Below are 1153433 nucleotides of genomic sequence, written 5' to 3' on the forward strand. Positions count from 1 at the left end.
GAGTTTATAGGCGACCACACACCCATTCCCCCCGCCATCCCACTCGCCATGCCAGGGAGATCCGAAGATGTCGAGTGTGCCTCGTGGTACCCGGAGCCCTTGCCCACAGCTCTGCACTGACTCACTGTCTGCTCTTCACGCTTTGCTGGCGTGGCTGGAGGTGGGAAAAGCTTTCCAGGTCCCTCACCCACAGGGGAGTACCAGGGGCATAGGAAAGGGGAGGCCTGAAAGCTGCCCTGGGGCGACGTAGAAGGCCTGGGCATCTGCACAGTGCCGGGGGCTAGGGAGGCAGGGGTATGACGTTTGATGTTAGATCAGTGGGCCCTCAGCAGACATGTAACCACACTTGTTGAGGGACTGTTATCAACCAGCATCATGACACTGTCCACAGGCCCCCAGTGCCGACTTTACATACAGGTCTCCTGAGCCCCAGAATTCTTGTCCTTTGTGGAGAAGTCGTGAAAGTCCTTGTAAGAAAAGCCCCTGGGCCCTGCATTTCTGTTGTCTGGTGGTAGCACCCAGCATCTGGGGAGGGAGGCAGATCTTCCTGCCCTCCAGCATGGCCTAGCAGGCAGCACAGTAATGCCATTCCCATCCTGTCCACTCCTGGGGATCAATTTCCTCAACCTGGGGCTGGCCAGGGCTATCTGGTTACCCAGAGACTCCTGGGAAACTCCCTGGAGCTGTTGCCAGGGGAATATTAAATGTCTCAGTGAATGTGTTCCTGGAGGCACCTGGCCAGCAGCTCACCTGGACCCTCCCTCACCTGGATCCTGCTGGGTTCTAGGCAAACCCTCTCAGGATAGGGCCCGTCCTTCTTCCTGTGGCCTGAGGGAGGGACCATAAAAGCAGAAACTGAGAAAATCCTTGCTTTTCTGCTGCCTTACATCGTATAGCAGCAGGTGTAGCTCTGCCCTTTTACCTGACCTGGGCTTAGAAGTGCCATCCATTCCCTCCCTCCCCAACCAAGTACACATGTGCCCTTCGGGAGCCAGCCAATTGACCCAGTGGTCCTGTTAATGTCTCTGTGGCCAGCCTCTCTCTCTGTTGCTCTTTCCACCCTTACTCCCCTTCTGGGGTGCTCCCACTGAGTTCTCTCCTACACAGCCTATGCTCGCCAAAGGGGGGCAGGCCGGGGGAGAGTCATGGGGCAGAGTCTACGTAGCACTGTGGCACTGTATTCTGTGGCTGGCTCCTGGGCTTGACACCACTTGGTGCTCACACTCCTGGCCTAGGATCCTGACCCAGGCACTTAGAGCTGTCCCCTATGCCATTCTTACTGGTCCATGTGTGTCGTTTCAGCAAGTCCAGCCTGGTAGTCTTCAACTTCATACCCATCCAAGTGCCATGCATTCATCAAACAACTACAGCAGTGTGCCATGCCCTGGGCTGGCATCCATCACAGAGGCTGTCCTGGGCGAGCTTGCTATGTAATAGTCACCCCTCAGAAAGTGGCCTCTTTCCAACCCCCAGCCTTAGCTGGAGGCTTCTGTTGAGGGGGTCAGGGCCAGTTAATAGGTGTGAGAGAGGACTTAGAAAACAAAAAGTCAAGGAAAACATGAGTAAGGCCAAAAGAATAAACTTTTAAGTAGAGAACTGATTACATACCCTAGAGGGGCATGTTGCTGTAAAAAAAACCCATGAAGTGGGTGGTCTTGTATTTCACATACCTTGGGCACACCCAGCAGCCCATCAAAAGCAAGAATTTGCTACCAGACTTAAAAAATGAAATTTAGAGTGAGCGACATGGTGAAGGCAGTTGAAAAATACAAACTTCCAGTTATAAAATAACTAATTCCTAAGATGTAGTGTTCAGCATAGTTGATAATACTGTATTGTATATTTGGAAGTCGCTAAGAAACTAGATCTTAAAAGTTCTCATCACAAGAAAAAAGTTTCTGTAACTACGTGTGGTGATGGATGTTAACTAGATTTATTGTGGTGATCATTCTGCAATATATATACAAATACTGAATTATGTCGTGTACTTGAGAATAATATAATGTTATATGCCAATTGTATCTCAATTTTAAAAAAACATGAAATTCATTCCTTAGTGCCTCTGACATTTCCTAGTTGGCACACAGAGCACTCTAATTGGGGCACACAGAGAGGCTCGATCTACCCTAGGAATTACTATATACTTTTTCTGACCTTTTGGTGATATGCTGGAACAGCAGGAGAAACAATTTTCTTCTTTAAAATATTCTAGCTGATCTTAGCCATGTTCCTTAGCGGTTTCCATGAAGTGGAGCATTTGTCTGAGGGAGAGAGGAAGGGAGGAAGGTACCCACTTTGATTTATGACATCCTAGAGCAATTTCTGACTGCTCAGAGAGCACAGGTATAGAAGATACATAGGGCAGAATGGAAATCTACACGAAACACAAAGATGTTCTTAGTGAAGAGCGATTCTGGAACATAATGTGGGTCTGGGTCTGTTCCCAGTGACCCCCCACAAGCCCTCGTTTATCTGAGCATGGCATGAGTGGCACTGGAAGATTTCTGAACGAAAACCTTGCAGTGGAATTGACTTTGTCTTTTGATGTGACTGTAGGCATGTCAGCTTTGCCGGCAGAATCCCAAAGCTGTAAACACTGTGAATTCCCTCTCACACCAGCCCAGCGCTGCCCCTAGCTGCCGTGAGGGTCTGGGAAGTGACAAGGAACATCTCTGAGACTTAGTTTCCTCACCCATAGATTGAGGTACCAAAATTGCTTCATTCATAAGAAAGTGCGTAGAGCACACTAGCGTGCCTCCCCGAGGCTCGCAGGGGCTGCCTTGCCTGGGGGGGTAAATTCTGTACAGCACTAATGTCTGCATCATCACCAGAGGACACTGGGGTCAGCCCGGCCTGCACCACCGTGTGGAACCACGTGACCTTGGCTGACTCTTGCCCTCTGAGCCTCCTTTCTTACCTACAAAATGGAGATCGCAATGGCAGCCTCATTGGCGGCAATGATTAAATTTGACAAGAAACTTGAACCACCTGGCACAGTGCCTGGAACACAGCAGTCTTTGGCAGTGTCAGCCCCCAGGTCTTTCCCCTGGTTCCTGAGGCTGGGGGTGGTTACGGTGCCTTCCCTTCTCCCTCTGGGGCCCAGGCAGCTCTTGTCATGGGCCATTTTGTGGTAGAGGGAGCCCCTACCCAGACCCTCTGGGAGGGGGCAGAGGAGCAGCAGGAGGTAAGGCAGGTATGTGGGCCACAGCCCTTTTCCCAGAGAGGGGAAGTGAGCTGGCATGAATGGGAGTTCATGGCCAAGCACGGCCAGCCCCACGGCATCCAGAGGTCCCAGCTTCCCCACCTTCAGGGGCCACAGGAGTTAGTTATTTGCAGGGCGGTGACCGGATTGGTAGGGAAGGTGCTCATTCTCTCCTTTTGGAAGACCAGCTAATTCCAGGAGCTGCTAGCAGTTTTCAGGCAGCCAAAGTTAGTGGCTGGTGATGGCTGGCACCCTCCACATTAGGGTTGTCAAACTCGGCAGAAACCTTCAGGGAGCCCCAGTCCTCTGTCCTGTCTTTTCTTCCCTACTCGGGCCAGTTCTGGCTCCAGGCTGAGCTCCCCATCGGCACACAGATGTACATCTGGGAGCCCTTTGAGGCCTCTCTCCTCTCCTCCTGCTCACTACCCTGTCCTCTGCCTTCCCATCCAGCCCCCAAGGCACACTGGAGGCACTTCGGAGTTTAACAAATTGTGACACATGGAGCCCAACTCCAGGGACTGGGTTAGCTGGCCCAGGGTGGGGTCTAGGCATTGGGATTTTTAAAAACGCTGCCGAACAGAGTGGTAGGCACTGACTCACATCTTTATGCCAGTGCCATCCATGCACACACCTGGACTCACAGGTGGGCCCCACCCCAGCCCTCCCACCCACCTTGGCTCTCTGCTCTGTCTGCTCTGCACGTTGCTGCTGCTTTGCAAACTCTGTATGGTCAGGCCACTCAAGATGGTTGTTCTTGGGGCTTCCCTGGTGGCGCAGTGGTTGAGAATCTGCCTGCCAATGCAGGGGACACGGGTTCGAGCCCTGGTTTGGGAAGATCCCACATGCCACGGAGCAACTAAGCCCGTGAGGCACAACTACTGAGCCTGCGCATCTAGAGCCTGTGCTCCGCAACAAGAGAGGCCACGGCAATGAGAAGCCCGCGCAACGCGATGAAGAGTAACCCCCGCTCGCCACAACTAGAGAAAGCCCGCGCACAGAAACGAAAACCCAACACAGCCATAAATAAATAAATAAATTTATTAAAAAAAAAAAAAAAAAGATGACTGTTCTCTTACTCTCTGTCCATCCCCTGCCCGACCAGTGCCTGCTTCACCTATATTTTACGCATACGACTGACCTTCTTAGTACTCGCCCCAGGCCCCAGCTGGTGATTGTTCTCATCAAAGGGGCAGTGAGGGGCATGCCCCTCTGCTGGTTTCTCTGGTAACTAGTGAGCCCAGCTGACCTCAATTCCCCTATAACTGGTAATCTCCCCTTCCCCCCTAGGAGCGAAGACTGCCACCATGTCTTGCCCACTGTCTGCTGCACTTGGTGGGGTGTTGCTCCAGGACCTTGCTTCAGACATGTAAGATCCCCCCATCCATTAAACCATTGATGTCTCTGTTGCTGACTCCAGGCTCTTTCTTCGGTCTTAAAGCTGGGCAAGTGCAGGCTTACAAGGGGTGCAGCCCAACACTCTCCAACCTGCAACTGCTCAGGGCAAGGTCTGGATTCAGACCTCAACCAGCCTGTCTGAGCCCCCGAAAAGTGGGGAAAAGAGGTGGTGCAGGGGCGTCCAGTGCCTGATGCTGAGGGGCAGAGGAGCCCAGGAGAGGAGTCTGGCGGCAAGGAGCGTGAGGAGTAGAAGCTATGAGGTAGGGGCCAGGAGGAGGAGGCAGGGTTCTGAGCCCAGGGTCTGCGGGTAGAGGTCAGGGCACCCATGAACTCGGGTGAGAAAAAAAAGGATACTGTTGTTTGTACTAACCTCTAGCTGAAATTTAGCAGTTCCTTCCCTTCATTACGAACGTGGATAAAACCCCAAGTAATAGTGCCCATGACTTTGTCACCATTGGAAATCACTGCTCCTTTTCTAAGACCGTAGAGTTGTTGCAGACAATGGCGTGATATTGGTCTTGCTCATCACTACTTCCTAATTATGGGTCTGCTTAAAGCCCCCACCAGGTCTTTTGGATGATTCGTTAAGAAGCACACATATTACTCCATCACAAGTTTATTATTTAATATTTTAGTAACAGTATTTCACTGTAATCGGTTTCTTTTGTAATTCTGTGTATTTTATTTCATGCATTGAAAACATTCTGGGGAACTCCCTGGCGGTCCAGTGGTTAGGATTCGGCGCTTTCACTGCCATGGCCCGGGTTCATTCCCTGGTCTGGGAACTAAGATCCTGCAAACCATGAGGCACGGCCAAAAAAAAAAATTCTGGAAGAGGGTTCCTTTTAAGGCTGCACAGAACCCCAAAGGGGTCCCTGGCACAGCAAAGTAGAAGTGGAGTAGAAGTGGAGTAGAAGATGAGGCGGGGGGGTATTCAGAGACCAGGAGATGGGAGCCATAATTCCGGGGGCTGGAAGTGGCCTCCCTTGGGTCACCCCCCACAAGGGCTGCCTGGGAGTCTTAAGAACTAGCCATTCTGCTGGGAGACTTGGCCTGTGCCAGGCCCGGTTGTTTAGCTTTGCCTGGGTCCCCTGAGCCAGCCGAGCCAGCCAGAGTCTGACAAGAACCTCCTGGCCTTGAGCCCCCATTATCCATCCCAACCCCTGAGCCCTGGCGCCTGGCTGCAGGGCCTGCCTTCCCCTTTCCTCCGATAAACTGCGGTCCTTGCAGCCAGCAGAGCTGACGAACACTGTGAGAGTGCAGAGTCTGCAGGAGGCCTGGGCCACCCAGAGCCTTGGGGTGTGCCAGTTGCCCTGAGACAGAGTCTGAGCAGGTGAGCTGCACTCAGGGCAGCGCCTCACTGGAGAGACAGGAGCTGCCGGGCCTTCCAGGGAGGGCTGGACAGAGCGTGGAGGTGGAGACAGAGGCCAAGAGGTGGGAACCAGGTGCAGGGCTGACTTCCAGTGCCTGGGGCTCCCCCATCCCTTGCCATTTGACACAAAAGAGGCTTCCACTCACGGCATGGACATATATACACTACCAAATGTAAAATAGATAGCTAGTGGGAAGCAGCTGCATAGCACAGGGAGATCAGCTCCGTGCTTTGTGACCACCTAGAGGGGTGGGAAAGGGAGGGTGGGAGGGAGACGCAAGAGGGAGGAGACATGCGGCTGTATGTATGTGTATAGCTGATTCACTTTGTTATACAGCAGAAACTAACACACCATTGTAAAGCAATTATACTCCAATAATGATGTTAAAAAAATAAAATAAAATTGGAGAATTTTAAAACTTGAAAAAAAAAAAAAGAGGTTCCCACTCACGCCCCATAGCTTGGACCCTCCAGCCAGGCCTGCACCTCTGCCCTTTTCACTCCAAGAGGCTGTCATCTCCACCACGAGCCTCAGCCTTTTCCTGATCATCTAAAAGCTTCTCGGAATCCTAGTTCTAAGAGCAAAACCTTCACACCTTCTCCCACAGGACTGGGAAGGCTATGATTTCACACCAGCGTGAAGGGCAGCTGCTCCCAACACCCCGCCCAGGAGTTCCTGCTCCAGGACTCGGCATCTGCAGCAGTGGGCAGGGGTGAGTAAGCAAGTGATGGGATTAAAGAGTGAGAGCTCACGGCCTCCTCCCACCACCCCCGCCCCTCTCCGCCCCCATGAATCCCCGAGAACAGGCCAGGGCAAGGGAATTCCTAGACTTGTTTTGTAGTTTTTATTTGTGTGATCTAATTAATACCAGCACTTCCTTTAGAACTGAAATCATACTAAAAAAACAAAAAAATGAAATCTTACTGAAAGGTTTATACAAAAATAGTGCCCAGTCCAGTCGCCCCTACTCCCCTGTTCTACTTCCTGCAAGCAACCATTTTCAACACTTTAGTATTTTTTTTTGCTGTTATTTATCTCCATATTAATAAATAAAAGGCTCACGTGCTGAATCTTGTTCAGAAGGATGGGGAAACATTACTTGGATTTTATAGAACCCTGAGCATAAAAACCTAAAAGTTTTTTAAGCACACCCACCCTCTTCCTGCCCCCGACTCCCTCCTCAAGCCCCAGCTCTAATTAAAAAGCACCATCAGAGCTTCAGACCCCTCCCCCAAACAGCCACGCCCTGAATTAGCGTTTCCTCATGTTCAGGTTTCTGACCTTTAGACCTGTTGCACAGAAATGATGTTTTCCCATGAGAAAGAATCCAGGCCTGGGGATCCCTGAGTATATTGTTTTCAAACTCACGGAAGAAAGTTGAGCTGCATTTCCCTCCATCACAGGTTTTGCTACCCCTGCCTCTGGTTAGTGTCCCTGGAGAGGCCGGAATCCAGGGGGCCTGGGTGTGAGGCTTCGGATACCTCTGAGCGCCCTGGCATAGGCAAAGCTCCATCCTGGGTTCAGCACCTGCTGAGGACACAAAGACAGATGTTTGCAGGAGGTGGGGGCAGGGCTAGGCCTTGAGGAGGAAACTGGCACCAGGACAAAGCCTCCCCTTGGAACGGGGCCTCATGCGCCCCTGAGAAGGGTGGAGACACCCGTCTGAGCACGTATGTGCCTCACTGAAGGCCACATCAGCAGGAGTATATCCCATCCAGGACAGCTCCCTGCCCCACCCTTCTGCCTCCCCCTCTGCCCTGCTCTTGCACCTGGCCTCCCATCCTGTGCTCAGAGCTGGCTCCCAACCAGACCATGTACCAGTGCTGTTTGATTGGGGCTGACCTGAGAGAGGCCCAGGAAAGACTTCCTGCCTGTGCCCCTCCAGCTTTACAAGGGGAGGGACTGTGGCTGGAGCTCTGCAGGCCCTGACTGCACCCTGGCGGCCACGAGGACCTGCTCCCTGCCCATCTGCATAGAGCCCCAGGGGCAGGGGCATTCTTCTTGGCCAGCTCTCGAGGGCCTACCCAGACAACCCTATTGCCACTTTTGATTTGAAATTTTTGGTACTTCAGATTCAAGAACACTGAAATATCAGGGTGGAAAGGGCTCAACAGGACCTAGGAGTAGGGTCAGCAGAATGGCAGTCAAAGGTGCCATTTCAGGCAAAGTCCTAGACTCTGCCTGATTCTTCTGGGAATTCTGGTGTGTAAATTACCTTTGAGAGTTGACCCAGCCTCAAGGGAAGGAAGTTTAGCATTCCTTCACTAGCAGTTCTTGGCTACAGGCTACCCTGGAGGGACATAAACTCTCAAGCACTCCCAGCTCACTCCAGAGCCCCAGGGACGAGGAAACCCAGATGCCAGTCCTTAGAAGGGGGTGGGTTCACAGGACCGGTGAATGCGGGCCACAGGACCTGGGCAGAGCACCAAAAATTTCTGCTACATTGAGCAAGTAATTGGACTGAAATTCTCCAAAAGACAGCTGGTGCTCAGTGAAACACAGGATCCTAGAGTGGGAAGGAGGGCCAGAGATCATTACAGGTAGACTCCCAGCTTCTGCTCCACCCTCTCTGGAGGAGAGTCCCTTCCTCTCGAAGGTTTAACATTCCAGATTTGTCATCTCTTGAGTCCACCAGAGTGTCCTGTCCTCCAGCCTGTGTGGTCGAACTGAGCCATAAGCTGCTGGAAGAGTCTTTGGCCAATGTCTTCTCAGACGACTACCATGACCCAAGTACTCACCTCGCCAGCCTCCCTGCCCATCCACTCTAGTCGACTTTCAGGAAAGACATTATCTGGCATGCAGACTTCCTATAAATCTAGCCACTGCTCCCTTTCTCCATGCTCACAGGTTTTAGAACTGACCAGCAATAAGTGTAAAGGCTTCTAGAATTTGCTTTTCCTGCTTCCTATATAATGGGAAATTTGTCCCCCTCGTCTCCCTTGGCACCTCCCACCAAAGGCTCTGGGGGAAGGACTGTACCTGTTGTGTTCACCGAGGTCTCTCCTGGTGCCCAGAAAACAGGAGGAGGTGCTAAGTGCCTGTGTGTTGAGCAGAACTGATGTCACAGGGCGATTTTTGTAAAACAAAGTGCGAAGAATGAGCTTTGCCTCAGCCTCGATTCCCTGGAAAAGTCTGAGGCAAAACTTTAGATGTTAACGCTTCTTGAGGGGAGCGAATCCCAGGGAAGCAGGAGTGAGGCAGGCAAAGAGGGAGGGAAGGCATGACTGAGTTGGCCACAGCGCTGTGATAAGCACAGCAATCACTCAGCTGTGTAAGCCATCTTCAGAGGGGCCATAGGAACCACCACGACGCCAGAAATTCTGCCTCAGGGTTGGCGGGGGCAGGGGGTGAGAAGAATTGACCCACGAACTCCCATCCCCTTGTTGCTGCGTTTACTGGGTGGCCTTGCCAGGAGCTCTCCAGCCCTGCACTTGTGTGTGCTGCCCCCTGAGGCCCCAGCAGGCGTTGGAAGAGCTGTATCCCAAGGCCATGGTGGTGCACCTTCAACACCGGCTACAGCTTGTGGGGTAAGCCAGGCAGTAGGCAGGAGCCAGTGGCACTCCCCACCTGCCGTCCTGTAGCCCGCAACTCCGCAGGCTGCCTGGAAGGCCAATAAGCATGCAGAGGTGCCAAGTGGGCCTTCAGCTGCTTGTGTCTCTCTGGGGACAAGCTTCAGGACAGGAGGAAGAGACATGCAGCAGGAATTGGGGGGGCAGGTGTGCTGCAGGCTCAGGTGGCTGGACAGGGGGGCACTAGGCAGACACAGCCTGTACCACAGGGCTGTGCCCAGCTCAGGAAGCTCCCTCCAATGAGGGTCCAAGCATTCCCTGTGCCTCAGGGATGTGGGTGTGTCAGGCTGCAGCCAACACTGACCAACACCTGCTATTAACATTTTGTTTTCTAGTCTCCCTCTCCTGGAGCTACAAGCTTACTAGGTTCATTGTCTACCTTCCAAGTTATTGTAGGTGATGGTTTTGTCAAATGTACCCATGTAAAATAGCTTCCAAAATCATCTTCCTTGCCCCATTAATCAATGGCACAAAAGTCAGATTTTGTTAAGACACCCTCAGTCTTTCAGCATCAATTTTTGTATCAATCAAAGTATGCTAGATTATGTCAAAATCTGAATGACATAAAATAATGAAAGTTTATCTATTTACTTTTTTTAAAGATTTTTTTTTGATGTGGACCGTTTTTAAAGTCTTTGTTGAGTTTGTTACAATATTGCTTCTGTCTTATGTTTTGGTTTTTTGGCTGAGAGGCAGGTGGGATCTTAGCTTCCCTACCAGGGATTGAACCTGCATCCCTGCACTGGAAGGCAAAGTCTTAACCACTGGACCTCCAGGGAAGACCCTATGAAGGTTTATTTCTTGTTCATGCTGTATATCTATTGCCAGTTGCTAGGTCCTCTTCACTTTACACTTTGTCACTCTAGGATATAGGCTGATGGAGCAGTCATGATCTTGAATGTTGCCAGACTCAAAAGCAGAGGGATTGTTCTAGAGGGTGACAAATCAGCAATTAGATGTTCTGTCCCTGAAGTGACACACTTCTGCTCAGAGCAGATTGGCCAGAACTAGTCATGTAGTACCCCACCCAACCACAAGGTGGCCGGGAAGCGCAAACCGCCAGGACCCCCGAAGGTGGAGAGCAGGAAATATTTGGTCAACAGCATAATTCAGCAGCAGATGAACTGTATAATTGAATGTACTCTGGGTCTGGGGAATAGAGGCCCAATTTTACTCAAGTTGCAGCACCTCATGAGCCCATTTCCAGACCTAAGAGGCCCCTGACCAGCTTTAACAGCACAAGCACATACTATGCACTTTTTCCTAGTCTTCCACCGAGGAACCTGTGGTGATTTTGCCAGGTAACTCCACCAGGTAAAGAGGAACCGCCCCCCCAAACTTCCAGTTACAATTGACCCTAGCTCTGAGATAAAACCAATTCCTTGATACGTAGACCACCAGCTTGGTCCACCACTCAGGGCTTTAAGAGCATCAGAGGATAACTGAAATTTTGGCTAGAGTCAATAGTAGACCCTATGAAGCAGCAATCATCAGGGTCATTTCCCCAGTTTCTGAATGGTCGGATGGCCTGATTGCCATAGAACTGCTCCCTGACTTAAAGAGTAGGTCTATTGTAACAGGAAAAGCCAAGTAGAAGCCGCTGGAGCATCCCTCCTGGCCACAGAGGAAACAAAAAGGAAGTTAACTCCTGCTTCCTAAGGCTTGAGGTTGTTGAGACTGTGTTTGCCTTGTCTGCTGCACTTGAGTGATTGCTACCAGCTGGCATGAAGGGTGTGTGCAGCTAGGGGAAGTGAATCGGTGAGAACCCAGCAGAGACTCAGATACAAGGGGACAGAGCTGGTGGTATCCAAGGATGGCCAATAACTAGGGACCATATCCAGAGCATATTCAGAGTTCTTTGTGTGGAGGAAGTGAGACAGCTGATCAAGGGCAGTGGAAGGAGAAGTAACTTCACAAAATAGAAAAATGTAGAGGGACAAGGGGAGGCAGTCTTCTTAGGAAATGAGTCTGTCCTTCTGTAACTGGAAAAGCACCTTATACAACCCAATACATGACAACTCTTCATCAAAATACCTCAATTTTTCCAAATTTTGTTCATCATGAATATATAACTTTTGAAATATAGAGGAAATAGTTACGTCTGCATTCATCTAGTTCATTAATTTAGTTACTCATGTTTTAAACCATATTTTAAAGTGATACTTCAATCTATAAATGTTTGTTTGTTCCATTCCACATTTTGTGAAACAACCCAGTGTCTTTATCACCCGAGAGCCTCCTGTTGAGTCATCCAACAGGTTTCTTGAAAAAGTCATTTCTTGAGAACAGAAAACCAAAAAGCCTGAGAATTCCAGCTCCCCACTTACCATCAAAAAGGTCTCAAGGAAATAAGTTTTCAGATGGTGCACTTATTGTAGGTGGAAATGGGGACCCACTTGACCACTCTGTGGAGGTGTGAGACTGGTGTAACACCAAGGGAACACCCAAAGTACTGTCTACTAAAGGGTGGGAAAAGCAAATGACCCTGGGACTTGTGACATGGTCACAGCAGGTTAGGTTACGAACAAAGGATCTAAAAGGGTTCCTTAGATTTAAAAAAAAGGAGGGGGAACTTTGATAGATTAAAGGAAATATAAGTCATGTCAACAGAATGCAGTGCGTGACTCAAACCAACATTTGGAGACAATCAGGGAAATTTTATCCGTGACTGGATATTAGACGTTTTTAAGAAATGATTATTTGCTTTAAACATGAAGTAATGGAATGGTGTTTATGTTAAAAGAGTCTTTTTTTTTTTTTTGGCCGTGCCACGTGGCTTGTGGGAATCTTAGTTCCCTGACCAGGGATCGAACCCGGCCCTCGGCAGTGAAAGTGTGGAGTCCTAACCACTGGACAACCAGGGAATTCCTGAGTGCTTTTCTTAAAGATACATAATATCTGGAATTTACTTTAAAATAACCCAGTAGCAGAGGTTGGGGAGGAGACAGAGAGGAAGTGTGTGTGTGTGTGTTTGTGTTGAAGGGGAAAGTAAAGAGGAAACATGATTAGCCACAATTGATAATTGGTTGCTGAGTACTTGGGGGATGATTATACTATTCTCTTTGCTTTTAAGTATGACACCCTCCAGGGACTTCACTTTCTGGATCTCCTGCTGGTGCTTCCTGTTGGCCAAACCCAACTGGAAGTGAGAGGGCCAGGGCACTCGTGATGCAGTGCATTCGGATCTGCTTCTGAGAAACAGAGCAAGGTGAAGTGTCAAGGGTCCATCTGGGGAGGCAAATTGAAGGATATTCAGCAAAATTCCCTTGGGTAGCATTTTAGAAGTTTCTAACGATGTTGAAACTGCATGGAATGTAACTTAGCACTTCTTTATACAAGGCAGCACTTCCCTGGGAAAAGAGGAGATGAGGGGTCAATAACACCTGACCGACCCAGAGACCTTGCAGGCTCAGGTGCTGAGTTCCAGTAATTCTCCCAGTTGATTCAGTCCTGGAGTCACTTGGCTCATGGTTCAAAGTCTTGAAAAGAATGAGTCTTTCCATTGGACAGCCAAGCCTGGGCTGGTGAAGAATAGAAATCCTGACTTCCAGGTCCACATGGCAGACACAAAATCACGTGCTCACCAAACTGATTTGTTTTTCTCCTGGGCACACAGTAAAGAAAGCTACATTTTCCAAGCCCCTGGCATCAAGATGTCTAATTCTGGCCAACGAAATGTGGGTAGACGTGATGTGTGCCTTTTCCAGGGCTGGCCCTTAAACTTCTCATGCAACCCTCCACATTCCCCCATTGCACATCAGCTGGCCAGATGCAGGAGAAGAGTTCAAGAGCCCTGGGGACCATCGAGTCACTGGATGCAGAGAGTCTGGCTCCCTGCCTGCTTGCAGGAGAGTCACCCAACCGGACACCTCTGGCATGAATCAGAAAGAGACCTTTGCTGGGTTGAGACTGAGTTTTGGAGGTTGTTTTTACAGTGGCTAGCATACCCAGACTATCACAGCCACCAAAACTGCACACAATGAGAGAGAAGCAATTTTACAAAAGAAAACCAGGAAGCTATATATATATTTAAAAAGAGAGAAATGAAGTATTGGTCATGTCTTTTACCATACAGTAGATAAAATGATCAATATTTCTTTTTCGCCTTCTGGATTTATTGACATGCTTAGCTACCAAGATTATAAAAATATTTTTCTATCTATTTCTAAGGAGTCTGTGTGGTAGGCAGCCTCCAAAATGACCTCTATGATCCCTGCTCCTAGTATTCACACCATGGCATAGTCCCTCCTTCAGTATAGCCTAACTTATTCATAAGGAAACTGAGGCCCAGGGAGGGGCGTGGCATGTCCAAGGATACACAATGATAAAGTGTCACAGCCAGGACTAGGATGAAGGTCTTCCCGCATCTCCACTTCTCACTATGACTGTTCCCATGCATTTGGCAGGTGCAGCAGCTTTTGAGTTCCTGCCATATGCCATGCCAGCCCTGTGAGGATGCAATGGATTAGACCTGGTCCTTGTCTCCAGGCAGTGAAACTGACTGAGGAATAGTAGCACAAACTAAACAGGCACAACACTTGCACATACTTTACCTGTAAGGACTCATTTATTCCTTACAATCCAGCAGGACCAGTACTATTATTATTCTCCATTTTGTAGATAAACAAACTGAAGCCAGTGAAATTAAGTAACTTGCTTGTAGTCTCACAACAGATAATGGGCAAAGCTGGGATGTGAATCTAGGCTGAATAAGCTAGATTCTTGTTGCATGCATACGAGGGGCAAAGGAAGAAGGCGGTGTCTGAGCTGAGCCTGGAAGTGCATTTTCGTAGAGTGGGAAGGGAGGAAGGACAGCAGGAAGGGAAGAGCAACGTTAGCCTCAGGCAGATACAGCAACCTAGAGCTGAGTCTCTGTGCCCAAGGATCCCAAAGGCACTGGGCCTGCTTCTCTGACGTTCCACCCCCATTTTAACCTTGGCTGTGGAGGGCTGGAGGGCCCGGCCAAGAAGGTGACCTATCGATCACCTTCAACTCCTGCAGTAACCGGCCTCTACCAGCAGGGGGTGGAGCGGAAGAGCCCTCGGCCGGCATCCTCAGTACAGCCAGCCCGCCACTGGGTGGCATTGCGGCTCCTCAAGAAAGGTAGAGGCCCGCAGGGATACTAGCCACAAAAAGGAGTGGGAGCGATGCTGGACCCTCCTGTGCTGGGCACAGGGGTTACAAGAGGGACAAGAAATAGTTCCTGCCTTCCAGGAGCCCATGGTGAGACAGAGAGACACACGGATAACTAATTAATTGTTCTGACGAGTGGTTCCAACTGAAGGGCCCGAGGGAGGAGGCGGTGTTTGAATGCTGATACACGATTCCTTGTAGGCTATTCTGGGACAGGATGGCTGTGATGGTGCTGGCTCCCGCGGCACAGTGTGCAGACGTGGCGTGGGGGGAGAGGATTCTGCAGGGCGCTTAGGAGGGCAGCTGGCGGCGGGAAGCCCCCATCAGCAGCGGTGCGCCTCTGTGCAACAGGAACCTCAGTGCCGCAACGCCGTACCCCCCCTCCCACCCCGGGGTGCTCTTTACCTCCGTGAAGCACTTAATTCAGGGACATGGAGAGGCCCCGGTGTTAGGACGACTCGAAAATGCTGGAAACCCCTGGAAGGGATGGAAGACTAGTGGCTTCCTGTCCTCTCGCTTCCTGGCCCTCCTGGAGCTCGGCCTCCAGTCCCCGCTCTGGTGCCACCTTGCTGCGGGACCTGGGCCCAGATGCCGCAGCCCTTGGGGCTCAGTGACTGCATCTGTAAAAGGGGTCTTTCATGTGCACAAATACGTTGAAAATGCAAAATGTTAGTCAGAAGCCACAGGGTGGAGGAAAATAAGTCAAATAGCAACAGAACAGCCCATGTGGTTTCCTGCTGACCTGAAGGTGCGCCCCGGTCTTCTTTTGGGAGGTGGGGCAGCCGGGGGCAGCAGATTTCCTGTGCTCACTTCAGGCCTGGCCAGGGCCCACTGGAAAACCAGAATATGTCTTTGTCCTTGGAGCACAGTTCATCTCCACAGAGTCTGTAAAATTTGATAGGCCCAGCTTTGCAGCAGGGAAATAAATGGTTTAATATCTGCTAGATATATTTTCATCAAGTTTTTAAAGATGGAACAAAGACTCTCTGTTTTCAAATTTTCTATTCAGAAATTAATGCATCATGATGTTGAAACCCACATTCCAAAGGCTGAACTAAAATCGACTTCCTAAAGAGAAACACAGGTGAAGACGGACTGACGGAGGTTAGTGATTGGAGACTTCAAACCCATGCATCGCAGGTGGTCAGCATCGGGGTCGGCGGGCTCTTACCACACACACCCATCACTTGAAGGGGCCGCCTGTTTTTGCCCCCAATCCTACCACAGGCACAGGAGGGACAGGGCAGGTCGGGGGCTGCAGGCCAGGACCCGGTGTATCATTTCAAGCAGATACTCTGCACCTCTTTTTGTCATTTACAAGTGACTCTGGTGAGAGGTGATAAGGGTGCTTGGAGGTGCCCAGGGTTTGCCAGGGAGGGAGCGCTTCCTCACACTCCTCTCCACCAGTTTCCAGCCCCAGAGCCAGACTTGCCCACCCCAGCTGGGGAGCCCAGGTCACCTTTTAGAGACTCCAGAAGAGGCACAAGGGGCTTTGCTGCAAGCAACATGTGCGTAGGGCTGCACAACCTTTTCATTTAAATAGTGTATTACAGATCAATACAAATTGCAGTTTTCCAAAGTTGCTTTTAATTACACATTTCTGTTGTTCTGCAAAGCAACAGAAAATTTATATATTGTAACTACCTATTTGAGTAATGAGGGGAGGGGAGGAGGATGGCCTGAGGGGAGCTGATGGGGATTAAGGGAGATGAAGCCCTCTGGTCCTGCCCTCTCCTCTGCCTTTGCCCATTTGCTCCTAAACAATTACCTTTTAATGTTACAAAGAGTCATGCAGCAAGAAGGTCAAGAAATGCACTTGGCCCAGGCTTTGTGGTACCACACTCTGTAGTCAGATTGTATGTAATTTCATCCCCAAATTGATGAGGAGCTTTCGGGTCAGACGGGACTAGGTGCAGAAATGCTTCAGCACAGAAGCTGGCCTTGGAGGAGGGGCAACTGAGTTTCCAGAGGGATGATGCAACCCCCAGGCACAGATTTTGTTTTCTGCAACTGTGAGTTCCAGGAGAGGATTTGGGGAAACTGGGAATTTATCTTATTCCTCATCTCTTCTGCAGAATGCTTCTAATCCCTTTATGGGGTATCCTGGCACCACTGAGCTCTTTTTATAAATTTTAGATATGTAGATTTAAGCAAGTGATGTTGTGTCTGGTCATTTCATCAGTAAGAGCTTACTGTTGACTTTGTCAGTATCTTGGTGGTGTATTATCCTTAATACATAAAGAGCTCATATAAATCAAATAAAAAATGGGAACCCCAATTGAAACATGGGCAAAAGAGATGAAAAATACAATTCACAAAAGGTTAAAAATGCCCAGTTTTAGATGAAACTGGCCCTCACTTTCTATGACTAGGCGTGTAATTTTATACAGTCTTTCAATTGAGAATAGTTTAAAAATTGTTGAATGTGTATATTCTTTTTTTAAAAAATCAGTTAATTTATTTATTTTTATTTTTGGCTGTGTTGGGTCTTCATTGCTGCGTACAGGCTTTCTCTAGTTGTGGCGAGCGGGGGCTACTCTTCATTGCGGCATGTGAGCTTCTCATTGTGGTGGCTTCTCTTGTCACGGAGCACGGGCTCTAGGCACGTGGGTTTCAGTAGTTGTGACACGTGGACTCAGTAGTTGTGGCTTGCAGGCTCTAGAGCACAGGCTCAGTAGTTGTGGTGCACGGGCTTAGTTGCTCCGCGGCATGTGGGATCTTCCCGGACCAGGGCTCAAACCCGTGTCCCCTGCATTGGCATGCAGATTCTTAACCACTGTGCCACCAGTGAAGTCCCAATGTGTATACTCTTTGATCAAGTAGTTCCAATTCCAGAAATTCATCCTGTGGAAACCCCTGCCCAACTAAGCAGAGACAGATATACAAGGATTTTCCTTGTAGTACTATTTTCTTTATAGGCAAATTGGAAAAATCATAAAAGTCCATCAAGAGTAGATTGGTTAAAAAAAAAAAGAGTATATTGGTTAAACTATGGTATAAGCACACAATGGAATACCATATAACTATTAAAAAGGATACAATAGATCCATACCTGTTTTTTTGTTTTTTTGTTTTTGTTTTTTTAATTTTTGGCTGTGTTGGGTCTTTGTTGCTGCACACGGGCTTTCTCTAGTTGCAGCGAGCGGGGGCTACTCTTCGTTGTGGTGTGCGGGCTTCTCATTGCAGTGGCTTCTCTTGTTGCGGAGCACGGGCTCTAGACGCTGGCTTCAGTAGTTACAGCACACGGGCTCAGTAGTTGTGGTGCACGGGCTTAGTTGCTCCATGGCATGTGGGATCTTTCCAGACCAGGGCTCGAACCTGTGTCCCCTGCATTGGCATGCAGATTCTTGACTACTGTGCCACCAGGGAAGCCCAGATCCATACCTCTTCATGTATGCCAATAGATCTTCAATATATTGTCAAGTAAAAAAAAAGCAGATTACAAACTAGTATGTTTCTGTGAGTTCTTCTATGTAAAAATAGAAATCTATATATACATAGAAAATCTGGAAAGTTATAGAGCACATTAAACTTTTTTTTTTTTTTGTATTTCTTTTTTTTTTTTTTCCACACACACTGTATTTTATTTTTACAAGAGATAAATAGACTGACACCAAGCATTGTACATGGATGACCACAACAAAAGCAACAATGATTGCAATTACCAAACATGAAACACACTCATACTATGTCATAATATTGACATTCAGTCCAGTAATCCTCCACTGTAACAGCTCCTTTACTTTGCAGTGAAAATTGATTTGTATATTCTTTGCCTCTGAGTTCTTGTGGGATTTTTTCTTTTTTTAAATTCAACCAGAAAGTCACAAAAATTATACTCATCCTCATCAGTTCACTCAGTCCCATGTAATTAATTTTTTTTTTTTCATCTTGATCTTTTGTTAGCACTTTTATGAGCTCATCAGTTTTTCATTAGAGTTCTGAAAATGCTTATTCATTCAGTTCAGCAGTACAGTCAGATACCAGAAACCTGTACTTGTCAGAGTCTTTTCCATGAATTTCCTGAAGATGAAACCCTTTTATAGGAACATATTTACAAAAGCATCAGAGTACACCCAGAACTGTCTGTAAATGACAAAAGACTTAAAAATGACCACGGTTAAAGATTTGATGAAAGTTCATAATAATGCAGTTGACAAGAAAATTAGTTATTTCTGAGATATACATTTTAAAGTAATAACTAGGATTATGACTTATAACATTATACCAGAACATATAAGATTTTTACAAATTTCATGTAATGTCTGAAACATTTATATTAACATATTTCCATACAAATAACCCAATGAAAGTTTAGTATTAGTTGTTTTGTTTGTTTGTTTATACTGCAGGTTCTTATTAGTCATCCATTTTATACACATCAGTGTATACATGTCAATCCCAATTGCCCAATTCAGCACACCACTATCCCCGCCCCACCGCAGTTTTCCCCCCTTGGTGTCCATATGTCTGTTCTCTACATCTGTGTCTCAACTTCTGCCCTGCAAACCGGCTCATCTGTACCATTTTTCTAGGTTCCACATACATGCGTTAATATACGATATTTGTTTTTCTCTTTCTGACTTACTTCACTCTGTATGACAGTCTCTAAATCCATCCACGTCTCAACAAATGACTCAATTTCGTTCCTTTTTATGGCTGAGTAATATTCCATTGTATATATGTACCACAACTTCTTTATCCATTCATCTGTTGATGGGCATTTAGGTTGCTTCCATGACCTGGCTATTGTAAATAGTGCTGCAATGAACATTCGGGTGCATGTGTCTTTTTGAATTACGGTTTTCTCTGGGTATATGCCCAGTAGTGGGATTGCTGGGTCATATGGTAATTCTATTTTTAGTTTTTTTAAGGAACCTCCATATTGTTCTCCATAGTGGCTGTATCAATTTACATTCCCACCAACAGGGCAAGAGGGTTCCCTTTTCTCCACACCCTCTCCAGCATTTGTTGTTTGTACATTTTCTGATGATGCCCATTCTAACTGGTGTGAGGTGATACCTCATTGTAGTTTTGATTTGCATTTCTCTAATAATTAGTGATGTTGAGCATCTTTTCATGTGCTTCGTGGCCGTCTGTATGTCTTCTTTGGAGAAATGTCTATTTAGGTCTTCTGCCCATTTTTGGATTGGGGTGTTTGTTTCTTTAATATTGAGCTGAATGAGCTGTTTATATATTTTGGAGATTAATCCTTTGTCCGTTGATTCGTTTGCAAATATTTTCTCCCATTCTGAGGGTTGTCTTTTCGTCTTGTTTATGGTTTCCTTTGCTGTGAAAAAGCTTTGAAGTTTCATTAGGTCCCATTTGTTTATTTTTGTTTTTATTTCCATTACTCTAGGAGGTGGATCAAAAAAGATCTTGCTGTGATTTATGTCAAAGAGTGTTCTTCCTATGTTTTCCTCTAAGAGTTTTATAGTGTCCAGTCTTACATTTAGGTCTGTAATCCATTTTGAGTTTATTTTTGTGTATGGTGTTAGGGAGTATTCTAATTTCATTCTTTTACATGTAGCTGTCCAGTTTTCCCAGCACCACTTATTGAAGAGACTGTCTTTTCTCCATCGTATATCTTTGCCTCCTTTGTCATAGATTAGTTGACCATAGGTGCGTGGGTTTATCTCTGGGCTTTCTATCTTGTTCCATTGATCTACGTTTCTGTTTTTGTGCCACTACCATATTGTCTTGATTACTGTAGCTTTGTAGTATAGTCTGAAGTCAGGGAGTCTGATTCCTCCAGCTCCGTTTTTTTCCCTCAAGACTGCTTTGGCTATTCGGGGTCTTTTGTGTCTCCATACAAATTTTAAGATGATTTTTTCTAGCTCTGTAAAAAATGCCATTGGTAATTTGATAGGGATTGCATTGAATCTGTAGATTGCTTTGGGTAGTATAGTCATTTTCACAATGTTGATTCTTCCAATCCAAGAACATGGTATATCTCTCCATCTGTTGGTATCATCTTTAATTTCTTTCATCAGTGTCTTATAGTTTTCTGCATACAGGTCTTTTGTCTCCCTAGGTAGGTTTATTCCTAGGTATTTTATTCTTTTTGTTGCAGTGGTAAATGGGAGTGTTTCCATAATTTCTCTTTCAGATTTTTCACCATTAGTGTATAGGAATGCAAGAGATTTCTGTGCATTAATTTTGTATCCTGCAACTTTACCATATTCATTAATTAGCTCTAGCAGTTTTCTGGTGGCAGTTTTAGGATTCTCTATGTATAGTATCATGTCATCTGCAAACAGTGACAGTTTTACTTCTTCTTTTCCAATTTGTATTCCTTTTATTTCTTTTTCTTCTCTGATTGCCGTGGCTAGGACTTCCAGAACTATGTTGAATAATAGTGGTGAGAGTGGACATCCTTGTCTCGTTCCTGATCTTAGAGGAAATGCTTTCAGTTTTTCACTGTTGAGAATGATGTTTGCTGTGGGTTTGTCATATATGGCCTTTATTATGTTGAGGTAGGTTCCCTCTATGCCCACTTTCTGGAGAGTTTTTATCATAAATGGGTGTTGAATTTTGTCAAAAGCTTTTTCTGCATCTATTGAGATGATCATATGGTGTTTATTCTTCAATTTGTTAATATGGTGTATCACATTGATTGATTTGCGTATATTGAAGAATCCTTGCATCCCTGGGATAAATCCCACTTGATCGTGGTGTATGATCCTTTTAATGTGTTGTTGGATTCTGTTTGCTAGTATTTTGTTGAGGATTTTTGCATCTATATTCATCAGTGATATTGGTCTGTAATTTTCTTTTTTTGTAGTGTCTTTGTCTGGTTTTGGTATCAGGGTGATGGTGGCCTCATAGCATGAGTTTGGGAGTGTTCCTTCCTCTGCAATTTTTTGGAAGAGTTTGAGAAGGATAGGTGTTAGCTCTTCTCTAAATGTTTGATAGAATTCACCTGTGAAGCCATCTGGTCCTGGACTTTTGTTTGTTGGAAGATTTTTAATCACAGTTTCGATTTCATTACTTGTGATTGGTCTGTTCATATTTTCTGCTTCTTCCTGGTTCAGTCTTGGAAGGTTATACCTTTCTAAGAATTTGTCCATTTCTTCCAGGTTGTCCATTTAATTGGCATAAAGTTGCTTGTAGTAGTCTCTTAGGATGCTTTGTATTTCTGCGGTGTCTGTTGTAACTTCTCCTTTTTCATTTCTGATTTTATTGATTTGAGTCTTCTCCCTCTTTTTCTTGATGAGTCTGGCTAATGGCTTATCAATTTTGTTTATCTTCTCAAAGAACCAGCTTTTAGTTTTATTGATCTTTGCTATTGTTTTCTTTGTTTCTATTTCATTTATTTCCGCTCTGATCTTTATGATTTCTTTCCTTCTGCTAACTTTGGGTTTTGTTTGTTCTTCTTTCTCTAGTTTCTTTAGGTGTAAGGTTAGATTGTTTACTTGAGATTTTTCTTGTTTCTTTAGGTAGGCTTGTATAGCTATAAACTTCCCTCTTAGAACTGCTTTTGCTGCATCCCATAGGTTTTGGATTGTCGTGTTTTCATTGTCATTTGTCTCTAGGTATTTTTTGATTTCCTCTTTGATTTCTTCAGTAATCTCTTGGTTATTTAGTAACGTATTGTTTAGCCTCCATGTGTTTGTGTTTTTTACGCTTTTTCCCCTGTAATTCATTTCTAATCTCATAGCGTTGTGGTCAGAAAAGATGCTTGATATGATTTCAATTTTCTTGAATTTACTGAGGCTTGATTTGTGACCCAAGATGTGATCTATCCTGGAGAATGTTCCGTGCGCACTTGAGAAGAACGTGTAATCTGCTGTTTTTGGATGGAATGTCCTATAAATATCAATTAAATCTATCTGGTCTATTGTGTCATTTAAAGCTTCTGTTTCCTTATTTATTTTCATTTTGGATGATCTGTCCATTGGTGTAAGTGAGGTGTTAAAGTCCCCCACTATTATTGTGTTACTATCAATTTCCTCTTTTATAGCTGTTAGCAATTGCCTTATGTAATGAGGTGTTCCTATGTTGGGTGCATATATATTTATAATTGTTATATCTTCTTCTTGGATTGATCCCTTGATCATTATGTAGTGTCCTTCCTTGTCTCTTGTAACATTCTTTATTTTAAAGTCTATTTTATCTGATATGAGTATAGCTACTCCAGCTTTCTTTTGATTTCCATTTGCATGGAATATCTTTTTCCATCCCCTCACTTTCAGTCTGTATGTGTCCCTAGGTCTAAAGTGGGTCTCTTGTAGACAGCATATATATGGGTCTTGTTTTTGTATCCATTCAGCAAGCCTGTGTCTTTTGGCTGGAGCATTTAATCCATTCACGTTTAAGGTAATTATCGATATGTATGTTCCTATGACCATTTTCTTAATTGTTTTGGGTTTGTTTTTGTAGGTCCTTTTCTTCTCTTGTGTTCCCCACTTAGAGAAGTTCCTTTAACATTTGTTGTAGAGCTGGTTTGCTGGTGCTGAATTCTCTTAGCTTTTGCTTGTCTGTAAAGCTTTTGATTTCTCCATCAAATCTAAATGAGATCCTTGCCGGGTAGAGTAATCTTGGTTGTAGGTTCTTCCCTTTCATCACTTGAAGTATATCATGCCACTCCCTTCTGGCTTGTAGAGTTTCTGCTGAGAAATCAGCTGTTAACCTTATGGGAGTTCCCTTGTATGTTATTTGTCGTTTTTCCCTTGCTGCTTTCAATAATTTTTCTTTGTCTTTAATTTTTGCCACTTTGATTACTATGTGTCTCGGCGTGCTTCTCCTTGGGTTTATCCTGTATGGGACTCTCTGCGCTTCCTGGACTTGGGTGGCTATTTCCTTTCCCATGTTAGGGAAGTTTTCGACTATAATCTCTTCAAATATTTTCTCTGGTCCTTTCTCTCTCTCTTCTCCTTCTGGGACCCCTATAATGCGAATGTTGTTGCGTTTAATGTTGTCCCAGAGGTCTCTTAGGCTGTCTTCATTTCTTTTCATTCTTTTTTCTTTAGTCTGTTCCGCAGCAGTGAATTCCACCATTCTGTCTTCCAGGTCACTTATCCGTTCTTCTGCCTCAGTTATTCTACTATTGATTCCTTCTAGTGTAGTTTTCATTTCAGTTATTGCATTGGTCATCTCTGTTTGTTTGTTCTTTAATTCTTCTAGGTCTTTGTTAATCATTTCTTGCATCTTCTCAATCTTTGCCTCCATTCTTATTCCAAGGTCCTGGATCATCTTCACTATCATTATTCTGAATTCTTTTTCTGGAAGGTTGCCTATCTCCACTTCATTTAGTTGTTTTTCTGGGGTTTTTTCTTGTTCCTTCATCTGGTATATAGCCCTCTGCCTTTTCATCTTGTCTATCTTTCTGTAAATGTGGTTTTTGTTCCACAGGCTGCAGGATTGTAGTTTTTCTTGCTTCTGCTGTCTGCCCTCTGGTGGTTGAGGCTATCTGAGAGGCTTGATGGGAGGCTCTGGAGGTGGGTAGAGCTGACTGTTGCTGTGGCGGTCAGAGCTCTGTAAAACTTTAATCCACTTGACTGTTGCTGGGTGGGGCTGGGTTCCCTCCCTGTTGGTTGTTTTGCCTGAGGCAACCCAACACTGGAGCCTACCCGGGCTCTTTGGTGGGGCTAATGGCAGACTCTGGGAGGGCTCACGCCAAGGAGTACTTCCCAGAACCTCCGCTGCCAGTGTCCTTGTCCCCACGGTGAAACAGAGCCAGCCCCCGCCTCTGCAGAAGACCCCCCAACACCAGCAGTTATGTCTGGTTCAGTCTCCCCCAGGGTCACTGCTCCTTCCCCTGGGTCCCGATGCACACACTATTTTGTGTACGCCCTCCAAGAGTGGGTGCTCTGTTTCCCCCAGTCCTGTCGAAGTCCTGCAATCAATTCCCACTAGGCTTCAAAGTCTGATTCTCTATGAATTCCTCCTCCCGTTGCCGGACCCCCAGGTTGGGAAGCCTGACGTGGGGCTCAGAATGTTCACTCCAGTGGGTGGACTTCTGTGGTATAAGTGCTCGCCAGTCTGTGAGTCACCCACCCAGCAGTTATGGGATTTGATTTTACTCTGATTGCGCCCCTCCTACCGTCTCACTGTGGCTTCTCCTCTGTCCTTGGACGTGGGGTATCCTCCTTGGTGAAGTCCAGTGTCTTCCTGTCGATGATTGTCCAGCAGCCAGTTGTGATTCTGGTGTTCTCGCAAGAGGGAGTGAGAGTACGTCCTTCTACTCCGCCATCTTGGTTCACATTAAACTTTTGCAAGTGGCTAGCTTTGGGAAGGATTTAAAATTTCCTATTTCTACTCTTTTGGATTAAAAAAAAAACCTTTTGTAATATTTCTTAGTATTATGGTCAGTAAAAATAATAGAGTTTCCATCTGGGGAGAAAACAAATATTCCAACACTTTAATCCCTATATCTTTGGATGTTTCATGAGTTATCTACCTGTTGTGAATGGGTTTGATATGATTTCAAACCCACTTGTTTATGATTGAAGTGAAGTTGTTTTAATCTACTTGTTTATGGTAAAGACCAAAAAAAAGTTGTTTTTAGAGGTAAAATTGTTTTGATATAAGAATGAAGTAAGTAGTGTCAGGAAGTCATCATGTGGTTTGTTGTCACTGGTAAGCACTCAGTAGCTCAGCTGCTGAGGGGCCCCACTGGGAGCTTATTGATAAGAACATGTGAAGAACTGACACAGGCATACCCCAGAGATGATATTGCAGGTTCAGTTCCAGACCACTGCAAGAAAGCGAGTCATACTTTTTTTTTTGGTTTCCCAGTGCATATGAAAGTTATGTTTACACTAAACTGTAGTCTATTAAGTGTGCAAGAGCATTATATCTTAAAAATGTACATACCTTAACTTAAAAATACTCTATTGCTAAAAAATGCTAATCAGCATTTGACAGCAAAAGGTTGCCACAAACCTTCAATTTGTGAAAAAACGCAATAAAGTGAAATGCAATAAAACGAGGTATGCCTGTAAGTACTGAGTGTTTGTGGGGCTATCTGAGCATCTGGGCAGGCAGCCCTTTGCTGATCTAAATAGTCTGGGGGACTGTTAGACATTAGCTCCTGTGAGATAAGGGTGAGTCTTTTACTGGCAGTAGGGAAAGCCTCTCAGCGGCTCCTCCAAGGAGGCCATCTTGCCCATCAACAACAGTGCCTTCGTTCCCTAGCAATGTGCTCTAGCAACAAGGGACTTTGACTTTTGTGCTGGCAGCTGGACATCAGCTAGTACTTGGCTAAGGCATCTGTCCCCTCCCAGCTTGTATAAAGGTACACCTCATGCTGAATTTGGACTTTATTCCTTTCCTCTCCCCTTGCCTGGAACAATAGTGTGATTAATCTGTCAGTGGTTTGGGGTATGTTATTTCGTTATTTGCTTATTAAGAGATATTATCCTGTATGCTCTTAGCTTGTGAAATTCCCACAGTGAACCTGTGTTAAATAAATTGCTGTGTATAAATTTTGCCAAAACAAAACACTGCCCCTCACCAGGTCAGGGAGGAGGTCAGTCAGTTCACCTCAGTCTTACAGGTGGGCCCCTTGAACCCCCAGGAGTGTAGGGAGCTTGGCCAGGATCACACAGTCAGAAGTGAGTGCTCACTTCTCTTCAACTAGATGTTTCACAAGGAACTTTTTGTTTTTCTTTTTCTGAGAGCCAGCCCCTTTGCCCTGAGTATCTTCCGGCAGTCACCTTGGTATTCCGTATTTTCCTGTAACAGATGCTACCTTACCTGTACCCTCTTAACTTTCTCATTTCATTGTATGCTGGCCTGACTCCTGAATGCTGGCATGTGCATCTAATTGCCTGAGAGCGTTCTCTAGAGCCCACTCTGCCTTCAAAAACAGTCCAGAAGTGACAGAGAGTTCATCCCTCCTGGTGGCAGCCCTCTACTTAATCATAGGCAGGAGTTGGTGTATAAACTCCCCAGCTCCCTCACTCCTCAGCTGGCAGAACACTGAGCCAGCTGTTCTACACTGACTTCCAGAGTTCCATACCAGACTGACCTCCTGTTGCCCACAACGGTAATTTGCTTGATAACATAGTATATTGACTTCCTTCCCTAACTTACTTTCCCACACCCTTAATGGGGTTTCCAGGGAGCCTTTCCCAAATAAATTACTTTCATTTAAATCCTTATGTCAGAATCTGCTCCTGGGTCTACTCAAACTAAGATGCTCTGCTTTGTTAGCAAGTAGGAAATGGGAATCAGCCAGGATGGAGGAACCAAGGGGTTTGAGGGCAATAATCACTCCTTGATGCCAAGTTAGGGCTCTGGAATAACCTAGAAAAAGGAGAATACCAAAATTCCCTCACAGTTCCAGTGTGCTAGGACACGGTTTGGCCAGCTTTTTCTGTAAAGGGCCAGTAATTAAATATTTTAGTCTTTGTGGACTATATGGTCTATGTTGCAGTTGCCCAGCCCTGCCACTGTGGTATGAAAGCAGTCATAAATAATACGGCAAGAAACGTGTACGGCTGTGTTCCAATAACACTTTATTGGCAAAAAGGCAGCAGGCCAGATTTGGCCCACAGGCTGAGTTTCCTGACCCTTGCTCCAGGACAACAGCGAGAGGCTGGGCAATCAGCTGGCCAGAATGGGGCGCTGGGTGGGAGGTGAGACCCGTTGCTGCCTTGGACTCTGTGAATCCAGCAGCAGAGCTCTCCGCCTGAGAGTCCCATGGCTACGCTGCCAAGTCAGGAAATACTCCTACAGCTCTGTCGACAGTGGGGCACTCAGTGTCTTACTTTCCAAGCTCAGAATAAGCTTTCTGCTTCACTTTTATGCTAATAGGTCACTTTTCCTAATGGGAAGAGTCCTGCCCACTAGAAAAAAAAATCCAGCCCCCCCACCAGAAGGAAAAGCAGCTTAATATTTTAAAAGGCATATAAAATGGTAAATTCAACTGATGTTTCAAATAAGACAGGGAATACAAAACTTGATTGCAAATAATTTACGGAGCAAGAAATGGAGTCTTCTGTTGGAAACTGAAGACATGATATTGATAGATGACTGCGAGAAAGGCCTTGTTTATGGTACTGAAAAGTACAGAATCAAGTTCACCAAAAGAGAGTTGATCCAAAGATGGGTGACGGCATTAATAAGAAAACTGTTCTAAATAATACAGGTCTCCTGCTCTGATGAATTACATTCTGGAAAACTTGCAAATAAGCTAACAAAACTAGTTGGTTACGACTTTCAGTTTCCAAAAAAGAATTCTCCATAGTGAACTTCCTGCAGACCCAAGGTCATATTGTAGACTGAGTTTTTGGAGAGGTTGGTTTGTGAGCTGACCTAAAAAGGCAGTGAACCCCAGAATGAAGAAGAGACAGTATCAGGCTAACTTTATTTGCTCTTTTGATGGTGTTACTCTGCTGGTGTGTCAGAAAGTGCAGAAGACAGAGGGTGTGGTAGAAACATATTTTGATATATTGATCTTTGTGCTTTTCCCTTTTCAATTCCTAGTGCCTTGTGGCCCTCCCCAGACCAATCAGCTAGGCCCATCTCCCAATCCTGTCTCAAGAGAGGTCAATTACTTCAAATGGGCATAGGTATCAAAGAACTCTTTGAGTTCTAAAATAGGCTTTTAGAATTTGTGACAAAGATACCACTTTGATAGAAAGGGTTTTAGAATTCCCAAAGCTTTCCATTGCCTTGGATGTCAAAAATAAAGCCCAAAAGAACTCAGGGTATCTAACTTATGCCATAAATAACTGTTCTGGGGAACTGTAGGTAAAATGCCAAATTAACCCCACTTCACACATTTGAGATAAAATTTCCACTTCCCTGGGGACAGGCAGGACAAATATGACCTGGCAAAGAGATTAGAAGTGTTCAAGTCAAGGTTACAGGGACATGAATTGCATGGAAAACAAGATTAGAATCAGCGTGAAGACATGGCCTAGAATGCCTTCCTAAACTTGGAGTGGGGACATCCTTTTTAATTTCAAAGTTCTTCAAAATTCAGAAGTCATAGACTAAAATTCAATCAATTTGATTACATAAAATCTAGACATTTCTGCATGGAAAAAAATTAATAACAAAACGAAAACTCTAGAAACAAATTGTCAAAAAAAATGACAGGCTTTCACTTCAGGCTGTAATGGAATAAAAAGGACCAGATTTAGCATTCTGCCAAAAGACCAATTAAACAAAAAACTGGACAGAATATGTGAAGTTGATCTCAGACATCAAATAACAGGCAACACACACTGTGATACTTTTTTTTTTAATTTATTTATTTTATTTACTTATTTTTGGCTGCATTGGGTCTTCGTTGCTGTGCGCTGGCTTTTTCTAGTTGCGGCGAGCGGCGGCTACTCTTGTTGCAGTGCGTGGGTTTCTTATTGTGGTGGCTTCTCTTGTTGTGGAGCACAGGCTCTAGGCACGCAGGCTTCAGTAGTTGTGGCACGTGGGCTCAGTAGCTGTGGCTCGCAGGCTCTAGAGCACAGCCTCAGTAATTGTGGCGCATGGCTTAGTTGCTCTGTGGCATGTGAGATCCTCCTGGACCAGGGCTCGAACCCGTGTCCCCTGCATTGGCAAGCAGATTCTTAACCACTGCGCCACCAGGGAAGTCCCATGACTGTGATACTTGAGAGAAAGGAAACAAATGAGTTGAGCCCTATGATCACCACAGCTTTCTGCCTGGAGGCGTATTTCAAACTATAGAGTAAGGAAGAGGAGTCCAAACATAGTCCAACAATCTTGCTTAGATGAAGAGCCAGAGTTCAGGATTATCTGAGGTGGCTGGCAATTGCAGGGCAGAGTTCAGAGAGGAGTAGATTATGCAGAAAAAGAATTCCAGAAATCTCCATAGATACCTCCATGAATCTTTGCTGAATACTAACATGTGAATGTATGCGATAAAACTTCATGAGGCTGGTTGGAGACCAACCAGGAAGCTATGAGCTGGATGGTTCCCCAAACTCACAAAAAACTGGAACACATTTGAGTTCTGACCAGCCAGAATAGAGAGATCTAATCCATCACTTGGGGCCCTAAGTGGGCCATGCCTTAGTAAAAAGGCTCAACTATCCCTAGAATATAGGCCTCTCTAAACACACTTTAATAACACTGTAGAGGAGCCTCAAAAGGATCAAGCTGAACTGAAGGATCAAGCTGTTCTCATTGACTATGAGAACAAAGCCCAACATCCTGTAGAGGAAGAAAACAAAAATAAGACACACAACAATGTAAAACAATGGTTAACATCCAAATTTACTAGACATAGAAGAAGCCAGAAAATGTGATCTATAACTAGGAGAAAAATCAGTCAATACAAATAGACTCAATGATAGATTTGATAGAACTAGCAAATAAGAATATTAAAACAGCTATTATAGCTATTTCATGTATTTAAAAGAAAACATGAACATAATAAGGAGAGGAAGCATGAACACAATAAAGAAAGAGATGAAAGATAGGAAAAAAAGAGCAAAATGAAACTCCTAGAGGTGAAAAACAATACCTATGATGAAAAAAAAATCACTGGATGGGATTAAAAGCATGTTAAACAATGAAGAAAACAATCAGTAAACCTGAAGAGACAGGAATAGATTCTATTCAGAATGAAACAACGAGAGAAAAAGAAAGACTTAAAAAAGTGAACAGAGTCTAGTGACTTGTGGGACAGTATCCAATGGTCTAACATAGTTCTAATTGGAAACCCAGAAAGAAAGGAGAGATAATAATACAGAAAAAAATATTTGAAGAAATAGTGGTCAAAATTTTTTCCATAGGTGATAAATATTATCCAAAAACATCAACAAACACAAAACAGGATTACACACACGCACATCACCACCAGCACCAGCACCAGAATCAAGACAGGTTATAATCAAATAGCTGAAAGCCAAAATATTATTAACAGAAAATCTTAAAATTAGCCAGAGGAAAAAAGAAACAAAGGAATAAAGATAAGAATTAATGAAAACTTTTCAGAAACTATGTAAGTCATAAGGCCATGGTACATTTTTAATGTGCTAAAAAACATGATCAACCTGGAATACATATGTACCAAATATTGTTTACAAAAGAAGATAAAAATCTTTTCAGACAACAATAACAAAAGCTGAGTAAATTTGTCACCAGTTGGCCCGTACCACAAGAAATGTTAAAGGAAGTTCTTTGGATGTAAGGAAAATGAAACACATGGAAACCTTGATCTATAGACAGGAAGGAATGGCACCATAAATGGTTGGGGATCATGACAAATGCAGAAGTAAAATGTGTGAAAGTGGGTGGAAAAAGGAAAATGGAAGTGTGCTGTTGTAAGATTCTTACAATTTACATTAGGTTATATAGTATTATTTGAAGGTAGACTGTGAAAAGTTAAAGGTGTATATTGTATGTGCTACAGCAACCACTAAAACTAATAAAACAAAGAGGTAGAGCTAGTAAGCCAATAGAAGATGTAAAATGGAAGCATAAAAAATTAATCAAGGGAATTCCCTGGCAGTCCAGTGGTTAGGACTCTGCACTTTCACTGCAAAGGGCCCGGGTTCAATCCCTGGTTTGGGAACTAAGATCCTGCAAGCCACGTGCACAGCAAAAAAAAAAAAGAAAAAAAAAAGAAAATCCAAAATAAGCAGTAAAAAAAGAAAGAACAGTTGGTACAAGTAGAAAACAAATAGAAGATAGTAGACTTAAACCCAATCATAACAATAAGTACAATAAATGTACATGGTCTAAACATTCTAGTTAAAGGGCAGAAGTATCAGACTGGATAGAAAAGCAATACTTTACAATGTGCTGTATACAAGAAACCCACTTTAAACATAAAGACACAGACAAAATAAAGTAAAAGAATGTAGAAAGATATACTATGGAGGCACCAATCATAAGAAAGCTAGAATGGCTAAATTAATATCACACAAAGAATATTACAAGGAATAAAGAGGGACATTACAAAGACATAAAAATACTAAATACATACATACCCAATAACAAAGCTTCAAAATACATGAAAAAATAAACAAAAAAGCTAAAATAAATGAATAAATCGACAATTATATTTGGAAATACAAACATGCCTCTTTCGGTCATTGATTCAATAAATAGGAAGAAAATCAGTAAGAATGTAGAAAACCTAAAAACATTATCAACAGCTTAATTTAAATTCATAGAACACTCTACTCAATATATAATTTTCACGTGCACATTTATTAAAATATACCAAATGCCATAAAACAAGCCTCAATAATATTAAAAGGATTGAAATTACGCAAATACAAAATGAAGCAAAATGAGCAAAAGAAAGACTGAAAAAAGTGAATAGCACTCAATGAGCTATGTGACAATATCAAGTAGTCTAACATTTGTATGAATGAGATTAAATTAAGAATTAGTAGTTGAGTTGAATTAGAAGAGAAATCAATATTAGAAATGAATCTAGAAAAATCTCCAAATATTTGGAAGTTAAACAACACTTCTAAATAACCCATTAATCAAAGAGAAAAATCACAAGGAAAATCAGAAAATACATTGAACCGATTGAAAACGAAGACACAACATTTCAAAATTTGTGGGATGAAGCTAAAGCAGTGCTTACGGGGAATATTATAACTTCAAATGTTTATATTTAAAAAGAAGAAAGGGGCTTCCCTGGTGGCACAGTGGTTAAGAATCCGCCTGCCAATGCAGGAGACATGGGTTCGAGCCCTGGTCTAGGAAGATCCCACATGCTGCAGAGCAACTAAGCCCGTGCGCCACAACTACTGAGCCTGCACTCTAGAGCCGGTGAGCCACAACTACTGAGCCTGTGTGCCACAACTACTGAAACCCGTGTGCCTACAGCCCTTGCTCCACAACAAGAGAAGCCACCACAATGAGAAGCCCACGCACCACAACGAAAAGTAGCCCCTGCTTGCCGCAACTAGAGAAAGCCTGTGCACAGCAACAAAGACCCAACGCAGCCCAAAAATAAATAAATAAAATATAAAGAAGAAAGGTCTAACATCAAAAATTCAATTTAGTACATTAAGAAGCTAGGAAAACAACAAATTAAATCTAAAATAAGTACATGAAAGGAAAAGATAAAGATAAGGGGCTAATATCCAAAATATATAAAGAACTCATACAACTCAACAGCAAAAAAAAAAAAAAAAAGATTCAAACAATCCAATTACAAAATAGAGGAACAGAACAGATATGTTTCCAAAGAAGACATGCAAATGGCCAACAGGTACATGAAAAAGTGCTTGACATCAGCAACCATCAGGGAAATGCAAATCAAAACCACAATGAGAGGGACTACCCTGGCGGTCCAGTGGTTAAGACTCTGCGCTTCCAATACAGGGGGCATAGGTTCAACCCCTGGTCAGGGAACTAAGATCCCACATGCTGCATGGTGCGGCCAAAAATAAAAAAATAAAAAACCACAATGAGATATTACTTCACACTTGGTAGAATGGCTGTCATCAAAAACACAAGAGATAGCAAGTGTTGGAGGATGTGGAGTAAAGGAAACTCTTGTGCACTGTTGATGGGAATATAAATTGGTATAGCCAAACAGTATGCTGGTTTCTCAAAAAATTAAAAATAGCACTACCATATGATTCAGCAATTCTACTTCTGGGTATATATCTAAAGGAAATGAAAGCAGAACCTTGAAGAGATATCTGCATTCCCATGTTTATTGCAGCATTATTCACAATAGCCAAGATACGGAAACAACCTAAGTGTCTGTCAATGGATGAATGGATAAAGAAGATGTGGCACATATGTACAATGGAATATTACTCAGCCATAGAAAGGAACGAAATTGAGTTATTTGTAGTGAGGTGGATGGACCTAGAGTCTGTCATACAGAGTGAAGTAAGTCAGAAAGAGAAAAACAAATACTGTATGCTAACACATATATGTGGAATCTAAAAAAAAAAAATGCTTCTGAAGAACCTCGGGGCAGGACAGGAATAAAGACGCAGACGTAGAGAATGGACTTGAGGACATGGAGGGGGAAGGGTAAGCTGGGACGAAGTGAGAGAGTGGCCTTGACATATATCCACTACCAAATGTATAATAGATAGCTAGTGGGAAGCAGCCGCATAGCACAGGGAGATCAGCTCGGTGCTTTGTGACCACCTAGAGGGGTGGGATAGGGAGGGTGGGAGGGAGACGCGAGAGGGAGGGGATATGGGGATATATGTATACGTATAGCTGATTCACTTTGTTATACAGCAGAAACTAACACAACATTGTAAAGCAATTATACTCCAACAAAGATGTTAAAAGTAAAAGATTTGGTGTACATATATATGTATGTATGTATATGTATATACACACACAATGGAATATTATTCAGCAATGAGAAAGAAGAAAATACTGCCATTTGCAACAATGTGGATAGAACCTGAGGGCATTGTGCTAAGTGAAATAAATCAGACAGTAAAAGACAAATAGTATGTGATATCATTTATATGTAGGATCTTAAAAAGCTGAACTCATAGAAACAAAGAGTAGAATGGTGGTTACCAGGGGCTCAGAGGTGGAAGAAATGTGGAGATGTTGTCAAAGGGTACACACTTCCAGTTACAGTAAAAGATAAATAAGTTCTGGGGACCTAATGCACAGCATGTCTCTAGATTATAGTTAATGATACTCTGTTATATACTTGAAAGTTGCTAAGAGAGTAAATCTTAAGTGTTCTCACCACAAAAAAGAAATGGTCATTATGTGACATGATGGAGGTGTTAACTAAAGCTGTAGTGTTAATCATTTTGCAATAGATAAGTGTATCAAATCAACACCTTGTACATCTTAAACTTACACAGTGTTATATGTCAATTATATCATAATACAGCTGGGAAAAAGAAAATAGGAAAAGAAGAGGAAACTAATCCCAAGGCAAGCAGAAGGAAGGAAATAATATAGATCAAAGCAGAAACTAATGAGATAGAGAATTTTTTTAAAAAATGGAGAGACTCAACAAAACCAAAAATTGGTTCTTTGAAAATATTATCAAAATTGACAAATCTTTAGGTAAAATGAACAAGGAATAGAGAAGACTAAAATTACTAAGATCAAGAATGAAGGAAGAGACATCACTACTAACCTTACAAAAATAAGAAGTATTTTAAGGGAATACTATAAACACTAATACACCTTTTTTCTTTTTTTTTCTGGCCTTGCCGCGCAGCTTGCAGGATCTTAGTTCTCTGACCAGGGATTGAACCCGGGCCCTCGGCAGTGAAAGCACAGAGTCCTAACCACAGGACTGCCAGTGAATTCCCTAATACATATTTAGTAGAATAAAGGACAAAACCACACACTCACATGAATAGATGCAGAAAAGCAGTTGACAAAATTGAACACCCTTTTGTGACAAAAGCACTCAACAAATTAGGAATGGAAGGAGATTTCCTCAAGCTATAAAGGGCATTTATGAAAACCCCACAGGTAACAAACATACTTAATAGTGAAAGACTATTTTTCCCTAAGATCAGAAACAAGAATGTTCTCTCTCCCCACTTATATTCAACATTGTATTGGAGGTTCTAGCCAGGGTAATTAGGTAACATAAAGAAATGAGTCATTCAGATTGGAAAGGAAGAAATTAAGCTATATTTATGCGTAGATGACATGATCTTTTACATAGAAAATCCTAAAAATTGCACTAAAAAACTGGTAAATAATAAACAAGTTAAGCAAAGTTGCAGGATGTAATGTCAATATACAAAAATCAGTTGTATTTCTATACACTCCTAATGAATAATCTGAAAGTGAAATTAAGAAAATAATCCCGGGACTTCCCATGTGGCACAGTGGTTAAGAATCTGCGTGCCAATGCAGGGGACAGGGGTTCAAGTCCTGGTCCAGGAAGATCTCACATGCCGCAGAGCAACTAAACCTGTGTGCCACAACTACTGAAGCCTGCATGCCTAGAGCCCATGCTCTGCAACAAGAGAAGCCACCGCAATGAGAAGCCCATGCACTGCAACAAAGACCCAATGCAGCCATAAATAAATAAATACAAATTTATAAGAAAGAAAGAAAAAGAAAATAATCCCATTTACAGTACCAGCAATAAGAATAAAATATCAGGAATAAATTTCACAGAAGTGCGTGGTTTGTACATGGAGAATTACAAAACAGTAGTTTAAGGTAATTAATGAAGATCTAAATAAATGGAAAGATATTCCACTCTCATGGATTGGAAAACAATATTAAGATGGCAGTGCTCTCCAAATTGTTCTAAAGATTCAAAACAATCTCTATCAAAGTCTCAGGTGCCCCCACTTTTTTGCAATAATTTAGAAGATGATTCTAAAACTCATATGGAAATGAATGAGACTCAGAATAGCCAAAAAGTCCTGGAAAAGATGAACAAAGTTGGAAGACTTACACTTCTCAATTTTATTTATTTATTTTTTTAAAATAAATTTATTTATTTATGGCTGAGTTGGGTCTTTGTTGTTGCACACGGTCTTTCTCTAGTTGCAGTGAGCGGGGCTACTCTTCGTTGCGGTACACGGGCTTCTCATTGTGGTGGCTTCTCTTGTTGTGGCTCTAGGCATGTGGGCTTCAGTAGTTGTGGCACACGGGCTTAGATGCTCCGCGGCACGTGGGATCTTCCTGGACCAGGGCTTGAACCTGTGTCCCCTGCACTGGCAGGCGGATTCTCAACCACTGTGCCAACAGAGAAGTCCTACTTCTCAATTTTAAAACTCACTGTGAAGCTACAGGAATCAAGAGGGTGTAGTACTGGCATAAGAATAGCTAGATAGATAAGTAAAGTAGAACTGAGAGTCCAAGAATAAGCCCTTACATTTATGGTCAATTGAGAGACAAGATGCCAAGACAATTCAAAGGGAAAGAATAGTGTTTTCAACAAATGGTGCTGGGACAACTGGATATCCACATGCCAAAGTGAACTAGCTCACATCATATGGAAAAAAACTAACTCAGAATGGATCGTATACCTAACTGTTGGAGCTAAAACTATAAACATTTAGAAGAAAACATAGAATGAAATCTTCATGACCTTAAGCTAGGTATGACCCCAGAAGCACAAGAAAACAAAGGGGGGGGAATAGATAAATTAGACATCATCAAAATTAAACACTTTGGGGATTCAAAGGACACCATCAGGAATGTGAAAAGACAACCACAGAATGGGAGAAGATAATTGCAAATTATGTCTGATAAAGGACTGATTATATCCAGAATATACAAAGAACTCTTACAACTTAACAATTTTAAAAATCCAATTTAAACTTGAGCACAATACATTTTTCCAAAAAAAAAAAAGATATACAAATGGCCAATAAGCACATGAAAAGATGCTCAACATCATTAGCCAGTAGGGAAATGCAAATCAAAACCACAATGAGATACCACTTCGTATCTACCATGATGGCTTTAATTTTTTTAAATGGAAAATGACAAGTGTTGAAAAGAATGTAGAGAACCCTCATACATCATTGATGGGAATGTAAATGGTGCAGCCACTGTGGAAAACAGTTTGGCAGTTCCTCAAAAAGGTAAACACAGAGTTACCATTTGACATAGCAATTCTACTCCTAAGTATATACTCAAAAGAACTGAAAACATGTTCATACAAAAACTTGAACATGACTTTCATAGCATTATTCATAATTGTCAAAGGTAGAAACAACTCAAATGTCCATCAACTGATGAATGGATAAACAAGATATCGTATATACCTACAATGGACTTTTTTTTTTTTTTTTTTTTGCGACACCGAGCAGCTTACAGGATCTCAGTTCCCCAGCCAGAGACTGAACCCCAGCCCCAGCAGCGAAAGCCTAGAATCCTAAACACTAGGCCACCAGGGAACTGCCCCTACAATGGGCTGTTATTCAGGAATAAAAGGAGTGAAGTACTGATACATGTTACAACATGGCTAAACATCAAAAACATTATGCTAGATTTTAAAAGCCAGCCACAAAAAGCCACATATTGTATGATTCCATTTATATGACTTTCCTGGAATAGGAAAATCCAAAATAAAGTAGGTTAGTGATGGCAGGACCTGGGGAGGGGGAATTGGGAGTAACTGGTATTTACTGGTAGCAACGGCATATGGAGTTTATTTTGAAGGATGATAAAAATGTTCAAAAATTTTATAGTATACTCTTTGAATATACTAAAATTACTGAATTGTACACTTAAAGGGTGACATTTATGGTATGTGAATTATATCTTGATAAAGCTATAATTAAAAAACGGGTCATAGACTCAATGTAAAAGCTAAAATTATGAAACATTTGGAGGAAAACATAAGAGAAAACCTTTGCAACCTTGGGGTAAACAAATACATTTTAGATAGGACACAAAGAGCACAAATCATAAAAGGAAAAATGATAAAATAAATTTCAAAAATGTAAAACTGCTGTTTGAAAGACATTATTAAGAAAATGAAAAAGCAAGCCGCAGACTGGGGAAATATCTACAAAACACAAAACTGACAAAGGACTTGTTTCCAAGATATATAAAGAACTCTTTCAATTAAGGAAAAAGAGAAAAGCCTGGTGAAGTAGGAACAAAAACCTCACCATATGAATGGTCAAAAAACAGAAAAAGATGCTCGTCGTCTGTAATCATCAGAGAAATTCATAGTAAAACCATGATCAGATACCACTACACACCCACTAGATCAACTAAAACTAAAAAGACGGGCAAGTATTCATGATTATAAACTAGAACTCTCATATATTTCTGGTAGGAGTATGAAATGTTAAAACCAATTAGGAAAACAGTTTGGTAGTTTTTTTAAAAAATGAGATGAAACATATTCTTACCATAAGATACAGCAATTGTACTCCCTAGAGAAAGGAAATATATATTTACATAAAGACTTGTACGTGAATATTCATAGTAGCCTTATCCATAATAGCCAGAATCTGGAAACAGTATAAATGTCCATCAACAGGTAAATGGATAAATAAATGACTGTATATCCATACAGTGGTATATTATGCAGGAAAATGAAGAAAACAAAAAGAATGAACTGTTGATACACACAACAACATGGTTAAGTCTCGGAAGCAATCTGCTGAGCAAAAGCAGCCAGACGGAAAAGGGTACATACTGTACATTCCATTTATACAAAATATAGGAAAAACAAATCTATAGTTAGAGAAAGAAGATACGTGATTTTTTGGATCTGAGAGTGGTGCATGTAGATCGCCTGGGGATGGGCACAGGGAACATTTAGGGATGATAAAAATATTCTATATCTTGATTGTGGTACTGGTTACATGTTGCGTGTATGTTTTTCTAAACTCATCAAATTGTACTCAAAATGGGAACATTTTATTATATGTAAGTTATGCTTCAATTGAGCTGATTTTTAAAATCTCAAATTGGCTTTTAAAATATATGCAATTCAGGGAATTCCCTGGCGGCGCAGTGGTTAAGAATCCGCCTGCCAATGCAGGGGACACAGGTTCGATCCGTGCTCCGGGAAGATCCCACATGCCGCGAAGCAATTAAGCCCATGGGCCACAACTACTGAGCCTGCGCTCTAGAGCCCTCGAGCCACAACAACTGAGCCCATGCACCGCAACTACTGAAGCCTGCGTGCTCTAGGGCCTGCGTGCTGCAACTACTGAAGCCTGCGCGCCTAGAGCCCGTGCTCCGCAACGAGAAGCTAGCGGATTAAGAAGCCCGCACACCGCAACAAAGAGTAGCCCCTGCTCACCGCAACTAGAGAAAACCCACACGCAGCAACGAAGACCCAACGCAGTCAAAAAATATATATATGTGTGTGTGTGTGTGTGTGTGTGTGTGTTTGTGTGTGTGTGTGTCTGTATATATATATATATGCAATTCAGAGAGTTCCCTGAAGGTCCAGTGGTTAGGACTCATGCTTTCACTGCTGGGGGCCCAGGTTTGATCCCTGGTTGGGGAACTAAGATCCTGCAAGCCTCGCAGTGTGGTTAAATATATATATATATATGCAATTCAGATCACAAAGACCAATCTCTCTAATAATAAAGAACTTCTAAAAATCAAGAAGTCAAGGACCAACAATTTATGCAGAAAAATGTAGAAAGGCATGAATATAGTTTTCAGAAAAAGCAATACAAATATGAAAAAGATGTTTAACTTCACTTATAAAAAGAGAATGCAAACATAAACCACAATGGGGTTGCATTCTCACCTATCAGATTGGCAAAAATTCAAAAGACTGACAACACACCCGCTGAGACCGTGGGAAAGCAGTCATGCATGAGACAGTCACATATGTATGCAGCTCATGCATAGCTGGTCCAGATGCAGAATGGCGCCTTCCCCAAAGAAGGAAATTTGGCAATATCCACCAAATTACAAATGCACATACATTTTGACCCAGCAATCTCACTTTTGAGAATGTATCTGACAGATATTCCTACATATGGACAAGAAGATGTGTATACAAGTTTACTTACTTATAAGATAGTTTTTAATAGTAAATATTGGAAACTCCTCAAGTGTCCCTCTGTGGGTTTTTGATTAAATAAACCATGTTTCATCCATATAGTGGCAGGTATTTTTAAAAAAGAATAAATTCTTTATATGCTGATATGGAAATTTCTCTAGAAAATATTGTTAAATAAAAAAGCAGGGCACAAAACAGTGTAAATAATGTACTACCTGTTTTTGTAAGAAAGAGAGAAAAAATGTGTATAAATAAACTACTTCATTGAGGTGTGATTGACATACAAAAAACTGCACATATTTAATGATACAACTTGATGAGTAATATACACTTACCTGTATTTTCTTTTATTTGCATAAATAAACACTGTAAGTATTCACAATAAATGAATAAATGTGGTTCTCTGCAGAGAGCAGATAGGGAGATAATGGGGTGATGGGGATGTGAGTGCAAGCAACACTTCTGAGCATGAACATTTATATACTGTTTCTGTATTTGAACCAGGTAAATGTATTACCAATATTTTTTAAAGTTTAAGAAAAACCCAACAAGAATGATATCATCAAATCTAGGAAGAATGTAATAAAATTATTTTACACATGCACACACACAAGCCCCATCTGCATCCAAGCAAGCATCATTCATTGCCAGCATCAGAGATCATTTTTCAGTTGATTTTTTTTTTTTGGCCGCACCACACAGCTTGTGGGATCTTAGTTCCCAGACCAGGGATCCAACCGGGCCCTCGGCAGTGAAGGCGCGGAGTCTTAACCACTGGACCGCCAGGGAATTCCCTGATTTTTCTTTAAATCTTCAGTAACTCTGCTCTGCACTACAGAGTAATGTGATGTCTGGGCAGTGATTAGCACAGTGACACAGGAGGCTTGGAAAAATCTAGCTGAAGATGGGTAGAATGGAGCTTTGACTTTCTTTTAAAGCTGCCAAGCATGAACGTATCTATGTCTCTTGGTGGCAGGCAGAGATGATCATTTTCCACTATGGAAGCCATAAGGGCCAGATACCCACTTTTCCAGCTTCCTTTACAAACAGGGCATGGGCACGTACGACACAGGCTTAGTCAATCAGCTGCATCCTCCCTAGAGCCTGAAGTGAGAGCCAGTGGTGTGAAGAATCCTTTCTAGGGTCATCAGCTGCAACAAGGATACCACCCAGGTCCTGGGACAGTGTAAGTATCCCAGAAACAATGGTAGTAGAGAGTCCAGGGCTGACAGTGGGTCCAGTGGTGATGTCCCAGATTCCATGTTGACAGACCAAGTAGATGCCACAGCGGCCTCATTTTATATCACAGGTTTCATTATACAGCATAATATTTGCTGTGGCTCTGGCTGCATAGCTTCCCTTGGACCTGTTTATTTTCCAGGCCTGGGTCTCCAAGTCTCCCCATATTCACTCTATACATTCCATTTTCCTTAAATCTGTCAGAGTTGGCTTCTGTTGTTTGCAACTAATAACCCTGATTCAGGCATCTGGATTTTGTCAGGGTTTCTCTAGATAGAAATCAGAGCAAATAAGGGAACCCACAACCTAGCAGGGATCTCCAGGCCTGCACTGCTGGTGGAAAAGAAAAAGAGGCTACAGAAGTCCCCTCAATCTTAAAATTGTGTGTGTGTGTGTGTGTGTGTGTGTCTCATAGGACAGCAGTGGGGGCAGGAGTCGGACATGAGAACACAAGAGGCTTTCCTGAGAAGAGGCTGCTGGACCAGGGTCCTGGCTTAAGCTGGAAGGCAAGCTTTGACAGGTACACACGGGTGTTAGTTTCAGCCAATTATCATTGGAAGTAAACGTTTGAGAGTGGGGGTAGGATAGAGAATCTGTGAAAGTGAACTGTCACATAGTTACTGTTTGAGCGTGTATAATTTTTTTTTTTAATTAATTTATTTTTGGCTGCGTTGGGTCTTCTTGCTGCGCGCAGGCTTTCTCTAGTTGTGGCGAGCAGGGGCTACTCTTCGTTGCAGTGCCCGGGCTTCTCATTGCGGTGGCTTCTCTTGTTGCGGAGCACGAGCTCTAGGCGCACGGGCTTCAGTAGTTGTGGCACGCGGGCTCAGTAGTTGTGGCTTGCGGGCTCTAAAGCGCAGGCTCAGTAGCTGTGGCGCACGGGCTTAGTTGCTCCGCGGCATGTGGGATCATCCCGGACCAGGGCTCGAACCCATGACCCCTGCACTGACAGGTGGATTCTTAACCACTGTGCCACCAGGGAAGTCCCGCGTGTATAATTTTTAATAGCAACCATGAATTCATATATTGCTTTTGAAGTTTAAAAGACAGATGGGAAAAAGGGATTCAGCCGCGAAGGTTTGTGTGATTGCTCCACTGTATATATCCGACAACACTTCCATTAGATCTGATTCATTTATTCGTTTAATACATATTCACTGAGCAGATAAAAAAGTGAATTAAACATGTGCATCTAATTTTACTACTCTGGAAACCCCGATAAAATGACAGTAAAGGAATTTATAATTACTTTTTTCTTCATTTGGATCTATCTTTTTTATTGTGGTAAAATACACATAATATAAATTTTATAATTTTAACCATTTTTACACATACAATTCAGTGGCATTAAGTACATTCCTAATGTTGTTCAACCATCATCACTATCCATTTCATCATTCAAAACAGAAACTCCACACCCATTACGCAGTAACTCCACGTTCTTTCCTCCCTCCAACCCTGGTGTCTCTATTCTGTTTTCGGTCTCTATGAATTTGCCTATTCTGTGTACCTCATAAAATGGCATCATACAATGTTTGACCTTTTGTGTCTGGCTCATTTAACTTAGCATAATCTTTTCAAGGTTCAACCATGTTGTAGCGTGTGTCAGAATCTCCTTCCTTTTTAAGGCCAAATAATATTCCATTATATAGAGGTACCACCTTTTGTTTACTCATTCATCTGTTGATGGACACTTGGGTGTTTCCACCTTTTGGCTGTTGTGAATAATGCTGCTGTGAACGTTAGTGTACAGATATGTGTTCAAGTTCCTGCTCTAAGTTCTTTTGGGTATATGCCCTGCAGTGGGATGTCTGGATCATATGGTAATTCTACATTTCACTTTTTGAGGAAGTGCCAGGCTGTTTTCCACAGTGACTGCATTGTTTTATATTTCTATCAGCAATGTATGAGGGTTCCAAGTTCTTCACATCCTTACCCACACTTATTTTTCATTTTTAAAAAATAACAGCCATCACCAAGTGGTATCTCAGTGTGGTATATTGTTTTTTAATGCATAGCCTCACAAAGCCAGGGATGTACACCCAAGCGTGTCTGACTGATCTTTCCATTACACACCCTGGCCCTTCTGAGGCACAAGCACGTTTGTTTTAACAAAGCAGAAGGTTTCCCAACATTGCAGGACTTAGCTTAGACATGCAGTTTTTGGTGCTGATGCCATGTATCTCATCTTTAGCCCCATACCCTGGAATCCTGTTTCAGGAACTGTGGGAAAATAAGCCTCAAGAAGGACTAACTTTGATGTATAAAAGTGTCCATCACAGACCTACTAGGGAATGGACTTGAGGATAGGGGGAGGGGGAAGGGTAAGCTGTGACAAAGTGAGAGAGTGGCATGGACATATATACACTACCAAACGTAGAATAGATAGCTAGTGGGAAGCAACCACATAGCACAGGGAGATCAGCTCGGTGCTTTGTGACCACCTAGAGGGGTGGGATAGGGAGGGTGGGAGGGAGGGAGATGCAAGAGGGAAGAGATATGGGAACATATGTATATGTATAACTGATTCACTTTGTTATAAAGCAGAAACTAACACACCATTGTAAAGCAATTGTACTCCAATAAAGATGTTAACAAAAAAAAAAATAAGTGTCCATGACATTATTCTCTTATAAAAGTAAAAAAAAAAAAAAAACTAGAATAATATAAATGTACAACAGGTCAAATAAATTACAGTGTATCTTTTCAATGAATATTATGCAGTGATTAAAGAATGATAATTATGAAGTCTTTGTTGAACCATTGCACCACTGAAAAACACTTAAGTGGAGAAAATGGTCTATAGCTGTAGTAAAATAATATGAAGTTACATGAACAAAGACCAGAAAACACACTCCAGAAAAAAGTTGCTATGTTAGGGTGTGGATTATAGGTGATTTTCTTTTTTAAAAACATCACTCATGTCTTTTTATTGCATTTCCAGTAAGAAAAGGGAAGGACAAAGTGAACCAGACACTTCACTGAGTTTGCTGATGAGTGACAACCGAATATCAGGTCTCACTTTCTAAAATTGAGATGCAATTGACATAAAACATTGTGTAAGTTTAAGGTGTACAATGTGTTGATTTGATACATTTATATTGCAATACAATTGCCATTGTAGCATTAGCTAACTGTTCCTCACGTCACATAAGTACCATTTTTCAAAGTGATGGGAACAATTAAAACTTTATGTCAGCAAGTTTGATGTTTATAAAATGGTATTGTTGTCTATAATCACTGTACTCTGTACATGTTTATGCTATGATATTGTTGTCTATAATCACTGTACAAGTAAGTCTCCAGGACTTACCTATCTACTAGTTGTAAGTATGAACCCTTATATAATATCTCTTCCAGTTCCTCTACCCCCCAGCCCCTGGTAATCACCATTCCACTCTTTCTTCAAATTTGGTTTTTTAGATTCCACATGTAAGAGATATCATACCATATTTGTCTTTCTCTGACTGACTTAGCATAATATCCTCAAGGTCCATCCATGTTGTAGCAAATGGCAGGATTTCCTTTTTTCTCATGGCAGAATAGTATTCTAATATATATATATATAATACTAATACACATATACATGTATATGTGTATATATATTTACATATATTAGAATATTATAGAATAAAATAGATTAGTATTCTATATATAATAGAATTATGTATATTATATATTGTTATATATATGTATGTTATCTTCTTTATCCGTTGACAGCCACTTAGGTGGTTTCTGTATCTTGGCTGTTGTGAATAATGCTGCAGTGAACGGGGGAGTGCAGATATCTCTTCAACATCAGTTTTCATTTTTGTCAGGCAGCGCATCTCACTATGATTTTGAAATTTATTCTGAATCATCTGCTGGCATTTTTTGCCTAGTTACATCCTTAGATGGGTTCCAAGAAAGGTGTGATTAAAAACATGGTGTCCAAATTCTAGGAGTCCTAGACAAATTTGTCACATTTGGATGCAAACCATCACTAAGGTTTATGGCAGTTGGTTTGACGGGAATATCCTGATCCTCACATTTCCCCATGTATTAAACAACCACTAGATGCTGCTATAGGCTGTGATATGCTTCCCAGACAGGCAGTGTTTGCCTTTCCTCTTTCCTGCGGGGAAATGACAAACATGCATTTAAATGTTTTGTGTTAGGACACACCTGTATGCATTTTTATGCCAAGTAAAGACCTGCAAATTGGGAGCATAACTTTTTCTACATCTTTTGAGCTGTGAGCTGGAACTAAGGTCTATTGAGTGTCTTCTCTGGGCCGGGCAGGCACTCTTCATTCATGTTCCATTTAATATCTGCACCGCAATGCCCCCCATCCGCTCCCCACCCCTCTCCACCCACCCTGTGCCCCCAGAGGCTGAGCTGTTGAGACAGCATCAGCCAGCTCCTTCCTGCTCTGGCTTCCGCTTGGGTTTGGCCAATGGGGAGCACCCGCAGGAGGTGGCACACACAGGAGAGAGCACCTGAGGTGTTTGTTCCCCAGTTTCCACTGAAGAACCCCTACTGGCTGGCTACGTCCAGCCACCAAGGGCCCCACCACCCATAGGGTAGCCCTCCGCACAGCCTCTCTGTCTCCAGTTTTTGTCCTTCAGGCCCACGGGAGATGACAGCCCTATTGTTCCTAGTCCCTAGTCTCTGCTCCCAGAGGACCACACTATCCCTGGTGGTTATTCTACACCTTATTCACACCTTTGTAAATAGTCCCTTTAGTAAACTCTCCTCAAATTACCCCATAGAGTGTGTCATCTGTTTTCTACCAGGACCCTGACAGATATAATCCCTAAAGAGATAAGGAGTAACTCACCCAAGTTTAAGGGTTCGTAGGTGGCAGAACCACACTGGGAAACAGGTTGGTCTGCATCCTTTGCCAGGCCAGACTACACTACCCAGGAAGGAGCTGACTTGAGGAGTTGCCAAGTTGGGCACCAGGGATGAGGTCCAGCACTGGGCACAGGGAATGGACTCTTCTCCTCCTCCATGCCCTAGGCTGCTGCACATCCTGAGCCCATTCCCCCTCTGTATTTCCTGAAGTTGGTGTGGGCCCTCCTCATGATTCAAACACTGCATTTGCCCAGAAAGCCTTTGCTTGCAGAGCCCAGAGCAATCTCCCTAATGGTTCCTGTGGTGGTTTTTAATACATGGCCACAAATTCTTGGAGATTCTCACCATCGGGAGTGGAGTCTAATTCCCCTTCCCTTGCATATGGGTTGTCCCTAGTAATTTGCTTCTAACAAATAGAATACAGAAGAAGTGATATGGTGTGACTTCCGAGGCTAGGTCATAAAAGCAGATCAGCTTCTGTCTGCCTGTGTCCTCTTGGGACACTCCTTCATGGAATCTAGCTGTGAGGAGACCTAGGCCACAGGGAAAGGCCACAGGCAGGTGATCCAGCTGAAACCCCAGCTGAGGTTCTAAACATAAGAAAGCCTTCAGGTCCCAGCCGTGGTTTGACTACTACAGGAGAGATGCCATCGAGAACTGCTGAGCTGAGCTAGGCGGTGACCAAGAAAAATAAAATAAAATAAAATGATTGCCATTGTTTTAAGTCACTAAGTTTTGGGATGATGTGTGACACGGCAATAGAAAATTTACAAAGTCCTTTCTGCATCAGTGTGGTAGAGTCACCAATATTGATTGGAGTGTCCAGTGTATTCTGGAACACTACTCTTCTCTAATCCTTTTAAAAAATCTCCAAATCTCTGATCTTTAGTTTTACCATGATTGTCCTGGATAACTTCTTGGGATTAAATGTAGCTGAATTTTGTTCAGAACAAGTTCATGTTCTAGGACTTGCTTTTTTCATCAAGAAATATATTGTAGGGCTTCCCTGGTGGCGCAGTGGTTGAGAATCTGCCTGCCGATGCAGGGGACACGGGTTCGAGCCCTGGTCTGGGAAGATCCCACATGCCGCGGAGCAACTAGGCCCGTGAGCCACAACTACTGAGCCTGCGCGTCTGGAGCCTGTGCTCCGCAACAAGAGAGGCCATGACAGTGAGAGGCCCGCGCACTGTGATGAAGAGTGGCCCCCGCTCGCCGCCACTAGAGAAAGCCCTTGCACAGAAACGAAGATCCAACACAGCCAAAAATAAATTAATTAATTAAAAAAAAAAAGAAATATATTGTAGACAACTTCCCAAGTGAGTAATTATAGATATCATGCTTTTTAGAAAGTAGCTTCACAGTAATAAACTTGGTTTTTAAAGAGTTTTCCCAAGCTAAATATGCCACCAGATAACATCCACCTACTACTGGAGAATTTATTAATTCATTCATTTATGCATTCATTCTCTCACTAGCTTATTCAAAACACCACAAAGTGTTCGCTATATACCTAATGGTAGTTTTGAGAATACCAAGAACTTTTGAGAACACTAACCCTAATTTTATAGAGACCATTTTTGCTTAAGCTAACCAGAGTTGGTTTTTTATTTTGCCATGAAGAACCCTGAATATAACAGCAGTTCATATGAGGTGTGAGGTATAAGCAATAGACTCTCAGGGAAATGGAGAGAATCTGAGTCTGGTATCTTCCCTTACTGGGGTTAAGATAATTGTGGTAGGCAGTCTTTAAGACGGCTCCCAAAGATCCCTGCCTCCTGCTAGTCATGCTATATTGTAATCTGGACCTAGTGACTCGCTTCTAACAAACAGAGTGTGGCAAAATAATGGGATATCACTTCTGAGATCAGGTTACAAAAGACCATGATTTCCATCTTGCTCTATTGCCTTCTATGTTTGCTTTTTTTTTTAATTGAAGTATAGTTGATTTACAGTGTTTCAGGTGTACAGCAAAGTGATTCAGTTATACATATATTCTTTTTCAGATTATTTTCCATTATAGCTTAAGATATTGAATATAGTTCCCTGTGCTATACAGTAAATCCTCATTTATTTTATATATAGTAGTGTGTATATGTTAATCCCAAACTCATAATTTATGTCTTCGCCCCCGCCTTGCTATCCCCTTTGGGTTATAACTGTAAGTTTGTTTTCTATGTGAGTTTTTTTCTGTTTTGTAAATTGGTTCATTTGTATCATTTTTTAAGATTCCACATATAAGTGATATCATATGATATTTGTCTTTCTCTTTCTGACTTACTTCACTTAGTATGATAGTCTCTAGGTCCACCCATGTTGCTGCAAATGGCATTATTTTATTCTTTTTATGGCTGAGTAGTGTTCCATTGTGTGTATGTATATATATATATATATATATATATATATATATATATATATATACCACATTTTCTTTTTCCATTCATCTGTCAGTGGACATTTAGGTTGCTTCCATATCTTAGCTATTGTAAATAGTGCTGCTATGAACATTGGGGTGCATGTACCTTTTTGAATTAAGTGTTTTCATCTTTTCCAGATATATGCCCAGGAGTGGGATTGCTGGATCATATGGTAACTCTATTTTTAGTTTTTTAAGGAGCCTCCATACTGTTCTCCATAGTAGCTGCGCCAATTTACATTCCTACCATATGTCTGCACTCTTTAGTGAAGCAAACTGACATGTTGGAGAGGCCCAAATGACAAGGAACTGATGGGGATTTCTGACCAATAGTTCATGAGGAACTGAATCTTCTCAACAACCATGTGAGAGTGCTTGAATATGGATCCTTCTCCATCAAGAGGAGATCACAGCCTCAACTGATACATTGATTGCCACCCTGTGAGAGACCTTGACATAGATGATGCATATAGACTGTGCCCAGATTCCTGACCCACAGACACTGTGAAATAATAAGTGTGTGTTATTTTAAGTCCCTAAATTGCAGAGTAATTTGTTATGTACCAAAGGATAACTAACAGTAATTATTTAGGGATGGGAACTTGCAAGTTATGGCATATGGTGATGAAATAAGTAATTTAACTATTGCTTAGGGTTGCCTACAATGAAGCATCCATTGAGGCAAGGCTCTGGGGGACCGGATGGCTGACACCAAAAACCAGCATATAGGAAACAAGGAATTTAAGGGCTATGGGTGATGCCATTGCTTTGAACTCTGCTGCACAATTTAAGGAAGGAGATTGATAAGCACAAGTTCATAAATTCTTCTTCCTCTTCTACTTCTTTTTACTTTTCCTTTTCCCTTTTCTTCTTTTCCCTTACCTTGCTGAAAAATTCAATCCTAAAGGCATTAGGTAGGACAGAACAAGGAAGGCATTTGTGCCTGGAGTGGAAGGAACTGTGGAGGCACAGAGCGGTTATTGGTGTCTGAATTGGGTAAGGAGAGCATTTGTATAGGAGGGCAGCCTGGCATAAGAGAGTCAGAACTTGAGTTGGCTGTGGAGGGCACAGGAGGGCAGCCTAGCATAGGTGTTAGAGCCCAAGAAGGGTGAGTAGGACAGCCCTGCAAAGGAGATGCTCAGTGAGAGCATCATAGCCTGAGCATGACACTGAAAGTATATTAATTACCTCTTGCTGCATAGGAAATTACCCCCACATTTAGTACATTAGAACAATAACCTTTTACTATCTCACAGTTTCTGTGGGTCAAGCACTGAGACAGGGCACAGCAGGAATAGCTTGTCTCTGTTCTATGACATCTGGAGCCCTGGCTGACAGACTTGACAGGTGGAGAGCTGAAATCATCTGAAGTCTCGGCTGAGGCTGGTGGGATCTGCTTCTAAGGTGGCTCACTTCAGACTTGGAAAGCCAGTGCTAAAGAGTTGGCTTCTCTCCATGTGGGCCTATCCAGATGTGGCGCCCTCCACAGGGCTGTTGAGTGTCTTCACAACACGGCAACTAGCTTCCCAGGGAGCCAGTGATCCCAGAGAGTGAGTCAGGAAGAAGTGATCCTTTTTATGACCTAGCCTAAAAAGTCATATAGCATCATTTCCTTCATGTTTTATTCATTAGAAGTGAGTCGCTAAATCCAGCCCACAGCCAAGGAATTAGGTTCCACCTTTTGAAGGCAGGAGTACCAGAGAATCCACAGACATATTTTAAAACCACTATAGAAGCCATGGAGGGACAGCCTGGTATGGGGTCTCACAGTCTGAGCAGGGTGAGAAGGGCATACACACGAAGGGGAAGCTGGCCTGGGTTTCCAGAGCCCAAGTAGGGTGAAGAAGATATCCATATGGAGAGACAGACTGGTTTGGGGAGTTAGAGCCCAACTGTGTTTGAGGAAGTCATCTGTGTCTGTGTGGGGGTGGGAGCAGTGGTGGAAGATAGTTTGCATACAGGGGATTGAGCACGTGAGTAAGTGTATTAAGGATAACTGGAGTTTCTCACTGTCAGAAGACTGAGTTACAAATATAGAAAGGGAGAAAAATAACATAAATCCTGTGGTGTTGGAGGTAGGAATGTTAACTCATGGTTTTCTAGAAAGATAGATAGATAGATGTGTGTGTGTGTGTGTGTGTGTGTGTGTGTGTGTGTTTCCTATTGCTGTCTAGGGGGCCTGGAATAGGAGAATCCTAATAGCAATGAGCATACCTAGCAACCAGGAATACCATTTTTCCTAAAAAAGAACCAGTGTTCCTTAGAGAAATGGCAGATTCCAGGCTTAGAGCAGGAAATATACAAGATGAGCGCAAAACATCTTTTTGTACCAGAAGGCAAGGATTTGCTCAAAGAATGTTGGAGACATGTCAAAAGGACCTGTGAGCCAGCATGAAGGGGTTCCTGCTGGCCAAATCTGGGACAATTTGAGCCAGTCAAAAGAAATGACATTAAGAAAGTACAACTCATTAAAATAAAATAGGAAAGCATGAGTCTATATGTATTAATAAACAAATTAATTAATTACGAATGGGATATTTACAGAGTTTCAAAATATCCACAAAATACTTGTTAATTTCAAGGAGAAAAAGGTGACTTTACAGTGGCAAGGCCCGGCAGACACTTTCTTACTTAAGTGGTCAAAATGGCGGTCCAGCAGTTAGGGCTCCGAGCTTCCACTGCAGGGGGCACGGGTTTGAACCCTGGCTGGAGAACTAACATCCCATGTGCCATGTGGTGAGAACAAAAAAAAAAATCTATTAAAAAAAAAAGTGGACATCACCAGCAATGTGACAAATCAAAATCATGCACCATCTGATCGGATGAAAATAGAAGGAAACAATATCACTTCGGTGATAACCCAAATCTAATCATGAGGAAATAGCAGACAAATCTAAATTGGGAGCTAAAAAAAAATAACTGAACTATAATCTCCCAAAATATCAAGGATATAAAGGTTAGGGAAAGACTGAAGAATTGTTCCAGAGTGAAGGAGATTAAAAGGACATGAAAACTAAAAGCAATGTACCAGAGGGCAGACAGCAGAAGCAAGAAGAACTACAATCCTGCAGCCTATGGAACAAAAACCACATTCACAGAAAGATAGACAAGATGAAAAGGCAGAGGGCTATGTACCAGATGAAGGAACAAGATAAAACCCCAGAAAAACAACTAAATGAAGTGGAGATAGGCAACCTTCCAGAAAAAGAATTCAGAATAATGATAGTGAAGATGACCCAGGACCTCGGAAAAAGAATGGAGGCAAAGATCGAGATGATGCAAGAAATGTTTAACAAAGACCTAGAAGAATTAAAGAATAAACAAACAGAGATAAACAATACAATAACTGAAATGAAAACTACACTAGAAGGAATCAATACCAGAATAACTGAGGCAGAAGAACGGATAAGTGACCTGGAAGACCTAATGGTGGAATTCACTGCTGCGGAACAGACTAAAGAAAAAAGAATGAAAAGAAATGAAGACAGCCTAAGAGACCTCTGGGACAACATTAAACGCAACAACATTCGCATTATAGGGGTCCCAGAAGGAGAAGAGAGAGAGAAAGGACCAGAGAAAATATTTGAAGAGATTATAGTCAAAAACTTCCCTAACATGGGAAAGGAAATAGCCACCCAAGTCCAGGAAGCGCAGAGAGTCCCATACAGGATAAACCCAAGGAGAAACACGCCGAGACACATAGTAATCAAATTGGCAAAAGTTAAAGACAAAGAAAAATTATTAAAAGCAGCAAGGGAAAAACGACAAATACTAGGGAACTCCCATAAGGTTAACAGCTGATTTCTCAGCAGAAATTCTAAAAGGCAGAAGGGAGTGGCATGATATACTTAAAGTGATGAAAGGGAAGAACCTACAACCAAGATTACTCTACCTGGCAAGGATCTCATTCAGATTCAATGGAGAAATCAAAAGTTCTACAGACAAGCAAAAGCTAAGAGAACTCAGCACCACCAAACCAGATCTACAACAAATGCTAAAGGAACTTCTCTAAGTGGGAAACACAAGAGACGAAAAGAACCTACAAAAACAAACCCAAAACAATGAAGAAAATAGTAATAGGAACATACATATCGATAATTACCCTAAACGTGAATGGATTAAATGCTCCAACCAAAAGACACAGGCTTGCTGAATGGATACAAAAACAAGACCCATATATACGCTGTCAACAAGAGACCCACTTCAGACCTAGGGACACATTCAGACTGAAAGTGAGGGGATGGAAAAAGATATTCCATGCAAATGGAAATCAAAAGAAAGCTGGAGTAGCAATACTCATATCAGATAAAATAGACTTTAAAATAAAGAATGTTACAAGAGACAAGGAAGGACACTACATAATGATCAGGGGATCAATCCAAGAAGAAGATATAACAATTATAAATATATATGCACCCAACATAGGAACACCTCAATACATAAGGCAACTGCTAACAGCTATAAAAGAGGAAATCGACAGTAACACAATAATAGTGGCGGACTTTAACACCTCACTTACACCAATGGACAGATCATCCAAAATGAAAATAAATAAGGAAACAGAAGCTTTAAATGACACAATAGACCAGATAGATTTAATTGATATTTATAGGACATTCCATCCAAAAACAGCAGATTACACTTCCTTCTCAAGTGCGCGTGGAACATTCTCCAGGATAGATCACATCTTGGGTCACTCAGTAAATTTAAGAAAATTGAAATCATATCAAGCATCTTTTCTGACCACAACGCTATGAGATTAGAAATGAATTACAGGGATAAAAACATAAAAAACACAAACACATGGAGGCTAAACAATACGTTACTAAATAACCAAGAGATCACTGAAGAAATCAAAGAGGAAATCAAAAAATACCTAGAGACAAATGACAATGAAAACACGACGATCCAAAACCTATGGGATGCAGCAAAAGCAGTTCTAAGAGGGAAGTTTATAGCTATACAAGCCTACCTCAAGAAACAAGAAAAATCTCAAATAAACAATCTAACCTTACACCTAAAGGAACTAGAGAAAGAAGAACAAACAAAACCCAAAGTTAGCAGAAGGAAAGAAATCATAAAGATCAGAGCAGAAATAAATGAAATAGAAACAAAGAAAACAATAGCAAAGATCAGTAAAACTAAAAGCTGGTTCTTTGAGAAGATAAACAAAATTGATAAACCATTAGCCAGACTCATCAAGAAAAAGAGGGAGAGGACTCAAATCAATAAAATTAGAAATGAAAAAGGAGAAGTTACAACAGACACCGCAGAAATACAAAGCATCCTAAGAGACTACTAAAAGCAACTGTATGCCAATAAAATGGACAACCTGGAAGAAATGGACAAATTCTTAGAAAGGTATAAGCTTCCAAGACTGAACCAGGAAGAAAGAGAAAATATAAACAGACCAATCACAAGGAATGAAATTGAAACTGTGATTAAAAATCTTCCAACAAACAAAAGTCCAGGACCAGATGGCTTCACAGGTGAATTCTATCAAACATTTAGAGAAGAGCTAACACCCATCCTTCCTTCTCAAACTCTTCCAAAAAATTGTGGAGGAAGGAACACTCCCAAACTCATTCTATGAGGCCACCATCACCCTGATACCAAAACCAGATAAAGATACTACAAAAAAAGAAAATTACAGACCAATATCACTGATGAATATAGATGCAAAAATCCTCAACAAAATACTAGCAAACAGAATCCAACAACACATTAAAAGGATCATACACCGTGACCAATTGGGATTTATCCCAGGGATGCAAGGATTCTTCAATATACACAAATCAATCAATGTGATACACCATATTAACAAATTGAAGAATACAAACCATATGATCATCTCAATAGATGCAGAAAAAGCTTTTGACAAAATTCAACACCGATTTATGATAAAAACTCTCCAGAAAGTGGGCACAGAGAGAACCTACCTCAACATAATAAAGGCCATGTACGACAAACCCACAGCAAACATCATTCTCAATGGTGAAAAACTGAAAGCATTTCCTCTAAGATCAGGAACGAGACAAGGATGTCCACTCTCACCACTATTATTCAACATAGTTTTGGAAGTCCTAGCCATGGCAATCAGAGAAGAAAAAGGAATAAAAGGAATACAAATTGGAAAAGAAGACGTAAAACTGTCACTGTTTGCAGATGACATGATACTATACATAGAGAATCCTAAAGATGCCACCAGAAAACTACTAGAGCTAATCAATGAATTTGGTAAAGTTGCAGGATACAAAATTAATGCACAGAAATCTCTTGCATTCCTATACACTAATGATGAAAAATCTGAAAGAGAAATTAAGGAAACACTCCCATTTACCACTGCAACAAAAAGAATAAAATACCTAGGAATAAACCTACCTAGAGAAACAAAAGACCTGTATGCAGAAAACTATAAGACACTGATGAAAGAAATTAAAGATGATACAAACAGATGGAGAGCTATACCATGTTCTTGGATTGGAAGAATCAGTATTGTGAAAATGACTATACTACCCAAAGCAATCTACAGATTCAATGCAATCCCTATCAAATTACCAATGGCATTTTTTACAGAACTAGAACAAAAAATCTTAAAATTTATATGGAGACACAAAAGACCCCGAATAGCCAAAGCAGTCTTGAGGGAAAAAAATGGACCTGGAGGAATCAGACTCCCTGACTTCAGACTATACTATAAAGCTACAGTAATCAAGATAATATGGTACTGGCACAAAAACAGAAACATAGATCAATGGAACAAGATAGAAAGCCCAGAGATAAACCCATGCACCTATGGTCAACTCATCTATGACAAAGGAGGCAAGGATATACAATGGAGAAAAGACAGTCTCTTCAATAAGTGGTGCCGGGAAAACTGGACAGCTACATGTAAAAGAATGAAATTAGAACACTCCCTAACCATACACAAAAATAAACTCAAAATGGATTAGAGACCTAACTGTAAGACCAGACACTATAAAACTCTTAGAGGAAAACATAGGAAGAACACTCTTTGACATAAATCACAGCAGGATCTTTTTTGATCCACCTCCTAGAGTAATGGAAATAAAAACAAAAATAAACAAATGGGACCTAATGAAACTTCAAAGCTTTTGCACAGCAAAGGAAACATAAACAAGACGAAAAGACAACCCTCAGAATGGGAGAAAATATTTGCAAACGAATCAATGGACAAAGGATTAATCTCCAAAATATATAAACAGCTCATGCAGCTCAATATTAAAGAAACAAACAACCCAATCTAAAATGGGCAGAAGACCTAAATAGACATTTCTCCAAAGAGGACATACAGATGGCCAAGAAGCACATGAAAAGCTGCTCAACATCACTAATTATTAGAGAATTGTAAATCAAAACTTCAATGAGGGATCACCTCACACCAGTTTGAATGGGCATCATCAGAAAATGTACAAACAACAAATGCTGGAGAGGGTGTGGAGAAAAGGGAACCCTCTTGCCCTGTTGGTGGGAATGTAAATTGATACAGCCACTATGGAGAACAGTATGAAGGTTCCTTAAAAATCTAAAAATAGAATTACCATATGATCCAGCAATCCCACTACTGGGCATATACCCAGAGAAAACCGTAATTCCAAAAGACACATGCACCCCAATGTTCATTGCAGCACTATTTACAATAGCCAGGTCATGGAAGCAACCTAAATGCCCATCGACAGACGAATGGATAAAGAAGTTGTGGTACATATATACAATGGAATATTACTCAGCCATAAAAAGGAATGAAATTGGGTCATTTGTTGAGACGTGGATGGATCTAGAGACTGTCATACAGAGTGAAGTAAGTCAGAAAGAGAAAAACAAATATCGTATATTAACGCATATATGTGGAACCTAGAAAAGTGGTACAGATGAACTGGTTTGCAGGGCAGAAATTGAGACACAGATGTAGAGAACAAATGTATGGACACCAAGGGGTGAAAGTGGTGGGGGGGTGGGGATGGTGGTGTGATGAACTGGGAGATTGGGAATGACATACATACACTGATGTGTATCAAATGGATGATTAATAAGAACCTGCTGTATAAATAAGAAATAAAGTAAATAAAATAAAAGCAATGTACCAATCTTCACTGGATCCTATTGTTCTAAAGGATTTTACTAAGACATTTGGCAAACCTTGAATGGGATCTGAGGATTAGATGGTAGTAATATTAATTTCCTGACTTTGATATAGGTTGCTTTTTCATAGGAAATACACCCTAACTTAGTGTTCTATGAAAGAAGTAAGCTCTAATATCGTAAGCACCCATAATATAGTATGAATTAACTCTCTCCTGAGCATAATTATATGAATTATGTGCCATCCTTGAGAGAACTGGAATAGTCACTCAAATCATTTTCTCCTCTTCTGTCATTCAGTTGAGGAACCCTGGCTGAGAAAGGCTGCACTTTAATATTATAGGATGATCATGTCAGCAACTTACTCTCAAATGGTTCTGGGAAAAAAGAAAAGTAATTCTGAGATTGTTTCGAGGTTAAAGGAAAGAAAGAAGATGTCATATTTTTTTTTTGACATTAGACAAGATAAAAACCTTTATTTACAAATATTCTATTCCTTAAAAAATGTATACAGGAAAAGGGTTTGGATTGAATATGATAAAATCACAGGAAACAAAGCAAAATTCTGATAAAATGGAGGAGAAATTGATGACAGCCGGAAAATCCAAACCAGTTATAACTGTTACAAGAGGGTCAGGGCAAATAGATTGAGGAAGAAAAACCACATCAAATTTCCCTTGAACCCTCTGCCCACTGTTTTTGTTCCATAAGTTAATAGCTAGCTCAGAAATTTCAAGTTATGTGTGGTTTTACTTCTACCCACCTCACATAATGGTGAAGACATTTATTTAATAAAAACAAAATCAGAGAAAGAGATTGCCTCCATTCAGAGAATACAGTAGGAAAACCACTTGCTCAAAGTGACTGAGAATTCTTTGAGGAATGAAATCATATAACCTGGGATTGTGCTAAAAGAATCTCTCACCTCTTGTAGCCACTGGCTGAGGTAGCCAAAAGTCAGACCCAAAGTTTGAGCAGTAATCTGATAAATTACATGATCAGTTGAATTCACAGCCTCACTGTTTTGTTTTTGTTTTAATTAATTTATTTTATTTATTTTTGGCTGCATTGGGTCTTCATTGCTGAGCGCGGGCTTTTCTCTAGTTGTGGCGAGTGGGGGCTACTCTTCGTTGTGGAGCATGGGCTCTAGGAGCATGGGCTTCAGTAGTTGTGGCATGTGGGCTCAGTAGTTGTGGCTCATGGGTTCTAGAGCACAGGCTCAGTAGTTGTGCTGCACGGGCTTAGTTGCTCCGCGGCATGTGGGATCTTCCCAGACCAGGGCTCGAACCTGTGTCCCCTGCATTGGCAGGCGGATTCTTAACCACTGCGCCACCAGGGAAGCCCCAGCCTCACTGTTTCTTAGCTGAAAGTCAAGGCAGTGATGAGGATTCTCAAAAGTGCAATGAGGTTCACACTTCTAACCATACTCAGCCTTGTTTGTCTGAAGAGTCACCTTGCTTGAAGACCCGTTAGAGACTCTGGAGCGAGTTACCTGCAAGAGAAGGCCAATCCCACCTGGTGCTGTATCCAGACCTACTATGAGAACTATGGTTTTCAACCTTGGCTACACATTGGAATCACCTGGAGGGTCTTAGAAAACACTGTCTCTGGCTTTCATGCCTAGAAATTTTGATTTAATTTTTCTGGGGTCCAATTTAATTTGGGTTTTAGCAGCTCCCAGACCTTCTAACTTGCAGCCAAGACTGAGAAGTACTGGACTATAGAGATCAGACCCAGCTTGTCCCAAGGTAAGATTGCAACATAAAACACAGGAGCAGCCTTTTATGAAAAAAAAATTTCAATATTTAACTAACTCACAGCAGCAGCATGCATTATTTGAAATTCTTGTGCATGGGAGATTTGTCTTTTCTTTCCCATTTATTTATTTATTCAATCATTTATATCAGCATGGACTCATGGATATTTATTTTATATTTTGGGTTATCACCAATACTACTTTCATTGATCAAATTGCTCCAGCTTTAGCCATTGGGAACTCTTTCAATTGACGTCTGTGTCCCCTTAACACTCCCAGAATTGTGAGGCTTTGTTTTTCAGCACTCCCTTACTTTCTGGCACTACAAGACGCTCCAGGTTTTTCTTGTACATTTGTTACACCAGTCCTAGAATGAGTCATATCTCCAAGGGACCCTGGTTCCTTTTATTGGAGAATGGTATTTGAAACCAAGAGCTGAGAGCTCTGTGTAATTTTTATATCCTGCTACACTAAAACAAACAAAAACCGCAAATTAAACAAACAAACAAACAAACTAAAAAACCCCTGAGTTCCCAGGGCCAACCTTGGAATCCCTTTCCTGGCTTCCTTTGAGAGTTGGGGTTGGAGGTCGTCCTGACCATCATCTGTTTGGTGACTTTCCTTCAGGTGGGCGCCAGCCTGGCTCTGGTGGGCATTGATAAAACTAACAAATGATAGTGTAGTAAGTACTCAAAGAGAGGAAAGTAAAGGTGCATAGAAGGAGAAACTAATGCAGTGGGGTGGAGCTGGAAGAAATTTCAAGCCTTGAGAGTAGCTCAGGATGTGCTGCTTGAGTTCAGACACAGTAGCTGTCATCTTTTAGATCCCATGCTCTTGGTACCCCTAACCTGACCTGCTGCCTGGCCCACAGCAGTCCTCCATCAGCATCCTGCTGATGGTCCCACCCCACTGAGCTCAGAGTAGCCCACAAAATATTAGCAGAGCCCTCAATGTGGGAAGCCCCAAAGTAGCTCTCCAGCCCTGCTGCTTGTCCTAGGCAGAAGAATCCTGCCAAGTTTCTGAATTTATTCTGTGTGCCGTTTGGGGATTTCTGAACCATCCTTGGTGACGTCTCCACTGAAAGCAGCATTTGGGAGGTTACCTCTAAGGTGAAGTTATCAAAGGGGTCCTCCAGGGGGCTCTGGACTAAGGTGGGTGGAGAGGGAACAGAGAAGAGTGAAGTAAAGGCCCTGTCCCAGGAGTGTGCCAGTCATGGGAACTGAGACAAACCCAAGGAAGACAAAGGCTAGGAGGCAGCTGGCTCCAGGTCACAAGGTTCAGTCAGTTGCTGTGGTAGTTCTGAGGTGATGACACCTGGCTGCAGTGGAGGGTGGGAGGGGTGGGAGAGTTGCAAGCGGTGGCATTCCTGTAGGCAACTCACTGCTAACAGACATTGAAGCTGGACAGCCCAGGTACCTGCTAGGGAATAACAAGTAAGCCATCTTGACAGGACTAAGGGAATAAGCAGGGAAGTGGAGGCTGGGAAGGTTTTAGAAAAGGATTCTTATACCTGGGCCCAGACAAATTTCATGGCCTGGAGACTGAAACTGGGTGCAAAGCTGAGAGATCACGTGCATTTTTCAGGGCACAGGGTTAACAGAGCTCATAGCATTTTCTCAAAGGTTGAGAGCCACTGTTGCTTCTGGGCAAAGTGAGATAAAACTTGGAAGCTGCCTAGGATCGGACCTTACAGTTTATCAACCCTGCCTGAAGTACAGTGGCCCTTAACTAACTCGGGCCTCCTAAAACCCTTTCTGCAGGGGGAAGGGGGACTGGTATTATTGTTTTCATTTCACCGAAACTGACAACTCATTCCTTTTCTATAATCCCAGGGGTCCTCTTGGAGGTATCTCCGTGATTCCAGAGAAAAGGGTGCACAGCCTGGGGTGAGTACGGGAGACCCTGTGTGCAAACATTCATTCTCCAGGGGAGACCGAGGGAAGCCAAGGCCTGAGGAAGTCCAGGGCGCACACAGCTAATTATGACTGCGACTACAACTTTGTGGAATACCTTCGGGGTCGCCCAGGGATTTGGGGGCGGATAAGAGGCCACGGGCTCGGAGGCCTCAGGTTTGCTGTGTTGATCAGCTTCGGGAGGACCGAAGAAGTAATGCAGGTGTGAGCGCGGGGGAAAGGGGACAGCGGCAAAACGTGCAGGAACCTTGCATCCGGGCAGCAGAGACCCCGGTAGCATGGTGCGTGGCCGGATGGGCACTGCGCGTGGCCTCCGGCGCCCAGGACCCGCTGCAGACCGCGGGTTCACTCCCACACTTCCCTCCTGAGCTGCACAGGCCACACCTCGATGGGACGCTGTGGGCGGGAGGCACGGAGGTGCGGGTGTCCACTTCAACCGGGCTGGCTCAGTGCCAGTCGTTGCTAAGCCCTTTTGCATTCAAAAGCCTCAGATAAGGAGGTCAAAGCCCAGTTGGGGGTGGACGAGAGAATCCTGCCGCCGCTAGCCGGTCCCCAGCGGCTCCCGACCACTGTGTGGGTCAGTAGAGCCGGTGCGCTCGGGCGAAGGCTACTGCCCCGCGTTCTTCCGCCCGCGGGAGCCCAAGGACCCGCCTTCGTCCATCATCCCCCATCCGCTCCCCGGGCCACTGCCGAGTAGCCCCGCGTAAGCCGCCGGGCCATCGGTCAGTCCAGGAAGTGCCCGCGAGGTCATCGGTACAACAAAGGCGGCCCCAAGCTGCGCCTTCTGTCTTGTAAATACCGGGCCGTGTCCCCGGGCACAGTGGAGCCCCGGGAGAGAAGCAGCCGGAGGAATCCCGCCCCCACTCCGCACCCTTCCCCCACAATTACGGAGCGCATTCATTTGAAATGTTAATGTTTTGAAGCTTCCCGTAGGCCTGCATCTGTCTCCCTGAAAGCAGGCTGCAGCCTCTGGGATTAATAAACAAACCAGCATTTGGCTTGGATGGGAGCCGGGTAAACATTTGTTGGTCTCAAAGACAGAGGCAGGTGTACTAGGACAAACGCGGGTAAATCATTACACAGTCCCGCCACTCGCTTTAAAAAGACTCCTTTGTGCACAGATTCCAGGAGAGAGAAGTTTTCCCAATCTACAGGCCCTTATTTGCACCCTCCGGGCTGAGGGCCCCAGCCCCGCTGCCTTCTGCCCCCCGACCCGCACGGTGGAATCCGGGCCACAGGTAGAGGGCGAGGCGGCGCCGCGCTCGGGCGGAGCCAAGCCCAGGCCCCGCCCAGGTGCTGTCAGGCCAGTTCCCCGCCTGCAGCTCCACCGCCAAGGGGCCGCTAGAATTCCGGATGTCTTGGGGTAAAAGCCCCGACCACCGCGAGGTTCTGTGTCTCTGGCCCGTAGGCCTGAGCCTAACGCGCCCGGCCTCCGCAGCGGGAGGACACAGAGGGTTGTCACAACCGGTGTTTTTAAAAGACTTGACCTGTGTCTCCCTGCTCACATTCCATAGTTGTCGGGTTATTGCCAAAATAGCATCATGTCGGATTCTTTGCTCAGCCCAGCTGCTAGCGATGATAATAGTACCCGCGAACACTTTGGCAGCGCTGACACTCTGCCAGTCACTGTTCGAATCCCTTCACATGGATTAATTTGTGATGAGATGATTCAAGTCATCGACGTGCTTCTTTCTAGAACAGGTACATCACTTACTCTCCACCCGTCCTCTCGGGATGAGAGCAAATCGGGATGCGCGCATAGAATATGGGGTTCCAGTTGTGCAGGTATGACTCCAAGGGCTCGGGGTTCATATGTGCTGCAGAGAGGCTTTGGAGGTCGCCAGGGCGCCATTGTGGTCCTGGAACTCTGCCAGGCCCCCACAGTTCCCCAACTTCAACATTCTTTAATCCATTAAACCCTCCAAGCAGGCGCTGCCTGGCCTTCCAAAAGCTTTTTCCTCAAGCTGGGAAAACCCAACAGAGAAATGATCATTTTTCAACTATGAGAGCCAACAACACTCATACATAATGAAGCAAGTCACACAAAAGAAAGAATTCCTTCCCACTCTCCTGGGAGAGGTCCCTCAGCGCAGAGAATATTCAGAGCTGCCCAAACTATGGGCCAGGCTGGGGTATGTACAGAGTAGGAGGGCTCTCACCCAAGAGCTGGAGTTTGTCACCGGAAGAAATCCCTGCCCAGGTTATTCATAAGCATTTCTTTGAAATCCCAATTCCTGTGTTTCCTCTGTCCCAAGTTGTGGATCCCCTGGGCCAGCTGAGGGATACAGGGAAGGGAGGAGGAACAGCTTAGAGTAGAGGAGCCCGCTCTCTATCCCAGTAATAGCAGCTGAGTGCTGTCAGAGGACCCAATGGACAAGGTGGAAAGAGATTGTATATCACCTGGGTAAGACTAGGCACTGTGGCCCCAAACTGGTGAATAAGCCTGGTCTTGTAGACACCTGTCTGCCCCTCTACCCTTGGTGTTCACAGATTACATATCTCCTAGGGTCGCCTAGATTTATCTTCCTGCAAGGACTAGTCCATTCCTGACTCCAACCTAGCCTCTTCCTCTAAATACCCCCGAAGTCTCAACCAGATTCTTACTTTTCCAGGCAGGCCTGAACCTCTGGCTTAAAAGGACAGCAAAACGATGGGGTTCCTCTACATGGCCTGATATTAAGGGCCCAGGATAGTACATGCTTCATGCCTGTGACCTTTGGAGAAAGACAGACACCTAAGTAGCTGGGTGATCTTGGGCAAATCATTTATCTTTGACAGTGTTCCTTAAGTTTCCCATCAGCAGGGTGGTTGGATAATAGAACCAAAATCCCTGAAAAGGAGATGTAGGGAAATCTGCATCGTAAACTCAGCACCTGGAAGCCTGCTCACCTGTTTTCTCACATGCTCTCCTGAGGCTCTACTACATGATAGTAGAGACGGTAATGTCACTACCACACTGTCGTTTGCCCTGCAAGTGAAATACTTGAAACTGAATCACCCTGGCATCCTGGCTTGGGTGAGCAGCAGTCAGAGGGAGATTGGCTTTCAGAGCAGGTGACAACCCAGAGGCCTGCCTCCTGTCACTGTAGCCAGGCAGTCAGCTAACACCACCTCACTGTTGGGATGGATCTTGCTCCCAGCAGCGTATCCCACTGCCTCCTGCCTAGGAGGGGAGCCCAAGCAGATCTTCACTGACATTCAATAGCCTTGTTCTTCCACTGTTTCCATCTCAAGGATATTAATCTCTAGCCTGCCTGCGGCTATCAGAATTCTTTTTCAACACTTCCAATACACACACTCATCATAGCCATTTTCCGGACTTACTAGAAAGAGGCACAAAACTCCAATATGACCCAAACTCCATATGCCTGGCTTTCTGTATCTTTTAATTGAGAACTATGGAAACACGGAATAGAGGATGATTGATTTATGTGAGAGGGTATATGATTCATGATAAGGTTCCACAAGTGGAGAGGGAGAAAGACTTTCCAGGCAGAGGGGACTGAATGAGTCTTGCAATGAAGGCTTGAGGCTCTTGAGTAGTCTGATACAGGTAGAGAGGAGAAGAAGTGGGACGGGAGGTGTGGTCAACGCCATTGCAAATGCCAATGGATGTGAACTCATTTCTGGTAGACAGTGGGGAGCCACCAAAGTTTTTTTTAAAAGAGGTAGGTGGTTTGTTACATTCATGTTTTAGAATCATCATTCTGGTGGCTGTGTGTGAATTCATCTTTTTAAACAGACTTTTTTTAGAACAGTTTTAGGTTCACAGAAAAATTGAGCATAGAATACAGAGAATTCCCATATACCTCCCTCCCCAGCCCCCCCAGTTTACTGTTTTGCATTAGTGTGGTATATTTGTTACAATTAATGAACCAATATTGATACATTGTTAACTAAAGTCCCTAGTTTACATTAGTGTTCACTCTGTGTTTTACAGTTCCATGGGTTTTGACAAGTGCATACTATCATGCACACACCGTTACAGTATCATACAGAATCGTTTCACCACCCTAAAAAAATCCCCTGTGCTTCACCTATTCATTACTCCTCCTCCCTGTAAATCTCTTGGCAATCACTCTATCTCAACTCATCTCGCTTTTCCAGAACATCATATAGTTGGAATCATACGGTATGTGGACTTTTCAGACTGGCTTCTGTCTCTTAGTAATATGCATTTAAGGTTCTTCCATGTCTTTTTGTGGCTCGAGAGCTCATTTCTTTTGGTAAGTCTATTTCTTTTTGGCGGGGGGGGGGGCGGCCACACTGCGCGGCTTGTGGTATATAAGTTCCCTGACCAGGGATTGAACCCAGGCCCTTGGCAGCGAAAGAGCCGAGTCCTAACCACTGGACCACCAGGGCATTCTCTGGTAAGTCTATTTTTTTACGTTTTCCTTCAATAAATATTTACTGAACTTCTATAGCAACTTCTATAGATTCTGTCTATCCAATAGAGATATAATGCAAGGTCACAAATTTACTTTTTCTAGTAGCCACATTAAAAAAGGTAAAAAGGAGATGAAATTAACTTTAATAACATATTCTACTTAACACAATGTATTCAAAATATTATTATTTCAACATTTTATCAGTATAAAAATTGAGATACTTTATATATACATTTTTTGTACTAAGCCTTGGAAACCCAGTGCTTTGTATTTCCAGAACATCTCAGGTTGGACTAGCCACATTTCCAGTGCTTGGTGGACACACACAGCTGGACAGTGCAGTACCGTGCTGGATGCTGAGGATGAGCAGGTGGACAAGGTCTCTGACCTCATACCGTTGACAGCCTAGTGTGGGAGACAGATAGTAAAGAAGTCAACAAATCATTTTGGAGAGAGATAAGCGTTATTGAGAAAATAATACACCGGTATTATATAGAGACTGGGAGGCAGATTTAGATTGCCTGGGTAGTCGGGAAAGCCTTTCTGAGGCTGAGACCCAAATGAGGAGGCATTAACCATCAATTATCTATTGCCACAATAATGCTGTATAACAAGCCACTTCAAAATTCACAGGCTTACTATAATAGCTAGTTATTATTGCTCATGAGTCTACAAGTCAGCTGGGCAGTTCTTCTGGTCCCAGGTGGGCTCACACATGCATCTGTGAGCAGCTGCAGGTCAGGTGGGTGGCTATGCTGATCCTGGCTGGGCTTGCCTGTTTGGGGTCTGCTGGCTGTTGACTGGTATAGGATGTCCTCAGCTCTTTTCCATATAGCTTCTCATCCTCCAGCAGGCTAGCCCAGGCCTGTTCTCATGGTGGAGGCAGGGATCCAAGAGAGAATGTGGAAGCATTCAAGGTTTATGAAGGCTCAGGCTCAGAACTATTTATCACTTCTGCCACATTCTTTTGGCAGAAGCAAGTTACAAGGCCAGCCCAGATTCTGGGAGGAGTTGCAAAGACACATTGCAAGAGGTGTGTGTACAGGGAAGGATGGAAAATTCAGGCGATTTTGGCAATTCATCTCCCATATTACTTAAAAAGCTTTCAACACCATCAGGAAGTTGTAACAATGCTAAACTCGTATGCGCCCAATAAAATATCCTAAAAATATAAAAACAGAAATAGAATTGTAGGGAGAAATTGACAAAATTCCTCTTACAGTGGGAGGTTTCAATATACCTTTTGCAATTATTGGTAGTTCAAGCACACACACAAACAATAAATAAAGATATGGAAGAGTTCAACATAATTTACGAGGTATTTAGTTCACAAATATTTTCAGCACGCTTTCTGTGTGTGAGGCACTATTCTAGGTGTGCTGGGCATATAGCTGTGAAAAGTCAACAATCCCTGTCCTCATAGAGTTTATATTCTAGTGGAAGGAAACAAACAGACAAGTTAATATGTAAAACAAACATGATGACTACTATGGTGAAAGACAAGAGGGAAAGGATATGGAGTGTGGGGATAGCAGGGTGAGGGGTTTAACTTAAATAGCATGGTCAGGGTAGACGCTACTGAGCAGACACTGGAGCGAAGACCTGAGAGAGGTGAGGGCATGAGTCCTGTGCTTATCTCCAGGACCAGTGGAGGGAACAGCAGTACAAAGACCCTGAGGCAGTAGCTTGTTTGGCAGGTTCTAGTAGTAGACAGAGGCAGGCTTGGCAAAGTGGGAAGGGATAGGAGTAGTCAGGGGCCAGATCATGCAGGGCCTTATAGGCCATGATAAGGATTTTCGATTTTAGTTTTGGTGATGGGAAGCCCCAGGAGGGTTTTTGTTGAGGGAGAGGGGTATCATAGAGCATTAGGGGTGAGGACCTTGGGGAGAAGAGGGCTGTTTCCAGACAAGGGTCAGGTAGCCAGACCTTTAGAGATTACTGGGTACCAATCCTTATCAGGCAGCCTGTCCCCAGGGAATTTCCCTTGCTTTGTCTTTCAATTACCTAGACAGCAGTTTATTCCCCAAAGGATGTCACTATCTCCAGAGAACACGTTCCAATTATCCCAGAAAACAAGGTAATTGGGATTATAGCAATATTCATCGCCTCAATTCTCAGAATGAAAACCTATCCAAAGCAAGAACAAAAGGTAGCTCCAGAAAGCACTCCCTCCCACTTGGGAAAACCCAGTCCTCAACTTATGGAGCCACAGTTTATGTGAAACTGTTGTTAGTTTCAAGTCACTTTCTTTTTATGATATAATCTTACATTAAAAAAAGAAAGAAATGGGGCCGTTTATTCAACAAATATTTACTGAGCACCTACTATGTGCCACACACTCTTCTAGGTGCAAGGGATACAGCAGAAAACAAGACCGGCAAAGATCTCTGCCCTCATACGGAAGATAAACACGCAAAATATGTGATATGTTGGATGAGGAGATAAATGCCCTGAAGAAAAATAAGGGGGGGAATAGTGAACATTTGAGAGTGGGTGTGTTACAATTTAAAATAGGCTAGTCAGGGGGAGATTAGTTGAAAAAGTCCTATCAGCCCAATATTCCTCGGAACAGAGAGAAGGGTTGGGGAGTGTCAGAGGGATAAAGGCAGGGCGGGGCCCACATCTTGTAATACAACCACTACAATGTTAAGGGTATGATTTATAATTTTATTCCACATTCCATGAAAAGGAAAAATTTCCTCTAGCCGATGTGGTAATTTCTGACCTCTAGTTCTTGGAACTGAATTATATAAGTTGTAGTACATTTTACTACACATTATCAGAAAAAGACGGCATAGCTCTATTTAGCAACTCCAGTTCTGACAGTTCCCATGTCTGGGCTAAAACAAAGGCACAACAATGGCAGAATAGATTCTTCTATTAGTTTTCTTTGTGGGATTTTCTTTTTTCAGCTAGAGTCCATCTGAGTGGAACTCAAGGTAGTGGGGATGCTGTGCTCCTCTAGGCAGCATACAGGGACAGCCTGCAGCATCAAAGGGTACACGCTTGCCTCAGATCCTTTTCAGTTTCTGAAATACATAAGAAATTTAATGGAAAAAAAATCAGACATCTGAGAGCTTTGCATAGAGGCATTCTAGCAAAGAAAAAAAGCACCTACTGGGTGTGTATGTGCGCAGATTCAAATGAAGTGAAGAGAACCAACCTAGGGGGTGGGAATGGGGAATGGGCAGGAGTATAAGCTGAGGGAACTAAGAAAACAAAAGCAATAAAATATAAAAAAACCCAAAAAGCTGCTTGCCCATGTGTTATCCACACTGGAATCCAGTTCGCTCACTCTGGTATGGAACTCGGGGCCATGGCAAGGGAATGGGGTGGAGCCTTCAGAGCATTTGTTAGCCTCAGTGGAACCAGGGAGGTAAAGGGTAAAGTGGTGGTACAGCTTGCAGATCCACAGTCTGAACTTCCTCTAGGAGGGGCCCTGGAGTGGGCAGGCTCTCCTGTCTTTAGTGTGGGACACATGAGGGTGGAGAGCCCTAGCACAGCTCTTTTCAGTATTCATACACCAAGCTCCCACAGACTTAACACACACACACAATTTATTTTTCAAATCATGTACTGGATTCAAGACGATCTGAAAGTACTAATGGGTCCTGAATGCTTAAGAAAAAGTTTGATTTCCTCATTAGTTACAACACCTCGAGCAAATGCCAACGTCTCCATTACCTCACTTGTAAAATAAAGATAACAGGTAGAGATGCAAATGAAGACTTCCTCAAGAGCCTGATATCATATCTGATGCATAGTAGGTTCTTAATGTTCTCCCCCATCCTAACAAAAAGAATTAGATTACTGTCAAACGCTATGGGTATACTTTAAAACAGTACTTGTTAACCTTTAACATGTGGACCAATCACCTGGGGGAATCCTGTTAAAGTGCAGATTCTGATTCAGGGGAGTTGGGGAGGGGACAAGGATTCTTGCATTACCCAACAAGCTTCCAGGTTCTGACTATGCTGGGGGTCACTCTTGGAGTAGCAAAAATTTAACATTAAGTTCCATTACTTAACACAACTACCACACAAAAACCCTCAAAAGGAGCTCCACAGACTAGCTATTTCTTTAAAAATTTTACTTTTCCACTTCAGCTTCATGCAGAGTCACTGACCCAGCTAAGTGCCCAGCACCAGCCAGGCCAGGGCATAATGAGCTTTGTGAGGGCATCATTTGGTCCCGGAGGGTTCACAGCACCCTTTTACAGAAAGATCCTGCAACTGTCTCCCCACCATTTTCAGCTTTTTGATCTTAGCCTTTGCCTCTGATGATAATTACCCCTTAATTAGCACCCACCACCATGTCATCTAAATAATTATAGTAAGTGCAGCTTGCACCTCTGCTGGCAGTCTTCAAACACACTGATAAAACAAGATCCTATGCCAATTTTTAAAAAGACAAAACTGACCCAAATAAAAGTCACATGCCGTGGAACACGCAGACTCATTAAAACTTCCATTAGAATAAGCTACTTGAGTTGGTTTTGGAAAAAAAAAAAAATTATATAGTGAAGCCGTAACACCAATGTGAGGGCATTTGGAGGTAGGGCCTTTGGGAGGTTATAGTTTATGAGGGTAGAACCACTATATGAAGAGACACAAATGATCTCTCTCTACCATGTGAAGAAACAGCAAGAAGGCAGCCATCTGCAAGCCAGGAAGAGAGTCCTCACCAGGAATATAATCAACCTGCACCTTGATCTTGGACTTCCTAGCCTCCAGAATGTGAGAAATAAATTTCTACTGTTTAAGCCAAAAAAAAAAAAAAAAAAGAAAAAAGTTGGTTTTGAAACAATCAAGTATTGATATATTTGGGAAATTGTAAATGTCGGAATGTAAATTTTGCAAGCAGTTGTGCAAAAGTAAAACAGTTCAGCCAGACTAAAATCCACTTAAATTCCTGTTGGTAAGGGCTACAGGATGTCTGAACTATGTTTTCTGTTTGTAGCTGCCCGAATATATTGGAGGAGTTTGGTAACTTCCGGCGCATTCAAAGCAAATTGCCTTTTGTGGAGGAAGAGGCGGGCTTTTCAATTAGTTTTCTAATTTCCCAAGTGGATCTCCATTCACCGCCCACCTAACAGCAGTGCCATCCAAGCCCAAAGAATCATGTACATCTCTTAGGAGGAACCAATTGTGCTACTCTTAACGTGGTTTTCCCTCCGCAGCCTTAAAAACAAAAAAGGAAAACTGAAACTTTCCGAGTTTCTGAAGAGGTAATACATTGACACGGAAAAAACTTCGAACAGCACAAAATGGTGTATAAAGAAAAATAAATGATCTCCCATCATCTGCCACCTCCCTGTCCTCCCCAGAGGCAATCACTGGTTCATTAAATTTTTTATTATGGAAAATTTCAGATATATAGGTAGATCTATTGGAATGAGTCCGTGTATAACACAGCATCAGCAATGAAAAACACCCCACTGGCTTGTTTTATTCTCCTTCCATCAGTTTTTGTAGAGTTATTTTAAAATAAATCCCAGACACCGGATCATTTTATCTGTCAAAACTTTTAGTATTTCGTCTTTTTTTCTTTCTCTCCTTCACATAACCACATTACTGTCATCACACCCAACAAGGTTAACGATAATTCCTTAATACCATCCAATATTCTCAGGGGTCACTTTTAACGGGTTCGGGACGGACAGAGGGAGAAAGAACTACGAAGGTAAGGACCGAGGGGATACAGGTGGCACAATACAGAGCCGAGCCGACATCGCTCCAGGCCACGGCCGTGGATCGGGTGCCCAGTTCCCCGGGCCTCCCCGTTCCCGCTGTCATTAACTGCGCCGGGACAGCACCGGCCAGGACGGGTCGAGGGCCGCACGGAGCCGCGAGCTCCCAGCCTCCCGGCCGGCTCCCAGCCGGCGACCCCAGCAGGCCCGGCGCAGCTGTACAACCCACCGTCCCCAGACACCGGCGAGTCCCTGGAGGGGAAACGATTGACACAGCTGCCTGCACTGCGCCCCCGGCCCTCCCCCGTGGCACCTGCGTCTCCCGGCAGGGCCAGCAGCTGGAACTGGCTCCGGAGCCCGGGCCGCCCGGGTCCGCCGCAACCTCTCCTCCCGCTGCCAGCTCCCGCGCCGAGCTCTCGGCACCGCGACCTCGCGGACTCGGACTACAACTCCCGTCGGGCCCTGCGGTCGGCCCAATGGCGGGCGCCGGAGCATGCGGGGCGCGGCGCCTGCGCGGCGGTTTGAGTAAGCAGCCGCGCGATTGGCTGCGGGGTCGGGCGGCCGCGCGGGGCCTGTGGGAAGCGGAGTGACGGAGCGAGCGGCTGTTGGAGGAAGGAGGTGGGGGCCGGGAGCGCAAATGGCGTTGAGATGGTTCAGGGCCCTGTTCAAACTCTAGCGCTGACCATTCACCGACGGAAGCGGCGGCGCAGGAGGCGGCGGCGGCCCATCGGGGGCACGTAGCGGGCTCTGGTACCAGCTCCGGCGGCGGCGGCGGCGGCAGCCAGGGAGGCCTAGGCCCGGGCCCGGCCGGCGGCGCTCGAGGTGGGGAGGGAAGTTGCGGTGCCGCCGCTCCTCCCCCCCTCCACCGGGTTTCCTATTTACCGAGAGCGGAGTCGCGGGTTCTGACGGTGGCGGAGCCCTTTGCCTCTCTTCGCTCACCAGCCAGCCCCGTTCTCCCGCGCGGGGCTCCGGCGCCCGCCCGTGGGCCGTTGGGAGCGGGAGAAGCGGAGGCGGCCCGAGGCTAAAGCACCCGCCAGGCGCCGAGGGTAAGTGAGGTCTCGGGTGGCTGCCTAGGCCCGGAGCTTGCCGAGGGTGGGGGAGGCAGGGGTCCGGGAGGGGGTGATGGAAGTCTCTGTATCTCATCCACCCGGCCTCTGAGGAAGTTGGGCAGGGGAACAATCTGAAGAACTCTTTTCCCCTTTATTCTGAGTTCTTTCTGGGGCTACGGCTGATTTAGTTCCCTCCCCAGGCGCGGTCAAGTGCGTTGGTTTCAGGCCGGAATTTTTTGCCGTCTTTCCTCCGCCCCTGGCCGCCACTGAGGCCTTCCACTGCCCTGGGGATTCGGTGGCAGAGGCTTCCGGGGCGTCGGAAGCAACATCCCTTTCCTGGGAGGTGGGGGTGGGGAGGAGAAAAGTTGCGTGAGCTTCCAGCGGGAGGGGGGCCGCCTCTCCCCGCCACCTCCTCGCGCACCGCCGCCCCCAGGTGAGGATTTCTGGGTGATGACGTTTGGCTTTTCCGGCTTTCATTCCGTCGTGGAAGCCCCTAAGCCCTTGGAGATGTGAAAGACGCTGGATTTGCTTGGGGGTTAAGTGTGAGGACTTTTTATCCCAGCGCACTTCCCAGAAAATTCGACCTGGCTTTGGGCTGGGGCAAAGGCCCACCGACAGAAAAGACTTACTTGTGAATCATTCTTTCCTTTTTGGTTATGGTAATCTTTGGAGTTTGAAGCCTGAGCAAGATAGCCTGTGTTTTTGAAGTATACTGAAAATATAATGTTACATACGTCTACACACTTGTTTTTGAATTTCTGTGTACTTTACACTCGAGGCTTGGATAATGCCATCACAATAGTTTGTCTAGTGACTTTAAAAAAAAAAAAAAGACGTGGAAAACTGTAAAGACAGGCAAATGTAGGGGATATTGTATAATGAACTCCCATGTATTCATCTTTCAGATTCAACAGTTATTAACTCTAAACCCAATTTTTCTCATGTAAGCACTTTCCATTCCACACCCTTTAAAGTTAGAGAATCACTGACATTATTGCATCAGTATTTCAGTATATATTTGTCAAAGACATGGGTTTTTTTAAAAAAACATAAGCATGATTTTCTTGTAACTTAAAATAATTCACTCCTTAATATCAAATATTCATCTGCAGACTTTCAAGTTGTAACAGTGAATGCTTTATGGTTCTCGGACCACTTTTGCCGTGTGTTTTTCTGGTATGGGCCTAAAGTAGCCCAAGTCTAGATTTTTGGTTTGGCCTTTAGTCAGCATTTTTAGGTAATTACCGTGTTAGTGTATCCAAAACATTCCAGCTTTGTTGGTGTATGTGTAAATGTAGATCTGTAGATCAGGGCTTTACATCCAAGGAGGAATGAAAAGAAATGACTTATTTTGTGTTTCTTGTAGCTGCCAAATATACTTAGTTTTTTTAGCTATACTTAACAAGAAAGACAAGATTTTTTAGTGTAAATCTACAGTAGAAGGGGAAATAGATTTCCCAAAGGAAAAAGTTTTGTGACATGTTAAAAGGTCTTCGAACAAATTACAAATTATTTTCTCTTAAAGCAGATGTGTATGATGACTAAATTAAGTATTATTTTGTCCAATTAGAATTGGCTTCTAACCAAAATATTAGAGGGGAGATTCCTTTACTGGATATATATATGCACACACACATATATATATCAAACTGAGTTTACAGGGATTCCCTATAAATTGGGAGAATTTAAGTTGATAAAGGGAAACATAAACTACAGATTAAAACATTGAGAAGTATAGGTCAAAATATCATTCTGATTGTTGTATTGTGTAAGAAATGGATGAGGATTGATAGTGTTTAAGAAGTACTTTAACTTGTTTTAAAAATGTTTGACTCTTGATTTACTGTCCTGAAATATTTTTGTCCTAGCACTTAGTATGTAGATAAATCAGATGAATCAATTTATCCTATCTTCAAGCAAAGAGGAAAATAAAGTTACATGTTTCTATTGCTTCTTTTAATAATCCATGGACCAGTCAGTGTAATATGCTGGAGTTCACTAGCTCCAGCAAATGAGCACAGCACTATGGAGACAAGGAAGGTAGAAGAAATATGGTTTCGTGCACTAAGGGAGATGACCAAGTAAGGAATATTTTTCAAGTCATAGTTCATATTACATTAGACCAAAAATCAGGTTTTTAAGGATGGGTTAAAAGCTGCAGGTTCTAATATGTGAGAAAATAGCACCATTTTTCTGACTTTTTCCCTCTTATATGAGTAAGTGCTCTGAAATTTCAAAGAACTATATTTAGTCAATTATTTGACATCTCTAAAATCCTGAAAAAAATTAACATTTTGTGCTTAAGATTTTATATTAAGGGTAATTAACCTATTCAGATTATGTTTTATGGTAAAAGTGATATGAGAATAGTAAGTAGATTAATTTGAAACTTTTAAAGAAATCAGTGTTCCACTATAGGTTGGTTTTGTGAATGCTGTATTATAAGTTGGTTAGTTGTTAGGCTTTCTTATTCTGAAAGTAGCATATGAATATGTATTCGTAAAAAAGAAGTATGTAGAGTAAAAAATGAGCCCCTCTCTTTATACTCCCTCCCCTTATTTATTTAACTGTTTTTAAAGATTTGTACCTTGAACGTGGAAAAGCCATATGGGGAGAAAAGCCATATTTACTTGTTAAATATTTGGTGATTATATATTTTCTTACTTTTTTTTCCACAGAGAATATGAAACAGGTGTCAAAATGACATCCAGATTTGGGAAAACATACAGTAGGAAAGGAGGAAATGGCAGTTCAAAGTTTGATGAAGTCTTTTCCAACAAACGGACCACCCTTAGCACAAAGTGGGGAGAGACCACATTTATGGCTAAATTAGGACAGAAGAGGCCCAATTTCAAACCGGATATCCAAGAAATTCCGAAGAAACCCAAGATGGAAGAAGAAGATACTGGAGATCCTTTTGGATTTGACAGTGATGATGAGTCTCTACCAGTTTCTTCAAAGAATTTAGCCCAGGGTAAAGGTTCCTCTTATTCAGAATCTAGTGAAGCTGCTCAGCTGGAAGACGTCACTTCTGTACTTGAAACTAATAGCAAAATTAGTCATGTGATGGGTGAAGACAGTGTTGTATCTGATAAATGCTTACGTTTGGAGGATACTTTGCTTGGGAAAGAAAAGAGCACAAACCGTGTCTTAGACGATGATGCAAGCAGAAGTAGCTGTGCTAAATTAATGACTTCAGGTAAGTTTTGATTTTCTTTATTCTGAGCCAGGAGAGCTTTGTGTAAGCCATTTAGTTAAATGATTTTGATTTAGATTCTGAAATATTACACCTCTTGGGTTTTTTTTCTGCATTAATAATTAATGGGGACCAAAGATAATTTTGTAGAGGAGATTTAAGAAATTAAAGAAACCAATTAGGAGTTAAAATTTTACTTAAGCAACTTGGAAATTAATGTTTCCAGACTGTACTCACGGTACATTTTGGGAGTGATCTTTCATTAATCCTTAACTCCAATTGCAGTAAGAAACATCTCTTTTTGTTGTGTTGGGATTGCACAGTATCTCATTTCTATTACTGTGGAGGATTTGGATGGTTACTGATAATGAAACTGAGATGAGCATTTACAATGAGGATTAAGCTTAGGAGTGTTAGACTTTCTTCCAAAACTAGGAAGATTAAGGAAGTATGGAGTGGAAACAAAGAATTGAGCAAATTGAAATTAGTTTGGAGTCTGGTGCCAGTAGCAACTTGTATTAATAGATTTTCATCCACAAAACCAGTTGTATTTTTAAAATGTTAATTTGTAAACCTGGCATCTAGTGTTTGTTCTTAAAACAATGTATTTTATCAGTTGTACCCCTAACTCATTTTTGTAAAGGATTTAAGACTTACAATAATAAATGATAAAAAGTGCAATGAACTAAAAGACTGAAGAGCTTAGATTGGAGATGGCAAGGGAGACAGCCTGCGTGCCTTATCAGCAATAGGACAAGGATCGCACTGTGGTCTAAAACAAACCTTAGTTCTTGACTTCCTGGCAAAATTTAGTGATAATAAAAGGTTACATAGGGACTTGCCTGGCAGTCCAGTGGTTAAGACTCCGCGCTTCTATTGCAGGGGGCTCGGGTTCGATCACTGGTCAGGGAACTAAGATACCGCTTGCTGTGCGGCCTTAAAAAAAAAAGAAAAAATTACAGAGAGCTCATATTTTAAAAGGAGGTAAAGACAAAACTTTCCTATTTCTGAATTCTGGAGAGGAATTTGTCCTTTGGGGGCTTACTATAAGGCACCTCAAATACTTTGCCTTGCATAGTTTTACAAAAAATCCTGAACATTTTTCACTCTTTTTCTCACCCTTGGATGAGAGTGTGAGCCAGCTGTTACTGTCATTCCCTTGTCCTCCTGGTTAATTCTGATTTGGCTCTTCTTATCCTTTGCCTACATTTCTCCTGAAGCATTGTTCATAAATTAAGGTTAGGTTAAATTTTCATTAGAAAACAGAGCATAAAAGCTGTTTCCCAGATCAGTTCCTAAAAATGTATTCTAATCATAGAACCACTGAGCCAAAATGAACTTTAGTTCAGCTTTCCTTGTTTTATAGATGAGACTCAAAAAGATTAACAGTCCAAGTGTGGGTAGTGGCAGAATTGGAATGAGATTCATTTATTGATTTTTTTCAAAACACGCACCTACTCTGTGTCCTCCACTGTGCCAGGCTCTGGGAATGCTGTTCCAGTCAGTTATCCAGTGTTCTAATCCTCAGTATGGGGCAGATAGGCTGGAGGAGGAAAGATGAGGCTGGGGAAGTGGTGAAACTGGTCAAGGTGTGCAGACACAAGCTTCCCCAAGTGCTGTCTTTGGAGGAGAGGGGGGCATCACTGGCAGGCAGAGGGTATCATCAATAGGATAAATGTTTAGTTGCAGGGGGAACAGGAACTTGGAAGTGAAATATTCATAGGCAGCAATTGCTTATATAGTTTTGTTCATTTTACATCTATATATATCCAGAGTGCCATTTGAAGTTGTTCACTGGGAACTGGAAACATAATGTTCTGTAGAAATGAGGTATTAGCTTCCCAGTATAATGTAGCTAAATTGTAGTTCTGGTGCTGATACTGTGGACTGACTGGGAAGCCAAACTCCATTATAATGGGTTTGTGAGAGGAAAATATATACTAAAATAGAGAAAATAGATGTTCAAGAACATCTTGTTCCTCTTCCTTCTTTCTTCACAAGGCACCCTTAGTAGGAAGGGAATGGTGTAGCACTATAAAGATTTCTTACTTTCTCCTCTCCCTCGCCCATCCAGAGCTGCAGCAACCCTGGTAGCTTGCTGTAGGATAAGAAGGGAACTTTGAAGGCGTGCTTTTAATTCTCATGGTCTTATCCTATCCCTAAGATGTAAAAGTTATTGTTCTTATAAACCCTTTATAAGTTCATGTTTATAAGTTGGTTATAGTTCTGAGAATACTTCTATACATTATGAGCTTCCTTTTTTGCCCGTCTTCTCTAAAATTTGGGCATTTCTCTGTGCCTAGACTCTTTTCTTGCATTATGTCTGTCAGATTGTCATTGCCTTTGCTATCGTTCAGAAAGCCTTCTGATTTTAGTTGAAGTTTAGAAATTCAAACCTAAGGTTTTGATAAAAGGAGTCTCTGTAAATCTAGAGTGGTTCCTAAACCTTTTTTGAATTAGAGATCTTTTGAGAATGATAAAATTTTGGACTTCAGATAAAAGTGCTGTACACCTATTTCGGTCTCAGAAATTCTTTGCAGGTCATGTACAGGAAATTTTATGATTATTCTGTTCAAAGTGCACAAGTCAGTTTCTTTGGTATCCTTACAGTGGAATGTTCCTGCTCATTCATACCATTTTTGCTGCAGAATTATATCACATCAGTGAAAAGGACTTATCCAAGCTCAGACTTATTATATCATTTCTCCTGGCATTAAGTTTTAAAGGTGATCTCTTTATGGGGGAGTATGTGGTTAATTTTTAGGTACTATTAAAATTCTTTGTTTTAAATATTTTATACCAGATAGTGCTTTTTAAGATTGTGGCTTATTTGAAGAGGAAACCCAGAATGAGGTCATGATAAAATATGATGGTTGCTATTTTCCAAATAGGTGCTTGGTGGGTAAGGGAACCAGAAGCAAGATTACAAACTGAATGAGAACTGCAGGGAAGGACTGAGTTGCTAAAACATCCTAACCTTGATTTAAGAAAAAAAACTTTTTAGTGTGGAACTTTTAGACACACAAAAATAGAATGTTAAAAAGAACGTCATGTGCCTGTTTTCTAGCTTCAACAGTTGTCAGTATATGGCAAATCTTGTTCCATCTATCGTACGCACTACTCTCTGCCTCCTGGATTTTATTTTATTTTTTAAATTTATTTATTTTATTTATTTATTTTTGGCTACGTTGGGTCTTTGTTGCTGAGCACAGGCTTTCTCTGGTTGGGTGAGCGGGGGCTACTCTTCATTGCGGTGCGCGGGCTTCTCATTGCGGTGGCTTCTGTTGTTGTGGAGCACGGGCTCTAGGTGTGCGGGCTCAGTAGTTGTGGCGCACGGGCTTATTTGCTCCGCGGCATGTGGGATCTTCCCAGACAAGGGCTCGAACTTGTGTACCCTGCATTGGCAGGAGGATTCTTAGCCACTGTGCCACTAGGGAATTCCCTCTCTTGGATTATTTTAAAGCAGCTTCAGGATTTGTTATTTTATCTGTAGATACTTGAGTTGCAGTTATCATCAAAGCCAGTGAATCCTCAAACAAGTGTGACACTTAAAAATGACTTTTAGCAGGACCTAAAACTTTGACCTTTTGAGAGATCTTGGAGTATTCTTATAAAGTTTGGAATCCAGGGCTATGTGCATTAGGGGTAAAAGAAAGCTTCTCTTGCCTTTTATATGCAGCTACGTCTATTTTCCATCTTTGTGCTTTCTGCTGCAGGTTTTTAATCTGGGCTCCAGAATAAAGTGTGTAAAGACTTGTATTTCTACTTGGCACACTTTCCTTGCTAGCCAGCTGGGATTCAGTCTACATATCCTGCCAAATATTGAGATAACTATGGCATAGGCTCTTAATTTGCATGACTGTCTTTGTAGCCAATAAAATTTTTTCCATTTGCTTAAAGCTGTACTGAGTATATGTATAAGTTAAAGGGCCGTTATTGTCAGGAAATTAGCAACTTTGATTTAGAACTGAAGATGGTTTTTAGAAAGGGAAATGAATTGTTCTAGTCCTGAAAGCTTAAAGTAGGCCAGGAACTTGTGACCTGAGAGATTGTCATCTACTCATTGGATAAAGTACAGGTGATTAATAAGGATTACTGAAGAATTCTGCAAGTATAGCATCAGCAAGAGTTACCTGCCTTCATTTAGATATTGAATGTATTTGTCATATAGAATATACTTGTCATACCTGAAATCAGCTTCTTTTAAGAGAAGAGGATAAGGGACTTCCCTGGTGGTCCAGTGGTTAAGACTCTGCGCTTCCACTGCAGGGGGCACGGGTTCAATCCCTGGTCGGGGAACTAAGCTCCTGCAAGCTGCAAAGCTGGCCAAAAAAGAAAAAAAAAAAAAGAGAAGAGGAGAAGATGCCTGTTGTTACTTTGTGCTAAGCCCTTTATATATCAGTTGCTCTTTAATCACAACTATTTAAGGCAGGCTTTATTCCCATTTTAGAGGGGGTAAAGCATAGTTCAGAGAAGTTGAATAACTTGAACTATTAAGTGGAAGATCTGAGAAACATCCAAAGTGTTCTTTTCGTACAGTGCTGCTGTATTCTGATGTGAGTGAACTTAATTTTATCATATTTAAAGCTTTATATTTAAAATAATAGACTGTCACTATACAGTGAGTTTTCTCTTGATGTTGGAAATAACTTTGACAACAAATTATGGATTATCTCTTGCCTCTGTTTAAGTAATTTGCTTTTTAATAAGAATAGAGGCCAAACTACCTATAGTACTTACTGAAGAAAGCTGACCTTATTTTTATAGTTAATAGGTATCTTCTATTTGTTAATTTTTTGTTCTGTATGGAAATTTAACAATATGCAAATTCTGAGAGACACTGTAATTTCAAGTAAATACATTTTGTTTTAAAGTAGAGCTTTAGTTTCTTGTAAAGGAGTTTCTTTGTGAAAGGAGGTTCATTCTCAGGGTTTGAGCAGTAACACAAGTGCAGGTAATCACTAATAAGTTTCTTCTCAGATCCAGGTTGAATACCGGCCGTGAGCTGGTACAAGGAAACCGTGAGCATAGTCTCTGCCCTCTAGGGATGGAACTGTTGACTTCTGCTGGTTATGATAAATAACTATTTCTAAAACAATGGCAACACATTTTTGTAATGCTTGTTGTTTTTCAGAGCATTTTCAACATGTATTCCATATTCTTAGAATTTAGAACAAGATGATGCACCGTATATTTTTATGGTTCAGCCCCTGACTCTTTAGGAAATAGTCCTCAACTTTTCCAGACCTCTGGTGGTAGAGGAGGATGAATATTTCATAAGTAGTTGTGGGGATGCCTTCCTTCCAACCATCCAGCTATAATTTCAGTGTCTTCTGTATGCCGGGTGTTGGGTGTATGTCCATGAACAAGATCTTCCTTTTTCACATTCTAGTGGGCAAGATGGATTGAATAAAGAATAAGACAGATTGAATAAAGACAAACATTTTCTGCAGAAAATGACAGAAAAATATAGGATGCTGTGAAATATATCATAGGCTAATTTACCTAGTCTGAGTGAGGCCTGGGGGCAAGACTGACATTTGACTTGAGACCTGCTGGTGCACTGGGAAAGGATAAAAGTGAACCTGCTTGGTGATGTGGGCTTTAAGGAAGGAGACATCAAGAATGAATCCCAGGTATCTAATGTGAGCAACTGAGTAGGTTGTAGTATCATTCATTGAGATAAGGGGACATTTATGAGGGGAAGTTCGTGAGTTCAGTTTTGGATACATTGAGTTTAAGATATTTGTGAGATATGTTCAAGAGGCAGCAGGATCTGCTGGTATGGAACTTAGATAAGAAGTCTTGGTTAGAGATGATAAATTTGCGACTCAGCATATAAATGTTATTTGAACGTACAGGATTAGAAGTCATTACAGAGAATGTAAGGAAAAGTACTGAACTGTGAAGAACTTGCAATACTTAATGGATGGAGAGAAGAGGAAGAAAAACTAGATAAGGAAATTGAGTAGGAGAAGCTAGAGTACCTGAAAGAAAATCATGTGAGTGATATTTTATAAAATCCAACAGAAAAGTGTTTCATGAAGGATCTACTGAATTGGAATTCCTGCTGTAAAATCAATGAAAATGAGGACTGCAAAGCAGGCATTGGACTTTACAGCTTGGATAGAAGTGGTCTGAGCAGTGAGTACACAGCGAGGAAATGGGGTTGGCAAGTATACACAACTTGTTAAAGATGTTAGAAGGAGAGAAGAAAAGGGGCAGCCAGAGATAAATGAGGGGTTCTGGAAGGTTTGATTACACAAGGGAACCTTGAAGCGTAGGATCCAAAACCCAGGGGAAGAGTACTCTTAGGAGAAGGGATGCTGCATTTCTTGGCTAGGAGGAAAGGTGGGTGAAAATGTGAGTTTAATGGGAAGATGGAAGATAAGGTGGTTTATGAACAAAAGCTTCTTTTTTTTCTTTCCTTCCGTAAAGTGGCGAAAGAAGTCATCTCTGAAAAGGAGAAAGAAAAAAGAAGGGGTATGTGGTGGCTGGAGGGGAGGAGCAAAGGGTTCAAATAGATGTTGCAGAAAGTGGAAAAGGAGGGAGCTGTCTAGGGAGAAAGTAGAATTTCTGGACATTATTGATGCCTTAGTTGAAGTTTGTATCACTGAAAACTCATGGTTGCTGATCTCCCCATTGAGTATGTGTGTTTCCCCCTCTTCTTTAGTAGGTCCTATTAGCCAGAACCTGCACAAAATACAGACTATTGGATAGAATAATGAGAATTACCCTGGACTGGCATTTTGTCTGAGTAGATATGGAATGAACAGATAGAGAAGAAAGAATTTAGGTTATCAACCAGAGAGTGACTGAAATGATGGACTGTGCAGTTTAAAGTTTACTAACTGGACAGGGTGGGTGGGTAGGAGAAAGGAGAGAAGAGAGGTCAGTATACTGAGAGTCTTATTAAATAAAAGTCAAGAATAGGATTACTGGAACAAGCAAGTTGGATAGTTGGTAGTGATTAAAATATGGGTTATCTGATTTTAATATTTGAAAGTTGAAGCATTTTAGGACATGACAAGTTCCTGGATGAAACTGTGAACTGGTGGTTCAGATGGAATGTAGAAGACTGTTGATGGGAGAAGATTAAGGAACTGGGAGGTCAGGGGGTTGGAATTTGGTGGAATTCAGGATGATAGCGAAAGTGGCATGGAGGGGTAGATTGTAAATCTTCGTGTAAAATCCTTAAATGAAGAATAAGAGGTTGTTAGATGACAGATATGAGGAATATTAGAGGGTAACTAGCCAGGTGGCACAAGCCTCAAAGGAATGGGCTTTTATAAGAGTGGGGAGTAGTAATAGTTGTATAAAGGGCAAGCCATCCTTCTCTGAGATACTAGAGGGCACTGCAGGAGAAGTAGCGTCCTTAGTCAGGTTTCAGTTAGGGCAAGGAGGTGATAGAGGGCATGACCCCCAGGTGGGTGTGAGTTTGCTGGTCACTGAGGCCTGAATACTCTGGACTTAAAAGGTATGGGGAGGTGGGGGCAGTGGGTTGTTGGATTAGGAGATGGGAAAGAAGTACAGGTACATTTTGAGTGTTAGAGTACAGGAGGAGGTAGATGACAAGATGTGTTTGCCCTCTCATACATATATTTTTAAAGTTTTCATCTTGATTTATCAGTCAAGGTCACACTTGGAAACATGGCGGGCCCCAGTTAGGCTCAAACCTGGAGGGTTTTAGGCTATTTACAAAGGTGTGGGAGGAATGTTAGGGAAAGCCTAGCCTGGGTTAGCTGCAGTGAAGCTATTATCACCCAGTTTCACAGGGGCAAGGGATTAATTTAGCCGCTTAGAGCCCACCTTAAGAAGAGCAGTATCCTTCTGTTGAAGGGACCTCATAAGGAGGGTGCTTGAGGATAAAGTATTTGAACCTAACTCTGCTCCTTCCCTCCTCTGTCCTGAGGCTCCTCATAGATGGAACCCAATGGAAGCTTGAGGGTAAGGAAACTTTGTTGCAGGTCAGCCTCCCGGGGCTGAGATCAGGGTGGAGAGTAGATCTGGAAGGGCAAGTAGAAGATAACTGGTGCAATATCTTAAAAAAAAAACAAAAAAAAACTGTGGAAATGTACACAATTAGGTAATCATTATCAAGATAGAGACTATTTCCCTCGTGTCAAAAGTTCTTTCATGCTCCTTTGTGGTGGGTCCCTTCTCCCACCACCAACCCTGGCATCTACTGATCTGTTTTCTGTCCCTGCAGCCTTGTTTTTTCCAAAATTTCATATACCTGAGGTCATACAGTATGTAGCAGTTTCAGTCTGGCTTTGTTCATTTAGCATAATGCTTTTGAGAGTATTCCACATTGTTGCATGTATCAGTTTTTTTTTTTTAACATCTTTATTGGAGTATAATTGCTTTACAATGGTGTGTTAGTTTCTGCTTTATAACAAAGTGAATCAGTTATGCATATACATATGTGCCCAGATCTCTTCCCTGTTGCATCTCCCTCCCCCCCACCCTCCCTATCCCACCCCTCTAGGTGGTCACAAAGCACGGAGCTGATCTCCCTGTGCTATGCGGCTGCTTCCCACTAGCTATCTATCTTACGTTTGGTAGTGTATCTATGTCCATGCCAAAAATATGGAACGCTTCACAAATTTGCGTGTCATCCTTGTGCAGGGGCCATGCTAGTCTTCTCTTTATCGTTCCAATTTTAGTATCTGTGCTGCCGAAGCGAGCACTGTATCAGTATTTTTATTGTTGACTAGTATTCCATTGTACGTACCACAATCCATTCACTAGTTGAAGGACATTTGGGTTTTCAGTTTTTGGCAATTATGAATGAAGTTGCTTACAATTCCATTTAGGTTTTTGTGTAGAGATATGTCTACATTCCTCTTGGGGTAAGTACCTAGGTGTGGATTGCTGGTCACGAAAATATTGAAATGCTTGCAAAGGATATACATTTTCTGTAAAATAATAAATAATATAATTTCCTGTAAATATTGACATTTTAAAATAAAACTGACATGCAGTAGGTATCATAGTGATTTCTTTAACTTTTTATTGTAAAATAAAACACAGATACAGAAAATCACACAATATAATAAAATATCTAGAAATACAAGTTTTGCTTAGTGAATTATTATAGGAGCAACACTGTTGTAACCACCACCCACATCAAGGAACAGAATAGTGCCAGCCACTCCAGAAGCTCTTCCTTGTGTCCCCTCCTTCACCTCAAAGTAATTGCTATCCTGTCTTTTATTGTCATCACCTTCTTGCTTACAAATACATAAGTATTTGCTGTTCACTTTCATACATTAAAAAAAATAAAAGAACAAGTTTTTCTTTAACAGCCAGAAGATTTACAGCACCCTTTATTATCCTTTTTGAAATTGTATTTCTATCCCACTTCCCCTTTAGAATTTGATCCTAATGAATATGTCTTTTTTTTTTTTTTTTTTTGACTGCTTTGGGTCTTTGTTGCTGCACGCAGGCTTTCTCTAGTTGCAGCGAGCGGGGGCTACTCTTCGTTGCGGTGCACAGGCTTCTCATTGCGGTGGCTTCTCTTGTTGTGACACGCGGGCCCTAGGGTGCACGGGCTTCAGTAGTTGTGGCGTGTGGGCTCAGTAGTTGTGGCTCGTGGGCTCTAGAGTGCAGGCTCAGTAGTTGTTGGCGCACGGGCTTAGTTGCTCTACGGCATGTGGGATCTTCCCAGACCAGGGATTGAAACTGTGTCCCCTGCATTGGCAGGCGGATTCTTAACCACTGCGCCACCAGGGAAGTCCCTGAATATGTTTTTTAATGGTCATCTTTTCATAATTCTTTGTACAAAAATATGTGTATAAATTTAAATGTAAACTTTTAAGAATTTTCTGTGATTCTGATGCTTTAAGTATTTAAAAATTCTTCTAGATTAAGTTATGACCACAATTATTAGTGTATAATTGATCAAATGTGATTGCTGTGAGTCTTAAAGGCAAAGTTTATTGGAAATACACCTCTTAATGATATGCATGGCGCCTTTTTTCAATTAGCTCGTGTATATGTGGATGAATATTATTGCTAGAATTACGAAGTCTTTGGCATCAACCTATTCCTTTTTTTTTTTTAAATTAATTTATTTATTTTTATTTTTGGCTGTGTTAGGTCTTCGTTTCTGTGCGAGGGCTTTCTCTAGTTGCGGCAAGTTGGGGCCACTCTTCATCGCGGTGCGCGGGCCTCTCACTATCGCGGCCTCTCTTGTTGCGGAGCACAGGCTCCAGACGCGCAGGCTCAGTAGTTGTGGCTCACGGGCCTAGTTGCTCCGCGGCATGTGGGATCTTCCCAGACCAGGGCTCGAACCCGTGTCCCCTGCATTGACAGGCAGATTCTCAACCACTGCGCCACCCGGGAAGTCCCTATTCCTATTTTTTAATACATGTAAATATTGGGATACCATATTGACAAAAATAAGAATGGAGAGAGTTTTGCTATGGTAGTTTCTATTTGGAAAGCAATAATTGGAACCACCTGACATGCAAAGGATTTGTTACCAAGACATTAGAGTTACTCAGTTATTAAGCACAGAAACTAATAATGTATCACATTATTTCTTTATAGGTCATGCCAGAGTAGGAGCAGTGTATCATAGATTAGGGGTATGTGAGGGATATGCCATTATTTGTAACATGGGAGAAGAATGATTAATCCCAGATGGGTTGGTAGATCAGTTTTTGGACCAGAGTACATGAGGAAGATGGGGATTTAGAAATGAATGTCCTAAAACTTAATTGTGCCTGTATATGTTTTGGAAGGTCTTTGTGTAACTACAGGGGTCTGTGTATCTAGTTTGAAGAGTTAATTGTCAGGGTGGCCTACTGTTTGAGGATTGGGTGTGTTCCCTGTTCGTCTGCAAGGGTGGGCAGAGTTAGGCAGCTTGAGCAGGAGGCCACAGGAGCAGACAAGCTTCTTGGTGTGTGGGTGGGCAATGGCAGTGGGCAGTAAGGCTCTCCATGGGCTGTTGTTAATGAGGACTGAGGGAAAGTTGAGTTGACTTGGACTGCTCTGTGTAGTGGGCCCAGCTGAATGCTGCTTTTGAAGTTTTTTTGGCCATGCTCTGCAGCATGCAGGATGTTAAGTTCCCTGACTAGGGATCGAACCCGTGCCTCCTGCGGTGGAAGCGCAGATTCTTAACCACTGGACCACCAGGGAAGTCCGTGAAGTTGTTTTATATTTACTGTTTTATCTTTAAAATTACATGTTGGCTTTGTGTTTGATAGGTATGCTTTATAAAATATTTTAAATTACCACTTGAAATGCTTAACTTTTTAAGTACTTTTTACCTTCCAGATCTTTGAGTAAAACTGACCCACTGAAGATGATGCGCCATGTTTATCCTGTGACTTTTTAAGTGCCCTTGATAGATAGCCACATACCTTCGTTGACAGTGAAAAATCAGTTCCCTTTCACAGAAGCAAGTGCTGTTAACAATTTCTTATATATACTTTCATAATCTTTAATATGCACAGCATGTAAATCTATGTATCCTTAAAAACAAACACATAAATGGGAGCATGATATATATCTGTGTATACTGTGTGTGTATAGTGTATTGTGCCTTAAAAAACACGGAAAAATCTTTAAGATGTACACATCAGTATTTATAAATCTACCTTGTTCTTTTTTAGCAGCTTCATGGTTTTCCATTATATGGATGTACCGTACTTAAGTCTCTTAGGGGTAGTTTGGCTGTTTCTAGTCATTTGCTATTACAAATAAATGCTACTTGGAACATCATTCTACTTACGTTTTTGAGAGTCATGGTGTCAGTATCGTGGCAGAAGATGTTTGTAGAAGTTGAAACATCTAGAATTGAAAAAGAATATACATTTAAATATTCAATTGATATTGCCAAATTTCCCACTAACAGTGTGGCTTTTTTTTTCTAGCATATCATTCTGTCGAACTTTGGACTTTGTCTAGCTGAAAGTAGAAAAAAAATGTTTATTTTGGGGGTTTAATTTTTTCTGCTTTAGAATATATACATCTTTATGTTTTAAAAAAATCTATCTGCACATGGTACAAAATGATAGTGGTTAGTTAAAAGCTTCCCAGCCCCTTTCTCCAGTTGTCCCAGTTCTTCTTGGAGTGATCGACCATTCATAATTTTGTTACCCTTTCTGACATATGCTGTGCACCTACAAGCAATACAAACAGTTACATATACGTGTGTGTATTTAGATCTGCAAAATGATAACGTGCTGTTTTGTACCTTGCTTTTTCACTTAATATATCTTGGGAATAATTCTATGTCAGTATATGAAAGTTTTCTTTCTGGCCTCCCTCCCTTTTTTATTTAAAAATACTGCTGCATGGTGTGTCAATTTCCCTATGTTTTGTAATTTCTTAACCAGTTCCTTGTAGATGTCAGACCTTTGGGTTGCTTCCAGTGTTTTTGTTTTCTTTAAAAAGTTGCTTTATTTTTCAGACAATAAACACCACTTAACTATGTGGCTGTCAACTGTCTACAAACTGAAATCTACCGTCCCTCATCTGCAGAATGGGATACAGCTTCACGTTTCCTTACCTGAAACCTTTGGGGCCAGATTTATCTTGAAATTGGGATTATTTTGGAATTTAGAAAGTGTATGTATTTTACATTAACACCCGTCAGGGGCTAGGTAGCACTGTAATCAAGACAGTTGTTTCTTCAGAAAAAGAAAATACTATCAGTAGCCTCACTTAGGTGAGGTCAGGTTTTGCTTCAAAATGCATTATGGGAAAACTTTGTTTTCAGAGCTTTTTAGATGTTAGAATTGTGGATAAAAGCTTGTGAACTGGTAATAGTACCTACATCAGATGGTTGCTAAGAGATCAAACAAATTAATAGATGGAAAGTATTTAGGACAGTACTAGGCACATACTGAGGGCTTAGTAAGTATAAATATAGTTCAACTTTGTTTTACTTTCTTCTTCCAGCTTTATTGAGATATAATTATATAATGTGTACTCTGATTTTTAATTGTGAATGAAATTGAGTGTCTTTTCATAAGTTATTAATTCATTCTATTTCTTTTTCTATTGATTGCTTTTATGTGTCTCTACCTGCTTTTTCTGCTGGGACGTTCATTGGACTTATCGCTGTGTAAGAATTCTTAGTATATATATATATTTTTTCATAGAAATCTTTTAAATTAATTAATTAGTTTATTTTTGTCTGCGCTGGGTCATCATTGCTGTGCGCGGGCTTTCTCTAGTTGCGGCGAGAGGGGGCTACTCTTCATTGCGGTATGCAGGCTTCTCATTGCGGTGACTTCTCTTGTTGCGGAGCACAGGCTCTAGGCACGCGGGCTTCAGTAGTTGTGGCACGCAGGCTTCAGTAGTTGTGGCATGCAGGCTCAGTAGTTGTGGCTCGCGGCCTCTAGAGCGCAGGCTCGGTAGTTGTGGTGCACGGGATTAGCTGCCCTGCGGCATGTGGGATCTTCCCGGACCAGGGCTCGAACCCTTGTCCCCTGCACTGGCAGGTGGATTCTTAATCACTGCGCCACCAGGGAAGCCCTGAATTCTTAGTATATTAAGGAAATCAGCCTTTTGCGTTTCCTTCACGACTAATGATCATTTTTCATGTACTTATTTGGTAACAGTATAGTTTCTTTGGTGACGTCTGCTAACATTTTTTTGCTCAGTTTTAATCGGGTTGTTTATTTTCTCACTGAATTTTAAGAGTTCTTTATTCTGGGTACAAGTATTGTATCAGACATATTTATTGCAGACATTTTCTCTGACTCTGGCTTGTCTTTGCATTCTCTTAACAGTGTTTTTTGCAGAGCAGAAGTTACTGGTTTTGATGAAGCCCCATTTTATCAAATACTTCTTTTATGACAAGGGAGTACACTCTCCTCCCTAGGCATCCCCTTCATTGGACGGCTCTAATTGATTTGTTAAAGAAAATATTTATTTATTTATTTATTTATTTAGCTGCGCCAGGTCTTAGTTGTGGCACACAGGATCTACATTACAGCGTGTGGGATCTTTAGTTGCAGCATGCAGGATCTTTTAGTTGCGGCCTGTGGCCTCTTAGTTGAGGCATGTGGGATCTAGTTCCCTGACCAAGGATTGAACCCGGTCCTCCTGCGTTGGGAGCGCAGAGTCTTAACCACTGGACCACCAGGGAAGTCCCTCTAATTGACCTTTAATGCTCATCAGTCCTTTTAGTTTCTGTGAATTTGAATGATTTCTACACATTGAATAAGTTTGTTCTCTCTTTGCATGACAGCCACTCAGATTAGAGGCAGCTTGCCATGTAATGGTGGCACATCCCCCCGCCTCACAAATTAAACTTTTCTCGTTACCTCAACTGTATTTCATGGGTCATGGTCTCCAAAGCCACTTCTCTGTCATCTGTACAGTCTCCTTAGAAGTCAAAGGTTTTTGTTTAAATTTAGTATTTAGCACATCAGGTGATACTCATTGCAATTTGCCCAACACATTAGATTTTAACCTCTTCATCTCATCTAGACCTCTTATATTAATGTGGGTTAAGATGGTTTATCTGTTTTAGTATTTCAATTTTCAGCAGCCACCACTAGAGGTAGTTAATATGTATTAGAATTTGGTATGGTTCTTTTTATGAGATCTCTTGGTCATTGGTTTAATTGGCAGCCTTTGTCGTCATTGGCCTCTCTGGGCTGCCTTTTCTTCATCTCTATAATGATGGGTTTAGTGAAAAGTGAAAGGAAATATCTTCATTTTCTTCTAAGAAGGGTGAAGGTAGTATATAGGCTGTTTGTATATACAGACTAGCATACAGTTATACAGGGGTGTGTGTGTATCCAGCTTCAATAAACATCAATTCATAGTCAGTCTTATTTCATTTTTATTACCACCTACTCCCTTTCAACAGTGGATTATTTTGAAGCAAATTCCAGACACTGTATTTCGTACATAAATATAATTCTTTAACAGCTCAGCACTCCAAAAAAAGATAACTGTAGGATCACTGTTACAGTTTAAGGTACTTAATATGTACCTTTGTTAATTTTTACATTTTTTTTTTTTTGTTAATTTTTACTTTTAAGGCTTTTGAATAGACTATTTATAGACAATATAAAATTCAAGAGGTATGGAAGACTTTCCCTTTATCCTTCTGTCATCCCTTTCCCTAAGGGCAACCATATCTGTAGACCTGCCTCATTCTTTTTAACAGCTATATAGTATTCAGACATGTGGTTGTATGATAATTTAATTAGTTCTTTATTGATAGGTATTTGTATTGTTTATGAAAGCAGAAATCAGGAAACAATGTTGTAGTGAGTTTCCTTGTTACTTATGTTATTCATACTCATGGAGAGTTATTTGTAGAGTAAATAAAACAGCTTGCTTCAGGGTCAGTCTATTTCTTTCATATGTACATTTTTAATTTTAAAAAGTATTACCAAATTGCTCTCTGTAGTGATTGTACTAAGATATACTCCTACAGAAATGTAGTTTTATTTATTTTTATTGCTCTGCAGTATTTCTTTGTATTAATAGACCACTTTTGATTGTACTGTTAATGGATATTTATATTTCTTTGTTTTGGAATGATGTTGTCATAAGTGTACTTCCCTTATGTTGAACTATGTGGAATTGCTAATACTTGATTATTTTAAAAGTGGAAGTTTCGTATGGTTAAGTTTAATAAGTCGTTTAGTGCACGTATGCATACATTTCTTTTAGGTAAGTACTTTGAAGTGGAATTTCTGGGTCATAGGGTAACTGTTATGTTTAGCTTTTGTAGATAATGCCAGAGTGGTTGTTCCCATTTCCATTCTGAACAGTTGAAGTTGCTTTACCTCCTCTGCAATACTTGGCATTGTGAATTATAACTCTTTCGGCGGTTGTTTAGTAGCATCTCATTATGGTTTCAGTTGCGTCTTCCTAATAACCAATGAATGTCAATGCCTTTTAATATATTTATATTTTATATGTTTGTTGAATATCCTTTTTTATCAAGTGACTAGTCAAGTCTCTTGATCATTTTTCTATTTTAAATTTTTATTGGGTGTCTTATTGAGTTGGGCCATTCTTTACATAGTTGTAATCAACCCCCAGCCCTGACCCGGCCACATACACACACACACACACACACACACTCACTCACTCTCTTTCTCTCTCTCTCTGGTATGGTAGTTCTCTTAAATAGCGTTTTTTGGTGTGTGTGTGTGTGTGTTTTAATCTTTTCTTTTTTTCTTTTTTTTTTTTGGCTACGCTGAAGCATGCGGGATCTTAGTTCCCTGACCAGGGATCGAACCTGTGTCCCCTGCAGTGGAAGTGTGGAGTCTTAACCACTGGACTGCCAGGGAATTCCCTAAATAGTGGTTTTTTAATGGACATTTAATTTTGATGAAATTTCTTTTGCTTTATGGTTAAAGATAAAAGATGTTCCAGTACACATTATTGAATAATCCTTCCCATAGAGATTTGAAATTCTGCAATTAACATATACTGATTTCCTGCAGCTATTTTGCTCCTTCTCTTGTCCTTTACCAATTAAAAAATATATTTTGGAGTGTTTGAAAACCTGCTAAAATTATAGATACTCTCCCTGAAAAATGTGTGCACAGGCATTTTTTTTTCACACAGTGTCACAAGATTTGCAGAACCCATGAAATCATTCATAAATCTCTGATCAAACCTCCCTTCCCACTTTTTAAATACTTAAGAGTTCACTTTACGCATGGACGCCTTAAATTATCCCACCTGATTATTTTCCTGTATAAAACCATATATACTCATATTATTGCAAGTACTGATGTGTTTTTATTTTTAAGGGAATCTTCTGTTTCCTTTCAAAATTAAGAATCTTAAGGGAATAATAGGCATTTAATTAATCTTTAATGTGAGGTTGCTTACTGTTTTTTAGATAAGGAGAATGAGGTTTAGAGAGGAAATACGACTTGCCAAATTTTTACACGTCTAGTTATTGTCTTAGCTGTGTGGTTCAATACCATGTTTCTCAAATTCCACGTAGCCTTTATTATGCTAAATTCCCTCCCTTGTGTAATACCGAATATACAAAAGATTGAGTACCTATCCAGTGATACTAAAATCTAGTGATATTAAAAAGCATTTATTAAGTATCTTTGCAGATGGTGCTAGGCTAAGTCTTCTGCTGAAAACTTTCTACATATCCAATCTTCACCCTTTAGACTGAGGAAGAACAGTACGCCTTAGAATGTAGTTTTGGATTCCTTGCTTGAAGCTGATAGACACAGGACCTAAGGGAATATTGATGAACATACAGGTTAAATTCCACTAAGAAATGTCTCACTAAAAGATTATTAAAAATATATTCTATATTGTGGCAGAGTTGTAACAGCTGTGATAATTTGCATTTGTGTGCTGTTCTGTAACCTGCATATATCCTTAGATACATCTTCTTTTATCTTCTTTTATCTGTTCAACTTGCCCTTGAGACAGATTTTATTAGCTCATTTTTTCAGATGAAGAAATTGTCCCAACTTCTTTTTTTTTTTAATGTTTATTTTATTTTATTTTTGGCTGCGTCAGGGCTTAGTTGCGGCACGCGGGATCCTCCGCTCTGGCCTGTGGGCTCCTTGTTGTGGTGCATGGGCTCCAGAGCGCATGGGCTCTGTAGTTGTGGTGCATGGGCTCTCTAGTTTTGGCCTGCGTGCTCAGTAGTTGCGGTGTGCAGGCTTAGTTGCCCCGCAGCATGTGGGATCTTAGTTCCCTGACCAGGGATTGAACCCGAGTCCCCTGCATTGGAAGGCGGGTTCTTAACCACTGGACCACCAGGGAAGTCCCTGTCCCAAGTTAAGGTGACTTGCCTAAGGTCATTTTAGCCACTAAGTGGCAGAGCTGGCACTCATCCGTTTAACTCCTAAACTGTTATCTTTGCTAGAAATACATTTCTGTTTATATAGCTGGTTTAGATTAAAACAGAGTAAATACTGATATTTATCTTCTCTGTTTAAAAAAAAAAAGAGGCGCGGGGGCGTACGAGGTTGGACGTTTGAGCAAAGATAGATGAGTATGCTTCCTTGCTAAGGTGGTGTGAGTGAGCCTTGTTGGCATACAGAAAAGGGTTTAGCCACCTAAGAACTGGAAATAAAGAAGATTTCCAAGTAGAAATGTTGCAGAAGCCCTAAAGTGTCTCAATAAAAGCCATTTTAAAAGAAAAAAAACCCAACATTTTTGTTTCCCCTCCCCGCCCTTGATGTTTTGAGATATAAAGTGAGTTTATCTGACAAGGAAGCTGGGATGTTTGAGGAAGGAGGGCAGTTGAAAGTAATTGCTATTTTGCATTTTAGGACAAGATAGCCTTGCTTTCTCTTCTGAAGGTATAGTTAAGAATATTTCTTGAAGACCTAAATGATGAAGGACTGTAGAAAGCATTTATTTTATATATCAGAATACTGTTGTGGAAAACTTAGATAGCTTTCCTTGTGCAGAACTCTTTGTTGATTAAATTAGTTTTTATCTATGCAGTGTATTTCTGAAGTTTAAAAATTATATAATATACTTTAATAATTCATCTGTAGGATTGTTTATGCTATATAATTGAATACATGAATAAATTGTATTTACTAGTGACATAACTTTTAGTGACAAAACTTCTTTCTCTGAGGCTCTTTATTACTCTTTGCACTTAAATTTATAAGGTATACTCACAACAGAGTTAGATTTACATATGAAAGGCAGCCCGTGAGAATAGTAACTGTTAAAACACAACACATATTCTCTGACTTTAGGGGAAATGGGAGTGGTAAGTAAAACTTAAAGTAGTAATTTTTAAAAACATGGATAATAAAGTTTACTGTAACATAACCTTTTTTTTTTTAAGTCAGAAGGATGTTTATTACATAAAACAATTAGAAACAGCTTAAATAAATTTTGTGACATTAAGACAGTAGAATGCTATGTAACTATAAAAGTGGTGTGGTATAACATTTAATGACATCTCATAGATGTCTGTGTAGCTAAGCATACAAAGCATTCCCATAGGCATTTTTTAGCAAATAATTCCTTTAATAATGCTGTAAAGTAGTATGGGTCAGTGGCTTCCCTTTTGAGCACAGGAGGAGGGAATTGAAGCCCTCAGGAAAACGCCCAAAGTTGAGGGTCTTGCCTGAGCTCTATAGGGCTAGTTGGTTAGGGCAACACAAGTCTCCAAATTCAGCTACTAGTGCTTTTTCCACTTGTTATGAGAGCACGGGTATCATTTCTTCAGGTTTGGTTTTAAACTTGGCTTTGCTTCTGCCCCTTTAAGAAAGTATCAGATGTCAGAGTCAGCTTTTAATTCTTATCTTTTCAGTATTGTATACTTAGTGATTTGGTACTTCTGAGATTATGAAAACTATAGTTCTTTGCCTTTGGCTGGGAAATATCCAAGAATAAAACAGGTATACCTATAAATTAATTGCCTTGTAGAGGTAAGTAAATATAAATTACATTTACACCCATTGGGTAGCATTAAAAATTGTACAGTGAATTCACGTAAAGCATCCCTTTGCTTTTATTTGATGGTTTGTTAATTGAGACTTGTAAATGACTTTTCTTAAATATAGGTGTTTTTTTGTTTTGTTTTTTGGTAATTTTATTATTTGGCATAAACATTTAACCCGACTTTTTCTACTAACAAGTGCTTGGAGAATTAATTGTAGTACCAGTTTGAATCACATTTCCATCTAATTTAGAAAAATTTAAAAAATATTTCTGATGATAAAATTAAAGACAACAAAAATGAATTCCCCAAGTACAAAATGAATAGGCAATTTAAGATTTACCACTGGCTGATATGGATAAATAGCCACTGTAGGCATGTAATTTAGGCATCAGAGCCACTGTTTAAAAAAAAAAAAGAGCCTTGAAGTTGTATGGCTTTTAGGATTAGAAAAAAGAATGGAAAGCAGAAATAGCTAAAGAAACCTGACCCTGGAACAGGTTTCTAGACAGAGCTGGCATGCCATATGGGCAACCCTACCCCAGAGAAATAGATACTGCCAGAATGTTTTCATTAATTGTGTTACGTTGTTTAGGTTCTATTAAATAATTTTTAAACATTTTTTTAAAACATCTTTATTGGAGTATAATTGCTTTTACAGTGGTTAAACATTTTTATTTGAAAAATCCATAGTACGTCTTAGAAGGTTTGGCCGAGTTATTTATATGTCATTCTGAATTGATCCTGTTGTTAACACTGCTGAAATCTCTTGAGTTTAGGGTGACAATTTTAAGGGACTTGGATGCCTAGGGAGAGGTCACTGGAAGACATGAGAGCTGTATACTGGAAGGGGAATTATCAGATATGTAAACATTTATTTTTTTCACAATTTAAAATTATTGCAATTATTTCATAATTAATTGTACTATTAATTAACCAAATGTCCCTTTTATTTGTTAACTTTTACATTGCTGTCACTCATATTTTTATCCTTTGACTTTTCATTTTTATAGATAAAGTGGAGAACTTTAGTGAAGAACATGAAAAAAATAGTCACCATATTTACAAAAATGCTGAAGACAGTACTAAGAAACCCAATGCAGAAACTACAGTGGCTTCTGGATACAAAGCTGATGAAATCAAAGAAACAAATGATACTTGGAACTCCCAGCTTGGAAGAAGGTCAGAATCTCCATCAGAAACATCTTCAATCAAGGGATCTGTAAGAACTGGTTTGTATGAATGGGATAATGACTTTGAAGATAGCAGATCAGAAGATTGTATTTTAAGTTTGGATAGTGATCCTCTTTTGGAGATGAAGGATGAGGATTTTAAAAATCGGTTGGAAAATCTAAATGAAGCCATTGAGGAAGACATCATGCAAAGTGTTCTTAGGCCAAGCAACTGTAGGACGTATTGTAGGGCCAATAAAGCAAAATCCTCACAAGGAGCATCAAATTTTGATAAGCTAATGGACGGCACCAGTCAGGCCTTAGCCAAAGCAAACAGTGAATCAAGTAAAGATGGCCTGAATCAGGCAAAGAAAGGCAGTGTAAGTTGTGGGACCAGTTTTAGAGGGACGGTTGGACGGACTAGAGATTATACTGTTTTACATCCATCTTGCTTGTCAGTTTGTAATGTTACCATACAGGATACTATGGAACGCAGCATGGATGAGTTCACTGCATCAACTCCTGCAGATTTGGGAGAAGCTGGCCGGCTAAGAAAAAAAGCAGATATTGCAACGTCTAAGACCACTACTAGATTTCGACCTAGTAATACTAAATCTAAAAAGGATGTTAAACTTGAATTTTTTGGTTTTGAAGATCATGATGAGACAGGAGGTGATGAAGGAGGTTCTGGGAGTTCTAATTACAAAATTAAGTATTTTGGCTTTGATGATCTCAGTGAAAGTGAAGATGAGGAAGATGATGACTGTCAAGTGGAAAGAAAGACAAACAAAAAAAGATCTAAAACGGCTCCATCACCCTCCTTGCAGCCTCCTCCAGAAAGCAGTGATAATTCCCAGGACAGTCAGTCTAGTACTAATAATGCAGGTAAGACTTAAAAAAAAACTACTAGTAAACGTGTTTTTCAGGCTTAAATAACAGCTACTTAGTTTCCTCCTGGATACTCAGTTTTAGCTTGTTACTACATTTAATTTTAATAGGAGTAACTGTTTAGTGCCGAAGATTACCTTATCCAAAGATAACAGCATTTAAATGTTAATAAAGTCCCACCTTTTAAGGAACCAGTTTGTAAATTGGGGAGTCTTTTCATATTTGTATTTTAATTCTACCATTAGCACTTGAGAATTTTAAAGTGTGTGTGTGTGTGTGTGTGTGGGATACTGAACATCTTGATGTTTCAGCTTTGAAAAACTAAATGCAATGGAGACATAAGGATAGATTTTGGTCATTTAGAACTATATTGATATTTCAATATAGGGAAATATTAGAAAATTAAAATAAAACATAATCAATAAATGTTAAAAAACATTCTAAAGAAATCTTAAATTTATGAAGTTAAGATTAAATCTTAAGAATCATCCTCGTAAGTTGACTTAATAAAATTAAAAAGTGCTAGTTAAGTATTTATACACTCTTATCAGTGAAAAATTAATTTGTCCCTTAAGATAGTAGGACCAGTAATGACTTGAAGTCCTTGAGGAGTTGATAGTCTCCACTGAGAGACAAACAAAAGAAATAGGTTAGCTTTGCTATGAGTAAGTCACTACTTGACAAGGGCTTTGTTAAGTGGATTGACTGTTGAGCGAGGAGGAGTATGTGAAAGCCTCTGGGATACAGGGGCTATATTTATTTGTATTTAACCAAGTACAGTTTTCCTATATCAGTTTACTTGTTAAATAGAGCTTTTGTCCTTTTAGGGTCATAGAACAAGAGTCATTATGGTGAATTAGAACTGTCATAGTAGGGACTTCTCCTGGTGGTCCAGTGTTTAAGACACCACGCTCCCGGGACTTTCCTGGTGGCGCAGTTGGTTAAGAATCCGCCTGCTAATGCAGGGGACACGGGTTTGAGCCCTGGTCCAGGAAGATCCCACATGCCGCGGGGCAACTAAGCCCGTGCGCCACAACTACTGAGCCTGTGCTCTAGAGCCCATGAGCCACAACCACTGAAGCCCACGCGCATAGAGCCTGTGCTCCGCAACAAGAGAAACTACTGCAATGAGAAGACCGTGCACAGCAGTGAAGGGTAGCCCCTGCTCGCTGCAACTAGAGAAAGCCCGTGCACAGCAACGAAGACCCAATGCAGCCAAAAATAAATAAATAAATAAATTTATTTAAAAAAAAAAAAAGACTCCACGCTCCCAATGCAGGGGACCTGGGTTCTGATCCCTGGTCAGGAAACTAGATCCCTCATGCCGCAACTAAGAGCCCACAGGCTGCAACTAAAGATCCCATAGTATTTTTACATATAGATTCTCTTATAGAGTGTCTCATACTTGAGGCTACCTACCATTTTGCTTCATTTGGCCTAAAAATAGGTTTGCCAGATTAGAATCGCTAAAAATAAGAGTATTTTCAGAATTCAACGTTGTGTTGAATTGCTTCTGAAGAACTGAAGTTTGCTGCAGCCTTGCTAGTCGCTTGAGATATGACTGGTTAGACAGCTTTACAGTTGCTTTCTCAGGAGGATGGTTAGTAATTATGTACTGAAACCTGAGCTCCAGTCCTGCTACAACCTTCTTAGCTCTTATCCTAACCTTGATAGCAAGTTATCCTAAATCATTAGGCTCCCTTTGAAAAACGTCATGTTGATACCAAATATGTTTAAAAATTAGAGACTGTTTGATTGATATATCCAAAGTTGGAATCTGAATCTTCATACAGTGTATGAAACAGCAAACATTTTTCAGGGTTGGGATAGAGAAAAGTCTTCCTATTTTTTAAAAAATATTTATTTATTTAGGCTGTGCTGGGTCTTAGTTGCCGTACACAGGATCTTCTTTGCTGCGTGCAGGCTCTTTAGTTGCGGCACGTGGGATCTTTAGCTGCGGCATGCGGAATCTTTAGCTGTGGCATGCGAACTCTTAGTTGCGGCATGCACATGGGATCTAGTTCTCTAACCAGGGATCGAACCTGGGCCCCTTGCATTGGAAGCGTGGAGTCTTAGCCGCTGGACCACCAGGGAAGTCCCCTTCCTATTTTTTTCTTTTTTGTTTTCGTTTAGGCTAAAAAAAAATATAACCATTTGGAAATTAATGTAATCCTTTGGTTAGTTTTGTGGGAGTACCACAGACCACTGAACTACATTGTAATAGGTCATTCTGTATCTTTTGCCAAGGATAGCTATATCCTTTTTTGGGTTTTTTTTAAAATGTTGCCTCTTCAGATGTAAGCAGGCTTTCTTTGAAGGCCAACATGATTCAGTGTACTTAAATTCTAGAAAAATGTTACAGGTACATATCACCTGATGGTGTGTGTGCGTGTGTGTTTAAACTAGACCATGCCAGTGTTAATGTTGATAGATAACTAGCAGTTGTATGAACTTTGAAGAACAAATTATTCTGGAAAAGAATTGATTTTGCCAGTAAAACTGGAGCACATACATAGCAACTAGGTTTCTGATTTTCTTTTAGAGTAGGGGACAAGCAGGGAGTGAGCACGGGAGAATGAGACTTAATATCATTGGAGTATTTTGTCAACTCTGTGGTGCTTTTATTCCTTTATTTTTTTCTCCCCACAATATGCCTCTTTCTCCTCAAAATGTTCATAGGTTGTCTGGTAGATAATTTGAAATAATAGAAAGCTAGCTAGTTTTGATTACCATTTCAGAAAACTTGGATTTTACAGAGGATTTGCCTGGTGTGCCTGAAAGTGTGAAGAAGCCCCCAAATAAACAAGGAGATAAATCAAAGGAAAATACCAGAAAGATTTTTAGTGGCCCCAAACGGGTAAGTAAAGCACTATCAGTGATTTGTATTATTGTTGGAGGGCTCAACTCTTAATTTTTTTATTTAAAAATTACTAACAAACATCATGGCAATTAAATTTTGTCTTTCAAAGGATATATGTAAATTATTTTTTAAAAGCATTGTAACCATTTTCTGAAGTGTTGTGAAACATATATAACATAGTCTTTATTATATGCAAGTGTACAATTCAGTGACATTAAATACATTCGTAGTGTTGTATAACCGTCACCGTTACCTATAACCAAAACTTTTTCATCATCTCTAACAAAACACTATACACATTAAACAATAACTCCACCTTGACCTTCCCAGCCTCTAGTAAACACAGTTTTACTTTCTGTCTCTATAAATTTGCCTATTCTAGGTGCCTCATATAAGTGGAGTCACACAATGTTTGTCTATCTGTGTCTGGCTTATTTCACTAAGCATTATGTTGTCAAGGTCCATCCCTGTTGTAGCATATATCAGAATGTTTCTTTTTTACAGCTGAATACCAAATTTTGTGTATCCGTTCATCTGTAGATGGACACTTGGGTGGTTCTCACTTTTTGGCTAGTTGAGTCCCTGCTTTCAATTGATTTGGATACTTAAGAGTGGAATTTGGGGGGCATATGGTAGGTCTTTGTTTAACTGCCAAAGTGTTTTCCACCTTGACTGCACCATTTTTATATTCACATTAGCAATGCACAAGGTTTCCAATGTTTCCACATCCTCACCAACATTTATTTTCTGAGTTTTTTTTTTTTTTTTGATAATAGCTATCCTAATGTGTGGGAAATGGTATCTCATGGTGGTTTGATTTACATTTTTCTAATTATTGATGTTGAGCATCTTTTCATGTACTTGTTGGACATTTGTATATCTTTTTTGGAGAAATGTCTATTCAGTGCCCATTTTTGGATCAAGTTGTTTGGTTTTTTATTGTTGAGTTATAGGAGTTCTTTATATATTAATGTCTTATTAGATACATAATTTGCACATAGATGTTCCTATACTGTGGATTGTCTCTTTACTTTCTTGGTAGTGTGCTTTAATATCAGTGAAGTCCAGTTTATCTATTTTTTTCTTTTGTTACCTGTGCTTTTGGTGTCATATCTAAGAAATCATTGTCAAATTGGATGTCATGTACCTTTTCCCTATGTTTTCTTCTAGGTTTTATAGTTTTAGGTTTTACATTTAGGTCATTGATCCATTTTGAGTTAATTTCTGTATATAGTGTAAGTTAAAGGTCCAGCTTCATTCTTATGCATTATATAAGTCATTTTAATATGGTCCAGCATAGGTATTGAGAATAATTTGCTTGACTTTACCTTTTTTAAAAAATATTCCTTTACTTAAATAGCTTGTATAGTGTTAAACAGTTTTGTTATTGAAAATTGCAGTTAGAAGTTGTTGACATTTTTTGTAGATTGAACTACTTTTAAGCAACTAAAGAATGAGTGTGTCCATATTATCTGGCCTCGTTTTACTTTTATTCTTTGACCTCTGTAAACAGCGAGTTAGGAATCTTTTCAGAGTGATTGTGTTATACTTTTGCAGCCCCAGGTGCTCACCCCCCACCAGAAAAAAAATGCTTAATGCTCATTTCAACAGAGCTAACTTGCTCTGGAGCCAGGGGCCAGGGTAGTGTGGTGTAATGGCTATAGCCCTTAATGCTTAGGTGAGGTTTTGGTTTATAAAATTGTGTATGGCATGTGTTGATTTCTAGTGTAAAAGTTATACATTTTTTGGTCTCAGGACTACTTCACATTCTTAAAAATTTTATTAAGAATCCCAGAAAGCTTTTGATTATATATGTTATATTTATCAAATTGGAAGTGAAAACATATTTCAAAGATACTTATTAATAATTCACTTAACAGTAACCCATTACATGTTAATATAACATTTTAGCGAGAATTATTTTCTTAAAAAAAGTAGTGAGAAGAGTAGCATTGTTGTACATTTTTTGCAAATCTCTTTATAAAGTTTGGCTTAGTAAAAGACAGCTAGATTCTTTGGGATTAGCAGATGCAAACTAGTATATTTAGGATGGATAAACAACAAGGTCCTACCATATAGCACAGGGAACTCTATTCAGTATCCTGTGATAAACCATAATGGAAAAGAATATGACAAAGAATATATATAACTGAGTAACTTTGCTGTACAGCAGAAATTAACCCAACATTGTAAATCAACTATACTTCAATAAAATTTTTTTAAAAAACAGCTAGATTCTTATATCCTCTATATTCAGTATTTTTCATTATGTTGTTTTAGTTGAAAAATATGAAGAAAATCCAGCCTCACATAGATAAGTAGTTGTATTTTAAGTAGCTTTTTCAGATAATTATGGACATTCTTTGTTGACATTACACCAAAATTGAAAAAAATGGGAGTTTCTTTTATAAATAAATAAATAAATTTATTTATTTATTTATGGCTGCGTTGGGTCTTCGTTGCTGCGCACAGGCTTTCTCTAGTTGCGGTGAGTGGGGACTACTCTTCATTGCGGTGCGTGGGCTTCTTACTGCGGTGGCTTCTCTTGTTGCAGAGCACGGGCTCTAGGCGCGTGGGCTTCAGCAGTTGTGGCTTGTGGGCTCTAGAGCGCAGGGTCAGTAGTTGTGGCGCACGGGCTTAGTTGCTCCGCGGCATGTGGGATCTTCCTGGACCAGGGCTCGAACCCGTGTCCCCTGCATTGGCAGGCAGATTTTTAACCACTGCGCCACCAGGGAAGCCCTGGGAGTTTATTTTCTTTTCTTTTTTAATATTTATTTATTTATTTGGCTGCGCCGGGTCTTAGTTGTGGCGTGTGGGATCTAGTTCCCCAACCAGGGATCGAACCCGGGCACCCCCTGCATTGGGAGCGCAGAGTCTTACCCACTGGACCACGAGGAAAGTCCCTACCCCAGGAGTTTCTTAAAGATTAGTTGCAACTTGGAATCTAAAACCGCGCCAGTGAACCTTTCATAATGTTGCATTAAAATCTGTTGGTCTGTCTTGCCTTTGAATGGATCTTTTACACATGTATGCTTTGTAACATTATACATTGGTCATTTGGAAAATACTGGTTAGACTGATTTATCTAAATCTTTCAATGGTGACACACTTCATTATACGGTATCAAAAATATCATTAATATCACTGCCAAACTCATCAGAAAAGTCTTTTAAGTATTGGGAAGCTATCAAGTTCACAGTTCTCCAGAATTTTAGTTTTTGCTTAAAAGTTGAAATTTTTTCATTGGCAGAAAATACTTCAGGGAAAACAACTGGCAATGACAGGCCTACTTTGTTCATTTCTGCCTAATACCCAAGTCTGTATAAGCATAGTTTGTCAGTCTTTCAAGTAAAGAATGGTGTTCAGAAAAAAAGTGGCTAGTTGAGCTTGAAACTTGAGCCAGTAGTGTTTTTTTTGATACAACCACACTTTGTATGCAACAGAAGTGTTTTAGGCACACTGGTTTTGTCACATAGACCATTAGTGCACTTAGGGTTACGATTTAATCAGTAATTTTCACTCCTTTATCAAGGGCTTTTTTCTTATGTGAAACTGGCATTTTATTTTTTAACTGTGAAGTATGTAGCAGTGAAGAATATGACTACTTATATACAGTTCAGAGCCCCTACCTTGATTCATGCTGAGACACCAACAGCTTTACCCAGCATTGCTTTTGCACCATCCCTGCAAATATCAACAAAGTGAAAAAGGCAAACAACATATTATTATTGTGAAAATGGTTTTGTCTTTGTAGACATCCTGGAAGAGTTTCCTGAGTCCTTTAAAGCATTCTACTTTATTTCTCCCACCTCAACTTTTTATTGTAAAAAAGTTAAAATATACAGAAAATGTAAAAAAGCAATGTGATGAATAACTATATTCCTCTATCTAGATTGATCCCCACCCCCACCCCCCACCAAATCGTCATAATTACACACACAGTCCCCTTCCTCTTCCCCTTTTCCTCTTCTCTTCATATATGTGTGTGTGTGTGTGTGTGTGTGTGTGTGTGTGTATTATATAACATTTTTTCCTGTCGTATTTGAAAGTAAGTTGAGATAGCATGCATTTCTTAAGAAAAAAGACAATCTCATACCTAACTGTGGTTATATGATTATAATACTTAAGAAAATTAGTAATTCTTTGATATAGTCCTATGTCCAGTCCATATTCAGTTTTCCTCAGCTGTCTCCAAAATGTCTTTTAGTGCTGTTTTTCTCCCCAAACTATAATCATTTACTTGTTATGTCTCTTTAATCTTGAGCAGTCCCCTCATCTTTTTAAAATTCCCCATGGCACTAGTTTTTTGTTGTTTTTTTTTGTTTGTTTGTTTTTTGTTTTTAAGAGCCCAGGATATCTGTCTTGTAGAATGTTTCACATTCAGAATTTATCTGATTGTTTCCTGATGATGTAAGTTGTTACTCCACTGTATTAAAGTAGTATGGTGTCATGGAACACTGGAAGTAAGTCTCTGTGTTTGATTAGGCTGAGGTTAAACATATTTTGGCAAGAATGCCTCAAAGTAATATTGTGTATGTTGCATCACATCGGAAGGTATGTAATAGCTGGTTATTCCACTCAAAATTGTTTGACCACCTATTGAAGGTTGTGACCACTGGATCTCCCCAAAATAAAAGTATGTTTTTCCTTTTATAATTTAATTAGTAAGCTTCTGGGTGTTACTCTGGCAGCTCGTGAATATTCTGTTCCCCATTATTGTTTCACCTTATCATTTTAGCATCCATTGTTGATCTTTGCCTGCATCAGTTATTACACTGACAGTTACAGAATGGTGAGTTTTCTAATTGCGATTTCTTCTACATTTAATAACTGGAATTTTGTAAAAAGGGAGTTTTCTTTCTCCCCATCCCAACCCCAAACTCCTTTCACTATAGACTCAATAATTTTTACTTATTAAATGTATTTATAATAGATTTGGCCAGAGTAAACCATTTCAAGCCATTTCTTGTGTCCTTTTGATATAGGCCCATCATCTTTGAGCTTTTCTTTTGCTTTCTGCACAAAAGATGACCCAGACTTATCTTGTGCTTTCAATCATGGACCCATCCAAGGATCCTGATCCTTGGTTCTTTTTGTGGGGATTAGTACTTAGAAACCCAGAACTAAGTGCTGGGTGTGTTCATTGCTTCTAGGCTCTTTCACTGGACAGAGCTATGAAATACGTTGAAAAATAAACTGAGTTCATATTGATAGTTTCATTTCAAATTTGACATTTCAGAATTTGGTACTTAGCTTTCTTGCTTTATTCTACAGCACACATTACTTTTTAAATTATAACACCAATATTATTATGAACAGTAAATACACTAAGTGAAGTTAAAATTTCTTTCCAGTTCTTTTTGTCTTTAGATTATTTCACTAAGGATGGAGTCATAGTAATGTATTCAAAAGTTTTGAAGTAATTTTTATCTTGTGTATGTTAATTCAGTATTCGAGTTCATTTGTACTTATTTATGTTCATTTTTTTAAACTTAGTTTTAAACTTAATATTGGATATATTTCTTTCCTACTAACACGACTTAGGAGGCAGCAGTGTACATGTACTTGACCCGATTACGAAGGAATCTCTCTGGCCTAAAGTAAATCAGGTCATGCAACCAGGTAGGCAGAAGACCTATTTACTGTTGATGGATAGTGTCAGAGGAAAATTAAGAAAATCATTATTAATTTATGAAACCAAAAGAGCTATGAGATTGAACTCATTTAAAAGATGTAATATAAGTAAAGCCTGCCTTAAAACAATAGTCCTGATTTAATCCCCAAAGAGGCTTCAGTAAATGTTTTAATTTCCTTTTTAACCTCCTATTGAAAGGTTTGCCCAAAACCCTCTTTAAGTGGAATTGTGTCAGAATTTTTTCACTTAGATACTACTACTATTTAGGTGGATCAGTAAGATTCAAAAATGAGACTTTGATCCAGAGTGTTATAGTACTTTAGTAAAAAGTAATAAAAAATGCTTTAGATCCCATGGAAGTTATGTATCCTTATGAAAATATCTAGGTAAAGAATTTAGAAGCCTCCTTCAAGAAGAGAGCAGCAAGAAGTTAAGCAGTATAAAATCCCTAGCTCTTAAAAGAAATAGGTCATCCATTTGTCTTCAAGACAGCTAAAAGACTACTTAAGAGTTGTTTAAAAGGAAAGAACCATTGAGAAACAGAAGTAGTGGAAATTTAACCTATTGAGTTTTGATGAGTATAAAGGAATACAGCAAAGAAATGGGATCAAAGTTTTAAGCATTTATAGATTAACAGAGTGGAAAGAATAGATTTGTTTCATATTTGAGAAATCAGGATTCATGTTTTCGATGTAAAAAGGATAAGCTCAGTTCTCCAAGGAGTTTTATGTAGGTTATCCCCCAAATCTCCAGAGAAAAAGGAAAGGCAGGGGTCACTAGGTAGGTGGGCATAGGAAATGTACTCAGCAGTTGTTCCATTTCTCCATTATAATAGAAATACCCTCCTGTAGCTGATAGGTCAGTGGGAGTATCTGGGTCTTCTGCATTCTGATTAAAGGCACTAATGACCTCATTTCTGAGTGGTAGAGAGGTGGCCCACGTCTTGTAGTGGCAAATTTTCCTCCTTACCTATCAGGCTTTCTTAGCTCATGTTTTGGATTGAATAAAGCTGTTGTGGAGGGTAGCCCTGTACATTGGAGGATATTTAACAACATCCCTGGCCTCTACCCACCAGATGCTAGTCCCGTTTTCCCCTGCTCCATCCGCCTCCATTTCAACCAAAAATGTCTTGGACATTACTAAATGTCCTATGGGGGTCAAAATGGACTCCCCTCTCATTGGGGGTATGTGTGTGTATGTATGATTTGAGAGTAAGTTGTAGACTTAATGCTGATTACTCCCAAATACCTTAGTCTTTACTTTCTGGAAACAAGAGTACTCTACTCTATAGCTATAGTATACCCGTCAAAACCAGGAAGCTAATAATAACATTGATATAATAATTCAGTCTAATCCACAGATCCCATTCAGTTTTACCAATTTTCTCATTAATGGCCTTTATAGCAGAACAAATCACACATTACTCCCCCCTCCCCTGCATCTTCCAAAGAAAGAACCCATGATCCAATCCAGAATCACATGTTGTATTTAGTTGTCACAAGTCTCCACCCTCCTTCAGTCTGGAACATCTGTGTCTTTCCTAGTCTTTCCATGGCTTTGACATCTTTGAAGAGTTAAAATCAGTTATTTGTTGAATGTCCCTCAGTTTGTGCTTGTCTGATGTTTCCTCCCGATTAGATTTAGGTTTTGTGTATTTGGTGGAAATACCTCAGAAGAGGTGCTCTGTTCTTACTGCATCATAACCAGGTGGCGCACAATGTCACTTTGTACCATTACTATTGATGTTAACTATCCCTTGAGGTCTGTCAGGTTCCTCAACTCCTCATCAAACTTTTACCCACTAGTTTTAGCATTGATTTTTGCCTGAATCAATCTTTACTATGATGGTGGTTGAATTTTTTTTTCTAATTACATCCTGCCTTCTCTAGTTGTTAGTAGTTGGCCTTCTACTGGTAAGGTAGATTTTTTCCTCTCCTTCATGTATATAAAAGAATATATGTATTTATATATTCATTATATAGTGTATACATTATATATTCATTATTATATATTCATTTAAGTATAAATTTTTTTTAAATTAATTAATTTATTTATTTTTGGCTGCGTTGGGTCTTCATTGATGCGCGCGGACTTTCTCTAGTTGCGGAGAGCGGGGGCTACTCTTTGTTGCGGTGCGTGGGCTTCTCACCGCGGTGGCTTCTCTTGTTGCGGAGCACAGGCTCTGGGCACACAGGCTCAGTAGTTGTGGCACATGGGCTTCAGTAGTTGTGGCTCGCGGGCTCTAGAGCGCAGACTCAGTAGTTGTGTCGCACGGACTTAGTTGCTGCGCAGCATGTGGGATCCTCCCGGACCAGGGCTTGAACCTGTGTCCCCTGCATTGGCAGGCGGATTCTCAACCACTGCGCCACCAGGAAGTCCCTATAAATTTCTTTATGTCAGTATGAACATGGATTTCTGTTTTATTCAGTCATTTGTTACTGTTATTTATTTAAATGATAGTACTATTATTATTTCGATACTCAGATTTTCTTAGACTTGGCCTGTTCGTGTTTTTTCAAACTGGTTTTTAACATGGCCCACCATTTTGCATTTCCTTACTAATGACACACTAAGATGTTCAAGGCTCATGATGCACATTCCCAGTTGTGGAATCAACCATTCCTCCAAGGACCCCTGTTTTCTTTTAGTGGAGAATGATCTTTAAAAATAAAATTTGGTCGCAAAGTATGGTCATTTCTTCTGGGGTGTCATTGCTTCTAGGCCTTCTTTGAGTTAACGGAGCAAGGAAACACGTGAATATATGCATTTTCTTCCTCTCTCCCTCGCCCCCCGCCCCGTCACCACACAGACACATACTTATTTCATATCTATGTATATTTAGAACCGTGAGTTCACACTGATACCTCCAATTCTAGTTCAACACCACGTTTTATTCTAGCCTTCCCACTTTGCACATTTTACTTCTCTTTGCCGACAGTGAGGAATCTGGTTCCCAGTATCCTCAATACATTTCGTATTTGCTCAGTCCTCTTGTATATAGCCAATTTCCTGACCACACAGGCCATCACCTCAGCTTCAGTGCCACCAGCCAAGAGGTCCCTCTTCCCTCTCTCTATCTTCCCATGTTAGAAAACATTAACTTGGGAATTCCCTGGTGGTCCAGTGGTTAGGGCTCTGCACTTCCATGGCTGGGGTCCCAGGTTCTATCCCTGGTCAGGGAACTAAGATCTCACAAGCCGTGTGGTGCAGCCAAAAAAAGAAACACAAAAAACGTTAACTTTTTAAGCTTGCTGGCTGCGAGAATTTTCCCCAACACCTCACCAGGTATATAGAGAATTCTGTTCATAACAGAATTGAGGGCTGGCTGGGTGAACACATGTGGCAGAAAGAAGATGAGGAAGGTAAGGTAAACTTCTGGTAAGAACATATTTGAAATGATTACTCAGAAAAGTTGTCACTTGCAAGGGAGAAAAGTAAAGATAGAGTTTGAGGGATTAGGTTGAAACATACCTGGTTTTAAGTACCTGTTGTTTCTGTATGTGGTTTTATCATTTGATAATTTTTAAAAAAATAAATAAATATTTATTTATTTATTTATGTTTGGCTGTGTCAGGTCTTCGTTGCTGCGCGCGGGCTTTCTCTAGTTGCAGCCAGCGGGGGCTACTCTTCGTTGCGGTGTGCGGGTTTCTCATTGTGGTGGCTTCACTTGTTGTGGAGCACAGGCTCTAGGCACACAAGCTTTAGTAGTTGTGGCATGCGGGTGCAGTAGTTGTGGCTCGCGGGCTCTAGAGTGCAGGCTCAGTAGTTGTGGCACACGGGCCCAGTTGCTCCGCGGTATGTGAGATCTTCCTGGACCAGGGCCCGAACCCGTGTCCCCTGCATTGGCAGGCGGGTTCTTAACCACTGCGCCACCAGGGAAGTCCTGATCATTTGATAATCTTAATAGTTTTTTTTTTTCTTTCAGTGCCATCTTATTTCTGATCACTGAATCCCATTATTTGTAGTTGCCATATACGGGGTTGGCTAAAATGTACATTCAGTTTTTTTCCATAATATGGCTCTAGTAGTGCTTAGTTGTCATTAACGGGGTTGTCATATACGGGGTTGGCTAAAATGTACGTTCAGTTTTTTTCCATAATGTGGCTCTAGTAGTGCTTAGTTGTCATTAACTTCATTTGAAACAATTTTTTTTTTCATTTGCTTATTTAATTTATTTTTGGCTGCGTTGGGTCTTCGTTGCTGCATGCAGGCTTTCTCTAGTTGCAGTGAGCAGGGGCTACTCTTTGTTGCAGTGAGCGGACTTCTCATTGTCGTGGCTTCTCTTGTTGTGGAGCACGGGCTCTAGGCGCACGGGCTTCAGTAGTTGTGGCACGCAGGCTCAGTAGTTGTGGCTCGCGGGCTCTAGAGCGCAGGCTCAGTAGTTGTGGCGCACACGCTTAGTTACTCCGCGGCATGTGGGATCTTCCCAGACCAGGGCTTGAACCCATGTCCCCTGCATTGGCAGGCGGATTCTTAACCACTGCGCCACCAGGGAAGTCCTGAAACAATTTTGTTAGATTGTATGTGACAGCTGTCATATCAGCGTGCATTAAAAAAACGATCAAAATTGGTGAATTTTTGTGTAGCCATTTTAATATTGAAGATGGAAGAAAACAACACTGTCGGCATATTATGCTTTATTATTTCAAGAAAGGTAAAAACGCAACTGAAGCGCACAAAAAGATTTGTGCAGTGTATGGAGAAGGTGCTGTGACTGATCGAATGTGTCAAAAGTGGTTTGCAAAGTTTTGTGCTGGAGATTTCTCGCTGGACGATGCTCCACGGTCGGGTAGACCAGCTGAAGTTGGTAGTGATCAAATTGAGACATTAATTGAGAACAATCAACGTTATACCACGTGGGAGACAGCCGACATACTCAAAATATCCAAATCAGGCGTTGAAAATCATTTTCACTAGCTTGGTTATGTAATTGCTTTGATGTTTGGGTTCCACATAAGTTAAGCAAAAAAAGCCTTCTTGACCATATTTCCGCATGCGATTCTCTACTTATTGTAACGAAAACGTTCCGTTTGTAAAACAAACTGTGATGGGTGATGAAAAGTGAATACTGTACAATAATGTGGAATGGAAGAGATTGTGGGGCAAGCGAAATGAACCACCACCAACCACACCAAAGGCTGGTCTTCATCCAAAGAAGGTGATGTTGTGTGTACAGTGGGATTGGAAGGGAGTCCTCTATTATGAGCTCCTTGTGGAAAACCAAACGATTAATTCCAACAAGTACTGCTCCCAGTCAGACCAGCTGAAAGCAGCACTGGACGAAAAGTATCCGCAATTAGTCAACAGAAAACGCATAATCTTCCATCAGGATAACACCAGACCACATGTTTCTTTGATGACCAGGCAAAAACTGTTACAGCTTGGCTGGGAAGTTCTGATTCATCCGCCATATTCACCAGACATTGCACCTTTGGATTTCCATTTATTTTGGTCTTTACAGAATTCTCTTAATGGAAAAAATTTTCAATTCCCTGGAAGACTGTAAAAGGCACCTGGAACAGTTCTTTGCTCAGAAAGATAAAAAGTTTTGGGAAGATGGAATTATGAAATTGCCTGAAAAATGGCAGAAGGTAGTGGAAAAAAACAGTGAATACGTTGTTCAATAAAGTTGTTGGGGAAAATGAAAAATATGTCTTTTATTTTTACTTAAAAACTGAAGGAGCTTTTTGGCCAAGCCTGTATGTGCTGATAAACTTAGATCATTTTTTCTGCCTGCCCTGCTTTTTGTTTGATTTCTAGCTTTCCATTCAGCTGCTGCCAGTTTGCTCTCTTCCTAAGGGATTATCTGTATAATCATCCCAACTAACCTTCAGTGCTTGGAGGGTTATATTTTACCTTGGGCTTTGGCCATCTTATTTTGCCCGTTAAGACTATTTGCTGGGTCATTGATGAAACTAACCATAATGTCAATCTCAGTTTCAGTTCTCAAATATTTATACCTTCACTTTCATCATTTCCCTGTGGTTTAATGCTGGGCCCATCTGGTACTGTCTTTTGTTTGACTCTCAAAGGAACATTCTGGACTTCTTTTTCTTCTTCCCTCCTGTCATTCAATATGACATAGGATAGTGGGTTTATGGGCAGTTGAATTAAAACTTGATTATCAGTATAAATCATGGTTATATATTTAGCTGTATTCAAAAGTTAAAATTGTGTAAAGCTGCAGTTTTAAAGTTAAGTATAGTTTTTATAGTTATGTAAACTCATTTTTTTTTTTGTTTTATAAAATGAGTTTATATATATAGTTTGTCAACTTAAAAACAGAATCTTACAATTGAAGAGATTTTAAAGGACAGGTAGTTCCACCTCTCACCCAAGAACAGATGTTCCTTTATAGTATCCTTCTCCAGCAATTAGAACTCACTCTGATGAAGCAGCTTATTTTTCTGTCAAATTGTTTTACCCATGGTTACCTTTGTTCTGTGTCTGGGGATTCATTGACCATCCTGGGATCCAGTCATCGAGATAGCAGTATGAGATTCACTATAGTCTCATGGACTAGAAACCTGAGACATAGATAAACGTGAAGCCCGAAAAAAAGACTCTAGCCATTGGTCTGCTGATGAGGGATGCTGGCCAAAGTGTAAAAGTAAAAAGCAGGTTGGTGAGTCAAAGAGTTGTTGAAGCTGAGCGTGTTCTGGCTGAGCCTGGGTATGGAAGAGGGTCAGTTTTAGTTGACTTTTCTTTGTCATTGTTTTTATGTAATACCTGCATTTCACGGTACTAGGTACTGGGGATATAAAAAGGAGAAAGATAAGTAAGTGTCTTAGAAAGTGAGGTAGAATGTTTTTCCCCCACGGAAACTTTTGAGTAGTCTTAGTATTTCATACTCATTGTGTTTGTTCCAAAGCAGGAGTATCTGTCTTCCTTTTATATAGATAGTATTTAACTTAAACATTAAACCACGTACTTAAATCATTGATCTGTATTCTATAAAGATGTAGGAAAGTGTAAGTTATTTTCTTTATGAGATCTAATTCTGGTGTTTTTTTTCCTGTAATATTTTATTCTGGAAGGATTTTAATAAGGAATAAAAGCACCATTAATCTTTTTATTTTCTGTAGTTCAGGTTCCTTTAAAGTTTGAAAGTTCAAAATATTTCACTATAACTTATTTCCCAGGAAATGAAGTTTGAAATGAGAAAATGTAGCCGTGGGTTAATCAAGAGCATGGGAACTCGAACAAACATTTGACGGAGGGAGAGAGAGAGAATGAGAGAGAGAGAGAGAGAGTGTGTGTGTGTGTGTGTGTGTGTGTGTGTATTAGGTTGTTTATAGTTTGGAATTTGGTTTTCCAGTTTGTACTACATTTTATTTAGAGTTCATTTGGATTCTGACATCCAGAAAACTCTTTGCTGAACTTTCTTTTATTGATAGTCTTATGACTTTATGCTAATGATGACCATAAATTAACATTAGATGTAAAATATTGGGAGTTTTTTGGGGATGGTGACCATATATTTTTTCACCTTTAAATTCTTAGTGTCTGAGATACAGAAGGTGTTCATAAATGTTTATTTCTAGGATTTTTGGAAGTATCTTTCAGCAAAGAATCTTCATATGGTACTAAATGTTTGGCTATTTTATGTTTGAAAATTGGTAAACATCAAATTTGGGAAAATTTTAGCCAATATTCTTCAAATAGTTTTTGGCTCTCTGTCCCCCTCTGGGGACTCTTATTATACTGTCTTGCTTGAATCAGCCTAAGATCAACACGTATAACCTGTAGTCTGACAGAATAAGGCTTATTGACTTACTGCAATAAAGGATACTGCACAGCAGAGAAACCAAGGGGCGTCTTACCAAAGAAAAGTTTTTGTAGGATTTTGGGGGAACTGGGGAGTTTGGGTAAAATTTAAATGAAACAGTGTTTGAGAGGTTCAGGGCAAAGTACTATCTGTGAAGGGAGTTAATTTTTACTTTCTCATACATTTATTGGGCTGGGTGAACTTGTCCCAGTGTGTGCTGACATTCTTTCCATCTTTTTAATTTTTTCAGTCTTGGTTTCATTTGGAGATAGTTTAGATAGTTTCTGTTGCCCATTTTCAGGTTCTTCTACAGCATCTAATCAGCTATTAATCCCATCTCTGAAAGTTTAGTTTGGGTCTATTTTATATCTTTCTTGTCTACTTAACGTACTCAGTTGTTTTCCCTACTTTCTTACATATGTGGAATATAGTTACAGTTATTTTCAGTGTCTTTGTCTCCTCATTCTGTCATCTGCCTTGTTTCTGGGTCTGTTCTTATAGTGAACAGAGACAAATTTGGTAGAACCAGACTGAAAATAAATGAGGAAACTGTGTTAAGAAAAAGTAAGGAATAGATGAGTTGAAGCCAAAATTCAAGCCTTTTTGTCTTGATGGATTTCCTGGGAACCTACCACAAATACAACTTCGAGTTTCTTAGGAGCCAGGGCAGAGAAGATTATCAGTGGCCCGTTTGCTTTTTAGGAGGGGACATTAAAAACAGAAAACTCTTACTACCCTTGGGCCAGGTATGGGTTATGTTTTCATCTTTTTCTGTGCCTCAGCTAAGAAGTATTGCTATTTCATTTGTTATTGATGGGCTATTTAATTAACATTTGATTTAAGAACATAAATGAAGAATATCTTTATCCCTTCCCATTTTGTAGGATTGCCTGTATTAAACTTGAATTCATCTTTTTATTACTCTTTGATTTCTTACTTTCTTTTACTGTTGTCTGAATTTGATTTAGTTGTTTCATGGAAATTAAAATATTAACTGATAGAATGATGATTTATACTTTTTCTATTTTACAAGTTTTCTGAGAGGATTTTAAAAGATTTTTAACATTTTTTATCTGGAAATAATTTAAAAATAGTTTGTACTTGGAAATAATTTCAAAATTACAGAAGAGTTACAAAAATAAAATAGTACAACAAACATTCCTTACGAATATTATCTTAATATTCGCTTTTTCATTTGTTCTTTCTCTGTGTTTGTGTGTATATATATTCATACATATGTATTTTTTCTGAATATTTAAGGGTAAGTTCATATATATATATAATTAGCCCTGTACCCTAAATACAGTGTGTACTTCCTAATCAATTACATGTCCACATCACAGTAATCATCTTTAGTAAATTTAACATTGTTCCAGTATTTTTACCTAATCTGTTATGTCAGTTTTGTCAGTTGACACAGTAATGTCCTTTGTAGCATTTTCTCGTCTCTGCTACAGGATCCAGTCTAGGGTGAGGTATTTCATTTAGCTGTCATTCATTTAGCTGTTTAGCTGTGTCTTTAGTCTCTTTTAACCAGGAACATTTCTGTAGTCTTTCATGACATTGACATCCCCTGATCCCCCTTTAAAAAAAAGCTTCTCATTTTGGTTTAATCTGAAGTTTCTTCATGATTGTATTCAGGTTATTCATTCTAGGCTGGGATACTGTGTAAGTGATGATGTATTCTTTTCAGCGTGCCACCTCTGGAGAATGTTAATTATGATTACCCAGTTAAGGGGTTGTCTGTTCCTCTGCTGTATAATTATTTTCTTCCCCATGCAACTAAAAAGCAGTCTTTGAAGAGACTATTCAAATACCTTGTTCTTCATACTCTTAGATTTGATATACATGATGATGCTTTCCTGATTCAGTGTTTGCTGTGCCGCTTGCAAAATATTCATTTTGTCAATTCTCCCTGTTTATTTATTTATTTTATTTGTTTGGTTTTATTTTTCTTTTATCAGTATGGACTCATGAATTCCTGCCTCTTTTTTTTAATGGTTCATAATTCATTATTTATTTTGGAGGTACATTTGTCCTGATTTGGCTAGTCTGGCTCTTCCATCTCTGTGACATACCCCCATCATTCTATGGGCATTTTCTTACTTATTGACATAACACAGTTTTCCAGATTCATATTGTACCTGCTCTGCTCCAGCCCTGGAATTAAGCCCATTCTCTGAGAAGTCTCCATTCTCTTTAGTGGGGAATGGTACTAGAGACCAAGATCTGGTCAGTAGATGTGGTCATCACTTCTTGGCCCTTTTAGTAGTAGATGGAGATAGGAAACATTCATGTATATGCATATGGATTCCTGCATATGCACATATCTGTTTTAGAAATCATGTGTTCACACTAACTTCAATATTAGTCCATCCCTACAGGGTTCTTTCTTGCCTTCTGTCTTAACCCTGACTCCCAGCAATATCAACACTTTTACTAAAACCTACAATGCATCTAAAATAGTTTGAGAATTGCTTTGTCCATTCCACTACAATAAATAACTCTACTACTGTGTTTAGGATTTATTTGTAATCCTGCACTTGCCCTACCCTACACTGCCACTGACTCAAGGTATAAAGTCAAATACTGTGTTCATAAGTTATTTAGATTAGTTCTGTCTGCCTGTCTTTTCTTTCTATCTTCCCTTCATTGTATTTGCTATTCATTTGAATTATGAGTAGGTTTATGTGTTCTGGTTTGCTTTCACTTTTAGGTTTTTATCCCCTTTCATTCTCATTTATTTAATTTATTTGATTGAATATGCACAACATTAGCATGCTTCCAAAGTCAGCACTATACAAAAAGGTAAGTTCAATGAAGGGTCACTTCATTGAGTGATGTTCTAGCCCATCACTCACCCCTGGTAGGGAACTGACTTCCCTGCTTTATCCTTTCTGTATTTCTTTTTATAAAAATAAGCACAAATTTTCTTATTTTCCCCCTTTCTTATATAAAAGGTAGCATCTGTACGTGCACTTTGGCACTTTGCTTTCTATTTAAATTTTTATTTAGTAATAACTCTTGGAAATTGTACCATGTGAGTTCACAGATATTCCTCAGAATATATATGTTTACATTTTTTTTTTAAAAAGTTGGCTTTAGATTGTATTTTTCCTTGGTTTTTTCCTTCTTCTCTTAAATATGTTCTTTATATCCTTCAAATTGTTTCTTTTAAGGTTATACGTGTATAGGTTATGTATATACAAATCCAGTGTTGGCAAAATCTTATATATTCAGCACATCCCTATCATTATTTAGTCCTAATTTCAGTCGTAGCATTTGCCTCAACTACTGTAAAAGAAATCCCAAGTTAGTTTTTAATTGGTAGCTTATTTTTCTGTGGCGTATCAGACCTTGGCTGTTTATCTCTGGACTATTTTCAAGTTGCTGTATTGTCAGGGACCCCTTCCTCTGTGGGTGGTGTTCTACCATCTCTAGAGTACTGAAGAGTACAAATAGTGAGAACGGGAAGGGGAGGCAAAGAACCATCCCTAGAAGGCCAGGACCCAGAAGGTGTACCCTACTTCTGTTCATTGATTGACTAGAACCTGGTCACGTGCCCACACAGGTAGCAAGAGATGTTGGAAAATCAGGGCAAGCATGTGTCCAGCTAAATATTCTTAAGAGGAAAATGAAGGGGAGAATGAACATTCTCTATCTACCCATAGGTGTCTCAAGATATTTTCAGCTTCTCTTTTCGTGTTTCTAAATTTGATAAATCATCTCCCTAATACAACTGGTCCATTCTATATTTAGTGATATTTTTAGTTGTAAAACTGATGCTTATTTCAGCTGATTTTTCATCATGGCTCATTCTAGTATCTTTTTATTTAACAATTGTTGAGTTGTAGGCTTAGTTGTATTAGTTTTCACAAAGGACCAAGTATTGGATTTTATGCTTTGTTACCTGGACTTTTTTAGAGCTTATGTTCAGGTTATGCTATTTCAAGGTGATATTCTGATGTGGCAATGCTTGCTTTTATAAAGTTTTATAATGGTATAAATACTTTTGAAGTTAAAACAACTGAGTAGTAGGTGTATTGTTCTTCTTGTGGGTAGGAATTGACAGTTTCTTCATAAAAATAGCAGCTGTATCTTTGAAAGGTTTATCTGTAGCACTTAATTGAATCAGGGAGAAAAGAAAGATTTTCAGCTCCTTCTCCCGTGTGCCTGTGGATTATATTCTTTGCATAGTGCTCTATCTTAACATATTATAAATGTCTAGTTCTTAGCAGTACAGACATTCTTGGTTTTAGTTTAGGGATAGCTGCAGTTTTTCCTCAACTAATTTAATGCCCTGAATATTTAACAAATTACGAAAATTTACTTTAAGGCTTTTTTGGTCATAGTTTAAAACAATTTGAGATTATATGATTATGCTTAAAAGAAAGTTCTAAAGAGCTAAAAGGTACCCTAATCTTTGTAAAACTTTCTTCCTCAAATTCCCTCTGCTTCTACTGCCCATCTTTAGGAAAAAACAAACAAACAAACTTAACAATTTATTTAAAAAGCCAAATCCAGATTAATTTTCCCCCTTTTTGAATTGCCACTAAAGTACTGTGCGTGTGCACAAACACACGCACGCACAGTGGTGCGTTGTGGCACTTTGCTTTTTCAGAACTCATTTAGTTTTAGAACGTGCTGATTGAATTACTGGTGAGAGTGCAATTCTGTTATGACATTCTTGTGTGGGTAAGGCTGGATGAATTCTAATCGGCTTACTATATTTGTTCTCCTTTAGTACACAGTATATATACATAGTACTCTTTAAAACTCAGAAATAAGTTTGGTACTGCTAAAAAATTCATCTGGCTTAAGAGCGGTTATTCCAATTTTTTTCCCTTTTGAGAGCCCGCTCAATAAAGGATAACAACACTGTAATTTCTTCTTAGCTTTTCATGAAGGAACTCTTCTTACCTCTGCTTTATAATTGTGATTTAACAAGCCAATCTGTTAACCACAGCCTTGGCATTGTAATTGTAAAAACCAATTTTTAATCCATTGTTTTTGTAGATACTGGATTCCCTCTCATGGATAAGTGCTCTAGGGTCTGTCACTGGCATATTTTTTCCTTAGCTGTAATACAGTGTTACATTTGAGGTTCTCCTTGTTTGTCATGCCCCTGGAGAACTGAAAGAAAGGAATAGTATGTTTAAGATGACTAGGACTGAAATGTGCTACAATGATTGCAAATCTTTAGAATGTTAGAGTAGTCTTAAGAGCTTTCTGCTTTTTTTGTTCTAAGTATTCTTCCCATTACATTTCAGAGGAAACAGAATCCACAAATATTTTAACACAGAAGTTAAGGAATCTGGTTAATATGGTGCATCTGCTTTTTAAACCAGAAAAAAGTTAACAAGAATTAAAGATAAGCCTGGTGGTGTAATCAGAATGACCCAGTTAAAACTTAGCTAGGTTGCTAAATGATAGGAGTGATTTTCATTTTCCATGAAAAGTTGATTGCTATCTGGTATATTTGCAGATACTGTACACAGTCACTTTCACTGAGTGACATTATTATGTGACATAGTAGTGTTGTATGGTTTCCATATACAATTCACTTAGGTGCATGTGGAATTGTTATACTATTTGGAATGATGTGAAGAGCTCAGAGTTGGTCAGTGTTGTCATAACTTAACCTCTGCCACCCCCCCGCCCCGTGTGTGTGTATTAGCCACATCCAGATGTTATTTTTTATTTTAATTTTTAGATAGTAGGGAGTATCTTCATCTCCTCCTGCTGCCGATAGTAAACTCTATATTAACCTTGTAAAACTTTGAAATAATGAATAGTCGAGGAACAGTTCTCATTGGATTCACTTTCTTTTAGATTAATCATTAGCATTAAAATGGCAAAACCTTGTCAAAACTTTTAAAATAATAGTATTTACTAAGCTGCCTAGTTCAACAGAGTAAACAAAATGTTCATTGAATGTGTCTTTTGAATATAACTTATGCAGTTATTCTGTATACTTTTAAGCTTCAAAGCCTTTTCAAAGTTTTTTTTTTTTAATTGTGGTAGAAAACACAACATGATGTCTACCCTCTTAGGAACATTTTAAGTGTACAGTATTGTTAACTGTAAGCACAGTATTGTACCACAGATCTCTAGAATTTTTTCATCTTGCATGACTGAAACTCTATACCCATTGAATAGTAACTTCTTACTTCAGTCCCCCTCCAGCCCCTGGCAACCACCATTTCTGTTTTTATGAGTTTGACTAGATATCTCATAAGTGGAATCATGCAGTTTTAAAGTCTTTCTGTGACTGGCTTATTTCATTTAGGGTAACATCCTGAAGGTTCATGTTGTAGCATATGATAGGATTTCCTTCTCTTTTATGGCTGAATAATATTCTGTTGTATGGATATGTAACATTTTCTTTATTCATCTGTTGACGGATGGTTAGGTTGTTTCTACCTCTTGGCTGTTGTGAAAAATACTGCATTGAACATACTGCAAATATTTTTTTGAGATCCTGCTCTTAATTCTTTTGAATAAATACCTGAAAGTGGGATTGCAGGATCATGTGGTAGTTCTACTTTTAATTCTTTGAGGAACCTTCATACTGTTTTCCATAATGGCTTCATTATTTAAATTCACACCAACACTGCATGAGGGTTCCAATTTCTCTGCGTCCTTGCCAACACTTGCTATTTTCTGTTCTTTTGCTAGTGGCCATCCTAAAGGGTGCGAGGTGATATTTCATTGTGATTTTGATTTGCATTTCTCTTATGATTAGTGATGTTGATCATCTTTTTGTATACCTATTGGCCATTTCTTCTTTGGGGAAATTTCTGTTCAAGTCCTTTGCCCGTTTTTTAGTCAGGGTTTTTTTTGTTTTGTTTTTTGTTTTGTTTGTTTTTGCTATTGACTTGTAGGAGTTCCTTATATATTTTGGATAATAATCCCTTATCGGATATATGGTTTGCAAATATTTTCTTCCATTCTGTGGGTTGCATTTTTCACTCTTGATTGTTTTCTTTGCTGTGCAGAAGCTTTTTATGATGTAGTCCTACCTGTCTATGCTTGCTTTTGTTGCTTGTGCTTCTTGGCAAGAAGTCATTGCCAAGACCAGGGTTATGTATTTTTTTCTCCCATGTTTTCTTCTAGGAGTTTTTAGCTCAGGTCTTATGTTTAAGTCTTTAATACATTTTGAGTTGTTTTTTGTGTACGGTATAAGATAAGGGTCCAGTTTCATTCTTTTGCATGTGGATATCCAGTTTTCCAAGCACCATTTATTGAAGAGACTGTCTCCATTGGTGAAGATCATTTGACCATATATATGTGGATTTATTCCTAGGCGTTCTGTTCTGTACTGTTGGTCTATATATTTGTCTTTATGTCAGTACCCTACTGTTTTGATTACTGTAGCTTTGTAATGTTTTGAAATCAGCAAGTGTGGGGCCTTTGAGTTTTTTGTTCTTTCTCAAGATTGTTTTGGCTATTCAGGGTCCTTTGGCATTCCATATGAAGTTTAGGTTCATTCTGTCTATTTCTGTAAAAATTATTACTGGGATTTTGACAGGAACTGCATTGAATTTGCAGATCACTTTGGGTAGTATGACCATTTTAACAGTATTAAGTCATCTAGTCCATGAACAAAGGATGTCTTTCCATTTCTTTGTGCCTTTATTTTCAACATTTTGTAGTTGTCAGTGTGCAGATCTTTTGCGTCCTTGGTTAAGTTTATTCCTAAGTATTTTATTCTTTTTGATGTTACTGTGAATGGAATTTTCATTTCCTCTTTTGATTGTTTTTTGTTGGTGTATAGAAATGCAAATGAGTTTTGTATCATACAGCTTTATTGAATACATTTATTCTCATAGGGTTGTTTTTTTTTTGATGGAATTTTTATGGTTTTCTATATACAAGATTATATCTGTGAATAGAGAAAATTTTACTTCTTTCTTTCTGATTTGGATGCCTTTTATTTCTTTTTCTTGCCTAATTACTTTTGCTAGTATGTAGAATCAGTGAGCATCGGCATCCCTGCCTTGTTCCTGATCTTAGAGGAAAAGCTTTCAGTTTTTCACTGTTGAGTATGATGTTAGCAGTAGGCTTTTAAAATATGACCTCTATGTTGTGGTACTTTCCTTCTGTTCCTGTTGTTGAGTGATTTTTCATGAAAGAGAGTTGAATTTTGTTAAATACTTTTTCTGCACCAATTGAGATGATTATGTGATTTTTGTCCTTCATTCTGTTAAGGCAGTGTATCACATTGGTTGGTTTTCATATGTTGAACCATCCTTACATCCCAGGGATACATCCTACATGGTTATGGTGTATGATCCTTTTAATGTGCTATTGAATTTAGTTTTCTGGTGGTTTGTTGAGGATTTTTGCCTCTGTATTTATCAGGCATATCATTCAATTACTTTTTTTTTTTTTTTCATTCAATTACTTTTGAGATGAATTAGAACAGTATATCCCAGTCTACTTTTTATAATAATATTTGTTAACAGAGTGTGTTCATGTCAGTTATCCCTTTTATTGCAGTCCCTCTGTTATGTGGGTAGACCATATACTCCAATTCTTTTTATGAAGATGCTGAACTCAGAATTGCACATCATCACATAACAATTATTATAACTTGAATTATCAGCAGTAAAACTTGTATAGCACATATTGTTTCAGGCACTCTAATATGTGTTTTACATATATTCATTTAATCCTCACAACAACCCTTTACAGTCGGTACTGTTATTAACCCCATTTTACAGATGAGAAAAATGTTTAGTAACAAGCAGTAGTAGAGCTTACTATTTATCTGGATCATCTGGTTCCTGTGTCTCCTTTATAACTGTTAGGTATATATTGCCACTCACAATTAACTGGAAGGGGGTCTGTTTAATTTATATATATTTTTTGGTATTAATCTTTTTAAAATTTTTATTGGAGTATAGTTGATTTACAGTGTTAGTTTCAGGTGTACAGCAAAGTGAATCAGTTATACATATACATATATCCACTCTTTTTTAGATTCTTTTCCCATATAGGCCATTACAGAGTATTGAGTAGAGTTCCCTGTGCTATCTAGTAGGTCCTTATTAGTTATCTGTTTTATATATAGTAGTGTGTATATGTCAATCCCAATCTCCAGGGTCTGTTTAATTTAGAACGTTGACCTGACTGTGCTATTTTGTTACCTGTGGAACCAGATAACCTTTTTGTTATCCAAAAGATTGTTTGTTACCTGAAATCAATGCTTTTTAAAAATAAGTAAAGTGCTTAAGCCTTGAGGCACCTATTCCTTTCAATAGTCTGTTATCTTCCTGAGCTTATGGCTGTGCTTTGGGGATTAGAGGTTGCTTAAATGAGGGATCTAACAGTTAGCAGGCATGTAGATTATATAGATAATGTTTGAGAGAAAAATAGTAAGGAATAGAGCTAGGTTTAAAAATTTATGTTCAGTCTGCTCTGTATGGTTGTGCCTTAGGGGGCCTGATCAAGTCATTGCATGAGTACATAAATTGCTTTAGATTACTAATGCTGCATTACTTTATGCTAACCTGATATATAAGAATAATACGTTCATATACACAATACAAATGAGACTTTCTGCTTTATGTAAGTTTCACAGTAGATTCCTTTTACTGTTAAGATTTTCTGACAAATTTAATATGTGAGTCAGTTTAAACTTTTATCTTTTGAAAAACCAGTTCTTGTGGAGCTTACACTGTTGTCTTTGTCACAGCATGGTTATTTTGAAGATAATATTTGTATAAAAAGATAACTTTGTATGATGCTTAATTCCAATTATGTTACTTCACTGCAGCTAATAAGGGAAGATGGTTAATTTTTTAATGCAGATTTTTGGCCAGTCTTGAAGTATGTTTCTTTTGTACTCTTTATTTAATTAATTACACTATTAAAAACAAAAAATTTCTAATGAGATTATTTATTTGAAGTTTAAAGGACATAATTTAACATCACTTTTGTAAAGGATGGAGAAAATGTCAGTCTGTTTAATCAGTCCCCTTTTGAAAGTGAGGATTTGTTCCTTTTATACAGATTTAATCCTATGGATTTGATCATGCAGGCTCACAGTTATTTATCCTCAATTCTGAAATTCAAAGTGTTAAAACAAAGTTTTTTTTCATTAAGTTTATAGTATATTGATTTGGCAGCAAACTAATCTGAACTGGGGTGGGGCAATTTACATCTTTATCCCACCCGGTATGAATTTTTATACATTTTGCATGTATTTTAGTATGTAGTACTGCTTTAGATTCCAGTGTGTTATGTAATACGTGTTATACATACCATATTTACCTTTATAAAACCTGAAAACTTGAATAACGGCACTCATCTGGCCTCACCAGTTTCACTTAAATGAATAAGGACTTTTATCCCTTGTCATAACCTGCCTGATTTTCATTGTTGGAAGAATGTGGGGCATGAATCAGCAGTATGAGGAATAAAGAACAGGTTGAATTTAACTATATTGATTAGTTAATATAATTATAAGTTAATATAAGCCTGGCAAGAGGTTTAATTTCTTTTCTTGGTTGGTAATAATCGTCCAGAACACTGATTGTCGATTTTGTGTCAGAATAGCACTGTGACTCCATGTCTGCATGGGAGCGTGGTGGGAGTATAAGCCAGATATTGTCTGTCCTGCTCTGTCTAGGATATATGTTTATGTATTTAAATTACTCTTTATGATTTTTAGTTTTAGTTTTAAAATGAGGTAATTTTATAAGTATGCAAAGTAAGATGGAAACAGTTGATCTTTTCCTCATTTCTCTAGTCTCCTACAAAAGCTGTATATAACGCCAGGCATTGGAACCATCCAGATTCAGAAGAACTACCTGGGCCACCAGTAGTAAAACCTCAGAGTGTCACAGTAAGTGAACTGTACTTTTTTTTTTTTTTTAACATCTTTATTGGAGTATAATTGCTTTACAACGGTGTGTTAGTTTCTGCTTTATTAACAAAGTGAATCAGTTATACATATACATATATTCCCATATCTCTTCCCTCTTGCATCTCCCTCCCTCCCACCCTCCCTATCCCACCCCTCTAGGTGATCACAAAGCACCGAGCTGATCTCCCTGTGCTATGCGGCTTCTTCCCACTAGCTATCTATTTTACGTTTGGTAGTGTATATATGTCCATGCCACTCTCTCATTTTGTCACAGCTTACCCTTGTACTTTTTAATTTCATGTTTGTGTAATGAATTTTAAATTAAGCAGTTGCTATCTTCATTCATAATTTGAAAGTCTCTGGCTTTTCTGTTTAACAGTTTATTTTCAGCTTCCTTACTAAAATTTAGTTGCTTTAGTTTAATTCATTGGAAAAGTAAGGATTGTGGACAGGATAACAGAAATTCTGGTGTTGCTCGGTTATAAATGAAAGCCTTAAAAAATATTGGACTACTTTTTTCACTCCTGACATTTTATGGAATTATAGTATTTAGTGTTTAAGGGCAAATTATTTGAAGTTTGTATTAACTGTTAAGAGCTATATTATAAATTACATATTTCAAGTTTGTATTAATGATTAAGAGCTATATTATAAATTATATCCTACATTGATCTTAAAGTGTCTTTGAGTGATTAATTTGTTTTTCAGAGCAGAACTTTTTCCTGCATTCCAGTAATACCTTTCAATTCAAAACACATTTGAAAAAGATTCTTATCAAATTATTTTTTTCAGAATAACTGGTAGGACCATGCATTAATACTTACAGATTAATGGTGACACCTCAGTCATCTGGAGCTATCAAGGAATGGGTTCTTTATAGACAACAACAAAAAATAGGGATAGAGATCATTCTAAAATGTAATGTACAGTTCCCTGTCTTCTTGATATATTAAACTTCTTTCACTAGTATTAAACCATTATTGTGTATATTAGTAATTAAATACCATGCTCTTATTATGGCTTTTCCCCGCTACCCTAAACTATGGACTCCTGTACTTTAAAAATTCTTTTGTCTATCTGTTGTAGTTTTCCTGTCTATCCTGAGCTGCTTATCAATACTATTTATGTATGTAATGGTGGTTCTTTATTCCTTGTAATGGTCCTGGAGATGGATAACAAATTGTATGAAATGTAAGGTTAAAAAGACCAGAATAAGTTCCTGAGTGGTTCTTTTGTGAATAAAACACATATGAGTCTTACCTTATAGTGCATGGAATTTTAAAGTATCCCTTGTGACGTTTCAGAGGCCTCCCCCTACCTTTGAGGGGGAGAATAGGGGTTTTATTACTCTTAAGCTAAATTTGCCAAGTAGATGAGATGTTACTATTTTTATATATTTATTTAGAACTAATTTAATACCTTTATTAATAGGTGAGGCTGTCTTCAAAGGAGCAAAATCAAAAAGATGATGGAGTTTTTAAGGCTCCTGCACCACCACCCAAAGTGATAAAAACTGTGACAATACCTACTCAGCCCTACCAAGATATAGTTACTGCACTGAAATGCAGAAAAGAAGACAAAGAAGTAAGCAGCCATATACAGTTTTACTGCACGTGGATAGAATTTCGTATGTAATTTAGCCTTTTAATGTCTTGAACACATATCAGTACACTGATACTCAGTTTTGAACCACAAACTTCTCTTGTCCTACTACTACCCATGTTTTTAAAACATTTTTTTTGGTTGCCATCTAATAAACTATTTTATACACTTTTAAATAAAGCATAGCAAGTGCTTTAAATATTTAAATATGCTACTTCATAGTTACAAAAGAGGTGGACATATTTTTTTCTTGGCAGTTGTATACTGTTGTTCAGCACGTGAAGCACTTCAATGATGTGGTGGAATTTGGTGAAAATCAAGAGTTCACTGATGACATTGAGTACTTGTTAAGTGGCTTAAAGAGCACTCAGCCTCTAAACACACGTTGCCTTAGGTAAGATCTTATTTTTATATTTGAAAACTGTGTGTGTGCTTTCTCATTAAAATTTTCTAGCTCATTAGAGCCAAACATTTGTGATTTTTGTTATCGTAGGTGTAGGTTATAGCCAGTGATGTTAAAATGTGATTGATTTCCTTTAAGGGACTTGATTCTACATGCATAAAGGAAAGTTGGATGATACAGCATTTTAGCACAGCATAGGCTTCAGTTTCCAGATGCTTAAAAGAGTGTTATGCCAAAGAATCTTTTAAGTACTTTTAGCCCCAGATTTTACATATGCAAGTGATAGATTTGATTTAATTTAAGCGTGTTTTGATTTGGATCATCTTTTACATACTGTAATGGATTGAATATCTTGGTTTGATTGAGTTATCCAGTCATTTGGAATATGTCCAGTTAGATATTTATAATCTTTATGGATCAGAAGCATTATGAAAGGTAGCTGAGGTTTTTTGCTTTTCATTTAATGGTAGTAGTAATGTAAGGAAAACACTGAAGATGATCATGGGTTATTCATATTTCTTATGTAGCATACCTAATCACATCAGTAAGTTTTTAATAACTTGTTTTGCCCGTGTTTTTAATATTGTGATCTGCATGGGCAATGCTTTGACACACATACACCCCCACCCCTGAGCGCCCTTTTGCTTATTTTGGTATTACGCAAATAAAAAAACTTCAGCCCCCTTAACCTAGTCTATTTTCTTCTAGTGTTATTAGCTTGGCTACTAAATGTGCCATGCCCAGTTTTCGAATGCACCTGAGAGCACATGGAATGGTAGCAATGGTCTTTAAAACCTTGGATGATTCCCAGCATCATCAGGTATTTAAGTTTCTGGGATTGAGAAGCATTATTTTAGAATTCTAGTTTATTTGGCTACTGAGAAATACCTTCGGGAATTCCCTGGTGGTCCAGTGGTTAGGATGCTGAGCTTCCAATGCCAGGGGCCTGGGTTCAATCCCTGGTCAGGGAACAGATCCTACAAGCTGCGTGGCATGACCAAAATAGGAAAAAAAATAAAAAACCTTCATTGGATATTCATCTGTAAATATTTCTCATTATGGGTTGAGTTAGTTTTATGTGCTAAATATTTAGAGCTTAATGCCAGAATTTTTGCTTAATAAATCATTTAAGATTATCTTCTCATGACATTTTTCCTCCTTAACTTGTCAGTATATCCTATTAACCGTTGTATAACATAACATACCATACCATACTGGATACTGTAGCTAACATACCATGCCATACTGGATATTTAATTCTGTAAGTACTGATTTCCTCGAATCAGAAAGTACTGGAAAAAAAAATCTTTTACTAGTTTTTGATATTAATAGCATGAAAAAAAAGTTTTGATATTAATTTTTTTTTAGCATTTTGTCTGGATGTTGAATCCCACTGTGAAAAGGAATCATATCCTCATTTTCATTATGACTTTGACACTTAAAAATAAAGCATATTTACATATAAAAGTCAGATTTAACATTTTCAAAGTTAGAAAAAAATCATTATTAATCATCAATAGTGATATTTTGAGATGGCTTTATTATATTTTTGTTCAGGGAAATTGTGTTCCAAGTGCAGATTAGGTGACATAATCTAATATTGAGTCTTCTGAAACTGAAAGCAGTATACTTAACCCCGAGTGAGGAGAACTCCATTACCAAGTTGTAGCAGGTATAAAACAATGAGGGAGAAGAGAACAAGAATTAATTTGCTTTCTTATGCAGTTACGAGAGGACCAAGGCATTAATGTGTGTTCTTAGGGGCGGTGGATCTCCTAAGGCCTGTACTGTGACATCCCTATTTCCAAAAATATTTGCTCTGTAAGCATTTAATTAGTCACCTAGTCTGAATTTTGGGGATTCAAAGTTTAAATCTTTAGATAGTTAATTGTGTTTCTGTGCATTGAAATAAGTGTAAGATCAACTATACTTCAATAAAAATAAATACATATGTAGGGGGGAAAAAAAGTAATATCCCAAATGTTGGAATAGTCGAACATAGACCTCTGTTATATTAATGCTTACCTATATCACCTTCAGTACTTGTAGATTTTATTATAAGCAGAGTTTGCTAACTACCAGATCTGAATGATTTTGAGAGCACATTATATTAATGGTTTTTTAAAAATTACTTGGTTAGACCAGACCTGATAGGTTTATTTTAAAGAAATGAGTCTAAATATGTTTATTTGAGCATCCTAGTTTTATGTATTGACACAAACCCAGCTGTGTTTATTTTTACAGGAAAAAAATAGCTAAGTTTCTAATACAGATTTTAAAACACATTTACATTATTGATTTTATTTTTTTTATTTTTATTTTTTGGCTGCGTTGGGTCTTCGTTGCTGCGCTTGGGCTTTCTCTAGTTACGGCGAGTGGGGGCTACTCTTCCTTGCGGTGCGCGGGCTTCTCATTTGCGGTGGCTTCTCTTGTTGTAGAGCATGGGCTCTAGGCGCGCAGGCTTCAGTAGTTATGCACAGACTCAGTAGTTGTGGCACACGGGCTTAGTTGCTCCGCGGCATGTGGGATCTTCCCAGACCAGGGCTCAAACCCGTGTGCCCTACACTGGCAGGCGGATTCTTAACCACCGCTCCACTAGTGAAGTCCCTACATTATTGATTTTAAACGGAAATTTGACTTTACTATATCATAAAGGACAAAGAGTGAAGTGTATTGTAAAATAGGATTATATAGCTGAAAAAATGTTTTGTGAACTCTTCATTTAGCACAGAATGGCCAAAAACATGTAATTCCACTTAAACGCTTCTAGCTCTGGGGCGTTCATATAGGGAAGGTCTGTAGAAAGGAAAATCTTAAGCAGTGGTGCTTTATTTATGTATTTATTTAATTCACATTTCCCTAGAATATTTTGAGGGAGGTTTTCACTGAATAAAACATATTCAAGGTTTCCAACATGTGAACAAATGTCAAAATAGTCTTGTTTCCTGAAATTGTCACTAATTGCTTACATTAACTTTTTTTTTTTTTTTTTTGGGGGGGGTCCGTTGAAGAATCTGTCCCTTTGTACAGCTGCCCTCATGTACATACTGAGTAGAGATCGTTTGAACATGGATCTTGATAGAGCTAGCCTAGATCTAATGATTCGACTTCTAGAACTGGAACAAGATGCTTCTTCAGCTAAGCTGCTGAATGAAAAAGACATGAACAAAATAAAAGAAAAAATTCGAAGGCTCTGTGAAACTGTACACAACAAGCACCTTGATCTAGAAAATATAACGGTGGGTTCCTTCCTTCTATTGTAAAATGAAAATTACTTTCAGAAAGTTTTTAATTTGTCACAGCAGCTGTGTGACTTTGGACAAATCATTTAACCTCTTGGTTTACAATTTGGCAAATTCTTCTAAGGTTTAGCTCTGAGCATAATTCTGTTCCCTGCCTGAAATTTCTAAACTTGGCCCATTGGTATTTAGATTTTTTTTCCCAATAAATTTTTTATTGTGTTTTGCCTAATCCTTTCCTTTTGAAAAAAAATTTTTTTCAGTGTAGAGACTACATTTAGGCTATTAGGAACTTGAATTTTTAACCCTCTGTGGGTTTCAGGAATAAAGATTTAAAGGATCTTCAGAAAGAGCCAGTTTCAATGAGCATTCATTTATTCCATAGTATCTCACGATGTCTGATTAACTGCTGCAAGGGACCAAGACTCGGAAGATTCCTAGGCACCTGCCCTTCCGTCGAGCAATGTCCCTAATACTCAGGGTCATGGCCATGGCTACCCTTATGCTCAATACAACTCCCTAAGTTTAAGATGACTATGTTGCCTTCGGTTGATTTTAGTTCTACTTTCCTCTGGCTTTCTTTAACTTGTAGAATCCCCAAAGACTAGTAGGCCAGTAGAAGATGAATTGGCCTTGTCATTTTGAAAAAATAAGATTATTTATATATACCTGACTTTCAGATATTTCCAACATCTGAACTATATAAACATTGATTTTTCTACTGCCCACTAAACTGACAACTGAAGACATTTGCCTCAGAAAATTACAGAATGCTTTGTGCTACCCACATATGAACTCAGGGTTATTGCTCTGTTTAGTTAAGGTAGAGCAGGGAATAGATTCAGGTAGAGTGGAGGGTTGAGGGGTAAAGCAAGTTAACATTAAAAGGCAGGATACAAAATTGACACGTATTCAGTACTTTCACTTATTAAAATTAGAAAATAGCTGTTATGCTCAAAGTGTGGCTAAACAATCCTTCTACCTCACCAAACTATTTGTATACTGCTTTTAAAATATATTCATAATTTTTATTTACTTTTAACAATTTTACAACATATACTAATTTTTAATGCTATAAAAGAATAAATTTGAGCCTATAATTTTATTTGCTGCATAATGGAATAAGTACAGCTCTTTAAAATTATTATTATTATTTCATCTCCCGTACTGTTGAACACTTACATTCTTTACAGGCATTCGCTCTTAAATAACATGATGGGAAGCTTGTTCATTGAATTTTCTCCATTGTTTGTGGAATTTATTAGGATGGTAAATACCAGATAATAACTTTGTTATATTGTGTTAAGTAGTTAACTCACATGATTAAAACCAGAACACACAGTTGCTAATATTAGGATGCCTGCCTCCTCCCACCCCAACTTCAGCTATTCTTGGATATTGTGTTTGTTTTAAATTTTAACAATGGCCATTGTTTCGTACAGTGACTATCTCCTACACATTAATTTTGTTTGTTTTATTAATTGCTCAACCTCTTCCTTGAAATACATTGCTTCTCCTGATGTGCCATGGAAAGATACTTTAAAACATTAATACTATAATACTAAAATATAATTCAGATAACTGAGAGCTCGCAATTGCTGAATAGCATTCTGATTAGTGATTTGGTTGTGATTTAACTCTTTAAGGACTATTCCAGTTTCAAATAAAATGTTTGAATTGTAGGCTGTTTTAATATACTAGCTTATTATATACTGAATATAGCCTAAAATATCCAAACAGTCCTTTTTATGCCTATAGAAACAGTCAAGTCCCTTTTTTGCATAAAATCTTATGAGTCTTTGCTATATTAACATCAAATCTTCCTAAGCAAAGAAAAAGCCTCATTAGTCTTCAGTTTCACTTCTGTGACTCAGGTGCTAACCTACCTGTACCTATCTCATTACATCACTCTTTCAGGGACTTAGAATGAGAATTGAGCAAAATTTAATCTGTTTTTGTAGTGTTGAATTCTAGTTATATATTTGTCACCTTGGATATCAACCTTGTTCTTTTTAAAGTATAGAGTAAAATCTATAAGGTACAGAATAAAATCTCTTCTAAATCAGTAATAGGAAGATTTTCGCTGATAAGGTCTGTTTTTTGCATTTCTGAATATCTAATTTATATTCAGTTCCAAATAGGCCAGGAAGACTTAATGTAAACTTGCATCTTTCAAAGGAAAAAGCTTTGGGAAGATACCCAGGTCTTCTCAGCCTTGTTAATTAAAGCGTTTCTTTTGTTACACTAAAGTTCCTTTACTGCAACAGGAACCAAGTTGCCCATTGTTGGGGGGTGGTTTTATGTTTTTTAAAAGAAATACAATAAAAAGTAAGATTAATAATTAAAGGCAAATAAAGAGAAGGAAAAACCTAAACTCGTTTATAAATATGGCTCTGACTGTTCTATGCTTCCTCTAGTGGTGGCCCTGAATCATTATTTATATATAATTTTGTCATGGTGGCCACATTATGTATATCTAAGCTGCTAACCCTTAGTATAAAGTTTAAAACTGGTGAATCTGAAACCCTAAAAGTAACAAAGGATTTTTGTTCAGAATAGATAAGAAAGTGTATAGAACAACAGGAAAAAGACAAGCAACTTTGCAAGAAAATAAGGAAAGAATATTTGACAGGGGACTTACGGTAGAAGAAATACAGTTAACTGATAAATATGTGAAAACAAGCTCATTTGCTATAATTAGAAAAATACAAAGCAAAGCAATAAGATTCCAGTTTTTACCAACAGACAAAAATTCAGACACACCCACACCTTGTTCCTAGAGTATTACTTTTTACAGCCTTTGTGGTAAATTAATCCAATATGTTGATCTGCAGTTAAAATACATGTACCCTTTGATTTGCCCTTGAGTCTTTATATGATGGTACCAGTATATATTTTATTGAACTGGCAAGTGATAGACTACTTTAAATAATGGATTTTGTCTGAAAACAACCCAATGGTTAAAAACATTTCTTCAGCTTAAGAATTTAAATTAGTTTAATTTTACTTAAAAAAGCATTTACTGTATTACTGTGGGCTGGTAGCATGCAGTATGCTTTAAAAAAAAAGCAGTCTCTAGAAGTGTTGCCTCAGAGTTATTGCTAAGAGTCAGTATTCATTAATGGTGCTTTTGATTTTCAGACTGGGCATTTAGCTATGGAGACATTACTGTCCCTTACTTCTAAACGAGCCGGAGACTGGTTTAAAGAAGAACTACGGCTTTTGGGTGGTCTGGATCACATTGTAGATAAAGGTATGATATACACACGTATAACATTTTTATATATTATTTAAAGCCTGCGGAAAATATTCTATTTACATACTTCAAATAATAATTGCATCAGTTTGAAAAGATCTGTTCCTTTTAGTAGCATCTTGAAAATCTCTTAACTTTTAAAGGAAAAGCCATTAACAGTTTGATATTGGGGAATTATGGAAATAAAATAATTATAATAAATTAGATTTTCATAAATTTCAGCATCTCACAGTATAAAACTCAGAATAAACAGTGTTCGGAGAGGTTCCAGCATATTCATAGCACGTGTACAGATGGCTTTTAATGTTAGTAAAGGGGGTAAGTATTGAAGTGGTGAGACATGCTAATTTATGTCCATTTCTTTTCTCCTAGTGAAAGAATGTGTGGATCATTTAAGTAAAGATGAGGATGAAGAGAAACTAGTAGCCTCATTATGGGGAGCAGAGAGATGTTTACGAGTCTTAGAAAGCGTAAGTATGGACAACTATTTGGAGAAAATTATTTAATCTTAAATGTGACTCTGTATGTGAGACTGTCATAGTTTATATTACATATCCCTAGAGTTTCACTTTTGTTAATCCAAATTGAAATTGTAACTGTAATGCAGTCTATTTGTTCTTTGACTTTTATGAATGACTTAACCTAGTTCAGTGTAGATTAGAATTTATTCTGCCAGTGAATTTCAGGATGCATAGACTGTGTGTTGACCACACTGAATTAGCTAGGTACTTTATGAAACATCTATGGGAAAATAATCTAGTGTGAATGAAAAGTTCCTGGCACAGATGAAATTGAAATTGTTCCTTTTCTAGAGTGTGAGGTACATTTGATAAACAGATCTAATTTTTTAAAATTCTAAATCTACTTAAGTAGTTTAAAATATTAGTTTGTTTATTAAGTTAGTGATTGCTCTTTTCTGACATTTAAAGTGCTTGGTAGTTCATTACAGTGAATGTATAGTACAGAATATATTAATTATGAGCAAGCAGTTATAACAGTGGTGTTTAGATTTTGTAATAAAGCTATAGCTCTATTATTTTAAATTTAGAACATGTGGGTTGTTATTCCCTTAGATGACAAGGGCTAATTATGCCTCATCTTTATGTCTTTTAGAGCACTGTGTGTTGTGTGTGAATGAATGAATGTTATGGATTGCCACAAAACTTCAAAATTTTCCCTTTTAGGTAACGGTGCATAATCCAGAGAATCAAAGCTACTTGATAGCATATAAAGATTCACAACTCATTGTTTCATCAGCTAAGTAAGTTTTTCTGAAATGTCATGCTATTTATTTAAAGCATTTGGATTGACCATAAGGGAAGTGCCATTGTATCACCTTCCTCCATAAAGTACTTCTTTCTGTCAAGTTCTGTGAACCAGAAGCAGTGCAGTATAGTACAAAAGTTAGAGGAGTACAGATTCTGAAGCCAGAATAACTTGAGTTTGGATCCCAGCTTCATAACTTCAGCCCTATAACCTTGGGCAAGAATACTTACAGGTTCCTCAGAAGGGGAGTAATAATTGTATCTACCTACCCAAGGTTGTTGTTACAATAAAAAGTATTAGTATATGTTAATGTATCTTAAATTATATATGATATATATTTTAAATGTGTATTTTAAATAATATTTTAATTCTAAAGATTTTAAAATATCTTTTGTATATTGTATATAATATATATTATATACAATATATATTAAGGAGTTTTTATATATATACATAAAGTCTAGAACAATGCTTGGCATATAGTAAACACTAAGCATTAGTCCTTATTTTTATTGTAAATGAAGTTTACTAGCTGCCTTCTACTGTTTATTTATACCTGTTTTCCCAGATCTATATGTAGCTTCCTCCGTTTCACACTCTCCACCCAACTTTCTTGACATTAGGCTAATGCTGTCAACTCAGTGTGTGTAAAATTTCCAAGTATGTCTCCAGTCCTGGTTCTAGCTTATTACAGCAGCTTCTTCCTAATATGTCTATTTTAGTTTTTGATACCTCTGCCCTGGTACTCTGGCCTCTAGCCTCTCCAACATAATACCACAGGGGGTTAACCTTCCCCAGATTTCTGTTTTGTAAAAATAATCCCAAACTCCTAATCTCTGTGATCCCTTGTCTTTGGATATATGTCCAAAGTCCTTAGTATAGTATCAAAGGTCCACTACAGCCTGACTCAAGTTTATCTGTTTTTTAACTTCTTATTTTGGAGAATTTCAAACAGAGACAAAAGTAGACAACAGTTTGATAAACCCCAATGTACACTTCATGCAGCTTGAATAATCATCAAACATTGGCCAGTCTTGTTTCCATGTATAACCCTATCCATTCCCCCCTCTACATTATTTTGGAGCAAATTACAGATTTCATATAATTTCATCCATAAATACTTGAGTATATAATCTCTAAAAGAGGACTCTAAAAAATATAACCACAATACCATTTTCATCTCTTAAAAATTATTAATTGCTTAATATTATCATAAATCCAGTCAGTATTCAAATTTGCCATAGTCTCAAATTTCTAATAGTCTCTAGTTCCCAATAGACTTGTTTTTAATCTGTAGGTTTCCCCTCCATCTCTTTAAATTTTGTATCACAGTTAGTATCCTTAAGGCATGTGTTCTAGTTGTTTTGTTACCATGTTTTACCCTCCCTCACCAAAGAGTATTCTTGCAAGTTAAATCTATTTCTTATTTTTAAAATGTCTCCTGTATACTTCATGACCCCTGACAAATGGACTTCTAAAAGGAGGTTAGGAACCTTTGCGATTAGGAACTTGTGTCAGATGTCTTAAAAGTGGCAGTAGACGTCAGAATTGGATGTTTGTGAAAGACTTTTTGAAACTTTCAGTAGAACCCTGATAAATGCAGGGATAGCATATTGAACGATTAAATGGTACACCCTTACTGTTCTCCCCTCACCTCCCAACAAATTTAGCTCAGTGCTACTTAAGGCAGTTAACAGTAACAGCATGGTAATTCTGGCGAGCATCCCCAAACATCTAAATAAATTATTTTAGGTTAGACACGAACACCTTCCTAACTAGAGGATGTGTTTTAAGGAGCAGCTAGAGGGGGATTAGATATAGTACAGTTTTCTTTAAAGGTTTTGTGTGGTATATAATACATGAAGAATCAACTGACAGAGTCAGCTTACCTCATTCTCTCATAGACTTTTTTAAGTTAATGGAGTTAGTGATTTAAAGAGAGTCTTCAGAAATACTAGACCCACTTAAAGATTACATTTCCTTGTTATTTTGGGTAGCATCTTGAGAGTCCTTGGATGTATCTGGTACCCTTGTATGTCTGCCAGGAGACATGTCAGTTAAGTGACCTCATGTTAAAAAAAATGATTTGCTCTGATGTTTATGAAGTATTTAACATCCATTTATACAAGGTTATTATGCAATGTTAATATAAATAATATTCTTTACTTGCTAAGAGCTTACATTCTAAAGGAAAAACATCTAAATGAAATTCAGAAGTGTCCAGTGTTAGCTTTTAATGGTTTTACCTTGTTTGGGGTGGGGTAGTGGTAGGTCTGTTATGTTGGAGAGATTGGTAAAATGGGGAACAGCTGTAGGTAGTATAGTTATAAACTTCCGCATTGACTTTATAATTTTAACTTTGCTTAGAAAAATTTATATTATCAGGTTTTCCCAAAATAAAATTCAGCACCTGGTGTGATATCAGATATGTTTGGTACATGACTGAATAGTTGATATAACTTTTGGGGTAGAAAAAAATTAATTTGGCAGCATTTATGACAGATTTATCTTTTTTCTTTGTGTGTTTTTAAAAATATTTATTTATTGGCTGTGTCGAGTCATAGTAATGGCATGCAGGATCTTTAGTTGCGGCATGAATGCGGGATCTAGTTCCCTGACCAGGGATTGAACCTGGGCTCCCTGCATTGGGAGCGCGGAGTCTTACCCACTGGACCACCAGGGTAGTCCCTATGACAGATTTAAAACATTAAGGTCGAAGTAAGTAGAAATTCTTAGTGTAACTATTTTAGTTTAGCATAATAGTCTGTATTTTGTCTTCTCTTTAAGAGCATTACAACATTGTGAAGAATTGATTAAGCAGTATAACCGTGCTGAGAACAGTATATGCTTACCTGACAGTAAGCCTCTGCCTCACCAGAATGTAACTAATCACGTGGGCAAAGCAGTGGAAGACTGCATGAGGGCCATCATTGGGGTGTTGCTCAATTTAACTAATGATAATGGTAAGTCATATTTTCTACATATATTCTCAATGATAGATTGTATTACATGTTAAAAAAAGTTAATCCCTTTTTTTTTTACTCTTTTGTTTATTTATTTTGGCTGTGTTGTCTCTTCGTTGTTGTGCATGGGCTCTCTCTAGTTGCGGTGAGCGTGGGCTACTCTTGGTTGCAGTGTGTGGGCTTCTCATTGTGGTGGCCTCTCTTGTTGCGGAGCACAGGCTTCAGGCGCGCGGGCCTCAGTAGCTGTGACATGTGGGCTCAGCAGTTGTGGCTTGCGGGCTCTAGAGCGCAGGCTCAGCAGTTGTGGCACACGGGCTTAGTCGCTCTGCGGCATGTGGGATCTTCCTGGACCAGGGCTCGAACCCATGTCCTCTGCATTGGCAGGCGGATTCCCAACCACTGCGCCACCAGGGAAGCCCCTCCCTTGTTTCTTGTCTTGATGTAGTGATTTTTAAATTGCCATCATGTAATTCACTTATTCATGTATAGATTTAACTGCTTTTAGGAGTTGATATTTTTAGAACCAGCTTGGTAGCTTGGCTCAGAAATATTACAGTCAACAATGTATTTTAATAAAGGAATAGCTATACTTTTTTTTCAAGATACATGTTTTTAACTTTTAATATTCATGTTAATAAGTATTGGTTGTCATAAAGAATCAGTAACAATTTTCATACTCTTCCCATTCTCCATTTTAGAATGGGGCAGCACCAAAACAGGAGAACAGGATGGCTTGATTGGCACAGCGATGAACTGTGTGCTTCAGGTTCCAAAGTACCTACCTCAGGAGCAGAGATTTGATATTCGAGTGCTGGTGAGTTGAAGTGTGACTATTTCAGAAATGAGTACTTGATCTATTAAGATGATAAAAACTTCATCTTAGTTTTGGATTTAAGAACCAGTTGTTTAATATGTTGTGGGTTTCAATTGATTCCTTATGAATATACCTCTTATTGTACAAAAGAGCTATGAAGGGCCCTGTGTAAAAATAAAAAGTATAAGAACTAAAAGTGGTAACTTTTAAAAGTGGTGAAATCTTTGTTTGGGAAGATCATATACTGGTTTTTAACCACTTTGTAGATGGTAGAGCACTGATTAGTTTTCTGGCTGCCAGTAAGAGTTATGTATATTGTGTTCATTTGCTTTTAATTCTCCCCTGTGGTAACATGTATGTTTTAATTTTTATAGGGTTTAGGTCTACTGATAAATCTAGTGGAGTATAGTGCTCGGAATCGGCACTGTCTTGTCAACATGGAAACATCGTGTTCTTTTGATTCTTCCTTCTGTAGTGGAGAAGGAGATGATAGTTTAAGGATAGCTGGACAAGTTCACGCAGTTCAGGCGTTAGTGCAGGTAAGCAACAATTTAAAACCTAACACTTTAGTTTGTTGCATCTGTCCAATTTCTTGATCAGTTGCATCTTCTCTCTCCCCCCTACCTCCCCTCCCCCTTTCTCTCACTCTCACCAGTTCTGTGAGAGGTACACTGGGTTAGAATGTATACCATTACTTCTCTGCTGACTGTTTTCAACTACTATAATCACTCGTTAGACATTGTTAGCAAAAAGCAGAAACAAGGCATATTTGTTTATGAATCAAAGGTAGATTATTAACAACAAATTAGGAATTAAGTTCTAGCCCAATCCTGGTTCACGTCCTCCAGCATTTACTTACTGGTCTGATCTGTGCCCAGGACTGTGTGCAACTAAATATTGGGACATACTTTTCAGAGTATAATTTCCTGGCTTAGGAATTGTGTCAGAATATGTGTTTTAAAATTGATGTCTTCAACTCGCTCCACCCCAAAAACCAAACACTCCCTCTCCCCTCGATTTATACTCCCCCCGAAACTGTATGTGAGTTTTTGCTTTTTGACAGTGCTGGGCATTACAGTTTTTACTTTTTGCCAGTTCCTAGCTACCTTTGTAATTTTCTTAAATGACAGTTTGCACATGTTCACAAGTGATAGTGAACCATTCTTTTCATTTTTTCTGAAGCCTTTGCTAACCTTTAATCCTTTTGGCCTTTTTGAAACTAGAAGTGCTTGAACTGTATCTTCAGGAAGTAATCTTCAACAACTTGGATCTTTTCCTGAGTCATAACTAGAAGCCCATCATTCTCTTTTCAAACATTTTGATCTCAGGACTTCTCTATACTCTTAACAATTATTGGGAACTCCAAAGAACTTTTGTTTATGTGTGCTTTATCTATTGATATTTACTAAATTAGAAATCAAAACAGAGAAAAGTGTAAAATACAGACACTCATTCTGTTAACCATTGGAGCAATAACATAATCACATAGCATGTAGATTCTGGAACACTCCACCATACCGTCATGAGAGAATGAAAGAAGTCAGTTGACCTTTTAATATTCTTATGAATGCAGTTTTGACCTCACCGACTCCCTGAAAGGATCTTGCATTCCCCTGGGGATCCTTGAACCCAATTTTAAGAAATACTGCTTTATATAAAGCTTAAATTTTATTTTCTTAAGGGTATTAAAGTTTACATACCACTCTTGTATATACTCAGCAAGTTTTTGAGATCTACTTGGCATTTAGTTTTCAGGTAGTTGTCATTAGTAACTTGGGATTTTCTCCAAATCATATCAGCAAATATATGAAATGCTTTCTGTACATTCAACACTGTATCAGCACAGGGAAGTAAGTGAAGGCAAAAGATTTTAGTGTGTGTTCCCTTTTAGACTTTTTGGTATATACTTCCATTGACAGTTGTACTTCCATTGTTTGTTTGTTTTTAATTGAAGTATAGTCGATTTAAAACGTGTTAATTTCTGTTGTACAGCAGAGTGACTCAGTTACACATATACATTCTTTTTCATATTCTTTTCCATTATGGTTTATCCCAGAACATTGAATATAGTTCCCTGTCCTGTACAGTAGGACCTTGTTGTCCGTCCATTCTATATGTAATAGTTTGCATCTACTAACCGTAAACTCCCAGTCCATCCCTCCCCCACTCCCCTCCCCCTTGGCAACAAGTCTGTTCGCTGTATCTGTGAGTCTGTTTCTGCTTTGTAGATAAGTTCATTTGTGTCATATTTTAGATTCCACATGTAAGTGGTATCATATGGCATTTGTTTTTCTCTTTGTGACTTACTTCACTTAGTATGATAATCTCTAGTTGTAAAAAATATGGAACACTTCACAATTTATGTGTCATCCTTGTGCAGGCGCCATGCTAAATCTCTGTATTGTTCCAATTTTAGTATATGTGCTGCTGAAGTGAGCACTGTACTTTTTTTTTTTTAACATCTTTATTGGAGTATAATTGCTTTACAATGGTGTGTTACTTTCTGCTTTATAACAAAGTGAATCAGTTATACATATACATATATTCCCATATCTCTTCCCTCTTGCGTCTCCCTCCCTCCCACCCTCCCTATCCCACCCCTCTAGGTGGTCACAAAGCACCGAGCTGATATCCCTGTGCTATGTGGTTGCTTCCCACTAGCTATCTATTTTATATTTGGTAGTGTATGTATGTCCATGCCACTCTCTCATTTTGTCCCAGCTTACCCTTCCCCCTCCCCATATCCTCAAGTCCATTCTCTAGTAGGTCTGTGTCTTTATTCCCGTCTTGCCCCTAGGTTCTTCATGATCTTTTTTTTTTTTTTCCTTAGATTCCATATATATGTGTTAGCATACGGTATTTGTTTTTCTGACTTACTTCACTCTGTATGACAGACTCTAGGTCCATTCACCTCACTACAAATAACTCAATTCCGTTTCTTTTTATGGCTGAGTAATATTCCATTGTATATATGTGCCACATCTTCTCTATCCATTCATCTGTTGATGGGCACTTAGGCTGCTTCCATGTCCTGGCTGTTGTAAATAGAGCTGCAATGAACATTTTGGTACATGACTCTTTTTGAGTTATGGTTTTCTCAGGGTATATGCCCATGCCCAGTAGTGGGATTGCTGGGTCATATGGTAGTTCTATTTTTAGTTTTTTAAGGAACCTCCATACTGTTCACCATAGTGGCTGTATCAATTTACATTCCCACCAGCAGTGCAAGAGGGTTCCCTTTTCTCCACACCCTGTACTTCTATTGTTAATAATACTAGTTGAGATTCAGTTCCGAGTCTTTCTCTGAAAACTGGCCTTTTACTTTCACTGGTTCTTGTTTATTTCTTTAAATTTCTTTTAAGGAAGCTATGTTGCTTTTCCCCAATACTATGTAGCTTTATTCAGTGTCCTTCCTTCCTTCCAGTTAATTTATCCAGGCTGCTTAGGTTTAAAGAACTTTTAACTCTTTTAATTTTAACCTTTAATTTGTAGTTTTTGCTTGAATTTCCTGTCAATATTATCTAAATTAAGGGAAGGAGTTGAGATTTTCTTTCTTAAAAACAATGTATGCATCACCAATAGTTAATTCACTTGATTGAACCCCAGTGGCATTTATGTTTTTGTTTTGGCCTTCAGTGGGATGTAGAGTTTAGGCTTTTATTGATACTTACCCTTTTTACCAAACAACATGCTTCTTAGGGTTAGTGATGTTTAAAAGCAAATAGAACCTTATGTTTGGGTACATACATGTTGGTTGGTGATCCCTTTTAATGATCTTCAAAAATGATGTTTATCAGCTATTCCTTGAGCGAGAGCGAGCAGCACAGTTGGCAGAAAGTAAAACAGATGAATTGATCAAAGATGCTCCCACCACTCAGCATGATAAGAGTGGAGAGTGGCAAGAAACAAGTGGAGAAATACAGTGGGTATCAACTGAAAAGACTGATGGTACAGAAGAGAAACATAAGAAGGAGGAGGACGATGAAGAACTTGACCTCAATAAAGGTATATTTATTTTGACTGGTGTATTAAAAAAAGTAATGTGGTTTTTTTTCCTGCAAGACTTTCTTTTAATTCATGTGTTGTCATAATCTTGCTATTCTATGGCCTCTCTAGTTCAGTGCAGACAAGCTTTGCTTTTTCATAGTTCTTCTTCATTGGCTTCCTAGCAGTGAGGAAGGTATATGTGCAGTGTGGGGAAGGTTTGCTTTTCCTCCCTGGTTCGTTCTTTACTCATCTGTAGAGAGAAGCAGCCAAATAATATGACCTCTAAAGGTTTTTAGAGTTTTGAAATTTTGCCCATATTTTAAATTGGGTTGTCTTTTTTTGTTGTTGTTGAGTTGTAAGAATTCTGTATATTTTAGAGACTGGACTCATATCAAGTACATGATTTGCAGATAAATTCTGTGAGTTGTCTTCACTTTTTTGATGGTGAAGCTTTAAATTTGATGAAGTCTAACTTAACCTGTTTTTTATGTTGTCACTTGTGGTTTTGGTGGTGTGTCTAAGAAACCATTTCCTAACCCAAGGTCACAAAGATTCCTAACCCAAGGTCACAAAGATTTAGTCCTGTGTTTTCTTCTAAAAGTTTTACGGTTTTAGCTTTTACATTAAGGTCCCTCTTCCATTTGTGTTATTTTTTGGTTAATTTGTGTGGATATCCCATCTTCCTACCACCATTTATCGATGTTCAGCAGTTTTGAAGAAAAGATGACAGTTGTTGGTTTCCTGGGGGTGTTTGTTTGTTTGTTTTTTTGTGGGCTTTTTTTTGGATGTACTGTTACGGTTTTCTGTTTTAATACTTCCAGCCCTTCAGCATGCTGGCAAACACATGGAGGACTGCATCGTGGCCTCATACACAGCACTACTTCTCGGGTGTCTCTGCCAGGAGAGTCCAGTAAGTTCAGTGTTGTTTTATGTATCTTTTTTTTTTTTTTTTTAATTTTTTATTTATGGCTGTGTTGGGTCTTCGTTTCTGTGCGAGGGCTTTCTCTAGTGGTGGCAAGCGGGGGGCCACTCTTCATCGCGGTGCGCGGGCCTCTCATTATCACGGCCTCTCTTGTTGTGGAGCACAGGCTCCAGACGCGCAGGCTCAGTAGTTGTGGCTCACGGGCCCAGCTGCTCTGCGGCATGTGGGATCTTCCCAGACCAGGGCTCGAACCCGTGTCCCCTGCATTGGCAGGCAGATTCTCAACCACTGCGCCACCAGGGAAGCCCTGTTTTATGTATCTTAAAAGGATTCCATTGCGACCGCTTCACATCATTACCTAATTAACTTATTATTTATTTCCCCTCATGCTAAAAACATTTATATATTTGGTGAACTTTAGAAGGTGCATTTCAAAGTAAGAGTATATTGGATTTGATGAGTAAGTTCCAGATTGATGGAGGAATTGATTTCACATGTCTTTGGTTGAAGTAAAAGAACATCATATAAAACCTGCGCTCAACTGACTTAAGGTGGAAAAGTCTAGCCTCAGTGATGCCATCAAGGACTCATAATTTCTATTTTTAAACTCTGCTGTCCTCTGCATATTGTCTTATCTTTTGCTAGCTCTGTTCATGGCCCTGTGCTGACTCTGGCTATGTGTCTCATCTAGTTAAATAATGTCCAGCAGAAGAATGTGGCTTTGTTTCTTTGTAAGAGCAATGGTTTCTTTTCTCTAGGACCTCTCCACACCCACTGCAAAAAGTAGACTTCCCTTTACCTTGGCCAACATTAGCTCACATGATTTTGTTTGATCTACTTACTGGCCGGGAAAATGGGATTACTATGTGAGATTTAGATCATCATGATTTAACTACAAGAAGCATGTGAGTGTCTACACAATTGGGCTGAATCAGCACAAAAGTGGACAGTTCTGGCTATTCAGACAGTCTGCTTTAAAATCGGGGACATGTGGATTTTTTCTTTTTTCTATTTTTAACAGAAGAGGCCCAGTAGAAGAGCCAAATTTTACAATAAAAGGGAGGTGTTTTTTTCCCTTACAAGCAAGGGCTTTCAGGATGCAAGAAAGAGTGGAGATGTGTTGTATAGTGGGATGGTTAGTTTCTCTTTTCTGAGACTGGAGGATTAGAGGAACATAATTATGATATGAAGGGCTTCTATCAGCCTACCCTTATTTCCTCATTTTTGCCATTGAGTTTTCTGCATTGCCCTGTATCTAAGTCCTGTGTATTTTTCTGAATCCTTCTTGTTCATCTCTTCCATATTTATATTGTAGACAAGCTCAGATCTAAATGCACAGTAGCCCACTTCGTTGTGGCCCTTGCTGGCACAGCTGCTTTCAGGATCAAGACCAGAGTTCTTACTGTGGCTCTGGAGGCCCTGCAAATCTTTATTCCCTTTCCTGAATCTCTTCAGCTCAGCTCTTTTCCTTATTTCCTTAAAATCCGGAGATTTAAGGACAAATGAGAAACACATACCAAGCAAAGGGAAGGAGGAAGACTCCCCCCTCGCCCCCCCAAAAGAAAAAAACAATGGGGATGCTATTTAAAGATTTTTAGGTATTGTATTTTGTATACACCTGGTTTCAATCATGTTCTTTCTTAAATAATCATTCTTAAAATTAACTTGAGTTACTATCAGATGTGATTTATTTAGGGCCATCTTTCCCATGTTAATAATTTCCTATTTGTCTATCTCTCTCCTGTCTTTAAAGAGATCATAAGATCCTTAGGTTGTAAACAATATTGTGAATTCATAGAGCCCAGGATGTCTTTGTTGCCTTGGGAATCATTATGATTAACCCCAAAGAGCTAGCTGATGCCACAAAATGTAAAAGAAACTGGTTTGCCCAATGTTTAAGTGGAGGAGAGACAAGAAAGCAGGTGGTTATATGCAGTTAATGCTGCTTTATGGTAAACGACAACGTGCTTAGGAAGCCCAGGAGACTCTGGTGTCATTTTCCATTACCCACTATACATCTTGGTGCATTGCAATGGTCAGTCTTCTCTCTGGTCTTTCTGTCCTTGCTGCTCTCTTGACACTCTCCATTCCTGAAATCCTGCACACTGCCACCATAGCTGACTTCCTTAAGCGCACATATGATCGTGTAACTCCTCTCTCGTCTTTCCTGACTCACCATCATTTAGGGAATGATAACTTTGTTTACTGCTATAAGACTCCAAACTTAAATGCTTCTCCAATTTTTATTTTTTATTTTAAATTTTATTTTATTGAAGTATAGTTGATCCAATATTAAAATCTGTCATACCCTGTGGGTACTTTTTCTAAATTTCCCAAATAGGCCATGCCATTTAACACCTTTTCTTTTTATACCTGCTGCACACTATTTAAAAATAAATGCTCAGGCTCTCCTTCCTATGCCTCAGCTACTTATTATGTTGTATTCTGTAGTGTGTTGATAGAAAAGGATTTGATTTGGGTTGTTGAGGGCTTTCACTCAAAACCTAGGATCTAATCATTTATTCTGAATGATAGAAGTACACTTTTCTATTGAGCACTCTTCATAGACAACATAGCCACTATTCTTCCCCCCACTGTGCTATCATGTCCCTTTCCTAGAAACTGGTTAAAGATGTTATTAAATCCAGCGTTCCTTTACCTCTGCAGTTAGTTACCATAGCTATTGCCCTTATAACATACTCTCCACTTTTCAGTATATTTTAAAAATATAAGTATTTTAAAGATTTTAGCTCCAAGATCTAACTCAGTAGCAGTGAAAGTGGGAAGGAGGGGATTGGTTGCAAATTTCCTAAGAGATAATATGTACTCTTTCCTCCCCTGTCTCCATCAACAAAAATCAAATCAGAAGCTTCCCACTTCCTCCCCATCTTGTGGCCCAAAACTCGGGACAACATTTTTTTGTATGTGCCTTTTATTATAGGTGAGCCTCCTTAGAAGAGCTTTTCCTTTTATTCTTTATGAACCTTTAAAGCATTTAAAAAATATATTGAAATAAAACAGTTTTTTAAGCAGGCCGTCTATTTTTCTTACAACAAATTGGTTTATATATAGTTTGGCTGCTTCTTGGTAATAATGGAGGGAAACATCTTAATCTTCTCTCCTGGCATTGCCTACATTTTCCTTCTCATAGATGATATTACATTATTTTTGGAAAGATGTAGTTAATTCCTAGCCTACATAGGAACACGAAGAATTTTCTTTGATCTTTTTCTTTGTATTCCTAAGCAGCTTTTTGGATACATTCTAAGTCTGTACTCCTTCCCTCTCCTTACATCTCCCCCCCCCCCCCCGCAACACACACATTCAACAGTGCATTTTGTTATTTCAGGCATCTTTCTGTGTATTTACAAAAGTAAATATGCACACGTTTCTTTGTAGCCTTTGTCAGGTTTACCTTTTTTCCTGTCTTTCGGAGAATGGGATAGAGTAGGGAATGGACACACACGCTTACAGAATTAAGGAGTGTGGAAAAGGAAATCACATAGGTCCTTGAACTACTATCTACAAGGAGTTCAAGGACCTTGTAGAAGTTTGAAATAGGGTGTGTGTGCCAAAACCAACAACACAGTGCAAGGTTCAAGCTCATGTTTTCTGTCGCCTTATCAGTGTTTCCATGTTTCCTCAGATCAATGTGACCACTGTGCGTGAGTATCTGCCAGAAGGGGACTTTTCAATAATGACAGAGATGCTCAAAAAATTCCTGAGCTTCATGAATCTTACTGTAAGTGGCTTCTATTGCAGCTTCTGTGGTTTTAAATATGATACATTAATGACAGTAGAAATACAAATATTTGGCCATAGTGAATAGAAGCAAAAAAAGATTCTCTTCTAATAATTGTGCTCTATTTCTTTAAGAAAACTGAATTATTATGGCCAAATATATTGATACTATATTATCAAAGCCACAATTTAATCTGTTTGTTTTGATTCATAGTGTTTATTTGGTTTAGTAAAGCTAAAGAATTTAAGCTTTGATTCAATACTTTTGAAAATTTGATAAATATTAATTGTTACTTCCTCCCCCCCCCTCCCCAACCCGGCCTCCAATCCTCCCCTTTTCAGTGTGCTGTTGGAACCACAGGCCAGAAATCTATCTCTAGAGTGATTGAATACTTGGAACATTGCTAGCTGCTTTACCTTTGCTTCAGGTGCTCGGTAATGCTGGAGCTATTCTTAGACAAAGAAAAGTCACGAAAGAAGTCCTTGAAGATATACCAAGAACATTCATCAGTATCATTCATATGTGGATTTTTAAGGCCACCTGATTTCTTCTTCGTCATGCATTCTGCATTTGCTAAATGACAGTTACTACATCAATCTGCAACTATCAAAAATGAGGGAAAAGGTTCAGGCTGTTAACAGTTCCACACAGTATTTAAACACACTTTGGCAGAATTTATACTCTCCCCTTGTTTTCTTGCTTTTATTCTGGGCAAGTTTTAAGGGGAAAATCTGTGCTGCTGTTAGTGCAACTGCTGTGTATGTTGAGCCACTGTTGTCATGCCAGCCAGGTGCAAAGGCAGCTTAGCTACTGAGGTATCGAATGTTCTGGGGACATTCTAGACAACAGCTTAGTTCCTTTTTCAGGCTCATTTGCTTTTGCTTTTTTGTTGAATGATTCCAATCGTAAATAAAGCTTTTAATAATTTTGTGAATTTTTTTTGTTGTTGTTCCCTGAACTACTGTCTATATTTAAAATTAGATGGAATCCAAAGACACAAGGGATTAATAGTATATTTTTTTATTCTTGATTTGGTTTGGGTTGTCAAAACTGTTTTTCACCTTTGAGACCATGACCATATTCATTATCATATCATAATGAGTCATAGCTATAGACGCAAGAAAACAAATAATAACAGTTTGAGGGAATATAAGATGATGTGCCCTGTTAAAAGGATGAAGCAAAATAGACAAACCCAGGGTAGTTTACCCTTAATGTTAGGGGAGGCTCTTGAAACATGATTAAGTTTTGAGGGAGAACTCTCTAGATATATTTTCTAATGTTCAGTACAGTAAATATAAGTAAGCTAAAACACCAATGTAGAATTCATGTTTCCAGATAACATGTATATTCTTCTATAAGAGTGACAGGATCAAATGCATAAACGCAAAGCCTTAAATTGTTGGTTTAGAGAAGATCCTTTTTTTTAATTCAGATTCTTTTAGTTCATAGAACAGTGTGTTGTTTGGAACACACAAAACACATTTTATGTATTTAATTTCACAACACTGCAAATTTTTATTATATTAATGATTGTTCAGACCACTGGTTAATACATTTTTTTCTTTTTTCTTGATCAGGCCTGAATACAGGCTTTCCAGAGATTTCGTTTAATACATTAAAATACCTTTCAGGTAGTTATGTTTCTTCATTGGATTTGTAAAACTTGAAGCCATAAAAATATTAGTTTGGTGTGTATTGGGGAAAATAGCTGAAAGTCTAATTTTTACCCATTTAGACTTTGTTATTTCCTTGTATAAAGTGACAAATTGGGGCTCTTGGATCAGTGCCACCTGTAATGTTTTTTAATGCAGTGGCTGCCTTTTATTGTCTTCCTATTTTTGATAATGCAGATTGTTGGGAAATCTATAAGGAAGTAACTGATTCCAGTCAAATTGTTTTCTTCTTCCTCCTACCCACCCCACACCCCACCCATCACCTTTTAAGAGCATAGTATGCCAGTGTAACTTGGGAAAGATTGAGGTTGTATTTGCCCTGAGTATAAAAGCTAGCTTAGCAAACTATTTTAAAAGCTTATTGGTAAATGATATCCATAAAATTGAATTAGTTAAATTATTTTAAAATACACTGATATTTATTACTCATTGAATTTCGGAAGAGATTTTTAGTGTTGATCAAACTGACTTGTGGCAGATGGTAAGGGGTATTATAAAACATTTGGATAAGAACAATCAGGGTGAACTACATTTTTCTGTTACACTGGTAATCATTTGAGAATTGATTTACCTCAGTGTTTAACAGTTTTTTTTGTTCTGTTTTGTTTTTTAAATAATAACTAATTGTCAAGCACTGATAGAGATGCAGATTTTGGTGGGGAGTGGTGGGGGAAAAATCACCTCACCAACCGCAGTGCATTTGTGTGTTTTTAACCCTCAGAGAACTCTGCATTTTAGGGTACTTGAGGCTGACTTGCAAATTAACTAAAGTTTTAAAGTAACCTTTTTTTCCATTGTAAATATTTCTGTAAATACTACCAATTGGAAATTAGAAGGTAGAGTACTTTTTTGAATCCAATCCTATTTTTATTTTATACAGTATTTCTCAGCTGTGATCTTTGGAGCAAAAGCCAACGGCAGGAAAAAAAATAGTTTGTACCAGTTTCATGAAGTATGTCTTTGGGTTTTTGTAAATAATTTTAACTCAAATAAAATTGCTACTTTCAATACACATGTTGTCTTTAACATAAATCTATTGAACTATTTTGGAGGAAGAAGTCTCACGAACTTGATATAGCCAACTAACGGGAAACATGATGTGTCACTTAAGTGAATTTCACACTTTGAATATGCACATAAAAATTTAACCAATTTTTGTTAAACACTATGTATCTCTCCATGTTTTTAATAATACTCATCTGAATGTAATGTCAACTCAGCAACTCACGTATTAGGGATGGTAGTTTTCTGGTTGAGTAGTCATGCCCTCGGTGTGTTTTTTAAGTTGCTTTAATCCTTTTGCTCCTCTGAATATGACCCAGGACTTCTTTGCGTTTGAGTTTTTAGAGCTGCTTTTTAGTTTTTCAGTTTTCTTCTTAGTTGACAGCCTTTAAGTTTCCTGTATTTATTCAAGTGGGTTCCTCAACCTCTCCTCAGTGCTTTTAACTACAAACCTAGATGAAAGGATCTGTCCTGGAAGTTCCCAACTACTTTCCCCTCTTACCCACATAGAGATAGTATATAACCTGTTTAAGAGTGCAGGCTAAGGATATAGAAAGATCATAAAAAAAATGCATCAATTTTGAATATTAGTGATGTTTATGGACTTTGAATAAATTCCTGAACTTTTATTCTGTTTACTCAACCAGAAATGGGGGATAGTACTTAACCTCAGTGTTGTGAAGATCAAGATGGTACATGGGAAGCATTCAGTGTTTCAAACAGGTCTTGGTAAACAGCTTTTATCAAACAATTTTCTTTTCACTCCATCAGGAAATTAAAATGTTGTAAAGAACAATTTTAAACACCTGGGATAATACCTTTTCATATCACTGAGGGTGTTGGGTTTGGGTTACTTTAAAGGCAAATCTCTAAAATTGTTGTTTCAAAACATATTATTAATATCTTGGTAGTGACTAATAAAGCAGGGAAAAAATGGAATAAAGTAATCATTAAAATGTTTCAAACAAGATTTTTCCTTACATTAGAAGCAAGGACCAGAAGAAGTTTGCACAATTCACTGTCAGTTAATTGATATCCTGATACTGGATGCATAGATAAATAATTTCATACAGAAAGTCTTTAAACTGAAGAAAAAAATTGAATAAATACTGTTGAGTGTTTTGGTCAAACCTCTATTTCCTTAGCTTCTGTGTTTGCAATTTGAATACTCCAAAGGCCGTGCACTGGCTCAAGGAGCAAAAATAGAAAACCATACCTGTACACCACCTAGATTAAAAGGACCTGTCTGCCAGAGTTGTATAACGGAGACTATGGGTAAATAGAACTATACTGTTACAAGGTTCAGAAATCTTAATGTAAAATAGTGTAATACTTAGTAGATTTAAGTCAATTAAAGATGCCTGTTATAATGCCTAAAGCATCCAGTAAAAAGTAATGCAAAAAGATAACAGCTCGAGCCCCTTACAGGAATCAAAGTCAAACACTGGAAAATATTTGATTAACCAAAGGTAGGGAAAGAGTAGCAGTAACAAAAAGCTGATGAGAAAAATAGAAAACACATGTAAGTAAAAAGCAAAAACTGCTTTCCTCCTAAGACAGGAACAAGCCAAGGTTGTTCACTAAATCTAATGATACCAGTAATTATTTTGAATTATTTTAACACTCCAATTAAATGGCAGAGATTGTCAAATTGAAAAATGAAGAGTCACACAATAAACACAAATATACAAATAATTTCAAAGAAAATGGATATACAAATAGTTTCAAAGAAGATGGATGAGAAAAGATACATTGTGCAAGAATTATAAGAACATTGGAGTGATTAAAATCAGGCAAAGTAGATTTTTAAGACAAAGGAATATTAAGTCTAAAAAGCATTTCATAATGATTAGGGAAAGGGGAAAATCTGTATCAGTAAGAAATAACAATTATGGCTATGCACCTAGCAGTAGAACTTTTAAAATGCACAGCAAAAACTGAAATTAAAGGGAGTGTCTACTGAAGAAAAACAACCTAAAAGTTGTGAGTTAAGTTTTATTTGGGGACCTTACTGAGGACTATAGCCTGAGAGCTTCTCATATAGCTCTGAGGAACTCCTCCAAAGAGGTGAGGGTGGAGCCAGAATACATAGGAGTTTTTGCTGAAAAGAACATGTAGTCAAACATTGAAAGATTACTGCTGATTACAAAAATTTCAAGCTAATGGTTTTAGTGCTTTTCTGTGTATGGGAAGATGCAAGAGTCTGGGCTCACAAATCATTCCTTAAGATATGCATCTTAACTACCTAAGGCCAGTATCGAGATCACAGAATCTTAACTTTTTCTCCATCCTGAATTCCCCTCAGGGTATGCCTTCGTGGTGGTGGGGAGAGGGGGTCTGCAGTGGCTGAGGGCAGGCAACTTTCTTTTTCCACAGGAGAAATAGATACAGTCACAGTAACAGTTTGATATCTTAACACCTCTCAGGAATTGATATATTTTACAGATCTGAATGACAATATCAACTACCTTGACCTAACTGACATTTGTGGGACATTTTACACTGAACAGTTTTTCCAATGCATGTGAAACTTTTACCAAGACAGAGCACAGGATGGTAGTCTCAGTGAATTTCAGATGACTGAAGCCTTGACCACAAGGAATTATATCAGAAGGCAATACAGTACAATATCTAGAACATAATATTTGAAAATTAAATACACGTCTAAATAAATCACAAGGAAAACTAGAAAAAAATTTGAACTAAATGACAAAATACAAAAAAAATTTGTTGGATACAGATAAAGCAGTGCTTAGAGGAAAATAAGCTTGAAGAAGCTAATTACTGGAAGAAGCTAGAAAAAGTTGAGCAATTAAACCCAAGTAAGTTGTTGAAGGAAAGAAGTCAAAACAAGAGCAGAACTCAATAAAATAAAAAAGACAAGCAATGGAGAAATTTTACCAAAGCCAAAATTTTGTTCTTTGAAAAGTTAGTAGAATTGATAAACACTTAGCAAGACTAATCAAGAAAAAAGAAGTCACAAATTACCAATGCCAGGAATGAAAGATGGAATATCACTATAGATACTGCAGACCTTTAAAAGGATGATAAAGACTTATGAACAACTTAAGCCAGTAAGTTTTATAACTTAAGTGAAATGAGCAAATTCCTTGAAAAACAAAACTTACCAAGACTGACTCAAGAAATAGGAAACCTGATTTGCCCTCTATCTATAAAAATAATTTATATTTTAAAACCTTCTTACAAATAAAAGTTCTGTCCCAGAAGAACACTAGTGTATCATAAAACATTTAAGGAAGAGTATCAATCTTAAATAGACTTATTGAGAAAGCAGAGAATGGAATACTTCTCAAATCACTTTATGGGTCTTACCCATATATCCCTAATACTAAAGGCAGACAATGGAAAAAATAAACAGCAAAGGGAAAAAAAAAAACTACAGACCAAATTTTATGAATAAAGATGCAAAAGCTTTAACAAAATACTAGAAAATAAAATCCATTATTATATAAAAAGTATAATACATCACAAGTGGGGTTTATCAAAGGAGTACAAGGTTGTTTTAACATGAAAATCAAGATGATAAACCATATTAACAAAATAAAGGACTAAAATAATATGATCAGCTCTTTAGATACAGAAAAAGTATTTGACAAAATGCACCCCCCATTCATGATTTTAAAACCCCCCAACTCTTGGCAAACTAGAAATAGATGGGAACCACCTTAATAAGAAAAAGAGCATATAGGAAAAGTACAGTAATATAATGTATAATACTTTACTCCTAATATTGAGAAAAAGGCAGAGATGTCCAATCTCAATACTTTTCTTTTAAGAAGACTTGGCAAACTGACCTAAAATTCACATGAAAATGCAAAGAACCTAAAGTAGTCATAATAATCTTGAAGAATAACAAAGGATGTACACTACTGAACTTCAAGTTTCACTATAAAACTACAGTAGTCAAAACCATGTGATATTAGCATAGGGCAAATAGATCAGTACAGCAAAGAGAGCCTAGAAACAGAAGCACATATATATCACCAACTGATTTGTGGCAGAGGCAGCAAAGCAATTTAATGTAGAAAGTACTTTTTAACAAATGGTTCTGAAACAACTAGATATCCATTTAAAACAAAATCTTGACACCCCCCCACCTCATACCAAACACAAAAATTAATTCCAGATGGTTCCTAGATCCAAGTGTAAAAGCTAAAACTATAAAGCTTTTAGAAGAAAGCATGAAAGAACATCATCATGATTTGGGGATTGGCAAGAATTTTTTTGACAAGATACAGAAATCAATAACCAAAAAATTGATTCATTAAATTTTATTAAAATCAAAAATGCCTGTTCATAAAGGTACACCATTAAGAAAATGAAAAGGCAAGTTTTAGACTGGGAGAAAATATTCACAAATCATATGCTTGACGAAGGACTTGTATCCAGAATATAGAAAGAACTACAACTCAAAAAAAAAGCAAACAGTCCAATTTTTAAATGAACTTGAATAGGTACTTCACAAAGGATGATGTATGAATAATTAATAAACACATTTAAAAGCGCTCAACATCATTAGTAATCATGGAAATGCACATTTAAATTACGAGATACTACTCTATTCAACAGAACAGCCAAAATTCAACCAAATATAACACTAAATGTTGGCACAAATGAGCAACTGGAACTTTGTTAATGATGCTGGTGGGAATGTAAAGTCACAACACCACTTTGGAAAAGTTTTGGGATGTGCTTGTAAAATTAAAAATACATTTCTCTTTCAACTCAGCATTTCCATTTTGTCCAGGAGAAATGAAAACATTCAACAGAAAAATTTGTGAAAAAATGTTCATAGCCATTTTATTAACAATAGCCAAACACTGGAAACAACACAAATGTCCATCAACAGGCAATGGATAAACAAATTGTGATTTATTTATGCAACAGAATTTAGCAATAAAGAGGAATGACCTACTCTTTCAATCAACAATGTAGATAAATCTCATATTTATAATGCTGAGTGGAAGAAGCCTAACAAAAAAAAGCTTACTTATAGCATGAATCAATTGATACAAATTTGTAGAACTGGCAAAACAAGTCTAAGGTGAAAACATTCACAACAATTCGTTTGGAAGACAGTAACAAAAAGTTAAATGAAAAATTCTTTGTTTAGAAAGTTTAAAACAAACCTGATAACTTATGGGTTAGAGAAATTATGGTGGAAATTTTTCAAAAATTAGAACTAAATGATGACAAAAATAAAATATCAAAAGTCGTAAGATGCAGCTAAACAATATTAAGGATAAATGTTTAACCTTAAATGTTTATATTTGAAAAACAGAATAGCTGAAAACTCTAAAGGAAAACTTTCCACTTTAAAGATAGAACAGCAATAGAATAAACCTTTGATAAGTAGAGAGAAGTTAACAGGCATTAGGCTCTGGTGTGCTGCGCCCGGGAGACAGCCCCCGGGGCGAAGCAGTTCCAGCTAGAGGAAGAGGATAGCGAGTCTTCACCTCCCCTTTTTTCCCCAACTGACAAACTGAGGCTAAAGGTGCCTGGCTTCCTGACTGTGCTTGGGCTAAAGCGCTCCAAGATGGCGGAGGAGTAAGATGTGGAAATCACCTTCCTCCCCACAAAAACATCAGAAGTACATCTACAAGTGGAACAACTCCTACAGAACACCTACTGAACGCTGGCAGAAGACCTCAGACTTCCCAAAAGGCAAGAAACTACCCACATACCTGGGTAGGGCAAAAGAAAAAAGAAAAAACAGAGACAAAAGAATAGGGACGGGGGGTTTCCCTGGTGGCGCAGTGGTTGAGAGTCTGCCTGCCAATGCAGGGGACACGGGTTCGTGCCCTGGTCTGGGAGGATCCCACGTGCCGCGGAGCAACTGGGCCCGTGAGCCGCGATTACTGAGCCTGCGCGTCTGGAGCCTGTGCTCCGCAACAAGAGAGGCCGCGATAGTGAGAGGCCCGTGCACCGCGATGAAGAGTGGCCCCTGCTTGCCACAACTAGAAGAAACCCCTCGCACAGAAACGGGGACCCAACACAGCCATAAATAAATAAAAATAAATTTTAAAAAATTTATTAAAAAAAAAAAGAATAGGGATGGGACCTGCACCTCTGGGAGGGAGCTGTGAAGAAGGAAAAGTTTCCACACACTAGGAAGCCCCTTCACTGGAGGAGACGGGGGGAGGGGGGCGGAGGGGGGAAGCTTCAGAGCCACAGAGGAGAGTGCAGCAACAGGGGTGCAGAGGGCAAAGCGGAGAGATTCCTGCACAGAGGATCGGTGCTGACCAGCACTACCAGCCCGAGAGGCTTGTCTGCTCACCCAGTGGGGCAGGCGGGGGCTGGGAGCTGAGGCTTGGGCTTCGGAGGTCAGATCCCAGGGAGAGGACTGGGGTTGGCTGCGTGAACACAGCCTGAAGGGGGCTAGTGCGCCACAGCTGGCCGGGAGGGAGTCCGGGAAAAAGTCGGGAGCTGCCTAAGAGTCAAGAGACCATTGTTTCAGGGTGCGTGAGGAGAGGGGATTCAGAGCACCGCCTAAACAAGCTCCAGAGATGGGAGCGAGCCGCAGCTATCAGCGCAGACACCCAAGACGGGCGTGAGATGCTAAGGCTGCTGCTGCAGCCACCAAGAAGCCTGTGTGCAAGCACAGGTCACTATCCACACCTCCCCTCCTGGGAGCCTGTGCAGCCCACCACTGCCAAGGGCCCGTGATCCAGGGACAACTTCCCCGAGAGAACAGAGGCACACCTCAGGCTGTTGCAACATCACGCCGGACTCTGCCGCTGCAGGCTTGCCCTGCATTCCATACCCCTCCCTCCCCCTGGCCTGAGTGAGCCAGAGCCCCCTAATCAGCTGCTCCTTTAACCCCACCCTGTCTGAGCAAAGAACAGATGCCCTCAGGCGACCTACACGCAGAGGCAGGGCCAAATCCAAAGCTGAACCCCAGGAGCTGTGCGAACAAAGAAGAGAAAGGGAAATCTCTCCCAGCAGCCTCAGGAGCAGCGGATTAAATCTCCACAATCAACTTGATGTACCCTGCATCTGTGGAATACCTGAATAGACAACGAATCATCCCAAAATTGAGGTGGTGGACTTTGGGAGCAACTGTAGACTTGGGATATATATATTTTTTTCCTTTTTCTCTTTTTGTGTGTATGTGTATGCTTCTTTATGTGATTTTGTCTGTATAGCTTTGCTTTTACCATTTGTCCTAGGGTTCTGTCTGTCCATTTTGTTTGTTTGTTTTTTGAGTATAGTTTTTAGCACTTATCACTGGTGGATTTGTTTTTTGGTTTGGTTGCTCTATTTTTTTTATTACTTTTTGATTTTTTTATTTTTAATAATTTGTTTTTATTTTTTATTTTACTAACTTTATTTTTTTTTCTTTCTTTCTTTTTTTCTCCCTTTTCTTCTGAGCCATGTGGCTGATAGGGTCATGGTGCTCCAGCCAGGTGTCAGGCCTCTGCCTGTGAGGTGGAAGAGGTTCAGGACACTGGTCCACCAGAGACCTCGTGGCTCCACGTAATATCAAATGGCAAAAGCTCTCCCAGAGATCTCCATCTCAATGCTAAGACCCAGCTCCACTCAACAACCAGCAAAATACAGTGCTGGACACCCTGTGCCAAACAACTAGCAAGACACAACCCCACTCATTAGCAGAGAGGCTGCCTCAAATCATAAGTTCACAGACGCCCCAAAACACACCACTGGACGCGGTACTGCCCACCAGAAAGACAAGATCCAGCCTGATCCACCAAAACACAGGCACCAGTCTCCTTCACCAGGAAGCCTACACAACCCACTGAACCAGCCTTAGCCACTGGGGGCAGACACCAAAAACAACAGGAACTACGAACCTGCAGCCTGGGAAAAGGAGACCCCAAACAAAGTAAATTAAGCAAAATGAGAAGACAGAGAAACACACAAAAGATGAAGGAGCAAGGTAAAAACCCACCAGACCAAACAAATGAAGAGGAAATAGGCAGTCTACCTGAAAAAGAATTCAGAGTAATGATAGGAAAGATGATCCAAAATCTTGGAAATAGAATGGAGAAAATACAAGAAACGTTTAACAAGGACCTAGAAGAACTAAAGAGCAAACAAACAAAGATGAACACCACAATAAATGAAATTTAAAATTCTCTAGAAGAAATCAATAGCAGAATAACTGAGGCAGAAGAACGGATAAGTGACCTGGAAGATAAAATAGTGGAAATAACTACCGCAGAGCAGAATAAAGAAAAAAGAATGAAAAGAATTGAGGACAGTCTTAGAGACCTCTAGGACAACATTAAATTCACCAACATTCGAATTATAGGGGTCCCAGAAGAAGAAGAGAGAAAGAAAGGGACTGAGAAAATATTTGAAGAGATTATAGTTGAAAACTTCCCTAATATGGGAAAGGAAATAGTCAATCAAGTCCAGGAAGCACAGAGAGTCCCATACAGCATAAATCCAAGGAGAAACACGCCAAGACACACATTAATCAAACTATCAAAAATTAAATACAAAGGAAAAATATTAAAAGCAGCAAGGGAAAAGCAACAATTAACATTTAATGGAATCCCCATAAGGTTAACAGCTGATCTTTCAGCAGAAACTCTGCAAGCCAGAAGGGAGTGGCAAGACATATTTAAAGTGATGAAAGGGAAAAACCTACAACCAAGATTACTCTACCCAGCAAGGATCTCATTCATATATGATGGAGAAATTAAAACCTTTACAGACAAGCAAAAGCTAAGAGAATTCAGCACCACCAAACCAGCTCTACAACAAATGCTAAAGGAACTTCTCTAGGCAGGAAACACAAGAGAAGGAAAACACAATAACAAACCCAAAACAATTAAGAAAGTGATAATAGGAACATACATATCGATAACTACCTTAAGTGTAAATGGATTAAATGCTCCAACCAAAAGACACAGACTGGCTGAATGAATACAAAAACAAGACCTGTATATATGCTGTCTACAAGAGACCCACTTCAGACCTAGGGACACATACAGACTGAAAGTGAGGGGATAGAAAAATATATTCCGTGCAAATGGAAATCAAAAGAAAGCTGGAGTAGCAATTCTCATATCAGACAACATGGACTTTAAAATAAAGACTATTACAAGAGACAAAGAAGGACACTACATAATGATCAAGGGATCAATCCAAGAAGAAGATATAACAATTGTAAATATTTATGCACCCAACATAGCAGCACCTCAATACATAAGGCAAATGCTAACAGCCATAAAAGGGGAAATCGACAGTAACACAATCACAGTAGGGGACTTTAACACCCCACTTTCACCAATGGACAGATCATGCAAAATGAAAATAAATAAGGAAACACAAGCTTTAAATGATACATTAAACAAGATGGACTTAATTGATATTTATAGGACATTCCATCCAAAAACAGCAGATTACACTTTCTTCTCAAGTGCTCATGGAACATTCTCCAGGACAGATCATAGCATGGGTCACAAATCAAGCCTTAAGAAAATTGAAATCATATCAAGTATCTTTACCGACCACAATGCTATGAGACTAGATATCAATTGCAGGACAAAGTCTGTAAAAAATACAAACACATGGAGGCTAAACAATACATTACTAAATAACCATGAGATCACTGAAGAAATCAAAGAGGAAATAAAAAAATACTAGAAACAAATGACAATGAAAACACAATGACCCAAAACCTATGGGATGTAGCAAAAGCAGTTCTAAGAGGGAAGTTTACAGCAATACAATCCTAACTCAAGAAACAAGAAACACCTCAAATAAACAACCTAACCTTACACCTAAAGCAATTAGAGAAAGAAGAACAAAAAAACCCCAAAGTTAGCAGAAGGAAAGAAATCATAAAGATCAGATCAGAAATAAATGAAAAAGAAATGAAGGGAACAATAGCAAAGATCAATAAAACTAAAAGCTAGTTCTTTGAGAAGATAAACAAAATTGATAAACCATTAGCCAGACTCATCAGGAAAAAAAGGCAGAGGACGCAAATCAATAGTACTAGAAATGAAAAGGAGAAGTAACAACTGACACTGCAGAAATACAAAGGATCATGAGAGACTACTACAAGCAACTATATGTCAATAAGATGGACAACCTGGAAGTAATGGACAAATTCTTAGAAAAGCACAACCTTCCGAGACTGAACCAGGAAGAAATAGAAAATATAAACAGACCAATCACAAGCACTGAAATTGAGACTGTGATTAAAAATCTTCCAACAAACAAAAGCCCAGGACCAGATGGCTTCACAGGCGAATTCTATCAAACATTTAGAGAAGAGCTAACACCTATCCTTCTCAAACTCTTCCAAAATATAGCAGAGGGAGGAACATTCCCAAACTTATTCTACAAGGCCACCATCACCCTGATACGAAAACCAGACAAAGATGTCACAAAGAAAGAAAACTACAGGCCAATATTACTGATGAACATAGATGCAAAAATCCTCAACAAAATACTAGCAAACAGAATCCAACAGCATGTTAAAAGGATCATACACCATGATCAAGTGGGGTTTATCTCAGGAATGCAAGGATTCCTCAATATACGCAAATCAATCAATGTGATAAACCATATTAACAAATTGAAGGAGATAAACCATATGATCATCTCAATAGATGGAGGAAAAGCTTTTGACAAAATTCAACACCCATTTATGATAAAAACCCTCCAAAAAGTAGGCATAGAGGGAACTTACCTCAACATAATAAAGGCCATATATGAGAAACCCACAGCCAACATCGTTCTCAATGGTGAAAAAGTGAAACCATTTCCCCTAAGATCAAGACCAAAACAAGGTTGTCCACTCTCACCACTATTATTCAACATAGTTTTGGAAGTTTTAGCCATAGCAATCAGAGAAGAAAAAGAAATAAAAGGAATCCAAATCGGAAAAGAAGAAGTAAAGCTGTCACCGTTTGCAGATGACATGATACTATACACAGAGAATCCTAAAGATACTACCAGAAAACTACTAGCACTAATCAATGAATTTGGTAAAGTAGCAGGATACAAAATTAATGCACAAAATCTCTTGCATTTGTATACAAGAATCTTTTGCATGAATCTTTTCATGTGATTGTTGGCCATTTGTGTATCTTCATTGGAGAACTGTCTATTGAAATGCTTTGCTTATTTTTGAAACTGGGTTATTTGTTCTTTTTTTTGTTGTGTTGTAACAGTTCTTTATATATTCTGGATACTAGACCCTAATCAGATATATGATTTGCAAATATTTTTTTTCCATTTTGTGGGCTGTCTTTTTACTTTCTTGATAGTTTTTTTTTAATTTTAGGAAAACATGCATAAAATAAAAGTATCAGTTTAGCCATTTTAAAGTGAAAAAAAAAAAAAGAAGTTAATAGAAAAAAAATTTTTAATTGGCCAAAAACAGATTCTTTGAAGAGGGTAACCTAACTTGGTGATACTGACCAAGAAGGAAGAAATAAAGTACACATTTAAAAATTAACTATAAAAGTACAGAGACAGTGATTTAAAAGACATTAACTGAATACTCTGAATAGATATATGTTAATGAAATTGATAACTTAAAGACATTATCAAATCAGAAAAATTAAGTGAACAAAACACACAAAAAGAAATGAAAAGCAAAAGAGTTTTATAACTTCTAAAGAAATCAAATCAACATTAAGAAAAAAACTCCATAACATATATAACAGAAAGTTCATGGTTTTGAAAGTTATTTCCACTAAATTTTCAAGCAATAAACAATTCCAATTTTACAAAAATTCTAGGGCATTGAAAAAGAGGGAACTTGCCTAAATACTCGATGAAGTCCATATAACACCGATAACAAAATAAGACAAGGACAACAAGGAAAAGGAAATTGCAGGCTTCTCCCACTCGAAACCATAGACACTAAATTCCTTTAAAACATGTTAGCAAATTGAGTCCAGCAATTTATTAAAAAAATTCAGAACATGTCCAAGTTGGATCTATCACAGGAAAGCAATGGTAAATTAACATTAGGAAAATCAGTATCTGTAACTCATCATATTAATAAATGACAAAAACCATGGGATCTTCTCAGTGGATGCACAAAAAGCATTTAATTAAATTCAAATAATATTCAAAGATAAATATTCAAAATAAATCGAAAGACTAGCTGAAAGAATTATTTTATTTGAAGATTCAATATTAACAAAACAAATTCAAAAATATTCAAAGAAAAAAAGATCTTTTAGCAAAGTAGGAATAGAAGGGAACTTCCTTGAAACAATCAAAGGTATCTAGTATAAATCTACAGAAATGTATCTTAATAGTAAAATCCTAGAAGCATTTTCTTTAAAGTCAGTAACAAAATAAGGATTTCCAATGTCAGTACTTCTATTGAACATTATTTAGAGGTCCTAGCTAGTGTGATGACAAGTAATTACAGACATAAAAGCTGAAAATAAAGAAAGCCTGAAACCACTTGCAGATATGATTGTCTAATACAAAATCCAAATAAATCCATAGAGAATTTGTTAGAAATAAAGACAGTTTAGCAATATAGTACATAAGAATTTTTAAAAACCGAACAGCCAACAGAAGAGTTCAAACCAACCATCCTGCTGAAGACAAATTAAAATGCTGGCAAAAAAAATTCTTTTAAACCTTTTAAGAAAAGCATTGAAGAACTAACAGGCTAATGAAACATTACTTGGCTTAACAAAGAGGTGAGAAGGAAGAACCCAGCACTCACAATCACTTTTGCCCTGAGGGATTTGCTTGTCCACAGGTAATAACAGTGAAACTTTTTTTTAAATTTATTTATTTTATTTTTGGCTGTATTGTGTCTTCATTGCTGCACGCGGGCTTTCTCTAGTTGCGGTGAGCGGGGGCTACTCTTCATTGTGGTGCGTGGTCTTCTCATAAGGGTGGCTTTTCTTGTTGTGGAGCATGGGCTCTAGGCTCGTGGGCTTCAGTAGCTGTGGCTCACTGGCTCTAGCGCACAGGCTCAGTAGTTGCGGTGCACAGGCTTAGTTGCTCCACATCATGTGGGATCTTCCCGGACCAGGGCTCTGACCTGTGTCCCCGCATTGGCCGGTGGATTCTTAACCACTGCACCACTAGGGAAGCCCCAACAGTGAAACTTTCAAAAGGATTATGCGTCATAAACATTACATAGGCAAATCTCTGAAATACCATACATCTGTGGAAAGAAAGAGATCATTCTTCTACTGACACGATCTCAAAGTCATATTGTTAGGGGGATATTTAAGTTGCACAGTAATATGTACAGTGCATCATAATCAGTTAAAGTACATATTTATGTGATATCTAGATATGCTTATGAGTGCATAGACAGAAAAATTCTGGAAGGCTACTTATCAAACTGATAACAATGATTTTTATGTTGGAAGATGAGGTGAGGGGAGATGTCAAGGTGAACTTTGTTTAATCAGTATCGATTTGGATTTCTTTTAAATAAGAACATATTTATTCATTTCATATGTATTAAAAATAAATTTGAAAGGCCAGAAAATCAAATGAACAGACATAAAGCTGGTATTTGTGCCACTGCTACCTAGTAGCTATCTGCAGAGGATTCTAAATATTGAGCCTAAATGGTGATCTGGTTACATTCAAGAGCATCCCAGCAAACCACCCTCAACTTAGTTAAAATAGTCCTAATAGCTCAGTGGAAACCTGACCTTTGTGGGGGCAAGTTATCATTATTTAGTGCCAGACGTAGGCAGTAAATATAATAAACATGTTACATGCAACTAAGAGTCCTTGAGAGGTTAACAGGTATTGTATATTTCAACCAGCATCATATGAATAGCTTAATGCAAAACTGTGAATGATTTTTAGATCTTTTTAACGAATGTCTTGATCCTCTAAAATCTAAAATGTCTTGATCCCTGGAAAAAAGCAAATACTATTGAAAAGAGAGTCGATTTCCAAATGATAATCTGTTTAAGGTATTTAAAGTGTTTTAAAACATCAAGAGCAGAAGTAACTCAAAACAACTCTGTGCAAGGATGTGATGAGAATGGGACCACTATTTGGTGATAAACGATCAAGACTTTGGGCAGGAAAGCAGGCCTGTGAGCAGCAGAAACCTGGCCCTCCGATGAAGAGCCAAGCTGAGGATGACGCCATAGGATGGTCGCACTTTTCAGCTTTCAAGTAATACTCCCTGATGGCTGATTTGAAACCTTATAATTCTCTTAGAATACGAAACATCAGAATTTTTACTGGGGCAATTTTTCTCACAACCAATCGCCAGAATGTCTGACACACAAAACTTGAGTCGAGCTCTGAAATGGGGATGAACTGAAACAAAGGTTTTACCTTCCAGTAAAATTGAGCTTTTTACTCCCCTAGTTACAAAACTGTAAAAGCCCAAAGTTTGTATGGTGGTTTTGCGGAGGATGATTGCAATATGAAATTAATGTTGGCACAAATCCTAAGGTATGTGAACCTTGGATTTTATTTAGAGAGTTTTTTTGTGACTGCTACGGGTCCAACGTGGTACTAGGTGCTTTCACGTGTCTCTTCTCTGATATAATCTCTCTGACATCCTGGAAGGGTGAGTGGTATCTGTATTTCATTGAGAAATAAATTGAGGCTCTGGGAGGTCAGGTTGGTTACCTGAGGTCCCACCGGGGGCAGAATCAGGATTCAAACCCACAACTGCTTGATTCCAAAGGTAAGCACCCATGCTGTCCCACCTGGGGTGACTTCTCTTTGTATCCCCTGCAAGGGTCTCTGCATCTTTCTGTTTCATGGGTTTCCCCATCCAGACTGAGTTTATTGAGGGCAGGAAGCACGACTTATTCATGTTTGAATGCTCAGGGTCCTGATGAAACTAGCTTAAAATAACTTCATTTTTCTCTCATCCAATTTCTAAAATAAATTCTGATTTCTTACAGCAAAGAAGAAACCATTTAAAGTTCTAAGGAAGAGAGTAATTAGAAACAGCAGGACTCCAGGAGGGACATAGTTAAGAAAAAAAAATTAGGCTGCTGGATACCTCATTAGTTTGAATGTGCTGAGAAGCAATTTATATGTCAGTTGGCAATTTGGGATGAATTAGAGACAGGTACTTAGAAAACTAAGCAAATTATTAACTTAGAGGTAACCAAAGTTGCACAAGAAATGTAATCAAGGTATATTATATATAGCTCATCTGGGAGTAATATTTACACAATTGTTATTACGAATATTGAATATTGATTTCACCAAAACTTGTGACATAGGTATGCTGGAAGGGTAAATGTGGGGTGGGGGCCATAGGAGAGGGAATCTGAGTCTTCCAGGGTGGCTAGTTGATGAAAATACCAAGAAACAGCAGTATAAGCATATTGTTTAGAAACAAGGAGGTGTGACTTCCCTGGTGGTCCAGTGGCTAAGACTCTGCTCTCCCAATGCAGGGGGCCCGGGTTCGATCCCTGGTCAGGGAACTAGATCCCACACGCATGCCACAACTAAGAGTTCGCATGCTGCAACTAAGACCTGGCACAGCCAAATAAATAAATAAATATTAACCAAAAAAAACTGTAAAAAAAGAAATAAGGAAGTAACAGGCAGAAGAAACAGCTGAAAGAGCAGGATGTGGGTACTTCTGGGGAACGGGGGTGAGGGTGCGTTGGAGGAAAGCCAAGGGAACTGTTATATTTCATTGTAAGCGTCTTCATTGTAAAACTTCTGACTTTTTAAGGTACATACATATATTACTTTGACAGAGATAAAACTTAAATTATAAAGTAAAGTGAGTGGTAGCTGGGACCATCTTCAGGGTGGAACCCACATCCTGAGTTGAACCTTTAGACCATGGAACTGTTTCTGAAGTACTTGAGTGTGAATTCTTGCATGATTAGCCATGTGGAGCATCAAATAATTTTTGGTGACTAAACTGAAGAAACAAAAATAAACGTTCAGGGTTTTAGCACTGTAGTTGTCAGTACTCTAGCCATACAGCACATCATGGAAAATAAAACAGTACAAATCAAACATTACTTAAGCACATACTGCTACTCCAACTTTTTCTGTTTTCTGTTGCTGTCATTCAAGGTGAAAATGTAAGCACAGTTTTCATAAAAATAATTCACCTACACTGAACATTCGCTATATCTATGCCAGACGCTGAATAAACCACTTCCTGCCTTTAACCTCTGGATCACTGAACAGTTTCTGAAACAGTAAGCATGAATTACTGCACAATCTACCATGGCCAGCCAGAAATAGGTTAAGTGGGCTAATATTAAATACAGCATTTATTTTTAGGGTTTTAGGAGTGACAGAGCAAAACCACATTCAAGAGAAACTAAAATGGAATAAAGTAAACCATCTTTTTAAAGCACCTGTTAATTTTCCAATGACTACCTCACCTTGCCTCTCCAACCTAGGATGACATTTTGAGGGACGTTTTAATATAAACTGCTAACCTTTACTGAGCACCTAGGATGTGCCTGGCACAGCCTTCAATATTTAGATACTTCCAGAAGAGCTGATGTTTCAGTTATGGGGTTCTAAGTCTATGCTTGAAGACCTTATAAAGTGTGAACAAGCTAACTCTTAATTTTCAAGGCAGTATGACGGTAAAAAGCAATGAAGGTTAACTTTAGGGCTTCCTTGGAAGTTAATGAGTTATTTATCATGTAGTGTGTAGCTCCCTTACATGCTACATCAAATTAATACAATGATGTTTTAATCAAATCTTCTACATGGTAAAATGACCCGCCAGGGCTGGACCCACTAGGGGTGAGCCACAGGTGTGTATAGCCTCATGTGGTAGGAAAATGAACAACTCCTTTGGAAGAGGCAGTGCCGAGTGGGGAGAGCCTACCAGGGCCTGGTTCCATGACAGTCGATAAAGTGGTTGGACATGGCCAGCTGTTTGCAAGGCTGGGCTGCTCCAGTAGTCCCAGTAAAAGCCAACATCTACTGCATATCTACAAGGTGCTACGTATGGTGCTAGGCGCTTCCTGTGCACTCCCTCAGTAATTGTCACACTGGCAGGAACTGCGGCCTGGAGAAGGCCAGGATCACAGTTAGCAGATAAGGGCTAACTCAGGGCTGTAACCCAATTCTCTAAGCCTGTCCTGTACCAGCAATGCTCCCTGTGTCTGCAAGCTCTGAAGGGCAGTTATGTCCTGCTGAGCTCCATGGATGTTTCCTGAAATAATCTGCTGGGTTAGAAGACTGACTGATGTATTTTATCTGTGCAGTCTTTGACATTTATTTCTGTTTTGCTCCATCTACATTTTTTACTAATACTTAGGTTTTTTGAAGATGTGGCCTGAATGAGATATCCAGGAAGAAGCTGGGTGTAGTGGGGAACAGTGTCAAGAGAGGAGACTGACTTAATTGTCCATTCATGGGTTCACCCAAAGTAAAGTTTTCTTTTTTCTTTCGTGAAAGAAATAAAATAAAGAATCTTAGTCTCCTAATTACAGAATGGATAATACCTCTGTGTGTTTCCTTAAGCAAGGTTTCTTAGACACACAGTGGACACCTGATGCTGATGCAAAGCCCAAGGCCCTGGTTTAGCATGATTTTATGTTTGTTTTAGGGATTGTGGCAGCCATTATGTGAAAGTTTCACAAGACCTCAATGGGAAAGGAGATGATGTATTAAAGTAATGCCTAATGAACAGGCATTGTTAAGAAGAGGGAAGCCCTAGTTGAGCCGTTCCAGATGATACCATGTGGAGAAGAAGCCATGCCCACTGAGCCCAGCTCAAATTTCTGACCCAGAGAATCATAACTGACAAAAGGATTGTTGTTTTAAGCTACTAAGTTTGAATGTACTTTGTGACACAGCTATAGCTGACTGAGACAGACCCTTATTAGGAACAGCCTAAGTTGGAAAGATTCATAGCCCAAGGTTGAATCCAAGCAAGTTAAACTCAGGAGCATAAAAAGTACACAGAGAAGAGGGTGAAAAGGTGACAGAATGAGGCAGGTACAGAGGGAAACAAACTATGAAGGGGAAGATGAAGCTAGTTCTGTTGCTAAGGGATAAACAAGATGGCCTGATCCTTAGAGGAGAACTTCGCACTATGTCTGCACATGGCAGAAGTCCAAAAAAGTATTTGTTGAATAACAAATGAATTCATGGGGCAGTCAGCTTTCCTGTCCTACTTATCTCCGTTCCATCAACAAAATACATTCCTCTCAACTGTGTCAGCTGGTTTCTTGTTTATCTTGTGAGCCATATTGTGCCCCTAATACTACTCAGTTTCTTTGCTGTCATTGCTCACTGTGATTCAAGAGGCTTTCCTCAGGCAAAATGTCAAAGGTTCCAAAATTCTTATACAGGGCATGCTGGGGAGGAGAAACCTGGTTGAAAGGGGACACTAGAAAAAAAAATTTTTAATGGTATGACCTATAGAAAGTACACTACACAAATCTTAATTGTACAATGCTATAAAATGTGCATATGTATACACCATGTAACCACCACTCAGATCTAGGACATCCATCATCCCAGAGGTTCCCTCATGCATTTCCTAGGTACCACGAGGTAACCACTACTCTGATTTCTATCATCATAGATTAATTAACCTGTTCTTGAACTTCATACATACGGAAATACAAAGCATGTGTGTCTTTGACTCCTTTTGCTCCACATAACGTCGAAAATTCATCCATGTTGTATCAGTGATTTGTTTTTATTGTACAAATATACCAACATTTATATACCTTGTTGATGAACATGAAGGTCATTTCCACTCTGGGGCTATTATGAATAAAGTTGTCAAGAACACTTTGCTACATATTTGTGGACATATGCACTCATTTCTCTTGGGTAAATACCTAGGAGTGAAATTGCTGATTCATAGGGTTGAGCATATGTTTAGCTTTAGTAGATAATGTCCAACAGTTTTCTGAAGTGGATAAAATCATTTACTCTCCCTCTGAAAATGAAGCGTGCTCCATATCCTTGTTAGCACTTAATACTGTCAGACTTTTATATTTTAACTGCCCTGTCTGGTATGTAGTGCTATCTCACTGAGGTTTTAATTTGCATTGTCCACATGAATGATGAGGTTGAGCACTTTTTCAAATGCTTATTGACCATTTGGATGCCTCTTTATGAAGTGTCTGTTCAAATCTTTTGCCCATTTTTTAATTGAGTTGTTTGTCCTTTTCTTATTGATATGTAGGTGTCCTTTTGTCAGATAGATGTGTTGTGAATCTATTCTCCCAGTTGCTGGCTTGCTTATTAGTGATATCTTTTGCTTAACCTAAGTATTTACTTTTAATGAACCAGGACTTATCTTTTTAAAAATATGATGAATACATATTATAATTATAATTAATTATAATTATAATAATATAATTATTATAATTGTAATAATAATAAAATGAATACCTGCAAACCCACCCCAAATTTCTGATCTAGAACATGACCCCTACTTTGGAGCAGCTTGCCCTTCAAGTCAACTACTCCCTCCCTGCTACTCCCTCAGAGATAACTCTTGCCTTGAATTTTGTATTTATCATTCACATACTTTTAAAAATAGTGTTACCTAATATGGATGTATCTCTAAACAACATGTTGCTCCACTTGTATGTTTTTGAGATTTATAAAAATAGTCTCTTATACTGTGTTGTCTTCTTAGGCTTTCTTTTTTCCTCCTACTCACTTTATGTTTCCAAGATTCATCTTTCTTTCTTTTTTTTTTTTTTAATTTACTTACTTATTTATTTATTTATGGCTGTGTTGGGTCTTCGTTTCTGTGCGAGGGCTTTCTCTAGTTGTGGCAAGGGGGGGCCACTCTTCATCACGGTGCGCGGGCCTCTCACTATCGTGGCCTCTCCTGTTGCGGAGCACAGGCTCCAGACGCGCAGGCTCAGTAGTTGTGGCGCACGGGCCTAGTTGCTCCGCGGCATGTGGGATCTTCCCAGACCAGGGCTCGAACCCGTGTCCCCTGCATTAGCAGGCAGACTCTCAACCACTGCGCCACCAGGGAAGCCCCATCTTTATTTCTGCATGTAGTTGTAGATCACCCATTTTCACAGCTGGATAACATTCTACATGATTCTTTCCCCCACAATTTATTTATGCATTAGCCCATCCATGTTGTTCTCAGTATTTTTTTTTTTATTTCAAAGAATGCTGTTAGGATCCATCTTGCAAATATCTTCTTGTGTACCTGTGCAAGAGTTTCTCTAGGGTATATACAAAGGAGTGGAATATACAGCTCATAGAATGTGGTCATATTCTGTTTTGCAAAATACTGTCGAATTGTTTTCCAAAGTGGTTGTACCAATTTATACTCCCACCTGCAGTTAAAGGTGCCCCCACTGCTCCATATTTCCCCCAACACTTTGAACTATCAGATTTAAAAATTTTTCTAATTTGGTGGATATAAAATGATATCTCATTGTCATCTTCCGCTTTCTTCATTACTAATAAGCTGGAGCATATTTATGGACCACTGGTCTTTTATCCATTTTTCTATTAGGTTATCGTTTCCTTATTGATTGTTATAATTATTTATTCTCAATACTATTCCTTTGTTGCTTATATATGTTGTGAATATGTTCTCCCAGTTTGTGGCTTGACTCTTCACTTTCTTTATAGTGTCTTTTAACAAAGAGAAGTTTTTGATTTTAATGTAGTTGCTTTATTAATCTTTTCTTTCATGATTAGAAAAAAATTTTTTTTGGCTGCACCATGTGGCTTGTGGGATCTTAGTTCCCTGACCAGGGATTGAACCTGGGGCTATGGCAGTGAAAGTGCCCAGTCCTAACCACTGGACCACCAGGGAACTCCCAGAATTTTAAAATATTGTTTAGTAAACTATTCTCTACCCAAGTTGATAAAGACATTCATCTGTATTACCTCCTAAAAGTATTAAACTTTGCTTTCACATTTAAGTGTTTGATTTGGAATTGATTTTTGTGTTACAAATATCAATTTCATTTTTTCCATATGAATAACAAATTGTCCTAGCTTGATATGTCTTCATTCTCTATTGGTCTTTGTGGTAGGGTGAATAATGGTTCCCCAAAGATGTCCACTTCCTAATCCTTGGAACCTGAGAATGTGTTACCTTTTATGGCAAAAGGGAATTTGCAGGTATTCATTAAGTTAAGGATCTTGAGAATGGGAGATTAACTTGGATTACGTGGGCGAACCCAATGTAATCAGAAGGATCTTCATAAGAGGGAGGAGTAGACTTAGAGAAATACAAGGACAGAAGCAGAGGTCAGAGATGGAGTTATATACTCTGAAGACAGAGGAAGGGGTCACAAGCCAAGGAATGCAGGCGTCTTTAGAAATTGGAAAAGGAATAACAATACATTCTTCTCTAGAGCTTCTTTCTAAAAGGAACAAAGCCCCGTGGACACATTTTAGAATTCTGACCTCCAGAATGATGTGATAATCAATCTGTGTTGCTTTAAGCCACGTAGTCTTTGGTAATTTGTTGCAGCAGCCACCGGAAACTAATATAGTCTTCATCATCACCTTTGTCATATGTCAAGGTTTCACATTCTCCTGAGGCTTTCAAGGCTCTCTATTCTGCTCCATTAATCTATTATTAATTACAGTAGCTTTATAATAACTATTGATCCTGGTAAAGCAGGTCCTTCATCCTCCTCCTCCCTATGTCTTGGCTAACTGACTCTTCTTAGGCCTTTGCTTTTCCAGATAAATTACAGAATCTGCTTGTCAAGTTCCTCGTAAGACCCTATTGTAGTTTTGTTTAGAAATATATTGACTCTATGAATAGTCATTTTGGGAAAAATTAACCTCTTTCAATCTTGAGTTTTCCTAAGAACATAGTATACTCCTGTATTTACTTAGGTCTTTGATGTATTACAAGAGGCTTCAAATTTTTTTCATACTGGTGTTGTACATCTTGTGTAAGATTTTTCCATGGATATCTTGTGGGCTTTTTGTTCCTAATGAAAATAAGTTATTTTTAAGATTTTATTCTAACTGCTGTTGAGGTATAGAAGTGTGATTGATTTTTAGATAAGCTTTTATTACCATAATAGTTTGTCTATAGATTTCTTTGGTTTCTATTAGACAATGATATCACTTGTGTAATGACAGTTTTGCTTCTACCTTTCCATTTTTTATACATTAATTTTCTTTTTCTTCTCTTACTACAATGGCTAGGATCACCAACATAATATTGAATAGAGGTGGTGATTGTGGTCATCCTTTATATATTTCTAGTTTTAAAGGAACTTTAACATTTTCCCATTGACAACAATCTCTGATGTAGATTTTTTTAAAGTTATGACCTGGTGTTGAACTTCATCGAATGCTCCCTCTCATATTTTCCTTTCAGTGAGATGCAGCAACGTATTTCAATAAGAATAGATTGTCCCTGCTATTGCTTTTGATTGCTTCTCTTCAGCATTTCTACCAGACACGTCATTCAACTTCTGATCTAATCTGCTTTGCCAAAGCTCAAGAAGGGGCAGCCCTGGGTGACCTCACCCAAGAGTAGATACATGACCCAACGCACACATAGTTCAATGCTGGACAAGTATTCCCATGTCAAGATCCCAAACTGTTCATAACTGTGCAGCACTGGAACTTTCAGGTCACAGAGATAAGAGGTCAGAATTGGTGCCATGGCAACCCTGGACCACTGCAGAATGAAGTCACAGGGAACAGAAACCTGGAACCGTGGAGAACAGGGTAGAGTCTCAGAAAGGAGAGACAAGGACCACACATAAAAAGAGGAGCCTCCTCTGATCTTAATGCTTCCCAGATCCGAGCCTTGTTCCCATGAGGCCTGGTTCTGCTTCATTTCTGCCCTTATAGAAGACATCCCTTTTCCCCCTACTTGCAGCCTGAATGGGCTTGTCCACATGATTAAATAAATAAGCCTAACCCATATCTCTTCCATGTCAGTCTTTGTGATGCTGGCCTCCAGAGCATCTGTCACACTGACCCCCTGCTTTTCCATTTCCACCACCTCATTCAGGTCCTTCTCATGTCCCACTAGGGCTCTTGTGCTGGTGCCAAACCAGTCTCTAGGCTCACCCTTAGGTAAATCATTTCCCCAGCTTCCAGATACATCAGTCTGCAGCCTAGCTCTGAAACTGCCTTGCCCAACCTCACAACTGGCCATGGCTGCCCATCCCCTCTGGAGTCTGAGCATCTCCCCACGGCATTCAAGGACTCCCATGGTTTGTTTTCATCACCTCTCAAACTTCTCTCTCCTCTCAGCTACAAGTGACCCGAACTGATCAGAACTGTACTTACTTTGGGTCTTGGTGTGCTCACACTTTGGTCCCCAGAAGCCTTTGCTCCTGTGCTTTACTCCATCTGCCCTGCCCATGCTCCTTAGGTCTTCGCAGGCTGCACAGAACAAGGAACCTCTCAGGTCCCTTAGGGATGGACACACAGTGAACTCAGGACACATCTCAGTAGTGGTGACCAGCCCTCAGGAGCATGTGTGCATCAGTCCTCTGCCGGCTGTCCTGTGATTCCCATGCCTCGTGTGCCGTCTGTCACTTCCCCTCCTATGGTTCCCCTGCTCCATCTACTGCCCCCTCTGTTCTCACTGCAGACACTGGTGTGTCCTTCCCTCCTGTCAGCACCCGAGGGCAGTGGAGCCGGGCTGACTCACCCTTCTACCCCCAAGACCAGCTCAAAGCTGACAAGGAGCAGTAAGGAGGGCAGGAGATTGCCCTTGGCGGACTCCAAGTCCAGGGCTCCAGTCCCTGCGTGCATCTCTACACTGGCTAGATCGTGGAGGAAACTGCGTTGCTGACCCCAGCCAGCTGGATGTCCCCTCCACTTAGCTCTCTTCACCCAGGGGTGGAATCGGAGGCCCCAGGAGGAGCAAGCTGCCCAAGGGCTACCTGGAGAGGAGGTTGATCCTGGTAGGTGCTGAGAGCCATCTTAGGCCCCACGCCTGCCTAACCTTGTCCTTGTCTGACCTCTCCTGGAGTCTCGTCAGCACCCCAGGGCCGGCGGCACAGGGCCAGGATTCGCAGGTGTCACCACGTGGGTAAGTAGGTAGGCAGAGTGACACATCCTGGCGTAGGCACCACATCCCCAGACCTTGCCCTGCTCTGCTCCTTCCCCTGGGGGCCTTAGGAGGCACTGGCACCTCGGCCCCCATTCAAACCCATGGCCTCATGCTCCCAGCCTTCAGTCAAGGGAAGATCCACCTCTCCCGCTCCCCACAGTCCCTAGGGGAGCCCATCAGCTCCAATTTCGACCTCCTCTGTCCCTGCGCCACCATCCTCTCTGGATTGACTGGCCCTTCCTCCAAGCCTGGAAGATGTGGGTGTGGGGGAACTTGGGGGTGGCGAGGCTGACCCCAACAAGCGCAAACAGCTCTAGAGCCCAAGTCAGGCTGGGGTCCGCCTGAGCGGGTTGCAGGGGAAGTCCGAGAGGTTGGCAACTGTCATCAGCATCAGCCCAATCAAAGGAGCCACCGGGACAAGCAAAGCTTGGCAGTCAGCCAGCCGCGGGGGGTGGGCCGCCTCCTCCTGGACCAGATTGTTGGCTGGGGCTCAGCAAACTGCAGATTTCCACCCTCCTGTGCCTGGCTGCAAGCCAGTTCTCTGGGTGCTCAGGGCCATGTGCCCAAGCCTGCCTGTCCGACCCTGGGGCTTACGTCAACCAGCTGCAGGGCTCAGATCCCCGATGCCCTCCTCACTGTCTGTTCTCCAGTTCTGAGTTGGACTGGAGAGGCCTCTGGGCTTCCCAGGATTCAGGTCAAAAAACTGCAGTCCTTTCCTTGATTCCAGTGTGCCTACAGCGCCCCCTACAGTTAGTCTCCAGTACGGGTAGCAGGGGACCCATTTCCCAACCTTGTCTTAACTAGAGATCCCTGGAGCCTTCCTTTTTTCTACCTGACAGACTCTGCCTCTGTGGGCTGTAGCCTTGGGTGTTGGAGTTAGAAGGTCTCAGTTTGTATCAAATATCCAATGTATAGAAAATGACACAAAACAAATGGGAAGCTTAGTGAATTATTACAAAAAGAATAACCTTGTATGGTTCAATATCTGCAAATCTATGTGATATATACCACATTAACAAACTGAAAAATTAAAATCATATGTTCATTTCAATAGATTCAGAAAAAGCTTTCGACAAAATTCAACATCCATTTATGATAAAAACTCTCCAGAAAGTAGGCATAGAGGGAACATACCTAAACATAATAAAGGCCATATATGATAAGCCCACAGCTAATATCATACTCAACAGTAAAAAGCTGAAAACATTTCCTCTAAGATCAGTAACAAGGATGCCCACTCTTGCCACTTTTATTCAACATAGTATTAGAAGTCCTAGCCATAGCAATCACACAAGAAAAAGAATTAAAGGAATCTAAAATGGAATGGAAGAAATAAACCTGTTACTGTTTGCAGATGACACGATACTATACATAGAAAATCCTAAACATGCCACCAAAAAACTACTAGAGCTCATCAATCAATTCAGTAAACTTTCAAGATACAAAATTAATATACAGAAATCTGTTGCATTTCTGTACACTAAGAACAAACTATCAGAGAAATTAAGAGAACAATCCCATTTGCCATCACATCAAAAAGAATAAAATACCTAGGAATAAATATAAGGAGGTAAAAGACCTCTACTCAGAAAACTATAAGACACTGATGAAAGAAATTGAAGACCACACAAACAGATGGAAAGATATACCCTATCAAAACATCAGAGAACTAGAACAAATACTTCTAAAATTTATGGAAACAAAGACCCCAAATATCCAAAGCAACCTCAAGAGAGAAGAACAGAAATGGAGGTCCAAATATCCAAAGCAATCTGAAGAGAGAAGAACAGAAATGGAGGTATCATGCTCCCAGATTTTAGACTATACTACAAAACTACAGTAATCAAAACAGTACGGTACTGGCACAAAAACAGACACATAGATCAACGAAACAGAATAGACTGTCCAGAAATAAACTCATGAATATATGGTCAGTTAATCTATGACAAAAGAGGCACTGGAAAAACTGGACAGCTACATGTAAAAGAATGATTAGAACATTTTCTCATACCATATACAAAAATAAACTCAAAATGAATTAACCATATACAAAAATAAACTCAAAATGAATTAAAGACTTAACTATAAGACCAGAGACCATAAAACTCCTAGAAGAAAGCAGGCAGAACACTCTTTGACATAAATTGTAGCAATTTTTTAAAATTTGTCTCCTCAGGCAAAGGAAACAAAAGCAAAAATAAATGGGAGCTAATTAAACTTAAAAGCTTTTGCACAGCAAAGGAAACCATCTACAAAATAAAAAGACAGATACTGAATTGGAGAAAATATTTGCAAATGATATGACCAATAAGGGGTTAATATCCAACATATATAAACACCTCATACAATTTAAGGTCAAGAAACCAAAACACCCAATTAAAAAGTACATAGAAGATGTGAATAGACATTTTTCCAAAGAAGACATACAGGTGGCCAACAGGCACATGAAAAGATGCTCTACATTGTTAATCCTCAGAGAAATGCAAATCAAAACCACAATGAGATCTTACTGCCCACCTGCCGAATGGCTATTATCAAAAGGACAACAAATAACAAATGTTGGCAAGGATATGTAGAAAAAGAAACTCTTGTAGAAAACAAAAACACCAATTTGAAAAGATATATGCGTCCCAATGTTTATAGCAGCATTATTTACAATAGCTAAGATATGGAAGCAATCTAAGTGTCCAGCAAGAGATGACTGGATAAAATATATATGTAAAAATATATATATAAATATAAATATATATGTAAGTATATATATACAATGGAATGCTACTCAGCCATAAAAAAGAATGAAATTTTGCAATTTGCAACAGTATGGATACACCTGGAAGATATTATGCTTAGTAAAGTAAGTCAGACAGAGAAAGACAAATACCGTATGTTATCACTTGTACGTGGGATCTAAAAAAAATGAAACAAACGAATGTATATAACAAAACACAAACAGACTCACTCATATAGAGAACAAACTAGCTGTTACTAGTGGGGAGAGTGGAGAGAGTGGGGAGGGACAAGATGGTGAAAAGGATTAAGAGACACAAACTACTATGTATAAAATAAACTATATGTTGTTAGGAATTTTTACATTTATGTTTTCCACTTAATCAAGGCCCCAGTTTTGTTGTGGGGATTTGTATGGATGCCAGGGCTAGGGTAAAGCTACCTTTGTCAAATAATTGCAAACTTTCCAACAGCTCAAAAGAATCAGCTTTCAGTCCATCTCTAGGTGAACTTGTGATCAACTTTTAAAATTCTTTTAAGAAAGTGGTCTGTTTGAAGTCTCAGTCATTTCTAGATTAATTTTAGTCACTTTTGTTTTCCAGAAAATTATCCACATAGCCTAAAATGTCAGGTATACAGGTATGAAGTTGTTCATTACCTTATTTATAATTCTGTTTTTGGTAGAGTATTCCTTGTCTTATAATAAACTAATTTTTTATTGTCTTGACAGGGTTCATCTATGTCCAAATAGAAGCAATACTTTGCTTTGCCAAGAACCAGCATTTAGTTGTATCCATCAAGCATGAGGTTTGCTTTCCAATTGGTTTTTTTAGGTTTTCCATATTAAATTTCTCCTCCATTTCCAATGTTTAAAATTTTGCTTTCAATTCTTAGGTTGAATGCATGCTTTGTGTAATTTCAATCTTGCTAAATAAAGAAAAAAGTCCAAGTTTTTAATGAAAAAAAGAAAATGAAACACAGCTGCCATAAAGGAAAAAAGACACCAGAAACAAGGTTATAGTAAGTGATAGGTGGAAGAATATCTTTTAAACATAGCTAAGACAAAGAGTTAAAATCAGTTACATACAAAGAATACCACAAATGAAGAAAAAAATAGAAAAACTGAAAAACAGTATAACGAAAAAGTCACATCTGAGGAATTGCAATGCTCACTGAATCTCAAAAGACATCCCTGACCAAGTAATAAGAAAAAGGGCATTTTAAATGACTTCCAATCATATCACTACTTTTATATAAATATTAAAAAACTGTAACATGCTTTACCTAACATTAAATGTACCTCTCTTCTCCACAGAAACCAGCAAATACCCTTGAAGATGAAATGCTAAGCACAGATCTTCGTGTTTCTTTAATAGGAGATGGGCTCTTGATTGGATAATTGCAATAACATGGATTCTCATGGATAGTCATTGCACCCATCAGCTTAGCTTTCTCCCAATTAATCCAATGATAGAAGAGGCTAGGGGGCTGGGAAAGTTCCTTCAAGGAGAAGCTGGAGAGAAACCCTTGTTATATGGGTGTTAACGATCATGTACTTGTGTGAAACACTAGGAAGTCAAAGATTTGTGTTCCCCTGGCTGTTATTGGTAGTAGTTTCTTTTGGCTTCACCTGATGACGGTTTGGTCAAGACGAGGGAAAGCTCCTTCTCAGTTACCACCCACTTCATACCAGTGTTTCTCCACTTGCCTAAGCATGAGCATTCCCAGGACCCTTGCTGAAAGCACAATTCTCCTGGTGCTTCATGGAGGACTCAGAAGTGGGACCACGAGGATGGACTTTCCACAGCACCAGGGGCTTCTTACTATCAGCAAGAGACCAGGAAACACTGCTAATAATCATTCGCTCTGTGCTGCTTTATTCACAGATTCACAGATGTACAAATGAGATACAAATAACGGCACATACTTAAAGTGCACAGGGCTTCCCTGGTGGCGCAGTGGTTGAGAATCTGCCTGTCAATGCAGGGGACACGGGTTCGAGCCCTGGTCAGGGAAGATCTCACATGCCGCGGAGCGACTAGGCCCGTGAGCCACAACTACTGAGCCTGCGCGTCTGGAGCTTGTGCTCCGCAACAAGAGAGGCCGCGATAGTGAGAGACCCACGCACTGCGATGAAGAGTGGCCCCGCTTGCCGCAACTAGAGAAAGCCCTCGCACAGAAACCAAGACCCAACACAGCCAAAAAATAAAATTAAATAAATAAATTAATTTTTTTTAAAAGTGCACAGTTCAATGAGTTTTGACATAAATACCCAGAAAAGCATCAGCTTAAAGAAGATAAAAAATATACCCATTGCCCCCCAAAATCTTCTCATGCCCCTCTGTAATTCACACCTCCCTCCCTCCCATCCCTAGGCAACCACTAATCTGCTTTTTTTCCACTAAAGATAACATTGCAGGGGGCGCCTTCAAGATGGCAGAGGAGTAAGACGTGGAGATCACCTTCCTCCCCACAAATACATCAAAACTACATCTACATGTGGAACAACTCCTACAGAACACCTACTGAATGCTGGCAGAAGACCTCAGACTTCCCAAAAGCCTCAGGAGCAGCAGATTAAATCTCCACAATCAACTTGATGTACCCTGCATCTGTGGAATACCTGAATAGAAAACGAATCATCCCAAAATTGAGGCGGTAGACTTTGGGAGCAACTGTAGACTTGGGGTTTTCTTTCTGCATCTAATTTGTTTCCGGTTTTATGTTTATCTTAGTTCAGTATTTAGAGCTTATTATCATTGGTAGATTTGTTTATTGATTTGGTTGCTCTCTTCCTTTTTTTTTAAAATATATATATATTTTTTCCTTTTTCTCTTTCTGTGAGTGTGTATGTGTATGCTTCTTTGTGTGATTCTGTCCGTATAGCTTTGCTTTTGCCATTTGTTCTAGGGTTCTAACAGTCCCTTTTTTTTTTTTAGTATAGTTTTTAGTGCTTGTTATCATTCGTGGATTTGTTTTCTGGTTTGGTTGCTCTCTTCCTTTTTTTAAATTACTTTTTAATAATTTTTTCTATTTTAATAACTTTATTTTATTATATTTATTTATTTTTTCTTTCTTTTTTCTTTCCTCCCTTTTCTTCTGAGCTGTGTGGCCGAAAGGGTCTTGGTGCTCCAGCTGGGTGTCAGGCCTGACCCTCTGAGGTGGGAGGGCCAAGTTCAGGACATCGGTCCGCCAGAGACGTCCCTGCCTCACGTAATATCAAACGGTGAAAGCTCTCCCAGAGATCTCCATCTCAATGCTAAGACCCAGCTCCACTCAACAACAAGCAAGCTACAGTGCTGGACACCCTATGCCAAACAACTAGCAAGACAGGAACACAACCCCATCCATTAGCAGAGAGGCTGCCTCAAATCATAAGTTCACAGACACCCCAAAACACACCACCGGAAGTGGTCCTGCCCACCAGAAAGACAAGATCCAGCCTCATCCACCAGAACACAGGCACAAGTCCCCTCCACCAGGAAGCCTACACAACCCACTGAACCAACCTTCCCACTGGGAGCAGACACTAAAAACAAAGGGAACTACGAACCTGCAGACTGCAAAAAGGAGACCCCAAACAAAGTAAATTAAGCAAAATGAGAAGACAGAGAAACACACAGCAGATGAAGGAGCAAGGTAAAAACCCACCAGACCAAACAAATGAAGAGGAAATAGGCAGTCTACCTGAAAAAGAATTCAGAGTGATGATAGGAAAGATGATCCAAAATCTTGGAAATAGAATGGAGAAAATACAAGAAACGTTTAGCAAGGACCTGGAAGAACTAAAGAGCAAACAAACAATGATGAACAACACAATAAATGAAATTTAAAATTCTCTAGAAGGAATCAATAGCAGAATAACTGAGGCAGAAGAACGGATAAGTGACCTGGAAGATAAAATAGTGGAAATGACTACCACAGAGCAGAATAAAGATAAAAGAATGAAAAGAATTGAGGACAATCTTAGAGACCTCTAGGACAACATTAAACACACCAACATTCGAATTATAGGGGTCCCAGAAGAAGAAGAGAGAAAGAAAGGGACTGAGAAAATATTTGAAGAGATTATAGTTGAAAACTTCCCTAATATGGGAAAGGAAATAGTCAATCAAGTCCAGGAAGCACAGAGAGTCCCATAAAGGATAAATCCAAGGAGAAACACGCCAAGACACATATTAATCAAACTATCAAAAATTAAATACAAAGAAAAAATATTAAAAGCAGCAGGGAAAAGCAACAATTAACATACAAGGGACTCTCCATAAGGTTAACAGCTGATCTTTCAGCAGAAACTCTGCAAGCCAGAAGAGAGTGGCAGGACATATTTTAAAGTGATGAAAGGGAAAAACCTACAACCAAGATTACTCTACCCAGCAAGGATCTCATTCAGATTCGACAGAGAAATTAAAACCTTTACAGACAAGCAATAGCTAAGAGAATTCAGCACCACCAAACCAGCTCTACAACAAATGCTAAAGGAACTTCTCTAGGCAGGAAACACAAGAGAAAGAAAACACTTACAATAACAAACCCAAAACAATTAAGAAAATGGTAATAGGAACATACATATCGATAACTACCTTAAATGTAAATGGTTTAAATGCTCCAACCAAAGACACAGACTGGCTGAATTGACACGAAAACAAGACCTGTATATATGCTGTCTACAAGACACCCACTTCAGACCTAGGGACACATACAGACTGAGAGTGAGGGGATAGAAAAAGATATTCCATGCAAATGGAAATCAAAAGAAAGCTGGAGTAGCAATTCTCATATCAGACAAAATAGACTTTAAAATAAAGACTATTACAAGAGACAAAGAAGGACACTATATAATGATCAAGGGATCGATCCAAGAGGAAGGTATAACAATTGTAAATATTTATGCACCCAACATAGGAGCACCTCAATACATAAGGCAAATACTAACAGCCATAAAAGGGGAAATCGACAGCAACACAATCATAGTAGGGGACTTTAACACCCCACTTTCACCAATGGACAGATCATCCAAAAAGAAAATAAAGAAGGAAACACAAGCTTTAAATGATACATTAAACAAGATGGACTTAATTGACAGTTATAGGACATTCCATCCAAAAACAGCAGATTACACTTTCTTCTCAAGTGCTCAGGGAACTTTCTCCAGGATACATCATATCTTGGGTCACAAATCAAGCCCTGGTAAATTTAAGAAAACTGAAATCATATCAAGTATCTTTACCGACCACAATGCTATGAGACTAGGTATCAATTACAGGAAAAAATCTGTAAAAAATACAAACACATGGAGGCAAAACAATACACTACTAAATAACCATGAGATCACTGAAGAAATCAAAGAGGAAATCAAAAAATACCTAGAAACAAATGACAATGAAAGCACGATGACCCAAAACCTATGGGATGCAGAAAAAGCAGTTCTAAGAGGGAAGTTTACAGCAATACAATCCTAACTCAAGAAACAAGAAACATCTCAAATAAACAACCTAACCTTACACCTAAAGCAATTAGAGAAAGAAGAACAAAAAAACCCCTAAGTTACCAGAAGGAAAGAAATCATAAAGACCGGATCAGAAATAAATGAAAAAGAAATGAAGGAAATGATAGCAAATATCAATAAAACTAAAAGCTGGTTCTTTGAGGAGATAAACAAAATTGATAAACCATCAGCCGGACTCATCAGGAAAAAAAGGGAGAAGACTCAAATCAAAAGAATTAGAAATGAAAAAGGAGAAGTAACAACTGACACTGCAGAAATACAAAGGATCATAAGAGATTACTACAAGCAACTATATGTCAATAAGATGGACAACCTGGAAGTAATGGACAAATTCTTAGAAAAGCACAACCTTCCGAGACTGAACCAGGAAGAAATAGAAAATATAAACAGACCAATCACAAGCACTGAAATTGAGACTGTGATTAAAAATCTTCCAACAAATAAAAGCCCAGGACCAGATGGCTTCACAGGCGAATTCTATCAAACATTTAGAGAAGAGCTAACACTTATGCTTCTCAAACTCTTCCAAAATATAGCAGAGGAAGGAACCCTCCCAAACTCATTCTACAAGGCCACCATCACCGTGATACCAAAACCAGACAAAGATGTCACAAAGAAAGAAAACTACAGGCCAATATCACTGATGAACATAGATGCAAAAATCCTCAACAAAATACAGAATCCAACAGCACATTAAAAGGATCATACAACATAACCAAGTGGCGTTTTTCCCAGGAATGCAAGGATTCTTCAATATATGCAAATCAATCAATGTGATAAACCATATTAACAGACTGAAGGAGAAAAACCATATTATCTCAATAGACGGAGAAAAAGCTTTTGACAAAATTCAATACCCATTTATGATAAAAACCCTCCAGAAAGTAGGCATAGAGGGAACTTACCTCAACATAATAAAGGCCGTATATGAGAAATCCACAGCCAACATCGTTCTCAATGGTGAAAAACTGAAAACATTTCCACTAAGATCAGGAACAAGACAAGGTTGCCCACTCTCACCACTATTATTCAACATAGTTTTGGAAGTTTTAGCCATAGCAATCAGAGAAGAAAAAGAAATAAAAGGAATCCAAATTGGAAAAGAAGTAAAACTGTCACTCTCTGCAGATGACATGATACTATACATAGAAAATCCTAAAGATGCTACCAGAAAACTACTAGAGCTAATCCATGAATTTGGTAAAGTAGCAGGATACAAAATTAATGCACAGAAATCTCCTGCATTCCTATACACTAATGATGAAAACTCTGAAAGAGAAATTAAGGAAACACTCACATTTACCACTGCAACAAAAAGAATAAAATACCTAGGAATAAACCTACCTAAGGAGACCAAAGACCTGTATGTAGAAGACCATAAGACACTGATGAAAGAAATTAAAGATGATACAAACAGATGGGGAGATATACCATGTTCTTGGATTGGAAGAATCAACATTGTGAAAATGACTATACTACCCAACGCAATCTACAAATTCAATGCAATAACTATCAAACTACCAATGGCATTTTTCACAGAACTAGAACAAAAAATTTCACAATTTGTATAGAAACACAAAGGACCCCGAAGAGCGAAAGCAATCTTGAGAAAGAAAAACAGAGCTGGAGGAATCAGGATCCCTGACTTCAGACTATACTACAAAGCTACAGTAATCAAGACAGTATGGTACTAGCACAGAAACAGTAATATAGATTAATGGAACAGGATAGAAAGCCCAGAGATAAACCCACACACATATGGTCACCTTATTTTTGATAAAGGAGGCAAGAATATACAATGAAGAAAAGACAGCCTCTTCAATAAGTGGTGCTGGGAAAACTGGACAGCTACATGTAAAAGAATGAAATTAGAACACTCCCTAACACCATACACAAAAATAAACTCAAAATGGATTCAAGACCTAAATGTAAGGCCAGACACTATAAAACTCTTAGAGGAAAACATAGGCAGAATACTATGACATAAATCACAGCAAGATCCTTTTGACCCACGTCCTAGGGAAATGGAAATAAAAACAAAAATAAACAAATGGGACCTAATGAAACTTAAAAGCTTTTGCACAGCAAAGGAAACCATAAGCAAGATGAAAAGACAACCCTCAGAATGGAAGAAAATATTTGCAAATGAAGCAACTGACAAAGGATTAATCTCCAAAATATACAAGAGGTTGCAGCTCAATATCAAAAAAAAAAACCCAATCCAAAAATGGGCAGAAGACCCAAATAGACATTTCTCCAAAGAAGATATACAGATTGCCAACAAACACATGAAAGGATGCTCAACATCACTAATCATTAGAGAAATGCAAATCAAAACTACAATGAGGTATCACCTCACACCGGTCAGAATGGCCATCATCAAAAAATCTACAAACAATAAATGCTGGAGAGGGTGTGGAGAAAAGGGAACCCACTTGCACTGTTGGTGGGAATGTAAATTGATACAGCCACTATGGAGAACAGTATGGAGGTTCCTTAAAAAACTAAAAATAGAACTACCATATGACCCAGCAATCCCACTACTGGGCATATACCCTGAGAAAACCATAATTCAAAAAGAGTCATGTACCACAATGTTCATTGCAGCTGTATTTACAATAGCCAGGACATGGAAACAACCTAAGTGTCCATCGACAGATGAATGGATAAAGAAGATGTGGCACATATATACAATGGAATATTACTCAGCCGTAAAAAGAAACGAAATTGAGTCATTTGTAGTGAGGTGGATGGACCTAGAGTCTGTCATACAGAGTGAAGTCAGAAGGAGAAAAACAAATAACGTATGCTAACACATATATATGGAATTTAAAATAAAATAAAATAAAATGGTTCTGAAGAACCTAGGGGCAGGACAGGAATAAAGACACAGACGTAGAGAATGGACTTGAGGACATGGGGAGGGGCAAGGGTAAGCTGGGACAAAGTGAGAGAGTGGCATGGACATATATACCCTACCAAATGTAAAACAGATAGCTAGTGGGAAGCAGCCGCATAGCACAGGGAGATCAGCTCGGTGCTTTGTGTCCACCTAGAAGGGTGGGATAGGGAGGGTGGGAGGGAGAAGCAAGAGGGAGGAGGTATGGGGATATATGTATATGTACAGCTGATTCACTTTGCTATACAGCAGAAACTAACACACCATTGTAAAGCAATTATACTCCAATAAAGATGTTAAAAATAAATAAATAAAGATAACTGCATTTTAAAAAACATTTACTTATTTGTTTTTATCTTTGGCTGTCTTGGGTCTTCGTTGCTGTGTGCAGGCTTTCTCTAGTTGCGGCGAGCAGGGGCTACTCTTCATTGCGGTATGGGGGCTTCTCATTGCAGTGGCTTCTCTTGTTGCAGAGCACGGATTCTAGGCACACAGGCTTCAGTAGTTGTGGCTCACGGGCTCTAGAGTGCAGGCTCTGTAGTTGTGGCGTACAGGCTTAGTTGCTCCGTGGCATGTGGGATCTTCCCGGGCCAGGGATCTAAACCGTGTCCCCTGCATTGGCAGGCGGATTCTTAACCACTGCGCCACCAGAGAGGCCCAACATTGCATTTTATATAAATGACATCTTTCTGTATCTGGCTGCTTTCAGTCAGCATAAATATTTTGAGATTTAAATAACAGATAAATAAATAAGCAAGCCAGCTACAAGGACATATTTTGCAAGACAGGAAATATAGCCAACATTTTAAATGACTTTAAATGGAGTATAACCTGTAAAGTTTTGAATCACTATGTTTCACACAGGAAACTAGTATAATATTATAAATCAACTATACCTCAAAACAAAACTGAAAAACAACCTTGTAACCACCATCCACGCCAAGAAACTGTACTTTTTCTTCCACTCCAGAATACCCTCCCTGTGCCCCTTCCCAATCTCAACCACCTCCCTACTTCCAAAAGTATTCTCGGGCTTCCCTGGTGGCACAGTGGTTGAGAATCTGCCTGCCAATGCAGGGGACATGGGTTCGAGCCCTGGTCTGGGAAGATCCCACATGCCGTGGAGCAACTAGACCCGTGAGCCACAACTACTGAGCCTGTGCGTCTGGAGCCTGTGTTCCACAACAAGAGAGGCCGCGATAGTGAGAGGCCCGCGCATCGCGATGAAGAGTGGCCCCCGCTTGCCGCAACTAGAGAAAGCCCTCGCACAGAAACGAAGACCCAACACAGCCAAAAATAAATAATAAATAAATTAAAATTAAAAAAAAAAAAAGTATTCTCTGTCCTGATTTTTATACTCATTACTCTCCTTGAGTTTCTTTATAGTTTTTTGTCACCAAAGTGTTCTCTCTAGACCCTGTAGATGAGGCTTGCTCATTTTGTTGATGTCTTTTAAATCTCTTTTAGTCTATAAGTTCCTTCTGCATCCCTTTCTCTTTCTTACACTGTATCCATGGAAGAACCTGAGCCCTTCCCCCTATGGAACTTTCCAGTATGCATTTTACAGACTGTGTTCTAGGATGCAGTTCAACATACCACTCTGTTCTCTACATTTCTGCAGATTTTCAAGTGTATTCAGAGGACTGATCAGACTCAGGATCAAGATTTTGGATGAGACTCTAGGTATTGATGTGCTCTTTCATCAAGGGACACATTATGTCAGGGTGTCTGTCTTTTTCTGAGATGTTAGCAGAGATGATGTTCAATGCTCACATCCATTAATCCACTTGGGGTGAAAAATGATGGTATTCTAATTACATCATGTCTTTCTCATATCAGCTGGATTAATTTTATAAAGACACACTTCCCTTCATCGACTATTTGGTCACCCAGTGGAACAGTTCATAGAGGACAGGCAGGTTAGATGTTTCTTACTTTTCATGTATTTATCCATTGTCAAGAGGATGAATTGCTACCCTGTCATCCTCCAAAAATGATATATTAATTTTTTAAAAACATGGTGAAGTTAAGAATTAAAACATATTTGATGGATTTCAATACATTGCAATTATATGTGTTGATGTTCAAACTGTCTCATCAGACTTTCCTGGTGGTGCAGTGGTTAAGAATCCACCTGCCAATGCAGGGTCACTGGTTCGAGCCCTGGTCTGGGAAGATCCCACATGCCACGGAGCAACTAAGTCCGTGCGCCACAACTACTGAGCCTGCTCTCTAGAGCCCGCAAGCCACAACTACTGAAGCCTGTGTACCTAGAGCCCATGCTCTGCAACAAAAGAAGCCACTGCAATGAGAACCCAGCACACTGCAATGAAGAGCAGCCCCACTCGCCGCAACTAGAGAAAGCCCCCACGCAGCAGCCAAAAATAAATAAATTTATATATATATATAGTGTCTCATCTTTCACCAGCTGGAACACCTTCAAGCTAACTCTTAAGTCCTTTTGACATGACCCTAGTAGTCTGAATGCTTCCTGATATCTAGCTTAGCAAGATGTTTCAAGCTCATCTTGTATATTTCCTGCCCAGGACTAGAATCAGTCATTTATCTAAGAAACCTTGGTTTCTTTTAGTAGGAAATAATATTGAATATTAAATACTGAACTTTAGAACGTTAGGAATCCTCCTTCTTTCTGGTTTGATCATTGTTTCTAGGTCTTTTCAGTGGGAAGAGCTAGATATTACATATAGGAGAAAATACTCTGATAGTTTATATAGATACATCCAATTCAAACTGAGAACTTTAAGGTTTTATTTAACCTCTTCTGTGACATCTGTATCTCCTTTCTTCCACACTGGGAAATCTGGTTCTCAAGGACACAGGGAATAACTGAATTAGAATATCTAATTAGTCATTTGTTTCATCTCAACTGATGCACACACAAGTTCAGATTAACAATATCCATAACACCATATAAAACACTGATGAAACAAATTGAAGAAGATAAAACTAAATGGGAAGATATTTTATCCTCATGAATTGGAAGAATTAGGTAAAATGTCCAAGTTACCCAAAGCAATCTACAGATGTAATGCAATCCTTATCAAAATTCCAATGGCATTTTTCACAGGAATAGAACGAACAATCCTAAAATTTGTGTGGAACCACAAAGGACACCCAACAGCCAAAACAAACCTTCTTTTTTTAAAATTAATTAATTAATTAATTATTGGCTGTGTTGGGTCTTCATTGATACCCATGGGCTTTCTCTAGTTGCAGTGAGCAGGGGTTACTTGTCGTTGCAGTGCGTGGGCTTCTCATTGCGGTGGCTTCTCTTGCTGCGGGGCACAGGCTCTAGGGCATGTGCGGGCTACAGTAGTTGTGGCGCATGGGCTCTAGAGCACAGGCTCAGTAGTTGTGGTGCATGGGCTTAGTTGCTCCACGGCATGTGGGATCTTCCCGGACCAGGGCTCAAACCCGTGTCCCCTGCATTGGCAGGCAGATTCTGAACCACTGTGCCAACAGGGAAGCCCAGCCAAAGCAATCTTGAGTAGGAAGGACAAAGAGGGAGGCATGACACTTCCTAATTTCAAACTATATTACAAAACTATAATGATCAAAACAGTATGGTACTGGCATAAAAACAAACACACTGGTGAATGGAACAGAATAGAAAGCCCAGAAATAAACCCATACATATGGTCAGTTAATTTACTACAAATGGCTAAGAATATACAATGGGGAAGGACAATATCTTCAGTAAATGATGATGGGGAAACTGGATAGCCACATATAAAAGAATGAAACTGGACCACTATCTTACACCATACACAAAAATTAACTCAAAATGGATTAAAGCCTTGAATGTAAGACCTGAAACTATAAAGCTCCTAGAAAAACACAGGCAGTAAGCTCCTTGACCTCAGTCTTGGTGATGGTTTTTTTTGGATCTGACTCCAAAAGCAAAGGAAACAAAAGCAAAAATAAACAAGTGGGACGACATCAAACTAAAAAGCTTCTGCAAGGCATAGGAAACCATCAACAAAATGAAAAGGTACCCTTTGAATGGGAGAAAATATGTGCAAATCATGTATCTGATAAGCAATTAATATACAAAATATATAAAGAACTCATACACCTCAATAGCAAATAAATGAGCACTGATTAAAAAATGGGCAGAAGATCTGAATAAACATTTTTCCAAAGAAGATATACAAGTGGCCAGTAGGTACACGAAAAGATGCCCAACGTCACTAATCATCAGGGAAATGTTAATCAAAACCATAATGAGATATCACCTCAGACCTAATAGAATGGCTATTATCAAAAAAGACAAGAAATAACAAACGTTGGAGAGGATGTTGAGACAAGGGAACCCTTGGGCACTGTTGGTACGAATGTAAATTGGTGCAGCCAGTATGGAAAACAGTATGGAGTTTACTCAAAAAATTAAAAATAGAACTACCACAAGACACAGCAATTACACTTCTGGTATTTATCTGAAGAAAAGGAAAACACTAACTTGGAAAAGATACATGCACCCTCATGCTCACTGCAACATTATTTACAACAGCCAAGATATGGAAACAACCTAAGAGTCCAATGAGGGATGAAAGGATAAAGAAATTATGGTATAGATAGACAATGAAATATTATTTAGCCAAATGAAAGAATGAAATCTTGCCAAGTGACAATGTGGAAGGACCTTGAGGACATTATGCTAAGTGAAATAATTCAGGTAGAGAAAGGCAAATACTGCAAGATCTCACTTATACGTGTAAAAAGAAATTTCAGGCTCACAGTTACAGAGAACAGATTAGAGTTGCCAGAGGCGGGAAGTGGGTGGGGTGAAATGGGTGGAGGTGAAAAGGTACTAAGGTCCAGTTGTAATAGTAAAAAGTCATGGAGATGTAAGAAAGAGCATGGCGACCATAGTTATTAATACTATACTGCATATTTGAAAGCTGTTAAGAGAGACCTTAAAAGTTCTCATCACAAGGGAAAAGTTTTTGTACCTATGCATGGTGACAGATCTCACCTAGACTTATTGTGGTGATTATTTCACAATATATACAAATAACAAAACATTACATTGCACATCTGAAACTAACAATGTTATATGTTAACTGTACCTCAAAAAAACCCACTATGATATCCTAGGAAAAATATATCAGAACTAGTTGTGACTTCTGAAAACAGGCACAACTTTTTTTGCATGCTATTTCAATTCTCTCCTCTCCCTTCCCCATTTTTTGTTTGTATCATATCCACATTCTCAGAACATAAAGCCATTATGAGATAGGCTGGGACCTGGGTCCCTCTACCTGAGCACTTGCACTTGCACCTGGGCAAACGTCTCCTTGAGCAACAGAACACACACAAAAAACCTCTAAGAGACTAAAAAGAGCTGCATGCATGTGCAATTATGAACAGTAAGATACAAAAAGGCCACAAACCAACTGCCACTTCTGAGGTGCCAGGAGCAAAAGCAGGGAACTGTGCGTGATGCCTGCACACAACACCACCAAGCGGGTGGGCAGACCACCTAAGCCAGCCCTCTGGCCTGACCCACCAATCCGCCCCCACCATTATCCCATTTAAGGGACCAGTCCGCCTTCCTCAGAGAGCAAACAAGGGCACCTGTTACTTGTTTTCGCTCCCTCGTGCTGCAGCATGAGTCCCAGTAAAGCCTTGCCTAAATTCCTACTGTGGTGTCTTATCAATTACTGTTGATTAATGAGTCCAAGGACCCAAATTCGTATCAATTACATACTATAATCTCTTTTTACCCTCCTTTAATCTTAATTTTACAAATAACTACATATTTTCTGCTCACATGAATCCTTACTACAATGTTTCTAATAACTGTGGTTTCTGAATCCGGTTCTTTAGTAGATTCCTCAAGGAGGGCTCTGGAACACTCTACTGGAACACTGTAATAGAGACAGGATCAGTATTACTGATTTTTCCTTTTGCTTAAGGCTCCAGTATGGCTCAGCATCAGAATGTGAATGATTCTATCTTTAACTAAAAGTTAGGTATTTTGCTCATCAACGATTTTGGGCATTACATTTTCTTTTTGAAAAAATTTAGCATTAAAATCTCATTTATTTCATAATAAATCAAGATTATATCTCATAATCTCTTGATTTAGGAGTTGTTTGGTGTTCCCCAAAATTTTGTACACGAGGCCAGTGCCTTTCCTGCCTCTCCTGGTTGTACCTTTGAGTTGGAGCTTCTCTGTCCTCTGTCTTTAGGTTCCCATCCCACTTAATTTTGATTCGCGCCTTATGGTTGATGTCCACTGTGGGTCCAGTCCCAATGGAGCCATGACACCTCAGTGTGAGAATTCAAAGAGTTTTATGTCTTACCTTAAACCTCAGCCTCACTCGCTGGTGGAGGGAACCAAGTCCCTCCCTGGCTGGCTCAGCCGCAGGTCCGGGACTGGCTCCTGCTCCGCACAACCTCTAGGATCTGCTGTGGAGCCTCATTGGGTCCCTGCACTGCGCATGCGGAGGCCCTCCTGGGAAGGGGGAGGTGCAGGACCACTCTGCTCCTGTACTGAGCATGCGCCGGGCCCTCAGGCGTCCAGCTGCACTGTTGCTTCCTTCGACTTTCCCCGCACTGTTGGGCAGGTCTCCTGGCTGTTGTCCACCCACTTGTATTTTGTGGTAACAGGGGGATACCTTGTCAGCTACTCTTGTTGTGAATATTGCCCATGGGTATGGTTTTAATATCTTATTGCTCTGTCTGTGTTTATGTGGGGATTCTGGAAGAAAAGGCTATGCTTCCATGAATACTGCCATCTTTCCAGAATTCTGAAATCTATTTTGTTTTAAAAAGGATACTTAAAAAAAAAAAATGGGGAACCAGAATTATTTTTTATGTACGGAAAGCATTTAAAAAATACATTAAAAACAACAACAACAACAAGAGACTACTGTTTGTTCAAGGCCTAGGTATGTTCTCATTGCTAACAAGGATGATTGTAACTGCTAGGGATGTGACAGCTCCTGGTCCAGGCAAGGTGTAGACCAGGCAATCCAAACACCCTTGTGCTACAAACAGCCATACATGTAATGACCTGGCCAAGATCAGAAGAGAGAACGGGAAAGGCCCTGGGAGTGAGGAGGGGAGCGAAAACCAGGTGCAAGTTTGTGATCCAGTGTTTCAAGCTGCCAGGGTGGGGGTCCTGCTATTGGTCCAGGCAATCACGTGAGTGACTGAGATTTACTGCCTTCTGATGTGACAGGAGGCAGGGATCAGGGATGGAGACACACACACAGAGACACACACACAGAGACACACACAGACACACACACAGAGACACACACAGACACACACACACAGACACACACACACACAGACACACACAGACACACACACACAGACACACACACACAGACACACACACACACAGAGACACACACACAGACATACACAGACACACAGAGACATACAGACACACACAGAAACACACACACACAGACACTTGCACGCACACAGACACATGCACACAGACACACACACAGACACACACAGACACACACACACACAGACATAGACATCCACAGACACACACACACAGACACATACACAGACACACAGACATAGACACACACAGCCAGACACACACACACACTGACACATAAGCAGACACAGACACACAGGCACACACACACACACACACACACACACAGCCAGGTCTGTTGGTGGACTGCCCCTAATAGAAGGTTGACTAGAAAACATTCAACTCATTGAGGAAGCTTTGCTGCCTGGGCTGTGGGTGAGGAAGAAAGAGAATCCCCTGAGGGGATATTACTAGGCCTGTGTCATGGCCTGAATATTTATGTCCCTCATATTCATATGTTGACATCTTAACCCCTAAGGTGACAATACTAAGGTGAAGGTATTAGGAGGTAGGGCATATGGGAGGTGATTAGGTTAGAAGGCAGAGCCCTCATGAATGGGATGAGTACCCTTGTAAAAGAGGCCTGAGAGAGCCCCCTTGCCTCTTCTGACACGTGAGGACACAGAGAAAATATGGCCACCAGTGAACCAGAAAGTGGGCCCTCACCAGACAGGGAATCTGCAGGCACCTTGATCTTGGACTTCCCAGCATCTAAAACTGTGAGAAATAAACTTCTGTTGTTTATATGCCACCCTGTCTATGGTATTTGTTATAGCCATCCAAACGGAATAAGACAGCCTGCGATTCTGGCAGCCAGTGTCTGATTATAAGTGCTGTGGATAGAAGTAAACAGAGGAAGGGGGTGGAGGTGAGGATTGGGGGACGTTTTGTTTCAACTGGGGTGACAAGTGAAGCCTTTCTGCAGGGAAGAGGAGGAAGGAAATGATATTTAAGAAGAATTCTATATGTTCGTCTCCAGAGGGCCTGAAAATGTGTTGGAGAAAACGCAGTATCCTTTTCTGATTAAAAACCAAAATAACACTTAACAAAAATGGCCATAGGTAGAAATGTCCTGAACATGACAAAAAAAACATATACATACATTAAAACCCCCAAGCCAGCAAGGATCCACTATCACCAAAACATGCCCTGATCTCACCATGAACAAGAGGCAGCAGACACTACAAATGGGAGGATTAGAACCCCCAAACCTTCATGAAATAGAGTAACTTGATTAAACAATTACAGAAATTTCCGTAAATTGGTTAAAGGCCTAAAAAATCGTATTGGAACCATAAGTGAGTAAGATACTGTGAAAACATAACAGGAAAATTAGAAAAACAAAACAAGATAAAATAATTTCTAAAACTAAAAACACAGTGCCATGGAAATTAGAACTCTACTGGGTGGATTAGACAGCAGATTAACCAGGGTTGAAGAGAGAACCAGTGACCCAGAATGTTACAGGAGATAAAGTGATGGGAAAAAAAAAGAGGGCAAGTACAATGAGGCACATGAGGTATATATAGAGACAGTCTAATGTACGTGGAATTTTAGGATGAGAAATGGAACGAGTGCTGAAGAGACAGGATTTGAAGTTTTTAGAATTTTGGTAAGCAAGGATCTCCAGATTCCAGTCCCGAGCAGGAAAAATAAAAATAAACTCGAATTTGCCCTACAGTAATGGACTGTAGAATATTAAAGACAATTGAAGAGATTATCACAGAGGAGGGAAGGCAGACTACAGTGAGACCAAACAGCAGACCAGTCAGCAGTCACAATTAAGGGCGAACACAAGGGAATGACATCTTCAGAGGCCAAGGGAAGTGTCACAGAAACGTCTGTATAGATTTCATTCTAAACTATCACTCAAGAATAAAGCAAAATAAGAACCTTTTCAGATAAAAAAGACTAAGAGAGTTTGCCTCTCTCAGGCTGTCACTGAGAGTGAGGAAGGATGATGTATTTAAGGAAGAAGAGAGTGAAATCCAGAAGGAAGGAGTGGAGTGTGAGAGACACAGAGGCAGGAGATGGGTGAGTGCAGGTCTAAGTCAGACAGTCATCGAGTGTGTGAAACAACAGTCATGCGTTAGTAATAACAATCATCAGGACCAATTAGAGTCATAAACCTCTGTGGTTCAGTGTTGTGTCCTAGTCATCGCCTGCCATCCTTCCAGGGTTCAGGAAGCCTGAGCTGAGGCTGGGAACGCACACATATGTATTGACATAATAATAATTTGTATCTATTCATATAATAAGTGGGTTCATTCCTGGAATGCAAGAATGCTTCAACCTAGGAAAATGCATTGGTGTAATGAACCACATTAATGGAAAGAAGGGAAAAACACAGGATCACCTCAATTAATGCAGAGAAAGCAGTTGAAAAAATTCAACACACTTTCATGATAAAAAACACTCAACAGGACTTCCCTGGTGGCGCAGTGGTTGAGAATCCGCCTGCCAATGCAGGGGACATGGGTTCGAGCCCTGGTCTGGGAAGATCCCACATGCCACAGAGCAACTAAGCCCGTGCACCACAACTGCTGAGCCTGCGCTCTAGAGCCTGCAAGCCACAACTACTGAGCCCACGTGCCACAACTACTGAAGCCGCATACCTAGAGCCTGTGCTCTGCAACAAAGAGAAGCCATTGCAATGAGAAGCCCACGTACCACAATGAAGAGTAGCCCCCGCTCATCGCAACTAGAGAAAGCCCATGTGCAGCAATGAAGACCTAACACAGCCAAAAATAAATTAATAAATATAAATAAATTTTAAAAAGAAACACTCAATACACTAGGTTTGAAGGTAATTACCACAACGTAACTAATGCCACATATGTAATGTTACCCACAGCCAACATCATAGTCAATGGTGAAATCTGAAAACTTTTCCTTTGACGTCAGGATGCATGTAAGCATGCTGGGTTTTACCACTTCTAAGCAACATAAATGTGGTAGTTTTAGCCACAGCAGTTAGGAAAGACGGGTCAATAAGTACATGAATCAATGCATAGATCACTTACATTCAAATCTGAAAAGAGGTACTAGCATTATCTCTGTTCACACATGACATGATCTCATATTTAGAAATCCTAAGGATGCCACAAAAATAATGTTATAAATAATAATAAATAAATTCAGCAAAGTAACAGGATACAAAGTCAACACTGAATATCATCCGCATTTCTATACACAAATATGATCAATTTGAAAAGGAAATTAAGAAAACGATTCCAGTTATAATTGTGCCAGAAAAAATAAACTACTTAGTAATTAACTTAACCAAGGAGGTGAAGAGTTACACAACTTAACCAAGGAGGTGAAGAGTTACACAACTTAACCAAGGAGGTGAAGAGTTACACGATGAAACTTGCCAAACTTTTGCAAAGAGCGTAAATGCCACAAATCCCATTTTCATGGATTGGACAATTTACTGCCAAGATCTCAATATTACCCACTGCAATGTACAATTCCATGCAATCCCTTCAAAACCCAACCCTAAATCAAAAAGTCCATCCTAAAATACTTTACACCTAATAGACCCCCAAAGAGTTCAACAATTTTGAGCAAGAAAAACAATGTGGGAGGATGCACGCTCCCTGATTTCAAAACTTACTACAAAGCTACAATAATCAAAACGGCTTGGTACCTGGCATAAAGACAGAACTACTGAATCAATGGAATAGACTTCAGAGCCCAGAAACAAGCCCTAATGTATACGGTCAAATAATTTTTGACAAGAGTGGCAGATCATTTAATGGGGGAAAGACAGATTTTTCCACAAAATGTGCTGGGAGAACATGACATCCATGTGCAGAGGAATGAGGCTGGATCCCTGCAAACACCATTTATAAAAGTTAACTCATAATAAAGGTGAGACCTGAAAACACATAACCTATGTCTCTCCCACAATTATTATAACCATTGTTCATTATACTGGCCCTGATGCTCCTTCAGGATATACAGGATTTTAACAAAGTTCCCTGGGGGGAAAGCAGACTCAGTGCTTTGGGGTTAGGAGACAGTGTGGATCTGACCTTAGCTATGCTGAGCAGGAGATATCCCGCTTTGACCAACTCCCACTGAGACCTACTCCCCACTTTCACATTGTCTCCTAGGGCACCAGGGACATTCTCACTGTCTTATGAGCAGACCACTTGCCACCCAAAGATTCATATTACAAAGAAGAGGCAACATGATTGAAAAATCTATCTAAGTTACATAGATTGTCAAAAGATGTTTTACACAGATAGATGTTTATGATGGTTGGAGAGAGAAAGGAGGGGACAGGTGGATAGAGATGGGGGGTTGGACAGATAATTTTAAATGCTTATAATGTGTCACAAGGGACAACTTCCAGTCAGTGGCTCTCATATTTATTACTTGTAGTGGATTTTCACTAGTTTCCAAATGAGATTGGAGAAGAGAGGCAAGTAAATTAATTAAGAAATCCTCCAAGTTTATAAAACATGTTCTGGCAACCTAAATGTCCATCAACAGATGAATGGATAAAGAAGATGTGGCACATATACACAATGGAATATTACTCAGCCATAAACACGAATGAAATTGAGTTATTTGTAGTAAGGTGGATGGACCTAGAATCTGTCATACAGAGTGAAGTAAGTCAGAAAGAGAAAAACAAATACCGTATGCTAACGCATATATATGGAATTTTAAAAAGCGGTACTGATGAACCTAGCTGCAGGGCAGGAATTAAAGACACAGACGTAGAGAACGGACTTGAGGGCACAGGGCAGGAAGGGGAAGCTGGGATGAAGTGAGAGAGTAGCACTGACATATATACACTACCAAATGTAAAATGGATGGCTAGTGGGAAGCTGCTGCATAGCACAGGGAGATTAGCTTGATGCTTTGTGACCACCTAGAGGGGTGGGATAGGGAGGATGGGAGGGAGGCTCAAGAGGGAGGGGATATGGGGATATATGTATAGCTGATTCACTTTGTTGTACAGCAGAAACTAACACAACATTGTAGAGCATTTACACTCCAATAAAGATGTGAAAAACAAAAAACATGTTCTGATGAAGGCTAACTTGGAAAGGACCACTTTTGAATGGGAGCAGTGTTTGTCATAAGCAGCTACACACCGCCCTCTGGTGGCCCTGTGAGATATGGCATGAGTAATTCAGGGCCCCATGGTTTTGTCAGCAAAAGCAGCCAACTCTCAAACTTACACACTTTCACCATCTTGCTGTCAGAGCAAACCAAATTCGGTACGATTCAATGTTTTGGGGGAGCCTTCTAGTGAAAGTCATTGTCTTGACTACGACACAATAGGCCACTTCCCAAGTGCAGTATTTCAGAGAGTGTTGACTGAGCCCCTGTGTCAGGTCCAGGGTCCACAGCAGAGAATAGAGAGGAGGTCGCTGCCTCATGGGACCTGCAGGGAGAAGGTGGGAACATGCTGGCGTTCACTTGTCTGCATCCCAGCGCTGCGTGTCTGGTGAGGAGAAATTAGTCTATCCAACCAAAGAAGTTTATGGCACTTTTCTGTTTATGTTAACAATAAAACATTGTGGAAAACTGGAAAAGTGTCACTCAACATATTTGTATAATTTCATCCAAATTTACATAGAGTTAAAAAAATGGGATTACCTTATATTACCGGTCACTTTTTCACTTAATATGAGTAATTGTTCGCCCATTTAAAGTTTTAGAATTTATTAATTTAATGGCTGCATGATATTCCTTATGATACCTTGTATTTAAAGGACCTGCTTCTATAGCTCCTGGTATCTTGTTCATCTCTGCAAGTGGAGTCCAAATTCTATCATCTCCAGGCAGCTTCCAAATCTAGAATCATTCCCTGAACTTCCAGAGAACATTCTCTTTATCCTTGTCTCCTAGGATGGCAGGCCTTCATTCCATCTCATCTCTCCTGTGGATTCAGAGCTTCTCCCAGACCAAGATGCTGCTCAATCAATTCTCAGTCTGCTCTCCACACAGTGACTGGCGTAGGGCTAATACTCAATAAAGATTTGAAAACACAAGAGATCCAAATGAGTTACTCACTATTGCTGAAGTCATCCTAAAATTAGAAATAAATCTCAGAAAAGAATCAGGGTTATCTTGAGGCAAAAGACTGGTTTATTGTTGGCAAGGTTTGCAATCTGGGGATACAGAGCTTTTGCCTGTAACTGAAAGTAGGTTCCCCGGGGCGTGAATGGAGTGAAGCATTTTTAAAGGCAAAATCTGCAGAATGCACAGTTGGGAGACTTGTAAGGGATTGGATGGCCCTTTGCAGTGCGACCACAAGTCCTCGCAGCTGGACCACAGTTTGCGATGACTGGCTGTCACTGGAGCTTCACCTTTGGTGCTTTTCCAGGTGGGACCCTTAGCAGAATCAGAAGTCCTTTAGAGTTTTTGTTTGTGGTTTTCTAAGAACTCAGAGCATGTTACTGAACCCCAGGTCTGTCATGACTGCCTGGCTCCATTTTATTTTGGGTCCCTGTTAGCCACACCAGGTCCATTTTCTATGTTCTTTCCTTAGGGGATTTCTCTCCTTTTTAATTTTCCAAAAGAGATATTATTTTACTGTAGCAGGGACAACATTAATTGTCCATGAAAATCTATTCCCCTCCTTGGGATGCACAACTGGAAGACTTTCCAGCCTCCTGTGCAGCCACAGGACCATGTCCTTGCCAATGGAGCAGGAGAGGAACTGATGTGTGTCCTTCCAGACCTGGCCCATTATCACCTCCCACACGCATTTCTCCACGTTCTTGTCCCTTCTGCTGATGGATGCAGATGGGGATGACGTACTAGGGATGGAGGAGGCCCAGGATGGGAGAACTCTGGGTTCCTGACTGATCACGCGAAGGAGTGCAGTCTCCCCAAAGTGAACACCCACCCAGCACTGTGATATGGGAAATATAGAGGGATACACTGCTGAAATTTGGGGAGTTGTTTGGTGATTCACCGTAAACTAAAATCCTGACTGTATATTTGAAGAAAACACAAATTTGAAAAGATACATGCGCCCCAATGTTCACAGCTGCATTATTTACAATAGGCAAGATAAGATGCAATCTGTGTCCAGCAACAGATGAATGAATAAAATAGATAAATTTCTATATAAAAGGGAATACTATTCAGCCATAATAAAGAATGAAATTCTGCCATTTGCAACAACATGGATGGACCTGATGGATACTATGCTTAGGGAAAGAAGTCAGACAGAAAAAGACAAATACTGTATGTTATCATTTATATGTGGAATCTAAAAAATAAATGAATGTATATAACAAAACAGAAACAGACTCACAGATAGAGAGAATAAACTGGTTGTTTTTAGTGGGGAGAGGGAAGTGGGGGACAGGATGGGGTAAAGGATTAAGAGACAGAAACTACTCTGTATAAAATAAATAAGCTATGTGTTGTTAGGAATTTTACATGTTTTAAACTTATGTAAGGCCCTTGTATTGTCATGGGGGTTTTTATGGAGGCTGGGGCTAGGGTAAAGCTACCTTTGTCGAATAAAATAATTGCAACCTTTCCAACAGCTCCAGGGAATCAGCTTTCAGTCCATCTCTAGGTGAATGTGTGACTAACTTTTAAAATTCTTTTAAGAAAGTTGTCTGTTGGGAGTTTCTGTTCTTTCTAGATGGAACTTTGGTTACTTTTGTTTTCCAGAAAATTATGTATATAGCCTAACATGTCAAGTATATAGGCATGAAGTTGTTCATTATCTCTTTTAGAATTCTTTTTTTTGTACACAATTTCTTGTCTTTTTCATAATAAGCTAATTTCTTATTGACTTGACAGAGTTCATTTATTTCCAAATAGAGGAACAATTCTTTTCCAAAAACCAGCCTTAAGTTGTATCCATTAAGCACAGCATTTGCTTTCCAACTGGCTGTTTTACACTATCCATATTAAATTCCTCCTCCATTTCCAAAGTTTAAAATTTTGCTTTCAATTCCTAGGGTGAATGCATCTTTGTGTAATTTCAATATTGCTATATAAAGAAAAAAGTTCAAGTTTTTACTGAAAAAAATGAAGCACAGCTGCCATAAAGGAAAAAAAGACACCAGAAATGAGGTTATAGTAAGTGATAAATGGAAGAATATATTTTCAACATAGATAAGAGAAAAAGAGTTAAAATCAATAACATACAGAGAATACCACAAATTAAGAAAAAGAACAGAAAAACTGACAAAGTGCATGACAGAAAACTCACGTCTGAGGAAATGCTCAGTGAATCTCAAAAGACATCCCCGACCTTACTGAGTCATCACAAAGAGGGCATTTTTAGTGAGTTCCAATCACGCCACTACTTTCATATAAATATTAAAAAATGGTAGCGTGCTTAACCTAGCATTAAATGCATCTCTTTCACTACAGACACCAGCAAATACCCTTCAAGATGAAATGCTAAGCACAGGTGTTCGTGATTCTTTTATAGGCGACAGGATCTTGATTGGATAATTGCAATCACACGGATTTTCATGGAGGCGCCATTTCACCCATCAGCATGGCTTTCTCCCAATTAATCCAATGATATAAAACGCTGGGGGCTGAAAAAGCTCCTTCAGGGAGACACTGGTGACAAACCCTTGTTATACGGTAGATAACCATCAGGTACTTGTGTGAAACTAGGAAATCATAAACTTGTGTTCCCCTGGCTTGTTGTTGGTGGCAGTTTCATTTGGCTTCACCTGATGATGGTTTGGTCAAGATGAGGGAAGGCACCTTCTCAGCTACCACCCACTTCATACCAGTGTTTCCCCACTTCCCTGAGCATGAGAATTCCCGGGACCCTTACTGAAAGCATAAATCACCTGGTGCTTCATGGAGGACTCACAAGTGGGACCAGGAGGATGGACTTTCCACAGCACCAGGAGCTTCTATCAACATAACTGGGAAACACTGCTCATAATCATTCGCTCTGTGCTGCTTTATTCACAGCTTCATGGATTCACAAATGAGGTACAAAAAACTGCACATATTTAAAGTGTACAGTTCAGTGCGCTTCGACAAATATATATACCCAGAAAAGCATCAGTCTAATTAAGGTAAAAAAAATACCCATCACCCCCAAAAGTTTCCTCACGCTCCTTTGTAATCCACACCTCCCTCCCTCCCATCCCCAGGCAACCACTAATCTGCTTTGTTTCCACTAAAGATAACATTGCATTTTATATAAATGACATCTTTCTGTATCTGGCTGCTTTCAGTCAGCACAAATATTTTGAGATTTAAATAACAGATAAATAAGTAAGCAAGCAAGCTACAAGGGCATATTTTGCAAGACAGAGAATATAGCCAGCATTTTAAATGACTTTAAATGGAGTATAATCTGTAAAGTTTTGAATCACTATGTTTTACACGGGAAACTAGTATAATATTATAAATCAACTATACCTCAAAAACAAAACCAAAAAAACCCTTGTAACCACCATCCACGCCAAGAAACTGTACTTTTTCATCCACTCCAGAATACCCTCCCTGTGTCCCTTCCCAATCTCAACCACCTCCCTACTTCCAAAAGTATTCTCTGTCCTGATTTTTATACTTATTACTCTCCTTGAGTTTCTTTATAGGTTTTATCACCAAAGTGTCCTCTCTAGACCCTGTAGATGAGGCTTGCTCATTTTGTTGATGTCTTTTAAATCTCTTTTAGTCTCTAAGTTCCTTCTGCATCCCTTTCTCTTTCTTACACTGTATCCATGGAAGAACCTGAGCCCTTCCCCCTATGGAACTTTCCAGTATGCATTTTACAGACTGTGTTCTAGGATGCAGTTCAACACATCACTCTGTTCTCTACCTTTCCTGCAGATTTTTTTTTTTTTTTTAATTTTTATTTATTTATTTTATTTTATTTTTTTGGGTGTGTTGGGTCTTCGTTTCTGTGCGAGGGCTTTCTCTAGTTGCGGCAAGCGGGGGCCACTCTTCATCACGGTGCGCGGGCCTCTCACTGTCACGGCCTCTTGTTGCGGAGCACAGGCTCCATACGCGCAGGCTCAGTAGTTGTGGCTCACGGGCCCATCCGCTCCGCGGCATGTGGGATCCTCCCAGACCAGGGCCCGAACCCGCGTCCCCCGCATTGGCAGGCAGACTCTCAACCACTGCGCCACCAGGGAAGCCCCTTTCCTGCAGATTTTCAAGTGTATTTAGAGGACTGACCAGACTCAGGATCAAGATTTTGGATGAGACTCTAGGTATTGATGTGCTCTTTCATCAAGGGACACATAATGTCAGGGTGTCTGTCTTTTTCTGAGATGTTAGCAGAGATGATGTTCAATGCTCACATCCATTAATCCACTTGGGGTGAAAAATGACGGTATTCTAATTACATCATCTCTTTCTCATTTATCAGCTGGATTAATTTTATAAAGACACACTTCCCTTCATCGACTATTTGGTCACCCAGTGGAACAGTGCATAGGGGAAAGGCAGTTAGATGCTTCTTTCTTTTCATGTATTTATCCATTATCAAGAGGATGAATTGCTACCCTGTCATCCTAGACTTATTGTGATTATTTCACAATATATACAAATACTGAATCCTTAGGTTGTACATCTGAAACTAGCAATGTCATATATCAACTATACCTCAAAAAAAAACCCCTATGATATCCTAGGAAAAATATATCAGAACCAGCTGTGACTTCTGAAAAGAGGAAACACTTTTTTTTTGCGTGATATTTCAATTCTCTCCTCTCCCTTCCCCATTTTGTGTTTGTACCATACCCACATTCTCAGAACATAAAGCCATTATGAGATAGGCTGGGACCTGGGTCCCTCTACCTGAGCACTTGCACTTGCACCTGGGCAAACGTCTCCTTGAGCAACAGAACACACACAAAAAACCTCTAAGAGACTAAAAAGAGCTGCATGCATGTGCAATTATGAACAGTAAGATACAAAAAGGCCACAAACCAACTGCCACTTCTGAGGTGCCAGGAGCAAAAGCAGGGAACTGTGCGTGATGCCTGCACACAACACCACCAAGCGGGTGGGCAGACCACCTAAGCCAGCCCTCTGGCCTGACCCACCAATCTGCCCCCACCATTATCCCATTTAAGGGACCAGCCTGCCTTCCTCAGAGAGCAAACAAGGGCACCTGTTACTTGTTTTCGCTCCCTCAGCACAAGTCCCAATAAAGCCGTGCCTCAATTCCTCCTGTGGGCGTCTTATCCATTTCTATTGATTAAAGAGGCCAAGGACCCAAAACCGTATCAATTACATAGTATAATCTCTTTTTAACCCTCATTTAATCTTAATTCTACAAATAACTATATATTTACTGCACACACTAATCCTTACTGCAATGTCTCTTTAGTTATTTTGGTTTCTGAAGCTGCTGCTTTAGTAGATTCCTCAAGGAGGGCTCTGGAACACTCTACTGAAACAGTGTAATAAAGACTGGATCAGTAATACTGATTTTTCCTTTTGTCTCAAGGCTCTAGGATGGTTCGCTGTCAGACTGTTACTAATTCTATCTTTATTTAAAAATTGATATTTTGCTCATCAAGGATTTTTGGCATTAAATTTGCTTTTTGAAAAATTATTGCATTAAAATCTCATTTATCTTGATTTCTGAGTTGTTTGGCGCCCCTGAAATTTTGTGCCAAAGGCCAGTGCCTTTCCTGCCTCTCTGGTTCTAGCCCTGAGTTGGAGCTGCGTTGTCCTCTGTCTTTAGGTTCCCATCCCACTTAATTTTGATTCGCGCCTTATGGTTGATGTCCACTGGGGGTCCGGTCCCAATGGAGCCATGACACCTCAGTGTGAGAATTCAAAGAGTTTCACGTCTTACCTTAAACCTCTGCCTCACTCGCTGGTGGAGGGTACCAAGTCCCTCCCTGGCTGGCTCAGCCGCAGGTCCGAGACTGGCTCCTGCTCCGCACAACCTCTAGGATCTGCTGTGGAGCCTCATTGGGTCCCTGCACTGCGCATGCGGGGGCCCTCCTGGGAAGGGGGAGGTGCAGGCTCACTCTGCTCCTGTACTGAGCATGCGCCGGGCTCTCAGGCGTCCAGCTGCACTGTTGCTTCCTTCGACTTTCCCGCACTCGTGGTGACGTTGGGCGGGTCTCCTGGCTGTTGTCCACCCACTTGTATTTTGTGGTAACAGGGGGATACCTTGTCAGCTACTCTTGTTGTGAATATTGCCCATGGGTTTTGGTTTTAATATCTTATTGCTCTGTCTGTGTTTATGTGGGGATCCTGGAAGAAAAGGCTATGCTTCCATGAATACTGCCATTTCCCCAGAATTCTGAAATCTATTTTGTTTTAAAAAGGATACTTTAAAAGAAAAAATGGGGAACCAGAATTATTTTTTATGTACGGAAAGCATTTTAAAAATACATTAAAAAAAACAACAACAACAAGAGACTACTGTTTGTTCAAGGCCTAGGTATGTCCTCATTGCTAACAAGGACAATTGTAACTGCTAGGGATGTGACAGCTCCTGGTCCAGGCAAGGTGTAGACCAGGCAATCCAAACACCCATACATGTGATGACCTGGCCAAGATCAGAAGAGAGAACGGGAAAGGCCCTGGAGTGAGGAGGGAAGCGAAAACCAGGTGCAAGTTTGTGATCCAGTGTTTCCAGCTGCCAGGGTGGGGGTCCTGCTATCGGTCCAGGCAATCACGTGAATGACTGAGATTTACTGCCTTCTGATGTGGGAGGAGGCAGGGATCAGGGATGGAGACACACACACAGACACACACACAGACAGACACACACACAGACACACACAGACACATGCACGCACACACACAGACACACAGACACACAGACTTACACACAGACACACACACACACAGACACACACACACACACACACACACACACACACACACAGCCAGTTCTGTTGGTGGACTGCCCCTAGTAGAAGTTGACTAGAAAACATTCAACTCATTGAGGAAGCTTTGTTGTCTGGGCTGTGGGTGAGGAAGAAAGAGAATCCCCTGAGGGGATATTACTAGGCCTGTGTCATGGCCTGAATATTTATGTCCCTCATATTCATATGTTGACATCTTAACCCCTAAGGTGACTATATAAGGAGGTGGGTCCTTTGGGAGGTGATTGGGTCAGAAGGAAGAGCCCAGAGGCCTGAGAGAGCCCCCTCGCCTCTTCTGACATGTGAGGACACAGCAAAAATATGGCCACCTGTGAACCAGAAAGTGGGCCCTCACCAGATGGGGAATCTGCAGGCACCTTGATCTTGGACTTCCCAGCATCTAAAACTGTGAGAAATAAACTTCTGTTGTTTATATGCCACCCTGTCTATGGTATTATAGCCGCCCAAACGGAATAAGACAGCCTGCGATTCTGGCAGCCAGTGTCTGATTATAGGTGCTGTGGATAGAAGTAAACAGAGGAAGGGGGTGGAGGTGAGGATTGGGGGACGTTTTGTTTCAACTGGGGTGACAAGTGAAGCCTTTCTGCGGGGAAGAGGAGGAAGGAAATGATATTTAAGAAGAATTCTATATGTTCGTCTCCAGAGGGCCTGAAAATGCATTGGAGAAAACGCAGTATCCTTTTCTGATTAAAAACCAAAATAACACTTAACAAAAATGGCCATAGGTAGAAATGTCCTGAACATGACAAAAAAAACATATACATACATTAAAACCCCCAAGCCAGCAAGGATCCACTATCACCAAAACATGCCCTGATCTCACCATGAACAAGAGGCAGCAGACACTACAAATGAGAGGATTAGAACCTCCAAACCTTCATGAAATAGAATAACTTGATTAAACAATTAGAGAAATTTCTGTAAATTGGTTAAAGGCCAAAAAAATCGTATTGGAACCATAAGTGAATAAGATACTATGAAAACATAACAGGAAAATTAGAAAAACAAAATAAGATAAAAAGTTTCTAAAACTAAAAACACAGTGCCATGGAAATTAGAACTCTACTGGGTGGATTAGACAGCAGATTAACCAGGGTTGAAGAGAGAACCAGTGACCCAGAATGTTACAGGAGATAAAGTGATGGAAAAAAAAAGAGGGCAAGTACAATGAGGCACATGAGGTATATATATAGAGAGAGTCTAATGTACATGGAATTTTAGGATGAGAAATGGAACGAGTGGTGAAGAGACAGGATTTGAAGTTTTTAGAATTTTGGTAAGCAAGGATCTCCAGATTCCAGTCCCGAGCAGGAAAAATAAAAATAAACTCGAACCTTGCCCTTCAGTAATGGACTGTAGAATATTAAAGACAATTGAAGAGATTATCACAGAGCAGGGAAGGCAGACAACAGTGAGACCAAACAGCAGACCAGTCAGCAGTCACAATTAAGGGCGAACACAAGGGAATGACATCTTCAGAGGCCAAGGGAAATGTCACAGAAACGTCTGTATAGATTTCATTCTAAACTATCACTCAAGAATAAGGAAAATAAGAACCTTTTCAGATAAAAAAGACTAAGAGAGTTTGCCTCCCTCAGGCTGTCACTGAGAGTGAGGAAGGATGATGTATTTAAGGAAGAAGAGAGTGAAATCCAGAAGGAAGGAGTGGAGTGTGAGAGACACAGAGGCAGGAGATGGGTGAGTGCAGGTCTAAGTCAGACAGTCATCGAGTGTGTGAAACAACAGTCGTGCGTTAGTAATAACAAGCATCAGGACCAATTAGAGTCATAAACCTCTGTGGTTCAGTGTTGTGTCCTAGCCATCGCCTGCCGCCCTTCCAGGGTTCAGGAAGCCTGAGCTGAGGCTGGGAGCGCACGTATATCTATTGACATGAATAATAATTTATATCTATTCATATAATAAGAACAAGTGCAATCACCTTTATTCCTGGAATGCAAGAATGCTTCAACCTAGGAAAATGCATTGGTGTAATGAACCACATTAATGGAAAGAAGGGAAAAACACAGGATCATCTGAATGCAGAAAAAGCAGTTGAAAAAATTCAACACACTTTCATTATAAAAAACACTCAACACACTAGGTTTGAAGGTAATTACCACCACATAATCAGTGCCATATGTGTAAAACCTGCAGCCATCATAATACTCAATGGTGAAAGACTGAAAACTTTTCCTTTGACATCAGGAAGCATGTAAGCAAGCTGGGTTTTCCCACAAAAGAAGCAACATAGTAGGGGTAGTTTTAGCCACAGCAGTTAGGAAAGACAGATCAATAAATAAATGAATGAAGGAATTAATCACTGACATCCAAAGTTGAAAGGAGGAAGTAGAATTAGCCCTGTTCTCATAGAACGTGATCTCATATGTAGAAATCTTAAGGATGTCACAAAAATGATATTAGAACTAATAAGTGAATTCAGCAAAGTAACAGGATACAAAGTCAACATTAAAAATCACTTGCAATTCTGTATACTAATATGATCAATCTGAAAAGGAAATTAAGAAAATGATTTTATTTACAATAAAATCAGAAAGAATAAGTTACTTAGTAATTTACCTGACCAAGGAGGCAAAGACTTTCACAATGAAACTTGCCAAACTTTTGAAGAGAGTAAATGACACAAATCCCATTTTCATGGATAGGAAGACTTATCACTGCTAAGATCTCAATATTACCCATTTCAATTTACAATTCCAATGCAACCCCTATCAAAACCCCATTCTAAGTCGAAAACCCCATCCTACACTGAAAACCCCATCCTAAAATTCACTTTACACCAAATAGACCCCCAAACAGTCAAACAATTTTGAGCAAGAAAAATAATGTGGAAGGACACAAACTTCCCAATTTCAAAATTTACTACAAAACTGCAATAATCAAAAGAGCTTGGCTAACACATATATATGGAATCTAAGAAAAAAAAAAAAAGGTCATGAAGAACCTAGTGGCAAGACGGGAATAAAGACACAGATCTACTAGAGAATGGACTTGAGGATATGGGGAGGGGGAAGGGTAAGATGTGACAAAGTGAGAGAGTGGCATGGACATATATACACTACCAAACATAAAATAGATAGCTAGTGGGAAGCAACCACATAGCACAGGGATATCAGCTCTGTGCTTTGTGACCACCTAGAGGGGTGGGATAGGTAGGGTGGGAGGGAGGGAGATGCAACAGGGAAGAGATATGGGAACATATGTATATGTATAACTGATTCACTTTGTTATAAAGCAGAAAGTAACACACCATTGTAAAGCAATTATGCTCCAATAAAGATGTTAAAAAAAAAAAAAGAGCTTGGTACTGGCATAAAGACAGAATTATCAATCAATGAAATGGAATTCAGAGCCCAGAAGCAAACCTTCACATATATGGTCAAATGATTTTTGACAAGAGTGGCAAGATCATTCAAGGGGAAAAGACCAACTTTTCCACAAAGGGTGCTGGGAGAATGTGGCATCCACGTGTAGAGGAATGAGGCTGGACCTCTGCAAACACCATTTATAAAAGTTAACTCACAAATGATTCTGAGACATAAAGGTAAGAACTGAAAATACATAACCTTATCTCTCTCCCACATTATTATAACCATTGTTCATTATTCTGGCCATGATGCTTCTTCAGGATATACAGGATTTTAGCAAAGTTCCACAGGGGAAAGCTTACTCAGTGCTTTGGGGGTAGGAGACAGTGTGGAGCCGACCTTGGCTATGCTGAACAGATCTCCCACTTTACCGACTCCCACTGAGACCTACTCCCCACCTTCACATCATCTCCTAGGGATTCGGGGACATTTCCACCGTTTTATGAACAGACCGCTTGCCCCCCAAAGATTCATATCACAAAGAAGAGGCAACATGACTGAAAAATATCTCAAATACGTTACATAGATTGTCAAAAGATGTTTTACACAGATAGATGTTTATAGATGGATGGAGGGAGAGAGGAAGAAACAAAGGACAGAGATGGGGGGTTGGGCACATAATTTTACATGTCTTTACGTGTCGTAAGGGACAACTCCCAGTCAGTTGGTCACTGTACATTTGTTATTTGCAGTGGATTTTCATTAACTTCAAAATGAGTTTGAAGAAGAAAAGAAAATGAATATACTTTAAAGAAATCCTGTAACTTTATAAAACATGTTCTGATGAAGGCTAACTTGGAAAGGACCCCTTTTGAATGGGAGCAGTGTGTTTGTCATAAGCACACTGCCCTCTGGTGGCCTTATGAGATATGACATGACGGCTGCAGGGCTCCAAGATTCCATCAGCAAAAGAAACCAACATACAACTTGCAAAATTCACAGTCTTGTTGTTAGAGCAAACCACATTCTGTAAGACTCAAAGTTTTGGGGGAACCTTCTAGTGAAAGTCATTGTCTTGACTACGACACAATAGGCCACTTCCCAAGTGCAGTATTTCAGAGAGTGTTGACTGAGCCCCTGTGTCAGGCCCAGGGTCCACAGCAGAGAATAGAGAGGTCGCTGCCTCATGGGACCTGCAAGGAGAAGGTGGGAACGTGCTGGCGTTCACTTGTCTGCATCCCAGCGCTGCGTGTCTGGTGAGGAGAAATTAGTCTATCCAACCAAATAAGTTTATGGCACTTTTCTGTTTATATTAACAATAAAGCGTTTAAAAAAATTGGAAACTGTCACTTGACATATCTGTATAAATTCATCCAAACTTATATAGAGTTAAAAAGAAAAGGATTACCTTATATTACCGGTCACTTTTTCACTTAATATGAATAATTATTCCGTCCATTTAAAGTTTTAGAAAATACGAATTTAATGGCTGCATGATATTCTTTATGATACCTTGTACTTAAAGGACCTGCTTCTATAGCTCCTGCTTCCAGCTTCCTCCACAACCGTATCTTGTTCACCTCTGCAAGTGGAGTCCAAATCCTATCATCTCCAGGCAGCTTCCAAATCTAGAATCAGTCCCTGAACTTCCAGAGAACATTCTCTTTATCCTTGTCTCCTCGGATGGCAGGCCTTCAGTTCCATGTCATTTCTCCTGTGGATTCAGAGCTTCTCTCAGACCAAGATGATGTTCAATCAGTTCTCAAGCCACTCGCAGCACAGTGTTTTGCATATGGTAAATGCTCAATAATAATGTGAAAACACAATAAATCTCAGTGAATTACTTGCTGTTGCTGACAATGTGAATTGTCCATGAAAATCCATTCCCCTCCTTGGGGTGCACAGCTGGAAGATTTTCCACCCTCCTTTGTAGCCATAGGACCGTGTCCTTACCAATGGAGCAGGAGAGGAACTGATGTGTGTCCTTCCAGACCTGGCCCATAATCACCTCCCACATGCATTTCTCCATGTTCTTGCCCCTTCTGCTGATGGATGCAGATGGGGATGAGGTCCTAGGGATGGAGGAGGCCCAGGATGGAAGACTCTGGGTTCCTGATTGACCACATGAAGGAGTCCAGTCTCCCCAATGTGAACTGTGATGTGTGAAATGTGGAGTGATGTGCTGCTGAAATTTGGGGAGTTGTTTGGTAATTCAGCATAAACTAATATACACACAAAAATTTTCATCATAGCATCAACTTAAATAGGCATCAATCAAGTACACTTAAAATGACAGGGACAGGATTTCCCTGGTGGCGCAGTGGTTAGGAGTCCGCCTGCCAATGCAGGGGACATGGGTTCGATCCCTGGTCTGGAAGATCCCACATGCCGCAGAGCCACCAGGCCCGTGTGCCACAACTACTGAGCCTGCGCTCTAGAGCCTGTGAGCCGCAACTGCTGAGCCCGTGTGCCACGGCTGCTGAAGCCCGCAGGCCTAGAGCCCGTGCTCCACAACAAGAGAGGCCACGGCCGTGAGAGGCCCCCACACCACAGTGAACAGTGGCCCCTGCTCGCCGCAACTAGGGAAAGCCTGCGCAGCAACAAAGACCGAACGCAGCCATAAATAAATAAATAAATAAACTTACATAAAAAAGAAAATGACAGGGACTTCCCTGGTGGCGCAGGGGTTAAGAATCTACCTGCCAATGCAGGGGACATGGGTTCGAGCCCTGGTTGGGGAAGATCCCACATGCCGCAGAGCAACTAAGCCGTGCGCCACAACTACTGAGCCTGCGTTCTAGAGCCCGCGAGCCACAACTACTGAGCCCGCGACCCACATGACTGAAGCCCGTGCGCCTAGAGCCTGTGCTCTGCAACAGGAGAAGCCACCTCAATGAGAGGCCCGCACAGCACAATGGAGAGTGGCTCCTGCTCACTGCAACTAGAGAAAGCCCGCGTGCAGCAATGAAGACCCAACGCAGCCAAAAATAAATAAATAAATATTTTTTAAAAATAATAAAATAAAAAAAAATGACAAAACTCAATTTTGCCTTTCTAGTTTCATCCTCTAAATAACCCTGCTCTTCTGACCCAGTCATTTGACCTCAGAGAACTTTGATTCCTCAGAATTTTTTATTCTGACCTTAATAAACATTGCAGTCAGAATTATAACAGTATTTGAAAAATAACATTGAGAAAGTATTTTACAGTGAAAATTTCAATCAGACATTTTAATTGTTTTGATCCTGTTTTGAAAATACAGCACAGTAAATTATTTATAGTTTACCTATGTTTATTTTCAATTAAAAGTATTTTAGTTGGGATCAATGTTTAAAAAAATAAACGACAGGTTTTTTGTTCACATCACATCTTAATGACTGACTATAAGTGCTATCGTTGTAAGATTTCTTTAGTGATCATTATTTGTACTTGGTCAACTGATCTGAGTCAAATATTGATATCAAAAAACTTCAAAATGATCTTTTTCTTCCATCAATCTTAAATAAATAATACATTTGACCACATGGAGTTTTATATGGTGTGTATTATTTTTACTATTAATACTCTCCATGATAGTGCAAGTCTTTTTTTAAAAATATATTTATTTATTTATTTATTTTTGGCTGCGCATGGCTTTCTCTCGTTGCAGTGAGGGGGGGGGCCGCTCTTCGTTGTGATGTGCAGGCCTCTCATTGAGGTGGCTTCTCCTGTTGAGGAGCACAGGCTCTAGGCGCGCAGTCTTCAGTAGTTGTGGCTCGTGGGCTTCAGTAGTTGTGGCTCGTGGGCTCTAGACCACAGGCTCAGTAGTTGTGGTGCACGGGCTTGGTTGTTCCATGGCATGTGGGATCTTTCCAGACCAGGGATGGAACCTGTGTCCCCTGCTTTGGCAGGCGGATTCTTAACACTGTGCCACAGGGAAGTCCCAGTGCAAGTGTTCTTAATGTCAAAAGGCTTGTGTCCAGTCAGTGTATTCCTTGAAGACAGAAATTCAATTTTTTAAAAAAAATTATTATTTATTTATTTTTGGCTGTGTTGGGTCTTCGTTGCTGTGTGCGGGCTTTTCTCTAGTTGCGGCGAGCAGGGGCTACTCTTCATTGTGGTGCGCGGGCTTCTCATTGCAGTGGCTTCTCTTGTTGCGGAGCACGGGCTCTAGGCATGCGGGCTTCAGTAGTTGTGACACACGGGTTCAGTAGTTGTGGCTCACGGGTTCAGTAGTTGTGGCTCATGGGCTTAGTTGCTCCGTGGTATGTGGGATCTTCCCGGACCGGGGTTCGAACCTGTGTCCCCTGCATTGGCAGGTAGATTCTTAACCACTGTGCCATGAGGGAAGTCCCAGCAATTCAATTTTGATGCAACCTTTGGAACACTTGCCCAAAAGCCTTCACCACCCTCCTATTCTGCCCACCTCATTAGAGAACAGAAGGTGTTCTCAGAGCTACTTACAAGGTACAGGCAGAAAGAAGCTACTCAGTGGATCCAATCACCTGCCTAGGAATTGAAAGAATCTTTCCCACTCAAATATCCTGGTAAGGAACCATGTTTCTAATTTCTCTGGGAATAAAAAGACACCAGGGAAAGAGTCCATGGTGGGGAAGTGAATGTCTAATTCATCTGAAAATCACTCCAACTCCTTCCCTTTCATCCTGGTGTTTATTGTAGGGAAAGAGCCCTGGCCATCACCATGTGGTTTTCATTATATTTTCCTTAAGAAGAGAAAAATAGTCTAATTGAGGACGGAAATTGGCCAAACTCAACGGTCGAGTTCCTAACCTCTCTTGCAGCTGAAAGCAGCCAGATGAACTTCAGGCAGATTAGAAGTGAGCAAAAGGATTATGTGGACTTGTGGGAGGCTGTTTAGATAGAACAGACACCGCTGGATTGGCCCTTTTGCCCTTCATTTTCCTCCCTCCTGCCTCAGAAATGAAGACTTGGTGGCTGGTCAAGGCTGGTGCTCCAGCAGCCACTTTGTACCAAAAGACAGGCAGCCTTGAGGTTGGACACCAGCTAAAAATGCTGGGGCAGAAAAATATGGGCTGACTACCAAGGTGTGCAGTTGAGGGTCAGTATGAACAGTTCACATTCATGAGAAAGGAAGAAATCGCCCTCTTGCCTGTGCCTGTGGTATTCTGGTTTTTCTGCTATATTAGGGAAATGTGGGTATCCAATGATAGTGGGCCCTCCTTGCTAAGGCAGACAACCTGCACTGCCCTGAACTCTGTGGGACACCCCGTCCTCAACCCTTCTCCTTGCTCACGAGCTAGACAGCATCTCAAGCTTCCACAGACTCCAGGTGACCAAGTGATATTTTGGGTTCTTTAGTGAAGATGTTCTCTGGAGGTGAATTTGGAGACTTTGATGGGATGATTCCTGGCCACTTCCTGCAAACCAACACAGAGCCTGTGCTCCTAACCATTATAGTAGAGCCTCAGCCCAGGTAGCCCTTACCTTTGGTCCTCTGATCTCTGCTTCATCTACTCCAAGTTTAATCAGGGGCTTCAGTCTTTCCTCCTCAAGGGAGAGCTTAGAATTTCCTCCCTGTGAGGACTTTTGTTCTATGCTTTAGGGGGGCTCCATCTCTGGGCAGAGAAAAGAGAGGTCGCTGACCATGGACTCACTCAATAACTCAGACCGTGGGACTCCCCATGACTTTACTTTTTTTTTTAATGGGTATACTATTTTACTGACATTTAAATTTCACCAAAAATGAGTTCAGGTATATGCTGGCCATATGTTCAGATTTTTGAAAGATAAATGGATAAGACAGCTCTAAGGGTGCAATGTATTTAACACTGTACAATATACTCAACAATTAGACAATCTAAGGGGTGGTATAACTATACACTTAGGAGCACAGTTTAGGGACAAGTCCTGGAATTGGAGAAAAAACCTGCCATTCAGGACTGAACACAGGTCCTTGGTTGCTAACAGAATCTCTCCTTGACTTCCGACTTGAGACAAACCGAGGAGTCTGTCAGTATACGAACACCACTGCATTCAGGACAAAGAGTAACAGGATAGATTGGCCAGAGCCAATTCAGATTGTGGGGGGGCCAGTCTGAAGTGAGTAGGGTTCAGCGTTGCAGCTGAAGTCTAAGTTCTGTAGATTAGAGCAGCCACCTTCTAAAAATCGCTGTGGACTCCTGGTGGCACAGTGGTTAAGAATCCACCTGCCAACGCAGGGGACAGGGGTTCGAGCCCTGATCTGGGAAGATCTCACATGCCACGGAGCAACTAAGCCCGCGAGCCACAACTACTGAGCCCGTGTGCCACAGCTACTGAAGCCCGTGCGCCTAGAGCCCGTGTTCCGCAACAAGAGAAGCCACCGCAATGAGAAGCCCGCGCACCGCAACGAAGAGTAGCCCCTGCTCGCCGCAACTGGAGAAAGCCCGTGTGCAACAACAAAGACCCAACGCAGACAAAGATAAATAAATAAATTAATTAATTAAAAAAGAAATTGCTTGTTTCCAAACAAGTTCCTAAGATGCTTTTCCCAAACAGGGCCCCTGACTTGACTTTGATGGACAAGGTGGCCCATAATGCCCCCACCCATTTGTGGTTTTGGGGAAAAGGCAGAGCCCCTTCCTGTGCAGAAGCTGAATGGGAGGGATGCCAGCCCTTGGGGGCTGGACCAGGGGTGGGCGGTGGACCACTACTGGAGGAGCCTGAGGGGTGGGTGGGGCCTGTGCTCAGTCCTGAGCTCCCTGGACTGAGACTCTGACTTTGCTGAAGCTTCCTTGAGCACCTGCTATGTTTTGTTAAAACCCTTTCTGCTCACACAAGCGCCACTCAGAAATTCCCCTGGATCAAACACATCCAAAGTCATGCCTCTTAACTCAGTGGCCACCTTAAATTTTTAACATTTTTTATGTAACCCAGAATCAAACTTTAATCAGTCTCCTCATACATACTTGGCCGGACACAACAGGCCACAAGTTACATGTTACCACTGATACGAAAAATCAGGGATTGATAAATCCAGAGATATAAGGAATATTGGGGCGTCCCAGCGCTGAAGGTGAGGGGAATGAGGAGTGACTAATACATACAGCATTTCCCTTTGATGAAATGTTCTGGAATAGACATTAGAGGGGGTTATGTAACATTGTGAATGTACTTAGTGCCACTTACATGTACAATTTAAAATAATCAAAGAATTAAATTTTAAGTGAACTTTATATCATAGAATAAACAATTTAGTATCTGTAATAAAACCCCCAAATATTAAAGAAAATGGAATTAGAGGGGAGGGGAAGGAAGGCTCCAGTGCTGCTGTAGGCACGGGGCAGCTCCTAATGCGGCCCTGAAGGCTCTTCATGTGCTTGTGCTTGTGGCTGAGCTGGCAGCAGCTCCAGGGATCTTAAGGGAGGAACTGGCTCTAGCACCTGAGTAACTAGAAGAACTGGGTCTGCTGTGGTCTCTAATCCAGAACTGGAGCTGGATACACTCCGGGGCCACAGCTGGTGCCAAAGCATGATGGGCTCCAGAGCCAGGGGCAGTGCCCTCGCCGAGGTGGCTTCAGCTCTGAACTGAGGCTGTTGAGGAAACTGGCTGAAGTTGTAGAGGGAGCACTAGGACAGGTTTCTGTGATGATTCAGGCTCTGAAGATGGGAGGAGAGCTGTTGCTGGAACCTTCTCTGGATCAGGAATTGGAGCCTGTGTAGATGCTTTTTCTCCCTTTTGAGATTAAATGAGAGCTAGGGCATAAGCATGCCCTGGTTGTGGAATTGGAGCTGGCATATTCACTTGATCTTGTCTTTGAACTTAAGTGAGAGCTGTGGCTTGAGCTTGCTCTGGCTCTGGAGCTGTAGCGGGCAGCAGAGGTGCAGGTGGCTCTAGGTCTCAAGGTGTTTCTAGAGCTTGTTTTGGAGCCTGTGCTGTAGCTCCAGGAAGAGAAAATATCATCAATAGGATTGCTTTTCCACGGGCCTCCCAAAGACAAGAAACTTCTCATGGCCAATCACTGAAGTCTCAGTCCAACATGCCACCCCCAGGAAGTCTTCCAGGACTGCAGTCCAGGAGAGTAGTGATCTGAGCCTCCTCATTGCTCCTAGCCCAGTTCTAGCCTCTGAAGCCTCTATTTTGTGTGGCCCAGCCACTCCCGCTCCCCACTGGTTTCCATCACCCACCCTGAGTCCTCCTCACCATCACTCTCTACCTCAGTGGGCTCCGGGTGCTCCAGCTGTGCCAGAAGGAGGTGGGCACGGTGCTCTAGGTCTGAGCCAGGCATGCTGAGCTCTAGGTAAGCCAATAGCATCTTCGGGCAGGGAAATTCTGGGGGCTGGTGAAAATCCTCACGATAATGGTGCAGCCAGGTGCCCAGGATGGAGGACACGGCCCTGGGTGTAGTCAGGTGGGCAGCAGAGTCAGAGGCCTGGCCTTTCCTTCCACCTTGCAGTGTGTGGGATCCAGGGTTCTGCCAGCTCCTGCCCATCCACAGACCCTACATCTCTACGCAGCTCTTTGGGGAATGGAGTCCCTCCCTCTTGAATCAAAGCCCACTCACATTTTCAGTTGGTGCAGGTGTCCGCCGTCCTCATCAGAGTAAGGGAGGATTCATCCGTACCTAGAGGAGGCCAGGAAGGCGTCACATGGACTGTGTTGAGGACACCTGGATGTGATGGCCAGTGTGACGGTGTGACCTCAGGGAGAATGGAAGCTCTGGAGGGAAGGGCTGCTGTCTGCTCGATGCATTAAATGATGGTTGTTCCTAGAAAAATGCCTGCACCTAGTGGGCCTTCCTCTATATTTGAAGAATGAATGAGCTCAGTCAGCCCCATCACACATATCTGAGTGTCCTGGGCCCCACTGCTCGCCCCCAGGGATCTCTGCTCTCACTCCAAATTGAATCACACATCAACATTCAAATGGGAAAACAGTTCAGTCAAGGCCACTGGCACAGCGGCCAATGACAACGTAGCACAACCACAGCCCCTCCAGCAGACCTTTCCATGGGGCCAGGTCCCCAGAAAGGACTTTCCATGAAGGACCCACTTAGTCCCTACAGTCACCCTAGGGGGCTGGTCCTCTCTTTACCCTAGTGTGCAGAGGGGCAAACTGAGGCTCAGAGAGGTGTAGTGACATTCCCACATCTCACAGCTAGTAGGTGGCCGAGTCACCAATGTCCCAGGAGGGGCAGAAGGTCCAGCACCTGCTGGGTGGTTGCAAGGGCTCTGTAGGTGCCCAGAAAGGCGGGGAGGTCGGAGGGGTCGCTGTCCAGGAAGGCAGGCACCAGGTTGCCCACCAGCTTCTCCAGCCTGCCTGCCTGGACACTCCACACCATGAGAGTCCCATTCCTGTCCCCTGTGGACACATTTCCCCCTGGGGTGGAACGGAGTAGAGACGCGAGTCAGAGGAAGCACCGTGGACCACCAGGAGGGCTGGGGCTGGAGCTGAGACCAAATCCCCAAGCCTCAGTGACTTGTGGCAGGAGATGGGGCAGGAGTGCCCTCAGCAGAATAAAGGTTCCGGCGTCACCAGTAGAATTGGCTGTGGGCAATGATTAAATGTATTAGGATCTCAGGGCAGTTTGTAGCACAGTACTGAGAGCCCCTTCCTGTATTAACTGCATCATCCCTGTGATTGTTATAAAAATATGCCATTCTAGGGATGAGAACACAGAGGCTGATCCCGGGGTGGGAAGGATCAGGATGGTCAGGCAAACAGGGACACCTGGGGATGGAGTTAAAACAGGAAAATCTGTAGAAAAAGGCAGAAACACCCTTGACTTAACATGAAGTAGATCTTACCAGTCTTTCTGAGATTCCTACAAATATGAGGACAATGACTTTGCATCTGGACAAAGCAGGGACTGGGCACTAGGGCAGGTGGGAGAGGAGATGGGGTCCAGATTCCTCTGGGAGCAGGGCTCTAGGAGGGAGCCCAGGGGAGGACCAGGGTGGCTCCGGGACCTGGGGCTTCCTGGGTGTGGAGTCTCCTCTCTGGCACTCACCCTGAGCCTGCCCTGGGCTCTGTTGCTGGTGTGGGGCACCTGCCCCTCCTGCAGGGAGATGGAGCAGGGGGCTCCGTGGACCGGCTCCTGTCCGATCTCCTGTGTGGAGCCCTGAGAAATCAGTGCCCAGCAGCCAGGCAGAAAGCCTCAGAGCCTTGTCCGGCTGTCTGTGCTGGTTCTCAGACCCACCAGACATCTGCACCCCAGACACATGCCTACCACTCTGCACAGACCTCCACCAAGGACAGAAAAAAAGCTGACAAGCTGAGGGCCTTGGATTCACATTGGCACCTCAGGAATCCTCTTTCCTCCATGCCAGCCCTGTCCTCGGGTGTGACCATGACAGGACCACCAAGTTACCAAGTGTACACCAACCAGTTCCTGCCCACGGGGGAACCTCCCATCAAGTCCCCCTTCCTCCACATGGAGATGAAGGGATGTGGACCTGCTCAGGGTGGGCTCCCAGAGGTGGCAGGGCCTGGATTGGCCTGCTCTAGGCCACCTTATGTTACCTTAGGTGACCTCCTGGTAAATGACCAGAGGTGTTGGTTTTGAGGGTTGAACCAACGTCTACAGAATCTGAAAAACCTCTCACTCCAGGGTTTCCTGAAGCAGAAGCCCCGGGAAGTCGGGCCACAGCAGGAGAACATCTTTCTCTATGAGCTGGGGCTGTCACTAGAATGTGGGTGCCTGGTTGGAGGGTTCTGAGCTCTGTTGCAGTTTGTTGTCAAGGAAGTGACTTCACTCCCGGGGGCCCCCTTACTTGAGTCCCCTCCTCAGACAATAGCTCTCCACACAGCGCTCTGGGTGGCGGACTGTTCACCCTCTTCTCCACGCAAGCCCATATCTCACACAGTCACACCCGCAGCCCTCTCCACAGCCCCCGGGGGCGGGTCTGTGGGCAGCTTTCAGGAGACAGACCTGGGCTCCAGACTCGTCTCCTCATTCGTACCTGTTCTCCATCCTGGATAAGGCACTGTGTCTCTCAAGGCCTATCTGTCTCCCATCTGCGCTGTGGGAATGATTCTAGCATGTTCTTCTCGGGATGTCCTCAGGTATAGGTGGGAAAAGAACTCAAAAATGTGGGAGTGGTGTCACATGTAGGCCATGCCTCCAATCCCTTTTTCCTCCTCTTGTTACCTTCCCCATGTCTGTTCCTCTTCTGAGCCCACCCCATAAGACCCTGTTTAATGTCACTGTGCACGTCTGTGTGTGTGTGTGTGTGTGTGTGTGTGTGTGCGTGTGTGCCAGTGCTCACTCTCTGGAGGCCAGAAGAATACTGCCCCCACATAGGAAGGGATGGGCAAGAACTTCCTAAGGTCTTAACGGTTTCTAATTTCCAGAGTAGACCCGAGGAGAGGGGTTCCAGCCTTGGCCTGGGCCGTGGTAACACTGTGACACAAAGCCATACAGGGAGCAGGACCTGGAGCTGGGATGACAGACCCAGACAGTCTGGCTGCACTGTCCACACTCATCACCACAGTGCTGGCAGCAGAGACACGGACACCTTCATGGGGCACACAGCTTGGCAGGCTCGGCTTCTCTGGCTGGACACATAGTGGCCCAGGGACAGACTGGCAGATGAAGGGCTGCCATCACCAGGTAGACTTGACAATCTCATTTGCTGCTGCCTTTATGTTCCTGTCCTTGAATGCCTCTCCCCAAGACTGAGGCTGGCTGGAACATGATATCCAGACCTAACCCCAGTATAAACAGTCCACTTCACTAGGAACAAGAGAATTTTTAGTCACCTGGAGTAAGAAGATGTTCAGCCTTGCTCAAAATCCCCTGGGAAGCAGTTTCTCCCAGTGACTTCATTAGGAAAGAGATCAGAGTTGATCTAATCTTACAAGGGTCTAAGTGTTAATTGGCCCCAAACTGCCTTCTGGGACTCTTCCCACCCCCTCCCCCATATCCATGCATCAGCAGCTCCATCTCCCCACCTGCTCAGACCAGAACCCTGGGGCTCTGTCTGCTCCCTCTTTCCTCCTCACCCTCACATGCAGTCAGCTCATTCCGCCCCTGGATCCCAACTCCAAAATGCATTATCCCCTCTCTGCATCTCCTTCCCTTCCCCTGGTCCAGGCCACCGCTGACACTGTCCCTGATTCCTGTTCTTTGCTTCCTTTTCCTACTTCCTCTGATTCAAGAGAGGGATCTTTAAAGACAAGTCTGTTCCTGTCACTCTGCTAACAAACAGGAAATCTCTCAGCGGCTATTTGGAGGAAAGCCCCAATCCTCAGCCAGACCTCAAACCCCTCCTCCTGCCAGCAGCCCACCTTGCCTGTTCTGCTCAGTCCAGCCACACTGGCCTCTGTCTCTTCTTCCAAGAAACTCCTCCTCCCCAGCCTTCAAAAGCCCCAGGCTGAGACCCCACCGAGTTCTTTACCTGGATGACTCCCCCTGCAGGTTTTACTTCACAGGCTGGAGGTTGCTCCTCCCTGGGCCCTCAGTTCCTCCCTGACGGTGCTTGCCTTGGTCCGCAGGAGTTGTCAGTCTAGCCTGCTGGGCCCCAGTACTTGCTAGGGGAAGTGGCAGGAGGCTGGGACCCCAGGCAACCTCAGGTGGTTAGCCTGGAGACTCCTCCTACCACCAGCTTGCAGGTGAGCCCAGAGGTCTCTGTCGCCCCATGGCGACCCCGGGAGAAGAGGCCCCGCGGAGCTCCCAGAGCCTCTCCCTTCTGGTTTTCCAAGTGGAATTTAGAGAAGGAGAAAGCAAGCCAGAGCCAGGGCGGGGCTTCCCCTTAAAGCCAACGCTGTCAGAGGCTTATCTACCTCCCCTCCCACTAACTCTGTCAGTGCTGCAGCCCTGGGGGTTGGTATAGTCCCCAGGGCAGGAGTTGTTACTGGGTGCCTGTCCTGCAGATGTTCAATGCAGCTGGAGGAGTCTGACCTTTGCTTACCAGTCAGAGGGGCCAGAAGAGGATTTGTTTAATTTAATTAATTTTAATTTTAATCTTTAATTGCGATACAATACACATAACGTAAAATTTACCATCTTAACCGTTTTTAAGTGAGTATATTTAATGGCATTAAATATACTCACACTGTTGTTCAACCATCCAGCTCCAGAGCTCTAAAAACATGTTGCTATTACTCATAAACATAGAAAAAAAACTTATGGTTACCAAAGGGGATGGGGGGTGGGAGGGATAAATTAGGAGTTTGAGATTAACTTATACACACTACTATATATAAAATAGCTAATCAACAAGGACCTACTGTATAGCACAGGGAACTAGACTCAATATCTTGTAATAACCTATAATGGAAAAGAATCTGAAAAAGATATATATGTATATGTATAACTGAATCGCTGCTGCACACGTGAAACTAACACAACATTGTAAATCAACTATACTCCAATAAAATAAATAAAGACAGGAAAAAAAAGATGCATCTATTCTGTTTATTAGTGGTAAGAAATATATAACTTAGCAGGATTTTTAGTTCATAACACCCACGTTACCTATATATACTAGACTGAAATACTATTTAGATAATTCTATTATGTGTTTCATATTTATCTACATTAAATAGCATTTTATATGATTAAAAGTAAAAAAGTTAAACAAAATTAATTTTTGAATAAATGTTGAGTAAAACAGACATCACAGAACTGCACATTTACCCAGAATTTAAAAAATTTTTTTTTTGGCTGCACCATACAGCTTGCAGGATCTTAGTTCCCTGACCAGGGATTGGACCTGGGTCCACAGCAGTGAATGTACTGAATCTTAACCACTGGACCACCAGGGAATTCCTTACCTTTAAAAATCTTCCCTAACTGAAACTCTGTACCTATCCTCCCTCCCCCAGCCCATGGCAACCACCGTTCTACCTTCCATCCCCATGAATCCAACTACTTTAGGGACCTCATAGGAGAGGAGTCATAGACTGTTTGTCTTTTTGGGGCTGTTTTATTCATACAGTTTATGTCCTCAGGATTCATCCATGTTGTAGCATATGTCAGAATTTCCTTCCTTAATAAGGCCGAATTATATTCCATCGTATGTATACACCACATTTTATTTATCTGTTCACCTTTTGATGGACATTTGGGTAGCTTCCACCTTTTGGCTATTGCGAATGCTGTGAAGATGCCTATACTAATATCTCTTTAAGATCCTGCTTTCAATTATTTTGGGTATATACCCAGAAGCAGAATTGCTAGACCATATGTAATTTTTTTAGTCCATATATTGCTAGTTTTTTTGTAAATTGAGGTAGAATTGACATATAACATTATATTAGTTTCAGGTGTACAACATAATGGTTTGCTATTTGTGTATATTACGAGATGATCACAACAATAAATCTAGTTAACACCCATCACCATACGGGTTAGAGAATTTATTTTTGCATGTGTGGTAATACTATTTTTAATTTTTTGAGAGAATATGTTATACTGTTTTCCATAGTGGCTATACCATTTTACGTTCCCACCAATAGTACACAAAAGTTCCAATTTCTTCACATCTTCGCCAACCTTTTTTTTTAAAATAATATTTTGATCCTCGTAGGTGTGAGGTTGTACCTCATTATGATTTTGATTTGCATATCCCTAATAACTAAAGACATTGAGCATCTATTTACATCTTTACTGGGCATATGTATATCTTCTTTGAAGAAATATCTGTTTAAATCCTTTGCCCATTTTTAAATCCAGTTGTTTGTTTTCTTGTTGTTGAGTTGTACTAAAGGGTTTTAAGCAGGATGTCATAATTTGACATATGGTTGGGAGAGGACTGAGCTTGAAAGTTTTGCAGTAATCAGGGTGAGAACAGGAGGGCCAGAGCTGTCTGCGGCTGGGAGGACAGACACTGCACACAGGTATTCTTCACAAAGGCCCACAGGACTCTTTTCCATCTGGATCTTGGGTGACCAAGGACAAGGATGACTCGGGTCATTCCCTTAAATTCTGGAGTCTTTTGAGATTCCATCCTTTTAAACTCCATGGGAAGGCTCAGAGAAGTCCCAGGCCCATGTGAAATCCAGGGCCTCAGTCCTTCCATGTGGCCCAAGCAAAGAATGGTTCATAATTGGGGCTATAGGACACCTGTCTGCTCTTCTGCAGCTGTGGCTGAGACATGCGGGTTGGGCTCTAGAAATTGCAGAAAGTGAGACCTTGTTGGGGCACTCTGCCACTTCCTAGTTGAGCAAGTTACATAACCTTCTAGTACCTCAGTTTCCTCCTCTGTAAAATGGGGATAATTAGTGTGCCTCCCCTATTAAGAAGTGAGTTAGGAGTAAATGAGTTAACAATGTATGTAAAGCATTAGAGCAGCACCTGGCTCATAGTAAATGATGACCGTTATTGTCATTTTCACTGAGATCTGAATCTCTCTGGCTTCTGACTTCGCTACCGCCCAGCACAGCTTCCCCAACAATCCCCACCCAGGTCAAGGCGACCGTATAGCCCAGAGCCAGGTCCTGTCTCCTGGGGGCCTCATCGCAGTTGCAGCTGGGCCTGTTCCCTGGCCGCCGGCAGGGGGCAGCATTGCACCATGGCTGCCCCCGCTCAGGTCAGTAGTTCCAGCCTGGGAAGCTTGGCGCTGAGTCCCTAGGTCCATCCCCTCTGGTCTGGCATGGTGGGCATGGGAGCAGGGAGGTGGCCCTCTCTCTGCCTGGCCCGGGGCTCCTCCTTCAGGAGGCTCCCAACCCTCGGGGCACTTGTGGCTCTTTCTCTATCCCTGTGCAGCCTGGAGGTACTAGACAACGCTCTTCAGTTGGTGCACAATCTCCACATCTGTGAAATGGGGTAACAGTGCTGTGTTGCAGGTTGCAGGGTGAGGGGCAGGAGATGTTTTAACAACCTCCACGATGGCCTTCCTTAGGGAGTAGGCTGGCCTGGGCTGTGGCCTGGCAGTTTTCTGGGCTTGTGACCAACTGAGGGAGAGTGTGGCCATGAGGATGTGCACGGGGGCATCTCTGCTCCAGGCTGTGACTAGCTACGTGGTCCTGAAGACAGGGCTGATCTGGGCATGAGCACACCTCATTCTTGAACCTGCTTGGTGCCTTTGCGTCTGCTTCCTGGAATACCTACCCCTTTCTCCTTCTTCTAACTCTGCTTAGGCTTCTCAGAAGTCCTTAACAGCCTTCTGGGTCTCTCTAGGCCTGGCATCAGCTTCCCTTGGCCCTTGCCAGCCCCCAAGCCCAGTCCTGTCCCCACCTGTGGCTTCCCAAGTTCCCACCATCAGGCTCTGGGTCTCACACCAGAACACGTGTCTTTCCCACCGTGGCCCCTAGCAGGGGACCAGGGGAGTGGCCCAGCTTCCAGTAAAGAAAGGCCCCAGCTCCATGATTCCAGTTCTGGAATCTCAGAGACTCCAGGGGTCTAGCCCTTGGCTTTCCTCTCCACAATTCCTGGAAGGCCTTGAACACTGGCCAAGGGGACCCCACCTTCACCGTCTGTGTTCACATACCTCCAGTAGATGATGGCAGATGCAGGCTTCAAGGCCACCCCTCCACCTGCCCCATCCCCCCGCAGGAGCCTGGGGCCTGAAAAGACCTGCGAAAAAGCCTCAAGCTGGTGAAAGAACAATCTGTGACCCCAGTGATCAGGAATGCACATTAAAACAACTGTGAGACATAACTGTTCATGTACCAAAATGAAAAAACATTAGAAATGAATAATGCCTAATGTTGGTGGAGGTGTAGAGAAACACTGTCATAAATTTCTCGTGGAAATGTTAATTGGTTTTAAAAACTGCTTTGGAAGGCAATTTTGGAAATATGTACTAAGAGATTTAAATTATGCATAACCATTTTAGGCATTTATCGTAAAAAATAATTGCATAAGACCTGGAATGCATGTAGAGTATTTTTACAGTAGCGTTAAAAAATGTCCACCAGGGCTTCCCTGGTGGCGCAGTGGTTGAGAGTCTGCCTGCCAATGCAGGGGACACGGGTTCGAGTCCTGGTCTGGGAGGGTCCCACATGCCGCGGAGCAACTGAGCCCGTGAGCCACAACTACTGAGCCTGCGCGTCTGGAGCGTGTGCTCTGCAACGGGAGAGGCCGCGACAGTGAGAGGCCCGCGCACCGCGATGAAGAGTGGCCCCCACTTGCCGCAACTGGAGAAAGCCCTCGCGCAGAAACGGAAACCCAACACAGCCATAAATTAATTAATTAATTAATTAAAAAAAAAAAAAAAAAGCACGGATCTTTAAAAAAAAAAAAAAAATGTCCACCAGCAAGTGACTGGTTAAATAAAGTATGATAGATGCATGGGAGAGAGCTGTATTCAGCAAAAAATTCAAGGTTTCAGAAAACAATTTCATGGCCAGGGGAAGGGCTCACATTAAAATGTTCATTCACTCATTAATTAATTCATTGATTTAACTAACATTTATTGAACATCTAGACATGCCAGACATTGTTCTGGATACAGGGAATAAAATCATAATGAGATTACACTATCCTTCTGGTGAGGCTTATCTTCTACAGGGGGGAGACAGACAATAAACAAGCACTAAAAAATAAAATAATTTCAGGTATGATACTTTGTCTTCTTGTATGTAAAAATTATACCTGAATAGAGAAAAGGACAGAAAGAAAAACATTATCATGTCAGCAGTTGTTATTTCAGGTTGGTGGTTATCAGTTAGGATTTGTGTTACGAATAACTGAAAACTTTACTCCAGTAGTTTAACTAGTTGAGGGCTTAACTGTCTTGTGTGTCCAGGGTTGAAAAAGCCCACCACTGTCATCTGGCAGCTCTGCCATCCTGGGATGAGGCTGTCTGTCTCCTGCTTGGCTTCTCAAGGTCACAAGATGGCAGTCTGTCTTTTGGATCTGCTGTTTACATTCCAGGTCTGAAGGAAAAAAGGGGAAGGGGAAGAGTAATGTCTTTCTCCTTCTGAGGTGCTTGCCTTTTTATTATCCAGGAGCAAAGCTTCAGCCAATGTCATTTGTTCCTTCCCTGTGGCTGCCGTATTAAATTACCACAGATGAGGTGTCTTAAAACAACAGAAATTTATTGTCACGATTCTAGAGGCCAGGAGTCTGAAATCTGGTGGGGCCACGTTCCCTCCAGAGACACTAGTGGAGAATCTGTCCTTGCCTCTTCCAGCTTCTGGTGGCTGCTGGCATTTCTTGGCTTGTGGCTGCATTACTCCAATCCCTATCTCCATGGTCACATTGTTTTCTGTCTGTCTACCTCTGCTTCTCTCTCATAAGGACACGTGATGGAATTCAGGGCTCACCCAGACAATTCAGGACAATCTCCTCATCCTGAGTCCTTAATTTAACCACATCTGAAAAAACAGTTTTAAATAACAAGGTCACGGGACTTTCCTGGTGTCACAGTGGTTAAGAATCCGCCTGCCAATGCAGGGGACACGGATTTGAGCCCTGCTCCAGCTCCATGTGCTGCGGATCAAATAAGCCTGTGCGCCACAACTACTGAGCCTGCGCTCTTAGCCTGCGAGCCAGAACTACTGAGCCTGCGTGCCACAGCTACTGAAGCCAGTGCGCCTAGAGCCCGTGCTCCGCAACAAGAGAAGCCACCTCAATGAGAAGCCCGCGCGCCGCAATGAAGAGTAGCCCCCGCTCCCCGCAAGTAGAGAAAGCCCGCGTGCAGCAGCGAAGACCCAATGCAGCCAAAAATAAATAAATGAATAAAATAAATAAATAAAAACGCAAGGTTTATTAAAAAAAAACAACAAGGTCACATTTACAGGTTCTGAGGATTATGGCATCAATATCTTTGGGGGGACCACCTTTCAGCCTATCACACCCATTAACTGTCCAGGAATTATGCTGTGCTGAGCCTCAGTGATCTCACCTGTAGATTGGGGATGTGAACCCTATTCTAGAGGGTCTTGTACTGATCACCAACCATATGAGCAGGTGACGGCAGGACTGGGCCTCTCTGTGGTTGAGCCCTGCCCCTCCCCTCTGATCTCTGAGGGCTGTTCCCATCTCCTAGGGCAGCTTCTCCCTTCAATCCCCTTTTATCATTAATCTCCCCTGGTTCTGGAGACAGTTACAGTGAACCTGGGAGACCTGGGAGATAAGCAGACCCTTATCCCCATCTCCAACTGATTCTTTTTCTGGCATTGCTGCTTCTCTGCAATGAGGTGTGTGCGCAGCTGCTGTACCCAGGTCTGGCACTTGGCAAGTTCAGAACATGTGAGTTCCCTTCCTCTCCTGGGGTCTCCCCTTGGGGCTTCTGCTCTCTCCTACTCCCTGTCGTGTTTTCCCCCACCAACACGCTGGGTCTTCCTCTCTATTTTCCAGATGAATGTCTGGGAATTTAGGGACCCTGCCCAAGGTTGCCCAGCATATCAGCGGTGGATCCAGGGCCTGTGCCATCTCCCTGCCTCACCTGAAGGAGCACTGGGCAGTCCCTGCTCCAAGCCGAGTCCTCAGAAGCATCCCCAGGAGGTAGCACCTTCATCCTTCGGGGTTACAGGGTGTTAAATGCGCCATGACACCCAGACAGAGAAAATCAATCACAATTTCATTTCATCACTGCATAAAAGAAGAGGTTTACAGGGAAGAAAAATTGCTCATGGAAATGGGTGTGTCCATGAGCAGGGTGATCTGATTCGTTAGGGTTTGCTTCTAGCTGGAGGCCTGGGTCTGGGGAAGAGGTTATCTGCCAGATGAGCCAGGGCTCCAGGCAGATGTAGTTCCCCCAATCCCTGCCCCTTGGGAAAGGGGAAGCTTGGCTTTGAGAGGCTACAGGCCCAAGCTGGTAAGAGCAGCAGGGCTATACCTGACTTGGGATGGGATGCAGTGGGGTGGGTTGAGCCTCTCACATTCATTTCAGAGTGCCTGTGGTGTGCAGCTCCCAGCCCGGTGGGAGGGGTGACACTTGGGTGTCCCATCACAGACGGGAGCAGGCCAGGTCTGGGGTCCAGTAAGCCCGGGGCCCCCACCTCACCTATGGACACCCGCAGCCCCATCCCACATGAGTGCAGAGGACATAGGACTGGCACAGAGTGTTGTGTGCAGAGTCAGGGTGGGTCAGCCTCCTGTGAGCTCCCTGGTGGCCAGGGGCACAAGGGCTTCACCCCTCTGTCTTGACTGTCCATTGTGGATCAGTGGCCCTCTGGCTTCCCTAAGATGGCCACTGAGGACATGCATGTTGACATGTCTCTGGCAGCCCAGGGCCACCTCAGGCCCTTGCTCTGTAGAGACATGTCTGAAAAGTAGTGAGACTGGCCTCAGCATCTCCCACCAGGACTATTCTGGCAACTTCCATCCTGGCCCCTCCACCAACTTCTCCTTCACAACTTGCTGCTCTTCCCTCTGTGTTCCTTTACATGCTTCTGCCTCCATACTTTTCCTCTTGCTATTCTCTCTGCTTGGAAAGTGCATCATCTTCCTTAACTCAGCTCACGGGTTCAACTCAGCCTGTGTAGAGCCCACTGAGGGACCCAGTGCAGCAGATGGCAGGGGCAGAGGGGGACCATGTCCTGGGTCTGGAGCCTTGGCAGTGGCTGATGAGGGTGTGGAGGCCTGAGTTTTTCTTTGGAAAAAGACAGGCTAGGTTTTGGTTCCCAGCTACTTAGTCCTTCCTGGGGAATCAGGAGCTCTCCCAAGTGAAAAAGGCAGAGTTGCAGGGCCCAGGGGCTAGGCACAGAAAGGAGAAGCCTCCTCAGGCCTTGTAGTGGGGGACCAGGGATCCCAGCATGCAAACTGGGAAGGGTTTGGACCAGCCCTTGGGCTCAGGAGAGACTGTCAATGCTGAGGTTTTCAAACTTTAGACTCTCAGCAGGAGAACCCTTTCCTTGCACACAATGGACTCGGAGCACACAGGTCAAGCCTGAAGGAAGTGGGGTGGGTCTAGAGCCTTGGAAGCCAGAACTTTCTCTAAAGAACACCCTGGATTCAGGCTGGGGGACACACACCTGGAGGATCACTGCTTTAGGAGGAGGCTGGGATACAGGTTGCCCCGGGATGCCTGGGCCTGAGATGACTGCTCAGGGTCCTTCCTGGGAACCGGGCCTTCCCCCCTCTTGCTGTCCTTTGGTGTGTGGTAATGCCTTTGTGCAAACTGCGGCCTGCCTCTTCTGCCCTTCAGAGGGACCTACGGAAGTGAGGGACGTTGCTGAACTCCAAGGGGCCAAGGGGAGTGCTGGATATCAGCATGAGAGCTCCAGATGGGCCTGAGCTGGTGTTTGGTCCTGCCACCCACCCTGCCTGGAGAGCCTGGGTCCAGGGACCAGACCTCTGAGGTTCCAGCTTGTTTTTGTGAAGGAAGCAACTTTTCACACTGGTAACTTTTTGGACTATCTTGGTTCTAAGTGGACTGCACACTCCAAACTGGGCCCCAGTTTATGGAACATATAATGGTGAAAAAGAGGGGCCCCTGCCCTGCAAAAATGAGATGCTCCTCTCTAAGAAGGACATGTTGTGTGTGATTTCCTTCCTCCTCATTAGCCTGTGGGGTGTGGTTCCAGCAAACAGAAGGCTCCTCAACAGGGCTCCCAGATGTGGCACCTGCATGTGCCATTGGCAGTGCCCTGGAAAGGGTACCTGGAAAGGGTGTGAAGGCTGGGGGTGGGCAGGGGGCCGGGACGTACTAGTGGGTCCTGCCCTGGAAGCTCCTGCAAGGTGGGTGCAGGGAGGGCACCTTCAGTCTCACTTGCCCAACCCCCAACGTGGAGAAAACCCAAGACTAAATGAATAGAAAGCCTCGAATAATGGAAAGAGCGATGCAAAAGACTGCTGCCCTGGGAAATTGAAAAGTAAAAACCCATGGGGCTAACCAGAGTAAAAATAAAATAAAAAACATAATAATATAAAAGAAGATCAAATAAAATAAATACAAGCTGAGAAACAGTAAAAATGAGATGAAAGAGGTTGGCAAGAAGGGGTAAGGAAGACAAAATAGAAATGGAAAATGAACATACAACAGAAGACCAAATGCCGAGAATGAAGGAAAGGATGAAGTAACCAATAAATGTTTTTTCTTTCTTTCTTTTTTTTTTTTAAAAAAGAAAAACCCAGTGGGTTAATAGAGGAAAGTAGCAGTGGGATTTTTTGAGCTCAGATTCTGGCCAACTGTAGGTTCCTTGGAGCCCATGGGTAGGGAGGGCACAGCCCAGAATTGAAGCTTCAGGGCATTAAGCCTGGTTCCTTCTAGGATGCTGGTTGACCTCTCCCTGGTGGCGGTGGGGGATCGACCCTGGGACTTGGGTTGCCCTCTTCCTTGTGTTCTCAGGAGAGCTGGTCTTCTGTGCCATGGCCTGCAGAGAATCCTCCAGGTTGGGCCTTGGTGTATCTTGCCAGTAGCAACCTTCATGCAGGTGTGGGCTGTATTATCTTAGAAATCCCAGGTGGGCCCTATGCTGGCGAGGGAGGAAAGCAATCTTTCATGGTACACTATCTTGTTTAATCTGGGGGCTTGCTTAAAGAAACATGATTGGAGAGGTGGCATCTCTTCAGGGGCTGGGTAGTGGAAGTTCTACATGGAGTAGACAGCTGCCCACAGAATGTGCCAGGGCAACAGGCTCCTGTGAGGGTCAGGATTCCAGCTGGTGCTTCCTCAGTCCAGTTATTGACTGGGGTGAGAAACAAGATGACAGAGAGAGGAGAGGTCTGCTTTATGGAATGATGAAGCTTTAAGTGATGACAATCGTGACTTCCTAGTGGACCACCATATTCTCTCTGTCTTGACATTTCACCTGCAGGTTTGGTGGCAAACTACTGGCTTCCAGTAGTATTCTAGTTGAGAGTGCTGATGGGCCCAGTTTATCTCTTTGCACCCTCCTTTCCCAAGTGGAAAATGGGAATATCGTCTCCTAGTAAAATGTAGGGTGCTGAGTGCAGTGCCTGCAAATGGTAAATGCTAAATAAATATGGTTATAATTAGTATAACCGAAGATCTCTTTAGAAAAAGCAATCACCTGTGTTGGCTGAACTCTGTGCAAATGAAGGATTTATTGACCCAGTTTTAATTTCTGTGAATACATCTTTGTGTAGTGAGGAGCAAACCAAGAGGACTGAGTCCTGGGTGCAGCAACTCACCTGGTGCCTTGGGTAAGTTACTCCTTTCTCTGAGCCTCAGTTTTCCCCTCTGTAAAATGGGTTTGTATCATATGACCCAGAGATTGCTAATCTCTCTTCTCCAGCCAGGTTATTAGAGTCAGGGTGAACTTGTTCATCAGGTAGAGTTGCTTGCCTGGGAGCCTGGATTGGGGGAGGCAGCTTTTACAGCCCCAGAGGTTATCAGGGTCTAAAGGGATTGGGCTGGCTAGGATCAATAAGTAATTAAGGTTTTGATGAATCTGATAAAGCCCCAATAAGCCAATGTCCTTGGAAGCTGGTAATCCCAACTTCAGGTGGCAGAGAGGATTAAAATAGTTTTGCCTAGAGGTAAACAGGCATAGGGCCCCACTGATCTCTGGGTCTGCCTCCCAGCTCTAGTAGAAATGGGACCTGTGCAGAGTATCCTTCCTGGCCAGTCAAGGTATATCTAGGCCATTCCAGTCTGGTAGGGAAGACTGGCTTGGCTTGGAAGTATAAGAGGATGAGCATTAAGGGATGAGCATCTTGGGATGGTGAAGGACTCCACACTGTCGGAAATGGAGGGGAAGGTGGTACCCAGGAGAGGAGCTTCCAGGGGAATGCCAACCTGTGTCATAGCCCTCAGGTCCCAAACTAGAGGGACCTCATCATCCAGATTAGAAACTGATAGAACTCTCCCCCAAACTATGTGTGTTTCTGGGTTGACTTCTTAATATTTGGAAGGGGGGGTGTGAGACTTGTCTCACTGTAATCATGCTGCCACTACCTGGCATAATAAATATCAAGAAAAACTTCTAACTGGGTCGAAGTATCACACGTCTACTTTACTAACATACTACAGGGGTCCAAACAAGTGTGTTTGGGGATCCCTGACCCTGTGGCTCTTGACCTCAGATTTGAGCCCCTACAGGGTGAACATACCACCATCCTTCCCAGGAGGAGACGGTCTCCATAGGAACCAAACTGTTACATAATAAAACCCATTCTTTATTTCCCTTCTTTCTAAAACTTTTCAACCAGTGAATGGTAGAATTTCCAGGGAGTGAGAATGGAGGCATGGGGGTTTTGTAGAGCCCGGGGTGTGTTTTACAATTCAAGGCCCCTAAGATGGATTTCTTGAGGAAGTGCCTTTGTGTGGGCACCACACCCAGCTGGACAGCCCAGCCTCCTTCAGGCATGGTCATTCCTCTCCTCTTGCCCGTGGCCCCTTCATCCTGGAAGTCACCTTGCCAGCCCATGTGGTTCCCTGCTGTTTCTCCAACCCAGCTTCTCCTCTCCCCTAGGTTCCCACTGCGGCCCCACCAGCCACTGCAAGGGCTGCCTCACTGTTCTCCAAGCCTGCACTGTCCCCCTCTGCACAGCCTCCTTCCACACCTTTCCAAACTAAAATTTGCCACTGACTTCTGTGGCAGGCAGCTTGGGACACACACATACGCGCGCGCACACACACTCACACACACACACACACTCACACTAAATTCTTTTTCTTCCTATCTTGGCTCGCTAACCAGCATTCAATGCCTGGAAGCCTCCCTTCCTTCTCCCTTGGTAACCCCCACTCAGCCTTTAGAACTGTCACCTCCTCCAGGAAACTATCCCCTGGCTCTTCCTCCCAGGCTGGGTCACAGGCCAGAACGCGCCTGTGCATACATAGCTTATTCAGGGTCCTTGCCACATCTTTTAATGATCTGTTTAGGTGTCTGCCTCTCCTCTGAGCGGGGAGTTCCAGGTAAGGTCTGTTGCTGAGTCTCTCTGAATCCCTCACGCCCTGCGCACGGCCCCGATCAAGGCAGGGGCCTTGGGGCGCGGGCCAACGACAGGGCCAAGGGGCGCTCCCGGGCTCGCGGAAGTGGCCCCTTGCACTAGGCTCTGCCAGGCGCGCCCGGACCGAGCTTCCGCGGAATCCCGGTCCGGGAAGGCTCAGCTGTCTTCCTGAAATCTTGGGTGTGCCACGTGGAGCCCAGTCTGGAACTTGTTTGGGGGGGGGCGGTGCAGGGTGGCTACGCGTCAGGCCTGCCACTTCCACCCAGGCTGGAGCCCAAACAGCTTAACGCTACATCTGGTGGTGGCTGGCCTGAGGCATTCCCGGAGCGGTGGAGAGAGCCCCGCTCTGCGCTGGCCGCGAGGAGCCGGCTCTTCGCCCTGGGCTCGCGCGTAAAGGCTCCGTGCAGAGTCGGAGTCTGAGCACGCCGGCCGCTTAGAAGGCTCCTCACGTCCAGGCGCCGCGGTCACGGATGCGCCGGTTTCCGGCCATGAATTGGGCTTCAGAGTGCGAGCCGCCTGCCCGACTCCCGGCTGAGCCCGGGGCCGCGGGGTGGGGGATGGGCGCCCGCCAATGTCGGTGGGGCCAGCTAGGGTTGGAGCCTGCGGCCGTGGCTCTGCTCCGCGACGTTTGGCCGCGGCGGGTCCCCTTTGGCTCCCCTTGCGTCTCGGTGCCTGCTCCGCGACGTTTGGCCGCGGCGGGTCCCCTTTGGCTCCCCTTGCGTCTCGGTGCCTGGCTCAGTGCCCCGCCCGGTCTCTCTCCCGGCTACCCCTGGCCCGGCTCCGCGAGGGGCTCTCTGCCCAGGGCGGGGGTCATGGCCCAAGACGCAAGGCGGCTGAGGTCGGCGGGCGCCAGGGGGCTCCGGGAACCCTCGAGGGCAGTCGGAGGCCGACCCTTCTCCATCCTCTGGTCCCTGGCACGGGGGGCACGAGGCCCAGAGCCGCCAAGTCTCTGCGCGCCGCAGCCCCGGCCGGTCCCCATCACCCGGCTGGCCTCCGAGCGTCCCTCGGGCTGGAAGCGCTGAGCACCCGGCGCCCCCTCCGAGCCGCGAGCGGGAGAGCGCCGCGCTGCGAGGCAGAGGCTCCGCAGTCACGTGGTCGAGACGAGGGCGGAGGGGAGGGAGGCGGACAGGGAGGGGAGGGGGAGCGGAGTCGAGGGGGAGGGGGAGGGGAGGGGGCGTCCTCCGCAGTTCGGCTCCTCGCCGGGGCTCAGACACACAGCGAGCCCGGAGCCGCTGTGCCGGCCCGGCTGCCGCCGCCACCGCCTCCGCCGCCTCCGAAGCCTCCCGAGCCGCGGGGAGCGCCGCCGCCGCCGCCGCCGCCGCCGCCGCGGGCCGCCCCCGCCGCGCCGGCCTGGGCTCGGGCCGCCAGCGCCGCCGCAGCCACCAGCGGAGCCGGAGCGGGAGCCCGACCGCGCTGGGCTGGGCTGGACTGGGGCGGGCGCAGGGCGCAGGGCGCAGGGGCGGGCGCGCGGGGAAAGACGCACGGGCGGGCTTGGCTCCCGGGGAGCGGCCCGGGACTGCACCCGGACCGGCGCCTCCCCGCTCCGCGCTGCCCTCGGCCTCGCCCCGGGCCCGGGCGGATGAGCCACGCGCCCGGGGGACATGGAAGCGCTGACGCTGTGGCTTCTCCCCTGGATATGCCAGTGCGTGTCGGTGCGGGCCGACTCCATCATCCACATCGGTGAGCGCGGCGGGCGCGGGGCCGAGGCTGGGCGGGGGCCCCAGCGGCGCGGGGGGTGCGCGGCGTCCAAACTTGGCTGTTCCCTGGGCCGAGGGGCTCGGCGGGCGGTGCTCCCCCGAAGGGCCGCTCCGCGCCGCCCCGCGGAGGAGATGTGCACGGGCCGCGCCGCACTCCCGCGGGCTCCCGCTGCTCCCCGGGGCTCCAGTTCCCCCCGCGGGGCCCCGCGGCCTCTGCCGACACTTAGGGCCGCGGCTGCGGGAATCCGGGGCTAGGCGCAAGTCCAGACCCGCGCCCCTGGCGGGGCCGTCGGCGGGGTAGGGCCAGCCCTTGGGCGCAGCTCAGAGTAGCGGGGGCCGAAGGCGGGCAGGGCCCGGGGTCTCGCCAAGTTGGCAGGGCAGGTTTGAAGAGGCCCGACCGGAACCGTGCGTGAATGTGGGTGGGTGGGTGTTGTCAGCGTGTGTCTCTGTGTGCGCCTGTGGCTCCGTGTTGGTGTCACTGCGAGAGGGCGTTGGGGTGTATGGGGCCATCGGAGCCTGTGTTGGTGCGTGCATGACTGTCAGCCTGTTAGAGTGGACACAGTGTCTGCCTGTTTCTCTGGTGTGTGTCTGTGTACCTCTCTGTATATGTGTGTGTGCGCGTGTATCTGGCTGTGGTGACAGCAGCCCAATCCTGGACAGTCCCAGAGTTTCCTATGGCCCAAGTCTTGGGGGTCGGCACATGGTCTGGGTGGTGGGAATCAGGGAAGAAGCCTGGGCCGCGGTGTGTGGTGTGTGGGGGAAGTGTGTGTGCGCGCGCTGAGCGGGAAGAGACGGATGGAGGGAGAGAACCGGCAGAGGAGAGAAGACGAGATAGAGGAGAGGAGGAGGGGGCGCGTCGCCGACGGGGAGTGTGTGGGAGTTGGTAGCAGCAGGGGAGAAATCCCAGGAAGTTGGTCCGGGCTGGGGGACTGACAGCGGTTGCTTTTGGGGAGCCCGTCTGCAGTCGCTTTTCCGGAAGTTGGGAAAGACCAGCGAGCCCAGAGAGGCTGGGGGGTTGGGAGGTGTGAGAAGGCAGGGATGATGGGACAGGCGAGGCAGGGCTGTGATGGGTGGTCAGAGACTAGGCCTGTGCTTGGTGCGCTGCAATCCCCCTGCAGGGGTCAGGGGCCGGGACCAAACCTGCTTCCCAATGGTGGTGGAGGTTGGGGGGGGTGCTTGGGTCTCGAGGTCGGCATTGCGGCTCTGGGTGTAGCATGGAACGGGACCTCCCTCCTCCTGCCCAGCCCCCAGCTCACGGGATCACTGGGCCCAGCCCTGGGACTGTGGTGACCCTCAGGGCCTGGTGATGGGGGAGGACTCCGGAGTTGTCCAGGCTGCAGGGCCAGGTTCGGCGAGTCCCACCGATCTCGGCTTCAAGCGCTGGTAGTCGGCCACGGCGGTGCTAAGAGCGCAAAGGGCCAGCCGAGGCCGCCCCAGAGGAGCTGTTCATGGTTCTAGAAAGCCCTTTCAAGAGCGGCTCCTTCTGGGCTCCTCAGCCCTGCTGGGTTAGAAGGCAAAGGGTCTAGGGACATACCCCTACCCGCCCCCCCCCAACGTAACGCGGCAGGAGAAAAAGTGGGGAGGGATGGTAAGCAGGAGGCAGAGCCCAGGGATCCAGACTGGGACTGAGCTGCCTGTTTGCCTGTCATCGGTTATCAAAGGCCCCTGCATAAAGAAGCCCCCTGGCATAGGAGAGCCACTGTGGACCTGCTTGCTTAGCTCTTTGCAGAGGGGGGTGCGCAGGGCAGAAGGAAGTCATTGTTCCATTTTGGGATTGGGGCTGGGGAGACTTGCCTGCAGGGGAACTTTGTGGCTCCTGGGATAGGACTCATGGGGCCCTGTCAGGACATTTAGGTGCCGCCTGAGGTCACAACAGCTTGGCTCAGTCCATTATGTGGGGCATGGTTGGTACATGAGGTGGTTTGGTTGTGAGACATTTGTGTGACCTGGTGGCAGCATGTGCCATGTGCATGTGTAACTCATGTCGACTGTGTTGGAATATTTGGGGGGCGTATTTCTGTGTTGGGGGACTGAGGAGAGCCTTAAACTATCCTATCAGGCTGAAACCGCAGCCCAGAAGTCCTGCCACCTGGCAACCTGCAGTCCTGCCAGCACCATGACCAGAGGGCCAAGGCTGGGGTAGGGGTGGGGTGGGGAAGAGCCCCTCTCTAGGCCTAGTCTTGACCCCTCGTCTCCTCCAGGTGCCATCTTCGAGGAGAACGCGGCCAAGGACGACAGGGTGTTCCAGCTGGCCGTATCTGACCTGAGCCTAAACGATGACATCCTGCAGAGCGAGAAGATCACCTACTCCATCAAGGTCATCGAGGCCAACAATCCTTTCCAGGCCGTGCAGGAAGGTGAGTGGCCGGCCGCCGTGCCCAGGGCTAACAGGGCGGGGGCCTGCCAGCAGCGCTGGAGCCCTGCAGGGTCGCGAAGGGCTGGGCCACGCAGGGTTCCCTGTGTGCGGTGCCGCGCACGGTGCGCGCTCCCTCCCCGGACCACCAAAGCAGTGGTGCGGGAGTGCCTTGCGCTTCGGGGCTGGAACGGAGAGCTTGTGAGCGGGGAGCTGGGCTCCTTGCGGGGCGTGTCTCGGGCTTGTGTGGCTCCTTTCCAGCTGGGTGGGCGCGTCTATGAGCCGCGCAGGCGTGTGTGGCTCAGGGCTGTCTGTGTTGAGTGTGGGTGGGTGTGTCTGCGAGCAGGGTACCTGTGTTGGTGCACCTCCCCTGACCTGGATGGGCCAGTGTCTTCTTCGCTATCAACCGAGGAGCGAGGAGCGTGTGGCGCCCAAGCCCGTGAATGCGCAGCATCTCTCGCCTCGAGGCCCCTCTGTGCCTCGGCTGGCGTTTCTCGGCCGGCTGGGCTCCTCTTCCGGGTTTGGAGGAGCCGTTCTCCCTCGCGGTCCCCGCCGTGGGTGGAGGCGTCCCCGCCTGGGCCGAAGGTGGGCGCTGTTTGACCAGAAAAGCAGCGGAGTTGGGCCAGGCCAGGCTGCGGGGAAATCCTAGCCCGCGCCTGGGCCGCCATGGTCCGCAAACTCGGCCCGCAGGCAGAGGCAACAAGTGCGAGGCTAAGCGCAGAAGCCCCTTCTGCTCTTCCCTCCTCTCTCATTCGCTCACCCTCCCACCTGGCTTGAGCCTGGGCTCTGGGCCTCAGGTATCTCTCCCACGATGCCTGCTTCCTCATCAGAGACTAAGGCTCTCACTGCCCCTGATATCTGCCTGGCCCAGCGCCCCTTTCCTCTCCTCTGCCCCCATATCCATGGTTTCTCCTAGTTCCATATATCCAAGACTTTGACTCTGAGGCCCTCACGCAGGAGTATTGAGGACAGAGGCCACAGCTGGTGGCGGGGATTTCTCCCAGGAGGAACAGACAGGACAGTGGGTCGGTGTAGGGAGGAGGTGGGCTAGCTGAGGGCTCCAGGCAAGTTACCCTCCCCCCGCCCCTGGGCCCAGAGACCTCCTCCGGCTCTAGGTTATATGTTGGCTGCTGGTTTTCTTGTATCTCCAGGGATAGGGTGACTCAGTGAAGGCTCTGGTCTGGGTCCAGAAGGTCAGAACTGGTGCTGGGGAGAACTTGGTGCTGGAAGGAGGTTTTGCGGAGTCTGCTGTTCTTGCAGAGGAGGGAGAAGGCCCAGCTCTGGGGCCTGAAAGTCCAAGAATGTCTTGAGGTAGTTGTGAAAAGCTGGAGGTCTGGATGTGTTTTGGGGGTGGTGGTGAGTGGGGTGAGGCTGATGTTGTCTGTCAGGGGAGCTGCCACTCCCAGCCCTGGCAGATGTCTGATGTTCATTGAGGTACGAGGGAAGGAATCCCTGTCCTTTTTTGCTGTCTGATCATGTCCTACCTGCAGTCCCTGCCCCCACATGCCCTGTCCTTGGACTTTTTTTTCAGTGTGCCCTCATCACAACTGTTGCATGTGCTTGGGGGGGGCTCTAGCCAGGGGAGGGTGGGACCTCCTTAGGCAGGAATGACCCTAGCTGGGGTGGGGATCTGTGGTGACACAGGCTTTTCCAGTTACATGCCACAATTTTCACAGTGCCTCATGCTCCCTTGACACTGTCCCCATACACTTGTCTCTGTGGACATTCATTATTTGTGCTTGGGAGCTGAGGACACAGCTGGGTAGCACCTATTTCCTGCCCCAGGGAGCTCACAGTGTGATAGGGATGCTGCCTGTGTTCACCATGGCAGTTTGGCTCTTCCACCTTCTCTGTTGACATACCTTGTTTCTATTGACTTCCCCTAGCTGTGTTGAGTATTCCATGCTCATTCATTTTGCTCCAAATGACGCCCATTGCCCCCCCCCGCCGCCCCCCTCCAGCAGCAGGTCCCCAGAGACTGAAGGTAATGCTCTTGCCCAGGGTTACAGTCTCAGGCAGGTAACACACATGGGTGAACTGGGCAGCTGGGCCTGGAAGAACCTGGAGTGTGGGGTCTGGAGAGGTCACCTCTGTCAAAAGGAGCAGCTGTTCCATAGCTTCAGCTGACTTTACCATTTGGGAATGAAAATCCTAGTGTTATAAATGGGCTGATTTTTTTTTTAAAGAGGAGCCCCAAATCTGGACTTTAATGTAAAACCTGATTTCTAACTGTTCTCGACTAATCAAACAATTTGAACAACACAGTACAAGCCAAATAAAACAGAGCTATGGGCCGTTCAGCCTTCAAGCCCTAATGCAACTTTGTTCTGGAGACACAGGGCTCTACCCAGGGGCCTTTTCTGGGTCTCAGTTTTTTCTATTTTTATAACTGGAAGAATGTCTCAGGCTCCAAGCATGGCAGGCTGACACAGTCTTGGAAGGGTGGGAGTGAGTGTGTGCGAACATCCAGAACTAGAGAATTGGAAGCTGATGGCTGACAGTTGTCCAGGTAGAGGAATACTGACCAGGTGGTGTTGGGCTACCCTCTGCCCAGAGGGCGTGTGTGGGTTAAAGTTGGCATGCTTTCAACTGATCAGCTGCGTGGGCAGAAATTCACATTGTTATCCCATGACCTTTTGAAGCCCTGGGATGTTACCAGGGATGGGAGGAGCTCATCCCATCCCTGGGATGGGACTCCTCGAGAGCCTCAGGGAGTACAGAGCGGGGCACAGAGGCTCCTCCTCCCTGGCCTGAGGCTTGGCGTGGCAGGCCCTCAGCTGGCTGGGTGTCCTTCCTTCTGTGCTCTGTGGGGTGCTGTCCATCCCATGGCTTAGCCCTGCTTGATAGATACCTCATCTCTCTCCTTGGCCCTGCTTGATAGATATCTCATCTCTCTCCTGGGCTTGGGCAGTCACAGCAGCAGGACATGGGTGGTAGATACAGCTCGGATGGGAAAGGAAAGGACTTCTTGGCTGGGCAGTGGCCAAGGATGAGGGCAAAGGCAGACTGGGGTTCAGTCTCCATCATGGACTGGGTGAGCTCCCAGTGACAACCCCCCCACCCCCGAGGTGGAATTGGGATTGAAGTGATGCTGCCCCATTTTGGCTTGAGAGGTAAGCACCATGCAGGAATAAGAGCTTTGTTCTTGGAGCCCAAGAAACTGGGTTCAAATCTTGCTTGCCTCACGTGCAGTGTGATTTTGGGAGAGGCCTGGCCCTGTTCTGAGCTTCTGTTCACATATCTGTTGAAAGGGAACAATCACAGTACCTGCCTCCTGGAATTATTGTGAGGATTAAATGAGATGAGACATGTATGAATTGTCTGCAGAAGGCCTGCAGTAGGTGTTCAGTAAACATGAATTCCCTCTCCATTTCTTGACCAACTATGAATCCATCTCAGCTTCTCCTGAGGCTGTTATTTTCAGCTGCACCGTTGCTTAAGCTAGTGAATTCCTTGAGAGCGGACCCTAACTGACCTTTTCATTTTCAGCTTTTTGCTTAACTTTTTCCCTCCTGATTATAAAAGAAATGCTTTGCTACAATGAGCATGAATTAATTTAAAAATGTGAAAAAGGAAAAGGGCAACGCATGCTCGTTATATAAAATGTGGAAGGTACAGGAAAGCATCAAGAGACAGAACAAAATCGTTTGGAATTCTACCACTGTTCTTTCCTTCTAGTCTTTTTTCGCGCACTGAATTTCATAAGTGCTGAGAGTTCCTATTCTGTTCAGTTGTGTGTATATATATATATATATATATATATATTTTTTTTCCATTTAACATATCATTGGCTTTTTTTGAAATCACTATGAACTATTTGTAAACATTACTTTTAATGGCTGCATATATTTTCAATATCCAAAACAACTGATTTTTAAAAATGCAAACATTTGTGTTGAGATATCCTTAAGTATTTAATGAAGAAAACAAGAAACTCTACTTTGGCTTGTTGGTCCTAAGATTTATACCTGCAGTTTCTTCAGGCTGATTTTGTATCCATACAAGCTTCTTACAAGCTACCTTTTGAGGCAGTTGGTCAGTTTATGTAAAAGATTGGATCACTTTTTAATAAAATATGCATTTGGTGAGGATTTAGCAAATGATAACACAGAAATGGTATTTAAATCTCTAAAAGGTTGTATCTTAGATTTAGTTGGCGAAGTCCATATTAACAGTAAGTGTGAAAATTTGTCTTCTAGATACTAGAAGAGATACTAATTTGTTAAATAAAAAAATTCCATATTGCTTTAAAGTGCCTGCTCAAGGAGAGGATTACATAAATGCATAAATGCATAAAAGAACTGCCTGAACACGAGTCTCTTCCGTTCACAGTATTATCTTTTACTGTAAGTAAAAGACTTGAGTTATTGGTTATGCTGTAGATATATCTGTCACTGAGTGGAAAGATAACAATTTAGGGAAGAGGAAGAAAAAAGGAATATATGTGATGCATTATTCCTTTTAGTTACAATAAGCACAAAAGTGTTTTAGGAAGACAAGGTACAAATCACCCAAGTATAGCTTGGTGTTCACAGAATACAACAATGAAACAATGAAATAAGAGGAAAATAAAGCACAGGGAGCTTGGTGGTGTCCATCTGATGGTCTTGCTCATATTATACTGGTCACTCCTAGGTGGTCACCCTGCCCCTTACACTCTATGACATCTGCTAGACGGTTTCCCTCCCTGAGCTTTGATGCCTCTGGTGTCTTCCTTGACTTCCCTTCAGAATTATAGGTCCCGCTGAGGCTGTATATTTGCAGCCTCTGCTGGCAGACCCACTGTTCTCCCTGATAACGGCGTTATAGGTCCCTGCCTGGGAGATACTGTCAGCATTTCCTTGGGTGTGATGTTAGAGTCATTAAAGATGCTTGCAGGCCCACACCATCATTCCCATCCTCTCAGCTGCATAATTTTTCTCTTGGTGCTGAAACAAATTTTACCACAACTTTGCTGGTTAAACATGGGAATGTAGGGAATTCCCTGGCGGTCCAGTGGCTAGGACTTGGCACTTTCACTGCTGAGGGCCCGGGTTCAATTCCTGGTTGGGGAACTAAGATCCCACAAGCCTGTGTGGTGTGGCCAGAACAAACAACAAACAAACAACAACAACAACAACAAAATGGAAATGTATTATCTTACAGTTCTGCAGGTCAGAAGCCTGACGTGGGTCTCCCTGGGTTAAAATCAAAGTGTTGGCAGTGCTGATTCCTTCTGGAGGCTCTAGGAGAGAATCCATTTTCTTGCCTTTTCAGCTTCCAGAGGCTGCCTGCCTTCCTTAGCTCCTGGCCCCCTTCCTCCATCTTTAAAGCCAGCGATGGTGGGTGGGGTCCTTCTCACAGCAAGTCACTTCTGTCCTCATACCCACTCCTCTGATTCTTCTGTCTCCCTTCTCCCAGGACCCTTGTGATTACATTGGGCCCACTGGGATAATCCAGGCCTATCTCCCTGTCTTCAAATCAGTTGATTAATTCCATTTGCAACCTTAATTCCATTGCAGCCTTGCTTCTCTTTTGCCTTGTAGCCTAGCATATTCACTGTTCCGGGGATTAGGATGTGCATGTGTTTGTGGGCCATTTTTCTGCTACCGTGTTGGCACACCTGGCAGGTGCCTGTTGTAGGCAGTGCACATCGTGACCCTTCCCTTTCTTCCACTTGGTTGGCTGCACTTTTGCTTACTGGGTGGCATCCTCTTGTCACTTGGGGCATATGGCCATGTTTCCCTGTCTTTCAGACTCGCTCTGGAGGTGGCACACTGTAAGTCTGCAGGCCTCCACAGACTTCCCTGTGCTCTCCAATGACACACTGACTTCCTTCCTGGGACCTGCAAGCTGCTTGTGCCTAAGGAGGGTCCTAGAGGAATCTGCTTTGTGAATAGCTAGACTGTAAGTCTGTGCCACCGTGCAGGTCCATGCCCTCCATTTCTTCCAGGCCAGGTTCTTCAGACCCCCCTCCTCTCCCCGCCCTCCATCCCACTCACCTAGAGCACAAGGTGAGGGTCCCTACAAAGGACCCTTTGTAGGTGGGGTCCCTACAAAGGTCAGTCTTTCTCAGCTGACACACAGGGTCTTCTGCCAGTGATGTTTCAAGCCAGAAGATGGCTGTGGCCATGGCTGCAGGTGCTGATGGCCGCTCACTAAAGTTGGGCTGGGGACAGGGAACCATCTAGTCCCCTCTCTGGATTCCTCACAAGCCTGTGTCTATGTAAAAGAATAACTGCTATCTTCTCTCAGCTGGACTACCAGGCTTCAGAGCTGTCCTTCATTCTAGGGTCACTCTTGTGTGTCGAGACACACACACTCTCTCTTCATAGACTGTACTCCTGCCCTCCCCACATCCTCATATTTAATGGGTCCCAGAGGCTCCCTTTTAGTATCCCTATTGCTGTAGCCTTGCCCCCAGATTGGGAGGTTGGACTTAACTGGCAGTGAACAGATGGGCATCTCATGCCAGACGTGTGAGTTGGAGGCCATAGGTCTAGTGAGACACTTTTCCTCGTGCTGCCTCCAAGCTGCTGCTATTCCCATTCCTGGTGACATGAGAACTTTAACAACCTTCCTGTCTAGAGCAGCACGTTGGGGCCATTTGTCCAGGTTTCTCTTGCAGGATAGCTAAGGCTATCCCTTAACACTGAAAGCCACGTCTTGTAAGGGCAGACAGACTGTTTCCAAATTCTTGTAGTTGCCTGGTCAAAAATCCCCTTGCCTTGGCCCCTATATCAGCCATCTTCTCTCTTCACTTGGCCTTTTCACTACCCAGAAAATTCTGTCACCTAAAAACTTGGAACATTGAGTCTGTACTGCTTGTTCCCAAACCATTTCTAACCCAGTCTGATAACCTGGATATGAATCTTTTTAGACTTGGCCACACAGGGAAGTGCCTATTTGTTCCTACCCTTTGGTTTTGTTCTGTGGTTCCCTTTGTGTCAGTCAGGATAGACTAAGTTATGCCATCGTAACAAACACTCTCCAAGTCTAGTGGCTTAACATAACACAAACTTATCTCCTGCTCATGCTACATGTCAGCTTGGAGCTTGGCTCATCATGGTCATTCAGCTTGAATATTGCTAGTTGCTTGGCCCATTGTGGTCACTCAGCTTGAATATTGCTAGTTGCTGTGCCAGAGGGAAAGAGAGCTCTAGGGGTCTCCGCCTGGATGTGACACATGTCACTTCTACTTATAATTTATTTATTTATTTATAAAATTTATTTATTATTTATTTATTATTTATTTTTGGCTGTGTTGGGTCTTCATTTCTGTGCGAGGGCTTTCTCTAGTTGCGGCAAGCGGGGGCCACTCTTCATCGCAATGCGCGGGCCTCTCACTATCGCGGCCTCTCTTGTTGCGGAGCACAGGCTCCAGACGCGCAGGCTCAGCAGTTGTGGCTCACGGGTCTAGCTGCTCTGCGGCATGTGGGATCTTCCCGGACCAGGGCTCGAACCCGTGTCCCCTGCATTGGCAGGCAGATTCTCAACCACTGTGCCACCAGGGAAGCCCCTTATAATTTATTGACCAGAACTAGTCGTGTGGTTCCAGCCAGTTGTAAGGGATCCAGGAAGCACAGACATACTATGTGCCTGGAAAGAGAGAGAGAACTGGAAATAGTTGGTGAATGACACAAATATCTACTATTCAGGTCATGTCAAAACAACCCTCCCATTTCCTTGGTGACTCGTTAAAACAACAACAAAAACAAAAGAAACAAACAAAAAAAAGCAAATAGAATTTTAGGTATTGGGTTCTGGTTGGACCAAATCCATGGCTCCCATCAGTTCCCCTTTGCCCACTCATTTACTTGTCCCTCTGCTCCAGAAAGCGCCAGGCAGCCCTTTGGTGTAGGGGGACGTCAGGAAGCCTGGGTCTCCAGCCCCGCCAGGCTCTCAGAAGAGAGCCAATCTGTGTCTACCAATCTTGTCCTCTGTGAACTAGGGCCTGGATGGGCCCAGCTCTCCCAAGAAGACTTGGGCTCCGTGCTTCCTAAGGAATGAGGTGAAGATTGGCTATTGTGACACCAGCATCAGTGGCCCCCACAGCTGGACTTAAGCAAGTCTGTGTTTCCTGTGGACTCAGCAGGACTCCCTGTGGCCCTGTTTCTTCTACAGACACCCCCTGCCTCCTCCCAGTGCCCTCCTTGTTCCTACCTTCCCCCACAGCAGCAGCTCTCTCTCTTTTGCTAAGGCACTGGGCTGGAGTGGAGACTCATCTCTGCCATGGGCTGGCCTGTGACAGCTCCCTTCTCTGGAGTCTGGCCTCTCTGACAGGCATGGGGCCCAGGAAGGCAGCTGAGTCTGTGTCCAATATCCCATCAGTTGGGTTCTCCTAAGACCTTCCTTCCAGCCTGTAAACAGCCAGTTTCCTGGCTGATGGCCACAGGTTGGGAGAGAAAGACCCAGGGTTCTCCCTTCCGGGCCTGAAGCACAGGCAGGGTAGCTGGGAGGTGGTTAGATGGCCCTCTTCTATCTGTTTCTGGCCCCGATCTGGGCAGGGCAGGCTCGCAGTGGGTGAAGCCAGGGGCACCAGGCTGCACCTCCTCCTCGAGCCACATCTGGAGTATGTGGCTCTGGCTAGTCCTGTCTGCCTAGTTTACTTCCCTTACATTAGTTCTTCGCCAGACCCACCAGAGGCAGCTAGACACTGCAGCTCTGTCTCTGCCTGCCCTGTGCCTGTTCCCAGCCAGAGCTCAGCCTGGCCCTCCCATGCCTCTGCGTGAGATTAGACATGGTGCCTACAAGCTGAATTGGGGGCACAAGGAGTCTTGTTGATCTCACGCACAGACTGGGGTTCCCGTCCCTGCTCTGCTGTCCGACTCTGGGCAGGTTACCTCAGTTTCCTCGACTGGAAGATGGGAATAACAACAGAGGACACTGTGATGGGCAGTTGAGGAAATGTACTACAATGCCCAGCCAAGGGCCAAGCACAGAGGTTGGGATGGTTGTTATAGTACCAGCCTGAGTGGTCCCAAGGGGCTCTTGGCCTCCTTCCATTTTCTGACCTGGGCTGGGCGGGCTTTCCCAACCCCTGGCCTATTTAGGGTGGCTTGGAGTTGATCCTGGCCTTGCTGGTGTCCCAGGAGAGCAGGTAGGCAGCTTGCTATTGATGACATGGTTTACGTGGAGGCTGCCTGGAGCCACCAGTGTGGGCTGGGGCTCCGGGAACCTGTAGACCGTCGCTGCACAGAATTGCAATCTTGCTGCAGCCTTGCTGTTCTGAGTGCACAGAGTGGCCCGAATCCAGCCAGCCTGGCCCAGCCCCTGAGCAGCTGGTCATAGTACCCATAACTTGCTCTTTTTGGTGGAAAAGGGTCAGGCAGGTATGGGTTCAAATCTCAGCTCTGTGACTGATGAGCTGTGTGGTCGTGAGAGGTCACTCGTCTTCTCCAAGCCTCAGTTTTAATACCTGTGAAGTGGGCTACCTTGGGGTTGTGGTGATGGATCTAGAGAGGTGACTTACAGCTGGCAGGAAGGAGGCTGTTGGCACGCAGCAGCCCACTGGGGCGCCCAGCAGAGGCACACTGAGGGTGTGGGTGGTGACACACAGTACACTAAGTAGGCATTGGTTCTCTCTGCGTCCTGGCCACCATTTGCTCTGTTCGCCTGTTCACCTGCCGAGGGTACATGACGCCCCTTGGTCTCTGGGCCCTGCCTGGGTGCTACCAAACCCCAGGTCAGGGCAGAGACACGGTCCCTGCTGGCTGGACACCATCCCCACCCCCACCCCTTGGCTGGAGCTCTTGGCTCAGCCTGGCCACGTGCCCGCCCTGATGTGGCCTGAGGCCCTGCAGACTTGGCCTGGGCCTGGCCGGGCAGGCTGTCTCCGTGCTCTCCCATTCCCACGCAGCCCCTCCTGCGCTTGGTACAAAGGCAGAGGCTTTGGGTCTTGCCCCGGCTCTGTTCCTGAACCGGGACTGGGGGCTTTCTTTCATCCTTCTGTCTGAGCACCCAGAGACCTGGTAGGGAGGGAGGGGCCACACTCTGGGCCCTTGTCTGGGCTCGGGGCTCAAAGCTCTGAGACCTTTACTGGGCCCTGGGCGAGGCCCCTGCCGCTCGTCTCTGTGGTGTCCATATCAGGAGGTCGGGGCCGAGTGCCGAGGAGGCCGTGACTTGGCTCGGCCCTTGGACCCTTGCTGCCTTCCCTGTCACGGCCGCAGGCATCAGATGCGGCTCCTTCTCAGTCCTGGGTGGTTCCCAGGGCACCTGCCCTCACTCGCCTCTCCCTCCCTCCCTCCCGGGCTCTGGTAGCCCAAACAATCCAGTGGTCTGCCCCCAAGTCCTGTGGGCTGCCAGCCCAAGCCTCGAGCTCTGGGGGAACATCTCTCCCTGTCACAGGGCCCCCGGCTGGAGCCTCAGCTCAGGGCTGGTTCGGGGCTTTGCCTACATCCTGGATAAAGGCTTCTGAGGGCTGAGGCATGACCCTGCGCGACCCACAGCGCAGAGCTGGGCTGCACAGGGCGCCTATGGCCAGTGTTCCTCAAGGGACAGGCAGGGGGTGGCCATGCCTCCGGGGGAGGGTGGTGTGCTGGGCAGTGCCGAGGAGGGGGCACTGTCCAGTAGCGGGGATCGGGTCCTCTGGCATGCCCTGGAATCTGGGCCGAGCACCCCTGTGTGTGTGTGTGTGTGTGAATGTCCGTGTGTGCCAGTATATGGGTGTGCAGGTGTGTGCATGGGTGTGCGTGTCTGTGCACATACATGTGCACATATGAGGAGGCTGTTGCAGATGTCCACGCTGCCTGGGCACGTTTGGCGGAAAAAGCCGCAGTTCCAGCTGCCACTGGGAGCCAGCCCAGGAGCCTCACCGAGGGAGGGAATGCAGTGAGCTTGGCAGCTGTGGTCTGCTGTAGGCTCCTGGTGATGGCCTGTTAAAAAGCAGAGGTGTCTGTCAATACCCAGTGTCTACTGACACCTGTGCCCAGGGCTGTATGAGCATCATCTCTGGACCACCCCAGGGAGCACGGGGATTATATGGAGAGCAGAGCGAAGCAGGGATTGCTTCAGAAACGTGAAGGATTGGTCGCTGAGCCAGCATTCCCCTTGTTCCTTGCCTGCCCTCCCACTATGCACATGACCCTCCCTTTATCTCAGCCTTTGTCCAGTTCTCTCCACCTCTACCACCATCTCCCCAGCCTCAGCCTGGATCCCTGTGGTCACTTACTCACTGTTACCTGCCTCTGCCCTCCTCCCTTCCAGGCCTCTGTCCGTGTAGCAGCCAGAGCTATCAGAAAAATCAATCCTGTCACCTCCCTCTTCTGCTGCAACCCTTCAGTGGTTCCCTGCAGTACTAAGAATAAAATCCAGACTCCTTGCTAGAGCCTGCAAGGCCTCAAGTACAACAAGGGCTGAGCTCACTTGCTTCACTGCTGCCACTCCTCTTGACCTCTTTGCTTCAGCCACATTGACTTTCTTCCTGTGTCTCCAACAGTTGAAGCACGCTCCCACCCCAGGGCCTTTGCACATGCTGTTCCCTCCAGCAGGAAGGCTCTTTACATGATAGGCTCCTTCTCAGCCTCAGCTATTCCTCAGATCTCACCTCCTCAGAGAGGCTCCCCTTGGTTCCAAGTAAGGACCCTCTTATTCTCTATCAAAGCCTTCTTTTCCTTCTTTGCATGCTTCCTCACCTGCAATTGTGTTATTAATTTATTTGTGAGGAGCGTCAGGTCTGTGAGGGCAGGGAAATGTCTGTCTCATCCATAGCTGAGTTCCCAGAGCCAAGCCTGGTGTGCAACTGGTCATGGGTGCTCAGTAAAAGCCTCTGGATGGATGACAGAACAGATGGACACACGAGACCTCTGCTCTTTGAGGCCCCCTCAAGCTTGTGGTCCTGCCTTCATGCTCAGAACCACTCGGAGTCCCATGCCATGTGGGGCCTGGAGGCTTGATGCATTTATAGCAGCCCTGTCCTGCCACCTGAGGCCCACTTATGCCAGCTGTTCCCTCCTGGTCAGCTTGTAAGTGTGAAGATCTTTCTCCTGGCAAGAAATGCTAGGAGCAAATACCACAGCCTCTCCCTGGCAGTGGCCACTTCCATGGGGGATTCCAAGGCCCAGCACAAAGGGTACAGTCACAGTGGAGGGGTTTCTCACGCCCATGGGCTGGAGTGGGAAATAGTTTTGGAGGACCCGTTTCTGGAAGGCGTTTCCCCGCCTGAGCTGCTCTGGCAGGGGCTCAGGGCCATTGGCCGGTCCATCCGCTCTGAGATGTGCCTGTGCAGATGGGAGTGGGTGGTGAGGGAAGGGAGGCTGCCCAGGGGAAGTAGACATTCCCCCTGGGCTCCAGGTGCTGGCCCTTGGGGGCTGTGTGGGCTGACTGCTGTCTGGGTGTTGGGCATGAGCCAGGACCTGGGTTTCCATCCTCGTCTCTCACCTGGGAATCCTCTGGTGGGCTCGGGAGCCGCACCCCGACATGTGGCCTCAGTCTCCACATGTATGAAATGGGGATGACATTGTCCTAGCCACTGCCTCTTCCAAACTTGGGTAGGGAAAAGGGCTGGGAGAGCGAGGAGCAGCTGCAGGTGTGGGACCAGTGAGCCTGGCAGCTTGAGCTTGGAGGGGAGGGCACTGCTAACCCTCCCCCCAGCACCCCTGCGGGAGCTGGTGAGCAGCGCCCATTTACGAGGATGTAGCCGCCACCCCTGCCACGTTGGCTTCTGAGGAAGCAGGAGTTAGAACCCTTCCAGTGAGCTGGGGCTGAAGGGGCTTTGAAGCTCTGTAGTTGTTAATGATGGAAACCTCATCAGGAGAAGCCTGAGCGTGGCTCAGAGGACCGACTGTGTCAGGCTACTTAGCTCCTGCCAAGAAAATGGACTTCTTGAAAGGGAAGATGGCGGGTCTGTGATGGGTATCAGCACCCACTGATCAGTACTGACGAGTGCTCCAGGGGAGCTTCTAGACGGCGGGGTGCAGCTAGATGGGACTACATGTGCGCTCTGTTCCAGCCTTGCCTCTGGGACGCTCTTCAGGAGGCCTTCCCTGACTGCTCTGCTCCCTTAGCTGGGGCGAGGTCTTCTCTTGGCTGCCATGCCATCCTGCATGTCTCCCTTGTATCTCAGTGGGTGCCTGTGAGGCCTGTGAGCTCTGCATCTCAGGACTCCCAGCACATGCAGGGCTGGAGCAAGTGTTTGTTGAGTGGCTGTCTGACTGTACTGATGGCATGTACACATGTGGGTCTGCAAACACACACGGGAGTGCATGCCTGTGTGTCCTGGCGCGCTCCCAGACATACCCCTGCAGACGGACTGAGCCCCTCCCTGGGGGAGCCTGTCAGGTGGCCTGCCAGGGGTGTGCCTTGAGGACCCCGCTGGGACTGTGGCAAGGTGGCTGAGCCACGGCACTGTGGGGTATGTGGAGAGTTTCTGCCTCATGGCCTGGGAGGAAGTTGTTGCCCCCGGGTGTGTTTGTGGGACTGCTAAGTTGGACCATCTGAAAATACCACCGCCTAGCAGCCTCACATCAGGGAATCCTGCCGAGTGTCTGAAATCATGCGCTATATTAGTCACGTGGGTGTCAGGAATACTCGTACTGGCCTAAGCAAATAGGGATATTTATCAGGCCGTGTAATGGAAAAGGCCTGACGTTGCGTAACTTCAGGCATGGCTGGATCCAGGGGCCCAAACGGTGTCCTCAGGACACCACCTCCTTCTCCACACCCTGTCCCTGCCTTCCCCTGGGCGGGCTTCCTTTCCAGGCAGCCCCATCCACTCAGAGCCCCCAGGCTATTGTAGGCTGATGTCTAATGGGCCCAGCCCCCTGGTCCTTCCCCACGGGAAGAGGGGGACTGTTTAACAAGAGTCTCACAGGTGTCCCAGGATTGCTGCTGTTTGGCCCGGCATGGGGACAGGCTCCTTCTGGAATCAGTCCTGGTGCCGGTGGAGTGGGGTGCCCTGATTGGCCAGGCCTGGGGCTGCCCCAGCCCCAAGCTGAGGGTGAAGGGGCAGAGCAGACCTGGGTGGGTGGTGTCACCCCAGAAGTGGGAACAGCTGCTCAGCGTGGGGCTTCTCTGCCCACAGGACACTCGGGACTGGAACTGGGCTGGAAGCCCTGGGGCCGCACCTGGTGACAGGACGTTCCCACACAGTGGGCTCCAGGAGACCTCAGACCTGGCTTACTCGAAAGCTCTGTGGGGCGGGCAGGACTAGGAGGGTGAGAGCCAGGCTCTGAGCTCTGTGGTGTGCCTGTGGGCGGCGGGAAGCAGACAGGATGGGGGCCAGGCAGGGCCCGAAGGCTTTCTGGGTGAGGGGCACTTGTGCTAGCCCAAAGGCCAGGAGGCTTTGAGTGAGGGAAGCCTGTGTTTCAGGCATGGGGCAGGGTGAGCTGAGCTGTGGGTGGCATTTGGGGCAGTGAGGGAAGGGTGGGAGCCAGCCTGGTGGGGCAGGGACTGGGGGATGGGAAGGGGGAGGGGACCTGGGGCCTGGGCCCTCTCCCCACTGGGTGTCCTGAGGGTTCCTGTGGGCGTGGTGTGACCTGGACCTTCCTTTGCACCCCCAAGTCCCGAAGGGAGGCAGGGCCTGATCCCCAGGAGGTGGAGCTCACTGCCCTGTGGCCTCCTGCAGGTCCTGGGGTGTCTGCAGTCCTGCCCCTTACTGTGCGTGCTGTCAAACTCTATTTGCGGGAGGGGACAGGGCAGTGGGTCTTGGCCGTACACACTTGGCCCCCACTTTATATGTAGACACAACCTGTAGCCTTGGTCCCAGACTCAGCCTTTTCCACCCGGGGTGAGGGGGTCTTTCCTGTCCCCACACACACCTGTTCTGGGCAGCGGTCTCTGTCCCCTTCTTCCAGATGGCCCATTTGTGGCCACCCCTGGAGCTCACCCAGGTTCCAAGGGAGGGGAAGGGGTCCTGGGTTGGCAGTCAGAGACCTGGCTTGCCCCAGCAAAGCAGAGGGCCAGCTCTGCTCACCATTCTGTCCAGTGGGGACACTGTCTCAGGCTACCGCGGACCCTGGGAGGCTGGGCCGGTCATGGCAGAACTAGGGGTGCCAGGAGGGGGCTGCCTTATCGGCAGAGGCTCCTGCATCCTCCTGGGCAGTATCTGCCCCACTCTGAACGGCTAATTGAATAGAAACCCTCCACACGCTGTGACGCAGAGCCCAGGCCCTACCTAATCTCGTTAAGAAGTCCCCTGACAGTCTCATTAGGTGGCTGGCTGCTCAGAGAGGTTTATCTCTGCCATGTGGTGGTCAGGCCCCTGGAGGCTGGGCCTGGGATCAGGCCCCCTCCCAGCTGCCCTCCAAACAGGGCCTCAGGCAGAGGTGAGGCTGCTAGGCTCTGCTGGCCACCAGCAGTCCTTACTTAATTGGTTATGGTTTGCTGGACTTAATTACTTTAAAATTATTAACTTCAGCCAGAGAAAGCAGGCGGGGTGGGGGGTCGAGGAAGAAATGTGAGCCACCCAGACTCCTTCCTGCCTCCCAGTAGGTGACCTAATGGAGGCGCTCATCACCATAGATTTCTTTCATTTCAGCTCTGGGCGTGCTCCTCCAGTTTAGACCGTGTTCAGAAATGCACACTTCTGCTCCACTAGGAGGTGTTCCTGGCTGGGCTGTGAACTGTCATTTGGTCCATCCCCCTGTCCCAGGCCCCTTGGTTTTCCCTCCTCAGACACTGAGCTCTGGAGTTCAGTAGAGAGAGGACAAGGAGAGCCAGGCATCACTCACTCTGAGACTGGGGTCTCCAGAAAGAGCCCTCCCTCACATTGGCTGACACGGGGACCACCTCCTTTCCCAACTCGGGAAAGATGCTGCATACACCTAGCAGCTCTGAGCTGAAGAAGGCTTATGTTCTCCATAAGGAATATTTCTCTGCAAGGAATATTTCATCTCATCAGTAACGTGAAGCAGTGGAGCGGTGGTACATGCGTGTTCTAATTCACAGTTCTACAGTGATTTAAAAAAACTCAAGATATTGGTTTTCTTTCCATTAGTGAGATAGTGGTAGGCAGTAAAGCCCACTGTCTTCTTATAATCAGATTTAAATTGTTTTAATTATACAGCCCATATTCTCCCAGTAACGTACCATCTCTGTGAGTTAATGGGCTTTGAAATCTCCTTTTGTTCCATACACTATAGATACAGATTTTTTTGTAAAATGATTTATTTTATACATAGAAATTCAGAAAATTAGCTATGAGGTAGCTTCAGGTGAGTATTGCATGGTTCTGTTATGTGAGAAGAAGGTAAATAAATGTCTACAGAAGACCCAGCCCAAATTCCTGGATGGAATTCTGAGCATCTCCCTGTCTCTGGAACAAGGTTTTCAGAGCACAAGTGATGTACAGGGCTATCAGTGGTGCTCTGACAGCAACAGAGAGAACATTCCTATGCTGTATAAATTTCTCTGTTGATTCTTCAGTCAGGATATTGGAAAGGAAATGTTTGTTCATTCATTCATTCATTCATTCATTCATGACTGTCTACTGTGGGCTTGGCCCTAAACTTGGGGATACACAGCAAGGAAGGCCATGATCTTTATCCTTAAAGAGCTGGTGCTTTCTAGAGAAACAAGCATTTATCTACATGACTCTCAAATAAGACCTTTTCAGTAGTCAGCACTTCTGTGGGTTGGCTGGCCAGGCAGGCCTCACAGCTCACAGGGCTCCCTCTCTGTCGATGATCTCTAAATGCTGAGGAGGTGCGCAGGGGTCTGACTCAGGTTGTCCCTAGCAAGGGAGCATTGTGGCTCTCTAGGGCTTCCTGGAGGGTGGGCTGGGCCAGGCCAAATCTCCTGTTCTTCAGACCCAGGGCATCCCTCAGCCCTGCCCTCTTCATTCTGTCCTGGGGCCCTGGCCCTGTCTCAGGACCCCCTTGAGTATCTACTAAGCCCCAGTCTTAGGTCAGCCTACCTCAACTGGGTGAGGCTGTCCTACCCAGGCCAGTGGAGTAGCCAGAAAAGACTCCTGGGCCCTGATGACCATTGGCTGAGGATCCAGTCGGGAGCTGTGTGTGTGTGTGTGTGTGTGTGTGTGTGTGTGTGTGTGTGTGTGTATGTGTGTGTGTGTGTTTGTCTGCACCGGAGGTGATGGGATTCACTCTTCTTGGTTCCCCTGGCCTGGAGCTGATGCACTACTGGAGTCAGCACCTGGGATCATCCGGAAGTACTGTGTGGCCTTCGTTAAGTTGCTGCCCTCTCTATTCCTGATGCTGCAGCAGGCAGAGTGTGCGGTGGTGCTCCTACCACAGTCTCAGGGAGATATGCCCTCCAGCGTGAGGGTAGTGAGACCCCTTCCTTCTCTAGCGCTTTCTTCTTGTCCCTGCTCTTTGAGTCCATGGGCACTGTGTTTGGAGACCCGTCAGCTAAGGGTCTCTTAACAGGGCCATGGGAAAAGACCAGAATCCCCTCAAGGGTTCAGGAGTAAGCAGGATGAGCCAGCCCGGGAGGTCCAGCTGCCTCTCACCCACATCAGCCCTCTGCTGGAAAAGCCCAGAGCGATCCTTCTTCATAAGCTTCCTCAGCATAGAACCTCAAACCCAGAACCCCTTCCCACCCCCTGATAGAACTTCTAGAATTAGTACCCTTAAATCTAGACCCCTTAACCAGGCTCACAGACCCCAGTATAGCATCCCAGGCTAAAAATCTCCATGGCAAAACCTCAGGTTCCAAATCTCTACATGGACGCCTCAGAATAAGAGTGGTGGACTCAGAACTCTCTAGCCTGGAGACCCAGTTTGGAAGCCACCCAGCCCAGACCCTCCAAGCTAAGCTCCCCTGTTACAGAATCCCAGAACCATGCCTTCGAAGCCAGACCCAGCTCAGAACCTCAGCCCAGTGCCCCACTCTCTGGGTGGGCAGGGGTGGGGAAGAGGGGCGCTGCCCCACTGCTGGAGGTTCCAACTCCGCAGATGTAAATGCTGGCCCCACTTGTTGTGAGATGTGAGTGAGATTTCGTGACACGTGGCCTCTTGCAGTGTGTCTGGTATTTACAACTGGCGAGGAGTTCTGTACTTCTGGAAACTGTAAGAAAGGGGATGCCTGGGCTGAGGGCGGACTGGGGACTGGGAGCCCTACAGCAGAGAACTGCTCGTCCTCACTGGCTGCAGTTTTACCCTGAGCAGGGATAACGTGTTGGTAGGCGGGGTGCAGTGTGAGTGCCCAGAGTCCTGGCTGCGTGAGGGGGTGCAGCTGACACGGGCCATCAGCCACAGGGTTCTCTGTGGTCCTTCTGGCTTGTTTAGTCGGGCAGTGGAGGCCCTGGGGGATCTGCCAGCATGTCGTATCGGGATCTCTGTGTCAGCAGTAGGATTTTCTCTCTGTCCCCAGATCACCTTGCTCCCTTTTCTCTTGTGTTTGAAGGGCTCTTGTTGAAAGATGGACCTGGGGGATCAGGGACAGTCCCTGCAGGAGGCGATGTTTTAAGTGAGGCCTGAAGGATAAGGAGCACTTTTCCAGGGAAGGGATGGGGAACAGCATGTGCAAAGGCTGAGAGGCAAAAGTAGGGGTGCTCTGGGGGAAGTAAGGGCAGGAGTGTGAGGTGGGCAGTTGGGAGCTTGCAGAGCCTGAGGAGCTCAAGAGCGTGGAAGCCCTCCAAGAGTTTACAGGATTGGAGGAGCTGGACTGGATTTGTCAGCTGTAGGGGCTGGATAGGAGAGGCCTGGAGTTGAGGGGAGTAGGGGGTCCACCTGTGGTCCTCAGATACGAGGGGCCTGAACTAGGCGAGCAGAGAGCTCTGCCTTTCCCTTCCTTCGTGGGCATCCTGCATGCATTCCTCCAGGGCCACCTCCTCCAGGCGGCCCCTCCGGTCTCCAGTCCTCACCCCAGCAGCTCTGCTCTGATGCCCCTGCAGGCTCTGGCTGCCTTGAAACTCCAGCAGGCAGGGAGTTCTTGGCCACTTTTTTTTTTTTCCCTCCCTCCTTCCTTCCTATCTTTCCTCCTTCTCTCCCTCCCTAATTTTTATTTTCATCAAAATTATACATGCAGATAGTTGAAAGAGTTGATGACTTCCACAGGGTTAGAAAACCAGCAGCTCCTCCCCCCTGCATTCTTCCCCTCAGTGGCAGCCCCTGTTCCCTCTTAGCGCATGTTGGGTGTTTACCTGCACATTTCCCGGGGCACCCTGGATTGCACCCCTTGACTTCTCAGTTTGGAGGCGGGGACTCTTGGGACCTTTCTGGCTCCATTCAGGGCCGACATTTGTGATCAGTAGGTGTGATGTTCACATGACCACTGGATTCCTGCCCCTTTACTGGCCGGTGAGGCCCCACAGAAACCATGCTCAACAGAACTTCGGGAGGCCCCCTGAAAGGGTTTGCCCTGGGCCAGGACCAGGCCAGGGCCCCGGACATCCCATCCCATACTATCTTCACGGTTCCTTGGGGAGGTCAGAGTGGGGAGGGGCCGTCCTGTCATCTTGGAGAAGTGACCATGGAAAGTACAAGGAGCTGGGAGTCAGAAAGTTCCAGAAGGCTGGCCCAGCTCTCCTGCGTGTGCCTTTCACTTGGCATCTTTTCCTGAACTGCAGTTCCTAATTGTGTGTCAAGGGCCTGCCATGCGTTTGTCTCTGTGCTGGGTTCTGGGGATACAGCAGTGAATGGGAGAGACCTCATGAGTCTGTGTCTTTATTTCTAAGATGGGGACCGCTCGACTTTCCTGGGCTGTTGAGGAATGAGATATAGTAACAGCATGCTCCAAATTGAGTTCTGCACAACTAGTTCTACAAAATGTTAAGGGAGACACAACATGTGACCCAGCTAGATGCTTCTCTTCGAGACATCACCATGCGCATTGGCATATTTAAGGCTCTGAGAAGTCCTGCAGTCAAGAAGCCCGTTCACTTTTGTGAACTCAGCATTTGCAGGCTCAGTTGAACATGGAACTTTCTTTGGCAGAGCACCCAATAGCATCTTGTGTAATCACTGCTTCGCAAAACCCATTTTGGAAATGCCAAGGCAGCGTATGTAAAGTACCCCACAGAGCGCCCTGCACCTGTGAGGCACTCAATAACTGTGAGTCTCTCCCTGCCTCGGTGTCCTGAAGGAGGCACAGGGACCAGGCAAGGGCCAGCTGCCCACAAATCAGCTTGATGGAGCTGACGGTAGCTCACACACTTAGGTATTAATGGTTATAGCAACAAAAGTTAAAGTGAATTTAATCTTAAAAAGGCAAGGAGTGATTTTCCCCATGCTCTGCCAAAGCAGGACTTCATAAATATTGCAGTGGGGTGTGCTGGATGCTGGGCACTGCTCCTGGCTGGGAAAATCTCTGCCAAGCACCATCCAATAGCAAAGCCACACTCCTGTTCTTGTTAGCAAGACTCTCCACTTGACAGATTTACCTGGCAGTGCCTCTGGCTAGCCTGCGGATGGCAGTGGATTTTGCAGGCCTGTGTTCTGGAGAAAGCGTCCCTGCAGCCACTGATGTGGGGAGGGACTGAGGGTATGGGAGGCTCTGCAGACCCAGAACCTCCTCAGCCTCCTAGACATGATGTGGGATGAGGGAGCCTCAGTTTACTTCTCTGGAACATGGGGATCATCATGCTCAGCACTGTGGGTGCCTTGAAGTAGGGACTGCATCTTCTTCACTGTGTCCCCATAACCGAGCACAGATGAAAATCAGAATTGGCTTTTGAAGGATGAATGGGAGTTTTTTATACATGTCGTAGGAGAAGGGCATTCTAGGCAGATAGCACTCCATGTACGAAGGCATGGAAGCCTGAAAAAGTCTGACCTGTGACATGAACCATACATAATGTGCAGGGAGTGTGTAAGGACCAAACAAGTGGCAGAAAACCCTTCTCACTCGGGTTGGATAGGGCAGCCTCGGGAATTTGCTTCCTATGCCAGAAGAGACACCAGGAAGGGAAGCATGGTATGTTCAGAGACAGGAGTGATCCCTGCCCCCACCCCATTCTGGGGAACTGGTTGACTTCCTCCTGACAGCCAGCAGCAGCAATAAATGAGGGAGATGGAACATGTTATTTTAATTATATATTCTCACCGCCTAATTATAATTTTAATTGATATGTGAGCAGGTGCTGTGCTCTTCAAAGCAGTTTAAGGCAGGAGCATTCCCTGGAAAAGGAACACAGGTTGTTCTATTCATTAGTCAAGCAGATGGATGGTCTAGAAGGGCCAGGAGGGGCCGGGTGCCACGAGGCCAAGGGGTGGGGGAAGCAGCTTTTGCCCTGAGTGATGCAGGAGGTGAGGGTCCTGCCCTGGATGGGCTGAGCACAACATGAGAAAAGAGGAGTGGAGGGGAGGGAAGGCAGGGGAGGGGAAAGGAGGAGGAGGTGGCTGGCATCCAATGCTATAGTGGATTTGTTCATTTATTCCTTCAGTTATACTCTCAACAAACATCTATTGAGAGCTCACTGCATGGCAGGCTCTGTGCTAAATGCAGGGGATTCCAGAATGACTCCAGTGCAATTTCTTCCCTCAACATGCTCCCAGTCTGGTGGGGGAGGGAGGTTATATGTGGAAACAAATAATTACAGTTCATGGAATAAATGGGAGGTTATCATAGAAGCAGCATAGACCAGGGGGAAAGTTTTCTCTCTAGTGAAGTCAGGGAAGGCTTCTGGAGGACACTTTTATTGGGGTTTTGAAGTGTGAATAGGAGTTGACCAGGTTGTCTAAGGTTAAGGATAGGAGATGTTAGTGGGACATGGCATTCTAAGCAGAGGCAGGAAGCTGTATGGGATATACAGGGAGTGCCAAGTGGTTTGCTGATCACTGGCATGAGGGAAGATCTGGTAGGAGATGAGGCTGTTGATTTGAGTGGTGAGTGGGTCTCCCAAGGAGAGGAGCCAGAGTTTAGCCTGATAGCAGAGAGGAGACGAGGGGGGTGGTTTGAAGCTGGGGTGATGTGATGAGGTGGTTTGAGTTTCTGGGAGATCATCGTTGTGGAAGGTGTGCTGGAGACGCCAATGACGCAGCCAAGGGGAGAAGTGAGGAGGGATTTCATGAAAGCAAAGGCAGGAGCATGGTGTTTGGATTCGGGATATTGGCGTGAGGGAAGGAAAGGATCAGGGTGAGGCCCAAGTCTGGGCTTAGGCCTTCAGGGGAGGCCACACTTGAGATGAAAAGTCAGGGAGGAGCAGGGGAAGGCAGTGAGGTCAGTCTTGACCACAGATTTTGGGGTGCCTGTGGGTCCTTCTGGGTGAGACGTCCAGAGGAGAGGGCTGTGCTGGAGGCAGCACTTCGGGATTCAGTGTTGGAAGGCAGGGGAGGAAACCCCAGCAGGGATGAGGCAGGTACCTGGGAAACAACTTTAAAAATTAAAAAAAAATTTAAATCTTTATTTATTGTGGTAAGAACACTTAGCATGGGATCTACCCTCAACAGATTTTTAAATGCACAATACAGAGTTGTTAACTACAGGCAAAATGGTGTACAGCAGATCCCTAGAGCTTATTCATCTTGCATAACTGAAACTTTATACCCCCGAACAGCAACTCCCCATTTTCCCTCCCTCCCAGCCCCTGGCAGCCACCATTCCGTTCTCTGTTTCTATGAGTTTGACTGTTTTAGATATTTTATATAAATGGAATTATGCCGTATTTGTCCTTCTGTGACTGGCTTGTTTCACTTATTATAATGTCCTCAAGGTTCATCCATGTTGTCACATATTGCAAGATTTCCTTCTTCTTTAAGGCTGAATAGTATTCCATTGTGCAGTTATACCACATTTTGTTTATCCATTCATCTATCCACTGATGGATATTTAGATTGCTTTTACATCTTGGCTGTTGTGAATAATGCTGCAATGAACATGGATTTGCTAATTTCTCTTCAGGATTTTGATTTCAGTTCTTTTGGATAAATATCCAGAAGTGGAATTGCTGGATCATATGGTAGTTGTATTTTTAATTGTTTGAGGAAGTGCTATATTGTTTTCTCTAGCAACTATATACCATTTTCATCCCCACTAAAAGTGTACATGGGTTCCAGTTTCTCCATATCCTCACCAACACTTGTCTGGTTTTTTTTGTTTTTTTGCTTTTTTTTTCGATAATGGCCATCCTGGAAGTTGTGATATCTCATTGTAGTTTTGATTTGCATTTACCTGATGATTGATGATGCTGAGCATTTTTTCATGTACCTGTTGGCCATTTGTTTGCCTTCTTTGGAGAAATGTCTATTCAAGTCCTTAGCCTATTTTTGATTGGATTATTAGTGGTTTTTGTTTGTTTGTTTGTTTGCTATTGAGACACACAGACCAATGGAACAAAGTAGAGAGTCTAGAAATAAATCCACACATATACAATCAATTGATCTTTGACAGGGGTGCCAAGAATACAGAATGGAGAAAGGATAGTCTCTTCAACAAATGGTGCTGGGAAAACTGGATATCACGTGCAAGAGAATGAAATTGGACCAGGATCTTATGCAAGACACAAAAATCACCAGATCAACTCAAGATGTATTAAAGACTTAGATGAAAGACCTGGAACTATAAGACTCCTAGAAAAAAACGTAGGGGAAAAGCTTCTGACATAGGTCTTGACAACAATTTTATAGGTATGACACCAAAAGCACAGGTAACAACAATAACAACAAAATAGACAAGTGGGAGGACATCGAACTAAAAATTTTCTGCACAGCAAAGGAAACAATCAACAGAGTGAAAAGTCACCCTATGGAATGGGAGAAAATATTTGCCAATCATATATCTGATCAGGGGTTAATTTCCAGAATATATACAGACTTTGACTTTTAGGTGGTTTATTAGCGGGAGCTCTTGGGACCCATACCTGGGGAAGGGAAGGATGGGGACAGAGTCAGGCCTGGGCAGGGGGACAAGACAAGGAATGAGGTCATCCTTGGAGAAGGCCCTGCACATACCCTGGGAACTCTGAAGATGAGATGCAATGACCCTTCAGAGGAGTTTTGACATGGTGTCCGGGGGCTAGGCCCTTCACGCCCCATGCTGCTCAGCCCCAGGGGGGACAGCTGCTCTAGGAACGGGATGTGACTGGGGAGCAGGGTTTCTCATCAGCTGGGGAAATCCACATCGGGAGCTGATGGCGAAGAACATCTGAAAGCAGCATCCTAGGGGCCCTAGAGAGGGGTTTGGGGCACATCCCATTGTCCTTCACACGTAGATTTGAAGGAGAACAGAAGAGGATCCCCAACCCAGCCTCCCAGGCCCTCATCACCCCTGCTTCTTGTGTCTTCCTGGCCTCTGTTCATCTTGTTTTCTCTTCCTGGAAGGCCTCCCTCTCCTCTCCACGGTCTATTCTTACTCATCCTTCACCTCGGCAGCCTCCCCTCCTGGGGCAGGAAGTCGACCTTGATTCCAGAAGGGTAGAGGAGGGCTGTGAAGGAGCTGGTTCAGCCGTGAGGGTGGGGAAGGCCAGGGACAGCCAACTCCATGTCCCAGGCTGTCACTGGCTGGCTGTGTGACCTCAGGGAAGTCCCCTCCTCCCTGGGCTCTGGTTTTTCCATCTCTGAAGTGAATGATCTGGACCCAGCATGTTCTGACATTTGCAGGCAGCTCTGGTGTTGCAGGCCTGCCCTGGGCTCCCCCAGCCTCCATCTGGTCTGTGCCCTGCAGTCAGTTTCTGCATCTCTGTCCGACAAGATAGCCAGTGTCCTAGGCAGTGGACCTGTGTCTGATCCAGCTCTGCCCACCACAGAGTACCAGTAAGATCCGACAGTGACAGTGGGCCTGATACCCTTCTCTCTGGAGAAGAGGTGGCAGCCTTGCTTTACCTATTTTGTGCCAGGTGCATTACAAGCACTAGTGCATTTATTTCTCAGGACAACCTGTCTGCGAGGAAACTGAGACACAGAGACTCTCAGTATCTGCCCCAGAGCTGGGATGGAAGTGACAGCTGAGTTGGGAACTCAGGTCTGCTGACCCCAAGTTCTGGGCTCTTTCTGTTCTACCTGTTCCCAGGGTCCTAAGGTAACACTGCGGGGAGACTAGAGGTCTCTGTTCCCCTCCGGCCCTGCCTGGCTGGGGCCGCTGGTGGGAATAGCCAGCATGGGGTTGCCCTTGGCCGTGCAGCTTCAAATGGTGCTGTGGGCACTTTGCTCACCTCGCTGCGAGTGGGGGACAGGGGGGGCACTGCCATGGCAACTGAGCTTTGGAGCCGCCCACCCTGGCCATCCATGGAACTGCTCAGGCTCGGATGTGTAGTGACCTACCTGGGTAGGAGGTTGTGTCTGGTGGCTCTGGGTGTGCTTCCTGCCCCACTCAGGGGTGCCCAGCGTGGGAGCCAGAGGCCAGAATGCCTAGTGGAAATGTGGGGAGAGGTCCGGGCGTGGGTTCCCTCTCGGAGGTTGGATTGAGTCCTGTGGCAGTGAGGAGCCCCCAGTGATGCACCTGCTAAGCCATGATGTGGCCTGGTTTGCCTTGCAGGAGGCTCCTTCCAACTTCTGCAGGAAGATCAAGGCCCCAGGTCCTTTCAGTTGAATCTTGAGTTGTCCAAAGTGTGGGCAGGGAGGAGACTGGAATGCTCCCCAGTAGAGTCCCCAGCAGGGCTCTGTCCCCTAGGTCTCTGTAGCTGGGACCTCCTGGTTCTGCCAGATGGCTGGTCAGGGGTCAGTGGCGTAGTGTAGAGGATGGGCGCAGAAGGGAGCATATGGGCGTTGGAGGTCATTTGGGCCATTCTCTGATTGCTGGAGGATTCACTCCCCCCTCCCCCTAGCCTGCTCCCATCCTCTGACGCAAAGGCAGGCGGTCTCTTGCCCGAAGTCCTTCCCAGGGAAGGTGGCCCACAGGCTCTGTTTCTTCCCTCCTCCTGGTTTTCACTGTGACACGTTGAGGGTACTTGCCCTCCAGCCACGTGGGCTTGTTAGGGGCCAGTGGTCCTTTGAAACCGCAGTATGTTCTCTTGCCTCAGAGGGTCCCGGAAGTCCTGACATGGTTGGGGGTGCTCAGAGACATGGTGGGGGCAGGCCAGGCTCGGCAGCCCTTTGGAGTCTGCAGTGGGCAGTGTACGTGCCATAGGCTGGCAGGGCTGGCGAGGGCAGGCACGCCAGGCGGCCACCTTATCATTTCCCTTCAGAGGGTGGGAAGGGATCCTGGCATCTGCCTGCACACGTGGAAGAAGATGCCGGCAGATGTTTGCTGAGGACCTGTACCCTTGCTTCTTCCCCTCAGTTGGGGCTTCCTGGATTTGACCACCTATCCCAGGGAGGCAGGACTTCTGAAGAGGGGCGCTCAATCCTCGTGGCCTGGAAGGTCCCAAGTTCAGTCCCCGAATCCCAGGCCCTCGATGCATTCTCCTACAAGGACCTGGCAGTACAGGGAGGTTCTGGGCCCAACGACAGGTAGGGGGCTGGGGGCGAGGTGTGACCTGGCGTCCTGGAGAGGGCCGTAAGCAAAACAAAAGTCCCCGGATCCAGTGATTCTTTGGCTTGGGGGAATGGTGAGTCTGAGGGGCTGGCTTGGGCAGCAGGGGTCTTGCCAGGTGCACAGGGTTTGGGGCTCCCTCTTGACCCTGCACCGGTTCTCAGAATATGAGAGAATTATGGGGACTCTCTCCCAGTGGGAGCAGTGGGGCATCAGACATATGTACATAAAAAGGTTTCCTGAAATTTCTGTTTGTAAAAGTATCACAGAAAAATTAGGACATCCTGAAAAGCACAAGAAAGTAGATAAACGTTGCTAGGAATGCAGCCATGCAGAGAACCATTGTTCACATCTTCCAGCCTCTAGTCTTGCAAACGTCCCTCTTCACAAGGTTGAGCTCATACGACTTGCTTGTTTTGTCTTCAACCTCAACACTTCTATTTCTTTAAAACATTATCAAAAAAAAAAAAATCTCTCATTATCAAAGATTTAAGAACTAATTATAAGAAAAACTAACTACTTTACTTCTTTGTACAGTAGAAACTAACACAACATTTTAAAACAACTATACCCCAGTTAAAAAAAAAAAAAAGAAAAACTGACTATAGAAGTCCCATTTCCCTCTGTAGAAGGAAAACTGAAATCAGGTTGCTCTGTCCTTCCAGAACTTTCTGTGTTTACATTTATGAATACACAAAATGGAATACAGAGTTTTGCTTTGTGTGTTTTGATTAATGCTGACTGCACGTATTACATCGCACCTCGCTTATTTTCAATCACTGATATGTCTTGGAGAGCTCGCTACGCTATTTCATATAAATCCACCACATTTTAAACAGAATCTCACAACGTGTTTCCCTGTTAGTAGATGTAGGGTACTTCTGATTTTTCACAATTGCAAATCATACTGTGATTGAAATTCTTATACATGTTTATGAGTATTTATCTAGGTAGATTCCAAGATTGCACGTGTGCTTGGCTGAACAGCAGGCATGGTTAAAATTTTATTATTATTATTATTTTTAAAATTTATTTTATTTACTTATTTTTGGCTGCATTGGGTCTTCGTTGCTGCGCACGGGCTTTCTCTAGTTGCATCGAGCGGGGGCTACTCTTCATTGCGGTGTGCGGGCCTCTCATTGCGGTGGCTTCTCTTGTTGCGGAGCACGGGCTCTGTTCGCGGGCCTCAGTAATTGTGGCACGCAGGCTTAGTAGTTGTGGCTTGCGGGCTCTAGAGCACAGGCTCATTAGTTGTGGCACATGGGCTTAGTTGCTCCGTGGTGTGTGGGACCTTTCCAGACCAGGGCTTGAACCCGTGTCCCCTGCATTGGCAGGCGGACTCCCAACCACTGTGCCACCAGGGAAGCCCAAGGTTAACTTTTTTAAATAGCTTCTGCCAAAGTGCCCTCTAGAAAGCTGAATCAATTTGCACTCCCACCAAACAGTTTAAGAAGAGGACCTACTTCCTCACGTTCCTGCCAACACTTGATACTATCAGCCTTTTGTTTTTTGCCAATCTGGTGGCTAATAGGCAGTCCCTTCATTGTTACTATAATTTGCATTTTCCTAATTACTGTGAGTCTTTTCATACCACCTACATGACATATGCCATTTTAGCAGATCTTAATTGTTAATAAAAATATCATTTCAATTTATTTATCCAACTGCCTCATTGTAAATGCAATTAATAAAGGCACTCTCCTCTGATACAACACTTGATGAGTGCAATGATGAAACCTTTGAAAGAGCAGTATATGGTGCTCTGGGGCTCAGCACTGCTAGTGATTGATTGATTGGTGTCCACCAATGTGCGTGGCCATTGTTCTCATGTGGATTTGCTTCGTGTGGAAGTTTTAAAGATGATTTTGCCAAAGGGTGGGGTCTCTTGCAGTGGACAGAGTAACTGGGTATAGATAACTAGTGTATAACCAGGGTTTCTGTGAGACCCTTGGAATCTCTGAGCACAGGGATTTTAGGCTGCCCTACTTCCATATCTAATTCAAAATAAAACCAGCCCAAACTATAACATAAATATAAGAATGTCCAATAATCATGTTAGTTTTCTCAGGATGACTAACTTTGAAATCAAATTCGTTAAAAAATGTGTTCTTATTTTGGGGTTACTGCTCTGCTGGTTGCCTGTTGGGTAATCTGGCATGTGCTTCATTCTTGCCTGTAATTTAACCTGAAATGGCGCATACCTCCTATGTTATGTGCATCCATGGGGCTTTCAGCTCACTGATTACTGGAGCCTAGGACTGCCATTTGCTTGGTCCGATAATGCTCCTTCACTGCTCTTCCAATGGCCAGTCATTCTTCTCTTTCTTTTATGCCATTGGGTGACTTTGTGGCCCTAGATTTTTATTTTACTCTCACGGTCTATTTGAACAGCCTTCTACTATTTCATTAATTTTTTCCTCTGATTTCTGAGTTTGCCCATATGGCTCAGACCATTTTACCCTTCTTAAAACTTTCAAACATTTGATTAATTAAATGAATGCTTGGAAAATGAATGCAATTCTTTTTTTTTTAAGACTTTCTTTTATTTATTTATTTATTTATTTATTTATTTATTTATTTATTTATTTATTTATGGCTGTGTTGGGTCTTCGTTTCTGTGCGAGGGCTTTCTCTAGTTGTGGCAAGCAGGGGCCACTCTTCATCGCGGTGCGCGGGCCTCTCACTATCGCGGCCTCTCTTGGTACGGAGCACAGGCTCCAGACGTGCAGGCTCAGTAATTGTGGCTCACGGGCCCAGTTGCTCCGCGGCATGTGGGATCTTCCCAGACCAGGGCTCGAACCCATGTCCCCTGCATTGGCAGGCAGACTCTCAACCACTGCGCCACCAGGGAAGCCCCGAATGCAATTCTTATACACAATCATTAGCTACTTGTCACACGCTGGTGTTAGCAGTTATAAATGAAAAGGTGTGTCTGTCACTGGATGCTTTGAATACATAGATTAACAAAGCGAGAGCTGTCATCTTCACATACTGATAGTTACCATCCAGGAACATACTGTGTCTCTTCATTTATTCAGAGTCTTTTAATGCTTTTAGTAAAGTTTTACATTTTTCTTCATATAGGTCTTGCACATTTCTTATTAGGTTTATCCCCAGGGATTTTATAGATTTTTTTTGTTTTTTCTAATATGAGTGAGCTTTCTTTTGGATTACATTTTCTAATTGGGAGTGCTGGTATACACGAAAGCTATTGATTTTTGCATAGTGATCTTATATCCAGGAGTTTTGCTGAACTGTCCTATGAGTTCTAATAGTTTATGAGTTGATTCTCTTGGAGCTTATAGGTTGATGCTCATATTTTCTACAAATAATGCCAAGTTTGTCTCTTCCTTTTCAACATTTATGCTTATTTCTTTTTCAGGTGTTATCACATTGTCTAGGACAATTCTAAATATTGATAGTGATAGAATATCCTAAAATTTCATGATTAAGTATGACTTTTGCTGTAGGTTTCCGGGAGATGTCTTTTATCAGGTTATGGTAGTTCCTTTCAATCCCTAGTTTACTAAGAATTATGAAGGGTCTTTGCCAAGAGTAATATTTTGGTCAAACCTAACAGGTGCCCCAATTAAAATTCATTTCTAAATAACTTGGAATTTCTGTTGTCATGTTCTCTTCAGCCAAAAGTTATAAAAAAGAATATTTTGTTTTCTAAGTAGATAGATTGGGACAGTTTCTTTGTATTGTTAATCCCTAATCTGATTGCATAAGACTCAGTTAAGATACAATAAATTTCTTTCTTTTTTTTTTAAATAAACTTATTTTATTTACTTATTTATTTTTGACTGCGTTGGGTCTTCGTTGCTGCATGTGGGCTTTCCCTAGCTGCGGCGAGCTAGGGCTACTCTTCGTTGCGGTGTGCAGGCTTCTCATTGTGGTGGCTTCTCTTGTTGCAGAGCACGGGCTCTAGGCACATGGGCTTCAGTAGTTGTGGTACGTGGGCTCAGTGGTTGTGGCTCGCGGCCTCTAGAGCGCAGGCTCCATTGTTGTGGCGCACAGGCTTAGTTGCTCCGAGGCATGTGGGATCTTCCCGGACCAGGGCTCAAACCCATGTCTCCTGCACTGGCAGGCGGATTCTTAACCACTGTGCCACCAGGGAAGTCCAGTTACAATAAATTTCTGAATAATTTTCTCCTTTAGGATTTTACTGAGATTTCTACTATGGTGAGCTGGGTGTGCATGGAAAGGACGGTGCTGTCTCTGTTGGGTACCATGAGAGGGGTGCAGAAGTGGGGATTGAGAGCCGACTTTGGGGCGAGTGCCTGGGCTTGAGTCTCAGCCCACCTCCTACTGGCTGCACAATGGTGGCAAGTGGCTGGACATCAGTTTTCTCATGTATAAAATGGTCATCATAATAGTATCTACATTATAGCATTGTGTAAGGATTAAATTGCTTAGTTCATGTAAAACTTTAAAACAGAACCTGGAACATGATCAAGTACTTAATAAAATAAATATTATTGGATAAATTTGTAGGTGAAATATGCATATCTTCCATATTATTATTTTTTGCCTACTGAATCTGAAATAAAAATGTTGTCACCTTTAGGATTGTGGATTGGTTGGTTTCCTCTTTAACTATTGTCGAATTTTGCTTTATCTGTTTTGAAGTTGTGTTGTAAAGATCATAACTTGCCACGACTGTTATATTTTTGGTGTGGCTTGTTATCTTTTATCAATATGAAATTTCCCTGTCTTTTCCTTTGAGCACTTTCACCTTGAATTCCATTTTGTCTGATAAACACCTTCTTTTTCTGGATTATCTTTTGTTTGGTATTGCCTTTCTCATCCTATTATTTTTAACCTTCCTAGGTATTTAGCTTTGTAACTTTTTGTAAAAAATTTTTTAAAATCTGCTCCATTAATTGAGATATTTATTAGGGGAAGTTAATCTAATTACATTTAATGAGATTACTGATATGTTTGGACATTTTTCTTGCCATTTTATTGTTTCTCACTTGCTCCGCTTTCTTGTACAATTTTTTTTCCTCTCCTGCCTTTTGTCGTGTTACTGGGTTTTCTTTGTCCCGGTTTTTGTTCCTTTAAGCAATGTTCTCAGTGGGGGCGCTGCTATCATTTTGGGTGGGACTGTCCCTTGGGATGTGGCCCTCTTCCCTACATTGATGGACATTTGGCATTCTCGGCCCTGGACACTCCAGTAGAGCCCTGCTCATCACTGTGACAACCAAAAATGTCCTCTTCTTTCTGTTCCCAGTGGAGAACCATCTACTAAGGTTTCAAATAATATATGATACTTTTGTTTTCTAGTGATTACTTTTATATTTTACAGATATATTTAGGTTCATATTTGTCTCTTATCATATAATCAGTGTTTCCGTTATGTCCCGGAACAAGTCAAGAACTTTAACATGCTTTCACCGCGTCCACACCCAAACCTTATCACCACCCAAGGTGAGACCAGCTGGGATTTTAGTTCCAAGTTTTAGCAGTTAATGATAGCCAATAGATGGTTTTAACAGTTAATTAAAAATTTTTCTCACTGCTGCTTTTGTATTCCACGTCTTGTTCTTGGATTCATTTGTTGTTCTTGAGGTAAAATTCACATAATATCAAATTCATGATTTTAACCATTTTAAATGTACATTTAAAATGTACCATTCAGTGACTTCCCGTGTGCATTCAGAATATTGTACAACCATCACCACTATCTAATTCCAGAACATTTTCATCACCCCAGAAAGAAACTCTGTACCCATTATGCATGGTCATTCCCCATTCCCCCCTTCCCCCCAGCCCCTGGTGACCCCTCATCTGTTCTGTGTTGGATTCATTTTCATGGTGGCTGGAACACACCACTTGGTAATTCTTTCCAAGAGGGTATGTGGGTGATGAACTTTTTGTGTCCTCACACATCTGAAATTGCCTGTTCCCTTCCCAAAGGCTGAGTAGAGAATTCAAGGTTTATACCATTTCCACCAAAGCACGTCTGAGACACTGTTTCATTGACTTGTGTACATCTGATGTTCTCATAACTGTAAGGGCTAAATCTTACACGATGGGTGCTTTGTGCCAGGACTTCACAAATGTCAACCCACCTAACTCTGATGTCAACCTCTGTGAGGTAGGCACTGTTCCTCACCCAAGAGATGGGGAGAGTAAGGCAGAGGGAGGAGGGGCTCCACCGCTAGGAAAGAGGGGCCGAAGTTCACACCCAGGCCGCCTGGCTCTCAAGTCTCCATCGGCCACTCTGACTTCCGTTCCACTGTAAGAAATCTGTGTCGTTTTTTCCCTGAAAGAATTTGGCACTTTTTCTTCTTCCCTTGGGTTCTTAAATTTCACCACTGTGTGCCTAAATATTGTCTTTTTACATAATCCTCCTTTGCATGTGGTGAGTTCTTTCAATCTGAGGATTTGTGTCTTTCCGGATTTGTTTATTTTACTAATTTCCTGTATTCTCTCAGGTCTCTCTTTGGAACTCCTTTTAGATGGTGGTTGGAGTTTATCCTCCATTTCCATTAACTTGACTTTTATCCTTTCGATCTCTGGGTTTTTGTGCCGCCATCTGGGAGAATTCCTGTCTCTGTTTCCAGGTTGCTAAATTTATCTTCATCAGTTCTGTGCTGCTCTTCAAACCCCTTTTTATACTTTAGCATGAAGTGTTTGGTTCCCAGATCTAGTTCATTCTTCTTTTACGGATGCAGTAGCCTCTGAGACCCATCACTCTGAAGGTTCTTATTCTAAAGCATCATTCTGTTTGTCCTAGTATCTCTATGTCCTCAAGCATTAGTTCTTGTAGTTGATGAGATTGGTGTGCCTCTTTCGATGCGTAGATCTTCTTAAATGTAGGGGAGTGATTCTGGGTTGTGTACTTATTTGTCTTTGTGTTTGAAATTTCCCGTTGGCATGTCTGTGAGGCCATACCCGTCCCCAGCAATGGCTGGGTCGGGTCCCTGGACTGCTATGTTGGTGGCACCAGATTCTGGTGTTTGGGGGTGTGGGGTTCCACTTTCCTCTTGGGTGTTGGTGCCACTTTAGAGCCACCTGTCCTTGGGAATCAAGTACTCCTACTCCTTGCTCCTGTGGGCAGGTCACTGCTTGACGTTGTGGGGAAGGCGCACCTACCATCAGCCACCCTTACATTTGATCTGGGGCTTCTTCTGTGTCCCCATTTCCTCGGCTGCCTGCTTGAAGCTGCTGCCTTCATGGCAGCCCTCTCCTGGGCATATTTGGTGCTATTTCCAATCTGAATACATTAGCCTTCCGCTGTTCAGGGATTCCTCATGATTTCTGCCCTATGAAGAATTCCATTCTTGTTTTCTAGCACTGAAACAGATTTTTAAAAATTACTTTTCATGTCATTTTAAGTGTTTTGTGTTGGGAAGGAGAGGCTGAGCGTGTCCTTAGGACAACATTTTGATCCAATCTCTGTTCCTTTTTTGTGGATGACCTTGTTCCAGAGGACCTTATAATGTTGCACACCTTTCCATATAATTACCATGATACGGTCATCATTTCCCAGTCATTAAAAGTCCCTTGTAATCATCATTTTAATGACTGCATGATATTTCTTCTAGTGGCTATACCTTAAATGACTCACCTATTTCCCTTTTCTTCCCAACATTTTACTATAATCAAAAATGCTGCAGTGAACCTCTTGTACTTTGTCCACCGTTGGGATTATTTTTCTAAGGGAGAGTCCTAAGAGGATACGTGTGTGTATGTATGGTTATGGTGGTAAAATGTGCATAACAAGTTTTATCATTTCAACCATCTTTAAGTGTAAAGTTCAGTGGCATTAAGTACACTCACAGTGTTGTACAACTATCACCACCATCCATCTCCAGGACTTTTCTTACCATCTGAAACTGTAGCTCCCTACCAGATAAACCACTGCCCATCTCCCACCCACCCAGCCCCTGGCAGCCACCATTCTACTTTCTGTCTCTATGAATCTGACTATTCTTGGTACCTCATATAAGTGGAGTCATGTAAGTGTCCTTTTGTGACTGGCTTATTCACTTAGCATAATGTTTTCAAGCTTCATTCATGTTGTCAGTGTGTGTTTTAAAATGCCTGTTCTGTCCCCCTTCCTCCCCTTGCCCCGCCTCGGTCACCCAAGTTCGGGAATCCACAGTGCTCTCTCTGGAGGTGGCCTGGGTGTCTGTCCTCTCTCTTCATTCCTGCGCAGAAGGGCTTTTCCCAGAGACTCTGCCATCCTCATTTGCTTAGTGATTCATCTCAGAGCCAGAGCCAAATGAAATGGAATTTCATTCCCAACAGGGCTTGTCTGGAAGTTTGTGCTCATAAGCTTACTTTACAGTAATCTATACATTGAATTTTCACGCTCTGCCCTCTCTGTTTCTCCCACATCCGCCAGATGCGTTGTGTCAGTGGGCTGAGGGGCCCAGGCCTGAGGGGAGGCCCCAGGATGCTCTGTGCCTGCGGGGTGAGTGGCTAGGTGACAGCAAGGGGTGCAGTTTAAACATGGCATTGCATTTTTATTATTTCATTACTGCTGGTTCTGTCACCAAGGGAGTGAGGGGGCTCCTGGTACAGCTGCTTCTTACTGCAGTTCATGCTTTAATAGCTGACCCTAGGAGGGAGTTTGGTAGAGTACAAGGGTGCTCGGGGGATGGAGAGGGCCAGAACCTGTAGCACACTGGGCACCAATCCCAGCAAGTCCTCCTGAGGGCTATCAGCAGCATCTTTGCCACTCTCACTGGTCCTTGTCAGCAAGTTCTGCAGACACCGAGACCCCCCACCTCCCAGATTCACTCAGGGGACCTCTGAGGAAGCTGTTACCATGGAGACACCAAGACCCCCACCTCTCAGATTATCTCAGGAGACCTCTGAGGGAGCTGTTACCCTGGCCATTTTATAGATGGGTAAATAGAGGCTCGTTGCCCAGTGTCACAGCTCAAGTTTGTTCCTTATGGCAGGTTGGGTGCCTTATCAGTGGGAGGAAGGGAGAGGTGAGGTCCGCTTCCAGAGGTCCACTGGGCCTGGAGAGAGTGGAATGAACGATGGTGGGCAGGAGTATCCCAGCCACTCTTCCCACGCACTCCTGCTCCTCACTCCCTGGGGCTTGCCCAGAGCTCCCCTCGGTCAGGCTCCTCATTCCCTCCTGCCCAGTGCAGGGGTTGCCCTGGGGAATGTGCGGGGCAAGCCGGCCAGTTGGTGGTAGATGGGGTCTTTGCAGGGTCCTGGAGGCAACAAGCTGGAGCCCCAGATTGGATTCCCAGCTCTGCAATCCTTACTGAGTGACCTGGGATCACCTTCTTAACCTCTCTAAGCTTTGGCTTCTGTTGCTGTGTCACCCTGCGGGTTGTGGTGAGTTTTTGTAAGGCTGATATGTCAGTCTAGTGTCCGTGCCTCTATTCCTGGCATTGCTGTCAGGGTGAGCCTTATAAAACAAAGGCAGATCATGTCGCTCTTCTGCTTATAACCTGCCATGGCTCTCTGTTTCTCTGAGAGTTCAAGCCTCTGGGGCCCCTCATGATCGGGTCCCCTGTTACCTCTTGGGCCTCATCTCCTCCCTCTCTCCCTGTGCTCCTTCCGCTTCAGCCACGCTGGCCTCCTCCCTGCTCCTTGAGCACCCCAGGCATGGTTCAGCCTCAGGGTCTTTGCACTCCCTGAACCCTCTGCCTGGAGTGCTCTTTCTACACCCACATGGCTTCCCCTCCCGCCTTCTCTGAGTACTTGTTCACATGTCACCTCGATGAGACCTACCCTAACCCCCTATTTTAAATTAAAGCCCATTGCCCAATCTCCCTTTCCCTGCTTTTTCCATAGAACACTCATCACCTGTAACCCACTCTGTGTTCCTTATGTACATAACGTACTTGTTTATTTTTTAATACACTTCCTCCTGCTAGAATGCAAACTCCATGAGGACAGGGTTCTAAATCTCTTTGGTTCTCAGATGAATCCCATGTGCCTGGTACATAGTAGTTGCTCAGTTGAATGAATGAATGAATGAGTGAGTGGATGAGAGTGTCTAGCGCTTTGTCCGGTCTGTGATAGGGTCTCAGGAAGAGCAGTGCTTTCCTCTCCCGCATTCTCTCCTTCTGCCCATGACCTCAGGCCCAGCACCTTGGCTCAGATGAGTCCCAGCAGGAGGTGGACAGGCGGGACATTGGGCCTGGCCTGGTTGGGCTTTCTTGTCCTTCGGCCCCAGCACATCCCTAGGACACTGGAAGTGGGGTTTTCACAGCTGGAGCGGTAGCCACGTGAGGTTTGCCCACTCCATCAACCTGTGCTGCGTGGCTATGGGCTGGCCCTGGCAGGTGGAGGCCAGAGGGCTGGGAGTAACCGCTGGAGCAGAGCACAGAGCTTGACTGGGGACAGCGGGGGCATTTTCCAGCCTTGGCGCAGCTGTTGCGTGGCAGCTGTAGCCGTGAGCATGTCTGAGTTTGACGCAGTATGTGGAATAAAAGCCAGAGTGAGACATGATTTCTGGGGTCAGCCTTGTTCCGTTACCAAGAGGGACTTTGGTGGAGAACATGGGGGCCGGCTACCTAACTCCTGTGCATCCCTTGGGCCCAAAACCCCTGCCCCCTGCCTCTCTTACCCTGAGGGTCCTACCTGTGCTTGGCTGTGCTGACTTTTAACATGGGGTGTGGCATTTTGGGGAGAACCAGCCCCCTACACTAGCTCAGGAACAATAGGGGCAGCTGGAAAGAGGGGTCAGAATCTGTTAAAAGAATAGTGAAAGGCTGGGCCTCACGGTCTAAGAGAGAGGCCTGGGTCCCTTGCTGCAGGGGAGGCTGGAAGGAGGCTAAGACCACCAGAAAGGTCTGGTGAGTGTCTGTTCAGGGCTTCTCTGCCCTTGGGTTCTTCACCCTTCCCTAGTGGGCACTGGGGCCTACAGCAGTGGGGGCAGGGAGGCCACACTTGGCACCAGCACTCAGGTACTGAGTCATTGCCCATACTTGCCTGCACTGAGGTGGGCCATGGCTCTTCTCATGCCTCTGAAGAGCAGGCCAGCGGTGGGGTGAGGTGCCACAAGCACCTGGGGCCTTTTCTTTCCATGTGGGAAGCCCAGGCTGGCTTTGCAGACTGTATGAGCCAAACTGACACAACTTGGGTGGTGTCCTTTGGCCTCCTGCTCCCTAAATCGGAGCCAGAGAAGGGGGCCCACTTGCCCTCATGACCCAGCCAGGGGCACTGGCTGAGCTCCCCAGGCACAAGGTGCTTGTTGTATGCAGCCCCCCGACTTCTCTTTGCCATCCCAGCAGAGGCAGGCTGTGAGAATGCCAGGCGGGTGCTCCCTAGAAAAACAGCAGCGTGGAGAATCTGTTTTCAGAAGGTGAGATGTAATTGTGGGTAATTGAAAACACTGTCAAGCTATTTGTCATCATTTTTACAAATGCTTTCGCCTTGGGTCATTCATAACACTTGCAGAAATTCACAGGCCCACAGAGCATCCACTCACTGTGTTCCTCTCCTCCATGGAGTCTGTCTTGTTCAGAGTGGATGTAGGAGTCTTGTGGGTAGGCTGGCCTAGCCAGCAGGAGCATGCAGGCCTGGGTGGGGAAGGTTCTGTGTTCAGGGGTCTGAGCACTGTGGGACAAGGCACCATCTGGTCCTAGCAGTGAGCTGCAAGCCCAGTGTTTAGAATCAGGGGATGAGGCAGTCAGAGCAGAGGGGCAGCTATGCTCACGTGGGCTGAGCCCGGAGGCCCTGAGAAAGGGCCTAGGGTGGGCTGGCGGAAGGTGGAGGTCTTCATTTTGCATGGAGGTGAGGGGCGGGGACTCAGTTCTCAGGGGATTTAGATGTGCCGTGTTTTTTCACGAGTGGCCCTGGGGCCACTATATCGGAATCACCAAGGCTGGACTTGTGTACATCTTCCTGCCTCCACCACCCCTGCTGAGTCTCTTGGGGAAAGGCCTGGGGATTTGCATTTCATCATGGGTAGTTCTAGTGACTCCTGTGCACTTTGTAGTTGAGAAGCACCAGCTGGGAATAGGTGGTTCCAAACTCCAGCCTGTCCCTGTCTCAGACAAAACTACACCAGACCAAGATGGGGACCTTATCTGGAAGCTGAACGGGTTGGTTTGGGGCTTTTACATTTGTGACTGATGCCCATAAAGATGACCTGGGAGCTGGGAGGGCTGGGGTCCAGGAGCACTCAGGTTTCATGCACTCACTGCTGGGTCCTTCTAGGCTGGGCTCCACATGCCTGTCTTCCATTGGGTCTGGCTCTGCCAAGCCTGGAGGTCTTGCCTATGCTATTCCAACTTGGCTGGGGGCACCTTTGAAGGGCCTCTGGGTCCAGTGTTGGGGAAAGGCTCTTTCACTTGGTTTCGGGAGTGTGCAGAGCTTCCGAGGCCAAGTTGAGCCTGCCGTATGGGGCCACTGCAGCTCTAGAGACCCTGGAGGGCTGTGCCTTATGATTGGACTCGCTTGCAAAAGTCCAGGCTGCAAAGTCCCTGGCATGAAGCAGCTGGCAGTCCCAGCTTATAGGAGTGTGTGGTGGGGATGGAGAGTGAGTGAAGTGAGATCCTTCCAGAACATTCTGGAGGTACAGAGTCTGTCTGGGGCATCAGGGAAGACTTCCAAGGGTGCAGTGCCTGAAGGCTGTGGGAGGTGTTGGCTAAACAGAGGTTCCCAGTATGGACCAGAGTGGACAGGGTGCCACAGGCTGGGTCTGTGGCCAGTGCTAGCCCCCCATGTTGCATTCTAAGACACACTTGCTTAGTCTTAGGAGAAGAGCAGGGGACTGGAGTTTGGCTGGATGTGTAGATGTGTGGATAATCGTGGATGGGTGGATGTGTAAATGGATAGATGCATGGGGGCTAGATGGATGAGTGGATGGAATTGATAGATAGGATTTAGAAAGATGGGTAGATGTATGTATGTATGTATGAATGGTTGATTGAGTTTATGGCTGTCTGGGTAGTCAGTGGGAGGATGTGTAGATGGTGGATTGATGGGAATCAGAGTTGGATAAGCAGATGAGTGGATGGATTGGAAGATGGAGTTGGCTGGGTGGATGGGTGGATTGATGGAGTGTAGATAGGAGTAGGTCGATGGATGGGTGGATGACTGGAGGGAGATAAATAGGGTGATGAAGGAAAAGATGGATAGGTGGGGGTATATGTATAGGTGGGTGGGAGGATAGGTGGATGAGGGGTAGGGTGAATGGATGCATGGATCTACAGGTGAATGGGTTAATGGGGGTTCCTGGGTAGGGGGTAGATCAGATGGATGATGAGGCTAAGTAATATAATATTAAGCTGCAGCCAGATATGCAGAAATCCAGGTTCCTTGTGGGACTCAAAGAAGCTGAAGGGGTTCTGAGAGAAGCTACTCAGTCTCAGACCCATTTGGGGAAGCATCCCTGCACTCCGCACTGGGCCACCAGACCATGTTCCTGCCTTGAGAGTTGCTCTCTGCCCTGTGGCCCCAGCCATCCTTGCCTGGTGGGTGTGGTCATCTGGAATCTGGAGAGTCCTGCCTGGGATGTGGCTGTGCCTGGCCTGGGTGACAAGGTGAGAGCTGTGATGTGGAGCCTGGAGGACAAAGGCTGAAGGGAGAGCATGATCTTTGTTTTATGGAATCCCAACCAGGCACTGTGCTAAACGCTTTGTTTACATTTCCCATTTCATTCTTAGGATGGCTGAGGAGATATGGGCCTCACAGAGGAGGAGATTGAAGCTGGGGGAGGGTGGGTGACTGGCCCAAGGTCATGCTGTTTGACAGGGGCAGAACCTGGAGGTCTAGCAGAGGCTGGGGGCTCTGAACTGGAGACGTCATAGTGGGGTCTGGGGCAGAAGGTCAGTCCTGGGAAAGACAGATTGGGTGGAGGGTCCTGACTGTAGGCCCAAGCAGAGGGCAGGTCTCAGCGAGCGTTTCCTATGGGATAAATGAACACAAGGGGCTTGGTGACTCAGCGATGGGGCCCTGGGTCCTCTTTCTGGGCTTCACACCCACGTGGCCTTTCTGTTAAAAAATTTTTTTTTAATTTTAAATTTAAAATTTTTTATTGGAGTATAGTTGATTTACAAGGTTGTGTTGAGTTTCAGGTGAACAGCAAAATGAATCAGTTATACATATACATATAACCACTCTTTTTTTTTAAGATTCTTTTCCCATATAGGCCATTACAGAGTATTGAGTAGAGTTCCCTGTGCTATACAGCAGGCTCTTATTAGTTATCTATTTTATATATAGTAGTGTGTATATGTCAGTCCCAGTCTCCCAATTTATCCCTCCCCTACCTTATCCCCGGTAACCATAAGTTTGTTTTCTACATCCGTGACTCTACTTCTGTTTTGTAAATAAGTTCATTTGTACCCTTTTTTTAAGATTCCACATATAAGTGATATCATATGATATTTGTCTTTCTGTGTCTGACTTACTTCACTCAGTATGACAATCTCTAGGTCCATCTATGTTGCTGCAAATGGCATTATTTTCTTTTTTATGGCTGAGTAATATTCCATTGTATATGTGTACTACATCTTCTTTATCCATTCCTCTGTTGATTATGTGGCCTTTCTGATGCTCCTGCACGAGGTCTTAGGGGACTGGGCACGGCTCTGGAATGGCAGCCCCGTATACTGGTTCAGCACAGAGGGTCAGACAGCTGACATACCTGTGACAAGTGCTGGGAGAAGGGACTGCCCAAGAGCCAAGGTGGCTTCATAAGAGATACGGCCTTCAGAGCTACTTTCTCAGGGATCTTCCCCTGATAAGCTGCAGGTGCTCCCTGCAGCCCACTGACACTTTCATTCCAAGGGCCCTGTGTCATGATTTCCCAGGCCAGCAGGAAGCAACCCCAGAACTCCTGAAGTTTCCTTGTCCCTGCCTCTGGGCCAGGTCATGGGTTGCTCTGATATCTTCTAGGCAGAGCTGAGCCCATCCTGAGGGCTTGGGAGAGCAGATGGCTGCTTGACACAGGAGCCTAAGAGGTGGGAGGAACCCTGGTCTCAGGGATCTGAGCCACCTCCATGCCACTCACCCTCATCTGGAGCTTCTGACATCAGGGCAGGACAACCTTGGCTTATTTTATGGTGGGTTTCAGGCTGGAGGAGTCAGCCCTCATCAGTTCAGACCCTGGGCACCAGTTGAAGCAGCCAGCCCCACCTCTTGGTGAAAGAGTCCGGGGGAGGGACAGGGAATGGAGCCTCAGAAGTGAAGGGCAGGAAGCCCCCATGTTTAGGAGGAAGGAGAGAGAAAGCTGGACCTGAGCTGGCCTGAGCAAAGAAAGATAAAGCAGGAAAAACAGAAAAGTAATGTTAGTGCATTAGGCTAGAGATGGGAGAATGTTTACGGATCATTTAGTTTATGGTTGGTGATAGGTTAGTGGTTAGATGAGCAGGAAGCCAGTCAGCTCGAAAGGAGGGAATTAATTTATGAGATTGCAAAGGGGAAAATTGTTTGCAAGAAATACAGGGGTTTTTTTGTAATAGCATCAAGTTTAGCAGAAACTACAAGCGTTGGCAGGCCTGGTTGTCCAGCAGGGAGCCAGCCACCAGGAGTGTGAGTCTGTGGGCTGGTGATGCGGGGGCAGCGGATGCTCCAGTTGGGGGACAGCCCAGCTCTCACCTGCTCCCCAGCCAGGGGACGGCTGTTCCTGTCCCGTGAATTTCCTGGGCTTCGGCACTGAAGTTCTAGAGCCTGGAAACTGGAGTGGGGGTCAGGATTGGGGGAGCCTTGGCTACTGGGCCGGGGGGGAGGGGTCAAGATCCAGGATGCCACCCAGTCCTGGGCCACCATTGCATGCCGTGCCAGGTCATGGTGCACTGCACCTCTGGAGGGGAGACCTCCTGCTATGGAGACCTGGGAAGGGAGGCTCCCGGGTGGCTCTTCCTGCTCCTGTGTCACACTGTGAGATTAGGAGACAGGGAATCTGAACAGGGGATCCCAGAGATTCTCCTCTGTTCATGACATAAACACCCCTTTGCTCAGCTCATGTGCTCAAGAGATGCGTAAGGCTCAAGGGATTGGGCTCCAATTCCAGCCCCACCACCTACTGGCTGAGTGAGTTGGGCCACAGCTGTGGAACCTCTCAGAAACTCAGTACCCTCATCTGTCAACGTTTCAAGGTTGTCATGACGATTAGCTGAGAAGATGTGTCTGAGGAGCCTGGCATGGTGCCTGACTCATGGGTAGTGCTGGGTGATGGCAGCTGTCAGTATAATTCCTGTATTATTAATGGCAGGGGAGAGAGAGCCTGCCAAGCCCTAGGTTCTTGTGCCCTCACCTCGCTGCCCACCTTCAGCCCTGGTCTTTTCCACAGGACATGCCCTTGTGGTAGCAAGGAAAGAGCCCCTGAGTTTGGCATCTTCTTTCCTGGTTTCCTGTCCTACAGAGCTGCTTTGAGGTCCCATTGCTTCTCCAAATGGGATACCAAAGTGGGTGGACCACGGTGGATATTATTACTGGGATTCATTTGCACACAGCCCCCTCCCACAGGGGGCGCAGCCCTGGGCACCGTTTGCTGCAGTCTAGGTGAATGGCACCCCGAGGGTGGGGCAGGCAGAAGCCCTGACAGCAGTAACCATTAATAAAGGGCTCAGTCTCCCTAGTCATCCTGTGAAATGTGACCAATGGTGGCTTCCAGGTGAGGAAATGGGAGGGGCAGAAAGGTGAAGCGTCTTGCCCAAGTTGCAGGGCTCGTAAGTGATGGAGCCAAGATATGGACCTTCCTCCCACCGCCCTGTCTGTACCATCAGCTCTTCCCATTCTGCTGCCTCCAGGCCCAGCCTAGCCTCTGTGGTCGGAGGTCTAAGGCAGCTCCACCTCCATGGACTGTGGCGAGGCTGGACCAAGGCCTCTGCATCCATTGCCAGAGGTTAGAAGGAGAGAAATCCCTCTCTGGGGGAGCAGCTTGGAAGGAAAGGAAAGCAATCACTTTCCTTTTGCTGACTAATGAAGGGTGAGCTGCTTTTTGGGAGGTGACGAGTGGGCACTCTTGTCATCAGCTCCAGCAGAGAAAGGGACAGCGTGTTTAGGGCGGGACGGGGGACCAAAAAGTGCATTTCCTCCATTCACTCCTCAGCACCGCCATGGAAAGTCATTTTTCCAGGTTGGGGCAATTTCTGTTTTGAAAGTGAAATGACTCTGGTGTCATCTGGGCTTAACGGAGCTAAACCACCTGGAAACATTAGGAGATAGCTTTGCTTTGTTTTCACCCACATTTAACTTAACAGTAGCCACGGTGGTCTGAACTTTACAAAAGTGTCCATGTCAGCAGAAAGAGCCTGCATGGTGGCACTCAGCCAGGAGGCACTTTGCTCAGATTACAAGTGCTGGGAAGTAGAAGCCAGCCCCAGGGGAGAAGCTAGGCTCCCCGCTTCCATCCATGTGGGGCAGGCACCCTGGGCTGAGTCACTAGGGACCCTCGGAACTGTGGACCCAAGGGTTTCAAAACCAGCTAGTTTAAACAGACTGTGGTGCTGCCAGTGGGTTTTTGCTTTAGCTTCTGAACCCCAAGCTCAGGTTGGAGGGAAGGAGAGATAGGGAGAGAGAGAGAGAGAGAAGGATCATGGTACATTTCTTCACTCTGGTGGCCCAGTGTTCTTAGGAGCCAGGAAGCCCCTGACTCTTCTCTTCTGTTAGGTCATAAAGATGTGGTCTGGGTATTTGCCCTCCCTGCCTGGGGGTGGGGGGTGGTCCTCTCAGGAACCAGTAACACTCTCAGGCTTTGATGGAGGGAAGTTTTGTCATGGGTGTGGGTAGCACCGCATGCATGATATGGTAGAACGTTATGGGAACAAACATGTGTGTGACACTTATCTGCTGTAACCAGGTCTCCCAGCTGCCCCAGGTTTCCCCTACTGCCTGTTGGAAACTGCATGATACAGTGGAGAGAGGAGTATCTTTCACATCCGTCAGTCTGAGTTTGCACTTACAGGCTGTGTGATTTAAAGGACACTTAAACTTTCTGAGCCTTGGTTTCCTCATTTGTAAAGACAGAATAACACTTGCCTAACAGGCTTTTGGGGGATTGAACAAGATATCAATATATGATGTCTTGGCTCCCAGGCTGGCACAGAGGAGGTGCTCAGAAAACGTTATTCTGTCCCTCCTAAGCCACTTCCTCGTCCTCGTCCTCCTCTGCCCTCTCTTCCTCCTCTTCCCCACCTCCTCCGCTCACTCCTCCATCTTGACGCATGACGCTCTTTCAGGATGGATTGGCTGGAAATCTATCATGCTCACCTTCCTGTACCCTCTGCTGTCTGGGCTGGAGAGATCTGAGCTCAGAGATAACACGCTATCACTGTGCAGACTGCTGCACAGTGTTAGCAAAGCTGGCCAAGTTGTAAGTTCCTCCGACTTTGGCTTTTTGGAAGCTCCAAAAATAAATGTGGGGACATTTCAGGCTCCAGCAGACTGGAGTGCATGTGAGTCCGTGGGACAAGATGACAGAAGGGCTTCAGGTGTTTCTGGCTGGGTCTGAGTGGGATCAACGGCCTCTTCTGGGATTTCCAGCCTCTTTGCAGAAACCACAGACCAGGCAGGGGGATGCCTGGAGTCTGGACCTATATATGCCCTTCTCTCCAATGCTCAGACACCTGAGTCCCCTGCCAGAGCACTGCTGGGCTGATACATTAAACTGTGATTGGGGTCCTCGGGACTCAAGGCTCATTGGTGGGGTGGGGCACAGGCTGAGAGCTGATGGAGTCCTGTTCCTACCACTCTGCCCCACCCAGGGCTAGGAAACACCTACTGCAAATGCTGGCCCTGGAGAGAGTGCTGGGGGAAGGGGAGGCACCAGGTCCAAGTGTATAAAGAACCCTTGTGGTTCTATCCTGAGCAGAACCTTGGGGTTCAGTCCATTGAGACATTCGGGGAAAGATTTGGGGCATTGGGCTATATCTGTTAAATCCACTAGTGGCTGTGGGCCTGGTTAGAAGGATCTGGGTTTGGGGATGGCGGGAGGAGGGTGTGAGGACTGCCACTATATAGCTCTGGGACAGGGTAGATCCAGCAGGAGAGTAGGATGGGGGATTTCCGGCTCAGGTGACGACAGGAGCGATCAGAAGCCACACAGATGGTGGAGCTGAGGCTGCTGACCCTGGCAGGTGGCCTCAGGTCATCCAGCTTGGACCTGAGGGGGTGGTGATAAGCTTGAACAGATCTGGCTCTGCGTTCTGAGAAGATGGGGGTGGGGAGATAGAGTGGAGTTGGCTCGGTCCTGGATGAGTGCATATTGCAGGGGTGGGATGGAGGGCAGGGTTTAGAGCTCCAGGGGCTGAACTCATTGAGGCACTGGCTTCCAGGATGCACTGGAGGGGGTGGGCTCTCTCCCAGAAAGGGGTCTTTGTAGGAGGAGGAACTTCATTGTAACCTTTGTGGGCACATTGCATAGCTGTGTTTAAGTATTGAAGCATATTGACTTCACTCCACTTATTGCACTTCCCTTGGGGTGGGGTTCTTTGATGACATTAACCATGGAGGCCAGAGGCCGAGCTGCTAGTAATTCAAGACTCTCATAAGAGTGGCCAGGGAAACAAATGCTATCCCCTCCTCTCCAGGTTTCTTTCCAGGTAGAAGATGATGCAGTGTGGACTCCTCCAGTTCTTTACAATTCTTTGAAACTGTGCCCTTAAGAGACACAACAGGCAGGTACCATTCCCAAAACTCTCTAGAACACAGACTCAGTTGATACCTTTTATGGATCACTTTGGCCCTCACACTTATGCCCCCCCCCCTTTTTTTTTGGCCACACCACGCTGCTTGCAGGATCTTAGTTCCCGGACCAGGGATTGAACCTGTGCTCCCTGCAGTGTAAGCGCAGAGTCCTAGCCACTGGACCGTCAGGGAATTCCCTATGCCCTCTTTCTTTGTCCTTTACTCAATCCCTCTGAACTCCACCCCAATACCTCACCCAGGGTAGTTTTTTTCATTAGCACGAGGAGGGGGCCCCTTGATAGGTGACTGAGAATAGAGTCTGCAGGCTTTAGTCTCAGCTGACCCTTTTTTCACTTTGTCAAATCTAGCTGTGTTTAGGACTCACCTCACTCTGTGGTCTCAAAGAAATTAATGCTCTGAAGCGTCCCCCTTTACCTCCCCTATGACTTTATAAATCCTAAGTTCTAAGACAGGTTCTCCTGAATCCACTGATTTAATATACGATCTTCCTATTAACATAAAGTATAGACTATTTCCAAAAATAAATAACCAAATAATTATATATTTAGAAACCCTCTAACTAAGTTTATTTTATATACTTACTACTGAACCTAATACGTTCTCCTTTTCCAGCACAGCAGATTTCTCTTTAATCAATACCACCCTACAGGAGGGTTTATGACTTGTGAAGAGTGACACAAAGTCCCTTGGAGGCCGGGTGCTTTGTGTTCTTATTCCACCAATACATTTGGTCATAGACTCCCCAGCTTGTCAGAATGTACAGAGGCAATAGCCTGTTTGAATCAAATATCTGCATTTTCTGGAGGTGGCTCTGGGGCTGCTCCCAAGTGTCAGGGCCTCACCCCAAAGTCTGGTGGGCCTTAGTTCAGGTCTGAGGGTGGAGGGACCCAGGTGGGCCCTTAGAGGTGGGCTCAGTTCATAGGTCCATGAAGCTAAAGATAAGGTGCTTCTAAGGCAGGGTCCAGCTGGAAAGTTAAGTGTCTGGGGAGAGAAGGCAAGAAGGGTAGGGTGGCAGGAGGTGAGGGCAGAACTGGTACCTGAATTTTGGACAGTAGACTTCACATCAAGGTGGCAGCCACATGTGGGGTTAAAGAATGGTGGTTCTTTCCATCCTCGCTTTGATCACAGCACACTTCAGGAGGTCAGGTCAGCACCTTGGACAGCAGTGTCATTATCTTAAGCAATTCCGAGGTAGAACTATTCGACTCCACAGTCCAGACTGCCATTGGTACCTTGCTGTCTCTCTGGAGCTTTTATTGTTTATTGCATGCTACATATCCTCAGGACTCTGGATCTCTGTGTCAGGGGGGCCCTTGTTTTTTAGCCTGGGAAGTACATCTAGACTAGTGTTTGACCAAACAGTTGGCCACCGTGGCCTACCCAAGTTGACACATAAAATTAACCACCAGTTGGGGACAATGTCATCTGGTGGCTTAGAAATGCTCCTCTAGCCCCTGTTTACATCCAAGGGGCTCAGATCTGAGAACACCCCACACCCTGACCATGAAAAAAAGGTGGCTTTTTCTTTTCTTCTTCACTGCTTTGGCTGTTGGCTTCTGGAAGCCAGACTCGTGGCAAGGGCAGGAGGGAGAGAATTGAGGGAATTGAGCCCAGACATAGGGATTTTAACCACCTTAGAGACCCTGTGGTTTCTGAGCCCAGGTCACCACAACTTTATATTTGAGAGTTTCCAGATAGCTCCTCGGTTTCTCCCTGGGATTTGGATGTCTCCTTGAAGCAGATAAGAGAGAGCCAAATGTGATTAGGAACAATTTTAAATCAGTGAGAGGAAGTGACTGGGGAAGGATACCCATGGAAAGAGCCTTCTCCATTGGCCTTGGCTCAGGAGAGCCCTAGACAAGCCACCAGGGCCCATTAACACTCACAACTCTTGTGGGAGCCAAGGCCAGAGCAGGGGCCAGCTGGGGTCTGGGGCTCTAGCAGGAGGGGAACCCAAGCTGGACCAGCTGGGGTGGAGGACTCATCCATTCTAGTTTTGGAGAAGAAGCTGGGAGCCCAGTTTGCCTAAAGATTTGCTTAAAGAGTCTTGGTGGGATGAACCCTGCAGGCAGTTTCTCGTCTCTGCATTCACATGTCAGGTGGAGTCAGCGTTTTCTGTGGCTGGGAGACATCTGAGGAAGGGGAATTTCAAATGTTGTCAGGTAAATTGGGGTGCTGATCACCATATAAAGGTCGGTGGGAGGATTTGGGCTGGAACACAAGAGCATGCATTTTTGAAGTCAAAACACTCATTCGTAACCCTGGCTTCCACCCATCTTGTTGCAAGGCCTTTGGAAAGAGGACTGTGACAACTTTTGAGCCTCAGGCTCCTCAATTGTAAATGGGGACAGCGTTGCTTACTTTATAGGATTGTTGGGAAGATTAGAGACAAAGTATAGAAAGTGCTCAGTGGGAGTCTCAGCTCTTCCTCCTCAGAGGATCCAAGATGCTGCATGATTCTCCTTTCTGAAGTCCCTGGGGGAGCCACAGTGGTCTGGCCCTGGGGAAGGACCTCCCTGGAATTCCCAATCCCCATTGTTTCTGGGAGCTGATACCTGGGACTAATGAAGACCCCACCCCCTTCTGTCTACACAGAGGGGCTGAACTGAGTAGCTTCTCTGTGCAGAAGTGCTCCCGGCTGTGGCAGCGCTTCCCCTTCTGCTTCTGCTCCTACAGCCTTTGGGGCCTCTGCTGTGGATGTTAGATATTCTGTTGCTTCCTAGGGCAGGAGGGAAGTAGGGGTGGGGAATGAGGGCTGAGAATCACATGGTTATAAACTAACAGCTCTTTCTTTTGAGTTTTACACAGTCATAAAGCCAGGATCAATCCTTAGCCATGTTGCTTCCAGTCACTTTAAGAGAAATAAAGAAAGGTTTACAGGGCATATCTCAGGGCAGGCATAGGTCCTGCTTCTCTGCTTGCCTCTCAGTACCCCCATACTCCTGACCAGTGAGAGGATCTTGAGGAGGGCTTCTTCCAGGGAATGGTGTATTAGTCAGGGTTCTCCTGATAAACGGAACCAATAGGCATGCTTATTTCTCTCTCTCTCTTCTCCATCCATCCATCCATCCATCCATCCATCCATCCAAAGCAAGAGCAAGAGTGAGAGAGTTACTTATTTCTTTTAAGAAATTGACTCACATGATTGTGGGTGCTGGCAAGTCCAAAATCTGCAGAATAGGACAGCAGGCTAGAGACCCAGGGGAGAATGTTGCAGTCTTGGATCTGAAGGCAGACTGTAGGCAGAATTCCTTCTTCTTTGGGGGACCGCAGTCTTCCTCTTAAGACCTTCAACTGATTAGATGAGGCCCACACACATTATGGAGGATAGTCTGCTTTACTCAAAGTCTACTGATTTAAATGTTAATCATTTCTAAAAACACCTTTACACGACATCTGGACTGGTGTGTTTGACAAAGCAGCTGGCTACCATAACGTAGCCATGTTGACACATAAAATTAACTATCACAGATGGGGACAATGCCATCCAGTGACTTTAAAATGCTCCTGTAGCCCATGTTTAAATCTGTGAGTTTCAGGGCTGAGAACACCTTACACCCTGGCCATTGACAAAGTATGGCTTTTGAGTATACCAGTCTGGGTTCTGATCTCTGCTTCCCATGCTGTTGGCAATGACAGGATACTTTGTCCTCTGAGCCTTAATTTTCTCATCTGCAAAATGGAGACAATAGTTATGTAGTTTGCAGGATTTTTGGCGATTGATTGAGATCATAGATATGGCAGAGTGTTAGTTTCCTCTCCATTTGTCCTCCTGCCTTTGGGAGCCTCTGTCTACAGCCTTGGCACCTGCCATGCCCTCTGGACTGGGGGAAGCAGACAGAGGCAGAGTTCAGTAGGGCTTAGCAGGTGCTTTCTGGGTCCATGTCAGGGGCCCATGAGCAAGTGGGATCCTCTTTGAGACCCCAGCTGCAGAGCTGGGGGTAGGGCAGGTCCAGACTTCATGGGGAGCCAAATGTGGCAGCTGAGGGTGAGACACATGGAGCATTTATTCAGGTGTAGGAATGGAATCCTTTCTGCCGATGTCTTCCTCCTCTTAATCAGGTCCTTGCTCATGCCCTCCCTTTGTCTTGGTGCATCTTAAACATGCAGCTTCTGGGCTCCCCAGGAAGATCATGTGGTATGACAAGGGGTAGAGTGCATTTTGAAGCTGGTTATTGAAGAGGCAGGTCAAGTAGGCCGTACAGAGAAGTGCAGTGGAGTGAGCTGGGGACTGGACCCTCGAGACCCTCTCAGCACCTCTTCTGAGTGAGGAAAGAGCAGAGAGGGTCACCACCCGGGTCAGGGGTCCCAACAGTCTTCTGAGGAAGAGTGGTGGAGAAACTTGACATTGTTTCTTCTCCTGGCACAGCCAATAGGTACAATGCAAGCATCCAGCTCGAGGAGGAGGAAATGTTGGAGATGGGAAAGGGCAGTGTAATGAGAAGTAATGATCTGAGACTAAAAAGGGAAACTGTGTTGGGTCTTTAAAAGGTCAGCAGCTGTGAGGTCAGTTAGGGTGGAGATAACTTGCACAGGCAGGTCTAGGAGGGGGTGTCCAGAAAGGCACCGGTGTGGGTAGGAACAGCTCAGGATGAGCCTCATCCCCACTCCTGCCAGCTTCGGGGTGCCCAGAAGAGAGTTCAGGTGAGGCTTCTCAAATAGCTCCCTGTGGAACCAGATGGGCTGCTGGTGTGTTGGAGAGAACTGAGGCTGTCACCGAAATCCAGACCCCCGTCCTTACCCAGCTGTGTGATGTGGGGTGATGTGCTGTCCATTAGGCGGCTTAGTTTCCTCATCTGTAAAATGGGGCAAATAAGACCAAACTCATGGGGTGATGTTAAGATAAATGAGGAAAACAAATAGCAACTACTCTTGTGCCCAGTAGGTAGTAGGTGTTGAAGCAATGTGTGTTCTCCCCTTGCCTACCCCTCCTCCACTCACTGCCTACCTGTAGAGCCTAATCCCTGCCAAGTGGAGAAATCACTTCAGCTGACTCCTACCTGAGGAGTACTCTACTTTTTGTTTAGAAAATCTCTTTCATGAAGTAAAAGCTTCTTCCATTTTTTAAAAAAATTTATTTATTTTATTTATTTATTTTTGGCTGCATTGGGTCTTTGTTGCTGTGCACGGGCTTTCTCTAGTTGTGGCGAGCAGGGGCTACTCTTCATTGCGGTGTGCAGGCTTCTCATTGCGGTGGCTTCTCTTGTTGCAGAGCGTGGGCTCTAGGTGAGTGGGCTTCAGTAGATGTGGCACATGGGCTCAGTAGTTGTGGCTCGTGGGCTCTAGGGCGCAGGCTCAGTAGTTGTGGCGCACGGACTTAGTTGCTCCGCGGCATGTGGGATCTTCCCAGACCAGGGCTCGAACCCGTGTCGCCTGCATTGGCAGGTGGATTCTTAACCACTGCACCACCAGGGAAGCCCCTTCTTTCCTTTTATTTCTAATTTTTATTACACAAATTTTTCATACATACGGAAAAGTAGTAGAATAGTATAATGGACACCCACATGTCCATCACCTAGATTTAAATTATTAACATTTTGCTATATATCAGCTTCGTCTACTATTTTTTCTTGTTGAAATATTTTGAAGTAAATTACAGACATGACATTTCACTCCTAAATACTTAAGTATGTGTCCCTAAAAATTTCAGGACATTTTCCTACACAATCACAACAGCGTTAGTGTGCCTGGCAGAATAATCATAATTTCGTATTATAATCTAACAATCCATATTCAGATTTCCCTAGTTGTCCCCAAAATGTCTCTTACAGCTGATAGGTTCAAGCCAGGGTTCAATCAAGGACTGTGTATTGCCATCCGTTGTTATTTCTCCTAAGTTTCTTCTTAGTTAGACCAGTGTTTATCAGATTTTCATGTGTGTGTACAAATCACTTGGAGTTCTTGCTAAAATACAGATTCTGATTTGGGGACTGGAGTGGGGCCTGAACTTCTGCATTTCTAACAAACTCTTTTTTTTTTATTTTAATTATTTATTTATTTATTTTTGGCTGTGTTGGGTCTTGTTTCTGCGCGAGGGCTTTTCTCCAGTTGCGGCAAGCGGGGGCCACTCTTCATCGTGGTGCGCGGGCCTCTCACTATTGCGGCCTCTCTTGTTGCGGAGCACAGGCTCCAGACGCGCAGGCTCAGTAGTTGTGGCAAAATCACGGGCCTAGTTGCTCCGCGGCATGTGGGATCTTCCCAGACCAGGGCTCGAACCCGCGTCCCCTGCATTGGCATGCAGATTCTCAACCACTGCGCCACCAGGGAAGCCCTAACAAACTCTTAAGTGATGCTGCTATTGGTGGTCCACGGAATACACTCTGAGTAGCCAGGGTCTAGAACAATCCCCCTGTTTCTTTCCTGTGACATTGACTTGTTGTAGAGCATGGGCCATTTGTCCTGTAGAAGGTGTCCTCTACTGGATTTAGCTGGTTGCTTCCTCGTAGTGTTATTTAACTTGTTCATCTGCCTCCTGTATTGCCTATAAACTGGATGTTAGGTTTGGAGGTGAGCGTGATCCACGTAAGACCTTGTGGTGAGAATACATCATCGGGGTGCTATATGCTTCATGTTGCATCATATCAAAAGGCACATAAAACATCTTTCAGTGCAATTCATGGTTGGGCATCAAAGGGTCCTTGACCACTTGGGATTGTAGGTGGATGTTATTAGATGTGAGTGTACACATTTGGGGAGGTGGGTAAAGGTTTCATTAATTGCGTCATATTCTCAAAGAAGCGTTAGAAGTTTTCACTCATGAGAGACAACCCATAGAGCTTCCCAAACCCTTGAGGACACATCAGAACTGTCCCTGGTTCCTCATTTTCCCCCATCTCCTCATCCACAGAAATGCCTCTGCAGGGTGAAGATCATCGCCTCTTGCTGCAGATGTGTCTCCCAAGGAGGTGTGTTTGTCCCTGTGGAGGGAGTCCCAGGGAAGAACTTGGTCACAGGCACTGCTCTTTGTGTCTGTGATCTGCCCGCTGGGCGTGGTCCACACCAGATGCCAGGGCAAGGAGAGAAGTGCAAGGTCAAAGCTATGGAGTTGTGCAGAGCGAGGTGGGGCCTTGAACAGAGAAACAAGTGCCGGGCCAGGAGCCAGAATGGTGGGAAGTGGAGTCAGGGCTGGCAGGGTGAGTGACTCAGGAGAGAGGTGGTGAGCCACGCCCTGAGTCAGCTCATTTCTGGGGGTGTGAGAACAGCCTTGATGGCTTAAGAGGCTCCTTCAGGTACAGAACAACCTAAGGCTCCAGAATATATTCACTTGAATCAGAATAGCTATTATCCAAAGGCTGTGAACAGTTGCTTTGTTTAATAGCACTGCGGCCTTAAGAAGGGGGAAGAGCCTGATGGTGGAAGGGGACCCTGGAGTCAGTTATTAGTGACGATTGTCATCCCTTGGGACCAGTGATGCTGATGGTTCAGGCAGACACAGCTCAGAGGCAAGGCAAGCGGCTGACGTGTTAGCGCTCCCCTTCTGAGGCCTCTTGGGTCCCTGCTGCCCCTTTCCTCAGAATATTTGGGCTACAAAGTTGGAATGATACTCTGTGTCTGAAGGGCCATCTACTGGACCAGTGAGCCCCTTGAGAAATGGGTCTAAACTGGGTGAGATTTGTACCCACTTCTGTCTTTAAAGAGTCAGCAGAGCTGGAGAGAAAAACACATGTGCGCAGGCTCAGGGGAAAGATAATGCTGTATAATTTTATATCTTCTTTTATACTGTGGCTTAGCCACACACCATTAGCACAACAGGAAGGAAAATGAATGGAAATGAAGGGTGTCACTGGCAGAGATAGATAGATGGGGATGATTGATTTTGGGTTTTTCTTCAGTGCAACCTGAAGCAGAAAGTCGACGAGCCACCCTCAGCCAGAGTCGGCCAGGGCCCGGGCAGCAGGGCCAAGCTGGGAGTCGTGGGTCATAGGCCCGTGTGCCTCTGAGCTTATCTGTGACCTGTGGCTTGGTCCCCATGGGGACCTGGCCCAGCTGTTTCTTTTCTGTTCCCGTGAAGGGTTTATTTTACTTTTCAAATAAGGATATATTTTCTTTGCCTTCCTTGGAGCGCGGAAGGAACTTGCAGGGCCTGCAGACATGTGTTAGCTCTGCAGAATGGACTGTGCCATGCTCCCTACTCTCATAGGATTGCTCATTTTCAGCGACTTAATTAAGATCGCCCAGCTGGTAAATGCTGGAGGTGGAATTTGAACTCACTCTTCCTGCTTCCAACTCACTCTCCTGCTCTTCCTGCTGCTCCATGATGCTGTGGGTCTGTCTTGTCCTGTCTCTTCCTCCTGGCCCAGGCTCCTGGGGCCCCACTCTGGACTCTCCGCTCATTCTCCAGGTGGAGGTGGGGAATGCCTGGCTCCACTGGGATGCAGCCCGGAGTCCCAGGGCCTCAGGGGCTCTGCCCCTCCTACCCCATAGTTACTAGAGCTTCATTCATAAGTGTTGGATGGCTCTGGTGGGACCTTGAAGAGGCCAGTCTGTGTGACCCCAAGGGCAGGACCAGGCCAGAGGGTGGAGCCTCTAGAGAATTCCATGTGAGGAAAGGCTGTTTCCAGGTGGACTTGGGAGGTGTCCAGTCCAGTTTCCTAGGGTTTCTGTATCAAATTACCACAAGTTGCATGGCTTAAAACACCAAAAATGTATTCTTTTTCCAGTTCTGGAGGCTAGAAGTCTGAAATCAAGCTGTCAGCAGGGCCATGCTCCCTCTGAAGGCTGTAGAAAAGAACTCTTCCTTGTCCCTTCCTAGCTTCTGGTGGCTTCCAGCAGTCCTTGGAATTCCATGACTTGTAGGCACATTTTTGCAGCCTCTGTCTCCATCTTCATGAGATCTTCTTCCCTTTGTGTGTCTCTGGGTGTCCTCTCATCTCCTTATAAGGACACCAGGTCTTGTAAGGATTTAGGGCCCACCCTAATCCTGTGGGACCTCATCCTAACTAATTACATTTTCGATCACCTTATTTCCAATAATAGATTACATTCTCATGTTCCGTGGGCAAGATGTTTTTGAGGGGAAACTACCGAACCCACTACATATCCCATCTGAGTGGGTCCAGGCAGAGGCTTGGACAGCCCAGGCAGATGTGAGTTAGTGGTGCCAGCATTTCTTGCCCTCAAGACTCTCCAGCCCATGGCTCTGTCCCATGGTCCAGGTGGGGTGGCCATTGATGCTTGGAGAGTGTCAGTGAGAAGTAGTCTCTTTGAGGCAGGGAGTGTGGTTGGTGGCCTCTGACTGTGCATGGGCCTTGGTGTAAGGGGAAGGGATAAGCCTGGATGTTCTGCTGGCTTTCTGCTAAGACCTCACAATCTGCTTTAGCAAAGTGTTATTCTTATTGCTCATGTGGAAAGCCAATCCCTGTCCTGCAGGTCCCCTGCGGGACAGACAGGCTGAGTGAGGTTACAGAGCAAAGGCACAACCTTTGGATCAACAGCTTTGTTTACATCCTGGGCATCTGTCAGGGCATCTGTAAAGTGGAGGTGATGAGAGTTCCCCCTTACAGGGTTGGATGAGGGTGGAGTGGGATAAAGCACAGACACTACCCCACAGTGCCTCATAAATGTGAACTACCCTTCCTTTCCAGCTAATCTGTGAGCTTCTAGAAGGCCAGATGCTGCTCCCTTCTCCTATGTACTTTTCCACCTACCCTGCCCCACGCACCCCACCAAGGTTCGGTAGAAAATGGGAGGCCAGTGATATGTGAAAGATGAGCAAGTCTTGATTGATGTCTGCTCTGTACCTGGTTGGAGCTCAGTGCTGGGACTACAGAGGCAAACTGGACAGAGTCACTGCCCTCAAGAGAACCCCCAGGCTAAGCAGGAGCAGGACAAGGATACACTGGCAACTCTGTCCAGAAGAGTTGCAGGTGCTATGAAGGTGGAGTTTATATGGGGTACTGGGGGGGGGAGCTGAGGAAGCCTCGTGGACATGTAAGCCATGGAATGAATCCTGAAAGATGCGATTTTTCCAGGGAGGTAAGTGGGGTGTTTCAGTCATCCCAGGAGAAACACAGCACAAGTCTGGGGCACCCACAGAGCCGGGGCAGGCCAGACCTGGGTGGGACCCCGAGAATGGCCAGGGGGCATCAGGACCTCTCAGCCCCAGCACAGGGTTTCTGGAGCTCAGGGGCAAGCGGCAGGTTAGGCTGACCACAGAGCCCAAGAGAGTCCTTTGTCTGAGTTTTAATGTAATATACAAGAATGCTATTACATTGGAATGGAAATAATAGAACCAAACCCCATGGTTCTATTTTCATTTTCTATATTCCCTTCTAGTCCTTGGTCCACAGGCATATTTTTTTTTTTTATTAATTTATTTATTTATTTTTGGCTGTGTTGGGTCTTTGTTTCTGTGCGAGCGCTTTCTCTAGTTGCGGCAAGCGGGGGCCACTCTTCATCGCGGTGCGTGGGCCTCTCACTGTCGCGGCCTCTCTTGTTGCGGAGCACAGGCTCCAGACGCGCAGGCTCAGTAGTTGTGGCTCACGGGCCTAGTTGCTCCGCGGCATGTGGGATCTTCCCAGACCAGGGCTCGAACCCGCGTCCCCTGGATTGGCAGGCAGATTCTCAACCGCTGCGCCACCAGGGAAGCCCCCACAGGCATATTTTTAATCACAGCACAACTATAGTTTTGGTTACAGCTTCCTTCATTATACTGTAAACATTTTTCACTGTAGCTACAGAGTTTTCATAATTATCATTTCAATGGCTGCATAAATTGGCCATTAAGTTAATGTTCTTTAATTTGCTTAAACATCCCCCTTTGTTAGAGATTGTTTAGATTGTTTTCAGTTTTTGAATATTATAAATCATGTAATGTTGACCATCTTTTTTTTTTTTAACATCTTTATTGGAGTATAATTGCTTTACTAATGGTATGTTAGTTTCTGCTTTATAACAAAGTGAATCAGTTATACATATACATATATCCCCATATCTCTTACCTCTTGCATCTCCCTCCCTCCCACCCTCCCTATGCCACCCCTCTAGGTGGTCACAAAGCACCAAGCTGATCTCCCTGTGCTATGCGGCTGCTTTCCACTAGCTATCTATTTTACATTTTGACCATCTTCTTAAAGTAGGCTTTTCCATCTCATGAATTATTTTCTCAGGGAAAAAAGTGAGATTATTGGATCAAAGAGTGTGTGCATTTTCGTGGTACTTGCAGTGGTAATGCCAAGTTGTTTTCAAAAAGGATCATTTCCCATCAATACGTGAGAAGATGAGTTTGACTATAACTCAAGAAGCATTTGGTGTTGCAATGACCTTTGTTTTTCTTTGTTGCTATTTTAATAGATGAGAAATGACTTCCCATTGGATTAACAGAGGGATGGAGCCTTTCTCTTCATGTGTATTTACTAAAGATACCTCTTCGTATGTGGATTTCCTGTTCAGCCCATTCATCTGTTGGCATCTTGAAGTTTTCAGAACGATTTGTGTGAACTCTTTGTATTAGAGTTATCAACACTCTGCCTGACACATTGCTACAAATATTTTTCCTAGACTATTTCTATTTTAGTTATCTTGTTCCTTTCCCACACAGCTTTTGTACTTTTATATTTTTGAATCTGTTTTTTTTTTTTCATTTGTACTTTCTTTTACCAGTATGAAACTTCAGAAGTTACCACTCCCTCCAAAGAACAGATAAATATTTCTTGCTAAGTTGTTTTTTTTTTTTTCTTTTCATTTGACTTCTCCATTTGATTCTCTAATCTCTCCAGAGTGTATTTTTTGGTGTGTGAGGTAAAGTGTGTTTCTGAATTAATTACTTTTCCTCAAAATTACCAGTTATCACAGCATAATTTATCAACCAAGAATTCCTTTCTCCATTGTTTGGTGAGCCCTACTTTGTAATACATTAAATTCTTCGTGCAATTAGGTCTGGATTTTTTAATTCAGATCCACATTTCTATATTTTTGCCAGCTCTATAGTATTTTAAATTATTTTGCTTTATAATGTATTTTTATATTTAGTTTCCTCTCATTTTTCCCTTTACAGAATTGTATTTACTGTTCTCATCTGTTTATTTTCAAATGATTTTAGAATAATTTTATTTAATTCCTTGAAGGAATCCTTTTGAGATTTTGATTGGAATCAAATTAAATTTATAAATCAGCTTTGGGGAAAATTGACATCTTTATAACATAAAGTCTTCCCATCTGGGAGCAGTTATTTTCTCTATTTATTCAATCATCTTTTACGACTCACAATAAATTTTGGTAGTTTTCTTAAGTGGGTCATGCATATCTCTAGTTAAATTTACTCCCAAGTAGTTATAACTCTTTGATGCTCCTGTGAATGGGTTCTCCTTTTTAACTTTATTTTATATTTATGCCTGGCTAGAATACAGTGATAGAATAATCAGTTTTACAAATTATGCTTCTTATTTATTGTATAACCAAGATGGCAATAACAATTGCAGAATTCATAAAGAAAACAAGGGAGTAACCCACAGTCTCACCATTTGAACAAGCAAATGGTTTAAATTTTTCTGTGGCTGCTTCTAGAACTTATCCACAGACAGACGCTGTGCACAGCTGTAACCGCAGTGGTGATCTGTTTGGCATCCCGTGGCTTCTCTTATACTATATCATAAGCATTTTCCCTTCTTGCTGCAGAGTTTTGCTAAAGATCCCCTTTAATGGCGAGCCATGGGGACTGAATGTTGGTTCTCAGACGTCCTGAGGGGCGTATGGGGGCGAGGGAGACGGCTGTGGCTATGGCCATGGTGTGGAAGGTGCTGTGATTAACACGGAGCTGGTGGAGCAGGCAGTACAGGGAGCTGCCTTGTTCCCAGCAGGGCTTGCCAGGGCTAGGCTGATCCCAGCTCCATGAACCTCCATGGAAACAGCAGGAGCAAGGAATCAGAAGTACCCTCTGCAGGAGAAATGGGGAGATGAGTTTGGAATCAACTGATTGAAATGGCCCTCTACAGTCTGGATGAACAGGATACTTGCCAGATCTCTCTGGCTTTGGGGCCAGGTGGGCACAGTGTACATCTCATTGGTATGTCTCCCTCCCTCATCATTCCTCCTCTTAAACGTTTACTGAGTGCCGAGAGAATGCTGTTGGGTGCAAGAGATACAGATGAGCGAGACAAGCTCCGATGTGAGCTACAGTATCACCCCAACCTGCTGCTGCTTCTGATGGAGAAAAATGAACATCCATGCTGACCAGTCTCACTTTAAATCCATGGTGTAAGCGGACACTTACTCCATGTATTGCGTTTCTCCATTCCCTTTGCCTTCTTGTCTCTTTTCATATCACTAACACCTTCCCTCATCTTTGCTGCCCACCCTCCACTAGCAGAAGACTTGCTTCCTCTATATTTCATTGAGAAATAGAAGCCAGTGGAAGAGAACGCTCTCTTCCTCACCACCAAGTTAGCTTTACCACCAGTCTGCACTCCGGACAATGCTCTGGGTCCCTCCGGACAAGTCCATGTCCTCACCTGAGGCACCCCTCCCCTTGGGCTGTACGCTCGGTCCCCTCTTGCTCACTCAAGGTGGCTGTCCCAGCAGATCTCCCTTCTCTCCTTTTTGTTGAGTTTCCTTCTCTGTTGATCTTTTCCATCAGCCTATGCATAGACTGTGCTATCTCCTCCTGCCTTAAAAAATCCCTGGCTTGGCCGCACTCCCTCTCCATTACTGCCCCACTTCCCCGCCCCATTCACAGCACCATCTATGCTCTCTGCTCCAGTGCCTTCCCTCCATTCGCTCCTGAATCCACTGCAGTCAGGAGCGAGCCCTCAAGACTCTATCAGAACTGCCCCTCTCAACGTCCACGTTGCTCGGTCCAGTGATGCAGTCATCTCAGTTCCCCTCTTACCTGACCCATCAGTAGCCTTTGGAACACTGGACGCCACCCCTGCCCACTTTCCACAGGGCTGGAGAGCAGGGGTCGCGGGCTGTTTCCTCCCAGCTCTCTGGCCAGCCTTCCCGGTTCTGTTGCTGGGTCCTTCTCACCTCCCTGACCTCCACACATTGCAGTGTCCCAGCCTCAGACTTTGAACCTCTTCCCTTTTCCCCTGACACTCCCTTCTCCGGTGATCTTGACCTTTCTCATACCTTTAAATGCCACGTACGTACCAATGACTCCCAAGTACAGCCAGCCGCTATTCCCCACTCCAGACTCATTTGTCCTCTTGGATGGTTTCTCTGATGAGCATGTCCGCAGCCAAGCTCAGTTCTTCAGCCCAAGCAGGCTCCCCGAGTCTTCTCCATCTGCCCATAATTCCAGGTGCTCAGGCCTACATCATGGGGTCCCCTCATTCTCCTCTGTTCCCCTTGCCCGGGCAGCCCATCCTTCCATCTTGCCCCACTTACCACCCTGATGGCTGCTGCTCTGGTCTTAGCCACCACCGTCTCTCACTCGGATTATTGGAACGGTCTCCCTGCCTCTGCCCTTGTTCCTTCAGTCTGTTCTTAATGGCAGCCAGCGTGATGCTGATACAAACAACTAATATCACATCACTCCTCTGGTCAAAACCCCCGACTGCTCCCCATATCACAGCGTAAAATCTCCCATTGTGAATGGGGCTGATGTTCCTGGGAGCTGATTGGTCTTGTCAGACAGTTTGAGGGTTGAGGGTGCTTTGGCCCTCATGGACTGTGCTTCTCCAGTCAGCCTGGTGGGGTCCATTGGTCTGTCTGTTGACCTTGAGTGACGTGGACTTATGAGTCCACCTGTCAAGCTTGTAGTTCTGATGGCAGTGGGCTCAGGCCCCAGTGTGATAAGAGCTGTGGGTCAGAGCATATTTTTGTTCACCTCTAAGCTGGGGCAGACATAAGTGACATGAGTTGTGTGTAAAACCAGTTCCTGCTGCTGAACAGGGGGGTGAGGAGCTGGGCAAGGTTTGCCACTCTCCTGCAGCCATCACCCTGGAGCTTGTCTGGGGCATCCTGGCACCTGCACTGCCTGCCATTCATGAGGCCGGCATAGCCATCAGTGATGGCTCAGAGAAGGACCCTGACAAAGTTATCTGGCAATGTGAGTGCTTGTAGTGGTAATGGTTGCGGTGAAGCTTGAGAGTCTGATGACCGAGGCGCCATTTTGGGGAGGCTACCAACCAAGATGCTTTTCTCCTAGAATGTACCTGAAGGGCCGGTGTGGGTGTTCAGTAGGACTTCTGGGTCCTCATGAGGTTCTATCTTGTTTCCAATTTCTGACTCAATTCAGGAGCAAGTTTCTAGAGAGAATGGTGATCACGTTCTAGAAACACAGTGCCCCAGAAAAGCCTCCTTTGTGGGGATATGACCCAGGTCTTGGGCCGAATGTTGCTACTGGGAACCTCCCTGATCAAAAATGTAAATGAGCACACGCTCTCCAAACGAAAGACACCATTATTGCCCTTAGAGAGTCCTGACTGGATACAGTGGGCTCTCTCAAGCTCCTTGAACATGTTCTTGGTGGGCTGTGCCTGCTCCTTCCAGCTGAGGGGGTTCTTGCCCAGGAGACACTGGGGTCTCTTGGCGTTTGCTGCTGCACTCAGCTCTGGCATGGCGAGCAGGTACATCAGTGGTGAGATTCTGACCTGTAGGGAAGGCAGCCCGTGATCAGAAGTGAGAGTCCTGTCCTCTTGCACACACTCAGGTTCTGCTGTGCACAGCTTGGCATCTGTCAGAGCATCTTTGGGCAGCTGAGAGCACTGCTGTTGGGGGTCTTTTTCCCAGGAGGCAATGGTATGACTTAGCAACCAGCACCTTTGGTGGAGGCAGAACGTAGAAGGGACTGAGGAGCTCTGGAGGGCGGCACTGGGCCTGCACGGAGCACATGTCAGAGCTGGAAGATGCGACCCTGGCAGTTCTGAGCACGCCCCAGCCGAGGTACTGACCAAGGAGGAGTTTCCTGGAGTCTGCGTGTACATCCTCTATTGATCTGGATCCCAGCCACTTTCTGACTCGGGTGTCTAGGTAACCTCAGAAAATCCCAGGAAAATCCCAGGACAGCAGGAGTTCTGAGCTAAAAACACAGGGCTCAGAATTTAGGTTGATCGCATGAGATCTCATCCAAACTGGGAAACCTCTGAAAGTTGGTGCTATTAATAATTATGCCAAACAACATGTGCATTGTAGCTGTGTAGGGCAAAGCAGGAGGTGTGGTCACCCTGCTGGGGTGCACCTCGTGGAGGGGGATGGCCAGCTCTGTCCTGTGGTCTCTCTGATGGCCCAGCTGATGGTCAGAGGTCTGCCTGAGTATCACATCCTCAGGATGAGCCTCTTCTCTGTTCTCTTGGGTCCTGGCACAGTGCAGACAGCCCATTTGAACCAGGGGGCTGGGCCGAACGGAAGTATAGTCACTCATGTGCATTTTTTCTCATTGCAAAAGGCACTTAATAAACCAGTAGCAGCAGCTACCTTTAATTAATTGACAAATTAGTTGGGGCCCCGACACAGTGCTCTGGACTTTTCCTTAGTTATCTCTTGCTTTGAGGTGGGCACCTAATTTTCAGTTAGGGGTGAATTCGTGAACGCTCTGACCCACTCCTTCAGGAATACCTTGGAGAATTTGGTGACCTTTACAATCCGAGCTTCTCGTGTGGCATATCTGCTTCTGTCTGGCCTTGGTTCCTCTCCACCCTCACTGAGGCTCCTTCCCCACAGGGCCTCCTGTGCCCCAGGCATATTGGCTACTTCCATGCCTCCAGGCCTGTCTCGTGCACCTTTCTGCATCTCACCCTCTCATCCTTGAGGGTCCTGTCTGTGGATCCTTCCAATCGCCAGACAGAGTGGTCCCCCTGTCCTTCTCCCTAATCCCCCACTGCACCAGCAGGAGTCAGAGTCATATGTCATGTGTCTACCTCCCCCACTGGCCTGGGGCTCTCCCGGGAGCAGGAAGCATGACCTATAGAAACGTGGTTTGACTCAGCAGACACACATGGCTGTTTGTGTCTGTGACCTAGGACCTGGGACCTTGTAGGTACCCAGGCAGTGGTCGCCCAAACCGGTGGGTTTCCTGCTGGGGGCAGGGGGGCAGGGTCCCGAGGGCCCTAATTTTTCCCCTCTGGTCTCTGTGTGGGCACTGATGGCTTCTCACTGACAAGGGAGGGTAGGTAACACTGATGGAGCATTTGTGGGGTGCCACAATGCTCTGAGCACAGAGCTTTGTTAATTCTGTCACGTGGTGTAGGTACTGCTGTCATCCCTACTTCACAGATGAGGAAAAGAGGTTATAAGTCCGGTGACTCTGTCTTGGTCACGTATCTGGTGTCTGGCAGAGTGGTGATTTCATCCTGCGTCTGATCCGATTCCAGGATCTTAACCATATGCTGAGCTGCTGAGAAGCGTTCCCTCCCTGCCCTTTGTGGAGGGCAGTCCTACTGCAAATTCCCACTCCCGATTCCTGTGGCCTCACTCGTGGGAGGGAGCTGGGGCATTGTGGAGCCCACGGTAGTTTCTCCAAACCGGTGAAAAGGCAGGAGAGGGAAAGATAACCTGGGGAAAGCCGGGAATTTTTTCCCTGATGATAGAGTCTTGGTGGCTGCCTCCATCTCCATCCCTCGTCCATCCAGAGATGGGAGTACACAGGCTGCTCCCCAAGGCATTTTTCCTAGGCCCTTGATGATGGCCAGGTTCCCAGGGTCACTGCCCTGTGGTGGTCCAGGCTCTCCGCTATCGTTGTTTCCTCATCTGTAAAATGGGGAGATTAAATATGTATTCCCTGGATTGTGGTGAGGATTGAGATTGAGCCTATATACATACATCTATACCTTTATATACCTCTGCCTCTATCTCTATCTGCATATATGTCTAATCTGTACCTATAGCTACATTTATATATATTAATATGTAATGTATATATTAATCTAGATCTACACCTATACCTACAGCTACACCTACCTATCTCAGAGCAGTGTTGGCAGGCAGTGAGTACTGTGCATGTGTTAGCTGACTTGTGATTATTTTTACCGAAGCCAAGTGCTGGGGCCCAGTGCTGGGTCTATCTGAGGGTCAGGAAGCATGCCTGCTTTACGCTGCCCACCCCACGCTGCCCTCTGTCTCCTCCTTGGCCTGCACGGCCCCCAGGCCTGACCTGATTGTATGGTGCAGGTTTCCCGTTTCGCTGACCTGTTCGTCAGGGGCTCAGGGCCCGGACATTTAAAACAGCTTGTTTATTAGAAGCGGCCCCTTTCTTTCTGTGTCTGACGTCTCCCTGCGAATCTCCTTTGCGGATGGGTCATTAAGAATGTCACATTTGGTTTAGGCAAGTGTGTCACCACAGGGCTTCTCTGTGAGCATCACATACAGGGCGGTCCTGAAGGCGCCACCCAGGAACTCCCTCGCTGGCAGCCCGAGACTGAGTGGGAGATGGTGTCTGGCCCATGCGTCGTCCTGATGGTGGCAGTACCCTGGCTCTGGGGACGCAGCGCGTCACCGGGCTACTGAGTTTGACAGTGCCGCTGCTGGGGGTGGTGTTTGCAGGAGCGCCCTCGACCCTCATCCGACCTGGGCGGGGCAGAGGCAAAGGTCTCTGACCAGCAGGACAGCCCCTTTCTCGCCTGTCCTGATGTCACCTCACTGTGGAGGGATAACTGTTGACAGGTGGAGTGTGAGGCCAATGGGGCCCACGTGGGGCTGGGTGCAGGCAGGAGTGTGCATTACTGTACCCTCCAGTGACCCCACTGCTGTTGTCCCTGTTGCGTATCATGACAGTGAGGCCTGAGGATGGCAAGGCTGTCCCAGGCCACCCTGCCGCTTGGGGCAGAGCCCACCTGAGTGACCACAGGTCCCCTTTGTTCTTCTGAAGCACAGTGCCCACCCGGCCCTGCTCTAGCACCTAACCCCACGCCCCTCTGCTGTGACTCTGCCCTTTCCTCGGACTCTGACCTGGGATGCCAGGAGCCTCCGTGCTCTTTTCTCTGATATTTACTGTGGGAATCTGGTTGAGCTCCTGGAGGCAAATCTCATAGGACTGTGGGATCCCTCCTATTACTGGGTCCCCTGGAGTTTTAACTCTCAGAGTTGCCCACAATGACCTCTAGTAATTCATCAGCTACAATTCCGATTTTCCATCCCACCACTGGTTCCCACAGCAGTTTCCACTCACGAGTCTCTGCTCCAGTAAACCGCGGCCACCTATATTCACCTGTCTATCCAGTCTTGGGGGCAGTGATTTTTCCCTGTGTACTCTTCTCTCTTATGGATCCAGGAAGAGTTTTTGATTTTTCAGTCTGTTGTGCTTTTTACTTGTTTTTTTTTTTGGACAAAGTGATGACTTCCAAGCTTCTTATATGCAGAACAGGAAACTGCAAGTCTGCTCTTTTTAAAACAAATTTTAAAATAGAATCTGAGGTCATTGAATTCACTCTTTTATAAATATATAATGTCCTTCATTGTCTCTTGTAACAGTTTTGACTTAAAGTCTATTTTTTCTTGGTATTAGGATAGCCATCCCAATTTTCCTTCGGTTACTATGTTCAGGGAATAAATTTTTCCAACCTTTCACTTCCAACCTACTTATGTCTTTGGATTTAAAGTGAGTTTTTAATAGACAGCATATAGTTGAATTAATATTTTAAAAAATCCATTCTTCCAGTCTCTACCTTTGATTGGAGAACTCAACTCATTTATATTTAAAGTAATTATTGTTAAGGGTTGACTTATTCTGCCATTTTGCTATTTGTTTTCTGTATGTCTAATAGCTTTTCCCCCTCATTTCTTTTTTTTTAAAAATTATTTATTTATTTATTTATTTATTTATGGCTGTGTTGGGTCTTCGTTTCTGTGCCAGGGCTTTCTCTAGCTGTGGCAAGTGGGAGCCACTCTTCATCGCGGTGCGCAGGCCTCTCACTATCACGGCCTCTCTTGTTGCGGAGCACAGGCTCCAGACGTGCAGGTTCAGTAATTGTGGCTCACGGGCCCAGCCGCTCCGCGGCATGTGGGATCTTCCCAGATCAGGGCTCGAACCCGTGTCCCCTGCATTGGCAGGCAGACTCTCAACCACTGCGCCACCAGGGAAGCCCCCCCTCATTTCTTTATTACTGCTTTTTTGGGGTATATATTTGATTTTTTTTGGTAGTAAGCCATTTGATTCCTCTTTCATTTCCTTTTGTGTATATTTCTTAGATAGTTCCTTTGTGGTTACCATGAGGATTACATTTAACCTCCTAAATTTGTAGCAACGTAGTTTGAATTGATTCTAACTTAAGTTCAATAGCAGTTGAAGAGCGCAACTAGGCTCCTGTACAACTCCATCGCCCTTTATATCATTATCACAAATCACATCTTTATACATTGTGTGTCCATTAACATAGATATATAATTTAAAAAATGCATTTGTCTTTTAAATCATTTAGGAAATTAAAAAAATGGACTTAGAATACAATAACAATGACTTCTATATTTGCCCATGTAGTTACCTTTACTGGAGATTATGATTTCTTCATACAGTTTTGAATCACTCTCTAGTGTCCTTTCATTTCAACCTGAAGGACTCCCTTTAGCATTTCTTATAGGGAAGTTCTAGTGGTAACAATCTCCCTTATCTTTTGTTTATCTGGAAATGTCTCAATTTCACTTTCATTTTTTTATTGTGGTAATATATATAACATAGAATTTATCATTTTAACCATATTTAAATGTACATTACAGTGGCATTAAGTATATTCACCTTGTGCAATCACCACCCTCCATCTCCAGAACTTTTTTTATCTTCCCAAACTGAATCTCTGTACCCATTGAGCAATAACTCCTTATTCTCTTTCTCCCCTTCCCCTGGTGATAACCATTCTACTTCCTGCTTCTATGAATTTAACTATTCCACACACCTTATATAAGTAGAATCATATAGTATTTGTCCTTTGATGACTGGTTTATTTCATTTAGCATAATTTCTGTCTCTTTTTTTTTTAAAAAAAATTTTATTTATTTATTTATTTTTGGCTGCATTGGGTCTTCGTTGCTGCGCGCAGGCTTTTCTCTAGTTGCGGTGAGCGGGGGCTACTCTTCTTTGCGGTGTGCGGGCTTCTCATGGCGGTGGCTTCTCTTGTTGCGGAGCATGGGCTCTAGGCGTGCGGGCTTCAGTAGTTGTGGCTCGCGGGCTCTAGAGCGCAGGCTCAGTACTTGTGGCTCATGGGCCTAGTTGCTCCGCAGCATGTGGGGTCTTCCTGGACCAGGGCTCGAACCTGTGTCCCCAGCATTGATAGGCGGATTCTCAACCACTGCGCCCCAGGGAAGCCCTGTCTCTCACTTTTGAAGGGAAGTTTTGCTGGATGTAGAATTTTTAGTCGAAAGCTTTTTTTTCCCCAGAACTTTAAACATGTCATCCCCACAGCCTTCTGGCCTCCTTCCTTTCTGATGAGAAACTGGCTGTTAATCTTACTGAGCGTTATGGGTTGAATTGTCACCCCCCCCCTCAAAATTCATATTAAAGGCCTAGCCCATAGTATCTCAGAATGTGACCTTATTTGGAAGTAGGATCACTGCATGTGTAATTAGTTATGATGAGATCATTAGGGTGGTCCTTAATCCAGTATGACTGCTATTCTGATAAAAAGGAGAAATTGGAACACAGAGCTAGACACACATACAGGGAAGACTATATGAAGAGACACAAGGAGAAGACAGCCATATACAAGCTAAGGAGAGAGGCCTGAAACAGATCCTTCCCTCACAGCGCCTGGAAGGGACCAACCTGGTGATAACCATAAATTTCTGTTTTGTAGATATGTTCATTTGTACCATTTATTTTAGATTCCACATATAAGCGATATCATATATTTGTCTTTCTCTCACTTTCTTCACTCAGTATGACAATCTCTAGGTCCGTCCATGTTGCTGCAAATGGCATTATTTCGTTCTGTTTTATGGCTGAGTAATATTCCATCGAATATATATACCACATCTTCTTTATCCATTCCTCTGTCGTTGGACATTTTGGTTGCTTCCATGTCCTGGCTATTGGGGAAAGGCTGGGGATAGGGATAAATTGGGAGATTGGGATTGACATATACACACTACTATATATAAAATAGGTAACTAATAAGGACCTACTGTAAAGCACAGGGAATTCTACTCAATACTCTGTAATGACCTCTATGGGAAAGAATCTAAAAAAGAGTGGATATATGTATATGTATAACTGATTCACTTTGCTGTACACCTGCAGCTAACACAATATGGTAAATCAACTATACTCCAATAAAAATTAAAAAAAAAAAAAAAGAAAGGACCAGCCTCAATTTCAGACTTCTGTTCTCCAGAACTGTGAGACAATAAATATCTGTTGTTTAAACCACTCAGTTTATGGTATTCTGTTAACAGCTTCTACAGTAAACCAATATATTGGTGATCTCTTGGACATGATTAGTTGCTTCTCTTTTACTGCCTTTAAAATTCTCTCTGTCTTTCAGTGGTTCCCACAGATCACTGACTTAGTCAAATTGGGCTGCCATAACAAAATATCATAGACTTCAACAACAGAAATTATTTTCTCACAGTTCTGGAGGTTGGGGAAGTCCAAGATCAAGTTTCCAGCAGATCTGGTTCCTGGTGAGGACTCTCTTCCTAGGTTTCAGGAGGCTGCCTTCTCACTCTGTCCTCACATGGTAGAGAGATAGAGAAAGCTAGTTTTCTGATGTCTCTACTTATAAGGACACTAATTCTATTGGATCAGGGGTCCACACATATGACCTAATTTAACCTTGCCTGATTTCCTTACTCCAAATACAGTCATACTGGGTGGAAGGACTTCAACATATTAATTTTGGGGGGACATAATTCAGTCTGTAGTAGTCACTTAGGAGATCATTATTCATTCATAACAGTTTTGAGTTATTGTCTAGTGTCCTTTCATTTCAACCCGAAAGACTCCCTTTAGCATTTCTTATAAGGAAGGTCTAGTGATAGCACACTCTCTCAGCTTTTGTTTATCTAGGAGTGTCTTAATTTCACTTTAATTTTATTTTTTATTGTGGTAATGTGCCATGTTGGAGGGGGAGTGGGGCAAGGGCAAGTAAAAATGTTACAGTGCTTTTCTACTGTTTTCGAGTTGCCTTTTTTTGTGGTTAAGTGTTCTGTTGCTTGCTGTAAACCTTTGACTGTTTTGCAGATTTCTGACAAAGTTGGTTCTGGCAGTTTATTCTTGTGATGATGATGATGATGATGATGATGATGATAATGATGATGATGATTTTGATGTTTCTATAGAAAGATGAGAGCTTAGAGCTGCCAATTCTGCCATTTTTGTTCCACCTTCACTTTTTTTGAAAGCTGTTTTTGATGGGTATAAAAATCTAGGTTGATAGTTTTTCTTTTTCAGTACCTTAAAGATTTGCTCCACTGTCTTCTCTTTTCCATTGTTTCTGGTAAGAAATTTACTGTCATCTTTATCCTTGTTCCTCTGTACATAACACACCTTATTTCTTAGGCTGCTTTTAAGATTTTCTCTTTATCCTGGTTTTGAACATTATGATGTGTCTTGGTGTAGTTTTCTTCATGTTTCTTGTGCTTTGGGATTTCTTAAGTTCCTTGTATCTGTGTGATTATAGTTTTTATAAAATTTGGAGAATTTTCACGAACTATTTCTATAAATTTTTTTTTCTTTTCTTATCCCTCTCTTCTCCTCTTCTCTCTCTTTTCTGCTCCCCTGGGACCCCAGTCACACATATATTAGACTGCTTGAAGTTGTCCCTCAGCTCAGTAATATTCTTTCCTTTCTTTCCCTTTCTTTTTTCTTTCTCTCTCCTTTCTCCTTTCCTTCCTTCCTTCCTTCCTCCTTCCCTCCTTCCCTCTCTCTCTTCCTCCCTCCCTCCCTTCCCTGCTCCCCTTTCTCCCTCCTTCTCTTCTTTCTTTTTTCTTTCCTCTTTTTTCTTTAGTTCCTTTTTTTACTTCTTTTTAAGAAAAATTTTTATAGAAATATAGTCGATTTACAATGTTGTGTTAGTTTTAGGGGTACAGCAAAGTGCTTCAGTTATCTATCTATCTATTATCTATATATTCTTTTTTAGATTCTTTTCCATTATACGTTATAATAAGATATTGAGTGTAGTTCCCTGTGCTATACAGTAGGTCCTTGTTGGTTACCTATTTTATATATAGTAGTGTGTATATTCTGTTCCCAAACTCCTAATTAATCCCTCCTCCTCCCCTTCCCCTTTGGTAACCATAAGTTTGTTTTTGATGTCTGTGAGACTATTTCTGTTGTGTAAGTAAGTTCATTTGTATCATTTTTTTGATTCCACATATAAGTGATTTCATATGATATTTGTCTCTTTCTGACTGACTTCACTTAGTATGATAATCTCTAGGTCCATCTGTGTTGTGGCAAATGGCATTATTTCATTATTTTTTATGGCTGAGTAATATTCCATTGTATATATGTACCACATTTTCTTTGTCCATTCATCCGTCGATGGGCATTTAGTTTGCTTCCATGTCTTGGATATTGTAAATGGTGCTGCTATGAACATTGGGGTGCACGTATCTTTTTGAATTATAATTTCCCCCAGATATATGCCCAGGAGTGGGATTGCTGGGTCATATGGTAACTCTATTCTTAGTTTTTTAAGGAACCTCCATACTGTTCTCCATAGTGGCTGCACCAATTTACATTCCCACCAACAGTGTAGGAGGGTTCCTTTTTCTCCACACCCTCTCCGGCATTTATTTCTTGTAGAGTTTTCGATGATGGCCATTCTGAGCGGTATAAGATAAAACTCTCTATTTCATTTTCTATACTTTCTTTTACCATGTCTTTAAGTTCACTAATCTTTTTTTTCTACTATATCTAATCCAACATTAATGTAATTCATTAAAAAAATTTTTTTTTAATTTTTGGCTATGTTGGGTCTTTGTTGCTGCATGTGGGCTTTCTCTAGCTGTGACAAGCGGGGGCTACTCTTCGTTGTGGTGCCCGGGCTTCTCATTGCGGTGGCTTCTCTTGTTGCAGAGCACGGGCTCTAGGCGTGTGGGCTTCGGTAGTTGCAGCATGTGGGCTCAGTAATTGTGGCTTGCGGGCTCTAGAGTGAAGGCTCAGTAGTTGTGGCACACGGGCTTAGTTGCTCCACGGCATGTGGGATCTTCCCGGACCAGGGCTCGAACCCATGTCCCCTGCATTGGCAGGCGGATTCTTAACCACTGCGCCACCAGGGAAGCCTTGTAATTCAGTTTTTAATCTCATAAATTGTAGTTTTTCTCTCTAAAAGTCTAATTTGCATCTTATTTTAATTCTTTCATGTCTCTCCTTAACTTTTGAACATTCGGCATGTAGTAAAAATGACTGTTTTAATATCTTTGTCTGCTAATTCTGACATCTGTACCAGTTCTGGTTTGGTTTTGACTGATTGATTTTCTCTGCATATGGTTTGCATTTTTCTGCTTCTTTACATACCTCATGAGTTTTGTTGGATTACATGCATTGTGATGGATCTTTTTATATTCCTAGAAGTATTCTTGAACTTTATTCTGGGGTGCAGTTAAGTTACTTGGAAACAGTTTGATCCTTTTGAGTCTTGCTTTTACATTTGTCAGGCAAGACTACAGCTATTACTGCTAAGGCAGAACCTTTGTGTGTAATCTCCCCAGCATTTTGTGAATCATGAGGTTTTCTAGTCTGATTGGAAATAGGCACTGTTCTTAGCCCTGTGTAAATGTCAGGCACTAGTCCCTCAAATATTTTTGGATGGTTCTTTTCCTGGTGTTGGAAAAGATTTACTCTGCTAAATACTTAAGTGGGGCATTCTGAAAATTCTGATTTCTCTGTCTGTGTACATCTCTCTACTTTCTGGTACTCTGTCCTGTGAACTCTGGCTGTCTTTGTCTCCCTGAACTCTCAGCTTCAAATCCTTAATTCAGGGCATCTGCTGGACTCTTCTTGTGTGCCCAACCCTTATGTCACCCTGGAAACTCTCTTAGGACAGGAAGATGTCCATAGAGCTCACCTTACTTTAATCTCTCAGGGATCACTGTCCTTTTTTTTTTTTTTTTTTAAAGTATTGTCCCCACCCCAGATCTACAGAGTCAGAGACTCTGAGGGTGAAGCCCAATAATCTTGGGGTTTTTTTTTTTGTTTTTTTTTAAATTAATAGCTACTCTATTTATTTATTTATTTATTTATTTTTAGCTGTGTTGGGTCTTCGTTTCGTGCGAGGGCTTTCTCTAGTTGCGGCAAGCGGGGGCCACTCTTCATCGTGGTGCGGGGGCCACTCTTCATCGCGGTGCGCGGGCCTCTCACTATCGCGGCCCCTCCCGTTGCGGGGCACAGGCTCCAGACGCGCAGGCTCAGCAGTTGTGGCTCACGGGCCCAGTTGCTCTGCGGCATGTGGGATCTTCCCAGACCAGGGCTTGAACCCGTGTCCCCTGCATTAGCAGGCAGATTCTCAACCACTGCGCCACCAGGGAAGCCCGATCACTGTCCTTTGTTGTCTCATATCCAGTATCTTAAAAACCATTTTAAAATATATTTTACCCCCATTTTTGTTTGTTTCAGGAGTGAGGGTAAATCTGGTCCCTGTTCCTCCATCTTGGTCAGAAGCAGAAGTCCAAATGTTATTATTTTTAATGGTGATAATTTGGTTTTATTTAATGATCGAGAGAATGGAATGGATAAAGATGTAAGGGATGGTGGAGAGGAGACAGTTGTTGGAATGAGGTGGGAAGGGATGATTTAATTATTTAACTTGCTACTGATCAATACTCTTTGCCAGGCTCCTGTGGGTATTGGGTGGAATAATTTACAGCCCCTGCCTTCTAGAAGCCCATGATCTGAAGAGGTGGGGGAAGTGGTTTATAGTTGTTTTAATCAGGAGATACAGTTGCTGAGACAAAGCAGGTGTTTCATGTTTCCAAACTATGAAGAATTAGGTTCATTTAAAACATGTTTCATTGACTGCAATTATAAATGCTGTTCCAGGAAGGGCTACAAATCAGGGTAGATTTGTTCAGCCCTTACAGGAAGAGGATGGTTAGTTTTGTGAAGAGGTTGTGGGAAGGAGCTTGAGATCTGGGGTTAGAAGACCTACATGTGAGCCCCCTGGGTCCTCTCCCCTTAGGGAGTATTAGTGCCTGTATGCACAGTAAAATGGAATAATGGGAGGCATCTTGGAGGGTTTTCATGGGGCGCACATGTAAGGTACCCAACATGGTGCCTAGCATCTAGGAGGTGATCGGCAAATGTGGTTCCCGTGTCTTTGTGCAGAATGAGCTTTGCTTTGTGTCTTTGCACAGCGTGACTCTCTGATGGGCGTTTCCTCATGAGTCCCAAGTATCTAGGCATGCCAGAGTCAGTCCCTCGCCAGAAAGGAGCTGGGGGGGGGGGCTTTGGTTTGTGGACTGCATTCTGAGAGGTGCAGTTTCTGGCTCTTATGGGACCCCTTGTTCATTAGGAGTCACCCCTGTTATGCCCCTAAATAAGACAAGTCTGAAGGCTTAGAGGGACAGCAGGAAGCAAATGGGAGGTGCCCCTGTCTCCAAGAAGCTGCTGTCAACCTGCCTCAAAAGTGTCTTCTGTTTGGGACTAAAGGACAGAGAAATCAGTCTTACATGGGGCCTGAGGAAAGGGCCGTCTGTGGCCAGGGAGGAAGAGAGGAAGGACAGAGGACCAGGAGAGACGTGAGGATGAGGACAAGAAGACTGTTAATCTGCAAGGGGTCAGTGGAGGCCCGGGTTCAGGTGCCCCAGAGGAACCAGAAATGGGACTTCTCAGAATGCTGCCATTTGTCTTTGCGTGTGGGAGGAGGCGTGGGGGGCATAACTTGGAGCATTAGCTGGTGACCTCAGTGAGCCCAGCACACCAGCAATCTGGGGCCACTCTCTGCTCCGTGTGAGTGACAGGTGGCGTTATCTCAGATACAGCCTGTCTCACGGTGGCTGGATGGTACCCGAGCCTTCCCATGCCAGGGCTTAGGGCTCAGCCTGGCTTATCCTGGTCCCTACCCACCAGGCATCTTCGAGTCAATCAAAAGAACTGGCAGCTGTGAGCAATGAAGGACTCCCAAAGTGCTAGGCACTTTACATGCAGTGTTTGTGCTCTTGATCCTTTAAGAATGCCCTCGGGGGATAGGTATGGTTGCATCTATTTTATAAGGGAAATGAGGTTCACAGAGGTGAAGGGACTTCTCCAAGGTCACAGATTTGTCTTAACTTGGATTTGAACCCAAGTCTATCTGCCTCTAAACCTCAGTCTTTCTATCACGCCCTACAGTTTCTCTTCCTTTTTCGGATTGTCATGTGGTCCTCAAGGGCCTCTGAAACACAGTCGGAGTAGGCGTACTTCAAAAGCCATGCCATGTTAGTGGCGTCCTGCAGAGTCCTGACACCTGTACTTTCCTGGGCAGGTATGGGAAGCATTTGTTCCTTCTCTCCTTGCTTTGCCAGAAAGTGACAGTAACAAGCAGCCTGCAAATCTTGGTGACTTATTTCCTGCTCAGACCACGTGTCCCTCATAGGCTGGCCCTGGGGCGCTGCTAGCCTGTTGTCATCTTATTCACTCCAGGAACCAGGCTGGGCAAGAGCCACTTTCCAAACCACTGTTGGCGATATTGGTAGAGAAGCCAGACCAGCTCTGAAACTTCTGCCTGGAATGAACGCATATCACAACTGCTTGCATTTCATTGGCCAGAGCAGGTCATCTGCCAGGCCTGGCTCAGTGGCACTGGGGAGTGATTGGGCATTGGTGACAGCAACAGTCTACAGTGGATGCTCTGTGCTGTCCCACTGGGGAATGACGTTCAGGGTCCCCGTGATGCTTTCCTGAGCTGGGGGTGCTCAGGGGAGAAGGGTCCTGCTCCCTGCCTCCAGGAGCTCACTGTCTAGTGGCAAGACAGTCATTACCCCACGAAAGGGATGCCTCTGAGTGAGAGGAACTGTGTGTGACACAGGCGAGCACAGGGCTTTGGGGTACACGGGAGCGGTGATGTGTTCTGCTCAGGGAGAATCGCAGGGGGGGAACACTTGAACCCTTGGTTCAAAGATAAGAAATCCCTAGCAAGGGGCAAAGAAGGAAGGGGCTCTGCAGTCTGAGGGACAGGGTTGCAAAGGCATGGAGAGAGCATGGGACTCGGTGAAGCCAGTGGCCTGTGTGATTGGAGCCCAGGGGCCTACGGGGGTTTGGCGGAAAGGGGAAGAGGCTGGCGAGGTTGCAGGGGAGCAGGAATAGGACTTTCATGGTTTTGCTGTCTCGCTGCTGAGCTGTGGTTGTGGAGTTCCGGCTGGAGGGTGTGGTGGGCGCTGGGAATGCCCGTCCAGGGAGCCTGGCCCGGCCCCCCTCCCCACATGCATCAGCCTAGCCCAGGTTGCTCCAGGCTGCCGATGGGGGTCTCAACCCTGCTCCTCCGCTGGCAGCCTCTGCTCTTCACCCTGGGGGGATGAATCAGCTCCATTCTTCAAGAACAAAAGCTCCTGGGTTGCCAGGGAGATGCAGCGGCTGCTGCCTGCACTTCCTGGAGCTGTGGTTTGGTGTCAGGAAGAGATGGGCACAGATCTCCGGAGGCCTGTCCTGAGCAGGGTGGGGCTGCAGCGAGTAGCCTCTCCCCATGTCATCCCTGTTGAATGGAGCTCTCTGTGGGTCAGAGCTGAGCAGCGGCTCTGGAGTAGGACAGACTTGTGTTTGAATATGGCTCTGCTAGTGGATGGCTATCCTCAAATTGTTTGGGGTAATATTACCCAGCTTGTCAGGTGGCTGAGGTGTTTCATGAGAGAACAGGTGGAAAGCCCTCTATCCATTCATTTATTCAATAAATGCTTCTTGCTGTGCACTGTCCCAGAGTCAGCATCCATGCAGTGACGTAAGGCTGACGTGGACTGTACTGGCCAGACAGCCTGGCTGGCACCATGTAGGCACTTGGGGACACTCACTAAGTGGTAGTTACTATTGTTCTTGAGGCCAGTAGCTCTGTGGGGCTAGGAGAGGAGTCCCCCCAGGTTTGGAGCATTTCTGGGAATTGGAGGGAGGGGGACTACCGCTCCCTGGTGTCACAGCCCTGCTAGAAAGGGGGTGGGGCTCATGGGAAGGTTCTGTGGACTTCAGCTCTGTCCTGGTTGTGAGTCCCAGGGCACAGTGGGGAGAGGGGGTTTCCTGAGCCAGTGAAAGCTGCTGCAGTTGGCTTTGGAGCTCACCGTGGAGCCACACTCCAGGGACGAGTGGGCCTTTCCCCATCTCTCTTAGCAGGCCACAAAGCTGGGTGTGGAGAGCTTGGCTGGAAGGCTCCGAGCTGAGCTGACACCCCATCAGAGACCTGGGATTGGGAGAGTGGGGCAAAGCCCCTTCCCTCAGAAAGGATCTGTCTTTCTGTCCCTGCTGCATTAATCCTGCCACCAACTCACACAGGGACGGGGGAAGCCTTGGGCAAGATTCGGGCAGGACCAGGGGCAGGTGCAGAGTCTGGGGTCTCCTCAGCTGCGTGGAAGTGCTGGGAATCTGGGAGGTGCCTTTGGGGACCAGATATGGTGGTTTGGGTTGTTGATGGCACACAGGAGTGCCCTGTGTGTGGATTCCCCATGATGGGGTTTGGGGAGTGGGAGGGGTATGCTTGAGGACCTTTCTGTTGGGGTCATTGGTGCTGTGCATTGCAGGCTTGATGGCAGGTCCTGGAGTCACAGGTGTGTTGGAGAGTAAGTGATGATGGGCCGATTGGGAAAGATTGTTGATGGTGTGGTGAGGGGTGGAGATCAGCGAGGATGGGGTGGGGACTGTTGCCTAGGGGGTCATCAGTGCCTGTTCCTGAGCTCTGAAGGATCTGTTTCTTGTCTGCATACCCCAGGGGGCAGCTTGGGGCTTTCCTGGATGGAGAGGCATCTCTGTGGGCTGGGCCTGGGGGGCAAGCAGACGAGGGGCAGGCACAGAAGGGGAGGGGCTGAGCCAGGGCTGTGAGGAGCCAGGGGCTTGGGAGGCTGGGCTGCTGCTCAGCGACTTTGCAGACCCGAAGGGTCTTTACTTGCCATTGTCACTGGGGAAAGTTGCAAAATGAAAATTAACTGTCGGAAAAGATTGATTTGTTTGATGTCTAACCAGGAACAGCCTCTTACTGCTGTAAAATGTTGATTTCCTCTCTCTGCCAACGACAGGTAAGTCTTAATGGCACTGAAGGAAGACAAACCCCTGGTTGTGAGTGACTTTCAACTGTAATCATGTATTGCTTTTCCATGTGTACCTGTAAGATTTCTCTGTCATGTCTGAAAAGTAAAGGCTTTAAGAAAGAAAGAAAAAAAAAAAAAGGCAAGAACAGATCTGTGGGCCCGCCAGCCACGTGGCAGGGTTGGTGGTAACACTTGGGGCTCTGGATTCAGATACGTCTGGGTTTAAATCCAGGCTGGGCCACTTAGAAGCTTTGTGCCCTGGGCAAGCCTCAGTGTCCTCATCTGTAGAATGGGAGGGGTGTACCTAATTACGTCTTAGACTCTAAAGCTCTCAGCACAGTGCCTGGCACAGATTATGAGGGGGTTTGGCCTGGACCTTGCTGAAATGATCAGAACCTGATGTGGTCCAGGACACAGATCACTTTCCCAGTAGCAGCATCGGTCAAGCGTGAGCATGAGACTGAGGGCAGGACACAGATCAAAAGACGGAACAGTCAGGAAAGTAGAGTAGGAGGCTAGTGAGCATAATTCTTTAAGATGAGATTGTCCAAGGTAGGAGTGTCAGGAGCTCACATCTACTGGGGGCTGGGCAGGGTGAAGGCCCAGGCCAGGCTGGCCACCTGAAGCCCCATTCTGTCCCCATTGTGTGGCCAGGGAGCTTCTCCTTGCTCATGGCACTTTTCTTGCTTAAATGTGGCTTGGAAGACAGGGGCTGGGCAAGTGCAGGTCCTACCTGGTTGGTCCCAGACCTTGATGGCAGATGGCAACGTTCAGGGGGCTTCCTGGAGGTTAGGAAATAGCCATCCTCCCTTGGGAGCTTCTGGCTGGCAAAGGGTGCCGTTGAGCGTAGGTGGAGGGGCTTCCAAGTCTGTGGGGCAGAGGAGGAAGAGGCAGTAGTGACGCAGCGGGCGAGCGTGTGGGAGGTCTCTGTGTCGGGCGTCTGTCTGCCCGCATGCCTGCCTCTCTGTTGCTCTGAAGGAGGCAGGGGCTGGGCCTGCAGCTGCCTGGGCAGAGCGGCTCCTGCGTGGGACACAGCTCTTCTCTCTGGTTATAGACTCAACCGCTTCGCTCCCCGCCCACCTCGACAGTCAGCGTGGGGCATCGGGCCAGGCTCGCACGAGTGAGAAGATTGTGGAAGTCTCATTCTCCAGGCAGAGCAGCCAGCCCTCTGGGAGGTGTTCAGGGACTGGCCCTGGCGGGGGACAGCCCCTAGAGGGGTGTGGTGAGCTCAGGCTGGGTGTGAGCTGGGCAACGATGCATCCAAGGAGCCTGCATCCGAAACTGCAGGGTGGTGGTGAGGGCAGTGAAGCTCAGGGGTCACCCAGCCCTGGGTTGGTCTCTAGCCGGTGAGGCAGGGTACAGACTCCAGCCCTGGGGGCAGGGGTGCAGCGTTCCAAGGGGCAGACAAGATACAGGGAGGAGAGGCAGATGGTTTCAGAAAGTTTCCAGGCCAAGGAGATGCTGCAGAGACCCAGAGGAGGAAAGGAAATGACAAAAGAAGGACAAATGGGCAAGGGGTTGCCAGCCTCCAGAGTGGGGGAAGGTTGAAGTCTGAGGGTCCCGGGGTTTTATCTGCCGGTGGGGGAGGGGCTGGCACTGCAGCTGCTGGGGTGGGAGAGGAGGGTGCCCAGCTGGTATCATTTGTGGGTTAGCCTGACCTGGCATTAGGTAGAGAGGCTGGTGAGAACCTTACTGAAAGTGAGGTGAATGCATCCTGAAGTCACACGTTACAAACAAAAAAGGACCTGGGGGGCAAAGGTCTGGATTCTGCTCCCAGCTCTGCCATGAACTTGCTGAGGGCCCTGGACAAGTCCTTTTCCCCCTCTGGCTTTCAGTTTGCTTCTCTTTAAAATGCAAGCCATGGCTTTAAAAAAAAAAAAAAAAAAAGAAAGGCTTTCAAACATTTTCAAGCAGTGGGACCCTTAGTTCAAATGAAATGTTCTAGGACCCTTTCTACCCTTAACTGAGTGACGTAGGTGGAGTGGGTGGGGTGGAGGAACTGGGCGGTACTCTGCTCACCTTCTCTCTTCTTGCAGGACGCATTTAGGACCCAGTGGTCTAGCCTATTTCTAAAGCCCTACTTACAAACACTTGCCCTAGATTTTCAAAATTATGTATATTTTAAACCAATTTTTACTGAGCACTTAATATGTGCCAGGCACTGTTCTAAACACTTTACAAATAGCAACTCATTTAATTCTCACGACGACCCTGGGAACGAGGTGGGGAAACTGAGGCACAGAGAGGTGAAGTGACATCTCAAGGTCACCCAGCTAGTGAGTGGCTCAGCCAGGATTCCAGCCCAGGCAGCGGGGCCCTAGGTTTTCCCACTGTTCCCCGTGGTCTATAGATGATAGTGGAAAGAGGTGGCTTATTCTGCTGGGAGAAAGGCCACCAGCATGTGACTCAGAGCCTGTGGCTGCACGCTGGGGCCCCAGACAGACAGTCTCTGGAGTACAGGGGCCTGGATCTGGATGAGCTGGGAGAGGCTGGATCCTGGCTGCTGCCCTCTCCATTTCCCAGCTGGGATCGCCGAGGCCGCGGGGTGTCAAAGGCGAGTTTATAATGGCAGCGATGCGCACATTGGTACCTAAGAAATTGAATGCGGGAGTTTCTCCGCCAGGCACACACTCTAACCACCAAATTTATTTAAGCAGATAAAATGCAGGGGGTGTAATGTCAGATTAATGGATAAATAACTGCTCTGATTTTTGGCAGGATGGCAGGGAGCGGCAGTGAGAAGCCTCATTATGTGCCGCTCTGCCTCGAAGAACAAGCCTCGCGCTGCAACCCCAGCACCCGGGCCCGCGAACAGAGCATTAAATTGTTGGAAATGGCTCCCCTTCACTCGCAGAACAAAGATGTTTTCTCCCGAATAAAGTGACTCCCTCTCTGCGCGCTGAGTCCCGGTTTCCCACAAATGCAGCCTATGCTGCTTCTCAGCTCCCCACGGGAGGGCAGGAGGCATGGGCTTGGGAACGGGGATCTGGGAATGGGGCTCGTGGGGTGCTTCCTGCTGGGGCAAGGCCACTAGCCCCAGGGGGTTGCTGGCTCTTGGGCTGTCTGTTGCCAGGTCTCTGTGGCTTTGGGCGAAAGGAGCCAACCCGCAGTTGTGTGGACAGTGCAGGAGTCTAGAGGAAGGGGGTTGGAAATTAGGGCTCGTAGAGAGGCAGTGTGTGTTGTGCTTATGGCTTTGTGTTTAACGAATGTCCCTGGGTTTGTGTGTTACTCACCAGCTGTGCAATCTTTAGGCAAGTTATTTAACCTCTCCGAGCTCTGTTGTTATTAGGGACACGGGGGTACCAGCACCTCCTATGCAAGATAACACACGATGAATGAAGGACCTCGGACAGCGCCAGCCAGAACCAACTTTTGAGGGCGGAGCCATGGGTGCAGTACCATCACGGCTCCGCCTCCTCTTTCTGCAAACTTGATGCCCAAGGGAGGGGGGCGGGGTGTGGGGACCCAGGAGGCTGCTGTGCTGCTGGGCCTTGGCCTTGTGGTATGGATCCAGGGGCCTGGGCTGAAGGACCCAAGCTCCTTAGGGTGACTGATGGTACAAAGTCCCCTTCCGACTCCCCAGAGTCTGCCCAGTGTGTGGCAGGCCCCTGCCTGGGTGGGACAAGAATCTCAGGGGAGACTTGGCTTTGCCCTGGGGCAAATTTAAATACAGAGATTTTGAGTTGCTGCCCTGGCTGCCCTGGGGTCAGTAGGAACGGGGCTCAGGGAGGCTGCTCAGGGGAGAGTAACTGCTTTCTGCTCCAGAAGAGCCCTTTTCGCCCTCTCTTTCCTCCTTCTGGATGCCACGTGGGGCAGTGGAAAGGGCACAGGCTTTGAGGCCAGACTCACTGCTGTCACCTCTTAGCTGTGCTACTCTGGGTGCATTGCTTCCTCTCTGAGCCTCAGTTTTGCCACCTGTGGAGACTGGAACAGTACTTCCAAAGGTTTGGAAAACTGGTCATGAAACGTGACGCTCCCGGAACAGTGCCTGGCACATAGTAGGCTCTTTGGGCAGTAATGTTCTGTAACAAATATTTATGAAATGTCTACTCTGTGCCAGGCCCTGGGCTGGTCTCCAGTGATGCAGTGATGAGCACAGCAGCCGTGTTGTGGCCTCTGGGGGTTGAACTGGGGAGCAGGGCTGATTTGATGCTAGTGGCTGCCTGGAGGCATATATGTCCCTATGTGAACCTGCCCCGGGCCTTCAAGGATGGGTGACCTGGGGTTCTGTTGAATCTGGCAGGACCTGGCCTTTCGGGCAGTGAGCTGCCTCTGTCTTGCTCTGCCTTTCCCCTCCTCCTTTGTGCCTTCCCCCTTATTCCCACCTGCTCCATCAGAGCTTTATTTCATCCAGCTCAGAGGTTGGAAAAGGAAAATTCAGAAAGTGCCCTGGCCTGGACTTGGTCAGATGAAGCCTGATGCAGGTGCATGGGGCGTGGACTCCTGATTGTTGATGGAGCTTCTCCTGGCAGGTGTCATCAGGTACTCTTCAGGCACTAGGGTCCCAGGTGGGCAGAGTAGAAGTCCCTGTCCTCATGGAGCTTTCCGTCTTCTGAGAAATGACAATTACTGAGCGCTTTCCCAATGTCAGTTTCAGTGCTAGTGCTTTTCACATCTCATCCTCACCCTGGAATGGACAGTCTGTGGCCAGCTTTGAACCCCACCCCTTTCCCAGGCAGGCAGATCCTGTGTGGCTTCCCTGTCTCCTAGGGTCCTGCTGGGCCTGTGGCGATAGAGCTCTGGGCTCAGGCGGGGCGGATGGGAACTTGACTCAGTCCTGTTAAGTTGCAAGTCATATAACCTGTCTGAGCCTGATCCCTCATCCACAAAATTGGGATACCGCTCACATCACCTCCCGGGGTGTGAGGAGGAAGCCAGCAAGCACGGAGCTGTTGTGGGGCTTGTCCCACGTGGCTGGGTGTTTCTTTCCCTGGGAAGTGGGCTCCAGGGTCCCAGGCCGTGTCCCAGGGCAGCAGCCACGTCCTCTGCAGCCCCAGCCCCTGCCTTTCCTCTGGTTTTGGAAACACGTGTTTGGGAGGGAGTGGGCTCCCTAGGCAGCACTCCATCTCCCACCTGCTGGGTCTTTGTTTAGCTCCAAATTAAAGTGAAAGCAGAAAACACAAAACATTTCCTGCATCTAGAGTGAAGGAACTGTCTGTCTTGTCAGCTCCAGAGCTGCCAGTGAGCACAGGCCCTTAATTGTGGAGTCTGGCTGTAGGGGCCTCCTCTGGGGGGCTCGCTTTCCATCACTGTTCCTGTCTGTTATCATGGTTATCACATTCCCAAGCAGAGGCTGGGGAAGCAGGGCTGACTGGGGACTTTCTGTTTTCTGGAGGTGTAGCTCCCACCTCTACCCACTCACTTATTCTACTGGCCCAGCTCCTTACAGCCCTTCCTGGCCCCCACCTTGAGCCTTCTGCCATGTCAGCTGGCATTCATGCAGTTCATTTCAGTGTGTCTGTCTGTGTCCCTGCTGAGACTGTGAACTCTGAAGACTTGGCTGGGGTCCAGGCAGAAGTGCACTGCAGGGACCATTAAAGAAGCTCTATGGAGGAGGGCAGTGGGGCACTTGGGGGGGAGTACAGGCCTCCGAGGCAGACCCGGCTTCTAAATCTAGCTCTGTCGCTTGCTGTGTGACCTTGGGAAAGTTACCTAACTTCTCTGAGCCTCACTTCCCTCATTTCTAAAATGAGGGTGATGGTGGTACCCGTTGGCTATAAGGATTGTTAAAAGGATTATCACAAAGTAATATTCACAGTGTATAGCTTGGTGCCTGGCACATAGTCAGTGTTTAGAAATGCTGGCTCTAAAGTGGCAAGAAGCCATGTGGGCACTGCCTGAATTTCCCTGGTGAAGGCAGAGCAGAGAGCAAGGCCTAGGAAAGGAAGGGTGGTCGTTGCCCAGATGACAATTCCACTGGGTTCCCACGGGTGGGGGCAGGCTCCATGGGCTGGGGCGGGGGCAGACTCATGGCTGTCTTAGGACCAGGTGGAAACTGAGTCATACTAACCAAACTCAGGAGTGATTGATTTTTGGCTGAATACATGCCAGCGAATTAAGTCACAGGGAGAAACCACTGGCTGGGCTCTCACGTGCTCCTCCAATGAGAAATCCCTGCAGGGAGTCCAATTTCAGCCAGCTTCTCCGTGAGCCAGGTGATCGGGAGCTTCCCACATCCGTTTCCATGGGGGTGACCCTCCTGGGTGGGTCTCAGGAGATGTCTCGGTCACCATGTGGAGCCTGCTCTGGAAAGAGGTCAGGACGCGGCCTCTCCCTGGCTCCTCTGCTCCCTGCGCTTTCCTTACTGGCCTCTTTCCATCCTCTCCTTCCTCTTACCTTTGCCCCCTTCTCTCTCTCTTCTTGTCCCCTCCCCCATATGTGCCTCCCTCCCCCCACAGATTTTGCACTATTAGAGATGCAATTCCAGCTGGACTCCACGCTTGATTAAGTACGTTTGAAAAAATTAACTTTTTTTCCGCTTTGAAGCTTTCAGATTTTTTCCCTCTTGCTGGTGGTGCCCAAGTTTCCCCTGATTTTCTTTTAAATTAAAATTTTTATGTATATACTTTTATACATAATTATAGATTTATATGATTTTCATATTCTTTAATGATCCAGAGACATTTCGTTTTCTGCATGCAAATAGTTTACAGACACAGATGAGGAAGGATGGGCACTAGACTGTCCTCAGTGAACATGGGCACATGGAGATTTATGAGGGCGAAGGGAGAAAAAGACTGCAGAGGTCTGGGACCAGCCAGTCCTGTCTTTACACTTTTGGGATTAGCGATTGAGCTGACAGTTTGCAAACAGGTCATCCTGAGCTGTCTGCCCTGAGCAGGGGGCTGGGCTCATCAAAGGAAGCAAATCCACATCTTATGCATTCTCTTGAGGCTTTGAGGGCATAGCTGTGGAGCTCCTGTGACAGACTTGCCCTTGTGGGGTCAGCCCCTGTCAGCACTCACCTGCATGAGACCACAGTGGCACCATTTACTCATCAGAATATCCCACTCTCTTTTTCTTTGAAATTGACCGAGTAAGGTCATGAAACTTAATATTCCTTTCTGTGTGTAAACTTTTCCTTAGACAGGGTGTGTCCTTTTGATTTTTAATCTCAGTTTTTGGTTCAGTTCCAGGAACTCTTTTGTTGGGCATATGAAGATAGCTACGATCTGTTTCTTATGTCTTCTTTGGGAATCAGAGCTCTTGCCATTGGGTTCTTCCAGCATTTTTTCTTATATTTGTCATCTTCTCCACTTATTCACTTGGTATCCTGGATATGTGTGGTAGGCTGTTGTGTTGTTCAAAATCTCCACTGTGGGAGAATTTATGGGCTTCTCTGATGATGTCGTTCCTGGCCACCTGACTTGCTTGGGCCAATGAAATAGGGGTGAGCATGACATAAGCCTCTTTTGAACAGAAGCTTTAAGAGCCGTCACATGATTTTGGCATGTTTGTTGTTCCCTCTGCCATGAGAGATGGGGGCTGCTCCCTCAGCCTGGATCAAGATGTCACAGAAAGGAGCTGCAGTCAACCTGCAGTACACATGTAGTATGAGGGGAAAATAACCTTTTGTCTATTTAAGCCACTGAGATTTTGGAGTCGCTTGTTATGACAGCGTATCTTAGCTTAAACTGACTTATACAATACTAATACTAAGATCCCTCCAATGTGTTTTTTGTTTTACTGGTACAATTTTTTGGCAGTACCAATTCTGTTTTTTACTGCTTCCAACAGTGGGTTTATTAGAATCATAGAAATATTACTTTTGTTTTGAACTCTATTATTCAATTGATGTAATGTATTTTTTTTCCTCTTTGAAAACAACTGGTAGCATTTTTCTAAAATCTTCTTGTGCTCCATGTATGAGTCTATTTTAGGGTTGGCCATGCCTCTGAAATTGTACTGCTTTCTTCTTTTTAAATTGGATCATAGAGATTTGATTTGATTTTTACCTATTTACTCATCTTTGTGTTTTTTCTGTTGTTCCTTCCTGTTTTGCTGAGGGATTTAGTAGACGCTTTCGGGTAGAAAGCTGGGCTGTAAGGCTGGAGGGGGACACCCACCCCAGCACCCTCGTTGGTGGTAGGAAGCGTGTGATTTGAGGCTGGGTCCGTTTTTTTGCTTAGGGCTGTTGGTGCTGCTGATGTTCTTTTTTTTGGTGATTGCAGATGATTTTAATTGGATCAGGTGGAGAAAGTCCTTGGCACTGCTCCCCTGTTCTTTATCTTCCCGGAGATAATCCCTTTAGCTGTCTGGAGCCGGCTCTCATGTCACCTTCTCACTTGGCCTGCCTCTTCCGGGGCTCTCTCTGGTCCCCTCAGCCATGCCCTGTGGTGAGTTTCTGTGTCCTGTACACTTGGCCTGGCTGTCCGCTTCCAAGCCTTCCCCACAGTACCACTGTCCCTACTGAATTAGAGCCCAGGATGGAACTGAGCTCTCAGTTGACATCTGGCCTATTCCCTCCTTATCCTTGGTGTCCTACTGTTAATTCACCTATCACTAATGTGACGGCCACGTTAGTCTGTTGACTTATATTCAGCTTAAAGGTGGCTGAACCCAAGTCTTTCTTCCATAAGCTTCTCACTGAGTCTTCACCTCTTCTTATGCCTTTGGCCTTCTAAACCTCCAAGCCTCCATCTGTCTCTGTCTTGCTGAATATGGCCCATTGTTCCATGTGGCTGAGACCATTTTGGATCCCAAACACTTTGATTTGGTATACTAATTATCTCTTCAGTGGGATCAGTAGCCATCAATGTCCTCTGCCAAATCACTCATAAAAATGTTGAATAAAGAGGTCTTAGGACAGAGCCCTGAGGCATATCACTAGAGACACTTTGCTGGTTGTTATGAATCATCCTACTTTGGATCTGGTTAATTCAGTCTCTGAATCCACTTGATTGTACTGGCACCCAGCCCACCTCAGAGGACTGTGCAGTACTTTGCTGAAATCCAACCCTACATCAAAGCCTATAGGTATAGATTCTCCAGGTGAAGTCAGTGTCGGGCAAGAAACAGACTACACATTCCCAAGGGTCATTGAGCAGGTTAGATGAAGAGGAACCAAACAGGGATAGGGAAGCAATCAGGGACGAGACGGGAGCTGCACCATCCCTGGGCCTGAAGGGTCAGGGGCAGGGGCAGGGTTACTGAGCCTGAGAGAAGAATGCAGCAGGCAGAGAGGGGCTGCCCGATGAGAGCTGTGTCCTAGATGCGGGAACACAGCCACTGCAAATCCGGGCCCAGCTCAACTCTCTGATCGCCTGCTGTTGCCTCCCAGCATGTAAAGCCAAGTAGAAACCAGGAAGCAAGGAAGCCCAGGAGTGGAGTCCCCGGAGGCCAGCCTCGCAGGGCACATGGGAGGGTGGATCAGGAGGTGCAAGTAGAATAAGCAGCTCACCAGGTCAGGCTGTGACCATGTGCGCTTCTACAACAGTGCCACTTAACCTCTGTTTGGTGCTACTCGCAGTTACTTATTGAAGTCCCAAACAATCTCGTGAATTAAATATTTGTTCAGGGGCTGATCCCCTGGAATGGAGATTGGGCTTGTCTGTCATCACTTGTGGACTCTCTTGCCAACAAGGTGAATTTAATTGCAGTCATGGGGATGTGATGATACTTACATAATTTGGCAAATTAAATATCTATGGGAGCTAGCTGGGCCATTCCTGCTGGGAGCCGAGCCCCTGCCCTGGCCAGACACAGTGGTCTCAGGCTGCCGAGAAGGGGAAAGAGAGCTGGCAGAGCCCCCAGGGGTGGGAGGGGTTGGATGGGAGGTCATGGAGTTGTCCCTTTACCCAGGACTGTCCTAAGCAAGACAGACAGACACAATTCACACTGACACACCCGTGGACTAGGAGAGCTTTGTCACCTTCTGAGGAGCTGGATGGTGTCTGTTACACGCCTGCTTTTGAAGGAAACGCAGAGGCAGGTTGTGATCTGAATGAGCCTTGTTTCCTCTCCGGGAGCTCTGGTTGCTGGCTGTCCTGTGCATCCTGGTGGTGTGTAGGATGTAAGGAGCTGAGACGAAGTGTGTGCTGGGGTGGGCGGCCGAGGTGCGGCCCTTGGACTCCTCTCAAGTTGTCCCTCCACTGCTGACCCAGTCCAGCACAGGTGAGTGGACACAGCCAGTCTCTCCAGCTGCGATATCCAGGGCCTCTGCCTGACAGGACCAAACTGAACTCTTACAGGCACAGTGCTGAGGCTACCCCAGGATTCCTAGGGGGCAGTCCGGGACCCCTCTGAGGCCCCAGGCTGGCACTGGGCAAGAAAGCTGGTGACAGCAGAAGGAGGGCCTCCTGAGCCATGGGTGCTCGGAGCCCGGCCAGGTGTGCACATGGGCTGCAAGGGAGCTTGGCCAAGGCATCCCAAGTGTGGAGAGGCCAAGGAAGGTGTCCCTGAAGGGGGCATTGACCTAGGCTGTGAGGTATGGAGACAATTTATTCTAATTATTAATTTTAAAGTATTGGGAATTCCCTGGCGGTCCAGTGGTTAGGACTTGGTACCTTTCACAGCTGGGGCCCGGGTTCAGTCCCTGGTCGGGGAACTAAGATTCTGCAAGCCATGTAGTGGGGCCAAAAAATATATATATATAAATGCAGTATAATTATATGACAGAATCTTTGAAAAAGAAAGGAAAGAAAAAATATACCTTTACCACACACCCTAACCCAACCAGGGTTGCATTTTGGCTTGTTGCCTTCCAGGCCTTTCTCAAATAATTGCAATTCCTCAGGGAGTGGAGGGCAGGAGCCACAGTGGGGTGACACTCAGGTGAGTGGAGGGCCCACGGAGAGGGAGAGAGCTTGGCTACCAAGGGCAGGCCTGGCCTGGGGCTTCGGGGCCAGGCTCGTGCAGGGCTTGTCCACAGTGGGTTCCCATGCGGCCCGCCCTGTAAACCAGTCCTCCTCTGGGCTTCCCGTGTCCTTGAGGCTCTCCCCTGTCAACGCAGGTGTCTGTCAGTGAGGTCCTGAGCAGCGCCTCGGCAGGCATGGCCAGCGTTGGTCTCTGCAGCCCAGGGATCCCTGGTTGGGTTGGTGTAGCAGGCTTGGGTCTGGCCAGGACTGCTGCTAGCAACTCTGGTCCCCCTAGAGGGGGGCTGCTGGACATCAGACAGGTGATGGCCAGTCTCAGGTAGTGGGTGCCTCTGCCAGAAGCCCAACTGGGCCTTGTTGGGCTCTTCCAGAGAAGCATACAGGGCCAGAGCGTGACTCTCAGCCCCAGCTGCACGTTAGAATTACCTGGGAGCTTGGAAAATCAGTGACACCAGGACCCCTGCGTTCTGGGGGTACCACCTGGGTATCAGGGTTTTTGCAGGCTCCCAAGGTGATTCTAAAGAACAGCCACCGTGGTTCTCAAATTTCATGTGCATCAGAATCACCTGGAAATCTTGCTAAAAAACATGAATTGCAGGGCCCTACTTCAAAAGTTTCTGATTCATTAGGTTTGGGTGGGGCCTGAGAATTTACAAGAAATTGAATTCTGACAAGTTTCCAAGGGGGTGCTGATGCTGTTGGTCTGGGGAGTGTGCTTTGAGAACCACTGGCTTAGAGGAAGATGACTGGGGAAAGTTCTGGTACTTACAGGTGGTAAGGGCAGGTATCTGCTCTCCCAGGGGGTGAGGGCAGGGGTTGGCTGCCACACGGAGGTGGTGAGAGAAGATGTTTGTCAAAGATGGTGAGGGAAGAGGTTGGCTGTCACAGGTGCTGAGGGCAAGTGCTGGTTTTTGCTGCCACACCCATAGGTGGTCCGGGAAGGTGATGGCTGCCACAGGTGGCGGAGGAGGGTGTTGGCTGGTATCAGGTAGTGAGGAAAGCTCTTGGTTGTAGGTGTAGGTGGTGAAGGAAGGTGCTGGCTCTGACAGGTGGCAAAGGAAGGTGTCCATGTCAGTGAGCGATGAGGAAAGCTGGTGGCTTGCGGCAGAGCTGGTGAGGGAGTCCTTGCTTGTTGTAGGTGGAGAGGGAAGGTGCTGGGCCACCAGGTGGTGAGGAAAGCTGTTGGCGTCACGCACGTGAGATGAGGGAAGCATTGTCAGTTATAGGTGGAGACAGAGGTATTGGCCCTTCTGGTTGACTGATAGGGGTATCAGCCCTGTTTGCCACTGAGGCTGAAGTGGCCTCCATCTCTTAGGTTCCCTTGTCTGTCCTCCCATTCCCGCTTTCCTGTGCCCTCGGACCTGGCCTGTCTGTCCCCCTATGCCACAGGGGTCCGAGAAGGCCAGTGGAGTCCGAGGCCTCTTTTAGGGTGGGCGTGTTTCTGGTCCTTGGAGGTGGGGCTGTGAAGGTTGGGAGGGACATGGCAGTGAGTGCAGGGCTCTGTGGTGGGTACGTGCTTTGCACAGAAGCACTCTGGCCATAAATAATGCATTCTCCACAGAAGGATGGTCCCAGGAAGCATAACTTCCCGGCACACGTTCAGGAGGCACATTTCAATGCAGAAACCACAGGAAGAGCACGTCCTTATCTCTGTCTTTTATTATCATTTTCTGATCAAGAATCACAGCAGCCCATGTCCTGGGGCTCCAGCCTGGTGCCTGTGGGGACAACAGTTTTCCCAAGAGCAGGCTGCCGAGATGCAAGATTTGGAGTCCCGTCCCTGGAGATGGCAACATGCAGATGAGCCATCCTTTGGGGAAAAGACAGAGCTGTCAGCCCGGCTAAGTCTGACATCCCTTGTTTCTATAGCTACAGTAAATGTAATTACCAAAGAGTAACCCTTTGCGGATTTCATTGTAACCTCAGATAGCTAATGACATTTACTGGGTTTCTAGCAATCTGGGACAAAATGCTCATTTTAAATTTAACATGAGTAATGCCATTTTCCATTTTAGTTAAGTACTTTGTGTCATAAAAGAGTTATCTGTACAGAGCCCCCTGTCCTGTCAGTAAACATTATTACACATATTATCACCACTTATTTTCTGGATGAAAGATGTGGTGAAGGCCCAGAGAAACAGTCCTCCTTTACATTTATGACTCTGCTCGGAGACTTAGCAAATTCAGCATGAAATCATCATGGAGGCACCAATATTTCACACGTAGCCGGAGGCCCCCTGGAGATGGTAATGTTATCTCAGGGAGCACAAACTATGTAAATACGTCCTTCCGCCGTCTGGCCACGGTAGGTGTCAGATGGTGTCACTTGGCTACCAACACAGATGACGGATGCTGAGTGTCTTTGGTCTAGGAAAATGGAAGTCACTGAATGCCGCTTGTGAGCAGGGAGACGTGTTTTCTCTTTGTTCTTGGAGACGTAAAGAATTTGCACACCAAATTAGAGTTGGTGCCAGACCCCATATTCGTTTGTTCATCCGTTTATTCATGCACCTTGTGGATCCATTCACCCAGCCCCATCAGTAATCCTGCGTGTGCAGTGTGCTGGGGGTTCTGATGGAGGGGTACCAGGAGTGCTGGGGTGGGAGGAAACATAGTGGGGGAGGCACCAGAACTGCCCAGCGGGTGTGGGTGTTCCAGGCAGGCCCTCGGGGAAGGTACCACTCAACCAGGGTCTGCGTAGATGTGATGGAGTTGGGCAGCCTGAGGCTGAAGTAACGAAGCTCTTCTCGGCCAAGTCCAGTGTCTCTGGCTGGAGGGAAGACTGGCATCTCCCTGCTTCCTCTTGGGCCCATCACTACTTTAGAGGCCTGTGGGATGGAGGGGAGAGCCCCTGTGGGCCTGGGGCTCAGCTGGACCCGGGCTCTACACCTGCTCTGCCACTCAGTAGCAGGGTCACCTCAGGTAAGGCCAGAGCCTCAGTCTCCCCATGTATAAAACGACACTCACATGTACCTCCTAGAGCAGTGGTGAAGAGACATGAAACAACATACCAAGATGCAGGTGCTGCTTCAGGTCTTGCTTGAGGCACCTCGTTTAGGTAAGGAGAGCACCCATCAGGATATTCTCCTGGGAAGTTTGTGTTCACAGAGTTTCCCAGGACAGCCCTTGGCCCAGCTGGACCTAGAGAAGCCCCCGCAGACGCCTGGCCCTGAGACACCTCCCAGCCACACAGGTGTGTGGGAGCCATCTGTGTCCGTGCCAGGTATCCATCTCCCTGATCCCTGGTGATACCTCGAGTGACCCTAGAGGCAGCTGGGTGATTGAGGGTGGTTTCACTCCAGCCGCCGGCCCGTCCTCGCTCTGACTCTTACAGGCAGTGATTGGCAGACAAATTCCAAAGTGTGAGGCCTTTGGAGGAGGCACGCCTGCGTTGCCCTTCCTGGCAGTGGATTGAGTAGATTCAGGTGGCGGTGCCCACCCTTGACTGCAGACCCGAAGGCCACTCCATCTGGGGCCTGACATTCTGGGGAAGTGAGCAGAAGGGTGCAAATCTAGGATTTTCCAGGAACAGCTGGGTAGTGGCCCTGCAAGGCTTGGGGGCACCAGCTCCTGGCAGAGGTGAGGGGCCTATGAGCCATAGGTGCAGGGATTGGTTGCAGCTATGAGACTGGGTAATTTGGCTTAATTTTGTCATATTGTATATAAAAATACACACAGTTTTTAAGGGCTCTGTTTTTTTTTAATTGATGTATGGTTGATTTAAAATATTTTGTTAGCTTCAGGTGTACAACATAGTGACTCAATATTTTTATAGATTATACTCCATTTCAAGTTATAAAATATTGGCTATCTTCCCTGGGCTGTACAATATATCCTTGTATCTTATTTATTTTATACATAGTAGTTTGTGCCTCTTAATCCTCTACTCCTGTCTTGACCCCCTACCCTTCCCTCTCCCCACTGGTAACCACTAGTTTACTCTCTATATCTGTAAAATACACACAATTATTTATTTATTTATTTATTTATTTATTTATGGCTGTGTTGGGTCTTCGTTTCTGTGCGAGGGCTTTCTCTAGTTGCGGCAAGTGGGGGCCACTCTTCATCGCGGTGCGCGGGCCTCTCACTATCGCGGCCTCTCTTGTTGCGGAGCACAGGCTCCAGACACGCAGGCTCAGTAGTTGTGGCTCACGGGCCTAGTTGCTCCGCAGCATGTGGGATCTTCCCAGACCAGGGCTCGAACCCATGTCCCCTGCATTGGCAGGCAGATTCTCAACCACTGCGCCACCAGGGAAGCCCCCACACAATTTTAAAATACTTCTTGGGCAAGCCTACTGAGTGTCCTGATGGGGAACTGAGATACAGCACGCTTGCACGAGGAGCTGGATGTGTAGAGAAAGTCGGAGGCTCGACACCCTCCTGCCCACTGAGAGCATTTCCCATTGCCCAGAAGACACTCCAGTGCTGAGGCCTCCCCACACCACTCTTCTTCTGGAAGACTGTGCACTGAGAATGTAAGTGTGGAAACTAGGGGGCTGCTCAAAGGCAGCAGCAGGGGAAAGCTCAATGCTGAGGGGATGCTGAAGAGGTCAACTCATCTACCCCTTTGCCTCCATGTAGGGCTGCCCTGAATGCCCTGAACAGAGGGAAATGTGCCATATTCACAGTCTGGTGGAGCCTCTTTTGCGTGGAGGGAATCTTGGCCCTTGGAGACAGTGTCCATACTGGCTCCTACCTTTGCATTTTCTTCATGTGGCATTCTTGTTGGACCTCTTCATCCATCCATTCGTGTAGTCAGTCATTCATTCATCCATTCATCAAACACCGATGAGGCTCTCTGTGAGCTGGCCCCTGTCCAGTAACTGCGGATTGGAAGGGTCTGTTGTGGGGAGACATACATATAAGTAAACATGCATAAGAGGACCTGGAGGCCCAATAATTGGGTAGCAGTTGGAGACTTTCTCAAGGAGCGGACGCCTGGGGTAAATCTGAATTTTAAAAAGGCATTAGCTCTGCAAAGCAGTGATTGAGGCAAAGGAGTTCCAGGTAGAGGGGACTGCCTGGGCTAAAGCATTGAGGCTCGGAACAGCTCTCTCCTCCTGGTCGGGGAGGGGTGGATCGGTGTTCAGGTAGTTTCGTCTGATGTCAGAGACTGGAGAAGGTGGGGCGGCGTGAATGGGGGAGAGGATCTGAGTCAACTCCAGTGGGGGAGTGGAGGCCTTGAAGGCAGGGTTCGTGGTGACCCCAGCTGGCCCATGGTGGCCAAATGCTGGACCCTTTTCTGCCTCCCAGCCCTAACCCCAGTGCACAGGTCCTGCTGTCAGGAAGGGTCACCCTGGGAACCCCTACCTCCTAAAGAATAGGGGAAGCCTTAGTATGGGACCCTGTCTCCGTCTGATGGCATCATGGCAGTCAGAAGAGGAAATATTTGCGGACAGGAGGGTTTCTTGGAGGCCCCTGTGGGCTGCCCTGCCCCAGAGTAAGTGCAGGCCTCAGCCCCCTAGAGGTTTTGGCCCCTCCTGTAGAGAGGACAGGTGTCAGGGAGGCCATTCTCTCCTGGGAAAGTGAAGGTCGGTATGGCTCCATTTCCCTGTGCCTGGAAAGTGCCTGGGCCCATGAGCTTTTGTGCTTTCTCTGGCTCCTTCGATCCTGACGACAGCTGGAAGGTGGGGATTGTCACACACAGAGACAATCTGATTGAGAAACTGATTTATCCCAGGTTATATGACCTGCACAGAAGGTAGAGCTTTCTTCCAAGTCTGCTAATTCCAAACAAAGCTCCTGGGTATTTTTGGTTGATTCATGTAATATTGTTCTTATTGTCTCAGCCGCTCCAGGCAGCACCCCCTCCCCTGCCTTCCTCCTCCCAGTTTGGTTCTGCAGATCTGCCTGAATGTGGCCACCTGTCTGGGGTGAGGCCTCAGCACGCAGAGGGGGAGGGGGAGTGAAGGTGGGTGAAGGTGACCAGTCTCTGGCAGAAGCCATCTCATTAGACAGTGCCTTTGCATCTGAAACCACTCCTTCTGTGCTGTCTCCCTGCTTTGCTTGTGGGTTTTGGGGAAGGAGTTTAATAAGCAAGGATGGGGATTCTGTACATTCGGGGGGATGTGGGGGGCAGTGGGAGGGGTGAGCACCCCCTCTATTGGCGGTCCCTGGGTCCTAAGGTTCATTTCTCAGGGTCTAGAAATGGGGTCCAGGTTGAGGCCCAAGCCTCCTCGGCCTCCTGTTCTGCTCAGAGGAGGAGGTCAGATCTTTCTGGGACCTGCCACCCCCTCCCTGGCCAGGTTAGCACTGACCTCACCTGGGCCCTGGGCCAATGCCTGTCCACTGCCCAGCCACGCCACAGCCTCCAGGGCAGGACTCATTGATTACCCGTCTCTGGGTTCTGGTGGAATTTGGCTGTCAGGGTGGTCAGAACCACATTCCAGGCCTGCTTGGAGGACCTGGTGACCGATAGACACAGCTACCAACTCACACTCAGCGTTCAGAGGGCTGGTGTGGGGTCCACATTGATTCTTTCAGACTCTGCCAGGCCTCCTCGAGGGCGGAGTTCCGCCCCATCCCATCTCTCCAGCTCATGGCTTGGTGCTCCCTGGGGCCTCTTGGGGCCCAGCTGGTGCTGGTCTCTGCTCTGCCTAGTGCCGCTGGTTCCATCACCTCCCCTTGTCGACCTCAGACTCTACCTCCTGCCTCTTCCATCTTGGTTCCCCCCCCTCTTTGGAGGGACCCCCAGGGGGCAGGCTTGGCTGTCGTGGCCCCTTATCGAAGCCCTAGGGCCTCTCTTCCTGGCCTGTTGAAGACAGTGTCCAGCCAACCCTTTGGATTTGGGGGGCTGGTTGGGGTCTCTTTTTGGTGATTGTTTGAGAGTTTATCTGTTCACCCATCTGTCAATTTGTCCATACCTGTATTCTTATAGCCTTCTAACCATCCATCTGTCCATCCATTCATGCATACATCCACCTACCCTCCCACCCACCGACTCCCTCACTCATCTATCACTAACTCATCCATCTGTCTGTCTGTCCATCCGTCCCTCCATCTATGCAGTCTTCTAGACAACAAGTATTTATTGACACTCACAGTGTTCCAGGCATAGTGCCAGGGACTCTAAAGTAGGCGGGCCTGTCTGCATTGGAGAGATGAGTCCTCATCTGTGCAGAGGGGCCATCAGTCACCCTCAGGGGCTGTTGTGAGGCCTTATTTAGTGACCCAAGGCTGTCATGGGCTTGGTGAGCTGGTAAAGGGCTCTGAACAGGTGGACCCATCACACTGGCTACTCCTGGAGGCCATGTGAGCTGGGTGTGGAGGGGCAGTCAGGAGCCAGGACTGGCGGGGGGAGGTCCTGGGTGGGGCACAGCTTTGGTGTGGACCTTGGTGAGGTGGTTTTGGTGAGGACCCCAAGGCCTGGAATAAGCTTTCGGGTGGTGTCAGGAAGATGAGGGGGTGCTCTTGTGCAGGGTGCATGGGGTGGGCAGGGGCCCTGGGCAGTGGTGACCCAGCACCCCTGGGAGGCAGGACAGGCCTGCAGGAGGCAGGGGCAGTGGGCTGGAACGAGGGGTTCTGGGTGGCCGGTGGGGGATGTCAGCGAAGGGGACTCTGGGCTCTGTGGCCTTGTGTGGCTGGGTGGACCCTCAGGCTCCTCCCAGGGTCACACGTCACTGCCCTGTGAGCTGGCCCACAGGTGGCCGGGTTTGGGGCACTGAGAGCCAGCTGGAGTCATCGTCAGGAGCTCCCCTGCTTGTTTCTTCTGGAGGTGGCTGAAGCTTTGACAGGCCAGGGCTTTTCTTACTTTCCAAATGCACCATCCCCGGCACCAGAGAGGCCCTGGGAGAGCGAGGAAAGGTGTCCATACCGGGCCCTTAGGGAGCCCAGGTGGGCCAAGTGGCTTCCCAGGGGTCTTTGGCTTTGCCTGAGTGGCCTTGGTCAGAGGGGGGTGGGAAGCGTCAGGGCCAGTGAGGAGAGGTGAGGGGAGAGGGTACTCCGCTCCCCACCACCTCCCCAGGGCTGACCCTGAGCCAAAGCCAGAGAGGCCTAGGGGTGGGATGGTTCTAGCTGGGCCTGGCCTCCAGATAATGGTGCCTTAAGCATACATATTAGCTATGAGTAATAGAGTAAAGTTAATGATAATAGGAGTCATGATAATAGTAATAATGAGCCTTGGGAATAGTTGACTGTCAGAGGGGAGGGTGGGTGCTGGGATGTGAGCCCCTGGGTGGGCAGCATCCTGATCTCCCAGGACACTAGGCCATGTCGTGGGCCCCCTTGCCCTGAGGAATTTCTGTGCCAACCCCAGGACTGGCAGGTGGGTAACATCTCCCACTCCCTTCCTGGGTGGAGCCAGTCCCCAAGAGCCTGGGAGGGGAGCTTCCAGGTGTGGGGAGCTGGACATAGGCCTGTTGGTCTGCCAGGAGCCCCAGGCCTTGTGCCAGCCCAGGGTCCTAGTGCCTAAGGTACCTGCCATTGCCTTGGGAAGAGAAAGGGAGAAATGAAAATGCAGAATCAATGAGACAGGGGTCTAATTACTGTGGGTAGCATCAAACCTCCAATTTGGGCACTGGTGCCCCCTTTCATTTGGGGTGTTTAAATATTTACCTGACATGGAGGGGAAAAAATCATTTGGACTGCAAGGCTATTCTGGCAGCAATGCGCTGAGAAATTCATTAAACCACAGTTAATTAGGGGATGAAAGATACATATATAGCTCATTAGTTTAACCCACATACTTTACACCTCTGAGGATATTCGAGTACTAGCTCAGCCCAGGCTCTGGGAAATGATGTCTTGAACACAGCCTTTCACTGTGGCTGCCTCTGGGCCTGTGGGACTAGGGAGGGGGCCATGGCTGCCCTCTGTCCGTCTGTCCCTCCAGGAGTGGGAGAAGGTGCTGTGGGCCTTGCTGCCCCTCCTGTTTCCCGCTGGAGAGGGTGGTGGCCCGGCTGGCTGTGGTTCTGTTGCCAGGGATGATAAACGAGGCGGCGCAGCCCCCTTGCAGCCGCTCTGCTTAGCATAATGGTGCCGTGTCTGAGCAGATTTTAAGCTGCATCGAATCTCGTTCCTACATCAGGGACATTATCCCCGATTTAATCGGTAGCAGTCAGAGAAATCAGGGCTGCAGCATCAAATCCCCGTGTCTCTTTACCAGACAGTAGTTCTGGTTCTGGCACCTGCCTAGGCCTCTGAGAGGCCGGAGGTTGGCTTGGCTCTGCTGAGCCTCGAGCCCGGCCTTGGACACGCAGCTGGCCCCTTGAAGAAGAGCCTTCTCCTCCTCCCGCCAATTTGATGGGATTGCTGACCCTGCTGAGGGTTCCCATATAGCCACTGCCTCTTGTGGGGAGCCGGGAGAAGATGGTGTTGGTAGAAAGTGGGGTTGGTTTAGAAAAATTCCCTGTCCTGACACCATCCAGTGCTCAGCCTGATTATGCCCCCAATTTGGGAATAGAGACACGGTGAGGAGGGGAGGAACTGTGTGTATGTGTGCGCATGTGCAGAGCGATGGCAGTGAGGGAAGGTTGGACTACACATCCTAAAAGACATTGCGGCCCCTGTCCACCCTGGCATGCTGGGGACCGTGAGTGAAAGGAGAGTGGCCGTCATCAGGCTCAAGGGTGGGGATCCCACGTCTGATTGTGACTAGATGTGGCACTTTGGTAGGCAACTTTCACTTCCACGCCTGGGTTTCCTCATCTGCAAACTGGCAGCAATAATCCCGCTACTTTTGAGAATTAAGGGAGATAATGCAATCGACGCTCTTTCTCCAGGGCCTGGCATAGAGCAACTGCTCAACAAGTGTTAGCTCTTCTCATTATTATTTTTTGTTACTTTACTTCTCTGAGCCTCAGGTTCCTCATCTGTTAAATGGGGTTAACGTTGCCTGGCTCGCGGGGTGGTGTGTAGAGCTGAGTGCCTGCTGGCACCTGGCACACAGTACCCAGCAGGCCCCGTGGCATGGGGGCCATGTGGATGCGTGTGGAAGGGTGGGCAGAGGCTGGCAGTGTTCTGTTCCCTGGCCTGTGGTGGGGCTCTGGAGTATCGGAGCCCCTAAAGGGTCTGAGGACACCTGGCCCCATCCCGGCCTCCCCCAGTGGAGACCTGCCCCACTGAGCTCTGGTCTGTCGAGACAGACCTTCTCTTCTTCCTTGGGGGGTGGTGCCCGTTCCTGATGGCACCGCATCTGTGCCAGGTTTTCTGCTATGAACCACAACCTCCACCACAGCAGCAACGGCAAGAGTGACAGGTGATGTGCACTGTCCCTGGAATTGACATCCTCACCTTTGCTCTGGGAAGTCGGCACCCTTACGAGCTTCGTCTTAGAGATGAGGCACAGGGAGCTTGAGCCTGTTCCCAGGCCGTGCCAGTGGCGGGTGTGTGCAGGGCTGATGGAGAGGCCATGTCCATGTCCACCAGCTATCAGGGTCAGATCCCCACCCTGCCACTTACCACTGTGACTATGGGCAAGTCACCCGTCTGTTCCTGAGCTCGCTCATCTGTGACCTGGGGTGGCATCACTCAGAGAGGATGGGGTGAGTTCACCTGTGTAAAGCACTTAGCCCTGTATTGGGCTTATGAAGAGCTCTGATTATTTATGGGAGGCGGGGCAGCGAGGAGATTTGATCCTGTAGAAGACCTCTTGGAGAGGGGGTCTGGAGCTGATGCCGAGGTCTTGGGGCTGGCATGGGCCACTTCCATTACTCGGGAGCCTCCCAGGCTCCAGCCCTGCACTCTGTCAGCTGTCTTACCCATATGGACTTGCAGAAGTGATCCAAGCGGGGCTGAGCCAGGGCCTGTAGGGTGAGGCTTCCCATGAGGCATCCCTCCTCTGGCAGGCAGGCAGCTCCAGAGTCTGCCATGCTGCCCCTCCCCACCCCCACCCCCGTTCCCTCCTGGAAGTGGAAGTGTGTCAGGCCTCTGCTTGGCTGACCTGTGGCCTGGCTCCCCGAGGCTCTCAGTGACCATGTAGGGGTGGGGAGGAAGTCTCCTTGTCACCTCATGCCCTTCTCAGCATCATGTGGAGCTCTTGCCCCAAATATTCCCTATGTGATCTAAAAAGTAACTGCAGTTCCCTGGACCAGTGCTGTCGTCCTGTCTCCGGGTCCTTGTATATGCTGTTCCTTCTGCCTGGGATGCTTGAGTCTATTCTTTACTGGTTGAACACAGCTCAGCCTTCAAAGCTTAGTTCCTGCTTTTAGAAACCCCCAACCCCTGCCAGGTAGGGTCATTGCCTCCATCAGACTCCACTGTGTCTCCAGAATCTGGCACAGGGCTTGGCACATAGTAGATGCTCAACAAAGATTTGTGTAATTGAATTAGTGCACGTTATTTCTGCCTGTGTCATGCCTCTGTTGTCTCCATGTGAGCCCTTGACACAGGGCCCTACCTGAGGGTGGGGGCTGCTTGTTCCCTGTGTCCAGGGGTCCAGCATGGGCATCAACACACAGGAAGCACTTCCTGAAGATCTGTTCATACCCTCCCGTGGGCTCTGGCCAGGTTGGGTTGGGTTGGGGTGTCTCCTGCCCCTTCTCAGGCCAGGCTGGGCCATGTGCCCTGAAGCTCCCTACAGGACATCTGCCTGCTAGTGCTGGTCTCCCCGGGTCAGTGGCCGGGAGTTTGTCCCAGCAAGACTTTGAGTAGGAACTTGCACTTGAACACTCGTAACTAATTAATTATATTGTGGAATTGAGATTCATTCCCATTACTCAGTGATGAGAAAATTAAAGATCTATTGATATTGCAATAATTACTTGAACAAAAAGTGGAAGTAACTATGCAAGCTTTATCTGGGGTTAAGTCAGTGCTATTAACTCCCTGATGGTCAGATAGCGATAAGAGCCCTGCGTAAGGGGACTGTGGGCTGGCCAAGGCCTGGGGACCCTGGTTGTCCATCATGGAGGCGGGGGCAGGTTGATGGTGTTCTGTGTGGCCCTGTTGCCAGGACTTCAGCATCAGACTGTCTGCTGATGTGGATCTGTAAGATACAGTGTCCACTCAGGCTGCAGGACCTCAGGGGCCCGAGGGGCCTGACTTGGCCTGGGAAGTGGTGTTTGGGGGTGCTTAGTGGAAGGAAGAATACCTTCCATGCCTTTCCCTCTGGTGGGATGCTGCTTTGCTTCTGACCCTCCTGCCGCTCTGTGCTTTGGGCTCCCTGAGGCTGGTCTGGGGCTCCCATCTTCTCACCTCTGGAGGATGAAGGCCTGGGGAGGGTGAGCCACAGCTTGGTGGCGGCCTTGATGCTGTGGCTGGGATGCCAGAATATTCTGGCTGCTGCCTTGCTGGTAGGGAATCCCAAGCGGGCACAGCCCCAGAGCTGGAGGGCGCCATGGAGATTACCTCCTCGGCTTCTGGGTCTGTGTGCGGCCCCTTGTGGCTGCTCTGACTGTCCACCAGGGAGCACAACCCATAGGCAGGCAGTTGGTCTTTCCTCCTCTGGAGCTAACATCCGCTTCTCGTGGGTCCTGGCTCTGCCCCTGGGGCCCTAGAGCACAGCTGGCGGTCCCTCTGTGAGGAGCTAGGGCCCTGGGGCACATCTTCCCTCCAGTCTCGCGCAACCAGTCCCTAAGGTCTTGCTCAGAGCCTGCTTCCCGTCTTCTCACAGATCTGCTGCCTTCTCTGTTCTTTCTGCTGGGTGCCTCCTGCTCCTCCAGTGTGGGGCTCGGTGCCGGGGGAGAGGGTGCTCAGCTCCCATCCCTCAGAGGGTCCCCAAGCCCCTCTGTGTGCCAGGCATGGTTCTGTGTCCTAGTTGAGGTGTATGCTGGGGTGAGGTGGCAGGGGGACAGGATGGAAATCTAGGGATCTGAAGCCAGACAGCCTGGGCTTGCCTCTTCCCAGCTGTGGGCCTCAGGCACGGTGCCACCTTCTGAGCCTCAGTCTCGTTGTCTGGAAATGGGATATACAGTTGACCCTTGAACAACATGGGGGTTAGGGGCATTGACCCGCCACACAGTCAGAAATCTGTGTATTATTTATCGTCAGCCCTCTGTATCCACATATACAGAGGATTCCTCTGTATCCTCGGTTCCTCTGTATCCAAGGTTCTACATCCACAGATTCAACCAACCCTGGGTCGTGTAGTATTGTAGTACATATTTATTTGGAACAAACAAACAAACACGTATAAGTGGACCCATGCAGTTCAAACCCATGTCATTCAAGGGTCAACTGTATTAGTTTGCTAGGGCTGCTATAACAAAGTACCAGAGACTGGGGGGCTTAAACAACAGAAATTTATTGTCTCACAGTCCTGGGGGCTGGAAGACAGAGATCAAGGTGTCGGCAGGGATGGTTTCTCCTGAGGCCTGTCTCCTTGGCTTGTAGATGGATGTCCCCTTGCTGTGTCCTCGCATGGTCTTCCCTCTGTTGTGTGTCTGTGTCCTAATCTCCCCTTCATACAAGGACACTGGTCATATTGGATTACAGCCCACCCTAATGATCTCATTTTAACTTAATTTAAAGGCCCTCTCTTCAAATACAATCACACTCTGAGATGCTGGGGGTTAGGACCTCAACCTATGGATTTTGGGGAAACAGCTCAGCCCATAACATGGAGTAATGTCACCTCCTGACATGATTGTAGTGAGAGGATGACACAGTGTCCCGACACAGCCCCTGGCACGGAGGGTTTCCCTCTGGTTCTCCCTGGGCTATGGGCTCTGTCAGAGGCCAGGGGGACGAGTGCAGAAGCAGAAGCAGTGGACTGGGCCATACTGGCAACACTTGGAAGTAAACATTCTCATGAATGCATCTTGCCGGTCACCATGTCAGCAGAGATGCCCCAGGGGCTCTAGGATGGCCTGACTCTCCAGCGCGCCATCCCCCCTCCTGCCCTCCTGGCGACCCTGATAGCCGGGCTGGCCACACGCCCTGCATAGGGCGTGTAACTCTGTCTTGGGCTCCCAGAATGTGACGTGCACTTCGTCGTTTTCTGTGCTGTGCTCATGCTGTCCCCTCTGCCAGGACTTCTTGTTGTTCTTCCCCTGCTAATATCCCATCACAAGCTCCCTTCCTGGTGCTCACATGGGGTCTTGCCCGTTGCCCTGCACTTTGCAAGGACCAGGGCTGGTGCTGCTGAGGGTAGAATGGGTCCTGGAGGGAATATGCAAGGGGATGCCAGCATGGGTGGGCGCTCAAACTGACTGAGGTCCTCCTCTGCACCAGGCCCCTACTGGGCGCTTCAAGCTACAGACAAAGACTGGACCTTGACATCCAGGGGCATTGGTGATGGTGGTGGTTCCAGTTACTGCAGGCCTAGTGTGTGGCAGGCCTCAGGCTGGGCACTTCATACACATCACCCCTGCTCTTCACTGCAGCATGGCGAGGTGTTATGGCAGACTTCATTTTGCAGATGAGGACATTGAGAGGTTGAAATACTGCCTAAGAGGAAATACTTGCCAATCACATATCTGGTAATGGATTTGCATCCAGAATATATAAAGAACTCTTACCACTCAATAATAAGAAGACAAACCATGCCGTACACAGTGGGCAAAAGATTTAAATAAATACTTCACCAAAGAAGATGTACAGGTTGCAAATAAACACATGAAAAGATGCTCAACATCATTAGTCCTTAAGGAAATATAAATCAAAACACAAGATACACTTCACAAAACACAAGACGGCTACTAGGATGGCTGTGATAAAGACAGACAGTAACAAGTGTTGGGAGGATGTGGAGCACCTGGAGCCCTCATACACTTCTGGTGGGAATGTAAAATGGTACAGCTGTTATGGAAAACAGTTTGACAGTTTCTTAAAAAGATACACATATACTTAACTGTATTATTCAGCAATTCCACCTAGGAATTAACACAAGTGAAAGCAGAAGTCCATGCAAAAACTTGTACAGGAATGGTCATAGCAGCATTATTTATGATAGCCCCAAACTGGAAACAGCCCCAATGTCCATCTTCTGGTGAACAGATAAACAAAACTGGGCGTATGTATTTCAGTGGAATACAACTCGGTAATAAAATGGAATGAAACACTGACACACGCTACAACATGGATGAACCTCAAAAACATTATTCTAAGTGAAAGAAACCAGGCACAAAAGGCTACATGTATGATTCCATTTATGTGAAATTTCTTGAAAAGGGCCAAACTATAGAAATAGAAAGCAGATTCATGGTTGCCTAGGGTTAGAGGAGGAAGCAAGGGTTGACTGCAAACAGGCATGAGGGGACTTTTGGGGGGTGATGGAAGTGTTCTAAAACTGGATAGTGGTGATGGTTGTACAACTGGATGCGTTTGCTAAAACTCAAAGAACTGCATGCTTAAAATGGGTGAATATCATGATATGTAAATTATAGCTTAGTTTAGCTGCTAAAAAGTCTTGCTGAAGACCATACAGCTTGCAAATGGCCACGATAGAATTCAAACCAAGGTCTGCCTTCTTCTGAGCCCCGGCCTCTGGCCCCCACCACCAGGTAGAGGCAGATCAGCCTGGACAGGAGTTGAGAGACCTCCGCCCTCAGCAGGGTGGGAGCCCCAGGTTACAATTACATTTGGCAGTGGGTGGAGAACTGGGGATTTGGGAAGTGCCTTCTGGAAGGCCCAGATTTTTGGGAAGGGTATGTGTGTGCAAGTGCATGGGGTGTGTGAGGGTCTGGACTTAGGGGTAGGAGGCTGAGAGGGCTGGCCGACAGCTCCAGGTCCTTTCTGCAAAGTCTATCTGGATGCATGTCCATCTGTGGAGCTGGTTTTCGTCTCCGCCGCACCTCCTTCCCTTCGAGGTTTCTCTACTGCTGTTGATTGGGCTGGCCTCAGTGCAGCTGCAGGTAGTGAGCCAGATTTTCCCCGCAGCGTGTCGGCTCATTAGGGAAGCCTGGAGCTCCCTGGGCCTCCAGAATGCCTGTTGTATTTTGCTGCGGGGCTGGGAGCGGCTCGACCACGGAGGCTGCTTTCTCATCCTCCCAGTCCCACCATGAGCATCCCAAAGTGGAAAACAGGCCTGCTGCTTGCTGCCTAAATATTGATGGAATACTGCTGGGGTCAGAGGACAAGAGCGGCAAATGAAATGAAAGATTTACACCCAAATACCAGCCAGGGGAGGGCTTGCGCCACGGCTTGCTTTTTGTGTTGCTTGGAGAAAAGGGTTTTCTCTTTTCTTCCAAGAAACTTAGTTTTTATAGATTTTTGAAGCCAAAGGCATGAAATTTTAATCTGTTGCTTCACATTGCATCTTCATATGTTGTTAGTTACTAAGGAGCTGAAGGTGCGGGCACTTCTGTGTGTCTGGACGCACACTTGGGGATTTTGGAAAAACCAATTCCTTTGCTTGGCTTTCATTCTTATGGTTCCACTGGGGGAGGAGGACCCATTATATAGTGTGGGAAGTGGCTCTCCGTGTAAGGTAAATTAGGTGGGAGCAGAGGTGCTGGATTGGGAGAGTCTCAATAATCCTGAGAGCCACATACTTCTCTTTCTGGGGCTGCCTCTGATGAAACCCCCCACCTCACACTGCAGAGGGCAAGGGAGGCTGGAACATCACTTCTGGACCAATTAAGGGCTGGCAGGAAACAGAGGGTACACTCAAAGGGTAATCGGAGCGAGGTTAATGAACTGAGTCTTTACAAAAGTGTTGGCCAGCTGAGATTTGTTGAAGCACCTGGGTCAGTGCTGCCAGGAGATGTCGTCTTCCTATTACTGAGGGAGCCAAGAGAGGGGACAGTAGCTAAAGCACAGATGCAGCCATGGCCAACCCAGCAAGGAGGGAACAGGGGAGAACCCCCCTCCCCTCCCTCCCCCTCCGCCCTCTCATTTCCTGCCTGAGTCCCCCTTGGCCAAATCCCAAAGGGAGCTGGAGGACAGGAAGTTCTGGCAATGGCATCCACGGTGGCCAGCCTTCCAGAGCGCAGGAGTGACTTTGCAGGGAGGGGCACATCGTCTCCGCTCAGGCTCCCTGGGAGCAGAGCCTGGGATGGGGGTTGGGGCGTGTGGTCTGTTGGGGGAAGCAGGTTAGAGAAAGAGAAAGAGCCAAGCAAGAATGTGGTGTCATCGAAGTCTAGCCTGTCCCCAGCTGGGGACTCTGGGACATAGGGTTGTCCCCTCTGGGGGTAAGGAGGAGACCACCTTCTCTACCACCATGACTGTAGGTCATTGGCTGTGAGCTGCCCTCAGGCAGGGAGTGGGCCATCACTTCTGGGTAAGGTGGCTCCCTCAGGGGAGGATGGTTTGCTGGAGAAGGAGGTCGCTGTGACTCTCGGCCCCCCAACGCTGAGCAGGTAGGAGTGACAGCACGGTCCACTCAGAGAATGGCGGCCACACCACCACAGCATGACATTGGTCGGCGGGGTGCGGGGATAGATGTCAATTAGCAAATGCCTCTGAATTACAGAAACCCAGCCCCTTGCTCCCCAGCCATCTCATCTGGGTATTTAATCTGAGTGCCAGTCTTCTCAGTAGCTGCCCCGAGCCTGGAAGAGTTTGTGACAGCAGAGCCAGAGCCCCCTCTGAGGCTGATGGATTTCCCTCTTGAGATGCCCAGGGCTGCTCAGCTCTCACTCAGATACTCCTGCCTGCCACTTAAGTTGGTCTTGCTTCGTGTCCCCCAGGCCACCGACAGAGACTCCATGGCTTCTGCAAAGGTCGGGCTGAAGTGCCCCCTCTGGTTATCCTGAGAAATAATACTGAAGGGTTCCTGCAAGTGAAGAATTTTAGATGAGGATATTTATCAGAGCCGAGCATTAATAATAAATGCTGCATGATTTTTTTATTAGAGGAGCCCCATAAATGTGGCCGCTTCAACTTTTTAACTCTCTGGAAAGCTTGGAGTTGCGGGCCACGCTGCTGTGGGAAAGTGTCGGGCTAATCAGTTTCCATTCATATGCAAAGCACTCACTTAGCTGAGTTAATCAAAATTCAGTCGTTTCTTAAAAAAAATTATTTATAGACTTCCCCTCTCTGCAAAGGATTGCGGAGAAGACAGACAGTGAAAAAATACAAATTGCTAATACGCTGAAAAGGAAGCCTCGCTCTGAACCCTGCTAAGCATTCCCTATTCTTTGAGAAAAACTTAAAAATGGGCATTTGTACTATAGCGTTCTCTACTTCTCTTTTCTAGATTTTCTCCCTCCTCTTATTCCAACTGCTTCTCAGTGTCTCTCTCCTTCAGAGGCTGGCCTGATTTGTCAGGATGGTGGTGATGGTAGTTTCGGGTGTGGGCAAGACAGGGAGCAGGGGAGGAAGCTGGCCTGTGTTGCCTGGCATTGCTAAGGCCCTGGGCTCTTGAAAAATCGAGTTTTCACATCAACTTTGTCCCCATTATAGAGACTGGAAAAGTGAGGCTTATAGAGATGCCCAGGGAGCGCCAGCTAGAGAACCCTCAGTGTACCAGGGCTTACAGGATTGGAGCTGCTCAGCTTTCCTTTTCTCTTGGCTTCATTATGATGGCTGCTTTGTTACTCTGGGGCCCTTCCTGGCTTCCCAATTGCTGCATTTTTACAGGATAGGGGAGCTAGGATTCAGGGTTCCCATGAGCCCTTTTTCTATCTCTTCTTCCCCTCTCTAATCCCCAAGTGCAGGGAGGATAGGGCAGCCCAGTCCTCAGGAGGGAGAAAAAAATGTCAGTGAGGATGCATGGGAGGGTTGGCAGTACGGGACCCAGCCTCACTCCATCCCCCATCCCACAAGCACTTGTTGAATGTGTTCTGGGGGCCTGCCATGGGGAATCATGGTAACAGAGGGCCTATTTTCTTGGGGAGACAGACTGGCAAATGCAGATTACTGTGGAGGGCTTTGGCCGAGGAGTAAATGAAGACACTGGGTCTGCAAACACAGTGGGTGGGCACAGAATAGGTACCAGCTCAACATGAGATGTCGCATGACCCCCATGGCTGGTTTATAATAGCTGCTTACCCTCTGCTACTTCCCCTGATAGCAAGTATTCTTCCCATTTGTCAAGTGGGAAAACTGAGGTCCTTAGAGACACTATAACCCAATTGTGCTCTTCATACAAAGCTTCAGGTGAGGCATTTCTCAGACCGCTACCTGGGAGATGGTCTCTCGGTGGGCGCTTGTGGTGTGAGACAATGGTTGAGCAATAGGACCCCTGTGCCCACCGAGGCTCAGCCTGCTCCTGGCTTAGGGCACGGGACTTCACACAGTGGGGCTGGAATTGGGTTACAGGTGGGCTGCTGGTTCAGGAGCCATTGAGCCGGAGCCTCTGTCCTGGTGCAGAATGACTGGTCCCTGCTTCCCAGGCAGAAAGGCTGTGCCCTGAGTACTCGGAGGTGGTGGGGGGAGGTCAAAAGAGCATCTCTGACCTTCCAGGAACCAGCCCTGGATCCCTTTGCTGCCCTCCCAGGAGACACTCTCTTCAGATTTTCAGGCAAATTAGCAGGGACTTCAGCAAACCAACCATTTCCATTTGGAATTTGGAATTTCAAATTGATAGTGGACAATTTTCTGACATGTGTGTTTCCTGCCTTTTGCAAAATGTGCATCACAGGCCCCTTCTGGAAGCCTGGCTAGGCAGGCAGCGTTTCCTCTGTCCCCAGCCGTCACCACAGGTTTCCAGGTTTGCCGAAGCCAGGGTTGTGTTTAGAGACCTTGGAAAGAGCCCAGTGCTCAGCAAAGTCTCAGGGAACCTGGGGTGGCAGCTTGGACAGATGCAGGGCCACCTGGGGCCCATCACTATCCACACTGCAGGGCAGAGGTGACAGTGCATCATTCACATACCATCTGTGAAAGGAACCCATCTGCCAGGGCTCCTTCCTGCCAGCCCTCGGCAGGGAGATGAATAGATGGCTTAGATATGACCCTACCTGGAGGAACTCACAGACCAGAGGGGGAGGGAATTCTGGGAATACAGAGGAGGGACCTGGGAGAAATCAGGGAAGACTTCCTGGAGGATGTGACAGTTGAGTACATTCTTAAAGTATGAGTAGGAGTTTATAGTGGCCAGGGGAGAGTTCTGCAGATGGAGGTAACAGGGCACGCAAAAGTACAAAATCTTGAAAGGTGAGGTTGTTCTGGGAACAGTGAGTATTTCAGGTGTGGAGATACAAGGGAATGCATATTTCCTTGCTCTGGGCTTGGTGCTGATGGTGGCTCACTCAGAGTTGACTAGGTGAAGCTGTATGAGCTCTGTCTGCTGCCCTTTTGTTGTATATCACGTGACCAAGTGGCTTCTGGAAGGGGTGAGGCTTCTGGGAGAGGGGGCAGCCTGGCTCCCGTGTCTTTACTCTGAACCCTGCACTCTCCTTGCATGACGCTTGGTGTTTTGCGGGGCCTCCCTTCTGCCCCAGGAGGAGGGGCACTGGCCATGTTGGCCCCATGCACTTGCTGGGACTGAGTGACCGGGGGTACCATGGAGGCATGGAAGGTATATGGCTGGAAGATTGAGGGGCCAGGGAGCTGGGAAGGAGGGGTCACAAAGTAGAAGGCCCAGAAGAGATCACATGGAAACCCTTTCTGAGCTTCAGATCGTCCTTATTTGGAGGACAGAGAGCCCCTTTCTGGGCCAGAATAGCCCCTCCCCACTGGATTGCCCACCCAGTGGTGTCATACGGCCCACCCTTGTTTGGGGTACCTCTGGGCGGGTAGAGGATATGGAGGGAATGTACCCCTCTTCCTCACTCCCGCGAATAATGACCAAGATGCCACCGTCATTTTTTGGTGTTGAAGAGACTCCTTATTCAATGCATGAAGCCCTTAAAAGTCCCTCCTCCGGTCACCAACTCTCTAGAGCCATTAACTATCTAGGAGAATAGCTGAGGCAGAAGGGGACCCACATGTCCATTTCCTGAGGTTGACCCAGCTCCCTTGGAGGTGTATGGTCTCCTGGGATCTCCAAGCTCTGCTCTGCCTGTAGCTCATTGGCACTGTTGTCCCTAGTAGACATTGGGGATCCAGGAAGCTGACTTTGCTTTGGCCTTGGCTGAGTAGGCCCAGCCCCTACGATCCCTCATTTGGGGCTGACACCTGGCAGCTCTGAGTTGCCTAGCCAGGGTGTCAGGTGGAATTAACTGGCAGCAGAGACAGGTGGGTGTTGATTGAGGCTGATTGTTGGGAGACAGTGGCCGCAGGCTGCACAGAGCTATTTCCAGACACTCCAATTGTATCAAGGAGGCTTAATCCTTCTAAGTGCCTTTGTGCTCTGGCAGCATGGAGTGGGGGCAGGGGCCCAAGGCCAGAGCAAGGTCAGCCTTCCCCTGGTTGTCTGCATTTCCCTTCACTTCTACTCACCCATCCACCCACCCACCTACCCACCACCTATTTACGCATCTACCCTTCCACCTGCTCATTCACCCATTCAGTCACTCATTCCCTCTGTGTTCATTTTTGATCTACCACGTGCCAGGCACCATGCTGGGCCCCAGGATCCTGGCTCACAGTCTAGGGGTGGGGAGAGAGCACCAAGGTCCTGTGATGGAGGGGAGCGTGCCCACCATAGGAGCACTGGCTGGCTTTGGGAGATGATCCGTGCTCGAGCTGTGTCTTGGGGACCAAGTAGGGAATTCACGAGTGGGACTTGGGCTGATGGTCTTCTAGATAGGGGGCCGGCATGGACAAGGGCTCAGAGGCAGGAAGAAGGGCAGCAGGGAGCAGGAAGTCATCTGTGAGATGCAGTGTGAGTGGTGGGGCAGGCGTCGGGGAACGGAGTGGAAAGCTGGATGAGGCTCAGCTCATGAGAGTGTTGGGCCAGGCCTTCTAGGGGCTGATCCCATAGGGATGGGAATCCTTGAGGGTCTTAAGCAGGGGAGCGTTTTAGAAAGATGCCTTGGGTGAGAAATGTACCAAAGAGGCAAGACTGGAGGCAGGAAGATGAAAGAAGGACCATGAGCTCTGCTTTCAGGGAGCCTCTGCTCCCTGCCTCTTGTTGCTGGGGCCTCCTTTCTACTCTCCTCGAAGGCTGTGTGCTCTGCTACTGTCCATCTGGATCTGCAGGAGTTCTTAGGGTGGCCCCCGGGGCCTTAGTGCTGGACTTGTGGACTCCCCTAGGTGCCCAGGGCCCATCCTCCATCCCAGAAAAAGGGCCCCGTGGAGTGGATGGGGTGGCTTCAGCTGCCATTGTCCTATGACCTCTTTTTCCTGACTGCACCTTCCCCCAACTTCTTTTTCCCCTGGGATCTGTCCCAGGCCTCACCCGAACTGGGAGAGGGACCTGCTGTGGCTGCAGCCAGGCCCGGGGGATGCACATCCTGGAGACCACCCCCTTCTGCTGGCAGATTTGTGTGCGTCTGGGGCTGTTTCCATGAGCTGCATAAACACTCCAGGTGGCTCCTGCTCCAGGTGTGTGACAGTGCAGAGAAGGAGGAACTGTGGCCCCTGAAGCCTGGGCGGGCGGGGCACATGCATCAAATCCGAGATGATGGCAGGGCTGAAGCCTGGTGATTCTCTGCACTTGTCTCCAGGTGACCTTTGGTTTCTCAGTTTCCTAATTAGCGCTGCAAGCTGTGGAGCTCGGGGAGGGACTGCGTCTGGGTAAGGGGTTGCGGGAGAGGTGAGGTCCCGCTGCTTCTCTGTTGGGGCTTCTCCCTGAGCTCCTTGTGGAGGGTGGGAGAGAAGAGGCTGGGCCAGGACTTGAGGCACTTGAGGGGTGGCTCCTGCTGTTGCAAACACCCCTACTCCTCTGGGAGCACAGAGTGGGGAAGCTGTGCTGGGTGGGCTGTGTCCACCGCTCCAGGGAGTGTCAGCTCAGGAAGGTGGCTTTTCCATAGCTTTACATATGAGTGAGGGGTGTGTGCGTGTGTGTGTGTGTGTGTGTGGTGTGTGTGTGTGTGGGTACGTGGGGTGTGTGTGTCTGGTGGCCAAGGATGGGTGGGTAGGAGCAGACCGGTCCCCTCTTCCCCGGTGTGTGGCTTTGTGCGTCTTCTGGGATGCCTGTGATGGGATTCTTCTCTCTCATCCTCACCCTCTTCTCTCTCTTCGTGGCTCTGCCCTGTGCCCCATCAGCCCACCTACCCATCCGCAGGTCTTGACATCTTCATCAGGCAGCTGTTAACTGAACCAGGCCTGTGGAATTCCAAAGCTCCCTGTAGTGGGTCCCTGGGGGTCCCAGCTCTATAGAAAGGAGACGTGACTCCATGAGTGCTCCCAGCCTGACCCTGGCCACACACCACCACAATGTTGCTCTGGTTGGTATAACCACGTGCAGGTTCATTTACTGAAGGTCATCTGATCATGCTGAATGCTCTCAGCCAGTGGGTACTCACAGAACAACTACCTCCGGTAGGGACTAGTTTTGAACTTAAAAAAGGTTCCACCCTCAAAGAGGTGTGGGACCTCTAAGCCGGGACACCAGTACCTCTTAAGGTGCCTTCCAGACCCCGCTGTATCCAGGCCAACTTCGGGCATCAGTCCACCTTCCCTGCAAAATAATGTGCTCCAAGGAGACTGCGAATTGCAGTGAGCAATCTATAGTCCTCATCTGAATACGATTATGCTTAAACACTATAAATATTCGTAATTCTCAGCCTGGAGTACTGCTTCCCTTGGTATTATATCCTTTTACAAACCACTTGAGAAGTCAACCGTTTAAGGTAAAAGAGTTGTGCTGCTCTGGGTGGCTGCCTCTCCTGGTGCCACGGCTGCAGAAGTGCAGGAAGTGGACGGAGACCCTGAGCGGTGCTTGCATCTCAGTTCTGTGATGTACCAGGGCCCTGGCCAAGTCATTGGGCAGTTCAGCTCCCGACTCTGGCCTGTGGGAGGGGCTGGAAATGGCATCCCCCTCCTTCCTCCCCTCCCCTTCTTCTTCACACCTGGGTCCTCAGCTGGAAAACTCGAGCCACAGTTCTGTAGGGCAAAATCAATAGTTTCTATAAGAAGTGAGTCCTCAGCACCTCGGCTTGATCTAACTCAACAGTTTCACTCACTCCTTCAATAAACATTCAATCCCAGGCGGCTGCACCTTGGGGACCCTGGGGTGGCCTCGACACGGTCCCAGACCTCCAACAGCTCACACTTTGGTGGCAGAGACAGAAGGTGATCATTCAGAGTGACACGTGCCAGGCTGAGCTGAGCTGGGGGGTGTGGGTGTATGTGGGTGGAAGGTCCCAGGGGGCTTCCTGAAGGTGGGCACTCTTGAGCTGAGCTTGGAAGCGGGAGGAGGAGGGGGACACGGAGTTTGGGTGGTGGTGTGACAATGGCCAGTGCTCTGGATGGCTATGTAGAGGGAGTGAACCCTGGGTGCACTAAAGATGTCAGCTGGTTGCCTCCTCAGGGTGGGTCGGGGCCCCTGGGGCACGATGGAGGTGCAGGGGGTGTGGTGCCACCTGGGGGTGGGGTCTTTGTGAATGGGCAGTGTCTGTTTGCGTGTCCCTTATATCCCATCATACCCAGTCTCCACGTGGCCCTGTCAGAGCAGAAGCAGCTGTGCTGGGAGGCCCAGGGCAGGGCTGGTGGGGCAGGGTGGCCATGAGTCTGACCGTAGCTGGGGTCAGCTGCAGCGTCCCAGTGCCCACCCCTCCTCGTGCCTTCCTCTGTCCACCCTAGACTCTGAGGCTTAGGGAGTGTCTTCTGGTTAACTGTGTGGGAGTGTGAGCAGCTCTCTAAGAAGGAGGAGGAGTGGGCCAGGGTGGGGAGTGATGCCCCTCTCTAGTAAGGCTCTGCCCAGATAGGTGCTGGCACTTAGGCTTACTCAGCCTGATGCTATCGTGGTTTAAATAGATGCAGGAAATAGATTTGTGAGTCTGTGTATGTTGGGAGTGTTGGGGGGGGCGCTGGAGAGGGTGGGAATTCTGGGGGTTCGGTAGGAGGTGGGAAGGGGAGGAATAGAGCCCAGTTAGTGGGAATGAGAGCAGGAAAGTTCGCCTTCTTTCCTTTTATCATTTGACTTTCAACATCAGTCTATCACCTCCTGGTCCTTGGTCTTCACCTGTATCACTTGGGAGAGTGGGAATAGCAGGATCTGCAAAGTTAGACTTACTTGAGTTCGAACTCAGGCTCTATTGTCTTCTTGCTGTGTGACTTTGGGCAAAGGACTTGCCTCTCTGAGCCTCAGTTTTTTTGTCTGAAAAACACAGTCAATAATCTTATCTGAGAATCGTCAGGCAGATCAAACGAGATAAGGAAGAAGCTGTCATGCGGAACTTACTTGCTCAATAAGTTAGGCCTCTCCCTTGGCCTGTTCTGCCCAGAGTATCACCGTGTCTCTGTGATGAGACGCAGCATGTGGTTGTAGCTTGCTGTCCATGACACCTCAGCCACATCTTGGAGAGCAGACTCAGGCCTCTGGGGGCTGCCCACTCGCTTGGGCCTATGGGAGGGAGTGCACTTGCCCAAAGGGCTGAGCCGAGCTGCCCTTCGATGAGGTGTAGGTCCCTGCAGGGAGGAGAGACAGCACTGAGGCAGGCCACGGAGTTCAGGTATCTGCAGAACTGCGCGGAGTCATCCCTGCCAAATCCTGGTGAGGCTCAGTGGCTTGGAGTGAGGCTTGGGCAGCTGCCAGCGCCGCCATGGGACCTCCTTCTCTGTGCAGAGTGGTGTGCATGCATGTTTGCTGGATGGGGCATTCGGAGGGACCAAGCCCTCAGCGCCCCCATCTTCCCCATTCCTCTTCTGGTGTGGACACTGGTGACTGTGTCCTCCTGCCCTGTGTCCCCTTGTCTTCTCCAGGGAAGGTGTCTGGGCAGAAGAGCGATGGGGGCGCTGCCTCCCACGCCTGGGGCAGGGCTGGAGCTGGGTACCACTTCAACCTACCATGCCTTCGAGGTCTAACCATCCACAGGGCACCTCTTTCACAGCAAGAAAATGCCTTGGGGGAATGCAAATCACAATAAGCAGCATATTGTGCTATTTTTGTGTGTGTGGGAGGGTGATTCTCATTTATTCTCCAAACCTCCCCGCCCTGGTTTGATGAACCACAGTGCCCTCCAGAAGCAGGCCTGCTGCATGGGAACCTGTGTCCCCGGGCTCCTCTCCTGGCCAGCAGGAGCTCACCCAGGGGGCCTGTGCCCAGCTGAGCTTGCCCTGGGGAGGGGGGCAGCCTCACAAGTGCCTCCACCTGTGATGGTGGCGTTCTGTGCGTGTACCTGGCATTGCCGCCTCCTGCTTGACTGAGCTGCTGGTGCCCGGTGATGAGGAAGGGGATGCCTGCTGCCCTCAAGCTGGCCTCTAGGGAAAGGCTCATGTGCTGCTGGTGCCCACTCTGACTTGGAGAGTTTTGTGATACAGCTTTGCTCACGATTACACTCTCTGCCCCCATCAGAGGTCTTGGACGTGATCAGTCCCAGAGACAGGCCCTGCATGTCGGGTCTCCCTTAGCTCTGATGCCCTACGTTGCCAGGGTGCCTCTCCTAGGGTGCATCCTTCAGAGGCCTCTCATCCCCTTCAGCATGCAGGCCCGAGGCAGCCCTGCCCGCTGGCTGCCAGGTGTGCCAGTGTGTCTGTGCTCATCCTGGCCTGTGATGCGCGTGACCTCCATGAGATTTCCATGAGGGCAGAGCTAGGTGAGGGCGCTGCTTTTCCTTTTAACCCTGATCTGCTCTCCTCCGCCAGCTTCTTCCCTGGCACTCAGGCCTCACCAAGCTCCCTCAAGCCTCCAGGGGCTACCCAGATGCTGATGGAGGGCTGAAGGGCTGGCCTCATTCCCCGCAGGGCTCGGAGGCACCGGCTATTGTCCTGTCCTACCCTGTGGGTCTTCGGCCGAGGCTTGAGGCAGGCAGCTTGTGCATCTCAGAAGCCCGAGTTCTCCGTCTAATTCAGCTCATTTCCTGGGGGTGGGTCAGACTTAGCAAGAGACCTCATGTCACCAAGCCTGAATTATTCCTTCTGGAAAGGGGGTCTATGCCCTCCTAGGCCTGTGGAAGATGCCAGGTGATGGTTTGTAAGTGTAGCGCGTGCCGCTAGGCGATAGGTGCCCCTCCCCCAGTCCTGCTGGCTCTGGGGTGGGGCCTGGGCTCCTAGGTCTGCCCATCTCTTTGTCCCTGACTCTGTGCTTCTAGCTGACTCTGTCCCCTGACCTCCAATGGCCCTGACTGTCCTCTCTGCCTCCTGTCCCGGCGCTCACTGACCCAGGTCCTACCAGGATGAGGAGCTGGAGGAGTGAGCCTAAGCCTCCTGTCCTCTGGCTATGTCCTCACTGGGGCCAGTTTGCCAAAGGCAGGCCTCGCCTGTGCTCAGGAGGGGAGCCTCCAAGGCTCCCTGGTGCTCATGGGGTCAAAACAAAGCCCTTCAGCTGAGCAGGCAAGACGTCCACTGTGAACCCATCTCCTTGTGTCCCCCTCACCCCAGGACGAGTGGCCCATTCCTGGCAGATCCACAAAAGCCACGTGTGGGCCTTGGCTCTCACCAGGCCACCAGCCTGGTTGCCCTCTTTCTCTTGGTCCCTTTTTTAATCTATGTTTTGGCCCAGCATCAGCAGCCCTGCCCTTTGTGAAGCCCTTTGCCACTCCAGGCCACAGGACCGCCAGCTCACTCTCCTCCTGCCTGACATCCCTCTGTGGACACCAAGCCTCGTCTGGCCCATGCCCCGGGTCCCCCTCCAGATGACGTTTCTGGGACCTGGGGCCGGATCTGCATCATCTCTGTGTTCCCAGCGTGGGCCCCAGCTGGGCACATAGTAGGTGATTGGAGAGATTTGGGATGGGCTCTCGGGGGCAATTTGACTACCTGGTGGGGAGGACCTGTCTCCCAATCGGTCTTCTTGTGGCTAGAAAGGTGCCAATGGGAACGCTGACCCCCACTGATCACATTTCTCTTAAGTTCCTCTCTGGTTTGTGAATTTTGTTGTATTGTTTTTGAATTTTCTCCAAGCATCTGCTACTATGAAAATTTTCATTATCACTGGCAAAGATCCCTTCTCATCCCTGCTGGCTGCAGGAGATTTCTGACTTCTCTCCTGGTCTGCTCCAAAGCACCTGGGAACTGAGATGGGTAATGTCCCTGGACCAGCCGGGCTCTTTCATGCAGGTCTCAGGAGTGAGCCATCAGCAGGGCTGGCCTGAATGGCCAGGGCCACGCAAGCCACAGCCCATGTCCTGAGGGTTTTGCTTTTATTTCCTCAGGCTGTAGGGCTGGTCCAGCCGGGAAGGCTGCCTTTGGGGGCCAGGCCAGCACCCGCCCCATCCCCTTTTCTGTTCTTGAGAGACCCTCAGGTGGGGGCCGCTGGGAGCTGGGGCAGCTGTCTCCTCTAGACTCATTCTCTAGAAGTGGCCCCGTCTCTACAATTCTGGAGGCTGGGTGTTGTCATGATGGCTGTTAGGATGATGGTGAGCTGTTAGAACTGAAGGGCGGGCAGGGCCTTGGGGTGAATGAGCAAAGCAGCTGCAGGCTTCGGCGGGCACCCAGGCTGGGTGTCAGCCCCCCTCACCCCTCACCAGCAGAGCTGCAGCTGGCACCCTGCTAGGCGTGTGCACAGGTGGGCAGAGGCTGGCCTTGGGCACTATATTGCGTTGTTGTTTTGTTCGGTTTGTGGATTAAATGCATTTATCATATCTGAAATCACTGTTGTAATCCCATTTTTAAGGTGGGGCCTGGAGAGGGTGTGGCTTGCCCAAAGCCCCATGTAGCTGTAAGACAAGAGCAGTGATTTGAGTGCAGACAGTTCGGCACCAGAACCTGTCCTCTTACCACTGGGCTGTTCATCTCTCTATGAGGGAAACAGTGCTTCATTTCTTTCTGTTTTAGCCCCAGAGGGCTGGACAGTGGCCTGCCACCTTCCCCTATATGTCATTGGATGTCCTCTGCACTAATGTGGCTTTCAGTTTAAAAGAGGCTGGGGGCTTCCCTGGTGGTGCAGTGGTTAAGAATCTGCTTGCCAGGACAGGAATAAAGACACAGACGTAGAGAATGGACTTGAGGACACGGGGAGGGGGAAGGGTAAGCTGGGACGAAGTGAGAGAGTGGCATGGACATATATACACTACCAAATGTAAAATAGATAGCCTAATGGGAAGCAGCCGCATAGCACAGGGAGATCAGCTCAGGGCTTTTGACCACCTAGAGGGGTGGGATAGGGAGGGTGAGAGGGAGGAGACGCAGAGGGAGGGGATATGGGGATATATGTATATGTATAGCTGATTCACTTTGTTATACAGCAACAACTAACACAACATTGTAAAGCAATTATACTCCAATAAAGATGTTAAAAAAAAAAAGTAAATTTTAATTAAAAAAAAAAAAAAGAATCCGCCTGCCAATGCAGGGGACACGGGTTCGAGCCCTGGTCCGGGAAGATCCCACATGCCGCGGAGCAACTAAGCTCGTGTGCCACAACTACTGAGCCTGCGCTCTGGAGCCCGCGAGCCACAACTACTGAGCCCGCATGCCACAACTACTGAAGCCCGCGCGCCTAGAGCCCGTGATCTGCAACAAGAGAAGCCACTGCAATGAGAAGCCCGCGCACTGCAGTGAAGAGTAGCCCCCGCTCTCTGCAACTAGAGAAAGCCTGCGCGCAGCAACAAAGACCCAACGCAGCCAAAAATAAATAAATAAAATTAATAAATTTATTAAAAAAATAAAATAAATAAAAGAGGCTGGGAAGGAGTGTGCTAAGTGCTTGATAAGTGAGTGAATGATGAATGAATAGACGCTTCTCAAGGGGAAGGCATTAGCATCTTAGAATTGATTCAAGATGTATTTTGTGCCAGAGGCTTCTTTTCATGTCTTCTGTGTAATGCGGGTGCTGTGACCCATCCCTCCCTGCCCTCTTCCCATTAAAAAAAATTAGACACTGACGTCTGACGAGTGTCAGCTCGGGCTGGGTGCTAAGTGACAGGATGTGGCTTGGGTTTCAAGATTGCTGCCTCCCGGGAGGAGTATCAGAGGGCTGGATGGACAGAAGTTCACATATAAGAGGCACGTCAGGAATTTGTGGGACCACTTTCCTGCCAGCATTCTGTTCACAGTCAGCTGTGGGTTTGGACCAGTAAATGTGGACAGCAGCCTGCTTGGACTTCTTCATGCAAAGACCATGACAAGGATGTGAAGAACACGGCAGGACCTGGGCGGTGTAACCAGCTCCATCTGCCACCACCACCTCCCTGGTGCTGCCCAGTTTCCTGCCTCCTGCCCTCACCCTACGTGCCGTGTGATGAGGGCTGTGGGCAGCAGTGTACAGAGGAGTGAGGAAGGCGTGAGGGGGCTGCCCCTCTCTGCTTATCTTCCTGGGCTTGGCTTCAAAGCATGGGGGCTGGTGACAGCCAGGGAGGCCAGCAACTAGGTGGGGCAGAGTGAGGAAAGGGGCTGAGCTGTGGAGGGGTGGCCCCTGAAGAGGGCTCGGCAGCCCAAATCCCTCATTTGAGGGACATCTGGCAGTTTGCAGTGTTGAGCTCAAGGCTCACATCTGGAGACTGGGTGTGGCTCTCCAGTCATGGAACCAAAGAAGGCGGCAGGATGGACTGGGGGCTCCTCTGGGCCAGTAGAGCCCAGAAGATGGGGGTTTAGGGGTGGTATCCTCCCCTGGAGAGTGGGCTATCCCTGCCTTTTGGGAGGGCTTCAGGCATGGTTCCAACCAGGTGACAGGCCAGGGAGTGGCACAGAGGGCCGGATCCACCTATGCCTGACCTGCCCAGGCTGTTGGAGGGGGACTGAGGTGTGTGTGGGTGTCCCTGTGGATACTTACCCTAAAGACAGCCCCGTAGGATGGTGACAACCTATGGCCTTAAGGTTTGCCTGGTGATAGCAACCATCTGGGGCTGCCCAGTGATGGTGGTGGACCAAGGCCAGCACTGTGCTCATCCAGCATTGTCCTATTGTTGCCTGCTCCCCTGAGGCATCTGAGTGTCCATCCCAGCCCGGGTGCTAGGGGCAGAGAGGTCTTTAGGGGGTTCAGTCCAGAAGGTGACGGAGACCCCCGAACAAACAGTGACACTGAGCTGTAATCGTGTATGTGGTAGGGATACAGCAGGCGCAAGGCCTGTGCTGTTCTAACTGGGTGAAGAAGGCCTCTGGAGAGGAAGAGGCACTTGAACTGGGTCTGGAATGATGATGAGGGGACAGCGATGTGAATTTCTAGCAGGGGAGTGCAGGTGCAGAGATTTGAGCCTGACATAGCCTGGCCTCAAGGACCCCTGCTTTGCACCTTGGAGCCTGGGAGTTGCCTTCTGGAAGCCTGCTGGCAGGCCAAGCTGCAGGATTAGTGCGAAGTCTTGGAGCTGGAGCTTAGCGCTGGAGCTTGGCAGGATGGGGATGTTTCCGCGCCCTCCACATTTTCCTGGAAGGGGTCCTGGCCCAGAGGTGACACTTGTTCCTGCTACACTAATACCCTGGGCGGGGAGGACCAGAGAGCTGAAGGCCTACAGGTGGGCATCCATGGGTCAGCTTTCAAGCCCTGGATGAAGACTGGGTGCCAAGGCATAGATGTGGGGCTCTGTCCCTCTGGGATGGTCAGTCCTACTGGGAGAGGGGGCATAGGCTGGTGGGGGAGAGAGTGAGATTTGCATACACACATTCTCTCTCTGTGACAGAGAGCTGAGACTTAGAAAGTGGGAAACAACAGAGAGAATAAGAGAGATATCAGAGAGAGCTAGAAAAAGTCAGACATGGGTTGAAATGCAAAGGGAGAATCTGAAGCCTCATGGTGTCTCTATTCCCCATCTGAGAGGGCCAACGGGCCCTGGAAGGAGCACCAGGCTGGGGCCTGGTGTCTGGATGGCCTTGGTTTTCCGGAGACAAATGCAGGTGGAGGGAGGGGAGAGGCAGGCACGGAGCTGGGCTTGGGCACCCTGGGGATGCGGGGAGGACTGAGGTCAGGCTCCGTGGTCTGGCCTGTCCATGTATATCCAAACGTGACCTCTGGGTCACTGCACTCATTTAATCCTCGTAAGAGTCCTAGAGGTGGGGACTGTTCTTAGCCCATTTACAAGTGAGGAGTTGAGGCTCAGAGAGGTTAAGTGACTTGCTTGAGGGCACACAGCTGTAGCAGTGGGCCTGCCTGCCTCCTGGGCCCATGTGCTCAACTTTGAGGTCAGGGGCAGCTCAGGGTTTCAAGTCAGGCTCCCCTGTGACTTCAGGCAATACCCCAACCTCGGGTCTCTGCTCCTATGCCTCCTGTCTAAAATGGGGTAGCAGAACCCACTTCCCTGGGAGGCTGTGGGGCTCAGTGATTAGTTGGATGGGCCGTGAATGGTGCCTGGCCCCTACTGTGCCTATCAAACTCCTACTCATCCCCCAAGACCCATCCCAAATGTCTCTTTCTCTATGGAACTTTTCCTTGACATCTCCTTGCTAGGCGAAATTAATCATTCCTTTTCCCGCAAGATTCTAGCACACTTCTCTTGAGTGTGTATTATTTGACTTTATGCTGAATTCCTAAATTCCTAAGAAAAAGGACTGAGTTTCACAGCCTTCTGTGTCTCTAGGCACAGGACCTGATACAGCGACGATCAGAGGATTTTGGGTGAAGGAATGAGTAAGTGCAAGCACAGATACACGGTGAGGGGAGCCCAGGAAGAGACATCTGGCCTCGGGGCAGAGATGCTGCAGGAGGCCCCCCCCCGCTCCCCCCAGTGCTTGGCTGCTTTTGAGGTTCTCTGAATCTCCCAGGACTCATCACCGTCCTGATTTAACTTTCACAGTGTAGGCTTCCGGTGAATCCCGGCCTGGGAGCCTGGTGTTCCCTTGGTGGAGCAGTAAAAGTCATTAACGAGGAGCCGGAGAGCTATAAATAAGCCAGCACGATCTCACCCAGTGTTCCCTGTGTTTCCAATCTGCGGGAGCAGGGAATCCGTTTTGATTCATTACTTGGCATAAGGATGAGGCCCCAGAGATTGTCATGGAGCCCCCGGCCCTTCCCCACCCTACTGGTTGGCTCTGTGCATCCTGCCTGCACCAGCTGCCCCCCTGCCCTGGGCTACAGTCCAACATCCAGTGGGACCCTTTGGCCTTGCTCCTGTTCCCCTCCCTGGGCTGGGCTGACCGTGAGGACAGACGGGCGTGGGAGATGCTGCAGGAGAGGCACCCGCCCAGGCGCTGCTGCCTAGGCAAGGCCTTGGGCCCAGCCAGCTTTCCTCTCCACTGTCCCCTTGGTACCCTCTAAGCTCTTGGTGAAACCCGCCTTAGAGTGGAGGGTCAGCTTTAAGAAACTCCCCTTCTCCACATGATGTAGCTTCACTCTGGGGAGGACCTGAGCATCTGGGGACCTTGGCAAGTTTGAAAGCTCTGCCTCACCCATGAAATATGGACACCAATAGTGCTTGTCCTATGGAGTTGTTAAGAGTATTAAATAGTTTGTTGCTCTGCTAGGCCATGCTGGGGGCTGGGCCACAGGCTAAGAGGGTGTGCAGCACACAGGTGCTTCTGCTTACGGGCTCATGGTTCACAGAATGGGACAGAACAGTCCACGATTGCAAACGTCAGTGGGTGGTCTGCAGGCGGAGTACCGTGAGGGAAGATTGGGCTCATGGCAAATTCTCTTCAGGGAGTCACAGTTACCCCCAAAAATACAGAATGAGGAGAGGTAGCCAGACAGAAGTGGGAGGAGTGCGGCAGGCCAAGGGCGAGTACGTGAGGAGACCCACAAGTGGGCAAGAGCTTGGGCATCCGAGTTACTGCACAAAAGCCAGCTACCTGGAACACAGGGCACGGGTGTGATGGCGCAGGGCCCTGTCGGGGTGTGGACTTTATTTTAAGGCCGACGGGAAGCTAATGCAGATTTTAAGCAAGGACAGCGCAGTCTGGTTGGCATTTTAATCTATAAAGGCCAGTCCACTGCAGTGGACTGAATGGGTGGCATGTGGATCTGGGGGAGGTTGGGTGTGTGGAGGTCCAGTGGGGAGATAGTAGTGGTTTAGACCAAGGTGATGGCATTGGAGATGGAGGAAAGTTGACAGATCCAAGATACATTTTGGAGATAAAACAATCAGGACTTGGTGATGGCTTGGGTGCAGAGGGTCAGGGAGAGAGAAGGTTCAAGAACAACTGGGTGGATGGGAGTGCCCCTTTACGGAGATTGGGAGACCAAGAGGGACAGGATCACACCCCAGGGAGCTCGGTGTTGACACACCATGTTTGAGTTGCCAATGGACTCACTGTGGGAGACCCCCTGGTTGGGGGTCAGGAGCCCAGCGAGGGCTGTGGGCTGGAGCGATTACAGGAACCGTCAACAGAACCGAGGTGTAACTTTCAAAGGGATGGGTCAGATATACCAAGGAAGGTTGATGACTCCATAGAGAGGACATAGTGATGGATCTGGGTCTGGGTCTGGGTCTTGGTCTGGGTCTGGGAGACGGCAAGTCATGGGAGCAACCAGAGCTCGTAAGCAGGGGCCAGCCTAAGATGGGAGAAGCTTTCTTCCTCAGCTTTCAGCACAAACGCAGATAGGTGTGTAGATCTGGTGATAAGAACTGGGATGAGTTCCTTATGATGATGGCTTCTGTTTTTAATCTATGAAAAATGAAGCAAGGTCATTAGTTGAACTTGGGGGAGAAGCCCGGAAGGTTTGAGGAGAATGAGCAAGGCAGGTGGTGGAGAGGATGTAAGTGAATATGGCGGGGTGAGGAGCCCTGTTGAGGATGGTGACACAGCTTTCCCACTTTGGGTCCCCATGTTGCTGGGTGCGTGGGTCTCTCTGACTCTCCGCTGTTTGCTCACAGACATGGAGAAGTGGGTGGGCAGGTGGACCCACCACGGTTGACCCTGGGCTGCGGTTTCCCAGCCGTCCTATATAAGGAGAGAGAGAGAGTTTGCAGCAGGGGGACTGTATCGATAGACAGACAGAAACCAAACTGAGCAAGGAGTCAGGAGTGAAGGCAGGAGGATGCTGGTGGGAGAGTCACTTAAGCAAAAGGTCTGTAGGACAAGATGCTTATCAAGTTTGTCCTGTGCTCAGGAGGGATGCAAGGCCTCAGTGACCCTCCCCTTTGGGGGCCTTTCGATGGTGAGAGGCGATGGGGGTCAAGGTCCTGCTGGGCCCGAGCTCTAGCGCTCACCTTTGTATGGTGCTGCCACCCGTTTCCCCCCATTTCATGGTTTTGTTTACCTTTTAAATGTCTTAATAAAACATGAAAAATAGTTATTCTCCATAGATCAGTAATTTACTATGAGTCACGACAATACTAAATTTGGTCAATTATTCATCAGCTATAAAGTATTTATAAATGCTACCTTAATTTAAAGCATTAGCCACTAGAATTCAAATATTAATAAAGTTGGTGCCAACTTAAAGGAGGAAAGGAAGGGCACAGATAATGAGGGTAGCTTGGGGGAGGGTGAGTGCTCCTGGCTGTTCACATTGTTGGAGTAGCGAGGTGGTACATGGAGCCCGGATTGTGGGGCAGGGCCTGGGGCTGGCCTGCTGGACCCCGTCGGAGAGAGATCATTACCTCTGGAGGGCAGGGCTGAGCCCAGGGCTGCCCAGAGCCAGCTCTCCCTTCTGCTGCCTGCTGTTACCAGCAGAGCCTTGCCCAGCTTCTCTGACATGAGGGCACCTCTACTAGGCTGCTTCCCCTCGGGTGGAGTGCCCTCTCTTGCCTTGTCCATCTGGAGAAGTCCTGTCACTCTTTAAGGGGCTACCCAGAGGCCAGTTAGCACATGAGGTTGAAAGGGTTTGTAGCCTCAGAGAAGCAGGGGCTGCATGGGCGACCTCACCTATTTGGGGACCACGTCAAGTCTTCCAGGAGGAACAGGTGTGGATGTGCTCGGGGCACCATGCATTCAGGGCACATGGTGGGGGGAAGGGCTGGGATGGCCGTGGTCAGCATCATTATTAGGTGACGGCACCAGGAATTGTGCATCTCTTCCAGCACAAGCCTTCTGGGGTATTGCTTCCCCCAGTCTTGGCCTGAGAATGTTCCAGGAATGCCCATGGGGATGGAGAAGACTGGGCATGGATCAGTAGTGGTTCCCAGACTGATCTCAATGTCTGGGGGCACCTCTCTTATCTCCAACACCCACCTGAGGCCCCGAGTGACTTGATGCACCAAGGATTTGCCTTTAGCAGAGGGAGGCCTTGTTCTTGCTTGCTGGCTCCTTCTCTAGGGCCTGCGTTAAGTGTGGAGCTGCCCCAGGAGTTTCCCTCCAGGGAAGGGCTGGGTAGAGTCAGCCATGGAATCCTGGCCTCTGTCCTCTGCTGGCCACCATCTCTTCCTGGGACTGGCTGTAGAGGTACCTGGTGGTCTGGTTCTGATGCTCTCGTTGCCATTCACTCTCTGGCTGTATGACCCTAGCCAAGTGGTCAGCCCTCTCTGTGCTTCAGTTTTCTCGCCAGGGGATCAGAAATCTCACCTGGGGTGAGAATTAGGGAGACCCTGCTTGTCAGTGCTACACCTGGCACATCCTACCCTGAGAGTCCTGTGTCTGGAGAATCCTGGATTAGCAGGACGCTGACATCTCAGGGGAAGCTGGCAGGGATGTGACTGTGGGGCTGTCTGGGAATGCTGGCTGAGCTCCATGGATCCTCTTGCCTGGGCCCAACCCTGAGTCTGAACAGCCTGCTTCTTCCCGATTCCTGGGAATCCATCACGTGGCCCGGAGACCTCTGCTCTCCTAGGCCACTGAGCTTGGGTAAAGGGTCTCGAAGCTGCTCATTACGTTCATCTCTACTTTACTTTCGCAGCTGATGAGCCATTCTTGGGGAGCTCATATCAATCCATCAAGCCTGCATTGTTATCATCAAGAGAGAGATCAGCTTTATGACCATATGATATTGGAGACAAAGAATGATAACAAAGGCTGTTATCTTCTAGCGAGCTGCAGAAGCACCTCTAAGCTGGAGACAGAGGTGACTTCTACATTCTTACTATGCATCAGGCAGTGCAAAATGGTTCTTCACATACAAAGACCTTCCAGAGAATATGCACAACAGCTCTGTGAAGTGGGTGCCATCATCTTTCTCTGACAGAAAAAGCACAGAGGCCCAGAGAGGGTCAGCCCCAAGTTCCCACAGCATGTACGTGGCAGGGCCTGGATTCAGATCCAAGCCATCGGACGCCAGCACTGGGGTTCAGTGTCTCTTCTACAACTGGGGTGTGAGTTGTGTGATGTCCTGTCCTAGGAATGAGCACACAGCCTTGTTTAAGCTAATAGCTGGTGTGGCTTTGATCTGATGTATTTTGATCTTGTTATTTTTATGTTAGGAGCCTCTAAATAACCATCATTTCAACAGTGCCCCAATTAGCAGGCCATTCACAGTGCATTAGAAATTGACTTGTATAAGGCTTCTCCATTAGTGCCTGGGACAGGCTTCCAGCCTTAATTACCCACCCTGCTCACCTAGGAGGTCGAGGCCTTGAGGAGCTTCCGTGGTGCTGCGGATGTCCATACAGGGGTGGGTCAGGGTGCCCACCTCCACGGGGAGGGTTGGTCAGCAGCAGGAGTGAGGTCGTTCTCTGTTGTAACTGCTATTTCTTGGGATCCTGGGCATGATTTGGGTGGGGACATTGATGGGGAGCTGGGGATGCCCAAGGAGAGGGGCAGGAAACTGACATGTATTAATATTTAGCATCTTTCTTGTGCATGGCACGGGATTGGCATTTGTGGTCCACGTTCTAAGTCAGTGCTCCCATAGCTCTGCTGGGTAGAAGTTCATATCTTCAATTAATAGAAAACGGGGGCTCAGAAAGGAGACACGCCCATGGCCACACGGCCGCCGGCCAGAGGAGCCCAAACTGGAACTTTGGTCTGTGAGATTCTAGCGTTCCTTCTGCTGCCCTGGTGAGCCCAGGCCCAGCCAAGAAGCTGGTGTCTCGGGCTGCCACCGGGGCTGGGGCAGGGGGACCTGTTCCCTGAGCACGTTCCCACTGCCCAGCCCCTGTGTCTTTGTCCCACCGCACCCCTCACTCACACTGCTCCCCCCATCTCTCCTGGTCTAAATCCTTTTCTTCCTTTCAGGCCCTGATGCTGACCCCACATGAGTTCAGCCTCTTCTGGGTCCCAGGGAGCGTCCCCTTTCCTTCCTTGCAGGCCAGGTTGTGGGGTCTGGCTCCTTGGTAGATCCTAAGCTCCTCAGATGGGGCCTGTGTTCATCCTGCTCTTTGCCCCTCCCCCTCCCCAGTGCTCATTGCAGGGCTTTGTGCTTAGGGGGTGTGCTGAGTGTATACATGAAACACACAGGAGGGAAGAGACAAATCCATCCATGGTGAGCAGTGGCATGTGTGCCCAAATGGGGAAACTGAGCCTCAGGGAGGTTTAGTGACTTAATAACCCAGCATATGTGGAATGGGGATGGGGCTTGCCATCATAAGTCAGGAAGTCCCTGAGAGGGAGCCAGGTGGGGTGGATGACAGAGAGCCAAGACCCAGTGATGGTGCAGTGGGTGTCTTGGGCTGGGACCAAGGGCTGGAGTTCCTGGGCAGCTTTACACCCTAGTGATGTACAGTGTGTTTTGTAAGATTACTTTTTTAAACGTATAAATGCAGTGTATCAGCATTAAAGAGAATATGTACAAGAGAAGAAAGAAAAATCCATTTATCATCACAGACCTTGGCTTTTAGTGTTTTCTCTTGCCTTTTTCATAAGCATGCTTTCTACCTAGTTGTAATCCTGGTGAGCGTAAAATGTCGTGCCTTGGTTTTGTCACTTAGTCACCCCCCCAGAAGCATTTTTAGACGAGAAGCCATCTTAGTCCAGCCCTTATCGGTTGTGCGGCTTCACATCTTGTTATCTGGGAAATAGACACAGTGATGCCTGCTGTACGGGGATGTCATGAGAATAATGTGAACTCATGTATATAGAGTACTCGACAGAGTTTGTGGCACAGAGGAAATTCTCACAAAATAGTCCCTCCTCCTACATAGCTTCATACTTATCCATTGTTGGAGGATTATTTTCCTTTGTAAAGGAATTACCTGTTCATGACATGAAGTTTTGGCAAAATATAGAAAAGAAGGAAAACCACATCTAGACCTCTTCTAAAATGCAGTCACTTTTAACATTCTGCAATATTTCCTTCTGGTCTTTCTTTCATGCATGTTAAGTTTTATTTAATTGGTGTCATAAAATACATACAATTTTGTATTACTTTCACATAACTTTTTTATGACAAGCACTTTCCCATCTTACTGTAGTATCTTCATAAATAGTTTTAAAGGCTTTGTGTGCTTTCAACAAATGGAACACTTTTATGTCACTCACCTCTTTGCATCTTTTAGATCGTTAGCAATATATCAAGAGTCTGGATAAGTATCCTCTGAATGTTTTTGGATCTAAAGCCATTTTTACAGCTTGGATGGATGCCCAAAGTGGAATTATTGACCAGAGGGCATGAAAATGTCAAGGCTTACGGTATTATTGTATCAGTCTTTACTGACTGCTGTGTGCCAGGCACATTGTGTGTCTGGAAAAGGATGGTGAGCAGAATGGGCATGGCCTTTGTCCCCTTGGAGCTTGAGGTCAAGTGGGAGAGAGAGACAGTTATACACGCAATGCAGTGTCATAATAGGGGAAGTGTGGGATGCACATGAAGCACTTGACAAAGGGTCCTTAGTCTGGGGGTGTAGAGTCTGAGTCTTGAAGCGAGAGTGGGTGTGAAGGTTCAGGAGGCAACAGGAAATGTGATGGGTTCCAGGGGCCGAAAGGTGGGCAGTGGTCTGTAACAGAGCGGGCCAGGGGCGTGTGAGGAGCCTGAGGCTGCAGGCACTGGGGAGCCTGCAAGACTGCCCTAAGGAGTTTGACTCTATCCGCAGCGGTCTTGGGAGCCACCAAAGGGCTTTAAACAGTAGCATGACATGATTGGATTTCAACTCAGGAGTGAACTTGGCAGCATGGAGCCTGAATGCGAGGGGCCAGAGCATTTAGGTGGCTGCATGATCTTCAAGAGAGACTGCAGAGAATCTCTTGTTTAACCACCCCCTCCTCCTGCCTTGTGTTTGGAGGCTGAGGGTTCAGCAGGGAGAGTTGTGGGCATTTGAGTTGTCTTCCTGCCGAAGCCCATGAATGTGCAAGGTGAGAGTCCGTGCGTGGGGAGCAGCTGGCCTTTGGTATTTGAAAGCTTGGAGGTGTCTTCCTCGTCCCGCACCTTCGCAGCCTCCCACTGCCTTGCTCCTTGGATTTCCTCCCCCTGGTCTTCGTCTCCTCCTCCCAGCCTGGTCTGAGGCATTACATAAACCCAGGTGCTTTCAACCGAAAGAACCGCATTGTCAAAGTTGTTCAAAAGTCTGCCGCCTGCAGCAGACGGCCTGCTGACATTCACAGGCTGTGTTGTGAAACTGCATCTGCTTTCCCACATTCCTGCCATCACATAAAGCATTATTAATAAGTGTTTGCTTCAAAACTGGTGCAGTGGGTTGCAGTGTTGGGAGGTGTATCTTTCTATTAATTGGTCTGATGTTCCAAAAAGATCTGTGTGGCTAAAAGGGGTTACTGGAACTCATGGTTGCTGGATGACTTCAAAAGGTGATCCCTGAGCACAGCTACCCTAGAAACAGCTGCTGGTGCCTGGTCGTGTTCCTCCTGCACACCTGCCGTCAGCGCCCCAGCTGCACGAGCATCTTCCTTTGTTATTGTCAAGTGGCTTTTGAATAATCCTGGGCTTCTGGAACCAAATGCTTCCTCTGGGGTTTGACCTAGTATTTTTATGATATGAATCAAATGGACTTGGCCAGGAGACCTAGGGTTTCTGGGGGGTTTTGCCTACAATCTGGATTCTCGGGGGTAAGTGTCTCCCTGGCTTTCCAATGTTATTCATTCCCCTCAGCCCCAATCAGTTCAGTTCAGCCAACAATTGTAGAGTACACAGTGTATTCTTGGCCTGTGGTGTGCCCTTGGGAATACATGGATCAACAAAACGAGCTCACAGCTCTTAAGGGGCTCACAGCCTAAGTGGGAAACAGGATGGCTAATTTAGTAGCACTGATGGCTGTCTCAGGCAGATGTGGGTTGTATCCCTGTTCTACTCTCCCCGCTTGAGTAGCCTAGGACAAATGATTTTGCCTCTCCTGACCTCTGTTTTCTCATCTGTTGAATGGACACAAGAACATCTAGCTGGCAGCATCACTAGGGCATCACAGACTGTGCCTGTTAGAGCCTCTGGCCTGGCCTGATATGGGTTCTTGGTCTCTGGAGGGAGGCAGTGTTTCTTGGAACCCTGGGAATGAGCTGCCTGGCATGAGCTGTGCCAGTTGAAGCCAGGGCAGCATCATCCCCATGCTGACCCCACCCTCTCTCTCCCCTCTCTTTCCAGCCTGTGACCTCATGACCCAGGGGATCTTGGCCTTGGTCACATCCACCGGTTGTGCGTCTGCCAACGCCCTGCAGTCCCTCACAGACGCGATGCACATCCCACACCTCTTTGTCCAGCGCAACCCAGGGGGCTCTCCGCGTACCGCCTGCCATTTGAACCCCAGCCCTGACGGCGAGGCCTACACACTGGCTTCCAGACCTCCCGTGCGCCTCAATGATGTCATGCTCAGGCTGGTGACAGAGCTGCGCTGGCAGAAGTTTGTCATGTTCTACGACAGCGAGTATGGTGAGTTGGGGGCAGGGGCTGCTCTGGGGCTCTGGTGGGGGCATGGCCAGGCACTGGGAGACCTACGAGCTGGACCATCGCTCGTGGAGGCTGAGCGCTTTGGAGTGGGCTGGGTGTGGACAGCGGTTGGTGGTCTGAGCCAAGTGGGTCTCTGGGTGGTAGGACTGAACCTCGAGCTTTGTGAGTGGGGGAGGAACTCTGAAAACAGATCTGCAGACAGGCACTAAAGTTGCCTAGCAACAACACCTTATCATGACAGCTGAAGTTGGAATCATCTTAGAGTTTTCAATAAAATATTAATAAGCCACTGGCAGGGATCCGAAGGGCTGCATGCAGGCAGTGGTGGAGGCTGGCTAGCATGGGTCCTCGTGGAAGCCTCCTCTGCGAAGTGTTCCCCTCTCAGTGGCCGCTCTCCCAGCCTTCCCAGCTCCTTGTCTCCCTCTGCCCTGATCTGCCCTCAGTTTCAGGGTTTCTGGCTGGGGCAAAGGTCAGGGGGAGGGACACCCTGAATGTCATGGAGCCAGGCTGGGGTTGTGTGGGTCTGGGGACACTGGGCATGGCTGGTCATGGCTTCTTTGAAGGCCTCCCATATGAAAAAAAAATCATAATTTGCTTGTGAGAAAACTAGAACAGTGGGCTTTGAAGAAATAGCTTTAGGTTTTCTATGACTGCTTTGTGAAAACAGACCATTTCTAGTCCCAAGATAAAATGGTTTCCACCTTATGCGTTTTTTTAAAAAAAAACCTTTTTGTTTTGAGTTAATTGAGATTCACATGCAATTATGAGAAACAATTCAGAGATTCTGTGTGCTCCAACATCTCGCCTGTCATACCATATCACAAGTGGGATTTGACCTTGACACAATCCATAGGCTTTGCTCATATTCACCAGTTGACACGCACTTGGGTGTGTGTATTCACTTCTGTGCAATTTTATCACATGTGGATTCATGTGACCGCCACAGTCAGATGCAGAGCAGTTCCCTCACAAGGATCCCCGTGCTACCCTTTTATAGCCACAGCCACCCACATTAAAGGGTCTTTAAAGGGTGTGGGGGACTGGTGAGGGTCAGCAGCTGCATAGCTGGGGCCAGGGTAGAATGGGGTGGACCCTCGAAAGTCCTGTTTCTCTCTCTTGGTGAAATAATTCCTTTGCCAAGAATGTAACTAAGAAGAGAAACCAGCATATGTTTGCCTTTGCCTAAATACTCTGCTTCTCTAAGACCAGAATGTTGTCCTCAGCTCTTGAGCAAATATGCTGTTTAGAGTCTTCCAGAAGGAACTGAAAGAGCAGACAGTCACTGTGCTGAAATTAAGGTGAGGTGGTGATGGGGAGAAGGGCAGCCGGAGGCTCCAGGCGCTTGAACTGGACTCTGTCCAGGACTCGACCTTTCCTTCCAGACCCCGCTCAATCCCTGACTCTGGGAAGGAGTTTGAGACCATGTCATAGCACCTCTCAGTGGCCCAGCCTTCGCCTGAGAACCCTTTGTGTCGGTGGTTCAACCCCCGACGTTGGGTCTGCTCTGAGGCTGCATCCTGTAGGGAGGTGTGGACACTGCCAGGGCTGAAGGATGCTCTGGTCCAGTGTCTGTAGACCCTTCCCACCTCACTGCTCCTGGTTTCTTTGCTCTCCTTTTGCTCTGACCTATAGAAACTCTTCAAGCCTTGGTTCTTCCTAAGCCCTTAAGGTGGCTTCGGTGGGAACCTCAGCCATAGGAAGCAGGTATCAGCTCTCCAGCCTACCTATCCCATCTGGGATCCTGTAATTCTTGAAGACCGAATGACACCTAATGGCACTTGCTTAAATTCTGTGTTTTCTTCTTCTTACATCCCTTACCCCCACTTGGCTCAAGGATCAAGTCCCCAAGGAAGAGCACCTGATCTCCACCTGTCTGCAGACTTCTCCCTTTCCCGTAAAGCTGGTTCCTTGGTTACATGCTCTCACAGACACACGTCTCCTTCCTTCAGCCTGCCCTCAGCTTGTTGCAACACACTCATGAGGGCTAACCCTTGATGAACAGTTACTCCCACCCAGGCCCTAAGCTCCAAGACAGTGGGCCATGTGCTCTTCCCTGCTATGTCTCTGCTGCTTAGCATGGTGGCTGGCACAGAGTAGGCCCTAAGAAATTGTCACTGTGTGAATGAACCAACTCGTTTATGCGGACATGGACTTTTCAAGCAATTTTCACACAAGACAAAGAAATGGGGGAAAGACAAGGGCACTGAATAGTCTGACCTCTGAGGTAGGGGAGGTGAGCTAGGAAACAGATGTTTCATTCTGTAGGCACACTCCTCTGCCCCTCTCCTCTCCCACCCAGACCCTCCAATCAAACCAAAAGGTGTGCCCCTCTTTTCTGACATGGATACCTTTGCTACCTTTGGTAGGGTTGAAGTGAGTTTTCAACCAGACTGGCCTTTATTAGTAATTCTATAAAGACACAGGGTAACCAATAGCTTTCCTCTGGTGGACCACCGCAAGCAATTGGTTGAGCCTTGAATGCTGTGTTGGGAAGGATTCTGAGGAAGCATGTAGGCTCAGCAATAAAAGTGCTGTGATTGCTCCGTGAAGCATCATGGTGCGGGGACGGGCTGGCAGCAGCCTGCCCTGTTTGCAGATTCTGATCTGGAAGGTAGGGGAGAATCAAGCATTTGAGAGCTGCCTTACACTTGGCTGTCGCTGTCCAAGGTGCTGATCCATTTGGCGTTAGCCTTTCTGGAGGCCAATGCTCTTTTTTTTTTTTTTAAACCTTTCTTTTTTTTTTTAAATATAAATTTACTTTATTTATTTATTTTTGGCTGCGTTGGGTCTTTGTTGCTGCGTGCGGGCTTTCTCTAGTTGCAGTGAGCGGGGGCTACTCTTCGTTGCGGTGCGCGAGCTTCTCATTGCAGTGGCTTCTCTTGTTGTGGAGCACGGACTCTAGAGTGCAGGCTCAGTAGTTGTGGAGCACAGGCTTAGTTGCTCCGTGGCATGTGGGATCTTCCTGGACCAGGGCTCGAACCCGTGTCCCCTGCATTGGCAGGCAGATTCTCAACCACTGCGCCACCAGGGAAGCCCAGTGCTCTTTCATTGGGTACTAGGCAGAACCTCCTGCCTTTGTCTTCCCTGGTCATTGGCCCCCTGACTGGACAACCTTTGAGGCCGGGTTTCTACCCCAAACATTCTCTATAAAACATTCGCCACTGTTACTTGTTTTGGCCATGCCCCTCAGGCACAACCCAACCTCTGGCCCATTTTTAACATGTTAGATGAGCCAAGGCGGTAGAAGCCCACATGCTGTTTGATGCAGCCCCAAGAATTCGGGGTGTGGGTGCTCCCTCAGCTTGGCTGGCATTGGCCTCTCCGAGGGCCGTGGGTGGATTTACATTGCTGATATGCCCAAGACAAATGGTGCCTCCACAACTCCTCAGGGCCCTTCCTCCACCCGACCACTGCAACACGAGCTGCAGTGAGCCCAATTAAAAAGCAAATTGAGTGTAAAGACTGTTTCATTCCTTCCAAAGTCAAACAGAAGTGGTTTGGGGATATAGCGACTTTTTTTTTTTTTTTGATGCTGATCTGCAAGTATCTTTACATATATTATTTTATTAAAGCCAGTTAATAACTCTCTGAGGTGGGATTATTGCTGCATTTTACAGATGAGGAGTGTGAGGCTCAGAGAGACTCTTTCTGACTTTGATGCCCATACACTTAGCCAAGGCACCATCCTATTTCTGTAATCTGGGGCTTGCTAGGCTCCAGCCTTCTTCTCCTAGCCCCAGCCAGGCAGAGTTAATGCCAAGGATGGGGTGTGTGGAATGGACTTGGCATGCCCTAGCTTTGTGCAGTCAGTCACTTGCTAATGAATGTCATATGTAAGATCCCACCCTTGCAAGGTGAGGACTGATCCTTCCTCATGTGCCCCTCAGCCTCCCTTTAAACAAAGGAATGTCCTTCCCTGGGTGGAGCCTGAGGACTGGGCATCTGAGTCAAGAGTCAAGGGTCAGAGAGACAAAAACACGTTCTAAGAGAGAGTTTGGCAGAGTGGTGGGAGAGGAGTTTGTGTATTTAAGGTTTACAAAATGTAAGATGTGCCATTTGGTAAAATTCCATCAAAAATACTTGTATGCTTGTTGTGACAGCAAAAGGAAAAATGAAAGAGAAGCTGACATTTGGGAGAGAAAATCTGTAACATTAAAATACCAAAAGTTTGGATTGAACAGAAGAGAGAACTTTCTAACTTGCCACTTCAAATTCTGGGATATTCTGGGATATTCTGGGATATTCTTGGGGAGGATGTGCTAGGAGCTGCAGGCACAATTTCTCCCTGGTGAATACATTTGGACGAGGGGTGTATTTACGATTGGGATCTTAGAAAAATCACTGACTCATTCATTCAACAAATATTCACTGAGTCCCTACCATGTACAACTATTTTGCTAGGTACTCTTTTTACATGACGAAACAGATGGGTGGAGTGTCTTGGCTAAAGTTGCACAGGGCTGGGATGTGAAGTCAGGACCCCAGGGCTCTTTCCTCCACAGCATCTCTGGGGTGTGGTGGTCCCTCTTGGCCTCTGGGCCAGCTTGCAGGCCTGGAATGGGGTTGGGAGCTGGGATTCCACAGAAACAAAAGCTTAAAGCTCTAAACGTGTGGCCATTTCCTATTCGTGCTTGTTTTAAAATTATTTTAAAAAGTTTAAAAGTTACACATGTTTACAATGTATATGTCAAGTTAAAAGAATGGTGATAAAGTGAACTCCCATGAACCCAGACCAGTTTAAAAATGTACAGGCGTCCTGTGTGTCTAGCTCGTATCATGTCCTCTCCTACCTAGGGGACATAAACACTATCTTGATTGTGTTCTAACCAGTTCCTTGCTTTTCTTTATAGTTTATCATACAAGTATGGATCCTAAGATACATATTGCTTAGTTTGGCCTCTTTGAGAACCTTAAATATCTGGAGTAACACTTCTGTACACTTTCGTGATTGCTTTCTTTTTTATTCAATATTAGGTTTTTGAGATCTGTTCATTTGATGCAGATGGGTATATTCGATCATTTTTACTGCTGCAAAGTATCACCTGATTTATTAACCATTGTGTTACTATGGGCATTTGAGTTGTTTCCAGGTTTTTGCTATTACAAATAATACTGATAAGATTATTGGTGTTCGTGTGCAAGAATTTTTTAAGGGTCTATCTCAAAGGAGCAGAATTGCTGGACTATTGGGTATGCGTGTTTCACTTTAGTATATCATTCCAAATTGCTTTCCAAAGAATTTCTACCTATTTTCACTGCTCTCTGCAATGTATGAGAGTTCTCGAAGCTCGCCAACTTCACTAACACCTGGTACTGTTTTTACTTTTAAGATTTTCATGTGAAATGGTATCTTGCTGTGATTTTAATTTATATTGCTGTGATGAAAGATGAGGCTGAGAATCTTTTCATATCCTTATGCACTATTTTTGTTTTCTCTTCTGAACACCTGTATGTAGTTTTTAATTTTTGCCTATTTTTAAGATTGAGCCTTTTCTTTCGTAAGTTAGGGATGTTAAATACTTTCTTTCAGTTAGTTGTCTTAATTCACAGAAGTTCTATATTGTACTGTTGTCAAATTTATTCAACTTTTAGACAAGTAGCTCGGTTTCCTGTCTCATTTAAGAGGTCCTTCCCTATCCAAATGGCATAAAGATATTCTCCTGCTGAAACCTCTCTCTCTGCACTGAGAACAAATGTTGTCCTCCTGCCTGGATGTCCATAGCTAGGTCCTGGCCCTGGGTGTCCCTGGATCCCAGTGCTAGACCACCTCTCCCTGCAGCCGTGGCCTGACATTCCTCGCTGACACTGCTCTGCTCTGTATAGTCACAGAGCTGATCTTATTCTTGGTGGTGATTGCACAACCTGTGGCATGGTGGCTTGGGAGGGCTTCCAGGAGGAGGTGGCATGTAAGCAAGGGTCTAAAGGACTAGTAGGAGATAGGCAAGCAGAGGGCACTGGGGGAGGAGGGGGGAGGAAGCGTGTCCCAGGCAGAGGGAAAAGCATGCTGGAAGGCCTGGGGACAAAGGAGAGGGGAAAGATCATATGGCTGGGTTGTGGGCAGTGGCCCACAGTTGTGGGTGAGGCTGGAGCTCTGGGCCAGGCAGGCCTTAGAGGCCTCACTGATGAGCTCAGAGTCCCCAGAAATCCTTGGGAGCCATAGCTCACTACCTCAGGTGGTGCCTTTGGGTCCTATTCTTCACGCCCAGTCCAGAGACCTGAGGATAGACATGGGGTCTCCATCTCCAGAGGGCTCTGGTTCTTCTGTTGCCTGTGTCTGGACTCATTAGCTGTCTACGAAAGGGAAGAAACTAACACACAGAGAAGAGCTGTAATCTGACTGAGGACAAATCCCAGACCCAGAGTCCAAGCCAGAGGCAAGGCCTGAACTTCCCAGGTAACCCAGGTGGCCCAGGTATCAGTGAGTAACAGCTCACGTCTCTCCAGCTGTCACTATGAGCAGGGCACTGTGTAAGTGCCTTAAGTGCTCCAGCTAACATCATCCTTATGGCAACCCTTCCAGGTGGGTGTATACTATCCTTGTTTTACACATGAGGAAACTGTGGCTCAGAGAAGTAAAGGGATGTGCTCTAGGTCATATGGCTGGTGAGTAGGGGGGTTGGCCAGGTCTGATTCCCAAAGCCCGGGTATCACAGCTCTGCTCACAGCATCTTGGTCCTCGTGGCAAAACTGTGGGGAACAAACACCTCAGGTAGACTCTTTTCTTAATGCACAAGGATTTATTGTAGCACTGTTGGTAACTGCAGACATTCCAACAACCTTAATGGTTAAATATATTATGATACATATATATAATGGAAAACTATGGTTCTTTATGTATTAAGAGGCCATAGTTCCAACATATTGGTACTGTTAGCTCACAATAGCAAAGTGAGAACAGTGGTGTCAGTATTGCTCTGGGTCAAAGCAAGCTCACATGTGTGTGTATCTGAGTACACATACAGTCATAAAGGAGTGCTGTGTTAGGGAGGGAAACACAATGACTTGGGATGGGGATGGGAGATATATTTTTTACTGCATATTTTAAAATATCTTTTAAGTTTTGTTTCAAGTACAAAAAATAAGTAAGTAAATAAAAAAGAATGGAGGTTGCCATCCCTCCCTCCTACTGACTGCCCATGGTGACTTCTCTGAGCTTCTGCTTTCTCACCTAAGGAACAGGGATGGTAATTTCTGAGCTACAGAGTAAAACCCCCAGCAGAGTTCCTGGTACATGGGAAGTGGTCTATATGATAATAACAAATCATGTGTGGGAACCAGGAGTGGCAGTGGTCAGTATTCTTCCCTCTCATGGCTGGGTGTGGGCTCAGGGCTTGGTAGAGTCTTGGCAAAAGAGCTTTGGCTGTTTGCCCCTCCTCAGGATTACTCTTGAGTATAATGGTTAGGAGCAAGGACTCAGGAGCAGTCTGCCTCAATTGAATCCCAGCTCTGTCTCTATAGCTGTGTGACATTGGAGAAGTCACTCAACCTCTCTGTGCAACAGTTTCCTCATTTGTCAATTGGGGATAAATAATCATTTCCTCCCGGTGTTCTTGATGTGTGGATTAAATGCATTAATACACGCCAAGAGCTTAGCACAGTGCCTAGCACATGCTGAGTACTCAGGAAGATTTCCTTGCTCAGGAGCTGCACCCAGTGGTGGCCCCTTTACTGCCCGTTCTCCCTTAGCCTCTGAGCTGGTTCATCTCTGCTGTGGCCCAGAACACATCTTAGTTATATTCTTGGTGCTTGTGGGAGGGTCAGCTCTCTCACCTGCAGGGGACACTCCAGGCCTCCCTGGCAGCAGGGCTGAGCTGCTGGGCGTCCCTGCAGGCTCACTGCACGGTCCCAGGTAGCTCTGGTGAGCCATTGCACCTTCTCAGCTGGACAGCCTGACAGTTTCTCGTGGCAAACATCTGTCGGCTGTTGGTCCTCACCCTCGAGTCCTCCTGACATGAAACTCCCCAGAAGAAAGAGAATTACTGGACAAATGCTATTTTAACCAATGCTTTGTGCCAACGAAATCTCCTTTCTTGCCCCCGGCATAGGAAGTCAGACGACTGAACGGCGATGGTGAGCGTTCTCAAAAAAAAAAAAAGATGGTATTGATGAACCTAGTTGCAGGGCAGGAATAAAGATGTAGACATAGAGAATGGACTTGAGGACATGGGGTGAGAGGGGGAAGCTGGGGTGAAGTGAGAGTAGCATCGACATATATACACTACCGAATGTAAAATAGTTGGCTAGTGGGAGGTAGCAGCCTAGCACAGGGAGATCAGCTCGGTGCTTTGCGATGACCTAGAGGGGTGGGATGGGGGGATGGGAGGGAGGCTCAAGAGGGAGGGGATATGGGGACATATGTATGCATGTGGCTCATTCACTTTGTTGTACAACAGAAACTAACACAGTATTGTGAAGCAATTATACGCCAATAAAGATCTATTAAAAAAAATAACACACATCGTATCATTATGGCATTAGTTTAAATTGAAGTAATAAATACTTTTTCCAGATGAAATGAACAAGTGAGTTTAATTGCTAGGAAACCCACCAAGAGGTTCGACAATAACTTTACTGGGACGAGTGTTTTGTGTTTGTTCTCCGATCTAATTATAAAGCGACTGTACTTTGGGGCATGTTCACTGTAGCACTTGCTGGAAGATTAAAGTTCAGTAACTCTGAAGTTCCCTCACCCTTCCATCAGACTCCATGGTGCGTCTGAGGACATGAGGAGATGCCTGATGCAGGTGTGGATGAAGGACAGGAAGGCGAGGCTGCCCTGGCCCCCACGCACGGCCCATTGTGCAGCTGGGGCCCAAGGGAGTCACCACAGCAATAACTTGGCCAGGCCTACACCTCCCTGTTCCCATGTCATGCCACACTGCCCCCTTGGAAGACAAATGTGGCCCTGTCGACATCCCTCTCCTGCCGACCCTGCTTTTCCAGACCTCCTCAGCCCCAGGATACAGGAGGGAACAGGTTTTGGTGTTAAATACTAGCATTCCAGGAAGGGCACCCACAAGATGGGGCCCCAAACATCTGGGGGACTGTTGGCCCAAGTGGGATCCTGATCCTCCCCGCAACGCCCAGTGAAATGAAATATTACGTCCTTTTCGTTGTTTCAGTTGGACCATCTCCTACCCTCCCATCAGGGAGAGCAGGGCTCTTTCCTAATAGGATCCAGCAATGTCAGGAGAGTTCCTTCATTTTTTGAAATGAACTATGTTGAGGCATAATCGGCATGCAATAAAATACACTCATTAGACTTGTACTGTTTAATGGGTTTTGACAAATGTATGCACTAGCATAACCACCATCCTAGTCAAGGTGCAGAACATTGCCAGGTATAGAAGTGCCTTTGCTGTGAAGAGAGAACATCATAGCTAACTTCCTTCTGGCCCCAGTCACTTCAGCACTGGCTGGAAAGCCATAGGCCCTGAGAACAATTCTATATGCCCGGAGCCTGCGTGTAGCATCCTCTGCTCCTAGGAGTGTTCTCAGGGACCTGGAGTGTCAGTGTGTCTGACCAGAAGACAGGGAAAGCATGGGGAGGAGTGGAAGGCAGGGGAGGGGAGGGGTGGGGGGAGCCAGGGAAGCCCTCTGGCAGCTGTGGCTGGCACTCGGGCTGAAGCCATCTCCAGCTGGGATGAGAGCTCTGACTGTCTGCTCATTGGCCAGAGATGGCTCCTCTTCCCTTGCCAAGCAATGCCTGGCATCTCCTTGAGAGGCAACATTCGGGTGGTTATGAGCACAGACTCCAGCATCAGAAAAGAATGACATTCAAGTTCCTGCTCCATTGCTTACTGCATCCTGGGCAAGCTATGGGTACCCTTCAGAGCCTTGGTTTTCCTGATCTGTAAGATGGGTATCATAGTGCTTCTTTCCTAGGCTGCTGGTGGATCCTGGCCAAGCACGTTCTCAGCGCTATAGCAGGTTGAGAGCCTTATGCTTTAAAAGTTTTCCTTTGCTTCTCACAAAGGGAATCTCAGTGGATGCCACCCAGCTCTGAACAAGCCTTTTTGGAGGCTTGGGAAGTGGGTTTCCTTTCCTGGTTGCTCAGCAGCTGGGCCCTGGGGGAGGGGAGCCATGGGTCTTGCTGGTCTAGATGTGTCTAGACAGCATCTATGAGCAGCTTTAGGAACATCCTTCTCCTTGGGAGTCTTGGGAGGCAGAAAGGCTCCGGGAATACCCTAAGATATTTCCCTGTGAAGTGTTGTGTGGGAACACTTGGGGCACTTCTGCCCCCAAAAGCCTTCCCTCACCAACTCATTAAAAAATGGAACTCCTTTTCCTCTTGATACCCTCTTCCCTCTTCCTTGAATTATGTTTTTCATTGAATTTACTTGCCATTTACTTACTTTTTGATGTTTGTCTTCCCCCATTGAGAATGTGAGTTTTGTGTTTTATTAAGTGACGCTGCGTATCCAGCATTTAGAATAGCACCTGGAACATAGTAGGTGCTCAATAAATACTCGATATATGTGTGAATGAATCTATATTTTGGGGTGCTTCATTGCCTATTTATTCTTCCAGGAAGCATTTGTTTCTTTATGTGAGATTCCTAATTACGGCAGTAACATGTGATTTCTATGGAGTCCAAAGATCAGGCAAGACCTCACCCTCCTCCACTCCCACCAGTGAACTAGTGTGTCCAGGCTGCTGAGTTTCTGTCTACACCTTCCTTCTTGGCAAGTGTGGAGGGAGCACTTGTGTACCCAGGGGCAGGGCCTGATGAGAGTTCAGATGGGCCCAGCCCTTGAGAAAGCTCTCCCCACAGCTTCACAGGAGGAATAAACACAAAATACATGTTTATATCACAGTGCAAGGTTAATAGTGGCCGCTGAGGTTTTGTGGGTGAACACGTTGGGGAACTTGGGTTCCGTTCCTGCCTCAGCCTTTTTTCTCACTTATCTCTGGGCCCATTGACAAATCTTTCTCATCCTTGGTTTTCTCATTTTGGCAGTGGGGATAATAAAAATGCCTACCTCAGAGGGTTCTTGGGAGGTTGAAATAAAATGAAATGATGGATCTGAGAGCGATTGAGCTTGTGGTACCAGTCCTTTTCTCATTTGTCTGACTCTTCAGTACCCAGGACAGCGCCGCAAGTGCCGGCCTGTGATTGCAGAGCCCTGAAGCCTAAACTGCCCCCCCCAGCCCCCCTCAACTCTGCTTTGGGAGGCGGTGGGTTCTGAATTAGCTGGGAGCAAGGAGGGCTTCGTCAGGTAGAGGAAGGGGGAGGGAGATCCCAGGTAGGGGAAACCTGTGTGCAAAACATCAGGGTGTAAAATGGCACGGCATGTTCTAGAGGAGTGTTTGGAGGGCTAGCAGCTTACGCTGAGAGCTGGAAGTGATGGAAGGTGACAGTGGGAAGGGTGGGCAGGGGCCGCGTCACACAGTTTCAGGCGACCTGGCCGGGAGCATCTGAGTGGTTAATTCATCATGTCTATGGCAGGGTTTCCCCTCTTCTGATGCAAGGTGTGTGTTGTGCCATCAAGGCTTGCCCTTCCGTGGGAACTGTCCTGTCTAGTGAGATGCTTAGGAACAGAAGCCTGTTCTCTTTGGTTGTGTCACCCTGGAATGTGACAAGATTGAAGTTGCTTGTACATTGTGTGGCCAGTTCTCCATTGTAAGAAGTCTGGCAGTTTTGATTTGGGGGGCTGCTGCCCACCCCATGTTTCCCACTGGAGGCTCTGAGAGTGGTGACAAGTTCACTTGAAAGCAGCAGATGGAGGGGTCGCACTGACACAGCCACGTTCCCTATAAGTGGCATTATGTCTCTTCTCCAGGCCTCTGTTTATCCGATCCCTTGCTGACCTCGTACCTGTGAGGGCTTGCCCGCTCCTCGCCCCAAGCCTCCTGGTCTAGGGCAGGGGCCTCCACGTGGGCCTGGCATGCTGTCGTGACTTTTGGTTTAATTGTTTTGGGATGCTGTGTTTGCCTGTTTGCTTATTTGTTTATTTCCTGCACACACCTAGAGAGGGTTTGCAGAGTCTCCTAATGAGGCGGCGGCAGTCAGAAAATGAAGACAGGGCCACAGTGGCTGCGCTGGCTGGGAGGGTGGTGGGGAGCGCCATGAGCACGCCTTCCTGGCAGGCAGGACGGGGGGAAGGAAGCCGTGGCTTACTGGGCGTCCACATCCTCCAGAAGGAGGAAGCAGGGCAGCTTGCTCCTCAGAGGGACCCGGCTTCTCCAGCACTTCAAAGGATTCCCCCGGAGGAACCTGGTCTATGCAGGGGACACGGAAGACAGAGTGTAATAGTAATCCCGGCTCAACGTTAAAGCAAAGGCAGAGGTGGGTTTTGTTTGACTGTCACTCACAGTCCTCTGACTATGGAGGGTGGTCTCAGGCTAGAGCTCGCCATTCCCGGAGGGCGGGTCGGACTGCCCCCACCTGAGCTTCCTTTAGGCTGGTCTTCATGGAGTCTGTGGATTCTTGTTGCCCACTGAGCAAGGCTTCCTGTATCTAATCAGTCCAGTTCCATCGGCCAGACACCCACTGAGTTCCAGCTGCTGTGATGGGGAATTGGAGGTGAGCGTGGCAGGCATGACTTTTGTCCCCTTGGCCCCAAGGGTAACTGCCTTCATTGGGGAAGAGGGTCGTGATGGAGGCTGTGTTGTGACGGCCACTGGAGCTGCGGCAGGGAGCTCGGCCTGCCCGGCAGAGCCTGGGAAGGCCTTTGAGAGTGGAGTTCAGTCCTGATGGAGGGAGGAGGGCCGAGCAGAGGGGAGGGCAAGGTGGGCAGATATAGGGGCCCAGGGGTGAGAGAGCTGGAGGAAGTTCTGTCTGACTGGATCTAGTGTCTGGGGTCAGGGACTGGGACATGGACCTGGCCCAGGTGGTGGAGAGGCTGAGTATTCTAAAGGCAGTGGGGAAACATGGAAGGGTAAATCACTCTGCTTTCTTTGCTTTGTTGATTTTTCTTTGAAATTATTTTTATTGTATAAGTAATAACACAAAATGAATATGTCTTGTAAAAAAAAGGTGAACAACTTAGGCAGTTAAGGTGAGAACAATAGGTGCCCTTAATGCTCCCTCCCCTGCATTCCTCTCTAGAGCTAACTAAGTAAAGGCCTTGCCTGGGCTCATCACACTTCTTATGTACAGACATTCATGTGCACATACATGGAGCTTTTCAAAAGCGGAAGCTTTTGCTTTGTGCTGTGCTTCTTATTTGAGTTGCTTCGGAGCCTCCACACCATATCAGCCCCGTTGGTTCTACCTTGTTCTCCTTACCTGCTGCACAACATTTGGCAGGGTGGGGTTTATGGATCCATTTCCTCATTGGGTGGTTTCTGGTGATTTTGCTCTTCCAAGCAATGCTAGAATGCACACCCTTGAAGGCACAGCTTTGTGCACATGCCTAAGTATTTCTCTGGGCTGGATTGCTAGAAAGTAGAGTTGCTGAGTTGCAGTGGGCCCTGTGTTTTCCAGTTAGGAAGCTAGAAAGATAGTGCTAAGGTGCCAGGTACCAAAATAAGGCAGGCAGGAAGAGAAGTATTTTGGAGAACAGACCCTATTCCGGTCCTTGTTTTTCTTTCTTTTTTTTTGTTGGTTTGGAGGAAGATAGTTTCTTGGATGCCATGTTGCTGGGAAAAAGTGTGATTAGGCAGAAAATCAGGGACAAAATCCAAAATCAGAGAAGCAGATGAGGTGGAGCAGGGGCCCTCTTAGGTCAGCAGCAGCTCTTTTTTTTTTTTTTTTAACTTTTATTTATTTATTTATTTATTTAATTTTGGCTGTGTTGGGTCTTCGTTTCTGTGCGAGGGCTTTCTCTAGTTGTGGCAAGCGGGGGCCACTCTTCATCGCAATGCGCGGGCCTCTCACTATCGCGGCCTCTCTTGTTGCGGAGCACAGGCTCCAGACGCGCAGGGTCAGTAGCTGTGGCTCACGGGCTTAGTTGCTCCGCGGCATGTGGGATCTTCCCAGACCAGGGCTCGAACCCGTGTCCCCTGCATTGGCAGGCAGATTCTCAACCACTGCGCCACCAGGGAAGCCCAGCAGCAGCTCTTATGAGAAACTATTTGAGAACTGAGTCATTGCAGCTCGGTGGGGGTGGGCAGTGGGAGCGGGTGGTCCTGTGGTGCGTCCTGTTTTGAAGGGGTTACACCTCACTGGTGGGATGGAGCCAAGCCAACGTGGGTGGTCCCTGGAGGAGCAGCTGATGGGCCTGGGACTGGGGGAAGGGCTGATGTAAGCCAAAGACTCCAGCCTGCTCTAAGTGGTACCAGGACTGGACGTGGACTAAGGGGGAGGTGGTACAGGAAATCAGGAACTTTCCAGGTGTCAGAGCTGGTCTGAGCTAGAAGGGACTGCTTCCATCCCCCAGGGAGCCCCCGGGGTCACTGTGGCAGGAAGGGTCCCTGTCCCTTGTCCACCTGGGATGGGGGGAGCATTTTTGGGTGACAAGTCATTATTAACCAAAGGTCCCCATGGAAGATCTCTGCCTCATCTCCCCGGGCCTACAGGCTAAAGGCCGTTTGGTTGAGCTTCGCTTAGGGACCATAAACAGAGTGATGTGCCCTGCATTGTTTCTCCAAAAGGAAGGGGATAGAACACTTCTTGTGCAGTTACCCTGTGCCAGGCGCCTTCACCATCCTTTTCTCAGTCTGCATAGCCAATCAGCAAGGTTGGCACCTGCACACCAGCTAGTCTAGGAAACTGAGGCTGGGAGGGGTTACAGCTGCAGGTGGCAATTCAAGTCTCAAACCCTTACTCTCCTCCCCACTGCTCCAAGCGACAGATGTGTGTGTTCCCCTGGTGTGAGGAGGGAGAGGAGGGGTGGGACAGGTGGCACCCTGAGGGCCCCTGGGTCAGAAGATGCTGTAGTGGGAGGAGGCCCAGGGGGCTGGGAGGCCTTTTCTGGCTGTCCCACCCTCTCTGCATCCCCCACCCCTTGCCTCCCATCCTCTAGACCCTCCTGACGCACACCTCCTGGACATGAACACAGCACAGCCTTAGGGCCGGAACTCAGAGGGCTGCTCTGGAGGGTATACCTTCATTGTGTGGCCTGTACGGACTTTGTTGCTGGAGACCGCCGTGGCTCTCTGGCATTGCCACAAATGTAGGTATGAAGGGATGTCACCTGCGGGTCCTTGTGACATGTACTGCAGTCTGCTTGTACACTGGGAATGTCCCACTTTGCTTTTTTGCTTTTTTCAATTGTGGTAAAATCTATGCAACATAAAGTTTACCATTTTAGCCATTTTCAGTGTGCAAATGCAGTGGCATTTAGCACATTCCCATTGCTGTGGAACCATCACCACCATCCGTATTTGGAACTCTTTTCATTTTGTGAAGCTGGAACTCTGTACCCATTAGATTCTAACTCCCCATTGCCGCCTCCCCCGGCCCCTGGCCACTACCCTTCTCCCTCCCTCTATGAATTTGACTGCTCTAGGGACCTCACATAAGTGAGATCATACAGTGTTTGTCTTTTTGTGACTGACTTATCTTACAACACAAAGTCTTCAAGGCTCACCCATATCATAGAATGTCTCAGAATTTCCTTCTTTTTTAAGGCTGGATAATATTCCAGTGTATGTCTATACACCACATTTTGTTAATCCATTCATCTGTTGATGGACATTTGGGTTGTTTCCACCTTTTGTCTACTTTGTTTCTGAGGGTAATGAAAGAAAAGCGTAGTCTCTTGGGAGCGTGTGTGTGTGTGTGTGTGTGTGTGTGTGTGTGTGTAGCGTGTATTTGCATATAATACCTTTTGGAAGACGTCCATTCATTCTTCATTGTCACCAAAGTCACCTTCCTTAAACTCACAGCCTTGCTTAGAGCCTGGCAATGGTGCCCCTTCTCCTCCGGGTGAAGTTCAAATCCCTTCAGGGAGCCCATGGGCTTCAAGGTCTGTTCGTTGCCTCACTCCTTCTCCAATCTCTTCTCTCATCATTCCCCCAAGACTCTGTAAATCCTGGCTACACAGGATGTATCAGTTGGGGCATAGTCAGGGAAACACAGTCCACTCCCCGCCCTTCAGGGGAGGGAATTTATCTACTACCAGAGGTGAGACAGGTGACATGGAAGCAACCCAGACTAACAACTTTAGGAAGGCACCAGAACACCCAGGGTTAAAGGGGCAAATGGGAGAGATGGTCCTGGAGCCAGGACCGCCCAGTGGGAACGGGGATCTCCCAGAGAGGCCACCGTGTGGGAGCTGGGAGCATGGAGGAGGCACTGAGCTGACATGGGTCAGAGGTACAGAAATAAAAAGACCAGAGATCTGGAGGCTTACACACGCACGTGAGCACACACACGTGCAGGCACGCACACACCTCAGGCACCTGTGGTAATTAAAGTCAGAGGCACAGATGAATGTAGTCTGCTGCCAGCTGTGAATCTTGCTAACAGTCACCAAGAAAGATCAATAAATTTGCTTCCTTCTAAGCGGCGCAGGATTTCACTGGAGGGCCTAGGGCAGCTCAAGGTGAAATCTTCCTGAGGACTTCCAGTTAGCCAGCCCGTGCGGGGAGGGCATCAAAGTGAGTGTCAGGTGCGCTCCAGACCTGCAGGATGGTATGGCGCATCAGGGGCACCTTGGTACCCGGAGACAGGAGCTGGGGGAGAAGCTTTCCTCCCCAGCGGCCCACCTTGGACCTCCCCTGTGCCTTGGTGACAGCCTCTGTGGTCAGAGGCCCTGGCCACAAAGCCAGGCAGTGGCCGTGGGTGCTGCTCCAGCCTCTCCTGACACGGCAGAGGGCGTGGCAGCAGCACAGTGAGACTTCTTGGGCCTCCACATCTGCTGTGGGGACGGAGGCAGTGCGGGGAGGGGTGTGTGTGGTGACCTGCAGCCAACGTGCACGGGCTCACGAGAGCCGCTGGGCCACTTCTTCCCAGCTCCATGTTCAGTGACAGCACTTCAGTAGCTAGAAATTGACCATGTGGGAGTATTTACACCATGGAAATCAGCAAGTGCTACACACCAGGGCTTTTTGACAAACTGAGTTTAAAGTTCATACGGAAATGCAAAGTACCTAAAATGGCCAAAACAACTTTGAAAAGGAAGAATAAACCTGGAGGACTTACTAAATGACCTCAAAACATGAAAAACTATAATAGTCAAGACAATGTGGTTTTGGTGTAAACATAGACAGACTACTGGAACAGAATAGAGAACCCCAAAATAGACCCCGACATGTATAGATGATTGATTTTCAACAGAGGTGCAAAGGCAAGTCCATGAAGAAAGAAGAGCGCTTTCAACAAATGATGCTAGAAAAGTAAATATCTATGTGCAAAGACATAATCTTCAATCTATACCTGTACTGGATATAAAACATAAGTAAAAAATGGATCACAGACTGTGAAAAAACTAAAATTATAAAACATCTATAAAGCACAATAGAAAATTTTTGTGGCCTTAGGTTAGGCAAAGATTTCTTGGGTACAACACCAAAAGCACAATACATAAAAGAAAAAAATTGATAAACTAGATTTAATTAAAATTAAGACCACTTTAAGAATGAAGCTCTTTGAAAGACACTGTTAAGAGAATAAAAAGACAAGCCACAGACTGGGAGAAAATATTTACAAGTTACATGTCTGATAAAGGAATCACATATAGACTATAAAGAACTCTTAAAACTCAATAATAATGAACACCACAATGAAAAATGGGCAAAGTATTTGAATAGACACTTCACCAAAGAAGATATATGTATGACAGGTAGGCACATGGAAAGATGCTTACTAGTTAGGGATTAGGGAAATGCAAATTAGAACCACAGTGAAAAGCTGCTGCCTACCTACTAGAATGGCCAGACAGACAATACAAAGTGTTAGTGAGGTTACAGAGCAACTGGGATTCTTTGTTTTTATTTTTTTAATTAAGAAATTAAAAAAATTTTATATTGGAGTATATTTGATTAACAGTGTTATATTAGTTTCAGGTGTACAGCAAAGTGATTCAGTTATACATATACAAGTATCTATTCTTTTTCAAATTCTTTTCCCATTTTGCTTATTACAGAATATTGAGCAGAGTTCCCCGTGCTATTCAGTAGGTCCCTGTTGGTTATCTATTTTAAATATAGTAGTGTGTACGTGTCAATCCCAAACTCCCAGTATATCCCTCCCCCCACCCTTTCCCCTGGTAACCATAAGTTTGTTCTCTAAGTCTATGAGTGTTTCTGTTCTGTAAATAAGTTCATTTGTATCATTTTTTTTAAAGATTCCACACATAAGTAATATCACATGATATTTGTCTTTCTCTGTCTGACCTCACCTAGTATGATAATCTCCAGGTCCATCCACGTTGCTGCAAATGGCATTATTTCATTCTTTTTAACAGCTCAGTAATATTCCATTGTATATATGTACCACGTCTTCTTTATCCATTCATCTGTCGATGGACATTTAGGTTGCTTCCATGTCTTGGCTATTGTAAACGCTGCTGGTAGGAATGTAAAATGACACAACCACTATGGAGAACAGTTTGATAGTTTCTTAAATAGTTAAACATGCACCTACCATATTAGCCATTCTACTCCTGGGTATTTACCCAAGAGAAATGAAAGCATATATCCACTCAAAAATATAGAGCAACTTAATTTGTAAAACCAAAACCAGAAAACAGCTGAAATGTTTGTCAGCAAGTGAATGGATAAACACATTGTGGTATAGATGATAAACACAACTATACAAAGGGATACTATTCAGCAATAAAATGAGATCAATTATTGGTACAGTAACAGCATGGATGAATTTCAAAGTAATTAGGTTTAGTGAAAGAAGACAGACAGAAAAGAATACACACCGAATGATTACATTTATATAAAACTCTAGAGCATGCAAACTAATCTATAGTGAGAGAAGCAGTTCAGTGGTTTCCTGGGGACTGGGATGGGTGGCAGGGGCCACAAAGGACACAAGGAAACTTTGAGGGGTCATGAAATATGTTCGTTATCCTGATTGTGGTGATTGTGGCGATACATATGTTGAAATCATGCACTTCAATATTTGCAATTTATTGCATACCAATTATACCTCAGGAAAGCTGTTAAGAATTTCATTGCCTTTTCCAGATACCATGCTGCCTGTCACAGGGGTTCTGTTTCCCCGCCAAAGAAACCATCATGGCTGAATTCATTCAAACTTTTCCTTATGGTTTCCAAAGACGTGTTAGTTTGAGAATCCATCTGTGTAACATCTGCCACATAAGTGAGTCATGCTGGCTTGCTGGAATTCTGTCACACATGGGATAGAAAGGGTGGAACAGTCAGGATTGTATCAGGGGCCCTGAATGCAATGAGTGATTTCAACCGATAGTTCTTGAAATGCACTACAAAAGAAGCTAGGTGAATCGTGATCTTCTAGAAGCTGACATCATGGTTTTTAATCTCAGTGTTATAAGTTTCTTCCTTTATCAACTGTCTGCATTAGGGTTGATTAGTAAGTCTCTGGCCTGCTCAGAAGCCATCAGGTAGGGACAGATTAGCATGCCGCTTATGGAACAGCGGTGGGGAGAAGCTGATCAGATGTACTCAGACAGCACGGTAATTAGCATGCCCGAGACACCAGGCTGCCACGCTGGGGCGGCCTTGGCCAGTCTCACTGTGGAGCAGTTTGTTCCTTTCCACAAAGAAATTCATTAGTGGAGATCAATGGCCAGCAGGGTGGAGGCCCCCTCACCCCTGTCCGCTGCTGCCTCCTATCTTCACGGCCCAGAGGCAGAGGTACACAGGCTAGTTTGCTGGCTGCTCTCCAGGGCTGGTGGGCAGCATCCTCAGGGCAGGGCTTCTGGGAAGCGCCCGCAGACCCTGGAATTCTGCATGCCCCCACCATCTCACCTCATGCTCCCAACCAGAAGAGCTGAGCTCTCAGCTCCAGGCTGTCTGCGTCTGTGGAGGTTCATGTGGAATGATGCCAGGGTCTAGTTCTGGTGGGAGGAGTCTGAAGTTTCTGAGTCAGATTCATAAAGAAGTCCACTTCTTTGTGGTTTGTCCCACGCCTGTTTGCTGACAAGTGAGAGCGAGGACATAGCCGATTCTAAATCCATTTACTCATCCAGTAAGTGTCTATCATGTGCCGTCTGCATGCCGGGCTCTGTCCTAGGTACTGGGGAACGAAGAGAATGACAGAGTTAAGATTTCTGCCCTCCCTCATGGAGCTCATAGTCTAGCATAGGAGACAGAAAATGAAGAAATAAGGAAGCGAGAAGATAAGTACCAATAAGTGATTAATAATCTTGTTTTTATTTAATGCACAAAATATATATGACTTCCTCTCATTCAGAGGTTCACTTCTTGGGTTCACAGAATCCCTAAGCTCCTTGAAATTGTATGGAAAAGTGTGTATGTGTGCGCACGCACGTTTCTACTTTTTCTCTGGGAAAGGTCTGTAGTTTTCACCAAATGCTTAAAGGGTCCATGTTCCAAGGAAGGGTAGACCCATGACTTTAGTCCACCGACCCCCTCATGTCCATGGGTGCAGGTGTCCAGTGCTCAGCCTCTCCTGGACCCACCATGACTCTCTCCTCCTTGTCTAAGTCAGCTCACTTCCAGAGAGGTCTGTCTTCTCTTCTCCCAGCTGGGCTCTGAGCTGTTGCCTCCCTCTCTGGATTCAGGTCTGTGTACACCGGAAGGGGCTTCTTACATGGCTTTCTGAGTGGCAGAGGTCACTCTGCCCCAGTACTAGGTCTTTCTGCAATCATGAGAACGGGCTCTCCATTTACCATGGGAGGCCTCAGGAGATGGGCCATGTGCAGAAATCTTCTCTTTCCTGTCCTGGACCAGAAAGCTGGTCAGGAGCCTGCCGCGTGTCAGGTCTGAGCCTTGAAGATTGTCCTGCCCATGGCCTGTATGTCTGAGGGAGCCTCAGGGTCTGGGCCTAGCTACCCTCCACACGCCCAGCATCCAAGTGAGGACCCCACGCTGCGCACCCTGATCCTCAGCATCACCTTGGACCCTCCAGGTTAGCCCGCCCTGAGCTTACCTGGTCCCTCAGGGCCTGTGGCCTCTCTGGTCTGGCCCTGGGTTCCCTCTACCCCATCTCAGGAGGGTGCTGGGGGGGCCCTGGATGCACCTGTTGCTCTTTGTGTCTTAGTCTCAGAGGACTCTCACCGCCCAATTCCAGGGCCTGACCTCAGGTGGTGGAGAAGGCTCTGGCAGCTACCTTGTTCCTGCCTGCAGCTCACAGGAAGATGGGGCCTTTTCTGGATGAGCCCCTGGAGAGTGTGGGGGAGGCTTGGGACTGAGTACGTACACATGGGCTTTCTCCCACAAGGCTCCCCAGTGCCCATACCTTTGCCCCAGCCCGGCTCAGGGCAGGGAGCCCATGGGGCCGATAACCTTGGTCCCTCAAATGGTCCTTGCCCTTGACCTGATCCCTGCACTCAGCAGACCACAGGTTCTGATTATGTTTGGAACAAGGTCAGTATGGGGCACTCTGAAGACAACCTCAGAGTCTCAGGGATCCCAGAGTCACTTTCCTAACAGAGAGTAAGACCCTTATACATGCCTAAGCATGGCCCTGGGAAGCATTTGATCACCTGGGGACTCTGTGTCATTTGTCAGGAAAACGGGCAGAGGGACACCTGCTATTGGAGTCGAGGAGAGGAGTAATTGAGGTGATTCCTGCAGGACCGCGTGGTATGGTGCTCTCCCACCACGTTCCCTGGGTCTCCTTCCCTTGCACCAGCTGGAGGCTCCCTCTCACAGGCTTGTTGGCGGGTTACCTCACCCGTAGCCACCACCTAGGACGCCCCTCCCTTTGTTCAGCCCTGCTCTGCCCTGCCCCAGCGTGTCCCACACTCTCGGCTGTGCTTCTGTTTCAGGCCATTGGAGCTCCACTTTCTTTATGGTGCTCCAGGCCTTTAAGCAGGATGATGACCTCTCTGGGAGTCTTTCTGGACCCAGAGCCTGGGATTCTCCCTGCCCATGTGCAGGGGTTTGGATGGAGGTGGATGAGTAATAATGTGAGCCCCTTTCCCCTCTCCCTTTGCAGGAAGCTGGCTTTTGTGGGGAAAGATGGGCTTCCTTGTGGTCACCTGGGGAGGGTGACTTTTCACTGTCAGATGTCTCTTGATTAAGGTGGCTGAAATCCTAGCCAACATTTATTTAGACCTGATTCACTGGTTTGGGCCAGGAGGATCATCTGTGGCTGTCGTGATTGGTGGTTCTGGGACAAGGCAGAATTTGTGTGAGCTGTGGCTCCCTGCTTCATAAAGACATTCCCATAGATGGAAGGACACTGTCCTATGGCCAGTTGGTGCAGTAAGTGGGGGACCCAAGGAGAAAAAGGGGCCTTGGGGTCCCACAAAATCCCATCACCTGTTAGAGCCGGTAAAATCCAAAATTACATTGTGGCTCTCCATTTGCAAATTATGTGACCTTGGACAAGGAAGGGAAACTTTCTGAGCTGGAGTTTCCTCTCTCGAAATCTGGGGATGGAAGTGACTTCCTGCTTGGGCTGTGGTGAGAATCAGAGGAGGTGACCTGGTGAGGATGCCTGGCATATCATCAGGGGGAGCCTGATTGGATTTGGATAAATAAATGTTCTGCTGGATCTCAGGACAGTGAGGAGAAGGATGGAGGGGGAGGGGATAGAGCTGCTGGAGGCTGGCAGGTGCCCAGCTTGATCTGATCGCCGGAACCCCTGTGCTTTCCATCACATCCTTTGCTCAGGCCAGGCTGGGACCCTGGACCACCAGCCTGAGGAGAGTGGGGCTAGAGGAAAGCTTGAAGATCAGTCAGACTCTGCCGCCTCTGCAGTCCTGCCCGCCCAAGGTCAAGGCCCTCAGCTCAAAGTCGCAGAGAAGGTTCTCCCCATCAGAACACTTACGAAGGGTTCCCTGGTGATGGCACTGATTTTGAGGGCCTCTGGGATAGATGGTCCCACTCAGAATTAAGCAGGGATGCTAGGGAGGAATGGCCTGCTGAGAAAAAAGTGGAATGGGGGAGTGGGAAGAGAAAACAGAAAGTCAGAGAGGCCTAGGAAGGCCTGGCTGTGGCTCCTATGCTCCAAAGTGCGGACCAAGGGGCTGCTTGATTTAAGGAGCCCCTGGTTCACCGTGTGAGACCACGGTCCTGAGGAACGAGCCACGTGCTGGTCAGCTGGAGGCCGGCATGTGGAAGTGTGGCCTCTCTTGGGTTTGTCCTCTTGGCTGTTGGCAGAAACCCTTCCTACGACCCCCCACAAGCAGCGAAACGGCCCATGGGCATGACTCTGGGGCGTGGATGGGAGCAGCCTGGGTGACCTCACCAGTAGCCCTGTGCTGATTCGCCAAAAATCAGGCCAATTTGTCCTTAGAGCAACTCACGGAATAGTCTATTTGCTGAAAGACTGGAGATATTTCCCCAGTTTTGCTTTTACCCCAGTCCTTGCCTCTGCCCTGTATCCTTCTCCCCCTGCCTCTTCCTCTGCCTCAGTTTTATGTGCAAATGCGTAGGTGGGGGAGGAACAAGATAAACAGAAAACTTAGAAAAAACCCTTAGTGACACCAAGTGGTGTTTGAGAGACACGGGATTTTGCGATCTGGCCTCTGGTCAGTTGGCCGCTAGGGGAACTGGTCGCTTGGTGATCTTGTCATTTGGGCAATGGCCTGTGGAGATTTGGTTTTTGTGGAGATGACCTGATTTCTGAAGAAAAATATTAGCACAGAGGTCTACAGGAAGCCACAGGCCTCCTCCTTGAAAAGTCACCTCACCCGTTATGGCCCTCAAGGCTGTGACTGTCTCTTCAGAGAGAGTGGCTCGGCGCTCTCTTCACAGTGATGGGCTGGGCTCCCCCCTCCAACCACGCACCCTCTCACTCTCTCTCTCTCTCTCTCTCTCTCTCTGTCTCACACACACACACACACACTTCTGCCTGAAGCCGACAGAGAAATAAGTTGGATGTCGGGCAGGCTTTTCCCAGGGGCTGGCTCAGAAAACAGCCCTAATTGGAGGGAGTAGGGAAAAGACAATGCACTGTAATTGGTCTCAATAACCCTTCTCGCTGAGTGTTAAAGGCAAATACGTTCTCCAGGAGCAGACACAGCTATTTCCTTCCTGGGTTTTCTTTCCGTCTTGGAAGCGCTTGCTCCTGGTGGCGGTGCTTACCTCTCTCCCCTCAGGGCGGGTGGGAGACCCTGGGTGCTGCTGGTCTTTGCTGCTTCAGGGGCGAAACGTGGGACAGTGACATGACAGAAGCCGGGCTGTGTGCCTGGGGCTGTCTCGGGGGCGCAATGTCTGAACTCACTGTTTCTCCTCCACATCTGGTCCCCTCCTGTCTTGGCTGGTGGCACCACTGTCATCGGGGGGGTATTCCCTACTTTCTCACACAGCTCTCAGCCCATTGATCACCCACTGTTCTGAGCATCCTTGAATCTATCCTTTCTCCATCCCCCCATTACCGACCTTCATCATTTCTTACCTAGGTTAGTATGGTAGTGACCTGTCAAAGTTCCTTCAACCAATATTTCTGCTTCTAATCCACAGTCACCAAAGGGGATTTGAGAACATGAATCTGATCAGTCGAATCCCAGTCTGATAATTTTGGTGGCTCTCTGTTGACTCAGGATCAAGTTCAAGCTTTGCAGCATGGCATCTCAGAATTTTCCTAGCCTGGGCCTTCCTTTCCTCTCCAGTATCATCTTTTCTTACTCTCCCATCTTTGCAGTTAATCTCCAGCAACACTGGATTGCTTTAGTTCTCAGAACATGCATGGACTGCTCGTTGCTAGTGACCCCAATTTTATAAGCCTCAGTGCCTTTGCACATGCTGATCTTCCTATCAGAGAATGCTTTCCTTTCACCTTGTACCCTAGTAAATTTAATAGGCCTTCAGGACCCAGCTCAGAGAACATCTTCTCTGTTCTTCTAGGTAATATTAGATATATGCTCCCCTGTGCTGTTTCCCTTCGTCTCCTTCCTCCTCTTCTTCTCCTTCCCTTTCCCCTTCCCCTCCTTCTCTTCCTCCTCCTCCCCCTCCCCTCCCCTCCCCCTTCTTCTTCTTCTTTGCATGACTACTATTATGCTTTTATTACTGTGCTATAGTATTCATTTTTTTTCTATATCCTAATGTCCTCCTATCCCCACCTGGGGTGTGGTATTTGAGGGTGGGAACCATGCTTTGCCCACCTCTGTATCCCCAGCATCCAGCCCAGGACTTGGCAATTGCTAGTCCTCAAGAATGGTGGTCCATTCTCCCCAAATGGGCTCATCCACCAATGTTTATCAAACACTGACGGTGTGCCAGGCACAGCTCTAGGCAATAGGGACATGACAATGAACTTGACCTCATGGAGCTTCCATTCTAGGGGCGAGAGGTGGAAAATAACCAAATACATAAGTAAATGCGTGTGTCAGATGATGCAACCGAGAACCAACAAGGGAGACCAAGAAGGAGCCGCCAACAAAGTGAGAGGAGAACCAGGAAGAGATGGCGCTCTTGGGGGAGGGTGGGATGAGGCTCATCCAATGGTGCTGGTGGGTCAGGGAAGATGAGGGCTAAGTTCTGCCCATTGGATTTACAGCAGAAAGGCATTTGAGGTCCTTGACAGGAGCTGTTGCCGTGGGATGATGGAGCCAAAGCTGATGGAAGTGGGTTCAAGAGAGAATGGGAAGAGAGGGAGTAGAGCCAGCAGGTACAGGCAGCTTTTGATAGAAGTCTCATTACAAAGGGGAACAAAGTCATGGAGGGGTGTTGGTGTCAAGGGAGGGATGTTTTCATTAAGATGGGAGCCATGGCAGTGTGCTTGTGTCCTGATGGAATGCCCCTGCAGAGAGCGTGCCACAAACAAGAGAGAAGGGACAACAGGTCGAGTGATGTCCTTGAGTCGGTGAGAGGGGATGGGATCTGCTGCTCAGGATGCGTGTGTTATAAGTGAGATGAGCCTCGTCTGGCTTCTCCGGCACCATTTACCAGCTGGCCGCTGATGAGCTCAGCCCTGGAGAGATCTGCAGGCTGTCCTTTCCCTGCCATTTCTAAGTGTCATGGTCATGACCTCCAGGACTCCCAGCATGCCATGAGCAGGTGCAGGGCAGGGCAGCTCCACAGATGTGGCAGGGTATTCCTGGTCACAGGACAGTCAGAGCAGCCTGGGGGTGGGGCGGGTAGGGTTGGCAGCAGGTTTGACTATGGTTCACTTACGAAGAAATGGTGTACACGGTACCCGAGTGGTGGTAGTGTTTGGGGAGGGGCTCATAGATGTCCAGGCTGGTGGAGACACTAGCAGAGAGCAGTCTGTGAACCAAGGTCATGGTCACATTCAGGGTACCAGCTCCTATCGAAGAAGGCTGAAGCAGTCAGGCCCAAGTCAGAGGCCAAGTTCAGGAGCTGGGCAGCAGTGTGCAGACTAGGATGGGAGTTAGGCAGAGGAGGCCAGGGTGAGCGTCCTGTCCCGGGAAGTGGGGGCAGTGTGGGGACCCCCCAGAGCTCACTTAGCAGCATTGTCACACAATGTCTACACCAGGTCAGCATGGGGAAGCAAGCTCGCAGTCCTTAGTTTTAGTGCCAGGCTCTTGGGTAGATTATTTGTTCATCTGCGCATTCATTCAACAAGTGTTTCTCATGTCTAGTCTGTTCTACATTGAGGCAGAAATGATGGTTTTCATCTTACAGATGAGGAACTAAGACTCAGGGGAGTTACAGGATGTCCCTAAGATTGCACAGCTGGTTAGTGGCAAAGCACTCAGGCTCCTGCCACTGTGTGGTGCTCCACACCAGGAAGATGTGCTGGAGAGGTCCAGGTGGGCTGAGGTCCCTCAGTCCCCACAGGGGGCGTTCTGGGTCCTGCAGAGGGGTGCGTGTGTGTACATTTGTGTGCATATGTGTGTTGGGGGTGTCAGGTGGCTTCAACCAGGGCAGAGGAGGGTTGCAAAGGCCATTAGCTAGGGAGGGCCCGAGGCAGCGTCCCTATCGTGTGTCTGCTCTTTGGGTCATGCAAGTCCAAGGTCGGATAAAGGCAGGCAGGCAAGTCTTGTGGGTCATGGAGATTGCAGCAGCCCTGCCCTGTCCCACCCACCTTGAAGGCCTCTCAGGGGGCTCACCTTGGTGACGAGCCTGCTCTCCAGGCAAAGGCAAGGAAGCAGCTCCTGGGCCAGACCGCGGGCCTGAACTGGGGCGCCTTTGTTCTGGTGCAGCATCGCTGTGAACTGTGCCCTTGCCCGGCAGCCTCGCTGCCTTTGCTGCTGATGGTCAGAGCACGTGGGGACATTCAGGGAGGTGGGGTTTGTATTCCTCACGGCCGCAGCTCTTTGCTCTCTCTGAGGTTGCGTCTCTCTGGCACAATAGCTGGGGAGTGTTTGGTAGATTGGATGCTGGTCTGGTCTTCAGGAGACATTGACTGAGTACCTCCTCTGGGGAAAACACCATGCTAGAAACCTCTTATTCTCTATGTGATTTCATCCTCAGGGCAACAGCATCACCTTGTTTTACAGGTGAGGAAACTGAGGCCTGGGAAGTAGCACTGGTGTGGGAACCAGGTCTGCTTGACCCCAAAGCCCGGAGAATTTCCAGAACCTTCGTTGCTGACCATTGAGCCATTAGTTCTTATTAGGGTGTCCTGGATTGACATGTCTAAAGTCATTCACTTATTCATTTGTGGACAGAATGAAGACCATCCTTGACAGTTCCAGGCAGTGCAGCGGGTAACAACTGGTCGAAGGGAAAGGGCAGGGTCTGGAAACGCCCCCTGGAGTCTGAGGTGGAGAGAGCAGGAGGCAGAGTGAGGGGTGTTCGTGGCAGAGTGAATAGCATGAATCAAGGCCCAGAGTTAAGGGGGTGGGGGTCCCTTGACAGGAAATGGCTCCAGGCACACCCCACACCCTGGCCCGGCGTGCTTGGCGCCTGTCTCTAGTTTCATCCATATCTAGCAGCTTGTTTGTGCATGTGCATACGTGTGCGGTGCAGGCCTACACCTGTGTATGTGTGGGCAGCAACTGGGGAAGTGTCTGTGTATCCGTCTGTCCATCTATGCTATTGGTGCCTTGATCTGTCCATCGGTAGTCATCGTTTGCTTATCTCTGTATCTCCAGAGAAGGTGCTTAATCAATGTGGTTAAGATGGTGTCTAGCTTCGTCTCTGTGTCAGGTCATGCTCACGTGTAACAGTGGCGGTGTGGCCACCACTGTCCCTGCTAATAGTTCATTTCTACCTTGGGCAGGGCCCCCTGTCCCCCCTTGTGTCCCCCATCCCCATACAGGGTACCCCAGGCCCTTACCCTCTGGCCGGGACTCTTTCGAGAGTGCAGGATGGCGGAGGGCTCTCGGGTGGTGGGTCGCTGGGGAGGGGTATTCCATCTTTATGGGCACCTCTGCGTCTCTGCCTGTCTCTCCTGATCCCTCTTTTTTTTTTTCACATCTTTATTGGAGTATAATTGCTTTACAATGGTGTGTTAGTTTCTGCTGTACAACAAAGTGAATCAGCTATACGTATACATATATCCCCATATCCCCTCCGTCTTGAGCCTCCCTCCCACCCTCCTGATCCCACCCCTCCTGGTCCCGCTTTATAGAAGGTTTTGTCTGATCCTCTCCCTCTCTACCCAATTTGCTTTTTTAGTTTTTCTTTTCTAGTTTTTCATTCTGAACTTCCCCCGGGCTGGACCTGTCTAGCGTCTCAGAAGTAAAAAATGAAAAACTAGCCCTGAATCTTCTCAAACTTAGGTTGGCATTTCCTTGAGTCTTTTTTTTTTTTTTTCCTGCTTTGATGAAAGTAGGAGAGTAGAAGAAATGTTCCTCGGGAAGTGAGTGAGTGAGTAAAGGGGGAGAGAAATACATAGAGAACAACCAGATCAGCACTTGGCGACATTTAATCTATATTTACATCTCTATCTACATTTGCATCTGCATCTATTATCTATATTTACAGCTGAATCTATACATATGTATACACACCCACATACACACATTCACACACATATCTGTCTAGAACTTTTCATGCTTCTCAAAGGTCCTGTGGAACACTAGCTATTTTGGGGGAGAAAAGGAAACAGAGGCGCAAAGTATAGACTAAAGTGACTAAAAAGATGCATCAAACAGTTGGCTGTATGTAATGGACTTCATCAGGATCCTGATTTGAAAAATTTGTTTACAAAAACTTATGTGAGACTCTTGAGAAATTTTAATACTGACTAGATATTGGAAGATATTAAGGGATCCTTCACTTTTTTAGGTGTACTCAGAGTATTGTGTTTATGTTTTTTTTTCTTTTAACCCTTGTCTTATTAGAGATACAATTGAAATGTTTACATGTGAAAAATATGATGTTGGAGATTTTCTTCACAATAATTTGGGGGTGGGTGAGGTATGGTTGATGAGAGTTGAAGCTGAGTGATAGATGCATGGAAGTTCATTCCACTCTTTTGAATGTTTGAAATGTTCCATAATAAAAAGTAAAATAAAATCATATAATAGTATTCTTTCCTCTAGTTATGCAAGGAATATTGTTTGGTTTTTATTTTAGGTTTTATGCTTTAACTTTTCTATAACCTTAGGTGCTGTTGTTACTTGCTGGCTAGAGAGAGGAGCAGATGGCAAGATGAATGGATAAGTGATGAACAAATATTAATGAGAACAGGAAACTACCAGTCGAGTTTCCTGGACAGCTTACTTTTATCCCTGGATACTTCTGCAAAATTACATGCATATAATATAGTCCTATTATTTTTTATAAGGAAATGATTCATACCATGGGATTAAATAGGCCAGTACTTTACGGTAGGTCGTTAATAGAAGCTTAAGTGTGGACTCTGAAGGCAGACTGCCTGGCTCTGCACGTAGTCGTCTTCTGACCTTGGGGAGTCACTCCCCACCTGCAAAATGAGGATAAAGATAGCACCTACTGTATCCCCATGCAATGGAATATTACACAGCCACAAAAAGGAATGAAGTAGTGAAACTTGGATGAGACTTGAAAACATTATGTTAAGTGAAAGAAGACAGTCATGAAAGACCACATATTGTACGATTCCCTTTATATGAAATTTATAGAATAGCCAAATCCATAGAGATAGAAAGTGGTTGCCAGGGACTGGGGTGGGGTGTGGGTTAGGGGTATAGGAAATCTCTCAATCTGTCTGGGCAGTTATAAAAAGTACCATAGGTAGGGTGGCTCATAAATAAAAAAACATTAATTTCTCACAGCTCTGGAGGCTGGGAAGTCCAGGATCATGGCACTAGCAGGTTCAGTGTCTGGTGAAGGCCCTTTGCTTTAAAAATATTTTTTATTATTATATTTTAAATTTTTAAAAAATTTATTATTTTTTAAATAAATAAATAAATTTATTATTATTATTCTTTTTGTGAAGGCCCTTTTCTGGGTTGCAGACTGATGATTTCTGGCTGTGTCCTCATATGATGGAAGTGGGTGGGGAGCTTTATGGTGTTTTTTTGTTTTGTTTTTTTCTTTTTTTTTTAATAAGTGCACTGATCTCATTAGAAGGGCTCCACCCTGATGACCTAAGCACCTCCCAGTACCATCACATTAAGATTTCAACAAAGAATTTTTGGGGGACACAGACATTCAGACCATAGCTGGGAGTGACAGCTAATGGACATGAGGTGCCTTTTTGAGATGGGGGAATCTCCTAAAATTAGACTGTGATGATGGTTACACAACTCTGAATATAATAAAAACCATTGAATTGCACACTTAAAATGGATGAACTCTGTGGCATGTAAATTATATCTCAATAAAGCTGTTTGGAAAAAAAAACACCCACATCATAGAGTTGAGTTAAGGATGAAATAAAGTACCATGTGTAAAGTATTTAGGAGAGTGCCTGGCATGTCATGTGGGGGTTATAATTCTTGGTGCTTTACTGAAATCATTGGGGGGAGCATTTTCTTGCAACATTTACTTTCTGAAGTGTTTAATATGTATCATGCTATGGAAACTTTGGATGCCAGTGGTTTAGGTAAAATTACAATCTCAAGGTTTTAATGACCATACACTGGCCTGGACTTAAAAGTCTTCTAAAATAGATTATTCATCTATCTCCACATTATTGGTATTAAAAAAGACTCTCTAAAAGAAACGTGAAAAGACTTTGGACAGTCTGCACAGTCTACAATGTGGCATTTTCCTGCACTGCTGCACTCCCACCCCAATTTAGACTGTCCTCTATCCCTATACCCACGTTTTTCAGGTTTTGAAATGTCTGAATCTTGGTACAACTTCAGCCTTCAGAGTCATCCTTCCATTAACAGATATAAAGCTAATTAGTAGCTAACCTAATTGATTCACCATCTCCTAATTTATCTCTCTTCCTTCAGTAATTTCTTTTTTTTTTTTTTTTAATTTTTATTGATTTATTTATTTATATTTGGCTGCGTTGGGTCTTCGTTGCTGCATGCAGACTTTCTCTAGTTGCGGCAGGCGGAGGCTACTCTTCATTGCAGTGGCTTCTCTCGTTGTGGAGCACGGGCTCTAGGCACGCGGGCTTCAGTAGTTGTGGCGTGTAGGCTCAGTAGTTGTGGCACATGGGCTTAGTTCCTCCATGGCATGTGGGATCTTCCCGGACCAGGGCTTGAACCCGTGTCCCCTGCATTGGCAGGCGGATTCTTAACCACTGCGCCATCAGGGAAGTCCCTTCAATAATTTCTTAATTGACTAAACCGCTGTGAGTGAGACACAGAGAGGCCTGACCCTCAGAAGTGACTGAGAATTGGCCTTGATGTTGGGGATTTCCTTTCCTTTCAAGTTCCAGGCTTGCAGACCCAATCCCTGGGCTCAAGGCAGATGGCCTCAGATCTGCCCCAGGTCCCTTCCCTGGGTCATTCCTTGGAGTATGAGGGGAATGCGTAGTATTGCTTTAATTTAAACTCTTGCTGCCCTGGCAGGGACAAAGCACACGTTCCATAGTGGTTGCACGTGGAATCACTTGAGGAGTTTAAAAAAATACTGATGCCTGTGTCCCGCCTCTAGATGCTCTGATGTAACTGGTACAGGTTGTAGAGATTATTCAAAGCTTCCTGGTGATTCTAATATGCAGCTAAGTGTGAGAACCACCACCTCCAAGGGAAGACACACTGAATAGGATGGCTGAAGGCAGGAAAATCAAGAGTATTTGATTACTGGGGGTAGGAAGTACAGAGGGTAAACATTTCTCTTGTGTGTAGAGGAAAGCCTGTGAGTAAACGTGCTATTTAAAACCATTCGGCATTCTGCTGTAGATAGATGGGAAGCATGGGTCCAGCCGTCCATTCAGCTTTTAGAACGTGGACCAAAATAGCTCCCCTTCTGCTCTGACACATCCTCGGGCAGAACTCTTCCTCCTTTGTCAACCAAATGTGTCGGTTGTTGTCCTCTGGCACTGGGAGCGTGTGTGCCTGTGTGACAACAGCGAGGTTTGTTCAGCTGAGGGCCCTTGGTGGATTGCTTCTCTGTGGTTCGCCTGTCCCTGGGGGAGCAGAAGCTTGTATCCTCCCGGAGATGAGCAGGCCCACCAGGGAGAGCAGTCCATTCACTGAAGAACAGGGTGTCTGCCTCTCCTGGGGAAGGGGCCTCTGGAGGCAGGCACGGTGCTGGGGCCCTTATCTCCTGCAGGCTTCAAACCTCACTCTGGTGTCCTAGCTCCACCTTACAGGGGAGTAAACTGAGGCTGGGGGTGGAGGGGCGTGCATCCAAGGACCCACGGATGATGGGTGGTAGAGCCTGCATCAGGACCACAGCAGGCAGCTCCAGGCTGGGGCGGGAGTGATGGCAGGGGTGACATCTGCAGCTGCAGGGACCCAACCCTGGGGGCCGGGCCAGAGCTGCACAGGCTCCGGGGCTGGCTTGGACATCCTCGTCCCCTCTGGCCCCTTGATTCCCTGGAGTCCTAGGTATGCCTGGAGACTTCCTGGGAGAGGTAGCGTGGTGGGAAAGGCCTGCCCGCTGCAAGCCCCTGGCAGTGCTGATTTGGAACTTGCATGGGCCCCTCTCCTGCCTCCCCTCACTCCCTGGGCAACAGGACAAAGGAGGTGACTATACGTTGAAGAAGCAGAGTTCTCAGAGCCCCAGGCTGAGTCACATGAATGGCCACTGCCCTGTTTCAGCAGCAAATCTCTTGGGACAAGTCTCTTGCTAGCAGTTCCTCTTGTAGGATTTGGTTCTTTGCCTCTAGAATGGGGGCCTTTCCTTGGCTTGGGAGGGCCCATGTTCCGGAAATCCCAGTCTGGATTGCTGCTGGGAAATATCTGGAAGAATTTTATGGCTCCTCTGACTTGCTGGACTCAGGAAGCCTTACCAGTTGCCCTGTTAGCATTCCCTGAGGTCTGTCTTTGGTTCCCACTCCCATTTTCTCCTGGGTGGCTTGCCCTCCACACCTCCGAAATAGAACGAGGCACATGGGGGTGTCCCAGGGGCAGAGGTGTGCTGGAAGTAGCTCTCATTGGCTGGCTTCCTAACTCCATGCGCAGTGAAGTCACTTTGGTAGCTTGAAATTGACCCTGTTGGGTGTATGTTCACCAAGGAAATCTGCAAATACTACAACTCAGGGGTTTATTTATTTTTTTATTAATTTACTTTCCAAGAGCTTGTTGTTAAGCCTCTACCAGCACCCCTGGGGCTGCAGGATGGCTCGACAAGCCCAAGAGTGCTTGTGTTTTTCTCCATCTGTCCAAGCCCAGCATCACTGCACGCCTGGGTACTTGGCTTTCTCACAACAATGATTCCAGAGGTCACTTGCAGCCCTTTCGCTATGACTGAATCCATAGGTCTGACCCAAGCCCTTATTGCCATCGAGTCTAGCTCTTGGCCTGGTCCTGGGTTGGCCTGGATCATTGCATAGAAGCCACCTCCAATGTCACAGCCCATGTCCTGCAGCCTCTCCGAAATGTCTGGATGCCTCAGCAACCCCATGCATCCATGCAGGGGGCATGTTAGGGTTGGGAGCAAGGGGCCGGCTGGAGCTGTGGGCCTGTGCTCCCCCTTCAGGTTTGACCTCCCTTCCCTGCAGTCCCAGCTGAATTCAGAAAGTCCAGTTCACTCTCTCTGGGCCTATGGACTTTGAATGGTGCTGCCTCCCATGTCCCCTCCCTCTGATGTACACCTTCCCCAGGTCCTCTGCCCCATCCCTCAGGGGCAGTGGATGGGGTTAGAAGAAGATCTAATAGAGGCCCATGTTTTCATAAATCACGTGTGTGTGTCTGACTATGTGAATGAGTATTTCTGTGTGTCTCTGTGTGTTTTCTCCCTACCAGCAGTGCCTCACCTGCTGCTCTGCCCTGGATTGGCTGGGGCTGCCTCGGGGCTGGGACAGGTGAGGGAGGGCAGTTGGCTGGGCATTCTCCATACCTTGCAGGGCAGGGGATGCCAACTCAGCAGGTGGAGTGTGAACAGCAGGCTTATTCAGTGCTGGTGATTATCTTGGGGCCAGAGGTGAGGTGTCCTGATCCTTGAGGGCATCCCAGAGCTCAGACGCACCCAAGGGAATAACAGCCTTCAACTGAGGCAGGGCCCACCTGTCTTGGTGCCATGGATGAGGGCAGGGGCAACTCGCTTTATCTAACCTGCATTGTCTCACTAGCTCTGCACACCAGCCTGGTGAGATAGATGTCACTGTGTTCATTTTTCAGAGGTGGAAACTGAGGCTTGGAGTGGTTCAGTCCCTGACCAAGGCCACACAACCCATATGCTAGGGGGAAGATTTGTCTTGGATTCAAAGGCCTGTGCTCTTTCTCTCCAGTCACGGCACTGCCTGAGGCAAGGAAATGAAGGTCCACCCATGTACAGGCTGACTTTGCCCTTTGGTGCCTCTTGTAGAGTCTGGACCTATTTAGGCTGCCCTCTTGCCTATGAAGGATTTCAAACCACTGATGCCTATGTCTGCCTCCTCCAGGCAGCCTGCCCTGACTGCTCCCTTCTTTTCCTACCCTCATTACACTCAGTCAGCTCTTGAGCTTGAACTGTGAGCTCAGAAGCTATGGGGCTTGTGTGGCTTCTTGTCACACCTTCCTTCCCTGAGAACCCACTGTGGGCCTGGCCTGGCACTTACCTCCAGTCCCAAGTGTTCAGCCCTGATTCTTTCCTTCCCTTGAGGACACTGTCTTCTGTCTCATGAGTCTCTCGAGATTCTCAGGCAGGATGCCTGGGCCGTAGCTGGCCCAAACCAAGCCCGATGTCCAGCCAGCCCTCTTTTGTGTCCAGAAGGCAGAGGCTCAGGAATAGGCTTTGGAGGCCTGACCCCCCCAGTGGTTGGGAGGCAGAGAAGACATCAGAACCTTAGTTTCCTCATCTGTAAAATGGACAACACCATGGACCCTGCCTGGCCTTGGTGAAGACTAGGTGGGATGGTCCAGGTCCAGCAGGTTGGCCGGAGTTGGAGAATGCCTCAGGGAAGCCCTCCCGCCTGCCACCCCTGCAGATACTTCTCTCTCCCAACAGGACCTTAGGTCCATTTGCCTGGTTCTGAACTCCTTGGAAAGAGCCGGGTGCAGGGATGTGTGCGACCTCTGGGATCTATCCTCTGCACCTCAGGGAGATGCCTGAATATCTTCCACAGAGGGAAGGCATTTTCTCTGCAACTGGCTCCATGGTTCCTTCCAGAAGACAGGCACTCTTTCTGGGCAGGGCCTGTACGAAGGCCTTCAGGCTGCCTCTGTGGCCCTTCCTGCCCCCTGCCCATCCCCAGAAAGGCAGGAGCAGGGAGGGTCTGGCCAGATCCCGATTGGCAAGCAGGCTGCCTCCTGCCAGTGTGGACACACTCCCAGTGCCAGGCCCTTTGTTCTTTCTCGTTGGAAACCCGATTGGCTACCCAATCAACCATCATTCACATTGTGGGATGACCTTTGGGCTCCCTGACAAGACGGTGCTGGGGCTTGTGGGGAAAATTGCAGTGCCACAGGGAGGGAGAGGTAGTTTTCTCCTGCTCCTCTTGGCTGGGCCTCTTCTGTTCTGGGGGGGTGGGTGCTGTTCACTGAGCCTCCCTGCCAACAGAGCCCAGCATCCTTGCTGCAGCATGTGGGTGGAGACACCTGTAGCTTCCCAAACACAAAGGCAGGAAGGTTCTGAGCCTGAGAATTGGGACTTTGGGTTTGGGGCCTGGCTCAGGCTTAACTGGGAGGGGAGGAGGTACTGGGCACAGGGCAAAAACCAACCCTGCCACAAACAGCGGGGAAATAGAGACTGCCCAGCAAAAACTCAGGTATGGCTGTGGTAACCAAAGGAAACTGCATCTTGGTCACAGATAACCTGGTTTGGGGAAGCAAAGATAGAGTAATTTGTTTCTATCTAAACTTTAAATGTCAGCCAAGCCAACTTCTACTGTGGGCCAGCAATTGGGCTGTCCTGCCTGCAGGTCCTGCTTTGACACCTCCCAGCTGTGGGACTGCACTAAGTTACTTGTCCTCTCCAAGCCTCAGTGTTCTCATCTGCAGAATGGGACAGTAATATAGACCTTACAGAGTTCTCTTGAGGACTAAGTGAAAAAACATAGTAAAGTACCAGTAAAGCTGGACCCGAGGCTCATTAAATCGTGCCAAGATGATGACAGTGACAAAAAAGACTGCTGAGAACGACAGATCTCACATTACGGAGGCCGATCTGTGGATCGCATTTACTCCACAGTTAGCTTAGACATAATGAACCGTGGCACATTTTCCTGTGTCTTCAGCATTCTGCCATCTCCCTTTGCTCTAATGTCCAGTCAACAGGATGCGGGCCTCATCTGAATGTGGTGAGGACCGCTGCTCTGCACAGGATTTCTGGGGGTGTGAGCAGGAGGTGAATCTCACCTCTTGAGTCCCAAGTCCTGCTGCGTGTCAGTTCCTGCTCATGTGTCACTTCCCGAGACCGCCAGCAACTCACCCCCCACCTGGTCCTGCAGCAGGAACTGCCCCGTGCTCCCTCCTCTGATGTACCCCAATGCAAAGCGATCTGTGGGACAGACCCACTTAACATTTGGGACTAAAAGAAGGGATGACCCCTCGCCCTGATCTCAACCCTAGCTCTAACACTCATCCCAGACCCAACACTCATCCTAACCCCGACCCCCAAACTGACCCCAGGCCTAATCCTTAGCCTCAGACACAGTCTTAATCCTAAACTTAACCAGAGCTCCGTATTGGGTCTCCCCCTTTGTAAATTGTTCCAGCCGTAGGTAGCCTCCTCAGCCCCTGGGGCTTGATCCTTAGCCCCTGCTGTCACACTCTATCCTGATGCTCTGCGTCTCCTCTCTTCCCCCAGCCCACTCTCTCCAGGAAGCCAGGAAACAATGCTGCACTCCTGCCCCTTGGTCCTGCAGAGCCCAAGTGTTTTCTTTCCCCCTCCTCCGTGGTCTAGCCTGGGCCTGGTCCTTCATGCAGGAGAAGGACTGTTTAGGCATTTCTTCAACGAAGCCTGAGCCCGAGCATGGCAGCATCCTGCTGCTGCTCTGACGTGACCACCCCTCTTTACCTTGTCTCAGATCTACTTCTTTGTGGCGCTCCTTGCCCTCCCCGTGCCCCTCACCCCCAGGATATAATAAAAGAGAGTAAGAAATGTGCTCTGAGAGCAAACCTCCAGGATCACAGAATTAGTTTTCCTTCTAGTGGGTATAGCCGGGGCCAAGGGAAGCCCTCATGGCTGCTCTATGGCTGTTAGACCTGCCAGGTGCCCAGGCTGCCTCTGGGAGTACATAGTAGGTCAGCTGAGGGCAGCCCCACTGTTGCTAGGCTCCGTGGATTTCCACCACTCCTTTGCTTCTGTCCCCTGTTCTTTGCACCTCTTCCTGGCTTTGGATCCCAGGCCTGCCTCTGGGCTGGGAGCGCGCACAGACATGCTTTACCACTGCCCACGCGGCCTCCCCAGGCCGCTGATGTGCAGGAGGAAGTCAGGCCCCCACCATCATCCTCTACCCCTCAGGGCCCCAAGGGAGGGGCTGAGTAGTCGCGGGGTCCAGTGGATTGGAGGAGGCGGCTTCTCTCAGGTCCTTGAGGAAACCAAGCTCCCAGCCTTTGTTCCTGCTCTTCCATCTGCCCTGATGCTGTTCCTGCATGCGCCCCTCTGGCTAACTCCTCCTCCAAGCCTCAGCTTAAAGTCATTTCTCTGGAAGCCCTCCCTGACCCTCCTGACAAGCTATACTTTGCCCTTGTTTAATTGTAACGTAACTATTTCGTTGTGCCATTATCAATTTAATTACACATCAGCCTCTCCACTGTGCTGGGCGAGAGCAGGGACTGTCTTCCCTGCTGCCTGGAACACAGGTGCCACTCAGTGCATATTTGTCCCAAGCTGGGGGGTCCAGGGCTGGGCTTCGGCATGGCTTTCTCTCTTCTGCTCTGGGATGCTGATGGGGATGGGTCCGCCCAGGCTCTGCTATCCTGCGAGTCTCACTCACCCCCAGTTCTGAGCCTCTTTCCTCCTAGTTCCTGGGCTGCTGTTCCAGGTCGCTGGGCTGGAGCCTCCCCCAGATTTTGTCCTTTACAACTCATTGATTTTTGTGCTGACTTTTACAGTACAAATGTCATCGTTAGATAAAATAATTGAAGCAGGTAATCTATTCGCTGAGCTCACAAGGCCCCTCCCGCTCTGCCTGGCCTGGTGTGTCTGCGAAAGCGCTGCTGGGGTTTGCCTCGCCAGCCAGCCCCCATCTGGGCTCCAGGGACTGGGGTCATCTGGGCTGAGCAGGACCAGTGGTGCAGAGGCCTCTGGCCGAGACCCTCTCCTGTGCACCAGCGCCTTCCGAGGTGGACTCTGTGTGTGATGCAAGGGGACGGGCAAGGCTGTGTGGACAACTGCTCACCAGCCAGATCCGGGGGCCACTCTCCACCCTCTCTGCTCTGCAGCCTCTCCGGCATTCAGTGGGGACGGTCATACTTCCCTAGAAAGAAAATTACATGAGGCCACGGACAGGTGGCCCGCACTGTCCCTGACACCCAGCAGGGACTCAGCAGGTGTGGCTCCCTCCTCCCTCTCCAGAATGAGTCCTGCAGGTGTGGGAGGGGCCAGGTAACCAGCAAACTGTGTAGGTGTTATACATCACTCAAAAACAAAACAGAGTTGGGCGCCCCAGAGAAAAGAGCTTTATCACCAGAACATAAACCTACCAATCTTTTCTGTCTTCAGGAACTTTCTTTAGGTAAGGCATAGAGTAGCTCGAACCCAATTATTTCCATTCCCAATTCTGCAAATTCAGTCTTCAGAAATGGAGGGTTTCCTGTAGAAGAGAAGGATCCTGGGAGGCCATCTTTTCGAAAGCAGAAAGGCACAGGGTCCGTTTGGACGTGGAGTTGGCTGGCTGTGCATCAGCGGGCGGGTGAGGGTGTTGTGTGAAGCTGTCTGCTCTGCCAGCACGTGCAAATGGGGGTTCGGGGGCTGGGGAGATGGGGGGCTCCCCTGGGTCCCGGAGCGGGTGAGGATGAGTCTGGGTGATGGGGAGGAAAAGGCCTTTGCTTAGATGCTGTTGAGCTATTATGCAGGAAGGCCCTGGTGACAGAAGAAAGCTAGGACGGAGCTCTGGGTCCAGGGGGCAGCATCTGGCTCTCTCTGCCTGCTGAGCGGTCCTGGGATTGGGGCCAGCAACGTGCAGAAGCTCTGCCCCGTGTGTGAGGGAAGCACGGCGTTAGCACCTGTCTGCCTGGGTGTGGGTTCAGATTCTGCTACGCCAGGCTGAGGCATGTGGGGCCCATCACTTCACCACTCTGAGCCTCAATTCCCTCGTCTATGAAAGGGTGCCCACCCATGGGGTGGAGGTGCAGGTTAAGAAGTGTGGAGTAGGAAGGCATGAAGTGCGGGGCAGACAGGTGCTGGCTTGGAGCCGCCACTCGCCCAGCAGAGGGTGTGCGCTTCCCGGGTGCTTGGCTTCCTGGCAGGGCAGGGGCCTGATGGCCTCGGAGCCCAAGGGCGAGAAGGAGCAGATGAGGAGATAAAGTCAGCCTCTAGTAGGGAATGGCAGTCTCAGCCACAAAGGCAGACTGAGAAAGTGTGCCGGGAGATGCGTGGAGTTGGGGGGCAAGTCAGGTCAAGGCTGGGGCTGTGGCTGGAAGGCCACAGGGAGCCCAGGGCCCCAGAGGGAGCCGTCGGGCCTGTGGGCCGACCAGGCATGTCTTAGGAAGGCAGCAATCCCTCCCTCTTAATGCAGAGTCCACCTCCCTCCTAATCCCCATCCCCATTCCACATTCACTCTGGGCAGCCTGGCTGTCCAGAGAGAGCAGACCTCAGACCTGGGAGTGGAGAGTGAATCCTTCTGCCCCCCTGCCCCCTGCCCCTCACGGAGCAGCCTGGGCCTCCTCTGGGAACTCTGTGAGGTTCGGGCAGACCTGGCTGGCCTGGGACTTCCTGGCTGCCCCTACAGCACCTTTCAGCCTTCATGTCTTAAAGATGCTCTGTTGACACGTCAGTTAGCTTTAAGCCAGTGATGAAGACTTGAGAGGCAGGAACGTAGCATCTAGACTGAAAGGTCAGTGCACTGATGTGAGACATGGACAAGGGGTCAGAGGCTGAGACTTCATATGCTGGCCCATGCCTGCACCCTTGCTGCTGGACCCTGGCTGCCCCTTGGTCACACAATGACTGTCCTGCAGGCTGCATGGACCCAGTCCGAAGGCAGAGGAGGTCGCAGCCGGGGAGGATGCCAGCTCACACCTAGCCAGGTACACCGGCCGGTATCCCAGGGCCCTTGGAAAAGCCTTCCCCTCAGGAAGCAGGAAGAGACCCTAAACGTGCTGTGCCTGCCAGGACAGTTGAGAGGAACACCGAGGAGGGTGTGCCGGATGGACCCATCCTGCCCAGCCTCGTGGATGCTCCCGTTTTCATGACCCCCTTGAAGGGGCTGTGGTTGGGAGCTGGCTGACTGGGCTTTTGGTTGTAGGGCTGCAGATACACCAGTGTCCCCTCCTGAGTCTGGGAAGGTGAGGGTCCCCGGGCCTCAACAGGGACACGGTGTTGAAGGCCCCATGATTTTACCTTTTTTCTCTCTCGGTTCCTGGCAGTTCCTCACTGTATGGCCACACCCTCTTCCCCTTTACTCCCTGGGCCTTGCTGCCCAGGACACAGGGATCCATCTGGATAAATTGCTAACACCAAAACACATTCACTTATTTAATATTTAATATGAATTAGGAGTAAAATTGCACCCCCAAAATACATCTGGTCCCAAGCCCCACTGAGGGTTACGTGTCTTGCTGTCCCCCAGAACAGGCTGGGTTTCAGCCAGCCGTCGTGAGCACTCCTGTGTGATTGCCAGCATTTGGACAGAGTGTGGCAATTGGAAGCTTGTAGAAAATAAAACACACTTGTTTTTCTGCCTTCTTTATTGATTTGGTTTTAGGAGGAAAAAGCTGGATGTAATTTTTGTTTGATTTTCCTCTTGGTTTCCAAATGGATAGAGATGTTCTTATCAATTCCTCCACCCCCAGCCCTCTCTGTGATCCACTTCCTTCATGACCACCATCATCTGCTTGCAAGCTTTGTTGTGTGAGCAAAGCAACCAGCAGGTCATCGCTGCCTCCTTCGAACCAGGGTGATGTGGCTGAGTTCCGCAGCATATTTGGGAAGGCGAGCTCTGACTGATGAAAAGACAAGCCCTCCTGGAGACTCCCTCAGGCCCTCACAGCTCTAGCCTCAGTTGCTGAGGTTATTTCCTGGCTTGACATACTGTCCAAGCCTCAGTGTTCTCATCTGTACAATGGGCTTAGGGTATTTCTCCTGGGAACCAGGAGTGCTCAGTGGGATGACACATGTCAACCACCTGCCCCACCATCTGGCCCAGAGTGTCCCTTCCTGCAGCTGCCTGTCCTGGCTCAGCTTCTCAGACTGAGTCATTTCTCCAAGTGTCCCAACCCTCTCTTGGGCCACCCACCCCATAAGCCTTCAGAAATCCCAGCATAAAAATCCCCACATTTTCTGAGCCCTCTGAATGTGCTAGGATGTCAGACCAGGGCCCAGAATTTGCTCATTTTCCCACTTGATACTCTTGGGATCAGCTTAGTTTCTCATAACATCTCTTACTCCAAACAGCGTGGCTGATACCAGGTTCTCTGGGTCACTGGGTCAAGGGTAAGGTGGTTTTTGCATGGCTGTGGCTTCTTTCAGGTTTCACAGTCAGCCTGTCTGTCGTTGCTAGCAGTGACAGCTGAGAGGTAGGAGGCCTGGGACAGATGCACAGCTTTCCCGAGAGCCAGCTGGGCTAACACTTCTTAACAAGAACTCCCTGGTTCTTGAGTATTGAGAGGAACTTTCAAACAGATGTGGAGAGATAGACGAAGGTTTTTGGCTTCTAAGAATAAGGATGCTTTGAGTCCCCATGTGCTGAGTGTGTACTCTGACAGTGGGCTACATCGTGATAGGAGAACAGTTTTTGAGCTGGGTTCCCCTAGATTCTATTCCCTGCTTCCCCTACTTATGACCTGTGTGACCCTGGGCCAGTTACTTCACCTCTCTGAGCCTCAGGCTACTGATCTAAAAAATGAGGGTGCTTATTCCCACCTGGAAGGTTTGTTTTGGGGACATGGTTCCTGGCATATAGTAGGCCCTCAGTGCATACGGATGGCTTTTGCTGGGGATTGCTACTGATGAGCTTCTCTCTGCCTAGCACGTCGGGAGCAGAGCTCTGGGCAGGCACTTAGGCTGGAGCATGGTGACCTCTAGCAGGCTCCAGCCCACTCAGCCTCTGGACCCTTTGCTGACCACGCCTCCTTCTTCCCTCCCCTCTGAATGCCAGAAGGTATATGTAAACGTCCTTCCTGTTGGTATGGTTTTGTCATCTGTTGATGTCCTTGTTCCTAAAGAGTTACTTGAGAGCAGCCGTGGCCAGGTTGGCCTTCAGGAAACGTGACAGCTGGGAGAGAAGGGGCCAAGTAGGTGGTGTGGACTGAGCTGAGCTGGGAATTCCACGTGGTTGAGATGGAATGTGTGCTTTGGACAAGTGCACTCAGCAGGGAGGGAGGACAGGCACAGAGTGAGCACTTACAGGGCTCCTTCGTCCTCAACCAGAGACTTTGGCAAGACTGGCCATAGCTCGTACATGATGGTTCCTCTGTATGGAAATCAGAGTCAACCTAGCCCAGCCCCCAGCTTAAAGATTAGTGTCCTGAAGATATGGGGTGGACAAGTGTGCTTTGACCCACATGATGATGATGATGATGATGATGATGATAATGGTGACGATGATAGTGGTGACAATGATAGTGGTGACGATGAAGATGTGAGTATGATGATGGTGATGGTGGTGATGATGATGATGAAGGTGTGGGGATGATGATGGTGGTGGTGGTGATTGTGGTAGTGATGGTGGTAGCTTCCTCTTTGACAGAGATTTCAGACTCCAGAGCCCTTGGCCTCTGTCCTTTTTTCCAGCTCAGCCGGAGAGAAGGCGAAGGGTCTAGGGCTGCTGTATGTGGGCTTCTAGGATTCCCAGCAAGAGCTGGGGTGCGGTACGTAGAATCTGCCCCCATCCTCTCCTCCTTTCTTCCTGCATCAAGGTCCACAGCCTTGCTTCTTAGCTGTGGGGCCCCAAGTGAGTTACTAAATGTCTCTGGGCTTCTATCCATTTCCTTATCTATGAAATTAGGGTGACCAACTACACCTCCTTACAGGGCGTGGCAAGGATTTGGAGCAGATTCGCTCTGGTCCCTCCCATTCAGCAGCCAGCATCCATTTGGTTGTTTGGTGTCCATGCTGAACTGCTTGTGTAGATCTTGACCGTGGCCCTGATGCAGTGGATAATGAGAGAACCACCCCCCTTGCCCTGCCCCCAGTTCTCATCCTCTCTGCTCCATTCAGGGGCCTTGCCTCTCAGATCAGTTTCTCTGTTTCTTGTTATTTCAGTCTTTCTCTTGATTCAGTTCCCTCCCATTCAATTCCCCCATCCCTACAGGGCAGGGAAACCCGACTCCTTCCCCTGCCATCCTGCCTCTCCTCCAAGCTCCCGTCTTCCCTCCGAGCAGGAGTCTTGAAAGTGTCATCAGTATTTACTGCCCCTACTGCCTCTTCTTCACTTCTGCCATGGTTGGTTTTATGTGTCACCTTGGCAGAGGCAATCGTACTCAGTTATTCAATCAAACACTAATCTAGGTGTTGCTTTGAAGGTATTTTGTAGATGGAGTTAACATCTGCAATCAGTTGACCTTAAATAAAGGAGATTAGTCTGGATAATCTGGGTGGGGCTCGTCCAATCAGTGGAAAAAGGCTTAAGACCAAAACTTTCCCCGAGGAAGAAGAAATTCTGCCTCCAAACGGCAGCATCATCTGCCTGAGAGTTTCCAGCCTGCGGTCTGCCCTACCTATTTCAGACTTGCCACCCCTCAACAGTCGCATCAGCTAGTTCCTTTATATCTGGCTAAGGTTTATCCCCATCTTTCCCCTTTGTGTCTCCACCTGCATATTGGCTAATTCCCTCAGCCTTGCTTCCTCCATAAGGCAAGAAACATGGCAGCTGTCACCGCCTGAGCTTACATGATGTGCTTTTCGCTAGAGGGCATAACCCTCTTCTCCTAGTTCCAGCTTGGAAAACAGTCAGGGAGTAGCTCTGTTGGCCTGGCCTGGATCAGGTGCCCTCTCCTGAATCCAGTGTGTGGGGAACAGAGGACTCTGGAAGGCAGCCTGACGAGAACTGCAAGATTGGAGTAGGGTAATGAGACATCCCCCGGAACAAGAGCAGGGCTGTTCCCAGAAGAAGAGGGGTGTGCTCGGCAGACGCCAAGCTGGGTATCCACTGCCTCTTTTGTCTTGCTTTCCTCCACATCTTCATGACGGCGAGGCCTTCCCTCTGCTTGCATAGCATTTACATGTGCCTCTAATATAGTTCTTAATTTTGCCACTTGACCCAGCGTTTCCAAGTCTGGCTTCTGCCCCAGCCCACCAGCTGCTCCAGGGCACTGCTGATGCTTGTTCATCTCTGTGGCCTCCTGAGCCAGCAGAGTGCCTGGGGCATGGGATGCCCAGTGTATGTACATTTCTTTCCTTTTCCCCTGCTCATATATCATTTTTCTGGTTCCCACTTTCTCGCAGGTATTTTCACATCTGCTGCTATTGCTATTAGTAAAAATATTGACTGTTTGCTAAGTTCACTCGAAGCACCTTACACTTGCTATCTCATGGAATCCTGGCATCCACTGTGCAAAGGGGGTTTTATTAGTATCATCATATAGATGAGGAAATTGCTGCTTAGAAAGATTTGAAGTGACTTGCGCAAGGTCACATGGCTATGAGGGGCTGAGCTGAGTTGATTTCAAACCCAGAACAGGCTTGTTCCAGACTTGGGCTCGCCCCGCTGCAGCATGCTGCCCCTAAGTTTTACTTGGGCCATTAGTTAACATGCGGTAACTGCCTGCTATGTGCCAGGCACTGCTCTGGGCCCTGGGGACACAGTGGAAGATCAGACATGAGGACTGATCAATGAAGATGATCATTTCAGGAGGTGAGGAGTATTATGAAGAAAAGGGTAGGGGATGTGGCAGAGACTCACAGGTAGGGGTGGATTGGGGCCACCCGGCAGCTCAAGGAAGGTCCGTTTGAGGAGGTCACATTTGGATCCATAACACAATGCATTGAAGGAGGCAGTAAGATAAAAACTGGGAAGAGCTTTCCAGCAGAGGGAACAGTAGGTGTGAAATCCCTGAGGTGGCAGTGAACTTGGAGTGTTCAAAAAGGAGGACGAGGGCTGTGTGGCTGGAGGGTGGGAAGGAGAGGAGAGAAAGAAATTGGGTTGGAGATCAAGTCAGGGGCTGTGTCGTGTGGAGCCTCTTAGGTCCTGAGTGAGGAGTTGGGATTTTATGCTGAGCGTGCTGTGAGGCTGGTGGGGTTTTAAGCAGGGCAGAGACATGTCCGTGTCACGCTTAGAAAAATCACTGTCTCTGCCATGTGGTGGGTAGATTGCAGGAGGGTGAGGGTGGAGGCAGGGAGGCCAGGTAGGAGGCTGTCAGAATAGCCTCTGGTAGAGATGGTGGTGGCATGGACAGCAGTGGCAATGGCGGGGAGAGGTTGGGTTTAAAGTCTCTGGTGGATTATAGGTGAAGAGTGTGGAAAAGGGAAGTCTCCAGGAAGACTCCCAGGCTTGGGGCCTGAGCACTGGAGGGATGGTGATGTCGTTTATTAGAAAGGGGAGCAGACCTAATGGGCGATTGCGAATCAAGAGTTCCTTTTTGGGTGGGTTAAGTTTGAAATGCCTGTTTCCGAGTGGATAGGTGAGTCTGGAAATCCTGGCAGAGTCCAGGGTGGTGATGTAATTCAGGTGTGGATGGTATTTGAAGCCCCAGGACTGGATGATATCACCTAGGGGAGAGAAGAGGCTGCTCGGGACTCTGGAGAGAATGGGGTGCTGACTCCCGAGTCCCAGCTAAATGGAGCTCCCCACCCCCATCCCCTGGCAGCTGCTCTCCCCCATGGCTGCAGAAACTGTGACAGTAACGCCATCATCTGAGATCCCCTCTCTCCCTTTCCTTCTGGGATCTTATGCTGGTCCCGATCTCTGATTCTGCCTCATCGTAAAGGAGTTGGTAGTTCAGCACGTGCATGGTGACCTCTAAGTCCTGACTTCCTGGCTTCTAGGAGGAGCGTGAGTTCAGAGTGTGGACTGGACCAGACCCTGGGTGTCTGGGGGCTTGGTCCTACCCATTGGCAGACTTGGTCACTCTCGAATGCTTTGAGCGATCCTCATTCCCCGGATGTTTCTCTGCCTTCACCTCCTCCCCAGGCCTGCGATCTGTGCAGTGGATCCTCAGACCTTCCTTGAGGGGCACACGGTAGAGCCCCGCCTGAGATTCATGACTTACCCCCTCCGGCACTCTCCACCCCCGCTCCCACAAGAGAGCCCTGAGGACCATCAACCTGTCCCTCCCTTATGCTGATGCATGTAGTCAGAGGAAAAGGCAGAGGAGTAGGGATGAGGAGGGGGAGCTTCTGCCAGAGCTTTGATACTTCCACCTGCCTGGGAACTCGAGCCAGCCAACAGACAATTGGATCTCTCTTTTCTCCCAGTGACAGGGCTTGCGATGTGCTGCCCATATTTCATTCCTAACGGAGTTTTATTGCTGCTCCAGGACGGTAGGGTTAATTCTAAATGATTTCTGGGGTGCTCATTTCCCTGTAAACTGGAAATCACTAGGATCGCGGAGGAAACTCCGACTCAGACTCGGAATCTGCATCTCCAATTGCTCTTGTGAAGTTGGGGGAAAAGGCAGCTGTGGGCTATGAAAGAGCCCTTTTGGTGCGCGGAGCAGAGGCTGCGTGGCTGCTGCTGTGGAGAATGGCAGGCCGGCTGCCCCCCCAGAGCCGTGGAGCTTGATAATGTGGGCACTGAGCCGCCGGCTGCAGGCTGGGGCAGCTCAGTCCCAGGGCCATGGTAGGGCGGTCCCCAGCCTTCAGTGCACTGGACAGCCCATGGTGCTGGCCTGGGAGGGGGATACTGGGCAGAGTGTGGGTTTATTTTAACTGTTGGTTTTCCTGGAAGGCAAAGGGGGCTAACAATAATGAGGAGGTTCTGTGTGGCAGCCACGTCCCCATAAAGCAGAGAGGCTAAGGGCAGAGGCTTTGGAATGGTGGCTCTAGCACTTAGCATTCTTGAGTCTCAGTTTTACTATCTGTAAAATGGGAATGATGATAGACCTGCCCTCCTGGGGTTGCTGGAGTGGTAGATGAGATAGGGAGAGCACAGGGCTGGACACAGGGCATAGTGCCGGGTGCACTGCCAGGATGTCCCCCACGGTCGCTGCTCCTGGGGAATGTGTGGTGGGCAGAGGCGTGTGCTCCAGGCCAGCCGGCAATGGCAGCCCTGCCAGCCCCTCCTCTCCAGTTGCATGACCCAGCTCCAGTGCGGGCTTCTGCTTCAACCAGGAGGCTCTTCTTGGACATGGACTTCCTCCCCTGGACAGAGAATTGCCTTTCATTAGCTAATTCACACATTTTCCCCATGATGCTTTATTGAGCTGCCATGCTTGGAGGACAGGATGTGCAATGGTGAATCAGATACTCAGAATCCCTGGCCACTGGCCAGAGACACCTGCTGCTGCTGGGATGGGCCCCCTGGGATATTGTAGCTGGCCCAGAGTCAGGCAGGAGTCAGGGGGCCTCCTGGAGACTGGGGCGCGGAATACGGTCCTAGGGGCTCGATGTTCTGTTGTTTCACTGCTCTGGGGGCAGCAGCGTGGGGTGGAGTCAGGTCTGACTGGGTCAGCCCCTATTACTTGAGTGACTGAAGCTCTCTGGGCTCCGGCTTTCTCATCTGTAAACCAGGAATACTAATACTGCCTTCACAGGCTTGCTGTGAGGAGGTCATGAATTGGAAGTGTGCGGGGCCAGCACACAGAAGGTGCTCCGGGACTGGTCTTTGCTCCCCTCCTCCCCAACCCAATGCTCCTGGCAGGGAGGATGTTTGCCCTCGGGAGGAGGAGCAGGGGTGGCCTTGGCCCTGGCAGCCACGTTTCTGTCACTGTGGCCTGCCCCACTGACATTGATCAAACAGTTAGCCCAGTTGTCTTCATCCTCCTCGGAGCCCTAGAACAGCCCTGGCATTTCCAGGACCTTCCAGAGGCTGGTGATGGAAGGTGCCACGGTCCAGGCCTCGCTTGTGGTGGGTGCGGGCAGAGGTGGGCCTGTGATGGATCAGCCCGAGGATGGTATTTTGGAAGGAAACGTCAAATTATATTTCAGGATAGTACCCTGCCTCCCCTGGCCCCCCACCCTGAATCCCATTTGTAATCTGGCCCAAGAGGTTCTGGCCGGAGTTAACTAGCTTGTGACAGATGGGCCGGCAGTTCTATTAGGCCTGCAGAGCCTGGCTCTTAACTAATATAGGTGCGGGTTTAATTTGGGGGTTTAGCAGGGCTGCATGGGGCCACAGAAGCCCTTGGCCACCTGTGTTTGCTCCCAGAATGGCCGGGCTGCCTGGGCCAGGGCGTCCAGGCATCTCACCCGGACTTGCAGAGCTCCTCGTCTCTGTGAACAACCGACCCCATTATGACTGATCTCTGCCGTCGTCTTGCTTTTATTACCAACGTGAGGTGCCCTCCAGGCGGTGTGGGGAGGCTGCAGCACAGACGCCTTCTGGGAGAGTCAGCTCCCAGGCCCAGGGGAGGGTGGGGGGAGGCCAGGGTGAGCAGAGGGTACGGTTCTGGTCTCCTTCCCGGGCATGGCTGTGGTTTCTGAGCATCTGTGTGATGTTAAGGGAAATGAAACGCTGGCGTGTGTGTAAGACAGTGAGGGAGCATTGTGTGTGTCAGTGTGAGTGTGTACGTGACTTGAGTGGCGCTGTGTGTGTTAGTGCAGGTGTGAGTGTGCGTGTGAGCGGCTAAGCATGGGCGCAGGTGTGCGTGTGTGAGAGTGGGGGAGTGTGAATGTGCGCAGCATTGTAAGCCCTGGTGTGCTAGTAAGTGTTCAACACCCGGCTCTCCAGGGAAACAGAAAGCCCTGCTTTATAGTTTTGCTGGTTTCTGGGGTGTAAATACTCCTATGGTGACTGATTTTGAGCGTCATGATATCACTGAATGTGGAGTTGGGAAGGGATGATGCACCATTAAGTGGTATTTCAGATACAACAGACATTAATAGCTCCATGAACATAGATAAGAGTAAAATGTAGCAAGATAATTAGGAAGTGATGAGCTTTGTGTATTTGTCAATTTTGTTTGTAATGTAATTTGTTTAATTATACGTTTATATAATTTAATTTATAGTGGCTGTGTTTGATAACTGGCTTGCAAAATCCCTGAAAATTTAACCACGGCCTCTCGTGAGATGGGACAGGCTGGTTCCAGCACGCTGCTGTGTGAGTGAGTGTGTGTGGGGGTGAACGTGAGGGTGAGGGTGCAGGTGAGTGTGTGTGAGCGAGTGTGAAGGTGTGAGTACGAATGTATGAGTGTGAGAATGTGGGCATGGATGTGAGTGTGTGAGCACAAGTGTGTGTGAACATGTAAGTGTATGAGTGTGAACATGTAAGTGTATGCAAGTGAGTAGGTGTGTGTGCACAAAAATCAATGAGTTGTAAAGGACAAAATCTGGGGGAGGCTCCAGCCCAGCGACCTGGAACAGCAGCCCAGGAACTAGGAGGAAAGAGGCTCAGAACTGGGGGTGAGTGAGACTCACAGGACAGCAGAGCCTGGGCGGACCCAACCCCATCAGCATCCCGGAGCAGAGGTGAAGGAAGAGAGGTGCTCCTGCGCTCCCAGCGTAGGCCTGGGGCTGAGTGGCTAAGGCCACTCAGGACTGAGCCCCCATCCCCCATCCCCCTCCTATATTTCTCTTCTTGGTTCCCCATCCACCAGCCTGGCAAGCATAACCCGGTGTCCCTCATGTTTAATTCCTCCCTCACCTTCTTTTTCTGAGCCGAAGGCCCTCCTCTCCACCTCAGTGCTCCTGCCCGTGTTTGTGCTTGGGCCATGGCCTTGAGATTTTGATGGCCTACGGCCCTTTGCCCTCCAGGTCACGCCCCTTCTTACAGAACTGCCAAACGGATTTTTCAAAATCAGACCCTTTCTTCCACCCCACGGTGTGTCCATGCTGCCCTCTGTGGTCTGCCCAGACCTGGACTCCATCCTCATTTACATGACGCCCCTGGGACCCCCACTCTGCTGCACCAAAGAGGGTCCTGGCAATGCCATCAGTCCATCCACTGCCTCCGGACTCCAGCTCAGTCTGACGCCCAGCTCCACCACTTCCCCATCACTCCTGAACAGAGGACTCCTGCCGTCCTTCCACCTGGCACTGCCCACACTTCCCTCTGGGGCTGGCATAGAGAGTCGTTCCTGGCACTGGTGTTTACGCACCTCTCTCTCCACTGCGAGGTCTTCACGGGCAGTGATCCTCCCCAGCCTGGCCCCCATCTGACACCGGGAGGTGTGAGGCTCCGTGCATGGTGCCTGTGTGCGGGCAGAGCCCAGTCCTTCTGCAGAGGTGGCATTTGGAGGCCCCCGGAGAGGGACGGTGGCATCTGTGAGCCCCTTGCTGCGCTTCACTCCTGTCTCTGGTTGGCACTGCCTCTTCAAAGGCAAGTTCCAGAGGAAACAAATTAAATCCGAGTAAATATCAGAGAGTAATTATGTAAATTAAATGCATAAGTAGAAGAACATTTGTCATGAGGTCAGCAGAGAGCTGTGAAGACAGAGGTTTCCTGTGCCAGGGCTGGGGAGAAGCAGAAGGGGCGGGGTGGCGCTGGAGGTGGCATGGAGATGGCAGTGTCACTGGTGAGGCAGGCCCATCGTTCCAAGCCCTCCCCACACTTGGACTGTGGCCCAGGTGCTTGCATCCATCATCCCGCTTGCTCCCTACAGTGGTCCTACCGCCTAGGAGGCATCACCCTGCCCATTTTACCAAGGTGGCAACTGAGGCTCTTCGACTCTCTCCTACCCGGGAGCCAGAGCCCTGCTTTGGAAAGGCCCCCACAGGAGTTGGGCAGCAGCTGCTCAGGCCTCCTGGCTCTGGCCATGGGGGACACTCAGGTGCACACTGGGGCTCCAGGCTGCCTCCAGAGCAACTGAGTTTGCTGCACCTCGGTCCCTCGGTGGGACTGTGGCCACAGCCCTGGTCTCAGCTGACCCAAAGACCACTCTGATGCTCTTCCTTCTGCTGCTTTCTGGTCAGTCCCAAGAATGCCACTGTGGCCATCCTCCTCAGGGGCACATCAAGCCCTGTGTCCCTCATGGCCAAATAGAGCCATCAGCAAGTCCCCCAGGTGGGCTGCTGGGTTCCACAAGGCCCTTGATCCTGATGTTCTCTTGGTCTGGAGTACACTTCCCTGTCTTGTCTACTTAGAAAAGGCCACTTTGACCCACAGGCTCCAGCTCCTGGGCTGAGCTCTCTGAAGGTTTCCCGGAGATCTTTCCTCGCTTGACACTGCCTGGGGAAACAGACTGCTTCCCAGGTACTTCTCGTGGGTCCTAGCACATCTTCAAGCATTGCTTGCGTGTCTCATTGTTTCCGTTGAGCTCCTTGTCTGATCCGTCTCTCAAGCCTCCACAATGGTTATGGCACAGTGGCCACCAGACGCTTGCAGAAAGCCTGAGTTGGGGGCCAGTCCCATACCCTTGGCACTGGGAGGTGGGAGGCTGCTGCGGTCCTGGGGCAGCAAGGATTGGGGTCAGCAGCCGGCATCCCTGGGCACCCCCCGGGGCAGGTCTGAAGATGTGGAACCTGGCCCAGGGTTACTTCCAAGTCAGCCCAGTCGAGCTGCCGTTTCTGGGAGCGTGGGCTTTTCCCTACAGTGATAATTTACGGAATTAATGAAGATGCTGCATTTCACTGTGTAATGTCAGTTATTAAAACTGATTGCAAATTAACAGCTGGTAATAGTATGCGTCACATTTCCGTCTTCTTGCCATTCCTAAAAGCTAGACTCCAGCATTCGACCAGCATGCTGTGTGGTCTCTCTGGAGCCCTGTGTGCTTGAGATGACCACTCTGTAGGCCTGGGCAGGGGTCTGGGGGAAACCCTGGCCACCATCAGCAAGTCCCATGCCTTGATGTGACACAGACCAGAGCCTCTGACAGTATATGGCTCTGGGGTTGAATCAGCTCTGTTCTGAGCCGGAGGCTAATCTGTGAAATAGGCGTGATCTGGCCATTCCCTAGGGGTGTGTGAGGCTCAGAGGAAGTGTGTGTGACAGGCCCCTGGCTCAGCATGTGCATGTGGTGGGGGGCTCTGACCTGCCTCCTTCCCATCCCTTCCCAGGTGCCTTTGGCTGATTGGCGAATGTGGGTAAAGAGCTCTGACTCCGGCATCAGAGCTCTGGATTTGAACCCTAGTCCTGCCTCTAAAGGGCTGGATGACTTTGGGCCAGACATCAGGGTGTCATGGGGACTAAATGAGACAGTATGTGCAAAATGCGTAGCATGGTGCTGGCACCACACCAGGCCTTAATAAGCAAGTGCAGTGAGCATGACTCCATCTTCCTCACCACATGACATCGTTCCCGCCATGCCATGGAGGGGGGGCATTTGTCTGTGGCATTATCAAAAAGCAAACTCATCATCTCTGGGGCCCCTTGGAAATTCAAACATGACTGTTTTGGGAGAACACTTGGAAATTACTTTTCTAGATTTGCTTCAGGATCTTACTTAAATTAGAAACAAGTCCAGAAAAACATCCAGAAATTTCTCAAGGCATGATTGTGGATTGTTCCTCTTGCTGGCTGTGTGGTGTTGATGGAGGGACTCAACTTCTCTGGCTTCAGTTTTCTCATCTGTGAAATGGGAAGGTTGTCCCTTCCTCACAGGCTGTGGAGAAGGAGAGAATAAAGGAAGCATCTAAGGATCCAGCAGCTCCAGGAGAGGGAGTTCTGGGTCTGGGCCCGCTTGCTGGGCACCAAGGACCGAAAGGCGCAGGGTGGCCTCATGGGGCCGGTGGTCAGTCTCCTTAAGGACCTCGTGCTCAGCCTCCTCTGGGCATGTTGAGTATGTCCAGTGGGGTCTTGCTTCTTTTCTGAGGGGCCTGTGGGTGCAAGCCTGTTGAGAAATGCCATTCTGATGCCTCATCCTGAAAAGATGGCAACCAAAGCTGCAGGACTTCAAGCCAATCCTACAGATCTTGGAGGAAGAATTGCTAAAATCAGTACCAAATACCTAGTAAGTGAAAGGTGACAGGAACATCAAACTTTATTTGTGAAAATTCTAAGAATCATTAGTGTATTATGGATTCTTTAAAAATATGATCTCTCTCAGTTGATGGAAGGGAATTGCAAATCAAAGGGACTATTTATTGCAGTGGGAATAAGGGACCTGCCAGATTAAAAAAAAATATTGAAGGAGCCAGAGATTTGAAACATGAAAGACAGTAGCAGATCAGCACTGCAGAATTTTATCCAAATACTGGAACCCAACTCGGAACAGAAGTTGGTGAAGAATTCTTTTATAAACCTATTTTCATCATAACATGTGTAAAATGCAAATTTTGATCATTATGTAAATTAGTTACTTGGTGCAATTTACTTAATTCAAAGCACTTAATGCAGCGTGATATGTTTTTTCCAAAGTGCCAGGGTAGACGTTTATTTTAAATTGTTTTTAATCTTGATCTGCCAGCCTGATTATTTAAAATGTTTTTCCCTTGGGTTTGCTTTTTAAATGGAAAGGAACAGAATCTGGGGAGAAGTGAGCATGTTATGATCACACTATGCCCTCCTTTGCCAGGGCTCCAGGCGGTGGCTGTGAGTAGGGCTCATGCATGGACTCCTGTGTCTGAAATGACATATGTGTGGGCACACACCATGTAAATGTGCTCACAAGGAATTACCCAGACGACCCTTTCTCCTTTACAGAATCTGCTCATGTATAGTTTCGTGGCTTGTTCTGAGACCTGTTTGAACAGAGGCTCCTGGATATTATTGGCCCCTATTATGGGCAGAAATTTGGTCTCTTTCTCAGAGAGTTTTCAATGACAGACCTTCCCCTCAGCCACTTTACAACTTTGGAATTTCTATGATCACAGAAGGGAGAGCCGACCTTTTTAGTCTTCTGTTGTGTCATCGATTATCAGGATGGCACCTCCCTTCTTGATGAGCCTCTAGGACAAGAGAGATGATTTGTTCATTTGGGAACCTTTTGGGGGGCGTTTCCAGGGCTGGTGAGAAGGTTGGAAGGGAGCTGACAGCCACTGAACATCTATTTTGCACTGTGCTGGCAGTAATGTATGCCACTCAGTGAAGGATCATAGTGCTCCTAGGAGGAAGGTGGAATTAGCTCTGTTTGCAGAAGAAATGGGCTCAGAGAAATGGCTGCCCAAGGTCACTGGGCTAGTGAAGGGTGGGATTCGAACCCATGCCTGTGCTTATTCTGTGACCCCTGGGGGAGGGGGCGGGGAGTGTGGCCAATGGGGCTACTTCTGTGTGCCCCTCCCTGAGCTGCATCCCAGGTCACCATGCAGAGGATGTTCTATTGTTACTTAGGTATGACAAGACCAGTAGATCAGGAGACAACTTCCATTGAAAAGATAGTTTGTGACAATTCCCAGGTGGAGGGGGCACACCATGCCTTGGGTGGCCACTGGGGGAAGCACCAGGGTTGATGAGGAAGCAGAAGGCGAAGGGAAACTATGGGCAAGAGCCCTTCAAGTGATTTCTGCAGGAAAGAATGGGTGAGGTGGGGTAAGCAGGCTTAGGAGTGGCTGGTTTGAATAATTTTGGCAGGCTGTGGGGCACAGGGGTGTCCCGAGTTGTCTGGTACCTGGTCCTGGGGTGATTGAAGCGGGTGGATAGTGGCTCAACGTGTGCGAGTCCCGTAGAGGAGGTGGTTGAGGGTGCAGGCCCTGGATTGGTTGGTTTGCATATGAACAAGGTGCTCTGGGGCGAGTTGTTTACTATCTCTGGGAATTGATTATCCCTCTGAGGGACAGTCCTCCAGGGTCAGCAGAGCTCCAGATGCCATCAGAATACCAAAAGTATTGATAAAAGACATGATTACTACAGAGAGCAGGGTTTTGGTGGGGGGGGGAGTTGGGGATGGGAGGTCACTCTGGAGGACTCCCAGGGCCAGCTGGGCAGCTGAGATTGTGACCAGGAGAGGGAGACCTCCTTCCCAGATGAGAACCTTGCCAAGAAACATAGAACAGTGGCACTGCGCCGCCAAAGAATGTGGGACAGCCCCTGAGGGTCTTCCTGCTCACCTGACGCCAGCCCCTGCCTGGGCCCTGGGGGGGCATTTGCTCTGGGGGACCTTGTCATCTCATGACAGGGAGAGGCCTGCATCCTGCTTTACTGAGAGCCGGCTGGATGCGCCACATCTGTGCATTTCTGCCCCTCTCTTTGCTGAACTCCCATGGGCCTGCTTTGTGACCACCTCACTCCCATAGAGATGCCCTTTATCCCACCAACATGGATTGATAATGCATCCAAGAAATGTAGTCTGCAGATGGAACACATGCTGGCACATGGGAGGTGCTCAGTGAGTGGCAGGGCAAAGCCACTCTTTGCTCTGGGCTCAGTCTTACGTGCAGGACTGAGAGCTCCTTGAGGACTGGGCTGTGAAGTTTTCAAATTCTGCTGTTCCCAGAGCAGTGCTCAGGAAATATTTGAGGAAGAGGGAGGGAGAAGGGAGGGAGGGAATGCACAGCTGGGCAGCTGAGTTCTAGGAGGTGAGGCACCAAATGGATTCTGAGCAGAGGGAAGGGGTATCACTTTTGATTGGCAGCAGGTAGGTCTTTGTGATCTCTTTTCTTGGAAATGGTGGCTGCTTCCTCCCCTGCAGACCCAGCCTCCATCATACCCCAGTTCTGTAGCTGTTCCATGAATGACAAGGATGGTGGCATTTTGAGCTGGTGCTGTGGAGGGGAGTGAGCAATTAAGGAGGAGAGGACCCTGGGCAGAGGTCTTGGCAATGAACTCGAATTTGGGTAAACTCTAGCTGGGAAGAAATTCGAACCATGTATTTGGGGGCCAGATAAGAAAGGAGTTTAAAAAAAAAAGTCAGTAGAATGAAAGTTGTGTCTCAGCTTTCGGAAAATTTGCCAATAATCCCCAAACACTTCTAACTTTGAACTTCTGGGTGTGAGGTGGCAGCCTTCATACATATACATATATATTATAGATGGTAAAATATTCTTTACAAGTACTCTCAGTGCTTGGACATTTCTTGGAAATTGAAGATAGTATGGGAAGCAATTTGAAATGTGTTCTTTCATTTCAGTTACTTTTTAGAAAGTATTTTAAACACGCATGACTATATGATTCTTTTTTCAGAAGGAGTAGTGGGATAGTTACAGCTTTCTTGCTTAGTGGGGCTGTGCCTCCATCAGATACAGGACAATTGTGTGGTTGCTGAAATCACCCTGGGCTTCAGGCTGGATCTTGCTTTGATTCAGTTTGATTCCGCTGACTTTGGCTGTCTTTGACTCTGTGCTAGTCACTGAGCCTTGGGCTTGGACAAAGAAATGAGAAAGACCTAGTTTCTGCTTCCCAGGTCCTTGAGCTATGAAACTTCAGGGAGGCATGAATTCTGACTTGAGGATCTGAGATGGCCTGGGAGGAGGTATGATTTCAGTTGAGTCTGATGGAAAGGTAGGGCTCTGTAAATTTCAAATTGGGAGCATCTAGGCTGAGAGTATGAGTGCGTGTACGGGGTGTGTGTGTGTGGGGGGGGGCGGGCGGGTGTAGGGGGGTGTCCAGGGAAAGGCAAAGAGCTTTTTTTACTGGGGTTTGGGTGCATGGTTTCTGGTGGTGGTGGTGGAAGAAGGTGATGGTGATACAAAAGCAAAAATAAAAAAAGCTGTTAAAACCAGAGAGTCTCTTATGTCTCAGACTAAGATGTATGGAGTTTATTTATATATAATAATAAAGTCTCTGGAAGGCTTATTGTTTGTTTGTGATTGATGGATTCTTTTGCGAATATTAATTTCTTGGCAACTTTAAAAGAAATGTGTTATTCATGGAAGGTTTTAGAGGAGGGCTATATCATGAGCAGATATGAACTCTGAAAACATCCTGGCGGAGGAAGGCATTGGCTGGGAGGACCCCGGGGTCAGGGGGACCTCGTAGGAGACTGTGGCAGAAGTCCCAAGGAGGAGATGATGGTGCCTGAACCTGGGAAGGGATCATGGATTTGGGCTCATGATGGGATGTTTAGGAGAAGTGGAGAGCCCTTGGCCAGCCTGGGTGTCTGGTGTTGATGTTCTCCAAGCCTGGCTGATGGGTGATGCCAGAGGGAAGCCCAGGAATGTGGGGATGTGAGCAGGAGTGCATGAGGGGAGGCATCAGGAAAGAGGCAGGAGCAGAAGGGGCACATGTGTGTGTCTGGAAGCCCGGGGAGGGGAGAAAGGACTTCAAGGATGAGCGGTCACAGGCTGGGTGCTCCGGAGAACCCATGGAAAAAGAAGAGAGAGGAGGGTCTCCGTTTGTTGATGGCTTTGGCAAGAGCTTCAGAGCAGCGTGGTGTGCGTGGCAGTGGGCAGAGAGGTGAGTGCTGGGAAGTGCCAGAGGGTGCCTGGGCCCAGCATTCGGAAGCTGGTCTGTGGAGGGGAGGAGGGATGGGGCAGAGGAGGCCCAGGGCTCGGGCACTGGGGATGCCTGTGCTCACCCACTCCACTGCTGGTGGTGGGGCCCCAGCTTCCTTCCCTGGCAGCCCCACAGTTCCAGTCCTCCCTATTCCTGGTCCCCGTTGTGGGGTGAGCAAGGCCCTTCTTCATTCGGTATCCCAGATGCCTCATTCTGGAACTTTCCACGTGCTGTTTCTTCGGTCAGGAGTGGTCTACCCCGGGCGGTTTCCAGGGCTGGCTCCTTTTCACCGATGCTCTTCACAGGGGCCTCTCCCACCCCGACCCTCTGCAGTTTCCTGCAACCCAGTCTCTACTTTCTTCAGCGCTCACACCAATGTTGGAAATTATCTATTGTTCATTTGTTTCCAGTCTCTTCTCCAGCCCCTGAAATGTATGTAAGTCCCGTGCTAGTGGGAACACCGTGGGCTCGTTCATTCTTGTTCCCCAGCCCCTAGGAGAGGGACCAACACAGAGAAAGCTCTCAGTGAATATTGGAGGGAAGGAGGGATGGATGAATGTCAACAGGACGGCTCTGGTATTGCAAAGACTTCTGATGACCAGGTCCTTTGAGAGCCCAGAGGGTGGGCCAAGGCAGCTGAGGCCCGTCCTAGGGTGTCGTCACATCAGATTCCTCGCAGGAATGCACTTGCCCTGTTCCCTGAACTGCTTCCTTTCTCTGGGGAGCAGGGCGTCTCTCCTGGGAGCCTCTCCCTGTCATCCCTGTGGGTGGCCGATGCCCTTGTTCATGGTTCGTGCCCCCCGCACCCTCCCCACTGCCACCTTGGAGAGCTGTGGGCCGTTTGCCTTCTCCTGCCCTTTCTGGGCTGCGGCTGATGTGACGCCCACTGTGGCCCCCTCGTCTCCCTCTCTAGTGGCGGTGGGTCTGCTTGGGGGAGCTGCACCAGCAAAGGTGGACTGGGCTGGCCAGTCTGCACAGAGAGCTCCCAGTGGAAGGGCCTGGGCCAAGGTCCAGAACTCTGTAGGGGGCCAAAGGGCTCCTGGGATGCCCACACTGCTACCCCGAGAGCAGCCCCATCTCTGTCTTTAGTCTAACTTCTTGGAGAATTCTCCCTTTCTGGGGAGCAGCAGTGCGCAGCTGGCTTTCTTGGGGGATGAGGGTAGGGTGGTGTTACACACTCAGTCTCAGTCTTGAGGGAGGAAGGGATTTTCGTTGGAGAAGTGGACTTCCTTGGCCGCATTCCTGGGGAGCGGCAGGAGGGCGGCAAAGTTAGCTTGTGCTCCTGACTGGTATTCTGTCCCCCAGCTCTCCTCAAGGGCAACTGAATAAGACCTTCAGAGGCTGAGGGCTGACCTTTTCAGCCAAGTGGGAGCAGGCGGCTGTAGCCAGGGCCATGGTCCCTCAGGAGCACTGCCTTCAGCCTGCATCACTTGTTCCAGGTGTGAGGAGCCAGCCACTGACAGGGAGCTTAAACTCTCGCTGATGGCTCAGTTCCATCAGGGGCTGCCCCAACAGAAGGCAGAAACGCAGCAGCTGCGCGTGCGCAGGAGCTCTGAGGGCTTGTGTTCTCTGTGTGTGCATGTCCTCGTGCGTCCTTGGGGGTCCTGAGACAGTTGCCACCCCCCATGGCACCTCCTATTCCCTGAGGAAGTGAAACAGTCCTATGGCTTGAGATGGATTTAGGTAGGGGGACCTCCAGGAAGAGACTGAAGGGGACTTCTTCCCCAGCCTGTGAGGACCGGCCGTGCTGGTGTGATGCGTGAGGTTCCTGGACCCCTACCAGACTGGTGGACCCATGGGCACACGCACAGAGCCACCCTGGAGCTCTCTTTGCGCATGTGCTCACGTAAAGCATGGCTCTGCAGACGTACCAGTCTCTGCTACTTTAAATACTGGTGATGGCCTTGAAAGGCGCCAGAAGTGGAACTGGTAGATGGTGGGTCTCAGAGCGCTGCCTTTGTCCCTGTCCCATCAGCTGTGCTCAGATCTGGGTCAGAGCCAAGGCCACGGGCAGTGAGGACATTGGTGTCCAGGCGAAGGGATAGCGCTGCAGAAGCTACCAGTGTCCTCACCCCAGGACTGGCTCGCACTCGACCCCCTGTGGGGAAGCTGTGTGTGTGGGTGACTTTTTAAGATACAGGCCTTGCTCTTTCAGTGAACTTTTCCTAAGGCATATTAGATATAATGCATCTGATGAACTTGGTTTATCAGTTAGTTATTGCTGAGAAACAAACCATCCCCAAAATTAGTGGCTTAGAACAACAGTCATTTGTGTGTGCGTGTGTGAGTCTATCGATCAACTAGGCAGTTATTCTCTGGGCTCACTGGTGTATCTGAATTCAGCTGGCATGTAGCCGGGGGTGGCTGCCCGGTCCGCCTGATTCTTCTCCACGTGTCTGCATCCTTCTGGAGGCTAGTCCAGGGCTGTTCTCATGGTGGTGGCAGGGTCCAGGAGTGGAAACAGAAATGCACACTTACTCAAATCTCGGCTTATACCAAGTCACAATGGTCTCATGGGTCAAAGCAGGTCATGTGGTTGAACCTGGAGTAGGAGCTGGAATGGTCTTCAAAGTGACAGGGCGAGAGGCATGGTAATAGGGAGGCCTGAATGCAGCTCATCTCCCATATTTGGGACCATCAGTTACACTGCACGGGTTAAAAGACAGTTTCTCAGGCAGACCTTGTACTGGAACTTTCTGTGATGATCCATCATATATGATCTATATTTGTGCTGTTCAATATGGTTGCCACCAGCCAGATGCGACCATTGAGTACTTAAAATGTGGCTAGTGTGACTGAGGAACTAAGCGTGTGATTTTATTTAATTTTAATGAAATTAAGTTTAAATTTGAATAGCTACAGGTAGCTAGTGACAGCCCAGATTGAGGGGAAACCATCATGGGCCATTTGGGTGCAAGCTGTTGCATGCCCGGCACAGGAGCGCACTGCTGATTTAGGCGTATGGGTGTCTGCTCGGTGCTGAGATGTTCTCAAGCTTGCCCTTGGCAGGCGTGAGTTATGCTGTGGTCAGGAGAGGGAGGGACCAGTGTTGACACCAGCCCTGAGTTTTCCTAGTTGGGAGTCCCCTCCCCCTGCTATACTTCTGCTCCTTGAGCCATCTCTGCCCATTTGCCTGCCATTCCCTCTGGTAGGTGAAGAAGCTCTGAAGAACCTCTTCAAAGTTTTCTTTCAAGAGGCTTTAAGGCTACAGATCTCTAGGGGCCCAAGCAGGCTGATGGGGACTGCATGGCCTCTCTGGGGATCCAAGGGGTGTTGACAACCCGGGGCCTGTGTGTTGGGAGCCCCTGGTGCCAGGGCAGGTGTAAGGCACTGTGTGGTCTTCCATTGGTCACCTTTCGGGGAGCCCTGGGGCTTGGTGCAGAGGGCCCATCCTGCTTCCTGGCACCTTTTCCTGTCTGGATCAGTGGGCAGAGCAACACTGAGACCTCTGTGCTTTGTCAGGCAGGCAGCTCTGGGTGCATGTTTGTGCTCCAGGGGCCAGGCTGCCGATAGACCAAGCTGGCTGAGGTCATGGCTGGACTTGAACACATGGACTTGAATATCAGTCTCACATTTGCAATCTCTGGAAGCGGCCCAGGGGTCCTCATTTGGGCACTGCTGTGCCATCGGATGGACCATTAGGATGTAGGCTCTCTGTGCCTCCCAGGTGCAGGCCCCTGAGATGCAAGCAGGTGGTACCTTCAAGAACTGTGGTTCCTCACAGTCCTATGAAAATGGTAGTCAGGAACTTTCATCCCCAGTTTACAGATGAAATCACTGAGGCACAAAGTGGATGGAACTCTACTAAGGAACTGTACTAAGTTCTAAGTGTCTGAGTCTACCACAGGTACTCAGACCCTATTCCAGGGCTTCCCCCCATCGTGGGAACAGAGGGACTCTGTGCACATTCCCCCCAGCACCCCAGTTATGACTGCCATGGTACTCTGGTCTCCCTGGCACCGTGCTTGCTTTTCCATGGCTGCTCTTGTCGTATCCAGCTGGGACTAGACTTACTGGTGAGCCAACCTCCCAGCAAGATGGGCAGTAAAGGAACCACTGTAGTAGCTTGCATGCTACCTGGTACGTGTAGAATTCATGAAATTTGTGGAATGGGCATGAAGTGAAAGTTTGGAAGAGGAACTGGTTGGGAAAAACAATCGGGTTGAATTAACACTGTATCCTTTGAATTTGATTTTGGGTGACTGGATGGGCCAGGGCGTGCCCCGGCAGCCCACGGACATCCCAGACACTGAGGGAGTACAACGTGTGCGATGTGGACTGGCCCAGTGTCCTTTGGAAGGGGTGGCTCAGGTGTGGGGCCTGCCTTGGGGACCTGGAACACAGATATGGACCAGATGAAGGAAACATCCCAGACTTGAAAAAGTGGCCTATGCATTGAGACTCTGGGCTGCAAGTGACAGAAATCCAGCTCAAGCTGGCTTAGGCAGGAAAGGGTATTCTTTGGCTCATGAAACTGAAAGATCCAGGAGAAACAGGCTTCATAGGTGGACCCAGAGGCTTAAATGACATCATCGGGACTGTGCCCCACTCTTGGACCTGCTTGCTGGCTCCATTCTTGGGCAGATCTCCTTTAGGAGAAGCCAGATGGCTCATGCAGGGCTGCCGCTGAGAGATTTGGGCCCTAGTTAAAAAAAAAATATTCAGCAGCCCCGGCCATCACAAGAGTAGGTTTGCACTAATATTTGATATAGCTGGGCCCCAAGCTCCTTATGGGCTCCTGCTCCCTGGTAATTTATTCCAGCTTTCCATGCTCCCCTCCTGCCCTGGGCTTGCATCCTGACCCCTTGGTGACCACAGGGGAAAGAGCAGACCTCTCTCCCAGGTGCTCCACCAAAGTGTCAGGACGGTGCTCAGTCTAGGACCATCCTGGACCACCTGCTCACCCCTGAACCAGTCAGGATGCAGAGTTCTTGTTGGACTTGGGGTGAGATCACCCCAGCTGGAAAGAGGGTGGAGGAGGAGAGCTCATCCAGGAAAATCAAGTCCCTGGAACAAGACAGAGTCCCAAGCCTCAGGGAGGCTGTGAGGGTGCAGGCTGTTCAGCTACAGGATTGGGGCAGGGACTGAAGCTGGGCCTGCTCTGACCAGGGCAGTCAGGGGCCTTAGCTCACCACTGAGGGTCAAGGAGTCATAGCCCTGGGGAGCAGAGCCAGGCGGAGGGAACAGGGGTCCAGGGTTAGGGACCACCACCACATGTAGCAACCAGGACAGAACTGCCAGAACCTTCACTCCCATTGGGTGAAAGCAATAGGGAGAGAAAAGGAGCTTATCATGCAGGACACTTGTGGCCACAGGACCTGTTGGATGGCAGGAAGTGCTCCCTATGGTGGGAGAAACTTACCCAGGGGCTGGATGCTGCTGAGGGACATTGGGACTAAATACATGTCTTCCATCCTTTGTTCATTGGACCATGGAGGCAGACTTGAGTCCTTGCTCAAGGCCCATATGGGAGGGGGTAGCATTGGAGTTAGACGCCCTCCAAGGTCCCTTCCCACTTAAAGATGTTTCTCTCCCCCTCATCTTCTCCACTGCTCAGATATCCGTGGGCTCCAAAGCTTTCTGGACCAGGCCTCGCGGCTGGGCCTTGATGTCTCTTTACAAAAGGTGGACAAGAACGTCAGCCACGTGTTCACCAGCCTCTTCACCACGATGAAGACAGAGGAGCTGAACCGCTACCGGGACACGCTGCGCCGCGCCATCCTGCTGCTGAGCCCGCTGGGGGCACACTCCTTCATCAACGAGGTAGGTGGTGGGGCCTGGGGCCCAGGAGCGCTGCCCAGGGCTCCCTGGGGGTGGCTCAGGTGGGCTGCAGGCACCGTCTGCTCGGGCATGGCTGAAACGGACGTGGGGATCCCTGGGTGCTGGGCCCACAGCACATTCCATGAAGGAGGAGACCCCAGCACAACTTGACTCCTGACTGGTCCCCGACAGGTGACCCAACGCCTGCCCAGATGCTGAGAGGCTGGGGGCGGCTAGTGGGAAACCTGGTTATTTGTCACTGCCAGGGATTTTTGCAGCAAAATTGAGGCCGTTGTTTGTTGTTTTTTTCCTTTTAATTTTCCTCTTGGTTGACAGGTGTCAGCCTCTAGGGATAAAATAAATTTCCAGCTCTCGGCAGAGGTGGGCAGCTCTGCTTTGGGATGTGTTAGCACCCGGAGCAGGTGTTGTTTGCATGTCACCAAATGATACTTGGTGTACGTGCTTATTTTTTTGGTGCCTGGGATAATCAATGATTTTTTTCTAAACAACTTTATTAGGGGTCAGACCCACCAGTTTAACAAAGAATCCATGAATTTGGGAACAGAAAACTAGAAGTACTGTATGAGCTGATGATGGGTACGCCCTGGTGGTCTAATGGCAAAGAGGTGACAACCTGGAGTTGGCAGGTCCCTCTCCGGCCTGGGTAGGTTTTGGGGGACAGGCTGTGGGTGTGGTCTGCCTGGCAGCAGCGGTGGACGGAAGGAGTCAGAGGGTGGCTGAATGCTCCCGGCGGTTTTCTTTCCAGCCCCAGGCACTTTGTTGGCCCTCTCTGATTGAATGTAAAATGAAGTGAAAGGCAGAATTATACTAATTCCATCTGATGTCCTTTGCTTGCTTATTCTACTTTCTTCTCTAATTAATTATTACTTGAAATGCTACCTCATGCATCAGCAGCCAGCACGAAGCCCACTGCTGGAGAACTTGAAATTTGGGAACGCTTAATTTGGTGCAGTTGGCCAGCAGCCCTTCCGTTCTGGGCTAATCAGGCCCCGGATCACGCTGGTGGTCAGCCCGGCTGTGAGGTCCGGGCGATGCTCGGCATTTTCACCAGAACACATTTCTCTGTATGAAGTCATTCAGGCCAGTAATGGGCAGGCTAGGATTAGCAACATTAATGTGTCCAAGGCTTTCTCAGAATGTTCCCAGCAGTGTCTGTGCCACTGTCTGCTCCCAGGAAAGCTTTTCTCCTTGCTAAAAGGCCGGTGGAGTCTGCTCTGGGGCTGGTGTCTGCTAAGTGTCTCCGGGCTCCCCCCCTCCCCTCTCCTCGCCAACCCCTCGCCTCCTCTCCTTGCTTCCTTTCCTCCCGGCTACTGCTCTGCTGAACGTTGGTTTTGGATGTAAGCAACTTTGGGGTCGAGTCCAGCTCCCCCACTTACTCTGTGTGTGACCTTGGGTCATTTGCCTCACCTCTGTAACCTCAGTGTCTTCATCTGAAAGTAGAGATGGAGGCGGTGACGGACACATAGCTTCTCGAGAAGCATCCGTGCTTGTTCACTGTTCACATTAATCATTTCCCTTCCAGATGAATTCAGCTCTTGCCCTGTTTCTAGGCCCTGCAAGGATTTAACACATGACCAAGACTGGCCTAAAGGTATTATTTCCAAGTGGTTAATTATGCAAATTCCTGCAGTGTTGGATCCACTTGGCTTGGCTTTGGCCGGTTGCCTTCTTGATCTCCCAGACCGTGTTTGCAAAGCCTTTGCTTTGCTGGGTGCTGCGGAGCTGGGGTTGCCCCTGGAGTGGCTGCTCTTTTTTTTGGCTGCACCTCGGGGTGCAACCTCTTAGTTCCCCGACCAGGGATCAAACCCGGGCCCCTGGTAATGGAATCGCGGAGTCCTAACCACTGGACCACCAGGGAAGTCCCCTGGAGTGGCTGCTCTTAATGTTGGGCAAGAATGACAAGCCCCTGGGAGGGGTGGCCAGAGATTGTAGGGAAGGACAGCACCTGGGCTTCATTGCTTCCAGCTCTGGCTGCTCGGAGTCTTGGTTTCTGGTCCCACGTGCCTGCTATCAGGAGGAGAGAGGGTACCATCATTTCCTGGGTGCCCGCCATGGGCCTGGCCCTCCGTGTGCCTTCTCTAATCCTAACACTTTGAAAATGAGGCAACCGGAGCTGAAGAAGTTAAATGCCTTGCTTAAGGTCATGCAAGCAGCCACCCGGGGTTTGAACAGGAATCAAGTCCAGAATGACCCACTCCAGAGCCCCTCTGTGCCATGTTACAGGCACATCTCGCCTTATTACGCTTCCCAGATATGGTGTCTTTCACCAGTTGAAGGTTTGTGGCAACCCTCTGTTGTCAGATGATGCTTAGTATTTTTTAGCAATAAAGTATTTTTTAATTAGGATATGTACTTTATTTTTTTAGACATAATGCTATTGCACACTTAATAGACTACAGTATAGCGTAAACATAACTTTTATATGTACTGGGAAACCAGAAAATTCATGTGACTTGCTTTATGGCACTATTCACTTTATTGCGGTGGTCTGGAACCAAACTGACAATATCTCTGAGGTCTGCCTGTATGGAAAAGACAAGCATAGGAGTTACTGTACTGGGTAAAACAGGGCCATGCTGGTTTCATGGGGGAAGGTGTAATTCAGTTGCCTCTGTCCAGTGTCTGGCAAAGGTTTTTAGGGTGTGCTCAAAGAATTTTACTGCATCTGTTAAGTGTGGTAGGGGAAGGAGCCTGGATTCTGGAGGTGAACGTGTCCTGTATGGCTGGCTAGTCCAGCGGGTCCTCCAGGAGACACTTGGAGATGCCAATCCCAGAACAAAACCTTTGTGCACTGCACATAGGCATTGCTTGGGCTTTTTGAGCAGAGTAACCCAACCTCTTCTTTGTTGTGACAAGGACAGAGGATGTTCACAAGGGTGACCCACTGCCAGGACATGTCCTGAATTTTATGAAACACAAAACATTGGTGTGGGGAAGTGAATGGCCTCAGAGCCCCGCCGCTATTGATGACATGTTGATACTGTGTCTGATCAGGCCTGGTATGGACAAATTCCAGTAGGACTGGGTTATGTGGTCCTCCTAGCCGTACCTCCTCCCCTTCCCCACTCAGAAAGCCTGGCTGATGGGAGTGAGGGAGGAAGATAGTTCTGCTTGAATCGTTTACATTTTGCTGCATGTGAATCTGTTGGGAAGGCCGGTGCTTTCGCTGTCGTTAATGACAAGGACATGGCTGTCTGGGACCTGCCAGGCTGTTCATATGCTGTGCTGGGAGGTCCACTCAGTCACTGAGGGTGTGTGGGGGGCTCGGGGGACCCATGCACCGCTGGCCTCTCTGTGATCCCACTTTGCAAGGGGCTGCCCTTGCCAGGGGTTGTGGGCTTGGGGAATCTAGCCTAGATGGTGGGTGAGAAGAGGGGTGTGCTGCAGGCTTGAGGCACTGGGGTCTGCTTGGGGGGCCCTGTGGGCTCATATAACGGGCCCCGCCTCAAGCTCCCCTCAGCTTTTATCACTCAGTCTTGAATCCACATTGCCTCCTCTGAGATCTTTTTTATCACAGTGTTAATATTATCACCGCATCAATGCATTATCTTTAAAAGGCTCCCCTTGGGGAGACTGGGCTCAGGGGTGACAGAACTCCCGTCTCCTGGTTCCAGACTTGGAGCCCCCCAGGGTGCTGCCCTTGGTGGGCTGTGAGGGCACAGGCCATGGAGGGAAGCCTTGCATGGGCTCGACACTGGGACTCTCGGAGTCAGGGGAGGTGGCACCTTCCAATCACCCCTAATTGGGACTGAGTTGGACTCATCCTATCCTGAGCTGGGCCTTGGTTCTTCTCTGGACCATTGTCTGCCAAGTGGGGGTTTAGTGGATGGTGACAGCCATCTATGATGCTATACTCATGTAGCCTGTCAGCCCAAACCAGCCAGGGGAGGTGGGAATGTCACTGTCCTCTCCTCACTCACTCCAGGGCTGTGGAAGTCCTGAAGTGATCAAGGTGACAGCTGCTGAGAGGGGCCAAGGCCAGGGGTCTTGCTCCTGGCTGCTGGAGACACCTCCCCTCTGTTCAGGAGTTCCTTCTTTCATTTGTCCAGCATTTAATGAGCCCGAGGGCTGTGCTAAGTTCTGTGCCGGGCACTAAGGCTACTGTCTCTGCTCTCTTGGGGCTCCCAGCTTGGTGGGGAAGACAGAGGTGTAAACAAACCCCTTCACCTATAAAAGCAGAGGTGTGGACCAGGTCCTATGAGAGCACCGAGGATGGAGCCATGTCCTCTGGTCCGGGAGAGATGGGGTGGCCAAGGGGTCAGGGACCCTCCCTGGAGTAGGTGACACTGGGCCTGGGTCTGTAGGGATGAACTTTGATTAACCTCATGGTCAAGGTGGGGCTGGAGACAGGGGTCTGGAGAGCCCTAGGATCTTCAGGGATGCGTGTGGTGAGGTTGCTGCAGTGGGTGTGCAGGGTGGGGAGTGATGGGGCTGAGGCTGGGACGGCAGCAGGAAGGGGTTCCCTATTCCGGGGGTGGGGAATCCAAACTTCGGGACTGGTTTGTTCTTGGTTTGTTCTTTTCAGCGTCTTCGAGGTTAATAGTCTATAGTGGCCTCCATAACCACAGCCCCAGCTGTTGAGGGGTGTGTACGTCTCACTGTTATTTCTTCTCCAGGTCAGGTTTCATGGGGAGCCCTCCAGTCCACAGTCCATTTTGGCCCCGGGCTTCATCTCATCTTCCTGAAGGAGAGTCTATCCATCCGTTCATCAGCTGTCCATGTGTCTGTGTGTCCATCTGTCTGTCCATCCATCCATTCGTGTGTTCATGCATCAGTCCTTCAGTCCATCCATCCATCCACCCACCCAGTCATCCACGCAGCCAGTACAGATTGGGTGCCTACTATGGACCAGGAACCATATCAAGTACTGGCTGGGAACACAGTGGTGGTGCCTTCTCCTGGGGACCTGCCATGGTGTCGAACATTGTGGCTACACCATGGCCGTGGTCCTGCTGGGCACTCGCCGTGGCGGCCGAGAGGGGGCGCCCCAGGGCTCTCATCCGCCAGAGCCTCCTCTGGGCGTGTGCGGGGAAGGGGGACTCCGGGACTTTGTCCTTTCAGCTCTCATTCGTTATTTCTGTGCTTCTGTCTCTAGCTGTACTTGGGCTTCCCTCTTTCCTTTTGTATCCTCTTTATTTTTCTCTCCTCTCCCTCCCAGTCTGTTTTGTTTTACTGGAAAAAGTAGAAAAATTAAGGTATTTTAAGCATTTATGGAGAAGAATTGCCACTGCTTGCTGACAGTTTGTGAGGCAGACACCGTGCCCTGCCCCCGCCCTGCAGTCCGAACGCCGTCCAGCCCTGTGCAGCCTGTCCCTCCCACGGGAATGTGACCCCCTCAAGGGCAGGGACTGCGTGGTGTCCACTGTTTTATCTTCCAAGAGCAGCACAAGTCTTGGCCCACAGTGGCTGTTGAGGGAATGATGAATGGATATTTTATATTTCTTACTTCCAATAGAAAGCTACGTTTTCTTGTATATTCCTCAGTTGCCTTGTTTTGGTTGGTCATCAGGTCCTTAGCCAGCCCATCAGCAAGGGCTTTGGTCTTAAAACTTCTGCTCTTTGGAAGGCTTAAGTTTGCTTCAGAACCCTGCCTTTGGCCTGGTCTTCGTTCCTCGGTCAGCGAATGGGGTGAACTCTTCCTGTGGGTGGCATGTGGTACCACAGGGGGAGAGCAGTGTGCAGGGAGGTGAGTGGGTTGGGAGAGGGCTGGCAATAAGCAGCAGTGCAGGCAGGTGTGGGAAACTGGACACACACACACACATACACATGGACGAACACACGGATGCAGGCTGATACAGTGATACCACCAACCAGCCACATACTCTGGTACAAGCAGACCCTCAGACTAGCACAGCCCAAGAGGCACTGATACACACACATACGCGTGCACACACACACACACACCCACCCTGAAAGGCACTGCTGATGGCAGAGCAGTCTGGGGAAGGCATTGCAATGTTGGGAAAGAAATAGCAGCACCGAGTGACAGTTGCAGCTGATGGCTTTTGCCTCTGTGGTTAGAATAATACCAGGGATCTCTTTCTGTACCGAGAAGGATGAGAGAAAGAACAGCAAGGGAGCAGCCTGTTCGTAGGACAGCTCCCCATTGCTCTGGGAGTGGGGGTCATCGTTCACCCAGGCTGGGAGGAGTAGGTGAATGTGAAGGGACAAAGGTGGACAGGGCCACTTCCAAGCATCCCTCCCCACCCCAACCTGGACTGGCTTCCCAGGCAAGGGGTGTGGCTGGAGGCCAATTTAATCTTTACTAGAAGCACAGCCAGGGTTAACGCCTGGCTCTGAATCAGTTGCTTCTCCGAGTTTGCTGCAGTGAGTGAGTTTGCTCCTACAATTTGAATATAAAGACTGTGCTTTTAAATACATTCATAGCAAAGGTAAATTAAGTGATTGCAATGTTCTGTTGTCCCGCATGATACATGCAAATATTTCACACTCCAACATGGTAAATCTTCAGCAGATGACTTTATCACTCAGAGCTAGGATAATTCTGTGCCATTTAAGTATCATTTATCAGAATGTTTAAAATTGCTAACTAATTATAGAAGATTAATTTTTAAATGTGGCCCCGCATTTGCATTTAATTATATCCTACTGTTTACAGATTTTAAAGCCTTAGTAGTTTAGCAAAAGTACAACGAGTCTGAGAAATTCTTTTTTTTCCCTTTAGAAATTCTTAGAAATGAGCTCAGGAGGAAGAGATATTCAGTAGAGTTTGTTCTGGCAGGTTTGGAGCTCTGTGATGCTCAAGGCAGCCGGAATTCGGGGCCTGGCTGAGATGGGGAAGGGAACAGACAGCTGTCCCCCCAGGGCCTGTGTCCAGGTCACCGTCTCCTTCCTTCTCTGTTCCCACACTCCTCTCATCCTTCTGAACCCTGTGCACCTGTTGCCGAAATCTTGGCTTCTCTGTGCACTGATGCCAAACAGAAATACGGAGACAGATTTTGCAGGAAGAGAGAGATGGCTTTATTTTTCTGCCAGGCAGAAGGGAAGACACAGCAGGCTAGCGCCTCAAGAACTGGGCCCCCCTACTCCTTCGGGAATCAGAGAAGATTTTATATGTGGGGCTCACAGTGCAGGGTATATGATAAGCATCAAAGTAGTGAAGGTCTTGCATTCTTCGTCTTCCTGCATTATTTCAGAAGAGTCACAGCTGACATCAGGCAGCCCAGTAATTGGGTCCGTTTGTCTCTGGGTTATCTGCCGGACACCTTTTTTTCTGAAATGCAAATGCTACATGGGGTGATTTGCTACAAGGTAGTGCAGGATGTAATTCACATAGTGTTAAAGAGTAATAGGTTAGCTTTGTGAAGTACAAATCTAGTTACAGATTAGTAACAGTTAAAAAAAAAAGCAAAACTAGGAGTGATTAACTCTTTCAGGCCAGGTTATGTTTCTTCTTTAGCCTGTTCACTGTTCCCTTTATTTTCCTTGTTCTCAGGAGAGGGAAAACTTCATTTCTATTTTTGCTGCAACACACCCTGGGAAAGCCATTGAGGGCTTGCAGGGCACTGCAGCACCCTGGGCATAGCTCCATGGCCACCCTCACCGCAGAGCCCACGGCCAGCCCCCACTGTGCTGTGAGCGTGTTTGTCTCTCTCCCCGTGGAACCTAGGAGCATGTGAGGCCAGGAGCTGGGACTGGGACATATTCATCTTTGTTAATGGCCTTTTCGGAGCCTGTGGATGATGGTTTTCAAAGGGATGGATGCAAGGCTGACTCCCAGGAGCCCTGACTCCTGCTCCAGGCAGATATTCTCTGGACGCTCAGTTACCCAGTGGGCACAGAGTAAACACATTCTTAAGGTTCAGGCCAAGCAGGGGCACCTGAATAAGAGATTGTTTTGAAAGAATGAAATGTTTGGTTTTTAAATTTCAAAGGAGCATCCAAGCCCTCCTGGAGGGAAATGCTTGAATGTGGCTGGACCTTCTGGAGTTCGTTTGCTGTTTGAGTGCTGTTTCTATTTCAAGTTGTATTTTGAATCTGCCACACCATTCCTGGTGCTCAGGGAAGCCTTACTCAGCTGTCTGGGAGGCCTGTCTGCTCCTTTCTGGGGTTGAAGAGAGGGATCTTGAACCTGAAGCATGGGCCTGGAGATACCTGGTGTTCTTTTCTTCCTCTGTGGACCATTCAATAGCCAGCAGAGTGTCAGTTCCTCCCTGCAGGGGTCTCTGTGGCTTATTAGCAGGTAGCCCCTGGGGCTGGGGCTGCGGGCAGGCATGGGAAATAGGCATTTACAAAGGGAAACAGCCTGCAGCAGTGGAATGACTCAATTACCCTTTCTGCTTCTGGATCCCTAAGGGTGTTCAGCTTGGGGAGGCTTCCCCTGAGGTGGTGAGTCAGCCCTTTGTTGATTGAAGGGCTGTGTGGGGAGCCCAGTGGGAAAGGAGCAGAATTTCCTCAGCACTGCGGGAAGCCACGGGAAGGCTGGGGTGTTAAAGAGAGACAGAGTTGAGGCGAGGTGATCCCGTTTGGCGCGGATTCATCTCAGAGAAGCTGTCTGTGCCGTGCAGCCCATATCTGGTGCCATCCTCTGCATGCTGTCAAATGGGGCCCTTGCTTGGTGCCATCAGGAACTTGGCCTTGGTCGTCTGCCTTTTGTGTCCAAGCTGCCAGTCGGCTTGGAGAATAGAAGGCCTCTGCGTCAGTTAGCTGGTGCAGCGTCACAAACCATCCCCAAACTCAGTGTCGTGAAACCATAATACTCATACTAATGAGTGTCCTGGTCAGCAGACCTGGGTCAGATACGACTGATCTTGTCTGGGCTTGCTCATTCATCTGTGGTCAACTGGCCGTTCAGCTGGGGTTGGCCGGTTAGGATGGTGGTGGGCTGGCTGTGAGTTGGGGTGGCTGGTGACCAGGCCTCGGGTCTCTCATCACCAGTTGCTAGCCCACACTTATTCACTGGGCACCAGCAGAGTTTCAAGAGAGCAAATGTAAGTGCTCAGGGCTGCTCGAGGCCTAGGTTCAGACCTGGTGCATCAAGGCTTCTGCCATGATCTCTTGGCCAAAGGAAGCCACGAGCCTGGATTTAAGGGCCAGGCGAAGGAGATGCTGGGGAAATTCCTCTTGGGGGAACTGCAAGGCTACATTGCAAAGGGAGTGGAAACAGTAAAGGATGGTGAGTTTGGATGGGGCCAAAGTGGATGGGGCCACTTTGTAATCTGTCTACCATTCCCAGATGGGCTTCCTGGGAGGAAGGTCTGTGGGTGACAGGGGCCATATGCCTCCTTTCTTGAACTTTGTTTTTTTTTTTTTTGACACCTTTTTTGGAGTATAATTGCTTTACAATGGTGTGTTAGTTTCTGCTATATAACAAAGTGAATTAGCTATATGTATACATATAACCCCATATCCCCTCCCTCTTGTATCTCCCTCCCACCCTCCCTATCCCACCGCTCTAGGTGGTCACAAAGCACCGAGCTGATCTCCCTGTGCTGTGCGGCTGCTTTCCACTAGCTAGCTATTTTACGTTTGGTAGTGTATATATGTCCATGCCACTCTCTCACTTGGTCCCAGCTTACCTTTCCCCCTCCCCGTGTCCTCAAGTCCATTGTCTACGTCTGCGTCTTTATTCCTGTCCTGCCCCTACGTTCTTCAGAACCTTGTTGTTGTTTTTTTTAGATTCCATATATATGTGTTAGCATACGGTATTTGTTTTTCTCTTTCTGACTTACTTCACTCTGTATGACAGACTCTAGGTCCATCCACCTCACTACAAATAACTCAATTTTGTTTCTTTTTATGACTGAGTAATATTCCATTGTATATATGTGCCACGTCTTCTTTATCCATTCATCTGTCGATGGACACTTAGGCTGCTTCCACGTCCTTGCTATTGTAAGTAGTGCTGCAATGGACATTGTGGTACATGACTCTTTTGAATTATGGTTTTCTCAGGGTATATGCCCAGTAGTGGGATTGCTGGGTCATATGGTAGTTCTATTTTTAGTTTTTTAAGGAACCTCCCTACTGTTCTCCATAGTGGCTGTATCATATTACATTCCCACCAACAGTGCAGGAGGGTTTCCTTTTCTTCACACCCTCTCCAGCATTTATTGTTTGTAGACTTTTTGATGATGGCCATTCTGACCAGTGTGAGGTGATACCTCATTGTAGTTCTTGTTTTTTGGTTTTTTTATAAATTTATTTATTTTTGGCTGTGTTGGGTCTTTGTTGCTGCGTGCGGGCTTTCTCTAGTTGTGGTGAGCAGGGGCTACTCTTTGTTGCGGTGCACGGGCTTCTCCTTGCAGTGGCTTCTCTTGTTGCAGAGCATGGGCTCTATGTGCATGGGCTTCAGTAATTGTGGCACGTGGGCTCAATAGTTGTGGCTCGCGGGCTCAATAGTTGCGGCTCGCGGGCTCTAGAGCACAGACTCAGTAGTTGTGGTGCATGGGCTTAGTTGCCCCACGGCATGTGGGATCTTCCTGGACCAGGGTTCAAACCTGTGTCCCCTGCATTGGCAGGCGGATTCTTAACCACTTTGCCACCAGGGAAGTCCCCTCATTGTAGTTTTGATTTGCATTTCTCTAATGATTAGTGATGTTGAGCATTCTTTCATGTGTTTGTTGGCAATCTGTATATCTTCTTCGGAGAAATATCTATTTAGGTCTTCTGCCCATTTTTGGATTGGGTTGTTTGTTTTTTTGATATTGAGCTGCATGAGCTGCTTGTTTATTTTGGAGATTAATCCTTTGTCAGTTGCTTTGTTTGCAAATATTTTCTCCCATTCTGAGGGTTGTCTTTTTGTCTTGTTTATGGTTTCCTTTGCTATGCAAAAGCTTTTAAATTTCATTAGGTCCAATTTACTTATTTTTGTTTTTATTTCCCTTTCTCTAGGAGGTGGGTCAAAAAGGATCTTGCTGTGATTTATGTCATAGAGTGTTCTGCCTATGTTTTCCTCTAAGAGTTTTATAGTGTCTGGCCTTACATTTAGGTCTTTAATGCATTTTGAGTTTATTTTGAGTATGGTGTTAGGGAGTGTTCTAATTTCATTCATTTACGTATAGCTGTCCAGTCTTCCCAGCACCGCTTATTGTAGAGGCTGTCTTTTCTCAATTGTATATTCTTGCCTCCTTTATCAAAGATAAGGTGATCATATGTGCATGGGTTTATTTCTGGGCTTTCTATCCTGTTCCATTGATCTATATTTCTGTTTTTGTGCCAGTCCCATACTGTCTTGATTACTGTAGCTTTGTAGTATTGTCTGAAGTCAGGGAGCCTGATTCCTCCAACTTCATTTTTCTTTCTCAAGATTGCTTTGGCTATTCAGGGTCTTTTGTGTTTCCATACAAATTGTGAAATTTTTTGTTCTAGTTCTGAGAAAAATGCCAGTGGTAGTTTGATAGGGATTGCATTGAATCTGTAGATTGCTTTGGGTAGTATAGACATTTTCACAATGTTGATTCTTCCAATCCAAGAACATGGTATATCTCTCCATCTATTTGTATCATCTTTAATTTCTTTCATCAGTGTCTTATAGTTTTCTGCATACAGGTCTTTTGTCTCCTTAGGTAGGTTTATTCCTAGGTATTTTATTCTTTTTGTTGCAATGGTAAATGGGAGTGTTTCCTTAATTTCTCTTTCAGGTTTTTCATCATTAGTGTACAGGAATGCAAGAGATTTCTGTGCATTAATTTTGTATCCTGCTACTTGATCAAATTCATTGATTAGCTCTCGTAGTTTTCTGGTAGCATCTTTAGGATTCTCTATGTATAGTATCATGTCATCTGCAAACAGCAGCAATTTTAATTCTTCTTTTCTGATTTGAATTCCTTTTATTTCTTCTTCTCTGATTGCTGTGGCTAAAACTTCCAAAACTATGTTGAATAATAGTGGAGAAAGTGGGCAACCTTGTCTTGTCCCTGATCTTAGTGGAAATGTTTTCAGTTTTTCACCATTGAGAACGATGTTAGCTGAGGGTGTGTCATATATGGTCTTTATAATGTTGAGGTAAGTTCTCTCTGTGCCTACTTTCTGGAGGGTTTTTTATCATAAGTGGTGCTGAATTTTGTTGAAAGCTTTTTCTGCATCTATTGAGATGATCATATGGTTTTTATCCTTCAATTTATTAATGTGGTTTATCACATTGATTGATTTGCATATATTGAAGAATCCTTGCCTTCCTGGGAGAAACCCCACTTGATCATGGTGTATGATCCTTTTAATGTGCTGTTGGATTCTGTTTGCTAGTATTTTGTTGAGGATTTTTGCATCTATGTTCATCAGTGATACTGGCCTGTAGTTTTCTTTCTTTGTGACATCTTTGTCTGGTTTTGGTATCAGGGTGATGGTGGCCTCGTAGAATGAGTTTGGGAGTGTTTCTCCCTCTGCTATATTTTGGAAGAGTTTGAGAAGGATAGGTGTTAGCTCTTCTCTAAATGTTTGATAGAATTCGCCTGTGAAGCCATCTGGTCCTGGGCTTTTGTTTGTTGGAAGATTTTTAATCACAATTTCAATATCAGTGCTTGTGATTGGTCTGTTTATATTTTCTAGTTCTTCCTGGTCCAGTCTTGGAAGGTTGTGCTTTTCTAAGAAATTGTCCATTTCTTCCAGGTTGTCCATTTTACTGACATATAGTTGCTTGTAGTAATCTCTCATGATTCTTTGTATTTCTGTAGTGTCAGTTGTTACTTTTCCTTTTTCATTTCTAATTCTGTTGATTTGAGTCCTCTCCCTTTTTTTTTTTGATGAGTCTGGAGAGTGGTTTATCAATTTTGTTTATCTTCTCAAAGAACCAAGTTTTAGTTTTATTGATCTTTGCTATTGTTTCCTTCATTTCTTTTTCACTTATTTCTGATCTGATCTTTGTGATTTCTTTCCTTCTGCTAACTTTGGGGGTTTTTTTTGTTCTTCTTTCTCTAATTGCTTTAGGTGTAAAGTTAGGTTGTTTATTTGAGATTTGTCTTGTTTCTTGAGGTAAAATTGTATTGCTGTAAACTTCCCTCTTAGAACGGCTTTTGCTGCATCACATAGGTTTTGGGTCATTGTGTTTTCATTGTCATTAGCTTCTAGGTATTTCCTGATTTCCTCAGTGATCTCTTGGTTATTTAGTAGCATATTGTTTAGCCTCCATGTGTTTGTATTTTTTACAGTTTTTTTCCTGTAATTGATATCTAGTCTCATAGTGTTGTGGTTGGAAAAGATACCTGATACGATTTCAATTTTCTTAAATTTACCAAGGCTTTATTTGTGACCCAAGATATGATCTATCCTGGAGAATGTTCCATGAGCACTTGAGAAGAAAGTTTGTTCTGTTGTTTTTGGATGGAATGTCCTATAAATATCAATTAAGTTGCTCTTGTTTAATGTGTCATTTAAAGCTTGTGTTTTCTTATTTATTTTCATTTTGGATGATATGTCCATTGGTGAAAGTGGGGTATTAAAGTCCCCTACTATTGTGTTACTGTCGATTTCCCCTTTTATGGCTGTTGGTATTTGCCTTACATATTGAGGTACTGCTACGTTGGGTGCATAAATATTTACAATTGTTATATCTTCTTCTTGGATTGATCACTTGATCATTATGTAATGTCCTTCTTTGTCTCTTTTAATAGTCTTTATTTTAAAGTCTATTTTATCTGATATGAGAATTGCTACTCCAGTTTTCTTTTGATTTCCATTTGCATGGAATATGTTTTTCCATCCCCTCACTTTCAGTCTGTATGTGTCCCTAGGTCTGAAGTGGGTCTCTTTTAGACAGCATATATACAGGTCTTGTTTTTGTGTCCATTCAACCAGTCTGTGTCTTTTGGTTGGAGTATTTAATCCATTTACATTTAAGGTAATTATCGTTATGTATGTTCCTATTACCATTTTCTTAATTGTTTTGGGTTTGTTGTTGTAGGTCTTTTCCTTCTCTTGTGGTTCCTGCCTAGAGAAGTTCCTTTAGCATTTGTTTTAAAGCTGGTTTGGTGGTGCTGAATTGTCTTAACTTTTGCTTGTCTGTAAAGGTTTTAATATCTCCATCGAATCTGAATGAGACCCTTGCTGGGTAGAGTAATCTTGGTTGTAGGTTTTTCCCTTTCATCACTTTAAATATGTCCTGCCACTCCCTTCTGGCTTGCAGAGTTTCTGCTGAAAGATCAGCTGTTAACCTTATGGGGATTCCCTTGTATGTTATTTGTTGCTTTTCCCTGCTGCTTTTAATATTTTTTCTTTGTATTTACTTTTTGATAGTTTGATTAATATGTGTCTTGGCGTGTTTCTCCTTGGATTTATCCTGTATGGAACACTCTGTGCTTCCTGGCCTTGATTGACTATTTCCTTTTCCATATTAGGGAAGTTTTCAACTATAATCTCTTCAAATATTTTCTCAGGCCCTTTCTTTTTCTCTTCTTCTTCTGGGACCCCTATAATTCAAATGTTGGTGTGTTTAATGTTGTCTCAGAGGTCTGTGAGACTGTCCTCAATTCTTTTCATTCTTTTTTCCTTATTCTGCTCTGCGGTAGTTATTTCCACTATTTTATCTTCCAGGTCACTTATCCGTTCTTCTGCCTCAGTTATTCTGCTATTGATTCCTTCCAGAGAATTTTTAATTTCATTTATTGTGTTGTTGATCATTGTTTGTTTGCTCTTTAGTTCTTCTAGGTCCTTGTTAAAACCTTTCTTGTATTTTCTCCATTCTCTTTCCAAGATTTTGGATCATCATTCCTATCATTACTCTGAATTCTTTTTCAGGTAGACTGCCTATTTCCTCTTCATTTGTTTGGTCTGGTGGGTTTTTACCTTGCTGCTTCATCTGCTGTGTATTTCTCTGTCTTCTCATTTTGCTTAATTTACTGTGTTTGGGGTCTCCTTTTCGCAGGCTGCAGGTTCTTAATTCTCGTTGTTTTTGGTGTCTGCTCCCAGTGGGAAGGTTTGTTCAGTGGGTTGTGTAGGCTTCCTGGTGGAGAGGACTGGTGCCTGTGTTCTGGTGGATGAGGCTGGATCTTGTTTATCTGGTAGGCAGGACCACGTCCGGTGGTATGTTTTGGGGTGTCTGTGGCCTTATTATGATTTTAGGTGCCTCTCTGCTAATGGGTGGGGTTGTGTTCCTGTCTTGCCAGTTGTTTGGCATGGGGTGTCCAGCACTGGATCTTGCTGGTCATTGAGTGGAGCTGGGTCTTAATGTTGAGATGGAGATCTCTGGGAGAGCTCTTGCCAATTGATATTATGTGGGGCCAGGAGGTCTCTGGTGGACCAATGTCCTGAACTCGGCTCTCCCACCTCAGAGGCTCAGGCCTGACACTCGGCCGGATCACCAAGATCCTGTCAGCCACATGGCTCAGAAGAAAAGGGAGAAAAAAGAAAGAAAGAAGAAAAAAGTTATTAAAATAAAAAATTAAAAAATATTATTAAAATTTAAAAAATGTAATAATAAAACAAAGGAAGAAGAGAGCAACCAAACCAATAAACAAATCCACCAATGATATCAAGCACTAAAAAGTATACTAAAAAACAACAACAACAACAACAAAAAAATGGACAGATAGAACCCTAGGACAAATGGTAAAAGTAAACCTATACAGACAAAATCAAACAAAGAAGCATACACATACACACTCACAAAATGAGAAAAAGGAAAAAAAAATATATATAAAAGGAAGAGAGCAACCAAATCAATAAACAAAGCTACCAATGATAATAAGTTCTAAATACTAAACTAAGATAAACATAAAACCAGAAACAAATTAGACACAGAAAGCAAACCCGAAGTCTACAGTTGCTCCCAAAGTCCATCACCTCAATTTTGGGATGATTTGTTGTTTGTTCATGTATTCCAGAGATGCAGGGTACATCAGGTTGATTGTGCGGATTTAATCCGCTGCTCCTGAGGCTGCTGGGAGAGATTTCCCTTTCTCTTCTTTGTTTGCACAGCTCCCGGGGTTTCGCTTTGTATTTGGCCCCGCCTCTGCATGTAGGTCGCCTGAGGGCATCTGTTCCTTGCCCAGACAGGAGGGGGTTAAAGGAGCGGCTGATTAGGGGTGCTCTGGCTCACTCAGGCCAGGGGGAGGGAGGGGTATGGATGCGGGGCAAGCCTGCAGTGGCAGAGGCCGGCGTGATGTTGCACCAGCCTGAGGCACGCCGTCTGTTCTCCCGGGGAAGTTGTCCCTGGATCACGGGACCCTGGCAGTGGCGGGCTGCACAGGCTCCCGGGAGGGGAGGTGTGGATAGTGACCTGTGCTTGCACACAGGCTTATTGGTGGCTGCAGCAGCAGCCTTAGCATTTCATGCCCGTCTCTGGTGTCCATGCTGATAGACGCGGCTCGCGCCCGTCTCTGGAGCTCATTTAGACGGTGCTCTGAATCCCCTCTTCTTGTGCACCCTGAAACAATGGTCTCTTGCCTCTTAGGCAGTTCCCGACTTTTTCTCAGACTGCTTCCCGGCTAGCCGTGGCTCACTAGCCCCCTTCAGGCTGTGTTCACGTACCCAACCCCAGTCCTCTCCCTGCGATCCGACCCAAGCCCGAGCCTCAGCTCCCAGCCCCTGCCCCCCCCAGTGGGTGAGCAGACAAGCCTCTCGGGCTGGTGAGTGCTGGTTGGCACCGATCCTCTGTGTGAGAATCTCTCCGCTTTGCCCTCTGCACCCCTGTTGCTGTGCTCTCCTCCATGACTCCGAAGCTTCCCCCGCACCTACCCCCGGTCTCCGCCAGTGAAGACCTGGGCTTCCTAGTGTATGGAGACTTTTCCTCCTTCACTGCTCCCTCCCTGAGGTGCAGGTCCCATCCCTATTCTTTTGTCTCTGCTTTTCCTTTTTTTCTTTTGCCCTACCCAGGTACGTGGGGAGTTTTTTGCCTTTTGGGAAGTCTGAGGTCTTCTGCCAGCATTCAGTAGGTGTTCTGTAGGAGTTGTTCCACATGTAGGTGTATTTCTGATGCATTTGTGGGGAGGGAGGTGATCTCCACGTCTTACTCCTCCGCCATCTTGAAGGTCCTCTTGAACTTTGTTTTGACCTTGCTCAACTTTGGGGTGAGAGTGGCAAGGGGGGGATGTGGAACAGCAAGAGAGATGGAAAACAGGCCTTTATCAAACTCGCTTATTTAGACCCATGAACTCACCGAATCTCCTCAGCAATGCTGGAAAGGAAGGGCTGTCACAGAGCTCTGGAGCCTGGGGGATTTAGGGATTTGCTTGTGCTCCCACAGATAGAGTGACAGGGCTGGGATGGGAATTCAGAACTCCTTGACTCACAGCCCAGATCTTTTCGACTATATGCCACTGGGAGAAGGAGGAAGCTTGCTGCCTTTGACAGATCAAGGGGAGGCCCATTTTCCTCCTATAATTTGGCAAATGGTGGGCTCGATGATAATTGCCATTGAGGAGCAGGTGGGGTAGGGTTCCAGAAGGTTGACTGGATACCTCTGAGCGTTCATCCGGGGAACGAGGGATCCCTCTTGCCCCATCGCGGTCCTGTCTTTGCCAACATACCTGCAGAGAGTGTGAGGGGATGGACAGGCTGCCTGTGCCTCTCCTTGGCACCTGGAAGAGCATCTTTCAGGGGACACTCTGGTCACCAGAAAGCCTGAGGGCATTTTACTTGACCCTTCTATAGTGTGGTCAGTGGGACGGGGAAAGAGCAGAGTTCCAAACAGACATGGTCCAGCTTCTGTCCCATTCCTCACCGTGCATCTTTCTGAGCTTTGCTTCCCTATCTGTACAAAGGAGTTAATGATACTTGACTCACAAGGTTACTCTAAGAATTAAGCATAGAGAACATTCTGGGGCGCAGATCTCCCTGTTTCCTCCTTCACAGTGTCTAGCACATGGCTAGCACTATTGTGTCAACGGGGAGATGGGTGAGTCTTAGAAAATTTAAGGATATGAGGCCCTGAGGGCGTTGAGAGGAATAAAATCTTTTGTGACCCTGGGCAAGGTCAACATTCCAAATTTTGAAATGTGCTGGTGGTTGACATTAGGGATTCTGATGGGGACCTGCTGCTGGGTCGATTGACTGAAGGAGAGACGTGGGCATGTTTGATGGGCCATTAATAGGTGGGTCTAATACTCATTTCTCAGCTGTTTGCTATGCGGGATTGGGGTGGCGTATCCCTCCCCCTGGTGTGTTACCCATGAGTCTTCAGTATCTGCATCCATGAGTGATGTCAGGGAGAAAGCAAGGAACAAGGGTTGTGGTTCACAGTTGGAGCCCTGGAGATTGGGAAGAAAGGAGATGCTGGGGGAGACGAGTGTGAAGGTGTGAGAGAAAGAAGCAGATGCAAGTAGAACATCGAAGGAAACATTTACTAGGGGAAACCTGCGTGCATCTCCCAACCCCATAGACAAAGCCCCGGTACACTGGCAGGCAGTGAGGGAAGGCGTTGGGTTCCTACCATGAATCTCTCCGTAGGGAGATTCAGGACTAGAAGCACTTTAATTTCAGTAACAAGAGCCAGAGCAGAAGACCCGAGTGTGTCCCCTTTTTTTCCTTCTTCCTGCCGTACCCACCTAGTCCCTTCTTCCCGGAGGAAATCTGAGGCTTTTAGATGCTCAGCTGGGGACACGATGGTGTGTCTTCAGGAACTAGGGCTGCTGACAGCACAGAAGAAGGGGCATTGCCTTTGGAACAAATAGGCACACAGTGAGATCCCAGCTCACAACTGATGCCATCTTTTTGAGCCTGTTTACTGGTCTGCTAACTGGGATAATAATACCTTCCCCATGTCTTTGGATGGTGCTTGGCTGAGATTGTAGAACCAACCTGGGCTATTGGGGTCAAGGGCGGAAGTGTCAGTGGCTCAGAGGAGCAGTGCTTTGAGCAGCCTTTGAGCTCCTTCTGGACTGTCGGGTGGTCGGCTACCGTCAAGACAGAGTGGGCCCTGCCCCCAGACCTCTCACAGTGGGTGCTTTGGGGGAGAAAGATACAGGCTCCGCCCCCAAAGAGTGGCCAGGCTTAACTGGAGAGAAAATTCACACTCAGGAAGAGCTATGAGCGAGAGAATTGGGTGCCCACCCGTGAGCCCCCGACTGGAGAGAGCACCATGCTGACAGCATGGGGGAAGGCGCTGTGCATCAGCTCTTTTCTTGCAGCTCTGCAGTAATCAAGTGGGTCCATCCAACCCAGGCAACCACAAGAACCACTCTTGGCTAATTATGTCACGTGCGGATTTTGAAGACAACCAAAGGGTTAGGTAAGAATGGCTAAAGCCACCCTTTGGAATGCCAGCCAGCTATAACACAAATCACAAACCTGAATGCCCATGACCTCCAGGCAGGTGTATTAAAGTGTAGAGCAGGTGGGCTGTGAGAAGAGCTGAGAGTGTAGCACCTGTGGGCACCTGGAGGGCACGTCATTCCCTGGAGGGGATGGTCAGGCTTCAGTGAGGCTCCCACGTGAAGGCCTGGTGCAGCTGCTGCTTCCTGTGTCTCAACGGGAGGCAGAAATCTGGACTTTACTGTGAAATCTCTTAATTCTTAAATGTCGGCAACTAATTACTAGATTTTTAAGCTCTCCGTTGGCCAACTCTGCCTGTGGCAGGGCTGATAAGACTTTTCAGACTGCTGAGTGGTAACGTCTGACTTATCTTTTATATACTGTCAACTTCAGCATATTAAAATACGGGCATGGAATGAAGTGAGCCCATTCTCCTTTCCCAGTTCTTTCTCACTAGGAATCAGCAATCATCCTTAGCACAGTGTTCCTAAGAGTTCCTGTTTCACTCCTGGATCCTCAAGGTACCCCACTTTCTGTGCATCTGTTATTCTTCTTGCCCTTGCCAGTTGGTGTCAGGATGTTGCTGACCTGCCTTAGGATCCTTCTTTGTATTTATTTGCAGGAAGTTCTTGGGCTTATTATCCATCATTGCTCAACGTCTACGTTAAATGCGAACTAAGTGTGTGGAGGTCAACTCCTTAGACAGAGGTTCTCATTGGTGTTGGTTTGGCCCCTAATAGTACTCCACAGTGCTGCTGCTAGTTGCTTATCCTGGGGCTGGCAGTGTCCTCTTCTTGAGTCTGGTAGCTTTCCACGGCCCTGGGTGCTCCTGAGTGTGATACCGGGAACTGGTCAATTTCTTAAAAGCCTGGCTGATGTACTTGGTGACTCTCTGAGCATCTACTCCACACAGCTCTTTCTGAGCACTGGGAAGCAGCTGAGAGGTGAGGTTGGTCCCTTCCTGCAAGTGAGACATGGTTTAGAAAAACATGAAAAGTGAGCCTACAGCCCAAGTAAATGCCTGAGCCCGGCCCGGACCAGGCTACCCTGGGATGCTGTGCTCTGTATGACTCTAGTGCCTCTCCAGGTCTCAGTTTGCTTGTCTTGAAATGGATTAAATGTTAATCCAGCAGCCAGTATGGATCAGGCCATTCTCGGTACTGGGGATACAGAGGGGCTGAGACAGATATGTTCCCTGACTTCAAAGAGCTCACATTCTAGTGGAGGCAGTGGGCAGACACTAAGCAAATAAATGAATAAACCCAAGGTAATTCAGTTAGTGACAACCTCCATGAAGAAAGATAAGGCAAGGTAAGAAGAGAGTGGGTCGTTGGGACACTGTTTTAGTTGCAGTGATCAGGGATGGTGCTGCCAAGGAGGAGGCTTTCGTGGAGTGACCAGAAGGATGTGATGGAGCCCATCAAGCAAGATCTGACTGCAGAGCGATTTCAGCAGTTGGAAAGCATGTGCAAGGGTCCTGAGGCTGGACTGAGCTTGGCACACACTGGAGGATCTGTGAGGAGGAGGGTGTACCTGGTGCAGGGTGAGCCAGGGGAAGGGTGGTGGGAGGTGAATGTGGGGAGGGGTCTAGGGTCGGAGCACAAAGCACTGCTTTCTGGGAGGGCACAGGAGCTCATTTGGGGCTCTCTGCATGGGCCCTTGGTGTGGGAACTAGGCCCCTGCTTTGTGTCTCACCATGCAAGTTCGCAGTGGGGAGTGCAGCCTCCTGGCGACCACCACGGCAGCTTCCGTGAGGAGCAAGTAATCAAGCTAAAGAGCTTTGCATTTTATTAACGTGTGTGCAAATGGGCCTGCCTTGCTGTTCCAAGGACTCTCCTTCTGGAAAGGCCGAGAGGACAAGTTCTTTGCAGAAACATCTTTCCTCTATCCTTCACCAGGGAATTCAAACCCAACCATGACTAACCTTTCCTCAGTCACCTAATGGGAGTCAGGCAGGACTGCTACTGAGCCTCTGCTTGTTTGCACTTGTGCCAATATGTAAACAAATCTGGGCTGCTGTTGTATGTTTGCGTGCATGTGTGTGCATGTGTACCTGTGTGTGTGTGTAATGCAGGTCAGTTTGCTCTTGGGTCCCACCTTTATCCGCCTGCTTCCCCCAACCCCCTTCCACAGCCCACTGGGGCTCTCCATGTGTTCAAACCCCATGGGGTCAGTCCCATCAGGGCCATGGCTATAGCCTAGGCATAATAGGAAACCTCAGAGGCAAATAAAAGGTGGGGGAAAAAAAGACTTTTTCTTTGTGATGGGGAACACTATTTGCACATTTAATTCAGTGGCCAATTTAAAAAAATCATGACTTTTTCTTTCTTTGAGGGGAGGTGTCCTTTCAAATCTGGCTAGTTTTAGCTTCAAAAAGAAGGGAAGTTGTATAATAAGCTAGCTGGGTGCCCGGCTGGGCTCCAGAGCCAGGAAGAGGCTGAGCAGGGAGAATTCCAACCCTGGGACTGTGTGTTCCCTTCCAGTTGTCTGGTGGCTCTTCCTCTGAGGATGGAGCCATGCCCAGAATGGCTGCCTGCCCCAGGGAAGGCAAAGCAAATACATCCCGGGCCCATTAATCCGTCTAACTGAATGTACAGTGAATGACCCCGCTTCTCCGACATGGTCAGACAGAGGGGCCTTGCCATGTGGCAGATATGACCTGTCCTCAAGTTTGGGGAACATTGGGGGCAACAGAAAGAGCAAGGGCTTGGGAGTTACACAGCTGGGCTCACTCTCTGAATCTGGGGTCACTGGTAAAATAGGGAAGCTAATCCCTGCTCACCTCCGGGGCTCGGTGAAGTTTAAATGAGACGTGTGGGAAGTGCCCAGCATTGCCTGACCTAGAGCAGGTGATTAGTAAGTGACTGCACCCTGCCCCCTCCCACGACATAGGATCCCTCAGATCTGACACTCTGCCCAGACCAGGCTGTTGTCACCACTCCCATTTTCCAGATGCAGGGACCAAGGCACTGCCAGGCTATATTCGGGGGTCTGGGGTCTCCAGTGGAATATTTCTAAAGCAATTCAGGGTGACGAGCCATGGAGCCGGCTTGAGGGAAGAAGAGCCAGAACAGTTAGAGTGGGCATGGCCTTTGGAGTTAGTGCATTTGGGGTTAGAATCCCAGCACTGGCCTTATGGCTGGTGGCTGTGGGCAAGTTATAAAACTGCTGTAAAACTGTCTTCTCATCTCTAGGATGGGGGGTAGTAGCAGGACAACATCATGAGAATGTGATGAGAGTTTGACAAGACAGTGCATTTGAAGTGCTTAGGATGGTTTCTGGTACATAGTAAAGTGCTCAGTAACTGTCCCTGGTATTACTGGGATGATGGTGGTGATGCTTCTGCTGTTGCTGCTGCTGATAATAGTGATGATGACAATGATGATTAGGTTGGAGATGGTGGTGATGGTGATGTTGATAGTTATGATGATGATGGTGGTGGTGGTAGTGATGATGGTGATGGTGATGGTGGTGGTGGTAGTGATGATGGTGGTGATGATGGTGATAGTGATGATGGTGATGAAGATTATGATGAAGATGGTGGCGATGATGATGATGGTGACTGTGCAGATGTTAATGATGATGATGGTGGTAACGATGATGTGGATGACAGTGCAGTTCGTGCTTCCCATCAGAACTACAGCCTTTGGCACCATCTTTGTCTTACTTGTAATGTGAGGTCTCAGCTCAGTCATAGAGTGCTCAGAGGTGATTTTTATTTCATTTCTGGTTGGTGGGTGGGAGTGAGGTGGGGGCAAGGAGTCCTTGCTGTGTGGGGTTAATGGGGCCTGGGAATCCCAGGCCTTGCGATTGTGGGGTATGAGTAAATGTTTCACGGAGTTGTTTGAGCCGGAGCGCCAGGACATTGGCGTGTCATTCTCTGTCCCACAGTGGGACCGGGACCACTCTGAGAAGCTGAAGCCAATTTTGGCTGCTGGAAGAAGGGTCCGAGAACTGTTTGTTCACTGCAGTAGCTCTGATGTTGGACCTTTGTTCTGGTTACCTATTGCTGTGTGATGAACCACCCCAAAACTTAGTGGCTTAAAACAAAAACTATTTTATTTTCTCTCATGTTTTCCTTGGGTCAGAAATTTGGTAAGGGCTCAGCTGGGTGATTTTGGATTGGGTCTGTCCTGCTGTTCCAGTCAGACAATGGCTGGATCTGGAAGAGTGAGGGGAAGGAGAAGCTGGAGGCTGGCTGGGCATCTCTCCCTCTTCACATGGTCTCTCTGAATATACTAGTTTGAGCTTCCTCACAGCATGGTGGCCTTAGGGTAGTAGGATTTATTACATGGCTGCTCAGGGCTCTAGTATTTATAAATGTTCCAGCAAGCCAGGAGGGAGCTTGGGCTTGTCTCTTCCCAAGTCATGGCTGGATCCAGGGAGAGAGAGGGGCTAGGGTGGCACATTGCATCCTGTGTTTGGCTTTTGTGGTGTGAACATTCACGGTCCTAGCATTTGAGAGTAGCCAGAAGTCAACTGACAGGAGACAATGTTTTTTGTTAAGGCACAGAATGAAATCACAATCACACTAAGGATGGAGCCAGAGCCAGGCTTGTGAGTGGCTGGAGGAGAGGGCATGGCAGAGGGTTGGAGGCCCAAGGTGAGGCCTTCCTGGTCTGCAGCAGGTGGGGCATCCCCTCCCTGAGCTGGCTGTACTGTCTCTGCCTTGACATAGCTTCTGAGTGTCCCTCATTCCTCATGGTTGCTCTTACTTCTTGTTATGGAGGTAAGTTGAGGTCATGAAAGGATGTGTGACTTGGGAACCTCCCAAGGGTCCTAGAGAGATCCCTTGAGAAATTCCTCTGCCTAAGGTCCTTGGTTTAGCTAGAGCAAGACCAGGTATGGTGGTCTGTGCCTGCGTGTGTAAGAGATGGGGCCCATCTCAGGGTTAGGGGTGCCAGGAGCTCAGCCTCAAGCCAGGGCAGAGGCATGCTTCCTGGAGGACAGTGGCAGCTGGCAAACCAGAAGTCCTAATTGGCATCGCTTCCCCCATGGTAAAGGTACCTCTCATCAGAAACTGGTATTTCCAAGCCCAGTCATCACAGGGTTAGAGAACAGTTACATTGAAGGTGATATTTAATATTTATGTCCAAACTGGCAATACCTTGACATTAATTATCCTGCTATAATTAAATCTAGTAACCATTACATTTGCCATATAATGGAATGTGGTTACATAGGACTCTAGCAAGGTTGATGGGTCTCTGAAGCATAGAATTTGTAATTTAAAACCCAGGAACAAAAATCCTGGAATGCTGGCTACGATTTTTTTACCCCACCTTTCCCCTAGTGATTAACTTATTGTTAAATAAACATTTGGTGAAGATTGGCACTAGAAATACATGAGTGAGAGCACTGTGCCTGTCCTCAGCGAAAGTAGGCAATCATCAACAATATAGAATAGATTTAAGTGTAGGTATGATTGAGGTGTCCACCAAAGCCAACATATCCCCCCTGGGGCAAAAGTAGGCTTTCTATAGGAAGCAATGTATGAGCTGAGTCTTGAAGAAGAGGCATGAGTCAGCCTGGGTAAACAGTGGGCAGAGGACATCCCAGGTGAGGAATCAGCAAGTACAGGAGCATGGGAGGGAAGCACATGGTAGCTGGAGGAATAGCTTTTTGGGGAAAGAGCAATAAGCATTTAAAGGAAGAGTAGGAAGCAAGGCTGTGAAAGGACCCCAGATGCAGTGCGGGGGACTGGAATCAATCCTGAAGATATGGGAGCCATTGCAACATGGGCGTGCCTCATCACATCTGTGTTGCTGAAAGCTCTGGGTGGCCTCAGGGAGCAGGGTGGATTGGGCGGGGGCCTGGGGCCAGGGAGGAAGGGTGGTGGCAATATTTGGGTGAGCGTTGACATAGCGCTGATGAAGGCAGGGATAATTCGGGAAAAGGGAACACTTTTGAGGACTATTTTGGAAGTATAGAACTCAGGATGAGGCTCCAATTCTTAAAAATAAACTTTTAATTTTAGAATAGTTTTTGATTTACAGAAAAATAGCAAAGATTGTACAGAGTTCTCATATACCCCCACCTAGTTTCCCTTATTACGAGCATCTTCCATTCGTATTGTACATTTGTCACAGTTAATGAACCATTACTGATGCATTTTTATTAACGAAAGTCCATGCTTTATTCAGATTTCCTTCTGTGCCTTTTCTGCTCTAGGAACCCACCCAGGACACCACATTGCTTTAGTCATCATTTAGACTCCTCTTGGTTGTGATAGTTTATCAGACTTTCCTTGCTGTTGATGACCTTAACGATTTTGCGGAGCACTGGTCAGGTATGATGTAGAATGTCCCCCAGTTGGGATTTGTGTGATGTTTTCTCATGATTAGACTGGGAGAGGAAGAGTGCCGTTCTCATCGTCACATCAAAGAATGTGCTATCAATATAAGTGATCACGGTTGATGTTGACCTTGACCACCTGGCTGAGGTCGTGTTTGTCAAGTGTCTTCACCACGAAGTTATTTTTTGTTTCCCTTTTCCTATACTGTCCTTTTTGGAAAGAGGCCACAGCGTGCCGCCCACACTTAAGGAGTAGGGGGTTATGCTCCACATCCTCTCGGTGAGCCACAGCCGTGGCCACCTGGTCTGTCTTGCAACTTTCATGCTCTTTACTCTATGACACAGAGAAGGCCATTCAATTCAACTTATTAATTCAAGTCAAACCCACAAGCACTTTTGCATGTGTGTCAGACCTGGCACTGATCTCCAGAAATAGAAAGATGAGTGAGACACATTCTCAGCCCTTGAGAAGCCCTCTGCTTGTGGGTACCATCCTCCCATAAGCAGTCTCCAGCCTCATGGCTTCTAAGACAAGCTAAATTTGCTTGAGGTTTCAGCCCTTGATAAGCCCTCTGCTTGTGGGTACCATCCTCCCATAAGCAGTCTCCAGCCTCATGGCTTCTAAGACAAGCTAAATTTGCTTGAGGTTCCAGCCCTGCCCCTTCCAGCCTGTCACCCCTGGGGCTCCTCCCTGAGTGCCCTATTGAGAAGGGCTGAGGAGCAGCATTATTGCTCTTGGGCGTTTGCATGACAGATTCCGGGGGTAGAGGTATTGCAGACATGCCTCAGCCTCAACATTTGAGGCTCAGTGCTTTCCAAATACCTATTTTTCATGTCGTTATTGTGTTTCTGTGAAATAAAATTTTGTAAACACTTATCAGTTACAGCCAAGAAGGTGACAACTGCATTTGGTTGATTTTTCTGCCATTTAACCCTAAGCTGTTATAAGATATGCACATGTTTTGGCCTCTCAGGGCAACAGCTCGCAGGCTACTTCTGACAGGAGCAGCTGGGATGGGGCTGACCCTGTGTAGTGGGGTAGGTGGCTCAGCAAGCAAGTTGGATCTTTGCACAGATTCATAGAGTAGCTAAACACATGGGGCTGGAACCATCCTCCTGAGTTGGAATTCTGGCTCCAGCACTAACTATGGGATCCAAAGTGAATGTTTCACTCTTCTCACCTGCAAAATGCAGGTAATGTTATTACCTACCTCATAGATGGCTGTCAAGATTAAAGGAGTTAATACATGTAAAAAGGTGCCTAGCACAGGGCAGATCTTTACCTAGGAAGTATTGACTGTTATCATTTCTCACACAGGCAGGAGAGACTTATGACTTTGTGAGCTAAACAATGGATTTTGGGTTCTCATTTATTTACTCATTCATCTGCTTAAAAAATATTTTAACATGACCAATAAAATTTATTTAACATATTTACATATATTCACAAGTTCTTTCATAGTTGAGTACAAAAATAGACATTTACAGTTTCAGAATTTTCACTGAATGTCTTTCCTTTCTGTGGTGAGGAGGGTAATACACTTTACCATGATATGAATAAGGAGCCAAGTTTCTTTGTGTGACTAATTCTAAATATGGCTAACATAGTAAGTCAGAGTTACTATCACTGGAGACTAGCATTTCATTCATTTGTAATCCAAATAAAACTGGTGGTGCCCCATGTCCCAGCCTCTATGTAAAGCCACATTAGAAAAAAAGAAAAACCAAACAGGAAACATAATGATGTGCTTTACAGTTCTTGACTGAATCCTTTGAAGACTGTCAGAAGATCCAGTTCATCACTCACAACACTTCTTAGGATCCTCGTTCTCTTTCTCTCTTCCCCTTTGTCTCTTAAAAGCCACCGTCTCCCCAGACTTTGGATACGTCACCTTTCATAGACCACATGTGCTCTTGCTTCTCTTCCTCACTCCTCCTTCTTTCTGCCCCTATTTTTTTTTTTTCCTGCAAAAACCCACAAACCAGCCCAGGAAGCCCGAGGAACTGGAGGAGATACGGTGGCTGATACTGGGTCCCTGTTAGTGGGCTGGGAGGGAAGAGTATTCTGACATGACTTGTCCTGACACGTGGTTATTTGGCAAATCGGCGCTGAGTGCCTCCATGTGAGTACCTGTCCCAGGTGATGGGAAGGAGGTGTGGCATAGTTGTGTACCACAACTTCTTTATCCATTTTTGTCTTTCCTGGGATATTTAAGGTGTACCGAAGTGGAGGTTCTTGGAAACAGAGCAGCCCTAAACTTTGGGGTGCCTGTGTCTTGTTGATTTTTAGGTTTCCCGATTTATACGCCCATGAGTGGAAGTGCCCTATGCTCTCTAAGCTGTGTTTATTACATGTTTCAGGAGCTCTGTGTTTCAGAGCTCTGTGCCTGCACAGGGCTGGGAGGAGGGAGCATGTGAATGTACTTGTTCTACCAGCTTCCCTCTGAACAGGCATGAGGCTGGATGAAACAATAGGGAACTGAATGTAGTTCCAGTTTGGGCTCGACTTGGGGGATTGAAGGTGCCTCAATTTCTTCGGAGACAGGGGAGAGGAAAAGGCAGAATGAGTTGAGAATGTTTCCAACTGGATAGGTCTAAAATGGGGAGGAAGGTGTCTGTCCCATTGGGGGTCAAGGTGTCAAGATTGCAGGTCATGGCATCCTACAGATCTGAGCTCAACTCTCAGCATCACCTAGACCCACTGTAGGACTGGACCAGAAGCCTGGCTTCCCTGAGCCTTGGTTCCTTGTCTGGGGCTGGAAATCATGTCAGCCCCTCGCGGCGGGGACAGGCAATCAGAGTGCAGGTTGTGGTGTTCTGTGACCGCCACCTCTTCCTCTTTCGCCTCCTCGCCTGTCCACTCTCCAGGCTTGTGTCCCTGGACGAAGGCACAGGCCACAAGCTCAGCCCTGCCAGGAAGTTGCCCATCTCCACATGGGGCCCCATGGAGGTAGCCCTGCCTGGAGCCTCCTGCTTTCACCTTAAAGGGAATCAGGTACGTTTACTCCACTCCATGTCTGGTGGACGTGTGTGCTCCATCTGTCACCATGGCCTTGCCCTGTGCAAGGCACTGTGGGGCTGTGCTGGAGAAAGATACTCTGCCCTTGCTCAGGGTATTATGATCTAGATGGGAGAATAAGACCAAGACAGAAGACACCAAAGTGGATGTTGATGATGGCTGTGGACTCAGGAACCTAGAAGGATGCTCATCTCTTGACTTCATGGGCACAAACAGTGGCCTCTGCTTACACACCTCCAGAGATGGGGAACTTGCCATCTACTGAGGAAACCCATTCTGTTATTGGGCAGCTCAACAGTGAGAAAGCTCCTACTTAATATTGGGCAAAATCTGTCCCATGGCTTCTCATTAGTCTTAGATCCATGTTCTGGGCCACATAACAATTTTACTCTTTCCCCCATGTCAGTCCCTCAGTTATCTGAAAGTAGTATGTATTCATCTTGTGGGCCTCTTTGTAAGCCAAGCCCCACCAGCTTTCCTACTGGTCTTGAGTCCATCAATATTTATTGAGCCCTTCCTGTGTGTCAGATGCTCTGCAGCTCGGCAAGGTGCTCGGGTGTGGTGGGTAATAAGACAGGTGAGGTCCCCACAACTACAGAGCTTACATTCTAGGTGCGAGAGGAAGAGGCAAAAAGCAAGATGATACCACATGATATCTATAAGAAGGAACCCAGAATAGGATGACGTGATATGGAGTGATTGGGGGCTGCTTTCGACTTCTGAGCTAAGACCTGCTTGATGGAATCAGGCCCGTGAGGGCCTTTGGTCTTGTAAGGGAGACCTTTGCCATTGCCAAGGTCCCAAGGTGGGAATAAAGGCCGACTGGTTGGAAGAACAGAACGAGAATGGTTGAGTGGCTGGAGCTTAGTGAGAGGAGGTGAGAGAGTGACATGGTGAGGTGAGAGAGGTGGGTGAGGGTACACCTCCTGGGCTCTGCGGCCCAGGTGAGGAAGTGGGTTTTATTTTAAGTGTGAAGGGAAGTCATTGGAGGGTTTTTCTAGGACAATAACATGACCTGTTTTCCATTTAGTGATCCCTCTGGCTGCTTTGTGGGGCGAGCCTATAAGAAGGCAAGAGTGGGAGCAGAATGGATATCATTGCCCGTATTGTACTAATAGGACCCTTGAAGATTTGCTTGGACAAGTACTGGACAAATCAGAGGCTAATTGTCTCGTCTCTTGCAAGACTTGGAGTCAATGAGAACCTCTGAGTCTTGGTTCCTTGAATACCCAACTTCTAGCAGTATTTTCTACTCATGTAAAATTTGTGTCTGTCTTTATTTTCCCCCAATTCTGGGTAACCCTGGCCAATGGGAAGCCTCCACACCTCGGCCAAGGCCCCCAGGCTCTGGGTATGGCTAGCCCTGGGGAGAAGAATGCTCAGACACCTCCACACTCAGCAATCCCCCAAGGAGCCTCATTCTCATGATGTATCATTAGGAAACATATCAGTGGAAATTGGCCTTTCATCTTTATCAGCGTCACTTTTATGTTGCAGAAAAGGCCCATCCTCATTAGAAGGCAAGGAAGAGGTGAGATTTGGAGCTGGAGCTCCTTGGCAGATTCCACCATCACATCCCCCACCCCCGTCCTAACTCAGCCACAGTTGTCATCAATCTGTGTTTCACTCCTGCTTTCATCCTTCACTTGCTGTTTGTCATTTTTGGAGAAGAATCCTCTCAGCACATTTGGAAACCTATTTCATTGCCGAGGAGAAGGGAACAATACAGGTTTTCATCTCAGACTAATTATGCCTCCAGTACACTGGTGCTGAATAAAACCAAGGGGAAGGTAATTGGAAATTTTTGATGTGACATTCACAGCTTTGAGAAAAACAGATGTTCGCTTGAGGAGCTGGGAAGAGAATGCATATCCCTGAGGCTGGCCAATGAGGTCCATCCCAGGAGGTTGTGGGTGAGAGCTGAGCCACCCCTCATCCTATAGACATGGCATGGGGATTCTCTGCGAGCCCATCTGTTCCTTGTTGGCCTGGCCTGTGGTTTGTCCTCACCTGGGCCAACATGGATGACTCCTGTGTTGTCATCTAAGGCATTCAGTGGCAACTCAGGTCTTCAAACACAAGGTGTCTGCCTGCAGCCTTGTCTCTGCCACCCACCAGCTGTGGGACTCAGGGCAAGGACTCTAGTTGCTATGATTGTCCATTTCCTCATCCATCAAATGGAGCCAGCACCTCACAGCATCTTACAGGGTTCCCCTGAGAATTCAGTGAGACAGTATCTGTAGTGTGCTCAGAACATGGAAGTCCTCCGGAAGTTTGCATTTTCTTTCCAAAAAATGGTACCTTCCTGCGGATTAAGGCTGTGCCAATTCATGAGTGCTTCTTCTCATCAGTTTGGATATTTTTGACCTCCTTAAATAGCGTGACTTATTGACCAGCTCATCTCTGGTTTCTATTAGCCTGGGAAGCTATGCACACTACATCTACTTCCTTTTTCAAATAAACCCTTTCACCAAATGCAAATAATAGTGGAGAACTGAGGCAACTGAGTATGTCTCGGGCAAGCCCCTTTATCCCTCTAAGTTGCCTCTTCCCCACATGTCAAATGGGGTAAAAACTGCTGGGCCTAATTTACAGGACATGTATGTAGGGGGAATGAGAGAGGGGACATTCCCTTCTGGCCAGAAAAGACTCTGGGTCCCAAATGGCCCCAATGACTGGGGCAAAAACACATAGTGCTGCAATTATTCTTGATACATTGCACTCCCCGTGCTAGCCAGGAGGAACTCTTGAAGGGCACAGGCTGGGTGTGGCCAGTTGAATAGTTACCCCCAATTCTTCATCACGCCCTTGCTGTGGCCTCATGGTGGGTGGAGTATACTTTCTCATGCTTTGGCTTGGTTTGGCCATGTGTCTTGCTTTGACCAACAGCATGTTAGCAGGGGTGACAAGGTGCTAGTTCTGAGCCTGGGTACAAGAGATGTAGGATGTTTCCACCTCTCCTCCTGAGTTGCTACCACCTTCACCTTTAAGAAGAGAAAGAATAAGCCCTGGGTAATCTACTAGTCCCAGGGGGATGAGAAACAGAAGGGTCAGATCAGAGCCACTGAGCTGACTGACCCACAGACCTGCAGTGAGAAAAAGATCTTCCCTAACCAACCCACACATCTGTAAAAATATATCATGGTTGGTTTTAGCCACTGAGGTTTTTTTTTTTTTAACATCTTTATTGGAGCCACTGAATTTTGGGTGGTTTGTTACATGGCATTATACGGCAAGAGCTTACTGATACAGTGGGCTGTATTTGTTTCTGCATTCCCCACATCCAGCATTATGCCTGGTACAGGCGTAGTGGAAGTTTCCATTGCCAGAGGACAACAACTGGACAGTTGCAGCTTACTGAGTAAGCAAATGAATGAATGAATGAAGAATTTTATTTGGTTGTTAAACCTGATTATTAACGTTGATCCTTCATTTAAGTTGACACACACGGACACTCTGAATCTGAGGGTCTTCTGGGGCTATTGAGGTGCCCACCCCATCTGGCTGACTCTTTCAGAGTCTTGTTCAGATGAAAAGTATGAGTGTCAGCTGGGGAGAGGGAGGAAGAATGAGCCATGAGAGCCTGGTCCTGGAATACCTGTCCAACAGTGGCCTGAGGAGAATTGCCTTGAACCCTGGGCTTGTGGTGGTAGAGACTGGAAGTCCCCCTGGTGCCCCGCCTACCCCTTGTTCTCTCTAGGAGTGCTGTCCTCCTTCCCAGTAGCTGGTTGCTCTAGTGGGGTGCTTCAGTAGTCCTGCGACAAGCACTGTGACCCACACCATCTTCCCTACTGCGTGGGGCAGTCAGCCCAACCCCAGAGACAGACCCCGGGGCCTTTCCATTTCCCTCTGAAAAGCCCTGTGCAGAGGCCTCCTGGTGGACGGGGAGAGAATTGGGATGGGATGACCCCGGGATGAAAGGAAAACGGGAGTACTTAGTGTTTACTGAGTGCTGACATTGTGCTAGGCTCTTTACATGCCTTTTCTACTTTATATATCAGGAGTGCTATTTTGATTCTCCCTTTTATAACTGAGGACACCGAGGCCTAGTGAGGTGGGGAGGTGGGGTAACTTGCTGGAGGTGGATTGTGGAAGCAGGATTTGGATCCCAGCCGCCTGGCTCCTGTATCCCAGCTCTCGGAAGTGCAGTGGTCTCACCCTGGCCTGTACAATAGAGGAATCTAGGGAGCTTTCAGACAGCTTTGAGGCCCAGACCCCACTCTAGATCCATTAGGAGGGATCTGTAGGGTTGTGACCAGTCAATCAGATGCTTAAAAATCTCCCCAGGTGATCTGATGAACATCTGGGTGGGACCATCATATGATGTCCAGGCCTTACTGCTTGCAGCTGGGGCTGAAGGGCCATCTGGCATCGGGACACAGAGTAGTGGGCGCTGCTGTTCTTCTGTGGAGTTGTGTGTGCGAGGGAGTTGGCATGGCTTGGCCACTGTGACCTCGAGGGTGGCCATGGCCCCTGGGCCTGATGACAGAGGCCCCTACCCTGGGGCAGGTCAGTGAGGCTCTGTGTGTTGGGCACCCAAGCCCTTTGCTGAGAGCTTTGTGAGCCGTGCTCGCGCCTGGCAGCGCTGGGGTGAGTGATCATCCCTGAACATGTAGTTTCTCTTTCTCTTTGCACTTCAATTTGCTCCTTTTTCCCTTCGTTCACTGCTTAGCTGCTAAGCAGAGGCCTTGCTGGAATTTAAGGAATGGCTGTTTTGACTTACAGATGAGGGAAAACACCTTAAAGTAAGATAAACAGGAAGGCAAATGCATGTCGTGATAGATATTCAGTCTCTAACCATGGCTGGAAGAGTGTTTGCTTAGAAAAGGGTCAGGAGAAAAGCGGAAGCAAAGGGCAATGAAGGGAAAGTGGAATGAATGTTTGGAATTTTGAACTTGGGCGGGCGTTCAGGGCTGGGCAGAGGAGCAAACTCAGATGATGGTGTGCAGGGAGGGAATGGGCTCCGAGAGGGAAGCGGGCCAGGGTGGGGATGGATGAAAGCCAGCTGAGGCAAGGGCTGCCCTGAAATAACTCAGGGAGACCGAGTGATCAAACACAAAAACTGCCAGACTCACAGGCACCCGTGGGCCCTCTATGCGTGGGCCTCTTCCAAAAAGTGCTGACGGAATTTTGAAAGTGATCAAAGACCTCCCCTGTTGAACACAGGATGGACAAATCAAAGAATGAGGGAAATCAGAAAGACTAGAAGAAAGGCAAATGAGAAAATGTAAATAACTCTGTGGAGAAAAGCAGAGGGCAGTCTGGTACAGGTGGTGGGGTGTGAGGGCTGGCACCATTCCCCCCTACCCCAGGGGTTCTGCTCCTAGACAGAGATGGAGCTGGGTTCCCAAATATCACCCGTGCGTGTGTGTGCATGCAGATGTGTGTGTGTGTACACGCCTCTTCTCATGGAAGTTTCCAGTGCCAGAGGACAACAGATGGATAACTGCTCCATTCCAAGCAGGCAGTAATAATAACAGCTAATACTTGTGGAGGCTGACCACAGGCCAGGCACTTTCTGAGCACTTTCTGTGTCTTGTCTCATTGAATCCCCTCAATCCTATAAGGTAGAGATGTAAACAAAGTGTATTTCCATTTTATTTGGAAAAAACTGACATGATTCCTAACCTGGCTAGGGTTTGGGCTGGCAGCCTGGCTCAGGATTTGCTTCTAACACTTGCGCTGCTTGTATGTTGGACGCTTTCAAGGGACACCTTTCAGATCGTGGTCATGGTAGCTGTGGATCTTATCATGACACACTTCTGCTGTCAGTGCTCTTGGGCAGAATAGCTCTTTGGGCTGGTGCAGGGGTGCAGGGCTGCAGCCCACTCCTGGGTTCCCTTTCAGAGCAGCAAGCACGCAGGGGGAATGTGAGGCCCTGGAGAGGATGCAGGTAGGTGGTGAGCTGCATGGGGCCCCTCTGGAAGCTCATGGACATGCCCTTGAAGTTTGGTGTCTTGGCTGCTTGGAGGAAGGGGATGCCCAGCAGACTGGAGGAGTGGTAACTGCAGGCTGACGGCCTGTAAGCCCCTGGCTGCATCACCACCAGTGTCAGGGGCTACCTAAGGCAATAAGAGTCATACTCAGTGAGACAGCACCAGGAGTAACATCTGGGTTCAAGTCCTCAACGTTCCTGCTATGTCTGCACAGTGAAAACCTCCTGTTCCTGGGCCTGTAGTGCAATAATTCATTTGCATCTACTTTGGGGTTTATGTAGGCAGGTTTGGCCTCAGCCCACACAGGTGTCTGGGTTCTCTCACCTCACCCCTCCCCTAACCTCCTCCTTGTCATCATCAGTTCATTTTTCTCTTCCCCTCTGAGTGCCTTTACCTTCTCCATCCATCTTAGCAACCGACTCCTACGACCTCATCCTGGAGCTTGCCCAGCTGCAGAACTGCTCCACCTCCACTCTGTCACTCGAACTTTCCATCCTGTTCCAGTGCTTCCCTAGACGTGTCCTTTGACCTCACTGAAACACCCCCGCCCTCACCTCATTGAGCAGAAATCAGAGAGGTGAAGGACTTGGCCCAAGTGTGCCACCCAGGAATAGAACTTGAACTTGAACTTAAGTCTCCCTCCTCCCATCCCCATTCCTGAAGGCAGGTCCCTCTTCCCATTCTCACACCTGAACGCAAGTCCTTCTTCATAGTCTAACACCTATTTTGCTTATTTTTAAAGCATTCTGACAATATCAGGATGAATTTCATAACCTTACTGCCTAGCCCAGTCCCCTTTTTCGTTTTCTGTATTCTTCTCTAACCACATGCACACCTATTTCATAAAGAGTCACTCATTATCTAGATGCAATTTTGTGTTCTGCTTTTTTTTTTCTTTTTTTAAAATTTATTTATTTATTTATTTATTTATGGCTGTGTTGGGTCTTCGTCTCTGCGCGAGGGCTTTCTCCAGTTGCAGCGAGCGGGGGCCACTCCTCATCGCGGTGCGCGGGCCTCTCACTATCGTGGCCTCTCTTGTTGCGGAGCACAGGCTCCAGATGCGCAGGCTCAGTAGTTGTGGCTCATGGGCCCAGTTGCTCCGCGGCACGTGGGATCCTCCCAGACCAGGGCTCGAACCCGTGTCCCCTGCACTGGCAGGCAGATTCTCAACCACTGTGCCGCTAAGGAAGCCCCCTGCTTTTTCTTTTGACCTAACATCCTGGCATAAACATTTCCTGTGTTGCTGCAAAGACCTCCTAATGATCATTTTAAATGATTGCATTGAGATAAAGAATTGATGTTCCATAACCTACCTAATGTTTCCTGTTATTGGACATTGTAACTTTTTCCAATTCTTCAGTCAGTTTTTTTTGGACAGTGTTTCAGTGAAAATTTTCATGTGTCAGGTTTTATTTTCCTCCTTGGATTGTTGCTGATGGGAAATTTCCAGGGTCAAAAGAGTCAGGGTGCCAGTCTCCTGAACGGCATCATCTTGGTCTTGGCTACCATGCCCTGTGGTGGTATCATCACCCTCCTTTTACAAATGAGAAAACTCGCCTTTCCAGAATCTTCTCACACTGGCTTCCTCTCCCTGGAGTAGCCTCTGCTGCTCTTGTGCCCACTTTGCACACCTCACTAACTCCTATCATCCTTTCCATTTCAGCCCAATCACTGCTCCTCGGGGCAGCTTTTCCTGGGTGCCCTACCATACCCAGGTCTGTTAGATATGCACATGGCACCCCGGGCTTTTCCTGCAGAGTGCATGTTTCACTCTGCGGTGATATATCAGTCACATAATTATTTGACTAATGTCAGTCTTGCCCACTAGATTCTAATCTGTGCTACAGAGGGTGGTATGGCCACCTTTCCCCCCCATAGTGCCAGCCTGGTGCCTAGCATGCAAAAGGGTCTTACTAAATGCTTGCTGAATAGGGAATGAGGGCTCCATATGCCAAGGACACCACTGGTAAGGGGCAGCTGGCCCCTCGTGCTCTGATTTCCTTGAAGAAAAATGTTCCCAACATACTCTAGCTGTGTGCCTAAGAAAGGTATATCTCAAGCTTGAGAATAGAGTGCAAGCAGCAGGAGGCAAGAGCAGTGAGCAAATCTGTAATGTTCTTGGAAGACAGCATGGTGTGGTGAGGCAAACAAGGCTGCGGGCGGTAGCAAGGACGTGCTCCTGATTAACTCTGCACTAAGTAACTGTGGGGCCTTGGGCCAAGCCATCAATACCTCTGGGTCTCAGTTTTCTCACCTGGACAATGGGCACACACTTTGCCTCCCTGGGAAATGACCATGACTTGGAAGTGACCTTCCCTTCCCTCATCGTCCCCTTGAGCAAATGAAAGCTACCCCAGTGCCCGTATCATTCGGCTTTCTTCCTAGGTATTTGAAGAAGGGTAACACTTTTTGTAAAAACACAGCCCAGGGACTTCCCTGGTGGTCCAGTGGCTAAGACTCTGCACTCGCAATGCAGGGGGTCTGGGTTCGATCCCTGGTTGGGGAACTGGATCCCACATGCATGCCGTAACTGAGGAGTGTGCATGCCGCAACTGAGGATCCCGCATGCCGCAATGAAGACCCGGTGCAGCCAAAATAAATAAATAAATATTTTTTAAAAACCCCAAAACAAAAAATAACATAGCCCATTAAATTCAAAGTGCTCCTCAACTTCCTGGGAAGGAATGCAGTGAAATCCTTATCCAGATGTTAGAGCAGCTGTAAGTCAGTATTTTTTAAAACTCAGGTGTAATTATGTGAATAAATCATGAAGTCAGAAATGGGTTGGATTGATGCGTCAGGTAAATTCATCTCAGCAGCAAGTGGAGGTGCATGGGGGCCCGGGACTCACCGCAGCCCTGCCACCGGCTGTAGGTCTTGCTGGTTTCCCAGTTCTCACTTGCGGCCTTTGCCCTCCTGTCCTCCCTGCCTCATGGCCCTGGACCTGCCTTCCAGTGTGCTGTCTGACTGCCAGCTGCATGGAAAGGCCCAGTGCACCTCGTCGGGCTCTGGAGGGTCATGGGAGCAAGGCATCGGGGCTGAATTTCAGCCGAATCTGAGTATGGTGGGAACTTGGATGCAGGCGTGTGTCTGAAACTGAAGGGGCAGAGGCAGAGCCCCTCTGTTTTGGGGGGCTGGGGTGGGGGATAGGCTGGGTCCCATCAAAGGAAGCATGGATGGCTCTTGGCATTAAGTCTGCTGAGGATTCCCTCAGATGTATGGCATGAGCTGTTCTCTGGTCCTCCCTATCTGCCTGTCTGCCGCCAGCTAAGGCTGAGCCTTGGGCCTTGGGACACATTGCACATGGTGGGCATACCCTTGTCTGGGCTGTTCTTGTAGCAGGGACCTGTACCCTGGGAGGGGACTCCAGGCCCCCGGCCAAGCAAGTGGTTGTGAGCTGTGCCCTCCATAGGTTAAAGGATACAGGTATGAGAGGCCTCAACACCCCTGCACTTGCTAAGGCCTTCCCCACAGAGCTGAGGAGGTTTGCAGGTGTGGGATGGGCACAGCCTGCAGGTACACCCCAGGTTCTGAGCTAGGCTACCTGCTAGCTTTTCAAGAGGACTGAGATCTTCCTTTCTACTGGGCACATTTACACATGAGCACGTTTATTTCTTATAGCTCGAGACATCTTACAGGTGAGGAAGCTGAGGCTTGGGGATTAAGTGACCCGCACCAAGTTCACAGCCAGAGAGTGACAGGTTTGGGATTTGAACCCTGGTCCATGTGTCTCCAAGACCCTGCTTTTGTCAACTCTGTGATATTGAAAAGAGTGAGGCAGGCAGTGGGATGGTGCCTTACCTAGTGGAAGGGGCTCCCACCCACCTCTGCGCAGACTGGAGTGTGCGTGTGTGTGTGTGTGTGTGTGTGTGTGTGTGTGTGTGTGTAGTTGGAATAGACTCTGAGGGCCACACCAGGAGCGGTGCTTACGAGGGAAGGACGGCAGAGGGAGCTGTCCTTCTGACGTTTGAGATGAGCAATTTGTGATAGCCGTCTAGAGATGGTGAGTGGGAACACTGAGGGTTGTGTCCGTCTAGCATCTGTCATTGGATGACTAATTTATTTCGCAGTGTGCAGGGCTCGGCTCAACAGTGCTAAGTAATGATTTTCTCTGTCTCAGTGACATGGCTGAGGTAGAAGGAGGTGGCTGTGTACCAGGGTGACTCTGCCCTCTGCTTTGCTACCCTTGGGCTGCAGGGCATATCCTTTCTTAGGAACTTTGTGTGGGCAAGAATGTGAGATACAGTGAAATGAAGGGGCAGGGCCTGTCCCCCCACCCACCAGAAAGGTGGCGCTTGACCAGCAGTGGGAGCCCCCCACCCTGCCTCTACCTCCCGCTCCTGGCTGCAGTGTCATTGCTCATCCACAGGTTCTCCCAGCTCCCGGGGCTGACACTTGCCCTTGGGAGCCTGGATACATGAGCCAGGATGGCAGCCCATGGTTTGGGGGTGTGGTAGAATCTCCTTAGGGGACAAATTGTGAATCTAGCTGTAGGCCCTGAGTTGATGCCTATGGGTAGGCAGGGGGCTGTGGCCTCTGTCACAGGCTCACACAGAACTACTGAGGGAACCAGAATTCCCCACCTGCGCCCCAAAGGGAATTCAGTGCCAGCTCGGACCTCTAGTCCCAGAAGGAACCAGGTTGCCATGGACGACCTCGGGTAGCAGAGTGGCAGCCAATGCCCACACTGCCTCTTGCTCAGCCATCCTCCTGCAATGCACAGACTCAGTGGGCTAATGAGTGTGGGGTGTGGTCAGGGCCCCCAGGCCCTACTGTTTGCCTGTCCTCACTTCGTATCCCTGCTCCCCAGCCCTTCCCCAGGCTTCATATTCTGGTTGCGAACAGCCCAGGGGAAGATCCAGCTCCTTCCCTTGGGGCCTTTTGGCAGCTCACCCCTGGCTGGGCCTTTCCTGGTGGGGGCACATTTGTGCTGTCGGAATGGAATTGTGTCTGGAGGACTCTCAACATGCGATTTCTCCTTAGGAGGAGAACTTTTGCTTCCTCCTTTTGACATAAGGCAAATGGTGTGGTGACGCCAAGCAGCTGGCTGCTGGAACACCAGTCCTGGCTCTGCTGTCTTGATGTGTGGTCATGAGCAAATGTCTTAACCGTTCTAAGCCTGCGGTGTTCTCCTCTGTAAAATGGGCAAAGCAACCCTTCTTTACTTGCTCGGGTCAAAAATCTTGGTGTTGTTTTTGATGCTTCTTTCTCTCACACCTCATAATTAACCCATCAACAATTCTTTCAGCTCTCCCTGTGGTGTATCTGGAATCTGATTACTCCTCGCCACTGCCACGGCCTCCTCCCTGGTCTGTCCCACCATCATTATGACAATAGCCTCGTGATTGGCCTTCCTGCTTCTGTCCTTGGCCCCGTAGCCAGAATGATCCTGCTAACATGGCAGCTGTTCACGTCATTCCTCTGCTCAGAACCTTCCCATAGCTTCCCATCTTTCCAGGGGAACAGCCAAAGTCCCTACCTTGACCTAAGTAGGTGAACACACTTCCCCATCTTCATGGAATGGTCCCCATTTATACCTCGTGGCCCAAAAGAATTATTCACTCTCAGAATTGTCCTAGTTTGCTGTATGCCAGTGCTTGTAGTGGCTTTATTCATGATAGCCCAAACTGGAAGCCACCTATATGCCCTTCAGGTGGTGAATGGATAACAAACTGTGGTACATCCGTACAATGGAATATTATTCAGCATTGAAAAGGAGCAAAATACTGACACACATAGAAACTTGGGATGATTCTCAAAAGCGTATGCCGAGTGAAAGAAGCCAGACTCAAAAGGCCTGATACTCATGATTCCATTTAATGATGCTCTGAAACAGGCCAAAGTACAGGGCAGAAAACTGAGTGGTATTTGCCAGGGCTGCTAGCTGAATTGGCCCTAAGAGGCCAAGGAATTTTTGTGGGTGATGGAACTGCTCTATATCTTCAATAGGGGGTTGGTTACACGATGGTCTAAGATGATCAAACTCAGAATTGTACACTAAAAAGAATGTATTTTACTATATGCAAATGATAGTTCAATTTTAAAAACATGTTCTGGTTTGGATGTTAAATTATGTGGTCATCCTATTTCTAACGTCTTACGTGATCTAGCCGTGCATCATCCCTTTGACCTCGTTTCCTCCTGCCCTCTTTCTTGTTCCCTCCATTGCAGCCACCCAGGCCTCCTTGCTGTCCCTTGAATATTCCTGGTATGATCTCTTCACTTCTTCTCCTCTCTGCCTGGCACAGTTGACACAGTCTTCCCCCAGAGAGTCACATTGCTCCTTCTCCCCCTTCCTTAGGGTCTTTACCCCAAAGTCTCTCTATCAGTCACCAATATGACCACATCATGTTACATAACAAACAACCCAGCAAATTTCACTGGCATTCAGCTTCTCATGCATCCCTGCAGGCTGGCTGGGGTGACTCATCCAGGCTGGGCTGGGTAGGTTTTCTTCTACCTGTGGATTTGCTTCCTGGCACCTTGGCTGGGGCAGAGCTTAGAGGAGCAGCTCTCTATCCTTAAGATGCTCTCCTTTGGCCATGGCCAAAGCATAAGAAGGCAAGTGCCTGTATGTGCATATTTCAAGCTTTAGCTTATGTCATGTCTGTTAACATCCCACTTGCCAAAGCAAGCAGGGCTATGAATATTACCAGTAATCCAAACTGCCACTGTCACCTTCCCAGGGAAGCCTTCCCTGACCAACCTCCTAAAATTTTAACCACCAGCTAGACATTTGCTATCCCTCCTCTCTGCTTTACTGTTTTCCTAAACACTCATGACCCTGTAACTTAATATACATTTTATTTATTGTTTATTTTCTCTTTTCCTCACTGGAATGTAAGTTGCACCAGAGGAGGGACATGTGTCTGTTTCATTCACTACTGTATCTCCAGCACCTAGAAAAATGCCCAATAAATAGTTGCCTCAATGACTGAATGAGGTTATGCTAAGAATGTAGTGAGATGAATTTAGGAGACATGCTTGAAGTACAGTACTGCACACAGGAAGTGCTCAGTAATTGGCGACTCTTATCACTCTGAATGCTGAATGCCTGAATGCTGTTGGGAGAGTCGGGGACTCAGTTATATACATGATTGCAATAATTTGCATGATTGACTTTTGAAGCAAGATCTGTTTGAATTCTGACTTCAGAGATAAGGCGTTGAAGCAGGGAGAGACTGTCACTTGCCCAAAGTCATCTGGTGAACTAGGATCTCTTTAACTGAGAGCTCATGTGTTTCCTCAGTGCTGCACTGCGTCTGCACCTCCCTTCATGCCAATTTCCACGCTCTGGCTTCTTTCCTTGCACCAGATTCCCTGTGGAGTCAGAATAACTGACCAGATTAGAGCTCAGTCCCGTGAGGGTGCTGAAGGTGGATCCCAAACACCCCTCTCAGCAACCTGGGAGTCGGGCACAGCGTGGGGCCTCGGGGACACCAGTGGCTGTTCTGTGCTACCTCCAGCCACTAGTGGCCCCTGTTTGTTGAGACCCCAGAAGGGCAGCTCTCTGCAGACTCTGAAGTGCTCAGACCCTGAGGATGGGTGGCTGGACAGAGATCACAGAAGCACATGTTCAGGAAAAACGTAGGCTCCTCCTGCCGAGGGCAGAGAAATGGAGGGAGGGTTGATGGATGGGACGTGGGAAAATTTATGAGAGTCATTCTGTTTGGTCTGATGACCCCTCATGGATGACACTGGGCTGAAAGAGCCAGACTGCCCAAACGAGAAAGATCAGAATGTTGAATTTGACCTTGAGTGATGGATTCTGTCTTGGTGAGGGGACAAGGAGTCTGGGTCATGCCCACTCAGTGCCTTGTACGCGCTTCTGTGAGGCCTTCCACGTGGATTGGCAGTCTGTCTATTTTCCCTGCCAGACTCTGAACTTCTGCGTTCCCATGGTGCATTCCCAGGGCCCGGGAGAGTGGCCCCAAAGGCATCAGCAAGTGTTTATGGCATTAATGATTTATGGAGCAGTTACAGTGAGCCAGGCACTGTGCTCAGCTTTGCACATCCATCATCTCATCTGCCCCCTCACCTGCCCCGGGAGGAAATTGCTGCTATCATTCCTGGGGCTTGGAGAGGTCTGCCCATTCGAGGTGGTACAGATGGTCAGGGTAGAGCTGGTTTACATACCTGGACTCATAACCTTTGCACTGTCTTGCCTCCTGAAATTGAAGGACCCATTCTGGTCCCAGCCCTGCTATTTAGTGGTCATGTAGCCCTGGAAATCTAATCACATTGGACCTCTGCTTTCTGCTCTGTAAGATGGGGGTTACAAATCCCATCTGTCCTACAAATAAATAGGACTGTTGTGAAAATCAAACCAGAGGTTGCTTGTGATGAGTGCTCTATAGATCTAAAATTTCATAACTAGTGTTATTTCAAGTGGGCACTAAAGGCAGTCAACAAATAGAGGAGTCATAGCAGAAGGGTGACAGAGAGGGCTTAGGGAAACTTAATTATGATACTGATCATTCTCAGTGGATAAATGTGCAAAGAACATGATCAAACAAATCACAAGAGGAAATGCATCTTGTTAACAAACATATGGAAAATCACTAAAACCTCAGCTGTAATCAAAGCAAAGCAGATTAAGACAGGATGCCATTTTTCACCACTCAATTAAAGAATACCCAGTGCTGGTGAGACTCTGGTAAAATGAACGCTTGCCTTTTCTACTGTATACTGATGAAGACTTTCTAGAAGATAATTTAGTAATGAGTATCTGGAACCATAAAAATGTTTAAACCCTTTACTTGGTAATTCCATTTCTAGGAATCTCTCCTAAGGGATTATCCTAATTACACAGAAAGCTTTCTGCACGATGTAGTTCAAAACAGCTGAATAAAAAATTGTGACAATCTAAAGAGCCAACGTTAGGAGAGTGGTTAAGGAGACTATGGAATAGCCAAGTGATTGAGTATCGTTCCATGAGTGTTCGCCCACTTGCATGAGATGAACACGCAGACTATGAGGGGAAAAGCAAGCCACAAGATTGTACACATCATCATGTTATAACTATGTAAGAGATCCTAGGGATCCTAGGGATCTTTGCATAGAACTAAATCTGGAAGGAAGTTAAACAGAAATGCTAACTATGATTGTTTGAGGGTGGAATGAATATGGGTGCTTCAAAAATCATAGTTTTAATAGTAAGCATGCACTTCTTTCACATGGGGACAGTAGTCTAGTAACTACATTGACATGGGGGTGTGAGTGGAGACCTGGATGCTGCCGGAATAGAGGTGCCATGGTCAGCAAAGCTGGGTCAAGAAACTGCTCTCGCATGTAATATTTTCATCTAAATTCATTTTGGTGAAAAGAAAGAGATGGTTTCTGATGATAAGCCATGCTGGAAAATTGCTGCTCGATTGCATTTTCTTCATATCTGGAATTTTTTGTTTGTTTTGTTTCACATTTAGCTCCTTATCACTTTCTCTTTTTCTTGAAAAGTGCCTTGAATATTTTTCTTCTGCTTACAAACTTAAGAGACAGTTGTATCAACTTCAACCGTGATCAATCCCTACATGATTAAACGTGAACAAGGCTTGTTTCCCACCCTTCAAAGATAATCACCATCAAGGATTCAGTGTGTATCTGCCCATCTTTCTCCACATATATAGTGTCATGTAATTATAGTGTATTCTTTTTTTTTTTTTAAGGTTGGGTCATAGTATGCATTTGCTTGTTTTTTTTAATTTAGCAATATATCTTGGACATTTTTCTATTTCTATAAAGTAGTTGTAGGCCAATGTTCCCTTTCACAAACTGTTGGCAAGAGGGTAAATTGGTAAAAAATATTTAGCAGTGTCTATTATAATACAAAATTCTCATCCCTTCTTCCCTCATCCCACTTCATTCCTGAGAATGTGCCCTTCAGAAACACTCTGCTGTGGACTGAATGTTTGTATCTGTCCCCCGCAGCCCATCATGTGTTGAAGTCTTAACCCGAATGTTGTGGTATTTGGAGGTGGGGAGATAATTACGTTGAGATGAGGTCATGAGGGTGGAGCCCCTTGATGGGATTAGTGTTCTTAGAAGAAGAGGAAGAGATCAAAGCTCCCTCTTTTGCCATGTGACGGTATAGCAAGAAGGAAGCCCTCTACAAACCGGGAAGAGAGCCCTCATCAGCAACTGAATCTGCTGGCACCTTGATCTTGCACTTCCTAGCCTCCAGAACTAATAAAGAGAAATAAATGTTTGTTGTTTAAGGCACCCAGTCTATGTGATTTTGTTATAGCAGCCTGAACTGATTAAGTTGTACTTCCACAAAGAAAGATATACTGGACTGTTCATTTGGCACTATTTTTTTATAGTCTCAAACTGGCCCTTTGATTTCTGGAGCATCAGGACAACTGCTTTTGTGAGCCCCACATCATGGGACAAAGGCTGGTGTGGGTCAGGCAGCCCAGGCTTCCTGGGGGTGGCCATGGGAGGCTGCAAAGAGGCTCAGTGGGGTTGAGGCACCATTAACAAGTGAAAGCCCTGGTGTCATTGGGGTGACCAGGGGACACCCAGGTGCAGAGCTTAAATCCAGGCACTGCGTTCTTAAAAGGGCTTTAGTAAGTTAGAAGGGACAAAATGTTTGCCGAGAATCCACTGTGTGATGGGTGCTTTGCATTTGCCCTGTTTAAGAGTGCAGACATTGGTACTGGATGGGTCTGGGTTTAGATTCCAGTAAAACCACCTACCAGTGCTGATGGTAATGTTGGGGAGCTCCTCACCATCTCTGAGCATCTGCTTCATCCTCTTATGATGGAGATGTCTGCTTTTAGGGTGGTGGAGACCACTGAGTGCAGTACTTGGCCCATAGTAAGTGATCAACAAAGGTTGACATTATTGTTGTTGTTGTAATTAAGTAATCCTCATAGCCACCGTGTGAAGCAGACATTATTAGCTCCAGTTTACAGATGAGGAAATAAAGCATTTATACAATTTGCCCAAGGGCCCATAGCCAAATTCAGGTACATGATTGCATTTCTCTAGAGCCTTTGCTCTTTGAACCATGGCCACTTGTATTGTCCCCTGGTAGAAGGGACTGCTTAGTGAGGTGGTGAGCTCCTCACTGCCACATGTGTCCAAGCAGAGGCCAGCAACCATTCTTTGGGTCTCTTGAATCTGGTGGAAGTTAGGAGTAGATCATCATTTTTCAAAGCATGCTTTTTGTAATCAAAAAGGAAGTTGCATGGCAATAGATTTCTCTGGCCAATCAAACTATGAAATGTTGGCAGATTGTTTACGGTAGGACTTTTCAGTGCCTTCAGCATGCTAGTGTGCACTACGGATTGTCAAGAAGGGCATGCAAGATGCAACGGTTCCCAAACTAATCTGACCACTGAATCCTTTCCCCAAAAATACCTTGTAAACCTAGGGAATGTACCCTGGACAAGAGGCTTGCTTGGCACCCTTTCAACTTGGTGTGTTCAGAGGCTATGGCTGGCCTAGAAGGTACCTTCCAGAGTGACCCAGCTTCACTGTCATTATCCAGCCAGTGTTTTCATGATCCAGGGCTGTGCCATTGGAACCGGGTGGTTCTGCCATCATCTCCCTTTCATGGTCCCAGCCTCTCAAGGCAGGGTGCTGTGATGGACAGCAAAGGACAGTGGCCATAATGGGATGCCATGGAGCATCTCTGTTGCCGTCCGGGTGCCTCACAGAAGTGGTCTTCTGTGAGGATAATCCTGCCCCTGTTCTCTCTTCCTCTGGTGCCATGAGCTACTCAGGGCTCAGGAACTGGGCTGCTTGTGTCTGCAGTTTCTGGAACTCATGCAAGTGACCTTTGGAGATGCTGGTTGGCGTCCTGAATGCTGGACTTTTCTCTGCCCTCAGCTTTTTTTAAATTAAACTTTTTATTTTGTGATAAGTAGAGATTTACATTACTTGCAGATGCAATGAATAATTCAGAGACCCAATGTAACTTTAACCAGCTTCCCCCAGTGGTAACATCTTGCAAAATTATAATACAGTATCACAACCAGGATATTAACATCAATACAGTCAAGATACAGGACATTTCTGTCACCACAAGGATTCCTCATGTTGCCTTTTATATCTACATCCACCTCTCTCATACCTCACCCCTCCGGAACCCCTAGCAACCAGTAATCTGTTCTCCATTTCTGTAATTTGTCATTTCAAGAATGTTATATAAATGGAATTATGCAACATGTAGCCTATGGAATTAACTTTTTTCATTTAATGTGATCCTCTGAAGATTCATCCAGGTTGTAGCATGTATTCATAGTTCATTCCTTTTATCGTTGAGCAGGGTTCCATGGCATAATATATCACAGTTTGTTTAATTAGTTGCTCACTAAAAGACATCTGTTTTTAATACATTGCTGGTGGGAATGTTGCTTGACATAAGCCTTGGCAATGATGTTTTGAATCTGACAGCAAAAGTAAAAGCAACAAAAGCAAAAATAAACAAGTGGGAGAACATCATACGAAAAGCTTCTGTACAGCCAAGGAAACCATCAACAAAATGAAAAGGCAACCTATTGAAAGTATTTGCAAAACCTGTATCTGATATGGGACTAATATCCAGAAAATATAAAGAACTAATACAACTCAACAGTAAAAAGAGCAAACAATCCAATTAAAAAATGGGCAGAAGTTCTGAACAGACATTTTTCTAAAGAAGACATACAGATGGTGTACATGAAAAGATGCTCAACATTATTAATCATCAGGAAAACACAATTAGATACCACCACACACCTGTTAGAATGGCTATCATCAAAAAGACAAAAAAATAACAAGTGTTGGTGAGTATGTGGAGAAAAGGGAACCCTTGTGAACTGTTGGAATGTAAATTGGTGCAGTCACTATGGAAAATAGTATGGAGGTTTCTAAAAAAATTAAAAACAGAGTTACCATATGATCCAGCAATTCCACTTCTGTATATTTATCCAAAGAAAACAAAAACACTAATTCTAAAAGATATATGCACCCACATGTTCATTGCAACATTATTTACAATAGCTAAGAAATGGAAGCACCCGAAGTGTCCATCAATGGATTAATGGATTAAGAAATTGTGGTATACATATACACACACACACACACAATGGGGTAATATTCAGCCATTAAAAGAATGAAATCTTGCCATTTGTGACAATATGGATGGACCTCGAGGGCATTATGCTAAGTGAAATAAGTCAGAGAAAGACAAATACTGTATGACCTCTCTTATATGTAGAATCTAAAACACACACACACACACACACAACAAAACAAAATGAAACAAACAAAAAACACAAGCTTATAGATACAGAGAACAGATTGGTAGTTGCCAGAGGCAAGGGTGTGGGGTGGGAGAAATGAGTGAAGGGGGTCAAAAGGTAAAAATTAAAAAAAAATAATTTAGGAAAAATAGTGGTGGTGGAGAAGAGTTAGCTTGGACTATTAAAAATAAGACACATGTTTCCCCCCCAGTTTTTGGCTATTAGGAATAATGCTTCTAAAAACATTCATGTGTAGGTTTCTGTGTGAGCATGCTTTCACTTCTCTGGGATAAATATTCAGGAGTGCAATTTCTGGGTCATACAGTAGTTGCATGTTTTGTTTTGTTTTATTTTGAAGAAACTGTTTTCCAGAGGGGCTGTACCATTTTATATTCCCACCAGCGATGCATGAATGATCTAATTTCTCCTTGTCTTCATGCATATTTGATGTTGTTACTAATTTTTTTTTTTACTATTTTTTATTTTAGCTTTTCCAATAGGTGTGTGGTAATAGATCACTGTGGTTTTAACTTGTGTCTCCCTGTGACTAAGATGTTAAACATCTTTTCATCTACTTGTTTGCCATCTGTATACCCTCTTCAGTGAAATGTCTTTTGCTCATTTTCTAATTGGATTTTTTTTTTTTACTGTTGAGTTTTGTGAGTTCTTAATATTCCAGGTAGTGGGCCTTTGACAGATATGTGGTTGGCAAATATTTTCTCCCAGTCTGTAGTATGTCCTTTTATCCTTTTGTTGTTTGAAAGAAACATCCCTGGATCTTTTGCAGAAAGAAAGTATTTTATTTTGATGAAGTCCAATTTATCAATTTTTAATTTTATGGATCATGCTTTTGGTGTCAAGTCTAAGAACTCTTTGCCCACATCTATATCCTGAAGACTTTCTCCTATTTTTTTCTACAAGTTTTATAGTTTCAGATTTTATGTTTAAGTCTGTTACCTATTTGGAGTTAATTGTTGTATTAAGTGTGAGCATTAGTTTGAGGTTATTTATTTATTTATTATTTGTTTGGCCAGTGGATGTCCAATTGCTCTAGCACTATTTGTTAAAAAGACTGTTCTTCCTCCATTAAATTACTTTGCATCTTTGCTAAAGATCCATTTGGTGTACTTGTGTGGGTCTATTTCTGGGTTCTCTATCCTGTTCCATTGATCTGTGTGTTTCTCTCTCTACCAATACCATCACAATCTTGATTTCTGTAGCTATATAATGTCTTGAAATTGAGTAGACCAATTCTTCCCACTCTGTTTTTCTCCCCCTTCAAAATTGTTTTAGCTATTCTACTTCTTTTGCCTTTCCAAATAAATTTTAGATTAATCTTGCCTATATCTAGAGAAAATCTTGCTGGGGTTTTGACAGGAATTATTTAAACCTGTACATCAATTTGGGTACAATTGATATCTTTACTGTGTTGAGTCTCCCAGTCTATAAATGTGCTATGTCTCTCCATTTATTTAGATGTCTTTCCTTTAATTTCTTTCAACAGTATAGTTTTCTGCATGTAAGTCATATACATGTTTTTCTTTCTTTCTTTCTTTTTTAGATTTACACTTAGATATTTCATTTTTTGGCAATAATAAATAGTATTTTATTTCAGTTTCAGTGACCGTATGTTCATTGCTAGTCTATAAAAATATAATTGATTTTTGTATGTATATCTTATATCGTGTGGCCTTGCTAAACTCATTTATTATTTCTAACCATTTTTTTCTAGATTCCTTGTGATTTTCTTAACAATGAGGTCATCTGCAAGTGGGAGCAGCTTTCTTCCCCTTCTGTCTTTAGACCTTTTATTTCCATTCTTTGCTTTATTGCACTGGCTGAAATTTCCAGTACTATGTTGCATGAGAGTGGTAAGAACAGATATTCTAACTTTGTTCCCTACCAAATGAGGAACAAATGAAAGAGGAAAGCATTCAGTTTTATTTTGCTATTAAGTGTGATGTTAGCAGTAGGTTTTTTGGTAGATGTTCTTTGCCAAGTGAGGAAGTCCCCTCTATTCCTTTACCAGAGAGTTTTTTATCATGAGTGGACATGGAAAGTTGTAAAATAGTTTTTCTGCATTGATGGAGATGATCATGTGCTTTTTCTTCTTCAGTCTGTTAATATGGTAGGTTATTAAATTGATTGACTTTCAAATATTGAAACATTCTTGCATCCCTGGAATAAGCCCTACTTTGTCATGTTGTATAATCCTTTTTATACATTACTGGAATCCATCTGCTAACATTTTGGTAAGGATTTATGCATCTATATGCAGCAGTGATATTAATCTAATGTTTTCTTCTTTTGTACAGTCTTTGGTTTGGTATCAAGTAATGATAGCTTCATAAAATTAATTGAGACAAGTATTTCCTCCTATTCTACTTTTTGGAAGAGATTGTATAAAATTAGTGTTAATTCATTTTTAAACAATTGATAGAATTCTTCAGTGAAACCATCTGGGTCTGGAGATTTATTTTGGGGGAGTTTTAAAATTATGAATTCAATTTCCTTAATAGTGATAGGGCTATTTAGATTATCTATTTCATAATGGATAAGTTGTGTGGTTTGTGTCTTTTGAGGAATTGATCCATTTCATCTAAGTTGTCAACTTTAGATGTGTAGAGTTGTTCACAATATTCCCTTATTATCCTTTTGTTGTCTGCAGATCTGTAGTGATATCCCAGTTTCATTACTGGTATTGGTAATTGTGTCTTTTCTTTCTTTGTCAGTCTCACTAGAGTTTTTTCAATTTTATTGATCTTTTCAAAGAACAAACTTTTTTATTTATCTTTTCTTCTTTTTTCTGTTTTCAATCTCATTGACTTTGGGTTTTATCTTTAATATTTTCTTCCTCCTGCTTCTTTTGGGTTTATTTTGCTCTTCTTTTTCTAGATTCTTGAGGTGGGAGCTTAGTTTATTGATTTGAGGCTTTTCTTCTTTTCTACTGTGTGCTTTTAGCTTTATAAAATTTCTTCTCATTATTACTTTAGCTGTGTCCCAGCTAAAGTATGTTGTATTTTCATTTTCATTCAGTTAAGTGTATTTTTTGGCAACTTCCTCTTTGATCTATGGACTACTTTGTAGTATGTTGTTTGGTTTCCAAATGTTTAGAGATTTTACTGTTATTTTTCTGTTATTAATTTCTAGTTTGATTCTATTGTGGTCAGAGAATGCACTCTGTAAGATTTCAATTTTTAAAAATTTGTTGACATTTGTTTTATGGCCCAAGATATGGTCTATCTTGGTATGTGTGCTCTGGGCACTTGAAAAGAATGTGTACTCTCCTGTTGTTGAGATATGTATTTATAGATATGTATCAGATTCTGTTGGTTGATTGTACTGTTAAGTATTTCTGTATTCTTGCTGATTTTCTACCTAATCATTCTATCAATTGTTGCGAGATATGCACTGAAGTCTCCAACTATAACTGTGGATTTGAATATTTATCTTTTCAGTTCTATCAGTTTTTCTTTACACATTTTGCAGCTCTGTTGTTTGGTGCATAAACATCAAGGATTGCTATGTCTTCTTGGTGGACTGACTCTTTTATCATTATGTAATGTCCCTTCTGTCTCTGTTGACTTTCTTTACTCTGAAGTCTACTTTATCTGATATTAATATTGTCACTCTTGCTTTCTTTTGATTAATGCTGTCATAATATAGCTTTTTGCATTCTTTCCCTTTCAACCTCTGTATTGTTATATTGAAACAATGTTCCTACAACAAAACTGAGTTTGTTTTTGTAGACAGCATATAGGTGCACATGGTTTTTAGTCCACTCTGCCAATCTTTCTCTTTCAGTTGTCATATTTAGGCCATTTACATTTAATGTCATTATTGATATATTAAAGCTTAAGTCTGCCATTTAATTTATTTTTTTTGTTTGTTTGTTTTTCTGTTTTTTGTTTCTCTATTTCCTTTTTTCTCCCTTCCACTTCGTTACTTGAGCATTTTTTAGAATTCCATTTTGATTAATCTGTAGAGGTTTTAAGTGTATCTCTTTGCCTAGCTTTTGAAGTGATTGCTGTAAGTATGATTCTCTCTCTCTCTCCACACACACAAAATCTTGGCTCAATATACTGGTGTTGACATTTTACCTGTTCACATGAAGTGTTGAAACCCTACCTCTCTTTTTAAAAAAATTGTTTTCCCACTTATGTAATATAATTTATAATTATCTTACATGTTTACATACATTTAGAAACACATCAGGCAGTGTTGTAATTTTTCTTCAAGGTTCAACATAATTTATAATGCTTAGTAGAAGAAAGTATATTGTGCTTGCCCATATTTTTGCTTACCGTAGTCTTTCCTCCTTTGTGATATTCTAATGTACCTTCTTTTATCATTTTCCTTCTGTTCAGAGAACTTCCTTTAGCCATTCTTAGAGTAGGTCTGCTGGCAACAAATTCTCTTAGAGGTTCTTTATGTGAGAATATCTTTATATTCCCATAATTCCTGAAAGATATTTTTACTGGCATAAGGTTCTGGGTGACAGGTCTTTTCTTCCAGCACTTGAAACATTTTGTGACACTTCCTTATGGCCTCCACAGTTCTGATGAGACATCTACTCTCATTCAAATTGAGTTTCACCTGTAGTAGGGTGCTGTTTATCTCTTTCTGCCTTAAATAATTTTTTCTTTGTCTTTAGTTTTTAGAAGTTTGACTAAGATGTATCTTGACATGGATTTATTTGGGCTTTTCCTATTTGGGGTTCACTCAGCTTCTTAAATCTGTAGATTCATGTCTTTTGCCCAATTTGAAAAGTTTTCAGCCATTAATTCTTCACATACTTTTTCAGCCCCACCCTCTTTCTCCTCTCCTTCTAGGACTGCGATAACACAAATGTTAGATATATTTTTTAATAGTCTCACAAGTCCCTGATGCTCTGTTCCTTTTTATTTTTTTCCAGTCCATTTTCTCTCTGTTGTTTAGATTGGGTAATTTCTATTGTTCTACCTTTCAGTTCACTGACTCTTCCCTTTGTTCCCTCCATTCTGCTGTTGAACCCTCCACTGAGCTTTATTTTCAGTTATTGCATTTTTCAGTTCTCAAATTCCATTTGGTTCTTTGTGATATCTTATATGTCTTTGCTGAGACTTTCTATTTTTTTCATTTGTTTCAAGTATATTTGCAATTTTCCATTGAAGCATTTTTTTTTTAATGATGGCTGCTTTAAATCTTTGCCAGATTGTGCTCATTATTTTCATGATGTCAGTGTTGGATCTATTGCTTGTATTTTTTCGTTCAGTTTGAGTTCTTCCTGGATCTTGGTAAGAACAGTGATTTTTCACTTGAATCCTGGACATTTTTGGCTATTATACTATGAGGCTCTGGGTCTTAGGTCAACCTTCTGCTTTCGCTGGTTTCTTCTGACTCTACTCTAGGGAAAAGCTTGCTTTCTTATTACTGCCAAGTGAGAGTAAAGTCTTGATTCTCCTCTTGGCCTCTGTTGACACTGGAGGTGAGCTCGCATGTTATCGCTGGGCAGATGTGGGAGTTTAGGCTCCCCACTAAGGCCTCACTGATCCCTCCCTGGCTGGGAGAAATAGGAGTGCCCCATTACTATTCCTTACCTGCACTAAACCCACAGGGGTAACCTCTTTATCTCTGTAGTGGTGAAAGCCCTGACTCCCCACTGAGCTTCCTGTGACATCATACAGGTAGGGGAAAGGGAGCCTTGTTATGGCCTGGTGAAGGTGGACCTCTAGGGTCTCCGCTGTGCTTTTGCTGGTCAGAGTGTGGTTGGGAACACACTTTATTCTGTGGTGTTTGGCTGGAATAGAGTGCTTACTGTCCAGAGGTTTTCTGTCTTTTTAAACTGCCCCTTTCCTGGACCTTTGGCTAGAGAGAGCAGGCTTTGTGTGTTTTTTTTTGGCCTATGCCTGTTGGTGTTTCTGGGTTGCCAACTATTCAACTCCAAAGCTGGAATATATGAGACAGAAAGAAAACTCAGGGATCACATTATCACCACGTTCCTTGGGTTCTGAGGTCCCTCGCTGGTTTGCCTTCTCTTCATTGTTCAGATTCTTCTTATGTTTGTTTTCTGTATAATGTGTGGGGATTTTAATTGTACTTAGGAGGAGGAATAGGGGAAGAGTATGTCAATTCCATTTCCCCAGGAGCTGAAGTCTAGACTGTGGCTGCCCTTAACAATCCCGTTTTCGTTGAGCTCCTTTCCAGCGACCCCAAGTTTGTGCTGGAGAAGCAGAATCACTGCTTCAGAGCTAGAATTCCAGTGCTCCCCAGGACACGTCTGCTGTTCTTTAAGCAGGGAGATACAAAGTTAGTTAAAGCACAGTTGCTCATTTTTCTGGCATGTTTAACGCTAGAATTCATTTGCATGCTAAACAAGTATATCTGGACTCTAAGAAAAGTATTTAAGGATCTCAAGTGGAAGATTAGTTCTGAATCAACAGTTGTCATCTCTCTCTCTCTTTTTTCCTTTTTATTTGCCTTTTATCTCGTTGTCTTTTAATTAATTCTTTCCCAGGATGTTCTTTCATTGAGAATTATTAAAGATGTAAGCCTTCCTTTATCAAACCATGGGCTGTGCAATTGTATACACTTTACATTTGGCTCTGGGGAAACTTTAGAATTGCAGGAGAGAAGGTGCTTCATTAATTGGTTGAGCAAGATTGTGCCTTTAATGGAGACAAAGCCACGGAAGCGTTTGTGGGGCTGGAATAGTCCGCAGTTGTTGGTGAGGACACAGGCAGCCAGTGTTGGGGGCTCTGCAGACAGTTCCTCCTTCTGCACTGAGCACACAACGTGCCCTGCATGAGCCGATGGAGGGCAAAGGGGGTGGGGAGGACCAGCCTCTGCAGGGGCCTGAATGGGAGCTGGCGGCTGTGCTGCAGGCCTGAGCGGACCCTTGAAAACTTGGGCTGCCTTTTCAGGGTGGGGTGTCAGTGGTCCAGGCGGGTGGAGGGAGCTGAGGCAGATGGGGTGGGGGGGGGTGAGCGGTGGAGGAGTGGGGGCTATCTGCCTTGTGCTGTCTGGGCTGGCTGGGCCCTCATCACTGTGAGGCTGGGAGACCCTGTGGACAGGGATCCAGGGGAAGGGTGAGCCCTGAGCTCACCTGCTGTTAATTGACAAATTAGTTAATTAACAAATTGCGCTTATCGGACACTCAGAAAGTGGCCAATGAGAAAAAGAGAAGGAGGGGACCTGGTCTGTCTCTTGTCAGGAATTTACAGTCTGGAGGGGGAAGCAGGAAACACACAGACAGACAGACAGACAGACAGACACACACACACACACACACACACACACACACACATGCACAGACACCCCCAGACTCACACAGAAGACTCCACCCACCCAAACACACACAGACACATACACCCACTCACACACATACATTCCATCTTCCAAATACAGAGGTGACATAGGAGGCAGGGTGGGGAGGCCCAGACAGGAAGTGCGGGGAGCGTCAGGAGTTTGTGTTGGTTCCAGGCCCCACGCCCTCCATGTCAATACATTCATTGTTTACCCCTAAGCTATTGCTAAGCTAGTCTCTGGAGGCTCAGGTGCCCTGTTCCCCCTGACATACACATGCAAAAAAGCACAGGAACTTAAAACAACGATTGCTCACATGGAGACAGCTCTTGGATTTGCAGTTAGTTCAGCAGGCTTTTACTGAAGCTCAATTGAAGGCCCTATGGAATGTCCTGGCACAAACATATGAAAAAGATAAGGGCCTTCTCCTCCAAGAGCTCTCAGGCCTGTGGGGTGGAGCCATGTCCAGGCCTAGGGGCACTGGGCTGGTGCCTGGTGAGCTCATACACACAGACACATGCATACTGTTTCATTTGCTTCTTATGTCCCCCTGAGGGCTCTGCAGGACCCTCAGACAGATGTGGCTTTGAATCCCAGCCCTGTCTCTGTCTCACTGTGTGCCTGGCACTCAGTCTCCAAGGGCTTACTTTCCTCATCTGTAAAGTGGGGATGGTAATTCCTATCTCAAAGCCATTTCCCGATCAAATGAGTCGATGGGCGCAAAATTGCCTGGCAGATAATATCCATTCATTCATTTATTCTACAAATATTTTGACTCTTTTTGCCCAGTGCTGAATCTGGGTACCTGGCCAAAAATGTCAGATAAGATGCTGGCCCTCCTGGAACTATATGCTACTAGAAGGAGACAGACGGCACACAAATAAGTGAATAAACAGAGCAGGGGATGTGACAGAGAAAAGCTGGGTGGTCAGGGCAGGCAGGGGGTTACCTTTAAGTCCTGGAGAGTGTAGCTCTCATGGGCGACCATTGCTTCTCACGGGCCCTACCAACCATCCTCTCCTGACCCTGCTCTAGGGGTGTTTCTACTTGTACTCTTGGCTCCACTGTCTTCTCACACTTGTCTGCCTGCGTCTGCTGGTCCTGTTGTAACTTCTTATCCTTGGGGGGTGCACTGTCTTTTGGGGGCTGGCATGGTGGGGTCTGTGGAATGGGCAGAACAAGGCAGAACCTCACGGGCAGGCAGATGTGGGTGGATCAGAGCACGTTGCAGAGCTGGGTGAGCCCTGAAAGCCCAGCAGGACAAACTGAGGACCCTTGAGGCTCATCGGCAGCCTGGCTGTCTCCCCATCTGTCCCTGCAGTGTTCCGACCCTCCCAACCCTAAGGCCCGTAGAAGCAGCAAGAGAGGCTTATCACAGCGCTCCTTCCTGAAATGCTCTCCCCTGGAGACTCCCCTTCATTTTTATTTATTTATTTTTAAAAATTGTGGTAAAATATACATAAAATAAAAGTCACCATTTAAACCATCTTCACGTGCAGTTCAGTGCCAGTTCAGCGCATTATTGTGCAACCATCACCACCATCCATGTCCAGGACTTTTTAATCTTCCCAAACTGGAACTCTGTACCAGACACAAATTCCCCATCCCGCACTCCCTGCAGCCCCTGGAAACCACTGGTCTACTTTCTGTCTCCATGATTTTGACTACTTAAGTACCTCATATAAGTGCAGTCATGCAGTATTTGTCTTTTTGAAACTGGCTGATTTCACTTGGTACAATGTCTTCATGGTTCATCCATATTGAAGCCGGTGTCAGAATTTCCCTCATTTTTAAGGCTGAATAATATTCCACTGTATGTATAGACCACGTTTTGTTTATCCATTCATCCAGTGAGGGGAATTTGGGTTGCTTCCACCTTTGGGCTTTTGTGAGTAATGCTGCTATGAACGTGGGTATACGTTCTCTTTGAGATCCTGCTTTCAATCCTTCTGGACATAAACCCAGAAATGGAATTGCTGGATCATATGGTAATTCTATTTTTAATTTTTTGAGGAACTGCCATACTGTCTTCCATAGTGACTGTACAATTTTACATTCCCACTGCAGTGCACATGGGTTCCAATTTCTCTACGTCCTCATCAACATTTATTTTGGTTTTGTCATTTTCTTTTTTTTTTTTGGCCGCACCATGTGGCATGTGGGATCTTAGTTCACCAACCAGGGGTCGAACCCATGCCCCCTGCATTGGGAGCGCAGAGTCTTAACCAGTGGACTGCCAGGGATGTCCCTCTTTTTTTAATAGAAGCCAACCTAGTAGTGGGTGCGAGGCCTTTTTATTTTTTAAGGCACAAGTGAGCCATCACCTCTTCCGGGAAGTCTTCCCTGATGCTCCCAGCCTAGCAAGGCACCTAGCCCCTGTGCTCCTTCAGCCCCCTGTACTTCCCTTGATTACTTTGTCTGTGTGCATGACTCCTCCCTAGCTGGTCTGTGAGCAACTAGCGGGAACACGCTGTGAATATTCAGTGCTTGTCTATTCAGTGCTTGTCCCCTTTCCCCCTCTTTATCCCACCCCCATCCATGCCAGGGTCTGACCCTTTGACCCACAGGAGGCACTCAGGACATCTTTGTGGAATGAATGCCCAACACCTAGACCTAGGCTGGCCTCCAGGGTCTAACAGTGGGACTCCAGACTCAGGAGAAGAGCCTGATCCCCTCCCCTGGGGCTGCTGGCCCAAGGACACTGGGAAAGCTTCTCGTGGGTTCTGGCACAATCCTAGAAAGCAGTGCTGTTTTAGGGACTCATAGCTAGAAAAGCAGAAGCACAGCTTAGTGTGAGCTGAGTTGGATTTGGTCTGCACAGGAGTGAGGTGTTGAGTGGAGGTCATTGGTAGTGTTGATCAAGGTGACCTGATTCCTGAAGCTAATGGTGGCAGATTTATCATTCTTCTTCCCAGTGATGAAGATAATGACATAACTTATATTCCTTGTGATTTACTGACAGCCCCTTCATTTCTCAGAATGGCCAAGAGACTTGGAGCTGAAGGTGGGATGGCCTTTCACTATCACTTGAGAAAGCAGTATAAGTGGTAGCTGTCCTTATCCCCTGGGGGGATGTCTGCTTCTGAAATGAGATTTAAGGAGCAGACTTCTTGACAAGAATTGTCCCATTACAGTAAGGAAGGGAATTAGCTGGCAGTAATTAAGCACCGACCGTGCAAACCTGCAGTGCGCTTCACCGCGGCCTCACAAGAGCACACGGGGTAGAGATGGGAGCAGAATGACGCCGGCTCTGGGAAGGTGGAGACAGCATTAGCTCCCCTGCATCCGGCCGGCTCCGGGCCGAGCCCCACCGCAGCCCCGTGCCCTTCTCAGAGATGACATCTATCTCCCAGCAAGTAATGCTCGAGAAATGATTCTGCTCGAGAGTATCATGTCCAAGGGAAGAAGAAAATGCTGCCTTACATTCCACGTTCAGGTGGGAGCTGGGCCAGGTGGTATTTCCGTCCATTCACATTCACCCATTCACTCAGCATTGCACAGACTTTCCTGAGCCCCCGCCGTGTGTCTGGCTTTGTGCTGGGAGTGGGGATGGTGACAAGAGGAATAACGTGTCGCCTTCCATCCCCCAGAAGCTCCTGTCTAGTGGAGCGGAAAGGCAGACAAGCCCTTCCATGGCACAGGCATAAAGGTGGGAATGGAAACAGGATTGCAGAACCGTGAGAGCTCAGACTGCTTCCTTGACTCTCCCTAAGTGTGTTGAGGAAGCACCGCACAGGAGGGGACATGTGAGCTGGGTGTCCAGGATAAAAGTGAAGGAAGAGGGCAGGGCAGTGAGCAGAGGGGACGGTGTGTGCAAAGGGAGAGTCATGGCTTGGGAAACCCTGCATGGCAGGAGCAGAGGGCGTGGAGGAGGATAGGGAGAAGAGGCAGGAGAGCCAGGGTGGGCCTGGGTGGCTAAAGGCTTCCTTGTGTGTCGTGTTAGGAGCCTGGTGTTTGTCCTGTAGGCAACTGGGCACCAGCAGAGATTGTGAAGAGGGAGCGTGACTTCCTTGGGTGAGTTTTCTTTGAAGCTGCCTCGGGCAGTCATGTTGAGGATGGAGTCTCACCAGAGGGGGACTCGTGAGAGGCTCTTACAGTGGCCCAGGTGAGAGATGAGAATGGGGGCAGAGGAGAACATTCAAGAAGCATGCTTGCAACCCCATGCTGGGTAAATCCAACTCCCTCTCCCTTCTGCACCTGCAGCTGCACCCGGGCAGTCGGATGTGGTTGGAGGGAAACACACGACCAGGCTGAAGCTGGCCTCTGTGGTCTGGCTGCCCACCTCAGATAGACCCTTCCTGCCACTCCCCCTAGGCCCTTCATTCTCCCACTCTGTAGAAGAATATTTCACAAGTGTCCTCTCTTCAATTTTCCAAAAGTTTTTCTTCTATACTTATTTTTGGCTGACTTTTTTTTCTTTTAAAAAAATTAATAGACGACTTTTCGGAGCAGATTTAGATTTACAGAGAAGTTCTGCAGAAAGTATTGTGTTCCATATACCCCTCGCTCTCCTTCCCAACTTCCCCTGTTAATATCCTGCAGTGATGGGGTACATTTGTTACAACTGATGAGCCAGTATTGGTACATTATTATTAACTAAAGTCCTCAGGTGACATTGGGGTTCACGCTTGGTGTTGCATATTATGGGTTTGGACAAATGTATAATGATGCGTGTCCACCATTATAGTGTCATACAGTGTCGTCTCACTCCCCTAAACATCCTCTCTGCTCTGTCTGTTCATTCCCCACCTCCTCCCCTAACCCCCGACAACCACTGATCTATTGTCTTCATAGTTTTGCCTTCTCCAGGATGTCATATAGTTGAAATCATATGGTATGTAGCCTTTTCAGATTGGCTTCTTTCACTTAGTAATATGCATTTAACATTTCTCCATGTCTTTTCGTGGTTTGATAGCTCATTTCTTTTTAGTGCTGAATAATATTCCATTGTCTGGATGTACTACAGCTTATTTATCCATTCACCTACTGAAAGACATCTTGATTGCTTCCACATTTTGGCAGTTGTCAGTAAAGCTGTGATAAACATCGTGACTTTGCTTTTTAAATCACTGAAGAAACAGGAGGGATGAAGACAGAGCTGATCTGTGGACCAAGGCTATGCCCACCAGCCTCCATCACTGGTACCCAGGAGCCTTGGCCTCTGTCCTGATGCTGTGTGTGAACACTGTGGGGCCCTTATAAAGGCGACCCCTTTCCTTGGAAACTGGAAACCATTCCCTGTCACCTACTCAAGAGTGGAACTCTTGCATCCTTAGTGTCTCCTTTTTTTTTTTTTCTTGTTCCGAATACTTTATTCAGTTTTACAAGCATTTAAAAAAATTTTAAAAAAATTTTATTTTTTATTGGAGTATAGTTGATTTACAGTGTTGTGTTAGTTTCAGGTGTACAGCAAAGTGATTTAGTTTTGCATATATATATCTATTCTTTTTCGGATTCTTTTCCCATTTAGGTTTAATGTCTCCTTTAAAACAGATCATATTCACTAGTTCTCGAATACACTATAATTTAATTTTTCCCGTCTTTGCATAACCCTCTCTTCACCTCCCATTCATCTCCAGCCTCATTTCTCTGCTCCCCTTTATGCAAAAACTCTTCAAAATAGTCAGCTGTACTTGCTATTTGCACTTCATGTTCCCCGCATTCTCTCGCGGAGGCCCCCTGGGACAGGCGCTGGCAGTGATTGGTCCACACTCCTCAGACCCTCCTATTTCAGCAGGATCTGCCTCCATCTGCCTCTCTGTGACCAGGGTTTTTTTCTGGAACCTCAAAGGCCATGCTCTGCTTTCACTCATAGCAGGCAAGAAGTGCCGGGGAATTAGCATACCTGGGAACAGCCCTCCACTGAAGATGGATGGGAGGTGGTGTATAGATACCCTGTCCCCTGTTCCACAGGTGGCGTGATCCCAAGGCCCACACTGTGTTCAGGTGTTCCCTGCAGGAGGAAGCTCCAGCCGTTATGTGGAAGCTTCCTGATAACCCCATTATTGGCTGCCTTCCCTTCCCTGTATCACTTCCTACTCCCTGCCGGTTTCCTCTGTGCCTCCCAAGCTAACCCCTTGCATTTGAATCCTTGTCTCAGAGTTTGCTTCTGGGGACCCAGACTCAGATACTTTCCAATCAGGTGATGCCCACCATCCCAGCACTGCTCCTATATGGTCACCAGTGACCTCCGTGGGCCCAAGCCCAGCTCATTCCCTGGGCTTCATCTGACCCCACTTCTCACAGTCTCTGGCCCTGCCAATCACTACCTTGTACTCGGAACACTTCCTCACTTGGACTTTGGGACACTGTTCCCTTTCGGGTTTACTTTTTACTGGCCTGTCCTTTCATACTTCTTTGCTTCTCCTCTTCCTGCCCCCAGCACCCACTTCCAGGGAGATTGGCCAAAATATACAGAAACGAAATAACACACACTTCAAACAGAGCAGGAGTTAATTTTCTCTATGAGTTTTAAGTTGAGGGGGGAGGTGACTGTTTATGGAGGGCCCAATATGTGCCGGGCACTTTGCATCATTAAGTCATTTGATCTTGACACCAACCCGTGATGGTGGTGCCCTATATTGCCATATACAGAGGAGGAAACAGAGGCTCAGACAGATTGAACAGAGGCTTGGTCAAGGCCGGGCCCCCAGGGGTGGTGCTGGGATTCAGACTCTGGGCTGTCCCACTCCTTCCCCTTTGAGGAGACAGATGTGGCCTGAGACAGCTGTGCATAAAGTGGACCCTGATTTCTTTCCCATCTTCTGTCTCCCTCACTTCCTGGTCTGATGACTGCCTTTATTCCCTCCAGCCCAGTGCCCCGAACCCTTGATTTGGCTGAGCCGTGGAATAAGCCCCAGAGAAAAACGGGTGATTAAATCATCAATAGTGCGGAGCCCCAGACAATCGCAGGAGGCCCTTGCCCCCCGCCATCTGGAGCATTCAGCCTCCCTCAGGGAGAGTGAGGCCGACTTAGAAATTCCTTTTCAGAACTGTGTTCAAAGGGTAATCAGCCCCCATCCAGGCCATTTGCTGAAACAAGGCTGAGTGATTCACCAGGCGCGCCAGTCAGTCCCTGTGATTTGGTCCAACTCATTGAGGCTGATAATGGGGTTTCCCGGAAGTGACAGGGTCCACGTCCCCACACTCACTTCTCTGAAACGTGTGCTGTGACCCGGTGAGGGAGCACGGCGCATTGAGTACGAAGCAGAAGTCCCTTCGTGCCATGTGAAGGGAACCACAACTGCTGGTCTGTCACTCGGTTTTCTGGGGCTGTGGTACCCTGGGGGCAGCTCTGCCCTGGGAGTGGTCGGTGCTCACGCCTGTTGGGCCCCCCTGGAGGTGGCCCTGAGTCCGTACAGCTCCTGACACAGAGCCTGGTCCAGGCAGGCTTCCGGGCATGTTTGTATCAGTGAGGAATGCCTTGCAGGCTCCCCTCACTGCCACCGATGCTGGGTGGCTGGGAGAAGGCTAATGGTGCCGGGGGTCTAGCGGCAAAGCCCAGGGAGCACGGGTGGGGGTTGGGGACTTGGGCTCTGTGGAGAAGACTGGGTTAGGCGTGTGTCTGCCGCTCCCGAGCCCTCGTGTGTGCGTGGCTCCGGAGCCCTCGTGTGCGTGCGCGGCTCCCGAGCCCTCGTGCGTGCGTGGCTCCGGAGCCCTCGTGTGCGTGCGCGGCTCCTGAGCCCTCGTGCGTGCGCGGCTCCGGAGCCCTCGTGTGCGTGCGCGACTCCCGAGCCCTCGTGTGCGTGCGCGGCTCCTGAGGCGTCGTGCGTGCGTGCGCGGCCCCCGAGCCCTCGTGCGTGCCTGGCTCCCATCGCCCAGTTGGCCCGGGCGCCTGAGTCGTGCCGGTGGCTCCGTGAATAGTGGGAAGGGATGCGGTTGTTGGCAGAGCCACTTGCTCTCACATCGATCCCGTGTCTTATTCCTCATTCAGGGGAGATGGAGGACAAGAGACAACGCTTTAAGGAACATAAAAGACTTTTGAAAGGAGGGTGAGTCCCTGATTTACAGGATAAGGAGAAGAGGAGGGAGGGAGAGGGAAGCAGAGCCAGGAGAGGGTGTGGAGAAGCTGCTGCAGCCACAGGGAGCACCCGCTCCACCTCCCGACTGTGCCCAGGGCGGCCAGTTGCTGACCGCCCGCGAGAGGACGTTTCTGATTTACAGATTTTACACTTCAGGTTTTTTGCAGTGAAGAAGCAGCTGTGCATTTTAGCAGGAAACTAGAAGGAGGCAAGAAGCCCAGGCAGGAAAGGATCCACGTGTGACCTATTAAATTCGTTTCAGGGCTTTGCTAAGCATATCCTTGGAGTCATCTGCCTCCTGGTCTTCCGAAAAGATAAGCAGTGTGATCACAGCCCTTTTCTAGCTGCAAAGTTGAAAATCAAGGCCTGTTGCATTTCCTCGGAGATGGCCTGTGGGTGCTCAGGGTCAGGCCTGCCAAGGGAGAGGTGAGTGCCTGCCCTGGCACTGCCAGGTCCCTCTTTAATCTGTGTCTTAGGGAACCCTGGGGCATTAAAGCCACCAGGCTTGCTGTGGGTCAGGATTTTGCCTCCTGTAAGCCCCCTGGGCAGCCTCAGAGGGACCTTCCTGGTCAGCTTAGGAACCGAAGTTCCTGGGGCTTGCCTTGCAGGCCAGGCCAAGTGGGCCATTGTCCTTGTAACTTAATGTCCATGCAGAGGTGTGTGGGGTCTGAAGCCGAGGTTTCTTCCCATCCGTGATTTGTCTGCTTTCCATCCATTCATTCACCAGCCTCCCAACCTGACATCTATCTCCCAGTATACATCCTCAGAGGGCCATAGGAGCTCCCAGTCTATAGGTGGAGATGGCTCAGCCCCTGGCCACATCAGGGTGGGGACAGACTCCTTCATCCTTAACCGACACAAATCACCAATCCTAGTCAAACAATACATGCTTTAATGGAGGTCTGTGCAGATGGAGACATGGAGACATAGAAAATAGAGGATGTGATTCTGTCTGCAGGGAGCAGGGAACGATTCATAGAGGGGGAGTCTCAAGTAGCCCCAGATCACGAGTTCCAGATGGGACAGAGGTGAGATGAAGTTTTTTTTAAATTCTATGTTTTCATCTACCCAATACCAAAGCCATAGTATTTGGAAACATCCAGCTAACTCATGGAATTTCCCCCGCTTATCCAGATGTGTGGCTTTGTGAGTCTGGAGCATAAAGAATAAACACAGAGCAACAGCCCGTTCATATTTCCCATTTGTAACTTACTAGTAATGGAAAAATCTTTGCTTGTTGAGGGATTTAGGAGGAGACATTAACACCCCCAGAGATTTCAGTAAGTGAAATAAATTCTGAATAAAATGATTAGCAAAATAGAGACTCTGTACACATCCAAGCAGACTCATACATGTGCTCATAGTGTAACCTTTCTTTCCATCTCACCTCCATTCCGTAGGTACAAGGTGTGCTGTACAGGAATCTGTACATTTTGCAGGATGCAGTAGTGTGGGTGAAGTGAGGGCAAGTAGATCACTTGCTCCCCTACACTAGCAAAGCAGTGAACATATCTTCTTGGTGTAGACTGACATCTGAGAACATGAAAAAATATGGGATAGAAGGATGAAAACACATGAACAAAAATACACAGTAGTAAGGTAAGAAACTCTCTATGTTGGTCAGATCTGAGCTGCTTTGTGTTAGGTGTGGCTCCTCATGTGGTTGGATTTTATTTCTTGACTCAGCTTGAGAACTGATTTCTGTTTGTCATCCTACAAAAGATATGTATTGGTCTTATTTCTTATATTTTATTTTATATTTTTGTTTTCTTGCTGTTTCTTCTGATTTTATATTTTGATATGTGGTTTGGGCTTCCATAGGTGGTTATTTCCCTTAGGAGTTTGGAATGACTACATCTTATTTTACTTCTATAGTGTTTTTCTTCTATAGGTCTTTAATGACCTATGCTATTTTTAAAATATATGTATACTTCCTGAAACGACAGACATGTATTTCTTTACTCAATAGAAATAGAGAGAGAGAGAGAGAGTGAGATAGAGACAGAGACAGAGAGAGAGAGAGAGAGAGAGAGAGAGAGGGAGAGAGAGAGAGAGAGAGGCTATTGATTCCTCTGGATACCATGAGGAAATACCGGTTACTGTCTGAGAAAAAAAAATCTACTGGCCTGAAAAATGGCCAGGCATTGTCTTGCCCATGAGTCTTCTTTTAGCAACTTAGATGTTACAAATTGCAGAAGTTTCTCCTGGCATCGGGCCCTTGGTTAGTGATAAATCTTCGTTTGCCATTTTCATCTTAGTCTGAGTTGTCATAGATTTTTTGGAGGGAAGTTGGCTGAGGTATGGATTGTTGCAGACACTGTCTTAAACTTGAAAGTCTAAAATAGAAAACTTAGCTTGTCACTTCCCTGCATACAACCCTTCCACAGTTCTCCAGTGTCCCAGAGTAATGTCCTGATCCTTTAGCCCCTGTGGGGTCCACAAAGAGCTGCCAGCCATTCCTCTTCCTGCTGCCCCCATTCCTCTTCCCTTCCCCTTCCCCGCCAGCAGCACCAAATGATCATAGCCCTGTCCTCCTCACTGCCCTCTGCCTTCCACCCCCTCTCGCCTCACTATTCCTTCATGTCCTTCACCATTCACTCAGGTGCTGTCTCCTCCAGGTTGCCGTCCTGAGCACCTGTCCCACTGGCTGGGGAGGCTCCCCTCATGGAAATCTGGGCTTCCCTCTCTTCACCAGCTACTATCTTATACTAACATTATGGATAATTTAGGAATAGCTCTGTCTCTCCAAGTAGACCATGAACTCCTCAAGGGCAGGGTCCTTGCCCCACCTGCCCACCACCTCCCTCAGCACACAGGTAGCTCAGAACGCAGCACATTCTAGGTGCTCAGAAAATGTTTGTCATAACCTGTAAAAAGAATGGTGTCAATCTTTGTTTAGTCGAAAGCAAGACGTATGAATTTAATGGAACGGGGTAAACTAGAGTAAGGAAATGACTTGGATTTGAAGAAAAGCGTTGCTTTTCAAGGCCATTGTCTTGAGTTACCATTTCTGGAGCATCTTGCTCACCATTACCAAACACCTGGGAGAGTATTGTGGACCCCGTTTTATGCACGAGGGACCTGAGCCTCAGTAAGTTGCTGAGTTGCCACAGCCTGGCTGGCAGAGCAGGACCCTGAGTCCATGTGCCACCAGCTACTGCATTTGAATTCTGGGCAGTTATGCCAGGCAGGCATTCTGAGCCACACTAGAACTCTGCTTATCATTTCTGGACAATGGGCCAGTGGCTCTACTCTCTCAGGGAGGATCTTGCTCAGAACAGGCTGGGCCTGGGCCAGCTGTGCCTGCGTGGGCCTGTTGGGAAGATACTCCACTTGAGTTTATTCCTAAGCAGTTCTTCTTGTGCACATGTCAAAATCAGGCCAAGCGATCTCAGACATTCGCATAAGTTGACTCAATATGTGAAGTAGATAAACTGAGGGCCACACACCTAGAGGCCACCTTGGGTTTTTAAATTCGCCTGCAACCTCCCAGCTTAGAATGGAGGGGCAAGGTGCAGAAATTGGTCCCTGGGGATGCTGATGCCTGGGTGATGCTTTAGGTGAACAGGGAGGGGCATGTGGTGGTTCTCAGCCCTTCCCAGACACTCCCTTCATTATGGGGTCCCCTCTATTAACCTGAGAGCTCCTCCAAGGTAAGAACAAAATCTGATCAATTCTGTTCATTTCTGTATTATCAGTGCCTAGTTCAGGGCCTGGCACAGTCAATGAATGTTTGATGAGCCATCACTCAGTGCACAAATGAGTGGGTGGGTAGAGGCATGGGTGCAGGAAGGGGTCATGTCACCGGGGTTGCCTTTTTTCCTTGCTGCTCTGGAGGTTCTGAGAAGGCTGATGGAAACTTCTCAATGTCCACTGTGGAGAAAAGGGAGCTTGTGCATCTTTTGGGATTTCCTTTGCCTTGTTCCCGTCCAGACACCGATGGGGGTGAGGGCTCCTGGCGAGGGTTTTTGGCGGACTGTGGGAGCAGGTAGGATGGGGAGCCTGGCCAGACCAGAGTTGGAAACAATTACTCTAATTTGAGCAGAAGACTCCAAGGGCTGTGCTGGGAGGAACAGCTTCCCTCGTGAAAGATTTGGGTCTGGAAGGAGACTCTCTGGTAGAGGTGGGGCCGGGTAAAGCATGTGAACCATGAAGTGTAACTCTGCTCCCGCCAGGGGTTCATGTTTGTTTTCTACTGCTCCAGGAGACGCTGGCACTGACCACCCCCAACCTCTCCACCCCAGTGCTTTCTTCCAAGCCTGGATGCTTGTTACTCCTATGGTTAGCCCAGCCAAGAGAGAATTATTGAACATCCCCAAACGTATCTGAACTCTGAGGGGAAATAATAAGGAGATAAGCATGGGGTGCATCTGGTGTTCCTTGGGCTCATAACTGGATTTCCATTTCCACAAACGTTCTGAAAGATGGTCCCTCTAGCTCCAAAGCTGAGAGCAGATATCATATCAGAACCCACAGCTACTTAGGAGTTTCCTCTTGGGTGTCCCTGTTTCTCCATGTTCAAGAGCAAGTGGTTCACTCTTCTTATCCATCCAGTGCCCTCATTGCTCCATCAGATCTCAGTTGAGGTGTAGAGGAGTGCTCTGGCCAACAGGAAATGAAGGTGCTGTGGGGCTAGCTTGCTTCATAATTTCCTGGGCATTTTTCCCACTGAAAATGGGAAATGAGAGCTTGGTCCAACTGATGAAACCTTTTGGCTGTTGAGGATGTCGGGGAGGGAAGTGCTGTCACTTGTAGCACTCTCAAAGGCCTGGCTTTGTGGTCTGGAGCAGTACCTGCTCCCCGAAAGGTAGGGCCTACTTAGAATTCTGCCCATATCTAGGCTGAGTGTACTCGGCAGCAGTGACTGTGTCTACAGCGGCAGGCGTGGCTGCAAACCTGGCCACGTGGGCGGAGCCACCTCCCGCCTATAGCTCTCATTTGGGAGCCACAAGTACATAAACACGTACACACTCCAGCCTTGTGCCCCTTCCCTGATCCTCCACCACCCAAACTTCCCCAGTTGTGCACATACACTCCCCCTCGCCACGGCATCCTCAGGAAATTGTTAGATCAAATCAAGCCAGAGGCAAAACGGCTGCAGACCAGATTGGAGTTTCTGACTGTGGCCAGGGGAACCAGGACTTGCTGGACACTAGGGAGGGGGTCTGTGGATGCAGAAAGGTGACACGGTGAGAAAGAGTCTTCCCTCAACACCTGACTCCTGCTGCCTGTCAGCTCTGAGATCACTGGGACAGTAATTAATACCTTATAGGGGTGGCATCGCACTGTTGGCTTGGAGTTAGGCTCCCTGCCTTCTTAGGAATGACAGTATCCTTGGGTGGCACCATCCGAGCAGGTTACCTCTCCAGAGATGCTCATCACAGAGCATGCTTTAATTTAGCTGGAGTATGTGTGACCGTATCAGAAGGCACTGTCGCTGGCAGGAGCCTTCTTTACCTTTATGGAAATTGTGAGCTCCTGTAGGCCGGAGCCCAAAGGAACATTTGTCTCAATCTGTTGGCCAGTGAAATAGACATCCTAAATTAAAATGTAGAATATGCTTTACAACTGGGAAGCAGAGAGGTGGCAAGCGATTAGTTTCTTGCCAACCAATAGTGTAGACTCTGCTGGGGGTGACAGGAGCTTACAGAGTGGTGATTTGAGCCCCTCAGCTCAGTGTGGGGAGGTTTTCTTTCTTCCTGCTGGTCTGTCAGCTTTCAGCCTTATGTATCTTTTCAGATCTCTATCTTTATTAAGCTCTGTTCCCTCTCCTTCTGACGCCACACGTGGTAAACAGGGGGAAGCAACATGGTGTCATGGAAACAGACTTGCTTTGTTTTCAGCATCAACCAGTCCGGGGTCACATCTTGCCTTTGCCATTTAGGCTTCGTGTGACCTTGGCCAAGTCACCTTCCCATTCAGAGCCTCAGTTTTCTTACCTGTGAATGGTGCCATGATTCCATACCTCACAAGTTTACTGAGGAAAGTTAGTGAAACAGTGTGGAAATGTCTAATAGTGCCCTGCACTTAACGGTGCTCAAACATTAGTAGCTCTCACCCATCTTCTTTCCTCCTGCTTAAATCTGGTTCCTTGGAAGCAGAGCCTGGCATTGCACGGGTGATGTATCCCGGGGCAGCTCTCAGGTGAGGTCCTTCAGGGTGTGAAGGAAGCAGGATAGGGCAGGGGAAGAAGCTCGGTAAAGCTGACGTCTGGCTTCAGCCTGATCCCAAAAGGAGTGGGAATTGTACCACGAGGTTATACCAACTTGAGGCAAAAGGGTTGGACTTGGGTGTCCCATCACAGTCATTTATTGGCTGGCTGCAGGCCACCTGCAGAGGGGGGAGGTGACCTCTCAGGCATTTCTGGGTGAGGCAGAGTCCGCATGCACAGCCACTGGGGAGATGGGTACACCAGCTGGTAGAAGGGATCTGGGTGGGGGAACCAGCAACACCTACTACATTCCCCTTGACCATTTTGAAACCTCTTATCTCAAGAGTTTTTATACCAGCTACAAAGGTAAGTATGTTGGAGAAAGTTTTGACTCCATTCCTACATGCCTGATACCTAAAGGTTATCTGGGGCAGGAAGGATGTGTGTCAACTTCTCCACCCTTGTGGGGTGCGGTCTGTGAAGCACTTCATGCCCACGCTGTCCCTGGGCACTGAACTCAGTCTTGACGCCACGGGGCAAGCCGTACCTGCCGGGCAACTCTAAGGCACGGGAGATGCTTCCTGCTGCTGACTTGGGATCACTTCCAAATTGAGAAGCTCCCCAGGCTTAACTGGCCAGCCCTCCAGCGTGTGTGCAGCACAGCGGCTCTGTGCTGCTGGAGCGCCTCTAATCAGCATTTGCTAGGGTTTATTAACACCTTATCAAGTGCTAGGGACGGCTCAGTGTATATACTCCCTTGTCTGTGGCGTTATCTCACTCTGGGAAATTTGAAAACATTAGATGTGGAACCATCCTGCATGGCTCATTAGCTCTTCAAAGCATGCATGGTTTGAGGGCCATCGGGGGAAATCCATCAGCTCCATGTGATATTAAAAGAAAGGTGATTGATAGGTTAGCTCTGTCCCGAGGCTCTGCAGCACCAGGGGCACCTGGGCAGGGGTGACAGCCCACAGAGAGCCCCAGGCCCTGCTTGTACCTATGGGGAGCTTGTGCCTAAGGGCAGCCCCCGTGGGGTCTGGGCTGTGGCTCAGGGTGTTTGCCATCTGAGCCCATTGCCACTCTGCAGTCACGTCAACGCACATGTCCTTAAAGGAGTGGAGGTGGCCCCATGACAGGAAAGAACACGCAGAGCTTCCTGAGTTAAGCAAACTTGGATTTGACCTCAGCTCTGCCACTTACAAGTTGTGACCTTGAGTGTGTTCCTCAGTCTCCTCTTTTAGAAAATGGGGATAAATCCATTATCCATTTTCCTTTCAGGGATGATAAGTATAACCCCTCTTGGCATACAGCCTATTGGAAAGTTCCAGACACATATTAGCTGCTCAGCTATTTGTAACAATTTTCATCATTGCTATTGGATTCTCGGCTTGGCTTTGAGCTTGTGAGAGGCCTGTGGCCCCTCTGGGCACGTGTTTGCATCAGAGCTCCCCATGGAGGAACATCTCTGAAATCTTCTCTCCGGGAAGGGGCTGCAGGGTTGAGGGGTTTGATGAATAACTTTTCTTCCAAATTTTACATTTCAGTCAACTTGGCCTCCTGCTGTGTGTGGGAAATTGCACCACCTTAGTATTTCTCTTCCCCCTCTTTAATCTGTCTTTTCAGAATGTTCTGTCAATTAGAAAATGCTTGTCAGTGAAGTGACTATTTGGGAAAACAACCTACATGACTTCTCCAGCACTTGAAGAATTTAAAATAATGGGAGGGGTTTAACTTGCAGGGGAAGGCATTGTTAGGAAGGAGGGCTGCTATTCAGAACTGCCTCCTAGTCTGTACGGTTTCATTAATAACAACCTTTCATTCTATAGCCCCTCGCATCTAGAAGGATCTTGAGTGATTAACAGATGCTGTGAATAGGAATTACTTCATCTCTGCTGAAATATTGCTTCTCCTGGAGCTGCCAGCATTTGATGCTTGACATCCTTGTCATGTCAGAGGAGGGCTGAGGCTGCCTCGCGGTCACTCTTGCTTCAACAAATTAGGGGGACATAAATGATCACTAAGTGAGTTGCTTCAGTGCTGTAGAAGCCCCTGAGTCCCTGACTGGGGACTTGGCTCTGTGCTAGGTGCTGGGGAGGGAGGGATCAAAAATAACCCTTGCTCAAGAGGATCTCAGTGGGTACGAAGACAGTCGGACAGGTAAACAGCCCGGGGCCACAGGGCAGGGGAGTGCATGCAACAGAAGGGTAATGAGTGTGGTAAGGAGCTGGCACAGGACTGAACTTTGCTGGAACTGAGGATAGAAGGATGGAGGTCAGGGGTAGAGAAGGCTGGCTGGCTGCTTGGGTGAGATCCCACAGTGCTAGAGCAGAGAGTCTCACATTTGAGCGGTCATCAGAATCCCCCAGAAGGCTTGGTAGTACACAGATTTCTGGGCCCCATCCCTGGTGTTTCTGATTTAGTAGGTCTAGGATGGGGCCCTAGAATTGGCATTTCTAACAAGTTTCCAGGTAATGCTGATGCTGCTGGGCCGAGGAGCACACTTTGAGAACCACTGTGCTAGAGCATCTAATGCAGGAATTGCAGTCCTAGATGGATGCCTACAGAGGCCAGCAGGGGAGGCTGGGTAGTGGCACTGGCGGGGTCCCTGGCCGGCCGAGCAGCATGTACCCCATGAAAAGAAAAGAGCTGCTACTCAGCCACAGCCTGTGGTGGCCGTTTGGGAATGTGGGATGCGTGTTACTAGGTTCTCCGCTTGGTCTGGAAAGACTGGGAATCTCAAAAAATTTTTTATATCAAATGTCTTTATTTTTATAAGGCCACATTGGTCTGAGAAAACACATCTGCTGCCTTCATATGGCCAGGGAGTTTTTAGTTTGTGATCTTCCTTTTTAAAAATGAATAGGAATTTGTCAGGTGGCTGGGGAGGGAAAGGACTTTTCACGCAAAGGGAACCAACCTCATGTGCACATGCTCAGAAGCACAAAACACCCTGAGTGGAGAAGTGCAAAGCCTTCTAATTGGCTAGAGCATAGAGTGGACGCCCCTGGATGGGGAGGGGGGCGGTGGAGGAGTTGGTGGGAAGCAGGCAGGGAAGGTTTTGATTTGGTCTCTGACCCCAGCCTGGCCAGATTTGCTTGCTGACCTCGGTTCTTCTGTGTCCCGGGATAGATTGGTACGCATTACAGCTGGCCCAGCAGGCTGAGGTGGGAACTGTGGACTCAGTGACCACATGCCGAGTTCTGATGCCTCACTCCTCGGTGCCATGCTTCCCATCCAGGCAGGGAGGAGGGGCCATGGGTTATGGTGGTGCCTCTCCTTGGCGAGGGGCCCTTTGTCCCTGTCTTCTCAGGAAAGGAGCCTGGGGACCTTCCTTCCATTGAGGTCTCGAGAAGGTCTTTGCGTCAGACAGACCCAGGCTGGGGTCTCACATGTACCACTTGCTATGTGACTTTGGACACATTGCTAGAACTTTCTCAGACTTGGTTCCTCAGCTGTAAAATGGGGAAAATCACTGTGAGCATTAATGAAATTATTTTTAATGTAAATATGCCAATAGATTATTTTTATAAGTTATGTGCTTTTTAGAAGATTGTACATTATCATGGTAGAAAAAATATAAATATGTAGCTAGGCATAAAGAAAAAAAAAACAAAATTAAAATTACCCAACTTCCTACTACCTTGAAAGTAAACATCATTAACATTTTGATATTAACATCTGATATCTATTCTTCTAGACCAGGCTTAACAAACTCTTTCTTAAAGGACCACGTAGTAAATATTGTTGCAGCACATAGGGTCTCTGTCAAAACTATTCAACTTTACCCTTGTAGCCTGAAAGTAGCCACAGAAAATTCATAAATAAATGAATGTGGGGTGTTTTCTAATAAAACTTTATTTATAAAAACAGGCCCACAAATTGTAGTTTGCTGACCCCTGTTCTAGATTTTACTCTATGCAAACTATACCCTATATTTTAGAATCATGGAATGGTTAATACTTTTTCTTTTTTAATCTGATCACTTCACAATATAGCATGGAAATCTTATACATATATGCTCATTTATATTTTCATTTCTAAGAGCTGCAGGGTATTTCTTACCATAGAGGACTGGATAAACAAATTATCAGACACTTGTAATTGATTTAACCAGTCTAGTACTGTTGGATGCTTTTCCAATTCATTTTTATGAAGACGTGATACTGAGGATAAGCTGTACATTACATCGTTGCACACTTGTCCAGTTTTGAAATAACCTCTTTAGAGTCTGGGCACCGTAGATCTTCAGGAAGCGTTTGTTGGTCCCTCTGGTCTTTCTCAGGTTCCTGTCATGGTGTTTCACATCCACCTCTGTGTTCTCCTTTATCTAGTTCACCCAGGGGCTGGGTGGCTCAGGTGAAAAGCACAACAAAACTTCATCCTCCCTGAACTAGAATGTTAATAGCCTCTCATTGTACAGATGGAGGAACTAGAGAGAAAAGTTGACTAGCTCACCGCAGCATGTGGAAGAGCCAGGGTTGTGGCCTGGCCTGCTGGAAGCTCTCCCCGATGCCGTGATGCTATAGGGAAGAGAGGGCGAGTATCTTGTGCTTGAGGAATGGGAGCCCTTAGGGACAGATTCTGGAGGAGGGGCCTTGGCTGAGCCTGAGGGGTGGCAGCGATGCCAGGTTTTAATTGCAGCGCTGATGGCACTTTGAAGGTGGCATGAGGGACAGAAGCAGGCGGGGACCATGGGAGGCAGGGAGGTCCTAGATGATGGTCATGAGGGGACTGAGGGGACCAGTGACCATCTGGAATGACAATGGAAGGCTTTGCCCTCCTTGCTAAGTGGCAGGGGGCCCTGTCGGCATCTGATGAACCCCTGGCTGGGCTTTGAAGAATATGAATCTGGCAACAGGAGCAGGACAGATTGGAGGGGGAGAGCCTGCTGGCAGGGCCACCATTTAGAAGGCTGGTGTCAAATGTGAGGTGGCTGCTTTCAGGACAGAAATGAAGTCCCCAACAGAAGCGATCCTGGGATGGGGTGTCCCTCCTGCAGAAGGGAACAGGGAAAGGGAAGAGTCAGAGGCATCACCTGGGCTTCTTGCCTGGGGGATGCTTAGCCTGGCCCTGCTGCTGAATGGACCTAACTCACGGGGGAAGTGGTTGTTAGCGTTTGGTTCTCATGAGCTGCCTTTGGGACCTCTACATAGTGAAGATGCCCCCAGGCATTAAGAATGGAGAGTCCCAAACTCTGGCGGGCTGTGAATGAGGCCCTTAGAGTCCACTTTCAGGAGGGGGCAGGGAGAGGAGGGAGCAGTGGGCACCAGGATTACCCAGTACCACACAGGCCAGGGGGCATGAAGCTGCAGGAAGGATGGTGCCGGCATCAGGGGAGATGGGGGCGCCCTGCAGAGTGGGGGGCTTCTCTGCCCCTCCCTCGGGGGCTTTGGGAAGGGTGCAGTTCTGAGTCCACTGATCTCCTGGTGGCTGGAGGTGAGTGCTCAGCTCACTCCCTTCCCAGCTCTGTTCGGACGTGGCTGTGCAGAGGGCTTTGGCATCTGTGAAGGAAGGAGCTGCCAGTGGATGGGGGACAGATGCGCATGTCAGCCCATGGAGAATCCAAGGAACTGAAGGGGCTGCCGGATGTGGGGCAGTTGCCTGTGACCTGGAGGCTGGGGGTCTTGAACCTGGTCTGGGTGCCGTGCTCTCGGGTGGTGGTAGGGGGATGGAAACCACAGCGGGGGGTTCTGCTCACCCTGAACTCCTGAGCCAAAACAGGAAGGCGGGTTGCTGAGGCCAAGGCCCTGCTGTGGTGGTGAATCTGACACCTAGGGACATGAGAAGCATTTAGGCTACAAGATTTCAGAGTCGGGCAGATCCAGCTGCAGTCCTGGTTTGCCCTTTTGCCTGTGTTCATGAGCCAGTCAGCCTCCAGGGCCTCTCCAGATCTGATCCCTCATCAATAAAACAGGGATACGTTATCTACAAAGTTTGGGTACGTGTATGGAGTGCTCTGGCTGGCGGGGTCAGGCCACTTCTATCTGGTGGGTAGAATTGGGCAAGCTTCCACTCTGCCCCCTTTAGCTAGTTCCCATAAACGCTGGAATACAAAATAGCTCCCCAAAGAAAGTGCTTTTTGCATTTTCCCAGGGGGAAGATCCTATATTTAGGGGAGAGGGTCAACTTGAAGTTGAACATATAAACTCTTCGGGAGGTAGATGAAAGAGTCAGATGTCTATTTATAGCACTGGATTTATTAATTTAGTGACACGTACATATTTAAACTCACAGGTTACGTAAAATAGTATGATAATTTAGAAATACTGCTTTCTTCCCTCTCTTGCATTTCATGGAGCAATTTTATTCAAGACCTCTTCTTTGGCAGACGTGCTTCTTCCATTGCCTGAGCCATGATAGGCAGCGACTAACCTAGTTTTCAGGGCACAAAATCTCCACTTCCATCGGAGTTGTTTGAGGTCCAGTATTTTGTGGATCTGTATAAAATGCTGTCACTGGAGACTCTATCCCAAGCCACCTGCACTTATTTGCATAATATTAGGGGAGTGTTTTTTCCTTTTGTTCTGTAGGTATATTCATGCTCTCCGCAGTGTGACTACTCATGGTATTGCTTTTTAAAGTGATTTGTAAAAGGCTCGTTTAGAATAACATCCCCAGCTTGCAATTCTAAGGTCATATGCAGGAATAATTATTAAATAGGTGTTAAATAGCTTTGCCTCCTTTTTTAACAGTTCCGTCAGGAAACCTCTCATAAGCATCCAAAACTAGCATTGATTGAGGTCATTTCAGGCTAATGTCTTTTCCCCAAATAGTACTTTGTTGGTTAAAATAAAGTCAATGAGAGAGTTGCCCTTTAATAGGAGAGGGTTTGTCAGGGATTTGAGTGTAAGTACACTCACTCTTTTTTTGTAGGATGATTTTGGTAAAAATTACCCTTGCTGTTTACTTGGTCCTAAAGAGTAGCTGTGGCTCTATAGCTATTTGTTGAATTGAATGAATGAATGAATCTAAGGATTTCATAAGTGAAACCCTTGCATATGGCACAATGCCTGAAGAATAGGAGGTGCTCAGGAAAGGCCAATTCTTTTCCCTCTTGTCAGACTCCCACTGCATCTTTCCCACCTCTCTTTTAGGGTGTGACCAGCAGGTCTCTCTCACCCGTGATGTTGTCAGGTCCCCTAGAAGCGGGGCCCCTTGACATTATCCTGCACAGTGGGACTCAGGACCTGGATGGCCACACCTGCCTCCTCTGCCTGCCTTATCTCAGCCCACACCTGCCTTCAGCATCCACCCATCCACGTGGTCCTGATCCTCCCAGCAAAGGGCTTTGCACATGCTGTTCCCTCTGCTGTGCATGCTTTCCCCCTGCCCGTTCCTTCTCCTCATTAACTCCTACATCCGTCTCTGTCATTTTCTCAGGGAGGTGTCCTTGGCCTCTAGATGAGGTTAGTCCCCTCACACCCCATGTTATGCTCTCCTAGAGCCGAGTACCTTTCCTTCCCAGGTTGTAATTGAACATGCATTTGGGTGGTTGGTTGATTGATGCATGTCTCCTCCCCTGGATTATAACCTCCTCAAGGACAGGGACCTCATCTGCCTTCACAGCTGTGTTCCCAGTGCTCAGCGTGGTACCAGACACACCACAGGTGCTCACGACAGCATTGGCTGGGCATTGGACTGAGGGTGTGGTACTTGCAGATTAAGAAGTTTGATGGAGGAGAAGTGCTAGTCATAAAATCTTGACTTGCTTTCTGGGTCTTGAACGGCCTCTGGCAGACGTTGGTTTCTGTCATTTTGCATAAATATGATGGGCTCAGGAAATTGAGGCAGGTGGGTGCTTGGAGCCTCCAGCTGTGGGTCATGGTCTCCATACAAGGTGCCACTTCTTCCTTTGGAGGGAATGAGTTGGACCTTTCAGTGTAATCAGCCAGTTTTGGTATTACATGTAGCCACCGGTAGGGCCTGAGACTTACCTAAAAAGATTCTTGTCCTGGAGGAGCTGAAATTGTGTGCTAACGGGAAACCAGTGGCAGTGAAACAGGGAGGTTGGACCCGATAACTCCCTATCCGCGTGGCTAGAACCTGGGACTGGAGTCACCACAAATCAAGTAGATAACCAAGCAGCAATGAGCTGGTTCCTTGCTTTCTCTTACCTGTCCTGTCATGCACACAGGTGAGCCTCCAGCCTCTCCTTCTCCCTTCCTCCCTCCCCCATCCCCCCCAGCCATCTAGTCCAGGGATCTCCTGTACACACCCTGGTGCTTCCTCCCTCCCTCCGTCCCTTTTTCCTTTCTTCCTTCCTACCTTCCCTCCTTTCTTCCTTTCTTCTTTCCCTATCTCCCCCACTCCTAGATCAATTCTTCCTGGTTTCACTCCCTAAATAAACTGACTTGTACTCACATTTTTGTCCCAGGATCTGTGTCTGGGGACACCCAACCTAAGACACCATGGATCCTCCATTCCCCAGAGCAAAACTCCCAGTTAGAATTCTTGCAATCCTCATTCATCTATCCATTCAGTCAACAGATATTTGTTGAGTGTATACCATGTTCCTGGCACTGTTAGATATTGAGCATACAAGTATAAGCAAAAGCAGACACGATTTCTACTCTCATGGGGTTTACTGACTAGTGGGCAAGACAGATGTTAACTAAAAAATTACGTCAACAGGAATATAACTTCAAGATACATTAAAGTACTGTGAAAGGGATGTGGTTCTATGAGAGAGTAAATCTGAGGACGCTGACCTAAACTAAAGGGCCAAGGAAGACTCCCCTGATGAAGTGACCCTTGAGATGATACCTAAACTTGGGGGAAGCAGCATGTGTGCCAAGGCCTGTGTGGGTGGGATGTGGCTCGGGGCTGAAGGAAAGCCAGAGTGCCTGGAGCCCAGCGAGGGAGGGCAAGAGTGAACAGGCAAAAAGGCTGATGAAGAGGGCGAGGGCAAGCCTGCAGGATCTTGTAGACCATATGGAGGGCTATAATCTTCATTGAAGAAAAAAAGGAAGCCATGGCTTGCTTTTAAGCAGTATAGCAACAGTAAGTAGGGTGGGGATCTCAGCCATCTTGTTGGCCATTGCAGAAGAAGGTGAGCTCAGATGCTGGAGAGCATGGCACGTCTAGGAGGTAACACACGAGACAGAGTTCTCATCTGCTTCATTCCTGACTTGAATCCTAGATGACTTCTGGGCAACCTCCAGAGAACTGATCATGGGAAGGAGCTTCTTGAAAGCCCTGTTCAAAGGTCCTGTCCTCTGAAAAGCTTTCTTTAAGGCCTTCCTGTCCTCTCTCCCTCCAGACCAGAATCAATTATCTTCTCTGCACTCCTGCAACTGTATAAACCTCTGAAGGACACCCACTACTTGACTGAGGCTTCCTCGAGGGCCACAACCATGCTGTGTTCATCAGAGGTCCCCAGAGCCCCAGAGACTGCAGCCCTTTGTCTGTGTACTGAACGGACTCCATCTTCCCTAAGAGTTTCACCACAACCTAAAGGCTGGGGCAGTGCTCCAGCTCCAAGGGAAGCACACAGCGTCCTTGATGCTTTGTGGCATCTGAAATGAGGCTCTGTCTTTGCATAGCAGATGGGCCCCAAGCCCTAGGGGCTCCTGATTACTGTGTGGTGTGCAAGCTCTTAGAAGTAGCTGCCTGGCCACAATATGCATGGCAACAGCCAAACCTCCTCCATAAGCTATAGCCTCTGCTACAAGATCCTTGTGTGGCCTTGGAGAAGCTCTAAGGATGACCCAGGGGCTCCTACATGGGCATACGCTGCTGCTGCCTTTATGATGCTGGTGGGCTGAAGCAGCCTCATGTCCGCTAGGAACCCAGGCCCTACCATCTGCCTATGCTGTGTTGGCTGTGTGGCTTAGCAGGCTGATTTGTGGAGAAGGGCTTGGGGAAGGGGGAAGATGAGATAGGAATTCATAAGCAGCTCCTAGGAGTTTTGGTTCCTGGAACTCAAGACTGGGACCCTTGGGGCACTGGGGTAGGGAGCAAGAAGAGACTTGCCAAAGGACAACCCTTTCTTGCTCTTACTATGCTTGGAGAGACAGAGCAGCCCTGTGTGGACCAATGAGCACTTCCCTGGGGGCTAGGAGACCTTTACTCCAGTCTTTTCTTTGCCGTTATATATAGTCTGACCTTGGACAATTCATTTGGATCACCTGGTTTTCAGCAGCATCATCTATGTCACCGGGGAGTTGGAGTTAAAGCCCTCCAAGTCTGTTTCCAGCTTTGGAATTCCACGTGCCTCAACACTTAGGATTCCAGGATGGCTCAGGACAGAGGGCAGCCCAGTGGATGTGGCTGATGAATTCCCTGGAAGCAGAGCTCATCTGCTCTGGTCACAGCCCCGAGGCTGGGTAGGAAGCCATGAACTGTTTTTCAAGGGCACAGGCTTTGGGTTCTCACTCTGTTACCTACTAGCTGTGAGATCTTGCCTTAATCTCCTCTGGCTGCCATAACAAAATGGGGCTTAAACAACAGAAATTAATTTTCTCAGTTCTGGAAGCTGCAAGTCCTATGTCAGGGTGCAAGCATGGTTGGATTCTAGTGAAAGCCCTCTTCCTGCCTTGCAGGCAGCCACCTTCTCGCTGTGTGCTCTCATGGCAGAGGAGGAGTGAGGAGAGAGAGGAGAGAGAGAAAGAGAGCGCAAGAGAGTGAGCTCTATTATTTCTTCTCATGAAGGCAATAATCCCATCAAACTAGGGCCCTGCCCTTATGACTTCATCTCATGCTAATTACCTTCCAAAGGCCCCAGTTTGAAATAGCGGCACAGCGGGGGGTAAGGGTTTCAACATGAGTTTGGGGGTGGGGTGTGTGGGGGGGTGGGTACATATTCAGTCTATGACAGGAAAGTTTCTCCTTTCTCAGGTTGAGTTTGGCAACCACAGTAGCACTCACCCGCTTCCAGTTAATATATTGCCATAGCAATTCAGTATAGCAAACTATCCCCAAACTTAGCAGTTAAAAATGACAACCATATAATATTTCTCATGAATCTACAGGTCTACCAGGTGGTTTTGCTGATCTGGGCCTGGCTTGGCTGATCTTGGATCACTTATGTCTGTGGTCAGGTGCAGGGTTGGCTGGCTTAGGGTGGCTTTGGCTGGGATGGCTCTTCTCCAAGTGGCCTCTCATCCTGCAGGGGGATGTTTTTGTTCCCGTTCCCAGGGTTGTTCTCATGAAAGTGGCTGGATTGCAAGAAAATGAGTGTGCAAGGACACTGGAGGCCTAGGCTTAGAATTGCCACAGCATCATCTCTGTTGCACATCTTTGGGTGAAAGTCAAAATATCTGCCCCAAGTCAAGGGATGAAATATAGACTCCACATCTTGATGGGAGAAGTCACATGACACAGAGCGTGGATACAGGAAGGAGTGGAGAAGTGGGACCGTTTTTACAGCGCATCTCCCAGACTACTTCAGAGCCTTGCTGTTAGGTTTAAATGAAATTGTTTATGTTATTGCAGTGCCTGATAAACAGTGAAAACATGATAAATGATGACTGCTATTATATTATTATTAGACTGATGACTTTTCAGAACTAGATACAGGTCAGCCACTTCATGCAGCCTGGGACCAAAGTGAGAAGTACTTCAGCCTTTGCAGGGCATGCTGCTCCCTCCTTCACACTCATAAGGAAAAAGCTGTGGATAAGTGAGGGGCCCTCGCCTTCAAGAAGAGTCATTGGGACGCTGGTCTTAACCTACTTTTAGAGTTGGGGAAAGACCAGCCCAAGTCTGAACCTCCAGCATCAAGTTGTCTTTGATGGCAGATGCAGCTCAGTATATTCTCAAAGACCAGCCCACACTGTGCTCCGGCACCTGCTGAAGTGAGTGGGGGGCTCTGACCCCCTTCCTTGGTCTGTCTCTGCTTCTCAGGTGCCCACTCTGGTTTCACCTTGCTACCCACCCCCCGCCCCCCCCGCCCATTTCTCTCTCTAGCAGACAGACAAGCCCACACTCTGCTTCCCCGTGAGTCCTGTTGAATCGCACCTCTGGGCCTTCAATCATGCTGTCATCTGCCTGGGATAAAAGCTTTTCAGACTCATGCTCTGAGTTTTGAGAAGACATTTCTGGGGAATTGAGAGTTGAATGGTTTCTTGGTGCTTGGACTAGGTGTCAGGACAGAGCTTCGTGGGCTAGTATTCCTGTGTGTTTTCATCTGCTAAGTTAAATCTTAGGTAGAAGGCCTATTTGTAAAACGTGAAAAAGTGGAGCTACTCTAAGTGTGTGTTTGAATATGTGTGTGTGTAGGGATGGGAGGGCCAGAGTGTGGAGCAGAGCCTCAAACCCTGCCTGCCCTCTGCAGCCCCTGAGGAGAGCTTTTGGATTTCACCATAGTGTAATTTAAAAATTATTAGAGTAGAGAAGCTAGATAAGTGATGTCCATTAGGTTGGTGCTCTTGGGTATCAATCAACTATGCTGGGAGTTTTCTTTTTCTTTTTTTTCCTTTTTAATAACTTTTATTGTTTTTTTATTACACAAGTGATACATATTCATTGTAGAAAAATTAGAAAATATTAATATGCAAAAAGAATAGAAGTCATCCATAATCCCAGTCCTAGAGATAACTGCAGTGAATATTTTAGTGTATATCTTTGCCAGCAGAGAGTAAACATCTTTTGGTATCATTAAACATTCTGTGGCATAAATTTGGTGCCTGCTTGGCATTCCGTTTTATGGGAGGCCATGATTTACTTAATGAATCATCTATTGTCAAACATTTGCTTGTGAGGTACAACTTTGTACCAAAGTCTTTGAGCACGTTCTTAGTGATTTCCTTAAAAGAGAGTTCTAAATGTACAATTGCTGGGGACAAAGGGCATTTATTGCTCATGAAAATGTTTTGAATTATGAAATTTATATAAATGTGTGCACACATAAGAGTTTTATATAATGTATATGATTATAGTAGCCCCCCTTTTCCATGGGGGATACATTCCAAGATCCCCAGTGGATGCCTGAAGCCACAGATGGTACTGAATCCTGAATATACTATATTTTTACCTGTAGATACACACCTATGATAAAGTTTAATTTATAAATTAGGCACAGTAAGAGATTAACAACTAATGATAAAATAGAACTATTGTAACAATATACTGCAACAGAAGTTATGAGAATGTGCTCGCTCTCTCTCTCAAAATATCTTATTGTACACATTTAATGCCTTTTCCATCCTAACCAAGCCCTTGTCATGCACTGTGGCTATAACTTTTGTAGTTTGAGTTGTGACAGCAAAACTAGCATGAACTTCTTTTTCCTTCTTCCCAATTTCATGGATAGAAGATTGATTCTTACTGTAGATCTTAGCAAACTCAGCATATGATTTTTTTTCTTTCCTTATTAAGCCTTTTACCTTTTCACTTAAAGGAAGCAATTTATGGCTTCTCTTTGGCATATCTGAATTGCCTGCATCACTACTCTTGCATTTTGGGGCCATTATTAAGTAAAATAAGGGTGACTTGAACACAAACACTGATACTGTGATGATCTGATAATGGAGATGGCTAGTAAGTGACTAACAGGGCGATATGCTGGACAAAGGGATGATTCATGTCTCCCGCAGGATGGTGGGACGTTCTGACGCCACTCAGAATGACATACAATTTAAAACTTATGAATTGGGACTTCCCTGGTGGCGCAGTGGTTAAGAATCCGCCTGCTAATGCAGGGGAAACAGGTTCGATCCTGGTCCGGGAAGATCCCACATGTCACGGAGCAACTAAGCTTGTGTGCCACAACTACTGAGCCTGCGCTCTAGAGCCCACGAGCCACAACTACTGAAGCCCGCGTGCCTAGAGCCCATGCTCCGCAACGAGAAGCCACCGCAATGAGAAGCCCGCGCACCGCCACGAAGAGTAGCCCCCGCTCACCGCAACTAGACAGAAAGCCCATGTGCAGCAACGAAGACCCAACACAGCCAATAAATAAATAAATAAATAAAATTACTTAAAAAATAAAACTTATGAATTATTTATTTCTGGAATTTTCCATTTAATAATTCTGGGCCGTGGTTGACCACAGGGAACTGAAACCTTGGAAACTGAAACCAAGGATAAGAGGGAACTACTGAAGTTCAAAGACGTTAGGTTGCTTATTTCTTATGCGTTATTCCTTCACAATCCCAATTATTTGCCCTTGGAACTTCCATTTTAGTCCTACAGAGTCTTGCTCATTTCCTTTCCTATCATTCTTCTCTTTTATGTCTTCTATCTCTGTAGTTCTAGAGTTTCACTTTATTTTTGTGGTCTCTGTGATCTATGCCACTAGCATTTATCTTTTGAAAAAAAATTAACATATTTATTTAATTTTTTAATAGACAGTATGTTCCCATGACTCAAAAACTAGGGGTAAAAAGGTGTAGAGAGAAAATTCTCCTAAGCCCCATTCAGCTCCATTCCTTCCCAGTCCCTCAGATAAACACATTATTCGTTTTGGGGGATCCTTCTAGATTTTCATTAAGAACTATAAGCAGATATAACTATAAATTCGCATTTCCCCACCTCTTTATGCAAACGGAGACATACTCTGTATACCTATTCGGCACTTTAGTTTTTTCACTTGGTAACACATCTTAAGAGATATTTCTATAGTAGTATATTAGAATTTTCTCATCTTTTTCCCAGCTGCACAGTATTTTATTGTATGGATGTGCCATTACCTATTTAACCAGCTTCCTAATGAGAGCATTTGGGCTCTATCCAATCTTTTGCTGTGAAAAATAGTGCTGCAAAGAATAATGTTGTAATTAGGTCAGTTTGCATTTTTCCAAGTATCAGATAAAGTTCTAAAAATGGAATTGCAGAATAAAAGGATTTTTGCACTTGTAATTTTGATAGCTATTGCAAAATTCCCTTCCAAAAGGGTTGTGCCGATTTATACTCCCACGAGCAATGTATAAACATGCCTGCTTTCCCATAGTTTTGTCAACAGAATACATTATCAAACTTCTGGATTGTTGCCAATTGAATGGACAAAAATAGTATGAGAGCATAGTTTTAATTTGCATTTCTCTTGTGAGTGAGATGAAGCATCTTCTCACATGCTCAGGAGTTATCTGTATTTCATTTTCTGTTAATCATGTGCTTTGCTTATTTTCCTATTGGTTTTTGGGAGCTCTTTATAATTAGGGATTTTATCCCTTGATCTTTGCATGAGTTGAAAATACTGAACCCAGTTTGTTGTTGTTTCTTTGCTTTTTTTCATGAAGAAGTTTTTGATTTATATGTAGTAAAATTATCGATCTTTTATGGCTTCTGAAATTTAGTTCACAACAAAATATACCCCAATACAAGGTTATAAAGGATTTTCTCCATTTTTCTTAGAAGTTCTATTATAGTTCCATTTTGAACATTTAAATCTAAGATCCATTTAGAATTTTGCTTGGTATGGAGTCTCAATACCATTCATTGAAACATTTATCTTTTCCTCATTGATTTGCAATGCCAAATTTATAATATAAATTTATATATTTTTTATAAATTTAGTATACTAAAATGCTGCATATATTTGAGTCTATTTCTAGAATTTCTGTTCTGTTTCACTGATCTTTCTGATGATCTTTCACGTTTGTACCAAACTATTTTAATTATTGATGTTATCTAATAAGTACATTTTCATACCTGGGAGGATTAGGTCTCTCTAAACCGCCTGCTATTCTTTAACTTTAGTTTTCTTTTTCCGTAGCTCTCCTCTTTGTTCATTTTTCCTTTTGAACTTTAAAATCAGCTTGTTCAGTACCAGAAAAACAACCTATTGACATTTATTTGTTATTGCTTTAAATTTATAAATTAACTTAGGGAGAATCCAAATCTTTGTGATGTCGAGTCCTACTCAAGAAAAGATATTGTAAGTTCTAAATTAATTTTACCAGTTGAGAATTTCTGTGCTTCATGTAGAAAATTTTTTGAGTAAACTTTATCATCTAGTGAAATATAGATGGTGTACAATATTATGTTAGTTTCAGGTGTACAACATAGTGACTTGACATTTAAATACATTATGAAATGATCACCACTATAAGTCTAGTAACCATATGTCCCCATTTAAAGTTACTACAATATTATTGACCATATCCCTTATGCTGTATATTACATCTGTATATATATTTTATAGCTGGAAGTTTGTACCTCTTAATCCCTTTCTCCTATTTCGTCCAACTCTGTACCCCCTCCCCTCTGCTAGCACCCATTTGGTCTCTGTATCTATGAGTCTGTTTTCATTTTGTTTTGTTTGTTCATTTGTTTTTTAGATTCCACACATAAGTGAGATCACATGATATTTGTCTTTCTCTGTCTGACTTATTTCACTTAGTGTGACACTCTCCAGATCTATTCATGTTGTTGCAAATGGCAAGATTTCTTTCTTTTTAATGGCTGAGTAATATTCCTGTGTGTGTGTGTATGCCATTTCTTCCTTATCCATTCATCTATTGATGGACACTTAGCTTGCTTCTATGTCTTGGCTATTGTAGATAATGCTTCAGTGAACACGGGGGGTGCATGTATATTTTGAATTAGTCGTTTGGTTTTTTGGGGTAAATACCCAGAAGGGGAATTGCTGGATCATAAGGTATTTCTATTTTTAATTTTTTAAGGAAACTGCCAATACATACTGTTTTCCTTAATGGCTGCACCAATTTACAATGCCACCAGCAGTGCACGAGTGTTCCCTTTTCTGCACATCCTTGCCAATACTTATTATTTATTGTCTTTTTGATGATAGCCATCTGTGCTTAATTTTTAAAAGCTTAAGTAAATAATCAGAAATACAGACTTATAAAGTGTCACTACCAACCTGTCACCCCTCACAAATCTGTTGACTTGGTTTTCCAGTGATCCTTGGATGTGTGTCATTTGTGGAAGCACACCTGGCTTTCTTGTGAGAATGCACCCAGATTTTCATGTGTGCAGAGCCTGTCGTTTCCCCACTGCCTGACACGTTTTGGCAGAATTGGACAAGCAGGCAGTTTGAGAATGAGTTCTGGCCAGTGCTCAACACATGTGCCCTTGCTCCATGGGAAGGCTAGGAAGAGATTCTCTCTTTTAAAAACCAGCCATGTAGGGGGCAATGTGGACATTCTATGTAATGTAAGGGGCAACATGGACATTCTGTTGCAGAAAAACTGACCACAGTATGATGGGCTTGAGGGGGTTACAAGGAGAAGGGGAAGTTGAGCTGTGGGCAGGGCCCAAATATGTCTCAAGAAGAGTGTTGTAATTTCTTAAGGGTTTGGACAAGTTAAGACTCGTGGGATGGAGTCTGATCCCGGTGGTAGTCAAAGCCAAGCAATGCAGCCATACCCACCAACAGGCCCAGTGGTTTGGAAAAATGCATGACTTCTGGAGCCACCCTGATTCTCATGGGTCCCCACTGCTACTAAATGGCTGGATTGTCTTAGTGCCAGTGGGAAGCAGCCTCTGCCTTGTTCAGGGACCAAGTATGTCTGTCGTTGGTTTTTTTTTTTTTTAATTAAATTTAATTAATTAATTAATTAATTTTGGCTGCGTTTGGTCTTCATTGCTGTGCACGGCCTTTCTCTAGTTGCAGCAAGCAGGTGCGGTATGCAGGCTTCTCCTTGCAGTGGCTTCTCTTTGTTGCGGAGCACGGGCTCTAGGCACATGGGCTTCAGTAGTTGTGGCATGCGGGCTCAGTAGTTGTGGCTCGCGGGCTCTAGAGTGCAGGCTCAGTAGTTGTGGCGCACAGGCTTAGTTGCTCCACGGCTTGTGGGATCTTCCCGGACCAGGGCTCGAACCTGTGTCCCCTGCACTGGCAGGCGGATTCTTAACTACTGTGCCACCAGGGAAGTCCCTGTCGTTGGTTTTTAATACCAGACTTGCTTTCCATCTTCTGGTTAGTCCCTCACCTTTACTATTAGACCAGGCTTTTCCTGGGCCACACAGCCCTTCTCCCACAGTCTTCTTTATTCAGGAATAATGTCTTTATGAAGGAAATTTTATAGGTCAAAAATATCTATGTTGCTAGAATGTTGGGTCAGATCGAACAGAATAAAATTTGATAGGAATCAGTGCAATGTATAAGAGACTGCCTCTCTATCCCGATGATCCAATCGAAGTCAGTGGGTGAGGGTGGAGGTAGGATGGGAGTGGGGAGGTGAGGCTGTGACCGCTGAATGAGGGGCTGCTGTGTGGTTGTGATACACCCAGGACCTGTTGTCAACACACTTGAGTTTACATCTCAGCTCTGCTGTTTACTAGCTAATGGCTTTTGGACCAAGTTGCTTAACTTCCCTGAACTTCAGTGCCCCATCTGGAAAATGGGGACAATGGTAATGCCAAGTTCATGGAAGGACTGAGAATAAGGCAACATATATAAGATGTCTGGCACAAGGCTTGATATACAGAAGAGCTTTTTTTTTTTCCATTTTCAATTCTTGCACTAATTTTGTGGGAGAAGTGAGTTACTATTGCCATTTTACTGAGAAGGAAACTGAGCCTCAGAAAAGAGAAGGAATAAAAGATGCATACCCAAGTCTGTAGGGCTCTAAAACTTGTGAACTTTCTACATGTCCTGCAGAATTCCGTATTATTATTATTATTGATATTACAAACTAGGTCAGTCTTCAGTGTGATGTGTCAGGAATAAAAAGCTAACGTGGCTTTAGGCCACATGGAGCCACACAATTTGCAGCTCTCCTCCCACCCCACCTCCCAGATGGCATTTCTACACACAACCACTCACCCAGACTCTTTCATCAGGAAGGGAGAGGCCATTAGCATCAGCCAGAAGCTCTGCCATGGATGCCAGGCATTGGGTTTTGAGCCCATGCCACTGGCCTAGCCTCACTTTTCCCTGATGTGGTTTTATTTCCAAGCCTTATTATGTGCTTCTGCCTCTGGGACAGGAGGATCCCAGCTGGCGTCCCCTGGCAGTCTCTCTAACTTAAGATATTAGGTTGCAGTGGTTGGGGTTTCTATACCTTCTCCCCTGGAGGCCCCTGTAAGGCTTTGCAAAGCTCCAAAGGAAGTGATTGTGTTAATAGACTCAGAATCCCAGGCCATAGCTGCCTGCCTGCCCTACTTTTGCCTAAGACGGGCACTCAAGTGATCCTTCAGAGGTCAAAGAAGTCAGTGTTTCTATTTAAAGATATATATGTGTGTGTGTGTGTGTGTGTGTGTGTGTATGGCACTCTGCTTAATATGCCTAAGAACTTGAAATGCATGCAAATTAGAGCCCTTAACTGGTGACCTTTGATCCTGGAGCCTCGGAATAGTTTATCTTCCTCACTAGGCATTTGGAGTTTGTTTCCAAAAGTGAGGAAAACCTACACATGTGTTCATTTGTCTGCCAGGATGATAAGCTTGAGGTCAGGACCAGGAGAGCAAAAAGCAGGAACTGACAAAGGGCATGCAGCCCTGCATTGCCACGTGGGGGTGTTTCCAGTGAGGACGAAGCAGCCATTATTTTCCTCCTGGGAAGTTCCGGTCAGCCTGAGAACAAAAATCCAGATGCCTGCATCAGCATAGTTAATGCCTAAGTTCTTGCTAGCCTCTGAGAAAGGAAGTCCAATATTACAGTGAGCTCCCTTGCTTGTGGTTTTGTGGCTGCTTTTATCTAATTGCACATGTAATTCCATTTCCCAGTCTTGATTAAAAGTCATTTTTCTCTCTGGAAACCACGTCTGCAGTGCCTCTGCTGTACCGCGAGGGCATCCAGGTGGCTCGTGTGTGGATGAAAGGCCGCCAGGACTTGGCTAATCCAGGATCATGGTGAAAACCATCTCCAGCAATCACGGCTGTGTTCTCCTTAGCCCAGAGCTTCTTCGATTGCCTCAGTCCTTAAAGTTTACTTCATCACAGTTTAAAGGCAAGGAGAGGGGCAGGGTTAGGAACTCTGTTTAGACTGGGTAATATAGCGGTGCTACCCCCCTCCCCCAAAGTCCTAATTAACCATGAAATTGTACACCTCGCCCTGGTAGCAACGAGTCCCTTAACATCTCCATTCACGGGGGTAATTGCATCATTTCTCAGGGCTGCTGCCACGAAAGGGCCAGCACTATTAATCACCTAATGCAGAATAAGTGATTTTCAGCTTATGTTTTAATGATATGCGCCTGGCTCTGGTCCGTGTACTCAGGGCTTGGCTCTGCTCTGCGCTTGTGGATTACTGTTCAGCCTACGGCCATAATCCCTTCTGCCATCAGGACCCAGGTAGCTCAGGAGGCTGAGTTGTTTAGACGAGTGGGTTTCCTGCTGGGGAGTCGTCTTTGATGATGAATTCAGGTATGGTATTTTTAATCATTGAGGGTGAGGCTTCAGTGAGCTGAATGAAAACTAATTAGTTTTGAATATGAGCAGCTAATTAGTTTTAAGGCAATCCTTTGTCCTGATGCTCAGAGTACATGGTAGTGAGCAGTGGGGAAGTTTTGCAACCACTGTTCCAGTGGCCCATCTTGAGTTTGAATGGGGATAGGACGTGCCCTTTGCCATCAAACCGACAGACCTGGGTGGCATCCCCACTTGACCGCTTGCTGACCACATGGGCCTCAGCAATGATTTGACCTCACTGAGGCTCCATGTCTTCTTTGTGCAGTGGGCTTAATGATTTGCAGCATTATTGCAGGGATTCAATGCATTTACATATGTAAAGAGCCTGCATACACAAGATCAGTAATTGGGAGTTATATGGAGGTAGTAATTGTCCAGAAATAAACACCCGGCGTTTCCTTCCTTGACAGTATCACTTGTCAAGATAAGCCCTCCTTCCTCGTCTGCTGGCATGGGGCGAGCAATCCAGATGGATCAAGGTGAGTTTAGGGTTTAACTATTATGTATGATCTTTATCAGACCAACTCTTTGGGGGATTAAACTTTGAGAAGAGAATGAAGAAATTCTTAACTGTCTACCTGATGTGGTCATGTTGACTATAACCCAGAACTCACTGGCCACTCTGTGCCTTGAGACCAAGGTGAAATCACCCTGAAACCCCTGCCCAAGTCCATGGCCAGTGGAAGTCCAGAGCTCACCCAGTGATAGTGGTGTATCTCCAAAGGTTTTCCAGTCTGCAGGCTTCCTTTTCTCTGAGCCAGCCGCTGCCCTGCACCACATATTCCCAGTGGGAACCTTAGCCCTCTTCTGATTCCAGCAACAACCAGAACAACCCTCCCACCAGTCAACAATCATCACACTAATCAGTCATGAGATTGGTCGACTTTCCTTAAGATTTGCTGGGGGTGAGGGGGCAGAGATGGTCAGCCGTCACTTGGTGCCTAGCCTTCCTTCCGCCATCTTGGTCTCTCTTCTCTCCCTCCCTCCATCTCTGCCTCTTGTCTTTTCCCTCTGAGATTGTCCCAGGAGCCCCACATGCTTCTCCTCTTATACAGCTTTACTCCCCTTCGTCTGAAGCTTGGGGCCAGTCAATGCGAATGTTTATTGGGCAACTGCTATGTGCCAGGCTCTCCTCTCAACACTGGGAAAAAGGACTTACAAATACTTGCTTTCATGGAATCTACAGTCTAATAGAAGTTATTTCAGCATCGATAACATTTACTGAGTTATCTGACTTCTCTCATGCCAGATACTGTTCTGGGAGCTTTATTTGTATTAACTCATTTAATCCACTAACACCCAGTGTGGTAGATTCTGTTCTTATCTGTTGGGAGTTCCCTTGTGGACCTGATAATAGCACCTCTGTGATGTGATTAGTAGGTTTTCTTTTTCCGAATAATGTTTTCTATGGGAGGTAAGGTCTCGGGACCCCGGGGGAAACTGGGTGGGCTGTCATACACTCTCAGTGAATATGCAATAGAGAGAAGGAGTATGGAAAGATAGAGTTGCTTGTGTGAATGTCTAGTTCTTCATTTCTAAGCAAATCATGTGTCTTCTATAGATCAGCAATGTTTCAGGCCTTCCTGGCTCTTCAGAAGGACCGGCAATTAAAATATATCCAGAGTTAACACTCGTTGGCATGTCAGAAATGGTTAGGCCAGTGCAGGTTTCTAAGTTTATGTGCTGTGATTATTGAGTAGGGGAAGGAGGCAGGCTGTGTGGATGTTGGCCTGAAATTTGAAAATTAAACATCGGATGCACTGGAATGCCATTAATTCCTTCACCCCTTCATTCAGCAAACATTTCTATGGCACATTTTACGAGCCTGGCACTTGCCAAGGAGCTGGGGTTGAGAATTTAACACAGCATAGTTCAGCTCTTGACCTTGACAACCTTATTATCTTAAGCAATGTTTGTGTACTGGAGTCTGATAAAATAGCTGATATTTCTTCAGTGGTCTGTTGAGGAGATGTAAACTGGTACAGTATAATAATATACTACTTGCTTTCTTAATATAGAATACATGTTGTACATGATGATTGTTAAGTCTTTCAATAATCATATTAAATATTTTATTTTCATTTTCTATCATCATGCATTAATTCTCTGAAATTTAGAATGTCATAGGCTCATAGCACATGGGATAATTTACCTTGTTGGTAAAGATCCAGCTATTAAGAGTTCCAGAAAGTACAAGTTTTTATAGATTGGTGAAATTCAGTGTTGGAGCTGACGTTTGGGGGATCAGAAATGGAGGATGGGAAGAAATTGTTTTTGGAAGAGTGGTCAAAAATCTGGTAGTCGGGTTATTTACGATGCAGTGTACAGTTCCAGAGGGGGTTTGATTGAATTCAACTGAGCTGTGAATTTGCCAGAGATCAAATTGAAGCTCCAGCTGGATGCAGAGCCGAGGTAGGTCACCCATAGCCTGCAGCCGGGCCACCTGCGCCCTTTCCTGTGCCTCCAGGCCCGTCCAGCTGGTAATGAGGGCAGGGGTCAGCAGGCCGTGGGCAAGAGGCCTGCAGGAGAGACTTCAGGACACACTCCCAGGGGAGGCTTTGGGCTTCCTGACATCCTCAGGGCCCGATCCCAACCCCCAGCTGTCAGGAAGGTCTTTCTTATGCTGATTTAATTCCGTTAGAATGGAGAGGGAGAGCTTTACTTGTTTCTGGTCTTGATTCTTTACTAGTCCAATGGAGTGCAGAAATGGGTGCTTAGAGAGGAGAGAGTCTGAGAGCTCTGCTGGGTTCCAGGGGTGGAGGGCTCAGGGCTGAGGGAGGGCCCTTCCTGGTTGGGAGTTTCAGGTATGTTTGTGTGTGGGAGGAGGGTGTGTAGCTGCTCCCGCTGGTAGAATAGACGTTTTGATGGCCTCTCACAAAGTCTTTTCTCTGGCATCTTGGGCTTTCTGAGCTGCTCAGAGATGAAGAGGAAGAGGAAGATGCTCAGAGTGCAGCTTGGATGGTGCAGGAATGGCAGGACCACCTCCTGCTCCTGGCAGATTTCCATGGAGTTCTTTGGAAGCAGCCCTGTAGAACTTGAGTTTGCCATTAGCCTGCTGCTCCAGTGTTGGCAGCATCTCCAGCTTTGAAAGTACCTCCTGGAGGCCACTCTTGCCGGCCACTAGAGGTATGTGAGCCAGTGGGTGTCAAACTCTTGCCCTCTCCTCAAGCAGGTAAAACCTTCACCTTCCTAAAGGGAGAAGCCTGTGAAAGGTGAAAGGAAGAGCGGTAACATTTTCTTCTGCATTGAAAGGATGGCATTTCTTCATTAGCATCTGAGATAAAACATGGGGAAGGAGAGTAAGCTGTTCCTCATAATGATCTATTAACATTGAGTGGAAAAACTCAGAAAAGGGTTTTGAAGGGTTAAGAGGAGCTGTCCAAGGTAGTCCAACTGGGGTGGGGAAGAGAATTTTGAATGGAAGGAACTGCACGTGTAAAGACAGCATAGGGTCTATCGTATCATCTAGAACTGCCAGGGTTGAGGGTAGGGTTTAGGGGAACAGGGGAAGATGACCAGAGGGAGGTTGGGAGGGGGGAATGACAAGGTCAGTTTTGCATTGTGAATTCCCTTTCTAGTTGTGTAAAGGAGGGAAGGAATGGAAGGTGTAAGATTGAAGAAAAGTGGGACACTTAGCTAGGAGACAGTGGAATAGTCTTGGCAGAAGATGATGAGGACCTAAGGGAAGGAGGTGGTGGTAGACAGGAAGTAAGGGTGGGTTTCAGAATTTTTGTTTAGAAAACAAAATGTATGGGATTTGCTAATTGCTTGGTTTGTCATCACAAGGATAACATTGGCTTAGAGTGGGATCGGGGGTTACAAATTTAGCCTGTTGAAGAGAATAGTAAGGGCTGTTGTGAGGTGACTCTGTATTCCAAGAACTAGGAAATAATAGCAATAAGACCATCCTCTGAGAGTTATCACTTTAGCCAACACAGATAGATCGGCATAGACATGCACAGAAAGCATGGAATGGCTCCCTTAAAGAGAGAGGAATGGCTTCTGTGTCAGGACAGAACGGGATATTCAGAAGCACTGAGAAGTGGAGGTTGGTCCCCCCAGAAGCAAAGGCAAAGGGGAGTTGGCCATGCCCATCTAACCACAACACAAGTGGGGTGGGGGGACCCCTGTACCTGCAAGGGGCGTGGTTTCACTGGCAGTGTCATCACCAGTGTGAGCACAGCACCTGAAAGCTAATGGACTTGCGGGCTTATCGGCAAGACGGTCAGCTCTGCAGATAATGGTGCATTTGGCTAACTCCACTTGTCCCATTAGTTACCTGCTGCTTCTGATTCAGCAGCCCAGGAGATTTGCCTCCAGAAAAAGAATGCACCTTGTCTCATGGATGCAAGATTTCAATCCCAGGCTCAGTTTCGCTGGTGGTGTGCTGGACCAGCTTGTACCTGCTCGTGAGAGCTGATCGTGTACATCTCTTCCCAGCTCTGCTGTGTTCAGTGACATCATGTTCATAGCTTGAAATTGGTCATGGTGGGAGTATTTATAGCATGGTAAATCCTCCAACTCAGGGCTTACCCCTCTCCCCTCCCACCACCTGAGAGCTGGTTGTTAAACACTTACCAGCACACCACTGGTTAGAGCTCTCACTGCCATTCATTCATTGGCCTTTTGGTGTGTAAATCCATTTCAGTGAGCTTGGTGATTCCTCAAAGAGAAACAGTTTCTGAGTTTCTGAACAAATAAGGCTGAGAACACGCCCTGGACTATCCCTGGAGGAACGGATGAGGCATCTAGGCCACCAGCCTGAAAGGCTTCCTAAGACAGTACCCTCTTGAACCTTCCAGTGGAAGTGCATCTTGCAATAATAGTGACAACTTCTATTGGCCTCTTCCTACGGACCAGGCCCTGGTCCAAGCATTTGGCATGAAGTCACATATCAGCCCTCACAGTAACTTTGCAAGATAGGTAGTATTATTATAACTGTATCAATTTCTGGATGAGAAACCTGCCTAACGCCATGGTACCACTAATAGATGGCCAAGTCAGGATTCCAGCCCCTCAGTCTGATGCCCTTGATCATTACGCTCCTGAGGCCCAGCATCTCTCCCTTCACACCACCTCAAGTAATTAATTGTTAATAACTCTTTTCCAGAGGCCAGATCTTGGCTGTTGACAGCCTTTGTTCCCCCTCCAGGGAAAGAAGTAAATCTTTGCGAACACTTTTGTGGTTCAAAGCTTGGATGGTGGATTGGATGATATTTCTAAACGCCTTGAGCCCCTTGTTCCATCCCAGAAAGTGGTGTCAAAAGGGCACCTTTAGAATTCACTCTGATTGCATAAGTACTTTTAATAATACATCTGTAATCTGTGACATAGATTTTCTAAGCAAAATATAGTAAGCGATGCTTCAGGGAACACACTGTGCTGCTGTACTAATTAATTTGTCAAGTTGTAGCTAATTATAAAATGTAGTGTTGCTTATTTTGATTTGTAATGTAGCCTACATTGTTTGAACCACTAAACAGGAAGTGGCAGAGCATGGGGGAGCAGAGGGTTCCCTCCAAGCTACAGGAGCCCTGGGCCTGGCGTCTGGGTTACCTACGTCATGAGTGTGGGTTCCAGCCATCCTCACTGCCCCTGTAAGGCCAGAGGTCCTCCTGGACTCCAAGCTCCTCCAGGCCATTCCTCTCCCACCAAGCGGACAGCAGGGGGCCCCCTGCTGGTCAGCTGCTGGATACTCCCACCTGGTTGTGGTATTTTAAGAAGGGCTCACAAGGGGAATTCCCTGGTGGTCCAGTGGTTAGGACTCCGTGCTTTCACTGCTGAGGGCATGGGTTCGATCCCTGGTCGGGGAACTAAGATCCCTGCAAGCTGCGCCGCACGGCCAAAACTTAAAAAAAAGAAGGGCTCACGAGGTTGGACCAAAGCCCTTGGTTCCCAAGACCCCTGGGACTGGCAGGCCAGACAAGATCACTTTCCGTGGGCCTCTGCTGGCCACAGGAGTGTCAGGGGAACTGGCTCTGGACCTCTGGCTAGGCTTTCTTGGGGCTGGAGGTGACAGGGATGCGGTCAGAGTGCTGGTAGCCCCTTTCCAAGACTTCCGGGGCCAGAGTTCCTTGGGAGATTCATCACCAAAGTGCAGGATTGGGTCTTTGGGTTGAATCCTTAGAAGCTTGATTTTGTCAGCATGTTTAGGAGGACTCCTTTCCCAGGACAAGCTCACACCAAGGAAAATTTCAGCTAAGGAAAGCCCTGTGTGACCCCAGGCCAGACTGCCTGGGAATGCACACCTCCTGCCTGCCCAGGGAGGGCAGTCTCACAGTGGGAGCATCGCTGGTCTGGGCTCTCACCCAGGATCCACCTGCCCCAGGCCTGGCGGGCTCAAGTCGGGGGCCCTGGGCACCCTTTCCCTGATAGCACTTGCATGGGTGCTCTCAATTTCTGCCTGTTGGCTCTTCCCTCCCCGGGTTCCAGGCTGATCACCTCCTCTTTCTTTGCTTTTCTTTTTTTTTTTTAAAAGAAACTTTTTCTTTAATCTTTTTTTTTTTTTTTTTGGCCACCACACGGCCTGTGGGATTATAGTTCCCCGACCAGGGATTGAACCCGGGCCCTCGGCAGTGAGAGCCTGGAGTCCTAACCACTGGACCACCAGGGAAGTCCCCTCCTTTCTTTTACCCAAACTAATTATAATATATTTGGCGAGGTGTCCCCACAGCCTCGCCCTTTGGGGTCACACCCAGGGCCACTTGGGATGGACTGTGGGAGGCTCCCCAAAGCTTCAGCCTGAGGCTTCCACCCCATGTGTCTGATGATATCAGTTTTCTGGTATTTCCTCATATTTTGCCAGCCCATGTTATTCTATCAAAACCACTGCTATTTTCATTGGAGTGTGTATCTCAGCTTATAAATATCTACTTATTAATATTTATATATTTATGCTACATTGTAAACTTATTTATTTATTTATTAATTTATGCTCATTGTCTCCCTCCCAGACTGTATCTATTTTGTTCATTAGGGCACACCTGGTGCCTAGCCCAAGGCCTAGCACCTAGTGCGTGCTCAATAAAGTAGCTGTTTTACGCACAGAAAGTTCAGCCCTGAGAGGGGACCCCCGGGACACCTCATCGACCTACTGGACTCTGGACACCCCCCTCGGGACACTTGCCTGGGACCTGAGGGCATTCACATGGGGCTGGGTCCTGCACAGCACACTCCCACCCTCAGTGCTTTCGTAGTCAGGTGGGTACTTGATGAAATTTAAAGGCTGCAAATTTAAAATAGACACGCGGGGACCCTTTTTTGGGCAGCATACAATTAATCAACCTTCAGAACTCAATCCTGCAGGACATCATTGAAGCAAATAATTCAGCATGACTAGGGAGGGGATTAGAAACCTCTATGAATAAGAATAGCATCTGTTAACAGGGAGCTTCCCTTTCCACAGAAATCCATCCCAGGGCTGTTTGGTAAAATCTTACCACCAGCTGTGACGGAGGGATAGCAGGCCTATTAAAAGAAAGTAGATAAAATAAAAGGGGCTGGTGAGAGAGTGGGTATAGCCGCTGCCCTTTGATTGGCCAGGGAGAGAGGCCCTGGCCCAAGACAGCCCAGCCCCCAAAAGCTCTTGCACAAATAACCATATTCCTAAAGGCTAGAACCTAGACTCAATAAAGTCCCCTCTGATTCCATCCGTGCATCCATCCATCCTCCCACTTGCGCATCTGTCCTTACATCCAGGCACAGTATGGGGATACAAAGGTGAAAAGATAGACAAGATCCTTGACTCAGAAACTCACATTCAGTAAGGGAGGCCAAAGAGAATACTGACAATCGCAAAACTGCATAATGAGTGGGATTACTGGGGACCTTGCAGATGCTTTGGGAGCCCAGGGGAGAACTCCTTACCAGGAAGTGAAACTTCAGCCATTTCCTGGGAAGCAGTGTGTTATTGTGGGAAGAATGTTTGCGCTGGAACTTGGCAGAAATGGATTTTAATCCTGGCTCTGCCATTTACAATTTGAGCGACTGGGGGTAAGTTATCGAGCCTCTCGGAGCCTTTATTTTCCTCACCTTTAAAATGAAGATGGTGATATTCAGCATAATTCTGTGAGGAGTCAGTGAGATGGGGTCTGTGAAGCGCTCAGCAGAATGCCTACCATTAGTAGCTGGGCAGTAAATTTTAGTGTCCTCCTCTCTGTCCTGTGCAAAGCCTCCCTTAATTCATTATAAAATACAGATTCTGTTTAAAGATATTTATACATCCCATACTTTACACATACACACTCACACACATCCATAGAATTTAAAACTCTCAGTTCAGCATTAAAGTGTTTCCTTTTCCTGGGCAACTCAAAAGGACATGTGCCACCTTGATGCCATTAGCTGTGTTAGCACACGTTTTAAGTACCTCGTTAAAAAAAAACAAATATTAACACACATAGCAGGAGCCTTGGGCTTTCTATTTGATTACTCTGAAGGGTAAGCTTACTTAATATAAACAAATTTATAATTCTGAAGTTGTAAATTTGAATAGCACTGTTCCCTGAAAACTTTCTTCCCATGAATCCAAATGTAGACGTAAAATCCATACTTTCTATAGGAGAGACACCAGGCTAAATGGGGGTGAGGTGTTACAGGGTGATATCAAAGTCAGCAGGAATGCTGTTAGCACATTTTAACTGGAGCCAAGATGATGGGAATTTGGAACGTGTTGCTCTGAAAGGAGATGATTACCATTTCCATCTCGCGGTACCTCCAGCAAGCGATGGGGCAGAGCTAACATTCTTGCTTGTCCGGTGGCTAGTCCAGCCTGGAGACCTGGGCCCTGATAGAGAGAGTTCAGTGGGGGCGTGAGGAACCCATCAACCTGGAGCCGTGGGAAGGAAGCAGTAATGTCTACCTGTCTGGGTGCTGCTCTAGACTGTCTTAGGGTCCACACTTCTGTAGGGTAAGGCTGTGGTCCTTTTACAAAAGCTTCAGGAGATTTCCACAGAGGCCTAGATTGGGTCTTTTAAAGTGAAGTCCAATTCTCATCTCATCTACACCTAATTTCTAGCTTGCCTTGGCTCTCTGCTTTCTTCCCCACCCATGGACAGTACAGAGGCTGAAGCATCATTCATATTAATGGGCCTCCCATTGTCTGCTGTTCTAGTTTTCTCTGTCCTTCTGAGGAGCCTGCCAAGCAGGGCACCATGTACTCATGGACCCTCAATAAATGGTTGATGATGATAATTAGATCATGGGCAATTTGTTACCATAACATTTATTTTTCACATTTTTCTTAGAAATGGTATCTGTCTTCAGCTCTGCTTGACTCAGGACAGCGATTTCAATTTCTACAAAGAATGTGGCCCAGAGAGGCAATTCATTGTTGAACAAAGAGCAAAGGTTTTAGAGCCTCACAGCCTGGGCACACATTCTGGCTTTTCCACTTTCCAGCTGGATGAATTTAGCCCAGCTTGAATTTCTGGCCTTGAATTTCCATTATTGGTAAAGATACCAATATCTAAAGACAATTCTGATTCCATAACTTTGTTGAGGGTTTAAAATTCCCTCCCTCCCTCCATCCCTCATTCCCTCCCCTCTTCCCTCCCTCCTATAAATATTTAATAAGCACCTACTACATGCCAGCCAGTGAGATACGGTGGTGAACCAGACCAAGCCCCCTTTATCATGAAGCTTACATTCTAGTGAAGTGAGACAGGTAATAATCAGATAACCACATAAATATAAAATACATCTGGTAAGGATACATAGGATGAAGGAAAATAAAGATGCATAAGGAGGAAAGAGAAGGGTGAGGGTTCTACTACAGAGTGGAGGGGAAGGGAGGCCTATCAGGTGTGGGGTCATTTGAGCAGAGGTCCAAAGGAGATGGGAGAGTGAGGCTCTGGGATGTTGGGGAAGAGCCTTCAAGCAGAGAGAACTGTAAGTGCAAAGACTGAGCAGGGGTCTTTGGCATGCTCAAGAACTGGACGCAGTTGAGTGTGGAGCTGTGGTCAGAGAAGCAGCATGGCAACAGGTCAGGTAGGGCCTTGTGAGCTTGGTAAGGAAATTGGATTTTACTCCAAGATGGAAGCCGTTGGAGGGTTTTGAGCAGATCCGATGTGAAGAACAGACCATAGCGGGACAGAGGAGTTAGGGAAGCCTTGTAGGACATGCCTGAAACAGTCCAGGCAAGAGGTGTAAGGGGCTTTGACGAGGGGGCAGAAGTGGGAAACTTGGAAAGTGGTCTGATTCTGGGGTGTATTTTGAAGGCAGATTGTCAGCATTTGCCGATAGTGTGGATGTGGGTGTGGAGAGGAATAGGAATCAAGGATGGGGCCATTGATTTTGGTTTGAGCAACAAGAATGGAGTGGCCGTCTCCTGGGGTGTGGAGGACTGCAGAAGAGTGGATGTGAGGGGATGTGAAAACCAGGAGTTTGGTTTTGGACATACTAAATTTGAGGTGCACCTTGGACATCCATTCGGAGGTTTCGAGGAGGCAGTCAGGTCTGCCACACTGGGGTTGGAGGGAGGTCAGGGCTGCAGGTACAGCCTTGACACCATCACACAGACTCAAAAAACCAGGACAGCAGATGAGACCCACAGGTGAGGGAGGAAGTGAAGGTTGAGAAGAGAAGACGTCTGAGGACTGGTCCCAGGAGGACTGTTTGTAAGGACTGAAGGTGGGAGCCTAAAGCAGCCGCTTTCCTGCCTCTCACCGCCAAGAATTCACATGATTTTTGGACCTTTGACTCTTCCAGTTTGGAAGTCTCCTACTCAAAGACCTGGGACACTTTCTAAAAAGTGTGGATGTTTTGCTTATGATGAGGCAAACATTATTTAGTTAAAGAGCTGTCATGTGAGTGGATAACACCCCCTTTCCATAGCCCCTGAATTCCTTCTACCAGACAAGGGATGCCCCAGGACCCTGGGCACTGGCTGAGGGCTGGTGCCAAGGGGAGCCCTGGCTTTTCTGATTGCCTTCTCTCTGGTAAGTACTAAGTATCACTCGCTCCCCTTCCCTGGATTCAAGCCCAGCTCTTCCATGTGAATATGTAAACGAATAGCTAAAGATAACAATATCTAAAGACAATTCTCACAGTTCCTAGGACAGACAACAGCTGTCCATTTTTGCTGGCAGGGATGTGAAGGGCAGTTCAGCAGACTGGCTCGCCTTCAGTCAGACAGTAACTTAGGACACACCAGACACCTGGGCTTTGAGTCCCTTGGTGCAGGATCCCAATTCCATAACCTTGCTTAGTGTATAAAATTTCATTACCTTCCCAGAATGATGGGGGTAAAGTTGCCCCCGAACCCAGCATACAAGGATGGGAGCTTTGTTTATTCCTAGAAAGGCAGTGGTACTTAGTTTGATGGGGCAGGAAGCAAACGGATGCCATCGGAGACAAGCGGGAGCACGCTAAGACGGCCCAGTGTTAATAATTATACTATCAGGGAAGAATTGCCTTGTCACACAGGGGGCAGCTTTGGAGCCAAACGCACCTGGGGGCTGAATGATCATCACTCAGCTTCTCATTAGCTGTGTAATTTGAGACAAGTCACTGCATCTCTTTGAGCTTGAATTTTCTCATCCATGTGACAGGGGATGTTAACTCCTACCTCAAAGGGTGGTTGTGAGGATCAAGTCAGATAAAGTAGATAAAGGAGCCAGCACAGAGCCTGGTACGAACTGGGCACTCACCCAATGTTTATTCTCTTTCCTCATCTATATGCAGCCAACAAGAAATTCATGCTGATAATAGTTAATGATGAACAGTTTCTGTAATGACTGTTGTAATAACGTGAGGGTGGATTTTCCATCAATAAATCAATTAGGAAACCTGAGCTGAGAAAGCACAAGGCGGTGCCTGATATGTAGGCAAAACAAAGAAGGTGTGTATGAATGGAAAAGCCATCAGATGCTGGCTTTACCAGAAGAAATCTTGGTCTTCGAGGGACATTGGGAGGAGCAGGTCCAGACCCCTTAAGGATGATATGATGATCTGAGTTAATGAACACAACACCCTGAAATTGAAGCACTGTTGTCCCCATCCTTTAAAATCAGATAAGGGTTTATAGCCGCACTATTCATAATAGGCAAAAAGTGGAAACACCCAGAATGTCGTTCAGCTGTTGAATGGATAAATAGAATGTGATTTGTCCACACAATGGGATATTATTCAGCCATAAAAAGGAATGAAATACTGATAGATGCTACAACTTGGATGAAACTGGAAAACATGCTAAGTGAAAGAAACCAGACGTAAAATGACAAATATGATTTGTTGTATGACTCCATTTATATGCAGTGTCCAGAATAGGCAAATTCGTGGAGACAGAAAGCAGGTTAGTGGTTGCCAGGGCTGGGGGAAGGGAGACATGGAGAGTGATTGCTAATAGGTACAGGATTTCCTCTTGTGGTGATAAAAATATTCTGAAACTAGATAGAAGTGATAGTTGCCAGACATTGTGAATGTACTGAATGTCATTTACTTGCGTACTTTAATGTGGCCAAATGGCTAATTTTGTGTTATGTGTATTTTACCTCAGTAAAAAAATAATCAGATAAGGAAAGCTGGGATTTTACCCTAAAGGCTCTCAAGGCAGGCTGCTACCGCTGCGTGGAGCTCTTTTTTTCCTGTCTCCCACTGCCCCTCTGTGGGCCAGACACAGCCCAGAACACGTTAGACATGATCTTCATAGCAGCTCCATGAGGGTGGAGGCATTAGTCTTCCTGCTTATGGACCAGGAGTGTGGGGTTGGGAAAGTGTCATTCATTTTCTCAAATCATAGAACCAACCTGTGCTGACCTGTCATTCAGACGCTGGCTGTGTCCATCTCCACATTAGGGCTGGACTTGCCACCACGAGCACGAACCTCTTGTCAACCATCATAGTCATTGCCATTTATTAAGCACCGACTGTGTGCCGGGCTCCGTGCTAGGTCTGGGCTGCTTTCTCACCATCTGGGTTAGGCTTCTGGGTCCCCTGTACTTAGCACAGCTTGTGATCTCTGGCAGAGGGTAGAAACTGAGTGGGTGTCTGATAAATAAATGTCAGGTTTTTGTGATAGAGGCTAGTGACTTGGTGGTAGACTGCAGACTGGATTGGGAGGATGATGTCCTCTTTGACAACCATTTATATGAGTGATTTCAACAAAAGCAAGCCTGACTCCTAACTTCGCCGAAGTAAAGCTTCTCGACACCCTTATCCTACTTTTCCCTGAGACTTGGCAGCCACAGTGCATCAAGCAGTTGAAAATCATTTCTGTGTTCAGAAATGGACAATTCAATATTGTAAAGTTTACAGATTAACAAACTGTTGAAGGATCAGTGCACTTCAAGTGGTGGCAAAGCGAGCGTTTCAGCTTTTGTAAGAGCAATGTGTGTATGTGTGTATATCAGCTATTACCCATTGAATACAAGCATCTGTCTACAATCCGCCATCTGTATGCAAATAGCTTGTGGTGTGGTGCATATGTCCCCCACAAACAGTGTGAAATGTATATAAATTGCGCAGCAGTATAGATGTGGCGCATATGTTAGTTTGAGCTGATTGTTGTCAGTACTCTGGGCTTAGATGGGTTTGTGATGGGTGTGTCAGCAACACATTCTCAAGCCTGGGAGCGTCGGGAGAGCTGGGTAGCAGTGTGGCCTGGGGAGGGGTGCTGGCTGCCTGCCTGGGGGAGCAGAGGGCTAGACCTTGAGGCAGAAGGCTTAGATGCATGTTCCCCAGGCCAGGGGCCTGGCTTTCAGTTTGGCAAACCTGAAATTCAGTTATATTGGGGCCCTGGGGAGTGAATGGGCCAGAGGCACGGTTCCAGTTTAACTGAAGTGGGGAGACTGGGCTATTCGTAGTTAGGAACCCAGTGTCGGCTGGCTAGGAGTTTCACCTTGGCTGAGTAGCATGGGCTACCCTTGCTGACACGGTACAGAGCACAGGCATCGAATTCTGCTCTGCGTTCAAAATCCAACCCTGCCACTTCCGGGCTGTGTGTGGGACCCCTGGGGGAGATGCTTACCCTCTCTAAGGGTCTGTTTCCTCTGTGAAATGAGGAGAGATCGGATCCTCTCTCAGGGTTGTGGTGGGGACCAAATTAAAACCATTTGGAAAGAACTTGGCGTGTATAATTAGCGCCCGGTTGGTGGGTCCCATGACTGTGACTCTGACAGCAGGGAAGCTACAAGGGGGAAGCTGAATCTAATGAGAAGATCGCTGGGTCTCCTTATCAGAGCCAGTGACCCAGTGGCACCGTCAGTGAGCAATGCGTTGGGATCCAACTAACTCCCCTTTAGGGCTGGCTCCACAATCACACGGCCCAGACACAGGGGAACTGCTGTAATCCCTATTTTTGAGGACCTACTCTGTGCCAGGCACTAAATGCTTTATACGCATTTTATGACCTATTCCCTCCCGAATGGAGAGGTGGTCCCATTACTATTCCCAGCCTATAGCTGAGGGAGCTGCAGCTCAGCAAGTGGAACTGTGTGCCCAGGTCACAGGGCTGATCAGAGAGAGCCAGGATTTGAGTCCAGCCCTGTCCAGGTCCAGAGTACACTGCTCTGTGGCCACCTCCTTCCATCAGGGCAGCCTCTCTCCAAATAGTGCTGGCCACGTGGGGGATGCATTTCTGCATCTTGAGCCCTTCGCATCACACGCTCTGTGTTTAAGGCAATTTCAAGCCACTGGTGCTGTTTCAGGTTTCTGCTCATTGGAATTGATGTTGCAGACTCCCCAGGCCTGCTTTCCTGGACTTATCCTGGCATAAAGACCCCTGGGTATCAGGTGATATCTTAGGATGCCTGGGCTCTGTACTCTTTGGGTGCTTTCCTTGTTTACGTCTTGGCAGTTGGGGCTGAGGATCTTTTTCCTTCCATTGGCTCCCTGTGCTGGGGAACCGATAGCCCCCTGCATGCTGGTACTAGCAGTGAGTGATGAGGCAGGGCTGGGTACTCGGAGAGGAAGCCACCAGGGGCAGGAGGGAGATGCGCTCTGGCTCAGCAGGGCACTGTGAGGCCACTGGGAAGCAGCATGGCGGCCACAAGGACATCTGCGCTGCAGCCAGCCAGAGAAACGGGGCTCAGAACGGGGGACATCATTTACTGGGAGGAGCCCTGCACCTGGCTCAGATGTGCTCACCTTGCGGATTCCCGGTCCCTGCCACCTCGTGCTGAGGTTTCTTGCAACGCCTTCTTATAGAACACAGTGTACCACTTAGAGCATCGCGCAAGTAAATTTAGCCAAGCGTATTTTGGGCCAATTGAAGTTGTAGGCATGCTGCCTGGGGGAAAAATAGATCTTCTCTCACTTGATGTGTGACACATGAGAGCGACGGAGAGGCTCGTGCACCCCATCCTGCACACAGTGATCTCGCTGCCTGGGGGCCCAGGGCTGGCTACCTCATTATCCTGCTTCTCTTCGTCACTTCGGAGGTGTGTAAATGGGTCGTTCCCACCAGACAACTGGGTGATCGTGGAAAAGCGGTGGCAAAGAGGGAGCAGGAAGGTGATTCTGCAGGATGCTAACCAGGTCTAGTCTCTGCCCACCAATCTGGGAGCTGGGTGGTCTCATCCCAGGTTACCCAGTCTAGCGGTTGCTTTGCCTCCCATGGCTTGTGGGCTGTCAGAGTGTGGACACCCACCTCCTTCTCACCATCCTCTGTTGGAGGGTGGGGGCCCTCGACAGGGAAATCTGACAGCTTTTATACCATCTGCACCCTCTGGAGACATAAATGGCTGGCCTCAGTTCATAGAGGTCATGGAGGATAGAATGAAGTGGAAAAAGAGGAAGGCATTAATTCAGCACAGTTAATACGTACACGCTTGTTATGTGCTAGGCATTCAGACGTGGTTGTGATTATTACTTTTTTGTCTGTGAACTTGTGTGTCTTTTGCTGTAGTCTAAGTAAAAGCTGGTGAGGTCCTTGTCATGTGCAGCACAGGGGTGGGAGGGGTCTAACTTGGGTCATGTGTAGGGTTAATGTAATTGAACATAGAGAGATAGGAGACAGATGAGTCATAAGACAGAGGCTGGGGTGAGGCCTCGGTGCTTCTTGTGTGGCTGTGTAAGTTGTACATGACTCACGGAGACTAAGAAGGCAGACGGAAGAACGTGTTTGGCCAGGGGGAGATGGTGAGCCCAGCCTTGGGCATTTGGGGTGTGCAGGGTTGGTGCGATACTGGCCTGCAGGGGTTTTCAGTAAGCAGATGGTACTAAAGAAATGGTGTTCAAGAGGGGGCCCTGGCCGGGAGGCCTGGGTCTCTAGGTGGTGGTAGCAGCAGCAGCAGGCATGGAGCAGATCGTTTAGAGAGAAAGTCTAGGAGGAAAGCGGACTCAGGGGCAGAGCCAGAATAGATAGGCTGGGCGGAGGCACTGAGAGGTCAGGGGCACCCTTGCAAAACAAGATCATCATAGCACTTAGCTTGCGGGGTTGTGAGAGTTCAATGAGGTGATGCAGGCTGGAGTGTTTACTGCAGAGCACCGGACACTGAATTGGCAGGCCAGGCAGCCATGGGCATGGCTGCTGTGGGTTTCGGTGTAGCAATTGTTCTGCTTCGATTGGTTTCTCCAGCCTTCCTTCGGGCACACTTTTCACCCTTGGTCAGGTGTTAGTGGGTGGGGAGCTGGGACTCTTGACCACGTCCCTCAGGGCAGGGGAGACCCTGAAACACAGTAGGAGGTGGCAGTGCAAGGGGATAAGGGGACCAGCCCAGGGCTGGATGGGAGGTCGGGAGAGCTGGAGTCGGTCTGCCCAGGGGGCAGTGGTTAAAATCTATGGGCCTCCTCACCATGTGACCCTGCTTTGGATCCTCATCTCTTAACCATCTTGCAGGTCTTGGAAAAGGCGTTAGCCAGACCACTCATTCCCCAGTAGACTAGTGGCCTTGAACTAACCATTCAAGGAGACTTTGGGAAGAAAAGAACTTCAGAGCTGCCCTTGCTTTTCCACCTTTAATTGACTTTGGCATCATGGGAGATAATGGCCATCATGGGCCAAAGCCAGCACCAGATGAACTGTGGGACTCCCCCGCCTTGCCCTATGGTCCTGCCCTGGCCAACACAGGAGCCACCAGCCACATGTGGCTGTTCAGCACGTGAAATGTGGCAGTGTGACTGAGGACCTGGATTTTTAATAATATTTAATTTTAATTAACTTAAATTTTAAACACTGACACCAATTCAAGCATTAGAAAAATTTCAAGTGTGTTGGGAACAACTTGATTACGTGAATCTACTTTTCTAAAGGTACATTTTATGAAATCTAAATTTGGATCAAGTATTTCTGATGAAAATTTAACACTGAGATGTGCCGTAAATGTGAAAGACACACCAGTCGAAGACTTAGTATGACTGTAAAATATCCTATTAATAATTTTTATATTGATTACATGTTGAAATGATAATATTTTGGATATATTGGGCTAAATAAAATCTGCTATTAAAATTAATTTCACCTGCTTCTTTTTAAGACGGCTGCTAGAAAACTAGAAAATCGGGGAGACCAGTCTTATCCTCTGGTCTGAGAAGCCCATGGCTCTGGACTTCACTTCGAGAATATGCCACGGGGGTGAATGGGAAAGTTTTGCAGTTTGAAACAGACATCAACTATAATTTAAACTATGGACTTTGGGTGCTAATGACGTGTCAGTGCAGGCTCATCCGTTGTAGCAGGTGGACCACTAGGGTAGGGGATGTTGATAATGGGGGAGGCCATGCATGCATAGGGGCAGGCGATTGGTGGGAACTCTACTTTCTGCTCAGTTTTGCTGTGAACCTAAAACTTCTCTAAAAAATAAAGTCTATTGAAAAATTTAGGCAGAAGAGTAAGGAAAACAAACAACAAACAGAAGAACACAACAAGACATCTCAGAGTGCCATCAGTGTTTTTTGGGGAAAGAAATTTGCTCAGTGAATCCCTCCTTATCAGGGAAGGCACCTGCTCATCAAAGCATCTCATCAGAGCATCCCTGAGGCTGCCCATCACACAGCACAAGGCAGAGCTGCAGGCAGAAGCCGCCTGCCCATCAAGAAGTCTCTCCTGAGATTCTCACTAGGAAACCCAGAGAGGCCCAGAAAGAAAGAAAGTACCTTTTCTTAATTTGGCTGGCCTCTGTTTTGGACATCAAGGCCTCAAATCAAACCCTGCAATTACAGGTGGATCCCATCCAAGCTTTGATCATGGACATGTTCTTCGAATTGTAGAGCAGCTTTCAGACACTTTGATCCTCCTCCCAGGCAGGCTGGTCCAGGGTTAAGTTAAGCATGTTTGAGAATCAGAAGGTGAAAACACCTTGCAAAGTGGTTCCTGGGAGTTCTAGTGGGACTGCTAATATTCAATTTTCCCATCTCTGTGTGTTCATCTATGAAAATTTGCCAGACTTTAGGATTTTTGCACTTTCTGTTTGCCTATTTATACTTCAGTAAACATAATTTCTTTAACAAAAGGCCCCAGAGTTAGCTGTCCCTGTCACCAAACCCATGACAAGCCAGCAGGATGCTGCTCCCACAGTGGAGCAGAGTGGCCTCCCCATGGAGGCCTGGCTGCCTTGCTGGCTTTGCACGCTGGGGGCCTGTAGTGCTGGCTGAAGTGACATGATGCTTTAGGATTGTACAAATGGGGGGGATGGAGTTGATGATGGATGACAAAGCACTTCCTCCTCTTTTTCCTGCATCTGTTACTTCCTCTGACCCATAGTCACCTTCACAGACTTGACTTCATTTGAATAGGCTGGAAACAGAGGTTTAGAGAAGTCAAGACACCTCAACAGGGTCACTGGGCAGAGATTTGTATTCAGTTCATCTCAATTCCCCTGGGTCCCACAGGCTGCACCCAGGACCACCCAGGGCCCCTGCGGGCTGGAGCCGAGTGGTGGGTGGGCTGCTTATCTCGAGCTGGGCTAGTCTGTCAGCCTGTCAGTGGCCGGGAGCCATCTTGTCAGTCACAGGGGCTCAGAGTGGCCAACTCAGCTTTTGTTCCTCTCCTGTGCGGGCTCCGTCCTTCCTCCTGTCTGGCACTTTACAAATGAGTGAGGGGTTTCCCTGCCTCCTGCCATCTAAAGTCAACCAATTTTTCTCCCACATTGGAACAAGTTTGCTCATAAGTGGATCTGTGCTGTCTCGCCTCTGCCAGTGCATTGCCAGCCCTCGGAGATGAGTGGGCAGAATACAAAATGAGCTCCCTTGATGTTACACCTGAGACATGTTTGTGTTATAAATGGGTACAAATTGAATTTGGTTTTAGGTGATGTATGATGTCTGTCACGTTTTCCCCTGTGGTAGGACAGCTAGAGGAGAGCTAATTTATTTGGAGTTGGGCATTTCCAAGCCTCTGGTGGGTTTGGGATCACTGTTTCCCTCTGTAATCACTAGGATGGAGCCGGCAGTGCTGGGGAGTGGGGGCTTGTCAGTGAGTGGGTCACCGCCACTAGAGTGCTGTGCTTGGGCCCCTGACCCTCGGCATCCCTGCCCAGCATGGCCTGTGGCCCTGACCAGATAGATGTGCCTCTGCCTTCTTTTGGCCCTGGCTTGCAGTCAGACAGATCTCTATTTGAACCCAGATCTACTTATCAGCTACCACAAGAGGGTGTGGCTCGTGCTAGTCACGTACCTGCGTGCACCCGGAGGTTTCTGGGAGGAGCAAGTGAACAATCTGACAAGGGCCTGGCCAGGGTGTTCCATCCATGTGGACGGTAAGAGACGCCGGGATGGAGTAAGCAGATTGGAGTGGGGTTGGGGTCCTGGGAAAGGAAAGGGGAAGCATCTTGTGCTCCGAAGTCCTCTAGGAGCCCAAGGTTGCTGCCTTCTCCATGACGGGGATGGCGGGCTTCCTGGGGTTCGGGTTAGGGGGCTGAGGCCTCGGGGGGCTTGCTATTGTGGTGCCTGTGGAAGCACTGTCACATCAAGGGGACACGGTGTCTGTGCAGAGGGCAGCCGGGATGCAGGGGCGAGGCAGGGCTTGCCATGGTCAGCACTGCGGTGGAGGTGTGCCGGGGTGCCCAGATAACCTCTGCAGGGCAGAAGCCAAGTCGGGTCTGGATGTGTCCCAGGTGGGCTTCGGGGTCGCATCCAGGCCTTTGGCTCAAGCTGCCCATGTCCCTCCCTCTGCACGCTCACAGGAGTGAGAAGGCTCCACCTTCATCACAGACACCTTCCTGTCTGAAAAGAGCCACCATGTCCTTCATCGTCCTTATGGTCTGGCATCCAGTATTAGGTCTCGTGATCGTGCATCCTGATTTGGGGTTTGCAAACTCCTCACTCTGCATCCGGAGTATCTTTTGGAAGAGGGCCATTGGGGGCTGGGTGTGCATGCTCTCTTGGGGTTTCCCAAGGGCAGAAACTATCTGGTTGCCTCCTGAGGAAGGCGAGGACAGCGCTGTGTGGATGGTGTCGGAACCCTGGGTCTGTGGCTGGTGGAAACAGCGGAACATGTACTAGCCTTTGACGGGGCTGGGATATGGGGCTGCTTCTCTCAGTGACAAGCCAGTCTTGGGGGTGTGTCTGTGGCCCCAGCATTCTGGCTGGCCATCCACTGGTGGGCTCCACGGACTCGGAAGGTATAGCCTTTGCCACCCAGCAGCTCTGGAAGACGGAGGCTTGGCCCAGATGGAGGCGTGGGCACCTGCAGTCACATGCCGTGTACCAAAGCCAGCTGTTTGCGCTTGGCCTCGGAGCTGTAATAAAGAACCTAGACTTGTTGGAGTGAGAGACGGGTTGTCATGCTGTGCTGAGAATGCTGCACGTGTAACTGGATACGGTTCCCCCAGACGTTTTGGCACAGGAGGCCGTCTGTTTTGTAGTGCTGGCTGCTTCTCACAGGCCTGTCTTATCTCTTTGCACAGAGCTGTGGGAAGCCAGAGAGTGAGTCGCTGCCTCTCTCGCATCCACCACGGGTGTTCACAGAACTCTGACCAAGCTGGGTCATCTTTGGTGTGTTTCAGGCAGAAGTTTCTGATGCCAGGGTTTGGTTATGCCTCGTGGCGTAAAGGAGCTCATGAGAAGTGTGTGTCCCCATGGCTGAGGGGGATGGCCATCCAGTGAGTGGATGGGAGCAGCACACCTAAATATGGTATCTATTGGGAATTCCCTGGTGGTCTAGTGGTTAGGACTCTGCGCCTTCACTGCCGAGGGCCAGGGTTTGATCCCTGGTTGGGGAACTAAGATCCCACAAGCCGTGAGGTGCGGCCCAAAATAAATAAATACATAAATAAATAAATAAAATATGGTATCTATTGCCTCTAAAATCTGAAGATGTCCACCTTGTGTTGTGCCTCTTTATTAATGACATGGTATACAAGAAGCAGCATCTTGTTCTTTATTTTCTAGAGCATATTCTTAAAGAACCCAGAACATTGGAACTCCAAAAAACTTGACCAAGTTTGGCAAGTTCCTATACTATTTTAGAAGTTATTTTCTACCATGTATATGTGTGTCTTACTAAGGCACTTGGTACCTGCTGATTTATGCTCTCCACATCTTATCAGCATGAAGTCATCAATGTATTAGACTAGCATGATGTTCTATTAGATGGTCAGATAGTCAAATTCTCATAGACTATGTAACTCAGAGAAAGTTGATATGGCCCTTGGGTAGGACAGTGAAGGTTTATTGCTGTACCTACTGGAGAAAGCTAATTGTTTCTAGTGGTTTTTTGTTTGTTGGGATAGAGGAAAAAAATACTGGCAGATCAATAACTGTGGACCAGTTGCTAGGGTCTGTATTGATTTGATCCAATAAAGAGACCATATCAGGAGCAGCAGACACAATTGAGTCACCACTTGATTAAGTTGATGATAATCCACTGTCACTCCTTATGACTCATTACTTTTTGCATCTGTCAGCCTAGAAAGTTGCATGGGATGTGATTGGAATCTTCTGCTTTGCACCTTTCAGATATTTAATGATGATGCTAATTTATCTGATTTCCCTGGGGATGTAGCAGTGTTTTTGTTTTCTTATTTCATCAGGGAGAGGGAAATGGTTTCCACTTTGCTCTTTCTGCCTTATTAACCCTTAGTCGATTTTCAGACAGTCAGTTAGGAAGTTTATCATATTGCTGAAGCTATCTATTCCAAACATTCACTCAGGAAATGGTCTGGGGTCCCTCGGACGTTCTGTAAGGCTGACTTGGGTCAAAACCCTATTTTTTATTTGACTGCCATTAGCCCCCACTCTGACTGATAGGCCACAGCAATGTTCCAGGTTTCTAGGAATTAGGAATAGCCAAGATTCAACATTCGATAATACCCAGTAGGGCATGGAATTTCCTTTCCTCCAGTGCAGAGTTATCTTGATAAATAGTTTCAGGTCTCTTTAAGAAAGGCTAAGAAGAATATTCACAACACTTAATTGTGATGCTCCAGGAAGAGTTCAGGTCCTCCTCTCATTTAAAGAGTACAGGGTCCATTCTCTACATCTGCATCTTTATTCCTGTCCTGCCCCTACGTTCTTCAGAACCATTTTTTTTTTTTTTAGATTCCATATATATGTGTTAGCATATAGTATTTGTTTTTCTCTTTCTGACTTCACTCTGTATGACAGACTCTAGGTCCATGCACCTCACTACAAATAACTCAATTTCATTTCTTTTTATGGCTGAGTAATATTCCATTGCATATATGTGCCACAACTTGAGGACATGGGGAGGGGGAAGGGTAAGCTGGGACGAAGTGAGAGAGTGGCATGGACGTATATACACTACCAAATGTAAAATAGATAGCTAGTGGGAAGCAGCCGCATAGCACAGGGAGATCAGCTCCGTGCTTTGTGACCACCTAGAGGGGTGGGATAGGGAGGGTAGGAGGGAGACGCAAGAGGGAGGAGACATGGGGATATATGTATACGTATAGCTGATTCACTTTGTTATACAGCAGAAACTAACACAACATAGTAAAGCAATTATACTCCAATAAAGATGTTAAAAAAAAAAACAACTAAATACACACACACACACACACAAGACATATGCACTATTCATTGCTAAAAACCATAATATAATAAATGGTTTACTAGTCCCATAGGGGGAACAAAAAGAGTACAGGGTCATTCAAGGGGCTCAGGGTTTGGACATTGGATGAAAACAGTCTGTGTTTCCATTTTTATGGCTTAAATAAGGCCTCTTTTTCCCCCCAGTTATACAAATTAAGTAAGATCTTGGTGGGTCACCTGTCTACTTTTGTTTTGGGGACCTCAGAGTCAATTAATCACAGTCAGCTCTCCCTGTGGGTAAGAACATTCCAGTGATAATCTGGTCCTGCTGCTTCTTTCAGTCACCAGGCTCACCTTCCCTCTGGTGTTTGGATGCTGCCCCTTGGCCTCTGCTCCTCTCTGTTAAAATCAGGCATCCAATTTCAAGACTGCATTTGAACCAGAACTTTATAGCTTATAGACGTCAGGCACTGAAATGTTTAGACACAATGCTGGTGCTCTCCTCACCTTCGTATTTATCAGCACTTGGTGAAGGGCGTGGCGTGGCTTGTGGGAGTGTGCTTAAGGGTAAGCAGAGGGAGATAACATAAAGGGATGTCGGTATTCTCTGGTCTTTGGGCTACTTCATCTACATTATGCCAAAGAAGTTCTGGCATCTCAACTTCATTTAGAATAGATCATTGTTGAGTTTAGATTCCTGTTAAATAGCTGAGCAAACAGGGCTTCCCTGGTGGCGCAGTGGTTAAGAATCCGCCTGCCAGTGCAGGGGACACGGGTTCAAGCTCCGGTCCGGGAAGATCCCACATGCCGCAGAGCAACTAAGCCCATGTGCCACAACTACTGAGCCTGTGCTCTAGAGCCCGGGAGCCACAACTACTGAGCCCACGTGCCACAACTACTGAAGCCCACGTGCCTAGAGCCCGTGCTCCACAACAAGGGAAGCCACCGCGATGAGAAGCCCGTGCATCGCAACGAAGAGTAGCCCCTGCTCGCTGCAACTAGAGAAAGCCCACGCACAGCAATGAAGACCCAACGCAGCCAAAAATAAACAAATTTATATTCAAAAAAAAATAGCTGAGCAAACAATTAGAACCGCTCCCAGCTGCTTGAGCTAGGACACTGAACTTAAGTCTGGTGAGTGCCTCCATATCAATGAACTCAGTCTGGTTTGAGATTATGTTTCTCTCTCCTTGGTCTAACCCTCTTGGGGTCCATACCTATACATCCATTCCTGCTGTAAATTACCTAAGTCTTGCTATATTTGTGTGTGATCAAGGTTTCTCCTCCCACGCTTGACTTTGTAATTGTCCTCCAAGAGATGCTGGGATAATACTCTAGTTATAGATATAGAGACAGTGATGTGTGTGTGTGTGTGTGTGTGTGCGCGCGCGCACGTGCATATGTGTTGTGTTTTGGAGTTGTTAGAACATGATGAAAATGAGCTCCTTGTTTCAAAGTAGGAGCTGAAATCAAAGGAGTTTTGGGTCTTCAAATAAAGGAGGGTTGTGCTAACAGGGAAGGGAGGAGAAGCTGTTTCAGCCGATACGGGAGACTGAGTGGGTTGGGGGTAAGGGCACATTGAGTTAAAGTCTCCCATTAATATTCATTTCAATTATCAGCTCCCTGTTTGTTCCCAGTCAATGCCCCCACTTCATAAGACACTTGGTGAGATTTTTTAAAATAAATTTTATTTATTTATTTTTGGCTGCGATGGGTCTTCGTTGCTGCGCGCGGGCTTTCTCTAGTTGCGGCAAGCGGCGGCTACTCTTCGTTGCAGTGTGTGGGCTTCTCCTTGCGGTGGCTTCTCTTGTTGCGGAATACGGGCTCTAGGCGCGTGGGCTTCAGTAGTTGTGGTGCACGGGCTTAGTTGCTCCACGTCCTGTGGGATCTTCCCAGACCAGGGAACCCGTGTCCCCTGCATTGGTAGGCGGATTCTTAACCACTGCGCCACCAGGGAAGCCCCTTGGTGAGATTTTATTTTTTTAATTAATTAATTAATTTGTTTATTTTTGCCTGCCTTGGGTCTTTGTTGCTGCGCGTGGGCTTTCTCTGGTTGCGGCTAGTGGGGGCTACTCTTCGTTGAGGTGCGTGGGTTTCTCATTGTGGTGACTTCTCTTGTTGCTGAGCGCGGGTTCTAGGCTTGTGGGCTTCAGTAGTTGCAGCATGCGGGCTTCAGTAGTTGTGGCTCGCAGGCTGTAGAGCGCAGGCTCAGTAGTTGTGGCGCACGGGCTTAGCTGCTCTGCAGCATGTGGGATCTTCCTGGACCAGGGCTCAAACCCGTGTCCCCTGCATTGGCAGGCGGACTCCTAACCACTGCACCACCAGGGAAGCCCCCCTTGGTGAGATTTTAAATGCAACTAATATAATTCAGCACCTATAGGGCTTAAAGTTCAGAGATCTGAGTTTTTCTTTCTCTTTCTTTTATTTATACGGTACAGTTAGTAACTGCCCCTCTGCCTCACTCCATTGTCATTCATCCCTTTATGCCTTTCATACTGCTTTTTGGGATTTTAGCCTTAGTTCCCCAAAGACTTGCCTTCTATCTATCCATCTATCCATCCAACAAATATTTAATAAGCATCTATTATTTACTAGGTATTATTCTAGGTGTTAGGATATAGTGGAGGAAAAAAAAAAAACTGAGAAAAATCCCTGACCTCACGGAGTTCCCAGTCTAGCAGACATTTTATTTCAGATGATCACATGTGATAAATTGATGAGTTATTTCATCGTGGCAAAGTATTGGCTTCAGCTTCTCATCCCTGAATCCCAACAAGATTTTCATTACTTTAGCTCACAATGAGGCCGGAATATCAGTCCCAGATATCTCTCATTGTTTATTATTGCAATAGACTATTGACTTGTCTTCAGATATTCACTTTGAACACCTCTAATCTTCATCCAGAGTGATTGTTTTTCAAAAAACAAAATGCAGAGGTAGTCTCCTGCACCTACTCTTTCTTACCCCAGATTCCTTTTAAGATTTCCATCAAATTTAAGGTTAGGACCAGAGTCTTAAACGTGACCTTCATGGTCCATCTACCACCTAATTTTGCACGCATTTCCTCTGCCTGTTGGCTCCTCCACTCAAACACGTACACGTGCATGTACACACACACACACACACACATACACACACACACACACACACACGGGTACTTCCTTTTCATTTTGCATGCATCGAGTTAAACTTCACGTCCTAACCCCACTCCCACCCCTGCCAACATGATCTGGTCCCTCAGCACCTTGCCTGCCCTTCATAGCCCTTGGTTCAGATTGTAATCAAGCTTACAGTTTTATGACTACCTGATGAAGGGTCTCTCCCTTGACAACAAGTGGACCCAAAGAAAGCAGATGCCATGTTTGTGTTTGTTTACTGCCACATTCCTAGTGCGCAGCATGCTGTCTGGCACATAGCAGTATTCAGTGATATTCGTCTAATGAATGAACAGCATCGTGTTACCCATTCTAATGACTACTCAGTCTCTAAGTGCCACAATAGGGATGGTAGTAATACTATTGTCACTTGGGTAATAGGCCCTTCAAGGCTTCCAGGGGCAATCAGGGATGGCTTCCTACAGGAAAGTTTAAGCCATGAAATGAACTGAGTTTGTTTCTAAGTGGGTGTTTGACAGTAGCCTGGGTCTTTTTGTTTTGGATCTTACTCTGCCTGATATGCAAACCTCAATGAGGTAATTGTTGGTTTTAATTCACTATCTGGAGTCAAGGAAGTGGAAAGAGGTAGTAGCATTTTTTGTCTCGGTCTTCAGACACCACTGAGACACAGGTTTTCGGCCTTGTAACCTCCCTGTTCATTCATCCGCTAATAAGTATGACCCAACTTTTGGGGGTTATCCCCTTTTTGTTGCTTCTGGTGTTTGAAACAGAGAATTAAGGCAGCTTACAGACCACAGCTGAGGTTGGGTTAGGAAACTTCTGGATAATGTGTCCATGTCCCTGGTTCTTCAAAATTCTTTAGGAATGTGAGAAAGCCTTTGCAGGGGAGGAGCATAAGCAATGTTTGGGAAACTGGAATCTAACAACAGCCTTTTCCATTGTTCCAGCTATATTTACCTACCTCCTTGGCAACGAGGTTACCTCTTTTATCATTGCTGGTTCATTTGTCCAATAAACTCCTGATTATCCATCTTTAGCAGCGTGGCCTGGCTTTATCTCAGGTAATTGGTTCCAGCAGATAGACTGATTTAGAAGCCATTTCCTTCCCAAATTCTGTAGCTTGATGTTGCTGTTAACTTTTATCATCAGGACTATAGAATTCTCTTTTTGCTCTGCCTGGATGCATGCATAAATAAAAATGGCTGTAGCTAAGCCCCCATCCTCTGCCACTTAAATCCCAATTTATCTCACTCTGGGATGCTGGTGTAGATATTTCATTTACAGCATTGGCTTGAGGAATGTCAGGAAGGACTTGTTAAAAAAATTCTTCTGCCATAAACACTTACGCCCTTTGCAAGGATGAGATCACAGCATTTGTCTGACCAGGGAAGATAGGTGTCCTTTCAAAGATTTTTTTCCCACTTTTTTTCATTTATATTTTAGACCACAGAATTGGATTAATTGTAATCCCTGGTTTATGACATATTCTCATTATTACTACGTGTAGCCAGAGTTAGTTATGTATTAGCATTTTGAGTACTATATAATATTACAATGGGATGCTGTTGTGAATGGTGTCTCCTTTTTAATCCATTCTCCTGTTGATGGGCATTAGGCAGGATGCCAAGATTTTGCTATTATGAGCTGTGCTGCTGTGAACATTCTTATGCATGTTACCTGCTATACATGTACAAGTTTCTCCTGGAGTGGCATTGTTGAATTGTCGGGGACTGAATGTTCAATTTTACAAGAAAATTACAAATTATTTTCTAATTGACTGTATCAATTTATCCTCCTACCAGCAACATATAGGAGATGCTCTTGATCCACATACTCTGCAACAGGCAGAGGCTTCTTAATCTGTGTTGACAGAATGTGTGTAAAACGGTATTTTATTATGGTCTTCATTTGCATTTCCTGATCACAAAGGAGAGTAAGAATCTTACAGCTTTATTGTTCGCAGGAGTTTCCTTTTCTGTGAACTGCTCATTTATGTCTTTTGCTCATTTTTCTATTAGTATTGAAGATTCTTACTGATTTGTAGTTCTTTATATGTTATTGATATATTAACCCATTGTCTGTTATAATCATTACAAATATTATTTTCTTATTTGGCTTTTTTATGTTCTTGAAAGTTTCCATTGATAAACAGGAGTTCTAAATTTGGATATAGTCAAAATTTATCACCCATTTATTTTCTATAGTTATTTTTGAGGGGGTTTAAGAAATCCTTTTCTATCCCTAGAGCAGAAAGATATTTACCTATATAAAAGTATTAAAGTTGGCTGTTGTCATTAAGTTCTTAATCCAACTACAGTTAATTTTTATGTTTGAATTGAGTTAGGGATTGAAATTCACTTATTTCCCCAAGTGGATACCATATTTTCTAACTCCATCTATTGAATAGTCCCTCATGTGTCCTGAGGGACCTGACCTGCCACGTGTGTCATCTAGAACATTTCCATATACATATAATATCTGTTTCAGGGCTTTGTATTCTCTTCTGGTTAATTTATCTACTACTGCAGTAGTACCACAATGTCGTAATTGCTGTAGCTTCATAATAATTCTTGATATCTGGTAAAGCGAGCCTCTCCTCATCAGTCTTCTTTCTCACAAGTGTATTGGCTATTCTTTATTCTTTCATGTAAATTTTAGTATCAGCCTGTTGGGGTCCATAAAAATCCTGTTGGACTCTTGAGTAGAATTGCATTAAATATGCAGATAAATTGGAAAAGATTTTACATCTACATAATACTATATATTCCTCTCCATAAGGATGGTGTGGGTCTTCATTTATTTAGGGTTTTCTTAGATCAGATAGGACCTTGTATTCCAATATTTCTCTTGCTTGCTGTCGTGGAAGCCCTCATCATCTATTTCTCCATAGCATAACATGAGCTAACCCTAACCCCATAATTATACATTCCTGTATATTGTCTTAATTCAATGTCTGCTCAATTGCTCAATTACTCTTAGGTTCCTTGGCATTTACCCCATTTGTGTTTGATTGCTGGCAGAGCCAAGGTGCACCCACTATCTTGGCCCTTGCCATATGCTTTAGGGAAAGATGTGAGATTTGAGCATAAAAGCACTTTGTCCCTTGCCTGATGGGAGCTGTTGGGAAGTTCTTTAGCTTTTCTGAGCCTCAGTTTTCTTCCCATAAAATGGGATTAACAGTAGCTACCTTGGAGTATGATGTTCTGATAATTAGTGGCTTCTTGTGGTTCTTTCTCTCAAGACTTCAAACGGGAGGGAATAGGAGCAACCCAGACAGGCCTTGTTCCATCTGTCCATCAGCAGTCACCGTAGGGCAAGAGCTGGAGGGAAGGTGTATTAGTCAGGGAAACAGCACCAATGGGAGAGAGATATATTTATCTATATCTATCTATCATCTATATATATATGTGGGGGAGAGAGAGAGGAAGATTTTAAGGAGGGATTGGTTCACACAATTATGGGGGCTGGCAAGTCTAAAATCTGCAGGGTGGGCTGGCAGGCTGGAGACCCAGGGATGAGCTGAGGTTGCAGATGATGTACAAAGGCAGCCTGCTGGCAGAATTCGCTCTTGCTAAGGTAGGTCAGCCTTTCATTCTGTCCAGGCCTTCAGCTGATTGGATGAGGCCCATCCACCTTATGGAGGGCAGTCTGCCTTACTCAGAGTCCATTGATTTAAATGTAAATCTCATCCATTGATTTAAATGTAAAACATCCTCACAGGAACATCCAGGAGAATGTCTGATCAAATATCTGGCCACTATGGCCCAGCCAGGTTGAAACAAAATGAACCATCACACAGGGGCTTTGGAAATCTCTTTCTTGTAGCACTTCTCCCTCTTCTTCTGTAATTACATTGTTTGAACATACGTAAACATCAGGAAGATTTGCAATGTGCCTCCACGTCCATTCCACAGAGATAGGATTCTAGAGTGGTTAGGAGCACAGATAGGGGTCCACATGGCCTGGGTTTGGATCCTGGGTGGGTAACCTGAGGCGTCCTCTCAGTGCATCAGTTTCCCCATTGGGAAATGAGGGTAAATAGTACATTTCCCTCACAGAGTTGTAGTGAGGGTTAAATGATGTGATGTATGCAAAGCATAGATCAGTGCCTGACACCTGGCCGTTTTTATCACTCACCTTTAGAGTTAATACATTTAAACATTATGATATGATATGTTTCCGCCAAATAGTTAAATGAAAAATAATATATATAGTTAAAACCGTCTTTGTTTCTCTCTGCAAGTTCTTTTCCCTTTCTCCTTCACTGAAGGCAGCATTGTCCTAAGTGTAGCATTTGATTTGGCAGTTATTTTTTTTCTACATTTTAACTACATATCCATTAACAAGAGATAGCAGTGTTTTCTGTGTTTCAAATGATGGAATATGGTATCACAGAGTACATAATATTCTGTAACTTGCCTTATTTTTACTCAGCAGTATGTCGTTGGGATCTAATGATTCTGAATATATACAGAATTGTCTCATTTTAATGATGATTAGATCCCTTGAATGAATAGCTTACCTTCTTGTGCCCGTACTGCTGGATGTTGGGGAGTTTCTAATGTTTTGATGTCACAAGCAGTGCTGTGATGGACACAGCCTATGGCTCTCTTTGTGCCCTTGTGATAGGCTGCAGGGTAGGGCAGGCATGTTGAAGGTTCCCTGGGTACTGACAAATGCTGGCTAATGCTTGGTTGATATTGTCAGGCTTTAAAGTCTTTGCCTGTCAGATGGCTTTATCTTTTTTTATATTAAAAAAAATTTTTTTTCTTAACATCTTTATTGGAGTAAAATTGCTTTACAATGGTGTGTTAGTTTCTGCTTTATAACATAGTGAATCAGCTATACATATACATATATCCCCATATCTCCTCCCTCTTGCGTCTCCCTCCCACCCTCCTTATCCCACCCCTCTAGGTGGTCACAAAGCACTGAGCTGATCTCCCTGTGCTATGCAGCTGCTTCCCACTAGCTATCTATTTTACATTTGGTAGTATATATAAGTCCATGCCACTCTCTCACTTCGTCCCAGCTTACCCTTCCCCCTCCCCCTCTCCTCAAGTCCATTCTCTACGTCTGCATCTTTATTCCTGTCCTGCCCCTAGGTTCTTCATATCCTTTTTTTTTAGATTCCATATATATGTGTTAGCATACGGTATTTGTTTTTCTCTTTCTGACTTATTTCACTCTGTATGACAGACTCTAGGTCCATCCACCTCACTACAAATAACTCAATTTCATTTCTTTTTATGGCTGAGTAATATTCCATTGTATACATGTGCCACATCTTCTTTATCCATTCATCTGTCGATGGACACTTAGGTTGCTTCCATGTCCTGGCTGTTGTAAATAGAGCTGCAATGAACATTGTGGTACATGACTCTTTTTGAATTATGGTTTTCTTAGGGTATATGCCCAGTAGTGGGATTGCTGGGTCGTATGGTAGTTCTATTTTTAGTTTTTTAAGGAACCTCCATACTGTTCTCCACAGTGGCTGTATCAATTTACATTCCTACCAACATTGCAAGAGGGTTCCCTTTTTTCCACACCCTCTCCAGCATTTACTGTTTGTAGATTTTTTGATGATGGCCATTCCGACTGGTGTGAGGTGATACCTCACTGTAGTTTTGATTTGCGTTTCTCTAATGATTAGTGATGTTGAGCATTCTTTCATGTGTTTGTTGGCAATCTGTATATCTTCTTTGGAGAAATGTCTATGTAGGTCTTCTGCCCATTTTTTGATTGGGTTGTTTGTTTTTCTGATATTGAGCTGCATGTGCTGCTTGTATATTTTAGAGATTAATCACTTGTCAGTTGCTTCGTTTGCAACTATTTTCTCCCATTCTGAGTGTTGTCTTTTCATCTTGCTTATGGTTTCCTTTGCTGTGCAAAAGCTTTTAAGTTTCATTAAGTCCCATGTGTTTATTTTTGTTTTTATTTCCCTTTCTCTAGGAGGTGGGTCAAAAAGGATCTTGCTGTGATATATGACATAGAGTGTTCTGCCTATGTTTTCCTCTAAGAGTTTTATAGTGCCTGGCCTTACATTTAGGTCTTGAATCCATTTTGAGTTTATTTTTGTGTATGGTGTTAGGGAGTGTTCTAATTTCATTCTTTTACATGTAGCTGTCCAGTTTTCCCAGCACCACTTATTGAAGAGGCTGTCTTTTTTCCATTGTATATTCTTGCCTCCTTTATCAAAGATAAGGTGACCATATGTGTGTGGGTTTATCTCTGGGCTTTCTATCCTGTTCCATTGATCTATATTTCTGTTTTTGTGCCAGTACCAGACTGTCTTGGTTACTGTAGCTTTGTAGTATAGTCTGAAATCAGGGAGCCTGATTCCTTCAGCTCTGTTTTTCTTTCTCAAGATTGCTTTGGCTGTTCAGGGTCTTTTGTGTTTCCATACAGATTGTGAAATTTTTTGTTCTAGTTCTGTGAAAAATGCCATTGGTAGTTTGCTAGGGATTGCATTGGGTCTGTAGATTGCTTTGGGTAGTATATTCATTTTCACAATGTTGATTCTTCCAATCCAAGAACATGGTATATCTCTCCATCTGTTTGTATCATCTTTAATTTCTTTCATCAGTGTCTTATAGTTTTCTGTCAGATGGCTTTAAGTGGTGTCTTGTTATCATGTACAGCTCCCTGTTTGCCAATGTTTGAATATGTTTTCAGATACTCATTGGCTATTGGTTTCCAAAGCTTTATAAAAAGAAAGCCACCTTCACATTTGGTGTCTGCGAGGGCAGCTTCCCTCATGTACCTGGGCATGATGAAGATTGGGAAGGTGGCCAGGCCCACCTGGGGCTCCATGAGCCACCTGCTCTGTGTCCTGTTGGCTGCTGGTGGCACTGGTAGCTTTGAGAAGCCACCTGAGATCTTAGGAGTCCAGAGCAGTTGGGCTCCCCTGATTAGTGACTGAAGTAATATTCTAAGTGGGGCACGAGTGCCAGAGAATTAAAAATACTTCTTGTTTTTGAATAAGAAGCTGACAGGTTCTCAGGACAGCAGGGCTATATCTGGATGAACATCTGTCGGCTGCCTCATGGGCTCTCCCAGCCAGCTGATATGCCAAGGGCTCCCCATTCTCCCACCTCCCTGGCTTCCTAGGAGCAAGTCTCGAGTAGATGAAGGCTCAGGGAGGACAGGTGCCCTGTGGCTCTCTACCATCACTTAACTCCACTGCCTGACACAGCACTTGGCGTATTGTAGTTGTGCACTTGCATTTGCTAAATGAGTGTGTAAGGTGTCTCTGGTTTCCCTGGAGGTTCTGGGCTGCATTAAGCAGAGGAGATAAAAGGAGGAGAAGACATCTTTGTCCATATGGGTCTGCCACGGACATGGTGAAATGAATTAAACTAGTTGGAGGGCAGTCACCCCTCACTCTCCAGAAGGAATTAGAGGCAGCCCCTAGATCCCAAGGAACCTTGTGCTAACCCCATGAGAACACTTAAAACTGAATTTTTATCAGTTTTATGGCTCTGCCCTATTTGTCTTTGTACCCCAGCACAATACATGGGGTGTGGAAGATAGTATGTGCTCAGTGAATATTTACTGAGTGAATAAATGAACCAACGGAGGAAGATACAATGATCCTTGCCAACCATGGTTTTGAAATGCCACTTTTGTTTCTGTATACTAAAAGTGTTAAATTTCACAATCTTTTAACATATGCATAATTCAACATAGTCCCTTTAAACAAAAGAACACAGCAATAAATATGGCTCCTTCCTCCTTAAACGTGTAGCTGAGTCTGGGGGATTGTGAGGGGAGTGAGATTTGTTTATACCCCTCCCAGTCCCAGTAACTACCATGATAATTCTGTGAAAAGGCCAGATGGTTAAACAAGAATTTTGCTGAGACTTGGGAAATCGAAACACAGGAGAAATGCAAGTGCAAAAAAAAAAAAAAAAAAAAAAATCATTAAATTTTACATCTGTGAGAGCTGGTTTGAAAACTTTAAATAGTGGTGCAGCCTGCATTATATAAAAACATACAGCTCAAGGGGAGGCTCTGTTTTTCCCAGGAACTCAAAAAGGCGATTCAAGATAAGGAGAACAGAGACTTAATGCCAGTGAACTTCTTTAGAATCAATTGCTATTAGTACATCAAACAAACTAATGCCAGTGCTATTACTGTACCTTTCATTTCCTATATTCTATGAAATCTTGATATTATAGGTTAAATTGTATCCTGCCGAAAGGTATGTTGAAGTCCTAATTCCCCATACCTGTCAATGTGACCTTATTTGGAAATAGGGTCTTTCCAAATGTGATCAAATTAAAATAAAGTCTAATTAGGGTGGGCCCTAATCCAGTATGACTGGATTATTCATAAGAAGGGGGAGATTCAGACACAGACACACACAGAGAGGAAAATGTCATATGATGACACACAGAAAGAAGACGGCCATGTGAAGATGGAGGCAAAGAGTAGAGTGATGTGGCCACAAGCCAAAGAATGCATGGGGCTACCAGAAACTGGAAGAGGCAAGGCAGGATCCTTCCTTGGAGGCTTTGGAGAGAGCACAGCCCTGTCAACACCTTGGTTTTGGACTTCTAGCCTCCAGAACTGTGAGGGAATATATTTATTTTAAACCAGTCAGTTTGTGCTTACTGTTACAGCAGCCCTAGCAAACTAATATATTTGAGGTAGCTACAGTTTCAACAATCAAGCCAATTGTCAGATGTATATCCCACATAAGAGAACTTTTTAGATGGTTGGATGCTAAGCTGTATGGAAGAATCAGACATCACTGAAGCTGAATTTCTGCATTTGTTAACACATGCCCTTCCATTGCAAGGCCAAATTTCTTTAGGAAACCTCTTTGGACACTGTGTACAGGCAAGTTTGAGGACCAGTGCTATAAGAGCTCACCAAATTCAGGGGAAAGTGGCTGAACAGTTCTCCAGGCTCAGGAGGGGGCCCACATCTGCTCCTTCAATGCTTTTATTGTCCTTCTGTGTCTTCTGGTTTCCAATGCGTTTTTTGTTTTGTTTTAAGTTTTTAACTTAAGAAGCTTTCACCCAAGACCTTGGAGACTGATTGGGGGCTGCCACGGAGTCCCATCTAGTTTGTGTCATTGTGTTTTTGTTTGTTTTGTTTTTGTTTACAGTTCTCTGAATATTAACATGTAGAGATTTGTGACATCACCACCCTAATCAAGATACACAACAATTCCATCAAAAACTCCTTCATGCTACTCCTTTATAGTCCCACCATTTCTCCACCCCGAACGCCTGATCTGTTCTCCATCATGATCATTTTATAATTTTAAGACTGTTCTTTAAGTGGAATGAGATGGTAGTGTAACCTTTTGAGACTGGCTTCTTTCACTCAGCATAATGCCTTTGGGATTCATCCATGTGTGCACAAATAGTTTGCTCATTTTATTGCAGAATAGGATTTTATTGGACATACCATGGTGTGTTTATCCATTCATCTGCTGGAGGACATTTTTTTTTTTTCCAGTTTTAGGTGATTATGATAGTGCTGTTAAAAACATTTGTGTACATGCTTTTGTGTGAAGATTTTATTACTCTAGGGTAAACACCCAGGAGTGAGTTTGGTGGGGCATCTGGTTAGCGCATATTTAACTTATTAAAACTGCCAAACTTTTCCAGAATGGCTGATCCTTTTTTTTTTTTAAACATTGCTTTTTAAATTTTATTTTATTTATTTATTTATTTAGTTAGTTAGTTATGGCTGTGTTGGATCTTCGTTTCTGTGCGAGGGCTTCCTCTAGTTGTGGCAAGCGGGGGCCACTCTTCATCGCGGTGCGCGGGCCTCTCACTATCGTGGCCTCTCTTGTTGCGGAGCACAGGCTCCAGACGCGCAGGCTCAGTAATTGTGGCTCACGGGCCCATTTGCTCCGCGGCATGTGGGATCTTCCCGGACCAGGGCTCGAACCTGTGTCCCCTGCATTGGCAGGCAGATTCTCAACCACTGCGCCACCAGGGAAGCCCCGGCTGATCCATTTTGAGTTAATGTTTTGTATAGTTGTGAGGCTTAGTACAAGGTTTGTTTTTTGTTTTTTTTGGGTATATGAATGTCTAGTTGTTGCAACAACATTTGTTGAAAAGACTATCCTTTAAGCATTGAATTGCTTTTGCACCATTAAAATCAATTTGCCATATTTATTTGGGTCTATTTCAGGACTCTTTATTCCACTGATCTATTTGTCTGCCCTTTCACCAGTATGTTGTCTTGATCACTATAGTTCTTAAAATTGGATAGAGTGATTCTTTCAACTTCTTTTTGAAAATTGTTTTAGTTATTCTAATTCCTTTGCCATTCAATTTACATTTTAGAAACCACTTCTTTATATTTTAAAAATCCTCCTGGGATTTTGATCAGAATTACCTTAAATCTATAGACCAATTTGGGGGAGAACTGATATTATTGCTATGTTGAGTCTTCCAATCTGTGAACATGGTTTGTTCTTCCATTTAGTTAGGTCTCTGATTTCCTCTCTCCACATTTTGTACAGGTGCTTCACAATTTATGTTAGCTTTATAACTAATTTCTTATTTTAGAGCTATTGTAAATAGAACTGTTTTAAAATTTTGTTTTCAACTCTACATGGCTAGTATATCGAAATACAATTGATTTTTGTGGGTGGACCTTGTATTCTGCAACCTTGATAAACTTAATTTTTGATTCTAGAAATTGTTCCATAGATTAATTAGGAGTTCCTATACATAAACAATCTTGTTGGTTGTGAATAGGTCAGTTTTATTTCTTCCTTTCCAATCCATGTGCTTTAATTTATTTTCCTTACTTTATTGTACTGGCTGTGACTTCTAATACAATGTATAATAGGAATGCTGAAAGTGGTCATCTTTGCGTTTTCTTGATTTTAGGGGGAAAGTTTCAGTCTTTCAATATGAAGAATAATTTACTTTTAAATACTGAATTAGGCTTGCATTTCTGAGATAGCTCTCACATGGTCACATTTATTATTCTTTTTATATATATTGCTAGATTCAATTTGATAATATTTAATAGTTTCTTGAAGACTTTTTTGTCTATGTTCATGAGAAATATTGATCTGCAGGTTTTTTTTTTTTAATTTCTGCACTGTTTTTGGCTTTGGTAAGTGCTGACATTATATAAAAGAGTAGGGAATATAACTTTCTCTTCTATCTTCTGGAAAAGATGGTGCAGAAGTGGTTTTATTTTTTCATTAAATGTTCAGTAGAATTGTCCAGTAAGATCATGTAGGACTGCAGTTTTCTTTTTTGAAGGCTTTTAACTATTTGTTAAATTTATTTAGTACTTATAGTACTGTTCAGGTTATTGATTGCATTTTGCATGAATTGTGGTATTTCTGTTTTTCAGTGAGTTGGTCTGTGCCATCTAAACTGCTGAATTTATGTGTGTAGAGTTATTTATCATATTCCTTTATTTTCCTTTAAATATCTGTGGAGTCTGTAGTGATGGCTCCTCTTATGTTCCTGACATTGGTAATTTATGTATTCTCTCTTTTTTCTTTGTTAGTCTTTCTAAAGGTTTGTCAGTTTTGTTATCTTTTCAAAGAACCAGTTTTGGTTCCATTTATTTTATCTATTGTTTTTATATTTTCAATTTATTTGATTTCCCATCTTCTTATTTCTTTTCTTATGCTTGCCTTGGGCTTAATATGATCTTCTTTTTCAAGTCTCTTTTGATGAAAACTTAGATTATTGCTTTGAGTTCTTTCTTCTTTTATAATATAAGTATTTCGATACTACAATACTTTCCTCTAAGTACTGCTTTACTTGCATCTCACAAATTGTAAAATGCTGTACTTTCAAGTTTTGTTTTCTTGAAAATATTTTCTGATTTTCTTTAGATTTTCTCTTTGACCCATGGATTATTTATAAGTGTGTTTTCAAGTGTTTGGAGATTTTCTTGTAATTTTTCTGTTACTGAATTCTAGTTTAATTCCATTATGACCAGAAAGCCTACTTTTTATGATTCAGTTATTTAAAACTTTGAAAGATTTGTTTTACGATGCAGTGTATAGTCTTTTGTTGGGAATGTTCCATGTGTACTTGATAATAAAGTGTATTCTGATGTAGTTGTGTGAAGTGGTCTATAAATGTCAACAAGATCTAGTAGGCTGATGGTGTTGTCTAGTTCTTCTATATCTTTGCTGATTTTCTGTCTACTAGTCATATCAATTACTGAGAAAGTTGTGTTGGAATCTCTATAATTATGAATTTATTTCTCATTTTAATTCTTCCAGGTTTCTTCTGTGTATTTAAATTTCTGTTCTGTATATTTGTTATGTATATTTGAATATATAATTTTTTATATAACAATTTAAGATTGTTATATTTTCTTGGGAAACTGACCCTTTTGTTATTATCCATAGTAATTTTCTTTGCTCTTATGTCTCCTTTGATATTAATATAGCTGCTCCAAGTTTCTTTTGATTAGTGTTTGCATGATATGTTTTCCGCCCTTTTATCTTTAATCTACCTATGACATTGTATTTGAAGTGAGTGTTTTGTAGGTAGCACATAATTACTTTGTGTGTTTTTAAAAAATCATTCTGACCATCTGTCTTTTGATTGGTATGTTTAGGGTATTTACATTTAGTGCATTTGTTGATATGTTTAGATTTAGGTCTTCTGTTTTCTTATTTGTTTTCTGTTTCATTCCTCTGTTTCTTATTCCTCTGTTTCTTCTTTTTTGCCTTCTTTTGGGTTATTTGAACATTTTTTTAGCATTTCTTTTGGGTATATGTATTGTGATTTTGATTATATTCCTTTGATTATCTTTTGTAATAATTTCCTTGGAGACAATATATGTATCCTTAGTTTTTCACAGTACTTTGAATCAGTATTTTACCACTTCAAGTGAATATATAAATCTTACCCCAATTTAGTTCCTTTTTCTCTCCTGAATTTATGTTTTGTCTTATATCTACATACATCAAAACTCCCACTGGACTATGTTTTGATTTTTCCTTTTAGCCATCAAACATATTTTAGAGAACTCAAGAGGAGAATAGTCTCTTGTTTACATGGGTTTAACTGTCTTCAAGATTTTTTTTTTAATTAATTGATTTTATTTATTTATTTATTTTTGGCTGCTTTGGGTCTTTGTTGCTGCGTGTGCAGGCTTTCTTTAGTTGTGGCGAGTGGGGGCTACTCTTTGTTGCTGTGGCTTCTCTCGCTGCAGAGCACGGGCTCTAGGCACGCAGGCTTCAGTAGTTGCAGCATGTGGGCTCAGTAGTTTTGGCTTGCAGGCTCTAGAGCACAGGCTCAGTAGTTGTGGCGCACGGGCTTAGTTGCTCCTCGGTATGTGGGATCTTCCTGGACAAGGGCTCGAACCTGTGTCCCCTCTATTGGCAGGCGGATTCTTAACCACTGCACCACCAGGGAAGTCCTGCCTTCAAGATTTTTATTTTATCTCTAGTTTTTAGCAGTTTGATTATGATGTGTCTTAACATAGATTTCTTTAGGTTTATCCTGTTTTGGATTAGTTGAACTTCTTGGATCTATAGGTTTTTGTCTTTCAACAAATTTGGCAAGTTTTCAGCGATTATTTCTTCAAATGTTATTTTTTCTTTCTCCTCTCATTTTGAGACTCTTTCATAAATATTCAAAATATGTTTTTGTTTCACAGATCCCTAAGGATTTGTTTATTTTTAAAAATTCTTATTTCTTTCTCTTGTTCTCATTGTATAATTTCTATTGATATGTCTTCAAGTTCATTGACTCTTTCCTCTGTATCTTCATTCTCTTATTCAACTGATCCAATGATTTTTTTTTTTAAGTTGTTGTATATTTCAGCTTAACATTTCTATTTGGTTTGTCTTTCTTTATCGCTTCTGTTTCTTTACTGAGACTTTTAATTTTCCCATTTATTTTCAGGGTATTCATGATTGCTTGTTGGAACATTTTTAAGAACAGTTTTTAAAAATAGCTTTTGCAAGAAAATTCCAACATCTCTTATCTTGGGGTAGATGTCTGTTGATTATCTTTTCCCTTGTGAGTTGAGATTTTGCTCGTTCTTTTTATTGTGAATATTTTTGGTTTTTATCTTGGATATTTTGAATATTATAAGACTCTTGGTCTCATTTACATCCTATGGAGGATGTTGATATTTTGTTTTAGCAGATTTGGTTAAAGCCACAAGTTCTAGTGTCTTCCCTGTAGACTGTTTCCAATGTCAGTTCAGTTTTCAAAGCTTTGCACCATGTGTGCTCCCCTGCAGTGGCCAGTCTGGAACTTAGATGGTAATCTGCCTTTAAATTCTGTTCTCAGACTTTTTTATATCCTGATTAGGATCCTATCCATGCATGAGCAGCTCAGGAGTGAGCCCAGGAGTTCATAAACAACTTGATAGGGCTGTTTTCCTGAACTGCTCCCTCTCTGTGACATCACCAGTATTTTCCTGTTCCTGCGAGTTCCCCTTTGAAAAGGTCTTTCAGCCAGATAGACGTGACCTTTGTGATCTTGACTTGCTGCATACTTTCATTGCTGTACCTACCTCTAGGGTCAAGTGGTAGGAGGAACAGAGGATTAAAAACTTGGTAAATTTAAAGCCAGTTTCGTGGTGTCTCAAATTCTTGTCCTCTTCCCTTATCTGCCTACGATTACTTACTCTTCAGATTCCTGCAATAGCTGGTCCATGCATCTGGCCAGGTTTTATGGCTACATTCAAGGGGAGAATCATGGTGGGGTGTGATAGCTCCGTCATGTCCCATCAGTGCTTCATCACCAGGTGTGTGCTTCTAACTCAGCTGGAGAATGTTTTTTCCCTTCTGTAGTTTTTATGGAGCCTTTTAAGTAGGGTTTACAACCTTTCCTCACACCTAAGGCTGGAGACCCTTAAACAGTGTAGCCACGGTGGGAAAGTTCCTGGAAACTGAGACGGAGCCAACAGATGGGGTGAGATGACCCAGCTGCTCGCTAGCTGGGGACTGCTCTGCTAGATGGATGCTCTTAGGACACTTGCTCTATCTAGAAACAGAATACAGGATAGCCGATAGATGGCAAATCAAAGAGTTGGCTCTTGATACCATAGAATTACTTTATTCCTAGATGATGCCCCTACATTGAGTTGTTGTAAGTGAAGCTTCAGTTTCCCATGGACACAGTGTTATTTTCTATGGGTGCAGGATTCTACTTCTGGAAAATCACTTTGTAACATCAAACCCCCAAGTTTAACATGAAATAAATGAAAAGAATATAAAACACAAATATGTGCCTTTGAAAACATTTATGGTAAGTTTGTGAAACCAGACAGGGTCTGTAAAGGTTAATTTTACATTTGCATCTGTTTCAGCCAGTCCTGGGTTGGGCTAGCAGAAATGTTTAAAAATGTAAGCCCAGTGGCATTTGGACTGAAGATACCATTTTCTCTTCTTAATAAACCTCACACATGAAGTGCTTTTTATTGCTCCAAGAACCTTTAAACTGCATTAAATAGTAGGGGATTCTTGTCAGTAGAAGGCTCTTTCTTTAAAACCAAAGGCTGCCTTTCCTAATCCTGCCTGGGCAGCTGAAGATAAGGTTCCAGCCATGGTTCCTAGACTGTAGGGTGACCATCAGGGTGACCTCAGCATTCGGCCCACTGTCACAACTGCACACAAGTGTGCAGAGCATCCAGTGGTTCACCAATAAATGAAGAGCATGCCTGGTGCTCTGGCCAGGACAGGCTTCTATTTCTCTATCCCAGAGTCTCCCATTATCTCTTGGATTTAGTCGGTTTTATAGTTACACAGAAGTGGGCAGCTGGGGCTCTGTGTGGTCCTCAGTCTCTGGTTCTAGGTGTGTGATTCAAGGGCAGGGATGTCTGGTGCCGAGATTGCAGTTATTGACAGTTATTGGCTGGACTTCAGGCCATTTCAATCCTAGTCAACTTCTGCCACTGGAAACCACCCTGCCTTACCTCTGCCTGCTCACAGACGCTGTCACTGCAATCCTCACGCCTGCCCCAGCAGACCAGGCTGCCATGCTGTGGGTCACTGCATAGCATCTGTAAGCCCAGATGGAGGGTCTGTTTCTTGACTGGAGGAGCTATTTGGGGGCATTGGGTCGAGCCCCTTTCTGGGTCCAGTTTGCTCAGTTTTCTTTCCTGTTGTTTGTTGTGTTTGAAAAATTGAAACACCTTTCAGCCCCTGCCCCAGCACATGTCTGATTAGCTGATTCATCACGGGGGATGGCTCAGCAGGGCCAGAGTCCAGCGTGGTTAAAAGATGTGGTGTCCATCACTGTGGCAGGGGCACCTGCTGTGTATATAAGCTGGTCTCCTGATGGGGCAGATGCCTGACAGAGCTTGGAGCAGGACTCCTATGGGCAGGCTGCCATGCAAGGACACATCATCTGCAACAACAGAAGGGGGTGCCTGCCTTTGACTTTGGGCAAGACTCATTACTCTCCAAGTCACAATTCCATCATGTATAAAATGAGTACATAATGTAATTTGCTTTATAATTTTGTCATGAGGATTAAATAAGACAATGCATGGAAAAGCAATTAGCCACAAGTCTGCTGCAGTAAATCTAAATGATGCTCTTCTTCTATTACTTACAAGTTGTACGCCCTGGGTGTGGTATCTAATTTCTCTGAACCTTGCCCTCAGGTGTAAATTGGGAGCAGTAATATTTTCTCTGCAGATTGTGGGAGGATTAATGGGACACAAATAACTTCTTCTGGGACCAGTGGGTTTCCAGTATTAATTGCTTCCCCATTACTCCTTGATTAATATACATGTCTATGCTTTGGAAACGTTTTCTAATATACAAAGAAAGACTTGTGTGCAGAGAATAGCCAAGTGAGGTAGTGTTCTGGGATTAACTACACCATCTACTAGAGAATTAGACACCTCAGCTCCAGAACTGAGTCCCTTCCCCACTACGCATCTGTCAACTACCATCAACCCTGCTTACCTCAGTCAAAGCTGCCCCAGAACCTGCACAACCTCCGCCTGCTATCACTTCCTCTCTCCATCTGTAACTGCTGCCCTGGGGCCAGCAAACCCTCTGACCTCCTTTTCTTCTCTTTTCTTACTTACCTTGGTTCATACCTGGTTGTCCTCTGGGGACAACCTGTCGAGTTGAAGGTCTTATTCCCCTTACATTCCATGCTTCCTAGGAGGTATCTTCCTTATTTCACATCACCACCTGCAAACCATTTCTTTTCTTTCTTCTGCCAACACCCAGCTCTTTCTAACTCACGCCATTGCCTCCACCACCCTCTCCCTATCCTCATGTTCAACTCACTCCCCTTTCCTACCATTCACTGAACCCTCTGGCTCTCTCTCCATCCCAAATCTGGCTCATTCCTAATGACCTTCACATCTTGGCCTTTTATTTCCTTAATCTCTTCATCTCCATCTTCTCCCCTTACCTGAGCCTTCTGCTTTCGTGGATATACCACTCTAGACACGCCCACTAGTGATAACCACACTGTATCTGAAATCACAGCCTCGATATACTATTCTCCAACCAGTTCTTCCACTGAAATATTCTTCGACCTTAGTGAGACCTCCAACCCCACATTTTTTTTTTTTTTTTTACAAAGCCCTTGTCTTCGTATCTTCTGAGTTAAGCTTCAGAATTTTGTTCTAGAATAATCCCTCCCTTGCCTGCCCAATTTCTTTGATCCCTTTCCTTTGGGATATTCTTCAGGCAAAACTCCAACAGGAGCTGAGCCTGGCCACCACCTTGGCATCCTGCACAGAAAAACTGAGCGTTGCTGTAGAGAGTCACAGAACTAGGCAGCTGGTTTCGCTTTGCAGTATTCATCACAAGTCACAGTTTGCTCTTCCTCCCCAAACCCATATTTCATACTTTGTCTTCTGTTCTCAAACCCCCATCCTCCTCCTTTCCTACTTCTCAGCCATTGGTTGGGAGGCCCCTCATTTCCTATCTGCAAATTTATAGACCCACCTGCATCTGCACCCTTTGGCTCATGACCCCACCCTGTCGCTCTAGAGGAAGTAAGTGTCCCTTCACCTTGAAAAAGCCACTTCCTCCCCTGGGCTCTGGATCCACCCCCTTTCCCCTCACTAGGATTTTGCATTTCCCCTCTGCACATCTCTCTCCAGCATTATCAATCGCTGTCTCTCTGGGCATTCATCGCTGCCCTCCCTAGAAACTTGTTTTAGAATCTTCTGAGAAAAAAAACCCACGAAAATTTCCACACTCCCTTTTAGTGACTTTCCTGTTTCTCTCATCTCCATTTTCTCTCTGTTTGTCCACTTTCAACCCACCGCAGTGTGACACTGTCCCTGCCCTGAAACTACCTTTGTCATGGCCGACAGTTTTCATATTTCCAATCCAGAGCTTGTTCCCATTTCCCGGCCCTCTCTGTAACATTTGACAGGGTTGAGGCTGGGAGGGAGGGAGGTGAGGTGGAGAGGGAGGCGGGTAAAGCCTCCTGTGAGTAAGGTAAGGCTGAGAGGGAGCGCCTGATCCTCAGGAGCGGGCCTTTAAAAGATGGGGACAGTGGCTCCATCCGGGGTGGGCTTTAATTAGAAAGACCACTCTGGCTGCTGGTCTCGGGAGCTGGCAGGCTGGGGACAATTCTGAGGTCTGAGCACTGAGTGGCTGCCATGTCCTCTGCTGGAGTGCACCCCTGCTCTCCCAAGACAGACCTGGATGGGAGAAACAGTTAGGGTGCGGCAGGGAGAGAAGTTCTGGCCCACTCTGGGGCTCAGGCTGGCAGTCCTCACCTAGGAATAAGCACCCGTGGCTGGGCGATGCCGCCGTGCTGGGATGGAGCTGTTCTGGGCCAGGGTACTGAGCAGGGGAGTGGGCAGAATCCTGGCTCCGTTGAAACTGAGCAAATGGGACTGTTGTTCGCTTTCCCACTCACGTGAGAGCTGAGAGAGAAGACAGCTTTACCTGTGTTGTCCTTTGCTGTATCTTCAGTACCTAGAGTGATTCTTTGGTCTTCGTGCTCAGCAAACACTTGTTGAATATATGACATTCCACATATGTTAGACTTAGGTGCAGATGCAGGCTGAGTTGACCAGGGGCCAGGGCAAGTTTCAGAAAGCCCCAGCATCCCTGCACACTCCCTCACCTCCATGGGCCTGGTGCTGACATGCTTCTTTCTGCTTGCTCACACCTCTCCCTTCCCCCAGTGTGGCTGGCAAGTGGAATGTGTTGATATTGCAGGCGGGATTTGGCAGTGATGCCAAGCTTTTCCACGTGCTGTATCTCCCCGATGCTCCCCCTAGCTGAACCCCCTGTCATGCCTGTCTCTGCAGCTAATGATGTTTTCCCAGCAGAATGCACAGGCAAATGCCTTGGACAGCAGCCTTTATTATTATTATTTTTCTCTCAGACTGACTGCTTCGGCGCCCACCAAGGGCCCTCCCCATCTCATTTGGAAATATTCTGGGCTTGCTATCTGCAGGCGATTGCCTTTTAAGACCACAGCAGTCTGAGACAACTTCATTACCTTTAAGGTTGTTCTCTGTTAAATTGGGGCTGCCTCAAATACGGGAGCCTGACTTATCATGGACTTCTTAGCATACATTTGGGTATCCAACCAATCTATCTGTGAGTTCAAAAACACCTGGGAGGCATGCAAAGCTTTTCTTCTGGTCGTGCTTAGTGTTTCATAATTTCATTAAATGAATGATTTATTGAGCACCTTGAATGCAGCAGACACTGTGCTGGGCATTTAGCCTCCAACGTATGGTTCTATTTCCATTCTGTCCCTGTGAGGTGGGTATTATTATTTTTGTTCTCTGGGGGAGTAAATGAAGGCTTTGAGAGATGAAACCATTTGTTCAGAATTTGTCAGGATTTGTACCAAGAGACCAGACCTTGACCTTTTCCCCTGGTGAACCTGACAGCGGGTGAGACAGGCAGACGGCAGCTGACTTGTCCTACTTTTGCCTCTCCCCGTGGGCCAGGCAGCCAGGTCTGGGAGGTCACGTGGGGCTGTGTCTGGAGATGGGACCTCCTCCAGGCACAGGTTTAGGTCCTGCAGATAGAAAGATGGATGGAATGGAGGAGCACGGTGGGGACAGGCACAAACACCTGCTCAACCAGGTGGGGACTGTGGAGGTAGCATTTCAGGGGCTCCACAGGCACTGAGCAGCCATCCCGGGACCCTGGGAATGTTCATTCTGTGCTGAGAATGGCTCCTACCAGGAGGGCCACCCCATGAGCTCCCTGTACCATGCAGTGAGCCCTACGTCTGACCTCTGAACGCCATAGTCTAGGTACATACACGGAGGTTACTTATATTTTATTGATGGAATTCAGACATTTTCCTCTTGGTTACAGGAGGGGAGACTGAAGTAGGCAGGGATTTACTGTTGCTCTTTGCATCAGGAGATAGAGTTATATAGCGGAAAGTGCCCTGCACTTTAAATCAGAAAGCCCTGGATTCACACATGAGCTCTGCCACTTGCTTGGTGACCTTGGGCAAGTCCACGACACCTCTCTGAGTCTCAGCTTTCTCACTTGCAGCTTGGGATAGAAATACCTATTGCTAGCGTAAGGATTAAATGGTGTGTACCAGTGGTTCTCAACTCAAGATGATTGTGTCCTCCGGGGGCATTTGGCAATGTCTGCAGACGTTTTTGGTTGTCTCGACGAGGGGGATGGAGGGCTGTGGCATCTAGTGGGTAGAGCCCCGGGATGCTGCTCAGTGTTTTACATTGCAGAGGCCAACCCCCCACCACGAAGCATGATCCAGCCCAGAATGTCAGTAGAGCTGAGGTTGAGAAACCCTGGTGTGAAGGATGAAGCTTCACCTAGTGCTTAGCACCCAGGAGGGTGTGAATTAAGGTGAACTGAATTCAGGGTGTTACGAGCAGGAGACCTCTTTGCTGGGACTCCTGTCAGGCACCCAGATGCTCCATGTCTGGCCTCTGGGACCCCGGGCAGGGGTGCTATGAGTGGGGGGTGTTCTTTGTCAGGGAACGTGAGGGGTCCTGAGCCTGTTGCTGACTGAGGACACTTCCTTTCCCCTTTCTGGGTGCCACTTTCACTGCCCGTAACGTCATGGGTCTGATGCCTTCTGAGGGCCATCTGGCTCTGATGTTCTTCCTGGGCTCTGGCCCGAACCAGGGCTTTTGCGAGCTTTTCACAGGGGTCCTGCCGCACACCCCCAGTCCCCAGCTGTGGGTCCTGGACCCAGTTCATCCCCGCTGCCTGCAGCTGCTGGAGATGAAGCACAGCAGTTGGGGGAGCATGCTTTTCCCCAGGACCCCTCAGCATGGGGCTTTGTTCTTGGTGTAAGGAGCTCATGCCTTGGCCCCGGGCAGCCAGGTGGTAGATAGATACTAGACCCCTGTAGGTTTGGGCTTCAAGGAGCTCCTCAGGCTGGGCTGGGTGTGGTGAGCCCACAGGAAGGAAGAGAACCCTTGTGTCTCTTCCTTGTTCCACGTTGACTCGTCCCAGATCTTTCTGTGGCCACCGGGCCGGGGAGCCAGAAACAAAGGGTATCTGTTAGGAGCCTTGTGGCAGAGTTGCTGGCAGCAAACACATAGTGAGATTAGCGGGGCAGGAGGAGGCCAGAGGATGTGCTAGGGCCTCCGTCTGTGGTCAGGGAGCGGTGAAGAGGATGCTGAAATGTCATGGAGGCAGGTGGTGAGGAGGGCTGGATTCGGGCAACTTTCCTGAAATCCCATGGCCAGATGGGGGCGGTCGGCTATGGAGGAGAGAGCCTGACCCCAGGTGTCAAGAGGAGAAGGGAGGGGAGGAGAAGTGACAGGTGTGGGGAGAAGCTCAGTTTGGGCATGCTGAGGGTTACGAGTCCTGGGGCCGCGGGAGAGAACAGTGTTGTGCAGTGCAGGATGGAGAGACGGAGCTCTCTTCTCTCAGCAGTTCCCAAGGCCATGGCCTCAATGACGAGTCTTGGTCCTCCCCCACCACCCCGCTTGATGGGAACTTGGCCGGGAAAGCAATGGAGCATGGCCTTGAGGAGGAGCTGAGCACTGCTGTGGAGATTCTGTGGGGCCTTTCTTGGCCCAGCCAGTTCCTGATGACAATCCACAGGGTCCAGAGGCCCGTTCCAGTCTGACAACCCAGGATGTGACCCACTGGCCCAGGAGAAGTTGGGCAACTGGGACTCCTTGGTCATTTTTCTTTTTTTAACATCTTTATTGGAGTATAATTGCTTTACAATGGTGTGTTAGTTTCTGATATATAACAAAGTGAATCAGCTATACGTATACATATATACCCGTATCCCCTCCCTCTTGCATCTCCCTCCCACCCTCCCTATCCCACCCCTCTAGGTGGTCACAAAGCACTGAGCTGATCTCCCTGTGCTATGCAGCTGCTTCCCACTAGCTATCTATTTTACATTTGGTAGTGTATATATGTCCATGCCACTCTCTCACATCGTCCCAGCTTGCCCTTCCCCCTCCCCGTGTCCTCAAGTCCATTCTCTACATCTGCGTCTTTACTCCTGTCCTGGCCCTAGGTTCTTCAGAACCACTTTTTTTTTTTTAGATTCCATATGTATGTGTCTGCATATGGTATTTGTTTTTCTCTTTCTGACATACTGCATTCTGTATGACAGTCTCTAGGTCCATCCACCTCACTACAAATAACTCAATTTTGTTTCTTTTTATGGCTGAGTAATATTCTATTGTATATATGTGCCACATCTTCTTTATCCATTCATCTGTCGATGGACACTTAGGTTGCTTCCATGTCCTGGCTGTTGTAAATAGAGCTGCAATGAACATTGTGGTACATGACTCTTTTTGAATTATGGTTTTCTCAGGGTATATGCCCAATAGTGGGATTGCTGGGTCGTATGATAGTTCTATGTTTAGTTTTTTAAGGAACCTCCATACTGTTCTCCATAGTGGCTGTATCAATTTACATTCCCACCAACAGTGCAAGAGGGTTCCCTTTTCTCCACACCCTCTCCAGCATTTATTGTTTGTAGATTTTTTGACGATGGCCATTCTGACCGGTGTGAGGTGATACCTCACTGTAGTTTTGATTTGCGTTTCTCTAATGATTAGTGATGTTGAGCAGTCTTTCATGTGTTTGTTGGCAATCTGTATATCTTCTTTGGAGAAATGTCTGTTTAGGTCTTCTGCCCATTTTTGGATTGGGTTGTTTGTTTTTCTGATATTGAGCTGCATGAGCTGCTTGTAAATTTTGGAGATTAATACTTTGTCAGTTGCTTCATTTGCAACAATTTTCTCCCATTCTGAGGGTTGTCTTTTCGTCTTGCTTATGATTTCCTTTGCTGTGCAAAAGCTTTTAAGTTTCATTAAGTCCCATGTGTTTATTTTTGTTTTTATTTCCCTTTCTCTAGGAGGTGGGTCAAAAAGGATCTTGCTGTGATATATGACATAGAGTGTTCTGCCTATGTTTTCCTCTAAGAGTTTGATAGTGTCTGGCCTTACATTTAGGTCTTGAATCCATTTTGAGTTTATTTTTGTGTATGGTGTTAGGGAGTGTTCTAATTTCATTCTTTTACATGTAGCTGTCCAGTTTTCCCAGCACCACTTATTGAAGAGGCTGTCTTTTTTCCATTGTATGTTCTTGCCTCCTTTATCAAAGATAAGGTGACCATATGTGTGTGGGTTTATCTCTGGGCTTTCTATCCTGTTCCATTGATCTATATTTCTGTTTTTGTGCCAGTACCAGACTGTCTTGGTTACTGTAGCTTTGTAGTATAGTCTGAAATCAGGGAGCCTGATTCCTTCAGCTCTGTTTTTCTTTCTCAAGATTGCTTTGGCTATTCGGGGTCTTTTGTGTTTCCATACAAATTGTGAAATTTTTTGTTCTAGTTCTGTGAAAAATGCCATTGGTAGTTTGATAGGGATTGCATTGGATCTGTAGATTGCTTTGGGTAGTATATTCATTTTCACAATGTTGATTCTTCCAATCCAAGAACATGGTATATCTCTCTATCTGTTTGTATCATCTTTAATTTCTTTCATCAGTGTTTTATAGTTTTCTGCATACAGGTCTTTTGTCTCCCTAGGTAGGTTTATTCCTAGGTATTTTATTCTTTTTGTTGCAGTGGTAAATAAGAGTGTTTCCTTAACTTCTCTTTCAGATTTTTCATCATTAGTCTATATAGGAATGCAAGAGATTTCTGTGCATTAATTTTGTATCCTGCTACTTTACCAAATTCATTGATTAGTCCTAGTAGTTTTCTGGTACCATGTTTGGGATTCTGTATGTATAGTATCATGTCATCTGCAAACAGTGACAGTTTTACTTCATCTTTTCCAATTGGGATTCCTTTTATTTCTTCTTCTTCTCTGATTGCTGTGGCTAAAACTTCCAAAACTATGTTGAACAATAGTGATGAGAGTGGGCAACCTTGTCTTGTCTCTGATGTTAGTGGAAACGGTTTCGGTTTTTAACCATTGAGAAAGATGTTGGCTATGGGTTTTTGTTGACGTAGGTTCCCTCTATGCCTACTTTCTGGAGGGTTTTTTATCATAAATGGGTGTTGAATTTTGTTGCAAGCTTTTTCTGCATCTATTGAGATGATCATATGGTTTTTATCCTTTAATTTGTTAATATGGTTTACACATTGATTGACTGTGTATATTGAAGAATCCTTGCATTCCTGGGATAAACCCCACTTGAACATGGTGTATGATCCTTTTAATGTGCTATTGGATTCCGTTTGCTAGTATTTTGTTGAGAATTTTTGCATCTATGTTCATCAGTGATATTGGCCTGTAGTTTTCTTATTTTGTGACATCTTTGTCTGGTTTTGGTATCAGGGTGATGGTGGCCTCATAGAATGAGTTTGGGAGTGTTCCTCCTTCTGCTATGTTTTGGAAGAGTTTGAGAAGGATAGGTGTTAGCTCTTCTCTAAATGTTTGATAGAATTTGCCTGTGAAGGCATCTGGTCCTGGGCTTTTATTTGTTGGAAGATTTTTAATCACAGTTTCAATTTCAGTGCTTGTGATTGGTCTGTTTATATTTTCTATTTCTTCCTGGTTCAGTCTTGGAAGGTTGTGCTTTTCTAAGAATTTGTCCATTTCTTCCAGGGTGTCCATTTTATTGGCATATAGTTGCTTGTGTAATCTCTCATGATCCTTTGTATTTCTGCAGTGTCAGTTGTTACTTCTCCTTTTTTGTTTCTAATTCTATTGATTTGAGTCTTCTCCCTTTTTTTTCTTGATGAGTCTGGCTAATGGTTTATCAATTTTGTTTATCTTCTCAAAGAACCAGCTTTTAGTTTTATTGATCTTTGCTATCATTTCCTTCATTTCTTTTTCATTTATTTCTGATGTGATCTTTATGATTTCTTTCCTTCTGCTAGCTTTGGGGTTTTTTTGTTCTTCTTTCTCTAATTGCTTTAGGTGTAAGGTTAGGTTGTTTATTTGAGATTTTTCTTGTTTCTTGAGGTAGGATTGTATTGCTATAAATTTCCCTCTTAGAACTGCTTTTGCTTCATCCCACAGGTTTTGGGTCGTCGTGTTTTCATTGTCATTTGTTTCTAGGTATTTTTTGATTTCCTCTTTGATTTCTTCAGGGATCTCTTGGTTATTTACTAGTGTATTGTTTAGCCTCCATGTGTTTGTATTTTTTACAGGTTTTTTCCTGTAATTGATATCTAGTCTCATAGCGTTGTGGTCAGAAAAGATACTTGATATGATTTCAATTTTCTTAAATTTACCAAGGCTTGATTTGTGACCCAAGATATGATCTATCCTGGAGAATGTTTCATGAACACTTGAGAAGAAAGTGTATTCTGTTGTTTTTGGATGGAATGTCCTATAAATATCAATTACGTCCATCTTGTTTAATATATCATTTAAAGCTTGTGTTTCCTTATTTATTTTCATTTTGGATGATCTGTCCATTGGTGAAAGTGGGGTGTTAAAGTCCCCTACTATTATTGTCTTACTCTCTATCTCCCCTTTTATGACTTTTAGCATTTGCCTTATGTATTGAGGTACTCCTATGTTGGTTGCATAAATATTTACAACTGTTATATCGTCTTCTTGGATTGATCCCTTGATCATTATGTAGTGTCCGTCTTTGTCTGTTTTAATAGTCTTTATTTTAAAGTCTATTTTGTCTGATATGAGAATTGCTACTCCAGTTTTCTTTTGATTTCCATTTGCATGGAATATGTTTTTCCATCCCCTCACTTTCAGTCTGTATGTGTTCCTGGGTCTGAAGTGTTTCTCTTGTAGACAGTATATACACGGGTCTTGTTTTTGTATCCATTCAGCCAGTCTGTGTCTTTTGGTTAGAGCATTTAATCCATTTACATTTAAGGTAATTATCAATATGTATGTTCCTATTACCATTTTCTTAATTGTTTTGGGTTTGTTGTTGTAGGTCTTTTCCTTCTCTTGTGTTTCCTACCTGGAGAAGTTTCTTTAGCCCTTGTTGTAAAGCTGGTTTGGTGGTGCTAAATTCTCGTAGCTTTTGCTTGTCTGTAAAGGTTTTAATTTCTCCATCGAATCTGAATGAGATCCTTGCTGGGTAGAGTAATCTTTGTTGTAGGTTTTTGCCTTTCATCACTTTAAATATGTCCTGCCACACCCTTCTGGCTTGCAGAGTTTCTGCTGGAAAATGACCTGTCAACCTTATGGGATTCCCTTGTATGTTATTTGTTGCTTTTCCCTTGCTGCTTTTAATATTTTTTCTTTGTATTTAATTTTTGATAGTTTGATTAATATGTGTCTTGGCATGTTTCTCCTTGGATTTATCTTGTATGGTACTCTCTGCGCTTCCTGGACTTGATTGACTATTTCCTTTCCCATATTAGGGAAGTTTTCAACTATAGTCTCTTCAAATATTTTCTCAGTCCCTTTCTTTTTCTCTTCTTCTTCTGGGACTCCTATAATTCGAATGTTGGTGTGTTTAATGTTGTCCCAGAAGTCTCTGAGACTGTCCTCAATTCCTTTCATTCTTTTTTCTTTATTCTGCTCTGCGGTAGTTATTTCCACTATTTTATCTTCCTGGTTACTTATCCGTTCTTCTGCCTCAGTTATTCTGAGGCAGAAGAACAGATAAGAAGGAATCTATTGATTCCTTCTAGAGAATTTTTAATTGCATTTATTGTGTTGTTCATCATTGTTTGTTTGCTCTTCAGTTCTTCTAGGTCCTTGTTAAACCTTTCTTGTATTTTCTCTATTCTATTTCTAAGATTTTGGATCATCTTTAGTATCATTACTCTGAATTCTTTTTCAGGTAGACTGCCCATTTCCTGTTCATTTGTTTCGTCTGGGGGGTTTTTACCTTACTCCTTCATCTGCTGTGTATCTCTCTGTCTTCTCATTTTGCTTAATTTTCTGTGTTTGGGGTCTCCTTTTCACAGGCTGCAGGTTCGTAGTTCCCGTTGTTTTTGGTGTCTGCCCCCAGTGGGTAAGGTTGTTTCAGTGGCTTGTGTAGGCTTCCTGGTGGAGGGGACTGGCGCCTGTGTTCTGGTGGATGAGGCTGGATCTTGTCTTTCTGGTGGGCAGGACCATGTCCGGTGGTGTGTTTTGGGTTGTCTGTGAGCTTATTATGATTTCAGGCATCCTCTCTGCTAATGGGTGGGGTTGTGTTCTTGTCTTGCCAGTTGTTTGGCATGGAGTGTCCAGCACTGGAGCTTGCTTGTCATTGAGTGGAGCTGGGTCTTAGTATTGAGACGGAGATCTCTTGGAGAGTCCTCACCGATTGATATTACATGAGGCCGGGAGGTCTCTGGTGGACCAATGTCCTGAACTCGGATATCCCACCTCAGAGGCTCAGGCCTGACACCTGGCCGGAGCACCAAGACCCTGTCAGCCACAGGGCTCGGAAGAAAAGGGAGAAAAAAAAGAAAGAAAGAAAGAAAAAAAATAAAGTCATTAAAATAAAAAATTTAAAAAATTATTAAAATAAAAAGTAATAAAAAAGAAAGAAGAGAGCAGGCAAACTAATAAACAAATCCACCAGTGATATCAAGCATTAAAAACTATACTAAAGGGCTTCCCTGGTGGCGCAGTGGTTAAGAATCTGCCTGCCAATGCAGGGGACACGGGTTCAAGCCCTGGTCCGGGAAGATCCCATGTGCCGTGGAGGAACTAAGCCTGTGTGCCACAAATACTGAGCCTGCCCTCTAGAGCCCGCGAGCCACAACTACTGAGCCCATGTGCCACAACTATTGAAGCCCGCGTGCCTAGAGCCCGTGCTCTGCAACAAGAGAAGCCACGGCAGTGAGAAGCCCGCCCACCGCAACAAAGAGTAGCCCCCACTCACCGCAACTAGAGAAAGCCCGCTCCCAGCAACAAAGACCCAACTCAGCCAAAAATAAATAAATAAATAAATAAATAAATTTATAAAACAAAAAAACCCCCGAAAAAACTATACTAAAAACAAAAAAAGAAAAAAGAAAACAGACAGATAGAACCCTAGGACAAATGGTAAAAACAAACCTATACAGACAAAATCACACAAAGAAGCATACACGTACACACTCACAAAAAGAGAAAAAGGAAAAAAATATATATATATAAAAAAAGGAACAGTGCAACCAAATCAGCAAACAAATCTACCAATGATAATAAGCTCTAAATACTAAACTAAGATAAACATAAAACCAGAAACAAATTAGACATAGAAAGCAAACCCCAAGTCTACAGTTGCTCCCCAAATCTTCCACCTGAATTTTGGGGTGATTCGTTGTCTATTCAGGTATTCCACAGATGCAGGGTACATCAAATTGATTGTGGAGATTTAATCCACTGCTCCTGAGGCTGCTGGGAGAAATTTCCCTTTCTCTTCTTTGTTCGCACAGCTCCTGGGGTTCCGCTTTGGATTTGGTTCTGCCTCTGCATGTAGGTCGCCCTCTGGCATCTTTTGGGAAGTCTGAGGTCTTCTGCCAGCATTCAGTAGGTGTTCTGTAGGAGTTGTTCCACATGTAGATGCATTTTTGATGTATTTGTGGGGAGAAAGGTGATCTCCATGTCTTACTCCTCCGCCATCTTGAAGGTCCCCTCTCCTTGGTCATTTTGGAAGCAGGTTCCATTCAAGGCTTCATATCCTGTCTGTCAGCACAGAGGGGAATAGATTCTCTCTTCTCTAAAATGGAATAATCATTTCTGCCCTGTCCATCTCACAGGGCAGCTGTGAAAATTAGCTGGGCTCTTCTCTGAGGCTGTGCAGTACTGTGAACTCAGGAGTCACTGCAGGGCACAGTCTCACCCAGTGAACTTTTACACGCACCCTGCTCCCATCTTCCCGTCCCTGCCTTCTGCATGTGGCTCCCCCAGCCTTCCTGGTTTGAACTGGGTCCTACCCCAGGCCCAGGGTCAACCAGCATGTTGGGGAGAGACCCCATTTCTTCACTTATCAACTCAGCAGAGGTTGTCCAGTCACACTCATTGCAGACAAGGTGGTGGGGGCACAAGAGGGGCTGCCCACCTGCTCCCCTGGAGGCCTGCATCCAGGTCAGGGCCAGCATCTGCTCCCACCTGGGTAGCTCCCTGCCTCTCTGGGGGCCACCAGTCTCTGGAGTTCCGTATTGTTTCCAGGGCCCAAACTGGCTAATTGGATCAACAGCAGAGGGCCTCGAGAGAATGCCACGTGTGTTTCTAAAGTGTTTTTAGGGAGCCATAAAACTGGCAGGTTGTCTTTTTTATAATGGTTTTTTAGGTCCTGATTTAAGAGATTTTTTGAGTTTTCCTGTGTTTTGCCCATGGGTTGCTCTTGCTGAGAAACTTGGGCCTCCTCTGAGGGAGTACCTTTTCCAGCTGTAACAGCTACTGTGGGGAGATGTTCTCCCCCCAGAATAGAGATGATAGTGGAGGAAGAACGAAAGTCCTGATAAGAGGCAGGCACTGTGCAAAGCCCTTTACGTATGTTATCTCATTACGTTCTTTCTCGGAACCCATGTGATCCTGGGGTTGTCCAGAGGCAGATGCTGAGGCTTGGAGAAGCCCCCCCAACTTGTCTCAAATCAGACATCTGTCAAGGGCTGGGCTCACCAGGAGTCTCCTCCCCTGCCAAGAACACTGCCTGTGCCACCCTCGTTCCTACCTAATTAACCACAGCCGGACTCCTCACCTTTGACCTCTAGAGACAAATTTCCATAGAGTACCCGGAATGATCCTCGTAAATATAACTCAGATTATTTTTGCTCAAAATGCTTTCAGTGGTTTTTGTTCTCACTTAGAATAAGATCCAAAGTCCTGTTCATCACCTCAAAGGCCCTCATGAAATGGCTGTTGCTCCCTCTGGCCTCATATCCAGCGTCTATCCCCTGTGTCACCTGGTACCTCCTTTTTGGTCCTCAAACATGTCAAGCAGGCTCCCCTCTCAGGGCCTTGGCACTGGCTACCGCCTCTAACTGGATCCCTTTTTCCCCCAGATAGCCTCAGGTTCACCTCCTTAATCTTGCTGGTCCCTCTGCACGATGCTGCCTCATCAGAGAGGCTGCCTCTGACCACCATGTCTAAAACAGCATCCTCCCCACTCCCCTGTGGCCCTTCCCCTGCTTCACTCCATAGTATTTGTCATGACCTGACCTTATATCATATGCTAGTTTGGTGCTCCGTTGATTGTTTCTCTCCTACCAGGCTGCGACAAAAGGGTCTATGTCTGTCTTGCCCCTATCATACCCTCCTCCATGCCTGCGGTGGCAGCTGTCACACAGTCGGGACTCTGTGTGTTTGGTGAATGAAGCACTCCTTGAACAAACACCAGGATCAAAGGGGTGGTGGGGTGGGGAAACACAAAAAGTGACAGTAAAGGAAGAGAAGGCCAGGTCTTTTAGACAACACTTCCAAATGTGCACATCTGGGCGTAAGGCCACCAGCCTGCCAGGGACCCCAGGCAAGGAGGCAGAGCTTAAAGGACCTTTGGCACCATTTGAAGGAGTCCGACATGAAGTCCTTTGTCAAGGTTCCTAGTGGCTGCCGTGCTCCCATTTAAGGCTGGACAGGCAATGAAGCCCTTGTGCAGTTAGCGTCTTTGGCAGCCAGGTGCTGCCAGGTTCCCTTCTGCAAAGGCTAATAATCCTCAAGGGCTTTTCCCTGGAGTGACTGCAATCCATGGCCATTGCCTGCACATTTCCACACGTACAGTAGAGCAAAATCAAACAGGTCTTGCCTTTTCAGCTGTGCGTCTGACCGAAGGTGGTGCTTGCAGAGATGAGGGTGTGGAGTGGCCACATTCATCTCGTTTGGCTACTGGTGGTCATTTCTTCCAGGGGTTGGACTGGAACCTGCAGCCTATTGGTCAGTTCTCAATACTCTGTGCTCGTTGGCTGTGGTTGAACTGAGATTTATCCTCATACAGCTCTTTGTCCCACAGCCTTAGTGGGAGCCAGTGGCCCCTTTACACTGGGGCTCCCCAAGCTACAAGTCACCCTGGTGGAAGGGAGAGACAGCTGTCATTGCCTGGGTGCCTGCAGTGGCCAGCATCCAGCAAGGCATTTGTGATTTCCAGAGTCCTTGCTGTGAAATGGGCTTCAATATTCCCTCACATTTTACAGAGAAGGAAAGGGTCCAGAGAAGCCATGTGACTCTCCCAAGTTCCTGCCCCCATAAGTAGCAGAAGCAGGATCAGATGCCTCATTTGGGAACTCCAGATCCAAGGTTCAATTCATTACAGCGTGTTCAGAAGGCAGATCCCTCTTCTGACCCTGCTTGGGGCACGGCCAGCACTCTTGCCTGTTTTCATTATTGCTCTCTTATCAGCCTTTAACCCCATAACTTCTGGGTGGGAACATGAGGGTATTTCTGTGGAGAGGGAGCAGGGAGGTCTCTCTGCTGGCCAGGAAACAGCCAGAGGTGAGATGCAGAAGGAAGAAATCAGGACTGCCTTGGATAATCCCCAGCCTGGGGAGCCAGTGGAGCTTTGTGGTTGAGAACTCAGAATCAGGAGTCAGATTACGTTCGCTGTGTGACCTTGGACGGTCATTTCCGGTCTCAGAAATTCAGCTTCCTCATCTATTATATGGAAATAAAAGTTTTCTTTGTATCGAAAGCTTCCAGTGCAGTGCCTTAAGCCTAGAAAGGATTTAACAAGCATTCACAAAAAGAGAGAAAGTAATCCAGGATAATACATTTAAATGAATCACTGTCACACTTTGTCTTCACTTAACAAATATGGAACCGCCACCATGTGACGGGCAATGTTCTAGGTGCTAGGGGGGTGGGTTGAGGGGGTTTCAGTGGGAGCAGAATCGACTTGATGTTGTAGTGCTGGGGGCTGTGGTCTGATACAGGAGACCCTGGAGGGAAAATTTCCGAGCTGGGATCTGGTGGTTGAGAGGAACTTAATTGTGAGTCCCAGGTGGGGAAGGTCGGAAGGGGAGTGTGTTTCAAGACGCAGGGTGGTATTTGGAAAGTAATAAGGATGGAGTGGCTTTGGTCTGTCTTCTGAAACTAATGGGCAGCTTTCTGAGGGCTCTTAAACAGTGACTGCTGTTATCAGATTTGTGTTTGATTGAAAAGTTCATTCTGGCTGCTGTGTGGAGCCCGGATGGGGGCGACAATTGTGGATGAGTGAAGACCAGCCAGGAGGCTCTTGATGTTGTTTTGGCAGTGGATGAAGGTGGCTTGGAGCGGCAGTGGATAGACCTGGAACCTGGCAGGGGACCAGTTCTCTGCTTGGCCTTCTGACCCTTCCTGATCCCTGTGGACCAGCCCTTGTCACAGACCATACCTGTCTGGACTATAGCCTTCTGTTATGGATTGAATCCCCACCCACACCAAAAAAAGATCTGTTGGAGTCTTAACCCCAATACGTCAGCATGTGAGCTTATTTGGAAATAGGGTATTTATAGATGATGAAGTTAAGACAGGGTCATTAGGGTGGGCCCTGATCCCATATGACTGGTGTCCTTATAAAAAGGAGAAATTTGGACACAGAGGCAGACAGAGGGACGATTATGTGAAGATACAGGGAGAAGACATCCATCTATAAGCCAAGGAGAGAGTCCTGGAACAGATTTTTCCCTCACGGCTCTCAGAATGAAGGTAACCCTGCTGACACCTTTATCTTGGACTTCTGGCCTCCAGAACTGTGAGAGAATAAGTTTCTGTTGTTTAAGCCACCCGGTCTATGGTAGGTTGTTACACAGCTCTAACAGGCTAATACACCCTTGTCTCTTCATATAGAAATTTGGGGCCCTTTGAAACATCAGCACACCTGGGTCCCACTCTTGGCGACACAGATGTGTGGTGGTGGAGAGGGCTCTCCAGGTGATGCTGATGAGCATTCTGGGATGTGGGGAGAGACGGATGCAGAGCCTAAGTCTCACACAGGTCTCCCTCTGTGCATTTTCACCTTTGGCCCTCACTTCTATCCTTGGGGGAAGCCGGACCACCACAAAGCTCTGCACTAGGCCTTCATTATGTCCCCAGACTTAGAGTTCCCTACGCAAAAGTGGCAGCTTTTGTCAAGGGTCTTACAGGCAACAAAGCAGTATGGAATTTGCCACAGTGTCTGTGGCTGACACTGTTATTGGTGTATAGTAGAAAGAAGCTGGATATGGGAGTCAGAGAATGCAAGTGTCACTCACTGACTTGAAGTTGGCCAAGACACTTAAAGGTTCTGAGTCCCAGTTTCTTTATCTGTGAGGTAGAACCATGTCCTTGCAGAGTCACGGTGAAGATGCAGGGAAGATGTGCATAAACAAGGCCGCCACATACAGCTGGGCAGGTTGTGTCCTGCACACAGTGGCCAGGGGGTGAATCAGAGCTGGACTTGGTCAGCACGTTGCTCACCACCCCTTCCACGCTGGATCATGTTTTTCTTGGCCCCTACGAGCTGGGGTGGCCCTGTACGTCAAGGGTCTCATTGCATTCCCAGCATGTAGTCGATGTCCAATGAGCATTTGCTTTTTCCCTTGAAGAATTGCCCATTACACCATTTGGAAGGATATTTTTCAGAATTCAGTGAGCATTTGCTTCCTCCTCCCTGGCATCATGATCCATGTAACTGAATGTATTTCCTTTTTTTGCTCTCACTGCCAAGAGGGTCAAGACTATTAATTCTTATGCTTGCACGATTGTATTCTCCCTTTCCCTCGTTCCAGTTTATTATGCTTTATTTATGTTGTACCAGTTGATTAAATACATTCTTTATGACAAGCCATCCCAGTTCCTTTCGAGAAAATGTTCATAAGTAGATGCAACACGTTTTTAGACTTTGGCCAGCACATCTTGTGACCGTTCTGGGTCCTTTAGTCTGGCAGACGGTCAGAGGCGAATGGAGCAACCCTGGCAGCTGCATGGTGTTGAGCCTGAAGCCCAAGGATGTGTCTTCAGGGATATTTCTTTGATCACAGAGTGAGTGGGATAGATGCTGCATGGCCTGGGAAAATGCCCATCCCTGCATCACTTGTTAGTGGCTTTACTTTATATGGAGAGCAAGAACTACAAGGATAACCTCAGCTACCTGGGGAGTCCTGGAAGGTTAGCAAAATGCTTTCAGAGAGCTGAATGAGTTCCCTGGCCCTTTGGGCCTTCTGGTCCAACCTGACATGGGTACCCTCATGTGGGCCCTGAAATGGCTGACTGCTGTCATACCTGCTCACCCTCCAGTGCATTGATTGGATGGGCCAGGTGTCTTCCCAGGCTCCTGGGCATGGTCCATGATGGCATACTAGGGTCCAAGCCTTGGCACTCTGTATAAATATGGGTTGGGATTTCACTTTCGGTGGAGGGTCTTTATCGAATTGTGGGTATTTGCCACATGTATGTTGGCCCGGCATTTCTGCATGGGAACTGGGACTTGTGATCTAATCCAGGGAAGTGAAGGAGACCCCTTGATGGCATTGGGTCCTGAGGGGGCAGCCTTGAGTGTGTACATGCAAGAGGGTGAGTTTCTAGGCTCAGCAGGTGCGCATGATCTGCTCCCTTTATGTTGCTAGAAATGTTCTACAGCTATATTTATTCCCTTGTTTTCCAGATGTTTCTCTCCTCAGAGTTGAAAACTTACTGCCTCTGGGCAGCTCAGAAATGTGTTTGGGTGGCTGGCATAGTGGTTTTTGCAATACGCATTGGGGTGCCTTTAGGTAGGGGTGTGCATCCTTGGGGTCAGCCCTCGGGGTCGTGGGCTCCTCCCTGCCTGTTCCTCTCCGTCCTCCCTGTATGACCCACCTGGGGCAGAGTTTGTGCTCCTCCAGCATCTGCAGTTTGACCACAATAGGCTGTAGGATGGAAGAAAAATAATTACTGAATCTCTACCACGTACCAGTCACAATTCTAAGCATTAAAAAATACTCTAGTCTTCTTCAAATTATATCACACCTACCGTGTACACACTAACTGCATTTTCAGTGGAGGGGGCTGGACCCCATGTCAGATGTGTAAGCAGAGTATGTTCCAGGATTTCCGCATCACTGGTTGCTACACAGGCTTCGTGGGTTTCACGTCTCCCCTGGGAGCTGGGCTTTGTCAGAGGGAAAAGACTACTTTGGAATCCATGGGCCAGTGCCTCCTGTAGAAGTACGTCCTCCCTCAGTGCCTTCCATATGGACCAGGGGAGGGAGGATGGTTCCTTTGATGATTTCAGATCATTTATGCTTGCAGAGCATACAGATCAGTCCCGTTATGGCTGGAGCAAATCTGTGGCAATGTGTTATATTTTCCTGGGTCCTCAGTAACTCTGTGTTTCTGTTTTTGCCTGTCCTCTGGGGCTTTTGAAGACTGTCAGGCCTGAAGGTAGACATTTGCAAAAAATGTACCCCGAGATGAGGAGATACGGGCTCTGGCTGAGAGAGAAGCTGCTGTTTCCCCTCAGGCTGCTGTAGGGACAGGAGGGCTGCGTTTCCTGGGTGTCACCTGGGATGTGAGCGCTCCACCTGTTGGTTGCACACACATGGGAGTGTCTGAGGCAGCAAGGGGCTAGCTGGGTGGGTCAGGTTTTCTAAGACAAGGAAGCAGTAGTTTGTCCCACTGGTGAGTTCTGGGAGGAGCCAGAATCTGGAACCTTCCTTCAAGGTCAGTAGGAGCTGCTAAGGGGCCGGCCTTCTCTGCAGAGAACCAGGCACGAGTCACGCGAGCAACAGCACAGACTGCCTTCACGCAGTCTGGAGGCATCCCCGCTCCTGGGGCAGTGATTCTAAACAGTTGACTGCGAGCCACTCTGGCAGTCGTGCTGTATTGATGGAACACGGTCCCGAGTCATGATTAACGGGGATCAAAGTGCTCAGCAGAACACGGCCTTAAAGACAGATTAATTGCTGCAGGAAATGATCACAGTTTGATCTCTGGTCATTTTATTTTCAGTTGAAAATAGAACAAAAACCCGATAATCATATTAGAGAAATAAATGCTTTTACATTAATGAGAAAAAAAAGGAAGAGAATAACACAAATATGTTAGGATTCTAAGAAAGAGAAGACACACAACACAGAGGCATTAGCGGCTATTAGACGGCATTTGCTTAACTCAGCAGTCAGCTGACAAGTAAACAGAGGCAAAGAGGGCCCCTGAGCCTTAGGTGAGCTCTCTCAAGGCTTCCTGGCACATATGGCACACCATTTTGGATAGATAGATTTTGGAAGAATAGTAAAGAAAAGACATATAAATATGTTAACTTTTCATGTAGGTGAAATATATTTTATAGGGGAAAAATATCGCTATTGTCTTTTTTGGGGAGCACAAATTCACCTAGTTATTCGAAAAGATGGTCTATGAGAGAGCTTGGCCATGTGCACTGATTTTCTTGATCACCTGTTGGGTGGTCTCCTGCCTTGGGGGAGCTTGGTTGAAGGAGGGCTACTTGGAGACCCACTGACCACAAATCTGGACCAAGAAAAGTCAGTCCCTGCAATGTCGAGTTCCCGCTTTAGCCTACTACCGACTGGCCCCAGCCCATCATTCACAGTGAAACCAGTTGGCATCCTCTGTTTGAAAATTCTAGGCTGACCCCTAAGCTGATCCCAGTCACCCACTAGCATCTGCTAAGTCTCACTGAGCATCATATAGCTTTTTGACAACTTTAGTTCCCATAGGACAGAGAATCCAATGAAGACAGTTGCTACCTTGCCCCTACATGTGGATGATATAGAGGAACTTTTTGGTAAAGTAGAAGAGAAAAGAAACTTGTGACAAGCTGCCCAGATGACCCTTTAGTTTTTGAAGCCAGGAAGGGAAGGCTGGGCAAGCACATGCTCACCCTATACCTTGGTAAGGGAGATTTCAAAAGGCCCAAAGAAATCCCAGTGTTTTTGTCTAAACAAAGGAAGATGGCTCTTCGGGCTACAGAGATTGAATTGAACGTGGACAAATAATTGTGAAAGTCCCTAGAGGAGACAGGGAAGATTAGGATAGACCAACAAAGCCATATCCAGAGATTTTGGACAAATTCATACTTAGGACAAGGACACAGAATGGGAGTGGAGATACTGAAGGCTGCATATTCAGATTTATACAAGGCTCTCAATCAGCCTTTGTAAAGAAAATGGAGAAACACAGACTTTTAAGCAGGACGGTTAGGTGGATATGTTAACTTTAAACGCAGGTACCCAGAGGTTATTGATTCACTGATTTCTGTCAATCGAAAGAGGGCTTCAGGATTGTCCTGTCTCCCTGGACTCATCCACCACCTGTGAAAAGCAGTGGCACAGTGACTGAACATGCAAATTATAGCAAGTCAACAGGGAAAGCTATTTCATCAGCACCGCACAAGCCAGCCAGGTAATATATGGGAACCTACTTAGTGTAGCGCTCTCAGAATTTATTTACTTGATAGTTGATGATTCCAAATATCTCTAATGACTGGAACAATGTGTCAGAGATAACAGGATGAAACCTGATATGGAAAAATGGAACGTCTCCACCTGGGTTCAAAAGATCAACTTTAGTATCTGCTCTAGAATTAAAAACAATCATAATATTTGACATTTATTGTGCTCTTACTCATCAAGCACAATGCTGAGTGGTTTTCAGACATTATTCCATTTAGTCCTCATGGCAGCCCCATGAGATGAGCAAGGTTTTACAAAAGAAGGAAACTGAGACTGGGGCTTTAAGTGAACTTCCCTAGGTCATATGGTGTGGTGGACTAGATTATTGTACAACAAATATTCATTCCCTTTCCTAAATATTCATTGATACGTTTAGTTCCATGTACCATTGATGCTGGACCTGGCCACAGATTTCCTTTGGCCAATGACATACGGGCAAATGTGAGTGTGCAAGTTATGAGCCTAGGCCTTCAGTGGCAAGGCATGTTTCCACCTGTCCCTCTGCTTCTGACCACATGCAGATGAGAACATGCCCCAGGTGCTAACTGCCCTCCTGCCTGGATCCAAGAATGAGACACACACAGCAGGGCCATCCAGCTGACCTAGAAACCTGCCAGTGTGAGAAATATGTCCTCAGTGTTGTGTGCTGCTGAGCTAGATTTTATGGTTGTCACTTAGCAGCACTGACTGATTATATCTATATCTATATCTATATCTATATCTGTTTGTAGCCAAGCTGGGATTCAAACCTAGATAATATGACTCCAGAGCCCATGTTCTTTGGTATTTCACCATATTTAATTGAAAGAAATAGGGAAGAATAATCAAGGAGACTTACTGTATTCCTGGATGGAGTCTTTGGCTAAATATAAAAAAGCCTATTCTCAATTTATAATTGTAGTTCAATCTCTATCAAAATCCCAATCAATTTTCTTATTGGACTTTTACAAAATCATTAGAAAATTACTCTGGAAGGAGAAAGATGGTTAATAAAAAATAGGGAACAGGAAATAATGAAGAGGACCAGTATTAACAGATTTTAGGACATATAAACCACTAACAATTGAATCAGAGAGATATCATTGGAACACAGAGATTTACAGCTGAAAAAGATTCTATTATATGAAGTAATTTATGTAACCGATAAAGGAGAAATCAAACACCATGGAGAAAGGAAGGATTGTTTAATAAAAGATGTTGACAGAATTTATTAGTTATTAGGGAAAAAATAGCCACACACCTCATAATGAGCCAAAAATAAATAATAGTCCTATTAAGGAATTAAATATTTTTTAAATCATGGAAAACTAGCAAAAAATAGACCACAAGATTTTTCAGATAATTTTCTAAATTTTAAATGGTACACCTGAAACTAATACAATATTGTAAATCAACTATACTTCAATTAAAAAAAGTAAATAGATACAACTTTATAGCAATTAAAGACAAAAAAGAAAGAAATGATGGAAGGAATAGCTTTTGTTACAAATATGACAAGATGGAAATATTTACCTTGTCTCATTCAAATTAATGAGACAAAAAGTAGAATCCTGATTTAAAAATGGACAAAAGGCATGCGTGAACACTAACATCAGAAGAGATAAAGTTCAGTTCACTCAAAAGATGTTTATTGAGCTCCTTCACCGAGCCTGACCCTGTGCTAAATACCAGAATTTCAAAAACTAACATGGCAAAAACGGACAACTACTGGAGTACTCTTATAATTGCAAAATGAGACAAAATCTATGAAATCATCTAATATCAACTGTATTTGATTAAAAGTTATAATACTCCTGCCAAGATAGTGATAAAACTGTTATCTTTATACATTTTTAGTGACCATGTCCATTAGGAACCATTTTGCAAAACATACCTAGAATCATACATTTGACCCAATGATCTCACTTCTAAGAATTTTGCCTAAAAGTATAATTTAAATGAGACAGACAAATATATAAGGATTTTATTGCAGTGTTATTTATCACACTGAAAAATTGGAAACAACCTAAAAGTTCAGTGCAGAGACTAGCTAAGTAAATTATGGGTGTAGCCATACAATAGACTATTCTGCAGCCAATAAAGATGATAAAGACGATGGGAAATATTTATGCTATAACAGTATATTTATTAAAAGAATAGCAAAATTGTATCTAATGAGGTGACTGTAAGTGCATAAAAATTAAATATATAAGTGGACAGGAACGGAGGGCCCTAGAACTTGATGATTCGTGGGATGGCAAGCCTATGGGAAAATTTCCTCTTCCCAACTGCATTTGATTTTCATTAGGGTTGTTACAATTTGCAGTAACAAGTGATAGTAATAACACTAAAAAAATTTTAAACATGCATAAGGACAGAATGAGGACAATAGGTCCTAGCTGTGCATGGGAAAAAAGAGAGTCAGGAATTTTAGTTGACTGAAAATTCACTATGAGCCATTAATATTTTAGGTCAGTAAAAAATGCTCAGGAAATCCTTGGCTGCTTTTATTGAGACAACAGCATGAGACCTACAGGATATGCGGACATAGATATGGGCAGTTTTTTTTAATATAATTTTTATTTTATTTTGCTATTATTCAATCTATTTTAATTTTATCTTTGATAATGTGATTAAAATTTCTTTAAATCATGGTTTGGTAAAGTGCATAAAAATGTTAATTTTAATGGTAGAGCTTGGTTTAATTGTACATATGTACACTCTTATGTAACTACCACCCAGATCAAGATATAGAACATAATGGTATTCCAGAAGGTTCCATGGTGCTCTAGTCTCAGTCAGTTCTCATCTGTTTCTCACCGGGAGGTTACCACTGATTTTTATTACCATCAGTTAGTTTTCTTTGAACTTCATATAAATGGAATCATACAGGGAATACTCTTGTTATGTCTGGTTTCTGTCAAGCAACATAATGTCTTAGAGATTTTCCCATTTGTTATGTCTTCCATGGGTTTATTGCTGTGTAGTGTTACATTGTATGCATGTATCACAATTTATTTATCCATTCCCCAGTTGATGGACATATGTATTATTTCTAATTTTGTGGTAGTATGAATGCATCCACTGTTAATGTTCCTGTCCATGCTTTTGGTGGTGTCCATTGATGTCCATTTCTCTCATACATATATACAGGAATGGAATTGCAGGATTATAAAGTACATCCATATTTAGCTTTAGAAGATACAGCCAAACATTTTCTTAAAGTGATTGTAGCATTTTTCACTCCCACCAGCAAGGTATGAAAGTTTCAGATATTTGCGTTCTCACCAACTCTTAGTCTTTTTAATTTTAGGTCTACTGAAGGGAATGCAGTGGTGTGTCACTGTGGTTTTAATTTTTATTTCCCCAGTGACTAAATATTTTGAGCATCTTTTCACATTCTTACTGATTTAGATATCCATATAGATATCACATTTAGATATCCTCTTTTGTAAAGGACCTGATCAGCTCTTTTGCCCACTGTACTTTTCCAATGGGTTGTTGGTCTTTTTCTTTTTGATTTGTAGAATTATTTAAAATATGTATTCTGAATATGAGTCCTTTTTTGGTTATATTTTAGATATTATTAGATATATTATTTGCAAATATCTTCTCCCTGTAAGCTGCCTTTTCATTTGTTGATAGCTTCCTTCGCTGTGCGAAAGTTTTCAGTTTGAGTAGTCCCATTTGTTTATTTTTGATTTTGTTTCCTCGAGGAGACATATTTTAAAAAATATTGCTAAGACTGATGTCAAAGAGTGTTTTATTCTTGGAGCTCTTTGGTGTCAGGTCTTCCATGTAAATCTTTAATCCATTTTGAGTTTATTTTTTTATACGGTGTGAGAAAGTAGTCCGGAGAAAGTAGTCCACATGTTAACTATCCAGTTTCCCAGCACCATTTACTGAAAAGGCTGTCTTTTCCCCCTTGTATATTCTTGCCTCCTTTTGTCATAGATTAATTTCTCATATAAGTGTGGGTATTTTGACAGGGATTGCATTGATTCTGTATATTGTCTTGGGTAGTATGGTCATTTTAACAATATTAATTCTTCCAACCCATGAGCACAGTATATTGTTCCATTTGTTTGTGTCATCTCCTGTTTCTTTCATCAGTATCTTATAGTTTTCTGAGTACAGATCTTTTACTGCCTTAGATTTATTCCCAAGTATTTTATTCTTTTTGATGTAATTGTACATGGGATTGTTTTCTTAATTTCACTTTCTGATAGTTCATTGTTAGTGTATAGAAATGCAACAGAATTCTATATAGTGTATAGAAATGCAACAGAATTCTATATATTAATTTTGCATCTTTACTGAATTTATTTATTAATTCTAGTAGTCTTTCCTGGTGTCTCTGTATATATACATATTATATTATAGATCTATTATATATATGTGTATATATATGTGTGTGTATGTGTGTGTGTGTGTATGTAGTTTCATGCCATTTGGAAACAATGACAGTTTTACTTCTTCCTTTCCAATTTGGATTCCTTTTATTTCTTTTGTGAGTGTGTGTCTGACTTGCTATGGCTATGACTTCCAATACTATGCTGACTAAAAGCAGGGAGAGTGGGTATTCTTGTCTCGTTCTTGATCTTAGAGGACATGCTTTCGTCTTTTAACCATTGAGTATGATGTTGGCTGTAAGTTTGTCATATGTGGCCTCAACATAATAAAATGTTGAGGGATTTTCCATCTATAGCCACTTTATTGAGAGTTTTTGCCATAAATGGATATGGAATTTGTCAAAAGCTTTTCCTGCATCTGTTGAGGTGATAATATGATTTTTACTCTTCAGTTTGTTAATGTGGTATATCACATTGATTGATTTGCGGATATTGAATGATCCTTGCATCCCTGGGATAAATCCCACTTGATCATGGTATGATCCTTTGAATGTATTGTTGAATACATAAGTGGTTGATAACTAACTTTACTGAATGTTTGCCTTTACCAATGAGATTTTTTTTCATAATTTTTGTATTTCTAGTTGTGGTCTTTTCTTTTTCACTTAGGGGAGTTCCTTAAACATTTTATGTTAAGCCAGTTTAATGGTGCTAAACATTTTTAGCCTTTGCTTGTCTGTAAAACTCTATTCCTCCTTCAAATCTGAATGATAGCCTTGCTGGGTAGAGACTTTTTGTTGTAGGTTTTTTCCTTTTATCACTTTGAATACATTGTGCCACTCCCTTCTGGCCTGCAAAGTTTCTGCTGAAGAGTCAGCTTAATCTTATGGGAATTCCCTTGCACACAGCTAGCTGCTTTTCCCTTCCTGCTTTTACGAGTCTCTCTTTAATTTTTCCCATTTTAATTATAATGTGTCTTGGTGTGGACCTCTTTCAGTTCATCTTATTTGGGACTCTCTGTGCTTCCTGGACCTGGGTGTCTGTTTCCTTTCCCAGTTTAGGGACGTTTTCATCTATTATGTATTTTTTCAGATTTTTTTTTGCCTCTTTCTCTCTCTCCTTTCCTTTTGGGACCCCTGTAATGAAAATGTTAGTACACTTGATGTTGTCCCAGAAGTTTCTTAAACTTTCCTCATTAAGAAATTGTTTTATTTTTTCTCTTCAGCTTGGGTGATTTCCACTACTCTGTCTTCCAGTTCACTGATAGTTCCTCTGTATCATCTAATTTACTTTTGATTCCTTCTAGTGTATTTTTTCTTCATCTCTTTTTGGTTCTTCTTTATATTTTCTAACTCTTTGTTAAACTTGTCACTATGTTCATTGAGCATCTTTATAATCATTACCTTGAACTCTTTATCAGGTAGATTGCTTATCTCCACTTTGCTTAGTTCTTCTTCTGGGGATTTGTCTCGTTCCTTCATTTGGAACATATTCCTCTGTCTCCTCATTTTGCCTAATTCTCAGTGTTGATTTTTATATATTAGGTAGGTCAGTTACATTTTCTGATCTTGGAGAAGTGGCCTTATGTAGGAGATTTCCTATGGGGCCCAGCAGCTCACCCCCGTCTGGTCACCAGAGCTATATGCTCTAGGAATGCCCCCTATGCGGGCTGTGTGGGCCCTTCTTTTATGGCAGAGTCAACAACAGTGGGTGCACTGGTAGGTGGGACTGGCCCCTGGCCAGTTTGGCTCCTAGGCCCTGCCTTGTGCAGTGGCTACTGGCCTGCTGATGGATGAGGCTGGGTCTCAGTGTGGCTGGCTGTGCAGCCTGGGGGGTCCCAGGGCTGGTACCAGCCTGATGGTGGGTGGGCCCAAGTCCCCATGTGGCCAGCTGCTCAGTTCACTAGTGGGCAGGTAAGCCCCCAGCACTAACAGGCTAGAGGGAAGACTCCAAAATGGCATTTGCCAGCACTAGTATCCTCATGGTAGAAGGATTTCCAAGAAATGGCTGCTACCAGCATCTCTTTCCCCAGGGGGAGTTCCAGGTGTCTCTCCAGAGGCTCTCCAGGATCATCAAGTGGGTCTAACCCAGTCGCCTTTCAAATTACTGCCTCTGCACTGAGACTTGGAGTGTGTGAGATTTTGTTTGCATCTTTTAAGAGTGGAGTCTCTGTTTCCTACAGCTCTTTATCTCTCCTATATGTCAATCCCACTGGCCTTAAAGCCAGACATTCTTGGGGTTCATCTTCCTGGTGCTCCACACTGGGGAGCCTGATGTGGGCCTTGGACTCTTGCTCTTTGGGGAGAACCTCTTCCATAGTGATTATCCTCTCACTTGTGGGTCACCACCTGGGGTTGTGGGTCTTGACTGTACCACATCTTCACCCCTCCTACCTGTCTCCCTGTGGTTCCTTCTTAGTATCTTTAGATGTGGAAAGTCTCTGCTAATCTTCAGGTCCTTCTCATAGATAGTTGCTGTGTAAATAGTTGTAATTTTGGTGTGCCTGTGGGGAGGAAGTGAGTGCAGGGACTTCCTAGTCTGCCACCTTGGCCACACCTCTATCTTTGAATCTAAAGTTTGTTTCTTGTAGACTACATCTGGTTGGATCTTTTCAAAGATTTGTATATGCTGATCTCTACCTTTGATTGGAATTGTTTAAGCTATTTACATTTAATATAATTACTGATAAAGTATAATTTTCATCTTTCATTTTGCCATTTGTTTTCTATATGCCTTATGTATTTATCCCTCTATTCTCCCTAATGACTTAATGTGCATTAATAGATATTTTCTAGTGTAACCTCTTTATTCTTTTGTTTGTATCTTATTATATTTTTGAGTTATTTTCTTAGTGGTTGCCCTGGGGATTACAATTAATATCCTAACTTAAAACAATCTAGTTCAGATTAATAGTAGCTTAATTTTAATATTATACAAAACTTTACTCCAGTATAGCTGTTTCCTCCTCCTCCTTTGTACTATTATTGCCATATAAATTGTGCAGAGAAGTGATGGCCAGTACATGGACTAAAGCCGTGGCAGTGTACAAGAGAAGGAAGGGGTGGAGTGGGGAGAAAATTCAGCAGTGGTATCCATGGGGCTTAGGACCTAGTTGCATGTGGAGGAAAAAGTCAGAAGAATCATTTTGTGTCTGGAAGATGTAGCTCCTTCCACGTGAAGAATGCCATGGACTCTAGGCTTCAACTGCCTTTAGGAACATGTTCCAGAGTCCACAATACATTTGCAGCAGGAGAAATGAATAGAGGAGAAGCAATTCCTAGCTCAGGTAAGCTCAGGCATCAACAGCACAGACCATTTTTCCAGACTCTCCTAGCTGGGTTGGAAGGCTGACACAGAACCTATTTTTTATCCCCAGTGGAGTACTTAGCACAGTATTTTAAAATTATCTGCGCATGTGCCTATTTTTCTTATAAACTATGAATACCTCAAGATTAGGAACAGGTTCGTACTCATCATTATATTGCTAGCTTGTCCCAGAGTAGGGGCTTCACAATTTGTGCATGGAACTGAATTTGGGTGTACGGGGTTGGGAGGAAAAGGGAATCTGGCAGGTTATTACTGAGTGGTTCCATCAATTCCTAAATCCCTCTCTAAGTTCAGGACCTCCCAAGCCTGAGCAGTGTGTTCAGTGTCCTGTGTCCTCACCACAAAGAGCTTAGCGTTCATAGACTGTGGTGCTGGTGCCCAGTGATCAGTGTGTCCAGATAAAGCAGCATCATAAATACATATTGAGCAAGGAACTTCAGCCTCCCAATTCAGGATGGCCAATTCTGACTTGGCCATTCCTCAACTTGCATCTGCCAATCCTTGTTCTGTTTAGTTGCTGAAGTCAGGTGAGACTTTGGCCCCTCTCCCAGCTTCTATTGACTCTTTTCTCCCAGGCACTTGTGAGGTCCCCATGCTGACCTGGGAAGGGGATGGGTTCACTGATCTTGGGCTCCCATGCCTGTTATCATGTGCTTAGCAGAACTGTGGCCACCCTCTGGGACTGGGCCCTTTCATACTAACTAGGCATGAGGTTGACATAGCCCTCCTCAGTGTTTGAGACATCCAGCCTCCCTAGAGTCAGGGTGACCCCTGATGCACAGTGGTTTCTCCAGAGCCGCCATCTTGCCTTCCGGGATCCCTGCTCAGAGCTCCCTGTGTGCCTGGAGGTCCAGACTGTACTGGGAGCAACATTGCAATGGTATATTCTTCCCTTTCTCCCTGTTTGGGGAGCTGATTTGGCTCAGGGCAATACAACTTCCCTGGGCATCAACTTTGAGTGGAGCTTTTGAATAATCATGGAGTTTTGCCTTGCGTTCAGCAGTGCCACTTTGCTAAGCTGGGGCTTTTTTCCGATTTTAGAGACAGGCAGTTTCAGGTTGTCTCCTAAGTGGAGAAGCAAAGTGGAAACTTGGAGAGAAAGCTGTAGGGAGGAGGATCCATGCCCAGCCTCCAAGATCCTAAGTAGCTTTGTGGCCAAAGAAGTAAGGAACACGGGGGAAGGAAGGAAGGGAGGGAAGATGGGAGGGAGGAAAGACGGAAGGAAGGAAGGAAAGTGTAACCCATAGGTCCTGAGGCTTTGCAACCCTGCTTCCTGTTACCTCAGAGCCCCAGTGATGAATGCCCCCTTACCTGGTCTGGCTCTCACTGTGCTCATCATACAAGGTCACTGTGGGTGCTGATGGTGGGTCTGTTCATAGCTTTTTGAGACTGACAGATACATGAGTACTTGCTCAGCACAGCAGATGAGTCTGGTGGTACCGGCTGGGGGGGCATGCAGGCAGGGTGAGGCGAGCCAAATGCCGCATGACAATAGGGACTTACGTTTGGGGAGCAATTTAGTGTTTTGAAAGCACTTTCATATACATTATCTCATTCTACCCTCAGAGCAATGCTGTGAATGTATTATTACCACTGCTCTTTTCAGAGGAGAAAATCTGGGCTTAGAATGACCCTGCCACTCAGCCAAGGTGGGGACCACTCCTGGGATGCATGAGACCCAGCTCTGGAGCCCTCACTCCCAGGACCAGGACAACCACATAGGAGAGCTGTGTGCCAGCCTGTGTGTGCAAGATGAAAGACCCCACCAGGGGGACCTCCCTCTGTCAGTCCTCAGGGAGAAGGCAAGGGCTGGTAGGGAACTCTGCAGAAGCCCCTTCTCCCTCCCCAAGCCATCAGGCTTAGTGTTCTTCTCAAAAGATTGAAGGAAATGTTTTCCCTGAGAGAGGTCAGTGCTCAAAATTGTGCATCCAAGTGGAGAAATCAGTGTTCCAATTGAGTGAGGCAGGCATGTGATTAACCCAGGCTCCATTCATTTATTCATTCATGCAATTGTTCATCACACATGTACCAGCAAATGGTAATGCCAGGCGTGAGGAAAGCTTCTCAGGGGTGGGGGTCAGGAGGAGAGACACCCAGGTAGATAAAATGGAGCTCTGCCCTTGAGCCCTTGGCTGGTAGAGCATATGGTGCTCTCTCTACCTCAGTGTGGCCAGTGCTGTGTGGACACGTGTCACTGTGCACACTGGAGAGACAGAGAGGAGTTCAGACTTGAGGGCTAGAGAAGGCTTCAGCACGGAGAGCCCTCCAGACCTGGCTGGGAATTCCTGTCCCACTGTGATACCGTCACCTCTTCCAGCCTGCAGAGCCTGCAAGTCCCACGTGAACACCTCTTCACCTGTCTGTGGGGGGCAGAGTGATACTCAAACTTTGCTCTGGGAATGGAAGGTGCTGCAGTCACTTCAGAAGATAGTCTGTCCCTTTCTTATAAAGTTATGCGTAAATTTACCTTATGAGCCTACTACTTGGTGCCTAAATATTTACCTGGAAGAAAAGAAGATGTATTCCCACACAAAGACTTGGATGTGAATGTTTAGAAGAGCTTTAATCTTAATAGAAAAAACTGGAAATAATCCAAGTGCCCATCAGCAGGTGAATAGATAAAGAAATTATGATGTATTCAGGTAATAGAAAACTGAGCAGTAATAAAAGAAAGCAGCCTATTGATAACTGCAGAGACAAAGATGAATCTCAAAAACATTATGCTGAGCCAACAGATAACAGATTTTAAAAAGAGTACCATATGTATGATTGCATATATATGAATCCCTAGAAAAGACTAGTCTGATCCATGGTGATATAAAGCAGGTCAGTGGTTTCCTGGGATGAAGTGGGGTGGGAGATTGGCTAGGCAGGGCAGAGGGAACTTTCCAGGGTGATGAATGTGTGCTACATCATGATTATAGTGGTGGATGCACTCGTCAACTCATTGACCTACATACCTCAAAGCAGATGCTGTTAGAGCATCGGGCTGTGTCCTGGAGGCCGACTTCCTGCTGTGCCATGTCTTACCCCTTTCATCTGCCAGATCATGGGGAGGCCTAGAGCTTCCCAGGGGAGGGTATAGTGTGGCCAGGACAGTGAAGAGGTGTTAGAGGGGTATTGTATTAAGATGCTCCAGAGACACAGACCAATAAGATATATATATGTATTACATATACCTATAATATATATATAAAGAGATATATTATGAGGAATTGGCTCACACAGTCACACAATTATGGAAGCTGAGATGTCCCAAGATCTGCAGTCAATCAGCTGGAGACCCAGGAGAGCCAGTGGTGTAATTCCAGTCTGAGTCCAAAGGCCTGAGACCCAGGAGGAACTGATGTGTAAGTTCTAGTCTGAGAGCCAACAGGCTGGAAACCCAAGGAAAGCTGGTGTTTCCGTTGGAGTCTGAAGGCAGCTGATGTCCTAGCTCAACGGTTGGGCAGGAGGAGTTCCCTCTTATTCAGTCTTGTTGTTCTATCCAGGTCTTCAACTGATTGGATGAGGCCTGCCCACAGTATGGAGGGCAATCTGCTTTCCTCAGTCTACTGATACAAATGTTAATCTCATCCAGAAACACCCTCACAAACACACCTAGAATAATGTTTGACCAAATGTCTAGGCACCCCATGGCCCAGTCAAGTTGACACATAAAATTAACATCACAGGGGTCACCAAGGGGCCTTGGAGCAGCAGACAGATGTGGTATTACTTAGTGTATGCACACAGGCTCAGTGTACCAGAATCTGATTTGCTCTTCTGGGCACACATGCTTTCCATGCCACCACTCCTCAATCCATGTTTAGAATCACTGCTGCACTACTGAATAAAGCCAGTATCTTCTACAGAACCTTAGCCACCACGAGGTAGGAGTGATATTACATGAATAATTGGGCTGTGGAAAACAAGAGAGTCAGGCTTAGTGTATTCATTCCTTTATTCATTCAGTGCCTAACACAACACAGATTTAATGAGTTCCCGCTTCTAAGTACCAGATGCTAAATGCTGGTGACATTTGTGGGAGCACACGTAAGACCAGACTTGGTCCCAGTGCTTTCGAAGATTGTGCTCCATTGAGAGAGACCTTTCCCGATAAGTAGTTGCCCAAGGAAGTAAAATGCAGACTGCAACAATGTCCATGAAGGAGCTGTGTGGGATCCCGGAGCAGCCCTGGGTGACCTGACTCAGCTGGGTATCAGGTGGGGTTTCCAGAAGACGATGGCCCCAGGTCTGTGAGGTTTACCTTTGTTGTCTACTTTCTGGGTTCTGCCATCACCAGCCTAACTAGCTAGCACATTTCCTGACTTCCCTTAGAAGTACTTTCACACGTTTCATTCTCATTTTAACTAAAAGTAGCTCAATTTGGGGAAAGGTCCCTGCTTCCAGCTGGTCTCACTGTGGCAGATGACAGCTGGGTTTGCAGAAGCGCCTCTGACTGGCAGGTTCACTTGATGAGCCAGACAAGACATCCCAAGTCTTGCTGCCTTTCCATTAACCCCTTGTCTCCCAAGCTCTGGGGAAGGGTTAACTTGGGAAGCATGGCTCACCTTTAGGATGAATGCAGGGAGAGAGTCTGCACAGAAGACTTGGGGTCTTGCCAGGCCAACCCTGGCTGGGAGCCAGGATGTCCAAGGCAGGGTGTCATCCTGCCACGAGGGCTCTGGGTGTTAGGACATCCTTATCTTTTTTTTTTTTTCCACCGGAAAAATTTTTAATGAAGATGTGGAAAATAATATGTCCATAGGATGCTTTGCAAAGCCCTAACATATTCTTGAGAATCTCTGGGCTACGTGCATGCCCAAGGCTGTGAACATGTCCAGGGCTGTGTGATACCCAGGCAAGACTTGAAGAAGCCTAAACTCTCACCTCTTGCTAACCTTGAGGCTCTGTGCAAGCAGGAAGTAAAGGCTAAGGCAGAGTTGTAAACTGCCTGCCTGAACATTAAAAGGCATGCCCCAATACATGGAGCCTCTCAATAAAGCCTGGGAAACTTATTGGTTCCAGGCATTTAAGGAATTTCTATACAAACAAAAAAAAAATGGATAACTAATAAGAACCTGATATATAAAAAAATAAATAAAATTAAATTTAAAAAAAAAAAGGAATTTCTGTACAGACATCAGCTGACCACTAATCTAATCAAGCAAAACTGCAGTGACCACAGTGAAAAACAATACAGACTTACAGAATTAATTCAGGAAACCCACTAAAAAAACAAAAGGCAACAAAAACAAACAGTAAGAACAGCAAACCCTGGAGTGGGCGTAAATATGATTTCCAGAGTTGCCACATGATTTCAAAGGGACATCCTTATCTTCATTTTCACTGGGCGTATATTCACACTTTCCTCCTTCCCACAGCTCTCTGATTTCCTTTTGGAGAGATGACTCTTGCCTCTGTTTATAGTCTGAGGAGATTTTCCCACTAAACAGGATGCCAAAAAGACCTAATATTTCTTCTCCCTCCCTAGTACAACCAGAGGGAACACCAAGATCTAATGTGGCCAGTGACATACTTTCTTGTGGAGCTTTGGAAATTTGAGGACCAAAGGCCCAGCTAGAGTTCATTCATCTGGGGGCATGGGACTAAGGGACAGTCTGGTTACAACATTCCTGCTCTAAGGTTGCTTCTGTAATTTATTCTCCAACCCCCTGGAGCTGTCTTATATCCCAGCTTCATTTTCCAGCTGTTGGCAGTGATTCTGTGAACTCCCAGACTCCTTCCAATAATTCCTTAACTTTAATTAGAATTAATTTCTGTTGCTTGCACTAAAAAAACCCAGTGGTGGTGGTAGCTTCCTGGACCCACTTCAAATTGATGCTTTTCATCCCTACCTCATTCCTGCACTGATCTCATCAATATGAGGAAGGGCATTTTCAATTCAGCTCAGTTGGCCTCTTTTAATTAGAGTTTGTAGAATGCTGGGCTCCGAAGGGGCTGCTCTTGTGCTACTACTGAATGTTTGGGAAGCTTATGGTAATCAGACCACACACATGAGCACAAATCAGGCTAAGATGGTCCCTAGGGGTCAAAACTGCATTTAATTCCCACCTGCTCCCATTTGAAAAGAGAAATCCTGAACATGTATTTTATACTTTCTTAATATATGACATTACGTAATGTACTGAACTTGTAAACATCTTCCTGAACTTTCAAAGGAATAGCCATCGGCAGCTCAAGAGTATCCAGAGAAGAGTGTTGGGGAAGTTTGGGCTAGAAGGAGCTTGCTGGAGTAGGAATTGTTCTGGAAAGGAGTTGGCATAGCCAACTAAGGGCCCAGGTGGTCGTTGGTACCCAGTTGTAAGGCCCATCGTCTGGACCTCTGGAGCCCAGGATTTGCCAGGTAGGCACAGACCATTTGAGGCAGTAGCATATGATCTGATTTGGGAAATTATTTTGGTTAAAATGAAAATAAGAAAAAATATGTGGATAATGGAACATGGGCATATCGGATGCTGAAGGGGGAAAGTACAAGATCTCTTGCTGACTAGTGAGGCTGCTTAGTAGCTTGAGCATCATGGGTCCTGAGTAACCATATCTGGACTATATTCTTCCACTTCGAGGGACAGAATTGAGACTCTGCCAGGGTGCCTGGAGGTGACTCAAGCCAGTCACACTCACAAGAAACTGTCGCTCATGTCAGATCCCAATTCTGTTACTATACTGTGAATTAGACAGGGCCAGGGAGCCCACAATGGCTGGTATCAGGCCAGCAGGCCCTCTTGTGGAAGCTGAGCTGGAGGAGCTTCTGTGGGGGTCTGGCAGCATATGGGTGTTGGGGAGTGAGAAGGAGAGGTGCCCACTGCAGCACTCAGGTACAGGCCGGCTGCACTGTCCACCGTGCCTTTGGCAGACAGGGGCAAAGTGTTGGGCACATAAGATGCTCAGTAGAGACAGACTGAGTGAATGAATGAATCATGGTGTCCTGAAGCCTCCACTTGTCTGTTGATAGAAACCTGTCTGACCCACTGGACCCTTTTCATAGCTGGCTAGAGCTTTCTTTATTTCTTATCCCAGACAAGACTGGAGGCCTGGAAACATTTTTCTGTCTTTCACTCTGCCCTGTGTCTTTCCGTAGAACAATACCTTTAATGAGTTCCTGTTCCCAGGCCCTGCTGTTCCTGCTTTGACTGCAGAGACTCTCCTAGGCAGGGGGCCAGGTAGGGAGCCTGTCAGACCCTCCTCCACAGATTTCACCAGTTTTACTCCTAAAAGAGGCCCATGCATGAAGGTTCTTGGTACTTACTCCTATGGCTAGAGGTTTGCCACCTTGGTGCTGACCTCTGGTCCCTGGGGGCTGGGACTCTGGGGCAAGGTCAGAAAAGCTACTGTTGCCCCAGTTCCCGCTGAGTGAGCACCATCCAAGGGACAGGGAGATGGAGTCTCTCCTTCAAGTCCCAGCAGCTCATCATCTGAAGCTGTGAGTCACTGAGCGGGCGTCAGTGGTCCTCTTCACTCCATTACATGCATGCTCTCCCCAGGGAATGGGGCCAAGCTGACACGCATGTGCCAGAGTATTTAGTATTCTTGGACCTGTGGACTCCAATCCTTTACACCTATTTCAGAGCAGGTACTAGAAAGGAGAAAAACTAATGTTTGACAAGCGCCTGCAATGGGTTTGACACTTTACATCCATGACCTCATTAAGTTTCACAACAACACAGTGGGGAACTGTGGCTCAGAGAGATTAAGCGATTTATTCTAGATCACATGATTAGTAAGTGTTTGAGTTCACACGACTTCAACACTTGTTAATGTAATTTACTATCTTGATCTGCATTTAGGGGGTTTAACATAGTTCAGGAAGCTTGTGAGGACCTGGGAAGCTGGTGTAGGGACACATATCACCCAATTTTGTTATTTTCTGCTTATACTAGAGCACACAGTTTATCAGAGGAACCACATGTACAGTAATGTTGTCAATTGGGGGAAAGCTTTTTCAAATATATCAAAGGTCAATTATCTGTATTTCATGAATTAATTCCTTTTAAAATAAAAGGTATAAAGATTTTTTGCATGCCTAGAGTGCTGCTAAAAGGGTCATTTTTATTTCCTATATTTATGACTTAAATTTTCATGTAGATTTAATTTCGGAAGATTTCCCATTACTGTAAGTCACTCTCAGTTCATTAAATAGGTAGGGCATTAAATAGATAAGGAGAGATGATGTTTATACTTGTTTGATGCAATAATTGGCTGCCATTGATTTGCAGTGGAAGTGCAGTTCTTTCTGTTAGAGTTTATATTTAATTGAACGTCTCACCCTCTCTTGTTGTCACCCACCTATTCTGAGAGTGCCATCCGATTATGGTCTTCTTTAATGGCATTTCATGGCATGGCTTTCTGGGGCCGGGGTTTCCCACTGGCTCCCCTTCTTTCCTCCATTTTGTGCACTTGTTAATTTCAGGTCAGTTTCAGCTACTCCCTGTAGTTTGTGGAGCAGCCATAGCCTCTCCTTCTATCTGACTTGGTTGTGAAGTGCCAGATTCCAAGGTTCAGAAGGATTTGTTATTTGGAAATTATTTTGCCCTCTTTTGTAAATTAACTTTCTTCCCCGCAAAGACAGCCAAAGCACCACAGTGATTTTCTACCACAGAGAGGTAATGAGGCTTAGGGGAAATTGTTTAATAGGAAAACATTGTTCCACAGTGAGAATTAGGAACTCTGGGCGGAGATGAAGCCGATGAATATTAAAACCAGAAAGTGTGATGTCTCTGTGTGAAGGTTTCTGTGAGTGTGCATGTGCTGGTTATGCCTGTGCCTTCAAGCATGCTGCCAGTGGACCTGAAAGAGAGACTGTGAAGTGATTAAACGCTTAACCCGTCAGGGGCTGAAGCAGAGGAGGAGGGGTACTTGATAGAGCTTAATGTTGGGAAGCCCGGAGTATCCCAGAGCCCATGGATTCTGCACACTGAGGAAGCCTTTTTAGTTATATTAGTTGGGAAGTTTCCTCTCATGAAATATCCTAGAAACTATACAGTTCTCCCAAGGTGATAGTCCAGATCAGTGGAGGAAAAAAATGCATACCAGGGAACCCACAGAACTGAGTCAATTTGTGAGGCCCTGTTCCCGGGGTTTTGTTTGTTTTGTTTTGTTGGTGGTAGAAGACTTTTTTTTTCTTTTTTTTGGAGAGGAAGGTGAGCTTGGAGGAAAACAAATCTTAAAAAACAGGTTTTTGTGTAGATACTGAAGGCATTGCAGGAATACTGGGATTGATTTCTAAGTGCCCATTTCATCAAAGATGAATTGGGGAATTTAGATGAGTTGGCAATTTACATGAGTGGGGGGATTTAAGAAACATTGAAGAGGATCATTAAAAAAAAAAAAAAAAGATTTTCAAATTTCTGTGTCTAGATTTTCCTCTGGATTGAGCTAAAAAAAATATGCCATTTTTGTTGTTCTCTGAATAGTTTTGGCCTGTTCTAGAAGTTTGCTTCTTTATGCTATGTTCACAGGTTTGTGTCATAACATTGATTCCTCCTCATTTAGTAAAAATGATTAACTCCATGCAGTCACTCCCTCATTCCTTCATTCATACAACCCTCTTCTGTTTGTTTTTAGAGTGGCGGGAAGGCACTGCACTACAGGAGATAGAAGGGAGAACTGACATACATCTGGCTTTTAAGAGATTTGTTGGAATGTTACCTCAGATTGGATTTCTTAGAAGCAGAGCCTGGCAGGGAGACTCGTGAGCACTTTATTTATTGAAGAAGGGAGACGCGCGGAAAGGAGTGAGGGACTTGGGGGAGAGGAAAGTGTGGAGCTACTCAAGAATGCGGTTTCAGGAGAAATCTAGCTTCAGCCTGACTCTCGAGCATGAATGGTGCTTCAGAGTGTTGTTGCCCTGAGGTGAGAGGGCCATCTTTTGTTCTTCAGCACATTGGCTATGGGATGGGGATGTGGCCCTGTGGGTAACTCCCAGGCACACCTGGGCTTCAGTAGCTCTAGGGACATTGTGAGAGTGTTAGCCCAGCACCTGTAGCCTCTGGGGCAGGGTCATAGCTGCTGGGCCACTAAAAGGGATCCTGGGGTGCTTCTAGGTGGGGCACCAATGGTGTCTGCTGCAGCTGTGTAAACAGTCTTAAATCAAGATAGACAAATAATAAATGTTAACTAGAAGGTTTATATAACCTGCAATTGGAGTTGGAAGGTATAGAGGGTACCTTGACCTGGGAGCATCTGGGAAGACTGCATCACAGAACTAGTATGTGAAACAAATCTGGAGAGATTGGAACTTTTGAGCATGCATAGGGAACGGTCTTTTGGTTGTATGTGACAGAAGCCCAACTCAAGTTAGTGTAAGCAGAAAGGCAGACATGGAGCATGTGAGTGGACTTAATTAGGAGGTCTAAAGGGCACACGTTCAGAACTCTCTCTGCACACTGGCTCTGCCTGTCCTATTATATGCCTGCTGATCTAAATTGATCCCGTCACATTCATTTATTCATTCAACAAATATGCAGGCACTATGTGCCAGAGGGGAACCCCTGCCCTTATGGAGCTCAGAGGCCAGTTTTCCTCCATCGTGGGCGGGAGGCGGGCTGGCAGCCTCAGCCCACATTTTAATGGCTTCTGATCCCAAGGCAAATAGAGGCTGAGTCTGTCCCCACGTTCATCTGTCACCTCTCTTAGAAAGGCTGGGTTTGGCCTGGCCTGGGTTGTGTTCCTGTCCTCTGGGCTAGTCACTGTGAACAGGAGGATGTAAACCTGCCATGGCCAGGTATGAAGTGGGGTCTTGTGAGTGGTATCCAACCGGAACCAGACGCCATCATATCGGGACCATTTCCAAATAGAATGGGGGTGCCAACAGGTACCCAAACTCCAGGTGTCCACTATGTATACTCCGGGCTCAGGGTACGGGTCAGGCCGTCGCTACCACGGGGGGGGGGGGGACTCCTGAGTGGTGGTGCGATCGGAGTGTAGGGTATGTAGAGGGGAGTGTGGTGCAAGTCAGGCTGGGACCAGATTTGGGAGGACTCTGGACTTTAGACTTTCTTCTGTAAACCACAGAGGACTAGAAAGCCTGACTTGATCAAAAACAGGTTTAAGATGATCACTCTAGTGGGAGGTTTGTATTGGACATAAGGTTTATGGGATTTGGGAACAGATTGAATTAGAGGATGAATCAAAGGTAACTACAAAGCTATGCTTCTGATTTTAAATATTTTGTTGTCTCCTAGGCCTTTGAGATATTCTTTCCTAATCCTGCTCCTTGCCAGGATTACTTATTATAGTCTGGTCAACTTTGGATTCTGAGAACCTCCCACATCTGTAGCTGTATCATTTTTAAGAATCTTAGTCTTGCTTTTCTCTGGGTATTTTACAATGTCTCTGGCCAAAGGCTGGGATACATTTCATTTGCGATTCTATAGAGCTTGACCCTCCCTGGCTACCCTGCTATTAAAATGACAGGGCCACATTTTCTCAATGTTCTTGCCACTCCTATTACCTGAGCCACTTCTCCTTAGGTCCAGCGTAATGCCATCTCCTCCATTGCTTCCTCTTCCCTCTGAGTCAGGCTACTGTCACTTCCAGGTACGCTGCTCAAGCAGTTACCTTAGAGGATCTAACTCTCCCATTGCTTCTGTGTTTTGTCTGCTCCCTATTTCTGTGAGTAGACAAGGAAGGGTATTAAGTTTATTGATCACTAACTTATAAAATTTCCCTTATGCCCTGTTAGTGAGGAGCAACTCCTGCTAGGCGTCCTTACCTACCAGGTTATCTATCCACTTGTTTGTCTGTCGGTCCATCCATCCATCCATCCATCCATCAGTCCTTCCATCAGTCCATCTGTCCTTCCATCTTTATATACATCCATCTCGCTCTCTCTGTTTCTCTCCCTCCCCACCTCCATCTATAGACACACACACATATCAGGGAAACTACTAGACATTTTTGTTCATATAATTTCACTCATTAATGTACACTGATTTAATCCATACACCTCCCTGTAAAGCAGATATTATCTCCAATTAAAATGAGGGCACTGCGTTTCTGGGAAGTGAAATAATCCATCCCAAAACACAGAGTTTGTCTTTGGAGGTGCCAGGATAGTAGCTCAGAGGGCTTGTTGTAAAGATTATGCTCATCAGAGCACAAACAATGTGGCAGCCCCATCTATAATAGCAAGAAACTGAAAACACTGTAAGTGAAAATCATTAAGAGACTGGATAAGTAATTTAAGGTTCATCCATAAAATGGAATATGATGCAGCTTTTCAAAAGAATGAATTAGACCTGTATAAACAAAGGGTAGAAAAATGTCCATGATCTATTGCTTCATGAAAAAAAGAAGCAAATTATACAGTAGTATGTATAATATGATCCTATTTCCATTAGCAGCATCTCTCTATTTTTATATATGCGTAGAAAGAGTCTGGAAAGCTGCCCAAAAGTATGCAGCTATCAGCAGTTACTTCTGGGAAATGAGATTGGGGGATAGAGAGGAATTTTCAATGAAAACTTTTTTGAAATTTTTATAAATATTATTATTTTAATAATAGTTATTTTCATCATAAATATTTTAAAGCCTGTTTAAAACTACCACACCCTGATACCAAGGAAAGACTGGTATCTCTCTCTCTCCCTCCCAAGCATCTCTTCTGTTCTCACAGTGAAGGCTTTTCCTTTGTCCTTTATGCCCAGATTTAGCTATGGTTTCACTCCTTTCCACGTGGTTTCACTCCTTTCCAGTTTGTGTATTTCTGTATGGGCTTAAAGTTTCTTTCTGTATACCTTTTCCTTATTATAAAAATAATAACAAAAAATGTAAATTAAGACAACAATAAAATACCATACTATCTTTCAGAATGGTCAGGGTATTTTGGGGGAGGGTTATTATGTTTACATTTCTTTTTGTCCTTAAAATACATTTTTATTTAATTTAAAAAAATGTATATACTTCCAAGCATTCAGAATGTCGACAAGACATTCTGAAAATTTTTAAAAATTATAAAAAATAATTTATTCAGTTCACAGAACAATGATTTAATATAAGCTGTATATCAAAAGCAAAACTACCAACCCGTATATAATTTGTATTATACACGACCTGCTTTAAACTTCCATGCCAATTTACAGCCCCATACTGTACCATACAAGGTTAATGGCTATTGCAAATCTCACTGACATACAGGGTTATCTTAATAGTAGCTTTACTGTACAAAAAATGATCTTATGTATCCTTGTGATTTCAATAGTCATTTTTTTTTTTAAACAAGTGAGATGTATATTGGGTAGTTTATTCCTTTCGAGGAAAACCTTCACTAGAACCAACTAATGCATTAACTTATCTTCAGCTACCTCCTCCTCATCTTTCTCTTCTGGGTCTTTCTCTTTTTATCCTTGACAACTTCTCTTTTTTAAAAAATAAACTCTATTTTGGAATAATTTTTGATTGTTAAACATAGTACAGAGAGTTTTCATATGTCCCCTCACCCAGTTTCCCCTAATGTTAACAATCTCCTTTAATCAAATCTTACTTTATTATAGTACATTTGTCAAAACTAAGAAACTAACCTTGGTGCATTACCATTAATGAAACCCCGGACTTTATTTGGATTTCACCAATTTTTCCACTGATGTCCCTTTCCTGCTCCAGGATTCCATCCAAGGTACCACACTGTAATTAGGACAACTTCCTTTCTTCCTATGCCAGACTCTCCTTTAACCCAGTAAAGCAATGTCATTTTCAGTTTTTTTCCGGCTTAGTTGACTTCTAATACAGGTGCTCATCATCCTTAGCATTATTTAACATTCTCCCAATTCTTTTGCAGCATTTCCAAGATGCTCTCCCTTGATGTCTGGGCGATAGGCAGAACAAACAAGAACAGGTCGAAGGAGGCTATTTGGTGCATTGGGGTTCTTGAACCTCTTTTCTTTCCCTTCAGAGGGGAATAAGGCTTCCATAACAAGGCCTGTATACTTTTGTCATGTCTTCAAGTTTCCCTCTCTCCTTTGGAGACATGGTGGGCCTCTTCCGTGCTAAGCATTCTTGAGAAAATTCTGTGAAGCTGACTGGTCCTGCTTTTTGTGTCCTTTCCTGTGGCACAACATCCCGTAGAAATGTCACAAGGCTTTCCATGCAGGACTGCTCTGTGGCGGCCTGGGGGCAAACCACAACCCCCCAGGACAGGGGCTGGGTCCTCTACAGGAGTCTGTGACCACAGCTTTACTCACAAAACCAGCCAGCGAGCCGGTAATCGCTCTACATATATATTTTAAATTATATTTTATCTGAATTACCTAAGTTACAAATGGCCATCAGATCAAGTAAAACGATGTAAAGAAGCATAAATTAGTGATTCCTCCTCCACCCTATGCCACCCTCCGATCCCAACCTGCTGAACTAACCCCTGTTCACAGCCTGGAGTGTATCCTTGCACATCTCTGTATAATGTACAACATGCATAGTGGGTACTTATCTCAAACCACAAATTTAGAAGTGAAAACAATGTAACTTTTGATGTCTATGGGTGAACTTAATGTTTACCTTGAGCTCCCCTTTCTGCCTGGGGCCGGAGAAAGCAGTCATAGCCATGATGAATTTCCTCTCTTCCCTCCTCGTGGAGGAGTCTCTCTGATTGGTGGTGGAAATGGTGGGGACTGCTCTGGTCCAGGGTCATCATCTGCCTCCCTTCTTCTGAGCTATGCACTATTCCTTCTTGAATTTACTGACTGTCATCTCTCTGCTCTATTCGCATTTCCACGTCTTCAGTTTTTGGCACTTGTACTGTGTCTTTCTCATCAGCACCTATGATTGCCCTCGTCCAAGACTCTCAGGTCACCAGGCAGCTCTAAGCATCACACTGGGGAGTATGACCAGGGTTCTGTCAGGGGCCCCACATCCTTCTTCCTAGGTGCCTGGGAACACTGGGCTTCTTGGCATCATAGCCTCCCAACAAAATGGAAGACCAGCTCTTCTTCATTCAGAACCACCCAAGACTGTCTGGGGGTTCCCTCAACACCCACTCCCGAGACCTGGCCTCGGGCTGGGGGCCAGGGCCCAGGGAGCGGAGACACCACACCTTTCAGAGACCCTATTGACTCTATTCTCAAGTGCCTCATGCTCTCGCTAATTGCCCTAGCAATGTGTTTTTATCTCCTTGTGGCACAGAAGGTGTTTTTCCAAATGGCTTATTTAGGGCAGTCATCTCCAGAGTGGGTTGCACAATTGATCCCCTGGGTTATGAGAGGAAAATATTAAAACATCTGTTTCTCTCTCTTTTTTTTTTAATCAAAAAGGAAAGGAACTAAGCTTTCCTAATATGTGATAATGAGTTGGCACTTGGACAGTGAGGAGTGTCTGGGGTGGGGACCACTCCTGTCTGTCTGTCTTCAGGGTATCACAGCACATCCCATGTAACGTGCCATGGGTACCGTTAGCTGATTGCTTTGATAAAAACAAGACTTTTAAATGGTAGATTCTTTACAGTACTTTGTAATGAAATGGGGAGACATTTTGAAATCTTTTTTACCACCCAGAGCTTCACTGATGATTTCATGGCAAAGTGCTTAAAAGACTCGTTGAAATAGATGTTAAGATACCTTTTCTTTCATAGAAAGACAGACATTCAAGTTTACCGACCTTTGTTTGAGATGACAATATTAGTCAAATGCTACCTGGCAGGTATTTTTGAGAAATTAAACATATTTAATTTGTTCCTTCAATGGAAGATAGTGTTTAACAATTCATGAGAAAGCAATTGCTTTTTGAAAGGAACGCTTGCTCTTGGAAGGCATTTTGAAAGTGAATTTTGGAAATATTTCTATTATTTTGCTGTTGTTGCTGCAAACAGCGTAATGTCACCCACAAATAGTAATTAACCCCCTAAAAACATGGAATTACATTACGTTCTGAAGCCTTTGCAGGAAGCACTGATTAACATCTTTGGGTGGATGAAAATGTTCCAGTGAACTTTTGACATATTCCTTGATTGAGAAACCAAAGCCACCAAAGATGAACTTCTTTAATTTGGACCCATGAAATTCTGAAATTCACGTCTTTCAGCTACAGTTACCATTAAAATCAAGCATTGAAATAAATGGAAACTGGAACAAGGTCTTTGAATTACTGTATCGTACAGGGTTAAACCAAGATTGTTTTAAAAAAAAGCATTTCCAGTTACTCTGCTGTCACTAAAAATTGTTTATGATTGAGGATATATATTTTTAGTCATAGCAAAAAGATTTTGTGCTCAATGAATTGTATATAATAATATCACTGATTACAAATAGTTTATATCCTCTTTTGGCTCTCCCCTTTATAGTTATATATTTTATATGTTTTATACTCTATAGTAATTCATGTACATAAATTTCAAGTAGCTAAGTACATATATAATGGGGTACCTGCTTCAAAGGTTTTACTGATAGGTGTACACAGGACGATTAGGAGTTATGGTTTAGACAAAGACCTCAGAATTTGAGACTCAAAGCCATGAATTAACTGGTGTTTCTATAATCTGCTATGGCATGTGTTATTTCCGTGTCTTTAGGAGGGCCACTGGATAAATGGAATTAGTGATATGAAAACATGTCAATGTTATTCTGCCAAAACACATACATCTTTTATTTTAGAAAAATAGGATTATATTATATACATTATAAGTTGCTTTAAAAATTCAACAGCAAATCAAATTAATCCCTCCATATTAGTAGATATATCTCTAATTCATTCCTTTAATATTTATATGATAATCCATAATATGCATGGACTACATTTTATTAAGCATTTTCCTTTTGAGAGGTATACATGTTTTCTCAGGGTTTCTTTTCTTTTCTTCTTTTTGTCCTTCTATCTCTTTTTCCTTTTCCCTTTCCTTCCTTTCTTCTTTTCTTATTTCTTTGGTGATTTCTCCTCCATCCCCACCAATCCAGACAATGCTCCAATAAATATCTTTTTACATTTTTTAATTTCTGTAAGATAAAACCCCCCAAAATGGTCAAAGGTATATGTATTTTCATTTTTAATAGGTATTTTCACATTACTGTTCAAATTACTATTACTGTTTCATTCAGCAGTGAATGAAAGTATTTATGTCTTCACATCCTTGCCTGAACCGGTTATCATTTTTCTTCATTTTTGTTAATTTGATGGGTAAAAAATGATGTTTTGTTTAAATTTGCTGCTTGTGAGTTTGAACATGTTTTTATTTATTAGCTGTTTCTGTTAGCTTTTGTTGCATAACAAAACAACCCAAAACTTAATGGTCTAAACCAGCGGTCCCCAACCTTTTTGGCACCAGGGACCAGTTTCGTGGAGGACAGTTTTTCCGTGGACTGGGGTGTGGGGGGATGGTTCAGGCAGTAACACAAGTGATGGGGAGCCATGGGGAGCGGCAGATGCAGCTTCGCACGCTTGCCCGCCGCTCACCTCCTGCTGCGAGGCCCAGTTCCTAACAGGTACGCGGCCTGGGGGTTGGGGACCCCTGGTCTAAAGCAACAGCTGTTTATCTAGCTTATGATTCTGGGGGTCAGCAATTTGGGCTGGGTTCAACTGGGAAGTTCTGCTACTAGTCTTGCTTCAGCTCCCTCATCGGTCTGTGGTTAGCTACTGGTCAGTTAAGTGGCTCTGGTGCATGGTAGTTGGCTGGCTGTTGGCTAGGGTGAGGGAGGTGAGTGGGCCATGTATCTCTCATCATTTACCAGGCTAGCCTGGACCTGTTCACAGGGTGGTTGTTGCAAGTTTCCTCAGAGCAGCAAAACCGGGCAAGCCCGAATATCGAGCACTTTTCTTTGCTTGCATTATATTTGTTAATTTTCCATTGGCCAAAGCAAGGCACATGGCCAATCCAGACTGGGGTGGGGGGTGGAGAATTAGACTCCACCTCCCAATGTGAAGGAGAAATTGTGTGGCCATTGTTTGCAGTCTACCTTTCCAGTTTCTTCTCTGCATTGCTTTTTGCAATCTTTGCCCTCTTTTTTTTCTTATCAATTCTAAAGGAGATCCTTGTTTTGTGACATTAACCAGTTTCTTGTCATATGCTTATAAATATATTTTCTAATCTTTCATTTATCTCTTGGCTTTGTTTGTGGTATCTTTTATTGTATTAAAAACTATCTTTCTTAAGAAGTTCTTCCTCATTCTAAGGTGAGGTAATACTCATGTTTCTGGTATTTCGTACCACTTGGTTTAGCCTTTTTTTTTTTCTTTCCTTTTAGAGCTTTAGTCTGTCTAGTGTATCGTTTTGTGTATGGTATATGCCTTAGATATCTTTAACTTACCCTGATTTATTCAAGTATTTTTTATTACACTTATTTATTAAATGAAGTATCATTTTTACATGGAATTGAATTTTTAACCTATAATATTCCCATATATATTTTGCTGGTGGGAGGTTATTTAGCAATATCCTTTGACATAAAAAAATTGGCCTCTAGGAGTTTATCCTCCAGAAACAGTTGATCAATTGAACAAAAGATATGAACAAGCATGTGCATTGCAGCATTATAATAGTGAAAAATTAGGTAGTACTCTCTTTTTGAAACAGAGGATTAGATAACCAAATAGGACAATAGACTATCACTCAACTGTTACAAAGAATGTATTAGCTCGATAACTCCAAGACCTATTGCTCAGTGAATAAAAGAACACCGTGGAAGTATGTGTTGTCTGATCCCACTGTGATACTGTTATTACACTATGTATCTCACACACCCAAAGACACAAATACAGTAAGTTAATATTTTAAGACATTCACAGATGTGTTTTTCTGTTCTTTCTATGCCAAGCCCACTGACCCATCCAACTTCAGGCAGCAATTAGGTCCTTTCTTGCTCCTGCTGTAAGAAAGGAATAGTCATGCTAGTGCAGAACATGAGGCCACAGAGCCGAAGTTAGTTTCCAGCTTTGGGATTTTAAAATAGACTTTTAGACTCCATGATAGACATACTGTTTAGAAGCGAAGACTTGTGTAGTCTCCAGGCTGAGGCAAAGGATTCCCAACATCGGATTTATGTCATGCCCCTCAGATACCCAAGCATGCTGTCCAACTCACACAGAGGAGTTAAAGGTCACAGATCGCACCAGCCCCGGAGAGGAGAGAACCTGAGCAGAGGTTGATCTCGGAGCATGGGGGGGCGGTGAGGGACGTCTGAGAGGGACTCAGTGTCTTCAGGGCTCTCCCTGGGTGAAGAAGGTTGGTGATCTGAGACCACACCAGAACTCAATGGGGGTGGTGGCCCTCAAAATGTCCCCGGAGCCAGGTCGCTGCAGCATTAGAAGACTAGAAATTTCTCTCAGAGCCTGAGAGAGAGCCTGAGAAAGCCCCTCCCAGGGATGAGTGGAAGAGCATCCAGAAGTTTTCCATGTGGCCCCTTGAGAGGGGTTTTGAGAAATGGAGAGCACAGAGCTGTTAGACCAGAAGAGGGCTCCCAGTTGAGAAAGGGGTGCCCCGAGTGTTCGGCACGGTTGGTAAGTAGATTTGGGAAACTTGACGTCTTAGAGTCTGTCAGCTGGGGTACATCCTGCAGACCAAGGCCAGGCAAAAAGTCTATCTCGACTAGTTACACTAACAAGATTGGATGATAAGTGAGCACCGGACACTCCCACACACCTGGATACCTTGTCAGCCCCCCAGGATGAAGGTGCAAGTCCAGGGAGGAGAACAGGTACGTAAGTGAAATCCACAGAGAGAACTCTTATTTGCCCGAGCTTACTCTCCATTGCTTAAAATGGAGTTTCTGCCACTAGGTGGAATGGGGACTCGAAACAAAATTCAGTGACAGAAAACTAAAGCTGCCCTCTTTTGCACACCTAAATTTGTGGCCTGTGAAATGCATGCCCTGTACTTGTGTATTTAGATATGCATAAAAAAATATCTGGAAGGACTCATAACAAGCTATTCCCAGTGGTAACAAAGTTTAATTTCCTACACTGAATATGGATCACTTTTGCAATAAAAATGCAAATCCAGAAAAATATTTCAAAGTATGTCATGTTCGTTGTGGGCAATATGGAAAATATGAAAAGTATATTTAAAAATTAAATCATCTGAATTCCCACCATGAAAGTAACCATCATTAATATTTTTATATATTTTCTTTCATATGTATATTTGTAGATAGATTCAGAGTATATATATTCTTTTTACAAAGTCAGAATTGTATCGGTATTTGTCATCTACTTTTTTTCCTTTTAATGTTGTTAATGAACATTTCCCCACGCTATTAAATACTCTTTGAAAACATACTTTAAAAGGTGCATGCTCTGTGAGGTATACTATAATTTATATATACATATATAATAATTTCTAAATACAAATTATATATGTATGTATATTTATAATTTCTAAATGAGAAGCTGAGGGTCAGAAAGGTTAATTAACTTACCCAAGGACACCCAGCTAGCATGTGGTACAGTTGGGATTTGAACCTATACCCTTCTGATTATTAAGACCCAACAGTCCTCCCAACGTTAGAAGAATACATGAATAAATGTCATAGGTTGATGTAACGTACCTGACATGTGTGGGTCCTTAATAAATTTTTTCTCCACCTGCCCTGCCTTGCCTTCCTCAGGCAGGGCAATTCTTATTCCCTACCAGGGTTCCTGCCTCTGTCAGTCTTAGTTTATAACCACCCTTCCACAGAAGCTCTCATTGCTAGAGCTGCTATTTCCGAAGCTCTTCCGTTTGGTACCTGAGCCTCTGCCTTGATCTGCGGTCCTTGGTTCTGGCTGGTGCCCTTCTCCAACCCTCCAGCCTGGCTCTGGCTCTGGCTCTGTCTCCTCCACTGGCGCCATGTTTTTACCATGGATCTGCCGTGCTTTGTGTCCAGGTCATCCATAAGTATAACAGAACCCTTCACAGAGGACAAGATCTAAACAGTACAGGCAGCCAAACTTCTCCCAGTGCCCCTTTAAATTTAAAGCGATCAATCCAATGAGTTATTGTGGAAGCAGTAACTGGGTTTCAGCTGGGTAAAGTCTAGGGTCTATAAAATTCGGATAAATCATTCCAGATATATATATATATATATATATATATATATATATATATATATATATATATATATATATCACCCAGCCTTCAATAGAAATGAATGCTTCTCCAATTTCTTTTTTTGGAAATCACATCAGTGTGTGTACCCCAGAATCTGCATTTGTTATTCACTCCAATAGCTTTTGAGAGCACTGCAGATGGCATGGTGCCAAGGACTTCTTGGGGTCCATTCCTAAGATCACTCCTAAGAGAAGAGCCTAAGCTAAGCAAGACTGGCCCTCTCTTGACGATTTATTAGACTTGGGTTGGAAAACCCAAATTCCTCCTTGATTCAGGCAGATAATGTAAATGAGGGCAGAGGGTGGAGAAAGACAATCAAGAGTGGTAGGGACTGGGCAAACTGGAAAGGGTGTGTCCCATAGAAAGGCTTTCAAATTCAATTAAGAAATTATCGTGTGGACCAAAGTCCTCTGACAGTTTGCTACCCACCTCCCCACCTCCCCCCAAGTCCATATTCTAACCCCTGGAACCTGTGAATATATTAAGTTACATGGCAAAGGAGAATTAAGGTTGTAGATGGAATTAAGGTTGCTAATCAGCTGACTTTACAATAGGGAGATTATCCTGGATTATCCAGGTGGGTTGATGTAATCACAATGGTCCTTAAAACTGGACAGGGAGACAGAAGAGTCAGAGGAAGATGTGATTACTGAAGAAAGGCACAGGAAGATGCAATGTTGCTGATTTTGAAGATGGAGGAAGGTACCGCAAGCCAAGGAATGAAAGCAGCTTCTGGAAGTTGGAAAGGGCAAGGGAATGGGTTCTATCCTGGAGTCTCCAGAAGGGAATACAGCCCTGCTGACACCTTGATTTTAGACCAGTGAGACCCATATTAGACTTCTAATCTATAGAACTCCACGATAATACATTTGTGTTGTTTGAGCTGCTAAATTTGGGGTAATTTGTTGCAGCATCCATAGAGGAGTAACACAAGCGGTATCTTTTCTGTGAACCAATAAGAGGGAAATCTCAGTCTACATCATGGGGCCCAACAAGACCTCCTTGGGTAGGGTGAGGTGGGAAGGCATAGACTTGACTTAGTTGCTGACTCAGTTGAGGATTATGGTTCCCCGAGGCAGTTCAGGGGAGTTGACTGAGAGGTGATTCTACAGACCAGGTGCCAGGTGGAACTGGGGCTGAGCAATGACCATCTGTAGAGGGTTGGCTGGAGGGCACAGCCATTGGTAAGGCCCAGCTTTCCAGGGGGCCACAGCTGTCACTGTCCATTCTTCAAATAACCAGCCCTTGGCAGATTTGAATAAGTATGCTCAAATATGTTTGATTAATTTTTTTTTGAGGAAATTAATTTTAAAAAGGGATTTTACATAATGTATTTCTGTGTGATTTCTTTGGGTCCAATATGAGAGGTTGTTTTATTGCTGGCATTAGCATGCTTTAATTTTTTAAAGCTTTTTGTGTCCAAGGTTAAGTGACTATCTTCAGTGGTCCAGCTAGGGACTAACAGAACTGGTTTCTGGCCTATTTCCTATCTGTTCCTCTGTTGTTATAGGTGATGTCCCATAGAGGACTGGGTTGTTGACAATTGTTTGGCTTTCTGAATTCTGCTGATTAGAATTAGAGAGGCTTTTGTACATGTTCAGTATGTTTACTCACTATCCCTGAGGTGAAATCCTGGCTGTGTTGTATCGTGGTGTATTATCATATGTTTGAGCCTCATTTTTCTCATCCGTATAATAGACATAATGATAGAAACTACCCACAGAGTTGCTGTGAGCATTCCAGGAGTTAAGCCATATAAAATTCTGAGCACATCGCATAGTGCATAGTAAGTGCTCAAATAAAAATAACGGTTTATCTCATTGTTATTATAAACTTGAATGATAATATGAACAATTGGAGAATGCTGTATTGAGGGTCAAGGCAAGTGTAGAGGATGGAGTTTAATCCCACTGGAGCATTTAGATGCTGGTGGGGGGTCATGGGTGTGGCTGGAAGCTCCCCTTCAGTATTCAGCCCTAATTATAGATACATGTGTCCAGATATCTTCCTCCTTAATTTATGTGGACTTTCCTGGAGAACTGGTCCTAGGGAGCCAGTCTTTCCCATCTACATCTCTTCTGTCAAGAGCTTTGGGATTGTCATTGGAATGGAGGCATTCAGACCTCCTGAAAGAACTCTGCTGGTTAATATATTAAGTTTAAAAGCTTGTCAAATTGAGGGCAGATAGCTAACAAATCTGCTATGAGGAGTCTAGATGTTTATAGATCATGATGTCCTTATCTGGATGATGTGGGGAAAAAATTTCTTTTTTTTTAAATTGAAGTATAGTTGATTTACAATGTTGTGTTAGTTTCAGGTGTACAGCAAAGTGATTCAATTATACATACACACGCACACACACACAAACACACACACACATATTCTTTTTCAGATTCTTTTCCATTATAGGTTATTATAAGATATTGAATATAGTTCCCTGTGCTATACAGTAGGTACTTGTTGTTTATCTATTTTATATATAGTGGTGTGTATCTGTAAATTCCAAACTCCTAATTTATCCCTTCCCACCCCAAGCAGAAAGTTCTTGAGGGCAATATCTTTCTGATATTTAGTGTCAACTGTGTCAAGTGTTAGACTAAATCAGAGTTTCTTACCCTAGGTACTGACACTTTGGGCTGGATAATTCTTTGTGGTGGGGGATTTCCCTGTGTATTGTAGGATGTCTAGCAGCATGATTTCTACCCACTAGATGCCAGTAGTACCCGCTCTCCGAGTTGTGACAACCAAAAGTCTCCTGATATTCCCAAATGTTCCTGTGGATGGGGGGGCTACATTGCCTCTGGTTGAGAACCACTGGGCTAGGAAATGGGGTTACAAACATTAATGAGACTCAGCCCTTGCCATAGAAGCTCTCACAGTTTAGAGAGGAGACCCCCACGAACAATGGACCATGACAATGCAGTCAGGTTAATCCCTGGGCTGAAGGTGGGGGGAGATAAGCAGGACAAAGGTGAATGAGGGGGGTGGGCAGTGCCCCTCCCCACAGCTGCTTTGTTATATACAAAGACCAAGGAGACTTTTCTTGTGAATACAGGTGAGCATTTTGAATATCAGTTTTGGTTTCCTGATGCCACAAGGGCCAATCAGAGGGTACTACTCTTTGACCCTACAGCAAATGACCCCTTACCACACTCTACATTTTGACTTTGTGTGTCTTTTGGGCAGTTTTCACTTCTTATCGTTCGTAGTCTGTCTCTAGCATTCTTATTCTTCTCTCAAAGTGCTAAGGCTTGCTCAGGCCCCTTCCAGAATAATTAAGTCAGAATTGTGAAGGGTGGAGCCTAGACACGGAATTTTTTAAGCTTCTCATCAGGTTGAGAACCAGTGGTCTCAAGTAGAGAGAGGAGACTGAAGAAGGGTTTGCGCAAAGCAGAGCAGGATGTGGGCTTGCTGCGTCTCTCGAAATGAAACCCACTCTCCAGGGCTGGGCTGGTTCACATCAGTAAAGTTGGGGAATGGCCACTTCTAGAAAACCAAATCTTTGTTTTAATTTATAAGATTAAACTCCATTGATTGGAAAAACAAATATGCATTAAAATTAACTTATGAAACCAATCTTTAAAACTAGTACCAGAAGAGATTTTATGAATGTCATTTTAAAGCGCACTGTCTTTTAAATAAATACTTTAAATTGAACATCAAAATAGCTCAATAAAAATATTGAATGTCAGCTTTTTCTCTCAAACTAGAGTCAAATTCTTCTCTTGAATGGATTCTACAAGCTAGTTTTCAAAAGATTTAGTTTTCCTTAACATAAACTCAGAAATAAGGAGTGATCAGTATCCAATTCAAATCATCTCAGTTGTGTTTAGTTCAGTGCAGCTCACTTCAGTTTAACAGACCTTTGTGGTACCTCTTATGTGTCCAGGACAATCCTAGCAGGTGGGAAGCAGATGAGTGAGGAACAGTCTCTAAGAAATGTACCCATAAGATGCAAGGTACATACACTATGAGTTTGGTCTGGTCACCCATCCATCTACCGAGTGCCAGGCCGGGAAGTATGTTGAATAGGTAAGGGATCTGAACATTTCTGAATGGGGAGAATAGAAGACAGCTGGGTTTAGCACTGCCATGGAGAAGGATGGAATGTTCTTCCTATAGGGGTTGCATGAGGACCATACAAGCTGTGGTCAAAGGGAGGACGAAACTTGACCAGGGTCCAAGTATCATGGGAGCCAAATCAGCCAGGTGGGACCACCAGGACCTCACCTAGTCAGGAAACCACCCACCAACCCCGCCAGCAAGACCAACACATGGAGTGAAGGACCAGACCAGACCAGACCAGACCAGAACAGCTGGGTCAGAGGAGAGTGCCCCATACCACGAGGTCATGAAACCTCTCCGTGGGAAAAAGGAACAGGAGCAAGGGGAGGCTATCCGGAAGACAGAGCATCCACCAAGGAGACCAACTAAACCCAAAGTGACTGAGACACAGTGTATGCACAGGTCTGTTTTCCTGTGCGCGAGGGTGGGGATGGAGACTTGTGAAGAATGTTCTGGAAAAAGGCTATGTTATCTTTGCACACCTGAGTAAAAGGAGGAGTAAAATCGCAACTCGGCTTTATATCACGTCAGCTGTTCAGATCTGCTGTTTGTTGTCACTGATTCATTTAAGCAATATTTATCCAGTGAGTGTTGTATTCTAAGACTGAGCATCTGTCTGGTAGCTCCTAGGGCCAGGATGTGCCTTAGGCACTGAGACTGAGACAGTAAGATATTCACAGTCCTCACCCTCACAGAGACTGTAGTCTAGCATGGAGAGAGCAAATGACGATGAGATAATCTCTGTAAATTGCCTGCTGTATGTCAGGTGCTGTATGTCAGATGCATCATAGCAATGCTTGTATGTACGTAATGCTTCCTAGCAACCTCACTTTGTGGATGGGGATAAAAAAGCATCGGTCATGCCATGACAGAGCATGAGAGTTAGGGTGGATTCGGGCATGCACAGAGACACAGACACACACTCCGACACATACATATTCTGAAAGATGGCAGTGCACCTCCTTTCACCAGAGTTAGCTCAAATGCCTCTCGGCATCTGGCCCTGATGCTTGGAGTTCCCAAAGAACATGTCTTCAGAGCTTTCTTGAAGTCCTGGAGGGGGTCATGCCTGGAGAAGTGTGAAGCACAACTCTTTCTTCTGTTCTGAGAGGACACATCCCCCAAGTGGCAGATGGGGGCTGTTTTGACCCTTTCATATTTGACTGCAGATCTGTACTCATCCTTTCTGGGTATAAAGGGACACTCAGGGTTTGAAGAAAATAATGGGAAATCGTAGCTATCAATGAGTTGGGGAGTAGGGTGGCTCTGAGTGTCAAGCAAGCCTACTCAGCTGTTTTCCGTATGCTGCACTGTGTCACAGTAGTATTGATAACTAAAAGTCTAGTTACAAAACAAGATAAAAGCCTCAATCCATTAAAACAAAGTTACAATGTTAAGAGCCAAATAACCAAGGGCAATGGGACCTTTAGGCCAGAAAACCTAGGCTAAGGGAAGCTTTTAATATTGACCTCAGTTCTGAGCCTGGTGGTAGGCGAGGCAACAACAGAACCTGACAGAATGCATAGCCTTCAGTGCTGACGACAAAGAACAACACCAATCCATTGGGAGAGAGGCTTCTATTTCTTATTTTTTTAGTTTAGTTCTTTGGGAGACATTTATCACATGGGTCTCTAGATAAGGGACATAGAACAACATAATGGATAGTGACTTTGCTCGCAGTTTTACAAACAATGCAAATGTGATTCATATGGCTGCTTCTTATATCAGCCTTGGCTGAAAGCCAAAGGCATAAACAATGTGATATTCCAGTTCAGTGCAGATTTTTCTGTGAAAAGCCAAAATGATATCACCCAGACTCAAAGCTTCCTAGGGATTTGACTTGGCACAAGGAAGAGCTTAAAAGCTTTAGAAGAATTAAAAAGTGGTGTTTCTTAGGTTGTCTTGCTGGCTCGCTACTGCTTCCTTTTTAAGATGTAGCTCTAGCATCATCTGTTCCGAGAAACTTTCCCTGACTCCTTGAGGTTGAGTTACGTGCTCTTCAATATGCTCCCCTAATGCCCTGTGCATCCTTCCCCTCCATAGAGCCCCTACCTCATTATACCTGGTTATGTGTCTGTGTTGAAGATGGTGGGATCCTGAAAGGTAGACATGACCTCAGTTATGTTCATATTCCCAGCTCACACAGTGGCTTTGGCACCTAACAGGCCTTTGTGGGTATTTATCAGGCATGCCAAAACTCAGAGCCGTTCTTGGTATAGGAGATGTAGTGTACAGAATGGTTGAAGTCTGGGTTTTGGCACCAGATTGCTGGGTTCGGATTTGGGCCTCTACTACTGTCTAGCTCTGCTACCTTGGACAAGTTAAAGAAACACTCTGTGCTTCAGTTTACTCATCTATAATATGGGGCTAATAATAGTACCTATGTTGTAGGATTGCTGAGGGAATTAAGGGAATCGATACATGGAACACACTTAGTACAGTCCCTGGTGCATCGATATTGCTTTGTGTGTAATTGGCCATGATGAATAGTGTCTGGTGTCCCAGCAGCTCTTGGCCAGTGTTAGTAGGCAGATGTGCTGAGTTGTGGTCCGTCCATACTGGGCCTGGCAGACGGCTACTTTTTGGTCACTCTAAAGCAGCTCTTGGGCACGTGGGGAACCAGGCTGACTCTGCGCTCATTGGCTCTCCTGGCTGCCTCTGTCTAGAGGTTGGGAAACCCCATGCATCCTTCTCAGAGCTCCCTGTGCTCCCACAATGGGGCAGGTTTGTGGAAGGATATTTGTGATTCCAAGGTCAGAACTCCATCTCTGAGGCTCTCCAGCCTTCTTCCGGGGCTTCTCACCCTGCCTCGGTTTCCTTTGGGAAGCGACTGAGGGGTCTTTGGCCGCCAACAGAATTGGGATCCTCTCCTGGCTCAGTCTCTTATTTCCTGTGTGAACTAGGGTGGGTCACGTGACATCAACTGTCTCACCTTTAATAATAGGGATGATGGTACCGCCGGGAGGGACGGCTGTTGTAAGGATCCAGTGAGGTCATCTATGTACAGTGCTTGGCCAGGACCCAGCATGTGATTGCCACACACTCAGTGTTGGATGCAGTTCCTCTAGGCTTTGGGAAACTCACTTCTCTGATGTCTACACCCAACCTTTTTCTCCATGACATGAACTCACTTTAGAATTCATCTTTGTGAAAATAGCCAGAAAGACTCGGGAAGCCTTAAAGTTGCAAGGTGGCTTTATCTGAACCAAGGTCCCCAGGACTTAGTTGTGGGCGGAGACCAGTGTTCGCCAACCAGATCCTGGAGTTACAGGAGCCTCTGCACAACCCCTTCCCACCGGGCCCTCCTGCAACAGGTAGGCTGCCTAGCACTCGGGCCCAGGCCTGGCCAGTGACCGCAGCTAGCCTCACTGGCCTCCCATCTGCCTGTGTATATCCAGGCCAGGATGGGCTTCTCAGTGCCCTGTTCACACTAACTGCATTTTCTGCTCTAAAAGAGACACAAATATTTTACTAGAAAAGGATTCAGGAAAAAAAAAAAAGAAATACTTTTCATCATACTTGTGCAGAAAGTGATGTGTGAAGTGGTTTTTTCTGAGAACATATGATTTTGTTAATGTAAATACAGCGTACTGTGTACTAGAGACAGAAAAGAAGCCCTGAGTTTAGGCTTTGCAGAAATCTTAGCCCCAGAGGGAAACATACGCACACCCTGAAATATGCATGGTACAGGGGCCACACATGTGAATCTAGACTCTCAGAGGTATTGCCCAGACTCTAGCTTGGACCCATCCCTGGCCTGGTGGTACATCCTTTTGGTTGAACATGCTCCAGGTGAGCGACTATCTCTGCTGTGGTTTTCTTATGTTTTCTGTCTCTGTCAGTAGAGGTACTTCAAGCCACTATTTTGGGGCATACTGTGGGCACTTTGGACTCAGAGCCATTTGTCTGTATCCTTATTGTTATTTTTGAGGACAAGGGCATGTTTTGCACTCTGTTGCCTTCACCGTTTTGCTCATCTTCACTCTTCCTACCTACGGCTTCTTTCTTGCTTTGAGTCTATCCAAACCTTCTCACCCTTCCAGCCCAGTCCCTCCAAGAAGCCTTTCCCACGTCTGCTCTCACGTCTCCCTGTCGGAGGCCCCTCGAGGCAGCTCATCCATCCACAGACTGCATGCACATCTGTTCTTCATACCTCTCTTCCCAACAGAACCGGTCTGATTGGGGTAGAGATATCGTCCATGGCTTCCCTTGTTGCCTTCAGCGTCAAGGACATGCCTAGGAAACCCTCAGCCTGGGTTTATGTTGAAGGAGTCCAGATTCCTGAGTTCTACAGATTCTTAAATCTTTCATTCTTCTAGAGAGGTGTGTTGATAAAAGTGAGCCAGTATGTTTGAACGATTCCTTTGAACAGGCTATTATAAATCCCCAAATCTCACACACATCCGATTGATATCATGTCATTCCTGAGGTTGTTGATGGTCTCCTTACCTTGGGTTGCCTGATGTATGGTTATTTAAATGGGCTGTGGAATGAAGTTGTTGGGTAAGAATCTGACATCCTTCTCCTCTAGGAGTGATAAACAGAGCATGAGCCCAAAATGTGCTTGTGGGTTTGATCAAGAATTCTCTATGAAATTGTACCTTTTCAGTTGCATGATCGCCCAAAGAACACACTGCCCCAAACAGTCTCCAGGGGCTGTAGATAAGAGCAGAGAAGAGAGCTGTCCCTCTCTCATCCCAAAGTCTGGGTAGGCAGTCTTACCCTCCCAAAGCTTATGAAAATAAGTTCTTCATGAGAAGTTTTGGAGTTTGGGTTCTCAGCTAGCTTTCCAGGCTAACTGCAGAAAAAAGATGTTCCTTTTCATTCTAGTTTTGCCTCCAACTTGCCCTTTTTCATCAGCCCTGGCACAGGCCATGCTCATCCCTACTGTGCCCTCCTACAACCTTCTTGGATCGGTCAGTTTGCTCAGTTGCCAACAACAAAAACCTACTCTAGTTATCTTGAGCATAAAATGAACCTACTGACCTCTGACTGACTTTAGTTTTATTGATTTCTGATTGATGAGACAATTCTGATTTGTTGCCCATGTTTAATCCCTCTTTCCCTCAAACTATTTTAAAATGACAGTAAAGTTAAATGTTAAAAACCCACAAGGTCAAAGACTACATGGGAGGAGACAACAGTTGGTGAGATCTTGGGGCTAGTTTTTGGAAAGTAGAGGGTGGGTGGAGGAAGGGTAACTGATTCAGCTGAGGTAAGGATGTTACAACCTCAGTGCCTGATGATAAAGATGCTCGTGGGAAGTGAATTGGTTCTACCTGCTTGAGAGCCTTAGAACCCAGAGACCCCAGAAAGTAGGATGAGGCAGGTGGCAGAAACCAGCAGAAATTAAGCAGAGATTTGCATGGAGAGTAGTAGGACCTTTACTTCCTTTTCCTGCTTTCAGAATGCCAGCACCTGGAAGATACCCTTCAGGCAGGTTATTGGAAGAATCTTTTCTGGAGAACCTGAACTGGAGAAAAGACCTCCAGTAGCTGAAATTGTGGAGGAGAGAGGTGTCTTCCAATGCAAAAGCAGGGAAGCCCACCAATCCATCCATCCACAAGCCACATTCATGCCCTTCAGTGAGCTTTTGAATGCCCCACTTTATTTTTTTTATTGAAGTATAGTTGATTTACAATGTTGTGTTAATTTCTGCTGTACAGCATAGTAATTCAGTTATACATATATATACATTCTTTTTTAATATTCTTTTCCATTATGGTTTATCAAAGATATTGAATATAGTTCTCTGTGCTATACAGTAGAACCTTGTTGTTTATCCATTCTTTATATAAAAGCTTACATCTGCTAACCCCAACCTCCCACTCCATCCCTCCCCCAACCCCCTCCCCCTTGGCAACCACCAGTCTGTTCTCTATGCCCGTGATTCTGTTTCTGTTTCTGTTTCATAGATAGGTTCATTTGTGTCATATTTTAGATTCCACATGTAAGTGATATCATATGGTATTTGTCTTTCTCTTTCTTACTTCATTTAGTATGATAATCTTTAGTTGCATCCATGATGCTGCAAATGCCCCACTTTAAACATGAAAGAACAACCAGGGATTATTATGCATTTGAGGAATGTCTCTTATATGAAAGAGAGAGTACAAAACAAATATGAAAAAGGAATCCAGGGCCAAACTTAGTTTAGGGAACAGAAGAAAACATCAAAAACCGTATCACTGATTTAAAGAGATTAAAAATATTTTTTGCTTATGACATGAACAGGATACTATGTAGAAGAACAGAGCACAAAATAGCAACTGAAGGCAAAAAAATAAATTAACTGAATTTTTAAAAGTCCAGTAGAAGTATTAGAGTTGAGGAAAGTAAGATCAAAAGTAAAGAGGTATAAAATTGGAGAGTAAACTTGATAAAAATGAATGATTTAGTCTAGAAAGTTCAATATTCTTCTAACAGAAGTCCTAGAGAAAGAACAGATAAAAATGGAGACAAGGCAAATATCAAAGAAATAAACAAGAAAATGTTTTGGAACAAAAGGAATGTGTCTTCAGACTAAAAAGTCCTATCAACCATTTATCTCTTAGCCAAAATAAAGGAAAAGAACACCCACATCAAGGTACTTCAATGGCAAGTTTCAGAGCACCAGGGAGAGAGAAGAAGGGATGCAGAGAGAGAGAGAGAGAGTGAGAGGGAGAAAGAAGAAAAGAAGGAGGAGGAGGGGAGGAGGAAGATAGGCAGGTGACATAAAGGGAACATGAATCAGAATGACATCGGGATGCTTAGGAGTAACAGTGGATGCAAGAAGATACTGGAGAAACACTATTTTTGTGGATGAGTTAGTACTACCCTATTATGTCTAAGTGAAACAATCAATGTGATAGAAAAATGTTTTAAAGAAATTTCTGTACATGCATAGACTCAAAAATTTACAGCCCATGCACCTTTTCTTAGGAAGATGCTGTAGGATGAGCTTCAGAAAAAGAAAATAAAAACCAAAAAGATAGAAGTAAGTAATAATAAGTATAGAGAATCCAGCCAGCAGAACAGATAGGAAAGTCTCAAGGCAGTCCCTGGTCATCCAGCTGGAGAGCAGGGGTCCATACAGGAGCAGGGGAGAGAGGGCTCTGAGAGGCTGTCTCTGGGGTGAAAGGGAACTGAGAGATGCTTTTGTATGGCTGAGCATTTGGACAAATATATTATAGAACTTGTATAAATACAAATAAAAGTAATTGCTAATGCAAGAAAAGCAGAAGTTGTATAACCAAGAAAATACTATAATCACAGTCTACTACTTGGCAGGGAACAGTGTTTTTGTAATATTGTCTCACAGTTCTGGAGGCTTGAAGTCCAAGATTAAGGTGTCAGCAGGGTTGGTTTCTCCTGAGGCCTCCCTTCCTGGATTGTAGATGGTTGCCTTCTTTCTTTGTCCTCACATGGCCTTTTCTCTGTGAGCTTGCATCCCTCATGTTTCTTATTCTTGTTATAAGGACACCAGTCAAATTGGATTAGGCCCATCTTAATGGCCTCATTTTAACTTAACTCTTTAAAGACCTTGCCTCTAAATACAATTACCTTCTGAGGTCCTGGGGATTGGGGCTTCCACATATGAATATGGAGGGCGACAATTCAGCTCATAACATTCCGAGGACATTTCTGTTAGTGTCCTTTTGTGATTCTTCAAGGTAGGGATATAAATACAGTATATCTCAAACTTTCTCAGCATAGACTTTTTTTTTACAGGAGAACTTTTAGCATCTCCTAAGCCTTTTCCATTCCATAGAACACAATCTGGAAGCTCCCAATTCACAAGGTAAAAGCCAGGTTCCACTGCATAGCGTAAGGCCCTGCTGATTGGGACCTGGCAGTATTTCAGTCCATAACTCATGCTTCATGCTACTGACCCTTACACCCCTGATTTTAAGCCACAGCATGACCAACAATGAGGATGGTTCACACGCACATTTAACTCCAGCTGATAGGTACTTGGGTCAGACAATGCCATGACTGCCTCACCAACAGGCCCTGGGCACAGTGAAGCTTGACATAGTGAGGGAGAACCTGCTGGAAAGAATGGGTGTGTGGTCTCAAGGGCTTCTCCACATGGCCAGTCTGACCTCTCTGGAATGCAGATCTGACCATACATATACCATCCTAACTTGCAAGGCAAGAAGAGGTTCTGGTCTGGCCATTTGGATAGCGCAGTGGCGTGACAGGGCAGGGTAGGGTGCATGGCATTCCAGGGCTGGCCAGGTGGGTGATGAGTTAGTCAGTACACTCAGGGAAGAAAATGAAGCTTTAATTGAGGACCACCATGGAAAAACATTGATTAATAAAGGTTAGAGGATTGGCTACAGGGTTCTTTACACAAATTATATTTTCCGTACTATATCTATGAGCTAAGAAATCTCCATGGCTAATTTTGATTATAATTGATTTTTGCCTCATCTAATAACCTGAGAACCAAATCCTTATTCATAAGATGTGAAGATGTGACTCAACCACCATTCTTAACAAACTGAATGCCCCTTTTCACCTCCAGGCTTATACATGCTGTCCCCTTAGACTGGAAGACCCTCCCATCCTACCACTACCCACCCCCAGCAGGGGGCTTCTACTTGCCAGGCAAGAGTTGGTGTCTGGTTCCTGATTCACTGAAAGCCTCTCTATCACTGCACTTTCTCCCTTGGTCTAGTGGAATTCTCTCTCTTTGTGGCTTTGTCTCTCCCAGTCAGCTGGATTTATTCAAGGATGGGGCCCAAGACTGCCTCATCTCCATGTGCAGCATCCTTCATAGCACCCGGCACCTAGTAGGAGGCCGGGACATGCTTGCTAAATGGGTGGGTGCGTTCTGCTGTTGTCTCCCTCCTACCTGCTCATGGATTTTCCTGAGGGTGACACCTGCTTCTTTGACTTTTCCATCTCGTTAATCCATGAAGTGGACAAGTCAGAGAATCCTGCTATCCTCCTTGGGGCCTCCATCATGTCTTGCTCTTTCCTCAGGAGGGCTATGGGGTGGGTCCCTTTCTAGCCTGAAGCCTCTTGCTTTGTGCCGATGGCCCTTCCCCTGGGCCCTGTACTGCCAGCCGGACACTAGCCAGCACTTGGCCCTTCCCTGGGCCATGGCCAACTGGTACCAGGGAGGACAGAGTCAAGATGCATCACACCCACACTGAATGACCACCAGGGGAGGGGCTGAGCCCCTCATGAGCTTCCCTGTCCTTGGAGTCTGGTGGGACAGATGGCTAGTCCAGACATGGGGACAGGCTGTCTCGTGCCATCATGATTTGAGCTGTACCCTTGGGCTCTCCCACCTGGGCACAGATGATGCTATTCCTGTCTGTGACTCCAAAGAGCTGACCATGTAGTTATATACTAGTTTGTAAGCTTCACTTTCTTTTTCTATTAATAGGGGATCATAAATGATCACCTTCCATGATTGTTGCAAGAATTAGTGGCAATGTAGATTGAGGTTTACATTTTAGAATAAGCACCTTGGAGGCCATATGAAAAATCATGGAAAGACGAGTGTGGATTTGAGGCAAGAATTTTTGAGACCTACAATAATGCCTGTGCTGGGCATTTTTGTTTGTTGATTCATTAATATTAATTCTTTTTATTTGTGCCCCATTTTCCCCCACAAAGTGAATGAAGTACAATTATTTATGTGTGTGTGTATATATATTTGTGTATGCACACACCCACAGGAATAAGAATGTTTGGAGAGTTTAAAGTTTAAAATTGCCCTGGGGGTCAAGGTCATGCCTAATACCAAGATCAGTAGATGAAACCAGTGGGGTGCCTCAGATCAAGGCAGGTTGCAGGACGTGATTGGTGGTAAATTCATTGTTTTTTCCACTCCAGGTACTGAGCTTGGAAGCCTTGTGTTCAGAGAGTTTTTTTTCTCCAAACGATGCCACCCCATGGGTAGGGCCTTTCCAGGTCCTTTGTGCAGGCAGTAGAGGTGGAGGGTGGGGCAGGTGTGCCACACCCCCGAGGATGAAGCACATGAGTATTTGGCTTCTACATCTACTCTGCAGCACAATGCAGAGTGACATGGCTTTACTGTTGGGCTCAGAGGACTTTGCTTAAAAACTAAGCTCCTGGCCATGCCCAGGTCTGGGCCCCAACTGTACAGAGGCTTTGTATTTGGTGAGAATTTATATTGTGGATTCCTCCTCCCTCTTTTCTTTTCACTGAGTTTGCCACATCCTCTCTTCCTTACTCCCCAAGACCTCAGAGCCCCACCCATGGACTCTGAATCATTTTCAGGGGATCCAGAGTCCAAGTGAGCCCCAAGATGAGCAGCTATTTATACCCCAGCTCCCCAGCCCCCTGTCCCCACCCCAGCACAGGGTGTCTCCCTGGCTTTCCTGTGTCACAAATCAGCGACTTGTTTCCTGACAATTCCTGAGCCAGGGAACTCCTCCCCAGCACCCAGAGAAAGAAGCGGTTCTTGTCTCCAGAACTGAAAAGAGATTTTTCTTCCTATTTCATTCTCCCAAAAGTCAGGCTCATAAAAAAGAATACAAATTACACCCAGCAGCTCTTATCAGCGTGGTAAAGAATTGCTACTTTCAACGTTATTGCCTTAAAAAGAATTCAAACGCTTCCATCTTTTAAAAACAATTTAGGTTGGGAAAAGGAATTAGATGCGTGTGCAGAAATGGCTTGCTTGGCACAATTTGAAGGGGTCGCGGTATTAACCTTGAACGATGATGCTTTAATTGAGCAGCAGAGACAGTGTAGTTGTTCCCCCAGTGGACGTCCCGCTGTGGGTCTTGGTCTCTGGGGCTGACAGCCACACGTGGGGGGCAGGCCTCTGAGGCATTATGTGACCCAGTGGCACTAGGAGGGACTTTTCTGCCCCAAACGGTCCCCACTCCCTCCTTCAGCAGCATCTGATGCTGTGGGTCCCCAGAGCCAGTCTTGGGATGCTCACAGCACCGGCTCAAGCTCCAGTATGAACGTGCAAATACCCGTGGGAGGGAGAAAAAAACATTTTTAATCAGTTTTAGACTTTTCTTTGCTTATATCTGAAAATCGCTTGAAGCTGGAGCTGGACAGCAGAGTGTATGAGAAATGGTTCAACGCAGCCACCTGCCACCCAAGAGCAGCGTCCCCTGCCCCCTCCGGGACCACGTGGTGACACTGTTCACAGCCCACTGCAGAGACTGGCAGCTGCTCTTACCGAACCAGAGCGGGTGTAAATAAGCTCAGAAGCCATTTGTTCTGTTGTACACCCCAGTCTCCCCAAATGATTGTGTGGTAGCCTCCATGTGGCCAAGGGCCGGGTATACCTTTTCTTCCATCAGATAAGATTGACAGAAAAGCTGGCTCCCATTCCCTCCCATCAGAACAGCTTGGGTGTCTGTGAGAGTGAGAACACAGAGGGCCTTATTTGGCTTCTCTGCCTTCCAGGTGGCAGGGAAATTATGGACCATTGATTAAAATCCAAGTATCCATCAGTTTCTACTCATCGGCACTGCCTGGCTTCACTTCTCCAAGTTGATCTTATTAAACAGATCGTGCCTGCGAGCGGACTCCATTTCATTTTTCTGCTGATATTAACACTTCGTCATAAATTGTCCACATGTAGCATATTCTCACTTTTTATTACAGTCAATTGCACTGCCTGTACAGCCCTGGAACCTGTCTCTGTTTCATCTGAAGGATCCACAAATGATCTGTAATGAATCTTCATCCCCCAGAGGCCGTGAGCTGGCCCTTCTGCCCTCTGTACGAAGTGGGAAGGTGGTTTGGAAGAGCTGTTTATCTCAAACTTGGTAAACAGGGGGGACTGAGGGCAGGGAGGTCTCATGATTGACTAGAAATTGTTTAGATCCATCAGATTTTTACATGTACTTAGTCAATTATGCTTTCTTTTTTTTTTTTTCCCAATAGTTTTTCTGAGATCAAAGCAAGTGTAAGAAACAAATCTCATGAACAACACTCTCTCTCAGGTGTGATGGTAATATCTTTTTAAATGCCATCGATGGACCAAACTAGTCCAGAACTTATTGTGTTGCTAAGCAGGATAGATGGGAACTTTCATCAGGAGGTTCAGAACTCAGCACAGGGCTTCCCTGGTGGTGCAGTGGTTAAGAAATCTGCCTGCCAATGCAGGGGACACGGGTTTGAGCCCTGGTCCGGGAAGATCCCACATGTCACGGAGCGACTAAGCCCGTGTGCCACAACTACTGAGCCTGCACTCTAGAGCCCGCAAGCCACAACTACTGAGCCCGCGTGCCACAACTACTGAAGCCTGCACACCTAGAGCCCGTGCTTCGCAACAAGAGAAGACACCGCAGTGCGGGGCCCGCGCACCGCAACGAAGAGTAGCCCCCGCTCGCCACAACTAGAGAAAGCCCGTGAGCAGCAATGAAGACCCACACAGCCAAAAAAAAAAGAACTCAGCACAAATGAAGAAACGATTACATTCCCACAAAAAAGCTCTAAAATTTGATCATGTTGGCATCAGCATCTAAAGGTCATGATATCTTGCATTTATCCACCTTTCACATTCACTTCACTTCATTCTCAGGTTCTCACAGATGTGTAGAAAAAGGATGCTACTTTCAAATACAGGCAGGATTTACTTCGCACAACACAGTGTTAACTGGAAATTAAGTGCGTATCGATGCCGTAGGAAGCGAGGACACAGGCCCCTCATGTGTGGGTTTCCATTAGTTCAGTACCTACTGTGCAGAGTGATGGCTGCCTGTATGTCAATATCCCTTTGCACTGTACTGGGCTTCCTATTTATGCCCCTGACCTTCCTCATACTGAGCACCAGGGAAATATGCAGGCGTGTGAACCCACCATTCATTTCTTCCATAGACATCTTCTGAAGTTCACTGTCTGCCAGGGTTGCATGGTAACTGCACCAGACCTTGGCCCTCGAGGAGCTCACCTCTTGGTGACGGACTGGAAGCTGCTCTCCATATACAGAAACCCTTTGGAAACCAGAGGACCACCTGACCCAGGGGTTCTGGGGAGGGGTGGTGGCAGGAAACTCCAGAATCCAAGACCTGACTTTACAGAAGTCCCTGTGGCTCCACACGCCAAGCCTCACCACTGTCTGCATCGTCTTCACGCTCAACTCTTGGTTTTTCATTAAACATCTACAAAAAGTGCCAAGAATGAGTTTGTCTTTGTTTGGTCCCTGAGTCGGCATGATACACTCAAAAGTGCGTGGGATCTGGCATCTGAAAGACTTGATTATGCTGCCTCAGTTGCACTGACTTGCTGGGAGACTTTGGGCAAGTTTCCCCATCTGTAGGCTCAGAACCTCTGTCAGTGGGCTGTTGTGAGACTCAGGGAGGTTTCATGTGCAGAGGGCTTAGCTCCGGGTCAGGTGGCAGAGTTGTTCAGTGAGTGTCAGTGATTGGACCCAGCCTGCAAGCAACCCTCACCTCCATCCAGCCTCTCCCAGCCAGAGCGTTTCCTGAACTCCCAGGCCACAGGCTCAGCTCTCCCTCAGCAAAAACACCCTCTTACTGTCCCAGAGTTATGTTTGGAAGCTATGCAAGATTAATTCTGCCACACCTTCCCCAGATGGCCTTGTGTAGCTGGGGTGATTTCCTTGTCTCCACCATCCTCCAGCAAACTCCCCTTCTGTCCCCCGACACACACACATGTGCTCAGGTGGCTGAATTTCCTGCTCCCACCAAGGGTGAGGGCCCTGGGCTTCAAGGAAGCTGTAGCAGAACGATCGGTGAGGTGGGAACAGAAACCTCACACTCGGTCAGGAGGTGCCATCTATTGGGAAGGGTCTGGGAGAGGAAACTGGAAAAGAGACCCACATAGGGCCCAAGATTCCCCACTCAGCTCTAGGAGTAAGGATGGAGCCAGAAGTAGGAGCCGTGGGAGACTGGGGGAGATCTTTAAGGCAGTTTTCTGGTGAAAAGAAGGCTCCAAGAGGTTCTAGAGAAAAGGCTGGAGTACAGAGGGCCAGAAAGTATCTGAGCCAGAAGTTCAGGCCCTTTTCCCAAGAAGGCAGCCCCTGGGAACCATGGTGTGGCCTGACCTAGTGATAACTGCCCTTTATGGGGTTCCTCATGGTGGTTCTGGGCATATCTTTTGAAACTCGGGCCTCATGGTGGCTGCTTTGCTGATTTCCTTATAAATGGGCTCCTGAAATTGTCCGTAGTCTCACCATCAGCTACTCCTCTTCCTTGCAAATGGGGGGCATTGCACTCCCTCGTGCTTCAGAGGGGTGACATTGCACAGAGAGAATTGTTCCTAAATAGCATGTTGTTGCAAAGGCAGCAGTGGGTCTTTAAAGTTAGCTCAATATCTGTCCTTGGGAAAATGCCAGGCCCCGGGCTCCATGGGGAGAATGTTCTGAAATGTTAGAGTTGGGGTTTTAAAGAGATGCTAGTCGTTGACAAGCTTTCATTATCTCAGGCTCCCAGTGTTGGGGGGTGGGGGATGCTGGATAAGTGGCCAGCAATTAACATGTACATGAATAGTCAATGGCATTTGCACTTTGTAAAATAAATCCTCAGCGATGTTGCTGGAAGGCTTTCATGTGGAGGTTTTTTCCACTCCATTTACTATTCCTTGAGGCCAAGATAAAGTGAAACAGCCTCAGACTTGACAACGGCAAGTGGTACAGTGGTCTCATACTTAGGAGGATAAGTTAACCTGGGAAGGAAGGCACCGCGGCTAGTAAGGCCATTTTCTTAGATATGAAAAAAAAGATCATTTTGTTCCCATAGTCAGAGGGCCAGGCTCAAAGGCTCGTACATTTGCTCTGACGGTTGTCCAGGCCTTTTAGGGAGCTGCATTATCAAGGGAAAAGAACATAGGCTTTGGGGACAGATGGACCTGAGTTCAAATCCAGTCTCTACTAACAGAGGGGCTTGTGCAAGGTCCGAGTCTAGATCTAGATCTTAGTTCCTCGGCTGTGAAATGGGGCTGAGAACCTACCTGGCTCCTTAGGGTGTTGTGAACCAAGCGAGACCTGTGGCTTGTCAAGTGGACGGGTTGTATTGAAGTATCTGGCTGGTGCTTGATAAAAGCAGGCTCTCGTCGCCCTTGGAAATGGCTGCAACTTGGTTCTGCATGAAAGACTGAGAACACAGAGGAAACGGAACAGGCTGGAGATGCTTCCTCTGATCCCTCAGAACTTCTGTCTTCTCCGCTTCCGTCCAGTTGTTTGCATATTAGCACTGATCCTCACTTTCACATGGTCCCAGCCTCTTCCAGGCGAGCTGCCCCACACATCCCATTCCTGGCAGTGCTAGGGGCTGCTGTCATTTTGGGAGCCAGGAGCTGGGGTTTGGTCTGCCTCTGCTTCCCTATGGAAACTGGGATCAAGGTGGCTGGGTGTTCAGGACAGCATCTAAATGTCCCCTGACGCCTGGCAAGCCTGCAGGATGGTGTGTCCTGCATCACTTATACTCTGGCTCCATAGATGCGACTGGCCATAGGAAAAGGCACCCTGAGGTTCGGACAGGGGCTGCTGCTCACGGACGAGGGGACACATTCCCTCCTCCAGGTGTGGGTGTGGGAAGAACAGCTGCCTTCCGCTTCCTTTAACAGGGGTCTACCTATGACAGTGCACTTATCTCTCAAAAGGGTGGTATGTGGGTGTCAGAACAAGGGCAGATGTCCAGTTCAAGTGATGTCCCTTCCCACTGGCTGGCTGTGTCCACCATCCCAGCTCTTAGCCTGGGCTACATGCCACCTGAAGCATTTTGGGTCTCCTCTTCTATTCAAAAGGGGCTAAAACAGGAGTCAGCATGATTCTTTAGAAGTTCCCACCTCCTCAGTTCTTCTTCTAAAGTTCTCCACTTGCCACTCTATTGAGGGACCCCAGGAGTCAGGCCTTTGGGTTCTGATGGTCTGGCATAGCCTTTCAGGGACTCACAGCAATGACCTAAGCAGGGCTGCCTGTGCTGTGCGGAGGCATTGCACCACTGCGGGCATCTCTGGGGTTCATTGAGACCCAGTTTCCAGGGTCTGTGCGGAGCTCCTGAAGTTGCTCAGGACTCCACCACCTGCCACTGCATTATTTAGTGGGGAGTTTCACAGCCATGGTGCCCCGTTCCAGGAGAGAAGCCCGGTTGCAGGAAACCAGCCTCCCTACCTGCGGTGGGCAAGTGACCAGGAGCCCAGCTGGAGCAGAAGGCCAGCTCCACTCCCTGCCTACCCATGGAATGAAGGGCCTGCCCTTACTTGTCTAGTTGGTCCAGCACTTCTCTGCAGATGCCAGTGGTGTTTTGCAGTGGTAAACCTGCAGCGTGGCTGGGATGAGGGGAGGCCCCACTGTGCTGCCCTGAAGGGTCTATGGACTCATAGAGGAGGCAGTGCTGACCATACCTGCGTGTTTGTTATTGGTCTATTGGCTCCACAGCAGCATGGACGAGACTCCTGGCTCACACCCATATGCAGGAGAGTTAGGGCAGCTGCTGTGTGTGTCTGGTGCCGTCTGTTGACTGAAAGAAGGAACACATGAGAGATTACCCACTTCTACACATTCAAAAGAGACCATTGAAGGACAACCAGCCAGGAGATGTGAGTGGAAGGAGTAGGGAGGGCCTTCGTGTTCACTGATCATCCATAGTGAGCTTCTTTCTGGGCTGGAAGCTTCACCCGTAATTTCATTTAATTCTCACAGTAACTTTAAGATAGGAGGCGTTTGTCTCAGGTTGGGTCCCCCGAAGCAGACTTGGGGGCAAGAGAGTGTGTGACAGTGATTTAGTAAGAAGTGTTCCCAGGGGAATTTAAAAAAACAAACCTGGCTGGGGAGTGGGAACGTGGAACAAGGAAGTGAAAGCAGCCAGCGAGGGTGCATGAGCGAGGTCGTGTGGGCTGGCCCCGCAGAAGGAATCCAGAAACAGCTGAGCTCACACTCTGGGCAGTCCCCATCAGGGAACGGGGCAGCTGGGGTTTGGATACGAGGCACCCTCAGTCCTTGGTGAGGGTGTACATTTTCCCGAGTGCCAAGGAAGGTTCGGACAGCTGGCCACAGTGCCTGCCATTGGCAATGAACGCATACGGGGAGCCACTGGACTCCGAATTCCTAATGGGATTTGAGAGGGACCAGGGCAGAGTGTCAATAGTACTGCTGGCCTCCGAACACCCTGTATGCGTGGGACTGCCGCTCAGAGAGGTGGAATAGCTCACCCAGGAGCACTCAGCTAAGCAGAGGCAGACCTGGGATTCGACCGTCCTGTGCTTGCCTGCCCCCTCCTTACCTTGCTGGCTCTGAGGTGAAAGGGAGGTCTTGGGGGCCTCCACCTGCCTCAGACATGGCTGGGGAGGAACAAGGAAAGGATGGCACTTAGAAGGGGACATGTCCACTGGGCTGGGAACATTTAGGGCTCTGCCCACAGAGCTGGCAGCTCTCCAGCCATCGGGGGGAGGGGTGTTCTTGCTAAATCTGCAGTCACTTCTCCTCACCATCTATCTCAGCTTCTGTGGGAGTTGCACCCTCTGGAAAAGGCTGTAGCCAAGTGCTATTTATCTCCGTGTGGGGAAAAGAGGCTTAACAAATTAGCTAATTGGTGAGGGAAAGTAGGACAGGAAAGTTGGCCAGTTGTCCTGTGGGGTTTTCTGATCAATTCTTTCCATCAGTATCTTCCACTCATGAGGATGAGACCAGGCGGGAAGATGCCTTAATGTAGCCAGGGCTCCCACCTGCTTCCTGGGATGTCCTGGCAACTGAGTCAGGTCCTCTGCACTGCTGGCTCCTGCAGGGACACTGGAGGACCTCTCACCTGTACAGGTGCACCTATACCTTCAGATTCACAGAACTGTACATTCTGGAGTAGAGCTCCCAGCTCCAGAGGCTAAGAGTCAGGGTTCAGAGCTCTGAAACAACACAGCATGTCAGGCACATGACTATTCCCAGTGAGTTAGGAATCCAAGGAGTGCGTCCCAGGATCTGCATTCTTAAAAGCTCCCTAGGAGGTTCTTACATGCAGCCAGACTTGAGACTCATGGCTGCAGAATGCCAGTGCATGATGGCGTGTTACTCCTCACCTGTGGTCAACCTCCGTGTTGATACTTGCATATCATATATGGCCCTGCTATCTGCCTTCCATGCAGGCATTTCCACAATGAGATCTTGTTGCTCCTGCGGCAACCCATTCCATCTTGAACTCCTTGGAAAGTCAGGAACTTCTCTTCTATATTGAGTTGATATCTGCTCCCCTGAGTACAGGAGCCTTTGGTCCTAAATCAACTCTCAGAGGCTGCAAAGAGCAATTCCAGCCTCTCTTGCACACCTGCACTGTCCCTGGTGACTGTAACTGGCCATCAGTTTTCACTGTCCCATTCTGTGACCGCTTCCAGTCTGGAGTGCCCCCTGTCATGCAGGGTGGCCCAGTAGTCAGCCCCCCAAGGGGTAGCACAGACCCCCAGCCCCTGGGTTACTGGAGCAGGGAGGCTCCTTACCACTCTGTGACTCATCTGTTAAGAAGAACGAATCAGATCTCTGTGTACTGAAGAGGAAAGATATTTTTGATACACTAAGTCAAAAATGACAGTTGTAACCTGATGTGCATTTCATGATCCCATTTTAATAAAAACATCTGTCTGATAAGTGTATGTAGATACATACATGCAGAAGTGACTGAAAACTTCTGGAAGGGGCCATTTGGAACAATCTCTGGGGGATGAATTTGGAGGGATACGTGGGGTGTTTTCACTACTGTAGTGCATTAAAAAATGGGGCAGGTTTATGGGATAATTTTGAACATTTTAATTTTTCTGTATTTTTCCAAATAAAAAAGTGACAAAAATTACATTAAAAAATACCAAAAAAAGTAAAAATAAAAGAGGACTACAATCTGAGCTCTCTCCCAGGTTCATAGATGGCCTGGAACAGTGCCTGGCACTCAGCAGTATTTGGCTCGTGCTAACTGTGAGTATTCTTACAAGACAGGCTTGAAAACTCTCAGTTCCTCCTCTTTTTCAATCTGTTGGATTACCAATTAAAAAAGGGAAAGAGCACTCATGAAAACATATGAGAAACAAAATAAGTAACTGGGTCCTATCTGCTTCGCCCTCCTATACTTCATTCACATCTTCAACAACAGTATTCACTTATATATTGAACACCTACTGTGTGCTGGTTATAGTGTAAGGTTTTGAGACACAAACGTGACAGCCAGATGTGGCCCCTGACCTCATGGAGACCCCCAACTTGGTGAAGGAGATAGACAATAAAAAATAAATAAGCTGATAATTATTCAAGTACAGACATGGCAAGTGCTATAAAGAAATAGAACAAAATGCTCTAAGAGAGAATGATGGGGATGGGGGTCACTGCCCTGGAGCAAAAAAGAGCCAGTTCTAGGGTCCTTGATGGGTTCTTTAGAGCTGAAGACAGCTCAGAGCCCCAGCTGTGAGCTGCCATCTTCCTGGGTGTTGTTTAGCTAGGCTGGACAAGCTTCTGTAAATCCCTTGTTCCAGATTCCTGATTCTCTAGCCTCAGGCAGTGATGAGACATTCCCCCCTGAGCACCCCTCCAGAAAGGTGTTTGCAGGCATTCTCCAAGAGGAGAGAGAGGAGGGATGTCCCTGCCCATGGCCCTGTGACGCCTCCTGGAACTGCACTGGCGCATGAGAGCTCCGAAGAACAGCAGGAAATCAGATGTCCATGTTCAAATGATGCGTCTTGTAGCTAAGGCAGCCAGAGCTGGCCCCAGGGGGATGGCGTGTTTTGTGCAGAAAAAAATTTCCAGAAACAATGTTTATCAAACTCTATCTCGGCAGTCATCCTGTGCATCTGCCAGCTTCTGGCTTGCTTCTGGTCATGTTTTTTTTTTCTCTCTCTCTCTCTGCAGGCCGTGGAGACCAACCTGGCTTCCAAGGACAGCCACTGGGTCTTTGTGAATGAGGTAAGAGCCCCAGAATGGTGAGGGGCGTGGCCTGCACTGAGCCCCCGCCCCTTGGGAAAGTGCAGAGTGATCCTTTCAGGCTCAACTCTGACTTGGGGTGCTGGAATAGATTCCAGGGCTCCACCGTGCAAGACAACAGGTGAGAGAGGTAGACAGAGCTTGCCAAGATACTCACCTGGAGCAGGTGGAAACCAGGGGAAGAGTGGAGATCTGAGTCCAGGAGGAAGTCAAGAGTCAATGAGAAGTGGTGTCAGGCATTAGATGTGCAGGGTGAGGGGAGGTCACCAGTCAGGGGTCAGAGACTGGAGAGATGAGGGTGGGTTAGAAAATGGGGTGCAGAGGGGGTGGGCAAAGGAATGCAGAGGGGATGGAGGCTGCATTTCCTGCAGGAGGTTGAAGGTATGTGTGTTATGTGACTCTGCGTGAGGGTGTGTGTATAAGAGTGCATAGGTGTGAGTGTGTAACTATATATTTGTGAGAGTGTGGATGTGTGTGCATAAGTGTGTGTGTGCATGTCAGTATGTGTATGAGTATATGTGTGTGTGTATAGGTGTGTGTGTATGTGTATGTGTGTGCACACCCGCCCGTGCAGCTGGTCAGGGCACGGTTCAGTGTAACCATTTAAAGGGGGTAAATGGGAAATCTCTCCCATGACTGACCATTCCACTGGTTTGGGTCCTGGGAGGAATGGGCACACCAAGGTTTCGCTGCAGCCTGGTCTGCTCTCCACCAATGACACCGTAACTTGTCCTGGCCACCTCCACGCTGCAAACATTACACGGGAGTGGCCTGTGATGCCGTGCCCTCTGCCCGCACATCCATTCAGGAAGCACCCACCAAGGCAGCCTGGTGACCCTCGCCAGCTATTAACACAGCTGACTCTAGAAAGTGCTTCCTGGCACGGGCTTTCATCAGCCCTGTGGCCTTCTGTTGCTCCTAAATTAACTGATCGATTTCTAATGGCCACATACTAGAAGATGCAAGGTTTATTGTGCAGGTAATTTATGCTTTTATGATGTGTGTTTCTTCATCGGCTCGGTGCTACTATGGCTGAAAGAGCTTGGGGTGGCTGATTTTATAATTTTGCAGGTAGTATCAGATAGTAACTGCTTGCAAGGCCCACTTTTCGTGGTCTGTCCATAAATTCATATCTTATAGCACCATGTCTACACGGGCCAGTGGGAGACATGCGAGGTAACTGCCCATTTCCCTTGGGTTGCGGATGGTTGTGCTGGTAATTAGGAGAAGGGACATGACAGCCACCTCCCCTTTCTTCAGAGCCTGACAGAGTCCTCCATGGTCCCTGGGAAGTTTGATCCTCTGGGCTTTGCCATCGTCTTTATAGGTTTCTTTTATTTTGGGGGAAGGATGCATTCTATGTACCACTTAAGGCAAATATCTAGTGCTGGCTTTATTTTAGGGGGGGCTCCTCCAAATTGGATAGCCAATGTTTCTCTATTGCCAGTCTTCAAAAAGTGCTCTATTTTTACATTTCTAACTTATTTCCTTTTTCCTCCCCTGCATCCTGACCCACTCCCAGGGCCCTCTTGTCTGTCCCTCTTATTCCCTTTAGAGGGCTGGGGTTAACGCTAGCCAATGTGAAGTGCCCCCAGGGCATTGCCGGGGTGGCTGGAACCCAGGACTTACTTAGTGCCACTGGGAGGCATCAGGTGTGGGCACACCTGTCGGAGCCACACTGGAACAGCCGCACCCAAGAGGATGGCTGTGTTCCACCCCAGTCGTCAGTGCACCGCACCGTGAGCTGGCACACCAGTCATGTGACTGTCCCTGGGATAAGTGTGTCCTCCTCCAGAAGTGACCTCCCTCTTTCTTGGTTTCCTTTTCTATGGGGAGGCCAAGCACTTGTCAGGGCATTTTGTGTTTGTTAACATCCTTATCTTCATCAACAACCCTGTATGTCAGTTATTACCGTCCTCATTTTGCAGATGGGAAAAGGGAGGCTCAAGAGGATAAATCACTTGCTCAAGGTCATATAGCTATTGAATGGTGCATTTGGGATTCTGTATGATGACTGGCTCCAGAGCCCTTTCCACCAAAGGGCACCATCATGCATGTGGCCCTGACAATGATCCTTAACCTATGGTCAGGGTCTAATTCAATAAGGTCAGTCAGTAGGGCTCAGGTATGCATACTGACAGGGACACTCTTGGGCTGGCCTTGGTGTCAGCTCATGGACATTCCTGAAGCCTGCGATCTAAAGGTGGGTCCTTTTGTAAAGCTTTGACCCTTAGACCCCAGTGTGGCCTCTGGTTAATAACTAAGATGTTCTCTAAATTGACTTATCCTTAGGAGCTAGCCATATTCAGAACTGCTGTTTCCTATTACAGCATGGCCCCACTGGGAACAAGTCCTGTTATTCTTATGACAGTTAGATTTCCAGGCTTTATTCAAAGAGCCACAGACAAATATTTTCCCAGTGCTTTTCCATTTATCATATGTGATGGCTAGGAAAAAATAAAATAGGAAAAGAAGAGGAGCAGACATTTGGTAGCTCCAACATGGTCTCCAGAATCCAGCATCTACACTGGGGCCCCATCTTCCCTCTTCCTGAGCTGCTCCCCACTTCTCTGGAGGAAGTTCAGTCCATCAGATGAGCTGAGGTCTGTGCCTCTTCCTACCACGTTTTTCTCCAAGGCGGTCCTCCGGCTCCACCCCCTGCTTCCCTCATTCCTTACAGGCTCTGTCCTCCAGTTTCTCTCTCTATATTTGACTTTCTTAATATATTTTCCTGGGTTCAAGATAAACATTCAAGGGCACATATTTTTGTTTGCTTTCTTCATGCAGTGGTTTTCTTAATATATCTACCCCTTCACCAGTGAATATTGGTGTTGCAGGTTACAAGCCTGTTTTATTTGGAGAAGGGGTAATTGGATACAGAGAAAAAGGTTTGCGAGTATGTGAGCCTCACTGACAATTTCTACAGATCTCTGGGCTCCACTGTGGGGACACTGGCAAGCAGGTGTGCTTTGGGGTGTAAACTCTATTTTTATTGATTGATTAAATTACACATTAATTTGGAGGAGGATGGGGGATTCAAAAGAACGTGTGGAAGGCAAATTTGAACATTAGTCAAGGTGGCCACTAGGCCATGAGTCCCTTGAGGACGTGGTCAGAATCCAGCTCACCACTGAATCCCCAATACCCCATGCAAAGAGTAGATTCTTAAAAAGATTTGGTTGAAGGCAAGTCGATGTACTTAGGATAGGGTAGAACAAGTTGCTTTGAATAGTACTTCCCAGCCAGCCTCCGAGGAAAGACAAAGGCAACAATTAAGATGGGAGGCTCAGGGATGGAGGGGACAGCGCTGGGTCATTCATCGGAAGCTACCGGTTCAGGACCAGTCAGACTTGACTTTGGCTCCCAGAACCTCTTTTTTTTTTTTTTTTTATAATAACCATGAGGATGCAGATACTGGGATTCACATTTATTTATTTATTTAGTTATTTCTGGCTGTGTTGGATCTTCGTTTCTGTGCGAGGGCTTTCTCCAGTTGCGGCAAGCGGGGGCCACTCCTCATTGCGGTGCGCGGGCCTCTCACCATCGCGGCCTCTCTTGTTGCGGAGCAAGGCTCCAGACGCGCAGGCTCAGCAATTGTGGCTCACGGGCCCAGCCTCTCCGCGGCATGTGGGATCCTCCCAGACCAGGGCTCGAACCCGCATCCCCTGCATTGGCAGGCAGACTCTCAACCACTGCGCCACCAGGGAAGCCCCCAGAACCTCTTTATCAGCTGGTCTGGAGAGCTTTCTGTCCACGTGGCTCTGGCCCAGTGATGCACAGGTGTCCTCAGTGCTGGGTGGAGTCGGGACGCAGTGGAGAATGCCCTCCCTGAGAGGCTCTGTGTCCAGGCAGGACACATCTGCCTCATAGCCTGGCCTCTTGGGAACTTTTTGGAGGAAATTCTTTTATGGAATATGTCTATCTCTCCAGCCTCTTCCAGAACCATCTGTGAAGGGGACTTGAAGCACTCCATTTGTTAGTGGACAGCTCTCATGGTTAGACTAACTCCTCCAGACATAGAAACAAAAGCAAGCTTTGATGGAAATGGTTCAAGAAATGCAGAAGCACATGCATAACCCTTGCACTTAGGTTTTGTCAGCAAGTGATGCTCTGAGCTGTGTTCTGTGGCTCAGCAGGGGCCCAGGGGGAGGTGGGCTCTAGGAGGGAAGAGTCACATCCAGCAGGCCCTCACATCCTGCCTCCTTGCCAGCTGATGTTCATGACCCCCACATCCCATATCTTTGTTCTCTGAGCTCCAGACCCACGGATCCAGATGCCTTCTGGACTCAGCCACTTGGAAGCCTCATGACCACCTCCAGCTCAGTGCATCTCTTTCTGAACTCATCATCCTCCCCCTAACCTGGTTCTCACCCAGTGCTCCAATCCCAGGGATCAGTATCTCCATCCTATTTGTTGGCTCCCTAGCCAATGGAGAAAAGCCCACATCCTGCTCCCTGCCTCAGAACCTGCTCCAGGATGACCCCATCACACCTTTCCATGCTTTTGTACTTCTTACCCTCTGCCCACTCTCCCATGGCTCATCCATGCAAGCAGTGGGTGACTTGTTGTTTCCTGTATTTATTTTCCTTTCCTGGCTCTGGACCTTTGCTAGGATTTTCCTTTATTCCTGGAATGCCTGTCTCTGACTATCAAGGACTTACCTTTCCTGCAAGAGTTTGCTAAACATTGCCTCTGCCAAAAGGTCTTCGTGGATTTCCCAGTAGGGTTATTCCTTCTCCTGGCATCCTGTACTCCTCACCCCAGTTATGCTGTGTTGGGGCCTTGATACACATGCCTGGCTTCCCGAACAGCCTATAAGTGAGGCCTGGACCTCCTTTCTGTCAAGCTCCCTAGAGCCTCCAGCATGAGGGGCTCACACACAGAGGAGGTGCTGGGTTAAGCCTCCTGCTCTGCATCTGCCTCCTGCTTCCTCACCTTGACTCTGCTTGTTTAATTGCCTAGATGTAGAGGAAGAGGCATTTATAACCTCCCAATCCTTCAGGAACTCAGAAAGCTGTGATCCTGCTTCATGAGCTACTGCTGTCAACACCTCATGTTCCGTTGCATCTCCTTTTCCTGTGCCTGCATTTCAAGTCCTGTGGGGTACAAGCTCTTCCTCTCGGGCACACAGGCTCCCCTGTGCCCTGGACAGGCCATTGGCAGGTGGTGGAGCAGCCAGGGAGGAGGGCAGGGGAAGCACTGGCCAGGCTTCCTGCAGCAGTCTCCACACTGGGCTCGGGGGAACACATGTTCTGCTAATTCGTAGGTGCTTTGTGGAAAAAGGATTCTGTGATCAAAGAGGGCGGATAAGTTAAACAGCAAGAAACAGGTGTCTCCTGCAGGCATCTTCCATCTCTAATGCATACTGTGCTTTCCAAGGATGAAGTGGTGCACTCTGGCTGCCACATGCATTTGTGTTTCAAACACACTCATGTGCTTTTTCTCTCGACATCTGCTCACCTGTATGCTGGAATAGGTCTTTGGCAGGTGGTGGGCTGCCAGGGTCCATAACATAGAGTTCATATTCCTCCACGTGGTCTATGAGGCTGTTGATGAGCTGACTTCAGAGCCCTCTCTGGTCTCAGTTCCAGAGATTGCTTGTCTTCTAGAGCTGCTGTGCCTGTATCATAAGACATCTCTGCCACCCCAGGTGCAGGGTCATCCCAGTGTCTGGACCTCTTCATAGCCCCCTCTGCCCAGAGTGTTCTCCTGTTGTTGCCCCTCAGGCCCCGGCCCCCACCTTATCACCTTCACTGGTTTACCACCAACAAACATTCCATAAGGACCCTCTGGGTACAGACCTTGGCCTGCCCCAGAGGAGACTCCCGTCAACAGTCCAGAGAACATCACTGTAGACTTTCAAACCATCCCTACCCCCAAACACACACTGAGTTAAAGCAAATGAAAATGAGATTAGGCTACACATGCATAATGTAGGGGAGAGAAATGCTAATATACTAATTGAAGAAAACAAGAATAAATAGACCATGATATGCATGCTGAATCAAATAGCTTTAAGAAATCTCTATTTGTGGCACAGAGGAAGAGAGGGAGGGTAAAGATTTAACTTTTTTTCTTCCTTTCATGTTGAAGATTCCAGTTCTGTTCGGATGTTAAGTCCCTGTACCATTTACCGTCTGCAAATTTCATTTAGCAACACTCCAGAACAATTATGTTTATTGTAATCGATTCACTTGTTTCTCTCCCCAGCCCCACTGAGGAGTCCTTGAGGACAGGGGCCACATCTTAGCCAGCTCTGTAGCCCACTGAGAGCCCAGAATGAAGAATAGGAGCTGCTGTTTATCAGACATTAGATGGAGCCAGGCACTGTTTCTGAGCATCACTTTTCAAATCTATTTTTTACTTAAAAATTAACCACTTTATTGAGGTTTAATTCGCATACAATAAACACACATATTTAAATGTACAATTTTTCTTTGCCATATGTATACACCTGTGAAACTGTAACCACAATGAAGGTGGTGAACATATACATCACCCCAACAGTGTCTTCATGCCCCTTTGTAATCCCCACCCCTGTCCTACCTTCCCCACTCCCCAGGTAGTCTGTCTCTCTCTCTACAGACTATTTATATTTTCTAGAGTTTTATATAAGTGGAATCATAGAGTACATGCTCTTCTTTTCTTCTATTTTGCTATGGCTATTTCCCTCCAGATAATTATTTTTTTGAGATTTACCCATATTGCAATATACAACAATAGTTCTTTTTATTGATGAGGCATGTTCAATTGTATGACTACACCACAATTTGAACATAAATTTACCCCTTGATGGGCATTTGGGTTGTTTGAGAATTTTGGTGATTACAAATAAGGCTGCTATGAACCTTCATATACAAGTCTTTGTATGGACAAAGGCTTTCATTTTCCTTGGGTACACATTTCCAAGTGGAATTGCATTGTTGTATGGCAGATGTACGTTGAATTCTTTAAGAAACTTCCAGGTTATATGAGAATTCCAGTTGTTCCACATCTTCTTCAGTATCTGGTTTGATCAGGGTTTTTGATATTAGCCACTGTAGTGGTGTGTAATGGCACCTCATTATGGTTGTAGTTTTCATTTCCCTAACGGCTAACGATACTGAGCATCTTTTCAGGTGTTTATTTGCCATCTATATCTATAGCTTCCTTGGGGGGGAAGCTGAAATCATTGATTTGAGAACTTTATTTTTCTTTACTGCTTTAAACTTCCTTTAAGTGATTTAATGGCATCTCCCAAATTTTGATATGCTGTATTTTCATTGTTATTCAGTTCAAAATACTTTCTATATTACCTTTTGATTTCTTCTTTGACCCATGGGTTGTTTAGATGTGTGTTATAATAGTCTCTAAATATTTGAAGATTTTTCAGGGATCTTTCTCTTACTGATTTTTAATTTAGCTCCATTATGGTCAGAGACCATAGTTGAATTACTTGAATTCTTGAATATTACTTGAATCCTTTTAAATTTATTGAGACTTATTTGATAGTCCAGTATATTGTCTTTGCTGATAAATTTTTTTTGTGCACTTGAAAAGGATGTGTAATCTGTTGTGAGGAATGTTCTATAAATGTCAATTGGGTCAATTTTGTTGATAGTACTGTTTATGTCTTCTGTATCATTGATTATATTTTGTCTATTTGTTCTATCAATTATTAAGAACAGGGTATCAAAATATTCAGCTTTAATTTTGAGTTTGCCTACTTCTCCTTGCAGTTTTATCAGTTGTTGCTTAATATATTTTGAAGCTTTGTTACAAGAGGCATAAATGTTTAGGATTTTTATGTCCTGTTGATTAATTGATCTATTATCATTACGGAATGACCTTCTTTGTCCCTCTGCTCTGAAATATACTTTATCTGATATTACTGAAGCTATTGGAGATTTATTTTGACTAGTGTTAGCCTAATATAGTTTTCTCCATTCTTTTCCTTTTAACTTATTTGTTTCTTTAAAGTATGTTTCTTGAAGGCCATTCCTACTTGGATCTTGCTATTTTATTCATTAGGACACTGTGGTTTCTTTTGTTTGTTTGTTTTTTGTTTTTAATTTTTTAACATCTTTATTGGAGTATAATTGCTTTACAATGGTGTGTTAGTTTCTGCCTTATAACAAAGTGAATCAGTTATACATATACATATGTCCCCATATCTCTTGACACTGCGTTTTAAAGTGCTTTGATAATTTAATGTGAGTATTGATATGGTTAGGAGAGGGTGGAGTCCTGGAAGCCAAATTAAGAAATTATTTCAAAGAGGAGGGAGAGCTCATTGGTGTCAGATGCTGCTGCCTTGAGGATGTGGTGACCTTGGGGGTGAATGTTGGGAAAGGGTTGGAGGACAAGTTTCCAGGTACTTCAACTTATATCATTCCATTTTACAGATAAGGAAACAGAGGCTTAGAGAAATGGATTGACTTTTCAATATCACTTAGTAAGTGGCAGAATCAGGATTTGAACTTAGGTGTGAGTGACTCCACATTTCAGAAATATATTCTTGGGACTTCCCTGGTGGCGCATTGGCTAAGAATCCACCTGCCCGGGGGGTGGCTGTGGCTCACCGTGGGGACAAGGACACTGGTAGCAGAAGTTCTGGGAAGTACTCCTTGGTGTGAGCCCTCCAAGAGTCTGCCATTAGCCCCACCAAAGAGCCCAGGTAAGCTCCAGTGTTGGGTCGCCTCAGGCCAAACAACCAACAGGGAGGGAACCCAGCCCCACCCATCAGCAGTCAAGCGGATTAAAGTTTTACTAAGTTCTGCCCACCAGAGCAACAGTCAGGTCTACCCACCACCAGTCCCTCCCATCAGAAAACTTGCACAAGCCTCTTAGATAGCTTCATCCACCAGAGGGAAGACAGCAAAAGCAAGAAGAACTACAATCCTGCAACCTGTGGCACAAAAACCACATTCACAGAAAGATAGACAAGATGAAAAGGCAGAAGGCTATGTACCAGATAAAGGAACAAGATAAAACCCCAGAAAAACAACTAAATGAAGTGGAGATAGGCAACCTTCCAGAAAAAGAATTCAGAATAATGATAGTGAAGATGATCCAGGACCTTGGAAAAAGAATGGAGGCAAAGATCGAGAAGATGCAAGAAATGTTTAACAAAGACCTAGAAGAATTAAAGAACAAACAAACAGAGATGACCAATACAATAACTGAAATGAAAACTACACTAGAAGGAATCAAAAGCAGAATAACTGAGGCAGAAGAACGGATAAGTGACCTGGAAGACAGAATGGGGGAATTCACTGCTATGGAACAGAAGAAAGAAGAAAGAATGAAAAGAAATGAAGACAGCCTAAGAGACCTCTGGGACAACATTAAACGCAACAACATTCGCATTATAGGGGTCCCAGAAGGAGAAGAGAGAGAGAAAGGACCTGAGAAAATATTTGAAGAGATTATAGTTGAAAACTTCCCTAACATGGGAAAGGAAATAGCCACCCAAGTCCAGGAAGCGCAGAGAGTCCCATACAGGATAAACCCAAGGAGAAACACTCTGAGACACATAGTAATCAAACTGGCAAAAATTAAAGACAAAGAAAAATTATTAAAAGCAGCAAGGGAAAAACAACAAACAACATACAAGGGAAGTCCCATAAGGTTAACAGCTGATTTCTCAGCAGAAACTCTACAAGCCAGAGGGAGTGGCATGATATACTTAAAGTGATGAAAGGGAAGAACCTACAACCAAGATTACTCTACCCGGCAAGGATCTCATTCAGATTCGATGAAGAAATCAAAAGCTTTACAGACAAGCAAAAGCTAAGAATTCAGCACCACCAAACCAGCTCTACAACAAATGCTAAAGGAACTTCTCTAAGTGGGAAACACAAGAGAAGAAAAGGACCTACAAAAACAAACCGAAAACAATTAAGAAAATGGTCATAGGAACATACGTATCGATAATTACCCTAAACGTGAATGGATTAAATGCTCCAACCAAAAGACACAGGCTTGCTGAATGGATACAAGAACAAGACCCATCTATATGCTGTCTACATGAGACCCACTTCAGACCTAGGGACACATACAGACTGAAAGTGAGGGGTTGGAAAAAGATATTCCATGCAAACGGAAATCAAAAGAAAGCTGGAGTAGCAATACTCATATCAGATAAAATAGACTTTAAAATAAAGAATGTTACAAGAGACAAGGAAGGACACTACATAATGATCAAGGGATCAATCCAAGAGTAAGATAGAAGAATTATAAATATATATGCACCCAACATAGGAGCACCTCAAAACATAAGGCAAATGCTAACAGCTATAAAAGAGGAAATCGACAGTAACACAATAATAGTGGGGGACTTTAACACCTCACTTACACCAATGGACAGATCATCCAAAATGAAAATAAATAAGGAAACACAAGCTTTAAATGACACAATAGACCAGATAGATTTAATTGATATTTATAGGACAGTCCATCCGAAAACAGCAGATTACACTTTCTTCTCCAGTGCTCATGGAACATTCTCCAGGATAGATCACATCTTGGGTCACAAATCAAGCCTAAGTAAATTTAAGAAAATTGAAATCATATCAAGCATCTTTTCTGAACACAATGCTATGAGATTAGAAATGAATTACAGGGGGAAAAAACGTAAAAAACACAAACACATGGAGGCTAAACAATACATTACTAAATAACCAATAGATCACTGAAGAAATCAAAGAGGAAATCAAAAAATACCTAGAGACAAATGACAATGAAAACACGACGATCCAAAACCTATGGGATGCAGCAAAAGCAGCTCTAAGAGGGAAGTTTATAGCAATACAAGACTACCTCAAGAAACAAGAAAAATCTCAAATAAACAATCTAACCTTACACCTAAAGGAACTAGAGAAAGAAGAACAAACAAAACCGAAAGTTAGCAGAAAGAAAGAAATCATAAAGATCAGAGCGGAAATAAATGAAATAGAAACAAAGAAAACAATAGCAAAGATCAATAAAACTAAAAGCTGGTTCTTTGAGAAGGTAAACAAAATTGATAAACCATTAGCCAGACTCTTCATGAAAAAGAGGGAGAAGACTCAAATCAATAAAATTAGAAATGAAAAAGTAGAAGTTACAATGGACACTGCAGAAATACAAAGCATCCTAAGAGACTACTACAGGCAACTCTATGCCAATAAAATGGACAACCTGGAAGAAATGGACAAATTCTTAGAAAGGTATAACCTTCCAAGACTGAACCAGGAAGAAATAGAAAATATGAACAGACCAATCACAAGTAATGAATTGAAACTGTGATTAAAAATCTTCCAGCAAACAAAAGTTCAGGACCAGATGGCTTCACAGGTGAATTCTATCAAACATTTAGAGAAGAGCTAACACCCATCCTTCTCAAACTCTTCCAAAAAATTGCAGAGGAAGGAACACTCCCAAACTCATTCTATGAGGCCACCATCACCCTGATACCAAAACCAGACAGATACTACAAAAAAAGAATATTACAGACCAATATCACTGATGAATATAGATGCAAAAATCCTCAACAAAATACTAGCAAACAGAATCCAACAACACATTAAAAGGATCACACACCATGATCAAGTGGGATTTATCCCAGGGATGCAAGGATTCTTCAGTATACACAAATCAATCAATGTGATGCACCATATTAACAAATTGGAGAATAAAAATCATATGATCATCTCAATAGATGCAGAAAAAGCTTTTGACGAATTCAACACCCATTTATGATAAAAACTCTCCAGAAAGTGGGCATAGCTGGAACCTACCTCAACATAATAAAGGCCATATATGACAAACCCACAGCAAACATCATTCTCAATGGTGAAAAACTGAAAGCATTTCCTCTAAGATCAGGGACAGGACAGGGTGTCCACTCTCACCACTATTATTCAACATAGTTTTGGAAGTCCTAACCACGGCAATCAGAGAAGAAAAGGAAATAAAAGTAATACAAATTGGAAAAGAAGAAGTAAAACTGTCACTGTTTGCAGATGACATGATACTATACGTAGAGAATCCTAAAGATGCCACCAGAAAACTACTAGAGCTAATCAATGAATTTGGTAAAGTTGCAGGATACAAAATTAATGCACAGAATTGTCTTGCATTCCTACACACTAATGATGAAAAATCTGAAAGAGAAATTAAGGAAACACTCCCATTTACCACTGCAACAAAAAGAATAAAATACCTAGGAATAAACCTACCTAGGGAGACAAAAGACCTGTATGCAGAAAACTATAAGACACTGATGAAAGAAATTAAAGATGATACCAACTGATGGAGAGATATACCATGTTCTTGGATTGGAAGAATCAACATTGTGAAAATGACTCTACTACCCAAAGCAATCTACAGATTCAATGCAATCCCTATCAAATTACCAATGGCTTTTTTTACGGAACTAGAACAAAAAATCTTAAAATTTTACGGAGGCACAAAAGACCCTGAATAGCCAAAGCAGTCTTGCGGGAAAAAAACGGAGCTGGAGGAATCAGACTCCCTGACTTCAGACTATACTACAAAGCTGCAGTAATGAAGACAATATGGTACTGGCACAAAAACAGAAACATAGATCAATGGAACAAGATGGAAAGCCCAGAGACAAACCCTCGCACCTATGGTCAACTAATCTATGACAAAGGAGGCAAGGATGTACAATGGAGAAAAGACAGTCTCTTCAGTAAGTGGTGCTGGGAAAACTGGACAGCTACATGTAAAAGAAGGAAATTAGGACACTCCCTAACACCATACACAAAAATAAACTCAAAATGGATTAGAGACCTAAATGTAAGACCAGACACTATAAAACTCTTAGAGGAAAACATAGGAAGAACACTCTTTGACATAAATCACAGCAAGATCTTTTTTGATCCACCTCCTAGAGTAATGGAAATAAAAACAAAAATTAACAAAGGGGACCTAATGAAACTTAAAAGCTTTTGCACAGCAAAGGAAACCATAAACAAGACGAAAAGACAACCCTCAGAATGGGAGAAAATATTTGCAAATGAATCAACGGACAAAGGATTAATCTCCAAAATATATAAACAGCTCGTGCAGCTCAATAGTAAAAAAACAAACAACCCAATCCAAAAATGGGCAGAAGACCTAAATAGACATTTCTCCAAAGAAGGCATACAGATGGCCAAGAAGCACATGAAAAGCTGCTCAACCTCACTAACTATTAGAGAAATGCACATCAAAACTACAATGAGGTATCACCTCACACCAGTTAGAATGGGCATCATCAGAAAATCTACAAACAACAAATGCTGGAGAGGGTGTGGAGAAAAGGGAACCCTGTTGCACTGTTGGTGGGAATGTAAATTGATACAGCCACTATGGAGAACAGTATGGAGGTTCCTTAAAAAACTAAAAATAGAATTACCATATGATCCAGCAATCGCACTACTGGGCATACACCCTGAGAAAACCATAATTCAAAAAGCCACATGCAACATAATGTTCATTGCAGCACTATTTACAATAGCCAGGTTATGGAAGCAACCTAAATGCCCATCGACAGACAAATGGATAAAGATGTGGTACATATATACAATGGAATATTACTCAGACATAAAAAGGAACGAAATTGGGTCATTTGTTGAGACGTGGATGGATCTAGAGACTGTCATACAGAGTGAAGTAAGCCAGAAAGAGAAAAACAAATATTGTGTATTAACACATGTATGTGGAACCTAGAAAAATGGTACAGATGAACCGGTTTGCAGGGCAGAAGTTGAGACACAGATGTAGAGAACAAATGTATGGACACCAAGAGGGGAAAGCTGCGGGGGGTGGGAATGGTGGTGTGATGAATTGGGCGATTGGGATTGACATGTATACACTGATGTGTATAAAATTGATGACTAATAAGAACCTGCTATATAAAAAAATAAGTAAAATTCAAAAATTAAAAAAAAACAATAAATAAATAAAGAGAATCCACCTGCTAATGCAGGGGACACAGGTTCAAGCCCTGGTCTGGGAAGATACCACATGCCACAGAGCAACTAAGCCCATGTGCCACAACTACTGAGCCTGTGCTCCAGAGCCCACGAGCCACAACTACTGAGCCCGTGTGCCACAACTACTGAAGCCCATGTGCCTAGAGCCCGTGCTCCGCAACAAGAGAAGCCACCACAACAAAGAGTAGCTCCCCCTCACCGTAACTAGAGAAAGCCCGTGAGCAGCAACAAAGACCCAAAGCAGCCAAAAATAAAAAGATAAATAGACAAATAAATTTATATAAAGAAAAGAAATATATTCCCTATGCCACACTGCCCCTCTCTCACCTTTCCCCTTCACACTCAGCACTAATTAAATGCTAAATACATGACTGAATTCCAGCAATATTTGACTTTTTAAAAATAATGTGGAAGTAGTAGTCTTGTTGTGGAAAGTCTTATTATAAAATTTTTATTATTTATTATTAAATTTCTTCCCTTTATGTTATTTTCCATATCAGCACCTTATTTTTAAAATTTCCTATGGGACTTCCCTGGTGGTGCAGTGGTTAAGAATCCGCCTGCCAATGCGGGGGACGCGGGTTCGAGCCCTGGTCCAGGAAGATCCCACATGCCGCGGAGCACCTGAGCCTGGGCACCACAACTACTGAGCCTGCGCTGTAGAGCCTGTGAGCCACAACTACTGAGCACACGTGCCACGACTACTGAAACCTGCGCGCCTAGAACCCATGCTCCGCAACAAGAGAAGCCACCGCAGTGGGAAGCCCACGCACCACAACGAAGAGTAGCCCCCTCTCACCGCAACTAGAGAAAGCCCGGGCACAGCAACGAAGACCCAATGCAGCCAAAAATTTTTTTAAAAATTAAAATAAATTTAAAGAATAAAATTTCCTATGGAAAAGGTGAAAGAATCCTGGAAAAGCCCACACAAATAAGCTAATGCATGTCACATGAGTAGTATCTGAAAGGAACAAACCATATTTACTGGAAATGTACTTCCGTTTGTTAATCAGAATATATCTGTTTTCCTTTCTCAGCCCAAAAGGAATCTGTGAGAGTTAACACTTATGGTTACAGATAGATGAAGAAATTTTTGTTGTGTAATACCATTCTTCAGCCCTTTTGAAAGCCCCATGTGGGGGAACTTGGAGCTACACTGATAGTGCCTTTGGGGAGCAGTATTGAGAAAGCAGCAAGGTACCATCATGTTTTAGATCAACCTTTGGGAACACACCATGGATAGGATTTGACTCCAGTGCCGACCACTTCTTTGACTTTGGGCAAATTGTTTTACTTCCTTCCTTGAACTTTATTCTCCTCATCCACTCAGTAGGGTTTGTGATAAACACCTCATGGGAAATTTATGAAGACTAAATGAGATAACTCACCAGAAATGACCCTTCACAGGGTCTGGCATAGAGCAGGAACTCTTAAAAGATAGCTCTTCTTATTAACAATCAACTAATGTTCTGTGGGCAAGTTTGTTTTTGGAACTTAATCAAAGAAGCATCCAGATTTAAGGACTTGATAACAGGTCAATGCATGTCTTTATGAGGAGTTCAGGGGGTTGGGGACATAGCTTGGTTCATCGCCTGGATGAACTTGAATTGCAGCATTTATAACTGTGTTTTAGCTTGCTGGGACCCTAGTTCTCCCTATCTCTGTCTTTCAAACTCCTATGCATCCTTTAAGACTCAGATCAAATTACCCTCTCCCTACTTTGCAATACCTATTGATTTCTTCTGTAAACTTTCCTTCTTCCAATACCCCAGAGAACTCAGGCTGTGATTCTTCAGTGGTCCTTAACTTCTTCCTCTATGTCCTATTTCCCTACCTGGATCTGTAACTCTTGACCATCTATCATTCATTTAGCATCCATGTACCAAACACCTATGAGGGGGTGCTTATGAGAATTAGAGAGATATGCTCCTCACCCTCAGCTTATATTATCATGGGTAGGAAATGTGTGCCTGGATTACTAAACTACAGCTAGGCAACGATTCTAGGAGCCACTCCAGATCCTCTGCAATTTGCGAGCAAGTTAACTCCCTGCAAACAGAACGGCTCAGCCAGACCCCATTGCTGTGGAATCAGACTCCATGTTTTAGACGTGAGTCAATTGTTTCCAACAAGTTTATTGTTATTTTGCAGAGTTTTGACAGAAGAATGCTTGGGAAAGGGAGTGCTGACACTTAGGGAGTTATAAAAATAGGTTTAATTACCACTTGCAGCAAATATATCTGAAAACTAAAGGTTAACGTCTCTACCTTTCTGCATTCCTATCCATCTCTCTTCCCACAAATGGATTCTGGTGGATTCAGATGAACTCGTTGCTTGTGCCAGAAAGACCCTATTATCTGTGCCTTCTACCCTGTTATTACACCTCCTTTGCCAGGCTGGATAATCATCAGGCACCACACAGAGAAGTGAGGAGCAAGCGTGTGTGTACACACACACACACACACACATACACACACACATATGCAAAGACGAGGCTGCTGCTTTCATGTACAGCTCCTGTAGGAGCTCCCAGGGAGAGTCCTTTCAAAACTGGAACATGAAAGCAGAAATGGAGGCAGGAGAAAATTCAAGCCACCAGAGCTTCTTGTGAGGTGTCTTAAATGATGTGTGAGGGCTCATAGAGACAGTAGACTCAGCTTTGGTTCTTTTTACCGCTGTCTCAAACCAGAGGATATGTGCACTGAGGCAGCCTGTGTCTTAGAGCTGGTTGAAGAATCCAAAGTGAGTATTGTGCAGTTTCAGAAAGGGGAGGGAACCCTTTAATTGTCAGTGATCAGAACTGTGGCGTAGTTTCCTACAGCCTTGGAGACTGGCTTGTCAGTTACCATGGCAATGAGAGACTGAGGACCAGATGCTGCCTCCGTCGTGTCTGGCACTACTCCTGGCCAGGTGTAGAGTTGGCCTCCTGGTCAAGAATTGCTGAAGAGCCCACCTTGTGAGGCCAGGGGGTTCTAAACAACCTCCTCCGTACCCTCAGATCTCTGCTTGTTTGCTGTGGGGCATTGCAAAAACAGTGAGCCACGTGGTTTGTCCTCAGAGGCAAGGAGACTCACATTGTTGAGTACCTACTGTGTGCCAGGCCCTGCTTTGGATGCTTTATAGACAAAACAAATGACATCTGCCCATGAAATCCCATTTAAAGAGATTGCAAGGGCTTCCCTGGTGGCGCAGTGGTTGAGAATCTGCCTGCCAATGCAGGGGACACGGGTTCGAGCCCTGGCCTGGGAAGATCCCACATGCCGCGGAGCAACTAGGCCCATGAGCCACAACTACTGAGCCTGAGCGTCTGGAGCCTGTGCTCCGCAACAAGAGAGGCCGCGATAGTGAGAGGCCCGCGCACCACAATGAAGAGTGGCCCCCGCTTGCCGCAACTAGAGAAAGCCCTTGCACAGAAACGAAGACCCAACGCAGCCAAAAATAAATAAATAAATAAATAAAATAAAAATAAAGGAATTCCTTTAAAAAAAAAAAAAAAGAGATTGCAAGAAATTTGAAGCCATTATAAAAGGATAGCTTCCTCCTTGTCCTCAGGAAGTTGTGTAAAGGTCCCTGGGTTTTACACTGTCAAGGTCAATCATAGAAAGATCTCCGTGGACACTCGGAGAACTCGGAAGTTCCAGTTCACTTGCTTAGGGATGGTGATTTTTTTTCTGAGCCTGAGACACCCCATGCTTGGGGCCCAGCCTTCCTAAATGGCCACCAGCCATTTCTCTCTGATATCTCCCCCTGGGCCTAATGTGGATCAGGGATGGGTAGACCACAAGCCTTTCTTCTGTCACTTCTATATCTACTGGAAGCTTCCTGGCTCAGGCCACTTTGACCACCTCCACTCTCCAAGCCACAGAGGGCTTTCCAGCCAGCCATCATTGTCAGTTCACCTGTACTGAAAGAAAATATCTTGGGAGGAAGAACAGCACAAACTTCCTAGAGCATAAGGTATTGCTGACCTCTGTGTGGGTGTGTGTGGGCAGGGGCATGGCGGAGGGGGGTACAGGGATAGAAGGAAAGTGCAGAAAAATTGTTCTAATTCTTTCTGATTCTTCTACAATAGTAAAACAAAATACAAAAAAAAAATCAATATAAAAAATCAATAAAATTATCTTTTCTAACAGCCTTGTATATGTAGCTTGTTTTGCCAAATTGAGGTTTTCCTGTTTGGTTCAGTGTTACGTCCTACTGTTTTCAATTAATAATATATCATTGACATTTTATCAGCTCAGTAAATAGCATTTGGGGTAATATTTAATAGCCTTGCAGTAGTCTGTCACTTGGAGGAATCATAATTTATGTAAATCTTCACCATTTTTGGAAACGTAGGTTAGTTAATGCTATTGCAAATAATACTGCGATCAACATCGTTATACCTAGATCTGCTGATGTCTCTCTGATTTCTTATGATAGTAAAAATATTGTTTCAGGGTATGGGAGCTCCCAAAGAGCTGAGCTCCTTTTTTCAGAGTGCCTATCTCATCCCACCCTTATGTCTTGTGAACATGAATATCATCTACATAAACAAATATATATTGGTTTTTCATTTTTACCAATATTTTAGATGAAAAAAGTTCACACTGCCTTGATTTAATTTGCATTTCCTTGCTTATTAGTCAAGTCAAACACTTTGAACATTTATTGGTTGATCATGCCTATTTCTAATTTTGTGACTTGGTTGCTTCTGTCCTTTGTGCAAATGTATGTCTTTTGTTATATGACTGGATCTTTACAACAACCCTCTAAGAGATACATTGTTAAGACCAGAGTACAGATAATAAAATCGAGGCTATGAAAAGGTCTAAGGTATGAAGACAAGCTGGAATTTTGAGCTCAAGTTGATCTCATTTCAAAGCCTGTGTTATTTCCATGTAGTACTGCTTTTGAACCAGCCCAGCCCTACCTTAATAGGAGATACATTATTGATTTATGTCTTTTAAGGGTCAAAATTTCTGCACCAAAGCAAGTAAATATTCCAGTTATTCTGTTGGATTAGATCATTTAAATATCTGCGTCAAAACTTGGTTTTGCAACTTAAATAGAATTTTCTATTAACCTTGGTTAGTGAACAGAAAAGTCATGAAACTTTGCCTAATTTTCATCCAATAGAAAGGAATGAGCAGGGTCAAAAGGCCAATGGAAAAACAACATTAAGTAGCTTTTATGATTAAACCGAAAGAATCCTGCTTGTTCAAGACTCTGGCTCTATTCTATGGGTTTCTTTGATGACCCCCATGTGAAACCCCTCCAAGAAGACTTTCAGGGAAAGGGTGGGCACCCTCCTTCCTCTTCCACAGAGTGGAAGCATATCCAAATTCTCTTTTCCCCTCAAAGAAGTGTTCCTCACTAAATCCTCTTTCCTTCAATTTTGACTCTTCTGGACTTTTTACATCTTCCTTGTGGGTGAAAATTTTTGGAGTCCAGAAATTGATTCTCAGTCATTTCCCTTGGCCCATCTGCATATGCACCAGGCACTTCACTATGGAATTTCATATCATTAAAGCTTGGTGCCTCCAAGGGAAATTCCAATTTAACATAATGGGTCAGTTTAATATAAAATGCCATTTCCTCCCCCAAATATTGGCTTCAGGAAGAAGGGCTCTATCGTCCATTAGATTTTTGTATCTCAGCTCACATGACACAGCCCTGGGAGGGGTGCATACCCCAGGTGAGAAGCAGTCACAGCAACTAGCACCGGAAAGTGTGGTGACAATGGGGCATGAAATTATGGACAGTCATCTACTCCAATGACTTGGAGTAGAAGGTGGCAATATGTGAGGGAGGGTGTGAAGAGATTCGGCTGCATCTGTTGCTACAAGGACTTTGGATTTTACTCTGAGTGAGCTGAGGAGTCATGTGATCTGAATTATGCTTTAGAAGGCCCACCCTGACTTCTGCGTTGAAAATACACTGTGGGGGGGGTTGGGGTGAAAAAAGTTTAAAAATTAAGGCCTTTAATTAGAGATGATGGTGGCTTGTTCTGGGGTGATATGAGCATAGGAGGTGAGACGTGCTCAGATTTTGAAGGTGGGGCTGACAGATATTGCTGACCAAATTGATGTACAAAGAGGGCAAATGACTAGCCCAAGGGCAAACTCCTGGCAAGCATTTAAAGCCAGGAAAGGGAGATGGATATTTTAGGGTGTGAATGAGGTGAGTGGTAGTTTATGTAGGGTGCTCTGGCTTTGAACCCAGGCATTCTAGCTCACTTGCTTATACTCTTACTATTTTGCAAACTTTTTGAAGTATAATTGACATTAAAAATACTGTGTAATTTGATGAGTTACAATTTGGAGTTTTGACATATTTACTTGTAAAACTATCACCACAGTCATGATAATGCACATTTATATTACCCATGAGAGTTTCTTCATGCCCCTCTGTAATACATCTCTCTCTCCACCTGATCTCAGGCAACCTCTAATCTGTTTTGTCACTATAGATTACTTTGCATTTTCCAGAATTTTATATCAATGGATTAATAAAGTACAGATTATTCTTTTTTTTCCAGCTTATTTCACGTGGCACAGTGATTTTGAGATTCATTTATACTGTTGTGTATATTGATGGTTAATGTTAGTATATGGTATGAGGCAAGGGTTGAGTTCAATTATTTTATTTTATTTTATTTTTACACATGGTTATTTAATTGCTTCTGCACCATTTGTTGGAAATAGTATCCTTTCCCCTTTGAATCCTTTGCTGAAAATCAATTGGCCTTCAGTATTTGGGTCTTTTCCTGGACTCTTTATTCTGTTCCATTGGCCTTTATGTTTATCTTCACACCAGTGCCACCCTCTCTTCATACTGCAGCTTTATAGTTAATCCTGAAATCAAGTGGAATAAGTTCTCCACCTTTTTCTTTTTGAAAAATGTGCTTCCACCCTTTTAGGTCCTCCACATTTTCACAGGGCTGGGACTAGAGTGAGGCAAATGAGGCACAAAATTCAAGGAGGAACTCACTCTCAAGTGTGTGCATGTATCTCACCCTAGTTCTGGCCTGCATTTCCACACACATTTTATTTTATTTTTAAAAAATTTTTATTGGAGTATAGTTGATTTCCAATGTTGTGTTAGTTTCAGGTGTACAGCAAAATGAATCAGTTATACATATACATATATCCACTCTTTTTTAGTTTCTTTTTCCCATATAGGCCATTACAGAGGATTGGGTAGAGTTCCCTGTGCTATATAGTAGGTCCTTATTAGTTATCTATTTTATATATAGTAGTGTATATATGTCAATCTCGATCTCCCAATTTATCCCTCCCTCCTCTTTACCTGGTAGCCGTAAGTTTGTTTTCCACATCTGTAACTTTATTTCTGCTTTGTGGATAACTTCATTTGTACCCTTTCTTTAGATTCCACATGTAAGCGATATCATATATTTGTCTTTCTCTGTCTGACTTACTTTACTTAGTATGACAGTATTACTCAGCCATAGAAAAGAATGAAATAATGCCATTTGCAGCAACATGGATGGACCTAGAGATTGTCCACGTACATTTTAGAATTAACTTGCCAGTTTCTAGAAAAAGACTTGAAGAATATTAATTTCAATTGTGTTGAATCTAGAGATACTTTGAGGGACAGTTAAGATCCTCACAATATTAAGTCTTCTGATCCATGAACAAGGTATATTTTTTAAAATTTATTGTATCCTTCTGAATTATTTTTAGCAATGTTTTGAAGTGTTAAGTGTACAAAATCTTGTTGTTAAATTCATCCTTACATATCTAATCTAATATTTTGATACAGTTGTAGATGATGTTGCTTTTTTAATTTAAATTTGCAATTGTTTGTTGCTATCATGCAGAAAATACAGTTGATTTCTGAATACTAACCTTGTATCCCACAACCTTGCTAAACTCACTAAGTTTTAGTGGCGTTCATTTGTAGATTTCCTGGGATTTTCTATGTAGACAATCATGCCATCTGTGAATAAAGACAGTTTATACTTCTTCCTTTCCAATCTGGGTCTCCTTTATTTCTTTTTCTTGCTCTATTGTACTGGCTAGAACCTCCAGTACAATGCTGAATAGACGTAATAAGAGTGGATATCTTTGTCTTTTTCCTGACCTTAGGGGAAAATATTCAGCTTTTCACCATTAATTATGATGTTAGATGCATGTTGATCATAGATACCCTTGATTAAGTTAAAGAAGTTTTACTTTTATTCCTGAGGGTTTTAAAAATAATTGGAAGTTGGATTTTGTCAAATGCTTTTTGTGCATCTATTGAGATAATCACATTCTTTTTCTTTTCTTTTTCTTTTTTAAAGAACTAAGGAGGCTCCTTTTCAAATGTGAAACCAACCTCACAGGACTGGAATAAACCTCACTTGATCTTGATGCTTTTGGGTTTTTTTTGAATTGTTGGATTTAAAGTTAGCTAAAGTATTTTAGCTAAAGTATTAGCTAAGATATTTTAAAGAAGTTTTGTACCTATGTTCACAAGGGATGTTAGTCTGTAGTTTTCTTGTCTTGTAAATCTTTTGTCTGGTTTTGTTATCAGGGTACCACCAGCCTCCTGGATGGGATGTGTTTACTTATCTTCAATTTTTTTGAAAGGGTTTTGTAGAATTGATATCATATCTTCTTTAAACATATTTTAATTCAAAACATATTTTGAATTATTTCTTATATTTTTTTCTGTCCCCCCATTTCTCTCTTCTTCATGGGCTTAAATGACGTGTAATTAAGTTACTTGAAGTTGTTCCACTGCTCATTATTAGTGCTCTGTTGATTCTTTTCAGTCTTTTTTTTTTTTTTTTCTTCCTATGATTCATTTTGGAGACTTTTTGTTTCCACACTTTGAAGTTCATTTATTTTTCTTCTACAGTGTCTAATTTCCTGTTGATTTCATCTAGAGTACTTTTCATCTCAGACACTGCATTTTTATTTGTAGAAATTCAGTTTGTGTCTTTTATTTTTCTCCCTATCATGCACAAATTTTCCTCTGTCTTCTGGAACATATGGTGTGTATTTATAATATTTACAATTTCTGTTTTAATGTCCTGTTCTACTAATTCTACCATCTGTATTATTTCTGGGCCTGTTTCTATTGACTGATTTTTCTCCTCATTATGGGTTGTATTTTCCTGTTTCTTTTCATGCCTAGTAATTTTTGAGTAGATACTAGACTTTGTAAATTTTACATAGTTTGTTGCTTGAATCCTTTTTATTCCTTTAAATACTTCTTTTCCCCCTTGGGACTCAGTTAAGTTACTTTGGAACATTTTGATTTTTCAAGACTTGCTTTGAAGCTTTGTTAAGCAGGACAAAACCAGTCCTTAGTCTGTTGCCATTTGACCCATTTTTGAGGATTGTTAAACCCCATCCTTTCAGGTGGTCCTTTCCCTCGTAGTTTCCTCACGCACATATGCTAATCGATACTCAGCTCAAGACTCAAAGGGAACTTTCTACACATTTCTAGAGGACTTTTTCTGTGTAGCTCTCTCTTCTCTGGAATTCTGCTTCCTTGGCCTTCTCAAATCCCAAACTCTCTCTTCCACTCATGGAGACCATCAGGTTCTGCCTAGGTTTCCCCCTCCTCTCCGGCAACCTGGAAAGTCTGTTGGAGCAATAAACTCAGGATTATTTCATTTATTTCTTTTTTCTTGGGTATCACTGTTCAGCTATGCCTGTTGTCCCACGTCTGAGAACTATTGTTTCATATGTTTCGTTTGTTTTTTAGTTATTTAAGGTGAGAAGTAAGTTCAACCTGTATTAGTCCATCAAGGTCAGCATCTACACACTTAACTACCATGCTGTATATCTCTAGTCTTCTGAATTTATATTCTCAGATTTTTACACTTGGGGCTACACAATTGGATCCAGTTTAGATGTAAGGGCTTTGATATGTTAAATACAGGCCTATAAACTTCAGAGCCATCCATTCCAGAGCTCTGTGCCATGCAATTTTATTTTAAAAACATCTTTGTAATTTGTTTTTGGTAATATTTCTGGATTTTAAATTATAAATGCAATTAAAAATTATAATTTTCTGTCAGCTCCTTGGGGTTAAAAAAAACCACAAGGTGTTAATGTGAAACATAAGATCTCATTTCCTAGTGGTAGGGATAGTTGTACACAAATAAAAGTAGATTTAAATATTCTTCTGAGGTGAACAAATAGGTATTGCAAACAGAATAATTAAAGTGGTTTGTAGCAACCTAGCAAATGAATGCTGTGAAAGATCAGCCGCTATTATATTTATTTTTTTTCTTTTTGAATATCTGCCTGGGGAGTAAGCTGCAAATTGAAGCCTCAACCAGCTTTTAAAAGTTTAACAACAGAATGAAAGCACTGGCTTTGTGTTATAGAGATAGTTACTTAGGTCAGAGCTTTAAAAGTTAAAATTTTTGAGGTCCTCATTTTTTGTGTGTGTGGAATTCTGAAGAACTCCTTCCTTCCATCCCTCCCTTTCTCTCTCTTCTTCCCTCCCTCTTTTCTTCTCTCTTCTTCCTTCCCTCTTTTCTTCTCTCTTCTTCCTCCCTCATTCCCTTCCTTCCTTCCTTCATAAGTATTTGCTAGGCTTGGTGCTCAGCGCCAGGAAGGCAGCAGAATATGAGAGATCTATGCCCTGTCCTGGAGGAGCAAGTTCTGGTTCCAGCTCCAGCAAAGATGCAGTGCTAGACAAACACCTGCAGTTTCCTCCAGTGCAGGGAACACTGAGAATTCATAGTGCCCCAGATCCGGATCAGAGTTGTGGGTACACAACAAAGGACCAGAGGATCTGAATAAATGGAGTTTCTTTATGTGGCTCTTGAGACCCCCTTTCCGGGGTGAATTCTGTGCTGCTCTGCTGGAGGCATAGGATTGCATGAAGGGCCACTTCTCTGCCTGTGACTGCAGAGTCCTGTTACATGGAAAATTTCTACTCAGACTCTGCCCCAAGTTATTGAACTGGGCAGACTTTGATTTGTCCTGCTCTCCAAATGGCAGACCAAACTATTTTTAGCCTGTCCCTACAGTTATTTTAGTGCTTTTAATGCCCAGGTCCAGACCTACAGAAATACACATTTCAGGTCCAACTTAGAGCATATTTCAGGAATATCACATCTGAAAAAGAGAGGGTAAGATTAGCAAACGCTGAACCACTTCTGGGAATTGTCTTGACTTACCTTAGATGTTCTAAGTTCACTGGAATTAAGGGAAACTGTATGAGTAGAGGTGGGTGACATGGGGTTGTAAGAATTCAGAACTTGCAAGGTTGGAGGAAGCAGGAAGGCTGAAGAAGATGGAGGGAAAAGAGGGGGGGAGGATGAAGAGGGAGAGACAGGAGACAGTGGAAATAGGAGAGGAGAAAGTGAAAATTAGAGACAGGAAGGAAAGGAGAGGAGAGAAAGGGTGGATGACTCTCACCGATAGCCCACTCAAGCTGTCATCCGTAAATAACCAGCCAATCAGAGGAGCTTTAGGGACTGTCCCCAGTAGATGCTGGGGACATGTGTGTGTCCCCTGGCTCATTGGAGGGCAGATATCCACCTTGTGCTCATGGCCAAATAAAATAGAATAAAATGTGATGAAATAAAAACTCAATTAAATGAAATAGAATAAAAGAGCCACTAAAAATGCAAAGCTCTGGGCAAATTTAACCTTCTCAGGCAAGACGGAAGATTCTCCTGGTAAACGAGCAGGCCTGGGGAGGGTTTCCCAGAACTTCACAGAGAGCCTGAGGGGACATCCGTCCAGCCCTCTGGCCACAGGCAGCTGCAGGTCTTTAGGGAACAAGTTCAGCTGCTTATTGCTGGCTGGTCTGACTGGCCCATTCATGGGAATGGGCTGTGATGGAGGAGGTGGGGTGGGGGAGAGCCCTGCCACCTGTACCCCTCGGCAACCCGAGTATAAAGGGGCAGGAAGAGTGTGGGCTTGTGATCAGAAACTGTTTGTGCCATTTATAAAAATAAAAGAAGCCATACAAATTTTCAATCAGTGGGCCATTTTAAAGAAAATGATGGAGTGGTTGAGTCCAGGGAGTCAAGTATATGCTGGGGTCTCTTGGAGATGAGGAGCAGGAAAGAACTCAAAGCAAATTGGGGTGGTCAGCTATGGGCTCCTTTAGGGGTGAGGAAGAGGCTGCAGGAGCAATGGGGTGACAGGAAGGGCAGGAAAAGGGCTGCTCTGGCTTGCTTGGAGGCCAGGCTGGCGCGGGTCTTCTGTTGGCCTTCTAAGGTTGTAGAAAGAGCTTTAGTTTTTGAGTTAGAAGGATAAGCGGTACTTGCTGCAAAACTTTGTGCTAGAAGTGTTGGATCCCATTGAATTAAAGTCACTGAATTAAGTCAAAAACCCTGGAAGTGCTGTTATCCCATGTACTGATGACACTCAAAGGAATTAAGTGCCTTGTCCAAGTTACAGAGCCAGGAAGAGGAGAAGCCATGGACGGAACCCAAACCCATCTGATTCCAGATCCTACAGCCTCTTCACTTCACTGTATAATATCTTAGACCAGAGCTTCTCAAACATAACATGCCTATGAATCACCTGGGGCTGGTGTCAAAATGCAGATTCTGGTTAGATAGGTCTGGGAGGAGTCTGAGAGTCTGCATTTCTAACAAGCTGGCAGTGATGCTGATTCTTTTGTTCCCTGGGCCACATTTGGAGGAGCAAAGGGGATCCTCTGTGGCAATTTTCTATATACTATGTAAAATAGGGAGACTCACGCATGCCCCATGAGTTCTTAGGGGATGAATAATGAGACATGGTATGTCTCTGGTCAAAACAACCTCTCAGAAGGTGCCCTTCTTCTCTGCCTTCTGTCCTGGAAATGGAACCAGCACAAGCTGTGGCAGCTTCTTCCTGCCCTCTCTTCCTCACCAGGATGTCTTTGTCTCCTTGGAGCCTTAGCTTGCCTTGCCTTAAGCGCTCCATAGGGACCCGAATACAGCAGGCATTCTGAAAAGCCTGTTGACTTTGCTGGGAGTAATTCTTTCATCACAGCTTTATTGAATCCTCCTTCTATCTTCTCAACTTCTCTCAAGCCAGCCTTGTCTGTGAAGTTTCTCTACGATCATCAACTTTAAATTACTGACACCATCTTTTTTATGAGGAAAATAAACTTTATTATTTTTCCAGAGATGGAATAATGCTGGCATCACACAGATGTTTGATAGATCTAGGTCTTTCTAAGGAATAAAAGGAAATGACTAATAATGTGATCGCACAGCCCTATGTAAGTTTAGAACTCTAAATAAATATTTAATAATAGTTTCCCCTGATATCAGAAGGTTCAGAAATTTTACTGATGTCTTAAGGAGCAGACAAAAACTTATTTGTGTATGAGGTTCGCATCTCATTTGCCAAAATGTGTATTTAGAAAAAGGAGATCCTTATCATTTTGATTGCTATTTCGAAGATTTCTCCTCATTATAAAAATTTATCCTCTTTGCTATTCATACTCGAAGTGAGACTTCTGTAGTGATTCTCCCTCTGTTTTAAGTAAAATATTTTTAAGAAGTTTAAAAGATACAGAGCACGATATAACAAACACCTACATGTCCACCATTCAAATTTTGCATTATTTGAGATCTTAATTTTTAAGAAATTGACCATTTCAGATAGATTTGGAGTCTTTTCTATACCCACTTACCTTGGAGTCTGTTCTGTACCCACTTACCGATCCCATTAAATTCTGTACCAGACAGATTGATGTTGACTATAAATTACAGAAAAATCTGAATCTGATTTCCTTAAGTGGACCGAAATTTTATTATCTCTCCTTAGAGAAGGCTTAGAGATATGCCATATGGTTACAGGGCAGAGTGATTCAGAGGCTGAGTAGTACCCTCAGGACCCCTGTTTGGTCTGTGGTCCTCAGTGTGCTGGGCCTGCCCTCACATGGAATCTCGCTGTGATTCAAACCTCCAGAGGCAGAAAGTTGCTGTCTCTTCTAGGTCTTCTGAATACTGAGCAAACCTCAGAATCCCTCAAAGAGAACCCCCCCTCACATCTCAACAATCAGAAATGGAGTCATGTACCCTCCCTAAAACTGCTGCAAGTAGTAGGACCACGCAGGTTGGCTCAGACCAAGCAGGATGTACCTCTGGTTCTGGGCACAGGGGGTCACTCCGACTTGGAATCCCATGGTGGAGGGCAGGGCACCTGTTCACATTGAGGGCTGTGCCAGCACAGAAGAAGAGGGGCGAGACAGTCAGGAAGGCAGCAGATCTGTTTGTTCCCCAGTGGCAACCACTCTCCTGAGGTCGGTGCGTGTCCTTCACAGTTATGTTTGTATCGTCTCATTGCATACATTTCTACTGTTTGATATATCATTCTGTAACTTGCTCTTCATTGTCTTCCTTTCTTTTTCTCTTTTCCTTAGCTCTGTTATCTACAGCTGTACAGGTAATAACGTAGTACTGTAGATTTATTCAGTCTTTTTTATTCCTGCATAGTAGCTCACCATACAAATTCCATTGCTTCTTGGATTCTATTTTTGTTGTCTTTGTTGTTGATTTTACATCAGAGGTCTGAATGGAAGTGAGGAAGAAACAGCTAAGTCTGACAGATACTGAAACTCCTTTGTCTTCAAATTATTCTGTCAGTGTTGTCATCATCATTTATATTCTCACAGTTGGCAGCAAGGAAGACTTTAAAAACCCTTACTAGCTTCCATATCAGTTGTTCATCACCTTTTTGGAGTCAAAGGCTTCTTTGGAAACCTATGGGCTTTTCTCCACAGGAAAATGCACACGTACTTGTATACTTTACATTTGGGGGGAAAGGTGGGCCCCCCTGAAGCCAGCCAGAGACACTGGCTGAAGACACATGTTACCTCTGAATGGTGACTATCAGATCCCATTCTGTTCCTTTCTGTGCTCTTTAAGAAGGACAATTTTGGTTTTGATCAGTGAATTAAGTATGTCCTGTCTGGGAGGTTGTGAGGATTGGATTTTCTTTAGAATTTTTCTAATTTTTCTTCAGTTTTAACTCTTTGTAAGTGGAGATTTGTAGAGGTTTCCTAATAATTTAATTGAGCCAAAATAAAGATCACCTAAGCTTCAGTGTGTATTCTCAGTACAAATTTAGAGACAGTAAATATTTTTATTATTCAGTGCATGATGCAAGTCTCACATTTTATTGTTTTCATAGAAATCTTTCTTTAGGTGTGCTACAAGACACAAAAGAGTCTTTTTTTCCCCCTGATGACTGGCAAGAAGGATGTAATGTTACTGGGAGCGTCATCCCTGTTTTCTTCTCTACTTGTTTTAGTTGTTACAATATTTTTGTTACCAAACTGCATATAATTCTTCCATTGAAAAAGAAGCTAGTTCCAGCAGTAGTTTGCTATCTCTCTGTTTTAATTCCACAGCCAATATGTGCTCCATTTCCTACATTTTACCATCTTTAAAGATGATCCATTTGGAACCACTTTAGTCCAAGACAGCATCATCTCTCACAAAGATAATCTCTTGAGTGAGCAGTATTGAGAGAGGATTTATAGTGGAGCCTTCTAGATTGCAGGAGAGGAAGGTAACAGAAATTCAGGGGGGATATTTCTGGAGCAACAGAAAATAAATAAGGTGGAACCTGCCAAATATTTACCTTCTTCCACCTATAATAGTGAGATGATTCAAGAATACAATTGGGATTTAACCAAATGGAAAAGGTTACACATGCTTCTCTTGGGCCCCTCAGAACTAGGCCTCCTTTTAATATTAATGACAGTGAACTTTGGAGAAGGCAGGCAAATGAAGCAAATGTAAATTGTAGCATAAGAACTGAGGTTTAGTCAATCACACAGCCAAGACACATAGAGAGGGATTTGAGAGATGGATAGGTATCCCAAAAAAAAGGCAGGGCCATGCCTTAAAGAATTAAAATTCTATATACAAGGTTGAGTAGTATGTCTTTACAGAAGAATAATTAGCTTGAATGACACTCCCAAAAGGAAAAGAACTAAAAAAGGTGGAAGTAATGTATTTTAAAAATAGTTTAAAATAGGTCACTGAACAGTCAAGAGTAATGTCCACAAGAGCCAAATATAAAGTGAAAATGGAAACTCTGGGAAATAGTTGAGCTTCAAATTAGGTTTTGCCTTAAATCTATTGGTCACGCTGTGGAGACCTTGAGCTTTTGTTCTTCTGGCTGTGTGGGACATAGAACATACGAGGTCCAGTGTAAGGACCAAGCAAATGAGAGATTTCCACATAAAGCTGGAGACTTACATCCTCAGTATAAGGGTTGATGAGAAACAAACCCACTGTGCAGAAGGGAATAGGAAGGGAAATTTCCTGCCTTGACTTGGAGTTGTCTAGAGGAGGGATATTTTCTTGAGAAGTGATAACTCTCATGCAGGCTTGTGATCCAAGTCACACCACCTATGGTGCCTAACAAAGCACAAAGGAAAATCTCATGTTAAATTATGTGGTTATAGATTGGGAGTGATCCTAGCTAGGTGGTAGAAGCAAGCATAAATATTTTCCGAAGTAATGGCAATTGCGTCAAACTTCAAAGAATTCCTAAGGAAGTTCTAGGAGAATAAGATTGCATGTGAGAAAGAAAGAAAGAGAGGGAGGGAGGGAGGGTGGAAGGAAGGAAGGAAGGGAGGAAGAAAGGAAGGAAGGAAAAAGGGAAGGAGGGAGGGTGAGAGAGAAAGAAAAGCCATCATGAGTGAAATCCCAGGAAAAAAAAGGAACAGCTTCATCAGATCTGAAGTGACTTTAGATATTAGAATTATCTGACATAGAATATGAAATAAGTACGCTTAGATGTGTTTCAAAAGTAAAGAGATGCTGGAAAATATGAGCAAGGAATAAAAACACATTTTAAAAAGAAGCAGAATTAAGAAAGAAACAGAGCTTCAGGAAATTAAAAACCTAATAATTGAAGCTAAAAAAAAATCAAAGTGGACACATATAGAGAAAGAATTAGTGAAGTGGAAAATATGAAGCGATTATCTGGGATGTAGCCCAGAGAAACAAAGAGGTGGAAAATATGAAAGAGAGGTTAATAAACATAAAAGATAGAATAAGATCTAACATACTGTTGATTGGATTTCCAGAAGGAAATAGGAGATAACAGGGAAAAATAACATTAAAGGATATTATGGTTTAGACTTCTCTAGAATTATTGAAAGAAACTAAACCCCAGATCTAGGAAGCCCAAGGATCTGGAGCAGAATAAAAATGAGAAATCCACACCTCACAGTGTGACTGCAGAACACCAGAGACTATAAAAAGTCTGAAGAGCATCCAGAGAGAAAACACAGGTCATCTTCAAAGGAATGACAGTTAAACTGATTCCTAATAACTGGAGGTTGTGGCCTGAATAATGGTCCACAAAGATATCCAGGGCCTAGTCCCTGGAAACTGTGAGTGTCACCTTATATGGCAGAAGAGATTTTGTAACATGATTAAGTTAACAGTCTTGAAATGGGGAGATTACCTTGGGTTATCCAAGTGTACCCTAAATACAACCCCAGGTGTCCTTTTAAGAGGGAGGCAAAGGGATATTTAACTATACAGAAGAAGAGAAGGCAATGTGACCAGGGAGGAAGAGATTGGAGTGATATGGCTACAAGCAAAGAAGTGCTGGCAACCACGAGAAACTGTAAGAGGCAAGGAACAGATTCTCCCCTAGAGCCTCTGGAAGGAGTATATCCTTGCCAACATTCTCATATCAGCCCAGTGAGACTGATTTTTGGACTTCTGGCCTGTGGAACTGTGACAGAACAAAATGCTGTTGTTCCAAGCCACTAAGTTTGTGTTAATTTGTTCTTGCAACCATAGGAAACTAATACACTGGACAAAAATAGAAGCAAGAATACAGTGTAATATTATCTTCACTGTGCTATGAAAAATAGTGTTCAACTTAGAATTTTCTATTTCAAGAATGAGCTAAACAAAAGATATTTTCGAATAAACAGAAACTAAGTTTATCACCAGCAAACCCACATTAAAGGAAATCCTAAATGATATACTTCAGGGGGAGAAAAATGATCTCAGATGTAAGGTTTGAGGTCCACAGAAGAATGTTTAACAAATATATTGATAAATATTGGTTAAGTAGATAAATATTAACTGTATAAAACAATGGAAATTATGTGTGATAAGAGGGCACAAAGAAAGATAGAATTAAAATACTAGATATCATTATCACATTAGTTGAAACGATGGTGATTAGAGATAAAGATTGAAGAAGAGAGTAAAAAATAATGATTAATTTTACACTTTTATGCATATTAAAATATCTATGATATCCAATGAGAGAATAATGGATAATATAACTTCTAAAAGAGGGTAAGAAAATGAAAACAGGAAAAAGTCATTCCAAGAGTAAGGTAAAAAGAAGGAAGAAAAAAGAAATGGTAAAATATGTAAATAATATAAAATTAAACCATATATGTATGTAATCATAATCCAATATAAATGGATTAAGATTTCTACTCAAATGTCTAGGACGGATATAAAAAATCGAGTATATTTTGCTTACAAGAGTGCCACCTAAAATGTGAGACAGAGGAAGACTGACAGCAAAGTAATGAGAAAAAAGCAGGCAGATTCTAACCAAAATAAAACTGGTGTAGATATGTTAATAACAGTAGACTATAAGGCAAGGTGCATTACTAGAAATAAAGAGGATATCTAAATAATGATAAAAGCTTCAGCTGAGCAAGGGGTTGTGATTCTAAACTTACATGTAATTAATAAAAGACAATATGGTTTTTGAAAATATAGACTGAATACAAACAGAAATAGAAAAGTTCCTCATCTAATGGACCTAAAAACAGACCATTGAAATCAACAACAATTGGACAGTGAACATGCGTGAAACATTCATGCAAACTGTCACAAAGTGAGGCTCAATAAATTTTAAAGGATTTGTATCACACGGTCCACATGCTTGGGTTACAATGCATTTAAAGTTAAATCAATATGAAGATTACTAAAAAAAAAAAAATAACCTCATGTTTGGAAAATTTTGGAAAAAAAATCTCTAGTAAACTACTCATGGGTCAAAAATAAATCAAAAAGGAATTTTAGAAATAATGATACAATTAATATATATGATAACTTGTGGGACACAGCCAAAGCAATGTTTGGGTGTAGATATATAGTCTTAAATACTTCATTAGGAAAGACAAAAGCTTTCCTAAGCTTCATATGAAAAAATGTTTGAAAAATAACCACTTAATAAATCCAAAGAAAATAGAAAAATAAAAATAATAAAGATGAGTAGACATTAATGAAATAGAAAACCAACACATAAAAGAGTATCAGTTAAGCCAAAACTTACTTTTTAAAGAGAATTTATAAAATACACAAACTTCTAGGATCAAAGTAAGAAGACACAAATACAGATTATTAGAAATGGATGATGGCACACAACTTTAGATGCACTGGAGAGAATAGAAGAAGTAGAGTGACATTGTGAACAACTTATGCCATTAATTGGAAAATTAGGACAACATGGCTGAATTTTTAGAAAAAAGTGACTTAGGGCAAGAAAGACAAAACAAGCAAAATTCCTATAAAAATAAGGAAATTTAATTAGTAATAAAAATCTTTCTACAAAGAAAACACCAGTTTAGATGAATTTATAGGCTAGTTCTACCTAACATTCTGGAAGCTGGAGAAGATATTTGCAGCATGTGACAAAAACTTAATATCCAGAACTGAAAAAAAAAGTCCCACAAATCAATATGCAAGATATCCAACCCAGGAAATTGGACAAAAACACGGACACAAGAAAGGAAACACAAATGATTCATGAATGTATGAAAGATATTTAACTCTATTAAGAATTAGGGAAGTGGAAATTAAAGTCCGGTGATGTACCAGTTCATTCTCACCAGATTGGCAAATATTAGGAAGTCATAGGCTATTAGGAGCAGGGAATGAGGCAGAACAACAGGAACTCTCTTCACTACACACAATTATAAGTGGATACAAATCACTTTGGAAATTTGGTATTACCTAGTAAACTTGAACATGTACGTATTCTCCCATGGAGGAATTCTAATTCTAGGTATATAGAGAAATTCTTAAAAGTGTGTACCAAGACACACAGGCAGGGAAAATGTACATAGAAGCTTTGTTCCTAATAGCAAAGAAGCAAAAACATTCAAATGGTAATCACAATAGGGTGAATACATTGTGGCAGAATCACACAGCACAATAGTACAGCTGTGAAAATGAATAAACCAGAGCTGCATCCATCACCATGAATAGATCACAAAAACTTAATGTTAAACCCAGTGGGTTTTACACATTGGTCGAGTACTGGAATTGTCTGGAGAGCCAGTGGAGACACAGAAGCCTTGCTTGTGGAAATGGGACTGGACTGTACCTCTGTAATTTTGCCAGTTCCCCAGGTGATCCTGATACACAACAAAGTTTGAGAACCACTGTGTTAAAACACAGTTATAAGAGGCGTGCAGACTGTTTAGCTTACACAAAGGTGAACAAAAGGTACAAGACTAAGATATATATTATTTAGGTTACATACATAAGTTATAGCAAGACAAAGGCAGCTCCTGGTGAGGAGGAAACGGGTAAGCATTTGGGGAGGAGGCATCCAACCAAGATGCAGGTTACTTTTTGATGGAAGGTACACTGAAATCATTTTATTATTCATACTTTATGTAATGTTTGTGCATTAAGGTATATTTCACAAGGCAAACTTAAAAAGTAATAAAATAAGCAAGATTTATTTTGAGCATATGCCCTTCAGCACTTCAGTGAGCTTCTGGGTATGATGTGTTACTGTTTCATTGCTGCCTTGATGACTTTGGTGAGGTCAGTGGAGATCACACAGATCACACAGTATATACACATTGTCTTGTTTCTTCTGCTCATCAGACACATTGTCTGTCTGGAAGGAATGTTCAACTGGGGCAGAGGAGAAGTTTGTTCTCCATGGGGGTTGTGTCAATAGGCTGCTTGCATTGCCCTCTGCACCCTTAGGAAGGCCCGGAGTTTGGTCCTGTTCACAGTGGTCCAGAGGCTGACCTGGTGTGCAGCCTGGAGGCAGTACCTGCCTGACAGCAGCGAGCAGAGTGGGAGCAGATACCTGTGTGCAGCCCAGTGGTACTGAAGGGACATGGTGGGGCCAACAGGACAGAAGAGGGCCTGGCATGAAGCTGCCGGAACTGATTGATGATGCAGGCTTGGAAGTTTCCAAGGGAAGGATATACATTCCTAGGAGAAGAAGTGACCCTTTTTCTTGCCTCCAAGCGATCCAGGGGAGTTGCTTCCATGGATTCTTAGAACGTGATTGCAGCTATCTCTGTACTAGATACTAAGGATAGGCCCAGAAGTGTGGGGAGGTGGGTAGGAGTGCTTTGGCAGACAAGACTATGTGCTTCGACCCCGAGTGAGTGGATGAGAACTGGGCCACGGGAGATGGGAGGTCTGCAGAAATCCAGCTGATCCTTACTCTGAGGAAGGCTTATGGCAGCTAACGGGTTGGAAGAAGCTGTACCAAGTTCTCGTCTCTGTCCTGGGTAGGCAGAATTGAAAGGGAATAGTCTGGAGATCAGGGCTACTTGGGACAGGGACCCAGCCCCCTTGATTAGGTCCTGGCTGCCCTGGCTTCTTTAGCCAGTCACGCCAGGTGCTGCTGCATGTGGCCAGGGAAGGTGAGGGTTACACCTATTAGAAAGGTACTGTGTTCCCCCATCAGCCAGGTCCCCTACAATTTCCAGGGTTCTTCTTGGGGCGCAGTAGGGAGGGTTCAATGCCACTGACTCTCCCATCGGGAAGTTGAGGGTGCAGGAGAGGTTTAATAAAAGAACTTCTATGGTGACCTCTGCTATGAAGAGTAAGCGAGAAAAACAAAAGGTTTGTAACATATCCATTTTCTTTCCAAGGTGTGCTGGCTTTGATGAACCCCCTTATGCATAATTCAAATTACATTCTTCATGACCTCATGATTTTTCTAGGTAAAAAAAAAAAAAATCCCCCTCTCCCCCACCGCAAAGGCCTCTATATTCCTTCTCCAAGTAAAGCTGACCACTCCGCTCATTGCTCTTTCTTATAGTTCTATTACTATTAGGTCAGAATCTGATTTCTCTCATCCTACTATCCTACGCTTGGGGCAAGGCATCCATTAGCAGGACAGCTAAGAGCAGAGCACAAACGTCCAGGCTCAGCTACATTCTCTGCTTCGTTTCCTGAAGCCCAACTGGGTCCTGGGCCCGTCTCACTTGGTGGTCCTATATGAACATTCTGCAATTTCCTCACCATTGATTGTCACTTGGTCCCAATCCAACAAGATCACTGTCCCTTAAACAGACTTTTGTCTGAAATACAAAGTTTAAGTGGTTTAAACCCAGATTCAGTAGGTAACAGCACTTTAATTCTTTTGAAATGCCTGCAGTTCTGCATACTTGGGAACTACTGATCATTCTAAAAGGAGGCAACTCTTAATTTCTTCCTTTCTCCCAGATCTAGCATATGGCTACAACTGACCACTCTGTCTACACACTCATATTGAGTACCTAGGACATTCCTGAAATACTTTGTTTACCCTTATACCCTTAAACATGTTATGTTCTTGTTTAAGTGATTTTGAAACTCCTGATCACTCATTTCTAACCTCATTAGGTCCATTTATACCATCTCATTGTCTCAACTCTAGACTGTGTCATCTGCAAGGAGGAAGACTTAAGACCAATTTTAAAACACAGTTATTCACAGTTAAAATCTTGACTTGCAACCAGCACTGATGGAGTCACTTCTTAGAACCAGCGAACCAGGGCTTTCTTAACCTGACTCTCTCCCACCGCCAAAACCCTTGGTGAATGTCCGTTTCTTGTAGTTCCTGTGTTGATCTCAGACACGGAGCTGTTTTGTTCCTCTCTAATCCTCGCTCCATACAGCAGCCAGAGATTTTTTTAAAATGTAAATCTGATTGAGGCTTGTTGGTGCATAAAATCTTTCAAGGGCTTCTCATTGTCTCTAGTGAGGATGATTTCGCGGGATTTACTGAACCCCACACCCACATCTGGCTCAGGACACAGATCCAACGCTGCCTTTGACCATCCCTCCCCCCTGTCAGTGGCCCTGCCGCTCCCTAGGTTGGAGGGGCACCCCGCTACCTGTACCGGAAGAGGGTACCACAGGGTGCCACCTGTTGCCCACATCTTCAGGAGCACGGCCAACAACTCAGCTCTGCACCGCCCCTCCCCCCCTCCACCTGCAAGCACTTTGCCTAACAAGGTCATCCTTCAGGTTCAGCTTCAGCGCTAATTCCTCACACAAGCCTCGTCCTGGAAAGAGCTCCCCTTAGCCTGCTCCCTTTGCTATTTCTATGCGTGAGAGTGCTCATTTTAAATAGGATAATAATAGGATCTTCCTCTTAGAATTCCTAGGGTTGTTGTGAGTACCAACTGAGAAAATGTGTAAAGAGCTTAGCAAATGGTCTCATGTGGAAGCATGATGGGTTTCCTTTGCCCCTAGGTTTCCATATGACATCACTCAGCATATTTCATCCTATGATGAAACCTTGAGTTTCATCAGGTGGGATTAAGCCTGACTCATTCACTGCTATATGCCCAGTGCTCAACACAGAACAAATCACAGAGGAGCTGTTGGGTAGATTTTGTGCAGTGAATGAGTGGACATATTTTTAAAATTTGTATGCAAATCATTTTTTTTTTAAAAATCTAATTATTAAAGAATTAGAGGAAACTCATTGCATTTTGGTCAGCTATGCCAGAGAAAACCAGTTTTCCTTGTCTAAATCAGGTAGATGACTCCCAACAGGAAATGTAGCCTTTAATTCCAGCTAATGCCTGTTTGACATTTGACAGCACTGGTTGTTTTTGAGTTTGACTCCGTGGAAGCCAGTGCATTGGTGGTTTGGCTGCAGATATCTTTTCCTGTCCTTCAGGGAAGGTGTTGAATAATGCTGTTTGCATTTTAGGGTAAGCAAGTATTATTTGTAAATAAGCAACAAAATGAATTCTTTGACCTTGGGCCCAAACTCATAACCCCTTTGGCATCAGCTATTTAGGCTGTAGACCTAGACAACTACTGGTAAGTCTTTTGCAGAGATCATGAGTTCATGAGTCAATGGTAAACATTTCTGGTTATCTTCCCAGGAAATCAGTGACCCAGAGATCCTGGATCTGGTCCACAGCGCCCTTGGCAGGATGACCGTGGTCCGGCAGATCTTCCCATCTGCAAAGGACAACCAGAAATGCATGAGGAACAACCACCGCATCTCTTCCCTGCTCTGCGACCCCCAGGAAGGCTACCTCCAAATGCTGCAGGTCAGTGCTTGCCTCCCACGCTCCCTCCAGGAGGGAGTCTCACCCGTACCCTTGGCCTGTCATGGTCAGCGATATGCCTCAGCTCTGGCTGAGTGCTCTTGCTCACCAACTTTCATAACCAGAACTCTGTCATTTGCTGAAATGGAAACCAGTCAACTGGGCAGTGCCTCTAAGCACATTAGCAGGCAGTTATGGCCATTGTCAGCAGACAGGACATACGAGCTCACTGGGTGCCTCTGATATTTAAAAGTTGCATGCTTAGGGAGTAAGGAGAGTCCTGTCTCTTAGGCTTCTGTGATGACTGTTCTGTGGGGCATGATTTCATCTGGCAGGACTGGGGGTAGAGCCTTCCTGCAGGGAGTCATCATTTTGAACCTGTATTAAGTTCTTCCGTGTAGAAAGTCAATAATATGGAAACAACTGGGAACTGTCCCAGTTCATCTTCTGAATGCTGAGGTTTAGGTCAACCAGAACATGCTGGATTCCCAGCTGAGCAGGGAGGGGCAAAAGGGTAGGAGCCTCACTTGCCCACCTGTTCCGTTCCTTCCAAGATGAGAAGTACAGTGTGTATGGTTAGTTACTCTGCCACTCTCTTGACAGAGGTGCAATCAGGGTTAGCTCCTCTTGGGTCTGGGAGGAGGATGTGGAGCTGTGCACCTGTTGTGAGAGGTGGTTTTCTCCGTGGATGTTTGGGGGTAACAGTGAAGCATTGTGGAGACTGTCTGTTGGTAGCCCGGCATCTGCATCTCCACTAGGAATAGAGCACCCAAGAAAACTTTCATTTGATGCTTGGAAATTTCTCCCAGTTGGGTTTGTGAAAAGTGCTCAGAAGTTTGTGCATGGGATATGCTTGCCACTCAGCATTTGAAATTAGTTACACCTTCTTTACTTAGCCAGGCGTAAGGATTGTAGGGCAGAAATGGGCTGTATCTGCCACCTGAGTATCAGTGCCACCCCAGAACATCTTGGTATCATCTAATCAGGTGGCACATGTTTTGCGGAAGGGGGTTATTAGAATCTCTAGGGTAGGCTGGGTACATGTGTGATTTGCCATGGTACCAAATCCAGTCTGTAACCTTATATGGGCGGGGCGGGGAGAGGAAACACGCTCCAATAGACAGCAAACGCTAGAAATATGTTCATGGTTGATAGGGAAACACAGAAGACACTGGGATTTTAGCTGGAGTAACTCCCTCTTCCTCAAAGCCCATGGCTCCAGGGAGCCATCACAAGGTCTGGGGTCTTTTTAAGGTGGTGAAGGGTTGACCGAGAGAGTGGACCAGAGGCCTCCACAGGGCCATGGACTTGAGAGCCCTGGGCATATGGGCCAGACGTGGAAGGTGCTTAATGCAAGGATTTGTGTTTTTGGATCCTGCCGTGACCTGTTCTGCCTTCCTCTCTTCTGGAGTTTGGAAGAAGAGGTGAGGGGCTCTCATGGTGCCTCTGTATTTACCACCCCACTCTCCGTGTGGATGGAAGTGCAGTGCGACCATGTGGCCCAGGCAGTGTGTGCTCATCCCCACCCGGGGCAGGACAGGGAGGTGCCGGCCACTCTCTGTGGGGCCAGACCCCGGGAGGGTCTCACTCCTAGGAAGGTCTCCCCCGGTTCTCTCTCCTCAAGGGGCTTCGTCCTCCTCCAAACGTACACCAGCCCTGCTGCGCCCTGCCCCATATCCCCCATCCATTTTTCTCAGTTCTTGCTTACCATACTGCACTCCTTCTACTCCAGGAGAAAGGAGGACTGCTTCCTGTTACACCAACACGTGCTGCCCTGATGGGGTGGAGGGAGAGGAGAAAGTACTTCCTGTCTAGGTCTTGATTACTCATTTTGCCCTGGGCAAAAGGCTTAGGTGAGCTCTTTGGTTGCACATCAAACACATAGGATACAAATAATCTGTCCTGGAGGCCAAGAGAGAAAAGGAGACTGATGGTAGCAGCGAGGAATGCAGTAGAGGGCTTTCTGAAATGACACACACCCATTAGGAGGATGAACAAAGCCATGGCTCTGAGGTGGGTAGCTAGTCATCATCAAGTGAGGTCAGTGCAATATCGAACCTAGAATCCTGGCCACCCTACCTCTCTTTGTTCCTTCTGAGACCCAGGCACTACATAAAGTGCAAGATTTAAGAGTGACATCATAGAGATCTTGTAGCAGTAGTAGCAGCAGTAGTAACAGTAGCAGCAGTAGCAGTAATAGTAGCAGTAGTCATAGTAGCAGCAGCAGTGGCTATAATAGTGTTAGTAATAGTAGCGGTAGCAGTAGTAGTAATAGTAGTGGTAGCAGCAGTAGTAGTAATAGTAGCAGCAGTAATAGCAGCAGAAGTAGTAGCAGTAGTAGCAGCAGTAATAGCAGTAATAGTAACAGTAGCGGCAGTAGCAGTAATAGTAACAGTAGCGGCAGTAGCAGTAATAGTAACAGTAGCAGCACTAGTCACAGTAGCAGCAGCAGTGGCTATAGTAGTGTTAGTAGTAGTAGCAGTAGCAGTAGTATAGTAATAGTAGCAGCAGTAATAGCAGCAGAAGTAGTAGCAGTAGTAGCAGCAGTAATAGAAGTAATAGTAACAGTAGCAGCAGTAGCAGTAATAGTAGCAGTAGTCACAGTAGCAACAGTAGTACCTATAGTAGTGTTAGTAATAGTAGTGGTAGCAGTATTAGTGATAGCGGCAGTAGTAGTAATAGTAGCGGTAGTAGTAGTAGTAATAGTAGCAGTAGCGGTAATAGTAGTAGTAATAGTAGCAGTAATAGTAACAGTAGTCACAGTAGCAACAGTAGTACCTGTAGTTGTGTTAGTAATAGTAGTGGCAGCAGTAGTAGTGATAGCGGCAGTAGTAGTAATAGTAGTGGTAGCAGTAATAGTAGTAGTAATAGTAGCAGTAGCAGCAGCAGCAGTAATAGTAGCAGAAGTCACAGTAGCAATCGTAGTACCTGTAGTAGTGTTAGTAATAGTAGTGGTAACAGTAGTAGTGACAGCGACAGTAGTAGTAATAGTAGCGGTAGCGGTAGTAGCAATAGTAATAGTAGCAGTAGCAGTAGTAGCAGAAGCAGAAGCAGCAGTGGCAATAGTAGAAGTAGTAGCAACAGCAGCAACAGTACAGGAGCCAGCTTGCTTAGGTTCAAATTCCAGTAACTCTAGTTACTAACTGTTTATTAATATTTATTTGTCATTCTGTGCCTCAGTTTCCTTCTGTGTAAACTGGGGATTAGAACACTACCTACCCCTCAGAGTCATAATGAAAATTAAAGGGGAGAACAACTGTTCGAAAGCAATTCGAACAAGGCTGAGCTATTAACAGTACCGCTCTGGAGGAGGGAGCCAGGTGTGTTCAGGGTTTCCACGGCAAGGCTGAACACGGCCTCGTTATTTTGTGTATGATGTAGTCCACTCTCTTCTTGAGCATGCTCTTGGAAAGCCTCACAGTGGGTGGGAGAGCACTTCCCACCTGTCCAGCCCCTGATCACCGGCATCCAGCACCACTTACTGTCCGCATCAGTCACACAGGAACTCAATCATCGCTGCCTTGTGTGGGAGAGGAGAGGCCTTGTCTTTGCGACCCGCTTAGCTCTTCAGACAAGACCCTGCTCCTTGGAGACTCTCGATAAGGACTGATGGGGTGGATCTGTTAAGAATGCAGGTCTTAACATAAGTTAAACTGTCTCTAGAAGCCTCTTTATAGATCCATACATAAAATACGTTATTAAAGCAATCTGTCTCCATTCATTGCATCTCCTTCCTTGTGCGGGCTATGATGAGAGGCAAACGTGGATTTATTTACTCATCCTACCCAACAACCATTTGGGCAGATTCATCTCATTTACAAGCCATTCCCTTCAAGTTTCCTCAGTAGCTAGTACCACTTCTTTCTTTCTTAATGACAGTGTAGAAGGCAAACTGATTTCTACTAGCCTCTAGCTGTGAGATTTATGGAGAAGATTCTAACATGTTTAGCACAACCAACTGAAGGAAAAAAAAAACAACATTGATGTCGTGGATTATTAACTTTGTCTTGATGAAATTAATGAAACTCCTTTTGGAAATGGAACCCTCAAGTCCATCTTTAGTTCCTCCCCGAGATGGCTGCTCTTGGGATGATAATTCTGGATTAGAAGTTTTCAAGGGGACCATCAAAAACAGGGAATTTTTACAGGATCATTCATCTCTCTGCTTCTGTACGGAGCTGGCCTCAGAAGCTCCATCTTCTTCTATTAGGCCTGTGGTCAGGGCTTTCTGTGCTCCAGAGCCAACCAGGCACTGTTATAGCAAATGATTTTGGTTCCTATTTAGTAAAGAGAACATCTTTTGGAAGAAAAGTACTTAAATAAGTGGCTTCTAGTGGCTCCAAAAGTATTGCCTTTGCCAGTGTGCAGTGCTGTTGTTTATTTTTCCCTACAAAGCACTGTCTTATTTGGGTGTTTCTGATTCTTGTTTTCTCGACAAGTTAGTTTAGGGCCTGTCTTACTCAGCCAGTAATAAAAGTGACAACCAGACCTTAAGGACCCCTGAGACTTTGCTCAGATTTCATGGGTAGCCTTGGTCAGAGAAGCATCTTTAGCATCCTTGGTCTCCAGAACTGCATTGCCTGGCGACTTCAGGGCTATAATTGACCTAACAGACACATTGTCACATTGTTACCCCATTTCTATTCAAATGTGTTTCCAAGGCAGGACGGGCGAATGAGAGAAGCTGTGTTGTCTGGTCACTGTGAAGCCTGATCCTTGAATTAGGCTGCAGGGGCTAATGTGGTGTTATTATAAAATGCTCCCTCAGGTTGGAATTTCTCTTCTTTGTGCATTTTAAAATTGTGGAATGGCTTGATAGATGGAATCACTCCTTCCTCGCTCAATCTATTAAAGCATTTCACCCTGCCCCTTACATCCCTGTTTCTTTAAGGCTTTCTGGACTCTTCCCCAGCTTACAAGTTTTTTGTCAACCTGCCTGTAGAATTCTTTCCTCTGGAGCAACACTGAGCCTCCTCACCTCAGAGCTACCTTGGACTTCATGTCACTTTCTCTGGTTTTCTTCACCCTGAAGACCCAGATGGAACATGTAGGGACCAGACTGGGGAAGCGTGATCATCGATGCCTTTGTCAGGGCCAGTTGAACAGGTGGTCTGCTCGGGTGCAGCTTGTTGCAGTTCTGGCCGCCGGTGGCCATGTGTACAACTGGAGGCCAGAGAGCCTCGGGTATAGCAAATGCTCCTCCACAACTCTCCCCCCTCCCCCCTCCTCGGATTCAACATGAGCAGAGATCCCCATCCTCTTGGCTCTCTGCCACCATCGGCTCCCTCCTCAGGCCTGGCCGTGGCGCCCTCTCTCAGGACGGGTGGGCAGGCAGCAGGTTGGCAGAGAGCTCTCACCCGGAGATGGATTTCTCAAGCTGTGACATCTGGGCGTCAGCTTGTCCTCCCAGCTGGACCCTCTGCCGGCTGCTTGTCTGACTTCGCTGGACGGCTAGAGCCTGTCTAAGGAGCTGGTCAGAGGTCAGTTTCTGCTGTTTGCCTCTGTGAGGTCTCCCTGCACTTTGATTGATTAATTACTTTGCTTGATTAATGACGGAGGCAAGAGGAAACTGGGCTCTTTAGAAGCCTGGAAGAAATGCAGCCTTTCTTAATGAGCACATTTCCCACATTTTTAGCTTTGGTGTTGGGTGGATAGTGGTCTGGTGGCGATATGCAGCTGGCCCGTGTGGCTGTGACCCTGGCCTGCCATTCATCTTCCTTTGCCTTCCAGGATAATTTGTACCTTGATAATGTGGATGCACAACAGTTCCCTGGGCCCCTGGAGTGCAAGGGAGGCAAGGCTGGAGCACCCTAATGTGACTTCCCTCAATTCTCAGATTTACTGTAGAGAAACGTGCACAGAGCACTGGGAAGGCAGACAGCCAGTGACCTACCAGCAGGGCCGTCATCCTCCGGGGCCTCTCCCTTCCAGCCTGACGGGGGTGGGCATAGGTCTCAGGCTGCTGAGGTCCAGATAGGACTGGACGCGTACAGGTCCCCTGAAGAGCTCAGCACATTTCACAGGGGGCTTCTATTTTCATTACTCCTGGCCCTAATCTTGCCGCTAGGGACTCAGTAAGGAAGTAAACAAATCGTCTGAGCTTCTGATGGGGCTGCCTCTACCCCACCCAGTACCGATCCAGATGGGAAATCAATGCCTTTCCTGGTTTCAACAAGACAACAAATCCAAGTCTCGGAGATGGTGTCACATACGGTGGAGGTTGAGGTGGGACTTTCGCATTGCAGCTGCGCAAACAGCCTCTAAGGTTCGAAGTCTTCCCGGAGAAGGCGTGTGTGCTTCTCCACAGCCCCACCCCCTCCACGCAGGGCCTCATCCTTTCTCCATATCTTGCTGGCTTCCCTTTCCCTGTCCACCCTCTCTTTTCTCCCTCTGGGTCTTGACTCCAAAGTAAATTCTCATTTTCTCATGAAGATCAATTTAACAATTTTACTAGTAGCCTTTGCTCCTGCTGACACAGGTATTTTCCTAAATAAAATATAGTTACTGATGTAATGGGGATTCTGGGTGTTAACTGTTCAAAAAAATGTTATCCTTCCATCCTTGGTCCTCTGGCTTCATGTGATTGGTCTTTAATTATCCAGCAGCCAGGAATGTCTGCCTGGGTTTCTCAAGAGCTGAAGCCCCAGTCAAGAGCTCATGGCTGAATTCTCTCTTCCGTTTCCTGCAGATGTGAGGACCTGCCTCTTATGTAGGTATTGACTTTGGAAATGCAAGCCTTGCCAGGATGCCCCCATCTCATGGGAGCACATAACCCAGATTCTGACTACAGATGGGCAGTTCCACATGGAATATACCCATGTGGAGGTCCTGTTTCCTTTCCCAGGGTGGCTTCTGTCCTCCATCACTCCTAGTCTAAGAGGCATCCTCTTTCCAAACACTTTGACATCTGTTTACATCGGTGTTTTTTCCTAAGAGCAGATTTAAAACTATTCATTCAACATCCATTAATTCCACAAACACCCCTGAAGCACTTATTATGGGCCAGTTCCTATGTTAGACATTTCACAAATGTTGTCTCTCCGAATTCTCACAAACTCCAAATAAATTGAGAATTTTAATCTCCATTTAGTAGCACGTTCCAGTTATGGAGAATGGCATATGCAAAGGCCAAGAAGCCAAGGAGAGCAGGGGCTGAATTCAGTGTCTGAGGCAAGGGGTGAGAGGCAAGAAGTGTTTGGAAATCAATCATCGAGGAGGGCAGCTGCAGGGCACCGAGGCTTGGGGTGCAGCCCTTGGAGATGTGACAGGGCAGGATGTGCATCTGAGAGTGACAACTCGATGCAGGGTGGAATTGGAGGGCCTGGACTGGGAGACGAGGTAACCAGGGGTTACCATCTCCCCAGGGAGAAATGAGGGCACCTGAACTATGCGGTGGCCATGGGAAGTGACCATGTAGAGAGGATGTTAGGAAGCTTCCCCAGGGGTGAAACCTTTAAGCCTGGGCAGGGGACGGGCAGCCAGTGACAGTGTGCAGGGCATGGCACCTCCCACAGGTACTGGGCTGCAGCTGCCCCTAGTCACATCCTGCCTGCCTTCTCCTCTCCCCTGCACACCTGGGTGGTCTTGCTGCAGGACTGGCTGTGCCCCAGGCTCCCGTGGCTGAGCCAACCCTGCAGTGCAAATGTCAGGCCTTTGAAGTGGACCAAGCCACTTCCCTTTCAGGAACCTGGGTCAGGGTATTGTAGAGGCCCTCACTCTGGGCCTTCCTGTATTGGCAGCTTTTATAGAACACCCCGGGAGCAGAGAAGTGGGCTTTTTCTCAAAGGGCAGCTCTGCAACCCTTCAGAACATGCAAACCTGAAAGGCCTGGATCAGGCCCGGGGGGCTGTGGCAGTCGTGACCTTGCTGCCGGGCCAGGAGGAAGCCAGGGACATGCGCCCAGGTGAGCAGATTTCAGACAACGCTGGGGATGTGAGACTCAGGGCTGATCCTTGCTCAGTCTTTTGACCCAGAAGCTACAGAAGCCAGATATGACCCCTGCTTGCCCTTGAAAAGCTTTCGGACCAAGGGGCATTGGAGGAGAGGGTGAGTGGTGGTGGAAGATAGAAACTGCTTTTCACGATAGTCCCCACGCTTCTGTGTGCAAGACCCACGCTGGACCCCAGCCGCCAGCGATACCCCTGGACAAGCTCTCAGCTCATCGACATTGAAGTCAGGAGCCTGCTTGGGTCCTTCATTTCCCCTTCCATTCCTTTCTGTCCCTGTTACCCCCCAAAACAGAAATGCATGCAAAGAGCTCAGGATGGTACTAGGCACCCAGGGTTATCACCATCTGCATTTCACAGGGCGGGTAAATCAGGGCTGCCCCACTGCACCTCTCCAGGGCCACTGATCGCACTGTATTTTATTGTCATCAAGATAAGGCTAGAGCTTTAAATGACTTGTTCAACATCACCTTGCAAGTAAGTTCCAGAGGAGATTCAGTTCACCCATACAGTGAGCATTTATCAAGCAGGTGCTATATCCGTGTGCTACTGTCCACTCTGGGGGTTCAGCAGTGAGTGGAGGTGGCCCAGGTTGTGATGAATCCAAAGCTCTTGCTCATCCTCCCAGGGCCCCAGCTAAGCTCCCCACATGGTAGAGTAAGAGTTGTACTGTATGACAGCAAAAGGGGACCCCAGCATGCATCTCTAGGGTGGCGAACTGAACCAGCTGGGCCCCTTGCAGCTGTGTATCCACTTAGAATGGAGGCCACAGGCTCCCAGGAAAGCCTCTTCCAGCTCTGGCTCTTGTCTGCCTCTGACTTTACTCCATGTGGCATCTCTGACCTGGTCCCAGGTCTTTTGCTGTGCATCTGGGTCTTTCCTCTGCCATGCCCTTGGCCTCGACACTTGGCCTCTCTTTAGCTTCTCAAGTCTGCTCTTACCTGAAATGCTTTTACAGTCTTTTGTCACTTTAGTGCTGCAGTGTTCCTAGGCCAGCCAGAGCCCAGGGCTCCTGCCAGCAGAGGGGTGAGGTGACAGTGTCTGCTCTGCTTGTTTGTCTTTTGCTGGTGAACTCTGTGCTGGACCTCATCTGAGATGTGAGGGAGAGAGGCAAGGACTCTTTCAGGCCAGGGTCCCTTCTCTGACCCTGTGACCTGTAGCTCCAGCTCGGGCTGTTTGCCCCTCGAGACCAGCAGTGAGTGAGGGTCCATGCAGCTGAGAGCCTCTGTCCTTCTACACTTCTCCTCTTGGCTCAGGGACCTGGCTTGACCAAGCCGGGACACTGGGACACTGGTCTTCACCTACCCACCGTGAGGAAAGGCTTTTCTTATGTTTGTCAGGACCTGGAGGGTGCCCCAAGCAGAGGCTGCCTTTTTACTATATGTTCTTGATCTTTTCCCCTAAAAGTCCCTTCTCTGGACAACCAGACTGTGAGGGTGGCATCCCTCCCTGTGTATACCCACCAGTGGACCTGGCAAGTCACCTAAGTGAGGGTGCTGAGGTTGGTGAGCAGACCGTGGAGCCACAGATCGGTACTGGAGTGTTAGCTTCTGCCAAGGCAGGGAGAAGTACTGAGACAGCACCTTACAAGAGAAGGGGCAGGAGTGAGTGGAGAGATGGAAGCAACTCCAAGTTGACTCAAGAAGGCTCAAGAAGACATTCTGAGCAACCTATAAACGAGAACCAGATTTTTGTTTGAACAAAGGAGGTACCCTCTCAAGTCAAAGTTGGAGGCAGAAAATCTCTTTTTCGTGCTATTTTGTATGTTTTCTCTTTTTGTGAACCAAGATCAATGTGTACATTCTTAGCAGAGATCCATCCATCCATCCATCCATCCATCCATCCATCCATCCATCCACCCATCCACCCATCTTCCCCACTCACCCCCACATACCCATCCATCCAGACTCATCCACCCATCCACCATGCATCCATCCATCAAACATGCGTTAAGCACCAACCGTGTGTCTTGGTTGGTGCTGAGTTCTAGAGATAGTGAAAATATATAGACCTGGAAAAGAGCATTGCTCAAGCCTGTTCTTCCTTTGGCCTTTCTGAGTCACATCCTGTTTTTTCCTCTTCATGGCAGGCCTTTCTGCATTCATACATTTGTATCATATGAATCACTTATGTAATTAAGTACTTTAATTTATTGTGACTAGAAGTGCTGGAGGGAAAAAAGGAAATTCCACTGGGCGCTAGTCTGGGACACTGCAGGGGAGGTGTTGCCCCGTGTGTGTGTGAATGCACGTATAGGCGGGGATGTGGGTCAAAGGGTCCCAGCTGGTTGAATAGCATTGGCTGTGAGTGGGTGGCCGGGAGATCCACAAACGTCTTGAGAGGAGAAATCTTCACATCATCAAGGACTCTCAGCTTTGAGTTATCCTTTTGGAAGAAATAAAATAAAAAATAAGACCAGGCCAACTCAAAGTGGCTTACATCCTCTTAGAACACCTCCATTATTGGTTTGTATTTCAGAGGGGAGGTACACATGTCAGAAATAATTTTGCAGTGGTAGAGGCTCCTGAGAGCTGGGGGCTGACAAGAGCAGGGAGTGGGTTTGTCTCTCTCATCGAGGCAATGATCCCCCAGGGTTCAAGGAGTGGGAGACAGTGTTCTGTCCTGTCTGTTCCCTGCAGGACAGGGGGTGAATTCCCGGTGGTGGGAGTGATTTCTCTCTGCTGTCAGGTAAGCATCTGTGTAGTGCAGGACCCTGAAAAAGGTCACTGGGCACTGACATGCCTGCTTCCCTATGGCCTGAGGACCTTGTTTAAATCAGCAGTGGTCGGTCACGCCAGGCATGCTCCTGCCACCTCTGAGACATCTCCTGTCCATCTTCCACCTACCGAATGGAGAGGCATCAGACATGCAGGCCTTAGTGACATACATCCCTGTGCCCACTGCAAGGACACCAGTTGAGGGTGGATAGGACAGGGCTGTGCAGGAATGGTCAAGCACAGGGACATCCATGGAGAAAGAGGTCAGCTCTGCTCAGACATGTCACGGCAGAGATGACCCCCGGAGGTTAGCATGAGTTGGGGAAAGGGCACGATGGAGCAGATGTGTGTGATGCCCTGGACCAGCTCCTTTGGGCCACCTCTGATTTCAGTTGCAGGGGACAGTTCCTAACACCCAAGTTCCTGTCTGGGCCTCTGCTTTGGGGTATCCCATCTAAGACTTGTGAGGAAGGGAATTGCAGGCTGAGAACAAGATAAGGAGGTGTTGAGAGTGTGAGGGGCATACTGGGGAGCAGTGGGAAGTGGCTGGAATTCTTCCCACAGCCCAAGGATCCTATTTGATCTTCCCAGGAGTCCTGTGAGGCCAACATATTCTCCTATTTATATCTGGCGATTTTGTTTTTCTGAAATATTTTTAGCAGACACCTTGCTGCTGAGGTGTGCAGAGAATCATCCCCTTGACCCACTTTGGCTAATGGTTGTTTGCGCAACAGTTACCCCTGAGGGGTCACAAACCTGACCGAGGATGGGTGTTACTTCCCCCCCGACTTCATGCTCCGTGACAACCCCTTGGAGGAGCGGGGTGGGGTGGGGTGGTGGTAACCTCGGAAAGCAGGGCTGCCCTCCTCCCCACCAAGGGCTCTTGTGACCGCTGGAGTCCAGGCTCATGCCCATCCGGGTCTTAATCACGGTCATGAGGGTGGCCCAGACCTGTCCCACCACTACTGTGGTGCCGTTCTTCTCACTGTTATTACAAACTTTCCCTTACTACCATGCTCTCGAGAGTTTTGAGAGGGACTATGTCACCTCTAAGATCCAGCTGTACTGTGGACAGCTAAGCAAAGGAGTAATTCTCAGAGGCTTATGGTTGCAAATTCCAGATGCGTCCCCTAGCCAGCAGTGATGTCACTGTAGCGCAGGCTCCGTGGCCTCCAGAATCTCACACAAGCTGCCAGTGTCACTCAGGCCACCATCTACCCTAGGCCTGTCCAGGGACCAGAGTGGTCTTTCTAAGGCACAGATCTGATTTCAGGCACAGATCCTAAAGCCACCTATGTTGTTCCTCTTTAGCATGGCCCACAGGGTCATGATCCCTGCCTCCGTACTGTCCCCTTGATGCAGACATCTTGAACTGTTTTCAGTCCCTCTAACCCAGGGGTCAGCCAGCTGTGGCCCACTGTCTATTTTCTAAATAAACTTTTCTTGGCATATCCTCTGTGTCTGTACCATTTGGAACAGCTTTCCTGCTAGAACAGCATGGTTGAGCAGTTGCAAAAGAGACTGATAAGACCCACAAAGTCTAAAATCTTTACCATCTCTTCCTTTGCCGAAAATGCTGGTGGAACCTGATCTACCTGGCCCAGCTTCTTTGCACCTCATGCCTCTTCAAATGTGGTGCCCTCCCTACAATGCTGCCCACCCTTTATCCTAATCCTTCTAGACTGAGCTTTCTGCCCATCCTTCCCTCCATCCTTTGTTACCTGAGTGTGATGCCCCCTCCAGTCTTACATAGAGCTGTGTCCAAGCCTCAGTCATGGCTCTGATCACACTGGTTCTGTTGATGTACAGATCCACCTCCCACTCTAGTTCCTGAAGCAGGGCCAGGTCTGATTCTACTCAGGACTCCAGCACCTGGCTGGGTGCTTGGATGACCAACTGGAAGCCGAAAAGATCATGGCCTAGGTATTGGGCCCCACTTCTCAGTGTTAGCATCGTGGGTCACTCTAGTCCTCTACTGGTTTCTCCCTGTCCCTGGAAATGCACCAGTGGAAAGGGTTTCACCATCTTTGTCTTTGCAGATCTCTAACCTCTACCTGTACGACAGTGTCCTGATGTTGGCCAACGCCTTCCACAGGAAGCTGGAGGACCGGAAGTGGCACAGCATGGCAAGCCTCAACTGCATCCGCAAGTCCACCAAGCCGTGGAATGGAGGGAGGTCCATGCTGGACACGATCAAAAAGGTGTGTGCAAGGGGCACCCTCCAGGCCAAGGCCAAAGACAAGCCCCTTCTCGCACCCCTGCTCTCTTCCCGCTCCAGGAGGCTGAGCTCTTTCTGTGGTCACCCAGCCAGGCCCCTCCCAGGCCTCTCCCCTTGCCACTCTTCCTGTCCCAGCATTTGAGGGCTGGTGAGCTGGGGTTCATGGATGTGTGTTATTATTATCTTCATTTTATATAAGGAGATTAGTATCGGAGAGGTTATGTAACTTGCCCAAGATCACAAGTAAGTAAAAAATGGAGGCAACCAGCTTGCTCATGCCTGCCAGATACCCCACTCTACAGGCTGCCACTGTCCCCAGGAGAGTTTGTCTCAGTTGGCAGTGCACGTGCTACTCAGCAGGACCTCACCTTGTGTGTGTGTGTGCACGTGTGTGTGCATCCCTGTGCATACGTCGGCATACCTATGACTTGGTGGATTTCGTGTCACGCCTCAGCATGTAGGACATCATGTGTCCTATATGCTTAGGTGTGGCCGTAAATCCATCAAAAGACTGGATCTGAAGTGAACTGGGTAATCCACAGAAGACGTGTTAGAGTGAATTGGCTTTGAGAGGCTTCAAAAAGACATTTAGGGAAATCTATAGTGCCAGGAGTCTTAGTCACAGTAAATTCTGCATGGTTTCCATAGCAGTGAATGGAGTCTGATGTTGGTTTGAATCTGCTGCAGCCCAAGCCCGAGCAGGGGCCTCTTTGGGGCCAGCTCATTCTCTCGGACTCTCCCCGCTTACAGTCTGTGGGAGATCAAGGCTGGATGTGACCCCCCACCCCAGGCTTGAAGAAAGAAAAGGGCTCAGCACAGGCTCACTCAGCCCCTCTGCTGCCTGCTACTCCATAGCCCACAGAGCGACCAGAGAGAGGCGCAGGGCTGGCACGCCCCTACATCCGGTGTGTGCCAGACACCACGCTTTGTACACATTTTCTCCTTCGGCCCTTGCAGGCTCTGTGATGTGGGTCTAATTAACTCCAGGCCGAAGCTGGGAGATGGGAGATGACTTGCCCAAGGTGGCAAAGCCAGGACTTGAGCTGGGTTTTAGCCTCCAATGCTCACGCTCAGTGCCCTGCCACTATCCGCCACCTGTGTGAGATGGCTCTCGCTGACCTTTGCCTTTCCTCTTGGCTCAGGCTAAGGTGAGCCCCTAGAGCAGGTTGCAGTGAAAGACTGTAAGCTCCAGGAGGGTGGGGACAAAATCTGCCCCTCTCTAATCTCAGGGCTGGCACGGTGTGTGGCATAAAGCAGATGCTGTAATCACATCAACGGCATGAATGATGGGGACAAGCCTAGGAACTTCCCTTGTGAGCAAGGGCCTAGGAAGTGTTGATCCTGCTCCGAGGCCCCAGGACTGCCAGCACCTCTTGCCTTATTACAGTGCGTCCATTGTTTCCCAGACCTTGGAGACCACTTCCTTTTTCTTCCTTGCCTTTGGGATTCCATCCCCTTCCCGTCCACGTTTGCCCTACCCTCTCATGGTTTTTCCTTCTCTCTCGCAGGGCCACATCACTGGTCTCACAGGGGTGATGGAGTTTCGGGAAGACAGATCGAACCCCTACGTGCAGTTTGAAATCCTGGGCACGACCTACAGCGAGACCTTTGGCAAAGACATGCGGAAGGTAAGCCTCGGGGCGCGCACCTCCTGCTTTTCCTACTGCCACGCGTTGGGCCTGTGTTCCAAGCAGATGTTAACCGGCACGAAAGTCCCCTCTCCAGTCTTTCTCTGCAGATGCTGCTGTTGATGCTGGTGTTTGTGGGGCATGGTGGGGAGGGGGCTCCAAGGGGTTTCGGACAGAAAGTGCCATTAATTCAGCTCTGAGTGCAGCAGGGGCGTCTGGTGCCAGTGGGTCCTGCTGCTTGGGCCTGGAGGACCAGCCTTGTGGTCCTGGACAAGGCCGGAGGGGGCGATGTGTTTTCCTGGGGTCGCTGACATCAGCCCAACGTCGGGGACAGGTGTGACTGTTACTGAGGCAGGAGGCAGAGGTTACGGCCAGAGAGTGTCCCCGATCCAAGAGTGAGGCAAAGCCATGGCCAGAAAATGCGCTCCGCGGAGCGTGAGAAGCAGGCAGTGCAGGCGCCCATTGGAGACACAAGTGAGAGACAGGTGAGCCACAGAGTTCAGGGTGGGCTTTGACTTGCTTTTATTTGGTGCTGATGCAAGTGGCAGGCCTGGGGACTCTTTTCAGTGATACTTTGTCTCTTACTCCCCCACCCCATGGGGGGGATTTTCAGAATTGAGGTCTGGCGAGGTGGCCTTTACCCAGAGTTGGAACTCCCCAAATTGAAGGGGTGGCCTGTGAAGTCAAGAGTCGAATAAGGTGTTAGGACCAAGAGGTCAGTGTGGCAAGCAAGGGGATGGAACAGTTATCCAGCAAGGGACCTCAGATGCGGTGCCTATGAGCTGGTGTGGAGCCAATAGCGGGGGTGCAGGTAAGGGCAGTGGCTGGCTCTCCAGGGATGCTCTCCCACAAGTGGCCTGCACAGGAAGACCACGTGCTTGTTGGAGCCAGAGATGGGAGCACCCATGATGTAAAGGGGTCACAGGGCTCTGTCTAATCAGGAAAGCACTAAAGCACGAGCTGGTTGGCATAGACTCAGGCAGAGGCTCCTGCAGTCACACACACACACACACACCCCCCCCCCACACACACACACATTTCTATACATCTGAGGGGGAGACATCTCTACTAATGATAGTGCCCTGGAGTTGAAGGGCATGGTGAGCTCTCAGCAGGTGGGATAAACCTCTAATAGAGAGCCCTCTAGCCTGGCCTCTAGCATTGGCTGGGGGCGGCAGAGGGGCAGGAAGGGGTTACATGATGTTGGGGTACTGAGAATCTGGATGAAGGCATTCTCTGGCTGTGCCCCTTGAGGACCAGATGGAAGGATGCATGTGTGAAGTCGTGGAGGGTGTGAGAGCTGGAAAGCACGGGGGGAGCACTCATCAGTTAGAACATGGGGAGGAGGCCTGGCTTGCTAGGGAGAGGCTGGGTTGGCTGGGGGGTCCATTTGTGATGTGGGGATGGTGGACTTTCAGCCTGTTCTGTGACAGAAAGTATAGTCATGAGTTGGTCAAATAATAAGAAGTTCAATAATTTGTTGTGAGGCAATGGTGACACCCAAGCTTTGATGACATTTGGGAGCTCGGAGGATTGTTTGTGGCATCAGAAAGGGGGTTAGTGACTATGGTGTGAAACCTTGGGAAGCCAGGGTGTGGCCTGCAATGTCAAGGGTGTCAGAGATGACCTGTGATGTCTGTTAGGGTTGCCCAAAGCTGTGAGGTTTGGTGGGTGGGAGCCTGGGGATGGGTGGTCAGCGTTGGTCTGGGTCATTCATGGCCACAATAGAAACTGGCTTGTGTTGGGACTCCCACGTGGCAAGGGGAAACCAGGACCAGGGAGCCCTTTCAGTCACTCTGGTATGAAAGGAGCTGCCTGCCTCAGTGACCATTCATATTTGCCACAGTACTTGCCTTCATCTCCAAGTCTTCCTCTGAGGTCCTAGAAAATCAGGCCCTGCCTGCTGGCTCCTTTGCTACCCCCCTCCACTTTCTTTTAGCTCAGCTCTAACCCCAAGGTTCCCCCGTTGGGTGGGAATGTTGGCTGTAGGGCTCCCTGCCTCGTCTTAGGCAGCTGACTGGAGTCATGCTGGCTACTCCAGGTGCCTGAGAGACAGGAGGTACTGCGTCCTCCACTTCCCATTTCAGGTGTCTGGGCCTTCTGTGTTGCCATGGCAACGCTCCTCCAATACCCTGAAGCCAATGGGAGCTGGAATCTCTCGGTATAAGGAGCTGCTGAGCAGGAGGTCTGAATGTGATTGAGTTGGAAGGGAAGCTGATTTTCAAGTGGGCTTTATTTTTAAATGTAATCTTTTGTCATTTTAAAATTTGCCCTTAATAACTGCATATCCCAGTTGTTATCTGTCTGCCTGGCAGCTTATCTCTGTTAAGGAGAAGTTATCTGGAAAGCAGGGAATGGGATTTACCATAGCAAATGTTTGCTATTCAGGCCCAGGGTGCCTTAAAGCAAGGCCTTGGGGGGTTCAGGATGAAGCAAGGAGAGCGCATTGGGACAGAGTGGCAGGGGTCTAGGAGAGCATTTAAAGGCAGAGCTGAGCTGTGGTTCCTGGTGGAAGATGGGGCTGGGAGGGGTAGGGCTGGGAAATTGGGGCAACCTAAAAATAAAGTTGAGGGTGGGCAGCAGATGTGATGGTAGGGTTAGGGTTCAGAGACACACAAAAGGCAGTGCAAAGATCAGTCATCCTTAGGAGGCAAGGGCAGCTCTGAGGAGGCCCCCTCAACTGCATCTCTGTGGATAGAGGAGCCAACTGGACTGATGGCAGGATGCTCTCATGGTGGAGCAGTGTCAGGGGTTCCCTGAAAAGATGATATGGATCAATATATGAATATATTGTCTATCTATCTATCTATCTATATTGAAAGACAACAACAGTAAACAAACACAGACACAAAAACAAAAACCAAGTAGTTTCTTTAAGATTTAAATCCAGAGGAATTGTTTAAATTAAGGAGCAAATGGATGTTTTCTTTAAGTGAATACCCTGGAGGGAACTCTCGGGGAGGGTGAGTCACCCAGACATTTTAGATTAAGTGGCATCAAGAGGCTGTAGATTACTCAGCCCCTCCAGAGGATGGAAGGAGTGGGTGATCGCCTTTCACTGCAGGGTGCTGGACAAATACTAATTAAATTATCTCATCCAGGAAGCGCGTTCTTGTTGAGGGAGTGTGGGATGGCAAAATCAAAGGTCTATGTCACCTGCTTGCTGTGTAACTCCGGCAAAATATTAATCATCTTTGTGTTCCGCTTGGCGCTGTCTGGCATGGGTGATTACCAAGCAACCCCGCCAGGGGCAGGCTTTGCTGGAAAGTCTTGTCCAGCTCCCACAGGACTTGGCTTAATATTTGTCCTGGGGACCCATGCTTGTTCCTATTGGAGCCCTACACTTTTCTCTTTGGCTTTCTCTTTGTTCGGACGGAAGTCTCCAGAGGAGGGTCCCATGGGTTCGTCCTTGCACATGTCCTCAGCTCATGACATGAGCTGGGATGGGATTGGTGGAGACCACCTGTAGGAAAGTTTCCAAAGGTGGGGGCAGGGAAAATTGTTTAAAGCACAGGACAAGAGGGAGCCAAGGAGGGACCACTGAGCACCTACTGTGGACAAAGATGCATCGCAGTACGTTGTCTCCCTGACTTGGGGGCCTTTGTGATGCTCCTGGCTCTGCTCTCCTGAGCTTTTGCAGCCACTTCCTTTTTTGGAATTTTCATGTTCTCAGATGGAAGGTGCAAACAATAGGAACCTCCTGGTCAGCCAGAGTAATGACCCTGATGCAGCACTTGGCAGTGAGAGCTCTCCCGTGTGGCCTGGGCCATCAGCTTCGGGCGGCTGGAGCTATACACCTTCTCTGAGTATTCTACCCCAGATCTCACAAGAGCAGAGAGGCACAGGGAGGCTTAGAGCATGGCTTTCTGCCTGCAGGTGCCCTGGATACGAAGCTCCTCTCCACACCCGTGTGCCAAAGCTCGAGGCCAGAGACAGGAGCAGGGCTCTGCATGGTGGGCAGTGCCCATCCCCGCTTCCATGCCTGGGGCAGATTCCACTCCTTATAAAGACCAAGGGCTGAGAGGGAGCTGGGGGCTTCACCTCTGATGAGATTTTGTTTTTAGGACTGTTTTGATATGATGAATGGAAGAAGGAAAACATGGTTATCGTCTTCTCCACAAGCATGACTTGCCTGGAGTGTAACGTGAGCCACAGCCCAGCAGAAACATTCTTCCATGACATGATTGCTGAGGATGTCTGCCCTTCTCTGTCCTAAAGATTCCATTGTGGGGGAATCATTCCTTTCCACTAACAAGGTTCCCTGGTACAGTGAAACTCTGGGAAAATTGCCAGATGCCTGAAGGCCCTTTGAACCTCATTTCCCATGGGCACCATCCACCTAATTCACTAGCTCAGTGGAGGTTAGCCTGTCTCCTTGGGCAGGAGGGTGGGGAAGTGGGCGGGAAGCATCTGGAAAGACTGTGAAGCTGCTTTATGCGTTGACATTCCAGGACAAAGGACACCCTGGTGTGATGAGAGAGAGAAAGGGACTGCTTTATGCTCCTTCCCATAGAGTAGAATTGAGTTAGGACCAAGAGACTGAGAAAGGATTTAGCCCAGTGGTTTTCCAGCTTTCTCTAGTCCTAGAAAATCTGTTGCAGCAGTACCTTACTGCAACCCACATATATTAAACCGTCGTGGAAGCAGACATGCAGTGGTTACGATGGTGGGGAATTGGGACAGGGGGTCTTGAGCTTCACCTGAACGGTCTCCCTGGTCCCCAGCCTCTCCATGGTGTCCTATGCAGCTCCAGTTGGGAAACTGAGGCCCAGAGCCTGGAGAGACTCAGTTAGGTGGTACCAACAAGCAGGTGGCTGTGCTGGGGCTGGAAGCCAGGTTTCCTGGGGTGGGGGTGGGGGGATGTGTGGCAAAGGGCCTGGAACATCGTTTCTGAATTTAGGGTGATGCAGTTCTGTGACTCCCTCACTCCCCTCAGCCTGTTTTCCGCTGCCGCCCACCCCACTCCCCCGGCCAGCATTAGGGCCCCATAGTTCCTTCCCATTGCTCTAGAGCCTGCTGACATGAAGTTCCACCAGTGCCCTTGGCTCAGCCTCCCTGTTCCAGCAGTTACCCAGGGAGATGGGAGGCCTTCCTTCTCCTTTACTAGTTTTCTCTGTCAATTTTGATTCTTCGTAAAAGCTGGCTTTGGACAGGAATCAAATGCCTCTCTTGATGTCATGTCCCTGGCAGGGCCTTGTGGCTGCTGTGAAAATAATTCACAGAGTAATAATTGCTCATCATGGAGTGATTGTCATGCTATAGGACCCCAGCCCTCCCTGGGCTTGGAAGTACATCATTAACATTCTAACCCAGGTCTGCTGCACTGTGTTACAAATTGTCCCACAGTCTCAGGGTCCAGGAGCTCTAAGCAGTGAGGCCAGGAGGAAAGGGTATCAGCCAGCGGACAAGAGAGCTCTGGTAATGAAGCAGGAGCTGCCTCTTAGAGCCCAGGTGGGATCCTTTACCTGGTGGCTCCCGCCGCAGTGCCAGGAGCCTCGCAGTGGGTTCAGTAATGGAGAAGGGGCGGTGGGCAGTGAGCGGTGGTGGGGCTGGGAGGAGCCAGCCTGAGAATTGTGCAGTGTCTCTATTAAGCTGCTCTGATAGAGACTCCGGCCATGCAAAGGGAGTCACAGAAGAGAAATAAACTTCAGTCTCTTCGTGGATTAGCATTCCTGCAGCGTATTTCCCAAGTAAAATGTCAACCCTTCCAAACCCTTGTGCTGAACCACTTTGGATAGAGCTGAGACCCAAAACAAACACTGCTGCTTCATCTGAGTAAAGGGATAAGGAAAAGATACGATTAAATATTTCATTTTAAGTGACATCTCTTCGTTTTGAAGATAGCATCGATACATGCTCATAGGGTAGAATGTTTAGAAAATACAGATAAATGAAAAGAAGAATATAAAAGTCAGCTATAATCTCTGAACCAAGAAATAAATACTGTTAGCATTTCTGGTGCATTTTCCTTATACTTATTTTTTTCTTTTTTCCATCACCCTGCACATAGAGATAGAGATAGTAATATGTATACTTATCAAATTGCTATTTATTGTACATAAATTTTACATCCTAACTTCTCCACTTAATTCTGTCTTGGGAGTATTTTCTCACTTCTTTAACTATTCTTTACAACTATTTTTAATGGAAACACATTACTCAACTTACAGGGAGACATCGTTAATTTTATCTTTCCATATGATGTATCTTTAGGCATTTGCACCGTATTATTATAAAATAGTATTGTGACAGATATCCAAAATACATATACTTTTATTACATCTGTATTTCTTTAACTTTTTTTAGTAAGTGGAATTACCAAGCCACGGATAATAATTTTAGGTTCTTGATGTACTTGATACGTACATATTTTCAAATTGATTATAGAAAGATTTAATAATTTACACATCCATCAGTAATATATGGAAGTCTCTGTTATATCCTATACTCAAAAATTGAGTGATAGATTAAACATTTTTGCTAATTTGGTAACCGTATGAAAAAATGCTACTAAATTTGCATTTTTTAGGAGATTGTACATTTAAAAATGTGATCATTGGTCATATATATTTCACATTTTGTAAATTATACCTCAGGTCCTTTGCTTTTTTATATCAGGAATGAAATTTTTCTTGTCAACTCATATAACCTGTCTTTCGGAAGGGAATTGATAGTTACTTGTGTCAAATATGTTGTTCCCATATATCCTTTGCTTGCTTGCTTATTTATTTATTTATTTATGGCTGCGTTGGGTCTTTGTTGCTGCACACGGGCTTTCTCTAGTTGCAGTGAGCGAGGGTGTGCAACTCTTTGTTGCGGTGTGCGGGCTTCTCATTGCAGTGGCTTCTCTTGTAGCAGAGCACGGGCTCTAGGTGCGCGGGCCTCAGTAGTTGTGGCTCGTGGGCTCTACAGCGTAGGCTCAGTAGTTGTGGTGCACAGGCTTTGTTGCTCTGCGGCATGTGGGATCTTCCCGGACCAGGGATTGAACCCGCGTCCCCTGCATTGGCAGGCGGATTCTTAACCACTGCGCCACCAGGGAAGTCCCTTATCCTTTGCTTTTGAATTAAGAAAATATTTTCACATAGAGACATTTAAAAATGTATGTGTTTATATTTTTTTGGAAAGCCATACCCAGTTTGCAAAGTAGATACTCTTCATCCATACTTTCTTCTAGTATTTTTATGGTTTGATTTTATTTCAATGAAATCTGCCATCTACTTGGGATTAGATTTGGGGTAAATTGTGAGGTTATGGCCTATCTTTTACATTTTTCAGTACTGGCTCCTTCTGTCATTTATCCAGTAATCCTTCCTTTCCCCCATGGACTTGAATGTCATATTTATCATATGTTCTACTAAATTTTATGTATTTCCTCAGTGATTTTTAGAAAATTCTTAGACTCTTTTCTTTCTTTTCTTCCTCTGCTTAAATGTAATTCATCTTTGTATATTATTAGAATGTACTTGTCTGCAAGTAACAATGCTTACTTTGAGTGGCTTAAGGAATAAGGAAGACTTATTATCTCACATGAAAAGAGGCCTGGAGCTAGGGTGCCTCCAGGGTTGGCCACTTCAGATGATCAGTGCCCAGATCAAGGGCTCTGGTCTTTTTCATCTTTCTTCTTGGCTCTCCACAGGGCGGAGTCTGAGCTCTCCTCATAGTTTTAGGATGGCTGTGGCAGTTCCAACTGCCATACCCAGAAGGACAGCAGCACAGGGAAGAAGAGGGTATTGTTTTCTGTGTTTCCTTTTTATAGGTGGGGAGAACTTTCCCAGGAGTTGGCCCCGGCTTTCTGTTTTTATATAACGGTTGTTTTGCTTTTTTGTTATTGCAGTTGAAGTTTTCCACCTAGATGCATATGTGACCGTGACCAATAGCTTCTCTCTCAGATGCTTGTGTTCAACTTGTATTAGGGTTTACTCCCTTCATGATGTGGATGAGGAATTGCTCATTCTTTTGCCCTTGTATGGACAGAGCTCTTGAAAGTTGGGAAAAAATTCAGTTGTAAAATTATCTGGGCTAGATGTTGGTCTTGGAGCTATTACTTCAATATCTTGAAAAATTTCTTTTCTGGTTGCTACATTTCCTCGAGTAATTTTTAGTAACCTGCTGTACAGAAGATCTTAGAAAACACTGGCATTTTCAAATGTTTCATTAAAGCTCGATATAGTATTTGCAAATAATTTAAAAATATCTATCTGTTGAAATATCTTTCTCTTCATTGATACTATTGTGTTTTTGTGTTGTCTTCCTTTATTTCTTGATTAGACTTGACCGAAGTTTTTAAAATTGATTTCTTCAAAGAACTAGTTCTGATTTATTTAATCAATTTTGTTGCATTTTATGTTACTCTAATTAATTTGTTTTTCCTTCTTGTCTCCCTGCTGCTAGTATTCATTTCATCGTTAATTTTTAAACTTATGATGTGAAGTGTTAGATAATTTATTTTTATTCTTTCCAGTTTTGGAATGTTCTTATTTTATTCTGAATATAGTTGTGGCTGAATCCTAATGGTTTTTCTAACGAAAACTGAAGTGTAACACTCATATAGAAAAGTGCCTAAATCATGAGTAAATCACAGTGAATTTTCTGAACACACCCATGCAATCGACACCTACAAGAAACAGAACATCACCAGTGTCCCCGGAGGGCTCCCTCATGCCCCCTTCTGGTCATTACACTCATGAGCGGAAACACTACTGACGTCTAACGCACTTATTCTGACCTCTTTTGTAACGGCCTTCTTTTGCTTAACATCACGTTTGTGAGATTTACTATTATTATAATCGTATATAGTTTTAGTTCATTCATTTTATTGTGTTTTAAAATATAGGTTTTATTATTCACGTAGGGTGAGGCCAACAGGTCAGGAGATCCCTGCTATTGAAAAGATAGTTTGTTACAATTCCTAAGAGAAGGGGGCACACCACACCATACAGGGCCACATGGGGATGCACCAGGCTTAGTCAGGAGGCAGAAGCAGCAGGGTAAAATGTGAACAAGAGCCTTTATTGTGGTTTGTGTAGGAAGGAATGGGCAGAAAAGATAGACTTGGCTATTTTTGGCCCTTTGCATTTTCTTATAAATTTAGGATTTCGACTGAAATTGCATAGACTCTAGATCAACTTAGGGAGAATTAACATCTTACTAATATTCAGTAATCCAACTCATGAACATAATATCCCTGAAATTTATTTAGGTCTTTAATTTCTCTCAAGAGAGCTTTGTAGCTTTCACTGTAGAGATTATGAATAACCTTTGTTTGATTTTTGCCCCCAGATATTGACATTTATGATAATATATATAGTATACATTAAATTTATTTTTCTACTTGTTCATTGTGTGTATATAGAAACATAGTTGGTTTGTATATGAAACTTGTTTCTAGTGAACTCTAGTTATTGTTTTATTCTAATAGTTTTCCTGAAGATTCTTTAAGATTTTTCTATACACACAATCATATCATCTATGAAAAATGAGAGTTTTTTTTCTTCTTAAATTTTTATGCCCTTTATTTCTTTCTCTTTACTTATTACACTACTTAGGGTCATTAATTTACGTTGAATAGATGTAATGATAGTGGGTATCCTTATCTTGTTCTTAATCTCAGAGAATAACTTTTTATAATGCACCATTTTTTAAAAAGATATTTATTTTATTTATTTATTTGGCTGCGTCGGGTCTTAGTTGCTGCACGCGTGTTCTTCATTGCGGCTTCTCTCTAGTTGTGGTGTGTGGGCTCCAGAGCGCTTGGGCTTAGTAGCCCCGCTGCATGTGGTATCTTAGTTCCCCGACCAGGGATTGAACCTGTGTCTCCTGCATTGGAAGGTGGATTCTTTTTTTTTTTTTTTTAATTAATTAATTAATTAATTTTTATTTTTGGCTGCATTGGGTCTTTGTTGCTGCACGTGGGCTTTCTTTAGTTGTGGCGAGCAGGGGCTACTCTTCATTGTGGTGTGTGGGCTTCTCATTGCGGTGGCTTCTCTTGTTGCGGAGCATGGGTTCTAGGTGCAGGGGCTTCAGTAGTTGTGGCACGTGGCCTCAATAGTTGTGGCTCGCGGGCTCTAGAGCGCAGGCACAGTATTTGTGGTGCACAGGCTTAGCTGCTTCACAGTATGTGGGATCTTCCTGGAACAGGGCACGATCCCATGTCCCCTACATTGGCAGGTGGATTCTTAACCACTGTGCCACCAGGGAAGTCCCAGGAAGGCAGATTCTTAACCACTGGACTACCAGGGAAGTCCCAGTGTGCTTGGTAAATGTTCTTTTTTCAGACTCTGAGAAAATTCCCTTGAGTTTCTAGTTTGCTAACAGCTTTGTCAAAAGGGGTATTAGTCAAAGGCATTTTTACGTTTAGTCAAAGACTCTTTTACATCTATTGAGATAATTATATAACTTATATTTTCACTTTTTACTCTTAATGCAGTAAATTGCATTGATTTTTTTTCTGTTTTGATGCTAGCTTATTAATTCTCTTTTTTACATTAATACTATACCTTGCTGTTTTGAATATTATTATTTTACAATATGCTGCAGTACTTGGAAAGGTTGGTACCTCCTAATTTCTTTTCCTTTTCGTAATATTCTTTTTTTAAGTTAAACTTTTATTTTGAGATTAATGTAGATTCACATTCAGTTGTAATAAATAATACAGAGAGATCCCGAGATCCAATATACCCTTTATTGTTTCTTCCAATGGTAGACATTGATCCAGTGCATGAATGTGACTTTCAGATTTCCTCAGTTTCATTTGTGTGTGTGTGTGTGATGTGGTGTGTGTGTGTTGGGGGGGGGGTTGCTCTGGGTATTACAATATACATATGTGACTTATCAGTCTGTCAGTCAACATTTTACCACTTTGAGTGACATATGGAAATCTTACTTCCATTTGGGTCTCTTTACTTTCTTCACTTTTAAATTTCATTGTCTTGAGTATCAGTGTTATAATTTCTGTTTCAATCATCAAATATGAAATATAAAAAACTCATGAGGAGGTCAATCTATTGTATATTCTCATATTTCTACTCTTTCTGTTGTTCTTTATTATTTCTGATGCTCCAAGAATCCTTTTACCATTTCTTTTCTGTTTAATAAACTTCCTTTAGCCGATATTTAAGGATCAGTCTGTTAGCCACAAATTCTTTTTATTTTCCTTCATCTGGTAATGCCTTTATTTCTTTTTCATTCCTGAAAGATAGTTTTGCCAGATACAGAATTTGTGGTTGAGAATTCTTTTCTTTCAGCACTGGAAACGTGTTGTGCCATTTCTACTGCCCTCCGTGGTTTCAGATTAGGAATCTGCTGTCATTTAATTTGGTTTTCTTCTGGCTAGTTTCTCTCTGTGTGCTTTCAAAAAATTTTTTTTCCTGTGTTTGTTTTTCAGAAGTTGTATTATGATGTATTGTGTTATGGATTCCTTTGAATTTACCCTGTTTGGGGTTCCTAGATTCTTGTATCTCAAAGTTTAAGTCTTTCACTGAATTTGATAAATTGCTGGCCATTATTTATCTGAATACTCTTTCATCCCCACACTCTTTCTCCTCTCTTTCTGGTATTCCAATGAAATTAATATTAGATATTTTATTATTATTCCACAGGGCCCTGAGGCCCTATTCATTTTTTTTTCAGTCTCATGTTGTGTAAATTTTATCGTTCTATTTGCCAGTTTACTGATTCTATCCTCTGTCCTTTAAACTCTAAAATAATCCCATCCAGTGAGTTTTTTATTTTTGTTAATTTGCAGTTCCATAATTTCCATTTAGTTCTATTTTATACTTTCTCTTTGCTGAGATTTTCTATTTTTTCATTTGTTTCAAGAGAATTTGTAATTGCTTGTTGAAGCATTTTTATAATGAAATTTAAAATCCTCATCACATAATTCTCACATCTGATTGTCTTTGTCTTTGCATCAGTTGATTGTCATTTTTTTTTTTTTTTAAATCTCAGTTGTGATTTTCTGGGTTCTTGATATGATGAGTAATTTTTTTTTTATAAATTTATTTATTTTGGCCTTTCTCACCTTCTGAGATGGCCCACACTCTGTCTGTGGAGTGTGTTTCTCTATAAATAAGTCCGCTTGTTACCTATCACTTTGTCTCTCACTGAATTCTTTCTGCAATGAGACATCAAGAAGCTGAGCTTCATTAAGTCCTGAAACCAGGTGCTGACCCTTTATTCCCAACTTACAGCTAGACCAACTCCCGCTCATCATCAACACCACTGGGGACATCTTCTGTGCCGTTTCTTTGTGAGAACTTTTTGGGCACTAACACCTGGTTGGGAGACTACCTTGGAATGGAGAGCATCTAAAATCATACTGAAACCCCCACCAGGTGGGAGAAGTTAATTGTATGCTGCCCACAAGCACGTAGACCCCAGACCGGTTGGAACCAGAAGGCTGATGATGCTAACTCCTGTTTACCTCCCCACCAACCAGTCAGAAGAACGTCCACCAGCTGATCATGCCCTTCTCTTTGAACCATTACTGTAAAACTCCTCACTACCCCCTCCAGGTTGGGACACACAGTTTTGAGGGCATGGGCCTGCTGTGGCCCCCTTTGCCTGGCAAAGCAATAAAGCTATTCTTTTCTACTTCACCCAAAAAAAAAATTTTTTTTTTAATTTTATTTATTTATTTTTGGCTGTGTTGGGTCTTCGTTGCTGTGCTCAGGCTTCCTCTAGCTGCGGAGAGCGGGGGCTACTCTTTGTTGCAGTGCGCGGCCTTATCGTTGTGGTGGCCTTCTGTTGTTGTGGAGCACGGGCTCTAGGGTGCATGGGCTTCAGTAGTTGTGGCTTGCAGGCTCTAGAGCGCAGGCTCAGTAGTTGTGGCACACGGGCTTAGTTGCTCCGCAGCATGTGGGATCTTCCTGGACCAGGGCTTGAACCCATGTCCCTTGCCCTGGCAAGCAGATTCTTAACCACTGCGCCTCCGGGGAAGCCTGAGTAATTTTTATTATATACTGAACATCATGGTAATTATCTTAGGAGACTGTGTTCTATTTAAGTCTTTTGTTTTAGTAGGGATTTATCCTGTTTAGTTTAAGCATACATGTCTGGCCTATTTTTGTCTGCTGTGCTTACAATGACTACTTAATTTTAAGAGCTGGTGCTATTTTGTGCTGCTGATTTAGTCTGCTTGGTTTACCTGGTGCCATTGGGCTCCTATAGCTCCCTCTTCATGCTTCCTGAAGAAGGTGAAGGGATTTCTCCAGGATGGACCCCACCTGGTACCTCTGGTTGAAGGAAGAGAATCTCTGGCCTGTGAAGATGAGGAGCACTTCCCAGGCTGGGCACCTGAGGCCAGACCACCCTGCCTGTGGGGAATGGAGAGCACTTCCCTGGCTGAGTCCAGGCTGTGGCAGGATGCACCTTGCTAAGGCCACCTGGTGGCTCTCGGTGATGGAGGGCATTCTCAGGCCTATGGGGAAAAAGAAGCTTCATGTACTGAGCACTTGCCGTGGTGGAATCTCCCTTGTTGGTCCTGCCAAGCTGCCTCAGTGTCTCTTGGTAGGGGAACAGAGTCTTGTGCCCACAGCAACAAAAGGAATGCCTGGGCTATAAGCGCATGGTGAGACCCCCTTCCTAGTGCTGCCCAGCTGCCTGGTGTCTTTTGTTGGATCAGGCTGGTGCTCAGGCTGGTGCAAAAGGAGAGTAGTTTCTAGACCGGGCCATTTGTTGCCAGACAGGCTCTTGATGGATCTCCCTTTCCAGTGTTCTTGGGCCGGGCTGGCTGGGCAAAGAATGAGCCTACATGGGCCACCTTCTGTTGCTAGATTGTAGTTCCCAATTCAAGGCTTTGCTTTCTTCTGTTGGTTGGGGACCATAGGGCACTCTGTCACTCTGCTGTTCCTCCAGTCCTGGGTTCTTTGACCAGTTTGCCCCCTTTCTATCTTTCAGAGTTCTCCTTTGGTTGCCTCTTGCATTATTTCCAGGGTGTATAGTTGTACTTAACAGGGAGGAGGAGGGAGAAATGAGTCTGCACCATCTTGTTCAGAAACTTTCACTTTGATTGATTTTTGAAAGTTAAACAATTTTTCATTGCTCAGATAAGCCCTGCTAGGTTATAATTCCTTATCCTTTTTGTATATCACCACATTTAATCTGCTAATATTTTGTTGATAATTTCTTTAAGTTCATGGAGAGTTTGTAATTATCCTGTGTGATAGTGTCCTTGTTAGGTTTTAGTATCAAGATTATCAAGGGCTGAGGTTCTTAAAATGAGGTAGAAAGTGTTTGCCTTGTTTCTGTCTCTGGAAGAACTTGTGACATGGGTGTAACTTCGTTCTTAAATGTTTGGGAGATACCACTAGTGAAGCAAACTCATGTTGACCACACATACACATGCAATGAGTGTATTTCGATTTTATATTATTTCTTGAGTCAGTTTTGTTAAGTTGTGATTTTTAAGGAATCTCTCCACTTACATTGTGTGAGATATGTTGAAGGGTCTGGCTTGTATTATCTTCCTCTGATGATTGTAATCTTTCCCTCACTCTTAAAATAGAATTCTTACTCTTAGGACACAGCTTCCTGGGGTCTCAGTTGAAAGTGATTGATATTCATCAAGATGTTTACAGTTTGCTGAGCCTAAAGTTTAACATAGCTCCAGCATCCTGAGACTCTGAAATACCTGCTTATTTCTCCATCCTCCTAGCAGGTCAGTCACATCCTCGTAGATTCTTTGCGGGCTGGATACATATCCTAGGAGACATTCAAGAAGATGCATGCAATTCTTGCAGAGATATTTTGTACTTTTTCAATGCAACTCTTCCTCTCTCAACATGCTTCACAAATTTGTCTCACCTTGGTACCACAAACTGTTCCCTCCTGAGACTGCTAATCCGTGCTTTTGTTTGATATATATGCAAAATGGATTGAAAAATGTCTTTAGGTAAGAAGATCTAGTGTGACTATTGGGTTCTTCTCATGTTTTTTTCATTATCTCAAATGTAGTCATGTACTACATGGTTGATATATAAAGGCCTGAAAACAGTTATTCTATACATTTTAATAGGTCTTATAGTTATTTATCATGGTAGGTTCCCTTATTTTTATGATTCTATCACATATTTATTTACATGCCACACTCTTCCTGTTCGAAGCATTGTTTAGTTTAAATGGTTTTGAACTTTAAATAAGGATACCATGTTGTAAATATTCTCCTGGGACTAAATTTTAAATTCAACATTATGTTAATAACGTTTGTTCTGTGTAACAAAGTTGGTTAATTTTCATGGGTGTATAATATTTTCTGAGTATATGATTTATCTATTTCCCTGGACTTGGACACGATTTATTTACAGGTTTTTATTATTATTATTATAAACATTACTGTCATTAACACTATTTGACTTATACATGTGCTCATGTACAAGAGTTTCTCTTGACTATGTACAGAGATGGAATTGCTGGGTTGTGAATAATCAACTTGAAAATCAACATATAGTATCATTTTGTTTTCCAGAGTGGTTATATTAACTCATGCCCCCAGTGATGTGTGTGATATTCCACTGATCCATGTCTTCTTTACCCCTTACTATATTTTGGACTTCTTATCTTTGCCAGTCAAGAAAATGATCTTGATTTGCATACCTTGATCACTATGAAGATTGAGTTTTCTTCACATGTTAATTTAGCATATATTTTTCCTGATAATGTTTGCTTCTTTTGCTCATTTTTTGCTCTCTTTATCATTGATTATTGAATAATTTCTCTCTTTCTCATTGATTAATAAGAGTTCTTCATGTGTTCCTGGAGGTTATAACTTTTTGGTTTCAAGTCATGCAGTTATCTTCATGATTTGTATCATGTTTTATTCCTCCATCTCTTTAAGGTGTCTTTCAAATAATATTTAATCCTAATAAAGCAAGATTTATCTCTCTTTACTTTTAAGATTAGTACTTTTTGTGTCAATCCAAGGTAAAAATATTTCCTTTTATTTTCTAGCAAAAGCTTTAAAAAAAAAACTTTGCTGAGATATAATTTACAAGTAATAGAGTGCACCCATTTAACAGCACAATTGGATGAGTAATGTTAAATGTATTCAGATAATCACCAATCTATTTAAGGGATAGAATATTTCCATGACTCCTCAAAATTCTCCCATGCCCCTTGGAATTCAGTGCCCCCCTCCACTGTATACAAATGATGACCTGATATCTGTCACTATAGATTAGTTTTATCTATTCTGGCACATTAAAGTGCATAGTCATCTTGTATATCAACTTTCGTTTACTTAGCCTAATGTTTTTGAGTTTTTCTATGTTGTTTTGTGTATGAGTGGTTTGTTTCTTTTTATTAATGAATTGTATTCTATTTATTATATGAATATAAGCACAATTTTATGGACATTCAGGTTCTTTCCAATTTTGGATCATGAATAAAGCTACTAAGAACATTCATATACCATTCCTTAAGTGATGTGGACTTATGCTTTCATTTCTCTTGAGTAAATTTCTAAGGGCATGGCGAGTGTGTGTCTAGCTTTACAAGAAATTGACAAACTGTTCTCCAAATCATCTGTACCATTTTGCAATACCACCAGCAATGTATGAAAGTTCTAGTTGCCCCACATTCTTGCCAACACTTGTTGTGTGTATTAAATTTTTGTCATCCTAGTGGGTGCATAGTGGTATCTCTGTGTTTTCAAATTTCTCTTCTATAGTGACTAGTGAATGACGTTGAGTACCATTTTGTATGTGTATTTGCAAGTCCTAGTATGTTCTTTTCTGAAATGTCTATTCCAATCTTTTTCCCATTTAAAACATTGGGTTGCGTTTTTTCTTTTATTGAGTTGTATGATTTCTTTAATATTCTAGATATCAATTGTTTGTTAGATATATTATTATTAATATTTTCTCCCAGTCCATGCTTTGCCTTTTTATTTCCTTAATGGTGTCTTTCAAAGGTTTTAAGCATTTAATGGTTATGGCATCCAATTTATCAAAAATTATTTTATGGTCAGTGCCTTTTGTTTCCTATGTATATAAAAAATCTCTGCCTACCACAAAGTTACAAATATTGTCTCCCATGTTTCCTTCTAGAAGTTTTGTAGTTTTAGGTTTTAGTTTTCTAGGATCCATTTTGAATTATTATTTTGCATATAGTATGAGGTAGGCATCAAGGTTATTATTTATTTACATGATATCTAATTGTTGAAATAGCTGCCCTAATGAATTACTTTGGAATTTTTTGTTGAAAATCAATTGAGCATGTGTATATGGATCTATTTTCTGGGCTCTGTTCCATTTTTTTATACATCTATTTTTATGCTAATACAAATCTTTATTACTGAAACTTTATAGTAAATCTTGAAATCAGGTAATATAAATTCTCCACCTTTGTTTTTCTTGGTGAAAATTATTTTGTCTATTTTAGATCTTTTAAATTTTTAGAATCATATAATTTCTTTCAAATCAGATTGTCAATTTCACAAAATACCTGCTGAGATATTTTTGAGGATTGTTAATTTTTTGACCAATATGGAGTTTATTAGACAATATGTTGGTCAATGACCGATCCCTGTACCAATACCGAACTATTATAATAATAATATAATATATTATAATATAATTATAATATATAATAATAAATATATGAAATATACTATCTGTTTAGTTGGGTCCCCTCTCCCAATTCTTCTTCAGAAATGGCTTAGCTATTCTTAGTTCTTTATTCTTCCAAGTTCCTTGGGAAATATTGCTAATATTTTGATTAGCATTTCTTTGCTTATATAGATCAGTTTGGGAAAATTGATATCTTTACCATATTATGTCTGTCTTTCCTTGTTCTTGAGTTAACTGTTCACTTTTTTTAGCTCTTTAATGACTTCCAGTAATTGTTATAATTTTCTCAATATGGATCTTTCACATATTTTGTTAGATTTATCTGCTATGTTGTTGTAAATGTTCTTTAAAGATATTTTTTCTAATTATTTGGTGTACATACAATTGACTTTATATTAAATAGATTTTTTAATAACTCATTTTGCTAAATTCATCTCTTATAGCTAAAGATTTTTCTCAAGATCATTTTTGTTTGTTTTATGTACACATAAATATGTAATCTAAAAATAATGACTCATTTTCTCCTTTAAAATCTTTAGGTCTCTTTTTTCCTTTCTCTTATTGTATACACTAGAACCTCTAGTATCATGTTGAATAGATTTGGTAATGATGAGCATCCTTTCATCTTTCTGATTTTAAAGTAATTGCTTTACTATTTCCCCATTTAGGATTATGTCTATTAAATGTACTTTGTAGGTACCTTTCATCAGATTAAAGAACTTTCCTCCTATAATATTCTTATTATATCATGATTTTCATCATGAGTAGATATGGAGTATTAGGAAAAGCTTTTTCTGCCTCTGTGAGGTGAAGATGGGTTTTCTTTATTAATGTATTTAATCTAGTTTATATCCTTTTGTATTTAGTTTTTCAGAATTTGTTTTAGGTATTTTCATCTGAATATTTTGCATCTATATTTATGAATGAAATGGTCCAGTAAAATTTCCTGCTTGTACTATTTTTGTTTCTTTTGGGATCAAAATTGGAGTGGGTCATGAGTTGAGTTAGGGCCTGCTCCTTCTTCTTATAATTTCTAAAAGGACATTTCTTTATAAATTTACTAGAAATTGCTTGTAAAGCTGTCAAGAACTTATTTGTGGAAAAATTTAACTACTGTTTTATTTTTTTTTATTTTTAAAAATTAAAAAAAATTTTTTTATTTTATATTGGAGCATAGTTGATTACAATGCTGTGTTACTTTCAGGTGTACAGCATAGTGATTTAGTTATACATGTATCTATTCTTTTTCAAATTCTTTTCCCATTTAGGTTATTACAGAATATTGAGCAGAGTTCCCTGTGCTATACAGTAGGTCCTTGTTGGTTATCTATTTTAAATATAGTAGTGTGTATGAACTTATGGTAACCAGAGGGGAAGAGTTGGGGGGAGGGATAGATTGGGAGTTTGGGATTGACATGTGTACAAACTACTGCTTTAAAATTTCTTTAAAAGCTATAGGAATTTTTGTGTTTTATTTCTTCTTAAGCCATTTATATATTAGTTTTAACCAATATGTTTTTTAACTTTTAAAAGTTACTAGCATAAAGGAATTACTAATATTCTCTTATTTTTTAATCTCTGCTATATTGGTAATTGTCACTTTTTCATTCATAATATTATTTGTTTGTACCTTCTCTCTCTTTCTTTTTCTGGAAAAATCAATAATCCCAGAAGCCTATTTTGTTATTCTTTCTTTAAAAAAATTCACTTTTATCTCTGTTTGATTCTTTCTGTTTTAACAAAGCGAAGAAGCCCAGACTTTGTAACCAGATCCTGGCTGCAGCAGTTGCTGGCCATGTGATCTTGTGTAAATCATTTAAACTCTTTGGCTTTTGGTTTGCACCTTTGCCTATATGGTATGGTTGTTATGATGACTAGATGAGTTACCAATTACAAAGCACTTAAAGCAGTGCCTGGCAAATAGTTACATATAAATAATTTTTTAGTAAATAAATATTTTGTTCACTTCTGTTCTTATCTTTATTATCTCCTTTCTTATATGTTTTTGGAATTATTATTATCCTCTTTCTAAATTTTTAGGTCTTGCTGCTCTTCTAATATAAGGATTAGAAGATACAGGTATTCCACAAATTACCACTTTTGCCACATTCTATAAACTTTGCTATGTGGTGGTTGTATTATTAATTAATTAATTTAGTTCTAGGTGGTTTTGAACTATCCACTATGAATTTTTCCATGATCTCTGAGTTATTTAGAATTAATTAATTTTTCTTTCATACACAGGAATACCTTATTTATCTTTTTGTTATTAACCTGTTAACTTTTGGTCAAGAACATAGTATATTCATCTTTAGTATGTAATCAGTTGTCCAGTGCGTAATTATATGTTCATTAAATCGTGTTGTTCACATCTTCTGTATCTTTGGCGATTGTGTGCTTGACCAATGATTAAGAAAGCTGCTCAGATATAATTACTACATTGCTAGAGTTTTACATTTCTCTTTGCAATTCTATATGTTTGCTTTATACATTGTGAGGCTGATTATTACATACATATATGTTTAGACATATAATAACCTTTTGATTCAACTCTTTGACATTCTTAGTGACTCTATATTCTTTATACTTTTTGCCTTAATGTTTACCTTATCTTGTCGCTATTGTTTTTAAAATTTTTTATTAATATAATTTCGCACATTTTTTCTCACCCTTTTACTTTTAACCTCTCTGTGTCCTTAGAGCACAATTTGTAAATAACACACAGCAGATTTTCCCCAAATCATTGTTTTTAAACTGGGAATACTATTTACAGTGATAAGAAATTTGAATTTTTCTATTATTTGAAGACTTGATTTAAATTATCCAACTTTTTCTTCGTTTTAAAAAGGTTTTTTTTTTTCCTTTTTCAAATGATAAGAAATGTAGCTGCTCTGTACTATTAATGTCTACCATCACCCACATCATCTTGCTATTTCTAGACTTTTCATTTTGGTTAGTTATGGATCTACTTTGTCTTCTCTTTCTGGGGGTGCTTTTAGTCTTTTAAAGACAAAAGGAAACTTTACAGGTAATTTTTTTCACCCCTACTTCATGAATCTCCTACAACATCTGCTAGATATGTTCCTTTTTTTATTTGAGTACTTTCTCATGAAGTCTTTTTAAAATGGGACTTTGTATGACAAGCCGAATGAGACCTTGTATGTCTGACAATTATTTTATGACATTGGAAAAGCAATTTGGCTGGATATAAAATTCCAGGTCTAATGTACCTTTGCTTCGAACACCTTAAAAAAATATTACTCCACTGTCTCGTGAATCCGGTGTTGCTATTAAGAAGTCTGATGTCAAATGATTGTGATGGGTTATTGGCTCTTTCTCTCAGGAAATAGTTTGAGTTTTTTCTTTGTTTAGGATATTTTACAATTTCATTATAATATCAATTCTTACATTTTCTTATTTCCCTGTGTTTCATCCTGTGGCACTTTCAATCCAAGTTCATTCATCTTCTTGAAGTCTTGGAAAATTTATCTATAGAGTTACCTCATTTATTTTCTCCTCTGCCATGCCTCACCCACAGACTGCTTTTTGTCTCTTTCTTCCTTCATAATCCTCCTCTGCTTTTCTATGGTACCCAGTGTGGTCCAGAGATGTTTCTACTACTATCCAATACCTTGCATTCTTGTGTTCCAAACAAGGGAATATCAAGAAGTATTGCTTCTTGATATTCTATCTACTTTTGAGAGGAAAGTGACAGGTTGGCATTTAATTATCAGAAATCCAAAAATCGGAGTTAACACATATAAACTATGTGCTTAAATTGTTTCAGTGTTCAGCATCATTGCCTTTGTAGCATGATTTGACTATCTTGGTTTCTGAACTCTGTTATTTCTTTGAGGTGGCTGGATTTTATATTCATGCTATTTTTCCAATCTGCTGGATTATATATTTATGCAGTTATTCCAAGTATGTCACTTTTTATTAATTTCTGGACCTTTATATCCAGCAATGCCATTCTTAACCTGGAATCCACTTTTCTTGTGTTATTACATAAGCTGGAGACATTTACTCCTTTTTCTCTGTTTTTAGTGTAAGAAAGGAAAAATCCAAAATAATCTGATTTTAGTCAACATCACATTTTTTCTGTAAGAATTTGTTGTAATATGTACTCTTTGTTCAATTAAAATATCTATTTTACCAGAAAATGTTTAGATTTATTAGAAATAATTTTGTTTCAAGTACTGTAGTTTCCTTTGATTTACAATTGATTCTTCTAAAATTCAAAAAATATACCTTCATTTGTATCTTCATTTGGTTCTGTCAAAGTTTTTGTGTATTTGCAGATTTGTATTTTCTAAGAATCTTCTGTAATTCTGGCCTTGCTCCCCATCCTTGGTCTTCTCCATATGTTTCACCCCTTGCCATTGCTATTTCTGTCATTGCCCTCACATAGCCAGGGAAAGGAGGCGTCATCTCACCAATTCAGTCTTCTCTTTGTCCATTCCAATGTAGACTTGAATATTGGGATTAGAAAAGTTTGGTTCTATTGGCAACCCTTCTTTCCTTAACTCACCAACTGCCTCTTAAGCTCAGCTTATTATTTTTCTGTCTCTTCCTGTGACTTCCATCTTAGTCTGTTTTCTTTTAGTTCTTTGTAAGTTTCATTAAAAAAAAAAAAAAAAGAAATGTCCTCTGAATTATTTTGCAGGTTGTGTTGTTTACCACATTGTACGTTGTTTTATCCATGGTCACTTTCTCTGGCACTCTAAATATATTACCCGGTGAGCAACTTCAATCCCTGCTGTAGGACTAAGCTTCTTTCTAAATCTGTCTCAGCCCAGTGTGCTTTGCTGGGGGGGACTACATTTCCCGGAATTCAGTGTGTCCTTGCCTGTCCCCATACTTCTCCACTTCTTGCTCTAGTTCTCTGGAAACTGTTTTTCCTGAAAGGATTTAGAACATTTTCTGAAAATATGTTTCAAGGAACAGTAGTTCTTCCAAATGTGTATTGGACATTAAGTGAAAAATAAAATTATTCAAATGCGTTTAAGAAATAGTGAGACAAAACCATAAAGGATTCTTTACTGAATGGCCTCTCTGAGGCTTTGATGGCTCTGTAGCTCCTTGTGATGGGGCTAGATGAGGCTCTTTGTGATACATTTTATGAGACTAATGTTCTGCAGATCACCTTTCAAGAACCTTTGCTGTCATATGTTTGGGAAGATGGGAAATTTGTCTAGCTGCCTAAGAGCAGGAACCACATGTGCATGGAATTACTGTGCACTCTTCAGGTTAGCTTAGACCCTGGGTGCCAATCTCAAGAGCAAGCAAGGAAGGGAAGGGTGATGTTAGAATATCTGCCTATGCCATTTTAGAAGGGCCAGGCTGTCCTGTCTTTTGCCAGAAAACATAGGTAGTTCTATTTCTCAATCCATATCCATCAACCTTATATTCAATGGAAATTCTCCCAATATTTATAATAGGATGATTGCCAAATTGTCTTCATCTTTTTTTCTTTGATTTAAAAAAAATCATTTCTCTGTATTCATAAATATTTTAGTTAGAATTTGGGGGGAAATGTGCCATCTGCCATTTTAAACCAGAGACTTAGGTAAGTAGTGTAAGAGGTTGGTAAATAATCCACATTGAATTTGCTATCTCTTTAGGGGCAGGGAAAGCAATCATTTGGAAGCAAGCCAGCTTTACACTACTCCATGAGCCTTTGACCTCAAGGGCATGGCTATGTTGTCTCATGATGACAGCAGGCAAATGCAAGGTCTTACCTCTGGCTCAGCTGCCTTTCCTAGCACATGGCTCTATTGGCACCCAGTGGTGAGTACTGGCTGTACCCCAGGCACTTGTTTAGAAGTAAAACTTTGAACTTGCCACTGCTTAATCCCCATCAAATGTAGCTTGAGAGAAACAATACTTCTAGTAGATTACCTGAAAGCTATTCAATCCGTCAATCCTTTGGACACTCTAAGGTTTATAATCCGATAATGCTGGCATCAGACGAGCTTCCTCTATTGAGAACTGCTTTCCTCCATGGAGACCCATTTCATCCGATATTTTTGGTGTGATGTCATTGGCTGTCATGGAGAGACATGGTTAGAAATACACTTATGAAACTCATTATTGACTTTATTATGAGCCTGATCTTGAAAACATTTGCTGCCTGAAACGTTTTCTCTACAAGCACTGATGCACAGAGATTCAGTCTCAGCGATAGAAAAAGCATGCTTGTTCTTGTCCTATGATATTATAAATCATGTAAATGATTAGGTTACTGATCATATTAAGTAGCTAAAATGATGGGTGACAGAGTTGATATTTAAATCATGGGAGAGATTGGTTCAAGATGGTGGAGTAGAAGGATGTGCTCTCACTCCCTCTTGTGAGAGCACCGGAATCACAACTAACTGCTGAACAATCATCGACAAGAAGACACTGGAACTCACTGAAAAAGATACCCCACATCCAAAGACAAAGGAGAAGCCGCAGTGAGACGGTAGGAGGGATGGAATCACAGTAAAATCAAACCTCATAACCGCTGGGTGGGTGGCTCACAAACTGGAGAACAGTTATACTACAGAAGTCCACCCGCTGGAGTGAAGGTTCTGAGCCCCACGTCAGGCTTCTCAACCTGGGGGTCTGGCAACGAGAGGAGGAATTCCCAGAGAATCAAACTTTGAAGCCTAGTAGAATTTGATTTCAGGAATTTGACAGGACTGGGGGAAGCAGAGACTCCAGTCTTGGAGGGCACACACGAAGTAGTTTGTGCATCAGGAACCAGGGGAAGGAGCAGTGGCCCATAGGAGACTGAACTAGACCTATCTGCTAGTGTTGGAGGGTCTCCTGCACAGTTGGGGGATGGCTGTGGCTCACCGCGGGGACAAGGACACTGGCAGCAGAGGTTCTAGAAAGTACTTCTTGGCGTGAGCCCTCCTGGAGTCCACCATTAGCCACACCAAAGAGCCAGGTAGGCTCCAGCACTGGGTTGCCTCCAGCCAAACAACCAATAGGGAGGGAACCCAGTCCCACCCATTAGGAGACAAGCAGATTAAAGTTTTGCTGAGCTCTGCCCACCAGAGCAACATCCAGCTCTACCCACCCCCAGTTCCTCCCATCAGGAAGCTTGCGCAAGCCTCTTAGATAGCCTCATCCACCAGAGGGCAGACAGCAGAAGCAAGAAGAACTACAGTCCTGCAGCCTGTGGAACGAAAACCATATTCACAGAAAGATAGACAAAATGAACAGGCAGAGGACTATGTACCAGATGAGGGAACAAGATGAAACCCCCAAAAAACAACTAAATGAAGTGGAGATAGGCAATCTTCCAGAAAAAGAATTCAGAATAATGACAGTGAAGATGATCCAGGACCTCGGAAAAAGAATGGAGGCAAAGATCGAGAAGATGCAAGAAATGTTTAACAAAGACCTAGAAGAATTAAAGAACAAACACCAAGAAGAATTAAAGAACAAACAGAGATGAACAATACGATAACTGAAATGAAAAATACACTAGAAGGAATCAATAGCAGAATAACTGAGGCAGAAGAACAGATAAGTGACCTGGAAGACAGAATGGTGGAATTCACTGCCATGGAACAGAATAAAGAAAAAAGAATGAAAAGAAATGAAGACAGCCTAAGAGACCTCTGGGACAACATTAAATGCACCAGCGTTCACATTATAGGGGTCCCAGAAGGAGAAGAGAGAGAGAAAGGACCAGAGAAAATATTTGAAGAGATTATAGTCGAAAACTTCCCTAACATGGGAAAGAAAATAGCACCCAAGTCCAGGAAGCTCAGAGAGTCTAGGCAGGATAAACCCAAAGAGAAGCACACCGAGACACATAGTAATCAAACTGACAAAAATTAAAGGCAAAGAAAAATTATTAAAAGCAGCAAGGGAAAAACAACGAATAACATACAAGGGAACTCCCATAAGGTTAACAGCTGATTTCTCAGCAGAAACTGTACAGGCCAGAAGGGAGTGGCATGATATATTTAAAGTGATGAAAGGGAAGAACCTACAACCAAGATTACTGTACCCAGCAAGGATCTCATTCAGATTCAATGGAGAAATCAAAAGCTTTACAGACAAGCAAAAGCTAAGAGAATTCACCACCACCAAACCAGCTCTACCACAAATGCTAAAGGAACTTCTCTAAGTGGGAAACACAGGAAAAGAAAAGGACCTACAAAAACAAACCCAAAACAATTAAGAAAATGGTAATAGGAACATATATATCGATAATCACCTTAAATGTGGATGGATTAAATGCTCCAACCAAAAGACACAGGCTTGCTGAATGGATACAAAAACAAGACCCATCTACATGCTGTCTACATGAGACCCACTTCAGACCTAGGGACACATACAGACTGAAAGTGTAGGAATGGAAAAAGATATTCCATGCAAATGGAAATCAAAAGAAAGTTGTAGTAGCAATATTTATATCAGATAAAATAGACTTTAAAATAAAGAATGTTACAAGAGACAAGGAAGGACACTACATAATGATCAAGGGATCAATCCAAAAAGAAGATATAACAATTATAAATATATATGCACCTAACATAGGAACACCTCAATACATAAGGCAAATGCTAACAGCTATAAAAGAGGATATCGACAATGACACAATAATAGTGGACTTTAACACCTCACTTACACCAATGGACAGATCATCCAGACAGAAAATTAATAAGGAAACACAAGCTTTAAATGACACAGTAGACCAGTTAGATTTAATTGATATTTATAGGACATTCTATCTGAAAACAGCAGATTACACTTTCTTCTCAAGTGCACATGGAACATTCTCCAGGATAGATCACATCTTGGGTCACAAATCAAGCCTCAGTAAATTTAAGAAAATTGAAATCATATCAAGCATCTTTTCTGACCACAACGCTATGAGATTAGAAATGAATTACAGGGAAAAAAATGTAAAAAACACAAACACACGGAGGCTAAACAATATGTTATTAAATAACCAAGAGATCACTGAAGAAATCAAAGAGGAAATCAAAAAATACCTAGAGACAAATGACAATGAAAACACGACGATCCAAAACCTATGGGATGCAGCAAAAGCGTTTTTAAGAGGGAAGTTTATAGCAATACAGTCCTACCTCAAAAAACAAGAAAAATCTCAAATAAACAATTTAACCTTACACCTAAAGGAACTAGAGAAAGAAGAACAAACAAAACCCAGAGTTAGTAGAAGGAAAGAAATCATAAAGATCAGAGCAAAAATAAATGAAATAGAAACAAAGAAAACAATAGCAAAGATCAATAAAACTAAAAGCTAGTTCTTTGAGAAGATAAACAAAATTGATAAACCTTTAGCCAGACTCATCAAGAAAAAGAGGGAGAAGACTCAAGTCAATAAAATTAGAAATGAAAAAGTAGAAGTTACAATGGACACTGCAGAAATACAAAGCATCCTAAGAGACTACTACAAGCAACTCTATGCCAATAAAATGGACAACCTGGAAGAAATGGACAAATTCTTAGAAAGGTATAATCTTCCAAGACTGAACCAGGAAGAAACAGAAAATATGAACAGACCAATCACAAGTAATGAAATTGAAACTTTGATTAAAAATCTTCCAACAAACAAAAGTCCAGGACCAGATGGCTTCACAGGTGAATTCTATCAAACATTTAGAGAAGAGCTAACACCTATCCTTCTCCAACTCTTCCAAAAAATTGCAGAGGAAGGAACACTCCCAAACTCATTCTATGAGGCCACCATCACCCTGATACCAAAACCAGACAAAGACACTACAAAAAAAGAAAATTACAGACCAATATCACTGATGAATATAGATGCAAAAATCCTCAACAAAATACTAGCAAACAGAATCCAACAACACATTAAAAGGATCATACACCACAATCAAGTGGGATTTATCCCAGGGATGCAAGGATTCTTCAATATATGCAAATCAATCAATGTGATACACCATATTAACAAACTGAAGAAGCAAATCCATATGATCATCTCAATAGATGCAGAAAAAGCTTTTGACAAAATTCAACACCCATTTATAATAAAAACTCTCCAGAAAGTGGGCATAGCAGGAACCTACCTCAACATAATAAAGGCCATAGATGACAGACACACGGCAAACATCATTCTCAATGGTGAAAAACTGAAAGCATTTCCTCTAAGATCAGGAACACGACAAGGAAGTCCACTCTCACCACTATTATTCAACATAGTTTTGGAAGTCATAGCCATGGCAATCAGAGAAGAAAAAGATATAAAAGGAATACAAATTGGAGAAGAAGAAGTAAAGCTGTCACTGTTTGCAGATGACATGATACTATACATAGATAATCCTAAAGATGCCACCAGAAAACTACTAGAGCTAGTCAGTGAATTCAGTACAGTTTCAGGATACAAAATTAATGCACAGAAATCTCTTGCATTCCCATACACTAACAACAAAAGATCAGAAAGAGAAATTAAGGAAAAAATCCCATTCACCATTGCAACAAAAAGAATAAAATACCCAGGAATAAACATACCTAAGGAGGTAAAAGACCTGTACTCAGAAAACTATAAGACACTGATGAAAGAAATCAAATATGACACAAACAGTTGGAGAGATATACCATGTTCTTGGACTGGAAGAATCAGTATTGTGAGAATGACTATACTACCCAAAGCAATCTACAGATTCAGTGCAATCCCTATCAAATTACCAATGACATTTTTTACATAATTAGAACAAAAAAATCTTAAAATTTGTGTGGAGACACAAAAGACCCCGAATAGCCAGAGCAATCTTGATGGAAAAAAATGGAGCTGGAGGCATCAGACTCCCTGACTTTAGACTATACTACAAAGCTATAGTAATCAAGACAATGTGGTACTGGCACAAAAACAGAAATATAGATCAATGGAACAGGATAGAAAGTCCAAAGATAAACCCATGAACCCATGGTCAACTAATCTATGACAAAGAAGGCAAGGATATACAATGGAGAAAAGGCAGTCTCTTCAATAAGTGGTGCTGGGAAAACTGGACAGCTACTTGTAAAAGAATGAAATCAGAACACTCCCTAACACCATACACAAAAATAAACTCAAAATGGATTAAAGACCTAAATCTAAGACCAGACACTATAAATCTCTTAGGGGAAAACATAGGAAGAACACTCTTTGACATAAATCACAGCAAGATCTTTTTTGATCCACTTCCTAGAGGAATGGAAATAAAAACAAAAATTAACAAAGGGGACCTAATGAAACTTAAAATCTTTTTCACAACAAAGGAAACTATAAACAAGACGAAAAGACAACCCTCAGAATGGGAGAAAATATTTGCAAATGAATCAATGGACAAAGGATTAATCTCCAAAATATATAAACAGCTCATGCAGCTCAGTATTAAAAAAAACAAACAACCCAATCCAAAAATGGGCAGAAGACCTAAATAGACATTTCTCCAAAGAAGACATACAGATGGCCAAGAGACACATGAAAAGCTGCTCAACATCACTAATTATTAGAGAAATGCAAATCAAAACTACAATGAGGTATCACCTCACACCAGTTAGAATGGGCATCATCAGAAAATCTACAAACAACAAATGCTGGAGAGGGTGTGGAGAAAAGGGAACCCTCCTGCACTATTGGTGGGAATGTAAATTGATACAGCCGCTATGGAGAACAGTATGGAGGTTCCTTAAAAAACTAAAAATAGAATTACCATATGACCCAGCAATCCCACTCCTGGGCATATACCCAGAGAAAACCACAATTCAAAAAGCCACATGCACCATAATGTTCATTGCAGCACTGTTTACAATAGCCAGGTCATGGAAGCAACCTAAATGCCCATCGACAGGCGAATGGATAAAGAAGATGTGGTACATATATACAATGGCATATTTCTCAGCCATAAAAAGGAATGAAATTGGGTCATTTGTAGAGACGTGACTGGACCTAGAGAGTGTCATACAGAGTGAAGTAAATCAGAAAGAGAAAAACAAATATCGTATATTAATGCGTATATGTGGAATCTAGAAAAATGGTACAGATAAACTGGTTTGCAAGGCAGAAAGAGAGACACAGATGTAGGGAACAAATGTATGGACACCAACGGGGTAAAGTTGGGGAGCGTGGTGGTGGTGAGATGAATTGGGAGATTGGGATTGATATATATTCATATTAAAAAAAATCATTATGGCAGGCTGGTAAAGCCTAACAAAATAACCTCATCAGAGGAAAATCTACAGCCTTCATTGGATAAAAACAATCAATTGAAACACCTGCCCTGATGGAGAGATTAATTTCGCTTTTCCAAAAGTGTGTTGTGAGCAACCATATTTCCAGGAGATGCTTCCCAGAGGAAGAGCCCTGAGGAATACTAAGTATGGGAAACGCTATATGTCAAATATATCTTATGATTCACAACACATATTAGCATAGTAAAAGTTTGTAGTAAAGAAATGTTTAATTTTTGTTGTTGCCATTTTTTCTTCCAATGTTCATTGACCAGAGGACTTTGCGTGTTGTTATTGTTGACGTTAGTCCTCACAGGACCTCGTACTATTTAAGGAGTTCTCGATAGAATTCACTTTAGAAAATGCTGGGTTAAGTCATTTAACCTAAAAGGCCAGTGCATTTTTCCTCATACTATTGGCTGTCCCCCACTATCATAGCGCTTTTATTTTTTCATATACTCTTCATTATTTTCCTGGAACTCTTTCTTTACAATAGTAGCAATAGCTACCATTTATGGGGTGTCCGGACACTTTATACAGTGTATACATTTAATAAAAAGAAGCATACCAAGCATGCTGAAAGGTGGGGCCTTGCATCGTAGAGGTTGGAGGACCTCATGTGACAGCTGGTGGTCCAAGAGCAGGACCTGACTCCTTCATTCACATCTTGACTGACCTTCCTCCAGGCCTGTGCTAGGTTCTGTGAATAACGTTACGAATAAGATATAGACATTGTCTCCAAGGGCTTAACATCCGGAGTGGTGACAGACAAGTGAACACACGGGGCCCAGCATATGACAGTAGCTGGGGTAAGAGACTCCAGAAGAGGAATTGCTTAGTCTTGGTTCATGATTGAGGAGCAGTCACCTGAGCTGCTGGATGGACAGGGGCTGCCAGGTGGGTGGCAGGCTAAGGATTTCCAGCAGGGAAGCCAGTCCACGTCTCCACAGTGTGTGGCCCAAAGATTTGTGTAAGGAACTGCCAATAGTTGCTTCTGCTTGAGGCAGTGAGTGTAGTGTAGCCAGATCATACAACCTCTGGGGAGAGGAAGATGGAAGATGGTGCTGGAGAGATTGCCAAGGCCCATCCTCAGGTGCTGAACTACAGCGGGTGGGTACCTATGCAAGAAACACTGGGATCTAACATCTGGCACTTGCCAGACATTTAATCTTGAGAAAGCTACTTAGAGACTTGATAAAGGCCTTTTTTTCTTCACTTGTTAAATGGGGATAGAAGTGGAGCTTAAAGGCTTAAATGAGATACCGTAGGCTTTGCCTGGCACATCCTCTGAGTTCCATATAGGTTACACGTTCTAGAATAGCTAGCTATCCATTATGAACATCCCTACTGAGAAATGTAGGGTTTGTCCAAAGGCAATGGGGAACCATCGAAGGATATTAAGAGGGGTGATGGCATAGTTAGGTTTCTTTTTAGAAGGATAATTCCATGTGGTGAGGGGCTGGGAGGAAGAGAGATTGGAGGCATGAAGGATGGTGAGGAGGCCATTGAAATAGTTTAGGAGAGAGATGTTGAGAGTATGGACCAAGGCTGTGGCAGGGAGGCTTGGAAAGGATTGAAGGACTCAAAAGAATTGTAGGAAAGAGATGGGATTTGAGGGCTGCTTAGGTGGACTAGGTACCATTGATAATTGAGGCCTTGCCTTCTAAAAGCACATATGACCCTTGAAGTGGTCCTAGGACAGTATGTCATATAGAGGTATGAGGGTGTGTTCTGTATCATTCTGGAAGGGAGAGATTATAGGGAGGCAGCTTGCAACAAAAGTAAGTTTCTAACAGAGCTGTCAGAAGACATCATGGGCTGCTTTGTGAGATAGTGAGTGCCCCATCCCTGGGGGTATTCAAGCAGAGTCCAGATTCCAGATACTATGGAGGGGGTTTCTGTTGTCAGTGGGATTTTTTACTAGCTGACCTCCGAGGTTCCTTCCCATTCTAGGTTTCTGAGCCTCTTCCAGATTCTGAGGTATTCAGTAGTTCCTGAAACCATAGTCCTAAAGATGGGGACAGATTTAAGACCACACCACACAAATGACACGAAGCACAGTGCTTTCTTTTCTGTCGTGATCAGTGCGTATTTGGATCCAGACTGTATCAGGTCCTGCGGGTGCTTGGTGGCTTGATGGCCTTGGAACCCAGGATGGGATGCACGTACTACATTTTTGGGACCCCAGTCGCAGTGCATGTTGAGGACCAAAACTGGGTATGTTGAGCTTCCTGTCTGCATCTCCCTAGAGATATGGATACAGATTTCCTCCATTGTAGACTCAGCATATGAGACATATTATCCATTAACAAATGTTTTGTTTGAAGGTGATAAAAAGAAAGGACCACGTTGACAGTCCTGGAGATTGTGGGACTTCTCTGTGGCTGAGCCTCCAGAGACCTGGACACCTTGACCCACCATTGTCCATGGCTAGTTCTCTTACTTGCCCGATGCTTGCCTGGGGTGGGACAGGTGTGCCAGAGCCCTGAAGCAGGCATCTGACTAAATCAGACATTTTGCATCATCCTCACTGCTGTCTTTCTGATAAGGTGAGGGCCTCCATCGCCCTCTGCTTTGCTGCTCTGCTGTCTCACGAGCCGTGCGCTCTGGCATAGTTTTGTTGGAAGGGGAATCAGACCCAGGATCCCTGTGGCTCACCCTGTAGAACTCCAGGGTGTTATTTCCATTGTTCCACTGGGGTATCAAGGAGGGCTTTAACTTAAGGGGAAGAAGACAACCTCCTTTAAGAAGGCCTGGAATGTCCCTGCCTTTGAACTTGCCCTGTGAATCTGGGTGCTCAGACAGAGCTGCAGCTGTCGCTTTATTCAGTCCGTGCTGTGAGAATGGCAGAGGGAGACCAGGAGCCCGAGGCCTTCCGCAACGCTCAGCTTGGATCGTGAGCTGGATTCCAGAGTCATAAACCTTGCATCCTGCCAGAGAACAAATCATTTCAGCAAGAAAGAGAATTCTGGCTTCCAGTGTCTGATGACTGATTATGAAGTACAGCCAAGAGGAAAAATCATTTTAAAAATATTGAAAGGCACCTCACCAGGGCTCCCTCCACTGGTGGAAATATCAATACAAGATTCATTTGAGGCCCTGAGTCCTGTGGCATCATCCAGAAACAGGGACAATGCTGTGTGCATTTCAGAAGTGACAGCTACAGCTTGTTTCTCCTGCTGCTGCCGCTGCCGTCCTCAGGGACTTCACAGAACAAGATGGCTCTCTGGTGGCACTGATAGTGGGGACATGATGGTCCAGCGGGGTGGGCAATGGTTCCAGGGCGGCTGAAGTCCCAGGCCGGTGGAAGGAAGATTTGGGGAAAGCCCTGCTCCACGATTTGGCAGAGGGTGGACAGAGAACTTTAGTTACGCCCTAGCCTGTAAATGCGCTTCTCTCTCAGCTGCTCTTCTGCCCGGCAGCAGCTTTGCTGCCCAGGCTTCAGGGCCTCGGCTGCTGCCCTCCACCTAGTGCTGCCGCCCTCCCGCTAACTGAACAGCTGGACCCTCCCCTCTAGCCCTCCCGCCGAGCCCCCAGACAGGGTCTCCTGGCTTCTCTTCCCTCAGCTCCACTGCTTGTTTTTTATCTCCGTTTGTTGTTTTATAATCTCCTCTTTGAACTCTCGTCTCTCATCCTAGCTTTCTTTTTCCTTAGAGAGACCATGTTATCTGTAGTTTCTTTGAGACTGGGGAGAATGTTTGTCTGAACTCTTCATCTTTCTTTTTTTTTCTCTTCCTGAGAGATAATTCCTTGTAATGGATTTTACATTTTCTTTATCTGCTCTTTCTGATGAGCCTTTCTTCCCCATGCCTGCTTCTCCCTCTCTTAATCCATTTTGGGGGAAATTCTGCTCATACATTCATTATTTGTTTCCTTTCTTGTTGTTACCCATCTTTCAGGACCACTAGCTCCCTGTTAAAATACGCTTGGGGAAGAATTGGGGCTGGGGGTGCAGAGGGGGTGGGAGCAATCCTGGACCTCCATCCAATTCAGTGATGTTCTCATGGAGTCCTGGGAACTCTCTCCGTGAGAGAGTTCTCACTTTGTCCTGGGTGTGTGTCTCTCTGTAATTCTCAGGATTCAAAATGTGAAGGGGCTTTCTGAAAATCACCTTAAGGTCCACATTATCCTCATTATGACTTGGGGGGGTTCTGCCCTCAGCTCCTTCACTCCACCTCTTCTTGGGGCATCTCTCCTGGCTGGGGTCTGGCTGGAAACCGCCGCATGGCCTTTCTCTTGTTCGGTCCCCTGCTGTGTTTGGGGGCTGACCTGGTCTGTTCTGCGACATCACTCACTTCTTCCATGGGCTCCCTGCCACACTCGTCTGGGGACACTTGTGTTCTGCTCATTAGCATCTGTCTCCCCACTCAGGTATCACTCCCAAACAGGTGTGCTCTGACCACTGTGGTTTGGAGTCTCTGGGGGTGAAGGTCCCTTGTTGTCTTTGAGAAAGTCAGGATTAGAAGGGGAGCTGATTAAGGGGGACAGTAGAGTGTGTCACCCCCAGGCCCTCAGGAAGACCAGGAGCCAGTGAGTTTCTCACCTCTGCTTCCCACAGTGTCGGGATGTACCTGGCATCTCGGAAAGCTTCCCTAACAGGAGAGCAGGAGCTGGGACACAGAGGACTCTGTGCAGCACCTGATGAGGGCTTCTTCTGGGCAGTGGGTGGGGGTAGAAATTACGGGGTTGAAGAGGAGGAATTACAAGTTGGATGTCCCTACAACAAGGTACCTGACTTTTATTTATTTTTATTTTTTTAATTAATTAATTAATTAATATTTATTTTTGGCTGTGTTGGGTCTTCGTTGCTGAGCGCGGGCTTTCTCTAGTTGAGATGAGCGGGGGCTACTCTTCATTGCGGTGCGTGGGCTTCTCATTGTGGTGGCTTCTCTTGTTGTGGAGCACGGGCTCTAGGCGTGCAGGCTTCAGTAGTTGTGGCACACGGGCTCAGTAGTTGTGGCTCACGGGCTCTAGAGCTCAGGCTCAGTAGTTGTGGCACACACGCTTAGTTGCTCCGCGGCATGCGGGATCTTCCCGGGCCAGGGCTCGAACCTGTGTCCCTTGCATTGGCAGGCGGATTCTTAACCACTGCGCCACCAGGGAAGCCCTACCTGACTCTTTTAAAGCCTGGTGTCTATCAGCAGCCACCTCTGTCCTCTACCTCTGGATGGCTACTTATCGAGCAAGATGGTATCCATCCCCAGGTATGCCTGACCAAGCCAGAAAGCCGATTGGACCAAGGGCCACCCCCTGCCAGGTACCTCCCGATCTGACCCAGGATAGGGTCAGGTGCAAAGCCAGTGACCCCAGTGTGTCCTAGTCCCCTGTCCTGATGGGGCTTGAACCCTCCCTACATCATCCCATCTGTTGCCCTACCTCTGCCCACCTAGCCCATTCCCTATGACAGAGCTTCCTTTCTGCCCAGCTCTTAATCCCTGCCGTGATTTCTCTGTCCCACCATCTCCTCACAGATGTAGACCTTGTTTGTTTCTTGCCAATTTCCCTTTTTCAAGGCCCGGAATGGCCCCTGGGTATAGAGCCAGATCCCCTGAGGACAATTGCCTAGTGACAAACTGCTGGTGCTTGGCGGACTGAGTGTCATCTCATTTAATCATCTTCTTCTCAATCTATATTTATTGAGTTCCTGGTATCTGCCAGTTATGGGCTTTGGTGCCAGGGAAATGACAGGGGACAAAAGGAGGCATAGCCTTGCCCTCTCTCCAGTGTGGTGGCCGGCCCTTACCCCATCCAGCAGACATTTTCAGTGATGCTCTGAGTGCCGTGATTGGGGGAGGACAGGGTGTTACAGGAGAACACGCAGCAGTGGTCCCAGCCCGGCTAGGGGGTTGGGGGCAGCAGCAAGAAAAGCTTCCAGACAAAGTGACATCTAAGCTGAGGCCTGAAACAGGGTCAGGTTAAGGAGTGGAAAAGGGAGAGGGCTCCCTGCAGATGGAGGAGCAGATGTGAGTGCCCTGAGGCATGAGAAAGGTGGGTGCTGCCGTCAAAGAACTGGGGGCTCTTCAGGATGGGTGAAGCGGGAGAGAGCAGGGGCCAAATCACTCAGACCCTCAACCTGCAGTTGTATGTTCAGACTGTATTCTGAGGGTACTGGGAAGGTTTGCATTTTGTGAGATCATCCTGCCACGGTGTGGGGATGTTTAGGACCGGCTGAGGCTGGAGCCTGGGGCATCGCTACATCTCTGCTCTGTACCTCTTTCACCCTGACCACGAGGCCCCAGAATTGTGTGGGTGGCTTGGGGATCGTCCACTTTATGGGCAGGTCTGAAGTCAGCTCCGTCTCTCTGCTCTGTTCTGAAACTTGAGAGTGTCTGCTGCTTTAATTGTGGCAAAGAGCAGGTAAGGCCGAGCCTAGAACACAGCATCTGAAGACCACCCGTGCAAGAGAAAGGGCTGTAGATACGAGGGACCATACGTTATCCCAGACCCTGCACCAGGAGCTCTGCAAAATCCCCTTTCCACACTCAGAGATGCTCTTTATCCAAAACCCCCATTTCCCATAAGTTCAAGCTGAGGCCCAGGAAGAGATGTGACTTTTGATTGTTCCTCTGGATTCGAGGGGCTGCCCAGGTCCAGTGTGCTGACAGTCCCTCTGTGGAAGGTCCAGCATCTTCCCAAGGCCTCTGAGCTGCTCTCAGCCTGCACTTGGGCTGCGGGGCTCCATGGATTGGCAGCTCAGGCAGGTGTCTCCATCCCAGAGCCAGCCCTGTGATTTCTGCTTACACAGTCAGAATCCAGCAATTCGAAAATAGATCACAAATAGACACGTGGATGACCTAAATCCAAGTGGAGTGGGGCACCCTGGGGGAAGATGGAACTTATTTATTTATTTATATTTATTTATTTATATCCTGACTCATTCCAAAAAAGGATTAGTTGCAGTTTAGAGAAATACTTAATGTACAAGTGAAGTTTTTCTTTTTCTTTTTGTTTTTTTTTTCCCCCCTAATCAAAAAATTGGGGAAATCAGGCCAAAGAGAAAAAATGAGGGCAGGGGTGTAAGCTGAAGACAGTGGAAAGATGAGTTTATGAATTGCATGTACCCACTCTACCTCCCCCCGCCCTGCATTCTCTAGCCCAGTTCTGTTTCCCAGGGGAGTCCTGACTTGGGCTGAGGCCTCTAAAGCAGCCAAAGCCCTCCAGGCTCCTGTGGTTGGTGCTCAGTGACTCATTTGCTAAGAATGTGATCAGTTGCTAGAGGTCAGCTCCAGATGCTCCTTATGTGCCTGGGAGCCTCCTACTGGTCACAGTGAAGAAGGAAACAAGTCCTGGTCAAAGTGCCAGGCTGCCCTAAGGCAAAGACAAATCAGGTACCCCAAGAGAAGATGAGGCTTCCCAGATACTCAGAACTGAAGAAATCTTCCAGTAGGTGATTTATATTTAGATACAAATAGTGTTTGCCTTTCAACAGAGAATAAATTCACGTGATCAGTCAACAAGTCCTTACTGACCTTACTCTGGGCCAGCCACTGTGCTCGGTGCTTGAGAGGGGACATCAGGGAGACACACCATAGAAAGAACACGTAGTAATTGAAGGTCCTGGTGAGTTCTAAGAAGGGAACGGGAGGGGTTCTGATGGGGAAATAGGCGGTGCTGTTGGTAGGGCTGTGTTCTGTAGAGTTCTTTCTGAGGAGGTAATACACAAATTGAAACCTGAACGTTGAGAGGGAGAAAGCCACCCAAAGAGCCAGGGAGAGGAGAGGAAAGGGCAAAGACGCCAAGGTGAGACAAACCTTAGAGAATTCTAGGGATTGAGGGGCGTTAGTGCCGCTTCGAAGATCTTTGACTGCACAGTTCGTGTCTCTACTCTAGGCCTCCCAGGGCCTCAGCCTGAGAGCCTGACTCTGACAATAGTCCCTTGGAGGCAGGAGCGGCTCTGGAGGTTTCAACGGTTTTGCCTCTTAAAGTAAAGGGAGCCTATCAGGCCTGGGTGGACACTGGGTTAGGGCAGCTAGGTTTCAGTGGGGGACTTCGTCTTCTGTGGTCAGGATTGACTTTATCTGCTGAGAGCGGGGAGGAGCTGGTGTAGGAGCCTGCATGGCTGAGGAGGACTTTGAGGATGTGGTGATAAGGATTGTGATACAGGACCCAGGGCAGGAAACCAGGCATCCTCTAAGAGGTGCCCTCATACTCCAGGGATCAGGTGGCTCCTCCAAGAAGTGCCCATGGCTAATAGTTTTCAACGCATGATCTCTCTGAGGATTACATGGTAAGAAAAGGCATGTAGGGACCCTCTAGTCATTGCCTCAGCTTACCCATTACTGGGGAACACCTGGTCCTCAAGACAGAGGAGGGGGTATGGGGGCAAACTCAGCAGTATATTTAGGACCTGAAGGAAAGTGACCTTGCCTGGCTCCCCCCACCAGTGAAATCTGATCATGAGCATTACATGCTACAGAAGGACCCAGATCAGACTTACCCTCCTTTCATCTGATCAGATATTGGCTTTAAGAGAGACCACTAGGGATGTTGGGAGGATGTGGAGGGTATATAGAGAGGCCACCTTGGGTGGGACCTGCCTCCATGGGAAGCAGAGTCCCAAGATTTTCCACTGAGTGGTTATCCTTCTGAGGTTCTATATCACTACAGATGCTTCTGGGTCAGATTGTGATAGTGGGAAATGGGAGTGAGAGCTTGATTGTTGGGGTGATGTAGCCGAATTGCTGATGCTCTTGGTGTATGGATACATCTGCACTTTGGTTTTCTATCCAGAGGGCAGGGGCCAACAGGCAAACTGTGGAGCCTGGAAACAAAATCTGGCCTGGTAGCAACTTGCAGATTTTCAGAAAAGCATTTCATTTAGATTCAGTTTTTCTTGGTGAATGTAAGGAGCAGAGATAATAATCTAGCAGCTGAAGCCCAGCTGTGCAAGCCCTCCTGTCAAGCCTTGGGGTTTCAGCTCTTGCAGGAGTGGCTGTAAGGTAAGAGGAGACCATTTGGAATCATGAATCCGCTAGCTTACTTACATTGACCGAGACGTATCTCCGGGGGGATAATAAGGCAGCCACAGGTACGGTTTTTCCGTGCTTCCAGGCCTCCTTCCTGACTTGCTGGGCCCATGTCCCTGTCTAGCAGTGCACTGAGCACCTGCCTCTTCTGGCCAGATTCACGGCCCCCCCTACCCCTGACCATATTCCGTAAGGAAGGTTCCCCCCCACAGAGAAGGAGTAAATCAAGAAAGGAAAAAAAGGCTGGTAAGCTTCTAGGCATCAATACTTTCTTATTTTTTTCACTCATTCATCAACTCTTAATTGGTGTCTACCGTGTGTCAGACACTCTGCTAAGGGGTAATTAAAAGGCAAAATAACTTTTTTTTTTTCATGAAGTTTATAGCCTCCTGAGGGTGACCGATGAGTAAGCAGATACTTAAGATGTGACAAGCATTTTGCAGGGAAATAGGAGATGAAAGCAGAGAGCGTAACGAGGAGCCAACCCTGGGGAATGATTTTGGACTGGATTCTGTGAGCCGCAGGGACCCTTCTCAGACCCAGGAGCAGAAATGGGAAAAGTGTCTGCATAGGAAGAAACTTTAGTGGGGACTGCCTGGCCGCATGGGCCCCCGGCGGACGGGCATCAACTGGACAGAGCATCAGAGAAGAGCGAGGCCGTGGCAGTAACACATCTATTGAGACTGGCTGAGGGATGGTCTGGTCTGGGAGATGGTGGAGGTCCAGCTGGTGGGGCAGCGCCCTTGGCTGGGCATGTGCCTGGCTCCATCCGTGGTTCAGACAAATGTGTGGCCCTGGGTGTCCAGGTAGTGGTAGGTGTCACTGAAGCTGGGAAGGCTCTGGGAAGGGAAATAGGGTTGTTTGGGCAAGAGATATTCCTGACTTCAGCTCCCAGTTATCCCACCCCAGGATTCAAAATAGGGCCGTAATTACAGTAGGAGAGACGAGTGAGAGGGAGGGGGGCCTAGACACTGGAGGCTAGCACTGATGTGGGTACCCAGTCCATGGACAAGCCAAGAGCTGCTCTGGTGGTAACCTTACCCATGGGACCTTTTATGAATGGGGTCCAGGTAGACAGCAGAGCCGTGACTCAGAGGGCAATGCACATTTCATGGCCAAGGCAGTTGTAGGCTAAGTCCTTCTACCAAGGTCAGCATTGTTCAGTTGTAGGGACCAGGCTGGGCATGAGGATAGGAGCCCCAGCAGGTCCAGTGGGGGCCGGAAGTGGCCAGGGCAGGGGAAGGAGCAGTCACATAGACCAGGCCCTCCTCCTTGCCAGGCAGAGTCTGTCCTGGACGCTCTATGTCTGTGATCTTACTACAACGTTATATGAATGGGAGTGGTCTCTTCATCCCCCCAAGAAGGACAGCGAGGCTCCAAGAGAGTCTAAGTCACTTGCTAGTATCCCGGCCATGCTTGGTAGATGCTGTGCTCCAGGCAGGCCTGTGTGGCCCCGATGGCAGAAGGCCGACCAGAGCTGGGAGGCAGAGGGGAAAGTCTTTCCATAGCAGGAGGATTCAGTCCCCGAGTCCCGGGCCACAGTGGGAAGCCCAGCCATATGACTCTGCCCCTCATACGGGCAGTGGGGTTGGCTGGTTGTGACCCCCCCAGGCAAGCTGGCAAGAGGCTTTGTTCTCTAATGGCTGGTTTATTTCCAAGGTTGAAACCTTCTCTCTTCCACCGCCCCTCCTCAGCCTCCCTGCCCTTTGCAGCCTGGGCCCCGGGAGGCCTAAGTGACATCCAACGCTCACAGCAGGTTCATCGCCCTCTGCACAAATCTCCCTCATGTCAGCCGGGTCCTGGTGGGGGGGGTGGGCATGCTTATCTAATCAGCCCGTTCCCCCTCTGTAATTACTGTAATCTATAACAATAATTACAGTCCATTTTATTTTAGTGCCACTTATCTAAATGTGGAGGTGCACTGCTGAGATCGCCAATAGAAATAAGCCCCTGGGTGAGGCGGCAGGCTGGGGAGGGCTTTGGGGGAGAGTGCCGCCTCACACCGTGGCCACCGCCTTTGCGGGTTACTGCCCCCGGGCCGCCCCGGGACGTCCCCACCTTCCCCTGGAGTCCCGCATGTCTGCTGGTGGGTGGGCCATTCAGCCGTTGGGAAAGAGGCGGGATGGTCACGTCAACCTCAGGTGGACTGACCCTGCGGGGGGGGGGGGTCGTCTTGGACCTGAGAGCTAGAGTGACCACCAGCTACAGTGCCCAGGAGGTGGCCGCTGCATTCTGGTTGCAGAATCCTTTAAGGATGAGGATGACAGCCCCTACACGCAGTTTCTCAAGTGCCTAATGGGATGTCTGGCACATGGTAGGTGCCGAATGAGTGTTCGGCAAATGATGTAAAAAGCAGCATTAAAAACAAATATTGTGTCATTTAGGCTGGCCGTTGATCTAGGCAGCTTTCTATCTGGGAGTCGGGACTCACTGCCTCTGTAATCTGGGAAAGATGATTGCTTGGGGGAATAATTTATGAAAAAAAGCATTTCATTTTGCATAGCATGATGTGTGTAGTTGGGCTAGAGGTTGTGAGTGTGTGCGTGTGATGTGAATGTGATGTGTTCCATGTGTATGTGCACCCTGTTTGACGTACTTTGTGACCATTTTTCCTTTTCCTTCTGTTGAAGGGGAGCTAATCTGTCTTCAGCCTTACCCTGAGCCAGACACATTTCCTGATTTGATTCCAGGGTTTGGAAGTCTTGGGGATGGTGGTGGTCGTTGTGGTAGAAAGCTGGGTACAAACCATTTATTACTGGGGGCTTTGTCATAACGTCCAATGGGGTTCATTTGCTGAAGCACCAGACACCAGGAACACAGAAAAAGGAAGTCACCATCCATGTCCCTGGGGACCAGTGGAGATAGCTTAGTTCATCTCAGCCCACAAGCCTCAGACTCTGGAGGCCGTGGTTCTGTCAATATGTACAAATGGCTGAATGTTCATCCACATTATGGTGGTAACCCCAACCCCCCTGCTCTGGACATCTCAGAGGAGCTCGCTTCCTCCCAGTCACCGTCTTTCTCGTCGCTCTCCCGCCTCCAAGGAATTCATCTCCTCATCATTTTATCTCCGCCTGTGAGTCTCTTTCCTCGGTGTTGCTCTCAACCACTGTGGATCCAGACTCTTTTCCTTTGATTTACAAAAGTGACCCCAACACGGGGCTGTTGCAGTAGGAGAGTTTCAGTGAAGGATTAGGGGTGTTCAGAGACCAGCATCTAAGGCATTCCTTACCTGAATATTTAGCCCCTGAGTTTAAAAGCCTCTGAACTGCACTCAAGTTTATTTCTCATTCATATAAAATCCACAAGGAGTGTGTGTATGTGTGTGTGTATGTGTGTGTGTGAGAGGGTCTGCTCCTCCCAGTCGTGTGCTGTGCCCCAGACTGAGTGACTGATTCCAAAGCAATACTAGGTGAAATGATCCCATCTGCAGGGGAGAGCATGGGGGGCCCCCTTGGAGGATCATTGCCAGGCTTAGAAGTGTCCGTCCCCTGTCACATCTCATTGAGCAGAACTCCATCACGCGGCCGGGCTGAAATGGAAGGGAGGCTGGAAATACAGTCCTACTGTGGGCTGAGAGAGAGAAGAAAGAGAATCCGGTTACCATCCACAGTGCACTGCCACAGTTAGCCCATGCAGTGTTTCATCTTTCTCCCCTCACGTGGAACATACACCCCATCCTCAAAGGAGACAACCCCCAAATCTGGTCCAGCCTCTGGATCTGGTCCAAAGGCCATAGGTTCTGGATTCTGTCAGCTTATGATGAGGTTCTCTGTGGTTCTGCCGCCTGGGAGCTAAAACAAGCAAAGCAATACCTCTGCTTGTCTGCTTCGCTCTCCCAAAACCACATCATACACGGTCCTGGAATCGGGACAGGATAAGTGCAGTAAACACTCCCACTCAGGAGAAAGAAGAAAGGGAGAAACGCAGCAGTCATTCAAAGTGATGCTGAATTCCTAGAAAGCCCTCGTGAGCTCTTCTTCCCTGGCAGTGGACAAAGTTCCCTGAGCAGAGGCCAGTTCTACTCTCTGGGGGAAACTTCCTTGACCCATGTCCTCTGTGGCTTCTGATTCCCTCTCTAGAGGTTGCTCTTTACCCATCAGCCTTTGTGGCCACATCTGAGGTGGGTGCTGTGGAGTATGTATATAGGTTTATGGGCTTGAGGATTGGCTTATATAGTCAAAGCTCTTGTTTGATATATGTTTATACATATAGTAATAGATAAGCATGAATCCAGCTATTGAGATGAGAATCAAAAATTATATCACACACAGCTGACATGCTTCTATCATCTTGAACTGGAAGATTCCTGGTCAGACAGTAAACCGTCCAAAATAATTACTCCAAGAGAAGGTCCACATTTCTTCAGCCTTCCTAAAATTTATGTTATTATCTTTGCTAAATGTCCCCCAGATCTTTTTTCATCTGTAGCAGATTTTACTGAAGTTTTGACAGGATGGAAGGCAGTCGTATCCCAGCCCCACACAGGAAGCCGCACAGAAATTGAACATCGCATGTGCACGTTCTTAAAAGGCCCTTGGCCCCCCTGATGCTGGGGTGTCCCTGACCTCAACTAGCCCCTTCCACACACACACACACACACTCACACACACTCTCTCTCACACACACACACACACACACACACACACACACACACACACACACACACAATGTGGTTTCCTAGGTGTGTCCTGGTGTGGCTATCCTTTCTCAAAGCCTGCTGTTCTCTGCGTGCTCTTGGGAGGTTTTATTCTGGCTCAAACAAGTGTCTGGTGGCAATGGCTTTATGTTTTTTCAGAGTAAAATGATTCTGGCCATGCTAGATGAAAAGGAAACATTGGATCAGTCCCTGACTGCCCATTTGTCCATGTTTCGAAGCAGATTCACAGCAGTCTTCCGAGGTGATTCTTGACCCCGCCGGTAGTAATTATCAGCTCACCTCATGACACAGGTGGGATATATTCCTATCAGGATCCGTAGATTCTACAAAAAGATGTCACCTCTCCCTGGCTCTGTTTCCTACTGAGTCTCAGAGGTCCCTACTCAACTGGCAAACAGAGAGCTGCATCCCTGGAGTTTGCTGGGTAGTTCCGGACAGTCCCAAGCTCACCATAGCTCTTTCTGTCTATAATTCAGCTTCAAGAAACCCCATTCAGCGAGGATTACATGAAGAACAAGAGGCCTCACCTCTCTTCTTGATAGAATACATTGTAAAGTCAGTCTACATGTCTAAAGGTGACACGCTGAAACGCCCAGCCCTCCCAGCATCCTCCACAGAACTGCTTTGAGTACCTTGCACTTTGCTACCTAAGAAACAGGGTCTGGGAAACTTCTAGCTGCATTCATTGTAAGGATACTGCTAATGATGTTGTCAGTCACTTTGTTTTACACAGCCTGGGTTTATGATCCCCCAGAAGATAGTCTTTTCTGATCATAATGCCAAGAACCTTTGTAATCCCAGAGAGCACTTTGTTTGCAAGTATCTTTTGGAGGTGAGGAATTTGGTGACTAACAGCGTTTCTGTCCTCCTGCTGGCTCCTAGGAGGCTGACAGCAAAAGAGAGGGTCACCAGTTGGAGATCTGGAGAACATCTTTGATTTCTAGTTAGGTCTGGCTCCAGTTTATTTCCATCCTTGTTTATTTCCTTCCTTCTTTTGATCTTATGTCAATGTACACTATTTTATTGCAATGAAGTTTTTAAGGTGCCCAAAATCCCTTATGGAAGGAGGATTGGACATGCACACACAAACACACTGACGTTTACATGAATCATTTCTAGAGTAGGTCCCGAGGCCAATGCAATCCATCGTCCTTGACTTCCCTAACTCCACTGCAGCTATCGTGGCCTCCTTGCTGCTCTCTATGCCTACCAGGCATGCACCTACCCCAGGGCCTTTGCACTTGCTATTCTCTCAGCCTGGCTCTTCTCCCTGATATTCACTTGGCTTATTTCTTCAAATCTTTCAGATGTTCACTCAAATATCTCCTTTTTAATGAGGCCTTTTTGGGTCCCCTTTACTTAAAATTTTAAGCCTCCCTATCCCTCTTCCCGTATAAACATTTATATTAGTCCACTAGGGCTCTCCATGAATATATATGTATGAATTGGCTCACATGATTATGGAGGCTGACAAAGTCCCAAGATCTGCAGGGTGAGTGGCCAGCTGGAGACCCAGGAGAGCTGATTGGTGTGGTTCCAGTCGAAAGGCTGGCAGGTGAAGACCCAGGAAGACCCAATGTTTTATTTTGATCTCGAAAGCAGGAAAAAGCTGGCATCCCAGTCTGAAGGCAGTTAGCAGGAGGACTTCTCTCCTACTTGGGGAGGGTCAGGTCAGCCTTTGTATTCGAGTCAAGCCTTCAGTTGATGAGGCCCACCCACATTGGGGAGGACAATCTGCTTCACTCAGTCTCTAGGCTTAAATGTGAACCTCATCTAAAACACTCCCACAGAAACCCCCAGAATAATTGACCAAATATCCGGCCACCCTGTTGCCCAGTCAAGTTGACACATAAAATTAACCGTCACATTATATAGCACATTCTTTATTTTGACTTGTTTTGCTTTTTGTCTGTCTCTCTCCACTAGACCATAGCATACAGGAAAGCTGTGATTTGTGCTTGTTTTGTTTACTGCTGGGTCCCCAAGGTTTAGCACAGGGCCTGGCATGCTCAATCAACATTTGTCGAATGAATGACGAAATTCTGTCTTCAAGCTGTCAATAGACAATAATACTGTCCGTCCCACAGACTCCTTGTGAAAGACATTGATTGTCAATAATTCAAGCACTTCCTTGACATGATATCTTATGATATAGATTCAGACTGCTGTGTGTGTATGCGTGTGCGTGTGTGTATGTGTGGTTCTGGTCTGAAGATTAATTGTTAAGTGTCAGAATTAATATTGTTGCTGTCATTATCATTTTGTGCTAACTGTTGTGGCTTCCAGACCTGGCTGGCTTTTCAACTTAGGAATGTCATGAAATTCTTAAAAGAATATTAATTTGGATTCCTTATAATTAAACTTTTATTTGTGCCTTGAGGAAGATTAATTTTGAGACAAAGGACTAACAAAAGAGGTCAAATCAATGCTAAACTATTGAGAATTCCTGGCCTCCTTAATAACCAGCAAGGTCTAGAAGACCTTGTCATGGCTTAGTGACTAATTAAGATCATGGCTTCCGAGATCAGATATTTTAGAGTTCAAATCCAGGCCCAACCAGTTACTGACTGTGTGAAAACTACTTTGAACTAGTTTTTAATGCACAATAAATCTCTATTTCTTTGCTGGAAAATGGAGACAGTGGTATTTACTTCACAGACTTATTAAATAAATCCTGTGTGTATAATGCCTACCACAAGGCCAGGCATGTAGTAGATGTTCATTAAATACAGGTTTTACTCAAGAGGCTTAAAGGACTGAATTAGCATTCCCTGAGCCAAACCCTCTGGCTAGAAAGTGAAGCTTAGTACCTGCCTGTGAACTATGTCACACCATTTTCACATCTGAACTACATGTTTATACTGGTCGAACACCACTCTCTTATAGCTTATGTCATCAATTTTACAAAATTTATGCCACATTTTACAAAAGCAAAGATTCTTCATTTGTCAGAGATACACTATAAAAACATAACGGTATGGATTTCAGAGGACAAAGAATTAACTTCTGGTGGTGCCAGAAGTGCTTACGTGGCACAGTGGAAGCATAAAGAGGTGTCTCAGTATTTGAAGGGAAATGTTCTTTCCCAAATGATATTATGGCTCGGGAGTCCAGGGGAATTAACTTTAGTTTCTTTCTAGCAGAGGAAAAACCATCCTTGATTTGATATTGATTTTTAAAATTTGGGTTCTGCTGCCTTCACACTTAATCTGAGAGCAGAGATTCAAATGCTGGCTCTTAATCCTCGGAGCACGCATGTTTTCATCTTGCCTTCTGGTTGGGGAGCCAGAAGAAGTCTCCTGCTACTCTGCAGGGATTGGGGGAAACACTTCCTGTGATACAGAGAATCATTCACTTCCCTTTCCGCCTGGGTTTCTAAGCATACCTGTGGAACCACCTGCTGGGCCAAGCAGGGCTTCCACGTCTCTTGACAAGACCACATACTCTGGAAATCATCACAGCAACCAATCTTTATTAAGCACTTAACTACATGCCAGAAATTATTGGAAGCACTTTATATCTGATAACTAATATAATCCTCATAATACCTCTGTGACTTAGGAACTGATGCTGGCCTCCAGTTTATAAAAGAGAGGCGCAAGGAGGTATAACTCAGCCAGAATCACAGCTTAGAAGGGGTGAAAATAGGGCCTGACCCAGAGGGTCTGCCTCCAGACTGGGTGTTGGGGAAGTCGGCTCATAAGTGTCATTGATATAGCTAATTTCACATCGGGCTTGCCGTGTGCCAGGCACCTTGCGCATATCACCTCTCTGTCCTGCCAGCTACCCTCTAGGAGGGATTATGGTCCACATTTTACCAGTGGGGGAACTGAGGTTGATGGAGGTTGAGTAACGTGCTCAAGGTCCCATGAATAGTAGCTGGGAGAGACAGGACCTTGGCCCGATGCTGTAAGGTGAGAAGCAGGCTCGCGTCCTCTCTGTAACCGCAGTGCTCACCGGTTCTCCCCCCTCAAGCCCTCCCCCACGACCTCCTCCAAGCACACCTTGGTTTGTGGGTCTGTGGGGATCTGTTGGCCGTTGAAGGTCAACATGTTCCAGAATCCCAGCTGCTGGGGGCCTTGGCTTTGAGTCCATTTGGGCTGCAGCGCCCAAGGGAGCAAAGCAGTGAGTGGACAGGGGTCTAGCAGACCCTCCTTTCTTATATAGAAGATTTGATCTGAAACCCTCGGGCTGGGTATAGGTGAGGGGCCTGCACGGTCCTCCCAACTCTGTGCAGTGACACAAAGTAGAGCTGCTTTACTCCTTTCGTTCCATCCAGTCCTGACCTGGCACCACCTGAGTTGTAACAGAGCACGCCATCTGGGCTCATGCCTGTGGAAAGTAGATAAAATGAGAATTTGTCCAAGGCTGCCCCTGGCCCCAGTCAGCTCTCCCTTCCTGGTCCCCGCAGGCGTCTTTCCATCACCCACAGGCTCTAGCCAACCAGGTCCCGATGCAAAGGACCTGGATGCGGTGGCATCACGGAAGCCACCCACCATTTCTGCATTTCACTTTCCTGTTTCTCTTTCCATCCTCATCTCAGCGGCTGCCTTGCCAGTGTCTGTTGTATGAGATTAGCTGCTATTATTGACTGCTCTCTCAGGGGCAAACTGAGAGCAGAACATGCCTGGAAGGGGAAGTTAGGACCTCTTTAGACGATGTAATTAACCTCGTCACATTTCTGCTTGTAGAGTGGATAACGCTGTCAAACGCTGTCCGATCTTTTCTGGTATTCAACATGTTTTAATTAAAATAGAAAAGCAGGGGCTGCACAGGGAGAGGAGCAGTTGAGCCTGTGTTTTTTTTGTTTTTGTTTTTTGGATTTGCCAAGCAGTTTATCATCCTGTCGGGCTCCATCCTTCTGAAACATCTGGGAGTGGTGTCTGCTGGGAGCCCTGGGCTTGGCACAGAGTAGGGGCATAGTAAGCGGTGCCTGAGCTGAGGGGCAGTGATGAAACCCTGGCAGGAGAACTGAAGAGGCTCTCACTGGGGAAGAGAGATTTCACGTCCCCAAGGCAGGTTTTAGATTTTTCTGACAGAGTAAGGCAGGGAAACAAAAACCGAGTCTTGTTTCTGTTTGATGTGTTTTCCGTGCTTGCCTGGAGACCTTCATAGAGCGAGAAACACCAACAAATGAGACGAGGCGTCCCCGGGCCAGGACCTTTCTAGGTGCACATTTCCCTCACATGAAAGGCATGCCAGCTTTGCCACCTAACTTTCCTCCCATGTGACCAGCAGCTTGGTCACATGAACAACAGGAAGAAAGAGTGGTATTGTACTTCCCTGAAAATATTTTGAAAAATGACAACATAAGAATGTTTCTGTTTAAATAGGCAGCTCCCTCTCAGACTTCTCAGGTGCTTTTTTCTCCTTTGCATCCCTTTAAATACTGTTATTTCCTGGGGATATTGTACTGCTTCACACTCTCCCCAGTTACTATCTGTCACGGCCCAGCTTTGAGGAACTTTCATTTTCTTCATCTCCAGCTCAGGAGTCCTTCTAAAGTTCATTGCTGAGGTCTTTCTTTCTGCTGGGAATGTTTGGTTTCTTACTGGCAGTTAAAATCCAAAACGTCAGTCTGGCACACGTGACATGCTTGTCCCCATGCCCTGAAATGATCTCTTATGGGTCCTTCCCATCCACTAGAAAGTGAGCTTCCTGAGGTCAGGAATTGCATCTTTTGTGTTCATGGCAGTATCCCAAGGGCCTATAGTGACTAGCGAAGAAGAGAAGCACAATACATTTTTTTCTGTATTTACGGTTCTTGACAAGCTGGCCCTGGAGTAACGTTGCCGGCTGTCATCCTCTGCCCTCTCACCTTGGCTCCCCTTGGTGCCTGCATCTTTCGTCCCTGAAGCACCTGTTCATCACCGCATCCCTCCACGCCCTGCTCCCTGTCCGTAAGCCTCACTGGGTTTCCCTCCCACCTCACAGGATGGAAAGGTTTGGTGGATGTGGGCTCATCCCACGAGCCTGGGATCTCGGCTTCTCCAGCACCCCCGGGACCCCTTCTGCCAGGGCTGGTGCTTCCTGTGCTCTCTGGTAACCTGTAGTGCTTGCTTGTTTGTGTGGGAGGATCCAAGTGTGACAGCCTGAGTTGAGGTTCTGGCCATCATGCTTGGTAGAAGACCTCCATCTGGCGGTCTGGCCTCCGGGGTCGTCTCACCGCCTGTCACTTCCTTTCAGCCACTTGGTGCTCTAAGTCATGCCCATGCTCTGCATAGGTGACCTTAGCTCTGCCCCAGCCAGGACCACAGCATTGTCTTGTAAAGGTGTGTTTCTATTTTCCTCATAAGTGAAGGGGGGGAGGGGGCGGCCTTTCTTATTTATTTATTTATTAACCTGTCGTATTTTATCTTCTATCAATTCTCTGTTCCATGACCTTCATTGAGGAAATCATGAAACTGATCTAAGCCTCACTTTTCTTATTTGTAAAACAGGATAGCTTTGAGGATTAATTGTATTTCATACACACATGTTAAGTGCTCATTCTCGGGCCTATGGCATCCAGGTCTGCTTGCTAACTTTCTATAGCTTCTCTCAGAGCAACAGAGGCCTTACCCACCATCTTCTCCAACATGCAAGGCCCAGGGGTATTGAGTGATTTAGCAGGATCGTGGAGGGGGTCAGTGCCAAGGTCAGGATGCACACCCAAGGCTCTCAGCTCACAGCTTCTAACTGGCCACCTCGCTAATGATGCCACCAACAGAAGGTATTTGGTATAGAACTCAGGCAATACCATTTTTAAAGTTCATCACGTAAGAATTTTTTTAATTTATAAATTAATTATGTAATAATTCACATGATTCAAAAAAACTTTTTAAGTATTAAAAGAGTATAGAGTGAAAATTCTCCTCTCCACCCTCCGTTCCCCCTCTTTGACAAGTAGCGTGGCTTCTGTGTGTTTACTTCTCATTTCCTTCCTGCCTGAATAGATACCTAATGTTGTTAGTTTCTTGCCTATCATTTTTTAAACCACATACAAACAAATAAGAATATATAGACCTTAAGCCCTTCCTTTATTTACTGATATTCTTTTAGTTAATAATTCAGAAAGTTCTTCATGATTCATTTTTTATGGGTGCATGACTACAGGTTATTTATTTGTCTGTTTACAACTGCAATACTTTCCTGTGAGTGAATGGAGCATGATTTATTTTACTAGTACCCAGTTGAGGGACATTTAAGCTATTTCTAATCTTTTGCTATTGAAAACATCATTGAATAACACTGAACATATATTAATTCACAAGTGTGTGAGAATAACTTTTAAGATAAATATCTAGAAATAGAACTTATGATTAAAAGGATGTGTATGTGTGTAATATTGCTAAATATTGCCAAGTTGCCCTCCATAGGGGTCATGTCAATTTCTACAACCACCAACAACGTGTGGAGGTACCAATTTCCTATAGTCTTGTTAGGACTGTGTCTTGCCAATCTTTGATATACCTGCCAATATGATAGGTAAAAAATTGTAACAGAATAATTGGAATTTACATTTATATTATGCTGCATGAGGCTGTGTGTCTTTCCAAATGTTTTAGATCCACTTGTTTTTCCTTCCTTGTTAGCTACTATTCATATAACTTCTCCATGTTAAAAATTGGGTTGTTGATGTGTCTCTTTCTTGTTGATTTGTAGGTGTTTTTATACATCAGGGAGATTATTACCCTTTGTGCTGTGCACAGCCAATATTTCCTCTAGAATATTGTTATTTTTTTACTTTACTTATTATCATTATTATTGTCATCATTATTATTTTCTACCACATGGAAGGTGTTTATGTAGTCCATTTACCATTTTTTTTCCTTTTATGGACCCTAGATTTTAAAATAATTTTTCCATGTTTTCTTCTAGTATTTTTTATAGTTTCAATTTGATTGCTTTGAAGCTATGATCCTTTTGGAATTCATCTTCGTATATTGTGTGCCTTGTGTGAAGAATGGATCCCACTTAATAGTTTTTCAGATCGTCGCCTAGTTGTTCCAACACCACTTATTGAATAATTCACATTTTCTGTACTTTCTCAGGGTTTGGTTAAGGGCAAAACATTCTCAACTCTCATTGGCTTTAATGGATTTTAGCCTAGGATTTCCTAAGAAGGTGATAAATCTCTTTGTCAAGGTCCCTCGTGTGTGTATTTCCTGTTCTGTTTGGGATTACTGTGTACTTCTCAACTCTTGTCACCTGCTTTCCAAGCCTTAACAAAAGGATTCTTTTCCTACAAAAAGCAACTCAAGGCCCAATGTGTCTGATGTGCTTTCATGGTGGTTACAACTACAGCACCAGCCATAGCCATCTGCAAGCAGAGAGTTCTCAACAAGTACCTCATGGCTTGCTAATTTCTCCCAAATGATTCTGCCTCGGCACAGGATGGGTGCCGCCAGCCAAAAGAAATATTGACAGGTGGAATAGGGGCTACATTTGGGAAGTAAAAACATAAGGGTGGAAGAAAATATCAGCTGTCAAGTGTATGAAGAGATAACTAAAGAAATGCTTATGCCCTTCCCCTGAATTCCACCTTGATCCCTTTCCATCTCCCTCACTCAACAATTCTTGCCAATGGGATGATTAACCGCAAGCTGAAAACTCCAGCAAAATGTAACTGACTCAGGACTTCTGGGTCCTGTTTGTCTCTGTATGCATTTCTATATAAAGTTGATTTCCCCATATAAAAATAAGCCTGTTCATTGTTTATAGATATGCTTTTTAACTTATTTGAATTTTTAATGGATCTGATTCAATAAAGAATTTGAAGCAGCTAAACAAACCAAAAAAGATAAGAAAAAATAACTGGTGGAATTTGATAATGAAGGGCAAGAAAGCCATAAAGCTAGGGTGTTAGGGATGATGGTGAGAAAAGAAGATGGGCTCATAGAAGTGTGACTTATATGAGTTGGTACAGTTGCTACATTGCACACATTATTTGGCTCAATATTTCCTAGCAGGCAAAGCAAAAAAGGGGAATATTAGTTACAATCTTTACAGTAAGATAAAGAGCTGCCCATGAGAAGTCCAACTTCTGATACCAAGTCCTGGGCCCTTGTTCTCCAAAAGATCCAGATGCTCTCTGGGATTGACAATCATGTATGTGAATTTGATTACAGAGGAAACAGGGGCATAGATGGATCTTTATGCTGTGAAGGAGAAGATCCTTCACTTCTGGTTAGCTTTGCAGGCAGGTTGGATCCAGGTTTTGTGAGACAGGAAGTGTATGCAATTTCAGAGCATTTTTTAAGGAAAAGAATATGAAATTGTGAATATAAAATCAGACATGAAAGTGAATATATATTTACTGAGAATATAAATCATAACACAAATCATTAAAAAAACATGAAAAAGATGACAAATACAACAAATCACACACACACACACACACACACACACACACACATACACATAAACTGCTTGGTACATGGTCTATAAACATTTCCCCTATCTTTTTTTGACTACTGTTTGACCCTCTCTGCATATGACCATCTCTTTAAATTTAATTTTCTATGGCGAGAATAGAAAGATAATTAAATCTTTAGTATGGTTGATTGAAAGGTTTTTTAATTAACAGAATAGTTTTATGCAGATTCCCATCATTGTTAAGGTCTTGTAAATTTAAGATTATTGTCAAATTTGGGTTTCCACATGTGAGTTGTAAGATTTGGAAGATTTTTCCGTGGCTAGCTTCTGACTTGGTTTATTTCAAACCCTGTTTCTCCTCCACTGCCACAGTACTTCTGGTGCCAGGGGCTGCAGGATGTATATTGCCATGACACGACCTCACCTGCGCACCTTGGTGGCATGAGGCCAGGTGAGTTGGCACACAGGGTGGCTTAAAGAAATCCTGGCTTGCCCCCTGGGAGAGCTGGCAATAGGTTAACTATGCACAGAAGTGCCCTTAGACCGCGAAAATGTGTCCCACTAAACTCAAACCAAACATACTAAAATTTAGCTTCTCCAAGTTTCTACCAGCTGCTCCAACAGTAGTAGACATAAGAGTAAGTGTGGCTAAAGGGAATTGGAGTGAAACAGTGGTCTTAATTGATTTCAGTTAAGTATTGTACTTTTACAGATTTTACAAAGGGGCATGGGAGTACATAGCTAGGGCCCCTCTTTAGCAATCTGACCAATTTGCTAGAGCAACAGAGGTCCCTGAGGCCTAAATGATCCCCTTTAGTTAAATCTCCTTCTGCATGCAGAACACCACGGGGTAACCATAATCATTTCTCATGCCTCCTGGAGGGTTTCACTTATGGGATTTGGAGGCAGACACCAGGTCCCACTTTATTGCGGTGTGACCAAGCGCTAGTTGTTTAACATCTCTGAGCCTCAGTTTCATCAGGTTGAGAATTGAGATCATCATAATAATACTACGAACGTATGAGATTGTTTTAAGTGAGATATATTTCAATTGCTTTGTACAGCACCTGGAACATCATAAACTCTAAATAAATACCAGGTATAAAGGTACACTGGACATCCTCAAAAAGACCATCTAACCACTTGCTTTGTCCTCTTTGGGACCAAATCCTTGCTGTATTTGTACTATACAGTCCAATGACCCTTCCTATTTTAGAATTATAAGTGTCTCACCTTCAGACAAGTAGTATTTTGAATTTAGTGATTCTGATTTTTGTTTTCAATTTTCCTCTTCTCTTCTCCTTGAGTTGTGCTTGGGTTCAACATTAACCAGAGGTGTAAGCTACAATGAGCAAACTCTAGCTGCTTTTTGTGAGTGGAGCGAGGGTGCTGACCTAGCATAGGTGTGGGAGGACTCACTCGAGGACACAGGTTTGCTAACCTAGTTGGCGTAGATTCAGAACCGAGTTGGAGTAGATGCGGGAATAAAGTCTAAGTGTGTTTTCCAGTGTTCCCCCATAGCACGTGTTGGACATTCATCTGCCTCTGTCTACCCATCATGTCCTGGGCTGTAGCTTGCTCTGGACCATATGGTGTCTACGGATTACCTACATAAATCCTACGTAAATCCTAAGGATTTCTCCGGGTGTGGAGAAAGCCAGGTGGCTGACTTTCTCCACACCCGGAAGGCTGACTCTTAAGGGGACCAGGGAACCCTTCTTTACCTCTGCCTGCTCTCTCTGTCTCTATAGGGTCTAGCGGAGGGCTTGTGATCCTGCCAAAAATTGCCGTGTAGGGCCAGGCAAAAGGCCTGCATTTATTTCTGAGGCTGTGTGGTGGGTGGATTTGCCAGCTATCCCCCTACTAAAAACGGCTCTCATTGGGGCACTCTGTGATGCCCTTTTAGAACTATCACTTTGCAGGGCAGTGCCCAACAGTGTAGAAAGACAGTGCATCTCTCTGATTATTAAACACGCCGCCCCTTGGTCCAGGAAGGATTTCTTGAGCATTTAAGGATCACCACCCCTCACCCTTCATGGAAGTGCTCACCGTTTCAGAGGCTCATTCATTGTCCTACTCCTGAACAAACTGGATTTCTGTGGGCAGAAAACATATTTATTTAACTTCTATTGTGAACTAATGTGGAAGCATCCAGCCGTCTCCAGAGGTCTTCTCTGTGGCCTCCTCTGTAATTTATGTGTGATTTAATCTTCAAATGCAGTCTCACAGAGACTTTGCTGGATTTTCCTCATCTGCCTCCCCACACAGAGATGAAATTATTCCCCAAGCGTCTTAGATCGCGAAATGCTACCTTTTGGAAATGAAAAGATAATACTGTTTATGTATGAGTATGAGAGAATTACTTTACTTGTCTGCAGTAACACTGATTAAATTGAAATGTCAGAGCTAATGTTATAGTTAATAAATGTTATACATATTCAAATCTGTCTAAATACTGAAGACTCTAACTAATGCAGAGGATGCTGTTTAAAATTGCAGGAATACCCAAATCTCCTTGTGATTGCCATTTTTGCTATCCATTTCCAGTAAATAAGGTAAAAATGTGTGTTATAAATGAGACCCATGTTCGTGATATCTGTGGGTGGTGTTTACTTAACCAGATAAATCGGTACTATTATGAGAAATCAACCTAGCATTTGGGAAACGTTTTATGAGATAAGTTGCACTATGTAAATCAGAAGGTGATGGGGTAGGGGTGCGTTGTCAGGGCATAATGGGAAAATGGAGTGTCAGACATTAGTCCCCCAGGGGGCCTTCAGTGAGAGGGAAGGCAAGTGGGCATCCCCAGGTTTTCCCCTCACACAGTCTTGCAAAGGTTTATCGTGGCTGCTTCTCTTCTTCATAAGAGAAAATGTAGCCAAGAACTGTCATCTCAGTGGGCATCCTTGACCAGGTGGCCATAGCATCCTTTTTTACAAGGAGTGGAACAGACAACATGATGGGGTAGGCACACAGAGGAGAGGGGCTTAACAGCTGCAGCAGGGGGTGGGCTGGGGAGGGGACAGCTGGCATGGGGTCACTGATGACAGAGACCAAGATTCTAGTGTCCCCCTCCTGTCATCCCGAAAGTCGTCTTGATTTTTGAAGAAGGGCAGCACCTCTTGCTCGGGCCACAGAAGGTCTTTGCCAGTTTGCTGTCCACCCACCCCCTCTCCCCAGGTACTCTGTGTTCTGCTGTGGTTTCCAAGTTTCCAGAAAGAGCATGAGATTTCTAGCCCCCTAGATACATGGTAATTGCAAATCTAGCCCTACGCCATGCTAGCTGTGTGACTTTAGTGTAGGTTTAAGCGCTGAGGCTGCTCAGGAGCCTCATGTGTCAAAGCGGGGTAGAGAAGCCATCTCCTGGGATCATTCTGCTTAATCAGCGAGCTAAGATTTTATCAGGCACCTGGCACATCACCTGGTTCATAGCAGGCACTCAGTCCTCCCACTGGCTCCAACCTGACTGCCATGCATTTTTACAACATCAGGACTGGGGGTTCCCTTTTCCTCCCCACTACCCTCTCTCTGTCCTGGCAAAGCCCCAGTCACCTTTTTGGGTCAGCAGGAAGGGAGCAAGTGGTCTATTCCCTCTCCCTGGCCCGTGGAGTAGTCCAGGGCTTAGCTAGAGAGAGGAAGCCGATTGAGGCACAGTCCCTGCATCAGGGCAGATCCGGGAGGGACTTGCAGTGGAGTGTCTGTGACAGTGCAGCCAGCATCCGCGGACAGGTAGCTCATCATCCTAGGAGAATTCTAATTTGGCAGGATTTTACCAGTAAATGACTGCAACAAAGAAAGGATATATTAAAGTGTGCATTAGGGATTGTGGTTATTATAAATTACATTCTTTGAAATCTCATTTAGATCCAGGAAACAGACTGCATAAGGAAGGCTCTGAGGATTAATACTTTTGGAACAATGGAGTGTCAGTGATCATTTGGAAAAGTAATTATGCCAAATTTAATTATCACGCACGTGCATTTTGTGACATCACCATGCACACCCAGAGGACAGTGGGGAAAAGACTGCCGCAGCACGGGCTCTTGATTGAGGAACGTGGTGCAGAATTATACATGTTGTAATTGAGTGTCACTTAATATGAGGCTTGATGGATACAGAGATGGTGGGTGGAGCGAAAGGGAGGGGGCGTTTGGCCCACTCAGCAGATGTTTGAGATATTTGGAAAGGCTTTTCAATGTTTTCAACATATTGGAGAGGAGCAAACTACATTTCAAGTAGGCTGATAAAAATGTTTCCCCGTCTTTAAGCATTTCTTTTGTTCTCTGTTCTTGTGGTAGCCTCACCTCTTCTGAATCGCAGAATTCAGCTTGAAACATTCAAGTGAGCTGCTGAAGGGGACTTTGAAAGGGTGTGTGTGTTTGGGGGAGTATATGGGGGTGGCACGAAGAGTGTCTGGTGGACAGATGGACCATGGCAATGTGGATCCCAAGGATTTCAGAGTTTGTGATATTAGAGGCTGACCTGTTGGGGACCCACATCAGGATTATCTGTCTCCTGGCCCCCATCCTACCTTCCTCCCTTTGGCTGGCTAACACCTACCCTTTAGAACGTATTGTCACCGCCTCGCTTTAACAGGGCTCCCCTAAAGACCGATATCATATGATATCACTTATATGTGGAATCTAAAAAATTATATAAATGAATTTATTTACAAAATAGAAACAGACTCACAGACATAGAGAACAAACTTATGGTTACCAAAGGGGAAGCAGGGGAGGGATAAATTAGGAGTATGGATTGAACAGATACAAACTACTACATATAAAACAGATAAACAACAAGGATTTACTGTTTAGCACAAGGAACTATATTCAGTATCTTGTAATAACCTATAATGGAAAAGAATTGAAAAAAGGACATATATATAACTGAAACACTTTGCTGTGCACCTGAAACTAGCACAATATTGTTAATCAACTATACTTCAATTTAAAAAAAAAAGAGGCTCCCCTGATGACCCTGGGTTGGGTTGGGTGCCACGCACTTACTTGCACGGGACAACGATATCAACATATATGCTAATTTGTGTGCCTGTTACCCTGTACACTGTGGGCGCCCACTGTGAGAGCAGGGACCACATCCTTTGTTCAGCCCTGGCTCCCCCGTCCCCAGCACAGCACCTGCAAAGAAAGGGCTCAGTAAATATTTGTTTGAATGTATGATCAAAAAATGCAAAGAACAGGAGTCAGTCCTTCATCTCCACACATCCCTAACTGTGCTGAAGCCTAAACAAGCTGTCCTCAGAGACGCTTGGTTTGGGGGTGTGATCTATAACACTCTGGAGATAAAACCATTAGTGTTTGAAACATGGACCTTCCACTTGATGCAGGACCAGGAGCTAACAGATTGGCTTCTTGCGGGTCAACGAGGATTATAAAGCTGGTCTCGGGCATCTTTGAGAGGACAAACTGAAAGAGTGTATAGTAGGTGCCTGGAGGTTGGCAAGCCCTCTGTCCTTCTAGGATATGCATAAAAAGTTACTTTCCATTCATTCATCTGACCTCAGAGTCTCTTTATCTATTGAAGATTTGGCCAAGATTTCATTAAGGATCCAAAAGGCAGGAGCTTTAACTACAGGTTAGAGGCGTTATTGTTGTATTTTCGATGCTGTGGGCCCAAAGCCACAGCTCATGGGTGTCAGTGGTCAGTGGGCAAATCTGCCCATGTTCAAGAAAGACCTTCTGCCTGTGCTTTCAGCTGAGAACATCGCTGCCACAGGTGGAGTTTGATGGCCTTCCTGGGGCTTGGTATCCATAAGATGCAGCTTTCCCTGCCCGGGAAGATCAATAACCCCTCAAATTGCTACTGCCAAGCAGAATGGCTACCACACAGGAAATCCAGGCATAACTTCATGGAGCTCTTAGGAGAGAGAAAATGGGAAAATTGGGGAGGTTGTGCTTGAGAAACCATAGAGAATATTGCAAATACAAACTTACTGTTGACTTCTGTCTCCCTAGCTAATACGATGAGTGTGACCAGCCTCAACTGCTCTTCCAAGATGTGGGCAGGCTTAAAGATAAAGGCATGCAAGGTGCCTATGGCTTGTTGAGTTAATTCTGTTTTCTGGCAGCAAATGAATGGGGCAAACTGAAAACTGGCAAAGGGAGTGAACAAAATTGTTTTGAAATTGGCTGGTATGCTGGGCAGGGTACTAAGTACCTTATCTCATATAATTACATCTGCTTTTCCCAACTCTCCATTTACAGATGAGTTGCCCAACTCATACAATTAATAACAACAATGATAATATTAATAATAACAATACCTGAAATCTATTGAGCACTTGCCATATATAGGCATTTCATAAAGCTGAACCATGTAAAATTGCCATCTGTGTAGGTAAAAAACAATGGAAGGTCAACACTTTCCATGTATCTTATTTGTGACTGAACTAACTTAAGTCAGACAGGCCGTGTGACTCCAGGTTTCCTATTGTGACACTACCTCCTAAGGAGGTAAGCTACAGGGCTCCTGCCAAAACGGATGTCAGAAAGCCATGTTATATATTCATAGCAACAACAGTTGTTACTATCAAGGGTCCCACCGAGATGGCTTAGGCCTGGGAATCGGAGGAGGTAGGCGTGTTGTGAGGCAAGCGAGCAAGTTCCCATGCACCTTGCTTTGGGGACCATTTCTTTTTTTTTTTTTTTTAACATCTTTATTGGAGTATAAATGCTCTACAATGGTGTGTTAGTTTCTGCCGTATAACAAAGTGAATCAGCTATACGTATACATATATCCCCATATCGCCTCCCTCTTGCGTCTCCCTCCCACCCTCCCTATCCCACCCCTCTAGGTGGTCACAAAGCACTGAGCTGATCTCCCTGTGCTATGCGGCTGCTTCCCACTAGCTTATCTGTTTTACATTTGGTAGTGTATATATGTCCATGCCACTCTCTCACTTCGTCCCAGCTTACCCTCCCCCCTCCCCATGTTTGGGGACCATTTCTTTCTCGTGCTCTTTACCTGCATGGCAGGGTGCCCTCAGAGGTGGAAGATGCTTTTGCTGTATTAAGTTTAAAATGTCATCACTAGTTAGCTAGGATTGCAGGCTGGGGTGATGCAGCACCAGGGCTGGGGACTTAGCTTTATAGACATAGAATTGAAGGGAAAAATACATTTTCCAAACTCATTTAAAAATAGTTTCCCTTGGAAATTAAAACCATTAAATGTACATCATTATGCAGATCAGTATTCATGCTTTAAAGTAACATAATTTTGCCTTCATTTAATTTGTTTCTCCAAGACCTAATTATGGGTTGGATAAAAAAATATTATTTTTCTATCACTGTGCAAATCGCCTTTTACCACCCAGGAGGACAGTTCTCTCTGGTTATGGAGGGTCGTTTCTATGCAGTGATTAATCAAGGAAAAGTTAGGGAGACGTATTCCAAGAGGGAGTTGGCTGTTCATGAAGACGAAGAAACACAAGTGCTCTCCTTTTCAGGAAGACAGAGTGATGGGGACTGGCTTGTCTGGGGCTCCAGGTCTTTCGCCAAGAGCAGATGCCTTCAGCTGTTTGACCAGGTCCTGGGGACGTAAGGACGCAGCAGGCTAAGGGCTGGTCCAGGAACCAGCAGCAAATCCCATCAGAGTGGGCTGCCTGGCAGAGAGCAGCAGGGTGGCAGAAGCATGAATAGCACTCGGTGACCTTGACTACCATTCAGGGATGAGGCAGAAGACAGTGGCTCTGTAGAAGTCACTTTGCATACTGGGAAGTGCTGATGCTACTGACTTGATCCAGGGAAAGGCTCAGAGATTGGAGTGGGCTTGGATTAGTATTATAAAAGCAGCAAGCCCTCTACCATGTGCACTGTGTGTCAGGCAGTTTCGTGTTGTTCAACACTAGTGTTTAACTTCAGTGTTGCTCAGTGTTGTTAAAGGGTGTCTTAAATACTTTACAAACACCCACGTGTCTAATCCTCGCAACAATTCTAGAGGCAAGTGCTGTTATTATCTATATTTTACAGAGGAGGACGTTGAGGTGCATAGGGGTGAAGTAGCTTGTCCTGGGTCACATTGCCAGTGACGGGGGTACTCCAGCAGTTTGGCTGTATTCCCTCGCTTTGACCACTCCATTCTCCCACCTTAGTACAAGCAGGTCACTCATGACTCAGCCAGTGCCATAGATTCACACGTGCACTTAATCCTCTCAATAGCCTTATGAGGGAGAGGGCACTGTGGTGAGCTGTGAGTCTGGTGGTCCTCAATGAATCACACCTCCAGGTATTCACACCCTTTTGTAATCTCCTCCCTTTGAACCTGGGCTGGCCTATGACTTGCTTTAATCAATAGGATGTGGCAGAACTGACACTGGGACCATTCTGGGTCTCAGTCTTATGACATCTGTTGGCCTTTATTTTATGCTCTGGGGGAAGCCAGCTGCCATGTAAGACATCCGACTACCCTGAAGCCACCATCCTCAGCAATGAGAAGAAGCTATGTGGAGGGAAACTGAGGCCCCAGCCAGTAGCCCCTGCTGAGATCCCAGCTGATAGCCCCAGCACCTTGCCAGCCAGATGAGCAAAGCCATCCTGGAAGTAGACCCTGCTGCCCCTGTGAGCTTCCCTGACTGATGCCACGTGGAGCAGAGACGAGCTAATGCTGAACTCTATCCAAATTGCAAAGGTGTGAGCAAAGAAATAAAATGATTGAAAATGCTTTTTATCTTAAGCTACTAAGTTTTGCAGTTGTTTGATAATGCAGCAAAACATGATTGAAACACCTACTCACTTCACTGATAAAAAATGTGAGGTACAAAGAGGCTGTAGAACATGCCCAAAATGATACAGCTGGGAAGTAGCAGATGCAAAATTAATCAAGGAGTGTGAGTGCAGAGATGCACTGTATTCCCTGCTCCCTCTGTGCTATTCTCTGCTCCCTCTGTTGGTACATGTTCAAGGATGTACTAAAGGGAATGGTGTTATAAGTGAGCCCCCCCCTACTGGGCCTTCTTGGCCTGGTTGGAGCTTCCATTCCGCCTTTAGAATACCTCCCAGCCTAGGGGTATGCTACAGACTTTACTGAACTCCAAAAACGTACTAGACACTTTTTAGCAGCCTTATCATGCAGTCTTACCACAGTTAAGATGATGGTCCCCAGCTTGCAGATAGGAAAACTGAGGCTTGGAGATCTAATTTGCTCAGGTTAACACAGTATGTTTGGAGTGCAGCTAGACTTTGAGCCTGGTCCAGCTCCACCTCCGTACGCGGCCCCTGGCCCAGCTCCACGTGCGTACGCGGCCCCTGGCCCAGCTCCACGTGCGTACGCGGCCCCTGGCCCAGCTCCACGTGCGTACGCGGCCCCTGGCCCAGCTCCACGTGCGTACGCGGCCCCTGGTCCAGCTCCACCTCCGTACGCGGCCCCTGGCCCAGCTCCACCTCTTGCACCCACTAGTCAGTGTCCCCAGCAGGCGCTGCCACACCTTCAAGCTGTTGCTGAACTCTGTCTGAATTCAGCTCCCTCCCCCACTCCTGCCTTCAACATCAAGGTCAGCCACTACCCCGGAGATGCTTTGAAAGTTTGTAAGACAACCCAGGCTTGGTAGCCCCTCCTCACTCCCCTGATCAGAGACCATTAGGTTTGTTTTTCTGGGCATACCAACTCCCCCAGAAGACAGATGGGAGGATTTCCTTTGTTCACGGTGGGCATCGGCTCCTCTCTGCATCCTGGACACTGTCCTCAGCACAGCAGTACCATGGCCAGCTTGCTTTCTTGTGGCTCTTTTGGGATCGGGTTCTGGCTGGGCCATGGGCAAGTGTCTCCTTCTCACCCACAGAGAATGAGCAGGGAGGCATTCCTAAGTGAGGGCTGGCGCTTCCCAGGGAGCGGGGGCAGCAGAGCCTTGATGGGGAGGTAGAAGCATCTGCTGAATAGGTGAGCCCTGAGCCCCCGAGCTCTCCTCTGTGGGGTCAGTATGTTTTTCACATCTTAGGTCTTGCACGTAGCTCAGGGCACATTCCAACAGCTAGATCCCTGTGTACAAGTAGCCAGCAGACTATGAGCATATTTGATCAAAAAGTGCAGCCACCTGCCCTTAAAGCTTGAAGATGACTCCCTGCCTCTCTTTCCCGTTGTACTTGGGGTTGGTAGGGGTGCCTACCTCATTAGGTCGTCATGAGGACTGGAGGAGCTCATATTTGTACAGTGCTCAGAGCAGTGCCTGGCATAACCTATATAGTTGTTGATTTAATCAATAAAGAAACGATGGCTACCTCAGTGTACAGGACAGATGGACACATGGCTGGATACCCATATATACATGTAGGTAGGGGATGAGAGAGAGAGAGATGGAGAGAGTGGGAGAGAGATCACCATGGTGAGGGCTGTTTCGGAGCTTCTTCCACTAGTGTCCAGTGCATGGCAGGGTCTCAGTAAGTCCTTGTGGTGGTGGAAGGGCTCTGAGAGGTCAGGATGCTACCCCTCATTTTAAGATGAGATGACTGATGCCCAGGACCAGGGGAGAGACCTGTGTAAGTTTGTATCAGACCTTTCCTGTCCATGTCACCAGGTACTGGGTCCTGGGAGGGGCCCGGGTGTCAGGGCCCCCATCATGTGTGTTTTCAGGTCTGTTTTGCCTTCTGGGCTCCCTGCACAGGTGTCCCTGAGCAGACGTGCCACGTCAGAGCTGAGAAGTGAGAACGGCACGGTCCTCTGCTCCGTTAGGTTCTCTCACGGTGGCAGATCCCTGCGTTCTGCATGTGTGCTCCTTGGCACTTGCCTCTGTTGCTTCTCCTTCCAGACAGAGAGTCTCTTGCTCTACCCTGGGAATCTGGGCTGGCTAGTGTCATGCTTTGACCAATAGAATATGGCAGAAGTGATGTTGCAGAAGTTCCAGAACCTCAGGAAGCTGCTCAGCTTTTACTTTGCACACTTGGATGCTCATTGTAGCTGTTTCCGGCCACTTGGTTTTGGAGTAGTGTGTTTTGGTACAACAGATCATTGAAACACCTGCCAAGGTCAGACCAGGCTTGGAGCCCTGGGCCCCTTTCTAGCTGCCTCTCTACCCACAGATGAAGTAAAACTGGATTGTGTTTGGAAAAGGGTGACTCAGAAGCATGCTTCATCAGGAACGGTAGGAGGGGAGCTGTTGAGAAGAAAGACTAAAAACCCCCCAGGTGGCCCATTAGGCTGCTTCAAATACCAGGAGGGCTGTCCTGTGCTGTAGATGAGACTGATCCAGAAACATCCCAAGTGCTTTAAGAAGAATCGTAACAATGATAAAAAATAAGAACTTCCAATAAGCCAGTCATTTTACATGCAGCCTACCCTAATCCTGTAAATAACTCTTTAAGGTAAGAATTCATTATTTTGCAAGTGGAGAAACAGAATCAAAGAGGTTAAGTTACTTGCCCAAGATCGCAGTGTCTAAAGGGGAGACACTAGAATCTGAGCCTAAGTTCGACTCCCAAGACGGACCTCTCTCCAGTATGCCTTGCTGTCTCTTTCTTGGCCTACTGGATGGAACTCGAGGAAAGGGGACATTTTTGGGGGGAAGGGGCAATCTCTGGGCATGGCATGCTCTCTTTCACCTCTACCATGTTGCATATGCTCTTCCTTTAACCAGCAATGACCCTTCTGTTCTTTGTTTGAAGGAATCCTATTCACCCTTTAATATCATATCTCACTCTCTTTGTCACAGGTTTCCCTAGGCTTCCAGGCTTAGAGGACCATTCTTCCCTCTGTCTTTCCACAGTGCATTCTACAAACCCTCTCATATGTAACCCATGATTTTAAATACTTTCTGTCATTGTTCCTTTCTCCCTTCTAGATCATAGATTTCTCTAAGACAGATGAGATGGGGCTATACCTCACCCATCTTTGTGACCCCTGCCTGTCAGGTTCTGGCATGTGACAGGCTTCAATAAATGTTTATTTAGTTAATGGATATATTGATGAGTCAATAGAAGAAATAACTCAGTGAATTGCCCATATTTCGAAAATGACACCTGGGATAGAAGTGAGCCCCTTCCCCTCTATCGGTTGAGTGCCTAAGTAGTCATTTAGGCTGCTGTTATGTGGATTCTGACATCATATGGGGATTTCACTAGATGAGTGATCTCATGAGTGAAATGGACCATCGGGTGACAAAGGATAAAATTAGAATGTTTTTTATAGGTTTTTATTTCCTAAAACTTAAGAAGGAAATGAAGCTTTACAGTATTTATGACATAGATTGACAATGGTGCTTGTAGGGGAGTGATTCTGCCATGACGCTCTGACAGCCTTGTGTGTATCCAGAAGGGCCATGTAGGCAAAGGCTTGAACTGCAGCTACTGTGAGTCTTGGTGGAACACCTTGTGATCCTCCTGGAACCTGAGAGGAGAGGAGGCCTGTGAGGAGTTCGCTATTGTCATCTCCCATCCCCTCCCTATTTCTCCTGGGGGGCTGTCCTGAGACAGTTTCTCATTGCTGCTCAGGTTCTGATGAGTTGGGAGGCTTTCTGAATACAGAGTATAGCTGTGGGCTAGAAAACTGCTTAGCTGAGTCTCGAATTGGCTCCATAGCAACGAGGTATCCCACCATTTGTGTTACAGTCGTCTAGACCCTTTTGTTTCAGTGCTGTCATTTTTGGTGTGTGGTAAAAGGACCCAGGAAGCTAGTACATTTGGCCACTTTTCCTTTCTCTGTCTATGTAAGTAATAAACTGTCTGAATCTAAAAGTGGCTTGTTGTAGCTTTACCATCCGAATCGTTCAGGCTTTGGTCCTGGCCTTACCTGTGTGCCTGACTGCGCCCTCACTCTTTCTACGTGTCACCTATGGCAGAGCTTCTCAACTGTCTGCAAGGAAGGACCACGTGTTTTTATTTTCAATCTGCCACTAACCAATATTTTCATGAAGTACCATAAAATGAGTTTCTAAAAAGATAAAATGAAATAAAAGACCTACAAACATAAGTCTCTCCCTCTTTGTCTTAAATTAGACTACACAGGGTGATCTGTCAAATTGCTAGATGTGTTTATACACTTACTTTTGATTTCTCTGTTTATCTCATTGAGGACTAGAAATAGTTTGAGGGCTGGCATTGGTCCACGGATCACACTCTAAGCAGTACTGATGTGTGGAATGTGGGGTACCCCAAGGGAAAAGTAGGGATTTTAGAACACAGATGGTTGCCCAGAATGCCCAAGTTTTAATTTGATTTCAATAAATTATAATATATTATAATTCATATCTGCTTGTTAAGGGGTTTATAGATAATATTGAGTTTTAAGTAAAATGATCCTTAGAGAATGGGGGAAAATGGCTTAAAAAGTTACCTATTAATAATTTTCAGATTGAAGGTAATACAGATAAGGTAAACAACATGAAAACAGCAAAGTGGACATTTCTCCAGATTTTCGTGTCAGCTCCTTGTCAGCCATATTATAAGATAAAAACAATGACATCATGTACTGATGTTGTAGGAAACTGGTTAAAAAAATTCCAAGTTATCAGTAGAATTATTTAAGATATCAAATTAAATTTATAGTGGTTAATAATGAACCTTTCCTTAAGTGTATATTGGATCTTGAAATATTCCCTAATGAAAATATGATCTACCAAGTCTGGCAGGACATTTAACGATAATTGGTTGCATCTGTATCTCCACTTGTAAAATTCTGCTTTACCTATTTTTTATAATATATGCAGTATGTTAGTATATATGTATATTTTTCATAAATAAGCATACACATATTGTCTTGGGGCTTAACATTCTTTCACTGAAGGAGTAATGCCCAGGAAATGCAGAGATCATGGTGCGAGATCACCTCCAAGGCCTTCCCAGCCTTGGAGAAGGTGGCCAGATGTGTCTCCACATTTTACCCTCCAAGTGTGGGTCAAGATTTCTGGTCTTTCTCCAGCTGGAGTGTGTCTCCAAGAACATGAGCTCAGGGCTGGTCCCGGGATGTGTTTCCCAACAATTCTAACTCATAAAGGGCCTGAGGGCTGGGATTGTGTGTGCTTTGGTCTTGTACCAATTACAAGGATCATGAAGATACGCTCAAGGGGCACATTGACTCTTTCTACAGTTTGTCTATTCCAAGCTTCATTAAAGAATGTGGATTAAAGAAAGGCCATTTGGGGAAGGCCGATGTGGCTCTGTCCTGGCCAGAATAGGCTGATTAGCATAAATAGGGGGATGATGGCTTTCAGCTGGTCACTGGCATGGAAATACCCCTGGGCTTCTCTGCCAGGGAACACTGAGCCTTCTTGTGTAAAAGCACGGCTTAATTTCAAATTACAGTTTATTTTTCTCATTATAAAAGGAAGGCAAGCTCATTATAGAAATTTTTTTAAATGCACTGAATTCTAAAGAAAATAATTTCATTACTTAAAAGGAATCATTATTAAGTTTTGTACCTATCTATCTATCTATCAGGTACTATAGATCCCCATACTCTATACCATATACATGGTGTATGTTTTCATATATACACATATATAACAATAAGAATATATTTATCATATATCTTTCTTGTTTCCTTATAAAATCATGTAATCTTGATTCCCTGCCTTTGACCTGTACTGACCCCCAAAACCACAAACTGAACAAGTAAAGGCCTGTGGACTCCCTGCTGTGATGGGACCACCTTGGTGGGAGTGACAGAAGATCTGGTGTTTTCAAGCTTTGGCAGCAGTTCATTGTTATTTTGACTGTGACATTGTCTCTTCTTAATGTCACCTTTTGTTTCCTGCACATACTCTTCCCAAATTCTTCCCCAGACCTACCCCAAAGCAGAGCATCTTAGAGTCAACCCTGCTGTTCCCTAATACTGCTTACTTCATTTGCATGTGACTTGGCCCATTTATAATACCATTACCAAGAGAAGGAGGCCTGTAACCAGGGCAACCAGAAGAGGTGCTTTTGCAATTCAGACTTAAGCAGACTTTCTGCTCCATTTAGTTGGATTCTGATCCACTCTTGACTCCCTTCTCTCTTGAGATTGTAAGAGTGTAAACACCCAGAATCTGCCTTCATCTCGTGCCCTTTTCTCCAGGGCCTCCCCTCAACCCACGGGCACAATACATTCTATTTCTACTGACTAAACAGTTCTTCAACGGTTACAAGAGTCCCCTTCTGATTATCACTACCCAACATTTAGGGTCATGATATTTTCTAATGTTATTACCATCTCTAATAATCGTTTTTAGCATTGCATTATATTATATCTGGGGGTGGACCATAACGACAACAATTCTCATGTAATTGGATTTTAAAGTGTCCTTTTTTGTTTGTTTTCACCATTGTATTTAATTATCTGATGATCATCTATGTGAATGATTTTTTTTGTCATTAATGCATAGAGTTCCTTCCCTATGAAAGTCCCCTAGAATTGAAATGACTAGTCAAGAGGTATATTTGTTAAGCTATTGAGGCAGACTGTCAAGTACCTTCCACAGAGTATCAATTTGCCCTGTATTATGATGGTGCTCATTTCACTGTATCATCAACTCGGTATTTTACTTTTTAAAAATATTTTTATAAGCAAGAAATAGTATATCACTACAACTTTGTCTTTTTATGTTACTAGATGAAACATATTTCCATACTTGTTAGGTAATACTGTGGAAGTATTTGTTTTTATTTTTTCCATATGATTACTGGTTTTCTTTCTTTTCAGTTTTTACAAGTGTTTTATGATGCAAGGCTTTCTGTCAACGAGGCTGGGGCAGAAGCCCTGTATTTGACGCTAGAGTATCACACCTTTCAACCAATCATGACAGGTGATCAAATGCTTAAATTCTTACCTGATAATGAGTCAGAAGAGTCTTGTGCTTCTGAGCATAGCTGAGTCTTCCCTGAATTTGGGGTGAGGGAACGTACCATATGATCTTATATTAGGATTCTTCCAGATCCACACTCTAGTCATTTGTCTGCACTGGGATAGATGTTTCTGTTGGAATTCAACTAACTATAAAAATAGGCATGCATATCTGCATTATTGGATATGATAGTATTAATCATTAGCTTTTACTGAGTGCCTGCTCTGTGCCAGGCATTTTAATAAGTGCTGAGGGCACTGCTGAAAATGTGTCAAAAGTATTCTGTCCTCAGGTAGCTTATATTCCAGTGAGGGAAGATAGACCATACCTTTATAAAATTTTTAGCAATTATATAATAAAATAAGTTGGATAATTTTATATGGTCACATATACTATTCAGAAATGAAACAGGAAAATAGATAGAGAGGGACTCAGCAGGGGAATCTACTGAGATTGACAAGGAATCTCTTTAGAGAAAATGAGGACCGACTCAAAATGATGCAAAGAAGCCAACTCAGAATAGTTCTACAGTAAAAATGTTTCTAGAAGAGGAACATGTACAAAGGCTCTAAACTAGGAATAGTTGTAGAATGTTTGAGAAGGAGAAAGAAGACCAGTGTGGCTGTTTTAGGTAACTAGGAGGAAGTGATAGGATGTTATTAGAGAAGTAATAGGGATCAGATCGTGGAGAATGGCATAGGTCGTGCTTAGGATTTTGGATCTTATTTTAATTGGGAGCTAAGGGAGCATTTCAAATGAAGGAGGAGTGATATGAAATCATTGATGTTTCTGAAATGTCACTCTGCCTGATATGTGAAGGATGGACTACGGTCAGGATAAGCTAGACTGTGCTGTTGTCAGAGGTTTAATACAAGTTTATTTTTTGTTCACACAGAGTGAGATGCTTAAGCAAAGACTTCGGAGTCATCTTTGATTTCCCCTCCCGCATAAAAGCCATATGCTAGTCATAAGGCCATGTGCCTGAGTTTTAACAAATGGGAATGTTTGCAAAAGGGATTCTTACTTTTGGTCCAGAGTGCATTAGAGTTTGTATGCTTTCCTTTTCATCTCTTCTTTGTGTCATGGAGGTCACATGTTGATAGAGATTATCACAGGATAGATGTTGCCTGGATCCCTGAATCACTGCATGGAGAAGATATTCCCTAGAGGTAGCCCCGACCTCCCTGAAATAAGACTGAGAAATTTAAGGGAACATAACTGATATCTGATGAACAGTAATTGCCTGTAATCGCATGAGGCTGGCATGGAAATAGTATTATTAGGGATACCAGTTACAAAGCAGTTTCAGTGATCTAAATGATACTGTTGGCTGGGACTTGGGAGGCAGCAACAGAGATGGTTCAGTTTCAGGACATATTTCAGAAGCAGATAGCTTTTATGTGGGAGGTGAAATCAAAGCTGACTCTGATGTCTTTGGCTTAAGCAACTAAGTGGATGATGGTGCTTGTAACTGAGGGGAGGAAAATAAAAGACTAGTGTATGATGCATATTTTAGGAGTTTGGGGATCAAAAGTTATGTTTTGGAGATGTTTGACTCTGAGTTGTCTATTAAGTATTCATACGGAGATGTTAAGTTGGAACCCCAACATTGGAATCTGGAGCCCAGGGAAGAAACCTGATCTAGGAAGAAAAATTTGAAAGTGATCAGATCATTGGTGGATTTTAAAACTCAAAAGAACCTACCATCAGTGTGATTATATTCTCTATTTTAAAGAAGGGTTGAGGCTGAAAAGGGTTAAGTAGCTTGATCAAGGTCATAATTAGCATGACTGAGATAGGGTTCAAATTCAAGTCTGTCCAAACTCATTCTGCCAAAGATAATAATTGCTTTAGTATTATTAATGCAACATCAACTTTTTGTTCCATTTTGTAGCTCTCAGCCCTCTTTTTTCATGCATGCTTTCACTAGGGGAGAGAGTCAATATAAAAAATTCTTACCCCCAATTTTCAGGTGATGACTATGGGACATAGAATATTCAAATTAATTGGCTAAGATCATATGATATATTTCAGGCAATCTTACTCTTGATTTGTAAGTTTTTCAACCCTACTACATTGTACTGCACTGTACTGCCTCTCCATCAATAAGGAGTCATGTAAACATTTTACTCCATTCCATTTATTTCAGTTCAGTTACAAATATCTCCCCTGAGTATTTGAGCCCAGGGCTTTGGAGGCCACAAAGAGGTAAATACTTTCAGATGCTGACCTTCTGATGCACACAGTCAAGATGGCTAGGTACCCTTTATTCCTATGACTCATTTCCCTGCTCGTAGCCTTAAAGCTCATCAGAGCCAGAGTCCTCTTACAAAGTAGTGTACTGATCATTTCTGGTTTTACTGTTGTAGAAATAAAGATGCTTTATTTGGTTACCTTCAGATCCGAGTTACATGTATAATCTAAAGAAGAATCCCTGGGGCTGGAAGCAAATATCATTTCCCTTCTGGTTGTGGACTATGAAAGGGAAAATGAGAAATGGGAAGAACCATCTTTCTTCTCCTAAACTGTCCCTGTAGCCAGCTCAAGTCTTCTTCTATCCCCCATAACATAAAATGCTTTCAAAATCTCTATCTCTTGATTCCTACTGCATAAAGCAATCACTTTCAGGGGTAGGTTTTAGCTCTCTTATTGTCACCCTTATATATAGTTTCTGGGTAATATTAATTCTTTGACTCTGGTGCTGAGGGAAATTAGAGCCCATTTGCCTTCTATGCAGTTGGAGAGACCTCTAAATTGTGAGGCTAAGAGGAAAGGATGGGAGAGAGGAAGTCTGAGGCTGTGAAGTTTCCAGATTGCACCAGAATAATAATCTGGCTCCCAGAATGTCAATAAAATGTTGGGAGAACGGGAGAATGCTGACCTCAGGAATGTGTCTGGGTTCTGCCCCTCATCCATAGCCCTGGAGTCAGAGGAGATTCCATCACCATGGAAATTAACAGCCTTGGAGACATGTGTCCTTTCTTTCTTCCTTTATGAAATAAGGAGATGCTTATGAAGGCCCTACTCTGTGCAGAGGGAACATTTTACAAGAAAAGTCCAGTGGTCTGGGATTCAGAAGTCTTGAGTTTACAGCCTCCCTAAACTATTGATATTTAGTAGACACACAACAGGTCATGTTAATTCTCTGAGTGGCAATTTCTCCACTGGCAAAGTTGAGGATGCCAATTCCTGTTCTGCTTAACTGACAAAGTCTTGGTGGCACTCAAATGAGATGTATTGTGGGATGATGCTTTGTAGAGTAAAAAAAAGTCCGCTTAATGTTTGGGAGGCATTACTTTAGACACGTTAAGAATACAGAGAGAAATGAATCAGCCCAGGCCTTTAAGAAGAGCACAAGGAGGGAGCTCCCTGGCGGTCCAGTGGTTAGGACTCCACGCTTTCGCTGCTGTGGCCATGGATTCAATCCCTGGTTGGGGAAGTAAGACCCCGCAAGCCTCGTGGTGTGGCGAAAAAAAAAAGATGAGCACAAGGACAAATGCAGGGGAAACTGTTACTATTGATGCATAACAAACTACCCCAAAATTTAGTGGCTTCAAACAGCAATCATTTGATTATATCTCACAGATCCTGCAGGTCAGGATGTGGAGCAGGGCTTGGCTGGGAATTTTTTTGCTCCTTGTGGAAACAACTGAGATTTCTTAGTTGTACTCAGCTGGCAGATGGACTGGTTTGGAGAGTCCAAGAGGACTACACTGGTATGTCAGGAACCTTGGCAGTGGAGAGGGAAGGCTGAGCTCATCTAAGACTATCTTCTAGGGAACCTACATGCAGCATGGTAGTCTCAGGACTGTTGGATTTCTTACAGGGTGACTGACTTCCCCCAGAGCAAGTGTCACAAGAGAACCAAGTGGATGTTGCATGATCACTTAGAATGTAGCCTCAGAGCTCAGTGTCACTTCTACCACAACTTATAAATTCCAAGAGAAACCAGTCAAAACTCAAGGGGAAGAGGAGGAATTAGGCTTCACATATTGATGGGGAAGTGGCAAGGCCACATCCTAGAAGAGCATATGAGATAGATGACTTTGTTCCTACCCTTGGAAGATAAAATCTTCTGTGATCTTTCTTCTAGACACAGCGATCCTCACCCCTCCCAAATGAGAAATACTCTCATTCCTTCCCTCAAGGACCCCAGAGTCTCAGCGCATTATGGGATTGGCTCAAAGTCCAGGGTCTTTCATTGAAATCAGGTCAGGGTGAGGATAAAGCTCTTTGGGTACAGATTCTTGCGTACAGCTTTCCAAGTATAGGTCTTCCCAATCTGAAGACCTCAATCTAAAGAGATAAGTTTTCTGGCCTCCCCACACTCAATATATAAAGGTAAGAAGGTGATCGGATAACTGCAAGAAAGACTTCCATCCCTAAGGGAAGGCGGTATCTCCTATCTGGAGGCACATAGTGATTGCTGGTCCGTAGTAATTTTGATATCCACCTGGGCTCACATTAGTAGCATCTTGATTAGGACCTGTTACTGCTTCCTGGGAATGATTCTGTCTTATCAGTCCTCTGAGTTCTCAGTTCTGCCTTTTGATTCATCCTTACTGTTCCATAAAAATATATACTCTGTTTTAAGCTTAATAGTTTTCTTAGCTGCTTCCTGCCCATAGAAGTTTAGAGGTCTAAAAGGCTCTTTCCATTTTGCATCTTCTATGTCCCATTTAGTCTGTGCTTCTATGTCCCCTGGCTGTGCTTCTGCCATTGCAATTCTTTAAAAAATTGTGTGGGTGTTTTATAAAGTTTATTGGTTGTTTCACTATATTAGATGAAAACCATGCCTACAAATTTATTTGAGACAGGTTCTTTTCTACCTCGACTTCCCTAACAGTTTGCTATGGAGTTTTAGAAACTTTATTGTTTACCACAGAGGGCCTGTGATACACGCCTTTCAGATTGCAGAAAATGCCATTTGTTTCTCTGAAGGGTCTACAAGACACTACCTTAAGCATTTCTGAGATCTTAAGGAAGGGTTGTACCATTGCGCCCTTGACCTCATGGGTCCAAATTTTCCAGGTAACCTATGAGATTTCTTTGCATCAAGGACTTCTTTTATTTTGGGATTTTCTGCTAGAAGAGACTCGGGTTGAGAAATAGTTTTTATTTTTGAATCCAACAAATCATGGCTTCTATATATTTTCTCTAAATTTTGCTTGAAAACAAAATCCCTTCTTTAGTCCATCTATGAACTATCTATGTGTCTGTGTTTACATTATGATATACAGCTAAGAGAAAAGACACTTCAAATTCTGCCTGACACTCTCTTAGCCAAATCCATCTGTTTATTAAGTAGATTGCTATTTTCCATATTACTGCAGGTGACAGTTTTGCTTAATTTTCTGCCATTATATAACAAGGGTACTCTTCCTTCTAGCTCCCAGTAATACTGGTTTGGCCAAAAAGTTCGTTCAGGTTTTTCATAACATCTTATGGAAAAACCCAAACGAACTTTTTGGCCAACCCAGTATTTTTCCTCACCTTCCTTTAAACTCTCACAACCAGTCTCCTCAAGGCTCATTTTGCTTCCACTAAAAGTCTCCTTAAGGTCCTTCTAGATTCCTCCTGCTACACAGTCCCAAAGCCAATTCCACATATTTTATATTTTCCTTATAGTAATGCCACCATACTTCCAGGTACCAAATGCTATTTGAGATATTACTGCTGCATAACAAATGTCCCCAAATTTGCTATTTTAGACAATAATATTATTATATCTCATGTATTCTGCACGTCAGAAATGTGATCAGGGCTTGGTTTGGTGATTCTTTTGACATTAACTGAGATCGCTTGCTGGTACTCAGCTGCCTGATGGACTGCTCTTAAGGGCCTAAGATGGCCTCACTCACATGTCTAGTGCTTTGGCAGAGGTGGCTGGAAGACAGGATTCATCTGGGACTGTTGACTAGAATACCTGCATGTGATTATTCCAGCATGGTAGTCTCAGGGCTGCTGAACTTTTTGCACGGCAGCAGGCTTCTCCTAGATAAGAGGTTCTAAATGGGAGGTGATTCTGTCCCTGGGGGGAATATTTGGCAGTGTCTGGAGATATTTCTGGTGGTCATCCTGGGGGAGGGGATGCTACTGGCATCTAGTTGATAGAGGTCAGGGATGCTGCTAAACATCCTACAGTGCATAGGACAGACACCCCACCCCCGGCAACAAAGAACTAGCTGGCCTCAAATGTCAATGTTGTCGATGTTGAAAATCCCTTTCCTAGAGCGAGCATCCTAAGAGTCAAGCAGAAGTTTCTGACCTAGACTCAAAGACATGCAGCATCAGATTCAGACCAGATTTTAAGAGAGAAGGGAATTAAACATCACTTCTTGATAGGGGGTGGTGAAGTCATATTATAGAAGAGAATGTGGGATGGGAAACATTGTCACATCCATCTTTAGAAAATACAGCCTGCTGCAGGAACTGTCAGGAAAATCTGAATGTGATCCATGCCATGAAAAAGGGGCAAGCAGAATGCTTTAAGGATGCAGGAGGATCTGCCACTTCTGGTTGAAGGGATAAAATGGGATTTCTGGAAAACATGACAGTTAAACAATTTTTTTAAATGACAAATTAAACAGTGAAAGAAGTGTAGTGTTTTGAAAAGTTCAGTTGGAGAGGCAAACATTTTAGATGGAAAGAACAATAGAAAGAAAAACGGAGTTGGAGGAATCAGGCTCCCTGACTTCAAACTATACCACAAAGCTACAGTAATCAAGACATTATGGTACTGGCACAAAAACAGAAATATAGATCAATGGTACAAGATAGAATGCCCAGAGATAAACCCATGCACATATGGGCACCTGATTTACGACAAAGGCAAGAACATACAATGGAGAAAAGACAGCCTCTTCAGTAAGTGGTGCTGGTAAAACTGGACAGCTACATGTAAAAGAATGAAATTAGAAAACTATCTAACACCATACACAAAAATAAACTTCAAATGGATTAAAGAATTAAATGTAAGACCAGACACTATAAAACTCTTAGAGGAAAACATAGGAAAAAACACTCTTTGACATAAACTACAGCAAGATCTTTTTTGACCCATCTCCTAGAGTAACGGAAATAAAAACAAAAATAAACAAATGGGACTTAATTAAACTTAAAAGCGTTTTCACAACAAAGGAAACCATAAATAAGACAAAAAAACCCTCAGAATGGGAGAAAATATTTGCAAATGAAACAAAGGATTAATCTCCAAAATATACAAACAGCTCATGGAGCTCAATATCAAAAACACAAACAATCCAGTTAAAAAATGGGCGGAAGACCTAAATAGACATTTCACCAAGGCAGACATACAGATGGCCAAGAGGCACATGAAAAGATGCTTAACATCACTAATTATTAGAGAAATGCAAATCAAAACTACAGTGAGGTATCACTTCATGCTGGTTAGAATGGCCATTATCAAAAAATCTAGAAACAGTAAATGCTGGAAAGGGTGTGGTGAAAAGGGAACCCTCCTGCACTGTTGGTGGGAATGTAGATTGATACAACCACTATGGAAAACAGTATGGAGGTTCCTTAAAAAAACTAAAAATAGAACTACCATATGACCCAGCAATCCCACTACTGGACATATATGCTGAGAAAACCATAATTCAAAAAGAGACATGTACCACAATGTTCATTGCAGCACTATTTACAATAACCAGGACATGGAAGCAACCTAAGTGTCCATCGACAGATGAATGGATAAATAAGATGTGGCACACATATACTATGGACTATTACTCAGCCATAAAAAAAAAATGAAATTGAGTTATTTGTAGTGAGGTGGATGGACCTAGAGTCTGTCATACAGAGTGAAGTAAGTCAGAAAGAGAAAAACAAATAACGTAAGCTAACCCATATATATGGAATCTAAAAAAAAAAAATGGTACTGATGAACCTAGTTGCCGGGCAGGAATAAAGAGGTAGACATAGATAATGGACTTGAGGACATGGGGTGGGAGGGCGAAGCTGAGGCTAAGTGAGAGTAGCATTGACATATATACACTACCAAATGTAAAATAGTTGGCTGGTGGGAAACAGCAGCGTAGCACAGGGAGATCGGCTTGGTGCTTTGCGGTGACCTAGAGGAGTGGGATAAGGAGGATGGGAGGGAGGCTCAAGAGGGAGGGGATATGGGGACATGTGTATGCATATGGCTGATTCTTTTTGTTGTGCAACAGAAACTAACACAGTATGGTGAAGCAATTGTACTCCAATAAAGATCTATTAAAAAAATTTTTTTTTAAGATATTAACTATTAAGGATCTGCAGACTGTGGGTTTTGGATCAAATCTAGCTTGTCATTTATTTTGTAAGTTAAATTTATTGGAATCAAGCCACACACACTCAATGAGTAGCTGACCCCAGAGACCATATGACCCAAGGAGCCTAAATATGTACTGCCTGGTCCTTTATGGAAAACTTTGCTGACCCCTTGGACTAGTTCATTGATTTATTTGCTTATTCAACAAATACTTATTAAGTGCCTGCTGTATGCTAGAAATGTATCAGAGGTTGGGTATCGGATGGTGAGCTAAACAGAAAAACAGTGGAACAGATAGAAACAAAAAAAAATTTCTGTCATGGAGGGTGGTTTTAACAATTACAATATTTGAGAGCTATAAAGAAAATAACAAAGTTCTGAACTTAAGAATATTGAGTACTTAGGAAGAGTGAGCTTGACTTTATCAAGAGGATAATGGTAAGACCTGCCAGATGAGAAAGAGCCAAGCATGAGATGTGAAGGACAGAGATAAGAATTATCAGGTAAGTGAAGAGTGTACACAAAGTTCCCAAGGCAGGAAATATCTTGGCTTGAGAGAGTAATTGAAAGGTGATGCATTTTGGTGGAACTTAGTAAGCAAGATGGAAAGCATGGCAGGGGCTGAGGTAGAAGGGCAGGCCTGGGGCAGGTCTTGGAAAGTCTTACAAGCCATGAAAAGGATGTATGCCTTTAAATCCAAGTTTAACAGAAAATCACTTGAGAATTTTAAGAGAGTGAAATAAAACAATTTTTATTAAAAAAGGAAAGGAAAGGGACTTCCCTGGTGGCACAGTGGATAAGACTCCACATTCCCATTGCAGGGGGCCGGGTTCGATCCCTGGTCAGGGAACTAGATCCCACATGCATGCTGCAACTAAGAGTTTGCATGCCACAACTAAGGAGCCCGCCTGCTGCAGCTAAGACCCGATGCAACCAAATAAATAAATAATATTTTTTAAAAAAAAGGAAAGGAAAGACAATTCTGGCTGCTGAGTGGAGATTAGATAGCAGGTGGATAAGAGGCATTGAGAGATAGGTAAAGCAGCTCATAAAGATTCTAGGCCAGAAACCATGGTGGCATGATCGAGAAATATGCTTCTCAAATTTTTCTGTGCCCACACGTGACCTGGGAATCTTGTTAAAATGCAGATAGTGACTCAAGAGACATGGGATAGAGCCAAGATTCTTTGATTTAAACAAATTTCCAGGAAATGTGATGTCCTGGTCCACAGACCACACTTTGTGCAATTAGAGTCTAGAGGTAAAGACATAAAAAGTGGGGTTTTTTAAAATGCCTTTTGAATCATTCATTTTACCAACACTTTCCCATGACTAGAAGTCTTAAAAATAAATATACAAAACAAAATCATGCAAAAGAGAAAATCCAGCCCAGGCACTCTCAACCATTATAAATAAATCAGAAGTGAGTGAGAAAACCGTTTACAGAGCTTCAGATAATGGGACGTATCCTGGGAGTTAGAGTTTGAGAAAAGCATGAAATTTCAGCCCAGTTAATGAGAAAGTGCCCAGGGGATGATAAATTTTATTAATTTTTCTAATAAAATTTTATTGAGGGAATCAAAATGAAGAAAAGAGAGTCCCTGCTTTTAGAGAGATAGAGTATATTTGTGAATAATAGACATGCAATTTTAATATGTCGTGAAAAGCATTTCCACAGGATCAAGGCTGGAGTGCTGTGGATTGGGATCGCCAACGGGAGACGTACTCTTGGTGAAAGGTGCAAGGAAGGATCTCTAGAATGATCTTCAAAGGATGACTCAGAGTCAGAAAACAAAGGACAAGGAGAGTGTTCTAGGGAAAGGAGATAGCCCAGAATTTAGAGAGTATAATGAGAGACACCTGCTCCTTTTTCAGTGCAAAGACTCATAGTACTGGCTGTCAGAAGGTATCTTGTCGGACTTCAGACTGATGTATAAAATGTATAGTGCCATTAATTCTAGTCAATTCACACTAGCAAAAATTTCTTAAGCTGCTAGTATGGACCTGAGCGTAGTAAAGACCTGAGAAAAAAGTATTGTCAATAACACTAACTAATGCCTATTAATAACCAATAACAGATGTGCACACTTGAGCCCAGAAAAAGAATATGACCAATTCAAGGAACTTGCCAGAGGTCCTCCAGCACACAGGTGGGAGAAACAAATTCCATCCTGGCTTGTTTTACTATGGATACTGCCTCTGGTAGAACTTGCAGTTTATTTAGAGAGATAAAACCAATAAGCCTAAAACAATTAGAGATATGAAATCAACATTACAGTTATAAGCCATATTGCGATGCAGCTTCAAAATGAAAATAGCTTATTGTTTTTCTTCTGATTACAGAAACAATGTTTCCTCTCAGTAAAATAATTCAAACATTACAGGATTGTATTGGGCAAGAGATGAACGTTCCCTGCAATCTCATCGCTCTACCTAATTCCAGAAATAGCCACTTATAACTACCCTTTTGTGTCTTAGGTATGCACATGCACCATCTCACAAAATGAAATAAGCGTGAAAAAATTGGATCATACTATATATAATGTTATGTAATCTATTTTTTCTCCCACACAAACCCACAAACCAAGGAACCATTTGAAGGTAAAACTGCCCTTATGTTCTTCCTAAACCTTTATAAGGATGAATTCAATTCTTCTAGAGAGATAAATGATTTCTTGGCCACTTGATATCCATCTAGCTCTAACTAGTTCAGGCACAATTACATGAGCGTCCGAACACTGCTCATCATGTTATTTTGAGAATCCTCCCCTCTTACCATCCTTGCCAAAAGGTCATAGTTGGGTCACATGACAGGTTAGTGCCACTAGCCCACCTCTCTAGCACATGGCTCCATTCTCTTCCAAATCATTATCAAGATGTGCATGTGTGTATGTGTGTGTAAAACAAGTCAGGGTTATTTAGATGCAATTATCTGCAATAAATTCACTGGTTTAGGTGTACAGTGTGATCAGCTCTGGCAAATGTAAATGGTAGTATAATCATAAGAACACTCAAGATATAGAACACTTCCATTACCCCCAAATAGCCTTCCTTTTACTTTGCATTTGATACCCTCCTCCCATTCCTGGCTGCAGGCCACCACTGCTCTATCTTCAGGACCTAGAATAATGCCTTTTCAAGGAAGTCATACAAATGGAATCATAAAGTCTGTGGTCTTCTGTGTCTGGCTTCATTCCCTTGGTGTAATGCTTTTGAGCTTTATCCGTGCTGTTGCCTGTGTCTGTAGCTTGTTGCTTTTTATTGCTGAGTAGTATTCCGTTGTATAAGTACACCCCACTTTGTTTATCCATTCACCAGTCACCCATGGTTGACATGTGAGTGTTTCCACTTTGGGGCTGTTATGAATAAAGCTTCTACGAACAGCCACTTCCTGACCTTTGTGTTGGACATATTTTATATTTTCCTTACATAAATAACTAGAAGTGGAATTGTTGGAAGGTATGCTCCGTGTATGTTTAACTTTCTAGGAAACTGCCAAACTGTCTTCCAGGTGGCTGCACCTTTTGCATTCCAGATCCTCATCAGCACTCAGTAACATCAGCCTTTGATTCTAGTCATTCTAGTGAGGTATAGTGGATGTCCATGTGGTCTTGTTTTGCATTTCCATGATGACTCATGATGTTGAGTTTTCATATGCATATTATCCATTCATATATATTTTTTGGAAAAATAAGTTCTTTCTCTATTTTTAAAAATTGAGTTGTTTGCCTTCCTGTAATTGAGTTGTGAGGTTTCTTCACATATATCAGACACAAATCCTGTGTCGGATATACATGTATCTGATATTGTCCCATAACTTTTGGATGCTCTGTTGTTTTTCTTTCTTGTACTCCACCCAGTGGAGGCTTGGTGGAAATAGCTGATGAGTGGGTGTGGCCCCCCTTGGGGCCTCCCTTGAGTCTGGGCTCCCAGGGAGCCTCACTGTCATGCTGGCCTACACATGGCCTTTAAGAATTTGGTGAAATTTCTGTTTTTTTCTTCTTATCCACTCATATAACTACCACCTCTTTTGTCCCATTTTCTGCCAAAGATGAAATATTTCTTATGTGCTGTCTCTCCTTGGAGGGGCTTCTCATCCTTTGACATTCAGTTCACCAGAGGGTCTTAGGACCACAGGTTTCTCAGAGGATAATTTTTAAAATATAGTTTTGTTGATGCTCTGACTTTTTGTTTGTTTGTTTGTTTGTTACAGTGAGAGCAACATCATCTTGCTTTCTGTATCTTAAGCAGAAGTGGAACTGCCTCCATCCTCCCTGTGAATGTGACGGAAGAATTTCAGTGCTGGCACCACTAGAGTCAGTCAGTGTGGGCCCAGGGAGCCCTCTGTGCTCCCAGAGGGCTCCCTGGGCCCACACTTTCAGAGAGGAGAGGCTAGAGTTTGGGCCTGTGTGTGGCCTCCATCATGAATGACCTGGCTGCCAGGGTCAAGGGCACTTCTAGTTTTCCTCGTCCTCCTCTGTAATACCACTGGGGGAGTATCTTTCTCTCATCCTTGCTAAAGGTTTTTCATGAAGCCGCCATATGTGATATCTCTCCAGCCTATTTCACTTCCCTTTTACTTCCTAAGGGCTCTTCCCTTTGGACATTTAGCCTAAGTTCTGCTGGGGCTTGTTTTCAGAAAGTACAACTTTCACCAAATGCTTAATTCCCTGTGCAAATGCTCCTGGGCTGAGATTTTCAGTTATCCCACGTCTCAGAGTGAGTCCCCTTCCCTCTCCTATAGAGCACATCTGGAGCCTCAAGAGTGGTCCTGGCCCCTTTCTCCGTAGATATATCTAATCTGATGGTCATCTCCTATGGTTCGTGCTCTACAAGGCCTGCCCTTAGTAACCCTGATATACTGGAATTCCCAAAATGAATTCTCAAAGTAGGCCTTCCTTCAGGAACCCTGGCTACAAATATTAATATCCTATCCTCAGATGCTTGCACTCTGCTTCCAAGATGCCCTGTTTGTGTCTAAGCATGTTGTCCTTGCATTTAGTCAAAGTTTAAAATGTGCAATTTCCTGACTGAAATCAGTGCTGGCTGAATCCCCCGGTGCACGCTGATTCAAGATGTGGGTTCCCCCTTCACCCCACCCCCACCCAAGGCTCTGATTCTTTGAAACATACACCAGACACTTTTGTTTTCCAGTAAAAATGGACCAAGGAATAAAAGCTAATAGAGGGCTTATTATTTCAGAAAAGCCCATGTACTGACATGATGATAAACCCATGTGCCATCATACTGAATCCTGTATGCCAGCCGAAGATGTGTGCACTCGGCTGATGGCAATCACTCACTGGTCAATGAGGATACAGCTGAGATGGACCTCCAACTATGGCTGTGAGATCTGACTGGCATGGTCATAAGAACTTCACTTCCAGCCTCCAGTGCTCTCTTGAGACAAGCTTACCACCAAAGTATTGCTCACTCAGTTGCGAAATGTGACGATAGAGGTTATTGATCTATTGTCTTGTTGGATATAGCTAAGTATAAGATTTGGGGGTAAGCAAACCTACCTTCCTTCTTCCCTTCCTCTTCCCTCCCAAGGAATTGGCAAGGCTCAGTGTATGAAGCTGGCCATATTCTGGGCTGCACAGCAGTTGGATTGCCTCTTCTCTCCGTCCCCTCTCAGCCCCCGCCATGAAAAGAGGACCGGCACTTTACGACACCTCTATAACTAGACGACAGACCACAAAGCCCGATCTTCCAAAGGAGGTCTGTCCCATTTAGGGTTAATAGTCCTGCATTTAATAAGGACAGGCCACAAAGTCCCAAACCCCTACATCTCACAACTCAAACGCAAACATGAAGAACACCCTGATTGACTCAGGAAATATATTTTCCTGAGACCAATGGTTTATGAAATTTATTCTCCAATTGGCTGATCTCTTGAACAGTTGTTTGTCATCATCAGATTTTGAAACCATTTATCCCCTTTCAAGTGATGATTGTGCTGTAACCTCTGGCTCCATCCACGCTTCCGGTCTGGGTAGAGCAGATCTTGGCAATGAATGAAAACCATAGCTGTCTTATCAAATAGCGGCAGTTCTCGTTTTGTTTAACAGTGCTGGAAATTAGTTTTTCAGGCACTGTTCTTGACAGGTCAGCTGTCAAAAGTGGGTTTCTGTGGCCATAAATTCATTGATCCCATAAACAAAATTCTGTCTGCAAAATACAAGAGGAAGTCAGAGTAGATGCACTTATGTACAAATGAAATGGTCTGCAGCTGTATGACTAAGTGTCAGGACTTCTTTGGGTGAAAGGTTTTTCTGGCTTCCCATTTATCAAGCCTATCAGCCTCATTTGGCTTTTATTATCTGAATTTTTTTCTCCAGCATTCTGATCCGGGAGCCCCAGCTGTCCTCAGGAGGGAGGCAGAACACAGTCTCTCCTAATCTTGATGGGCTGCAAGTTTGGGAATCCATTTAAAGGCTTTATTTTATTTTTAAAAATTTCCACTTCAGTCTTTAAACAAAAGATTTTGTTTGAGAAGGATTGTGACTTTCTCTGCTCTGGTCTTACATATTGGGTGCTCAGAGGGATGGCCTCACTCAAATGAAGGTTTACCACTCTGGTCTTAAGATCTGGACAAGAGCCAAGGCTTTGTGGAAATAGGGAGATTCACTCAGCCTAGGGCACTCGGCTTCAGGCTGATGTGAGGGAATAATACACTTTCCTGCCCAACTCGAAGGCTCCCAGATCCTGGAACGTGGTTACTTTGATGTGTTTGAAGGCAGAATTTTGGTTTCTCTTTGAAGTATTTTTTCATTCTTTGTTAGAGTACAGGATGCCTGAAGGCCAGGGAGAGAGAAGTGAGTATTGAAAACCAATAAACTAAAAAACCTTTAAGCCCTAAGTACTTTCAGACAAAAGAAATAGGAATAATAATAACAGGTTGGAGGAATTTTTTTTCTTTCTCTCATGAAGTTGCACTTTGATTTAAATGACTTTGCCTTAGGATGGTCTGAATAGTAACTAATAGGATTTGATGCCGCCCGCCCCTCTTCCTTAGTGGAGGAAGACTGCCTGTCTTCATGGAGCTGGGCCCCAGGAGGGGCCACTGCCCTGTCTCCAAACCCAAACAGGCTCATGGGGCCCTACACAATCTTGGAGGTGTCTTAGAATGTGAGATGCTGTCCTGGAAGACCTTGCAATGTGCCTCTTCTAGGAGATGGGCACCTCGGCCATAGCTCCTTGCAGCCAGAGAACTGATGTATTCAATATTAAGTTCTGACTCTTAGACTGGCCTTGACCTACCGATAGATAATTTGACTCTGATTGCTTCCTTCCATTCAGCCCTCAATCATACAAGTGCATGTGACAGGATTTTGCTTTATCACCTGTGCTAGCTATTTTTATCAAAAGCATATTTTCCTCTTTGTGAAAGTAATGACAAACCTGTTAAAAACATAGGAAAGTATAAAAAAAGTAATCATGGTTATTCATAATTCTACCACTAAGATAAATCCAAATATTACATTTAAACACACTTCCTCCCATTTTAACCACTGCCTTTAAAAAAAGACGTAATTAAGGTCGCATTGTACACACCTTTTAATATCTTGATTCTTTACTTTGTGATTATCATTTAAGTTATTACATATTATTTCAAAACTATTTTCTCCTTTGAACAGCCCCTCAACATGGTAGGCAGGGAAGGTATTTTTATTCCATTTTATAGTTAGGAAAATGGAATCTCAGTGAAGTTTAATTTATTCAAAAATATTTGTTGCCTCTTGTGATTTAAGTACTGTGCTGTAAAATGTGCTGAGGTCACTCAGGTAAGTGGTGGAAACACACCTAGAACATAGATATATTGGCTTATAAACATATGCTAATTTAATACCTCCAAGTTCCCAAACGATACCAGTAATAGGGAGCTGATCGCCTAGAGGAGAAATGGCATTCAGGGCAAGGTTAGAAACTCTGAGATGGGAATAAGCAAGGCAAGGTCCAATCCAAGTGCCCAAGACTCTAGACAGTTTATGAAGACAGGGTTTGGATCCCAGGGAACAGGGTAAGAAACCCAAATAGCACAGCGGAATCACAGACTTAGGTCTAGAATGGAAGACACTGAAGATCATTTCTACTGCAGCTTTGTATCAATGGTGGAGATTGAACTAAACATTTCATTAGTTGGGAGGAATGTATCATACTAATCATACCAATGTAACATCTTAACAACAGGGGAAACTGGGTGTGGGGTATATGGACGGTCTCTGCATAACCTCTGCGACTTTTCTGTGAATCTAAAACTACCCTAAAGTAAGAGCTTATTTTTTTGAGAAATTGAGTAAGAGTTTACCAGACCCAGCCAGAGAGAAATGGCATTCCAGGGAGAAGAAACTGGATATAAAGAGTCGGGAGGGAACACCATGCACTTGAGAAAGGTGAGGAATTTGGTGGGGTTGGAGTGAACTGAAGCTGACAGTCAAGGTTGGGTCTCGATCAGGAAGGCCTTTTCATTTAGGCCAAGTTTAAAAGTGTTAGCCTTTATTCTTTAAGAAATAGGAAGTAATTAGAAAGTTTTAATTAACATAGTTTGTATTTGAGTTTATGGTAAATATCAGCACAATAGAGGAGGGCTGTTAAGAGAGAGAGGTTGGGGTAACAGTGGGGAGGCTGTTGCAGTACTTTGGGGCAGAGGTGCTGCTGCCTTGAGCCAGGCAGTGGGCTAGAAGCAGAGGATGGCGAGGACAGGGATGGAGAGGCAGAGCATTTCTCACAGCTGAGCTAAAACCCTAGAAGGACAGGGCTTTATCCCAACTGTTTCTCCTGCTTCCATTCCCATGACTGATTACAATCCCAATAGAAAGACAGGTAAAGCCGGTTGATCAATGCCAAGCAGAGCCTCATCCCAGGTGCTCATCCAAGCCAGGGCAGCACAAAGTCAAGATGCCCCTTCACCAGTGCCAAGGAGGTTGGGCAGCAGGTGTTATGAATTCAAGTCCTGGTACAGAGCAGAATATCCAGTCCCTGGAGCTGACGTGTCATCTTTGCTTCCATTATGACTCTGTAAGTCACTGAGGTAGTAAAGGGGACCTTCATAACACCACCCAACCCAGGGGGTGCAGCAGATCACACATAGAGTTAAGCAGCCCCAATGCCTGGGTTAAACAGTTAATGGGGATGAGATGCAGGCTGCCCAAATACACACCATGAGTCCCCCGAGTCTGATATCGAAGGGTCCAAAGAATGCAGGGAGTCAACACCTTGACTCCGTTTGTCTGAGTTTGTCTTTTCCCTTTGACCAGCATTTGAATCCTGCTGCAGGAATTGATCCCAAGTCCCAGGGCTATGTCCTGAGACCCCATAGGGAAATAGCCATGAAGTTTCCTTCTCACTATACCAGTTCCAAGAGTGTGGCATCTTTGATGTCCTTGAACAGGACTTTGGATAAATCTTAACTTTGTTCTTCACTGCAGTGCCCCTCAAATTAATGAGTGGTGGCTGTGGGGAGTTCCTCAGAGTATGTGACTGTGCTCTTAACTAAGTGATTTATTCATCACTTCCAGGCATCCTATTATCTAGGGTGAAGTGGGTTTTAGCTTGTATCATGTTGGAAGTGATGGCAGGAGGTTCCAGGTTCCTTTAAACTGGTTCTAGAACCACATATCTCATTCTGATGTTCCTGCTTTAGGCCTCAGGGTTCTAGTATCTTCCAGGTAGAGCGGCCCCACAGATTCTGGAACTGTGGCCTCATAGTCAAGGCTCCGGGTGCCGACCTTGCTGCAGATGTCAGGGCTATGGGAAATGCTGGGGGAGTAGAAGCGTCCGTAAGCGGCACTATTGGTGGCTCCTTTAGGGCACCTGGTGGCACTTTTCCACAGAGGGGTGGTTCTTTTGCTCAGCCTAACTGGGGGTCTTGTGGGTTTTCCCTGACGAAAGGTAGGTGCTACCTGTGACAGTCTGAATTTTAACCCCTTGGTACTGAACTGATGGTCCATGGGTCAGCAGCAGCAGCACGTGGGAGCTTGTTAGACAGGAATAATCTCAGGTCCCAGAATCAGAAAGTGCATGCAAAATCCCTGGGTGATTTGTCTGCATATTAAGGTTTGAAGATCACTGCTTTCATCTGTAGCAGTGGTTCACAATCCTGGCTGTGCATTAGAATCACCTGGGGAGCTAAACGATCCATATCCAGTCCACTACTGACCAGTTAAATCAGACTCTCGGGCAGGGGGGCAGGCTTTAGTTTGTTTTAAAAGCCCTCTTAAGAGATTCTAATATGCAGCTATGTCAGAGGCCCAGTGACCTAGAAGAGCAGAGGTTTTCAACGAGGATCTCTGGAGAAGCATTAACATTCCTCATGTCCAAGTGCTGAGACCCTAATTATGTTGGCTTTAGATGGGGCCAATATCTGTATCTTTTTACATCTCACCAATTAATGATTGAGAATCACTGATCGGACAAAGGGTTCATCGTTGTTGCTCAGGCCCTGCAGGGATGCAGGGAAGGGAAGCAGTCCCAAGAGCATCTGTGTCTCCAGTTGTTTCTGAGCCAGGATAGGGTCTCCTTGACCATCTTAGATGGTCGTCTTAAATGCATCTATTGGACAGATCCTGCAGGCTCAGGAGGATATGGCAGACCCAGAGCACATGTATTCTTGGCTTCTACCTGCCTATCAGGGAAAATTATGAAGTTTGCACTACAGTGAAGACAGTGAGCTCTCGGTCCTGTTTGCAATTGGCATCAGGGTGTAAGACAAGCTGTAAACTTGGGTCTTTGTTACCTGCTTCACTTTTGAGTCTCATCCTGCTCTGGTGATGGAAGCAGCTGATCTCAAGGACCTTCTGGCCTGGGCAAGTCAAAGGAGTATTAAAGAAAGAGGGCACTTTGTGCGAGACACAGTGACATGGCCTCAGTAGGTGGACAATAAAATTGGACATAAATGTTCATTCCAAAAACAAGTTCCTACCAATTGGTTTCATTTCAAGGATGAGGCAAGTCCTCAAGATCCAGATGAGCTGCTGGAGGAAGTGGAGCTCTATCTGTCACACCTTTATTCTTTCTAAGGTTGCAAGACGGCTCTAGCTCTCTGGGAAACTCCTAGGGCTGTTGTCCACCTATCTGCCTGATTCAGGAGCCCAGTTTAGGAGTCTATTCCTAAGGTTTGCACAGGTGCCCGTTCTGTCCCTCACACTCCCTTTTTCCTTCACAGCTGGCGACGTGGGACTCGGAGAAGGGCCTGAATGGCAGCCTGCAGGAGAGGCCCATGGGCAGTCGCCTCCAAGGACTGACTCTCAAAGTGGTGACTGTCTTGGTAGGATCATGGGCATATGGGGGAGGTCTGCCATTCAGGCTTTGAGTCAGAGGCTTCTCTCTGTTTGGCTTGATGCTGGGTTTAGAGAGAAGGGGATCTTAAGTAGTGGCTTGAGCTTTCATAAGGCCTTTCACTCAAACAATTTTATGAATACTGAAGGAAGAGTGAGGTTGGAGATTCTGCCCCAGGGCCTCTGAGACCTTCCATGGGAGGTCACTGGACTGCTCTAGAGAAGGACCACTAATCCAGATCCAGTGCTGAGCTCCAGAGCGGGCATAACAACTCTACTTGTTCTTGGATGTAAACGATCTTGACCTACTGGTGGTCCTTAGGAGAGCTTTGCTGGTAGCTAGAGTCCCCAGAAGGATGTTGGGAGGACATCCTTCCAGAACCCAATACCACTGATGGGCCCATGTGACACAAAGTTCATAATGAAGACCATTTGTTGCAATTTCTCTGCATGGTTGTCCTGGAATCAGAGACTTTTACATATTTAAGATACCTTAGAAGCATCTTCCTTTCCATTTCTTTCTTCACCTCTTTAGAACCGTAGGAGACATTTTAGATTTATCTCTTACTAGCTGGTCAGACGTGGTCCAAACATTCCCCTCTGTCCCAGCAGCACTGGCGTCTCTTGGTTCTAGAAGCCTTTGGCAGCCGCGTTTCCGCATTCCCCATATGCCCACCAGGAATAAACATTATACCTTATTTCCCCCCAAAATTAAATTGATGCGATGTAGTCTCTGGAGCTGTTGCCAAAAGGCTCCTTCTTGTTCAGTTTCACAGGGTGGTGGTGGGGAAGCCTGAGATGTTTTCCAGATGATCACGTGCCCTACAAGAGCACATGTGACACAGCACAAAATGGGTGAATGTGCACATGGCCTGGCTTTGGACTTTCGGACCGTGGGGTTTAATACTATCCTGTCCTTGACGTGCAGTAGGGCCTTGTCCTGTGACTCAACATCCATTTTCTAGTACAATCTGATAGATGTATTACTGTCTTCCCTCAATCCAGTATCACAGAGCTCTATTTTCATTTAATATCCTGGATGAGAGGTATCCACATTTCTTATGTGGGTCCTGAAGAATTATGGCATTTCCAAAGGACAGAGTCCTCAATGTCACAAATGAAGGAATGAAAACAAGCCATGCTATTCTGGGAGATGGGGCTCTGGGCCGAGTCTGGGATGACACAGGACAAATAAATCTGTTCCTCCATCAATATGCTGGTTGGAGGGATTGTCCTGTGCCCTGTATCCTGAGTGTCCACAAACTGCTTTAGAAAAGGGCAGAGAGGTTCAGACTCCAGGCCTAAATTGGCTAAATACAATGCACATGTCCACAAACGTTCTGAAATTATGGTTCATCGGATTGGTCTCTCTAATAATACCCTGGAAAGATGTGTGTTTATGAACCTGTGATTTAGTTGAAGAACATTCATTTTGTTGTCCTCAGGAAGAGCCTTTTGTGATGGTGGCTGAGAACATCCTTGGACAGCCCAAGCGCTACAAAGGGTTCTCCATCGATGTCCTGGATGCACTGGCCAAGGCTCTGGGCTTCAAATATGAGATTTACCAGGCCCCCGATGGCAGGTACGGTCACCAGCTCCATAACACCTCCTGGAACGGGATGATCGGGGAGCTCATCAGCAAGGTAGGTCCCCAAAGCAGGTCCATGGGGAGGGGTACCCCAGTCTGCCTCTGGGGTGATGTCTAAATTAGGCCCATTATGAAGCTGGAACCTTGGGACCAGCTAGACAGACCACAGTTACCACTCTCCACACACTAAGGATCTCTTTTCCTCCACCCCCCTCCTCCCTGCTATACCCATTTTTGCTCTTTTATTTTCTAATTCCCTGGCACTTTGTGTTTTCCTCCTGTGCCCATTGCTCTCATTCCTTTGAAACGTGTCCACTGTGCCTGTTCTGTAATCCACACTTCATGAAATCCACTCCCACATTTGGGCTGCAATAGGAACCCAGTTCTCACGAGGGGTTGTTGGAGGGGACTGGTGCATGCTTATTCTCTTCTTCAAGGCCCACAAGTGGGCGTGCATATCGTGTGTGTCCACATGCATGTGTGTAGGTGAATGAGTGTGTGGGTGTGTCTGCATTGCTACGTATAAGTGATACGGCATTCCCCAGCTCCTCAGATTAATGTCAAATCATTAATCTTCCTCCTTCCTGTAGAACCTGGGTCCTCATTTAGATTCATGGCGTGAGGCCAATTTGCTGTGTTCCCATCCTTGCCCCTTCCGTCTTACGACCTCTAGGTCATTTCCTGACAACCATTTACATTGGTGGATCTGCTCAAGCCCTCCGTCTCCAGTATTACTGTTGCCATCAATCTTGATGTTTCTGACATCCCTACGGACCACCCTGGGCTTCGAGTGCTTTGACCCCTTCACCTCCAGTGACCTTTGAGGACCTGCCGCCATGCATCCTGTTAGCGTCTTGCATGTCACTGTCACTGTCCCACTCCATGACTAAGTCCTGTTGTCCTTCTTACTCTTTCTGGCCTTTGTTCCTAAAACACAGGTCCTCTGCTTTGTAACCCATGAATGCAGACACGAGGCTTATATTCTCTCCGGTTTCTCCTAAGCTTAAAAAACAAACAAACAAAAAAAACACACACAACAACTTTATTGTGGAAAAAGTTGTATATCAAATTCACCCATTTCAGATGTATCATTCAATGATTTCTAGGAAATCTAGTGAGTTGTGCAACCTTCACCATATCTAGTTTTATAGTACTTCCATCACCCCAATGAGATCCCTCATATTCATTTACAGTTAATCCCATTCCCAACCCCAGCCAGAGGCAACCTTTAATCTACTTTCTAGCTCTATAGATTTGTTTTTGCAAACATTTACTAGAAACGGAGTCATACCATATGTGGTCTTTTGTGTCTGGCCCTTTTCACTTGGCACATGTATTTGAGGTTCATTCTTCTCTAAGATTTCTGCGCCCTTCTGATACTGCATCCTTTCCTGGTGTGTCCTCTGTGGTCCAGATAAACCCCTGTTCCCTTCATCCTTTACGATTCTCCTAAATTATTCTTGATTTCTTGTTACATTGAAACACTGACCTGGTTCTATTATCTACCCTCCGACTCTGACACCCAGCTTGCTGTATGCAATTAGAGGAGAAAATCACAAATTTGTCCAGATGGATGTATGAACAATGTGTGGCCTCCCAACTCAACTGGGCCTTCGGGACAGTTCCTTAACATGTCCTTTATTGGGCCCCTTGGCTACATTCCTTAGAGACTGTTTCAAAACTTTATCTTTCTCCTCAAGCAACCTAATAATCTTCTATCTTAAATTAGAAAACAAAGTGCTCCTATATTAGGGAAAGAAATGGAGACATCTGGGCATGAGATTCTACTTCAACTTCCTATGAAGTTCATGTCTGCAGACACGTGCCCTCACCTCCAGTTTCAGGGTAGGGGGAGTGTTTTTCCTCCTGTTACAGCTCACACCTCCACCAGCATCGCGAGTCAACTCTCTTGTGCCTCCTCTGGACCTGGTTTCATAAATTAGTTTCCCTCCATCCTATGTTGTTAACCTATCCTGATCCCCTAGATTTCTTTCTCTGTCATTAAATATGCTCCAAACTTAAACAAAACAAAAACAAAACAGACAAACAAATAAACCAAAAAAACCAGAAAACCTCCCTGGATCGTGGGTTTCTGAGAAGAGAAGCAAGAACCAGAGATGCAAAAGTGGCAAGTCTGAGATCTCTGACACGGTCACCTCCACCATTTTTTCTCTTTACTCTAGGTATGTTGTTGGATTTCACAGTTTAGAAGTCAGTATATTTGCCCCTCTAGCCCGCATATTGGACCTGATAAAATCCTTCTATATAGTTTTCCCCAATTTGAATATGTAGTTTGGATCAGCTGTCGCAACTGGTCATTCTAAAATAAACCTAGCTCTGACGATGCCTCCTACTTAAGAGGACCCCAGAGCCAAGATAGAGATGATCACTGTACATTTTAATGCTCTTATGTTAGCATCCACCTAGGCATAAGGATCCTAGTCTCCACCAGTCTTGGTAGCTTTAACCTCACAATCTAGTTACATCTTAATGGGGTCTTGGGTGCCCAACTAGCTCAGTTAGTAGAGCATGAGACTATTAATGGGTCCGTGTCTATTTTTTTTTAAAGGTATTTTTAATTTATTTATTTTATTTATTTATTTTTGGCTGCTTTGGGTCTTTGTTGCTGCTCGTGGGCTTTCTCTAATTGCGGCGAGCGGGGGCTACTCTTCATTGCGGTGCATGGGCTTCTCTCATTGTGGTGGCTTCTCTTGTTGCAGAGCACGGGCTCTAGGCACCTGGACTTCAGGAGTTGTGGCTTGCGGGCTCTAAAGCGCAGGCTCAGTAGTTGTGGCGCACGGGCTTAGTTGCTCCGTGGCATGTGGGATCTTCCCGGACCAGGGCTCGAACCCGTGTCCCCTGCATTGGCAGGTGGATTCTTAACCACTGTGCCAGCAGGGAAGCCCTCTTTGTCTATTTTTAAATTAAGCTCATCTTGGAAAGCAAAAATCTTGGGAGGTACTTTTGAGGTCGCAGCACAGGATGCCCAGAGAGCCCCTTCACAACTTGGCTTTACTAAAGGACGAAGCAGCCCATATGTCTGAGAAGCCATGAGTTAAGGCAGGCAGAAGATCAAAGGAAGTGGATGACCCCTTTTTTCTTGGAGGATGTTACTCTCTGGCATAGAGTCTGCATATAAAACAATCTAGGCCTGATACACTAATGAGATTCAAGGTAGTTGTATACTCATCATATAACTTCTAAAGTATTTTAGAAAAGAGAGATACTTGTGTGGGCTAATGGCGTTTGGAGAGGTTTGATGGAAAAATGGAGTGTCCCTGTGGCCTTGAAGTATAGGAAGGATGTAGATAAGGCCAGAAGAAGATAGAAGGGAGTTGGGGCGGGGATGGGGGTGGGCGGTAAGAGGGAAATACCAGCAAAAGAAAGGAGATAGTTCACTAAGGGGACTGTTAAGAAAATGAAGAAAAACTGTAATTCACACAGGAATGAAGATGGTTATAGACTCTTTCCTCCAGAAGTGGTTTCTAGGAGTTTTTAGGGTTTGGGAGAGAAATTTGTAAGGTGAAAGAGGTAATAACAGACACCTTAGTGCTGGATTTTCCTTACAACTTTCAAAGTCACGAGGTGTCAACTCTCGAATCTGTTTCCTCTGAACTGAACAACCCAAAGGGCAGAGGACAGGCCTTGACCCAGGGTAGAACCCAGTGGTAAACTGAGGACTGCTGTCTGATGAGATGGGTTTGCCTTTCAGAGAGCGGACCTAGCCATCTCCGCCATCACCATCACCCCGGAGAGGGAGAGCGTGGTGGACTTCAGCAAGCGGTACATGGACTACTCGGTGGGGATCCTCATCAAGAAGCCCGAGGAGAAAATCAGCATCTTCTCCCTTTTTGCTCCTTTTGATTTTGCCGTGTGGGCCTGCATTGCAGCAGCCATCCCTGTGGTTGGCGTGCTGATATTTGTGTTGAACCGGATACAGGCCGTGAGGGCTCAGAGTGCTGCCCAGCCCCGGCCATCTGCTTCTGCCACCTTAAACAGTGCCATCTGGATCGTCTATGGAGCCTTCGTACAGCAAGGTACCCTCCTGGTTTCTCAATGTTGGAAGAGCCCCAGGGGCTTGGAAGAACTTGTCCGTTGGCAAAGTTCTGGGACGCATTTTGCCAAAGTCATTTAAAATGCAATTTTATTTAATCTCTAAGGTAGTCCTAATATCACGCTGCTCCCAGTTTCTCTGAGTAATACCAGATAGGAACTAAATGAAATGACAACACGGAACTTAACTTCAAGTCCTGATTTTCCACTTTAGATAAAATTAACCTCCGAGTTCTGCTTTGCACTTTCCTTGCCTCCCACATTAGATTGATTGTTATGCAGACAGGGTTGTCAGATGAAACTCTATCTTGTTTAAATTTGAAGTCTTAATGGGATAAAAAATCAAAATTGTTTTGCAATCATCTAAGCGGTACTCCAGCCATTCTTGAGATACAAAGTCTCCTGTCTCTGAGAAGTCTGGATAGCACTTGGGGAGTTACAGGATTGTGCAGTTTTGACTGGAAACAACAATTTGCAAAGTTCCTAATGTGAGTCCTAGCCTTATTTGCACCATGGCAAATGTATGCATTACTTGCTTGAGAGGTTATATAAGAATAGTCAGTGAGGAGTTTTCTTCTGCTACCACCTCAGGGACCAAGGAGAAACAATTGACCTCAAAGAGGCAGCTTCTGACTACAAGTCACATGCAGTGATTTCTGAAAATCATAGGAAAAAAAAAAGGTCATCTAGTGAGGGCTGAGTAATAATAAAAGTGATATGGTGCATCTCATTTCTTAAAAGAAAGCCAGGAAATCCTCCAGGTAGGAGGTAATTTTACATTTACAGAATTCCTGAGACTGTTCCATGTGAATTTAAAATGGAAAGGGACATTACATAGGGTTGCAGCCCTGAAAGTTCTCAACACAGTGAGGTAGAATCTTCTAACTAGAAGATTTTGATATTCAGAACTCTACTGTTGGCATTTTGACAAACATCCTGTCACTGAAAATGCCAGTCCTAGCTTTTCCGTATTTTGTGGTCTGCCATCCCTTTCCAAGATTGGTGGTCCTAGCATTTTTTCCCCAGAATTGTCAGAGCCCACCATAACCAGCCGGCAGTCACTTTCCTGATCCCCAGCTCACCACCAGGGGTGGTTCCCTATGCCTGGCCACAGGGCAGAGAATTTCTCTGGAGATGCAAGCAAGAGCAGAAGCCCAGGACCAATCCCCTTTGCCTGCCTCCTGCAGGTGGTGAATCCTCAGCGAACTCCATGGCCATGCGAATCGTGATGGGCAGCTGGTGGCTCTTCACCCTCATTGTGTGCTCCTCCTACACAGCCAATCTTGCTGCCTTCCTCACAGTGTCCAGGATGGATAACCCCATAAGGTAAGATCCATTACTCCTTCCAGAAGGCTGTAAAGAGAGGATGCAAACCTAGCCAGGGCAGCCTGGTGTCAAGGAGGCAGAGAAGGACTTAGATTCCAGATCTGCAATTTGATGACAGTAATCTTTAATGCATGAGGAGCATCACTCCTGTTGTATTTTATTTCATGCACAATTAAACAGTGTATAAATTCATTAAATAATAGTTCTTTGAACATTTAAATTCTGCTTATAAGACTGATAAATCAAAACATTAAAAATTAACAAATTAAAGTCCTCAGACCTTTCAATATTGATTACAAACTTATTTAATCAAAATTTTTAAACATTTAATTAAAATTAATTAAAACCACAAGTCTAATATATTTTTCCAATCTTCAAACATCTAAAAATTATTTTTAAAAACATGCCAGTTATCACAGTGATTAGAAAATTTATCACTTACAGTTACAAAATTGTAAAATTATTGAAACCAAGGACTAAAAATGTTTCATTTTAACCAAAATGTTAAAAATATGGCATAAAAGAATTAGTTCAACATAGTGAAATAACTTGGAAATGCCTTTGCTTTATAGTCAGATTCTCACATACTGTGTGAATTACAAAAGAGCTTGGACAAAGTGAATGTCTGTTAGATATCTCATCGCTGAACTGACCAAAGGCAAAGATATAGTCCGTACTTCCTTGGGTGCAATACCCTCTTCAGTATCACCTCTTACTTGATCCCTGATTATGGTTTTCTGTGTCCCTGCCTTCAGTAATTTCTCCTTTAATTCATCATACTTACTATCATCATATTGATTCTTTTGATCCATAGCCCTGTAATCAAGTCATCCATACTCAACCAGCTTCTATAGCTCCCAACTGCCTATTTGAAAGAGGTCAGATTCCTTGATTTGGATTCAGAATTCAGAATGACATTATCTAGTCTTTATTTTAATTGACATTTTATTGAGATAATTATAGATTCACATGCAATTATAATTAGTAATGCAGAGAGATCTCATAATATCTTTTAACAAGTTTGCCCCAACGGTAACATTTTGCAAAACCAGGATATTAATGTTGATACAACTGACTGATTCTATTCAGATTTCTCATTTGTACTTGCCCTCATTTCTATGTGTGTGTGTGTGTGTGTGTGTGTGCATTTGATTCTACACAATCTTATCGTATGTGTAGATTTGTATTGTTCTTTTATAACCACACTCACCTCCTTTGCACTTCTTCCCCTCCAGTCCTGTTCTTAACACCTGGAAAACACTAATGTGTTCTCCATCTCTAAAATTTTGTTGTTTCAAATATGTTATATAAATTGAATCACACTTTTGGGATTGACTTTTTCTTTCAGTATAATTCTCTGGAGATTCATTCAAATTGTTATGTGTATTAATAGTTCATTGCTTCTTTTTGCTTGGTAGAAGCCAGTGTAACACAGTTTATTTAACAATCCACCCATTGAAGGACATCTGGGTTGTTTCCAGTTTTGGGCAATTATGAATAAAGCCACTGTGAACATTTGTGTGTAGATTTTTGTGTGAACATGTTCTTATTAATATGTGATACATATCCAAGAATGTAATTGCTGCATCTGTGGTAATAGCATGTTGTTTTATTAAAAAACTATCAAACTGCTTTCTAGTGACTGTACCATTTTACATTACTAGTAATGTAGGAATGATCCAGTTTCTTTGCATCTTTGCCAATATTTAGTGTTGTCACTATTTTTTATTTTACTATTCTGATAGGCATGGTGAGATAGCTCATTGTGGTTTTGTGTTTCCCTAACGACTAATTATATTGAATACCTTTTCATGTGCTTATTGCTATCTGTGTATTCTCTTTGGTGAAATACCTCTTCATGTGTTTTGCCCATTTTCTCACTGGATTGTTAATGTTGAGTTTTGAAAGTTCTTTATATATTTTAGACACTGGTTTCTTGCCAGATGTGTGGTTTGCAAATATTTTCCCCCACTCTGAAGTTTGTTTTATCAACCTCTTATCAAGGTCTTTCACAAAGAGGAGTTTTTAATTCTTATGAAGTCTAATTTATAAATTTATTCTTTTGTGGATCATGCTTTCGGTATCAAGTCTAACTCTTTGCCTAGCCCTAGACCCTGAAGATAATCTGGGATTGTTTGTTTGTTTGTTTGCTTGTTTTTCTAAAAGTTTTTTAGTTTTACATTTTACATTTTGGTCCACAATCAGTTTTGAGTTAATTTTTGTATAAGGTGTGAAGTTTGAGTTCTCTTTTTTCTTTTTTTTTTTGGCTATGGAGGTCCAATTGCTATAGCACCACTTATTAATTTAATTGCTATTTAAGTTTGTCCGAAATCAGTTGAACATATTTATGTGGGTCTATTTCTGGGTTCTCTATTCATTCCATTGATCTATGTGCTGATTCCTTTGCCAATAGCACACTGTCTTGATTACTGTGGCTGCACAGTAAGCCTTAATACTGAGCATAGTGATTCCTCCCATTTTATTGTTCTTTGTCAAGATTGTTTTAACTATTCTGGGACCTGCATTTTCCATACAAATTTTAGAATAAGTTTGTCTATGGCTATATAAAAAAATTCTGTGGTTTTGACAGGAATTGCATTAATTATAGTTATAATTGCTTTAAACCAAAAGATCATGATTTGCTGAGAATATTTATCATGAATGGGTACTGGATTTTGCCAAATGCTTTTTTTACATTACTTGCCATAATTATATGCTTTTTCTTCTTTAACTTATTAATATGGTAGATTAAATTGATTGTTTTTTCAAATGTATATCTTGAATGAATCTCACTTTGTCATGGTCTATGATTCTTTTCATATATTGTTAAATTCTGTTCGCTGATATTCTAGTTGAGGATTTTTGCATCTAAACTTAGAAGAAATATTGGTTTGTACTTTTATTTGTAGTGTCTTTGTCTGGTTTTGATATCAGGGTAACACTGGCCTCATAAAGTGATTTAGGAAATCATCTTCTATGTTTTGGAAGAGATTATGTAAAATTGCTGTTAATTCATCTTTAAGTGTTTGGCATTATTCTCCAGGGAAACCATCCGGGCATGGAGATTTCATATTTTTGGAGATTTTAAATTGTGAATTAAATTTTTCATAGCTATAGGGCAATTCATATTGTCTGTTTCATCAAGTCTAGTTGGTTTATAGTGTTGTTCATGTTTTCATTTACTTGTTGATCTTCTGCCTTGTTGTTCTATCAATTACTGAAAGTGGGATATTGAAGTCTCCAACTATTTTTGTAGACTTGCCTCTTTCTCCCTTCAATTTTATCAATTTCTCTTCATGTGTTACATGTGTATATGTTTATAATTGTAATTGTTATATATTCTTATTGATGGCTGTTTTATCATTATATAATGTTCTTTTTTTCTCATAAAATTTTTGTTTTAAAGTCTACTTTTTCTGATCATTAGCATAGCCACTCCACCTCTCTTTTGATTATTGTTTGTACAGAATATTTTTTCTATCCTTTTATATCATTTCAATCTATCTGTCTCTGAATCTAAAGCAAGTAGCTTCTACACAGCAAATAGTTGAATTGTGGTTTTTAATTCAATCTACCACTGTCTACATTTTAATCAGAAAGTTTAATCCATTTATATTTAATGTAATTAGTGATAAAGAAGACTTCACTTCTGCCATTTTGCTATTCATTTTATATATGTCTTACATCTTTTTTGTTGTTCATTTTCTCCATTACTGCCTTATTTTGTGTTAAGTAGATATGTTTTGCATACCATTTTAATTACCTTAATGTTTCTTTTACTATATATTTTTTGAGTTATATTCTTAGTGGTTACCCTAGGCATTACAATTAATATCTTAGTTTATAGCAATTTAACTTGGATTAATACTACCTTATTTTAATAGTGTACAAAAACTTTGCTCCTATATTATTCTGTTCCACTGCACCCCTGCCCCAACAACTCATTTTTGAAGCTGTCTGATCCCTTCCTTTTTAGGAGATAATTAGTTTTTTTTCCAATTTATTCAATGGATAGTCTTCTAAAGTTAGTTTTTAAATTGTTATTTTTTGGTATTTTACTTACTGAATAAACTTCATTTTTTAAAAAAAACAAATTTACCTAGATATTAGAATATATTATTAAAATGCATGTTTGTTGTTTTTTTATTTTTGTTTTTAAAATTGTGGTAAAATATGCATAACATAAATTTTATCATTTTAATCATTTTAAGTGTACAATTCAGTGTCATTAAGTATAATCACAGTGTTCTGCAAATATCACTACTATCTCTAGATCACGTCATCTTGCAAATATATATACAATATTCTTTATTCCCCTCCTCCCCAGACCCTGGAAACCACCATTCTATTTTCTGTCTCTATAAATTTGACTCTCTATGTACCTCATATAAGCAAAATAATACAGTTTTTGTCTTTTTATGACTGGTTTATTTCACTTAGCATGTCTTCAAGGTTCACCATTTTGTCGTATGTGTCAGAATTTCCTTGCTTTTTAAGGATGAATAACATTTCATTGTATGTATATGCCACATTTTATTGATCTATTCATCTGTCCAGGAACATGGGTTGCTTCCATCTTTTGGCTATTATTTAATAATGCTGCTATAAATATAGGCATAAAAATAGCTGTTCAAGTCCCTGCTTTCAATATTTTTGGGTATATAGTCAGAAGTGGAATTGCTGGATCATATGGAAATTTTATGTTTAATAACGTTGAGGAACTACCTTACCTTATTCCACAGTAGCTGCACCATTTCACATTCCCACCAGCAAGACACAAGGATTCCAATTTCTTTAAATCCTCACCAACACTTGTTTTTATTTTGGCTTTTTGTTTTTATTTTTGTAATAGCTATCCTAATGGGTATGAAGTGATCTCATTTTGGTTTTGATTTGCATTTCCCTCATGATTAGAGATGTTGAGCATATTTTCATGTGTTTATTTTCCATTTGTATACCTTCTTTATAGAAATTTCTATTCAAGTCCTTTGCCCATTTTTAATTGAGTTGTTTTTGTTTGTTTGTTACTGAGTTGTAGGAGATTTTTGTATTCTGGATATTAATCCCTTACGAGATATGTGATTTGCAAATACTTTCTCCCATTCCATGGGTTGCCTTTTCTTCCTGCTGATAGTGTCCTTGGATGCAGAATTTGTTTTTTTTTAATTTTGATGAAGTCCAAATTATCTATTTCTTTGTTGTTGTCATTGCCTTTGCTTTTGTTGTCATAACAAAGAAATCTTGACACCATTGTTGAAAATCATTTGACCACTTATGGGACAGTATTTCTATGTTGTCTATTCTATTCCACTTGTTTGTATGTCTGTCATCACGCCAGTTCCTCACTGTTTTGATTACTGTGGCTTGTAGTACATTTTAAATTCAGAAGTTTGAGATCTCCAACTTTGTTCTTTATCAAGGTTGTTTTGGCTGTTTGGCGTCCCTTGAGATTCCATATGAATTTTAGGGTGGATTTTTCTATTTCTGCAGAAAACATCATTGGAATTTTTTTTTTTAATTTATTTATTTATGGCTGTGTTGGGTCTTCGTTTCTGTGCGAGGGCTTTCTCTAGTTGTGGCAAGCAGGGGCCACTCTTCATCACGGTGCGCGGTCCTCTCACTATCGCGGCCTCTCTTGTTGCCGAGCACAGGCTCCAGACGCGCAGGCTCAGTAATTGTGGCTCACGGGCCCAGTTGCTCCGCGGCATGTGGGATCCTCCCAGACCAGGGCTCGAACCCGTGTCCCCTGCATCGGCAGGCAGACTCTCAACCACTGCACCACCAGGGAAGCCCCATCATTGGAATTTTGATAGAGGTTGCATTGAATTTATAGATTGCTTTAGGTAGTATTTACATCATAACAATATTAAGTCTTCCAATCCATGAATACAGGATTCATTCCATTTATTTGTGTTTTAAATTTTTTTTCCAAAATTTTTAGTTTTTGGTGTACATGCCTTTTGCCTTTTTTTTTCTTCAGTATTTTATTCTTTTTGATATTATTGTAATTGGAATTGTTTTTATAATTTCCCTTTCAGACTGTTCATTGTGAATGTATAGAAATGCAGCTGGGTTTTGTGCATTGATTTTTGTATCCTGAAACATTGCTTAAATAATTTGTTAGTTCTAATAGTTTTGTGTGTGTGTGTGCATATGTGTGTCTAATTTTAGCATTTTCTATGTATAAGGTCATGTCTGACAACAGAGATACTTTTACTTCTTCCTTTCCAATTTATTTCCAATTATTTCTTTTTCTTACCTAATTGTCTAACTATGATTTCTAGTACTATGTTGAGTACTACGTGGTAAAAGAAGATATCCTTGTCTTGTTCCTAATTTTAGAGAAAAGTCTTTCAGTCTTTCACTATTGAGTATGATGTTAGCTTTGGGTTTCTCAACCATTGTTACGTTATGGTTGTTTCCTTTTATTCCTAGCTTGAGTTTTTATTATGAAAGGGTGCTGGATTTTTTCAAATGCTTTTCCTGCATTGAGATGATAATGTGGTTTGTATCTTCATTCTGTTAATGTGCTATATTACATTGATAAAATTTTCTATGTTGAACCATTCTTGCATTCCAGGAATAAATCCTTCTTGGTCATGGTACATAATCCTTTTAATATGCTGTTGAATTCAGTCTGCAAGTATTTCACTGAGAATTTTTGCATCAACATTCATTAGGAATATTGGTTTGTAGGTTTTTTTTTTTGTAGTGTCTTTTTTGGACTTTAGTATCAAGGTAATGCTAGCCTCGTAAAATGAATTAGGAAGTATTCCCTCTTGAATTTTTTTGGTAAGAGTTTGATGAAGATTGGTGTTTCTTCTTCTTTTTAAAATTTATTTATTTATTTATTTGGCTGCATTGGGTCTTCTTTGTTGCACGTGGGCTTTCTCTAGTTGCAGAGAGGAGGGGCTACTCTGCGTTGCAGTGCGCAGGCTTCTCATTGCGGTGGCTTCTCTTGTTGTGGAGCACAGCATGCTGGCTTCAATAGTTGTGGCTTGTGGGCTCTAGAGCACAGGCTCAGTAGTTGTGGCACACGGACTTAGTTGCTCCATGGCATGTGGGATCTTCACAGACCAGGGATCGAACCCGTGTCCCCTGCATTGGCAGGTGGATTCTTAACCACTGAGCCACCAGGGAAGTCCTGGTGTTTATTCTTCTTTAAATTGTAGAAGTCCACAGTGAAGCTATCTGGTCCTGGGCTTTTCTGATTAGATCCTGATTAGATCTCCTTACTAGTTATAGGTCTATTCAGATATTGTTTCTTCATGATTCAGTCTTAGTAGGTTGTGCATTTCTAGAAATTTGTCCATTTTATCTAGGTAGATTATCTAATTTGTTGAAATACAGTTGACAGGTATTATGATATAAATACATTTGTTCTTACTGCTATCATGTTTACATGATTTTTATGCATTCTTAATTATTTTCATAAAGTTTAACATTTAGTTACCATTGTTATTACTGTGTTTCTCCCACCACCTTCCCCCACTAGAAATTAAGCATCCTCTTTTAACCTCCAGTGGTTTCCTTTAGGCTTCAATTTGCATGCACTGCTATTTCTCTTTCAGAATCAAGAGTGAAACCATATATTCATATCTCTTCCTATGTAAGAAGATAGTGGAATATCTTTTTTTCCTCTTCTTCCACCTACTCAATCATTTTTTTGGTTGATAGAATCTGAGATTTTAGACTCAGTTTACTCTGATTTTTTTCTTTTGTTATGTTTTTAAATCTTCTGCGGTTTCTCTAAGATACATATTTGGCATTTGCATTCTTTTGTTTTATCTCATCCATATTTATAGTCATTATTTGGACTGAATTCTATGTTCAAAATGTTTCAGTGCTTGTTGAATACCTCTTTATTCTATGATTTAGCCATCATTCATTTCTTTATTTTAATGCATTTTTATTCTACTAGAATAGCTCTTTGAGCAATATATCTAGCAAGAGTGGTATATTTTCTGGGACAGCATATCTGCAAATCTTTTTCTGTTGTATTTACACATGAAGTGAACTTACCTGGGTGTAATATTCTTGTGTCACAACTTCTCCCCTTACTATTCTGTAGAAGTTGCTCCATTGCCTGAATTCTATAGAATTTGTTCCCTTGCTCTTCTTGTATGTAATGCTACAGAGAAGCATAAGTATACCCCATTCACCTCCTTTCTCCTCTCCTCTTTCTTTACCTCTCTTCCCCTTCTTACTCTGTTCTCTGTTCTCCCCTCTTTCTCTCCCCCCCGTTTCCATCATCTTCCCCTTCCTCCTTCCCTTTCCCTTCTCTTCCTCCTCTCCCCCCTATGCTTTCTGTCCTTCCTCTTCCTCCCTCTAGTTTAATCCTTCCTCCTCCTCCCTCCCATTCCTCTTTCTCCATATCCACATGGAAGCCTGCATGTGAATTTTTTATAACAGTTTTCTTAAATTGTCAAAATGTGGCAACAACTAAGATGTCCTTAAAGAGGTAAAGTATAAGTAAACTGGAGTACATCCAGGTAATGGAATATTATTCAGTGCTAAAAAGAAAGGAACTATCGAGCCATGGAAAAACATGGAGGAACCTTAAATACGTATTGATAAGTGAAAGCCTTATGATAAATAAACACATATGTATGTATATATATATATATTTACAAATTTTATAATGTATAGATTTATTTTATATATGTATATAAAGAGAGAGAGAGATGTATGGATTTTATGAAGACCTATGTATGTAAGTTTTAAGATATCTTTGTGGATAAAATGGGAAAAAATATGAGCAGGGCAGCGCTAGATATGTATTAGGCCAAATAAAGCCAACTTAACATATTTTTAATTGATCATGCTATTGGTGTTATATCTAAGAAGTCATGGCCAAACCCAAGGTGGATCAATTGCTCTTTGCAAACTGAACTTAAAGGCTTTTTACACATGGATCATCATCAATTTGGATGTGAAGATTCCATTTTTAAAATTAACTTATGGATAAAGACATTGAACAGGAATCATAAACAGTTGGATGTGACCTGAATTTACTTCCCAAGTTTGTGGGGTTTTTTGGTAGCATAGTGTTTTAAATATTTAAACTTGAATGACTTTGGTGGTGCTAGCACTCTTCAGGTTGCCTCTGGTCCCACCATCCTCTGTTTTATTACACCTGATAGCTTCACACTTTCACATACTCACCTTTCAACATCAAGTCATTCAAGTTAGTGCCCTGTGACATAGAAGACCTGGATGACTCTTTGTGAGCTAGCAAGTCTTACACATCCATGCTATTCAAAGTGTGGCACACAGACCAACATTGCTGGCATAAATCCTAGGCCTTATCTCAGATCTCATGAATCAGAATTTATATCTAAGTAGGTCTCCAAATAATTTTTGTTCACATTGAAGTTTGAAAAGCACTGCCTCCAGTTAGACAAAAATGATCTATGAAATTCTAATAGCCTGAAGCGATTGGTTTCAACTAACAAATGCATTTTAATAGAGCTATATACATCAGTTCCTGCCTTCGGGGCACCACAAACTGGAAAAGAAAGATGGTGCATATTAATGGTACCAAGAAAAAGAATGTGGGACTTACTCTACATGCCATGATGGAATAACAGTTATCTGACTAGACCTCCCATCATTAACAACTGTAAAACTGGAAAAATACGCTGTTTACAAGCATTTTAAACATAAAGGCACAGGTAGATTGAGAAAGAAGGGAAAAGATATACCATGCAAATAATAAGCATAAGAAAGCTTGTGAGGCTATCTCAACATCAGACAAAGTAGAATTTATGCCATAGAGTATTACAAGGGGTAAAGGGAGACCTTACATAATGATAAAAGAAACAATTTCACCAAAAAGGCAATTCTAAATATGTTTGTACTTTATAACGAAGCATCAAAGTTTATGATATAAAATTTGACAAATCTAATGGGAGAAATAGGAAAATCTAATATAGTCCAAATTTTAATTTCATTCTCTTAGAAATTTACATAACAAGTAAGCAAAAGACTAACAAGGCTATAGAAGATCTAAAAAATGCTATCAACCAACTTGATGTAATTGACATTTATAGGACACTACACCCAACAATTGCAGAATACACATTCTTTTCAAGTATGCATCCACCAAGATGCATCATTCATTGGGCCATAGAGTTAAATCTCAATCAAGTTCAAAAGAATAAAATCTTACCAAGTATGTTCTATCACTATAATTGAGTTAAAGTAGAAAGCAAAAAAAAAAAAAAAAATCTGGAAAATCCTCACTGGAATTTAAATAACATAATTCTAAACCTATGGGTCAAAGAAAAAGAATCATAAAAGAAATATAAAAAATATTTCTAAGTAAGCAATAATGAAAACACAATATATCAAAATTTGTGGAATGCAGGTAAAATAATGCTTAAAGGAAAGTTTATAGCTTTAAATGCCTATATAAGGGACAGAAAATGCTTAAATTTGAGATTCTTAGTTTCCCTCTCAGAAAAGATAAAAAAAAAAATAAGAACAGGCTAAACTCAAAGTAATTTTAAAGAAAGACATAGATTATGTATAACAACATAGAAAAGTAGCAAAGTCAAAAGTTGGTTGTTTGATAAGTTTAATAAAGTTAATAAACCCCAAACAAGAATAATCAAGAAAAATGAGAGAAAACTGAAATTATTAATATCACGAATGAAAGTGGGGATTTCACTATAGGTCTTTTAGACATTAAATGAATAATAAGACAATATTATGAACAACTTTATGCCAGTAAATTCAACAACTTAAATTAAATGGATACATTTCTTTAAAAACACATCTTATAAAAACTGATTTAAAAAGAGACAGAAAATCTGAATATTAATTATCTATTAAATATATTGGATTTGTAAGCCTCACTACAAATGAAATTCCAGGCCCAGATGGCATCGCTGGTGAGTTCTAGCCAACACTCAAATAAATGACACTAATCATAAACTTTTTCAGAAAATAGAGGAGAAAATGTTTTTTAATTCATTTAATGAAACTGGCATAATTCTGAGACCAAAAACCAAAAAAGATATTACAAGAAAAGAAAATCACTGCCCAATATCCCCCATGAACTTAGATGTAAACATCCTCAACAAAATGGTAGGAGATTGAATCTAGCAATATATAAACAGGATAATACATCATATTCCAGTGTAGTCTTATCCCTGGGATACAAGCTTGTTTCAGTATTTGAGAACCAATTAATGTGATTCACCACATTAACAAAATAAAGGACAAAATTCACATGATCATCTCAAATGATACAGAAAAGCATCTGACAAAATTAACCACTCATTCATGATTAATAAATAAATACATAAAAGGAAACTTCCACACCCTGATAACAGCACAGGGAACTGACTACTAACAACATACTTAGCGATGCTTTTTCCCCAACATCATATTGTGGGTCCATGTCTGACCAACAAGCAATAAAAGAAATGAAAGGTGTACAGACTTGAGAGGGAGCAGTAACACTGTCTGTTTTCTGATGACATGATTAGCTTTGTGAAAAATCCTAAAAGTCTTCTAATAAAATTAAATCTATTAAATAAATCTTCATAGGCTGCCAGAAACAAAGTCCCTATACAAAAATCAATTGTATTTTTACATACTAATAACCAACAACTGGAAAACAAATTTTAAAAAATTATAATAGTACCAAAAGTATAAATTCTTAGGAATACTTTTTTTTTTTAATGTATAAGTTATACCTTTAGCAGAAAATTTAGTGGAAAATGTCACCAAGAGAAATTAAAGATCTAAATAAATGGAGAGATATCCAATATTCATGGATTGGAATACTCAATATGTTGAGATGGCAAATCGTCCTAACCGAGCTATAGAGTCAATGCAATCCCCATTAAAATCCCAGCAGACTTTTAAAAAATAGAACTGGAAAAGATTATATATATATTCAAAGGCTCTAGAATGGGGAACAGAATTCTGAAAAAGAACAAAGTTGGAAGACCAGCACTACTTGATTTTAAGACTTTCTACAGAGCTGTAGGGGCATTCTGCATGCCCTCTGTCTAACTGTATTTATTCTCATTTCTCAATGCTCTTGCTTCCCTGGCTATGTTCCTCAAAGATCACAGTTAGTTTTCTGCTCTGTGGCCTTCACTAAGCTAGTTATTTTTGGAACACTCTTCTATGCTTTTGACCCAACCAACACTGACTCATTTCTCAAGTCTCTACTCAAATGTCACCTCCTCACAGTGGCCTTCCTGGATATTCCTCAATTTAAATCACCCTTTTCTATTTTTCTCTTTCATATACTTTAGTACTTTTCTTTCTTAGTAATTGTCACATGAGTTTATGTGTTTACTTTTTGTTATAATGCATCCGTCCTTCTAGATAATAAACTCCATGGATCCAGGGACTGAGTTTGTTTGTCCTCCATTGTATAACCAATGCTTAGCACAATGCCTGGCACAGCTCAGCTGCCATAACAAAATACCATAGACTGGATGGCTTAAACAATAGGAATTTATTTCTCATAGTTCTGGGGGCTGGGAAGTCCAGGATCCCGGTGCCAGCAGATTTGGTCCTTGGTGAGAGTCCTCTTCCTGGCTTGCAGATGGCCTCCTTCTCTCTGCTGGGTCCTCACATGGTGGAGAGAGAGGGAGCACTGGTCTTTCTTCTTCTTATAAGGTCACTAATCCCATCATGGGGGCTCCACCCTCATGACCTTATCTAAACCTAATTACCTCCCAAAGGCCCACCTCGAAATACCATCACATCAGAGGTAAGGGCTTCAACTTGTGAATTTGGGGAGGGCTGGGTGGGATACAACATTCAGTCCATACCGCATACTCACTATGTACGCCCAATATATGTTAAATGGATGCATTAAGTTTTGAAGGAAGACTTGTTCTTTTTGGTTCATATATAGAAAATGAGGAACTTTGGGTAGAACAATTCAAGATATAGAGTTTAGCTCAACAACAAAAAGTCCCTTCCTGGCGTCAGACCTGTCTGAAGTTTAGTAAATGACCTTGGGAGGTGATGAGCTGCATATCCCTAGAAGTGTGTCTGCAATAGCTGGGAATCAGGAATGTCACTCCTAAACTCTGAAGTCATGTATTCTGTGCTCCTTGTTTTTTCGGTTACACTCCATTTATAGATCTGTATGCAAAGAAGGAGTTGGCTTTGCTTTTTGTTTGTTTTTCTCTGATTATTTATTTTTATCTTGAGGGCAAAGTCTTCTATTGGATATACGTGTTGGTCTCCTGCTGGGCGAAGTGTTGCTAGAACACCTTTTTCTGAAGGTCACATTGGAGATTTTCCACATTTTTTTGATTTTTTTAAATCATTCTTTTTATTCCTCTATTGCTCCTGTATTCATGGATCCATTAGCATCACATGAAATGCAGCTTGCAGTCTGTGTACTGTTTCACATTGGAACCATGAGATTCACGAATTGAAAAGCTCCAGATTTTTATGGCTGTGATAAATCATCCATAGGCACAAACCGGCTGTAGAATTTGTATTCAGGCTCAGGCTTATGAATGCGCAATATATGAGCAAAATTGATATAATTCAGGAAAGCTGGGTTCATAAGGGGCAAACAGATTGTGCCACTCCTGTGATGGGATGCATGCCCACTTCTCTCCTGTTGCATCTAGAACTACATCATCATGCTGTGAAAGAAACGTGAAAGGCTTGGAACCCAGTCCTCTGAAGCAGATGTTGGGATTCTAAGGAAGTGTAGAGATAGGGCTTCCTCAGGCTTACTGTGTATACTGTTCAAGAAGCTGATCCTTCTCTATGGCTACCTTAAAGTGGCATACCCAAGGTGCTGGGAGACCTCGAACTGGTATTTCTCACACCTTCTATTTTTTCTAAAAAAATAGACTAGTTTTTTGAATGGCTTTAGGTTTACAGGAAAATTGAGTGAAAAGTATGGAGAGTTTCCATATACCCACCCCGCTAATTTCCCCTATAATTAATATTTTGCAGTAATGTGGTACATTTGATGAGCTGACATTGTTACATGATTATTAACTGAAGGCCATAGTTTACCTAGGGCTCATTCATGTATTGTGCATTACATAGATTTTGATAAATGTATAATGATGCGTATCCAGTATCATAGTAGCATACGAAACAGCTTTACTGTGCTAAAAATTCCCTGTTCTCTATTCATCCTGTCCTCTTCCTTTTTGAATATTATTTTTAACTAAGCAGAAACGGGGGTCATTCTAAAAACCTACCTGTTCCATACTCTCCAGACTATTTTGTAAATAGATCATATCCATTCTACCTCCTAAATCTCTCAAATAGGTGTCATTTATGTATTCTTTCTGCCATATCCAGGTCCTGATGACTGCTTAGTTTATTACAGCAGCCTTCTGACTTTCTTTTTTCTTTCTTGAAGAACTCCTTCAAACCTTTCTCTGTATAGCCATCAGAAACATTTTTGTAAAATAAATTCTGATCAAGTCAGTTCCTTGCTTTTAAATTTCCAGTGGTTCCCCATACATTTCAGGTTAACAATTCAGCTTCTTTAGCACAGAATCTTCACTTGACCTTAGCCACCCTTCCAGACTCAACTTTGTAACTACATGTATGTTCCGTTTTGCCTCAAATTGCTAAGTCATGATGGGTGTCTCGATATATGTACTTCCAGTACTTAGCTAGTGTAAGAGTTGAACTTTTTTAAGATGCAGGTTTTTTTTTTTTCAATCTTGTATGGTTTTCCTTCCCTTATTTTTTTTCCATATAGAACTTCTTAAATTGAATTTTAACTGTTGATTTATTTGTTCTCTTTGTGTTTCTATTATCAGACTTATTAAACTGAATTATTACTGTTCAATTATAAGTTATCTCCTTTATTAGACCATGAGCTCTTTGAGGGTAAAAAGAGTCATATTAGGATTCTCCATCCTAAGTAAAGGGCTTTGTACTAAGCTAGAACTTAGTAGGGTTAGACAGATGCATGAATGAATGGACTAGAGAACTTGACAGACTCAGGTAACCTAGAGTCAGTAGGAAAATAAATAATAACAAAAATGAGCATTTGAAAGCTGGAGGAAGAAATGGTTGAATGTAGAGAGAAAGTAGCAAAAACGGGGCTGCTGGTGAAACCAGGGAGAAGAATATCTGTTGCTGAGAATGAGCTCCTCATTGGGCTTGTATAGTATCATGTGGGACATTTGGGTACCAGTGAGGCTATATCAAGTGCTACTGAGAGCGAGAGGGATACAGTGACAATTTGAAGTGAGACCACCCAGTGTACAATGGGACCCCGATTCCAGTATCCTCTGAAGTGGAAACGAAGTAGTTTCAATGAGTTGGTCGTTGCTCTTGGTGTTCAGTGACTGTGGAACCATCCATCTTCCAGCCAACCTGGGTGTTCTTGGTGTTCAGTAACTGTCTTCTAACAAGCCCAGGTCAAGTGTCTTGGAAAACAACCAGCATATTTATGGCAAATTTGGGGCCATGTGGATCTATTCACATTTTAATTATTATAGAAAGAAAATGATGTGTTGATAATGCAAGTAATGAGAAGTTTTGGGGAAAGAGAAACTGTCTTATTGAAATGTATTATAATAGACCTGCAATAGAAAAAGAGCTAGGCATAACTTGGCAGTTATCTCAGATTACAAGAAATTTCAGAAGGGAAGGTCTTTAAATAATAAAATGGTAGTTGTCTAATCACAAATGATCCCAGTGAGGAAGGGACAGCAAGCCGATGCCCAGGGCATCTCCCATGGGGTCAGACGGCTAAAAGACAAGTACAGAAGTTGAGAGATAGTGCACAGGGTAATAAAACAAAACAGGCACATCTACTTGAAAACACATGAGACTCCCCTGGTGGTGCAGTCGTTAAGAATCCACCTGCCAATGCAGGGGACATGGGTTTGATCCCTGGTCCGGGAAGATCCCACATGCTGTGGAGCAGCTATGCCTGTGCACCATAACTAAGGAGCCTGCACTCTAGAGCCCGCGAGCCACAATTACTGAGCCCGTGAGCCACAACTACTAAAGCCTGTGCTCCACAACAAGAGAAGCCACTGCAATGAGAAGCCCACACACTGCAACGAAGAGCAGCCCCCACTTGCTGCAACTAGAGAAGGCCCGCGTGCAGCAAGAAGACCCAACACAGCCAAAAATAAATAAGTTAAAATAAATAAATTTTAAAAAAAGAAAAAGAAAACACATGCAGGTAGGGCCAAGTTACAGAATTAGCTTAAATTGGGAAAAATGCTGAAGAAAACAAATGTAAAGTTTAGGCAGAATTAATTTCTAAACTCTAGTTTTGATTTTAAAACTGTCACAAGGAAAGAGAATGCCAGTGCTTAAGGAATACTGGGTGGTATGAATGGATGATAAAGTGAAGCAGAATCACTGCTGCAATATAAAAATCATGGGATTCGAACATTGTGCTAGCATAGTGGCTTGCTGTCTGTGTGATTTTAGATGGTCACTTCATGGATCAGAGCCTTAGCTTTCTCATTTCCAAAATAGACACAAACCTACCAGTTCAATGGTGTGTTATGTCAGTTAATTAAATTGAACTTTATAAGATCCAGCCTGGTGTTGGCATTCAGTTGGTCCTCGATAAATAAATCATTTTTCCCTGATGCCTTTTAAATCTTGCTTCCAGATTCAATTGGATAACCATCCCAAGACATTAGAAAATTGCAGATATATATGCAAATGTACTGCTTATAATATTTAAAAATGAGGATAGTGTCAGATTATTGATGATGTTTAAATATCTAACCTTTTGAAAAGCAGTTGAATTTTTTATTTGATATGCTAGTGAATTTGATGTGCAACCATGGCAAAATTTATTAATGATTTAATTGAAAAGAGATTTGTATATACTTAGAAACGAAAAAGTGATTCCTAGGAGGTGGTACCAATTCCCCAAGAACGAATCATATTGGGTTAGGCTAACCTCTTTCAATTCGTTTTTGTTTGTTTCTGATAGGCTTATTAGACTGGCAAAATAGAATAATGGTATAAACATATTATATATTGATTTAAGCAATACATTTGATGCTCTTACATAATAATCTTGTGAATAAGAGGGAAAATGTGGTTTATAGTTAAATAGATTTGTAATTGGTTTAAAAAATGTCCCAAACCATTAATTAAATAACATTTGATTTAACTTGGCAGATGCTTGCCTAGTCGAGAGGCATAAAGTTCTGATCTTGGAACCACTGTGTTCAATAATCATCAAAGTCTTAACATTAAGATATCAAAGACATACTGATCAATTTCCCAGATGATATAAAATTTCAAGGACATATAATATGTTTTATACAAAGTTGATTATTAAAAATACATATTCATTAAAGGCAAATGCACACATCAAAGTACAAAAATACAAGACCGCATATTTCAATATATACTTATTTTATTGCAGATTTAATTCATGGCCAGTTCAAATAGGTATGGTTTATTAAAATCTTTCTCTTTAAGATAATTTTGAAAGGTAGAGTATTGTTCCTGCTGACTATTTTTTTGGAAAATCTGAAAATCATTTTATATACAGTTTTCCTGTTTAGGTTCTTAATGTCAATTTAACCCTTGATTGGTTGATGTTCTTAGTGTGAATTTAACTCTTGATTGGTTGATGTTTTTGGTAGGTGTTTTAACAACAGACTCTAGGCATTTTCTTTTCAAAACTCCTTCATTTCTACAGATATGTTTCATTTCTGGTTCTTTAGATATGAAGGATAACTCAGTGGACCCAAGTTTATATTCTCTAGCATGTAGATTCCACATGAGATGAATGACCAGCTTTATTTTTCTTCCTTTGGATCTGTCCTGCTTTCCATTCTTAAGCTTGAATTGTAGGGTATTTTTGACAGATTTTTGTTAGTATGTGTACAAGTAGTGTAGGTTTCTTTTCATGGGTTTCCCTTTGAATGTGATAAACTCTTTCAACTTTCCTTCTCCTATATTTTGTTGTTTTGTTGTATTTGAGGATTTTTTTTAAAGTACAACTTTGGCTATTACTTCTACTATACTTTTTACATGTATCTTAGCAACTACTCTATTCTGAGGGTGGTGCTCTGGTCTTTTGCCTCTGCAACTATCATCAATTTATTTTCATTTTCCTTCCATTTCTTTATTCTTTTACTCCGGATTCAGAGCCAACTTTTGAAGTGTGTCATTCATACAATTTATTCTGTGTTCTCTACTGTCAACATGGATTTTATTTGAGCAATTACAATTTTTCACTTGCAATTCTTTATTTTATAAACCATTTTCCTTTACATCTCATCCTGTTGACTTTTCACTTCTGGCTGTTTTCTTCTTAGGCTTTCTGTACCAGTTCCAGAAATGTTTGCAAAGGAACAGCACATTTTCTATTTTAGAGAGTTGTTAAGTTTTGAGTGATCATGTGACATTTTATCCTTTCTATGGTTATTTTACTAGGAAGTTGGGAGACTAGTGTGTGCTAGCTAGAGACCATTTTCAGTGGAAACATCTTAGGATGGTTAATATGTTGACTGCTAGAATCAAGACTCTAAATGGTATCAACAACATGGAACAAAGTGCTGAAACCAGCAAGCTGGATAAATGAAATCTGACAGGCTACCTAAAAATAATCAGCCACTTATATACAGGACAGTCTAGGGGATGCCTGACTGGGTGTATTTCCAGACTTACACATTCAGCTCACTGCTCTGCTCACTCTCCTGACCTTCACAGCCAATCTCATCCATCCTGAAGGCCACCAAATGCGGGAAGATGTGACATCTGTGGCCCCGGTCCAGGCCAGGCACTTAAAGTCAACTTGTTCAACCCTGAGCTCATTAGCTCAGCCCCCAAACTATCCCACCAACATTATTCATTAGTTGAAGAGCATCACCATCCACCAGGTCACTCAGTCATCCTTAACCCAGCCTGTCCCCATTTCCCACAGGAAATCATTTGCCACCTATAGATTGTCTGCCTCATTATTATTTCTCAAAATCTTCCCCTCTTCACTGTACTGTTAGAGAAGGGGCTCACAAGCCTGGATGTCTTCCTCCCAGCCTTTGGAAGTGTTTAAACCCATCTTTTCTGCTTTTCTTTCATCCATTTCCTTCTGACCATCTTTTTAAAAGACAAATTTGATCATTTTATTTCCCATTTCCACCCCGCTCCAAGAAAGAGTCTATTAGTGATTTTCTGCTAGATATAAGCTCTTCCAGAAAGCACCGAAGGCAAGAACGTTATCCTTGCCTGCCTTTGCAGCCTCACCCTTCTCCATTTCTCCTCACACATGTTTTAATCACAAGTTGTTTCCTTTCTGTCCTTTTGCATTTTTTTTCCATCATGGAATATTAGCCCTCATCTTCCTGGAAACTTCATAATTTTCTATTTGAGAATCTACTCAAGTACTCCATCCTCTGTGAATCCTTCTGTGATCTACCAGACTCTGAACAATCCCATTTTTCTATGCTTTCCCAGGACTTTACACATATCAATATTAATGGCCAACTCCCTCTATTGAAATTGTATCATTACTATACTGTATTTCCTACATAGTATTTTAATATTTTAAATGTTTAATATTTAAATATTTTAGTGTTTAAATATTCCTGTATTTTTGAATACAGTCATTTCACTGTCAGTGAACCAGTCATTTTCAAGTTAGTTTCCCCCGCTACCCAACACACATTCCATCCTTCCGTTCTTTGTGACACTGTACTCTTCCACGTCTGGTTAAAGTCTGTTCTTCCTTGAATTGTTCTTGAACTTTTCCAATTTAGTTGGTATTCCTTTCTTTAAAATTCCTTGTCACGCTGTCCTCTTCTGGCATGTGGTACTTCATTGTCATTGCTTCATGAGTCTTAAAATAATAGTGGTTGTATTCTTTTTTATAAATATTTCTTATTCTTACCATAAAAATTCAAGTAAAAAATACTAACAATCACCAAAATCCTTCCCCTTCCCCCTAAAATAATGAATATTTCCATTTGGAGAAAATAATTTTAGGTGTCTGGCTCTGCATATTTATGGATATAGAGAGGTAATCTAGGAAACAATGGGATCATATGATCAAATTTATTTTTGGTAAAATCATTACATTTTTACATTTATTTTTTCTTGACTTTGAAGAAAAATGAAAAAAGTAGAACTAAAGATACTGCTGAAATTTGATAAATATTTATTTATAGCAGGAAATATTAGTTCCTAAATTATTCTTTGTAGTTATAGAATCATGTCTGAAAAACTGAAGGAATCCAAATACTTCATAACCACCTGCTTCAATTATTTGAATCTCTACTACGGAAAAAAGAGAAATACCATACACAGATATTCTCCCCATTTCCCTGAGCATTACTTTCATTTTTTTTTTTTACTAGTTATTGTATTTACATGCATGGTAAAAAATTATGACATTTGCATTCCTTTTCTGTAACGACCATAACCCAGAATTTACAAATATTAGTTCTATAAGTACATGAATTCAGGGTTTGCTCAATATTTGTATTTGTAGCATAGTTCACGTCTCATTAGTTATCTTGGGTTTTGTACAAAACATTTAAATTGTGAAAAAAAATTAAAAATAATATAACAAAGACTTTTGCCCCACCACCCACATGTAGCAAATGTTACTTAATCAATTTGCTTCAAATTATGTTTTTGAAATAAAATCTTATAGACACAGCTGAACACACATTTGAACCTATTCCCAGTTTCATTACCTTTTATTCTACCCAGAGGCATTTTCTGACATGAATTCAGAGTGTGTTGAGTTTACATATATATAAATAAAATTTTACCCTATATAGTATGCATCTATAAATAAAATACAGGATTATTTTAATATATTTACTATCTCTTTTAATATCTTAATATATTTATATCTATATATTTAAAATATTCAGTGTAATATTTTTAATACCTTCAAATGTATATAGGTAGTATTGTAGCATATAATCTATATACAGTAGAAGGTCTTCTATGTATTGCGCTTTACAATCAATATATTTTTTTTTTTTTTAAACATCTTTATTGAAGTATAATTGCTTTACAATGGTGTGCTAGCTTCTGCTTTACAACAAAGTGAATCAGTTACACATATACATATGTTGCCATATCTCTTCCCTCTTGCATCTCCCTCCCTCCCACCCTCCCTATCCCACCCCTCTAGGTGGTCACAAAGCACCGAGCTGATCTCCCTGTGCTATGCGGCTGCTTCCGACTAGTTATCTATTTTACATTTGGTAGTGTATATATGTCCATGACACTCTCTCACCCTGTCACATCTCACCCCTCCCCCTCCCCATATCCTCAAGTCCATTCTCTAGTAGGTCTGTGTCTTTATTCCCATCTTGCCACTAGGTTCTTCATGACCTCTTTTTTTTTTTTTTCCCTTAGATTCCATATATATGTGTTAGCATACTGTATTTGTTTTTCTCTTTCTGACTTACTTCACTCTGTATGACAGACTCTAACTCCATCCACCTCATTACAAACACCTCCATTTCATTTCTTTTTATGGCTGAGTAATATTCCATTGTATATATGTGCCACATCTTCTTTATCCATTCATCCGATGATGGACACCTAGGTTGCTTCCATGTCCTGGCTATTGTAAACAGAGCTGCAATGAATATTTTGGTACATGACTCTTTCTGAATTATGGTTTTCTCAGGGTATATGCCCAGTAGTGGGATTGCTGGGTCATATCGTAGTTTATTTTTAGTTTTTTAAGGAACCTCCATACTGTTCTCCATAGTGGCTGTATCAATTTGCATTCCCACCAACAGTGCAAGAGTGTTCCCTTTTCTCCACACCCTCTCCAGCATTTATTGTTTCCAGATTTTTTGATGATGGCCATTCTGACCAGTGTGAGATGATACCTCATTGTAGTTTTGATTTGCATTTCTCTAATGATTAATGATGTTGAGCATTCTTTCATGTGTCTGTTGGCAATCTGTATCTCTTCTTTGGAGAAATGTCTATTTAGGTCTTCTGCCCATTTTTGGATTGGGTTGTTTGTTTTTTTGTTATTGAGCTGCATGAGCTGCTTGTAAATCTTGGAGATTAATCCTTTGTCCGTTGCTTCATTTGCAAATATTTTCTCCCATTCTGAGGGTTGTCTTTTGGTCTTGTTTATGGTTTCCTTTGCTGTGCAAAAGCTTTTAAGTTTCATTAGGTCCCATTTGTTTATTTGTGTTTTTATTTCCATTTCTCTAGGACCTGGGTCAAAAAGGATCTTGCTGTGACTTATGTCATACAGTGTTCTGCCTATGTTTTCCTCTAAGAGTTTGATAGTGTCTGGCCTTACACTTAGGTCTTTAATCCATTTTGAGTTTATTTTTGTGTATGGTGTTAGGGAGTGTTCTAATTTCATACTTTTACATGTACCTGTCCAAGTTTCCCAGCACCACTTATTGAAGAGGCTGTCTTTTCTCCACTGTATATGCTTGCCTCCTTTATCAAAGATAAGGTGACCATATGTGCGTGGGCTTATCTCTGGGCTTTCTATCCTGTTCCATTGATCTATATTTCTGTTTTTGTGCCAGTACCAAACTGTCTTGATTACTGTAGCTTTGTAATATAGTCTGAAGTCAGGGAGCCTGATTCCTCCAGCTCCATTTTTCGTTCTCAAGATTGCTTTGGCTATTCGGGGTCTTTTGTGTTTCCATACAAATTGTGAAATTTTTTGTTCTAGTTCTGTGAAAAATGCCAGTGGTAGTTTGATAGGGATTGCATTGAATCTGTAGATTGCTTTGGGTAGCAGAGTCATTTTCACAATGTTGATTCTTCCAATCCAAGAACATGGTATATCTCTCCATCTATTTGTATCATCTTTAATTTCTTTCATCAGTGTCCTATAATTTTCTGCATACAGGTCTTTTGTCTCCTTAGGTAGGTTTATTCCTAGGTATTTTATTCTTTTTGTTGCAATGGTAAACGGGAGTGTTTTCTTAATTTCACTTTCAGATTTTTCATCATTAGTATACAGGAATGCAAGAGATTTCTGTGCATTAATTTTGTATCCTGCTACTTTACCAAATTCATTGATTAGCTCTAGTAGTTTTCTGGTAGCATCTTTTGGATTCTCTATGTATAGTATCATGTCATCTGCAAACAGTGACAGCTTTACTTCTTCTTTTCCGATTTGGATTCCTTTTATTTCTTTTTCGTCTCTGATTGCTGTGGCTAACACTTCCAAAACTATGTTGAATAATAGTGGTGAGAGTGGGCAACCTTGTCTTGTTCCTGATCTTAGTGGAAATGGTTTCAGTTTTTCACCATTGAGGACAATGTTGGCTGTGGGTTTGTCATATACGGCCTTTATTATGTTGAGGAAAGTTCCCTCTATGCCTACTTTCTGCAGGACTTTTATCATAAATGGGTGTTGAATTTTGTCAAAAGCTTTCTCTGCATCTATTGAGATGATCATATGGTTTTTCTCCTTCAATTTGTTAATATGATGTATCACGTTGATTGATTTGCGTATATTGAAGAATCCTTGCATTCCTGGAATAAACCCCACTTGATCATGGTGTATGATCCTTTTAATGTGCTGTTGGATTCTGTTTGCTAGTATTTTGTTGAGGATTTTTGCATCTATGTTCATCAGTGATATTGGCCTGTAGTTTTCTTTCTTTGTGACATCTTTGCCTGGTTTTGGTATCAGGGTGATGGTGGCCTCGTAGAATGAGTTGGGGAGTGTTCCTCCCTCTGCAATATTTTGGAAGAGTTTGAGAAGGATAGGTGTTAGCTCTTCTCTAAATGTTTGATAGAATTCGCCTGTGAAGCCATCTGGTCCTGGGCTTTTGTGTGTTGGAAGATTTTTAATCACAGTTTCAATTTCAGTGCTTGTGATTGGTCTGTTCATATTTTCTATTTCTTCCTGGTTCAGTCTCGGCAGGTTGTGCATTTCTAAGAATCTGTCCATTTCTTCCAGGTTGTCCATTTTATTAGCATAGAGTTGCTTGTAGTAATCTCTTATGATCGTTTGTATTTCTGCAGTGTCAGTGGTTACTTCTCCTTTTTCATTTCTAATTCTATTAATTTGAGTCTTCTCCTTTTTTCTCTTGATGAGTCTGGCTAATGGTTTATCAATTTTGTTTATCTTCTCAAAGAACAGCTTTTAGTTTCATTGATTTTTGCTATTGTTTCCTTCATTTCTTTTTCATTTATTTCTGATCTGATCTTTATGATTTCTTTCCTTCTGCTAGCTTTGGGGTTTTTTTGTTCTTCTTTCTCTAATTGCTTTAGGTGCAAGGTTAGGTTGTTTATTCGAGATGTTTCCTGTTTCTTGATGTAGGCTTGTATTGCTATAATCTTCCCTCTTAGAACTGCTTTTGCTGCATCCCATAGGTTTTGGATCGTCGTGTCTCCATTGTCATTTGTTTCTAGGTATTTTTTGATTTCCCCTTTGATTTCTTCAGTGATCACTTCGTTATTAAGTAGTGTATTGTGTAGCCTCCATGTGTTTGTATTTTTTACAGATCTTTTCCTGTAATTGATATCTAGTCTCATAGCGTTGTGGTCGGAAAAGATACTTGATACGATTTCAATTTTTTTAAATTTACCAAGGCTTGATTTGTGACCCAAGATATGATCTATCCTGGAGAATGTTCCATGAGCACTTGAGAAAAATGTGTATTCTGTTGTTTTTGGGTGGAATGTCCTATAAATATCAATTAAGTCCATCTTGTTTAATGTATCATTTAAAGCTTGTGTTTCCTTATTTATTTTCATTTTGGATGATCTGTCCATTGGTGAAAGTGGGGTGTTAAAGTCCCCTACTATGATTGTGTTACTGTCAATTTCCCCTTTTATGGCTGTTAGTATTTGCCTTATGTATTGAGGTGCTCCTATGTTGGGTGCATAAATATTTACAATTGTTATACCTTCCTCTTGGATCGATCCCTTGATCATTATATAGTGTCCATCTTTGTCTCTTGTAATTGTCTTTATTTTAAAGTCTATTTTGTCTGATATGAGAATTGCTACTCCAGCTTTCTTTTGATTTCCATTTGCATGGAATATCTTTTTCCATCCCCTCACTTTCAGTCTGTATGTGTCTCTAGGTCTGAAGTGGGTCTCTTGTAGACAGCATATATATGGGTCTTGTTTTTGTATCCATTCAGCCAGTCTGTGTCTTTTGGTGGGAGCATTTAATCCATTTACATTTAAGGTAATTATCGATATGTATGTTCCTATTCCCATTTTCTTAAATGTTTTGGGTTTGTTATTGTAGGTGTTTTCCTTCTCTTGTGTTTCTTGCCTAGAGAAGTTCCTTTAGCATTTGTTGTAAAGCTGGTTTGGTGGTGCTGAACTCTCTCAGCTTTTGCTTGTCTGTAAAGGTTTTAATTTCTCCATCAAATCTGAATGAGATCCTTGCTGGGTAGAGTAATCTTGGTTGTAGGTTTTTCTCCTTCATCACTTTAAGTATATCCTGCCACTCCCTTCTGGCTTGCAGAGTTTCTGCTGAAAGATCAGCTGTTAACCTTATGGGGATGCCCTTGTGTGTTATCTGTTGTTTTTCCCTTGCTGCTTTTAATATGTTTTCTTTATATTTAATTTTTGAGAGTTTGATTAATATGTGTCTTGGTGTGTTTCTCCTTGGATTTATCCTGTATGGGACTCTCTGTGCTTCCAGGACTTGATTAACTATTTCCTTTCCCATATTAGGGAAGTTTTCAACTATAATCTCTTCAAATATTTTCTCAGTCCCTTTCTTTTTCTCTTCTTCTTCTGGGACCCCTATAATTCGAATGTTGGTGCGTTTAATGTTGTCCCAGAGGTCTCTGAGACTGTCCTCAGTTCTTTTCATTCTTTTTTCTTTATTCTGCTCTGCAGTAGTTATTTCCACCATTTTATCTTCCAGGTCACTTATCCGTTCTTCTGCCTCAGTTATTCTGCTATTGATCCCATCTAGAGTATTTTTAATTTCATTTATTGTGCTTGTCATCGTTGCTTGGTTCCTCTTTAGTTCTTCTACGTCCTTGTTAAATGTTTCTTGCATTTTGTCTATTCTATTTCCAAGACTTTGGATCATCCTTACTACCATTATTCTGAATTCTTTTTCAGGTAGACTACCTATTTCCTCTTCATTTGTTAGGTCTGGTGTGTTTTGACCCTGCTCCTTCATCTGCTGTGTGTTTTTCTGTCTTCTCATTTTGCTTATCTTACTGTGTTTGGGGTCTCCTTTTCACAGGCTGCAGGTTCGTAGTTCCCGTTGTTTTTGGTATCTGTCCCCAGTGGCTAAGGTTGGTTCAGTGGGTTGTGTAGGTTTCCTGGTGGAGGGAACTAGTGCCTGTGTTCTGGTGGATGAGGCTGGATGTTGTCTTTCTGGTGGGTTCGTCCACGTCTGGTGGTGTGTTTTGGGGTGTCTGTGGCCTTATTATGATTTTAGGCAGCCTCTCTGTTAATGGATGGGGCTGTGTTCCTCTCTTGCTAGTTGTTTGGCATAGGGTGTCCAGCACTGTAGGTTGCTGGTCGTTGAGTGAAGCTGGGTCTTGATGTTGAGATGGAGATCTGTGAGAGATTTTCGCCGTTTGGTATTACGTGGAGCTGGGAGGTCTCTTGTGGACCAGTGTCCTGAAGTTGGCTCTCCCACCTCAGAGGCACAGCCCTGATGCCTGGCTGGAGCACCAAGAGCCTTTCATCCACACGGCTCAGAATAAAAGGGAGAAAAAATGGAAAGAAAGAAAAAAAGAGGATAAAATAAAATAAAATAAAGCAATTATAATAAAAAATAAGAAAAAAAATTAAGAGTAAATTTATTAAGAAAAAAAATTTTTTTTTAATTTTTAAAAATAGATTTATTAATTTTTTATACTAAAAATAAGAAAAAAATTATTTAGAAAAAATTTATTAAGAAAAAAAATTTTTTAATTTTTTAAAATAAAAAATATGAAAAAACTTATTAAAAATTTTTTTAAAAATAGAAAATAAGGAAAAAATTATTAAGAAAACATTTATTAGGGAAAAAAAAAAAAAAAACGGACGGACCTAACCCTAGGACTAACGGTGAGAGCAAAGCTATACAGACAAAATCTCACCCAGAAGTATACACATCTACACTCACAAAAAAAAGGAAAAGGGGAAAAGTTAATATATCCTGCTCCCAAAGTCCATCTCCTAAATTTGGGATGATTCGTTGTCTATTCAGGTATTCAACAGATGCAGGCACATCAAGTTGTTTGTGGAGCTTTAATCCGCTGCTTCTGAGGCTGCTGGGAGAGATTTCCCTTTCTCTTCTTTGTTCGTACAGCTCCCGGGGTTCAGCTTTGGATTTGGACCCGCCTCTGCATGTAGGTCCCCTGAGGGCGTCTGTTCCCCGCCCAGACAGAACGGGGTTAAAGGAGCAGCTGATTCGGGGGCTCTGGCTCAGTCAGGCCGGGGGGAGGGAGCGGTACGGAGGAAGCGGGGCGAGCCTGCGGCGGCAGAAGCCGGCGTGACGTTGCAGCAGCCTGAGGCGCGCCGTGCGTGCGCTCTCCCGGGGAAGTTGTCCCCGGATTACGGGAGCCTGGCCGTGGCGGGCTGCACAGGCTCCCGGGAGGGGCGGTGTGGAGAATGACCTGTGCTTGCCCACAGGCTGTTTGGTGGCGGCAGCAACAGCCTTAGCGTCTCATGCCCGTCTCTGGGGTCCGCGCTGATAGCCGCGGCTCGCGCCCGTCTCTGGAGTTCGTTTAAGTGGCGCTCTGAATCCCCTCTCCTTGCACGCCGCGAAACAAAGAGGCAAGAAAAAGTCTCCTGCCTCTTCGGCAGCTGCAGACTTTTTCTCGTGCACCCTCCCGGCTAGTTGTGGTGCGCTAGACCCTTCAGGCTGTGTTCACGCAGCCAACCCCAGTCCTCTCCCTGGGATCCGACCGAAGCCCGCGCCTCAGCTCCCAGCCCCCGCCCGCCCCGGCGGGTGAGCAGACAAGCCTCTCGGGCTGGTGAGTGCTGCTCGGCGCCGAGCCTCTGTGCGGGAATCTCTCCGTTTTTCCCTCTGCGTCCCTGTTACTGTGGGATCCGCGCTGATAGCCGCGGCTCGCGCCCGTCTCTGGAGCTCGTTTAGGCGGCGCTCTGAATCCCCTCTCCTTGCGCGCCGCGAAACAAAGAGGCAAGAAAAATTCTCTTGCCTCTTTGGCAGCTGCAGTCTTTTTCCCGGACTCCCTCCCGGCTAGCACCGAAGCCCGAGCCTCAGCTCCCAGCCCCCGCCCGCCCCGGCGGCTGAGCAGACAAGCCTCTCGGGCTGGTGAGTGCTGGTCGGCACCGCTCCTCTGTGCGGGAATCTCCGCTTTGCCCTCCGCACCAATGTGGCTGCGCTCTCCTCCGTGGCTCCGAAGCTTCCCCCCTCTGCTACCCGCAGTCTCTGCCCACGAAGGGGCTTCCTAGTGTGTGGAAACCTTTCCTCCTTCACAGCTCCCTCCCACTGGTGCAGGTCCCATCCCTATTCTTTTGTCTCTGTTATTTCTTTTTTCTTTTGCCCTACCCAAGTACGTGGGGATTTTCTTGCCTTTTGGGAGGTCTGACGTCTTCTGCCAGCGTTCAGTGGGTGTTCTGTAGGAGCAGTTCCACGTGTAGATGTATTTCTCATGTATCTGTGGGGAGGAAGGTGATCTCCGCGTCTTACTCTTCCGCCATCTTGCCCCTCCCTCAATATATTTTTTAATTAATTTATTTTTGGCTGCGTTGGGTCTTCGTTGCTGTGCGCAGGCTTTCTCTAGTTGCGGTGCGTGGGCTTCTCATTGCGGTGGCTTCTCTTGTTGTGGAGCACGGGCTCTAGGTGCACCGGCTTCACTAGTTGTGGCTCACGGGCTCAGTAGTTGTGGCACGTGGGCTTAGTTGCTCCGTGGCATGTGGGATCTTCCCCGACCAGGGATTGAACACATTTTCCCCTGCACTGGCAAGTGGATTCTTAACCACTGCACCACCAGGAAAGTCCCTACAGTCAATATTTTATACATAAAGGTCTAGTCCATTTATTTAGATACTGTATAGTGGAGTATATTTTAATTATACAAGCATGTATATTTACTTATCTCCCTACTGACATTGGATTATTTCCAATATTTTGCCAGTATTGACAGCCCTGCCCTGTGCATTTTTATATGTGTTTTGTGAACACATGGATATGTTTCTTGGGATATAGACCTTGAACTAGAATTTCTGGCTCATTGGTACAGGCCTGTTTGATTTTATTAGATATTGCCAAATTGCTCTCTAATGTGGTTTTGCAAATTTGCATTCTCAATAACTGTGAAAGAAAATACCCATTGTTTGTCAGTGTTCTGAATATTTGATGATTTCACACTTTTCACTTTTGAAGATCTTATGAGTCTGACATGATATTTTATGACTATATTAATTTGCAGTTTCCTGATTACAAGTGAGGCTAAGCATTTTTCGTAAGTTTATTTCCACTCAAGCTTATTTTTTCGCACATTTCCTTTTCATACTTCTTGCTTTTGCTTTTATTCAATTGGATTATTAGTTTTATTCATACTAAGCTTACATTTATCTGTTAATGTGTATACAACTATTTTCTTCCTGTCTGGGCTTATATTTTATTTTTTTTACATTATCTTTTATTGTGAAGAAGATTTTACTATTAACATAGTCAACTTTATCAGTTATCCCTTTAGGGTTTGTTCTGTTTGTGTGTTATTTTAATATATCATACCTAACTCCAAGTCATATAATTTGTATTAAACATTGTATGACATTGATTTTTCACATATAGATTTTTTTATTCATCTTGAATTTGTTTTTGAGTATATCATTTAACCCATGTGAATAAACTATTTTTACAGCACCATTTATTGAAAAAACCCATGCTTTCCCCTGTGATTCTTTTAAATAAACATTTTATTTTAGAATAGTTGATATTTACAGAAAAGTTGAGCAAATAGTACAGAGAATTTCTGTATACTTCTCACCCAGTTTCACCTATGGTAACATCTCATATTATGATGGTATATTTGTCATGACTAAAATCCAGCATTTACTATTACTATTTAAATTACTATTAACTAAATGCCACAGTTTGTTTGGATTTCACCAGTTTTCCCCAGTGTCGTTCGTCTTTTCCGGGATTCCATCCAGGATCCCATGTTACGCTTATTTATCATGTCTCCTTAGTCTGTGACTGTTATTCAGACTTTCCTTGTTTTTCATGACCTTGGCAGTTTTTGAGGAGTGTTGTATTATTGTATAACAGATAATTTGTAGAATGTTCCTCAGTTGGGGTTTGCTTGCTTTTCTTTTTTTTTCCCCGTGGGTTTTTGTGAGGAAGACCATAGAGAAGAAATGTCCTTCTCGTGACATCATATCATCATATCATTTACATTCTATGGACATTATTCATGACTGGTGATGTTAGCCTTGTTCACCTGGCCAAGGTAGTGTTTGCCAGGTTTCTCTAATGTGAAGTTACATTTTCATCTTTTCTGTACTCTGTCCTTGAGAAGCGAGTCATTAAGCACAGCCCACACTCAGGGTTGAGGGGTTAAGTTCCACTTTCTGGAGGAGTGAATATCTACATAAGCTATTTGGAGTTTTTCTCTAAGGGAAGTTTATCCCTTCTCTCCCTATTTATTTATTTATTCAGTTATTAATTTATATTAGTATGGACTCATGAATATTTTATGCTTCAAATGATAATCCAATACTACTGCATTTATTCTGTTACTCAAATTATTTTAGCTTTGGCCATTGGGAGCTGTTTTGGGTTGGCTTCTGTGGCATACCCCCATTCTTTTATATTTTAGCACTTCTTTGCTTTCTGACACTACCGAATTTTTCACAATCATCTTTTCCACAATATCCTGCCCCAGCCCTAGAATCAGCCATTTATCCAAGGAACCTGGCTTCTTTTGTTTAAGAATGGTATCGGAATCTAACATGCAGGTTCTAGCTGTGCTCATTGCTACTGGGGCATCACTGCTTCTAGACCCTCTCAGAGGTTAGAGCTAGGAAATTATCTATCTGTCTATCTATCTATCTATCATCTATCTGTTCACTAACCCATGTGTCTATAATTGTTTCTTTATCTGTTCATCTGTATCTTTACTAAGTTACACATGAATTCATAGTGTTGTCTCTGCTTCTAATTCAGTGTCACATGTTACATTCTAGTTTTCTCCCTTTGCTTCTCTGTAATTTCCCTCTCCAACAGTCAGAAACCTGGGTCCCACTATCTATCATTCATTTACTTATTTTTTCAATCCCAGTGAATATATGAACCGGTTTCAGAATTGATCTCATTATTCCACGAGAGACAAATTTACCAACTAGAACACAGCATTTATGAACACTACCTTTTGTCCTTAGCCTTACACCTTTCAGTAAAACATTGTTTGCCAAAGTTACCTGGGTAAGCTTATTCTTCCCCATACCTTTCAGAGGTTATGTGATACATCTGTAGTACAGTTAGATTCCTGTATCACAATTTATATAATTTATATTCTACCACTCTTTCTCCTATAAAGTGCTATGGGTTTTGACAAGCGCCACTGTTGCCAGTGCCTCTTTTATCACATAAACAGGCTTTGTATGTCCCTGAGACCCTGTCTGGGCTTTCTTTCTCTTTGAATGGTCTATTTGTCTGCCCCTATGCACTGTATACTTTTGTAATTGCCACACTCATCTTTGTTTTTCTTCTCCAGAACTGCCTTGAAGCATAATTCTTTCAAAACATTTTAAAATAAGCTTCTTATATTTCCCCAAAACAAAATTATAATATATTTATAGATAAATTTTGAGATACTTGGCCCCTTTTTGGCATGAGTCTTTCTATTCATGAGCATAGTATATCTCTCTTTCCATTTATTATTTATTTATTTTAATTTTTTTCTTCAATATTGGATATTCCAACTCATGTAAATGGTAGTCTCTCCATTTATATAAATGTTCTTTCTTTCAATTTAATTTCTCTCAATAATGTTTTTGTGACAAAGACATAAACACCTTTTGTTAGATTTATTACTTGGTGTTTGAAATTTTGATGCCATTTTAAATGGTATCTTATAATTTTTAACTTTATCTTGAATATTTATGTTGCTAATATGTAGAAAAATAATTTATTTAGTTTATTTATTTTAAATGTAATTGCTTTTCAGAGCAGTCATAATTCTAGTAATTTAACTATAGAGTCTTTTAGAATTTCTATGTACACAATCATATCATTTGTGAAAAATCAGGATTTTGTTTATTTGTTCAATTCCTTAGAATTTCATTCTCCTTTCATTTAATGCACTAAATAGGACCTCCAACATAATGTTGAATAAAAACAATGTTAGTGGATGCTGTGGACTGAAATGTGTCTCCCCAAAATTCATATGTTGAAGCCCTAACCTCCAATGTGACTGTATCTGGAGATAGGGTCTCTAGGAGTTAGTAGGATAAATGAGATCATAAGGATGGGGCTCTAATCCGATAGGACTGTGGCCTTATAAGAAGAGGAAGAGAGATTTCTCTCTCTATCTATCTCTCTGACATGTGAGGACACAGTGAGAAGGTGGCCGTCTGCAAGCCAGAGGAGATCTCTCAGCAGAACCTGACCATGCTGGCACCCTGATCTTGGACCTCCAGCCTCCAGAATTGTGAGAAAATATATTTCTGTTTTTCAAACCATCCAGTCTATGGTATTTTGTTACGGTAGTCTGAGCTGACTAATACAGATGTTGGTGCTAAAGTGGGATGCTACTGTAACAGATACCTAAACGTGTGGAAGCAGCTTTGGAGCTGGTAATGGATAGAGACTGGAGGGTTTTAAGGTATGTGCTAGTAATATGGATTTTGAGGGAAATTCTGGTGAGGTCTCTGATGGAAATAGGATCATGTTACTGGAAACTGTAAGAAGTACAATCCTTGCTATAAAGTGGCAAAGAACTTGACTATATTCTAGTGTTTTGTGGAAGGTAGAACTCGCAGACAAGGAAATTAGATATTTAGCTGAGGAGATTTCTAAGTAAAGTGTCAAAGGAGCAGCTTGCTTTCTCCTGACTCATTACGGTAAAAGGTGAAAGGAGAGATGAACTGAAGGAGGAATTGTTAAGCAAAAAGGAACCAGAAGTTGAATATTTGGGAAATTCTCAGCCTATCCATATTGCAAAAAATGAGAAATTGTGTTCTGAAGAGAACACTAATGGTCTGGCTGAACAGCCATTTAATAAAGAGCAATCATTTAATAAAGAGAACCCAGGTGTGCCTCGTGGACTTAATCAGCCATCTCTGCAAAATCCGGGAGTAGAGTGGGATTAACACCAACAAAGACATTTCCAGTTTGAACTAAAGGAGTCAGAGAAAGTGGGATGGAGGGCAGGAAGTCACTTGAACCTTTGTATTCGATAGACCTGGACCATAGATTTATTTGGCTGTGAACATATGCTATTCTTCAAGAAAAGGGAAGAATTTCCAGGAAGGTGATTCAGATATCTTCAGGGCTGCCACTCCCACCATAGGCCCAGGGACAAATTTGGTTTTGCCCTGATTTCAAAGGGTGGGGCCCACCTCTCTGGTTTCAGTGGGTTAAGATCACTCTGCCCAGTGCCTCAGGGGTGGAGCTGCCCTCTCCAGAGAGCCTCATGTGCAGGGTCCTCAGAGAGCCAAGGCGGAGGAGTGGCCCTACAGAGCCTTGAGGATGGCAACCCAGCGGAAGGCAGGGTATTTGACCAAAGAGGATAATTCTCCAGCCTTAAGATCTAGTGGAATTTACCTTAGCTAGGTTTTGAACTTGTTTGGGACCTGTCATGCCTTACTTCCTTCCAGTTTCTCCCTTTAGAATAGGAGTGTCTATCCTATGCCTGTCCTACCATTTATATTTTGGAAACATATAACGTGTCTGATTTCATAGATTCACAGCTGGAGAAAAATTTTGCCTCAGGATGAATTGTATCTCAGTTATCACTCACATCTGATTTAGATATTTAGATGAGACTTTGGACTTTAGAATTGATGTTGAAGTGAGTTAAGACTTCAGGGGCTACTGGGATGGAATCAATGTATTTGGACTGCAATAAAGACATGATTTTGGCAGGCCAGGGATGGAGTGCTATGGACTGAATTGTCCCCCCCAAGAACTCAACCGTGATCTCAGACTTCCAGCCTCCAAAACTGTGAGAAAACATATTTCTGTTGTTTAAACCACCAGTTTTTGTTATTTTGTTATGACAGCCTGAGCTCACTAATACTACTCATCTTGTTTCTTGTCTCAAAAGGGAAGCTTTCAGTATTTTGCCATTTAGAATGATGTTTGATATGTTTTCCAGATAACTATGATTAAGAAATTCCTTCATTCTTATGAAGCTGAGAGTTTTTGTTTTTGTTTTTTCTTAAGATGAATGTATATTACATTTTTATTAAATGCTTTTTCTACATCTATGAAGATGATCATAGGTTTATTTTCTGCTTTATTATGTTAACATGGTAAATTACATTGATATTTCTAATGCTAAACCAACTTTGCTTTTCTAAAAGAAACCCAATTAAGTTACAATGTTTATCTTTTAAAATATATATTGCTATATTCATTTTCCTGATATTTTGTTTAGGATTTTTACATCTATATTTGTGATTAAGTTTGGCCTCTAATTTCCATTCTCCTACTATCTTTGTCAGATTTTGTTTTGAAAGTTATGCTAGTTTCATCAGTTGGGTTAGGGGTATGAGTATCTGTCAGGTTAATCTGTGCTATGTTGTGATGACAGTTAAATGCCAAAATGCCTTAATACAATTCATTTTGGATGCATTATAGTCTAGAATAGTTCAGGAGACTCCTTTTGGCATGGGGATGATTAAGGGTCCAAAATCTGGGCATACTATAAGGCTCTCATCTTAAATGTGTGGTTCCTGAGGTTTCCATGGAAGGGGAAAGAGTATATGGGCTCAGGTTTTATGGTCTGGTCCAGAATTTTTATACATAATTTATGCCCATATGCCATTAATTTGAATCTAGCACGTGGCCCCAGTCTAACTGCCAGGAAGGCTAGAAAATGTAGTTTTCCATTGTGTCCAGTAAGAGGAAATAGGTTTAATGAGCATTTAGACACTTGATTACAGGAAGAAACTTTCATTGGCTATTATCTGCAATAGTCTGTTGAAGACTGGAAATATTTAGTTCTTCAGTATTTGGTAGCACACTAGTGAAGCTAACTGGGCCAAGAATTTTCAATGCAGGAAGGTCTCAAAATATGGGTTTAGTTTCTCTAATACTTGTAGGACTATTTAAGTTTTTAATTTTTTCTCCTGTCAGATTTTACTAGACATCTTCAGTGCTGTGTTTCAAGCATTTGTTCTTGACCAATGACCATAAAAAACTGGAATCCCAAGGATTGCATGGCAATTTTCTGCTGCTCGTAAGGAGGAAAGGAGGAAAGATGTTTGCTTTAGAGTAGATATCATGGCTTTGTATGGTCCGCAGCACCGTGTCTCAGATTACCAGTCCTCAGGACACTTCCTATGCCCCATGTCAAGTCTTCACTAAGGGCTCTAAAACAATATTGTGATGATTCACTCATATTTTCTTTGTCAGATCAAAAATTTCAAAAATTCCTCTCTTAAGGTCTAGAGATCACCTCTCCAATCAGATTTGTATATTGTTATTGAGAGAGACTTGGAGCTCACCCTGTCTACTCTGGCACTCACACATCCCTGAAAACATCTCTGTAGAAGCTCATTTTCACTTTTGTCCAGTGAAATTTTGTTTCCCTATTTTCCTTCTGCATGCCTACAACAAGCCTCTAGAATTTTATATAAAGTGAGGTCTCTGATGTTGAGTAGGTTTCAGGCAGAGATAAACAGGATCTCTATTGGAATTGCTGTTTATTTGGGAGTGGTCGTGAGCTGGATGTGAGAGCTACTAGTCTGACATGTTGCCATAGGAGCTGAGTATCTCTTAAGTACTGATTATAAGAAGAGGTTGCTTTACCAGACTGGTTGAGGCAAACTGAGAAATGAAACAGAAATTAATCATGAAGGAAAATGTAGGATGTTCTTCATATCCTTGGAAATTGAGAAATGACCACAACTGAAAAGTTGTCTGGCCATGAGCCATCTTCCCTGGAGATGGATGCCAAAAGGAGGCTCTTGTGCATTTGAAGAGAATTCTCAGAACAGGCAAGCTTGTGATTCTTTCCAGGTGCCTACATTCCATGAGCTTGGCCACACCCCAGGCACTCCACCCAGTCAAGTCTATGCTGCTGAGGGCATGCAGGCAGGCTCAGTGCATGCTCAGCCTCTGTTGGGGGTGCCTGAGGTCTCAGTCTTCTCTCCATACCCCAATTGGAAGTCGTAGTTGTTTCCTTTTACATGTAGCAGAGAAGTCTGTCTTTATTTACAGGGAGGTGGAGAGAGTGGCACATGGAATTAATACTTTTGTGTGTGTGTGAGCCACACGCGGTGGTATGCTGGAGTCGACTAAGTCATAGTTTGGTGACATCATGTTTTTAGCTTGAAATTGGCCATGGTGGGAGTATCATACCATAGACATCGGCACACTCTACAATTCAGGGCTTTTTATTTTTTTTATTTATTTACTTGCTTATTTTTTCAGAGCCTGTTTTTGGGCATTCATTCTGCCAACCATAGTCCATAAATGCTGTACAACCACTATGTGCTAAACCCTCTAGTAAATGTATTATAAACATAATGTCATTATGTCTCATAATCTCATTATCATCCCAACTCTCTGGGAGGTGGGTGCCATACTATTCCCATTTCACTGAAGAGGAAATAGAGGATCTGGGAAACTAAGAGCCTTGCCCACTGTTACCTGACAGCTCATGAAAGCTCTGTGGTCCTGAGCTTCCTCCCATAGCCTTCTTATATTGACTCATTACCATTTCCCCACATCTTCAAGGCCTTGGTTGGGACCCTTGTCTCTTGCTACAGAGAAGCCTGCTGGTTCTGAGAAGGTAAGTCTGTCTTTCCTGTCCTCATCATCCAGGACCTGTTGCTCTCTACTGCTGCTTTCACGTAAAAAATACTCCAGGCCATGATAAGAGAGGGGATGGGATGCTCTCGCTGAGTTTGCTAGTGTGTAAGCTCTTCCAGGAAGTACACTGAGAGGGTGCTTTTGAATGAATTGCCTGGGGAACCCTGACATTCATTCAACTCTAGTTGAGCATCAGCTCTGCCTAAACTACTGTGCTGACAATGTGTGGGCAGAGTGGGGGCATATACTGTCGTCCTTGGAAAGGACCCTTCATTAGAGACATTGCTGTTTGACATGGGAAATAAGAGAGAAGCCAGCAGAACAACCCAGAGCGATGTGTCAGATGCGTGGGCCAAAGGCACTGTGGAGGAAATGATTATTTTCAGCTGAGGTGGCAGGAAAGGAGCTGGGTTGTGAAGGAGGTGTAAGGTTTAGAAAGTGATGGTGAGCGGGGCATTCCAGGTAAAGAGGCAATGCATGTTGGGTAAAAGCAGAGGTGGGAATTTAGAGAGTATTCTGGGGTAGCATCAGGTTGGAGTGAAAGGAGCAAAGCTGTGGAGGCTGTCAGACAAAGGCCTGAGTCCTTGCTCTGGAAATTAATAAACCTTGCGCAACTTAACTTTTCTGGTTCTAGTTTTCTTTCTTTTTTCTTTTTCCAGAAATAAATGAAAATACTAATATCTGCTTTATGAGGGTTCGGATTTTTTTTTTTTTTTAAGAAGCTAATGCATTTGGAAGTGTTGGATGCACTGCTGGACCCCAAGGAGGTATCCAGATAATTCCCTAAGTGCTCCTTTTCTCTCTTCCTGGGTTCAGATTAGGTGGAGAATGGGGCTCATAGGGGAGCCAGGGGAATAAACTTGGACCTGAGGTTGGGCCAGGTTCTTGGATGGAGGGCCCTGCACATGAGATCAAGAATTTTTACAGTTAATGACTTGGAGAATGAGGGTTTCAATCAGGAGTCAGCCATGATCATGGTGACACATTTGGGAGATGCGTTTGTGTCAACATATCGGAGAGAGAAGTTGTGAGTTCCTGGGCTAAGGAAGGGATGAGGATAGTATCTCCAGGGGGCAGCTCTAGTGGAAGAAGCACCAGTGGAAGAAGATACAGCAGAGGGTGACTGGCAGAATGTGCGTGCTGGTGGGGCGTGGCCTGAAGAGGAGGGTGAAAGGTATTAAGCTTGGCCTTTCTGGAGCTTCCTGCTGCCTAGTTTCCTTGTCATACTCTGCACCCTCCTCCCACTCCATGCACACTTACTGTCACAATGACCCTGCAATATTATTGGGAGTTCCAGGACCTCTGTGGAATGGCCAGAGGACCAGGCTTGGGCAGAGAAAGGAGGAACGGGTTGGTGGTGTAGGCCACCATGTGGCCTGATGTGGTCAAGGTTAGGGCAGATGCAGTAGAACCCAAGCTGCCCTCCCGGAGCCACGTGACTCCTTCTATAACCACCCACACTGACCCACTACCCCCTCCCTAGGGCATCACCATCATTGCCTGATCAACACTCTCATGCTACTCCTTACAGGGAGTGGGGCTGCCTCAGTGACAGGACTGGAGTATGTTAATATCACCCCAGTGACTCCGGCAGGTGGATTGCCTTTGTATCCTGAAATTAATTTAGGGACACTTGCTGCCTTGCTAGATTCTCTTTCATTTTCTTTTCAGCTAGCTGTCATTTCTCTGGAAACATTTTTGCCTCATGCACTTCCCTAACCCCACCAGTGACACATTTCCCTAGCAGACTGGGGGCTTCCTGGCTCTGCATCCCCTGTTCTGCATCCTTCTCCTTCTGCCTGGAAGAATCTGCTCTCCTGCTTCTCCAGGGAACTTATGTCTCTATCTGCCCCTGAAGACTCAGTTCAGTTGTTACCTCCTCCAGGAGGCCTTCCCAGATCCCCCTAGGATGGGTTGAGGAACAGCTGGAAACGTATACCTCCTGGTCTGAGACAAGTAAAGACTGCTAAACCCAGAGCTTTCAGAGCTCCCTGCCAGGAAATGCACTCATCATTGTGGACATTAACGAATTCTCAGTGGAGATACTGTAGATTGTATAACCAGGAGGGCATGGACAGACCTTGGACAGGAGTTGCGTGTAGGGTATGGCCAAGGAAGAGGAGGGAGATCTGTGGTTAGGGAGGTGCAGGGGAGCCCCGAGGAGCTGGATTGGCATGGTGTTCCAAGGAGCAAGCATTGTGGGGATGCAGCAGCGGAGGGAAGGCGGTTGGTCCGGGGTTGATTTCAGAATCCCGTGGGTGGGGGTTTGAAACTATGCCCCCACCACCACTGAGAATCGCTGCCATGGCAGTTAGGCCTTCTTGCCACCAGGAAGATGTCCTGTCTCTAGATGTGATGGGGCACGAGAGACTAGCACAAATGCTGGGTTAAATGACAAATTAGGTCATCAGCACTCTTTGAGAGCCTGTTTTCTCTTATGGCAGGTGTAGATTACCTATAATGATGCATGTTAACATACAGGGTGGGACTTAGCTGAGTATAACTCTCTCTCCTTTATCCATAGATAGAGAAATTTAGTTTCATGCTAAGGGTGTAATTTAAATTTCAAGGAGTATAAACCAAACTTGAAGAAGTGAGGATATATTGTTACTGAGAATTTTAACAGTAAGAGGCAAGGAAGAGAAGGCTGTAGCTTGCAGAGGTGATGGTGATAGGGTTGGGGTCGGGAGAGGAACTGTCCAGGGAGATTTGGATGTTGTAGTTATTGTTTTCAGATAAGGTAGACCTGGTTGTGCTTCTAGAATGAGACTAACCAGGGGTAAGAGAAAGAGGGACTGATCAAGGGGTCTAGTCTCTAAGAAGACTAGAGAAAATGAGATTAAAGGTGAGATTCAGGTGGACAAAGGAACCAGAGAATAAAGATGCAAAGACCATTTGAGGTGATGAGACCTCTCCACGGAGACAACCTATCGAAGAAGCTCATGTTTGGGTATTGATCCTTCTAGAAGTCCGCTCTTCCCAGTTTACGATTTCTGCTCTTAGGGCTTGAGAAAGGGCAAAAGGGAAGCCTGGGGCCATAATTGTCTTTGAACATGTTTGAAGGAGGCTGGTGGAGAAGTAGAAATGAGTGCATTATGTCCACTCTTTGATCTTTCCCTTCAGGACATCAATAAGAAAAAATGCTTCTCTGCTGAATCATCCAGGTTGAGGTTTCTTCCTGGGGTGGATTGGCACCCAACAGGGCCCTGAACCTCCTGTCCCACTGAGACCTCAATTGAAAGGCTCATTAGTGACAACCCCACTGTTGCCAGGAAGCCCATCCCAGGCCTTGCCTCAGCTCTGGCCAACTTAAAGTTGGGGGGGCAGGGGGCTGGTGGTGGAGAAACAGGATTCTTGGCCTCTGAGTGCCATGTAACTAAAGAATGAGAAACAGCATGCTGCCTGCACATTTCCTATTTTAAAGCCCTTCTATAGACTCCAGTGTGGTGTTTTTGGTGTCTGAGGGGGCTCTGGCACCATCACTCTTTGGAGTTTCTTATTTTTTTGTGTATCTCAAGATGCAGCTCTATGAGCTCATTTCTCTCTAATCTCACCAATCTGCAAAATGCGTTATGTCCTTTTTTAATTTTTAATTGAAGTATAGTTGATTTACAATGTTGTTTTAATTACTGCTGTACAGGAAAATGATTCAGTTATACATATATATATATATATATATATATATATATATATATATATATATACACACACACACACACACATATATATATATTCTTTTTTTAACTATTTTTTTCCATTATGGTTTATCATAAGATATTGAATATAGTTCTCTGTGCTGTACAGTAGGACCTTACTGTTCATTCATTACCCATCATCACTCATGCTATTCCTACTCCCTGAAATGTTCTTGCAGGTTATTTACCGCCAACATTCTACTTTTCATTCATGGCACAGCTCATAAACCCTACTTCCTAGGGGAGACTCAGGTTCAGACTCAAAACTCCATTCTCTCCAGGGAAGGCCCTATCCAACTCGGATACCAGAAAAATATTGAGAGTAGAACCGTGGTGGGTGGAAATCACCTTAACTTTGGTACTCAACTGATATAGGTTGGTATCTTCTCAGCTCTGTTTCCTTGCGCTATTAGCTAGAAAAATGAATTCCTTCTCCATAAGCCTGTTGAAAAGGTTAATAGAGATCACCATATGAATGCACCTAGCACATGGTAGGTCCTCCATTGGGATTACCGCCTCTCTTTTCTTTCCCTCTTTTTAAATCCCCGATTCTTGAGGCATTCAGGAACATACTGATCTCTGATCCCCATTTTCCCGCCGCCTCCAAGTCACAGGGGTGACTCAGGCAAGCAGAGCCTCTTCCTCCCACTTGCTAGCCACTTTGTGCTGGGAAGACTGGCTGCCTGGGGAGTCTTGGTCTGCCTGCAGCCATCACACCTGACCTTGGTCTTAATTAAAACTTACCTGTCCTAGTCCCACTTGATCTCTTGTCCTGTTGAACATTTTGGCTTATGAGAATTTGTTCTAGAAATAGCTTCCAGGCTTAACAGCGAGTGACCCTGACTGTTTTGGGCAGGGTGGGTCAGAAAGTCCTGCTCTGAGATGATCAAAGTCACACAGTCCAAAATCATCAGCACAGCTTGGAATGTGCAGTCCAAACATGGGGGCTGAAGAATTGGTTTCTCAGCTTGTCTGCAACCAGCAGCCACTGTGGATCAGGTTTTCTCTTAGGCCTTATTTATTTTATTCCTTCCCCAAACAGAAAAATGATGGTTCTGATGGTTCTGGCTGCCATTAACTAATGGCAAACTCCGTGACTAATTGTGCTTGAATCTGGTGAGCAAGTGAAATTAATTGTCCTTGCAGAGCCTGGCTCCTGAGGACTTAGGGGAGAGCAGAAATGCAGGTGTGCAGAGAGCCAGCTGTATGAAAATATGGAGTTTTATCAATCAAGTCAGACCTCCAGGATTTAATGGGTGCTTACGACGTTCTCAGTTCTGTGCCTCATAGCTTTCTGTAACTCGGAAGTATGTGCTTCTCAGCTTCCATCTGCCAGCCTGGGGCTGGGAGAGGCTTGCTGGAGTCTGCATCTTCCTTATGGTGTATTTGACCCCAAAGCTCCAGGCCTCTTGCCCCTAGCTGGGATCCCTACAAACAGAGCCTGAGCCAAGGAACCTTCCACAAATGTTTTAGGGGATCGGGGGTGAGAGGGGAGAATCTCAAGAGAAGCAGAGTGAGAGAAATAGAGTCAGGCAGGGAAAATTTGCTAAGAAGGATGCGATATCAGCCGGAAACTAGCTCCAGACTTATCCTACAAGAGCTCTGGTTATGAGCTGCCCCACAGAGATGGTCCTATCCTCAGGCAAAAGGGCTGGCCTTTTTCAGCCCCACATCATTCAGTTTTGGGCTGTGAGCTGCGCCCTGCAGAGGAGATAGGAGGGGGTAATCTGTAGGGGAGGGAGCTCCCCTCCGTGGAGGGCAAAGCTCCTTTGCCATTAGCATCCAACACTCACAGGAGGGGTGGGTACATCCTTGCAAAAAGGGATCTAGGCAGGGCACTAACCGTATCCCGTGCAGGTCTGGCAGACCTCCCTTCCATGAGCAGGGACTCAGATTATACCTGTGTTCTTTGCTGCTATGAAAACCCTCCTGCTTAGCTGTCCCCGTGGCACTGCACAGCCTTTTTAGTGAAATACCACATGGGGAGAGGCAGGGCAGGAGGCAGAATTTGCCAACTGCTCTTTGACCAAGCCCAGGATTCTGAACTTGGGGCCTAGCTGTGGACCTTCACTTCCTAATCGTCACTTCCCCTGCAGTTCCCAGCCCTCTTGGGCTGCATGGAATGCTCACAGCTCCTGCCTGTGGTCCCCTGACACAGACTCCATCCCTGGCCTCTGACTCTGCCTCACAGGTCAAGAACCAATCCTGTCTCTCTCATGCACACCTGAAGCTGACACATCCAATTTTGCCTTTGCGGGTTAGTGTCATACCAGGCTGTACAGCATTTTTATACCAGGGGCCCTGCTGGATGGTGAGAGGGCATTATTCTTCTTATCCCTGAAGTTTGAATGCTGGCTTCATTGTGTTTGTGACCTCCCTCTGTTTGGGAGAGAGAAAGATGGAAAGAGAGATGGGGCTGATTTTCCACCACATTAACACATTTTAATTAACTTGCTTTGTCATTTTCTCAGACATCTCCCTTAAGGATCTTGAGCCGTAGTCTGCAGGACCAGGTCAGGGAGCCCCCTAAATGACACACATACAGTGTGATTCCTCAAAGCAGCCTTCCCCGCGAGTAGTTGTCATGCGTCCCTGCTCTAAGGTCGAGCTCCTTCTGCATTATTTTGCCCCAGGTTGAGTTCTTCATTGTCCCCGAACTGGGGAGAAACTGGGGTGGAGGTGAAGGGATGGAAGAGGAGGGCAGTTACATTCCAGACTGTCCATGCTGGTCAGTTGCTAGCCCTAATGTACCTCATCGCTCTCTCCTCGCCAGGCTCTCATTTATGTGCTGCCCCAGGGTAGACACTGACATTAGATCCTTTCTGGACCCTTTCATAGTGTGAATAATTTCTGAAAACTTTCCCTGAGATAGTTTTCCTAAGAGGAAATGACACAATTTTCCTAAGAGGAAATGACACAAAACAGCAGCATTGAGCCTGATGGACGGTCTCTTATCTTCTCTGAAATAGCTGTAAAGCCATTGATAGAGCATTGAACATGAACCTAGAAATGAGCTTTAAAAGATAATTTTCAATAAACTCCAATGGAATATATCAGTTTAGGCAGAACGATTCTCTACATGTCTGAGTTCAAACTCCATGAATAGAGTTTGTCTCTACATTTATCCCCTCTTGGGATGAAGGATCTAGTGTATCTTTGGTTACGATTTACATTAATAGTGAGTGAGCTTCTTATGGATATACACTGGCTGTGTCATGGTAGGTAATCCATTTGTCTCTACTGTGGATGGATTTATGTGGCACTTGAAAAAAATGTACAGTGTCATCTCCTAACTTCTCTTGTGATAACTGATGTAGCAAAAAGGATAGATGATAGGGTTCCATACAATACCAGCTCTGTGATTTGGAATAACCCTTAACCACTCAGAATCCTGTTTCCTCATTTTTAGAATGAGGAAAAATAACTGCAGTTAATTTTATAGGATAGTCATCTTGATCAATCAGTGTGCTAATTCCTGGAGTATTATAAAATGTCTTATGAGATATAACGGTATAAGCTTTTATAACCCATCAATCTGTGGAATAGGACTTTTATAATTTGTATTTCTTGAACTTTGAGCTGTGCAGCAGAATATGCTAAAGCTGTTCTCTTTTATTTAATTTCTACTTAATATCCATTTCCTGGGTACCTGGTCTGTGGGAGGCTTTCTGAGGGACATCTAGAATCAAATGGAGAAAGATGCTGATTTTTTCCTCTAGGTAGATACGGGGGGAGAACAGACTAGCCCACAGTTTGGTAATTATTGGGCAAATGAGCCAGAGAAGAGGCGCAGAGAAAAGGGCCAACTCACACGTCCAGTGTGGAAGGGTTTGTGGAAGGTTCATGGAAGGGAGCAGAAAGGAAATCTCATCAAGTAGGACAGGTAGAGATGTGGGAAAGAAGAGTAACAGTTTTTAGCATAAGCTGGGTTTTAAAAATGGATTTATAGATTAAGAAGAGAGATCTGAGAGGAATTTGTAGCTGGACTCAAGCAGTGAGAGATTGGAATAGTGGAGGCCTGTGACAAGAATACTACAAAAATTGGGTGACTGGGAAAGAAACTGAACTAAAAGGGTAGCAGCAGGAATGAAAAAAAAAGAGGGATGGCAGTAGAATTCTATTGGTTAAATATGGCAAATGGAGAAAAAGAAAGGATTAATAAATAGTCCTAAGACTTTGTGTTTAAGGGATTAAATGATGACCGTGTCCTCAGAGGAAATAGAGAAGTCAAGAGGAAGAGCTGGTTTTGGAAGAAGTTTGATTGATGGAGTTCTCAGGGTGGAAGGGCCATATTTTGGCATCATGGAGGCACTTGCTATAACCCCATGAGAGTAAGAGGGCTTGAGGGGTAAGGGAGAAACAGCAAACAGTCTATAAGTGGGTGAGATGAGGCAGAGGAAATGGAGGAGGTGACAGAGGATTTGCAATCAGAGATGAAAGAGAAAAGGTAAAACAGGGCATTATCAACATGGATGGCCAGGGATACGGCAGTTTCCAGGAAGTGGTGGTCTACTGATCCAGTGAGATGGGAGAGCCCATTGACTGATGGGTGAGAGCAGAGAGTGAAGTTGTAGGGGATTCACATGTGCTTTTTGTGCTCTGAGTTGTCCTCAGTTTTGTGTTTAGACGCCAAAAGACTATATCTTTATGCTATTTTGTGCTTAGGTCCTTAACTTCTGATATTGTTTTTGGCTCTTTTTCTGAGGTGTCATCCTTAGGCGTCTCCCTTTCTCAAGGAGCAGAGTTTCTTCAGTTAATCTCAAGATGGAAATACAAGGGCTTGTAAAGGGGAAAAAAAAAGTCCCGAATGTTCTGTTTCTGATACAAGTCTCGATTCTGACTCAGCATTTGATTCCCATTTTGGAACCTTCTGGCCTTTGGATAGTCTATACACCAACATTTCCAAAGGTGAATTCATAGTAACTTTATTTTCCTAACATTGAAAAAGCTGGGCTAAATAAAGTTAACAGTTTTCTTTTAGAGGACTTCTCAGAGTCTTCACTATGTTATTATGCATCGTAAATCTCCAGGAGGGAGCCACAGTGTTCAGCATTTCCCAAATGTATTTTACTAATGAGCTTTGTTTTTTAAAAAAATCGAAAATATTTATTTCCTAAAAAAAAAGATGAGAAAGAGAATATGATTAGCTAACTTGATAAAAATATTTTCATCACATTTTTACAGGAAACAAAATCCATTTTTTATGACACAATTTTGCCAGTATCTCTCACTGTAAGCCAAATCACAGCAGAATATGTTCTAGGAGGTGGGAGTCTGCAGTCCTGTCTTAGACAGCTTGATCTAAGGATGGGTAAAATCAGGACCCACGAAGCAGGGCTGAGGTAGGACGCCATGAGGGGTAAGGCTGGGTGGTCAAACTGGAGATGCAGGAAGAAGCCTGGGATGGAAAACGGGTTGGGAGCCATACCAGAGGGGTAGAGGAGTGGAGGGAGGGTGAAGCTAGAGGCTCAGGAAAGTGTGAGCATGGTTGTACGTGGATGTGTTTTGTTTTTTATATTCTGCAGCTGACTTGTCCACATTGGAAATCACTTGCCTTTCATGTCTTTCCTCACGTCTCCTAGAGAAGCACTGGGAGTCTTCTCAGAACCCCAGGTCCCTCCTCTGTGAGATAACACTGACTTCCCAAAAGTTCTGTGATTGTGGAAGGAGATGCCATCAGCAAAGGGCTCTGCACAGTGCCTGGCACATAGTGGTCCTCAATCAATAGACTTCCTACCATCCTCCGCTTGTACTCACCCCACCCTCCCACCTAGAGCCATAGGAGAAGACCATGTCCTGGCTTCAGGTTATGGCCATGAAATACCCCTTGGCCAGGGACATGGATTCGAACTCGGTTAGGGCCTCATGCTTGCTCAGGTCTGGAGTGGGGAATCCTGTGATTAGCCCTGTGTCATGCTCTGGGGGAATCAAGGGGATTCCTAACTTGGATGATGCTTTCCAAACACCCGACTTCATCAGTGCAAAGCCTCTGTGGTTTCCCATGTGTCCTCTGGGTCACTGCTTTTCCCTCTGGCCTCCCGAGCTCTGGACCCCTTAGAGCACACTCGCATTGTCATGACTTGGCTTCTGGACTCACAGGAAGAGTCGTGAGCAGTTGAGAAGGCATTGACCAATGCGACTTGGATGTGCCACATTGAGTGTGAATATTGGTGGCCTTTCTTAGGAGCCTTGTCTTACTCTGCTGCTGAAACGTAGGATAAGGTCTACCTTAAAGCAGTGGCAGGTTTTATAGCAGCCCCTTGGGCACTGTGCAAAGTCTACTGCATAGGCTTCTGGGAGTCCTGGCAAACTCAACAGCTGTGTGTCCTTGGAAGAGTGTCCTTACTGGGCCTCACTTTCTTTTTCTATAAAATGCAGGGATTTTACAAGATTTCTAAAGTTCCTTCTCATTCCAACAGTTTGCAAGCCTATCAACAACTTAGCTGCTACCCTGGTCTGACACAGTAGCAGAACATCTCAGAAGTGGCTTCTCTTGACCCAGCCCACTAAGCAAAGCAGGCTTCAGATTAGGGTCAAGAAAAGACACGTTTTCTTCCCTCCACTGCAGAGCTCCACGTTGGGAGGGCACACATCAGCTCGCACACACCCACTCAGAGGTGGCCACACAGGTACACACACACACACACGCACACACATCAGAGCCACGTACTCTGTTGCTCACACCCGGAAGGGAAGGGAATCTGATCTCTTTGTGCATTGCCTGCCTTCTTCTACTCCCCTCTCTGCTTTTGGCTGAGAAGGGCAGGGCTGTTGGTGCATTTCCCTCCTTAGGATTCCTCCTGGCACCTCTGTGTCAGAACATCCCTGACTCCTGCGTCTGACACGCTGTGGGATGTGCACGTGTGCCTGATGCCCTCACGTGGCTAATGTGCTTTATATCATAAAAACAGTGGTCAAAACATACAGCATCTTGGCATGGGCTTTTCCTCTGAACATGGGGAGAACTCAGCTGGTGAGATGTGTGTGATCGTTGGGGAGCTCGCCTTTGCCTGTTGCTCGGGGGACTGTGGGGATGGTGGGTGCCCATCCGGCGAGAGCACTGGCTCAGCCTGAATGGATGGAGAGGTGGGGAAGGAGGAGGTGCCATTTCTTGTAGGGGAGGGAAGCCAAGTCAGACAGTGGAGCCAGGAGCCGAGGGGCGCAGAGGGAGACAGGAGCAGGAACCATTATCAGGGCTTACAGTGATGATACGCACTGCAGCAGGACGGTCTGGACCCATCCACTCACCAGATCTTTATTGATTACCTACTATGTTCCAGGCACTGTGCTCAGTTCTGAGACCTACTGGGGAAGAAGGCAGACCTGTGGAATGTTCTCATGGAGCTTAAAGCATGGAAGGAATGCAGCCTAGGGAGCCGTATTGCCTGAACTCACACCTGGGACCCAATATTTAATGGAGGCATGACTTTGGGCAACTTAATTAACCTTCTGGGCCCCGGACTCCCCTTCTGTAAACTGAAAACAATAATAGGCCCTACCTGAAAGGGTTGTTCTGCAAATAGTCAGAACAGTGCTCTGTACATAGTAAGCACTCAATAATCTTCTCTTATTTGCCTTTCTTCTTCTTCTTTTTTAAAATAACAGCTTATTAGGGGAACAAGCAAGATAATATGAGATATATAATACAAGACTTTGGTTAAAGAAGAAGTGTTGCGTATCAGGATGCCTGCCCCTGTAACAAGGGGGTCACAGAAGGATGCCAGGGGTGGAATCTACTCTACTTTCCTGCTCTTAATGAGGCTAAGCTCATTATGTCTGTCTGCTGCTCTCTGCTTCTGCTTAGTTCTCTCTCCTTACAACCCAGTGAACATTCTCTGTATTTTCCTGAACTAGGGCAGCAGTGCTGTTGGAGGAGGAGGGAAATCTGAGAAAGTTTGAGGAGGTCAACTTGAACATGCCTGTTGGGATATGACAGATGGGAGGAAGGCTGAAGTGAGGAAGCAGGACAGCCCAGGTCCTGGCTCCAGGGCCTGGGTGGCTGGTGATGCCTGACCTGATGTGAAGTGTACAGGGGAGGAGCAGTTGGGAACAGATAAGTTTTAGCTGCTCATGGATGTCCAGGTGGAGATGCCCAACAGGTAATTATAGTAAGGGAGCTCAGGATGAGGTGAGGTCACATCTCCTATAGTATCTGAAATCAGGGCATACAGCACAGGCGACTATTAAAACTGATTTACTGACTACAGTGAAATTGACCTAAATAATGCAATGCAAACATGGAGTCTCTAAAATCATCCACCATCTCCTAATGCCTTACAAGTTAACCCCAACTAAATCTCATACTTGTCCATGGAGAGTTGCTAGTACCTGCCCCTCCCTGGGGAGAAGAGCTTCCCCGGCTGGGAAGTCCAAGTCCCAGTGTAGCCTCTGCTGTTGGGAGCGGAAACAGCAGGCCATGGTCTTGCGGAGGGAAGCTCTGACCCTGGAGGGATGTCCCATCAGAAGGACTATCCCAGGACTGGTCCCCTGGACAAAGCCTTCTCATTGTACCCTGGCCTCTGATGCCTCCTGTTTGATCAGAACAGTGCAGGGCGGTGATTTTAATCAAACATGGTCTTGAATTCTGCTGAGCCGTTGACTAGCCATACTGGGCCTCAGTTTCCTCATCCAAAATGACACCACTCTGTGTCAGTATATTGTGAAAATCGAGCACATAATAACTATCCATTAAATATGAGCTACTCCCCAGGCCATATCAAGGGATGTTTACAAAAGTGATGGCCTAGTTCTCTACAAAAGAGGTGGGATATCAGATAGTCACTCTTGGTCTAGTTTCTTTGTCTGGTTTTGGGAGCTATTTGGGAGAACCAGAGCCGTGACCTCCAGGGGTGAGCTGTGTGCACTCCTCTCCCCCCTCCCCTCGGTGGAATTATGCTGATCTTGCCTGGCAACGTGCCTCTCTTCCTGAGACAGCCTGGAGATGCATATTTATGTATTTCCAGTCACACCCCCAGAGCTCAGATTTTCCTGTCCTTGGTGTCACTTTAATTAATACACTCCCGTGTGCTGGGTGACAAAATTAGGTTGCAGGGGTGGCAGGCGTTTATATAACGAAGGGAGAGAAAAAGGTGTTTTGCATCATTTTCCTTCTTGAACTCCGTTATTAATCTTTGCAATCAATACTCCTTTATTTTTGGCTCCAGGAGGTCGTAGGGTAGAATCAGACTGTCAAGCCATTTAAGGCCACATCTGCGTAAGTAATAGAGATGGTTTGTTACTTTCACTCCAGGTGAGGACATGTGTCCCTGGCTAGATGTGCCAGGGCCAAGCTCTGTGATTCTCATGCCAACTTTATGATATGTTTGATTTAGGTAAAGTGCCTGGAACCTGCTGGGATGAAGTTGTTATTAAACACCATCTGTAGTTTTCACTTTAATTAATATCATAAGAACTAGGATCTCATGCTTTCATTACCATGTTAACCCTTTACGACCATGGGAAGAAGCAGGGGAAGGTAGGAGTGTGGACTAGATGGCTCTTTAGAGACCTTTGGATCTGTGTGTTGACATCCTTCATCCTGAGCCCCAGGGCTTTGAGTGCATGTCTTGGGCTGGTCACTGCCCAGGTATGACCCTGGGGCTGCTGGAGTTTTCTTGTATGGAAAGGAAACTAGAGTGTATAATAGAGGAGTCTACTGAAATATCAGTCATACCTATTTCCCTGACTCTGTAAGGGAATATACTTCAGCAACAACACTAATAATAATTGGAATGACAGCATCGATGCCTATCATTTACTGGAGAAAGAGGGAGTCGTACAATAATGTGCTAGAAGTTGCCTAAGTGCTTTACATAAATTTTATCATTTGTTTGTTACCATATTGAACTATTATTGCAGATGAGAAAACCGAGGCAGAAAACCAGTTCACACAACTGGTATGTAGCAGGGCCTGGGTTCAAATGTAAGCTTGTTTGAACCAAAGCCAATGCTCTTCACTGGCATACAGCACTTAATAAGATATTCATGCTGAAAAGCTGCAAGGAAAGTCTCCAAGTTGAGAGGGGACCTATTGTGCCCTCCTGAGTTTCATTTCCTTTGGGGAAATGAAACCTCAGGTTCTATTATCTCTGCCACCACCATCTCCAAGGTACCCATGGCTACAGCTCAAGCTCGGCTCTCAGTAAAGAGTCAGAACTCATCCCTTGGGTCCCCAAGCACAGCTAAGCTTGGCTGGGACTTTGAAATGGTTCCTCAGCCCATGCAGGATGATAAAACATGAATACCTTCAGACATTACAAGAGATTAAAAAACTGAAAACATAGATTGTGAGTCGAAGTGTAGCCTCAAAGTAATCCTCTAATTCCAAGAGAATAGCATTTTGGAGTCAGACACCGCTAGGAAATCTTTGCTCACACCCCTACTGGCTGCAGGACCACATAAGTCACCTATTTCATATGCCTTGGCTTCCTCATAGGAAAATTGAGATGTTCATATTTAGCTGTCTTGGGTTTCTTGAGGATTTGACAGGTGCCTGACACATAGTAGGTGTTCTTTACACAGTGTGATTCTTCTTGCTGAAGGCTCTTACATGTGAGCTCTCAGGCTGTGATCTTTGACTCCCAGCTAGGAGCTCCTTACTGAGACCTGACTTCTGTGTTCCTGTTCTACTGCACATCAAGGTCAAGTGACTATTGCAGAGCCTCCAGAAGAGAAGAAAAGGAGAGAAAAACATGGCTGAGGCAGCAGAGATGTGTGCTTATACATCCTTCATCCACTCAATCAAATGGAAGTGCACTGTCTACTTAGTGACTCTTGTGATCTGGGTATAAAGATCCAGGAACAGCCTGGCCCTGGTGCTCTAGGTTCTGAATCCCAGGAGACACGGGAGGTGGCTGTGAATGTGGATGGCCTGTGAACATGGCAGGAGGGAGACATTTGAGGCAGAGCCTTGATTTTGACAGACACAGCAATCTGGAAGGGTGGCAGACACAGGGCACCCCATCTTTGAACAACACAGTCCTTTGAAGGTTCCCATGGAATGATCATTTCTCTTGAAGATGACAGCCAGCATCTTCCTAAAATTTACCATCAACCCTCCCTGCTACATCGAGGAAGGGGTTGGCTTCACTTTGGGTTTGTGGCTGGTTTTTGTGCATTTTTCTTTCATCCCTAGGCACCGTGGGGACAATATTATGCTGCTAAGAGTCAGGGAAGCCCACAGAGACCTGAGCAGATGCCTTTGAAGGTGGTTAATTTGCTTTGCCCCATTAGGTGGGTTGTGGCCACAGCCTTGGTGTGACTTGGAGACAAGCTCCAGAGACCCCTGCTTCTGGGGAGGCGGCTGCCAGCTTCCCATAGGGGCAAGTCTCCTGGCATCTGGACAAACTGGATTTTAATTGCTAGAAGCCTGTTCTTTGTGGGGTCCTCCCCTCGGTAGCTCTGAGCCCTGACAGACACTGAAAAATGAGATTCCAGTTTTCAGAGAAAACAGTCCATGGTGCTGCTGCTTTGTCAGAAGAGAGAATCCTAAATAAGATGAGGTTTTGAGTTCCAGCCCAGGCCATAGACTCATGAGATATCACAGTGGGGGGAGATCTAAGAGAGCATCTTGTCCAGGGGTTTCAGTCACGAATGTTTACAGGGCTGGGTAGAGAGTGTCCATGAGGGTCTAAGAGCACTGGAGCTTGTGATGACCCAGAAATCACATGCCCACGATAATTAAAAGCATTCAAATTTAACACAAACACTGCGCTGGACCAATCCAGCCACTCCTGGACCTGTCCTGAGGACTGGCAGTTTATAACCATGACACAGCCTCGTTTTCTCATTGAATAGTTAGGGAAACTGAAGCAACCATTGATCAAGTGTGTCCTAGGGTCCAGCACTATTCTCAGGGCTTTTCCTGAATTCACTCAATCTTGTGAGTAGCCCTGTTGTGTAGATGAGGAAACCGAGGCACAGAGAGGTTGAGCATCTTATCCAAGACCATAGAGCTAGCAGTGTAGCGTGATACTCACAACCACAGTCTGACTCCAGCACTGAAGCCCTGGACCCCTGCCCTGCACTGTCACCCCAGGACGGGTGCCCCTCAGAGCAGGGAGGTGCCGTGTTCTCTAGGCAGAGCCCAGAACCCAGGTCCCAGATCTCCCAGACTCACCAAACTAGCTCATGTTGCTTCCCTAACTTGCTCCTGTTTCTCAGGAGGTACCACATCAAGGTGTAGAGCCAGGCTTTGCAGCCAGAACAGACAGATGTACATGCTCAGCTCTAGTGCTGGTGCTACATGGTCTTGGGTAAGTTGGCACAAGTCTCTAATTCTTGCAGAAGTTAGTTCGCCTCACAGGGCCCTGAGAATGAGGACTGTGATAACTTCCATCCAGAGCTATTAGGAGGATCCAGTAAAAGCGGAGATAGCACAAGGAAGGCTTGCGTATATTTGGATGCCCCCGCTAAGTGCCAGAATCCTTCTCTTTGTCCACCAGGCTGCAGAAACTTTTCCAGAAATTTCTCTGGGGTGCTTTATCTAGTGTTCCACAGCTGGGTGTTTTGCTCCCATCAGACAGTCTCCTGTTGGACACTGCAGAGTTGTCCTGAGTGTTTTGCCCAAACCCTAAGAAGTTAGTGGGATGAATAATTATCTTAGAGAACAAAAAGCAGGACCATGTGTAGTTCCGCCAGCATCCCGGTGCTGCAGCTGTAGGCAGTGTTCCTCTGCTCGGGCACAGGCGGCTTCCAACGGTGCCTGCCTGGGGAGTGAAGCAGACAGCCTCTGTCACTAGCCACAGAGAGTGTCAGATCAAGGCCGTTTGGCTGGTGGGACTTCTGGGGTGGTGTGGCTGGCACCTGGCATTGCTAATGGTGCTAGAAGAGCCTTTTGTCCAAGAGAAAACTAGCTGTAACTGAATGGTCCACAGCAGGGACATCACCCCCAGTTGAAGCTGGTTTGGGAAGACCTCTCAGGCATCTCAGAGATACAGGCCTGGGAAAGCTCGGGATCAGACAGACCAGCAAGCTCAACCTGGCCCTGACATGGGACTAGCCCTAAAGACGTCATCATTTCCTCATCTAGGAAGGGGTCGAATAACTTGTCACGAAGTGTGTTTCCGTAGATGAAGTCAGCTGACCCTCATGTAGCACCTGGCACAAAGTAGGTCCCCCTCCATCCCTGAACCAAGCAAGACTCATCAGTATCAGAACATACCTCTGTCCTCCCAACTCCCTTCCCTAACCTCTCCATCGGCGTCCATATCCTTGTTAAGTGATTATTCTGCAGACTGATTCAGAATGGCTAACATCTTGTAGCTTCACGTTTAATTACAGCTGGATTTGTATTGTTCAATAACAGACTCACATGCGCTAGTATTTTCTCTCCAGCTTCCCCACGTGACAAGGGCCTGAGTCTCCGATTTTTTGCGCAAGGAGTGCTAACTGCCCAGGCCCATAAACACACTCAAGTGGGCAAGATGTGTCATGTGCTATGATCCCTGCACTAGATGCTTTGGTTGGTTTCCCCGTCATACAAATCTGCCTCCTATGAGGTCACCATTCCGCTACCGAAGAACCCATAGCTGCTCGTTTATTTTAACATTTGTCATAGCAAATGACATCCCTTAATCTGAGTGTCCCAGCCCTCCAGCCATACCCCTCTCCCTCTTTCCTTTCTTCTTTCTGCCCTGGAGTCCTTCCATGCACACACATACATGCACACACCCAGGCCCTGGATACATGTGCACAGGCGTGCCTGCACACTCACGTGCAGGCACGTGGGCTCACTGTGACTCCTCAGCCCTGCCTTCTAAAACACGTGTGATAGCTTTCTGCAGTCCCTTCCCTACTGCCCATTGTACAGGACGTGCCCACCTGCTCATCTCCCGCATGCTTGGACCCTGTAATTGTCCAGGGAACACCATCATTTTTGCTTTTCCATCCCATTATACTAGCCTATAAGTATTTTATGAATAATTATTTCCTCAATCCTATCCTTAGTGCTTCTTGGTTACTTACCATTTCTGCTCCCTTGTAGTAAACCATTAGTAGTTCCCAGGAGGTTTTGCTCTCAAGACATCCATGGTTTGAAAATACTATCACCTTTGCACAGAACATCTTTTATTCCCTTCCAATGTCAATTTCCGCTTTCTCCTTAAGTCTCAACTTAAGCCCCGCCTTTCCTGCTAACCCTGTCTCCTTATCCCCACCCTCAATCTCTCATCTGCCAAGCTGGGATCGGTTCAACATCGTGTTCTAATGACTCTGAGCTTATTTCTAGCAATATATTCTGCACGATATTTTTGATCGTCTGCTTACTTGTTAATCCTCCACACTTAGCTATGGACTGCCTAACATCACTGTAGGATGGTGATCGAATGTGTGGGTTTTTGGATCAAGCCAGTCCTGAGTGGGGAGATGGCTCTTCTACTTGCTGCTTCTGTGGCCTTCCATAGTTGCTTAATCTCCTTGAGCCTTGATTTCTTCATCTGTAAAATGGAGGGATAATAATAACTTCATGAAATTATGGCCAAGGTTAAATGAAGCAATACCAATGAAGTCTTAGCACAGTGTCTGGAAGTTAGCATTATTGTAGCTTTCTTCTAGCATATCAAGTGACTGCATGCCGGGGAAGCTGACATAATAGAGGGGCTCAGTCAGACATCTGGAAAGAAGGAGTAGAGGGAGGGGAAGAGGGTGAAAACAAAAGCCAGCAGGGAGAGAGGAGACTCAGGCTGTTTCTCCGGAGCACAGAGGATGCAGGCTGTGCCAGGAGACAGTGAAGGCACCTTCACACCCTCCCGGAGGGCTGCTGCTATGATTTGCATTTCAGTCACATTTATGACAGCCTCATAATGGATTAAGAGCCCTAGCACTGATATATTAAAGGTTAATGGTGCATCCTGCTTTTGTATGGATTTATGGCAGCAAATATTTGTGGGTGCGGAGAGCTGGGAGCCAGTCGTGTTCTTGGCATGGTGGTATTGCCGCCTGGTGGAGCTGTTTGTGTGGGGCTCCCACCGAGCAGGAGGGGCATGGGAGCTAGGGAGGCAGACAGCAGCTGCTGGGGATTCAGACCCAGGAGGAGACTCTCAGCCAGTGCTGATTTCCGTCAGATCCATAAGGAAGCTTGATCCTGAAGCTTCCAGACCCTGAGAAGGAAGCCCGTGGAGAACCCAGCCTGATCCCTGGGCTTCTTGGTGATTTGTTCCTGGCCTGGCTCTGACCATGTAGCTCTGTGCTGCGCCTCCTGGCCCAAGACTACAGCTCTTCCATTCAGACTCCCCAAGCCATCAGTATGCTTGCTTCTCTGCAGATGACCGGCCCACGCTTGTCCTGAAAGGACACTGGTCAACCCAAGACCTTTCCAACAGAATATCCAACCTAGATAATGGGAAAGTGAGAAAAAGGGTAATTCGTTAATATATTATTCATGCACATAATAACCCATGTTTATTCGAGCATCTACTATGTGCCAGGCACTGTTGTAGGTAGGGGGGGATATTACCACAATTTGGCTGGAACTTCCCTGGTTTTAACACTGAGAGTCCTGTATCCCAGGAAACCTCTCTGTCCTGTGCAAACTAGGATGATTGGTCATGCAGGTGTAGGCACTGGTGACATTGCAATAAACCAGACAAGTCCCATTCTAGGGGGAGAACGGCCGTGAAACAGCCTGTTATATATTTCTTTGCTTTTATCGTATAATTTAAAGAGGGTGGTATTCTATAGAGGGTTGTCAACAAAGGTCTCATGGAGAAGGTGACATTTGATGTTCCTAAAGCACTGAGGGAATGAGCCAATTAGAGATGTGAGGGAAGAGTATATCACATGGAGAAAAACAGCTGCAGAACCCCCAAGGCAGGAAGGCAGAGCAGCCAGTGTGGTGAGAGCAGAGGTATTGGGTCCAGATTGTGTGTGACCTTTCAGGCCATGTGAGGATTGGGGGTGTTTCTTGGAGAGGTGAGAAGCAATTGGAGGGTTTCTAGCAATGAGGTCACATGATCTGACTTAGATTTTTGAAAGGATACCCTACTTACCCCCCAAGTAACAGACTATAGAGTTAAAGGTGGAAGCAAGAAAACCACTGGGGAGATGATCTCAATATCCAGGTAAGACACAGACTGGTTCATCATGAACGTGATGAGAAGCGATGTGATTCTGCATCTATCCTGATGGCAGAAGATATCAAACATGCTGAGATTGTATGTAAAATATGCAAGAGAGAGGAATCAGTAGTGACCCCATGGCTTTTGGCTATAGCATGTCAAAAATAGAGCAGCATTTGACTGAGATGGATGAACTAAAAATAGAGCAGGTTTGGTGGTAGGTTTGGGGGTTTGCGATTCAAGAACTTGGATTTGAACATGATTGGTGTAGGGACCTAATAGCCATCCAAATGGAGATGTCAGGGGGCAGCTGCCTAAAGTCAGTGGGGTGGATCAGGGCTAGGGTGGTCCATTGGAGTCATCAGTGTATAGATGTATCTACAGCCAATTGACTTGACCAGATTGTGGTGAAGGGGGGTCACCAGAGAAGAGAAGGAATCTGTGGATTGAACCCAGGACACCCCAAGATTCAGAGTCTGAAAAGAGAACAAGAACTAGAAAGGAGATGGATAGGGAGGTGCCTGCAAGGTGGGAGAACTAAGAAAGAGTGCTGTCCCAGCAGCCAAGTGAGGGAGGGACAGATTGATCAAGTTTGTCAAATAAATGCTGGTGGGTGGGAGTAAAGTGAAGACTGGGAATGGGCCACTGTGTTTGAGAGATCATTAATGACCTTGACAGAAGCAGCTTCAGTTGAGTGGTGGGATGAAAACTTAAGCTAGGTTCATGAGAAATGGGAAGAGAGTAGTGGAGGCAGTGACCATAGACAGCTCCCTAGAAGAACTGGAGAGTGGTTGGAGGAGGATGGGAACTCAAAGAAGGATTTTTTTTTAAAAGATAGAAGATGTATGTGTTTGTATGCTGACGGAAATGACCTGTAGAGAGAAGCAATTTCATGATGTGGGAGATAAAGATGACAACTGGAAGGGCAATGTACTTGAGAAAGCAAGAAAGTCTGGGATCCAGAAGACAAGCAGAGTTAGAAATAAATAGGAGCAAAGGCAGAGCCAGTGTTTTGAAAAGCAGGTATTTGATGGTTTTTGAAAAGGAAGTTCTTTATAGAGAGGCAAATTTCTCTACTGATTTCTTCTACTCTCTTAGGAAATTGGAAGTAGGGTCCTTGTCTGAGAGTCATCTAAGAGAGTGGGAGGGTGAATTGAACAGGAGGATTTAGATTGCCAGGCAGCGTTAGGGGTCACTTGAGGTTAGTGGTCATGATTCTAAAGTTAGGCCCATCACTGTGCTAGTCTCCAATTTGGATTTTCTCCAGCCATATTCAGCTGTAAACACAGAGTTGTTTTTAAACTAGACTTGATTCTTCCAGAAAGCATGAACCCAGCACCCACTGTCTGTCAGACCATATGAGGGGTGACAGGGATCCAGAGATGTACACAGAGTCCGGCCCTGAGGGAGCCCACTGTCAAGGTGCGGGAAACAGGCATGTCAATAGCCACATGAAGTCCAGGAGGTAGGATAGGCTTAGGATAGACTAAGCGGGGAGCACATAGAGGGGGCATGGGCCCAGGGGGGAATCCACTCTTTCTACTGGAGATGACAGCTGAGCTGATTCCTGGAAGGAGGGTGGGTTTTAGTCACATGAAGGCAGGGAACTGTGTGGGGAACAGACAATGAGCCTGAGTGAAGGTTCAGAGGCCTAAGAGAGCAGGACATCCACCAGGCTAACACCCGAGAGCAGGGTAGTCAGAGAAGAGGCTGGAGGAGGTAAAACCGGAGTGCAGAAGTCTCCATGGGCTGAGCACCCTTTGCCAATGGTATTGGAGGTCCCCGGATTAGACCCAGTGAAAGATGTGGATATTCAACCTCTGCCACATGCCAGGACCTGGGCTCGGTACCTGGCCCAGAGTTATCTGGCCTGACTGAGGTGATCCTTCAGCACCTATTACTGAGCACCTGTTACTATTAGCACCTATTACTGATTCTTCAGCACCTATTACTGAGCCTTGCTCACTTCCAGGGTCTAGACTGCATTTAGCAAATCACAAACATGTGACGCATATGCCCTTCTTTCAGAAACTCCTGTCTAGCCACCCCCATCTGCTTTGGCAGCCAAGGGCACCTGAGCTGGGCGGAATCCAAGCAGAAAATGTGCAAGTAAGGGAAACTCCAGCCTGCTTTGGTGAGGGAACCTTGGTCCTGACGGGCCCTGGATGCCCAGGATGGCTCAGCCCCCTTGGGGCTAATACGGGCATGTTTGTCTTGCTCCAGGGACGGAAGATGCAACTATCACAGCCCCTTGGAGCCCTCTCCCTACAGTCAGTGGGGCACGAGTGTAGTGGGGCAGGAGAGAGGCCTCTTTCTTCCAAGCGGATCTTGGCTGCAGGGGTGGTTGGTGGAGGGGGTGGACGTGGAGGAGACAGAATAGCACAGAGCTAAATTCCCAAGGCCCAGAACTGACACTTGGGCAGCAGGAGGATTTGTTAAGTCATTCAGATCACACTTGTGTTTACAACATAATAAAAAATGCAAATTTTACAGAAATACATTTGTAAAAAGTGGAAGTCTCACTACTGTTCAGTGCACATTCCTCCTGTTTTTGTCCCTATATTTACATACATCTATTAATGGTTACTCTTTATAAGAATGGAAATATACTACATACAAATGCATTGAGTTTTTTGTTTTTTTTTTCCTTAGCGTACTTTGGGCATCTTTGAATTTCAATAGTAATCAAAGAAATGGGATTTGGAGGGAAAAGAATATGGAGGGAAGATTGGGGGAGGGAGTGAGCACACATCAGCTGGGTACCCGGTACCCACCGGGCCCTCTGTGACTGGCACGTGGGGCACACTTTTGAAGAAGGGCTTCCTGGCCTCCTGTGTCCTACAAAGAGGCTTTTTCCTGCCACGTGACCCTCATCCCGTGTATAAGTGTCCTCATACAGTGTTAACCTGACAGTTTCCTGAGCTGGGATTCTGATCTGCAGTCACTCAGATGACAGCCTGTGGATACAAAGGAGTCCCGTGTAATATCCAGTATCGCCTGCCCCAGCCTCCCGGGGAGGTCCCTGGTCCATGTTAAGGGGGCCATTCTAGGGGAGAGAGGCTGATGAGCTTCGGGCCTGCCGGCCTCTGCTCCTTGGAAGGCAAGCGTCTCCAGGTCTGAGCCCTGCCCTCAGCAGTCTCTACTCTCACCTCCTCCCAGACCAGCTCAAGAAAAAGTAGTGAAGAAACACACATCCTCGATGTCAGCTCCAATGACTAAAACACCCCCCTGCATACTTCATATAATCACTTCCTCCATCATTTTCTGTAACCCTTACTTTGCTTTATTACTCTTCGTAGCACTTTTCATCACTGGAAACATGACATCGGCAGTCGGCTGACTACGTCCCCACAGGCCACATCTGGCCAGCAGCCTATTTTCCTGCAGCCTGCAAGCTAAGATTGTTTTTCTTTTTTTGAAACATTTTACAGTGTTCTAAAAAAAAAAACCCCAAAACACAAAATCAAGGAATATGCAAGAGTGGTATGTGGCCCTTATTGCCTACGTACGTGCTCTCTGTCCCTTCCCAGAAAATTTGCTGACCCCAGCATTTTGTAATTATTGGTTCTTTTGTTTGTTGCTCATATGTTTGTTTCTCTCTCCCACCTCCATCATGCAAACTCCACAAGAGTGGGAACTTTGCGTTGCTCATATCCTTAGACCTAGAACAGTGCTTGACAGAAGCAGATGCTCAGGAAATAGGATTTTTTTTCCTTTGGATGAAGGAAAGAATGAAGACCCTGAGATGCCTTTCAGGGCCCAAGGCTGAGAAGCATCTTGGAGTGTCTCAGCCTTCACCTGAGGTCCTGTTCGCCTTGAAGAACCCAGGTCTGGGGTGGAGAGAATGGGAAATGTGGCAGAGCCCTGGGTTGGAGCCACTGCATGGGAGAAGGATTAGAGAGACTGGAAGCACAGGGGGAGCCCTGGGAAGAAGCTCAGGAAGGGCAGGGAAATGGGCAGCTCTGGTACCCAAACGTCCCGGAAGGAGGCTGTGGAAACCTGACCAGGCAATCCCAACTGATTGGCACAGCACCATTCTTGTCGAGTCAGACACGAGAGAGAAAAGTGAGGGGGCTTCCCTGGTGGCGCAGTGGTTAGGAATCCGCCTGCCAATGCAGGGGACAAGGGTTCGAGCCCTGGTCCGGGAAGATCCCACATGCTGCGGAGCAACTAAGCCCGTGCGCCACAACTACTAAGCCCACGAGCCACAACTAGTGAAGCCGGTGCGCCTAGAGCCCGTGCTCTGCAACAGGAGAAGCCACCGCAATGAGAAGCCCACACACTGCAACAAAGAGTAGCCCCCACTTGCCGCAGCTAGAGTAAGCCCATGTGCAGCAACGAAGACCCAACTCAGCCAAAAATAAATAAATAAAATAAATTAATTAATAAAAAAAAAAAAAAAGAAAAGTGAGGCTGCCAGAATGATAGCAAAGGCATCTATGGGCTGTAGTTACAACCGCTTCAGATTACAAGGATGAGCATCCCCACCTGCCTGTAACTTTTGGGGTACTCCACTATTTCCTTTTCTCTCACTCTCTCTTTTTTTCTTTTTGGCCGCATCGTAACATGTGTGATCTTAGTTCGCTGACCAGGGATGGAAGCCGTGCTCCCTGCAGTGGAAGCACAGAGTCCTAACCACTGGCCCACCAGGGAATTCCCATTCCTTTTCTCCTTAAGCAAGAATAACAGGGCTTTGGAATTTAGATTTATCAGGCCCGTGATGATGGCAACCCCACAGTTGTTGAAATCTGTTTTACATATACTGTATATTGATTCTCCTCTTGTTGCAAATGTATTTATCTTCATTGCCAATGTACTTCTGTAACATGCAAAGATGTATTTCTACATTCTGTGTTATTGATTTTTCTCATGCTGCAAACAGTTTATCTCTTTGTTAATGAAAATGTACCTGGGAAATAGTAAGATTGATTTATGGAGAAAGGTACGGGGAGGGAGGGAGGTGGTGCCGGGCTGGGTAGACTGTCCTTGGCCACAGCTGAAGGAGACATTGTGGGACTTCCAGAAGGTGCCTGTTTAATTGGAGGAAACTGCTCTCAGAGGCAAGGGATGCTTACAGAGTTCTTTTGTGAGACAGTCTGATGTGCTCACAGGAGTCAGCTATGCTTTCAGCTAGGGAAGATCCCAAAAATCAGCCATCCAGGCCAGGAGATGCAGAGAAGCAGATCCTATTGGTCCCAAACCCAGTTTCAATAGGGTTCAATTGAGTAAAAGATACTGGCTCAGTGGAAAGCATGGAAGGGAGGCTAAGCTTTGCCGTGGGAGGATTGTAACACTCATCGTTACTAAAAGGTGAAGTAAGGAGATAGGCAGCCGAGCACAGAGCTGAGTGTCAGCTGCTAAGTCTGCGTGCCTGCACAGGACACTTAATTAGTCAATCCAGACCCAGGCAGGCTTCCTTTTCTAGAAATCCTTTCTTTAGCTCTGGCCAACAGGCTAGGTGCTTCTCCTGTGTGCTTCCGGGACCCCTCATGCAGAACTCTGCTTTGGTCCCTCTCACATTGTTTAGTTACTGTTGGTTTACTTCTCTGACCACTCATCACCCATCACTATGAACCCCTTGATGAGGCCCACCATCCATTCCTTGCCTATGTGCCTCTGTGCCTTACCTAGTACCAACTAACTAACTAACTAGCTAGCTAACTGTGGATGAGACACCTGGCTGAACGACTTCAGCCAGTTGCATCATGCATGATTTTGGTTTATAGAGACACCACCTGTGACAGGAAGATCTCCTCTGTCTCTGTGGTGAGGCTGCTTGGACACTTGCTGGCACTTGTTGCTGAAGAGACTGTTTTGGGAAACATGCTCAGTTAAGTGTGCTTCTAGTGCAGCCTTCTCCAGGCTAAGCCTCCCTTGCTTGTTCGGATGGGCGTCTTATCTGATGTGAACATCTGTCTTCTGCTGACTGATGGCTTGGAGCCTGGATGGCTGGCTGTTCTTTATTCCTCCTTCCATGTCCCTTCCAAAGCTGGGCACTCGGACAAGAGGATGAGTGCCCCAGGGAGATGACAGCTTTGGTCTATGAGTAGTCGGGCCCTCCCGCCAGATTCCAAAGAGCCTTAGGTTTAGTCACTCTGAAATATGATGGTAGTACCTACTGTGTGTTAATGAGCTTGGAGACCTTCCTTGAAAGAGGCAATGTGCATTTAAGATGGGAAAGATCCCTCTACACAGACTCATGGCTACAGGAGGTGATGGATGGAGGCCAGGGGGCTGGCACAGCAAAGATGGCAGTGGTGTTTTGGGATGGGAACAATGACCTCTAAGGGGACAGAAATGGACATGAAGCCATTAACATTTGGGCTGCCTGCTTGCATTCCAGAGATGCTGCCTGAGCCTCTGGCCAGGAGCTCCGTTGTGAATAAATACCAAGAGGAGAGAGGAAATCTACATTTCAAACATGGGGATGAAACAGTAGTGCTGAACTCCTTGGCCGTTACACATTCATTCCAGACTCACGGAAACTGCAGTAATTTAGAGCTGTTCAGTATTTAGACTCAACTGTGTAATTCATCCTGATGTTTCCCATTCATCAAAGCCTTGTGTTTGTTTGTATTACCATGAGAAAAATAAAAAATGCGGGGAGAAAAAGATCCCTCTTCCTTTCATTACAGGCAGATTAGGACAGAGTTACAACCCTTGGGGCCCTTTAAGCAAAGGAACATCTTGCTTCAATTAGATATAAATAATGAACAATAATTAGAAAGAATTCTTCATCAAATTTGTTATTTTGTGTTTTCTTTCATCTGTAATGTATTGAAACGAATACTGAGCTCTGTTTCTGGGCCATGTAGCAGGGCCTGAAGGAATTCCATGGAGTGTGTCTCCAAAACAGGAGGAAGCATCCATTGCTGGTTCCTCTGTGTACAGGCTGTGTAGGCTGGCAACTGCCCTGGGTCTAGTGCTGAGGATGCAAATACTGGGCTACTTTGGCTCTATCTACTGAGGACCCAGCCATATAATAATAGCACAGAAGTATTGCTACTAGTTACTGGGCACTGAGTTTATATCAGTAACTGCTCTAAGAGTTGAACACATATCACCTCATTTCATCTTCACAGCAGCCTCTGCTACAGGCTCTGCTTCTAGCCCTATTCTTTTAAACATTTGGGAACTGAGGCACAGAGAGGTCAGCTAACTTACCCAGGCCCGTAGTGTTAGTGCTGGAGGAGCTGAGAGGCAAGGCAGGTAGTTGGACTCCAGAGGCCCTGCTTTACCCATTCTGCTGTGCTGTTCCCTGCAATCACAGTGAGCTCTTACTGCCATAGAAGCCATGCAGGGTATAGAGGTGGTCAGGGAGGTGGGGGATGGCGATGTCTTCCCACAGGGAAAGGCGGCAGCTGGAACTTCAGGGTGTTTGCAGAAGTGTATCAGGTGGATGAGTAAGATAAAGGGATTCCAGGAAGAGGGAGCTCCATGGTTTGGTGCCATAAATGGGGACTGTGTGGGATTTCTCATTTCAGCCTTGGCTTTGGGGTCCTGTGGATGCAGGAGCAACAGGGGAAGATGAGATCAGAAGATGGAGGTTGTGTAGATCAGGTGGAAATGACTGGATCTCTTTGTGGGAACAGTGACTCAGTGAGAGGTGGGGATGATGATTCTGGTTGATTAAAAGGAGAGACAGATTCCCAGAAGAGAAATAAATAAAGAGGGATCAGGTTGGAGCCTGCAGAGAGAGGCTGGCTCACCATTGAGCTTTTTGTTTTTTGCAGTTCTGTCCTCTCAGCACACAGAGTCAGGTACTGCTCATCTCGGGACAAGTGAAAACTTTATGCCAGTTGGTCCTTCCTGATGTGACTCTTCCTTCTACCCCAAGGAAGGCACTGTTCCTCTGCCCCCAGCTCAGACATCTGCTCCTGGACAGCTGGTGGACCTACCTGATGTACCCCCTCCCTGCCTCATGCACCTGGCCTGAGCTACTTGCTTCTCCTCCATGTACAACAGACTGAGGCTCTCAGAAGTGCTTTGTTTTATCTTCATCACCTTTTGAATAATTGTCAACACTTCAAAGTCAAGAGATTTCATGTACAAACCCAGATTTCTTTATTGAAAAACAAACTGGGTGGAGATTCTTAAAAGGCAACAATTGGGTGGAACTCCAGAACAGCTGCAAGCTTTGGAGGGAACATGCCTCTTCACTGACACAATCTCTGAGTGTGTGTCTGCCCCACGCCATCTCTGAGTGTCAGACACCAGTCACCATCGTCAGTCTTGCCAGTGTGTTTCTCTTTCCTGTGCTTCTGCAGGAATTTGAGTTGGAGACCTTCAGTGTACAGCCTCCCATGTTGTCCTGACTCTTTCATATTGTGACTGTCTGTCTATATGTTTCTACAGCTAGACTCTAAGCTCCTTGAGGGCAGGAATCATGTCTTTCTCATCCTTTTGTCCTTCAGGCTCAGCACAGAACCTGGTTTTAGGTGTTCAGTGACATTATTGAATTAATCTACACTGAGGAAACGTAACTGGGATAGAATGAGGCCCTGGCGAGTGGTGCTCCAGACTGAGGGACTCATACTGCTGGGGGTTGGCAGTGAAGGATGTGGACGGTGGCCACAGCCAGGCTCCGACCTCAGGAGGGCCTTGTAGCCCATGTGTGTCCCTGCAAGTTGCAACATGTACCCATGTTTCATGGCCATTTTGTATTTCAGGACGTTCCAGGACCTGTCCAAACAAGTGGAGATGTCTTACGGCACCGTCCGGGATTCTGCTGTGTACGAGTACTTCCGAGCCAAGGGCACCAACCCTCTAGAGCAAGACAGCACATTTGCTGAGCTCTGGCGGACCATCAGCAAGAATGGAGGGGCTGACAACTGCGTGTCCAGCCCTTCAGAAGGCATCAGGAAGGTAGGCGAGAGCTGGCCACCTGGGCATGTGTGTGCTGTGACAGGGGCCATGGGAACTGTCATCCTTGGGGTAGGAGATACCTTCCCAGAGGCATCTCCTTTGAGTATCCCTGTCACCTGCAAGGTGATCCATGTTAGCAGCCTAGATGGACACTTCTCATAAGCATGTGGGTATCAGGTAAAGAGGCACACATTCTTTAGGTAAACGTCCATTTTTGGCCAGAGAAGCAAAGGGGCTGGTCCTTATGGCCTTTCTAAGTTTCCAAAGGGTCAGGGAAGAGCAGACAGGTTAAGCCCAAGACATGGACGTCCCTCCTCCTGGGCTCAGAGGATGGTGGCGCAGAGGGGACTCCCCACCCCAGGTGAGAACACTTGGCAAAAGCAGACGCAGAGGACCAGGTGAGAGGTAGAGGGAGTGGGGAGGCAGGGTTCAGGGGAGGGTGGGCACACTGCAAGATCTAGCTGTGGAGCAGAGGTGTGCTTGGGAGATGGTGGTAAGGACAGCAAGCCCGGGATGGAGGCTGAACGGGAGGAGGAAGGGCAGAAAAAGTTTAATACATTCTTCAGCAGTGGGTTAGACTTTGCTCATTTATTACAGTGAATTTCCACAGTGACCCGAATTAATCATGATTATCCCATTATACAGATGGAGAATCAGAGCCGTGGGTCACACTCCTCGTTAATTTTGATGCTTGGGGTTCCAGACTGAGGGGTTTGGTATTTATCTGCCATGTGCTGCAGAACCCTTGAAGGTCCATGAGGAGGAAGGTGGTGGGATGAAGGCAGGTGTCATCAGAATGTTGCTGGTGGTGGCACCTTCTTCCCAATGACCCTCACATGCAGAGGCTACTATCTCTTGGTCATTAGTGAATGATGCAAGAAAGATGTGCACCGTGGCCAGCACTACTGCCTCTCTGGGTAGACCAGCTGTCCAGCCTGTCTCACTCAGCATCTCTTCCCTTCTGTTCCCTATTCAACCTACCCCACCACCTCTGCGGAACCTTCACACACATGCATTCACACACACATACACACATGCATGCACACACCTGTCCAGCCTGCCTCAGTGTGTCCTACCTTTCCCTACCCATTAATTCTACCTCTGCGGAACCTTCTTACAGGCTCTCACACAAGGTCACTCATGCACACGCTCCCACTACTCACACACACTAATGCACACACATATTCATGTACACACATACCCGTGTTCTACATCCCCAGCCATTTGGCCATCCCTTAGCCTTACTGCAGAGGGCAGTGGATATAAGGGGGCAGTCTGCAGAAAGCTTAGGGGCCACTAGGGCCCGCCACCTTGCTCTTCATGATGAGAAGAGTCCTCAGCAGTTGCCAGCCCCTCTCAGTAGAGCCCCAAATGGGTCCAAGGAGAGAGGGAGAGCCTGAGTCCTGCTTCAGAAGCAATAGGCCCTGGCCCCTGAAGGCAGTGCTTTGTGTGGCGTGGGAGCCCCCGGGGCACGTGTGCTCACAGGGCAGTTGGCTTGGGGTGGTTTCTCCCTGTCATTTAGCGAAGATGAGCAGCAGGGAGTGTCTGGGCTCTGGGGCCTGGCACGTTTGGGTGTGAATCCCAGTCCCACAGCTCACCAATGACATAAAACTGAGCATACCACTCTTCCTGTCGGGAACCTCTCAGTGTTGAGAGAGGCCTGGGCAACTTCCTGTTTCGGGTTCCCTTTAGACACTTAAAACATTTAAAAGTACACGTTATGGTAGATTTGGAATGTTTATATTTAATCAAGTGGTATCTTGACAAAAATAATAGAATGCAACATAAATGTGCTATTCCCATGCTCACAAGGTTTATTAAAACCTCTTACGTCCTCGTGCACAGAGAAATATGGCGCCCTCACCTTGAACCGCTGGGTCTTCTTTCATCCCTGACAGTGGATCTTTGTGGCTGTAGGTGACCTCATTTGGAGATAATGAACACAAAGTTGATTTAAGACCTTTTATGAATATAAGGCTTGGGCCAAATGGCCTTCGAGTTTCCCTTCTCTGATTTCCTTGTCTCTCACAGAGAGCCAATACTCCCAACCAAACTGGATGCTTATGAAGATTCATTGCAACAAGGCTACAAAAAGAACTTATAAAAGAAAAGATAGCAGCTTTTGACTTTATCAAATTTCTATTCATTACAAGGCACTTTAAAGAAAATAAAAAGGCAAGTCACACACTATGAGTGGATATTTACAATGCATACAATCAATATAGGATTAATATCCTATATGGATGTTATATGAAGAACTTTTAAAAATTAATAAGAAAAGCTCAAACAATTTAATAGAAAAATGGGCTAAAGACTTGTACAGGACTTTCACAGAAGAGGCACCACATATGGCCGATAATCATATGAAGAGATGTTCAAAGTCATTAGTGTTTCCAGAAAAGGAAAATCAAGACCATAAAGATATATCACTCACTTTACCTCAATTAGACTTGCCCCAAATGAGAGGTGGTAGAAAGGATGGGAGTAACAGGGGGTTAATTGCTGGTGGTAGTGTACTCAGTACAGTCACTTTGGAAACAAGTTTGTCATTCTAGTAGAAAATGGAACATTTGCATACCCTATGACTCAGCAATTCCACTCCTATACATCCACCCAAAACAAACTTCTGCAGCACCTCAGGGATAAGAAAGACCATGGTAGCATTGCTTACAGAGCCAGAACCCTGGAAACAATCCAAATGAGCATTAACAAGTTAAAAAATAAGACCTGCAATGAAATGAATGAACCACAGCTTCATGTAATAATATGGATGAATCTTAGCTGAATAATACTGAGTAAAAAAAAGAGCATTAAAGGCAATTTCATATAGGTCAACTAATAGAAAATAACATTCAACATAACACCCTTTTAAACACAGGCATACACACATCCAAAGTAATGATGAAATATAAGACTCAGGGTAGGGGTTACTACAGATGGGAGAGACAGAGCAAGAGGAAGGAGAGAAGCGTATTGTTGGCTCTAAGTCAGGGTCAGTGTTAGCTTTATAGTCAGTCTTTCCTTTTTGTTTTTTTTTAATTTTTCATTTCTCATTAAAATAAATAATTAATAAGTTAATTTTAAAAGAGGGCCGGTCCTAGACAAAAGGACGGGTGTCCTGAACCAAGGGTTGTGATTAATCTCATTCTTTGCACCTACCTACTCTTTCAAATAAATAATTCCAGGCCAGCCAGGCAGAGTTTGATTTAAGACCTTTAAGACACACCAGCCGCTTGTCTCCTTGCGGGCGCCCAGGCGCAGGCCTACTCCTGGTGTTCCTCAAGAAGGCCAACGCCACCAGTAACGCCCTCTGGAGCAGGATAAACCTGGAAATGGGTCGTTAGAGAAATATCTCCCCATCATCCTATTTACTCCTAGTCCATAGTTGGCACCTTAGAAATCATCACCCTCTGGTGATATTTAGGGTCTTACGCATGAATAAAACAATGTTAAAAAAATAAGTGGTGGAAGATGCAAATAAGGGTTTCTTTATAAACGCCTAAAGCTTCATGGTACAGAATCTAATCTTTTTCCAGTACAGAGGATGTGTCGCTTTTATGACACCTTCATTTTATAAACCCCAAGCCAGCTTTGGGGTCACAGATCTCCCTCTTGCACTTGGATCTTTAAGAAAAAAACCTGACTGTCAGCACTAGGCAAATGTTAAGGGTTTTATAACTAGTGTCATATAAGTGAGTTTATAGTACTGTCAGAAAGTGGAGTGCACTACATTTTTTACTGCAAGGAGAGCTCAGATTCCACTCTCAAACCTTCCTTCTGCATGTGCCTGTTTGGGTGGCTACCGTACTTACATGTTTATCCGAAACTCTTCCTGTCCCCTGCCCCCTATGGAATTGCTCCTCACCCCTCAGGTTTTGACTTCAAATACCTTATGAATCCCCAGCCCGAAGCACACCAGACTGGGGATGGCTGTGCCCTGAGTGAGGGCCATATCCTGAATCCAGAAACTGTAAGGAAAAATCCAGCATATTGGGAAATATGGACATGATCTTGATATTCAGGGAGGAGGGGCTTCTCCAAATCCCAGACAGAACCCGCGTGGGTGCAATGCAGGCAGCCTGGCAAAGGTGAGGACTGGATGCCCCCAAGGGATATCAGAGGAAACTGCTTTAGCAAGAGGAGGATGCTGCAACTTCTAATTTCCAGTTACTCTTTGGTGACCCTGGCTCCATTTCCAGAGAGTGCTTGGTAGTGGAACAATGTCTAATTGCTGCTAAAGTCAAGGAGCTCGGTGTTGAAAGTAACCTCAGAGAGCTGCTATTATTTTTTTCCTTGGGAGTGCTGCAGCTTTTAATGACTTGAAACCAATTTAGGTGGGAAATTGCTTAGCAAGAGGTGATCACTTTTGCACAGTATCAGAACCAGAGAAAGGAATTATGTCATGGTTGCCCCCACTGCTGTGACCTACTCCTTCATGCCAGCCATCACTCAGATAAGGAGGGGGCAGCCCTTTCTGGGCCCTGGCGAAGAAAGCAGAAAGGAATTTGGAAGCGGAGGGAAGTTTTATTTATTTATTAAAAGCCCACAGTGTGCAGTTTTTAGAGCAAACCTGCCTGGTGCCCAGTAATTCTCAATAAATACTGAATTGTCCCTGAATGAATCATCTGTTTGTTGTCTGACTGAGCAGAGACACATAAATCAGGGGTGTAGTTGGTGCCATCAGTGAGTAGGTTACCCTCTGTGAATTCCTTGATGGGAGGGATGAGGTAAATAGCTTTATAGTCCCTTGTCTCTTGATACCCACCTCTTAGGAAAGAGGTCCTGCTGGTCCTTGGAGAGTAGAGAGAGGCTGCCTTCATTTCTCTCAGCCACCTGTACTTGTCAGGCCTGAGGCAGACTAGAGCAAGGGTCCACAGACTATGGTCCATGGGCTAAATCTGGCCCACCACCTGCTTTTACAAATAAACTTTTATTGGAACACACGCTCAGTCATTTACATACTGTCTGTGGCTGCTTTTCTGCTACTTCAGTAGAGTTGAGTAGTTGTGGCAGAGACCATGTGGTCTCCAAAGCCTAAAATATTTCTTACCTGGCCCTTTGTAGAAAAAGTTTTGAGGATCCCTAGCCGAGAGCCATGGGTGCTCCAGGGATACTGCCCATCGGTCAATGCCATCTGATAACTTATAGACATATCCAGTAGCTTATCATCTAATAAGCTCTATAAAACTACCTACTAGAGTATATAAGCACATCTAGCAGGTAGTTCCTCCTCTGGCTTTATGTCATCTAATAGCACATCGGCACATGCAGGGATACATCATCTAGCTCTATGCCATCACCTAAGTTCCGTACCATCTAGTAGCATACAGGCTTTGTCCTTTCTTGTTCTTTTCAGGCCTACCTCTGATGGCCCACAGCCTTTGCCCTCACTACACTGGGACCCAGCTTCACTCCTGACCTGGCCTAATTCCCCCCTGAAATCTACTGAGCAGTCACTATGTACCAGGCACTCTGCCAAATGATCTACATATATTGTTGTTTTCATCCTAAACAGAACTACTTGATTATTATTGTCTCCATCATGTAGAAATGGGACTGACCCTCAGGGAGATTAAGTGGCTTGTTCAAGGTCACGCGGACGTGAGTAAGCCATGGCACAGTCATGTCTCACTTCAACCTTGCCTCTTCCCATGGGGTTACATCCCCATTTCTATACCCAATGTGTCTGCACCCCCTTGCGTACTGTTTACTTGTGCTTCTATTTCCCTTCCTCTTTTACACCAAAGTAGCAAGATATATGCCTGGCTCCCATGTTTAAAAGCCTTAGCTCTCTTTCCATGTGACATAGCAAAGGTTATTTAAGTCTGTGATTTTGTCTTTTGATTTCCCAATTATTAAAAATATCAATTAGAGAAATTCTGGGATGCAGAATTGAGCTGGCAAGTGGTTCGAATTTGTATGATAATAACTTTGTCACATGGAATCTGCCTTTAATGTTGTTGGTAAGACTTTTTAAATTTTTCTTTAGCTTGATCAACTCTATGAAGTAACATCCAGCATAACCCAATTTCTGTGCAGTGTCAGGGCTAACCCAGGCTGCCAATTTATTAAGTCTTTCCATAAATCAAACCTAATATTTAATAACATTGTCAAATAGAATACAGTTTAATAGTTTAAATGTCAGTCTTCACAGCTCATTGGGCTCTTTGAATAAATAGACAAGTAGCTTGTTTCAGACCCTGTGGCTGGAGATAGTATTTTTCAGATGGAAGTCACTTTGGAGTCAAGCAGTTGTAACAGAAGGTTGTCTTTTCCACTCAGTAAGTATCGCTGAGGTCATAAAGTGTGAATGCAAATGCAGGAAGAAAACGGGCCCACAAATCTTATTTATTTCCACACTGATCTAATGCTTGCCCTGGCGCCGGATTGAGTGTGGGTATCACCAGTCAGCACCTGCCTTCATTCCTTGCCCTGGCTCTCTGCTCTGTGACAAGGGACGCTCTCATTGTACACACTCCCTGCTGAGTGCCAGGAACCATACCTTGTGGCAGAAAAGGTGGTCCCCAGAAGGACTACAGTCTTCCATGGGAGGATCAGGAACTCTGATGCCCCACAGTGCCCTCCATTTGGAGGGAGCAAAGTGAGGAAGCATCCTGCTTCCATGGCATACTGGAAGTCCTTACTGAGGAGTGGGAAGAGGCTTACATGGGATGGCACTCCTTTATATCTTGGGGATGCTAGGTTCAGTGATCAGGAAGGTTTGGTCAAGTTGATGAAAGGGATCCTTTGATGCAGGTCTGACCCCCCAGAAAAAGGACTGGTACAAACTAGGCAGCCCTGTGCAGTGGAAACCAACAATGCTGTTCTCTGTAGCAGCAGTGGGCTTTGTAGGCATGCTCCAAGACACATATTTTGTCCTTTTTGTGCTGCTAAGTCAGTACACATTGGGGATTCTACATGCCTCCTTCCTTCTGAGACACTCACAGATGGTGGATAATCATTCATCTCTATTCTTTTTTTTTTTTTTTTTTTTGCCACACTGAGCAGCTTGTGGGATCTTTCTTAGTTCCGACCAGGGATTGAACCTGGGTCCTCGGCAATGAAAGCATCGAGTCCTAATCACTGGACCACCAGAGAATTCCCCATTCATCTCTATTCTTTCATTCTTGCTCAAAAGGCACTATATCCTTTTTTAAAAAAAAATTTTATTGAAGTATAGTTGATTTACAATGTTGTGTTAGTTTCAGATGTACAGCAAAGTGAATCAGTTATACATATATATATATCCACTTTTTTAGAGATTCTTTTCCCATATAGGCCATTACAGAGTATTGAGTAGAGTCTCTATGCTATACAGTAGGTCCTTATTAGTTATCTATTTTTTATATAGTAGTATGTATATGTCAATTCCAGTCTCCCACTTTATCCCTTCCCCCATCTTACCCCCAGTAACCATAACTTTGTTTTCTACATCTGTAACTCTATTTCTGTTTTGTAGATAAGTTCACTTGACCCTTTTTTTTTAGATGCCACATATAAGTGATGCCATATGATATTTGTCTTTCTCTGTCTGACTTCTCTCAGTATGACAATCTCTAGATCCATCCATGTTGCTGCAAATAGCATTATTTCATTCTTTTTTAAGGCTGAGTAATATTCCTTTGTATATATGTACCACATCTTCTTTATCCATTCCTCTGTTGATGGACATTTAGGTTGCTTCCTTGTCCTAGCTATTGTAAATAGTCAAAAGGCACTATATCCTTTTTGCAAGTTGGATGGTCTCTTCTCTTTATTCCTTCATTTATTCACTTATTCATCCATTCAATAAATGTAATTTGAATAGCTTCCTCCTAAGAGCTTGGATATGTGAATTTAAGTTCCACTTTCAATCAAATTTAATCTGTGGCTTTGGTCAAGAGAATTCACATCTCTGAGCTATCTGTGAGACTGAGACAAGCCTGCCCAGGTGAGTTGAGTTTACCAGTGCAAAAATGGAAAGTGTCCAGTGCGGATTGCAGTACAAGGTTGACATTGGGTAGATGTCAGCAAAATGCCTTAGCACCTACTATATATTAGGAAAAGAACATAATAAAAATATAAAGACAAATAACACTTAGTCTTTTTATGAGGCATAGTTGACAAACAATAAAATGCACTTATATTAAATGTTTATGTCATGGGTTTAGACTATTATGTACAACTGCGTAATCACCACCCAAAAGAAGATGGAGTCATCCCTCAGTATCTGAGGGGGATTGGTTTCAGGACACTGCAGATACCAAAATCCATGGATGCTCAAATTCCTTATATAAAATGGTGGAGTATTTGCATATAACCTATAAGCATCCTTCTGTGTACTTTAAATAATCATCAATCATTATAAAATTACTTACAATACCTGATACAATGTAAATGCTATGCAAATAGTTGTAAATACAATGTAAATGCTACGCAAATCAGTGCCAGCATGCACGCAACAAATTCAGGTTTTTCTGTTTGGAATTTTCTGGAATTGTTTTTTATATTTTTCATCCACAGTTGGTTGAATTCTCGGTGCAGAACCCACAGATACAGAGGGCCAACTGTGTAGAACATTTCCATCACCTTGAAAAGTTTTCTCATGTCACTTTCTAGAAACGTATCTCCCTAACCTCAGAAGCAACCACTTATGAATTTCTGGTACCACAGATTAAATTTACTGTTCTTGGAATTCATATAAATTGAATAATATAAAATATGTATGTTTGTGTTTAGTTTCTTTCACCCAACAAATATCTATGAGATTTAACCATGAAGTTGTAGATATCAGTACTGAGTTCTTTCTTCTTTTATTTTCCTTTGAGTAGTATTCCATTATATTAACAAACCTTAATTTGTTTATCCATTCTCCAGTTGACATACATTTCACTTGTTGCCAATTTAGAGCTATTATGAATAAGGCAGTATGATCATTGTTGTACAAAATTTTGTGGATATATGTTTCCATTTCTCTTTGCTAAATACGATAGAGTGAATTTTCTGGGTCATAGGGCAGATGTATGTTTACCTCTGTAAAAAACCCCCTGACCACCTCCAATGTGATTATTCTATTTTACAATCCCACTAGTGATATCCTACTTATGTGCTTGTAAGTTCCAGTTGCTGGACATCCTAACCAACATTTAGTGTTGTCAGCCTTTGGGACAGTAAACAATTAAGTGGCTGTGAGGTTATCTCATTGTTTTAATTTGCATTCCTTTGGTGGCTAATAATGTCCAGCACTTTAATGTGCTTATTCGGCATCCATGTTGCTTCCTTGGAGAGGGGTGTGCTCAAGTTCTTTTTTAATTTTTACTGGGTACTTCATCTTTTCATTGTTGATTTAGATGAGTTTTTTAAAATATATTCTGGATGTAAGTCCTTGATCAAATATAAGTACTCCAGATATAATTCCCAGTCTGTAATTTGCCCATTCATTTTCTTAATGATATCTTTTGGAGAGTAGAAAATTTTAATTTTGATAAAGCCCCATATATCAATTTTTCTTTTCTTTTGCAGTTAATAATTCTTGTGTCCTAAGAAAGTTTTGCCTACCTCAAAGTTCCAAGTTTTCTTCTAGAAGTTTTACATTTATGTCTACATTGCATTCTCAAATTAGTTTTTGTATATGGAATAAAGAAGTAGTCCAGATTCACTTTTTTTTCCCCATGTGTCTATCCAATTGACCTAGCACCATTTATTTAAAAGACTTGTATTTAGTTAACAAATGACTAGGTGCTTTGATTGAAAATCAACTGGACATATATGTGTTGGTCTGTTTCTGGATTCTCTATTCCATTCCATTGATCTATATATCTATTCTTATGCCAATAAAAAAAGTCTTGATCACTACAGCTTTATAATAATTCTTTAAATCAGGTAGCGCTTTCAACTTTGTTCTTCTCTTACAAGATTATTTGGTCAATTCTAGAACTTTTGTACTTCCGTTTAAATTTTATAATCATCTTGTCAATTTCCTCAAGAAAGCTTGAGATTTTGATAGCTATTACATTGAATCTATAGATCATTTGGGGGAAGACTGATATCTTTACACTATTGAGTTTTTTAATACATGAACATAGTTTTTCCTTTTAAAACATCAACTTTTGATATTATTGATTTTCTCGATTGTTGTTATATCTTATTGATTTCAGTTTTTTTGTTATTTTTTTCTTACTTCTATTTACTTTGGTTTCAATTTGCTCTTACCTCTTCTCGCTTCTTAATGTTGAAACTTAGATCATTGATTTTACTCCTGTTTTCTTTCCTAATATAAGTATTTAAAGCTATACATTTCCCTCTAAGCACTGTTTTAGCTGAATTCCATGAATTTTTATATGTTGTGCTTTCATTATCATCAGCTCAAAATATAAAGCATCGGACTCAGTCTTTTTCTTCAGGTATCCCTATTGAGTTCTGGAGGACAACAAATGGCTGTGATTTAGTGTGGAAAAGGGTATGAGAACAGAAATTGGGGATTTATTCTGCTTAGTGAAGTCGAGGAAAGCTTCCTAAGGTAGTCCTGTCATGTACCTACATTTTACAATCCAAATGCCTCAATTCCTTTTCAGTTTTGAAGATACAGATGCGAGAATGTGAGAGAAAACTGACAAGCAGGAAATAAAATACACAGAAAAATAAGGGAAACCAGAGAGGCAGAAAAGACAGTGGAATGCCATGTGAACAAAACTTCATTTTTACTTCTACTAAATGTATAGTTTCCTTGTAGGAGAATGACGGCAGTGGTATTTTCCCTGTTTAACAATTGCTGTCTACAGAACCCCTTCTCTGGGTCTCAGGCTGAGTTCTGGCTGTCTTGACCCTGTAATATACCTGAGCCTTCTTCACACGCTTTAAATCTGTGGTCCAACCCAACTCCAAGGGCACTCAGGTTAAATAGCCCCCAATCCATGACAACGTTTAAAATAAGAGGTTTTGAGAGGAAATCTTAGGTTATACATTTATAATTTAAATGTGTATGTCATTTAAATAAATATATATCACCATTTTTTAAAGTTTAGACTATTTCTAAAAATAAGCAGAAAAGAACCAGTTAAACATATTTTTTTCACCACCTAAATAAGGCTCTAGGAATTCTTATGGGTATTTCTAGAGAGTCTTTTTTGAATCTCTGCAAATGTTTTACATAATTATGATGTTAGAGAAAATATGTTTTATCCTGTACTTTTTTAACACTGTTGTAAAACTTTAAAAATCATTTTAGTGGCTACTTAATATTTATCAAATAGATGTAAAATTAAACATTTCCTTCTTGATTGTCATTTGGGTCAATTCCAATTTTTCACAAATACAAATAACATTATAATGAACATCTTCGTGCCTCATGGTTTTTCAGTTACCATATTTATTTCTTCAGGTCAAATTCTCAAAAGTAGAAATATGGTGTCAGAAAAGGATATAAACATTTAAAGCTCTCAACAAAATATTCCTGAGTATTGCCAAAAGCAGGGCTTTGAATAAATTACATTCTATCTTTGGGATCAAAAGAATACTCAGGCTTCAGTGTTGTTTTTTGTTTTTGTTTTTGTTTTTTCATTAAATCCTTGTGGATTTATCTTTAGTAGGAAAAGCCTTTTAATGAATTGGTATTTTTCTACTTTTCTCAAATCCTTTATAGTGATTTTTAAAAATTTCTTTCTCTTTCTGTTTATATAGGTACATATGAATTTTAACTTTATTTTGCTTTATTATTCCGGGGACTGAAATGGAGAAGAAATCTCTTTCTTTTCAACTCACTTTTTCCTTGGCCTACATTAGGCAAAATTCATGAATTTTGGCAGTTTGAGGAAACTGAATAAGATCATGGTTAGACACCTACCTTTGTTTAATAATAAAATGGATGCACCTAAAAACCCCTTCCTCAAATGTGTATTTATGCAATGATTTGATGTTTGAAATATATGGGTTTTTTATTCATTCATTCTTTCATTAGTCAACTCATTTACTAGTGGTGAGCTCAGTTAATATGTAAGAGTGGGCTTGACACTTTTCTGATAAAATTGAGTTAGACTTGGTGTAAGGTCAAAGTGAAGATGAAGGCTGGTTTGGGACAGTATGTTATTTCAAAAATAAAAGATTTGTGTTACTTTGCCCAGAGTTTTCCTTCCTTCCTTTGGGGCCTTGCATCAATGTTTGGACAATCAGGAGGTTAATTTAATCGCAATGGCTACTGTTAGAGCCCTCGGATGGATCAGGGGTGGGGATAAGTTTCTCCCGTGCATTAATTAGCTCAACTGTGCTTCTAGACAACTCGTTTATTAATTAAGAAACTAGAGTTTAAGGAGGGCAAGGGACTTGCTGAAAATCAAGCTTGAGTCAATATCGGACCCAGGGTTTGAACTCAGTACTTTTCTCACTCCAGCGCCTGTGTCATTACCTGGTGACACTGTGCAAAGATGGAAGAGATGCAAGATCAAAATGAAGCCTCAGCTCCTGCTGCCACTTACCTAGTGTTTTCATCACAGGAAACCTGAGCAGTTCCTTCCCCTCTCCTCACCTTTATACACCTGGGTACGTGCTGCTTGGAAAGCCTTCCTTTTCTTTGTTGGCCAGGCTGATTCTTGATTATCTCTCCAGTCTCAGCAGAAGGTTCGCTCTTCCTGACCCCTGCTGGAGCTTCTCATTTCTCAGGGCAGGGCCAGGGGCTCCCTTAACACCCTATGCATCCCAGAGTGCAGATTCATCAGATGTCACCCCCATCCTCAGTGCCCTGCTCTGTCACATCCTGACTAGACTCTGAGCCTCCATAGGGTTGGGCCTGTCTCTTATTCATTTGTTTGTCCCCAGGGCCTAGAGCAGAGGTAAGCACAGGGCAATGAACATGGACATCCAAAACCTTTTATCCTTTCAAAAATCAAACAAAATAAATGTTCAGTGAGTAAGAAATGAGAGTATTCAGAAATGCATCCATGTGCATCTTTCTTCAAGAAGAATGAGCAGGATTGCTGGAATCTAGTTGCAGAGGGGGCAAGAAGGGATGAGGAAGGGCGGGGAGGGCAGGGCGCTTAGTCAGTCTCCTGGAGCAGGTTTCCATGCAGTTGACTACGTTGGCCCCTTCATAATGCCCTACAGCTTAATTTTGTTTGATGATGATTGGTTTGGGATAATACAGTGCTAAGGTCAAGGAAAGCCCCCACTGTGCCTCCCTTATTAAATTACTTTGCTATGGGTTTTGAGCATTGCCAAGCAAATCTTGTTATGAATTCTTCAGTTACTTTCTTTTGCGATTTTTATAATTTGGTAGGGTAAGCTTTGGAATCAAACCAATATCTGTGACATCATGCTAACTTTGATTATTTTCAATCTCCTCATTAGAAGCGTGGGAGGACATTCACTTCCCTTAAATCTGATTTTATTCTTCAGATTTCCTCTGCCCCATAATTTGCTTTTTACCCAAGTCTGATACACTTCACCTTAGTGCTGTCTATAATTGTGGGCTGATTCCATTCTATTTGTTCCACTGAGTATTATGGCTTTGGGTTTTATGACTTAAGTTTTTGTATTTTGAACTGCATTGTTTTGTTCTTTGACTACATTAAAATCAAGAAGCAGTAGCTGGTGAGAACAATTTTGATTTATTGTGTCAGTCAGATCGTTGGCAGTTTTTGTTTAGCTTATTTTTATTTCCATTTTGTTGGTATAATGTTGTTTGTCCAGGAACAAGCAGGGAGAAAGAGGGGAAGGAAAATAACATTTATTAAGAAATTATTATGCGTGCTATTGTGTTCATACACTTTATCTTTACCATTCAGGGCATTTTGTGATATTTCCATTTTGAAAACAAGGAATGTAAAACTCAGAGTGGTTAAACAATTTGCCTGATGATTATCGCACTCTTTCTACCATCCATGTGTTTATTATTATTACTATCACCATCATCATTGTCATCATCAATAAGAAAGTATTTGTGACTGACAAGGGATTAAGATCCAAAATATACAAACAGCTCATACAACTCAATATTTAAAAAACAAACAACCCAATCAAAAAATGGGCAGAAGATCTAAATAGACATTTTTCCAAAGAAGACATGCAGATGGCCAATAGGCACATGAAAAGATGCTTAATATTGCTAATTATTAGAGAAATGCTAATCAAAACAACGAGATATCACCTCACAGCTGTCAAAATGGCCATCATCAAAAAGTCTACAAGTGAGAAATATTGAAGAGGATGAAGAGAAAAAGGAACCCTTGAACACTGTTGGTGGGAATGTAAATTGGTGCAATCACTATGGAAAACAGTATGCACGTTTCTTAAAAACTAAAATTAGCACTACCATATGATCCAGAAATTTCACCCCTGAGTATATACCCAGAGAAAACGAAAACTCTAAGTTGAAAAGATGCATGCACCCCAGTGTTCGTAGCAGCAGTATTTACAATAGTCAAGACATGGAATCAACCTGAGTGCCCATCAACAGATGACTGTTTAAGACGATGTGAGATATATATATATATATAATGGAATATTACTCAGCTATAAAAAAAGAATGAAATATTGCCACTTGTAGCAACATGGAGGGACCTAGAGAATATTATGCTTAGTGAAATAAGTCAGAGAGAGACAAGTACTGTATGATATCACTTATATGTGGTATGTAAAAAACAATACAAATGAATGTATATGCAAAACAGAAACAGAGTCACAGACATAAACAAACATATGGTTGCCAAAGGGGAGAGGGAGTCAGGGAGGGACAAATTAAGAGTATGGGATTAACAGATACAAACTACTATACATAAAATACATAAGCAGCAAGGATTTACTGTATAGCACAGGGAATTATACCCAATATCTTGTAGTAACCTATAATGGAATATAATCTTCAAAAACCAAACAAAAAACCAAGTCACTATGCTGTACACCCGAAACTAACACGATATTGCAAATCAACTATACCTCAATTTTAAAAACAACAACAAAAAAACCTATTTGGGTATAAGTAGTTGTTTCCACTGGGATGGGAACCTCTAATAAAGAGTCCCTTTACTCTCCAACATCGAGGTATTAAGATTGGCTTTGAACCCTACATTTAAAAATTTTACCGTGTGTGTGTGTAAAACACACACACACAAACAGAGGTGGACAAAGGCAGAGAAGCAGAGAGAGATGAGAGGTGGATTAACTCAAATCAGGAAGAGTAATAAGAACAGTAAGAGCTCAGAAAAGCATGCCTCCTAAGGGTCAGATAAAGGAAACAGGAATGGTGAGGAGCCTGGTAAAGAAAATGCTCAGCAGTGAACTTTGGTATTTCTAATACTTTAAGAATCTTCACATTGAAAGGTTTTGAACCTATCCATGCAGCTCGGATCTCAGACCTCAGCTGGTTACGTCGGGAAGTGATGAGTAGGCATCACTACACTTTCTAGTGAGTGTCCAGCGTCCCTGGGCCATGAGGTGGGCTTCTCTCAGGGCCGTGACCCTGCAGGCTCCTCTAGTGGCGCATCTTTCAGATTCTTTGACTTTACAGAGCTGTACATCCTGACAGGTAGAGCTCAGAGCTTGTTCTGTGAGGGATGGGAGTCCATCTGGATCTTTTTGGTCAGGACATGACCTCTTGTGTGGCTCCTCAAAGTGTGAAAGGCTATTGTGAGAGCTCTTTCTCTCTCTCTCAAGGCTGACATTTTAGCAAAGGCCATAAAGGAATCCTTAGCCACAAATGGGATTAGAAAATGAGGCTCTTCAACATAAGCCCCACAGGGATGGTCTCTGAACACATTAAGGGATAGTCTTTAATATGAATCGTGATCACATGCAACTTTACTGCTTCTTTCTCCTTCCTGCATAGTCCAGGTTGCCAGTTTCCAACAACCCTTTATGGCTAAAGAAACACTGAGAGGATCTGGCTGCAGATGGCAAAGCTACACTGGCCTCAGGGTGTAGTTTCATGAGTCTCACTTGAACTTTGTCTCAATGGAGTCAAGTGCTCAGTTAAGGCCACATAGCGTAGTGACTAAAGGGTGGGATTTGAGTTAACAAGAATTGGGTTTGAGAAGTAGACTCACAGACTTAGAGAATGAACTTATGGTTACCAGGGAGGGGGGGCAGGGGCAGGGGGGAGGGATAGTTAGGGAGTTTGGGATTGACATGCTATATTTAAAATGGATAACCAAGAAGGACCTACTGTATAGCACAGAGAACTCTGCTCAATATTATGTAGCAACCTAAATGGGAAAAGAATTTGAAAAAAAAATAGATACATGTACATGTATAACTGAATCACTTTGCTGTACACCTGAAACTAACACAACATTGTTAATCAACTATACTCCAATATAAAAAAGTTAAAAAAAAAAGAATTGTGTTTGATTCTTGTACCCATCTTGTGCCAGAGGTGAGATCTTGGGCAAGGCTGATTCACTTTGTTGTGCAACAGAAACTAACACAGCATTGTGAAGCAATTATACTCCGATAAAGATGTATTAAAAAAAAAAACTTACTCCTAAACAAAGTTATCTCATCTTAAAAATAGGAATAATAATACCAGGTCTTCTTAGATTTATTGTAAAGAGTAGAGGTGATGTGAACGGATGAGTGCAATGCCTTGTAGAGTGTGTTTTAACACAGTCGTTCTCCAGGGGTGGTCTGTGGACCAGTAGCATCAGCATCATCCAGGAACATGTTAGAAGTGAAACTTGTGGGCCCTACTTTAGACCTAATGAATCAGAAGCTGGAGGAGGGGAGTTGGGGAGAGGTTAATCATCTGTATTTGAACATGCCCTCCAGGGGTTTCTCACTCCCTCTCAAGTTTGAGAACATATGCTTGAATGAATAGTGCTTATTGGTATGATTGTTGTTTTAATAGTATCAGTATTTGATTTATTCCTGAATCTTAGGAAGTGACTCTTAGCCAGAGACCAAAGGTAACCATTGATACTATCCATGAAATCAGGCTCTGGAGGAGAGCACAGGATGGAAAAGGGTGGAAGGCAGACTTGGAGGGGCAAACAGGACATAGCCAGCCCAGCTTGCTTTGATTCAAGTCCTCAGGCTTCTCAGATTCTAGTATTCAGCCCTTCAGTTCTACACTCATCACTTTATACATATTTATTCAGCACCAACTGTATGCCAGACATCATGCTAGGGTGGTGAAAAGGACACGCATGGCCAAGGGGCTCACATCCTTCCGTGTGTGCGTGGGCGGGCGTGTGTGTGTGTGTGTGTGTGTGCGTGCACGTGCATGTGCACGCGTGCTGGGAGTATCTGCGAAGCCCTATCCCTGTGCTTCTTCATGGAATGTTTGACCACATGGATGCCTGTCCTCTGTGATTCCTGGGTTCATGTATTCTTAGGTTGTTTCCCTTTCCTACATGGGTATTTCTCATTCTGTATTCTTGTCTCTTCCTAATCTATCTTGTATCTAAGCAAACCAAATTACCCGTTTTTTAGATCATTCTTAATCTTTCCCATGGAATAACTCAGATTAGATTGTTGTTTATCATGGTCTTTGGACAGTTTAAACTTTTGACAAATCATTGAAAATCAATGTGTCCCTTTGCCCTGCTGAGAAGGTTGTTTGTGGCCCCTAGCTTTGCTGACGGTATACAGTTTCAGACTTTTGAGGAAGGAGTTATTGATTCTTCCAAATTAGGGCTTTTCTTTTTTCCATTGTACCAAACCAGCTGCTTCTCCCTTGGAGATGTGAGAAAGCTTCTCCCACTGAGACAGTACTTGGTTCACTAAATAAGATTCTTTCTCCCCAGAGTGCCAGAGGCCCTAAAAGGGAAAGCAGCTATGAAGCCTCCATAAGGTCAGGTGCTGGAGGCAGACATCATTAGCAAAGCTTGTCCAGAATCTGGCAGTGTGATGACAGCCAGCTGCTCAGGGAGCTCTGTGTGGCTCTTCGGGGCTACTGATGTTGAACTTTTGATGTGGGAGAAGGAAAGGCCATTTGCAGTCAAGGAGACCTGGGGAGACATTCAAGCTCTGCCAGAATAGCTGCTTCTGGGGTCTTGGGCAAAGTCCTTTTTGCGCCTCCATTTCCTTGGAAAATGCACACAGTTTGTACTGTGGAAGTTCAGCCTGAACTTTCTAATAGGAGAATGGATGGGAAAGCACCAAGTAGAGCGACTTTCAGGAAGAAGATGTAAAGTGTGACTTTCCTTTAATGTTTGTTTTCAGTAGCCCTGGTCTCAACCCTGTGCTATTCCCTCCTCCATTTGCTGCCCCGACTCAAGATCCTAGAGCCGTAATACTCTTTTCCTTCCTAAACCTACTCTGAAGAGAAGATCAGAAATTCATTGACAGAGAGGTCTCTATCATTGAATCCCAACTTTAGCACACATCAGGGGCACCTGGAGAGATTATTAAGACAGATTGTTGGGCTCCACTCCCAGGGTCTTCTTTTCACTGGGTCTGGAATAGAGCCTGAGAATTTATATTTCTCCAGTGATGCTGAGGCTGCTGGTCTAGGGAACATTCTTTGAGAACAACTGGTCTATATTATAAACTTGGAGGATGTTAAAGCTGGAGAAGATCTTAAGAACTGTCTGGGCTCACCTTCCATTTTTACTAATCAGTAGTGAGTCAGTAACTGCGCCAAGACTGTGACCCCGTCTAAGAGACTTTCTAAATTACCAGGCTGGATGACTGAGGACAATTTCAAGTGTTATTTTCCCCAAGGCAACTGCATTTCAATTAGGATCTGAACTTAAAGCTATAAGGATGATGCCGGTGATGATTATCATGATCATAAGGATAGTGTCTTATTGTTTGAGTTCCTTCAATGCATCAGACACTTTCTGTGTTGTCTCTTCCTGTGATAAGCCTAAGCGGTGGGCGGGGCTCGCTACTCCTGTCTTCTAGAAGAGGTTACTCAGGCTCAGAGGGTTCAGGTGGCTGGCTAAGGACACTAGGGGAAGACCTGGTCTCCCCGTCTCCAGACCCTCGCTCTCACCCACATACCGTGCCATACTTTCTATGAAATGAAATTGAAGATTCTGTAAAGGAAATTAAGGAATCAAAGAGAAGGTAATGGCATTGGTGGCCTGAAAAATGACTTGCCACTCTATACCACTTGCTCTGCTTCTCACTACTGACTCTGTTCCTCTAGGACACAGGAGTACCATATAGGGCAGGTAATCATTTGCAGAAATAGTTTTGCAGACCTACTGCCTGGCCTTCAGGAACTGTTCTCTGTTGCTGTAGCCTTGGGATGTCTCTATCATCTCTGTCCTCTTGCCCAGGTAACGGGCCTCCCTGGGACCAACCACCATGACAAAACTTCAGGGCTCAGGCCTGTGCTCGTGGCCATACACACACACACACACACACACACAGACATCCCCCTACCAGATGTTCTTGTCACCCCTTTAGTTGGGTTATCTCATTGTCAGCTCCATCTTGTTCACTCTGGTCTGAAGCCAGGAGCCAAATTGATTTTGTACCCTGTGGACGCTTCAGGAAAGCAGCTGTTGCACTACCCGTGGGAGAGCCCAGCTGCCGTCCCCCCTCCCACTGAGCCCACCTGGCTTTGCTTGCTTGTGCTGGTCCAGGGGCTGATCCAGGTGAAGGGTCATTCTCTTTCGCTCCTTGCTTGGCAGGTTTCCTTACAGCCTCCTGAGGAGGGCATGTGAACACTTCCGAGGGTCCCGTTGTTTGTCTGCCTTACATTTTCACATCATTTTGGAGGCCTCTTTCTACTGTTCTGAGGGACCGAAGAGATGTAGGCTCCTTCTTTCCAGCTGAAGGTCTCCTTTTCCTGAACCTCGTGTGGTCTCCAGGTGCTTCGTACCTGAGTTCACCTCTCTTCTGCTTCCCTGGGGGCTGTGGTGCTCACACTCACACACACACACTTCCACACGTGCATACATTCATGCACACACATCCTCATGGGCGCACACGTACACACACTCACACACACACCCCCCCACACACACAGAGCATGTTGCTGACTTGGTCAAGGTGGAGGAGTGGTTGGCAGGAGGGGAGTGGGTGGGAGGAAAGATGTTTCAATGACAGCTGAGGTATTGATCTTCTGAATCGAGCTGGGGAATGCCAGACAGAGAAGAAGGAACTTGTGTTGGGTCCTCACTGTGTGCCAGGCACAGTGCATTGTGTCCTGTAATGTCATCCTCAAGCCCCAAGTCTATATAGGTTCATTTCAAGCCCCAAGTCTATAGGTTCACCAGAGAGCTGGAATGTGGCCGTGTGTCTGTCTTTGTTCAGAATCCTGCTCTTTTCTCTACACTGTGCTCTGTGAAGGAGGCTGAATCACTAAAACTACCCTCTTGGGCAGCTGCAGTCACAGAAGAAATGCTTGCTGAGTTGCAGAAAACGTGGGGGCACAGGAGACTGAAAGAAACCAGCAGAAGTCACCCATGATGGCATCACCCAGAGATAGTATTTGGTACTTGGTTTTGATTCTTCATAAAGTTCTTGCATAATAATTTTAAAAAGATATCACAATGTAAGTACTCTCTAGTAACAGGTTCTTTTTCACTAAACAATATAATACTGGTTATCGTTTATTTAGTGCTCACCACATGCCAGGCAAAACCCTAAGCATGTTACATTTACTGAGGGATCTAATCGTCATCAGAACTCTCTGAAGTATGGACCATTTTACATCCAGGGGAACTGAGGTTCAGAGATGTTAAGCATCTTGTCGGCACTCACACAGCCAGCAAGCAGTGGAGTTGGGATTCGTATCTGTACGGTTGGAGTCCAGAACCCAGGCTGGCTCTTCTTCATCATGGACAGTTGTTTCCCTTAGCAGGGAATGCTCTTTTAAAACACCATAGTAGCAGTAACATAATATTCCATCATCTAATACATCATTTACCTAGCTGATTCTCAATTGTCGAGCATTTAGATGGTTTCCGGTTCTTGGTAGTTTAAACAATATTGCCCTGAGAATCTTTGTACAGACATCTTCTCTGAAAGGGAATAATTCCTTAGAATGAATCCCTAAGGGTAGAATTGCTACATATGCACATTTTAAAAGCATTTGATTCTCCCCACCGAATTGCCATTCCAGAAATATCATGCCAGCACACACTCCTACCAGAAGACTGTAAAATTGTCCTTTTCTCCATAGATAGTCTGGGTCTTACTGTTGCATCTTTTGATTTGGCGTAGTGCATAATAATGTATCACTGTAGCCAGGATTCAGGATACCTGTGGTGATGTGTGGCCATTTCGTGAACATGAGCGTAGGAGCTAAGATTTGGGATGCTGAGCTCTGCTTTGTTGGGGTGAAGGGTGGATGCAAGGAGAGACAATGAGCGTGTCCCTGGGTGGTTAATGCCCATGAGGCTGCATCAGGTTTCCAAGGTGTCCCTGATACCCTAACATCCCCATCCACAGACAGCGCAGGCCCCTTTGTCCTTCCTCTCCCCGCATTTCAGCTGTTCCACGAACCACCTCTGTAAAGCTGGAGGAGGACAGTCACTGGAGCCAAAGAAACCTGTGCTCTCCCCTCTGCCATGCTTGGACTCATGAAGGGAGGGCTGGGGAAACTGCTATGGTGCCCTTACCCTCTGAGCACTTCCCAGGGGAATGCTGTTGGTGATAGAACCCATGGGAATGGCAATGACTGTCTTTCTCCAGATTGACCTGGCTCCACTACTCACCATCTGGGTTTATTTGGGACAAGTCACTTTATTTTTCTGAGTCTCAGTTTCTTCATCTGTAAAATGGGATTAATGTTCAGCCCCTCAGAATTATACCATGGATAGAAAAGGAATCATGCATCTGACAACCCGGCATCCAGCAGGTATTTCACAACTACCCTGTACCTGGCAATGCAGACACCTGATTTCCTTTAGCACTTCTTTTCTGATAGTATTTGTGTTTGATGTTTGTAGTACCTGCATTCTTGTTTGGGGTGGTAGCGTGGTTGCTTGTCCCTTTCCAAAAGCAGTTAGGATGGAGTAGAAGAGCATTATGAAGTTCTTGCCTCCAAGGCTGTTGTCTTGGAAAGTTTGTGCTCCAAGTGAGTTCTGGGAAGGGCCACATCAGTGGTGCAATGAAGGGCAATGCAATCTCATTTTATTACCAGTGTGGAGCGATGGCGATGAGCCATCCAATATCCCGGCTCACTTGTGACTCTGTTTATGGTGCCCAGCCTTCCTCCAGCAAAGTAGGCTGATCGTGTTCCCCCAGATGTTAGGGAGGATGCTCTAAGCACTGGGGTCAGACAGCCCCGTGGTCTCAATCCCTTTCCATTTGTAGCAGTGCACCAGCATGTGGGTGGACTTGGGAGGAAGTGGACTTCAGGGATGGGCTTGGATTCTGTTTGCTAAGATGCTTCCTGGGAGACAAACTAGGAGTGGTCTGTCTACCTGCTGCTGTCCTGGCATCCTGAGATGCCAACTGGACATTTTCTTTGACATTTTATGCGATGTCAAAGCTGTTCTTTCCTCCTTTCCCCAGAGTCCTCACATCTCTTCTTTTATGTGTGAACCAAATGCCTTTTCTTTCTTTTTTTTTTTTTTTAAGGAAAAGGAGAGAGTGAAATGAAGCCACATGTTTAGATGCAGGCCAGGGATGTAAGGGAGACTTTCCCAGGTGTTTGAGTAGTGTCAGGGAGCCAGTGCCCTGGGAAACCGGAGAGCTCTGACAGACCTTTGTGCTCTGTTGATGGGCAAAGGCGCCTTTAGGAGCCAAGAGCACACAGGGCAATGGAGATTGAATCTGGTACAGAGATCGGATCTGGTACCTATGTAGTGTGTGATAGCATAGATTGTGTAACAAGATTAAAGAAAATATTTTAATCAACTTGTCCTAAGAATCATCACTAATCCCACTCCATTATGTAATATTCCTGTTCAGCTTTTGGCAAATTACATTTCACATGTATACAGAACGGTAATAATAGTGTATCCATCCCATTGTTTTCTACTAATTTACATATATAATATGTATATATTTCTATGCGTATATACCTATATATATAATATGTATATATACATTTCTATGTTTCTGCATAGTCTTTATAATTACTATTGGTTGCATAAAACCATATCGTATTAGTGAACCATAATTTATTAAATTATTTCCCTAAATTAAATATTTAAACTGTCCCATGCTTACTTTATAGTCAACATTAGATTTAAAATGCCTGTCATGTCATTAAGATACATAGATACGTTTGGTTTACTTTTTAGGTTAAATTCTTAATTTGCTAGGCAAAGGATATGAGCAGTTTTAGATGTTCATGTTATGGATGCTGCATTACTTTCCGAAGTGTTGTGTCATTCTGTGATGCCTATGGCCACGAAGGATCACACCCACTTTGTCACAACCTCACTAACACTGGATATGATCAATTAAAAACAAACAAACTGTGGAAGTAGGAAATTATATTCCTAGGCTATGTTAACTGTCAAACCTCCACTGTGTTAGATGAGCTAATACTGCCTTCAGAGCTCCTGGAAGGATCTTGGGCTGGAGTCCCAGGACCCCAGAGCCAGCTCTGAAGGGCTCTCTGGGTCACTGTGCCCACCTTCTGCATAGAGCCTTCTGCATAGAGCCAAAGGCTTGGGGAAGGCTTGGCTGAATCTACCAGCCTTGTCTCCAGCCTAACTTTCCAACAGCCGCATTCCAAGGCATTGATGCATAGTAAGTCAATGATTAGAAGTTAGGAATACATTTAATATTATAAATGGGCCAGCCAGATCAAGGTAATTTAACTCATTAAAGAGGTGAAATCCAGTATTTGTTCTTGTTTTGTTTTAATGCAGAACACAAATCTATGGTACCACTTTCATCTTTCAGACTTTATGAAATAAACGTCAATAATCTATTTGTAAACAGCTCACTGCCTATTGCTCCTGATCTCACATAACATTCTCCTTAACTCCCCTCAGCCCCCTGGGAAGTAGGGAAAGGACAGGACTGGGAGACATAAGAAAGGATGAGTTGGTATGAACTGTGGCAAAATAGCCACTCTAGAGCTCTGTTGTGCCATTTAGCCAAAGCATTCCCAGTTTCCTGCAGGAAGGTGTCTGGTTCACCCTTCTTTCTCTGTGAGGAGTAGCTGATGGCACACAGTTGAGAAGAGGCTAGATTCCTGCCAATAGTCTGTCTTCCCAAGAGACTGGAAAAAAATCCTCAGCAAAAAGAAGTAGTTAATATAAATAGGAAATGACAGATGTCCCAAAGTGTGCGAGATCTCTGGCATAGAGTTGAGGGGGTGGAGGGTAGAGGGAGAGGCGTAGAAATGCCTTCTCAATGGAAGTAGAGACGAGGCAAGAGGCTGAGCTACAGAGGAAGGAACTGAGCCAAGAGCAGAATGGGAGAGATGCTCAGACTCAAGAAAGGCAGAGGATGAGCCTATGACAGGACGGGAGAGAAAGAGAGGAAATTCTTGGATCTCTTGGAGGCAGATTTTTGATGTATCTGGCATCCTCCACATGTGGAGAAGCCAGAACTTTTGGATAAGCAGCACAGAATAAGAAGATGGACACATAATTATTAGGGGCTGCATGGAAAATTGGTTCTGATCCTATAAGGAAGAGTTATAACTGTGGGGAGGTTATGGGGCGTTCATTCTGCCTGGAGCAAGAAGAGGGTCTATATAGAGGGGGTATAGCCATGGTGGATGGCATGTTTGGGCTTCTGATACTGGCATCCGAAGTGTTCCTGAGAATATGGTCCTACCTAAGAAGCTTTCTGTCTCATACAGGGGCTGCGACATACCAGGAAGATTGGGGAGACATCTGTAAGGTCCAGGAAGTTGTGCTGGAAACTGATGAACTTGGGAAGCCCAGGGAAGGTTTTGGTGGTGCATTTTACTCAGCATGAGGCTAAGAGAAGAGGACCCAGGAAGCCGTGGGATGCTGAGGAAGTGAGGAAGGGATGTTGGGGATGGGGAGTATTTTATAAGGCTAGAGCTCCATTGCAATTGCAGTTTCTGAGTTAGCCCACATATAAGAGGTGGCATATCAGCCAGCCTCTCCAGGTCTTCCCTGTTCTGGCATCGTCAGGTAGATAGGGACCAGCCACATGCTTCTTGAAGCAGACATAAGAACTATGGTAGTAAATGTAGTCCCTGTTTACAAATAGGGAGATGAGTGTCTGGGGTCATTCAGCAACTCAAGAAGGAGAACTTCTATTTTCTCCTCTTTTCCTGACTGCCTTCCTGGTTAGCAGGGATTTGCAGCTGAGACATTGCCAGCATGCCTTCCATATGTTTTCTGCCTTCTCAGCTTAAGCAGCGGGACTATAAATGCAGCTTCCTTCATGGATCTATGCTCACCTGTCACTTAGCCCAAACTGGAGCCACAGATGCCTGTGGCTTGACGGATCCAAGTGCCCCATTAAAATGGCCATGCCAGGCTTTTGTCAGAGCCGGTTTCCACTCGAGGTGGGCCAGCTTATTTCTTTCTCCTTCTTGGAACATCACTTGAAACGTAGAAATGAACTTGATCTTAATTCTTTCTTCAACATGACATGCCCTTTTGAAATTGTGCAAATAACAATGTCTGATTGTCATGTTGAATTGCAAGCACGGGTATGAAATGCTCCAGAGTCGGACAGAAGCCAAATATTAGGTCATAAGTCAATATTTTGCTGAGAAACTCGGTTACTAAGAGGTAGAAAATTTATATCTTTTCATGAGAAAACGTGTTTGCCAGCAGGAAAAAATTTCAAAGACTGTTATCTTCCCTTGTGGAGGGAGAGAGATGAGTGTAATTTTGCAACCTGGGTCAACGCCCTTTAGGGACTCCTGAAATTGACTTGGCCAAGGAAAGAGGCTCTGAGGTAATATTTGGATTGTTCCCTGAGGTGAATGTCAATGGGTGGTATGGTCTATGTCATTTCTTACAAGGTGGTCGGGTAAAATTGTGTGAATGGCTAGGAGCAGTCTATTCCTGGCAGGAGGAGGCCGTGCTCTACCCACAAATCCTTCGGATGGGAAACTCCTGATGAGAAAAAAAGCCAGCTTGGCCCATGGGCACCTAGGGTCCCAAAAGAAGCAATATCGTAATGAGCTTCATCTAAGCAGCTATGGCATTCTCCGGAGATTCTCAGTGGACACAAAGACAACTGAATAAAGGCAGGAAAAGGGAATAACAGCCCTGCTGACAGTGCCACAAAGCTTGTAGCTTGCCAGCTTGGCCTGTTGTTACCTGTGATGTTTCAGCCCTGCCACTGCCCCAGACTGGGGTCCTCCAGCATCTAGTGTGAGCTGTGGTAGGAGAGAAGAAAGCATGAGGTGTCTGTATGTTCACTAGAGAATTAAAATCAGGCTCTTGGCTGCATTAAGAACATCATGCTCTATTTTAAGCTGGCCAAGTGACAATGTCTAGTTTGCATCTTCTTCCAAAAATCGAAGCAGCTCACATTACTTCCGAGTGCCTAAACTCCAGGCCAAGTCAGGATAGAACTGAATGTCTGCTATGGATGGGTGTGATGGAGTGGGACTTCAGCTGTGGCCACAGGCAAATTCTGATGGAATAGTTTGCCACCATTGCATGGATATAGAGACACTGACACCAGAAGCCTCCTCCATGTAGATGCACGTGCGTGTGTTTGTGCACATGTATGCACATATATGTGTGTGCATATAAATGTGTGTATGCTTATGTATGTGCATGTGTGTTTGTGTGTGCACACTCTTGTGTGGGCAGTGAAAGGGAAGTGGCAGAATCCTGGCTTGGCACCATAACAGTCAGGACCCTGTCCTTAATGGCTTCTTCCCCAAGCATAGCAAGTTCACGACTTAGATATTAAGTCGCAGCCACTCAGGGGCACTGATCCTAGGGCCGTCTCCCATGTTCGCCTTAAGCAGGGCTCAGTCAAGCTCTAAGTAGAAATATTAAATGGATACTATCATGCCTCCCCCTAAATCTCCGATCAGAAAATCTCAATTCCCTGGGGTCAGACTTTCCGCACTCTCCAAGGTGAACTCACTACTCTGAGAAACAGGTCCATGCCACTGTGACCAGGAGGCTAGCTCAGAGGCCACGTATAGCTCATCTTGCCCACCTCTCTGTGAGATGCGCAGCACTGGGGCCTCCTAGATGCAGCATCACATCCTTCTATGTCTAACCGCAGTGAGCGGCATCAACCAGGGGTGGAATCTGCAGACCAGAAAATAGGAGAGGTTGCTGTGCCGGCTGGTTGGGCAGGAGGACCGTTTAGAAGCGTCCCTCAAATCCCACCACTGAGAGGCCTCCCTGCTCGAAAATAATACGGGAGGCCAGGTCTGCCTGACTTCATGGTGATTTTGGTGTTTCAGGCAAAGAAGGGGAACTACGCCTTTCTGTGGGATGTGGCCGTGGTGGAGTACGCAGCCCTGACAGATGACGACTGCTCCGTGACTGTCACTGGCAACAGCGTTAGCAGCAAGGGCTATGGGATCGCCCTGCAGCACGGCAGCCCCTACAGGGACCTCTTCTCTCAGAGGTAGGCTCGGTCAGTGAGAACACGCTGGCAGCCCCCGTGCTCCGGTTGGGGTTTAACCAGCCTTCAGGAGATGAGAGCCCACACAAACTTGTTTATTCATCACTTTTTCCTCAGTGCCGACTATGTACCAGTACATGCTGCTCTCCACCCCTGTCCCCAGCTAGTCCTGTGCCAGGTCCTGGGATAAAAAGGAGGAAGTATGTGTAACCTTCCCATGAAGCTGCATAGTCTCAGTAGGAGCTGTGATGTGAGTAGGCGATGTCAGCACAGGGCAGTCAGTGAGACAGAGAGGATATTCTGGGGGTGGAGGAGGACAAAGAAGGGCATCTGACCAGACCCAGAAGACCAGGGAGGACTTCCCAGAGGAGGTGACACATGAGGCCTGAAGGTAGAGTAGGAGTTAGCCAGACAGGCCTAGTAATTTAAAATTAAATGAAAGATTAACTGGATCTGGCAAGGGCCCAATAATAACTTCTTAAGATAAATGCAGGGTGGGAAGAGTCAGTGTGGAGACGTGAAAAACTGGGGCCAGAGAAGCAGATTGACTCCATATTCACCTGCACAGGGGCTGAGGGAGCAGATGCTACCCGCTGGGTCAGGACAGGGACCTGGCCCTCACTGCCCACCTCCTCCCCATCCTTTCCGGATCAGCTCCTGGTAATTAATACTAGCGATGGGGCGTGTTGGGGGAGAGTGGGGGGAAACACTGTGTAGACAGGAGTGTTCTGGCCTAAGCAAAGACACGTGGACCCTGTCCACCAGAAATTAATATGTGTGTCTAGTTTGCATTGGCCTCTTTAGCTTCCCAGGTGATTTTCCGGTGCAAGTCCATCCTTTGGACTTGATCTTCTCTGGACTCCTGGGCATGATTGAGTTTCCAAGTGCTCAGTCTGGACACCGGGTCGGCCTCCTTGAGGAAGATAATCTCTCATCATCCCACCCCCATTTCTCGCTTCCCCACAGGAACTTACCTTAGTCCTTGACCAGGTTACCTGGCCTCACAGAGAGGATGGAGGTGAACAGCATGGGTGAGCTCCGTGGCCTTTTCCCAGCAGCCAGCCTGCTAACAGGGGCTCTTGTCCCCAAGGATGTCTAAGCCCACCATGCACACATGTCTGTGGGGTGACATCCTGGTGGGTGAAGGAGCAGAACTAGAGCTCTGCCTTGGTCCACCAAAATCCAAACTGTGGCAGAAGTGTCCCGGTGAAAAGGCCGGCATGGCGCTGAGGCTTAGGGGCAGCGCCCTGTTACCTGATGAACACGTGCTTTCCCGCACTGAGGAGCATCCACCTGGAGGGGTGAGAATTGTTAAAGATCATTCATTTCACATCCTGAAGCTCAGAGAGGGTAATGTGTGCTGAGGGCAGCTCAGCCAGCTACTGGCAGAGTTGGGAGGAGAAGGCAGGTCCCCTGAGCCCCAGTGCTGTGCCCATGTTGCTATCGGATCTCTGAGCCCTACTACCTCCCTCCTCCCACCTCCCAGATGTTGATTGGGCTCTTCTGATCACGAGCACCTGAGCCTAAACCCCATCAGGGAGAGGCCTAGGAGGAGGGCCTGCAACCCATTCATTCAGTGGCTTGTTTGCAGAACTGGGAAAAGGGGTAGAACTAATTAAGTTCAAGGAGGCTTTGGTGTTTTCTGTAGAATTTAATCAAGTATACATTCCATGCCTCCCTTTGCTCCCTGGAGCAGAGAGGGATGACACAAGAGAAGGAGGAGTAGTGATTTATCAATTGCTCGGATTAAAGGCATGAAGAAGGGATGGCTTCTCTCCAGGGTATATAAGACAGTGGTGTTCTTGAGGTTTACCCTACTTGGTTTTCTGAGACAGGATGCTCAGGGCATTCCCCAGGCCATCAACCTGTGAGCACCTCTCTGAAACAGATGGTAAGGGAGCTTGTGGGACCAACGCAGCAACATCAGCACCACCAAGACAGCTAATGTGCCCCAACACAGTGCTCACAGAAGCACAGCGTCCCCAGTGTGGAAAGCTTAGGGTCCCCGTGCACTCAAACCGCTCAGAGATCCCCTGAAAGTCTGCTGAAGTGAACACTGACACACTGGAGAGAGGAGAGAGCCTGGTTCTTTCAACGAACATGAATGAAAGTGGCTAGTCCAGTTTCTGTGTTATTCTGGCAGGAAGTGATTAATTACCCTTTGCTTTCATCAGAAGGCCACATGCTCTAGGACTGTAAGTAAATGTCCCCAGTAGGCTCTGCTGGCCTCCTGAAGTATTGTCATTGGTCTCTATGTTTTAGCCTTTCCTGGGCTGGAAGCATCCCCCCACCTCCCCTACCTGGACACATGGGTACCTACTTGGGGGGAACACTCAAGACTTCAGGTTTCCAACTTTCTGCTGCCAACGGTTCTTTAAGAGGCTTCATTATATGATGCATGCAGAACTGTGGGCTGCCCCTAACTGGGTCATGCCTGAGAGGAGGAAGGGGGCAGGTCCAGGAAGCAATGCCCCATGCCATTGACAGAAAAAGAATCCTGTGTAAATAGCAGATCCCAGTCTTATCTGGAACTGCTGTAGCCTTCCTTCCCTGAGTCCCAGGGACTCAAGTTATTTCCTTGAATACGGATATGTTCCCTTGTTTTGGCAGAGGACTGGGTCTTTAGGCTACAACTTGTGTGTGTGGGACTGCGGTTGAGTGCCGTAGCCCTTTTATGGACCATGGCATGCAGAGTAGGCATTCAGCAAATGTTTAGCAACTTAATAGCCATTTATAGAGCACCTACTATGTAGCAGCCTCCACGACTATTGACTAAAGGAAAACACCTGCAATTATATCTGTCTGGAAAATAGGACACCTGGCTTCAGGAAGTGGCTATTATCGCTCTGGCTTACTCATAGGCAGGAGTAGAGATTATTGTGGTGTGCATTAGTTTAGCCTCATTCCAGGAGTCATTTTGTGCCCGTGACTTGTTTTATCTATCCTCTGTTGCTTACATATTTAAATTTTCTTTTGGATTGGCTTGTTTGTTTTTATTTTATTCTATGTTTTCCTATAAATTGCCTTACATTCTTCCTGGAATAATATTGGGCATAAAAATGCATACAATTATAAGGAGCAGGAAGAAGGGAAGCGTCAGCAAAATGAAGCCTCCTGCAGTTACTGAGCGGAAGAGTGGGCATCCGGCCCTCTGGCCCCGCTCTTGTTGGAGTCTCACCATCCCCTAGGCTGGAGCTGACTCTCAGAGAGGAGGCTGACTGCACTTAGCAGCTTGGTGTTCTGGAGAGAGTGTGGCCTCCCGGGTCAGCGTGACCCAGCTCTGAAGAGCAGCTATGCCACTTGCTAATTGCAACTGGTGGCAAGCCATCTAGATTCTGAGCCTCAGGTCTTCCATCTGTAGACATAAGAACTACTTTGCAGGCTATTGTGAGGATTAAAACAATGTAAAATGATCAGTCCCTACTGTGTCCTCAATAAAAGGCAGCTTGTGTCCATATTGGATGGATAGGGCTGCTGGTCAATATGGCGCCAGAGTGTGGTGCCATACTGAGCAGCTTTATGGAGCTCTTCTTGCTTGCTAGCTCTTGAGCTGAGTGGTCCCACGTGTTCCCGCTTTTCATTTGGTTGCGATAATTCTGTGAGGTAGGTACTTTTGTTACCGACCTGGGTCCTTGGACTCTTGAATCAGTTGAAATTGATAAGAGGCCAGACAAGGAATTCAGGCAAGGCTTCACTGGGACTCGTGCTACAGCAGGAGGGAGCAAAAACAAGACAAAAGTCCCTTGCTCACTCCCCAAGGGTGGGGAGGGGGACAAGCTTGTACCTTAAATGGGGTAAGGGTGGGGGTGGATGGGTGGGTCTGGCTGGAGGGCTGGCTTAGGTGGTCTGCCCACCCCCGTGGTGGTGCTGTGTGCAGGGATCGTGTGCAGTACCCAGCTTTTGCTCCCTGAAACTTAGAAGCAGCAGTTGGTTTGTGGCCCTTTTGTATCTTACGCTTCACAATTGCCCCGACTGCACATGCATGCAGTTATTTTCAGTCCGTTACAGTTTCTTTGTGTTCTGTTGCTCCAGCAGACATTTGTCCAGGTACAAGTGCAAGCACTCCGCTAGAGGGTTCCAGGTCCCAGCCTTTCTCACTTTTGTTATGATCTCAGATTTTAGTGATACAAAAGCTAAAGTTGAGAGGTTTCCTAACATGGCTAGTGTGATGGCAGAGTCTGGGTTTGACTGGTGTCCATCAGAGCAAGATCTGTGGCAATAGATAAAAAACTCTGCTGCTTCTCCATGGTGAGCCAGTAGACCAACCACGAGTCCTCTTGAATGCCCTGAGGTCCTGCATACCTAGCCCTGGGGTTCCTGTAACTGCCAGGAGGCCCAGCCTACTCGGAACTGCCAGTAGAGACTTACGTAACGGCCACTCAGCATGAGCCAGTGGACGTACAGACATGCAGCTTCCCTAACACGTCCAGAGCCACTTGGAGGTAGTGGGACCCTGCAGCTGCCCAGTTAATCACGGCATGCGCCACAGAAGAGACCTATGGCATACCAAGTGCGACCCCAAATGCCTGTGTAAATCATGCCTTTATCTCAGTGACCAAGCTGAATTCTAAGTCTTTTGTGCTGACTTGTGCCCTGGCCACTTAGCCGACATTATCTCATTATCTCACTACAGCCATTTTAGTTCAGGTTAGTTTTCATGATTCAGTTCATACATTTGTACATTATCGATGCAACAAATATCCATTGATGGCTCAAGTTGTGCCGGCCATTGTGCTTGCTCAGGGGAAGCCATGGAGATCCAAAGGATCTACTCAGCTAGCGGTAATCATGGGTCAATCTTGCAATGATGAGGAAGCCAAGCTTAGTAGGGGCGAGTCACTTGTCTGAGGACACCCAGCGGGGATTGGTACAGATTCTTTGCACAGAGCCAGGCTGTACCCAGCCGGCGAGACGCCATGCTACGCTGGCCCCTAGATGCTGACAGGGCAGGGCACCCCCTCTGGGCTCTCTCCCTCCCTCTCCACAGTCACAGCCCATGATTGTTACTGAGCTCAGCTTCAGCCTGTGGTCACAGCTGGCCTGCAATGCAGGTCCAGGGCAGAGTCTGCTCAAGTGGCCACTTGGCCATGAGCTTCTCCTGACCATCAAGAACCACTGCTCTTGAACTGTGCATACACAGAGGGTTCAGAGAGGCCACCGTGGGTGTTGTCAACTGAACAGATGACCATGGACCAGGCCAAAAGAGCCCTGCCTCCACAAATAAAAAAGCTTGGGTGTGAGGAGCCCGGGGGCCGCCAGCTACCACGGGTTCACTGTCCAGACCCCTGGATTACAGGAAGAGTCCATGAAATACTACAACAAAGGAAAACTGCCATCCAGACACCGACCTGGGGAATACGGGAGCAGGAGGGTTGCCCCACCTCTGTGAGCAGGATGAAAGCCAGGCTCCCTCTCATACCTTCTCAGAGCCCACATTCTTGGCTCTGCCTGTTTCATTAACTTCAACTCACATCCTCCTCCTCCTCCTCACCCACCATCTACAGCCCCACTTGCCACATTTTAGCTTCTCATGCACTCACCCTAGACAAGACTTTCAACCATGGTTCTAGTCTCAGGAAGGCTCTTCCTCTTCCTTGTTGAATGCCGTCCTTGCCAACCACAAAATGACCTTGGCAAGATATTTCACCTCTCTGTGCCTCAATATCCTTCTCTATAAAAATGGGACCATGGAAGTAGCCTTCTCAAAGGGTTGACATGAGACTTAAACACTGTCAAGCACTTAGGCGATTTCCTGGCACATAGGTGTGCTAAACCCCTGTGAGCTATTTTATGCTTACCTTTCACCTCCTTGATGAGGTCTCCCCTCACTCTCCAGTCCAGGCCACGCTCCCAGTGGGCGCCTTTCTTAGCACTTCTACTTTCATTTCGTTGTATTGATCACAGCTTCTGACTCCACGTTGATTGCTCTAATTGTTTCAGTGTCCGGGTAAGTATCTCTAGACCAGCACTCCCCAACCTTTTTGGCATCAGGGACCAGTTTCACGGAAGACAAGTTTTCCTTGGACCAGGGTCGGCGGGGATGGTTTCGGGATGATTCAAGCGCATTACTTATTGTGCACTTTATTTCTATTATTATTACATTGTAATATATAATGAAATAATTATATGACTCACCATAATGCTGACAGGAGGCAGAGCTCAGGCGGTAATGCGAGCGATGGGGAGCGGCTGTAAATACAGATGAAGCTTCACTTACTCACCTGCCACTAACCTCCTGCTGAGGGGCCGGGTTCCTAACAGGCCACGGACCACTATCGGTCCATGGCCCAGGGGTTGAGGACCCCTGCTCTGGACCATACTCTCAGCAGTGTTGAACATCATACTTGGCACAATGCAGATGCTCCTCAAATCAATGAATGAATGAATGATTTGATGAATCCTAGTGGGAGAGACTTAGGATATAGTTATTGACATTTGAAAGAAAGCCTTTCTGTGGGTCCACAGTCTGAGTGATTGCATCATGCATTTCTGTATTTCCTGATTTTATCCTCAGAGCTTGCCCCAGGATCCCATGTCAAGGGTCCTTTTGTGCTTTGCTATTGGACTTCATCCATGGGCAGTGGGACAGGGTGGGAGAGGACATCAAGGCTTTGAGGAGGAAAGTGACAAAATCTGAGGAGTGTGTTTAGAAGGGTGCCTTGCCTGCAGAGTGGACAATGGATTGGGAGGGAAAAGCTGAGGCAGAGAGCCACTATGATGGTTCAGCATTGTCTGTGGAGGGGCCGGCATGGTGGGGAAGAGGCCAGGGCCCCCATGGCTGTGTCAGTGAGGCCAGGGCTGTGGCTCATGTGGATTGTATCTTGCAGGATCCTGGAGCTTCAGGACACTGGGGACCTGGATGTGCTCAAGCAGAAGTGGTGGCCGCACACGGGCCGCTGCGACCTTACCAGCCATGCCAGCGCCCAGGCGGATGGCAAGTCCCTCAAGCTGCACAGCTTCGCCGGGGTCTTCTGCATCTTGGCCATTGGCCTCCTCCTCGCCTGCCTGGTGGCCGCCCTGGAGTTATGGTGGAACAGCAACCCGTGCCACCAGGAGACCCCCAAAGAGGTCCGTGCCCTGGGCCCTACTTCTCCTTTCTGCAGCCTAGAGGCAGGAGAGGCCCACTGGGCCACTCGGCGGGCGGTTTTCTTCCAGTTAGTATTTATCCAAGCCACTTGTCTGGAGACAGCAATGTTTTATAGGGGGGATGGTATCATTGTTTTATTTTGCCTTGAAAGCCAGATAACAAATGTAAGGAATGTTTTCATGCTTGAGCAAGTGCCAAGGCGCCAGCAATGGCCACTAAAGCCGTGTATTTATCTATAGAGCGGGTACAGCATGAACAGCGCCTTCCCTACCCTGCCCCGCCCATGTGCCTCCACCCTGACCTGGAGAGACCAGCTGTAGGGTAAGAGAGGAAACCGCATTCCTTCCTGGTTCTCTTTGGTTCATCAAGGGTCATGGGCCCTGCTTTCCCAGCATGGGAGGGAGGACCAGCCCCCGCCCCCCATCATCCATTCTCCCTCTCTTCCTTCTCCTTGCAGGGCCCAGCCTTGCCCACGTCCCTCCAGGCACACCCAGCACAGGGACCACTGTGGCTCTGTTCTGACTCTAGGTTCTGGGCACATTTCCTTCCCCGTGGGTACCAACTACAAGCTGATTCTGCCCCCCACACTTCCTGCTCTTTGGGTTTTGCTCATCTTCAAGCTCAGTTTTTTTTTTCTTGTCTGTAGAGTCTTCATGAAGTTCTCCTGGAGCCAATGCCTCTAGGGAAGTGTGGCAAGGAGCGTCATTTGGTAATGATGCTCTCCTGGTCAAAACCTGCACACGGGCACTGTAGCACAAGCCCAGCCACTCCACTGTAGGGCTGTCACTACCTGATACATATACCTCAGCTAATTCTTGAATCACAGCTCCACTTAAAGATTATGTGTCATGGACATATATACACTACCAAATGTAAAATAGATAACTAGTGGGAAGCAGCCGCATAGCACAGGGAGATCAGCTCGGTGCTTTGTGACCACCTAGAGGGGTGGGATAGGGAGGGTGGGAGGGAGGGAGATGCAAGAGGGAAGAGATATGGCAACATATGTATATGTGTAACTGATTCACTTTGTTGTAAAGCAGAAGCTAGCACACCATTGTAAAGCAATTATACTTCAATAAAGATGTTTAAAAAAAAAAAAAAAAAGATTATGTTGATACAAACAGGTGTAAATTTCAAACAAGAAGCACTAAAGTAACCAGAACCAGCATTCAAAGAGGCAGCATCACCATGGCCACCATCTCTGCAGCCTAGAAAGGCTGGCTGACCACAGCCCCATACATCAGTCTGTAACAGAGCCCCTGACATGACTGGGAGTGAGGACGGACCCTCCATTCATACCAGGCAGTGAGCTCTCTGTCATCACGCTTAGATTTTGCTGGAAAGAGCTTGCTGTTTGACTCAGCATGTCTGAAATGTTCTGAGGACCTCCATCTTCCTCTCATGCTATCTGTATACCTTCATGTAAGGCCATGCAAGGCCGGAGTCTCCCACAGACTCAGGGGTCTCCTGTCACCCCTGGGCCATATGAGAGGAGGAAGGAAGAGATTTGAGGAAAACCCACTGACAGGAACAGTTAATGGTCCTGTCCCAAGCTTCTTTTTTTTTTTTTTTAACATCTTTATTGGAGTATAATTGCTTTACAATGGCATGTTAGTTTTTGCTTTATAACAAAGTGAATCAGTTATACATATACATGTGTCCCCATATCTCTTCCCTCTTGCATCTCCCTCCCTCCCACCCTCCCTATCCCACCCCTCTAGGTGGTCACAAAGCACTGAGCTGATCTCCCTGTGCTATGCGGCTGCTTCCCACTAGCTATCTATTTTACGTTTGGTAGTGTATATATGTCCATGCCACTCTCTCACTTTATCCCAGCTTACCCTTCCGCCTCCCCGTATCCTCAAGTCCATTCTCTAGTTGGTCTGCATCTTTATTCCCGTCTTGGCTCCTAGGTTCTTCTGACCATTTTTCTTTCTTTTTTTTTTTTTTTTAGATTCCACATATATGTGTTAATATACGATATTTGTTTTTCTCTTTCTGACTTACTTCACTCTGTATGACAGTCTCGAGGTCCATCTACCTCACTACAAATAACTCAGTTTCATTCCTTTTTATGGCTGAGTAATATTCCATTGTATATATGTGCCACATCTTCTTTATCCATTCATCTGTCGATGGACACTTAGGTTGCTTCCATGTCCTGGCTATTGTAAATAGAGCTGCAATGAACATTTTGGTACATGACTCTTCTTGAATTATGGTTTTCTCAGGGTATATGCCCAGTAGTGGGATTGCTGGGTGGTATGGTAGTTCTATTTTTAGTTTTTTAAGGAACCTCCATACTGTTCTCCATAGTGGCTGTATCAATTTACATTCCCACCAACAGTGCAAACGGGTTCCCTTTTCTCCACACCCTCTCCAGCATTTATTGTTTGTAGATTTTTTGATGATGGCCATTCTGACCAGTGTGAGATGATATCTCATTGTAGTTTTGATTTGCATTTCTCTAATGATTAATGATGTTGAGCATTCTTTCATGTGTTTGTTGGCAATCTGTATATCTTCTTTGGAGAAATGTCTATTTAGGTCTTCTGCCCATTTTTGGATTGGGTTGTTTGTTTTTTTGATATTGAGTTGCATGAGTTGCTTGTATGTTTTGGAGATTAATCCTTTGTCAGTTGCTTCATTTGCAAATATTTTCTCCCATTCTGAGGTTTGTCTTTTCGTCTGGTTTATGGTTTCGTTTGCTGTGCACAAGCTTTTAAGTTTCATTAGGTCCCATTTGTTTATTTTTGTTTTTATTTCCATTTCTCTAGGAGGTGGGTCAAAAAGGATCTTGCTGTGATTTATGTCATAGAGTGTTCTGCCTATGTTTTCCTATAAGAGTTTGATGGTGTCTGGCCTTACATTTAGGTCTTTAATCCATTTTGAGTTTATTTTTGTGTATGGTGTTAGGGAGTGTTCTAATTTCATTCTTTTACATGTAGCTGTCCAGTTTTCCCAGCACCACTTATTGAAGAGGCTGTCTTTTCTCCACTGTATATTCTTGCCTCCTTTATCAAAGATAAGGTGACCATATGTGCGTGGGTTTATCTCTGGGCTTTCTATCCTGTTCCATTGATCTATATTTCTGTTTTTGTGCCAGTACCATACTGTCTTGATTACTGTAACTTTGTAGTATAGTGTGAAGTCAGGGAGCCTGATTCCTCCAGCTCTGTTTTTCTTTCTCAAGATTGCCAAGCTTCTTTTGCTACTGGAAAATCTTCAATGAAGTTTACAGCAAATGTCCCTCTATACAAATGTCCCTTTGATTAGGGGAGGAGGACAGCTTTTCCAGCTGGGTGAGCATTGCACTGTCATGGAGGCACCATTCTGGGCGCTGTGGGCAGTGTGGAGACCAGGGGACACAGGCTCAGACCCAGAATGTCCCTTGTGAGTCCATCCTTGTTGCTTCCAGTCCTTGTCTCTTCACATCCCCTGGTTCAGTATCTAGCGCCAGGTCCAGCCTGGACAGCCCAGAATGAATTGTCACAGGGGCTGTGTATGTGTGTGAGAGAGGTGTGGGGGGGGATCACTGGAGAGACATAGAAGACAGAGGCAAAGAGAGAGAAAGACCAGGAGACCAAGGGATGACCTTGCTGAGAGGAACAGCTCCCTTCTTGCCTGGAAAGCCTCCTAGCTTCCTTTTTGGCTTCTACATAAGCCCAGGATCTCAGGCACAAGACAATGAAATACAGTATTCCTGCTTAGAAAATGTGGAACTTTCTGCCTGGGGATGCCAGCCTGCTTCCAGATAGGAATGAGAGTTGATGTAGAAGCGGGTTGAATAAAACACAGTAGCTGCCTTTCCTCCAGCCCTTTTGGGTGTTACACGGTAAAAGGAAGAACTGTTCCATCTTTTTCCTGTTTTTATAGGTTTCTGCTTTTCAAATGAAATTTCTCCCTTCCTTTCCTCATTTCTTTAGTAAGTATGCCTGTAAGGACACAGTTCCTGTCCTTAGGGGGCTTAGCTCTACATGGGCAGACATGGCAGAGGGGTCAGCCAAGCGGTCTCCGTCATCAGTTGATCAGGGCCACCCTGGAATGAGCCACAGTTTCCATCAAGGGCTCAGGGGCACCCAGCCCAGCCGGGGCATGGTGGGGTCACAGAGGGTAGGGATACTGGTTAGTGAAGAGTTCCTGGGGCTTGGGCTTGTTGGAACTGAGTGTTGAAGGATTGGTACTAATCCTCGAGCTGGAGGAGATTGGAGCTTGCTTTGGGGCAGGGTGACCAGCACAGGGTAGACAAAGCCATCACACCTCCTGGAGCTCTGGGGCATCAGCAAGGAGATGGGAGTAGAGGAGGCTGGAGTGCAAAGCAGGGACTTGCTCTGAAGGACTTAGATGCCAGGCCAAGGGGTTTATACCTCATCACATAGGGAATAGGAGCCAGGAAAGGGGTTGAAACAACAGATTTTAGAAGCATATATTGAAGACCTTTGACAAATAATGATGGTATTTAATCCAGAACCGCTTTGTATTACTGGTTGCCTGTATTTTATGGAGCAGCATTTGCAATTAGGTGAGAGTGTCTGCTTGAGCTTAGAATGCTTCATTTTGGGGCATTGGCCATATTTCTTAAGAGCCAGAAACCTGTCTTTGGGTGGAGTCCTAAGTCGTATTTAACAGCTTATGCTGCGACGTCTTCAGAGTTTAGACACCTACTTCAGGAAGAGTAGTAATGTGCGTTCAACCTCTTAATATTCATGTGGATTTGAGGTCATATTTTTTCTAAGGAATCAGACGATTATGTAGTTACCCAATGCAGGTGAGTGCATCCCGCTCCGCAGTTGCAGTAAAGAGCCACCCTCTAGATTTATGGGGAAAGTGGAGTCATTGCTCTGAGAATAAAATATTCATGAAATAAAGATGAGAACTGCACAAATGCGAGATGACATGAGAAGTGAGGAATGAATCGTTTGTCACTAGGCTGGGAGTTTGGAATTCTTGTTGCTTCCTGCCTTGCCTGCCCTCCCCCAGTCTCTAATTCCTCTGTCAGGGGCTGACAGAGGCTGGGGTGGCCAGGCAGCAGGGGTGAAGCAGCAGCCAAGCCCCTCTCTTCTGGCCAGTGGTCCAGCTTCTGTCTGCAAACACCCACAACACACTCCTGTGCTCCATGGGAGATTTGTTGCTAAGGACACTCCCCTCAAATGTACACCTTTCCCTGCCTCCATCCTCCGATGTTTCTTCAACTCCATGTAGAGACTTTCTCTCCTGCACCTTTGCCCTCTTCATTTATGCTAACCCCACAGAGTCACTCTGAGGTTCAACAAGGGACAGTGTGTAAATTGCCTTAAGTAGCAGCTGACCCATGGGAACGCTCTTGTTGAATGGTGGCCAAGGGGCTGCTCCCTCCCAAGGACCTTGTGATGGGCAGAAAGGGGTGCAGGAAGAGGAATCACATCTTAGGGCACCTTCTCTGTGCCAGGAAAACTACATGTTATCTTCTTTTTTTTTCCTTAAAATGTAAACTATTTATTATTTCAGAGTTTGGGTCAGAAATGGAAGCATAGCTTAGCTGGATCTTCTGTCTCAAGGTCTCTCACAAGGATGTAATCAAGTTATTGACCAGGGCTGGGGTCTCATCTGAAGGCTATACTGGGGACAGATGCACTTCCAAGCTCACTCACATGGTTGTTTTTGTGGTCAGGATTCAGTTCCTTATGGGCCATTGGGCTGAAGTCCTCATGTCCTCACTGGCTTTTGGCCAGAGGCCATCATTGACATCTTTGCACATGGGCGTCTCCATAGGCCAGCTCACAATGTGGCAGCTGGTCTGGTCATCGTCATTGTCATAGTCATCACCACCACCACTGTTGTTGCTTCTCAGATAGGGAGAGATTAAGAAGCCTTCCCAAACCAGGCCTGGAATCTGCCTCTGCAGCACTGTTAGAAATATGGATTCCCAGGCCCCACCCCATGGATCCAGAGCTGAACCTGGGTCTTTTTTTGTTTTTTCCAAGGCCCCCACATGATTCTCAGGTTCCCATGTTATCTTCTTAACTCTCCTGATTCTCTTCAACAACATTTGAGGAAGGTATCCCTATCCCTGGAGAAACGAGACTCAGAAATAGCAGGGGCAGAACTGGGATAGGAATGATGTGTCTGCCACTGGACCTTACATCAGGAGTGTGCAGGAGCAGGGGTTCCTACTTAGCCTTTCCAGATGGTTTGCGGATGAAGAGTGTAGACCAGTGATCCTTTCCCTGAGCCAGGATCCTGGCTCCTAGCTAGGCATTTACATCCTCTGAACCCCAGAGGGGTTAGGATTAGGGTTAGTCCTAACCCAGAGGGGTTCAGAGCTTCTGCTGAAAACTGATCCTGGCCCAGTGGCTACACTGCTGATATCAGATCCCTGGGCACAAGGGTAAAGACAGTGAGTGTGTGTTTCAGCTCTTCACTCAGGGTCTTTCAGTAAGAAGGCACTGAACACTTATCATACACCAGTGTGTATCTCAAAACCAGCTCAGATGTCACCCTGCTCTGTAAAACTTCCCTTACTCATCTCCACGGGCCTTCTTACCTCCCTGTGTAAACACTCAGGATTGAGTGTTGGGTGGGATTCCAAATTGCCACTAATGGTTTATCTGCCTATCTCTGCTTTGAGTCTGTTGGCTCTTCTCTACCTCTGCATTCCTATCACTTTGCTCAGTTTCTGGAACGGTGGGACCTCTCATTAAGGGGTGATGAATACAAACTATTGAGCACCTTCTGTGTGCCAGGGACCAAGATGGATGCTTCATGAAGAACATTAGCTCCTCTGGTAGTAGAAGCTCGAAAGTGTTTATCGAATGAATGAACCGGTCTAGGATCCTATAAAGAAAATGTTATTAATGTTAAATTGTTGTGGAACTATTGCAGCTGGATCAATGGCTTTCAGTTCTGGCTGCACATCAGAGGTGATTCATTCTGGAGCTTTTTAGAAATACAGATGCTTGGGCTCCATTCCCCAAAGGGTCATATTAGGCAGATCTGAACAACTGTAATTTCTAGAAGCTCCCCATGTGCTTCTGATATCCTGTCAAGGATGAAAACCAGTGGTCTACACCATCATGCCAAGGGGAAAATGAGTGGAAAAGAGCTCAGGTTTTGGAACCGGGTAGACATGGGCTCTCATCCTGGTGCTCCACTTACCATAGAATTGTGTAACCGTGAGCAAGTCTCTCCACCCCGTGTGTACCTGCTGCTACCACGTATGATGGGAGGTGTCTGTTAGCTCCCTCCTTTCCTTGTCTGCCCCTACAAAATCTGCAAATAAGCTCATCAGAACTCTTTCTCTAATGTTCTGAAATACTGCCCATCTCATCCCCTGAGACCACTTCATTGGCTTAAAGTTCAGCTTCTTTGCTCATACCCGGCTGTTACTCTCAGATCCCCAGCCCAGCTTTTTGGGTTGGAGCAATTCTTTGGAGCAACACTTTAGAAGATCACGTTGATGGTGTTTCTCCCAGCCAGTTGGGTCTTATTTACTACCTGGTTGGTCTGTAGTAATAGAAGATCACCTCCTACAACCATCCCCATCAGGTGGGAAGTCCCTCATTCCATTTTGTTCCTGCCTAACTTAAAGTAAGAGCCATTGGACTCCAAACAAAGTCAGTTCTAATCAGTCCCACCTGGAACCGGCTGTTGCATAGATGATAGTTTAGTTAATTACCGTTTTCCAGTACAGTGTTTTATTTCCATGTTGGTGAACAGAGGCTCAGTTACAGAACTTTATTTCTCTGCAAGACAATAGCTGGGAGAGGGTCTCCAGTAACCTTTGTTGGTGCATATGTTTTCATGTTTGATATGAGGTAAGAAACACAGAACTGGAATTCAGCCGGATTCATGGATAAATGCCATCAATGAATTTTATGTCATATTCAGGGCTGTTTAACTAGGTCAGTTACTTACAGTAAATTAATGAATGCAGCAGCAAGCTTCCAAGTCTCTTTCCACAGCTGTCATTACCTGGTTGAACACTGAAACCTTGATATAATGAGGATGTAAACTGATGTAGTGCACATAAAAAAGTCCATTATTTGAATTTGCATAACATAATAGAATGCACCATTTTGTCTAAAATATAGATAATTATTCAAATCACTCCTGCCTCTTTCCTTGAGCAGGTGGATTATGTCTGCCTCCTATTTCCTTGGACAGGGGGCCATCAGAAATGACTCGATGTGTGCTCAATCTGATCCAAGAAGACAGTGTTTCCAGAGTTTCCAAAGAAGGTGGTTTTTTCCAATCCTCTGCACTTCAGCTCTGGCCCCCTGAACAGACACCTAATGGGACATATTGGGAGACTCAGAAATGGGCTGCATGTGTTTTTCAGAGAGGATAAGGAGGTATTTGGCTTAGTTCTACTCATTTTCTTGTGCAGTTAAACAACCAATGTAGGAAGCTCATGATGGCACCCTCTTCTTCCCAGGTTTGATTTTGTGTTGGATCGACCAGCAGTAATAGATTTTGAATAGAATGAAGTCCCACTGGTGCTGAGAGGATGGGTTTCTTGACTGCCATTTGGAGTAGGAAGGTCTCCTTGGAAAGTTTGTTCAGTGGGTATGGACATTTTCTCTGTGTCCCGATGAGGAGAGGTTACAGGCTAATGAATTGAGACCCACTGCACAGCTTTGCAGCCCTTCTTGGAACTGATTCATTTGTCCTTAATTGGAGGCAAGAAAAAAATATGGATTTAAAAATGCTATTTATTGGAGGAAAAGATCAGAGAGAGGCCTTCCAGTCGGAGGAGAGCAGGTAGCCGTCTCGGGAAAAGACTGCACTTAAGAAAGCCGTCTTAGATTGGTTCAAGATGGCAGAGTATAAGGACGTGCTCTCACTCCCTCTTGCGAGAACACCGGAATCACAACTAACTGCTGGACAATCATTGACAGGAAGACACTGGAACTCACCAAAAAAGATACCCCACATCCAAAGACAAAGGAGAAGCTGCAATGACACGGTATGAGGGGCACAATCACAATAAAATCAAATCCCATAACCACTGGGTGGGTGACTCACAAACTGGACAACAATTATACCACAGAAGTCCACCCACTGGAGTGAAGGTTCTGAGCCCCACGTCAGGCTTCCCAAGCTGGGGGTCCAGCAATGGGAGTAGGAATTCCCAGAGAATCAGACTTTGAAGGCTAGAAGGATTTCATGGCAGGAATTCAACAGGACTAGGGGAAACAGAGACACCACTCTTGGAGGGCACACATAAAGTAGTGTGTGCATCAGGACTCAGGGGAAGGAGCAGTAACCCCAGAGGAGACTGAACCAGACCTACCTGCTAGTGTTGGAGAGTCTCCTGCAGAGACAGGGGGTGGCTGTGTCTCACCGTGAGGACACGCACACTGGCAGCAGAAGTTCTGGGAAGTACTCCTTGGTGTGAGCCCTCCCAGAGTCTGCCATTAGCCCCACCAAAGAGCCTGGGTAGACTCCAGTGTTGGGTCACCTCAGGCCAAACAACCAACAGGGAGGGAACCCAGCCCCACCTATCAGCAGACAAGTGGATTAAAGTTTTACTGAGCTATGCCCACCAAAGCAACAGCCAACTCTACCCACCACCAGTCCCTCCCATCAGGAAAATTGCACAAGCCTCTTAGATAGCCTCATCCACCAGAGGGCAGACAGCAGAAGCAAGAAGAACTACAATCCTGCAGCCTGTGGAACAAAAACCACATTCACAAAAAGACAGACAAAATGAAAAGGCAGAGGACTATGTACCAGATGAAGGAACAAGGTGAAACCCCCGAAAAACAACTAAATGAAGTGGAGATAGGCAACCTGGCAGAAAAAGAATTCAGAATAATGATATGAAGACGATCCAGGACCTCGGAAAAATAATTGAGGCAAAGATTGAGAAGATGCAAGAATTATTTAACAAAGACCTAGAACAATTAAAGAACAAACAGATGAACAATACAATAACTAAAATGAAAAATACACTAGAAGGAATCAATAGCAGAATAACTAAGGCAGAAGAACAGAGAAGGGACCTGGAAGACAGAATGGTGGAATTCACTGCCATGGAACAGAATAAAGAAAAAACAAAAGAAATGAAGACACTCTAAGAGACCTCTGGGACAACGTTAAGTGCACCAACATTCTCATTATAGGAGTCCCAGAAGGAGAAGAGAGAGAGAAAGGACCTGAGAAAATATTTGAAGAGATTATAGTCGAAAACTTCCCTAACATGGGAAAGGCAATAGCCACCCAAGTCCACGAAGTAATCAAATCAAGTAATCAAATTGACAAAAATTAAAGACAAAGAAAAATTATTAAAAGCAAGAAGGGAAAAATGACAAATAACATACATGGGAACTCCCATAAGGTTAACAGCTGATTTCTCAGCAGAAACTCTACAAGACAGAAGGGAGTGGCACAATATATTTAAAGTGATGAAAGGAAAGCACCTACAACCAAGATTACTATACCTGGCAAGGATCTCATTCAGATTCGATGGAGAAATCAAAAGCTTTACAGAGAAGCAAAAGCTAAGAGAATTCAGCACCACCAAACCAGCTCTACAACAAATGTTAAAGGAACTTCTCTAAGTGGGAAACACAGGAGAAGAAAAGGACCTACAAAAACAAACCCAAAACAATTAGAAAATGGTAATAGGAACATGCATATCGATAATCACCTTAAATGTGAATGGATTAAATGCTCCAACCAAAAGACACAGGCTTGTTGAATGGATACAAAAACAAGACCCGTCTATAGGCTGTCTACAAGAGACCCACTTCAGACCTAGGGACACATACAGACTGAAAGTGTAGGGATGGAAAAAGATATTCCATGCAAATGGAAATCAAAAGAAAGCTGGAGTAGCAGTACTCATATCAGATAAAATAGACTTTAAAATAAAGAATGTTACAAGAGACAAGAAAGGACACTCCATAATGATCAAGGGATCAATCCAAGAAGAAGATATAACAATTTAAATAAATATGCACCCAAAATAGGAGCACCTCAATACATAAGGCAAATGCTAACAGCTATAAAAGAGGAAATTGACAGTAACACAGTAATTGCAGGGAACTCTAACACCTTACTTACACCAGTGGACAGAACATCCAGACAGAAAATTAATAAGCTAACACAAGCTTTAAATGACACAATAGACCAGATAGATTTAATTGATATTTATGGGACATTCCTTCTGAAAACAGCAGATTACACTTTCTTCTCAAGTGCACATGGAACATTCTCCAGGATTCACATCTTGGGTCACAAATCAAGCCTTGGTAAATTTAAGAAAATTGAAATCATATCAAGCATCTTTTCTGACCACAACTCTGTGAGATTAGAAATCAATTACAGGGAAAGAAACGTAAAAAACATGGAGGCTAAACAATACATTTCTAAATAACCAAGAGATCACTGAAGAAATCAAAGAGGAAATCAAAAAATACCTAGAGACAAATAACAATGAAAACACAACGATCCAAAACCTATGGGATGCAGCAAAAGCAGTTCTAAGAGGGAAGTTTATAGCAATACAAGCCTACCTCAAGGAACAAGAAAAATCTCAAATAAACAATCTAACCTTACACCTAAAGGAACTAGAGAAGAACAAATAAAACCCAAAGTTAGCAGAAGGGAAGAAATGATAAAGATCAGAGCAGAAATAAATGAAATAGAAACAAAACAATAGCAAAAATCAATAAAACTAAAAGCTGGTTCTTTGAGAAGATAAACAAAATTGATAAACCTTTAGCCAGACTCATCAAGAAAAAGAGGGAGAGGACTCAAATCAATAAAATTAGAAACGAAAAAGGAGAAATTACAACAGACACCACAGAAATACAAAGCATCATAAGAGACTACTACAAGCAACTCTATGCCAATAAAATGTACAACCTGGAAGAAATGGACAAATTCTTAGAAAGGTAGAACCTTCCAAGACTGAACCAGGAAGAAATAGAAAATATGAGGAGACTAATCACAAGTAATGAAATTGAAATTGTGATTAAAAAGTTTACAGCAAACAGAAGTCCAGGACCAGATGGCATCACAGGTGAATTCTATCAAACATTTAGAGAAGAGCTAACACCCATCCTTCTCAAACTCTTCCAAAAACTTGCAGGGGAAGGAACACTCCAAAACTCATTCTATGAGGCCACCATCACCCTGATACCAAAACCAGACAAAGATACTACAATAAAAGAAAATTACAGATTGATATCACTGATGAATATAGATGCAAAAATCCTCAACAAAATACTAGCAAACAGAATCCAACAGCACATTAAAAGGATTATACACCATGATCAAGTGGGATTTATCCCAGGGATGCAAGGATTCTTCAATATTTGCAAATCAATCAATGTGATACACCATATGAACAAATTGAAGAATAAAAACCATATGATCATCTCAATAGATGCAGAAAAAGCTTTTGACAAAGTTCAACACCCATTTATGATAAAAACTCTCCAGAAAGTGGGCATAGAGGGAACCTACCTCAACATAATAAAGGCCGTAGACGACAAACCCATAGCAAACATCATTCTCAATGGTGAAAAACTGAAAGCATTTCCTCTAAGATCAGGAACAAGACAAGGATGTCCACTCTCGCCACTGTTATTCAACATAGTTTGGGAAGTCCTAGCCATGGCAATCAGAGAAGAAAAAGAAATAAAAGGAGTACAAATTGGAAAAGAAGATGTAAAACTGTCACTGTTTGCAGATGACATGATACTATACATAGAGAATCCTAAAGATGCCACCAGAAAACTACTAGAGCTAATCAATGAATTTGGTAAAGTTGCAGGATACAAAATTAATGCACAGAAATCTCTTGCATTCCTATACACTAATGATGAAAAATCTGAAAGAGAAATTAAGGAAACACTCCCATTTACCATTGCAACAAAAAGAATAAAATACCTAGGAATAAACCTACCTAGGAAGACAAAAGACCTGTATGCAGAAAACTATAAGACACTGTTGAAAGAAAGTTAAGATGATACCAACAGATGGAGAGATACATCCTGTTCTTAGATTGGAAGAATCAATATTGTGAAAATGACTATACTACCCAAAGCAATCTACAGATTCAATGCAATCCCTATGACATTACCAATGGCATTTTTTTGCTGAACTAGAACAAAAAAATCTTAAAATTTGTATGGAGACACAAAAGACCCTGAATAGCCAAAGCAGTCTTGAGGGAAAAAAACGGGGCTGGCGGAATCAGACTCCCTGACTTCAGGCTATACTACAAAGCTACAGTAATCAAGACAATATGGTACTGGCACAAAAACAGAAATATAGATCAATGGAACAGGATAGAATGCCCAGAGATAAACCCACACACCTATGGTCAACTCATGTATGACAAAGGAGGCAAGGATATACAATGGAGAAAAGACAGCGTCTTCAATAAGTGGTGCTGGGAAAACTGGACAGCTACATGTAAAAGAAGGAAATTAGGACACTCCCTAACACCATACACAAAAATAAACTCAAAATGGATTAGAGACCTAAATGTAAGACCAGGCACTATGAAACTCTTAGAGGAAAACATAGGAAGAACACTCTTTGACATAAATCACAGCAAGATCTTTTTTGATCCACTTCCTAGAGGAATGGAAATAAAAACAAAAACAAATGGGACATAATGAAACTTAAAAGCTTTTGCAAAGCAAAGGGTATTACAAACAAGAGGAAAAGACAACCCTCAGAATGGGAAAAAATATTTGCAAACAAATCAATGGACAAATGATTAATCTCCAAAATATATAAACAGCTCATGCAGCTCAGTATTAAAAAAACAACCCAATCCAAAAATGGGCAGAAGACCTAAATAGTCATTTCTCCAAAGAAGACATACAGATGGCCAAGAGGCACATGAAAAGCTGCTCAACATCACTAATTATTAGAGAAATGCAAATCAAAACTCCAATGAGGTTATCACCTCACACCATTTAGAATGGGCATCATCAGAAAATCTACAAACAACAAATGCTGGAGAAGGTGTGGAGAAAAGGGAACCCTCCTGCACTGTTGGTGGGAATGTATATTGATACAGCCACTATGGAGAACAGTACGGAGGTTCCTTAAAAAACTAAAAATAGAATTACCATATGACCCAGCAATCCCACTACTGGGTATATACCCAGAGAAAACCACAATTCAAAAAGACACATGCACCATAATATTCATTGCAGCACTATTTACAGTAGCCAGGTCATGGAAGCAATCTAAATGTCCATTGACAGATGAATAGATAAAGAAGATGTGGTACATACAATGGAATATTACTCAGCCTAAAAAGGAACGAAATTGGGTCATTTGTAGAGACGTGGATAGACCTAGAGACTGTCATACAGAGTGAAGTAAGTCAGAAAGAGAAAAACAAATATCATATATTAACTAATATATGTGGAATCTAGAAAAATGGAACCAATGAACTGGTTTGCAAGGCAGAAATAGAGACACGGATGTAGAGAACAAACATATGGACACCAAGGGGGGAAAGTGGCGGTGGGGTGGTGGTGTGATGAATTGGGAGATTGGGATTGACATATATACACTAATGTATAAAATAGTTAACTAATAAGAACCTGCTGTATAAAAAATTACAATAAAAAAATTTTTTAAATGGCATAGGGAATGATACAATAAAAATAAAAAAAGAAACCCATCTTAGAAAGGCCTCAGGAGTCGGGTATGCAAGATTAGGGAAATATTTTTCAATCTTATCAATAGCAGCAAATATTATTAACATTGTTAAATATTTGTACAATTATCACAACATTTACTTTTATATTCACCATCTTCCCTCATCTTTACCCAGCTCCTAGGAAGCAGATTTTAGTACAACTGCCATGTTATAGGGGAGAGAATGGAGGCCCAGATAGATTGTGTGTCTTAGCAGAAGCCGGACTCAAATCTCAAGCTTTGGCTCCAGATTTCATCCTGCTTCTTCTCCACCTCATGTCAACTGCTAATAATAAGTGGAAAAAAAGATGTTAAAAAAAACACAAAAAACAAAAAAAACCCAAAGAAAATGCTATTTATTCAAGTTCTTGCCTCCAAAAATCCTCACTCTAGGGTATCGGATTGTCACCACATCCACACTCTGGGCTGGCCTTTATTCTAGATGCTTTGATATTACCTGGTCAACCCCTCAGAGCTGTGATAATTATGCTAGATTATTATATAATTATGCCTGTGCCCTATCACTTTTATAATACTGCCCCCAAACCTCCTCTCCCTTGTCCTTCACTGGTGAAGGATTTCATCAAAAGGGTGACCTCTTTTGCTCCCATTTCTCCAGAAGATTTTGGTTGGTTGGTCTTCCCACAATGCTTTCCTTATGTCTGTTTCCCTGGCATTAGGTAAGAGGGCTCCTTTCACTTTGCTCCCACTCTCAACTCTCTGTCTCCCTCTGGCCTTCTTTGGCAGGAAGTTCTCATTCTCTACCTGTCGACCCCAAAAACATGGGGAGCATCTGAACACTTGTCCTGGCCAAGTGTTCCATTGACTATGAAAAAGGGGGCCAAGCCCTCTCCTTTAACTGCCAGAATCCAGAGTGAACACAGCTGGGACCAAGACACTCACCTCCCACTCCAAATTAGTCTACTCTTAAACTACTTATTTCTATCCTCAAAAGGATTCTTACAGCCCTGAAAAGAAAATAGAAAGGAGGAAAAGGCAAGATTATGCAACTAACTAGTTCTTCCAGTGATCCCAGGACCACTCACTTGGTCATCAGTTTTCCTTTAGGCTAAAGGCTCTGCCAGCCCTTGGCTTGTCTACTCTTTGAGCTTGGCTGGATGCAAAGAGAAGGGAAGTTTATATTATTAAGCTCCAAAAGTGTCTGAAATTCTCCTTCAATTTCTCCAGCTTCCAGGCTTTCTGGTACCTGTCTTCTGCCCTTCATGTATTTTGAAATGAAAATAGCCCATAGATACAAATATTTACCAACACAGCTGTGGCACTGACTTTGGCTGACATACATGAAAAAGTGCATCAGAAGCTTATCAGGAGCTCACAGCAGCCATGAGAAGGCTGGAGAAGCATGCTGGGTGATGGGCAGAAGTCAAGGCCTGTTTGGAGGGCTGGGAGGCAAAATCCAGGAGGTGGTCACAGAGTAGAAAGTTTCTTGAAGCACTACCGCTGTCATGGATGGACCGTCAACCATCTTCTCTTTCTTTATCTCTGTTCAGGATTCAGATCCAGTTCTCTTGTCCTTACCTGGGTCATGGTCCTGCCTTTTGGCTACAGGTAGGCAGGGCACTGCCAAACTGTTATCCAGTGGGGAAAAAGTGATTCCCCCAAGGAAAATAAATCATGGTCTTCTTGGGAAGGTAGAATTGATGCTTGATAGCAGTAAAACAGCCAGTGCCTAATACAACAGTTTAACAACTATTAAACATAGTTTCATATTCAAGAATAGAAACAAAGCATATAAATGATAAAGGGAAAAGAGCAAGGTTGCACAGAGCTGCATCAACCATGCTGTAACTTAATTAAGAAGAGAACTTGGATTTAGTTTGCTAAACATTTTACAAACTGTTGAAGGAGTCAGTGAAAGACATTATATGCACCATGTTTAGTCTAAGTAAAGGCCTGGTACTCTCTAGCCACTTCCCCTAATTTCACCCGTCATACTTGCCACCCAGAGGTGTCCCTAACTTGGAGCTAGTCTCCCAGCAACGGTGAGCTGAGCTCTGCTGAGCTGGGGCTTCGGATCACTGGCAGCTTGGCTCTGCCCATGGGGCCATGTCAACGATTTCTGATGTGGCTTCCATTATGACATGACCCACTTCCCATAGTGCCTTCCACCCTCAAACCAGTTGGATTTCTTATCCTCAGGTTTCCTCTTGGCCTCGAATGAGTTCCTCATTGTTGTATGGGTGTTGTCAGTCTTCTTGTTCTGGGAAAGGTTCTGGGGAAGATAGCAGGTGTCCCGCCAGAAGCCAAGCCCTGTGTGCTAGTCATGAACTCAACAAAGTTGTGGAGAGAGCAGTGGTCCTGCCTTCTCCACACCAGGGTGCATTGGGAGCATGGCGTGGACTGCAGAGACAACTTCCTTGCCTGAGAAAGGTTGGGATGAGACTTAATGAGATGAAACTTAACCAACCCCATGTACTCTCCTATGAGAGGGGAGCTCACACCAGTTATTTTGGGTTGCCTCTTTACCTGGGGAATATCCTCTCCCACTAGCCTCAGAGGAGCCCAAAGCAGCCACTGGAATGGCCCTTGGATTTGTGTGTCTCCTTCTTTTTTCTTTTGAAAGTCCATTCAGGGCTTTTACATTTCGTGGTATTTCTAACAACCCTACAAGGTGGGCAGGGGACAGGTTTCTCTCTCTGCTATATGGATGTTGACATTAGCCTGTGATGCTCTGTCTTGGAGCAGAGCTTTGACTTGGTATTGCTCATGCAGTTTGACAACAGGGAAGCATAGGCAGTGGGAATAACCTTGCCTGGCACATCCGCACTAATACCCCTGAAAATAGGACTGCAACTTCTAACACCTCATTGAGGGGCTGGCATGGCTCTTCCATGGACACCTGGTTTTGTACCCCAGGTCACTGGGGAGAAACTGAGGAAGTAGATTACATGGTCTTTTTCTTTAAGGAGCTTTCAAGTAGTTTGACCTCTTTGATTTATTCTGACACTGTAGACAAAATATCAGTGGTATTTGTTCTGCTTCTTTTCTTAAGCAAATAGATAATTGAACAAACAAAACAATTTCCTTGACGCTGTTCACCGTATGGAGAAAGAGTCAGGTGTGTGAGGGTCACCTATCTTGGCAGCCTCAAACCCTCATGATACCAGAAAAGTCAGCTGACCCCTGGGAAGTCTCTTCCCTCACCATCCCACCCCCCATCCTCATCCAGGACCCCAGCCCCATGAGACTCCAGACGGGGACATGCCCCCTCCCTGGCATCTCTGGAGATTTTGAATGCTCCAGGCTTCCTGTGCTGCCTGTGCCGCTCACTGGGGTTATGAATCTGGGAGGCCATCGACCTTCCTGAACCCAAACCTCCTTTTGCGTAAGGTGGGGTTGATCCCACCAGGTCTTCTGAGCATTATGAGCACTAGATGGCAAATCCATGGGGCACGTTAGGAGCTCAAGGACCAGTCCCTTTTATTCCCATGGGACTCCTGCTGCTGTTTCTGCCAGTTGTTCAAAGCATCTTCTCCCAAGGCTTGCCTCTGGGTGTGACAGTCATTCTAAGCAGAGCACGGGCGGGGGGCTGGGGGCGGGTGGCAGATGCTGCCAAGTCCTGCTTGCTGGGTCTTTGCTACCTGGGGGCAGTGTCCCAGGCTACTGGTACCCCAGGTAGCAGGGCTGGCCATGCAGTTGAGGGGAGGTGGGAGAAATGGAGGCATGCTCACCCACTGCCCAGCAGGCTGAACAGGCCTGGGGTCTCCAGCCTCCCAGAGTTTTCAGAAAGCCAGTTGGGGCTCCTGTTAGGGCTTGGCCTGACCCTCCTGTGCTTTCCCTGCAGGACAAAGAAGTGAATCTGGAGCAGGTGCATCGGCGCATGAACAGTCTAATGGATGAAGACATTGCTCACAAGCAGATTTCCCCAGCGTCCATTGAGCTCTCGGCCCTGGAGATGGGGGGCCTGGCTCCCAGCCAGGCCTTGGAGCCGGCGCGGGAGTATCAGAACACGCAGCTCTCGGTCAGCACCTTCTTGCCGGAGCAAAGCAGCCACGGCACCAGCCGGACGCTGTCTTCAGGGCCCAGCAGCAGCCTGCCTCTGCCACTGAGCAGTTCGGCCACCATGCCCTCCATGCAGTGCAAACACAGGTCGCCCAACGGGGGGCTGTTCCGCCAGAGCCCCGTGAAGACCCCCATCCCCATGTCCTTCCAGCCCGTGCCTGGAGGCGTCCTTCCGGAGGCCTTGGACACCTCCCACGGCACCTCCATCTGACCGCGCCGCCTGCCCTCCTGCCCACCCATCCACCCACCCGACCAGCAGAGCTTTTTAATACCAGAAAACAACAACACAAACCACACACACACGTGCACACACACACAGAGACTCTTTCATTTTTCTTGTATATATGTGTAAATAATGACAGAATGGAGTGGGGTAAAAGTGTATTTTGAATATTCCCAATTTTCGAAGTCAGTAAAAAAAAAAAACCACAAAAACTGTATGAATGACTTTGTAAATTTTGTTCTATATGAATAAAAAGGCAAATTACTTGTGATCATTCTGAAGTGCCAAAGAAGCCCCCTGTTCCTGGGCCTTTCTGAGGGCGAGGGCAGGAGGGGCGATCAGATAAGGATGTCCCCTGCTGGCGGAGAGAGGAAGGTAAGCAGCCGGTCCCTTTAGAGGAGCCCCAATTGCTGCTTGCTGCCCTGTCCCATGGTTTCCTGCCATGTTCCTCCGCTCCTGGCCCTTCGTTCCCCTTAGTCCTCTCGGGTAGATAAAAGGTGAGCCTCAAGTCAGTGCTGGTCCAACCCCTGGGTCCCTGTGCTGTAGGGTGATCAACTGTGCCAGTCAGCCTGGGACTGAGGAGGCTCCCGGGACACAGGACAGTCCTGTTGGTCACCCCACTGCATGTCACGGTGTGCTGTGGACCCAAGAGAAGCACCCAGGCCAATGCAACCGACTCTGAGGGCTCTGAGGCCGACATGCTCTAGGGTTATCCTGTTGGCCTTGTTTTTTACTTTCTTTTCCTAATTGGAAGAATCAACAAGTGATGGAATCTGGGAGAAGGAGGGTAGGTCCCATCATTTCCTCTGGAGACTGGGCAGAGGTGGGCTTGGCCTTGTCTGTGGGGATAGGGAGATGTGAGGTGTGATGTGTGGACCAGGTGAGGTGGGGGGATGAGAAGCCAGGTAGGGGGAGAATATTCCCTTGGATGTGAGACCCGTGGTTTCAGGTAAAAGGATCCTGTTGGAGGAGTGGAGGGAGGTACGCCAGGTGAGCAGACCAGTGCTGTAGGTGATGGGAGTGCCCAGAGTAGATCAAAGGGATCATGTTGGTTCAGGTAAGAGGAAGCCTTAGCTCTGAGAGAAAGAACAGCGTAACTTTGTGTAATGTGGAGACAAGTAATTCCCAGCCCCCAGGGAAGTAGCCCCAAAAGTAAAAGAATGTCTCTGGGTCTTAAACACTGCAGGCAGTCTGCCAAACAGGGCTGGAACCCAGCATGAGCCCTCATACCCTGCTTTGCCACCTTCTCCAGACCAGAAACCCTCAAGCTGTGATGTAGCCCATAGCAGGGGCCCTCCTGGCTGATGGCATCATATAGTCTCTGAGATCCACAGGCCTATCCTTGAGCTGGTGAACCTGTTAGGAAACTCTGTTTCTTAAGCCGAAGACAACCTGACAGCCCTGCCTCCCTCCATTGCCCTTTTTGGGGCAATTAAACTATAGAACCAGAGAGGGAAAAAACAAAAACAAAGCAAAACACTAGGGGCAGAGTAATTCGAGTACTGCGAGCTGTACCTTCAAGCTCTTCTTCTGAAGACGAAGGTGATTCTGCTTTCCTAACCTGCCAGAATGCGGTGAACGCAGCCTACCTCTGGCACCAAAAAGGGTGGGGCTCCCTCTCCCAGCAGTAATCAGGGGGCTAAGAGCTCGGATCTGTGGTCGTGGAGAAATACAAAGTCCTATTGATTGCCTCTCCTATAGCACTGTGGAGTTACTCCAGAGATGTATTTATGAGGATGATAACTAGCTTGGGATTGATTTCTTTCCCAAAGTCCCACATGGCATGATCGAGCAGTAAGGAGCGGCTGCATCACACAGTCAGCTAAAAACACTCTGAGGAGGACAGTGTTTATAATTATGTTATTTATCTGAGGATTCTGAGAATGGCCTGATATTCATGCTACCAAGGAGATCCATTGACACTTCTCCAATCACAGCGTGTAGAGCCCAGACCTGGGTGCACGCACATGGGGAAGCTTAGGTGGGCAATGGTTATCCTGAGGGAGGACGGGCTTCATTTTCTTTCCATCAGCACTTTGAGGGGTCCTGCCCTGGATGGTCAAGTTTTCATATATATTTCTCTATTTTTTTAATCAAATTCTGGTCTCACTGCCTTATCTCACACCCAAGTCTGGTTTTTTTCGTTTTTTGTTTTTGTTTTTCTCCCTGAAATGACCTGTCTTCTGGGGTATACCATGGATATCTTCTTGGACAGTTTGCTTTGAATGGGTGTCAGGGAGAGGTGAGAGATTGTGTGTGTGTGTGTGTGTGTGTTTGTGTGTGTGTGTGTGTGAGAGAGAGAGGATGAGAGCAAGTGTATCTTTGAGGGAAAGGTATTTTGCTGATAAAAAAATATTGACACCTCATGGTGTTATTCTTCGCCATGTTTATGTTATTTTTTAAAATTTCCTATCCTTGGCATGAGGGGAAATGATTGATATTCAAGCAAATTCTCTAGAAAAAAATTCTTCCCAACTCAGATTTCTGTGTCAGCTCAGAATGTATCTTTTTTTCACGCTTTGCTCTTTGGATTTATAACTCTGTTTAGACTATTCCATACATTTTAGGTATATTTTGTGCCTTCAGACACTGCAAATAATAATCAGCATTTGGATTAAAGTTGTTTAATAATAAAACTTGACTTTGCTCCCTATCCTCTTCTTCTGTGGGGGAAAGAATGCTATCTGCTTGTTCCTGGGCAGCAGCTGGATTCTGTCCCATTGGCATGGACTGTTGTGAGTGAAACTTCGTAGGCCAAGTGGGTCTCAGACACGCCTAGGGGTGGAGGCATGCCCTCCTCACCCAGTGTGTATACACAGCACCCTCACACCGACTGGGGAGCAATGTGAGAGCAGACTGAGAAGTCATCCTAATCTTTGGTTAACCTAACAGCTTCCTGTGATATGTGACTTCTTGGAAAACTCCTTGGAGAAAATTGGGCCACGCTCCATAGGGAAGTGTTCCCATGGCCTTGTGGAATGAACATCCTTTTAAGAGTTGGGTGCCTTTGTTTCTTCTCTCATCTCTACATCCACTCTGACCTTGGAGAAGTTGCTTCCTTGTGCTTTGGCCTTAGGGCTAAGGGTCTGTCATTCTTTGAGGGCCCACAGCTTGGCTTCTCAATATTTGGCCCTCAGAGGGTCTGTGGGTACCATTTTCCAGTGAACATCCATATGCCCAGTCATCTCTACGGCCCCAGGATCACCAGCCTGGGCCCTGGACCTCCAGATTCATATGCTCTCCAGACCTATCTTTTGCATCACAAGGTTCCCCTCTGACTTTTAGGCCTTTGCAGGAGAAACAGCTCCACTGCCAGACTTGGGCCAAAGAGGACTGACCTGAGGAGTTTGGTCTTCATGATCAAGTTTTCAACTTTTAGGCACTGAAAGGAGCCTGTCTGGCCCTTGCCCTTCTATCCCTGCACCAATGAGAGGCTTCTCCAATGTTGAGTGCAGGCTCCAAAGGCTGGGAGTGGGGAGGCAGAGAACCCTCAGACATTCCCAGGTCATCTGGACAGACAGATGGATCTAGACAGGAATCCCAAAGGGTTCTATTTTCTTAAGAAAAAGCTGCCCAGCTCCTAAATTCTAGATCCTTGTAAATCTTGCCAAGGTGAAATGAATTCCATATTTAATCTTGTCTTTTCAAGTGCTGAAAGAAGACAAAGGACACATAAAGGAAGAAAAGACCACTGACCCTAAAGAAAAGACCACTGACCCTAAAGAAAAGACCACTGACCACTGACACATAAAGGAAGAAAAGACCACTGACCACTGACCACATGATCACATGGAAGGAATATTCCGTTCCTCTGGTCTATGCTTTCTCATTTTATCATCATAGGGGTGGGCAAGGTCCCATGGAGAACCTGGGTCTCTGTGTGACAATATGCTTCCAAGACTAAGGAGTTACTTACTCACGGGCCTCTGCCTTCATTGCAGGAAACTTTCTAGAGAAACTCACCTTTCACTCCCACAGGTGAGTGCTCATGAATTAGCATCTATGTCTTAACAAAAGCTTTGTTTTGCTCTCCTAGCTTTGGCAACACAAGATTAGATAAAATTTCAAAATATTTTAACTGACCTTCCCTGGTTATGAACACAATAAAAGAGACAGAATTTCTGTTCCTAATGTGACATGTTTTACATCTAAAATATTATTTTATTTCATACCATTAGTTGCTTTTAATAAATGAAATTATGCTTGATCCTTATTACTCTTACCCTCCATACCAGGAAACTTCAGATAGGTAACAATTTCCTGTGCCAATAACTTTAATTACTGTCTTTTTTTCCCTCCCATTGGTATATAGTCAGAGGGATTATTTATGAGAGAAGTGCACGCGTTCCAGATAAATCAGGTAAGCTAATACCTCCTATAAGGGAGGAAGGGACAATTGTCAATGATATCAGACCCTCCCTCTAGCTTTCATTTTCACCTCTGAACTTGATATTGGGTGCTGAGCTCCAGAGAAAGGAGAGGGTCTCTCCACAGCAAGAAAAAAACTCCTGCTACAGTAATTTGCAATGGTCAATGGCCAGGATCTGGAAGAGGGAGCACCAGGGTGAGCAATCAAATGTGTCTCTGGGAGGGCTCAGTTGCTGGCAGATTCAAGCATACAGTTGCTAGGGACAACCAGGTATCCAAGCTCAGAGGGAAGCAAAATAGCCACCAACACACTGAGACTTATCAACAAACACAATAAGGGTACACAGGCACACGTACACATATACACATGCTCATGCATGGACACTGAGGTCCATGCACACACACTCACCATTGCAGGCGCAGGCATGTAGAATTTAAAAGCACACAGCAATGCACTTAGGTGATGGAAGCAGGTCCTGCTCCTCAGATCTAGGAAACAGAGTCCAGGGAAGAAAGAGGCTATTTCAGAGCTTTTCTGCCCAGTGCGCAGTCTCAATGCAACCATCAGCCAAGTGGTGTTCTGCAATCAGCCGCTGTGGAGGGAGATGCATTTCCTGCAAAGTGGCCTCTCTCTGGCCAGGTGGCCCAGTGTGCAGAGAACTGTAACCAAACCACTATTTTGAAATCCTTCGGATTTTCAACCCAAATCCTTGAAATATGCAAAGAAATCTCAAGCATTCTCCAAGGCATCTAATTGTTTCCATATAAGAATAGACATGAGGTATAGGCAGACCTCAGAGATACTGCAGGTTTGGTTCCAGACCACTGCAATAAAGTGAATATCACAATAAAACAAGTCACACGAATTTCCCATTGCATATAAAAGTTATGTTTACACTATATTGTAGTCTACTAAATGTGCAATAGCATTATGTCTGAGAAAACAATGTACATACCTTAATTAAAAATACTTTATTGCTAAAAAATGCTAACCATCATCTGAGCCTTCAGAGAGTCATAACATCAAAGTGCAATAGTGACATCAAAGATCGCTGATCACAGATCACTCTAACAAATACAATAATGATGACAAAATTTGAAATATTGTGAGAATTACCAAAATGTGACACAGAAACACGAAGTAAGCAAATGCTGTTGGGAAAATGGTGCCAACAGACGTGTTTGACACAGGGATGCCACAAACTTTTAATTTATAGCCAATGCAATATCTGAAAAGTGCAATAAAGTGAAGTGAAATACAATAAAACGAGGTCTGCCTGTATAGTGTTCCAGGGACTGTACTCTACCCTTCGCATACAAATGCCCTTTCATTCTCAGATCAGCGCTGCGAAGTAAAAATTATTATCCAAAATTTGTGGAAAGGGAAGATGAGACTCAAAAAGGCATGGTCCCAAAGCTGGTAAGTGATAGTGCTGGGATGCATATTTCCTCGTCTGTCTGAGTCTATAGCACATGCTCCTGCCAACACAGCTGGCTCTTCCTCGGGAGGGAGCACACCTGCTCTCTCTCAGCCGCTGGACCCGTGCTGGCCTTCTCTGTCCCGAGGTATGGTGGAGACAGCCCCACCAGCTCCCTCAGCATCTGCCTCTGCTGCTTCCTCTCCAGTGGCCTCACGTGTGTTGGTGAGTATCTGCTTTTGCACCCCTGCTGTGGACGTGGCTAGCCTGGGCTAACAGGGTTATCACTATCCACGGAGTCTAGGCCAGGTACCTGCTCCTTTAAAGAGCCCTTAACCAGGCAGGGAATCAGAGTCTGCCAGATTCACTCAGAAGATGGGCTGCTTCCTGAGGGTATCTCTTCTCCCAAAAGCCCCTCCTTCTACAGAAAGCAAACTGTATATCAGGCCAAGGGAAGCTCCAGGGCTGACTTGTGCTCTAAAGCACTTTAGGATTCTCCCCAGAGCAGGAATTCCTCCCCTAAAGTCCCTGGATAGATCTCAGAGGTGCCTGACAACCTTCTAAAAATTGTTTGTCAAATTGTTGAGTTACTTTGTGTGTGTGTGCATGCTCTTCAGAAACAAGGTCCATAACTTCTAGGATATTCTTAAAAATTATCTCATAAAAACTCTAAGACACTGCCTGTAAGAGATGGAATTCAGGCAAGCCCTTGTGTCCCACTCTCCCAATGCCAGTGTTTAGGTGTGATGGCAAGTTGGTACCTGTCTGAGGGGGGAAAGAATTACAGAACTGTAGCCAGAGGAAAGAGTGTGGGAAATACACTGTGGCTAGGACCCCTCTTTAACCCAGAGGCTGAGAAGTCCCACTGGCAGGGCACACTAGAAACTGCAGGATGCAGGGGCCATGGGACGATGCTGATGCTGTAATCCTGGTGCACAGGAAGGTGGTCCAGACAAGGCAAAGGAACAGCTATTGAAACTGGCCAAGTGTGGGCTGGAATCCTACTTCTGGCACGTATTGGTTGTGACATCTTGAGTACAGCAGGGTTTTTTGTTGTTGTTGTTGCTGTTTTTTACTTCTTTGAGTCTCACTGCTTTATTCATATATTGATGATGATAATATCTGTCTCATTGTCTTTTGTGAGAATTCCATAGTTAGTAATCATATGGATAGCTGGAAGTTTTTGAGTGTTTGCTATGTGCCAAAGCTTTCTCTGTATCATCTCATTTGTTCCTGTTATTATCGCGCATTGTAGCTAACGAGGAAAATGACGCTCAGAGTTCAGTGACTTGCTTACCTGGTGGAGCAGGGATGTGACATCCAGGCAATCTGAGTGCACAGCCCACGCTCTTACTCATGATCAAGTATTAACACTTTACATTGAAACTGTTAGCACAGGGCCTGGGACATATCAACATGTATTTGCCTATGCCTGGCTCCTTGGGGGATGGAACGGGGAGAAGGGATCAGTGTCCCTTAGACCTCAAGCTAGGCAACTGCTGAGTGTCACTAAAATAAGCAAGACCTGGATTTTCATTTTGTTTCTGGACTTTTCAGCTCTGTGATCCTGGATTTAAGGTGAGGAGACTAAATGCGTAGAGCTGTCTGTGACCTAAGACGGCTAGAATGAAGTTTTTCCAGTTCATAAGCTCCCCTCTTCTGATACCTGAGTCTCCTGTCGAACCTACGCAGAGGCTGACAAGCAAGGCCATGCTTACCTTTGCTTCATGGAGGTCAAATTACTTTCTTCTGCATTAAGGTAGAGCCAAATGAACCTCTATGGAAGGCAGCATGGCTTAACACTCATATAATAAGTACAAACTGAGGATCAAACGGATCTGGCTTAAAGTCTGATCTTTGTCACTCACCAGATGAGTATCCCTGGTCCCATCACTATCATCTCCAAGCCCCTGTTGTGTCCTTTCACCTGTAAAATGGGTCCTGAGTCCTGATCGGTTGTGAGGATCAGTGATAAGGCATCTGCACAAATAAAGTCTCATAAATGGCAGCTCTTGGGGTGATTTGCATACCTACATCATCCCACTTCTCGGTGGGAACTGCTCAGCCTCGGAGCTGAGCCAAGCATCTCATTCATAGTGTTCACATATGGAACACTTCCTTTCAGCTTGGGCAGCAGGCAAAGTTGCCTTCCAGGTCAAAGAAAAGCAACATTTCCATTTTCACCCCTAGGACTGGGACACTTGCCCTATGCCCCAGCCCTGTCCCGCTGGGAGCTGACAGTGGCTGCAGCCTTCACCTGTTCCCGAGACCCGCTCAGGTAATAATTCTGATGGTTCCCAGAAAGCAAATGAAGAGCAGCCTGGCTCACTTAGAGTGGCATGAATTGATTGGGAGCTCTTCAGTCAGTGCCCTGACTTCTATATGTGCTCATAATGAAATGCAGATGAGAGAAGAAGCAGGCTCTGGGGAGGACCAGCCTCCAAAGCTGTAGAGGCACTGAGTCCTGGGGAATATAATTTCAGGGGTGAGGTCCATAGTCACGTATTCCATAAAACCCCAGATCTTCAGGGGCTTCCTGGGGTGATGGCTCTTTTCTTCTGAGGTAGGACCTAACTCCCTTGTGTCTTATGAAAAAAATAGATGCATGAGTATGTGTGCTGAGATCATTTTACATTTACTCTGGCTGTACCTGCTTTTCAATTTCTGCCACTACCTTAGGTGTGAAGCTCACGGTGGATGAATCTTCTCTGATCAGCATCTGGACAAGCTATGTTACCTTAGGTAGAAGGTGCCTCTCGATTCAGGAGAAAAGCAGGCTACCAGATCAGTAAGGATCCTGCCCAGTAGGAAAGACAGGGCACATTGAAGCTGAGGAATTTGAGGAGGGGGACCATTCAGAAAGATGTACGTGGGTCGTGAAAGCCACAAGGATAGTGGAGAAGACTGTAGTTAGAAGGAGCAGCACACTCTTACCCCCTCATGGCCCGAAAGGACAGGAGGAGAAAGCATGTCTTCTAACTGGGAGAGAGGAGGTGTGGAATGGGCTGCCTGAGTCCATCTCCAAGGGATGACCCCACAAGGAGCCAGAGCGGGGAACACAGACTCTGACTTCATTGGTCCTCCCACCTCCTAATCTGCTAATCCCAAGAGCAGAGGGCAGGGAGCCCACCAAGACAGTTCACACTAGCCAGCCTCCTGGGGCACAGAGCAGGGATCCAGAGGAGGAAAAAGAGGAGTCACGTGGAATATATGCCTATCAAGTTCTAGGAGAATTAACTCATTTCTTACCTTGGAAAATCAAGAAATCTCTTTCTGACAAATGAGGTAAAAGAGACTCAGAATAATTCAGTGGTTTGCTCAAGGTGGTCCAGCTAGTCTGTCAGCCTAGATAAAAGCTGTGTTCTTTCCACCCTAGATTGCCCCGCATGTTCAGAAGATGTAGACGTAAGATACCGTCAGGCAGAGGGCCACCTTCCCAGATCTGGGGCTCAGCCATCACGGATTGCAAGCTGGTGGGTGAGCTAGGCAGAGTAGAGTATGTGACATTTGTGGAGAAAACACTCGTTTCCCTTTTCACAGCTGAGGCAGAGTGACTGTATCCCTCAAAACTCTAGTTGTTGGAGACCACTCTTCTGAATGGATTCCCAAATAATGCTGAGGTGGGGAACTACAGAGGAGGCAGTGAATTGCAATCAGAAAGGCATGTTTTTGAAGTCAAATTCTGCTATTTTCTTGCTATATGACCATGAGCAAGTCACTTAACCCCCCTGAGTATCAGCTTCCACATCTGTGAAATCTATACACTGAGGGCAGCAATCCCATCTCAAAGGATGAAATAATAAAACTTGGAATAAAATCTCTAGTACCAGCGTGATTGGCTAGTACATAGCAAGTACTTAATCAGTGATGAACATTGTTAGTGTAGGAAATATGGTCACAAAGGGCTCAACTGACTACAAGGGCACTGTTTGAAAATATACTTTTTAAAAGAATTATAAAATACACCAGAAAAGTGCACAAATGATAAGTGTACAGCTTGATTCATTTTTAACAAGGTGAGCACTCTCGTGTAGCCACTGGCCAAAACAGGAATAGAACGTTGCCATCTTCCCAATGGACACCTCTGGAACCCCAAAGGTAAGCACGCCTCCCAGTTCTATAGCCACTGATTAATTTCATATATTTTTGAAATACGTACAGATAAAATCAATTATCCTTTTTTTGGCCTGGCTTTTTTTTTTTTTCATTCAACATTGGCTTTAGAGATTTCTCTACATTTCTATGTGAAGTTCATTTTCATTGCTATAGAGGATTTAATTATCTGAATATCACAACTTATGCAGTCTACTGTTGATAGACTTTTGGTTTGTTTTCATTTGATGTTATTACAAATAGTGTCCCTATGAACATTTTTTTGTTCATGATTTTAGGCAAATTTATGTATGCCTTTCTGTTGGAGTGCTGGTTCAAAGATACGCATCAGTTGGACTTTATGTAGATACTGCTAAAAAGTTTTCAGAAACAGTTGTGCTGATTTCTGCACTTTACCTGTGATGTTTGAGAGTTGCAAGTATTGTAAATCCTCACCAACAGTAGTGCTTTCAGATATTTTAATTGCAGTCATTCTAGTGGGAATGTAGTATACCAAACTGTGGATTTCATTTGCATGTTCCTGTTGACTAATGAGACTGAGCCTTTACATATGCTTGTCTGAATATCTGCTTTTGTGAAATGCCTCTCTTCTTCCACACTGTGACTTGCCTTTTCACTCTCTTTCTGGTATCTTTTGTTGAACAGAAGTTCTTAATTTAAATGTAGGTTCATGTATCAACTTTTCTCTTACCCTCAGTGCTCAACTTGTCCTGTTTCTGAAAGCTTTACCTAACCCAGGCCAGGGACAGTTTGGTTTTCACATTTACATCTACAATCCTCCTGGACTTAACTTTCGAGAACTGTATTTTAAAACACATTTTTAAAAACACAGATATTTGATTATTCCAGCACCACGCATTGGAAAAAAGTCCCGTTGCCATCACCATTGCAGTGTCACGTTTATCATAAATCAAGTGAGCTTGTATATGTTGGCCTGTCTTCATATTCTGTTCTGATGGCCTATCTGTCCATTTTCACTAAGATCACACTGCCTTGATTACTGCAGCCTTGTAATCAGTTGTGATAATTGGTAATTTAAGTCAGTCCTTTGCATTTACACATCAGTTTTAGAATCACTATCCTATTTTCCACAAAATTCCTCTTAACATTTTGATTGAAACTGCATTGAATCAAGAAATAAATCTGGGGAAAATTGACACCTCTCCATTCCTTACTTTCAACTTTTCTGTGCGCTTATATTTAAGGTGTGACATCTGTAAGCAGATTAAAGTTCTGTGTAAATGTGTGTGTGTGTGTGGGGGGGTCTGTGTTTAATTTGGTATATTTCTTAGAATCTTTAATTGTAGTAATTAGTCCGTTTGCATTCAATGTACTTGCTGATTCATTTGGGTTAGATCTACAATCTTATTTATTTATTTATTTTTCTATTTGTCCCTCTTGTTCTATGTTAATTATCTTCTTTTTTGGCCTACTTTGTAGTCAAAATAATGCTTTGTCATTCAATATCTTTGTCTCTGCTAGCATGTTGGTTATACATTCTTATATCCTCTAAATTCTTAAAGGAATTACCCTAAAGATATAAATATGTATTTTTACCATGTCCAAGACAAAGTCAGCACCTTAAAACACTTTAAATCAATTTATTATTTTATTTCCCACCTTGTATTATTTTAATTCTACATATATTTTGACAAGGGCCAGGAGAGGTGGTAAACATTTATCAAACACAAGAACGTGCAGGGCACCATGTTCTTCTGGGGATGGAGAGATGCATAGAAATTCCTACGGAGATATCAAAGTATACTGTGGTGAGACTATAATGAGGATGAACTTACATCCTCATCTGCCAGAGACTGTCCCAGTTTATGCTTATTGTTCTAACAGAGTTACTAATACACTTCAATTAGAGGGGTACATTATGTGGTCACTCTAGCTATCATGGATGTGGGGATGCTGAGTTCTTTGTGGCTGGGAACTGGGAACTGGTGGAGGGCCTGGAAGAGGAAGTCAGGGGTAAGCTCTGAAGGGCCAAAGCAGTCTGCACTTCTGATAAAGTGCTTCCCAGGTAATGAGGAGCCACCAGGGAACTTAAGCAGTTAAAAGTCAGCCCTGGGGGTGTTGACTTTTTCCTAAGGCTCTCTCTAGCAGTGGCTGAAGTGGTAGGATGGGAACAAAAGGTAGCAGGGTCCTGAGGAGGTGCTGGCCATAGCTCAGAGAGTAAGAACAGGATTCTGAGCTGAGGCAGCAGCAGGGGAGGATGGAAAGGACAGAGATGGATTTGAGAAACATTATCCTTCATTTCTTATTATTGTTGCACCTGTTCAGTGACACCTGTACCCTGAATAAACCCAACCACCTGTTTTCTCTATTCCTACACCCAGACAGCGGAGCACAGGTGACGTAAGCTTCACAGCAGAGCAGATTGCTGTCCTTATAAATTCATGATCACCAGTCTCAAGGAGACCTGAAAATTCTACTAGGACCATCTGACCAATTCAATCTTCATTTTCCCCAGAAACTGTTCACATTTTAGAAATGCATGAACATGCCTCCTCTCCCCTCACTCAACATTTTTAAAATTAAACTTAAAATTTTTTGGATATAATTATAGACTATGTAGTTGTTAGAAATAATACAAAGAGATCCAATGACCCTTTAGTCAGTTTCCTCTAATGGTGACATCTTGCAAAACTATAATACAACATCACACCCAGGATACAGACATCAGTACAGCCAAAATAGAACACATTTTCACCATCGCAGGACTCTTCATATTGTCCTTTTATAGCCACATCCACTTTCCTCTGCCTCTTCTTAGCTCCTGGCAACCACTAATCTTTTCTCCATTTCCACAATTTTGTCATTTCAAGAATGTTACATATGTGGAATAATGCTGTATATAACTTTTAGGGATTGGCTTTCATCACTCAGCATAATTCTCTAGAGATTCTTCCAAGTTGTTTTGTGTATTAATATTTGATACATTTTATCGCTGAGTTCATGACTCAGCAATGGATATACCACTGTTATTTTAACCATTCACCCATTGAAGGACATCTGAGTGCTCCCAGTTTTTGCCTGTTACAAATAAACCTACTATACCGACACACATGTACAGATTTTAATGTGAACGTAAGTATTCATTTTTATGGGATAAAAATCCAGGAGTGCAATTGCTGGGTTGCAGTTGCTATGATAGCTATATGTTGGTTTTACAAGAAACGGCCATCTCTATGGGCATTCTTTCTTTGTTCCTGGTTTATTTTTTTACCATTAAGTATAATGTTAGGTGTAGATTTTTTTGGTAGATGTTCTTTATCAAGTGGGAAAAGTTTCTCTCTATCCCTGTTTTCCTGAGTGTTTTTGTATTTTTATGTATGTGGTAGGTTAGTTACGTTTCTTGATCTTGAAGAAGTGGCCTTCTGTAGGAGATGTCCTATGCGTCCTAGCGGCCCATTCCCTCTCGTCACCCGAGCTATATGCTCTAGGGAGTCCCCTTAAGAGGGCTGAGTACGGCCTTTTTTTTTTTTAATTTTATTTATTTATTTTTAGTTTTGGCTGTGTTGGGTCTTCGTTTCTGTGCGAGGGCTTTCTCTAGTTGTGGCAGGCGGGGGCCACTCTTCATCGCGGTGCGCGGGCCTCTCACTATCGAGGCCTCTCTTGTTGCGGAGCACAGGCTCCAGACGCGCAGCCTCAGTAGCTGTGGCTCACGGGCCTAGTTGCTCCGCGGCATGTGGGATCTTCCCAGACCAGGGCTCGAACCCGTGTCCCCTGCATTGGCAGGCAGATTCTCAACCACTGTGCCACCAGGGAAGCCCCGAGTACGGCCTTCTGTTGTGACAGGCTGACTATCTGGGTGGTCTGGTGGGCTTGCGTGGCCCCTAGTCCGGTTGGTTGGTTGCTAGGTCCTACCTTGTGGGGATGCTGCCGGCTGCTGGTTGGTGGAGCCTGGTCGTGAGGGGGCTGACTACATAACGCCAGGGAGCCCTGGGGCTAGTGCCGGCTCACGGGTGGGTGGAGTCAGGATCCAGAAAACTCTGGGGCTGTTGCCCGCCCACTGGTGGGCGGAGCTGACTCTTGGCCCTCTGGTAGGCTGGGCTGTATCTAGGGGCGTGTCCCAAGGTGGTCAGGCCCGGAAGTCTTTAGGCAGCCCGTCAGCTGATGGCTGGGCTGTGTCCCTGCCCAGTTAGTTGTTTGGCCTGAGGTGTCCCGGCACTGGCACCTACAGGCTGTTGGGTGGCGCCAGGTCTTAGCGCTAATGAGCTAAAGGGAGGAGCCCACGAAAATGCAGCCGGCACCGGCTTTCACGCGGAAGAACGTTCCCAAGTATGGCTGCCGCCAGCGTCTTTGTCTCCAGCGTGAGCCGCCCCCTCTTTCTCCTGGGAGACTCTCCTGGACCAGCAGGTAGGTCCAGCCCAGGCGCCTATCAAATTACTGCTTTTGTCCTGGGTCCTGGTGCGTGTGAGATTTTGTGTGCGCCCTTTAAGAGTGAAGTCTCTGTTTACACCGGCTTATCCCCCCCGCCCCCGGCCCCTGTGGGGCTTGCAAAATTAAGCCCAGCTGGCCTTCAAAGCCAAATGGTCTGGGGGCTCGTCTTGCCGGTGCAGGACTCCCAGGCTGGGGAGCCCAACGTGGGGCTCAGAATTCTCATTCCTGTGGGAGAACCTCTGCACTATAATTATTCTCCAGTTTGTGGGTCGCTCACCTGGGGATATGGGACTTGATTATATCTGGAGTCCACCCTTCCTACTGGTCTCATTGTGGGTCCTTTGTGTCTTTAGTTATAAGAGATCTTTTCTGGTAGATTCTGGTCTTTTTCATTGATGTCTGTTTGGCAGATAGTTGTGGTTATGTTACGGGGCCCTTTCCAGATTCTTGGACAGCAGCATCGTAGAAATAAATATCACTTCCACAAGACTCTTAGGCAAGCAAAGCTTTTTACTAAAAGAGATAGCAGATGCACAAAAGAGAAGGCAGGGAAAAAAAGTGCCAGCTCCCCAAGTAGAAGGGGCGAGTTGCTTTTATAACTAGAGGGGGAGGGTTTGTGTCATGATCACTGATAATTTCCCGAAATCCTCACACTTCTGTGATCAGCAGGAGGTGGCTCCATGGTGGCTGTCAGGAATAGGGAGCGTTTCTATGAGCAGAAAGAAATGCATGAAAATTTTCTGCAAGAAAGCACAGGAACAGATAAGGTTAAAATTTATAGTTGAACCTGTCTCTTGGCAACTAAGTATATTTGTTAGTGTAGCAGAGATAAAGTTAATCTTTTATTCCTGCAAGCATGGTTTTTGTCTCTGGGACTCAGGCCCTCAAGGCCTTTGCTCTTTAGCTTGCAAGGCCTGTTTTGCCCAAGGCCATTCCTCTTTTCCAAAATGGTTGTGCTCTTGTCTTCCTGTCTCAATTTTGGTGTGTTCCTGGGAGGAGGTGAGCTAAGGTCTTTCTACCATCTTGGCCAATCTCCTTTCTGAGTTTTTTTGTCATGGGTGTTGAATTTAACCAAATGCTTTTTCTGCCTTGACTCATATGAGTGCATGATTTTTTTTTCCCCTTTAACTATTTAATATGGTAGATTGCATTGATTAATTTTCAAATACTGATCTATCCTTAAATCCCAGGAAAAACCTCACTTGTAATAGTATAATTCTTTCTATACATGGCTGAATTTTATCTACTAATATATTTTTAAGGATTTTGTATCTATCTTTAAGGGATAAATATACCTGTAGGTTTTTGTTTTTTGTTTTCGGTTTTGGTTTTGGTTCTGTCTTTATCTTGTCTTGGTATCAGGTAACAGTAGCTTCATAAAATTAATTAGTACTGCTTTCTGGGAGTGATTGTGTACAATGGGTATTAATTCATCTTAAATATTTGATAGAATTCATCAGTGAAATCTTCTGGGTCTGCATTTTTGGGGGGTGATAGTTAAATTAAAAAATCAATTTCAAGACTTCCCTGGTGGCTCAGTGGTTAAGAATCTGCCTGCCAATGCAGGGGACACAAGTTCGAACCCTGGTCTGGGAAGTTCCCACATGCCATGGTGCAACTAAGCCCGTGTGCCACAACTACTGAGCCTGTGCTCTAGAGCCTGCGAGCCACACTACTGAGCCCACGTGCCACAACTACTGAAGCCCGCGCGCCACAACTACTGAAGCCCGCACGCCTAGAGCCCGTGCTCCGCAACAAGAGAAGCCACCACAATGAGAAGCCCGCGCACTGCAACGAAGAGTATCCCCTGCTCGCCGCAACTAGAGAAAGCCTGCACACAGCAACAAAGACCCAAGGCAGGCAAAAAAAAAGAAAAAAAATTCAATTTCATTAATTGTCCATTAAAATTATGTTTCATATTGGATGAATTGTAATAATTTGTGCTTTTTGAGGAATTGATCCATTACACCGAAGTTGTCAAATTATGTTTTGTAGGGTTATTTGTATTATTCCCTTTTTATCCTTTTGAAGTCAACAGGGTCTGTAGTGACATCTTCGGTTTTATTCCTGATATTGGTAATTTGTGTCTTTTCATTTTTGTCAGTGTTGCTAGAGATTTGTCAGTTTTATTGATCCTCTCAAAGAACCAGATCTTGGTTTCACTGATTATCTGTTTTTCTGTATGCAATGTTATTTATTTCTGTTATTTTCTTTGTTGTTTCCTTCCTGTTGATTGTTGTGGGGTTTTTTTCCCCCTCTGGGGTCTTGAGGTGTAGGCTTATATTGTTTTGAGACTTTTCCTCTTTCTCGTGTATGTATTTAGTGTTAATTTTTTTCTCTTAGTACTGCTTTCTCTGTGTCTCACAAATTTTGATTTTCCAATTCAATGAATTTTTAAAAAATTTTGCTAGAGATTTTCTCTTGAATCTGTGGTTTATTTAGAAGTATATTATTTAGTTTCGAAGTGTTTGGAGATTTTCTTGTTATATTTACGTTATTGATTTCTAGTTTGACTCCATTGTAGTCAAAGAACACACTCTGTATGGTTTCAATTTTTAAAAATGTGTCGAAGATTATTTTATGGCCCAAGATATTTTTATGGTCTATCTTGATATATGTTTTACAAGAACTTGAAAATAATGTGCATTCTGCTGTTGTTGGGGGAGGTGTTCTATACATGTTGATTAAATCTTGTGGATTGACCATCTTTTTAGGTTCTTCCATTTCCTTGCTGATATTTTTGTTTAGTTGTTGTATTGATTGTGGAGAGGGGCATATTAGAGTCTACAACTGTAATTGTGGATTGTCTATTTTTCCTTTCAATTCTATCAGTTTTTCTTCACATATGTTGCAGCGCTATTTTTTTGTGAATACACACATACCTTTAGGATTTCTATGTCTTCCTGGTGGATTGATCCTTTCTAAATCATATTATGTCCCAGTCTATCTCTGGTAATAAATTTCTTTGCTCTGAATCTACTTTATCTGATAGTAATATATGCACTCCTGCTTTCCTTTGATTAATGTATACATGATATAACTTTTCCATTCTTTTACCCTCAACTTGCGTACATCATTATTTTTGTAGCTTAAAAAAAATAAACAGCATATAATTGGGTTATATTTTAAAATCTACTCTGCAAGTATTTGTCCTTTATTATAATTATACATTTGCTAGGGCTTCAGTCTGTCATTTCTTACTCTCTTTCTTCTCTCTCTCTTTTCCATTTCTTTGTTTCCTTTTACTTTTTCCTGCCTTCCTATGGATTATGGCAGCTTTTTTTCAAGTTACATTTCCATTTTTATACAGCATATTTTTTTGGTTAATTTTTAAATTTAATTTTATTTATTTTTTTGTACAGCAGGTTCTTATTAGTCATCCATTTTATACACATCAGTGTATACATGTCAATCCCAATCTCCCAATTTATCACACCACCACCCCCATCTGCCGCTGCTTTCCCCCCTTGGCCTCCATACATTTGTTCTCTACATCTGTGTCTCAATTTCTGCCCTGCAAAACGGTTCATCTGTACCATTTTTCTAGGTTCCACATTAATACATTAATATGCGATATTTGTTTTTCTCTTTCTGACTTACTTCACTCTGTATGACAGTCTCTAGATTCATCCACGTCTCTACAAATGACCCAATTTCATTCCTTTTTATGGCTGAGTAATATTCCATTGTATATATGTACCACATCTTCTTTTTCCATTCGTCTGTCGATAGGCATTTAGGTTGCTTCCCGGGCCTGGCTATTGTAAATATAGTGCTGCAATGACCAGTGGGGTGCATGTGTCTTTTTGAATTATGGTTTTCTCTGGGTGTATGCCCAGTAGTGGGATTGCTGGGTCATATGATAATTCTATTTTTAGTTTTTAAAGGAATCTCCATACTGTTCTCCATAGTGGCTGTATCAATTTACATTCCCACCAACAGTGCAAGAGTGTTCCCTTTTCTCCAAACCCTCTCCAGCATTTGTTGTTTGTAGATTTTCTGATGATGCCCATTCTAATTGGTGTGAGGGGATACCTCATTGTAGTTTTGATTTGCATTTCTCTAATAATTAGTGATGTTGAGCAGCTTTTCATGTGCTTCTTGGCCATCTGTATGTCCTCTTTGGAGAAATGTCTATTTAGGTCCTCTGCCCATTTTTGGATTGGGTTGTTTGTTTTTTTAATATTGAGCTGCATGAGCTGTTTTATATATTTTGGAGATTAATCGTTTGTCCGTTGATTCGTTTGCAAATATTTTTTCCCATTCTGAGGCTTGTCTTTTCCTCTTGTTTGTGGTTTCCTTTGCTTTGCAAAAGTTTTAAGTTTCATTATGTCCCATTTGTTTATTTTTGTTTTTATTTCCATTCCTCTAGGAGGTGGATCAAAAAAGATCTTGCTGTGATTTATGTCAAAGTGTTCTTCCTATGTTTTCCTCTAAGAGTTTTATAGTGTCTGGTCTTAGATTTAGGTCTCTAATCCATTTTGAGTTTATTTTTGTGTATGGTGTTAGGGAGTGTTCTAATTTCATTCTTTTACATGTAGCTGTCCAGTTTTCCCAGCACCACTTATTGAAGATGCTGTCTTTTCTCCATTGTATATCCTTGCCTCCTTTGTCATACATGAGTTGACCATAGGTGTGTGGGTTTATCTCTGGACTTTCTATCCTGTTCCATTGATCTATATTTCTGTTTCTGTGCTGGTACCATATTGTCTTGATTACTGTAGCTTTGTAGTATAGTCTGAAGTCAGGGAGTCTGATTCCTCCAGCTCCATTTTTTTCCCACAAGACTGCTTTGGCTCTTTGGGGTCTTTTGTGTCTCCATACAAATTTTAAGATTTTTTGTTCTAGTTCTGTAAAAAATGCCATTGGTAATTTCATAGGGATTGCATTGAATCTGTAGATTGCTTTGGGTAGTATAGTCATTTTCACAATATTGATTCTTCCATTCCAAGAACAAGATGTATCTCTCCATCTGTTGGTATCATCTTAAATTTCTTTCAACAGTGTCTTATAGTTTTCTGCATACAGGTCTTTTGTCTCCCTAAGTAGGTTTATTCCTAGGTATTTTATTCTTTTTGTTGCAATGGTAAATGGGAGTGTTTCCTTAATTTCTCTTTCAGATTTTTCATCATTAGTGTATAGGAATGCAAGAGATTTCTGTGCATTAATTTTGTATCCTGCAACTTTACCAAATTCATTGATTAGCTCTAGTAGTTTTCTGGTGGCATCTTTAGGATTCTCTATGTATAGTATCATGTCATCTGCAAACAGTGACAGTTTTACGTCTTCTTTTCCAATTTGTATTCCTTTTATTTCTTTTTCTTCTCTGATTGCCATGGCTATGACTTCCCAAACTATGTTGAATAATAGTGGCGAGAGTGGACATCCTTGTCTTCTTCCTGATCTTAGTGGAAATGCTTTCAGTTTTTCACCATTGAGAATGATGTTTGCTATGGGTTTGTCGTCTATGGCCTTTATTATGTTGAGGTAGATTCCCTCTATGCCCACTTTCTGGAGAATTTTTATCATAAATAGGTGTTGAATTTTGTCAAAAGCTTTTTCTGCATCTATTGAGATGATCATATGGTTTTTATTCTTCAATTTGTTCATATGGTGTATCACATTGATTGATTTGCATGTATTGTAGAATCCTTGCATCCCTGGGATAAATCCCACTTGATCATGGTGTATAATCCTTTTAATGTGCTGTTGGATTCTGTATGCTAGTATTTTGTTGAGGATTTTTGCATCTATGTTCATCAGTGATATCAGTCTGTAATTTTCTTTTATTGTAGTATCTTTGTCTGGTTTTGGTATCAGGGTGATGGTGGCCTCATAGAATGAGTTTTGGAGTGTTCCTTCCTCTGCAAGTTTTTGGAAGAGTTTGAGAAGGATGGGTGTTAGCTCTTCTCTAAATGTTTGATGGAACTCACCTGTGACACCATCTGGTCCTGGACTTCTGTTTGTTGGAAACTTTTTAATGACAGTTTCAATTTCATTCCTTGTGATTGGTCTGTTCATATTTTCTATTTCTTCCTGGTTCAGTCTTGGAAGGTTCTGCCTTTCTAAGAATTTGTCCATTTCTTCCAGGTTGTCCATTTTATTGGCATAGAGTTGCTTGTAGTAGTCTCTTATGATGCTTTGTATTTCTGTGGTGTCCATTGTAACTTCTCCTTTTTCATTTCTGATTTTATTGATTTGAAATAAAAGTCTGGCCAAAGGTTTATCAATTTTGTTTATCTTCTCAAAGAACCAGCTTTTAGTTTTATTGATTTTTGCTATTGTTTTCTTTGTTTCTATTTCATTTATTTCTGCTCTGATCTTTATGATTTCTTCCCTTCTGCTAACTTTGGGTTTTGTTTGTTCTTCTTTCTCTAGTTCCTTTAGGTGTAAGGTTAGAGTGTTTATTTGAGATTTTTCTTGTTTCTTGAGGTAGGCTTGTATAGCCATAAACTTCCCTCGTACAACTGCTTTTGCTGCATCCCATAGGTTTTGGATCGTCATGTTTTCATTATCATTTGTCTCTAGGTATTTTTTGATTTCCTCTTTCATTTCTTCAGTGATCTCTTGGTTATTTAGTAACGTATTGTTTAGCCTCCATGTGTTTTTTTTTTTTTTACTTTTTTTCCCCTGTAATTGATTTCTAATCTTATAGTGTTGTGGTCAGAAAAGATGCTTGATATGATTTCAATTTTCTTAAATTTACTGAGGCTTGATTTGTGACCCAAGATGTGATCTATCCTGGAGAATATTCCGTGCACACTTGAGAAGAAAGTGTAATCTGCTGTTTTTGGATGGAATGTCCTATAAATATCAGTTAAATCTATGTGGTCTGTTGTGTCATTTAAAGCTTGTGCTTCCTTATTAATTTTCTGTTTGGATGATCTGTCCATTGGTGTAAGTGTGGTGTTAAAGTCCCCCACTATTAAAGTGTTACTGTCGATTTCCTCTTTTATAGCTGTTAGCAGTTGCCTTATGTATTGAGGTGCTCCTATGTTGGGTGCATATATATTTATAATTGTTAAATATTCTTCTTGGATTGATCCCTTGATCATTATGTAGTGTCCTTCCTTGTCTCTTGTAACATTCTTTATTTTAAAGTCTATTTTATCTGATATGAGTATTGCTACTCCAGGTTTCTTTTGATTTCCATTTGCATGGAATATCTTTTTCCATCCCCTCACTTTCAGTCTGCATGTGTCCCTAGGTCTGAAGTGGGTCTCTTGTAGACAGCATACATATGTATCCATTCAGCAAGCCTGTGTCTTTTGGTTGGAACATTTAATCCATTCACGTTTAAGGTAATTATCGATATGTATGTTCCTATGACCATTTTCTTAATTGTTTTGGGTTTGTTTTTGTAGGTCCTTTTCTTCTCTTGTGTTTCCCACTTAGAGAAGTTCCTTTAGCATTTGTTGTAGAGCTGGTTTGGTGGTGCTGAATTCTCTTAGCTTTTGCTTGTCTGTAAAGCTTTTGATTTCTCCATCGAATCTGAATGAGATCCTTGCCGGGTAGAGTAATCTTGGTTGTAGATTCTTCCCTTTCATCACTTTAAGTATATTATGCCACTCCCTTCTGGCTTGTAGAGTTTCTGCTGAGAAATCAGGTGTTAACCTTATGGGAATTCCCTTGTATGTTATTTGTCATTTTTCCCTTGCTGCTTTCAATAATTTTTCCTTGTCTTTAATTTTTGCCACTTTGATTACTATGTGTCTCGGCGTGTTTCTCCTTGGGTTTATCCTGTATGGGACTCTGCACTTCCTGGACTTGGGTGGCTATTTCCTTTCCCATGTTAGGGAAGTTTTCAACTATAATCTCTTCAAATATTTTCTCAGGTCCTTTCTCTCTTCTCCTTCTGGGACCCCTATAATATGAATGTTGTTGCGTTTAATGTTGTCCCAGAGGTCTCTTAGGCTGTCTTCATTTCTTTTCATTCTATTTTCTTTATTCTGTTCCATGGCAGTGAATTCCACCATTCTGTCTTCCAGGTCACTTATCCGTTCTTCTGCCTCAGTTATTCTGCTAGTGATTCTTTCTAGTGTATTTTTCATTTATTGTGTTGTTCATCTCTGTTTGTTTGTTCATTAATTCTTCTAGATCTTTGTTAAACATTTCTTGCATCTTCTCGATCTTTGCCTCCATTCTTTTTCTGAGGTCCTGGATCATCTTCACTATTATTATTCTGAATTCTCTTTCTGGAAGGTTGCCTATCTCCACTTCATTTAGTTGTTTTTCTGGGATTTTATCTTGTTCCTTCATCTGGTACATAGCCCTCTACCTTTTCATCTTGTCTATCTTTCTGTGAATGTGGTTTTTGTTCCACAGGCTGCAGGACTGTAGTTCTTCTTGCTTCTGCTGTCTGCCCTCTGGTGGATGAGGCTATCTAAGAGGCTTGTGCAATTTTCCTGATGGGAGGGACTGGTGGTGGGTAGAGCTGGCTGTTGCTTTGGTGGGCATAGCTCAGTAAAACTTTAATCCACTTGTCTGCTGATAGGTGGGGCTGGGTTCCCTCCCTATTGGTTGTTTGGCCTGAGGCGACCCAACACTGGAGTCTACCCAGGCTCTTTGGTGGGGCTAGTGGCAGACTCTGGGAGGGTTCACACCAAGGAGTACTTCCCAGAACTTCTGCTGCCAGTGTGCGTGTCCTCACGGTGAGACACAGCCACACCCTGTCTCTGCAGGAGACCCTCCAACACTAGCAGGTAGGTCTGGTTCAGTCTCCTCTGGGGTCACTGCTCCTTCCCCTGGGTCCTGATGAGCATACTACTTTGCGTGTGCCCTCCAAGAGTGGGGTCTCTGTTTTCCGCAGTCCTGTTGAAGTCCTGCAATCAAATCCCACTAGCCTTCAAAGTCTGATTCTCTAGGAATTCCTCCTCCTGTTGCCGGACCCCCAGATTGGGAAGCCTGATGTGGGGTTCAGAACTTTCACTCCAGTGGGTGGCCTTCTGTGGTATAAGTGTTTTCCAGTTTGTGAGACACCCACCCAGCAGTTATGGGATTTGATTTTATTGTGATTGCGCCCCTCCTACCGTGTCATTGTGGCTTCTCCTTTGTCTTTGGATGTGGGGTATCTTTTTTGGTGAGTTCCAGTGTATTCCTTTCGATGATTGTTCAGCAGTTAGTTGTGATTCTGGTGTTCTCGCAAGAGGGAGTGAGAGCACATCCTTCTACTCCGCCATCTTGAACCAATCTCCTATATAGCATTTTTGAGTGCATTTCTTTGCATAGTTTTCTTAATGGTTGCTGTAGGTATTATGTTACATGTACGTAATATCACTGTCTATTGGTATTGTCCTTTTATCAACTAGTATGAAATGTTACTATAATCTTACATCCCTTTCCATTCTTTTACTTTTCCTGTTTATAGTATAATTACCTTAAATATTTTCTTTCCATACATTTAGAACCACATCAGACTGTTATAACTGCTTCATCCGTTAGTAAACTCAAGAGAAGAAGGGAAGTCTATTGCCAGTATTTGGGCTTACATGTTCTTTCTTCCTTCCTTATTTCCCAGGATTCCTTCTTTTATTATCTTCTTTCTGTTTAGAGAACTTCTTTAGTCATTCTTTTAGGGTAAATCTGTTGATGACAAATTCTCTTAGTTTTATTTTATCTGAAAGTGTCCCAATTTTGTCTCCATTCCTGAAGGATATTTTTGCTGAATATATGGCCTTTTGGCCTCCATGGTTTCTGATGAGAAACTCACTGTTATCCCAGTTGGTTTTCCTTTCTAGGTAAGGTGATCTTGGTCTCTTGCTAATTTCAATATATTTTCTTTGTCTTTAGTTTTCATATGTTTGACTATGGTGTGTCTTTATCTGGATTTCTTTGATTTATCCTGTTTGAAATTCAGTCAGCTTCTTGAACCTATAGGTTTATGTCTTTTGTGAAATTTGGAAAGTTTTTAGCCATTATTTCTTCAAGTACTATTTCAGTCCTGTCTTTTCTTCTCTCTTCTGGGACTCCGGTGACATGAATGTCATATATTTTTATGATGTCCTGCTGGTCCTTGAGGCTCTGTTCATTTTTATTGCAGTCTATTTTCTTTCCTTTGTTCAGATTGGGTAATTGTTATTGTTCTATCTTTATGTCCATTGATTTCCTCTGAGCCCTACTTTCTGCTGTTTAGCCCACCATTGAGGCTTCTTTGTTTGTTTGTTTTTTTACCTTTGTTATTGTATTTCTCAGCTCTAAAGTTTCCATTTGGTTTTTAGTTTTATCTTCTATTTCTTTGTTGAGATTTTCTATTTCTTGGCTGAGACTTTCTTTTTCTTTTTTTCATTTTTAAAAATTTATTTCAAGCTCAGTGCTAATAGCTCATTGGAGCATTTTTTAATGATACTGGCTTTAAAACCTTTGTCAGATAATTCTAACATCTCTGTCTTCTCAGTGTTGGCACCTACTGATCATCTTATTCCGTACAGTTTCCTGGTTCTTGGTATAATGCATGCTTTTCAGTGGAAATCTCGACATTTGGTATATTATGCTATAAAGCTCTGGTTTTTATTTAAACCTTTTGCTTTAGCTGGCTTCCTCTCACTGATACTGCTCTGGTAGGAGAAGGTATAGACACTGCCTGGCTACTTTCATATAGGAGTAGAAATTCAAGTTCAGCACTTGGCCTCCAATGACATCTGACATTGGAGGACTCTGTTACTTTTGGGTGGAGGTGGAAGTTTCAGCTTCACTGACAACATGGTGGGGGTTGCCTCATTACTGTTGGGCAGTCCTGAAAGTCCTGACTCTCTACCAGGTCTCCTTGAATACCTCCCAGTTATTAGGGAGAAGGGTAACATTTTTCTTTTGTTCCCTGCTTGGCCTTTTCTGTTAGCACCCCGGTGGGAGGAGAGGTGCTTTGTTACAATCTGACAACAGTAGAAGTCTAGACTCCCCAATTTGCTTTTGTTGGCATGGGTAGAGGTGGAGCCACAATTTTTTTCTGTTATGTTTCATAATAGTGGAGCAGTTATTGTCCATAGTTTTCTGTCTTGATAGACTATCCACTTCCTGGTCCTTTGCTTAGAGAGAGCAGGGTTTTACTGAAGCTGTTTTTGTCTGTGCCTATTAGTGTTCCCAGGTTGCCTGCTCCTTCAGCTCCATGTCTGGGATATATGAGACAAAATAGAAAACCCAGGGAACTCACTGCCCCCAGTCTCACCCCCTTTTTTTATTGGTATAACAGAGAAGCTTTCCCATCTGGGAGCTAAGGCCAAACCTCCTACTGAACACTAGATCCCATCCACTCCTGCTTCCCTAGGAGCATTAAAATGTAGATTGTCTTTCCTTTCCCTTTTACATAGATTCCGCCTGTAACTAGATTTTTCTGCTACCTTTTAATTGTGCACAAGTCATGTCTTGGTCTCACATTCCCTCTGGCTCCCCTCTTCTTTCTTTGAATTTCTCAAAAGAAAATGTCCTTATTTTTCTATCTCCTATCTACCATTCAACCATTCCAATGTGGGTTTTGTTCCCATAATTGCACCTCCAAGTGGCTCTACTGTATATCATGTTTCTTGAACTGTTAGCATCTTTTGGCTCTGAAAGTCACTCTCTGCCCTTAGCTTCTGTGAGGCAGCACTCTCCTGGTTTTTCTCTTCTCTTGCCATTTCTTTATTTTCTGAGCTCATTCTCTTCTACCCTACCAGTAAATGCTATTCTCAGAGCTGAGTCACATGCTCTCTTCTCAGATCTTTCAAGTTTTCTCCCCGGATAGTCTACCAAGACAGAAAACTACCCTGGGCATTTTCATTTATACCATGACTTCAGTTATTATCTTTACAGATAGCTCACACATTTATATCCAGCCTTATCTCTCCTCTGAGTTTCATACTTGTATGATCTCTCTTGGAAGGCTGAAAGTCTCTGCAAGCCAATATGTCCCGAATTGAAATCAAGATCTCCTTAGCAATACCCCATACTCTTAATCCTCTTCCCCTGTTCTCTGAGTCAGTGAATGGTACCATGATCCATCCAATTATAAAAGTCAGAAAACTATATAGGAATCTTTTTCTTTATCTTCCATATTCTGTACATCACTGTGTACTGTTGATTTTACCTCCAAATAACTCACGAGCATATCTTGTCTGCAGTCCCACTGCCCTCATACTGATCTGAGACACCGTCACATCTCTCCTGTCATGGCTATTGCCATAGCTCCCTAAACATTCCCAATGTCTACTCTTGCTCCTTGTCAAGCTGGTTGCCACACAGTAGCTGGAGTAGTTTTTTCAAAATTTAAATTAGATTCCCTGTCTTTCTCTGCCTCTCTCTGTCTCTCTCTCTCTGTCTCTGTCTTTCTCTGTTTCTCTATCTCTGTTTCTCTCTCTGTCTCTCTGGATCTCTCTCACACACACACACACACATACACTTCATGCTCAAAATCTGTAGATGCCTCCATTGTCTTGCCAGTACTCAGAAACATGATTTAGTTACGTAGTTTAAAGCTCTGTTTGGTCAGCTTCTCCCCTAACCTTCAGTCTCATTTTGTACTATTTTCTCCCAGTTTCTGCTTCAGCCACACTGGCCTTTCAGTAACAAGGTTGCTCCATGGTGCTTCTGCCCCAGGGGATTTGCCTGCGTGTCTCTGCCTGAGTCTATTTATCCTCTTCCATTCAACTCTTTATCCTCTTCCTTCAATTCCTGGTTCAGTCATCATTTCCTGAATCATCTTTGCAGTGTTTTATTTATTTGATGCTTAAAGTATTTATGCCCAGACCCCTCCGTTAGATTTTCAGATGCATGAAGGCAGAGAATGTCATTTACTGCTTATCCTTATATCCCCTGTGTAGCCCAATACCTCACAGAGTCACTGTGTTACACAAAATATAGGATGTCCCTGGAGTCATGCATTGCTAGAGCTGGAATTATTTACTTCACACACAAAGGATTTAAAATAAATACTGTAGATGAATGAATGAGATTAAATCAATGAGACTTAATATTGAATTGGGCATATGTATGGGAGTAACTGATAAAAAAAGTAAATTGTCATTCTTAAGTTTTGACCTTAAGCAATATGATTAATGTTAATGCCATTAACAAAAATGGAGATCACAAAAGCAGTTTTAGGAGGAGGAAGTTAGGTTTACTCTTTGACATATAATTTTTGCTATATAAGTGCAAATCTCCAGTGTTACGTTGAGGTCCGGACTTGGGAAATTGGTTTTGGAATCATTAGCTTATAGATGGTATTTGTAGTCATATATGTAGATAAAATGTATTCAGTGGAGGGGGGGAACTGGCTCATCCTGAGATTATAAATGTGTTATCACAGAAGTCACAGAAGGAGGAAGTTTCAGAAGGAGGGTGTGATAAACACTATTACAAGGTGCACATTTCAATTAAGATGAGGAACGGAGTGGAATTATAGATTTAGTCTTTCCAGAGTGGCCACGGGAAGATAGCAGGGGACTTGGGAGTGAACGGAATGATTGATGATAAACATAAAGACACAGCGGACACTTAATGGCAAGGCATGATCCACGAGATTTTTGACAAAGTGGAGTCCTGCTGAAAACCAGGATATTTGAAATCTGAGGGACAGGTGGGGGACAGAAATAGGGCAAGTAAGGAGATTTCAGAGCAAAGATGAAGGAGTTCATGCTTAATGATCTCAATTTTCTCAGTGACACAGACCACTTACTCCTCAGCAGAGAAAGTGAGGGCAGGAGCCTAGTGGAGTGCCTGGCGATGAAGACAAGACTGAGGGTCATCGCTGCGGGGAACAGGAAAGGCAGTCAGCTTGAGCAGGATAAAGGATTTAGAGTGAGACAGGAAGCTCAAGACAGCTGAGTTCATACATGTGTACTCCATTCAAGTCAGTGGCACTCCGCATTCCCAGGCCAGCCAAGGGAAAAACAGGTGGTTGTACTAATCCAGGTCTGGACATCATCAGAGTCAGTGCTGAGAAAGATTAAGGGATCAGGGGAGTGGAGGAAGTTGGAATGACTTGTAGTCATGTAGCTGAAATGACTGACAACAGCAAGGAGGTTGATAGGGAAGGAAGTGAAGCTGGACTGAGGTTGATGGGCTGGAAAGATATAGCAGGATTCTGAGACTGGAATTCTCCATGAGGCTTAAGTTAGGGCAGTTCTGCTGAGTCAGATGAAGAGAGAAACTGTAGTCAGACACTGAAAGATTAAATTAGAGATTGCAGCAAAGAAGCAGTGTGAAACCGATAAAAATATATACTTTGACGGTAGACACACCTGTGCATAAATCTTGTCTCTTAGATATTAACTGTGTGAACTTACAACGCAATTGCTTAATCTGTAAAATAGAGATAATACTAGTTCCTATGTCAAAAGCTTCTAGCAGGAATTAAATGTGCTAATGCATGTGAAGCACTTAGCACAGTGTAGACCATGGTAGGCCTTCTAGAAGTAGGTGGATATTTATATTCTTAACTTTAGGATGATCACGATGTGACCTCAGGGTGTGGTGTGACTGTGAATGGCTGAAGATGTGCAGAGGGACAGAATTTCGGAGTGGAAAAGACTTGAGACCAGGGTATAAGAAGGGTGAATAACAATATTCTTGCTTTGTCTCCATTACCAACAGGGGTGCCACAGCTGTAGGCTGGAGATGGTGCTCTTGGCTTCCCTTGCCTCACACAAAGCACTTTGCAAAGGCAGCCCAAGACTCAACCCAGCTGGGACCTTGGAACCGGAAATATGTGTGCAGACAAGTTCAGCTTTGTTTGCTTGTAGTCATTCCGTGTATATCACAGTGTTTGATTTGCATTAAAAGGATGCCCAGGTTTTAGTAATGAGACCTTTTTAATTGTTTGGTTTCTGCACATAAAATTGGTTCTGAGTCAGCCAAATATGCTCATAATTAGGAGACAAACAGCAGAGGCCAGTTGTTAGCATTTTCTTTTGCTTATTTAAATAGTCATCTTGTTTGGAGTCAAGCCGTATTGATTCCAAGAAAGCTTTATTCAATTAGTGCCCATGTGTGCATTCAGCACTGTTTAGTCAGTGAGGACTCAGGTGGGCTTGAGAGTGACCCTGGTTACTTCCCAGAAGTGTTTGGTTACCACGTGTCCTGCATAGAAGATGGAGAGAATCTGGCTCCTGCAAGATGGCACTTACGTGCTGCCTCTGCAGACACAGACCATGTCAGCATCTTCAGGGTCCTATGGTCCTGTGGGTGATCCATTAAAGCCCACAAGTCTGGGTGCTCAACACAGGCTGAAAGACCTGGGGAAGATAAACTATGATTCCTAGCTTAAGAGAAGAAAGGAAGCTAGCAGTTAGTAAGTGCTTACTGTGTGCCAGGTACTGTTCGAAGTGCCATTAGTGATAGCTAATCATTTAATTACAGCAAGGAGAACCAGACTCAAAGAATTAAGTGCCTTGTCTAAGATCACAGAAAGTGGTGAAACTGGGATATAAATGCAGGTGTTATGAGATCTAAGGCTCACATACTTAGTGAACTGTTAGTGTTTTTGTCTTTTGTTTTGTTTCCCTTTGTGTATATATGTGTTTTTAAAATTTTTTTTTCAGGGCTTACTGGGAAATTTAAGCAAATTACATAAAGGACTATGTATTTGTAGCTTGCAAGACCAAATACATGGGGAACATCCAGGACCAAGGTGAGATATTCTGGCAAGTTAGAGCAGGGCACTGGGTGTCCAGGGGCCCAAGGCCTATTGGGAAGGTGATGATGAGAATTACTGGGGCTAGTGGGTACCTATTATGCCCAAAAGAAACCTCCTGGCAAAGTTTCAAGAAGATCAGAGATCAAGGTATGTTAGTTTTGAGTCTGATTGGAGATCGCCAAAATGCAGGGGTGATATCCATCTTTCTCTTTGGCTTAAACAACTTAAAATTAAGTGAGAAGACAGATGAGGATAAAGAAGACACAAGGATGGTATCAGGATGTAGTATATGAGGGTCCCAGAGGTTCTGGCAGAAGAAGGATTTCATTAGGATAACTGGTAGAGTCAAAGTGATATTTCCTCAGCAGGAAAAAAGTAAATACAACAGAAATGGCAGTTAAGTCCAGGAGTGGGGATTTAGGGTGCTTAACCAACCAGTTTCCCTAGAACTGTCTTTGTTTTTCATTGCAAACCCTACTTCTAGGAAATCCCTGTGTCTGGAATGAATAGGAAATGAGTCATCAATGCAGATTCCAGGAGAGGCTCAGGAAAAGCATCAGGAAGGATGGTAGGGCAGCTAAGTTCTTGTCACTGTAATCAATGATCTCTCTCAACCTCAGTGTCCTTAAATATAAAGTAGGGAGAGGGATTCCTCTTGTGTGTGGTTACTGTGAGACCTGGCTATAAAGAGCATTAGAGAAAAAGGGACAAGGAACTAAAATCATGGAGCATTCTCTCTGAACCCATGCTGGAACTACAATGTCTCCTTTAATGCTCATTTATAATATTATTATTGTTTTCTTTGTCTTATAGATAAGAAAAAAATGAATTAATGAGGCACTAAGTCACTTGTCCCAAGTTATATGACTGGAATGTAGTAGAGTTACATTTGAGAACCAGACAGTAGAGATGGGGTTAGATACAACTGAAAGAATTTCCTCGCCAGTGGGGTTTGTGAAAAATCCAGGGTTAGGGGCCCCACTGCCCCAGTGAGGCCCTTCTACTGAGAAGAATGCCTGCGAATGATGTTATTCTGGCTTGAAGTGTCTGAGGTACAGGGTGCTGGATGGTTCTCAAAAGAGCTGACCTTTTTGACCTGAAACTATTTTTTTAAGAAGAAAAATAACCACTCCTCTGAATTTCTATTAAGGAGAGAGTTGGCCATTCCAAGCAAATAAGGCAGAGATAAAATGAAATAAGATCTGTTGCGGTCTACCCAAGAGTGCTTGTTTGGGATTATTTCTTCTTGGCTTGAAAGAAGATAATCAGCTCAGAAAAGAAAAGATGGCTTTGGGTATGAAATCTGTTTTTGCTGTAGATGGTTGGTAACCATTTAATCAGGTGGAGAGACACACCTTAATTCACTGCAACCCAGAAGCTGACATGTCTCCATTGGAAATTAATTATTTCTGACTTAATTAATAAGGAAAGGCCCTTTCCAGAACCAGCTCCATGGGAGACACCTGAGTGATGGCTCTTGAAACTTCATGGAGGCCTGAAGCCACCGTCTTGCTCTGATAAAGGAAACTCCAGTCAGACTGGCCTCATACCTAGCACTCTCACATTACAGGGGACATTTCAAAAGGGCAAATGACCTGGCAGATGTAGATCTTTGAAATGATAATTTTCTAATTCTTATTCATTAGCTTTCAGTTTCTGCAGAGATGTTTCTAAAGTGGGGGGGGAGGCCCAAAAATGACAACTAATCAATGTAGAATTTGAAAATCACAAATTTTCAACCTCTAATGTAAAGATTTATTCAAGCAAATATTACCAATTGATGCAAAAACCTTTGGGTGAATTTTTTTTGGGGAAAAAAGAAATTCACACAGTAACAAATATCACTGCCCAGTACCTTACCAATTATTAAAGGTGTAGGTGTATAATGCAGTATTATATTACATAGATATGACCAAAAAAGTTGCAAAGGACAAGAAAAAAATGAAATTATACTATAGGAAGATTCATATATTTATGGTAAAGTGGTATAATATTAACTTTTAAAGATTCTTAATGTAATTCCTAGAACAATCACTAAATAGAATACAAAGACGTATTGCTAAACGCTAATAGAGACATTAAAATCAATTACTAAAAAAAAAAAGATTTAAACAAAAAACAGGAAAAGAATAATAGAAGATCAAAAAAAGACAGGGTAAAGTGAAAACAAATGAAATAATATAGCATGTCGATAACAGTGGGTACACTCTTTTACATTCACACCAGCAATGTATGAGGGTTCCAATTTCTTCACAACCTCACTAACACGTATTTTCCATTTTTTTGATAATAGCCATCCAAATGGGTTTGAGGTGGTATCTCACTGTGTTTTGATTTGCATTTCCTTAATGATTAGTGATGTTGAGCATCTTTCCATGTGCTTTTGCTGGCCATTTGTGTATCTTCTTTGGAGAACTGTCGGTTCAAGTCCTCTGCCCATTTTTGAATTGGGTTGTTTGTTTTTTTGTTGTTGTTGAATTGAAGGAGTTCTTTATATATTCTGGATAGTAAGCTCTTAGATACATGATTTGCAAATATCTTCTCCCTGATTGTAGTTATTGATGCCTAAAAATAATTTGATGAAATTTAAAACCCATTCATGTTGTGAAACCTCAGAAAACTAGAAATAGAAAAAAAATTCCTCAATATGAAAAAAGTCATGAAAAACTACACCTAACAGTATACTCAACAATAAAATATTATACATTGTCATCCTGTGATTTAGATCAAGGCAAAGATGTCTGATCTTATCATTTCTATTTAGCATTGTACTGGCAGTCCCGGCCAGCACAATAAGGCAAGAAGTAAAAAATAAAAGGCACAAATACTTGGTAAAATAAAAAAGTTAAATTATCTGTGTTCATAGACAACATGATTTTTACATTAAAAAATCCAGAGAGACCTATAAAAAACCAAACTTAGACAATAATTAATTTAGTAAGATAGCAGGATACCTGAGCAATATACAAAAACAATTTGATTTCTACATCATAGCAGCAAATAATTAGAAAATGGTGTATGGAATAAAGATAAAAGATAATTGATTTAAAAGTAACAGATATAATAAAAGTCATGCACTAAAAAATTTAATGCATAGCTGAAAGAAATTAAAGAAGGCCTAAATAAATGGCAAGATGTAGTATGTTTATGAATTAGAAGTGTCCACATTTTGTGATGTCAGTTTTTCTAAATTGATCTGTAAGCTTAAGGTAATTCTAATCATAATCTCAGCTGGTGTTTTGTAGAAATTTAGAAGCTGATTCTACAGCCACAAAAATCTTGAAAAATATGAGCAAATATAGAGGAATTAAACTTTATGATTTCAAGACAATATAAAGCTACATTTATCAAAATAGTGAGTTTTTGGCATAAGGGTAGACAGATGGATCAATGGAAGAGAACAGAGAGTCCAGAAACAGACCTACACTATTAATTTTTTAGAGGTGATATTTTAACTTTTTAAATAATTTTTATTGAAGTATAACTGATAAATAAAATTGTAAGATATTTAAAGTGTATAACGTGATGTTTTGATATACTTACAAATTGTGAAAGGACTCCCCGCAATGAATTAATTAACACTTCCATTCCCTCACATATTTACCTGTTGTTGTTGTTAACACTTAAGTTCTACTCACTTTGTAAATTTCAATTATACTATACAGTGTTATCAATGTAGTCACCATATTATACATTAGATCTTCAGACCTTATTCATCTTATAACTGAAAGTGGTACCCTTTAACCAAGCTCTCCTTATTTCCCCCACCTCCAGCCACTTACAACCACTTTTCTACTCTCTGCTTCTATGAATTTGAATTTTTTTTTTAATACATGAAGAGCACTAACAACTTAATGAAAAAAGAGTAGACAAATTGGACAGAAACATCACAGAAATGATATCAGAATGATTAGTGAAGTGATGCAAAAGCGCTAAACATAGTTAGCCCTTTCCTCCTTCTCTCTCTTCCTCCCTCCCCCTCACTCGCCTCACTTGCACTGTTGAAGCAAGTTGCAGTGCTATAAGCTCCCCTTTGGAGAGGCCAGTGTGGTCAGGAACTGAAGTCCAACAACTAATACTAAAGAACTGAGGTCCTCGGTCCAACAACCTGCTAAGAACTGAATCTTGGCCACAGCCGCATGAGTGAGCTTGAATCATATCCTTTTCCAGTAGCACCTTGAGAGGGTTATAGTCCCAGCCACACCTTGATTGAATTCCAGCTGAGCTGTGCCTAGATTCCTAACCTACAAAAATTGTGAGATAATAAAGGTTTGTTACTTTGAGCTGCTAAGTTTTGTGGCAATTTGTTACACAGCAATAGATACCTATTACAGTGACTTTATCGAAAATCAAATAATTTATTGGCTCCATTTCTGGACTTTCTAATCTATTGATCTGTTTGTCTATCTTTACCCCCCAGAACACACTCCGATGATTTCTGTGGTTTTCAAATTAGGTATTGCAAATCCTCCAACTGTATTATTCTTTCTCAAGGTTGTTTTAGTTATTCTAGGTCCTTTGTTTTCTACACTGATTTTAGAATAATATTATCAATTTCTAAAGTAAGTAGATAAATAAATAAATAATGAAAGCCTGATGTGACTTTGATTGGGATTGCATTGAATCTATATCATTTGGAAAGAACTGACATCTTAACTAAGTTGAGTTTTCTAGTATATGAATATGATAGATACCTTTATTGTCTATCTTTATACCTTGCTATCTCTTTTTTTGGTCTTTAATTACTTTCTGCCATATTTTGTAGTTTTTAGTATAAAAGATCAGCATATTATTTGTTAATTTCCTCCTAAATATGTTTATGATAATTGTTGGTGGTATTGCATTAATGTTGTATAAATTCTACTTGTCAATTTTGATTTGCTAGTATTAGAATTATATTTAGTTTTTGTATATTTAATTCTTGCTTCTAGTCGTTTTTTTAGTAGATTCCATAGTGGTTTCTACATATACAATCATTATCTGAAAATGATAACAGGTAAAAATTTTACCTCTTTTCCAATCTTTATTTTCGTTTTCCCCTAACCTCCCTCCCTCCCTCCCTTCCTTCCTTGCTTCCTTCCTTTATTCTTTACTAGTTTGGACTTCCGGTATAATGTTGAATATATATTAGGAGCAGATATTTTTGCCTTCTTCCTGATCTTGGTGGAAAGGCATTCAGTATTTCACAGTTAAGCATGGTGTTAGCAATAGTGGGTTTTTTGTTTTCATTGTATAAATGTATTTTTTCAGAATGAGGAATTTCTCTTCTGTTCTTGGTTTCCTGAGAGTTGTTATCATGACGAAGTGGTAGATTCAATCAAATGCTTTACTGTATTTACTGAGGTGATCATTTCTTTTTCTCATCATTCTGTTGATGTGGTAAATTACATTGCTTGACTTTCATATGTTATAACAACCTTGCATTCCTGAGATAAATTCCTTTTGATGATTTATTATCCTTTTTATCGACTGCTGGAAAAGATATGCTAATATTTTATTAAGTATTTTGTGTCCATGTTCATGAGGAATATTGATCTGTAATTGTTTTCCTTCTAATGTTTTTGTAAGATATTTATATCAGTATTATGTCAGTTTAATGAAACTGCCCGTTTCTCCTGTATATTCTAAAAAGTTTGTGTAGAATTTGCATTATCTCTCTTAATGTTTCATCGAATTGTTATGAAGTCATGTGGACTTGGAATTTTCTTTGTGGAATGATTTTTTTATTATAAATTTCATTTTTAGTAGATATTGTGACTTTTAGATTTTCTATTTCTGCTGTTAACCTTAAGTTCTACTTTTCAAGGGTTCTTTTAAGCTACGTTAAAGAATTTATTGTCAAAGTTCTTCATACTATTCCCTTATTATCACTTTATTTAATTTATTTTTTTAACATCTTTATTGGAGTATAACTGCTTTACATTGGTGTGTTAGTTGCTGCTGTATAACAAAGTGAATCAGCTATACAACAAAGTGAATCAGCTATACGTATACGTATATCCCCTTATCCCCTCCCTCTTGCGTCTCCCTCCCACCCTCCCTATCCCACCCCTCTATGTGGTCACAAAGCACCAAGCTGATCTCCCTGTGCTATGCAGCTGCTTCCCACTAGCTATCTATTTTACATTTGGTAGTGTATATGTGTCTGTGCCACTCTCTCACTTCGTCCCAGCTTACCCTTGCCCCTCCCCGTGTCCTCAAGTCTTTATTCCTGTCCTGCCCCTAGGTTCTTCAAAACCATTTCTTTTTTTTTAGATTCCACATATATATCACTTTAGTGTTAATAGATCTATAATAATGTTCTCTCATTCCTGATGTTGGCAATTTGTGTTTTCTTTTTATCTTAACCAATCTTGTTAGATTTTGGTTAATTTTATTACTGTTTTCAAAGTACTGACATCAATTTTTTTGTATTTGTCATTTTTCTATTTTATTGACTACTGATATTCATTTTTCCTTCTGCTTATTTTTGTTGTAATTCGATCTTTTTTAGCTTCTTAAGGTGATTGGTTTCAGCCCTTCCTTCTTTTCTAATATAATCATTTAAAAGTATTTAATGCTGTCTAAGCACCTCTTTAGCCATAACCCACACATTTAGATATGTTGGGTTTTCATTATCACTCACTTCAAAATGCTTTTTAATTTTCTTTCTGGTTTTTTCTTTGACTCATGAATTATTTAAAGCGGTATTACTAAATTGCCAAATATTTGGGGATTTTCTGGATATCCTAATGATGTTGATTTCTAATTTAAAATACTTTTAGCCAGATAATATACTCTGCATGATTCCACTGTTTCATATTAATCAAAACTTGTCTTATGACCTAGAATATTGGTCTCCCTTGGTGACTCTTCCACATGCCACTGAAAATAATAAGTATACTGTGGTTTTGAGGGGAGGTGTTCTATAAATGCCAGTTAGATCAAGTTGCATGATAGCATTTTTCAAATCTTGTCTTTTACCAATTTTTGTGTACTTACTCTATCAGTTACTCAGAGAGGAATGTATAAATACCCAAGTGTAATTTCCCTCAGCTCTCCTGCTCTGCCCTCAGCTGTCCAGTTGTGGCAAACCCAGTTTGCCTTGATTGATCAGTTTCTCTCAGTTCCCTTCCTGCCTCTGCTTTTGGAGGGTATTTGCCTTGCACTCAGAGGAGGGTCCATGCACCTCACTGGGATCTCTCTCAGCTCTTGCCCTGCATCCAGCCTTTCACATGGTATTCCTGAGCATTCAGTGAAGATCCATGGGAAGGAGTTGGTGGGTGAGGAAGACTTTGTAGCTGAGGTAGCTCAGAATTTCAGATTGCAATGCAAGCCCACTCAGGGCCATGCATGTATTAAAAGTGTTTGTATATTCTCCTAAACCTCATCCATGATGGATTTTTCCTCTTCACAGTTCTCCATGAGCCATCAGTTTCTTTTATCCTATAATGTGTTTATCCCTTTCTGGAATTTAGTGCATTTTCATTCTGAAGTTTCTGATGGGATTTTTTAAAGCTATAATTTTATTGCATAACCAGCTTGTTTTGGTTGGTAGAATAAGAACAATGATTTCTTGCAACTTTCTAATACTAACAGGAGGAGTAAATCTGTTTCAGTTGATTTTTCATTTTGGGGATTACTTTTTAAAGTCTGTTTTTCAATATGGAAAACATTTACTTGGTTCAAAACCAAAAGCATATAAAAAGTATAATGTGAGAATTTTTGTTTTAATTCTTTTCTCCTTTTAAAATTAACAGTTGTACTTTGCTTCTTGTTTATTTTTTCAGTGTTTCTTTTTCAAATATAAGCAAGTGTGTGTATGTGTGTATCTAGATAGGTTAGATAATGTAAGTATATAGATCTTAATTTCCCATCCTTTCTTACACAAAAGGTAGCATTCTAAAAATTGTTCTGTACTTTGTTGGATTGTAAACTTAAAAAAATTTAAAGTTGACTATAATACAGAAAAGTATAAAAATGATAAGAATATAGCCTAGTGATTAATTATAAATGAATCCATTTGTGTGATCACTACATTATCCAAGAAATAAAATGTAAATAGAAACCCCTAAGACTCCCTCGTGTCCCCTCTCAATTATTATATTCTTTTTCTCCTGGAATATAACCACTATCCAGGTTTTTACCATCACTGATAAGTCATGCAGGCTTTTGAAATTTTATAGGTGAAATCATTCAGACATTCTTTTGTGTCTGGGTTATCTACTCAATGATATATTTGTAAGAGTCAACAATAGTTTTTTATGTAAAGCCTTATTAGTTCATTCATTTTTATGGCTGAATAATATTCCATTGTATGATTAGCATGCACTTTATTTTGCTGTTCTATTTTTCATTATATTTGCTATTGGAAATTATATTTGTAATTTAGATATCATCTAAAAATAATTACAGCTTTATTTCTTACTTTTTGATCCCTATACATGTGTTTTCATTCCCTTGTCCTACAATGTTGAAAAGAAGGAGTAAGAGGGAACATATTAGTTGCTAAATATCATAAGGTTTTTATTTTTTGAGGATTAAGGCAAAGCTTTATATTCTGGTTTTGCTAGTAGTTTTTAATTTTTGTCATCAATAGAGCTTGAATTTTATCAAATGATACCTAGGCACCTATTGAAATAACGTTTTTCTCCTTTGTTCTGGTAGTGAGTCATATTACATTGATTGATTTTTGAATGATAAACCAACCACATTTTATGTTATCATTTTTATGTATTGCTGCATGTTTTTGCAAATATTATCTTTTAAAAGTTTCATTTAAGTAGGATTGGCCAGTACTTTTCCTTCCTTATAATGTCTTCACTTTGTTTTAAAACCAAGTTAATTCTGTTTTCATAAAATGAAATGGCGGGTGCTCCCTCTTTTTCCATTTTCTGGAAAGATTTCTATAAGCTTGGTGTTATTCTACCCTAAAAGTTTACCAGACTTTCCCTATGAAGTAATATGGGACTACCATTTCATTTGTGAGGAGTTCTTTTTTTTTTAAAAAAGGATACAATTTCCTTGATAGAAAAGGACTATTTATATTTTCTCTTATTCCTATGTCAATTTTAGTGAATTATGATTTTTCTAAGATTTGTTTATTTCATCTAAATTATAAAATTTATTATCAAAAAATTGATCATAATACCTTTAATTTTAAATGTGATATCCTCCTCTTCCTGATTTTGGAAATTTTTTCTTTCTTTTTTTTCATCATTAGTATTAATTTTTTTAATCAATTTTTTACTCTTTAAAGAACCAATTTTTGTTTTCATCAGTCCTTTCTGTTATATTTTTGTTTTCTGTTTAATTTGTCTCTTTTCTTAGCATATTGATTTTCTTCATATATTTCCTTTGTGCTTCCTTTTTGGACTTAATCTGCTTTTTGCTGTCTTCTGACTCTTCCTCATGGTGGATCATTCTCTTATTTTATGTAAGCACATCTTCAGGAGAGACTGTTTTGTCTATAGACATCTTTTTTTTTTTTTTAATAAATTTTAAAAAAATATATTTAGTTTTTGGCTGCGTTTGGTCTTTGTTGCTGCACTCGGGCTTTTCCCTCTAGTTGTGGCAAGCGGGGGCTACCCTTCGTTGTGGTGCATGGGCTTCTCATTGCAGTGGCTTCTCTTGTGGAGCACGGGCTCTAGGCATGCGGGCTTCAGCAGCTGCAGCACAGGGACTCAGTAGTTGTGGCACACAGGCTCAGTTGCTCTGCAGCATGTGGGATCTTCCTGGACCAGGGCTCGAACCCGTGTCCCCTGCATTAGCAGGCAGATTCTCAACCACTGTGCCACCAGGGAAGCCCCGACAACAATATATATATAATATATATGAGATTTGAGGTTGAAAATAATTCTACAGTGAGAAATAAAGTGTGTATTGGGTTTTAGTGAATTTGGCATCACTCACCCCTAATTTAGAGTGTTCCAAAGTTTGCAATTAAGAGCTACAATTGAAGAATGCCTGAACACAGGCTTATTAGTAGAGAGTTACAAAAGCTCAACAAAAATCACCTAAATTATAGACCTTGATTGTTCACAGGGCTTCCTCAGTTTTGGCAAATCAATGTTTTTAAAGGGTAAGTGTGTTGTTGGGGAAGAGATTGTGTATTTATTGCTCACTGTATTTATTTATATCAATCTTTTACTGTATCTCGGACTCAGAGGTGTGCATGACTTGAACTTCACATTCAATTATCCAGTAGAAAAATCCTTTCAGTTTTTGTTTTTGCTTTTACTGTATTTTTTTTTTAAAGCAGTTTTAGATTCACAGCAAAATTGAGAGGAGGTTACAGAGATTTCCCCTTAGAGCTCTTGCCCACACACATTCGTGGTCTTCCTCATTATCAACATCTGTCACCAGAGTGGTGCATTTGTTATAACTGATGAACCTACACTGGCACATCATAGTCACCCAAAGTCCATAGTTGACAACACTCTTTTTTTTTTTTTTAATTAATTAATTTATTTTTATTTTTTTGGCTGTGTTGAGTCTTCGTTTCTGTGCAAGGGCTTTCTCTAGTTGTGGCAAGTGGGGGCCACTCTTCATCGTGGTGCGCGGGCCTCTCACTATCGCGGCCTCTGTTGTTGCAGAGCACAGGCTCCAGACGCGCAGGCTCAGTAGTTGTGGCTCACGGGCCTAGTTGCTCAGCGGCATGTGGGATCTTCCCAGACCAGAGCTCGAACCCGTGTCCCCTGCATTAGCAGGCAGATTCTCAACCACTGTGCCACCAGGGAAGCCCCGACAACACTCTTGGTGTTGTACATTTTATGGGTTTGGACAAATGGACAATGGTATGTATCATGCAGAGTATTTTCACTGCCCTAAAAATCCTCTGTTCTCTGCCTGTTTATCCCTCCCTTTCCCCTTTCCCTGGGCAACCACTGGTCTTTCTTCTGTCTCCATAGTTTTGCCTTTTCCAAGATATCATATGGTTGGAATCATACAGTATGTAGCCTTTCCTGATGACTTTGTTCATTTAGTAATATGCATTTAAGTTTTTACTTTACCCATCCCTAACTTCATTTCTTTTTCTCAACACTTGTCATAATGTGTGAAATCTACATGTTTGGGGGATATATATTCATTCTGAAAAATGATAAGATTGTAATAGATAATGTTGGTAGCCTGCTGCATCCCTTAACTGCCATGAATGTTGACTTATAACATTCCCAGTTGCCCCTTCTCTGGAGAATTGTCCTTAGCTAAAATTCCTTAGAATTTTAAATGTAATGTTTTATTTCTTAAGCTGAGTGGCAGGTATATGGGCTTTTTGTTATATTGTGCATACATCTGTATGCCCAAAAGCTTTCTTGATAAAAAAGAAAAATGTATTTTATGCTGTTTCCTATGTATTTAAGTTTACATATATAGCACATGCACACCAACAGTGCTTTGTTTTATACTTTTTTCCCTCCGGATTTGTTTTGTGTTGTTCTTAATACTACCTGTGTTGCTCTATGCAGATCTTCAGTGTTTCTGAATGCTGCAGTGCCGTCCAGTATTTATCCCTCACATTTTGCTTTCAGTCTTCTAGCAGTGGCTCCCTTCCACCATTTTACCTGTCCTCTTGTAGACCTATGCTGGAGTTTTCTTCATGTATTGCTGGATCATAGAATGTGCACATATGTAATTTCACTAAGTATACCCAGATAGCTCTCAATCAGATAGATCCAAATAACATCTCATTTTATACTTCTACCAGAAGTGGATGAGGGATTCTGTTTTTCCACCATCTTCTCCTAGGCTGTCATCAGATAACAAAATCTACAGCATCCTTTGTTGAACAAGAATTCTTAAATGTGATGTAGCAAAATTAGTTCATTCTTACGTCAAAATTTATGCTTTTTTTTTTTTTTTTTTTGTATCTGATTTAGGAAGTTCATTGTGACACCAAGATAACAGAAATATTCTGGGCTGAAGAATGGTGGTTCTAAAGGTTCTATCAGGGGAGTACAGCTGCTTGTATGCTCTTGGGCAGAGAACTGTTCTCCTCTGTCTGAGAAAGTGATCCTTCTCAACCACAGGGGCAGTTTCAGGAGGAATGCCCATGGGGGTTTGAGGGAGAGGACTGCATTTAGACACCCAGAGCACATGTGTCGTCCTGGACAATCAATGGAGACCCAGCTGTTCCAAACAGGACATTCTCATGTATAAGTTAGGAGACTTGAAAGCAAGACAACTCAGCCACACCGGACTAGCCTTTCCCTTTCTGCACCTCAGGATTCTCATGTGTAAATATGGAGAGGATGGCCAATAACATCTCTATTATCTCCTTAAACTCAAACAGTTCATGTAGAATATATATATATATATATATAACCAATTTAAAATTTCATCATTTCAGAGCTATAGGAGTCAAGTTTGGTGATAGTTTTTCATGTGCCCTAGAACAAGCTATTTATAAATCAAGGTCATCTCAGATTCTAGTTGGGACCATATTAAGCTCTTTACCAAGAGTATTACTTTAGCTTAACTGCCATATATATGTATATATATAAATTCTCAAACCTTGGTGATTTACTGCAATAGAAACAAATTTCTCACTCAGGTAAAGTCCAGTTGAGGGATTTTGGTTGTGTGGCTTTCCAGGCCATCACTTAAGAACCCAGGATTCTTCCATCTTGTGGTTCTTCCCTTTTTGAGGTTCTTGAAGTTCTTTCTGGTCACCTTCCAGACAGGAAGAGAGAACAGAGTTCACTGTGGGAGGATATTTTGAGACTAAGCATTGAAGTGGCACACAGCACTGCATTCTCTGTGCTGGAACTTGATCCCATGGCTACAGTAACAGAGAGAGAGGCTAAGAAATCCAGTTTGGGTGTGTGCCATGAAGAAGACATAACTTTCGGAGAACACAGAGAAGACTCTGCCACAGCAGCACTCCCTGTCAGGCATCTGCAGAACACAAATTAGTTTTGTTTTAATTATAGAAGCAATGTAACAACATTAAAAACAGTGTTTCAAAACTAGGGAGGAATTACCCATAATCCCATGCCAGGAACAAAATACCTGTTAGTATTTCTGCAACTTTACATAACCGGGACCTTAGAGGGCATGTACATGAGTAGTCCTCCCTCCCTTCCCTCCTTCTTGATTTTCTAACTTCCTTCTTTAAACATTTCTTGTTTTGTTTTGTTTAAACACTTCTTGGTTGTCTACAGGGTTAGACATCAAGAACACAGAGATCAGTAAGACACAGAATTTTGGGAATTCCGTGGTGGCCCAGTGGTTAGGACTGTACTTCCACCGCAGGGAACACAGGTTCGATCCCTGATCCCTGGTTGGGGAACTAAGTTCCCACAAGCCGCATGGCACAGCAAAAAGAAAAAAGAAAAAAAGAGAGAATTTTAAATTTGCCCTCAAGAAGTTCCAGTAGCATGAGATCAGGCAAGTAACCAACCATTATAACATAACATGACTAGGGATGTGATAGAAATAAATGTGGAGTATTGTGGCAGCACTTATCCCAGAAACAGATACCTAGAGAAGGTGGTATCTTAACTGAGTAATAAAGGATAAATAGAAGCTAGTGTGGTAGTAAAGAGTTCCAGAGCATTCCATGGAGTGGGGGGAGTGGGGGCACCATTCTCCAAGGCCTGGAGACATGAGATAGAACAGCGAGCTGTGGGAAGTGCACATAGTTCAGATTGATTGGAAAGTAGAGTGTGAACGGGAAGTGGTGAGAGCTGAATCAGGATGGGGTCAAATTGTGGAAGATTGTCAGCTCTGCTAAGGAGACAAAATTTTAGTTTGAACACAAGAGGAGTCATTGAAGTATTTTAAGCAGAGGAATGATTTAATTAGAACCTAGCTTGAGAAAGATAACTCTGGTTGCTATATAAAAAAGGACACCAGAGGTGGACAAAACTGAAGGCAAGAGACAAGTTAAAGGACCAGATGTATAATTCATATGAGATATGATGGTGGGTTTACTTGTGTTGTGATTGACATTGGAGAAAAATGTGTAGCATTCAAGAGATATTTAGGTGGTAAAACCAACAAGGTTTAGGAACTGATTGGATATGAGCAGTTAAAGAGAGGAATATGTTAGGGATGACCCAGAATTCAGACTTGGCTGATTGAATGGAAAATTAAGACAGAGATTACTGGAAAAGAGAGGATAATGAATTCAGTTTTTATTTTAATTTTGTGACACTTTGGGAAATATAAGTAGAGGAGACTGGTAGGAGGTTGATTGATTATAAAACTGAAATTCAGGAAAGAGAATTACACTGGAGTTAAGATTCCTAATTGAATGTATAGAAATAAAAGAGGTTGTCCAGGGACCATATATTGAGTATGAAGACCATCATTTAGGTGAAAGATAAAAGAATAAAAGTTGACAACAGAGGTTATAAAGGAGCAAGCAAACAAATAGAAATGAGCAATAGAATAAGAGCATTAAATCAGAGAAACCGACGGAAGAAAATTTTAAGTGCTGAGAAGAGATCAAGGAAAATAAAGATAAAAAGTGCCCATTAGATTTGGCATCCAAACAGTTCATTAATACCTTTGTCAGTACATTTTTTTATGGAAAAGAATCAGATGACTTGAATTAAGAAGTGAGTGAAAAGTGAGGAAGTATCTCAATGACAGTCAATGGTTATCAATAAGAAGAGAGAACAAGATAGAAGCTCTAATGTTTATCTGAACAGGTTTTTTTTTTTTTCAAAACTGGAAAAGATTTGATAAAGTGTAAATGCTTTTGGGAGAAATCTTGTAGAAAGGGATACTTTGAAAATAATTGAACGATAACAGAGAGAGGAGTAATTAATAGGATGAGGTACCCAGGAGGAAAGAGCAGACCTGAAGGATAAGGCTTCCACTTTAATAGGCAGAAAGAAGGAACAATGATTTTGGATGAGGCTACATTTATCAATTTAGTAGTGGGAATTTCTGGTAGATCTCATGTGCTGACTCCTAATGCATTTTTAGTGAAATGCCAACTGCTGAGGGAAAGCAGGGTGGTAGAGTCAGATATTTAAGAAAAGTGGAGAAGATTTAAAATTACCGTTATGGAAGAAGATCTCACACACACAAATATAACATCAATACTGAGTAGTGCTGGGAACTTCCTTGAAATCAGAGATGCTACAATGACCACCCTCCCAAGGGTGTGCTTTGGGAGTTTTCTCCAGCAGTGTTCAGTGTCCTATGTCCGGAGGTGAAGAAGGAAGGTAGTTGAATGGTCTCACAGTAGCCAGGTGGGTTTGGCAAAAGGACAAGAGAGGCAAAGATAATGGCAAGAAAGTGGAGAAAATGATCAGCCAGAAAATCTAAGCCATGAAAAATGGAAAAAAGCTCCACAGGACTGGAGAGTCTCATAAGATGGAGATTAATTGACACTAATTAATTGAGTGAAAGAAAAGGAAGAATAAATGCTAGTACTCTGAGTAGATGTTTAATTTCATAAGTCCATGAGGCTCTAAATAAATATTTGTTGAATGATGAATGAGCAGATTTGCTTATAGGCACATATAAACTTTCCCCTGTTGTTGTACACCTAGGTTGCTTTTATTTTCAGTTTTTAAAATGATCAATACAGTAAAATAGATTTTTTTTCTTCCAGTGTACAGTTCTGTGACTTTTTAGCTAATGGAGTATATTTTTTAGAGCAGTTTTAGCTTTTCAGAAAAGTTGAGCAGGTATTACCAAGAGTTCCCATATACTACCTATCTACCGCATATTCTGTACACAGTTACTAACAACTTATATTAATGTGGTACATTTGTTATAATTGATGAACCCATATTGATACATTATTATTGACTAAATCCCGTAGTTTACATTAAGACTCACTCTGTGTTGTACAGTTCTATAGGTTTTGACCAATATCAATATCATATTTCCACTATCCACAGTAAGCACCAAATGAATATTTGCTCTTATTGCATTATTAGTTTGGGAGGTAAATAACTGTTCTTTTTTTAATAGACTTTTGTGGGGTTTTTTGTTTCTTTTTAACAGGAGAAAACCAAACAAGTTTAATAACATGTGCAACTCCTGTATACATGGGAGAGACGCAGGAAAACTGAGTAACTCCTAGACTTTATTTTTTAGGGTAGTTTTAGGTTCACAGCAAAATCGAGAGGAAGTTCCCATATACCCCCTGCCCCTATACATGCACAACCTCCCCTTCTATCAACACCTTGCACCAGAGTGGTAGTTTGTTACAATCAATCAGTCTCCATTGACACATCATAATCACCCAAAGGTCATAGTTTTCTTTATAGTTGACGTTTGATGTTGGGTTTTAACTAATGTATAATGACATATATCCACCGTTGTATTATCATACAGAATATCTTCACTGTCCTAAACATCCCCTTCCCTCTACCTATTCATCCCTCCTTTCCCCTCAATCCCTATAAACCATTGATCTTATTAGTCACTATAGTTTTGCCAGTTCAGAATGTCATATAGCTGGAATTATATAGCTGGCCCTTTCAGACTGATTTCTTTCACTTAGTAATGTGCATTTAAGGTTCCTTCATGTCTTTTTGTGGCTTGATAGCTCATTTCTTTTCAGTGCTAAATAATATTCCATTATCTGGATGTAGCAGTTTATTTATCCATTCACCTACTGAAGGATATTTTGGTTGCTTCCAAGCCTTGGCAGTTATGAAATTACTACGTAGATTTTTGTGTGGACCTGCAAGGAGAGATATTGCTGGATTGTATGGTAAGACTGTGTTTAGCTTTGGAAGATACTGCTAGACTGTTCTTCCAAAGCAGCTGTACCATTTTGCATTTCCACAAGCAATGATTGAGAGTTCCTGTTGCGCCGAGTCTTCACTAGCTTATGATGTTGTCAGTGTTCTGGATGTTAACTATTCTAATTGGTGTGTAGTGGTTTATCATTGTTATTTTAATTTGCCATTACCTAATGATATGTGATGTGTTACATTTTTTCATATGATTATTTGCCATTTGATTATCTTCTTTGGTGAGATGTTTGTTTGGACCCTTTACCCATTTTAATTGAGCTGTATGTTTTCTTATTTTTGAGTTTTAAGAGCTCTTCATATATTTTGGATAGTAGTGATTTATCAGATATGCATTTGGCAACTATTTTGTCCCAGTCTGTGGCTTGTTTTTTCATTCTCTTAAAAGTATACTTCTTAGGGTAGATGTTTTTCTTTTTAATGAAGCCCAGCTTATCAATTTTTTCTTCCATGGAGTGTGCCTTCGTACTGTATTACAAAGTCAGTGCCAAACCCAAGGACACCTGGATTTTCTCCCATGTTAACTTCTAGAAGTTTTATAATTTTGCATTTATATTTGAATCTATAGTCCATTTTCAATTAAATTTTGTGAAAAGTGTAAGGTCTGTGTCAAGATAAATTTTTTTTGTATGTGGATGTCCAGTTGTTCCATCAACGTTTGTTGAAAAGACTGTCTTTTCCCCATTAAATTTCCTTTGCTGCTTTGTCAAAGTTTGATAAGCCCTATTTGTGTAGGTCAATTTCTGGGGTCTCTATTCCGTTCCATTGATTTATTTGTCTGTTCTTTTGCCAATACCACACTGTCCTGATTAATGTCGTTTCTATGAATTTTAATACATGTATAGATTTATGTAACCACCACAATAATCAGCATATGGAACAATTCCATCACTCAAAAAAAAAAAAAAAAGAATTTCCTTATGTTTTCTCTTTATACTCACATTCCCTACCCACTCACAACCTCTGGCAACCACTAATCTGTTTTCCAACACAGTAGTTTTGCCTTTTTGTGAATGTCAAATGAATGAAATCATGTGATATACAACCTTTTGAGATTGGCTTCTATCAGTCAGCATAATGCTTTTGGAGAATCATCCTTTTTTTAATGAGTATTAATGGTTGTTCCTTATTATGGCTGAAGGATATTCCATGGTGTGGATGTAGCACCACTTGCTTATTCATTCCCTATTTGAGAGATATTTGGGTTATTTTCAGTGTTTGGTGATTAAGAGTAAAGCTGCTATAAATATCCATGTACAGGTTTTGTGTACATGAACATAAGTTTTCACTTCTTTAGGTTCAATGTCTAGAAGTGAAATTGCTGGGCCATAATAAGTACATGATTAACTCTAGAAGAAACTACTGACCAATTTTCTATAGTGGCTGCATGATTTTATATTCCCACCAGAAATGTATGAGAGATCCATCTGTTGCACTCCTTCTCTAGCACTTGGTATCATCAGAAATTTTTAGTTAAGACATTCAATGGATGGCAGTTTTGTTGCATCATGATTTTAATTTGCATTCACTAGCTAATCATGTTGAATACCTTTTCATGTGATTATTTGCCATCCATACATCTTTGGTGAAGTGTCTGTCAACATATTTTGCCCATTTAAAAAAAATGTGTTGTTTATTTTCTCACTGTGTGTTTTGAAAGTTCTTTATTATTATGGGTAGAAATCCTTTGTCAGATATGTGATTTATAAACATAGTCCCCCAATCGGTAACTTGCTTTTTCATTCTTCTGATAGTGCCTTGTGCAGAGCAAAAGTTGTTAAATTTGATGGTTCAACTTATCAAAAATATATAATTTTTATGTCTCAGGTTTTTGGTATCATGTCTGAGAATTCTAATTCTTTGTATAGCCCTAGGTTACGAAGATTTTCTACTAAAATATTGATAGTTTTGCATTATATATTTAGATGTATAAGCAATTCTGAATTAATTTTTATATAAGATATGATATGTAGGTTAAGGTTTATTTTTTTGTCTACGTATATCAGATTGTTCTAACACCATTTGTTAAAAAAAGCTGTCTTTTCTCTCTTCAGTTACTTTTTTTTTTTAATTTTCTTCATTCATTCTTTTTTTTTTTTTAATTTATTTTATTTATTTTTTTATGGCTGTGTTGGGTCTTCGTTTCTGTGCGAGGGCTTTCTCTAGTTGCGGCAAGTGGGGGCCACTCCCCATCACGGTGCGCGGGCCTCTCACTACCACGGCCTCTCCTGCTGCAGAGCACAGGCTCCAGACGCGCAGGCTCAGCAACTGTGGCTCACGGGTTCAGCTGCTCCGCGGCATGTGGGATCCTCCCAGACCAGGGCTCGAACCCGTATCCCCTGCATTGGCAGGCAGATTCTCAACCACTGCGCCACCAGGGAAGCCCCCTCTTCAGTTACTTTTGCAGCTTTGTCAAATATCAATTTGCCATATTTGTGAGGGTCTATTTCTAGACACTCTATTCTGTTTCACTGATATATGTGTTTATTCCTTCACCAATACCACAATGTCTTGATTACTATAGCCTTATAGCAAGTCTTAAATTTGGACAGTGTGATTTCTCCAAATGTTTTATACTTGATCAAAATTGTTATAGCTATTCAAGTTTCTTTACCTTTTCATATAAATTTTAGAATCAGCTTGTCTAAATCTACAATATGTTTTGCTGAAATTTTGGTCAGTATTACATTCATTTACAGATCAAGTTGGGAAGAATTAAAGTCTTTACCTTGTTGAATCTTCTAATCCGTAAACATGTGTCTTAGTCAGTTGGGCTACTATAATAAACATACCATAGACTGAGTGGCTTAAACAAAAAAGTTTTATTTCTCATAGTGCTGGAAGCTGGGAAATCCAAGATTAAGGTATTGGCAGATCCAGTGTCAGATGATAGCCCGTTTCCTGGCTGGTAATTAGCTATCTTCTTGCTCTATCCCTACAAGGCTGAGCAAGAGATCATATAACTCATACTTCTTATAAAGGCACTAATCCCATTTATGAGGGCTCCACCTCCATGACCTTATTACCTCCCAAAGGTCCCACCTTCAAATATTATCACATTGGGAATATCTCCATTTATTTAGGTCTTTGCTAATTTCTTTCATCAGTGATTTGTAGTTTTTGGTATATAAATCCTATACTTGATTTTTAAAAAATATTTATACCAAAGTATCTCATTATTTTCTTAGAACTATTATAAATGGTATTGATTTAATTTATGTTTTTAATTTTACATTATTAGTATATAGAAAAAGGATTGATTATTCTTATGTTCTGCAAACTTGCTAAACTTATTTATTATAATTTCTAGAAGGATTTATGTTTGTTTTTTTTTAATTTTTTATCCTCTGGGATTTTCTATGTAGGCAAGCAGTCATCTGTGAATAGAGACAGTTTTATTTCTTCATTTCTAGTCTATTTCTTAAAATAATTTCTGTTTCTTTTTTGTTGCACTGGCTGAAACTTCCAATACTAAGCTGAATAAAAGTAATGAGAATGACATCCTTATCTTTCCCAATCTTAAGAAGAAAGCATTCAGTCTTTCACTAGTAAGTATGATATTAGCTGTATGATTTTTGTTTTTGTTTTTTTGATGCGCTTTGTTTGTTTGTTAAGGAAGTTCCTTTATAGTCCTAGGTTTAATCATGAATGGATATTGAATTTTGTCAAATTCTTTTCCTTCATCAATTGATCTGTTAATTTACTTTTTCTTCTTTGGACTTTGAATATGGTAGATCACATTGATTGTTTTAAAAATATCAAAACAGCTTTATTCTCTTGGGATAAATCTCACTTGGTTGCAGTGTTGACTGTGAATATATCACTTCATGTAGTTTGGTATTATTTTGTTATGATTTTTGCAATTTTTCATGAGGGATATTGGTCTGTAGTTTTCCTTTTTCCTAAAGTCTTCTGGCACAGGGTGATGAAAGTTTCATAAAGTGACTTCAGATATGTTTTCTTCTATTATCTGAGAGACATTTTGTACAATTGGTATTGTTTCTTTAAATATCTGATATGATTCACCTGTGAAACCATCTGGGCTTGGGGATTTCTTTTTCAGAAGATGTTTAAACCAAAAATTTCATTTCTTTAATATTTATAAGACTGTTTATTTCATCTTGTGTGAATTTGGGTAAAGTTTTCAAAGAACTCCACCATTTCACATAAATTGTGGACTAGATTGCACAGAGTTGGGCAGAATATTCACGTATTATCCTTTTAATATCTGTAGTATCTTTAGTGAAATTTCTTCTTTTATTTCTGCAGTTGGCAATTTGTGTCTTTTCTCTTTTTGCTTTATCAGTCTGATAGAGATTTATCAATTGTATTCATCTTTTTAAAGAACCAACATTTGATTACATTGATTTTTATTTTTTGGCTTTTAATTTTCTTGAAGTTTACTCTTTATTATCTTGTTCCTTATGCTGTTTTAGGTTTTTATTTCATTTTTCTTTTCCTCAGTTCTAAACTTAGAATCATGAATTATTGATTTGAGACCTTTCTTATTTTCTAATAAAAGCATTTTTTGCTATGAGTATCACTGCATTGCACTGCTTAAACTGCACCCCACAACTCTTAATATCTTTGTATTTTTATTTTCTTTAAGTTCAAATTTTTTTCTAATTTACTTCAGGACTTCTCTTTGACCCACAGATTATTTAGAAGTGTGTTGTTTGATAGCCAGGTGTTTGAGGATTTTCCAGTTATCCATTATTGATTTCTAATTTAATTCCATTAAGATCTGGGAACATAATTTGCAGGATTTAATTATTTTAAATTTGTTAAAGTTTGTTTTATGACCAGAATATTGACAATCTTGGTGAATGATCCATGTGGACTTTAAAAGAATGTACATTCTGCTGTTGTTGGGTAGGAGTGTTCTATAAACACCAATTAGATTAGTTGGTTGATGGTTTTTTTCAGTTCCTCAATATCCTTGTTAATAGTCTGTCTGCTACTTCTAACCATTACTGAGTGATGTATGTTGAATTCTCTAAATATAATTGTGAATGTTTTTATTTTTCCTTTAATTTCTGTCAGTTTTTGCATATTGAAGCTCTGTTCCTACATGCATGTGTATGTAGGATTGTTATTTCTTTTTTGTGAATTGAATAATTGATAAATATGCAATGATTCTCTTAATCCCTGGTAATTTTCTGTGCTCTGAAGTCTTCTTTGTCTCATATTAATATAGCCACTTCAGCTCTCTTTGGATTAACCTTTGCATGGGACATAATTGCCCACCCTTTTATTTTTAATTTACCTATTTTGTTACATTTGAAGTGAATTTGTTGTAGAGAGCATATAATTGGGTTATTTTTTTAAATTGAAGTATAGCTGATGTACAGTATTATATGTTACAGGTGTACAATATATAGATTCACAATTTCAAGGGTTATACTCCATTTATAGTTATTATAAAATATTGACTATATTCCCTGTGTTGTACAATATATCCTTGTAGCTTATTTCATACATAATAGTTTGTATCTCTTTATCCTCTACTCCTATATTGCCCCTCCCCCTTCTGTCTCCCTACTGGTAACCACTAGTTTGTTATCTATATATATGTCTGCTTCTTTTTTGTTATATGCAATTTTGTTGTATTTTTTACATTCCATATATGTGATATCATACAGTATATGTCTTTCCCTGTCTGACTTATTTTACTTAGCATAATGTACTCCAAGTCCATCCATGTTGCTGCAAATGGCAAAACAAACAAACAAAACTATTGATATTTTCATGTAATTGCTGTGTTTAGACCAATGCATGTAGTATAATTATTGATAGATTTAGATTTAGGTCTAATATTTTGTTGCCTGTTTTCTGACTGTTTCCTCTATTTTTTCATTTCTGTTTCTCCCTTCTTGCATTCACTGGGTGAATTTTACATTTTTATTACATTTTAACTTATCTATTTACATAGATTGTTAGTGGCTGTTCTCACAGTCACAATACACATACTTTATCTTTCATTGACTCCTAATAATTTTACCTCATCAAGTGGAATTTAGAAATTTATCATCATATAGGTCCTTTTAGTCTCCCTCTTTTATTTTATAGTTGTCTTACATATTACAATTACATTACAAACCTCATCATACAATGATATATATATTTTTTATTTTCAACAACTGAATATATTTTAATAATTGAGAAGAAAAGAATAGTCTATCACATCCCCCAAGTTATTTACCATTTCTGTGGCTCTTCCTTCATTCCTGATGTTCCAAGTTTCCTTCTGGTATCAGTTCCTTTTTGTCTGAAAAACTTTGGTCCACAATTCCTTGTGTGCAAATCTGCTAACAACAAATTGTTTTAATTTTATTTCACGAGGGAATGTCTTTATTTCATTTTGTATCCAGAGGATATTTTCACTGTCTACAGAATTCTTGGTCAATAGATCTTTCCTTCATCAGTTTAAAAATGTTGTGGCATTGCTTTCTGGCCTTCATGCTTTCTGATGAGAGATCTGTAATCATTCAAAATCAATTTCTTTAAAGGTAATGTGTTGGTTTTCTCTGATGCTTTTATAATTTTCTTTTTGTTTTTCATTTTTAGCAGTTTGATTATGATGTGTTTGAGTATGGAGTTGTTCGGTTTTTCCTGGTTAAGTTTCATTGATGTTGGCTCTATAGGTTTATGTCTTTTGATGAAAGTGGAAAGTTTTCAGCCATTTCTTCTTCAAATACTTTTTTCAAACTGTACTTTTTCTCCTCCAGTTCTAGAATTCCAATAACATAAATGTTAAATATTGTGTTACTGTCATACAGGTCCCTGGGTTTCTGTTTATTTTTTTGAATCTTTTTTTTTCTCTCTGTTGTTGCTATTGAGCCTATCCAGGGAGTTTTTAAGTTTGGTTATTATATTTTTCAGTTCTAACATTTCTATTTGTTTCTTCTTTATATATTCTATTTCTTTGCTAACTTTCTGTTTTTCCATTTTTTGGAATATTTATTTTTGCTTCTTGGACCATTTCGTAATAGCTGCTGAATAGTCCTTATCAGGTAGTTCTGCATCAGTGTCATATTGGCATTTGTACCTGTTAATTATCTTTTCCATGCAAATTGAGAGTTTCCTGGTTTTTCAGAAGAGAAGTAACTTTGGATTGTTTCCTGGTATTTTGAATATTATGTCATGTACTTCTTCTATGGAAAATGTTGGTATTGTTCTTTTAGTAGTCAATTGACCTGGATAGCTTCAGACTACAAGTTTCAGCTTGCCTTCTGTGAACTGTGAATCCAATCTCAGTTCAGTGTTCAGTGTCTTGCAGTACCACTCAGATTTGCCCCAGATATGTGCCACCCTGTGGTCAGTCCGGGGCCTAGACAATGATCTGTGTGTTACTTCAGTTCTCTAAATGTTTTGTGTGCTCAGTAGAATCAGATCCACGTGTGTGTGGCTTGAAGACTAGTTCTTAAACAACTTAATACGGTTGTTTTCTCAGTATATATCAATACTTCCTTTTCACAGCCTCCAAGGTACAATATATCCATTTTTAATAGATTCCAAAGGGCCCCTGGCACTCTTCTTTTTTGTCCTCCAGACCAAGTGCTGTGGCTTAATTTGCCCCGCCCTCCCCTGAACTTCTAAGACTGCAGCTATGTCTCGGGTCAAGTGGAAGGAGAACATGAAAAAGAAAATGGTGATTCACTCCACACTCTTAGGACCCCAACCCCACTGACTGGAGAGGCCTTTGCAACTATCACTGTGTTACTGCTTAGGGGCTGGGCATGAGATGCCAGAGGAAAGAAAATAAACAAACAAATAACAACAAAACCTGGGAATTTTCACATTCTCTTGAGATTTCAGAGTTCCCTTTCCAACTCCAGAGCCAGAACTGGGAACCTGGAGGTCTCTCTGAGCTGATGGTCACCTTTAGGTTTTGGTTTGAATTAAATTCAGGCCAAAGGATACTGGAGGAAAAAGCATGTAAACTCACCACCAATTTGATGGTCTTTGGAATTCTGGTATTCTTTCCTGATCCACTTGCTACTACTTACTTTTCAGAGTCCTAAAACTGTTCCTCCAGGTATAGTGGTCACAGCAGTGGGAGAGACACGGGAAGTACAGTTACTCCACATAAAAGAACAGAAGCTGAAAAAATAATACAGAGAGTTTCTGCATGTGCTTCACCCAGCGTTAACATTTTACATATCATAGTGCTTTCCCAAGTGATAACATTTTACATATCATAGTGCATTTCAAAACCAGGACATTGGCAGTGGCATGATACTATCAATTAAACTACAGACCTTATTTGGTTTTCATCAGGTTGTTGTTGTTGTTGTTTTTGGTGGTGATGTATAGCACTATGAAATTTCAACACGTGTATGAACTTGTGTTACCACCACCACAATGAAGATATGGAACTCTTCCATCACTACAAAGAAACTCTTTCACGCTACCTCTGAAGAGTCATACCCCGCTTCAACCCTAACCTGGGCAACCACTGATTTGCTCTCCATCACTATAATTTTTGGTCATTTCAAGGTTATTCTATACATGGAAACATACAGTATATCCATCAGTTTTTAACAGAATTCAGTCTTTGGCACTGTGTGTTTTGCTGCTATTATGCATTCAGACATCCAGCAATATTCCTTTACTGGGACAAAAACTATGAAATAGTGGCGCCTCCCCTCGAGTCCCTCTAACAAGTATAGGAATTTAAAAAGAAGGAATTATAGCCCAGGATATATATAGTGACTAGGGTCTGTTAAAGGACCAAACACCCCATTATTGCTCATGTCTGAGCACCCAACTCCTGGCCTTCAGGAGTCGGAATGAAACCAGCTTCCCCGGACATAAAACATCTGAGTCATTGCCTCAGGTCACAAGGGATGACAAGGGATCAGTGCATGCCTTCTCCCTAACCCCAGGTGGCCCACTCTGCCTTCATGTGACTGTGAGAGCTGGAGAAAGGTGGGCTAGCATGCCCCAGGGAAGCTGTGCACAGAAAGGCACATTTAAACACACCTATTATCCCTGTGGCTTTGTCAACAAAACATTTCAACCCCTGATGAATCTCTCTGTGTTCCTAGATTAATTTTAGGCGCAGCACAACAGATTGTTTCTTTGTTTGCTTTTCTATTTGCTCATGGTTGTTACTTTCTCCTGAACAGTTCATCACAGTGGCAGTCATACAGTAAACATCTGGCAGTATATTGTTATTTATTATGTATTGAGTGCCATAAAGGCTCATAAAGCTTACCTGGTGTCTATGATGATATCAGCCATCGGCTACAGAGCTAACTGCCGCACTCGGGCACTTACTGGGGAGCTTGAGCTGGAGGCTCAGTGATGGGGCAGGCAGTTCTGGGAGCAATCTATTACTCCTGCTTCCTCCTGGTAGTATAAAGGATGCAGAGCTCGAGAAGCTCCATGCAGTCAGGACACAAAGAAGGATGTGGATGGAGCATGAAATCTTGATGTGGATTGAACAAGGGAAGGTGGTGGTGCCTGTAATAGCATGGATGGCTTCACTTCTTCAGTTCTGAAGATCCTGATTCTCATATCTTTTGAAATGAGATTCTGTAGTTGTGAGAGAGGATGGGGAATGAGAAAAGGAGGGTCGAGCTAACTCATGTTTATTGATTATCTCTATAACCAACACTGATCTAAGCATTGGGGTATAGAGGACTGGAACTCATAATGTGTTACAGAAAAGACAATAGATGAATATATAAATGCATAATGTAGTGTCTAAGAAGGAGACTAAAGTTGGGTAAGGAGATGAAACATAAAGAGATGGATATTTTTAATGGATTGGTCAGAGAAGTGTGTCCTGAAGATGTGGCCTTTGTGCAGAGACCTTGATGAACTGAAAAGGGGAGCCGTGTAAATACCTGGGGAAGAGTACTGAGTAAGAGAAAACAGCATATGCAAAGGCCCTGAGTTGGGGCACACTTAGCAAGTGGAGGGTCAAGTGAGAGCTCCTTTTGCTGTGTTGTTCTTCACTCTATCAGGGAAGAGCCCAGGTTGGCTGCACTGGCCACTTTCTCCAAGCTCACAAGCCTGGGGGCACTCAGTTCAGTTACTTTCAAATACTGCCTGTTTAGGTCAAAAAGGAACAGAGGAGGAGGAGCTGCCTGAGGCCAGTCCTGCCTTGCAGGCTTGCCCCTCATCCTCATGGTGACTGGGGAGTGGAGCTCCATCAGGGTTTTCTCACCTCCCTCATGGGACACACTCCAGTCTCAGGAGGACGGCTGTGTTCCCTTCGTGGGTGTAGGAGGCTTTCTTCGCTCTTCTCCTTCTTGTGCTAGATTCATGACAGAATTCTACAACCGATCCCCCATCTTTCACTTGACATCTGCAAATTCCAATCAGCCAACAAAATTTTGTCAAATTTACATTTTGAAGTTTGTTTATGAACCAATTCTCTCATTGCCTCTGCTTTACCAGCCTACTTGATGCCTCTCTGGAGTTTCAGGCACGCCTCTTTATTTTCCCCGGATGAAAATAAGGTATAATTTAGAAATCCTTCAAGTTTATTTTTCACTTTTGACTGCAACCCGGGCCTGATAAAAATTTTTTTTCTCCATTTTTATTATCTATCAATCTTTCTAATGAAATTAATGGAGATAGAGGCAGTTAGATTCCTGTGCTCAAATCACTATCTTACCCCAAATCCTATGTAAGACCAAGTTTTATATATTTTGAATAATATGGAGCTCATATATCCCTTAGATAAACCTACTTGCTGTCGCTAGGTTAAGTCTTCCTGTTTTAATTCCATCATCTTTCCAGAGCAGGCTCAGATGAAGTCCGGAGTTTCCAGGAGACAATAGAGCACTTCTCATGCATAACAGGGACAGTGCCTCGGCTGTAACTCTCAATCTGACCAAACTCTGTCACACGATCACATGATTTCCAGCACTTGACACATGTCTATCAGAAACAGAACTTAAGAAATTAACGCCATTTACAGTTGCATCAAAAAGAATAAAATACCTAAGAATACTTTTAACCAAGGAGGTGAAAGACCTATAATTTGAGAAATATAAGAAATTGTTGAAAGAAATTGAAGACAACACAAATAAATAGAAAGTATTTCATGCTAGTGGATTGGAATAATTAATATTGTCAAAATGTCCAGTTAGTACCCAAAGCAAGCTACAGATTCAATGCAGTCCCTATCAAAATACCAATGGGGTTTTTCACAGAACTGGACAAAGATAATTCTAAAATCTGTATGGAAGCATAGAAGATCCCAAATAACAAAAGCAATCTTAACAAAGAAGAGCAAAGCTGGAGGTATCATGCCCCCTGATTTCAAACTATACTACAAAACTATAGTAATCACAACTGTATGGTACTGGTACAAAAACACCTAGTTTTGATTAAGAACTTTCTTACTGATCAGTCTTTTCCATATCTGTTAACTCTAGTCCTGGTTTTGTTAATCTAATAGTTGATGGACAAACATTGAGTACCTACTGCAATCAAAGGGTATTGCCAGGTATTAGATATATAATCTAGCACCTCAAAGAATCTAGCTAAATCATCAGGCTCAACAGGATTATTCTTTCTAACACAAGGAAACTTTGAGTTGATGTATATTCCTCCTCAGTCTTAGCCACATGCTTCAGAACTTGGGTTTGGCTCCATCTCAGAAGCTTCAATTTTTCAATGATGTTAACTTCAGAAAATTGTCGAGCAATCTCTGTTTTGATTTGACTTCTCACTCTGCCAGTGATACTGTGCTCACTTCTATTCAGTCTCCCAGTCTTTCTTGTCAAGTGATGTGAGGTATCCCCTTCAAGAACATTCAAGAGAAGACAAAAGAGGAAACAGAGTGGGAAACCTTTTTTTCTGTAGAGGTGTACCTGTGGTGGGCAGAATTCTAGATAAACACTCAAAATTCTACACCCTAGTCCTGGAACCTGTGAACATGAAGAGAGATTATTCCCGTGGCTATGTTATCTTATATAGCACACTTGACCAAGAAAAGGGAAGATTATTTGGGTGGAGCTAATCTAATCTCATGAGCCCCTAAAGCACAGAAGAGAACACAGAAGGAAAATTCAGAGCTGGAAGAGTGAGAAGGACTGATGCACCACTGCTAATATGAAGATACAGAGGGTCATGTGAGATGCAGAGGAATCTAGGTGGCTTCTGGGAGCAGAGAGCACTTCTTACTGACAGCCAGGATGGAATTTGGCTGACAACCTAAATGAACTTGGGAGTGGAGTCTTTCCAGAACCTCCAAAAAAGGCCCCAGCTAGGTCACACCTCCCTTTTGCTTTGTGAGAACCAGAATTTAGAACCTAGAAGAGGCCTCCCTGACTTCTGACCTCTAGAAGTGTGAGCTAATAAAAAACTTTTGTTTTGCGCTGCTAATCTGTGGTAATTTATTACAGCAGCAGTGGAAGGCTAATACCTACTCCTTCATTTGTAATTAAATTCTAAACAGAAGAGGTAAATGGAGTTACTGAATATCCTACTCTCAAAAACTAAATTAGAAGGTGAACTCATTTGCACTATAAAAGAATTCTTTATATTACAAAAGGATTTAGAGGTCCCTTTAAGTAGCACTTATTTAAGTGTTTGTTTACAGATCATTACTTGCTTAACAGAGGAAGAAACTAAAAGCTGAAGTTTTCCAAGCTATTGCTGATTAAATAGCAATCAAAAATGAAGCTAAAGAATGAAATTATAATAATAAAAAATGGACATTTACACAGGCATTTCAAATATTTTCATTTTACATAAATGAAAGCAAAAATTCCAGGATCTCCAGTTCTCTCCAGGACACCTGCCCTTCTTATTCAAGTCATATTTAGTGCAAGCAAGAAACTGTGCAGCTCCAGAGACCTTAGAAGTACAAAGAGAGACAAGGAATTCTTGCCCTTGGGTCCTTTGCTCCAAACTATTTTGCCACGTACTTCTTTCTAACACTGAAATTTAGAGCAGAGGAGCAGGGATCTTGATTCTGGGGAAAGGAAAAAGGGAAACTATGTCAGGCTCCCACTCCCAGGGACTGGTGGTAAGAGAAAAAAAAATTCAATGACACTTGTTAAAGATGGTAGGGCAGACTTTACTGAGGATGATTGCCATGGAACAACTTGAATGGGGTTTTGCAGCAGCAGGAGAGAGATTGGGCTCAACTCTGAAAACAGATGGGCAGGTGGTAATTTATAGCCAAGGAACAGGGTGGGGTTGCTGGATGGAAAATTACTAAGAAGAAACATCAGGAGTAAAGGAGGTTCTGGTTAAACTGATCTAATAGGATTCTTGCGGAAGGCAGGCTAGAGTAATCAGACATTACCAGGGGGATGGATGATGCAGGATGAAGAACTTGGTCCAATATCAAGGATGAGGATGATCAGATATCAAGGATGGGGGAATTCTTGCTAAACTGACTTAGCAGGGTTCTTGCTAAAACTGGATTTTACTAAGACGTGCATACATGTACCCAAGAGAAGGTTTAGGAACCTGAATAAATTTTGGTCAACCAAAGAATCTTTGTCACTGGGCCAGGCCCACTTGACTTTTATTATCTCATTCAATTCTGCAGGGTATACAGTTTTGCTCCCATGTTTCGGGTAAATAAACCAAGGTTCCAAGAGGAAAACCAGTTAGCGCAACCTTACAAACATTTAAATAAAGGGCAGACTCAGTTTGGTTCCCAAGCCCCTGCCGTTTTTATTTTAAAAAGCTGCCTCTCTAGACATTTGCAGAAGTGGACAGATGATTAAGAGAAGTTACAAAATCAACACTAGGGCAATATCAATTCTATCTTTGTAACAGTGACCTTAGGACTCTGACCAGGTAGCAACAAATTCAACATTTTGACTAAAAGTTTCCTAAGTGCTTAGACACTTCCTCCTCCTATATATATATTATACATATATAATATATATAATCTCAACAAAATTGTGGTTAGTCCTAATAATTTTCACAATTACCTTTAAAGGACCTATGGTGGAACTAGGGGCCATTCATTGCCAGGATATCTTATTGCCCTGAACTCAAATTTTACCTTCAGGACGCTAAAGGTTTTAAAAGTTATCCAAACCAAGTAAGCATTCCTTTACTTTCACCATAATTACAGCTTGATGAATGCTGTGATAGTTCATCATATAAGCTCAGCGTTACTAAATACTTCACCTGGTATAAAGTAGGCATCTTATAAGCATTTCTTAAATTACTAATATTGGTCTCTAGCTAACTCTGGCTCTTTCTCATAACCCCATGAGTTCTATGAAGCAGTCAGTCATATACTCACCCACTCTCTGAGTCATTAAATCATTAAGACTCTTATGATCAGGTTTGTCACATTTATATTCATTTTCCTCACTCTCTTGAGTGATTTCTTTTTTAGTTCAAATAAGAGTTCAGCATTTATTGAATGATTTCTATGTAGCAAATAAATTCCCCAAAACTATTTACTAATTTTGGTACTTTTATGCAAAATGATCTATGTGGTGGCAGTAGGATCTTGAACATAACTGCAAACCACTAATTCATTCATTCAACCTATGTTTGCTTAGTGCCAGCTGTTTGTCACACACTGGAATGAAGATACAGAGGTGATTGACAAGTCTTGTCTTTTACAGAGCTCCCAATATATGTGAGAGAGAAAGAAGAAATTATTAATTACAAGAAAAAAATGATAAGTACTTCTTTGTTGGCAAGGTTCAAAGGAAAATGCAAACACAGAGAAGAGACCTAACATGGGTGGAAGAAGGGGGTAAAGGGATGATGAAAGGCTTTCTAGAGGAGTGAAAAAATGGGGGGGATTGTGAAAAATGAGTAGGACTCAACAGGTGGATAAGGAAAGAAATGAAGGACGAAGGATATGCTTTTGAGAGTGATATTCTAAGGGATATATTGAGAAACTCAGACATGGCTGACTGATGTGTAGAGACGAAGCATGAGAAGGAGTTGGGAAGGTCAGCCTAATTCCCTTGTACTTCTGGCTGGGCTTGCACATGGGCTGAGCAGATAACCATGGTGTCTGACAAGGTTCTGGCTGAGAAGCAAAGCTGACAGATGCCTGGCTTCTGCTTGAAGTGGAACACTGTCCTGTAAGGTGAGACTGAGCTTATATGAAACCATCCACTGGCTGAAATGACAGTCCAGAAGGATGTGATGGGGAGCACTGGGGCCATCTTCATGCATGTGACTTTGGGAGTAGGTGTTCCTGGATCAACTGCCATTGCCAGGAAGCCCAGGAGGCCCAACTGAGATCAAAATAAAAGCAGGATGGGGCCTGAAATAGTCCAGCCAAAGGTCCAAAGAGAGTGGAGAAATATCGGACAAATGCCTGCACCACAGCTCCTGATGCACCGTTCGGCTCCTCTGGACCTCTCTGACCTCAGTAGAAATGCAACCGTTTTCTTCCTTTTTGAGACGTGGTGGAATCCTGACTTAAGTGCTGGGGATGGACATTTGGGAGAGATAATGCCCAGTGTTGGGGATGGACAAACCTGGCCTGCACAATGGTTTCAGAAAAAGAAACCTGAATCCTTTTTAGCAGAACAGCTAATTTCCAGTTTTACATGCTCTACACCACTCCCTATTATGCCTGATTCATTAACACGTTCATTCTCCTTCCCTGACCCTCTAGGTATTTGAGTTTAAGACCTATGAGAAAACAGATAATGAAACTCTAGGAGACACCAGGCCAGCTTGGGGCTGACCAAATAACAATGATCAGAGGGAGAGCAGTAAGAGGGGTGTGATGGAGGCCCAGAAAAAGCGTGGTTGTTTGCAGCGAGAGGAAGGTGTGAACCCAAGTGCAATGTCAGAGGAAGATCAGGAAAGATGCATGTTTGTAGTATCCCTTGGGTGTAGCACTGGGCAGCACCAAACTGGGTCCCATCTGGTCCCTGTGGCATTGTCAGGAACTTGGAATTTTAAGAACCAAGTTTATTAGAGTCAATTTGCTTCGTTATTGACTTCTCTGCCAGGATTCTGATTAATACAATTGAAATTATATTCAAATTGTCAAGAACCAAGTCTAAAGGGAGAACACTAGTTACCCCTTTCCCCAAGTTTTCATCCCTACTTCCTGACACCCATCTTCATATCCACCCCCCTAGCTTATCTTTGTCCACTTTTCCCAACTTGGGCCAGTTCTGTTCTTACTTTTAAGCTCAAATCCCCCTTCTAAGGACATCTTCCTGATGCTTTTCTTCAAGGCTGAATTGATTTGAACCATTTCTGAAAGCTTTTCCTGTGTCAATTTCCCTGTCCAAGGCAGTTGGCCACTTTGCTTGAGAGCTGATGAGGCCTGTGTAATGCCTAGACATTTTCTTCTGTCTCATTCAAGGGCATCAAGGCAGAGCCTCCTCACATTTGAAAATGGAAAAAAAATTTGCAAAGATTACTCAGCAGCAGCCTCAGGGATGAGTGGATTGTTGGGTAATGGTGCCAGGGATGTAAGAGGGTGGATTCACTGAAACTCCCTTCACTCTCCTAATAAGGGAATCTTTTCTTCTCCTCCCTGAGTGGGAAGGAACTGAGAACAGTGCGGGAAGCTGTGAGTCTATGGAACCTTGATTCCACTCTGCTGGCTCCTACCCTCCTTGTTCTCTCTGTGAGCTCAGGCCCCAGTAATCCAAACTCTCCAGTAACCCTATAACTGCCTTTTTTCCCAGTAATCATTTCACAGTTGGCTCTCTGGATAAGAATGCTTCCTAACATCTGTAAAAATAATTTCTCTTCACATCTGCCTAAGAATCTCTTACATCGGTAGCAGCCTTGAGTATTCATTATCTCATTGGATCCTTATAACTGTCATGTATAATCATAATAATGATGATAAAAATTATTTAATACTTAACTGTTCTAGGCAGTATCCTAGAAGTTTTGTGCTGCCCAATTCAATACTCTCAAACCCTATCATGGAGAGATTTTATTATTCCCATTTTTCAGAGATAGAAACTGAAATTTAAATATCCTTTAGTCAGAAGCATCAAGCTTTTTAAGGCCATGCTACTTTTTGGTTACAAAACTGTGAAGGGTAGCAAAATATACCACCCCAGAGTAAGTCACTTTGGCATTCTGAACTGAAGGCAATTGAGAAGAAGCAGACATAAGAAAAGCTCTCTGCATTTCCCCTATTTGCCTAAAAGCAGGTCATACATTTGTAAAGGTGTTCCCACTCCACCAGAAAGGACAGAAGTTAATCAAGAGGGATAACTCTAGACCCTTATCAGCCCAGAGACAGCACCAGAGGAATCTAGATCATAAACCTTGCTAAAACTAGCCCTTAACTACCATTAGTTTCCCCACATGTTTGCTTTTCCATAATTTGCCAACCCTAGAAGCTCAAAGTCCTTTTTTTTTTGTCATGTCACTTCTCTAAAAATTTATTGTTCTTTTGTTAAGGTGCTATGTAAGCTCAAGTTCTAACCAACCCTTTGAGTTACTCATCTCTAGGTATTCTCATGTGTATGGGCGATGCACATGTTGATAAACTTCTGTTTTTCCCTTGTTATTCTGTCTTTTGGCAGTCTAATTTATAGGGTGCCAGCCAATGAACCTAAGATGGATAGAGGGAAACGTTTTTTTTCCTCCCCTGCGGCAGGTACCAAAGATCAGGTATCCCAGCTCATGATCTTGTGCTTATTTGGTTACGCCAGGTTGCTATAAACATATGTTATAGACAGCACTTCTCAAAATTTATTGTGCACAGAATCACCTGGTGATCTTGTTAACATGCAGATTCCTATTCAGTAGGTCCGGGGTGAGGCCCGGAAATTTGCATTTCTGACGAGCTCCTGGGCAAATGCTGATAGTGCGGATGCAGGGACTACACTTTGAGTAGCAAGGTATTAGGAGATTGGACATATGGCCCCATCTGCATTTCCCTTCTTGAGATAACAGCCACTTTCAAAAGAGGATTTTTGCCACCTGATCCTCATCTTGCTTGCTCTGACAACCGTGCAAACAACGGCTTTGCATAAGCAGCTGAGCTGGCCCTGTGAAAGGAAAAGAGCAGTTACTGGAGAACCTAAGAGAATCTGCATTATGGGACATTAGATCCTCCTCCTGGGAGCTGGGGAAGGCATTGGTAATAGAGAAAAAAGCCAGGGCCTTTTGTCTCAAAAGCAGCCTTACTTGGTATGGAAGAAGGGTGGGATGAGGCAGGGGAGTAGATGCATTTTTTATCCCACACGATGCATTTTTTCCCCCTCAGATTATCAAAGCATTATATATCTTTTACAAATCATTTGCAAGATACTTAAAATAACAAAAGAACTGTTTAACTCACTCAGAGCTCAAAATCTAGCAATAACCACTATTTACAATTTTTATGTATCTACAATGAGTTTTTAAGCTAGATGAAGATATCAACTGGCAGATAAAACAGTTGAGCTCACACTGCATTTTCAGATTTATGTGTTGCAACTGGTTGAAAATTTTGTTACCAGCATTTCCCTATGTTACTAGGGCTTCTTTGTAAACATTGTTTTAGATGGTTGCATGATTTTCCATTGTTTGTTCCCATCATAATTTCCTGAACTATTCTCAGATTTCTGTTCTTTCCAAGTTATTTTCAAGTTTTCACTCTTAGGATCAACGTTGGAATAAATCTTGGTTTACGTTTTCTGTGATTTCCTTATAATAAATTCCTAGGAGTGAAATTACTAGAGCAATGGTTTTAGACATTTTTAAGACTTTGGTTACATATTGCCAAACCGCCTTCCAGAAATGCTGTTTTCTGGAAAGAAAGTTTTACAGGTGTCTTCTTCAAGACATGGCCCTGGATCAGGACACTGAGCCCATCTTCAGAGCCTTCCTCCTCTGGGAAGTTCAAGCCGTGTCCCTGCTATTTGCTTCGCAATTGTTTTCCCAGGCTTTCTTCCCTCTCATTATCAGAAAAGTAGCAGTGGAGGACCAATTTGGTTCTAAATGCACTTTTACTAATTGCACCATATGTTACACATTTGGGTCACGGTAGCTTTGGTTTCTGTTTGTGTGTCTTCAGGGAAGGAAATGGAAAGAAGCCAACAGAGGAAGGAACCAGTGATGTGGGAAGCCCAGCCCTTGGTGCCTCCAGCCGCCCTCTCCATCCCGGTAGGTCATGAGATATGCAGAAGGTGGACTGGGTACAAAGACCCACCCAAGTTTGCCTTTTTGGTCCATTTTAATTATCTGGCAATTTAATTGTAGTTAAGTTGAGCTGAAATTAAATTGTGACTTAGTTGTGGGTTCTTCCCCACCCCCAAGGTTGTGTTTTGTTGTTCAAAGTCACATGTCTTGGGACACATTTCCTTGCGGAAGATGTGAGAATAGCATGGGCTGTATAGGAGGCAGAATCCTGTATCACCCGGTAGCAACTTGTGTAATCCTGGCATTGCCATTTTGGAGCAGAGCCTTGTTTATATTGGGCATGAGGCAGGGCATAATGCTGAGGATCCCAGGCAGCCCATGGTCTGCAAGGAGGAAGGACACATGTGGGAAAGGTCATGGGCACAGTGATATTGACAGTCAACACAAAGGTGAGTGAGGGAAAGGTTTGGGGATAGAAATGAGTCCCAAGCCCGCAGGATAGGATCCAAGTGGTGGAAAGAAGATCCTGAAGCACAAATCTGATAAGTCTTCAGTTTAATCTGAACCTGGCCTCAGATGGAGCCCAGCCCCTAGACTAAGCATTAATCTTAGTCACAAACTGGACTTGTCCCCAGGCTCACTAAGCCCTGACCCAGCCTCCATGTGAATTCGGACTCGGGCACAGAATTAAGCTGTAACCTGGCAAGTGTCTGAGCCTTAGCCCCAACCGAGAACAATTCTGTTTATCCATTCAAATAATGTTTATTCAGTGCTTACAGATTTCAGGTCATTCTCTGACCTTGAAGCCTCTTCACCTTTTCTCATTATTAGTGTGAAATTGAATGAGATAATATGTGTACCAGGTTAGTGCAATTCCTGCACACGGCTGTTACCATGACCTACCCTCACCACAGCCTGAGCCCTACCAATCCCCCTCACTGTTGGGAGGACAGTAGTCTTCTTAGGATGCAAAGAGGGGCTCTTATAAGGCTTTCCAGCAGTTCTCGTGAAGGCTTGCCTCCGTTGGTCTTACATGCACAGTTTTCTGGGTCTAATAGCTGAACATTCTGTGTGGGTCTCCTTGCTTGCTCTGGTCCCCAGCCCACCTCCCTGCTTCTTTACAGCCTCACTCTTCCTACACTCCTGTCAATGGAAACACTCCAAGAGGAAAAGATTTCTGGATGATGTCTTTCCTTCTTCAACTCCTCTTCACACACAAAGCTATTTCTTTTCAGCTCCACTGTTCTGAGTATAGAAAGGATGGTTGGAGTTTAGAACTGTCTGTTCTTTTGCCTCTTCCAAAGGCAATGATGTTCTCTATCTTAATTTGGGCTGTTATAACAAATGAGCACAGATGCACAACTCATAAACAACAGAAATTTATTTCTCACAGTTCTGGAGACTGGGAAGTCCAAGAACAAGGTACCAGCAGGTTCTACCAAATATATTTACAGTATCTGGTTAGAACCCACTTCCTGGTTCATAAATAGCCATCTTCTCACTGTATCTTCATATGGCAGAAGGGGCAAGAGAGTTCTTTGGGGTCTCTTTTGTAAGGGCACTAATTCCATTTATGAGGGTCCCACCCTCATGACTTAATCACCTCCAAAAGGCTCCACCTCCTAATACCAACTCATTGAGAGTTAGAATTTCAACATATGAGTTTGGGGGGACACAAACATTCAGTCCATAACATTCTCCATTGATGTTGGACAAAACTCTGTATCCCCAACCTGGGGCAGAATGTGTGTGGAGGTTGCCACCTGCAAATGACTCCAAATGATCATTCCTGATTCAGCCGTTGCTAGGCTTCTAGTGGTACGTGAGGGCCTGTGACATCGTTGGCCTGTCTTCCTCCTTCAGATGTAAGTACCTGGGCATTCTGAACATCTTTGCTCTTTGTGATGTCTGCCATTCTCATATACTCCTAGTGGGGACCAACCCCAGAGTGCATGGGCATTGCCCAATAACTCAAAGGTGACTCTGAATTTTGAATAAGCTCTCAGTCATCCAATCTCACTGGAATTGTGCCTGCAAAAACTGTGCATCTCTCTTGGAGACTTGAGGGATAGCAGGTATTTGTGAATTCTTTTCTACTTTATAGAGAATTGGGCCAGCAGAATCCATCAGAATGGGGCTGCTTTTTTGTTAGCAACAGACCCAGATTCCTGGAGATCAGCCATTGGGAGGAAGGGGTTGTTGCCTTCCTTATACAAAGAAATGGAAAGGTCATTTCACTTGATCCTTAATATAGTTTTTAAAGTCAGTACAATTATCCCCATTTGCCTGATGTAGAAATTGAAGCTTGGAGATGTTAAGGAAACTGCAAACTCACACAGTTATTGACCCAAGTGGGACTGGAAGGGACAATTTCAGCATTCAAATGATCATGCTCTAGCATAGAGAAAACCACAAATCAGTTTTGTGGGGCACAAGAATGAACTTCCATTTGTATCTTTTTGTGATACATTTTAACTGGGTCTTCTCCCCTTGTTCCTTCTGAGATGTTTAGAACTTGAGAGTAAGAGGGGATCTCACAGACTCCCAAGTGAATATTCATGCTTCATAGAATGGGTCAGGCTGCTCAAATGAGAAGCAGATTACCAGCAGGAGGGATTTTCCAGGGCAGAGGTTGCGATAAGAAAGAAAGAAAGAAAGAAAGAGAGAACGAGAGAAAGAGAGAGAGAGAGAGAAAGAGGGAGAGAGGGAGGGAGGGAGAGAGAGAGAGAGGGAGAGGGGGAGAGAGAGAGAGAGAAAGAAAAGGAAGGAAGGAAGGAGGAAGGAAGGAAGGAGAAAGAAAGAAAGAAGGAAAGAAAGAAAGAAAGTGAGCACAAGTTTTATGGTAGACCATACATATGTTTCTTAACATCTTTCAAACTTCTCTGTTTCCTTATTTGTAAAATGGGAGTAATAATACTTGCCATCCAGGGCTATGGAAAGAATTAAATGAAAGTGCATTTCTGAAACATTTGTCACTGTGCCATACAAGTTTAAAGAAAAGAAATGTTCCAACATGCAGAGTGACTCTAAAATCTAAAGAGTTGGGAACCCAGATCGGTCCTTCTCTCCTCTGCCTCCCCTTCTCCACCAGCCTTTCTTTACCTGCCTCTTTCTTGCTGCCCCCTTTCTCAGAGCTCTGCTGCAGCCCACCTGCTCTTCACTCCCCGCAACCTCCCCCCCACAAGCACACATTGTTCAGGTTCAACCTCTAGGCTCCCCCTCCTTTGCACTGCTTTCTGCTTGTCCAGACCGTTTCCAGGTTCAGTGAACACTCATTTAACCAGTTCAGTGCCCATGGATCTCTGCCTTCTTTATGGCTCACTAATGGGTCTAAACAGGACTTGATCTATTCCAGCAGTTTGGGAGCTGTTTTATTCGAGGGGGTGTAAGACCATCAAGGGAAGAGTTTTCATTCTCAGCACAACTGAGTGCAGGCTTCAGTTCATGAGAGTAACACTAGGCATGCCCTGACCATAATGGTCTAGAACAGTGTGTAGAATATGGACGAGAAAGGGAGGGAGAGGTTTAGCATCTTCTGCTGTTGCTCTTCTTCTTGTTGCTCTTCCCACCCCCTGACATACACACTAACTCACTCTGTCTCTCTCTCTCTCTCACACACACACACACATGCACACTTAGACCTTAGCAAAACAGAGCGCAGGGCTGGATCCATTTCACCACAGCAAAGCCTGTGACTTTTCTTTGAAGCACCTTCTTGGGAACCTCATCTGCTGTGAACTGCTGTTTTGCCCAATGACCTAATTTATCTAAACAGTTCAGGATGATTCTGTCATCATGAGACAACTCAAACACCTTGAGTAATTGCCAAGCGCTGACTTCCGATGGAAAGGCCCTTCGTCAGCCACAAGAGGTCTGCATGGTGAAGGAGAGGGGGAACAAAGAAACAGACCCACTGAGGTGTGGTTCTCCTCATGTTGGAGGACTGAGAGAAAATCTGAGCCTAAACACTTTCCAGAAACTTCCACAAGCCTTGCTTTAAAGCCAAGCCTATCTGAAAGCTATACCTGTAAAATCTGACAGAGCACATTTAATTTCCCCAACTTGGAACAGTCTCTCAATTGCTCCCAACTCAGAGCAAAATCAGATTACCTCTGATGTGATTTCTTTCCCAGTTTCATGGATCATAGGTGTAGGTTATTTTAAGAACTGCTACCGGGCTTCCCTGGTGGCGCAGTGGTTGAGAATCTGCCTGCCAATGCAGGGGACACGGGTTCGAGCCCTGGTCTGGGAAGATCCCACATGCCGCGGAGCAACTAGGCCCATGAGCCACAACTACTGAGCCTGCGCGTCTGGAGCCTGTGCTCTGCAACAAGACAGGTCACGATAGTGAGAGGCCCGCGCACCGCGATGAAGAGTGGCCCCCACTTGCCGCAACTAGAGAAAAGCCCTCGCACAGAAACGAAGACCCAACACAGCCATAAATAAAAATAAATTAAAAAAAAAAAAAAAAAGAACTGCTACCAAAGAAGAAAGGGAAAGGAATTCAACGGGTCTGTGCAAACTTCTACTTGCCCCTCCTCCTTCCCTTCTTCCCATGCATCCTCCCCTCCTTGCTTTCCCGAACAAAATTTATTAATCCCCAAGCCACAGACTAGGTACTGAGGACAAGGAGGTGAGCAAGGACAATACCCTCACCTAGTTCACAGGCCAGTTGGCAGAGGGAATGGCATAGAAGGGACCCAGTTTCTGATCAGGACTCTGCCGATGACGGCATTTTCTTCTCTGCGCAATTCCCCAGTGTTTCCTCTGTAATTACTGCTATCTTTCAGATTCAGTGACATCAGAAAGGTGAAACCTGGATGGAAAGGGGTTCAAGCAAGAGGGAAGAGGTTGCAGCAGACAGGATTATAGCCAATTCTGAATTTTAAGATTCTTCAGGCTTCATTCCTTTTTTGCAATATTTGTTTTTTTGTAGACTTTCTTGTTATACACAAAATAAAATCTCATTGCAGAAGCATTAAAAAAAAGATAATAGCTCACATTTACTAAGCTCCTACTTGGTTGCTAGGCCCTGAGCAAAGTGCTTTATGTGAATTACACACCTCATTGCTACTGAGACTTAGAGGGGTTGAGTTACCGAGCTGGCGGAGCAAGTTAGTGACAAACCAGGATTCTAATCAGGGTGTGTTGACTTTGGAGTGCAGCACCTTGACTACTAAACTATCCTGCCAAGAAAAGAAGGGGCCAGTTAATTCCCTTGTAAAGTCATTTTGGTTAGTACACTTCCTTCTTTCTAATATTCACAACTCTTTTTTTGACTCCAATTGCTTTGGGTTCCACATGCAGATTGATACTCAATACCATTAGCAAAGAAAATCAAAACCATGATGAAATATCACTTCACGCCTGCTAGAATGGCTATCATCAAAAAGACAAGAGATAATAAATTCTAGCGAGGACACGGAGAAAAGGGAACCCTTGTGCACTCTTGGTGGGAATGTAAATTGGTACAACCAATATGGAAACAGAAAACAGTATGGAGGTTCCTCAAAAAATTAAAAAATAGAACTACCATATGATCCAGCAATTCCAGTTCTGGGAATATATCCAAAGGAAACCAAATCACTCTGTCAAAGAGATATCTGCAACCCTGTGTTCATAGCAAAATTATCTATAATAGCTAAGACATAGAAACAACCTAAGTGTCCATCAATGGATGAATGGAAAAAGAAAATGTTCTATCTATCTATCTATCTATCTATCTATCTATCTATCTATGAAAGAAAGAAATCCTGCCATTTGTGATAACACAGATGGACCCTGAGGGCATTATGCTAAGTGAAATAAGTCAGGCAGAGAAAGACAATTGCTGTATAATTGACTAATATGTGGAATCTAAAAAACCAACCAAACAAACAAAAAACACCAACAACAAACCCATAGAAAGTCATAGAAAAAGAGAACAGATTTGTGGTTACCAGAGGCAGGGGTTGGAGGTGGTAGACTTGGATGTAGGCAATCAAAAGTTACAAACTTCTAGTTGTAAGATAAATAAGCACTGGGGTTGTAATGTACACATTATGATATGCATGGAAGTGGTTTTCCTTGTATTTATCCTGCTTGTAGTTCATTGAGGTTCTTGTACCTGTAAGTCAATGTTTTTCATCACATTTTATAACTTTTCAGTTATTATATTTCACATCATAGGCAGACTACTGGAGACCAAGCTAAAGATACAAGCTTGAAAGCATCCAGTGAAAAAAGGTGTGTTGTGTACATGGGAACAAAGATGAGACTGACCACTGCCTTCTTATCAGGAAGACAGAAGACCAGAATGCAATGGAATGACCTCTTTATAGTGCTGGGGTCTTGGTGGCAGGGTCGGTCCACGGGAAGGCTATATAAACTAAAAACAACTTTCAAAAGTGAGAGTTTAATACAGAAATCTTACGGTAGAACAAAAGGTGAGAGAATTTGTTGCCAATATGCCTGCAATAGAAGAAATCCTAAATAATATCCTGAAACCAAAAAGGGAATGATATCAGAGAGAAACTCAGATATCTAGGAAGTAAAGAAAGGCAACGGAAGTGGAAAATAAACACTTAAACATAAAAGACATTTTTTCCTCCTTATAATTTCTATAAATATTAACTGATTTTAAAATAAAACAAGTAACATCATAAAGTAGAATTTATCATGTATTTAGAAAAACACCATGACACTACAGAAGGGGATTGTATACATAAAATAATACTGTTCTTTAGTTATTCTGTTTGAAAGATGCTAAGTGGGAGGTGTGAAGAGTGAAGTGGAACATTGTAACATCAGTAGTGGATCCCTCAGGTGTGACGTGGTACAATATTAACCTAACTAGATTGAAAGTGAAAAATACAGCTAGTTAGCCCTGGAGCAACTACTAACAAAATAACAAAAGATGTCTTGCTAAGAAGTTAATAGAGGAAATAAAAGAGATTTTTATTTATTTATTTTAATTTGGCCGTGCTGCGTGGCATGTGAGATCTTAGTTCCCCAACCAGGGATTGAACCCATGGCCCCTGCATTGGAAGTGCAGAGTCTTAACCACTGGACTGCCAGGGAAGTCCCAAAAGAGATTCTTGTATATGAGTAATCCCCCCAACAGCCCCCAACGAGAAAAAAAGGCAAGAAAAGCACAAAAGAAGAACAAAACCAGAAGACACAAATGGAAAAAAATTAGATTATTCCTCTTGCCAAATGGAAAACAAATAGCAAGATTGTAGACTTCAACCAACCACAGGAATAGTCACATAGAAGAATGTAAAAGGACTAAACACTAATTAAAAGTCAGAGCTTTTCAACTGAAAAAAAGCAAGATCCAACCCTATGCTCCTTACAGGAGACACAAAGAAATTCCAGCCTTATGTGGTTTCACCAAGGAATGCTAGCAAATATTTGAGGGAGAAAGCAGTCCAGTCTCATACAACCCTTACAGAAAATAGAGGGGGAGGAGATGTTGCCTACCTCATTTTATAAATCCAGCATTGTCCAGATTCCCAAACCAGACACATCTATTGAAATAGAAAACAACAGGCAAATACCTTCATGAACCTAGATACAAAACTCCTTAAAATATTAGTCAGTTGCATCTGTCGTTGGGCCCTCTTTCTCATTCCCAATGTTGATGAATTTTCTCTTTTAGTCCTTAGTTAAATTTATCAGAATGTTGTTTGTTTTATTGACATATACAAAGGCCTGTAAAGGTATTGATTTTAATTTATGTCTTATTTTAATATAATTTCAGCTTTTAGATCGTATTGAGTCAGTGTGTGTCTCGATTGTAATATTATGGTTTTTTCCCCGCCCCGATATCCTATGGTCATTTTAAAAGATAGTAGAGTACAAAATATATACATCTGGCAAATAAATTTTATTTACTGTATTATTCAGTTTCCCTGAAACCCATTTATTCTTGTTTATTTGATCTGTAAAAGATTTAGAGAATTGGATTAGTTTCCCAACTTGATGATAGTTCCATTAATTTCCCCTCATATTATAGCGGTTGTTATATTTACGTTGATGCAGTGTTATTGCCCATAAACATTTCATGGCAGGTCTATTGAGAGCATTTATCTTTATCGACAATGCTATTAATACTAAATATACTTCCCGCTTATCTTTAAATATCCAGTTCAGGAAGCACCTCCTCTAAGTCTTGCCCTGGTCCTCCAGGCTCATTTTTCTACATCCCCCCGGCCTCCGGGGCTTAATTCTTTATTAATATGGTGCTTTGTGCGGTGTTCTTCCTCATTAGATTGTGAGCTCCATGAGAATGGAGTTCATGCCTTATTTCCTTTTAAGCTGCAAGTTTTAGTGTAGTTCCTGGATTGGGGATGGAGCTGGGTAAACGTTCATTGAATTGGATTGAAAAGTGACCAAAAAAAAAAAAATAGGTATTTAGAAATAGTCATCATAGGTATTGGAGGATGTGAAGTCAGATAATGGGAAGAATTTGAAAACAAACAGAGAAACAGAAGGAAGAGGCAGCCAGCGTAGAAACTGCCCTCACCACTCCAGCCCCATCTCACCTCCAGCTCCCTTGCCAAATCCTTCTCATCGCCCACCCTCCTTTCAGCATGTGTCAGCTGCCAGTCTCCACTCCCCCCCAAACCCCTGCACATTCTTCCCTCACCTTAGGCCCTGGAGCAAAGCAGGTCAGCTGGCATGCTGTTTGTATGGCAAGTCTCTGGGATAAAAATACTGTGTTTTGACAGCTTGGTAGTGTGAAATCATTCTTTACAAGGCACGTCTGCGTGGGCTGCCTTACCTGGGAAGAGGATAACAAGGCAGTAACTGGGATGCTCTGTAGAGACAGGGATGGGCTGTGGGAGAAGTGAGTGTTTCTGTTTCAGTGTCAGGTATCAGGCACACGTAGCTCAGGGAATGCTCTTGGATGAGACAAGCCTGGGACTGGAGAGAAGCAACATGGCACCTTCAGCCCCAGTGCTTCACCTGCTTCTGACCTGTTGATTCCTAAAGGCCCCTGAACTGCAGCTTCAGCTGGGGATCAGTAGAAAGGGAGACAGTTCCAGACTGCTCAACCCATTCCTATTCATCTCCACCCCTGCTCAGTCTTTGCACCTGGTGAGGAGGGAGGGGAGGGGATCTGACCGAAGAGACCACTTGTAAGTCCTGAAAGTAGTATTGTGTGCTTTACACTTTGGCCTCTGCACCTGCTATTCCCTCAACCCAGAATGCCCACAGCCCTCATCCTCTGCACCTCTTGCAATTCTATACATCTTTCAGGAACCCACTCAAATATCAACTCCTCTAGGAAGCCTTTCTTTGTTTCTAAGGAGTACTGATAATATCCTTCTGTGTGCTTCTAATATAGCCTGGTCATTTAGCCATCATAAAATTTTAAGGGATAGATAGTAATGAATATTTTTATTAAGATATCTCTTTCTCTTACTAGTCTGTGGGATCCTTTCTGTTAGGGCAAGATTTTATTCATCCCTTGCATTCTCAGTACCTAGTGGTTGGTACATAGTAATACTCAATAAAGGTTGCAAATTTATTGGAATTGAGGGGGTAGATGGATTAATTCACTGATAACTGGAGGGAAGAATGCTTTACATTGGAGGACTGACCTTTCTGGAAATGTACATGGTATTTCTGATTTCTAAAACTTTGCCCATATAGGTTCCCACTGTCTAAGAAGTCTCAGTCCTTACTTTTTTTTTTTTTTTTTTAAAGAATCTTGTGCACTTGACTGAAAGGAACTCCAGCTCTCCTTAACCACTAAAGCAACATTGTCTACAGGCCTTGGATCCCAAAAGATACGGAGTCACATTTCTGTTCTGTTACTAGAGTCTTGGTCTTGGTCTTGGTCATAACTTTTAGAGCCAATTTATTCATCTGGTAAAATATAGATATTAACCCCTACTTCTTTTGGCATAACCGACTGCCTGTGGATTTTTTTATTCTAATAATTTTTGTATGAAATCTAGTCTCTGATTTATGGTGTTCCTGACCTTCCCAGAATATCGTGGAGATTAAATGAGATGACATAGATGACAGATCAGAATGGCATTGGGAGTTCATGCTGTGAACCTCCCTTTTGCTTTAAACACATCAGTGATGGGTGAGCTGTGCTCACAAACAAGAGGAACCTCTCAGGTGTCCAGAGCATAACTGAAGCCCTCTGTGGTGAGCAGAGCTGTAGTCACAGGCCTGCTGGGCAATACGTCTGGAAGCAAGCAGAAGCAGCCTGGAGTGAGTGTGACATCTGGGGGTAATGGGAACCAAATGGACTCTGCATGGGGTGGGGGTCCCGTGCCAGCACATTGCATGCGACAAAGGCAAGCACAGCGTTCTTGCACCTGGTAAAGAGGGCTGAAAAAGATACTATGGGCCCTGTCCTGAGGTGTGTTTTATGTAAGCCGTGCATGCCTTGGCTGAAGAAAGATTTTTAAAGTTCACTTAGAATTTGCCCTCCCTTGCTAACATAGTGCTGGACCTGTGATTTGCAATATCAGTCCAGGATGGAGCCCCAAGCCACCAATATAAAATCTGCTTAAGGACTGGATGATGCAGGGGCCATATGGATAAAATCATGAAGCCACTAGATTGCAAGGAGTGAGCTTAGAGAGAAGACAAATAAAACACCAAACAAAGAAAACAGCCTCTCAGGATGAGTCTACAAAGGGCAACTCCAGGCAACCTGAAATGTACCAGGAGATGGTACCATCTCCCTTTTTCTTCAGTGGTCCTATCAATTTCTACTTTTTCATATATATGTGTGTGTGTGTGTGTGTGTGTGTATGTAATCATGTTTTCCTTCTAGACAGTGTGCTCTTGAGGCCAGTGGCTTTCTCTAAGTCTTCCCTCCTCCCTGCAGGGGTACAGGCCAGGGCAAACAGTGGAAGCTCTGTTTGCCATTGGCAGAACTCTGTGTATGCCAAATGCTGTGACTTTGTAGTGGAATCATTGCAAAGAGCACAGTGGGTGTGATCAATGTCTGTGTGAAAGGGAGTTTGAAATTCTTTTTGTTGAACCATTTGTGAAGACTGGGTAGTTGCTCTGGGGGATTTTCCTATTTCTTAACACTAATAACATTCTCTACAACACAACTTCAGTGCACAGGAATCCTTCTGGCCATGGATGTAGCTTCCATCATAGAGTGGGAAAGTCCCAGGCCAGCCGCCTCCCGAGTTCCAGGCTCATCAAGTGTATTTCATCTTTCTGACTGCCCAGTACTATTTAGTGTTATTCTCTCTGCCGCTTTTTCAGACCTTTCTTTTTCCCCCCATCTATTTCACATGCTTGGGTTGGCAGCTGCTCACTCAATAGTATGAGGAAGCCAGTTGCCTTCAAAACAGTAGGATAGTTTCTTTTGTTTTTTTTTTTCCCTCCCAAGTGTTTAATTTGATATTTTCGGTGAATTTGATATCATTTGGTAGCAGTCCATCAGCGCATACCCTGGGGCTACAGTTTGTCTTTAAATGAAACTAACTTTGCTTCTGAAATTCTCTCCATTAGTTATTGCTGTTTTGATCCTCCTCTGTCAGCCCACATCTGTTCTTCAGCTTCTCCCTTTTTCACCTCTAGCTCCTCATCACTCTCTCTTTGTTCTTAAGTGCCTGGGTTTCAAGAGGAAGGGGCCTGTGTCTTGCCAAGGCAGTCCTCTCACTGCCATTACTAATCAAGCCAACTCCCACCTTTGTTTAAATGTCATGAGGCAGCAGTGGCACTGTATTCACACCCTCATTTGAACTCACAATATTCTCATGTAATTGTAAGTCAAGATCCAGGCAAATAAGGCAAGCCACTACAGAATGATTGTTTCTACATTCAGCTCTAGACCTACCTGACTCCAAAGTCCATGCTTTTTTTTTTTTTTTTAATTAATTAATTTATTTATTTATTTATGGCTGTGTTGGGTCTTCGTTTCTGTGCGAGGGCTTTCTCTAGTTGCGGCAAATGGGGGCCGCTCTTCATCGCGGTGCGCGGGCTTCTCATTGCCGTGGCCTCTCTTGTTGCGGAGCACAGGCTTCAGACACGCAGGCTCAGTAATTGTGGCTCACGGGCCTAGTTGCTCCGCGGCATGTGGGATCTTCCCAGACCAGGGCTCGAACCCGTGTCCCCTGCATTGGCAGGCAGATTCTCAACCACTGCGCCACCAGGGAAGCCCGCAGAGTCCATGCTTTCTTCACCCCAGTGTGATGACTCCTCTCTCTGACCACAGCGCACTGTGCTCAGCCTTCTCTGTTTTATCATTTCATGCACCATGCTTCTTTCTGGTGTTGCCAATCTATTCGGCTTAGAGTGTCTGTCTTAGTTTTAGAGAGGGGGCTAAATCTTCCGGCTGGCCTGAAATACTCACCATTGCTCTTTTCGTTGTTGGCAGTCTGCTACAGCCCTGACAGAGTTACCGAAATTACAACCCTGGATTTTTCTTCAGTCCTCCTCCTACTGTTGAAAACTTTTCTCCTCTGTCCATGGTTCTGCTTCTTGCTAATCCTGCTTCCATGCCCTCACATTTCTTCCTTTCTGGACTCTGGTCAGAGAATAGGTCTAAAAGCAAACAGATGTTAGACTAGCACAGCCTACTTTTCTGCTACTCAACATTCATTCTCAACTTCTGCCTTTATTTAACTTGCATACAGCAGCAACTTCTTGAGACAGAAAGGGCAACACAATGTCCTATTATTCACTGTACCCATCTGAAAGTCTCACATCTCCAGTGATCTACCATCTTCCCTTTTACTTCTAGATGTGGCTTCTGGCGTTCTGTGAACTGAAATGTAAATGTAAGCACGACTTATATATATATCACTCAACTTAATAGAAAAATGGAAAACTAAAAGAATGAAATATATAAATGTATATATATATATATGTGTGTATATATATATATATATATGGTTGACCCTTGAACAACAGGGATTTGAACTGCGTGGGTCCACTTGGATTTTTTTCAATAAATATATTGGAAATGTTTTTTTGGAGATTTGCGACAAATTGAAAAAACTCACAGATGAACCGGGTAGCCTAAAAATACTGAAAAAATTAAGAAAAAAGTTAGGTATGTCCTGAATGCATAAAATATATGTAGATATTAGTCTATTTTTACCACTTACTACCATAAAATATACACAAATCTATTATAAAAAGGTAAAATTTACCAAAACTTGTGCACACAAACACTTACAGACCATACATGGTGCCATTTGCAGTTGAGAGATATGTAAACAAATGTAAAGGTGCAGCATTAACTCATAACTACATAAAGTTAACTGTAGTAATACTGTCCTACTGTAGTAATCTCATAGCCACCTCCTGTTGCTGTTGCTGTGAGCTTAAGTGTTGTGAGTATCCGCTTAAAACACTGTGTGATGCTAATTATCTTTGAGTGAGCAGTTTGTCTCTCCAGTAAATTGTGTGTCATAATAAAAAGTGATCTCTTGCAGTTCTTGTGTATTTTTCATCGTGTTTAGTGCAATACCATAAACCTTGAATAACACCATGGGACCCATACGAAGTGCCACTAGTGATGCTAGAAGTGCTCCCAAGAAGCAGAGTCATGACATTACAAGAAAAAGTTGAATTGCTTAATGTGCACCATAGATTGAGGTCTGCAGCTGAGGTTGCCCACCATTTCAAGATAAATGAATCCAGCAAAAGGACCATTGTAAAAAGAGAAAAGGAAATTCGTGAAGCTGTCACTGCAGCTACACCTTGCACTTTTTGTGAAATACCTTTTTATCTCATACTGAAAATGCAGCTTTTATGTGGGTGCAGGATTTCTGTAATAAATGCATACCTATAGACTCTAATACGATTCAAGAAAAATCAAAGTCATTATATAACAACTTCAAGCAAGAGGAAGGTAAGGGATCTAAAGCTAGGGAATTTAATGCCAGCAAAGGATGGTTTGATAATTGCTGAAGAGGTTTAACTTAAAAAATGTCAAGATTACAAGAAGAAGCAGCTTCTGCTGACCAGGAGGCAGGAGACGAGTTCCCAGATGCCTTTAAGAAAGTTACTGAGGAGAAAAGATATCTGCCTGAACAGGTTTTTAATGCAGACAAACATGCCCTATTCTGGAAAAAAAAATGCCACAAAGGCTATTATCAGTAAGGAAGAGAAGCAAGTACCAAGATTTAAGACAGGAAGGGATAGACTAAACCCATTGTTTTGTGCAATTGCTGTCGGGTTTATAATCAGGACTACCTTTATCTATAAAGCTGCTAACCCTTGAGCCTTGAAGGGAAAAGATAAACACCAGCTGCCACTCTTAGTTGTACAACAAGAAGGCCTGGACAACAAGAACCCCTTTTCTGGATTGGTTCCATGAATACTTTGTCCCTGAAGTCAGGAAGTATCTTGTCAGTAAGGGACTGCTTTTTATAGTTCTTTTCATACTGAACAATGCCTCTGATCACCCAGAGCTCCATGAATTCAACACCGCAGGTGTCAGTGTGGCCTACTTGCCCCCAAACACAGTGTCTCTAATTCAACCGTCAGATAAGGGGGTCATAAGGACCTTTTAGGCTCATTATACTGTAATATAGTACTGTATTGGAAGGATTGTCAACTGTATAAAAGAGAACCCTGGTAGAGGGAACATTGTGAAAGTCTGGAAGGATTACACCAATGAAGATGCCATCGTTGTTAAGAAAAAGCCGCGAAAGCCTGCTCCCTTGGAGTCTGGGTCTCTCTGCCTCCTCTAGGGATCTGCTCTGGGCACTCCTCCTAGGATCTACTGTGCCTCCTAAGTATGCTTGACATGTACCCTTGTGAGCTCTTGGTATTAAGCTCTCAGCCCCAGTTCTGCGACGGCTGACCTCAGCCTGCTCACTAGTGAGGGCTTGTTGCTTATTATCCCAGAGAGGAGAGAGAGGGCATTGCAACATACACAGGTTTTGCTTAGATAATTTCACAGAGTGATGACATTTCATTCATTATAAGTGCAAATGTTAGAATAAAGGAAACACGCTGTTTAACAGTTATAGTTTTAAGAGATGGTGTTGTCAATCATGATCTCTCACTGGGCAAAAACATTTTTAATTAGCTGGTTTGAGAAAACAATCAACTGGAAGATGTTGTTCTAAGGCTGATGAACAAGAGTTGGATGCTATCTAGATTATTCATTTTTTGTCTGTGATGCTGACCACCTGATCAGCACAACCCACTATTCTCTGCCACCATTTTACATCCCGATGTTCTGTCTCTTCTGGAGTGAAAATGGTTCCTTAGCCATGAATGACTGCCACCTAACCTCAGCATTTAATCTCTCCTCTCACTGCAAATAGGTTGTGGTTTCCTTGGGTCTTCTCCTCTGGCTCCACTCCCCTATGTCCCTTTGAGTCTTTTCGGAGCATGTCTTTGAAATAAAGAATTGTACCAGAGTAAACATTATGCGCCTTCTCTTTCAAAGAAAAAGAGTCTAAAACACATTGTCTCTCTGCTCTATGCTAAGCACTTCCACAAATTTTATCTAATTTAATCTTTACCACAACTCAATGGAGTATGTTTTATTATCCCATCTTAGAGATAAAGAAATTGAGTCTCAGATTAGTGACTTGCTTATGATGACATATCCATTTGCCAGTAAAACCATAATTTATAACCAAGTCTGTCTTACCCAGTGCATTGCATTCTGTAGTGCATATTAAATCCATGTGATAACTTAGCACCTTATATCACTTGATATTCCCTCTACCTTGAATGCTCTTCTCCTGTGGCTGGATTCTTCTTTTTGCTCAGATGTAAGCTTAAATATTGTCTCTGCATAGGGCCCCTTATGACCACCCTATCCTCCAGCACTTTCTTTCACATTATAGCCATTATCAGTACTTGTCATTTTATTATTTATTTGGGGTCTTTATTGTTTGTCTTCTCCTTCTAGAATGAAAATTCTGTAATAATAGACCTCTTGTCTTTCCTAGTCAACACCATATCCAATCTCTATAACAGTATCTGGTATATCCTAGCCACTCAATAATTTATTGATTAATGAATAAATAAATAAATAGATTATGGATTAAATGAATGAATAAATGAATGAGTAGAAATTTATCTTTTTTATCAACTATACTTTTTAACTATTAAGTTTTACTCTATAATATAAATTATAAATCAGTAGTTCTAAAAAGGAATGAAACATTCTTTTCAAATTGAATTGGGCTTAGTTGATATAGAATAATATACACAAGTTCAATTAGAGAAAGAAGAACAAAAAAACCCCAAAGTTAGCAGAAGGAAAGAAATCATAAAGATCAGATCAGAAATAAATGAAAAAGAAATTAAGGAAACAAGAGCAAAGATCAATAAAACTAAAAGCTGGTTCTTTGAGAAGATAAACAAAATTGATAAACCATTAGCCAGACTCATCAAGAAAAAAAGGGAGAAGACTCAAATCAATAGAATTAGAAATGGAGAAGTAACAACTGACACTGCAGAAATACAAAGGATCATGAGAGATTACTACAAGCAACTCTATGCCAATGAAATGGACAACCTGGAAGAAATGGACAAATTCTTAGAAAAGCACAACCTTCTGAGACTGAACCAGGAAGAAATAGAAAATATAAACAGACCAATCACAAGCACTGAAATTGAGACTGTGATTAAAAATCTTCCAACAAACAAAAGCCCAGGACCAGATGGCTTCACAGGCGAAGTCTATCAAACATTTAGAGAAGAGCTAACACCTATTCTTCTCAAACTCTTCCAAAACATAGCAGAAGGAGGAACACTCCCAAACTCATTCTATGAGGCCACCATCACCCTGATACCAAAACCAGACAAAGATGTCACAAAAAAAGAAAACTACAGGCCAATATCAGTGATGAACATAGATGCAAAAATTCTCAACAAAATACTAGCAAACAGAATCCAACAGCACATTAAAAGGATCATACACCATGATCAAGTGGGGCTTTTTAACCATATCAACAAATTGAAGGATCAAAACCATATGATCATCTGAATAGATGCAGAAAAACCTTTCGACAAAATTCAACACCCATTTATGATAAAAAACCCTCCAGAAAGTAGGCATAGAGGGAACTTACCTCAACATAATAAAGGCCATATATGACAAACCCACAGACAACATCGTTCTCAATGGTGAAAAACTGAAACCATTTCCTCTAAGATCAGGAACAAGACAAGGTTGTCCACTCTCACCACTGTTATTCAACATAGTTTTGGAAGTTTTAGCCACAGCAATCAGAGAAGAAAAAGAAATAAAAGGAATCCAAATTGAGAAGAAGAAGTAAAGCCGTCACTGTTTGCAGATGACATGTACACAAGTTCAATAAATAAAGGCCAGTAGAAAAAAAAGAGCACTGATGGGGATGTAAGGGGACTCGGGTTCTATTGTTAATTTAGCAATGCCTGGCTACATGATTCAAATCAGTAACTTTTGTGGAATAAAAATTTCCTTGCTTGCTTTAAAAAAATCTAAATGTATGTGTAAATATTTGCCTAGTTTTCTAAGGCGAAGTCCCAGTTAACATTCAGGGATATGGGCACTTGGAAAGTGTTTCCCAAAAAGAGTGATTGCTTGTGATTGCAGAGCATGAAAAAGTACACATCAGTTTACACTCCTGGGTGTCTGGATATTTTAGTTTCATATTGCTATTGTAATAAATTACCACAAACTTAGTGACTTAAAACAGCACAGACCTTTTCTTTTACTTTTCTGGAGGTCAGAAGTCCTAAGTGGGTTGTTTTCCATGTAAGATCATATTCACAGGTTTGGGAACTGGTTTGAGGGCCTCTTTGAGACTCCATTATTCTACCTACCTCAAATTTTAGGTCTTTCTCCCATGGCCTTCAAAGCTACACGTGACCAAGCCTTCATGTCTCCTACCATGTTTTGCATTGTTTTCCCTTTCTTGTACTACATTCTACTACATCTTTCAACTTCCCATAGTCTTTTCCAACATGGGATATTTGCACACATTCTTACCTATACTCGGATTTTCCACCCTGTTCTTACCTATCCACTTATTTCCTTAAATATCTCATTCCTTTGTGTGTTCCCATTCTTGTCATTACGCCTTCGAGTTATTTTATATGTCTTTTTCTTTTTCTCTCTCTCTTTTTTTTTTGCCTCCCCAGTAGAAAATTAGCCCGTGAAAAGAGGACCTGTGTTTGCTTTATACCTGCAGTGCTTTGAATAATGCTTACTATAGGGCAAGCAGTCAACAGATATCTGTTAAAGAAGTGAACCAACAAATGGCTTGGAATCCTTTTAAAGGTTTTGGTATTTATTTTAATAGTGGAGAAAATTTTACAGAGAGTAAGATTGGGATTGGTTTGACATGATCTTTTTACATTTTAAAAATATTAACTTGGCTGTTGTGTATAGAGTGATTCTAAGGAAAACAAGAATGAATGCATGGATACATGAAGGCTGCTGCACATAATAATTGATGCCCCCTTGACTTAGTGGTGATGAAGATGGAGAGAAACATTGATGACAGGGAGAAACAGGTGTAAAGAATGATAATTGGGTTTCTTCTTTATGCAACTGAATGTTTATGCCATTCCCTGAGATAGGGAACAATGGAAGAGATTGCTTATTGGCAGGGAAGATTGTAAATTTAAAATTGAAGATACTGAGTCTGAGATATGTTAGGGACATCCAAGTGAAGAAATCAAGTAGGAGATTGTTATACCTGGGGTGACCACATGTGTTCTATTTTGCTTCAGACAGTCAGGCTTATGCCAGTTATTCCAGTGTTATAATCCACAGTACCTTCTTTCACTTTCAAAACTAGTTCTTTACTTAGATCTATTACATCAGAACTTGGTTAGTATCAGAGCAAATTTTGTAGTCTTCTGCATCTAGATTTAATTTAAATATTGGGAAAAGATATTACTGCTTAAAGAGAGAAGATAAAGTGAGAAAAGAAAAGGATCAAGGACCAAGGCTTTATAAGTTTCAGTGATGACATTGAGAATGTTGAGCCTACAAAGGAGATAGAAAAAATATGTCTAGTTCTACAGAAGACAAGGGAAGAGACAAAAAATTTCTGTAGTTCTATGTAAAAAATATCACATGCCTCTAAGTTGATAGTCTTGATATGATTTAAGGTCAATAAACAATATTAACATGTTTGATTCTAAGACCCCCATTATCTTTTCCTAAGTAACACTCTCCAGACAGTGCTACCATATGATTGAAAGAGAGGAATCAGAGCATGGGAAAAAGGAGAGAGAAGGCAGGGAGGGAACAGTGTTGATCTAAGCCTGAGCCAGGAAGGATATCTGCTCATTCTGTTTGGTGAAGCAAATTGTGAGGAAGTTTGGAGAGGTGTGAATTTAAAGCTGAAAAGACTTCAAATCATCTTCTAGAGTTGCTGTTCACAACACATGGTGTCATGAACCCAACAGAGCCTCTATAAATATTTGTTCATGGAGAAAGTAATTTATTTGCCTAGCTCTTATATTCTCTTAGTTTTCACACCCACTGTGGTAGGCAGAATAATGGACCCTCAAAGATGCCCAGGAACTAATTCCCATACCTTACAGAGAAAATGGAACCTTGTATATGTGATTAAGTTAAGCACCTTGAGATGGGAAGATTATCTTGGATTATCTGGATGGGCCCATTATGTTCACAAGAGTCTTTATAAGAGGGAATGTCAGTGTTGGAAAGAGATTTGAGTAGTCTACTGGATTTGAAAATGGAGGAAAGGACCACAAGCCAAGGAATGCAAGTGGTACCTAAAAGCTGGAAAAGACAGAAGGAAATTCTCCCCTAGAGCCTCCAGAAGGAATATAGCTTGGCCAACACCTTGATTTAGCCCAGCCAATTTGGGGAAAAGGAGAAATCATGAAGTATTTCTAAGTTTATGATTTGAGTAACTGGAGGAATAGTTCTATTTATTGAAAGAGGGAAATCTAGAGGAAGAGTGAATTTAAGAGGGAAAATGGGGACTTCTGTTTCAGGTATGTAATATTTGAGATTCCCACTAGACCATCAACTGGAGCTGTTGAGTGGGCAGTTGGATGTATAAGTCTGGAGTTCAAGAAATCGGTTAGTTCTGAGATATCTAGTTAGAGACATTTCATAATGCTAACAGCTTAATTATCAATTCCAATATACATGCTCCTGATAACAGAGCTTTGAATTTCATGCAAAGATTGACAGAAGTCCAAAGAGAAATAGACTAATCTAAATCTAATCTAGAAATTTTAACACTCTTCTCTCAGTAACTGATAAAAGACGAAGTAAGGATATAAAAGATTTGAATAAAATGATTAGCAAATTTGACAGAATAGGTTATATATAGAACATTGCACCCAACAAACACAGAATAAACATTATTTTTTCAAGTATACATGGAACATTTACCAACATTGACCACATGCTGGGTGGTAAAGGGAATTTCAACAAATTTCAAAGGATTGAAATTCTACAGAGTAGGCTCACTGAACACAGTGATATTAAGCTAGAACTCAATAACAAAAAGATAACCAGGAAATTCCCATTTGTCTAAAAATTAAGGAGCACTGTTCTAAATACCCATGTATCAAGATAAATATTGAATACAATTGGAAAATATTTGAACTGAATAATAGTGAAAATTTTTATCAAAATTTTTGGAATGTAAGCAAACAATCTTAGAGCAAAATCTATAACCTTAAATGTGAATATAATAAAAGAATAAAAGCTGAAAAATTAGTGACCTAAGCATGTATCTCAGAAAATTAGAAAAAGTAAAATAAATTAAACTCAGGTAAAACTTAGAGAAGGAAACCATAAAGATATAAAAACAGAAAATAAGTGAAATTGAAAACATGCAGGGAGGGGATAAAATGTAAAAGTTGTTCCTTGACAAGACTAATAAAATTGTTAAGGCCCTGACAAGAAAAAAAGAAAGAGGACTCAAATATTCATTCTTAGGAATGAAAAGGAAACATCAGTATAGATGCTAAGGACACAAGATAGATAGTGAAAAAAAAAAAAAAAAAGATAGTGAAATTATATGATGAATGGCACTTTGACAATAAATTTGAAAATGTAGACTAAAGAAATATCTAGAAAAAGAAAATACTAAAATTGATGAAAGGAGAAGATTGAAGAGTAAGTGTTAAAGAAGTTGAATCTGGCATTTGAAATTTTCCAGCGAAGTATATACCCAGACATATCCTTGGAAGATTCTGCCAATATTTAGGAAAAAGTAATGGTGAAAAGTGAGTTTTCTTTCTGAGATTTGGAAAATACAGCATTTTCCCTCAGAGTAGGAACATAAAGATCACTACTCTCTTCGTTTTGTGTGACCAGAATAACCTTAATATCACAATCTGACAAGTGTATTATGTAAATGAAAAATAGAGGACAATCTCACTCCTGAAGATAGAGCCAGAAAGCCTAACACATTTTTGCAAACAGAGCCCATTATACATATACATAGTACAATTATATATATATATAGTATAAAGTATATATATAATTATACATATAATAATTATATATATCTGTATATAGTGTAAAGCTTCATGGCCATGTTAGATTAATTTTTGGTGGGATGATTGGTTTAAATGTTAAAAAATTAATGTGATTTACCACAGGAACAAAATAAGGAAGAACAATTATATTACCATTGCGAAAGATGCAAAGATGTTGATAAAATTTAACATCCATTCATCTTTGATGTCTTTAGCAACCAAGGAATAAAAGGGAATTGCCTTGATCTGATAAAGAATATCTGTAAAGGATTTTGTTGCAAATATCATATATAATGCAGTATGATATTTTATAAATTATACAGGTACACCACAAAAATGGTAAACAGCCCAGATTCATACCTACTCATAGTCACTTGTTTTAAAAGGAAGAATTACAAAGCAGTAGGAATAGAAATACAGCAAATAATAAATGATGCTGAGTCAGTTGGATATCCAAGTGGACAAAAATGAAATTTGACTCCTATCTTGTACCTAACACAAAAATAAATTTCAAGGGGGCTGTAAATATGGATTTTCAAAGTCTATACGGATTGCAAAACACTGAAACTTCCAGATGATAGTATATGAAAATATGCTCATGATCTTGGTGTAGGAAAAGCTTTCTGAATGACATAAATATATGTAAATATAGAGGAAAAAATTGAAAAATGAAACTATATTAAAGTTAAGCACTTTTGTTTAAAAAAGACTATTAATAAAGGAAAAAACAAGCTACAGAGTACAAGAAGACATTTTAAGCCCATATAACCAATAAAACCATGTATACAGAATCTATAACTATTTCATTAAGAAGAAATAATAGACTACCCAATAGAAAAATGGGCAAGAGAACTGAACAAACATTTTACCAAAATGTCTGTCCAATTGGCCATTAATATAATATTTATAAAAGTGCTCAACTTTTTGATAGTAATCAGAAAATGTAATAATTTTAATCACAATTTAATACAAGATTCCTCTCACCAGAACAACTAAGAGAAAAAGAAAAAAAAAAGACTAATATTTCTAAGTGCTGACAAATATGACAGGGACAAAAAAAAAAAACCTCTCATAGACTACTAGTGGGAGTGTAAGTTGGTGTAAGTGTTTTGGAAAACACTATTAGTGAATTATCTATGAAAGTTGAAGATACGTAAAGCCTGTGATCTCTCACTTTTACATCTATTGGTATGTACCAATAGACATGTACAAGTACAAGGATGCTCATAGCAGCATTATTCATAAGAGCCCCAAACTGTAAACAATCCAATGTCTATCAAAAATAGAATAGATAAAGAGGCATGTTCATATAATGGAAGACTTTTTAACAATGAAAATGTATAAATTGCTTTGTGCAATATGACTCTCACAAACGTGATGTTGATCCAAAGAAACTAGATCCAAATTACTTCACACCATATGGTCATAAGATTAAAACATCAGGCAAGATAAAGTATAGCATTTAAGGATGCAAGCATAGGTGGTAAAATTACAAAGCAAAATTAAAAGGTGCTTAAGTAAAATTAAGAATACTTAACTATGGAGTTTAGAGAAGAATCTGGAAGAGCAAATGAGGGGGCTCCTAAGGTGCTGACACTGTTCTGTTGTTCTTTTATTGACCAGTGTGGCAATTCATTGGTTTCTGTCTTTTTGTAAATGTGTGTTATATTTACTAATTTAAAAATTGCACATCTGTGTGTGTGTGAGAGAGAGATTGAGAATGAGAAGTGAGAAACTGCTTATGAAGACAATTTTATAAAGAATTTTGTCTATAAAAAGAAAAAGAGAAGCATCATGGCAGATGCTAAGGGAATGTGGGTATCAATGCAGTTGTTTTTTAAGATAGAAGATATTACAGTACGTTTGCATACTAATGATAATCCTGCAGAAGGGAAAGGGACATCAGTGAGGTTGAACCCAGAGAAAGTGACGAAACATGACACCCTTGAAGGTGGTGGGAGTGAGCTGCAGAACATGAATGAAGGGATCAGCCTTGAAAAGAAGGAGCTCCTCAGAAAAGGGTCTTGAAGGAGGTTGAGATGAGTGTAAGTGCAGCAAGGTTTGCAGATATGAGTCTCAGAAAACCATCTCTTCCTTAGTGAGCTGTGGACCTCAGCATCCCCACAGGCTCACCTCAGCCTCGGCAGCTTTCTTTCCATTCCTGCAGAAGATCCTGCTCCTTCCTACATCATGTGCACCTCTGCACGTGCTGTCTGCTGCATAGAGTGATTCTACCCTTGGCCCCTTCCACCTGGTTAATGCCTGCACATCCTGTAAATCGCAGCTGAGCCACCAGGCGTGCAGGAAAGCTTGACCTGACTCTCCAGTACACACTCTCAGCTTCCAGGGCAAACTTCTCTCACAGCACACATCCCCGTTGTGACTTCATATTCATTTAATGTAAGCTGTCCTCCCACAAAACAGTATGTGCTATGTATTCAGGGATTGTTTCTTCTTTAGACCCACCCCTGCCACAGTGCCTAACATCTTGTAGGTGCCATTTTATAAATGCATGAAACCATGAATAAATGAAGGTCGTGCAAAATATTCTTAGAAATATTACTTGAAGAAGTCAGAATTTGTTCACAAGAAATTTTATTAGCAATAATGTTTCTGCTCACTGATCAAACGCTTTAATATATTTAACCTAAAAATCATATTTTCCTTTAGACAAACATTCATTAATAAACATGTATTTAGTAAGGATGTAATGGGAACGGTCACAGAAACAATTCAGGTTTCATGTAGGTAAAATTGTTCTGTGGGAACAGCCCCTGGCTTTGGAGTTTATAGTTTGAATTTTAATTCTAGCTCTTTTTCCTACAATTTTTTTGCATTGGTAAGTCCCCTAAATTCTTTGAGCCTTTGTCTCCTTAATAGTAAAATAGGACTCCTCATGCAGCTTTTACATTATTTTTGTAAAGATGGCATATGGTAACCTATGTAAAGACTCATATGATGCCTGGTGCAGTGCTGTGTCCTGCCCTTCGTTCATATCTAGGTGGAGAAATGAGGCAGGAAGGTTATGCCCTGAGTCAGATTCTGCACATTAATGGGGATGGGGGACTGATGCTGAAGGAGGTCTTGAGTTGATCCTCAGATCCTTAGATAAATAGAGTGTCACAGCTGGAAGGAACTTAAAATTCATGTAGTCAGAATGCCTTCTCTACAGGTGAGGCCTCTATAGTCCTGAGAGGGGAAGGGCTACCACAGGTCGATGGCTTCATCTTGGAGCAGAGGGCAGCCTGTATCTTAGAGACGGCACACTTCTTCCTCCCTTGCCTGTAGGAGCTCTCGGCTGGGGTGCTAACAGGCAAGCTATTTTGTGCCAGGAGTTGCATAAAGAAAGACTCACAGCAGTGCCCAGCCTTGGTCTTGCCATTGTGTTGGCCTCCTGTGTTGCTTCCCTCCTTGCAAGGCACTTTGTGTCAGCAGGAATGTGAGGCAAGTTGTGAAATTCAATTAATTCTACAGCCAGCCCACACACCTCCTTCCAGGGCTGGCCCAGCCGGGACTAGGCAGCATTACCAGCTTAAAAAAAGGAGGTTTTCTGATGCCCCACCCCTTCCCTTCTCCCAGCTCTTTCTTAGGTCTTCCCTCACTCTCCGCATTCTATCTTTGATAGAAGACAAAGCTGATCTATGGGGATGTGTTTCTATATTAAAATACTGTTGCAGACCTAAATTTGATTTGGAATCTCTGAAAGCTTGAATTATGGAATTCTGTTGAAGATGGGAGGGAGTGATTAAGAGAGTGTCTCCATCTCTCTGGAGTTCTGACAGAACAAAAGCAAAAAGCATGAATATCTATATGACTAATGTGTTTCCAGGATGCACCTGTAAACCTTATATATAGAGGTTCCAGTTAATTAAAACCAAAATAAGGTTTTCTCTGCTATGAAGGAGGAGGGGGTGAGGGGCAGAGACACGCCCTGGTTTCAGTGCATGAGATGAGAAAACAATCAATGTCCATATAATAGACCCAGGTATCAGGAAGTGAGAGCAGGGGTGATATGATTCAAGTATTGCAGCCAATTCAGTGCTCCCTCTAAGCCAGTGAGTATCCTGGACTCTAATTGCACACAGAAAGAAAATTCAAGAGTGCAGAGAAGAGCCGAAAGTATTTACTCCAGTATTTTCTCCTTCTGGGGAGTTAAATAAAGTTCTTCTTTCTATGGACAAAGTGAACACGTGGAAATACTGGATCTCTTCTAACATTCTCCAAAATATTAATCTTGATATATTGGATGTGGAGTCTACAGTCTGTCAGGACTGTAGTTGTCATTTTTGAGGAGGTCTATTGACTTTTTAGAGCAGACCTGTCTTTCCTTTCTTGACGTCACTCTTGATTAGAGGTGGAAGCTCAGATCAGCTCCTCCACCCAGGAGAATCTGAAATGGATTAGAATGGGCAGCTAATTAAATTAAATTTTAAGGTCAAGTTTTGCCCTTGGCAAATGGTTTACCCATGATTCTGTTTCCTGTCCCACATTAAGTCCAGACATATTGCCCAACAGAGAACACCAAGGAAAGTGCACGTAGCTAGCACCTCCAAAGTTGAGTTATCCATCTTTAAACCTGTTATTCTCCACATTTCTGAACAACTCACATGATCACATAAGAATCACAGTGTCTGCCCCACGCACCAAGACTTCGAAAACACAAGGAAGTTTCTCATATTTCCAGTATTTTTTTTTCCTGGACCACAGTACAGAGTTTAATTTAGAGTCATACTGCTGTTGTAAATCAAAGATTAGAATGGGGGCCTAATGCTCTCCAGAGGCTTGTAGATAAAGTAGAAAATGGGGGGGAAAAGGATGAATATTCTTGGTGTAAGCATCACCAGAATGTCGATCCTTCTAGTGAGTCTGTTCCAATTGTGTGGTGTATGTATGATACATGAACCTCCCTGCAATGGGAGAAATCTCCCAACAAGAGTTTAATTGTGAGATTATGAATGAGAGTTTCCTTATCCTGAAAAACAATCAGCTCTTCATACTTTTCTTTCCAAGTAAGCATTTAAGATATTGCTCATTTTGAAATATTTAGAAAATGGTTGTGGTGACACCCTCCATCAATCTTCAGGTCTAATTTGAGACTTCCTTCTTCCCCTCACTGACTATCACCCACATTTAAAATTGCTTTACTTGCTATTTCCCTTTTGTTCCTGGCATCAGAATGGAGACTGTCTTGTGGTCCCTTTTCTCTTGGTAACAAGCAAATCCAGCTTTGTAAGACAGAAACTCCTCTGGCATGTTTCATTTCCTTATATTCCTCATAGCCCCAAATGTTTGTTGTTATATCTATAATTCTTTGGCTCAAATAAGACCTTAAAGAATTTTCGCCAAGTCTTTTAAATTCCACATGAAATTCTGAGTTTTTATTTGTGAAGCCCAGTTTGAGAAATAGTGTTCAGCGCAATGAAGGAACATGGGTTCCCACAGTGGCTGCCGTATGGATGGCTCTCAGTTTCCATCAAAGGCAGCACAAGTGCACCTGCCCAACAAATGAGAAAATTTCATTTATTCACAAATACTATCAGGTATCTATCAAGCGTCAGGCACTATTGTAGATGCTGAAGATATATCAGTGAAAATACTGCCGAAATAGCTTGCCTTCACAGAGGTTACATTCCAACGAAGGGAGACAGAAAATACTCCAAACAACCAAGTAAACAAATATAGTATGTTGAAGTGTGAAAAGTACTATGAGGGAGAATAAAGAAAAATTAAAACGGCTAGAGGTTGCTAGGTGGTAGCGGATTGCCTTTTTAAATGCAGTTTGAGGGGGAATTCCCTGGCAGTCCAGTGGTTAAGACTCGGCTCCTTCACTGTCATGGGCCGGGGTTCGATCCCTGGTCGGGGAACTAGGATCCTCACGGCCAAAAAAAAAAAATCATCATAATAAATGTAGTTTGAGAAGATATTAATGAGAAAGTGACATTTGAGAACAAATTTGCCTAATATCAGAAGTCTTGAATGTGTGTATGCACACAAACACACTCAGACACACATACACACTGTAGGTAGGTAGGAGAGGGAGATACAATTCTAATATTATCAAAAGGTATAGCCTGAGGATCTGGATCAATTTGGAAACAGTGGTATCAGAGCTGCACATCTTGTGGTAATACCTAGAAGGAAAAGCCAGAAGCAAAGTTGTTACAACCTGACACTGGTAGGACAGTTGCAAAAGTGACCCTAAGGCTATAATTAAGTGGTAAATATAGATTAAATTGGCAGGATGAGCCTAACCACTAGGTAAAATAAATCATGGAGTGGAATAAGAGGGTTATAGAAGATAAGGAAATTTTCAATAAGCATATATTAAACATTTATGGTGTCTGAACGTATATTTTACAATGATATCTCACTTCGTACGCTAATAGCTTTAGGAGATGCATAGGTTTACCCCCATTTGGCAGTTGAGGAAAATGAGACACAGAATGGTTAAGTGACATGTTCACTTGTTCCACAATAAACTTTATATAGTTTTCTTCTCTAGTCCAGTATCTAATTGAAGACCTTGCAATGCATTTCATTGTCATGAATCTTCATTCCACTTTAATATGGAATAGTTCCTGAGGTTTTCTTCATGTTTGTTGACCTTGATGTTTTTGAAGAGTCCAGGCCCATTGTAGAATGCCTATTAGTTTGTGTTTGTCTGATGTCTCCTTGTGGTTATTTCCATGTTCTTGTTTTTGTTGTTTGGAAATAATAGAACAGGAGTGTTGTATTCTCTTCAATGTATCAAATCAAGAATCACGTGATTCCTCAGTATGATATCCTCAGTATTAGTGATATTAACTTTGATCACTTGGTAATATAGTGTTTAACAGGCTTCTCCACTGTGAAATTACTATTTTCCCCTCTTATAATAAATAATTTGTGGGGAGATACTTTGAGACCATATAAATATACTTTTCCCCATTAAGTGTTAAATCACTGGTTTAGGATCAATGAAGATTTTCTAACTTTATCATCCCTCTATAGTTAGTTGGCATGCTCCTGTAAGGAAGAGTTCCCGTTCTCCCATGTTTATTAATTTATTCATTTATTTAGTTATATTAGTATGCCTCATGATTTCTTACTCCATTTAAATATTTTGGTGCTCAATTTGTCTGACAATTGGCTAATAGGAGCCCTTCAGGCTGGCTCTTATGACCTTTTAATACATCCATGAAAAAGGGAATATTACCATGAAAGAGGGGACATTATTAACAACCTTACAGAAAAAAGGGATTGTAAAGAAACAATTGTATGCCAACAAATTAGATAACCTAGGTGAAGTAGACAAATTCCCAGAAAGACACAAATGATCAAAATTGATTCAAGACAAAATAGACAATCTAAATAGACTAAAAATAAGAGATTGAATTAGAAATCAAAAAAATTCACCACAAAGAAAAGCCTAGGACCACATGGCTTCACTGGTGAATTTTATCAAACATTTAAAGATGAATTAATACCAGTTCTTCACAAACTCTTCATAAAAATAAAAGAGGAAGGTACACTTCCTAACTTCTTATATGAGGCCAGCATTGCCCTGAGAGCAAAATCATAAAATATATACAAGAAAACAAAGTAAAGAATACTATCCCTTACAAATATGTAAAAACCCTCTTTAAAAATACTAGCAAACTGAATCCAGCAGCATATTAAAAAGGATTGTACACCATGACCAAATGGCATTTAACTCAGAAAATGCAAGGTTGGTTCAAATACACAAATAAATCAATGTAATACACCATACTAATAGAATGAAAGTGAAAAAACACAAGCTCATCTCAAAAGAAGCATAAAAAGCATTTGAAAAAATGCAACACCCTTCCATCATAAAAACATATAGCAAACTAGGAACAGAAGGGAATTAACTCCACCTGATAAAAGTTATTTGTGAAAAACCGATGGTGAACATCACACTTAATAGTGAAAGACTGAAAGCTCTCTCTGTAAAATCATGAGCAAGCAAGGATGTTCTTGCTACTTCTGTTCATCATTGTATTAACGGTTCTGGCAAGGTTAAATAAATGGCATCCGAATTGGAAAGGAAGAAGTAAAACTATCTTTGCTGATGACGTGGTCTTAAATGTAGAAACCTCTAAACAATCAATGAAAAATGCCTATTAGAACTAATAAACAAATTCAGCAAAATTGTAGGATAGAAAGTCAATACATAAATGTCAGTTGTATTCCTATATGGTAGGAAATAACAATCCAAAAATGAAATTAAGAAAGCAATTCCATTTACAGGAGTATCACAAATATTAAATAATAGGATTAAATTTAGCAAAGAAGAGTAAAACTAGTACACTTAAAACTACAAAATATTGAGAATTCGCTGGCGGTCCAGTGGTTAGGACTCGGTGCTTTCACTGCCATGGGCCTGGTTTCGATCCCTGGTCAGGGAACTAAGATCTCGAAAGCCCCATGGCGCTGCCAAAAAAAAAAAAAAAAAAATTACAAAATATTACCACCTCCCCGCCCCCCCCAAAAAAAAATAAAATGAAAAAGACTTAAATAAATGGAAAGGCATCCTTTGTTCATAGATTAGAAGATTTAATATCATTAAAATGGAAATACTCCTCAAATTTATCTAGAGTCAGTATCATCCCTATCAACATTCCAACTGCCTCTCTTTGCAGAAATTAACAAGACGACCCTAAAATTCATATGGAAATGCAAGAGACCAGAATAGTCAAAATAATCTTGACCGTGGTGAGCAAAGTTGGAAGACCCATATTTCTGAATTTCAAAACTTACTACGAATCTATGGTAATCAAGTCTCTTTGGTAATACTAATACAAAGATAGAAATGTATATCCATGGAATAGAATTTGGAGTCCATAAATAATCACATGTATTAGTGGTCAATTGATTTTCAATAAGGCTGCTAAGGCAATTTAATGGGGAAAAGGACAGTTGTTTGTTTTGTTTTTAACAAATGATGCTGGGCCAACTCAATAACTGCACACAAAAGAATAAAGTTGGACTACTACCTTACACCATATAAAAAAATAACTTGAAATGGATCAAAGACCAAAATATAAAAGCTAAACGTATAAAATTCTTACAAGTAAACAGGTATAACTCTTCACAGTCTTGGATTAGGCAATAGTTCCTTAGATATGACACTCAAAGCATGAGTGACAAGAGAACAAATATATAAATTGGACTTCATTAAAATTAAAAACCTTTTTGAATGAAAGGATAGTATCAAGAACGTGAAAAGACAACCCCCAAATGGGAGAAAATATTGGGAAATCATATATCAGATAAGGATTTAATATCCAGAATATATAAAGAACTTTTACAATTCAACAAAAAGTAAATATCCCAATTAAAAAATGGGCAAGGATCTGAATAAATATTTCTCCAAAGAAGATATACAAATGGCCAATAAGTACCTGAAAAGATTCTTGACATCATTAGTTACCAGGAAAATGCAAATCAAAATCACTATTAGATGCCACTTCACAACCCCTCTTATGGTTTTTATATAGTCAATATAAAAGTGCACTTATTTTACCTACATATTTTCTTTTTCATTACTCTGCATTTGTTTCTGCACCTCTCTTCCCTCCTGGATCATTTTTTTTAATCTGCCAGAATGATTTTCTTTAATCTTGTTTTTAAAGATTTCTTAGAGACATATTTTTAGTTTTTATTTGTCTCAGAATATTTTTATTTTACCTTCTTTATTAGTGAGTACTTTTTCTGGGTATAGACTTTTAGTTTGACCATTGTTTTCCTTCATTTCTTTGAATATAACATATCATTGCTTTCTGAACACTGCTGTTTCTGTGAGTCATATTATTCAAACAAAATGAGATACAGAACACAATATTTATGTATGTAACAAAACACAAAAACCTACATTTTCATTGTCATGTAAAAATATTTTATCTCTTTTAATAAATAAAGGAGAGCCCCTGGGTTTGCGTTTTCTAAATTAATATTTATTCATAATTGATGTTATACTTTTATCTATGAAGACTAATTTCAAGTAGATGAACTGTGAGGGTTCGTAATCTTAGGTTTGGAAGTTACTCAGGGAATAATTGGCCCTTCCTATTGACTCATAAGTGACAGAAATCCTGCCGAAGATACCCTGAGATCCCTCTTGAGTATCAAGAGGTACTTGGTATGGTGACCATAGCTCAGGCACACCACTGGTTGAAAGAAAAACTCAGATTCTTCACTGAACACAGGCAGAGCAAATGAAAAGAAGGTAGGCAGTATGCCCTTAAGGAGTTTGTAGTTTAATGTAAACAACAGTTTCATTAGAGACAGGGATGCAACAGAAAATAAATAGTGTAGTACTGTTGAAAAACAAATAGATTATCTTCCAGAGCTTGCAGGTAGATAGTGGGTCCAGAAAGCTTCCTGAAGATCTTGACCATCCAAGTTGTCTTATGTGAAATCTTAAAAATAGCCAACCATCCTGCCTCATGTCCATGCTACTCTTTATTCTGTCATAAAACACAAGCCTTTCCTTAACCCCATGTTATTTTAGAGTTCCTCTGTTTCCAAAATCCACCTTTGCACTGTTGTCCTTCCTCAAACTCTGGGACCTTTAAGATCTCACTAAATGTTAAATCAGCACATGCCATCATCATCCTGACTGAATCTTCCCTCTACCTGATAAAACTAAGATTCCATATCCCCTGTAGACACTGATTTCTGGTAATCCTTTTCAGCAGATGCTTATTTTAAGGTAGGAAGTCAGCTTCTTCATCCTTTTCCTCCTAGGCACCTCTTCTGACTATCACTCTACACTCACTTAAACCCGGCCTCTCATTTACAGCAGGGGTTAAATTTGCACAACAAACAATCAGATGGCCTGGAAGAAAATTCTGCTGTACTGCTTACTGAAAGTTTATTTGACCTTTCAGTGCTCATTTGTAAACTGGGGAGAAGAGCAGTATATCCCCCATAGGGACATTTTGAGGATTAAGTTAATATTATACATGTATTAGTTCCTGGCTCACAGAAAGTGCTTAATAAATGTTAGCAGTTATAATGGTTATTGTTTGAGGCTTATGATGCCCAGCAATACAACTTTCCCCTGCCCTCTTTTCACCATCTGTTTCGTCACTCATCACAATTTGAGTGACTTGGCCACCTGGTGCACAGTCTTTGCTTTACCCTAATATCTGCTTTCACTCCTGGTCACATGCAGAAATATCCATCTGACATCTTTGCACCTGGGATCTTCCCATTTCTGGATCTTACTATTCTCTGAACTTAAACTTCTGTGCCTTCTGTAATTTAGGCCCTTCATTTAATCCTTCAGTTTGTTAAGACAACAGACCTTTGCTTTTCTATGTTCTCCCATATCAATGAGCTTTCAGATTCACCTTTTTTTATATAGAGCATTCTGGCCAATACCCTCATCTCCTCTCTCCCTCTGTCCCTAAATGATTCCATGAGGCTGGATAAATACAAACATCTGCCTTCATTTATCTTGCTTTGGGACTATTGAATATTACTAGTGAACATTAGACAAACCTGAAATTTGGTGCTACTTTAGGTACATGATCACCATTGTCTATAGGGGCATTAGTATTTCCTGATAACCTTTCCAAATTGTCTTGTTTTATCCTATTTCTATTTTTCTTCCCATTCTTATTTAAGAATATAACTATTTAGAGAAATTTTCCTTAATACCAAGCTAGTTGGATGTTCCTCCTCCATGCTATTATAGTGTCCTACTTTATCTCTATCACAGCTCACATCAAACTGGGTGGTAATTTCTTCCTTAATTATCTCAATCTACCACTAGACTGTGAGCTCCTTAAGGACAGTGTACTAGGTTGAATAGTGTTGTCTCAAAATTCATATCCATTTGGATCCTCAGAATGTGACTTATTTGGACACAGTCTTTGCAGATATAACTGGTTAACTTAAGATGAGGTCATGTTGGATTAGGATGGACTCCAAATCTAAAAACTGGTATTCTTATAAGAAAACCATGTAAAGACACAGAGACACACAGAGCAGAAGACTCTATGATGACATAGGTAGAAACTAAAATGATGAATTTGCAAGTCGAGGAATGCCAAGGATTGCCAACGACAACCAGATTCTAGGAGAGGGGCATGGAACAGATTTCCTTCAGAGCCTCAAGAAGGAACCAACACTGCTTATATCCTAATTTTGAATTTTTGACCTCCAGAACTGTGAGATAATAAATTTCTATTGCTTAAGCAAATACTGAAGCCTACGAAACAAGTACAAACTGGGACAATATCGTTTATATCCATACATTTTGCTTCTACCTTGGAGCATGGCACAAGGTGGGTTCTTATGAAATGATTGTGGAAGGAATGATCAAAGCAAAAGGGAGATCTTACATGCAAGCTTGGTACTAGGACTAGGATTGACTAGTCTAGCTTTTTGAGTATAAGGCAGATTGAGCCCCAAACATTAGATTAAAAAGAACACTTGGCAGCCCTGCTTGTGGCCCTCTGCTTAAGGGGACTTTGGGAGATGAGAGAGAGAAACTTTCCTGACTTTTGTAGCCTAATCTAGTTGGGTGGATTCATATATACGGACCGAAGAGATGGAGCATCGGAACAGGAAACTGGAAAGTAATATGGCCACTGCCTGATGCTGGTGGAAGACAAGAGTCTGAGCTTCAAGCCAAGTATTAGGAGGGGAGAGTAGGAGGGTCATCGCCAATGGAGAACAGGGACCCAGCGTAACGGAGAGCAGAGAAGTTGGCTAATTCTTAGCCACAAGGTGAATATATTTCAACACAGATAAAACAATCATGTCAGGAAAATGTAGCAAGAGACAAGAAAGAATTTGTTACTGGAGTTCCCAGAATTCTGTAACTGGAGAAACACTCTATGCTTCTATCATTTTAAGACCTTAGCCTTCATAAAATTGAGCGCCAATTGTGATTCAATTACCTAGACCCAGGGGCCTGGGGAACTTGCAGAGTGAATGAGAATTCACTTCTAGGACCCAGAAAAGCTTAACCTCTCTAATTCAGATGAGAATTTGGCTAAAAACACTTAGCTCTTCTTGCCTTGAGAGCCAAACACAACCATCCTATTTTACTAGCAAATGTTATTAAAGGGAAGCATTTGTTTGGAACTTCTGACCACTCATTTTTCTGCTCTTTTTGTTTGCTTCATCTTTTTACAAATGCATCCCTGGGCTAATAGCCATTCTTGTTTTCCTTTTGCTAGAATCCTAAATCCAAACAAATAAAAGATACTCTTTGGCATTAATGAAACATGAAGCCATCTCAGTAATTAGTGCAGCCCATGGATTCAAACAAGAGGACTGCTAGACTGGAACCTGGAAGTCTTGTTGAAGACAATACCATCCAAGAATCTGTCGTTTTCTAGTTTGAGGATCAGTGGCAGGAGAAACCCATCATAATTTCCCTTTGAGCCTTTGAAAATCCCATCTGGGAGTTTTGATTCATTCACATCACTGCCTCATTTGTTGGCAGATTGGGCTCAGGAGTCTCCTCACTGCTGATATACCACTGTTGAGGCACAGATTTGGCAAGCCAAGCAAAGAGAAAGTCAGGAATTGAGGTTGGTTTGCCACAGGCAGGCAGAAATATGGAAGGGATTAGAGAGAGCAACTGAAAAAAACCTAGGGATATAAGGAAGGGAAGGAAGTTAGTGGAATTCAAGCTGCTGGATAGTGGCAGCTCCCATGTTTCTGGAAACAAGGGACTTAGGGGCATCAATATGAATGCAAAGGAAATTAAGGATAGCAGAGAACTGTAATGAAGCTGTAACAATGTAGTTAGATTGCAAAACTAAGAGCAGCAGGGCTGTGTTCTTACAATGTGCTATACACTGCTATAAGTGCTTTACACATACTGACTCATTTGATTGTCACAAGGCTGGGACTGTTACTTTCATTTACAGATGAGGAAATTGAAGCAAGCTCACACAGTTAGAAAGTGGCAGTTCTGGGGCCACAGATTCCAATGGCATGGCCCCAGGATCCATTCTTTCAACCCCCAAGCTATATTCTCTCTCATACTCTATGTTTATTTGTATTTGTTTAGCTGGTCATGGAGATAACATATGATCCATCTTTGCCACCTATGACTACTAGCTTAAGGTCAGGAATCGTGGAGGGTGATGGCTAGGCTGACCATATAATTTATTGAATTATAATTATATCATTTGGAAATATTTCTATACTGATCAACAACTGATTTATTTGTAGATGTATAAAATTGTTCTTTTATTTTTTTTAATTAATTTATTTTTTATTTTATTTTTTTGGCTGTGTTGGGTCTTAGTTTCTGTGCGAGGGCTTTCTCTAGTTGCGGCGAGCGAGGGCCACTCTTCATCACGGTGCGCGGGCCTCTCACTATCGCGGCCTCTCTTGTTGCGGAGCACAGGCTTCAGACGCGCAGGCTCAGTAGTTGTGGCTCACGGGCCCAGTTGCTCCGCGGCGTGTGGGATCTTCCCAGACCAGGGCTCGAACCCGTGTCCCCTGCATTGGCAGGCAGATTCTCAACCACTGCGCCAGCAGGGAAGCCCAAATTGTTCTTTTAAATAAAGCTTTCCATAATTATTTCTAAGACAAAATAATGATGTATTTCTATGTACCTTAAAACAACATTTAAAAATTTATATTGATTATCTGAAATAAAAAACATTAAACAAAATAATGCAGTCTTGGCATACACTTATGTATCTTTTTTTTTTTTTAATTATTTATTTATTTATTTATTTATGGCTGTGTTGGGTCTTCGTTTCTGTGCGAGGGCTTTCTCTAGTTGTGGCAAGCGGGGGCTACTCTTCATCGCGGTGCGCGGGTCTCTCACTATCGCGGCCTCTCTTGTTGCGGAGCACAGGCTCCAGATGCGCAGGCTCAGTAATTGTGGCTCACGGGCCCAGCCGCTCCGCGGCATGTGGGATCTTCCCAGACCAGGGCTCGAACCCGTGTCCCCTGCATTGGCAGGCAGATTCTCAACCACTGCGCCACCAGGGAAGCCCCACTTATGTATCTTAATCAATTTTGTAGCCTTGTGTAGCTCACTGGTATTTTTTTTTTAAATAAATTTATTTATTTTTATTTTTGGTTGCATTGGGTCTTTGTTGCTGTGCGTGGGCTTTCTCTAGTTGTGGCGAGTGGGGGCTACTCTTCGTTGCAGTGCTCGGGCTTCTCATTGCGGTTGCTTCTCTTGTTGCGGAGTACGGGCTCTAGGCGCGCAGGCTTCAGTAGTTGTGGCACGCGGGCTGAATAGTTGTGGCTCTCAGGCTCCAGAGCACAGGCTCAGTAGTTGTGGCGTATGGGTTTAGTTGCTCCGTGGCATGTGGGATCTTCCCGGACCAGGGATCGAACCCATGTGCCCTGCATTGGCAGGTGGATTCTTAACCACTGCACCACCAGGGAAGTCCCCTCACTGGTATTTTTAAGATTGTATTTTTTATTGTGATCTTATTTTTTCAAATAAAACTGTTTGAAACTTACTTCCAGGTTGCATGTTATGATTAATAATTTTCAAGTTATACATTTCAATTAATCATTTCTGTTGACCATAATATTTTTAAATGAAAAAGTACTGTATTTATAAGTGCTGAGATATTTGGTAATTACAAAGATAATATTTACATTTAGTAGTCTAAATGGAAGTTATTCATAATTCTATTTTTTGTAGTAAAATTGATATCTGTATTTCCACAGGACTGTTATTTTGCTTCAAACAAGTTTATCGTTCTTTGAAAAATATTTTTACAACTAAAATCTCATCAAATTCTTTTGAGTGTTTTACCAAATGTAGATACTGTAAAACCAGAGACCATTTCAATTTCATTCTTCTCTGGCATTGAATATCAATTTACTGAAATAAAAATAGGAGCTCTATCAAAAGATTCTTCCTACAGTTGAGATATTTGAAAGAGTAATTACAGAATTTAAAAATTAAATCTTCAACATCATTTGAATTCTCTTTGTTTAATTTGTTCAGCTTCACGTTCACTTTTACAGGATTAAATTTAAATGCCTTCCTGTTTGCAAGCTTTGCTTTCAAGTCTCAATTTGCTGAAAGCACAAAGGCTGGATTTTTTTGGTACCCCATTTTTTGAGTATACTGATTAAAGTTTTACAGCTGATTTTTAATAAAATGCATGGTAGATTTAGAAAATACATTTTAACATGATTAATACCGTTGTAGGGCATTTTAGTCAATTTACAAAGTAGTTCTTCAAAAGCTCAAACATTTCTAAAATTTGACTGATGTTAAGCAACAGTGAAAGCATGTGTCGCCACGCTGAATTTTTGTAGTCAACATTTTTGTCACAATGATTCTGTAATTCAGTTACTTTGTGTATCTTGACTATAGTTTATGTATTTTGATTACAGTTTTTACAGAAATATTTGTTTCATTGTACAACTCTGAGTTACTGTCTACTGTCCTTTCATTTCAAACTGAAGGCCTTTTTTAGTGTGTCATGTAGGGTGGGTCTTTCCTCAGCTTTGATTTATCTGGGAATGCCTTAATTTCTCCTTCATTTTTGAAAGATCATTTTGCCAGATTAGAATTCTTGGTTTTAAGTTTTGCTTTTCTTTCAGTTCTTTGAATATGCCATCCTTCTGGCATCTATGTTTTCTTTTGTAAAATGGGTTATTATTCTTATTAAGGATTTCTTGTACATGGTAAATTGTTTTTCTCTTGTTGTTTTCAAGATTCCTTTTGTCTTGTCTTTTGACCATTTGATGGCAGTTGTCTCAGTGTGGATTTTTTGAATTTGTTCTACTTAGACATCATGAAGCTTTGCGGGTTTGTAAATTAATATCTTTCATCAAATTTGGAAGGTTTTTGGCTATGATTTTTTTCAAATATTTGTTCTCCTCCTTTCTTTCTCTCTTTTATTTCTGGGACTCCCTTAATACATAACCTGGTCTGCTTGATGGTGCCCCACAGATTCCTTAAGTTCTCTTAACTTATTTATTCTATTTTCTTTCTGCTCCTCAGACTGCTTAAAATCAATTACAGGTTCATTGATTCTTTTTTTTTTTTTCCTACCTGCTAAAATCTACTGTTCAACCCCTCTAATGAAATTTTTACTTCAGTTATTGTACTTTCCAACTCCAGAATTTCCATTTGGTTCCTTTATTGGTACATAGTTTCCTTAGCTTTTTGATAATATTTAAGACAGTCACTTTAAAATGACTTTTCTTTTTCCTAGTAAGTCCAATATCTGAACTTCCTCTGGGATGGTTTCTGTCAATTTATTTATTTATTTTCTTTGAATGGGGCATCCTTTACTGTTTCTTTTTATCTCTGTGATATTTTTTTGTTGTTGAAAACTGAACATTTAAATATTTTATATTAAACAATATTATAATGTGGTAACATTGGAAATCAGATTCTCTTCCTTTTCTAGGGTTTTCTATTTTTGATTGTTGGAGGCTGCAAGTATCCATTTGTTTAATGATTTTTCCAGGCTATTTTTGCACAAACTATATTCTGTGTTGTGTGTGGTCCCTGAAGTCCTTGTTTCTTTAGCTTCTGTCAGTGTTTTGACAGAAATTTTCTCAAATGCCAGAAACTAAAAATAAAACAAAAATGACAAAACAAAACCACTTCTCCTAGACTTTCTGGATTGGTTCTGTGTTGGGCCACTCCTTCAACACTTAGTCAAACTGCTTTCACTGAGCATAAAGATCAGCCAGTGGTGGAAGTTTAGGGTCTTCTCAGGTATTTTCTGAGCATGCATCCAGTCATGCATATGTTGCTTTTGAATGTCTTAATTTTCTAAAGGAATTCCCTCTCCAGCTTTTCCTCCAAGATTTAGGTGATCTATTGTGTGTCTAAACTGTAATCTTTTGCCCCAGGTCTTGAAAAAATCAAGTGAGTTGAATGAAGTAATTCAAATTTCCATGGCATTTACCTGTTTTGTGTTGACACATTTCTTTCAACTCATGTTTTCAACCTAAGAGGAATAAAAAAAAAAGTTTTTTATTCCTGATTTACAGATGGTTCTGATAATGTGCCCATATCAGCCAGTTTTTATCACCCCAATCAGGAGTAGCCATAAATTACGGTGGGGAAAATATATTCTCTCATTGGGCAAATCTTTGGCCATTGAATTTGTTTTCTCACTTTGAAAGAAGAAATAGTCAGAGGTATAGATGTACACTGCTTCATGGGCAATGGCTAATGTTATATCTATTGGTTAGAAATTTGGAATGACAAGATTTGAGGATTAGTGACAAGGAGTCTGGAAAAGACGTGCAGGTGTGCCTTGTTTTGTTGGGCATCACATTATTGTGCTTTGCAGATATTGCATTTTTTACAAATTAAACTTTTGTGGCAACCCTGCATTGTCAGATGATGGCTAACTTTTTTTTTAGCAATAGGTTATTTCTTAGTTAAGGTGTGTAAATTTGTTTTTTAGACAAAATGCTATTGCACGCATAATACACTACAGGAGAGTGTAAACATGACTTTTACATGCACTGGGAAAACAGAAAATTTGTGTAACTTGCTTTATTGTGATATTTGCCTTATTGCAGTGGTCTGGAACCAAACCCCCAATATCTTCAAGGTATCCTTGTATATGGAAAGCTCTCTCAAAATGGAGGATTTTTGTTTTGTTTGTGTGAATGTACACCAAAGGTAATCCTTTGTAGAGGGGTCTTTTAATAATCAGGGTGACAAAATTACAAAATCCTGGCTGAGTTGACCACTTTCCTCAGTCAGTAAAGTACTTGTTCACAGGACTCAAGAATAAAGTAACCAGAGTAGCAGGGATGAAAGATTACATGTGGGCTAAACAATGTAGGTTTCCCCTGACCAAAACTTACTTATCCATCTTTTATTTTATGTGTCTACCTGCTAATGATAGAGACCAATATTGAGCTTCCAGTACAACCACATTCTACAGGGGAATCAGTTGTCTACCTAGTGGTGGGTTAATTTCAGTGACCTCCTCCATCATGAATAGGCTTTCTATCATGAATGTATTTGTACTCAGTAGAAAGCCTTTTGCTTTAGATATGGACTTGCCTTAATATCCTAGTATTTTTGCCAGCATCACCATCCATAGATTTATGGAATGCCTTATTTACTAACATTTTATCCCAAACAATATTACCTCTTGTCAAGGAACTATTTCTATCCTGTTCTCCAAAGTGGTTTTATCAATATATGCTCCTGTTGAAAGTAGGTGAGAATCTCCATTGATATGCATCCTCATCAACACTGGCTATTGTTCAGCTCCATTTACGGGTCAACAGTTTGTCATTTTCTGGTGTAATTGAAAGTGAGAATACCTTATAGCTTAGCAAATCATTTCAGCAATATATACTCTAAAATACTCGAGAAAGTTTATGCTAAGATACGTATACAAATGCTCGTATCAGTATCATTCATGATAACAAATAAATGGAAACAATCTATATGTACATCAATAGTAGAACAGATAAATAAATATTGGTTTATTCGCACAGTACAATACTGGGAAGCAATGAAAATAAATGAATTAGAGTTATAGGTTTCAGTGTGAATAAATCTCAAAAACATAATATTAAGTCAAAACTGAAGAATATACACTTTATGATTCTATGTGTATAAAGTTCAAGAAGAGACATTCTCTCTATGTATATATTTTAGCAAGTGTTAGAATCTATAAAAAAGAGAAAGGGAATGGTTAACACAAAATTTAAGGTAGTGTTTTCCTTTGGGAGGTTGATGAAATGGAGTAGGGCCCATATGGACTTCTATGATACTGTAAAAGTCTATTTGTTTCTTTTTTTTTTTTTTAACATCTTTATTGGAGTATAATTGCTTTACAGTGTTGTGTTAGTTTCTGCTATATAACGAAGTGAATCAGCTATATGCGTATGCACAACCCCATATCCCCTCTCTCTTGCACCTCCCTCCCACCCTCCCTATCCCACCCCTCTAGGTGGTCACAAAACACCGAGCTGATCTCCCTGTGCTATGCAGCTGCTTCCCACTAGCTATCTATTTTACATTTCGTAGTGTATATATATGTCCATGCCACTCTCTCACTTAAATTTACCAAGGCTTGATTTGTGACCCCAGATATGATCTATCCTGGAGAATGTTTCATGAGCACTTGAGAAGAAAGTGTATTCTGTTGTTTTTGGATGGAATGTCCTATAAATATCAATTAAGTCCCTCTTGTTTAATGTGTCATTTAAAGCTTGTGTTTCCTTATTGATTTTCATTTTGCATGATCTGTCCATTGGTGAAAGTGGGGTGTTAAACTCCCCTAATATTATTATGTTACTGTTGATTTCCCCTTTTATGGCTGTTAGCATTTGCCTTATGTATTGTGGTGCTCCTATGTTGGGTGCATAAATATTTATAATTGTTATATCTTCTTCTTGGATTGATCCCTTGATCATTATGTAGTGTCCTTCTTTGTCTCTTGTAATAGTCTTTATTTTAAAGTCTGTTTTGTCTGATATGAGAATTGCTACTCCAACTTTTTTTAATTTCCAGTTGCATGGAATATCTTTTTCCATCCCCTCACTTTCAGTCTGTATGTGTCCCTAGGTCTGAAGTGGGTTTCTTGTAGACAGCGTATGTACAGGTCTTGTTTTTTTGTTTTTGTTTTTTTTATTAATTTATTTATTTTTGGCTGTGTTGGGTCTTCGTTTCTGTGGAAGGGCTTTCTCTAGTTGCGGCAAGCGGGGGCCACTCTTCATCGCGGTGCGTGGGCCTCTCACTATCGCGGCCTCTCTTGTTGGGAGCACAGGCTCCAGACGCACAGGCTCAGTAGTTGTGGCTCACGGGCCCAGTTGCTCCGCGGCATGTGGGATCATCCCGGACCAGGGCTCGAACCCGTGTCCCCTGCATCGGCAGGCAGACTCTCAACCACTGCGCCACCAGGGAGGCCCCAGGTCTTGTTTTTGTATCCATTCAGCCAGTCTGTCTTTTGTTGGAGAATTTAATCCATTTACATTTAAGGTAATTATCAATATGTATGTTACTATTACCATTTTCTTAATTGTTTTGGGTTTGGTTTTGTAGGTCTTTTCCTTCACTTGTGTTTCCTGCCTAGAGAAGTTCCTTTAGCATTTGTTGTAAAGCTGGTTTGGTGGTGCTGAATTCTTTTAACTTTTGCTTGTCTGTAAAGGTTTTAAGTTCTCCATCAAATCTGAATGAGATCCTTGCTGGGTACAGTAATCTTGGTTGTAGGTTTTTCCCTTTCATCACTTTAAATATGTCCTGCCACTCCCTTCTGGCTTGCAGAGTTTCTGCTGAAAGATCAGCTGTTAACCTTATGGGGATTCCCTTATATGTTATTTGTTGCTTTTCCCTTGCTGCTTTTAATATTTTTTCTTTGTATTTAATTTTTGATAGTTTGATTAATATGTGTCTTGACGTGTTTCTCTTTAGGTTTATCCTGTATGGTACTCTCTGTGCTTCCTGGACTTGATTGACTATTTCCTTTGCCATGTTAAGGAAGTTTTTTTTTTTTTTTTTTTTAAACATCTTTATTGAAGTATAATTGCTTTACAATGGTGTGTTAGCTTCTGCTTTATAACAAAGTGAATCAGTTATACATATACATATGTTCCCATATCTCTTTCCTCTTGCATCTCCCTCCCTCCCACCCTCCCTATCCCACCCCTCTAGGTGGTCACAAAGCACCGAGCTGATCTCCCTGTGCTATGCGGCTGCTTCCCACTAGCTATCTATTTTACATTGGGTAGTGTATATGTGTCCATGACACTCTCTCACCCTGTCACATCTCACCCCTCCCCCTCCCCATATCCTCAAGTCCATTCTCTAGTAGGTCTGTGTCTTTATTCCCATCTTGCCACTAGGTTCTTCATGACCTTTTTTTTTTTTCCTTAGATTCCATATATATGTGTTAGCATACTGTATTTCTTTTTCTCTTTCTGACTTACTTCACTCTGTATGACAGACTCTTAACTCCATCCACCTCCTTACAAACACCTCCATTTCATTTCTTTTTATGGCTGAGTAATATTCCATTGTATATATGTGCCACATCTTCTTTATCCATTCATCCGATGATGGACACCTAGGTTGCTTCCATGTCCTGGCTATTGTAAACAGAGCTGCAATGAATATTTTGGTACATGACTCTTTCTGAATTATGGTCTTCTCAGGGTATATGCCCAGTAGTGGGATTGCTGGGTCGTATGGCAGTTCTATTTTTAGTTTTTTAAGGAACCTCCATACTGTTCTCCATAGTGGCTGTATCAATTTACATTCCCACCAACAGTGCAAGAGTGTTCCCTTTTCTCCACACCCTCTCCAGCATTTATTGTTTCTAGATTTTTTGATGATGGCCATTCTGACCGGTGTGAGATGATACCTCATTGTAGTTTTGATTTGCATTTCTCTAATGATTAATGATGTTGAAGCATTCTTTCATGTGTCTGTTGGCAATCTGTATATCTTCTTTGGAGAAATGTCTATTTAGGTCTTCTGCCCATTTTTGGATTGGGTTGTTCGTTTTTTTGTTATTGAGCTGCATGAGCTGCTTGTAAATCTTGGAGATTAATCCTTTGTCAGTTGCTTCATTTGCAAATATTTTCTCCCATTCTGAGGGTTGTCTTTTGGTCTTGTTTATGGTTTCCTTTGCTGTGCAAAAGCTTTTAAGTTTCATTAGGTCCCATTTGTTTATTTGTGTTTTTATTTCCATTTCTCTAGGAGCTGGGTCAAAAAGGATCTTGCTGTGATTTATGTCATAGAGTGTTCTGCCTATGTTTTCCTCTAAGAGTTTGATAGTGTCTGGCCTTACACTTAGGTCCTTAATCCATTTTGAGTTTATTTTTGTGTATGGTGTCAGGGAGTGTTCTAATTTCATACTTTTACATGTACCTGTGCAATTTTCCCAGCACCACGTATTGAAGAGGCTGTCTTTTCTCCACTGTATATGCTTGCCTCCTTTATCAAAGATAAGGTGACCATATGTGCGTGGGCTTATCTTTGGGCTTTCTATCCTGTTCCATTGATCTATATTTCTGTTTTTGTGCCAGTACCAAACTGTCTTGATTACTGTAGCTTTGTAATATAGTCTGAAGTCAGGGAGCCTGATTCCTCCAGCTCCATTTTTCGTTCTCAAGATTGCTTTGGCTATTCGGGGTCTTTTGTGTTTCCATACAAATTGTGAAATTTTTTGTTCTAGTTCTGTGAAAAATGCCAGTGGTAGTTTGATAGGGATTGCATTGAATCTGTAGATTGCTTTGGGTAGCAGAGTCATTTTCACAATGTTGATTCTTCCAATCCAAGAACATGGTATATCTCTCCATCTATTTGTATCATCTTTAATTTCTTTCATCAGTGTCCTATAATTTTCTGCATACAGGTCTTTTGTCTCCTTAGGTAGGTTTATTCCTAGATATTTTATTCTTTTTGTTGCAATGGTAAACGGGAGTGTTTTCTTAATTTCACTTTCAGATTTTTCATCATTAGTATACAGGAATGCAAGAGATTTCTGTGCATTAATTTTGTATCCTGCTACTTTACCAAATTCATTGATTAGCTCTAGTAGTTTTCTGGTAGCATCTTTTGGATTCTCTATGTATAGTATCATGTCATCTGCAAACAGTGACAGCTTTACGTCTTCTTTTCCGATTTGGATTCCTTTTATTTCTTTTTCGTGTCTGATTGCTGTGGCTAACACTTCCAAAACTATGTTGAATAATAGTGGTGAGAGTGGGCAACCTTGTCTTGTTCCTGATCTTAGTGGAAATGGTTTCAGTTTTTCACCATTGAGGACAATGTTGGCTGTGGGTTTGTCATATACGGCCTTTATTATGTTGAGGAAAGTTCCCTCTATGCCTACTTTCTGCAGGACTTTTATCATAAATGGGTGTTGAATTTTGTCGAAAGCTTTCTCTGCATCTATTGAGATGATCATATGGTTTTTATCCTTCAATTTGTTAATATGATGTATCACGTTGATTGATTTGCGTATATTGAAGAATCCTTGCATTCCTGGAATAAACCCCACTTGATCATGGTGTATAATCCTTTTAATGTGTTGTTGGATTCTGTTTGCTAGTATTTTGTTGAGGATTTTTGCATCTATGTTCATCAGTGATATTGGCCTGTAGTTTTCTTTCTTTGTGACATCTTTGCCTGGTTTTGGTATCAGGGTGATGGTGGCCTCGTAGAATGAGTTGGGGAGTGTTCCTCCCTCTGCAATATTTTGGAAGAGTTTGAGAAGGATAGGTGTTAGCTCTTCTCTAAATGTTTGGTAGAATTCGCCTGTGAAGCCATCTGGTCCTGGGCTTTTGTTTGTTGGAAGATTTTTAATCACAGTTTCAATTTCAGTGCTTGTGATTGGTCTGTTCATATATTCTATTTCTTCCTGGTTCAGTCTCGGCAGGTTGTGCATTTCTAAGAATCTGTCCATTTCTTCCAGGTTGTCCATTTTATTGGCATAGAGTTGCTTGTAGTAATCTCTCATGATCGTTTGTATTTCTGCAGTGTCAGTGGTTACTTCTCCTTTTTCATTTCTAATTCTATTAATTTGAGTCTTCTCCATTTTTCTCTTGATGAATCTGGCTAATGGTTTATCAATTTTGTTTATCTTCTCAAAGAACCAGCTTTTAGTTTCATTGATTTTTGCCATTGTTTCCTTCATTTCTTTTTCATTTATTTCTGATCTGATCTTTATGATTTCTTTCCTTCTGCTAGCTTTGGGGTTTTTTTGTTCTTCTTTCTCTAACTGCTTAAGGTGCAAGGTTAGGTTGTTTATTTGAGATGTTTCCTGTTTCTTGATGTAGGCTTGTATTGCTATAAACTTCCCTCTTAGAACTGCTTTTGCTGCATCCCATAGGTTTTGGATCGTCGTGTCTCCATTGTCATTTGTTTCTAGGTATTTTTTGATTTTCCCTTTGATTTCTTCAGTGATCACTTCGTTATTAAGTAGTGTATTGTGTAGCCTCCATGTGTTTGTATTTTTTACAGATCTTTTCCTGTAATTGATATCTAGTTTCATAGCGTTGTGGTCGGAAAAGATACTTGACACGATTTCAATTTTCCTAAATTTACCAAGGCTTGATTTGTGACCCAAGATATGATCTATCCTGGAGAATGTTCCATGAGCACTTGAGAAGAATGTGTATTCTGTTGTTTTTGGGTGGAATGTCCTATAAATATCAATTAAGTCCATTTTGTTTAATGTATCATTTAAAGCTTGTGTTTCCTTATTGATTTTCATTTTGGATGATCTGTCCATTGGTGAAAGTGGGGTGTTAAAGTCCCCTACTATGATTGTGTTACTGTCGATTTCCCCTTTTATGGCTGTTAGTATTTGCCTTATGTATTGAGGTGCTCCTATGTTGGGTGCATAAATATTTACAATTGTTATACCTTCCTCTTGGATCGATCCCTTGATCATTATATAGTGTCCTTCTTTGTCTCTTGTAATAGTCTTTATTTTAAAGTCTATTTTGTCTGATATGAGAATTGCTACTCCAGCTTTCTTTTGATTTCCATTTGCATGGAATATCTTTTTCCATCCCCTCACTTTCAGTCTGTATGTGTCTCTAGGTCTGAAGTGGGTCTCTTGTAGACAGCATATATATGGGTCTTGTTTTTGTATCCATTCAGCCAGTCTGTGTCTTTTGGTGGGAGCATTTAATCCATTTACATTTAAGGTAATTATCGATATGTATGTTCCTATTCCCATTTTCTTAAATGTTTTGGGTTTGTTATTGTAGGTGTTTTCCTTCTCTTGTGTTTCTTGCCTAGAGAAGTTCCTTTAGCATTTGTTGTAAAGCTGGTTTGGTGGTGCTGAACTCTCTCAGCTTTTGCTTGTCTGTAAAGGTTTTAATTTCTCCATCAAATCTGAATGAGATCCTTGCTGGGTAGAGTAATCTTGGTTGTAGGTTTTTCTCCTTCATCACTTTAAGTATATCCTGCCAGTCCCTTGTGGCTTGCAGAGTTTCTGCTGAAAGATCAGCTGTTAACCTTATGGGGATGCCCTTGTGTGTTATTTGTTGTTTTTCCCTTGCTGCTTTTAATATGTTTTCTTTATATTTAATTTTTGATAGTTTGATTAATATGTGTCTTGGTGTGTTTCTCCTTGGATTTATCCTATATGGGACTCTCTGTGCTTCCAGGACTTGATTAACTATTTCCTTTCCCATATTAGGGAAGTTTTCAACTGTAATCTCTTCAAATATTTTCTCAGTCCCTTTCTTTTTCTCTTCTTCTTCTGGGACCCCTATAATTCGAATGTTGGTGCGTTTAATGTTGTCCCAGAGGTCTCTGAGACTGTCCTCAGTTCTTTTCATTCTTTTTTCTTTATTCTGCTCTGCAGTAGTTATTTCCACCATTTTATCTTCCAGGTCACTTATCCGTTCTTCTGCCTCAGTTATTCTGCTATTGATCCCATCTAGAGTATTTTTAATTTCATTTATTGTGCTTTTCATCGTTGCTTGGTTCCTCTTTAGTTCTTCTACGTCCTTGTTAAATGTTTCTTGCATTTTGTCTATTCTATTTCCAAGATTTTGGATTATCCTTACTATCATTATTCTGAATTCTTTTTCAGGTAGACTACCTATTTCCTCTTCATTTGTTAGGTCTGGTGTGTTTTGACCCTGCTCCTTCATCTGCTGTGTGTTTTTCTGTCTTCTCATTTTGCTTATCTTACTGTGTTTGGGGGTCTCCTTTTCACAGGCTGCAGGTTCGTAGTTCCCATTGTTTTTGGTATCTGTCCCCAGTAGCTAAGGTTGGTTCAGTGGGTTGTGTAGGTTTCCTGGTGGAGGGAACTAGTGCCTGTGTTCTGGTAGATGAGGCTGGATCTTGTCTTTCTGGTGGGCTCGTCCACGTCTGGTGGTGTGTTTTGGGGTGTCTGTGGCCTTATTATGATTTTAGGCAGCCTCTCTGTTAATGGATGGGGCTGTGTTCCTGTCTTGCTAGTTGTTTGGCATAGGGTGTCCAGCACTGTAGGTTGCTGGTCGTTGAGTGAAGCTGGGTCTTGATGTTGAGATGGAGATCTCTGAGAGATTTTCGCCGTTTGGTATTACGTGGAGCTGGGAGGTCTCTTGTGGACCAGTGTCCTGAAGTTGGCTCTCCCACCTCAGAGGCACAGCCCTGATGCCTGGCTGGAGCACCAAGAGCCTTTCATCCACACGGCTCAGAATAAAAGGGAGAAAAAATGGAAAGAAAGAAAGAAAGAGAATAAAATAAAATAAAATAAAGCAATTGTAATAAAAAATAAGAAAAAAAATTATTAAGAATAAATTTATTAAGAAAAAAATTTTTTTTAATTTTTAAAAATAGATTTATTAATTTTTTATACTAAAAATAAGAAAAAAATTATTAAGAAAAAATTTATTAAGAAAAAAAATTTAATTTTTTAAAATAAAAAATATGAAAAAACTTATTAAAAATTTTTTTAAATTTTTTAAAATAGAAAATAAGGAAAAATTTATTAAGAAAACATTTATTAGGGGAAAAAAATTTTTTTAAGTAAAAAAAACGGACGGACCTAACCCTAGGACTAACGGTGAGAGCAAAGCTATACAGACAAAATCTCACCCAGAAGCATACACATATACACTCACAAAAAAAGGAAAAGGGGAAAAGTTAATATATCCTGCTCCCAAAGTCCACCTCCTAAATTTGGGATGATTCGTTGTCTATTCAGGTATTCAACAGATGCAGGCACATCAAGTTGTTTGTGGAGCTTTAACCCGCTGCTTCTGAGGCTGCTGGGAGAGATTTCCCTTTCTCTTCTTTGTTCGTACAGCTCCCGGGGTTCAGCTTTGGATTTGGACCCGCCTCTGCATGTAGGTCGCCTGAGGGCATCTGTTCTCCGCCCAGACAGAACGGGGTTAAAGGAGCAGCTGATTCGGCGGCTCTGGCTCAGTCAGGCCGGGGGGAGGGAGCGGTACGGAGGAGGTGGGGCGAGCCTGCGGCGGTAGAGGCCGGCTTGACGTTGCAGCAGCCTGAGGCGCACCGTGCGCTCTCCCGGGGAAGTTGTCCCCGGATTACGGGAGCCTGGCCGTGGCGGGCTGCACAGGCTCCCGGGAGGGGCGGTGTGGAGAATGACCTGTGCTCGCCCACAGGCTTTTTGGTGGCGGCAGCAGCAGCCTTAGCGTCTCATGCCCGTCTCTGGGGTCCGCGCTGATAGCCGCGGCTCGCGCCCGTCTCTGGAGTTCGTTTAAGCGGCGCTCTGAATCCCCTCTCCTTGCACGCCGCGAAACAAAGAGGCAAGAAAAAGTCTCTTGCCTCTTTGGCAGCTGCAGTCTTTTTCCCGGACTCCCTCCCGGCTAGCACCGAAGCCCGAGCCTCAGCTCCCAGCCCCCGCCCGCCCCGGCGGGTGAGCAGACAAGCCTCTCGGGCTGGTGAGTGCTGCTCGGCGCCGAGCCTCTGTGCGGGAATCTCTCCGTTTTTCCCTCTGCGTCCCTGTTGCTGTGGGATCCGCGCTGATAGCCGCGGCTCGCGCCCGTCTCTGGAGCTCGTTTAGGCGGCGCTCTGAATCCCCTCTCCTTGCGCGCCACGAAACAAAGAGGCAAGAAAAAGTCGCTTGCCTCTTTGGCAGCTGCAGTCTTTTTCCCGGACTCCCTCCCGGCTAGCACCGAAGCCCGAGCCTCAGCTCCCAGCCCCCGCCCGCCCCGGCGGCTGAGCAGACAAGCCTCTCGGGCTGGTGAGTGCTGGTCGGCACCGCTCCTCTGTGCGGGAATCTCTCGGCTTTGCCCTCCGCACCACTGTGGCTGCGCTCTCCTCCGTGGCTTTGAAGCTTCCCCCCTCTGCTACCGGCAGTCTCTGCCCACGAAGGGGCTTCCTAGTGTGTGGAAACCTTTCCTCCTTCACCGCTCCCTCCCACTGGTGCAGGTCCCGTCCCTATTCTTTTGTCTCTGTTATTTCTTTTTTCTTTTGCCCTACCCAAGTACATGGGGATTTTCTTGCCTTTTGGGAGGTCTGACGTCTTCTGCCAGCGTTCAGTGGGTGTTCTGTAGGAGCAGTTCCACGTGTAGATGTATTTCTCATGTATCTGTGGGAAGGAAGGTGATCTCCGCGTCTTACTCTTCCGCCATCTTGCCCCTCCCTCCAGGGAAGTTTTTGACTATAATCTCTTCAGATATTTCCTCAGACCCTTTCTTTTTCTCTTCTTCTTCTGGGACCCCTATAATTTGAATGTTGGTGTGTTTAATGTTATCCCAGAGGTCTCTGAGACTGTCCTCAATTCCTTTCATTCTTTTTTTCTTTATTCTGCTCCCTGGCAGTTATTTCCACCATTTTATCTTTCAGCTCATTTATCCATTCTTCTGCTTCAGTTATTCTGTTATTGATTTCTTCTAGAGTATTTGTAATTTCATTAATTGTGTTGTTCATCACTGTTTGTTTGCTCTTTAGTTCTTCTAGATCCTTGTTAAATGTTTCTTGTATTTTCTCCATTCTGTTTCTGAGATTTTGGATCATCTTTACTATCATTACTCTGAATTCTTTTTCAGGTTGGTTGCCTATTTCATCTTCATTTATTTGGTCTTGTAGGTTTTTACCCTGCTCCTTCGTCTGTAACATTTTTTTTTGTCGTTTAATTTTTTTTTTGATGTGTGGTGCTGTATTCCTGTCTTACCGGTTGTTTGGCCTGAGACATCCAGCACTGGAGTTTGCAGGCAGTTGGATAGAGCTGGGTCTTGGTGCTGAGATGAGGACATCTGGGAGGCCTCACTCCAGTTGATATTGCCTGGGGTCTGAGGTTCTCTGTTAGTCCAGAGGTTTGGACTTGGAGCTCCAACCACAGGAGCTTGAGCCCGACCTCCAGCCTAGGAACCAAGTTCCTGCAAGCTTTGTGGCATAAAAAAAAAAAAAAAAAGGAAGAAAGAAAGAAAAAAAGGAGCAGTACAATATCAAAGAATAAAAAACAAAATAAAATTAGAAAGATAAAAAATATATTAGGAAAAATAAAACTATAATTGAAACAACTGCAACAAAATAAAATAAAACCACAACAGAAAAAGGAAAAAAAAGGGGGAAGGGGGGAACAAGCCAAAAGGAGAGATCACTAACAAAGTATAAAGAATAAAATAAAGTTAGAAAAATAGAAGATTAGGAAAAATAAAAATATAAAAGTATCAACAACAATGAATCAACAAGGTAAAACAGAACCCCAATCTAAAAGAGGAAAAAAGAAAAGAGAAGAAAAAAAAAACCAAAAAAACAAAGAACAAAAAAAACCCTTGGCTATGTGGGCGACGTTTAGGCAGAGGTGGGACTTAGGCAGGGGCAGGGTTTAGGGTGGGGCGGGATCTAGGTGGGTGGGGGGGTGACGTTTGAGTGTGGGGCAGGGCCTCTGCTTAGGACCTGCACAGAAAGGGAGAGGCAGCACGTAGAAAGGGGGGCCTCTGGAGTGTGGAGTTTCGGAGTTTGTAGGTAGGGCCCTGGGTGAGGGTTTGTGGGTGGGGTTTAGGCCCAGCGCGTTGGAGGGGGTCTCCGAGTGTACAGGTAGGGCCCTGGGTGGGGGTGTAGGGGTGGGGCTTGGGCTCTGTGCAGCAGGAGGGAGGCTCCGAGGGCAGAGGATTAGGCCCAGGAGCCCAACAGGCTTCCCGGTGCCTAAGTGGACAGGGAAAGCACTGGCTGCGTTCCCTTCCGTTCCTTCATGCCCCTCCCCCGCCATCTCCCCCAGGGCCTCCCCCGTCCCTGCTGGACCCCTAACCGTGGGTGGCTACCACTGGGTGTAGGAACTCCTCCCCTCCCCCAGCCACCCCTCAGGGGTGCCGTTCCCGGAGGTTCGGCCATCACTTTTGCGCCCCCTTCCCTCCCTCCCACTCCTTCAGGACCCACGTGCCTGGAGGGGGCCTCAGTGGGCAGAGGATCAGGCCCGGGATCTCAACAGGTTCCTGGGTGCCCAAGTGAGCAAGGGAAACCTGACCATGCTCCCTTTTGATCCTCTGCCTTCCCAGTGGTTCCCCAATTTCCCCCTTCAGGCGTGGGATCCCTTCCCCTCCCCCAGCCGCCCTTCAGGGGTGCCAGTCCCCTCCAGCCTCCACTTCTCCTCCCCCTTCACTCCCCCTACGCCCCACGTCCTAACTGGTCTCTGGGGGTTCCCCCCGTCCCCTTAGGTGTCCGTGGTCCCCCACCAGTGCCTGGTAGGTGCCCTAGTTGTGAGGAGACGTGAATTCCATGCCCTCCTAGTACGCCATCTTGACTCCCTCCTATTTGTTTCTTGAGTGGTAGGTATATACATCATCATTTTATTGTTTTCTTTAAACCATATTTACCAAAGACTACATCTGTGTTGACCAAACCTTTTCCTCTTCCTGGGTACATAGGAACACAGCAATTCTTAGCCCCTTGCCATTAGGGAATCCCATGGCATCAATTTCAGCCAATGAAATGTGAGTGATGCACATCACTTCCAGGCTGAGGCAGAGAAAGATACAACATGGTCTTTCTGGCACTATCTTCTCCTGTTATGTTGGCTTCATGTTGAGACAGAGACTGCTTAGACCTCTTAAGTCTTAGATGTCTTCCTGCTGTGAGGGGGTGCCCTGGAGAATCTCTGGACCTGCAGTGGGCTTTGTGTGAGTGAGAACTATAGTTTATGTGCTAAGCTACTGAGATGTAGGTGTTTGTTACTGCAGCATAAACCAGGCTTTCCTATCGAATGCAGCATACTTACATGATTTCTTTATTTATTCTTGTGCATGTAATAAATTTCCCAATATAAAAACTAAGCTCATGTTTTGGAACCAAATATGGAGAGAGAAGTTGTGAGGGGCAGGATCACTTACAGTTCCATTCTGTAGTAGGTATGCTCCTTATTCAAATAACTTACCTTCCTGGAGCCTCAGTTGCTTCATTTAAAAAATTGAATAAAGTAACTACCTTACAGGGTGGTCTGGGCATTACGTGAGATAATGTGTGTTACTGGCGTAGTGAAATGCCAAGGACATAGTGGATATTAAAAGAATAATATTAATTTTAATTAATTAAGGAAGTAAGAGAAGATATAAAATAGGTAAAAGGCCCTTGGTTTCTTAAATGAAGATATTGTAGTCTCTTGACTTAGCTAAAACCGAAAGAAATGGAGGCAGAAAGAACTGAAACAAATATCAGTCAAAGGGAAAAGCCAAGTAAACCTCAGGTAGGCTGGTTAGGATTTTCCATCTTCCCCTCTATGATCTGGTTAATGCAGTATTGAGAAAAGGTGAGGGTCATCACAAGGGTGATTTTGCGTCATGATTATCATCCCCAAACCGAGTGCTAAGTATGCTAAGAAATTAATTGTGACTTAGGACCAGACTGTCAGCATTATCTCCTTTCTGAGATCTTTGTAGTGAGAACTGTGATTAGTGGGCTTCAGGGTAGGTTTAGCCACTGATCTGTCCTGGGTCATTCAGTCCTCAGTCACCGATAAGGTCTCATCTTTCTCTCTGTGTACTTTCCTGGACAACTTTTCCCTTTCCTCACTTCAGCCCCCACCCCCCAGGGTCCTAGCGGCTTTGCAAAGAGCTAGGATTTCTAGACCAGTGGTTCTCAAAGTTGAACGTGCCTAAGAATCATCTGGAAGGCTTGTTAAAACACAGCTTGGCTTCTCCCTCAGGACTTTGAACCCATTAGGTTATACTGGGTCCCAAGAATTTGCATTTTGAACAAATTCTCCAGTGACTCTGATGCTGTAGGCCTGGGAACCCCACTGTGAGAACAGCTGCCTAAGAGCATCTCCTGATGTTCTCTGATGCTCAGAAAGTTGGGGAAAGCAGGAGCCCCAGGCATATTAGAGGACTAGATTCTCCATAAGCAACAGTGACTTAGTTATATCTTTCTCTGGGTTTTGTGGTCTGGGGCTAGATGTCTGCCCTCATAAGTCAGAAGTCATCCCAGCATCTACTTTGACCTCTTTCAGGTGACTCAGCTAAATAGCAGAGAGTGATGGAAGAAATCAGGGAAGAGAACTGAAGCTGGACTCCTTGAAATGGACTTTTTCTTGATAAAATTTGTTATTCTGTGTATTTCTCAGAAGCTATCATTGCAGGCTGCTTGTGGGAGTGACCCTTTTAGGAAAGGGGAGAAGGAAGTTCTGGACACCCTGTGGGACCCTCCCAGCTCTAATTTCTCTCATTGTAATGAACACTGAAGGGTACTGGGATCAGCTTTTTACCCAAGGGCCTGCATGGTTCTGTAGGAATCCTTTTCCGCTGTGGCACGTTTGGTCTGTGGGGAGAGGATGGATGCTGGTGGCAGACTTGCTGCCAGTAAGCCACATTCAGGCTGGCCTCACATCATCTGATTCCCAAGGGAACCACGTGCCCTCCTTCTTCCCCAAGGTCGCACGAGGAACAGCCAGGGCTGATGGCCGCCCCCAGTTATAGCCCTTCAGGGCAGGCTCAGTGGAAGAATGTGATTCCATTAAAACACAACCGTCCCCCTGGGACAACTGAAGGAGACAATAATAATCTTTAGATCCAACCCTGAAGTTTAAAGAAATTACCGAGAATAAAAACATGTCAGCACATTTTGCAAAAGAACTAGACTGAGTCCCAGCTAGTTAGGGAAGCTGGAATGAAGAGGAAAACTAAGATTTCTTGAGCACTTTCTAAGTACCTGGTGATTTAAATATGTTCTCTAATTGCACATTCAGGGAGATTCTGGAAACTAGAATTTATCATCTTAATTATATGAGGAAGTAGACTGGGGTCAGAGAGAGTAATTGATTTGCTGAAGTTTGGTAAGCAGCAGAGCATGTTTATGAAGCCCAAACTGGCCTGGCTGCACAGCCATGTCTGTGACCACATGACCCTGCTTTCCGAAATGTTAGGCCTCATTTGGATCAGAATTAAGCTGGCCATCAGGAAATAAAATACCTATACACACTGAGCCTGTGTCTTTAATTTTCTATGGAGTATCCACACATTTGCCAAACTCCACACTTTGGCCATGGTGCAACTGGAATATTCCACTTGTGTTATCCTTGAAGATGGAGGAAAGGGGCCATGACCCAAGGAATGTTGGCAGTTTCTACCAGTTGGAAAAGGCAAGGAAATGGATTCTCCTCTAGAGCCTCCCAAGAGAACATAACCCTACCAACTTCTTGATTTTGCCCCTATAAGACTTATTTCAGACTTCTGACCTCCAGAAGTGTAAAATAATAATTTTGAATTATTTTAATCTACTAAGTTTGAGGGAGTTTTTTCTAGCAGCAATAGGAAACTAATATATTCTCATTCCCAAAGCAAGGAACAGTGAACTGGATCCAGAGAGATGAGTGAACTCCAAACTGAGAAGGGCTTGGTCCTCCAGGCAACTTTACCCTTTAATCCAGGGACATTTATCCCTTCCCTCTGCTTTTATCTCAGAGTATTTCAGCATCTAGCAAAAGACACATCTAAAACCCTCGTTACTTAGTTCTAAACGAGTTTCACTACTAGAGCCCTCCTTCCTCACTTCTCCCTCAACATTCACCATTGTATTCATCAGGCAATCCAAAGAACCATTCCCAAACCAGAGCTACTTTATGCCAGACTTCTCAAACCCTTAACTGGCCCCAGACTACAACCTCTTGTCTCACTTTTCACTCCTTTTAAAAACCACTCCTTTTAAAAATCACCTTGTGATTTCTCAGATCAGATCATTCTTCCAGATATCAAATGTAGCATCTCAATTTGGATGTCCTGTAGCAACTTAATTTTATAACTGAAATATACCCCCCCAATAACCCTGCTCTATCTTGATGAATGGCATAAACATCTTCCTAGAAAGACAGTCGAGAAATTATAGAGATGTATTTGGTTTCTCCTTCTCCACCCCACCTTGATGTCTAGGTGCCAGTGTGCTTTGATGCTAACCTCATAATGTTTTTTTGCAGCTGCCCCTTCCTCCCCCTCCCACTGTCTATGTTATTTTCCCTCTTTACTGTTTTCTGTTTGACCAACCTTCTGCATCCAGCCTTGGTGTCCTCCAATCTGTCCTACACCCAAGTTACCTAGTGGGGTTGGTGCCCTAGCACATCTCAGACTGAGCAAGTCAGTGCCTTCTCAAACACTCCCCTCGCATACATAATAATGTTTTTCTTTGTTTGGCATTCCCAAATCTTCCCAATTTGGCACTAGTCTACTTTTTTTTGTTTTAGCTGGAAGATTTTTATTTTTCACAATAGTTTCAAATCAGTCTATGATGTCAGATATTTTTTTAATGTTGATTTTTTAAAACTTTATTTATTTATTTATTTTTGGCTGCGTTGCGTATTTGTTGCAGTGCGCGGGCTTCTCATTGCAGTGGCTTCTCTTGTTGCAGAGCAGGGGCTCTAGGCGCGCAGGCTTCAGTAGTTGTGGCATGCGGGCTCAGTAGTTGTGGCTTGCAGGCTAATAGAGGTCCAAGATACTTCTATATTTGAGGCTCCTGCTATATTAAGAACACAAAGAAATTAAAAAGAGGTTCATAAAAATGTTTCTTTAAAACAAATTAATGTTTTAACAAAAATAAAGCAAATTTAAAATTGCAACGTATGGTCCCAGAATTTTAAAAACCACATGCATATATAGAGGATCTCACAGGCTGGTGGTCCAGGAAAGAACACACATTTACAGTTGTACGATGGTTGTCTCCTTCCTTCAGTCAGTCAAGTTAGCTCTATGACTGTTGGTGTAATGGTATTTGAATATAATATGAAACCCCTGTATCATTTGAAGCCCCTGTATCTTTTGAGGCATTAAATAAATGGTGTTCCTGTATCATCAGCCTCATGATGTGCTCAGAGCTGTTCTAACTTTGTCCCTTCTTGCAGTGTGGCACAGAAGATGACGTTTGTCTTTGGTTGGGTTGCCATAGCAAAGTACTACAGACTGGGTGGTTTAAACAACAGAGATTTAGCTTCTCACAGTGCTGGAAGCCAGAAGTCCAAGATCAAGGCATTGGCAGGATTTGTTTCTTCTTTGGTCTCTCCCCTTGGCTTATAGACATTGGTCTTCTCTCCGCGTTCTCACATGGTTTTCTCTCTGTGCGCATCTTTGTCCAAATTTCCTCCTCTTAGAAGGACACTAGTCATATTGGATTAGAGCCCACCCATATGACTTTAACTTAATTAGCTCTTAAAGACTCTATCTCTATATAGAGGCACATTCTGAGGTACTGAGGGTTGGGATTCAATTTTAGGGGGACACAATTCGACCCATAACAACATTCCAAACTGATACTGTATCTACACATTTGCAACCCTTCACGCAGCACTAAACTTCATCTATCAGTAATGCCTATCCAGTGGGAGGTTCGGATGTGATCTCCCACCCGACCCACTGAAGAAGGAGGAACAGAGCGCAGGAAGGGGATCCTCAGCTTCTGCTCCTAAAAGCAGCAGAAGTCTTGTGATGGTCGTCAGCACATCTTCACTTACTATCAGGAAGCAACATGGCTGAACCAGGGCTCGTCTGGCCTGGGATTTCTCTGAGCAGGGATTCCATCACTGACATCTCTGGAACTGACCACATCTTGTCATTGTCATGCATTTGAGCAATTTGAGTTTCTCTGGTGTTCAACACACAGGCAACATTTTTGTTGGTTTGTTTTATGAAAGATACTATTTGCCCTTCCTTCAGTTCCTTTAGGGCTTCCTCAATACTTCCACCCACTGTGGGCTGTCACCTGAAAGTCAGGGAGAAGCCAGGGTTGACAGAGACCTGGCTGTCCCCTCCTTTTTTGTCTGCTCAGTGCTCTTGGAGCTTGCTGAAAACTTTGACTGCTTCCCCAGGCAGCAGAAGCCTTGCAGGCAGCCTCCTGGGAAGGTTTCACAGAGAGAGAGAGAGAGAGAGAGAGAGAGAGAGAGAGAGAGAGAGATGGAAGACAGGCGGGGTGGGCTGTCCTTTCTTCAGTGCATTCAGCTCAGGCACTGGTCCGTTTATCTGCTGCAGTGAAGCTCTGCTAATGCAAAAGGAATACATTCAGCCCAGAGTGCCCTGGAGAGCGGTGGGGATAATAATGCCACTATTCATTATTTTAAAACAAACACAATTTGGAGTGTGGATCTCTCTGGAAGTGTGAAATTGGTTCCTCTTAGGGAACAACTGGCAAAGGAAGAGCATGTGACCAGCCCAAGGGCTAGGAATTCCACCTGGGGCCAGCAGTGCAGTCTCTCTGAGTCCAGGTCAGCCCTGCTGACTCAGCTGCAGCTGCATGTAATGCAGGAGTACAAGAAGAGATATTTAACATGTATTGAGCACCTACTGGATGCTCTATATGCTCTATTACACAACTCCTGTGTAAGATGAATATTTTCCCCCCATTTTCTATAGGAAGAGACTGAACATCTCAGAGAAATTAAGACATTTGCCCAAGGTCACATAGCTCAGCCTTGGCAGGGAGGAATTCAGTCCAGATTGACTTGACTTCAAAGCCATGTTCTGTCCACAGTACCATAGGGATAGGGATAGGGATAACACCTGAACTACCTGAACTGTGAAACAAGGCCTTCTAGACTTGTCCCAGAGCCAAGAAGTGGTGTGAGAAGGGAAGATATACAAAAAGGAAGAAGCCCTTCTTGTCGTGGTCAAGGCTGGATCTCCCTTCCAGCCTGGCTGAGTGTAGGCACCAGAAACATGTATGACTTTGGTAGGTTATTGCCAGTTCTGCCCCCAACTCCTCATCTGTGAAATGGGGATTTGAATGGGATGAAAGCTCTACTTTTTGGGTTTCCTGTGCTAAAATCTTACGCCAGCAAGAGATCATTACTCACTGATCCATCCAGTTCCAAAAGGACCCGCAATGAGTCAGGAGCCCATGCTAGAACTTCAAGGCCCAAAGGTTCCTTGAAGGAGAGGGCAGACCTTCATGTGAGCTAGTTGGGGGTGGCCTGAATGGACCTGGTGAGTTGGTGTGGTCATTCCCTGAGGTCCAACTCCTCTGCACCAGTTATATGAAAGAATAACTGTGATGAGGTGGGAAAAGCAAGGTTTGGAATCAGAAAACTCTGGGTCCAAATCCTGTCATAGTGTGGTCCATCCTCTGCAACCTGCTCAACTGCTTGGAGCCTAAGTTCCCTCGTCTGTAAATTGGGGGAAATAATGCAACCTTGCAGCTAAAGGGACAATTGAGTGAATACCGGGTGTGAAGCAGCTGGCCCAGTGGCTGGCCCAGTGTTGGTGTCCTTTGCCCTTCTTTACTTCACGTGCCTTCAATAGAAAGATTCCTCCTCTGAGAGGTGATTCACAGTCTCTAGATCTCATTGGGCCCAGTGAATCTGTAATGGCTATGCCTCTTTAAGATATTTAGGGTCATAGGCCCTTTTGAGACAACATGAAATTTGTGAAATTTTTTCCTAGAAAAGAATCACATTGAGCCATAAATGTTAGCTCACACTTTTAGGAATCCCTTCCCTGGAATCTCAGCCATGCACTCCAGGTGGCACCCTTGCTCTCGTAGAAGGGAGGGGTCTGGAAGGGTCCATGTGTCCTCTGTCATAGCTTTCGAGAATCCATGGAGCTGCCTGCGATTCAGTTCACAGGAAACAGGAAAATCTGTCCCAGATCCTGGGAAGGCAGTGAGAGAGGAAGTTGAAGGCCAAGTGGGTTGCCCGCTGGCCTTTCCTGATTGCTTTTCTTATGCGTGCATGTGAATGTGCACTTGTTAATCTGTGCTTCCTGAGCCCACGGTCCTAGCACCTCCTCTCTGATCTGTGACACCAGCAGGAGCGTAATTAGTGAGGAAGAACAAAGGCTCTGAGGCACCTGGACCGGGCTCTGACCTCACCAGATGTTGCGTCCTGGCTGTTTTCCTGTCGCTTCCCGGAGCGCACTGAAGGCTGCCCGTTGCTCTTCTCCAGAACACTCCCTGGTCTATTGAGGTGGCCGTACTTCTCTATTCTCAGTTACCCTGTGCAGTTACAATCATCTGTCCTCAGGCACTTTGCTCACACCAAAGCCAGAGACACCCATCTTCTGAGATCAATGCTCTTTTGTTTATGACCTAACAGGAGAACAGGATCGACCGCTGTGCTTTAATGCGAAAAGGGTCCCTTGGTTCCCAGCCAGCCCCGCGCACGTGAAACTGCAGTCCAGGCAGCCGCAGAGGCAGCGGTGGCAGCAGCATCTTTGAATGCAGGGGACGGCCGGCCGTCACTGGCTTGCTCGTAGTGCCATCCCCTGGGAGGGGGTGCCTGCAATTTGGCATCGTTATCTGGCTCTTTCCCCCCCCAGCCAGAAGCTCTGTTCCTGGGCCACCCTTGATGACACTAATAGATTCTGACCAATAAATTATGGAACTCCTACACACACACACACACACACACACACACACACACATACACACGACCCTGTTTTTGTGTGTCCTTATCCCATGCACACAGGATTTGGATAACTATAGTTTTCATCTTCCCAATGGCCACACACTGCCCCCTCCACATTCTGAGCAAGCCCCTATTCCTGTAGGCTTCTCCATCTCATTTGCCTGTTATATTTTATCTGTAGAGCTTACCATTTGCTGAACTTCTATTACTTATTTATGTTTCTACCTGTTGACGATCCATCTCTCCCACTAATGGGCAAGTCCATGAGAGCAGGGCCCTCATCCCTTGTTCATGTTCTATCCCCAGGGCAAGGAGTAAGCACACAAAACCAGTTCTGTTGAATCAAGTGTTTGTGGTAAAGGCTGCGATATATTATATGGATTCAAAACTTTCCCCTGCGTCTTGTTGTGCCAGGGATTTTATCCATCTGAAAAAGAAAGATTCAGAAACTTTGCAGACCCAGGGCCGCGGTTAGTTGTATCTCTAAGATAATGCGTGACGCCACGGGAGTGGACTGCACATTGCAGTCGCTGTGGAGGTTTGTGCTGTTGTTTTGGCTGCTGTGTGTCTGAGCACCTAGATCTTGTCTGTCATACCTACTTGCTCCTCCTGATTTTTTAACTCAATTTCACTCATGTGTGTGCAATTTCTGGTTTCCCAGGAATGGCCTTCTCTGCCATATTGTGAATTCCGATTTCCAACCATTGCTGTGCGACCTGCTAACTAATCATGATGGTCACAGTCTCAAGGGCTGATATGCCAGTGTGGGGTCACTGACAGGAGCCTGGAGCGAGATCATCTCCTTCCTAAACTTGTGGTGCATGAAGCCGTGGAGGTTCATGATGCTTTGTGGCCAATGACCACGAGAAGCTGAGATGATTGGTCTTCTGAGCATAGGGGGTCTACAGTGGTGATAATGATGATGATGGTGGTTTAACTATGTTAAACACTTACACTTTTATGGAGACTCTGCTAAGTGATCTATACATCATTGCATCTAGCAATCACAGCAACTTAATAATGTAGGTCTTATTATCCCTACTTTTCAGATGAGGAAACTGAGGCCCAAAGAAGTTAAATAACTAGGGCTTGAGTGTGACTCTAAAGCCCATACCTTTAGCCACCATGTTCTGTGGCTTCTGTTCCAGTGAGGTAGGGAGAACAGACAGCAGGGTGCATGCCTGAGTGTGGAGAGGCTGGTTGGGATGTTTCCACAGCGGTGAAGTCTTAGGACATGCATCACAGCCTGGTTTTGGCTAAACCACCAAATTTGGTGACTTGGGTATGGATTTGGTTCCTGATTTGTCCTTCCACTGATGTCACCTTGATCAAGTCACATTCTCTCTTAGCCCCGCACATCCATAATCTTGAATAAAGAACAATAGCCTCCCTCTCAAGGTTGTAGTGGGCTTTAAATAAGATAGTCACTTAAGAGAGAGAGTCACTTGGCATTTTCTCTAATTGAAAATGTTCTGAGTCAGCAAAAAAGAGAGCATGTGAAACTCCCTGGGCACTTCCCTTCCCCGCCTACCCCAGACAGAATCCTCCATCCGGTCCTGGCTGATGGAGAGCAGGTGGTCCTCTCTGCCAGGCCCAGCACAGGCATTAGCACTCACCTTGTGGGATGAGGCCCTACAGTTCAGATGTGGGGTGCTGATGGGACAGATGCTGGCTGATGGGACACACCACTGCCATGGAAGCTTGTGTTTTGATGTAAACATGGAAGATGCAGGGACTAGATTCTCTTGATGTCCACCACTTTCCTTAACTGAGGTCTAAGGATGCGCTCATATGGGGCGTCTCTGATACCTGAATTGCATGCACATAGTTTGAGAAGTTTTATATCCATTTTTTTCTGAGGTAAGGATCCAAAACATTCACCAGTTCCTCAAGGAGCTCTGTGATCCAGAAAAATTAAAGGAATGTAAATCCTAGATGACAATCCATGACATGGAGGGAGCAGCTTGGTACCTGGCCACACTGTAGGCTCCAGTAAACATCTCCTAAAAGGAGAGAGGGCAGGGAGGTGTGCGGGAACCTCCACAGGTGCTAATGTTTTCTCTTTCTGGAAATGTCTGTGCTAGAATCAGCATCAAAAGAAATTGGGGCGGGGTTGGGGGTCAGGAAGAATGAACAAAGTTGCCATGGGTTTGTCTTTGTTGCATCCTTTGGGTCAGCCCTTTGCCTCTATAATCCTACTGGAGTTTCGCGGATAACCTCTAAAGGGTGATGAAGTTAGCTGCATTTTACATTGACGGGAACAAGCCCAGAGATGCTAGGCGACTCTTCCAAGGCAAACCAGCTAATAAGTGTACAGTTAGGATTTTAAACTCAAATATGCCCGACTCTCATGTTAGAACTTTTGAAAAGAGAAGTGAGAATATAGAAGAATAGTCATCATCAGTAGAGGCTGCCCCCCAAATTTAACAAGTATAAAGGTTATGATAGACTCAGGGACTAACATCACCATCTTTGGTAATATAGAAAAAAATAGTTTTTTTTTTTTCCTAAAGGATTAGAGACATGTTTCCATCTTTCCTTCCTTCTTTTCAACTTGACTTGTTTTCTTCCTTTTTTTCTTCCTTTTTTTCTCTTTCCTTCCCTCCCTTTCTCCCTTTTCCTTCCTTCCTTTTCCTTCCTCCCTTCCTCCCTTCCTTCCTTTCATCTCTCCTCCTTTCTTTTTTCCCCCACAAATGTTTCCTGAGCCTTTCTTATGTGAAATATAGAGTACAGGGCATTGAGGGTCATACAGACCTGAAAACATGCCCAATGCCTTCCCGCTCTAGAGAAAATCTTAAACTACTAGGGTACTAATATCTAACCCAATATGCCAAAAGAAAAACTACCTAGGAAACAAAAATTCTAGGTGAAAATTTAGGAGAATAATTGTAGAATTGTTGGATGGAGGTACATTTTAGAGAAGAAAACTCAAACTATATATTAAAAATATGTATACTATATATAGCAAAATACATAATGAATTAGTTAGGTCTCTTTCAATTGCAGGTGAAAGAATACAAGTAAAACTAGCTTAAGTTAAAACTACCTTAACAAATACAAAAGCTAGGATAGTTGCATAGACTATCACCATTCTTTTAAGTTAAAAGAAAATTTAGAAGCATTCAGAGATGGAAATACAAATTGTACATGACATTAATAATTAATTTCCTGAATATATCAGAAATTCCCACATTTTGATACACTGCCTAGCTGGATAATATCTGAATGAGTTTAGGTACAAGGAAACACACAATTGCTGATGGAACTGTAAATTGCTTTAACTTTCTAGGAAAGTAATATCAGGGTATTAAGTGCAATTGAAAATAACTATATATTTTGACCTTCTGGAAGTTGATAATACAAACATATATGTAGAAGGATGTTTATCACAGCAATGTTTAAAGTATCCAACGCACAAAAAAGCTTGAAGATACAACAATCTAAACATCTACCAGAAGGGGGATGGTTGAATAAGCAGCAGAACATTCTTACTATGAAATTTTATGCTGCTGTTAAAAAGGAAGGAGGAGGTACATGTATGTGGGATGGCTGTGATGGATTACTACATGTAAAGAAATCAAGGTGCAGAACCGTGTGTATAGCATCCTTACACTTTTGTACAACAATATAGATGAAAAATAGCATTTGTACATACATATATATATCTTCATACTATCAGAGAGAAAGTTGAGAAAGAATGCACACAGAGCCACTGTTAACACTGATTAATTCAATTTAGTGGGACTGGGAGGTGGGGAGAAGTTGTAATACCAATATTTTTATTTTTATAACTTTGCATTTTTAAATGTGTTGGAACTACTATGTGTCATTTTTTTATTTAGGAAAGCAACTTACACAAGGAAAGCATAGAAAATCAAATATGGAGGTAAAATTCAGCATACTCCTTTACATTAAGAAGGAGTAGATGGTTAGCTGAGGCCAGGCATAGGAAGACTTGGCCTTTTACAGAACTCAGCCTGGCATGGTTATTTCGTTATCGGGGTGCTGCATTGACTCAGGACACACCTCAGAAACAGGAAAGGCGACTGGCTATCCATAGATGGCAGGGGTGGGGAGACGTGTGTAAGAGACCCTCACATTTCACAACCTCGTAACATTAAGGAGAAATGAGAAAACTGATGATTTGCAGCTTGTAATGTGATTGAAAAGATTCCAATTTTAATTGTAATTGGTCAAAAATACGTATGTTTTTTATCTTTGTCGTAACTCAGCATAATTCCTTTTTGTTGTCCACTGCAGACCATCCTTTGTAGAGCAATTTATTTATATTCTTCAGTTTCAGCAAGTCCCTAGCTCACCTTCAGCAGCTGCAACAAGTTGGGTCACGAGGTACATCATTTTAAAAAAACATGAGACTCTTGCTGAAGTGAGAAGACTTGGGGAAAATTTTTCAAAGTGCAAATTAGATGGAAGACATGGGTCCTAGACGGTTGTATTGGTGCCAAAGGACAAGTTAGTTTTCTCAGAGGCTCCTGAGCAGCATAATAAAGGCTGTTTCACAGGCTTCCAGTTCATAGGAGCTGTTTGATTTCAAACCCCGCCTGTCTTATATGCAGCTGGATCATTAACCTTAAAAATGTCAACTTGTTCATGTTAATGTGAAGTGAGTTACAAGCCAAGGGACCCTGCAGAACCAGCAGGTATTATGGACGTGCACATAACGTTCCATCTTCATGTTTATTCAGGCCAGAAGCCAGAGAGGGGCAGAGCAGCGAGTAACCCCCAGTCTGTCCCTGTCAGATCTGCTGTGTCCAGTGGGAGAAAAGAAGGAAGGCAGGGTTGGGAGGGGCAGGACTGATACTGGAGTGAAAAATCCATGGGACAGGCTGAAGCCAAAGGCTGACCACAAGCACAGACCCGGGGAGGAGCCAAGAAACAAGGTTCTACTGGCAGGAACAGGGTGGCTGCATCAGAAGGGCTGCACAGGGTGAGGTGGATGGAAATGTGCCTCCAGCCCAGCCTTTTCCCCACAGTTCTCTGGGCCAGACCCTCTGCCCCTTTGGTCAAGGACCCACCGTTCTCCCAACCTGGGAAAAGCAGGCTGCACCTGGGAGTCCCAGATTCTTCACTGAAACTTGGTATAGAGTTCATGGCCAGTAATTGACCATATTAGTTTGCTAGGGCTGCCGTAACATAGTACCACAGACTGCGTGGCTTAAAAACCAGAAATTAATTTTCTCACAGTTCTGGAGGCTAGAAGTGAGATCAAGGTGTCAGCGGGGTTGGTTTCTTCTGAGGCCTCTCTCCTTGTTTGTGGATAGCTGTTTTCTCCCTGAGTCCTCACGTGGTCTTCCCTCAGTGTGTGTCTGTGTCCTGACATCCTTTTCTCTAAGGACACTCTTCATATGGGGATAGGGCTCACCCATATGACCTCATTTTAACTTAATTACCTCTTTAAAAGCCCTGTCTCCAAATACAGCTACATTCTGAAGTGCTAGGGTTTAGGACCTCAACATCTGAATTTGGTGGGTGGGGCACAATTCAGCCCATAACATTGCCTCTTTCCATTTTTTTCCCCTCAAATAAAACCAAGTGCCCAGTTAGAAATGTGTAAGTGTGTATGTAGGAATGTGAAATGATCCTTCTCCTCCCTAATGATACTTTATTTCTTCTAGTTTTCAACACTATGCATAGTCAGCCCCCTGAGCTGTGTACCTCCAAGGAACATGACAGTTATATCCCTCAGAGGGACAAGGTATCTCCATGCCTGTCCACATTGTACAGCTTTGAAGCCAATGCTCATCACTGCCCCCTGAGCTAGGCAGAAGCACTGCCTCCTTAAAGAGGGCTTGAGGTCAGGATCTGTCTCGAGATCTGATTTGGATCGTCCGCCCTTTCAGTCTGCTCCTACCCTGAAGATGCCTGCATCATTTATGAGATACTCTAAGGCTGCCCCTTCACCAGGCCCTTTATAGGGCTTAGCTCACTGACATTGTCTGACCCCTTCTAACTCTCTGTCACCATAGGTATATGTGCATATTTGCATGTTGATTATTACATACCACGATTACATACCTGCTACCAGGTATTCTAAGTGTTTTGCAGATGTTAAGTCGTTTAATCTTCACAATAACCCTAGGAAGCAAGGGTCTTTATTATGCACATTTCTATAGTTGAAGAGACTGAGGCTCCAGGGAGCAGAGCGACCTGTCTGAGGTCAAACACCCAGCCAGTGGTGGAGCCTGCACCTGAAACCAGGTATTCCAGAGCATATCTATTCTTCACACAGCCTTGTGAAGGAGTATTTGCTTTCACATCTTGCAAATGAGGAAAGAGAGTTATAGCTGTTGAGACCCAGGGGTTTCTAATTCTAAAACCATTTTTCTTTGCACTGTGCCAGCCTGTTTGCTTGGACACTGTCTGTTCCCCAGAGCCTAGGCTGATCCTCCCTCCTGTCACACATCCCTCAGAAACACCCAGAACCAAGCACAGTCACTTCTTCACATCAATATTGCAGAGTGTAGAGTGCCATCAGGTCCCTTTGGGGAAATGGAGAAAGCACAGGCTTCAGAGTCAAGTAAAACTTGCTTCAAACCTCATCTCTCCTAATTTCCAGCTCTGTGGTCTTAGCCAAGTTACTTAACTTCTGAGTCTCATAAAAGTGAGGATAGTATAACTGGGTAACAGTGCATCTTAAATGCTCAGCAAATGGTAGTTAACCCACTCACCCTGTCCCCAGTGAATAGTGTGGTAACGTGGCTCTGCAGTAACATGACTTTGCAGTTCTCCCCATCAAGAGATCACTCCCCATCACTCCCTTCCCTACCCTGGATTCTGAGCTGGCCTTGGGGCTTGTTTTGGCCAAAAGAAAGTGACAGAAGTGATGGTGTGTCAGTTGCAAGTCTCAGGAGGCCTTGTATGCTTCCACTTTGTCTCATGGACTCTTACTGCCCCCATGAGAGCAAGCCTGGACTAACCAGCTGGAAGATGAAAAACCACATGGTGCAGGACAGAGTCATCGCAGCTGAGGCCATCCTAGACTGGCAAGTCTCAGCCAGCTGGCCGGCTGACCACAGATGCATGAACAAGCCCAGCTGAGATCAGCTAACCACCCTGCCATCCTGTTGACTCCTGAGAAATAAGACACAGTTGTCATTTAAATTATTGATTTTGGTGTGGTTTGTTATGCAGCAATTGCTGACTGATACAGCCAGATATTCATAGTATCAGTACTTTGTAGAAAAACCTCAAAAACATGCTCAAATTTACCCAGAGAAGCATCTCCTCTCTTGTATGTACTCTCACGTACACACTTATATTCTCCCCATGTATTCATAAGAGAAGATCTATACAGGCTACTGTATGATGATTCTAACAGCAAATGAGAGTGGTAAACCTTTGTTTCCATGGGCTCCAATAAACTGTATTTGCACATGCTTCTTATTTTCCTTGTGTCAGAATTGGCATATGGAGCTGGGATCTTTTTTTGAGGCCTTTAGAGTTTGATTTTAGCAAAGAGGCTGGCATTTCTTTTGGTAAAGAGAACACAATTCAAATGACATTAAAGCGTTAGGGAAAGGGTCCACTTTCTCCCAAACTGGCCAATCCAGCGGGGCCCAAGGGCCATGGTCATGGTTCCGTGTCCTTGTTGTGCCTTCTGTTCCATGGCTATAGCCAAAGCACTAGGGTGCTTGCCTGGATGGCCAAGGCACACCCCAAGTTCCTATAACAACTAGTGGCCTCACATGAGCCTGCAGGGCTTGTAGCACTTATTAGGCCTAATGTAATTATTGTGTGTATGTGCATGTGTGTACCTGTGTGCATGTGTGTGTGCCTTTCTCCCACATTGTATTACACAGCAGTGAAATTAAACGTGGCTGTCTTTTATGGAGTCCTAAGTATTTATAATAGATCCTTTCTACCCCAGTTGAAAGATGGATCAGGAATTCCCACCAAAGCTGCTTGACGCCAGAGAGCCCAACAGTCCCGGCTATAGTAAGCACAGTTCCCTTGTATACTTTGATTCCAGGACAGTGTCAACACAGCCCCCTAGTGATTAAGTGAATCTGAATTCATGGTCTATAAAGAACACCTTCATCACCTTCCCCTCTACTTCCTCAAACAAAATGTTCATTTCTTAGAGTCCAGCATAATTGTTAGGAGCCATGGGTGGGTTCAGATTTCGGCTCCAGCACTTTCTACTTGAGTGATCTTGCATAAGCCCTTTAACACTAATGAGCCTCAGGATGCTCACATGTAAGTAAAATACCCCATAATATTTATAGTGTCCCGATGAGGAAGGACACACAGGTAGTTAAATGAGATGGCGCACGTATGATGCTTAGAGCACTGCCTGTCATAGAGTAAGCACTAAATACATAGCCCCTGCTGTCCATTTATACTTCCATTTAAATCACACTTTCAGAGCAATAATTTGCCAGCTGCAAAATATGCAGCGATACTGGGATGGAAGAGACCTGGCTCCTCCATGAAAGGCTCACCTAGCTGTAAGGGGGAAATGAGGGTAAACAGTGCACTATGATATACAGGGGTGAGGGGGGCAGTTGTTCTGCAGATGAGAACATAGGTCTGAGGGAGCTCAGGGGAAGAAGCGTCTAATTCCTTCTTGGTCCAGGGAACTGGGGAGAAGCCACAGAGAAGGCGATATTTGGGTTGCACTTAGAAGGATGAGAGGGAATTCGACAGTTGAAAAGGTCAGTTATTCCAGGCAGAGGGAAAGGCCTGTGGGAAGGAATTGGGCCACGCAGGGCCTGTGTTTTTTTTTTTTTTTCTTTTTTTTTTCTTTTCTTTTTTTTTTTTTTAACATCTTTATTGGAGTATAATTTCTTTACAATGGTGTGTTAGTTTCTGCTTTATAACAAAGTGAATCAGTTATACATATACATATACATATGTTCCCATATCTCTTCCCTCTTGCATCTCCCTCCCTCCCACCCTCCCTATCCCACCCCTCTAGGTGGTCACACAGCACCAAGCTGATCTCCCTGTGCTATGCGGCTGCTTCCCACTAGCTAGCTATTTTACATTTGGTAGTGTATATATGTCTATGCCACTCTCTCACCCTGTCACATCTTACCCCTCCCCCTCCCCATATCCTCAAGCCCATTCTCTAGTAGGTCTGTGTCTTTATTCCCGTCTTGCCACTAGGAGTTAGAGTCTGTCATACAGAGTGAAGTAAGTCAGAAAGAGAAAAACAAATACAGTATGCTAACACATATATATGGAATCTAAGGGAAAATAAAGGTCATGAAGAACCTAGGGGCCTGTGTTTTGATCTGGGGAACGTGGAGAAGTTCACGTGGAGGCTCCCGGGACGGAAGTGCCGGGGGATGGAGCTATAAAGGAGGGTCCCAGAACTCTTCAAGAGGGTCTGGTTTCCTTCAATTGCCTGTGCAAGAGGGAGGGAAATAATGTTATCTTGGATGTTGGGAGCAGAATTCCACTCAGGGAGAGAATATGCTTGTTTAAAAAGAAGCTTTAATGGGTCTCTTGAATATGATTGGAGGCCCTGTGGGGATTGTTGGAGTGGGTTGGGGCACATCAAGGAGAGGGAACTGTGGAGCAGAGGGGTTTCAGGAAGTGTGGATGGAAGAGGTGAACAAGAAGCGGGAGGGGGGATGCAGGGCAGGGCAGAACCAGGAGAGAGGGTGAGGGGGAAGGGAGCACGGAGCTGCCAGGGAGATGGTGCAAGGTGAGGACGAGGTTTCCAGGCTGCTGAGAAGAGAAGAGGACAAGCTGTCTGTCACTTGAGCTGTCTGTCACTCGCTTTTAGGCTGCTGGCTGTGCAGTGCTGTCTTGCCTCTTCAGGAAAAGTGGCTGCACCGCCAAACAGCCTGCACAAATGGTGTTTGTGAGAAATGAAGGAACAGGGGCTGAGTTCCAAGTTGAGGTCAGCCCAAGGCAGAAATAAGTGGTAAGGTATCAAAATAGAGTAGAAATTAGGTGACGTAAACACAAAAGCCTCCGGGAAGTCACAAAAATGTGGAGGCAGTATTAAACTGCAGAACTTTTGAACCTATTTTATTTATATATTATAGAACAGAGAGACACTGGCTGTCACTTGCGTTCACACGCGTGTCGTATGTCACCCATGATCTTTGCAGGCATGAGGTCTTTTTCGAACACAGCATGCAGCTATTGCATCTTCAGGAGAAATGAGGAGGGTAGATTTTGAGAATATTTTAAATTTGGGATCCTTAACTGTATATTTAATTTTCATAGCCATTTTTCTTGCTCAGTGATATGAGGACATCTTGACCTTTCAGGTTTATCTACAGCCTCTTATTCACTAAGCCCATGAAATAGATGGTACCAGAGCATAGGGCTGCCAAGACCTGACGTGTCTCCACTAACAGCAGGAGGGAATGCGAGAAACGTTCTAAAACTCTTAGTGCCTCAGAAATGACTGCGTGTTTTTATTTTTTTATTCAGGCATCACTGAGTAGTAAGGGACAGAAACCCACTCCAAATATCAGGAACAAAAGGGGGGCTCTTCTGGAAGGAAATTACAGTTAACTCAAGGAACCCAAGGCAAGGCATGGAGCCAGGAACAAGCACAGAACTGGGAAGTCAAGTGGTCTCTTGATTCTGTTTCTTCCAGCTGCATTTTGTCTTTCTTTCCTCCACCCCAGCATGCATGGGATCCCCAGCCTTGCTCTAGATAACCTGGGGACGGGTTCTCCAGTCAAATGTTCCCCAGAGGCTGGCACCTCTCACCTTAGTTCAGATTCCCAGGAGCCCGAATCTCACTAGTTTGTCCCTGTGGATCGGCTGCCGGTTTGGGAATCTCCCTCCCTTCCGATCATCTGTACCTGGGAGTGGAGGCAGGTGGCAGGGAAGTGGATCCTCACATTTGAAATGGACTCATTTCAAAGAAGTCAGATTAATAGGAAAATACCCTCCTGCCTGTTGGGCAGAACTGCTGCCATTTAGAGCGTCTCCTCCACAAGGAGAGGACACTGGCTTTTAGAGCACCACGTCTGCACGGCCTCATGCCAGACACTGCCCTTATCTCACTTTCTCCTATCAGCCACTTTGGGTAGGAGATGTGGTGGTCCCCATTTCACAATTAGTGACTTGCCCGGAGCCTCATAACCACTTTACGGTGGGAATCACAGTTTAACCTGAAGGCTTAGCCCCTTTCTTCATGAACAGGAGCAAGCTGACAGGGCTACTCTGTCACCAGAGCTCATTCCTTGGCATCCCAGGCCCTCCTAACCCTGGCTCTGCAGGCCTCCAGATGTGCTGGAGGAGTCGGGGTGGCTTTGCCAAAGGAGCTGGTCCTACACCTGGTTCCTGCTTTTGCTGTTGCAGTAGCAGCACTTAAAAGGGCCAAGGGGCCATAGGTGGACGATCATCCTGTGAAGACTGCTTGGTGAAGGAAGGGCTTTGAGAAAGAGAAATTATCAGAGGTGGTTTTGTTTACATGGGCATGTAGGGGAAGCCTATCTGCATGCAATTGTCAAGGGCTCTCTGTACACAGAGACCCCTGTGCAGGGGACGCCTTTCACACACACATGCATGCACATACACACATACACACACACAAACCCCTACACAACATGCATGGAGATTATATATCTCACACACACATGCATCGGGTACACTGCATCTACAGTGTGTCAGACCAGGGATTTAAGATGTAATCCCAACTTCGCCTCTTGCTACCTCTGTGATACTGGACAAATCTTTCTATATCTTTGATGTTCACTTTCTGCTTCAATAAAATGAAAATAATTATAGACTTTTAATGGTGATGTGAAAATAAACTGAGATAATATATGTAAAAAACTAAGTGCCCACCACATATTTAGCCATATATAAATTTAAACAAAATATAAATTATTATTCAACTATATGTACCTAGACCCACGTGCACACATGCTCATTCATATGCATGCATACTTGTATTTCTGTACACATACATCTTTGTATATATACAAGAACATATAACCATAAATACCAACATACACGATGATTTTATACACATCCATGGATAGTATTAACGTTTATAACCGTTCACATACACATGTATGTTTATATGTAAACATACACATGTGTAAGCATACATCAACTTATTCTTAGACACACCCATAACATTAGACATATATGTATATACATCTAATACATAATACATTACACACACATATATACAAATTGTATATATGTGTGTGTATATATATATAAATATATATTACACATTTTATATAATAAGAATTCACCTCTAATACTTAAACAAGTCAAGATATACACATATATACAAATTGTATATGTGTGTGTGTATATATATATAAATATATATTACACATTTTATATAATAAGAATTCACCTCTAATACTTAAACAAGTCAAGATAGTCCATAGCTCTGAAAATATCCCTCTGGTCTGCTGATCTTATTGCCTCACATATGACAAAATACTTCTGTTGCTTCCTTTGGGGAAAAAACACCTAGACTGCGGACATGCACTCTGTGATCTTCATTAGCCTGTTGGTGGTGGAGAAGGTCATCACTCCACGTCAGGCGTGGAGGAGAGACACCCACTTCCCAGCCTGGCGAGAGGAGCCAGTCTGCATTTGGAGCACCACCAGCCAACCATGAGATGGCCTTTTCTCATACAGAAGTCCTGTCTTTGGCGCTGGCTCACAGAAGGCTGGGCTTGGTTAGTACAAGGTGTCTTTCTTCCCTCAGTAATATGCTCATAGGTGAGCTGCCGGAGAGCTGCAGTTTGTATTCCTGAGCGTGTGTGTGCAGTGGGCGTGCTGTGTGCAGGGCACCAACGTCCTCTCAATCTATCTGCGCAGTCCCAGAGTCCTTGGGAAATTGAATTTGTGTTCAGTGGCTCTGGGGCTGGAGCACAGGCAGTAATCAGCACTGCCTACTGCTGCCTGGGCATCTGGGGGCCTCACACCCAGGTCCCCAGTCTGCTTGGGACTTGTGGGTTTGTACATCTCACTTTGGGGAAGACACCCAAACCTAAGGGACTGGAGATGCAGGCAAAGCTCCATGCAGAAGGACATCAGGCCGCCTCATTTATATGGTCTCACTTCCATTTGTAAATTACGAAAGGCATGAAGAAGGAAGACTTTGATCCATCAAATTTATGGATTCAATAACTGCTGCCATTTCAGACAGCAGGGATCCCTGCAGATTATTTCTCCATGTAGGCTTAGGTAGCAGAGAGAGAGAGAGAGAGAGAGAGAGAGAGAGAGACAGAGACAAATGCTAAATATTCTGCTGTATTTATGAAATGTCAAATGTGCTTTCCAGGGTAATTACATGAATATTGAATAGACTCGCTGAAATTTACAACCTTGCAACTGAGTGTTTGGGGATGCTTCTTGCCAGCAGCCTCCATGTAGATAGGACAACAGCTGTGGCGCAAAAGACCCAAATGGAATGGAATCCAGCCTGCCCTCACTGCTCAGCTTGCTTTGCTATTGCAGCTGGGTGAGTTGGCCTGACTTCATAAATATTGACCATCCAAGAAGTCCACGTCAGACCCAGTTGACATCGTAAGCATAAAGAGGGGACAGAGTTGACGTTAAATATCCCATGACAATTCTCAAAAAAAAAAAAGTCATTTTATGACAATTGTCCCCAGATCTGGTGGAATAGCATATAGCATATCAGAACCCAGGACTCTTCTATGGAGAGATGAATCATTCCTTTGCTGGTTTCTCCAAAATATTGGCATCTTCTTTGAGAAGAACATTCTAGATTCCGGCGGGCAAACAGCCTCGTCATTAACGGAGGCAAAATCCCGTAGACTTTCCCACTTGCAGACCTGAAGTCCTATTAATATGTGGGGGGTGGATTGTAGTCCCCTTTTTTGTCAAATTTCAGTTAAATCAATGTAATAGTCTTACGGGGCATTCTCACCTCCTCTTTCTCTTTAACCACTGATAACCTTGCTGTCATAGATAAGACTGCTCTAATCTCAGAAATGTCTCTCGAAGCTCTAGCTTATTTCACCACTGTCTTTTCCCAGGACCTCCCCCCCGCCCCACTCCCCGAGATTATTTGAATAGCATCCTATTTGTCTCCCTGCCTCTAGTTCATCCTTCACTTTACTCCCAGAGTGACTTATTATTTAGGATATCATAACTATATGTACTTTACAGACATGTCACCCACTATTTCCCCTAGGCCCTGTGCTATAGCTCTTCATTGTCACTCACTGCTTCCTCAGCCCCCATATTCTTCTCATACCTCTGTGCCTTTGTATATGCTGCCTCTACTGCCTAGAGGCCCTTTGTCCTTTTCTCCACCCAACACATTCCTAACTACCTCTGAAAGTCTAGCTCATGCTAAAGGTATATATTATCTTTCAGATTCTTTTCCATTATAGGTTATTACAGGATACTGAGTATAGTTCCCTGTGCTATACAGTAGGTCCTTATTAGTTATCTATTTTATATATAGTAGTGTGTATATGTTAATCCCAAACTCCCAATTTATCCCTCTCCCACCCTTTCCCCTTTGGTAACCGTAAGTTTGTTTTCTATGTCTATGAGTCTTTCTGTTTTGTAAATAAGTTCATTTGTATCCTTTTTTTAGGTTCCACATATAAGTGATATCATATATTTGTCTTTCTCTGTCTGACTTACTTCACTGAGTATGATAATCTCTAGGTCCATCCATGTAGCTGCAAATGGCATTATTTCATTCTTTTGTATGGATGAGTAATATTCCATTGTATAGATGTACCACATCTTCTTTATCCATTCATCTGTTGATGGACACTTAGATTGCTTCCATGTTTTGGCTATTGTAAATAGTGCTGCTACGAACATTGGGGTGCAGGTATTTTTTCGAATTAGAGTTTTCGTCTTTTCCAGATATATGCCCAGGAGTGGGATTGCTGGGTCGTACGGTAGTTCTCATTTTAGTTTTTTAAGAAACCTCCATAGTGTTCTCCACAGTGGCTGAACCAATTTACATTCCCACCGACAGTGTAGGAGGGTTCCCTTTTCTCCGCACCCAGTTCACGTAGTGAAATGTTTGCATGGCCATGCAAGGTGAGTGTTGTGTCTGTATTCTGCCTTGAACTTCCCAAGGGACAGAAACCTTCGCTGCCATCACCCTGAAATGCCCCGTCCTTCCCTGGATCTCCTGTTTTCTCTTCTCTACCCGTATCTCCCTTCCTTGCAGCCCTCCCTGTCTGGTGCTCTGTCTCCCATGGCCCTGACACACACGATCCCTCCGGTTCATGACAGCAATTCTTTCTCGTCTTCAGGTCCTCTTATGGCCTGTAAGTTCCAGAGCCTCAGAATTTAGTCTGCTCAGTTTCTGTCCGTGGCAGGGAGAGAATGGTCTCTTGTCTCAGTTCTGTTGACTCTAACTGAGCTCTGGACAGGAAATTTGGTAGTGGTCAGGGGGACTTCTAAGCCCACAGCATGGGCTGTGCCTGAAAATATTAATTTTTTTATGAGAGTAAATTGTATTCTGAAGACCATCTAGCCTCATCTTTGTCCTAAATGCTGTAGTAAGGGTAACAGTGGCCTTATGATGCTAAGGGCATTGTTTCCTTCTCTTTAAGTGTCATTTAAAAATTTTTAAATAATCTGGCATTAATAGATAGTTAAGTTACCAGGCTCAACATGTTGCTGTCAAATTATTGGTAGGGGAAAGAGAACAGCCCTGATTTCCAAACCCAAGCCCTCCCCAGCACTTTTCTAGAGCAGTGGATGGTGGACTAAACCTTTCTCTTTGTGAATCAGACAGTCATTGACCTTAAGGTTATTGGCTGGCCCTTACTGTGCATTTCAAGCAGATTAATAGACAAAGTCAAGATTCCTGCACGGAAGGTTCTGGCAGATACAATGAATCCAGATTGCACTCTCAGAAATGTGTAGACTATGAACAATGGGCTGAGGCCAAAGAAAAGCAGAGAAATATCTGCATCCAGCAACTGAGATTCATGCTGGGCATCGTGGAGTGTGGCTGGGCTTCCAGATGGCAGCGCAGGCTACTGTACACCCCATGTCTCTAGTGCCCTGTGCAGTAAACTTTCTTGACAATAATTAATAAATGAATGGATACATTGATTAAAGCTTAGGGACCTATTTACCCTATCCCAGGGTGGTTACTTTTAGAAAAATACTGTGGTAACCAAGGGTAGTTAAAAAATTTATGATCTTTTGACAAAAATCTTTCAGTCTTTGAATTGAAAGAGTATAATTCAATCTATGAGCATTCTGCTAGGAATCTCACTTTCAGAGACTGAATTTGTCCAGGAAAATCTGGGGGAACAACTGACTACAAGATACCTTGGAACAGCACTTCTCAAACTTTAATGTGCACTGGGATCACGTTGGAGATCTTGTGGAAATGCACATTCTGATTCAGTAGGACTGAGAAGAGGCGTGAGATTCTGCATTTTTAATAAGCTCTTAGGGGATACTGATGCTGAAGCTGCTGGTCCCTGGACCACACTTTGAGTAGCAAGGCTTTAGAGGTGACTTGTTATAGTGCTCTCAGTAAGGTAGGGATAGGGGAGGGGGTAGAGCTTACCTCCCGTCCTCGAGGATACTTGGTGACGTCTGGGAATTTTTTGATTGTCTTAACTAGAGAGATGCTACTACTGTCATATCATGGTAGAGGCCAGGGATGCCACTAAACATCCTACAAGGCACAGACTGTTCCCACACAAAGCATTATCTGGCCCAAAATGTCAGCAGTGCTGAGGTTTAGAAATTCTGCTCTAGGGGAAAAAACACAGATTTGCAGTCTGGTTTACTTGAGGTCCACCCATGACCATTCCACTTAATTGCTGTAACCATTACAATACTCTCTGAGTGTCAGTTCTTTGGAGAACTACCTAACTAGGATCAGCAGAAGCCCTGGATATGCAGTAAATGTTCAATAATATTTGTTATCAATTAAAAGAAGGTCAAAGAACTGTCTTTCCTTGTAGACCTATAGAAAAGCAATTACCATAATTGAGTACCTATTATTGTATAAATCAATAATTTGAATATTTCAGAGATGCTTCAGATTATACAGGCAAACCCTGGGCATAGACTGTCTCTTGAATCTGTAATATTAGATTTCTAAGATAAAATGGTCCTTCAGTCCCCATTGTTGGGCAGATATTGACACTAGCTATTCTCACAAAGTAACAAGTTATAATGGCCAGTCGATTGAGAAAGTTGGGTACTGTGTCTTTGACCATCCCAAGGGCAACAGTGTTTTCTTATCTCAGAGGCACTGGGCTTTGACTTGCAAAAGCATGAGTATGCAGAATCCCACTTCTGGTGATTTCAGGGGCTTCCCTTGGTTTTTCTCTTAGAACTGGAGCAAAGCTAACCCAGTAGGGAAGTCCTAGCAGGGGTGATGGGGCAGGAGCAGGCCGATGCTGACCGTTCTTGGCACAGGTGTACGTGCACTTCAGGCAACATCCGAGGCTTAATCTTTCCATGTGTCTCAGAAAGCTTTTCCTATGTTCTTCCCCTCCCACACCCACCCTGCAACTCCTCTGCCCATCACATAAGCAGATGAACACAAACACACACAGACGGTCCCCCGCAACACACACACACTGCCCCATCTATCACACACTGCCCCATCTATGTCTCAACAGATGAGTCTTTCTGCTACTTGCCTGTAAAAAGAAAAACAAGCAGATGGCACAGCTGGAAAAAAAATGTCTGTGCTTTAGAGGGTCAACAAAGCTCTTTATCATCCCAGCAGGAATGGGCAAGGACCCGGCAGGACACCGGGGTGCTCAAGAAGAATGTTAAGCATCTGTTTGACATGTTGGTGGAGCATTCAGGAATCATCTCCAGGTGTTGCTCTTGCCAAATATCTTGCGTAATAGCCCTGGGACCCAGAGGTTGCCTTTTCCTGGTTCCCCTATCACTTACCATGCTGCTCTGCAGCCTGCCTGTAGAATTTCATGAAAAGTTACTCTAAAAGTTTCTTATATTTGCCTGGATGGAGACAATTATTAGATCAATTCATATGAATAGATAATTCATATCTATTAGAGTAGATAGATCAGGGATTTGGGACTGAATATGCTAGGAGGACTATAGGACTAGCACATAGTTCTACTCATGGCTATAATTTATTATGAGGAAAGGAAACTAAGCACACTCAGCAAAGGGAAGAGGCACAAAAGGCAAGGTCTGGGGGAGACCAGCCTCAAGCTTATAGAGTCCTTGCCCATTGGAATCAAACAGGATACACTTCATCCCCCAAGCAACATGTGTGAAGAGTTGCCAACCAGGGAAACTCATTAGAGACTTAGTAAAGAGTATTTTTTACTGATCACATAGGCAGGCTCTGCCTGGATTATACCCAAATTCCAGACTCCCAGAAGAAAAGCAGCTGTCCAGCACACACCACATTGTTCACACAAACAGCTTAGGCACAGTGAGCCACTCTTACCCGGTTATGGTGGGAACTTTCCTGAAATCTAAGTTCCCAGACACTGGTCAAGGTCCCACCTTGCAAACAGGCCTTTTCAAGGATCGCAGTGGAGACCTGTGATGTTAACTGTTTCTGCACAGTCGTGGGCCCGGTGCTGGTTCCTCTCGCTGTCCTCCCTGGGGCAATTGGACACTCAGTGGGAGTCCAGACTCCAGAGCTGTGACGAGGTGCATTGGGGCCCCCATTCCTCCCACAAAGGCAGAGACAGCTGGTTCTCAGCCACTCTGCCTGGAGCCTTTGAAGATGCAGGTCCTGTGGGAGAGGACCATGATTCCCAGGGATAACGGGTTATGCCAAAACAAAGACAATCTCTTCTCAGAACCTTCTCTGTCTGTAAGATCAGCTGCTCCATTTTCTTCTTTGAATTAGGAACACTCAGGGTTTTATTCTTGTAAGTCAAAGGATCTTTTTGAAGAATGGCATGTAAGATTTTTTTTTTTCTTTTTGGCTTGAAAGCTTGCAGGAGTCTTTCTTTATCTTTGAAATTGGAAGCTTTTCCCTCCTCCCCCTAGGATATACCTTGGCATATTTTCTTATTATTAACTTTGTCCAGCATGTAATGCTCCCTCTCCATTTCTTACCTCAGATCTTTTTAGTATTTTCTTGGCAGCTCTACAAAGTTTTCTTCTATTAGATCTGTAATTATTGATATTCATCCTTGGTAATACTGACCATTTGGGGGCTAGATTTCCATATTCTGTCTTGTCATTCATTTTCTAGCTCACTCATTTATTTAGTCAGGAATTTGTTCATTTACTCAATAAACAGTCCCAAACATCCATACCCACTAGGGGCACTACCAGATGCTAGAGATTCAAAGATAACTATCTTAGTTTGGGCTGCTATAACAAATTACCATAGACTGGGTGGCATAAACACCAAGCATTATTTCTCACAGTTCTGGAGACTGGAACATCCAAGATTAAGGAAGTTCCTGTGTCTGGTGAGGGCCCACTTCCTGGTTTGCAGATGGCCATCTTCTCCTTGTAACCTCACATGGTGGAGAGCAGAGCTAGCCAGCTCTCTGGTCTCTTCTTATACTGACACTAATCTCATTCATGAGGGCTCCACCCTCATAATCTACTTACCTCCCAAGGGTCCCGCTTCCAAATACCGTCACATTTGAATTAGAGTTTCCACATAGGAATTTTGTTGGGACACAAACATTCAGTCCATTACAATAACTAAGGTTATTATTGGTGTTTAGGATCTTAATAGTGAAAACACATGTGCACAAGTCCCCAGAACAACAGGGCTTTAATGGAGGCCTGCCCACCATACCAGGGAACACGATGGATGGGGATCTTTAGAGTGTGAGGGGCTTGTCTGTGAACTATTTTTCTTAAGTTTATCTTTTATGCCAGCATTTGGTTCTCTGCAAAGCCACATTCTAATTATTTCAATCTCATTTTTATTTGGTTGGTTGCATTGCCCGTGCATTCACATTTTGTTGACAAGTGCCAGGATTTTGTACTTTGTGTGATGTGCTGATCTTCATCCTTCCCTAATGGTCTTAAGGAGCTGCTTGAAAGCTTGTTCCCAGCCTGCATGGGTCTAGTCCTAAAAGAGATGTCAGTGAGTGGTAGAGGATGCATTTTTCTCTTTCTCCTACACCTCAGGGCTGACAGATGCAGAAAGTAGCAGGTGGAAGCTTGAGTGCTTTCACTCTCCTGTCTAGTGTGGCTGGAAGCATAGGGTACTTCCCAGGACTGGGGCTGGAGAGATGGTTCTGGAAGCCTCAAGGAGAAAGCCTCAGAGACATCATCACTGTCTGGCTGCACTGGGAACTCTACTCAGATCGCAGATGGACGAGGGGTGGGAGATGCTTCTGACACCTGCGCCAGGGGCTCAGGTGTTTTTAGATGGTCTCCTAGACTGTCGGTGGTAGCACAGACCAGGTACAGAAGCCGGTTTAACTACAACGATGAGGCGTGGTTGGACACAGAGACAGTCCTCTGATGCTGTGGGAGCAGCGTAGATGAAAGGAAAATGTCATGTGCCTTCCATTCCTGGGAGCCCTTGTTATTACCTGTAATTGCTGCCGCTACTGCTGTTGCTGTTGAAAACTCCTTGAATTAGATGATTTAACAGTAATAATGATGAGCATTAGGAGGAATAGATTCCTTGTTATTCATCTTTTTCTGCCATCTCTTTGGAATTCTTTCACCAGTTTATCTTCAAATAGAGGTAATTGAAAATTAATTTTTGTCATAAAAAATAAAAACCCTCTTAACATAATTGGAGCCGCCAGAGAGGGTCTTCTTAGTCAAAAAAGCAATCCTTCCCAATTACTGCTTTCCCGTGCTCTTTAGTGGGGGTATTTCAAGAGATCTAAGTAGAGAAAGAGATGAACTGCCTTCTATTGAGTACTTAAGTGAGTATTAGGTACTGGGGTCAAGTCTCTACCTGTGTTATTTTATTTGGTCCATAAAACAAACTGACAAATAATAGTGTCCCCATCTGGCAGGTGACAAGACTGAAGTAGAGGTGAGGTTGAGAGATCTATGCTTGAATGAGGTTTAGGAGTTTCATTGGTTTCTAAGCCACTATTCCTAGAAACATCTCTCACAGGTTAACTTACCTCTCACCTGCACAGATGACACAGTGTCCATTTTCTCTCCATTTGCTTTACCTGGTTTTGGGTCAAGGCCCTTTACCGTTAGGGCTTGGTGGGTCATTCAGGGGCAAGGAAGTAAGAGCCTTCACACACCCCCATCCTCCCAAATCAAAGCTCCTTCACTGGCTATTCCATCCTCATCCTGGAACTGGATTGCAGGCAGGCTGGGTTTAGGATGTTCCTCTGTCATTAAGGCTTGTCATAAGTTGTCATTATTCCTTAACTTCCACTGTCATTACTTACTTGGAACTGTTTTTTACACTTTCAGATGCATTACCAGTCCATTTTTCTTCCTAAAAGGATCTCTAAGGCAGGCATCCCACTACTTGCACAGATGATGGTGACTGGACTGTACAGCCATGCCCTGGAGGGGACTGGCTCTAGGAAGCAGGAGACTCAGTATGTGCTCATGCCTCTTGGATTACACAGCTATCAAGTAAATGGGGAACCGTTTATTTGTTTCAAGGGTGATTAAAGTATTTGGGGTCATATTAGGAAAAGGGTCAAAAAGTTGAGAAAAGAAATTCCAAGCCAGGCTCTGGGGTGCGGAGAAGTGGTGAGCATGCCCCCCTGTTGCTGGAGACAGACTGGAGGCTCCAGTGGGGGGAGCTCTGATTCCCCTGGGGTGCATTTGCAGCTCCATCAAAGGATGCTTCTTTTCCCAGTCCCCGTGGCCTAACATGGGTGGGAAACCTCACTGTACATACGGTTGTGAGATCTGTCAATTCAAGACATTGTTTGGTACTTGGGGGGAAGGAAACATCTTTGCTGGGGCCAGCTCTGAATATTTCACTTAGGGTCTTTCGTCCATCAGTTTGCCATGTGGACTCTCCCAGTCACAGTGTGCCCTGTGGATGAGAAGATTTTTGTCCCAAACTGTCATGATCATAGAAGGGCATCCATGATATGCCAAAGCAAAATCCATATTTCTAGTTTTCTTGCTTATTTGTCATTTTGTTTTCCTTTTCTCTTTTCATTTACTAATGTATTTATTCATTTTTCTGCCTGATAGGGGTGAGGAGAGATGAGATGGCACTAGACAAAAAGTGTCTTTAGAGGACTAGTGAAGCCTCAGTCACATGGTTTGAGTCATTCATTCATCCAAGAGTTCACAAGCAGAGACCACCTGTTTGCACTAAATGTCATAACATAGCATTTGTTCTTCACCTTCTTAATTTTTTTTAATGTTATTAATTTATTTTAGCTCCTGATATCAGCAGTAGGCAGCCTCCTCCTTTGCAAGGTGTTTATGATTACCTTGACACTAATATATGGGTCCCAAATTAAGAAACCATAGGCTAGATAAACTCCAATATCTCTTCCAGCTCTTAGTTCCTATGATTCCTTTTTAATTTTAATTATGCATATATAAATAATGAGATTGCTAAGCAGGGAGTTTAAAAAAAAAAAAAAGCACTCCTCTCCATCCCTACAATCACATTCAACTCTAAAAACCCAACCTCTTCAATTTGACTCTAAAAGTGGCCAGCTCCAATACATGAAATTTAAAATGTGGGTTTAACAACAGTGAGGCAGAAACTGGCCAAGGTCTCCACTGGGAGAGGCCTCAGGAGAAGCAAGACTCACACCTGTGCAAAGCGGGCGCAGGGGTGGGAGCCGACGTGCTGAGAGCTGGTCTCTCAGCAATCACAGCCCCTTCCACTCGGAGTCAAGTGCCCCTCCTTAGGTGTGTAGGCATCAAAAGGCAATGAAACCCTAATTAAGGAGCTGCTGCTTTTTTCAAGTAGAGCCACACGGGCCGGGCGTGCTGCCATTTCAGCCCTAATTCAGACCATTCATCTGGAGGGGAGCAAGTCGGGAAAGTTTCCATTCCCAGCCCCAGCATGCCCTGATTGGACCCTCTCCTCCTCTCTCACTTGAGCTTATTGAGATGAGCCTGCCAAGCCTGGTACTTGGTACCCAAGGCCTATGGAGGCGCTGGAGGCGCTGTCGGGACAGGTGAGCTGAACATCTAGGGCCTCTTCACTGAGGAGCCCACATGCGTGTTCACACCAACGAACAAGTCTGCGGGAAAACAAAAAGAAGAAAAAATTTCCCCTTCAAACCAATTGATTCTTCAGCAGCAACAGGAAAATTGAAGCTGAAATGTCGACGGAACTCCAGCTCATGAAAGGCTCCAGTGAGGGCTCTGGGGAAGATAGGAGACACCTGCTAATGAGAAGAGTTTTTTTTTTTTTTTTTTTTAAACCATTGCAAGTCTTAGTTTTTTATTATTTAAAAAAAAAAAAAAAAAAAAAAAATACACCCCTAGAATGACAGTTTCCAAAACTGGAGGGAAGAGAGAAACAGCGGAGGTTTTATAGAGACGGAATCTCTTGCTGAGACAAACTGTCAAATTTTTCATTATATCCATTTCAAGGCAGGCATTTATTAGCTTTCTAGTGACTATATATCTCCTGTAATGTTCTTACTGTGGTTTGCCTCTTAATTACCTGTAGAATTTGCATTTAAACTGAGTTAAAGTGTGCTATCTACTCCTCGGCTTCACACAGCTGTTTCCATGGTAACCAAAAGGGTCTCCCAGTGGCTGGCTGGCCTGGAATGTCTGCTTCAGCTGGCCTAGAAGCATCTCCCCCTCATTGTTGATCCGTCTCCTTCACTTCACAGATGAAAGTGAATGAAAGCATCAAAGGATCCACTGACCCCTGTCGGATTTCTCTAGAAACTACTATCAGCAGCAAGATTTCCCTTTTTTGATGAGCCTTTCAGGATTGGGGTCTGGGGTTGATTTCTCCCTGTGTAGTAGTCCACTCAGATTGTCCCCTCAGCTTCAGATACATCAATTGACTGGGCCTGATGTCCAGTCCCCTCTGTTGACCCAGAGACTTAGCACAGGTCCCGAGTCCAGGCTCCTCCTTGCCTGGAGAGCATGAGTGGAACTTCTTCCTGATGTCGGGAGCAGCATGACCCTACATAAGCATTGTTATTAAAGACAGTCGTGGCAGGAGGTCATGACAACACGATGCAAACTGCACTGAGCTAGTAATCAAGAGCACCTGGAGTCCAGGCCTGGCTCCTGCAGTCTTGGACGAAGCTGGTTTAGTCCTCCAAAGCTAAACAGAGATGAAAGGAAGATGAATGTGTGCTGAGTGATTTTCCTTGATCCCACTGGCACTGAAAGCAAATGTTTCTAAGTTTACTTTTTCCCCTTAAAGAGAAATGGATTAAAAACAAACAAAGGTGCAGTGTAACAATTTTTTTGGGGGGGGTGGGGAACGACTTGTGATATGGCCCTACACAGACCACAAGGGAAGAAACACAGACCTCTGACCCATCCCATGGTGTGGCCTCAGACTTGGGAAGCAAGGAGGCGAGAAGGGAACTGCACAGCAATCTGTGCAACTCTTGCCCTCAGCTCTCTGAAAAAGCTAAGCAGAGATCATGCTCACACCTTCAAGGACCGGAGCCCAGCTACTAATGTTCTCCCTTAATCCTCTCTGTTGACCAGTCCCAGGGTTGGGCTGAGAAAAGGCATAGATCTAGGTCTGCCATGTGATCTGTTATGTACCATCTCATAATGGAAGAAGCAACTCAACTGGGAGTAGTGGTGGTAAAAAGACTCGCAAATCACATGGACAATAGTAAGTGGCCAAAAGCCAGGATTCTAGGTAGTTCTACTTGCTTATCCTGGGAGCCAACTTTCCATTGCAACCAAATTTCAGAAGATAAAAATGTGGCAGCAACTACTGAGCCTGCGCGTCTGGAGCCTGTGCTCCGCAACAAGAGAGGCCGCGATAGTGAGAGGCCCGCGCACCGCGATGAAGAGTGGCCCCCGTTTGCCACAACTAGAGAAAGCCCTCGCACAGAAACGAAGACCCAACACAGCCAAAAATAAATAAATAAAATAAGTAAATTTAAAAAAAAAAAAATAATGCTTAAATCATCTTTAAAAAAATGTGGCAGATGTCAGTCATTGTTTCTCCATATTTAGTAAAGTCCTTCAAAAAATCTCCTTTGTTGCATCAGAACACCTAATCTGGTTTGTCTTCAAGACTGGCCATGATTGAACCTGTAACTAGATTGCCTTTTACTGGACATTTTTGTTTTCTCCTCTCCCTGGATGCTGCAGTAAACTTACTTCAACTGCCTGTATTTCAAATTCATCAGTGATTTAGACTGAATGTCTATGGCACATGGGAGTTCAGCACAATTCCCTGGTGACCCCCTGGCTGAATTCCTGAAAGGGAATGAGCTCCCTGTACTTGTCTTGGTCTGTTTCCATGGGTCCTGAGTGGACCCCACAATGGTGTGTATCTGTATGATGTGTGTCTGCTAAGGTGGTAATTTTGAAGACAAAACTTTCATCAGCTGGGATTTAGAAAAAGCCCTGTCTAGAAAGCACTTCAGTAGATAACCGAGCAGGGAAATGTTTGGGGACACCCCCCCCCACCCCCGCCCTAGGTAGGCATGGAGGCTGCAAGTTGAGCAACATCAGACTTAGGAACTGAGCCACTGCAGACTTGTACCTGCTTCTCCCAGTCCTCTCTCCATGTAACTACTTGAATATAAAGCTTTCACTAGGGGTTTCTGCCTCCTAAGCTTTAGCCTTCAGTGTTCTGATGCCTGAGCTTAATGGTTTCCATTTTGGTTTCTTCTCTAAGATTTTCAAAACAAATGTAACCTTACTGAAGACTGAGAGACACAGAGGCTAATGTCTTGCAATTTATTTTTTTCTCATGAGATCACTTAACCCTCTAGCCTGTGTAGGTGTATAGCCTAATTCCCAGCATATAAGTGAGCCTGAATGGTTCACATCTGCATGATATGAGTAGACAACTTTCCATCAGGTGATGGAGGGGTTCCCAAGATCTTCCAGTGATACAGCCAATACTATATTAGGGGTTATCCCTTTCAACAGTCTACTTCTAATTCTAGTTACTTCATTAGTTATTTCTCTTTCTGTTGCAATTAAGAGAAATCCAATCTAAAATATCTTAAATAGATGGGAAGCAATAGTACATATAGCTGAAAATACCAGAGAAGAGCTGACTTAGGATGGCTGAATCTGTGAGATCATTCAAAACACATATCTCATCTCCCAGCTCTGTTTTCCTTGTATTACCTCCACACTCAGGTAGGCTCTCCATTTGAGGTGGCAAGATGGTAGGCATAGTTCCGAGCTTATAGAGTATCAACCTCCCAGAAAAAACAAAAGGAAGAAGGGGAGGGTCTCTTCCTCACTGAAAGTTTTGGATGCACTGCTCATTGGGTCAAGTCAGGTTATATGTCCATACTTGATCTGGTCATTATGACCTAGGATATAAACAGCAGTGATTGGTTTAGGCTTGGTCCCTCTGACTATCTCTGGTAAATGGACTGGGAAAAATCCCACCTAAACTACATGAAAGAGAAAAATCTGGATGCTACCACAAGAGATATAATTACTCCAATTTCATTTCTTTATGTCACTGTTGTGAAAAAAGACTTATTTTCCTTACGCGAATTTGGCAACTGTTGCCAAGTGTAGTAATATTATGATACTATACAATTAATAGATCATGATTTGAGTCCTTGTCTTTCTGACTCCATATTCCATGTTTTGGACTAAATTCTCTTGCTCAGTTTTCCTCGTGGCTACATTATGGAGATTGGACTCAGAAAATTTAGAGTTTGGTTTCTTAAAGTATACTAATTTTAATATTCTGAATCTTGTATGATGACGATGATGGTGATGATGATGGTGATGATGATGATATTGTTAACTGGTATCATATTTTGTTAATTGGTATAAATTTCTAAATATGTTCCATCGATTATTTTCTCACTTGCTGATGATTTAAGCAAGTATTTATGTCCCCGTATCTTTGAAGCTAAGAGGAAAGTAGACAATTCCCATAGTCACCCAGTTAGTGAAATGGAGAGCCAGGATTAGAAACTGGATCTCCTTTCTTTTATTTCAGAGTCCTTTCAACCACCTCCAATTCTTTGTTTTTATGATTTCTTTTCTTTTGTGAAGGACAGGCCCCCTGAGGAACAGGGTGAAACCCTAAGGATCCATATAGCAGATTCTTTATTGATCCTGAGGGGAAAAGCCAAGTGAAATGGTCTAGAAGTAAGTAGGTGAACATCTATGAAGGTTTGAAAACCAGCATTACCCCCCAAACCACATTTGCTACCATAGTGAGAACTCTGGGTCCACCAGAAATCTCTGTTGGCCCTAAATGTGGTTTTTGCTTTTCTGAAGGATTTTTATAATACTATGAGGAAGATGAGCTCTTAGCTTCTCCCCTTGTTCATGTGACACCTCTATTTTTGCAGTTCCCCCATTGATTCACAGCTAAGGGGGAGGATGTGCCAATATAAGTGGTCTGATCCTAAGACCACTAGGACTTTAGGATCTAGGCTTGGCTATGTTTACTAGTGAGCAAGGTCAGTGATGCCCAGGTATCGAAGGTGGAGCCATGTGGAAGTCCGCCCTGGCTGTACATGGCAAGGGAGGAAGCTGTCTTCAGGGAATTTAAAAACAATACTAAAATTGACTGGAAGTTGATCTGGTTTTTATTACCACTGTGTTCCCAAACTCAATGTCAGTGACAAAATCCTTCTCCCCAGAGGGGTAACTGTTCCCACCACCACACCCTTTATATACCCCTGCAGGTAGGACGAATAGAGGCCAGGGGGAGTGGAATAGAAATTTCCAATACTTAGCATTTACTGCAGCTGAAACCCCACTCTCCTCCCCGCTGCCGGCCTCTCCCGAGCTTGCCCACAGATGCTCTGAAGGAGCACGCTCAGCAAAGAAATTGCTACCGATCTATCACTGCAAACTGTCTGCGCTCCCTTTGGGCTGTCTGCCTCTCCCAAGCAACTCCCAGCCAAAAAGAGCTCAGCAGTGGGATCCCCCGGGGCAGCATAATGACCCAGACTGTAAATGTGGTTATTGCTACCGCAGCACTGGAAAGGGAGAAAGAGAGTGACAGTGAGAATAAGAGAGTGGCTCTGAGTTGGGTACTGGCGGGTGGGGGGGTGGTTTGAGACAGGGAGAGAGAGGGAGTGGGTGAGTGTGGATGCAAATGGCTATAGCATTGGGAATAAGAGAAAAAGAGAGAGAGGGAGAGAGAGAGGCTGTGAGCTCACCCTGTCGTCCAACTCTCACCCCTGGATCGACTGTGGCTTTACCTTTCTGTCCTTTGCTTTTCTCAGCAGCCAGTCCTTACTTGGGTCACTACTTACAATTCCTAACCCTATTCAGTTTTAGAGAAGTACTCACTTGCTTAGGAGAGAAAGCAGGGAATGTGTTGAAGGCTGCAAAGTGTCTCTGGCCCTTTCAACCTTGGAGTGCTTTGCTGGGCTTTATCTGTCCTCAGTAAACCTTTATTTTTCATAAAATGTCCTCAGCACCGTGCCCTGTGACAATGCTCCTTTCTTCCAATGTATGCACAGTGGCATGAGGATAGCATCCCCCAATATACCCAGAAGCTGTGTCTGCATCCTGAGCTCTTTTGGCAGAGGGCAGGGAAACTTGCAAGGCCTCACACCCCATCTCTTGGCAGATGAGGAGTTGGGTACTAGGCTAAGAGGGGAGATACAGGGATAGGCGTCTAGATTGAGGCTCTAGGAGGCTTGCTTTCTGGGGTCTCCCTGTTCCTTTATCTGACATTGGGTTGTCATTTTCCTGAGCTTTGGGGGTCATCTCTGCAGGACATCTTTAGAAACATTTGCTGGGCCTCTTTGATCTCCAGGCCAGAATGTATTTTCTGAAATACCCACCTGTGTCTAAAGATCATTTCTGTCACGTTCCCTGCCCAGGGTTGGATCTGAGAGAAATCCCTAGGTGTTCCTGTGATTGCAGAGATGGGCATTTTCTCTGCAATATAAGTCCATGTCTCTAAGGCTGTAGACATGACACATCTCTGTAGAAAATTCTGTTTTTGCTTCTGTGACCCCTGTGGATCTGTCAGGTGTCTGCCTGTGGTTCTGGAGTCCCTGCATCTTCCATGGAACGGCCTTCCAAGCCACTGTGATCCTTGGACTGGTGTCTCCTGGGAAATGTCTTTCCTTGCCTCTGTGACTGCGGTGGATTTCTACCCTGGAACACCTGCATGTGCCAGTCATCTTTTAGGATTTCTCAGGGAATCATGGTATCCTGCAGTAGGGGAGGAGCATTGCCTGGCACTAGAGCTGTCAGTTCAGTCTGGAAGGACCCTGGGCAAGCCCTGCAGTGAGAAGATGCTCAGTCACCCTTGTCAGCTAGGTGCCCTAGTCCATCCTTGGTGTAGAAATAAGGGGCTGCCTTGCCTGCAGAGAATTTAGAAACAATACTGAAACTTTCTAAATATTAATCTGCTTTACATCTGTATTAGTTTGCTAGAGCTGCCATAGCAAATACCACAGATTGGGTGGCTTAAATAACAGAAAGTTATTTTCTCACAGTTCTAGAGGCTGGAGGTCCAAGATCAAGGTGTTGACTGGGTTGGTTGGTCTGATGCCTCGCCCCCTTGGTTTGTAGATGGTATCTTCTTGCTGTGTTCCCACATGGTCTTTCCTCTGTGTGCACGCATCCCTGGGGTCTCCTTTGTGTGTCCACGTTTCCCCTTATAAGGACACCAGTAAGGTTGAATTAGGGCCCCACTCTAAATTTTTCATTTTAACTTAATTACCTCTTTAAAGGTCCTATCTCCAAATATAGTCATATTCCAAGGTGCTGTGGGTTAGGACTTCAACATATGAATTTTGAGGGGATGCAATTCAGTCCATAACAATAATATTCTCATGTTCCAGAAATTCTAAAAAACTTCAGTAATAACATTTTCTACCCCTGAAAGATATTTTTGTGATCTAAGTTCTAAGCAGTTGCTCTAGTTGTTGAATTTTTATTACTTCTACATTAATAAACATTATATTTAACATTGGAATTAGTTTACATGAATACGGGTTATACATTTGGCCCCTGCACGGGATGACTTAGCTACACATGGTCATTTCAAGAGTAAGTTCTTAAAAGTTTGGAATCATTGAAGCTTGTATCTGGTAGAGTTCATGTCTCCAACCCCTGTGTTTACTTCATACACCTTCATTTAAATGACTGATTAGAAATTAAAGGGAATGTTAAAGACAAACAGAATTCAATTTACTTCAGTTGGAGTTTGTGTTTAAATTTTAAAACAGTGAAACAAATGATTATTTTAGTATCTCCAGAAATTCATAATTAATTGACATTCAATATAAAATTTTCACTGTCTGTATTTTTTTTAATTTCTGGTCATTATTACCGTATGCTTAATACTGAAAATAACTTAGTAAAGAGGATGAGGATGCTAAAAAAATAGAAGTCCATGCATGATGATCTTTAGCTCCAGGAATGCAGTTAACATTGGGGATATAGAGGGAAAAGGTGAAGGGAGAGCCCACAGGTGTGTACAGGTTAAAATGCAGGCATCCAATAACTAGGGTCTAGGCAGGAAACCTGGGATTCCATCCTCAGGTCCCACCCATGTGCGTGTGCGCACACACACACACATGCATGCACACCACACGCACACATACACATGCATACATTGTGGTGGATGGTTTCTTAGCACTGGGACCAAGACAAACGTCCACGTCCATGAGGCCGGGCACAGGGCCCTGCAGGGCCCTGCAAAGGGGCTCCATTCTGCACAGGATCATGGTGGTGAAGCAGATGACCTCTCAGAGTGCGAGGTCCCATACAGAGACTCAGGGCCAGCCTCTGGGTTCGAGGACTCCAGGGACTGTCAACTCCCTTTTGCTCCTCAGTGTAGCCAAATATTCCCTAGCCTTCTGCTGCCAGCTGCAAAGTTCTCTGCCCAGCATGGGATACACAAACCATGGGGACAGGTCTTTGCCCTTGGGGAACTCAGTGTGTTGGAGGAATCAAAAATGTAAACAGATAAAATTCACCGGGTGCCAAATTTCCCCCCTCTGGCCAAGAGAGAGGGGGAGAATATTGGTTTTAACAGAGAGCTTCTGTCAGCCAGTGTGTAATTCCAAACTCTGGAGAGCAAATACCACTGAGTGTCTAGTTGGGAGTCATATCCACCAAGTCCAAACAATCCCCCAGATCCGATGGGCCAAAGCTGATGTTGGGAACGAGATACTCCAAATACTGGAAAGAGGGTGGAGAGTTAGGGAGTGGAACTCCAGGGAGATGACGGAGGAGCTGTGCACATGGCAGAGCAACCTTGTGCGAGGCTGGGGGGGGGGGGGCGTGATGTTTCTTTATTAGTTGGTGGCTGAGTTTTCTGTGCAAGTGCTAGTGTGTCTGGGAGAAAGCCCGCTATCCCCACTGGTCCAGGACAAAGTGAGTTGGGCATACAGGAAGGACTGGGAGGATACCTAAGAGAGCACCCAGGAAGCTTCCCATGGGGGTGGTTCTGGAAATGAGCCCTAAGCATGAAAAGCATTTTAATTTGGTCAAGAACAGGGAGAAGTTTATGCATATTACAAGAAGAAGCAAGCATTCAAAAAAGTAACATGGTCACATGTGGCAGCCTGGCAGAGAACTTCAAACATTCCTGGTGTAATTAACGTGGGGGTAAGTGCCCATGATGAAACTGGAAGTGTGAAGCTGGGGCTGACCTGGCCCTCAGGGCACCTTCCCTGCTTCCTGCTGAAAAAGAAGGAGTCAGGCCATCAGCATTGAATCTCCGTGTTCTAGGTCAGTCCTCAGGGAGGGAGACTTGGTGCCCTGCCATCTGACTGCCCCGGGAATTAGGACAGAACAGCTCCTGCAGGTGGAGAGCTGAGGAGCTCCGTGGGAGGAAGCCGGGCGGGACTGGCAGTCGTCTGTAATCAGCCAGGTGGGGCGTATCCAGCTTGTTAAAATGCAGGTTGAATTAAGCTCAAAGCTTTATCTCCTTTCTGTCCTCTGATCGTGGCTTAACTTTCTTCAATTACTGCAAGAGATAAGAAAAAGCCCAAATGAGAGAGAAGCAGGAGGCCAGCACCTCTTTGCCTTAGTAAGACGGAAATGTGAGGGGAAGTGGATTCACTCCTGAGCAAATTAAAATCAGCCAATTGGCCAAACTCAAGGATATGCTCATTATGTCTGCTTGAGACAGGAATTCTCAGGAACCAGAGCATTTACCAACGACCTCCAGAGATCAGCTAGGTCACCCCTGCCTACTGAAAACTTCCATTTAAATTTGAGACCTTTAAAAAAATTTTTTTTCTTATTATTCAAAAAATATATGCATTGTAGAACCTTTGGGAAATAGAAAAAAATTTAAATAATCCACATACCTTACTCAGCAATACCAATGTTAAGATTTTGGTTTAAATCCTTCCAATCTTTTTACACACACACACACACACACACACACACACACACCCCTCCCCCAACCCACACACACCCATACATACTCATTTAGTACTTCTTGTTTGACCATTATAATGGAATGGTACCATTTAGAAATCTGATTAGTAGCGTTAATTAATAACTCATACATAAAGCACATATTAACACCTCCTTTGTACAGGCCCCTTCTTAGGCCTGGGGATGCAGTGGCATCAACAGTTTCCATTCCCTTCTGGAGCTGACAGTGTGTAGAAGGATACAGCATCCCGTAAACACAAGATTAGACCTCACGATCAAGTATTCTGATGGGAACGAGGTGATGGCACAGAGCCTAGCAGGACGGGAGCGGGGCTTCTGGAGCCAGGTGATCTGACACCTGAGAGCTGTTTGAGAATGGGACAGCCAGAAGAGTGTTCCAGGTGGAGGAGTACACGGTCAAGCTGGAGGGGGAAGCCAGGGCCTTGTGAGCCACGGGAGGATTTTAATTTAAATAAAGCTGAAAGCCACAAATGGATTTAAAGCAAGAGAGTTTATTATATAATCTTATAAATTGTTTTAAGACATGGCTACTGTGTGGAGAACATAGTGAAGGGGCACATCAGAAGCAGAGAGACTGATAACTAGGAAGCTATTGCAGTGGTGCAGGCAACATGCCACAGTAGCTTGGCCTGGCTCGGTACCATCAGAGATGGAGAAAAGTACATGCCTCTGAGAGATATTTTGGGAGTAGATCACCTATCTATGCTACTGACTTGGATGTGAGTGGTCAGTTATATCCTCAAGGTTTCTAAAAGGATATGATAGTTACTAACGTGGATCAGGTTGGGAGAAGACTACATTCGAGTCACTTTCTTTTGGGGGAGGTGAGTATGGAAAAGTCAAGAGATCCATTTTGGGCATTTGTTATTATTTGAGATGCCGTGAAACATCCAAGTGAAGGTTTTAAGTAGTCAGTTAGATCTGTTCATCTGGAGAGGAGAGTTCTAGACTGGGGATATGAAGGTAGAATATTGCTATCAAACCAGCCTTGGCATTGGTGTTGGAGAATAGGGTATATATACAAAAGATCAGCAGAGACCCTGGAAGAAGTTCTACAGTTGGTAAGAGAAGGAAAAGTCAATGAAGGGTCAGAAAAAGGAGAGGCTGGTGGGGTCAGGATGGAAGGCAGTATGAAGGTGTGGTTTCATAGAGGCAGAAAGAGGAGAGGGTCTTCCTTTCCCATAACTAAATATTCTAAACCTTAACTTAAAATCTGTACAGTATCTTACTGAATGGGTATACCATAAATTTTTGAAATGCACGTGCTTTCATGCTGCTCATTCAGATGGAGGCCAGGGCATTTCTTGATGCCTGGGCTTGTCATCAGTGCTGCTCACAGACAGATACTTCTCTTTCTAGGCACACGTAGAATGGCACCTCTGGACCCTTGAGGTTGGGCAGGGCCATATGGCCACCTCTGGCCAGTGAGTTTTGAGTAGATGGGCTATGTATCAGCTTGGCTGGAGTATTTTATCTTCAGTTTGAGAACAGTGATGTCTCTTCCTCTGACGAGCAGCTGGCCACATTCAAGATGGTAGCTGCTCGGTCTGCCCGGGTCTCTGAATAACTGAAATGAGCAGAGTTCTCCAAATAACCCTTGACAGGCATATATAAAAAATAGATATAAACCTTTGCTATTTGAAGCTTCTGTGATTTGGAGGTTGTGTGTTACTGTAGCATGTCCTAGCCTGTTCAGACTGATTAACTTTTTCCTTTTCTGCCTCTTTATTCCCTTGAGGTTTGGTCACCTCAACCTCAACTTTATCAGCCTCTGCTCCATGCCATGTCCCTCTCGGCCTCTTTGCTCTCTGTGCTCTGGGGAACTTTGTCTGGCATGTGGCTGAGGGTGGAGCCGTGTTCTGCCCCAACATGCTTTTTTTTTTTTTTTTTTTTTCTTTATGATGCCGTGTGTCCTCTCAGGATTAGGGTTTTTAAAGCTTTAAAAGGATCTAATAACCTTTCTCTGAGGTTTCACTGGGGAGGGCCAGGGAATAAAAAATACCATCAAGAAAAGCAGTAACACACCATTTAATATATTAAAATGTTGTTCCAGCTCAGGTACATCATACTGGGCACCTATAAACCACTTTATTAAACTGTGCTTTTGCGTGGTACCATTTGATTAAGTTGAAGGACACCATAAGGAATAGCTCTGTGAAATGTATTATTGTGAGTTCTGTCAGAATGTTGCTGAGGACTGTTGATTTTATCACATATGGTCTCTGTGTGAAGATACTCAGGAGGAATTCTGAACTTAGAATGGTTGAAATTGTGAGCAATTATTTTGTTTTTATATTGTAGATACTATGTGTTATACAAATAATTAGACATGAATCCATCCATGCATCTACCTACTTATCATTAATCAATGAAGCAATCCTCAGTGTGCATATAGTAAAGCAAAACCTAGTGATAGGATTGGACTTGCTATTCCTGTTCCACAGTCTTTGGAGCACTGGATTGTTCTCTGAGCCAGGGCTGGCAGGCCTTCAATTTTCCATCTTAGGAGGAAGGGCTATGTCCAACTTCACCTTGAGCCTGTGTCTCGGTTTAAAAGGACCAATAGAGGCTGTTACAGCTGAGGCTCAGGATTTGACTGCCTCTTATTAAGAGAGATGAGTTAACTGTGGAATTGTCTCAGGAAATCCAACATCATCTAGATGCATCAGGAATCTAGCTCCGATAAGAGTGACGCAAACTCAGAGCTTCTAAGATCCTCTTCTTCAACTCCAGCATCAACTTTTCTGGGTGTGGTGGCTTTGTAACAAGGTGTCAGCTTGGCTAGTGAACTACACTTCCCTAAGTCCCCTTTCCTCTGTGTTTTTGGTCTGAGTAAACCACAGGGAGATGCTTAGATGTGGAGGCAGAAAGGAAGCAGCAGACATCCTGAAGCTCACAGGCATTGCTGCTGATCAGCTGACTCACCTTGTGGGCGTGAGGCTGCAGCTGGGCCTTCAGCTGCTTCACCTTCCCCTGGAGCTTCCTTCTGCTTCTCTGACTCCTGGGCCAGGTGTGTATTTAGTTCTGTCACAAGGGCCCTGGCTTTGGCAGGACACGCACACATGTGTAGTTCTATTGCTCTGGCTGAGAAGTGCACTGGGATGGATCCACACAGCACGTGATAAGGAGTCTGCAGTAAGTGCCTCTTCCAAATCCTTCTTGGGCAGCTCAATTCCAAGAATGCTCTATTTCTGCCAGTGTGATGTTCTGAACATGATGTTTCTTTTCTGACTCATGGCCTTGTCTGCTAGTGAATAGATCAGCATGCACCTGTTAATTCACCAAATAGGTGCTGAACATCTAATAGCTAATGTATCTCAGTCATTTATCAGGTTCTGGGACTACAGAGATGAATGATGCTGGTAAAGATAGTCTACAGATAAGTATTAAAATGTGGTGGTGGGGTAACAAAGAGATGTAAATTTTCATGATGGGAAATGGGAAAGAATGACTACTACTTCCTAGAAAAGACCTGAGATCAGAGAGGACTTCACAGAGAGATAAGCAATGGCCTTAACTGACAAGCTCATCAGACATGAGTATTCTTTGAAACAAACAAACAAACAAGCAAACAAATCTAACAGTGCAAGACAACCCTGTTAAATGAAGTGGGGTCCACAGGAGGAATAGTGGGGGGTAAGATAAGAGAAGATGCTAATTCTCTTTGGTACATGTGGATTATCAGATGCCAGTAGGGCAGCCAGATAAAGATGTCCAGGAGAATGTTGTCTAATCCAGGTCTTCAGAGAGATCTGGTCTAGAGGTGTAGATTTGGAAGTTTTCAGCACAAAGGTGGGAGTTGCAGTCAGAAGCAAGGACCTCAATCCAAGGACAAACAACTTTCCTCAACCTGTGTCTCTGCTCACTGCAGCAGGAACCACAGACAAAGTGACTGCAGGTCCTTACTTATGGCTCAAAGGCTCCATGATTTTCCTGTTCATCCAGGCTTTGACTCCCCAATTCCAGACTCAGTTAGCTTGACATCTTGGTTTATGCTTCTCATCCTATCCATGTGAAGATCACATGGGATCACTCACTAGGAATGTGCCCTAGACTCCATGCTCTGCACCTGTCGTGAAGTAGCAGGAAGTCCAGTCCACATTCCTGGGATCTGGCCTTGGTGAGTCTCCTGTGCTCTGTCCCATCTTGAATCCATTCATATGTCTTATTGATACTACCTCCAAAACATACCTCTGCTGCTCTAGGCATCATTGCTACTACTCTGGTCTAAACCACCATGTTTCACTGGGACCATGGCCTCCTTACCATCTCCTTGCTTTCATACATGGGCCCCCATAACACACTCCCTTCACAGCAAGAAGAGTGATTGATCCCTTTTAAAAATGAATCTGGGAGTTCCCTGGCGGTCCAGTAGTTAGGACTTGGTGCTTTCATTGTCATGGTCAGCGTTCAATAATCCCTGGTCGGGAAACAAAGATCCCACAAGCTGCGTGGTGCAACCCAGGAAAAAAAAAAAAAAAGAATATGATCATTCCCCTTCCCTGCTCAGAACCATTTAGTGGCTTCCATTACACTCAATATAAATCCAGTTCTTTACCTTGGCAGGGAAGGCCTTGCATGATATGTCCCCTGACCTCATCTCAAAGGTCATCATGTGTCAATCTCATCCTGGAGCAGCACATGCTTCTGCAACACTGGCCCTTTTTCTGTTCCTGGAACATGATAAACCTTCCTCACCTCAGGCCATCACGTTTGTTGATGGCCCTACATACAATCTCTTCTCCTAGCTCTTTTAAAGGCTTCTTTCATTCTTCAAATCTCAGTTTAAATATATCTTCCTCAGACAAGTTGTTCCCTTGACCCCCAATCCAAAGGAACCCCACCACATTCACCCAGTTACATGCTAGCCATTGCCATGCTTACGTCCACCAAACTTATGACCAGTGAATACCTTATTCATTCAGGTGTTTTTTTGCTGATCTGCTGTGCTCCACACTCTATTGTGAGTGTGTGTGTGTGTGTGTGTGTGTGTGTGTGTAGCAGAGTAACTTCCCCACATCTGAAGAAGATGATTTGATCTGATAGTTTATGAGCATAGGAAGAGGGCTAATGTCCTAGAAAATAATATGTTCTTATCCTTTTGTCTTCTACTATTTTCATTCCACTTTATTTCATATTCATTTCAAGTTGCAGATAGTCCTAATATTTCTTATTTGGAAAGGCAACATAGTGTTTCTTCATGTTGAGATTTATCAAGTTCTCCATTTGCTTGGTAATTGGATTATTTACCAGTTTTTTTTTTTCTATTTTCAGTTGTATTTCTATGAGTACATAAATTTTTGTTTATTGTATCCAGGAGAATTTCTTTGGGATATAAACACAGAAGTAGAATTTCTGGGTCAAAACTGTGAACAATTTTAGAAGTCTTATTACATAGCAACAGATTTCTCCTTAGAAAGATGGAACCAATTTGCTGTGCCCAAAGCAATGTACAACTGTGCCTGGTTCCCCATAGTCTTGTCAGAATTGACTTTAAACTTTTTTTTTATCACTTGAACCTTGTTTTGCTAATTTAGGTATGTTGGGAGGCAACCATAGAAAATTGCACAAGGGAAAAATCACATGGTTAGAGTCACTATGTTCTAGCGTGAAGCACTCACTTCTGCAATCCTAGAAACTTGATTTTATCAGAGCCTATATCTTTTGGAATGCTTTCAGCAACAGAAAACAGGAAAAAAAAAATTCAAACTGGCTAATATCATGAAGCAGATTTATTGGCAGGTAACTGCTCTGTTCATTAGGACCGTGGCTCATATCTCTACCATTCTCTTGGATTTGCTTTCCTCTTGGTGTCCACTTGATATTGGAGGGAAACTTGCTAACGCAATTCCAAGCCTCGCTTCTGCATATGACAACACCCAGCTAAGGAATGAAACAATTTCTCGTGACTCTTTTTACCACTGAGGAAGCTTTTCAAAAATAACTCCTCTCCCCTCCCAGATACATCCCGTGTCTCATTTTACTGAAGTGGGTCCCTTGCTTGTTTCTGAACTAATTACTATGTGCCAGCAATAAATGTGGGTATTATCTTAGGCTTGCATTCCTATACTTCTCCCACACAATCCATGCAAGGGGCAGATGTATGGTGAGTAGCCAATTAGACCCAAGCCTCTGGAGCAGGGCTCGGAATGAGGTGTCCGGAAAAGGAGAACGCATGAATAAAAACAGAACGATTAGGAGAGGGGAATAGATGCTGGGTAAACAATTTCCAACAAAATACTAGAATATAATCACACTCATATTAACCAGACTCACAGAGACAGAGATACTAATGGATTACTATTTACAATGAGAAACAGCACTGCCAAGGGGACAATGCTATGTTAAATACCTAAAGCATTTTCTCCCTGCAAGCTAACTGCATGTAAAGCAAAAAGTCCACTTAAAAAATGGAGCAATAAAACAAGTCTGGGTATTCTTCATGTCCTGTATCATCAAGCTTTGGGGGCTTATCTTACCATCTCCCGTACTGGTCAGAGACTCCAAGGGGGCCAGGAAGTCGTGGACTCTTGACCAGGATGTTCCTTTCTTACGAGCAGTGCCTGGACACTCCTGAGTTCTCTGATAAAATCCAAGTTGAGGATCCCCTATCCAGTAACCTAACTCTCATAAAGCCAAACACAATGGAAATTCGTGGGTTTCAACTTTGAAAGCCATTGAATTTAGATTACCTGAATTAAATATTGTGTCCAGGTTACTTTTTATGTTCTCTGAAACTCATTCTCAGAGGTTGATTGAACCACACTTTAGGAAGTATATTATGCCCTCTTCATGTCCTATCTACCCGTTTCCTTGCTTGCTCGGCTTGAGCGGCTGGGATCTCTTCCTGTTCTTCATCCACTGGAAGCAGACTATCACCACTGGGAATTTTCATCTACTCCCTCTGCCTGGAATACTTCTCTTCCACACACACATACTTCAATGGCTCCTTTTCTCATTTTATTCAATTCTGTTCTCACATATCTCTTTATAAGTGAGACTTTCGCAGACAATCCTATTTAAATAATATCCCATCTCTCTTGCTCCGCTTCAGTTTTCTACATTGTTCTTACCACAATCTGACATAGCTGTTATTTATCGTTCATCTCTTTGCTCTGAGGATCTTGTCTGTTTGGTTCACTGCTGTAACTCTAGCACCTAGAAGAATAACTGACACATACTAGATTCTCAGCAAACACCTATTCAATCACACGGTTTGGACATGAATTTGTTTTCTTTTGTATGCCTCTTTGTTACAAAAGTGTGTATGTGTGAACAAATTCAGTATCAATTTAGGCCATTTTAGTAGAATCTATTTTATGCATCCAAGATTTATTTTTTTCTAAACTGCTTTGGCAATTTTGGGTCCTTTGCATTTCCACATAAATTCCGCAATCAACTTGTCAATTTTTCACAAAAAGGCTGCTAGATTTTATGGGGACTATATTGAATCCATAGATTGATTTGGGTAGAATCACCATATTCACAATATTGAGTCTTCCAATCTATAAACATGGAATGACTTAATTTATTTAGCTCTCCTTTAAATTCTATCAGCAATGTTTATAGTTTTCAGTGTACAAGAAATTGTTCATTTTTTCCTATGGATTTTTATTCTTTATAATGCTGCTGTAAATAGGATTTTTAAAAAATTTAATATTCAAATTGTCCTTTGTTAATATATAAATACACTTATTTTTTATATATGAACCAATGATCTCCCTCATCTCTGTTTCTCCTTGAGTCAGTTTTTTTTTTTAATTTTTTGGTTTCTGCTCTGTTAGATTCTTTTTTTTTTAATTAATTAATAGGCAGTAATTAATTAATTTTTGGCTGCATTGGGTCTTCGTTGCTGCACGTGGGCTTTTCTCTAGTTGCAGCGAGCAGGGGCTACTCCTCGTTGCGGTGCACGGGCTTCTCATTGCGGTGTCTCCTCTGGCTGTGGAGCATGGGGTCTAGGTGCCTTGAGTCAGTTTTGATAATTTGTGTCAATTTTTATTTCATCTAAGTTGTCTAATTTGTTGATATGGTAATTTATAATGTTCCCTTTAAAAAACTTTAAAAGTTTAATTGGTGGTGATAGTTTTTCTTCCAGTCCTGATTTTTGATAATTTGTCTCCTCTCTCTTTTTAGTTTGGCCATTTTGGTAAAGGCTTATCCATTTTGTTTGTATTTTCAAAGAAAGAACTTTTGGTTTTATGGATATTCTTCTTTGCTTTTCTGTATTTTATTTCATTGATTTTCCACATAATATTATTTCCTTTCTTCTGCTTTCTTTGTATTTACTTTTCTCCTATTTCTCTAGTTTCATAAGGCTGAAGTTTAGGTCAATAATTTGAGACCTTCCTTCTTTCTAATACAGGTGTTTAAAGCCATAAATGTCCCTTTAAGCACTGCTTTAGCTGTATCTCACTGATGCAAACATGTTGTATTTTCATTATCATTCAGTTAAATATATTTTCCGATTGTTCTCTTTTGTTTTGTTTGATCAATAGGATATTTAGAAGCGTGCTGTTTAATTTCCCTCCAGACTGGGCTTCCCTATAAACTAAACAGTGTTTTAGTGTTGATGAGCAGTGTTTTTTAAAATAACAATGAAGTCAAATTTATCAATTTCATTAGGTGTTATTACTTCCTGTAACCTAAGGATATTCATATATCACAAATAGGTTCTCCTGTGTTTTCCATTAAAATATACTCAGTGTGAACTTTTACATTTAGATCTATGACCTAACTTAACTGGGTGCCTTTGGTCTATTTCATTGATCTATTTGTCAATTCTTATGTCAGAACTACATTGTTACAAATATTTTAACTTAGTGATACTCAGCTCTTCCACTCTTGACATTTTGGACTGGATAATTTTTCGTTGCTTTGGACTGTCTTGTGCATTGTAGAATGCTTAGGTGCGTCCTTGTGTTCTAAACACTAAATGCTGATAGCACCCTCCTCCAAGTTGTGGCATTTCTTATAGTTTGGGGACAAAGGATTTTCTTAATTTTCCTTTATCTAAAAATGTATTTATTTTTCACTCTCTCTTAAAGATATAGATATAGAATTAAGGATACAGAATTCTGGATTGAGATTATTTTTCTCTCATTAATTTGAAGATGTGTTTTCACTGTCTTCTGAACTCTGTAGTTTTTGATAAGAAGGCAGTGATAATTCAAATCATTATACCTCTGAAGGCTGTGTTTTTTCCCTTGTTGCCTTTAAGATTTTCTCTCTTTCTGTCTCTCTCTTTTTTGTTTTTGTTTCAGCACGCTAACTGATGTTCTTAGGAGTGTGTGTGTGTGTGTGTGTTTTAAACCTGCTTGGAATTCAAAGAGCTTTTTAATTTGTGAATTTGTAATGTCATGTTTTGGTAATCCCACAGAAATGGTCTGGCTTCCCCACCCACCAAAAAAATTGGTACAAATGTCAAACCTGATAACACCAAACACACACACCAAGAAAGTATGTAAAGATTTATTACTCACATAATGAAGATTTACGGCGAGAGCGAGGTGGGTTTCCCAAGCAGGTCCAAAATGGACTGAGAGAGCAGAGAAAGGAGATTGGCTTAGGGTTTTTATGGTGGTTAGGAATTAGGACCAGGATGAGTGTTGCTGCCTGTAAGCCAGAGCTGCATGGTATGAACTTCCCACTGGTTCAAACTGAGGCTACATCTGGGCTTTCTTATTTGCTTGCCCAGATGTGAGGCAGAAAGAGAAGAGGAGGGGTGATGCTTAAAAGCAATCAGCAATCAAACATCAAAAATGGAGTCAGACTCTTTATTACATGTGACCCAAATTGGAAGACATTTCAGAAACTAGATCTTCATTTTTTTCCCCTCCAGTCACATACTCTCTCTCTCTCTTCTGAGTTTGATATCAACAAATTAATTTTTATCATTTTCTTTTAAATTATTTCTTCGTATTGGCTTCTTTCATTTAAAATAATGCTTTTGAGAGATAGTCATGTGATTGCAAGTCATTAGTCCATTCCTTTTTATTATGTGGATATGCCACAATGTGTTTATGCACCTACCACTTGAATGGAAATTTGAGTCATTTCAGTTTGGGGTTTTTAAAAAATTAATTAATTAATTAATTAATTAAGTATTTTGGCTGTGTTGGGTCTTCGTTGCTGCACACAGGCTTTTCTCTAGTTGAGGCGAGCAGGGGCTACTCTTTGTTGCAGTGCGTGGGCTTCTCATTGCGGTGGCTTCTCTTGTTGCAGAGCATGGGCTCTAGGCGCGTGGGCTTCAGTAGTTACGGCTCATGGGCTTCAGTAGCTGTGGCTCACGGGCTCTAGAGCACAGGCCCAGTAGTTGTGGTGCATGGGCTTAGTTGCTCCGCAGCATGTGGGATTTTCCTGGACCAGGGATCGAACCCCTGTCCCCTGCATTGGCAGGCGGATTCTTAACCACTGCACCACCAGGAAAGTCCCCAGCTTGGGGTTATTTTTGATAAAGCTTCTATAAACTTTTGCCTGCAAGCTTTTGTGTGGACACAAGTTTTCTTTTATTTTGGAGAAATATCTGGGAGTAGAATTCCTGAGTCTACTATTATAAGTGCATATTTAACTTTATAAGAACTTCTCAACTTGTATTTCCATTAGCAGCATATGAGAGTGCCAGTTACTCCAGATATCACCAACATGTGGTATTGTGATTCTTTTTAAGTTCAGCATTTTTAGTGACTGTGTAGTAGCAGTGTCTCATTGTGGTCATAATTTGAATATTCCTAATTTTTTTTTTTTTCTGTTAATGGTATCTTGGGTCTAATTGAACTACATCATGTATTTGAGCTTAGTAAATTTAATTGACCATATGAAGGATATATAATACATAGGGGGCAAAGCACACTGGATATGGCACCAGATGACATGGGATTTGCATCCCAGTTCTGCAATATCTAAACTGTGTTGCCTAGAGCAAAGTCAGCTTCTTTGGTTTTGTTTTGTTTATTTTTTATTTATTTATTTTCTCTTATTAGTCATCCACTTTATACACATCAGTGTATACATGTCAATCCCAATCTCCCAATTCATCATACCACCACCCCCACCTCCCACCGCTTTCCCCCCTTGGTGTCCATTCATTTTTTCTCTACTTCTGTGTCTCAATTTCTGCTCTACAAACCGGTTCATCTGCACCATTTTCTAGATTCCACGTATATGTGTTAATGTATGATATTTGTTTTTCTCTTTCTGACTTCCTTCACTCTGTATGACAGTCTCTAGATCCATCCATGTCTCTACAAATGACCCAATTTCGTTCCTTTTTATGGCTGAGTAATATTCCATTGTATATATGTACCACAACTTCTTTATCCATTTGTCTGTCGATGGGCATTTAGGTTGCTTCCATGACCTGGCTATTGTAAATAGTGCTGCAATGAACATTGGGGTGCATGTGTCTTTTTGAATTATGGTTTTCTCTGGGTATATGCCCAGTAGTGGGATTGCTGGGTCATATGGTAATTCTATTGTTAGTTCTTTAAGGAACCTCCATACTGTTCTCCATAGTAGCTGTATCAATTTACATTCCCACCAACAGTGCAAGAGGGTTGCCTTTTCTCCACACCCTCTCCAGCATTTGTGGTTTGTAGATTTTCTGATGATGCCCATTCTAACTGGTGGGAGGTGATACCTCACTGTAGTTTTGATTTGCATTTCTCTAATAATTAGTGATGTTGAGCAGCTTTTCATGTGCTTCTTGGCCATCTGTATGTCTTCTTTGGAGAAATGTCTATTTAGGTCTTCTGCCCATTTTTGGATTGGGTTTTTTGTTTTTTTAATATTGAGCTGCATGAGCTGTTTATATATTTTGGAGATTAATCCTTTGATGATTCATTTGCAAATATTTTCTCCCATTCTGAGGGTTGTCTTTTCATCTTGTTTATGGTTTCCTTTGCTGTGCAAAAGCTTTTAAGTTTCATTAGGTCTCATTTGTTTATTTTTGTTTTTATTTCCATTACTCTAGGAGGTGGATCAAAAAAGATCTTGCTGTAATTTATGTCAAAGAGTGTTCTGCCTATGTTTTCCTCTAAGAGTTTTATAGTGCCCAGTCTTACATTTAGGTCTCTAATCCATTTTGAGTTTATTTTTGTGTATGGTGTTAGGGAGTGTTCTAATTTCATTCTTTTACACATAGCTGTCCAGTTTTCCCAGCACCACTTATTGAAGAGACTATTTTTTCTCCATTGTATATCCTTGCCTCCTTTGTCATAGATTAGTTGACCATAGATGTGTGGGCTTATCTCTGGGCTTTCTATCCTGTGCAATTGATCTATACTTCTCTTTTTGTGCCAGTACCATATTGTCTTGATTACTGTAGCTTTGTAGTAGAGTCTGAAGTCAGGGAGTCTGATTCCTCCAGCTCTGTTTTTTTCCCTCAAGACTGCTTTGGCTATTTGGGGTCTTTTGTGTCTCCATACAAATTTTAAGATTTTTTGTTCTAGTTCTGTAAAAAATGCCATTGGTAATTTGATATGGATTGCATTGAATCTGTAGACTGCTTTGGGTAGTATAGTCATTTTCACAATATTGATTCTTCCAATCCAAGAACATGGTATATATCTCTCCATCTGTTGGTATCATCTTTAATTTCTTTCATCAGTGTCTTGTAGTTTTCTGCATACAGGTCTTTTGTCTCCCTAAGTAGGTTTATTCCTAGGTATTTTATTCTTTCTGTTGCAGTGGTAAATGGGAGTGTTTCCTTAATTTCTCTTTCAGATTTTTCATCATTAGTGTATAGGAATGCAAGAGATTTCTGTGCATTAATTTAGTATCCTGCAACTTTACGAAATTCATTGTTAGCTCTAGTAGTTTTCTGGTGGCATCTTTGGATTCTCTATGTATAGTATCATGTCATCTGCAAACAGTGACACTTTTACTTCTTCTTTTACAATTTGTATTCCTTTTATTTCTTTTTCTTCTCTGATTGCCATGGCTACGACTTCCAAAACTATGTTGAATAATAGTGGTGAGAGTGGACATCCTTGTCTTGTTCCTGATCTTAGAGGAAACAGTTTCAGTTTTTCACCATTGAGAATGATGTTTGCTGTGGGTTTGTCATATATGACCTTTATTATGTTGAGGTAGGTTCCTCTATGCCCACTTTCTGGAGAGTTTTTATCATAAATGGGTGTTGAATTTTGTCAAAAGCTTTTTCTGCATCTATTGAGATGATCATATGGTTTTTATTCTTCAATTTGTTAATATGGTGCATCACATTGATTGATTTGCGTATATTGAAGAATCCTTGCATCTCTGGGATGAATCCCACTTGATCATGGTGTATGATCCTTTTAATGTGTTGTTGGATTCTGTTTGCTGGTATTTTGTTGAGGATTTTTGCATCTATATTCATCAGTGATATTGGTCTGTAATTTTCTTTTTTTGTAGTATCTTTGTCTGGTTTTGGTATCAGGGTGATGGTGACCTCATAGAATGAGTTTGGGAGTTTTCCTTTGCAATTTTTTGGAAGAGTTTGAGAAGGATGGGTGTTAGCTCCTCTCTAAATGTTTGATAGGATTCACCTGTGGAGCCATCTGGTCCTGGACTTTTCTTTGTTGGAAGATTTTTAATCACAGTTTCAATTTCATTCCTTGTGATTGTTCTGTTCATATTTTCTATTTCTTCCTGTTTCAGTCTTGGAAGGTTATACCTTTCTAAGAATTTGTCCATTTCTTCCAGGTTGTCCATTTTATTAGCATAGAGTTGCTTGTAGTAGTCTGTTAGGATGCTTTGTATTTCTGCGGTGTCTGTTGTAACTTCTCCTTTTTCATTTCTAATTTTATTGATTTGAGTCCTCTCCCTCTTTTTCTTGATGAGTCTGGCTAATGGTTTATCAATTTTGTTTATCTTCTCAAAGAACCAGCTTTTAGTTTTATTGATTTTTGCTATTGTTTTCTTTGTTTCTATTTCATTTATTTCTGCTCTGATCTTTATGATTTCTCTCCTTCTGCTAACTTTGAGTTTTGTTTGTTCTTCTTTCTCTAGTTCCTTTAGGTGTAAGGTTAGATTGTTTATTTGAGATTTTTCTTGTTTCTTGAGGTAGGCTTGTATAGCTATAAACTTCCCTCTTAGAACTGCTTTTGCTGCATCCCATAGGTTTTGGATCATTGTGTTTTCATTGTCATTTGTCTCTAGATATTTTTTGATTTCCTCTTTGATTTCTTCAGTGATCTCTTGGTTATTTAGTAACATAGTGTTTAGCCTCCATGTGTTTTTATTTTTTACTTTTTTTCCCCTGTAATTGATTTCTAATCTCATAGCGTTGTGGTCAGAAAAGATGCTTGATATGATTTCAATTTTCTTAAATTTACTGAGGGTTGATTTGTGACCCAAGATGTGATCTATCCTGGAGAATGTTCCGTGCGCACTTGAGAAGAAAGTGTAATCTGCTGTGTTTGGATGGAATGTCCTATAAATATCAATTAAATCTTCTTCTTGGATTGATCCCCTGATCATTACGTAGTGTCCTTCCTTGTCTCTTGTAACATTCTTTATTTAAAAGTGTATTTTATCTGATATGAGTATAGCTACTCCAGCTTTCTTTTGATTTCCATTTGCATGGAATATCTTTTTCCATCCCCTCACTTTCAGTCTGTATGTGTCCCTAGGTCTGAAGTGGGTCTCTTGTAGACTGCATATATATGGGTCTTGTTTTTGTATCCATTCAGGAAGCCTGTGTCTTTTGGTTGGAGCATTTAATCCATTCATGTTTAAGGTAATTATTGATATATATGTTCCTATTACCATTTTCTTAATTGTTTTGGGTTTGTTTTTGTAGGTCCTTTTCTCCTCTTGTGTTTCCCACTTAGAGAAGTTCCTTTAGCATTTGTTGGAGAGCTGGTTTGGTGGTGCTGAATTCTCTTAGCTTTTGCTTGTCTGTAAAGCTTTTGATTTCTCCATCGAATCTGAATGAGATCCTTGCTGGGTAGAGTAATCTTGGTTGTAGGTTCTTCCCTTTCATCACTTTAAGTATATTATGCCACTCCCTTCTGGCTTGTAGAGTTTCTGCTGAGAAATCAGGTGTTAACCTTATGGGAGTTTTCTTGTATGTTATTTGTCGTTTTTCCCTTTCTGCTTTCAATAATTTTTCTTTGTCTTTAATTTTTGCCACTTTGATTACTATGTGTCTCTGCGTGTTTCTCCTTGGGTGTATCCTGTATGGGACTCTCTGCGCTTTCTGGACTTGGGTGGCTATTTCCTTTCCCATGTTAGGGACGTTTTCGACTATAATCTCTTCAAATATTTTCTCTGGTCCTCTCTCTCTCTCTTCTCCTTCTGGGACCCCTATAATGCGAATGTTGTTGCGTTTGATGTTGTCCCAGAGGTCTCTTAGGCCGTCTTCATTTTTTTTCATTCTTTTTTCTTTATTCTGTTCCACAGCATTGAATTCCACCATTCTGTCTTCCAGGTCACTTATCCGTTCTTCTGCCTCTGTTATTCTGCTATGGATTCCTTCTAGTGTATTTTTCATTTCAGTTACTGTATTGTTCATCTCTGTTTGTTTGTTCTTTAATTCTTCTAGATCTTTGTTAAACATTTCTTGCATCTTCTCGATCTTTGCCTCCATTCTTTTTCCGAGGTCCTGGATCATCTTCACTATCATTATTCTGAATTCTTTTTCTGGAAGATTGTATATCTCCATTTCATTTAGTTGTTTTTCTGGGGTTTTACCTTGTTCCTTCATCTGGTACATAGCCCTCTGCCTTTTCATCTTGTCTATCTTTCTGTGAATGTGGTTTTTGTTCCACAGGCTGCAGGATTGTTGTTCTTGCTTCTGCTGTCTGCCCTCTGGTGGATGAGGCTCTTCCTAATGTTTAATGACACTGTTAATCACTTCTCTTGCTTATTTACTCTTCATATATCTTCTTTGGTAAAATTTCTATTAATATCTTTGGCCTGATTTTTAAAATTCTTCTTTTTATATTTGCTTGTTTTATTTAGATTTAAATATTCTCTATATATTCTGGATAAAGATATTTGTGTTACTAATACCTTCTCCTAATTTATCTGACTAGTAATGGCTTGAAAGGCAAAGGAAATCCAGGTCACAAAATTTTCTCCCATGTTTTCTTCCAAAATGTATATAGGTGTAGGGTTTACACTTCTATCTTAGTGACCTACATCAGGTAAGAATTTATTAGATAAGACACAAAAACATGAACCTTAAAACAAGGAAAAAAATACAATAGACTTCTCTTTATAAATAATTTAAGGCAGACGACAGTGGAGAAATATCTTTAAAGAACTGAAAAAACAAACAAACAAACAAACATCAAACTAGAATTCCATGCCCAATAAGATAGTCTGCAATGATGAAGGTACAATAAAGATTTTTTGGGGGCATAAAGAAGCTGAAAGAATTTATGAGCAGCAGACCTACAGTATAAGAAATATTAAAGGAAGTCCTTCTGACAGAAGGAAAAAATCATATAAGATGGAAATCAGATCTACATAAAATAATGAATACCACTGGAAATGGTCAAATATATGGATAAACATAAAATAATTTTCTTTTATAAAAATCTCTTTATAAGAAAATTGACTATTTAAAGCAAAGCAAATGTGTTATGTAGTTTATAACATGTGTAGAAGTAGAATGTATGATGACAATAGCAGAAAGTCCAGCAGAGGGAAAACAGAAGTGGACTGCATAAGGTTCTTACACAACATGTGAAGAGCTATAATGTTACTTGCAGGTGGATTGTGCTAAGTTAAAGATGCATGTTGTAAATCCCAAAACAACCACTAAAAACACAAAATAAATAGCTAATAAGCCAATTAAAGAAATGAAATAAAGTCATAAAATCTATTATGTCGGAACATTGGCATACACATACAAAACTCAGAATTGGAATTTTTACATGTTCAGAAATTTTCCAAATATAAAAGTTCAATGGGTGTAGAGCAAATGTGTTAAAATAACAAAGTGAAATATCTTCTCATTAGTGTGTAGAGACTGCTGATTGACTTCAAGAATTGTGGAAATATTCAATATAAAAGTCCAATTTCTGCAAAAACTAACCCCTATTTGGAATGAAAAATGATACTATGATTAACTATGCACAGCCGATGATGACATTTTCATTTAGATTCATGAATCTTTGTGAGCCATCTTTTTCATATATTATAGCCATTAAACCAAGAATCAAAATGAACTAAACTTAGAACCAGACTTTGGAATTTCTATATCACCAAGAGTGAAATAAATATTATTCAAAAATAATGATGCATATTCAAACACATTGTCACTATTAAAACTTTATTATTAATGAGAATATTTACTATGTGAAAAATATTAAAATGTAAACATTGATTATTTCATCTTTATTTCATTGTTTTAATTTATAATTTTATACCATCTAATGTAATATCTATTTACAAATTTTACATTTACAATTTATTCTGTTATTTATTGTAATAATTATGTTTACATAGTGATAGATACATATATATTATAAAATACATGTGAAATATAACATACATATTACTAATTGTAGGAGTTATGATTATGTAATATTAATTATTTGGAGAGTTAAACCAATAAGCATAATGAGGTTTCAATGAATGGGAGGTTCAGTTCTAAAAGCCCAGTCTTGTCTGTTCTGAGAGACAATGCAAATGGATGGACAAGCAAAAACTTCCAGAAAGAGACTTGCATGGGTTGAGGTCATTTTAGCACTTTCTAACTATGAGAAAGTGCCTTTTCATGTCTTTAATTCAGAAAGTGCCTTTAATTCACACCTTTTAGCCTCATTTCCCCCTTTTATGAAAAGGAGCATGTATTAATACCTACCTCAGTAAGTTGTTGAAAGGATTAAATAATTTTGTAAAATAATTAACATTTGTAATTAGCATATGTAAATGAATTCAAATAGTGCATGAGACGCATTAGTGTTTACAACTATGATTAGCGTTACTGCTACCATTAATTACTGCTAAAATTTATATAGCATTTTTTTTATAAAGAAAACATATTAAAAGCAGCAAGGGAAAAACAACAGATAACACACAAGGGCATCCCCATAAGGTTAACAGCTGATCTTTCAGCAGAAACGCTGCAAGCCAGAAGGCAGTGGCAGGATATACTTAAAGTGATGAAGGAGAAAAACCTACAACCAAGATTACTCTACCCAGCAAGGATCTCATTCAGATTTGATGGAGAAATTAAAACCTTTACAGACAAGCAAAAGCTGAGAGAGTTCAGCACCACCAAACCAGCTTTACAACAAATGCTAAAGGAACTTCTCTAGGCAAGAAACACAAGAGAAGGAAAACACCTACAATAACAAACCTAAAACATTTAAGAAAATGGGAATAGGAACATACATATCGATAATTACCTTAAATGTAAATGGATTAAATGCTCCCACCAAAAGACACAGACTGGCTGAATGGATACAAAAACAAGACCCATATATATGCTGTCTACAAGAGACCCACTTCAGACCTAGAGACACATACAGACTGAAAGTGAGGGGATGGAAAAAGATATTCCATGCAAATGGAAATCAAAAGAAAGCTGGAGTAGCAATTCTCATATCAGACAAAATAGACTTTAAAATAAAGACAATTACAAGAGACAAAGACGGACACTATATAATGATCAAGGGATCGATCCAAGAGGAAGGTATAACAATTGTAAATATTTATGCACCCAACATAGGAGCACCTCAATACATAAGGCAAATATTAACAGCCATAAAAGGGGAAATCGACAGTAACACAATCATAGTAGGGGACTTTAACACCCCACTTTCACCAATGGACAGATCATCCAAAATGAAAATAAATAAGGAAACACAAGCTTTAAATGATACATTAAACAAGATGGACTTAATTGATATTTATAGGACATTCCACCCAAAAACAACAGAATACACATTTTTCTCAAGTGCTCATGGAACATTCTCCAGGATAGATCATATCTTGGGTCACAAATCAAGCCTTGGTAAATTTAAAAAAATTGAAATCGTATCAAGTATCTTTTCCGACCACAACGCTATGAGACTAGATATCAATTACAGGAAAAGATCTGTAAAAAATACAAACACATGGAGGCTACACAATACACTACTTAATAACGAAGTGATCACTGAAGAAATCAAAGGGGAAATCAAAAAATACCTAGAAACAAATGACAATGGAGACACGACGATCCAAAACCTATGGGATGCAGCAAAAGCAGTTCTAAGAGGGAAGTTTATAGCAATACAAGCCTACATCAAGAAACAGGAAACATCTCGAATAAACAACCTAACCTTGCACCTAAAGCAATTAGAGAAAGAAGAACAAAAAAACCCCAAAGCTAGCAGAAGGAAAGAAATCATAAAGATCAGATCAGAAATAAATGAAAAAGAAATGAAGGAAACAATAGCAAAAATCAATGAAACTAAAAGCTGGTTCTTTGAGAAGATAAACAAAATTGATAAACCATTAGCCAGACTCATCAAGAGAAAAATGGAGAAGACTCAAATTAATAGAATTAGAAATGAAAAAGGAGAAGTAACCACTGACACTGCAGAAATACAAACGATCATAAGAGATTACTACAAGCAACTCTATGCTAATAAAATGGACAACCTGGAAGAAATGGACAGATTCTTAGAAATGCACAACCTGCCGAGACTGAACCAGGAAGAAATAGAAAATATGAACAGACCAATCACAAGCACTGAAATTGAAACTGTGATTAAAAATCTTCCAACACACAAAAGCCCAGGACCAGATGGCTTCACAGGCGAATTCTATCAAACATTTAGAGAAGAGCTAACACCTATCCTTCTCAAACTCTTCCAAAATATTGCAGAGGGAGGAACACTCCCCAACTCATTCTACGAGGCCACCATCACCCTGATACCAAAACCAGGCAAAGATGTCACAAAGAAAGAAAACTACAGGCCAATATCACTGATGAACATAGATGCAAAAATCCTCAACAAAATACTAGCAAACAGAATCCAACAGCACATTAAAAGGATCATACACCATGATCAAGTGGGGTTTATTCCAGGAATGCAAGGATTCTTCAATATACGCAAATCAATCAACGTGATACATCATATTAACAAATTGAAGGAGAAAAACCATATGATCATCTCAATAGATGCAGAGAAAGCTTTCGACAAAATTCAACACCCATTTATGATAAAAGTCCTGCAGAAAGTAGGCATAGAGGGAACTTTCCTCAACATAATAAAGGCCGTATATGACAAACCCACAGCCAACATTGTCCTCAATGGTGAAAAACTGAAACCATTTCCACTAAGATCAGGAACAAGACAAGGTTGCCCACTCTCACCACTATTATTCAACATAGTTTTGGAAGTGTTAGCCACAGCAATCAGACACGAAAAAGAAATAAAAGGAATCCAAATCGGAAAAGAAGAAGTAAAGCTGTCACTGTTTGCAGATGACATGATACTATACATAGAGAATCCAAAAGATGCTACCAGAAAACTACTAGAGCTAATCAATGAATTTGGTAAAGTAGCAGGATACAAAATTAATGCACAGAAATCTCTTGCATTCCTGTATACTAATGATGAAAAATCTGAAAGTGAAATTAAGAAAACACTCCCGTTTACCATTGCAACAAAAAGAATAAAATACCTAGGAATAAACCTACCTAAGGAGACAAAAGACCTGTATGCAGAAAATTATAGGACACTGATGAAAGAAATTAAAGATGATACAAATAGATGGAGAGATATACCATGTTCTTGGATTGGAAGAATCAACATTGTGAAAATGACTCTACTACCCAAAGCAATCTACAGATTCAATGCAATCCCTATCAAACTACCACTGGCATTTTTCACAGAACTAGAACAAAAAATTTCACAATTTGTATGGAAACACAAAAGACCCCGAATAGCCAAAGCAATCTTGAGAACGAAAAATGGAGCTGGAGGAATCAGGCTCCCTGACTTCAGACTATATTACAAAGCTACAGTAATCAAGACAGTTTGGTACTGGCACAAAAACAGAAATATAGATCAATGGAACAGGATAGAAAGCCCAGAGATAAGCCCACGCACATATGGTCACCTTATCTTTGATAAAGGAGGCAAGCATATACAGTGGAGAAAAGACAGCCTCTTCAATAAGTGGTGCTGGGAAACTTGGACAGGTACATGTAAAAGTATGAAATTAGAACACTCCCTAACACCATACACAAAAATAAACTCAAAATGGATTAAAGACCTAAGTGTAAGGCCAGACACTATCAAACTCTTAGAGGAAAACATAGGCAGAACACTGTATGACATAAGTCACAGCAAGATCCTTTTTGACCCAGGTCCTAGAGACATGGAAATAAAAACACAAATAAACAAATGGGACCTAATGAAACTTAAAAGCTTTTGCACAGCAAAGGAAACCATAAACAAGACCAAAAGACAACCCTCAGAATGGGAGAAAATATTTGCAAATGAAGCAACGGACAAAGGATTAATCTCCAAGATTTACAAGCAGCTCATGCAGCTCAATAACAAAAAAACAAACAACCCAATCCAAAAATGGGCAGAAGACCTAAATAGACATTTCTCCAAAGAAGAGATACAGACTGCCAACAGACACATGAAAGAATGCTCAACATCATTAATCATTAGAGAAATGCAAATCAAAACTACAATGAGGTATCATCTCACACCGGTCAGAATGGCCATCATCAAAAAATCTAGAAACAATAAATGCTGGAGAGGGTGTGGAGAAAAGGGAACACTCTTGCACTGTTGGTGGGAATGTAAATTGATACAGCCACTATGGAGAACAGTATGGAGGTTCCTTAAAAAACTAAAAATAGAACTACCATACGACCCAGCAATCCCACTACTGGGCATATACCCTGAGAAAACCATAATTCAGAAAGAGTCATGTACCAAAATATTCATTGCAGCTCTGTTTACAATAGCCAAGACATGGAAGCAACCTAGGTGTCCATCATCGGATGAATGGATAAAGAAGATGTGGCACATATATACAATGGAATATTACTCAGCCATAAAAAGAAATGAAATGGAGGTGTTTGTAATGAGGTGGATGGAGTTAGAGTCTGTCATACAGAGTGAAGTAAGTCAGAAAGAGAAAAAGAAATACAGTATGCTAACACATATATATGGAATCTAAGGGGAAAAAAAAAAAAAAAAAGAGGTCATGAAGAACCTAGTGGCAAGATGGGAATAAAGACACAGACCTACTAGAAAATGGACTTGAGGATATGGGGAGGGGGAGGGGTGAGATGTGACAGGGTGAGAGAGTGTCATGGACATATATACACTACCAAATGTAAAATAGATAACTAGTGGGAAGCAGCCGCATAGCACAGGGAGATCAGCTCGGTGCTTTGTGACCACCTAGAGGGGTGGGATAGGGAGGGTGGGAGGGAGGGAGATGCAAGAGGGAAGAGATATGGCAACATATGTATATGTGTAACTGATTCACTTTGTTGTAAAGCAGAAGCTAGCACACCATTGTAAAGCAATTATACTTCAATAAAGATGTTTAAAAAAAAAAATTTATATAGCATTTTTAATAAGTGCTAAGGCCTATTTTAATATATTTTATATATGTTAACTCTCTTAACCCTCATTAAAAAAAACAAGGTGGATAGGCATGAGGTATTAGTCCTATTTTAGAGATGAACAAACTGGCATACACAGAATTAAATTTTATTATTATAGTGTGTGTGTTTTAAAGTAGCCTTCTATTTGGAGAATAAGTCATTTTTTTTTCATGGTAGATAAATAAGGAATTAGGTTGGTGAAGGTAAGCTTGAAAAAAAGTGTCTTTTTTAAAGATTTTTTAAAAATTTATTTATTTATTTATGGCTGCGTTGGGTCTTCGTTGCTGCACGCGGGCTTTCTCTAGTTGCGGTGAGTGGGGGCTATTCTTCGTTTCAGTGCATGGGCTTCTCATTGCGGTCGCTTCTCTTGTTGCAGAGCAGGGGCTTTAGGTGCACGGGCTTCAGTAGTTGTGGCACATGGGCTCAGTAGTTGTGGCTCGCAGTCTCTAGAGCGCAGGCTCAGTAGTTGTGGCACATGGGCTTAGTTGCTCCGCGGCATGTGGGATCTTCCCTGACCAGGGATCAAATCCGTGTTCCCTGCATTGGCAGGTGGATTCTTAACCACTGCACCACCAGGGAAGTCCAAAAAAAATAGTTTTGCATAGATTGTCATAAGTTAGATTAGAATATAATGTTCTTTTTTTTTGCCCTTAACATCATATTTGACAATCAGAGTCACAGTTGCTTCATAAAAACAAGTGAGCAAATTAGCTCTAATCTTTTAAATCTACTTCGAAATGGTTTGTGTAATATAGGAAATATTTGGTCTTTGATATCAAAAAATAAATCCAAAATAAATTAAGGCCAGCTGGTGTGTGTGTGTGTGTGTGTGTGTATTAACACAACTAATTATGATATGATATGAGAAACCTTTCTTTGATCTCAATGATGGAAAAATATAATCACTGTATACATATAAGCAACATACAAATGAAGATATTCAAGACACCTTTGGGTATATACTATGTGACTGATTATTTTGATTCCTATTAGCTGTTAATAATTAGTGTTTCTCTAGCCAAAGATTTATTGAAGGCATAGATCCACTGGGTCAATGGTCTATGACCTTCATTGTTAGAAACAAAGCAGCAAAAGCCTATGTTCTCTTTTCAATTAGCATTTATTGCACACCTACTTTTTTTTTTTTTTTTTTTTTTTTTAAATTTTATTTATTTATTTATTTATGGCTGTGTTGGGTCTTCGTTTCTGTACGAGGGCTTTCTCTAGTTGCGGCAAGTAGGGGCCACTCTTCATCGCGGTGCGCGGGCCTCTCACTATCGCGGCCTCTCCTGTTGCGGAGCACAGGCTCCAGACGCGCAGGCTCAGTAGTTGTGGCTCACGGGCCTAGTCGCTCCGCGGCATGTGGGATCTTCCCAGACCAGGGCTCGAACCCGTGTGCCCTGCATTAGCAGGCAGATTCTCAACCACTGCGCCACCAGGGAAGCCCGCACACCTACTTTTGTGCCTAGCACTGTGATAAATGTTGGGCAGCTAGCAATGGGAGGTATCAAAATTCTTGTCTTGAGCAATTCACAATAAGTGAGAGAGCATTGCAAGAAAATAATGACAATACACAGTTAAAGGTGTTAGAATAGCTAGAGATATGGGAATACAGTTACGGATTCAAGAAGGTCTCCATAAAGGAGACTGTATTTCAACTGCATTCTCAAGATATTTTTTTTCCTCATATGAACTAGGCATTCAACAAAGCAGGAGTTAAAAGAAGTCAGATTGTGAAAGAGTAGGGCATGCATAGAAACAGCTAGTTCAGAGTAACTGGAGCTAGTTGTTGTTAAGGTGAAGATGGACAAGCTGGGGTTTGTTCATAAATGGTTTAGCTTTTATCCTATAGAATACAAGAATGCAATTAAGGTAATTTCCATAATCAGATTGTTCTTTGGGTCAAAATGAAAGATACGTTGAAGGCTATCCTGTGCCAGGCACTACACAAGACCCTGGAGATACAGTAGTGAAGAAAGTAGAAATGTTTTCTGCCCTTGGGGTGCTTACAGGGTACTGAGCAGGTGCCCAGGTACTGTGGTCCTATGTCCTGACAATAGATGTTGAGGATCACTGAGATATTTTGGAGGTAGACTCAAGAGTATTTAGCAGACAAGTAAATGTTGCAAGTGAAGGAAAGCGAGGAATGGAAGATTTCTGGTTGGGAGGTGAATCGGATAGTGACATTACTGAGACTTACAGAAGAATCCGGGGTAGGGAGGAAGATGCCAGTTCAGTCTTTGACATGGGTGTGAAACTCTTTAGTATGACTGAACACACACTGAAGCTAATTAAAAAATACTCATCAGTAAGGTGTTAGTTAAAATATCTCCTCAAAGAGAGCTTCTCTGACCAGCTTAGCCAAAGAAGATGCTCTCCCTAACTACTTTCTACTCCATTACCCCTATTTTCTTAACTCTTTTCCCTATCTAGAATTATCTTATCTGCCTATTTGTTCATTTTCTGTTTTCCCAAACTAGAAGGTGAACTGCATGAGGGCAGAAAAATGGTCTGTTCTGTTTTTATTCACCACTTTATCATGGACATAAGAGAGAGCTCAGGTTAAATTGGAAATCATTGGTGTTTAAACTCCAGGTGAGTGTGAGAAGATACAAACAAATGAATCAATATGTGATTTCAGATCACTGTGCTTTTGAAACAGAAAGAAGGCCGATATGGTGGAAGTGTCGTGAATAGTGTCTTAATGGTATAGGATGAAGCTCGAAGAATAGAAAGGGACAGGTCATGAAGGGTCATAGTCAGGAGTATAGATTTTATTCTAAGTGTAAGTGATGCTTCACAAACATGGTTTCATCTTCAAGGGCAAAGCTAGAGACCAGATATTCATCATGCCTAGCTAGACTTCCCTATGGTCCCTTAAAAACTCTCCCAGTGGGAATCACTAACACCACCTTTAAATTTAATGTGACTCAAAACCCACCCACTTGGGAACACTTTTCAGCAGAATTAATTCTAATTGTCCCTTGATCTCCCACTACCTGTTTTACAAATTCGAGTTCCCTTCTTGAATGTCTACTTTCAACACTGCTTTGCTCCAGTCTGTCATATCCTCCTGATTTCCTCTTCACTCTCTGCTCTGTGATTATGGGTAAAACCTGTCATGGGTATCCTTCTCTCTTCCTCCATATATGGCTTGGGTCACAAAATATAAATTAAAATATGATCCATTTCAGTTATTTTCCTTTTCTAACCTTCATAGACAGTTGAGGAATGTGCCATATCTAGTGTCTTGCTCAAGAGTCCTCTCCAAGGCATGACACTTCTACAGTTCTTCAAACTGCTGGGAAATAGCAAAATAGGAAGCATGAAAAGGTAAACTGAGCTCTTCAACCCAGATTGATCCCTTGACCAAAAGACAAATGTTATTTAAAATTTGTACAGGATTTCACAATTAAAGGTAACACTTGGCTGCAATTTCCCAACAGTCAGCATTCAATTTAGCATATCTTGGCTTTTTGTTTACCCTATTTGGCTTCTTGTACAGTCTTCATATTTACTATATTTTTTAATTAAAGGAAACTTGCAGAATTTCAGTCCTGTGTATAATGGTTGTTCTTCATGGAGTTGTGCCTTTTGAGAGAAATCTTTTCATTTTAAGAGCTCCATTCTGAGAAACTCCTTAATGGAGTAGCACTTCCAGTAAGATCAAGAGTCAGTAGATGCAAGCGAATTGCAGCTGAACTCAGGCTTTCTTGTGGCTGGGTTACTCTGAACCACGCATTGTTCCTATTATTCTGTAGAATCTTTGCTGGAATGTTGTTTATGTTCATTGATTTCTCAAGGCAAGTGGTGGAGCTCAGTGAAATTCCTTTCTAAAAAGATAAGTGTACAACAGGAGAACTTGGATAATTTTACACTGCTTTCTTCTCCCTTCTGACTTCCACCTCCCTCTAAGGAAGAAGGATATGGAAAATAGAAAATATGGAATGGTGGATAAAAAATGGGATAACAGAAAAGAAGGAAAGGGAAAAGTCTAATGGAGAGAAAGATAATGGGGAAGAGAGACATGAGAGGGAGAAGCTGAAGGAGGGAAGATACATAGGATATATTGGTGGTGGAGGGAGGGAGGATAGAAGAAGGTAGGTTTATTCCTAGGTATTTTGTTCTTTTTGATGCGATGGTAAATGGGATCATTCCCTTAATTTCTCTTTCTGACAGACAGTTCGTTGTTAGTGTATGGAAATGCAACAGATTTCTGTATATTAATTTTTTTTCCTGCAACTTACTGAATTCATTGATGAGCTCTGGTAGTTTTCTGGTGGCATCTTCAGGATTTTCAATGTATAGTATCATGTCATCTGCAAACAGTGACAGTTTTACTTCTTCCTTTCCAATTTGGATTCCTTTTATTTATTTATTTTTCTTTTCTGATTTCTGTGACTAGGACTTCCAAAACTAGGTTGAAGAAAAGTGGTGAGAGTGGGCATCCTTATATTGTTCCTGATCTTAGAGGAAATGCTTTCAGCTTTTCATCATTGAGTATAATGTTAGCTGTGGGTTTGTCATATTTGGCCTTTATTATGTTGATGTATGTTCCCTCTATGCCTACTTTCTGGAGAGTTTTTATCAGAAATGGATGTTGAACTTTATCAAAATTTTCATTTTTGTGAAGGTGGGGTAAAGAGAAGTAGGAATGAGTGAACAAAATCTTTTATTAGAACTATATAATCATTATTTAACCATTGCTATATTAATTGATAAAACAAGGCAAGTTAATATTTGAGAGGGTAATATTTAAGGTAATTTAAAAATATATATTCAAAATTAATGGGGATGTTGGAAGAGAAAATGGTGTAAGGCAGGAAAAATAAGGAAAAGAAAATGAACAAATAACAACAACAAATAGCTGACAGTTTAATAAACAGAAAATACAAATTAGAATGGAAGAAATAATAAGACCACGTATGTTAGCCAGCACAATAAACACGAATGAATTGATATCCTCTGTCATGATGTTGATTTTCACAATATTACACATAAATACACATACACATGCACACTTTGATATTTTAAAGTAGTATGCTCAATGTAAGCTACCAAGGAAAAATTTGAAATTAAATACTCTAGCAAAGATACATCAAACCAGTGTAATACAATGAAAGTAGCCAAGGCTAAATGCAAAGCCAAACACGTCATACAGGAAGAAAAAAGGTCTTATGTGTAAAGAATTATGAAAATATATTTCTTTATGAAAAAGCAAAATGGAAACCAAGTACATAAAGTAAATACCATAGAAGATAGACTGACTTGATAATATGAAATAACAGAGGAAGATATTAATAAAATTTATTAGGATGAAAAAACTGATAAGTAGACTATATATGTACATAGATAAAGAAGGTTTAGATAATGAAATAAAAGATTTGATTTGATGGATTTATACAAAGATAATTTTCGTATATAGACTTTATATTGTTTTGCATTTACAAAATTAAATACTATTCAAAATTTCGAAAAGTTGAGAACTTATTAGTCTCCTTCATTGCTCATAAATTTGTTAAAACTGTCAAACTTAAAATTAAATAAAAATTAACTAAGACACTCTTCTTAAATAATCTCTGAAGCAAAAAGGATATCATAATTGAAATTAAAACTTTATGAAAAGGAGAAAACCACACACTAAAATATATATCATACAACAACACATTTACCTATAGGAAATTTATAATGGCATTTTTTATTATTAATAAAACAATAAAAAATACATTGAGTATTTGCCTACAAAATACAGAAAAAATTAAACAATTAAAAAAATTAAACAATACAAGATTAAGAACAAAAATTGAAGGAATAGAAAGCAACTAAATGGTGAGAGAGAACAATTAACAAAATCCCTTTTCCTCCAAGAATAGTAAAATAAATAAATTCCCAACAAGGTGGTCAGTTTAGGAGAAAAAGAGAGGCTAGAACAATACAAAACATTAGGAATGACATGGGAGGTATCAGCCCAAATACAAACAAATTAGAAGATTTATTTATTTATTTTTTGACTGTTAATAAAAATACCTTTATTATACAGAAAAACATAAATTATGAAGCAAAACTACCAAAGAGAAGACTGCAGTCAAATGACTGACATATTCTTGAATATTCTGGGAGTGTGTCAGACTAATAAATATTTAACTAAGATTTTTCCTTCCCCATCCCACTCCACCCCCCCAAGATTAAAGCATTTCAAGTGTCCCTATGTTTCTGATTAGATGAACATTATTCGAATATTATTTTACCTTTGATTTTAGTAACTGACCACTGTGAATTTGGTCCTACCCTGGATCCTGAGACACCACTGAGTCAAATCCACTTGTAAGTTCTGGTTATTCCTCAGTCAGTCTTACAAGGATTCCCTTCCTCCACCTGACATTTAAAGTTTGGGATTTCCTAGGACTCTGTTGTCAGACTTGTCCTCTCCCTGTCAAGTCTCTGGTGAGGGGGTGATGAGATAAACCACCAACAGATGAGTATCTTGACTATGACAGTGTGTTTCATCTATCTCCAAATATTTACCTCCTTGAAGTTCTCTCTCCAGTCCGGGCCTGGCACATGCTCAAGGCAGAAAGCTGGAATCCTCCCTCTTACTTTTCATATTCTATTATTTATAAGTCCTAAAATTCTACTTCCTGAGAATCTTTTTAATCCATTCTTTGAGCTCCATTTTGCAGACCTTTGTTTTTTCCTACCTTGAAGTTTGAAAGATTCTCCTATTTTCCTAATTTCTGGGCTAGCCCCTTTCTGGGGCACTTTGGACCTTCTTTGTTTATAACACTTCAATATCTGTAGTCTAAGCACCTTGGAAGGACACAAAGGTCCCTTGTGATTGGGCTCTTGTCCACCTTTTCAGCCTCACCTCCTCCCACTCCCTCTAAGATTCTGACAGATTTGCTCTGAGAAACTATTTACAGTTCACCAAGCCACCTCTTTCTCTCAGGTGTCTGTGGCACTGTACAGATTCTTCCATCCATCTGAAGTGCCTTTGGCCTCTTTGCCTATTGCGAGACATCTATGTATCCTTCAGTTGACACTCCTGTGTTCGGTAGTCTCCATGGTCCCATTCCCATAGTGTGTTTTTGCAGACTTTTTTTTTTTATGGCAGGCATCACATATTTCAGTGGTTCTAGTAACCTGAATGTTTTATTATTGGAGTTTGAACTCTTTGAGCATGGAAATCTTTTTTTTTTAAATTATTAACACCATGAATATGACAGGTAAAAATGGATAATTTCCTAGCAAAAAAGAAATTTTCATATTTCGAGATGGCAGGATGAGCTTTATGCCACCCCCTTATCCCACCCTCACCATAAATGGCTTCACATGGTAGAGAATATTAGATGAAAAACCAACTAAACCAAACCTAACAAGAAGAGCAGAAGTAACACATCAACAACAAAAAAGTGGAAAAGAAATACAGTAAATCCAAAAAGCCACTGAAAACATAAAAGGTTATTTTTGGTAGAAAGTAAACAAATACCTGTACACATAAAACTGTTACTCTTATATTAAAAAAGAAAAAAAAAAAAAAAGGAAAGAAAGAAACCACCAGCAAAAGCAGGCACAAAAGAAGATTGCTAAAATGGTGAAGGTGTTTCTAGACTCTCTCCAAGCCTGATAATGGACAATTCTGGGAATAGAAGGGGCTCCAGTGTCCCTACACAGACAGTATAATTAGCAACACCCAGCTACACCAGCTTTTTGACATCCATGCAATCCATCTGTCCTGTGCAGCATATGCAAAGTCACAAATCAGCCTCACTAGGAGCAGGAGCAGTGAGTTTGGGCACTGATGTCAACATGGTGGGACTATCCCAGAAATCAACAGGAAGATGTGGTACATCCCAGCTCTCCCCTAGGAATACTACATAGACTCACAAGTGCCCCCTATCAATCCAAGTAACTCTCAAATACAAAAATACATTCAGAAATACAATCACCAACTAGTTAAGAAAAATCTGTACCATGTTAGACAGAAACCACATTCAACCAATGCAAAACCTCATATCCAGTAGAGAAAATAAAAGGATATGTGGGGTTATTTTTCTTTTTGAATAAGGAATTTAAAAGATTGGTGGGAGGAGGGTGATATAGATATGGATTAATGCTAGCAAGGTTTTGTTTGACAAATATAACTTTAAGTACATGTGTTAACACCTAAGGGGAAACACTTGAAAAATGGAAATAGAATTAATAACTTGCAGATCATTAGAGGAAGGGAAACAACAAAAAGTCCTTGGAGAAAATGTAATAAAGACGTACACAAAAATCCAAAAAGTGGGAGGAAGGAGTAATTAGAACTCAGAATAAATATAAATTGCTGAAAGGATGGAGAATGCCCAAATATGTGAATAATCATTACCAAGATGAGTGAATAAAATTCATGTAGTAGAAACAGATTTTTAAATGCCAACAAAATAAAGCAAGCAGGATCAAGTAGAATTCAAGATGAAAAGATTTAAAAGCATAAAAAATATTTTTTCATTCTGATAAAAGGAACAATCCACCATGAAATTATTATATTCAATATTTATGTACCCAGCAAAATTGCTTGAAATATATAAAAGAAATATGATTAGCCATGGAGGACAAATTGACAAAGCTACAAACCTAGTGAGAGAGTTTATTACACCTCTCTCAAAAATGACAGAACAGATAAGTAGATCAAAATAAGTGTAAGTATATTGAATAATAAAATGTTTGAACAAACAGAATTTGAATTCAATAGAAATTGCACATTGTTTTGTGAATTTGAAGAATAAAAGAAATTTATTTGAGCAAATAACTATGTTACTTTGAATTTCACAAAACTGTGCTTTTTAAAAAACACAAATGAAACATTCACAAATATTGATTATGAATTAGGACCCAAAGGAAATCTCAACAAATTACAAGAAGCTGATATAATGCAATCTATATCCATTAAACAAAACACAATACAATTAAGAATTAACAACAAAATAGAAGCGAATGATTGCACTCACTGAAAAGTAAAACATATGCATACATAAAACCCACAGTTATAGAGAACAACTGAGTTAGGGAAAATGTAAAGTTAGAAATTACTATTCAAAACTTATAGCAAAGGCAACACCTAGATATTTTTTAAAAAAACAGTAAACATTGAATAATGTATAGCCTTAAAATAAAATATTAGAAAAATAAGAAATTTTGGAAACAAATAAACTGAACTTTTAATTTAAAAACTAGACTAGGCCAATCCAGTGATTAAAAATAGAAGCAGAAATAATAAATTAATAAACAGTCAAAATGATATAAAAAGGTAAAACACAGAATGAACCAAAAGCCCAGGGAAGTTTTAATTATATTAATATTTATAATATTAATACATAATATTTATGAAATTTATATCAATGTGTTTGAATTAGGAAATCAATGTGTGTTATTTCTTAGTGTCCTGACATTCAGGGAAGTGACTTGTTACCTAATCCTTGGCAGAAGTTGACTCCTTTATAGTAGATAATCCCAACCATCTGAAAAATCCTACCTTCAGAGAAGACCAGAGAAAGTGAGGAGCACCATTCACCTGCTGAAAATGCCAAACAATCAGACGCAAGGCAAGACTAGATGGGGAGCGTTGGGCAGGGTGATAAATTGCCTTTCATACAGCCCGAAATAGTCTGCCCATTTACAACTTGAAGAGCCCTCGGCAGGTACAGGGAGCTCTGCCAGGAAGCAGATACTCTAAAACAGCGACCTTGAATCTTGGCTGGCTGATAATGGACCACAAAGAATTGACACAATCCAACTGCTTGCTGGAAGATACATGGTTTCCTTCAGCAGACAGTGAAAGATGAAATAGATGGTTTAAAAAAAAAAAAAGAAACACCAAAGAGCGTTGGGCTTATTGATTTTTATAAACAAAACCCTTTGGGTGCCCTATGAGTAGAAAGATGCTATGAAAATCTGTCTTCTTGGAATAAAAATAGAGACATATAAATTAAAGATGCTTTACTTCTGAAATACATGCTAAAGTAGAAGTAGAGTTAACTACTACTGGACCTTTTCCTTTCTTTTTTATTTTTTTAATCAAAAAGAAGTTTGCTTAGCTTTTTCTTTCTAAAGAAGTAGAGAGCAATGCAGTAAAGCCTCTCCAGATCTTTGATCTACACAGAGATTAAAAGCTGGATTGAAGCTAGATCCTTCACAGGGGTTCCACCCTCATCCAGCCTCACTCTTAACCAGAAAAACTCGTATTCATTATATATAAGTTTTAACTTAAATGGACATTTTTTGTAATTTTCTGGGTATTTAAAATATTCTCCACTTCTGAGTTCATAAACTTTTTGTTCATTTCTCCTTTATATCATTTCCTAGATTCTATGTCTGTTTACCAACCCACCACTCCCCAACCCCCAACTCAAGGAAGCAAAGCAAAGTCACAGTGTGCTTCCAAAGGTGAAAAATCAAATCTTATTTTTGTTTCTAGGACCAGGGAGGAAGAGAACAAAGAAAGGAGGAAGAGGGGTCATGAAGCTAAATTTTAGTGAGTGATTACACTACAAAAGGTATTAGCTAGATTATTTCACCTTTTATTGCATTTAATTCACTCACTAACCTTGATATATTGACACTGATAATATCAGATCGTATGTATATGAAGTCTACAAAATTTAAGGACTTTGGCAAAGGTCACAAACCTGGTTAATGTTATACCCTTCATCTAATTCCAAAGTGCATGCTCTCTTTGCTACTATACAATAATGTCAAATTTAAAAGCAAAATAAGGTGCCTGCAATATTGTCATTCCCTACAAGAGATGAGCCTCTAAAATGTACAGTGAACCTTTCAATTGCCAGTAACCATGAGAAAAATTAGGGCAGGTGTTATGGTACCTTTTGATAATGGTGTTTATTTAAGTAAAAGTAAAACAGGCTTGATTTTGAAACACAGCTGAGAAAATATAGGGAAAGATTTCCTGGGGGTGAATGAAGTTGTCAAGGAAGTCACACAGTTCAACTGTCAGTCACTTGATTGATAGTAGTTGGAGTATGAATCCATTTAAGGCATTTTTAGATCAGATTTGCTATCCAAAGTTATAGGAACCTCACTCTCTCTGGCAGGATATCAATTAATTTGCCAACTCGACAGCCTCCAAATAATGATAAAGCTTTATGCACATGTAATTTTTTATGTCTATAATAAGATTTGGACTACTCAGTTTTAATTATATATTTGGTTTCTACCTGTTATTAAATATATATACATATTATATATGTACATAGCTGTACATGTATGTATTTATATACATATATATACACACACACATATAGAGAGAGAGATCATTTTGTTTCAAACAACATTAAGTGATTGTAACTAGTTTAAGTATGAATGGAAACTTTTGGAATTATATTCTGTTGTCTCATGGAATCCAAAAAAGTAGTGAATCAAACATCATGTAGGTAAGCTACTGCTTATCTAACCCAGAGTCTTTGATATCAGGAGTTCACCAAATTTCTGTCCAACTGTTAATATAAATATGATTCAGCTCACAATCCAATCAGCTCATCATGGATGTGGTGCCCAGTTCTTAACCAATCAGAACTGCCTGATGGTGCCAAGTAATACAATATAGACATGGCTGATGGGGATGGGAGAGATTCCCCACTGTTTCAGGAATAGTCACCAGAGAAGAGGGACTCATAAACCTGGATGATATATCCCTTTATCAAACTTTTGAAGAAAGCATTCTTCAAACTTTATTTTTACGTTCTTAGTACAATATGTTACACATTCAAAGTTAAGCCTGATTAAGCATTCAGTAAGGATTTTGACCAAACTAGAATTTTTATTCTACTTAATTGGGCCCACCTGGTTTAAGAATTGTTATAATAATGACATGGTATATGAAGAATAAAAATGATGTATTCAGAATGACTAAGCCCATAATCTATAGTAACAACTGCCCATTTTGCATTTCCCAAAGATGGCTACACCAGTTTATATTCCGTTCCACACACTCCTCTTAAAGTGCAATATTGATACCCTTGCATTAGCTGGTTTAGTCTATCTTCCTTTCCATTGAACCTGGGTAGAACTTTCTGACTAGCACAACTGATAAAATTGTAGACAGATGTGACATTGCATGACAATCAAGGACAGGTTGTAAAAGGCAAAACAGTTTCTGTCTGGCCCCCCCTCTCTCTTGGGATGCTTGTTCTGTGGGAAGCCAGTCACCATGCCATGAGAAAACTCAGACTAGCCCATGTTGAGAGACTACATGGAGAGAAGTTGAGGCCCCAGCTGACAGCCAAAATCCTATGCCAGACTTAAGAGTGAGCAAGCCTATGGTATATCCCAGCTTGCTGGCCTTGAGTTGCCCAGCTCAGAGAGTGGAGGCGGGATTTGTTGAGCCCAGCACAGATTGCAGATTCATGCCCCGATTAAATGTTATTGTTCTAAGTCTCTAAGTTTGGGGTTGGTTTGTTATGCAGCACTAGCTAACTGGTACACATATTGGGACCTGGATGTTGTATGCTGCCATAAACAAAACCTAAAACTCTGATAGTAGCTTTGTGACTAAGTGATTAGATGGTATTTGGAAGAACCTACAAGAAGCATAATGGCCCTTTTAGAGGCTACTGGTGAAGACTTAAAAGAAAGAAAATACTCTTGAAAACTGAAGGAAAGGGGATCCTTTAACTAGTTTCAGGAAGTTTAGCAACACTGTTATATGTTATAATGTGGAAAGTAAAAAATGTACCTAATGAACTGTATGGTCTCACTAGAGAGATTTCCAGGCAAAGGATTAAAGGTGTTATCTGGCTTCTTTTATCTGCCTATAATAAAATGCAAAAGAGAGAGGCAAGCTGAAGAAATAACTATTAAATATAAAGGGACCAGGGCTTGCTGGATTTAAAAATACAGCTCTCTCTCATTCTCAGTTTCCTAGCTCCAAAATTAAAAAAAAAAAAAAAAGCTTCAGAGCAATGATAAAATCCAGGGTGGGACTAAATTATGCCTTATAAAGTCCTCAGAAAGATATAAGGTAGTGTCTTAGAGAGTCATTCAATCAGAATAGGCATGACTTAAAGAATCTTTCCATTAAACAAAAGACCCTATAAGGGCCATACCACACAGCTGACTTAAAAAGTCTAGAGGAGGGAGGGGCAAGATGGGAGGAGGGAGGGGCAAGATGGCGGAAGAGTAAGACGCAGAGATCACCTTCCTCCCCACAGATACATGAGAAATACATCTACACGTGGAACTGCTCCCACAGAACACCCACTGAACGCTGGCAGAAGACGTCAGACCTCCCAAAAGGCAAGAAAATCCCCACGTACTTGGGTAGGGCAAAAGAAAAAAGAAATAACAGAGACAAAAGAATAGGGACGGGACCTGCACCAGTGGGAGGGAGCTGTGAAGGAGGAAAGGTTTCCACACACTAGGAAGCCCCTTCGTGGGCAGAGACTGCGGGTAGCAGAGGGGGGAAGCTTCAGAGCCACGGAGGAGAGCGCAGCCACATGGGTGCGGAGGGCAAAGCGGAGAGATTCCCGCACAGAGGAGCGGTGCCGACCAGCACTCACCAGCCCGAGAGGCTTGTCTGCTCAGCCGCCGGGGCGGGCGGGGGCTGGGAGCTGAGGCTCGGGCTTCGGTGCTAGCCGGGAGGGAGTCCGGGAAAAAGACTGCAGCTGCCGAAGAGGCAAGAGACTTTTTCTTGCCTCTTTGTTTCACGGCGCGCAAGGAGAGGGGATTCAGAGCGCCGCCTAAACGAGCTCCAGAGACGGGTGCGAGCCGCGGCTATCAGCGCGGATCCCACAGCAACAGGGACGCAGAGGGAAAAACGGAGAGATTCCCGCACAGAGGCTCGGCGCCGAGCAGCACTCACCAGCCCGGGAGGCTTCTCTGCTCACCCGCCGGGGCGGGCGGGGGCTGGGAGCTGAGGCGCGGGCTTCGGTCGGATCCCAGGGAGAGGACTGGGGTTGGCTGCGTGAACACAGCCTGAAGGGTCTAGCGCACCACAACTAGCCGGGAGGGTGCACGAAAAAAAGTCTGCAGCTGCCGAAGAGGCAGGAGACTTTTTCTTGCCTCTTTGTTTCGCGGCGTGCAAGGAAAGGGGATTCAGAGCGCCACTTAAACGAACTCCAGAGACGGGCGCGAGCCGCGGCTATCAGCGCGGACCCCAGAGACGGGCATGAGACGCTAAGGCTGCTGCTGCTGCCACCAAAAAGCCTGTGGGCGAGCACAGGTCATTCTCCACACCGCCCCTCCCGGGAGCCTGTGCAGCCCGCCACGGCCAGGCTCCCGTAATCTGGGGACAACTTCCCCGGGAGAGCGCACGGCGCGCCTCAGGCTGCTGCAACGTCACGCCGGCTTCTGCCGCCGCAGGCTCGCCCCGCCTCCTCCGTACCGCTCCCTCCCCCCGGCCTGACTGAGCCAGAGCCCCCGAATCAGCTGCTCCTTTAACCCTGTTCTGTCTGGGCGGGGAACAGACGCCCTCGGGCAACCTACATGCAGAGGCGGGTCCAAATCCAAAGCTGAACCCCGGGAGCTGTACGAACAAAGAAGAGAAAGGGAAATCTCTCCCAGTAGCCTCAGAAGCAGCGGATTAAAGCTCCACAAACAACTTGATGTGCCTGCATCTGTTGAATACCTGAATAGACAATGAATCATCCCAAATTTAGGAGGTGGACTTTGGGAGCAGGATATATTAATTTTTCCCCTTTTCCTTTTTTTGTGAGTGTATATGTGTATGCTTCTGGGTGAGATTTTTGTCCGTATAGCTTTGCTGTCACCCTTAGTCCTAGGGTTAGGTCCGTCCGATTTTTTTTTTTTTTTTTTCTTGCTTAAAAAATTTTTTTTTCCTAATAAATGTTTTCTTAATAATTTTTTCCTTATTTTCTATTTTTAAAAAATTAAAATTTTTTTAATAAGTTTTTCATATTTTTTATTTTAAAAAATTAAAAAAATTTTTTTCTTAATAAATTTTTTTATTTTTAGTATAAAAAATTAATAAATCTATTTTTAAAAATTAAAAAAAAATTTTTTTCTTAATAAATTTATTCTTAATAATTTTTTTTCTTATTTTTTATTATAATTGCTTTATTTTATTTTATTTTATCCTCTTTCTTTCTTTCTTTCCATTTTTTCTCCCTTTTATTCTGAGCCATGTGGATGAAAGGCTCTTGGTGCTCCAGCCAGGCATCAGGACTGTGCCTCTGAGGTGGGAGAGCCAACTTCAGGACACTGGTCCACAAGAGACCTCCCAGCTCCACGTAATACCAAACGGCGAAAATCTCTCCGAGATCTCCATCTCAACATCAAGACCCAGCTTCACTCAACGACCAGCAAGCTACAGTGCTGGATACCCTATGCCAAACAACTAGCAAGACAGGAACACAGGCCCATCCATTAACAAACAAACAGAGAGGCTGCCTAAAATCATAATAAGGCCACAGACACCCCAAAACACACCACCAGACGTGGACGAGCCCACCAGAAAGACAAGATCCAGCCTCATCCACCAGAACACAGGCACTAGTTCCCTCCACCAGGAAACCTACACAACCCACTGAACCAACCTCAGCCACTGGGGACAGATACCAAAAACAACGGGAACTACGAACCTGCAGCCTGTGAAAAGGAGACCCCAAACACAGTAAGATAAGCAAAATGAGAAGACAGAAAAACACACAGCAGATGAAGGAGCAGGGTCAAAACACACCAGACCTAACAAATGAAGAGGAAATAGGTAGTCTACCTGAAAAAGAATTCAGAATAATGATAGTAAGGATGATCCAAAGTCTTGGAAATAGAATAGACAAAATGCAAGAAACATTTAACAAGGACGTAGAAGAACTAAAGAGGAACCAAGCAACGATGAAAAGCACAATAAATGAAATTAAAAATACTCTAGATGGGATGAATAGCAGAATAACTGAGGCAGAAGAACGGATAAGTGACCTGGAAGATAAAATGGTGGAAATAACTACTGCAGAGCAGAATAAAGAAAAAAGAATGAAAAGAACTGAGGACAGTCTCAGAGACCTCTGGGACAACATTAAACGCACCAACATTCGAATCATAGGGGTCCCAGAAGAAGAAGAGAAAAAGAAAGGGACTGAGAAAATATTTGAAGAGATTATAGTTGAAAACTTCCCTAATATGGGAAAGGAAATAGTTAATCAAGTCCTGGAAGCACAGAGAGTCCCATATAGGATAAATCCAAGGAGAAACACACCAAGACACATATTAATCAAACTATCAAAAATTAAATATAAAGAAAACATATTAAAAGCAGCAAGGGAAAAACAACAAATAACACACAAGGGCATCCCCATAAGGTTAACAGCTGATCTTTCAGCAGAAACTCTGCAAGCCAGAAGGGAGTGGCAGGATATACTTAAAGTGATGAAGGAGAAAAACCTACAACCAAGATTACTCTACCCAGCAAGGATCTCATTCAGATTTGATGGAGAAATTAAAACCTTTACAGACAAGCAAAAGCTGAGAGAGTTCAGCACCACCAAACCAGCTTTACAACAAATGCTAAAGGAACTTCTCTAGGCAAGAAACACAAGAGAAGGAAAACACCTACAATAACAAACCCAAAACATTTAAGAAAATGGGAATAGGAACATACATATCGATAATTACCTTAAATGTAAATGGATTAAATGCTCCCACCAAAAGACACAGACTGGCTGAATGGATACAAAAACAAGACCCATATATATGCTGTCTACAAGAGACCCACTTCAGACCTAGAGACACATACAGACTGAAAGTGAGGGGATGGAAAAAGATATTCCATGCAAATGGAAATCAAAAGAAAGCTGGAGTAGCAATTCTCATATCAGACAAAATAGACTTCAAAATAAAGACTATTACAAGAGACAAAGACGGACACTATATAATGATCCAAGAGGAAGGTATAACAATTGTAAATATTTATGCACCCAACATAAGAGCACCTCAATACATAAGGCAAATACTAACAGCCATAAAAGGGGAAATCGACAGTAACACAATCATAGTAGCGGACTTTAACACCCCACTTTCACCAATGGACAGATCATCCAAAATGAAAATAAATAAGGAAACACAAGCTTTAAATGATACATTAAACAAGATGGACTTAATTGATATTTATAGGACATTCCATCCAAAAACAACAGAATACACATTCTTCTCAAGTGCTCATGGAACATTCTCCAGGATAGATCATATCTTGGGTCACAAATCAAGCCTTGGTAAATTTAAGAAAATTGAAATCGTATCAAGTATCTTTTCCGACCACAACGCTATGAGACTAGATATCAATTACAGGAAAAGATCTGTAAAAAATACAAACACGTGGAGGCTACACAATACACTACTTAATAACGAAGTGATCACTGAAGAAATCAAAGGGGAAATCAAAAAATACCTAGAAACAAATGACAATGGAGACACGACGATCCAAAACCTATGGGATGCAGCAAAAGCAGTTCTAAGAGGGAAGTTTATAGCAATACAAGCCTACATCAAGAAACAGGAAACATCTCGAATAAACAACCTAACCTTGCACCTTAAGCAGTTAGAGAAAGAAGAACAAAAAAACCCCAAAGCTAGCAGAAGGAAAGAAATCATAAAGATCAGATCAGAAATAAATGAAAAAGAAATGAAGGAAACAATAGCAAAAATCAATGAAACTAAAAGCTGGTTCTTTGAGAAGATAAACAAAATTGATAAACCATTAGCCAGACTCATCAAGAGAAAAAGGGAGAAGACTCAAATTAATAGAATTAGAAATGAAAAAGGAGAAGTAACCACTGACACTGCAGAAATACAAACGATCATGAGAGATTACTACAAGCAACTCTATGCCAATAAAATGGACAACCTGGAAGAAATGGACAGATTCTTAGAAATGCACAACCTGCCGAGACTGAACCAGGAAGAAATAGAAAATATGAACAGACCAATCACAAGCACTGAAATTGAAACTGTGATTAAAAATCTTCCAACACACAAAAGCCCAGGACCAGATGGCTTCACAGGCGAATTCTATCAAACATTTAGAGAAGAGCTAACACCTATCCTTCTCAAACTCTTCCAAAATATTGCAGAGGGAGGAACACTCCCCAACTCATTCTACAAGGCCACCATCACCCTGATACCAAAACCAGACAAAGATGTCACAAAGAAAGAAAACTACAGGCCAATATCACTGATGAACATAGATGCAAAAATCCTCAACAAAATACTAGCAAACAGAATCCAACAGCACATTAAAAGGATTATACACCATGATCAAGTGGGGTTTATTCCAGGAATGCAAGGATTCTTCAATATACGCAAATCAATCAACGTGATACATCATATTAACAAATTGAAGGAGAAAAACCATATGATCATCTCAATAGATGCAGAGAAAGCTTTCGACAAAATTCAACACCCATTTATGATAAAAGTCCTGCAGAAAGTAGGCATAGAGGGAACTTTCCTCAACATAATAAAGGCCATATATGACAAACCCACAGCCAACATTGTCCTCAATGGTGAAAAACTGAAACCATTTCCACTAAGATCAGGAACAAGACAAGGTTGCCCACTCTCACCACTATTATTCAACATAGTTTTGGAAGTGTTAGCCACAGCAATCAGAGAAGAAAAAGAAATAAAAGGAATCCAAATCGGAAAAGAAGAAGTAAAGCTGTCACTGTTTGCAGATGACATGATACTATACATAGAGAATCCAAAAGATGCTACCAGAAAACTACTAGAGCTAATCAATGAATTTGGTAAAGTAGCAGGATACAAAATTAATGCACAGAAATCTCTTGCATTCCTGTATACTAATGATGAAAAATCTGAAAGTGAAATTAAGAAAACACTCCCGTTTACCATTGCAACAAAAAGAATAAAATATCTAGGAATAAACCTACCTAGGGAGACAAAAGACCTGTATGCAGAAAATTATAGGACACTGATGAAAGAAATTAAAGATGATACAAATAGATGGAGAGATATACCATGTTCTTGGATTGGAAGAATCAACATTGTGAAAATGACTCTGCTACCCAAAGCAATCTACAGATTCAATGCAATCCCTATCAAACTACCACTGGCATTTTTCACAGAACTAGAACAAAAAATTTCACAATTTGTATGGAAACACAAAAGACCCCGAATAGCCAAAGCAATCTTGAGAACGAAAAATGGAGCTGGAGGAATCAGGCTCCCTGACTTCAGACTATATTACAAAGCTACAGTAATCAAGACAGTTTGGTACTGGCACCAAAACAGAAATATAGATCAATGGAACAGGATAGAAAGCCCAGAGATAAGCCCACGCACATATGGTCACCTTATCTTTGATAAAGGAGGCAAGCATATACAGTGGAGAAAAGACAGCCTCTTCAATAAGTGGTGCTGGGAAAATTGGACAGGTACATGTAAAAGTATGAAATTAGAACACTCCCTGACACCATACACAAAAATAAACTCAAAATGGATTAAAGACCTAAGTGTAAGGCCAGACACTATCAAACCCTTAGAGGAAAACATAGGCAGAACACTCTATGACATAAATCACAGCAAGATCCTTTTTGACCCAGGTCCTAGAGAAATGGAAATAAAAACACAAATAAACAAATGGGACCTAATGAAACTTAAAAGCTTTTGCACAGCAAAGGAAACCATAAACAAGACCAAAAGACAACCCTCAGAATGGGAGAAAATATTTGCAAATGAAGCAACTGACAAAGGATTAATCTCCAAGATTTACAAGCAGCTCATGCAGCTCAATAACAAAAAAACAAACAACCCAATCCAGAAATGGGCAGAAGACCTAAATAGACATTTCTCCAAAGAAGATATACAGATTGCCAACAGACACATGAAATAATGCTCAACGTCATTAATCATTAGAGAAATGCAAATCAAAAGTACAATGAGGTATCATCTCACACCGGTCAGAATGGCCATCATCAAAAAATCTAGAAACAATAAATGCTGGAGAGGTTGTGGAGAAAAGGGAACACTCTTGCACTGTTGGTGGGAATGTAAATTGATACAGCCACTATGGAGAACAGTATGGAGGTTCCTTAAAAAACTAAAAATAGAACTACCATATGACCCAGCAATCCCACTACTGGGCATATACCCTGAGAAAACCATAATTCAGAAAGAGTCATGTACCAAAATATTCATTGCAGCTCTGTTTACAATAGCCAGGACATGGAAGCAACCTAGGTGTCCATCATCGGATGAATGGATAAAGAAGATGTGGCACATATATACAATGGAATATTACTCAGCCATAAAAAGAAATGAAATGGAGGTGTTTGTAATGAGGTGGATGGAGTTAGAGTCTCATACAGAGTGAAGTAAGTCAGAAAGAGAAAAAGAAATACAGTATGCTAACACATATATATGGAATCTAAGGAAAAAAAAAAAAAAAAAGGTCATGAAGAACCTAGTGGCAAGATGGGAATAAAGACACAGACCTACTAGAGAATGGACTTGAGGATATGGGGAGGGCGAGGGGTGAGATGTGACAGGGTGAGAGAGTGTCATGGACATATATACACTACCAAATGTAAAATAGATAGCTAGTGGGAAGCAGCCGCATAGCACAGGGAGATCAGCTCGGTGCTTTGTGACCACCTAGAGGGGTGGGATAGGGAGGGTGGGAGGGAGGGAGATGCAAGAGGGAAGAGATATGGGAACATATGTATATGTATAACTGATTCACTTTGTTATAAAGCAGAAGCTAACACACCATTGTAAAGCAATTATACTTCAATAAAGATGTTTAAAAAAAAAAAGTCTAAAGTAGGAAAAAAAACAACTGTTCTTGAACAGGTTTGTGGATGTGGCTCTTTGTCTTATTAGAGAGGATCGTAGATTGATTCATAACAGATTCACAAAGTGTAAAAAGAATTCTATCACTTTGGACTGAAAGAGATAAAGATAATACAGAATGAAAATAGACCTTTGGATATTCAAATTACCTCTGTCAGAATGTACTCTGGGTAAACTACACAGCTACAAACACCTGTCACTTCTCATGGAAAAAAAGGATGATTTAGAGGGCAAAAGCAGTGGGTCAGAGGGTGGAAAAGAGAATCATGGAGAATCATGGCAGTAGGACAGGGTTCTAATTTGGTAACTGATATCATTGTCCAACTGGATTTCAGAATTGGAGCAGTTACTACTGTGTGCCTCCCTTTTTCTCTTCTTTGAACAGGAAGCTCCAGAGCAGTTAACGGATACCTGCTCTACCACTGTATTTTGGGCGTGTAAAGGGCATATAACTTGCCTTTTTAGCTCACAGATCTTCAGATCTAAAAAAATTTAACTTGAAGAGCTGTCCTTGAGAAATTTCACCTGAGGAGGCTCATTGGCAACTATACAGTATCTGGATGCTATGAACCTGAATTTGAAACGATGTCTTACTGAGATGAGGCTTGAGGGTCTTGGGGGAGAGAAATGAGTGTATTTTGGATATGAGAGAGGTGGAATTATGGAAGCCAGAGAATGAACTGTGGTAGATGATATTTTTCGAAGATGGAAGCACTAATATTTATCTGATCCCACATATTTTTCTTACAGTGTGGCGCTGACACTCCTCCATCAGGAGCTGAGTTTCACAACTGCCTTAATTAACGTTTTGGCCAACCTAAGAGAATGCAGTATAAGTAATACTATGACTTCCCAGGCTAGGTCACAAACAGCAATGTGACTCTTGACTCGGTCTTCTCTTTTTCTCTGTTCTTGCTCTCTCTCTCCCTCTCTCTCTCTGGATTTCTCCCCCTCTCTGAATATCTTTCTCTCTCTTTGAATCTCCTTCTCCCTCTGAATTTCTCTTTCTCTCTGGGACACTCACTCTCTGGGCAAGGCAGACACTGTTCTGTGAGAAAGTCCAAACTAGCCTCTGTTGACAGACCACGTGGAGAGGAAACTGAGCTGAAGCCTTCACCAAACCAGACATATAAAGATGTTTACCGCCCTTAGCCTTGGAGCTACTTCCAGGTGGTGCTCGTAGGAGCCAAACTTTCCCAAGCTCTACTCCATTTGTAGATTTACGGGCAAAATAAGTGTTATTCTTGTAAGGGATATTTGTTGTGAAGCACTAAATAACTGAAACAAAAGCTATGTATGTTGGGATGTTTACATTCCAAACCTTTGAGATCAATATGCCCCAATTTTTCCAAACGTGGTGAAAAACACCATATATGACCCTTCATATATGCCAAAACGTAGTGGTTCTAATCTCCCACCTGCTCAAGCAGAGGCTTATTCTTCAAACCCGCATCTTGGTCTTCCGCATTCTATGCTTAAAAAGAAGACACGTGTTCATGTGCACACACACATATGCACACACATGCAACAGTTCTCCCCTGTCTGTACAATTCACATCACCTCCATCCAAAACACAACAAATCCTTTCACTCAGGAAATTTACTCTCCAGAGATGCATCTCACTTGTATCTACCTATAGGTACAATCCTCAGGTACCAGCTTCATCTTCACTACAAAACAGGTGTTAACTCCTAATCAGAGTAACTAATGAAAAATACTGTTTCATCTGGATTCATCTTCTATGTAATGGAGATGTCCTTTGGGGCCGTGTGTTGGAATTTTTTTCACTGAACTGCTCAGCTTTGCTTCAAAGTTTTTTTTTTTTTTTTTTTGGAAGTGTGAAGTTCTTTATTTGCTTATGTTAAACACTTTTTGAATTGAAAATTCATGTTTTACATCTAAGAAATCAAAGATTTTTATAAGTGACATCATTCTCCAAATTTAACAAATCCTTAAAGTCCAATAAATAATGAAATTAAATTAGAAAATTTTTCATGTTTCTAGGTAAATAAACATTCCTGATCAGCATATAATGAGTATCACACCTCTATCAAGAAAATAAACCTTTATGAGTTGTTGCTGTATATTTTTTCACCTTTTTTTTCAAGTCTTTCTCCTTCAGTTCTTAATCTTTGCTCAAACTTCAGCCTTTTTGTTTTCTAGCCATGCCCACAATACGTGGCTCTCCTACCACATGCAGTGTAACTTGCTGGTGTCTTGCTCATCTGTTAATGGCTGGATGAAACAGTAACTCTGTCTCCTTAAACTGAGAGCATTATCTCTGTGTGGTCTCTGGCATCATCAGCATTCTGCTGAAGCTTTGGAATAAAAGTAGTGCTTTACAGTAACATTAGTAGAGAGAGGCTGATATGAAAACACATCCCCATTGTGCAGAACACTGGGGTCTTTTGCATTCTACCGTTGAATGACTCTCCAAAAGCCACAGCTCAAGGGCTTCACTGGTTAATTGTTTTATACCCAATGTCATGGTAGGTTTCATGTGCAAGTATCTTTGTCATATCAAAGTATTCATTATATTTTTTACCTTTTTTCAGTTAAAATTAATGTATATCATAGTTCCTATATGGTTTTTGAAAACATAATTTTAACAGTTGTATGTAACGGTCAATTTAGTGAATCAACTGTGACTTACTCAACCATTCCACTATTACAGAAACACTACATTGCTTTCCTATCTTCCACTACTATGAGTACTACATACATGGGAATCTATTTAATATAATAATTTTTTCCCCAAATAGTGGACAATTTATTTAATCCTGTCAAGAACTAAAAAACTATGCTTCCTAACACAATATTGTCATTTTTATTCCTTGATGTTTTCTTTTCTCATTTTCACTGTCACCTTCATTATACAAGAGAAAACATTTTTCTTACTCTTCCTAGGATCAGATATTTACCTTATTCATATTTTGCCACTTTCATAAATGAAAAAAGAACTGGTTGCCTTAATGAGCATTTCTTTGATTACTGGCAAAGATGAACTTTTTTTCATGTCTTTGCTTATAATATTTACTAGTTTCTGTTTCTCTTATGAATTGTCTGTTTTTTTGTGCTCATTACCTTTGCTAAAAGTCCTAGAACCTGTTCCCTATAAGGTCAGGGTTTGAAGCCAGGATTGCCAGACCCTGGGCAAGTCGTAGCATTTCTTTTTCATCTACAAACCTCAGAGATACAAGGCATCTTTTTTTTTTTTTTTGAAGGGTTTAAATTTTTTTTTTTTTAACATCTTTTTTGGAGTATAATTGCTTTACAATGGTGTGTTAGTTTCTGCTTTATAACAAAGTGAATCAGCTATACATATACATATATCCCCATATCTCTTCCCTCTGGCGTCTCCCTCCCACCCTCCCTATGCCACCCCTCTAGGTGGTCACAAAGCACCAAGCTGATCTCCCTGTGCTATGCAGCTGCTTCCCACTAGTTACCTATTTTACATTTGGTAGTGTATATATTTCCATGCCACTCTCTCACTTCGTTCTAGCTTACCCTTCTCCCTCCCTGTGTCCTCAAGTCCATTCTCTACATCTGCGTCTTTATTCCTGTCCTGCCCCTAGGTTTTTCAGAACCATTTTGTTTTTTTTTAGATTCCATATATATGTGTTAGCATACGGTATTTGTTTTTCTCTTTCTGACTTACTTCACTCTGTATGACAGACTTTAGGTCCATCCACCTCACTACAAATAACTCAATTTCGTTTCTTTTTATGGCTGAGTAATCTTAATAGACATAAGAACTAAAACTGGAAATTAGTGGAAATTCAAGAAATGATTCTTGATAACAATATTATTATTTTTGTTGGCTGTTGTTACGTAAGTGATTTGATTATCCAGAGAGTATTAAAAGAACATTGATGGCAGGAATTGTCTTCATTTGATTCTTAATATTTATGGAATCACTTTTATTATTTTCACACTGTTATCATCTTGAATATTGGTTCTTAGTATACACCACTTATTAGAAAGAATTTTATATTTTAACAAGGCTTTTTGGTTTCTATTGAGATGAATTTTATTTTGCTTTTTTTTTTTTGATTTGGCCAATTGATTTGATGTTTTGTTATAGTAAAGTTCTTAATATTTAATATTTGTGTTTAAAAGAGTAATCCTTATTTGGTCGTGTTTTAGTGAGCCACTAACTTCCATTAAGAAAGAATTGAGGATTTCCAAAACTATATTCATTGATTTATAGTTTTCTGTTTTTATTATCCTGGTATTTTTTGATATCAGGGTCATATTTCCCTTATAAATTTTTGCTTCATTTCTTCTGGGTTTTAGATCATTTTCTTTGTGTAGAAATTTTCTGCTGCTGAATATTTATAAAAACTAACTTTAATAATCAGCAAGACCTGAGGCTTCACTTGGGTCACTTTTTAACAAATTTATGAGCTACTTTTCATGTTATGTATTTATTCAGTTTTTCTATTTCATTTTGTAATGACTTTTGTAATTTGAATTTTTAATATTCTATGCGAAATATCTGCTACATAAAATTTCAGATAAATCAATATATGCTATTTGTTGTATGTTATTATAAGTTAAACATCTCTGCTGAATTCCTGTTACATCTCCTTTCCTCTTTCTCTCTTTATTTGTACATGTTTTTTCCTTTTTTATTTGTTTTGTTGGATGTTTATTTTTCAAAACAGAATATTGTTGTCTTCTAATCCATTTTAACCTTTTTGTATTCATTATTTTAAAAAACTTATTGGATTAACCAAGATGGCGGAGTAGAAGGACGTGCTCTCACTCCCTCTTGCGAGAGCACCAGAATCACAACTGGCTGCTGGACAATCATCGACAGGAAGACACTGGACTTCACCAAGGAGGATACCCCACGTCCAAGGACAGAGGAGAAGCCACAGTGAGGCGGTAGGAGGGGCGCAATCAGAGTAAAATCAAATCCCATAACTGCTGGGTGGGTGACTCACAGACTGGCGAGCACTTATACCACAGAAGTCCACCCACTGGAGTGAACATTCTGAGCCCCACGTCAGGCTTCCCAACCTGGGGGTCCAGCAACGGGAGGAGGAATTCATAGAGAATCAGACTTTGAAGCCTAGTGGGAATTGATTGCAGGACTTCGACAGGACTGGGGGAAACAGAGACCCCCACTCTTGGAGGGCGCACACAAAATAGTGTGTGCATCGGGACCCAGGGGAAGGAGCAGTGACCCTGGGGGAGACTGAACCAGACATAACTGCTGGTGTTGGGGGTCTCCTGCAGAGGCGGGGGCTGGCTCTGTTTCACCGTGGGGACAAGGACACTGGCAGCGGAGGTTCTGGGAAGTACTCCTTGGCGTGAGCCCTCCCAGAGTCTGCCATTAGCCCCACCAAAGAGCCCGGGTAGGCTCCAGTGTTGGGTTGCCTCAGGCAAAACAACCAACAGGGAGGGAACCCAGCCCCACCCATCAACAGTCAAGTGGATTAAAGTTTTACGGAGCTCTGACTGCCACAGCAACAGTCAGCTCTACCCACCTCCAGAGCCTCCCATCAAGCCTCTTAGATAGCCTCAACCACCAGATGGCAGACAGCAGAAGCAAGAAAAACTACAGTCCTGCAGCCTGTGGAACAGAAACCACATTTACAGAAAGATAGACAAGATGAAAAGGCAGAGGGCTATATACCAGATGAAGGAACAAGAAAAAACCCCAGAAAAACAACTAAATGAAGTGGAGATAGGCAACCTTCAAGAAAAAGAATTCAGAATAATGATAGTGAAGATGATCCAGGACCTTGGAATAAGAATGGAGGCAAAGATTGAGAAGATGCAAGAAATGATTAACAAAGACCTAGAAGAATTAAAGAACAAACAGAGATGACCCATACAATAACTGAAATGAAAACTACACTAGAAGGAATCAATAGTAGAATAACTGAGGCAGAAGAACGGATAAGTGACCTGGAAGACAGAATGGTGGAATTCACTGCTGCGGAACAGACTAAAGAAAAAAGAATGAAAAGAAATGAAGACAGCCTAAGAGACCTCTGGGACAACATTAAACGCAACAACATTCGCATTATAGGGGTCCCAGAAGGAGAAGAGAGAGAGAGAGGACCAGAGAAAATATTTGAAGGGATTATAGTCGAAAACTTCCCTAACATGGGAAAGGAAATAGCCACCCAAGTCCAGAAAGCGCAGAGAGTCCCATACAGGATAAACCCAAGGAGAAACACGCAGAGACACATGGTAATCAAATTGGCAAAAATTAAAGACAAAGAAAAATTATTGAAAGCAGCAAGGGAAAAATGACAAATAACATACAAGGGAACGCCCATAAGGTTAACAGCTGATTTCTCAGCAGAAACTCTACAAGCCAGAAGGGAGTGGCATGATATACTTGAAGTGATGAAAGGGAAGAACCTACAACCAAGATTACTCTACCCAGCAAGGATCTCATTCAGATTCGATGGAGAAATCAAAAGCTTTACAGACAAGCAAAAGCTAAGAGAATTCAGCACCACCAAACCAGCTCTACAACAAATGTTACAGGAACTTCTCTAAGTGGGAAACACAAGAGAAGAAAAGGACCTACAAAAACAAACCCAAAACAATTAAGAAAATGGTCATAGGAACATACATATTGATAATTACCTTAAACGTGAATGGATTAAATGCTCCAGCCAAAAGACACAGGCTTGCTGAATGGATACAAAAACAAGACCCATATATATGCTGTCTACAAGAGACCCACTTTAGACCTAGGGACACATACAGACTGAAAGTGAGGGGATGGAAAAAGATATTCCATGCAAATGGAAATCAAAAGAAAGCTGGAGTAGCTATACTCATATCAGATAAAATAGACTTTAAAATAAAGAATGTTACAAGAGACAAGGAAGGACACTACATAATGATCAAGGGATCAATCCAAGAAGAAGATATAACAATTATAAATATATATGCACCCAACATAGGAGCACCTCATTACATAAGGCAACTGCTAACAGCTATAAAAGAGGAAATTGACAGTAACACAATAATAGTGGGGGACTTTAACACCTCACTTACACCAATGGACAGATCATCCAAAATGAAAATAAATAAGGAAACAGAAGCTTTAAATGACACAATAGACCAGATAGATTTAATTGATATTTATAGGACATTCCATCCAAAAACAGCAGATTACACGTTCTTCTCAAGTGTGCACAGAACATTCTCCAGGATAGATCACATCTTGGGTCACAAATCAACCCTCAGTAAATTTAAGAAAATTGAAATCATATCAAGCATCTTTTCTGACCACAATGCTATGAGATTAGAAATGAATTACAGGGGAAAAAACGTAAAAAAACACAAACACATGGAGGCTAAACAATACGTTACTAAATAACCAAGAGATCACTGAAGAAATCAAAGAGGAAATCAAAAAATACCTAGAGACAAATGACAATGAAAACACGACAACCCAAAACCTATGGGATGCAGCAAAAGCAGTTCTAAGAGGGAAGTTTATAGCTATACAAGCCTACCTAAAGAAACAAGAAAAATCTCAAGTAAACAATCTAACCTTACACCTAAAGAAACTAGAGAAAGAAGAACAAACAAAACCCAAAGTTAGCAGAAGGAAAGAAATCATAAAGATCAGAGCGGAAATAAATGAAATAGAAACAAAGAAAACAATAGCAAAGATCAATAAAACTAAAAGCTGGTTCTTTGAGAAGATAAACAAAATTGATAAGCCATTAGCCAGACTCATCAAGAAAAAGAGGGAGAGGACTCAAATCAATAAAATCAGAAATGAAAAAGGAGAAGTTACAACAGACACCGCAGAAATACAAAGCATCCTAAGAGACTACTACAAGCAACTTTATGCCAATAAAATGGACAACCTGGAAGAAATGGACAAATTCTTAGAAAGGTATAACCTTCCAAGACTGAACCAGGAAGAAGCAGAAAATATGAACAGACCAATCACAAGCACTGAAATTGAAACTGTGATTAAAAATCTTCCAACAAACAAAAGTCCAGGACCAGATGGCTTCACAGGTGAATTCTATCAAACATTTAGAGAAGAGCTAACACCTATCCTTCTCAAACTCTTCCAAAAAATTGCAGAGGAAGGAACACTCCCAAACTCATTCTATGAGGTCACCATCACCCTGATACCAAAACCAGACAAAGACACTACAAAAAAAGAAAATTACAGACCAATATCACTGATGAATATAGATGCAAAAATCCTCAACAAAATACTAGCAAACAGAATCCAACAACACATTAAAAGGATCATACACCACGATCAAGTGGGATTTATCCCAGGGATGCAAGGATTCTTCAATATACGCAAATCAATCAATGTGATACACCATATTAACAAATTGAAGAATAAAAACCATATGATCATCTCAATAGATGCAGAAAAAGCTTTTGACAAAATTCAACACCCATTTATGATAAAAACTCTCCAGAAAGTGGGCATAGAGGGAACCTACCTCAACATAATAAAGGCCATATATGACAAACCCACAGCAAACATCATTCTCAACAGTGAAAAACTGAAAGCATTTCCTCGAAGATCAGGAACAAGACAAGGATGTCCACTCTCACCACTATTATTCAACATAGTTCTGGAAGTCCTAGCCACAGCAATCAGAGAAGAAAAAGAAATAAAAGGAATCCAAATTGGAAAAGAAGAAGTAAAACTGTCACTGTTTGCAGATGACATGATACTATACATAGAGAATCCTAAAACTGCCACCAGAAAACTGCTAGAGCTAATTAATGAATATGGTAAAGTTGCAGGATACAAAATTAATGCACAGAAATCTCTTGCATTTCTATACACTAATGATGAAAAATCTGAAAGAGAAATTAAGAAAACACTCCCATTTACCATTGCAACAAAAAGAATAAAATACCTAGGAATAAACCTACCTAGGGAGACAAAAGACCTGTATGCAGAAAACTATAAGACACTGATGAAAGAAATTAAAGATGATACCAACAGATGGAGAGATATACCATGTTCTTGGATTGGAAGAATCAACATTGTGAAAATGACTATACTACCCAAAGCAATCTACAGATTCAATGCAATCCCTATCAAATTACCAATGGCATTTTTTATGGAGCTAGAACAAATCATCTTAAAATTTGTATGGAAACACAAAAGACCCCGAATAGCCAAAGCAATCTTGAGGGGAAAAAACGGAGCTGGAGGAATCAGACTCCCTGACTTCAGACTATACTACAAAGCTACAGTAATCAAGACAATATGGTACTGGCACAAAAACAGAAACATAGATCAATGGAACAAGATAGAAAGCCCAGAGATAAACCCACGCACCTATGGTCAACTAATCTATGACAAAGGAGGCAAAGATATACAATGGAGACAGTCTCTTCAATAAGTAGTGCTGGGAAAACTGGACAGCTACATGTAAAAGAATGAAATTAGAATACTCCCTAACACCATACACAAAAATAAACTCAAAATGGATTAGAGACCTAAATGTAAGACTGGACACTATAAAACTCTTAGAGGAAAACATAGGAAGAACACTCTTTGACATAAATCACAGCAAGATCTTTTTTGATCCACCTCCTAGAGTAATGGAAATAAAAACAAAAATAAACAAATGGGACCTAATGAAACTTCAAAGCTTTTGCACAGCAAAAGAAACCATAAACAAGATGAAAAGACAACCCTCAGAATGGGAGAAAATATTTGCAAACGAATCAACGGACAAAGGATTAATCTCCAAAATATATAAACAGCTCATGCAGCTCAATATTAAAGAAACAAACAACCCAATCCAAAAATGGGCAGAAGACCTAAATAGACATTTCTCCAAAGAAGACATACAGACGGCCACGAAGCCCATGAAAAGATGCTCAACATCACTAATTATTAGAGAAATGCAAATCAAAACTACAATGAGGTATCACCTCACACCAGTTAGAATGGGCATCATCAGAAAATCTACAAACAACAAATGCTGGAGAGGGTGTGGAGAAAAGGGAACACTCTTGCACTGTTGGTGGGAATGTAAATTGATACAGCCACTATGGAGAACAATATGGAGGGTCCTTAAAAAACTAAAAATAGAATTACCATATGACCCAGCAATCCCACTACTGGGCATATACCCAGAGAAAACCGTAATTCAAAAAGACATGCACCCGAATGTTCATTGCAGCACTATTTACAATAGCCAGGTCATGGAAGCAACCTAAATGCCCATCAACAGACGAATGGATAAAGAAGATGTGGTACATATATACAATGGAATATTACTCAGCCATGAAAAGGAACGAAATTGAGTCATTTGTTGAGACGTGGATGGACCTAGAGACTGTCATACAGAGTGAAGTAAGTCAGAAAGAGAAAAACAAATATCGTATATTAACGCATGTATGTGGAACCTAGAAAAATGGTACCGATGAGCCGGTTTGCAGGGCAGAAGTTGAGACACAGATGTAGAGAACAGACATATGGACACCAAGGGGGGAAAACTGCGGTGGGGTGGGGATGGTGGTGTGCTAAATTGGGCGATTGGGATTGACATGTATACACTGATGTGTATAAAATTGATGACTAATAAGAACCTGCAGTATAAACAAACAAACAAAACAACTAATACTAAACTTTCATTGGGTTATTTGTATGGAAATATGTTAATATAAATGTTTCAGACATTACATGAAATTTCTAAAAATCTTATATGTTCTGGTATAATGTTATAAGTCATAATCCTAGTTATTACTTTAAAATGTATATCTCAGAAATAACTAATTTTCTTGTCAACTGCATTATTATGAACTTTCATCATATCTTTAACCGTGGTCATTTTTAAGTCTTTTTTCATTTACAGACAGTTCTGGGTGTACTCTGATGCTTTTGTAAATATGTTCCTATAAAAGGGTTTCATCTTCAGGAAATTCATGGAAAAGACTCTGACAAGTACAGGTTTCTGGTACCTGACTGTACTGCTGAACTGAATGAATAAGCATTTTCAGAACTCTAATGAAAATGATGAGCTCATAAAAGTGCTAACAAAAGATCAAGAGGAAAAAAAAAATTAATTACATGGGACTGAGTGAACTGATGAGGATGAGTATAATTTTTGTGACTTTCTGTTTGAATTTCAAAAAAGAAAAAATCCCACAAGGACTCAGAGGCAAAGAATATACAAATCAATTTTCACTGCAAAGTAAAGGAGCTGTTACAGTGGAGGATTACTGGACTGAATGTCAATATTATGACATAGTATGAGTGTGTTTCATGTTTGGTAATTGCAATCATTGTTGCTTTTGTTGTGGTCATCCATGTACAATGCTTGGTGTCAGTCTATTTTTCTCTTGTAAAAATAAAATACAGTGGGAAAAAAAAAACTTATTTATTTTTTGTTCTAAATTCCCAATGCATAACATTATTCTTATTTATCATTATTATTAAAATTTTATATCTGTAAACTCACCTGTTTTTGCACCTTTGCTACAACATATAACTCTTACATATGGTGCTTTTATAAATTTCATTTATTTAAGGTGTATTTATTTCAAACTCTGTGCTAGGCCATTACTAAGCATTCATGATATGATTATGACTATGATATTTTTCTTACCACTTGGAGCTTACATGAGTGAAAAAGAAATTGGTAAATAAGGATTTATAAAACATCATGGAAGGTATTAAAATAGTATCCACAGGGTCCCATGGAAACACAGAAAAAAGGAAGTGCATGTGAGAAGTATCATAAAATGTTATACAGATATTAAATATTACATTTATTTTGCTTTTTTGCCTGTGTCATCTTTAAGGCTTTATCCAAAATGCTTGACTCTACTCTTGTGTATTCCTCTATATATCTAATCTGACTATCTAGGCAGCTGCAGGCTTAGAAATCTCCTTTCACGCATAGACTGGACACCATGAGCTATAAATCAGCTTGAAATAGCAGCATTCCAATTTGGCCCTTATGGTATATTCTGTTTATTACAACACAGTATTTTCCAAATTGGCTTCCAAAAATGATAGGTATTCTATGAAAAAAGTTGGGAAATCTCTAAGTCAGAGAATTATGTTTTCTATTAGATTTTAGAGATTTTAATGTGCTTTGAAATCTGAGTAAGAAATAAAATATACACAAATTTTTATATTAATTTTATCATGGGTTTCTTTGATCTGGGACCTTCTTGAGAGAACAATGTTTCTTGCAACAGAATTTGGGAACAGCTATTTTATACTACCATGGCTATACTGGGTGTGTGAATCTGCCAGCCTCAGAGAAGGAGACTTAGAAAGACCACTGTATTTATCTACATGCACTGGGAAATGTTAATTGTAGGATAAATCACAAGTAAAACAAAAGGTACACATATATACAATAAAATATACAATACAGTATGTAAATATATATACTATTTAATATACAAATCCTGCTGTGCCTTATAGTATTATAAAACAAAATTGTTTTAATGAGACTTAACCTATGTGTGAAATGTTTCATGAAAATAACTATTAGACAAGTTAGGAAAAAAAAATACCCTTTTGTGAGACAGTCAGCAAAATGGCATGAACAATGTAAAAAACGATTGCAAGACTAATTTTTTATTTTTAAATTGGTAGGACTTATGATTCGCATTTGCAGGAACCAAACTATGTCCAGCTGGGCCAAAGGAATAACAAATTGAATCTACCCCTACTTGGATGACACCAAAGGGGGACTCAAGTGAGGAGACAATTTCTATACTCTTAGGACATGGAAACCACTAGGATTGACTGAATGTTGGTGATAATTCAAAACAGGACAGCTATATAGGCCATCTTTTTCCAAAGTAGAATCTTATTTAACTCCGTATCACTTTTTCTTTAATTTTTTTGAAATAATTTCAGACATAGAGAAGTGTAGCAAAGCTAGTTTCTGTATACCCTGCACACAGTTTCTCCTCATGTTAACATCTTACATAACTGTGGTACAATGATCAAAACTAAGAAATTAATGTCAGAAAAGTACTAAGAACTAAACTATAGACTTTATTTACATTTCCTCAGTTTTTCCACTTTTTAAAAAATTCTAGGATCCACCCTTGCATTGTACATTGCATTTAGTTGTCATGTACCCTTAATCTAAGTGGTGATGCGTCATCAATTATTCCTTGTCTTGGTGACCCTGACACTTCTGAAGTGTACTGGTCAGGTGTTTTATAAAACATTCCCTGATCTATATTTGTATATGTTCCCATGATTGGACTGAGGTTATACATTTTTGGAAAGAACACCTGAGAGGTGATGGCCCTTTTATACTGTATCATAATCAGGAGCATGTGATATCAATATGACAGGTGATGTTAACCTTGATCACTTGGTGAAAGATGTGTCTGCCAGGTTTCTGCTCTGTAAAGTTATTGTTTCCCTTTCCTTACTTTATTTGTTAGGTCCACTAAATCCAACCCACGCCTAAGAAGTGAGGAATTATGCCTCACCACCTGGGAGAAATATCAAGGAATTTGTGAACAGATATTAAAATCATCATAGTAGTTAACAAATATTTCAAGAGAGATACTTCAAAGACATGCAAATATCCTATTTCTCTTTAATATTTCTTCTACTAAATTTGGCATTTATCAATCAGTGGATTTTGTTTGAGCAATTATTACTGTGGCATTCTCGTGATGACTTTCCATTTCTGTTATTCTTCTGTGTTTATTAGCTGGGATTCTTCTGTAAGGACAAGTTGCCCTTTATATACCTCATTTATTTATTTATTCTGTTATGCATTTATATATTTATTCTTTGGGTTATAACCCAATACTATTATTTTCACTTTGTTGCTCAAATGATTCCCACGTTGGTCACCGGGAGCTCTTACAGATTGGTTCCTGTGACTTTCTGACATGCCCCCATGCTTTTATATTTCTTCTTTTTTAAGCATTTCCTTAATTCTGGCACCAAAAGATACTCCAAGCTTATCTTATATTCATCTTGTCCCCGCCCTAGAATGGTCCATTTCTCCAAGGAGGCCACAATGGTACTTGGAGATCAAGATATTCTTATTTCTGTTTCCATATATTCGTACATACATTAAAAAATGTAAGTTCAGGGGCTTCCCTGGTGGCGCAGTGGTTGAGAATCTGCCTGCCAATGCAGGGGACACGGGTTCGAGCCCTGGTCTGGGAAGATCCCACATGCCGCGGAGCAGCTGGGCCCATGAGCCACAATTACTGAGCCTGCGTGTCTGGAGCCTGTGCTCTGCAACAAGAGAGGCCGCGATAGTGAGAGGCCCGCGCATCACGATGAAGAGTGGCCCCCCGCTTGCCACAACTAGAGAAAGCCCTCGCACAGAAACGAAGACCCAACACAGCCAAAAAATAAAAATAAAAATAAATAAATAAAAAATAAAAAAATTAAAGGGCTCTATTAAAAAAAAAAAAAGTAAGTTCATACTGATATATTTATTTGACTCCAATCCAACATCACAGGTTCATTCTAGCATTACCTCTTTGCTCATTTGTTACATCTTTCTCTGACAGTGAAAAACCTGGCTTTCACTGTATAAATACATATGATTTTGTCCAAGCATAGTGTATATGTAAAGTAGTTTAGAATAACTAACCTGTACTCCTGTGAGAAATACATTTACCAATCAGACTACAAACACAATAGTGTTTACGTACAGTTCTTTTTGTCCTTAGCCTTATGATATGATATCTGCTTGAAATCACTGTTTCACAAAGATAATTAGGTAAGTTCTTTTCTTTCCCATACCTTAGTGTGGTTATGTTTTACATTTGTAATGCAGTTAGATTCATTTGTCAGTTTAGATTACATTTTGAATTGCTGGGACTTACTGATTTTTCTGCCTACTTGTACTATCAATTGAGAGAGAAGTGTTGAAGCTTCTGATTCTAATCATGGCTCTATCTCTCATTTTACTTCTACCAATTTTTCCTCATTTATTATGAAGCTCTTTGTTAAATGCATTATTTTCGGATTAATGTATCTTTTCAGATAAACTATTTTATCACTAATTAATGTCCATCTTTGTCCCTGAAAATATTCTTTGTTTGAAATGTACTTTCTGTGAAATTAATACAGCTACTTCAATTTATTTTGGTTAGTGTTTGCATGATATATTTTTTCATCCACTTACTTTTAACATCTATTTTTTTATTTAATGTGATTTCTTGTAGATAGCAATAGTCAGGTCTTGCTTTGTGTTCAGTATGACAATCTCTGTCTTCTAAATAATTTTTTATAACATTTCCTTTCAATGTGATTATAGATAGTATTGGATTTATACCTACCACCTTATTAGCTCTTTTCTATTTCTTCCATCTGTTTATTTATTTTTCTTCTTTTTCTAACTTCTGTTGGGTTATTTGAGAATTTTATTTCCTTTAGTGACTTATTATTTATACCACTTTAAATATTTTAGGGGTGGCCCAAGAGTTTACAATATATATTTTTAAATAATCTGAGTCTACCTTCAAATAACAGTAAGTGTAAGGATCATGCAAGAGTATATTCCCAATCTCTCATCCTTTGTGATAGTGTCATCATATATTTTACTTTTAAACTTGTTATAAACACACAATACATTTATATTAAATTTACCTTAGGACATCAATTATCTTCTACAGGAATTAAAAATAAGTAAAAATTATGACTTTTATTTCACCACGATATATTCTATTTCCAGTGATCCTCATTTCTAGATCCAAATTTTCAAATGATATCATATTCTTTTTGCCTCAGGAATTTCTGTTGATATTTCTTGTTGAGTACATCTGTTAGCAGTGTATTATCTCCGAGTTTGTTTGTGAGAGAATATATTTATTTCCTGTTCCTCTTCAAAAAAAATTTTTTTTAGTTACCATACAGCAAAACTGACCTTTTCTTGGTGTATGTTTCAATGTATAGATTCACATAACCGGGACTCCCTTGGTGGTGCAGTGGAGGGGACACGGGTTCGATCTGCCAATGCAGGGGACACGGGTTCGATCCCTGGTCTGGGAAGATCCCACATGAAGCGAAGCAACTAAGCCCGTGCGCCACAACTGCTGAGTCTGTGCTCTAGAGCCTGCGAGCCACAACTAAGCCCGCGCACCGCAACTACTGAGCCCGTGTGCTGCAACTACTGAAGCCCGAGTGCCTAGAGCCCCTGCTCCACAACCAGAGAAGCCACCGCAATGAGAAGCCTGCATGCTGCAACGAAGAGTAGCCTCCTCTCGGTGCAACTAGAGAAAGCCCACACAGTAACGAAGACCCAACACAGCCAAAAAGAAAAAAGAAAAGAAAAAAAAAGATTCACATAACCACCAACACAATAAAGAAACAGAATAGTTTTGCCCCTAAACAGTCCCTCGTCCCTTTGTGGTGATTCCTTGGGTTTAGACTGTTGGCTGTTTTCCAGAAGTTATTTCTCAATGTCTGCTTCCTTCTTGGCTTTGTATCTTCCCTTTACTCTGTGCTCTGGAAGGAGTTTGTCTCCTGCAGTTTCACAGTTAGCACTCCACTGTTATTTCCATTCTATAGTTATTAGCCTGTTGGAGGGCAGCACGTGTGTGTGAGTGTGGGTGGTACCTGATGTTTTGACTAAGCATCAATCTTAGGTAGACATTATATCCCTTCCTAGCCATCTGGCACCTCCTCTAGCTTTTGGGCTGTGCCTAGCACATATTCCTGCCCTGCACACAAAGTTAGATTCTTTTTGGTTTTTCATTTTATTTTTTTCTGTCTGCTTTACCCAACTGTAATGGATGCCCAACAGTGCTTATAGGTAGAACTTTGTGATCTACTCTCACTGCAAATAAGGCTTTTAATCTCTAGAGGCAATAGGGGAGATGCAAAACCTAGAACTTAAATAACTGAATTTTAAGAACTCATTTTAGGGCTTAACAGCCAACTGGTCACAATTAAAAGAGGATTAGTGAATGAAACATAAATCTGAAAAATATTCATACTGAAGAATGGAGAGGTAAAAGCAAGGAAAATACAGAAAAATAGAGTTAAAGGCATATGAAGTATGGTGAAAAGATATAACATATGTGTAATTCAACTCCCAGGAAGAGAGGAGAAAAAGAAAATGTGGAAGATCAATATTTTAACAGATAATGGCTTAGAGTTTTCTATGAACTGGAAAGTAATACAAAGCTACATATTCAAGAAGCTGAATATTAAACAGGAGAAGCATTTGAAAACCATACACAGACGCATAATAGTACAACTACAATCCAAAGACAGAGAAATATCTTAAAAGAAGCCTTGAGCCAGGGGTAGATAGATATATTAATTAAAAGTGGCAATAATAAGGCTAGTAGGTGATTTCTCACCATAAATAATGGAAAAGGAAAGACAATTGTATTATATATTCAAAGTGTTGAAAGAAAATAAAATCTGTAAATTTAGAATTCTATACACAAAACAGCCTTCAGATATGAAACAAAAATAAATATATTTTCAAACAAACGCACAAAACCTAGAGACTTTACCACCAGCAGGCCCACACTAAATCTAATATTAAAGCATATATTTCAGGAAGAAGGAAAAAATAATCCCATATAGAAGCTCAAGAGAGCATAAAGGAATAAAAGCAATGGAAAGGGTAAAACTGTAGATAAAAGATAAATTAATGCTAAGTATATTAAAACAATAATAATGTATTATGGGGGTTAAAACTATAGAATTCAAATAATTAAAAGACCATGTATGGTAGGAGGTGATTAAAAATAGATACTGTGTTATAATGTCTTTCCCTTGTCTAATAAATGATAAAAGTACTGATGTACATTGAACTTTAATTACTCAAGGATGCATGATGGATTTTCTAGGGTAACAAGTTAATAACAAGTGGATGGAGGGAATGGTAAATAGTAATAATAATAATATTAATGATAATTCCTAAAAAAAGGAAGAAGGGAGAGAAAAAAAATGAGATGGTAAAGTAGCAAATAAGAAAATGATAGATTTAAACACAAAAATTGACACTGGATGTAAGAAAACTAAATAATTCAATTAAATGACAAAGATTAAAGGGCTTTAAGTTTAAAATCTTATAAGATATATATATAGGAGACAAATGAATACACAAAGTTTGAAAATTAAAAGATCCAAAAAGATAACACCAGGCAAGTACTAAAAAGAAAGAAGGAAGAGTAATATTAATATCAAAGTAAACTTTAAGGCAAAAACCATGGATAAACAGGAATATGTAATAATGATAGAAGTTTTAATTCACCAGGAAATCATACAAACTTTAAATTTCTATGTATCTAATAACATACCCTCTCCATTAATTTCTAAGGGCTGCTGTAACAAAGTGAGTGACTTAAAACAACAGAAATTTGTTCTCTCACAATTCTGGAGGCTAGAAGTCTGAAATCAAGGTGTTGGCAGGGCCATGTTCCCTCTGAGACTCCAGGTAGAATCCTTCCTTGCCTTTTCCTAGCAGCTGGTGGTGATGGTCAATCCCTGGAATTCTTTGGTTTGCAGCTGCATCTCTCCAATCTCTGCCTCTATCATCACATGATGTTGTGATGATAGGGCCACTGTGTGCCTCTGTGTCTTCAGGTGGCATTTTCCTCCCTGTGTCTCTGCTTTCTCTTCTTATAAGAACAGTCATTTTTGGTTAGAGGCTACCCTAATCCAGTATGACTTCATTTTAATTTATATATGCAAAGATTCTATTTCCAGATAAGTTTATATTCACAGGTTTCAGGGGTTGGAAATTCGACGTATCTTTCCAGGGGACTCAATTCAACCCACAATAGCCTCAAAATATGTAAAGCAAATATTGAAGGAACTAAAACAAAAAAATTACAGAAAGATGAAGCCAAGATCAACGTGGATGATATTAACATACCATTCATCACCGATAAGAATAAGAAGACAGGGCTTCCCTGGTGGCGCAGTGGTTGAGAGTCCGCCTGCAAGTGCAGGGGACGTGGGTTCGAGCCCTGGTCCGGGGAGATCCCACATGCCGCGGAGCAGCTAAGCCCACGTGCCACAACTACTGAATCTGCGCTCTAGAGCCCACGGGCCACAACTACTGAAGACCCTGCGCCTGGAGCCCGTGTTCTGCAGTGGGAGAGGCCACTGCGGTGGGGGGCCTGGGCGCTGCAACGAGGAGTAGCTCCTGCTCGCCGCAACTAGAGAAAGCCACGTGCACAGCAACGAAGACCCAACACAGTCAAAAATAAATAAATACATTAAAAAAAAAAAAGAATAAGACAAAAAAAAGCAATAAATTTGATTAAAATAATGATTAAAACCATGTATCCAACAGCAATAAAATATACATTTATTTTTAAGAACACATTGGCTAGTAACCAAAATTGACCAATTGCTGGGATAAATAAAAATTCCAAATCACTGAAATTTTTAAAACTGAGTGGAAAGACAGTTTAGATGCTACCATTCATTGAAATGCCTTTGGAAACAATGATTTCAAAGATGCAGTAGAAAAGAAAATACTAATACAAATACCAAAAAAAAAAAAAGGGAGAGAGAGAGTATAAAATATAAACTGGAAATTGGAACAAAAACAAACAAAAATAATGAACTGATTCATAATAAAATATGCTTATGAGAAGAGTGGAGAAGATGGCAGAAGAGTAAGACGCGATCACCTTCCTTCCCACAGATACAGCAGAAACACATCTACACGTGGAACTGCTCCTACAGAACACCCAATGAACGCTGGCAGAAGACGTCAGACCTCCCAAAAGGCAAGAAACTCCCCACGTACCGGGGTAGGGCAAAAGAAAAAAGAAATAACAGAGACAAAAGAATAGGGACGGGACCTGCACCAGTGGGAGGGAGCTGTGAAGGAGGAAAGGTTTCCACACACTAGGAAGCCCCTTCACGGGCAGAGACGGCGGGTGGCGGGGGTGGGGGGAGCTTCGGAGCCACGGAGGAGAGCGCAGCCACAGGGGTGCAGAGAGAAAAGCGGAGAGATTCCCGCACCGAGGATCGGTGCCGAGCAGCACTCACCAGCCCGAGAGGCTTGTCTGCTCCCCCGCCGGGGCAGGCGGGGGGCTGGGAGCTGAGGTTTGGGCTTCGGTCGGATCACAGGGAGAGGACTGGGGTTGGCGGCGTGAACACAGCCTGAAGGGGTTAGCGCACCACGGCTAGCCGGGAGGGAGTCCGGGAAAAGGTCTGCAGCTGCCGAAGAGGCAAGAGACTTTTTCTTGCCTCTTTATTTCACGGTGTGCAAGGAGGGGGGATTCAGAGCGCCGCCTAAACGAGCTCCAGAGACAGGCGCGAGCCGCGGCTATCACCGTGGACCCCAGAGACGGGCATGAGACGCTAAGGCTGCTGCTGCAGCCACCAAGAAGCCTGTGTGCGAGCACAGGTCACTATCCACACCGCCCCTCCCGGGAGCCTGTGCAGCCTGCCACTGCCAGGGTCCCGTAATCCAGGGACAACTTCCCCAGGAGAATGCACGGCGCGCCTCAGGCTGCTGCAACGTCACGCTGGCCTCTGACGCCGCAGGCTTGCTCCGCATCCGTACTCTTCCCTCCCCCACGCCTGAGTGAGCCAGAGCCCCCAAAGCAGCTGCTCCTTTAACCCCGTCCTGTGTGAGCAAAGAATAGACGCCCTCAGGCGACCTACATGCAGAGGCGGGTCCAAGTCCAAAGCTGAACCCCGGAAGCTGTACGAACAAAGAAGAGAAAGGGAAATTTCTCCCAGCAGCCTCAGAAGCAGCGGATTGAGGCTCCACAAACAACTTGATGTACCTGCATCTGTTGAATACCTGAATAGACAACGAATCATCCCAAATTCAGGAGGTGGACTTTGGGAGCAGGATATATTAATTTTTCCCCTTTTCCTCTTTTTGTGAGTGTATATGTGTATGCTTCTGGGTGAGATTTTGTCCGTATAGCTTTGCTTTCACCATTTGTCCTAGGGTTCGGTGCGTCAGGTTTTTTTTTTTTTTTTTTTAACTTAAAGTTTTTTTCTTGATAAATTTTCTCTTAATAATTTTATCCTTATTTTTATTTAAAAAATAAAAAAATTATTTTTTTTATTTTTAATTTTAAAAAAATTAAAAAAAATTTTTCTTTATAAATTTTTTCTTAATTTTATTTTTTATTTTAAAAAATTTATTTTAAAAAATTAAAAAAATTTTTTTCTTAATAATTTTTTTCTTTTTTATTATGATAGCATTATTTTATTTTATTTTATCCTCTTTCTTTCTATTTTTTCTCCCTTTTATTCTGAGCCGTGTGGATGAAAGGCTCTTGGTGCTCCAGCCAGGCATCAGGGCTATGCCTCTGAGGTGGGAGAGCCAACTTCATGACACTGGTCCACAAGAGACCTCCCAGCTCCATGTAATACCAAATGGCGAAAATCTCTCAGAGATCTCCATCTCAACATCAAGACCCAGCTTCACTCAACGACCAGCAAGCTACAGTGCTGGACACCCTATGCCAAACAACTGGCAAGACAGAAACACAGCCCCATCCATTAGCAGAGAGGCTGCCTAAAATCATAATAAGGCCACAGACACCCCAAAACACACCACCAGACGTGGACGTGCCCACCAGAAAGACAAGATCCAGCCTCATCCACCACAACACAGGCACTAGTCCCCTCCACCAGGAAGCCTACACAACCTGCTGAACCAACCTTAGCCACTGGGGACAGACACCAAAAACAACGGGAACTACGAACCTGCAGCCTGTGAAAAGGAGACCCCAAACACAGTAAGATAAGCAAAATGAGAAGACAGAAAAACACACAGCAGATGAAGGAGCAGGGTCAAAACACACCAGACCTAACAAATGAAGAGGAAATAGGTAGTCTACCTGAAAAAGAATTCAGAATAATGATAGTAAAGATGATCCAAAATCTTGGAAATAGAATAGACAAAATGCAAGAAACATTTAACAAGGACGTAGAAGAACTAAAGAGGAACCAAGCAACGATGAACAACACAATAAATGAAATTAAAAATACTCTAGAAGGGATCAATAGCAGAATAACTGAGGCAGAAAAACGGATAAGTGACCTGGAAGATAAAATAGTGGAAATAACTAATGCAGAGCAGAATAAAGAAAAAAGAATGAAAAGAACTGAGGACAGTCTCAGAGACCTCTGGGACAACATTAAACGCACCAACATTCGAATTATAGGGGTCCCAGAAGAAGAAGAGAAAAAGAAAGGGACTGAGAAAATATTTGAAGAGATTATAGTTGAAAACTTCCCTAATATGGGAAAGGAAATAGTTAATCAAGTCCTGGAAGCACAGAGAGTCCCATACAGGATAAATCCAAGAAGAAACACGCCAAGACACATATTAAACTATCAAAAATTAAATATAAAGAAAACATATTAAAAGCAGCAAGGGAAAAACAACAAATAACACACAAGGGAATCCCCATAAGGTTAACAGCTGATCTTTCAGCAGAAACTCTGCAAGCCACAAGGGACTGGCAGGATATACTTAAAGTGATGAAGGAGAAAAACCTACAACCAAGATTACTCTACCCAGCAAGGATCTCATTCAGATTTTATGGAGAAATTAAAATCTTTACAGACAAGCAAAAGCTGAGAGAGTTCAGCACCACCAAACCAGCTTTACAACAAATGCTAAAGGAACTTCTCTAGGCAAGAAACACAAGAGAAGGAAAACACCTACAATAACAAACCCAAAACATGTAAGAAAATGGAAATACAAACATACATATCGATAATTACCTTAAATGTAAATGGATTAAATGCTCCCACCAAAAGACACAGACTGGCTGAATGGATACAAAAACAAGACCCGTATATATGCTGTCTACAAGAGACCCACTTCAGACCTAGGGACACATACAGACTGAAAGTGAGGGGATGGAAAAAGATATTCCATGCAAATGGAAATCAAAAGAAAGCTGGAGTAGCAATTGTCATATCAGACAAAATAGACTTTAAAGACTATTACAAGAGACAAAGAAGGACACTATATAATGATCAAGGGTTCGATCCAGGAAGAAGGTATAACAATTGTAAATATTTATGCACCCAACATAGGAGCACCTCAATACATAACGCAAATACTAACAGCCATAAAAGGGGAAATCGACAGTAACACAATCATAGTAGGGGACTTTAACACCCCACTTTCACCAATAGACAGATCATCCAAGATGAAAATAAATAAGGAAACACAAGCTTTAAATGATACATTAAACAAGATGGACTTAATTGATATTTATAGGACATTCCACCCAAAAACAACAGAATACACATTTTTCTCAAGTGCTCATGGAACATTCTCCAGGATAGATCATATCTTGGGTCACAAATCAAGCCTTGGTAAATTTAAAAAAATTGAAATCGTATCAAGTATCTTTTCCGACCACAACGCTATGAGACTAGATATCAATTACAGGAAAAGATCTGTAAAAAATACAAACACATGGAGGCTACACAATACACTACTTAATAACGAAGTGATCACTGAAGAAATCAAAGGGGAAATCAAAAAATACCTAGAAACAAATGACAATGGAGACACGACGATCCAAAACCTATGGGATGCAGCAAAAGCAGTTCTAAGAGGGAAGTTTATAGCAATACAAGCCTACATCAAGAAACAGGAAACATCTCGAATAAACAACCTAACCTTGCACCTTAAGCAGTTAGAGAAAGAAGAACAAAAAAACCCCAAAGCTAGCAGAAGGAAAGAAATCATAAAGATCAGATCAGAAATAAATGAAAAAGAAATGAAGGAAACAATAGCAAAAATCAATGAAACTAAAAGCTGGTTCTTTGAGAAGATAAACAAAATTGATAAACCATTAGCCAGACTCATCAAGAGAAAAAGGGAGAAGACTCAAATTAATAGAATTAGAAATGAAAAAGGAGAAGTAACCACTGACACTGCAGAAATACAAACGATCATGAGAGATTACTACAAGCAACTCTATGCCAATAAAATGGACAACCTGGAAGAAATGGACAGATTCTTAGAAATGCACAACCTGCCGAGACTGAACCAGGAAGAAATAGAAAATATGAACAGACCAATCACAAGCACTGAAATTGAAACTGTGATTAAAAATCTTCCAACACACAAAAGCCCAGGACCAGATGGCTTCACAGGCGAATTCTATCAAACATTTAGAGAAGAGCTAACACCTATCCTTCTCAAACTCTTCCAAAATATTGCAGAGGGAGGAACACTCCCCAACTCATTCTACAAGGCCACCATCACCCTGATACCAAAACCAGACAAAGATGTCACAAAGAAAGAAAACTACAGGCCAATATCACTGATGAACATAGATGCAAAAATCCTCAACAAAATACTAGCAAACAGAATCCAACAGCACATTAAAAGGATTATACACCATGATCAAGTGGGGTTTATTCCAGGAATGCAAGGATTCTTCAATATACGCAAATCAATCAACGTGATACATCATATTAACAAATTGAAGGAGAAAAACCATATGATCATCTCAATAGATGCAGAGAAAGCTTTCGACAAAATTCAACACCCATTTATGATAAAAGTCCTGCAGAAAGTAGGCATAGAGGGAACTTTCCTCAACATAATAAAGGCCATATATGACAAACCCACAGCCAACATTGTCCTCAATGGTGAAAAACTGAAACCATTTCCACTAAGATCAGGAACAAGACAAGGTTGCCCACTCTCACCACTATTATTCAACATAGTTTTGGAAGTGTTAGCCACAGCAATCAGAGAAGAAAAAGAAATAAAAGGAATCCAAATCGGAAAAGAAGAAGTAAAGCTGTCACTGTTTGCAGATGACATGATACTATACATAGAGAATCCAAAAGATGCTACCAGAAAACTACTAGAGCTAATCAATGAATTTGGTAAAGTAGCAGGATACAAAATTAATGCACAGAAATCTCTTGCATTCCTGTATACTAATGATGAAAAATCTGAAAGTGAAATTAAGAAAACACTCCCGTTTACCATTGCAACAAAAAGAATAAAATATCTAGGAATAAACCTACCTAGGGAGACAAAAGACCTGTATGCAGAAAATTATAGGACACTGATGAAAGAAATTAAAGATGATACAAATAGATGGAGAGATATACCATGTTCTTGGATTGGAAGAATCAACATTGTGAAAATGACTCTGCTACCCAAAGCAATCTACAGATTCAATGCAATCCCTATCAAACTACCACTGGCATTTTTCACAGAACTAGAACAAAAAATTTCACAATTTGTATGGAAACACAAAAGACCCCGAATAGCCAAAGCAATCTTGAGAACGAAAAATGGAGCTGGAGGAATCAGGCTCCCTGACTTCAGACTATATTACAAAGCTACAGTAATCAAGACAGTTTGGTACTGGCACCAAAACAGAAATATAGATCAATGGAACAGGATAGAAAGCCCAGAGATAAGCCCACGCACATATGGTCACCTTATCTTTGATAAAGGAGGCAAGCATATACAGTGGAGAAAAGACAGCCTCTTCAATAAGTGGTGCTGGGAAAATTGGACAGGTACATGTAAAAGTATGAAATTAGAACACTCCCTGACACCATACACAAAAATAAACTCAAAATGGATTAAAGACCTAAGTGTAAGGCCAGACACTATCAAACCCTTAGAGGAAAACATAGGCAGAACACTCTATGACATAAATCACAGCAAGATCCTTTTTGACCCAGGTCCTAGAGAAATGGAAATAAAAACACAAATAAACAAATGGGACCTAATGAAACTTAAAAGCTTTTGCACAGCAAAGGAAACCATAAACAAGACCAAAAGACAACCCTCAGAATGGGAGAAAATATTTGCAAATGAAGCAACTGACAAAGGATTAATCTCCAAGATTTACAAGCAGCTCATGCAGCTCAATAACAAAAAAACAAACAACCCAATCCAGAAATGGGCAGAAGACCTAAATAGACATTTCTCCAAAGAAGATATACAGATTGCCAACAGACACATGAAATAATGCTCAACGTCATTAATCATTAGAGAAATGCAAATCAAAAGTACAATGAGGTATCATCTCACACCGGTCAGAATGGCCATCATCAAAAAATCTAGAAACAATAAATGCTGGAGAGGTTGTGGAGAAAAGGGAACACTCTTGCACTGTTGGTGGGAATGTAAATTGATACAGCCACTATGGAGAACAGTATGGAGGTTCCTTAAAAAACTAAAAATAGAACTACCATATGACCCAGCAATCCCACTACTGGGCATATACCCTGAGAAAACCATAATTCAGAAAGAGTCATGTACCAAAATATTCATTGCAGCTCTGTTTACAATAGCCAGGACATGGAAGCAACCTAGGTGTCCATCATCGGATGAATGGATAAAGAAGATGTGGCACATATATACAATGGAATATTACTCAGCCATAAAAAGAAATGAAATGGAGGTGTTTGTAATGAGGTGGATGGAGTTAGAGTCTCATACAGAGTGAAGTAAGTCAGAAAGAGAAAAAGAAATACAGTATGCTAACACATATATATGGAATCTAAGGAAAAAAAAAAAAAAAAAGGTCATGAAGAACCTAGTGGCAAGATGGGAATAAAGACACAGACCTACTAGAGAATGGACTTGAGGATATGGGGAGGGCGAGGGGTGAGATGTGACAGGGTGAGAGAGTGTCATGGACATATATACACTACCAAATGTAAAATAGATAGCTAGTGGGAAGCAGCCGCATAGCACAGGGAGATCAGCTCGGTGCTTTGTGACCACCTAGAGGGGTGGGATAGGGAGGGTGGGAGGGAGGGAGATGCAAGAGGGAAGAGATATGGGAACATATGTATATGTATAACTGATTCACTTTGTTATAAAGCAGAAGCTAACACACCATTGTAAAGCAATTATACTTCAATAAAGATGTTTAAAAAAAAAAAGTCTAAAGTAGGAAAAAAAACAACTGTTCTTGAACAGGTTTGTGGATGTGGCTCTTTGTCTTATTAGAGAGGATCGTAGATTGATTCATAACAGATTCACAAAGTGTAAAAAGAATTCTATCACTTTGGACTGAAAGAGATAAAGATAATACAGAATGAAAATAGACCTTTGGATATTCAAATTACCTCTGTCAGAATGTACTCTGGGTAAACTACACAGCTACAAACACCTGTCACTTCTCATGGAAAAAAAGGATGATTTAGAGGGCAAAAGCAGTGGGTCAGAGGGTGGAAAAGAGAATCATGGAGAATCATGGCAGTAGGACAGGGTTCTAATTTGGTAACTGATATCATTGTCCAACTGGATTTCAGAATTGGAGCAGTTACTACTGTGTGCCTCCCTTTTTCTCTTCTTTGAACAGGAAGCTCCAGAGCAGTTAACGGATACCTGCTCTACCACTGTATTTTGGGCGTGTAAAGGGCATATAACTTGCCTTTTTAGCTCACAGATCTTCAGATCTAAAAAAATTTAACTTGAAGAGCTGTCCTTGAGAAATTTCACCTGAGGAGGCTCATTGGCAACTATACAGTATCTGGATGCTATGAACCTGAATTTGAAACGATGTCTTACTGAGATGAGGCTTGAGGGTCTTGGGGGAGAGAAATGAGTGTATTTTGGATATGAGAGAGGTGGAATTATGGAAGCCAGAGAATGAACTGTGGTAGATGATATTTTTCGAAGATGGAAGCACTAATATTTATCTGATCCCACATATTTTTCTTACAGTGTGGCGCTGACACTCCTCCATCAGGAGCTGAGTTTCACAACTGCCTTAATTAACGTTTTGGCCAACCTAAGAGAATGCAGTATAAGTAATACTATGACTTCCCAGGCTAGGTCACAAACAGCAATGTGACTCTTGACTCGGTCTTCTCTTTTTCTCTGTTCTTGCTCTCTCTCTCCCTCTCTCTCTCTGGATTTCTCCCCCTCTCTGAATATCTTTCTCTCTCTTTGAATCTCCTTCTCCCTCTGAATTTCTCTTTCTCTCTGGGACACTCACTCTCTGGGCAAGGCAGACACTGTTCTGTGAGAAAGTCCAAACTAGCCTCTGTTGACAGACCACGTGGAGAGGAAACTGAGCTGAAGCCTTCACCAAACCAGACATATAAAGATGTTTACCGCCCTTAGCCTTGGAGCTACTTCCAGGTGGTGCTCGTAGGAGCCAAACTTTCCCAAGCTCTACTCCATTTGTAGATTTACGGGCAAAATAAGTGTTATTCTTGTAAGGGATATTTGTTGTGAAGCACTAAATAACTGAAACAAAAGCTATGTATGTTGGGATGTTTACATTCCAAACCTTTGAGATCAATATGCCCCAATTTTTCCAAACGTGGTGAAAAACACCATATATGACCCTTCATATATGCCAAAACGTAGTGGTTCTAATCTCCCACCTGCTCAAGCAGAGGCTTATTCTTCAAACCCGCATCTTGGTCTTCCGCATTCTATGCTTAAAAAGAAGACACGTGTTCATGTGCACACACACATATGCACACACATGCAACAGTTCTCCCCTGTCTGTACAATTCACATCACCTCCATCCAAAACACAACAAATCCTTTCACTCAGGAAATTTACTCTCCAGAGATGCATCTCACTTGTATCTACCTATAGGTACAATCCTCAGGTACCAGCTTCATCTTCACTACAAAACAGGTGTTAACTCCTAATCAGAGTAACTAATGAAAAATACTGTTTCATCTGGATTCATCTTCTATGTAATGGAGATGTCCTTTGGGGCCGTGTGTTGGAATTTTTTTCACTGAACTGCTCAGCTTTGCTTCAAAGTTTTTTTTTTTTTTTTTTTGGAAGTGTGAAGTTCTTTATTTGCTTATGTTAAACACTTTTTGAATTGAAAATTCATGTTTTACATCTAAGAAATCAAAGATTTTTATAAGTGACATCATTCTCCAAATTTAACAAATCCTTAAAGTCCAATAAATAATGAAATTAAATTAGAAAATTTTTCATGTTTCTAGGTAAATAAACATTCCTGATCAGCATATAATGAGTATCACACCTCTATCAAGAAAATAAACCTTTATGAGTTGTTGCTGTATATTTTTTCACCTTTTTTTTCAAGTCTTTCTCCTTCAGTTCTTAATCTTTGCTCAAACTTCAGCCTTTTTGTTTTCTAGCCATGCCCACAATACGTGGCTCTCCTACCACATGCAGTGTAACTTGCTGGTGTCTTGCTCATCTGTTAATGGCTGGATGAAACAGTAACTCTGTCTCCTTAAACTGAGAGCATTATCTCTGTGTGGTCTCTGGCATCATCAGCATTCTGCTGAAGCTTTGGAATAAAAGTAGTGCTTTACAGTAACATTAGTAGAGAGAGGCTGATATGAAAACACATCCCCATTGTGCAGAACACTGGGGTCTTTTGCATTCTACCGTTGAATGACTCTCCAAAAGCCACAGCTCAAGGGCTTCACTGGTTAATTGTTTTATACCCAATGTCATGGTAGGTTTCATGTGCAAGTATCTTTGTCATATCAAAGTATTCATTATATTTTTTACCTTTTTTCAGTTAAAATTAATGTATATCATAGTTCCTATATGGTTTTTGAAAACATAATTTTAACAGTTGTATGTAACGGTCAATTTAGTGAATCAACTGTGACTTACTCAACCATTCCACTATTACAGAAACACTACATTGCTTTCCTATCTTCCACTACTATGAGTACTACATACATGGGAATCTATTTAATATAATAATTTTTTCCCCAAATAGTGGACAATTTATTTAATCCTGTCAAGAACTAAAAAACTATGCTTCCTAACACAATATTGTCATTTTTATTCCTTGATGTTTTCTTTTCTCATTTTCACTGTCACCTTCATTATACAAGAGAAAACATTTTTCTTACTCTTCCTAGGATCAGATATTTACCTTATTCATATTTTGCCACTTTCATAAATGAAAAAAGAACTGGTTGCCTTAATGAGCATTTCTTTGATTACTGGCAAAGATGAACTTTTTTTCATGTCTTTGCTTATAATATTTACTAGTTTCTGTTTCTCTTATGAATTGTCTGTTTTTTTGTGCTCATTACCTTTGCTAAAAGTCCTAGAACCTGTTCCCTATAAGGTCAGGGTTTGAAGCCAGGATTGCCAGACCCTGGGCAAGTCGTAGCATTTCTTTTTCATCTACAAACCTCAGAGATACAAGGCATCTTTTTTTTTTTTTTTGAAGGGTTTAAATTTTTTTTTTTTTAACATCTTTTTTGGAGTATAATTGCTTTACAATGGTGTGTTAGTTTCTGCTTTATAACAAAGTGAATCAGCTATACATATACATATATCCCCATATCTCTTCCCTCTGGCGTCTCCCTCCCACCCTCCCTATGCCACCCCTCTAGGTGGTCACAAAGCACCAAGCTGATCTCCCTGTGCTATGCAGCTGCTTCCCACTAGTTACCTATTTTACATTTGGTAGTGTATATATTTCCATGCCACTCTCTCACTTCGTTCTAGCTTACCCTTCTCCCTCCCTGTGTCCTCAAGTCCATTCTCTACATCTGCGTCTTTATTCCTGTCCTGCCCCTAGGTTTTTCAGAACCATTTTGTTTTTTTTTAGATTCCATATATATGTGTTAGCATACGGTATTTGTTTTTCTCTTTCTGACTTACTTCACTCTGTATGACAGACTTTAGGTCCATCCACCTCACTACAAATAACTCAATTTCGTTTCTTTTTATGGCTGAGTAATCTTAATAGACATAAGAACTAAAACTGGAAATTAGTGGAAATTCAAGAAATGATTCTTGATAACAATATTATTATTTTTGTTGGCTGTTGTTACGTAAGTGATTTGATTATCCAGAGAGTATTAAAAGAACATTGATGGCAGGAATTGTCTTCATTTGATTCTTAATATTTATGGAATCACTTTTATTATTTTCACACTGTTATCATCTTGAATATTGGTTCTTAGTATACACCACTTATTAGAAAGAATTTTATATTTTAACAAGGCTTTTTGGTTTCTATTGAGATGAATTTTATTTTGCTTTTTTTTTTTTGATTTGGCCAATTGATTTGATGTTTTGTTATAGTAAAGTTCTTAATATTTAATATTTGTGTTTAAAAGAGTAATCCTTATTTGGTCGTGTTTTAGTGAGCCACTAACTTCCATTAAGAAAGAATTGAGGATTTCCAAAACTATATTCATTGATTTATAGTTTTCTGTTTTTATTATCCTGGTATTTTTTGATATCAGGGTCATATTTCCCTTATAAATTTTTGCTTCATTTCTTCTGGGTTTTAGATCATTTTCTTTGTGTAGAAATTTTCTGCTGCTGAATATTTATAAAAACTAACTTTAATAATCAGCAAGACCTGAGGCTTCACTTGGGTCACTTTTTAACAAATTTATGAGCTACTTTTCATGTTATGTATTTATTCAGTTTTTCTATTTCATTTTGTAATGACTTTTGTAATTTGAATTTTTAATATTCTATGCGAAATATCTGCTACATAAAATTTCAGATAAATCAATATATGCTATTTGTTGTATGTTATTATAAGTTAAACATCTCTGCTGAATTCCTGTTACATCTCCTTTCCTCTTTCTCTCTTTATTTGTACATGTTTTTTCCTTTTTTATTTGTTTTGTTGGATGTTTATTTTTCAAAACAGAATATTGTTGTCTTCTAATCCATTTTAACCTTTTTGTATTCATTATTTTAAAAAACTTATTGGATTAACCAAGATGGCGGAGTAGAAGGACGTGCTCTCACTCCCTCTTGCGAGAGCACCAGAATCACAACTGGCTGCTGGACAATCATCGACAGGAAGACACTGGACTTCACCAAGGAGGATACCCCACGTCCAAGGACAGAGGAGAAGCCACAGTGAGGCGGTAGGAGGGGCGCAATCAGAGTAAAATCAAATCCCATAACTGCTGGGTGGGTGACTCACAGACTGGCGAGCACTTATACCACAGAAGTCCACCCACTGGAGTGAACATTCTGAGCCCCACGTCAGGCTTCCCAACCTGGGGGTCCAGCAACGGGAGGAGGAATTCATAGAGAATCAGACTTTGAAGCCTAGTGGGAATTGATTGCAGGACTTCGACAGGACTGGGGGAAACAGAGACCCCCACTCTTGGAGGGCGCACACAAAATAGTGTGTGCATCGGGACCCAGGGGAAGGAGCAGTGACCCTGGGGGAGACTGAACCAGACATAACTGCTGGTGTTGGGGGTCTCCTGCAGAGGCGGGGGCTGGCTCTGTTTCACCGTGGGGACAAGGACACTGGCAGCGGAGGTTCTGGGAAGTACTCCTTGGCGTGAGCCCTCCCAGAGTCTGCCATTAGCCCCACCAAAGAGCCCGGGTAGGCTCCAGTGTTGGGTTGCCTCAGGCAAAACAACCAACAGGGAGGGAACCCAGCCCCACCCATCAACAGTCAAGTGGATTAAAGTTTTACGGAGCTCTGACTGCCACAGCAACAGTCAGCTCTACCCACCTCCAGAGCCTCCCATCAAGCCTCTTAGATAGCCTCAACCACCAGATGGCAGACAGCAGAAGCAAGAAAAACTACAGTCCTGCAGCCTGTGGAACAGAAACCACATTTACAGAAAGATAGACAAGATGAAAAGGCAGAGGGCTATATACCAGATGAAGGAACAAGAAAAAACCCCAGAAAAACAACTAAATGAAGTGGAGATAGGCAACCTTCAAGAAAAAGAATTCAGAATAATGATAGTGAAGATGATCCAGGACCTTGGAATAAGAATGGAGGCAAAGATTGAGAAGATGCAAGAAATGATTAACAAAGACCTAGAAGAATTAAAGAACAAACAGAGATGACCCATACAATAACTGAAATGAAAACTACACTAGAAGGAATCAATAGTAGAATAACTGAGGCAGAAGAACGGATAAGTGACCTGGAAGACAGAATGGTGGAATTCACTGCTGCGGAACAGACTAAAGAAAAAAGAATGAAAAGAAATGAAGACAGCCTAAGAGACCTCTGGGACAACATTAAACGCAACAACATTCGCATTATAGGGGTCCCAGAAGGAGAAGAGAGAGAGAGAGGACCAGAGAAAATATTTGAAGGGATTATAGTCGAAAACTTCCCTAACATGGGAAAGGAAATAGCCACCCAAGTCCAGAAAGCGCAGAGAGTCCCATACAGGATAAACCCAAGGAGAAACACGCAGAGACACATGGTAATCAAATTGGCAAAAATTAAAGACAAAGAAAAATTATTGAAAGCAGCAAGGGAAAAATGACAAATAACATACAAGGGAACGCCCATAAGGTTAACAGCTGATTTCTCAGCAGAAACTCTACAAGCCAGAAGGGAGTGGCATGATATACTTGAAGTGATGAAAGGGAAGAACCTACAACCAAGATTACTCTACCCAGCAAGGATCTCATTCAGATTCGATGGAGAAATCAAAAGCTTTACAGACAAGCAAAAGCTAAGAGAATTCAGCACCACCAAACCAGCTCTACAACAAATGTTACAGGAACTTCTCTAAGTGGGAAACACAAGAGAAGAAAAGGACCTACAAAAACAAACCCAAAACAATTAAGAAAATGGTCATAGGAACATACATATTGATAATTACCTTAAACGTGAATGGATTAAATGCTCCAGCCAAAAGACACAGGCTTGCTGAATGGATACAAAAACAAGACCCATATATATGCTGTCTACAAGAGACCCACTTTAGACCTAGGGACACATACAGACTGAAAGTGAGGGGATGGAAAAAGATATTCCATGCAAATGGAAATCAAAAGAAAGCTGGAGTAGCTATACTCATATCAGATAAAATAGACTTTAAAATAAAGAATGTTACAAGAGACAAGGAAGGACACTACATAATGATCAAGGGATCAATCCAAGAAGAAGATATAACAATTATAAATATATATGCACCCAACATAGGAGCACCTCATTACATAAGGCAACTGCTAACAGCTATAAAAGAGGAAATTGACAGTAACACAATAATAGTGGGGGACTTTAACACCTCACTTACACCAATGGACAGATCATCCAAAATGAAAATAAATAAGGAAACAGAAGCTTTAAATGACACAATAGACCAGATAGATTTAATTGATATTTATAGGACATTCCATCCAAAAACAGCAGATTACACGTTCTTCTCAAGTGTGCACAGAACATTCTCCAGGATAGATCACATCTTGGGTCACAAATCAACCCTCAGTAAATTTAAGAAAATTGAAATCATATCAAGCATCTTTTCTGACCACAATGCTATGAGATTAGAAATGAATTACAGGGGAAAAAACGTAAAAAAACACAAACACATGGAGGCTAAACAATACGTTACTAAATAACCAAGAGATCACTGAAGAAATCAAAGAGGAAATCAAAAAATACCTAGAGACAAATGACAATGAAAACACGACAACCCAAAACCTATGGGATGCAGCAAAAGCAGTTCTAAGAGGGAAGTTTATAGCTATACAAGCCTACCTAAAGAAACAAGAAAAATCTCAAGTAAACAATCTAACCTTACACCTAAAGAAACTAGAGAAAGAAGAACAAACAAAACCCAAAGTTAGCAGAAGGAAAGAAATCATAAAGATCAGAGCGGAAATAAATGAAATAGAAACAAAGAAAACAATAGCAAAGATCAATAAAACTAAAAGCTGGTTCTTTGAGAAGATAAACAAAATTGATAAGCCATTAGCCAGACTCATCAAGAAAAAGAGGGAGAGGACTCAAATCAATAAAATCAGAAATGAAAAAGGAGAAGTTACAACAGACACCGCAGAAATACAAAGCATCCTAAGAGACTACTACAAGCAACTTTATGCCAATAAAATGGACAACCTGGAAGAAATGGACAAATTCTTAGAAAGGTATAACCTTCCAAGACTGAACCAGGAAGAAGCAGAAAATATGAACAGACCAATCACAAGCACTGAAATTGAAACTGTGATTAAAAATCTTCCAACAAACAAAAGTCCAGGACCAGATGGCTTCACAGGTGAATTCTATCAAACATTTAGAGAAGAGCTAACACCTATCCTTCTCAAACTCTTCCAAAAAATTGCAGAGGAAGGAACACTCCCAAACTCATTCTATGAGGTCACCATCACCCTGATACCAAAACCAGACAAAGACACTACAAAAAAAGAAAATTACAGACCAATATCACTGATGAATATAGATGCAAAAATCCTCAACAAAATACTAGCAAACAGAATCCAACAACACATTAAAAGGATCATACACCACGATCAAGTGGGATTTATCCCAGGGATGCAAGGATTCTTCAATATACGCAAATCAATCAATGTGATACACCATATTAACAAATTGAAGAATAAAAACCATATGATCATCTCAATAGATGCAGAAAAAGCTTTTGACAAAATTCAACACCCATTTATGATAAAAACTCTCCAGAAAGTGGGCATAGAGGGAACCTACCTCAACATAATAAAGGCCATATATGACAAACCCACAGCAAACATCATTCTCAACAGTGAAAAACTGAAAGCATTTCCTCGAAGATCAGGAACAAGACAAGGATGTCCACTCTCACCACTATTATTCAACATAGTTCTGGAAGTCCTAGCCACAGCAATCAGAGAAGAAAAAGAAATAAAAGGAATCCAAATTGGAAAAGAAGAAGTAAAACTGTCACTGTTTGCAGATGACATGATACTATACATAGAGAATCCTAAAACTGCCACCAGAAAACTGCTAGAGCTAATTAATGAATATGGTAAAGTTGCAGGATACAAAATTAATGCACAGAAATCTCTTGCATTTCTATACACTAATGATGAAAAATCTGAAAGAGAAATTAAGAAAACACTCCCATTTACCATTGCAACAAAAAGAATAAAATACCTAGGAATAAACCTACCTAGGGAGACAAAAGACCTGTATGCAGAAAACTATAAGACACTGATGAAAGAAATTAAAGATGATACCAACAGATGGAGAGATATACCATGTTCTTGGATTGGAAGAATCAACATTGTGAAAATGACTATACTACCCAAAGCAATCTACAGATTCAATGCAATCCCTATCAAATTACCAATGGCATTTTTTATGGAGCTAGAACAAATCATCTTAAAATTTGTATGGAAACACAAAAGACCCCGAATAGCCAAAGCAATCTTGAGGGGAAAAAACGGAGCTGGAGGAATCAGACTCCCTGACTTCAGACTATACTACAAAGCTACAGTAATCAAGACAATATGGTACTGGCACAAAAACAGAAACATAGATCAATGGAACAAGATAGAAAGCCCAGAGATAAACCCACGCACCTATGGTCAACTAATCTATGACAAAGGAGGCAAAGATATACAATGGAGACAGTCTCTTCAATAAGTAGTGCTGGGAAAACTGGACAGCTACATGTAAAAGAATGAAATTAGAATACTCCCTAACACCATACACAAAAATAAACTCAAAATGGATTAGAGACCTAAATGTAAGACTGGACACTATAAAACTCTTAGAGGAAAACATAGGAAGAACACTCTTTGACATAAATCACAGCAAGATCTTTTTTGATCCACCTCCTAGAGTAATGGAAATAAAAACAAAAATAAACAAATGGGACCTAATGAAACTTCAAAGCTTTTGCACAGCAAAAGAAACCATAAACAAGATGAAAAGACAACCCTCAGAATGGGAGAAAATATTTGCAAACGAATCAACGGACAAAGGATTAATCTCCAAAATATATAAACAGCTCATGCAGCTCAATATTAAAGAAACAAACAACCCAATCCAAAAATGGGCAGAAGACCTAAATAGACATTTCTCCAAAGAAGACATACAGACGGCCACGAAGCCCATGAAAAGATGCTCAACATCACTAATTATTAGAGAAATGCAAATCAAAACTACAATGAGGTATCACCTCACACCAGTTAGAATGGGCATCATCAGAAAATCTACAAACAACAAATGCTGGAGAGGGTGTGGAGAAAAGGGAACACTCTTGCACTGTTGGTGGGAATGTAAATTGATACAGCCACTATGGAGAACAATATGGAGGGTCCTTAAAAAACTAAAAATAGAATTACCATATGACCCAGCAATCCCACTACTGGGCATATACCCAGAGAAAACCGTAATTCAAAAAGACATGCACCCGAATGTTCATTGCAGCACTATTTACAATAGCCAGGTCATGGAAGCAACCTAAATGCCCATCAACAGACGAATGGATAAAGAAGATGTGGTACATATATACAATGGAATATTACTCAGCCATGAAAAGGAACGAAATTGAGTCATTTGTTGAGACGTGGATGGACCTAGAGACTGTCATACAGAGTGAAGTAAGTCAGAAAGAGAAAAACAAATATCGTATATTAACGCATGTATGTGGAACCTAGAAAAATGGTACCGATGAGCCGGTTTGCAGGGCAGAAGTTGAGACACAGATGTAGAGAACAGACATATGGACACCAAGGGGGGAAAACTGCGGTGGGGTGGGGATGGTGGTGTGCTAAATTGGGCGATTGGGATTGACATGTATACACTGATGTGTATAAAATTGATGACTAATAAGAACCTGCAGTATAAACAAACAAACAAAACAACTAATACTAAACTTTCATTGGGTTATTTGTATGGAAATATGTTAATATAAATGTTTCAGACATTACATGAAATTTCTAAAAATCTTATATGTTCTGGTATAATGTTATAAGTCATAATCCTAGTTATTACTTTAAAATGTATATCTCAGAAATAACTAATTTTCTTGTCAACTGCATTATTATGAACTTTCATCATATCTTTAACCGTGGTCATTTTTAAGTCTTTTTTCATTTACAGACAGTTCTGGGTGTACTCTGATGCTTTTGTAAATATGTTCCTATAAAAGGGTTTCATCTTCAGGAAATTCATGGAAAAGACTCTGACAAGTACAGGTTTCTGGTACCTGACTGTACTGCTGAACTGAATGAATAAGCATTTTCAGAACTCTAATGAAAATGATGAGCTCATAAAAGTGCTAACAAAAGATCAAGAGGAAAAAAAAAATTAATTACATGGGACTGAGTGAACTGATGAGGATGAGTATAATTTTTGTGACTTTCTGTTTGAATTTCAAAAAAGAAAAAATCCCACAAGGACTCAGAGGCAAAGAATATACAAATCAATTTTCACTGCAAAGTAAAGGAGCTGTTACAGTGGAGGATTACTGGACTGAATGTCAATATTATGACATAGTATGAGTGTGTTTCATGTTTGGTAATTGCAATCATTGTTGCTTTTGTTGTGGTCATCCATGTACAATGCTTGGTGTCAGTCTATTTTTCTCTTGTAAAAATAAAATACAGTGGGAAAAAAAAAACTTATTTATTTTTTGTTCTAAATTCCCAATGCATAACATTATTCTTATTTATCATTATTATTAAAATTTTATATCTGTAAACTCACCTGTTTTTGCACCTTTGCTACAACATATAACTCTTACATATGGTGCTTTTATAAATTTCATTTATTTAAGGTGTATTTATTTCAAACTCTGTGCTAGGCCATTACTAAGCATTCATGATATGATTATGACTATGATATTTTTCTTACCACTTGGAGCTTACATGAGTGAAAAAGAAATTGGTAAATAAGGATTTATAAAACATCATGGAAGGTATTAAAATAGTATCCACAGGGTCCCATGGAAACACAGAAAAAAGGAAGTGCATGTGAGAAGTATCATAAAATGTTATACAGATATTAAATATTACATTTATTTTGCTTTTTTGCCTGTGTCATCTTTAAGGCTTTATCCAAAATGCTTGACTCTACTCTTGTGTATTCCTCTATATATCTAATCTGACTATCTAGGCAGCTGCAGGCTTAGAAATCTCCTTTCACGCATAGACTGGACACCATGAGCTATAAATCAGCTTGAAATAGCAGCATTCCAATTTGGCCCTTATGGTATATTCTGTTTATTACAACACAGTATTTTCCAAATTGGCTTCCAAAAATGATAGGTATTCTATGAAAAAAGTTGGGAAATCTCTAAGTCAGAGAATTATGTTTTCTATTAGATTTTAGAGATTTTAATGTGCTTTGAAATCTGAGTAAGAAATAAAATATACACAAATTTTTATATTAATTTTATCATGGGTTTCTTTGATCTGGGACCTTCTTGAGAGAACAATGTTTCTTGCAACAGAATTTGGGAACAGCTATTTTATACTACCATGGCTATACTGGGTGTGTGAATCTGCCAGCCTCAGAGAAGGAGACTTAGAAAGACCACTGTATTTATCTACATGCACTGGGAAATGTTAATTGTAGGATAAATCACAAGTAAAACAAAAGGTACACATATATACAATAAAATATACAATACAGTATGTAAATATATATACTATTTAATATACAAATCCTGCTGTGCCTTATAGTATTATAAAACAAAATTGTTTTAATGAGACTTAACCTATGTGTGAAATGTTTCATGAAAATAACTATTAGACAAGTTAGGAAAAAAAAATACCCTTTTGTGAGACAGTCAGCAAAATGGCATGAACAATGTAAAAAACGATTGCAAGACTAATTTTTTATTTTTAAATTGGTAGGACTTATGATTCGCATTTGCAGGAACCAAACTATGTCCAGCTGGGCCAAAGGAATAACAAATTGAATCTACCCCTACTTGGATGACACCAAAGGGGGACTCAAGTGAGGAGACAATTTCTATACTCTTAGGACATGGAAACCACTAGGATTGACTGAATGTTGGTGATAATTCAAAACAGGACAGCTATATAGGCCATCTTTTTCCAAAGTAGAATCTTATTTAACTCCGTATCACTTTTTCTTTAATTTTTTTGAAATAATTTCAGACATAGAGAAGTGTAGCAAAGCTAGTTTCTGTATACCCTGCACACAGTTTCTCCTCATGTTAACATCTTACATAACTGTGGTACAATGATCAAAACTAAGAAATTAATGTCAGAAAAGTACTAAGAACTAAACTATAGACTTTATTTACATTTCCTCAGTTTTTCCACTTTTTAAAAAATTCTAGGATCCACCCTTGCATTGTACATTGCATTTAGTTGTCATGTACCCTTAATCTAAGTGGTGATGCGTCATCAATTATTCCTTGTCTTGGTGACCCTGACACTTCTGAAGTGTACTGGTCAGGTGTTTTATAAAACATTCCCTGATCTATATTTGTATATGTTCCCATGATTGGACTGAGGTTATACATTTTTGGAAAGAACACCTGAGAGGTGATGGCCCTTTTATACTGTATCATAATCAGGAGCATGTGATATCAATATGACAGGTGATGTTAACCTTGATCACTTGGTGAAAGATGTGTCTGCCAGGTTTCTGCTCTGTAAAGTTATTGTTTCCCTTTCCTTACTTTATTTGTTAGGTCCACTAAATCCAACCCACGCCTAAGAAGTGAGGAATTATGCCTCACCACCTGGGAGAAATATCAAGGAATTTGTGAACAGATATTAAAATCATCATAGTAGTTAACAAATATTTCAAGAGAGATACTTCAAAGACATGCAAATATCCTATTTCTCTTTAATATTTCTTCTACTAAATTTGGCATTTATCAATCAGTGGATTTTGTTTGAGCAATTATTACTGTGGCATTCTCGTGATGACTTTCCATTTCTGTTATTCTTCTGTGTTTATTAGCTGGGATTCTTCTGTAAGGACAAGTTGCCCTTTATATACCTCATTTATTTATTTATTCTGTTATGCATTTATATATTTATTCTTTGGGTTATAACCCAATACTATTATTTTCACTTTGTTGCTCAAATGATTCCCACGTTGGTCACCGGGAGCTCTTACAGATTGGTTCCTGTGACTTTCTGACATGCCCCCATGCTTTTATATTTCTTCTTTTTTAAGCATTTCCTTAATTCTGGCACCAAAAGATACTCCAAGCTTATCTTATATTCATCTTGTCCCCGCCCTAGAATGGTCCATTTCTCCAAGGAGGCCACAATGGTACTTGGAGATCAAGATATTCTTATTTCTGTTTCCATATATTCGTACATACATTAAAAAATGTAAGTTCAGGGGCTTCCCTGGTGGCGCAGTGGTTGAGAATCTGCCTGCCAATGCAGGGGACACGGGTTCGAGCCCTGGTCTGGGAAGATCCCACATGCCGCGGAGCAGCTGGGCCCATGAGCCACAATTACTGAGCCTGCGTGTCTGGAGCCTGTGCTCTGCAACAAGAGAGGCCGCGATAGTGAGAGGCCCGCGCATCACGATGAAGAGTGGCCCCCCGCTTGCCACAACTAGAGAAAGCCCTCGCACAGAAACGAAGACCCAACACAGCCAAAAAATAAAAATAAAAATAAATAAATAAAAAATAAAAAAATTAAAGGGCTCTATTAAAAAAAAAAAAAGTAAGTTCATACTGATATATTTATTTGACTCCAATCCAACATCACAGGTTCATTCTAGCATTACCTCTTTGCTCATTTGTTACATCTTTCTCTGACAGTGAAAAACCTGGCTTTCACTGTATAAATACATATGATTTTGTCCAAGCATAGTGTATATGTAAAGTAGTTTAGAATAACTAACCTGTACTCCTGTGAGAAATACATTTACCAATCAGACTACAAACACAATAGTGTTTACGTACAGTTCTTTTTGTCCTTAGCCTTATGATATGATATCTGCTTGAAATCACTGTTTCACAAAGATAATTAGGTAAGTTCTTTTCTTTCCCATACCTTAGTGTGGTTATGTTTTACATTTGTAATGCAGTTAGATTCATTTGTCAGTTTAGATTACATTTTGAATTGCTGGGACTTACTGATTTTTCTGCCTACTTGTACTATCAATTGAGAGAGAAGTGTTGAAGCTTCTGATTCTAATCATGGCTCTATCTCTCATTTTACTTCTACCAATTTTTCCTCATTTATTATGAAGCTCTTTGTTAAATGCATTATTTTCGGATTAATGTATCTTTTCAGATAAACTATTTTATCACTAATTAATGTCCATCTTTGTCCCTGAAAATATTCTTTGTTTGAAATGTACTTTCTGTGAAATTAATACAGCTACTTCAATTTATTTTGGTTAGTGTTTGCATGATATATTTTTTCATCCACTTACTTTTAACATCTATTTTTTTATTTAATGTGATTTCTTGTAGATAGCAATAGTCAGGTCTTGCTTTGTGTTCAGTATGACAATCTCTGTCTTCTAAATAATTTTTTATAACATTTCCTTTCAATGTGATTATAGATAGTATTGGATTTATACCTACCACCTTATTAGCTCTTTTCTATTTCTTCCATCTGTTTATTTATTTTTCTTCTTTTTCTAACTTCTGTTGGGTTATTTGAGAATTTTATTTCCTTTAGTGACTTATTATTTATACCACTTTAAATATTTTAGGGGTGGCCCAAGAGTTTACAATATATATTTTTAAATAATCTGAGTCTACCTTCAAATAACAGTAAGTGTAAGGATCATGCAAGAGTATATTCCCAATCTCTCATCCTTTGTGATAGTGTCATCATATATTTTACTTTTAAACTTGTTATAAACACACAATACATTTATATTAAATTTACCTTAGGACATCAATTATCTTCTACAGGAATTAAAAATAAGTAAAAATTATGACTTTTATTTCACCACGATATATTCTATTTCCAGTGATCCTCATTTCTAGATCCAAATTTTCAAATGATATCATATTCTTTTTGCCTCAGGAATTTCTGTTGATATTTCTTGTTGAGTACATCTGTTAGCAGTGTATTATCTCCGAGTTTGTTTGTGAGAGAATATATTTATTTCCTGTTCCTCTTCAAAAAAAATTTTTTTTAGTTACCATACAGCAAAACTGACCTTTTCTTGGTGTATGTTTCAATGTATAGATTCACATAACCGGGACTCCCTTGGTGGTGCAGTGGAGGGGACACGGGTTCGATCTGCCAATGCAGGGGACACGGGTTCGATCCCTGGTCTGGGAAGATCCCACATGAAGCGAAGCAACTAAGCCCGTGCGCCACAACTGCTGAGTCTGTGCTCTAGAGCCTGCGAGCCACAACTAAGCCCGCGCACCGCAACTACTGAGCCCGTGTGCTGCAACTACTGAAGCCCGAGTGCCTAGAGCCCCTGCTCCACAACCAGAGAAGCCACCGCAATGAGAAGCCTGCATGCTGCAACGAAGAGTAGCCTCCTCTCGGTGCAACTAGAGAAAGCCCACACAGTAACGAAGACCCAACACAGCCAAAAAGAAAAAAGAAAAGAAAAAAAAAGATTCACATAACCACCAACACAATAAAGAAACAGAATAGTTTTGCCCCTAAACAGTCCCTCGTCCCTTTGTGGTGATTCCTTGGGTTTAGACTGTTGGCTGTTTTCCAGAAGTTATTTCTCAATGTCTGCTTCCTTCTTGGCTTTGTATCTTCCCTTTACTCTGTGCTCTGGAAGGAGTTTGTCTCCTGCAGTTTCACAGTTAGCACTCCACTGTTATTTCCATTCTATAGTTATTAGCCTGTTGGAGGGCAGCACGTGTGTGTGAGTGTGGGTGGTACCTGATGTTTTGACTAAGCATCAATCTTAGGTAGACATTATATCCCTTCCTAGCCATCTGGCACCTCCTCTAGCTTTTGGGCTGTGCCTAGCACATATTCCTGCCCTGCACACAAAGTTAGATTCTTTTTGGTTTTTCATTTTATTTTTTTCTGTCTGCTTTACCCAACTGTAATGGATGCCCAACAGTGCTTATAGGTAGAACTTTGTGATCTACTCTCACTGCAAATAAGGCTTTTAATCTCTAGAGGCAATAGGGGAGATGCAAAACCTAGAACTTAAATAACTGAATTTTAAGAACTCATTTTAGGGCTTAACAGCCAACTGGTCACAATTAAAAGAGGATTAGTGAATGAAACATAAATCTGAAAAATATTCATACTGAAGAATGGAGAGGTAAAAGCAAGGAAAATACAGAAAAATAGAGTTAAAGGCATATGAAGTATGGTGAAAAGATATAACATATGTGTAATTCAACTCCCAGGAAGAGAGGAGAAAAAGAAAATGTGGAAGATCAATATTTTAACAGATAATGGCTTAGAGTTTTCTATGAACTGGAAAGTAATACAAAGCTACATATTCAAGAAGCTGAATATTAAACAGGAGAAGCATTTGAAAACCATACACAGACGCATAATAGTACAACTACAATCCAAAGACAGAGAAATATCTTAAAAGAAGCCTTGAGCCAGGGGTAGATAGATATATTAATTAAAAGTGGCAATAATAAGGCTAGTAGGTGATTTCTCACCATAAATAATGGAAAAGGAAAGACAATTGTATTATATATTCAAAGTGTTGAAAGAAAATAAAATCTGTAAATTTAGAATTCTATACACAAAACAGCCTTCAGATATGAAACAAAAATAAATATATTTTCAAACAAACGCACAAAACCTAGAGACTTTACCACCAGCAGGCCCACACTAAATCTAATATTAAAGCATATATTTCAGGAAGAAGGAAAAAATAATCCCATATAGAAGCTCAAGAGAGCATAAAGGAATAAAAGCAATGGAAAGGGTAAAACTGTAGATAAAAGATAAATTAATGCTAAGTATATTAAAACAATAATAATGTATTATGGGGGTTAAAACTATAGAATTCAAATAATTAAAAGACCATGTATGGTAGGAGGTGATTAAAAATAGATACTGTGTTATAATGTCTTTCCCTTGTCTAATAAATGATAAAAGTACTGATGTACATTGAACTTTAATTACTCAAGGATGCATGATGGATTTTCTAGGGTAACAAGTTAATAACAAGTGGATGGAGGGAATGGTAAATAGTAATAATAATAATATTAATGATAATTCCTAAAAAAAGGAAGAAGGGAGAGAAAAAAAATGAGATGGTAAAGTAGCAAATAAGAAAATGATAGATTTAAACACAAAAATTGACACTGGATGTAAGAAAACTAAATAATTCAATTAAATGACAAAGATTAAAGGGCTTTAAGTTTAAAATCTTATAAGATATATATATAGGAGACAAATGAATACACAAAGTTTGAAAATTAAAAGATCCAAAAAGATAACACCAGGCAAGTACTAAAAAGAAAGAAGGAAGAGTAATATTAATATCAAAGTAAACTTTAAGGCAAAAACCATGGATAAACAGGAATATGTAATAATGATAGAAGTTTTAATTCACCAGGAAATCATACAAACTTTAAATTTCTATGTATCTAATAACATACCCTCTCCATTAATTTCTAAGGGCTGCTGTAACAAAGTGAGTGACTTAAAACAACAGAAATTTGTTCTCTCACAATTCTGGAGGCTAGAAGTCTGAAATCAAGGTGTTGGCAGGGCCATGTTCCCTCTGAGACTCCAGGTAGAATCCTTCCTTGCCTTTTCCTAGCAGCTGGTGGTGATGGTCAATCCCTGGAATTCTTTGGTTTGCAGCTGCATCTCTCCAATCTCTGCCTCTATCATCACATGATGTTGTGATGATAGGGCCACTGTGTGCCTCTGTGTCTTCAGGTGGCATTTTCCTCCCTGTGTCTCTGCTTTCTCTTCTTATAAGAACAGTCATTTTTGGTTAGAGGCTACCCTAATCCAGTATGACTTCATTTTAATTTATATATGCAAAGATTCTATTTCCAGATAAGTTTATATTCACAGGTTTCAGGGGTTGGAAATTCGACGTATCTTTCCAGGGGACTCAATTCAACCCACAATAGCCTCAAAATATGTAAAGCAAATATTGAAGGAACTAAAACAAAAAAATTACAGAAAGATGAAGCCAAGATCAACGTGGATGATATTAACATACCATTCATCACCGATAAGAATAAGAAGACAGGGCTTCCCTGGTGGCGCAGTGGTTGAGAGTCCGCCTGCAAGTGCAGGGGACGTGGGTTCGAGCCCTGGTCCGGGGAGATCCCACATGCCGCGGAGCAGCTAAGCCCACGTGCCACAACTACTGAATCTGCGCTCTAGAGCCCACGGGCCACAACTACTGAAGACCCTGCGCCTGGAGCCCGTGTTCTGCAGTGGGAGAGGCCACTGCGGTGGGGGGCCTGGGCGCTGCAACGAGGAGTAGCTCCTGCTCGCCGCAACTAGAGAAAGCCACGTGCACAGCAACGAAGACCCAACACAGTCAAAAATAAATAAATACATTAAAAAAAAAAAAGAATAAGACAAAAAAAAGCAATAAATTTGATTAAAATAATGATTAAAACCATGTATCCAACAGCAATAAAATATACATTTATTTTTAAGAACACATTGGCTAGTAACCAAAATTGACCAATTGCTGGGATAAATAAAAATTCCAAATCACTGAAATTTTTAAAACTGAGTGGAAAGACAGTTTAGATGCTACCATTCATTGAAATGCCTTTGGAAACAATGATTTCAAAGATGCAGTAGAAAAGAAAATACTAATACAAATACCAAAAAAAAAAAAAGGGAGAGAGAGAGTATAAAATATAAACTGGAAATTGGAACAAAAACAAACAAAAATAATGAACTGATTCATAATAAAATATGCTTATGAGAAGAGTGGAGAAGATGGCAGAAGAGTAAGACGCGATCACCTTCCTTCCCACAGATACAGCAGAAACACATCTACACGTGGAACTGCTCCTACAGAACACCCAATGAACGCTGGCAGAAGACGTCAGACCTCCCAAAAGGCAAGAAACTCCCCACGTACCGGGGTAGGGCAAAAGAAAAAAGAAATAACAGAGACAAAAGAATAGGGACGGGACCTGCACCAGTGGGAGGGAGCTGTGAAGGAGGAAAGGTTTCCACACACTAGGAAGCCCCTTCACGGGCAGAGACGGCGGGTGGCGGGGGTGGGGGGAGCTTCGGAGCCACGGAGGAGAGCGCAGCCACAGGGGTGCAGAGAGAAAAGCGGAGAGATTCCCGCACCGAGGATCGGTGCCGAGCAGCACTCACCAGCCCGAGAGGCTTGTCTGCTCCCCCGCCGGGGCAGGCGGGGGGCTGGGAGCTGAGGTTTGGGCTTCGGTCGGATCACAGGGAGAGGACTGGGGTTGGCGGCGTGAACACAGCCTGAAGGGGTTAGCGCACCACGGCTAGCCGGGAGGGAGTCCGGGAAAAGGTCTGCAGCTGCCGAAGAGGCAAGAGACTTTTTCTTGCCTCTTTATTTCACGGTGTGCAAGGAGGGGGGATTCAGAGCGCCGCCTAAACGAGCTCCAGAGACAGGCGCGAGCCGCGGCTATCACCGTGGACCCCAGAGACGGGCATGAGACGCTAAGGCTGCTGCTGCAGCCACCAAGAAGCCTGTGTGCGAGCACAGGTCACTATCCACACCGCCCCTCCCGGGAGCCTGTGCAGCCTGCCACTGCCAGGGTCCCGTAATCCAGGGACAACTTCCCCAGGAGAATGCACGGCGCGCCTCAGGCTGCTGCAACGTCACGCTGGCCTCTGACGCCGCAGGCTTGCTCCGCATCCGTACTCTTCCCTCCCCCACGCCTGAGTGAGCCAGAGCCCCCAAAGCAGCTGCTCCTTTAACCCCGTCCTGTGTGAGCAAAGAATAGACGCCCTCAGGCGACCTACATGCAGAGGCGGGTCCAAGTCCAAAGCTGAACCCCGGAAGCTGTACGAACAAAGAAGAGAAAGGGAAATTTCTCCCAGCAGCCTCAGAAGCAGCGGATTGAGGCTCCACAAACAACTTGATGTACCTGCATCTGTTGAATACCTGAATAGACAACGAATCATCCCAAATTCAGGAGGTGGACTTTGGGAGCAGGATATATTAATTTTTCCCCTTTTCCTCTTTTTGTGAGTGTATATGTGTATGCTTCTGGGTGAGATTTTGTCCGTATAGCTTTGCTTTCACCATTTGTCCTAGGGTTCGGTGCGTCAGGTTTTTTTTTTTTTTTTTTTAACTTAAAGTTTTTTTCTTGATAAATTTTCTCTTAATAATTTTATCCTTATTTTTATTTAAAAAATAAAAAAATTATTTTTTTTATTTTTAATTTTAAAAAAATTAAAAAAAATTTTTCTTTATAAATTTTTTCTTAATTTTATTTTTTATTTTAAAAAATTTATTTTAAAAAATTAAAAAAATTTTTTTCTTAATAATTTTTTTCTTTTTTATTATGATAGCATTATTTTATTTTATTTTATCCTCTTTCTTTCTATTTTTTCTCCCTTTTATTCTGAGCCGTGTGGATGAAAGGCTCTTGGTGCTCCAGCCAGGCATCAGGGCTATGCCTCTGAGGTGGGAGAGCCAACTTCATGACACTGGTCCACAAGAGACCTCCCAGCTCCATGTAATACCAAATGGCGAAAATCTCTCAGAGATCTCCATCTCAACATCAAGACCCAGCTTCACTCAACGACCAGCAAGCTACAGTGCTGGACACCCTATGCCAAACAACTGGCAAGACAGAAACACAGCCCCATCCATTAGCAGAGAGGCTGCCTAAAATCATAATAAGGCCACAGACACCCCAAAACACACCACCAGACGTGGACGTGCCCACCAGAAAGACAAGATCCAGCCTCATCCACCACAACACAGGCACTAGTCCCCTCCACCAGGAAGCCTACACAACCTGCTGAACCAACCTTAGCCACTGGGGACAGACACCAAAAACAACGGGAACTACGAACCTGCAGCCTGTGAAAAGGAGACCCCAAACACAGTAAGATAAGCAAAATGAGAAGACAGAAAAACACACAGCAGATGAAGGAGCAGGGTCAAAACACACCAGACCTAACAAATGAAGAGGAAATAGGTAGTCTACCTGAAAAAGAATTCAGAATAATGATAGTAAAGATGATCCAAAATCTTGGAAATAGAATAGACAAAATGCAAGAAACATTTAACAAGGACGTAGAAGAACTAAAGAGGAACCAAGCAACGATGAACAACACAATAAATGAAATTAAAAATACTCTAGAAGGGATCAATAGCAGAATAACTGAGGCAGAAAAACGGATAAGTGACCTGGAAGATAAAATAGTGGAAATAACTAATGCAGAGCAGAATAAAGAAAAAAGAATGAAAAGAACTGAGGACAGTCTCAGAGACCTCTGGGACAACATTAAACGCACCAACATTCGAATTATAGGGGTCCCAGAAGAAGAAGAGAAAAAGAAAGGGACTGAGAAAATATTTGAAGAGATTATAGTTGAAAACTTCCCTAATATGGGAAAGGAAATAGTTAATCAAGTCCTGGAAGCACAGAGAGTCCCATACAGGATAAATCCAAGAAGAAACACGCCAAGACACATATTAAACTATCAAAAATTAAATATAAAGAAAACATATTAAAAGCAGCAAGGGAAAAACAACAAATAACACACAAGGGAATCCCCATAAGGTTAACAGCTGATCTTTCAGCAGAAACTCTGCAAGCCACAAGGGACTGGCAGGATATACTTAAAGTGATGAAGGAGAAAAACCTACAACCAAGATTACTCTACCCAGCAAGGATCTCATTCAGATTTTATGGAGAAATTAAAATCTTTACAGACAAGCAAAAGCTGAGAGAGTTCAGCACCACCAAACCAGCTTTACAACAAATGCTAAAGGAACTTCTCTAGGCAAGAAACACAAGAGAAGGAAAACACCTACAATAACAAACCCAAAACATGTAAGAAAATGGAAATACAAACATACATATCGATAATTACCTTAAATGTAAATGGATTAAATGCTCCCACCAAAAGACACAGACTGGCTGAATGGATACAAAAACAAGACCCGTATATATGCTGTCTACAAGAGACCCACTTCAGACCTAGGGACACATACAGACTGAAAGTGAGGGGATGGAAAAAGATATTCCATGCAAATGGAAATCAAAAGAAAGCTGGAGTAGCAATTGTCATATCAGACAAAATAGACTTTAAAGACTATTACAAGAGACAAAGAAGGACACTATATAATGATCAAGGGTTCGATCCAGGAAGAAGGTATAACAATTGTAAATATTTATGCACCCAACATAGGAGCACCTCAATACATAACGCAAATACTAACAGCCATAAAAGGGGAAATCGACAGTAACACAATCATAGTAGGGGACTTTAACACCCCACTTTCACCAATAGACAGATCATCCAAGATGAAAATAAATAAGGAAACACAAGCTTTAAATGATACATTAAACAAGATGGACTTAATTGATATTTATAGGACATTCCACCCAAAAACAACAGAATACACATTTTTCTCAAGTGCTCATGGAACATTCTCCAGGATAGACCATATCTTGGGTCACAAATCAAGCCTTGGTAAATTGCAGAAAATTGAAATCGTATCAAGTATCTTTTCCGACCACAACGTTATGAGACTAGATATCAATTACAGGAAAAGATCTGTAAAAAATACAAACACATGGAGGCTACACAATACACTACTTAATAACGAAGTGATCACTGAAAAAATCAAAGGGGAAATCGAAAAATACTTAGAAACAAATGACAATGGAGACACGATGACCCAAAGCCTATGGGATGCAGCAAAAGCAGTTCTAAGAGGGAAGTTTATAGCAATAGAATCCTACCCTAAGAAACAGGAAACATCTCAAATAAACAACCTAACCTTGCACCTAAAGCTATTAGAGAAAGAAGAACAAAAAAACCCCAAAGTTAGCAGAAGGAAAGAAATCATAAAGATCAGATCAGAAATAAATGAAAAAGAAATGAAGGAAACAATAGCAAAGATCAATAAAACTAAAAGCTGGTTCTTTGAGAAGATAAACAAAATTGATAAACCATTAGCCAGACTCATCAAGAAAAAAAGGGAGAAGACTCAAATCAATAGAATTAGAAATGAAAAAGGAGAAGTAACAACTGACACTGCAGAAATACAAAGGATCATGAGAGTTTACTACAAGCAACTTTATGCCAATAAAATGGACAACCTGGAAGAAATGGACAAATTCTTAGAAATGCACAGCCTGCCAAGACTGAACCAGGAAGAAATAGAAAATATGAACAGACCAATCACAAGCACTGAAATTGAAACTGTGATTAAAAATCTTCCAACAAACAAAAGCCCAGGACCAGATGGCTTCACAGGCGAATTCTATCAAACATTTAGAGAAGAGCTAACACCTATCCTTCTCAAACTCTTCCAAAATATTGCAGAGGGAGGGACACTCCCCAATTCATTCTATGAGGCCACCATCACCCTGATACCAAAACCAGACAAAGATGTCACAAAGAAAGAAAACTACAGGCCAATATCACTGATGAACATAGATGCAAAAATCCTCAACAAAATACTAGCAAACAGAATCCAACAGCACATTAAAAGGATCATACACCAGGATCAAGTGGGGTTTATCCCAGGAATGCAAGGATTCTTCAATATACGCAAATCAATCAACGTGATACACCATATTAACAAATTGAAGGAGAAAAACCATATGATCATCTCAAGAGATGCAGAGAAAGCTTTCGACAAAATTCAACACCCATTTATGATAAAAGCCCTGCAGAAAGTAGGCATAGAGGGAACTTTCCTCAACATAATAAAAGCCATATATGACAAACCCACAGCCAACATTGTCCTCAATGGTGAAAAACTGAAACCATTTCCACCAAGATCAGGAACACGACAAGGCTGCCCACTCTCACCGTTATTATTCAACATAGTTTTGGAAGTTTTAGCCACAGCAGTCAGAGAGGAAAAAGAAATAAAAGGAATCCAAATCAGAAAAGAAGAAGTAAAGAGGTCACTGTTTGCAGATGACATGATACTATACATAGAGAATCCTAAAGATGCTACCAGAAAAC

At 43.5% G+C, this 1153433-nt stretch overlaps 2 protein-coding genes, 1 long non-coding RNA gene and 4 other non-coding genes across 8 annotated transcripts; 4 read left to right on the forward strand and 3 right to left on the reverse strand.

The window, feature by feature from the left end:
* Positions 1-67314: 67314 nt before the first annotated feature.
* Positions 67315-70792, reverse strand: LOC133095396 (uncharacterized). The gene is made up of 2 exons (XR_009701600.1): positions 70671-70792; positions 67315-67697 (listed from the first exon to the last, which is right to left on the reverse strand). It is a non-coding gene; the product is annotated as an uncharacterized LOC133095396 (long non-coding RNA).
* A 233-nt stretch (positions 70793-71025) lies between these two features.
* Positions 71026-146304, forward strand: WAPL (WAPL cohesin release factor). Of its 2 annotated transcripts, none has more exons than XM_061179855.1 (19): positions 71026-71403; positions 74085-74605; positions 94994-96037; positions 98779-98897; positions 123060-123155; positions 124608-124760; positions 125036-125172; positions 125890-126001; positions 128193-128420; positions 131562-131673; positions 132049-132146; positions 132861-132937; positions 135730-135905; positions 136604-136719; positions 137094-137258; positions 140517-140724; positions 141528-141616; positions 145275-145370; positions 145712-146304. In XM_061179855.1, exons 2-19 carry the CDS (start codon positions 74107-74109, stop codon positions 145775-145777), a joined length of 3591 nt encoding a protein of 1196 aa, XP_061035838.1. In that variant the 5' UTR covers positions 71026-71403; positions 74085-74106; the 3' UTR covers positions 145778-146304. The 2 variants fall into 2 exon arrangements, with proteins under 2 accessions (XP_061035838.1, XP_061035851.1); XM_061179868.1 differs by having other exon boundaries at positions 98797-98897.
* On the reverse strand, positions 83186-83292 carry LOC133078887 (U6 spliceosomal RNA). The gene has a single exon (XR_009697965.1). It is a non-coding gene; the product is annotated as a U6 spliceosomal RNA (small nuclear RNA).
* TRNAW-CCA (transfer RNA tryptophan (anticodon CCA)) lies at positions 126080-126152 on the forward strand. Its single transcript has one exon. It is a non-coding gene; the product is annotated as a tRNA-Trp (tRNA).
* LOC133078993 (U6 spliceosomal RNA) lies at positions 139056-139159 on the reverse strand. Its single transcript, XR_009698004.1, has one exon. It is a non-coding gene; the product is annotated as a U6 spliceosomal RNA (small nuclear RNA).
* Positions 146305-232956: 86652 nt separating the features above from the next.
* On the forward strand, positions 232957-899826 carry GRID1 (glutamate ionotropic receptor delta type subunit 1). Its single transcript, XM_061196716.1, has 16 exons — positions 232957-233035; positions 235254-235409; positions 363992-364276; positions 427591-427796; positions 633221-633274; positions 671314-671484; positions 684184-684345; positions 685871-685990; positions 773956-774057; positions 775513-775710; positions 779368-779692; positions 780896-781034; positions 846295-846490; positions 873684-873850; positions 880675-880915; positions 899398-899826. Exons 1-16 carry the CDS (start codon positions 232957-232959, stop codon positions 899824-899826), a joined length of 3030 nt encoding a protein of 1009 aa, XP_061052699.1.
* Positions 464643-464715, forward strand: TRNAA-CGC (transfer RNA alanine (anticodon CGC)). Its single transcript has one exon. It is a non-coding gene; the product is annotated as a tRNA-Ala (tRNA).
* Positions 899827-1153433: the final 253607 nt, after the last annotated feature.

Source organism: Eubalaena glacialis, chromosome 1, assembly GCF_028564815.1.
Source record: "Eubalaena glacialis isolate mEubGla1 chromosome 1, mEubGla1.1.hap2.+ XY, whole genome shotgun sequence".
NCBI lineage: Eukaryota > Metazoa > Chordata > Mammalia > Artiodactyla > Balaenidae > Eubalaena > Eubalaena glacialis.

What these genes read in the sequence shown, in the direction of transcription:
- WAPL (XM_061179855.1), top strand. Translation starts at nt 74,107, where the DNA reads ATGACATCCAGATTTGGGAAAACATACAGTAGGAAAGGAGGAAATGGC. An exon ending in CTCATTGTTTCATCAGCTAA is followed by an intron (nt 132,938 to 135,729) that starts GTAAGTTTTTCT and finishes CTTCTCTTTAAG; the next exon opens with AGCATTACAACATTGTGAAG. An exon ending in GATTTGATATTCGAGTGCTG is followed by an intron (nt 136,720 to 137,093) that starts GTGAGTTGAAGT and finishes TAATTTTTATAG; the next exon opens with GGTTTAGGTCTACTGATAAA.
- GRID1 (XM_061196716.1), top strand. Translation starts at nt 232,957, where the DNA reads ATGGAAGCGCTGACGCTGTGGCTTCTCCCCTGGATATGCCAGTGCGTG. An exon ending in TGCTGGACACGATCAAAAAG is followed by an intron (nt 684,346 to 685,870) that starts GTGTGTGCAAGG and finishes TCTCTCTCGCAG; the next exon opens with GGCCACATCACTGGTCTCAC. An exon ending in TTGGCAAAGACATGCGGAAG is followed by an intron (nt 685,991 to 773,955) that starts GTAAGCCTCGGG and finishes TTTCCTTCACAG; the next exon opens with CTGGCGACGTGGGACTCGGA.